This window comes from Schistocerca gregaria, chromosome 4, assembly GCF_023897955.1.
Source record: "Schistocerca gregaria isolate iqSchGreg1 chromosome 4, iqSchGreg1.2, whole genome shotgun sequence".
Lineage (NCBI taxonomy): Eukaryota > Metazoa > Arthropoda > Insecta > Orthoptera > Acrididae > Schistocerca > Schistocerca gregaria.
In genome coordinates, this window is record NC_064923.1 from 196,603,568 (window position 1) to 197,724,336 (window position 1,120,769).

At 43.9% G+C, this 1,120,769-nt stretch overlaps 2 protein-coding genes, 1 long non-coding RNA gene, 2 other non-coding genes and 2 pseudogenes across 7 annotated transcripts; 6 read left to right on the forward strand and 1 right to left on the reverse strand.

Moving 5' to 3' along the window:
* Positions 1–28,628: 28,628 nt before the first annotated feature.
* Positions 28,629–28,703, forward strand: Trnat-ugu (transfer RNA threonine (anticodon UGU)). The gene has a single exon. It is a non-coding gene; the product is annotated as a tRNA-Thr (tRNA).
* Positions 28,704–232,829: 204,126 nt separating this feature from the next.
* LOC126268331 (5S ribosomal RNA) lies at positions 232,830–232,947 on the forward strand (annotated as a pseudogene).
* Positions 232,948–353,251: 120,304 nt separating this feature from the next.
* LOC126268064 (hepatic leukemia factor-like) lies at positions 353,252–927,870 on the forward strand. 3 transcript variants are annotated; one of them, XM_049973499.1, is made up of 7 exons: positions 353,252–353,987; positions 724,617–724,664; positions 871,593–871,720; positions 906,756–907,119; positions 912,601–912,716; positions 918,245–918,382; positions 924,078–927,870. In XM_049973499.1, the coding sequence occupies exons 1-7, from the start codon at positions 353,555–353,557 to the stop codon at positions 924,162–924,164; spliced, it is 1,314 nt and encodes a 437-aa protein (XP_049829456.1). In that variant the 5' UTR covers positions 353,252–353,554; the 3' UTR covers positions 924,165–927,870. The 3 variants fall into 3 exon arrangements, with proteins under 3 accessions (XP_049829456.1, XP_049829457.1, XP_049829458.1); XM_049973500.1 differs by having other exon boundaries at positions 912,613–912,716; XM_049973501.1 differs by lacking the exon at positions 724,617–724,664.
* Positions 523,225–523,298, reverse strand: Trnat-ugu (transfer RNA threonine (anticodon UGU)). The gene has a single exon. It is a non-coding gene; the product is annotated as a tRNA-Thr (tRNA).
* On the forward strand, positions 898,891–899,008 carry LOC126268292 (5S ribosomal RNA; annotated as a pseudogene).
* An 11,433-nt stretch (positions 927,871–939,303) lies between the features above and the next one.
* LOC126268067 (uncharacterized) lies at positions 939,304–955,365 on the forward strand. Its single transcript, XR_007549075.1, has 2 exons — positions 939,304–939,457; positions 955,080–955,365. It is a non-coding gene; the product is annotated as an uncharacterized LOC126268067 (long non-coding RNA).
* A 39,070-nt stretch (positions 955,366–994,435) lies between these two features.
* On the forward strand, positions 994,436–1,077,312 carry LOC126268068 (peptidoglycan recognition protein 1-like). The gene is made up of 4 exons (XM_049973502.1): positions 994,436–994,541; positions 1,046,862–1,046,972; positions 1,060,844–1,061,061; positions 1,076,800–1,077,312. Exons 1-4 carry the CDS (start codon positions 994,463–994,465, stop codon positions 1,077,202–1,077,204), a joined length of 813 nt encoding a protein of 270 aa, XP_049829459.1. The 5' UTR covers positions 994,436–994,462; the 3' UTR covers positions 1,077,205–1,077,312.
* The last annotated feature ends 43,457 nt before the right edge of the window (positions 1,077,313–1,120,769 follow it).

Here is a 1,120,769-nt window from a genome sequence, read left to right on the forward strand (position 1 = left end):
CCCGGCCGGGAATCGAACCCGGAACCCCGTGATCCAGTGGACTAACGCTAGCCACTAGACCACGAGCTTCGGACATGTATCCAACAATGAATCGCGATCCTGCGCTACCCCGGATGACCATCCTCGGCGAATATAGTAGCAACCTGTGGAGAGTAGTGCTGTTGATGTAATATAGATATATCGATACTTTTTACAAAAATGTCGATATGTTCCGTCGATACTTTCCGAGGATATATCGATATCAAAATGGTTATGTCAGGTGCCGATATTCTTATTTTATATTTCATCTTTTTAACAATTTTCGGTAAATATTTCAAGTTGTTCGTTTGCAATTGAAGTAGCACCTAATTTTACTTTCACTTTGTGAATGAGTCCTTCTACTTTCTCTCTTCCATCACGTCCAGTCTCTCTCTTTGACTATATGTGATACATATAAGTCCGTATGCACTGGGAGGTGGCGGTGTGAATGGAACAACGAAACTTCCGATGTGAAGAAATAGCACATCATTGCATTAAAAACAAATTTTAAGGCAGCCAGTGTGCTATTTCTTCACATCCTCAAAAACAGATGCTGAAAATGATGAACAAACATCCGGGCGGAGACGTGTGAGCGGAAATTATAACGTAATCGGCGCTACCAACAGAAACTGCAAAATGTAGTTTCACCACGCAGTTTTGACACAACAGCTGCTAGGTCGATGGAGTTGGCAGAAGTGCAAAAACAGGGAAATCGACGTGAAGTGTTACGAACAAATGCGATAAGTGAGGGAACGGAACGACAGACCCGTCGGACACGTTTTACTGTGCCACTTACATACATGTTGCCATTGTTAAGAAAAATATTATCGCCAAGCGTGAACGTGCATCGGTTTCCTATCAATTCTTGCTCTAAGGGGGATAGTCAGGATGCTGTCTTGTTAATGCATAAATGTACAGGCAACGGCCTTGCCGCAGTGGATACACCTGTTCACGTCAGATCACCGAAGTTAAGCGCTGTCGGACGGGGTCGGCACTTGGGTAACCATCCGGGCCGCCATGCGCTGTTGCCATTTTTCGGGGTTCACTCAGCCTCGTGATGCCAGTCGAGGACCTACTCGACCGAATAGTAGCGGCTCCGGTTAAAGAAAACCATCATAACGGCCATCTTCATCTGAGGATGACACGCCGGTCGGATGGTTCCAATGGGCCACTTGGGGCCTGAAGACGGAGTGCTTTAAATGTGCAGTTCTCAAACCGAGAGTATATTTACAATTTGCAGCCGATATTTTTATAGGCAGGTCGATATTTTTTCCATAGATATATACAGGGTGATCAAAAAGTCAGTATAAATTTGAAAACTTAATAAACCACGGGAATAATGTAGATAGAGAGGTAAAAATTGACACACATGCTTGGAATGAGATGAGGTTTCATTAGAACAAAGAAAGTTCACAAAATGTCCGACAGATGGCGCTGGACAGCAAAACTGCTTCCGTGACGGGCGAGAGGTACGCCGATATGTTACAGAATCGCATCGTCCCCAGCCTGGCTCATAAACACCTGCTGGAACGTACGATGTTTATGGAGGATGGCGCTCCACCCCATATTGGTAGACGCGTGATAGATCTCTTGCGCGCTTCGTTTGGTGATGATAGTGTGTTCAGCTGCTACTTACGTCATGCTTGGCCTCCCAGGTCTCCAGACCTCAGTCCGTGCGATTATTGGCTTTGGGGTTAGCTGAAGTCGCAAGGGTATCGTGATCGACCGACATCAATAGTGATGCTGAAAAACATCCGACGCCAATGCCTCACCGTAACTCCGGACATGCTTTACAGTGCTGTTCACAACATTATTCCTCGACTACAGCGATTGGTGACGAATGATGGTGGACATATTGAGCATTTCCTGTAAAGAACATCATCTTTGCTTTGTCTTACTTTGTTCTCCTAATTATTGCTATTCTGATAAGATGAAGCGCCATCTGTCGGACATTTTTGAACGTTTGATTTTGTTTTGTTCTAATAAAACCCCATGTTATTCCAAGCATTTGTGTCAATTTGTACCTCTCTATCTACATTGTTCCGTGATTTATTGAGTTTTGAAATTTATACTGATTTTTTGATCACCCGGTAGATTCTTTTTCTCGGTATATCGAAAGCCGACAGTGATATCTTGTTAAATATCGATATATCGGGTTCCCCTAAGTTTTAAAACGTATCAACAGTCCTAGTTGAGGCCGAGCAGTTTTAGGCGCTTCAGTCTGGAACCGCGGGATTGCTACGGTCGCAGTTTCGAGTCCTGCCTCGGGCATGTCCTTAGGTTAGTTAGGTTTAAGTCGTTCTAAGTTTGGGGAACTGATCACCTCAGAAGTTAAGTTCCATAGTGCTCAGAGCCACTTGAACCATTTTTAGTCCTAGTGAGGAGGTCCATTCTTACAGTGCTTTGGCGAGGCATAGCGGTGTTACTCCTTGCGTCATTGTGTGGAGCACCCATCGGGTACGGCTTAAAGGCACGGATCTGCAGCTCGTGGTATAGGGGCTACCGTTGCTGCCCGGGGAGTGGGTGTGTTTCATCTTCATTTATTATCATCCTCATTACTTGTGACAGTGGCTATGCTGGACTGTGAAAAAATTGGGCGCTGATGACTCCGCAATTGAGCCCGCCACAAACCATCATCATCATCATCATCAAAGTCACGGCTGGTAATGACTGAGGGAAACATGACAGCAGAAGAGTACGTCACGGACATGCTACGTTATCATGTGACATAATCGTGTAGGTATATTTCAACAGGACAATGGTCGTGCAAACATGGCACGCGACTTCACGAGCTGTCTGCATAGTGTTGACGCACATTGTGGTTTGCAGCAACTCCAGATCCGTCCTCGCTAGAACACATGTAGGACCGGCTCGGGCGTTAACTCCGTCCCAGTGCCAGTGACAAGAACATGATCTGTTACAACAGCTGTTGGCCAGCTTACCTCGGAAGAGGATAGAACGGCTGTGTAACACCATTCCCAAGCGAATCATGCATGCATCTAGGCAGCACCAGGTGCAGCGTCATGTTGATAAGCGGGGTCACTGCCAACGTCTTTGTTGTAAATTTGACTTGATTCTGTAAACAATGAAACATCATCATACGCTCTTTCAATCCCGGAAGTTTCATTTAGTTTCCTCCTACCCTACTCGGTGCATCGCTTATTTCCTGGCAATGCGTTAAATATGAACCCACAATTTAAGTAGTGGTGATAACAAAGTGGAAATTATGAAAAATGCATCGCAAATTGCGAATACGATTGTAAACGGCTATTCGATTTACTAGTAACATTCGAAAATTTGTGCTTGTCCGGGGTTTGAACCTGGATTTCCTGCTTTACGCAAGCTGTCGCCTAAACCGCTTTGACTCTCTGTGCCCGGCTCACTGCCAGACCCAATGTCCCATAGTGCTCGAATACAAATCGTATGACTCCCGTACAGGGAGAGACATTGTTTTTGCTCGTCAAATTGCCTTGCTTTGGCTTGAAATTTAGTAGGGCAGTGTCCTAATAAATGTACCACTCTTTAGGATAGAGACACTGGTCTACTGTGTAAAACTCGAAATTGTTTCATGAGCATATAACATTATTTATACAATTCGCGTGGTATTCTGAGTAACTCCTCTTGCGTTAACTAACATATTAAAAATACGCAATCAATCAAAGTTTTCCAGTTCTGTTACTCCAGATCATTTTGTTCTCATTGTCTCGACGTATCGATACAGTTTTAGCTATTGTATTGGATATAAATTTTATAAATGAATCAGTTATTCGTAGGTCCCTAACTGTATGTAAGTAAAACGTGATGCATCTGAAATCCGGAGAGAAAAACGGGAGCCGTTTAAAAAGTGGCGCCGTCGGTGACTGTTCAACATTAAATAGACAGATTACTTAGCAATAAGAGTAATGGGATATCAAAAGTGTCAATACAAGAAAACTTTACCAGTAGAAGGGACAATTTAATGGAGCATCCACAACTGCATCCGGAAATTGTTAACTTGGCACTGTAAGGCGTAATTGGGGAGGGCCGAGAAGAGATTGCAATATGCAAAGCAGATTTAACACTGATGAGCCAAAGAAAATGCTACATCTGCCTAATACCGTGAAGGGCCGCGGCTAGCACACAGAGGTGCTGCAACACGACTAATGTCTGAAGTAGTGCTGGAGCGTACTGGTACCATGAATCCTGTAGGGCTGTTCATAAATCAGTAAGAGCTTGGTGGCCAGTGGAAGTGTTTAAACTCAGAAGAGTCTTCCTGGAGCCACTCTATAGCAATTCTGGACGTGTGGGGTGTCGCATTGTTCTGCTGGAATTGACCAAGTCCATCGGAATGGACATGAACGAATGCAGGTGATCGACAGGACGCTTACGTACGTCTCACCTATCAGAGTCGTATGTAGACGTATCAGGGGTTCCATATCACTCCAATTGCACATGCCCCCACAGCATTACAGAGCCTCCATCACCTTGAACAGTCCCCTGCTGAGATGCAGAGTCCATCCACTCGGTACAGTTTGAAGCGATACTTGTCCTACCAGGCAACATGTTTCCACTCATCAATGGTCCAGTGTCGGTGTTGACGGGCTCAGGCGAGGCGTAAAGCTTTGTGACGTGCAGTCATCAAGGGTGCACGACTGGGCCTTCGGCTCCGAAAGCCCATATCCACGATGTTTCGTTGAATGGTTCGCATGCTGACACTTGTTGATGACCCAGCACTGAAACCTGCAGCAATTGGCGGAAGGTTTGCACTTCTGTCACTTCGCACTTCCGTCACTTCGCACTTCTGTCACTTTGCACTTCTGTCACTTTGAACGTTTTTCTTCAGTCGTCGTTGGTACCATTCTTTCAGGATATTTTTCTGGCCGCAGTGACGTCAGAGATTTTATGTTTTATCGGTTTCCTGATATCCACGGTACACGAAATTGTCGTACGGGAAAATCTCCACTTTATCGCTACTTCGGAGATGCTGTGTCCCATCGCTCGTGCGGCGGCTGTAACACCACTTTCGGACTCACTTAAATCTTGATAGTCTGCAATTGTAGCAGCAGTAACCGATCTAACAACTGCGCCAGACACTTGGGATCTTATATAAGCGTTGCCGACTGCAGCGCCGTATTCTGTCTGTTTGCACAAATCTGTATTTGAATACGCATACCTATATCATTTTTTTTGGCGTTTCTGTGTAGAATATAATGGTGTAACAGCTTCGTGGAGATGGAAACATTAGCACACAGTATAAGATGTCGTACAGCACTACACCATTCAGGATCAAAAAGTTTCCTTTTGAGGGAGTTGCTCCAGCGAATATGAAACGTAGCGCGACTCCAACGCGGGTATATAAGCACCGAGATGTAAGCGAGGCATTAGTGCGCCATTCGTGTCTTTTTGACCCCGTGCGGTAACGTGAACTATTGTGCCATTATTACGAAAAGCGTCCGAACAGGATCAACGTGCTGTTGCTCTTTCATTGGCTCCCGAAGGACAAACTCAGGTAATCATCCATCACAGAGTGAAGAGTATGTGTGGGGCAGCATGCCTGTCGAAAACCCCCATTGAGGAATGGTGCGACATAGCGTGCTGCTGCTTCATGATAATTCACTTACCCCATATCGCTGGCCCACATCTCGTGGTCGTGCGGTAGCGTTCTCGCTTCCCACGCCCGGGTTCCCGGGTTCGATTCCCGGCGGGGTCAGGGATCCTCTCTGCCTCGTGATGGCTGGGTGTTGTGTGATGTCCTTAGGTTACTTAGGTTTACGTAGTTCAAAGTTCTAGGGGACTGATGACCATAGATGTTAAGTCCCATAGTGCTCAGAGCCATTTGAACTATTTGAACCCCCATATCGCAAATTTCGAAACGCTGAACTTAAGCCAATTCAATTGGGAGACACAAAAAAGGTTGAAATGGCTCTGAGCACTATGGGACTTAGCTTCTGAGGTCATCAATCCCCCAGACTAAAAATTACTAAAACCTAACTAACCTAAGGACATCACACACATCCATGCCCGAGACAGGATTGGAACCTGCGACCGAGCGCTCGCGCGGCTCCAGACTGTAGCGCCTAGAACAGCCGGCCACGCCTGCCGGCAGTGGGAGACACTCGACCATCCACAATGTAGTCGTGCTCTCCTCATGCGACGACTTCTGTTCCTCAGAAAAGGCCTTGAAGGGTCGACGATTTCTTTCGGACAGGGATGTGAACCAGACAGTTACGGACTTCTTCACACAGCAGGAGACGGTGTTTATCAAACTTGTTTCGCCGATGCGGTGATAGGCTCATTGTTCAGGTGATTTTGCCTGCTTCGCATACCGATTCTGGACTGTACGGCATTCGAACGGAAATTTTTTGATCGATCTTTGTACAAACCAGTTTCCATCAACACTTACTTCTGCTCAAAGGCGCGTGACGCGCTGCGTGTTCTTAGAGGAGTAGGCCGTTAATGATAATAGCTTCAGCGTATTGTAACTAATCCGCTGTAATGGTTTCCTTTGTGTTTCCTATCAGACCCCAGTTAGCGTCAAGCTAACCGCAGACTTCACATTCCTGCCTGCGTAGTCTTTACAACCCAAGGCCGTGATGCAGTGCATCGCCAGAGTGCGGTATAATTAATGAGTATTATACTGCTCGCGTTTATGTGCGTGCGTGATTCACAACCAGACGATACTCCGGGTAGTTAAACGTATGAATGGAGAGTGTTACGACGTTGTCTGCTGGTACGCCACAAGGGTAGTTTCAGCTGCCTGTTCGGACAGAATAGATCACCATCAGCATACATCCCGTCACTTAAATGGAATCCGAGTGAAGTTTTAAAATTTAATCCAGTACATTGATGAAAAGTCCGGCGGTTAGGAACCTGATAATAGCACCCCTCTGAATCACTATACAGGTGTGCGTTCGCGGCCTTGTCTTACGGAGTATTTCTGTTAGGGTGGTAGCGGCTGGGTGTAAAGTAATACTCTTACGTGTAAAATGTGCGTCGTTTATAGGGGGTAGGGGTAGGTGAGGACAAAGTTATCGCGTCTTAAAACTGCATACCAGAAACCTTTCCTCTCACTCACAGTGCAAGAGCTTTTCCCGAGAAAGGCATGGTTTTCAGTTCGAGTCTTGAACCGGCACACAGGCTTAATCAGTGAGGAATAAAACTGCAAACAGTCACAGTATGACTGATTTATTTTTCCTTAACTAGCTTCAAATCTAGGCCCATCATAAGACGCCAGCGAATTTTTGCGTAGAATTTTTTTTTTTTAATCGTGTCATGTGAGAAAATGTAAGTGATTTTGTAAGTTTATAAAAGCTTTTATGTCATATACAACGTCCATGCATTCTACTTTCTTCAGGGAAAGATGATATGTATGTATGATTTACAACGTAGATGGCAGCTTTCTTGTTATGTGACGGTCTGAACCACAATCTAGACTGAGGACAACATGACGTAAACTTGGATACATCTGATGTCCTGTGTGGTAAGTGATATGATTGGTTATTACAAAAATATATGGCAAAATAGTAAAGGATAACGTTATCTTTATGATGTTTGTTGTATATAGCAGTTACGACTGTAGTCATTGCTCGTTCTTTCTCATCTGTTATATTTCTTGTACTGTAGGTGGAAAAAATCAAATGTGATGTGGTCTTTATTTGAAAATGAGAAATGAAAGTAAGGTGGGAACTTAAAGTCATGAAATACTAATGCATCTCCACTTAACAATGAAAAAATTTATTAAGAAACTAGAATCCTGCCTCGATTCCGAAAAAAGCACCTAGAGTTACCCTAGGTATCGGCGTAGATAACTACACCTTCAGAACAATAAAACCCACAAGTGCCTAAGAAGACCTTTGTCAATGATTAAAAGATCACCATAGCTATACATTTATGTACGACAAAAAGGAAAACACAAACAGTACATGTGTACGAAGTCTAAACCGTTACTTAACTTGCCGGCCGCAGTGGCCGTGCGGTTCTGGGCGCTTCAGTCTGGAACCGCGAGACCGCTACGGTCGCAGGTTCGAATCCTGCCTCGGGCATGGATGTGTGTGATGTCCTTAGATTAGTTAGGTTTAACTAGTTCTAAGTTCAAGGGGACTAATGACCTCAGAAGTTAAGTACCATAGTGCTCAGAGACATTTTTGTTACTTAACTGAATGGCGTAACCTCCACCTCACACCGGCCTATGTTCAATGGGCCATGACCCGCCATAAACTAGACTCCCTACACATGTACTGTTTGTGTTTTCCTTTTTTTCGTTTATAAATGTATAGCTGTGGTGATCTTTTAATCATTGACAAAGGTCTTCTTAGGCACTTGTGGGTTTTATTGTTCTGAAAAAGGTGTAGTTATCTACGCCGAAATCTAGGGTAACACTAGGTGTTTTTTTTTCTTCGCAACCGAGGCGGGTTTCTAGTTTTTTAATATATTAACCAACGATTGCTCACGCGCTGCGATGTTGAAGGTTCTTAAATGCAAAAATTCTTATTCTGTTCAAATTGCGTGGTTGTGGAGTATCATCGCAGTTGTGCGGATGGATTCGTGATTTCATCTCAGAAAGGTCACAATTCGTAGCAGCTGACGCTGGCATCGAGTAGAACAGGGCTCATATCTAGTTTTCCCCAAGCAAGTTTTGTAAGTCCTATGCTGTTCATAATCTATGCAGGGTGGTAAGAAATGATCTTAAAAGGAAAAGCTTGTAAGGGTGTTCCAGTGGAGGTTGTGCTGAGGAAGGTTGTTGCGAACATAATGCGATACTTGCGCCATAACCCAGTTATTTATGATTGAACTTAGCCAGTCAAGCCCTTGGGCGCGCAGATTCAAGCGGCCCGCTAGAGACCGTTTTGCCAAACACGTCCTTTGTTTGGTTTCTTAAATCTGAGCTGGAGAGCTATACAAAAAATTGCACGTGGAATGGTAGTAAGGATCCAATCCGAGCCAAAGGCTGAGCAGTCTGGGTGCACTGTCAATGCGTTATGAGAACGACTGACTCTGTATATGGCGCGCTGCGTGAATTTTCGCGCTCAGTGGCCTTGTTGGCTAACTTCAATGCAAAGTAACTCGGAAACGGCGTAGAATCTAACTTGTTTCGTAACGATTATTTCTCGTCACAACCTCACCTGCAGAACACCCGTATGAATTTTTTTTAGACTGTTTCTGACCACCCTTTACAAACGATTTAGGAGACAATCTGAGCAGTCCTCGTAGATTGTTTGATGCTGTTGTTTACCAGGTAGTAAAGTCATCAGGGGATGAAAACTAATTGCAAAATTATTTAGACGAGGTAACGGTATTGTGCGGAAAGTGGCACTTCACGCTAAATAATGAGAAGTGTGAGGTCATCCACATGAATATTGAAAGACAACCGTTAAATTTCGGTACGTGATAAATCGCACAAATGTAATGGTTGTCAATTAAACTAAATACGCAGATATTACAATTATGAACAAATTAAACTGGAACGATCGCATTGAAAATGTAGAAAATGTTGTGGAGAAGATGAACCAAAGATGGCGTTTTGTTGGTAGAGCACTTAGGAGATGCTACAGGTCTACTTGTATCAAACAGAGTGCCTACACCACGCTTGTCCGTCCTCAGGTCGAGTACGGCTGTGCGGAATGGGATCCCTACTGGGTGGGTTTGACGGAAGACGTCAAAAAACTTCAAAGAAGCGCAGCTCGTTTTGTACTATTACGAAATAGGGTAGAGAATGTCACGAAATAGGAAAAATCAGAGTTCCCATGCAAAAATGTACGTGTTCACTCTTTCCACATCCTATTCGAGAGTGGAACGGTATAGAAACAGTGTGAAAGAGGTTTGATGAAGGGTCTGCCAAGCACTTGAACATGAATGACAGAGTAGTGATGTAAATCTTAATGTAAATTCTTAACTTAGATATTGAGGAAAGCAAAATTTTATTTTTTAAAGGTATTGGCAATGTACATTTCCTGTACTGTGTAAAATGTTGAATAATTAATTTGTTGAACGACTAATACTAATAGTTCCGTGAGAATTGGAACTTGACGTAATAATTTGGCTTGTGGCATATTCGAATCTATTCATCTCGAGATTGCAGAAAGTGACAACTAAAGAACACGGATAGATGCCTCCCGAGGTAAGAGATGTGCTTTTCTATCTCCCAATGCACAACCAGACTGACTCTCGCTGAAAGCGATTATCACGCAAGCGATTAATGCGCCTACGATTTCGATTGAAAAACGTGAGATATGGAATAAACCATTTCATTACGATAATTTGGACTTTTAATAAATTATCAGCCACTTAAAACACCTTACTCTTGCGAATCCGCTAAAGTTATAAGGTTTGATCCCCCATACTGGAATCGCCATTTTGAATTTTGTAATTCCGATGACTGTTTCATAATCAGTGAACCCAAAAATCTGGAAACACGTTTCTGTATAATTTTGTATCCATTTTTGTTGTTACGAACGTCAGTCAGTAAAAACGGAACGCTTATAAGGATAACTGTCTGTCTGTCTGACTGCTAAGGCCACTTTTTCTCAGAAAAAGGTAGACGAATGAAACTGATCACACAGTGTATGTGACACAAATTTCAAAAGTATCCGGACACCCCAAAAACATACTTTTTTTTCATATTAGGTGCGTTGTGCTGCCAGGTACTCCATATCAGCAACCTCAGTATTCATTAGACATCGTGAGAGAGCAGTATGGGGCACTCAGCGGAATTCACGGACTTTGAACGTGGTCAGGTGATTGGGTGTCATACGTGTGCACGCGAGATTTCCACTTTCCTAAACATCCTGAGGTGCAATGTTTCTGATTTGATAGTGAAGTGGAAACGGGGAAGGGACACGTACAGCACAAAAGCGTACAGGCCGACCTCGTCTGTTGACTGACAGAGACCGCCTACAGTTGAAGAGGATAGTAATGTGTAACAGGCAGACACCTATCCACAGGAATTCCAAACTGCATCAGGAGCTACTGCAAGTACTACGACAGTTAGACGGAAGGTGAGAAAACTTTGATGCCATGGTCGAGCGGCTGCTCATAAGCCACACATCACGCCGGTAAATGCTAATTGACGCCTCGCTTGGTGTAAGGAGAGTAAACATTGGACGATTGAACAGTGGAAAACTGTTGTGTGGAGTGACTCACGGCACACAATGTTGCGATCCGATGGCAGGTTGGGGTATGGAGAATGCCCGGTGAACGTCGTCTACGGGCGTGTGTAGTGGCAATAGTAAAATTCGGAGGCGGTGGTGGTGTTTTTCATGGAGGGGGTTTGCACCCCTTGTTTTGCGTGGCACTATCACAGCACAGGCCTACATTGATGTTTTAAGCACCTTCTTGCTTCCCATTGTTGAAGAGCAATTCGGGGATAAGATGACCGAGCACCTGTTTATAATGCACGGCCTGTGGCGGAGTGGTTACACGACAGTAACATCCCTGTAATGGACTGGCCTGCACAGAGTCCTGACCTGCACTGAGTCCTGACCTGAATCCGGGAGAACACCTTTGGGATGTTTTGAAACGCCGACACCGTGCCAGGCGTCACCGACCGACATCGAAACCTGTCCTCAGTGCAGCAATCCGTGAAGAATGGGCTGCCATTCCCCAAGAAACCTGCCAGCACCTGATTGAACGTATGCCTGCGAGAGTGGAAGTTTTCATCAAGGCGAGGAGTGGACCAACACCGTATTGAATTCCAGCAATACCGATGAAGGGCGCCACGAACTCTTAAGTCATTTTCAGCCAGGTGTCCGGGTAGTTTTGATCGCATAGTGTGCTAAAGCCTACGGTCCCTTGGCGGTGTAAAAAGTTTGAACTTCAGCGTCAAAGCGAATAAATGATACAGTCATTTATGCCACATATTTTGATATCTTGCGAGTACCGCTGTCGATAACAGGCAAAAATCGTCGGAATGCTCGATTCCCGATATATATGAACTATTTATGTACGTAACTAAGTTTGTCCGGAATCCTAGGTGTAAGAGTCCTACTCGCACTTCTCGCGATTTTTCTGTTACGTTTAGGTTTTGAAGCGAATTGGTCCACTGTGCGCGTCTTACCTCTGGGTAAACTACGACTCCAACTCCAGTAACAGCTTTGTTGTGGGTGGTTAAACGCTAATCTGTCTCCCTGTGACAGGTGAGAGAGAACATACAAGATGTCCTTCGACAGAGTGGACACTGCATTATGCAAGCATCGCTGCCAACATCGTGGCACTACTTCACGGTAAAAAAGAGAAAGTGTGTTGACAGGAAACGCTGTGGGAGGTAGCTGAGCGAGGGCAGATGGGAGGCGATACGAACGCCGGCCACTTAAGTGGGCGAACCTCGGCACATCGGCCGGATGCGACAGCACGCTGGCGCTGTTCCCGTCATTGGAGTCAATTAATGAACTATTAAGAAGCGTCGCTGCGCGCTGGGCTTCCGTCACGCGCGCTTTGTGGGAGTCCGCCCCTGCCGCCGCACGTGCGCACTCACTGCGCCGTGTTTACCCAAAGCATCTGCTCGTGGCTCGTATACGCATCTCGATAAACGCTTGCTTCATTAGCTGCGTCTGCTGAGGCGCCTGTTAGTGGGTGAATGTCAAAATTTCAAACAAAAGGAATGGCAAGCTTATTTGCAGAACCATTCACCACGTCTTCTCTCGTTAGACGTGAAAAACTGGTGTTAAGCTGATAGAATATTGGAAACATTTCAACGTCACCTGCATCTATACCCCTGTTACCACTATCGTTCCTCTCCCCCCTCCCGCCACGCTTCATTTTGTGATTCATCTTGCCGGCCGCTGTGGCCGAGCGGTTCTAGGCGCTTCGGTCCGGAACCGCGCTACTGCTACGGTCGCAGGTTCGAATCCTGCCTCGGGCATGGATGTGTGTGATATCCTTAGGTTAGTTAGATTTAAGTAGTTCTAAGTTCTAGGCGACTGATTACCTCAGATGTTAAATCCCATAGTGCTTAGAGCCATTTGAACCATTTTTTGTGATCCATCTTCCAATGATGTATTGTAGCAATGACGGTCGATAAATATTTGTGTGAGTTCTAAGTAAAGTGGGAATCGGCTTTCAGGGCGGGAAGGAGCGCCTGGTTCCTGGCACTAATCCGCCCGGCGGACTTGTGTCGAGATCCGGTGAGCCGACAGTCTGTGGATGCAGAATGAGATTTTCACTCTTCAGCGGAGTGTCCGCTGATGTGAAACTTCCTGGCAGATTAAAACTGTGTGCCCGACCGAGACTCGAACTCGGGACCTTTGCCTTTCGCGGGCAAGTGCTCTACCATCTGAGCTACCGAAGCACGACTCACGCCCGGTACTCACAGCTTTACTTCTGCCAGTACCTCGTCTCCTACTTTAATCTGCCAGTAAGTTTCATATCAGCGCACACTCCGCTGCAGAGTGAAAAATCTCATTCTGGAAACATCCCCCAGGCTGTGGCTAAGCCATGTCTCCGCAATATCCTTTCTTTCAGGAGTGCTAGTTCTGCAAGGTTCGCAGGAGAGCTTCTGTGAAGTTGGGAAGGTAGGAGGCGAGGTACTGGCAGAAGCAAAGCTGTGAATGGTTTTTAGGCGGTTTTCCATCGGCCACGGCGAATGCGGGCTGGTTTCCCTTATTGCGCCTCAGCTACCTATGTCGGCGATTGATACGCAAACAAGTTCTCCACGTACGCGTACACCATCATTACTCTACCATGCAAACATAAGGGTTACACTCGTCTGGTGTGATACGTGCCCTTGCCCTTGGGGAGGGGGGGGGGGGGGGGTCCACCGGAGACCGAACCGCCCAATAATCCTGAAAGAGTGGTTCGGTGTGGGGGCGGCGGAGGGGTGAAGTGGACTGCAGTAGTCGTCGTGGGGTTGTGGACCACTGCGGTGCGACGGGGACGGAACCTCTCCGTCGTTTCTAGGCCCCCGGTTAAAATACAAAACAAGGTGGGAAGGGGTAAACATACTAACATTGGCAGGAGTAGAAGGAACTCTAAAAACGATAAACACAGAAAGGCACCAGTAACAGGTGGCGTTAAAATCGTTTTATTAAAATACTTCCGTTTCTGCCTATACTAAAATTTTTACGTTTCTTAAACTCTTCCTGGGAGAAAGCGGTAATACTGCAAATCAGGCCAACGGCTGTTGTGGTACTCAGTTTTTAGAAAGGAAATTGAGAAGACTGAAATAATTATAGAGGTGTGACCCTGAGGTTAAGACCAATAGCCCAAACAATTTTAACTAAAGATAAGAGTGGAGTTAGATTAGGACGAATAACAACGAATAATAATTCACTTCGAAGAATAGGATACACATTGAAGAGCCAAAGAAACTGGTACGTCTTCCTAATATCGTGCAGGTCCCCCGCGAGCATGCAGAAATGCCGCAACACGACGCGGCATGGACTCTACTAATGTCTGAAGTAGTGCTGGACTGAAATGACACCATGAATCCTGCAGGGCTGTCCATCAATCCGTAAGAGTACGAGGTGGTATAGGTCTCTTCTGAACAGCACGCTGCAAGACATCCCAGATATGCTCAATAATGTTCATCTCTGGGGAGTCTGGTGGCCAGCGGAGATGTTTAAACTCAGAAGAGTATTCCTTGAGCCACTCTGTAACAATTCTGGACGTGTACCGTGTCGCATTCTCCTGCTGGAATTGCCCAAGCCCGTCGGAATGCACATTGGACATGAATGGAAGTAAGCAGTGTTTTTTTTTTCTAAAAAAAATTTAAGGGTGTTCTGACATCTGATATAATGCAGAAAAAAATTACTTATAACTGAAGCATGGGACACCACCCGTCTGCTTTTAGCCATGACGTTATCATCATCATCACCATGGTAGCGGGACCGTAGAGACATCTATCGGTAGCTAGGCGTTTGAGCTTACGGATATCCGTTTAGCACTACCATCGCCCACTATTAGTAGGCGAGGGCACTATATGCTTGTCGAACTAGTTGAGAACGGTTGCCGCAGCTTCAAAATGCTTGAAACAGTCAATGACATCGCTTTTCCCACCAAAAACTGCACTGGTATCGTTCGTATTGCAATTACCAACACGAAGAAATGAAATAAAAAATTTACGTCCTGGAAATAATTTTTTGGCACTCTTTCAAGTTCCCAACAATGTAAAAAAATTACTTTGTCGACGAAAACGTTTAGAGGTACGCATCCCCTAGCGTTCCCCCAGAAAAACAGTACTGGATTTAGGTGATCAGACAGTATGCTTACCCACGTGTCACCTGTCAGAGTCGTATCTAGAGTTAGCAGGGGTCCCATGTCTCTCCAACTGCAAAGCCCCACATCATAACAGAGCCTCCACGAGCTTGAACAGTTCCCTGCTGATACGCAGGGTCCATGGATTCATGAGGATGTCTTCATACCCGTACACACCCATCCTCTCGATTCAATTTGAAACGAGACTCGTCCGACCAGGTAACATGTTTCCTGTCACCATCAGTCCAACGCTGGTGTTTACGGGCCCAAGCGACGCGTAAAGCTGTGTGTCGTGCAGTTATCAGCCACAGACGAGTGGGCTTGCGGCTCCGAAAGCTCATGTCGATGATGTTTCGTTGAATGGTTCGCACGCTGACACTTGTTGGTGGCTCAGCATTGAAATCTGCAGCAATTTGCTGAAATGCTGCACTTCTGCCACACTGAACGATTCTTTTCAGTCTTTGTTGGTGCCGCTTTTACCGGATCTGTTTTCGGCCGCAACGACGTCGGAGATTTGATGTTTTACCGGATTCCTGATAATCACGGTATCCTCGTGAAATGGTCGTACGGGAGAATTCCCACCTCATTACTACTTCGGAGATGCTGTGACCCTTCGCTCGTGCGCCGAGTATAACACCACATTGAGACTCACTTAAATCTCGATAACCTGCCATTGTACCAGCAGTAACCGATCTAACAACTGCACCATACACTACTTGTCTTATATAGGCGTTGCCGACCGCAGGGCCGCATCTGTCGTAATCTGTCTTTTTACATAGTCATGTCTATACCAGATTCTTTGCGCTTCAGTGTATAAAACAGAATTTAATCCGATATGTCAAAGCGTTTTACACATCAAACAGGACTAAACTTTTGTCAGTATTACAAGAAAATGGAATTCCGTGAAACTTGATAGGGACAATAGAAACATCATGCATTAAAGTAAATTTGTAATAGAAACAGTGACCAAGAAAGTACGAATACCACTCTAACCAACCAAGGAATTAGGCAAGGTTGCCCTCTTTGCTCAGTTTTATTCATTTCATTTATGGAAGATTATGTATACTGTCTCGTAGACTACAGTATAATAGCAGATTCCAAAGAAACGTTTTTAAACAAAATTGGTCATTATTATCAATTAAAATATCTGCAGAAGAGACAACAGTAATGGTATTCCGAGAAAAACAATGGGTGCGATCAAAAATGGTGACCGAAAACAAAATAACGTAGCAAGTTAATCATTTTAACTACCTGGCCTGCGCCATTTCTTTTAATTATGATAAAGATATAAAAAATAATACCGCAAAACTTCAGGATGTCTATGGAACACTAAAAAGAACATTTAAAAACCGGACAACTAAATGAACGCAACTGATTTTATAAAACATTAGCTGTTCCATTGCTTCTTTGTTGATCTGAGACTTGGATAGCGAACAGTAGAATAGTCATGTCAGAAATGAAATTCCTCAGATGACTTCAAGGATGTAAACCTTGAGAAACAAAAGTATTAGAAATCAAACAAAAAATATTGGAAATGAGCTTAAAACATATGCGGTAACAGAAAAAATCGACACATGTGAGGGGAAAAGGAAGGAACATGTAAACAGAAGACAGATATCCTAAAAAAAAAAAAGCTTTGAAATGAGTAGCCAAAGGTGTGAAAGATGTGTGTCAGCCCAGGAAGCGATGGAGCTAAGAAACTGAAGCCTGAACCGCTTTCACCAATCTAATCTATGAATGTAGATGACTATGACGATGGCCTTTAAGTTGTCTGGTTTCCTCACCATGACATTCTCGCGAGACGTACATCTGTTATTGGAAAGTGCGGTTTCAGGATTTTGACGGTAAACCTCTCCGTGATACATTACGCCTCTCTTGTAGCGATAGCCTAAGTTTTAACCCCAGTCCCACCTCCTGTAGTAGCATATGACCTCGTTTACCTAACCAATAAGCTACCCCAAACGGCAAGCCATAATTTTTGTAGAAGGCGGACTGTAATCAGGCACAGAAATACCGGAACGTAAATATTATCGCATGTACACACACACACACACACACACACGCGCAGTCGACAAAGATGTGTGTCTTTTTTATGTCTCAAGTCTTCGGACAGGTCGGTCGGTGTGGCCAAGCGGTTCTAGGCGCTTAAGTCTGCAACCGCGCGGCCGCTACGGTCGCAGGTTCGAATCCTGCCTCGGGCATGGATGTGTGTGTTGTCCTTCGGTTAGTTAGGTTTAAGCTGTTGTAAGTTCTAGGGGACTGATGACCACAGCTGTTAAAGTCCCGTAGTGCTCAGAGCCATTTGAACCATTTTTTTCTTCTAACAGTCTTGGTGCCACCCGCCAAGAATTCTACTCTTGTGCCTACTTCTTCACCTCTGAGCAGCGCTTGCACCGTGCATCCTCTATAATTTGTTGGCTGCATACCAGTCTCTGTCTTTTCGTACAGTTTGCACCCTCTGTAACTCCCTGTAATACCAAGGAAGTTATTCCCTGATTCTTTTCAGTCAATTATTCACTACCATAGAAGCCTGTGGATCAAACGTACATTTTCAGGCATTTTCTTCCTTCTTTAAACCCGCGTCCACCAAACCTGATTGAGGCTTTCCGTTATCTTCCTAAATCGCTCCAGGCGAATGCCGGGATGGTTCCTTCGAAAATGCAAGGCCGGCTTCTTTCCCCATCCTTCCCTAATCCGATGTGACCGATGACCTTACTGTTTGGTCCCCACCCCCGAATCGGCCAAACAACCTATTCAGGCTATGTATCCTATTGGCAGCACTACTTCGAATACGCAAAACGTCACTTTCTCCTTTGACTATGCGTTTCCATCAAGAACGGCATACTCTACAATGTTTCGGAGTACTGACCGAACGTTCTTGCCTTTACTGGATGAGCGTTATATATAGTTCACACAGTACGAAAGGTTGATGGATTGTTCTCTCTTTCTAATTGTCGCCAGACTGATATGCAATAAAAACTGCTGTCCTTTCGCTGCCGTGATTCCTCTGGGCACGATGTTGACTCATCGCTTCTGTGAACAGCCCAGACGTGAGCTGGTCCATCGTAATTGTTGTGTTTCGTAATGCTGGCAGCCTGTGAAAAAGATTTCAAACCACGTGTGCGGTTGCCCGCAACGTGTGCACATCTTTTTTCTTCGGCTATTCCTGAAAATGCGTCTTCCAGCAGTGGCGTCTGCTATAGTTTGATCCTTGTATCATATTCGCCACTGAACTATAGTTCCCTACGTGTTCAGCCTTCGCGTGAAGCAGTGGATTATTCTTCTTCATTTACTCTTTTTTGTAGAATACAGGCGTGTGTGAAATCAAGCAGTATGCCGTACCACTAATTTGTTCCTTCCGTGGGGATCTTGTTCTCTCCAGTGTCACATATGGAGTGAGTATCTGCGCACACACACACACACACACACACACACACACACACACACACACACACACACACAGTCTTCATTTCCAAGCCGCGTTTCACTATTGGAAATCATTGTTCGACTTTATATCATGTGCCCCTCCCGCGCGCCTCCCTATGCGAGATGGTACATTGGTTAGATGAATGCCGGGGTGGTTTCTTTGAAGAGGACAAGGTTTAATTCGATCATCATTCTAGTTCGTTTTGAGTTCTGCGTTCCTCTTGAAGTCGCCATTGCCGAGAAACTCACTGCAGTCTTCCCTCCTTCCCTTATGTGCGCTCTCATACATTTTCTGTTTCTCAGAACAATGTTACTTTTTTGTCATAGAATAACATATCTTCCCCAGTTTTTCCGCATTAATGATATGACGAAACAATGTGATGTCGTCGTCGACAGTACCCGAAACTTTTTATTTTTAACAATTTTTTACATACTAAAAGTAGATATCAACGTAACACAGTGTTATCAGAATTTACATTCTCTTTAAGCTTTTAAACAGCTTTATGCAAGACCTCAGATAATGTTAACGTCGGTGGTAACATATGATTATAAATGAAAAGGATGCCGTATACGTTTAGGGGACCAGATTGTGAGCGAATTTCCTATGGTTGACCATACATACGTTGGTACATTTTTCTCAAAACTGTTTGTTAAAATCAAACTAAACTTGAAACATTCATAAGTTGTCACATTTTCTTCAAAGTATATTACTTATGACACTAGCATTGTTATCAAAGGAGGAACTTCAAAAAAGGTTGTGACGTAAAAAAAACTGGAATTTAAAGAAATAACTAAATACTCGTCAGATCTTTTATTTGATTGCCATAATTCCAGTACGTTTTAATCAATGTGATGTAATTAATATCCTTACCAAATTTCAGTGACACAGATGTATTAATTTCAGAGAAAAGATTTCACGCTTTTTGGAAAATGGATTTGAAGTTGTTAACATAATCTTTTCAACCTACTTTCAGAGATAAAACTCACCAGGTCCGTAGCTGATATCGTTGAGAGTTTCTGTACCCTCCAGCTTATGTTTGGAAGACCCCTTTGACTTACTGCCTCTTTTGTCACTGCTACGGAAACTGCTGTACCCTCAACAGGTCAATCGGCAGAAGTGCATTCTTCATCGTCACCCCTCGTTGTATAACCTCATCACTGAAAACTTCCAGTCTACTTACTGATCTACCACTGAAACGCAACACTGCATCCATGACACCAGTTTCCAGGGGTTTTAGGTCCACAAATACAGTTTTTGGCAAGCGTTCCCACAGATAGTTACTGGAACTTTGGGAGGGATTTAAGATCTTCCGTCGATGCATTCAGAAAGTAAATTTTTGGTAGCTGTGTCTCTATAGATAGGTTTTATAATATCTGCTATTGAAATTAGTAAGGGATGATAGGGATGGTTATGTCTACATTGATCACCAGCTACACTAACTGTCTCATACTTACACCATGACTTGGGGCTCATAGCCGGCTCTTGTGGCCGAGTGGTTCTTGGTGCTTCAGTCTGGAACCGCGCGACCGCTACGGTCGCAGGTTCGAACCCTGCCTCGGGAATGGATGCGTGTGATGTCCTTAGGTTAGTTATGTTTAAGTAGTTCTACGTCTAGGGGACTGATGACCTCAGATGTTAAGTCCCATAGTGCTCAGAGCCATTTGAACCATTTGAACTTGGTGCACTTTGGACAGAGAGAATGACTGGGCCCTCTGTTACCTTTAAACTTATTCCTACTGTTAAAATTCCTTATTCTGCTCATATTTACGATCTGAACTGATAAATTATAACTATAGACACAATAAGATTGCTTCCTAAAATCAAGTGCTATTTCAAATCACCATGACAAGTGAAACGAAATCAGAGCGCTGAACTGATGTTCAGCTGTTACCTACACTCAGTGTTAGCGCAAGACTTACCAACCTGAAAAGCAGTGGTCAGAGAATAAATAGAATAAAGACAAAGAAAGTCTGCTGTAGCTGAAATAAAAACAGCGCAATTGACAGCAGACAGAAGGGGTCAGTGTTTTGAAACTGCTCTTTCTTTCCTATTAATATGCACCAAACAAACAGGAACTATGCATATTAGGGTTCAGAAAGGACTGTTGTATAACTTAACATAATATAAAAAGAATCTTTTTCGACGGGTTTTCTCGTCCTAGTTTCCTTAAACATTCTAAGATGGCAACTAGTGCAAAGATCATAGCAGAAGAAATTAACAGTTTCTACCTTCCCATTTCAGTGTATAGTTAAGTCATACATATGAGATACGCTATTGTGCGCTGTACCTGGACTGCTGTTCAGTATTTAAGGTGTGTGTGTGTGTGTGTGTGTGTGTGTGTGTGTGCGTGTATAGCCTTAATAGCCTTAGAGGTTTTAAGGCGCAGAACAGCTCTTATGAATATCTTATCGGAACGATAAAAGAGGTGATGTGCTGATTCCGAAATAGATTTACCGCGTTATCTTGCCGACCGTCGGCTCTTTTTCAGCGCTGGTGTCTGATCTGACGTGTCAAAGGCGCCGTTCACGAAAACTGAATATATCCAACATATTAGAGTCGACGCAGATGAATAAGTCATAGTGAATAAAACACATTTAGTTGCAGTAACTATATTTGCACTTCCAGGTATGATGCACTTTGCCGCCGTTTCACACGAAATATATTGTTCACACAATTTTAACACAACAGATTCTCATCCTCGCCTGTAGAAAACGTTCATTACCGAAGAGCCGATCCTTTTTTTCTGCGACGCGCGTACAATTGGGAGCCACATAGCTGCTTCAAATTAAACCGTTGATTAAGCTAATATTGTTTCAATATTTTCCGAATAAAAATAAGTTGCGTTGTATTGTTGGATTATTTTATATTACTCTCTTTTGCCATTTGATGATGATTCTGTGGTCTTGTGAGTTACTTGAAAGGTGGATGGATATAGACCTTCATTATCCTTAGAAAATGAAAACCGAATAACGACGATCACGAACAACGCCAAGGAAGTCTACGTTCTCAATATACTAACAAACCTTTCGTAATATTGATGTGATCAGGTGAAAGGATCACACATTTTTCGCATCTGTTACATATTGGACTGTCGCACATAACTTGTCTTCGAGTAATGAACCATTGTTGTTGATATAAAATCTCTCGTGCAAGAATATGTTTTTGTTTTTACGTCACATCGATAATTAGGTCATTTGAGATGGAACAACTTAGAAGGAATAGCATCCGACGATCACCTGGAGAGAAATGGCGGCTATACTACGGTGAAATGTTCTCGGGCTATAGCCGAGTAACGGCGGCTATTGAAGCAACCTTTGAGCAAGTTTTCCACCAGTCGTCTCAAAGTGACCCTAATATTCAGCTGATAACACAAGAATAAATTCGGTGGGAAATGCTGTATTGTCATTTGACGCGTCACAAACTGTGGTTGTGCCTCGTACTCCAAATCCGTGTTTTCATCGTAACTTAACGACCTTTCTTTCCGACAAGTACAAATGTGCGCGGTACACTACTTAAAATGTAGGAGGCGAGCTGTGGTTTGATGACTGAAGCGCCTAGAACCGCTCGGCCACTCCGGCCGGCAGAGAGAGAGAGAGAGAGAGAGAGAGAGAGAGAGAGAGAGAGAGAGAGAGAGAGAGAGAGAGAGAGAGAGAATGTATGAATGAATATCTGCACGACTCTTCACAGATATTCTTAGTGTGAGAATGTTTCACAAAATACTTGTACATGTCAGTTGAACACATGATAACAGAGACGATCAGTGCACACGAACAAGCGCGCGCGCGCATCACTGAATATGGTAACATGCTGGTCTTTTACTGACTTATAATTGACTAATAATTTAAAATTCCTCAATGGTACAAAGGAGTTCCTAAGGAAAAACTAACTTAAAACTTCCTGGGAGATCAAAACTGTGTGCCGGACCGAGACTCGACCTTTGGGCCTTTGCCTTTTGCGGGCAAGTGCTCTACCACCAGAGCTAACCAAGCACGACTTACGACTCGTCCTCACAGCTTCAATTCTACCAGTACCTCGTCTCCTACCTTCCAAACTACACAGAAGCTCTTCCGGCACAAGGGTTTAAATTTGCCACGAAGTTTCATATCAGAGCACACTCCGCTGCAGTGTGAAAATATTCTGAACTCTAACTTAAATTTGAAAACACTCCTGCTGTCTGTCAGACATTTTATTTCAATGGGTTGATTATCAAGAGACTTTAATAGCGCCGGCCGGTGTGGCCGTGCGGTTCTAGACGCTACAGTCTGGAGCCAAGCGACCGCTACGGTCGCAGGTCCGAATCCTTCCTCGGGCATGGATGTGTGTGATGTCCCTAGGTTAGTTAGGTTTAAGTAGTTGTAAGTTCTAGGGGACTGATGACCTCAGATGTTAAGTCCCATATTGCTCAGAGCCATTTGAACCATTTTTGACTGTGCGTTAGGGGACCTTTACTTTTCATACACATTTATTTCAGAAGACAAAGGCACTCCAAAAATTAATAAAATCCAACATGCAGCAGTGTCTGAAATGACCCGTTAACAAAAATTACTCATTTTAGAAAAACGCAACAGTAAACACATATCTATTACACAATAGACTTGGAGCCCTCAGGCTCCTCAACATACGCAAATGTTAAATTACAAAATGTTCCAACCATCGAATATAAATTGCTATTTCATGAAACAGCGCCAGATGGCAATAAGAAAATTTACACAAAGTCCTTCTTGAAATAGTTTGGCGACTTCTGTATAATCATGCGTAATAACAGAACAAAACGTGACAGAACTACAGCTCTCGTATGTAGAGTCACCCACTCTGTATGTCCGTTCAGTGATACCATTAACAGCACTGCGTAAAAGACAGAGTATCATTTAATTATGGTGCGTTAAAATGAGTTCAAGAAAAACAGTATCATTAGCATTAAACAAAAGAAATCTTGCAAATAGGCATATATATAAAAGCAGTGTACTAAAATTATTAATAAAATACAGCAACGTGTTTGGCCTTGTATCAGTGCGTTGCTGCGGAGTCAAATACTTCCATACGACGTCAGTCTTTCCTCTTGTTTCTTGCTCCTCCCGCCTGTAACAACACTCTCATACACATCTGCTTTAGTGCTTGCGGGACAACACAGGGCAGTAAAACGTCACCTGAAACTAACTTGAGTTAATAACCTGCAAGGACAGTGTTGAAAGGTAGTCAGTTCCACAGTAATACACAAGGCCACTTCGTTTAAAGCACCATAAGTACTATAAGTAGTTTACCATGACGCCGCAACTATTGCCAATCTCCGATATCAAACATTTAGCACCCTCGGCGGCTTTACCTATCCCATTGTACATAATACCAGCTTAGGCACGTAATCCACAATGCCTGCCGTAATGCACAGATGCCTGCCCCGGTGAAGTCGCGAGCCGCAAGCGACACCATTGCCGACACGTTACAAATTCGAGCACGAACGAAGTTTCAGGACACCTGTATTGGAAATCAGTACAAATCATTGACGCGCACAGATTACATGGACCTATGAGGGCTGGCTTGGGTGTCCGAGCGGTTCAAGGCGCTACAGTCTGGAACCGCGCGACCGCTACGGTCGAATCCTGCCTCGTGCATGGATGCGTGTGATGTCCTTAGGTTAAAGTAGTTCTAAGTTCTAGGGGACTGATGACCTCACAAGTTACGTCCCTTAGTGCTCAGAGCCATCTGAACCTTCTTTTTTTTTTTTTTTTTTTTTTTTTTTTTTTTTTTTTTTTTTTTTTTTTTTTGACGTATGAGGACAGTAGCTTCAAAGGCAGTATTTCGCTTATTTTAAATCTAAGAACGAGTATAATTACAAAGTTTCTGGTTTCTGTAGTAGCATTCTACTCGTAGGCCATAAATAGAAGTGTCCTATTTTCTGTTAAAATCGATTGCGAGTTAGAACAGAATGCATTATGTTGTTGCGCCTAATATATATATATATATATATATATATATATATATATATATATATATATATATATATATATATATATATATATATATATATATATTTATATATATTGTGGAAACATCCACGGAAACCAGTTTGATACTGTGGTTCCTTTACTAAGCACGAAAAAACTGGTTGGCTTACCTCGTTTCGTGTATGGGGACCTGAAGATAGTGCCAACAACGCACCGAAACTGGAAGCGTAAGAAAATTGTTTCGGAAATTAACGGCTGTTGGATATATATTTTGTGCAAGTCATCGACCACCCGCAGTCCCGTATTGTGATTTGTTCAAAATAGAATTACAAAGATTTGTTTAGTTGTTTACATACCCTCGTATAATACAAACATTCCTGTTGGGGGGAGGGGAACACAACTGAGCATTATATCAGAGGTTGAAAATACCGCTTCAGTTGTGAAGTTCTTTTATTATCACACGACCGGTTTCGGACTCTTATAAGCCCATCTTCAGGTGTCGTAACTTGGTTCTGTGGTCCCCGAGCGCCGCGGTGGACGTGTACTATGTGCGGTATGCTACCTATGACCGCAGAACAACTGAACCGGTATTTTCAACCTCCGGCCTCATATAATAGTTGAAACTGACAGCAGAGCATAGCACATCATTTTCTTTTTCGTATTCGGTTTTAATTGAGAAGCTGTGCGTTGGTGCGTAATAAATACATTGTCTATGTCCATCTGACTGGTAATTAGAGAACCATCTAAAAATTTGAAGTAAATCGATTGAGAACTTTTCAAAATATTTGGAAACAACAAACCACTTCTTGTCTTTATTTACTAATATAGAATGGTAACACACAATCGTTGGGCTAGTTTTTAGAGTTCAGACTTCTTTGATGAAGCTCTCTACGCTAGTCTATCCTGCATATGTGGGACCTCTACATCTCTGATTTACTATTGCATCATATATCCATTTCAATCTGCTTATTGAATTTAAAACCCGATACCTCTCAAATATTTTCATCGTTATCTGGTCGCCCACTTAATAACGCGTAACAGTATACGACTGTGGGGCATTAACACACGAAGTGAGTTGCCACTTTGACTACACCCAAGAAATCGCGGAAAATCTGAAAGTCTGCGTTCAGTCTTTAGTTGAGCGTTGGTTGTTTTCATTCAGACGATCATCATCTTAATTACAGCATCCTTGAATGAGGTGTTCACTACTTTCCAATGCAAATATCTGCAACGGTTATATGGTATTCATGTGTCAGTTTCCATACAAATGAATGCTGGCAGCATTTCAAAACTTGTTTGCGCAGTATTGATACAAACAAGGCATATAAATCGTTAAATGTGTCTCCAGTGAGAGGAAAAAAATAACTTAGCTACACAGTAATTACTTCAGCATCACATCGTGTAACTTTGCTGGGTATTTCTTACGTGCATGCTCGCGCATTTTGTGTGTGTGAAGACGTAGTCAGTAAGTACCTTGTCTTTTGTTCTTTAAATTTTTCTTCCTTAGCGATGACTGCTTCGATAATCGTCTTGTTAGAATATTTTTGGCGCATTTTAAACAAATGGTCGTTCATGATGGAACTGATCGGAACATAAAATTGACAAATGAAGTACTGAATTGCTTCACCGAAGGTCCAGACACAGTTGGAGGCAAAAGGGAAGGCCAGTGGGCTTGATGGGATAACCGATAGATTCTATTTTCAGTATGTGAAGTAAATTTCTTCTCTCGTAGCAACAGTACGTCGTAGGTCGCTACTGTAATGGGAGTTTTCCATTACGCGGGTCGCAGAGGCGCAGTACACAAGCGCGGACCCATTGACCAATATAATGTCAATAAGCTATTGACCTTTGGAACGTAAGAAAGTGAGGTTTCACAGTGGTAAAACACTAGACTCCTATTCGAGAGAGCGACAGTTCAAATCTCCGCCCGGCCTTCTAAATTTAGGGTTTTCGGCGATTTCCCTAAATCCTTGAAGGCGAGTATCGGGCTGCTTCTTTTGAAAAGAGCGCGGCAGACTTCCTTCCCCATCTTTTGCCATTTCGGGCAGGTGGTGTCTGATGACTTCTTCTGTCTTTCCTTTGGACAATATTTCTTACTCATGCGTGATGGCTTTGTTGAAGACGGAACAACATCGCTGTAGGAAACAACTCGGATTCTGTGGGCACGTATCGAGTGAAACTCTTCTTGCTCTGTTCATTCATGAGATCCAGACAGGGGGAGCTTGCAGAGACAAATACGTGTTTAGGGTATATCGAAACATGTGTGCAACTGGGCTGAAGACTTCCCAATTTCCTTATCTCATCTTTGTTATATTTTAAAAAGTGTTCTTGGTGGAAGAGCGGAACACTGCATCACTGACAGCACCCTACCCCTACACCCCCTTCCCTCCGCCGACCATATGGGGCTAGAGGGATGAAACTAAAGATAAAGGAAAAAAAACACTTCCTCGTTAATAGAATCATCATCATCATGTATATACCAAGAAGACGTCAGAAATTATAGCAGCGTCCAGTGTATCTCGATGAGGTGTAATAGGATAATTCTCTTAACGATATGTAATGTAAACGACCTGATAGAGAACGGTTTGACTTCTCTAACACTATTTGTAGGACACTGTTCTGTGCAGCAGTACACAGCGTTAGAAAATTGTTGTAAAATACCAGAAGACTTGCAGATGATCAGAGCTTCTTGTAAATATTGGTAGCTGATCAGTCTAAATTAATGTAACATACTGCACGTAAAGAGTCGAAAACACCTGGTGTATATGTCTACATATATAACCCCAAACATTTGTACCAACGAATTTGTTATTGGACAGGCTTGGTTCTGGGCAAACGTAATTTCTTATTACTTTTACCCAGACAAGTTTCGCTGAAGCTAACTGTATCATCAATGGTTTTTATTTACTTTCTATTAAATAACAAGAACATTGCTCTTTAATTTCTATGTGTACAGAAAGTAGAGCTTTTTTATAAGTAACCACAACTTTAAAAACAATTCTGTTAGTATATAGCTTGTTGCCACGTGTCTAGCATTGGACATTTAGCCTACTGTGTTTTGCGCTGTAGCTGTTTTTGTTTCACAGTTTGTCACCTGCACCCGTAGAGAATTTGATGTAGGTACTTATTTAAATTGAAAATTTACAACGGGGAATGTTGTGGTTTATTTTATTCTATATTGCAGATTTAAGTCTATGTGTCTTTGTATGCAATATGTTTCCGCTCTTTCTGTCTTCCCCATTGTCTTCACTGTATACTGGGAGAACTACGCTTTTAAACTTGCACTGTGTCACTGTTTATAACATACGAAGATCCGTAGGTAAAGAGAGTAAAGAGCAGTTGTCCTGTTATTAAAAAGAATAGAAATAAAAACCCACTGATGATACTGTAACATCAGCAAAACATATCTGGATAAAACAAAAACTTTGCTCAAGGCCAAACCTATTCAAAAGCCAATTTATGAGCGAACACAGACAAAAGAGTGAGCTCAGACCTCAAAAGACAAGTAGCTGTAGCGATGTGACTGTTCTTAACTTCTGTCGCATTAGTGGCAGATGAAGAATTACGTTCGCCGATTACAGAAGTGCCCTATTCTCATCGCATACCAAAGAGAAATCACACGCAGAAGCAATGCAATTTAAATACATACATACGAAGGCAGTAACTTGTTCTCGAAAGAACAGTTACTGTTGATGAACGTGCAGCTTTACCCTGGAATAAATGATGACTAACTGAAAACCTCAGCTGCCGACAGGTGTTGTTGATATACCTCGATGTGGACAGCTGAAAATTTATTTCAGGGAAAAGCTGCACGGTCATCAACAGTAACTGTTCTTTCGAGAACAAGTTACTGCCTTCGTATATATAGTTAAAGGCTACCCAGCCATTGACTTTCGTCTGTGCGAATGCGCACAGGTTGCCCAAACTCTTACGGGAATTGCAAAAGCGTGCGCGAGTAATGAGTGGGTGGGCAAATGTCTATAAGGTACAATACATATGTAGAATTGTGGACAGCTGGGAATGTCTCACGGGAAGCGTGCAAGGGATAAGTCCCTGCAGTCTCGCTATTCATCTGTGTCTTCGGTGGCTCAGATGGATAGAGCGTCTGCCATGTAAGCAGGGGATCCCGGGTTCGAGTCCCGGTCGGGGCACACATTTTCAGCTGTCCACATCGAGGTATATCAACAACACCTGTCGGCAGCTGAGGTTTTCAGTTAGTCATCATTTAAATACATACCTTGGCCCGCTGTCAGCTGCAAGCTCGAGCTTTCGAGAAAATGTTTGAGTTGCTGTCAAGTCTTCGAAGGAAGCACTTGAAATAAGAATTCACGACATCCAGATACTGAAGGCTCCTAATTGTCAAAATGTGCATATGGGGCCTGAAGATGGCTTATTGGAAGGCCACAATTGGTTGTGAATATTTGTAATGACTGAAGTGGCGAGTGAAAATTAGTACCAAGGCCGGGAATCGAAATCAGATCTTCTGCTTACTAGGCAGGTGCGTCAACCACTAAGCCATCGTGGCACAGCGGTTCACACAGATGCACAGATTTCTCTGCCATGCCTCCCTCCACGATCCAAATTCTCACTGCCTCCCCAATTTACTCTAAATTCCCTTGAAACACGAACGTTCGGTGCTGAGGCGCTATTCCCGAACATGGAGAACCTCGATAGTTATGTTCGTATGAAAAGGGGGAATTTAGAATAGACTGGGGGGCGGCAATGAGCATTTGGATCGAAGAGGGAGGCGTGCCGGGGTAATCCGTGCAGTTGTGTGAACGGCTGTGCCACGGTGGCTTAGTGGCTAACGCAGCTGCTTGGTAAGCAGGAGACCCTGGTTCGATTCCCGGCCTTGATACATATTCTCATTTGCCACTTCAGTCTATGTACATAAAGTCATATCTGTATGATACCAGTAAAGTCTCTGCAATTGTGTCATTTTAAAATAAAATAAATTCTCAAATTCCACGGCTGTTTAGCGATTTTCCTTGTTAAATATTTGATCAGCCTCTGTCCCGCGTCCACAATGGATCAACTGAGCCTATTTCTTTTGTCAATAATTCGACTGTATTTTTACGAGTCACAAAAAATGATGTGCGCACTTCCGCGACAACAAAAGAAAAGCAGAACATAAAATTGGGTTCGAGCAAGGGACCCGAAATTTCTAATCTGTGCTCTTAGACAGTGCGCTACCAATGCACTTGATTGTTCGTTGTGCAAGTGGACTGATGAAGTCGCATCGAAAGTTTGACCATAATTTTCTCAAAAAATTTTTAGTTTTGGCAACTAAGCTGAAATAGGTGTCGCTTTATTTTTACCCTTCTTTCAACATGCCACGTTTTGATTGTATCAGATAACTAGTTATGGTGGATTCCCCGTTTTAGTTTTACCCGTATATATGACAGGTTCTTCGTCTTTGTTACAGTACTTATTCTTAACCACATTTATCCATGCACTGCACTACGTGGAAATTTCGTCCATATGGTTTTCAATTCCTGAAGATAATCCAACTACGGTACTTCCCGCAGACAGCAGCGTTGTCAACAAACAATATTTTTACCAAAAAGTCAACGCATATTTCCTTACGGAAACCACTGTGACGGTCATGTAATTTTTTTTTTGTTGTAGTGCAACTGGTTCTATCTTATAAATTGTTTACGTGTATTGAAAACATTGGAGATTACCTCATGCTTCCTTACAAAACATCCGACGTTACTTTCATTTCTATAGGACATTTTCCGTCTGCTATAACGTACTAGGCTTTGTTGGTAAAATATTATTGAGTCAGTCAAATATTTCTAAAGGTACACCGTATGTTCGTATCTTGGTCTGCTCTAGACTATGTGGTGTGGTGCAGAAAGCTGCTCTAGAATCTACCTGTTCGCAAGATACCTGGAGCGGTAGGTATCTGGTTGGGGAGTGGAAAAGTACTGGGATCACAAAAAAGTCATTAGAATATAAATTTATTGACAGAAATTAAACATGTTACAATGAAAAAAGTACATAGTTAAAAACAGTCCTTGAAGTACTTGAGAGTAAGATGATCAAAAACACTTTGGAGGGCCAAAAAGAACTTATTTGATAATGCAGATATTAAGCAGTTGTTATGAAACTGTTAATCGCCCATCGACGTTGCTCGTTGCATGAATTAACTATACTTAGCAACTGAACCGTCAGCTTAAGATACAAAAATAAGTACCTTTCACGGCGAAGCCAGTAACAATTTCAAGCTGTAGCTGCATTGCGAGTGTTTAACGAGGAGTTACGGATCAAGACCAATCAAAATTATTCTTAATTACTACACATACGGCTTAAAGCCTCAATGATAAGTGTACCATAGCAAGGCTGTTGCAAGTAACACAATTATACATATAATGTTCATTAAGGAACATGTTTCCTCGGTCATAAGAGCAGTTTATCGGCAAAACCACCGCGGGGTAGCCGCGAGGTCTAGGGCGCCTTGTCACGTTCCGCGCGGCTCCCCCCGTTGGAGGTTAGAGTTCTCCCTCGTGTGTGTGTGTGTGTGTGTGTGTTTTCCTTAGCGTCAGTTTAAGTTAGATTAAGTAGTGCGTAAGCTTAGGGACCGATGACCTCACCACTTTGGTCCCATAAGACCATACTCAAATTTCCAAATTTTTCGGCAAAACCTACCAAATTTAAGTGGTTAGAATTACATTTCAAAGAATCTTAATAGCATTTATAGGGCCAACAGAATTAACGGTGGGTGGTCATGTGACAACTTCACAGTTGGTGAAGGTGCTTCAGAATTAACAGAAGTCAGTAACTATGTTGGAGAATCTAAAGCGTAAACACAGAGTTCTACAGCGCAATGGTCGATCAAAACGGCAGGTTTAACTTTTACTAATGCTCGCTTCTAGACGATATCGCTTAGATTTATTCAAATGGGATTTAGGAAAAGAATAATTGAATTAAATCGTCTATAATTGGCATAAAAACAACCAAAGGAAGCCAAGCGCGGAATTTCAGATGTTACCAGAAAATAAACAGCGGCAGTAAACGACCAAATATTCAGACAGAATTAACTAAGTCCTGTGGGCGGCAATGATAATTAAACAAATGACAAGGCAACTCACTCACGGTCAGCTAGTTTGGAAAAAAGCAAATCGTGGATTTGATGTAATCAGCTGGCCAGCTGTCATACCAAATTCATACCGTTTCCGTAGGTGTATTAAGAAATCGTTTTGTGAATGTTGCCAAATCGACCGAAGGATACAGTGAGTTCCCTGGTAAAAAAAAAAAAAAAATCAATAAATAATGGCTAATTTGTGCTGTAACACACACACACACACACACACACACACACACACACACACACACACACACACACACACACAAGCGCTGAAAGCGTGAACAGTAGTCTATCAAAATACAGCAGGCCAATGAGTAATGCCGACTGAGCAACCACTATGTGCTACACAGTGTTCTATGAAATGCCAAAAAAATCAGTCAATTAGAGGCTGGCAGATGGTGAATTAACTCTACTTTCATAAAATACTAGACACTAGTAGTCTACAGTCGACGTTGAGAGTACTTACTTTGAACACTGTTAAATAAAATACAAGATACTTTAAAGAAAACTGGCAAGCATTGGATAAACACTATATTCATGAAACATAAGAAACTAGATAATTTGTAACTTAAGTAGTTTATAGATAACCTTATAAGTAAGTACCTTTAACACTAATAAAGTTCCAGAAACTGAAATACGGCTTGCAAGCGTGACATAAAATCAGTCAAGTGACATATACACAGGAGTGCCAAAGAAACAGGTACAGGCATGCGTATTCAAATACACAGATACGTAAATAGGCAGAATACTGCGCTGCGGTCGGCAACGCCTATAGAAGACAACAAGTGTTTGGCGCAGTTGTTAGTTCGATTACTACTGCTACAGGATATCAAGCTTTATGTGAGTTTGAACGTGGTGTTATAGTCGGCGCACTAGTTATGGGACACGGCATCTCGGCGGTAGCGATGAAGTGGGGTTTTTCCCCTACTACATTTCACGAGTGTACCTTGAATATCAGGAATCAGGTAAAACATCTCCGACATTGCTACGGCTGGAGAAAGATCCGGCAAGGACGGGACCAACGATGACTGAAGAGAATCGTTCAGTGCGACAGAAGTGCAGCACTTCCGCAAATTGCTGCAGATTTCAATGCTGGGCCACCAACAAGTGTCAGTGTGCGAACCATTCAACGAAACGTCATCGGCGTGGGCTTTCGGAGCCGAAGGCCCACAAGTGTGGCCTTGATGATTGCACGACACAAAGCTCTATGCCTCGCCTGGGCGCCGTCAACACCGACATTGGATTGTTGATGAGTGGAAACATCGCCTGCTCTGACGACTCTCGTTTCAAATTGTATCTAGTGGATGGACGTGTACGTGTGTGGAGACAACCTCTTGAATCCATGGACCCTGCATCTCAGCAGGGGCTGTTCAAGCTGAAGGAAGCCCTGTAATGGTGTGGGGCATGTGCAGTTGATGTGAGACCCCTGGTACGTCTAGATACGACTCTGACAGGCACATAAGCACGCTGTATATAACCACCTGCATGCATTCACGTCCATTGTGCATTCCGACCGACTTGGGAAATTCCAGCAGGACAATGCCACAGAGTGGATCCAGGAACATACTTTTGAGTTTAAACGCTTCCATTGGCCACGAAACTCCACAGACATGAACACTGGGCATATCTGGGATGCCTTGCAACGTGCTGTTCAGATGAGATGTCCACCCCCTCGTACGCTTTCGGATTTGTGGACAGTCCTGCAGGATTCGTGTTAGTTTCCTCTGAGTTCTCTCCAGTGCATGCCACGTTGTGTTACGACACTTCTGCGTGCTTGCGGGGGCCCTAAGCGAGATTAGTTAGGTGTACTAATAGCTTTGGCTCTTCAGTGTAGAATGACATGGCGAAAAGCATATTGCGTACCCAACAAGGCTGCCACGCTGCTTAGTAAAGTGACGAGTAGACAACAAAATTTGCAATTCAAGACGTGTTCGCCCCAAATTACGAATATGTGTACGGAAAATCGGCCAGACACACTCTAGTATCAAAACACAAAAGGGAGCGTTTGTCTCACACCAGCAGACTGGAGGAGCGACACAAATATCTAGCTGGCCTAAAATAAACCAAGAGCTGTGATCCACACACAGTGAGTAGAAAATCATTGCCCATTAGAAAAAGGCCTTACCATATAGTCCACAATATGGGCATACAACAGTTTCCCGAGCAGGCTCGCTTGCTTCAACGGAACAGTAGCTGACATTTGAAGATCAACCGGCTTGATGGTAGCCTGCCTACTTCCAGGTATGTTCGTGCAAACGAGGCGTTCACTTATTCTCGGTAAACATGGACCTCCAGCTGCCCACAGCTATCCCAACAAAGCCCTATATCCGCCACTGCTTACATTTGCTCTCTTCCGGCCCCAGGTGTGCACTGGTTTCCCAGCAACGGGCCAAAGACGAACACAGGGCAGATACAATCGCACTCAGTACTATGTGTGTATGAAGGAATCTGTTTCAACCCAGTGGTTTTTCCTGAATCCATGCTGCTTATTTACATTACTGTTTGAGCTTAGAATTTGGTCTGTAACTGAAGTCCATCAGTGGAACCTGACCTCGCAGAGAGAAGAGAGAAAATCCCGAAGAAATTATGGTGTATGTGGCACAACAATCAAGACCCTAGCTTTCAGGAACCTAAATAAAAAATCTCTGAATACTAAAGAACTCTAGAGAGAAAAATCACTGATACATCCGGAATGCCTCTCTCGAAAGCTGCACAAGTTCCTGCAAACACGCTGTTATTATCTAATTATCCTGTCCAGTAGACTCACAGTGAAGGCCACAGATGATAGAAGTGCTCTCAGAAGTACCAGAAGAAACACGTGTATAGTCATTGTGGTTAATCTACAAACACTAAGCGCAGTTTGAAACTTTTTTCGCGGCCGGTGATATGCAGTGCGCAACCGTGCAGAACGACTGGTTGGGTAGATCATGTACGGGCTATTATCAGAAGCAGAGGCTATTAACGCTCTCCCCAAAGGATTCGCAGCAGAGTCAGGGCAGCAGAAATGCAAAAGCTTGTTACATCATAGAAAAGAACCGATATGACGATGCATCTTTTTTGTTATCTCCAGAACCATTTGCTTTAAAGACTGACAGCACTGTGTACCAACCATGGAGATGCATAAAAATGACATTTCTGTTGCCAAGTTATCAGATTTGCTCAAGAAAAAAATCTATAATGCCCTTCATGGATAAGCGCAGTACCTTGAAGAGAGCGAAGTGAGCAATTGTTGATGAGAGGCACGGTCAGAAGCGAAAATAGCATTTGACGTACTCAAGGTTGTGCTACCAGTACAATGTATGTTCATGACTGGCACATAACGTCTGTAGCTCCCTCTAGCTGTTTACAAAAGGGCAGTTTGGTACTGCGAGGTGGACACGACATTAGAAATTTGTTATGTTGTACAGAGAGCTATGCATTAACCCACTGCCCGTCGATGACACTAAATTGATTTTGCTTCAGGCACACTAGTTATATGGTTATATCAAGGCGTGCTAAAAGTAATGCCTCCGAATTTTTTTACGCAAAAACTCGTTAAGCTTATTAAATAAAACGAACGTTATTAACATTGTACTTCTTTATTCTTCATGTCTACATATTTATTTCTCAACGTAATCACCCTTTCTGCGAACACGTCTCCCTACAAGAGGCCAGTTTGTCGATGCCGTTACTGTAGAATGATCCCGCGCCCGGCCATCCTGATTTAGGTTTTCCGTGAATTCCCTAAATCGCTCCAGGCAATGCCGAGATGGTTCCTTTGAAAGGGCACGGCCGTATTCCTTCCCCGTCCTTCCCTGATCCGATGAGACCGATGACCTCGCTGTCTGGTCTCCTCCCTCCCTCCCTCCCTCCCCTCCCTCCCTCCCCTCCCCCCCCCCCCACCAAAACAAAAACAAACTGTAGAATCTTTCACTCTGCTTTCACCTTTCCATCACTATCGAAGTGAAGCCCTCTAACGAGTTCAAGTTTTGGAAATGGATGAAAATCGGACGGGGCCCGGCGGGACTGTGTGGACGAGGATCGATGCCAGTGAATCCAAGCCACCAGGTTTGAGCCGTGCACGGCTCGTGTTCGTGCCATTTATTGATTGTCATCTATTACAGTACTGCCGCCTCGTTTTCTTATTCCATTTACTGGCGTCACTAACGTCCTGCCTTACGTGAACGTGAGCGGCAGCAGCAGCGCGTATCAATAAGTGCACTGTCTTACCATCTATGGAGCGACTGATAGTATTTCCGGGATGTCGTGTGTCTGGCAGTCAGTTGGAGACGAACCAGCAGTGCAGTCGGGAACGGAGCGCCGGTGAGGCGCGGACAGCCAGTACTTGCCGACCGCTGGCGACACACTTCAACTGTCCGACAGAGGGAGATTGGAGCGGAATGAATGTTGGTTGGTTGGTCGTCTCGTCGGCCGACGTATTTTTGGTGCTTTCACCGTTTCCGGGCCTGGGAGTTGGTCGGTTGGTGTGGAGCAGCGACGAAGTCCCCATGGCGCGTGTCTGGCCAGGGCCGCTGGCGACGTCCACGCACGGTCGGAGTATTCCCATTGCTACGAGATCCGTGGCTCACCGATCCCGGACACAAAAGTTGAGTCTAAACTACCAGTCAGCCCCAACTGGTCACATTGTGTCGTTTGAATTTCGTTGTTGGCTGTTGGGACATCCCCGAGCAACAACGTGTTTTTTCGAATTGGCGAAATTCTAGCCACCCTCCTGTGGAATTTAACTGAAGTTTATTAATTTTGAATTGAAGAGCACCAGCGGAATCTTCTGCCTTGAAGCCGTTAACTCTCCGTTTACCTGCTCTGGCTGTTGACGTAAATTCAGGCAGTGCATTTTCCTCGTGTTGTGGCTGTCCAGCACGGCCTGTAGTTTAACAGCTGAATGTGTAATTAGTTCTGGGCGCCGATAATTTCTGCGTTGTTCCATTGAACTCCCTGTTGTGTGCTGGTCGTGTGGAGTGGAAGTTATCCTGTCGCTTGGTCCGTTGACTGTCTGTCGGATTGAGAATTGTTGGGCCGACTGGCTGTCTCACCTAAGCGAGCGTTAGTGTTTAAATGCCCGGCCGCCCCTTGGAAACTTCTGAGCGCCGTCTGATGTGCTGCTTTCCTTATTTGTGATTGTTGTTTGTGTATGGCTTCTAGCCAATTTTAAATTAAAGTTGTTTTGTCCTTAAGGAGTGAGAGTGAACGGCGCATTTAGCCGGGAATCAAGTTCTGATATTAATGTTTGGCTTGCTCTGTTTTAATGTTTTCTTGACTCTTGTAATGTTTGTTCAAAAAAACCAAGAACTACTTAGACCTAACTAACCTAAGGACACCACACACATCCATGCCCGAGGCAGGATTCGAACCTGTGACCGTAACGGTCGCGCAGTTCCGGACTGAGCGCCTAGAACCGCTCGGCCACTCCGGCCGGCTGTAATGTTTGTCAAATGAATAAAGTAGTATGTTCGAGCGCAACTGACAGCCACTCATTTTGTCCCCTTTCAACAAATTAAACTATCTGTCCTGTCCTGCGGGTATAGCAGGGGATTTCACTGGTAAGAGAGCCCTCCATCCTGCCCTCCAGTGAGCTCTTGCTTGATACCACTGAAGTCGCTAATTGCTCTGGTGTGCGGTCAGCGGAATGCACGCTACGTCTGGCTCTGAGCCGTCACTGTGGCGCCAATTGCTGCCCAAATTTCTGCTACAGATGCATACCGATCCACCAGAACCATACGCCGAACACTGTTGTGTCTACCTCTGTGTGGTGCCGCGCGACCGTCCAGAGCCCGGTCTTCTTGCGACTGTTCATTCTCGTGCTCACGAGTGCAGTGGCTACATTACTCTCAAGTCTTTCTGCAGTGTCGTATCAGGAGCATGTAGGTCATTGGGGCACTATTGCACGACCTCTTTCAAACTCATTTAGGTGTTGATAATGTCTTCTTTGTCGCCTTAAAGGCGTTCTTGACTGACATCAGCTCACCACGTCCAGTCGTAAAGGCAACTAACGCTCAAGACCGATGCAGGATGTATTTGAAGCATCCTCATAGCGCCGCTACTAGTGCAACTCTTGTGCGACTGCAGCGGAATTTGAATAAACATATTTCAGATGTGAAAACACGTTCATGCTTCACAACTGTTTTTGTGTTTGTTGGGGAAGGCCGGATATCTCCCTTTTCCGTCAGCTACTACGACCTGTGACCTTGCTTACAGGAAAGTTTGTTTTTCTGGATGCTACGGTGACATTGTGACGGGCACGTGCTGTTCTCAACGTACTTTACTACGCTGGCCACATGTCGGTAGAGTGGTTGCGGTGTCGGCCTGCCTGGTAGAAAAAGAGATTTGCAAATCATACTGGTCAGGTAACGTAAGCATAAACTGCTGTTGGACCTATCGGTGCCGACGGATCGCCATGTCACCCTCTGCTAACGGCCTAACTGGACGCGTTATGCAGGTGCGTGGGGTCAGTACATCGCTCTCTCGGCCGCTGTCACTTTTCGTAGTCTGGAGGCGCCACTATTCGGTCAAGTAGCTCCTTAGCTTTCATGACGCACGAAGCAGAGTGCACGCAGTTCCAGTCCCCATCAAGAAAAAATTCCTTGCCGTATCGAGAATCGAACCCGAGTGTGGGAGTCAGCTGCGCTGCCCAATCAGCTACCGAGGCTTCTGCGTTGGGATAAGTCACCTTCCGGAAGAAGATACTGTGTTATGCATATGATCAGCTTTTCAGAGCATTCACACAAGGTTGGCGCCGGTGGCGACACCTACAACGTGCTGACATGAAAGTTTCCAACCGATTTCTCATACACAAACAGCAATTGACAGGCGTTGCCTGGTGAAACGTTGGTGTGATGTCTCATGTAAGGAGGAGAAATGCGTACCGTCACGTTTCCGACTTTGATAAAGGTCGGATTGTAGCCTATCGCGGTTGCGGTTTATCGTATCGTGACATTGCTGCTCGCGTTGGTCGAGATCCAATGACAGCAGAATATGGAATCGGTGGGTTCACGACCGAAATATGGAACGCCGTGCTGGATCCCAACGGCCTCGAATCACTAGCAGTAGAGATGACAGGCATCTTATCCGCATGGCTGTAACGGATCGTGCAGCCACGTCTCGATTCCCGAGTCAACAGATGGGGACGTTTGCAAGACAACAACCATCTGTATGAACAGTTCGACGACGTTTGCAGCAGCATTGACTGTCAACTCCGTGACATTGGCTGCGTTTACCCTTGACGCTGCATCACAGACAGGAGCTCCTGCGATGGTGTACTCAACGACGTACCTGGGTGCACGAATGGCAAAACGTCTTTTTTTCGGTTTAATCCAGGTTCTGTTTACAGCATCACGATAGTCGCATCCGTGTCTGGCGACATCGCGGTGAATGCAAATTGGAAGCGTGTATTCGTCGCCGCCATACTGGCGTATCACGCGGCGTGATGGTATGGGGTGCCATTGGTTACACGTCTCGGTACCTCTTGTTCGTATTGACGGAACTTTGAACAGTGGAAGTTACATTTCAGATCTGTTACGACCCGTGGCTCTATCCTTCATTCGATCCCTACGAAACCCAACATTTCAGCAGGATAATGCACGACCACATGTTGCACACCCTGTACGGGCCTTTCTGGATACAGAACATGTTAGAGTGCTGCCCTAGCCAGCACATTCTCCGGATCTCTCACCAGTTGAAAACGTCTGGTCAATGGTGGCCGAGGAACTGGCTCGTCACAATACGCCAGTCACTACTCTTGATTAACTGTGGTATCGTGTTGAAGCTAAATGGGCAGCTGTACCTGTACACGTCATACAAGCTCTGACTCAATGCCCAGGCGTATCAAGGCCGTTATTACGGCCAGAGGTGGTTGTTCTGGGTACTGATTTTTCAGGATCTATGCACCCAAATTGCGTGAAAATGTAATCCCACGTCTAATATAATATATTTGTACAATGAATACCCGTTTATCATTGCAGTTATTATTGGTGCAGCAATTTTAATGACCAGTAGTGTACTAGTTCACCTTACATGGGAGCCTGTCTAGAACATTCCTCTCTAGCTTAAGAGGTGAAGACTGGTAAGTATAGTCAAGTTCGCTGTGCGATGAGATTATACTTGTTGGGTATGTGATCAACTTCACTTTCTTATATACACGAACAGATACAAGCTCACACTAGGCGTTTATATTTGTGCCTCAGACGTATTGTTGGTACCGACAAAGTGAGTGCGCCTGTTGGATGTAAAGTAAATCGCGGAACTGGGGATCACCTCCCAAATATTTCCGTTTGGAAGTGCCTCTGCGCCGTTATCACACTACCTTCTATTTCGCTGAGAATGACTCGGCTCTGCAATGGCTCGGATACCCATCAGCCCACTCTGCCTTTGCGGTTATAGAATAAAAGCTGTACATAAAAAGTGAACTGTTTACATGGACGTAACACATACTAGGTATTAACGTAGAAGAATGCGTGAAGCAGTTTTGTTATCCTCATAATGTTCGTCAAGTGTTCCCACATGTAAAAATGCATTTTAATGGAAAAACAAGGTCTCGCTTTAAACAAAGGGTCGTAAAAGGATTATGAAGGCTTTCAGGTATGATACGTTCGCATGTAGAAACACTATTCGTGATTTATCCTCAGAGTTTTGATTCATTCGCACCATTCTTCCTGGGTGGTGCAATTTTCAAAGGCGTGCTTGAAAGGTGCTGAGCGAGGAGTTGGGACCTGAAATGCCAGGCGACAAAATAAACGTCATTCACATAAAGACTGAAGACTTATGTTACTCAGGTCAGGATCGCACTGATTTAATCAAAACACCAAAATAACACAAATTACTACCGAGAATGTGCAGTAAAACAAAAATGCCGAAATAACCAGCTAGGTCCTCTACTATTAGCTGATAACGCACCCAGCAAGGAGTCAGCGCCGGCCATCGGTACCGTGGGGTGCTGCAAACACGACGACCGTCTAAGTTTTTGTATGTCCATCCCTGTGACCAGAGGTCTGGGGAACTAAGGCCGTTCACTATTGTAAGAAAATGAAACACTTACAGCCGCCCTTATCATGTCATTTATTGTCTGGCTATCAGTTTCGGCGCTTCATTGCACTGCCTTCAGGCCTTACTTGATGCTGAAGCGGTTAACACCATCCGTATACACGATGCGTCAGTGCCAACTGAGTCAGCTGACAGTTGCTGCTCGGAGTGACAAAATGACAGTTACAGGCAGTCCGTTGAAAACACGTACATTGGCCACTGATATGTCTTGTAAACTGGTAGCCACACAAAACATGACATAAGGACAGCTGTAGGTGTTTAATTTTCTTACAATTAGTCAAAGTTCGCGCAGCCACTAATCGTGCTACAACATCCAGAAAAGCGTTCATCGGGTTACATGTAACACTCGTAAGTGAGAACCAGGGAAATTTCTCTCGCGATTCTTAAGCCCCAATGAGTAACAAAATAGAAACAGCCGGGAACTCCGGCAATACAAAGATTTCTACCAGGTGAATCATGCCAGTAAAAGGACACGAATGATCTTAAAACAGATGACTAAAAAGAATAAAGTAGTACTCTACAGTTCAATATGACAACTAGGAGGCTGTAATGATCCAATAGCTTTGGGAAAGCCATTTTGAAACACTGAATAAATGGCCTGCGAAGATCCTCAGAACTCAGAATTTTAACAGCTACAACGATCATCTTAATCTTGGGTATGAACCTGACAATCGTAGTCACAAATATTAGGTGGAGTAAATTATAGGAGTCTTTAAACATAAAAATAAATTAATTAACTCTTAAAGGTTTTAAGCGGCAGAACACGGCGACAGAAAATTCCAGATCTCAAAGTTGCGCTGTAACACGAGGACGGCAAAAAATACCAGCAACGATCCTCACAAACTCGCTTAAACAAGGAGCCAACGAACCCGCACTGCCAGTGACGTGCTTCCCAAAACACACACATGTTGCGGCCAAATGTTCAGAGAGATGCTCATTCAATTCACTTCCTCCGTACATCGGTAGGGTGTAACAGGATGAGCCCTCCACGTTTCCACGGCTACCAGCACATCGAACGACTAGTTGCAAGGACGACGGTTCAAACGCGCGTCCGGCCATCATGATTTATGTTTTCCTTTATTTCCGTAAATCGCTTCAGGTAAATGACCGGATGGTTCCTGGATCCTTCGAAAGGGCGCGGCCGGCGGCCTTCTCTAAACCGACTGGACGGGTGACCTCCATCTTTGGCCCCTTCCCCCAAACAAACCAACTACCTGCGACCGATGATGCCTTGGCTCTCTGCGTGTTAGAGCACTGTTGGGCACGCCGCGCTCTGCCAGGGTTAACTTTTCCCAACGACCCACTGCTAGTTCTATAACAGACTTAATCCAACTGGGACGGCAAGCGCCTTCAAGCTTCACAAGTGGACAGGCCGCGCCCCCTCGGAAGAATGCTCTCAAACCCATTATTGGGCAACCAGCATAGATAAGTTCTAGATAAAGACTATCGATATAAGCCGGCACGACTCATTGCCTGTGTTCTGCAAAACAGTTCCGCAGGAGGAAGATCTGAACGGAGCCGTCCTCTTGCATTATTTTTATTTTGATTTTTCGTTTTTAGAAGCACGCAGTAGGCGATGAAAACTGATATGGGTAGTCATCATATGGTTGACGAACGTATTGGAAAATACGATGTCAGTCCAAAAAATTTATATACCGGATTGATACAGAATAGCCCCCTCCCCCGTGAGTACAAAGCATAACCGTATGAAACTGTCAGAAAAGTCCTTCTCTAGGGTGTTTTTCAACTCGCGCGTCACATGAGCACCTTTGGTCTTGGCGAACCATCAGGGACCCACTCTGCACATTCTAGTTTTGTAGTAGGTCCGTCTTGGTAACACCAAGCCTTCTAACCCGCCACTACTTTTTCCAGAAGGGAATTGTCCTCCTCATGCATTTCAGTCAAGTCGCGGAAAGCGTCCATGCGCCTTGTTTTTGTTGTGGAGTCAATATGTGCTGGATAAACTTTGCACACATTTTCTCTTCTTCAAAAAAATCTGTAGAATTCTTGAATACTTGATTTATACACGCTGTTCCATTGCTATCTTGCCACAAAAACATTGACACTATGGCCGCACGTCCACTACTTAATACAGCCAGCTCAGTACTGACTGGTAGAATGCATATCTGTGGTTTACAGTCATTACTTTAAGCTGTCTCCGTAGTTAGTGCGCTGACGTCGCGTATGCGCGAAGAATAAAAATCAGTCTCGCAGCTTTTGGACGGACAGTGTACGTTACATGCCCAGTTAACTGCTGTGGAATCAAGTGAACTACCTGGAGCCATAGGCTACAGGGTTATTTCTAGACTTGCTTTTCACTCTGGAGTGGAGTGTTTGTTCACTCGAAATTTCGTTGCCGATTAAAATTGTATGCGTGTTGTGATTATGATTGATTGGGTTCGTTACACCAGTTGCCTTAATTTCACTTAAAATGCGTCACAGCAATGAAAAAATCCTATAATATGCCAACGGTAAAACATGTAACTAAGCAGAGCAATGCCCCAGACAAACGCATACAAGTATGTTCAATATTTTGTGTCAGTGATCAGTACTTCATGAAACCGGGGATGTAGTACGCTATCAGTTCAGTGCAAATCACTGGAGGAATCTTGATAGACCAAACCATCACATCTGATAGGACGCTAGGCAGGATGATGAAAGTGGAGTTGATACAAAATTTCGTCGATCAGTAATATTTCTCAGGTTCGAAGAGCCGTAAGTCAAGTGCTGTAACGTAGCACTACTACAGCAATTGTGGAACACTTAACTGACGTGGTACTGAAAATAAAGTCATAATACTCTGAAAAGGATATGCAAAAAAATACTTGCTGAAAAAATGGAAATGCAGCGAATTCCTTCTCAATGTTTCATCTTCTTTGGTATACACTACTGATCAAAAGTAACCTGACACCAACTGAATGTTATCTATACTGGATGCTGTAGAGCTCCGTGACTCTTCCTTTACAGGGTGTAGAAAAATTTCCGCTACCAGTCAAAATAAAAGATTATTTATTCGTCACGCGACCGGTTTCGGGCTTGTGCCCATCCCCAGTTGTTTATACATTCATGTACATGTTTATATTACCGGAGATCAAATTTTGATTGTATTTATGCAGTGATCTCCGGCAATATATATTGCCGGAGATCAAATTTTCTTTGTATTTATGCACTTATTTCAGGCAATATAAACACGTACATGAATGTATAAACACCTGAGGATGGGCACAAGCCCGAAACCGGTCGTGTGATGAATAAATAATCTCTTATTGTGACTGGTAGCGGAAATTTTTCTACACCCTAACCTGACACCCCTTTGTAATGTGAAGCTGAGCACTAGACGTCATCCGTCAATGTAAAACGGGGTGGGAGATACTGTCTGTAGATAAGCAGAATGGGTCGGTCAGGTAGCTTCGAAAGTGAACTAATCGCTGTACGTCACTTGAGTAATAGATTCCTTCTAAAACTGGACAAGTTGACTATCGATGGTTTGGCTGTGAAATAGAGACGCGACGGGACAACCGCAGTTCGAACAAGACCAGGCAGATCTCATTTGCCGGCCGCGGTGGTCTCGCGGTTCTAGGCGCGCAGTCCGGAGCCGTGCGACTGCTACGGTCGCAGGTTCGAATCCTGCCTCGGGCATGGATGTGTGTGATGTCCTTAGGTTAGTTAGGTTTAAGCAGTTCTAAGTTCTAGGGGACTAATGACCACAGCAGTTGAGTCCCATAGTGCTCAGAGCCATTTTTTGAAGATCTCATTTACTGGCAGATAGGGACCGTCGAGCAAAAACCAGCGAAGGAATCACTCGTCAATTCCAAAGAGCCACCTGCAGCCCAGCTGGCACAGTGGCCGTGCGTAGTGTGTTAAAGAAAATGGGGGTACAGCGGTCTTGCGCTGCTCATCAGCGACCCATTTCTGTGTTCAGTGCTAAGCGACGCTTGAGGCTGTGGGGCAGCGGGGAAAAGAGTTAATCATCTGTTTGTTCGCCGTTTTCTCACGCGAGCCTGGCAACTAATTTTGTGGTCAGCCAGAAAGCGGAGGAAAACATACTGATCATAGTTTCCAATGTGCACGGCCCCATTATGGTCCAGTCCACTGAAAGAAAAGTTTCTATCCTATTTATTTTCGGGATCAGGACTGTGATATTGCAGAAAAAGTATGAAGTTTCAATCAAAATTGTATTCCGCAAAGTTTCTCATATACAACACTTGGAAATTCACTATTTTCAGTTGAAAACATGTGTTTCTATTCTAACAGCACATTAGCAGTTCAGAGGCGACCTCTACGGTACGTTCCTACCAGACCATTTTTCGCCCTGCCTGAGATTAAACAGTGAAAGTTTGCAATAAATGTTCAAAATTAATGCTCGCTATAAAGGTGGAAATAGTCACCACTTGCCACGCGTAATTGTAATTCTTATGGACGGCACACTAACAGTTGTTGTTGTTGTTGTGGTCTTCAGTCCTGAGACTGGTTTGATGCAGCTCTCAATGCTACTCTATCCTGTGCAAGCTTCATCTCCCAGTACCTACTGCAACCTACATCCTTCTCAATCTGCTTAGTGTATCATCTCTTGGTCTCCCTCTACAAATTTTACCCTCCACGCTGCCCTCCAATGCTAACTTTGTGATCCCTTGATGCCTCAAAACATGTCCTACCAACCGATCCCTTCTTCTAGTCAAGCTGTGCCACAAACCCCTCTTCTCCCCAAATACCTTCTCATTAGTTATGTGATCTACCCACCTAATCTTCAGCATTCTTCTGTAGCACCACATTTCGAAAGCTTCTATTCTCTTGTCCAAACTATTTATCGTCCATGTTTCACTTCCATACATGGCTACATTCCATACAAATACTTTCAGAAACGACTTCCTGACACTTAAATCTATACTCGATGTTAACAAATTTCTCTTCTTCAGCAACGCTTTCCTTGCCATTGCCAGTCTACATTTTATATCCTCTCTACTTCGACCATCATCAGTTATTTTGCTCCCCAAATAGCAAAACTCATTTCCTAATCTAATTCCTCAGCATCACCCGACTTAATTCGACTACATTCCATTATCCTCGTTTTGCTTTTGTTGATGTTCATCTTATACCCTCCTTTCAAGACCACTCCGTTCAACTGCTCTTCCAAGTCCTTTGCTGTCTCTGATAGAATTACGATGTCATCGGCGAACCTCAAAGTTTTTATTTCTTCTCGATGGATTTTCAATACCTACTCTGAATTTTTCTTTTGTTTCCTTTACTGCTTGCTCAATATACGGATTGAATAACATGGGGAAGAGGCTACAACCCTGTGACTCCCTTCCCAACCACTGCATCCCTTTCATGTCCCTCGACTCTTATAACTGCCATCTGTATTCCGTACAAACTGTAAACAGCCTTTTGCTCCCTGTATTTTACCCCTGCCACCTTTAGAATTTGAAAGAGTATTCCAGTCACATTGTCACAAGCTTTTTCCAAGTCTACAAATGCTAGAAACGTAGGTTTGCCTTTCCTTAATCTATCTTCTAAGATAAGTAGTAAGGTCAATATTGCCTTACGTGTTCCAGTATTTCTACGGAATCCCAACTGATCTTCCCCGATGTCGGCTTCTACTAGTTTTTCTATTCGTCTAAAGAATTCGCATTAGTTTCACATCTGTCAACACCTGCTTTCTTTGGGATTGGAATTATTATATTCTTCTTGAAGTCTGAGGGTATTTCGCCTGTTTCATACATCTTGCTCACCAGATGGCAGAGTTTCGTCAGGAGTGGCTCTCCCAAGGCCGTCAGTAGTTCCAATGGAATGTTGTCTACTCCGGGGGCCTTGTTTCGACTCAGGTCTTTCAGTGCTCTGTCAAACTCTTCACGCAGTATCGTATCTCCTATTTCATCTACATCCTCTTCCATTTCCATAATGTTGTCCTCAAGTACAGCGCCCTTGTATAGACCCTCTATATACTCCTTCCATCTTTCTGCTTTCCCTTCTTTGCTTAGAACTGGGTTTCCATCTGAGCTCTTTATGTTTATACAAGTGGTTCTATAATCTCCAAAGGTCTCTAATTTTCCTGTAGGCAGTATCTATCTTGCCCCTAGTGAGATAAGCTTCTACATCTTTACATTTGTCCTCTAGCCATCCCTGCTTAGCCATTTTGCACTTCCTGTCGATCTCATTTTTTAGACGTTTGTATTCCTTTTTGCCTGCTTCATTTACTGCATTTTTATATTTTCTCCTTTCATCAATTAAATTCAGTATTTCTTCTGTTACCCAAGGATTTCTACTAGCCCTCGTCTTTTTACCTATTCCTGTCAATTGTTCCCTTATGCTCTCCTTGAATCTCTGTATAACCTCTGGTTCTTTCAGCTTATCCAGATCCCTTCTCCTTGAATTCCTACCTTTTTACGTTTCTTCAGTTTTAATCTACAGGTCATAAACAATAGATTGTGGTCAGAGTCTATATCTGCCCCTGGAAATGTCTTACGATTTAAAACCTGGTTCCTAAATCTCTGTCTTACCATTGTATAATCTATCTGATACCTTTTAGTATCTCCAGGATTCTTCCATGTATACAACCTTCTTTTATGATTCTTAAACCAAGTGTTAGCTATGATTAAGTTGTGATCTGTGCAAAATTCTACCAGGCGGCTTCCTCTTTCATTTCTTTTTTCCAATCCATATTCACCTGCTACGTTTCCTTCTCTGCCTTTTCCTACTACCGAATTCCAGTCACCCATGACTATTAAATTGTTATGTCTAGAACATAAAGACTTTGTATTTAGAACATTATAACACTAAACGATATTTTAACCGAGTTTTAAACATACATTTTGATTTTTAATATCATACGTAATTGTCATGCAATACGTGTGCGCTACGCACAGACGCGTTAAATAAATAAATAAATAAATAAATAAATAAATAAATAAATAAATTAATGTGATGTGGCGCTACTAGCAGAGAACTGGGGTGAGTTCCGGCATACTCTCTCGCCTCTGTATCTCACGCACGATACAGCGCTTGGCTTGCTTCAAGGTGATCATAAGAGCGACGCCACTGAACAGTGGATGACTATTTGAAATGATGAATACCTTCTTCAAGCCAATGGAAGGGTTTGGGTTTGGCGAATGCTTTGAGAACGTGCCATCATGAGTAGCGCGACTGAAGGACTGTGGAGGTGGGATGTTTTTCGTGGTTTGGGTGTGATCCTCTCATTGCGCTTAAGAAAGCTCTAAATGCGGAAAGATGTGGACACTTCGTACAGCACTGTTTATTGTGCACAGTACAGGAACAGTTCATAGACGATAGTAGTTTCTGTCAGCATGACGAAGCAATCCGTCATAAACTAGCATCTGTGAGGTAGTGGTTCGTGGACAATAACATTCCTGAAATGGACAGGACTGGCTAGATTCCAGACTTGAATTTAGTGGCACACCTCTGTGACGAGCTATGTCGTGACTTCGCTCGGGACCACAGCGTCCAATATCACTGCCGTCTCCGCTTTCGGCTCTTGAAGAACAGTGTGGCAGTGCTTTGAGATATACGGTCATTTCATCGAAAGTGACCCCAGAAAAGTTCAAGCCGCCATAAGTGCGGAAGATGTCCCACTACTTTGCTCAAATACTGTTCCTTGACGTAACTTTCATGTTTACTAATTCTCATCGCTTTGGCATTTCCGATATTTATCCTCGTTTGATACCACTTTTTCACTTTTGTGATGCTCTCAGGTTTAAGTTGTAGTTCAGCCTCTTATTCAGCCAGCATCGCTGTATCGTCTACAAACGTAAATGAACTTATCTTTGTCTACTAAGATGATTCTTACCTCATTGTGGAAAAGCCTGAAAGTAAATTTGGTCTTTTAATTGCTTCGTAAAACCATCTTCATCTACATACATACTCCGAAATCCACCATACAGTGCGTGGCGGAGGGTACCTCGTACCACAACTACCATCTTCTCTCCCTGTTCCACTCTCAAACAGAACGAGGGAAAAATGACTGCCTTTATCTTTCTTATCTTTGTGGTCTTTCCGCGAAATGTAAGTTGGCGGCAGTAAAATTGTACTGCAGTCAGCATCAAATGCTGGTTCTCTAAATTTCCTCAGTAGCGATTCACGAAAAGAACGCCTCCTTTCTTCTAGCAACTTCCGCCAGAGTTCCTGAAGCATTTCCCTAACACTCGCGTGATGATCAAACCTACCAGTAATAAATCTAGCAGCCCGCCTCTGAATTGCTTCTATGTCCTCCCTCAATCCGACCTGATAGGGATCCCAAACGCTCAAGCGGTATAGTGTTTTATAAGCGGTTTCCTCTACAGATGAATCACATCTTCCCAATTCTACCAATGAACCGAAGACTACTATCCGCCTTCACCACAACTGCCATTACATGCTTATCCCACTTCATATCGCTCTTCAATGTTACGTTTAAATATTTAATCGACGTGACTGTGTCAAGCGCTTCACTAATAATGGAGTATTGAAACATTACGGGATTCTTTTTCCTATTAATCTGCATTAATTTACATTTATCTATATTTAGAGTTAGCTGCTCTTCATCTTGTATCCTCCTACAGTCACTCAACGACGACAACTTCCTGTACACCACAGCATCATCAGCAAACAGCCGCACATTGCTATCCACCCTATCCAAAAGGTCATTTATGTAGATAAAAACAACAGCGGATCTACTACACTTCCCTGGGGCACTTCAGATGATACCCTCACCTCCGATGAACACTCACCAACGAGGGCAATGTACTGGGTTCTATTACTTAAGAAGTCTGAGTCACTCACATACTTGGGAACCAATCCCATATACTCATACCTTACTTAGTAGTCTGCAGTGGGGCACCGAGTCAAACGCTTTCCTGGAGTCAATGAATATGGCATCCGTCTGATAGGCTTCATACATGGTTTGCAAGATATCGTGTGAAAAAAGGGGGGCGAGTTGCGTTTCGCAGGAGCGATGCTTTCTCAAGCCGTGCTGATGCATGGACAGCAACTTTTCTGTCTCGAGGAAATTCATTATGTTCGAACTGAGAATGTGTTCGAGAATCCTGCAACAAACCGATGTTAACCAGTTTAGAAACATCACCTTGTTCTGGAAATATTTTACCATCTAGTCTATTTCTTGTCTTCTTCCTTACGTCCAAGCTGGTTCGCTGCGTTACTTCGGTGCCAATGAGTTTACATCGTACCGAGACATTATCGTGCCTATCGGCAGTTAGCGCTTGGTACCTGTCGCCGGCTGCGTTAAGCTGGGCACCGCCTCGTGTCTGCTGGGTGTTTTGAAACGAAAGACAAGGCGCCGTGAATCATCGGCAAGCAGGCGGCCGCCAGGTTTCCGAGAGCTTGTAAGTAACTCGGGCCTGGGCGGCAGAGGCGGCAGCGACCGGTTCTGTCGGCTTCGCGGGTTGCGCTCCCGCCAGGCGCTACGTCCGGCGCACCGCGTAGCGATGCGTGAGGAACGTTCTTCACAACCGTTGCTGCCAGAGCCTGTGATGTTTTATTCCATACACTGCTTTACTCGCCTATTCCTATTCCTTTTCCTTGTTTTTGGCTTCATACCAACTCTTATGAACGAAAGGATCAGTCTGTGGGGTATAAAACGAAGCTTGGGCTGAAAATGTTATTTTGAACCCAGTGTAAACAACACATGTAACTTCATGCGTGCCACATACAAGTGTGTTGGAACTCTTGCTGTTGATGTTGGTTATTAACCAAAATGACCCTTTTTTTAACAGTGAAATCCGCCAACAGTCTTTGTTTTATTTTACTTTAACTACCAGCTTCGGCATTCCTTTATGCCGTGTTCAGGCCCCATATGCATTTTCAAAAATAAACGATATTAGCATGCGTTCCTGGATATAGTGAATTCTAAAACGTAACCCAAGTGCTTCTATGGAAGGATTGTTGCAACTCAAATATAAATAAAACAACATCTCAATTGCACGGCTGTTGAGAAACTACTGTCCCATGTACAGAAATTCTTCCAATCCATATGTGGCATACAACAACCAGTGCTTTAACAATATTGGTTAAAAACAGTCTTGGATGCAATTCTACTTTTTTAGTTTTCAACGACGCGTTTCGCCTTATTTAGGTATCTTCACGTTATCTACATAGAAAACAGAGAACAAATACATCTATTTAAGAATCGCGATCACGTTGTGCAGACTTGGATAACCTACAAGCATGTATAAACAAATCAACTATTGAAAGAGCTAATACCTTAATTTGGTATTTCTTAGAAGAATCCTTTAGTCAGTGTAGCGAAAGGGCATCGTGAATATATCAGGCCAACATCGCCTTCGTTAAACTCGATAAAAACTAGAAATATAAAATGGCAAAATCATTACCTTTCTAGATGGACGCGAGAGGCACCAAGATATGTCCACAGTGGATCAACAGAGACCAAAATTACACTGCTGTACAAAAAGTAAGGGCGAGATAGTGTGTAACATATTAGTAAATGGGTAGAAATGAATGAAATTACGGGAGTGGATTGCCAGAAGTCTCCATCTCGTGCACAGTAAGATGGACGTCAGATGGCGTGAGACCAGAGTGACTAACATCACATAGGGCTGACCCTGCAAGACCAGATAGGTTGAAGGAACGGGAAAAGACTGTCAATCAGCGAGCAGATTTGGTGCTCCGTTGTGGTCCTTTTCATTGCAGCATAGCCCGGAGACAGCATTTGGATGGCTTCACACTAGTAAGAATAACCAGGAAACTGGAGGAAGGACGAATTGTGACAGGTATAGCCGAAGTGTTCATTATTGCCCACATCAATATTTCACGTTTATGTTGAGCGTTCCGAAACGCAGGCACTGCTGCCCGAACGATAGGAGGTGTTCGAACACGGTCACCTGCAGCAGTAGATGACCACTAAATTGCGCAACAGGGAAGAAGGGACCAACGTCAAATAGCGGATGTAGTTGCAACGACCAGTATATACTCAAACCCAGGCTCCACAGTGGCACTGCGACCACTTAGCGGTTGTCTCTTTGCACGACGATCAGTATGCTGCGTGCCCTTGACACCCGATCATCGTTGGCACCGTTTGTGGTGGGACTGTACCAACGAGGAGTGGGATAGCGTGCTCTTCTGAATGAGAGCAGATTCATTCTGAATACTCATTCTGGACGCACCCTCCTATGGCCAGAGTTGAAACACGTAATGCACCCAGGAACATAGTCAAGCATGCTTGTTTCAGAGGTGCGGTTATTACTGTGTGGTGGCGCATAATGCTGCACGGATATACAGACCTCCAAATAGTTGGCGGTGCGGTCACCGGTCACTTACTTGTCACTTCGGTACTTGCCCATGTACTTCTTTCCAAGGTAACAGCACAGGTAGAGGATCTCTTGGAACGAGAGGACATTCGGCGAATACACTTCCTTGACCATTTCCCCGTCTTACAACCCTTCGTTCACGTGTGAGGTGCGATAGGGAGACTGCAGGACCTCCAAATGCACCAACGACCGTCCAAGAGTTGTCACACACGCTGCTGGAGGAGTAGGATGTCTTACCACAGGAACTCGTTACCAACCCTATGGCCAGCTGAAGGGCACGTTGCAGAGCGTGCATTGTCAGTGGTGATCACACACCCTATTAAGAACAATTTCCAGCCTTTTGTCATGTCCTAGGGACAACCATACATCGCGGAGACTTCAGTTTAAGTATTGTCTTTGAATAAAAGTGTCATTTCTGTACGTCTCATTGCCTGTTTCTTTCAATAACCTTCTGTACTACAGTGTACCAGCTTTTTCTAAAAATGGACCAAGTTTAATTGATTTAATTGATTTAATCGAGCTTTATTATTTCGAAGTGACACATCATGCGAAATTACTTTCATTCTTTAGTTTTGTGTATATTATACGTAGTATTCATCTCGAAGTTTTAGCAGATGATGCAGTTACTTATAATGAAGTATTACCTGAAAAAAAAGGTTGCACAAACATCCAGATCTTACTAAGATTTTAAACTGGTGCAGTGATTCGAAACTTTAAATGTTCACAAATATAAAATTTTGAGCTTTACAATACGCAAAAAGTTGTATCCTATGGCTACAGTAGCAATGAGTAACAATTCGAATTTGTCAGTTCGTACAATTAGTGGAAATACTAAAAGTAGTAGTCTCGTGTATTCAGTAATATGAAAACCAGACAGACTTCTGACAAATGCATGCAGTCAGCCTACAAAGTAGACGGTTGAGAAAGCCCATCGTGAAATATATCTGAAGTGCGTGGGATGCAAACCACATAGGACCAAGAGGAAACATGTATTGACCATACACAACGGAAGGATGTGCGCATGTACACTACTGGTCATTAAAATTGCTACGCCACGAAGATTGCTACAGACGCGAAATTTAACCGACAGGAAAAAGACGCTGTGATATGCAACTGATTGGCTTTTCAGAGCATTCACACAAGGTTGGCGCCGGTGGCGACACCTACAACGTGCTGACATGAGCAAAGTTTCCAACAGATTTCTCATACCAAACAGCAGTTGACCAGCGTTGCCTGGTGAAACGTTGTTGTGATACCTCGTGTAAGGAGGAGAAATGCGTACCATCACGATTCCGACTTTGATAAAGGTCGGATTGTAGTCTATCGCGATTGCGGTTTATCGTATCGCGACATTGCTGCTCGCGTTGGTCTAGACTCAATGAATGTTAGCAGAATATGGAATCGGTGGGTTCAGGAGGGTAATACGGAACGCCGTGCTGGATCCCAACGGCCTCGTATCACTAGCAGTCGATATGACAGGCATCTTATCCGCATGGCTGTAACGGATCGTGCAGCCACGTCTCGATCCCTGAGTCAACAGATGGGGACGTTTGCAAGCCAACAACCATCTCCACGAACAGTTCGACGCCTTTTGCAGCAGCATGGACTATCAGCTCGGAGACCATTGCTGCGGTTACCCTTGACTCTGCATCACAGACAGGAGCGCCTGCGATGGCGTACTCAACAACGAACCTGGGTGCACGAATGGCAAAACGTCATTTTTTCGGACGAATCCAGGTTCTGTTTACAGCATCATGATGGTCACATCCGTGTTTGGCGACATCACGGTGAACGCACATTGGAAGCGTATATTCGTCATCGCCATACTGGCGTATCACCCGGCGTGATGGTATGGGGTGCCATTGGTTAGACGTCTGTCACCTCTTGTTCGTACTGACTTCACTTTGAACAGTGGACGTTACATCTCAGATGTGTGACCACCAGTGGCTTTACCCTTCATTCGATCTCTACGAAACCCTACATTTCAGCAGAATAATGCACGACCGCATGTTGCAGGTCCTGTACGGGCCTTTCTGGATACACAAAATGTTCCGATTGCTGCCCTGGCCAGCACATTCTCCAGATCTCTCACCAATTGAAAACGTCTGGTCAATGGTGGCCGAGCACTGGCTCGTCACAATACGCGAGTCGCTACTCCTGATGAACTGTGGTATCGTGTTGAAGCTGCATGGGCAGTATTAAACTTTTAACCCTTGTCTCATGAAAAGAACTCCGAGTAAAAGTGCTGCTACTTCCTCACGAGGGATCACAGATAGCCAACGAGCGACGCTTGTTTACACCGAGGCACGGGATAGAATGCGCGCGGGAAGAGTTACGTTATTCCGGTTGCCTCTTCGTCTTATCAGAGAAGAAACAGTGTAGCTGTCGAAAGATTGCATTCATTAGATGCTCTTGGTTCAAAATGGTTCAAATGGCTCTGAGCACTATAGGACTCAACTGCTGTGGTCATAAGTCCCCTAGAACTTAGAACTACTTTAATCTAACTAACCTAAGGACGACACACACATCCATGCCCGAGGCAGGATTAGAACCTGCGACCGTAGCAGTCCCGCGGTTCCGGACTGAGTGCTTAGAACCGCTAGACCACCGCGGCCGGCAGATGCTCTTGGTGCCGTGAGTATATTTATTTCGAATGTTTATATGACAAGTGCCATTCATCTAGTTGTTCGAAGAAAAGGACACGTAACAGCGACTGGAAGAGCCATTGTAAAGTGACCTTGAGTAACCTTTTAGTTGTTTACTATCCCAAGAGGTTTGAGAAATTTATTTGCCTACCTTATTATCATTCCTTGTTGATTTATTTACTTTATTAGTTCTCCTATCCCTATCAATTGCGATATGGAAAAATACGAACCAAAAGAGTAACATCCACTACGTTTCTTCGAGATTCGCAGCCGTTGCGCTATTGGCGACAGGCGTTAACCATGTGGGTACAGACGCGGCAGTTGTGTAAGGTTTTTTTTACTTCGATTTCTGAAAAAGTATGTGTTTTCGGACCCCATACCTGATGATGAAAAATGCTCTATTTACAATTATGAGTCGATTGCTCGTCGTAACCTTTAGGGGTGATTGTCTCAAAAACGCGGCGGTGTTTACCCAAAATATCTTAGATTTGGCAGGTCGCTTGTGTACAACCTAAAACGAAGGAATCTGAGCCGTGTCTCAGGGCTTCCCCTTGAAAGTGGAGTTGGTCCTTCCTCGCAGTGTACGCGCGTGATTCGAAGCGCACCAGGAATAGTTTTCCGGACTCCCCTGGCCAATAAACCCAATCGAGAATCTGTGGGTCCACCTCGATCGGCCTGTTCGCTCCATGGCTCATCAGCCGAGATACCCAGCCCAGCTGGCCACTGCATTACAGTTGGCTCGGCTCCACGTCCCTGCCCGTACATTCCACAACCTCATTGACCCTCTTCCCATACGTCTTGCATCAGTGCGCGCTGGAAAACATGGTTATCCAAGCTTTCGACAGGTGGACACAATGTGGCTGCACAGTGTAACTGCCAACTGGAACACTGCAATAGAAAGACTGGAAACAATTCTACATCTACATGGATACTCTGCATATGACATTTAATTGCCTGGCAGAGGGTTAATCGAACCAACTTCACAATTTTCTGTTATTCCAATCTCGTATAGTGCACGCAAAGAGTGAACACCTATATCTTTCCGTACGAGCTCTGATTTCCCTTATTTTATCGTGGTGATCGTTCCTCCCAATGTAGGTCGGTGACAATATATTTTCGCATTCGGAGGAGAAAGTTGGTGATTGGAATTTCGTGAGAAGATTCTGTCGCAACGAAAAACAATGTTGTCCAGCCCAAATCCGGTATCATTTCTGTGACACTCTCTCCCATACATCGCGATAATACAGAACGTGCTGCCTTTCTTTGAAGTTTTTCGATGTACTCCGTCAGTCCTATCTGGTAAGGATCCCACACCGCTCAGCAGTATTCTAAATGAGGACGGACAAGCGTAGTGTAGGCAGTCTCCTTAGTAGGTCTGTTATATGTTCTCAGTGTCCTGCCAATAAAACGCATTCTTTGGTTAGCCTTCCCCACAACATTTGTGTGTGTGTGTTCCTTCCAATTTAAGTTGTTCATAATTGTAATGCCTAGGTATTTAGTTGAATTTTCGGCTTTTAGATTAGACTGATTTATCGTGTAACCGTAGTTTAACGAGTTCCTTTTAGCACGCATGTGGATGACCTCACACTTTTCGTTATCTAGGGTCAACTGCCATTTTTCGCACCTTTCATATAGTTTTTCTAAATCGTTTTGCCGTTTGTTTTGATCTTCTGATGACTATTAGTTGATAAACGACAGCGTCATCTGCCAACAACCGAAGACGAGTGCTCAGGTTGTCGCCCAAATAGTCTGTATAGATAAGGAGTAGCAAAGGGCTTATAACACTACCTTGGGGAACGCCAGAAATCGCTTCTGTTTTACTCGATGACTTAACGTCAGTTACTGCAAACTGTTACCTCTGTGACAGGAAGTCACAAAACTGACACGATATTCCATAAGCACGCAATTTCACTCCGAGCCGCTTATGCGATACAGTTTCAAAAGCCTTCCGGAAATCTAGAAATACGGAATCGATCTGAAATCCCTTGTCAATAGCACAAAACACTTCATGTGAATGAAGAGCGAAGTGTGTGTCAATAGACAGTTTTCTTCGAGGTAATTCATAATGTTCGAACACAATATGTGTTCCAAAATCCTGCTGCATATCTGCGTTAACGATGGGGTCGTGTAATTTAGTGGATTACTTCCACTACCTTTCTTGAATATTGGTGTGGCCTGCGCAACTTTCCTGTCTTTGGGTACGGATCTTTCGTCGAGCGAACGGTTGTATATGATTAAGTATGGAGCTAATGCATCAGCATACTCCAAAAAGAACGTAATTGGTTTACAGATTGGCCCAGAAGACTTGCTTTTATTGTTAATTTTAAGAGCATTAAATTTTTAAAAAGAAGTCATCCAGTGATCGATGCAGTTTGATCATTAAGATAACGAATTTCCATCTGGCTCTAGTGAAGGAGGAGTATCAAGCACGATCTGCGAGAGTAGAGGAAGAGCCTTGGCGTATAGCGGTGTGGCCGCATGTTGTGGGTTCTCGGGTTGAAAACTAGCGACCTTCACCCACTAAGTCCCGTCGGCACCACGGACGTCTCGTTAGGAGTGCAGCCGTTAGTTGAGCAACATTCGAAAGTTTCTCTGAAAACGTAAATATTTTCCAGTCACAACGACTGGTTCTATTAGTTTTACTCTATCTACATGACGAGATTACTTATTCTGCATTAATTTGAGTCTCCCATACTGTTAAGTAAACTGAACCTGTACTGTAATTACACGCTCCACGTTTCAATTTTTTTTGTATCAGAAACACACACACACACACACACACACACACACACACACACACACACACACACACACACACACACACAGTTTGTGAAGGCAAGCTACAAGCGGCTTCAATTACTTACCAGCGCTAATGATAGGTTTATTCACGAGATACCAATCGGGCTGTTGTGTATTTTTTCTTTCTTAATACCTGAGTGTCACAGTAAATAGATTTATTATGTGGTATACAGGAAAAGCTACACGTCAAAAATAATGAGCTGCTTACTAGAGGTGCTTTACGAGTCCTGTAACTATGTTATCTCTCAGGATCTATTGCCGACGCAAACGCACCCACCAGCTGGGTTAGTAATGGTCCTTGCAGGGCGATTTACTAAGAGCGCGAGTAGATGTGGTTAAATCACTCATTAACTCTAACGAGAAGAATCCTCGCCTCAAATTTCCAACAAAAATACTATTTACGTAAATTAAAGGCTCAGTAATAGCGCAATATATTCATTCCTCTGTCGCGTTTTGGACTTCACTGACGACTTTTAACCTTCTGAAATTTGAAAGCATGAAAAATCGACCTGCGACAGCTACATGGTGTACCTTCCTGAAAGGTATTTGATATTACAGTTCAAAGGTTTGGGTGAGGAAGGAATTGAAGGCTACTGCCCCTCCTCCAACTGATCTCTTCGTGGTATGACCATGCCACTTCTTTTGTAAATAAAACTAAATACATGTTTCATATTCTAACATTCTATGTCTGTTGTCCCAGAACGTACAACAAAATACTGCTGATAGAAAAGTTGAATTTAGTCCACGAGAAGCCCTTAAATCTTCGAACATACGTACAATCCACTGTTGAGTAGATTATGCACGACAGGAATGCGACACCCAGTTGGGCATCAGAATGAGATTTTCACTCTGCAGCGTAGTGTGCGCTGATATGAAACTTCCTGGCAGATTAAACCGTGTGCCGGATCTAGACTCGAACTCGGTACCTTTGCCTTTCCAAGGTTCGAAGGTAGGAGACGAGGTACTGGCAGAATTAAAGCTGTGAGGCGGACCGTGAGTCGTGCTTGGGTAGCTCAGTTGGTAGAGCACTTGCCCGCGAAAGGGAAAGGTCCCGAGTTCGAGTCTGGGTCCGGCACACAGTTTTAATATGCCCGCAAGTTTCAAGTTGGGCGTGCTTGCCACGTTTCCCAAAGCAGAATTGTATTCACAGTTCTAAAAACATTTTTGTCATCAAATCACATGAACTGAGACTGACTTGACAAGATTGGAGCGGCAATATAAAATCGTTTCATCTCTCCGCCGCAATGGTAATTCCAGAATAATGTCAAATTCTGCAGTTGGGTCCACACTGATGAGCCTAGAGTCTGTCGCTTACTACTTCTCGGTGTGTTGGCCCACCGTCGGAATGCAGTAGTATAGCAGTTTTGCTTTGCAGCGATTCGTCAAGTGCTCGGTAGATTTCCGAAGGTACGTGGCACCAGATGTATAGTCCGCCTGCTTATCTGAGTGATAATGTGTTTGCGTATCATGCAGCGGTTCCGAGTTCGATTCCCGGCCGGGTTTGAGATGTTCTCCACTTGTGGACTTGGCGTTGCGTTGTCATCATCCTTTCATCACCTACACCCAAGTCGCCCAGTGTGGTGTCACCTGAAATAAGGCTTGCAACCCAGCGGCCGAACTTCCCTGGATTGGGTCTCCCGCCCATCAGTGCCATAGGATCATTTCATTTTTTACCAAATGTATATGCACAGCTCACGCAATTGCTGTTTGCGTACGCAGAGCTGGTATCCGATCGCGTTGCAGCTGTGTTCCGTCTGTTTCAGACCAGGGGAATTTGGCAACCAAGACATCAGTGAGAGCTCAGTGTTATCCTCCTCTGCATCACGGTTCCGGCTTTATCATGTACATTTATACTGCTGGAAGATATTGTCGCCACCGCGAGGACACAAGCGTGAGGGATACAGGTGGCCCACAATGATGTTACATTAAACAACGTCGTACATTAGATTACCACCCCAGGTCCCTTTCAATCCCAGGTGAATGTCTTCCATACCATAATATTACCTCTATTGACCTGCGCCCTTGTGGCGGTATACGTTTCGAGCAGCGTTTCTCCTGAATGACAGCTTAAGCTACGTTGTCCAAGACGCGACAGTTGGCTGCGACTGCTACGCTGCCCCCTCCTCTTTTCCCACCCTGGCAGACGGCGACAAGGCAGCAACGCGACAGGAGTCGTCGCTGTTTCCCAAGGTCTGGTCGGCGGCGGCGGACGTAAATACATAAGAAAAATAAGAATTCAGATTTTCTTGCTGTAAAAAAATACTGTATGTTAATGGAACAAAGTTACATCGGCTTCCAGAGTTAGTTTTTCGATACAGATTCTCCTTTTACTTTAAAAAATTGAAAAGTATCTCTTCCGGTTTTGCGTGTTTTTTTCGCTGTATATTACTTTTCTATCGATTGTGAGGAAAGTAAAAGGCACAAAAAATTGATGCTTGCGTATCTTACAGCTTCACATCACAGCTTGATAATGAAGTGTATTTTTCCGATATTCGTCGCAGTTATTCCGGTACTTAATTTACAAGTAACCTACTGCATAAAATTTGAGTTGTGTACAGTGGTCGCTGGCTACTTTGCGTATGGTTCACGTTAGGTCATAAATCGTTGCCGATGAAAAGAAGCTAACATATCGAAATTATTTGTAAAGTTGAGATCAGAATGATATCGATATCCGTTTCCGAGATTTGGGCTCATACGTCTCCAGGAGCGTCGCGGCTAGCCGCCAGTTCTGTCGACGCGCAACGTGAATCATGTGGTCATCACACGATAGATAATACACTTGTTTTGTTTCGCTGACAGAGTTGGACCTAATGAAACCATTTTATGTCGTGTATTTCTCCGGTATGAGTTACTAATATTTCTCCATATGCTCTTGACAATTTCATTTAAAATGCCACGAAATATAGGTTTCTTAAAAGTAAAGACATGCTGCCTTCAATGTATTTTCTTCTCATTCTTGGGAAGAGAATAAATTACTCACCTCTAGTATTTTCTTCTGAACCTGGACAAGGATACCCAAGTAGAAATAGACGTCCTAACAAAACCAACAAATGTCAAAAATTTAATTTTTTCAACAGAGCGAAAAAACGTTCAAATTAGTTTAATATCAAGACACCAATCTACCGTTTACTTTCAAAGTAAAGGTATTGTAAAATGTAACTTTCTCGTACTTTACATTGTTCATTTTATAATGTACTTGCCGTTTTCAATTTTTATCGTCACAAGAAAAGTAATGCGACAAGTGACTTGCAAGTTCATTTTTATCATTCTAATTCTACATCTGCATGGATTATGCTGATTTTCATAACGGTACTGGAAAATTTGCATTAATGGGAAAATAATATATATTTGACTCCCCTGCCAGTTTGAACTGTGCACCAATTTCTTCCCATATTCTGTCTCTGAACAAAGTGTCCCTATATTTAAGGTTCTTCAAATCGTAAAGGGAAGGATGTTGCGAGACCAGTTCACACAGCATCACATCCTGTGAGTGGCTCATTTCAGTTTTCCGTGACTGGCTCGACATCTTTCTGGCAGCCGTACGCCTTTGTGTCGTCCGACTTCCGTCGCAACACTGCTCACTGGTGCAGTGCTGCGGCAGCTGCAGCAAGAGTCGCAGGTCGCATCCCAAACTCGAACTGCGCATGCGCCAGCAGGCAACTTCTGACGTCGCGTAGCGACCCGTCGCAGTCGCTAGTGTGCGTCGCGTCTTGGTCAACGTGCCTTAACCGGACGCTACTTCAACAAGAATTGTGATTGATCCATCCAGTAGCATGTTGTGATTCATCCATCCGAGCGGCGCTTTTTATTGATTCACGGTCCAATTTCGATGATACCGTGCCATAACTGGAATCTTAATTGACGATGCCTGCCGTCGAGTCAACATGGGAACATTTTGGACTCGCCTGCTAGGGTTACACACGGCCCTGTGACATTTCAGTGACCACTGCCTATGTCCGACGTGCCACTCACATGGGGAAGGTGGCAAAACTAATACTGGAGGGTATATAAAGCGTGTCGCAGTGGAGGGGGGGGAGGGGGGGGGGGGGCAGTGAAACCTGTTAGTCAAGGGAAGGCAGGATCCGGTTACGGGCTGGGCCGTAAGCAGTTGCTATTGGTTGACTTTTACAGTTACACACAATTTATTTTAAACCAGTAGTTCCAGACTCAATAAGTAAAAATGCCACACGTTATTAATGAAGGAATAAACAACTGTAAATTACAGTGTTTTCAGAGTTACAATTTAGCAAATCACCATTGAATACGGGTACAACATGTTTTAGAAGCAAGCCACTGTGATGTGGGCAGAAGGCCTTACACGCCAGGAATGGCAATAAATTAAGAATTGTTTAAAAGTCTCTGCAACTTACAGGTATTGAAATATTAAAGGCAAATCGCCACAAACGCAGCAGAAGGCATCAGATGCCAGGAATGACAGTAAATAAGATTTTAAAGGCTTACAGCGTAAATACAAAATTAGAATCTAAAGAAAATTACCACAATCGTGGCTGAAGGCCTTACACGCCAGGAGCGGCAATAATATAAAAAAATTAGAAACCTACTATAAAAGAGCTACGATAGCAAAGGTTAATTAATAAAAAGCAACTGACCACCAAACGGGTGAAATAATATGGTAAGCTTTGTAACAACCCTTAACATCCCCTGAACAGTATTATTGTAGAAGGCGACCAGAACTATTAACTAGACATATACAACCTTTCATGCAGGCATTACAAAGTATTGTAATAAATAATACAATAATAAAACAAGGACCAGTACAGAAGTTCCTTAAAGGGTTCTGAGGCAGATTATACTCGCAGAAGGCGTGGGCTGAAGGAGCGTTACACTGAACTACTAGTCATCAGACCTCCCTAAAGAACACACATGTCTTCCAAGAACCAAGGGGGCCGCAGACGGTGCTCCAGGAATCGACCTCTGAGAAGGTCCGGAAACAAACACTTTCGCGAGCGATGAGAGACAGCCAAATGCTGCATTCACTTCACAAGATGATAATTCAGATTAGTGGCAGTCTAACGTATGAATAATGATAATCTTGCTGAACCTACCTGACGTCCGGTAAACAAAATGCAACGATGGAACAATACGCCAAACCCGGAACCGCCGGTCTGCACAACGTCCCCAGAATAATGCCTTCAGAGCGCTCGGAACGAGAAAGGAATCACTACCACCAGAGTAGCAGAATCATAACCGGCCTACAATCAAGAAAGCAGTCAAAACTACACGCCTCACCGGACAGCAGCGGTAAGGCGAGGAAACTTACACTGCCATTACATACACGACCCCCGAGGCAGGTACTGGGGCGTTAGCGGCCACCAGGCAAGAAAAATTACCGCTGGTTGAACCTTACAAATCGTAACAAGTTGAACGGAGTAAATAGTAATAAGAAGTCGAGGAAAGCTTGTCAGATCCGCCACCCTTCGGCACACTACGAGCAGCAACACGAATCCAAGTCAGTGAAGAATCGCGAGGTATCACAATGGTGGATGTTTCTCTACTTGGATTGAAATGCACTCATCTTAAAGCTTGCTGGATGCGGTTTACGAAAAGGTCGTACACCCTCGTGACCACAGCCCTTCCACCCGGCAGTCCCGGCGTGTTTCCGAACTGCGCGGACCTGGCTGCTCCTGAGTCTCCAACCGAACTGTTACACCCACACGACCCAGAAAAACAACGACGTCGCCCCAAAGATACGGCAACAGTTACTACATATCGATAACCGCCGCTGCTGTCACTAGCGGACAGACAACGATGGCGCCAGTCAACACGAGAAGAAGACAGACACCCAAAACCATGCCAACGAAACGACACCATCTGGCCTCCAACAGAGAGCGGAAACCTACAAACAGCACCAACGCGAGCCGCAGCACAGCTGAAACAGTGCAGTCGTTGTCGAACCGATTTATGTGACGTTCAAAAGGGCATTATCATAAGCTCGCGGGCCAAAGGTAGAAGCGTTTCCGAAACGGTTAAGTTTGTAAACTGTCAGAGTCCCACTGTGGCATGGCAAAATGTCGCTATCGGAAACCGACAACAAGCCCTAGAGATGAAAGATGGTCGTAGAGATGAGTACGGGCGAACAGACGTGCAGCTGTCGACCAACAGACAGCTCAGATGAACGAAGGGGCTACCAACAGTGTCTCCTCAACGACCGTTCGGCGAACGTTGCTGCGTATGGACCTCCGCAGCAGGCACCTAGTTGATGCACCCGAACTGACCGGCTTTCATCGGCGTCGAAAGCTGGAATTTGCACGCCAATATCGCAACTGGACGTCCAGGCGGCCTTTTCAGATGAATCCTTTGGCGTGTATGTCGTGAAACATCTGAAAGAACAAGAAAGTATGCATCAATAATAGAGGGATACGTGCAGGGTGACACAGAATGACGGAAATGTTTGAAATGAGTAGTGGCAGCCATGGGTAGGTGGCACCACTGCGAGTTCGTGACAGAATAAACAGTCCGCCATTTCACTAATCATGGATCAGTGGAACGGACAACAGTGTGCGTTAGCCCTAAAAATGTTTTACTATAGTTTGGTAGCGATGCAGATAGAGTTTCGACGTTTTCATAATTTAGGCTATAAAATGTGATTAATAACTTCGAAAAAATTATCTGCCCTCAACAAGAAACTAATATGACTAACATTGATGATGTACGCGACTCTGTCTTACGGAGTCCATGGCGTTAATTCGTAAGCAAGGAACGATTAGGATTCTGTCAAATAATAACAAAAAATGACGATGAATTTCTAAAGAAGTTGTGAATGTCAGATGAGGCATATTTTCATCTCACAGGTTATGTGAATAAACAGAACTACCGTTACTGGGCAAACACAAATCCTAACAACGTTCATAAGCGCCATTTACACGCTAGTAAACTGACAGTATCGTGTGGTGTTTCATCACATTGGATCATAGGACCCTATTTTTTCGCAAATGAACAGGGAAACATTAACTGCCAATGCCGATCGTTACGTAGAGATGTTACGAACTTTCGTTACGCCTGCATTGGACAACTTTCCAAACGTTCAAGAACCCTCCTTTCAACAGGGCGGAGCGGCATCACACACTGCACGGCAATCAACAGCATATCTGCGAGAACTGACAACCGTGTGATGTCACGATTCGGTAATATTCCCTAGCTCGCCGGATTCATGCGTTTGGGATACTTTTTTCCTTGTGGGGCTACCTCAAGAGTAAAGTCCACACGACTCGACCAGGAACCTTGGATGACTTAAAACAGAATTCGGGATGCAATACAGAGTATCCCAGCTGAGATGTTGCAGCGCTCAATGAGGATTCTCAATAGCAGATTTCACGAATGTATTCGTACAGGAGGACGCCATCTAAAGAACATAATTTTAAAAACATCATAAATGCCATAAATGTTTCGTCAATGGCAAATTTGTAAGGTTTAAATTACTATGAATGCAATCTCTTTCCTTTATTACTTCTCGTTTTATAGGATTGTCGAAATGTTCCCGTTTCTCTATGTCGCCCTGTATTATCCCAGTAACAACTTTTCTCCAGTATTTTGAGTAATAAAACAGCAGAAGATGTGTCGGCTGTAAGTGAAAACATTTGTCCTAGGCAAGAACAACTTATTGAAAAAACGCAGAAATAAAAATAAAAGCACATAATTGACCTCTGTGGACCTGGAGAAAGCGTGTGACAGTTCCCCTAGAGTAAAATTATGGGAAGCGATGGGGAAGATTAGTGTGACATAAAAGTCACACAAAAAGACATAAAAGTAATGATTAAAATGAGAAACAAGTTTACCCGCCGGATTTTCGTTGACAAAGGTCTAAAACCAGGTTGAGGAATGTCATGTATCTTGTTTAACCTTTGGCGGCCGGTGTGGCCCGGCGGTTCTAGGCGCTTCAGTCTGGAACCGAGTGACCGCTACGGTCGCAGGTTCGAATCCTGCCTCGGGCGTGGATGTGTGTGATATCCTTAGGTTGGTTAGGTTTACGTAGTTCTACGTTCTAGGAGACTGACCACAGATGTCAAGTCCCATAGTACTCAGAACCATTTGAACCATTTTTGGTTAACCTTTCTTTGGAACAGCCACTACTGGACTGGCACTGTAAATGCTCAGGCATAGAAATAAAGTTTGGTGACGAAATTTCTCATTCTTTTATTTGTAGATGATCAGATAATATTATCTCTAGATTAACAGTATATGTAATACATGCGGAGAAAGCTTAATGGGGTTTTGGAATAAATCTGTGCAAGAGTATGGGACACAATTCGATGAAAATCGACACAGAAAACGGAGAAATAAAATCCTGAAGACGCTACTAATATTTGGGAACAATAACAACTCCGTTTCATGTGGAAAGGATACTAATTCCAGAATATCAGTGCAGAGGAATTACCTGGAATATTGTATGGAATAATGTTATTCGGCAGGACACTGAGAAAAGGCTGTTCTACAGTGTGGTAGAGAAATAGTTCTGCACTGTATGATCAGAAGTATCCTGACACTTGGCTGAAAATGATTTAAAAGTTGGTGGCGCTCTCAATCGGTAATGCTGGAATTCAGTATGGTGTTGGCCCACCCTTAGCCTTGATGACAGCTTCCACTCTCGCAGGCATACGTTCTATCAGGTGCAGGAAGGTTTCTTGGGAAATGGCGGCCCATTCTTCACTTAGTGCTGCACTAAGGAGAGGTATCGATGTCGGTCGGTGACGCTTGGCACGGTGTCGGCGTACCAAAACATCCCAAAGGTGTTCTATAGGTCAGGACTCTGTGCAGGCCACTCCATTACAGGAATGTTACTGTCGTGTAACCACTCCGCCACAGGCCATGTATTATGACCAAGTGCTCGGTCGTCTTGAAAGAAGCAACCGCCATCTCCGAATTTCTCTTAAACAATGGGAAGCAAGAAGGTGCTTAAAACATCAATGTAGACCTGTGCTGTGATAGCGGCACACAAAACAAGGGGGTGCAAGCCCCCTCCCTCCCGCCGAACTGCCATAGTACTTGCAGTGGATCCTGATGCAGTTTGGAATTCCTGTGTGATGGTCTGGATAGATGTCTACCTATTCCATATTACGACCCTCTCTAACTGTCGGCTGTCTATCAGTCAGCAGACGAGGTAGTCTTGTACGATTTTCTGCTGTACGCGTCCCTTCGCGTTTCCCCTTCAATATCACATTGGGAACAGTGGACCTAGGGATGTTTAGAAGTGAGGAAATCTCGCGCGCAAACTTATGACACTAGTGACACCCAATCACTGACCACTTTCGATGTCCGTGAGTTCCGCGGGGCGCCCCATTCTGCTGTCTCACGATGTCTAATGACTACTGAGATCGCTGATATGGAGTACCTGGCAATAGGCGGCAGCACAATTCACCTAACATGAAAAACGTGTTTTCGGGGGTGTCCGGATCATTTTTATACCATTGTGTATATGGAGCTGAGATGTGACGTCAAACAAGGAAGGTTAGGGAGAAAGTACAGTGGAAATGAACTATGAGAATATGTACATCTTCATGTTTTGCTGCGCAATGACTGCTCCATTGAATTTCGGCTGTGTGGCCGCATACGTTCGGCTGCTTCTAATATTTGGGCTGTACGAAGTGTGTGAGAAAAGTGACGAGACTGACAATACTGCGAGCGATGTGGAAACACTGTGTTCTACTTGTGTAGACCGTTGTGTTCATCCTTTCCAGATGCTCTGTCAGTTTCAGATTCTTACAGCCATCACGTGATTTAAGGCAGCGCCATCAGTGAAGTTGTGGAACAGCGGAATTTAGAGCAACGTCATGCCATCAAGTTGTGTGTTGCACTTCGGGAATCCGTGAGTGGAACCTTTGAAAAGTTGTAACAGGCCTATGAGAAACATGAATAGCAGAAGTTTTTCGCTGGCACAAATCATTTTTGGAAGGCCGAGAACACCTTGAAGGTGAATATCGCCCAGGAGAGACCTTCAACTGCAAAAACTGAGGAAAACGTGGAACGTGTGCGTGCTCTTATGACGTCAGACAAACTTTTAACAATAAGGACTGAGGGTAACCTGTTAAACTTTGAGACGTTCACGGCACATAAAATTCTGACCGAAGATTTGCACATACGAAAGTTTTATGCCAAAATGGTGCCTAAAAACCTCACGGCTGAGCTGAAGGACGATCGAAGAAACGTGTGTGTTGATTATTTTGAGAGGATTGCCAATTACCACGAATGAGTCAATCGTGTGGCCACAGGTGATGGATCCTGGATTTTTTTAGTACGATCCTGGGACAAAGCGGCAGAGTGAGGAATAGCCCAAGGAGACATCTAAACCGAAAAAAGCTCTAATCAACAAATCAAAGGTCAAAACAATGATGATTTTGCATTTTGGTAGTAGAGGTATTCGTGCATAAAGAGTTTATTCTTCCAGTACTGTCATCCCAGTGTTTTACAAAGATGTCCGTGAAGGCTAAGGGGAAAGGTGAATCGAGAGAGACCGGACATAGCTGACAATTGAGTTATCATAATGACAACGGTCCAAGTCACACAGTCACTTCCATCACGGTATTCTTGACCTCAAAAGGCATTCCTCTTGTTCCACAGAGCCCTATTCACATAGCCTGAGCCCTGGTGACTTTTTCCTTGCCTATTTTGAAAAAGATCTTAAAAGGACGTCATTTTGGGACTCAGGAGAACATTCGAAAGAGTGTGACTGACATAACCGCCGAAGGGAAGTGCTTTGTAGGAGACAGTGTTATTGAAAAAAAAATCTAAGCTTTGGCAGATAAATTAGTCTCATTGCTTTCCTCATGTGTCTCGTATATCGTTCAGCCGTCTTCAGAGTGAGCCGAAAGACTGACGCTCCAGCACTTGCTCCGCCCTTTTAACCTCGCGGACCGCACCATAGTGCGTGCTGCCACAGGTACACGGCGCCAGAGATGTTGATCGGCGGCGAAGAAATGCAGCGAGCATGAATTCTATCTTAGGCTGCGGAGTCTATCTACGCTGGGATGTGGATGTATCATCGTGAGCTGAACAGTCCCGACGTCTATGTAAGTTTTATTACGATAAGCGGCGGTTTCCATGACTTTCCCAAGCTGAAGCCGCTGTCTCTGTATGGGAATCTAGGGGGGCTAGCGTTGCTGCCTCTGGATCATGGTGTCCAGGGTTCGGTTCCCAGCTGGGTTGGGGTTTTTCTCTGCCCGGGGAATGAGTGTTTGTGTTGCCGTCGTCGTCGTCATTTTTGAGAGTGACTAGATTGGATTGTGAAAAGAAACTGGGACTTTGTACGGGCACTGATGACCGTGCAGATGAGCGCCCCCATACAAGTTACCATCATCATGATCATCATCTACATGAGAAGTCAGTGGTTAAAGAGACAGGATCGGATTCAAAGCTTAGGAGGTATGGAGGCGACGTACTCCATAACAAGAACATTGGAGAACGGAGCTCTTCAGCAGTGCGGGCACGTGTAGAAAAAATACCCAACATTAGGTAGCCAAGGCAGATTTCAAACTGGAAGCATCTCAGGAGGAGAGGAAGGCCAGCGCTAAGATGGGAAATATAAAGAAGGAAGCAATGGAAGACAGAAACCTAAGGCGGGAATGTTAACGAAAGAGGCCTGTTGAGTTTGAAAAAGGGTAGGAGAGGCGGGTGGGTGAAGCGGGGGGGGTGGGGGAGAGGGAGGAGAGGAACAACGAAGAAGAGGAAATAGGAGGGCAGACAAAGGAAAAAAATAGATGACGGCTATTGCCTACGGAACCCAGCATCCGGTGATTGCAGCTCTGCCTGTTTAAGGTGCCTGTCTCGAGAGCGGCGATTTCTTTGTGGGCAGTCCGCAGCCCATTGGGTGAGGTAACCGGTTTCTGCTTCCTGCGATACATTCCATCAGCTTGGAAAGCTCCCTACCAGGATGTCACTTCTTTCAAACTTTCAAATCTCTGCACCACACATCCAGTTACGCGGCTTGTGTAACAGTGCTGTCATTACGTCAAAGAAGTAAATGATTCCGTGTCGGTTGTGTTACGCTTCTTCATTGTTCCGCTGTGCGCGACACGTTTCGGGCGTCACGGGCATTTCCGAGGACTTTTTGGAAATGGGAGAGCGTATTGTGCGCAACGGTCGTTAAGAAATGGAGAACCGTAATTGACTATTTTGTGATACTCATTCTCGAGTTCTTTCAGTGTGTAAATGGACGTGATACGCAAACGATATCGTGCATAGTAGACCAGTACAGTGATACAGTAGAGGTAGAATTTCATGCACATCACTTCGTACCTCGTCATTTCGTAGCTCCTGACCTGATTGTGGCATTTTGTTAGGTTAAAAGATCATTTGTGTGACATGACAAGGCTATTCAAGTGATTGCTGTATGTCTTTCGCTCATTTTACTTGAAGGAAAGTAGTAGATCACCTTTTTCTTAAAGTTGCTTACTAGTTTTTCACAGATGGGCTAAGTTTGAACTTAAAAAAGCGTAATTCATCCAGTTTCGTACTGTCGAAAATACTCGATCTAGTGTGAACCATGTAGTCGACCTATTAAAACATTTAGGTTCAGCTACTTCTACCAGAAGAATAATTGACAAATTTGGGAAAATTAATAAGTTAACATATTTGGTAATTTTCATTCACTGTCATCTCTCTTAACGGAGTGGTCAACGCCTCTGACTGCCATGCAGCGGGCACGGGTTCGATTCCCAGCCAGATCGAAGATTTTCTCCGCTGAGGGGCTCGGTATTGTGTTGTCTCACCATCATTTAATCATCGGTGACACTCAAGTTGCCCAATGTGGCGTCATCTGAAAAGATATCGAAATAGACGACAGAGGGATAGAGAAACAATTAAAGTCGCTAATAAGAGGAAAGGCCGCTGGACCTGATGGGATAGCAGTTCGATTTTACACAAGAGTACGCGAAGGAACTTGCGCCCCTTCTTGCAGCGTTGTACCGTAGGTCTCTAGAAGAGCGAAGCGTTCCAAAGGATTGGAAAAGGGCACAGGTCATCCCCGTTTTCAAGAAGGGACGTCGAACAGATGTGCAGAACTATAGACCTACATCTCTAACGTCTATCAGTTGTAGAATTTTGGAACACGTATTATGTTCGAGTATAATGACTTTTCTCGAGACTAGAAATCTACTCTGTAGGAATCAGCATGGGTTTCGAAAAAGGCGTTCGTGTGAAACCCAGCTCGCGTTATTCGTCCACGAGACTCAGAGGGCCATTGACGGGTTCACAGGTAGATGCCATGTTTCTTGACTTCCACAAGGCGTTTGATACAGTTTCCAACAGTCGTTTAATGGACAAAGTAAGAGCATATGGACTATCAGACTAATTGTGTGACTGGATTGAGGAGTTCCTAGACAACAGAAAGCAGCATGTCATTCTCAATGAAGAGAAGTCTTCCGAAGTAAGAGTGATTTCAGGTGTGCCGCAGGGGAGTGTCATAGGACCTTTGCTATTCAGAATATACATAAATGACCTGGTGGATGACATCGGAAGTTCACTGAGGCTTTTTGCAGGTGATGCTGTGGTGTATCGAGAGGTTCCAACAATGGAAAATTGTACTTAAATGCAGGAGGATCTGCAGCGAATTGACGCATGGTGTAGGGAATTGCAATTCAATCTCAATGTAGACAAGTGTGATGTGCTGCGAATACATAGATAGACCCCTTATCATTTAGCTACAAAGTAGCAGGTCAGCAACTGGAAGCAGTTAATTCCATAAATTATCTGGGAGTACGCATTAGGAGTGATTTAAAATGAAATGACCATATAAAATTAATCGTCGGTAAAGCAGATGCCAGAATGAGGTTCACAGGAAGAATCGTAAGGAAATGCAATCCGAAAACAAAGGAAGTAGGTTACAACACGCTTGTTCGCCCACTGCTTGAATACTGCTCGGCAGTGTGGGATCCGTACCAGATAGGGTTGATAGAAGAGATAGAGAAGATCCAACTGAGAACAGCGCGCTTCGTTACAGGATCATTTAGTAATCGCGAAAGCGTTACGGAGATGATAGATACAGTGGAAGACTCTGCAGGAGAGACGCTCAGTAGCTCGGCACGGGCTTTTGTTAAAGTTTCGATTACATACCTTCACCGAAGAGTCAAGGAGTATATTGCTCAATCCTACGTATATCTCGCGAAGAGACCATGAGGATAAAATCAGAGAGATTAGAACCCACACAGAAGCATACCGACAATGCTCCTTTCCACGAACAGTACGAGACTGGAATAGAAGGGAGAACCGATAGAGGTACTCAGGGTACCCTCCGCCACACACCGTCAGGTGGCTTGCGGAGTATGGATGTAGATGTCTTTGAGCTCTACGGCCGAACTTCCCAGATGGGGACTCCCGGCCATCAATGCTTTCGATCATTTCATTCACTGGTGTCCTACGGGGTAATATTGTATATCTACTCACTTTGGAAAGTGTTCATTGCACAAATTATATCCCGCGAGTTCACATGCGAGCAGTTTAAACGCATCTGCATAAACAGTTTGGAGTAATAACTACAACCTCGCAGTAAATTTATTCATTCACGAAATTTGCATACAACAGAGAGGTGTTTACCAGTACACTACTAGATTGATTAGTGAATTTTTTGACAAGGAAAAAGAGTGCAGTATTCAGCTATACAGCTCTTTGATAATTTGCCCACTGAAATAAATTGTTTGACTGACAGACAAAGTACTTTCAAATGTAGATCAAAAGCGTTTCTCTTTAACAACCCCTTCTATACCATACAGAAATTTTTGAATAGTTATCAAAATGAAAGCGCTTGGTTCACTTATCGACAAATATGGTGTAGAACCACACAGTGAATCCAATGAAAGTGTCAATATTATCAGAATAAACAAGTCATTTTACCTGCCTTTATTTATTAGAAACAAAAGCACTAAGATCACAATACTTTTTATGTTTTGCATTGTTACAGTCGATTTGTGTCATTCTAGCTGACGACCTACGCATATACAGAGGTAATAGTCAAGTGTTTATGCAGTATTTTTTGTTGCTCTGCCATGAGAGGCTGCCAGCAAGCCAGGAGTGCCTAGCGAGGAGCAATACGGCTTGTTACCTATGTACATTGCAATCAGTGATAAGTGCCACCTGGTTTTCTTGTTGTGAGTTTTCTAACACGTATCGACGCTGAACGTAATAGCGCTTCAGTGTTACAGAATAATGAATGATTTTTTTGTTACGGTAAGGATTGTACTCGTCAAAGTTTAACATAGCAACATTGTTATGTTTTAACCCCCGCAGTACATGGGATGGGGTGGCACAGGGGTGTACTTTATGCGCACCTTTTGAAAATATCGTAATGTAGTCATGTACTTCATACTTTAAATTTGCAAAAATATGTTTAGAAAATCAGTAACGTGATTTGTTGACTTAGACGCGTAAAGCAGCCGATTCAAGCCCACTGCAAATGTTTCAGGGATCTTCTTTCGCGACCCTTATTCCAGTCCCGCTACCCTTTCAGAGTAGTTTCTGTCAAGGCAAAACTCTGGATTCTAATTCCAGTCCGACTCGCTGATTAATCTCCGATAAAATTTGAAAACACCGGACACTGCTGCTGAATAAAGATCCATTCTGGACTGAGAAATCGCTTTCCATATTTTTCTACCTCTTTTTTCATTTGAAATGCAATCTTCCCAATTACTAATCTTTATTTCAATACTGTAAGTTTAATTTCTGGGATAATATGGTAATCACGTTTCACATTATAGGTTATAAAGCATGCTGGAGGAAGAAGTGTCTTGTAAACTATCAGGTGGTTACTAAATTCTGATGCCGTGAGATCCTTGCTTACTAATGTGCAGCAAAATTTGTGGTGGCAGCTTTCCCCTATAGCGTTGTCTTGTACCAGTAGAGAACCGCTGAGCCCCAAAATATCATTGTTAGCTTATTCGTTGATCATTAATTTTCAGTCCCGTAATAATTACACCATTACTTACCTGACTAGCTAGTTCTCATCCACTCATACTGAACTACGCAAGTACTGCCAGTCTTACGTTGTGCATGTCACGTCTCATACCATTTCATCTTAATCCAGGACTTAGTTTGTGTAGGTCTTTTCGGGAGTCTAAGTCAACCCAAGAATATACATGTAAACATATACGCTCCTTTGTGTGTATTGCTAATTGTCTAGCATTTCAATAGTTAAAACAGGACTGGTTTCTACTTTGTGTGCCGTACAACATAAAATTTTAAATGTACTTATCTAAATCTGTTGCTATTTTTATGAAAGCATTTATGTGATAAATGTGCCTAGTCTACGTGAAGTAATTTCATTAATTTATTATACAATAGTTCTCTTTTAGTATAACTAATGAGCATTTTAGGTTGTGTGTCCTTGCATCGGCACTATTATTTGACCTACTGACCAGTTTCTACTTTATGTGACATTTGCATGTAATATTTATCTTCAATTTTTATCTGTTTTCTGTTTTTTGATAAACTCCCTAAGAATTTATGTCCTTAGTTATTTTCACATTATTTTAACTTATTGTGTTTCACCTTTTAGACATTTTTACTATGAAAAACTTGCTGGGAATAATGTGCTTCTTCCAGACACTGTTTCAACACAGTGTGGTTAGTTGTTTATAAAGATTCTAAATATTTTCTTAAAAATAACGGTTCACCACTTATGGTGAACTAACAGTATCTACCGTGGTCAACGCACTCTTGCTACAGGCCTTAATGTGCCTCAGCGTACAGTACAGTGTATGTGTCCCACGAACGACGCTTCCAGCATGTTTACCATTTGATAGATTGTACAGCCCTGATCCTGGCCTTTTATAGTCAGTGGACCACGTTACACGTCCAACAAGGTAATTATTTCGTTTCTTTTTCCGTTTTCTTCCTTCAAATTTATGGGCTACAACTTTCATGAAAATGACCGGTTACAGTTCTTGCCTTTTAAAAATACATTCCGTTTATTTATGCATTTATTAAAGCAAGGTCGCATAGATTTGCCTCGTTTATTTTTGTTGCAAATTACGAGGGCAATGCATTTTTGCAGACATTTTGTCATAGATATCCTTGACTTGCTTATCAACATTTAGCGGTAAGATCAGTTTTTAATTCTCCTAGTTTCATCCAGTCCCACAGCAGGGTCAAGGGTTTCTAGTTCCATTGTATTTTTATGTAGGCGAATCTGAAGATGCCTTGAATTAGGCGGAACGAGCATTATCGATGAATAACACCATCGAAACAAAGACTGTTTTCTCCTCTTTGTTTACATGTAACAATTTTTGTCTTACTCCCATTTTCTGTTGTTGCAGGTAAGTTGAGCTTCGTATCATCAGTAAGGCCACACCAGATACGTAAGTATAGATAACCTCTCAACTTGGCAATGGTGGCTGCCTTCGGACATTCTAGTTTTCGCTGTCCACTCTTTCACAGTTGGTTGTGCTAGAAACTTATTTATTTAAACACGATAAATGTGCCGTCTGGAAGGAGTTACCTGTATTTTGACATTAAGTTTATTTGGCGAATGTGTCCAGTACATGCCTACAGAGTCTGCCGCCGAATCACTTTGTGTAAATTCCACATCATTACCTGAGGTTAACTATTCCACATCGTAGCCGGTCACTGCGGGCCAATAGTAGCTAGCAGCAACCCACCCTACGACATACAACACCTAGAATTCCTACATCCCTTTGCAATAACAATTCCAGAAATTGTTGGAATTATTGTTTTTTACTTTTAGTGCTTACGACAAGTACACTCATCAAAAAAGTTTTGCATCACCTCGGTTCCGAGGGTTCCGGAACCGGTTCAGAAAATTGGAATATTGCTCATGAAAACCACACATTGCTTGTTGTACCACCATACAGCGAGACCTTCAGAGGTTGTGGTCCAGATTGCTGCACAACGGTGCCTCTAATACCCAGTAGCACGTCTTGCATTAATGCATGCTTTTATTCGTCGTGGCATACTATCCACAAGTTCATCAAGGCACTGATGGTCCAGATTGTCCCACTTCTCAACGGCGGTTAGGCGTAGATCCCTCAGTGGTTGGTGAGTCACGTCGTCCATAAACTTGTCAATCTGTTTCAGACATGTTCCATAGGGTTCATGTCTGGAGAACATGCTGGCCACTAGTCGAGCGATGTTATCCTGAAGGAAGTGATTCACAAGAGGTTCACGATGGGGGCGCGAATTGTCCTCCATGAAGACGAATGCCTCGCCAATATGCTGCCGACATGGTTGCACTATCGGTCGGAGGATGGCATTCACGTATCGTACAGGCGTTACGGCGCCTTCCATGACCACCAGCGGCGTACGTCGGCCCCACATGACGTCACCCCAAAACAGCAGGGAACCTCCACCTTGATGAACTCGTTGAACAGTGTGTCTAAGGCGTTCAGTTTGACTGGGTTACCTCGAAACACGTCTCCGACGATTGTCTGGTTGAAGGCATATGCGACAGTCATCCTGAACGGTCCTTCCGGCATGTTGTTGGGCCCATCTGTACCGCACTGCATGGTGTCGTGGTTGCAAAGGTGTACCTCGCCATGGACGTCGTGAGTGAAGCTGAGCTTCATGCAGCCTAACTGCGCAAAGTTTGATTCTTAACACGACGTCCTGTGGCTGCACGAAAAGCATTATTCAACATGGTGGCGTTGCTGTGCGGGTTCCTCCGAGCCATATCAGTAGGTAGCGGTCATCCACTGCAGTAGTAGTAGCCCTCGGGCGGCCTGAGCGAGGCATGTCATCAACGGTTGCTGTCTCTCTGTATCTCCGTGTCCGAACAACATCGCTTTGGTTCACTCAGAGACGCGGTCTTGACCGTCTAGGCATGGTTGAACTACAGACAACGAGCCGTGTACCTCCTTCCTGGTGGAATGACTGGAACTGATCGACTGTTGGACCCCTTCGTCTAAGAGGCGCTGCTCATGCATAGTTGTTTACATCTGTGGGCGGGTTTAGTGACATCTCTGGTCATAAGGACTGTGATACCATATCCACACTCAACGCGTGTCTTCAAGAGTTCTGGGAACCGGGGTGATGCAAAATTTCTTTTGGTGTGTGTAGCTGTAGTTAGTATGAATTTGATCCAGCGGAAAGGATAGCGCCATCATGAATCGAACGAAATAAGGTAATGAATAAGACGCTTTGATGAAAGGGTTACCGATTGACAGATTGTAGAGATGGCAGTTATCGCTCAAACAACTGGTTTTCGGTTATATCGGTTTTTTCCACGCCGGTTTAACCGGGTTGTTAAAACCGGTCAAAATAACTGGTTTCTGAAATAATAGATTTTATTTCCTGTAATAATTGTAGAAATCAAAGAAATATTGAAAAATTTTGAGTCACTCACTTTCAAGATACAGAGAATCAAAATTTTAAATTAAACAAGCAAATAAAAGAACTTACTCCACCCACCATTCGTTGCTTTTCTTGTGGTATTGATTCTAATTTTTAGAACCTCTAAAATTATTCTGTAATCTGGGATCGTAGCAGTATTTGATCATTACGAATAGTCGCTGTTAAAGGGTGAATACTGATGATGAAGAACGCCATTCTTCGTGTTAATTTGTCCGTTTTCAAGGACTACAAGCAGATAAATGAATATCACGTAGACAAAGGCAGATCAGCTTCTTTTTGGTTTTATTTTATACGTCGAATGAACTGTTGCCAAGTTTTTAATTTATTACTGTTGCCATAATTTCCTTCCTCTTATTATTTCGTAGAAACGTCAGACAAACCTTTAATCTTTTAAAACAAAGCGTTGTACTTCATTGCAACATCAATTCATAAAAATATTTCCATACTAGGGTTGGTTCCATTCTGCGAAACAACGGATGCTTGGCGGCGACAGCGAGAAGCTACCTTAGAGGCGAGCTGGTGGCAACTCGTGCACGCTGCACGTACATGCGGATCCTAACGTCACCTCTTACGCCAAACAGTGTGTGTTTTGTTCGTTTCTGTCGGCATAGTTATTAAATTAGCAATGATCGGTTTTCCTATTTTCTATAATAGAAATCTTTCAGACCAGTGTAAGTTTTAAGAATAAAATTCACTTTTTAAAAAAATCGTTTAAAAACGAAAAATTACTGTGGATAATTGATATTTCGAATTTTTACTGGGTTATTACTGAAACAAAAAGCACCTGTTATAACCAGACGAAACAAAATCCGAAAATACTGGTTATTCAGAATTTAAGTGCCGATATCAGTTTTAACCGGTCTGCTTTTCCCATCCCAATATGATTCTCTTCCCCCCCCCCTCCCCCCTCCCTGCCGCTGCAACTTTCCCCACAGGTAATCACTATAGCGAATCCTAGATCTGTCGCTGCAGTATGAGGCAGTGCTCCATTTTCGAGGCCCAAGATATATTTATTTTCCGTGAGGAAATGACTTTCCTGCGTGGTCTGCTTAATCTTGAAATAATCACATATTTCATGACCAAGCAATCAGCTAATTTGTACCCCTTGGGCATTTTCAAGCCGTCTCTGTTATTTGCGACACAGTATAACATTTTAAGCATCGTGGCATCATATATTCCACACAGTCTAGAGGAAGCAACACGTGATGGCTCCCCGCATATCATTCCTCACAGCCGTGGTAGTTAGGGGCACAGCTGTCTCGTTAAGTTCATATGTAAAAAGAGGAAAATGGGTCCAATGTGGGTTTAACTATGAGACAGTTATACCCGTAAGTGCGATTGTTGTGAGAAACTTCTGTTAAGGACGCCATAACATGCTGGCATCTTGCTTCCGCCAAACAAATGTGTGGAATGTATAATGCTTTATGCTTAGGAGGAGGGGGGGAACTAGGTAATAGCCGAGTCATTGAATAAATTGATTACTTCAAAAATCAAGCAGCCCACGCATGAAAAGAACTTTCCTCGGCAAATTCACGGCGGCTGTAGATCCAGGTACAGCTAACAAAATAAAAGACTGGATTAAATGTGTATCCTTTTGGCTGAGGATGGAGCAATCTAGTAGTCAGGTGATGAATGCTCTGTGCCTGTGATAAACATCTCTGGAGGAATTCTAAGAAATATCAAGTCAGTTTGTTTTGACCAGTCATGAATTTTTTTTAATAATTTGGAAACGGACGTTCAGCAGCTCCCTTTTCATTTATTTGATTTATTTATCTTTCATTCTCTGCAGTTGAATTCACTGTCGCAGCTCATAGCCAAGGTATCAGAGTGGTTGGAGTAGCATTGCCATTGGTCACAGCTAAACTAAAATTACATGGGACTGTGATGTTTGGTTTGCGGCGCGCTCAGCTGCGCGGTCATCAGCACCCGTACGAAGTTCCAGTTTTTTGCACAGTCCAATTTTTTTACACAGTCCAGTCTAGTCACTCTCACGATTGTTGTTGATGATGATAACAGAAACACCCAGTCGCCGGGCAGAGAAAATCTCCAACCCGGCCGGGAATCGAACCCGTGACCCCGTGATCAAGAGGCAGCAACGCTAGACACTAGACCACGAGCTGCGGATACATGGGAATGTGATTAAATCGATTCCATTCTGACTCCGTTCTATATTCTACACTCATCCTTTAAACGTCCCCACTACCAAGGGTTTACAGGTCTTTTTCACCAACCATCCATCCGTCTCTGTCGAGGCATTCCATCGGGGCTTCTGCCATCTGGATATTCATTCTAATCTTTAAAATCATTCGATTTTCGTCTAAACTGCTTAACGAGCTCTTTACCAGGCTTTCAGTACATCGTCTGGCTCTTCAAGGGGGTGAACTCCCCACTACACAGATTCTGTGTCAGGCAGTGGATTTTCCTAAAGACCAGCAACTTTCTCTCCACAGTGAGGAGCTGTTTCAATTTTTTTTTTCTACTCCAATCGTGACGATCCTAGAGAATGACGAGAAGTATAGGGCCTGGTGGAGAGAGCTCTGTAGACATACTAGTTTGTTAGCATAGATGTAGTCTTAAGTATGCGGACGGGGTGTATTGCGGAACTGACCACTAGATGTCATGAGAGGCTGACTTGTCTGTATAATAGCGATGAGTAATGCGTTCTCAGTAGAGACGCAGTAACAGCAGAAATGGACAGGCGAGCTAAATGAATTCGAACGTGACTAGTGATGGAAGTTACCCGTGTGACAAGTTCTTTAGAGAGATTGGAATCGTCCTAAATCTGCCCTTTTCCGACCGTTAAAAATCGTGAAGTGGAAACGCAAAGGAAGAACCACATCTTAATCAGGACCTAGGCGGACCTTGTGCATTGACGGACGGAGACTGTCGAGCATTGCTGAGCGTGGATGTAAAAAATCCCAGGACACAGCAGAAGCAATCACATGTGAGTTTCAATCTGCTACCAGCAGTCGATCCTGCACAATGACTGTGCGTAAAAAGTTAAAAATAATGGGATACAATGGTCCTTCAACGGCTCACAAGCCATACTTTTCTATAGTCAGTATTAAGTGACGCCACTGGATAGTGGACAACTAGAAATGAGTTATTTGGAGGGATGAATTGCACTGTACCTTGTGGCAGTCCGATGGAAGGGTTTGTGTTTGTCGATTGCGTGGAGAACGTTTCTTGACATGTGCAGTGACAGCGGTGAAGTACGGAGGGGGTTGTGTTGCGTTATATGGATGTTCTGTCTTGGTTTGAGTGTGGTTCGCAAATTATATTTAAGGAAACCCAAACTGCAGGTGCGCATGAACACATTTTACGGCATTGTGTATCAGCATGACAGAGCAGCTTGTCATAAAGCACTATCAGTGGGATAGTGAAATGGCCGCCTGGTATTAGCCGAGCGGTCTGAGGCGCTGCAGTCCTGGACTGTGCAGCTGATCCCGGCGGAGGTTCGAGTCCTCCCTTGGGCTGTCCTTAGGATAATTTAGCTTAAGTAGTGTGTAAGCTTAGGGACTGATGACATCAGTTAAGTCCCATAAGATTTCACGTTTGAACATTTTTTTGAGATAGTGAAATGGTTAGTGGATAATTAGATTTCTGAAATGGACTGACCCCCTCCGAGTTCTTTGGGACGAGTCAGGCGTCCCGCCATACCACAGCGTCCAAAATCACTACCCTTTTCTGGTTTCGATTTTTGACGAAGAATGGGCTGCCAATTCCTCCACAGACTGAGACACCTCACTGAATGTGTCCCCAGCAGAAATGAAGCCGTCGTAAAAGCGAGGAGTGGGCACAGCCTATAATAATGTCCAGTAACACATGCCCAGATACTTCTTATCAGCTAGCATGTAGTATCTTTGATTCTGCATTGGACATCTGAGGTTTGATTCCATGTGGAAACCTTTGGTTCACCAAGTTTAGAGTCTGTTGCACTGTACCCAGGTTACAGGCGTACTTTACTTTCATCAGTTTTTACTCGCATTCTTCACCTGTTTTCCTATTACCATTTATGAGTATTGACGTCACAAAATTGCAGCTGTTTTAGAGTTGTCGTCGTCAGACAAAGTGTTGACAATGTAAGGTCGTCCAATTTGTACCAGTTCAGAAGTAAGTAGTCCAGCAATGAAAAAATTTACAAACAGTAAGTTTAGCGCACGTATTTTAATTCAGTTGCTTTTAAATGGAGGTGTAAAGTGTGGACGAAGCAAGAGCCTCCAGGGAGAGGAGTGGTGAAGAGTGTGGATAGTTAACTTTCTTTTCTGAACAGGATTTACTTAATAGGCAGCACTCGCGGCGCACTGCTAAGTGTTTCGTATTCAGTAAAAAAAAGGTTGTTTGAAGTAAGCAGAATCAGTTTATGGTGTTAAGACACTTACAGAAACTATATTTCGCCATTCTAAAAATCAAATGTTCAAATAGAAATTTTTCGTTCTAAAATTTAGTTGCGCACTGATGTCAATGACGTTAGTGGTGTTCTGGAGGGAGGTGGCGGTAGTAGGTAATATGTGATTTTTCTCTTGGGCACTGGCCTCAGAAAGATTGGGAAACACTGAACTCTATCTGGACTGTAACATGGGTATCACTTAGTGCTACAAGCCCTGGCCGTCATTGATTTCATACTTCAGCTGCAGTGTTTGCTGTGCTGTCTTCATGACGCCGAGAAAAGTGTTATAATGATACTTTTCCTTTTTGTGCTGAAATTCTTGTGCTCTTTGTTTAATCCTGGGTCAACGAAAGGTGCCGGTAGCGTTTTTCTCTCTGTTAGCACGTCGCGTGCAAAGGAACTTTGTAATGTTGTTGCTTTAATTTGTTATGAAAGCGGTGCTGATGGACAATAAAAGCGGGTTAAAAGCTGTGAGCTATATGGGGAAGTTAACCTTTCATTACTGAGCAACTGTTTCACCAGGTATCCATTGTAGCTTACCAAATTCCGAACCAGACTAACAATAATAATCTTTTAATAGTCATACGACAACCGGTGAGATTATATATATAAAGAGAATTTAAATAAAAAGAAAAATCAGTTTATATTTGGAAATTTATTTTAACATTGATCATTGAAATTTCAGCATATTAAACTCTATTCATAACTAAACTGGTGCCTTATTTAGGACTGAAAATGTGAGATTGTAATCTAACGGAACACATCAAATATGGAGCCAAGATTGGGAAACTGCATACAACACTAGATTCATAAAATAACACACAAAGAACGTTGAAACATATGCAAGAGGAAATTAACCACAATCAACCGATTCAATTTTCACCCAAATAAGTAACGTTCGTAGCGCAATCCTCTCCGTCATGTAATTACCACACACTGGTATACTAACTCTCTGAAATCTTCCCGAAAAGACTAGCTGAGGGCTACTTTGATGATTACACCACATGCTTCACGTGGTCAACTTGGTTTACACAAAGAGTGTAAGTCCACAGTAATTTTGATAATTAAAATAAATTAGATCGAAAAGCAATTTACAAAAGAAAAACCTCAAACTGGTTACTATCGTCTTACTATTAACCTGATGGGTCAAACAATTCTATAAGCACGTGGTACTGGTATCGAAGTACACCCCACGTGGGTTGAACATAAAGAAAAGTTGCTATATTGAAAAATATTAAGACGAGACGTTATAATCTCACGCACATTCGCATTTAAGATTGATGATCTTAGTTAGAGTTTCTGATCAACACGTGGTTCCACTTTACTCACAAAGTAGTGACAAAGCAACTACTGGAAGATATTCTAAAGTTCACACTCTAAATACACTGCGTTGCAATTTAAGATAACATTAGATATTTTAGAGCTAAACCTAAAATAAAGGTGATTAAATTTTCAGTTAGGCTGAACTTAAGAAATCCATTGTCCTGCGGACTTAGCAGAAACGCGCTTAGCCGGAGATCTTACCACTTCAGACGCTCGCCGCGGACAGACTGACCTGCGCTCCTACCGAACGTGCTTCCCAAACACAAACGGAAGTGACCAGAGAGGCAGCTTCCTATATCAACGTGACAGACAGGACCATACTAAGGATAGAAACCTCTTTCCTTTTAGAAAGCGTAGCTATCTGTTCCGACGTTGGTCCTACTGCTCTCTAGCAGACAGGCTTGTCTGCTACCATCCAGCATGTAACTAGAAATACATTTGGTCATTCATCCTCTCACACAAAAGGGAAGGGGGATGACAAATGGTTCAAATGACTGAGCACTATGGGACTCAACTGCTGTGGTCATTAGTCCCCTAGAACTTAGAACTACTTAAACCTAACTAACCTAAGGACATCACACACATCCATGCCCGAGGCAGGATTCGAACCTGCGACCGTAGCAGTCGCACGGTTCCGGACTGCGCGCCTAGAGGGGGATGACAGTATATTATCATATACAGTATATAAAAGAAAGCGGATGTAGGTTCCGTATGAGACTGTGACATGAATTACATATAAACTGTGTTTTAAAGTGTAGTAGTGTGACAGTTCTTGTTTATGCGTAAAAGTAACACGTTTCACTGTTCAGTCTCCTCCCAGATAGTCAGAAACACCACAAATTTAGAAGAGGAATTTATGCTGTAAATGACAACAGATTTAAGAAATTAGCATGGAAGGAATCCAACAGAGACCTTTCAACTTGTTCTAATTTATGCTGTCAACCGACATTTCTTTCCCGTGTTGGTGCAAGTCAAGCCAGCGTCGAAGCACTCACTATTATATTATTACCATCAGATTGAAAATAGGTAATTTCAAACAGAAGGGCGCGAGAGCGACCGATCCTAGTTCCAGCTACGGACGGCCTCGGTGCTCGAAGTAAATTAAGTGTTTATCGCGTGGCTGAAGTACGTCATTACTCGGCGCTCTTGTGAGTGGCAATTGCCTTTAATCGTCCTCTCGTCAGGCACGAACCAGGTGCGCCCTTCGCTACGGGAAGTGAAATTATCTTGTTGTGGTAAAAGGATCTCCAGGCACGATTCGTGCTGTCAGCTATTGGTTGTGGTATTTTCCTCTAGCGGTAACTAGTTGTCCATGTAGTGACGTTTCTCGTAGAGTATGAGCTCAATCTTCTCTCTCTGCGCGGCCATTGTAATCTGCACTGCGCAGAGTTAAAGGATCACTTTTTCGAAACACTATAGTTATTTCCCTTGCAGCGTATAAGTTTTAAATTTTTCTCGAAGGTGCCTACAATGTTCCTCTGTAATGATGCAAAAGCGTGACGCCATGGAACGTCGCTCTTGGGCTCACAGACGCTTCAAACAACAAGCTGTCTACACATACGGAAAAAAAGATGAAATCTCGGAAGTTCATGTGAGGTGTAAAGGGGGTCAAAGATGTCACATTGGCACCAAATTTAATCAAAATTCTACCGAACGCCACCGTTTACATGTCACACTTTGGAAAGTGTCGTCGCACCACCCCTCTTACCCATGCTTTATTCCTCCCCATACGTGCACGATAGATGTTAGAACCGCGACGCTCAGCGTTGAATTCACGCTCAGAAAAGGCCACAGGGAAGTGACATAAGGAGCGTCAATGAAACCATCTCTTTCTCGAGCCTTTGATTCACACACAGTTTGCAGTCTAAATCGAGAGTTCACAGTGTGATGAGCAGCAGGCCGACGTTCCTGACATACTTTTGCCGCGCGGTCTGAGGCGCTGCGGTCACGGACTGTGCGGCTGGTCCCGGCGCGCGCGCGCGCGCGCGCGCGCGCGCGCGTGCGTGTGTGTGTGTGTGTGTGTGTGTGTGTGTGTGTGTGTGTGTGTGTGTGTGTGTGTGTGTGTGTGTGTGTGTGTGTGTGTGTTTTTAGGATAATTTAGGTTAAGTAGTGTGTAAGCTTAGGGACTGATGACCTTAGCAGTTAGGTCCCATAATATTTCACACACTGACATACTTCGAGACTGCTGACACCCCACGGAACCTTCAATCCTCCTCTAAAGACATCGAGAACGTGATCATACCCCTGTGGAGTGCAGTGCCACCCCATTTTTTTTTCCTGTGGTGTTCGGAGTGGAACCTCAAGGGACTGTTCAGAAACATTCGACGAAATTTGACCACTGTCCGAAATACGAAAGAGTGCTTATGTTTTTTCAGCCCAATGGGTGCGGAATCACGTAATGTGCGAGCATTAGGTGACGTAGAGAATGTAAAATTTGGAAGTTTGGATCGGTCAGAGGAGAGTGCACAGATTGCTGAAGTGGTTATGACAACCGCTCGCGAGATGCAGGGAATCCGGGTTCGGGTACAAACTCAGCACATATTTTCCCCTAATACAGCTGACGTGAAGGAAAATGCAATCGGCGAATAAATTTCGTGACATGAAGACAGTCTCAGATAAGGTGCAATATGAAGGTATCGCTTACTGCAAACTGCGGTCCCTCGTGGCAGCTCGCCCTCTGCACCGGATTCAACCGGCTGGCGAATATTATTTACGCCGTGTGCATCTGCCGCCGGTCGGGAACACAGGAGGCGACAGGCTCTTACGGGACACGGGAGCCGACCAGAGTTCCCGATAAACTGGATTCCTACTCCTACCTCCCCACCGACTTCCCACACTAGCTTTTAGGCTCCCACGCGTTTCCGTCGGACCACACGAACATATAAGCTCTCCGGACAAAACGGTATCACTCCCTGGTTGCACTGGAGATTGAAACGTGGCGTAGAAAACTTAGCAGGCGGTCATGTGACCCTCCATCGGTGACGTAAATGGCAGTTCAGTGCAGTGTGTGCGTGCGTGCGTGCGCCAGTCGTTTGTATGCAAGCAGCGCACGATGTTGGGTGGACTTGGAGACCTAACGGCAGATGGGAAGTAAAGTAACACTCGCAGCTGTTTAACATGGCCTAAGGACAGTGGTCGTAAAAAGATCTTTCACTGAGAGTCACTGGAAACTTAAGTCATGTCCTATCTGCGGTAACCTTCTTTAATCTGACGGGCATTGCTGTTACTAGGCCCATATCAACCATTTTCTGAGCGAACGTTGCGTAGGGAATTGCATGCAGTTGGCTTCTGGAGTCTGCTACCTCGCAAAAGGCCGCGGGTCACAACATGTGTAGTTCCAGCTCTTCATTTGCCCACACCACACAGAAACTGGTCGGTAGTTGCATGTCTTGTAAAGATATGTGTAATTTGAATAATTTAAATGGGGGGGGGGGCGCAAGCTGTGCTCGAAAGATTGTATTTAACGGCCGCCGGCGATGAAAAACGATGTTACAGATATATGGAGCACGATGAGCTTTACTCCTGGGATGCTAAGAAGGAAAAAAAATTCTTCTTGGAGTGATTGGATGTGGAGAGTGAACGGGATAAAAGATTGGAGACACCATTAGAACTATTTTGTAATTGTGGACCAGATTGTCAATGAGATTGGGTGTTAATATTGCAGTAAGGTGTAGGAATATTAACGATCTATTTGAATAAAACTTATACGCTAAAAGGTAATCGCCACGTATTATTCTTCGATAGTCACGATTCAGTGAACACTAAAATTCTCAGCTGCCACGATCGCTACAATCATGTAGTCATATACATTACCGATTTCAGCAATTACCTGTTGCCGTCTTCGGAGAAGATGGGACCGAAAACTCTAGGATATGGCTACTAACATAACAGCACACATAATAAAGCCCAAAATGTACAATAAATGGGATAGCAACATACCTACATAGTGTGCCTAAAAAGTTCAGTGAATTGTGTCATAGGGATTAGCCGAGCGGTCTAAGGCGCTGCAGTCATGGACTGTGCGGCTGGTCCCGGCGGAGGTTCGAGTCCTCCCTCGGGAATGTGTGTGTGTGTGTGTGTGTGTGTGTGTGTGTGTGTGTGTGTGTGTGTGTGTGTGTGTGTGTGTGTGTGTGTGTGTGTGTGTGTGTGTGTGTGTCCTTAGGATAATTTAGGTTAAGTAGTGTGTAAGCGTAGGGACTGATGACCTTAGCAGTTAAGTCCCATAGCATTTCACACACATTTTAACATTTTGAATTGTGTCATATCTGAAAGGCAACTTGGCGCATGTGTGCGTGCATGCGCATTGGTCTTCAGACCCTTCAGGAGAATCCATACACGGCATGCACTGCATGTGACTGGCTGTGTCAACAGGTTGCGACCAGTTGAACGGGTCAATTTGAGAGGAAATGTCACAGCGCAATGGAGCAACGTGTAAAAACACAAGTTCTGCTGTAAATTGGGAAGACTGCAACGGAGACATGGAATGCAGGTGAAGGTGTAAGGGAGGGAATCTGTGAGCAGAAAATGTGTTTACGAATAGTTTAAACGCTTCAGAGAAGGGAAGGAAACAACTGAGGATGAGCCACGTTCAGGTCGGTCATCGATAAGCAGAACCCCAGAAAAGATCGAGAAAGTGCGACAAATGCTGGCACAAGATCGGCGACGGACTCTCAGACTGACTGTGGAGAAACTGGGATTAGCAAGGGAACGGTGCACAACATCGTCCGAGGTGATTTGCGTAAGCGGGAGATCTGCTCCCAGTTTGTGCCGCACAGATGAGCAGAATGCAAAACGGAGGGAAACTTCTGGTGATTCCATTTCAATGTGTGACCAGGATCCATAGCTTCTGAACACCACCACCACGGGAGATGAGGCATGGCGCTGCTAGTTCGATCCGGAATGAAAACGGCAAGCGATGTCATGGTGTTCATCGTCTTCCCCGCGGCAAAAAAGACCGTTTGCAAAAGTGCAAGGTGGAAACACTGTTGATCGCCTTCATCGACAACAATGGCATCATCCACAAGGAATTTGTTCCTGCAGCTCAAACCATTAATGCTGCATTTTACCAGTCCGTTTTGAACCGATTGCTACAGTGTGCCCGGCGGGTTCGGCCAGAGTTGCACAGGGCTGGAAAAAGGATGCTGCTGAATGACAATAGCCCTTCACATTGCGCGATTCGTGTGCGCCAGTTCCTGGCGCAGAAGACGGTACCTGTTCTTGAACACCCTCCGTACTCCCATGATCTGCGTCCTGCGGACATCTTCCTGTTTCCCCGCTTGAAGGCGGCCATGGAAGGTGAACTTTCTGTGGATGTGAATGCCATCAAAGATCGTGTGACAGCCGTTCTGCGATCGAATCCACAGAAGGCCTTTGCTGACAGTTTCCAGAAGTTGTACGAACGTTGTTAAAGGTGTGTTGTAGCGGGTGGCGACTATTTTAAAGGGCAATAAAGAACATTTGTTTGCATCTTTTGTTTTATTTGTTGTCTGTGTCAGCTTTAAAATAACAGCTATGTACACACACATTATTGCGCCGATTACAAGTGGTCACATTCACAGATGTGACGGATCGTAGCCTAAACATTCTTAGTGACAAGTAAGTACATCAGATGGCGCAGTGGTGTTACAAATGAAGACTCATTTCACATCAGATTAAGGCATGAATCTACTATTCCATGTAATTACATATGCCTAAATTCTTATAACATATAGGCAAGTCAGTATTCTACATTTTTTAAAAATATCTGCAAAACCAATCGTCAATCATAGAACAATATTTAGACAATTTTTTTATAACGTTAAAGAAAATTTCTAAACACGTTTTATAAACATTCTTAGTAATTTTTTACCAAATTTTGCTTTATACAAAATCACAACCAGTGTGATAATCTATAACGAGTTTAAAGCTCAGCTAACATACAGCTAATGGCACCATGTGTAGGTTGATTTTACTACGTCCAGGAATAGCTCTATGGCTACAGTCAAAGATATGACGTTTCATCAAGAATATACTGAAAGACTCAGAACAACCCCCAAGAACAGCTTCAACTGTTCCACTGTCCGCCATGATGTTTCTACCGCTGGTAAACAGTGACAGTGACATTTCAGTATATAGTCCCTTTCTTTAAAGTCAGTACCGCCATTTATCTGCTGTGTTACATTAACCCTTACACGATCATGATTTCGGCTTCAAAGTGCCATGATCAAGTGTTTCAAGGGTTATACAGTGCCTAAGATGGCATACTCTCGTATTGAAAATACACTATTAGACACATTGCGTAAGGGTCGATACTTCTGTTAAAGTTTACTGCTTTGTTTCATCATTGAGTATACTATCTTGACACCATAAATATCGACCCTTAGACAATGTGTCTAAAAGTGTATTTTAAATACGAGAGTATGCCATCTTAGGCACTGTATAACACTTGATAATGGCACTTTGAAGCCGAAATCATGGTCGAGTAATTGTTAATGTAGCACTGCAAATATACAACAGTCTAATGGTGCTACTGACTAAAGAAATATATGACTATTGCTCCACATTATGAAAAAATTATTCTATATATAGTGTTTGACAGTGATGGAGAAGAGGAAAAAGAAAACCAAAGTGAAACAATGTAAATATACACACACAATCAAACACACACAGAATTAATTAATTTCAGGCATAGAAATATCAATTTTCACATCGTAATTTTGGCTTAAACAGTTTATCTACTTTAATGTGTAAACAAAACAGTCACTGTAGGAACACAATACATCAGAAAAACCACAACATGTGCTTAAAAGGTACGAATTCATAATTTCATGTGTTTTTCAAATATCTGTAATTACGATTTAAAAACTAATAGTTACATGTATACTAACAGTAAAGAACATTATCTTTAACAGTCATAAAATAAGCCCACTGAAGATGCTGCAACTGCAGTGACATGTGTTTTGCTAAACGCGGACCCTATCCAAAAACATACGTATTGTTAAAGCAAACACGAAAGAGGTTCAACCCCAAGATTGTGTGTGCTGACAACGGCGCTATTTCACGTTTGTGCTTTTGTTGTCAGTTGCGACGTTTTCAGAAATGTATCACGATTCCTACTATCGACTGTTTGTGCGTGGAAGGAATCAGTGGACATGGACTCGTGGAACGAGCCCGTCCGTCCGAACTAGCCCTGTTCGGGGAAATTTTCAGATGAACTCTCACATACGACAGGTAAGATACGTTAGTCACTGGCAGTAGCCCGCTTGCACAACGTCGATTCACAAATTTGCAGAGGGCTTCCGAGAGTAAATTGCACTTGACAAAAAAATTTGATCTATACTACGAGGTACTGTTACAGGTTGGGAGGAATCCGCGTTTCGCCGACCACATTCAGATAGAATACGTCAGATAATAGTTACCATAGTTACCAGACAAGAGCTTTAATGAAACAACTTTTTACTTTCATATTGAATTAAATTCCATTTCTTAGTTTCATAATGCTCAGTTCTGTCTGATTTATCTGTTCAGTGATTTTAAGCTCTCTAGTCACTTAACTAACCACTGTCAGAAGCCTGAGCGACCATTTACTGCGGCGCGGTCAGCAGCGAGACGCGCATGAAGGGTGTCAGTAGATTCCGGAAGGTACCAACAGGGATGTGGGGCCACGCCTACTCAAGTGCAGTGCCGGTGGAGGGTTGTAGCGGTATAGCTGGACCGTTATGATAACGGGTAGAGCGACTGACGGATTGGGGTTGCACCTTTAACAAAACATTTGTTACCGAGCGTGGTGGCGCAGTGGCTAGCACACTGGACTCGCATTCGGGAGGACGACGGTTCAACCCCGTGTCCGGCCAACCTGATTTAGGTTTTCCGTGATTGCCCTAAATCGCTCGAGTCAAATGCCGGGATGGTTCCTTCGAAAGGGCACGGCCGACTTTCTTTCCTAAAACGATGAGACCAATGACCTCGCTGTCTGTCCTCCTCCCCCAAAGCAACCCAACCCCCAACCCAATACATTTATTACTGTCTTTCCAAATTTAGCATTGACATATTTCTGTATCACAATCAGTTTTATGGACTCATTCCTGCTAAGGAAAAACATGACTTCCAAATTACTAGAAATTAACTTGATTAAAAAGATGCACAATAAATTGTTACTACGCAAGAACGTGTGGATAAACCAGAAATAAAAGTATTTAAATACAATATCCCACCCAGACAACTTGACCAGCAATACTTTAGTGAGATAGTTTTACAGGCTGTGTGTGTGTAGCCACCAGTGACAATTGTGTTTCTGTACGATTCCGTAAGTAATATGGAATCACACAAGTGTAATTATTTTTCTGAAACAGATAAGGTATGTGAGAATGTGAGCTCATGACTACAATCACTAGTCACAGTGGAACCAGTCTGGAAATAGTGGGTAACTTGTTACTGAAATGTTCATTCAATCACACCAACAAACTTGGTACTAACAAACTAATTGCTTATAGCTATACATCATTACGACCCTATCTTACAACGTACCGGTACAAGTTAAAAACTTGACTAACACAAGGTTTAAAACCTTTTCCGATCAACAGATGATATTCCAGCAACGGACGCTTAGTACCCTCCGTAATACACAAGTCTATACCAAACTTTCAATTAGTGAAGCATTTGCCAGATTTAGCTTCTCTGGTTAACTGCGACCTGTGTCCATCTATACTGCCCCTCCCACAATGGTTAGATTCTTGGTAAATGGCAACTTCAAGCTCAAATGCATGATGCATAAGTAACAGTAGCCAGGAACAGACTATTATTGATACATAGAAATGACAAATGTTAACAGGATACCTCAGTTGCTGTTCTAGTTACGATAATAACAATTAGAGCACAGCTTCACACGCATTATAACAGTAAGATAACATGAGTTACCTCTACTTCTAAAACTCTCTAGCGAATAATGCCTCCCGCAAGCACCGCTGACAGGACTTCACGCCGCCTAAATGCTCTCCAGTGAACTCGCTATACCTCCCTACACCCAGTCCTCGAGTGGAGAAAATCGACGACCCTTCCAGGAATATCACTCAGGGCCGCTGCAAGACTGCCAGACTCTTGCCATTCAGCTAAGGAGGCGGACGAAAATGGGATTGAAAATCTGATATTCACTCATGGAATCTTTGGGATCGATGTATTATATAAGAACAGTTGTTTTAAATTTCTTTTTGATATTTCCCGTAATCCTTTAGAAATAAGTGTTTTCCTTTGACTTTTAAATATGTTAATTTTCCTATGAATTGCAATTATTTCTTTCGACTGAAAATTGGCACGCATTTTACATTATGAATTATTAAATTACGAAAAGTCCGTAACATTTCACTGTCCATGAAAATAAATTAATCACAAATACCAGAAAAGATCATACTGTGAACATTGAAACAGTGTATTTTTGATGCTTTGCACCAACGAGTTCTGGTATATTTATTTAAACTCATAGGTATTTGAAAGTTACGAAGAGACGACGGTTGTAAAGGCAGATATTTGACTAATTTTCTATAAGATGGAGTGACGTATTTTTGCTAACTGTTAACCGTTAACACTGAGAAATCCAGTCAGTTTTTGTAGTTCTTCAACGTTGAAAATAAATGGAATAATATCAGTAAGGAAATCAATGATTGTAGCAAGATGCGTTTGTTGGATGCATTGAACATGGCAATTCACCAAGAAGCTTTATTATGTACAAATTAATATCTTAATTAAAAGATTTAAAATCTGGGACTCTTGAAGCATACGCCAAAATATAATAGACGACGAGCTGAGCCACGAATTTGTTCGAAATATTCAAATGGTTATTACTACTGACTTCCAGTTTACGCAAGAACCAATATTGAACTCCTGTTCTACATTGATGTTTCCTAGAATTTACTGATATACATTTACTTGTGTGCTCGTACAGACGAAGGAATGTTAAACTGAAATCATTTCAGTAATTACTCTTTGATTGGACTGTCGCGACAGTTAGATGCGAGTAAGAATCAATTTGGGTTACGAAATCATGGTCGTCCACAAAAAGGAGAGCTCTACATATTCTGAGTTTTGAAGATGATAAAAATCTAAACACATATTTTTCTATTTATTTTTAACCTCGTACGTAAATGAAGATCCCAAGACGTATCTTTCAACAACATATATTCCAATAAATTGATCAGGAAATTTCACCGAACTGCAGTGCAGGTTCGTATAGTTACGCAGTGGGGAAGCAGATACTGGCCTGCTACGAAGGGATGTCAGTTGCTAACATGGATGGGATTGTTATAGACGATTATGTTGTAACTGAGGAGAAGCATTTACCGTGGTGAACAAATGTAACAAGTTGCCGCAGTATTTCCTTCAGCGGTGTCAGTCACGTTTGGTAGTCGCATGCTTATCCTGTCATTACGAAGAGAAATGAAGAATTGCTCCTACCTTGTTTTCCATGAGTCTAGACTGTTTGATGCTTGATGTGGCTTATTACAAATTCCTCTTCTGTGCCCATCTATTTATCTTAGAGAAAGCAATTGCAACCTACGTCCTCTTCAATTATTTGCTGAATGTTTTCCAATCTCCGACGTCCTCTACAGTTTCTACCCTACAATATCACGGAACTTACTTCCTGATATCTTAACATATGTCTTATCATCCTGTCCCTTCTTGTCAGGGTTTCCCATACACTTCTTTCTAGCCGATACTGCGGGGAACCTCATTCCTTACCTTATCAGTCAACGTAGCTTTTCAATATTCGTCTGCAGCACCGCGTCTTAAATGGCTCGATTCTCTTCTTTTCTGGTTTTCTCACAGTTCATGGTTCATTACCGTAAAATTCTGTGCTCCAAACGAACATTTTCAGAAATTTCTTACTCAAATGAAGGGCCTACGGTATGTTTGATACTAGTAGATTTATTTCTCTTGGGCACGAATGTCCATTTTTCCCAGTGCTAGTCTGCTTTTTATGTCCGCCTTCCTGCGCCAGTGATGCGTTATTTTGCTCCCTCGGTAGCAGATTTCCTGTACTTTGTCTACTTCGTTACTCCCAGTTTTTAAGTTAAGTTTCCCTCTGTTCTCTCCTATTTCTCGCTAATTTCGTCGTTCTTTGGTTTCCTCTCAATCCATATTCTGTACTCATTACACTGTCCATTCCATCTAACAGATCCTCTAAGTCTTTGTAACTTACGCTGAGGATCAGCGAATCTTAGTTTTGACATTCTTTCATTCTGGATTTTAATCCCAGTATTCAACTTTTATTTGCATCATTGCGTCTTCGGTGTCCAGTTAGAACAGTAGTGGCGAAAGATTATATCTGTGTCTTAACACCCTTTTTAATCAGAGCACTTCCTTCTTTATCTTCCAGTCCTGTAGTTCCCTCTTCGTTCTCGTATACATTGTATATTACCCGTCTTTCTCAATAGCTTACCCCTATTTTTTCAGAATTTTGAACATCTTGCCCCCATGCTTTGTTGTCGAACGCTATTTGTAGGTCGACAAATTCTACCAACGTTTTTTGACTTTTCTTGAGTCTTGCGTCCATTATCAACTGCATTGTCAGAATAGCCGTTCTGGTGCCTTTACCTTTCCTAAAGCCAAACTGACTCAACTAACAGGTCCTCAGGTTACTTTTCCTCTTTTCTGTATATTGTTCTTGTCGTCAACTCTGAAGCATGACTGTCAAGCTGATTGTGAGAGAGGTTTCGCACTTATCTCTTGGAATCTTCTGAACTGTTGTGGTTTTGCGGAAGTGTGATGGTATATCGCTAGTCTCACACTAACGTGAATAATCTTATTTTCTTTGCCACTTCCTAATGTTTTTAGAAATTAGGATGGAATGTTATCTGTTCCTTCTGCCTTATTTGATCTTAAATTGTTCAATGCCCTTTTAAATTCTGATTCTACGAGAGTTGTCCAGTAAGTAATGCACCGCATTTTTTCTTTAACAATTTTTTATATAACATGATACACACACACACACACACACACACACACACACACACACACACACACACACACACACAATGGTGTATCTACACACCCTATTTTTCTACGCAATCTCCATCCCGTTCGGTGGCCTTCCTCCAGCGCGAAACAAGGGCATTTATGCCCTTCGGTGTCAATACTTTTCCTGGTGGCGGAGCCAATGCTTCATTCTGTGAATCACCTCATTGTCCTCAAAGGTCTTCGACCAATGAGTGTTCTCGCGAATGAAAACATCAGCTCGCTGCAACATGTGACAGCCGTGGTTGGTCTCCCTGACCGCTGCAGTTCGTGAAACTCCGCCGAACCACCTCCTGATGACCTCACCCTCCATTCTCAGCGAGTAACTACTTCTATCGACAGCAGATGCTCCCTAGAGTTTGCACAAACTATTGTGAATGTTTCCCGTAGTTTCTCTGCAGTGAGAAATTCAATGAGGGCACGCTGCTCGTAACGTACATCACCTACAGATGCTATTTTGAATCTGTCCTACAGCTACACTATCTGTTGAAAGTAAAGGAAACTTTGCGCGCTCACTCAGGGTACGTCAAATAATACATACGTAACGTTTCGCACTCTTAGCGTTGTTTTCGGCTGAGAAAAAAAGCCAGTGCATTACTTTCTTGGCAACCATCGTAATACTGGATTCCCTGTTGACTCCTTTCTTCCATCACGTCATGAGACAAGTACTACCACGCAAATTATGAAGTGAAAAGACATACCGAGACTCAGACGCGGTAGTGGTACACACTCTGATCACCTCTATAAACGCCAGCGACACTCCCACCTCCGTGCAACGCGCGGGCAAAATGCCAGCCGCGCTGGAGTGCCGCCTGGAATGATCAGCGGGATGTAGTTTGCGGCTGACTGTTGCCAATTTCTTTCCTTCTTCGGAACGCTTGCAGCCAGTAACAAATCCATTTTTGTATAGGTCGCTCAAATTTAAGATTATTCAAGCGAAACTGAGCCGCCGGTCTTCATTTATTATTAATTTTTATTTCAGTCTAGTCCAGTGGTGGATGCAGGATTATACTGCTGCCCATTTGTTTATATTCATCGCGCAGGAAAAATTGAGAAGCTACGAAAGAAAGGAAGATTGTAGTATGGCATCTCACCGAAGACCTCAAATCATTAGAGACAGTACACGAACTAGGATTGCATAAGGAATAGTCATGATTTTTTAACTTTAACAGTGGCACTTTTTGCACACAATATTTCGACGACTAACATTGTTATCTTTTCCAGGTGCTTCGAATAGTATTGTTTGCTCTTCTCTCTGTATCGTGGACAACTAAAATAAATGGCAACATAACGTTTCTTGCAAACAGCTGATTTTGAAAGATAGCAAAGACACAACGAAGAAGATTAACCAGTGGAATTCTGTTTCGCGAAAGTACGGGAGCAGACGAGTGGCCAAACGCTCCAGTGAAGCTGACGGACTGCACTTTTGCGACAAACTGTATCGGCACTCTTCGAGTCCAAACAGCTATTGATTTACACTTTCGCACTTATATATTAAACGGTGATCTTTGTGTTGTGTCCTGTTTGTTCAATACACAACATGTTCCAAGAAAAATGCTTTTATTCACCGCCGCCCCCCCCCCCCCTCCAAAATCTGAGACATTCGAAAGGGCTTGTTTGGAAACTTGGAAAAATACCGGTAACATTTTCTTAAAAGGCTTGAAAATGTTTTACCCTTCCACTGCCGCAATCTTGGATAAATCTATAAAGTTTGTTATGATCACTGGACGACACTTACTCTGACAGGCGAATAAATTTAGAAATACAGTACAATAACGCAAACTGACCGCTACCACTCGGAGCCAGATCGGCAGAGAATAATGACAATTTCAGAGGCTGAACATTAGTTAGTACCCCCTCCACATTTCCACATTATCCCCAACTCCTAATTAACTTTGGAATGAAAGACTTATCATCGAACAATTTTATTTCTCCAGTGATGAAAGACGGATGGTGTGTGTGTGTGTGTGTGTGTGTGTGTGTGTGTGTGTGTGTGTGTGTGTGTGTGTGTGTGGGGGGGGGGGGGGGGGTGACGAAGAAGAAGAAATTCGTGGTTCATCGCAAGTGCTACCCACAATTTCCTCTCAGAAAAGAAAGCTAACTATCCACCGTGAGGATAAACGCTTTTTGCAGAACATTCTTCGTCTGCATTACTCCTCTCCATTGCGGCTTTTTCTTGAGCTCCACACTGAAACCTCATTTAAAGAATCAACCAAGTTAAAATGTGTGGACTTTACCTATGGTTAATAGATCACTTTATTGCGGTACTCTTTCCTTCTGAACAGGCTATTAATGCTTTGTGCCTGACGGCAGTCACGAATGGTAATAATAAGCCTACAGCACTAGAGTAAACCTTATGTAGTCACTAAATTTCTGGAGTACTGCAGGTAGTGTCTGCAACTTAAAGAAGACACTTTCTTTGATATTTTGCATTTTTCACACATGTCTCATTTTTATCATCAGTGATGTGCAGGACAAAGCACAAGTGTGTTTAGTGATGAACTACGTGAGGAACATGTAACCGCCACCGCATAGGTGCTATTAACTGAGAAAAAGTAATTATTGATAGGTTGTTTTCATTCCTGAGACTGGTTTGATACAGCTCTCCATGCTACTCTACCCTGTGCAAGCTTCATCTCCCAGTACCTACTGCAGCCTTCATCCTTCTGAATCTGCTTAGTGTACCCATCTCTTGGTCTCCCTCTACGATTTTTACTCTCAACGCTGCCCTCCAATACTAAATTGGTGATCACTTGATGCCTCAGAACATGCACTACCAACCGATCCCTACTTCTATTCTCCCCAATCCTATTCAATACCTCATTTATGTGATCTACCCATCTAATCTTCAGCATTCTTCTGTAGCACCACATTTCGAAAGCTATTCTCTTTTTGTCTAAATTATTGTTAGGTTATATACTCAATATTAGAGCTTTACAAAGTTGTGATAATAGTAATAATCTTTTGAAAAATTTAGTTTCTTGACTTGAAAGAAAACAGTATAGTTTATTTTTTACCTCTCAGAAAATTTCATTTTACCCCTCAGGGGGTAATTACCGCCAGGCTGGAAACCACTGATTTAGACCGAAGTGGCGATTGAAAATTTGCACCGAGGCCGGATTCGGGCCCGGGTCTTCTGCTTACTACGCAGGTGTTTCAGCCACTAAACTACTGTGGCACAGCTGTTAACACGGCTGCACGGATTACCCCGGCACGCATCGGTCTTCTATCCAAATTCTGACCACAGCCTATTTCAAATAAATTAAAATATCACTTACCCTTCCATCTTACCCGTGGTCTAGGGGTAGCGTCTTTCATTCATAATCAAAACGTATTCGGTCCCAGGTTCGATCCCGCCACTGCCTAAATTTTGATAAATAATCGGCAATGGCGGCCGAAGTCTTCCGGCATAAGAAGTCAGCCTCATTCTGCCAACGGCATTGTCAAAGAGGGCGGAGGAGCGGATAGAGGTTCAGGGCACTCTTGTCCTAGGGGTGGGAAATTGCCCCTAAAGGCGGAAGAATCAGCAATGATCAACGACAGGAGAATGCAGAAGGCAATGGAAACCACTGCATTAAAGACACGTAACGTGTATCCACAGGACATGTGGCTTTTAGTTGAAGAAGTGTCATGATGATCTCTCCATTGGCAAAAGGTTCCGGAATAGTCCCCCATTCGGATCTCCGGGAGGGGGCTAACAAGGGGGAGGTTACCATGAGAAAAAGATTGAATAATCAACGAAAGGATAATGTTCTATGAGACGGGGCGTGGAATGTCAGAAGCTTGACGTGGTAGGCAAACTAGAAAATCTGAAAAGGGAAATGCAAAGGCTCAATCTAGATATAGTAGGGGTTAGTGAAGTGAAGTGAAGTGAAGTGAAGTGAAGTGAAGTGGAAGGAAAACAAGGATGTCTGGTCAGATGAGTATCGGGTAATATCAACAGCAGCAGAAAATGGTATAACAGGTGTAGGATTCGTTATGAATATGAAGATAGGGCAGAGGGTGTGTTACTGTGAACAGTTCAGTGACCGGGTTGTTCTAATCAGAATCGACAGCAGACCAACACAGACAACAATAGTTCAGGTATACATGCCGACGTCGCAAGCTGAAGATGAACAGATAGAGAAAGTGTATGAGGATATTGAAAGGGTAATGCAGTATGTAAAGGGGGACGAAAATCTAATAGTCATGGGCGACTGGAATGCAGTTTAGTCATGGGCGACTGGAATGCAGTTTAGTCATGGGCGACTGGAATGCAGTTTAGTCATGGGCGACTGGAATGCAGTTTAGTCATGGGCGACTGGAATGCAGTTTAGTCATGGGCGACTGGAATGCAGTTTAGTCATGGGCGACTGGAATGCAGTTTAGTCATGGGCGACTGGAATGCAGTTTAGTCATGGGCGACTGGAATGCAGTTTAGTCATGGGCGACTGGAATGCAGTTTAGTCATGGGCGACTGGAATGCAGTTTAGTCATGGGCGACTGGAATGCAGTTTAGTCATGGGCGACTGGAATGCAGTTTAGTCATGGGCGACTGGAATGCAGTTTAGTCATGGGCGACTGGAATGCAGTTTAGTCATGGGCGACTGGAATGCAGTTTAGTCATGGGCGACTGGAATGCAGTTTAGTCATGGGCGACTGGAATGCAGTTTAGTCATGGGCGACTGGAATGCAGTTTAGTCATGGGCGACTGGAATGCAGTTTAGTCATGGGCGACTGGAATGCAGTTTAGTCATGGGCGACTGGAATGCAGTTTAGTCATGGGCGACTGGAATGCAGTTTAGTCATGGGCGACTGGAATGCAGTTTAGTCATGGGCGACTGGAATGCAGTTTAGTCATGGGCGACTGGAATGCAGTTTAGTCATGGGCGACTGGAATGCAGTTTAGTCATGGGCGACTGGAATGCAGTTTAGTCATGGGCGACTGGAATGCAGTTTAGTCATGGGCGACTGGAATGCAGTTTAGTCATGGGCGACTGGAATGCAGTTTAGTCATGGGCGACTGGAATGCAGTTTAGTCATGGGCGACTGGAATGCAGTTTAGTCATGGGCGACTGGAATGCAGTTTAGTCATGGGCGACTGGAATGCAGTTTAGTCATGGGCGACTGGAATGCAGTTTAGTCATGGGCGACTGGAATGCAGTTTAGTCATGGGCGACTGGAATGCAGTTTAGTCATGGGCGACTGGAATGCAGTTTAGTCATGGGCGACTGGAATGCAGTTTAGTCATGGGCGACTGGAATGCAGTTTAGTCATGGGCGACTGGAATGCAGTTTAGTCATGGGCGACTGGAATGCAGTTTAGTCATGGGCGACTGGAATGCAGTTTAGTCATGGGCGACTGGAATGCAGTTTAGTCATGGGCGACTGGAATGCAGTTTAGTCATGGGCGACTGGAATGCAGTTTAGTCATGGGCGACTGGAATGCAGTTTAGTCATGGGCGACTGGAATGCAGTTTAGTCATGGGCGACTGGAATGCAGTTTAGTCATGGGCGACTGGAATGCAGTTTAGTCATGGGCGACTGGAATGCAGTTTAGTCATGGGCGACTGGAATGCAGTTTAGTCATGGGCGACTGGAATGCAGTTGTAGGGGAAGGAGTAGAAGAAAAGGTTACAGGAGAATATGGGCTTGGGGCAAGGAATGAAAGAGGAGAAAGACTAATTGAGTTCTGTAACAAGTTTCAGCTAGTAATAGCGAATACCCTGTTCAAGAATCACAAGAGGAGGAGGTATCCTTGGAAAAGGCCTGGAGATACGGGAACATTTCAATTAGATTACATCATGGTCAGACAGAGATTCCGAAATCAGATACTGGATTGTAAGGCGTACCCAGGAGCAGATATAGTAGTGATGAAGAGTAGGCTGAAGTTCAAGACATTAGTCAGGAAGAATCAATACGCTAAGAAGTGGGATACGGAAGTTCTAAGGAATGACGAGATACGTTTGAAGTTCTCTAACTCTATAGATACAGCAATAAGGTATAGCACAGTAGGAAGGCAACACAGTTGCAGAGGAATGGACATCTCTAAAAAGGGTCATCACAGAAGTTGGGAAGGAAAACATAGGTACAAAGAAGGTAGCTGCGAAGAAACCATGGGTAACAGAAGAAATACTTCAGTTGATTGATGGAAGGAGGATGTACAAACATGTTCCGGGAAAATCAGGAATACAGAAATACAAGTCGCTGAGGACGCTGAGGAATGAAATAAACAGGAAGTGCAGGGAAGCTAAGACGAAATGGCTGCAGGAAAAATGTGAAGACATCGAAAGAGATATGATTGTCGGATGGACAGACTTAGCATACAGTAAAGTCAAAACAACCTTTGGTGACATTAAAAGCAACGGTGGTAACATTAAGAGTGCAACGGGAATTCCACTGTTAAATGCAGAGGAGAGAGCAGATAGGTGGAAAGAATATATTGAAAGCCTCTATGAGTGTGAAGATTTGTCTGATGTGATAGAAGAAGAAACAGGCGTCGATTTAGAAGAGATAGGGGATCCAGTATTAGAATCGGAATTTCAAAGAGCTTTGGAGGACTTAAGGTCAAATAAGGCAGAAGGGATAGATAACATTCCATCAGAATTTCTAAAATCATTAGGGGAAGTGGCAACAAAACGACTATTGACGTTGGTGTGTAGAGTATATGAGTGGCGAAGTACCATCTGACTTTCGGTAAGCATCATCCACACAATTCCGAAGACGGCAAGAGCGGACAAGTGCCAGAATTATCGCTCAATCAGCTTAACAGCTCATGTATCGAAGCTGCTTACAAGAATAATATACAGAAGAATGGAAAAGAAAATTGAGAATGCGCTACGTGACGATCAGTTTGGCTTTAGGAAAAGCCAAGGCAGGAGGGAGGCAATTCTGACGTTACGGCTAATAATGGAAACAAGGCTAAAGAAAAATCAAGACACATTCATAGGATTTGTCGACCTGGAAAAAGCGTTCGACAATACAAAATGGTGCAAGCTGTTCAAGATTCTGAAAAAAAGTTGGGGTAAGCTATAGGGAGAGACGGGTCATATACAATGTTTACAACAACCAAGAGGGAATAATAAGAGTGGACGATCAAGAACGAAGTGCTCGTATTAAGAAGGGTGTAAGACAAGGCTGTGGCCTTTCGCCCCTACTCTTCAATCTGTACATCGAGGAAGCAATGATGGAAATAAAAGAAAGGTTCAGGAGTGAAATTAAAATACAAGATGAAAGGATATCAATGATACGATTCGCTGATGACATTGCTATCCTGAGTGAAAGTGAAGAAAAATTACATGATCTGCTGAACGGAATGAACAGTAATGAGTACACAGTGTGGTTTGAGAGTAAATCGGAGAAAGACGAAGGTAATGAGAAGTTGTAGAAATGAGAACAGCGAGAAACTTAACATCAGGATTGATGGTCACGAAGTCAGTGAATTTAAGGAATTCTGCTACCTAGGCAGTAAAATAACCAGTGACGGAAGTAGCAAGGAGGACATCAAAAGCAGACTCGCTATGGCAAAAAAGGCATTTCTGGCCAAGAGAAGTTTACTAATATCAAATACCGGCCTTAATTTGAGGAAGAAATTTCTGAAGATGTACGTCTGGAGTACAGCATTGTATGGTAGTGAAACATGGACTGTGGGAAAACCAGAACAGAAGAGAATCGAACCATTTGAGATGTGGTGCTATAGACGAATGTTGAAAATTAGGTGGACTGATAAGGTAAAGAATGAGGAGGTTCTACGCAGAATCGGAGAGGAAAGGAATATGTGGAAAACACTGATGAGGAGAAGAGACAGGATGATAGGACATCTGCTAAGGCATGAGGGAATGACTTCCATGGTACTGGAGGTAGCTATAGAGGGCACGAACTGTAGAGGAAGACAGATTGGAATACGTCAAGCAAATAATTGAGGATGTAGGTTGCAAGTGCTACTCTTGAGATGGAGAGGTTAGCGCAGGAGAGGAATTCTTGGCGGGCCGCATCAAACTAGTCAGATTGATGACATAAAAAAATAAAAAAATAAATAAATCTCTCCCTTGATGTTTGCGGACGTATGTCTTCACACGCTACAACGCCATTTCGTCTTGGGTCATCAGGTAACAATGTTCAAATGTGTGTGAAATCTTGTGGGACTTAACTGCTAAGGTCATCAGTCCCTAATTTTACATGCTACTTAACCTAAATTATCCTAAGAAACACACAAACATGTCCGAGGGAGGACTAACCTCCGCCGGGACCAGCCGCACAGTCCATGACTGCAGCGCCCTAGACGGCGCGGCCATAGGGCAACAGTTGGTTCAGTTGACCCAGAGTTAAAGGTAGCACTTTCTGCGAATTTTAGAAAGTAACTGCTGTTACCTTATTACTTTCCATAGTGCCATGTGTGACATGTACTTCACGTGCAACGGGTAGAGTGCAAGCTTACTCACGTGGGCGAGCTCTGCTTCTCCTCGGCAGTTATTTCATCACGACTATTAACGTGATAAATTATTAATACTGCACTTTGTTCCGTCGTCTTTAGGGAAAAGTCTTCGAATCACCCAGAGATACTCTTCAATGTATTAAATACGGATATCAGTCACCGCTGTCCCTGATAGTGGCGCTGTAAAAGAATGACAGCACCTGTAGTTACTCGATGTATTCGACCACAGCTGACATACGTACGATAGGTGGCTGTCCGCAGACCGTGCCTAGTAATATTGATCAGATTCAAGTGCACAATGCATTGGTAGAGGAAAAATGTCAGATTTCAGTTTGCTTGACACTGATTACTATATAGACCTGTACTAAAAATAAAGTTTCACGGACTGTTGAACATTTGCAAATACGCCTTGCAGAAGTGACGGCAGCAGCTACGACCACCTGAGTAAGTCCAGCAGTTGCATCGATGAAATGTTGTGCGAGGTACAAAATGCGATCCGGCGGCAAACCCGAGAAGTGTATTTGCAACAGATCCGTAGGGAAAGCATGATAAGTCACATACTGAATATTTGTTATTCACTGAATGTAGCTTTGAAGTGATTTCATTGATCATTAAATGAACATAGAAAGCAACTCAATTTTTTTTCTTACTGTACATGACCGCGTATCCTCAACTCACAATCGAAAGTCACTTTTACATACGTCGTGTGTCTTCTTTCGGACATATATATATATATATATATATATATATATATATATATATATATATATATATATATATATATAAAATTAATGTGAATACAACCAATGTTCTCTCCAGTGCGGATGCACACCAAGCTCTAACAGCTCGTACTCGTATGGGAATCGGCCAAATACCGCGAGTAATGGGTATAGTGGGCAACGGGCATTACAGTCTTAGTGTATGGTTAAGTTGAGAATTCGGGTCTGAAGGGAGGCGTGCTAGGGTAGACCGTGAAGTTGCAGCCTGATGGCTTAGTTGTCAGTTTTTTTAGAACCATCTCATTTCTGTGCTCTTGTATATAAAACTTTGTACCTATGTGTTTAAAAAGGTTCGCTTTCGATGTTAATTGTCCCTCGTTTCCATGCTGCTCTCCGTTTTTTTTATATAACTTCTAGTGCGCTGATCCGTAAGTTCAAAGGAAAGCATCTTAAGGTAGTCCATTCTCAGGTCGCACAGTGGACCAATTCGCTTCAAAATCCCGCCATGACAGAACAGTGGATATAAAATCTTACAAAAAAATCATTTTTAGCTTTCTGGGGTCACTGATTACGAATCAGATATCTGGATTAGAAAATTCAAAATGGCGGATCAAAAATTGTAATTTAGCAGAATCATCGGGTATAAACAATTTTGTGGTCACTGATAAGGAATGAAGTAGAAATTGGAGTATTGATATGTTTTATTAGATGTTTCACGTAGTTGAATCGAAGTCGTAGTCAGATTCGTCGCTTCCGTCATTATCGCTAGCAGAAGGCAACGGCCATTATTGCAGAATACTGTGTGGCATCGCCGCACGGTAGGAAAGTTACCGTCCACTAAAAATGCACAAACACGCGCGCGCTGTTACATTTGAACGTCTTAGCTATATTGTTAAAATGGTAGGAGGGCCACATACCGAAGTGCCAAGCAGAGGAAATTTTGTAGCCAACGATTTAGGATATTATAGGTAGTAATTCAGTCTTAAGACGAGGTAAGTTATTAAACCGGTGAAAAGTGTCAGACATACCTGACGGAGAGCCATCCATCGTATTTTATCCTGACAGCTGGACAGAATCGCTGTCATTAAATATATCACGCAAACAATACCTGGAAAGTTTGTCGTTGTCCGATTCACTGTTTACTGTCGTCACTTCACGTATCATATTGACTTGTGTCTAGAATGCCGCCGCGGCACTGGACGGGTATGCGCAAGTGTAGTCTACACAAGATTTCTGGGGAGTAAAGTCGGAACTCCCATCTTTTTCTGTTTCGGAGTTCTGTCCAGGTTCTGAAGCGGGTTGGCCCTCCGTGTCGTTACGGATTAAAAGGCGAAAAAACTTTAGTATGTTATTTATTGTATAATCACATACACTCGCAATCATACCCGTCACGTGGCCAACAAAGAAAAACTCTTAAGTTACATTTATCAGGACAAAGTATGATGTGACAGTCTTCCTCGATCGTTGTATTGCAGTAGCATGTGCCCTGTTTCCCTTCAGCGTTCGAAGAAACGTGGTGTCATCGGATGTCTGCTACGTGGGTTCTCGACCCGAACATTGCCAGCTTCCCCGTAGTTTCTATTTCCTTCACCATACTTGGAAAGAGTCTGCAAACCAAATGTGCACATGAAATGAATACACAGACCTTTAGGGAATTCAGGCAGCGTTGCAAGTGGACACAACGATCATTGTTCAAATGGTTCAAATAGCTATGACCTCTATGGGACTTAACTTCTAAGAACATCAGACACATCCATGCCCAAGGCAGGATTCGAACCTGCGACCGTAGCGGTCTCGCGGCTCCAGACTGTAGCGCCTAGAACCATTCGGCCACCCCGGCCGGCCACCGACCTTTGTAATTAATGCGATCCTCTTGAGATATCCATTGCCATGATGGCAAGCCATCAGGGACTGAAAGCATTGCTCGGTACCGAAGTCTAGCATAAATTGTTGCCACCAGGGCAGCGGATATCTGAGGACGCTCGAGTCTGATTAACGACACTAGTCAAATCAAATAATACGCGACCTATGGCGGTTCATTAAATACAGCCCTTTACGTCATGCACCATTATGTGAGTGTATACTTTACCTGTTCTGCATTCGGATACCTAGGGCATTAAATAAACATCGGCCTGAGGTTGATATCACCAATCAAATGAAAACTAGATGTCAGAGAAAAATATGAAAAATCAAAGTTAATCTAGTAATTGAACAGTACAATATTAAAATTAAAACCATAAAAATAGTGGTAAGAGGATAAATATACTGAACCTGTGGCAATCATATTAAGGAAAAAATTCAAATTCTTAAAATCAAACTCAAAGAGAAATAAATCCCAAAATAATATCTCATTATATTCAAAACAGCCAAACAGTGAAGGCAAATCATGAAAAACGAAACTCGACGTAAACATTAAACAGTGGACCGGTCATTAAAGATTATTCAATAAATAGGGAGGGATCAAGAAATTAGTTACAAAAATACATTAACATAAAAGAAAAGAATTAAAATGATCATTACCAACAGAACTGAGTACAGAAGCCAAAATAGAAGCCCCGAAGAACACTTGCAGTGAGAAAACTAGAAATTGCAGGAAGAAATTCATAATGAAGCTCAATATGAAACATTATAACCAACATTAAAAGGAAGAACAGTAAATTACAATACTAACAGAACATTAATTGATGTTTAAGATTTGAGGGAAAAACGTAAACTTCGCCAAAATAAACCAATAAAATAGGAAATTTCAGCTACATTCAAGATCACAGTATGCGATACAAAACCATGAAGTTAACCAAAGTCGCAGGACTAATGAACAGCATCTTCAGATCATTTATTGTTCAGCGCCACACCAGACTCCAACTATGCAACACCCTGGCCAAACCTACCCTCTTCTGGGGCACCGAAGCTTGAACATTCCATAGAGATGACGGACGGAGACTAATGAGGGCCGAGATATTCATCACAAAACTTTCTGCACGCTATGAGACAGGAAATGGTCTGATGACATCCACTATGATCTCAATGTCAGGCTGATTGTGAACACAGCACTGATCTCGAAAATATCTTCGCGAGGTTATACACCTGAAAATTCCACAGATACCAACCCTGAGCTAGAAGAGATATAGGAAGAGCAACAGATTTACTGAGACTATAACAGACGACTATACCTGATAATGGATACGAAGAAGAAAAATAACAAAACTATGATACATGTGCGATTCGTAACTTCACGGATCCCAGAGAAGTGCGTCCTTCTCGAAACGATTGTTTCTGCACCAAGGTCCCATGTAAGAAAATGATACATTTACTCGCCATCGTTCAAAGTTAGCACCGTCGTCACTAAAAGACCCTGTGGGCTGTAAATTACGCCCTAAATTTGTATTCCGCTCTGGGAATCGAAGCCGGGCATTCTGCCTTATGTGCGTAGCACTCAACCGACCAAGTCGTGCTAACAGGTTTCCTTGCTAGTCACGACTTCTATGCGTCAGTGCGTTCACGTCACGCATAGACGCGGTTGCGAACGCTGTGTGTTTTGGCGGCGCTGTCGGTACGTCTAGGAGACGCTGAGAGCGGCCTTGCTGCCCGTGGCTAGATACGGGCTCACTGCCAACGGCAGTGATGTAACGAACCCCAGCGGAAAAGCGGCTCCTGTCCAGGTGTCTGTTAGGAAACCACAGCAACCTTGCCGTTTATATCGTGGCTACTATATTTTGCTTCGAGTGGTGACAGCCTGAACGTAGCAAAGAAGCCGACACTTGGCAGCGCTGCCATCACAACACTTGACAGTTTATAGTCATCTCCGTAATCTGTCAAGTGCAGCATTTCATAATTATGTAGTCACAGTAATTATTCCTTACTGGTAATTTTATTACATTACATTCGCAAACAAAGAGGAAGGTACTTCGCCTGTTATTCCATAACCCATTCAGATGAACCATTTCCAAATTACACAGCTTCATCTTCACACATGCTTGCTCTAGTCCAATTCAATGCATCCGAAACATTCAAATACTTAAAGTAGTCCTAAAGGTAAACGCATGGAGAATCAGATTTATCGTAAGCGTAAAAATATGCCACTTGTGTGTGTACAAAATATGAAGGACAAACGTATTTACTGCGTGTATGTGCATATACACTGAAAAGCCAAAGAAAGTAACGCCAGGACTACCGCGAGCACGCAAGAATGCCGCAGGACGACGTGGCATGGACTCTACTAATGTCTGAAGTAGTGCTGGAGGGAACCGACACTGAATCCTGCAGGGCTGTCCATAAATCCGTTGGAGTACGAGGGGACGGAGAGCTCTTCTGAACAACACGTTGCAAGACATCCTAGATATGCTCTATAATGTTCATTTTGAGGTGTCTGACGGCCATCAGAAGTGTGTGAACTCAGAAGAGTTTTCCTCGAGCCACTGGACGTGTGAAGTGTCGCTTTCTCCTGCTGGAATTGCCTAAGTCCGTCGGACCGCACAATGGACATGCAGGTGATCAGACAGGATGCTTACTTACATGTCACCTGTCAGAGTCGTATGTAGACGTATCATGGGTCCCATATCACTCCAACCGCACACGATACGCACCATTACAGAACCTCCACCAGCTTGAACAGTCCCCTGTTGAAATGCTGAGCCCATGGATTCCATACCCGTGAACGTCCCTCCGCTCGATCAATTTGAAACGAGACTCGTCCGACCAGATATCATGTTTCCAATGATCAACAGTCCAATGTGATTACGGACCCAGTCGCGACGTAAAGCTTTGTGTCGTGCTGTCATCAACGGTACACGACTGGGCCTTCGGCTCCGAAAGCAGCGATGTGGGAGACTATGTTTTACTGGATTCCTGATATTTACGGTACACTAGTGAAATGGTCGTACAGGAAAATACCCACTTCATAGCTACCTGGGAGAAGCTGTGTCCCATCGCTCGTGCGCCAACTGTAACACTACGTTCAAACACACTTAGGTCTTGATAACCTGACATTGTCGCAGCAGTAATCGATGTAACAATTGCGCCCGACACTGACTCTTGTATAGGAGTTGGCTACCGCAGCGCCGTATTCTGACTGTTTACGTATGTCTGTATTTGAATACGCGTGTCTAAACCAGTTTCTTTGGCGCTTCATTTTATATACACAATCAGATCAAAAGTATCCGAATATGTCTCCGCAATGTCCTGTCTTCGAGGAGCGCTAGTTTTGCAAGGTTCGCAGGAGAGCTTCTGTGAAGTTTGGAAGGTAGGAGGCGAGGTACTGGCAGAAGTAAAGCTGTGAGAACGGGGCGTGAGTCGTGATGGTGTAGCTCAGAAGGTACAACACTTGCCGCGAAAGGCAAAGTTCCCGAGTTCGAGACTCGGTCCCATACAGTTTTAATTTGCCAGGAAGTTTCGTACTCAAAATATGTTTCGTTATTTTATTGCGTACCAAGAACAACTGCCATACTTTATAGGTACAATAGTACAAATTTCCGATATGATTGCGTTTTGGATCAATTTGTGTAATACAGTATTCCGATTAAGGAATGATACGCACTACTCGTTTCAGGTTGTCTGTGGTAGAAAAGACAGGGCCAAAGGGGAACTTAACATCATTCGTGCTGTTAACTTCATTGTAGCAGAATTCAGTGAGTTAGATATTAGCTCTGAACACTATGCGACTTCACAACTGAGGTCATCAGTCCCCCAGAACTTAGAACTAGCTAAACCTAACTAACCTAAGGACATCACACACATCCATGCCCTAGGCAGGATTCGAACCTGCAACCGTAGCGGTCGCGCGGTTCCAGACTAAAGCACCTAGAACCGCTCGGTTACACAGGCCGACTAATTACATTTATTAAACAGCTATTGGAAAAACACCTCTTGCTGCCTTAACTACAAAGGCAAAGTATAATTTACGATCGTAAGATTATACCATATTGTTTTACAGCAAATAGATTAAATACAATAATAAAAACTAAACAGTAGAATAAAAGAGCTAAAAATTCTTTGTCGAAAGAAACTTCAACATTTACAATCTCAAAATAGAAGTATACTACGCAAACTACCACCATGTAAGAAAATTTCACTGCTGGTTAATGCACACACGAGAAATAAGCAAGCAGAATAGATGTCAAATGTTGCGTCCTGAATGGTTCAAATAATTAATGAGAATCTTCATGAAAAGAAATTTAAATCTCAGTGTTTGGCCAGTTCAAAAACCAACAATGCATACGAGGGTAGGATTAATAACTTCAGTTGGCCGACCCACACTTTCGTAAACACATTGAACTAAGGAAATCTAGTAATTGCTCAATTGGAAAATGAGCCGGTTAACACTAACAATTGCCAAACTGGAAATAAAATTTTAAAAAGAGTTGCAAGTAGGCGTGCAATAATTCAGATGCAAATAAAAACATCCAAATGTTATTCAGTACCCACTTGAGAAAGCGTAATGTGCGCCGAATTGGTTCCCCTTTCGGATGCTGCGCCTGCTGCATCAAGCCGGCAGATTTCACTCAGGTCTCACCAAAAGAAACAAATAGTGGCCTAATTAACAGAGAAATACAGAATTTACTACAGGATCTGGGTCGGGATTTGTAAGAAGAATGTTTAGGTTTTTATGTTGGTAACGCCATGTAGAGATCTGTATGAAAATCACTGACTGCTGTGTGCAGTCTATGGCGATGTGAACAGCGCGTAGTATTGCTCAGTTGGAGGTGAGCCGCCAGCAGTGGTGGATGTAGAGAGAGAGAGAGAGAGAGAGAGAGAGAGAGAGAGAGAGAGAGAGAGAGAGAGATGGTAGAGTTTTGAGAGTGGCCAATCTGGACGTGTGTCCGTCAGAAAAAAATTTGTAAGACCGGATGTCATGAACTGATGACTTTTGAACACTATTAAGGTAACGCTATTTTGTCGAAAGTCGACATGTTGTACTGTAAGGTTTACAATGTATAAAAAACAGCTACCAGCCACATGTATGGTTTAAAAAGGTTTATTTTGTTCAGACCATGACCGGTTTCGGATTTTTCTTTACAAATCCATCTTCAGATGGCAGTTGTAAGCATTTTTAGTTGGACCTATTTTTGTTTTTGTTATTCGTTTGCTGCAGTGCTGTGTAGTTCTGCCTGACGAAATATTCGTGCGTTTTTGTTTTCGAACGCAAGCTTAACTCACTTCTCAATATGCACTATGTGAGTGCTATTCCAGTCAATGGACGTCACTTTCAACCTCATCTTAATTACACACGCAGCACACACGACTAACGTGGCCCAGCTTCATATTACAAACGAAAACAATATTTGCAAAGACCTTACAGTCATAACGATGTTAACTTACAGATGCTGTATAGTCGATATGGGTACAGTAAAATATCTCTTTGCTAGTGTATGCAACTAATCTTAAACGGAATAAAATAAAATTACATACAAATAAGATTACAAATATTACATGTGGTACAGAATTACTGTGTGTTTACTAATTTGTTAAAATTGTAGGAGATAAATTCTAATATTTGACATGATACGCAATGCACATGTTTTCATTATACAATTTTTCAAAGACATAAGCAGTTTCTGGGGCCTGTATACTGAATATTTTTAATGGAATATTAGGCTTAAGTTTTTTTTTTTTAAAGTGAAGACTTCTTCAAAGTTAATTAGGAAGGGGGTGTTAACTGACTGTTCATTCAGAATGAGATCAGGGAACCTGTTTTTATGTGTATGAATCTCAATCTCCTCTAGGAGATTGAAATGTGAAACCCTTGTCTTTGAGGTGTAGTATGTGCAGGTTGTTTTCTGTATTCTCAACTGTATGATTGTTTTCTGCAAGATGGGTGGCAAAAGCAGATTTGCTTAGGTTTTTCAGACGTAGGGTATCAAGGTGTTCCTTGAATCTTGTTTCAAAAGCTCTACCTGTTTGGCCAATGTAGAATTTAGGACAGTTGTTACACTTTAGTTTATAAATTCCAGATCTTTTATGAGGAGTTTGTTGTTGGTAGAGAAACTGATGTTGACATTCTTCTTCTTGAATAAGTTGGAAATTTTGTTTGAAAGTGGGCCTATATATGGTAGGGGTACATATTTTACTGATTTTGTCTTTCATAGTTATGGCTGTTGCTTGTTGCAAAGACTTATTGCTAGCAATTTTTTCTTTTGTTTTTTTGAGAGTGTCAATGATTGTAGCATCATAGCCATTATTTTGGGCAATTGATTTGATTATGCTGATTTCTTTGTGCTCTTCAGTGGGGGTGAGGGGGACTTTATGCATACGATGTAGCATTGACCGGAAATTAGCCATCTTATGTTGGTTCGGGTGGCAGGATGTGTTACTGATGGTAACATCTGTTGTTGGCTTTCGAAAGATACCAAAATGGTGTTTGTTATTTATGTTTGATAATTTGAGATCCAGAAAATTGATGCTATTATTTATTTCATACTCCACTGTGAATTTGATGTGTAATTTGCTCAGATCTTCAGCTAAGGCATTAATTTTGTTGCTGTTACCATCGAAAGTAATAGAGTGTCATCTATGTACCTCTTGTAGTAAATTATTTTACTGTTCATTTGGTTATTGGATGGGAAGAACTTTTGCTCAAGATGGTTAATGTAAATATGAGCTAATAATCCAGCAAGACTGCTACCCATTGCAAGGCCATCATTCTGTTTATAGACTTTATTATTGAAGGTGAAGTAATTATTAGACGAGTGTGAGGATCTCGTAACTAACATTTCTGGCAGATTGATCTTTGTGTTTTAGGAGGTTACTTTTTATTATGTTAATTGTTTCATCTACTGGGATGTTAGTGTATAGGTTTACAATATCTAGTGAGGCAAATCTAGCTGTTGGTGGTATGTGGATGTCTCTGATATGTTCTATACGGTCCACTGTGTTTTTAATTGTGTAACTACGTTCGAACATCTAAGTGGTAAGGAGATCCTTCAATTTTCTGCTTAGTAGTATGCTGGGCTGTTTCTTGAGTTTACAACAGGGCGTATTGGGGAATTTTCTTTGTGGATCTTAGGCTGTGACTGAAGTTTCGGTGCAGTTGGATTCATGGTAATGCAGTCACAAATTTCATATTTATTTAAGAGGGATTTAAAACTGTTGAGTAGTTTACGAAGATTAGCTTGAAATTTTGGGGTGGGGTCTGATTCAAGTTCTGTGAAGTTATCAGACTGAAAAAATTCGAGTTTTTTCAATGTATTCTGATTCATACAAAGCAGCAACTGAATTTCCTTTATCATTCTTTACCGTGAGAGCTTTGTTAGTAAGTTTATCATTGCTATCTTAAAGAATTTTTTGTTCACTATTATTTATATTTTTTGAAAGCATATGTTTAGTGATGAGTTTGTTGGCTTTATATGCCAACGCATTTTTCTCATTGGACTTACGTTTGGCAGTGTCACATGCCAGTTTTGTAGCTGCTATTAGGTCTTTTATGTTATTAATTAGTCTAGGGGCAATGTTGTGCTTTAAGCTTTTATCTAAGAGGTTAAGTTCATTGTGATTGAAAGAAATATCTTGTGTTTACCACTATTATATAATATGTGCTTCTGCTGTTCCCCAGTGTTTTGGTTCCTTTAATTTGAGTTGAATGAGGGATTTTAATTTCTTGTGCCTAGAGGAGATTTGTTGTTCTCTGCTAAGAGCATGATTAATATGGTGTGTTACATATGTGAACTGTAGAGGTGAGGGACTATTTCCTAATTGTAAATGCAGCTTGTACATAGATTTATTCAGCTTATCTTTCTTCTTGTATTGTAATTTGATTTCTGTTTTTATCCAAATAGTTTCACATTTTGCTTTTGCAAGCTTAGCAGCTTTTGTTTGACTATTGACTAACATAATTTGGGGTAACTTTTTCTATCAGACATCTTTTGTTGAATTTTATGTTGTTTTCATTACATCAATCTTACATTTTTTGAATGCATGTAACATTCTCATTACCCCCACTGAAGAGAACAAAGAAATTAGCATAATCATAACAATTGCCCAAAATAATGGCTATGATGCTACAATCAGACACACTCTCTCAAAAAAAAAAAGAAAAAATTGCTAGCAATAAGTCTTTGCAACAAACAACAGCCACAACAACTATGAAAGACAAAAAAATCAGTAAAATATGTACCCCTACCATATACAGGCCCACTTTCAAACAAAATTTCCAACTTATTCAAGAAGAAGAATGTCAACATCAGTTTCTCTACCAACAACAAACTCCCCATAAAAGATCTGGAATTTATAAACTAAAGTGTAACAACTGTCCTAAATTCTACATTGGCCAACAGGTAAAACTTTTGAAACAAGATTCAAGGAACACCTTGATAACCTACGTCTGAAAAACCTAAGCAAATCTGCTTTTGCCACCCATCTTGCAGAAAACAATCACAGTTGAGAATACAGAAAACAACCTGCACATATTACACCTCAAAGACAAGGGTTTCACATTTCAATCTCCTAGAGGAGATTGAGATTCATACACATAAAAACAGGTTCCCTGATATTCTTAATGAACAGTCAACACCCCCTTCCTAAATAACTTTAAAGAAGTCTTCACTTTTTTTAAAATAACTTAGGCCTAATATTCCATTAAAAATATTCAGTATACAGGCCCCAGAAACTGCTTATGTCTTTGAAAAATTGTATAATGAAAACATGTGCATTGCGTATCATGTCAAATATTAGAATTTATCTCCTACAATTTTAACAAATTAGTAAACACACAGGAATTCTGTACCACATGTAATATTTGTAATCTTATTTGTATGTAATTTTATTTTATTCCGTTTAAGATTAGTTGCATACACTAGCAAAGATATTTTACTGTACCCATATCGACTATACAGCATCTGTAAGTTAACATCGTTATGACTAAGGTCTTTGCAAATATTGTTTTCGTTTGTAATATGAAGCTGGGCCACGTTATTCGTGTGTGCTGCGTGTGTAATTAAGATGATAGATTGAAAGTGACGTCCATTGACTGGAATAGCACTCACATAGTGCATATTGAGAAGTGTGTTAAGCTTGCATTCGAAAACAAAAACGCACGAATATTTCGTCAGGCAGAACTACACAGCACTGCAGCAAACGAATAACAAAAACAAAACTAGGTCCAGCTAAAAATGCTTATAACTGCCATCTGAAGATGGATTTGTAAAAAAAAATCCGAAACCGGTCATGGTCTGAACAAAATAAACCTTTTTAAACCATACATGTGGCTGGTAGCTGTTTTTTATAAATTGTAAACCTTACCATTAAGGTAAATACAGTTTTTTCTCCATCAAAATCTTTCATTTGCTAACTATGCCTATCTGTATTTAGTGACTGCAATAGTTAGAATCTCTTATTTAGCTGGCAGTATTGGCGCACGCGGTATTGCAGTAGTTTGAGTAACTAAGATTTTTACGAGGTAAGTGATCCATGGAAGGTATCGGTTGTTGTTAGTCAGGGCCATTCTTTTGTAGGCATCATTGAAAGATAGCGTTAGGCTAATATATATATATATATATATATATATATATATATATATATATATATATATATATATATATATATATATAGTGTGTGTGTGTGTGTGTCAGTTTACTGTTCGTCAGAATAACTAAAGAGAGAAATGTGAGTGCGTTCAGTTTAGCTCAGCTGATTGAAAATTAAATAACGTAAGAGGTTTACTACCACAGTAATTCATAAATTTTTGTAAGGGGATGTTTCAGCTTCTACTATAGACCGAACTCTGCCGCCCGACAGTCAAAATTATAGCAACAAGAAAAACTAGTAATTAACTTTTCAGTGAGTTAACGGAGTCAAATCAGTGAAACTTGTAAGGCGGCCAAAATCTAAACACAGTTCCAATGCACTTACCGAGCAGGAAGCTCAACTGTCAACCATAAATTGTACCAAATTCGCGCCACATAGGCGTGGGGTAAACAAGTAACCGCCACACGGAACGGATCACTAAACCCCAAATTAGTGCGTTCGCTTGGCTAACGAACCCCTAACTAAAAGACAGAACATGACTTTTAGAATAACATTACAGCCACCCTTCCACGCAGTCAAAGTTAGTAGTATGAACACCCAATAAGACAAGAGAGGAAACTTTGCGCTCCAGTAATAGTACACGCAGGACGTTGTGCATCAAATGGAACCACTGAATATATCAATGCTCGCCGACACAAATTCAACCCCTTAAAGTAGTTAGGAAGCTAAGACCAAACTTCGCAAATAACACTCACATTCGAGCATTAAATAAACATCAGTAGTGCTGTAGGAGTGTACACCCAACTTTCCTGCCTAGAGACAGAAGCCGAATCAATAACCAGAATTCCGATACGGAACCTCGAACAACCAACCACGAAACTACGGAATTAAACCGTCTCACTATTGGTACAGGAGGTGGCAATTATGGTTATTGCCGATGCTCAGCTAACTCGCATCTGATAAACCAAATAAGCTCACCAGGCATATCCGTACAGCGATCCAAGAAGGACGCGTGGAGCCGACTCTCAACTTCATCTCAGCGGCGGTCTGCCGACCGCCTCCAGATCCGGTCGGTCGCTGGAAGCACACAGCACTCTCCTTCCCTCCGTACGCCCCCACACGTCCAGAGGTTTCTAGCCGGCCGCAGCCGAGCTAATAATGGTTCGCAATCCTGGAACCCGCCTGAGTGTCTCTTCCTGGTATCGCTGCTACGCTCAGTCTGTGACTGTTAACTGCCAAACTTGGACCAGGCAGCAACTGGTGGCACACTACTCGCGTCGCCGCCAGGTTTCATTTCAGCCCCATCACCCCGAGCGAACTTGTTTTCACCTTCCCGGTTTCAGTGCCACTCCCCTCACGCCATCTATCTCCGCGCGAACCACGCCCTCCTGAGGCAGAGATATTCTGCTAGAGACTGGTGCGATCTATCGATCGCTCAGCGGTTCAGGGAAGACTGCGACAAGCTTGCCTCGTGTTTAATTTCAGAATCATTCATTTGAATTAAACAGCACAAAAAAAAAAAAAAAAATACAGATGACTCAGTTCCGTACAACAAGTGGTCATACCGAGAATTGATGTAGCAGACAAGCAGGGGTCAGTGAAAGGGCAGAATGCTCCAAATTTTTGAGTGTATGTATTAATGAAATCTTGCGCTGGAAGAACTGAATTACTGAGCAAACAATTAAGTTGGGCTTCTCTTCGTATAACTGCTAATCTTGGAAACGAACGGGTGAAGCTCCTGAGGTATTTTGCATATTTCACTCAGTAATGTCCTGTGGAATAATTTTCTGGAGCAACTCATCCTTTAGAGAGAAACTATTGATCGCACAAAAGCGAGCAGTAAGAATGAAATATTTTGCGTGCCCATGGACGTCCTGGAGGGACCTCTTCATGGAGATAGACATCTCAGCTGCAGTGTCACAATACATACATTTTATTCACTACTGATACTAGTTATAAATTATCCATCACAATTTGAGATCAACAACGCTAGAGGAAAAAGTAACCTTTATTTCCTATTAATAAAGCTGTCAGTGGCTTAGAAAGGAGTTCAGTCTGCAGCTACAAAATGTTTTGACCATTTTCCCAGTAATATAAAACGTCTGACAAGTAACAAAGCAAGTTTTAAATGTAACTTAAGATCATTTCTCCTAGACAGCTCCTTCTGTTCCATTGGCAAGGTTCTGCTTAAAAACTGGAAACGAGTAATAAGAAATGTAGTTACTTGAGTGGGGCAACAATAATAGTGTGTTAATTAACGTTAATACTACTCATGTATACATATCCTGTAAACTATCGAGCGAGATGGCGCAGCGGTTAGCACTCTGGACTCGCATTCGGGAGAACGACTGTTGAAACCCGCTGAGTTAGTTTTTCCGCGATTTACCTAAATAGCTTCAAGCAAATGCTAGGATATGCTTATATGGATACGGTGTCTGTTCTTTCGGACATGTCCGAGAGAACAGACATCATATAGTTCTGGCAATACTGGCCACGACCTTCTTCTTCTGGGCGGATGTACACATATTCCCCAAACTCTTACGAGATTTGGTAAGAATGTCTTCCACGAGTCATGATTGTTTTGGGGTAGGACACTACGAATGTTGTATGTGGTCATACAAGGTGAGAATGTGGGTCTCGCGGGAGGTGTGCGCGAGATAGTCATTGCAGTCGCACTATCCTCTGTGTCCTCGGTGGCTCAGACGGATAGAGCGTCTGCCATGTGAGCAGGAGTTTCCGGGTTCTAGTTCCGGTCGGGGCACATATTTTCACCTCTCCCCTTCGATATATATCAACGACCGTCAGCAGCTGAAGGTATTAATATAATTCTTATTTCAATGCTGGGATAGTTCCTTTCAAAGCGCACAGACAATTTCCTTCTCCATTCTTCGCTAATCCGAGCTTGTGCTCCGTCTCTAATGACATTGTTGTCAACGGACGTTAAACACTAATATCCTCCTTCATATCCTGTAAACAAGCTCGTTCGACATCATTATTATAAAAGAATCGTTCGACTGATTGAAACACGTAACTGACTCACTGTTTTGGCAAATACCGATGTACAGCGAGTTTATGAACCATCATCGCACACCCGACGTTAATTCGCGGCTGCTTCAAGAAACATCTGCACTGCATCGGTCTTATACCATACTAACTGTGTGCATAGCAAGATATCAACCATATTTTCATCAGATGTGTGTGGCGTAAATCTACGAATTCGATACTGCAGAATTTGTTAAACCTGAGCTTAATCCAACCAGTGTGAAAAAGTCTTTATTCGTGGAGAACGTGCTGTCCACGGAGATGGTTTTTATTTATTTTATTTACCCCCTACGCGACTAATGAAACTGCTGTAGGCGCATATTTTGGAAAGTAGAATCATAATATTCGCTCTATTCAAGTAGAAATTGGAAATTTTTGGTAAGGTCTTATGGGACCAAATTGCTGAGGTCATCGGTCCCTAAGCCTACATACTGCTTACTCTTAACTTCAACTAACTTGCGCTATGGACAACACACACACACACACACACACACACACACACACACACACACACACACACACACACACACACACACACACACACGCGCGCGCGCGCGCGCGCGCCCGAAAGAGGACTCGAACATCCGACGGGGGAGCCGCAAGTTCCGTGACAAGGCGCCTCAGACCGCGCGGCTACCCCTCGCGGCGGGATTCAAGTAAAGGTCTTGCATGTTAATTAGAATAGTAGATACAGTCATTTTAGAAGAATTAGAGTTTTAAGTTTCGAGAAGGAAGGAACGTTATGAATAGCCGACCTAACAGATCGATTTCTCAAACATCTACAACGGCCGGCGGCAGTGGCCGAGCGGTTGTAGGCGCTTCAGTCTGGAACCGCGCGACCGCTACGGTCGCAGGTTCGAATCCTCCCTCGGGCATGGATGTGTGTGATGTCCTTAGGTTAGTTAGGTTTAAGTAGTTCTAAGTTCTAGGGGACTGATGACCTCAGATGTTGAATCCCATAGTGCTCAGAGCCACTTAAACCATCTACAACGAACAACTGGTCTGATGTTCGCCGCGCCGCCAACTTCATATCCGGCTACATGCAGTACAGTGCCTGCCGCACAGCTGCGCTAACCGACTGCTGTGTCCGTCCTCGCCAGAGCGGCAAGCTGCGATGAAATGGTGCCCTAACAGCTGCCCACCACGAGAAGTGCAGCGCCACATAGACGCCAGCGTGAACCACGCACTCGTTTTTACAGCGAACATAATACGCAACTGTTTTTTTCCCCTCATTTACTACATAGCTTTAGCGTACTCAGTGTTGGCTATGGTGGTCTAGTGATAGAGAGCCCGTGTTCGGAGAACGCAAGGGCGGAGGTCGAATCCTGGTCGGAGCACGGAATTTTCTGTCTACATTTAACCTGTCAGTGATGTGAACATTCACATTCCACGTTCAGCTACTGCGGCAGGTTACGGTCATGCAAGCCACCATCCCTGCTCCTCGTTTTTTATTATTTACAAACGTTGCAATTAAACATTTTTGTTTGTTTAAGCACTTTATCATACTCTAATGAATGCAGCTATAAAATCTGACGAACAGGCTATTCCTTTCACAAATAATAGCATCTATGAGCAGGCAAAGAGATGATTTCGTTCCGCCTGTAAATTCTCGACCTTCCATCACTGTTGCCATTAATATTGTTGACAGAGAAACGGAAACGTTACGTTAGTTTTTAGCGTGTGTTTTTAGATGCAATTTCATACTTTTTTCACCACTACTTAGATAGCTCATATTAGAGATTCTATAGTGATTATCTCCTCTTTTTATCTATTGACAGTCTGAAGGGTGACCCTTGGCTGGTCGAAAGCGGTCATGACGTTCTGAAATGCTCGTCTTACACACATTTTACTCGGCTTCGAAATCATTCTACTGTTCTTCCAAAATAATTACAATATCATTGTATTGTCACAGTAGTTTTTTTTTTCCTTGAGTCATCAGTCTTCTGACTGGTTTTACACGACCCTTCAAGAATTCCTCTCGTCCGCCAGCCTCTTCATTTCAGACTAGCACTTGCAACCCATGTCCTTAATTATTTGCTTGATATATTCCACAGAAACAAAGTAGTAAAGGAGTTTGGGTATTTGGAGAGCAAAATAACTGATGATGCTTGAAGTAGGGAGGATATAAAGTGTAGACTGGCAATGGCAAGCGAAGCGTTTCTGAAGAAGAGAAATTTGCTAACATCGAGTATAGATTTAAGTGTCAGGAAGTCGTTTCTGAAAGTATTTGTATGGAGTGTGGCCATGTATGGAAGTGAAACGTGGACGATAAATAGTTTGTACAAGAAGAGAATAGACGCTTTCGAAATGTGGTGCTACAGAAGAAAGCTGAAGATTAGATTGGTACATCTCATAACTAATGAGGAGATATTGAACAGAACTGGGGAGAAGAGAAATTTGTGGCACAACGTGACTAGAAGAAGTGATCGTTTGGTAGGACATGTTCTGAGGCATCAAGGGGTCACCAGTTTAGTATTGGAGGGCAGCATGGAGGGTATAAATCGTAGAGGGAGATCAAGAGATGAATACACTAAGTAGATTCAGATGGATGAAGGTGCAGTAGGTACTGGGAGATGAAGAAGCTTGCACGGGATAGAGTGTCACGGAAACCTGCATCAAACCAGTCTCTGGACTGAAGACCACAACAATAACAACAACAACATTCCACTCTCTGTCTCCGTCTACAGTTTTTACCCTCTACAGCCCCATCTGCCATCATGGAAGTTATTCCGTGATGTCTAAACAGCTGTCCTGCCATCCTGTCCCTTCTTGTCAGTGTTTTCCATATGTTCCTTTCTCCTCCAATTCTACGTAGAATTTCAAGTCCAACTCATTTTCAAAGTTTTTCTGTAACATCACGTATCAAACTCTTCGATTCTCTTCCGTTCCGGTTTTCACACAGTTCAGGATTCACTACCGTGCAATGCTGTACACCAGACGTACATTCTCAGAAGTTTCCACTAGACTGTAATTCTTCTTCATCTTCGTAGAGGATAGCAGTGCCATCATAGAGTCTTACCATTAATATACTTTCACGCTGAATTTTAATCCCAGTCTTGAACCTTTCATTTAATTCCATCATTGCGTCTTCGACGTATAGATGGAGCAATAGGGGACAAATGGTTTCATCCCTGTCTTACAACCTTTGTAATCAGAGAACTTCGTTTTTGGTCATCCAGCCTTATTGTTCCTTCTTGATTGTTGTATATATTATATTTTACCCGTCTTTGCCCACAGCTTTTTCCTCTTTGTCTCAGAATGAGAACATCTTGGTCCATTTTACATTGTCGAACGCATTTTCTAGGCCCTCAAATCGTTGGAGCGTGTCCTGATTTTTCTTCAGACTTCCTTCCATTATAAAAGCAACGTCAGAGCTGTCTGTATGACCACTCTATGAGCACGGGCTCTTAAAGACCTTCGCAGATACCTGCAAAAGGAAAAACGCACCCTGCTGCACAGAAACCGCTACCGGAAAAAAAGAGCGAGTGCCAATTATCGTCTGCTGCCCTGGTGCAATGGGACACATCAGCCGCAACATGGCAGCACGTAGCCATCCGTCAGTGGTTCGTTATCGGGGCACTATATCTTTCCAGTCTTGTATCCGACCCCAGAAAAAAAAAAATTGTCGTGAGTGGAGAACTCAGTTCCTGGTCTTGACTGTAAATGGCACATCTGGTGCCAAGAGCTGCTACTCACAGGCAATTGCCTCGGTGTTCCCTTCACATAGAAACTAATTGGGGCGATCTGCTCAGATTCTGCTAATGGTTGGGTGTTGCTAATACTGTCTGATAAAGCCAAGTATGTTAGATGTGACGCTGTAAAAAGACCTCGTTAAGATTGAGAGTGATGTGTGTTCTGTAAGTTTGGGCGTACTAACATCAGCAAGGAAGAGATGTATACGTGTGAGATTTTCTTTTTCAAACTCCGATCTGTCATGGAATTAAAACCACAGTGAAAGCACGATGAAGATCTAAGCAGATATTTTGTGCAGTGTCTCTTACTATGCCCATCGATAGCGTCACATCGCACTTCTCGGTTCTGCGCTCAACACTGAGCATGTACTGATGCCTAGAGCGATATAACCTCTAGTGAAATGCTGTCATTCGATTTCTTTATGGCGGAGGGATCCGACTGGTTTTATACAACGCACATAGGATAACTTCATTGCAGAACGTGGCCACGCACTGCATGTGCAACAAAGGCGTATTTGTACCTGGGTGTCTTAAGGTCTCCGAACCTCAAACCTGTGGAACTCTGGTGGTAATCTTAGTGCGTCGCACTAGGTGACCATTGATAATGTTGAAGAATTGGTGCAGTGAAATGTACAGTGTTTCTCGGGGGTGTTTGAAAGAATTTGTGGAACACTACAGAAAAGAGTGCAGTATGGCATCCATATCGAGGAAGGCAGGCGAAACACCTGCTTCAACAGGTACGAGTGTACAGCAAATTGTACCGTGCTAAAGTAGTATTGGCCTTTTTGTTTAGGTAGGCCTTTAGTAAAATTTCATTCTCTTAATCGATAAACTTAAACTTTTTTTTACCAGTTACTTCATATTGAAGTCAGTGGCGGATCAACCACACAATCGAATTATCGCGCAAACATTTCCATATTTTTAGAGGTCCGTTTTCATCGACTTATAGAATGACTTTGGTTCGTCTGTCGAGCTGTGTAGACCCCTTTTTCTCAGGAGCGGGTTGAGGTATCAAATCGAAACTTATGTCACATACTGAGGTGCGCGATCCCTTAGCAGTAAGAAAAATGTAAGCTTCTAAGTCGATCCGATCAAAAGATACAGGGGTAACAACAATAAAACTGACAAACTGCAGGGACGGGTTCCTGACTGGAAATGGAGGAAAAAGAGGTCATATGAAGATGTGTCCGAAAATTCGTCGTTGCCTCGTGTAGATAGCGCTGACGAATAAAAGTTCCCCTGAGCACGTGCCAATTGTTCCTTGTATGTTGGAGGCTGTATGATTGACGCATCCGTACTCTAAGCAGCAGAATGGTCTGGTATTACTTTATGGAACAAGCAGAGGTGCTGTTTGCGTACAGCTAAGCCGATGGAAACGGTCGACAGGCAGCACGGCTATAGCGGAACAAGCATCCAGACAGACACCGTTGGGCGTTTGTGTGATCATGGGTCGTTTTAGACAGACACGGACTGTGCGTACACCATATTTGGAGAACCGGGTTCTACAAGATATTGAGACAAGCCCGAGTACAAGCTGCAGGCAAGTGGCCCGCCAGCTTGGTGTAAGCCAAAGTACTACTAAGTGTATCCTTGCATGACAACCGCTACTATCTCTATCACCTGCAATGAATGCAAGGATTATCAGCAGAGGATTTATCTCTACGGGAAGGATTTTATCGATGGTTATTGCGCCAGACGATCACAATTATGGGATTTTTGTCGTCAGTCCTCTTTACCGACGAAGCAACTTTCGCCAGAACTGCATCATCAGTCTGCATAATCGTCATCTGCAGGATACGGTCAATCCTCGGGGCATGGTTGAGGCGTCTCATCAGCAGCGGTTCAGTATCAATGCGTGGGCAGAATTTTTGGCAACCAAATACTTGGAACGGTTATTATTCCACAGTGCCTCGACGGAGGAACTTAATCTGGAGTTCCTGCGGAATTGCTTGGGCTGCTTGAGAATGTGCCCTTGACGTTACGACAGGTTATCTCGTTTGAGCATGACGGAACACCACCCCACTTCGCCATTACACTTCGCCGACACCTTTCCTCATCTTCCTCGGACGTCTGTACGACGCGCAGCCCCTATAGCATATAGAATATTTACCTCTGGGTGCATCTGAAAAACGTGCATGCTGAACCAGTTCGTGATGTGCAGACCCTTCAACAAGAGTGCTTACGACGCCTGTGACGCTATTCGGACAGAGGCCGGAACGTGCGACAGATTCCGGAAATTCATGATGCGACGTGTGAACGCGTGTATTATATCCCATGGAGGCGACTTCGAAAGTCTATTGTGACGTGGATGCAGTGCAGCTCTGCTCTGTATTCGAGGACGCTTACTTGTAGTGCACGAACACCGTCCATTTCCGGACAAATGTTTACAAAACGTGGCCCAGCTTCATATTACAAACGAAAACAATATTTGCAAAGAGCTAACAGTCATAACGATGTTAACTTACAGATGCTGTATAGTCGATATGGGTACAGTAAAATATCTCTTTGCTAGTGTATGAAATTAATCTTAAACGGAATAAAATAAAATTACATACAAATAAGATTACAAATATTACATGTAGTATAGAATTACTGTGTGTTTACTAATTAGTTACAATTGTAGGAGATAAATTCTAATATTTGACATCATAAGCAATGCACATGTTTTCATTATACAATTTTTCAATGACATAAGCAGTTTCTGGGGCCTGTATACTGAATATTTTTAATGGAATATTAGGCTTAAGTTATTTTAAAAAAGTGAAGACTTCTTCAAAGTTATTTAGGAAGGGGGTGTTAACTGACTGTTCATTCAGAATGAGATCAGGGAACCTGTTTTAGTGTGTATGAATCTCAATCTCCTCTCAGAGATTATTGTCTCCTTTTCCGGATTGGGTACTGGGGTAGGTTAGGGACACGCAAGTCGCCTAAGTGTCATTCAATAGAAGGACTTGCACCAGGCCACTTGGCCAAAGTATGTACGGTGCACTCGGAGCTTGAGTCTTATTTGCACTTGTCCGGTTATTTTTATGAAGGTGGTAATCGCGAACGATTGGAGGTTCAGATAGTTCAAATGGCTCTGAGCACTATGGGATTTAACTTCTGAGGTCATCAGTCCCCTAGAACGTAGAACTACTTAAACCTAACTAACCTAAGGACACCACAAACATCCATGTCCGGGGCAGGATTCGAACCTGCGACCGTAGCGGTCGCGCGGTTCCAGACTGTAGCGCCTAGAACTGCTCGGCCACAGCGGCCGGCCAAGCGATTAGAGGCAATGTTATCTAGAGTATGGGAGGTTTTATTCAGTACAACGCAGGGTGGACATTTTTCTTATATTGCGTGGATTTTGAACTCTAAATCTTCCAGGTAATCTATCTGCTATCATGTTCAGTTCAACGCTTTTCTGAAAATGTCATGGAGTTACGTGAGAAGTAATATTTTAATGCGCTACAGCTGAGTGGTGGTGTTGTGAAGGAAATGAATAAGTAAAGTAATAGTTACAGAGGTGCAGCAAGAAATGAGTTCAGATTTGTTGACTGGAGGAGTACGTTAAACAAGTCCGATAGACTCTATTATTCGGTGTGTTGCTTGCGGTGGAAAAGGAAGCGATTCACGTCTGTTCGGAAAAAGTTGATAGCTGTGTTTTCCTTGTTCGCTGAAGTTCATCTGGAATAGACTGTCTGATTAAATGGAACCTTGTAAAGAACCTCATGCGATGTAAACAGTCCGACTCCAAGAGTGAGAGCAGGTTTCGTTTTAGTGTGTGTGTGTGTGTGTGTGTGTGTGTGAGAGAGAGAGAGAGAGAGGGGGGGGGGGTGTCGAGGAGAGTGAGGGGGGGCGAGGAGAGAGAGAGAGAGAGAGAGAGACTTTTATGTCAGAGGTGTAGCTGGAAGGTAATAAAACCGTTTCTCTGAACATATTCATTACCATCTCGTAAAAAGAAAAGGAACCGTACTAGTTGTGAAAGTCGTTTCGGAAACTTCCACTTACGGAGACCTTCGCATACCAGTAGGTCTAAACTAAATTGGAAACTTCCACGCCGGACGGGGTGTCCGAGCGGTTCTAGGCGCTACAGTCTGAAACCGCGCGACCGCCACGGTCGCAGGTTCGAATCCTGCCTCGAGCCTGGATGTGTGTGACGTCCTTAGGTTAGTTAGGTTTAAGTAGTTGTAAGTTCTAGAGGACTGATGACCTCAGAAGTTAAGTCCCATAGCGCTCAGAGCCATTTGAACCAGTTTTTGGAAATTTCCACCCGCAGTAGATTTTGTCAGCTTGTAACAACCTCCTCAACGTTTTTCACGATGCTAAATATCAGAGTTGGATTTTTCGTACACTGTGTATGTAGTTTCTCCTTCTTTTAGATGCCAAACGCCGCGTTGCCGCCAGGATTTGCGAATGTGATATTCCCTACGCAAGTTAAATCATTTTCGGCGCCATCGTAAGGAACATCGAAACGGCGGATCCAGTTTCGTATCTTCTCACTTTTCGCGTTTAGTTATGGTCACCAGAAGGACAAGATTATACCATAATAATGAAAAGAACTGCACAGTAAAAACTTTCTAAAACCAAGGTCACATAAATATTTCTTTATTTACAGTAACTAGTTTCGGCAAAATTTGTTGTCCTCTTTGGTCATCCAAAATTTTTGTTGTAAAATGTGTTCATTTCGAGTTGAAACCTCTCACCTCACTTTGCGTGAGGTTACAACTCGAAATGAAACCTCTTACAACAAAATTTTTGAAGATCGAAAGGTGACAGCAAAGTCTTTCGAAACCAATTGTCGCAACTAAAGAAATATTTATGTGATGGTGGCTTCAGCAAGTGTTTACCAAGTAAAACAGATCACTCCTTCTGATTTCTCAGCATGAGAAAATTCAGTCAGACTTACACAGGTCTGTTCATTTCAGCGATGTTCTGGTAATTCACGGATTTTTATGAAATTCTTAAAAAGTCTATATTTTTCCGGAATGTTCTGGGCCTTGCGAGTAGAGCTAAACACGAAGTGAGCTTGTTAGCGAGATGAGGCGATGAGCCACACTCGGATTGATTTCGCACGGCTTATTGACGACCTTTGGTTGGTACGTCGGTCAGCCTGGCAGTGATTTTTAGGCGGTTTCCCACGCTCGTTTCGTCAAATGCTGCGCTGGTCCCCAAATTCCGCCCCACATGATGCGATACACGAACAGTTAAAATACGATCTCACACAGAACTTGATTTACACAGTTCGCAGACAGATAGCACACACTGTTTCCTTCCTTAGGTTACCCTGACGACTGTGACGTAGGAAGCACATTCGGTCACAAAATTAAGTAATAACATAAAAAGCCGGCTGGGGTAGCCGAGCGGTTCTAGGCGCTACAGTCTGGAACCGCGCGTCCACTACGGTCGCAGGTTCGAATCCTGCCTCTGGCATGGATGTGTGTGATGTCCTTAGGTTAGTTAGGTTTAAGTAGTTCTAAGTTCTAGGGGCTGATGACCTCAGAAGTTAAGACCCATAGTGCTCAGAGCCATTTGAACCATTTTAACATAAAAATTTGGCAATTCGACAAAAAGTCGACCCCATACTAGAGGGGATAAACTCTATAGAAAAATAAATATTTCAGAATTTTCTTTAATCGAAACTCTGATGCTTGATAATTATAGTGTGCAAATGGAAGAAAAGGTCCGTCAATGTGCTCCAGCTGATGATATTGGTGACAGCTATCTTACTCTGCATATAACAGATCTCAAGATGTTCTAGTTCAGTCGAAAGCGATAATATCAATAACATGCGCGTTGTCTTGCTTAGAAAAACGAGGGTACTTTCTTACAGTGCAGTTCCTCTAATCACTGGAACCCCAGATAGATTTCAGTGGTTGCGCCCTACGGACACTGACGTGACAAAAGTCACAGGATTACGATTTGCACATATATAGATAGTGGTAGCAACGCTTACACAAGGTATCAAAGTGCAGTGCATGGGCAGCGCTGTCATTTGTACTCAGGTGACTAATGTGAAAGGGTTTCCGTGATGGTTATGGCCGCACGACGAAAATTAAGACTGAACGCGGAATGGTAGTTAGAGCTAGACGCATGCGACATTCCTTCTCGCAAATCGTTAGAGAATTCAGTATTCTGAGATCCACATTATGAAGAGGCTGCCCAGAATACCACATTTCAGGCATTACCTCTCTCCACGGACAATGTAATGGCCGACGGCCTTCACTTAATGATCCACAGCAGTGGCGTTTGCGTAGTTTTCAGTGCTAACAGGTAAGCAACACTGCGTGAAATAATCGCAGAAATCAAAATGGGACGTGCGACGAACGTATCCGTTAATAGAATGCGGCGAAATCTGGCTTTGATGGGCTACGGAAGCAGACGAACAATTCGAGTGCATTTGCTAACAGTTCGACACCGCCTCCAGATTGCGACCCTGTTGTTTGGACCCCGACTGGAAAACAGTGGCCTGGTCAGATGAGTCGCGGTTTCAGTTGGTAAGACCTGATGATAGGGTTAGAATGTGGAACAGACTACACGAAGCCATGGACCCCGATTGTCAACAAGGCACTGTACAAGCCGGTGGTGGCTCCTTAATAGTGTGAGCTGTGTTTACATGGATTGGACTGGGTACTCTGTTGCAACTGAAATGAGGCCATTTGCAGCCATTCATTGTCTTCATATTCCCAAATAATGATGTAATTTTTATGAATGACAATCCGCCATGTAAAACGGGTATACAGACCTCATTTCTGATCTGTAGTAGACAGAGCTATGGGTACAGCGGTTATGGCTGTGTGTTGGGTGCATTTGGAAAATATTCGAGTCCTAGGGAAGCAAGGTGGCTCAGAGAACACTAATAGATATACTAGTATTAGCATCATTGGTGCACTGGCTACAGAATGTCGGCTGTGTCGTCATTTCACAGCTTTTGGAAATTTGTGGGAAGGTCTTATGGGGCCAAACTGCAGAGGTCGTCGGTGCCTTACACACTATTTAATCTAACTTACGCCAAGGACGACACACACACCCTTGCTCGAGGGGGGCTCGAACCTCCCAGGTGGGGGGGGGGGGGGGGGAAAAGCCACGCGGACCGTGACATGACGCCATAGACCGCGCAGCTTCACTGCTTTCAGCAACATTGCAGAATGAAGGAAACATTCGATGGCAGTGCAGGGAAGAAGGAACACGTGCTAAGAACTACCGTTAGGATAGTTTACTTAAGAATGATTTACTAGAGAGACTTTGTCACGATCGACAAGTGGTGGTCTGTGCGCGTCAAATGACAGGGTGTAAATCCGCCGTCACCTGTGTCGCGTATCGATCGGTGACGGCAACGATCATTTGACTGTGCAGAGTATGCTAAAGACGGCGCATATGCAGAAAGAGAGAACGTCGATGTCGTATGTTATTATCGGAAAATACGAGCTACTCGCCTCATTCACTCACGTTATCGTAACGTCCTTTTAATTGTTAGTTTAATGCTTTCGTAGTTCATTACGACGGGTACGTCCCGTTTTAGTTCCACGAAGATACCTGCTAATTATAAGCAATAGCGTTTTCAAACCTGTTCAAAGAAAATGTTTCACCGTGCACAAATCAGAAGGTAAATACGAAAACGTTTTTCAATGCAAACTGTTTCAAAAATGAAAAACTTAGAAAGAAAATAAGACACAAGAGAAAGTGAAAATTTTATTATTTGAAGCGCTTATGGGTACAAGGTGATTCAGGAGCTCCTACATATGGGTTTCATGCAACCCGCAAAACCTTCGAAAACCTCACGCGTGATTTACCAACTTCTCTCGCATACTACCTACAAACTATTACTTCTACACAAAAAATTAACAGAAAAGTTTTGTACGAAATTTGCTGTGATTAAATTTTGTATTGAGATATAGTGTCGCTGGAGGCCACGGTTTTCTAAGAAAAACGTGTTTGGCCACTTCTGTTCTTTTTTTTTAATCGTTCGAAAAATATGGCGTCTAGAGAAAACGTAACCCAGCCCAAAATTTAACTACAGTATATTTCCTACAAAAAGGTCCTGTGCATTTTTTTTCTGCAGAACTAATAGTTTGTGTGCAGTAAGTGAGAGAACATGAGTATCTTGCGTGTGGTATTTGAAGGCGATGCAGGTTGCATAAAACCCGTAGGCAGCCGAATCACCTTGTGTACATATAATACTCTGTATTTTGCTTTGGTCATTACTAAACTGTGCTATCATTCCTAGTTCCTTAAGCTGTTATTCTGACCTGTTGTAGGACTGGCAGGATCCTTCGCAACCGTGCTTTCATCGTTCAGTACTATCAGGACACAGGCAATTTTGGCGCTGCGTGTAAACACAAACGACAGCTAGTGACAAGTGATTGCCAGTACAGGATAATTCTGACCACGACTGATCGATTCACTCAAGATAGTCTCGTGTGAAAGGGACTTCAAGTGCCCACTGCGGTGTACTTAAAGCAGCACTTCTTCTAGTATGGAGCTCGCAGTAGTCTTAGGTTCACATCTCCCGTCATACTTCTTATCATTCATTGCCACCAGGTCCCGGCGGAGGTTCGAGTCCTCCCTCGGGCATGGATGTGTGTGTGTGTGTGTGTGTTTGTTCTTAGGATAATTTAGGTTAAGTAGTGAGTAAGCTTAGGGACTGATGACCTTAGCAGTAAAATTCCATAAGATTTCACACACATTTGAACATTTCCACCAGAGGCACTTCCATTACATACAGGCAACCCGTCATTCGGTGGCGTAATATTCCCGATCACCACACTTTGCGTCCGTCTCTCGCATTAACTTCCGAAGTTCTCAGCAATGTCTCATTGAGTCTCATGGTGTCGCATGGAGGCATTAAGCCCGACGTTACCCTTGGTGTTATTCGAGAGGAATCGTCCACAAGCTCTTTTCGGGTTTCACGCTTTCTCTTACCACAATACGATGCCAACCTCACACCATATTACATTGCTCACCAATAAATTTTTAACGTCAGGAAAGATAGCAAACAATGAAATTTTACGTATTGTTTTTATACAGCACAGTAGAAGAACATATGATTAAATCTGACTTGGGGGTATGAAGGATGCAGTGACAGCGGCTACCACCCGGTTAGGCATTGAGTGGAGATAAATTCGGATGACATATACGGATAGTTCATTACATACTGCGACACAGTTCCAGCAACCCAACCCCAAATGTTTTCCAGGGATGAGAGAGCTCGAGAACGTGCTGGCCTGGGTGGGAGTCTAACGCCGTCCGTATGGCGGCAGATCACGACAGTACGGGCAAGGTGCGGTCTTGCTTTATCGTGTTGAAAGATAAAATCATGGAGACCTAATGGATAACACGTTCGAAATGTAACGTCTGCTGTCTAACCTACCAGCTACTCAACGAAAGCAGCTTCGGGGCAGGCGCCGGGTTCTCTCAGATCCTGTAAACGGGAATATTTCCATGGCAGTGCTGTTAGAAGAACCGTAGACTCATCGGAAAGTGAAGCCACTCCTGTGACCAGAGTTCTTGTTAAAGGCACTACTGCAGGCGCGCCAACCTTTGCAGCAGTCTCACCGTGCTAATAGTCTGTGATGGGTCGAAGGCTTCTATCTAATGACTCGTTGACCAGTGCGGCAGTAGAAGACAGCTAAAGGAAAGCTAAAATTATAAAATTTTACGTTTAAGAAATCATTCACACAGGAGGATCGTACCAATTTAGGTCGTTTGACCATTAGATGGAGGACACTTTTATGTAAAACATTTTCCTGTAGCCCATCTCCATCCCAAGCTGTTTTCCAATATGGTTTAAAATGGTCAAACCCGTATATACACGGCGTTATGAGTATAATGGGAGATGGAGAGATCATTGATACCTTCATATGTACTGAATTCAGTGTGTGAGGGGTTTATTTCTTCCTCCATCTAAAAGTCATCCTGCAAACGCGTCACATAAATCACTACTTGTACCTGACGTTTTCTGCTCGATCATAACTGCACCACTAAATGGACTAGATCTGTTAATATAAACTAACAATTTTTCGTTAATGTGACTTGCAGTCCAGGAGAAAATAAACGTGAATGGCTTGTTCTTGCTACGTTGCTTGGGGATTTTAATCAACTTAAAAACATACTGCTGTTGTTATAATCATTTGTAGGCAAATGAAATAAATACTGATGTAATGTTGTTCAGTACAATACCTGAACTTACACCAGTAACACCCTGCGTGTGTGCGTGCGTGCGTGCGTGCGTGTGTTTTTACATTGCATGAACTTCGTATGTTTGCGGTCTGTAGTGTAGACTATAGAATTTAACTTTTCCCAGTCATCGCTCTTCCTCTTGTGGAGCAAATGTGTGGTTGTATACACCGCATCACTTAATTTTGGTCTTACACCCTCCACAGTCTTCGTAGGAGGCCATCTGATTCCGAGAGTCTGTCATTATCGCCCTATCAGTGCTACACAACTTGATCTTGCTTTCACCTTCCGCGCTGCGTTACGGCTTTACGCTCCGGCGTTAGTAAGAGGGAACGGGTCGACGGGCATGAAGCGACCAACATTGACCTATTCATTTGGAGTAGTGAAATAGAGTAACACAGACCTAGAAGCACTCAATACACTTACACCATCAGAATGCCACAAATATAGAATACATCACATACATTCAGCAACAGAAAGATTCACATTAAACAGAAAGGAAGGAGGAAGGGGATTTATCGACATAAAAAACCTACATTATGGACAAACAATTAAAGAAAATTCTTTATAGAACGAGCAGAAACTAGCAAAAAAAACAAAGCAATCACTCATATAAATACATCGGCTACGCCATTGCAACTTCATAACCACTTCTACAACCCTTTAGATCACATAACATCGACAGATACGAAGAAAGTAAACTGGAAAAAGAAAACACTACATCGAAAGCACCCGTAACATCTAATACAGCCACACATCGATCAAGACGCATCCAACACATGGCTAATAAAAGGCAATATATACAGTGAGACGGAAGGATTCATGATTGCAATACAGGATTAAACAATAAACATCAGATATTACAGCAAGCATATTATTAATGATCCCAATACCACAACAGATAAATGCAGACTTTGCAAACAACAAATAGAAACAGTATATCACATCACCAGCGGATGTACAATACTAGCAAATACAGAATACATCAGAAGACATCCATACAACATAAACTAATAAAACAACACGTTCCCACATACAAATATGCACTCAAAATGTACTGGAGAATGATGAATACAAATTATACTGGAACAGAACCATTATAACAGATAAAACAACACCACATAACAAACCTGACATCATACTCACCAATAAAAAGAAGAAATTAACACAACTAATCGAAATATCCATACCCAATACAACAAATATACAGAAGAAAAGCCGGCCACGGTGGTCTCGCGGATAAGGCGCTCAGTCCGGAACCGCGTGACTGCTACGGTCGGAGGTTCGAATCCTGCCTCGGCCATGAATGTATATGATGTCCTTAGGTTAGTTAGGTTTAAGTAGTTCTAAATTCTAGGGGACTGATGACCACAGCTGTTAAGTCCCATAGTGCTCAGAGCCATTTGAATATTTTTGAACAGAAGAAAACAGGATAAAAAACTGAAAAATACACCCAACTGGCTGAGGAAGTCAAGGACATATGGCATCAGGATAAAGTTGACATTATACCAATTGCACTATCAACTACAGAAGTCATACCACACAATATCCACCAGTACATCAACGCAATAGAGCTACATCCAAACGTATATATACAACATCAGAAATCTGTAATTATTGGTACATGTTCAATTACCCGGAAGTTCCCAAATGCAATGTAACATATACCGTACAGTTAAAAGGAAGTCACGCTTGATCAAGGTCCGCGTCACTTTCCATTTTTAACCAGATATAACGACTGAGAATGGAAAGGAAATAATAATAATAATAATAATAATAATCTTCAAATAACTTCCCTGCATCGGCTGTTAATCATTTCTATTTTATTTTTATTTTACAATAAAATGGAAATGAATAACGGCCAATACAGGAAACGAATCTCTTTCAGGAAAGTTAAACACGGCTGTGGGCTCTGTTGCAAATAAATAATTATATTGTGATACATCTGTGGTAAGGCATAATCGTGGAATGATAAGGAAATGTGGTGAAATAAACTTTTTATCTATCGATACGTTAATGCGTCTATCGCAGTGAAACCATTTGAAGGAAGTCATTTTTCAGCGTAGGATATCGTTTTATTTTGAAATACAGCCTTCGTTTCAAGTCTTCGTTTCAACTTTTTGCAGTTAGCTAATTTCGTCCACTTGGGCATTATCAAGATCCATCGCAGTAAAGCCTCTTTATAGCAAGATATATTGCGCTCAGTAATGTAGCGCCCATAACAACGATTTCACACACCCCTAACAACGATTTCACACAACTATAATAGCTACGGGCACAACTATATTAGCCGCGGGCACAACTATACCATATGCGTTAACTGTTCAAAAATACCCCTAATTTTAAACTTTCGTTTAAACTTCGTGTGACTATTCATTTATCCATGGAGAACAACTTTGAAATGAGTTCTACACCCTTGACACTATTTTCGTCATGGAAGAGCATGTACCACTTATGTGTGATCGTGTGCTTCGCTCTTTTAATGTGATAGCTAATGTACAATTAAGCCCCAAAAAAACTGGTATACGCATGCGTATTCAAATGCAGAGGTATGTAACCAGGCAGAATATGGTGCTGCGGTCGGCAACCCTATATAAGACGAAAAGTGTCTGGCGCAGTTGTTGGATCGGTTACTGCTGCTACAATGGCACGTTATCAAGACTTAAGTGAGTTTGAAAGTGGTGTTATAGTCGACGCTTGAGCGATGGGACACGGCATCTCCGAGATGGCGACGAATTGGGGATTTTCCCGAGCCACCATAGCCAAATTTTGGACTCAAGTTAAAAATACAGGAAATTAAAAGACACCAGTGACCAAACCTAGTCCTTAATTCCATGGAAGCACCAACATACCAATTCAATTTCCAAATTAAGTATTCATGTTTGTTAGTGTATGAAGAATGCTTCTTGTATTTGAATTGGTCTGTGATCGCTACAGCTTTTTTGTATTTGATTACTAGTTTTGATTAGTAATTATCATCCGCAGCTCAGTCTCTGTTAGTACAATCGTTATGAACTATCATGCACTTTCAGCCAAGAACAGCAGAGTCAAAAAATATATATCACGGTAACACTGAAGGACAAACAGTTGTACTATGGGACCAGCGTGGGGCCAATGCTGCCATTCTTGCCTCAAATTTAATGTTTCTTATATCATTTTGTTAACGCAGGTTGATCTGAAGATGATAATTACTGATCGGAAATACTAACAATATATACAAAACTCTTGTGGTCAAAGATTTATACAAATCAATAATTTCAAGAATTTGGATCGCTGGACCTCCATTACGATACATGAACAATATTCTTTGCCCCTTTTCTACGTCGAAGTGTTTAATGCAAAAATTAGGCTTACTCACCCGTTTGGTTGTTGCCTTTCTTGCTGTTGTAAATACTATAGTGCTATATTAACATGTCTGTTCGTAGTCCTGTTCTACTAGAAAGCCAACTGGTAAGACGAATCGAAAGACTGAAAACCACCCATGAAAGTAGGAAAACTTTGCACGGAAAATGTATTCTTCTTTCACTACTGGGTGAACGAGTCTCGCCTACAATCAGTTATCAGTTGGAAGTAACAATGCATCGAGATACAGTGTGGAACGATTATATGACACTAGATGTAGCTAAAGCAAACTGTGAGTATCCATTCACTGATACGATTCTGGAACGTAGCAGTTTGAATACTCTCGGGAGCGCAGGATCAGGTCAGACAAAAATGGGACGTTGCGCGTGTAGAAGGCCGACGCGAATGGTCACAGACTTGTTTGGCGGTGTGGCGAAAACGCTGAAAAAGCTCGACTGCCAGACAATCGAAGAAAGGAGCCGTATATCTCGCGAAAACCTGTATAGAAAGTTCCCAGAAGCGGCTTTCAGAGCAAAAACTACCAAAAATTCTCGCTCGCCAAAGTACTGATCCCGTAAATATCTTGAAGATACAATCCCGCTAGGAACAGTTCGCGGAAATATTCCTTCCTTAAACCACCTGCGAATGGAAAAAAACCCTAATGTATTACGCAATAAGAAGTAGCGCTTGCCACACATTTTATATTGATTGGCAAAATATAAACGTAAATGCAGAAACAAAGATCGTATGGAAGTGGAACATTGGTTAAAGAAAAGTGTATGCTAGTCCATAGTTCTACTGTGTAATTATTGGAAGCATGTCACTAATTTTGTAACGCCATCTGGTTTGAGGAAGGACAACATTGGTAAAATGTATTTACATTCACGCTCTCACGAAATAATGCGTGCTATCGACAGGGGATCTTTAATTGATTTCATATTTCTAGATTTCCAAAAGGCTAGTGATACCATTCCTCACGAGCTGCTTCCAATTAAACTGCATGCGTTTGAAGTATCGTCTCAGTTGTGTGACTGGATTCGTGACTTCTTGTCAGAACGGTCACAGTTTGTAGTAATTGAGAGAAACTTATCAAAGAAAACAGAAATGATACCTGGCGTTCCTTGAGGAAGTGTGATAGGCCCTGTGCTGTTTCTAATCTATAGATTGATCGCAGATGATACTGGCATTTACCATCTAGTAAAGTCATCAGAAGATCAAAATCAACTGCAAAATAATTTAGAATAGATATTTGTTTGTTGCGAAAGGCGGCTGTTTGACACTAAGTAATGAAAAGAGTGCGGTTATTCACATGAGTACTAGAAGGAATCCGTTAGTTTTCAGTTACACTATGGATCACACAAAGCTGGAGACCACCATTACAACTAAATATCTAGGAATTACAATTACGAACGACTGAAATTGGAACGATCGCATAGATAATGTTGTGGGGAAAGAAACCCAAAGACAGTGTTTTATTGGCAGAACACGAAGAAGATGCAACAAGTCTACTAAAGAGGCTGCCTAGACTACGCTTGTCCGTCTACTGCTAGAGTACTGTTGTGCGGTACGTGATCCTTATCAGATGGGATTGACGGAGGACACTGAAAAAATTCAAATAAGGGCAGCTTGTTTGTATTATCGCGAAATAGGGGAGACGCTGTCAGGGATATGATAAGCGAGTTGGGGTGTTATCCCGAGTACATGATGATCTACACCTTAAGTGATGTGTTTAGACGACTAATGATTACTGCCTGTTTACATGATATTTGGAACTCGGGCGCCTCTAAAAAACGTGACCAGTTGATAATTGCAGTACCTATGTAGCAAAGTAACATATATTTCTATTTGTAGTGTCATTCTTTTGAGAAGACATGCCTGTCGACAACATACAAGAAACTTACATCTTTAACACTATATGACAAATTTTTGGGTAAAACTAGTGGTATCACATTAATCTGAGGTTGGTACAACCATATCGTAAAAACTTGTACCTATGCTACCTCTGAGCTATGTTTTGACCATGGCTGCACTTCAGCAACAGTTGCAGAATAACAGGTGAGTAAGAACAGCCAACCAGCTGCAGTAAATGGTGGTATTCAACTAACCTTCACCATGTTTTCAACGCGTTTAAACCCATCTTCTTCAAAACAACAAGAAACAAACTTCACATTAGCAAACAGTCAGTTAGTAAAGCGATCTAACATCTCCACATGAAATGAATCGCTAACGATCTCTACATTTATTTGCAAAAGTTACTGCTCCTAAAATCAAGGGCTTGTTACATCAGTAAAATCAATCACATGAAATGTCCGAACATGTTACGAGCTACATGCCGAGTCGGCATGATACAAATAGATGTACAGCTCGTTAGCGACATATTTTATGTGGACATTGTAATCCCCGTGACACAGTACTCGTTAAAGCCTGTGCTATGGTAAGTGAGCGGGATTCACCTTATCAGAAAGGATTTTCGCATAGATATCGACCGTGTGTACTTGAATGGTGGCAAATCAGACTTACATCCACTCTGCAATAACAATGATCCGTCAAGTTAGTTGGAAAGCAATTACACGTCAGGATGGATCAAAAGCAAACCAGAAGATGCTACCAACGTGACAATAATACGGTCGCAAGCCTAATTAGGCATTAACTGAGTTTCTTTCCTGTACAAGTTGGTATATATTCATGCAAAACAACAAGTTTTAACCCTTCATAATAGAGCAGAATTTTAGAACCAGAAAATCTATTGAACTGATAGTTTCCTGATCTGTACTGATATGGAAAACCATGAATACATGACACTACACTATAATGTTTACTACAAAACTTTATACTGTCTATCAATCTGATTAAAATCGGACATAGGTTACCCTAAAAATTGTACTTTCATGCCACACACAAAATGTCAATTTTGATAAACACTGATAAATTTTGACTTTTATATTGACTTTAACTTTTGCTGGTCAAACCAATTTAGAATACTTCAAAATTCAAGTGAATAGTGGGGGGGGGGGGGGGGCTGAAACTGTTATGATCGTTTTTTTTTAAAAAAATGATTACTGAATTTATTACTCGTTCAAGATTTCCAGTATATAAGTTTCTACTCTTTTCATCTTATTTAAAGCTCATTTAAGTGCCTTTAAATCTGTCTCGAAATAATAAACTTCGTTACCATATCGCTGCTACTAAAGTTATCTTTCAACTTCGTTAGACCTTCGCTATTCACTTACTGGTTCATTGACAAAACATTTCTTTAAACACCATTCTAATATAGCTAGTTCTGTAAATAATTATTATTAACACAATTTTTAATTTTCATTTCGGGACACTCGTATTGCACAACGTTCGGAAAGGACCCTGTCTAGGTTAGTTGTGAGGATAATTAAATGACGAGAAAGTTCTGGTAAAATTTAGGTTCTTATTGCACCAAACAAACACAGTTTACTCTCTGATCCACACGAATACAGTACTAAAAGCTTCAACCTGCTAATAACGATGCGGCGGTTGGCGGGCGGCGAGGTGGCGAGGCACAGAGCACACATACAACCACAGCTATGGCTCTTGACGTATCGGCACTTCAGTTCTTCTTAGCGTCGCAATACTTTTCCATTTAGTGCCAATGGAATTTTGTCATGCTGTACGGACGTTGGAACGGCATACCCGAGGCTCAGTGAAGCTATGTCTTCCAGCAGAGCCTCCTTGCTCCACAAGGTGTTGCTCAAACGAATGCCAAACTCCAACTACTACTGTGTCCATTGTACCGTGTAGTGCCCGTGCACATTTTCCCGCTCTCACCTGCCATACACCTGTTACCGCTTCCTCACAGACCTCGGGTATTCACCCGAGGTTTTGTATTCTACGCTACGGTCGCAGGTTCGAATCCTGCCTCGGGCGTGGATGTGTGTGATGTCCTTAGGTTTGTTAAGTTTAATTAGTTCTATGTTCTAGGCGACTGATGACCTCAGAAGTAAGTCGCATAGTGCTCAGAGGTGTTTTTTTCCTCCATTCTACGCATCCTAACACATTGTCTACGTATGGGCCAGACGAACAGTTACAACTTTAAACATCTTACAACCATTTCAACATTTGTTGCATTTCAATTCTATTACAATATTACTTGACATTTTACATAAACACTAATATTCACATTGAAACTTATTTACAGTTTTCTTAACATAATGGCACGAAACAAAAAGAAATGAAATCAGAACATCAATGACACAGGTTTATCGTAAAATCAGATGAACAGAATTACGTATATGTACAATAGTACAGAGTGGTTGTTAGATCGCTTTACTGACTGGCTGTTTTCAAATGTGAAGTTAGTTTCTTGTCCTTCTTACGAGCACGGGTCCTTTTGAAGAAGACGGGTTTGAAACCATGGTAAAGATTAATTTAATACCACCATTTACTGCAACCCGTTGGCTGTCCTTATTCATGTGTTGTCTCTGAGCCCCAATATGATACAATCGCTCTTCTCACACTGTTGCATAGAGAACGGAGGAAGTGACGTACACAAAGTGCTCACCGACACACACTGTAACGTGGCTTGCGGAATATAGATGCAGATACAAACACGGCATTCAGTCTCTGACAATCGCCACAGTATTCTTGTTGGTGAGGTGGAATGTTGTTCGCGAGTCTCCGAGGCGCAGTGGCGAATAACTCTAGACGATAGCGTCTGTTCCTGTCCGCTGTGGCCGGAGCTGCTTCCCTTCCTGTGTGACATAAAGCCGAGTTTAGCAGGCGACAGCGTTCCTGTTCACCTCCAGTAGTGGGAAATCTGTGCTGCGCGTCCGTATTTCAAACTGGTGGCAGGTTATTTTTTCCGTGTTCATTTTGCCTTCTATTTTTTTTTTAAAAAAAAAAAACAACCAGTGCCTGCCAAGGAGAGCGACTTGGAAGCGGGCCGACTACGTGTCGGATCTGAATGGCCAGTCACAGCCGCTGGCGCTGGGATTGAGACATTAAAGGGGGTCCCGGCGCACTCTGATTTACACCACTGGCCATTAAGATTGCTACACCAAGAAGAAATGCAGATGATTAACGGGTATTCATTGGACAAATATATATTATACTAGAACTGACATGTGATTACATGTTCACGCAATTTGGTCCACAGATCCTGAGAAATCAGTACCCAGAACAACAGCCTCTAGCCGTAATAACCACCTTGATACCTGGGCTTTGAGTCAAACAGAGCTTGGATGGCGTGTACAGGTACAGCTGCCCATGCAGCTTCAACACGATACCACAGTTCATCAAGAGTAGTGACTGGAGTATTGTGACGAGCCAGATGCTAGGCCACCATTGAACAGACCTTTTCAATTGGTGAGAGGTCTGGAGATTGTGCTAGCCATGGCAGTAGTGGAACATTTTCTGTATCCGGAAAGGCTCGTACAGGACTTGCAACATGCGCCGTGCATTATCCTGCTGAAATGTAGGGTTTCGCAGGGATCGAATGCAAGGTAGAGCCACTGGTCGTAACACATCCGAAATGTAACGTCCACTGTTCAAAGTGCCGTCAATGCGAACAAGAGGTGACCGAGACGTGTAACCAATGGCACCCCATACCATCACGCCGGGTGATACGCCAGAATGGCGATGACGAATACACGCTTCCAATGTGCGTTCACCGCGATGTCGCCAAACACGGATTCGACCATCATGATGCTGTAAACAGAACGTGGATTCATCCGAAAAAATGACGTTTTGCCATTCGTGCACCCAGGTTCGTCGTTGAGTACACCATTGCAGGCGCTCCTGTCTGTGATGCAACGTCAAGGGTAACCGCAGCCATGGTCTCCGAGCTGATAGTCCATGCTGCTGCAAACGTCGTCTAACTGCTGGTGCAGATGGTTGTTGTCTTGCAAACGTCCCCATTTGTTGACTCAGGGATCGAGACGTGGCTGCACGGTCCGTTATAGCCATGCGGATAAGATGCCTGTCATCTCGACTGCTAGTGATACGAGGCCGTTGGGATCCAGCACGGTGTTCCGTATTACCCTCCTGAACCCACTGATTTCATATTCTGCTAACAGTCATTGGATCTCGACCAACGCGAGCAGCAATGTCGCGATACGATAAACCGCAATTGCGATAGGCTACAATCCGACCTTTATCAAAGTCGGAAACGTGATGGTACGCATTTCTCCTCCTTACACGAGGCATCACATCAACGTTTCACCTGGCAACGCCGGTCAACTACTGTTTGTGTATAAAAAATCGGTTGGAAACTTTCCTCATATCAGCACATTGTAGGTGTCGCCACCGGCGCCTACCTTGAGTGAATGCTCTGATAAGCTAATCATTTAATACATCACAGCATCTTCTTCCTGTCGGTTAAATTTCGCGTCTGCAGCACGTCATCTTCGTGGTGTAGAAATGTTAATGCCCAGTAGTGTACGCAACACACAGGGCGCAACGCACGCCTTACTCTAAACTCACCGTTTCAGTGTCCGATGTAACTAAAATACCCCATGAAGCAATCGTCTTGACCCAATACTCCTCACTGTTAACGCAAATAATGTCGCTCGGTCGTGAGAAATTGCGCCTGTAGCCGGGGCAATGAAACAGTTTGTAATACTAGAAGTTGGTGTGTGGACTGTGTGAGTCTGGTGACATACTATCAGACTTTCGGGAAAACATCAGTTACCCAAGTCCGAAGAAACCACAGCCGAAAAGTGCGAAAATTCTCGCAGAATCAGCTTAACAGCTTACGCAGCCAAGTCTGAGCACTATGGGATTCAACTTCTGAGGTCATGAGTCCCATAGAACCTAGAACTAATTAAACCTAACTAATCTAAGGACATCATACACACCCATGCCCAAGGCAGGATTCGAACCTGCGACCGTCGCGGTCGTGCGCTGCCAGACTGTAGCGCCTAGAACCGCTCAGTCACCCCGGCCGGCAGTTGGTGACAACACTAATATAAAGAAGGATGGAAAAGGAAACTAAGGAGGTGTTAGATGACGATCACTTTGAGTTTAAGAAAGGTAAAGGCACCATTGAGGTAATTCTGCCATTGCGATTGATAGCAAGCAAGACTGAAAAAAAAAATCGAGACGCGTTCATAGAATTTGTCGAGCTGGAACAAGCGTTCGACTATGTAGATGTTCGAAATTCTGGAAAAATACTAGTAAGCTATAGGGAAAGACAGGTAATTTAGATATGAATAAGAACCAAGAGGTGATTATAGGCACTTCAGCCCGAAACCGCTTGACTGCTTCGGTCGCAGGTTCGAATCCTGCCTCGGGCATGGATGTGTGTGATGTTCTTAGGTTAGTTAGGTTTAAGTAGTTCTATGTTCTAGAGGACTGATGACCTCAGATGATGAGTCCCATAGTGCTCAGAGCTATTTGAACCATTTTGAAGAACCGATAGGGAAGTACAGGACTAGAAGACCAAGAACGAAGTGCCCGGATTGAAAAGGGTGCAAGACAGGGATGCAGTATTTCGCCCCTACTGTTCAGTCTTTATCCCGAACAAGCAATAACGGATTTGAACTTTTCTTTTAAGACTGGGATTAAAATTCAGTGTGAAAGAATGTCAGAGATAAGATTCGCTGATGACATTGTTATCCTCAATGAAAGCGACGAAGAATTGCAGAATCTGTTAGATGGAATGAACAGTCTAATGAGTACAGTATATGGACTGAGAGTAAATCGAAGAAAGACAAAAGCAATGAGTAGCAGATCTGAGGCAAAGGGAAACTTAACATCAGGGCTGGTGATAAGGAAGTTATGGAATTCTGCTATCTAGGTAGCAAGTCGTTTGTTAGTTAACAGTAACACAGCTTGAAAAGAGGACAAAATTTTCTCATTATCTCAGTGCACCACTTGACAATGAGCGAGGGGTATTTGCGGGTGCATAACAACCGGATGCGACTTGGGAACACGAGAAGGCTTAAAACAGTACGACATGTTCATGCTACACGAAACACCACGTAACAGTTAACGGCTTAACATAGTACACTGGCGGACTGTCTGGAGATCAAAAACTTAATGCCACTACTTGACATTTACTATTTCTTCCACAACCAGGACTCGAACCGCCCACTTAAACATGTAAATGTATTCGCAGTAATATGTACAACCATCAACTGTATAGTGGAATGAAGACAATGAAAATTTGTGCCGGACCGGGACTCGAACCCGAATTCCCCGCTTTTCGTGAGCGTTCGCCTTTCCGTAGGCTAACCGAGCATGCTTCACGGGCTGGAACCAACTTCCTTATGTCGTCAACTATATGTCTACAGCCTGCACTCGTACATCCGTTATGTGCATTCCCGTACGAGTGTTGACGGGCCCAGGCGAGGCGTAAAGCTTTCTGTCGTACAGTCGTCATAGGTACACGAGTGGGCCTTCGTTGATGATGTTTCGTTGAATGGTTTGCACGCTGACACTTGTTGATGGCTCAGCATTGAAATCTGCAGCAATTTGCTGAAGTCTTGCACTTCTGTCACGTCGAATCATTTTCTTCAGTAGCCGTTAATCCCGTTCTTGCAAGAGGTTTTTCCGGGCCGCAGCGATGTCGGAGTTTGGATGTTTTACCGGATTCCTGGTACTCACGGTACTCTCGTGAAATGGGCGTAGGGGAAAATCCCCACGTCATAGCTACTTTGGAGATGCTGTGTTCCATCGCTATGACACCGCGATCAAACTCACTTGAATGTTGATAACCTACCATTATAGCAGCAGTAACCGCTCTCACAACTGCACCAGACAGTTGTTGTCTTATGTAGGCGTTGCCGACCATAGCGCCGTATTCTGCCTGTTACAATATCTCTGTATTTGAATACATATGCCTATAGCAGTTTCTTTTGCGCTTCAGTGTATTTCATAGTAGCTGCAGTCGCTACAGTGCCTATTCATTCGGCCATGGTTCGAGGGAACATTTCATCATACACGGGCTCTGCAATATCGTGCGGTTTACTGATGTTCGTTAGCTACAGCTCTAGCATACGTTACTAACTTGCGATCCGCAGGTGGGTTTCAAGATGTACAGAACAACATAGACGCAGTTAATGGAGAAGCGAATACTATGATAACTCACATTACTAATTGTGAGAAATGTAAACTAAACAGCCGGCCGTTGTGGCCTGGCGGTTCTAGGCGCTTCAGTCCGGAACCGCGCTGCTGCTACGGTCGCAGATTCAAATCCTGCCTCGGGCATGTATGTGTGTGATGTTCTTAGGTTAGTTAGGTTTAAGTAGTTCTAAGTCTAGGGGATTGATGACCTCAGATGTTAAGTGCCATAGTGTTTAGAGCCATTTGAACCATAAAAGAAATATCAAAGCAAGTGTGGAAGAGCAGTAATGAGAATAAATGGGCCAATAGAAAGTGTTTATGTTCTAGAACGAAAATCATCACTGACGCATAAGAAATGTCTGAATGAAGAAATTACAGAAAACGCGTGAGAAGTAAAATGTGCTGCACGGATTTCGTATGGCAGACATAAATATGGCAGACATTCGGCTGATTTGAAGTCAGGTTCGTGGGAGGTGAAGAGCCGTGTGTTGGACTCCCTAATTCGTACCTCTGTGCTGACGGAATTGTCTGGTGGTAGCTTCCCAGTGTTTCACTAGCAACGTTTCGGGTGCTGACGGCTGGCCAGTAGAATTTCACTGCAAACGAACGTGTGCTGTGTAGGTGGTGTTCGGCGTAGACGCTTTCGTCACTGTACCTCGAGGCACATTCCTGTCTGAAAGTCTCTTGGCGTTCTCCAGCCTTGCTCCCCGTACCAGTGACTCTCATGGTTGTGGATTTTCGTGTTTGATTGGGAGTGCGTGGTGTCGTTCAGAAGAGACACTCGAAGCTGTTACTTTGATGTTTCACACGATTAAAATTTATTACAACAGTGTTTACTGCGTTGCTCTTCAGCAAAGAGGAACATGCTGAGACGTTCATGGTTAGAATCCAAGTGATAGTTCATCGCAGTAGTGAAGAAGTTTCGCAAGACGCATGAAGTGCAGTCCTAAAGCACTGACGTCACACCGACCAACGCAGCGCCTGCGAAACGGCATCAAGAAGGCGCTGGCCCGCGCGCCAATGGAAAGACCAGGCAGCGGCAAACCTCCAGGAAGACAGAGTTCAGCGCCCCCTGTCAACGCTGACTTAACCAGCCGTCTACTACTGATCGGCCCTTGGTCGCAGAGAGTGAATCATTACTGAGTATTAGGAAAACGATGCGTAGCCTGCGTTCTGCGACTACTAATAATGGGTAAATGCAGTTGCACGTAGGAGGCGCAAGGCTGCCACAGTAGCCGACTCAACGTACACTACAATAAAATTAGTTACACTCAGTTTCTGTTTCCTGCTCTTCCCAGCAGACCATGGTTTTCAAAAAATAATTTGCAGATAAGAGATTTGTATGCAGCTAATACACCCATGATAGCTGACAAGAGATTTGCAGCAATATTGACATGGTAACAGTACAAGTGCCTGCCTGATCATCTACGTCACTCTTTTGGTCTGCGAATGATTTCCCCCCCCCCCCCCCCCCCAATGATGTATGACTGACAAGTAACATACCTCGATGAAACTTGGACCTTGCATAGAAAGAAAGCGCAATGGCTGCCGAAAGCGAAACTGTGATGATATTTGTTGCCTGTAATCGTCATATACTTCACTATTGCGCACTAACTCACATAGCAGAACTGTCGAGTGCAGCATTTAAAACAGACGTGAATGGTACTTCATCCAACCCTTTCACATTCCGAGAACAGCACTTACCTTGCAGGCGATTGATACGTTAATAGGTTACGCCTCACACAGTGCAAAAGAACAAAGCTGGTGGTTCTGTGGATGGAAGTCAGATGAAAAATCCAAACATGGGTTCGATATCCGATCTGTCCTAGGTTCTTTTTTTTCGGTAGTTAAAACTCATTTGCACCGCGGCTTGGTATCCATTGTAAAATGTAGGTTCTACAGCAACTCCACTACATACACACATCACTCGGAGGCTAGGACGTAAGTATTATCTGACTAGTGAAAGCAGAGTGATGTGTCAAGCAGTCATCCGTTAGACAACTGCTTTAATTTTCTAATGCAACAGACGCCGCGGAGAAGAATTACTCGACTGCCTCAGATGAGTCGTAACAAGAGGATAATTCTCGTTCCAGAGAGGGGCCACTTGTTCGCATTTTGAATTATGGTGATATATTGATACAAATCAACTGCAAGTAATAACTGTACACGGTGTTTGTGAAAACACATCGCATTAACCACTTAAACACTTTATATGGACTGCAAACAGCATGAACATACAATTAGACATTCTTAATACAAACATACTGCATTTCAGAATACAGACATAGAAATGCACGCACAAATCTCATTGTTTCTGTGAAGCCCGTAGCACCCTTGCTATCATAGGCGGCGTTATTCTTTCACAACTGCAAAAATGAGGCTTTTAATTTTTGTAGATAAATCATTTTCACGTGGTACACCTCTGACTTAATAAACCACCAGACGAAAAAGTCCACTTGGGTCAAATCGGGCCAGCAGGGAGCTAAAAGGCTTGACGATGCACTGTCAGTACAGCTCCCACGAACCTGGCATTTAGACAGTCCCGGACTGTTACGGAAAAATGTGGAGGCGCTCCGTCTTGTTGGTAGACGACAGTGTCCTATATGTTAGTCTTCTGATTGATGCTGAGGGACTGCGAATAATCTCTTCCTGAACCATCTCTGAAGTCTCATGCCACAGCCGGCCTTCCTGAAAGCTCTTCGTCGATAACACAACCAATTGCCATGAATTTGTTGAACATGTTCTTTATGGCACTTCTGGTAGGATATAATTTGTGAAATTAAATTGTTCTGTGTCTTCTCATACGACATTCCACGCAGTCAGCAAAAGGTGTTCTTTTTTCTGTTGTGTACATCTTTTAGATTACCTGAAAAAAAATGAAAATTTTTAACATTAAGACAGAAATGTATATTATAATGAGCAGGTCTTAACCATTTCTTGTCAGCTCTACGATGCTTTCCATAATAAAGTCACGGCTGATATTCCCTCCAGTCCTCCAACAACTGAGTCACTGCTTCGTCTCTAACATTGTAGACGGCGAAGATACGTTTCATTCAAAACTTTCGTCAAATTGCAGCTGTTTGTGATAGTAGGAAATGGCATCCAGGGTTACGAATAACCTGTTATGACGACTCTTCGTGTATTGAGAGAGAACTGCGATGTTTCACGGCTTAACAATTTTTGCCTTCTGTTAGTAAGATAAAGTTCGCTAAGGATGTGGATGCTGCGATACAGAATGCCACAGTAGGCAGTTCAGTTGAAGAGGAGTGGACATCTCTAAAAAAGAACAATCACAGTTGTTGGACAGACACACAAAGGTGCAAGAAAGATAATTATGAAGAAACCAATGGTAACACAACAAATACTGCAACTGATCGGCGAAAGAAGAGAGTAAAAACTGTTCAAGAGTACGGCAATATAAATCCCTTAGGAATGAAATAAATAGAAATTGGACAGCAGCAAAGGCGATATGATTTCAGCAAAGATATGAAGAAAACGAAAAAGATACAATCGTCGGGAGGTCTGACTCAGCTCACAGAAAAGTCAAAACAATTAAAAACAAGAGCGGCGGTAACGTTAAGTGTGCAATGGGAATTCCACTTTCCAACGCAAAGGAGGGAGCGGACAGGTGGAAAGGCTACATTGAGGGTATTTACGAGGGTAAGGAACAGTCTGATGATAAAGAAGAAGAAATTGTAGTCCATATGGAAGAGATAGGGGAACTAGAATAATAGTCAGAGTTCAAATGAGCTGTGAAAGACTTGAGATCAAATAAAACAGAAGGGATGGACAACGTTCCATCGGAATTTCTAAAGTCGTTTGGGGAATTGGTGACCAGACGAATGTTCAGTTTGGTGTGTATAATATATGGCGGTGTACCATTAGTGTTTCGGAAAAAGTCATGCACAGAATTACGAAGGTAGCAAGAGCCGACATGTGCTTGACAGCTCGTGCGTCCAAGCTGCTGACAAGAATAACAGACGGAAGAATCGAAAATAAAACTGAGGATCTGTTACATGACGATCACTTTGGCTTTAGCAATGGTAAAGGCACCAGAGAGACAGTCCTGACGTTGCCTTTGATAATGGAAGTAAGACAGAAGGAAAATCGACACAGGTTCATGGGATTTGTCGACGATAAGAAAGCTTTAAACGATGTAAAATGGTGCAAAGTGTTCTAAATTCTAAGAAAAATAGGGGTAACATACAAAATGTACAAGAACCAAGAGGTAATAATAAGAATGGAAGACCAAGAACGGGTTACTCCAATTAAAAAGAGTGTAAGACAGGGATGCTGCCTCTGAGCCCCGTTGTTCAATATATATATATATATCGAAGAAGGAGTCACGAAGAAAACAGAAATGTTCAAGGGGGGTTTATCAACGATAAGAGTCGATGATTACATTGCTACCATCATTTAAAGTGAAGAAGGCTAACAGAATTAGTTGAAGGGAATGAACAGTCTAATGGTTACAGAACATAGTTTGAGAGTAAACTGGAAGCAGACAAAGGCAATGAGAAATAGCAGAAATGAGAACAGCGAGAAGCTTAACATCAGAATTTGGGTTTAACTGGTTCAAATGGCTCTGAGCACTATGCGACTTAACTTCTGAGGTCATCAGTCATCTAACTAACCTAAGGACATCACACACATCCATGCCAGAGGCAGGATTCGAACCTGCGACCATAGCTGTCGCTCGGATCCAGACTGTAGTGCCTAGAACCGCAAGGCCACACCGGCCGGCTCAGAATTTTGGATGTCTAAGTTAAGGAATATTTCTACTTTGGCGCCAAAATAATCGACGACAGATGAAGCAAGGATGACATAAAAAGCTGACTAACACTGTCAAAGAGGGCATTTCCGGCCAAGGCCATTATTCCAGGAAGAAATTTCTTAGAATGTTCGTTTGGAGCACACCATTGAAAGACAGTGAATCATGGATAGTGGAAATATCGGAACCGAAGAGAATCGAAGCGTCTGACATGGGGAGCTACATAAGAACGTTGAAAATTAGGTGGACTGACAAGATAAGGAATGAGGAGGTTCTGCGCAGAATGGGAGAGGGTGGTGCATAAGAACGTTGAAAATTAGGTGGACTGACAAGGAATGAGGAGGTTCTGCGCAGAATGGGAGAGGAAAAGAATAAGTGGATCAAAAATGGTTCAAATGGCTCTGAGCACTATGGGACTCAACTGCTGCGGTCATCAGTCCCATAGAACTTAGAACTACTTAAATCTAACTAACCTAAGGACATCACACACATCCATGCCCGAGGCAGGATTCGAACCTGCGACCGTAGCAGTCGCACGGTTCCGGACTGCGCGCCTAGAACCGCGAGACCACCGCGGCCGGTAGAATAAGTGGAAAACACTGATAAGGAGAAGGGACAGGATGATAGGACATCAGAGAATGACTTCCGTATACTGAAGGAGGCTTCAGGGGACAAAACCTGTACAGGAAGACGGAGGCTGAAATACATCTTCCAAATAATTGAGGACGTACGCTGCAAGTATTACTCTGAGATGAAGAGATTAGCACAGGAAAGGAATTCGTGACGGGGCGCATCTACATCTACGTGATTACTCTGCTATTCACAAAAAAAAGTGCCTGGCAGAGGGTTTAATGAACCACCTTCATGCTGTCTCTCTACCGTTCCAATCTCGAACGGCACGCGGGAAAAACGAGCACTTTATTTTTTCCGTGTGAGCCCTGATTTCTCTGTTTTATCGTGATGATCGTTTCTCCCTATATAGGTGGGTGCCAACAGAATGTTTTCGCAATCGGAGGAGAAAACTGGTGATTGAAACTTCGTGTGAAGATACCGTTGGAGCGAAAAACGCCTTAGTTTTAATGATTGCCACTCCAATTCACGTATCATGTCTGTGACACTATCTCCCCTATTTCGCGATAATACAAAACGAGCTGCCCTTCTTTGTACTTTTTCGATGTCATCCGTCAGTCCCACCTGATGCGGATCCCACACCGCACAGCAGTACTCCAGAATAGGGCGGACAAGCGTAGTGTAAGCAGTCTCTTTGGAAGACTTGCTGCATCTTGGAAGTATTCTGCCAATGAATCGCAGTCTTTGGTTTGTTCTACCCACAATATTATCTATGTCATCGTTCCAATTTAGGTTATTTGTAATTGTAATCCCTAAGTGTTTAGTTGAATTTACAGCCCTCAGATTTGTGTGACTTATCGCGTAATCGAAATTTAGCTGATTTCTTTTAGTACTCATGTGAATAACTTCGCACTTTTCTTTATCCAGGGTCAAATGCATACAGATATCTAAATCATTTTGCAAGTCGTTTTGATCATCTGTTGACTAAATGACAGCATCATCTGCAAACAATCTAAGACGGAAACACAGATTGTCCCTTATGTCGTTAATATAGATAAGGAACAATAGAAGGCCTATAACACTTCCTTGGTGAACGCCGGATATTTCTTCTGTTTTACTCGATGACATTCCGTCTATTACAATGAACTGTGGCCTTTGTGTCAGGAATTCACGAATCCAGTCGCACAACTGAGGCGATACTCCGTAGGCACGGAGTTTGGTTAGAAGACGCTTGTGAGGAACGGTGTCAAGCCTTCTGGAAATCTAAAAATATGGAATCAATTTGGCATCCCATGTCGATAGCACTTATTACTTCATGAGTATAAAGAGCTAGTTGTGTTTCACAAGAACGATATTTTCTGAATCCGTGCTGACTATATGTCAATAAAACGTTTTCTTGGAAGTACTTCATAATGTTCTAAAACCTACTGCAAATCGACGTTAGTGATATAGGCCTGTAATTCAGCGGATTACTCCTTTTTGGGTATTGATGTGACTTGAGCAATTTTCCAGTCTACATCTACATGTATCTACATGATTACTCTGCAATTCACATTTAAGTGCTTGGCAGAGGGTTCATCGAACGACAATCATACTATCTCCCTACTTATCCATTCCCGAACAGCGCGCGGGAAAAACGAACACCTAAACCTTTCTGTTCGAGCTCTGATTTCTTTTATTTTATTTCGATGATCATTCCTACCTATGTAGGTTAGGCTCAACAAAATATTTTCGCATTCGGAAGAGAAAGTTGGTGACTGAAATTTCGTAAATAGATGTCGCCGCGACAAAAACGTCTTTGCTTTAATGACTTCCATCCCAACTCGCGTATCATATCTGCCACACTCTCTCCCCTATTACGTGGTAATACAAAACGAGGTGCCCTTTTTTGCACCCTTTAGATGTCCTCCGTCAATCCTCCCTGATAAGGATATTCTAACAGAGGACGAACGAGTGTAGTGTAAGCTGTCTCTTTAGTGGGCTTGTTGCATCTTCTAAGTGTCCTGCCAATGAAACGCAACCTTTGGCTCGCCTTCTCCACAATATTACCTATGTGTTATTTCCAAATGAAGTTGTTCGTAATTTTTACACCCAGGTACTTAGTTGAATTGACAGACTTGAGAATTGTACTATTTATCGAGTAATCGAATTCCAATGAATTTCTTTTGGAACTCATGTGGAACACCTCACACTTTTCGTTATTTAGCGTCAACTGCCACCTGCCACACAATACAGCAATCTTTTCTAAACCGCTTTGCAACTAAACTTAATTACCTGCCAAATGACGGAGATTTCTCAATTATATAAGCTATTACGGCGTAGGTGTTTTACGAACACCCTAATTATCAATTCGCATCTCTGTGGCCTCAGACCTGCTGCCCTTATAATTGAGTAATCGTGGTAATTTGTGACTAACTTATTGAAACTACTCTAGCATAATTAAGTTGCAGACCATACAGTCTCCATAAATGTAACCATCTTCGAATGAAATCTAATAGGCTTCTGACGTAACAGAGACGTAAAGTTTTGAGAAACGGTAACTCACCACAAGTTTATTTGTCCTTACTCATTGACAGTTACCCAGGCTAAGAACTCCCTAAACTGATAGTCGGCAAACTGTATGTCGTTACCTGAAAGCAAGTTTTTGGTCTTCCCTACATTCCTAAAATAGTGGTCCGCTAGTGTAGATCTTACCGCATAGATTGTCTTTAGGTACTTATTTTTCTGTGAGCGAGTCAGAACGGTCAGAAAATTGATGACTCAAAAATAATAAGAAGATATAATGCTTGATCACTTCAACGGTCTTGTGCACTACTGTGACCCAGATGCTGCCTGAATATCAAGATCCTCGCTCTCGTATTATTTTCCACGCAGACGGGTTTGCCGGTCGGCCGTGGTAGGTGCAGTGAAACTGGAGGTTTCGTGCAAAACTGACTCATCGTAACGCGGTGTAACGCAACGCAATGGCTGCAACTTGGGCGGCCGCACGGCGGCCTGAATTTCGAGATACCTGTTTGTCCGGATTGCATTACCGCCGGGGGGAGAGCGGTGCACGATTATGGGAAAGGGAAGAGACGGGGTCTCTGGGGGCCGTGCGGTCGCCGGCGGCGGCCATGATGAGGGGGCGGGAGCCACGGCGGCTTGCAGTGGGTACTGTTACACCGTCTGGGGGCAGGTGGGCAGCTGGCCCGATACCCGTATCTTTATCAAGGGTTGGTAGCCAGCCAGGAGAGAAATTACCGAGGGCAAAAAGAAAATGCTCCGCCTATCAGTCAATGACTATGCTCTTGCGACGAAAATGCACTTACTGTTGATCGTAAGGGGGGTAGGGCGTCAAACGGACCGGAGAGGCACCACAGGACATTTTAATTTCCACTGACTATACTTTTACAAATAGATTCATAAAACCTTTGTCAGCATGGTCAGGAAGGGGTCAGGATTCACACTCATGGCAGTGAAAGTTCAAAAACAGGACAAAATAAATTTTATTTTTACATGTGGAACTTCATCAGTTTTTCACTTTTATTTGCTGCATTTGTTGCTATAGGTACACTTCTCTTCATAAGTAAGAGAGATTCTTCGATGAATTTTGCGCAGCACACAAACCATACTTACAGGTGCATAATATTCTAGAAATTCCCAAATCTATTAAAAACTGTGGTAAAAATTGAGATACTTAACTATAAAATTTGATTTTTTTCTAGAAATGAAGTTTAAAATGTAACTTTTCAATGATTTTTCATAAATTAAATAAATGTTAGAGTTTCACATACCTGTAAGTATGGTTTGTATGCTGTGCAAAATTCATCAAAGAATCTCTCTTACTTATGAAGAAAGGTGTACCTATAGCAACAAATGCAGCCAATAGCAAGCGAAAAAATGCTGGAACTTCACATGTAGAAAAGATTTCTTTTGTTAGGTTTTTGAAATTCCACTTCTATGGGTGTTAGTCCTGAATCCTTCCTGGGAATGCCGACACAGTTCTATGAATGTATTTTTAAAAGCATTGACAGTGGAAATTAAAATGTTCTGTGGTGCCTCTCCTGCTCCAATTCAGCCCGTTTGACGTCCTGCCCCTCTTAAGTCCCTGTTTAGACAGGACACGTCTTGTCTTCACGTCTTTCTTGTGAGTTTATTGCACGCTTAAGATGGAATTCTGGAAGGTATGCAAGACACATATCAAAGCTGCCACGTACACATCATTCGATTCAAAGTTTCTCACTCACAGATATCTATAGACGTGATGAGAAGACCGTGAAATATTCTGACGTTGCAACGATCACTATCGCTAAGTTTTCGCCATCCCTAAACACGTTTGTGAACAGTTGCATTGCGCTTGTCTGTTCTCTCAGTGTCCCGGTGGTGCCTCTATGACGACTGTGAAACCATCCGTATTCGTGATTTTCTCTTCATGGTCATTTCACGAGACGAATGTGCAAGAGAATATGTCGTATTATGGCGAATAAAGACTAGTCTGAAACTTCTTGGCAGATTAAAACTGTGTGCCGGACCGAGACTCGATGTCGGGACCTTTGCCTTTCGCGGGCAAGTGCTCTACCATCTGAGTTACCCGAGCACGACTCAAGCCCCGTTCTTCCAGCTTTACTTCCGCCAGTACCCCGTCTCCTACTACCTCTACTAAAGACTAGTCTGTTTATATTTGTCTCCACTCAGCTACAGGAGGTGTGGCCAAAAAGTAACAGAATTTTTTTTTTAATTTCGCTGGCTTTTCACATCAGATTTTCTGTTTTTTTATCTTGTTAGTATACAAGATCCTGATATGAGTTCGCATTTTCAGCTGTTTTGAATATTTATTTTATTGTTGACAGTGGAAAAGGTTATACGTCTTTTCCAGTGCTCAGCGAATTTTTACTTCCGAAAAAGATGAATCAAAGAATTAGCATTAAATTTTGCTCGAAAAATGGAATAAAGAACAGAACGCCTTCGAAACGTTGACCGTGGCTTTTGGTGAATCTGTTAATAATATATTGCGTGCCTGCGGAGTATCGCCTCAGTTGTGTGACTAGATTCGTGATTTCCTGTCAGAAAGGTCACAATTCGTAGTAATAGACGGAAAGTCATTGAGTAAAACAGAACTAATATTCGGCGTTCACCAAGGAAATGTTATAGGCCCTCTATTGTTCCTGATCTATATTAACGACATAGGAGACAATCTGAGTAGCCGTCTGAGATTGTTTGCAGATGATGCTGTCATTTACCGCCTTGTAAAGTCATCAGATGATCAAAACGAATTGCAAAATAATTTAGATAAGATATCTGTATGCTGCGAGAAGTGGCAATTGACCCTGAATAAAGAAAATGTAAAGTTATCCACAAGAGTACTAAAACAACTCAGCTAAATTTCGATTACGCGATAAGTCACACAAATCTGAGGGCTGTAAATTCAACTAAATACTTAGGGATTACAATTACAAATAACCTAAATTGGAACGATGACAAAGATAATATTGTGGGTAGAACAAACCAAAGGCTGCGATTCATTGACAGAACACTTATAAGGTGCAACAGTCTACCAAAGAGACTGCTTACACTACTCTTGTCTGCCCTATTCTGTATTCTGGAGTACTGCTGTGCGGTGTGTGATCCGCATCAGGTGGGATTAACGGATGACATCGGAAAAGTACAATGAAGGGAAACAAATTTTTTTTGTCATCAGTCTACTGACCGGTTTGATGCGGCCCGCCACGAATTCCTTTCCTGTGCTAACCTCTTCATCTCAGAGTAGCACTTGCAACCTGCGTCCTCAATTATTTGCTTGACGTATTCCAATCTCTTTCTTCCTCTACAGTTTTTGCCCACTACAGCTCCCTCTAGCACCATGGAAGTCATTCCCTCATGTCTTAGCAGATGTCCTATCATCCTGTCCCTTCTCCTTATCAGTGTTTTCCACATATTTCTTCCCTCTCCGATTCTGCGTAGAACCTCCTCATTCCTTACCTTATCAGTCCACCAAATTTTCAACATTCGTCTATAGCACCACATCTCAAATGCTTCGATTCTCTTCTGTTCCGGTTTTCCCACAGTCCATGTTTCACTACCATACAATGCTGTACTCCAGACGTACATCCTCAGAAATTTCTTCCTCAAATTAAGGCCGGTATTTGATATTAGTAGACCTCTCTTGGCCAGAAATGCCTGTTTTGCCATAGCGAGTCTGCTTTTGATGTCCCCCTTGCTCCGTCCGTCATGGGTTATTTTACTGCCTAGGTAGCAGAATTCCTTAACTTCATTGACTTCGTGACCATCAATCCTGATGTTAAGTTTCTCGCTGTTCTCATTTCTACAACTTCTCATTACCTTCGTCTTTCTCCGATTTACTCTCAAACCATACTGTGTACTCATTAGACTGTTCATTCCGTTCAGCAGATCATGTAATTCTTCTTCACTTTCACTCAGGATAGCAATGTCATCAGCGAATCGTATCATTGATATCCTTTCACCTTGTATTTTAATTTCACTCCTGAACCTTTCTTTTATTTCCATCATTGCTTCCTCGATGTACAGATTGAAGAGTAGAGGCGAAAGGCTACAGCCTTGTCTTACTCCCTTCTTAATACGAGCACTTCGTTCTTGATCGTCCACTCTTATTATTCCCTCTTGGTTGTCGTACATATTGTATATGACCCGTCTCTCCCTATAGCTTACCCCTACTTTTCTCAGAATCTCGAACAGCTTGCACCATTTTATATTGTCGAACGCTTTTTCCAGGTCGACAAATCCTATGAATGTGTCTTGATTTTTCTTTAGCCTTGTTTCCATTATTAGCCGTAACGTCAGAATTGCCTCTCTCGTGCCTTTACTTTCCCTAAAGCCGAACTGATCGTCACCTGGCGCATTCTCAATTTTCTTTTCCATTCTTCTGTATATTATTCTTGTAAGCAGCTTCGATGCATGAGCTGTTAAGCTGATTGTGCGAGAATTATCGCACTTGTCAGCTCTTGCCGTCTTCGGAATTGTGTGTATGATGCTTTTCCGAAAGTCAGATGGTATGTCGCCAGACTCATATATTCTACACACCAACGTGAATAGACGTTTTGTTGCCACTTCCCCTAATGATTTTAGAAATTCTGATGGAATGTTATCTATCCCTTCTGCCTTATTTGACCGTAAGTCCTCCAAAGCTCTTTGAAATTCCGATTCTAATACTGGATCCCCTATCCCTTCTAAATCTACGCCTGTTTCTTCTTCTATCACATCAGACAAATCTTCACCCTCATAGAGGCTTTCAATGTATTCTTTCCACCTATCTGCTCTCTCCTCTTCACATTTTTCCTGCAGCCATTTCGTCTTAGCTTCCCTGCACTTCCTGTTTATTTCATTCCTCAGCGACTTGTATTTCTGTATTCCTGATTTTCCCGGAACATGTTTGTACTTCCTCCTTTCATTAATCAACTGAAGTATTTCTTCCGTTACCCATGGTTTCTTCGCAGCTACCTTCTTTGTACCTATGTTTTCCTTCCCAACTTCTGTGATGGCCCTTTATAGAGACGTCCATTCCTCTGCAACTGTGTTGCCTACTGTGCTATTCCTTATTGCTGTATCTATAGCGTTAGAGAACTTCAAACGTATCTCGTCATTCCTTAGAACTTGCGTATCCCACTTCTTAGCGTATTGATTCTTCCTGACTAATGTCTTGAGCTTCAGCCTACTCTTCATCACTACTATATTGTGATCTGAGTCTATATCTGCTCCTGGGTACGCCTTACAATCCAGTATCTGATTTCGGAATCTCTGTCTGACCATGATGTAATCTAATTGAAATGTTCCCGTATCTCCAGGCCTTTTCCAAGCATACCTCCTCCTCTTGTGATTCTTGAACAGGGTATTCGCTATTACTAGCTGAAACTTGTTACAGAACTCAATTAGTCTTTCTCCTCTTTCATTCCTTGCCCCAAGCCAATATTCTCCTGTAACCTTTTCTTCTACTCCTTCCCCTACAACTGCATTCCAGTCGCCCATGACTATTAGATTTTCGCCCCCCTTTACATACTTTGTATTATCGCGAAATACGGAAGATAGTGTCACAGACATGATACGTGATTTGGAGTGGCAATCATTAATACAAAGTCGTTTTTTGTTGCGACGGGATTTTCTCATGAAATTTAAATCACCAGTTTTCTCCTCCGATTGCGAAAACATTGTGTTGGCACCCACCTACATAGGGAGAAAGGGTCATCACGATAAAGTAAATCAGGGATCGCACCGAAAAATTTACGTGCTCGTTTTTCCTGGTACCTTTCGAGAGTGGAACGGTAGAGAAACAGGAAGGAGGTTGGTTCATTGAACCCTCTGGCAGCACTTTATTGTGAATAGCAGAGTAATCACGTAGATGTAGATAAACGTTTGAAAGAGGATAGAGAAGACGTTGAAAACGACGACAGCGCTGGACGATCTAGTACATCAGTTACTGACAACAGTGTGGATGAAACAAAGAAAGTCGCTCTTAAACATGGCCAAATCATCTTAAGAAAGGTTGCTGATGATTTCGGTAAATCCTTTGGCCCATACCAAGCAATTTCTTCGGAAACGTGTAGCGACAAGGTTTTTTTTCAAAAACTGTTGAATTCCGACCAAAACGACGTCGCGTAGACATCGGTCAAGAGTTCTGAATGAAGTCGACGACGATCCAGAACTTCTAAGAAGATTATAACAGGTGATGAAACATAAGTATACGGGTGTGACGTCTAAACCAAGGTCCAATCGTCCTAATGGAAACTATCTGAAGAGCCAAGACCGAAAAAAATTCAATACGTTCGATCACATGTGAAGCTTCTTCTCGCTGTTTTATTCGATTGCTGTGAGTTAATGCATCACGAGCGTTATGGTCGTACGGTCAATAAGAATAGCATCTAGAAGTTATCCACCGTCAGCGTGGAGCAATCCGAAGAAAACGACAAGAACTGTGGCAAAACCGCTCGTGGAAGTAGCATCACGATAATGTTCCCGCTCACATCTCAACGCTTGTTGATGATTTTTTGGCAAAAAACAAAAACGTTATGTTCGTCGGACACGGCCCCCTGCGACATCTTACTATTCCTGAGGCTGAAGAGAACAATGAAAGTTCATCGTTTTGCCACCAATGATGAGATAAAAACAGAACCGCTGAAGCAGCCGGATATCTTAACGAAAAGCCGAGTTCCAGTGTTCCCAGGATTGGAAAAATCGCCGCCGGCCGTTGTAGCCGAGCGGCTCTTAGGCGCTTCAGGCCGGAACGGCGCTGCTGGTACGGTCGCAGGTTCGAATCCTGCCTCGGGCATGACTGTGTGTAATGTCCTTAGGTTTAAGTAGTTCTAATGATGATCTCAGATCTTAAGTCCCATAGTGCGTACAGCCATTTGAACCATCTGAAAAATCGCTGGCCCAAGTCATCGCATTGAGGGAGATTACGTCGAAGGGGACAAACCTAATGTTGATGTAACAAAATAAAAATACCTTTACTTTTTGATCAAATCTCGTATTTACTACTTTTAGGGTTTCGTATCTCAGTCGGTAAAAGTGGATTGTGTATAGGATCACTCTGTTGTCTGTCTGTCTGTCCGTCCAATCGTTATGACCCTCTTTTTCACGTGAGGTAGTATAGGTGTGACATTGAAATTTATGTCAAATAATAGGGTCTACGGTCCCTTGGCGGGGTAAAAAATTCAAAGTTCTAAGTTAGTACAGTCAAAAAATACGGTTATATATGTTGTGGTTGGCAGGAGAGCCAACACCGTGTTACTAGAGGAGGCCGGAAGGCACGCGATTTAGCTCACGCAGGCTGGCGTGAGGTCTGGAACATGACAAGGAAATTAGAATTTAGAAAAACGGACGTAGCTGGTGGAATACTTAACTTCAATCCATTAATGACGAACGTCGGTCTGCACGGTACATGATTTCATAATATCAATAGTAACTGATAATGGCGCCTTGCTAGGTCGTAGCAAATAGCGTAGCTGAAGGCTAACTATCGTCTCGGCAAATGAGAGCGTTTTTAGTCAGTGAACCATCGCTAGCAAAGTCGGCTGTACAACTGGGCGAGTGCTAGGAAGTCTCTCTAGACCTGCCGTGTGGCGGCGCTCGGTCTGCAATCACTGATAGTGGCGACACGCGGGTCCGCGTATACTAACGGACCGCGGCCGATTTAAAGGCTACCACGTAGCAAGTGTGGTGTCTGGCGGTGACACCACAATATGTGTCACATATTTTGATGCTCTCAAACTCGCTCATCAAATCCTACATACAAACTTATCGGGCTTCGTGGTTTAGAGGTAGAGCGCATATCTGGAAACCGAGAGGTTTTGGGATCGAATATCGGTTGGATCAGGGATTTTTTAGCCTTCGTTTTAACCCAGTTTACACCTTTGAAATGATGTAAGAATTCCCAAGATAGAACACATGGTTCGGATTTCACTTTAAACCATATGTCACCCTTGCCCGGTTGGATAACTGCGTTATTTTAGGTACTCGTTAAGTCCCTGTATAGAAAGACTGTGAACAGGCCATTGAGCCACACAAAACTATTATTATTATTATTATTGTCATTATCATTATTATCATTTATAGACGTAATAAAGTTCGTGCCGGGCGGGGTGACCGAGCGGTTCTAGGCGCTACAGTCTGGAACGGCGCGACCGCTCCTACTAATTGTTCTGCAATCTGACGATTTTCTTCAGTCGTCATTGGTCCCGTTCTCGCAGGATCTTTTTCCGGTCGCTGCGATGTCGGAGATTTGATGTTTTACCGGGTTCTTGATATTCACGGTTCACTCGTGAAATAGTCGTACGGAAAAATCCCCACTTTATCGGTACCTCGGAGATGCTGTGTCCGATCGCTCGTGCACCGACTATGACACCACGTTCAACCTCACGTAAATCTTGATAACCTGCCATTGTAGAAGCAGTTATCGATCTAACAACTGCACCAGACACTTACTGTCTCATGTAGGCGTTGCCGACTGCAGATCCGTATTCTGTCTGTTGACATATCTCTGTATCTGAATACGCATGCATATACCAGTTTCTTTGGCTCTTCGGTGTATGAGCCAAATGTTGCTTCAGTGTATATACCGAATATTGCATTTCTTGAACGTTGTAATGGGGATCAGTTGCCATACTATCCACATGTATTACATCTCAGCAACATATATATGATGATCTCTGTTAAGGAATGGTGTAAATACTGACTGTGTCAGTTACTAAGTCGTAACAACGTAGCGCCTGTGGGAAGACGATATCTTTCATGTTTACAATTTTTAGGGATAGCTTTTTATGCAAATGTTATTTTATTTTCACTGCTTCTTATGTTTAGTAATGTATATTTTCAGTGACATGACCATCGACCAGTTACACTGGCCACGAATGATGAAAAGCTGCATTTAAATGTCACGTATGGATCTTATTTCAAGAAAGATTTTAACGATGTGTGAAGCCATAATGGCACCAACACTAATCAAGAATGTTATGCGGTGTGTATTTCGTAATTAATTGGTGCATATATTTTGAACCCTGCTACAATATTATGTACAATAAGTTACTAAAACGAGAAAAAGGGCTGTTTTGTATTAAGATCTGAAGATGGCTAGATTGTTAGTCCAAACTAGTAAGCAGTCCATATCCGATATCGACTTCGTTGGTTTTCAATCTCTAACATATAAAAAACATTTCATCGATAACTGGATCTTTCGCGACCATAACAGCAAAAGGATACGAAGTACCCTCCGGCACATTCCGTAATGTACCGTGCCTAGTACAGATGTAGATGTAGGTCGCTGAGGACGGTTACGCCTCGGTATTTCATGGCTGTTCCTCGTTATAACAATTTATCGAAAGTAATGAATCTAGCGCCTATTTAAGGGCAATATGTTACACTTATTCTCGTTCAGGGTCAACTGCCAGTTGCCGCACCTAACGTCGATACATAATGCATTTTACGGCGTTGCTGCTGTCCTGTAGACGACAGCATCTCCCGCGAACTGCGTCGTGGAAATGTCAACATCATCCACTAGATCATTTACATATGCTGTAAGCTGGGCGGGGTAGCCGTGCGGTTCGCGCAGCTCCCCCCGTCGGAGTTTGGAGTACTCCCTCGGGCATTGGTGTGTGTGTGTGTGTGTGTGTGTGTGTGTGTGTGTGTGTGTGTGTGTGTGTGTGTGTGTGTTGTCCTTAGCTTAAGGTAGTTGGATTAAGTAGTGTGTAAGCCTAGAACCGATGACCTCAGCAGTTTGGTTCCAAAGAAATTACCACAAATTTCCAACATACGCTGTAAACAATAAGGCCCTATTAACATTCTCTAGTTGTAATTCCAAAGTTACTTCTCCATCTGTCGAGTTTGTTAAGAATCATTTACAGGGTGCTCTATTCTATTAAATCTAGTCACAGTGTTCGTACAATTTGTGAAAACTTGTACTTTGTTCATTAATGACAGTATGGAACAGTATCGAATGCTTCTGGGGATCACGGAAGGCGTCTGCGTGATCGCCGTTGTCTAGGACACCCTGGAACCTATGAACAGAGCGAGCTTGCGTTCACAAGGTTACTGTTAGCGAAAACCATTCTGATTACTATATATGAAATTTTCGTTCTCCAAAATGATGATAATCCATAATCACGTAACTTGGTCCCTTATTCTACGGTACATTTACTTCAGAGTATTTACTTATTTATTTAAGCTTTGTGTCACCAGTTTTCTGGCTGCTTTGATGCGGCCCGCCGGGAATTCCTCTCTTGTGCCAACCTCATCACCTCAGAGCACAATATGCACCCTGCATCCTCAGTTATTTTTGCTGGATGTGTTCCCAGTATCTGTCTGCCTCAACAGCTACCTTTATTATCAAGGAAGTTACTCCCTGATCCTTTCCCACACTTCCTATGATTCTGTGTCTTCTTCTCAGCATTTTCCTTATTTTCTTTTCTTCACAGATTCTGCGGAGAACTTGCTCAGTCCACCTTAGTTTCAAAATTTTTCTGTAGCATCACACCTCGAACGCTTGGATTCGCTTCGTTTGCGGTTTCTCCACAGTCCGTGATACCCCCATACAATGCTGTGCTCACGCAATTCTCAGAAATCTTTTACTCATATTAAGGGCAATGTTTGATACTAATCAGCCTTCTCTTAGCCAGGAATGCCGTTTTTTCCAGCGCTAATGTGATTCTTGTGTCGTTCTTGCTCCGTCCGTTACGTGTTATTTTGCTCTCTACGTGGCCGAATTCCTTAATTTCGTCTATCTCGTGATCAACAACATTGATGTAATGCTTCTCGCTATTTTCGTATCCGCTGCTCCTCACTATTGTCGTCTTCCTTCGGTTTATTCTCAGTTATATCCAGTAATTATTAGACAGTTTATTCCAAACAACAGATCCTCTAATCTCTCTCTGCTTTGACTGAGGATAGCAATGTCATCCTTGAATCTTATTATTGGTATCCTTTCACTCTGAATTGTAATCCCAGTCTTAAAACTTTCTTTTAGCTCCGTCATTGATTCTTCTCTTCGTGTTCTTTCCTCGTGGTTGTCGTACGTATTGCATTTTACCCGTCTATCCCTACAGGCTACACCTATTATTTCTCAGAATTTCGATCAACTCGTACCATTTTACATTGTCGACATATCCAATTAGCGTGTCTTGAGCGCAACATCAGATCTACCTCTTTCGTGTCTTCATCGTTTCGAAACCCACACTGCTCGTCATCTAACCTTTTTTTTCCTTTGCTTGTGACAAAGGCCTGGTCTACGACACTCCTCCATTTCTTTCTGTCCATTCTGTATTGATGTTCGTCCTAGCCGTGTCGTCCCGGGTGTTGTCTTTCCACCTAATTCTGGGTCTTTCTCTTTGCCTCGCTGGAATTGGCCTACCTTCCCACCCTAATTTGAATTCCCTTCGTCCTGTCAACATTTTCTGAAGAGGTTAATTTAGATCGGATTTGTAACTTTGTGGACCTGTACACTTACGTCTATAACCAATTCCAGTAGTATATTGCCCTTTAAAAAGTCCCTACGAATGAGTTTATTATATCAGATTATATTTCACATTGATATACTACCCGATTTATATTAGCAACTAAGGGGAGTACGCAGTTTGTTAATAATCCAACTTTGAAATTTAGTGATATGAACTGTACAGTCATGTTGCACCACATATTCGTGAAAATTTACTTCTCCTCTATTTCTGAAAAGCAACGATGTTTATTCATTATGATTATTTAAAACGGTAGCTCTACTTGAGAACAAATCAAAATAGTGTTAGAAATGTATTATTCAAAGTTATTTGTTTATAAGTAACATAAATGTAATTTAAATTGATGTACTCCGGAATTCATTGAAATTGTGCATGAAATGAAGTAAAATTTTCCAAACTGAATATCAGAGCAAGTAGGGCAATTTGTTGGTCATTTTTTGATGCAAGTAACTAAAATCATCTCATGATTCTAATTGTTATTTTGTAAATCTTACGTTTAGCAGTGTATTCGATTGTTTAGTTTTATGTAAAAGAAAGTGCGCGTGAGTCACGAAGTCAGTCTGCATTACTGTCTTTCGGAAGCTGTTTGTGTGAGAGTTTTCGGAGGCTGTCAGACAGCCAATGTGTATTCCGCCAATGTACATGATAATTGGTCACCATATAATACAAGAAAAGTGATATGCTCTGTGTTTGATTTAAAAATTAGTACCTGAGCAACGCCGAAATCTGGGACTGTTTGAAGCAACAACCCCCGAGTATATCGAAGTTGAATATCTCATCATATGGACCAGCTAAGTTATTATGTGAACTTTCGTGAACAATGACTGAAATTTTCTGGTTTTCACTCCTCTTCGTACTTGTGAATGGTGGTGGCCCAAACTAAGTTGCTCCGGTGGTATGGCTGAGAATTCGCTATTTTATCGTTCCATCTATTATCCTGTCGAATCCTATTTTAGGTATGTAGCCCGCATCTGGTGGCCGTGTGGTAGCGTTCTCGCTTCCCGCGCCCGGGTTCCCGGGTTCGATTCCCGGCGGGGTCAGGGATTTTCTCTGCCTCGTGATGGCTGGGTGTTGTGTGTTGTCCGTAGGTTAGTTACGTTTAAGTAGTTCTAAGTTCTAGGGGACTGATGACCATAGATGTTAAGTCCCATAGTGCTCAGAGCCATGTGATAGGTATGTATTCAGTCATTCTTGCCCTATGGACTGCCCAATTTAACATTCTCTTCTTTAGCTCTTAGATGTATCGGTGTTTGTACAGGTCCCATAATTCTTTTTTTCTCGTCCTTCATTCCCTGTTATTTTGATAAAGGTACAGAAATTTTTCTTAGCATTTTTCTTTGGAATGTCCCGCATCTCACAGTGCTTGGAAACTACAACATGTCGAAATTGCAGTTGCAGTCAACAATGTTTTAACAGCCAAAAGCGGAAATGATTTCATTAAAAAAATCTGTATTTTCTTAATTTTCTTGTAACCCTGTTTTCTCAAGTGATTTTCTAATCATTCTGCCTCGTTGCGATGAATTCTGGTTTGGAACTATTCATTAGGTGGATTTTCTGTTTCGGCGCCATATTTTATGCTCATATTCAATTTTTTTTCTGCAAAACTTGTTTTTCCTACTACTAATATTTACTAACGCACAAGTACATATCTGAAATACAATGTAAATAATTTTTGGCCGGTAAATTGATGAGCCTGTGAAGCACAAAATGGCGGCCAAAATATCTCTGCACGGGTTGCACAGCTAAAGGGGTCGCTGGATTTAAAGTGATGCACACGTCTACAATGAAAATTAAACCTAGGAATAACATCAGAATTAAATTGTCTATGGCGTGAAGGTCGAAAATCATATTTCCTGAAGTTCATTACTAAATAACGGCCACGTGAAAACGTAGGTAGTGAAAATCGACCTACTGCAAATCGAAAGTTTCCACAAGAAACAACCTTCTGCGGAAACTGGCCGGATCACCGTGAGGCAGTGAACCTGAAACTCAACGCACCTCTGCAGTGGCCCTATGCTCTTTTGCAACAGCGTATGTATGCCCTGTTCGGTATAATGCGACGCGTGCCAAACAGTTGGCCATAGCTCTTAATAACACCTGCAGAATCATAACAAATTGCTTGAAACCCGCTCCAGTCGAATGGTTTTACCACCTCGCATGGACAGCGCCACCTCGTGGTCGAGGAGAAATAGCCGCGATTGACGAAAGGAAATTGAGCAGAAGAGACCGCATCGTCTGTACGACACGAACCGCACCCGCAACGACTGAAGTCAAGTAAGGGTTTCCTTAGAAGATCGGCGGCACTTGTAACCACTGCTGAAAAAGATAGGTTGCAACTGTGGAACCTATTCCCCTGGTTGGAATAAAGTTTAAGAAACTCTAGCTCCTAGTTGTGATGAGAAATGGATGTCTTGGAAGTTTCTGAAGAGACTGAGATCCTGTGTTGGAAGATCAGAGATTAATTTGGTAAGAAGGGGCTACAGTAATCAAGGTGATATTCGTGAAGAAGATCATCAAACGCTTCAATACTGACTGTGTCTAGTCTCCTGCACACAAGATGATGATCAACAAGGCGTAGAAAATGCAGTGGAAGAGGCCAAAATGTAGTTATAACCACGTATGTAACACGTATTTTTCTGATACGAGAGTAAATGAAATTGTAAACAAGCATATTAGTAAGTGCTGTCCTAGTAGAATGGGCCGCTGCAACAAGATGCTGAAGCATGTGATTCACGTCCTAGGATACCGCCATATCAACTATTTTCAAGGTACTCCACAGTCTCAGATTTCGACAACTTACAGTAACAATATCCGTTATAGATAAATTGATAACGTGAAGTTCGTATGATAGTGTTGTAAGGGAATGAAACGCCTTCAGCTTACCCACGGGGACAACAGACATCCGGGGTGATGCAATGAGAGGTGCGAATCGACTGGCTAAAGATTTACGGCGAGCGTCATCGTTAAGTATAGCTGCGTCCGTCAGTCAAAGCTTGCAAGTACGACGTAACGGGCGTCACTTGTGATAAAGGTAAGCGTCCTTCAGCCGACGCACGGGTGGCCCTGCCTACCAACCAGCCAGCCAGGAAGTGTTCGCGTAGCAGACCGACAAGGACGGCTGTCACTGCCCCATTACATAATGAGGAAAGCAAGGTTGGTTTGAACACAATAGTGGTTTTCTAGGCATGGTTCTTTTGGAAAGAGTGTGCTTTTGCCGTTGTCCGGCGTAACATTAGCTCACTCAAGGGTGGAACTGAATTTCACATGCAGTCTGGCAGCTTTCAGACACTGTTGCAAGAGGTAAAAGACACAGTTATTGGAAAACAAAAACCTTGCACCCAACGTGGATAGGATCCCGACGCTTTGCATGAATTTTAAAACTCTGCTATCAGTCACACAGCCCTGACATTTCTATTTTTTAATTTTCATTCCTTGCATGATGATACGCTCTTCACACCTCACTCCTTTCATCCGTTTCTTCACCAAAGAAATCATACAGGATGGTGCTTGTGTTTACTTCGTAATATTATTTATTTATTTATTTATTTATTTATTTAGGTGCGTGAGTTCGTAGCGTTTTTCCTTAAGTTTAATAACACAACAGGTACATGTAACAGAGATTTTATTCGCCAATAAAATATTCTCCTTCACTATTTGCAACTATCTACCAACAACGCTGTGATTAAAAAATTTCAATTCCGCGACTGTAGAAATCACGTGGTTGTGAGGCGAAGAACTCGCCGAACCATGTTCGGAGAGTATTTTCAACCGGATAGGAAGTTCCTTGAAGGCTCTACGATAGAGAGCGAGAAAGGTGAAAATCTGAGGGCGCAAGATCAGGTAAATAAGTTGGGTGCGGAATGACTTCCCAACCCAACTCCTGTGTTGTGTTCTTTGTCAGCCTAGCAGAATGCGGGCGGCCATTATCGTGGAGTACCATCATTCCCCCCCCCCCCCCCCCCCCCCCATGAACCATGGACCTTTCCGTTGGTGGGGAGGCTTGCGTGCCTCAGCGATACAGATGTCCGTACCGTAGGTGCAACCACAACGGAGGGGTAATTATTGTGGCCAAGATAGATACGAAGCCCACACCTACTACAGTAGTACAAGTTTATATGCCAACTAGCTCTGCAGATGAAATAAAAGAAATTATTCAGACAGTGAAGGGAGACGAAATGGGTGACTGGAATTAGAGTGTACGAAAAGGGAGAGAAGGAAACATAGTAGGTGAATATGGATTGGGGCTAAGAAATGAAAGAGGAAGCCGCCTAGTAGAATTTTGCACAGAGCACAACTTAATCATAGCTAACACTTGGTTTAAGAATCATGAAAGAAGGGTGTATACATGGAAGAACCCTGGAGATACTAAAAGGTATCAGATAGTTTATATAATGGTAAGACAGAGATTTAGGAACCAGGTTTTAAGTTGTGAGACATTTCCAGGGGCAGATGTGGACTCTGACCACAATCTATTGGTTATGACCTGTAGATTAAAACTGAAGAAACTGCAAAAATGTGGGAAATTAAGGAGATGGGACCTGGATAAACTGAAAGAACCAGAGGTTGTACAGAGTTTCAGGGAGAGTATAAGGGAACAATTGACAGGAATAGGGGAAAGAAATACAGTAGAAGAAGGATGGGTAGCTCTGAGGGATGAAGTAGTGAAGGCAGCAGAGGATAAAGTAGGTAAAAAGACGAGGGCTGCTAGAAATCCTTGGGTAACAGAAGAAATATTGAATTTAATTGATGAAAGGAGAAAACATAAAAATGCAGTAAATGAAGCAGGCAAAAAGGAATACAAACGTCTCAAAAATGAGATCGACAGGAAGTGCAAAATGTCTAAGCAGGGATGGCTAGAGGACAAATGTAAGGATGTAGAAGCTTATCTCACTAGGGGTAAGATAGATACTGCCTACAGAAAAATTAAAGAGACCTTTGGAGAGAAGAGTACTTGTATGAACATCAAGAGCTCAGATGGAAACCCAGTTCTAAGCAAAGAAGGGAAGGCAGAAAGGTGGAACGAGAGGGATTATACAAGGGCGATGTACTTGAGGACAATATTATGGAAATGGAAGAGGATGTAGATGAAGACGAAATGGGAGATACGATACTGCGTGAAGAGTTTGACAGAGCACTGAAAGACCTGAGGCGATCAAGGCCCCCGGAGTAGACAACATTCCATTAGAACTACTGACGGCCTTGGGAGAGCCAGTCATGACAAAACTCTACCAGCTGGTGAGCAATATGTATGAGACAGGCGATATACTCTCAGACTTCCAATCCCAAAGAAAGCAGGTGCTGACAGATGTGAAAATTACCGAATTGTCAGTTTAATAAGTCACAGCTGCAAAATACTAACGCGAATTCTTTACAGACGAATGGAAAAACTGGTAGATGCGGACCTCGGGGAGGATCAGTTTGGATTCCGTAGAAATGCTGGAAATCGTGAGGCAATACTGACCTTACGACTTATCTTAGAAGAAAGATTAAGAACAGGCAAACCTACGTTTCTAGCATTTGTAGACTTAGAGAAAGCTTTTGACAATGTTGACTGGAATACTCTTTTTCAAATTATAAAGGTGGCAGGGGTAAAACACAGGGAGCGAAAGGCTATTTACAATTTGTACAGAAACCAGATGGCAGTCGTAAGAGTCGAGGGGCATGAAAGGGAAGCAGTGGTTGGGAAAGGAGTGAGACAGGGTTCTAGCCTGTCCCCGATGTTATTCAATCTGTATATTGAGCAAGCAGTAAAGGAAACAAAAGAAAAATTAGGAGTAGGTATTAAAATTCATGGAGAAGAAGTAAAAACTTTTGAGGTTCGCCGATGACATTGTAATTCTGTCAGAGACGGCAAAGGACTTGGAAGAGCAGTTGAACGGAATGGACAGTGTCTTGAAAGGAGGATATAAGATGAACATCAACAAAAGCAAAACGAGGATAATGGAATGTAGTCAAATTAAGTCGGGTGATGCTGAGGGAATTAGATTAGGAAATGAGACACTTAAAGTAGTAAAGGAGTTTTGCTATTTAGGAAGTAAAATAACTGATGATGGTCGAAGTAGAGAGGATATAAAATGTAGACTGGCAATGGCAAGGAAAGCGTTTCTGAAGAAGAGAAATTTGTTAACATCGAATATAGATTTATGTATCAGGAAGTCGCTTCTGAAAGTATTTATTTGGAGTGTAGCCTTGTATGGAAGTGAAACATGGACGATAATTAGTTTGCACAAGAAGAGAATAGAAGCTTTCGAAATGTGGTGCTACAGAAGAATACTGAAGATAAGGTGGATAGATCACGTAACTAATGAGGAGGTATTGAATAGGATTGGGGAGAAGATAAGTTTGTGGCACAACTTGACTAGAAGAAGGGATCGGTTGGTAGGACATGTTTTGAGGCATCAAGGGATCACAAATTTAGCAATGGAGGGCAGCGTGGAGGGTAAAAATCGTAGAGGGAGACCGAGAGATGAGTACACTAAGCAGATTCAATAGGATGTAGGTTGCAGTAGGTACTGGGAGATGAAGAAGATTGAACAGGATAGAGTAGCATGGAGAGCTGCATCAAACCAGTCTCAGGAACTGAGGACAACAACAACAAGAACAACAACAACAACAACAACCATCATTTCACGCAGTCTTTCTTATGATTGCACTTGGACTGCGTCTGTGAGATGTCTCAGTTGTTGACAGTAAATGTTACAGTGAAGGTTACACCACGATGAAGCAATTCGTAGTTCATCACACCATCGCTGTTCCATCAGATGCCTAACATTATCTTTTTGTGGATGCGCTGTGTACGGGGAGTTGTTTCGTTTGGGCTCAACCTCTGCTTTCTTTTCCTTACTTTAGCATAAAGACGCCATTTTTGATCACCAGTAACGATACTGCCGATTTTTTTTACGTGGATTACAGAATGTTACTCCCCTTTGTCAGCAAGCAGTTCCATTGATTCACGGTGCGTCGCAGCGGTTACTGAGTCGTGGCGATGAAAGCCAGGTAGAGGAGGGCAGCCAAGCCACGAGCGGTCGTCCGACACGAATGTTGCCAACCAACCGACGGGATGTCGACCTGACGCTTGTAGTCCACGCTGACCCCCGGTGGACTACTCGGGAATCTACGCTCTGCGCAGGCCCTCCTTGCGTAGGTCGTGGCTTCGGCCGCTCGGACCTCGTGACCACCTCTTGTCGCGACGCTATCGCCAATCCTCAAACTTCGTCCCGGTCTCGGGCCAGCGAACTCCTTATATACCGGTTGATCAAAAAGTCAGTAAATATTTCATAACTGAATAAATCACGGAATAATGTAGATAGAGATGAACAAATTGACACACATGCTTGGAATGACATGGGGTTTTATTAGAACCAAAAAAATACAAACGTCCAAAAAATGTCCGACAGGTGGCGCTTCATCTGATCAGAATAGCAATAATTAGCATAACAAAGTAAGACAAAGCAAAGAGGATGTTCTTTACAGGAAATGCTCAATATGTCCACCATCATTCCTCAACAATGGCTCTGGTCGAGGAATAATGTTGTGAACAGCACTGTAAAGCATGTCCGGAGTTATGGTGAGGCATTGGCGTCGGATGTTGTCTTTCAGCATCCCTAGAGATGTTGGTCGATCAATACACTTGCGACTTCAGGAGACCGCAAAGCCAATAATCGCACGGACTGAGGTCTGGGGATCTGGGAGGCCAAGCATGACGAAAGTAGCGGCTAAGCACGCGATCATCACCAAACGACGCGCGCAAGAGATCTTTCACGCGTCTAGCAATGTGGGGTGGTTCTAATAAAACTCCGTCATTCCAAGCATGTGTGCCAATTTTTACCTCTCTATTTACATCATTCCGTGGTTTATTACGTTTTCAAATTTATACTGACTTTTTGATCATCCGGTATATAAGGTATCCCAAGAAAACACGGACGAACGTCAGGGACACTTTCCTTACACCGTAACAAGGAAAACGTCTACTAAACATGGGCTCTAATATGTACATCTTAGAACTGGCAATGGGTCAGCGAGAGGGATAGTAGAAACTACAATTGAGCCAGTGGCGCCAGACAGAACAGTCTACTAATTCAATGGTGCCACGGCTCACTGACATGGATAATTGCGGATGTATGCGATTAAACGATCTTCATCAAATCCCGAAGATCTTCCTGAATATGGAGAGTCACTAATGTTAGAACGAGCTTCCTTAAGACGAGAGAACCGTTTTCTGCTCGTGCAGTGTCCAGTGGCATTATCGCCATACACACCGTAAAAGTTTGTGGCTGCCTCCGTTCCTGACACCCGTAGAAGAATTAGGATTTCTCCACACTGCACTGAGTTTTCTAGCGTCCACAGTTGTACTAACTACCTCCAAATGACAGACAATATGTAAACTCAAATTGGGACAGTGAACTACAAATAAAAAATTGTAATCGATAAATTAGAATATAGCAAGCGGAATACCAACTTGCAATACAAAACTTACGAAATTAGGCACAAATCTAATATTGCTTGCATATAGATATCTTAGAAGTCATTGTGTTTGTGTTGACAACAACATTACTTAATAACTTTTGGAAATACAATACAGCAGCAATTCTCCACCGCACGGTACGGCCTATCTGGACACGAGCGTTGACCTGGTTTTGCAAGAAGCATGATTCTCCCGACCAGGCGACACGTTTACGCTGTTGTTGTTATGGTCTTCAGTCCTGAGACTGGTTTGATGCAGCTCTCCATGCTACTCTATCCTGTGCAAGCTTCTTCATCTCGCAGTACCTACTGCAACCTACATCCTTCTGAATCTGTTTAGTGCATTCATCTCTTGGTCTCCCTCTACTATTTTTACCCTCCATGCTGCTTTCCAGTACTAAACTGTTGATACCTTGATGCCTTAGAGTATGCGCTACCAACCGATCCCTTCTTTTAGTCAAGTTGTGCCACGAAATTCTCTTCTCTCCTATTATATTCAATACCTCCTCATTAGTTATGTGATCTACCCATCTAATTTTCAACATTCTTCTGTAGCACCACATTTCGAAAGCTTCTATTCTCTTCTTGTCCAAACTATTTATCGTCCATGTTTCACTTCCATACATGGCTACACTCCATACAAATACTTTCAGAAACAACTTCCTGACACTTAAATCTATACTCGATGTTAACTGATCCGCGGTATAATCCCGGTGATCCCGTGACCACTGCAGTCGTAACTGGCAATGTCGCTAGGTCATCTCACGAACACAAATAAGTAGTCTTCTGCTGCGGAACCCCATATTCTGCTATGTGTGCTGAACGGTGAGCTGTCAAACGCTTGTACCTGCAGCAGCACTGCACTCCGTCGTCAGATGTGCCACAGATCGCCGCCTATCCAGCTTTACGAGAAACCTCCGCCCTCCACGGTTTGCGATGAACCGTGGATGTCCGGCACTTTCTCGCCTACTCGTGGTTTCATCGTCCTTCAACAACTTTTCATAGATGCGCACGAGAGCAGCACGCAAACATCCGAACTACTATGCCGTTTCCGACATACTCATTCCCATGCTCTGGGTCATAACAATCCACCCGCTGCCAAAGGCATCATGTCAGTGCATATTATGTTGCTTATTAAATTGCCCATTAAAGTCAATATAAATTGCTCTCAGTGACCTATACACAGGAACATGCCGCCTAAGGCGACGACGATAATAACGGTGACGAGGCATTGCAGCGTTACATCAGTGTTAATGCTTATTGGTGAGACCAGTGTTTTCGTGGACTTAAAAAGCAGTTCACGTGTGATGTATCAGCAGTGTTTGGTGGCAGTACATAGTTGAACTTAGCTGTTGTATGGGACAGTCATGCAGACTATGGTGGCCTTGAAGCTTTTCCTGATACAAACATTTTGGCTTGGAAGACTTGGAGTATAGCTGAGAGTGCAGGAATATTAGCGGAGATTCCCTGTGGGACCTTGGTTTCAGAAAAGTCGTTTAACATCTCACTCGAAAGCATCGAATCTACCCTTAAGCTCCTTTGGTGCAGCGCAGCGACATCGCCGACGGGGATGCCCCATAATTCTAGAAGGGAGACATTGGCGACTGGAGATCTTCTGGCGGGAAGATGTGAGTCAGTTAAGTCTGAACAAACCTGCAGGGTATGTACAGGGAGCTCGTGCTCGTCCATCGCACGTAAAAGTGAATCACAAATCAGTGATTGCATGTGTAGAGTAGGTGCAATCAGAAACAGTAGGGACTTATTAAATGTTCAAATGTGTGTAAAACCTTATTGGACTTCACTGATAAGGCCTTCAGTCCCTAAGCTTACACACTTCTTAACGTAAATTATCCTAAGGACAAACACACACACACCCATGCTCGAGGGAGGACTCGAACCTCCGCCGGGACCAGCCGCACAGTCCATGACTGCACCGCCTTAGACCTCTCGGGGACTTATTATTTTAATTTAATTTAAAGTGGAATAAATTTAACCATATGGTATAAAACTGTTCGCATATGACAACCTCTGCATTATTGGAAAAAAAAATATTTTGAAGAGGAAAGAATCATAGAATTTTGTGGGAGAATATCAGGGCATACATCTTAGGCTCACTCACAGAACGATTGACCCGTGTACCTTGGGAGTAAGCTCGCGTTCTTTGTCTGGCAACTTATTAGTGGCCGATGCCGCATTTTACTAACAAGCCAGCCAACAGCAAGTATGATTTAAGAATAATTAATTATAAAATTTTAAAATAGTCTAAGCGACTTACAGTGTCACCATTTCTCTTGTGTATCATCGCTAGATTGATTGAGCATTCTTCATCTAACTCTTTTCATTAGCTTTTACTCCATCTAGTTACAGGCTCCACTGTACTCAAGTATTGGCAAATTTATTTTATTGTTAAACTTTGCGGCCGAATGTCCATGCAATCACCTACGGGAGGGAACCATGTGCACCACCTGTCTGTGAATTGAGCGAGTTTTGTTCCGTGTACGACCGTATTTTAATTGTTTGTGGATCTATTTTCTGAAGTAAAGCACAGCATTTGCCTAAAATGGCGTGGAAAACCGCCTAAAAACACAACATTCAGAGTGGCCGATGTACGACTCACGGTCTTTAATCCAGCACAGCACGAGGATTCAATCAGAGTCAGGCTGCAAGCTACCGTGCTGCGCGTAACACTGTACAAGCATGAGATTCCGCATCGGTCTCTGACACGGTTATGCAGGGTCTTACAAAAAGGTACGGCCAAACTTTCAGGAAACATTCCTCACACACAACGAAAGAAAATATGATATGTGGACATGCGTCCGGGCGCGCTTACTTTCCATGTTAGAGCTCATTTTATTACTTCTCTTCAAATCACATTAATCATGGGATACAAACACACAGCAACAGAACGTACCAGCGTGACTTCAAATACTTTATTACAGGAAATGTTCAAAATGTCCTCCATACATGCATCCACCCTCCGTCGCATGGAATCCCTGATGCGCTGATGCAGCCCTGCAGAATGGCGTATTGTATCGCAGCTGTCCACAATACGAGAACGAAGAGTCTCTACATTTGGTACCGGGGTTGCGTAGACCTGAGCTTTCAAATGCCCCCGTAAATGAAAGTGAAGAGGGTTGAGGTCAGGAGAGCGTGGAGGCCATGGAATTGGTCCTCCTCTACCAATCCATCGGTCACCGAATCTGTTGTTGAGAAGCGTACGAACACTTAACTGAAATGTGCAGAAGCTCCATCGTGCATGAACCACATGTTGTGTCGTACTAGTAAATGCACATGTTCTAGCAGCACAGGTAGAGTATCCCGTATGAAATCATGATAACGTGCTCCATTGAGCGTAGGTGGGAGAACATGGGGCCCAATCAAGGCACATGTTCTAGCAGCACAGGTAGAGTATCCCGTATGAAATCATGATAACGTGCTCCATTGAGCGTAGATGGGAGAACATGGGGCCCAATCAAGACATCACCAACAATGCCTGCCCAAACGTTCACAGAAAATCTGTGTTAATGACGTGATTGCACAATTGCGTGAGGATTCTCGTCAGCCCACACATGCTGATTGTGAAAATTTACAATTTGATCACGTTGGAATGAAGCCTCATCCGTAAAGAGAACATTTGCACTGAAATGAGGATTCACACATGGTTGGATGAACCATTCGCAAAAGTGTACCCGTGGAGGCCAATCAGCTGCTGATAGTGCCTGCACACTCTGTACATGGTACGGAAAAAACTGGTTCTCCCGTAGCACTCTCCATACAGTGACGTAGTCAACGTTACCTTGTACAGCAGCAACTTCTCTGACGCTGGCATTAGGGTTATCGTCAACTGCACGAAGAATTGCCTCGTCCATTGCAGGTGTCCTCTTCGTTCCAGGTCTTCCCCAGTGGCGAGTCATAGGCTGGAATGTTCCGTGCTCCCTAAGACGCCGATCTATTGCTTCGAACGTCTTCCTGCGGGACACCTTCGTTCTGGAAATCTGTCTCGATACAAACGTACTGCGCCACGGCTATTGCCCCGTGCTAATCCATACATCAAATGAGCATCTGCCAACTCCGCATTTGTAAACATTTCACTGACTGCAAAACCACGTTGGTGATGAATACTAACCTGTTGATGCTACGTACTGATGTGCTTGATGCTAGTACTGTAGAGCAATGAGTCGGATGTCAACACAAGCACCGAAGTCAGCAGTACCTTTCTTCAATTGGGCCAACTGGCGGTGAATCGAGGAAGTACAGTACATACTGACGAAACTAAAATGAGCTCTAACATGGAAATTAAGCGTTTCCGGACACATGGCCGGCCGGTGTGGGGGTGCGATTCTAGGCGCTTCAGTTTGGAACCGCGTGACCGCAACGGTCGCAGGTTCGAATCCTGCCTCGGGCATGGATGGGTGTGATGTCCTGACGTTAGTTAGGTTTAAGTAGCTCTAAGTTCTAGGGGACTGATGACCTCAGATGTTGAGTCCCATAGTGCTCAGAGCCATTTGAACCAACCGGACACATGTCCACATAACACCTTTTCTTTATTTGTGTGTGAGGAATATTTACTGAAAGTTTGGCCGTACCTTTTTGTAACTTTCTGTATATTCTGACGTAAAAAAATGCAATACTAAAAAATAATTAATGTAGATTAATGAAATTTCGGGAATACATTGTCTAAGTAAGTGATTAGCATTACAAGATCACAAGTTAACGTAGCAGCGCAATAAGCCATTGTAAATATGAAATGCTGGTATAGTAATAACCGGTGTAGCCGCCAGAATATTGACTCTAAGCACGCAAACTTGGATGCGTTGTATTGTACAGGTACCGGATATAAGTTTGTGAGATGGTGTTCCATGCCCGTTGCACTTAGTCGGTCAATAAAAGGACGGTTAATGCTTCTTCTGTATGATGGTGGAGTTGTCGTCCGATGATGTAACGTGTAACTCGACTGGAGACAGATATTGTGATCGAGCAGGCCAAGGCCACATTTCTACATTCTATACAATTTGATGCTTACAATAATTGTTTGTGAGCGAGCGCTATCCTGTCGTGTTGTTCATGAATTCTGTCGTGTTGTTCATGAATTTCGGCACAAAAGGTCGAATTACCAGACTGATATACAGTTTTGCAGTCAGGGTACATTGTAAACCCATGAGAGTGCTCCTACTGTCACACGAATTAGCAACCCAGACCATAACTCCAGGTGTAGGTGCAGTTTGTCCAGCCCATAGATTGGTTACAGGACTCCTGCTTACTGACACATGCCCGTCACTGACACCGAGGCAGAACCAGCTGTCATCAGAAAACCCAATAGACCTCCACCTTGCCCTTCAATGAACTTCCGCTTGATACCACTGAAGCCGCAAATGGAGGTGTTTGCGGTCAGTGGAATAAACAATACAGGGATCGCTTGATAGGACATAATCAGAGACATCAAGCGGTTTAATATTGGTGGGCAGTTTGGGGGGAGGGAGAGATGAAAATTGTAGAGGGAGACCAAGAGATGAATCTGAGATGATGAGGCTTGCACGGGACAGAGTAGCATGGATATCTGCATCAAACCAGACTTCAGACTGAAGACTACAACAGCAACAAATGACAGCAGCGGTTGCACTTGTGATTACCACGCCCACTTGCGGCCAACGAGGCCATTTCTCAACGGTCATGTATCTGTTTAACGACGACGACAGGCACGTAACCACTGGAAAAAAAAAATCCTTGATGAACGAAACCGGTCTTGGTAATAAAAACTGTAACCGGTGCTGTCATTCGATTTCCAAGTAGTATGCACCTATTAGGTGACTGGTCAGAATAAAAGAAAGAGGAGGGAAGCGTTACGCCATTTGAAAACCTGTTTGTAGAAACTCTTAGGTTGGTCTAGGATGAGAAGGTAGTGCGCACAGTGCGTGTAAGTATAGATGTTTCGGAATTTCTGAAGCTGCTCCAAGGCTGGCCACAACGTTGCGACGATTAGCAAGAGCGACAACGTATACGAGGTCATGCAGTGCCTCCGCGTTCCAGGACCGCAGTTCATTAGCAAACGAATGCATCTGTGTGGTAATTACGCTCATAACAATCGCCATATTCTTTTCCTTCGCAAATAAAAATTAAACCTTGTTCGTAGTAAATACGCATGCTGTGTATCTCAGTTGAGAAAAAATTATTTACAAATGATGTTATTTGATTGCTATGAGAGAGAGAGAGAGAGAGAGAGAGAGAGAGAGAGAGAGAGAGAGTGGGGAGGGAGAGAGATGATGTGGGGTGGACGGGTGGGGGGGGGGGGGGGAAGCGGGGAAAACACATGATGGATGTTAGGACGGGTTAAGGGGCCTTAATGCTTAAATGTCACGAACGATTGAGAACATGGAAGAGCATTCGAAGATAATTCTCGCGGTGATACGTTCTCTGTTTCACGTCCGTTCGCACACACATTGAATGAACGGTGCTGTTCTTTTTCTCCCTGAATGAGATAGCGGGCGCTTTGTCAGCGAAAGCACGAACAAAGGCATCTGCGCTGTGATACGCACAAAGCCTGCTGCAGCAACCATCCCATTACTGAACAATGAATGGGTTTCTGTCTGGGGTACAAAAGAACACCGAAACATAACTAGTAAAAGATCGCGTAACTCGGAATTTATGCTCAAGCGCTGATGCGGTATTGCAAGGTTAGCATGTGGTAACCATGAGACGTAACATATTTTTGTGTGCATGTGTTGTAACAACCATTCTTCCAATCAACGTAAGACCTACCCTCTAGATGGGCCATTTCTATCGTAATCTGCTGCGGCACTATAAAATTAACACAAGAGAAAATGACCCCACAATCAACTTACAGGGGAGTTTACTATCTTTGGCCCGAAAAAAGCATGATCTTTGAGGGTTTTTTTTTTCTCGTGATGTGTTACACATACCAATCTCAAATTTGGTCAAAATGTTTATTCATATTTCCTCTACAAACTTGATTTTTTTTGACCGGAAATGTCGAAGAGAAGAGGCGGAAGTGCCGTCGGAACGAAACAAAATTTCAGTGTAGACCACCACGCGCGGTATGTCACAGGTCAGCCGGCTCGTATGACATCAAAACTGTGTTGACGTTAGAGAATTATATTAGATTTTTTAGCAGTTGTAACTCACTTAAGTTATTTGGACCATAGGAAACAAAATGGCGGCCATTTGAAAAAAAAAAAAAAAAAAAAAACAAGGTTCGACTTCGTCGGCCAAGTAAAAATATTTGTAGTAGATGGATCGAAATAATAGTAGTAAAACTACTAGACAGTTTAGTTATCTTCGTCGGAAATAAAGAACCATGCCAATCGGTTCAGTAGATTTGAAGTTACATAACGCGCGATAAAAAAAAAAAAAAAAAAAAAAAAACGCGCCGGAAATGACCGCGGAGAAACCCTCGGACGTTGGGCCGCCAGGTACATATAGTCTGCGGCCGCGAGCTCGGCTCCAGTTCACCATCGGCAATGGAGGGTGAAGCTTTGACAATGCCAGCCACTCCTGCTGGCGAAACGTCAGAAAAATCATTAGATGAACATCGGCCGAAGAACCCGAGACAGAAGCCAATAGGCAGTTTGTCAGTCCTCTGAAAGTTTACGTTTCGTCACAGGTTTGTTCAGACATGTCTAAAGAGTAGCGGAGATGATTATCGAACTCTAGTGGCGCTGTATATCATGGTACGGTTTAGTGTTCCCACAATGTCCTTCCACGAAGATTCAGCCAATATATTATTTCAAAATAGTTCGCGGGGGAACCGCTAAATGTCAGAGTCCAACGAGCACCACCTGATGATAACAACGTACGTGGTCGTTTGCCGAAATATTGTGCCCGTTGGACACTGACATCTGGTAATTCACCCGACAAATATTTTGTCATAAAGTTCGCCGGGAGAAGCTGAAGAATCACAATATATAATTTCTTCTGCATGTATTTTGCAGAAAGACCATTAAGGTGAAGTAAGAGAGATTCAAGCTCTCTTGGAGACTTACCAACAGCCGTTCTTCCGCCAAACCATTCGCCACTGGAACAGGAAAGGGAGGAACTGACAGGCGTACAAGTAGTACTGTCCGCCGCATAGCAGTTGTTTACTTCCAAGTACAATTACAACGATCGCCTCTCTATTTCCTTTTATAGACTAACAGAGAGGTCACGCTGCAAACCTTTCTGAATTTGAAATGTGATCTTCCCAATTTCTTTCCCTTTTGGAAGGAATGATGGTGATGATGCTTAAAATATTGTAATCCATGCCTGAAGTTCTTTTTCTGTTGTTGCAGGTAAGTTGAGCCCTGTGTCTGTGGGAATGTTACGTGAGACCTGAGTTGGAGCTGGGTTTCAACTTGTTGATGACAGCAACTTGTAACAGCCTATGGACAACGTAAGCTCAAGTTGTTTAATTAAATGCATTAAAGGTAACATTTAGGGAAATAATTTTTAGCTTTTAAATATCTAGATGTGACCAGATCTAACAAGTTCACAAACAAAATGAAATATGTTAGGAACCTAAGTACTAAACAAAAATAAAATGCAAATGTATATTTTTGTCAGAAGTTTGTGGTGTAAGACATAGTGAAAAAGATCAATTCCGAGCTGTAGAAATGAATTATTGGAGATGAAGCGCTGGAGTCTCAAGATCAAACCACATTACATACTAATAAATCAGAAATATATGCTGTATGTGGAAAAGAACGTAATGAAAGCGTTTGATAGGAGGAGGTTAGTATGGTATAAAAGTTTCGAACGAACTTATGATAATAAATGGCCATCGAAGGTGAGGAGGTGGACACCAGGTGAAAAAAGGAAACGAGATAAACTGCACAGAAGATGAGCGACAGGTATCAGGGAAGATACAGACCCCAGGAATCTTCAAGCGATGGGTTGTAAACCCACAAACCAATCAAGTTGAAAAGCGAGAACGGCATTATATAAGTTGATAGAGTGTGTGCCAGAAATTCGTGACAAAGTTTGGTGAAAAAAGAGTGATAGCAAGGTGTGCTTACCTCCAGCGCACCAGTCGAAGGTGAAACGGGAAGGGGGAAACAGCAATGCCCGAATAAGTACCCTCCGCCACTTAAGGGGTGCAATTGTAACTATATCATAAACGCTGAGTAGGAGCGATGATTGATCTAGAGCTTTTGAAGTTCATTTCCTGAGCGTGTGAGTAGTATGCACTGAGGTGACAAAAGCCATGGAACACTTTCTGACATCATGTCGGACATCCCTTTTTCCGGCGTAGCATGGACTCAACAAGGCGTTGGAAGTCTCCTGCAGAACTACACTACTGGCCATTAAAATTGCTACACCACGAAGATGACGTGCTACAGACGCGAAATTTAACCGACAGGAAGAAAATGCTGTGATATGCAAATGATTAGCTTTTCAGAGGATTCACACAAGGTTGACGCCGGTGGCGACACCTACAACGTGCTGACATGAGAAAAGTTTCCAACCGATTTCTCATACACAAACAGCAGTTGACCAGCGTTGGCTGGTGAATCGTTGTTGTGATGCCCCTCGTGTAAGGAGGAGAAATGCGTACCATCACGTTTCCGACTTTGATAAAGGTCGGATTGCAGCCTATCGCGATTGCGGTTTATCGTATCGCGACATTGCTGCTCGCGTTGGTCTAGATCCAATGACTGTGAGCGGAATATGGAATCGGTGGGTTCAGGAGGGCAATACGGAACGCCGTGGTGGATCCCAACGGCCTCGTATCACTAGCAGTCGAGATGACAGGCATCTTATCCGCATGGCTGTAACGGATTTGCAGCCACGTCTCGATGGGGACATTCGCAAGACAACAACCATCTGCACGAACAGTTCGACGACGTTTGCAGCAGCGTCGACTATCAGCTCAGAGGCCATGGCTGCGGTTACCCTTGACAGTGCAACACAGACAGGAGAGGCTGCGATGGTGTACTCAGCGACGAAACTGAGTGCACGACTGGCAAAACGTCATTTTTTCGGATGAATCAACGCTCTGTTTACAGCATCATGATGGTCGCATCCGTGTTTGGCGACATCGCGTGAACGCACATTGGAAGCGTGTATTCGTCATCGCTATACTGGCGTATCACCTGGCGTGATGGTGTGGGGTGCCATTGGTTACAAGTCTCGGTCACCTCTTGTTCGACTTGACGGCACTTTGAGCAGTGGACGTTACATTTCAGATGTGTTACGACCCGTGGCTCTACCTTGCATTCGATCCCTGCGAAGCCCTACATTTCAGCAGGATAATGCACGACCGCATGATGCAGGTCCTGTACGGGCCTTTCTGGATACAGAAAATGTTCGACTTTTGCGCTTGGCAGCACATTCTCCACATCTCTCACCAATTGAAAACTTCTGGTCAATGGTGGCCGAGCACTGGCTCGTCACAATACGCCAGTCGCTACTCTTGATGAACTGTGGTATCGTGTTGAAGGTGCATGGGCAGCTGTACCTGTACACGCCACCCAAGCTCTGTTTGACTTAATACCCAGGCGTATCAAGGCCGTTATTACGGCCAGAGGTGGATGTTCTGGTTACTGATTCCTCATGCTCTACGTACCCAAATTGCGTGAAAATGTAATCACATGTCAAATCTATTATAATATATTTGTCCAACGAATACCCATTTATCATCTGCATTTCTTCTTGGGGTAGCAATTTTAATGGCCAGTAGTGTATCTAGCTATGCTCCCGCTATAGCCATCCTTAATTGCGAAAGCATTGCCAGTACAGGAATTTGTACACGATCTTTCTATTATGTCCCATAAATGTTCAGTGGGATTCATGTCGGACGATTTGTGTGCCAAATCATTTGCTCCAACTGTCCGGCGTGTTCTTCAAATGAATCGCGAACAATTGTGGTGCGGTGATATGATGTCGTTGTTTGGGAACAAGGAGTCAATGAATGGCTGCAAATGGTCCCCAAGTTGCCAAAGATAACCATTTCCAGTCAATGAGCTCTTCGGTAGGAAAAGAGGACCCAGTCCATTCCATGTAAGCACAGCCCACATCATTACGGAACCACCACCAACTTGCACACTGCCTTGTTGACAATCTGGGTCCGTGGCTTCATGGCTTCTGCGTCGCATTTGAACCCTACCATCAGCTCTTACTAACTGAAATCGGGACTCATCTGATTAGACTATTATTTTCCAGTCGTCTGTGGTCGAACCAACACGAGCCCTGGAGAGGCACTGCAGGCGATATCGTGCCGTTTTGCAAACGTCTGCTGGCGTAACCAATAACGCCAAATTTCGCCGTACTGTCCTAACGGATACGTCCATCGAATGTCCCACTTAATTTCTGCGCTTGTTTCATGTAGTGTTCCTTGTCTGTTAGCAGTGACAACTGAACGCAAGCACCGCTGCACTGCCGGCCGCGGTGGCCGAGCGGTTCTAGGCGCTTCAGTCCGGAACCGTGCAACTGCTACGGTCGCAGGTTCGAATCCTGCCTCGGGCATGGATGTGTGCGATGTCCTTAGGTTAGTTAGGTTTAAGTAGTTCTAAGTTCTAGGGCACTGATGACCTCAGATGTTAAGTCCCATAGTGCTCCGAGCCATTTTAACCATTTTGTTTTTTTTTTGAACCGCTGCTCTCTGTCGTTGAAGGACGGCCGCCAGCCACTGCGTTGCCCGTGGTGACAGGTAATGCCTGAATTCCCCAACGATTTCCGAAATGGAATGTCCCATGCGTCCATCTCCAACTAACACCCCGCGTTCAAAGTCTGCTAAGTCCCGTCTTGCGGCCATAACCACATCGGAAACTTTTCACGTGAATTCCCCTGGTACAAAAGACAGCTCCGCCAATGCACTACCCTTTGGTACCTTTTGTAAACATTACCGCGTTCTGTACACGTGTATATCGGTATCCCATTGCTTCTGTCACCTTAGTGTAGAACCATCATTTTCTATTGCGTGGCTCTAAAATAGTGCCAAGTATTGTACCAAAAAGAAGTCGAAACAAATGTGACTAGCTGCTAAATACCAGTTCGATTTCAGTAAAAGAAGTGATATCCCTAGTACAGCAATCAAAGCCTTGCTATTAATGGTGGAAAATCGTGTTTACGGAGAAACAGAAAATAGGCTTTCCTTTCGTCCATTAGATTGGATTGGACTGTTTGGGAGAAGAGACCAAACATCGAGGTCGTCGGTCTCACCGGATTAGGGAAGGACGGGGAAGGAAGTCGGCCGTGTCCTTTCAAAGGAACCATCCCAGCATTTGCCTGGAGCGATTTTGGAAAATCACGAAAACCCTGCTTCAGGATAGCCGGACACGGGATTGAACCGTCGTTCTCCCGAATGCCAATCCAGTTTCGTTCATTAGAAAAAGCTTGAGAAAGCCAAAATAATGAAACAAGAAGAACAAATTTATAGTGACAGGACATGAAAAATAACAGTATATAGCGTGGATAAGCTAAGACAAGCGCGCACTATCGTACGTATTGTTCAATAAGTAGTTGAAGAATTTCGGTTTGATAGAGAAGATACTGCAACAGTAGAAGTATAACTTTCTGGGGAAACACTGTGCTGGCTGACGAAATTCGAAATTCCGAGGAAGCATTTCGAATGGCTTCATGGGTTCCATGTTACTACTCATCGGAAGATTTAGAAAATATCGGATGTGCTTGAGGATTCTGGAAACAAACACATTCTCCGTAGTGCAAGTGTTTTATAGTGTGACTTTATCATTTTTGGCGATAGAGGAAGGAAATGCTAGACCATACACTTCCAGAGAACATGGACTCTAAAGCCCAGTATTTCCAGGAGAAGCGGTGTAAATATTTCCTCTCAGGGGGATAAACATTTCTTACATATGATTGTGAATGTTCATTGCCAAGTTTTAGCGTCCGTTCCATTACGATTCACTTGAACGGGCACTTGATATTAGGCGTTCAACAGGGTTAGGTTGTTTGGGGGAAGATACCAAATTGTGAGGATGGATGGGGAAGGAAATCGGCTGTGCCCTTTCAAAGTAACCATCCCGGCATTTGCCTGGAGCGATTTAGGAAAATCACGGAAAACCTAAATCAGGATGGCCGGACGCGGTATTGAACCGACGTCCTCTCGAACGCGAGTCCAGTGTGCTAACCACTGCGCCACCTCCTTCGGTCGTTCAACAGGGGCAGAGCGAAATGAAAGCATACTCGTGTGTCTCCAGTGCGGCGCATATAGGAGAGTTGTGCAACTGCAGACGCCCTGTCCAAGATAATTACGTAAGGTGCAAAGTCTCGCCAACGCAGGTAACAGTCCAGTGACAGCGAGGCGAAACCAAGGAGCTGGAAGAACGTCTCATACGTCCAGTTCTGAAGAGGAGCCGTAGAAATAAAAATATTGAACAGAATCGTGCGGGTTATTTACACGAGCCAGTGTGTAATGTGCCGAAGCAGAAGGCGCGCAATTGGAAACTAAGAATGGAAATTTCGCTGTCAGCTACTCATGTAGGAGGACATTGCTGGCTTACACTGGCTCACCGCGTTCACGAGTGTAAAAATACTGAACATAGAGGCTAGCTCTTTTCATTCTGGTATTGCAGTGAACACCGTGTATGCAGCGGCGAGTTGACTGATTACTAAAAATTTCTTTATTGAAATTATCGTGTGAGTGTTACCAAATGTTATTTCATTCGGACAGGAGACTTACACAGCTTACGGAGGAAAGGGGCAACAGTAAAGATATGGAAAATTCGTTGCTAATTCCTTTGCTGGGCAAAAGGAAGAAGAAAAGAAGTTGGTGCGAATAGATTTCAGTTTGTCACAGTCAGTTACTCTGTGCACCCATGAAACTACCTGGCGCAAACTCCACACACGAGTACATACTGTGTTTCTACAAATCAGTCGAAGAGTTCATCCTTGTTTGCTGTTAACAAAAAGACGGCCATTTCAAATTCCCGTGCAGTACCCGAATGTGTGAAATATTACTTGATACACTTTTCATTTGATGTAGCCAGTCCCTGGTGAACAGACCACCTCGGCTGCCTCTCCCGCGAACTGTTTCTACTTTCTGTTTCGTTACTTTCTTGTAATGTGGATCCACTGCTTCTTTAATTTTTGAAATGATGTCATGTTTGGTTTTTTGTTGTTACAACCTTTCTGCTAGAGCAAACAGATGTACTCCATAAAATCCAGTATTCATCTAGAATCTTTCGCATCGGTAATACGTATCATGACTCAGTCAAAATTTTTCATGTCTCGTGGGCGATCATCAGTCTTGCCAGATATATCGTGTTATTGTCAGAGACTTTCTCTGCCTCGTGATGACTGGGTGTTGTGTGATGTCCTTAGATTAGTTAGGTTTAAGTAGTTCTAAGTTCTAGGGGACTGATGACCATAGATATTAAGTCCCATAGTGCTCAGAGCCATTTGAACCATTATTGTCAGAGACGTCAAGCTCGTTATATATTGAATAAATCGTGATCATGTCTGTGCCGCACATACAGCACAACTGATTGAGCGGGAGTATTCGTTTGAGTTTCTGCTGTATGCACAGAGATTCCATCATCAGAAAATTAGTGAAAAATTGTCAAGCAGAATCTGGAATCGAGTACCAGTTACGAGAGCAGGGTTATCAACTAGAATACAACACAGCACACTTAACCTTTATTGAGTACATGCTGAACTGCATGCCTTAGAATATTGTGAAATATACGATAATTGCCGTGACCTTTCAGAAATCGTAAATCATAAATAATTGGAGGCGGCAGCTATCGACACCGTGACCTGCGCGTCGCCATCCTTCAGTTATAATCCCTACACCATGCCGCACGACACGCAACATGCAGCAATAACATAACATCTGCAGAAGTTATGTACTAAGTATGTCTTGGTACGCGTCGTAAAATCATGGCAGCGTTTAAATCGGTGATAGGTCTTCCAATCATCACAGAACCATCGGATGCGCTGGAGAAACAAAGTGAAGAGTCTTGTAGCATATAAATTTAAATAGGCAATCAGAGTATAAGTGACATAGGTAAACGGCAACATTGAGCAGTAATAGACATGTAAGTAGAATATAACTGAAGAAAGACAAGCGTATGTGTATAACATTTGTACAACTAGAATACCTTTCTTAAATGCTGACTGAAATTCTGAGTGTCTCACGGATAAAATATAAAGAGCGAACGGTTACCTACAACTCTTAAAGAAACCAGACTGTGGTGTATGTACACACATCGAAATAGTTTTCCATCACTCCGGTTCCCAGAACTTCTGAAGATAGACGTTGACTGGATATTGTGTCACACAGTCCCTTTCACCGTTCAGAGATGTCAATAAACCCTCCCAAAGATGTAAACAACCATGCATGAGCAGCGCCTATTAGACGGAAGGGATCCGACAATCGATCAGTTCCAGTCATTCCACCGGGAAGGAGGTACACGGCTCGTGTTTTCTGTAGTTCAACCGTGCTTAGACGATCAATATCGAGGTTCGATCCCATCCGCATTGTTACTTTGTGCCAGGAAGTGCTCTCAACAAGGGAACTTTCCAGTCATCTCAGAGTGAACCAAAGCGATGTTGTTCGGACATGGAGGAGATACAGAGAAACGGGAAATGTCGATAACATGGCTCCCTCGCGCCACCCAAGGGAGTGGATGACTGCTACCTATGGATTATGACTCGGAGGAATCCTCACAGCAAAGCCACAATGTCGATAATGCTTTTCGTGCAGCCACAGGACGTCGTGTTGCGAATCAAACTGTGCGCAGTAGGCTGCACGATGCGCAACTTCACTCACAACGTCCATGGCGAGGTCCATTTTTGCAACCACGACACGAAACAGCGCGATACAGATGGGCCTAACAACATGCCGAATGGACCACTCTTCACTGATGAGTGCGGCATATGCCTCCAACCAGACAATCGTCGGAGACTTGATTGGAGGCAACCCGGTCAGTCTGAACACCTTAGACACACTGTCCAGCGAGTGCAGCAAGGTGGAGGTTCCCTGCTGTTTTGGGGTGGCATTATGTGGGGGCCGTCTACGCCACTGGTGGTCATGGAAGGCGCCGTAACGGCTTTACGATACGTGAATGCCATCCTCCGACTAAAGTGAAACCATATCGACAGCATATTGGCGAGGCATCCGTCTTCATGGACAACAATTCGCGCCCCCATCTTGCACATCTTGTGAATGACTTCCTTCAGGATAACGACATCGCTCGACTAGAGTGCCAAGCATTTTCTCCAGAGATGAACCCTGTCGAACATGCCTGGGATAGATTGAAAAGGGCTGTTTATGGACGAAGTGACCCACCAACCAGTCTGAGGTATCTACGCCGAATTGCCGTTGAGGAGTGGAACAATCTGGGCAAACAGTGCCTTGATGAACTTGTGGATAGTATGCCACAACCAATGCAGGCATGCATTGGACGTGGTACTGAGTATTAGAGGTACGGGTGTGTACAGCAATCTGGACCACTACCTCAGAAGGTCTCACTGTATGGTGGTACAAGATGCAATGTGTGGTTTCCATGAGCAACAAAAATGGCGGAAATGGTGTTTATGTTGACCTTTACTTCAGTTCAAAAATGGTTCAAATGGCTCTGAGCACTATTCGACTTAGCTTCTGAGGTCATCAGTCGCCTAAAACTTAGAACTATTTAAACCTAATTAACCTAAGCACATCACACTCATCCATGCCCGAGGCAGGATTCGAACCTGCGACCGTAGCGGTCGCTCGGCTCCAGACTGTAGCGCCTAGAACCGCACGGCCACTCCGGCCGGCATTTCAGTTTTCTGTACAGGTACCAGAACTCTTGGAACCGAGTTGATGCAAAACTTTTTATTTGTTTATAATAGTCGAAGCACATGAAAGGACCGAGCGAGGTGGCGCAGTGGTTAAAACACTGGACTCGCATTCGGGAGGACGACGGTTCAATCCCCCGTCCGGCCATCCTGATTTAGGTTTTCCGTGATTTCCCTAAATCGCTCGAGGCAAATGCCGAAATGGTTCTTTTCAAAGGGCACGGCCGACGTCCTTCCCCGTGCTTCCCTAATCCGATGAGATCGATGACCTCGCTGTCTGGTCTCCTTCCCCAAGAACAACAACAACAACAACATGAAAGGAGGAAGCAGTGGTCGAGAAGGTGGTGAGACAGAGTTTTAGTGTATTCCCCATGTTATTGAAACTGTACAGTGAGAATGCAGTAACGGGAACGAAGGATAATTTTGTAAAGAGAATTCAAGTTTAGGGAGAAGAAATAAAAGCCTTGAGGTTTGTCGATGACATCGTATTTTTATCGGGAAGAAGAGTTGAACAGAATGGATAGTGTCTTGAAAAGACAAGCGTGTCATCAGGAGTACCTCCGGGACGTGACATAGGGTAGCTCTTGTTCTCCGTACATGTAAATGGTGTGATCGACCAGATAAGCAGCATCTGCGGTTGTTGATGGTGAACTTGTAGTGTACGAAAAAATATCGTCGTTGAGCGACTGTCGGAGTAGACAGTATGGCTTGGACAAAATTCCAATTTTTTGGTATAACAACTTGCTCTAAACGCAGAAAAAATATAAGTTAATGTATATGAATAGGAAAAACAATAATATAATGTTCTAATATAGCATTAGCGGTGTGTTACTTGACACAGTCACGTCGATTAATTATCTAGGCTAGTCGATGCATAGCGATATCCAATGGAACGTCCACGTAACGTCGTTAGTAGGGAAGGCTATGGTCGACTTAGGTTTATTGGGAAAATTCTAGGAATGTGTAGATGGTCTGCAAGGAGACCGCGTATACAGGGTGTTACAAAAAGGTACGACCAAACTTTCAGGAAACATTCCTCACACACAAATAAAGAAAAGATGTTATGTGGACATGTGTCCGGAAACGCTTAATTTCCATGTTAGAGCTCATTTTAGTTTCGTCAGTATATACTGTACTTCCTCAATTCACCGCCAGTTGGCCCAATTGAAGGAAGGTACTGCTGACTTCGGTGCTTGTGTTGACATCCGACTCATTGCTCTACAGTACTAGCATCAAGCACATCAGTACGTAGCATCAACAGGTTAGTGTTCATCACGAACGTGGTTTTGCAGTCAGTGAAATGTTTACAAATGCGGAGTTGGCAGATGCTCATTTGATGTATGGATTAGCACGGGGCAATAGCCGTGGCGCGGTACGTTTGTATCGAGACAGATTTCCAGAACGAAGGTGTCCCGACAGGAAGACGTTCGAAGCAATTGATCGGCGTCTTAGGGAGCACGGAACATTCCAGCCTATGACTCGCGACTGGAGAAGATCTAGAATGACGAGGACACCTGATTAGGACAAGACAATTCTTCGTGCAGTTGACGATAACCCTAATGTCAGCGTCAGAGAAGTTGCTGCTGTACAAGGTAACGTTGACCACGTCACTGTATGGAGAGTGCTACGGGAGAACCAGTTGTTTCCGAACCATGTACAGCGTGTGCAGGCACTATCAGCAGCTGATTGGCCTCCACGGGTACACTTCTGCTAATGGTTCATCCAACAATGTGTCAATCCTCATTTCAGTGCAAATGTTCTCTTTGCGGATGACGCTTCATTCCAACGTGATCAAATTGTAAATTTTCACAATCAATATGTGTGGGCTGACGAGAATCCGCACGCAATTGTGCAATCACGTCATCAACATTGATTTTCTGTGAACGTTTGGGCAGGCATTGTTGGTGATGTCTTGATTGGGCTCCATGTTCTTCCTCCTACGCTCAATGGAGCACGTTATCATGATTTCATACGGGATACTCTACCTGTGCTGCTAGAACATGTGCCTTTACAAGTACGACACAACATGTGGTTCACGCACGATGGAGCTCCTGCACATTGCAGTCGATGTGTTCGTACGCTTCTCAACAACAGATTCGGTGACCTATGGATTGGTAGAGGCGGACCAATTCCATGGCCTCCACGCTTTTCTGACCTCAACCCTCTTCACTTTCATTTATGGGGGCATTTGAAAGCTCTTGTCTACGCAACCCCGGTACCAAATGTAGACTCTTCGTGCTCGTGTTGTGTACGGCTGTGATACAATACGCCATTCTCCAGGGCTGCATCAGCGCATCAGGGATTCCATGCGACGGAGGGAGGATGCATGTATCCTCGCTAACGGAGGACATTTTGAACATTTCCTGTAACAAAGTGTTTGAAGTCACGCTGGTACGTTCTGTTGCTGTGTGTTTCCATTCCATGATTAATGTGATTTGAAGAGATGTAATAAAATGAGCTCTAACATGGAAAGTAAGCTTTTCCGGACAAATGTCCACAGAACATATTTTCTTTCTTTATGTGTGTGAGGAATGTTTCCTGAAAGTTTGGCCGTACGTTTTTGTAACACGCTGTATAACAGTACTACAAACCACATTTGAGTACTGCCTGAGTGTTTGCGACCACCAGGTCGGTTTAAAACCATACCTGGAAGCAGTTCAGAGGCGTACTGCTACATCTGTTACTGGTAGAGTCGGTCAGGAAACGATTATTACGTAAATAATCCTTGAACTCAAATGCTCGAGGAATGATGACGTTCTTTTCGCGAAACACTGTAGAAAAAATTAGTGAACCGGCATTCACGGATGACTGTAGAACGGTTCTGCAGTCGCCATCGTATATCCCGCGAAGACAACAGAAATTAGGACTCATACGGAGGCGTATAGACAATTTTGCCCTCACTCCGTTTGCGGATGGAACAGAAAAGGGAATGACTAGTAGTGGTACAAGGTACCCTCTGCCATACACTGTCCGCCCACACATTAAAATCAGTTTACCAGATCGTGAAAGCCGCGGACCCTGCACGAGTGATGAAATGCTCGGCAGGAGAGAGCTGAATTTAAATTGTGGCTGTAATTCTGCTATACCTACCACACTTTTTCCGCATTAGTCCTGATTCTGTTACCGGCGCTTGACAGTAAAATTTGCAACTGTTTCGATTCGTTGAGATGAATATAAGACGACGGGATGTATCACAGGCTGCGGCCAATAAACGATAAGCATACGCATAGCTGCGTTTCTGTTACATCAGTGTGACCTTACCCTATTTTAAACGGAAACCAGTTATTCGGAACGCCGGTGATACGAATGCATCCACAATGGCTTGTGTGGCGAGTAGCCACGCAATACGCTTGTATAACAAAGTTGTCATGGCTGTCGAAAGCAGGCGTGTGTTCGCTTTCTGATTAGTTTCCTGTTATGTACCATGAACCTGTACCACTGACACACTTAACGACTGCAGTAGAGTGAGACAGCGGTCATATTAGAGTTTGTGTTAATTAGAGAGTAAATGTCTGCATTTAGTAACTACAAGGAAAAGGCCTCAGATATGGCCAGCTGATTCGACTCATATTTGGTAAGTCGCTTGTGTACAGCATAAATGAAAGACTCTAGCATAGAGTTTTCCCATACTTCCAGTGATTTTGAGAGATGATGTTATCCCCTGCGTGGTATGCTTTAAAATTAATTCCCGAGAGACACATATTTTCAAATATAAGCTAGTCTGCTTTCCATCAACCTCGGAAGAAACGATGCAGTTGCTCGAAGACTGTTTTCGTTAGGTTTTCTTGGTGCTGAGAACATATTTGCTTGGAACGTTTAGATGACAAGTAGAATCCATGTAGTTGTTCGAAGGAAAGTTAGGACATATGCTAGAATGAGTTAAAGAGCCATTGTAAGATAACCAAGGTTAAAATTTTAATTTTCTGCTAATCCGAGTTGTTCCTTTACCATATTCTATGAATGTCGATGAGGAAAAAATACAAATAAAAAAACTGCGGAATGCACTTGGAGTCGAACACAGGTTCTCTGCACCTCATCCACAAGCCTTCGTCTCTACATCATCTTCGTTGTACAGACGTTGTAGGTACATAAGCGGCAGTCTTAATACACTCCTGGAAAATGAAATAAGAACACCGTGAATTCATTGTCCCAGGAAGGGGAAACTTTATTGACACATTCCTGGGGTCAGATACATCACATGATCACACTGACAGAACCACAGGCACATAGACACAGGCAACAGAGCATGCACAATGTCGGCACTAGTACAGTGTATATCCACCTTTCGCAGCAATGCAGGCTGCTATTCTCCCATGGAGACGATCGTACAGATGCTGGATGTAGTCCTGTGGAACGGCTTGCCATGCCATTTCCACCTGGCGCCTCAGTTGGACCAGCGTTCGTGCTGGACGTGCAGACCGCGTGAGACGACGCTTCATCCAGTCCCAAACATGCTCAATGGGGGACAGATTCGGAGAGCTGGCTAGCCAGGGTAGTTGACTTACACCTTCTAGAGCACGTTGGGTGGCACGGGATACATGCGGACGTGCATTGTCTTGTTGGAACAGCAAGTTCCCTTGCCGGTCTAGGAATGGTAGAACGATGGGTTCGATGACGGTTTGGATGTACCGTGCACTATTCAGTGTCCCCTCGACGATCACCAGAGGTGTACGGCCAGTGTAGGAGATCGCTCCCCACACCATGATGCCGGGTGTTGGAACTGTGTGCCTCGGTCGTATGCAGTCCAGATTGTGGCGCTCACCTGCACGGCGCCAAACACGCATCGACCATCATTGGCACCAAGGCAGAAGCGACTCTCATCGCTGAAGACGACACGTCTCCATTCGTCCCTCCATTCACGCCTGTCGCGACACCACTGGAGGCGGGCTGCACCATGTTGGGGCGTGAGCAGAAGACGGCCTAACGGTGTGCGGGACCGTAGCCCAGCTTCATGGAGACGGTTGCGAATGGTCCTCGCCGATACCCCAGGAGCAATAGTGTCCCTAATTTGCTGGGAAGTGGCGGTGCGGTCCCCTACGGCACTGCGTAGGATCCTACGGTCTTGGCGTGCATCCGTGCGTCGCTGCGGTCCGGTCCCAGGTCGACGGGCACGTGCACGTTCCGCCGACCACTGGCGACAAAATCGATGTACTGTGGAGACCTCACGCCCACGTGTTGAGCAATTCGGCGGTACGTCCACCCGGCCTCCCGCATGCCCACTATACGCCCTCGCTCAAAGTCCGTCAACTGCACGTCCACGCTGTCGCGGCATGCTACTAGTGTTAAAGACTGCGATGGAGCTCCGTATGCCACGGCAAACAGGCTGACACTGACAGCGGCGGTGCACAAATGCTGCGCAGCTAGCGCCATTCGACGGCCAACACCGCGGTTCCTGGTGTGTCCGCTGTGCCGTGCGTGTGATCATTGCTTGTACAGCCCTCTCGCAGTGTCCGGAGCAAGTATGGTGGGTCTGACACACCGGTGTCAATGTGTTCTTTTTTCCATTTCCAGGAGTGTAGTTTCTATCCTCGATTTCTACGGAAGTATTCTTTTCCGGTCACCGAATTTTTGTATTATTTATTTATTCTTTGAGTCATCATTCTTCTTAATGTTTTGAGTGCCCACAACGAATTCGTTTCCTGCACTAGCGCCCTCATTTCAGATTATCACTTGTACCCTGCTGCACAAGTTATTTGTCAGATGGATTTCATCTAGCCTTCCCCTAAGTTTTTACCCTCTTACAGCCCCCCCCCCCCCCCCCTAGCAGGATGGTTCTTATTCCCTGATACCTTAACACATGTCCTATCACCCATCCCCTGCTTTGTGTCAGCGTTTTCCGTATGTTCCTTTCTTATCTGATTCTGGGAAGAACCTTCTCATTCCTTATCTTATCGGTCGACCTATTTTTCAAAATTCTTCTGTCGTACCGCACCTCAAACGTTTTGATTCTCCTCTGTTCTGATTTTCCCATTGTCCGTGACACACTACTGTACGATACCGTGCTCCAAATGCACAATCTCAGAAATTTTTTCCTCCAATTAAAGCCTATGTTAGATGCAAGAAAATTTTTCCTGGCCGGGAATGTCCTCTTTTCCTATACTAGTCTGCTTTTTATATCTTGTTTGCTTCGTCCGTCGTAGGTTATTTCGCTTCTAAAGTAGCAGAGTTCCTTAACTACGTCTACCTCGTGATCACCAGTTCTGATGTTGTGCTTATCGCTATTTCGTTTACTGCTACGTGTCATGGCTCCAGTCTTTTCCCAGTTTATTCGTAATCCATATTCTGTACTCATTAGACGGTTCATTTCTTTCAACAGCTCCTGTAATTTTTTTCACTTTTATTGATAATAGCAAATAGCTATTGATAATAGCGAATCATATCAATTTAAACTGGCACCATGAATTTTGGTTCCACTCTTTAACCTTTTTTAGTTGACGGCTTCATCCGTGACTTACACCCTTTTTAATCCGAGCACTTCGTTCCTGTTCTTCCAGTCTTTATTGTTCCCTCTTGGTTCTTGTTCATGCTGTATTTTACCCGTGTTTCTATACAGATTACTCCTGTTTTTCTCTGTGTGGAACTCTTGCACCATTTTACACTACCGAACGCTTTTTCTAGGTGAACACAGCCAATGAACGTGTCGTAACTTTTCTTCAGCCTTGCTTCCGTTTTCAATACCAACGACAGGACTGCCTCTCTGGTGTCTTTACCGTTCCTAAAGCCAAACTGATCGTCATCTAACAGAACTTGTGTTTTCTTTTCCGTTCTTCGATTCCTTATCAGCAGCTTGAATGCATTATTGTGTTCAAAATTTGTGTGAATTCCTAAGGGACCAAACTGCTGAAGTCATCGGTCCCTAGACTTACACATTACTTAAACTAACTTATGCTACGAACAAAAAACACACATCAATGCCTGAGAGAGGACTCGAACCTCCGACAGGAGGGGCCGCGCAATCTGGGATGCATGACTGTGCGACAGTTCTCGCACTTCTCTGTCATATCTATGTTTGGAATTGCGTGGATGGTATTTTTTTTGTCAGTTTGATGGCATGTCGCCAGTACCATCAACATGAACAGTCGCTTTGTTGCCACTTCCCTCAACGGTTGTGGAATTTCTTTTGATATCTTATCTATCCCTTCTGCCCGATTTGATCTCAGATCTTCCAGATTCCTTTTAAATTCTGACTCTAATATTGGGTCCCCTATCTTTTCCACATCGACTGCCATTCATTCTTCTGCCAGGTCATTGGACAAGTCCTCCTGCTCATAACGGGTCTTCAATGTAACCTTCCCACCTATACGCTATCGCCCTTGCGTCTAACCGCGGAAGTCTCACTGCACTCTTAATGTTGCTACCATTTCTGTTAATTTCTCCGACGGTTATTTTGAAACAATATAGTTCTTGAACTCCTGAAATAATGAGTACAAGCATATAACATATGTTAATGTCGGCTCCGAAACGTTTCGCAAAAACTTCAGCGAAATGAGTGAAAATTGAGACAAAACTTTTGCAATTGGCTATTGAGATGTAATTGTCGTTAAGTCGTTAACTGGAGCTGCCATAATAGGCTCGGTCGTTGTATCAAACCTTTCGACTCTTCACCTGTTCCGCTGCAGTCATGGACTGTGCGGCTGGTACCGGCGGAGGTTCGAGTCCTCCCTCGGGCATGGGTGTCTGTGTGTGTTTGTCCTTAGGATAATTTAGGTTAAGTAGTGTGTCAGCTTACGGACTGATGAACTTAGCAGTTAACTCCCATAAGATTTCACACACATTTGAACATTCGTCCAGAACGTTCAGCGTCACCTGTGCCAATATGGCCACTCCGAAAATTTTGAAACCACTGAAACACTGTTGTAATCGAAGATGCAGAGTCACGGTAATGTTTATCAAGCTTCTCTTTAGTTTCCTGAGGCGTTTTGCCTTTCATAAAGTAACTTTGAATCACCACACGAAATTCTTTTTCGTCCATTTTTGACAATCATTCGACTTCCTTGATTCACACGAATGCCAAACACAAAAAATAGACCAGTATGGCTGAAACTTGGTGTGCGTTCTTTCCAAAGATGCTACTAACTAAACAGGACCTCGATACACGCCGGAGGTGCCATTTCTCGGACTTTGCACGGACTTTTCAAACGCCCCTCGTGTAAAGCTAAAATGAGTTTCTTTCGCTATTGATAATAACCCAGATATTTAATGTTATTCCTTAACTGAGCACTGTTATGTACGATTCCCTTATATTTAAAACTACTGAAGGTGCTTCTTAGTAATGAGTTGAAACAGGTATGTCAAAACGCAAATAGCATTTACCGAGTCCCTTAGTTTATCCCCCCAAAGTTTTCCCGCGGTATTTGGGGAAGCGGGCTCAATGGATGTGCAAATGCACAGGTGTGCCGCTAGAAAGCTGCAGCGGGCCCTCGGCCCCGGGCTCTGGTGTTTGGCAGGTGCTTTCGTCACGGCGGGCAGGCAAGTGGCGGTGAGTTAGCGGCCGGACGGCGATCGGAGCGCGGCATTCCTGGCGGAGCTGGTTTCCGATTATGAAAAAACGACCAGCCTGCCGGCCCCCGGCTCCAGACCGCCTCCGACCGCCGTCTGCGGCTGTAGGCGCGTCCCGTCCGCCCGTTACGCAAGGGAATCCATTCTCTGCCGCCCGCAAATCCACCGCGCCATTGGCGATGCGGCTCACCACACGATCGACCCTTTGACGCGCGTAGCCCGTGAGAAGACGTTACTGTTGTCACACTGATAATAAGTTCGTGTTAGCAAGTCTTTAAATTGTGAGCCACTTCCCGGACTTAATACAACTATATGCACTGCTACCGTGAAACGGGGTCTACAGTTTAACGTGGAATCGAAACCTCGAGTAGTTCCAGATGAATCTGCACGTCTTTACGATGTCAAGGCTAGGTTGAAGGCAGACTGAAAAATTCCGTGGTCCGACCTATCCGATCCTGCGGCCTTTCGATTTCCAAGCACGTACTTTACCGCGCAGCGCTCTGGGCCGACGTTTAATGCCTTGGCCTCGTGTACTAACGAGGAGACAGCGTCTACTCGTCATCATCGATTTCGTCCAAATCTACGGTATACGTACGGCTTTGCGTCAGGCAGCAAATAACTGACGGAAAGTCCATTTATCTATCGCGTTGTTGTTGTTGTTCAAAAAATGTTCAAATGTTTGTGAAATCTTATGGGACTGCTAAGGTCATCAGTCCCTAAGCTTACACACTACATAACCTAAATTATCCTAAGGACAAACACACACACACACACACACACACACACACACACACACACACACACACGCCGGAGGGAAGACTCGAACCGCCGCCGGGACCAGCCGCACAGTCCATGACTGCAGCTCCTCAGACCGCTCGGCTAATCCCGCGCGTCTGTTGTTGTTGTGGTGGTGGTCGTGGTGTTCATTTCGAAGATTGTTTTGATGTAGCGCTCCATACTACTCTATCCCCTGCAAGCTTCTTCATCTCCGAATAACTTCTGCAACTTCCTTTCTGATTCCGCTTACTGTACGTATTCCTCTCTTGGTCTCCCGTCTCCCTCTACGGTCCCCCCCACCGGGCGTGGGAAAGAGCGCGCGCGCCCACACACACACGTACACACACATATATATATATATATATATATATATATATATATATATATATATATATAGTACTAAATTGGTGATCGCTTAAGGTCCCTGAGTGTGCCCTGTCAACCTATCCCTTCTTTTAGTCAGGCTGTGCCAAAAATCTCTTTTCTACGTCGTCATTAGTTATGTGATCTACCCATCTAATCTTCGGCCTTCTTCTGTAGCATCACATTTCAGAAACTTCTATTCTCTTCTTGTCTAAACTGTTTATAGTCCAACTTCCATACATGCCTATGCACCATACGGATACTTTCAGAAAATACTTCCTGACACTTAATTCTGTATTCTATGTTAACAAATTTCCCTTCTTCAGGAACACTTCTGTTACCATCGCCAGTCTACATTATATATCCTCTATTCAGCCATCATCAGTTACTTTGCTGCCCAAATAACAATAATGTCTCGTTTCCTAATCCGATTCCCTCAGCATTACCTGATTTAGACTACCCTTGTTTTGCATTTGTTGATGATCTTCTTACATCCTTTTCAAGACACTGTCCATCCCGTTCAACTGCTCTTCCAGGTTCTCGCGCAAGTTTTTTATTTCTTGTCACTGGACTTTTATTTCTACTCAAAATTGTCTTTGGCTTCATTACTGCTTGCTCATCGTAAAGATTGAATGACATCGAGGATAGGCCACAATCCTGTTTCACTCCTTTCTCAACCGCTGCTTCCCCTTTCATGCCCCTCGACTCTTATAACTGCCTTTTGTTTTCTGTACAAATTGTAAATAGCCTTAAGCCCTCTGTATTTTATTCCTGCTACTTTCAGTATTTCAAAACGACTCTTACTGTCAATACTGTCGAAAGCTTTCTCTAAGTCTAGAAACGCTATAAACATACATTTACCTTTCCTTGACCTATCTTCTACGAGAAGTCATGGGGTCAGTACTGCTACACGTGTTCCTCCGTTTCTCCGGAGCCCAAACTGATCTTCCTCGAGGTCGGTTTCTACTTCTATCACGACGTAATCTGCCAAGTATACCAGAAGTTGTCAGACTTTCAAGCATATATACCTTATTCTGTCCACAAATACAAGTCTCAGAAATGTTACAAGCGCCGAAGAAAGTTTCCGTTTTTTATGTAGAAGCTGTAGCGGTACTAGAACTCTTAAAATATATCAGCTTCTTTCGATTCCCAACCTCATCATTCTATCCGATTCTATGTCGGTTCTAAAATCTGTAACGTAAAAGAAGTAGAACTCTGCGAACAGTCACCTCTTTTTGGCAGTTACTGTGCAGTGTATATAATGTGAAATCCAAAGGCAGACTAAGAATTCCCGTGCGTTAAATTTCACTGCCGCGTTATTTATAATAAATAAGTCGATACTGTTGCTCAGAAAACCACATAATTCGGAACTTTCATCGACCTCAAACTTCCGCCTTCTGAACTGTACCTTCTGGCCGTATAGAAATCCTTCCGACAATTGCAAGAGAACTGGAACGTGCCTCATTTTTTCAGCGGAAAACATCATGCCCGTCTTCAGCCCTTTATCCCACGTTTTCACGATGTTCGCCTTCCCAGGTGGCTGATACCCAATGTCTGCCTATGATATTCAACCGCGGAATTTGTTCAGATGCACCTTCACCGCAGTGGAATTACTCCAACTCCTTTCTGTGACTCCACACTGTACAAACACTACAGATGGGAGGGGCACAATAATTTTGCAGCAATTATGTTGTCCGAAAGTAGATTTTTTTTGCGAGTTCCGCCTTTCTACTTTCTTCGAGTAATCCCGCATATAGTAAATAACTTTCCCGTTTTTTCAAGCTGCCAAGATATATCTGTAGTAATAACGCAGAACTATTTTAGTCGTCGTTTCACGTTATTTACAGGTGTGATTACTTCAGTTGGAGCACTGAACATTTGTGTGTCTGTTATTCCTATTCTTTCCTTCGGTCGGTGTGGTCGAGCGGTTCTAGGCGCTTCAGTCTGCAGCCGCGCGACCGCTACGGTCGCAGGTTCGAATCCTGCCACGGGCATGGATGTGTGTGATGTCCTAAGGTTAATTAGGTTTAAGTAGTTCTAAGTTCTAGGGGACTGATGACCTCAGATGTTAAGTCCCATAGTGCTCAGAGCCATTTGAACCACTTTTCCTATTCTTTTCGTTCTTTTAAGTTTGTGGTGCCAGAACAATTAACTACCATGTAAACAAACACACCGCGTGTGAATAACATTTGTTAAACGTGTACTCGTGTATTTGTACCACAACACCATCGTTAATCTTTAATGTTGTTTCGTCCTCCCATCTGTTTCTTTAAATTAGCAAAACCTGTTGTACTACATATTTTTGTCTGTTCTTTTGGACATGTCTGAAAGAACAGACATCCCTTTGATCCGGCATCCATTATGAATCAAGAGACAAAACAATTACAATTTGTCCGGAGATCGTGCTCTCGCGGTCGCGTTCTCGCTTCCCGAGCACGGGGTCCCGGCTTCGGTTCCCGGGGAGGTCAGGCATTTTCACCTGCCTTGAGATGACTGGGTGTTTGTGTAGTCCTCATCATTTCATTATCATTAATCAAAGTGGCGAGACTGGACTGAGGAAAGGTTGGGAATTTGTACGGGCGCTGATGACTGCGCAGTTCAGCGCCCCACAAACCAAACATCATCATCATCAATTACAGACATTTGCTGTCTGATAGAGCGGACACCACATATATATAATTACGGCGATTTCGGCCAGTGATCCCTTCACTGCAGATGCGCACCATTTTCGAACTCTTACGGGAATCGGCAGGGTGCCACGAGTAATGAGAAGGGGCGTTGCATCAACAATGCTTGGTAAGAGCTGAGAACTTGGGTCTGACGGTGAGCGTGGTAAGGTAGTCCGTGCCTTTGTAGTGGCCACAGTGTGCGGATAGCGTAGTGGTTAGCGAATCTGCCTAATAAGCAGGAGACCCAGGATCGAATCGTGGTCCAGCTCAAACTTTCACCTTGTCCCCTTGATATAAATTAGTGTCCACTGGTAGCTGATGTCTTTAACTCCCTTGAGCTACAAAACATTTTATACACATGTCAATTAACAGCAGGTTTCTAAAACAATTTGTGAAAGTTGTATTTGCATGCTCTCATATCACGTCACCATTGTATGTTTTGTACTATATATAAGTTATTTGGCCTTTAGCTGGCTAACTAGCCGTTAGCTGCTGAAGGCCAGAGAGAGAGAGAGAGAGAGAGAGAGAGAGAGAGAGAGAGAGAGAGAGATACGGCACTGTGGTGCTCTGAGATTGATTCGACAGCAGCTGTGTCACGAAACTGTTTTCCCACACCGAACAGGCTCAGTGGTCAGGCTCCGTCAAGGAAACGTAAAGCTGCTGAGCATCTCTTCCATTTGTAGGAAAATCATATTACAGCAAAATTTATATGTAGAGCTAGTGGCCGTATTCAGAGCCTATAAACAATCAGGCTTCATCACTCCTTCCCCCTCCCTTACATCGCCTCCCCCTCCCACCTCCAACCCCCGCGCACACACACACAGTATAGAGTTCACTTGCGACACCTCACGACTGCATCCGCAGATTTACAACTAGCTCTTGAAGTAGGAAATCTACAACCTAGGTCTAGGTACTGGACTATTAGCTTGGATTGCTTGTAAGGGTCGCACGAGCACCAGCGCTTTAAAGCGCATGCATTTATTAATAAACAGACCCATTGATCATTGTAATGTACTAGATAGCTAAATAACTTATAAATATGAAAGTTTGGTTTGGTTTGTGGGAACGCTCAACTGTGCGGTCATCAGCGCCCGTATGAAGTTCAAATGGCTCTAAGCACTGTGGGACTTAACATCTGAGGTCATCAGTCCCCTAGACTCAGAACTACTTAAACCTAACTAACCTAAGGACATCACACACATTCACGCCCGAGGATGGGTTCGAACCTGCGACCGTTACAGCAGCGCGGTGTCGGACTGAAACGCCTAGAACAGCTCGGCCAAAGCGGCCGTCCCGTACAAAGTCCCAATTTGTACACAGTCCAATTCTTTACACAGTCCAATTGGGCCACTCTTACAAAAGATGATGAAAAAATGAGGACTGCACAAACACCCAGTCCGCGGGCAGAGAAAACCCCCAACCCGGTCAGGAATCGATTCAGAGGCAGCATCGCTAGCCACTTTTTTTTTTATTTCTCATTTTGTTCGCTTTTGTTCGTTGCATCTGCTCGGGGCGGAAGTCGTAATACATCCGTTTAAGTTCGTTATTAATCGATTAACTCAGTTTTTTTTTTTTTTATTACCGAGGGTAGTTAACCCTCTGACCGAACACGCTGAGCTACCGTGCCCGGCGCCACTAGATCACGAGCTGCTGACGAAATATGAAAGTGCGTCCCGTGAGGTTGATAATGTTGTCAAAACAGTAAAATTTTGCTTTCAATCCAAAACTGTGTATTATTTTGTTTACTGCAAATAATTCACATATTTGCGACTGTTACCCTGATTCAATTGAAATGAAAACATGCGTCCAAAGTTCGTTAATCACGACATTCAAAAGCGAACGTACAAACTCTGATAGCTCATTTTCTCATTATTAATCGTGTCATAAAACTGAAGTTCATTCCCCCATAAAATAACTCCTAAAGCAAGCACAAAACTCCATGACTTGCGAGTCTCAATATAAAACTGCAGCTGTAAAGGTTCTCAGATACTGCGATTACGCAAAACTATTCTACGGAAAAGTTACGCTGTTTAACTAGCGCGGCTGTGTAAATAATTTCATGATGCCACCTCCTGTTGAACCCATGTGAAATATTGAAACAATGATCACTATTCAGAACTAAAGCATGCGTATCGAAAGAAGAAAAAGATAGCCCTTCGTCCTGGCCGCAGACGTGCTACTGAGAACCGACCGACCACCATGTCACCCTGAGCCAGTACCGGAAATTTGAATGCGGTATGGAGGGTATGGGGTTAGCACACCTCTCTCACAGCCGTTGCTTGTGTCGCCAATCTGGAGTCACGTATTTTCATCCAAGTAGCTCCTAGTTCGCCTCACGAGGCTGTTCCAATCCTTCCAGGAAAAGAAAATACCGGTAGTGCCGGTAATCGATCCTGGATCCTCCGCGTGGCAGTCACCCACGATGATCATTCAGTTATGCGTAATCTATACAATTTGTAAAAGCGTGTGTGGATGTCTCTTTGTGTTTGTGTGTGTTCGGCATCTCCTAAACCACCGGACCAATTTCAACCAATTTTTGTACACATACCACTAACTGGAAAGAACCACAATGGGATAAGAAACACTTGCGTTTCAGAAGGATGGGGTTGGGCCTGAAAAAGTACCGTAACTCACGACGCACAAAATAGCCAGACTATATTCATCCAGTATATGAGAATGAGAGCACCTGGTGGCTTCCAGCTCACTTTACACATAATTTCAGATCTTTAAGTGTCTTTTCCCGTTGACACCACCCCTCTCCTCGCTACACACAAAATAATGAAAGGAAAACAGTTTATCGCTCTCTACGTTATCGCTATTCATGCAGTAAAACTGATGCAATGAGCATGACCATTTGACTTGGTATTAACTATTTGCAATGCATTTGTAAATAGTATTCACTTATGCCACTGAATGCACTTGAAAAATATATCTTTGTAGAACATATAGTTCACAAAATTCGATCTAATAAACATTGAGCTGCGTGAAATCGAAACTACAGTGCAAACTACGATAGCGCTGCAGGTGAAATACGTGAAATATATGTGACGTGAGCGTACGCGGACCAGGCCAGTGGTAAAAAGCCCCCCTTCATTCCTTGCCTTGTCAAACTTTGTATACACTTTACTTGCTATCTACGAAGGAGCAATGTGGGGTTACGAACCAGCAACCTCCTATTGGGGCGACATGACAACGTGGAAAGAGAAAGGGAAGGAAAGGATGGACACAGATAAGGGAAGGGGGGAGGAGAGATGGATGCAGATAGGAGAGAGGAGGAGATGGACACAAAAAGGGAGAGAGGAATTTGGGCAGGAAGGGGAGGAAATGGACAGAGGAAATAATGAGGAGGAGATAACCAAAGAAAGAGGAGGAAATGACGAGCGGGCGGGAGGGCGAAGTAGACAGAGTAAGGAAAGAGGAGGAGATAGACGCAAAGAGGAGGAGAAGATGGACAGCGAGATGGGGCGGAGGAGATGGACAAAGACAGAGCTGCGAGGAGGAGGTAGACGGCGAAGGAGCACATGGATGGCGAGGGGGGGGGGGGGGGGGGGAATGGACGATGTTGGCACAAGGCGAGGAACTGATGGAATATTGGAGTAAATACATAGCCAGGGAACGCCGGGTACATAGCTAGTGTTACAACAGCGTCTCAGTTCTTGCTAATAGTTTGCGACCTCCTGAAACAAATACAACACAGTATTATATACCGACAAGCCAAAACATTATGACCACTGCCCACCGCTACGTTGTATGCCGCCTGATCCCTTGGCGGGCATGTGACGCGGTAACAGAAGTATGTAAGTGAAGCAGCCACCTACTGGATATCACTCTAGCGAAGATACGGGCTGCAAATGGAGGAATCCTTTAAGATATTTTTACGCAGAGCCTGTGAACGAGTATCTCGAAAACGGCGGAGCTACTCGAATGGTCACGTGCTACTGTATTGAGCATCTATGGGAAGAGGTTGAAGGACAATGAAACTACCACTAGGCGCTAAATGTTTGGTCGTCCACGACTCTTCATAGAACGTGGGGTTCAGAGGCTTGTCTGCTCTGTAAAGTAGGGTGATCTGTGGCATTTCCGCCGAAAGAAAAAAATGCTGGTGCACGCACAAGTGTTTCGGAGCACACCGCTCATCGTACTTTGCTGAACATGAAGGTCCCCAGCAGACCATCCCTACGTGTTGACATGTGGACCCCACCGACATCGTAAACTACTGTTCCAGTTGGCAAGGGACCATCGGGATTTGACAGTAGATCAATGGAAACCTGTCTGCTCTTCGGATGTATCACATTTATGCTACAGTAGTTTGATGGTTGCCTCCACCAACGACGTTATCGAGGTGAAACAGCGGCTCGAAACGTACAGCGCGCCACGGATGCAGGTGAGAACAGTACTAGACTATGGGATGCAATCTCCAGCGCTTTCATGGGGCCTGCAGTAATAATCGAAGGCACGCTGACAGCTGCGAACCACCTGCATCGATTCATGCTTATTGTCTTCTCCGGCGGCGATGTCATCTTTCAGCAGTACAATTGTCCATACCTTGGAGCCATAACCGTGCTAAAGCGGTTTGAGGAGCCTTATAGTGAACTCACGTTGATGTCTCGGCCACTAAAATCGCTTGATGTAAATCCTGTGGAACCCACCTGCGTCGCTATCGGACGCCATTGCTGCGTAGGCGAATCAGCGGTCCTTTGTTTACGCGAATTGTCTGACATGTAGATAGAAATCTGATTCCACATACCTCCACAAACCTATCAACAAACTGTCTGATCCCTGATGTGCAAAATCAATGATGTATTTCGTTCCAAAGGTGGATAAACAGGCTATTAAGCAGTTGGTCATAATGTTTCGGCTCGTCAGTGTATATGTTACTACTGTAAACATACTTCCATCCGGTTTTACAGCATAAAATATTTAAGCTAAAATTACAAAATACATACGGCCAGCTCGAAGAAAGTGCATTCTTCTGACCTTTAGACATATGCTTTTTCTTGCAAATGTTTGACTTATTATTTAAGTATTCGTAAAGATTTTATACAACTTTTCTTAACATATAAGAACAATTATTTAAACCGTATCTAATAGGTAACTGTAGGAAGTCATCAAGTGAAGAACTAGCTAACTCATCTTGTCTTCATACGTGTGGAGGGTTTATGGCTGTGACGCATTTGCGTATTTAACTTTCAAAAAATCGTCTATAACTTCCGATATATGTGCTGGATGTGGACTGTAGCCTATTGTGCTTCAAATGGTTCCACTATGGAACTTAACATCTGAGATCATCAGTCCCCTAGTACTTAAAACTGCTTAAACCTAACTAACATAAGGACATCACACACATCCATGCCCGAGGCAGGTTTCGAACCTGTGGCTGGTAGCGATCGCGCGGCTCCAGACTGAAGCGCCGAGAACCGCTCGGCCACACCGGCCGGCGCCTATTGTGGTGTTTGCTGACATCGTCAGTTTTTATTTCATACTTGATATGGCGGGAGCGCTCCAGTGGTTTATTGTCATTGCTTTATGTTGTTCAGCTCAACATCCATGATTAAAAACACTTCTAACGTCCTTAATATTTACAGACATATGTCGAAAATGTAGGTGGAATGATAACATAAGGAACGAGGAGGTTCTCCGCACAATCGGTGAAGAGAGGAAAATTTGGAAAACATTGACAAGAAGGAGACACAGAATGAAACGTAATGTGTTCAGACATCAGGGAATAACTGCCATGGTACTGGAGGAAGCTGTGAAGACTGAGAGGAAATGTTATTGCAATAAGAGTACACCCAGCAAATAATTGGGGGTGTAGGGTGCAAGTGCTATTATTAGATGATGAGCTTGGCACAGGAGAGGAATTCGTAGCTGGCTGCAGCAAACCAGTTAGTAAACTGATAAGTCAGAATGAATCGTAGCAGAAACATGCTTTAAGTTGTAGCAGGCTTATCTCATCGCCACGCTTTTTATTGTGTCGTACTTTTTTCTGTTTGTAAGTTAGTTTCCCTTAAAATGCAGTTTCTATCTCACGTTCTCTGTAGTAATAATTGTATCTTCTCCAACGGCCTCACACGTGCCTGCGTGGACCGGGGAAAGCTACGCGCCCACCGTCACCGTACTAATAGTTAACGCCCACTTCACCAGCCGATGCTCCGCGAGCCGACTATTGACAGTACAGCCTAATTCATCTCCGGGAATGAAAACAGAGTTCATGCTGCGAGTGACTGAATGACATCTGCTAGGAAGAAGATGACATTTCGTGCTGCATGCGTAGCTTTTGAAGTAGTCTGTTAGAGTGTGTGGGCGTTAAATATTCATTCTCACGACTTTTCTGCTTGCACTTTTGACTAGATATTTTTACTCAGATTGCAGCAGGAGATACACTGCCTGACAGAAAAAAGTTAAGTTTTCAGAAGTCACGGTCGAAAGACGCATACACACCGCTGGTACATAAGAGCCGTGAACAGCGCTGGTACATAAGAGCCGTGAACAGCGTCAGCTGTTAATGATCACTGTACGAGGGACGTTTTAAAAGTCCGTGCAAAGTCCAAGAAATGGCACCACCGGCGCGTAACGAAGTCGTGTTTAGTTAGTAGCATCGTTGGAAAGAACGCACTACAAGTTTCAGCCATATTGGTCTATTTCTTTGTGTTTGGCATTCGTGTGAATCAAGGAAATCGAGTGATTGTCAAAAAATGGACAAAAAAATTTCGTGTAGTGATTAAACGTTACTTTATGAAAGGCAAAAGGCTTCAGGCCACTAAATAAAAATTACCGAGACTCTGCACCTTCGGTTAGAACAGTGTATAAGTGGTTTCAAAATTTTCGGTGTGGCCGTATGGGCACAAGTGATGCTGAACGTTCTGGACGCCCTGTGGAGGTTACGACTCCAGAAATCATTGATAAAATCCGTGATACGATGATGGATGATAGAAGAGTTAAGGTGCGGGAGATTGCTAGTGCTGCAGGCATCTCGAATAAATAGGTACATAATATTTTGCGTAAACATTTGGACATGAGAAAGCTATCCGCAAGATGCGTTCCGCGATTGCTCACGCTTGACCAAAAACGGACTCGTGTGAAGTGTTGCAAGGATGGTTTGCAGCTGTTCAGGAAGAATCCGCGCAGGGCTTTAAGCGTCATTTCGTCAGTGTGTTTGAAACATGAATACATTACTGTACTCCTGAGACCAAACAACAATCTAAACAATGGGTTACCAAAGGTGAATCTGCACCAAAAAAGGCGAAGACCATTCCTTCGGCCGGTAAGGTTCTGGCGATTGTCTTTTGGAATTTGCAAGGGATAATCCTCATCAATTATCTGGAAAAAGGTAAAACTATTACAGGTGAATACTATTCATCTTTACTGGACCGTTTGAAAACACAGCTGCAAGAAAAACTCCGGCGATTGGACCGCTTAAAAGTCTTTTTTCATCACGGCAATGCACCAGCACACACCTCAGCAGTGGTGGTCGCAAAATTAATGGAAATAGGATTCCAACTCGTTTCACATCGCCCCTATTCTCCAGACTTGGTTGCCTCGGTCTACCATTTGTTACCCATTTTGAAGAAATGGCTGCCGGGAGAAAGATTTTATTCAAACGAGGAGGTGATTACAGCAACTAATAGTTATTTTGCAGACATGGACAATTCCTGTTATACAGAAGGGATCAACAAATTAGAGCAACGTTGGATGAAGTGTATAGTTTCAAAAGGAGACTATGTCGAAAAAGTAAAAAGGCTTACCGAATTTTCAAACGCCCCTCGTATTTGACACGGAGACTCGCAGCAGAATGAGCAGCACCTGAGTTTGAAATGAACATGATTGGTGGTCTCATTTAGTCGGCTCATGGAATTTTGCCATATCCAGATTAGTGGGGCATTCGGATGTGACAGTGGCACTGTGATGGAATGAACGGAAAAGTGAGCGTAGGCGTACTCGTCGTCAAGGTTCCAGCCGACCACGTGTGACCACCACAAGGAAGAATCACGGTACTGTGAACGAACTACTTTGTAACCGCTTCATGTTTCCGCCTGCCATCCGAGAGCAAATAATGGACTCCCTACAACAATGTGTGGCATCTCGCACCATTGCTCATAGATTAGCAGCAGCCGGACTAAGGAATTACCATCCCAAGCATACGATGCCGTTGATATCACAACACAGACGGTGCATTTGGAATAGTGCCGTGACACTTGGAATAGTGCCGTGACACGGAAGCATCGACTGTTGATGGATGGCGTCACATTGTTTACAAGCAATGAATCACAGTTCTGCAGTACCCCAGAACACCATCATCGGCGAGTCTGGTGGTGACCTGGGTAAAGGATCCATTCTTCCAGTGTCCTGGAGAGGTGCAGTGCTGTTACTATGGTGTCATAGTGTGGAGAGCTGTCGGGCATGCCTTCAGGTGACAGGTGGTATTCCAAGATGCGGGTGTAAAAATGAATGTCCGCAACGGCCCTGTCTGACTACCCACTGAAGCAGATCTTAGGATCTCATAATTCTATAAATTGCAATCTAAACATAAATGAATGATTAAAGCAACTAATACTACTAAATAATAAACGTTGTTCCTGCTTGTGTATTTATTGAGATTAAAAAAAACCTTTTATATTGCAATGTTTACATTTCCTAAGTAAAATTAGTAATCAATTGCCCAACTCTTCCCCTTATTATGACTGCGCGATCTAATATCAATAACACGGAATGACTGACATCATATAAGTACCAAACACCAGAAGAAACTACTTTCAAAGATGATCTACGGTGGTTTGAAACGTCAGTGGAAATACACTAACGTAATCACAGCTGTTCAGCCTTATACTCCCAATAAGCCGAAGCAATTTCCGATATCACTATATGTACTGCATCTGGTACGTCGGCGTGCTGGTTCTCGTACACGTCTGCTTCGATGGAAGAACTTCAGCCACAAATAAACTCTTCCAACCACTAGGACGGCAGAAAGTGGTCCTCTGACTAATATACTATAATACCGTCTTTTCCTCCCTGTGTTCCACAGACGAGAAATGCGAATTCCCAGCCACAAGGACGGAGTTCAGATAACGTCTCAACGTAAGTATAGGCAGAGGAAGTGCTCTCAATTACTGAACGCTGCGTACTCGGCGACGACTTCCAACCCGGAGGTGAAGTACAGAATCGTATAGGGTCGCAACAGTACAGTGCCTACTGTTCTGGGCGCTGCAGTCTGGAACCGCGAGACCGCTACGGTCGCAGGTTCGAATCCTGCCTCGGGCATGGATGTGTGTGTGATGTGCTTAAGTTGGTTAGGTGTAAGTAGTTTCTAAGTGTAGGGGACTGATGACCTCAGAAGTTGAGTCCCATAGTGCTCAGAGCCATTTTGAGCCTACTGTTCTAACTGTAAACTCTCCTGAGAGCACAGACAGCAAGTCCGTCTGTACCAACAAAGCTGATATCGAGCGACCGTCAAAACGCGCGCTCACAACGGGAGACCTCGTTTCTTCACCGCTGGCCTCCCAGCAACGCTCGGCTCCCCACCCTCGTAATTCCGAAAACGAATCATATTCCCGAAACCACGGAATATTCTCCATCTCTACAGATTTTTCCGAACTCCAACCAACCATATTTTAGTCTTTTGTCGTCAAGCGCGGAAAGTTTGCGAGGAAAAACCTATACTCCTACAATGGTACGCTTCTGAGTAAAAATCCTTGGAAAAAACCCAGCCTGGTTTGCGAGGTGCCGCTTCCTCGTTCCTCTCACATGCGTCCAAAATTTTCAAAGTTCGGAAGTATTATCCGGTTACCCTTCCGGCCCTACTACAATAGCGGTCGGCCGTCACCCTATTGTGATCCAGAGCTCAGGTGCCACGACGTCTGTCTAGCTACTTCCTGTTTTGTAGCAGGACCAAGACCTGTGCGGGCCTTCCACCCAGAGCTTGAGTTCTGCCTGCCGTTTCATCTCCACTGGCGTTCCAACCTCTACTAGTGTGATAATAAAGACACTCCGTCACCTTTCATGCTATAAGCGTTAACATTTATTTACTAGGCACACATGACAATGTCAGTCTCCTTTATATATTCATATATACGATGTACAACCTATCACATGATACCTAATTGTGTTTGTAGAACACGGCAAAGTATGTGGATAGGTTCTTGTAAGGTGCGAGATTATAGCCACCTTACAGTATTGATTGGGGTACTCTGAGGCACGATAGTACCTCATGAACATTCTATGTTCTCATGTCTCCTGTGGCAGTGTCGTGGTACAATTTTGTAACAGAACGGTGTTCTACTAAACGTGGTACATGTCTTTATGTAATGTCTGCGTGGCGTTGTACTCCCGTGGCCAGCGGGTGCCGATATCTGTCTCCAGTAGAACACATGTGTCATCAGCTCAACTGTGTCCCAGGGCCAGTATCCAGGATATCAAGGATCCATTACAACAGTTGTGGATCAGCATGACTCAGGAGACCATACCATGGCCCTATGACAGTATCTCCAATTGTGTCAGTGTACGCATCCAAGCAAGAGGTGGTGCAGTGTCAGGCTGATAAGCAGGCTCACTCCCAAGTTACCTGTGAATTTGACACGATTTGGTAACCACTCAAATACTATCACAGCCAAACGCCCTTGCCGCAGTCGTAACACCGGTTCCCGACAGCTCACCGAAGTTAAGTGGATGTTTACTATCTTTGGCCCGAAAAAAGCATGTTCTTTGAGAATTTTTTTCTCGTGATATGTTATAGATATGAATGTCAGATTTGGTCAAAATGTTTATTGATATTTCCTCTACAAACTGGAATTTTTTCGACCGGAAATGTCGAAGAGCAAAGGCGAATGTACTGTCGGAACGAAACTAAATTTCGATATAGACCTCCACGCTCGGTATGTCACAGGACAGCCGGCTCGTCCTGACATTAAAATTGAGTTGACGTTAGCGAAGTATATAAGATTCTTTTAGGAGTTGTACCTCTCTTATTTGGACCATAGGAAACAAAATGGCAGCCATTTGAAAAAATATAGGGTTTCTTCATTGATTTTTCGACTTCGTTGGCCAAGTAAAAATATCTGTAGTTGATGGATCGGAATAAAAGTGGTACAACTCCTAGCCAATTTAGTTAGCTTTGTCGGAAACAAAGAATCATGCCAATCGCTTCAGTAGATTTAAAGTTACCATTCCGCGCGGTAAAAAAAAAAGGTCATTTCGACAAAAAGGCGTTTAAAGTTTTGACTACATATAAATGCAATATTATGCATCAATCTGCTATTCCGTGTCCATAAACTAGTGCTTCCTCTTCCTCATAGAGGGCGTGTTGCTCGATCTGGGCCATCCTGCGCTGCTCCAGAGCCACTCGTACGGGCGGTGACAAGCGGTTTTCGGCCGCTTGAATCTGGTGGTCGTCCGAATGCTTGGCGAACTGCGTCGAATAGAGTCGCGGGGTGACGTCCATCGCTGTCATGGTCTCCAGAATTGCTGAATACCCTTCGTTGAAGCTGCTCACTGCCAGAAAAGTCGCAATGCTTGGGAGCTAATTTTCAAACACACGTGTTCAAACTTTCATTTGAATTTTGTCTGTTTCTTCCCAAGCACCGGTACAATAACTCGTCCTCCGAAAGAAAAAAAAAAACTGGTGCGTGAAAAAGGCCGATTACAGGGAGGTGCTTTTTTTGTTCAGCCCCGAATAACAAACATTTCCGTTCCGTATTCAGAAAAAAAGTTTCAGGGGTGGATTATAAAAAAATTTATTGATCCAGAAATACAATTTTAAAAAATCGATTTTTTGAACCAAAAGATAGTAAACCTCTCCTTAAGCACAGTCGGGCTGGCTAGCACTTTGGTGGGTCATCGTCCAGGTCTGTCAAGTGCTGTTGCAAGTGGGATGCACTCATCCCTTGTGAGACCAATTGAGGGGCTACTTGATTATGGAGTAGTGGCACTCGTCACAAAAACTAACATCCAAAAGAACGGTGTGCTGATCACATGCCCCATTGTATCCATATCCGGTGACACGTAAGAGAAGAGAATGACACGGTGTCTGGTCACTTCCGTTGATCCTTCTTGATCTGTTCGGCCGGTTATTTTTTGAAATAATACCACGTAAGCCATCAACAAAAGCAAACCAAGGATAATGGAATGTTGTCGAATTAAGTCGGGCGATGCTGAGGGAATTAGATTAGGAAATGAGACACTTAAAGTAGTAAAGGAGTTGTGCTATTTGGGGAGCAAAATAGCAGATGATGGTCGAAGTAGAGAGGATATAAAATGTAGACTCGCAATGGCAAGGAAAGCGTTTCCGAAGAAGAGACATTTGTTAACATCGAGTATTGATTTTAGTGTTAGGAAGCCATGTATTGAATTGAAACGTGGACGATAAATGGTTTAGACAAGAAGAGAACAGAAGCTTTCGAAACGTGGTGCTACAGAAGAATGCTGAAGATTAGGTGGGTAGATCACATAACTAATGAGGAGGTATTGAATAGAATTGGGGAGGAGTTTGTGGCACAACTTGACTAGAAGAAGGGATCTGTTGGTACGACATGTTCTGAGGCATCAAGGGATCACCAATTTAGCATTGGAGGGCAGCGTGGAGGGTAAAAATCGTAGAGGCAGACCAAGAGATGATACAGTAAGCAGATTCAGAAGGATGTAGGCTGCAGTAGGTACTGGGAGATGAACAGTCTTGCACAGGATAGAGTAGCGTGGAGAGCTGCATCAAACCAGTCTCAGGACTGAAGACCACAACAACAACCACGTAAGCCCATCCTCTCCATCCGTGAAGTTACATTTCGTTCCCTGCCACCCTTGTGTGCTTCACTTCTTTTACCAGGCAGTGTATCTACATTGCTGTATGGTTAATTATAAGCGAAAATCACAATTGCGAAATAAGTAAATTGAGTAACGGGCAGCCAAAAAATGTTACGGATTCTGAAATATTGTTGACCTGTAAATTGAAAGTAATAGATTAAAAAAGTTTATAAATATGGTTGAACACAAGGATGACGTCTTTTTAACAGTGTGGAATATGTACGAGGGCTATTGGGAAAGTAAGAGCTTATCCGTCGCGAAATGGAAACCAACGTGAAAATCAAAAAAAATTTATTTACAGTAGCAGATACACTCTACGTATTGGCGCTCCAGCTTAACATTTGTCGTACAAGATTACTTGACACTTTTCACGGTGAACAGTTTTTTTTAATAGATGTGTTAAAAACCATAAAAATGAAACTAATGAAATGTCCAGTGGTGCACGTAGCTGTATTTGTTGAGGTCACTTACAAACTCACACAAACGGTTACGCAACTATTGACGTGCATCTACTTTCCGAATGGCCCTAGCACTGGAGCACTTCATCGTGAGTTCTCACATCACAAAGACTGGCAAGCTGAAAATAGGATTCATTAATAAATTAGTAAATAAATCTGCTAACAGTCCAAGCGGTGTTGCAGTTCCCCAAACTACATCATACGAAACACTTTCCTTGCGTATGCCTAAGTTCATGGTGATTGGGTTTTCGTGAAGTCTAGGCACTTGCTTCAATTGGTGAAGCAAATTATAAGACGATGTCTCGAGACAGAATGCAACCTTTTCGATACTTCAATCGTTTCTTTGTTTTCTGTCATAGATCGGATAAGAACACGCAAGTCATGAAGTGTATCGTGTTCTCTAAATTTTGCCGATTGTGGTAACATAAAAGAAATCTTTAATAAGACTGGAGTATAATCCTAAGAAGCATTTGTGGCATAAAATTGTGACTGTGGAGATATGTCGAAACGTATGCTTCCATGGAGAAAAATGATGGACAAAACTCTGTCATTCCTTCTCATCAGTATACTTTCCAGACAAACATAGGTATCAGCGTTAAAACTGATTAATCAACTGCCCGCAGCTCGTGGTCGTGCGGCAGCTTTCTCGCTTCCCACGCCCGGGTTCCCGGGTTCGATTGCCGGCGAGGTCAAGGATTTTCTCTGCCTCGTGATGACTGGGTGTTGTGTGACGTCCTTAGTTTAGTTAGGTTTAAGTAGTTCTAAGTTCTAGGGGACTGATTACCATAGATGTTAAGTCCCATAGTGCTCAGAGCCATTTGAACGATTTGAAACATTAATCAACTTCTTCTGTGTGTTATCGTGCAAAATAATGGCTAGAGCGAACGGAAAACGTACGGAGGCGCTTTACCTCGAATCGTCGCCTGTAGACGAACGCGAGAACTCGTCCGTATTTCTGTAGAAACGTTATCGGAAACATTATCTCTTTAAGTTACCATCTGAGCTGATTGTGAGGCTTTGCTGTTGATAATTGATGTCTCATGGACAGATAAGTTATGCTTTATCTGTTTTGTCATTAAAGTGTCACAGCCATAATATCTTTCTTTCGTCATGTTTAACTGTACAATGAAGTAAAGTTTATATGTAGTACGAACATCCTTAGCTCGGTGGCGCGAATGATCACGTTCCGGTCTCCTACACGATGTAAAGCCTATACATTAAAGTTATGACATTTTTTCCGTGTAACTTCTAAATTAATAACTGCATTAGACCACCTTTGTTTATTTAAATACGTGAGGAAGCAACGTTAAACACGAGTATCACACAGAGACGGAAAAGAACTTATTTTATTTGAACGAGGTGTATACTGATATTAACTGTAGAACTGTGTTGGTTATCGATAGTTCCATTCGATTACATACGTCCATGTGAAGACGCCAGAGACATGTAGCGGCAGTTTTAGAGACTGCGTAGTAGGCGGAGTGTAGTCTGCCCGTCGGCCAACAGATGGCAGACATGCGACTTCGCAATGTCGAAACAGCGGAGCGCGCCCGTTGGAAACGATAAATGTGGCAAACATTCGATATTATCCTTTTAGCGAATAATCGTCACATAAATGAGATTCCGTTTTAAATTAATCTGATTGCTAGAAAGCTAGTTTTTTGATTCTGTTTGCACGTTCACTTAATGAAGACACTACCATATTTCTTTCAATGAGCAAGATGACTCGTATGGCAAGCATCAACAGTGCTGAAAAGCAGCTTCTGTTCTCTTAGGCTTATATTAAGACTTATGTGTCAAGCACTGAAAACTCAAGAATGAATTTTCACTTTGCAGCGGACTGTATGATAATCTGAAGTGTGCTGACAGATTAAACCTCTGTGCTGACCCATTACTCGAACCTGTGACCCTTTGCGTTTTGGGAGCAAACAGTAGATCGTTTAACTTTTGAACGACAAAGGTCGTAGGTTAGAGTCCAGTCCGATACACGGTTTTCATCTGTCTGGAAATTTCATACCATCGAAAATCACTACAACCTGCTCCAAAGTGTAGCTTATATTATGTTGGCGGAGAGGCTATGATGAAATTTGTAACGGAATGCCTTTAAGTCTCATAATGTGACACTTCCTTCAGGAGTAGATATGCAGCGGCTCTCCTACTGTAAATGAAAAAAGTAATAAATGAATTAAGAAAACAGAAAGATGTAAACAGAGTAGAGACTGATAACCGTCAAACGTGTCATGCAACTTGATAATTCTGAAAGCCCAGGTCCTTCGTTGCGCATCGACAATTTGAAACTTTGAGATTAATATCTTTAAAAATTGATGTATCTCAAAACTTTCAAATTTTAAACCGTTCTATTTCGCCACAAGTTTGTAGAGAAGAACGTTTGAAAACACTCTGGCTGTGGACGCGTGTTTATCCATAATATTAAAAATACAGGACAAACACTAGAAGAATATCACATGTGTTTTCTTCGTTGTTTCCGTGGCTATTATAGCAGTAAGTTCTAATCTCAACTCACCGGTATTCTCTACCTATTCGTCGGCTCGAAATGGAATCCTTTAAAACAATTGCAGAGGCATACTCCCTTCACCTAACTGCTATTCGCAGAAATCTGTGGCTTTTTTGTCATTACTACTGTTGTAGACTTTCTACACAGGAAATCCAGCGTATCTCACTTACTCAAGAGGAAAAGAGTAGGATTTCTTCTCAGTTCAGAGCGAATGTTACGAGTCTTGATTCATTAATTATAAATTACATTTTTAGATGCGTTATATGAAATTTTCATATAAATATTTATTTTATTTTGCTGAAGGATAAAAAAAAAGCCAATTGGTTTGCTCAAATTTTATTTCGTTGATCTGGTGGCGATACCAACTGAGGGTATCTTCATCATAATAAGTTACAGTTGCCTATAAAAATGTTTCAATCAACGTAAGAGAATAACAACCACGTCAAAAGCCTTAAGCAACATGAGGAATATTAAAACAGAAAAAAACTATTACAGTTGCGAATAATGTTTTAAAGTCGTTAAAGAAATTTTTATTTCGCAGTTGTAGCCATTTATTGAGAATTAGGCCGTCATTAACAGACATACGCTTAAAAAGTTTCAGTTGTTCAAGAATATCGAGCTATAATTTATCTTTCCTTTATGGAGGATAGTGACTTCATCGGCTTCCTTCGGCTTGTGGCCTGTAATTACCAAATGCTCTTCAAAGAATGAATTATGCACCTTAGAACCTTTTCTTCCTCATAAATGCTCTTTATATCTGAAACGTCGAATCTATCCTATCTAATGAACTGGACAAGTGCCGCAGACGATTTTATAAACACCTGAATTACGCTAAGAAGTAATCGAAGATAGATTTTTCTACAAACTATTATTAGTGGAAAACGCAAGTTTGAATCCTTTTTTTCCCTAGTGGGCGACGAGTTCTCTAGGACATGACTCCTAAATTTTCTGAATATCTTTTCAGAAAATTGTTTTGCCTTCGTTGCTGTCATTATTAGCAATATCGCCTAAAATGGTGACTCTGCTGTTAGTTTTCGCTTTGAAATTGTTACCGACTAAGGAAGGGTCAGAACTGTTATTAAATGCTAAAATTTTTATTAAATTCATTTCAACTCTTAAGTATTTCATGTGGTAAAGGTGTGGAAATAGCCCGGTAAACATCTGAATGGAAAACGGCTTTTTTATGAGATTGGAGATGTGTTGAGTTGGAGGGTAAAATTTTGTCTGTACTGATTTCTTCTCGAAAAATACCAAAATAGATATTATGGTTAATTACAGTTAGAGTAAGAGCTAAATAATTAAGTTGACGATTCTCGTTTTCTAGCTCTCGGATGAAGCAAATTTTTTTCATGAAGTTTTTGAAAGATTGTAAGTAAACGATCAGTTCCGCTATTAGGACCGCCGTGTAAACGATCAGAATGTCATCTACGTACCTAGCATAACCCTTTTTGCTTGAAGCAATCAAGAGGGGCATAGTAGATATTCATTCGCACAAAATGTAGTTGTGCAGCAAATACAGTGTTCTTACCATTCTTTAAGTTTTGTTTGTGTCTCCATTACGCCGAGAAAAGCAGTAAATCTCGAATGGCAGTTGCTGTTGCAGTACGACGTTTGGATTTAAATGTACACTGTCACAGACGCGTTATGATACATATTAATGCATTGAGTGACGCCGTTAGTGAGATATTATTCTGAACCTGCTTAGCTGAGTAAGATATGCACCAACGATTTAAAAGTTTATTACATACAGTTCGTGCTCCATCATTTACATACTTCACCGTAACGCTAACAATAAAAGCTTAGGATATTGGCCTAAGTTAATAGTGCTTGCGCAGAATTTGTGCTGTGGGCACAAATTTGCATGCAATGTAATACCAAAGTGAGGTTCCGTCTTTGGCTACATTCTTTCCACATTATTGAGGTACATTTTTTGTTTAAACAACTGTAATCACCAGGAAAATGAAAAGTATTTAATTACAATAGAGCTACGACAAGTGCTTTAGTGTATATTCTTTTGTGTATATTCTTCAGTGCATAGTATGTGTAAATATCATATAGCCATTAGGCCAACTGTTTTGAAAGTTCAGTGTAAATGATTTGTAGCCCTGTTAGGCAGGCTTACATTTCTGCTGCATGGATTTTAATAGTCAGAGAATTAGAATTTTTCCTCGTTTTCCCTGTTTTTTATGCGCCAGCTCCAGTAAACATGAGGCAGTAGTACAGGATGACACACGGGAGACGGACGGTTTTTAATGAAATACACTCCTGGAAATGGAAAAAGAACACATTGACACCGGTGTGTCAGAGCCACCATACTTGCTCCGGACACTGCGAGAGGGCTGTACAAGCAATGATCACACGGGCGGCACAGCGGACACACCAGGAACCGCGGTGTTGGCCGCCGAATGGCGCTAGCTGCGCAGCATTTGTGCACCGCCGCCGTCAGTGTCAGCCAGTTTGCCGTGGCATACGGAGCTCCATCGCAGTCTTTAACACTGGTAGCATGCCGCGACAGCGTGGACGTGAACCGTATGTGCAGTTGACGGACTTTGAGCGAGGGCGTATAGTGGGCATGCGGGAGGCCGGGTGGACGTACCGCCGAATTGCACAACACGTGGGGCGTGAGGTCTCCACAGTACATCGATGTTGTCGCCAGTGGTCGGCGGAAAGTGCGCGTGCACGTCGCCCTGGGACCGGACCGCAGCGACGCACGGATGCACGCCAAGACAGTAGGATCCTACTCAGTGCCTTAGGGGACCGCATCGCCACTTCCCAGCAAATTAGGGACACTGTTGCTCCTGGGGTATCGGCGAGGACCATTCGCAACCGTCTCCATGAAGCTGGGCTACGGTCCCGCACACCGTTAGGCCGTCTTCCGCTCACGCCCCAACATCGTGCAGCCCGCCTCCAGTGGTGTCGCGACAGGCGTGAATGGAGGGACGAATGGAGACGTGTCGTCTTCAGCGATGAGAGTCGCTTCTGCCTTGGTGCCAATGATGGTCGTATGCGTGTTTGGCGCCGTGCAGGTGAGCGCCACAATCATGACTGCATACGACCGAGGCACACAGGGCCAACAACCGGCATCATGGTGTGGGGAGCGATCTCCTACACTGGCCGTACACCTCTGGTGATCGTCGAGGGGACACTGAATAGTGCACGGTACATCCAAACCGTCATCGAACCCATCGTTCTACCATTCCTAGACCGGCAAGGGAACTTGCTGTTCCAACAGGACAATGCACGTCCGCATGTATCCCGTGCCACCCAACGTGCTCTAGAAGGTGTAAGTCAACTACCCTGGCCAGCAAGATCTCCGCATCTGTCCCCCATTGAGCATGTTTGGGACTGGATGAAGCGTCGTCTCACGCGGTCTGCACGTCCAGCACGAACGCTGGTCCAACTGAGGCGCCAGGTGGAAATGGCATGGCAAGCCGTTCCACAGGACTACATCCAGCATCTCTACGATCGTCTCCATGGGAGAATAGCAGTCTGCATTGCTGCGAAAGGTGGATATACACTGTACTAGTGCCGACATAGTGAATGCTCTGTGTCTATGTGCCTGTGGTTCTGTCAGTGTGATCATGTGATGTATCTGACCCCAGGAATGTGTCAATAAAGTTTCCCCTTCCTGGGACAATGAATGCACGGTGTTCTTATTTCAATTTCCAGGAGTGTAATACTCAGCCAACTTTAAAATTAATGCATGTTTATTTACACAAAATCAAAGTTCATTATTTGCCAATTTAGTTAACGAAGTTATTTGTAAAAAAAATAATGTCGTCAAGGTGGTGTCCATCATTTCGAATGCAGGACTCAAGTCTCTTCTCAAAATACACCATCACACGAACTAAATTCTCTGCACGGATAGCATCAATTACTTTAATGATTGCATTCGTCAACTTGTCCAAATTTCGTGGTTTGTGGTTATAGAGACAGTTCTTAAAGTACCCCACAGAAAAAAGTCGCATACTGACAAGTCGGGAGACCTGGGAGGTCAAGGAACATTGCCAAAACGTGAGATAATCCGGCCAGGAAACATGCGTTTAAGAACTGTCATTGAAGTGTTTGCGGTGTGCGATGTTGCCTCATACTGCTGGAACCAAACGCGTTTTAAAGGGATTCGTCGTCTTCTTAGTTCTGGTTTCAAGAATGTTTCAAGCATACGAATGTAACGAACCGAATTAACAGTAACTATGGCCCCGTTCTCTTCAAAACAATAAGGTCCAATAATGCCAACAGAGCAGAGAGCACAGCAGACTGTTACTTTTTCGCCGGCCGGTGTGGCCGAGCGGTCCTAGGCGCTTCAGTATGGAACCACGCGACCGCTACGGTCGCAGGTTCAAATCCTGGCTCGGGCATGGAGTTAAGTACCATAGTGCTCAGAGCCATTTGAACCATTTGATTTATGCAACGAAGAAGACGACGTGAGTCATCTTTTCGTGTACCAGATACGAGGCAATGCAAAACTCCTTTATTGCGCTTTAGTAATCCCCAAAGATTCCACTTCCAACGCGGGTTGCAGCGTTTTTGTCAATCAGAGCAGTGCACTGGTATTAATGTTCAGCCACTTACATATGTGTGGCGTAACTATCGAGAGTGTGTACATGATGCGTGGTTTATTTGTATGTTAGGTTTTCTTTTTTATTATTATGATACAATCAGTTCGTAGCTTAGAGTGGTAGCATTTAACAATCATTTATTCATTGTTGTTGTTGTTGTTGTCTTCAGTCCTGAGACTGGTTTGATGCAGCTCTCCATGCTACTCTATCCTGTGCAAGCTGCTTCATCTCCCAGTACCTACTGCAACCTACATCCTTCTGAATCTGCTTAGTGTACTCATCTCTCGGTCTCCCTTTACGATTTTTACCCTCCACGCTGCCCTCCAATGCTAAATTTGTGATCCCTTGATGCCTCAAAACATGTCCTACCAACCGATCCCTTCTTCTAGTCAAGTTGTGCCACAAACTTCTCTTCTCCCCAATCCTATTCAATACCTCCTCATTAGTTACGTCATCTATCCACCTTATCTTCAGTATTCTTCTGTAGCACATTTATTCATACACTCTTTTTTTTTTTAAAAAAAAAAAATAATTGCCATTCTCTAAGAATTTAGTACAATACCCATTCAGAAAGATACTTTGTAAATGTGGTGGATGACTGTATGGCGGTCTATATCTAAGTGAATACTCTGTAAATAACACTTAAGGGCCACGAAGAGGGTTTATCGAACCACCTTCACACGAATGCCTTGTTTTTCCACTCTCGAATAGCGAGGGAAAAAAAAAAAAAAAACACCTCTATCTTTCTGTGCGAGTTCTGATTTCGTTTATTATATTATGATGATCGTTTTATCCTATGTAGGTCGGCCTCAACAAAATTTTTTTTTTTTTTTTCGCGTTCAAAGGTCAAAATTGGTTATTCAAATTTCGTGGGGAGATCTTGTCCAACAAAATCGCCTTCGTTTTAATGATTTCTCCGCCAAATGCTGTGTCATGTCCGTGACACTCTCTCCCCTATTTGTCGATAATTCAAAACGTGCTGTCTTTCCTTGAACTTTCTCAATCTACTCCGTTAAACCTATCTGGTAAGGATCTCACATCAGACAGCAGCACTCCAAAAGAGGACGAACAATCATAGTGTAGGCAGTCTCTGTAGGGGTTCTCTTCAGTAGATCTGCTGCATCTCCTACGTGTTCTGCCAATAAAACGCAGTCTTTGGTTCGCCGTCTGTGCGTTGTTTCCAGTTTAACTTGTTCTCTCCCTGTTCTGCGCTCTTAGGCAGCACACCGCGCCTGTTCCACGCGGCGATCGGGGACCACAGCACAGCTACGACACCTGATGATGGACTTACAACAATCCGGGACCGGTCGTGTGAAAATAAAGTAATTTACAACTGAAGCGGTATTTTCAACCTATTCTTATCAAAATTGTTTTGAAATGGTTTTGATCTTCTGATGACTTTATTAGACGATAAAGGACAGCGTCATCTGCAAACAACTTAAGACGGCTGCTGTTCAGATTGTCTCCTAAATCGTTTATACCACTTATAGATTAGGAATAGCAGAGGACCTATAAAACTACCTTGAGGAATGCCAGAAATTACTTGTGTTGATGCCTTTCCCTCAGTTACTAAGAACTGTGCCTCCTCTGACACGAAATCACGAATCCAGTTATAAAACTGAGACGATATTCCATAAGCATGCAATTTGATTACTAATCGCTTGTGAGGTACAGTGAGAAAAACCTTATGGAAATCTAGAAATACGGAATTAATTTGAAATCCCTTGTCGACAGCACTCAACACTTCGTTTGAATAAAGAGCCAGTTGTGTTTCAGAAGAACTATGTTTTTTAAATCCTTGTTGACTGGTTGTCAATGGGCCGTTCTCTTCGAGGTGATTCAAAATGTTCGAACACAATACCTGTTCCAGAGTGCTACGGCATATCGACGTTAATTATATGGGCTTGTAATTTAGTGCGTTAATTATATTGCCTTTGTTGAATACTGGCGTGAATTACGCAACTTCCCAGTCTTTAGGTACGGATCTTTCGTCGATCGAACGGTTGTATATGATTGTTAAGTCCTGTGCTATTGCATCAGCATACTCTGAAAGGAACGTAATTGGCATACTGTCTGGACAGGAATGTTTGCTTTTATAAGTGATTTAATTAGCTTCACAACTTCAAGGGTATCTGCTTCTAAGTTCATGTTAGCTGTTCTTGATTCGCATTCTGAAATGTTTACGCAGTCTTCTTTGGTGAAGAAATTCCGGAAGGCTGTGTTTAGTAGCTCTACTTTAGGAGCACCGTCGTCGATAGTATTTCCATTGCTATTGTGCAGAGAAGGCATTGATTGTGTCTTGCCGCTAGCATATTTTACATACGACGACCAAAATATCTTTGGATTTTCTGCCGTGTTTCGAGACAGAGTGTCTTTGTGGGCACCATTATAAGCGTCTCGCATTGAAGTTCGTGCTAAATTTCGAGATTCCGGAAAAGATAACCGATCTCGGGGAATTTGAGTTAATTTAAATTTGGCATGCTTTTTTTCGTTTGTTTCTTATGTCATGGTGGATTAGCTCTTTCTTTTGTTAATTTATTTAGTATAAGTCTCTTAGCTGCATTCGATACTGTCCCCGTCTGGTCTACATTTACATTGTTAAGTTGGAAGGAGTGGAGACTGTGTCTCAGGAAGGTACCAAGCGAATTTTTATTTTCTTCTTGAATAGATATATTTTTCGTTTATTTTTGGAGGGTTTTGGCTTACAATATTCAATCTCGCTATGACAAACCTTGCTCACTAAGCCCTGCCGTTCGGAGCGGCCGAGTGGCTCTAGGCGCTAGTCTGGAACAGCGCGACCGCTACGGTCGCAGGTTCGAATCCTGCCTTGGGCATGGATGTGTGTGATGGCCTTAGGTTAGTTAGGTTCAAGGTGTTCTAAGTTATAGGGGACTGATGACCTCAGAAGTTAAGTCCCATAGTGCTCAGAGCCATTTGAACTAAGCCCTGTATCCTTTTTGATGCTCGTTATTAACTCAGGACTATTTGTTGCCAAGAAGTCAAGTGTGTTTCTACAACCGTTTACTATTCGAGTGGGCTCATGAACTGCATTCTCGAAAACATTTACAGACAATGCGTTTAGCACAGTTCCGGTTGATCTTTTATCCGTACCACTAACTGTAAATATGTATTTTCGCCAAAATATCGAGGGGTGAACTGAAGTCATCACCAACTGTAATTGTATGAGTCGGATACGTGTTTGAAATTAGACTCAAGTTTCCTTTGAAGCTTTCAGCAGTTGAATCATCTGAGTTGGCAGATCAATGAAAGTAGCCAATTATTGTTTTATTCCGGTTGCCAAGAATGACCTCTACCCGTACTAACTAACAGGAACGATCTACTTCAATTTCGCTACATGATATACTTGTAACAGCAACAAACACGTCTCCGCCAACTGTATTTAGCCTGTCACCGTTCGTCTGAACGTATCCTCGGCTTTGACCAGCTTTCAATGCCTACAACAATTTGGGCATTATGGCTTTCCATTAGCGCTTGGAGCTCTGGCATATTCGCAACACAGCTGCGATAGTTTACAACTGTTATGCCGATAGTTTCTAGAACTACGTTCTTAATGTGTTCGACCTGCACTGTTTGAGACAAACACTTTTCTCTACTTTCCCGAAACCCCACGCAGTCCCGCTACCCTGTAGCCTCCCCCCTGTGTGAAATGGACTCTTGACTTTTTTTACCGTAACCATAAACCACACCACCCAATGGTAGAAGTCAACGAATCTGCAGCCTACATGGTCGCAGAACCTTCTGAATCTCTGATTCGGCTTTGTACCAGAGGTCTGCAATCGGCCCTGTCGACTACGATGCAAATGGTGAGCTCTCCTTTCATCTCGAAGTCACGACTGGCAGCGTTTCCTACTTCACCAGCCGCTTAAAATCAGAGAGAATCTCTTCCGATCCTAAGTGACACACATCATTGGTACCTTCTAATAATTTCCGGGTATGCAGCCGGATCCCGTCGACATTCTGCCACGATATTTCGGCCCAGAGACGTCCGGCCATCATCAGGTGAGTACACAACTACTGTACAGTGAGTACACAACTACTGTACAGTAGTTGTGTACTCACCTGATGATGGCCGGACGTCTCTGGGCCGAAATATCGTGGCAGAATGTCGACGGGATCCGGCTGCATACCCGGAAATTATTAGAAGAACAAATACGCCGGGAAAATTGCAGAAGTCACATCATTGGTACCGATGGGAGCCACCATCCACAGTTGGCTTTACCCTGTGCTTTTGATGGCGTGCGGAAGTACCTGTTCCGCGTCGGGAATGAGTCCACCCGGTATGTGGACGGAATGCACACTGGCTTTCTTCCCCTCCTTGGCTGCCAAATACCAATAAATAAAGTGAAAACAATCTTATGTGTGCATTATTACGCTCTGCTCCGGAGTAATTAAACTTTATCTCAAGACTGGCTTACACTTATTGAGATACCGTGAATAGCCGCACTGCCTTAGTGCGTTGAAATTGACGTTTTCCGCGTGAGAAAATAATATTTTAAAGGAGTAACGGTACTGAAAATTTGATAGATTACAACTGTACGCCGTGAACCCTTGGCTTTTGCCAGCAAATGCTCTACCGACGGAGTTATGCAGGCACGACCCACGACCCGCTCTCTCAGCTCTACTTCCAGCTCTACGTTCCTCTCTCCAGCATTTCAAACTTAAAGAGAAAGGTTGTTCTTCCATTTTTTTATATAGAGAGATTACTATTTTGCTAGCTACTTCGCATTTACTGTTAGTAAAATTAATTGAATGTAGTTTCTTGGAGCGAAAACGTATGTATTTTGCTGTTCAACGTTTTGTCCGGTTAGCTGCCTATTGAAGGAGAATTTTTTCCGCCCTTAAAAGAAGAAATAACTGTATCGCTCTGTGTTTGCACTTAATCATGGGCAATAGGCAGTGACAATAAATTAAATTCTTTCATGTGATTAAATGGCATACTGAGAAATCTTTATATCCTTGAACTCAGTATTTTAGGGTCGATGGAACTATTACGTTGTAACAGGACAAAGGAGGCTCTCTTAGAATCCTTCGTGCAACCCACTTCTACTTCTGTCTCTATAGTCGTAGGATCCCCACTATGAACCTCTAAGTTAGTGATGTTAATATTGTGTTAAAAAGAGTTATTATTTTATTGAACATGGGTCTTAACCCTCAGTTACACTACGTGATGCCGGCCGCTGTGGCCGAGCGGTTCTAGGCGCTTCAGTCCGGAACCACGCAACCGCTACGGTTGCAGGTTCGAATCCTGTCTCGGGATGGATGTGTGTGTGGTCCTTAGGTTTGTTAGGTTTAAGTAGTTCTAAGTCTAGGGGACTGATGACCTCAGGTGTTAAGTTCCATAGTGCTTAGAGCCATTTGAATACTTCGTGATGAAAAGCATCCAGTCCCCCCCCCCCAAAACACGTTTTTCATATTAGGTGCATTGTGCTGCCACTTACTGCCAGGTACTGCATATCAGCGACATCAGTAGTCGTTAGACATCGTGAGAGAGCAGAATGGGGCGCTCTGCAGAAGTCAAGGACTTCGAACGTGGTTAGGTGATTGGGTGTCACTTGTGTCATACGTCTGTACACGAGATTTCCACACTCCTAAACATTCCTAGAACCACTGCTCTCAATGAGATAGTAAAGTGGTTACATGAAGGGACACGAACAGCACAAAAGCGTACAGGTCGGCCTCGTTTGTTGACCGCCGACAGTGAAGAGGGTCGTATTGTGTAATAGGCTGACATCTATCCAGACCATCACACAGGAATTCCAAACTTCATCAGGATCCACTGCAAGTACTATGACAGTTAGGCAGGAGGTGAGAAAACTTGAATTTCATTGTCGAGCGGTTGCTCATAAGCCACACATCACGCCGGTAAATACCAAACAATGCCTCGCTTGGTGTAAGAAGAGTAAACACTGGACGATTGAACCGTGGAAAAACGTTGTGTCGAGTGACGAATCACGGTACACAAAGTGGTGATCCGATGGCAGGGTGTGGGTATGGCGAATGCCCGGTGAACATCTGCCAGCGTGTGTATTGCCAACAGTAAAAATCGGAGGCGGTGGTGCTATTGTGTGGTCGTGTTCTTCATGGAGGGAGCTTGCACCCCTTGTTTTGTGTGCCGCTATCACAGCACAGGTCTATATTGATGTTTTAAGCACCTTCTTGCTTCCCACTGTTCAAGAGCAGTTCAGGAATGTCGACTGCATCTTTCAACGCGATTGAGCACCTGTTCATAATGTACGGCCTGTGGCGGAGTGGTTACACGACAATAACATCCCTGTAAAGGATTTTTATGTAGATTTCAAAATGATGGAACTGGATGTTGTTCTTCTGTTTCGTCATTTTTATTTAATCTGTCTCCAGTGCACATAAGAACTAAAATATCTGAGGGGAGTTATATGCAAACGTTTCAAAAACTTATGATGAGAACGGAAGGCAGTTAGCTCGATGTGCTTACCTGAACTTCTCGCGCTTCCGGTTGAATTTGTAGCAAGCTGGATGCTCCGACGCCACGGCATGCAACGTTTTCTTCCGGAGAAACCGCCCCCTTCATCAGCACTATTTTTTTCTTTTTTACTACATTCGGGATCGTTGACACTGCAGTTAAAGTTTGACACGTTTCCAGTGTTATTGTTATGGTCTTCAGTCCGAAAACGGGTTTGAGGCAGCTCTGACGCTAGTTTTTCTTGTTCAAGCCTCCTTATTTCTGTATAACTGCTGGAACCGAGATCCATTTGAACCTGCTTGCAGTATTCATCCCTTAGTCTCCCTCTACAGTTTACCCCCACCCCCACCGCACACACAAACACACGCTTCCCTCCATTATTAAACTGACGATTCCTTCATGCCTCAAGGTGTCTCATATCGACCAGTCATTCCTTTCACTCAAGTCTACATCTGCATAAAGACAGCGAACGAAAGGATATTTACAGAAATCAGTTTGTAGTTATAAGAGTCGAAGGAAAAAGGAAGGCAGTGATTGAAAAGGGTGTGAGACAACATTGTAGGTGTGTGGCTGAGGATACTTCTGGTACCACTAATTGATCTCCTTTACCCTGTTGCTCCACTCGCGCTGCTTGGGAAGAGTAAGTATCGGTAAGCCTCTGTATTGGCTCTAATTTCTCGAATTTTCTCGTCGTGGTCATTTCGCATGATGTCTGTAGGACGGAGTAATATGTTGTCCGACTCTTCAAAGAAATAATTCTCTAGAAATTTCAGTAGCAAACCTCTCCGTGCTGCAAAATGACTCCCTTGTAGCGTTTGCACTTGTGTTTCTTCAGCATCTCTCTAATGCTCTCGTGCCGACGAAACGATATCGTGACGACTAAACGCTCCTCTGTTCGTTGCATCCTCTCTCTCTCTCTCTCTCTCTCTCTCTCTCTCTCTCTCTCTCTCTCCCTCTCCCCCTCCCTTCCTGTTAGTCCTACGTGGTAAGGCTCCCAGATTGATGAACAGTACTCAAGAGTCGGTCGAACAAGGGCCTTGTAAGCCACTCCTACGTGGGTGAGTTACATTTCCTTAAGATTCTTCCTGAGAATCTCAGTTTTGCAGCTCCTTTTCCTACTATTTGTTTCACATGGTGATTCCACTTTAGGTCGCTCTGGATTGTTACTCACAGATATTTTACAGTAGATACTGCTTCCGGCAACTTATCATCAACAGTGTAGCTGTGCAGTAGTGGATTTCGTTTCCTGCGTATGGACGATATGTAACATTTATTTACGTTCACCGACAACTGCCAGAGCCTGCACCATTCATAAAAACACACTGCAAATCGATGTTGTCTTCTGGGGTTGCTACCTTCATATAGTGCACCGCATCATCTTCGAACAGTCCTAAAGAGCTTCCGGCCGTTTCTGCTAGATCACTAACATACAATGCAAACAGTAACGGTCCCATCATACTTCCTCGGAGTGCTCCGGAAATACCTTTACAGCTGTCGATTTTGTTCCATTAAGAGCCTCGTGTTGAGTTCTGTCTGTAAGAAAGTCTTGAATACAGTCGCAAATCCGCTGCGATACTCGCCAAGCTACTATTTTTTTTCAGTAAGCAGCAGAGCGGGACGGTGTCATACGCTTATATAAGTCAAGGAACACGGCATCAACCAGAGCGCCTCTGTCGAAAGCGCTGTGGATCTCATGGAGAAACAGAGCGAGCTGAGTTTCGCAAGACCTCTGTCAGCGGAAACCATGTTGAGTTTTTTAGAGGAATTTTCATTCCCCAAAAACTTTATAATTCTTGACCATAAAACGTGTTCCATAATTCTACAACAAATTGACGCCAGCGATGTAGGTCCATAATTGCGTACACCTGTCCTACGGCCGTTATTGAAAACGGCAATAACCTGCCCTTTTTATCCAGACGCTAGGTACCCTTCGCTGCTTCAGCGATCTATGATATCGTGCTGTTAGAAGGGGAGCAAGACCTTTCGTGTAATCTTTCTAGAATATTGTAGGTATTTCATTTGTTCCTGATGCCTTTCCAATACTAAACGTAGTAGCCTTCTCTGTCCTGTGATCCGTTATCTCAACATCTGCCATTTTCACGTCGATGATTGAAAAGAGGGACTTTGTTAGAATCTACCGTGGTGAAACAGTTACAAAGACAGAATTCAGTATTTCGGCCTGCTCTCTGTTATCTTCCGTTTCGCTGCCGGTACGCTCTCTTGAGAGAATCAATGGATGATTTCGAACCGCGTACTGTGTTGTGGTTGGCAGGAGAGCCAACACCGTGTTACTAGAGGAGGCCGAAAGGCACGCGTTTTAGCTCACGCAGGCTGGCGTGAGGTCTGGAACAGGACAAGGAAATTAGACTTCAGAAAAACGGACGTAGCTGGTGGAATACTTAACTTTAATCCATTAATGACGAACGTCGCTCTTGACATTACATGATTCACAGTATCAATAGCAACAGATAATGGCGCTTTGCTAGGTCGTAGCAAATAACGTAGCTGAAGGCTATGCTAACTATCGTCTCGGCAAATGAGAGCGTATTTAGTCAGTGAACCATCGCTAGCAAAGTCGGCTGTACAACTGGGGCGAGTGCTAGGAAGTCTCTCTAGACCTGCCGTGTGGCGGCGCTCAGTCTGCAATCACTGATAGTGGCGACACGCGGGTCCGACGTATACTACCGGACCGCGTCCGATTTAAAGGCTACCACCTAGCAAGTGTGGTGTCTGGCGGTGACACCACATACTGATTTTACATAAAGCCAAAATCTCCAAAGGTTTTTACTCAGATTGGTTGACAAAATTTTATTTTCAAGTCATTAAATGCTTCTCTCATTTCTGTCCTTACGCTTATTTTCGCTGCGTTCAGCTTTTATTTATCATCAATTTCTTTGTTCCCCAGTTCGATTCACTAACTCTTTGGCAGTTCTTCTGTCTACCCATCGAATCTTCAGCTATCTTCTGTAACATCACTTTTCAAAATCTGCTGTTCTTGTATGAGCTGTTTATCGTCCACGTTTCACTTCCGTACAAGGCTACACTCCAAATACCTCCAGAAAAGACTTCCAAGCATATAAATTTCTATGCGATGTTAACAAATTCCTCTTACAGAAAGGCTTCTCTTGCTACAGCCAGTCTGGTTTCTATACCCCCTCTATTTTTCTACCAGTTATTTTATTGCCCTAATAGTAAAACGTATCTACTACTTTGAGTGTTTCGATTCCTAAGTTCATTTCCTCAGCACCGATTCAATTATACTTTTTTACAGTTTTCGATGTTTACACTATAACCTCAAGACACTATCCATTCCATTCATCTACTGTTGTAACTCCTTCACAGTCTTTGACAGAAATGCAGTCTCGTCTGCAAACCTGGACTTCAATTCCCGTCCCAAATTTCTCCTTGGTTTCCTTTACTGCTTGCTCGATATACGAACTGAGTAAAATGTCTATTCCTTGTTTTGACTTAAAGTCTTACAGTGCTCTGTCAAATTCTTCTCGTAGTATCGTATCTCCCGTCTTATCTTCGTTTACTTTCTGCTACTTGCCTTCACATACAGTACACAAGATAAAAGTATAATCTGCAGCGAAGGCGTTGAATATGACATATAGGTTCTTTACTTTCCACACAAACCAACATGGTGGTTTTGGGTTAGTTTATAAAAGATGAGGCACCCAACTGGTTTACCGCAGATAACTTTTGACTCATTTTCAGATATTTTCAATATCTTTCCACCTAGACGAATAGTGAACAGGGGCAAGAAACGAAGACCATTGGATTTTAGTAGCTTCATTTTCGTCAGAATACAGGCATCAGTTATTTATTAACTGAACCATTGATTTTTTTAACCTACAGAAAAGCAGATTTACATTGGACGAAATCGCTGGCACAGCATATACGGAGAAAAAATTGAATTTGGATTTTCATGCTGTTTGTGCTGCCCTTTCAATGGTGTTCCGTCCGAAAGATCACTGTGGTCTCCACCAAGACGAGCACGCACTGCTCAAACAAGCTATAAGTGATGTATACGAAACCTGCATCGTCGAGACAACAGATACTTTATCAGTTGTGTTGCCCCTCTCAGGAGTTGACTGATCTATAGTTCAATCACTGGAGATCTGAGTCACATTCTCTTTAGTACAAAAATATCTAACTCCTGTAACAAACCCTCATTCATTACGCTGTATGTCAACATGCTGGCACAAATTGCTGTTGAGTATGATGTAATCTTCCAGTTTGTACATCATTCAATCAACTATAACGGCACAAAAATGTCCATATTCAACATGTATTTGTCCTGTAGTGTCTTGTCAGACCTGAGAAAAAATCACGTCAAAAGATTTGTGTCAAAACATTGTTAGCTTAAAACTGTTATTTGTAATTCTGTGGAAGTTAACAGTGAGAAATATCCTTTATTTGCGATGAGGTTTCGGACAGGACGTCCATTATCAAAAGATCGCCTTCATCATAAGTTCTGATGGTTTGATAATGGACGTCATGTCCGAAACTAGTCATGGCAAGTAAAGGAAATGTCTCACTGAAATTTCGCCAGAATTACAAATCACAGTTTCAATAAAAATATGTTTCTGACCCATTTTTCTGCGTCAACGTAGAAATTCATAAACATTAATATCTTGACAGCCGCACATATTTCTGAATTAACATTTTATAAGTGGATAATAGAGAATAATTTAGAATTCATCAATGTTTTGTTTGCCAACATAGTATTATTTGCGCCAGGGCTATTGCAGTTATCACTGATATTTTTCGAAGACTGATAGGAAGTTATTTCCATGAGGTGCAGTGCTTATAATATTATTTGAAGAATATAAGGTGGTTTTAGTTCAGTAACAAATGGTTTATTTTACATAGAGGACTCTAATGAAAGTACTGTCAGTAATTTCGCGCATTCTGCAGTTTTATTTTTTTTTTTAATCGCTGCATGAAGCTGAGACAAACTTTTACGCCATGATTTATCATTTTGTGTCCAATTTTTTGCCAACGGCCTTGCCGCAGTGGTATTACTGGTTCCAGTCAGATCACCGAAATTAAGCGCTGTCGGGCTGGGCTAGCACTTGGATGGGTGATCATTCGGGCTGCCGAGCGCTGTTGGCAAGCAGGGTGCACTCAGCCGTTGTGAGGCAAACCGAGGAGCTATTTAATTGAGAATTAGCGGCTCCGGTCGCGTAAACTGACATACGGCCGGGAGAGCGGTGTGCTGACCACATGCCCCTCCATATCGGCATCAAGTGACGCCTGTGGGCTGAGGATGACACGGCGGCCAGTCGGTACCGTTGGGCCTTCCAAGACGTGTTCTGACGGAGTTCAGTTCAATTGTTTTGTGAGAGGTTCGCGCTACTAAGCTCATAGGACGCCCATAACAGCGGAATACTATTTAGTGCAATTGGACGGTAGATCTAGGATACAAGTTATGATTTTTATACCGGTAACTTGAATTTTCCAGGCGCTTTTTTATTTTAGGCCCCTTATGCGGTGGTTCGCCCGACACAATTTGTACGCTGTAAATTGTTACCGAACTTAGTTCCCGGAACTGAATAATATTTAATTAAATTCAAACCTCATTTTTAAGAAAGGGTACCACCACAACTAAATTTCATGCACTCCGTTTAACCGAAGTATTCATTCTTGGTAGTTAAACATAATTCAGCCTGTAAAAACAATGTATCTCATAGTCAGTAGCTTCGCTGAATATTTTCCCTTTGTTTTCGTTGTGTGTTTTAACCCCCATGGGGAAACATATTGCTATCCAAGGTAGTATACTACGTTATTCTTAGTGCAAAGGAAACTCACCCTTAAGATGACTACTCATAGTGACTGAATGAGGTAGCAACCCTAATTGTATGTAATGCTAAGCTAAAAAAATTGCGTAATTCCACAGCGCAGAGAACATGCATGATGAAATTGGTAATCTATTGTGTGACTGATGTAAACTGAGTGCTAGCAGTATTATCTGAAAGTCCTGCTCCTATGGGAGGGCCATATAATATATCTTTATTACCTGTTTGGAATTAAAGTGTAGGTGTATCCTCTAATACAGTAACGAGCGCAAAGCAAAGAGTTAGTGTTGTATGAAAGAAAGTAGCTAACGCAGTTGTTTTGTCACTTTCCTTGGCATTGAAAAAAGAGAAGATACGAATATGATACAGTATTGTTAACTTACAACAAAATGGACGTAGAATTACTCTGAGACCACGTAATCTGTATAAACTTTTCTCAAGCAGTGTTGATATGATCTATAAGACAGCAAGATAGGAAAATTTGTCTGCTGAGATTGTTATCTTTCTTTAGCGAGTTTCTTTTTTTAAGTAAATAACTTACTTTTCTGTTTTATGCCAGTTCTTTGGGGTTTTAGTGAGACATCAAACTCACCTCAGAGAAGCACTTACAACCTTCGTCCTCCGTTATTTGCTGGGTAGATTCCAACCTCGGTCTCTTTCTACAGTTTTTACTCTCTACAGCTCCCTGTAGTACCAGGGAAGTTATTCCCAAATGCCTTAACAGATGTCCTGTCATCCTGTCCCTTCTTCTTGTTAGTGTTTTCCATGTTTCTCTTCTCTTCATTCCTTACCTTATCCGCCCACCTTATTTCCAACATTCTTCTGTAACACCACATCTCAAAGGTGACGGTTCTCTTCTGTTCTTGTTTTTCCACACTCCATGTCTCACTACCATACGATGCTTTGCCCCAGACTTACATTCACAGAAATTTCTCCCTCAAGTTAGACCTATTTTTGATACTAGCAGACTCCTCTTGGCTGGGAACCATTTTTCGCCGTGCTAGTCTGCTTTTGATATCCTCCTTGCTCCGCCCGTCATAGGTTCTTCTGCTGCTAGGTAGCAGGAGAACCAGCTTCGTCTACTCCATGATCCTCAATTTTTATGTTAAGTTTCTCGCTTTTCCCAATTCTGTTATTTCTCATTACTCCGTGATCCCCAATTTTTATGTTAAGTTTCTCGCTTTTCTCAATTCTGTTATTTCTCATTACTTTCGTTTTTCTTCGATTTACTCTCAATGCTTATTCTACACTCATTAGACTGCTCATTCCCATCAATACATCCTGCAATTCTTCTTCACTTGCACTGAGGACAGCAAATATCACCAGTGATATTCCTTTTCCCTGAATTTCAATCCGTCTCGTGAACCTTTGTTTTATTTCCCTCACTGCTTATTCGCTGTATAGATATAGCCGTAGTGGAGAAAGACTTCATTCCTGTCTCTCACTCTTTTTAATGCGAGCATTTCGTTCTTGGTCTTACAATCTTATTGTTCCCTTTGGCCCTTGTACATATCGTACACTATTCGCCTTTCCCTATAGCTTATTTCTATTTTTCTCAGAATTTCGAACATCTTGCACCATTTTACATTGTCGAACACTTTTTCCAGCTCGGCGAATCCTTTGACCAAATCTAGATTTTTCTTCACTCTTGATTCCATTATCAACTACAAATTCAGAAATGCCTCTCTGTGCCTTTACCTTTCATAAAGTCAAACTGATCGTCATCTAACACATCCTCAATTTTCTTTTCCAGTCTCATACTCGCTTATCACGTCATTGACATTCACTCCGCTGTTTCGTGATAATACAAAATGAGCTGACCTTCTTGAAAGTTTTTCGATGATTTCCGTCTATTTAATGTGGAAAGGATCCCATATCGCGCCGCAGTACTCCGGGAGACTAAGCACAAGAGTAGTGTAGACAGCCTTTTTAGTGGATAAGTTGTATCTTCTAAGTGTTCTGCCAATAAAACACATCCTTTGGTATGCCTTCACTGCAACATTTTCTGTGTGATGGTTCTAATGTAACCCATTCACTACCATTTTTTTGCATTGAATTATTGTCATAGTCAGAAATAACAATATTTCCCACCGTTTCGTTTTCCATCACGGGTAGGGTTCGGGCATACACGGATATTCGTAAGTATCTCTGGGATTTCTAAAGACGATCGTGCAAAAACTGCGAGACGTATAGAAAGCGGACACACTTCAGTGTGTGGAGCGTTTCTCCAAAGTTTTAATTCAGATTGCAGGTGCTGAATATGAGCGCCGTCTGTGACGCGTTAAACGCCAATACGTGCAGTCCAGTGACAAGAATTGTCCGGAAAGTCGCAACACAGCCTGCTTTGCTTAACTGTTCATTTTTTTTTTTTTGTTATGATTTTAGGGCGCAAAACTGCGACGGTCATTAGTGGCCAGTCTGTGACTTAGGAAAAGCTAAAAAACGAAACTAAACTGGAAACCAGCAGCAATGGGAGCAAAACTCAAAAAAGTGGGGAAACCAAAACCAGAAGGAAAGCCTAAGAAACCACTATAGAAGGGGGGTTGTTTGTCCCCAAAAAAAGATTGTTCGCTGCGACGGTACGGAACGTGAAGACAGGATAACGTAAAGGAGCGTAGTCGATGTTGTACCTGATCCAAATTGTATTGTGTTGGATTCAAGTCGGATCTGGGTAGACCATTCCATTTCGGGAATGTTATTGTTCACAAGCCATTGCGTCGCAGATACTGCTTCATGACAACGTGCATTGTCATGTTAATACAAGCAAACTCCGTCTCGGAACTGTTCCTTTAAAGTCAGATGTCTTTATTTCCTTCTGCATTCGGCGTTTTCCTAAGTGCAATAAGGGGACCTCTAAAGTCAGATGTCTTTATTTCCTTCTGCATTCGGCGTTTTCCTAAGTGCAATAAGGGGACCTCATACTAACCAAGAAAAATTCCGCCTTACCTCTTCCGTACAGCAGCGTGGGCACTAAACTTGATGGCGGGTAACCTCCTCCAGGCTTTCGCCAAACCGGAACCCTTCCACCGGATTGACACTTGGCATAGCGTGTTCATCACTCCAATTCGCTTGTTTATCATCCACTGTCCAATGTCTTCGCTCTTTACACCAACTCAAGGGTCACAAAAGTGTGGCTTTTTAGGAGCTACTTGGCTTGTACCGCATTCTTTTTTCCTCCCTACGAACATTCATTGTGCTAACTAGATTGCTGGGAGCAGTTAGGGACTCTGGTGTGATTCCTTCCGCTGATTTCATGCGATTTTGTACAACAACCTTCCGAAATACTCGGCGGACGGCGTGTGTCGCTACACGAGGTCTGTGCTTGTTCCTTTGCGTTTCCTCTTCACAGAGGACAGTCGACTTGGGAAATGTTGAAATGTCATGGAGTTGGTTCTGAGGTTAATAGTCCACAATTCGGAGTCACCTCCTTACAGACTCATTCTGCTGTTAGTGATTTGCTGTCAGTGTTTCTCTACTGACCATACTCTTTTCCTCCTTTTATCCTGCGGGTCCGCCTCTCGCGACATCTAATGGTCAAAAATGGTTCAAATGGCTCTAAGCACTGTGAGGTCATCAGTCCCGTAGACTTAGAACTACTTAAACCTAACTAACTTAAGGACATCACACACATCCATGCCCGAGGCTGGATTCGAACCTGCTACTGTAGCAGCAGCGCCGTTCCCGACTGAAGCGCCTAGAACCGCTTGGCCACAGCGGACGGCTCTAAAGGTCACTTCCGTATTACGTAGTGGTGTCTGGATGCTTATAACCAGGTAGTGTACGTCCCATTGCTAATGAAAGAGTTAAGTGGTTCGCTGTTGTAATCCGTAGGTGTTTAGTTCAACCGAAAGCCTTTAAATTTGTGTGATTTGTCGTGTAGAGGAACGTGTCCGAAAGAACAGACATTATTTTTATATTGCAGGCACTATGAATCAGTACACGAAACAATTAATGTCAGCTACCAGTGAGCACTGATTTAAGTCAATGTGGAAAGTTAAAAATTTGTACTCAACTGGGATTCAAACCCAGGTGTCCCGGTTACAAGGCAGATACACTGATATCTGCACCATCCGGACACAGTGCTCATCGCAACTTCACGGCTTACCCTAGCACACCTCCTGTCAGAGCTAAATTCTCAGCTTATCCGCTGATGTAGTAGCACTTGCCCATTATCCTCATTACTCGCGAAATTTGGCCGATTCACGTAAGAGTTCGAAGGTGGTCTCCATCTGCACTCAAGTGATCATTAACGAGCGCAGTGGCGCGGTGGTTATCACACTGGACTCGCATTCGGGAGGACAACCGCTCAAACCCGCGTCCGGCCATCCCGATTTACGTTTTCCGTGATTTCCCTAAATCGCTTCAGGCAAATGCCGGGATGGTTCCTTTGAAAGGGCACGGCCGTCTTCCTTCCTGTGACGTCCCCTCTCCACTTTTTGTTGTCGCTGTTGATGTTGAGCCGCTACTGCTACAGCTCGGTCGGTGGAATGGAGACGTGACGCGCAGTGATGGCTGTCCCATTCGGATAACGTGGAACAGCAGCTGAAAATCTTCGCGTAATGTAGGAAAGTCCGTTTGTGAGTCCGCACAGTCTTCTCAGTGATGTGAACTGTTGATTTTAATTGTCTACTATGGTTTTATGATAATTTGTTATGCCCGGTTATTTATTTATTGCAGTATTGAGTGAATCATTCATCACCGGCGTCGTTTCACACCACTGAAGCGAGGTAAAATTCATTTGCGGTTCAGTATCAGTAGTTGTTGTTACGTTGCTAGGCAGAATTGTTCACTACGACGCGACGTAAATCCAGAGATAATCTATAATGCTTTCTTGCTTTCGAGCGTCGTGATATTATTTCGGCAAAACACTCCTTTCAGTGCTCATTGTTCATTAAGTCACTCTTTCAATGAAAATGTTCACAAATTATTTTGATCATCAACTATCAAAGTTCTAGGGGACTGATGACCACGGAAGTTAAGCCCCATAGTGCTCAGAGCCATTTGAACCAACACGTGAGATTTCCATTACTGACGAACAATTTGATTGTTCCTTGTTTGTAGCTAGTTTATAATCATCACACCACACGCACACCGATTGATCAGATCAATTACGATTCTTTTCAATTCGGTGATCGTGACAATTACGACAACTTTTACAATCGGCGAATTTGTATTATCTTCATGTGGTCGTATGAATGTTTCCTACTCAAGGCTAATCAGGTATTGCAGTCTTCGATACTATGTCCATTCTTCGTGTAACTGTTCACTCTGATGAAGGTTGAGTCTAACAATAATATCTCCAATATTTATTTGTTTATCGTATGGCAATACAGACACATAATAAACAAACAGACAAATCACTAATACAACAAGCGTTAATATTTGCAAACCGACACTACCAATATAACAAAGTTTACGGATCACAAACAAACTTCAAGTCTATTAACATAGTCTATCGACTGGAGTTGCGAGCAGGAAGTCGTGGGGGCTCCCATTGTAGGCTCTTCTGGAACACTCTTCAACAATGTGGCTTATGGTCTGACTTTCTCCGCAGTCACACTGAGGGGATGGTATTTTACCCCATTTATACAGGGAGTAAGCACATCTGCCATGACGAGTTCTAATCCTATTTAGAGTGGACCACGTTTTGCGTGGTAGGTCAAAACCAGGTAGCTTTTGTGTGATGCAAGGCGTGATATGATTTTGCCATGCGTTCCATTTTTCAGACCATGCGTTTGTGATACTGAAACCTTCTTGTACACAGTTCCTTGCTGTTCTCGTTGGCGGGTTCCTAGATCGAAGCCTGTTAATGTTTGCAGCCTCAATGTCTTGGTGGATTGGCAGACTTCGATTTCCCATGATGTTTTTGTGTTCACGTACAAGGGCGTCAGTACGTCGCAGATGTGGCGGCGGGATGTGGCTTAATATTGGGAGCCATTGCGTTGGAGTGGGTTTAATTACTCCAGAAATCATCCTTAGTGTTATGCGACTGGACATCCACCTTTTTTACATGTGGGCTGTTTAGCCAATAATTAGAGTTCATTAACTCGTAGTACACTTATCAGAATATCAAATGGCTCTGAGCACTATGCGACTTAACTTCTGAGGTCATCAGTCGCCTAAAACTTAGAACTAATTAAACCTAACTTACCTAAGGACATCACACACATACATGCCCGAGGCAGGATTCGCAACTGCGACCGTAGCGGTCGCTCTGTTCCAGACTGTAGCGCCTAGAACCGCACGGTGACTCCGGCCGGCCATCAGAATATCACTTCAAGTTCTCAAGTCAGAATAACTGAGAACAAAGTCCGCGCATCTCTATGACACAATATTACTTTGTTTATTTAAAAAAAAAAAAAATCTCGTAGCGTTCCGTTCGTAGTAGTATAACGATTGGTGCTCTCTCTCTCTCGACTTGATAGCAAGCAAGCTAGCAAGCGACTAACTTTTCCATAATCGAGCATTGTAGATGCACTGAATTTCCTTTTCGCCGCGTTTACAACTCTCTTTCACAATAAATGTTATCTCTGACCGCTATATTACTTTGGACTTAAATTTCGTCGCAGTGATTTGCATTTATTACTGTTTGATTGCTATTTATAAGTAACCTTACTTTCCTTCCAGCTTTATATCATGGCATGATATATCATCAATAATTATTGAAATTGGTGTTCATCAAAACTTTAAGGTCTTATATTATAGTCAAAGTTGTCATACCTGTCAGGATAACACTGTTCCCTTCTTTAACTTATCATGACATTCTTATTTGGGTTTTCGGGTTTCGTGGGGTGTTACATTCCCCGTCCTTTCTTAATCCGCGTCTGCCCTCCGTCTCTGATGACCTCGTTGTTGACGAGACGTTAAACATTAATCTCCTACTCCTCGAGTGATTACTGGCTCTTCTCGCCTTAATTATGTATCTGGTGTCTGTTCTGTCGGACATGTTTGCCGGGGGGGGGGGGGGGGGGCGGCGGCGTCCTAGAGTAGTCCGTGCAGATGCGATGACCACACTGTCAGGATGGCAACCAGGTGACCTGGGTTCGAATCCCAGTGTGGCACAAATTTTCAACTTTGCCCACTGGTTTAAATCAGTTAGTGCCATTAATTCTTTTGCGTCTTAGAATTTTTATTACTTGACAACAGTTTCCACATTTCGCACCATAATTAATTTTAAGTTCTTTTTGATTTTCTGATGACTTTCGTAGACGGTAAATGGCACGTGGAAAAGTTATACGCTCCAGGTATGTAGTGTCATAAGCGGTCACGCACAGACGTGTGCCAAGCCGGCGCATGACTTAAGCAGCTCACCCCCTACCAGAACACATCCCTAGCGGTGCGGTGCGCCCTCGTGCATGCTGAGTGCGGCCCGGCCACTGACACGTGGCTGCCACGTGAGGCACCCCGCACTGCCGTCCTGGCCCCGTGATCGCAGCCCCGTGACGCTTCTCCAGCCCCCTCGCACCCCACGGCCAGCGGTCACATAAACTGCGACGGGCTATGCGGCTCGGCCGTAGTTATTTCTATCAGACCGTGACGAACTTTAGCACTGGCGAACAAAAGCGGGTGAACCGCGACGAACACCAGTCCTTCGTTTGTGCTGTTTCTTTCGAGATTCATCTTGATTGCAGTAGTAATAAAGGAAAGAGAATCTCTACCTAAGTGGCACAGCGTATCTAATTAAGACTCTCGGTATTGAAGGGCTCAAATAAGAACCCCAGACACATCACTATAATATCGCGCAGCGACCCGTCTGGCCTTGATAATACGCTCAATTCGCCGGAGAAGAGAATTCTTTTCTTCATTTTCCATATCCAGCTGAATCCTCTAACTGACAATTAGATCCTGTAGAGCTAACGTGTTGTGGGCGGTCAATTGCTAAGTTGCACATGCTGTTCCAAATAGTATCTATGTAGTGTGTGTTCTTTTGGACATGTCCGGAAGAACAGACACCATTTTGATCCTGCAGTCACTGTGAATCGAGCACAAAGGAATTAGACATTATCTGCCATTGGGCACTGATTTAAAACTTTGGGGCAAGTTGAAAATCTGTGCCGGACCGAGTTTGGAACCCAACCCACCTGATAACTAGGCAGATACGCTGACCGGACATATTGGTAATCACAACCGCAACCGCACAGACAACCATAGCACGCCTATCGTGAGATCCGAATTCCCAACTTATACCATACACTGCCAATGTACTTATTACTCGATTGTCGTGAGTTCGAGACTGATATTCATCCCCACTGAAGAGCTAATTGTCCGCCCTCGCCTTATATATAATGTCTGTCCTTTCAATAAATACCCACTGGCAGCTAATTTCTTTCATTTCTCTGTGTCTTATGTATTTTAACCATCAGATGTTCTATTTGAACATTAATATCTACCGTTTTCGATCGTTAGCCATTTTCACAGGACGTCTATCCGAAGTACAAAATGGCACAGGTAAATTACTCAGGAAAACATAAAACAGAAAATTCAGAAAGTATATAAGCATAATCTGGTCATGAATACGTACAAGGCAAAGACAGCTCAGGCGAATAAGTAAATCATTTTCGCTCGTGGATGGTAGAAAAACCAAAACGTCATAATAGGTATATGAAAATAACACTGCATGTTCCACAAAAGTCTAAGCGATGTGCTCAAATGTAATAGCAGTTAACGTACTAATGTACACAAAGATGCCGCGCGACCACTACGGTCGCAGGTTCGAATCCTGCCTCGGGCATGGATGTGTGTGATGTCCTTAGGTTAGTTAGGTTTAAGTAGTTCTAAGGGACTGATGACCTCAGATGTTAAGTCCTATAGTGCTCAGAGCCATTTGAACCAATTTTTGAACACAAAGATGAGAAACCTATGAAATGAGAGCTATACAGGTAGTCTGTGTAGTGTAAGTGAAGGATCACATCAAAATACATTCTATCAATATGTAATAAAGTTCATAGCTAGAACGAGTTCACAGCTGATAAGAGCTAAATGATTTATCCTTGGAGTGCATCTGAGTCAACATAAAATAGTATCTTTTTGTACACAACGAACTGGGTACAACATTACATACTTGAACATACTGACTACGCAGTTCAGGTTCTAAAGCAGTATCCAATGCCTGGACAAACACAACAGAGCTAACATTTAGGCCAAAGGGAAGAATCTAGCATTATCTGCCAGTAAGAACTTCTGAGATCACATATTGAAGAGAATTTCTTGCCATGAAACTTCTGTGTAAACCCATAGATATTTTCTGGATGAGTGCGGACAGGAACTATCATCTGATTTATGTGTCTTGCGTCCAAAACTAATCGAACTTTGCCCTCTTATTTAGGGACAACCAATAAAGGACTACAGTATGGACTTGCGGATGGCTCAATTAACTTCCAATCCAACATTCGTTGTAATTCTTCATCGACAGATTGTCGAAGTCGCCAAGGTACAGGATAAAAACTTTGGCAACATATACTATGTGGGTACATTTCTAAATTAGAGTCATAGACTTTCACCATTCCTGGTTTTTCACTAAAGGCATCGATATTCTGCTGCATTATGTCTGCCATTTGGTTTCGCTGCCGATCGTCCAAACAGATTCAGACGTCTTTTGAGATATAACATCAGTTAATGTGCATACTTGTTAAACGTCTTCTGCATCTTATCTCCGACTCCTCTTGAAACACCGTACAAGCTTGAAACCCGACATTATCTTCTGTGGCTACAGTCTCCTCTGATCAGCTCCACACACACACACACATTCTCAGCATCGAACTTAAAAGAGGCACAGCTCGCAGAAAAGTAGAATTTTACGCCCGTCTCCCTAATAATCTCAATACCCAAAATATACAGTCAATTTATTTATTACTAGGAACGAGCATAAAGTCTCTACATTTACTACTGTTAATTCAGTATGAATCTGTATCTTTACCTTCTGTGGCCTGGTACCGATTGCACCTATAACTTCAAAATTACTCACAGGAAAGAATGACAGCGCTGCAGAGATTGCATTCACAGTTGCACCTGTATCAAGAATTACTTAAATGGTATGGCCATAGACTTCTGCACATATCGCTGGTATAGCAACGGTCATACGATTGGCTGTACAATGCTGGGCGTCATGAGTTAGTTCATCTATTAGTCTCTGTCCGTCATTGCATTGGCACATGACAGCTCTCTTGCCAGAGCCCCTCACATCACTCCCGACCGTTTCTCCGGGGTACGATCCGGTCGTCGTTAGTTGGGTTCGTCAGTGACATCCGTAATCACTGGCGGTTGCTCTCTCCAGTCACTTATATCCGGAGATTGGCGGTTAATATTTTGTGGTTGCCAGCTCCGACTATTCCCGTGGAATTGCTGATTATTTCGACTACGTAGGTTGTGGTTTGCATCGGATTTAATCTTCGCACGTTAGGTTTATTTTTCGCACAGCGAGGTTGGAACGGCACCGCGTTGGCATTCAATCTTTGTCCGCCGTTCAGCTGTTGTTTGTTATGCTGAGCTTGGAAGCCTGATCACTATTATTATTTCGGCTCTGTCCCGGGTGATATACAAAGCTCTTGTTTACACTAGTCGACGCCCATTCCCATGATTTGTAGCTCTTAAGTCTTCATTTAATAGGTCGATGATGTCGACGGCAGATAGAAAGTCTTCTACATTGTCTTCGGAAGCGCACATGAGTTTTTCACGTATCTCGACTGTTAACTTGGCCTTAATAATCTTCAAAATGTCCACCTGTGGGACTGGAGTATCCCAATATCAACTTTTATTCAGGTACTTCTCAAAGTACCGACGCAAGTTTTCACTTTTGATTGAAAATGATCCTGGATTATAAATCTCTTTTTTTCCAGTCGTTCTTGTATTCTCTTTGACCAATACTTACTCAAGAACGCTCGCTCAAAATCCACGTAGGTGCCACAGGTTTCTATAGTATCCGTGCACCATAAACTACCGTCCGCCCCCGGTAGCTGAGTGGTCAGCGCGACATAATGTCAATCCTCAGAGCCCTGGTTCGATTCCCGGCTGGGTCTGAGATTTTCTCCGCTTGGGGACTGGGTGTTGTGTTGTCCTAATCATCATCATCATCATCATAATCATCATCATCTCATCCCCATCGACGCTCAAGTCGACGAAGTGGCGTCAAATCGAAAGACTTGCACCCGGCGAACGGTCTACCCGACGGGAGGCCCTAGTCGCACAACATTTACATTTATATACCATAAACGACCTTCCCCTTGTACGTAACCAGCGACAAAAAAAATCTTTTGTGCGTCAATCCATGCACGGGGTTAAACACCTCTGAACCCGCGAATGAAAACGACGGGGTTAAAAATTTTATTCTCCGGATAGAAGGCTTGGAACGGCCGGTGCTTAAGGAGCTTCTCCTCCTTTAACATTTTCGCGTATAAATTGTTGGGTGGTATATTGCCGTAAATAGGGTCAGACATCACATGTGCACTTTTTGTCGTAGGCGTCGGGCTACTCATCACTGACGCCGAATTAATCACAGTTTGCATCGGTTCGTCGGAAAATACTCGCTCTTATTTCCTTTAGTGACTTGAACCGATTTGGTTATATTGTCCTTCCACTTCGAGAACCCTTCACCAATTTGTTGGCTTATCACATCACTATCAATCTGGATCCTTGTGGAATCCGACACATTAGCCAGTTGAACGTTTTGCACAGTTTGCTGCAGTTGTTCAGTAACACATTGTGTCACCCCCTCTTCTTTAACTGCGACACAATCTGTTTTAACAAATTCCAATTTGGACACAAGAGAATTTACGGTGTCGGTGACATATTTCGGCTTGGATTTTAGAGGTTTCCTCAGGAACTTTCTCCTGCGACAGCTTAAGATTTGCCGTTTCCGTAGCAAGATCACTTTGCTGAATGCTTAAATGATCCACTTCGCATTTCAAACTCTCAAAATCCTGTTGGTTTGACGATGACTCGACTATAGCTATAATATCTTGCATAGTTAGCTGCTTTTGAATAGTAGTGCTACTGACAAGATGACTCGTGCATATGATGTTACATGTATTTGACAGTGCTGGTGCTGATGCTGCATTTAGCATTTGACGATGCCACTATGGCTGCAGTACATTAGGACTTTGTTTTTATAAAACAGATCTGATGATGGTCATTATAGACCGAAACCGGTAATGTGTTTAAAAAAGTTTGTTACCATAGGCGTAAAGTAAAGGAAGCGTAGTGAATCATTTGCATATCGAAGCATGTAGTACATTTCGTATCAATTTTACTTCTGTGGCGTTCCGTCTAAATGGTGTTTTGCATCTTTAATGACCAGATGCTTGTTGTGTTTGTGGTGTTACGAAAATGTGCTTCCGATTTTGATACACAGCTTACAGATTTTGTGATATATGTTAGAGGTTCGTAAGTAAGATTTGTTCACTGTAGCTTATTTGAGTAATTGTTAGGTGTACACAATTGTCGAAAGACACGAGACCGCAGAATGCGAACGTGGTGTCTCAATTGGCCGGCCGGCTCTCTCACATTATGCAGTTGCGTAAGCCGTTGCCACTTTTTTCCCCTCCTCTGCCTCATTCGCGCGCTGACTCTCAGTTTTGTACCGCCGTAACCACCCAATTTTCTTGTCTACACAGTAATTTAAGCGCTGCTTTGATAGCTTCTTCTGCGGGTGTCATAAATTGCACGGCTAATGGCCAGGTAATTACCGCGCGAGCGCTCTCCGAGATGGCAGTCCAGATACGACAGGTCGCGCGCCGACTGCCGCAGGCTGTGATGGATGGCTGCCGTGCTCCGCTTCCGTCGAGCGTAAATCCACGGGTCCCACCGGAGGTGTGGCCGACCGACGGTGGCAGATCGGTTGCCGCGAAACCAGTTACGGAGGAAGGAAGAGTGTCAGCTGAGAGACCAATGGGCCGCAGCCGGCAGGCTGCCGAGCCGGGCAAGGACACCACCCGTCCATGACGAAATACAGCCTATGTCGTACAAAATTAGGCAATTTGGAACATTAGCATTCCGTTCATCTTATGGCTTTTCTGCCGTGCTTCTGTGTCGAGGACGCCTAGACTCGGTTTCTCAAAGTCCATCATTTTGATCGCTTCGCCACGACGGAGAACTTGCAGGACGGAAGGAACTAAGATTGGGCTACAGCGTCCCGTCGACGACTATGTCAGTAGAGACGGATCCCCAATTCGGAATGAGGAAAGTTGGAAAGGAAATTTGTCGTATCTTTCTCAAACGAACCTTTCCTGCATTTGGCTAAGGTTGCTTGGAGAAACTGTTACGTTACTTGAGTCCAACAGAAATGAATGAGGAAGAGAAACCCCCGTGACACATACAGTGGTTGCGGTTACTACAAGCCACACCACAAGTTGGGAAACGGGGCCAAATTTCTAGTAGTTTACTGTCGAGTTGAGATTTTCACAAATTTTTCATTCGTATCTTATAGAAACTAGCAGTACGGCAAAAAACAGCCTTTTAAACACGCCACTAACGCCAATCAAAGTAATTTATAGCAGTACAACACTTTAAAAAAATAAAAGAACATTAATAAACAGGCTACTAAAGTAAATACAGAACTTTGTTAATAAGGTATGGTGAGGTAGTGAAGCTACCAACACTGCCATTAAAAATAATTCAACAGGTCTCAGCAAACACACGATTAATGGCACTAAAAGGAATTTACAAACATGGAGGTATTTAAAAAAAATTAAATAAAAATATCATGAGAACGTAACAGGTATGACGGACCCGTGTAAGGCGGCCACAAATCACCCACTCAGGGATGCTTAGGCTAGACAGAATAGTGACCAATTTAAATACGCCCGTAGACACAATTGCCACTCTCAGGCTCGTCACTGCACCGACTTCCAGCCAGCGAAAACTTGTTATAAGACGGCTTAACTTGCTGACAGAATTAGAGGTAACCTCGTGCAAGGAAACATTACACCACACAGTCCTGAATGAGCGACCACATGATCAACCAACAAGAAGCGTGAATTTAATCATAACCCACGACAGAACAGCGAAACAATTAAACTGCTAAAACTACACCTCCCACCGGACAGCAACGAGAGGAGGAGGAAATATCACTGTCTTCAATTACACCGGTGCCAGGGACTGGAAACCCGGTCGCCGGAGGCCACAAGGCAGAAGAGACGCTGGTTACACCAAATTATTACTTAATGATTAGCCCTTCCACGAACTTTCTATTATGCTCAAAGAGGCAGTACACGTGTTCCGACGGCAAGGATCCACACATCCGACCGCGCACGCGTCGCCAGCGTACCCAACACGTCACAGTCACGCGACAACACGCTCTGTCACCGCAGTTCAAGTCTTCTCTGCAACGTTGACGGGTAGTAAAAGCTCCTTCATGTTAGGTGTCTTCTTTTAAACTCCAGTGTTGAAACGGAGGATCTAAAAAAGCTTGTTAACGCCCCACCAACGCGAAATGAACAGCAACTAGTCGTGGGGCGATTCTGTATACAACCAACACGCGGGGAGCTCTTCCGTCAACTCGAACCGCTCGTTACACACAACCGACATACATCACATGGCGACACGGTACAACCGACCACGCCTGCTTCGCGCTGGAGAGCCACCCTGACCTCTCGTGTCCACCACTCTCTATGCGAGCAACTCCCCTACTTCCGTGCCACCACACGAGGTTACAACCGGTCAAAGATCTCACTTCCTCCATAGCAGTTTCCCGGAAGCAAAAACGCAGATATCGATAGCAGAGGGAAAAGACAACCAAGGCAGCCATTTAATAACAGGCAACAACAAAAAAATGGCTCTGAGCAGTATGGGACTTAACTTCTGAGGTCATCAGTCCCCTAGAACTTAGAACTACTTAAACCTAACTAACCTAAGGACATCACACACATCCATGCCCGAGGCAGGATTCGAACCTGCGACCGCAGCAGTCGCGCGGTTCTGGACTGCGCGTAACAGGCAACATATCAAACAAATATGTCAGGAGAAGAAGAGGAAAACCAATGCAATCTAAACACAGGGTGTAGCACGAGTCGATACACGGCTCACCCCGTAACACATAATGTAGTTGCTTCTACGAGAAGGCTTGCTTTCACACACGGAAAATACACAGTCTCGTCAACGACGAAATGTTTTGGATGACATTCTGCGTGTTACCGGGCCTCAGTTGTTAGGCATTGGTGTGAATCATTTATGGGACCTGATTCAGAGGTCACATCCCGCACAAAGTACGGCACGAGAATTTGAACCGTCGTTCTCCACAACGTGAGTATAGTGTCTAACTGTTGCGCAATTTCGCTCGTGCATCGTGAAGTGAGGTCACAGAAGACGGTTGGCGGTTAGCTAAACAACAAAGTTGATCCCTGCTGAGATTATCTTTAATTTGAGTACGTATTCGCGTTTAGTGGCGTTGCGATCTGAACATTACCGCGCGGGATTAGCCGAGCGGTCTGGGGCGCTGCAGTCATGGACTGTGCGGTTGGTCCCGGCAGAGGTTCGAGTCCTCCCTCGGGCACGGGTGTAGGTGTTTGTCCTTAGGATAATTTAGGTTAAGTAGTGTGTAAGCTTAGGGACAGATGACCTTAGCAGTTAAGTCCCATAAGATTTCACACACATTTGAACGTTTTTTGATCTTTACGTTACACTACTCTCAAAATAACTGTTGATACGTCATTCACAGATATTTCTGCAAAAAAAATGCATGGCGACTGGTACTGGACAAAGCTGTTACGACAGCTTCATTCCAGAAAGAGAGGAGAGGATATGTTACACAATGATGTTGGGTAATTCTACACAATCCAAGCTTCATACCGTTCGTATCAAATTGATGAACATCCCTTAACGCCGATATGCACAGTCCCGCTTCCCTGTTAGATTCCTGGATGTTATGTGGCAATAGTGTTCTTAATTACTCATATGATGTTGGAGCACGTAGATCACTGACTAGCTATGAGAGTAATGCGATGCGGACTAACATTAGAATAGAGAACAGCTGCCGACATGAGTAACGTAGAAGTAAATATCCCCGGGGTAGTGAAGCAACTTAAATCACTTAGTAAAAGCAAGTCTTCTGGTGCAGACTGTATACCAATTAGGTTCCTTTCGGACTATTCTGATCCACCAGCTCCATGTTTAGCAATCATATACAACCGTTCGCTCGACGAAAGATCCGTACCCAAAGACTGGAAAGTTGGACAGGTCACACCAATATCCAAGAAAGGTAGTAGGAGTAATTCACTAACTTACAGGCCCATATAGTTAACATCGATATGCAGCAGGATTTTGGAACATATATTGTGTTCAAACATTATGAATTACCTCGAAGGAAACGGTCTATTGATACACAGTCAACATGGGTTTAGAAAACATCGTTGCTGTGAAACACAACTAGCTCTTTATTCACATGAAGTATTGAGTGCTATTGACAAGGGATTTCAGATCGATTCCGTATTTCTAGATTTCCGTAAGGCTTTTGGTACTGTACCACACAAGCGGCTCATAGTGAAATTGCGTGCTTATGGAATATAGTCTCAGTTATGTGACTGGATTTGTGATTTCCTGTCAGAGAGGTCACAGTTCGTAACGATTGATGAAAAGTCATCGAGTAAAACAGAAGTGATTTCCCCAAAGTAGTGTTATAGACCGTTTGCTGTTCCTTATCTATATAAACGTTTTTGGAGACAATCTGAGCAGCCGTCTTCGGTTGTTTGCAGATGACGCTGTCCTTTATCGACTAATAAAGTCATCAGAAGATCAAAATAAATTGCAAAACGATTTAGAAAATATATCTGAATGATGCGAAAAGTGGCGGTTGACCCTGAATAACGAAAAGTGTGAGGTCATCCACATGAGTACTAAAAGGAACTCGTTAAGCTTCGGTTACACGATAAATCAGTCTGATCTAAAAGTCGTAAATTCAGCTAAATATCTAAGTATTACAATTACGAGCAAATTAAATTGGAAGGAACACATAGAAAGACTGCGTTTTATTGGCAGGACACTTATAAAATGTAACAGACCTACTAAGGAACTGCCTACACTACGCTTGTCCGTCCTCTTTTAGAATACTGCTGCGTGGTGTGGATCCTTACCACATAGGACTGACGGAGAGCACAGTCCAAAGAAGGTCAGCAAGTTTTGTATTATCGCGAAGTATGGGAGAGAGTGTAACACAAATGATGCAGCATTTGGGCTGGACATCATTAAAAGAAAGGCGTTTTACGTTGCGACGGAATCCTCTCACGAAATTCCAATCACCAACTTTCCCTCGGAATGCAAATATATTTTGTTGATACCGACCTACATAGGGAGGAACGATCACCACGATCAAATAAGGGAAATCAGAGCTCGTACGGAAAGGTACAGGTGTTCATTCTTTCCGCGCGCTGTCGGAGATTGGAGTAATAGCGAATTGTGAAGGTGGTTCGATGAACCTTCTACCAGGCACTTAAATGTGATTTGCAGAGTATCCATGTAGATGTAGATTAGCTAGGTGAACAAGAGAACTGTGTTAACATCTGAACATATTTATACCGAAATAATCAGCGATCACTTGCATAAAATAAATTTTAGTTCATTAATCGGTTTTAGGGACTTCTTCAGAAGATTAACTATCGCCTGAAGTTCCTTATCGCTTTTTTCTATCTGTCTGTATGTGAAGACTAATCTCACGAACTACTATAGGGTTTCTGTCTGTCTGTATGTGAAGACTAGTCTCACGAACTACTATAGGGATTTTGACATGGGTTTCATTAATAGCATGATTCACTAGGAAGTTTTGCGTGTACAGGGTGATTCCGTGATGTTGCTATAAGCTTTCAGGGATGATGGAGAAGAGTAAATGTATCGATTTGAGATAAGGAGCGTTGGAAACGACGGAGTCGAAAGTTAAAAGCTAAATCGTTCTGATACGTCTGAGAGCGAAACAAACGTGACGGTACTGTTGTTGTTAAGATTGCAGGGTAGGCAACTTTCACAGATGATAGTATGGAGCAAAACACGAAAAGATTGTTTTGTAAACATGGGCTCTAACGAGAGAGAAACTTCCCATCGCAACCCCCTCAGATTTGGCGGTAAGATGGATCAATGGACAGCCCGTCGAGCTAGCGTCATGACAGGAAGCATGTGCACTGAACTGTGAAAAAAAAAGAAGCAAAATAGAAACTGTGAACGGTCGAAGTACAAGACATCCAATATAGAGCAGCCCGACACAGCAGCGGCGTCGTGGTTAAGTGGTCACGGTGTTGAAGTGCCGTGCAGGCGAGCTGTGTACAAATGTCTCTCGTACCATTTATGTTTTTCACAATATTATAAACTGTTCGTCCGGTTATTGAAACGGTTGTGCTCTTACTTTAGTGTTGGCAGTTGTCATACTATACATTGGTTGTGGAAGATAAATCATGTGGTAAGAATACGTTAATGTAGCAAGTAAAAGTGATAAACAGTGAGAGCAGGCGAGATACCACACAGACGTCTCACAGAAATGAAAGCACTTAACCACGACGCCATTGTTGTGTAAGGCTGCTCTATATTGCACTTCTTCGATCGTTCACTGTTTCTGTTTCGTGTTTTGTCTGTGTTCAGCTCTCTTACTACTGAATCTGAGGTAGGGGTGCGATGGGGAGTTTACCTTGTAAGATGTACCTTAAGGGGAGGTTTACTATCTATTTGTACAAAAAATCGATTTTTTTAAAATTGCATTTTTGGATCCATAAGTGTTTAGAATCCACCCCTGAAACGGTTTTTCCGAATACGGAACGGAAATGTTTGTTATTCGCGGTTGAACAAAAACATGCACCTGCCTGATATCGACCTTTTCCACGCACCAGTTTTTTTTCTTTCTGAGGGCGAGTGATTGTACCAGTGCTTGGGAGGAAACACACAAAGTTCAAATGAAAGTTGGAACGCGTGCGTTTGGAAGTTAGTCCTCAAGCATTTGCATTCTGGTGTGAAGACTGTGGAGATTGCTACTTTCCTGGCAGCCTTCAACGAAGGGTATTCATCAATTCTGAAAACCATGACAACGATGGACGTCACTCTGGGACTCTATTCGACGGAGTTCGCCAAGCATTTGGACGACCACCGGATTCAAGCGCCCGAAAACCGCTTGTAACCGGCAATAGGAGCGGCTCTGGAGCAGCGCAGGATGGCCCAGATCGAGCAGAACGCCCTCTATGAGGAAGAGGAAGGACTAGTTTATGGATCCGGAATAGCAGATTGAACGTACTTTGCATAATATTGCATTTATATGTAGTCAAAACTTCAAACGCGTTTTTCTCTAAATGTTTTTTTTTTTTTTTTTTTTTTTTTTTTTTTTTTTTTTTTTTTTCTCGCGGTATAGTAACTTCAAATCTACCGAACCGATTGGGATTATTCTTTGTTTCCGACGAAGCTAACTAAATTGTCTAGGAGTTGTACCACTTTTATTCCGATCAAATATAAATGCTTTTACTTGGCCGACGAAGTCGCAAAATCGATGAAAAAACCCTATTTTTTTTAAATGGCCGCGATTTTGTTTCCTATGGTCCAAATAACTTAAGCGAGGTACAACTCCTAAAGAATCAAAGAATCTTATATACTTCGCTAACGTCAACTCAATTTTGGTTTCAGATGAGCCGGCTGACCTATTACATACAGCGCGTGAAGGTCTACGTCGAAATTTTGTTTTGTTCCGACGGCACTTCCGCCTTTGCTCTTCGACATTCCGGTCGAAAAAATTACAGTTTGCAGAGGAAATATCAATAAACATTTTGACCAAATTTGACAATGATATCTATAACACATCCCCAGAAGCAAATTCTCAAAGAACGTGCTTTGTTCGGTCCAAAGATAGTAAACCTCGCCTTAAGAGCTATGAGCACTTGTCTAGTAGATATGTTTCGCAGTAACGAAGATAAGCAAATGCTCATGGCTCAGAGCTCATGGCATGTTAGAGGCCCTGTTTACAGAACATACTTTTCTCGTTTTGGTCCATACTATCACCCCTGAAGGTTGCCTACCCTACAGTATTAGGAGCAACAGTACTAATACATGGATTCCACTGTCGGAACGATTTACGCTTGTAATGTAAGATTCTGTCGTTTCCAGAGCAAGACCCGTTACCTCAAGATAATATATTTACCTTCCCAAGCATCCCTGCAAGTTCGAAACATCATCACAGAAACGCCCTGTCTTCTCTACATCTATGGTAACTTGACCCATCAGTAGGTGGATTTCGAAATCTACCATGGCGAATCTTTACTACAAGTTACTAGCAGTGAATCATATCCTAGTAAATTATCTAAAGTAGAACCAGTCATCTATTTACATTTCCTATTAAAAATTGATAGCGCATCATTATGGTTGCATGCCCTGCTGTAAATACAGCGTCCGTAGAAATTGTTACGTTTGGCACCAAAATATACCAGTATTCGGATCCGACAATAATGTCAAATACACACTACTAAAATTTCTCGAATTTTCATCCGTTGTACACTACCTAATTTCGTTGCCTTGCTAAACCTGCAAAGCTATGGTATCAAATAAGTCCATTTATCTTTGACAAGTTGAGACATATTTTTACGTATCAATATGCGTCTTCTCTATAGGCAAGACGGGCACTACAGAAGCATTATATCCACAACCTCGTGTAGTCCTTTTCCCTATCCTCCGTAAACATGATGCGAAAGCGCCGTGACTAATAAGGAAGTGCTCAATTCCCCGTATTGCCTAGAAAAATTGTAATTGAAATCTCTCTCGTACGCCGGGAGATATTTCGTACGTTTTGTGACGGTTTTTGTAGAAGATTCTCATTTTTTGGAATTTCTGAATATTGCTTTACTAATTTGTGAACTTGTTTGTAGAATTCCTCATTGTTTTAACCAGTAACAAGTGGACGCTTGTACGTTAACAACCCGAAGGATATAACCCCACTATAGCTAGTAATCAGTTAAATATATAAGCCTCTGATAGCCCAGTATGTGTGAGAATAATATTTCTTTGGACTCTTCTTATAGCCATTGCAGATTTCGTGATGTAACATCCGTACGTGGGTTCAAATGGCTCTGAGCACTGTGGGACTTAACTGCTGAGGTCATCAGTCCCCTAGAACTAAGAACTACTTAAATCTAACTAACCTAAGGATATCACACACATCCATGCCCGAGGCAGGATTCGAACCTGCGACCGTAAAGGTCGCGCGGTTCCAGAGTGTAGCGCCTAGAACCGCTCGGCCACTCCGGCCGGCTCCGTAGGTGGGCCCATGCGCTATGACCGTATACCATTATTGAAGCAATCAAATTATTTGATGAAGTTTAATTAAGTAGGTGTTAAGTGGAGACGTTTTTGTCTAGTATGGGTAAGTTTATTGAACACCAACACACATGGCTGGTTCAATTACTCGGCATTTGTTGCAGAGCGCCATTTGACGCCCATATTCCAATACATTTAAATTCGGTTTATCTGCCTCGCTTTTTTGTTTTATATAATTTATTTGTTTTTTGAACAGCCTTGCCACTAGCGTGCTATGGCAAGTCACAACTTCCTCTCCTGTGTCCTTTTCATCGCAGAGTAGCACTTTTTTGTTCGATCTCTGTCTCATCTGTTTTCACACACAATTTTTATGCTCTATAGGCCCTAAAGCAGCAGGGTAGTTATTCCTTAATGCCTTCGTCCACTTCCTGTCACACTGTTTCTTCTTCTTGTTAGTGTTTTCTGTATATTCCTTTCTTCGCCGATTCTGCGGAGACTTCCACACTCCTTACCTTATCAGTGCACCTAATTTTCAGCATTTTTCTGTAGCGCCACATCTCAAGTGTTTCGATTCTCTTCTTTTCCAATTTTCCTGTAGTCCATGTTTCACTTCCTTATAACGCTCTGGTTCAAACGTACAATCTCAGAAATTTCGTCCTCGAATTTGTCAGGAACACATTCTTTGCCGTAATCATGGAATCATGTCATTGATATCCATTTACCCAGAAGTTTAATCCACTCCTGAAATCCACTTTTATATTCTTCATTGGTTCGTCGACGCCCAGGTTGAACAGTAAAATACCTAGGAGCAACAAACCGGAGTGACATAAAGTGGAACAACAGCATAAAATAAACTATAGGAAATGAAGATTCCAGGCAGAGGTTTATTTGGAGAATTTTAAAGAAGCTAATCGCCCACGAAAGAAATGGTTTACTAAAAATAGTTAAATGTAGTTCGTCAGTCTGGGACCCTTATCAGATTTAGTTAATAAATTCTTACAAAAGTGCGAATGGTACAAAGAGCTATCATTGCCCACAGGAATACGTAATTGCAAATAAGTCATGTAAATGTACCTGAAAAATCAGGTAAGGTAGAATTAAGTCAGGTCTCTGCAGCGAGGCAAGGAAGTCTCACCAATAACATTCAGAGAACAGAATCGACTGAGAGCTCACGTCCGGCAGACCACACCGCCCAACCGAACTCAAAAGTCTCCTCGCCAAGCAGTACGATTGGCTAGGCTAGATTCCACATCGAAAATAGTGACTAAATAGCCTACATGCCTTACACCATGCTAATTCAGGCTCGCTCGGTGCACGAGTCCTAATTTGGAAAGAACACACAGAAAAGTTGTAGGCAAGGCAAAGTAAAGGCTGCGTTTTATTGGCAGAACTCTTAAAAAATGTAACATATCTAGTGGAGAGACTGCCTGCGCTAAGCTTATCCGTCCTCTTTTGAAGTTCTGCGGCGCGGTTTGGGATCGTTAACAGATGTTATTAACTGAGTACACCGAGAAAGTTCAAAGAAGAGCAACACGTGTTGTATTATAGGGAAATATGGGAGAAAGTGTGACTGACATGATACGGGATTCGGGATGGACATAATTAAAAGAAAGGCGTTTTTCGTTCGACGGAATCTTCTCACGAAATTTCAATCATCAACTTTCTTCTCCGAATGCGAAAATATTTTGTTGACGCCGACCAACATAGGGAGAAACGTTAATCATAATAAAATAAGGGAAATCAGAGCTCGTACGGAAAAATAGTGGTGTTCGTTTTTTCCGCGTACTCTTCGAGATTGGAATAACACAGAATTTTTGTGAAGGTGGTTCGATTAACCCTGCCAGACACTTAATTGTGATTTGCAGAGTATCCATATAGATGTAGATGTAGCAAGCGTTCGCGGTGAAAGTGCAGACAGTGCCGCAGTTTTAACGGAAGCCTATATACTTAATGGCGCATGCTTAAAGTGGACAGTAGGTCTTTTTACGTAGATGAAAAGCAGCGTTATGACCGGTTTATGAACTTGAAACCCGGGGTCAGACTCACCACTGTCAATTTATAACAGATCAGTGCACGAGGCCTAGCTACATCTAGAACTTAGAGGCATACAATGTGACGGGTAACTGAGTGAGACGTTTCATAATAAAATAAGTCTTGAAGAATGGTATAAAAATTTTGAACATAAATTTCCAGTCCATCAGAACTCTGCAGATACGATTATGCCGTTGTTTCGAGCTACACATTTGTCCGAGCAACTTTTTTCTGCAATGAAGAGAGCCGGCCGCGGTGGTCGTGCGGTTCTAGGCGCTCCAGTCCGGAGCCGCGCTGCTGCTACGGTCGCAGGTTCGAATCCTGCCTCGGGCATGGATGTGTGTGATGTCCTTAGGTTAGTTAGGTTTAATTAGTTCTAAGTTCTAGGGGACTGATAACCACAGCAGTTGAGTCCCATAGTGCTCAGAGCCATTTGAACCATTTTGCAATGAAGAGAACTAAATATACCCACATAAGCACACTGAGAGACTTCAATTTAAAATCTTGTCTTGAAGTTCTCAGAATTGTTCAGAAAATGTTACCAAACGTTGATCCTTAAGTGAAAAGCTAAATAAGCAGCATGCAGTATTTCTGTGTTTAGCGCTTGAAATTTGTAATCACGAAGAACATGCTGATGACAATTTAAACTTCGTCAGTAAAGGATGTTCATCATAAGGCTGCATCAGTAGTAATAAATATCATGTTTCGCACTTAACCTGGCCCCATGTTCCCTGCGTCATCAAATAAAATAGCAAGCCAGCTCGCACGAGGAGATCGGTGAACAGGCCATAAGATTTATAGTTAACCTACATAAATTAGTACGTTATGAGTCCTCGATACACTAGCTTTAGTAAGGGCGCCATAAGTTGGTCGTCGGACCCCACGTGCTTATGGTTAAAAGTCGGCGCCAACCGGAAAATGTCGTGTCGGCTGTTCTGGTTGGTTGGTTGGGTCGGAGAAGGGAACCAAACAGCGAGGTCGTCGTATTAGGGAAGGAAACCGACCGTGCCCTTTCAAAGGAACCATCCGGGCATATGCCTGAAGCGATTTAGGGAAATCACGGAAAATCTAAATTAGGATGGCCGGTCGCGGGTTTGAACTGTCGTCCTCCGGAATGCGAGTCCAGTGTGCTTAACCACTGCGCCACCTCGCTCGGTAATAGCTCTTCTGTGCTTGACTGCTGCCATCCTCAGCGACCCCGAAGTTGTCATCTGACGAAGTGCTGTGTTGTCTGTTTGGGCGGATGATTCAATAATAACAGTAATTGTACATACATTTAAATGGATAATGCAGTGTGAGACAAATGCTTACTAAATGTTCTGAATGTAGTTTTGCTTCTACTCATAGTATTATATACCTAGTCTTAAACCCCTCTAACCGTGGGATAAGACGCCGACGTTACTTAGCTCACGGACGAATTCACGAAAATCAGCTAAAATAAAATATTACTGTATTTTGTTTGATACTGAGCATGAAAACTATGCTCTAAAGAAGCTGTTACGAGGGGACCTTCTGGGAGGTGCATCGAGCTATGAGCCCCCACTTCGCCAGCTTATAGTGTGGGGTAAGCACCTATCACACTCTAAAATCGTAGGTGCCAATGCGATCTCGTTTTTGAAATATTGCCTGTTAAAGTTTCGGCAGCCCTTTATATAAAGAAAAGTTTCACTGTTGTGGCAAGTGAGCGTGTAGCCGAGTGGTTGCCGGCACGGTAGCTCAGCGTGTTTGGTCAGAGGATTAGTTGCCCTCTGTAATAATCATTAAGAAAAAGTGAGTGAACGGATCAACGATAAACTTTAACAGGTGTCATGGGACGTCCGCCCCGAACATAACACAACGAACAATTACGAACAAAATGAAATAAAAAAATGTGGCAAGCGAGCGAGACCACTGTCCAGGCGACCCTGGTTCGAGACCCGTGTATGCTACTTTTGTTTTCTTTTTGTTTTTTCAGATGTTTGTTAATTTATAATTACTCAAGAAAATTTTGCAAGGAATTTACTAAAAAGAATTACAAGCCTCTATAAATCAAAATTACAAATTCAATGTCATATTTTGTTTCAATCTTTTTCGTTTTTATTTATTTTAACAGGAGATTAAGCGTAATTAAAACGTTGGCATACATAAATTTGCCTATATAGCTGAAAATTGAGAGAAGTTATTAAAATATTTCTTCAAAAATAGTTATAAACCCGTCGTACAAATGTTGGGACAGGGTCCTAGAAAACTTTATACCTGTCAGATAGTTGACGCTTGTGGGCCCACAAAAGACCTTCTTGGCCTTCCACCAAATGTTCAATATTGTCAAAATTGCACTGACTGACGACTCGTGAACAACTTGCACTTTTTGCTCCATTTTAAAGGATAAACGCCTACACACTTCAAAGCCAAGCTTGCAACTGACGAGAAACGTTTATTCGGCAGTTAGAACTGTCTCTACTCACTTAGACAGACAGTAGAGTCCCTTTATTCGTGGAACGGCAGGTACAAATAGGGGAACGTCAACGGTCACAGACCATGAACAGGATTTAGGCGCAGCGACGCGTCAACGATCTGACAGGTATAAAATTTTCTAGAACCCTGCCCCAACATTTGTATGACGGGTTTATGACTATTTTCGAAGAAATATTTTAACAACTTCTCCCAATTTTCAGGTAAATAGGCAAATTTATGTATGCCAACGTTTTGATTACGGTTAATTTCCTGTTAAACTTACTTTACTTTTTCGTGTCCGGAAACTACAATTTGTTTGCTCAGTACTGGGCAATGTCCAATGCTTCTTCTTTAGCCAGCCATGGATCGTCGAGGGTGCATCTGTGGGGGCAGGCAGGGCATTGTAGGAGATGTTCCATGTTCTGTCGAGTGCCGCAGTCGCCCAACAAACCCCATTTGATCAAATTAGATTTCACAGGAGCCACCCCAGTTCTGATGCGGTTAAGCATTCTCCAGGTTTTCCAATCACCAGAAACGCCGCTTGGTGGGTCCTCTCTTAGTGGATAGTGGATGGGGGGCTCATCTAAGGCGCAACTTAGGAAACGGCGTCTAGATTTGAGTCTCCTGGGGCCACACTCTAGGCCGAATATTGAGTGACGGCCATCAAAGGTGTGTTCCTGTTGGAATAAAAATAAACGCAAAAGATTGAAACAAAATGTGACATTCAATATGTAATTTTGATTTGTAGAGGCTTGTAATTCTTTTTAATCAATTCCTTGCGGAAGTTTGATAATTATTTATAACTTAGAAAGGCAGTTGAAAAAAAAGGAAACAATAGTAGCATAGACGGGTCTCGAACCAGGGTCGCCTGGACGGGAGTCTCGCTCTCTTGTCACTCGGCTACTCGCCCGCTTGCCACAGCAGTGAAACTTTTCCGTATATAAAGAGCTGCCGAAACTTTAACAGGCAATATTTCAAAAGCGGGTCCGCATTGGCACTTACAGCACGCGAAGTGGGAGCTCATAACTCGATGCACATCCCAGAAGGTCCCCCCGTCAGTTCATAGATGCACGTTTACCAGCGTCGGGCCGCATGGACTACAGCCTTTGAGTCACATGTTTGCTTCGTAACTGATACATAACTGGAAAGTCGGTTAATCGAATGATGCCCATTCTGGATAAATGATGAATTGAATAACGTCGGGAACACGGTGGTTCGCTTACGATGCTGTTACATATAGGAAATACGCAACACCGTGAAATCCAGGAACATCTACAAAGCACGGTCGGACTGCGCGGTGACGCCCGGTTGAGGCTCGACGGGAATAAAGGCGATAGCGTAATAATGAACGAGCGGGGCGCAGCCCGGGCGGCGGCAGCACCCCGCAGAGCTGCGGCTGGTGCGTGTCGCCGCTCCCGTCAGCGTCAATGTCAACGAGACGGCCGCGTCAGCGCCAGCACCCACCGCTGCTGGCTGCACCTGTGCCCGGCCAGCCGTGCGACACACGCGTGCCCGACACGTGAGCCCGCACCACAGGCTGTCCGTTACGGGGACACAGCGGTCGTTGACGCGGTCGCCTCTGTCCATTAACACTCTATACAGGGTGTTACAAAAAGGCACGGCCAAACTTTCAGGAAACATTCCTCACGCACAAAGAAAGAAAACATGTTATGTGGACATGTGTCCGGAAACGCTTACTTTCCATGTTAGATCACATTAATCGTGGAATGGAAACACACAGCAACAGGACGTACCAGCGTGACTTCAAACACTTTGTTACAGGAAATGTTCAAAATGTCCTCCGTTAGCGAGGATACGTGCATCCACCCTCCGTCGCATGGAATCTCTGATGCAGCCCTGAAGAATGGCGTATTGTATCACAGCCGTCCACAATACGAGCACGAAGAGTCTCTACATTTGGAACCGGGGTTGCGTAGACAAGAGCTTTCAAATGCCCCCATAAATGAAAGTCAAGAGGGTTGAGGTCAGGAGAGCGTGGAGGCCATGGAATTGGTCTGCCTCTACCAATCCATCGGTCACCGAATCTGTTGTTGAGAAGCCTACGAACACTTGGAGTGAAATGTGCAGGAGCTCCATCGTGCATGAACCACATATTGTGTCGTACTTGTAAAGGCACATGTTCTAGCAGCAAAGGTAGAGTATCCCGTATGAAATCATGATAACGTGCTCCATTGAGCGTAGGTGGAAGAACATGGGGCCCAATCAAGATTGGTTGGTTGTTTTGGGGAATGACACCAGACAGCGAGGTCATCGGTCTCATCGGATTAGGGAAGGACAAGGAAGGCAGTCGGCCGTGCCCTTTGAAAGGAACCATCCCGGCATTTGCCTGGAGCGATTTAGGGAAATCACGGAAAACCTAAATCAGGATTGAACCGTCGTCCTCCCGAATGCGAGTCCAGTGACTAACCACTGCGCCACTTCGCTCGGTGCCCAATCAAGACATCACCAACAATGCCTGCCGAAACGTTCACAGAAAATCTGTGTTGATGACGTGATTGCACAATTGCATGCGGATTCTCGTCAGCCCACACATGTTGATTGTGAAAATTTACAATTTGATCACGTTGGAATGAAGCCTCATCCGTAAAGAGAACATTTGCACTGAAATGAGGATTGACACATGGTTGGATGAACCATTCGCTGAAGTGTACCCGTGGAGGCCAATCAGTTACTGATAGTGCCTGCACACTCTGTACATGGTACGGAAAAAACTGGTTCTCCCGTAGCACTCTCCATACAGTGACGTGGTCAACGTTACCTTGTACAGCAGCAACTTCTCTGACGCTGACATTAGGGTTATCGTCAACTGCACGAAGAATTGCCTCGTTCTAATCAGGTGACCTCGTCATCCTACATCTTCGCCAGTCGCGAGTCATAGGCTGGAATGTTCCGTGCTCCCTAACACGCCGATCAATTGCTTCGAACGTCTTACTGTCGGGACACCTTCGTTCTGTAAATCTGTCTCGATACAAACGTACCACGCCACGGCTATTGCCCCGTGCTAATCCATACATCTAATGGGCATCTGCCAACTCCGCATTTGTAAACATTGCACTGACTGCAAAACCACGTTCGTGATGAACACTAACCTGTTGATGCTACGTACTGATGTGCTTGATGCTAGTACTGTAGAGCAATGAGTCGCATGTCAACACAAGCACCGAAGTCAACATTACCTTCCTTCAATTGGGCCAACTGGCGGTGAATCGAGGAAGTACAGTACATATTGACTAAAAGGAGCGCTAACATGGAAATTAAGCGTTTTCGGACACATGTCGACAAAACATATTTTATTTATTTGTGTGTGACGAATGTTTCCTGAAAGTTTGGCCGTACCTCTTTGTAACACCCTGTATAAAATCTATGTTGCTTTCATCGTCAATTTATACACTGAAGCGCCAAAGAAACTGGTATTGGCATGCGTATTCAAATACACAGACACGTAAACGGGCAGAATACGGCGCTGCGGTCGGCAACGCCTATGTAAGACAACAAGTGTCTGGCGCAGTTCTTAGATCGGAAACAACATACGAAGGTGTGTCAAATGAAAACCTTAAATATTTATTAAATATTATTTATTGTTCATAGGTGGTAAAAAGCTGTATCACTTTTAAACATAAGCTCCCCCACGCTCAATGCAAGTCCCCCATCGGTTAAAAAGTGCATAAATTCCTTTACAAAAAAAATTCTTTTGGTAGTCCGCGCAACCACTAACGCACCGCGTGGCGTACCTCTTCATCAGAACGGAACTTCTTTCCTCCCAGTGCGTCTTTGATTGGTGCAAACATGTGGAAATCACTTGTGGCAAGTTCTGGTGAGTATAATGGATGAGGAAGACACTCAAAATGCATGTCTATGATTGTTGGCCGGCCGGAGTGGCCGTGCGGTTCTAGGCGCTACAGTCTGGAAACGGGCGACCGCTACGATCGCAGGTTCGAATCCTACCTCGGGCATGGATGTGTGTGATGTCCTTAGGTTAGTTAGCTTTAGTTAGTTCTACGTTCTAGGCGACTGATGACCCCAGAAGTTAAGTCGCATAGTGCTCAGAGCCATTTGAACCATTTTGTGATTGTTGCAATTGTTGAACGGGCAGTGTGGGGACTTGCATTGTCATGTCGCAAAAGGACACCTGCTGACAGCAATCCACGTCGCTTTCATTTGATTGCAGGCCGCAGATGATTTTTTAGGAGATCTGTGTATGATGCACTGGTGACAGTGGTCCCTCTATGCATGTAATGCTCCAAAATGACATCTTTTTCGTCGCAAAAGAGTGTTAGCATAACCTTCCCTGCTGATGGTTCTGTTCGAAACTTCTTTAGTTTTGGTGATGAGCTGCGCGGGATTAGCCGAGCGGTCTAGGGGGGGTTGCAGTCATAGACTGTGCGGCTCGTCCCGTCGGAGGTTCGAGTCCTCCCTCGGGCATGGGTGTGTGTGTTTGTCCTTAGGCTAATTTAGGTTAAGTAGTGTGTAAGATTAGGGACTGATGATCTTAGCAGTTAAGTCCCAGAAGATTTCAAACACATTTTTTGGTGATGAGGAATGGCGCCATTCCTTGCTCGCTCTCTTCGTTTCTGGTTGGTGGAAGTGAACCGAGGTTTCGTCCCCAGTTACGATTCTTGCAAGGAAGCCATCACCTTCTCGTTCACAGCGCCGAAGAAGTTCTTCACGTCGTTCTCTCACTTCAGGAGTCAGCTGCCGTGACATCCATCTTGCAGACACTTTGTGAAATTGGAGCACCTCATGCACAATATGGTGTGCTGACCCACGACTAATCTGTAAACATGCTGCAGTGTCATTCGGTGTCACACGGCGGTTTTCCTTCACTATGGCTTCAGCTGATGCAATGTTCTGTGGAGTCACAACTCGTTGTGCCTGACCTGGAAGAGGAGCATCTTCCACTGAAGTCACACCATTTGCGAACTTCATAGACTTGCTGCTGTGACAAACATGCATCAGCGTACTGAACCTCTATTCGTCGATGAATTTCAATAGATGTTACACCTTCACTACGCAAAAACCGAATAACAGAACGCTGTTCTTCCCTGGTGAAAGTCACAAGTGGGGTGGCCATCTTTATACTGATACTGCGACGGAATGTGTGCATATGCAGTATGCTGCCACCTTCAGGCTACTCTGCAAGATTACCTACTTATAGGATAACGGCGCGAAATTGCGATTTGTTCTTTCAAATTTAAGGTTTTCATTAGATTCACCCTCGTAAAATGGGACGATATCAAGATTTAAGTGAGTCTGAACGTGGTGTTGTGGTCAGCGCACAAGTGCTGAGACACTGCATCCCCTAAGTGGCGATGAAATGTGGATTTTCCCATACGACCATTCCACGAGTGTACCGTGAATATCAGGAATCCGGTAAAACAAATAATCTCCGACATTGCTGCGGCCGGAAAACATCCTGCAAGAACGGGACTAACGACGACTGAACAGAATCGCTCAACGTGACAGAAATGGAGCCCTTCCGTAAACTGCTGCAGATTTCAATGCTGGGCCATCAACTATTGTTAGCATGCGAACCAGTCAACGAAACGTCATCGATATGGGCTTTTGGAGCTGGAGGTCCACTCGGGTACCGCTGATGAATGCACGACACAAAGCTTTACTTCTCGCCTGGGCCTGTCAACACCAGCATTGGTTTGCTGATGACTGGAAACAGATTGCCTGGTCGGACGAGTATCGTTTCAAATTGTATGGAGCGGATGGACATGTACAGGCACGGAGACACCCTCATGAATCCAAGGATCCTGCATGTCAGCAGGGGACTGTTCAAGCTGGTGACACGTACGCAAGCATCCTGTCTGATCACCTGACATGCGTTCAAGTCCACTGTCCATTCCGATGGACTTGGGCAATTCTAGCAGAACAATGTGACACCCCACACGTCCATAATTGCTACTGAGTGGCTCCAGGAACTCTCTTCCGAGTTTAAACACTTCCGCTGACCACCAAAGCTCCCCAGACGTGAACATTATTGAGCATATCTGGGACGCCTTGCAACGTGCTGTTTAGAAGAGATCTCCAACCCGTCGTACTGTTACGGGTTTAGGGCAGCCGTGGAGGATTCACGAATTCCCTCCAGCACTACGTCAGACATTAGTAGAGTCCATGCCACGCCGTGCTGCGGCACTTCTGCGTGTTCGTGGTGGCCCTATACAATATAGACAGGTGTAACAGTTTATTTGGCTCTTCAGTGTACAACAATGAGCGGTTTAGATCGATCAGACAGTCATGACTCGATCATTAAAACCTCTTTGCAGTAACATGTCAAATGTCCTTTAAGGACTTTCTAAGTCATCTTTTGAGTCTTCTGTGAAACCTGAAACTTTTTTTACAGGTATCTTCTACTCTCTACACCGCAATTTACACTAGGCAATTCCGATTCTGTACTACGAACACCTTCAGTTCGTCCAAATCGTGAATTCAGGAGCATATGGAGTAACAGTTTTAATGGCAAACATCATACAAAAACAACGATTCGTATTAAAAAAAAACACACCAGACTAAGACAGTATTGATGCTAAAATCATCATCTAGGGCGAACCAGGTCGTAAGCCATAATCTTGCGAGATCCAGGTAAAAAAATCATTTGTAAAACATGTGACACAGTACAAAAGCATATAATTAATGTCTGATGCAGTTTTTCTTCTGGCAACTTGGCCCTGTCACTCTTTTGTTACCTGGGTCTCGCGAGGTTATGGATTACGAGCTGGTTTGCCCTTGATGATGCTTTTAACATTAGTATTAGCTTAGCGTGTTTTCTTTTTTTTTTAATATGAATGCATGTTTTTACATGATGATCACTGCTGATACTGTTCAATGCATATGCACCCGCATTTACGATTTGAACGATGGATGTTGGTTTCTATTCACAACCAAAACTAATCATTTTTTAATTGTCTGCTGTAAATTGCGGTCTAGATGGTAGAAGCTTTTTATATAATTTTGTTTAAAATTTTAATAAATTTTGACTTTAATGACAATACGTTGGTATACTACATTCAACGATTTACTCTCTCTAAAGAGGTTATAATGAAATCATTTTGCAATGAATTTCATATCACAGTCTCCGCCCCCTCCACCACCGGTCCCTCCCCCTGTCCCCTTTTCCTCCGACCCTTCCGCGAATGATGCGCGGGAAAAGTGATAGTTTGGTAAACTTCATCAAGTGATCTAATTTCTTTGCTTGCCACATTATAGTCATTGCGCGAGACGGATGTGAGAGAAAGTAACTGGTTGCCTACTCCTCAACGTATGTACGCTTTCAGAATGTCACCAGCAAACACTCTGTGATGCAGTACGCATTTCTTGTACCGTCTGCCACTGGAGTTTGCTGAGCGTCTAGGCAACGCTCTTGTGGCGCCTACATAATCCATTGATGAAACGCGCCGCTCTCCTTTGGAGGATTAATGGGATGTACTTCGCAACTGTATTCTCGCTTGAGCGATGATCGTTCTTTATACCGTTCGCATCTCTGTTAGTGAGCCGTTATGTTAATTTCATTTACTGGTGTCACTGAGTTGCCGCCTTGCCTGCACGAGAGCGAGAGAAGCGGCGCTTATCGATATAAGTTCCTGGCGTATTATCTTTGCTAACTGCTGTTGCTTCCCGGTTGTCGTGTGTTCGGAATTACTTCGGATCTGCCAGTGAGTTGGGAGGCGCTAGCAGTGCAGTTCGCACTTGGCAGTGTTTGACTTAGGACGCGGCAGAAGTTCAGTCGTGGTGGGCCTGCAGAGAGGTCCGGACAGCCATGACTCGCCCGACGGTTGCCGATACATATCACTTGAGTGCAGACCACTGTAGCTATCTCGCGGTTCCAAACTGAAACGCCTAGAACCGCTTGGCCACACCGGCCGGCGGACGACGTGTGTGTTGGCCGGCGATCGCTTATGGATTGCCTGCGTATGCCGACTCGTGATTCGTCCTTGTTATTGCACAGTCGCTGCCGTTAGTTTTGTTTAGTCATTCGTGCAAGTGTTCGTGAAACTATGTGTAGCTTGTGATGTCGACTGCTCAGTTATTTTAGTGATGTCCCCGTGCTGTGTCGGTGCGTGAGAAACAATGTGCTGTAATCCAGTTCCTAACCGCAGAAAATGCGCCTCCAATTGACATCGATAGAAGATCTGCCGGTACGGTGATGACTGTATCGACATTTATAATGTACGACTTTGGGTTGTTCGTGCACGTAATGAAGGGAACGGTGGAGCTAACTTCAAACCCTTCTGTGACAGAGCTCAGAGTGGATGACCTGGCAACAGACAACACTCACCAGCATCGGACTGATGATCTCAAGAGAAAATCGTCACACAAATACAGCTTTCTGGTAAGTGTGGCATACGATGAGAGTGTGCACAGGCCCTCTTTACAGAACTGCGGTACAGAAAACTGTGCACAGTGGGTGCCTCGAATCCTCCCTCCTAACGTAGGAGACGGGACATTTGTCGAAAATTTCTTTCGCATTTTGAGCATGGGGGTGATAGGTCCCTCAGTATTGTGACAGACGAAAGCTCGGTTCACCATTTTAACCTCGAAAACAGGAGAGAATCAATGGAATTACGCCACAAAAGATCACCACGCCTAAAAACTTCATGCAGTCAGCAGACTGAGTCGTGCTCACAATATCCAGGGATGTTCAAGGTATAGGGAATTTGGAATTAATGCCTGAAGGCACCACCATAAACTGTGTAAGGTACTACGAGAAGCTCAAAAAACTAAAAGGACGAATTCGAAGATTTCGTCCACATATGGAACACCTTATCGTTCAGCATGGCAATGCCAGGCCGCACATGAGCGCTGCGATAGCTACGCTACTGGCCATTAAAATTGCTACACCAAGAAGAAATGCAGAGGATAAACGGGCATTCATTGGACAAATACATTATACTAGAACTGACATGTGATTACATTTTCACGCTGTTTGGGTGCATAGATCCTGAGAAATCAGTACCCACAACAACCACCTCTGGGCGTAATTACGCCCTTGATACGCCTGGGCATTGAGTCAAACAGAGCTTGGATGGCGTGTACAGGTACAGGTGCCCATGCAGCTTCAACACGATACCACGGTTCATCAAGAGTAGTGACTGGCGTATTATGACGAGCCACTTGCTCGGCCACCATTGACCAGGCGTTTTCAATTGGTGAGAGATCTGGAGAATGTGCTGGCCAGCGCAGCCGTCGAACATTTTCTGTATACAGAAAGGCCCGTACAGGACCAGCAACATGCAGTCGTCCATCATCCTGCTGAAATGTAGGGTTTCGCAGGGATCGAATGAAGGGTAGAGCCATGGGTTGTAACACATTTGAAATGTAACGTCCACTTTTCAATGTGCCGTCAATGCGAACAAGAGCTGACCGAGACGTTAACCAATGGCACTCCATACCAGCACACCGGGTGATACGCCAGTATGGCGATGACGAATACACGCTTCCAATGTGCGTTCACCGCGATATCGCCAAACACGGATGCGACCATCATGATGCTGCAAACAGAACCTGGATTCATCCAAAAAATGACGTTTTGCCATTCGTGCACCCAGGTTCGTCGTTGAGTACACCATCGCAGGCACTCCTGTCTTTGATGCAGCGTCAAGGGTAATCGCAGCCACGGTCTCCGAGCTGATAGTTCAAGCTGCTGCAAACGTCATCGAACTGTTCGTGCTAATGGTTGTTGTCTTGCAAACGTCCCCATCTGTTGACTCAGGGATCGAGACGTGGCTGCACGATCCGTTACAGCGATGCGAATAAGATGCCTGTCATCCCGACTGCTAGTGATACGAGGCCGTTGGGATCCAGCACGGCGTTCCTTACTACCCTCCTGAACTCACCTGTTGTATTTTCCGCTAACATTCATTGGATCTCGACCAACACGAGCAGCAATGTCGCGATACGATAAACCGCAATCGCGATAGCTACAAGTCGGAATCGTGATGGTAGGCATTTCTCCTCCTTACATGAGGCATCACAACAACGTTTCAGCAGGCAACGCCGGTCAACTGCTGTTTGTGTATGAGAAATCGGTTGCAAACTTTCCTCATGTCAGCACGTTGTAGGTGTCGCCACCGGCGACAACCTTGTGTGAATGCTCTGAAAAGCTAATCATTAGCTTATCAAAGCATGTTCTTCCTGTCGGTTAAATTTCGCGTTTGTAGCACGTCATCTTCGTGGTGTAGCAATCTTAATGGCTAGAAGTGGACGACAGTCGGACGATATGGGTTCGCTGTCACCGATAATACATCACACGGTTCTGACTTAATCCCATCCGATTTCCATAGGTTTCCAAAACTTGTACACGTTCGCTGTCTTCATTTTGACAGGGATAAATCGGTGCAAGCAGAAGTGAGGTTGCGGCTCCGTCAATCAAATCAAACATTCCACAGTGACGGTATCAACGAACTGCCCTCTCGAGAAATGTGTTCGTCTCCAGGGAGACTACATTGAGAAATAAGTATCTAGACATGAATAATAAATATTTAGAATGTTAATAAAGTTTGTTTCCTTTAAAAAGCTGAATACTTTGCACGTAAAAATCTTCCAAGATATTACTTTTCAATTGTCACTCGTATACGTGATCTTAGCTGCCTTCAACAGATAAAAGTGCGTACAGCAACCACACAATTTTCTTGATTTATATGAAATTTTTCAGCTAAGAAGGTAAGTGGCAGAAATCTTCAAGAGTCGTGGTGCAAGGAATGCTTCGAGACTGGTTTCAAGTCGTTTTTCATTCCTTAGTCATTAGTTCGTATCGTATGCAGTTACATCTACATCCATACTCTGCAAGCAACCTGACGGTGTGTGGCGGAGGGTACTTTGAGTACCTCTATCGGTTATCTCTTCTATTCCAGTCTCGTATTGTTCGTGGAAAGAAGGATTGTCAGTATGCCTCTGTGTGGGCTCTAATCTCTCTGATTTTATGATCATGGACTCTTCGCGAGATATACGTAGGAGGGAGCAATATACTGCTTGACTCCTCGGTGAAGGTATGTTTTCGAAACTTCAACAAAAGCCCGTACCTAGCTACTGAGCGTCTCTCCTGCAGAGTCTTCCACTGGAGTTTATCTATAATCTCCGTAATGCTTTCGCGATTAGTAAATGATCTGTAAGGAAGCGCGCTCCGTTGGATCTTCTCTATCTCCTCTATCACCCCCATCTGGTACGGATCCTACAACGGTGAGCAGTATTCAAGCAGTGAGCGAACAAGTGTACTGTAACCTACTTCCTTTGTTTTCGGATTGTATTTCCTTAGGATTCTTACAATGAATCTCAGTCTGGCATCTGCTTTACCGACGATCATAATGCGTACTTCCAGATAATTTATGCTTCCAGTTGCTGACCTGCTATATTGTAGCTAAATGATAAAGGATCTTTCTTTCTATGTCTTCGCAGCACATTACACTTTTGTGCATTGAGATTCAGTTGCCATTCCCTGCACCATGCGTCAAGTAGTTGCAGAGCCTCCCGCATCCCAGTACAATTTTCCATCTGCTCTGCACGCATCTTCCCTTTAAGAAAAGCTTAATTTATACTGATTGATTGTGTTAGACAGAAGATGGCAAGTTACACGAAGGAGACAAGGTATCCGGGTTGCATAGGCACAAGGGGCTTCGAACTGTCGTGTAGTGCACACAATTCCAGAACACGCACTCCTGGTGATTCCAAGTTACTAAAGACACAAGAAATACATCATGAGGAAAAGCCATTCTAGGTTAAGTAGTTCGATTGTCGGGCGGACTGAAACTTCAATGCGTGTTGTAGTTTTTCTGTCAGCTCGTATGGCTGCGTTAGAGGAGATGAAGGTGTCTAGCTGTGCATCTACATCATCACTCATTACCGTATTACAATCTAGCATAGCGTCAAGGCTGTCAAAAGCTGTAATTATATGAGCAAGAAGTCCATAACCTTCTATCTCGCTATTGCTTAAAGCTACCTATACTTACGAAATAACCGACCAGATTGGTTCGAGCTCTGTAATGTCTCGCAGTGCTCATGTCAGATAATGGCCTGATCGAATTTTGTAAGCGACGTTTGTGCTTTCCTCTCGTGTACCGTTGTCATAGAGAAACACTTTGCCTGAAGCATTCTTTGTATGGAGATGCCTGACAAGGATATGCAAAGGGGATTAAGATATGATTTAAAGGTTAAATATTTGCCTTGAACTTCCTCCAATGATGTTACTCTGTTCAAAAGATGTGCTAAAAATGAACAAAACGAATAGTAAAAATGGTTAAAAGTATCACTTAACTGCAGTAACTATTTTGTTTACGTATCTGTCATACTGTTAAAGATGTGTTGTCTGTATACTCCATTAAACATTGCTGTTTCTAACCAGACACGTACGGATTTAGTTGTATAACAACAAACAGTCTAAAACACTACGCGGTAGGAAAGAGACTCAGGTAAATGAAAATAGTATCAACAAGGCATCCTGAGAAGGCGAAACACAGAACTATATTTGTACCCGGCAGGCTTCTCACGGATAGCATATCTACGGCCAGATTATACACACACGAATCTTTCTCGTCAGTCAGTCTATCTAACAGTGCAGACCGTATCAAAATCCATACAGTACGTCCCTTGATTAGTGTTCTCATAGAGACAGAAACAGGGCGGGAGACTTTATTTTATAAAGCCTATAGCTCAGTAACGGGCAGTGTGACACACAAGAACAAAATAAGATTTGAAGTATACGAACTTATCCATTGTGAGGTGGAATGAGGAGGCCCGCAGCAGCCTGAGGGTCTTCTTCTTTTTCTTTCTTGCCCTTTATTTGGTGGCCGGACGCCCTTGCTGACGCTCAGCCTCACCTCCTTCCCCCTTCCCTTCACTCTCCAAATTTCTAGTTTCTGCCCTTAGTGGTTTGGGTTGGGTATGATGAATCAGTCGGAACATTACCTTTTATATATACATATAGATTACAGTATTAGTGTATATGTGCCAGCACTCTACCTGAAATGTGCTAATAGGCTATCGTCATGCTACGAGAGGAGAGCTGAGAGACAGCGAGAGAGAGAGAGAGAACGAGAGAGAGAGAGAAAAAAAATAGATATATGGAAAGCAGAGTTTCATACATAATCTATTGTAATTTTTCCCAAACTTTTGTTTTTGTTCTCTTCAGCAGAAGACGAGCATGTTGCAGATTTCCTATGCAAGCCTGCTTGATCTTTTGTTGACCTTCATTTTATAACCTGAAACTCTTTAGCAGATTAAAACTGTGTGTCGGCCGAGACCAGAATCGGGACCTTTGCCGAGTCTAGGTACAGCATACAGTTTTATTATGCCAAGAAGTTTCATATCAGCGTACACTCCGCTCATCATCATCATCATCATCATCATCATTATCATTTAAGACTGATTATGCCTTTCAGCGTTCAGTCTGGAGCATAGCCCCCTTATAAAATTCCTCCATGATCCCCTATTCAGTGCTAACATTGGTACCTCTTCTGATGTTAAACCTATTACTTCAGAATCATTATTAACCGAATCCAGGTACCTTCTCCTTGGTCTGCTCCGACTCCTCCTACCCGCTACTGCTGAACCTATGAGTCTCTTGGGTAACATTGCTTCCCCCATGCGTGTAACATGAACTCGCCATCTACGCCTGTTCGCCCTGACTGCTACATCTATATAGTTCATTCCCAGTTTTTCTTTGATTTCCTCATTGTGGACACCCTCCTACCATTGTTCCCATCTACTAGTACCTGCAATCATCCTAGCTACTTTCATATCCGTAACCTCAACTTTGTTGATAAGGTAACCTGAATCCACCCAGCTTTCGCTCCCATACATCAAAGTTGGTCGAAAGATTGAACGGTGCACAGATAACTTAGTCTTGGAACTGACTTCCTTCTTGCAGAAGAGAAACACACTCTGCTGCAGAGTGAAAATTTAATTCTTGATTTTGTAACCTCTTTTAACCCTTTGAGTCCCAGCAACATGAAAAGAAAAATAATTTTTAAAATTTTTCACGGAAGTAACCTTTCTTATCATAGTAAGCAAGGAATTCAAAAAGAAACTGGCAAAAAGTAAATCCTCATCTTTTTTAAGGAGGTCGATTCATTCCGGAATGTAATTTTAAAGTTTTTTACAAAATTAACTGTCATTATTATAGTAAGAAACAAACACACGAAAAATTTAGCAACAGGTAAACAATCAATTGTTTTAAGGAGGTGTTTTCAAATGGTGCAAATGGCTCTGAGCACTATGGGACTTAACTGCTGAGGTCATCAATCCCCTAGAACTTAGAACAACTTTAACCTAACTAACATAAGGACATTACACACATCCATGCCCCGAGGCAGGATTCGAACCTGCGACCGTAGCGGTCGCGCGGTTCCAGACTGAAGCGCCTAGAACCGCTCGGCCACACCGGCCGGCATGTGTTTTCACTTTGTAATCGTTGGGACATAAAGTTTTGTACCACCCATCATTTCATTTGATATATTTGAAAGTATATTCGAATTTTTCCTATACAAAATTCCACAGCTCGAAACATCCATAAACTCGTAATGCCTAAAACAAATAACAGTCCTAAATAACAAGTCAAAAAGAGCCTAAAATTTAACACATTTTGTGTCACAACTGCGTACTGTCCCAGTGGTTTCATCTCGAAACCATTTACAAAAGGTAATTTACGTTCAGTAACTTTTAGAAGTACTTACATTCACTGACAATATTCTAAGTATGGTCACTATGAAAAAAGTAAAGCATGTCACAATCTCCTGCAGTCATGTAGTAGACTCTCCACACGGACTGTTGCTTTGAACGCTATAAGTGGCTGCTACAGTTTACGATATTAGCAGAAATATCTCAGTGTACGATTGAGATGCCTGTCTTCCAACAGCAACGGTGGTTTCATACTAAAGGCACAGGTACTTCAAAAGTCTGTGGCAGAATTGCAGCGGCATCGACAAACGTCAGACATTGACAAGGCATTGTCAATGAAAATCAGTATTTCGACGTAGCTGTTACTTTAAGGTGTGCCTCGCCATTCTTGTGTCAGACAGAGAATGATTTCCAAAATTTTTCAACTATCCGCGATGTCGTTTCCCTAATAATTCAGCCGTGCCCCCTCTGACCTCCGTGCTCTCGTGGTGTGTAGCCAGCAGGCCGTGACCTGCGCCGTGAAGAAGGAAGCCCCAGCGGGGACGCTAAACCAGATTTCGCCGCTGGCTTCGCTGACATTTGCTCATCCGCCTCGTGCCGAAAACTGGACGCTGCCCGTCCGACAGGTCACACCTGTTCCTGCGCCCGTCCGCGCTGGGTGCACTTGCACCCTAACGGCCCGATACGTTGGCGTTCGTGTGAGCTGCGGCGTAAACGGGCGTTAAGACAACGGTTGTATTTCGGCTTGAGGAGCAAAAGGTTACTTCCCAACGCTTATCACCGTAAATGTTCGTAATTGGCTTTTGAATGACTTTGCCGTAGTAGGAGGAAGCGTTCATCGGTCTGCTATTGGCTGGAGCACGAGATGTGAGTGGCGCAATCTTTGTACACTACTGGCCATTAAAATTGCTACACCACGAAGATGTCGTGCTACAGACGCGAAATTTAACCGACAGGAAGAAGATGCTGTGATATGCGAATGATTAGCTTTTCAGATCATTCACGCAAGGTTGGCGCCGGTGGCGACACCTACAACGTGCTGACGTGACGAAAGTTTCCAACCGATTTCTCATACACAAACAGCAGTTGACCGGCGTTGCCTGGTGAGACGCTGTTGTGATACCTCGTGTAAGGAGGAGAAATGCGTTCCATCACGTTTCCGACTTTGATAAACTTCGGATTGTAGCCTATCGCGATCCCGGTTTATCGTATCGCGACATTGCTGCTCGCGTTGGTCGAGATCCAATGACTGTTAGTAGAATATGGAATCGGTGGGTTCAGGAGGTTAATAAGGAACGCCGTGCTGGATCCCAACGGCCTCGTATCACTAGCAGTCGAGATGACAGGAATCTTATCCGCATGGCTGTAACGGATCGCACAGCCACGTCTCGATCCCTGAGTCAACAGATGGAGACGTTTGCAAGACAACAACCATCTGCACGAACAGTTCGACGACGTTTGCAGCAGCATGGACTATCAGCTCGGAGACCATGGCTGCGGTCACTCTTGACGCTGCATCACAGACAGGAGCGCCTGCGATGGTGTACTCAACGACGAACCTGGGTGCACGAATGGCAAAACGTCCTTTTTTCAGATGAATCCTGGTTCTGTTTACAGCATTATGATGGTCGCATCCGTGTTTGGCGACATCGCGGTGAACGCACATTGGAAGCGTGTATTCGTCATCGTCATACTGGCGTATCACCCAGCATGATGGTGCGGGGTGCCATTGGTTACACGTCTCGGTCAGCTCTTGTTCGCATTGAAGGCACGTTGAACAGTGGACGTTACATTTCACGGTGTACAGTCACGGCTGATGTGCTGGGTTGTTTGACGCCTCAAACACTCACTAACTTTTAACTTCGTCGTTTACTCACTGCACGACCTGTTACCGCAATCAACCCGGCAACTCAGCAATAACTGAAAACAATTCGGTGAAGATAGACTGCTAAATTCTGCGTCTTAGCGGATCATCGTATCAGTGAAAACGAAAACTAAGAGTGTCAGCCCAACTTGCTAAACGTCCGAACAGTTCTAATCGTAACTCTAGGGATATGAGATTTATTTGGCTATTAGGACAGTACTGGACGCCGCAGCTGAGCAGCGAGCAATTCATCGCACTGTTCTTGAAAATATTTCGATCACTGAAATATACGTTCTAAGATGACCCGTTATTTTTATTACTGATTTATGTTCAGCATGTTTAAACATCCGAGGAGCAGGAGTATTGTGCTCTTCCAAGCATTATTTCGCGAGTTGTTATTAGTAGATTAAGGATGTAGAGTGCAAGTTGTGTACGACTCGTTACACAACAGTAAGGAGATGTCGGCTACAACGTGGTGCGGCAGCTGTCGTCATACAGTTGGACAGGAGCAGGAATTATTAATGAGCAAGTTTAACAGTAAACTGAAGCCTTAGTTAACTTACATTTCTCAAAATGCACCAAGACTTTTAACAAATAACGCAGCAAGAGACAGAGTCTCTCTGTACTAAGCACGCACTGTGGTGTTGGAGCCGCGTAGCATCACGTGGAAAGTGGCTCAGAGAGCAAGTGGGATGAGCGGCTGCCGCCTGCTGTCCTATACTGCGGTGGAAAACGGCGCTTGCGGTGCAGAGCTGCTGGAGGTGTGCCTCAGAAGACGCACACCATTCGGTTCACCAGGTCACGCAGAAGCAGTATCAGACGGAGACAAGCCTTGACATGCCTTGGGGTGATATCGATACGTTATACCACACAACCAATCTCCGCGAATGGTGACACATTAGAGATCACTATGCTCCAAGACAGAATGACATTTCAGTGTCAGCATTGAAATGAAATCAAACAACATGAAATGGACAGGGCACAACCAGTATTCAGATATGGCATATTGCCAGTTAATCGGTTGCTGAACATCTTCATTAGCGCATAGTCATACGAGGTGTGATTGGAAAGTTTTTAATAACGGCCTTGTAGTTGTACAATGGTGGTACCTACATGCTACTGTGATGCATCTCCTTCAAAATAGTCCCCTTCTGACTGAACACACCGACTCCTACGGTGTTTCCACTTATGGGAAGATTCATGAAAATTTTTTTCCTGAAGTGTGTTAAGGGCGCTCTCTGTACTTACCTGGACGTCTTCAATCGAGTGAAATCGCTTCCCTTTCAGTGAAAATGGGGAGTCCGCAGGGCCCAAATCAGGGTAATATGGCAGTTGTGGAAGCACAGGAATTTAGAATTTGGTCAAAATTTCAACGACGGAGAAGGCACGATGAGCCGCAGCATTGTAATGTTGCAGCATCCAATCCCTGTCTTTCCACAATGCAGGCCATTTCTTCCGTGCCTTTTCGCGCAAACGCTCAAGGACACATTTGTAGTATTCCTGGTTAATTGTCTGTCCTCCAGTGATAAATTCGTGATGCGCAATACTGGTAGAATCGAAAAAAGTCACCAACATTGTCTTCACCTTCGACCGACTTTTCCGTGTTTTTTCGGTCGTGTTGAACCTGGAGTCTTCCACTGCGAAGACTGCACTTTGATTTCAGGATCATATCCATATACCCACGATTCGTCACCTGTAATTACCCTATTTAACAAATCTGGGTCATTTATAGTCCGACTAACCAGTTTTTGCCACACTTCAAGTCGGTATTGTCTCTGGTCACTTGGCAACACTTTTGGAATGAATTTTGCAGACACTCGATACATGTTCAGATCTTCAGTTAAAGTTGACTGAACTGCGTAGAAACTTAAATAAGTTCATAGGCCATCTCCCTAATTGTAAGTCTACGATCAGAGTGCACTACGTCGCGAACTTTCACAACATTTTCAATTCGTTACTGAGGTGGTAGACGGCCGGACTGTGGTTCATCTTCAAATGATTCGCGGCCATTTTTAAATCCGTTGAACCATACAAAAACATTTGTCTGGCTCATACAATTATCTCCAAAAGCAGTTTTTAATAGTTCAGAAGTCACAGAAGCTGATTTCCTAGTTTTGAAACAAATTTTCATACCAACTCGTTGCTCCGTTTTTACGTCCATTTTCACACAGACAGAATCCGACAACAATCCCTAGCAGACCCGCACTCAACCAGCTGCCACATCGAACTGAATAAAGGAAATGCAGTTTCCTGTCAGAGAGCGTTCAAGGACAAGGCAATGACACTCCCAAACCTCCATGTACCTTAACCAGTAAGCACTAGCGGATCCATTCTTAAAACTGTCCAATCATACCTCGTAGATTTACAAAAGAGTGGAAAATGCATTGACATTCTCGATATGTTGAGATAATCTTTTTCCAAAATATTCAAAAAAGTAGAGTAGTCAAGAGTAGTTCCACACTTAATTCCAAATAATTTTCGTAGCATTTCACAGTGTGAGTACTAGAAGGGTTGGTTGACTGAGAATGTTATTTATAAGTTCGCCAGTTGGCAGTTTTTGTCATCTTTCCAAGGCGTTTGATTGCGTCGATCGTGTTACGCTCTTTGAAAAACTTAAGTTTTATGGAAATGCAAATATTTGTGCTGAATAATTCAAACAGTGTCGGTAGGCTAGAAATTTTGGTGGCTGGGGAGAAGTCACAATGGGAGTCCCACAGGGTTTAATTTTGGATGCACCCCTGTTCCTTATTTGAGTGTATATACCATATGACTGAACCCACGGAATAGCGTTTTTGACAAGTAATCAAAACGTCCTTGGTTGTAGGTTCGAACCACACCACTGCTTAAATTCTGAATTTAAAAAATCATCAACTTCAGCTGCCGAAGATCGCCGGCAAAAGAAGTCATCCTCATTCTGCCAAAGAAGTCGGAAGAGCAGACAGAGGTTGAAGGCCACTCTCTTGCCCTTGGAGTGGGAAACTGACCCCGTAACTGCAAAACTATCACGATGGTGCCTCCATTGGCAAAAGATCCAGGAATAGTTCCCAATTCGGATCTGCGGGAGAGGACTGCCAAGAGGGAGCTGATCATGAGAAATCGATTCCATAACCAACAAAACGAAAACGTTCTACGAGTTGGGGCGTGGAGTGTCAGAAACGTGAACGTGGTAGGAAAGCTAGAAAATCTGAGAAGGGAAATGCAAAGGCTCGATATAGAAATGGTGGAGGTTAGTGACGTCTGCATTCCATTTATTCAGTTTGTGATGGTTTGCCTTTGTTTTCTCCAGATATTTAAGCTATTCACAGCAAAAAATTAACAAGGTGAAACATTTCATATTACAATTAGATGCTAAAATTTTTGCAATGCTGTTGGAGGTACGTGTAGAAAAACTACGTACTGAGAACGAGCAAATTAGTTCGATGCACCCGACGGTAACAATGCGAAGAGAGTCTGCCTGACTTGCGCAGTTTCTTTACCCTTTCTTAGGAACAGTGCCATGAACATTTTTGCCTGCAATGTTTGTATGTTATATATAGTTTTTTGCAAGAACGTACAAAACGTACATACTACTCTGGTTACAATATCAGGATGTAGAACATTCGTTAGTAACCAATGTCCTCGAATTGATATCAGGTCACACGATTTGTTTACAAAATTCCAGTGAGTTTTGAAATATCAAACATTCCGGCAATATGTCATGGCAACGGGATCAGCATTTGGATGACCCTTGAACAAACGCACGTAGCAGAAACTGCGCGACAAGCAGACACGCATGAAACTGGATTTGAATGCGCAACCTCCTCGAAGACCGTGTACAGAACCGGCTGAATAAGTGGTACAGTCAGATCCCAGTCCCAAGAACACACATTAAGCTTAAATGAAATGCAGTTTTCAATCTAGATAGATTCTGCGGTGAATTATTTCTTTTTAATGTACCTTGCGCTCAGAGCTTAGTATCTAAATAATGCACAGTTGCCAGATAACTTGCCAACTATGCTGGTGGCTGATTACGAAACAGGACTAACCAGGTTAAAGTTGTCCTGCAAACACCTGTTGACAAAAAGCACTGTGTGATCGAAAAACACTTTATGACTGTGTAACGGAGACTAAACGGGAGACATCTTTTGCAGAACAACAGACAGCAAAACGTCATTATCCACAGTGTTGAGAATGGCTATGGTGTGGGGTCTGAGTGAAGCACAGGGATCAGTTTTGGGAGTTCTCCTGTTCCTTATTTATGTGAATGATATAACCTCTAATATTACTGGTAATCCTAAAATGTATATATGTTTCTGATGATACTATCTTGGTAGTAAAGGATACTGTTTGCAACGCTGACAATGTTTCAATTAGTGCAGTTCATGAGATAAGTTCACGGTTTGTAGAAAATAAATTATCGCTAAATCACGATAAGACTCAGTTTATACATTTTCTAACGCACAGTTCAACAGAACCCGACGTTATAATTTCACAGAATGGGCATATGATTAGTAAAACTGAACAGTTAAGATTTCTTGTTGTTAAGATACTAAACTGTCGTGGAAGGCCCATGTTATGGATCTTGTTCAAAGACTTAATGCTGCCATTTTGGCTATTCCAACGGTATTGAAGTAAGTGATAGTTCTACACGAAAAGTGGTCTGCTTTGCTTATTTTCATTCGCTTATGACGTATGGTATTATATTGTGGGGTAATTCTTCCCATTCTCAAAGAATATTTTTGGTTCATAAACGGGCGCTTCGGACAGTAAGTGATGTAGATACGCGAACCTCGTGTCGACACCTGTTCACTAGCCTGGGTCTTTTGACATTGGCCTAACAATATGTATATTTTTATTGTTGTTTCTTGTTAACAATATCAGCTTATGCCCAAGAATTAATAGCTTTCACTCAGTTAATACTAGGCACAAATCCAGTCTGCATTTGGTTCGCACTTCCTTGACTCTTGTGCAGAAAGGTGTACAGTATACTGCTGCATCCATTTTCAGTAAGCTACCAAAAGAATTCAAAATCTTAGCAGCAATCCACGCGATTTCAAATCGAAGCTGAAGAGTTTCCTCATGGGTCACTTCTTCTGCGCTGTCGAAGTTCCTTGAAAAATTAATCTGATTCCTGTGTTATGTTGTTGATTGTGTTAACATAAATGTGTGGGTTGTCATTTTTTGCTTTCATAAACATATTATTTGTCATTGCTTTTATATTATAATTTAATGTACTGACACGTTCCATGACCTTGGAGATTTGCTCCTCAGTTTGGTCTTGTGTAAACTACAAGTGTAAAATAAATAATGAATACAAAGTGAGTGCGAGACAGATCTGTCCATTGCGTGTAGAATGGACTGAAGTGAAGAAGAGAAACTGTTTACTTAAGAGTTATCACATCTTAAAATAACCGGCACCGTTCACCCGTCTAGAGAAGGCATAAAGCAGAATAAATGTGCCTTTCGAGGAATACGCTGCACGTGGTCGGGTTACTTCCGCCGCCACGGGCCATGACTATCACGTGGGAAGCGGGTAAATGTTGTATGCCAAGTGTTACAGCATATATCAGAAATTCAAAGCCGCTTCACAAAAGCTGCTGCATCTCAAACGATTTGGAATAGAATCCACTTCAAAAGCATTTCCGCTTTGCAGTGCTGTATAAGTTATTCTGTAGTCTTGAGAGGCCTCTTATAACGGTACCTTCATCAGTCTCTGTCTCAACAGTATCCAGCGCGGTCACTTTCAGATATATGTTAAGGGCAGAATGTTGTCACGGTTTTAGTTAACATAAACTTGCCTCTTGATGCAGTGACTGGTTAATGAATTTAAAGAGCCTAAATGCAGAGTGATGTACATACGTAAAATGAAACATTCAGTAGTGTTTTGATACCGTCATCAGGTCACATGTCCATCGTTTTGTCACCCGCATTCGGTCAGATCCGTCATCAGCGTTTGTTATATTTGTCTGATTTTGGAACTGGTGTCCAGCAGACAGTACTTAATATCTGACGCTTCATCAACACTGTGGGGTGGCGCATGCGATATTATACGTTGAAATCGTCATTCAGCAGTACTGATTTACAATGATTTCTGTCGAGTACTGCAGTGTTTTCTTCTAAACAGTTGCTGTCTGTTTTCTTTCCCATGCTACACAGTGAGTTTGTTCCTTCGTGTGCACGCTGTAGCAGTATTCGGTAGGAGTGAGTTTCAAATTTCTGTTTTTCGCGATTTCCAAGAATAGAATATTTGGACACGTCTAGTTCGATGGACTGTACCAATGTGTTTCCACGTCCTTACCCTAACCAAAATCGTGACGTGTCTTTAATACGGTACGTCATATCTTAATAGTTCTTAATTCTCTCCTATCCTTGTGGAATATGGGGTTGTCTTTCGTGTCTAATGATCTTTCTTGCCGTTTCCACATTTCTAAGTGTTGTACGAGATTTCGTTGATTCAGTGTTAACTTTTACGTACAGTTTCTCTAGTTAGCAAGTATGATCGATTTTTCGTGCACTCGTTGTTTCGAACTCTTGTGAAGACTAGAAACTTTACTAGCTGTCAATCATCAGAGTGCTGGAATAAAAAAAAGACCAGAGACATAGAATAAAGGAGAAAATTTCCAAATGTAAATGAATATTCAGATTTCAGTACGAATTTTAAACGAGCTAGATATTCAGGGAGGGAGTACTCCGTGCTCGAATACACACGTGATCAAGGAGTATGATTGCATCAGACCTATAATGCCTCAGTAGTGCTTGCCTCTTCTCTGTGAACAGAGCGCAGTCCACTTATACGAGAAAAGACATAAAAAATGGGTCAAATGTCTCTAAGCACTATGGGACTTAAATCTGAGGTCATCAGTCCCCTAGACTTAGAACTACTTAAACCCAACTAACCTAAAGACAACACACACATCCATGGCCGAGGCAGGATTCGAACGTGCGACCGGAGCAGCAGCGCGGTTCCGGACTGAAGCGCCTAGAACCACACGATCACAGCGGCCGACAGAAACATCACGTTGGCTTTTACTGTGATGTGGTTGGGCCACGACTACACTTTCTGTTTGTTCGCCCCCACTCCTGGGCAAACAGCTGGTACAATGGGTATTGTATAAGAGCCTTTTTTATGTGTCTGACAAGCTATCGCGGTTTCGTTTCCTATAAGAGGAACTGTTCTCACTGCCTTGGTGGCATGTGTTCATGTTAACAAGGAATTCCGAAGATCTGATGAAATAGCAAGATTCTGTCTAAACCGGTCACTGTGAAATAAAATGAAAATACCACGCAATCGTGGCTGCAGAAGATTTTCCTCTTCACCAATGACAGATCACTCACAAGTAACATTTGCTACCTACGTGGTTCTCATGTATCGCGCCAGTAAGAAAGCGTTATGACCTGTAGGTTCCAAATCAGTACTAAAGCTACAGGATTACAGCGACTGTACATACGGTGTGGCTCGTCGGTATGCAGTCATGGACTGTGCAGCTGGTCCCGGTGGAGGTTGGAGTCCTCCCTCGGGCATGGGTGTGTGTGTTTGTCCTTAGGATAATTTAGTTTAAGAAGTGTGTAAGTTTGATGACCGTAGCAGTTCCATAAGATTTCACAAATATTTGAACATTTTATTTTTGGCTCGTCGATAAAGGGCCGCACTATTGATCCGAAGGTACTATGTTCGATTTTTATCTATTACTCATCACATCTTTCACTTCTGGCAGTGTTGGCTGGTGTCAAAAATGGCAGCTGTGCCGTAGTTCGGAGACCACAATTAAACTGTAGGTCCCCTTGTATGTAGGAGGAAGACAAAGGCATACGACTTCCAACAGGACCATGCTTGGACCTTTCTGGCAGATTAAAACTGTTTGCCGTACCAAGACTCGAACTCGGGGCGTCTGCCTTTCGCGGGCAAGTGCTCTACCAGTAGGAGACGAGGTGCTGGCGGAAGTAAAGCCGTGAGGACGGGGCTTGAGTTGTGCTTGGGTAGCTCAGGTGGTAGAGCACTTGCCCGTGAAAGGCGAAGGTCCCGAGTTCGAGTCTCGGTACGGCACACAGTTTTAATCTGGCAGGAAGTTTCGTACTCACAATATGTTTGGCTATCGTGTTGAGTACGTAGAACAACTGCCATATTTTATAGGTAGAGTAGTACTTCTAATTTCCGATCGTTTTTTATCACTTTGTGTAATTCAGTCTTTCGATGGAGGAGTGATGCGCACTACTCGTGTCCACAATCCGCTGCAGAGTGGAAACCTTATTCTGTAAACATCCCCCAGGCTGTGCCTAAGCCATGCCTCTGCAATATCCTTTCTTCCAGGAGTGCTAGTTCAGCAAGGTTTGCAGGAAAGCTTCTGTGAAGTTTGGAAAGTACGAGACGAGGTTCTGGCGGAAGTAAAGCTGTGAGGACGGGGCGTGAGTAGTGCTGGGGGAGCTCAGGTGGTAGAGCACTTGCCTGTGAAAGGTGGTGGTTGTTGGGATGTTTAAGGGGGACTAAACAGCTAAGGTCATCAGTCCCCCATTCCAAAAACAGGCGAGACGAAAATTTACGGAGCAGGTAAAACCCCAAGGGGGGAGGAGACGCCCCTCCCCCCAGTCACTGAAAGAACACCAATGTGGCAGCGAACGCTAGAGTCAAGAAGAGTACAGACGAACACCGGACAGAAAGAAACGGAAGAAAAGAAGAGGGCCGGAGACTGGTTGACTGACCATGAGAACAAAAAAAGGGAAAGAGTCAACCATCCGAATACACACTAAAATCTGCAACCAATGAGAGACTCGAGGACAAGAGACACAGAAAGGGAAAGGGGCAGGACTCCCCTAAATGGAACCATAAAAAGGACTACCACGGATAAAATTTAAAACGTCGTCAGCCATAGAGGCATCGTCGCTTAAAACCAAAGGCAACGTGCCCGGGAGATTAAAGGACTGCCGAAGGGTGCGCAGTCGGGGACACTCCAACAGAATGTGGGCGACCGTCAACCGGGACCCGTACTGACACAGGGTGGGGGGGGGGGGGCGGGGGGGGAATCCTCCTGACGCAAAAGATGTCCTTCCGTCAGGTAGGTATGGCCGATGCGGAGCCGACACAGGGTGACAGAGTCCCTGCGAGAAGCCCGCAGGGAGGACCGCCACAGATCGGTCGTCTCCTTCACAGCCCGCAGTTTATTCGGCGAAGTCAGGCTACGCCACTCGTCATGCCACATCCCAAGCACCTTACGGCGCAACGCCAGCTGCAGATCACGAGCCGGGAGACCGATCTCCAAAGTGGGGGCGTCGATCGCCCCTTTGGCCAGCCTGTCGACACGTTCGTTCCCCAGGATGCCAACGTTACCTGGCGTCCAAACAAAGACCACCGAACGACCAGAGCGGGTAATGGCAAAAACAGACTCCTGAATAAAGGATACCAGAGGAGAAGAGGTATAGCAGCGGTCGATAACCTGGAGGTTGCTCAGGGAGTCACTGCAGATGACGATGGACGTACCTGAGCAGGAACGCATATGCTCAAGAGCTCGCAATATGGCCACCAGCTCTGCAGTAAAAATACTGCAGCCAGCCGACAAGGAGCGCTCTTCAACATGGGCAGCGTGAGCAAAAGCGTAGGCAGGACGACCATCCACCAGGGAACCATCAGTGTAGACAGGCTCACAGCCTGAAAATGAGGCGAGGAGCGCAAGAAAACGGTGACGGAGGGCCACATGCGGAACCGAGTCCTTGGGTTCCCGTGCCAAGTCCACGCGGACGGACGGACGGGTCATACACCAGGGAGGCGTGGGTGCACAGGCCCGGAAGGGCGGCAGAAGAGGGAACGACCCCAGTTCCGACAGCAGGGACTGGACGCGGACAGCAATGGAAAGCCCAGACCTAGGTCGCCGGTCGGGCAGAGGGAGGACCCTGGCAGGGAAAAGCAGGCGATGATTGGGATGGCCCGGTGAGCAATGCACGTGGACAGCATAGTCGGCGAGCAGTCGGTGGCGGCGAATCCGCAGCGGGGGAACCCCGGCCTCCACCAGTAAAAGGCGAAAGTCCCGAGTTCGAGTCTCGGTCCGGCCTACAGTTTTAATCTGCCAGGAAGTTTCATATCAGCGCAAACTCAACTGCAGAGTGAAAGTCTCATTCTAGGACCATGCTTAGTAGATCATTGTGGTGTTCAAACCAGTCTTCGGATTGATGACATATTTTCCGTTCCCTACAGCAGCTGTTTTTGCTGTGCTGCCCTGCCTCGGTTGGCCAACCTGCGTACCCTATGCTGCGCCCTAGCATACGCCCAATCTGCAACATGCCAGCTGGCATTACATCTTGGCGAATACAGTGGATATCATATCAGTGATTTATGATCGGACAGTGTGCGATTTCCAGGGGGGGATGGGGTGGGTTTTCCCCCCTCTGCAACAGACCATCCTCTCCTCTGGGTTTAGTTTATGCATCCCAACCTGGGATGTTTATTTCCCACGCACTGGACTAAAACTTTACAAATAATTTAAATTTTTGGAGCCGAACACTGAAAGTTTTTAATACAGTCTTACTATTAATAGTATAAATATGTTTGCTTATTAATTTTGAAAAAGGGTTATGTAGTTGTTAAGCATTTGAAAGCATTTACAACTAAATCATTATTCTTATATTGTCAGTGTTGCTTTCGTCTAAGGTGCGTCATCCCTTTACTTGGGAGCTTGCGAGGAAGGTAGTGTGGCAGTCATACCGCAGCAGTCGTACCGCAGAGTTGGGTGAGCTGGGGGCTGAAATTCCCACCCGGGGCTCTGACACAGGGCGGTGACCGGCTCGGTTCTCACCTGTTTGGACCCTTAATGGAAGCACTACAGGGAAGAAGATTTGAAAGTGATGAAGACGTCATTGCTGCGGTGCAAAATTGGTTACAGATGCAACCGAAAAACGTATATTCTGATGAAGTAAAAAAAAAAAAAAACCTTGTAAAACGTCGGGAAAGCTGCATTGAATTCCAGGGAGGTTTGTAGAAAAATAACGCATGTTTCAGTTTTCTATCATCAGAATAAGTACAGCTTTTCACACATATGGCTTTACTTTTTGAATTACCCTGTATGTACATGATTCTGTAAATAAGCTTTACCTATAATGTACTTTTAAAGATATAACAAGGGATGGCTGTTCTCAAAGTGCATACGCGTGAATAGTGAGTTTCGGCATTAACATCTATTTATGAATAACTGCTTAACCATGGGTAACGCCACGGTCCAAGCTAGTAACATATATAACTATACTAACCCCCTAAGACATCCCTCCCACTGGTAAAAGCACAAATCGCACACTGTGATCGGGAGACAATGCCATTGGATATCTTGACCTACATCTGTATCGTACCGATTTCTCGTTCAGAAAATCGTACCATGTGGCACTCGATGACGAATACATTGTGGTCTCCGCTGAAGCAGGACTGGCCATAACTTGCGAAATGCGGCCGCTGTCGTCCGTCGTCTGCTGGCGTGCGTGATGACGAGAGCGTCCTGCGGCGGCGCCTGGAGGAATGACGGGCGGGTCGCAGCAGAGCGCTTCATCAGAAAGTATGATCGGCCGCGCCGCTTCCTGGGGTCGCAGACCCCCGTGGCGGACTGTGCAGCCCGGCCGTCGCATGCATTATAAATCACGAGCCGCGCGAGCACGCGAACACCTGTCAGATGCGCACCACTTTGCCAAAACTTTGGTCCGCTGCCACCTGCGCCGACAGCGCTCCTCGCAGACGACACCGAGGCAGCAGTCAAAAGCTTTTGGGGCGCATACGGTTTACACGGCTTGTGCGAGAGGTACATTTTGTTGTGTTGGCAGAAGAGCCAACACCGTGTTACTAGAGGAGACCGAAATGCGGCCATTTTAGCTCACGCAGGCTGGCGTGAGGAAGGAAGAACTATACTGACGTGAGGTCTGGAACATGACAAGGAATTAGAATTCAGAAAGCAGACGTAATTAGTTTGATACTTAATTTTAATCCATTAATGATGAACGTCGCTCTTGACGCTACATGAGTCACAATATTATCTGTTCAGAAGACATACAGTAACTGAATGTGGCGCCTTGGTAGGTCGTAGCAAATTACGTAGCTGAAGGCTATGCTCGGGCATGGATGTGTGTGATGTCCTTAGGTTAGTTAGGTTTAAGTAGTTCTAAGTTCTAGGGGACTGATGACCATAGCTGTTAAGTCCCATAGTGCTCAGAGCCATTTTTTTTGCAATCACTGATAGTGGCGACACGCGGGTCCGACGTATACTAATGGACTGCGGCCGATATAAAGGATACCACCTAGCAACTGTGGTGTCTGGCGGTGACACCACACATTTAAAAAAGGTCCGTTTGTGAATGACGGTGGCAACGACGCGCATCGCCGCAGTGCGTGTATGCGACTGCTCCCAGCATGCTTTGCGCGAGTTTGGACGCCATTTACAGCAGTGTCGTCTCTCTGTACTGAGCTGTAAAGCTTTATAACGTTAAAAAAAAAATTAATCGTTGGCGGCTCGTACAAACGAGCTCCAATATTACAAAAATAAACAAGTTTTGTTTTGCTACGTCAGAATGATACGAACGACACGATATTGTTGTAATATTTGCACGGAATGGACAGTGTCTTGAAAGAAGGATATAAGATGAACATCAACAAAAGCAAAACGAGGATAATGGAATGATGCTGAGGGAATTAGATTAGGAAATGAGACACTTAAAGTAGTAAGGGAGTTTTGCTATTTGGGGAGCAAAATAACTGATGATGGTCGAAGTAGAGAGGATATAAAATGTGGACTGGCAATGACAAGGAAAGCGTTTCTGAAGAAGGGTATTTTGTTAACATCGAGTATGGATTTAAGTGCCAGGAAGTCGTTTCTAAAAGTATTTGTATGGGGTATAGCCATGTATGGAAGTGAAACATGGACGATAACTAGTTTGAACAAGAAGAGAATAGAAGCTTTCGAAATGTGGTGCTACAGAAGAATGCTGAAGATTAGATGGGTAGATCATATAACTAATGAGGTGGTATTGAATAGGATTGGGGAGAAGAGAAGTTTGTGGCACAACTTGACTAGAAGAAGGGATCGGTTGGTGGGGAATATTCTGAGGCATCAAGGGATCACCGATTTAGTATTGGAGGACAGCGTGGAGGGTAAAAATCGTATAGGGAGACCAAGAGATGAATACACTAAGATGTAGGTTGCAGTAGGTACTGCGAGATGAAGAGGCTTGCACAGGATAGAGTAGCATGGAGGGCTGCATCAGAACAGTCTCAGGACTCAAGACCAAAACAACAACAACAACATTAGCTTCTAATGCACTACAATCATGTATGTTGTCCATATGCGTATGATTTCCGCTTTTCTTCTTCTTCTTCTTCTTCTCTCTCTCTCTCTCTCTCTCTCTCTCTCTCTCTCTCTCTCTCTCTCTCTCTCTCTTTTTTTTTTTTTTTTTTTTTTTTTTTTTTTTTTTTACTGATGCATTAATACGTCCTAGATCCTTTATTCCTCTTATACCCCACGCATCACTGTTCCTAAACAACATACATGGAAAACAAATAGCCGGTCGGAGTGGCCACGCGGTTCTAGGCGCTACAGTTTGGAGTCGTACGACCGCTTACGGTCGCAGGTTCGAATGCTGCCTCGGGCATGGATGTCCTTAGGTTAGTTACGTTTAAGTAGTTCTGAGTTTTAGGAGACTGATGACCTAAGCAGTTAAGTCCCATAGTGCTCAGAGCCATTTGAACCATTTGAAAACAAAAATGTGCACTGTGGTTGTCACTGCCGCAGATGCAACTCTTTTCGTCCACTTTCATATTAAATTTTCTCATATACTCGCTTTTTTTACCGCCAGCTATAGCTTTTTGACTTAAAGGACTAGTAATCGTAACTTAATCGAAAATATTAATTTTATATACGGAAATTGAACTGTCCATACATGTATAAATTTTATAGTTAATGGCTTAACATTGTGGTGCATGAAAGAAAATGGAGAAAAAAAGATGTTAGCAGAGAGAATCGAACCCAAATCGATGAATTGCCACTGAGTGCTCTTGAACACTGTGCCATAGTATCGACGCCTTGAATACTGCTCAAAAATCCCTCACACTCCAGTCACTAATCGTTAGTGAGCGTTTTACTGTTTTAAATTTCGTCTTAGCTGTCAGTTTCTCCGTGAGGGTCTCTTTAGCAGATCATATCCAGAATTCGCCATGTTCCTTGCACTGTACTTTACATGCGCTTCCAAAGAAAAACACTGAACTGGTGCTGTGAGCGACTTTGCACCCTTAGTGTCGGAACTGATGACGTTACATTGACCATGCTCTGTCGAAAACAGCTAGCTGTCTCCCTTGTCTGAGTTCTGTAGCGCGTCTGTCCATCATTTCAGTACTCGACAATCCCTTATAGTTTTTTTGGACACAGCGCTGCAGAACATGTTTCGTCAGTTTTATTCGCAACCAAGTTCATATTCGAAGAGAATGGCGTAATTTTAGCGCTGTTTTCATCTTGCATTCGAAGAGAAACGGCATAATTTTAGTGTGCTGTAGCGGGTTATCGCATGACCACCGGCCGCCACTGAAATCGAGTCTTTCGGCGACTTTTACATAAGATCTGTAATTCGATTCTTGAGTGTAAAACCCTTGACAGCTGCGGAAGTTCATGGCAGTGATGCTACAAGGGACAGTATTCTTCAAAAGTGGGTGATAATGTTAAAGGACAATAGCTGATTTCTGAAGATTTGGTTTACGATGCGGAGAACGAAATTCGAAATGTGCTTCAGAAAACTCCAACGTGCCTTAAAAAAAAAAAAAAAAAAAAAAAAAAAAAAAAAAAAAAAAAAAAAAAGCGGCGTGTTCTGCGGCCTTCTGGTGCTACGTTGCTCCATGGCAGTGCAAGGCCACATGTTTCTGCCCAAAGACGAGGTCTGATCCTGTCTTGTCGCTGAGAACAACTGGATCATCCACTTTCTGATCCAACTTTACACCTAGTGATTTTCACTTGGTTTTGTACTTAAGGGAGTTATTTGGTAGTCAGAATTTCAACAACAATGACGAAGAAGTGAAAATCGCAGTCATCAAATGGCTTGGTTCAAATGGTTGTGAGCACTATGGGACTTAACGTCTGAAGTCATCAGTCCCCTAGGACTTAGAACTACTTAAACCTAACTAACCAAAAGACATCACACACATCCATGCCCGAGGCAGGATTCGAACCTGCGAGCGTAGCGGTCGCGCGGTTCCAGACTGAAGCCACATCGGCCGGCTGCAGTCATCGCTTGGGTTTCTTCACGGGCGACAGATTTCTGTGATGGAGTTCAAAACATTGTTAACAGAAATGACAAGTATTTGAAGAGTGGAAATTATGTAGAAAAGCATATGGAATGGGGTAGATATTTCAATGATATTGAAACGTCCCCTTAAAACAATTATAACGACTGTGCTTAAACTGACACACAACATTTTTAGCGCAACGCAATCTGACTTTCAATAATCCCTACAAAAGAATGGCCCTGACTAACATTAACCTATACCTTTCACAAATTACTTACCTCACTAAAAATCTACGTTACTCGAACTACTGCTATACAGCGAGCGCCACTACTGCCAGCTAACTAAAAGATTCAAACTACGGAAGTCACTAACTACTGATAGGCACAGTTAGCAAATGAAAGATTTTAATAGAGAACAAACAATGTATTTACCTTTATAGTCATAATATATATATCAGTTCATGACATCAATTCTTACAAATTTCAAAACTCCGCCATCTCTCTCCCCACGTCCACCACTGCTGGCTGCTCACCTCCAACTGCGCAACGCTACGCGCTGTTAGCATCCAGCTGCCGTTGCCCAACACTATAATGGCAGACAACGATGAAAACCAGCCACAGACTGCACATGGCACAGCCAGTGATTTTCATACAGAGCGCTACGTGGTGGCGGCGTTACCAATAAAGAAACCTAAACAGCCTAATTACAATATGTACAGCATTTTTCTCCTTGTTAGATCTGGATCTTATTTTAAAAAATAGCCCTTGTACATACTCGGTCCGTACGTTAGTGGATGCAGTTGATCTGGCACATCTACGCTGCATCAGAGAGCTCTAAGCAATAAGTCAAGACTGCAGAGAAACGAATACAGACTTATTTATATTTAACTGAATGGAAACATTCTCCAAGTTAATTCGCTGACCTCCATGAGCCCTCGAGAGCGGGGGCAGTTGCTAAGGAGCTTCGTTCGACCGGGGTTCAAACATCCACTAAGACCAACTACACTAACGAACCAAAGAAACTGGTACACCTGCCTGACATCATGTGGGTCCCCCGCGTGCATGCAGAACTGCCGCAACGCGAACGTGGCGTTGACTCGATTAATGTCTGAAGTAGTGCTGGAGGCCATTTCCTGCAGGGCTGCCCATAAATCCGTGAGTACGACGGGGTGGAGATCTCTTCTGAACAGCACATTGCAAGAGTTCCCAGATATGCTCAATAATGTTCATGTTTGGGGAGTTTGGTGGCCAGCGAAAGTGTTTAAACTAGTAAGAGTGTTCCTGGAGCCATTCTGTAGCAATTCTGGACGTGTGAAGTGTCGCTTTGTCCTGCTGGAATTACCAATGTCCGTCGGAACGTACAATGGACATGAATGTGATAAGACAAGATGCTTACGTATCAGGGATCCCATATCACTCCAAATGCACCCGCCCCACACCATTGCAGACCCTCCACCGGCCTGAACTGTCCGCTGCTGACATGCAGGGTCTATGGAATCGTAAGGTTCTATCCACAACCGTACACGCCCTTGCGTTCGTACAACTTGAAACGAGACTCGTGCGATCAGGCACCATGTTTCCAGTCATCAACAGTCCATTGCCGGTGTTGATGGGCCCAGGCGAGGCGTAAAGCTTTGTGTCGTGCAGTCATCTAGGGTACGCGAGTGATGATGTTTCGTTGAATGTTCTCACTCTGTCACTTGTTGATGGCCCAGCAGTGAAATCTGAAGCAATTTGCGGAAGGGCTACACTTCTGTCACGTTGAATGATTCTCTGCAGTTGTAGTTGGCCGCCTTCTTGCAGGATCTTTTTCTGGCCGCAGCGATGTCTGAGATTCGATGTTTTACTGGATTCACGGTGCACTCATGAAATGGTCGTCGGGAAAATCCTCACCTCATCGCTATCTCGGAGATACTGCGTCCCAGCCCTCGTGCGCCGACATGAACGCCACGTTCAAACTCACATCTTGCTTACCTGCCATTGTAGAGGCAGTATCCGATCTAACAACAGCACCAGGCGTTGCCACTGCAGCGCCGCATTCTGCCTGTTCACATACCTCTATATTGAATACGCGAGCCTATACCAGTTTCTTTGGCCTTTCCTTCTTCATCTACATTTCCCATGCTTTGCTTAAATCAATCAAGTTGAATGCCAGAATGATTCCTTTAAAAAGGATTTCCTTCACTATCTCTTGTACTGTCCGACCTTGTGTTGCGTCTGCGATGACATCGTCGTCCGGTGTGCTACTCAGAGGTAGGCCTCGCACAAAATAAGTGGCGCTGGCGGAAGAACCAATTATTGCATTTACTCATTAGTTCGCTATTAAATGAACACCTACAAAAACTAAACATCATTTATATTTCGTCATTTGAAAAATAAGTGTTCAAAGAAAATTCTTTTTATTTCTAAAGCTTAGTTAGTTGGTAACAGTAATGTCGTTGGGAGCAGGGTGGGGGGGGGGCGGAGGGGGGGGGGGGCAGAGGTGTACTAGCTAATATCTGATTAAGCTCGGAGGAATGGTCGGAGAAAGGTTGGTAATATCTGTACTAGACAGTCGTTGGTACATGTAGGAGTGCTGTATCCCCAGCGCATCTCACAAGTTCTCGATGGGATTTACGTGCAGCGAAAATGATCACGTTCGAGGATGTTCCTGGGTAAATTACGCCCTCGCCAGTATTCGGAAAATTCGTGGTTGTTTTGAGCGTGCGAGACAATCATTAGCACGCAGATGCCAGTTGTACATTAATATAAACTGACAACATATCCGGAAAAATTCCTAAAACAATATTCATGACACGGCCGTTTGAACACAGTGAACTATTTTTGTCAAACATAATGTGTTTTATTGTTATCACCTCTACACACTCTAAAATTTGGTTCAAAAAATGGTTCAAATGGCTCTAAGCACTATGGGACTTAACATCTGAGGTCGTCAGTCCCCTACACTTAGAACTACTTAAACCTAACTAACCTAAGGACATCACACATATCCATGCCCGAGGTAGGATTCGAACCTGCGACCGTAGCAGCAGGACGCTACCAGACTGAAGCGCCTAGAAGCGCGTGACCACAGCGGCCGGCCAAAAATTCTGTAAACGTAGGTTTCTTTTACACACACTATGTAGTGCTGCTATGGAGAAATGGATGCAAGGATACAAGTGACATTGAGAAAAATTTACATGTAGATTACATTCGCAGATTTAAGTGACAAGGATAGAGGAAGTCTGTTACGGCAGTAATAATAACGCTGCATTTAGAATTCTTATTCCCTCACCTCTCATGGCGTTTTTCATAAAACGTGTTATCAGAACATGCAGAGCAGTGTATTAACGTCTGAAGGCGCGCGCGCGCGCCCACACACACACACACACAGACACAGAGAGAGAGAGAGAGAGAGAGAGAGAGAGAGGCACTATCGTACACACACTTTTATTTCAATTTTATAGCCGATTGTAAGCACATTGCTTGTGAAACACGGAGCTTTTCGCTCCCTTCGCGTTGTCTGGAGATAAAGAAACGGCCTTGGCTTTAATTAAGAAACTAACCCGTCACTCGCGAGAACAGGTTCCCTCGTGTCCGAGAACCTCCGCGGACTAACACACCGTTCTGGTCGAGATGTACGCGTTGTAAACTTAGTGTGCATTATTCCAAAAGTCAGATGATTGTGATAGCACGCCCTGCCGATACTCTTCGGTCCGGAAGATTCCTATATGTATAACTCGTAAGAGTGCGGAAATAATTAATTAATAGTGACTTCTTCCTTGATATTGGTTAGCGTGCCCACTATATCGAACGCAGTTATTCTGTCGGGATGGCTAGAATCTAATATACATCCATATTTGCCACTCAGATGCTTTCTCGTTCATTTTCCTCTCAACTAATTTTGATTTGTCTACATGATCAGTAGCATAAGTGTGAGAATTGTTGCAGTTCTGTGGAAACACTGTTGTTACATGGCAGGCACAAGTGAGTGCAGCGAAACACAAACAGCAGCGTCTGAGTGATGTTGCAGTCGCCATTTTTTGTAAATTTCCTTCTGTACACGTTATTGCTATAAACCCTAGGTTGCAACATGTATCTAGAAGGAAATTAAAAGACAGTGAAATGGCAAAAGCGTGCTCTCGTAGAAAATTCTACATTGCTGTGACTCATAATGGAAAGAAAACCATAAAACAAAAAAAAAGATAGGTAAATTTTTATTTCCTTTCTCTGCACGAATCCCTTAAACTGCTCCTTAGTGTAAGCTATGATGAAACTTCCTGACACTAATTCTCTGTTCCGTACTAAAGGTTGAGGACACACCTTTTTATTTTCTGTGGAATAAGTTCTTACCATTTTATATGTACGCTCACACCTTATCGAAAGCTCCACATTGTCAGAGAAGCTCTCCCCTGCTCTTGCAAACACTAAGAGCGCTCTCCTAGGTACGTTGCGGAGCCAACAAAGGAAGTAGTGTATTGCGCGAAACACAAATGTCCGCGTTGGTGTTCCGGATTGCCACACAATAGTTTCTCTGTTTTAAGCGATATGTTGACCTATTTGAGGCTCATGATGTAGCACACAGACTTTTTGAAAATAGCCACCAGTGTCAGTGCCAGTTCAATAATGGCGGGTATAAAAATATAGCACATTTATATTTACGAGAATATTGATTATTATGAGAACCACGGAGCGCCGTATCCCGAAAATAGTTCACTTCCAACAACTGTTCCGCTCGAAAAGCAGCATATTCCCTGCAATTGTTGTATCTGTAACTGGAAAAACCAACTGAGAAACAAAAGTAGTAATTTTTTTTCTTAATTTGAGCAACATCAGGCATGAATTTGCCGAAAAAATGCAGGTGACTATACTGTAACATGTCTTTGGAGAAAGTGAAATTATGCTAAAGATCGAACTGAAAAATATTCCAAGGTCAGAGCTGTAATTTTCTGGAAACATTTTTTCCAGTCAGTACGTTGGTATCTGGAGCCTGTTTATGGGCTGAAGCTACCATTATAGAACAGTCAGTCCGTTGGAAGAAGCGGGAAAGAACACTGTCGTACGCTCGAGATATGTACATAATGCTTTAAAGTGTGCTGAATGATACTAAGCTACAGCGATCGAATAGAACATCATTCTTCATCAACACATTATTATTATTTTTTTCTCTAAGAGAACGTTTTCGGATAAATAAATCAACAACACTCTCCCACAGTTGCCAGAATGTTTCCCTTGATTATCACGTGTGAGGAAACAGAGAAACCCTTCCCAAATATTGTAGGTTAGGAAATCATTTGCCTCTCTTTCCGGATTCGTGAGACAAATTGACTGAAAAGGAGTTCTACAACAGTTCGCTTTGCTCTCCTGAATAAGGAATGAAAGGCGAGAAAAAAGCCTCGTGTAACGGATAAACAGAGGTGAATCACTTGTTAAGCGCTATTACATCGGTATTGCTGGAAGGGATCATACAATCTGTAGGCACTCTATATTTACGGAATCCATCGAGCGTTGGCATATCGTAGGACTTTACGGTCCAGACAGTCACGTTTCCAGAGTCTGCACAGTTCATAATGTCGCGCTTCCTTGTGACATCTCCGGGGGTCAAGAGCGGTCACTGTTCAACAGAGCGAGAAGCAGGAAGCGCGACGCCTGCAGAGGCCGTTCCCGCACAGCAAGTGGCCGCACAAATCTGCAATTCAGAGCGCGGACACCGGAAAAATAGCCGTGACTAATATCGCCCCTGTTGTCCGTAAAGCAGGAAGATTAAAGGTATCGGAAAGGTGCTCTGAGAGATCCCCAAAAGTGAAGAGGTGTGTTTCGAAAGTGGAGAAAGTTTGCATGTTGTACTAGTTGCTGTAATGAAATACGAAAGTTGACCCCTTGGTTCATTGTCCTGCACAGCAGAAGAAGAAGTTGTGTGAGGGTTTCCCTGTTCTTCCTTTAATCTCACAACTTTGTTCGTCTGTAAGATAGTGTGGACGTGTCAGACCTCTCGATGAGCAGGAGACTAAAAAGAAGTGATTGTAGGCTACAGATAAATAGGAAGGTGAATGCAGATCACTTAGTAGGGCTTACGAAAAATCCCAGTCTTGAAGGGTCGGATGTGGAAGGGGATAACGTGCATTACAGTGCCGTACGGTCTTAATCTTCTCAGCTGACTGACGGCTCGCCATGTACAGAGCCTCGTGCCTCTGTTGCATACGGTTAACAGACTAATATTTAAGCGCAAAGGAGTGTTGCGCGATTTGGTCGTGGGTAACTGCGCGTTACCGTTTCAGCGTCGATTATAGCTCACATTCTGGCGAAAAAAATGTCGTTCCCTACGTGGATTCGAATCTGATACATTTGTGGCCGGACTACACCGAGCTTACCAATTTTATCAACTTGACGAGTTCAGTTGCGTTACATGTGTTCTGAATTGAGAAACCTACGTACAAGACTGGTCGAATGGTGCTTTTCTGTTCCTGTTTTGCGCTCATCTGTTTACGAGGCGCTGTCACTGGCGTATCATCGAATCAGAAGTATAATGGGAAGTTGGAGTGGACGGAAATTTGTATGACACGCCATTAAACACGAATGTCATCTCCAAATACCATTTTACAATGTCTATTCATGTGTGGTCTGTGAGTCAAGACATGCCCCTTCTTCACTAATAAACTGAGGTTATATTTCTATTGGGGTATCAGTGGAATACTGTACTAGTCTGCGACTATAGATCATAGTGCCTTCAGTGTATCTTATCCGTATTTGTAGCTCAAGAGATTTTTGTTTGTTGAGTACTTTGACACAGCAATTTTCAGATGCTGCAATCAAAGCCAAGAGAATATAGAAGTGCATTGCATGCGATACCAAAGAAAGTTAAAAGGCAGTCTCATGTAGCAGAAAATATGTCCTGAAACAGTCACTGAGGACTTCAACGCTAGCCACCTTCTACATGTGGCTGAACACGGTTCGGCAGTCTGGATGGAAAGGGCACACGTATCGAAAGTAGAGATGTAAATGAAGGAGACAATACGGATAATCTCTGGAACTCTCAGCGTCACCCCATGTGTCTGGCTCTCCGTTATAGCAAACATAGAGCCCCTGAAGTTAGACTGATCAAAGTTATCCACAAGAGCATACAGAAAAATTCTAGACAACCAGAACTCCCTACACGCCAAAATCTAGTAGTTACGGACTTAAATCCAGCATATCTTTGTCGAAAATCAGCGAAGAAATGCAAGGCTTCAACTCGAAGACCGCTTGGAAAGAGCTATGGGCTGTAGGTTACAAAATTTGGTGACAACCTCAGCATCAAGATCGGAGGATTCAAACTCCCTAGGAAATTCTGGACAACGTTAATCACGTCGCAAAAAATGCTGATAGGCGTAAACACGGATGAACAAATAGGCCCTGTCTGACAGTCCTGAATATGAGAGCGGGAAAATTCAGTCAATGAGCCATATACTTGTGCTTGGCTATGAGGGTAAGCTGAAGGACATACACAGATACTCCTGTCACAGAGTGGCTCAAGAATACTTGTAATGTTTATAATACAGTATTATAACAACATCTGTAAGGAATATTGTAATTCGGGATAGAGCTGTTAAGTATATTATAGTCAATATATTATGTAACAATTGCCTTTGTAAATGGGGAATGAGTAAATAAATAAGGACTAGTAGTAATTTTTTTTTCGTTAGAGGTGTGCAGCCGTTAGAATATATCCCAAACAAATACCGGAGGTATTTGGCAAAGAGAAACGAGTAAGTTAGAAGTTGATTTTCAAAATTCCAACACTGAATTCGATGCACTGTGGAATTATCTTGACATCATCACGCATATCTCTTCGGAGGTCATCATAGCGCTCTTTTATGAGGACAGCACTATTCATAATCCAATGTTTCTTTGTAGACTTCGCCTTACTACCAACCCTAGAGACAAAAGGCTAAAGGGCCAAGGTCCGAGGACCTTGGTGACCAAGAAACGTGATCGTTTCTATTGATCCGTTTCCCTCATGAATTTGTACAGCGGCCCCATCATACTGGAGGGACATATACCTACCCTTGTAACCAAAGGAACCTCTTAAAACAGATGTAAATTCGTTTTCGAGGACGTCTAAATAACGGGACCCTGTAAGGTGATGTGGTGACAAAAGAGGGCCAATTAACTGATGTAGAGAGAAGCGTTATTGGAACTGAGTCTCCACAAAGATATGTTGGACCATCGATGTGAGTTATGTGTCTTATTTATACCGTCACGAGTGAAAGTGGGTTCCTCAGTAAACAATATTAATGAGATAACTCGGCGATTTGCAATTAGGCAACGACAAAATTCCGATCGTCTACCATCAGCTCCTTGAATGTACTGCACTGTAATTGATGAAGATTGAAGCTGTGTATATGTAGTACCTGATACATTCTTCTTTCTGGAAAAACCGATACGAGTAAGAATTCCGAAGGACTGTGGAGTGCAGAGTTTTCGTAGACTGGCCACAGGCTAGGCACCATCTCTGCTGCAGAATGGTCTCGCTCAGTGACAAAGGGAGAGTGCGCTAATTAAATTAATACTTACGTTAGGTATCTCGAGTCGATGAAAGTGTTATTCCAAAAGTCGTCATAATTAACGTTTAATTATTCGCTATCAGACCAATTTTCCCCGATGATATACTGGAGGGACATACCTACCCTTATAGCCAAAGGAACCTCTTCCAACAGGTGTAAACTCGTTTTCAAGGACGTCTAGATAACGGGACCCTGTAAAACCAGCACACTATGAGCTTGTGGGAACGGGAGAGGGTGGTGGCGGACGAATTTCCTGGACCCTAATTTGATTAATTCTACATTATTGCAAGGTGGCGAATATTGGCAGAGGCTAGCCAGCTGTCAGTTTCAAATTCAGGTCTCGACTATTTGCCGCGGATTGACACGTGAGTGCCCGCCAATTTCATGGAAGTTTTCGCCTCTTTAGGAGCCCCAACCCCTGGGCCTTGGCTTCTGAGCGACTGTTCAGAAGAGTTGACGGAAAGAGCAGCGCTGGTTGGGTTTGCTGTACTGCCCTCTTCTTGTCCGCTGAAGCCTTCTGTGTCGACGCTCCTCGACAACAAAAGTGACGAGACACGTCACGATAGCCCAGTTGTGACTAGTTGATCGGTAGAACGTCATGAATTGGGGACCAGCCGCCATCTTAGCGTTGGTGAGCAAGCTTAGTACACCCTTTGCGCCATCGTCCGTTCCGCTAGCGAGGTTGCATACAGTTAATTTCATCTCAGAGTTCAAATTCAGTAGCGTTCGTAGTTATGATGCAGTAGACCGGGCGCTATTTAAGACGGTATAAGACTAGTTGTTTGAAATGCCCTGCCCAGGCTTTTGTTACCGTTCATCCTACTGAACAAAGTTCTTCCTGTTTTCTCTCCTCGCACTCTCTCGTAGTTCAGGGGCTGGACTGTTTTAATTTAATGATTTTCAAAGAATTGAAGGTTTGTATTTTATATTATTGTACTGCAGTAAGAAACAACAGGACCACCAGGATTTCATAAATTTTCGGTTATGCCCGTGTGCCTGACTGTCTCACCAATTTATTATGTGTTATTGAAGGAACAATATAGTACATTTTACCAGAACATGCAGTTTTTCATCTCTGTAGCTTCCCTCTGTTGTCCGATTGACAGTGTGAACTATCAACTGAACCTCTATTAGAAGAGCTGTAGTTAGATGCCATCCACGGTCGGGACAGCAACCGAGAGATAGGTGAATGACAAACCTTACCGCTTGCAGGGAATCAGAGAAATCCTCAGCAAAAGCAATTATTTTGCCACTTATCTTCAAATTAACTTTCATTAGTATTCGCGTCATAATCTACAGCAACCATCTGCCGCTACGGGACTGCGTTCTATGAGATGAATTACGTCTGCTACTTCATACACACACTTTTCATTTTCACGTTCGGATGAGGTTTTATTGCTGGAAGCTGCACCAGTCACTTGCAGTGTATTGAAAACACGAATAAACACTATTGAAATCGTCTGCCGTATTCTCTACAAACAGCAGCAGCTTTTCCATTACCCCGGCCGCTGTGGCCGTGCGGTTCTAGGCGCTTCAGTCTGGAAATGCGTGACCTCTACGGTCGCAGGTTCGAATCCTGCCTCGGGCATGGATATGTGTGATGTCCTTAGGTTTAAGTAGTTCTAAGTTCTAGGGGACTGATGACCATAGATGTTAAGTCCCATAGTTCTCAGAGCCATTTTTTTCCATTACAAAAAATGGTCAAGTAGCTATAACCACTATGGGACTTAACATCTCAAGTCATCAGTCCCCTAGACTTAGAACTACTTAAACCTAACTAACCTAAGGACATCACACACATCCATGCCCGAGGCAGGATTCGAACCTGCGACCGTAACAGCATCGCGGTTCCGGACAGAAGCGCTAGAACCGCTCGCCCATAGCGGCCGGCTTTCCATTAGAAAAGCCGAACACAACTCCATATCAAAATACTTGACATCTGTGGATACGTCTCGCATGTTTAAACGATACTATAGAATTGACCACAAAATTACAGTGACAGTTCAGAAATTGAATTATGTAAATTCAAGCACAAATCCACAACTTGAACTTCAAAACAAAAATGATAATCGACAATTAAACCCATAGCAACTGGAAGTTGGGAAAGAAAACTTTGTTGCTAGTTCTTCCTCCGCAAACGACAAAAAATTGAACTCGTGTTCTGTGGAATGTTTTATTCTAGTTACTGTGTACAGTCAGCTGCTAAAACGCTGTTCCTCCTGAAATACGCGTGTGGACTATTTGAGCCTTCATCTGAGAGGAGAAGTGACTGCCGCACGCACAACCTCATGAAGTACAACAGGATCAGTTAACGCCTACTAACCGTCGCTAGTGGGAAGCAAAGCACAAATATCTTAATGTAGCCATTTATATAGAAAGACGTACTCCAGTGCATTAAAAAACTTAATTTAAGCATTGTAAGTGATAAAAAGGAAGGGATACACTCATCAAAATACAAAAGTTAAAAGAAACATTTGATATCAGTTGCCTCAAAGTCCAAAAGGTTTTGTTAATCATTAGTTCCAAAATGAGGTCTGTGTGATTTTCATAGCCAAGCAAACACTGATATAACGTACATTTTTGACGCTATGATGAACTACAGAAGTACTAGCGAAGTATGGGCAGCTTTTTACGGAAATTGTGGGTGGAAACCTTAAGCCTAGTTTACACGACGACATTGGGTTGCGCCACTCGTTGCGTGGAATGAGTTGCACGCAAGTGATTTCATATACGACTGTAGACACGGCGACACCAGTATACACTTCAGTTTCGTCGTTTTGTGGGTCCTCAGCCGTGTCTGAAATGAAAGTTTTGGCAGTTGCACATCGCACGAGTTGTGATGGTGTTAAAGTTGATACGTGGAATCACTGCATAAGAAAAAAATAAGAAATTTGTTTCGATTTGTGACTGAATGAAGAAAAGACATCAGCTCGGTTGCACAGCATCCTTGCTGAAATAATTTACAACGGAAGGTCCAAGAAGTTTTTTTTAATTATCTTAGAATGTCACCAGATCTGTTCACGTTTCTTCCAAAAAGAGTTAATTATGCGATAAGGAATAAAGGTACTGTAATGCATGAAGCACTGTCGCCAGAACTGAAATTAAATATCATATTGCGTGCATTATAATCGAGAACACTCGGCATGCTATAAGATACCGTTTTAGTTGATGATGACGCTATATCATTAACACCGAAACTATTGACATTGACAGTAATAATTATTAACATTAGCAACAATAATTATTCGAAGCAGGCCGCGTTAAGAAGAGAATGGTTTGCAAACTACTCGCTTGAAGACAGATCTGTACAGTGGCAATATTTTAAAATTTTAACATATGTGAATGGGGAGCACTGCAGCGACTTTTTAAATAGACGAATATTGAATAAAGAACGCAGCTTCTCGAATTAGTTTAACCTTCCCTCCTGTCAACAGTATTCCTTAACAAAGAGTTGGCCAACTCAAACGAAGAGGTTTTAGTGTTGCAGACGAGAGCATTCCCACAGCTAGAATTACACTTACTTGTATTTTCCCTAATTCAGTTGTATATGTGCTCATAACTCAATAAATTTTGCCCTGCAGCTCAGACATTGTCAAACCATCTATGTTATGATCGCACATGGCGGTCTCAGCTTATTTTTGTAATCAGCGTAACTGAAATCCCACAAATACCCATACAAAGCATAGATATCCAAAAAGCGAACACAATTCTCCGTTCCCCACTTCATATTTCAGTTTGTCTACACTCTACGATGAGATAAAAGAAATTATTCGGGTAGTGAAAGGAGACGAAAATTTAATAGTCAAGGGTGACTGGAATTCGAGAGTAGGAAAAGGGAGAGAAGGAAACATAGTGGGTGAATATGGATGGGGGAGAGAAATGAAAGAGGGAGCCGTCTGGTAGAATTTAGCACAGAGCACAACTTAATCATAGCTAACACTTGGTTCAAGAATCATAAAAGAAGGTTGTATACATGGAAGAATCCTGGATATAATAGAAGGTATCAGATAGATTATATAATGATAAGACAGAGACTTAGGAACCAGGTTTTAAATTGTAAGCCATTTCCAGGGGCAGATGTGGACTCTGGCCACAATCTATTGGTTATGAACTGTAGATTAAAACTGAAGAAACTGCAAAAAGGTGGGAATTTAAGGAGATGGGACCTGGATAAACTAAGAGAATCAGAGCTTGTAAAGAGTTTCACGGAGAGCATAAGGGAACAATTGACAGGAATGGAGGAAAGAAATACAGTAGAAGAAGAATGGGTAGCTCTGAGGGACGAAGTAGTGAAGGCGGCAGAGGATCAAGTAGGTAAAAAGACGAGGGCTAGTGGAAATCCTTGGGCAACAGAAGAAATATTGAATTTAATTGATGAAAGGAGAAAATATAAAAATGCAGTAAATGAAGTAGGCAAAAAGGAATACAAACGTCTCAAAAATGAGATTGACAGGAAGTGCAAAATGGCTAAGCAGGGATGGCTAGAGGCCAAATTTAAGGATGTAGAGGCTTATCTCACTAGGGCTAAGATAGATACTGCCTACAGGAAAATTAAAGAGACCTTTGGAGAAAAGAGAGCCACTTGTATGAATATCAAGAGCTCAGATGGAAGCCCAGTTCTAAGCAAAGAAGGGAAAACAGAAAGGTGGTAGGAGTATATAGAGGGGCGATGTACTTGAGGACAATATTATGGAAATGGAAGAGGATGTAGATGAAGTTGAAATGGGAGATACGATACTGCGTGAAGAGTTTGACAGAGCACTGAAAGACCTGAGTCGAAACAAGGCCCCGGGAGTAGACAACATTCCATTGGAAGTACTGACTGCCTTCGGAGAGCCAGTCCTGACAAAACTCTACCATCTGGTGAGTAAGATATATGAGACAGGTGAAATACCCTCAAACTTCAAGAAGAATATAATAATTCCAATCCCAAAGAAAGCAGGTGTTGACAGATGTGAAAATTACCGAATTATCAGTTTAATAAGTCACTGCTGCAAAATACTAATGCGAATTCTTTACAGACGAATGGAAAAACTGATAGAAGCCGACCTCGGGGAAGATCAGTGTGGATTCCGCAGAAATGTTGGAGCACGTGAGGCAATACTGACCCTACGACTTATCTTAGAAGCTAGATTAAGGAAAGGCAAACCTACGTTTCTAGCATTTGTAGACTTAGAGAAAGCTTTTGACAATGTTGACTGGAATACTTTCTTTCAAATTCTAAAGATGGCACGGGTAAAATACAGGGAGCGAAAGGCTATTTACAATTTGTACAGAAACCAGATGGCATTTATAAGAGTCGAGGGGCATGAAAGGGAAGCAGCGGTTGGGAAGGGAGTGAGACAGGGTTGTAGCCTGTCCCCGATGTTATTTAGTCTGTATATTGAGCAAGCAGTAAAGGAAACAAAAGAAAAATTCGAAGTAGTTAATAACATCCATGGGGAAGAAATAAAAATGTTGAGGTTCACCGACGACACTGTAAATCTGTCAGAAACAGCAAAGGACTTGGAAGACGGGTTGAACGGAATGGACAGTGTCTTGAAAGGAAGATGGAACATCAACAAAAGCAAAACGAGGATAATGGAATGTAGTCGAATTAAGTCGGGTGATGCTGAGGGAATTAGATTAGGAAATGAGACACTTAAAGTAGTAAAGGAGTTTTGCTATTTGGGGAGCAAAATAACTGATGATGGTCAAAGTAGAGAGGATATAAAATGTAGACTGGCAATGGCAAGGAAAGCGTTTCTGATGACGAGAAATTTGTTAACATCGAGTATAGATCTAACTGTCAGGAAGTCGTTTCTGCAAGTATTTGTATGGAGTGTATCCATGTATGGAAGTGAAACATGGACGATGAATAGTTTGTACAAGAAGGGAATAGAAGCTTTCTAAATGTGGTGCTACAAAAGAATGCTGAAGGTTAGATGGGTACATCACGTAACTAATGAGGAGGTATTGAATAGATTTGGGGAGAAGAGAGTTTGTGGCACAACTTGATTAGAAGAAGGGGACCGGTTGGTAGGACATGTTCTGAGGCATCAAGGGATCACAAATTTAGCATTGGAGGGCGCCGTGGTGGGTAAAAATCGTAGAGGAATACCAATAGATGAATACTGTAACATTATGTGATTGCCTTATCATTTAAAATCATTCACTAATCGAGCAGTCGCTCGGCAACAGCTACAGTTAGCAAATAATGTTGCGAGAATGTAAAAGGTGAACGACCTGTGACGTAACTTGATTAGAAGCGCCGTCAGAGATGCAGTGAGTTATTGACTTTGAAAACCGCGGCGCGAAAACGGACAGAAGAAGAACACTTTTACACATTATCTGTTTTTTTATTTACGAGATATTCTCGATGAACAGTTACTCCTTCTTCTCTTGTCTCTTGTAACTTGTATCGGACGCGAATGTCTTGCCGCCGTATTATTATCGTTAAAAATAATATTATTTTAGTGTAAAGTAAAGTGCAATACTAAAAGTGCAATACGGCATAGCAGTAAATTTATAGTGCGACGTGTATGTGAAAACGTCAAAGGAATTATTGTCATTACCAGAAGAGAAGTGCCCGTCAAAAACGGCATCTATGTTAAATCTTTCATTGCAGTGTAAGTTCTTCTATTAATTGCCATAAATTCAGATTTAAATGGGATTGGTGTATGGACTATTTATTTAGTGTAGAATCTATGTCTCACTCCTTCATGAAGTTATTTAATTTTCTTTATGTTTCTGCCAAATACAGAGTTCACAGTCACGAATTCTTTCGTCGAAATCGGACGTAAGTTGCATGCGGCGAAATATTTTCTCCGCGCCTCATTCTACTAGTAAATGCATGATAAACTACGGTCCCTTAGGAAATTCATGTTGAGCTATCCAAAAGTAATTATATTTTGAATAGGCATTTACTCTCCTCTGCAATGCAACTTCCGACTGATCAGACGATCCAACAAGAGGCAGCCGCACACGGTCGGCGTTCGCAAATATATTTCCACCGCTGATTATAGCTATATGTTGCAGCACAAAAGAAACATATTGTTATAATTAGCGACTACGAACGGGGACGTTTATAACGTATGTTTATGTATACACATTACGTAAACACATCGTTATAATTGGCGCCCGAACAGGGACGCGAATCACAAAGAATCGTAGCTAATCTTGTGCTTTTTATTTGTTGCATGGCATCAAACACCATCCAATAAAATTTCCATTGAGCGGAAGAAACGAGATATTCAGAGTAAATTACGGAAGAGAGATTTTTTTTTGGAACCGAATTTGTGCTTAAATCTAGTTGCAACGCCCAAGGCAGTCATCAGTAACATAAGTTAAAATTTCGTTAGCCGTAGCCAAGCTTCCTTAATTTCATCAGACATTAATCAATTTGTGACGATCTTTAGTAGTTGCAGTAAAAATTTGCTTTGAATTCAGTAGATTGCATTTAGTAGATTGGTAATTTCTTTAAGTATTGTTTAAATTCCATTGTTGTGTATTGCATATCATTTGTTTTTAAATGTCCGCTGCCTGTTCACGGAGCTGACCAGCCTTAGTTTTCATTTATTTTGACCATTGTGCAGCCATACTTTCTTTTCGGTCCAGAATAGTCTCTTGTTCTCGTGACGTGCAACTCCCGACATTCCGATCTTGTGACGTAGCAATGACATCCGACTCGCAACCTATAAATTACATCTCTGTCGACAGCTGACGGAGTAGCTCAAACGAACTTCATTGACTTACTGTTTGTAAATAAGTGAGCTATGGCAGACGATAAAATGTCATCACTAGATTCAAATGAACAGAACGAAACGAGTGAAGTGTCGCGTCGCTTACGGTCCCGCAGGATAATCAGTAGGGCTGAGACACCAATCGTAACAATTGTAGAATGTGAAATGGGAAATCTTATGGACTTTGATGCCTCACGCCGTAATCTTACCTGTACTGAACTAGACAATGCCAGCATAGTTTCTGCCACTAGTACTCGTAGCCATATACCGGTTACAAGGGAGGCAGGTGAAAGCAATTCAGGGGTAGTGACAGACGATGTATTCAAACAGCTACTGAGTCAAATAAGTCAAATGATGCAGGACGGAAATCACCAAATGAGAGACGAAAATAGACAAATGTTAGCCTCGCTTGAGGATAAACTTTCTACAGTAATTGAAGATACACTTTCTACAGTAAGCGAAGAAATAAAAACTGTTAGAGAAAACGTAGCCAAAGAAGTAGCGAAGCAAGTTAAGGATGCTGTTTCTCAAATGCGAAGCGGAATAATTTTCGAACTAAATGACACTTTAGCTACCATGCAAAGCGAGACAGCTGGCATCCGAAACGCAACCAAGAATCTTGACCCCACCGTAACTACGGTTAATCGCAGATTAGACAGAGTAATTACGCAGGTAGAAAAACTAACCGAGGGAATATCAAACTTGACTCTGGAAACTGAAACGAAAGTAAAGGAGAGGCTAGATAGTCATGAGAGAGAATTTAGAGAAAATTATGAGAACTGGATTGCTGGAAAGGACAAATTTGTCGAAGATAAAATTAACAAAGACCTAGTAGAGACTGTGAAAGCAACCACTCTTGGTATCTTGTCAGCTCCTGGAAGCTCCGGAGATACCGTAATGTCTGAACTCGGTAGCATTAGGCGTACCCTTCAGCAAGAATTACCAAATTGGGAGCAAGAGGTAACGGAACAGCTAAATAACCTGAAGGCACAAGTGAGTAGTAGTTCCCGAATACAGGGACCGAATTATCGTAACTCGTTAGCCTTAGAGGAAGAAGATGAATTATTTCGGCAATTACGAATACCTGTAGTATCTAATGAACACACTTCACCACCACATATTCCAGTTAGTCACCGAAACCAAGAATCTGATTCAGTAGTAAAAATGATGAAGGAAGAAAGCATGATAAAGCATCGAGTTTTTCAAACCTTTAACCCGGAAAAACGAAATATCCACACAATTTTTTTCTTCGTGGATTTACTGGCATTTTTCCAAATTCGTGGACTGATAGACAGCGTATCCAAATTGTTGCCGGATATATAGGTGGCGAATCGGCAATATAGGGAACCGAAATGGTTGATAAGTGTCAAACGTATGAGGATTTGAGAACTGTTTCCTCAGAAAATTTTGGAGCGACGCTGTTCAGAAGCGCCTTCGTAAAGAAGTCTATAATGCAGAACAATTTGACCCCAGGAATAGTAGCCTGAGAAAGTACTTCGAAAAATATCTTGGCAAAATCAGGTATTGGGATAACCCTATCAATAGTAAAGATGTAATAATGATTCTCAAGTCTAAATTACCCATTTCGATTCGTGAAAAGCTGATAGCCATACCAGATGATGATCCAGATACCTTTCTGTCGATATTAGATTCTCCAGACCTGATCTATGAGGACATGAGAGCTAACAAACCGCGTATTCTTCCGCACAGTTCTTGGCCACAACATTACGAGAGTAACGGCTATGAAAAGCCAGGGAACGATTACAAAAATAGTAACGATTGACAAAACGGAAATAAAGGCAATGGGTATCCGCACAAAAGGAATAGACATAATCAACACAACCGATTCAATCCCGTGTATAACACGACTGGTGGTAACCAGTACGGCAATCAACCGTACAAGCAGAAGTTTGGAAATGGTTTCAGTCAAAAAGGTTGGCAACAGCAGAGCGGATCGCAATGGAACGCACCGTACTTGCGCAGCCAACACTCAAATTACGGGCAGCAACAAACAGCTGATAACGCCCACTCATACCAATACAACTCCGCGCCTGGTAAAAATCAAGCGCAGGGAATGTACAGAAACACACAGTTTAACGGCAAACCACAGTGCGAAGGTGGATTTCACAGTAACAATTCCGGAAATCATAATAGTAATAAAAATCATCAGACCCCGCGAAGGCATTACAGTCCCCCTGTATTTTCCGCAAACGCGGAAGACAGTAACATGTATTGGACACCAGAACAAACGCAGAAACATTTTGACGCAAGGTTTGTGCACAACAGTAATTTTGCTCCTCAGTGTTCTCACAATATCAGATTGGTCGAACTTTCTAATGATGAAGGCCAATCAAAACCACACAAGCAGGAAAACTAAGTTCAGCATCTGAAAACTCACTAAGTGATGCTGTGAGACAGAATGGGGGCGACCACTTTGACGGAGAGACTAGCCATGACGTACTTGTACTGAGATAAGGTGTTAACTTATAAAGTAGGCGAAAAGGTCTTGCTAAAAGCACACTTTAAACCATCGTTGCTCTTACGCAAAAATCGAAAATGGCAAAGTCTTTTTGAGGGACCTTACGAGATCCTTCGTACACCGCACACAGGTTGTTATCTGATTTCTGATCCCGCAAATGGAAGAATAAAAGGGTTACATCATCACTCTGATCTTAAAAAATATCATGCTACAGAATAAGTCAAAAGGAAAGCTTTATAGTGGCAAGAGAAGGTTAGCCGCTAGTGACTAAGTGACAACTGATCTGACTTCGTAAAAAAAAAAAAAAAAAAAAAAAAAAAAAAAATGCTTAGAAAAAATTACACGACAGTGAGTCTCTCTTGCTGTACAGCAGAGAATTTAAAATATGTTATCTTGAGCCATAATTTAAGTACAGACAAGCTGATAAATAATAATAAAAAAATTCTTATTTAACAAAGAAAGTGATCAACTCCAAGAACTCTAGTTTTTTAAGATTTAGTTTTAAGGAGATAATAGTTAAGAGAAAATGAAATATAAAGCGAACGATGTGCCTAACAAGCCGGCTTCTGCGATATGAAATGCTAAAGAACTGGAAATAAAATATAGTATGTAAGAAATTTTTTAAGTTCAAGGAGCAATGATCGAGAAATGAAATTTGTTTTCGTCAAGGACAAGGGTCGCTTGACAATTATTGGTGCCTGATCCCACTAAAAAGGAAAACAAGTAACTAGTTTCTAAGTCAGCTATGTCTAGATTAAGTTCTAATGTACATAGAAATCTGGAACAGGTTCATCTTTGCATTAAAATAACGTAATGTTTACGAAGCATGTGAGTTACTTGTAAGTACCAACATGACCACGAAAGCGCTATGCTTCAGCTAGATAAACAAAGTAGCATTAATTATAATTGCAATACGCAGGTCAGATACATTCAAAGGCATAAGTGAAATAAATACCAAGTATAAGAGCGTAAGTGACAAGGCCAAAGCAATGATGACTTAAGGTCATATATAGAGGTCAATGCAGTGTAGCGCAAGCAGGCGTCAACGCGAGAATAAGACCGCCGACAAAACAACGCAACTAGTTCTTGAAGTGCAGCGCGTACGCAGACGTACGGCGCAAAGGAAAATTAATTTCTAAGTCATAAGGAACAAGGAGTTGTTTGCTAGATTTCTTCTTCTATGTACTATTATACCTACGCCTTTCTTCTGAATTTGTGTAAATATCCTAACCCGCCTAAACCCGTCCCGTAGACTTGACGTCACAGATTGAGAAATGCGGTTGACGTGGAAGGCTGGTTTGGCATACGATTTTCAAAAGGAAACGCGTGAACGAAATAGGGAAAAGCTAGTTTTGAAATGTCTTTATTTTTCCTTTTAAAGTCAATCCGAGACGCAAACCGAGATCGAGATAAGGAATTTGAATATTTTCTTGAATGGTGTTCTGTTCTCATGTGAGAGGGCGATGAAATGTGACTGATTGATCCTCACATCTAGTAAAAAGAGAATTTTTGTTGAAATGACAGTGATAACTTTAATAAATCTAATGAATAGAAAGAACGATTCAAATGAATTAAAATAACAATAATAATAATTGCTAATAGATCCGAGAAACTAATGTAGTGTGACTGTGAACTAAAAGCATAATTAGTCTTAGAGAAAGATGATGAACAATGTAAAGCGAAATGTTATACATAGTTACCAACAAAGTAACAGAAATTGAAATGGACATGATAATCAAAGCTCTCAATTAGCAAGCTTCATAGTGACACTATTTGATTATAAACAGTAAAAAATTGTGTACATAGTAGTGTATAAGTGAAGGCTTAAAATGCTGTTGAAGTCTGCCACGGCGTCATTGTTATAAGTAAGTGGTAATTTCATTCACGATGAAGATGAAAAGTGTTAAACGTGCAGATAGGCCGACGGACAGTGATAGTCCGGTTGTGTAACCGAAGGCGGTGATGTGATTACGTGCAGTGCATCGGAAACCAAGTGTGTTAGCTGCTTTGCAAATTGCGAGCGCTAGCCTACCTTAAAACTTCAAAATCGGCTGGAAAATGTGGAGGTAGTGATGGTTTCAATGGAGTCTCTGTCCCTGGTAATCCTCGTCCCTCGGCACCAGCTCAGCAAACCACAAAATACCACAACGCCATCGACACAACGGGTTCACTGAACCATGCACGGAAAAGCTGAAATACCGTCAGGAGGCTAGTGAGCGACTCGAGTTGCGATTCAGCTCTAACAATCAGCCAGTGCCAACGTCTATCGACGCAACAAACGCGTTAAATTTAAAGTGATGTGCTAGCACAACACTCCCGCTGCAGTTCGACGAAACGGACTTTCGATGAAAACCGCTCCCAAAATAAAAGACTCTTATATGAGTTCACAACATATCACATACTATGCTAATGTTATATCCCGTGAATGAAATGCGAACAGCCAAACCACACGCGAATAGTGTCAAAGTCAAATTCCTATGAATCCCAAGTCCTAAAATGAGATTTAAGCTTAGTTCTTAGACTAATGGGTATTTATATTTTTTGTTACATGTAACGTGTGTACGTAACGTGCGAGTGGGACTCGCCCGCCAGAGCCGATGAAAAGTTTTCTACTCGGAGAACGCTAAGTAGCTATCCAACTCCTCAAGGGATAAGCTTCACCTGGAGAAGAATCAAATTTTAACTTACCTGTCAAATACACAAACAATGAAAGCGTAAAAATCATGACAACTAGTGAGCAATGGAAAATGGACACGTGTGAGAAATTCCATGTGTGAGAATTGTGTGTGTGTTAAAAGATGAATCTTATGTGTTTTCTTTCAGGAACAAAGAGCCTATGAGCTCTCGACAATGACTTGAGGCCACAAAGATAATCGTTATGAACTCTGTAAAAAAAGACTGTAATGAGTATAACGTATACTCTCCATTGTTAACTTTGTAGATTTACTGTCTTAGTTTTTAAACTTTTTTGTGTATCTTTACCTTAAGAATTGTCTTAGTCTATGAATGAGAGATCACCATATTTGTGTAATCCTAATAATCAAATGACAGCAATACTATGTCTGATCAGTGTAAATCTGTAAAGTACTCAATCCCATAATGTTAACGGCGTCTTGAAGAAAAAAAAAGGTTGAAAGATAAGCATCACTTAAAGTAAAACAAGAGCAATCAAGCGTAGGCAAATTAAAAATCAAATGATTCTGAGAGATGAATGTTAGAAAATGAGAGAAGTTAGTGAACACGTTTGGTGTTTGGTAGGAAAACAAGAGAATATAAAATGCAGATTGGAAATACGCATAGCAAGAAAAGATTTTCTGAACAAGAAAGTTTTGTTAATACCGAATGTAAGTCGAACTACAAGAGTTAAGAAGACTTTTCTGGAGATATTTGTCTGTGGTGTAGTCCTGTATGGAAGTGAAATGTGAGCGATAAACGGTTCAGACAAGACCCTGTGAAATGTGGCGTTACAGAAGAATGCTGAAGATTAGGTCGGTAGGTAGAATAACTAATGAAGATGCACTGAAACGAGCTGGTGTGAAAAGAGGTAGGTTAAAGACACGGCTAATAGAAGGGATACGCTGATAGGACATTCCGGCTGCATCAGTCAAAGGAATACTTAATTTGGCTACGGAGAAAAGTACGGGGAGTAAAAATGGTAGAGGGACACCAAGGCTCAAATAAAGTAAGCGTGTTTTGCACGGGACTAGTGTGGAGAGCTGCATAAAACCCACTGAAGACCACAACGATACGAGCTGGCGTTTTATGATCAGACAAAAAAATTAATGCAGTGGTTGATAAATCATTTACACAAGCGCATAATAGACAACTCAAAACACATATTCGTGTTTAACTGTTGAAGCAGTTGTGCCAATCCACCGACTCGACGAACCCACGTTGCCGCTGTTCCTTTGTTGGTTTATCCTGCCACAATAGTCTCTAGTCTACTAGGTACACCTGGATCTAGTACATCTTGATCCAGCATCATCACGTTCAGTTGATTGGAACAGTTTAGTTGCTAAGCAAAATATAGTTAACAACGTATCACTTACGAACAGAGTGAGCGAAGCAACAAAGTGAATATCTATCTCTCAGCTGATAACTGATATTAACATCCGTCTACGGGAATGAAATAGATAGGAAGCGCAGAGAAGCCAAGGCGAAAGGGCTGCAGAGAAAATATGAAGAAATTCATAAGGAACTGGACGTCGGAAGGAGAAGTTCAACGTACAGAAGAGTCAAACCAACTTTTGGTAAAATTAAAAGCAAGGGCGCCAACGTGAAGAGAGCAACGGAAATTCCACTGATAAACGCATAGGAGAGAGCTGGATATGCAGGTCAAATCACCTAAAATTGCACCGCAACTATTGCCGAAATGGAAACTGCTAGTTATGTGCGGTTTCCACACAATGGATTTCTAGCCAGGGGTTCGTATTGTTAGCAAATAAAGACTGTAATAATACTTTGAAACTGTATTGTTCATGCAGACATGCACTTTTTTTATACAGAACAATGCCTTTAGACATTAACAAATTAGAAGCAGATGAAATTAGCATTTTAGCGGAGATGTACCAGCATGCCGTAGTAATACGTTGTTGCGTGTCATCGGGTGTACTTGGTATGTCGTCGCAGACAGCGCCTTTCAGCTTTCGCCACAGAAAAACGTCTACAAGCGTCAAGTGGCGGCCAAGCCAATGAATTGGAAACAATTCGTGAAGACATGGTGTAGTACTTCGCGCTGGACAGCCATCATGTTGGTATCACTGGTTCCTCGTAGTCTGATAGTCTGCAGAGGAAAATCTTCTAGCATCCTTGGAAGGTGGTCTGTTAGGAGGCTGCGATGTGGAACACGGGTCTATGAGCTGATGGTTCACTATCCCACACCACACGTAACACTTCACGGACGTTCCCCTTGACAAAGCCAACGGGGATTGTCAACAGACCAACAGTTCATGTTTCGGCGGTTTACTTGGCCGTGACTGCTAAATTTGGCTTCATCACTACATAAGATACATGATACATCTCGAGTATCCTGTCTTGTGCCCATGTACAGAAGTTAACACGATTCTCATAACCGTTTCCACCACAGCTCTTGATAGAGAAAGATGTGATAGGGATGGAACCTACGTCGATGGAGAATGCATAGGCCACTTGCCTGATTCATGCCACTTTCTCGTGCGATTGCGCGGAAGCTGACGTGTGGATCTACTGCAAGAGCAGCAGGAATATTAATCTCTTACTCTTCTGTCGTCACTTGTTTCCTTCTGTTATATTGTCTAGGTGTTTCACAACCACTTTCACGTAACTGGTCGAAGAGTTTCATAAATAACTGCCGAGTTGGTTGACGTCTATTGGGGTATCCTGCCCCATATACCAGACAAGTACGAACAGCATTCTTCCTGCACTGTCCATACAGCACGATCAGGTCGGCTTTTTCTGCATTTGTGAATCCCATAGTGGACTCTCGACCTACTGCTTGGACTGTCACACGCTGACTGACTGGCAAGTCGCAATGAGCTCAAAAAACACACAAGCACATTGTAAGGAAACATAACATCGTACCTAGCAATAGCAACAACGCAGGTTGAATATCATAAACAAGTGTCAATGTGGAAGCTTTTTAAACTACAATATCTCGCAAACGACTCGCTCTAGAATTCTGCAAGAAACACCACTGACATTCTAATATAAAAGAGGTTCAGCAAAACTAACAAAAATTGATAGACACCAGTATTCAAACTGGTTAAAAGGTTTTCTTGTGGCTCACTGTCTGGAGTTCCCCACAGTCATTGAGAATTTTTCTCTGTAACGTGTTCTTTATTAGTATACTCTATTATTTTCGTGTTTCATTATTTCTTAAGTTCTTTTGTTTATAAATTGCTATCCAGAGACCTGTTCAAATGGTTCAAATGGCTCTCTTACTATGGGACTTAAATTCTGAGGTCATCACTCCCCTAGAACTTAGAACTACTTAAACCTAACGCACGCCGGAGTGGCCGTGCGGTTCTAGGCGCTGCAGTCTGGAACCGAACGACCGCTCGGTCACAGGTTCGAATCCTGCCTTGGGCATGGATGTGTGTGATGTCCTTAGGTTAGTTAGGTTTAATTAGTTCTAAGTTGTAGGCGACTGATGACCTCAGAAGTTAAGTCGCATAGTACTCAGAGCCATTTGAACCATTTTTTTAAACCTAACCTAAGGACATCACACACATCCATACCCGAGGCAGGATTCGAACCTGCGACCGTAGCGGTCGCGCGGTTCCAGACTGTAGCGGCTAGAACCGCTCGGCCACTACGGCCGGCCCAGCGACCTGTAGATCGTGTACTGGCTTATGCCATGACCAGATTTAGGTCGCAGGGCTCCACGGAATCTGGTGAATAAAAGCTCCCTGAAAGGCACTCAAGAGCTATGCAATGTGTGTGGCGTCCGCAGCTCGTGGTCGTGCGGTAGCGTTCTCGCTTCCCACGCCCGGGTTCCCAGGTTCGATTCCCGGCGGGGTCAGGGATTTTCTCTGCCTCGTGATGACTGTGTGTTGTGTGATGTCCTTAGGTTAGTTAGGTTTAAGTAGTTCTATGTTCTAGGTGACTGATAACCATAGATGTTAAGTCCCATAGTGCTCAGAGCCATTTGAACCATTTTTGAATGTGTGTGGACTGTCGTAAGATAATTTTCGCTTACACTTTTTTCCTCCCTCATTTTTTTCACGGCGTACGTAAGTTACTTTAAGAGAGGAAATCGTAGCTGCATTTCTTTAAAGAATGTGACAACCGACTTAAAAGATGCGATTTAAATGTCTTGAGTAATATAAATGACATGTGACTGCAGTCTCGAAAAAACTCCAGTGAAAGTGTGTAACTCTTTGATATTCACTGAGAATAAACATGATTTACGCGCCTCGCAGACGCTTACGTGTGGTGTGCAGTTAGCGCATACGGACATCAAAACGGGATTGCGACTTTCTCGTGGATCACAACTGGAACTTTCAACAGGGGTGACCGCATGTGGCAGAGGACAGACACTACTTTGCATTACTGATGTTGTGTCGGATACATTAATGGAGTGGGTCCCCTTTTCTCTGTTTATCCTACTCTCATTTGCGCCCAAGGGACTCAAACATGCCCGTGTGAGAGAGAAGACAAGCACAGCTCTGGTGTTTTATATTCATGTGGTTGCTCCATCGTCGGCTCAACATGAGGGAGCTCGTCAAAGGCGGGGCTCCCAACCACAACTAATAAAACAAATCTCTCTCTGGGGGACATAAAAAAAGCTAATTCGGTATTAACAAAACTTTTTTGTTCAGAAAATCTTTTCTTGCTATGAGTATTTCCAATCTGCATTTTATATTCTCTTGTTTTCCTACCAAACACGAAACGTGTTCACTAACTTCTCTCATTTTCTAACATTCATCTCTCAGAATCATTTGATTTTTAATTTGCCTACGCTTCATTGCTCTTGTTTTACTTTAATTAATGCTTATCTTTCAACCTTTTTTTTTTCTTCAAGACCCTGTCCATTCCTTTCCACTGACATTACAAGTCCTTTGTCGTCTTTGATAGATTACGATGTCATCAGTACACTTAAATAATTTCATGTTTTCCCTAATCTTTCCTGTTCTAAAATTCTCTCTCTTCTGCTTTATTGCTTCCTCAGTGTAAAGAGTAAATAACGTGGCTACAACTGTTTCTCCCTCCCCAATTGCTGGCTCTCTTTCATGTTCTTCATCTTTTAGAATTGCAACCTAATCTCCGTACTATTTTTATACATCCTTTCGCTCTCAGTATTTTAACCTTGATAATTTTGGAATTCCAGGAAGTGTACTTCATTCAAAAACCTTTTACAAATCCAGAAATGCTATAAATGGATTAGCTTTTCATCTTCTGCATGATTACTCTACAGTCGACAATTAATTTCCTGGCAGAGAGTTCATCGAACCACCTTCAAGCTATTTCTCTACCATTCCACGCACGAACGGCGCGCGGGAAGAACGAGCACATAAATCTTTCTGTGCAAGCTCTGATTTCTCTCATTTTATTATGGTCATCATTTTTCCCTATGTATGTGGGAGCCAAAAAAATATTTTTTCAACCGGAGGAGAAGGTTGGTGACTGAAATATTACGAGAAGATCGTGCCGAAACGAAAAACACCTTTGAATTTAATTATTGCCAACCCAATTCACGTATCATATCCGTGGCACTCTCCCCTATTTCACGAAATACAAACCTAGTTGCCATTGTTTTAACTTTTTTGGTGTTTTCCGTCAGTCCCATCTGAAGCGCGTCCCACACCGCACAGCATTATTCCAAAAGGGGGCGGACATGCGTTGTGTAAGCACTCTCTTCATTCGACCTGATACACTCTCTAAGCGTTCTGGCAGTAAATCGCTGTCTTTGGTTTGCTTTCCCTACATTATCATTCTGGTGTTCGTTACAATTTAAGTTATTCTTTATTATAATCCCTAAGTATCTAGTTGAATTTACTTCTTAACCGAATTTTAGTAGATGACGGTAGAACACACATGGATTTCACACTTTTCATTGTATAGAGTCAGTTGAACTTTTCGCACCATACAGTTCGTCTTTCCAGTACAGCACCTCTTGTTAAAATTGATTGCGGCTTTCGCAGGGAGTCCAAGAACATTCTATTGTACCCTCGCTCGGCAGTCGCCTTTGATGGGCGACAGACATGTGACGCTTCCCTCCGTGCGCCTGGTCGCAGACGGGACGGAGACTGAGCGAGCCGCAGCCAAGATATCTGTGCTTTCTCCTAGGCCACGTGACCACGTGACCGCGTGACTGCCCTCATCCTCTTGCTTTGTAGCAACGTGATCCTTTGACATCCACAAATGCAGATTGTCGGCGGCCATTAGCGAAGTAAGTCGGTAACAAGGGGTTCCAAACCGGTGCTTGCCTTTTGCGGTATGTCTGAATAGCGGATTTTCGAAGGGACCCAGACGGGTCGAATCCTTTGTCATAGTGAGACTGCGTTCCTTTTATACCGACGTCGCTGACAGATTTAGAAGCTGGTCGCGACATTTTTACGTCGTCAGAGCTATCAACAGTATGAAATACTGTGCATTTTTTTAAACAATCTTTTTGTGCTTACTGTTGCAGAAACAGTCCGCACTGTTGATAGTAATACTTGATATCCTAAATACACTGACGGAAAAAATAACAACACCAAAAAATAAGCCGGCCGATGTGGCCGAGCGGTTCTAGCCGCTACAGTCTGGAACCGCGCGACCGCTGCGGCCGCAGGTTCGAATCCTGCCTCGGGCATGGATGTGTGTGATGTCCTTAGGTTAGTTAGGTTTAGTTCTAAGTTCTAGGGGACAGATGACTTCAGAAGTTAAGTCCCATAGTGCTCAGAGCCATTTGAACCATTTTTGAACCAAAAACTAATTAATGTAGAGTGATGAAATTTGGGGAATATATTTGTCCAGGTATCATAGTTAAGTGATTAATATGGCAAGATTACAGTGCGACATAAGCCATCAACAGTGTGAAATACTGGTACATTGATAACCACGGTAACCGCTATAATTCGAACGGAAGCATGCAAACGTGTGCATCCTTTGTGTTATACAGGAGCCGGATGTCAGTTTGTGGGATGGAGTTCCATAGCTGTCACATTTCGTCTGCCAATACAGGGACAGTTAATGCTGTTTGTTGATGACGCTGGAGTTGTCCGATGATGTCCTTTAGCTTGACTGGAGACACGTGTCGTGATCGAGTGGTCCAGGGCAACACTTCGAGACTCTGTACAGCATCTCGTGTCACAGTAGCGTTATGTGGGCGAGCGCAGTCATGTTGGAAAACGTCCTCTGGAATGCTGTTCATGAATGGTAGCACAACAGTTCGAATCAAAAGACTGACGTACAAATTTTCAGTCATGATGCGTGGGATAACCACGAGAATGCTCTTGCTGCCATACTAAATCGGACCCCAAACCATAGCACTCAGAGACCTGATGCGACCTAGCATATCGCCCGCTATTCTCCTGCATGTGTTTTCGTACAAGCTATAAACAAATGTCTAACGGCGCACTGGTGGCCAAATAACTTTAGAACCTTTCCTGAGATGTTGTAACGTGCGTATGGTAGAAATTGGTGGGGTTCCATCAACGGAGAATAAATTGCAATTCCATGTAGTCAGTTATTCAACGACCCTCTTGTATATTAAAAATTTAGAGTAATGGCACTCTGACACTCGTTCAAATGGCTCTGAGCACTATGGGACTTAACATCTGTGGTCATCAGTCCCCTAGAACTTAGAGCTACTTAAACCTAACTAACCTAAGGACATCACACACATCCATGCCCGAGGCAGGATTCGAACCTGCGACTGTAGCAGTCTCGCGGTTCCGGACTGCGCGCCTAGAACCGCTAGACCAGCGGGGCCGGCGACACTCGTTCCCCAGAGTGAAAAGGACTTACGCAGAAACCGTTGGTAATCAGAGTTATGGGACGAGTATTCTGCTTTAACACACACAGTTGTAAGCAAGTAACACTTATAATTCCCCGGAAATAATAATTGTCGTTAGAGAACACGTGACAGCTTCCCCTGAGTCACTGTTGGACAATACCGAAGCATCTCTGTCTCTGCTTAGTAGAACGTATTCACTGCTAAAAAACGCTGCAACAGAAATTTTTAGGTCCACAAACTAAGAAAAAGAAGAAATACGTGTTACTGGCACACATCTTAATCACGTTCGCACTGCTGGTACATTATACTGACATCTGTTAATGGAAGAACTCAATAGAGTAAGTTCGCAGGCACGTCTGAAAATTAATTACTTTGAGGCTAAAATAATGTAATACGAACAAATCGAATGAAAATTTTACACGTTACATTGTACGTACATCTGTAACGCACATTACTCTTAGCAGCGAATGGAAGACTTTATTGGAGTATGTTCGGATGCCACGTCTGAAAATTAATCGTAATGAGACTAAAATAATATACTGTAAACAGATGGAATGAAAATTTTACACGTTAAACTGAACTCATAGAACCAGCTGATGAGATTGTGTCTAGAAAAATTGTTAACAACGATTGGATGAAAAAAAAATACAAGCTTATAAATTACCTGGAATTCCTTTTGTAAGCTAAATACGGTTTTAAAACTAAGCGTTGAACGCACCTTGTGTCCTCCTCAGAGCCTCCACTTCAAAGTTAGCAGGTAAAAGTCACACAAAAACATCACGCCGTAGTATTCCATGGACAGAAACTTAATTTATACGTAATTTGTTGGCTTCACTTAACTCTCACCAAGTCTGTATGTGAATATGCGTCAACATGCTTAGCAAAATGGTAATGGCTCAAGCAGAATTCCAAGCCTCTGCAAGAGAAGGCACTATCATATCCTTCAACGGATTTCTGTACAACTAACTCAATGAAATTTGACATTCAGCCCTTTGAGCCACAGCACAACTCCAGGTATAGCTCCAGTGCGTCTAGCAAGCAGACAAGTTAGTTGCATACCTTTAGCAGGTCTTTTTTTTTTTTTTTTGGCCAACACACGGCCATCATTGGCACCGAGGCAGAACCAAATTTCATCAGAAAACTCAACAGACTTACAACCCGCCCTTCAATGAACTCACACATGACATAACTGAAGTCTCAAGTGGCGGTGGTTTGGGGTCAGTGGAATGCAAGCTACAGGGTTTCTGGCTCGGAGTTGTCCTGGAAGTAGCCATTTTATTACAGTTCTCTGTGTCACTGTGGTGCCAACTGCTGCTCACTTTGCTGCTACAGATACAGTACGATGCGCCAGAGCCAAGCACCGCCGTGTCTTCATTCGAGTGTACATTCATGCGACCTCCGCCGCCAGCCATGATGTACAGTGGTTACATACCTGCCAAGCCTTTCTGCAGTGTCGAAGAAGCAACAATCAGCTTTTCGTAGTCTCTTTTCACGACCTCGTTCAAACTCAGCGGGCTGTTGATGTTGACGCCTTTGTGTCCTTAAAGGCATTCCTGAGTAGCATCAACTCACCACGTCCCATAACAAGGGAAAAAAATCTCATTTGCATTCTCTTAGTGACGCTACTGGCCCCAAATTTTAATGTGCGTCATATTTCATATGTAGATACACGCCTACCAACGTTCGTTTATGTCGCAGAGTTCCTTCTTGGTGTTGCGATTTTCTTTTGTTTTCTGACAGTGTAGATACTATACTGCTCACCTGCGGCAGTGTGATACGTGTTGTACGTCTCAGATTCACAGTGAGATGCCGCCAATATATGGCTCACGGATTTGGATGAAATTTTTCAGTTGATATTCGTCTTTGTAAAAACTATCGAATAGTTTTTCGGCTGCACACTCTCTGGTCTTTGATGGAAATGACGTAGAGGTTTTCAGATTTGCATTATGTCCTGAAGACTACAAACAACTGATTTGCGAACGGATTCCATGAGCCTATGGTTCGACAAGATAGTCCGCTTCTAAGTATTAGAGAAACAATTACAGCAAGAAAAAATTGTTCAAAATCGAAACGCGGATTCTGAATCTGAATCCGTAAATTACGAGAAGAGCGCTTTCACTGATTGCCGCAGGACTGTCTCTAGAAATTGTATAAGCTGTTAAAGAACTGAGAAAGCTTCTATGATAAACTTCTGAAAACACTAATGAATACTGAGCAAAAAACAAAGGAAGTGTTTTTTTTTTCAATAAGGAACATCTGTACGAAATTTTATTCAAATCCGTGACCCACAACTGGCAACCGACTTTTCTCAGTTCTGCTCGTAGTAAGTTGATAGATGGATAATATGTGCACGCGTGTGCTAAACAGCACAGTACCCGATTTAGTTACATCGAGTTTATGTAAATGCTTCAAAGATTACAGAGTAAGAAAAACTTCATGAACCAGAAGAAATGTCATACGCATGTGAATATCACTCTGCAGCGGATGGATTTAAAATATTGGAAGCAATTTCTCAGCTGAGTTAGAGGGTTGTGCTGTAAAAATTTAAAAATGTGGTATCTATTGCTGAAATTAATCAGTTGTTGTAAGCACGTGCAGAAAAGTGCTCACCTTTCTATACAACAGTTCAGAATCGTTATTGAAGTGTAAATCGTTTTTTCTATGTAATGTTCACGGAGGGAATGCTCTGCAGTTGTTCTTCTGTGTGTCCACATTATTAAACGTAAATCCCGTTAGCAAATAGATGAAATGACAGTTAAAATTGCAATTTTTTCTCATCATCTTTTTTTTTACGTCTTCAGAACTGAACTGCCTGCGGATGAGAAACATTTTCCAGACCGTGCTGAGTCTTTACACATCACACTTGACTTTTAATCAGTCACCTTGTATTTATGTAATGGCAGTATTCATTAAGCGGGGAAAGCTAATTTGAAAAGGTGAAAAGGTATTCTGCTACTACGGAAGGAAAAAAATACATACCTGACGGATGAACCAAGGAGAACATAAAACGCAGACAGAACGTTCATAGAGGGCATTCCTGGCTAAGAGATGTCTGTTAGTATCAAACGTCAGGCTTAATATGAGGAAGAAATTTTTGAGAATATACATCCAGAGCACAGCATTGTACGGTAATGGATCACGCACTGTGGGAGATTCGGGAAAGAAGGGAATCGAAGCGTATGAGATATGGTCCTATAGAAGAATGCTGAAAATTAGGTGGGCTGATAAGGAAAAGAACGAAGAGGTTCTCTGCTGGATCAGCGAAGGAAGGAACATAAGGAAAACATTGACAAGAAGAAAAATGGACGGGTGGAAAACATCAGGAAATAGCTATCAAACTACTAGACAGCTATAGAGGGTAAAAACTGCCGGGGAAAAGAGGGGAATACATCCAATAAACAATTGAGAATACAGGGTGCAAGGGAGGAATTCGTGGCGGTTCGCACCGGACCAGCCGAAAGACTGATCACTTAAAAAGATTCGGGAAAAGAGGACAGTTCGGATACACCCGTTCAGAATGACGACAGCACGAGCTGCGTCGTTCCGTTAGTTACTGGTAAAATATTTTACACAGTAGAATAAAAAAACACGTGACACTAGTGTAGTATTCTACATTATTTAATTAAGTAACTGATTTTCGGGTGTTAGACCAACAGCAGGTACAAAGATAAATACGTGTGGTCAGTACATATTGCAGGATATTACAGAACTGTCTGTCTTTCATTCATAAGGTATACTTGATATCGCTGTGAGACCAAAACATACAGTCTGAAAAGTTTGCAGATTGCTTCAGCACCTTTATTCACTGTAAATATAAACCAGGACTGTGTTCGAAAAGTCCCACTCTTAGGTCCTGAATCGTACTAGCAATAAGGGTGGTAATGTGTACTAACACCAACATAACACAAGAAGATCGTTTCAGAACAAAAACGGTATCGATTGTGAAATTATTTAATGTCGATGATGCGTTTCACCCTATTGGGACATCACTAGATGATGCCTCAAGAGGGTGAAACGCGACACTGACATTAAATAATTTCGCAACCGAGACCGTTTTTGTCCTGAAACACTTTTAAAGCGGTTGTGTAACAGCCTGCCAAGATGGAAAGGGAAAATTTTTACAAGATGGTCGATTAAAAGTCAGGTATGAAGTGTAGGGATGCAGCGAGGTCTGGAAAATGTTTCTCACTCGAAGTCTGCACTGCGTAGCACGGCTCTGAGTAACAGTTACAAAGAATTTGCAGAACAAAGCAACAAGCTTGATTCTCCCATGTAGGAATTGAGATGGCTAATATTTTCACTGAGATTTGATTGGTGCCGCAGTTGCTATTGGCATAAGTCTATCAACCTCTAAGAAATCGATTGTGTGCAACGTGAAAAAAATATCAGCTTTACAGCTTTCCTCAGATCGGTTGGTTATTGGCACGTTTCAGTTTCGAAAATGTTTAACACCGCTGGCAGATGTTGCAGGCAGGCCTCTGAATTAACATGATGAAAATAATGACGTAAGAAAACCATGTCTCTTCATTAATCTCGCCGGCTCTCATTTATGATAGTTCACACTTAGTAATTTTTACTCGCTGCCACACAAAAATGAAGCAACATCAGAGTGAAGGCTTTGGCTTCTTTCGAACTGAGGACCTGCCCATGCTACTGCACAAGCGCAAGGTGATCCTCGTAGGCGACATACTTTCTAGCAGCTACTTTTATCAAGCCCTTATAATTATAAGATTCGTGGGAAGTGTTTTCTGTGCTCTGAACTGTGTGTTTCATTGTTGCAGGTAAGTCTAACTAACTACAAGTGGGAGACACTTCCGTTGGTAGCAGAGAGGTAAGTACCATTCCTCCAGCCACGGAGCAACTGAGGCCCGAGCCTGATGATGCAGTCTTCAGCGTCCGTGGTGGGTTTCAACGCCCATATCTAAGTTTATACTCCGCAAGCCACCTTACAGTATGTGGCAGAGGGTACTTCGTGAACCTCTGTAACTTCCCCCCTTTTCCTGTTTCAGTCGAGAATGGTTCGCTGGAAGAATGATTGCTCCAAAGCGGCCGTGTGAGCTCGAAATTCTATAATTATACCTTCATGTTTTTTTTTTCGGGAGATATAGGTAGGAGGAAACTATCTGTTAGTTGATTCCTTTGGGAAAACGCAGTATCGGGAAAGCGTGATGCAGAGGACGCCTCTCTTGCAAGTCTGCCACTGTAGCTATCTGAGCATATCCGTGACGCCAACGCGCTTGCTAAATGAAACTGTGTCAACCCTATCTGTTACATATCCCAAACCAGATCTCAGACTGACGAGCAGTATTCAAGTACGACGGTTTTGTTAGCTACCTCCTTTCTTGGGGTACATTTCCTTAAGATCCTTCCAGTGAATGTCTGGCAATTGCCTTATATGCGATTCGTTTTATATAATCGTTCCGCTTTAAATTGTTCAGTATGCGTACTCCTTGGACATGTTATGGATGTGACTGCTTCCAATGATTGTTCTGCAATCGTGTAATCATATAACCTCGCGCTTCGGGCTTGTGGTTACTGCTGAAAATGATAAAGTTAAATACAAACGAAAATTACGAGTGATTTTTCCGCCAGTGTTACTTGACGGGTATGCGATTCCTGTTGTATCGTAGTTCTGATACAGCCACAGGATGGGATTTTACTCGTCGCCACCTTCAACTGTTTATAGTGCGCTGAGGGAAACAGTACGAGAGGAGAACGAGGAGAACACTGAAACGCTGATATTTAGTGGCAACGACACACGAATGCTCAAATTTGTACAAATCAGGTCAGCCAACAGATTCTGATTTTCGACTACTTCTCCATGAGCTAAGGCTCGGTAGTAAACAGTTATTGTCCCACTAGAAGGTTCACTGAAGACAGGCTGGTGCGAATTCGCTAAAAGCAGACGATGCGGTGCGAAGTGCACAATTAGAGGGCAGTCTTCTGGGTAATCGAGCTGACGTGGAACTGCCCGCTCCGCTGTGGCGCCGGCGCGTATCACTTCTCCGGTGACGCCACCGCTGCGACTCCTTGGAGCGGCAGTACGCTGTCCCTAGTGTGGGTTGCCGACCTATCGACGCCTGTGGTACTGCCTGATGCTGCACGTTACGCTTACGACACCATATTTCCTATTAGACAGCGGCTTTAGTGTGAACCGGAGTACTGACGTGAATAGTGTAGTAACGGCTATTTGTATAAGCAAGCGTTAATGATGATTTGACTTTCATCTGATCGCACTTGTGATAGCCCCACAGTGGTTGAAATCTAGATCTCCAATAAAAAGATTCTTAGACTGGGTGCTGTACATATCTCAACTTTAAATACTATTATACAAAGGTATTTTTTTTTCACGCCAACAGGCTTGCCGCAGTAGTAACACCGCTTCCCGTCAAATCACCGGAGTTAAGTGCTTTCGGGCTTGGCTAGCACTTGGTTGGGTTACTGTCCGGTTCTGCCGAGTGTTGTTGGCAAGCGGGGTGTACTCAGTCCGTGTGAGGTCCATTGAAGAGCTACTTGATTGGGAAGCAGCGACACTGGTCACGAAATGGAAATGATCGTATGGCTTCAGTGGCCGGGAGTTCCCAGATGGGAAGTTCGGCCGCCAAGTGTAAGTCTTTTCGAGTGCGACGCCACATTGGGCGACTTGCGCGTCGACAGTGGGAATGAAATGATGACGAGGACAACACAGCACCCAGTCCCTGAGGGGAGAAAATCTCCCGCCACAGCCGGGAATCGAACCCGGGTCCGAGTGCGTGGCATTCCAACGCGCTGACTATTCAGCTAATGGGGCACTGGTCACGAGAAGTGACTACGACGGGGAGAGTAGTGTGCTAACCACAGGCTCCTTCGTACCCTCATCCCGTGACGCCTAAGGGCGGAGGATGACACAGCGGCCGGTTGGCACCGTTGGTCCATCAAGGACTGTTCGGACGCAATTACCTCTGCGAAAGTATTCATTTACCTTTCACAACTGTTCGATGGGTCCTCTACCGGACGTACAGCAAACATACTCATTCCGTACTTTTGCGAACGTGCGTGCATATCTGAAGCAACAGACACTGCTGATGATTTGCAACCGTTTTAAATTATGAAATGTATTCTCAGATTGTGAATACCATATTCCCACAGTTGTATGATTTACTATAGACGCATGAAAATTTATGCTAGACCGGTGCTCGAACCCAGATTTCCTGCTTAACGCAAACGGTCGCCTGAACCACTTCGGCGCCGGCCGCGGTGGCCAAGCGGTTCTAGGCGCTTCAGCCCGGAACCGCGTGACTGCTACGGTCGCAGGTTCGAATCCTGCCTCGGGCATGAATGTATGTGATGTCCTTAGGTTAGTTAGATTTAAGTAGTACTAAGTCCTAGGGGACTGGTGACCTCAGATGCCATTTTAACCACTTCGGCTATCCGTGCAGACCTCCGGCCCGATCGCAACTTCTATAAGACATCCTGTCGAAGGGGCGTACATGGATAGCCAGAGTGGTTAAAGCGACCCGTCACGATAAGCGACAAATCTTAGGAAAGTTTCTAACACCGTTATTTGGCTACCAATGTGCCGTTACATTTCTGTTTACAGTTTCAGTAAAGTAAGACGTATACAGAAGAATATTGGGCGAAAGAAAACATGCCAGGTCGCATGAGGACTATTAAGGCTACATAAAGGAGCATAAAGATGCATTAAGACTAGCGTCGGAACTTGATCTGAGAGTATACTTGTGCGTTGAAATTCAGGATGGGTATATTTTATGCTGTTCTAAATGAGAAACATCTACATATTCAAAATTTTACAGTTAAGGATCCAGCTCGCCATGTGTTAAAGCTACATGTATAGCGGTAAACGAAGACGCTGTTTCTCCTGCTATCATTTCCTCCGTATCTTGTTCAATTGACAAGCGGTGCGTGGGAAGACTGGCTGTCACTCAATCTTCGTATGAGAACGAATTCGTCCAGAGTCGTGGTCATATCGGCAGACGTATGTGAGATGAGGTAACAAGATAGCTGACTCTTCTTTGATCGTCCCTTCAGTAGCAAGCATCCCTGTGATGAAATGCGTCTCTCTTGTATCTGCTACTGGAACTTGCTGAGGATCTCTGTAATACACTGGCGCTTACTCAACGAATCTAGGCGCTAAACACTACTTCTTGTATTTCCTCAGTTAATCCTACGATTAACGAGCTATACTAAAGAACTGGTGGAAGAAAAGTTTTTATGTCATTTCTTACAAGAACGAATTATGTTTGTGTAGAATTCTACCAATTATTCTCATCTTGGCACCTGTTCTTCCTACCTTAAATGTTCTACATTATTTGAAACTGTATTTCAGATTTGTTCTAAATTGTGAGACATGTGGTACGAAGTGTTTGCTGCTGCAATTCTCGGCATTGTTTCGGATGCAGAGGAACTGTCGCTGCTTAACGATGTTATGGATGAACGATCACTCTGGAATAAATGGCAGTGAACAAGTAGATGCCCTGGCGAAGCAGCCATCTCTTCATGGAAGTATTAACTATGGTAAAGTCCCTCTCACACATATGGCACCCACGCTCTGGGCTCGGTTGTCCTCGGACTGACAAGAGGAACGGTCAAGGACATCTAAAATTAAAGGCACTCACTATGCACTGTTTTACCTCGCATTTCTGAGGAGCTTCACGCAGTTGTAGAACAGCTGAAATTTAATCACTGGAATTCAACAAACTTCTTTAGCGGCTTCACCGAAGCGCCTCCCCTATGTATGTTTGTGGAGAGATAGGAGATCCAAACCATATATTTCTAGGATAGCCTCGTAACCAGTATCAGATAAACGTCCTTGCATGTAATCTTCGGGGTCTTGGTCATCAGTTCCCAAGCAGCCACGAAAATTTGTTGCCACCCAACGTTATAGCAAAGCATAAGCTACTGTAAGGTTTGTCAACAGTGCCAACATCTAGTGCTCCTGGTACGTAAGAATACCGGGGGGAAGCCCAGAAGCTGAATTAATCGACTAAATCGCCACGTGCTACTCTGCAGAATATAGAAAGCTCAGCCTTTAGACGTATGTCACTATGTACCTCCTATACGTTTATCACTGAATGCTCATGTGGTTGCAACACACAACTTTGGTTATTGTAAACTGTTCTCCTGTCTAGATGGTACTTCTAGATCTGCACAGATACTGAATTCTCTATCCACAGATTTTGAAACAATTTTCACAGAACGCACACAGAACATTTTATTGTTAATTTAGACATATATACTCATTAACATGGACTGAATTGAGAATATTCCAAATGTGTACCAACTGTGATTTACCGTTTTTATTGTGTTACCAGTAGGATTTTTTATGTGTACTGCCACTGTGTATCCTGTTTTCCATTTTCGTCTTCTTTAATCGTTTTAGTCTTCTCTGAATGTAAATCTTGTTTTATGTTGAATCAGCCCTTTGTTAATCCTATGTAACTTCGTACCAGGGTACGACTAAAAATAATTTCGTCTTGTTTAATCGCTTTAGTCTACTCTGAATGTAAATCTTATTTTATGTTGAATCAGCCCTTTGTTAATCCTATGTAACTTCGTACCAGGGTACGACTTAAAATAATGTCTACCATGAATTGTCAAAGCAAATTGTATCATTTCCTGTGTTGAGACGGCTATATGGGCAGTTTCGGAAAGCCAATAAGTTATAAAAAAAGTTATTTGATAATGTATTATAATCCGATATAAAATTTGTAATGTGTATAATTTTTTTAAAAAAGAACTAACACGAAAATTAAATAATAAAGCAGAATAATGTGTGTGACTTTTTTTGCTATAAAGACCTTTTTGTTACCTTACAGCATAATACTTTATTTTGGAACCCGTATGTGGGAGATTGTATAGCTTTTCACTTTTTTCGCGTTGTACTTGACTAACTTTATTAACCTTATTAGACCTTGACGCAACGCGCATCCTCCGCGGTTATGACGTCACCACTCCTGACATCCATCCTGCCTATGAGAGAGAAACCACAGAACATCACGTACACGGGGGTCATCTCGATTAAATGCATAGGGATTGAAATCTGCACATCATTAGTTCCTGACAACACAGCAAGTGGAGCTAAGAGTTGCTACTTCCCGAAGTTACCTACAAGCCGTTTCATTACATACGGACCGCCGGCCGCGGTGGTCTAGCGGTTCTAGGCGCGCAGTCCGGAACCGCGCGACTGCTACGGTCGCAGGTTCGAATCCTGCCTCGGGCATGGATGTGTGTGATGTCCTTAGGTTAGTTAGGTTTAATTAGTTCTAAGTTCTAGACGACTGATGACCTAAGAAGTTTAGTCGCATAGTGCTCAGAGCCATTTGAACCATTACATACGGACCTTTCCACTTTGCTAGTGTTCATCAGCCCAAAGTGTTCTTATAAGGGCTGTAATACTCTGTTACCAGGCAAACTGACGTCTCTAGGACTTTCACAGTTTACTGAGTCGCCTGACATGGTAGCCACTTAGTGAACAAGAACTACGTAACAGATTCGTAAAGAAGTCTTACATTGATAGGCTAGTGTCCATTCATCGAACAAGAGTATGTTGTATGTAGGCTATAGAGTGCTTGTGCTTAGCTTAATAATTCCAGGGTATTTCGGGAACGTGACTGATTTTGTTGGATACCTAGATATTGTGTTCGACTGATACAGACGTCTGTGCATATGAGCACAAGTATCGTAGGAACCCACAATTTTTTATAAACGCTTTTGAGATGGAGACAGCGTTTCCGACAAGTGGCAAGAAGCAAAGTGCGACTATTATGCTATATGCGTAATGAAGTCAAGGTTTTATTTTTATTTTTTGCCCACACTCATATATTGTAGAAAACGTGTTTTCTTCGTCATAGAGCTCTCAAAGGGATCGTCTGATAAATGGGAGAGACCAAACTGTCGCCGATGTTTACTTCGTAATGGAGGTGAAACAGTGCAGTGCTATCAGGCTGGACAAGCGCTATAACACTGTTTTCTTTTGGGAGGTACTGAATACGGTTGAAACAACTTAGTGGCAGTCACTTTTTTCCATACCATTTCTGACTGGAATCTTTGTTTCTACATCGTAAACCGCTCAAGAAGCATTGACTTTATCTGTATCACTTCTTGTTCTCGGTGTTCCATTAGCCCCCTTTCAGATCTGGTAGCATGCATTTGAGTCTAGCTATAAGAATCTCGTCCTTCAATTATGATAATATTCGACGGCAGTGTCGGAAGCGCACACTGCCTTCTCTGCGATAAGGTGGTGTGGGGGGCGTTTTGATGCTGCCTTTCTAAAATGTGTTATAAAATCTTGAATGCGTTGTTGCACTATGTGAATGGCTGTGGGGAGTGCTTCTACAGTTCAGTATCGTGACTGCGTTGTACTGGTTGAATATGATATGGAGATAACTAAGCCTGTGAATGCATAAGTTATACTGGTATACTTGGTGTTATATTTACTTTGAGACCATATGACTAACACACCGATGATAGCTGCACAGTTAGCTGTAATCTATATTTGCGATAAAAAAGACAGATGCTGACCTTCATTCCGTCCTGGAATTAAAAGGGATAGTTGAACCTGGAGTCTACTCCTCTCGAATAACATAAAGAGTGCCACCGACTTTAATGTCCGCGTCTAAGAGAAGGATCACCGTCAGCTGCGTCACACGCCCCTATTATTGCGGATAAATGTGGGAGTCCTTCAAGACAATGGCTCTGTATTCTGACAAGAAACTGTACGCCACCGGCTTCACTGCCGGTAAGAGTCTAATCATGACAGTGACTTTTACTATCTACTTTTTAATCGGCCACCTGCTGGTCGAATGGTGACTCCAGTTATGCGTAAGAGATGTGCAAAAGAAGTTACGTGATCGGATCGTATTATTTTACAAAAATGCAGCGAAAGCAAAATATACATGATCAGTTTTCCGACAGTAAGAGAATGTACAATCGGACAATGACATTATTGTTTACGTCAACAGGCTTTCGAGTGTTCTGTTTTGTCCTTTTCAACCTTTCTGTTCAATAGAAGTCTATCGTCCATGCTGGTATTCAGACGCACAGCAACTCGTTGCACACGATCCCATACACTGCCCTGTTATGGTTCTGGAATAAAATGGGGATGACGTTGAGAAAATATAAGAAATAATGTACTGTTTGCTCTCTCTACGGATATCTCTTGAAGATTTTGTAGTAGATGAAAATAGAATTGTGTGTCAACGTTCTAGCACGGTTTGAAATTACGTGTCCCACTCAATGTGTCACTGCCGGTCTTCACCTGCTGCCCTGTATTCTACAGGTTTCAGGCTATTCCTACTACGGGAACAGTTGGTAGTCTTGTCTATACTTACCTGTGCAGCTAATATGACTATTATCACGCTAGGCTTACATAAAAGAAAGGTTGTGTGCGACTATCCGGAACCAACTTTTTCATCTCTAAGAACATTCTAGTCTAATCACACTTCGTTTGTGTAGATTTCGTGTGAACGTCCACACCGATCACTGCCAGTGATAGCGCACTGAAAAATCATCTGAACCTCTACGTTCAGTACATTATGAAATGAATGTGTTTTCTTTGGAATACCGTGCAAATATTTTCAAAAAATGGTTCAAATGGCTCTGACCACTATGGGACTTAACTCCTGAGGCCATCAGTCCCCTAGAACTTAGAACTACTTAAACCTAACTAACCTAAGGACATCACACACATCCATGCCCGAGGCAGGATTCGAACCTGCGACCGTAGCAGTCGCTCGGTTCCAGGCTGTAACGCCTAGAACCGTTCAGTCACACTGGGCGGCAAAATATATTTTCAAGAAGAGAAGAAAACTAGATTAGTCGGCATAAAATATAGCAAATATTAAGCTACGATACGACTTAGATTTACAGCCATTTGACGTAGGAGATAATTTCATCTCCTAATGCTGGTGGCTATTACACAGCAAAATGGTTGTCTATTCTTACGATTGAGCATAGTACGCTGCACTTTTGTGCGGGAGTATTTGGCTGCTGTAGGTACCTGAAGAGTACCATGAACAGAAAATAAAACTGTAGGAGGGGTAACCTGCACCGTAATCCAGACGAAATTTGTATTGAGGAGCCGAAAGAAGTAAACAAAGAGTTAGAGTTAAAAGTGTCAACTCTTCCCAGACAAATCAGATTCAGGAAAATGTAACCACATCGGCTGCTAAAGCTTCTAGTTACTATTCCCTACAAATTCGAGCAGCCACTTTCAGCCCGCTGCTAAATTCAATAATAAATTTATCAGACTACTTCAGTGCCATCGTGTACAAATCGTTTCTCCAGCTGATCATGGAGTGCACCGCCGCAAGTATGTAGAAATCAACGGATTCAAGTATCCGGACAAACAGCCGATGCGGGACCGTGCATTGCGACTGGATCGCCTCCTGCAAAGGCTGTAGTGTACCCATATGAAGTGATGTACAGATGCTGCCATATGGGTACCTGATACAGTACATTTGCAGGCATGTAATACATCGATTACCACGCTGTGTTGCAGTTGGTGAAAAAAAAAAAACAGCTGGTTGGGTATAAAATATGACAGATTACTGTAAACGCTGACTTTTATTATATTTTCCATGACATGTTTGGGCATATTGTTCCTTCATGGTGGCCGGCCGCGGTGGTCTCGCGGTTCTAGGCGCGCAGTCCGGAACCGTGCGACTGCTACGGTCGCTGATTCGAATCCTGCCTCGAGCATGGATGTGTGTGATGTCCTTCGGTTAGTTAGGTTTAAGTAGTTCTAAGTTCTAGGGGACTTATGACCACAGCTGTTAAGTCCCGTAGTGCTCAGAGCCATTTGAACCATTTTTTCCCCCCATGGTAACGTGGATTATGCCAGTGAAGGTTGAGAACCTGGAACTTAGAGGTTCAAGCTATAAAATGACTATTGATCTTAATAATATGAATATTTATGTATGTCTTTGGAGAGAGAGAGAGAGAGAGAGAGAGAGAGAGAGAGAGAGAGAGAGAGAGAGAGAGATTGATTTTTGATTGAGATTTTTACTTTAAGTCGTAACTGGTACCTGAATTTGGGTTGCTGCCACCTTGAATGATTAGCTTCTGCACCAGTTGGTGACATATTATAATTTGGGGGAAGTTATTGTTCTTTAAGGTTTAAAAAACGACTCTGTTAGTTACTTGGCCGTATTGCGGATAGTTTTGAGGCCAAATTTTCGTAGCTTTTCATACCTAAGGGACCATTGTTGTAAGTAAATAAGATCAAACAGCAATCTGCTTTTCGTGAGAAAAGGAGATTGCTTAGCACGCGAACCGCTACGGTCGCAGGTTCGAATCCTGCCTCGGGCATCGATGTGTGTGATGTCCTTAGGTTAGTTAGGTTTAAGTAGTTCTAAGTTCTAGGGGACTGATGACCTGAGATGTTAAGTCCCAAAGTGCTCAGAGCCATTTGAACCATTTTTGAACAGTACTCCAACAAAATTCAATTTAAGATCAATACTCGATATAAATGGTAGAACGGCTTGTTTATAGCATTTAGTCTCTTCTGCTTAACAGTCGTTATTTCCTTCAAGAAGTGGTGCCTTTATGCAACTGATAATCATTTTGGCATGAGTTTAATTTTATTGCGCACCAGTACAGTCGTAACAAATGAAACGTCCCCTTAGAAAAATTAATGAATTACTGTGCTGGTAAACCCCTTACGTTATTTGATTTTCAAACCGCTGAGCAAAACTGAACCTACTCAGACATTTCTCTCTTTACTTATTCTGTTCATCACTAAACTGATACACAATATTGTTAGCGCAACACAGTCTGACTTTCAAAAATCCCTACAAAAGAATGGCCCTGACTAACAATAACCTATACCTTTCATCAATCACTTACCTCACAAAAATCTTCGTTACTCGAACTAGTGCCATACAGCGACCGCCAATGCTGCCAGCTAAATAAAAGATTCAAACTACTGGAGGCACTAACTACTGATAGGCATAGTTAGCAAATGAAAAATTTTGATAGAGAACAAACAATGTATTTACACACGTGCAGATCATCCGCTCTCAAAACTCCGCCATCTCACTCCCCACATCCACCACTGCTGGCGGCTCACCTCCAACTGAGCAACGCTGTGCGCTGTTCACATCCAGCTGCCATATATATATATATATATATATATATATATGGACACACGTGCAGATCATCCGCTCTCAAAACTCCGCCATCTCACTCCCCACATCCACCACTGCTGGCGGCTCACCTCCAACTGCGCAACGGTACGCGCTGTTCACATCCAGTTGCCATATATGGACACACGTGCAGATCATCCGCTCTCAAAACTCCGCCATCTCACTCCCCACATCCACCACTGCTGGCGGCTCACCTCCAACAGCGCAACGCTACGCGCTGTTCACATCCAGCTGCCCAACACTACAATTGCGAATATTCCAACAATGCCAACCAGCCACAGACTGCACACAGCACAGCCAATGATTTCATACAGAGTGCTAGGTGACGGTACCAACATAAAAACTTCAACAGCCTACTTACACAAATTGTAAGTAGGCCTATGGACTTCACATCGTTGTAGGACTAATAAGAGCAAGACTCCATAATGGCGGATTCCAGTAGAAGATGCAGTTCTCGTTTGCACGTACACACCTAGTTACGTGTTAAAAGGCGTCGAAACGTAGTTTGCCTGTTGAGTGTGCGAGCGAGCTAAGGCTACCTTCGTGACGTACTCGTACTCCCGCGGCCCGACTCACAGGCCTCGCGCAGGGCGCTATCGCGTGTTGTTGTGTGCCGAGGCGGAAACCAGTCATCCACTGGCCATCACCGGTCTTTCGCACCAGAGTGGGATGTGTGTGCCTCACATTGTCAAAGACGAAATGTGTAATTTCTGTCATTGGGCCCCACTGGCCAGTCACTCCGCCACTCGCCCCTCACACTGGTACCGACAACTGCAGTATTATTATTATTATTATTATTATTATAATACACGTAGTAGACCCTTTGTGGATCATGTGAAGCTTCTACAGTTCCTTCTGCGGTTCTTCCATGAGACCTTCATTTTGTCGCTCATGGCTTCCTTTCTTTCATCTGTCCACTTTGTACCTGTATTTTTGGCTCTTGTCTCTGGCTGGACTTGTCTATTTTGCTTCTGTAGGTGTTACGGTCTGCAGTGTCCTGAATGTTGAGTTGAGCACCAGTAAGGTCTCTTCGTACTTGTTCGGCCCATGTCATACCTGTAAGGTTTTCAGCGGCGTGTGAGTCTATACTCAGGGAGTCTGTGTATGTGTCCATAGAATTTTAGGCGTCATTTTCTAGTGTCAGCAGCAATATTTGAAATTTTCTCTGTAGTTTTGTTGGTTTGCAGTCTATATGCAGCTTCAGTTTTTCGTGGTCCAAGGATTTTCCTAATGATCTTTCGTTCTCGATTTTGTAAATTTTGTAGCAGTATCTCATTATGGTGTGTCAAGGTTTCTCTTGCGTATACCACCTCGGGTTTATTATTATTATCATTAATTGGTTTTGATAACTAAGGGCCACATGTAATAACTTACGTATTCTTTCTTTTCTCCTTTCTTTCTTTCCGGTAAGTTTGCATTCTTTCACTGTTTTTCTCTTCTTTCTTGTTTGTATATTGCGCTTCTCTATTTATTTGCTTTCTCCTGAAACCTTTTACTTTTGCTCTGAACCTTCGTCTTTCTTCCTCCATTACGCCCATTTCCATCAGGTCTGCTTTAGTTTATTTAATCCACGTCATTGATGCTTTGGGGTTTCTATCAAAGAAGTTAAAGATTATTTTTACTATCCTGTTTTCACCTGGCCTTTTTAGGAGCCCACGGAATTCTTCTTTTTCTCATCATGTCTGACATTCGCTCTATTTTCTCATAAATCGCTTTGTTACTCCTTAATTTCCATCTCCCATTCTCATATTATACCAACGGCCCTTCCGCAGTGGTGACAACCGTTCCCGTCAGATCACTAAAGTTAAGCGTTGTCGGGCTGGGCTAGCACTTGGATGGGTGACCGTCCGGTCTCCCGGGCGCTGTTGGCAAGTGGGGTGTACTCAGCCCCTGTGAGGCAAACTGAGGAGCTGCTTGATTGAGAAGTAGTGGGTCAGGTCTCTTAACTGACCTACGGCCGGGAGAGCGGTGTACTGATCACGTGCCCCTCCATATCCGCATCCAGTGACGCCTGTGGGCTGAGGATGACACGGTGGCCGTTCGGCAGCGTTAGGCCTTCCAAGGACTCTTCGGACGGACTTTAGTTTTTTTTAGTCTCATATTGGGATCCCAAGATTTTCCTGGTTATTTTCCTTCCCTTCTTTTCTATTTCACCTAATAATTTGCGTGTTTTAACGACAGGCATAAAGGCGTAAAGCTATTCTGGTTTAATGATAGTATTGTAGTGCCGAAGTTCTGCATTTATGCAAATAAATTTCTTGTGATACAGGTTTTTTGTTAGTTGGAAAGCCACCCCCACTTTCCTTGCCCTTCCTAGGTTACCTTCTTTGCCTAAGGAATTTGGCTGTGTTATTTCACCTAGATATTTAAATTTTGTAACCTTTTTTATTCTACCATTATCAGTTTCCATATATTTCGGTCCCACCTTCATATCTGTTATTTACCCTGCTTTTTCAAAAGTTATATGTAGGCCTGCTTTTGAAGCTGTCTCTTGTAGGAGATTTACCTGCATTGTTGCATCTGCTACGGATTCAGCAAAGATGCCAAGATCATCTGAGCCAGACAGTCCCCCTTTCACCCAGCTGTGATTTTTCTAATCCCTTCTTTTCTTTTCCTTCAGTCCGGGGTTAACTTTACTGGTACACAGTTGAATAGCAGTGCCGTACGCCTGGCGAAACTAAGAGGAAAGAGAAGTAAGGCTGCATAACGTTTTTGCTTAACCTGCTCTTATGCGTGGTAGTGAAAACTTGATTCTAAGAAAACGAGAGGAATAAATACTTGTAGCAACTGAGATGCGGTTTCTCGGATCACTTTCTTGTTTAACACTAAGAGACACTGTGCGAAATGAAGATGTGAGGAGTTCAGACACTGCTAAAAGAAGAAAAAGAAATGGTACGATCACATCAGATGGTTACCCACTGAGCGCCTGTCATGGCGAGCATTACATTTTAACGGTACTGGAAGAGGGCTATAGGAGGGCCAATGGAGACAACAGTTCTGTTAAATACCTTTGATTTCGGAAAGGACCAGCAACCAGCCCAAGAAATGGAAGAAGAAGAAGAAGAAGAAGACCTTTATTATTCTCCATCAATTACAAATTCCGATACAGTTGTAAATTTTTTTTTTTCTAAAAAGGAAAGCACAGCTTGATCCAGGAACTGTGTCCCATCTTGAGGTGTGTCTGCAAAATTATAAATCAGCAATGACACCTGTCCACATTGTTAATATCAGAAAACCTAAAAAGAAGCAACAGAAATTCTTAGGGAAAATCTCTATACGTACATAAAAGAAGTGACTCCATAAAGGATTCATAACCGAGGTTAAAACAGAGCGCGCACAATTCCTTTACTTCAGAAGAGCTATTTCTGCTAGGTTCGCTGGAGAGCTTCTGTAAAGTTTAGAAGGTAGGAGACGAGGCACTGGCAAAAGTAAAGCTGTGAGGACGAGGCGTGAGTCGTGCTTGGGTAGCTCAGTTGGTAGAGCACTTGCCCGTGAAAGGCAAAGGTCCCGAGTTCGAGTCTCGTTCCGGCTCACAGTATTAATCTGCCAGGAAGTTTCGAGGCTAAAACAGTTTGCAGTATGTCAAGAAGTGCATCCCTCGCGCATGGCTTAAAACAAGGTGCCCTCATGCCGGCCGTAGTGAATGAGCGGTTCTAGGCGCTACAGTCTGGAGACCAGCGACCGCTACGGTCGCAGGTTCGAATCCTGCCTCGGGCATGGATGTGTGTTATGTCCTTAGGTTCGTTAGGTTTAATTAGTTCTAAGTTCTAGGCGACCGATGACCTCAGAAGTTAAGTCGCATAGTGCTCAGAGCCGTTTGATCCCCCCGCTTTTTTTTTTTTTAAAAGTGGTACCCTCTTCGACCATAGGCCTGCCAGAAAGTGTGTCGCAGAGGACCTAAGTAAATGAGCAAAGGTCCAAATTAAAACAGCGGAAACAACTGATGAACAAAATATGAAACATTAACATCCCAAATCCCCATTACAAAAATTATAACGATCCTCATGCCGCTCATGTATCCGCATAAGGATTCGCGATGTCTGGCCGGTAATGTTTCATGTTTGACCCAACAGTGGTTACCGCTCTTTTAATTGTGGACCTTTGGCCTTCGTTGAAGGTCCTCCTCTGCGAGAGACTTTCTGGCAGGTGTGGTATCGAAGAGGTCGTCCTGTTTTATGCCATGTGCCAGGGATGCTCTATTTCAACATATTGTAATTTTAATCTTGGTTATGCATCCTTTATGGACTCACTTTTTAAGTTGCGTGTAGGGGTGTTTCCTAAGATTTTCTGTTGCTCTTGTTTATCTTTCCTTATGCTAACGTGGATTGGTGCTACTATTGATTTATAATTTTCCGATGCACTTGAAGATGGGCATATGTCCTGAAACGTAGTTGTGCTTTCCTTTACAGAAATAAATAAGTTTTACAACTGTAGCTGATTTGATCATTGATGAACAATAACAGTTGCGGATGCCCCATCAAGAGAAAACTATCGTTCCATTCCGGAGAAACGTCATTATTTGCTGCGAAACAAGTGTTTGTTGAAAGACAAGTATAAAAAGTTACATGACTCGAACGCAGTACGCACAGAGCTTGCATAGTCCAATTAACATTGCTTGCCAATTGGCGTCTGTCGCTTGCCGCTACAGTGTTGTCACGTCGGCTGCCGGCTACCACTCTCTCATAGGTGACGCACGAACAGGGCAGGTTGATGTGTAACGCGGCGCAATGATGGAAGCGGTCGCCGCGAGGTACGTCGAAAATGCGAAATGCTGTGTAGACTAATGACTTTGAGTGACCGATGACTACACTGCGGCAGACGACGAGTTTAATAGCCCTGAATTTAAACTCATGTCCTAAGCTAACCACGAACTTGCGATGTGCAATGTATACCAGAAAACGGCTGTCAGCAATCTGCGTCAGAACTAAAATCACGACCGCTTTGTTCACGACGATTAAAGCTAAATTTTAAGAGCAAGCTAAAGACAGAAGAAGTTCATTTTCAGTGGTAATAGAAATGAGATCAAATAAAAAGGCCAGTACGCTGATGTAAAATGACGCGGAATGGAATTAGAAATTAAAAAATGCGTCTAGACCAATTAGTTGAATATAAATAATAATCATAGTCTTATGCTTAGATATATGTATAAAAAAAAAAGGTCGTATGACGAGATTGGAACCTACGACCATCTATACGGCAGGTTAATGCGCTACGCCACAATACTGTATGAAATAGTTACATCTGCGATTGTGGTCACCCAGTCACAAGGTTGAGTTGCAGCCTAGAAAAATAGGCTTCACGGAAAGTCGTGCGAAGCTTATCCGATGTAAGCTAATATCTGTGATTATGATAACTGTACATGTGACGCTGAATCGCGTCTTGTGCGAAAGTATCCAGCAGTGTTTGGTTAGCGCTGTGTGGGAAACGTTTATTTAGAAGGAGATTTTCACTCTGCAGCGGAGTGTGCGCTGATATGAAACTTCCTGGCCGATTAAAACTGTGTGCCGGACCGAGACTCGAACTCGGGACCTTTGCCTTACGCGGGCAAGTGCTCTACCAACTGAGATCCCGAGTTCGAGTCTCGGTCCGGCACACAGTTTTAATCTGCCAGGAAGTTTCATATCGGCGCACACTCCGCTGCAGAGTGAAAATCTATGGAAACATCCCCCAGGCTGTGTCTAAGCCATGTCTCCGCAATATCCTTTCTTTCAGGAGTGCTAGTTCTGCAAGGTTCGCAGGAGAGCTTCTGTAAAGTTTGGAAGATAGGAGGAAGACGAGGTACTGGTGGAATTAAAGCTGTGAGGACGGGGCGTGAGTCGTTCTTGGGTAGCTCAGTTGGTAGAGCACTTGCCTGCGAAAGGCAAAGGTCCCGAGTTCGAGTCTCGGTCTGGCACACAGTTTTAATCTGCCAGGAAATTTCAACGTTTATTTCTTTAGCATGTGTGTGTGTGTGTGTGTGTGTGTGTGTGTGTGTGTGTGTGTGTGTGTGTGTGTCTTTGTCTTTGGTCTGATTGTCGTGTGAGATGAAATATGGAGGTGAAATGCGAAGTAAAAATATTTTATTATTTTCATCAAGGCAGTGACAACAGCAACCGTTACGAAATTGTCTTAAATTAAAAACAGCCCACAGCTGCACTAAATTATGATTACGACAATGTTCCAGTAGGAATTTGTCATAAAGAGCCATGAGCTGCTTTTATGTTGACAGTGGTTTATGTTGAGACATATTTGTTAATGTGCCCTTTATTATCTTGTACCATGTTACCGCACTCAAGCTAGGATGCTAGTCGTAGAACTAATGTCAATTATTGGTAGTGTGGCTATGTACAACGGCTACGGTCGGCTGCTAAAATTATCCCTGTAAGCTATCAGAGTGTATAATGTAAGCTGGAGTTATATTTGCAAATGATAGTCTCGTTTCTGAATCATGCATCAAATAGTGATACGACAAACTTTGTTATATGATATTGTTAATGTTCTACCACTCTAATGATCGTTTGTAACACTGTTTCATCTGTTGGACATCCATATTAATAAGTATATGGTTCTTCATTTGCACATGTAGGCTTGTTATTAATTTATTCTCGTATATATTGACTAGTTGCCTGATAGACGGTGCGATGTAGCTCACTGTGGTGAGCGCCACCTATTGTGCACATTTGACGACCGTGTATCCAGTATAACAGAGGTAGTGGCGGAGGACATACGGAGACATGTGTAATTTTACTTACGTTCGAAACAGGCTTATGCCTGTTGAAGTTATTTTATTGCTCTTGACGCAATCGCTGGGATAATACATTTTTCATTTATTAGTGTGTATATAAGTAATATGTTATCACTTACGTAATTTTGAAGTTTATGTGTAGATTGTATCACTTGTCTAGATGTTATTTTGATCATTTTTAGGACTTCTGAAAAAGGCTGTATTATAGCTGAAACCATGGTCAGGGTTTAAAATAAACATAATCTAGTGCAACTGTGGGCTGTTTTTCATTCAAGTACATCAAGAAAGAATGCAAGACAAGGAATTTGAAGTGCACTGACCAGCTGCAATAGTTAGTCAAAGGCGAACGGTCCGTCTTTGACGGACTGGAGAAAACCAGCTTCAGCGCGTGAAATGTCAATGATCATGTAATTTTCTTCGTACTATAGAGTGCCTCCTTAGATTGTTGTGCCAATGGCGCTGCGCGACAGTTCAGTAGGCTGTGAAACTTTGAACCTCGATTTCGCGAAAATGCTTGAAATGCATGTATTACTCTGAGTGCTAAAACTGCAAAAAATATCAAAACCTGTGATCCGTTACATGTACTTTAAGCCGTCGGCACACGGGTCGTGCATCCGAGCGTTGAGCGTGCCGAGTTTCTGACGTCATAGCGTGGAGCAACACGTTAGATATTCTGAGCATGCGTCTGAGCGTTGACCAATGAGGTGGCACAACGCCACCTACGTCACACGCACGCCGTCTCTTTTCAGTACAGATTTGTGAGGCGCCATATTGGCATTCATTTCAAGCTATAGGTATATATGCCGTTTCTGAGCACCAGCAAATTGAGAATCACTGGAAAACCCGTTGTTAACTGTGTGATTCGTTCCAAAAAAAAATAATGAGATACATCATATTCGTGGGAAAAGAGTTATTGTAACTTGCGTATTATGAGGGTAGGCGATTTGAAGGCAGCGACACACCGAAGGTCGACCCAAAATGCATTGTTCTTGGTACAATTTGTTATAATTAAATTTTAATTAGTAACATATCTACGATTTGTCCGCAGGTCGTGGTCTTGCAGTAGCGCTCTCGCTTCCCGTGCACGGGTTCCCGGGTTCGATTCCCGGCGGGGTCAGGGATTTTCCCTGACTCGAGGTGACTGGGTGGTGCTGTGTCATCATCTTCATCATCGTCATTCATCCCCATTACGGTCGGAGGAAGGCAATGGCAAACCACCTCCACCAGGACCTTGCCTAGTACGGCGGTACGGGTCTCCCGCATCGTTCTCCTAAGCTCCTCGGAGTATGGGACTTGATCATCGTCTACGATTAAGGTTTTCAGCAAGGGTTAACATAATATGATTAGATACAAGGAGTGCGTTGTTGATTTAGCGTAATGAGAAGCGTCACTGTCCTGTCGTGAGCTACTTATTAGAGCGGTGGTTCGCGTCTTCACATTTCCAAATTCTTTTTCTTAACATCCTCCTTTTTATTAGGTTCCGATACTTTATTATTAGTTTAATGTAAGTATATACCAATATATGTTCACGTTTTTTTCGAGGGGTGACTTTGTTGGATTTGCTTAATCTGCAGGACAACTTGCGCTACTTGTATAAATATATTTTGCTCCTTTTTTTTTACGCTTCGTAATTCACATGTTGCAAAGAATCTGCTAGTGGGTAGAAACAGTGATCAAGTAAAATGACCTTGGGCTTTTACTAAAATGTGGGAATGATGAAATAATGTTTATCTTATGCGGAGAAGTATTCCAAACTTGTACCGCTCTGTTTGTAATGGAACTTTTATAATCCTGTGTCCTTATTGATTGGACATGGTACTTCCCTTTCCGTGGACGATGGAGGAAATGTGCGTTTTAATAGAGCGAACGTGGGAATTTTACGCCCGCCCGTTGAGAAAACAGTGATTTACGAACTAGACATATACTAAAAATCTAAAAACCCGCTTCGATTTCGAAAAAAGCACCTAGTGTTAAGCGTTAACCCAGGTTTCGACGTAGATAACTACACCTTCTTCAGAACAACAAAAAACCCACAAGTGCCTAAGAAGACCTTCGTCAGGTATAAAGAGCATATTGCTACTAGAAGTGGTGACGGCACTGAGGGCTCTACTTATGCGGAACACCTTGTGCAAACGGCTCATGCGCCGTGTCCTCCAGTTAATATCGAGTTACTTCACGCCGAGGTTAAGGGCTTAAAACTCGATGTTTTGGAAGAAATGCAGATCTTCAAGCATCTGCAACATGTTAAAGAGAATATCCTGAACGACCAACTCTTACTGAGAAATAGAAATTTTTTTATAGGTTTCGCGCCTTTACTTTGTTCTTCATACTTGTAAACCTGAAGATTTGGCGATTATCACATGCGCGCGCTGATTGGCGAGCGCGGTTGGTCAAGCTATTCATCTTCTTTCTTTTTATCCTCATTTTCCTTTTACGATGAAGGCGATTTTAGCCCGTTGAACACCTCACGTTTTGTCCCAATATCTTTATTACCACGACGTCTTTAGATTACGTCCCCCCCCTCCCGCGCCAGGCTAACTACTGGCTTTAGGTATAGTTTTTAAGAGTTCCTCCTATTGTCATAGATAGCTTCATATATAAGTTTTTTTTTACTAGCATAAGCAACCGTGTGCTGTTATTTTTAGGTTTTATCTCCTATTTAGCTCGTCTCTTGTTCTATCGATTTCATTTTTTTATATACGTTGATCCACAGTTGGGAGTGTATGGGCTATTTAGCCCCGACCCTCGTATAAACCCTCTCGTATTCGTATGCGCATTCAAGTAACCTCCCTTGTTTGGCGCATGTGCATAGATAACGGGTCAGGCTTGTAAGTGAGCGACCGTTTGTAGCTGCAGCTTATGGCGGGTCATGGCCCATCGAACATAGGGCCGGTGTGAGGTGGAGCGTACACCATTAAGTTCAGTAGTGGTTTTGACTTTGTACCTATGTACTGTTTGTGTTTTCCTTTTCTTTTTCGTTTATAAATGTATAGCTATGGTGTTCTTTTAATCATTGACAAAGATCTTCTTAGGCACTTGTGAGTTTCATTGTTGTTCTGAGGAAGGTGTAGTTATCTACGCCGAAACCTGAGTTAACACTTAACCACTAGGTGCTTTTTTCGCAATCGAGGCGGGTTTTTAGTTTTTTAATATACAGGGTGATTCAAAAAGTATACCACAACTTTAAAAATGTGTATTTAATGAAAGAAACAAAATATAACCTTCTGTTATACATCATTACATAGAGTATTTAAAAAGGTTATTTTTCACTCAAAAACAAGTTCAGAGATGTTCAATATGGCCCCCTCCAGACACGCGAGCAATATCAACCCGATACTCCAACTCGTTCCACACTCTCTGTAGCATATCAGGCGTAACAGTTTGGATAGCTGCTGTTATTTCTCGTTTCAAATCATCAATGGTGGCTGGGAGAGGTGGCCGAAACACCATATCCTTAACATACCCCCATAAGAAAAAGTCACAGGGGGTAATATCAGGGCTTCTTGGAGGCCAGTGATGAAGTGCTCTGTCACGGGCTGCCTGGCGGCCGATCCGTCGCCTCGAGTAGTTGACGTTCAGGTAGTTACAGACAGATAAGTGCCAATGTGGTGGCTCTCCATACAGTTGATTGTGGAATTTGCAGCTCTCTGCTAGCTCTGCGAGTCGATTTTCCTGGGCTGCGAACAAATGCTTGCTGGATGCGTGCTACATTTTCATCACTCGTTCTCGGCCGTCCACAACTTTTCCCTTTGCACAAACACCCATTCTCTGTAAACTGTTTATACCAACGTTTAATACACCACCTATCAGGAGGTTTAACACCATACTTCGTTCGAAATGCACGCTGAACAACTGTCGTCGATTCACTTCTGCCGTACTCAATAACACAAAAAGCTTTCTGTTGAGCGGTCGCCATCTTAGCATCAACTGACGCTGACGCCTAGTCAACAGCGCCTCAAGCGAACAAATGTACAACTAAATGAAACTTTATAGCTCCCTTAATTCGCCGGTAGATAGTGCTTAGCTCTGTCTTTTGTCGTTGCAGAGTTTTAAATCCCTAAAGTTGTGGTATTCTTTTTGAATAACCCTGTATTAACCAACGATTGCTGACGCGCTGCGATGTTGAAGGTTCTTAACACTTTCGCTGCTGCTGACGCTTATAAGCTTCACAGCAAGCCACGAGCCAGTGCGGCTGATGCTTATAAACGTCCGCGCTCACTGTCGGATTACTCAGTCTAGTTGCAGCGTCTAAGCTACCATCAAAGCGTGTAAACTTTTGTTTTGTGTGGTCAGTTATCGAACGTATATTGTTCGTAATGGCGGCTAATGAACCGACACCTGGTCCTTCCAATGTGGAAAGGAGCAGGGAAAGTGTTAAATTGACAGAGGAACAGTTACTTAGTGTACTAAACGACGGTGATTTTCTCTGCAGTGAGGACGAGGCATACCACGGAGATTGTCATTCAGAGGGTGCAGAAGAATTGCAGAGTGATGATAACGTGGAAGCACAGCTTTCGAATCTGTTTCGTGATAGTTCCGCTACTAAACTGGCGACCTCTAGCAGAGTCAATGTTAAAAAAGCGCATTTGAAGTAAATATAATTTAAAATGAATCCAGTTTCCTTTTCCCTCATAAGAATTTGCGTTTTGGAATCCAATTTTTTCCCGAATGCTTTGGATCTGGTGCTTGTTTGAATTGTAGTTTTTGTAGCACTATCAACAAATCACGAACATTAGAATGACGCCTGTGACTCCTATAGGTGTCAGACAGCAAACACACTTTAGCCTTCACGCGCTCGCGTGGGCGGTGAAGTGACCGCCTTGTTGCAATTTCGCGCCATACTTACTCCACGAAGGTAACGAGGCGGCGGGAGGGACATGTATTCTCTAGTTGCACCTTCTTCCGACAGATGATGCTCAAAGTTCGTCCAAGTCGCACCTCTCTGCCTCTCAGGACAAGTTCAAATAGGTCCGAACACGTTCGGCGGTCAGTTTACCGCCTTGCAAGCGCTTACGGCACTTACAAACACAGTTAACCGCCTTGCAAGCGCTTACGAGACTTTGTTCTACTCGTCTACTTCGGAATGTAAGTATTTCTTTTTGTAATTCCCCTATAATTCCTTTATTTTATAGACTCTTCCTATCCTCTAGTGAATGTGCATGTGCTCGAGAATTTCAACATCAAGAAGAACACAAAGGTGGACTGCATGTATATTTTTCCGCTTACTTGACTTGGCAGGAATAAATTCGTTACGCATTTTTCAATTCAACACAGGTAATATGAAAGAAAAAACGAGAAGACAATTCTTACATGCGTTATCTTTGGAACTGATGAGCGGAAACCTGAAAGAAAGAGCTAAATTGAAGCATTTACCAAAAGATTTGTTAGTATTTTTGGAAAATTACAGAAAGAGTGACGCAGTTTATCCAGCTGTATCAACCCCTACAAGGAGAGGAATATGTTATTTGTGTGGCTCAAAAAAGAATATAAAACCAAAGCGAGAATGCGGTGAATGTGGAAGAAACGTCTGTCTACGACATTCAACCACGACAGTTACGTGCAAGAACTGTTGTTAGCATCAAAACGAAAATGAAATGCATACAGACTGTTCAGCATTTTTCATCTGACAGAAATGTCTGTGACGTTTTCAATCAAAAATTATTTTTTCAAAGCAAAATTAGCTTTTCTTGTGACGAGTTAAGACAGTGAATAAGTCTAGTCTTAAGTATTACAGTATATAGTCCCAAAACATTACAATTAAAAAAATGTTGTTATATTTCATTTGGGTATTTGGCTTCCTTTTTGTATTCCATTGTATATTTTATTGTTAAATAAATAATTTTGATTACAAATGTGTTTGCAATATTGTGTGAGATATCCTATGTCGATATTTTATGGAAATATGACCTTTAAACACGGAAAACCTCAAGAGACTGATGAAAAGTCTCGGGCGGTCGGCCGGCCGCCCGCGCGAGCGGGTGCGTGACTATTTTTAGCGCGAGCGCATGGAGGTTAAAACATGACCACAATACAGTCGAAGCTTATTTGAAGTAATGCATCTAAGGTGTCATCATTAAGTCAGTATAGAAGCTGATCCTACAGATCCTACAAGATCCCGACGTCAGCCTGTAGCTCAGGTGTGCTTAGGAGCGTCGGCTCCGAGCGCTACCTGCCCTTCCAGAGTGTTACCGGACCGCACTCGCACGATACCGGGCCGCACTGGAGAGTTTCGCGCGTGCACCGATGCCGCAGCGAAAGTGTTGAACTAGAAATTAGAGTGCTGCAACGCTCAATGTTTGACCGGTCACGGCTCGCCTGTTGACATGGGGGACCGAGCCGCCGGTGTCCAGCCCTATACGACTCGGCTCGGTCACGTACTCGCCACATGTCTGTTGTCCGGTTTCCGGACACGCGGACAACCGAGCATGACCGGTCACCGCTGACGTCTCACCTCGCCTCGCCCCTGCTCGCTCCACTGTACTCTACAAATCCAACGCCTCTCTCTCTCTCTCACACACACACACACACACACAATGTACCCTCCTGGAAATTGAAATAAGAACACCGTGAATTCATTGTCCCACGAAGGGGAAACTTTATTGACACATTCCTGGGGTCAGATACATCACATGATCACACTGACAGAACCACAGGCACATAGACACAGGCAACAGAGCATGCACAATGTCGCCGCTAGTATAGTGTATATCCACCTTTCGCAGCAATGCAGGCTGCTATTCTCCCATGGAGACGATCGTAGAGATGCTGGGTGTAGTCCTGTGGAACGGCTTGCCATGCCATTTCCACCTGGCGCCTCAGTTGGACCAGCGTTCGTGCTGGACGTGCAGACCGCGTGAGACGACGCTTCATCCAGTCTCAAACATGCTCAATGGGGGACAGATCTTGCTGGCCAGGGTAGTTGACTTACACCTTCTAGAGCACGTTGGGTGGCACGGGATACATGCGGACGTGCATTGTCCTGTTGGAACAGCAAGTTCCCTTGCCGGTCTAGGAATGGTAGAACGATGGGTTCGATGACGGTTTGGATGTACCGTGCACTATTCAGTGTCCCCTCGACGATCACCAGAGGTGTACGGCCAGTGTAGGAGATCGCTCCCCACACCATGATGCCGGGTGTTGGCCCTGTGTGCCTCGGTCGTATGCAGTCCTGATTGTGGCGCTCACCTGCACGGCGCCAAACACGCATACGACCATCATTGGCACCAAGCAGAAGCGACTCTCATCGCTGAAGACGACACGTCTCCATTCGTCCCTCCATTCACGCCTGTCGCGACACCACTGGAGGCGGGCTGCACGATGTTGGGGCGTGAGCGGAAGACGGCCTAACGGTGTGCGGGACCGTAGCCCAGCTTCATGGAGACGGTTGCGAATGGTCCTCGCCGATACCCCAGGAGCAACAGTGTCCCTAATTTGCTGGGCAGTGGCGGTGCGGTCCCCTACGGCACTGCGTAGGATCCTACGGTCTTGGCGTGCATCCGTGCGTCGCTGCGGTCCGGTCCCAGGTCGACGGGCACGTGCACCTTCCGCCGACCACTGGCGACAACATCGATGTACTGTGGAGACGTCACGCCCCACGTGTTGAGCAATTCTGCGGTACGTCCACCCGGCCTCCCGCATGCCCACTATACGCCCGGGCTCAAAGTCCGTCAAGTGCACATACGGTTCACGTCCACGCTGCCACGGCATGCTACCAGTGTTAAAGACTGCGATGGAGCTCCGTATGCCACGGCAAACTGGCTGACACTGACGGCGGCGGTGCACAAATGCTGCGCAGCTAGCGCCATTCGACGGCCAACACCGCGGTTCCTGGTGTGTCCGCTGTGCCGTGCGTGTGATCATTGCTAGTACAGCCCTCTCGCAGTGTCCGGAGCAAGTATGGTGGGTCTGACACACCGGTGTCAATGTGTTCTTTTTTCCATTTCCAGGAGTGTATTTATCTCTGTCTCTCGCTCTTTTTTTAATACAAAACTAACGTTTCCAAGAACGGGTACATGACACAGCTAAATTCATAAATCACTTGGAAAGTAAAATGATATTTCAATACAATCGCGGATGAGTCTCCTTTCCAAACAGAAGATATCTTTTTCCTTTCATTAATAGGAAACATAAAATAAGTGCTGTCCCTGTAACACAGAAGACAACCATCTTCATAAAGAAAGCATACAAAGAACATTAAGCATTTACAGACGTAACTTGTCATACTTTTCACTTGTTTGCAACAGAAACAAAATTATAGCTATTTTTGATCAGCAGAAAATCACTAACGCGTTCCGGATTTTATTGGCTGCGGCGATTTGTTAGTAACATGCCGGCTTTACTAAAGCGTCTTTCACTGGTTGCGCTTGTTGCTGGAATACATAAAATACGTTACGCAACTGCAGCCAGGCCTGGCAGATCTGTTTCGTGTCTACTCCACCACTTTAGGATGTCATCATCATCTCCGGGGTGCATTAAAATGTAGAGATCTACTTCATCTGCTGCGGATGATGTGTTGTTCCTCCATTCCTGGAAACGATCTCTCTTTCTGGGTGGTGATGAAACAGTACTTGAAGGTCTTATAATAATAAACAAAAGAGACAAGTAATACAGAACTGATGTGAATATCATCAAAACGTTCCCGTAAAAACGAAATGTTGTACGTTCAAAAAATGGCTCTGAGCACTATGGGACTTAACATCTGTGGTCATCAGTCCCCTTGAACTTAGAACTACTTAAACCTAACTAACTTAAGGACATCACACACATCCATACCCGAGGCAGGATTCGAACCTGCGACCGTAGCAGTCGCGCTGTTGTACGTTAACGAAATATTATACGAATTATAACATTCCCGTTTCTCTACAATACACTATCCACTAACTATGCAAAAACGATTAAGTTAATGATTGCATGTTGTACCTCCGTAAGTAGCACACATTTGTCGCACATTGGTAAGAATTTCCTGGTTTTCATTTATTTCAAGCATATTAAGATCACGGAAAGACGCCCAAAGAAACGTAGCACTTCTCTGTCTTGAAGTGATCTCCGTCTTCTCACAAACGAAAGTCAAGTCTCGATTTTTAATCATTTATACCTCCTGTTAAAAACTACATATCTGTTAGTACACATCAATTACGCTAGTTAATTATAAATCTATCGCGTGTCATAATGAAACAGTGCTTTCAACTGCAGTAATTACTCACCTGACAGTCCGTGTCATTGCCACTGGAAATTTGTTGCAGTTTGTGGAACCAAAGAAGAACTAAGTGGATTGTCGGTTCTTTTTCACCTTCTAATTCATCTGTGGCCTCTTTAAATTGTCTCAGGCAATGCGCAATTTTTCCTGCAAGCTCATTATCGTATCCTTGCAATCTGTAAGCGGAGTCGTTTTCCTTCAGCAAAGCAGCAACTTCGTTGCACTGAGCACAGTGTACAAGCTGTTCCAGCGTGTGCAGACCTCTTGTTTCAACGATGATTTCAAAGATGAGCAGAGGCCACTTTTCTTATTGTACCTTACAATGCATGTTGCAGTATTTATTGTTGATACGATGTTCGGGGCATGATTTAAGTTATATTCATCGAAAGTATGGGTAAGTGCTGTGTTTACACAATGAGCAGCACAAGGACTCCTTTCGTAATTTTCCAAAGCCTTTATTACATTGGCACCCTGGTCGAAGACAAAAACAAAACTGTGCAATTTGTCCGGCAAAATATCACAACCAGCCATCCTCTCTTCAATTTCTTTCATAATATTTACTTCTGTCTTCTCAACGTCCGGGAATTTTGTTGTAAATAAAACACTGTTCACAAGAGACCAATCTGTGTTAATGTAATGTGTTGTGAGCGTGCAATAGTGCACCCGATTATGCGAATCAGTCCACAACTGTCACAGCACATGTTTTATTAATAACTTCAGCAATAACAGAAGGTATTATGCTGTTTCGTATTGCATCAACTTGTTCTTTGACATGTCTGCTTGATGTGGCATGACATCTGCCACGTTAACTTCTCCATAGTGCCGGCCGCGGTGGTCTCGCGGTTCTAGGCGCGCAGTCCGGAACCGTGCGACTGCTACGGTCGCAGGTTCGAATCCTGCCTCGGGCATGGATGTGTGTGATGTCCTTAGGTTAGTTAGGTTTAAGTAGTTCTAAGTTCTAGGGGACTGATGACCACAGCAGTTGAGTCCCATAGTGCTCAGAGCCATTTGAACCATTTTCTTCTCCATAGTGCGCACCTAACTGTATTAATTCTTGGCCTAGTTCTCCGAAACCTACACCTGAAACAGCATTAAAAGGTCTCATATCTTTAGCGCACATTGCAACACACTTTGCTGTAATACTATTTTTTTATTGCTGCCGGTATCCCTGAAGGAGCTGTATCTTTGTCAGGTTTCTTGCAACTGTGTGTCTAAATGAGTGGTTCCCGACTGGAAAAACAATAATGTGGAGCAGTTTATGCACGATACGTACCCAGTACAAGCACTGTTTTCGCCTACAACCAACAGAAATGTACTCCATACTTGGGTTTTTAGACCTTCTCGTTTCTTCAATGTGTAAACATTGGTTTGAATCTTACGTCTTACTGCTTGTTCGCGCTGCCTGATTACACCACAAATGATAAGCCCGCACTGGCTGCAGTCTCACACGGATAATGACACGTGTGTTTGAAGTTGTGTGCTAGTACTCTGTCACGGCCTCTATGCTCGGTCACGAGAACTAGTGCGGGCAGCCTATCCAGTTAGGGTGTGCTCGCCCCATCTCGTATTTTGTGCTCGCTTACTCGGTCATGCAGGACTCTACTAGAAATACCCCTGAAGTGCGTTGCGATCGCGTATACCACGTTGGGGCCCACGTACCGTATGCACAAGTCGCACGGTACCTGAGCGTTCAGCAGCACGTCGAACTTAGTACGCTCGACGTCAACGTTCGACAGCACGGTCCGCGTGCTTTACCCTCGTGAGGCAGTTACACGTACGTCGCTCTCCGTGGCGCAGCTGTTCTCTGCGCGGCGGTCCAGCGGCGGGACTTCCCCTCCGGCGCGCCCCACCCGCGGCCGCGTTAGCGGAATATTGCGCGGGCGGCGGGGCGCATGCGCGGCTGCGCCCCGCGACGTCCAACAAGTGTGCGCGCGCGCGGGGGTTGGCGGCTGTGCGGGCGAGGCGGGCAGCAGCGGGCACGTGCGCGGGCCACGTGCGGCCCGCCGCCTCGGCGCCGCCGCCTCCGCCTGGCGCAGTCTGCCGCCGGCCGGGAGCTCACCAGCACCACCGACCAGCAGCCGCTGAGTATCGTTGCTGCCGCATGTAAACACCTTGTCTGGTTGTCGCTTGTGCCCGCACACCCCGCGCGCGCCTCCCCGCCTAGCGCGAGCGCTTCCTTCTCGTGGCGAGGGTTACCACCCGCCTGCCGCCGGCCCACGGTCCGCTTGTTCTGTCCCGAAGGTGCCCAGAGGCGGAGGCCGAGTAGCGACCGCGCGCCCGCCGACGCCCGCTGCAGGCATTGCAGGCCCGCTCGACAGCTATGGCGAGGCGCAGTGGCGCCCCCGCACGCCGATGAGTTTCCCGGGCCGGCTGACCGGCCACGCCTGGGACTGCTACTACGACGCGAAGGCGGCGGCGTACGCGCCGCTGGTGGCGGAGCAGCACGACGGCGCCGCCTCTGGCGCCGCCTACGCCCACTGGGGGCCGCCGCAACAACAGCAGCAGCAGCCGCCGCCGCAGCACAACCACAGCCACAACCACAACCACCAGGCGCCGCCGCAGCACCACCAGCAGCTGCTCTGGGCCGCCAGGCAGCAGCACCACGCCGAGCAACAACAGCAGCAAGAGCAGCAACAACAACAGCAGCAGCAGCAGCAGCAACAACAACAACAACAGCACCAACAGCAGCAGCAGCAACAACACCAGCAGCAGCAACAACAACACCAGCAGCAGCAACAACAACAACAACAGCCGCCTCCTCCTCCCAAGAGATTTTTGCTTCAAGGTAACAGCGGCAGTCTTGCTTTTGATGAACTTCTCATGTTTCCACAAGCTGCGACATCGTCGCGAAAAAACAGTGACCCGTATATGTAATAAGTTTGTGTTAACAGCTCGTTAACAATGCAGCTCCTGGTCTTGCGGTAGCGTTCTCGCTTCCCGCGCACGGGGTCCCGTCTTCGATTCCCGGCGGGGTTAGGGGTTTTCTCTGCCTCGTGATGACTGGGTGTTGTGTGTCTTTCATCATCATTTCATCATCATTGACTCGTAAGTAGCCGAAGTGGCTTCCACTAAAAAAGGACTTGCAATACGGCGGCCTAACTTCCCCGAAGGGGGCCTCCCGGCCAACAATGCCATACGATCATTCATTGGCTCGGCTCTGAGCACTATGGGACTTAACAGCTATGGTCATCAGTCCCCTAGAACTTAGAACTGCTTAAACCTAACTAACCTAAGGACAGCACACAACACCCAGTCATCACGAGACAGAGAAAATCCCTGACCCCGCCGTGAATCGAACCCGGGAACCCGGGCGTGGGAAGCGAGAACGCTACCGCACGACCACGATCTGCGGACGATCGTTCATTCATTCATGTTAACAGATTACCGGTTTCGGTCTTTAATGACCATCATCAGATCTGTTTCATGAAACCGGTAATCTGTTAACAAAAAGTTTGTGTCCGGAATGAGATTTTCACTCTGCAGCGGAGAGTGCGCTGATATGAAACTTCCTGGCAGATTAAAACTGTGAGCCTGACCGAGACTCGAACTCGGGACCTTTGCCTTTCGCGGGCAAGTGCTCTACCAACTGACCTACCCAAGCACGACTCACGCCCCGTCCTCACAGCTTTACTTCTGCCAGTACCTCGCCTCCTACCTTCCAAACTTTACTTGCAGAACTAGCACTTCTGAAAGAAAGGATATTGCGGAGACATGGCTTAGCCATAGCCTAGAGGATGTTTCCAGAATGAGATTTTCACTCTGCAGCGGAGTGTGCGCTGATATGAAACTCTCTGGCAGATTAAAACTGTGTGCCGGACCGAGACTCGAACTCGGGACCTTTGCCTTTCGCGGGCAAGTGCTCTGGCAAATGAGCTACCCCAGCACGACTCACGCCCCGTCCTCACAGCTTTACTTCTGCCAGTACATCGCCTCCTTGTGACCATAGACGTAAATTAAAGGAAACTTATAACTTCTCATCTTCAGGGCTCACAGTCATGTAGAATTTACTGAAGGACGTCAAATTCGCCGTTGACTGTAGAAATCATTTATTTCGCTATTGCAGTTTCAGCTTTTGAGCCGTTTCCAAGTGGTACTGAGACTTTCTTCAGCACACGCTAGACTTCAAAATTCTCCGATATTTGTGCTCGTCACCGTCAGAAATATGTCTTTTCACTCAAAATGGTCCAAAGGCCGAAACTGCAATAGTGAAATAAATAAATTCTACAGTCAACGGCGAATGTGATGTCCTTGAAAGCCTCCCTTTTCTTCGTGTTACTTCCTTCGTACTTGCGCATGGAGCGTTCGCGCGTTACAACAAGTTTGACATTAAGATTTTAAACAAAGCTGCGCTTCAGCAGCATTGCATGCAATAGCTTCGATGGATTGAAAGTAACAGCCATCCATTTGCAAAATACAGTTCTACTGAACTTCGTCCATAGCTTCGACAATTTTAAAACTTTATCATAAGGTATTGTCGGTAGATTCACATATTATCTACAGGTTGTTGCATAATACACGTTACACGCTTCTGCAGGTTGTAGAGAGGACGTAGTAGCTCAAGTATTAAATAGAAACCCATGTTCGGAAACGTTATCCAGCGCCGCTACAGAACGTCAAAGTTATATGCACCGGCGCCCTTAAATGTGTGTATATTCTGGGTGATGACGCGATGATTTTACGATCTTTCAGAGATGATGGAGATGGATAAATAAATGTATCAGTCGGATGTACGTGACCCTCTACCGAAAACGAACGAGTCGGAAGTTATAAATAAAAGCCGTTCGCATATCACTGACAGTGGAATATGCGTACTGGTGCTGTTGTTGCTAAGATTGTAGGGTAACCAACTTCCACGGGTGGTATTATGGACCAAAACAGGAAAAACGTCTAGTAAACAGGGGCGCTAAAATGCATACGTGAGAAGCTATGGGCACTTGCTCGTCTTCAGTACTGTGAGATGCATTTCCTCAATTGAACAAATGCTCATCGACTTTCAGGTATGCATTTTAGATCCCCTTTTTACTAGACATTTTTCTTCTCATGGTCCATACTGCCACTTCCGAATGTTGCCTAGCCTACAATCTTAGCAAAAACAGCACTAGCATACCTATTCTACGGTTAGACATATCAGATCGCTTACAACTTGCGGCTCGTTTGTTTCCAGTACAGGGACCCTTACCTCAAATTCATACATTTACCCGTCTGCATCAGCCTAGAAATATTGTAGCATCATCACTGCATCATCCTGTATATATATTTAAAGGCACCGGCGCCAGGAAAATTGATGCTCTGTAGCGTCGCTGGATGACGTTTCCGTGGAGGCGTTCCTGTGTAAAGCTCGATCTACTAAGTCGCCTCTAGAACCTCTAGAAGTGTGTAACATGAATTGTGAAACACCCTGTATGTCCTACGCGGGAGTCGCTGACTCAGTCTAGTACATGTGCCACTCGTCCACTTAATCGCCATTTAAAATAAATTATTTCGAAATAGTAGCTCTGTGTTGTAGGGCTTTGTCTTGAAACTTTTTAAAATACACACTGTTGACAAAGAATCCAACAACGTGTAGTGTACCACTTGAACACTTGTATTTATACAAATCTTTCAATTGGCGCACTACACGTTGTTGGCTCCATTGTCAAATATGTGGTACTTAAAACGTTGTAAGACAAACCCCTAATACGCAGCTACTACTTTTAAGCCAGATATTTAAATGGTGATTAAGTGGATGACAATCACATGTACTAATCAACTATTCCCGCACTGGATATAGATAATATGTGATGCTACGTAGAATGTGTTTTGGAAAAAGTTTTAAAACTGGCGAACTCATGGGCAAAAAAATGGCTCTGAGCTCTTTTGGGACTTAACTGCTGAGGTCATCAGTCCCCTAGAACTCAGAACTACTTAAACCTAACTAACATAAGGATCCAGAATGAGCGGTCGTGCGGTTCCAGACTGAAGCGCCTAGAACCGCTCGGTCAATACGGTCGGCGAACTCATGGGCAAGGTTCACTATACCCGTATTTTGCAGTTGGTTGGCTGTTATTTCCAGTCCATTCAGTCTGACATTTCTTTCCATTTCGGCTGCTACAGATGCGAATTTATTGATAGAAACTCCATTTTTCAGCAGCTTTTTACTTCAGACGATCAGGTAATTTCGGCGGTGTGCCATTTTCAAGTGTTTACTCATGCCCTCAGTCAGGCTGTATGAGTATACACAATTTAAATGGCAGGCGTACAATGTATGCACCCAAACATGGCGACTTTAAAATGACGAGGGGTAAGCACTTGAAAATGTCATCTGCGAGGTGAGCTGATCGTCTGAAGTACGAGGACATGCTGAAAATGCCTCCGAATTTTTAATGTGAAAACTCGTACAGTTTTTAAGTAAAACAAACGTTATCGCCATGCTGCATCTTTATATGTCTACATATTTGACCGAGCGAGGGGGCGCAATAGTTACCACACTGGACTCGCATTCGGGACAACGATGGTTCAAACCCTCATCCGACCATCCTTTTTAGGTTTTCAGTGATTTCCCCAAATCACTTCAGGCTATTGCTGGGGTGGCTCCTTTGAAGGGCACGGCCGACTTCCTTCCGAAATCCGATGGGACCGATGACTTCGCTGTTTGGACTCCTCTCCCAAATCAGCCAATCAACTTTCATATTTGCAGCACTCTGCCGCTAGATGACTCTGAATTGTAGCGTGTAACACGGCGGTGTGCAACGGTGTCGGTGCTGAGAAACAGCGTGCGTCGCTGCAAACCTCGCCGTTGACTGCCCGTAAACTCCAAAACCAAATAAACACATAGAAACAGCTGTAATCGAGTTTCGAATTCGATCAGTTGGTTCCCACATCGAGCACACTCTCCTTCGGCGTGACTACGTGTCACACACGAGCGCTGCGACACCTGCAGCATTCCGACGCCTTGGGTTCATTGGCATCCAGTCAGCCTCCATACAGTCCCGACATGACCCCATTCGATTTTCGCCTGTTTCCAAAATCCAAAGAACATATTTGAGGACTTCGCATTGATGGCGATGTAGCTATGCAAGCAGAGATGAGGTTATGCCAAAGTCAAACATTCTACAGTGACGGTATCAGCCAACTGGTCTCTCGTTGAGAGAAATATGGTCCTCTGGTCCTCGCCAGGATGACTTCCTTGAGAAGTAAATATGCAGACTCTAAAAATAAACATGTAGAATGTTAATAACGCATGTTTTATTTAAAAGCTGTAATAGTTAACACACACAAAATTCCTTGCCGTTTCTTTTCAACACGTCCTCGTAAATAAATGACTATAAGCATAATAAAGATGGGAAAGGGAAATGTCTTATAATAAATTAACAACTTCAACTGGAGCACGCGATCTTTTCGCAATAAACTCTCTTATTTATAAATGCCTCGAGCAAATTTGATAAACTACAGCGAACGTGTTTCGACTCTAGATCCTCATCGGAACTAAGAGTTCTGTGTCTTGTTACGTAATAAAACACCACAAACAAATGACGACAATGAGTGTTTATTGTCACTTCATATTTCTTTCGTATCAAGATACCGGTTTTTAAGTCTGATGATGATTCTCTAGAGTCAGAACCGGGTAACTGTACTCTATCCAATGCCATCGAGACATTTATCAATAAAAGAGTTAGTGAGTTATGCTCGCTTACTAAGTACATCGAACTGCTTCTTAAGCAGCGCTTTAGTGTTCTACTTTCCAGGAAACCTCGTAGTTCGACCGTTTCGAGTGGTGTTTACGAGAGGTAGTCAGACTTTTAAATATCACCTCGAAAAAAATCAGGTTTCGACTATGACGATTGTAGTGCTTCTCTACATATTCACCCTTCAATTCGACTCACCTCGTGGTGGAAACCATTGTTACGGAGGTCTGCGTTTTGGCTGTTCAAGAAACGTCCGATCTCGAAAATCACCTTCTCGTCTTTCTGGAAATGCCAACTGTTGTGTTGGCAGAAGAGCCAACACCGTGTTACTAGTGGAGGCCGAAATGCACGCGTTGTAGCTCACGCAGGCTGGCGTGAAGAGGTAAGGACTCTACTGACGTGAGGTCTGGAACATGACAAGGAATGAGAATTCAGAAAGCGGACATAATTAGTTTGATACTTAACTTTAATCCATTAATGACGAACGTCGCTCTTGACGGTACATGATTCACAATATTGTATGTTCAGAATTCATTCTAATTACTGAATATGGCGCCTTCCTAGGTCGTAGCATAGCTGAAGGCTATGCTAAACTATCGTCTCTGCAAACGAGAGCATATGTAGTCAGTGAACCATCGCTAGCAAAGTCGGCTGCACAACTGGGGCGAGTGCTAGGCAGTCTCTCTAGACTAGACCTGCCGTGTGGCGGCGCTCGGTCTGCAATCACTGATAGTGGCGACACGCGGGTCCGACGTATACTAACGGACCGCGGCCGATTTAAAGGCTGCCACCTAGCAACTGTGGTGTCTGGCGGTGACACCACACCTGCAACGTAATGATTTCTCCAGGCGAAGAAAGAAGAATAATTCACTGGCCGCCATGCCAGGGGACCACTGGGGGAGGCAGAATCTGATGGACCAAAGAAGCAGCAAGTATCTCTCATGTGCAAAATGAGCTAGCCCTCGCAGCAGACTGCGACCTCTCTTATGTTCAAAATGTCGCGCAAGACTTAAAACTAACGCACGACTGATTTTCCCTTCCTCCTCGATTGTGACACTCCGATATTCGAGCAGCAGTACTTCCACTTTCCTTGCGGTTGCCATTTCTTCACAGTGCAACAATCTATCACTTCTTCGTTATTGCGACTTGTAAGGCCACATTGGTACAGTGTGTGCTACCCAACCGCTTAGCTTTACAATGTGGCATTTCCACCAACTTAGCATGGCTTGTGCAACGTTGTTACCGTTCAAATGAGGAAAACGAGGTACCGTTTGATACTTGACTTCATTAGTCGGTAGCACTACTTTTTTTTCGCCTCTCTCGCCGTGTGCTACGTTACTGGGCTGATTTCAAAGTATACCAAGACTGCAGACATACACCTGGAAACAAACAAAAACAATTTACGTAACTTCATTACCCCGAGTTATTAATCACAAGTTTATCATTACCGCTAGTGTTGACGTCAGCAGTATACTAACTCTCACAATGTAGACTTTCACGGCCATTGTTTACTCTAGCTAAAACTTCCGGGCTGAAAGGCTGTAATCGATATCTCCATCACTAAACGACTACCTTCGAACCTGGAGCACGGTATCCAAATCCATTTGCAGGTTGACTGTTCCACGACAACAAAACATCGATTAAAGATATTTCGCGTAATCATTGAAGGGATACAAAAAAATTTAAATTGCTGTTGTAATCTGATCATTAAGAGGTATAATCTTCTGTTAAAAGCTTAAGACAATAAGACACATACACTCTCACACAAAAAAAGCCACGCACCACAAAGCAATTATCCGTATGGGGCGGAAATCTGCAGATACGGTTCACACGTACAGGCAAACAAATGATTACAATTCCAGAAAAATTGTATTATTTATTCAAGAGAAAGAGCTCGACAAATTGAGCAATAACGCAAAGGTTCACCTCTTGCCCTTATGCAAGCAGCTATTCGACTTGTCATCGATTGATAAAGTTGTTGGACGTCCTCCTGAGAGATACTGTGGCAAATTCTGTCCAGGCATAATTTGACACGACATAGCTCCGCACGAGATCCAACCACTGTATCAGTTAATGTCAAGCCGAATAATTGCTTGCATAAGGGCAAAGGTGGACCAAAGCGTTGTCGACTTCAATTTATGAAGCTCTTTCTCTTCAATCATCCGATTGTTTCTTGCAATTGTAACCATTAATTTGTCTGTATATGTACATCACATCTACTGATTTCTGTCCCAGTGGGATAATTTCGTGTTGCGTATCTTTCTATCTTTTTTTCCGTGACTTTATTCATCCAATATTTGAGAATGGGAGCACTTTGCAAAACTTTATATATCAATTTGAATTTATCTACAAACGTTTGCTCTCTGACTCTCCCCTCAAATTAAATGCATAAAGAAAGAAAGAAAGTGTATTGCTTACTACATTTCCGCTGTTCACGCAGTAAAACGGCAGTATCAGGCATGACGTTTTAATTTATTACTACTTTGCTAGCCACTCCCTCTATTGGTAGCACACTTTGAGGTGGTTTCTGCATGTGTCAGTAAATGGACCTGCAAATTATATCATTGTGTGATACACAGTTCAGAAGAAACGATGTCATGAGCGTTGAGATGCGTGATAGCTTATGCTTAAAATGCAGCGTCAAGTCCCCTTTTTATGTTCATCCAGTGTTTCATAATGAGAGAGCTTATAGACTTCTAACAAACTTTAAGCACAATATAAAACCTTTTCTAAACTTTTTCTCCCTTACATGCTTAGAGCAAATATTAACACATTAAAGTATTTATATTCAGCCGTTTGACGCTGTTTTGTTATTGGAGTTTGGTTCTTTAAAGAATCTGGGATTTATTGGTATAAAACTTCTCCGTGACGTTTCGTTTTCGTACACACCTGAAGATGGTTCCTGCAGACGGAGACGAAACTTCATGGAGAAGTGTTATACATCGACCACAACCTCTCCGACCAGACGCTTTAAGCAAAGAATACTGACTCTGGGAACAGTGGGTGGAAGAACCAAAAGTGGCCTTACAGACCAAAACAACTTTCCATTTTTATTGCTATTTGTAACTCCGTCCCCTCTAAGAGTGACAGCCCACAAGCGGCCATTTTGTCGCTCTTCCGTTTACGATTAAATTAATTAAAAATACAGAAAATAATGTCTGCAGAAAGTACTCCACAGCTGATAATTCATACACAAAATACCGCTAAAAGCCATTAAAATTATACTATTAATTATTTACCATTTTCTAATAGTTTCAATGTTAGATCGTTATCAGGTCGAGAAATATGATGTGGTTCCTTGGCATCTAAAATGCTCACAGAAGAAGAGAATATGCCGTACCAGGCATAATGTTTTACAGTATAGTAGCTCTCTTTCATGACACCGGATGAGTAGCCATATTGAACTACAATATATAATGGGCAGTTATAACTTATCCATGCGATATCAACAAACTGAACTACATTGTAATACCATTATACCTAGTAGTACATACTCTCTTCTTAGAATCTGTTCTTTGGATGTCAACGGCCACCCATGCTATATTGGTGGACCTGGCGGTCAGCTAAGAACGGACTCAGTTGTTATAATAATAATTATACAAGAGGCCGTGCGGTTCTAGGCGCTACAGTCTGGAACCGAGCGACCGTTACGGTCGCAGGTTCGAATCCTGTCTCGGGCATGGATGTGTGTGACGTCCTTAGGTTAGTTAGGTTTAATTAGTCCTAAGTTCTAGGCGACTGATGACCTCAGAAGTTGAGTCGCATAGTGCTCAGAGCCAATTATACAAGAGATTTAAGTGGTTTCTAGATGTTCTTTCTGAAACGTGATAATACAATGAGATTGTTAAAATCGATTGTCTCTTTTTTGCTAACGGTGATGCGTACGGTCTTGAAACTGAAAGGATGGTGTGGGTTTCTGTTAAAATTCATTACGTGAAGATTTGGGACATGGATTGAAGAGGAAGCGATATGAAAAAGTGGGATGAGCATTGGGACGGGATGTCGATGGTAGGAGGAGGGTAGGATGACATCTCCGTTCAGAGTAACATGGAAAAATAACATCGATGGCGACTGTGGCCTTGTCAATCTGACCCTCCCGCCAACCATCAAAATTGATTTGGGGAATACTGAATCTACTTAGCCCCACGGTATGTGGAAGCTGCGTCCTTCCAAATTTAAGTCCAAATATAAGTCCAGTGACTAAACACGGCGCTCTGAACGAGACCATGGAAAATGTGGGCCTGACGGCAGACTAAACACAGATTCCCACAAACGTGTGTCCGAAGTCTGAGCCGCTGTGTTATATTTTCGTTTCTCTAAAATCTTGGCGTCATAATTTATCCGCAAAGCCAAAGCCATTGCAGGTCAACGACAGAAAAACTACTTGTAGCTGTCTGTTACAATTTATTTATGTTTGTGCACTATGCCTTTTCAAAACAACCCTTCTCAAAAAAAAAAAAAAAATGTTCAAATGTGTGTGAGATCTTATGGGACTTAACTGCTAAGGTCATCAGTCCCTAAGCTTACACACTACTTAACCTAAATTATCCTAAGCGCGCACAAACACACACACACACACATGCCCGAAGGAGGACTCGAACCTCCGGCGGGACCAGCCGCACAGTCCATGACTGCAGCGCCCGAGACCGCTCGGCTAATCCCGCACGGAAAACAACCCTTCTGTTGAAGTATTATTAATTTATTAGTGAAGTGTATGCGAGAAATATTTTGAATGTGAGAAAACATTAAGTGATTTGTTTCCTTGAAACGGCGCAGTTTCATAACATGACAGCTACAACACAAAAATAGTGAATTACGAATAATCTTTAGCCACCAGTATGACCTTTCCCGTCACTTTATTTCAGCAAATTGTACCAATAATGACGCGTTCGCTATATATTTAATACGCTGGTGTACGGAAACAGCATATATTCACTGGGTGTAAGTTATCACACAAAACTCGCAGAATATGGGCTCAAACTGGAAACGACAAATACATTATGCCTCCTTGGAAGTTCTTCTTGTGAAATAGAGACCATTCTTGCTTATAATTGGTTCAGTATTTAGTAGCACTTGCTGAAATATCGCAGAACTTACTTCGTGTTTCTCGCGAGGGAATGGCTCCTGACCGTGAAACAGCAGGACGTGACGTCAGGAAGCTCGTACGGCTCCGCGGCATCGTCAGCTAACTCTTCCAATGTGAGGATGGCTTTACTTTTGTTCGGTTACTGTCTCGTGCAACAAACAAATTTACGTAGTTTTTCTGTTCTTTCTTCAGGATGCACTTGCTGCTACTGAGAGAAGCAACAACAAAATGTAAGCTACGGCAGCCGTCCCGCAACGTGGGACTCTCATTTTACAAGCTGTTGTCTTCCCACTGCGTTGGCTCATGTGAACCTGCGTCCTTGTAGACCGACGAGGTCATTGTAAATGATGTCGTCGTTGTCGCCGCCGCCGTCTGCCTTTCCCGTCTTAAGATAGTTTATGTCCATCTTCTGAGCGACCCATTCTTGGTGTCCCAGAAACGTTCCATAGGTTGCAGAGACTGTCTTCAGGAACAAATGGTTCAAATGGCTCTGAACACTATGAGACTTAACTTCTGAGGCCATCAGTCCCCTAGAACTTAGAACTACTTAAACCTAACTAACCTAAGGACATCACACACATCCATGCCCGAGGCAGGATTCGAACCTGCGACCGTAACGTCGGGCGGTTCCAGACTGTAGCGCCTAGAACCGCTCGGCCACCCCAACCGGCCTTCAGGAACAAATCGAGGATAGGAACCCGTGTCCGGAAACGTCATGCAGCGACGCCACAGACCGCCCGTATCTGCCACTAGGACACCCTTTTCCGCAGCAAACGTGACTTTTTACGCTGATGGACCACAGGCGGAATGTCGCGCAATGTTTTCTGTTGTAAAACAATAAACTGGAAGCCAAGATTGCATGAATTCTTTTTATTCCATGAATACCGGTATCGTCGAAACTAAAGTTGCCATAATCGGATCTTAGGACACATACATCAAGGCAAACAATGATAATATTAATAGTTGCCTATAACACGCAGGCCTTACAAAATTGTAGTAAGTAGCACATAGGCGTCCAAGAGAGATGACATTACAAATGTTAAGTATCTCTATCACATACAAGCGCGAGCTAGATTCTACCTAGCGTGCGCTTGTATTTGATGGAGACATAGATCGCTCCCGCATGACCACAAAGTGCTCCCTACAAAATGTTTTGTGTTATTTAGTAATGGCGACTTACTGCCGTGATCGCCGGTGGAGGAGACGGATCTAACTGCTGCGGATACAGGCCTTGTCTCTTAAGCATGCGATGCTCTGTTTCCTTGACAGTATCGGACAGGGGTTTCCATCTGCAGCTTATTTTTCTCCTCTATACCGTAAACCATGGATATTTTAGAGAGATCGAGGAGAAAAATGGACTGCATATGGAAACATGTCCGAAACCGTCATCCATCGAGGCGGCAGAGCAGCGGAATCATTGGAGACAAGGACTTGCTGTGTATCAGTTACATCCATCTGCTCCATTGGTGATCTTGGAAATCAGTCGCTATCAGTGAATAACAATCATTGCGAGACGTTCGCTGTAAGGTCCGTGAGCGTATAAAGTCACGTTTGCTGTCCAAGGGGTGGTGGCCTAGTGACGCCGGCGGCTGTAACTTCGACGATCTGTAGCGCCATTGGATGACGTTCCCGGACAGGAGTTTGTATCCTTGATTTGTTCCTCAAAACACCTGGTACGCAGTACCCGCGTCAAGCTGTCTGTGGTAGGAAGGACAGGGCCAAACGGAGACTGCACGTCATTCGTGTTGTCAACTTTCTCTTTATTTTAACACAACGCTTAAAGATTTATTAAACACCTATTCGAAGACAGGCGAAATACCCTCAGACTTCAAGAAGCATATTAATAATTCCAGTCCCAAAGAAAGCAGGTGTTGACACATGTCAAAATTACCGATCTATAAGTTTAATAAGCCACGGCTGCAAAATACTATCACGAATTCTTTACAGACGAAAACTGGTAGAAGCCGGCCTCGGAGAAGATCAGTTTGGATTCGGTAGAGATGTTGAAACACGTGACGCAATACTGACCCTACGACTTACCTTAGAAAATAGATTAAGGAAAGGCAAACCTACGTTTCTAGCATTTGTAGACTTAGAGAAAGCTTTTAACAATATTGACTGGAATACTCTCTTTCAAATTATAAAGGTGGCAGGGGTAAAGTACAGGTAGCGAAAGGCTATTTACAATTTGTACAGAAACCAGATGGCAGTTATAAGAGTCGAGGGACATGGAAGAGAAGCATTGATTGGGAAGGGAGTGAGACTGGATTGTAGCCTCTCCCCGTTATTCACTCTGTATATTAAGCAAGCAGTAAAGGAAACAAAAGAAAAGTTCGGAGTAGGTATGAAAATCCATGGAGAAGAAATAAAAACTTTGAGGTTCGCCGATGACATTGTAATTCTGTCAGAGACAGCAAAGAACTCGGAAGAGCAGTTGAACGGAATGGACGGTGTCTTGAAAGGACGATATAAGAAGAACATCAACAAAAGCAAAACGAGGATAATTGAATGTAGTCGAATTAAGTCTGGTGATGCTGAGGGAATTAGATTAGGAAATGAGACACTTAAAGCAGTAAAAGAGTTTTGCTATTTGGGGAGCAAAGTAACTGATGATGGTCGAAGTAGAGAGGACATAAAATGTAAACTGGCAATGGCAAGGAAAGCGTTTCTGAAGAAGAGGAATTTGTTAACACTGAGTGTAGATTTAAGTGTCAGGAAAGTATTTCTATGGAGTGTAGCCATGTATGGAAGTGAAACGTGGACGATAAATAGTTTAGACAAGAAGAGAATAGAAGCTTTCGAAATGTGGTGCTACAGAAGAATGCTGAAGATTAGATAGTTAGATCACATAACTAATGAGGAGGTATTGAATAGAATTGGGGAGAAGAGAAATTTGTGGCACAACTTGACTAGAAGAAGGTATCGGTTGGTAGGCATCAAGGATCACCAATTTAGTATTGGAGAGCAGCGTGGAGGGTAAAAATTGTAGAAGGGGACCAAGAGATGAACACACTAAACAGATTCAGAAGGATGTAGGTTGCAGTAGGTACTGGAAGATGAAGAAGCTTTCACAGGATAGAGTAGCATGGAGAGCTGCATCGAACCAGTCTCTGGACTGAAGACCACAACAACAACAACATTCGAAGAACGCTACCAGTTGCACTGATTACTAAGAAACGGAGCAATTTACAATCACAAAACTGTACCAGATTGATTAACAGCGAACGGATTACATACAGCAGTGAAAACTGTTGCGGTACAAAAGAAGAGCTAAACGCTCTTTCTAGAAAGAAAGTCTAAGATTTACAGTTCGTAATAAAAGTTTACTCCGCGAATAAGCACTGTATAAGAAAATTACTCAACCTCGGAAAGCGGAAGCGCGCAAGAGAAATAAGCAGACAAAATTGATGTGAAATATTGTGTCCTGAACGGTACAACAGTCATTGAGAACCTTCGTGAAATTAACAGACCTTAAATATCCTAGTGTTTGGCCAGTTCAAAGAACAACAATGCAGGAATCAGAAGTGAGATATGGAACCGGACGTGAACCTCGACAAACAACCAGAAAACTATCGAAATAAATAGCCACAGTACTGGTACAGGAAACGGCAATTATAGCTATGGTTACTGCCGATGCTCGCCTCACTCGCATCCGATAAACCAAATTGGTTCTAGGCGCTGCAAGGGCGCTGCTCCAGCAGTTCATCCGTATTGCTATCCGGCAGGCGTAGCTGTGGTGTGAGAGTATGGCCTCCGACTCGGTTAGAGCGTCCTCGATCTAGCTCCAGAAGAACTTACTGTTACCCACGGTGTCCAACCAGGATGTACCGCTCTGGCGCAAGTCGTGTAGTCGGATGATCCTGGCGCCATCAGCAGGTCCCTTGATGGTCGGAAGTACCTCCAGCGTGGATCGGGAAAAGAGGCACCGAACGGCCCTCTCACCCAACAATAACGAAGAGGATAGTGGGAGAAAGACCACGAGATACGCTGGTGATCTCCCCATCAACGATGTGGTGGGTGACCAGTGCGAAATATCATGAGTGGGAGGTTGTGGTTACTTGGATACTATCATATCGGGAAGCAGCGTATTCACGAGAAGTGGTTCAAATGGCTCTGAGCACTATGGGACTTAACATCGGAGGTCATCAGTCCCTTAGACCTTGGAACTACTTAAACCTAACTAACCTAAGGATATCACACACATCCATACCCGAGGAAGAATTCGAACCTGCGACCGTAGCAGTTGTTCAGTTACAGACTGAAGCGCCTAGAACCGCTCGGCCACCGCGGCCGGGCGTGAGAAGTGCTCGAACATCTAATAATGGATGTCACTACAGCGTAATGGTAGTTGAATCTAATGCGTCGGTAACAACGTCGTCGATCCTAATGACCAACTGAATTCAGATCTGGAGAATTGGGATATTTTTGGACACTGGCAGCAAGCTGTGACGTGTAGCTCTGTTCGTTATGACCTAATGTGGCCCCCCCTTCTTTGTTAGAGGTCGGCGGTCCTCGTTTCTTCGTGTTGACTTAACAATTTGTTGTAGGCTCCTGACGGCACTGTAAAGTCTACAGTACGTGCTGTTGCTTGCTTTGTATCGCTTGTTGCTTAAAGTCACAAGAGCTGTCCCACTCTTACATTGGACGTTTCGCTGAATGTGTAACTTGCGGCTGTTGGTTGATCCCAGTGTAGCAACCTGTACCTGCATAGCTATGACGCCACCTCTTCCTGGTGTCGACTGTGGATGTGCTAGCGAGAACTTAAGAAAATCTTTATTTTATTACCCTATTGTATCCTGTGGCGTAACATTTGCCTGTCGTTTTTGCCTGAGGCGGTTAATCCTTGCCATTCATTAAGGCCTAGACGTTATTTCAATCTACTCGATCGCAAGCCTTTTCAAAACATATGGCTTATATTGCCCTTTTTGAACAGAAAGAGCTTTCGTCAAATTCCACCTTCGCCAACACACATTAATAAGCTGTTTGAATCTGAGAAGAAGGTAGTTCGTGTGTTTTCGACAAACTCTGCATTTGGGCCTCATATTGGGTCCAAATACTTCTGCTTCCATTCGTATGTAAGTCAATCGATACCCATTACACCTACACTGCACTGGAATGAAGCTCATGACTTGAGACACTCTGGGCGGGCGCCGTGTAGAATTCACCATGCTTTGGTCATTCATCTGTGTAATGCATAGCGTTTTCACTACTCGACTTTGCTGCAGAGTTTCCCATTGGTAGTCGGACACCTACAGAAATAGTAAATACCTTCATCATTTGAGGACACATTTATATCCCTCCCTTCCCCACCTGACACATTAACTTACATTTCACCTTTTCATCGATTCGAAACAGTAAACTCGAAAGTATGGATCTGACAACAAAAAGCAGAGCAAAAAACGAAGAGTCACTTTTACAAAAAGGTAAAGAAAGAACACACACGTAGAAGAGCTTTATGAGCGACAAATATCCTTGTCATAACGGAAAATAGCAACATTGTTGAATGAATGAGATATGTTGGATAGACGCCATACGCTTTTGGTATAAAATTGGGGCATGATGTAAAGTAGGAGAACAGGACAGCCATTCCGCTGTTATTGCACACCCAACATCGTAAAACGTTGCTCTTCATGTAGATTTCATTAAGAATTTCTGCGTCTTAGTTTGGTCTCAGCGTAGGATGCTTTTTAGATAGTTTTCACCTTGTCATGAATAAAATATTTCATTCTTTAGTTATTTGGCAATGATGATGTGTCATTTTGAGGACGGCATTTCTCATGTTGGACGCCTCTAAGGTCGTAATGAAACAGACCTACAATTCCAGTCTTTTTTTATACGTCTGTAGAGTGCCTGAGTCCATTTGTCTCGTTTCTTTTTTTGTTTTTGGACTATTATTTATAGAAATTTTTCTAGCCAAAATTATGTTCAAAACTGTTTTTTGTTAACCGGTTTCAACAAATAAGACTGTTATCTTCAGGTCTTTAAAAACTTTTGTGGCTGTAAGTCATGTTACATTGTGCGTACATTACTAATGACATGTTAAATTTTTTTACATATGTAACACTGCTTCTCAGCTGGAGTTAGGAGCGTGCTTGTCAAAAGGGATATGTAGACATGCCAAGTTCCACAAGGTGCTTTTTACCTATGTACATTTTTGTTTTGACAAACCTGTCTGTAATTTTATTTTTAGAAATCTGTGTGGAATGTGCAATATCCTTTCCACTACAATGTTAACATGGCATGAGTAATGAACGCACAATCGAATATGACGTACAACCAGAAAAGTGTTTAAAGACCTGAAGATGACAGTCTTACCTATCGAAACCGGTCAATAAAAAACAGTTTTGAACGCGATATTGGCTGTAAAAGATATCCTTAAAGTACATACAGATGGCTCTTTCTCGTTTCTCATTACGAGAAACTCCAAACGGATTGTTATTTCTTTTGTGACTAATTATTTTTCTGTTTGTGTTCGTTTGTCTGTAGCAGGAACGAGTGTAGCCAGTATCTCGGCTGGGGGGAAGGGAGAGGGATAGTTGATGTCGAAATAGATAATACATTTCAAGCCAAATATCTCTGAATATATTTGCTAACAGTAATTATTACACTTCTGGCTTTCTTGTTGCCAGCACTGAATTGATATGTCTACCTCTTTGGCGGGCCTCATATGAGACCGCCGTGTGAAGATGACTTTTTATTTTTTCTCTGTTAAAGGATGGGAGAAGAGTCACTGTTCCCCTTAGCTGCGACGGGGACATTTCAATGTGTCTCAGTACATCGGTAATCGACAGTCGAAACTGCTTCAACAAATCTTGAGTTCAGATGCGTCATGTTGAATGGGATAGTTACGAGTGTTTTCTAATGATATTTTTCTCTTCACTTGGAGTCCAGTTCTTTTATGACGAACGTCAGCGTCACAGCCTGTGTCGTAACAGCTTGCCACCTACATGTCATCACTTTCTGCTTATGACGTTGCGCACTAATTGGATTATAAGGTTAGACGGTAGACAGCTGCAATTTCATCATTGCGAATTTTACCTGCAGGAGGTTTATGTATTCAAATACTTTCAATTATGTAAAAGTGCACTACCTCAAGTATGCGTCTTTCTATTCTAAGAGCATTACATGGTTTTCACGTAAGTACAAGTCACAGGAAGGGAGATATGGGACTAACAGGTGAGAGAAATGCCGTGAAAATGCAGTGCCTAGACATCTTCTCTTTTTACTTAGTAAATGTTGGCATGTGTTTCTTGAAACTTTCACGGATATTTTTCCAACAAGCTCCGGGAGTGCGCTTGCGACGTTGTTTCATCTTCCGACATTTTGGCTACAAAACTTATAGGCATCATGAAATAATGTCGATGACAAATTTCTCATTGTGATATTTTGTCTAAATATTTCTCAGAGCGTCACAATGTTAAAAAACATTTGCTAATTGTCTTTCAGAGCACAAAAACACAATGTGGGAAACGGAAATCCGTGGTTGTACATTAGGCGTTTAGTCATTTGAAGTTAATAACAGTCGGACTCAGAATGTAAGCGCCTATGAGAACGTGTATTTAGTATATTGGCTAGACGAACGACTTGTTCGTTTAAGTTTTCTACTGATCGCAGTTTTCATCGCATCTTTAACACAGTCTGTGATCAATATTTGAATGTTGTTGTAATTAGTAGTGGCCAGTAGAGATACGGTGCTAGAAAGTGCAGTATATTTGATCGGCAGAAGTCTGGCCCCGTTTTCGATTCATCGTTCACATATAGTCCATGACATTTGTCCTGTATAATATTTGCAACGTTGACACGGAATCTGAACGCCTTTCGTGGTAGTGGAACGTTGGTAACGCTCTCTATAACAGATACCGTATTGACCTGTGAGATAAACAACCCTTTCATTCGATACTTTTCCTCACTTCTGCCATAACCGAAACTGTTATACCAAACGTTCGACCGTCAAAATTTCGGGAACTGATAATTGCCAGTGTCAAATGACCCGAATGTCACATACTACGTATCACGCACACCGTACGTTCGGTACACGATGCATCGCATTCAGACGGCGTATCCGTCTTCGTATAGCGAACAAATTTGTGGCTAAGTGATGTACCTCTACTGCCCATAGTTACGTGTGTTTAAGGCTCTGTGCTTAAAGGAAGGGCGGAAATACAATTAGCATATAAACTAATTAAGTGGCGTGAGAATTTCACGTTTATGCTCTCACAGGAAATTTCGTTCTGCCTCTTCATCACCAAGCATTTTCCAAGACCATTTGTTTAACCCTTAATTACTGGATTTGGCTCTTCCATGCAGACCTTTTGTGTCTTAAACGATGTCTGTGATTTCTCTGTTTAATCCGGTTGAAGTCTCAAGGAGTAAACAGACCCAACATCGCTCCAAACGGCAGTGGAGGGAGCTCCTTGAGAATAGCTTTGCTATTTGTAGTCTACGTTTAGGATAATCTGAAATAACTATGTCCTGGAAGCACTCCGGGCTATAGTTATAACAGGTCTTGGTGTATACGTTATATCTGTTGTGGATGACGAACTGCAACTGCCATGTAAATTGCCAGTTTACGTAAGTAGTATAAGCAAACAGCTGCGGTTTGTCTTTTGTGTGGTTCATTGTACCGTTAACTAGTTTTAGAGGTACTACATCAAATAGAGGCGTTACATTGTAGACCGTGGATAGCTAGACCCTAGGGTCGTGGTGTTGACGAAAATAACGGAAATTTGTTAGTTAACGAAGTTTGTACGAAATTGTACTAAAACATATATATATGCGAAGCTAGCAGCGAAAGAAGATAACAATAATTATTACACTGCAGTTAAAACAGAAGGTGTTAGAAATATAGTAAATGAATGAGCCGAACAAATTAACTACGTACTCGATTTAAATATCGAAGAGATAAGGGCAGGAAGAGATGGACGAGGAATAAGAAATAGAAGAAGAAGATGGGTAAGGGGAAGAGGAATTGCTCCTAGACCCACAATTGGAACACAGAAGAGAGAAATGAAATAATTGTGGTACCTCTTAAGCAATCTGTTATGCCAGATCCTTCGCATTACAAAATGCAGAACTTGAAATCAGTTGATTTCCAAATGTTGCTGAACATTGTGCCGCATGCTGTAGAATGTAGCATTACCCCCCCCCCCCCCCCCCCCGTTCTACCACCTCGCCCCTTAACCTCAATGCTCGTCAGTATCCTAGTTCTGTCTCAGATGTATAAGACAGATTATTAAAACCTAATCTGCCTCCTATGTTCTTGTACAGCAGTGTTGCCCTTGTGCGTGACGGAGCATGACAACAGGTACAGCTTTGCGCTGTGGGTGGTCTAATACTCTTCCATAATTCTCACAATTTTTGTTTTCCTTGCTTAACGTCTGTCCTAAATTTTTGTTCGGCGTTCCTTGTTCGAAAGTTGCTTAGTTCCAGAGATGTAATTTTAACGCCTGTAGCTTTCGTCCTGGCATATATTCCATACCGATGATGCAACAGTTTATAAAGAACCATTCTTGAAGAAGAAACTACCGCTTGATTTCATAGTGCTTCCATATGGAAATGTATTATTAAAGATGCTACTTTAACTGTAATTGAACAACACAGAGCTGAATAGGTTCGTTGGGAAAGATGAGACCCGGAAATCGGTTATGGCCTTGTTGAAGTAACCATTCCAGGATTCATCCGAAGTGAACGTGGGAAACAAAAAATGCGATGAATTCCAAAACAACCAAGTCCGTATTTTGACGCTTTATGAGTTATGGGTATCGCTGGAATTGTCTTGTGTTAAGCTTTCACTTGATATTCAGAATAACACACAATATTTATGTCGTTAACATGTATTTCGGATAGGCTAATGATATTCAAAACATCATAAGTGGAGGAACAAATGATTTTCTGGTAAATAGTTGCAATGAGTGTGGTTGACGAACAGCATACGTCAGTGTCGCATCTAGCTCTCGCTCGACATTCTGTGCACAGAGCAGACCGTTAAAACTACAAATACAGTGTGAAAATATTGCCGTGTGAAAAGGATTTAAAGAACCAGCTTGAATTACTTAGACTTAAAACTAAAAGTTTTTACACACAAATGAAATGAATAGGCAGACAGAGCGTAGTGGAATATGGCTAGCCAGAACGTGCGATGAATAATTACTTGCAGAATATTCTTTTCCCATTGAAGCCTGTAACTGAGATTTTCTGTGCAAAGAAGCTTTTTGTATATGTTATAGGATTCCTCGTACATCTGACAGTCAAGCTTTCATGTTTCCGTACTTACCCTGGAAAAACGCTAAATGAAATTTTTTTTCTCCTAATTTCATCAAACATTGCATACGAGTGTGCCTGTATATTTTCACGAAGGCCTGTACAGCTCAAAACCGAGACAACACTGTTGGTGGAACGATGAGAGTCCGTTTCATCGAGAGAAACATCTTTGTCTTCGTCAGAGTGTACAGGCGAAAACGTTAACGACAAATAGCAGTACATGGAATTCTATGCATCATGTTATAGCTGTGAAGTTAAATGCTTCTTGTTCTGTTTATTGTAAAGGCGTGGTAACCATAGTGCTTGTTTCATAAAAAGAATTAAGTAAAATGAAAGAAATGTAGACTATTGTCAGGCATTTCCTTTGGAGGTGTATACAGAACTTTAATGCACTGCACTCTAAGATGTTATTCACAACGGGAACTTCCCATCGCACCCCTCTTAGGTTTAGTGGCGAGATGGCCCAGTGGATATCGCGTCAAGAACTGAACACGGATCAAGCATGAAAACAGAAGAATGCGTAACTGTACGAGCTCAACATCGAGCGAATTAGCTTAGCACGGTGTCGTGGTTCTGTGTGGAGATCCGTATTCAAACTTACCTTGTGCCTCATTTTTTTCACTAAATTATGAACTGTCAATCCGGTGACTGGCGTGTCTGTTCGCTGTATCTACGTCGTGGCGTAACGTCCATTTGCAAACGAGGTGTAAGGAAGGTACCTCCTATTTGTTCTACCCAAGTACAACATGTTATGACCCTTGCACCCCATTTTGGAAGTTTTGGCTCTTGAATTCCTCTTTATAGCATTTTTTTTTTTTCATTTCTGTGGGAGGTCTATGCGGCACCTGACCTGCTCTCACTATTCATCAGATTTACTTGCGACGGTAATATATTCTTAGCACATGACTCTTTTTCTATAAACAAAGTATACTGTCACAATTACCAAGACTACAGAAGGAGAACAGACACATCAGTGACCGCACGGAATGATTATAATTTTGTGGAAAAAAAATATGGGGCACGATGGAGGTTTGGATACGTATTTTCCGGTTTGCATCCCAGCACCATGACCACACAACTACGACGGCGTGATTCTTGCATATCGCTCGATGTTACGCATCTTGGGTTAAACTGTCCACTGTTTGTATTTTTCCTCTTCTTTTACAGTTCAGTACACCTTCTTCTTTTTTTCATGCTTGATTTTTGTTCAGTTTTTAACTGCCAGCCACTGGGCCGTTTTACCACTAAATCTAAGGTGGGTGCGATGGGGAGTTTATCTTGTTCATCTACATCTACATGACTACTCTGCAATTCACATTTAAGTGCTTGGCAGAGGGTTCATCGAACCACAATCATACTATCTCTCTACTATTCCACTCCCGAACAGCGCGCGGGAAAAACGAACACCTAAACCTTTCTGTTCGAGCTCTGATTTCTCTTATTTTATTTTGATGATCATACCTACCTATGTAGGTTGGGCTCAACAAAATATTTTCGCATTCGGAAGAGAAAGTTGGTGACTGAAATTTCGTAAAAAGGTCTCGCCGCGACGAAAAACGTCTTTGCTGTAATGACTTCCATCCCAACTCGTGTATCATATCTGCCACACTCTCTCCCCTATAACGTGATAATACAAAACGAGCTGCCCTTTTTTGCACCCTTTCGATGTCCTCCGTCAATTCCACCTGGTAAGGATCACACACCGCGCAGCAATATTCTAACAGAGGACGAACGAGTGTAGTGTAAGCTGTCTCTTTAGTGGACTTGTTGCATCGTCAACAAGTAGCTGATGCGATAAAATTCAGTCAGATTAATTTCTGTTCATAGAGCTCGTATAATAAAAACAACGTAATTGGTGAACCTTTCATTATTCAAATTGATAATGTACACGTTCACTGACAAGTCCGTGCTAATCTTAACACAGTCATGCACAAACCCTTTGATTCACGTTAGCACCGAGCGAGGTGGCGCAGTGGTTAGCACACTGGACTCGCATTCGGGAGGACGGCGGTTGAATCCCGTCTCCGGCCATCCTGATTTAGGTTTTCCGTGATTTCCCTAAATCGTTTCAGACAAATGCCGGGATGGTTCCTTTGAAAGGGCACGGCCGACTTCCTTCCAAATCCTTCCCTAACTCGAGCTTGCGCTCCGTCTCTAATGACCTCGTTGTCGACGGGACGTTAAACACTACCCACCACCATCACGTTAGCAAGTTTATTGTAAAGTATTTCCCGAAATCTGAACAGCTACTAAGCACGGACTGTTCTTAAATGAAAATGCTCGCCATGCTACTAAGTTCATCGGTGTGTAACGCATTTAAGTTTTTAGTCAGTGATGTGCTCAATACGCCACACGCAATTACTGTCTTCTTTCATACACAAAATTACTTAAAATATCCGTACTTTCTAAAAAACACACCAAAATAAATATGCCTTTGCTTTAAAAAGCTTTTGGAACTTGTAGCACAAGTAAAACCGGCAAATTATGACTTCCTTCGGAGGTCGTAGTACACACGACCGTGCCATTGAAAGGCACGGCTCCGACTCCCTTAGATTGCTGTAAGCATTCTATATCTCCAAGAGAAAATACGCTCGAAGAATACTCCGTTCTGATTGGTCAGTTTTCTTTAAGACCAATTAAAAAAATAATATATATTCTCCCACGTTGGTCCGCGTTTTTCATGACTAACCAGTCAACAAATAACACATTTTCGAACTGTACTTTTTCCCGAAATAAATATTTAACATTCTGATATTTTGTTTATACTTTTTGTTAGTAACTATTTTCATTTGCACTCGAATTAGCTTTCCCTTTTACCATTATCTTGCTTAACATACTATGACAACGGTCATCAGTAGAACAATCGTCTACGTATTTTCTTTAGACCACATTCACACATCTTTCACACGACTAAAAGCATATACAAAACTGTACAAACATAAATAAAAAAACATTCTCTTAACCTGTTTCTTGGATGTCTTTGTGCACTACTGTCCTCTAGCCGATGAAAAATTAGAGCTACAGACTCAACTGATGCCGCTTCAGATCATCTGCCACTGTCCATACGAGTCATTCTCCCGATACACGGTCTCTCTTTCTTTCGTCAGTCAGTTGAAGTATTTCTTCTGTCACCCAAGGTTTCTTCGCAGTTACTTTCCTTGTACCTATGTCTGTCTGTCCATCTAACATCTGTGATTGCCCATTTTAGAGGAATCTGCTTTCTTCGACTGAACTGTCTACCCTGGTACACTCTGATACTTTCTATATATGTTTAATTTCTTTCTTCTCGCCAATTATCGTTGACAGTGTCTTTCAGTGCGAGATTTCGTAGCGTTACTGCTTCGTATGCTGAGGGTAGTCGCTAGCGTCTTTAATTCAAATGAGGCCTGTCTGTCTACAGTCGCGGTGGTCTAGCGGTTCTAGGCGCGCAGTCAGGAACCGCGTGACTGCTACAGTCGCAGGTTCGAATCCTGCCTCGGGCATGGATGTGTGTGGTGTCCTTAGGTTAGTTAGGTTTAATTAGTTCTAAGTTCTAGGCGACTGATGACCTCAGATGTTAAGTCGCATAGTGCTCAGAGCCATTTTTGTATACAGTCGAATGGGAATGTATGACGACGCTATCTGAGATAGATTTAAATATTTCTACAAGTCTGTTGCACTTCGGTGCAAATCGACAACAGAGCAATCGTCTTAGCACTGTTCTCCTCCTTGGTCTAGCGTTCTGGCAGGAGTCTGCCATTTATCTGTATGTCTCGAAATCTTGAGTATTACTGTCTCAGAATTCACATTTTGCCTTCCAATCTGTCACTGCGGTTTCAGGACTTCCGTATGAACTGTCCCTGTAGCTGGTTTGTAGCATACTGCTTGTGTTCACGCCAGAGGCGTTCACAAGTCTCCAGTTCCGACGTAGGATATCCGTATTGGTGTCAGTAGTGTATTCAGAAATCACTTATACCGTATTTTACATGAGCAGTTCACAGATATTTCTCATTTCAGAAATGTATCTGACAAAACGTTCGTATTTCTTACATAGTTTGGATAAACCAATGTCTTAGGAATGTTAACAACAACTGAACTTGCTTCAGAAGACCTACGTTCTTTCTCTTCCTGTACTCGCATCAGGTTGCTAAACACCACGTCTTTATGCCCAATTTCTTGTTTAAATTTCTGTGTTGAATGTGACTAAGTACATGAGAATATGCAACTAACTCCACTACTGTTAAATCATTAGTCAGTTTCAATAAAATTCTTCTATGTTTGAACACCGCGACTTATTGTAAAAATAATGAACCAACGTTTCGGCCACTTTCAGTAGTGGCCCAAACATTGGTTCATTATTTTAGAATATGCCGTGATCTATAACAAAGAGTAATTTTATGGAAATTGACTCCAGTCGCAAAAGCCAACAAATATAAATTATTAGGTTCTTTATTTCTTATGTTTAGAATTCTTTTGGGGTGCCATTACTACGGGAGATAATCAGACCATCAGTATTTAAGTGCAAATAAAAAATAAATTATATTCGGCGCCACGCATGAATTCACGCATGAATTCACTCAACGGCAGAATGCATTTCATTGTATACATTGTAGTTTGTAGGAACGTGACTGATCTTCAATAGCATTTGCACTATATAAAGATTCAGCACGTCCGATAATTTGTACTTTGCAATGCAGATAAAGGCATTACGGCAGTCAACTTGGGATGGTGGTGTTGTGATGGTGATAACATAAGCAAAGTTCGAAAAAGTAATCGTTCACAGCCTTCTTTAAGAAACTAAGCGCTCTTAATCAGAAGATAACTCTTTATATAAGTAATCTTTCAGTCATCGTTGGTGATGCTGTGGGGAACGAAGTCGTGTTAGATTTTTAAAAAAAAGGAAATTAGCTCAGATTGTAATTGCGTGGTTTTTTTAAATTATACCAAGAATGATTTCGAGGCTTCTAGACTCATCGTCAGATGTACCTGATACAGACAGGCGGTAGATAAAAATACGGAAAGTCAAAAAATTGTCCAATCGTCTCGGAGTAGATAAGTGCAGATGCTGTATGGTTTTCAAAGAAATCTTATACCAATCTTTCTGCAGAATAGTGGCGTGTTTAGATACCGATGATTGAGGTGGATAGTGCATAGCGATCGTGCTTCCTTCTCTCCTATGTAGACCACAAAAGGTTGCTGAGTAGCACGAAATTCTGATGACTGTTGTGGCCAGGGGAGATGCGACAGCTCATCCTCGTGCTCGCAAAACCAGTGCTGGACGATGAGAGCCCTGTGAACGAGGGCCATGTCGCCTCAAAACGCACCATCATCATTGAGGAAAAAGCATTGCACAGTGGTATGGACGCGATTTGCCATGATGCGACGCAGTGCTTAGTACACTGGACTCGCATTCAGGAGGTCGACGCTTCAAACTCGCGTCCTGTCATTCTAATTTAGATTTTCCGTGGTTTCCCTAAATCGCATCAGGCAAATGCCGGGATGGTTCCTTTCAAAGGGCGCGGCCGATTTCCTTCTCCATCTTTCCCCAATCCGAGCTTGCGCTCCGTTTCTAATGACCTCGTTGTCGATGGAACGACTAATCTCCTTCTCCTCCAGAAAGTTCACATAAAACTTGACAGTGATTCGTCGTTGCAGAGTAACCATAGGCCCATGGTATATCACGTAGTAGGTAGCGAGTTCATCCCCGAACTTCCACCATATTTCATTCTTGGGTGGTGAACTCGGCCACAAGTTGGAAACAGGTGTGCACTAGGACTCAGCTAAACAAATGACAATTTTCCATTGCTCCATAGTGCATGTTTTATGGCTTCGGCACCATGTTTTCTTGTTAGGGGCATATGCATTACAGGTGATTTGTTTTGGAATTACGGTTAACCCTGCAAGTCGCTGCTTGTGGCGCATTCGTGTTGTGCTGAGAGGATTCGCGAGCGCGCTGTTACGAGGGCCGTTCAATAAGTACTGCCCCACTTTAAAAAAAAAAAAAATATCATTAATATACACAGACAAAAGTCCTTGTTGGTGCTTCACACTTGATGTTCGTTCTGAGCGCCGGTGAAGTTTCGAACCGTTCGGGCAGATGGCACAGCCCAAGTACAGCGTCAAAATGGCGTCTACATACGAGCAGGGTGCTGTTTTTGAATTCTTGTGTGCAGTAAAGAAACCATGGTGAATATCAAGAAACGTTCGTGTGCAGTGTATGGCGATGCTGCAGTTGATAGTAAAGGAAGTTACAGCCTCAGGAAATGCAGAAACAGAGCTCCATGATCAGCCACGCTCGGGACGTCCTGTCACAGCCACCGCTCCAGACATGCTGAATAGTGCGGATGCCATCATTCGTGCCGACCGGCGCATCACAACTCTACGATTGGCTCTACAGTTGTCGGCCAGCGTTAGAAGTGCGCCTGCAAAGATCAGGACTCTCGGATATTCAAAGGGGTGCTCACGATGAGTTGCACGAATGCTCACAGCGGACCGCAAGGTCCAAAGAAAGACAATTTCATCTGAATTGTTGGAGCGTTTTGCGACCGGCGGAGAAGCCTTTCTGTCACGGATCGTTACGGAGAACGAAAGCTGGGTGCACCGCATTGCTCCGGAAACAAAAAGGCAGCCCATGAAGTGACATCATCTTCGTGCACCACAAAAGAAGAAATTCAAGACCCCCACACTACTGGGATTGAAATGGCGTCATTCTCGTGGTGTGATGCCAAGAGGGTCATACGTGAAGACTCTGAAAAAAACTCAAGGACCGTTTCCGGCAGAAATCTTGCTCCAACACGATAATGCCCGTCCACACACAAGTCTGAGAACCCGCAAACACATCGCCAAATTGGGTGGGACATCATTATCTCATCCACCCTACAATCCACACCTGGCACCCTCGGATTCCATCTCTTTGAACCGCTTAAAGATTTTCTACTGGGAACACACTTTGAAGATTACGAGCGTGTCGGTCTTGCGGTGGAAACATGGCTACGCGTACAGGACAAAAGCTTTCACCAGCAGGGAATTCATACTCTTCCACAACGTTGGGCTACAGTCATAGAACGTGATAAGGACTACGTAGAAAAATTGGCCATGGACAAGACATGTTGATGTAGATTGTCACCGAATTCTGACTCTTAACAATAAATATGTTCTGAGAAAAAAAAGTGTGACATTACTTATTGAACGACCCTCTTAGTCCTGCAGCGACTTTTGCAGCCATCGTCCTCCTCTTTTTCGACCCAATGCTGTTCAATGGCTGTCCGTTGCGATCGCTTAACACACACTTTCGTCCGCGTTGTGACTTAGCGGGTGATGTCTTTCCGCTTTCTCTGTATGCAGTATAAATCTTCAATAAGCTGCCGACAACAGACACTTCGGGTACCTTGCTTACTGAAGCATCCACCACACGAGCACAAAAAAAAGTTCTAATGGCTCTGAGCACTATGGGACTTAACTTCTGGGGTCATCAGTCCCCTAGAACTTAGAACTACTTAAAGCTAACTAACCCAAGACATCACACATATCCATGCCCGAGGGATTCGAACCTGCGACCGTAGCGGTCGCCCGGTTCCTGACTGTAACGCCTAGAACCGCTCGGCCTCACCGGCCGGCTGGGCACCAAAAATTTGCCCACGTTCGAACTCACTCAGCTCCGAGGCGATGCTCTCACAACTACACAGAACACTGTTTTGAGACCAAGGCCGACGCTTGGAACGCACTGAGAACATCGCACAAGTGCCGTTCATGGCAAAATACAAGAACGCAACCTGAAGACTTTGCTAGTATCTGCATCTATGTACAAGCAACCAGCCTCGCGGTGCTACCGCATTTTTCCACTCTTGTACATGTCGAAGCGATGTGCAGAATGTTCATCTTTGGATCATGTCTTCCTGACACCAGCTGTCCTTCAGTGAAGATCTGCAACCGACTGCTAGGGCTATCGCTTCGTCAGTGATGCCATGAGTCCTAGGTTTAAGGGTACGTTTTGTTGAAAGATAGCAGACAATTTCATTGCAGGTTGAGGCGATTTCATTTTTTTCCCTAATTGATTCTTCTCAAATGAATACCTTTCTTAATTGCAAATCATTCTATGCAGCCAACACGTTGCTTGTAGTAAATTCTCAGAATCTGTTGCTTTGGAATATCGAATTCGGCGTGGTATCTTAGTCGTAGTGGCGTGGGGGGAAGGAGCGAATCAACCAGTCATATTCATTAATTGATTTTTAAAACTATATCGTTGCTTCACTATTCTTCCTTCACAGTTTCACTTGGGCGCCCCATATACGTGTGCGAACGCTGCGTGGCATTGATTTAGTAACTTGATTTGTGTCCCGTACTTATTGTCTGACCCGTGAATTACAACCAAAAAGGGCGACGTGAACACACGATCATGTGGCAATAATAATTCGCAGGACGCTGGGATTTTCAGGCAATAAATAGCGAGCATTTTGTAAAGTAATGGAAGAATTACTCCCTGTTTCATGAAGGGACGGATCCTGACGGATGGTTACGTGTTCAGTCCCTCAGATGGCTCCATTTCTGGTTGTTCGACAGCTTAACACCTAACCATCTATATCTATATTGAACTACACTCCTGGAAATTGAAATAAGAACACCATGAATTCATTGTCCCAGGAAGGGAAAACTTTATTGACACATTCCTGGGGTCAGATACATCACATGATCACACTGACAGAACCACAGGCACATAGACACAGGCAACAGAGCATGCACAATGTCGGCACTAGTACAGTGTATATCCACCTTTCGCAGCAATGCAGGTTGCTATTCTCCCATGGAGACGATCGTAGCGATGCTGGATGTAGTCCTGTGGAACGGCTTGCCATGCCATTTCCACCTGGCGCCTCAGTTGGACCAGCGTTCATGCTGGACGTGCAGACTGCGTGAGACGACGCTTCATCCAGTCCCAAACATGCTCAATGGAGGACAGATCCAGAGATCTTGCTGGCCAGGGTAGTTGACTTACACCTTCTAGAGCACGTTGGGTGGCACGGGCTACATGCGGACGTGCATTGTCCTGTTGGAACAGCAAGTTCCCTTGCCGGTCTAGGAATGGTAAAACGATGGGTTCGATGACGGTTTGGATGTACCGTGCACTATTCAGTGTCCCCTCGACGATCACCAGAGGTGTACGGCCAGTGTAGGAGATCGCTCCCCACACCATGATGCCGGGTGTTGGCCCTGTGTGCCTCGGTCGTATGCCGTCCTGATTGTGGCGCTCACCTGCACGGCGCCAAACACGCATACGACCATCATTGGCACCAAGGCAGAAGCGACTCTCATCGCTGAAGACGACACGTCTCCATTCGTCCCTCCATTCACGCCTGTCGCGACACCACTGGAGGCGAGCTGCACGATGTTGGGGCGTGAGCGGAAGACGGCCTAACGGTGTGCGGGACCGTAGCCCAGCTTCATGGAGACGGTTGCGAATGGTCCTCGCCGATACCCCAGGAGCAACAGTATCCCTAATTTGCTGGGAAGTGGCGGTGCGGTCCCCTATGGCACTGCGTAGGATCCTACGGTCTTGGCGTGCATCCGTGCGTCGCTGCGGTCCGGTCCCAGGTCGACGGGCACGTGCACCTTCCGCCGACCACTGGCGGCAACATCGATGTACTGTGGAGACCTCACGCCCCACGTGTTGAGCAATTCGGCGGTACGTCCACCCGGCCTCCCGCATGCCCACTATACGCCCTCGCTCAAAGTCCGTCAACTGCACATACGGTTCACGTCCACGCTGTCGCGGCATGCTACCAGTGTTAAAGACTGCGATGGAGCTCCGTATGCCACGGCAAACTGGCTGACACTGACGGCGGCGGTGCACAAATGCTGCGCAGCTAGTGCCATTCGACGGCCAACACCGCGGTTCCTGCTGTGTCCGCTTTGCCGTGCGTGTGATCATTGCTTGTACAGCCCTCTCGCAGTGTCCGGAGCAAGTATGGTGGGTCTGACACACCGGTGTCAATGTGTTCCTTTTTCCATTTCCAGGAGTGTATATGAAAAAAAAACATAATGTAATTACAAACTACGGCGTGCACACATTTCATTTAAGATGTAAACGTCACCACAGATATTCGGGTCTAGGTTACTGCATGTTCGATATGCCTGCCATCATTGGAGGTGGTGTGGCACGGGCGAACAGCGAAACCCTGCATGACCTGCTGAAGTGTCAAAACGTCGATGCTGGCGATGACTTCCTGAATGGCTGTTTTCAGCTCAGCAATGGTTTTCGGGTTATTACTGTATACTTTGTCTTTAATATAGCCCCACAAAAAGGAGTCGCACCCGTTGAGATACGGAGAATATGGCGGCCAATCGAGTGCCATGCCAGTCGCCTCTGTGTACCCCAGAGCCAGAATGCGGTCCCCAAAGTGCTCCTCCAGGACATCAAACTTGCATGAACCACATCTTGACGAAATCAGGGTCACTTTGGACACTGGGAGTGAAATCTTCTTCCAAATACTTCACGTACCTTTCGGTGCTCACCGTGTCATCAAGGAATATCGCCCGAGGATTCCGTGACTGGACACTGCACACCACTCTGTCACCCGGTGAGGGAGAAGAGACTTCTCGATCGGGAAATGCGGATTCTCAGTCCCCCAAATGCGCCAATTTTGCTTATTGACGAACCCATCCAAATGAAATTAATATACGAATGCGTATATTAATTGACGTCATGACCCTCGGCCAACCGTGCAGTTTGAACGTCCTAATGCAAACCGTTCAGAAGTCATGACGATTTTGTTTTAAAAAAATGGTTCAAATGGCTCTGAGCACTATGGGACTCAACTGCTGTGGTCATTAGTCCCCTAAAACTTAGAACTACTTAAACCTAACAAACCTAAGGACATCACACACATCCATGCCCGAGGCAGGACTCGAACCTGCGACCGTAGCAGTCGCGCGGTTCCGGACTGAGCGGCTTAACCGCTAGACCACCGCGGCCGGCGACGATTTTGTTTCATTTAGTTCAATAATAGTCACCTTTTATGTACATCTGTGTCGAAGACCATACTCTAAAAGCCAGTGTGAAATGAATGGCAAAGTTTACTTACCGTTGTACAGGCTATTAAGATTTCTTCGCGTTCCATTCACATATGAAGAAAGAGATGATCTGCGAGCTACAATTAGTCCAGTCTTGCCTTCGGGTACCCTACAGGGGGGGGGGGGGGGGGGGGGGGCAGTACAATGAAAAAGGAATGGATTACATTCCTCTCCATTTCAGCAATTCATTAGGTAAAACGGTCATAATCACAATGTACACAGTGAATTCGTGATGCTACTAACCAGTTTAGGAGACCAATTTAGGTTAAATTATTCAAATATTCCTACGAAGATACAAACTGAAAATGTGGATTAATTCAGGGCGCGACATGCTGAACTGAATACCACTGAAAGAATCTTATAAAAATTTTGACCTCGGTTCTCGTACTTGCAGAAAATAGTTGTGAATTAAGGGTGGGTCCGCCTTTTTGCAAGTACACCACTATTTCGCCATGCCTAAGCTTCACATAACTTTTACCGATGTCCACAGGTTCAGCTCAGAAACACAAAATCCCTTTTGGTACATAAAAACAAGCTTGTCACACCCAAGGACGAGAAAAATACTACAATGCTAGTGCAAGAAAACGAATTTCACCAGAACATACTTTCCAAAGAGTGGATAATAAACAAAAAATTCAATACAGACGATTTTCTAACATCCCTAATATTTGCAGGTGTCATGGTGTAATAACTTAGGTCTGTAGCGTATCTAAGTTAATCCAAAAATAAACTGTTTGTATTTATTTCAGGAAATAATAAAGACCTACCGAGGATGAAAACATGGTTGGATGATAAAACAAAACAATAATATGTGTACGTGCAAAAAGCGGACCCATCCTTAATTTATTACTACCATTGAAAGACATTATTATTGCCTCGCGTGTTTCTCTATGAACTTCTTATCAAGTGTTCAGTTGTGCGAAACCTATAGGAAATGAAGGGAAGTAAACTGTTAGCCACTGTCACATCACAGCTGTGATACTCCGTTATTTGACATCTCTCAGAAACGATCTGTATCGGCGCAAGCGTCGTGTAACGGATATGAGCAGACGAGGGGACTGATGACCTCAGATGTTACGTCCCATAGTGCTTAGAGCCGTATGAGCAGACGATGTAAATGGTGATTCATGTTACAAAGTTCTGCTGTCACAGAGCGCCTTACAAATTCAGCGTCGTTTCGCAGTGAGTTAAGAGTAAATCAGACTGGCCTCACCGTTCCACGCCTGTTTGCCTATTATCGTTGTTGTCAGATCTAGCACCCTTCCGAAGTGTGGGGGATCTCCGGATTAATAAAACATATTTGAGAGTCCCACTTTTACGGGATCCTGGGTGCAGTCTATTGGAATTGCTGATGGGGCCCGAACCGAGTCGCCCGCATTAAAGCTTAATTAATACCCTGTATCAACGGCTATTACAAATGTAGATATGTACCGAGATGAGATTTGTCTGATAAACGTGTGCTGTGTGCTCTGTGGACGCATTTGTGAGACGCGTTTATGCTAAGCTATTCGCTGATATGGCGTATAAGCGATGACTGGAGAATAAATATTCTATAGCTGGGGCGGACATAACAATGAACGTCCGCAGACAACAACCTTCGGTGACCGGAAGAGCACTGTCCTGTCGTGTTGCAGAACTCAGTGACCTGCTGGCTTCACCAGCATGTCTCAGCCACCTGCTTGCACTCCGACATGTTGTGTGACAGTTCGAATACTCGTGTATTGAAATAGACCGTGGCCTATCCCCAGAGACGTCCGCATGGGGGTCAAGAGAGGACATTTGCCCCCTTCTGGAATGTGGGTACAAAAGGTTTATTAATTGCAGAATTCAAACACATGTCTGGGTTACCTGTGATTGTATTATTCTGTATGCTACATATGTACAGGGTGTTACAAAAAGGTACGGCCAAACTTTCAGGAAACATTCCTCACACACAAATAAAGAAAAGATGTTGTGTGGCCGTGTCCGGAAACGCTTAATTTCCATGTTAGAGCTCATTTTATTTTCGTCAGTATGTACTGTACTTCCTCGATTCACTGCCAGTTGGCCCAGTTGAAGGAAGGTACTGCTGACTTCGGTGCTTGTGTTGACATCCGACTCATTGCTCTACAGTACTAGCATCAAGCACATCAGTACGTAGCATCAACAGGTTAGTGTTCATCACGAACGTGGTTTTGCAGTCAGTGCAATGTTTACAAATGCGGAGTTGGCAGATGCCCATTTGATGTATGGATTAGCACGGGGCAATAGCCGTGGCGTGGTACGTTTGTATCGAGACAGATTTACAGAACGAAGGTGTCCCGACAGGAAGACGTTCGAAGCAATTGATCGGCGTCTTAGGGAGCACGGAACATTCCAGCCTATGACTCGCGACTGGGAAGAGCTAGAACGACGGGAACACTTGCAATGGACGAGGCAATTCTTCGTGCAGTTGACAATAACCCTAATGTCAGAGTCAGAGACGTTGCTTCTGTACAACGTCACGTTGACCACGTCACTGTATGGAGAGTTCTACGGGAGAACCAGTTGTTTCCGTACCATGTACAGTGTGTGCAGGTACTATCAGCAGCTGATTGGCCTCCACGGGTACACTTCTGCGAAAGGTTCATCCAGCAATGTGTCAATCGTCATTTCAGTGCAAATGTTCTCTTTACGGATGAGGCTTCATTCCAACGTAATCAAATTGTAAATTTTCACAATCACCATGTGTGGGCTGCGAGAATCCGCACTCAATTGTGCAATCACGTCATCAACACAGATTTTCTGTGAACTTTTGGGCGGGCATTGTTGGTGTTGTCTTGATTGGGCCCCATGTTCTTCCACCTATGCTCAATGGAGCACGTTATCATGATTTCATACGGGATACTCTACCTGTGCTGCTAGAACATGTGCCTTTACAAGTACGACACAACATGTGCTTCATGCACGATGGAGCTCCTGCACATTTCAGTCCAAGTGTTCGTACGCTTCTCAACAACAGGTTTGGTGACCGATGGATTTGTAGAGGCGGACCAATTCCATGACGTCCACGCTCTTGACTTTCATTGATGGGGGCACGTCAAAGTTCTTGTCTACGCAACCCCGGTACCAACTGTAGAGACTCTTCGTGCTCGTATTGTGGACGGCTGTGATACAATACGCCACTCTCCAGGGCTGCATCAGCGCATCAGGGATTCCATGCGACGGAGGGAGGATGCATGTATCCTCGCTAACGGAGGACATTTTGAACATTTCCTGTAACAAAGTTTTGAAGTCACGATGATACGTTCTGTTGCTGTGTGTCCATTGCATGATTAATGTGATTTCAAGAGAAGTAATAAAATGAGCTCTAACATGGGAAGTAAGCGTTTCCGGACACATGTCCACATAACATATTTTCTTTCTTTGTGTATGAGGAATGTTTCCTGAAAGTTTGGCCGTACCTTTTTGTAACACCCTGTATATCTACCATTGTCGAGTGCGACGGGCCATATTGTGGTTCCAGCAATGACTATAAAAACTGGATTTGTTTAGTTGTTAGCATGGTCAAGGAGAGTAATGACTTTTCCTTTGCACAGTGATCATTACGGGGCAGGCCGACAGTCACGGCTGATGTGAAGGTTTACAGAACATTTTTTTCCCTTTATTATTACTTTCCCCCTTTCGCCCCATATGGGCGGGGAGGGCAACGCTGTTAGCGGGATTGTAAAGGATGGGCGTATCGGTACGCGGTGGGCGTTATGGAATGAATAGGATAAGTTTTTAGATAAAGGCCATTTATTAGCAAAAGCATGTTAAAAAGGGGTCACATGGGTCTAGGGAGGTGAGGGTGAGCCATAGCGAAGAGTTTGGTGAAACATAGTTCACGAAGCTAACGAAAGTTGTCTGCCAAAACTAAGGACACAGTGCCGCAGCACCGGGAGAAGCGGGAGATGTTCACGGCTACAGGGCGCGCATCTGACTCGCGGGTGAGCAAGAATACAAGAGGGCGGGTCCGGCTACGGGCGGCCGGGTATATTCGACGCCCCACGCGGCTTCCTCCGCCATGATTGGTCGGGATCGAGAAAGCCGTGCGGGCGGCTTGGAATTTTCCAGAGCGTCGCCTGCTAAGCGACGCCTGGGGCGGCGTTACCTTGTCAGCATGTGAGTGAGATGCGTGGCCAAGGTGCCCTTCCTCGGTGCTGACCTCCTGTTACTAAACCGTGTGGCGACAAAATTTACAGGCAGCCAACGGTGCCGGCCGTGGCTTGGCCGTAATGGAAAAATGAAGTTACTGTTCGAAATCTCGAATAATAAAGTAAAACCCTCTACTGTCTGGCTCATCATTTACAGCACTTTCCACCCGCTCTTCAGCCAATTGCCAATAAAACAAAACGTAAATCTCTCACCTTTATGTTAGTGTTTTGTATTCTCAAGTGATTTTACAAAACTTTAAAGGGTGAAAGTAGTGGGAAGTATTGTTGTGTGTAAGAAACATGGCTTTGTTCGTGTTTAGTTTAAAACAGTAATTAATGAAAAGGTAAAGCGAAAAACAAAAAAATGGCTTAAATGGTTCTGAGTACTATGGGACTTAACATTTGTTTTCATCAGTCCCCTAGAACTTAGAAGTACTTAAACCTAACTAACCTAAGGACATCACACACATCCATGCCCGAGGCAGGATTCGAACCTGTGACCGTAGCGGTCACGCGGTTCCAGACTGAAGCGCCTAGAACCGCACGGCCACACCGGCCGGCAACGAAAAACAACAAGAGAACATTTAAAATACGATTTGAAAAGATTTTGATATTAAAAAGAGGTACTTCACGTTCCCTGAAACTGGAAGAACGTGCCCTGTGACTGGTGCACTGTTATTGAATGTCGAAGAGTTTTTCATGGAGGAGGGTAGGATGTGGTGGTTTAAGGATGGAGTAGGGGCGTCCTATCGATGGGGTAGGAATGGCTCCTGGGAAACAAGAAGGACGGAGTAGAGGGGGGGTTTCGGTGAAAGGGTAGTGGGGAAAAGAGAAAGGCCGGCCGTTGTGACCGAGCGGTCTTAGGCGCTTCAGTCCGGAACCGCGCTGCTGCTACGGTCGCAGGTTCGAATCCTGCTTTGAGCATGGATGTGTGTGATGTCCTCAGGTTAGTTACGTTTGAGTAGTTCTTAGTCTAGGGGACTGATGACCTCAGATGTTAAATCCCAAAGTGCTTAGAGCCATTTGAACCATTTGAGAGAGAAGGCGGAAGGGGAAAAAACGGGGTAGGAAAATATCTGGAGGGGAAGGAGAGGGACCCCTGATGAGGTGATATGGATGTGTCGATTTGAAGTTCGTAGGGTGGGTACACGTCGGGACGAAGTTCATGATCTGGGAGGGGGAGACGGTTGATAAAGGCTTGGTGGGATGTGTTGGTAGAGGCGCGGCAACATGTAAGGAATGGAAAGTATGAGAAAAAAATAATTACTGGAGTCGACTTTACGGATGGTTTACGTTGTCCGGAGGTGTTCAGTGTGAGTGAGAAATTGATTAGTTGGTAAAGGATCCTTGTCGGTAAAGCTCGACAGATGTGGAAAGGCAGTCGGAGTGAATAGTTTTCCTGGATCTGGAGGGACTGATACAACTTAGCATAGCAAAGGACAGGTCGGAGCAAGTTTTTGTGGGGGTAAAGATCTGTGGAGGGGCGCAATCCCATTGTTCGGTCTGTTAGCAGTCGTAGTGTGTTATGGGCTTTCTGAGGGATGGTTAGCAGGTTAGGGAGCCACTTCTGTTGCACTTGGCAACGGCCTTGCCACAGTGGATACACCGGTTCCCGTCAGATCACCGAAGTTAAGCTCTGTCGGGCATGGCCGGCTCTCGGATGGGTGACCATCCGGGCCGCTATGCGCTACTGCCATTTTTCGGGGTGCACTCAGCCTCATCATGCCAATTGAGAAGCTACTCGACCGAATAGTAGCGGCTCCGGTCAAAAAAACTCATCACAACAATCGGGAGAGCTGTGTGCTGACCACACGCCCCTCCTATCCGCTTCCTCAAATGAGGATGACGCGGCGGTCGGATGGTCCCGATGGGCCACTTGTGGCCTGACGACGGAGTGCTTTCTGTTGTCGCTTGATGATTAGTCCAAGATACTTTAGTGTATTAGTTAACTGCATAGGACGGCCATAAATGGTAAGGTAGAACCCGCAATGTTCGAATAAACCATTACTAATGTCCTACTTGACAGAGTTACGTCTTTAAGTATCTGGGTGTAACATTTCAAAGGGGTATGAAATGGGCGAGCAGTCGAAGATACTGGCAGGGAAGGCGAATGGCCGACTTTAGTTTATTGGGAGAATTTTGGGAAAGTGTTCTTCATCTGTAAAGGAGACCGAGTATGGGACCGTAGTGCCACCTTCTCTTCAGTACTGCTGGAGTGTCCGCACCAGATAGGATTAAAGGACGACATCGAAGCAATTCAGAGGCGGGCTGCTAGATTTATTACTGGTTGGTTCGAACAGCACGCAAGTCTTACGGAGATGCTTTGGGAACTCAACGGGGAATCCCTGGAGGGAAGGAGACGTTCTTTTCGGAGATCACTAGTGAAAACATTTGTAGAACCGTAGTTTGAAGCTTATTGCAGTACGAGTCTAGTGCTGCCAACATACATTTCGCTTAAGGGCCACGGAGATAAGATACGAGAAATTAGAACTCATATGGAGACATATGGATCCTCTATCGATTTTCCCTCAGTCTATTTTCGAGTCGAACGTGAAAGGAAATGACCAATAGTAGTACAGGGTACCCTGCGCCACTCACCCAACGATGAACTGCGAAGTTTGTATGTAGTTGTCATGGAGACGGAAGGTAGGAGTTCAAAAATGGCTCTGAGCACTATGGGACTTAACTTCTGAGGTCATCAGTCCCCTAGAACTTAGAACTACTTAAACCTAACTAATCTAAGCACATCACACACATCCATGCCCGAGGAAGGATGCGGTCGCACGGTTCCAGACTGTAGCGCCTAGAACTGCTCGGCCACTCCGGCCGGCAAGGTAGGAGTAGTGCGTCCTATAAATGTTAAGTGAGTTTTGGAAGGGTATATCTCTAGCAGTCATTGGTTACATCAGAAGATAAACTGATTGAGATGGAAACTTCCTGGAAGATTTAAACTGTGTGCCGGAGGGGACTCGAACTCGCTACCTTTGCCTTTCGCGGGCAAGTGCTCTACCATCTCATCTATCCAAGCATGACTCACGCCCCGTCCTCACAGCTTTTTTTCCGCCAGTACTTCGTCTCCTACCTTTCAAACTTTACAGAAGCTCTCCTGCGAACCAGCTTCGCCCACAGAGCAGACAAGCCTCCGAAACCCACATTCTTTGAAGAGTCGTGGGTGTCCAACCACATCCATGCCCGAGGCAGGATTCGAACCTGCGACTGTAGTGGTCGCGCGGTTCCAGACTGTAGCGCCTAGAACCGCTCGTCCACTCCGGCCCGCTTGCTCAACTAAGGTAGCGCCGTAATAAGACCAGTCAATGAAGACAAAAAAAAGGTCGGATGTGGGAAATGATTCGTGCAATCGCTAAAATTTGTACACTGACAGGAAGCACCGCTACGAACAACATAATGTAAATCCTCTCCGGTGGTGGCAGAGTGAGGGAATGGGGATGCGTTTGAAGCTCACCTTCGTACGTTTCAATAAGTCGAAAACTACAAAAACGTGATCGACTGCAAAATTTAACTGCGTTAAGTGTCCTCCAAAAAGGTCCTGTTCATTTTTGCTGTAGGACTAATAGTTTCCACGTAGCTAGGGAGAGAATCTCGCAAGTGGTTTTTGAAAGCAGATGTAAGATTGAGGGTTGCGTAAAAAGACAGCTGTAGGGGACAGCTGAATCGCTTTATATAAAAGACGCAAACTGGAAATACATTTTGGAGACAATAGATGTACTTTACATATATTAGTGAAGTATGCTTAGCGTTTAGGTGTCATAGTAATCTACTCTCAAAATATTGAGCTGAAACTATAAATCGTTTGACATGCAATGTGTCCAGTGTGCTTCGCGTCAGATTTAGTTCTGCAGTACACGTTCTCCAAAATGAGAGATATCATAATTGGCAATTTAGGAACCTTGCCCCCTCTTAGATGAATTTATGCGGAGGACCACGGCTCAAAGTTACTATTTTCCTGTTGTTGTATCCGTGAAAATAATTTACAACAGCGAATACTACTCTGTCTAGACCACCGTACTAGCAACCACACTCTTGCCCAGGCATTCGTCTTAGTTGCGAGCAGTGTCGGCAACTGTGTGTATCAAGCGTACTATTGCCAAAATAAACGATGTGTTGCGATGGATGTCTGTTCCGTAGTGGTCAATGTTGGTACTTCCACAAAATGATACTGACAGAGAGAAGGCCTCCGATACGGCAGATCGCTTGCACACAATCTAAAATGAAAGACTCTTAATACACTCCTGGAAATTGAAATAAGAACACCGTGAATTCATTGTCCCAGGAAGGGGAAACTTTATTGACACATTCCTGGGGTCAGATACATCACATGGTCACACTGACAGAACCACAGGCACATAGACACAGGCAACAGAGCATGCACAATGTCGGCACTAGTACAGTGTATATCCACCTTTCGGAGCAATGCAGGCTGCTATTCTCTCATGGAAACGATCGTAGAGATGCTGGATGTAGTCCTGTGGAACGGCTTGCCATGCCATTTCCACCTGGCGCCTCAGTTGGACCAGCGTTCGTGCTGGACGTGCAGACCGCGTGAGACGACGCTTCATCCAGTCCCAAACATGCTCAATGGGGGACAGATCCGGAGATCTTGCTGGCCAGGGTACTTGACTTACACCTTCTAAAGCACGTTGGGTGGCACGGGATACATGCGGACGTGCATTGTCTTGTTGGAACAGCAAGTTCCCTTGCCGGTCTAGGAATGGTAGAACGATGGGTTCGATGACGGTTTGGATGTACCATGCACTATTCAGTGTCCCCTCGACGATCACCAGAGGTGTACGGCCAGAGTAGGAGATCGCTCCCCACACCATGATGCCGGGTGTTGGCCCTGTGTGCCTCGGTCGTATGCAGTCCTGATTGTGGCGCTCACCTGCACGGCGCCAAACACGCATATGACCATCATTGGCACCAAGGCAGAAGCGACTCTCATCGCTGAAGACGACACGTCTCCATTCGTCCCTCCATTCACGCCTGTCGCGACACCACTGGAGGCGAGCTGCACGATGTTGGGGCGTGAGCGGAAGACGGCCTAACGGTGTGCGGGACCGTAGCCCAACTTCATGGAGACGGTTGCAAATGGTCCTCGCCGATACCCCAGGAGCAACAGTGTCCCTAATTTGCTGGGAAGTGGCGGTGCGGTCCCCTACGGCACTGCGTAGGATCCTACGGTCTTGGCGTGCATCTGTGCGTCGCTGCGGTCCGGTCCCAGGTCGACGGGCACGTGCACCTTCCGCCGACCACTGGCGACAACATTGATGTTCTGTGGAGACCTCACGCCCCATGTGTTGAGCAATTCGGCGGTACGACCACCCGGCCTCCCGCATGTCCACTATACGCCCTCGCTCAAAGTCCGTCAACTGCACATACGGTTCACGTCCACGCTGTCGCGGCATGCTACCAGTGTTAAAGACCGCGATGGAGCTCCGTATGCCACGGCAAACTGGCTGACACTGATGGCGGCGGTGCACAAATGCTGCGCAGCTAGCGCCATTCGACGGCCAACACCGCAGTTCCTTGTGTGTCCGTTGTGCCGTGCGTGTGATCATTGCTTGTACAGCCCTCTCGCAGTGTCCGGAGCAAGTATGGTGGGTCTGACACACCGGTGTCAATGTGTTCTTTTTTCCATTTCCAGGAGTGTATATTGTGGCCCAAGACCCCTCAGGTTTTGGTGAAACTACCCCTAAAGTTCAAGAAGCGCAGTCAACTGAGAATTGACGGGAGTGGCACATAACTGAAAACTGAGCATTTTTCATCATCAGTACACGCGGTCCTAAAACGCATATTTTCCTAGAAATCGAGGAGAGAAATTTTTTTGACTGCCGCTTAAGGTAAACGCTGTTCACCGAAAGCGCCGCTGGCGTAGCGAACAACGCACCTGGCTGGGAGGCGGAGAACCTGAATTCGATTTCCAGATCCACTCTGCTGTTTTTTTCCCGTTACTATTTTTTCCAGCATTGGAGTTGATAGAAGCAGAAGAGTTAATAAGGTAAGTAATTCGATAAGGAATAGTAACAAGGCAGGCAAACGAATTTCTCAAGAGACTTTCATTGGCATAGAACTAAAAATTTAGTTACGGTCGCCTTACAGTGGCTGTTTCACACAATCTGTTACAGTCCTCAGTTTTAAACTTTACGCTGAGGTAGATGGTATTCGAAGCAAATTTACCCACAGCAACAATAACATCCAATGAATACAGTCTTCGTGCAACGACATCGTTCATTTCGAAGATTCGGCGATAAACATTTTTAGATGTTTCTTTATCGACAATTTTTATGTATACAACGCATACAACGACAGTTCCTGCATAATCGGTACTGAAAGTTGCTCATGAATTATGATGTTCTTGCACCCGCGCGGTTGTGCAATTCCCGCTTGGTTTCCAGTACCAGACTGCAATTTTGAAGACTCGAAATAAAGTTTGTACTTGGCTTTCGAAATAAAGACCACATGGCAGACACACAGGAGTGCAGTTTGGCGGTATTACATCTACCTGGCAAGTCGACTGACTCACGTATCTATAAACGTGCTATCATATGTGACGGTATTAGTTCATCCTCCCCAGGAATTCAGTATCAGGAAAAACTTACTATCGGCATCGTATGGCTTTAAAATGTTCTCCGGTTTTAAAATGTTGTCTAGATACGTGTTGTAAATTGAATTTGTGAAGTTCCCGAGTTTGTATTCGGTGACGTAAATGTTTTTATCGAGTTTGCTAAGTGATTGACTTCTTCTGTATCCCGAGGGCCAAATTAATCATTAGTTGCTTATAAGGCACTGAAAAATACTGGCAACAATTTTCCTGCCGCTATAATAGAATACTGCGCCGGAGACGTACGCTTTGTTTTATGTCTACTACCAGCTGCCACAAGGATTCGTTTTTCTTGTTGGCCGTACTCGGTGTTTTCACTGAACGAAGCATAACATTTTAAATCTTTACTAATGTAAGTCGGTTCACAAATTTATTTGCGTACCTTCTTATTATTTCCTATCGATTTACGTACGTTCTTAACCCACTTATTCCTACCACTTCCGATTCAGAAAAAAATACAAACGAAAAAAAAAAACTTGATTAGATTTGGGAATCTATCACGGGCTCTGTGCTTCCCAGCCAGATGCGTTGATAGCTACGCCAGCGGCATTTCCTGTGAACAACGTTATCCACCTTGGTACATAGGCGGCAGTCGAAAAATTTTTTCCTCGATTTCTAGGAAAATATGTGTGAAGATGAAAAATTCTCAGTTTTCATTTTTCTATCATGTCAATTTTGAATCGATTGCGCCTCTTGAACTTTAGATGTGGTTTTCTCAGAAATTGAGGGATGTTGAGCCAAAATATCTTAGTCTTTCTTTTTAAGTCGTACAGATACGAGCTTCCATACATGACACACACAACTTCCTTTGGAGAGCAATCACAGCTTAGAGTTAAGAATAACAAAAAGAAACACTCATACTCAATAACCATTTAAATTATCATAAAAATTTTAACAATAAAAAAGTCAAGAATGATGAGGTGTTTCCAATAGCCGCATAGCTGTATGAAGGTGATTTATTCGCAACTACTGGTTACACATTAGTATAGACACATATTCAGGTTTATAATAGTTATATTTTCATAATGTCGATGGACAGTTACAGAGCTTGAGCATTCAGGAAGTTATCCACGTTAAGAGTCAAATTACATTGGTGGGTTTTCATAATAAAACAAAATAATCTTTACGAACTTCGAGAATGCAGAAATATATTGCGTCAGCAATGTCTTTTAATCAATAGAATGAAAAACTAGTTCAAATTGCAAATATTTTATTGTACATTCGATGAGTCGTTTCGGGCCGAAACCCGTTTTCAAGTCAACATTACAATGTCGAAAGTGACATTTCCGAAGTTGTCAACAAAATGTGTAATGTTCAATCAGAGTGCATATAGATAACTATGCACAACAGATAACTATGCACTTATGTGTATGCACTGTGAATGTACGTTACACATTTTGTTGACATTTTCGGAAATGTCATTTTCAACTTTGTAATGTCGATTTAAAAATGTGTCTCTCTCGAAAGTAGTTATCGAATGGAAAATAAAATATTTGTAACATGTATTGGTTTTTCGTTGTACCAAAAGACGATTGTTAAAAGCGTACAGAGCATGACTGCTGAATGAGCCAGGTCGGATAACACCACGTAGGATATAATACAAGTCTCGGTAGACACCAGCTATACAGGGTGGTCCATTGATCGTGACCGGGCCAAATATCTCACGAAATAAGCGTCAAACAAACAAACAAAAAACTACAAAGAACGAAACTTGTCTAGCTTGACGGGGGAAATCAGATGGGGCTATGGTTGGCCCGCTAGATTGCGCTGCCATAGGTCAAACGGATATCAAATGCGTTTTTTGAAATAGGAACTCCCATTTTTATTACATATTCGTGCAGTACGTAAAGAAATATGAATGTTTTAGTTGGACCACTTTTTTCGCTTTGTGATAAATGGCGCTGTAATAATCACAAACATATGGCTCATAATTTTAGACGAACAGTTGGTAACAGGTAGGTTTTTTTAAATTAAAATACAGAACGTTGGTACGTTTGGATATTTTATTCCGGTTGTTCCAATATGATACATGTACCTTTGTGAGCTTATCATTTCTGAGAACGCATGCTGTTACAGCGTGATTACCTGTAAATACTACATCAATGCAATAAATGCTCAAAATGATGTCCGTCAACCTCAATGCATTTGGCAATACGTGTAACGACATTCCTCTCAGCAGCGAGTAGTTCGCCTTCCGTAATTTCCTCACATGCATTGAGAATGCGCTGACGCATGTTGTCAGGCGTTGTCGGTGGATCACGATAGCAAATATCCTTCAACTTTCCCCACAGAATGAAATCCGGGGACGTCAGATCCGGTGAACGTGCGGGCTCTGGCTCTGAGCACTATGGGACTTATCATCTATGTCATCAGTCCCCTAGAACTTAGAACTACTGAAACCTAACTAACCTAAGGACATCACACAACACCCAGTCATCACGAGGCAGAGAAAATCCCTGACCCCGCCGGGAATCGAACCCGGGCGCGGGAAGCGAGAACGCTACCGCACGACCACGAGCTGTGGACTAACGTGCGGGCCGTGGTATGGTGCTTCGACGACCAATCCACCTGACATGAAATATGATATTCAATACCATTTCAACCGCACGCGAACTATATGCCGGACGTCCATCATGCGGGAAGTACATCGCCATTCTGTCATGCAGTGAAACATCTTGTAGTAACATCGGTAGAACATTACGTAGGAAATCAGCATACATTACACCATTTAGATTGCCATCGATAAAATGGGGGCCAATTATCCTTCCTCCCATTATGCTGCACCATACGTTAACCCGCTAAGGTTGCTGATGTTCCACTTGTCGCATCCATCGTGGATTTTCCGTTGCCCAATAGTGCATATTATGCCGGTTTATGTTACCGCTGTTGGTGAATGACTCTTCGTCGCTAAATATAACTCTTGCAAAAAATCTTGTCATCGTCCCGTAATTTCTCTGGTGCCCAGTGGCGGAACTGTACACGACGTTTCAAGTCGTCGCCATGCAATTCCTGGTGCATAGGAATATGGTACGGGAGCAGTCGAGGTTGATGTAGCATTCTCAACACCGACGTTTTCGAGAGTCCCGATTCTCTCGTGCAGTTTGTCTGCTACTGATGTGCGGGTTAGCCGCGACAGGAGCTAAAACACCTACTCGGGCATCATCATTTGTAGCAGTTCGTGGTTGACATTTCACATGTGGCTGAACATTTCCTGTCTCCTTAAATAACGTAACTATCCGGCTAACGGTCCGGACACTTGTGTGATGTCCAGGATACCGAGCAGCATACAAAGCAGACGCCCGTTGCGCATTTTGATCACAATAGCCATACATCAACACGATATCGACCTTTTCCGCAATTGGTAGACGGTCCATTTCAGCACGGGTAATGTATCACGAAGCAGATACCGTCCGCACTGGCAGAATGTTACGTGATACCACGTACTTATACGTTTGTGACTATTACAGCGCCGCCAGCCGCGGTGGCCGAGCGGTTCTAGGCGCTGCAGTCCTGAGCCGCGCTACTGCTACGGTCGCAGGTTCGAATTCTGCCTCGGGCATGGATGTGTGTGATGTCCTTAGGTTAGTTGGGTTTAAGTAGTTCTAAGTTCTAGGGGATTGATGACCCCAGATGTTAAGTGCCATAGGGCTCAGAGCCATTTTGATTGTTACAGCGCCATCTATCACAAAGCGAAAAAAATGATCCGACTGAAATATTGATATTTGTTTACGTACTACACGAATATGTAATAAAAAATGGGAGTTCCTATTTAAAAAAAAACGCAGTTGATATCCGTTAGAACTATGGCAGCGCTATCAAGCGGGTCAACCATAGCGCCATCTGGTTTCTCCCTTCAAGCTAGACGAGTTTCGTTCTTTGTAGTTTTTACGTTTGATGCTTATTTCGTGAGGTATTTGGCCCTGTCACTATCAATGGACCACCCTGTATACAAAAGACGTAAGTAAAATTTAAAATCCTCTATAACGTGCGTACATCCGCCGTACTGTCAACTGGGCGATGTCCTGAAAGCAGCCCGTGAAGACTGTATAATGTTATTCAGGTTTCCAGGTATGAGTCGAATCTGTTGGCCACCTCGGAGGCCTTCCCCTTGTGAAACAAGAGATTGCGTTAGTTGTCGCGTGTAGGGAGGGAATGGCATCTTTTTGCAGGCTGGAAGCAGGAACACGAGAGGTAGGGCAGAAGTCACGTACCCCTCCCGGTTAATTTTTAAGCCGCCTCTCTTGTTTTCTCGATCAGTTCGTACGCCCCCGCAGTGCCTGTGCGTACGCCCGTTTCGGGGGCCTATTTCGCCACGCCCCCGGCCGAGCTCTTGTGATTTTAGTCTGTTCGCTATGGGAGCTAATTCTGCTAATGACCGTAACGCTGTAAGCGTAACTAGAGAGCAGTTTGCACTGCTGACTTGTACCCACGGCTTGTTTCTCCGGAAATAGGAACATAATTTTAAATGCGAGTGTCGCCGGCGCCTCTATTGATAGCCTGCAGCGGCGGCTGACGCGCACAGCAGCCCACGTGACTCGCGGCACGTGGCCCCGCCTGCCGGCTCAGCTGCCGGCCCACGTGACGCCTCTCGCTTCCCGCCGCCTCCACCCCCGCCGACCCCGCCGCCGCCGCCGCCACCACCCTAATTGCCTGTCCAGCCGCGCGCCCGCTGCCAATTACAACTTATACCTGCGTTTGATCCGCGCCCACCGGCCAGTTTCGCAGGCCGACAGCGCGGATTACCGCTCGGCTGCTGCGACCTTCTGTCCTCGCTTCGAGCGCCTGCTGCGCCTACTCGGCCACAACGCGACGAGTCGATAGGGCGGAGTACGGGACTCACCTAACTAGTTTCTTTTTACTGTATTGGCCCGGTAATAAGCCGCCACCGCGTATAAGCCGTTCCCCTGAATTTTGAGAAAGAAACACAATATATAATTATTACGATGGTATCTGTTCTTTCGGACATGTCCGATCGAACAGATACCATCTTAGTATATACTGGGTGTTACAAAAAGGTACGGCCTAAACTTTCAGGAAACATTCCTCACACACAAATAAAGAAAAGATGTTATGTGGACATGTGTTCGGAAACGCTTAATTTCCATGTTAGTGCTCATTATAGTTTCGTCAGTACGTACTGTACTTCCTCGATTCACCGCCAGTTGGCCCAATTGAAAAAAGGTAATGTTGACTTAGATGCTTGTGTTGACGTGCGACTCATTGCTCTGCAGTACTAGCAATTGTGCAATCACGTTTGGGCAGGCATTGTTGATGTCTTGATTGGGCCCCATGTTCTTCCACCTACGCTCAATGGAGCACGTTATCATGATTTCATACGGGATACTCTACCTGTGCTGCTAGAACATGTGCCTTTACAAGTACGACACAACACGTGGTTCATGCACGATGGAGCTCCTGCACATTTCAGTCGAAGTGTTCGTACGCTTCTCAACAACAGATTCGGTGACCGATCGATTGGTAGAGGCAGACCAATTCCATGACGTCCACGCTCTCCTGACTTCAACCCTCTTGACTTTCATTTATGGGGGTAGTTGAAAGCTCTTGTCTACGCAACCCCGTAACCAAATGTAGAGACTCTTCGTGCTCGTATTGTCGACGGCTGTGATACAATACGCCACTCTCCAGGGCTGCATCAGCGCATCAGGGATTCCATGCGACGGAGGGTGGATGCGTGCATCCTCGCAAACGGATGACATTTTGAACATTTCCTGTAACAAAGTGTTTGAAGTCGCGCTGGTACGTCATGTTGCTGTGTGTTTCCATTGCATGATTAATGTGATTTGAAGAGAAGTAATAAAATGAGCTCTAACATGGAAAGTAAGCTTTTCCGGACACATGTCCACATATCATATTTTCTTTCTTTGTGTGTAAGGAATGTTTCCTGAAAGTTTGGCCGTACCTTTTTGTAACACCCTGTATATAGTTAAGCCTCACCGGTCACTTGACCATCTTCTTCTTCTGTGCGAATGCACAAACAGTGCCCGAACTCTTACGGGAATCGGCAACGCACCGCGAGTAATGAGTATAATGGGCGGAGGCACTACGGATGTAGTGCGGGACAATACGTTGAGAATGTGGGTTTCGCGGGAATCGTGTCAGAGAAAAATCCCTGCAGTCGCGCTATCCTCTGTGTCCTCGGTGGCTCAGATGGATAGAGCGTCTGCCATGTAAGCAGGAGATCCCGGATACGAGTCCCGGTCGGGCCACACATTTTCATCTGTCCGCGTTGGCGTATGTCAACGCCTGTAACCAGCTAAGGGTTATCCTTTTATTGTAATTACAATATATATTTTCCTCGAAAATACGTCGCACACTGAATGACACGAGTAGTAATATCAGTAATTATTTCTTGTATATGAGACTTTGGTATGTATCGTAAACATTTGTTGTAACATACGGTACAACACATTGGCACCTGACATACCGGGACCATATTTTCTCTTACTCACTCTCAAACTATCAGTATGGTGCCGGTATTAACTTCATCATTCTCTCTGTCACTCTCATCATTTTCTTCCTTCCGTTCGCACCATTCGCCATCCTCGCTGCTATCCAGCACATTCGATATGTAGCATTTCTGGCACAATTTGATGATGCATTCTGATGAAATGGATGACCATGAAGCAAGAATCCACTTGCACAAAGGGACTGATGGCGTCTTAATCTTACCAGCCGGTGTAAGGACATGGTCTTCTCCCAGGAGACAATCTGAATGCGTTTATCGGAGGTTCTCCTTGAATGGCTTGTTTATTGCTACATCTACCGCCTGTATTTTTGAAGTCATTCCTCGGGGTATTACGACAAGGTCGGGGTATTACGACAAGGTCGGTCTTTTACACAATAAGTTTATCTTTTACTTCAGCTGTTGTATGACCATCAAAAGTATCGAAAACTAGGCTCGCTCTCTTAGCAAGCAGCGCCCCAGAACCATGATTCAAAACTATATACAGAGACTCAAGTTTGCATAATTAATAAAATACCTTCCTGTTTTTTTCGATTACAGAGGGTAACTGTATTGTTTCAAATAAGTATAAATGTTTAATAGCAACTATGTCTAAAAAGAAAGATAGCGGTTGTAAGGCGCACGCTAACTTTTCGAGAGTGACATTTCGATAAAAGTTGCGGCTGATTTTCGGGCCAATACGGTATTTATTGCCTCCGAGCATACCCCGTAAAGCCACCGCGTAAATAAATCAGAATTACATACAGCCGGTGAAGATAACAAAGCTAAATTCGTAAAACAAACAGTAATGAAGATCACACAGAACAAAAGTAAAAACAACTCGAAATAACATACTGACGTTAGCCAAAGTTATTCACCTTACGTGGGTATATTCCGATCTTCTTTTCGCTTCCGTTAGAAAGGGGTAAAGTTTTTATACACCGTTAAGTCTGTGGCTGCTAATAAGGTTGCCATTAGTAACTGATATTTCTTACTCACGACAACCCTTAACAACTTCGATGCGAATTATTTAAATAAAAATAAATTTTCAATATAATACGTTTTTTAAATGGGACTAAAATTTTTAAAACAATTTCTCCTATTCCCATGCCCGACAGTTCTGCAAATTCGTGGTTTCAAATTTTTATTACCTGTGGTAAGATTTAATAACGAAAAACGTGTGCAAATCTAATAAAAACGCTTGGTAGATGAACAAGTCACGCATCAAGTATGTATTCCATGCGTCCCACGTTCTTCCATTACAAATCTTATAAATGTTTTCATACCGATTAAAAACTCACAATCGAAAATTTTCAGAAATATCTAGTTTGGGAGTTTGGAACTGTACGGTTCTAGAAGATACTGTTTTCTACTTTATAGTCTGATTTAAAAACTTGTTATATTCAAAATTTATTTTTAATTTAAATAATTAATTCTGGTCTTCAGTCTTGTTGGCGAATTTTTTGCATCGATATCAGACATTTTGGTGAGATTACGATAGAGACCTGTAGTAAATTTCAGGCTTATTTCAGTTTCTCTTCACCTGAGTCACCCAGTATGTAGCTACGTCCTACCTACATCTCACGAAGAGACTGTAAAGGTAAAAATTATAGAGATTCGAGCGCACGCGAAGGCTTCTTCACGCGAACCATTCGCTCCTGGAACAGAAAGAGGAGAAACGACGGAGGCACACAAAGTACACGCACACGCCAGGCAAGACAGCGACTTAATACTGCGCTGTCATCCAGTTCTGAAGTATGTTTAAAATTTTAAGTCTCGCGCTCATCGAGAAATTAGTTTAACCCTCGCAGTTCCATAGGAAGATGGGAAGGGGCTATTTGGGTACTTTTACCCGCCTTTTGAAAACTTTGTGATCTTGTCAGTTGCTTTATATACTAAAATTATGAAAAAAGTTGTTTTTAATTAAGTATTTCACCATATTCCAAGAATGTTTTAAATTTTTCAGTTAAACTGAGTCGTAGACGTAACAATCTGCAATGAATGCCATTCAGTATTTTCCGGAACTTACTTGCTCATCAGAATGTCTTCAAAAAGTATGTTTTGAGTGAAAGTCAACAAAATTAACGAAATTTGTCTTTTAAGTTTTTTGTGGTGATCATAAAGTGCCCCAGCTTGGTAGTAGACGTTATTCAAAATGCGGTGATATTTCTATGAGTATGGTAAGACATATTTTCACGTTCTTGACCCTACCTATAGGTCAGTAATTCTTTAAAGAGTATATTGATAATATAACAAATAATGATTTATTTGCTTTTTAGGGCTTGTGTAAAGTGCACGCTCTCCTCTTGCTAATGTACGTTATGCAATATGCGTTGTTATCCATAGGATTAAAATCCATTGCAAAAATTTGTACCGTACAGGCAAACAGGCAATAGAACAAGTAATAAAAACTTAGTAAAATGAGTTTTGTATATACGATATTTGGTTGAAATTGAGCTATCACCCTTTTCTCCCACCACCTTCAGTCGTAAGGGTGCTACGGGGTACTGTCTTCACAGTAGTTTTTTTCCAAGTGTCAAGTGATACGTGTGCCCAGTTTGTTAGAAATTGCTTCAAGCGTTGTAGAAGTTTACTTACAAATCGAACATTTGCTGCAGCAGGTGATTTACGCACATTGCACGTGTAGGGGCTGTGACGCAATGTGCTAAGCACAGCCATCGTGCAGGAACTCTAAAGGACAGGCGGTACTCTGCGGTATACTTCTTTGTGATCCTGTTGTTACTGCCGGCCCTCCCATATCGCAGATAATGGTTGTTACCGCCACTTTACTGCACTGTCGTCCAGTTCCGAGTGATGTTCAAAATTTCAAGTTTCTGGGTCATCGGGAAATTAACTTTAAAATAAGTTGCAAAATTGGGAATGAACACACAGACACCCAAGTGAGTGACCTAATAAAAATGTGTTAAAATATGTCATTTGTGTCTTCCACCTCGCCATAGTTACCAAGTGGAGATGGTGTGATGTTCTTATGCGGCGTAAGTGCTGTACTAATCACCGTTGGTTGAATTTCAACTGAGGTTTGTGAACTGAAAATTTACGTGTACACAGGGGAGCCCATGGTACTAAAGTCTAAGGTCTGGCTGGTAGAACTGGTGGCATTTGCCCGTACTATTTTGCTTTAGTTGAGAAGCTTCCCATTCTTTGTCCCACTCATTCCAAATCTTCTGTCTGTATGTCGGTAGTATCCTGTGCTGAAGCGTTTGTATACTGTTGCGTGATGTATCGCTCACACCGACACAGGGAAAACAGTGATCAAAGTTTATAAAAGTTAATCGACCAAAGAAAGAAACATCTGCTTCAACGAAAATAACAAAGTCACAGTTCTCACACCTATGAAGACTTGATAGTTAGGTGATTCCAGAGTCTGACAAAGTAACACATTTAGGATTTTCATAGAGAAGATGTATTCAAAGTCCGATGAAACTGTCCTGAATAACACCGGCATTGGAACAGAAAACTCTATCCCGGATACAGTCTGATTGCACCGAGGGAAACAACGACGAATGCTCAACACAGCGGTGTCGGTCCCTAAGGTGTACTTGGAGAGCGTCCTAAAACGACGGGGTGAGTAACACCCACCCGGAAGCTAGGAGATTCTCTCGAAGCCTGAAGAACTGACTTTGTGCAGCTCTGGCACCTGCCTTCATAGCGGCCGGCCCTGGAATACTCGCGGCTCCATTTTTTGGATCCCTTAGAAGTAGTGGCCACTGCTAGCGCGGGTACCTCCGCCTGGTGTCCATCCGTTACTACGACAGGGCGAGTTCATGACTCTGAGGAGTGCAGACGCCACGTATGCTGCGTGTATGCCCGATATGCCCGAAGGGTTGCTGATCGCTTTTGCAAAGATCTCCGGTATAGCATCCTGTGCCCGAGGTAACCGCTTCCTTAGCCAATGTGTCAGCGATCTCGCTACCCAGTTCGTTGTTGCGAGCCTTAGTGCAATACATTTCATTTAGAGATAGCTTACATATGGTATTGTCTCGTGGGCTATAGGGTGATTTTTACGTCCTCAACGATAATATGTAAGAAGAATGAGCGCATTTTAAGGTGGCAGAGAATACCAAAGTTTTCCTTCATGGCAATATTTAGGGCTTGCATGAACGCTATAAGCTTTACCGTCAATATTGTAATTTCATTTGGCAGCTTGTGCTTAAATACTATTTCACATGGCAGCCATCTGTACTGACCTCTCAATTGCAGAGGCGGGTCTTTTATTTATCAGTGGCAGTCAGAATGTTTTGATTAGAAACTTCGGAAAAACAGAACTGCGACCATTAAACGGTAGGACGTTGCTGGTCCCTCTCTACATATTCTCGCTCCAGGCCGATGTATTGGCTGATTTGGCAGAGACCTCGGTTCTAGAAGTCTGCGCATTGGCCGTTTAGGAGAGGTTCCATGTTCGAAGTCAGCTCGTCATCATTCTGGAAATGCCTACCACGAAATAGTTTCCTCATTACAGACATAATCTGCTGACACCACACACATCGCAATCCCGAAATACACTCACAAGAGCACCGTACGAACTTCCCCTCACCAGTTTGATTCGTACTGACAGGGTGTGTAGGACATGACTAAGACTTCAACATATGAGACAGGAAGACGCAACACTCAAGCGTTTTCACATGCTACGTCACATCACATCACATGTGACGTAGCATGTGAAAACTGCTGGATTTGGACGGGTTACTCCTGTAACTGAAATATCAGATCTGAAGATGGTTCTGAATGAACCGAAACCGGTCATATGAATAAAAATATTTGAAATCAAGATGTTTTTTAAGTAACATTATAAAACGACGGAGAGGCTTCGTCCCCTCCGTATCCCTCAGTGGATCACAACCCCACAACAGGCTACAGCAGTCCAGTCACACCACCACCGCCCCACAACACCGAACCCAGTGTTATTGTGCGGTTCGGCTCCCAGTGGAGCTCCCCCCCCCCCCTCTCCCCCCCTGTCATCGTATCATACCAGACGAGTGTAACCCCAAATGCTTGCATGGTAGAGAAATTATGGTGGACGCGTAGGTGGAGACAGTGACTGCGCAGCATAGTGTAAATTAGACGGAATGAGGGGAACCAGCCCGCATTCGCCGCGGCTGAGGGAAAACCACCTTCAAAGCCATCCACAGGCTGACCGGACCACCGGACCTCAACACTAATCCGCCGGGCGGATTCGTGCCGGGGAGCGGCACGCCTTCCCGCCCGAAAAGCAGTGCGTTAGACCGCACGGCTAACGGCACGGGCTTGCTTTGTTATTACTACAGGATTCGAAGCAATAAGATTGTTTGGAGAAAGAGCTGTTCGCTGTACTCTACTCCATTTTTAAACGCACATTCCAAACTACACCATAAAGGGATTCAGCTTCGCAATCACTTTCACATTCCATTTGCTGAAGAAATACTAGATACATCACCGAGCGAGGTGGAGCAGTGGTTAGCACACTCGGCTCGCATTCGGGACGACGACGGTTCAAACACACGTCCGGCCATCCTGATTAAGGTTTTTCGTGATTTCCCTAAGTCACTTTTGGCAAATGCCGGGATGGTTTCTTTGAAAGGGCACGGCCGACTTCCTTCCCTAACCCGATGGGACAGATGACCTCGCTGTTTGAAGCGTTGGGAGCAACTATGTCGGTAGCTAATAAAGGAATGAAATATTGTATGGGTTTGTGAATGCTGTTACCTTTCTCCCTCCACCAACCTAAAAGTCTTTGATGCTCATACGTCGGTTTCTGGCGGCTCGAACTACGTGCAGCGTGGAGTATGGGTCCATACGGTGCTTGACAGTCATAATAAATCTGTCGTCATAATTACATGGGTATGAAAAAAAAAAACGTACCGGCAGCGAGATTCGATACACAGACGTCGCTCTCGCTCTTGCTCTCTTAACTGCAGACTCCTTCAATAGTGGCAACCACACAAAGATTATAACCACATTAAAATTTTCAAATTCGATTGCCTCTAAAACAGTTATGAGTTGTGTCTTCCTGTTTGCATATGTTGAAGCTTAGTCGTGTTCTACACATCCTGTCAATATGTATCAAATCAGTGAAGGAAAGTTCGTAAGATCCCCTTGTCAGAGTTTCCTTTCCCGACGGTGGTTTTTTCTTCGCCTTTTTCGGCTGTGGTGAATCCACGTGTTTTCACAGCTTACTTGCTCCTTTGTAATACAGACAGCAATCGTCCTTGGTGATTAGGTGGCAAAACAACTCTTCTGCACTGGCCCGACACATCTACGACACTCGCGCTGTTGCCTGGATCGGCGATCCTTCTGAATCGGTGAGAGCAGTCGCGCGACCCTGCGGTCAACCACGTCTTACGTGTTCAAAATATCGAGAAAGATCTTGAGAATGGATCCACGACAAATTCAAATTTTCACTTTTCCCACCACCGCCTCGACTGATACGCTGGCCTTCGTGCGCCATTGCCCCTACTTCTCTTGCAGTTCCTGCTTTCTCATAATGAGATGGTCTGTCGTTTCATACTTCACCATCCAGTCTTGTCTGACCATACTCTGAGCGTGTTCACCACCTGTCGTGTGACGGTGCATTGCAACCACACACTTCCGCCAGCTCAGCACGGATTTGGGCGGTGTTTTTCCTCTTCAAATGCAGAAAACTAATTACCACAAGGTGCTCCACTTTATCGTCCACCTCCGCATCTGAGCGGTCAGCGCGGCTGACTGCCCGGCGTGGGGACCACGGTTTCAATTCCCGGCACTACCAGGGATTTTTCCATTGTGGGCGGACTAGGACGGCATGTACTCAGCCTCGTGATTGAGGAGATACTTGACCAAGTAGTAGCTGCTATAGTTCACGAAAACCGACAACGACCGGGAGAGTAGTATGCTGAACGCGCGCGCCTCCATACCGCACCAAATGACGCCATTGGAAGCGGATGACACGGCGGTCAGTCAGACCCCCGGGCCCGCCATGGCCTTTGCACGGAGTTTACGTTTACGTTACTCCACCTCACCAATAGAGCGCGAAATTTTGTTTCGTCCTCTGGTGGCATGATACGACAAGGAGATTTCAATGTGTAGTAGGACCACAGACATGCACCTGCAAAGAAACAGAATATTATTTACGTGACTCGTTAATTTATACTTTATTATTACACCTCGTACTTCTGGCGACCATCATTCATGTTTGTACTACTAACAAAGTAAGGAAGAATAACTTCTGTGGCCGCTAGACCCACCGTTTTACTGTAATCGCGTGCTCTGATTGCCAAAGCAAACAAAGCGAAGACTCAGGTAACAGTGACGTATTCGCGACGAAATATTGCTCCAAGAAATTGTAAAACAGCAGTTAACGCTCGTAGCGCCTGCTCCGTTCACAGCCACCACATGGTGCAAGGCCTGAAGATGGTCTCAAACAGACCGAAACCGGTAACCTCGTATAAAAAAGTCTGCTGAGGTATTGACTGTTAATATTCATTTTCAGTAATAAATAAACAGCTGTGCCCCAGAGAGAGATGTCCTCAAAAATTACAGACTTCAGCTAGTTGCGTGTCCATACTTTTTGAAATCGGATGTGGCATATGCATTTTGGTACTGACATGTTTTAATCATGATTGCTTCATCGACACAATCATCAGTCGACCACAAAAAGAAATCGTCACGAAGTAACTGTATCATCCTATAGATATAATGTACGGTCAGAACCATCCCTTTTTGCCTTGATAATACGCAGTTAAATTGTGTGTATGAAAGAGATGGTAGGCACTGTTGCACAGTGTACAACAGCCGCAGCTCCACAGGTTTTGGAACTCCAGAACTTCCGAATCCGTGAGAAAAAGCGCATCCGCTTCACATGCTTTACTCTTTACCCAGCGAGGTGTTGGAGTGGTTATCACATTGGGCTCGCATTCGGGAGGACGACGGTTCAATTCCGCATCCGGCCATCCTGATTAAGGTTTTCCATGATTCCCCTAAATCGCTCCAGGCAAAGGCACGGGGCACGGCCAACTTCCTTCCCTGTCCTTCTCTAATCCGATGAGATCGATGACCTCGCTGTTTGGTCTCTTCCCCCAAATAACCCAACCCAACCCTATACTCTCTGTGTTGATCGGCAAGCATTTTTCCTAACGACCTCGCATTCAGTTTCCATTACCCAAACTTTTTCGTAAGAATCTTGTAAATATTAGTGCGCACAGCGTGTGTAAATTCATCATCCAGGCCACCATGCGTCAATGAGATCGCTGTTTTTGGTCGACATGTTACTCGATTTCATCGCTCTGGATACTGGACTGCCACTCTGCTCATCATCATGCCATTTGTACGGCTACTTTCGGAATCTCGACTAAAAAAAAAACCTCCGTCCGAACAGGCCTCGGAAGGCCCAACGGTACCGACCGGCCGCCATGTCATCCTTAGCCAACAGGCGTCAGTAAATGCTGATATGGAAGGGGCTGTGGTCAGCACACCGCTCTCACGGCCGTATTTCAGTCAAGTAGCTCCTCAGTTTGCCTTATAAGGGCTGAGTGCACCCCGCTTGCCAACAGCGCTCGGCAGACTGGAAGGTGGCCCAACCTATTGCTAGCCCAGCCCGACAGCGCTTAACTCGGTGATCTGACGGGAACCGGTGTTACCATTGCGGCGAGGCCGCTGGCTTCAAAATCTCGACATCGTTATCTAAACTTTCCTCCAGTCGTTACGGTGGGCACACCTGATGATGAATGTCAAAACCTGTCGATCCAGATCCTTTTGTAAGCGTGATCTGAATCACAGCATGCACTTGGCAACTGTGGTTTCGCAACGACTGCTGATTCAAAATAACGATTCTATGGCTTCGTAAACAATCAGTAGATGGGATTGTATTTATGTAACTTTATTCTGTGCGCCCAAGATTTAAATATAAGCAAATGACTCTTACGTTTCGAATACGCCACATACAAAATAACCTCTTATGTAAGTGGTGCTCGGGAATGCGGTCTTATTAGGTACAATTCAGTGTGATACATAAACACCAGGGGGGCAGCAACCAGTGTCCCGCGAGTCGGATCCAACGGGCGATCGACGTCTATCCGGCCCACGGAAAAAATGCGTGGGAGAGAGAGAGAGAGAGAGAGAGAGAGAGAGAGAGAGAGAGAGAGAGAGGACAAGTTGTGGGCTCCTCACTTGTTCAATATTACTGTCAATACCTCAACATAACGAGTCTGAGGGCGAGTAACGTATTGCCATACTAGAAATATTGACGAACAGTACGTTATTGAGCGTATGGGAGCGAGTACTATCGGTTTGACAATTAGCCGTTCAGTTTTCCAGCTTGGCTTCTATATAATACAGCTGATATATGCTACGTTCAAGCGATTTAAGCGGCCCTAGACGTTCAATAATATTGCACAATAAAATTGTGTAGTATTATTGGCGTTCTCCCTGGACAGCTCAGTAATATTGTGAATTATATTGTCAATAATATTGTGCATTAACACTGTTGTTCGAAATGTTAGACGATAAAGACGTTGCTGCTGTTTCAATTGCTGTACTTCATTGCTAGCAGAAAAAAGTGTATTGAAAATTGTTTCTAGGAGCTCCTAAGATCACTCGCGAAAACTTGTTGAACGAAAAAAAAAAAAAAGAGTCTCATAAAGTTTTGTATGACGATGGTGCAATACTTGATATATGTAAACTTTTTGTATGTTTATGGTCCAACAACTGATGCATTACGATACTTAGATACTGGCAATTCTATCGACAACTTAAAATCTGCAAGTGTAGTTTAACATTACAGTATCTGAAACATACTTATCGAAAGGTGTCATGCAATAATGCGCGCACTGATGGATTACATTCGGGTTAGTAACGTATACTTTTATTCACAACTTTGAATTTATTACATTTTTTTAAACGTCTTCTTTCTTGGCCGTTGCCTATATTTTCTGAGCAATAAATCATACGACTCATTTGTCTTAACACTTCGTTTTAGTACTCATATCTCCCGACATTGCACAATGACGGAAGTGATTTATACATTTCAGTGCCCAGTAACGGTAGTGCTCTAGCGTTCTTGTTTTGAACACATCTACATCTACATCTACATGAGTACTCTGCAATTCACATTTAAGTGCTTGGCAGAGGGTTCATCGAACCACAGTCATACTATCTCTCTACTATTCCACTCCCTAACAGCGCGCGGGAAAAACGATCACCTATACGTTTCTGTTCGAGCTCTGATTTATTTTATTTTGATGATCATTCCTACCGATGTAGGTTGGGCCAAACAAAATACTACGAACTGCGACCTTCCTGACAGGAAATCATGAATACAGTCGCACAACTGAGACGATACCCCATACGCCCGCATCTTGATTAGAAGTTGTTTGTGAGGAACGGTGTCAAAAGCTTTCCGGAAATCTAGAAATACGGAATCAACTTGAGATCCCCTGTCGATAGCGGCCATTACTTCGTGCGAATAAAGAGCTAGCTGCGTTGCACAAGAGCGATGTTTTCTGAAGCCATGCTGATTACATATCAATAGATCGTTGATGTTAGAATACAGTACATGCTCCAAAACCCTACTGCAAACCGACGTCAATGATATAGGTCTGTAGTTAGATGGATTACTCCTACTACTCTTCTTAAACACTGGTGCGACCTGCGCAATTTTCCAATCTGTAGGTACAGATCTATCGGTGAGCGATCGGTTGTATATGAGTGCTAAGTAGGGAGCTATTGTATCAGCGTAACCTGAAAGGAACCTAATCGGTATACAATCTGGACCTGAAGACTTGCCCGTATCAAGCGATTTGAGTTGCTTCGCAACCCCTAAGGTATCTACTTCTAAGAAACTCATGCCAGCAGATGTTCGTGTTTCAAATTCTGGAATATTCCATTCGTCTTCCCTGGTGAAGGAATTTCGGAAAATTGCGTTCAATAACTCCGCTCTAGCGGCACAGTCGTCGGTAACAGTACCATCGGCACTGCGCAGCGAAGATATTGACTGCGTCTTGCCGCTTGTGTACTTTACATACGACCTGAATTTCTTCGGATTTTCTACCAAATTTCGAGACAATGTTTCGTTGTGGAACCTATTAAAGGCATCTCGCATTGAAGTCCGTCCCAAATTTGGCGCGTCTGTAAATTTTAGCCAATCTTCGGGATTTCGCATTCTTCTGAACTTCGCATGCTTTTTCCGTTGCCTCTGCAACAGCGTTCGGACCTGTTTTGTGTACCACGGGGGATCCATTCCATCTCTTACCAATTCATGAGGTATGAACCTCTCAATTGCTGTTGCTACTATATCTTTGAATTTGAGCTACATCCCGTCTACATTCGCATAGTCAGTTCGGAAGGAATGGAAATTGTCTGTTAGGAAGGCTTCTAGTGGCACTTTATCCGCTTTTTTAAATAAAATTATTTTGCGTTTGTTTCTGATGGATTTGGAAGAAACGGTATTGAACCTAGCTACAACGACCTTGTGATCACTAATCCCTGTATCAGTCATGATGCTCTCTATCAGCTCTGGATTGTTTGTGGCTAAGAGGTCAAGTGTGTTTTCGTAACCATTTACAATTCGCGTGGGTTCGTGGACTAACTGTTCGAAATAATTTTCGGAGAAAGCATTTAGGACAATCTCGGAAGATGTTTTCTGCCTACCACCGGTTTTAAACAAGTATTTTTGCCAACATACCGAGGGTAGGTTGAAGTCCCCACCAACTATAACCGTATGAGTGAGGTATTTATTTGCTACGAGACTCAAACTTTCTCTGAACTGTTCCGCAACTGTATCAATGGAGTCTGGGGGTCGGTAAAAGGAGCCAATTATTAACTTAGTTCGGCTGTTAAGTATAACCTTCACCCATACCAATTCGCACGGAGTATCTACTTCGACTTCACTACAAGATAAACCAGTAATGACAGACACAAGCACTCCACCACCAATTCTGCCTAATCTATCTTTCCTGAACACCGTCTGAGACTTCGTAAAAATATCTGCAGAACTTATTTCAGGCTTTAGCCAGCTTTCTGTACCTATAACGATATCAGCTTTTGTGCTTTCAATTAGCGCTTGAAGCTCAGGGACTTTTCCAGCACAACTACAACAATTTACAACTATAATTCCGACTGTTCCATTATCCAAGCACGTCCTGTATTTACCATGCACCATTTGACATTGCAGCCCACCCCGTACTTTCCCGAGGCCTTCTAACCTAAAAAACAGCTCAGTCCACGCCACACAGCCTCCGCTGACCGTGTAGCCGCCAGCTGAGTGTAGTGAACTCCTGAACTATTCAGCGGAACCAGAAACCCCCCCACCCTATGGCGCAAGTCAAGGAATCTGCAGCCAACACGGTCGCAAAACCGTCTGAGCCTCTGATTCAGAACCTCCACCCGGCTCTGCAACAAAGGTCCGCAGTCGGTTCTGTCAACGATGATGCAGATGGTGAGCTCTGCCTTCATCTCATAAACAAGACCGGCAGCCTTCACCAAATCGCATAGCCGCTGGAATCCAGAGAGAATTTCCTCAGATCGAAAGCGACACATGTCATTAGTGCCGACATGTGCCACCACCTGCAGCTGGCTACACCCTGTGCTCTTCATGGCATCGGGAAGGACCCTTTCCACATCAGGAATGACTCCTCCCGGAATGCACACGGAGTGCACACTGGATTTCTTCCCCTCCTTAGCCGCCATATCCCTAAGGGGCCCCATTACGCGCCTAACATTGGAGCTCCCAACTACCAATAAGCCCACCCTCTGCGATTGCCTGGACCTTGAAGGCCATGATCCTCTGAAACAAGGCAGGCAGCTGCATCTGGCTCAGCCAGAGACAGTGCCTGAAACCTGTTCGTCAGACGCACACAACAGCGAACCTAAGGTCCTTGGTCTGTGCAGCACGCGAGAGACTGTCGGTGGTATTAACAACACTACCCACAGACGGCATCATATTTCCAGGCAGCGTAATATACGACCAAAGTTCTTGATGTTCTCAATATTATTGCGCAATCTCTCACTGCCACTCCTAGACGGTCAGTATTATTACGCAGCCAGAAAATATTGTCTATTTTATTGACCGTCTAGGGGCCGCTTACGACTTTTTAAGATTTGGAAGTTAACCATCATCATGCGATCAGCTATCAAAAAAAAAAATTGCACAAATATTTAAAAAATGCTTGCTAATAGTGTTTGCGGATGTTAACACATTCGAATAACGTGCCTCTTGCCAAAAAACGCAAAATTACTCCTTATTGCTTCTCAGCTGGGATTGCCTCTCTCATTGGCGTATTTTGTTTCTCTCGTCTGTCTCGTACTAACATTAGTAACTAATTATTGTTCGTTGATGATGTATTAGAACACGCCAACTGAAGAAAGGGAAGGTAATTTACAGTATATTAAATTAGCTACAACCCGTTGCTTTCATAAGCGCTTATTTGCCGTTATGACATTTCAAAATGCTTAGCATCTGATCTGCAGATGTTAACACTTATTTACCCTCGTAAACATTTTTCTTTACTAACGGCGTTGCAGAATGGTGCAAAAGAAGTTTTGAAGGTAGCTGTTGTAAAATGTTGTGAGTAAAGAAACAGTGTTGACAATACGTAAATAACTGTAAACATCTGAAGATGGGTGAACATGAAATGAATGTACCCCTATAAGCTCGCAGTTTAGGCGTAACATGGCGTGACTTGTCGGGAAAGGGGTGCCAATGTTATCAGTACCTTACGCCATAAGTATTAACGACAAGGACGCTACAGTTTTCGACTTCATACGCTAGGAGCACTGCTCTCGCCTCACTTGACGAGGCACTCCACGAGTTTAAGTAACTGAATACGACCGCCGGGTCACCGAAGGTTTCACATGTCTGAATTGAGCGTTATTTCTGAATATCGAAATTTGGGTGTAAATTAATAATCTATAGAAAAGCGTGTGGTCCATGTGAAATACACTGGTGAGTCGAGACATTATGAACAACTACTTATTAGCTTGTTTGTCCGTCTTTCGAACGAAATACGTCGCTGATTCTGCATATCATGGATCCGACAGTCTGTTGGTAGGTTTGTGGAGATATGTGGTACTAGATGTCTACTCACAGGTCATTTAATTCGCGTAAATAACGGACCGCTAAGCTGCGTACGCGGTGTTGGCGCCCGATAGATGTGTTCTGTAGGACTTAATCAGGCGAGACATCAACGTGAGTTCACTATCACATTCCTCAAACCACTGTAGTGCGGTTCTGGCTCCGAGACACGGACAGTTATAATTGGAAGAAGACAGCCGTCGCCCACTTTTTTTAACAAATTAACCGGGTTTCAACACTGCTATGAGTGTCTTCCTCAGAATGTAAATCAAAGAATGGTATATAACATGGTCACAGAATTATGAATAAAAAGCGAGCCACTAAGGCCATCACAGTTTTCTTTATCTTAAATATCTTTGTGACTAATGCCCTTTTGGCATATTTATTATTTTATAAATGGCATATAATTACTGCCATTATTTCACGACGATTCCGTACTTATACTCTGTATCATACGTTTTTAGTCATAATGTTATAAACCAGTGGTTCCCAACAGGTGGTCCGCGGACCCCCAGGGGTCCACGAGCTATGACAGATGCTATTAGAATAAAAAATATGTTAAATATATTTCGTATGATAACAGATTTTTTGTTTTTGCCTCTCAATATTTTTTCAATAATGAATATGTCAATGTTTTTTAAAGTAACAAAATTAGAAAACGTATAAAAAGATTCTTAATTTGGCTCTTTGCGATACCGATTAATTCGTTAAAAATAGTGACCGCGAGCTTTTTTTTCTTTTTTCTTTTTTTCCAATTGTAACTATTCACAGCCTCTGAACGTGTAGCCATGAGCAAAATTTTACGGACAATTAAAATTCTTACGGACAGTTATACTGCTGAAAGGTGACATCGCCTTCGGGGAAGACATCAAGTATCAAAGGATGTAGGTGGTTCGCAACTGTCAGCGCGGGCGTCTTCGGTTACTATCACAGCTCCTATGCAGGTGCAGGAGAACGTATACTGTAGCATAATACTGCTCCCACCAGCCTGTGTCCGTGCCGCGCAGCATGTTTGGAGCTGCCTTCTCCTCAGTGACGGCGTTTCTGGAGACCACGATCGACTTAGCGTAACAAAGATGTGATTCACCGCTTGCTTGCTCGCTGCTCCACGCCAGCCGACCCACTGGACTGCTGCTCCGTCGCGACTGCACTGCTGGTGCGCCTCCCACTCACTTTTTTCCCTCGGACAGACGACGTCCCGGAGACACTGGCTCTGACCCAACCATGCAGAGGTAACACAACCGACGTCTCTGCACATGAAGGAACCGACCCACATACACGTCGTCGATGAGACGACCGACCAAACGACCAACCAACGGTCGTATCCGGTGATACTGGCTGTGCCGACCTCACTGGGGCTCCGTCCCCGACCGCACTGCTGTTCCGTCTCGAACCGACTGCCAGACACACGACGACTCGGAAATACTATCGGTCGCTCCAGAGATGGTACGACAGTGCACTTATCGATACGCGCTGCTGCTGCCGCTCACGGGCAAGTAAGGCAGGAAGTTAGTGACGCCAGTAAATGGTTTAAAAAAAATGAGGCGGCAGTACCGTAATAGAAGATGACAAACAATGAATGGCATGAACACGAGCCGTGGACGACTCAGACGGTGGGATCCCGATGGTCCTGTGCCCACTGCAATCGGAAGTGACGATGTCGCTGGGCCAACATGCGAACACGTGGGGATGGTCTGGTGCGGAGCTCCATGTTCAATGCTGAACGATGAATGGTGTGCGCAGAAACACTTGGGCCGCACCCATCTTTTGGCAGAGAGGCCACGGATCACCATCCACCCTACTTTACAGATCAGACAAGCCTCCCAACCCCACGTTCTGTGAAGAGTCGTGGTCGTCCAACCATTTAGCGCCTAGCGGTAGTCCCACTGTCCTCCTACCTCTTTCTGTAGATGCTCACGACAGTAGCACGTGAACATTAGACCAGATTCGCCGTTTTCGAGATACTCGTTTACAGGCTCTCGATAATAATCTCTCCTTTGTCAGATTCGCTTATGTTAATGGATTCCCAGATTTTGCAGCCCATGTGTTCGCTAGGCTGATCCACCGTCCGTGTCTGCTCCGCTTGCATACTTTTATTACCGTGCCCGTAACTCTACCATAGTTGAGTATTGCTCATCAGTGTGGGATCCGCACCAGGTCGGGTTGACAGAGGAGATAGAGAAGATCCAAAGAAGAACGGCGCTTTTCGTCACAGGGTTATTTGGTAATCGTGATAGCGTTACGGAGATGTTTAGCAAACTCAAGTGGCAGACTCTGCAAGAGAGGCGCTCTGCATCGCGGTGTAGCTTGCTGTCCAGTTTTCGAGAGGGTGCGTTTCTGGATGAGGTATCGAATATATTGCTTCCCTCTAGTTATATCTCCCGAGGAGATCACGAATGTAAAATTAGAGAGATTCGAGCGCGCACGGAGGCTTTCCGGCAGTCCTTCTTCCCGCGAAGCATACGCAACTGGAACAGTAAAGGGAGGTAATGACAGTGGCACGTAAAGTGCTCTCCGCCACACACCGTTGGGTGGCTTGCGAAGTATAAATGTAGATGTAGATGTACCAGGCGGCATCCAGTGTCGCTGTGGGCAGTGGTCATAATGTTCTGGCTGATCACTGTATCTCTCTGAAAATGAATACAGTTTTGAAACGTTTGATACGTTTTCAGCCTGGAGAGTTCTTAACTATTTGGCCTGTTCACTGCTAACTGTGAGCGATATGTCTCACTGATTAACAGTTTGAAGTCGCAAATTCCTGTCTGAGCGTCTAGATTTAGGTTTTATATTCAGAGTGTTTCGGGTAAGAGGTTTTTTCTACGTAATTAACAAAATAGTAAGTGAAAGGAATATTTAGATGGGTAAACGACAAGAGAACATCCATCAGAATATCTGTATCTACTTGACTACTCTTCACACTTTAGTGCCTCGTCGAGGATTCATCGCTCCACTTTCACGCTCTTTCTACGCCGTTGCACTCTCGAACAGTGCGCGCAAAAACCAACACACAATTTTTTTCGTGCGATCTCTCATTTCTGTTATTTTATTGCGATGACCTTTCCTCACTTCGTATGTAGGTTTCAACGAAATGATTTGGCATTGAGAGGAATAATTTGGTGGTTGAAATTTCGTAAAAGAATTCGCTGCAAAGAAAACTCCATCGTTTTAATGAGTTACGATCCGAACTCTGTCACATCCGTGACACTTTCTCAAATATTTCGCGACAGTACAAAACTATCTTCGCTTCTTCAGACTTTTTCCGTGTCCTCCGTCAATCGTATCAGGTACAGTTCTCACACCGCACAGCAGTACTTCAACAGAGGACGGGCAAACGTAGTGTAGGCAGCCTCTTTAGTGGATTTGTTGCATATTCTAGCCGGTTCGATAATAAAACGCAGTCCTTGTTTCGCCTTGCCCACTGAGTTATCTATGTTATCGTTCTGACTTCCGTTATTCGTCGTTGTAACCCGTAGGTATTTAGCTGAACTGAGAACCGTTACGTCTTTGCGATTTATCGTATAACCGAAATTACGTACAGCATATTAGAAACTACCTATCCCCCCCCCCCCCCCCCCCGCCCCACCTACCCAGCCCGCAAACCTATCTCCATAAAAATTAATTTTCTTATATACTAACTAAAACTGATATAATTATATAATTTTATTTAAATTAATTTACCTGCAAGGGGTTCTTCGAGAACCAAGTTGCCTTTCTTCCATAGATACGTAGTAAAGTTATCATAGTATTTTTGCCACACTTTCTTGAGGACTGTAGCGGACTGTTACGATCCCAGCACTACGTCCCTGAACTCATTCGATGTCAGGTATCACGCTCAGTTGATAAGAACTGCAGACGCTGGAACACTATTCTAGAATTAGTCGCATCTGCATCTTATAAGCGATTTCTTTTGCCAATGCTCTCGACTTTGCCAAAACCATTCCAATAAATGTAAGTGTTCCGTTATCCTTTCTCACTACTGATACAGAGTGTGCGTCTCATTTCGTATGGCTTGTTATTATACTTCCGTGGTGTGATTCAAGATGTTCACCACTAACATTGTAATCTGAATGTTCACTACTAGGCTCTTATTCAGATAATATTTCGTGTTTCTCTTTGTTGTAGTCGTCATCCAGCATCTATCCTCACTTCAACTTAACTGCCAGCCATTACGCTTTTGGGAAATTTTGTTCAATGCTTTATGCATTTCCTTAAGATCGTCCAGCGATGACAGGGACTTGTTCTTTATAATTCAGAAGTTTTTAAATTACTGCATTTGTTATTCTTACTCTTCTGGCTCTGGAAACCGCAGTCGGTTTTTGCCTCGTCAAGTAGCTTTCTCGACAACCTTCTGTCCTTGGCATCTTCTTACCTTGCTCCGCATATCTGAAGATCCTTGGCCGCCAGGTCTCTCCGTCTTATTTTCGGTCTGCCCAAAGCTCTTCGTCCTTCAGGTCTCCGATGCTTCTCTCAATCTTGATCATTCCTCTCTTCCATAGGCTTGGCCGATACATTTCAGTCTCCTTCTCTTGGGTTTCGCAACATCTGGTACATAAAACAGGCAACTCTTTCGGCAGCAAATATGACTTCCATACTGATGGACCGTGAGTGGAATATCTCGTATCTCGAAATGTTGTCTGTTATTCGGTGATCGTGACTAATTGCCACGAACGGCAGTGGAAAAGATGGAGCCAACTGCTACGTAGACACGCCTTGTCTCCTATGAATGCGACGCTCTGTTGCCTTGTAAGTTGACGGCTTCTGACACGGGTTTACATCTTCAGTTCACTTTTTCCTTTTTACCGAAAAACTTGGATATTTTAGAGGATTCCCGGAGAAAAATAAACTGCCGATGTAAACCCGTTCCCGGAACTGCTATCCACCGAGGCAGCAGACCATCGCATTCGTAGGAGACAGGTCCTTTCTACGTAGCTGCTAGCTCCGTCTTCTCCATTGCCGATCGTGACAATCAATAGTGATCACTGAATAACAAGCAACATTGCGAGATTTCTGTATACGGTCCGTCAGCGTACAAAGTGACGTTTGCTGTCGACAGGAGTGACCTAGTGGTATCAGTTTCTCGCCTTATTTCTGGGACACCCCGTATATGACGACTGTTCTAAAATAGTTTTTTACACCTTTGCAATATATTCAACAATTGTCTTTTTTACATAATCTTAACAACTTGACATCTAAAGCTCTCTTTAACTCATCATCCAGCACACTTTATGTTTGTTTGATTAGAAATCTATGTTTCCTTGGCTAAGGGTGGTCACCTATCTTTCCTAAGGCATAAATTGCCAATAAAATCAGTAAGAGTGCGCAAGATATAATTCTTGGTCACGCCTTTCGGTCACTCGTTGGTTATTAGGGATTGCAGAGATAATATCCCGTGGTAAGGCGCTTTGTCCAGCTGGAGCTCAGGTTAGCACGGTAGACACGCATTCGAGAGGACTACGGTTCAGACACGCGCCCGGCCATCCAGAATTAGGTTTTCCGTGGTTTCCCAAAATCGCTCCAAGCGAGTGCCGGGATGGTTTCTTTGAGGGCAGGGACAAATTTTCTTCCCTGTTCTTGAAACAATCAGAGCCAGTGCTCTGTCTCTGATGAAACCGTAATGTTCCTGCTTTCCAGCCTGGAGCTGATGGGTACGTCTTTCTCTTTCCGTCTAAAGTGGGCTATGTCGAGCGCGCTACACTGACTTAAGGAATACTGACTTTCTCATGAAAACAGGAGTTTTCCAGCACTTGTTCGACGTAAATGCTGAAAAATCGTGGCACGAAAGACCACTCTTCTGGGCTGGATGTTAAAAAGATTTTGTGTGTGGTTTAGAAATTGGGAAACCGAGCAATTTGCTTGCAGCTATCATGGATGTAGTTTGTGGACCCTCTGGGTCAGAAATGTAGTCTTGAACTCTAATCGATAGTTAATTATTCTTCATGGCCATCAAAGTTATTTGAGTATAGTAAGCGTACAAGAAATCGAAAGTGCATTATAGGGCACGGACTAAGAATCCAGATTACTCATTCTTTCTGTGCTCTAGACGAGTGTTGCAGCGTATTCAGTATCCTAGGTAGATAGAAACATCATATTAGATCAGGAACCATTACCTTTCTGTAGATGGCGAGGACTAATTGTATTGAGTAAGAAATACAGTTGTTTCCGTGGAAACTTGAACTGTGGCATTTTTGTGCGACTTCCGACCTTCGGAATTTGAACTGTTCCCCTGTTTTGTCTCTGGAGATTGTCGGCGTAATTTGTTCGGAACGAACGAGAATCTAGTGTTCGGATGTCGGAATCTTTCTCAAGTAATTTCATAGCTAGAGATCATTAGTCGTTACTTTTGGATCAGTGACACTTTCAACCCTTTCTTGCAAGTCAAAGCCGTGTCGGCGACTACTATCAAGATTGTTTATTAAGTGTAACACTGTAGATACTGATCCACGTCAATCAGTAAATGTCTCCTAGCTAATATTTGCATCAGTAAGTCGTGTAATATGTCTCGCGCGCCAAGAGCGCGTAGATTCTGACCGCAGAAGTGAGCGAGGCTTCGAGCGATGTCAGAACCTCTCTGATCGGAAAGAGGATTTATGACTCCTAAGTGCCGTCACGCCAGCACCGTGTAACGCCGACTCTGCCCTTGATAATGGCCTCAATTCGGAGAGGAGGAAACCTCTTCAGGTATGTCGTATTCAACTGCAGCTACCATGTTGCGGGGATGGTGACTGCAACATGACATTCACCGTTCCAAGTAGTTGGGCCCTGAGCACTATGGGACTTAACTTCTGAGGTCATCGGTCCCCCAGAAGTTAGAACTACTTAAACCTAACTAACCTACGGACATCACACACATCCATGCCCGAGGCAGGATTCGAACCTGCGACCGTAGCAGCAGCGCGGTTCCGGACTGAAGCGCCTAGAACCGCTCGGCCACAGCGGCCGGTCTTGCAAGTAGTGCCATGCATTTCCTTGGGGATTAACATCAGTTGATTTAGTGATGGTGTTCGTGAAACGAGGAATATAAATGTATGACCAACACGTTGCAGGAAAAATGGATCAGCAACTTATTCTATTACAAATACTTATAATGAGAGATCTCTAATCTATCAGACTAGTTTCGTACACAACGTCCTTTCTCAAAGCATCGCCTATGAACATATTACAGTAGTAACGTTCTTTGAGGTGAACAATTTCACGTACAGAAGACGTAGTTCTTACTTTTTATTAAAAAAAAAACATAGTTCTATACATTCATCGTAGGTATTGAGACATAGTACAACCTGTATATCTGCAAATAGCCATAATCGGCAGTCATGAGTAACATGTCAGAATCGCCTACGACATCAGTGCTTCTTGCCACACGCCACCAGGAGGCCTGACGTGAATTTACAGCAACACCAGAGGCTGCTAGTTGTAAGAGAACCTATTCGCGCCTTGACGCTCGATCTGCCAAACACTTTTATAATGGTATTAACACTACGCAGTGACTGTGTACTAAATTTAGTTCTTACAGCTTACTAATGAAACGTAACATACTCATCACACAAAGTCATAAATAAAGTAACTGGATTACATATACAGCATTATACTACGGCACAATAGTAATCGCATAACCAAATTTTTGAAACATACAAGAAAATCGTCACATAGTAAAATAAAAAGCTTATTAACAAAAATGTCATGACGAATGACAAATAACAATAGGCCAGAGCTTATCGACAACGTCAGTATAGAAACGGAGATAAGCGATCATAATCTCATTATAGCGACTATGGTTACGAAAGTTAATAAATCAGTTAAGAAGACTAGGAGTTTATTTCTACTAGAAAGAGCAGATAATCAGTTCTTAGCAGCTGACTTGGTGAATTGACATCACTTAAGTCAGTCAGGTGGACGTAGAGGAATTATGGGCAAACTTTAACCAGAGAGAATTATGTGCCTACGAAGCCAACTGACGACGGGAAAGATCCACCACGATTTAATAAAGAGATACGGAAAAAAGAGATACGGAAACTGCCGATGAAGCAGGGGCTGTTGCACTCTCAGTTCAAAAGAGAACGAACAAATGACGATAAGAAACTTAGTCCGTTTGATACAGTGTCCCTTTGCAGGCTGTTAAAGAAGGTACGAGCATGTTGAATATGTTCACAGATACGTGAGTGGCTCGAAGATTTTGTAAGTAATAGAATCCAATATGTTGTCCTCGAGAGCTAATGTTCATCAGAAACAAGCGTATCGTCAGGAGGGCCCCAGTCAAGTATGATTGGATCACTCTTGTTTCTTGTATACATAAATGATTTGCCGGACAGGGTGGGCAGCAATTTACGGTTTTTGCTGATGATGCTGTGGTGTACACGGTATGATGTCGAACTTGAGTGACTGCAGAAGGATATAAGGTGACCTAGACAAAATTTCTGCACACATCAACAAAAGATTTGCATCACCCCGGTTCCCAGAATCCCTGAAGATAGACGTTGACTGTGGATATTGTATCTGTGACTGTTCAGCGATGTCACTAAACCCGCACAAAAATGTAAATAACCATGCATGAGCAGCGCCTATTAGACGGAGGGGGTCCGACAGCCGATCAGTTCCAGTCATTCCACCAGGAAAGAGGTACTCGGCTCGTGTTGTCTGTAGTTCAACCATGCCTAGACGGTCAGTACAGCGGTTCGACCGCGTCCGCATTGTTACTTTCTCTCAGGATGGGCTCTCAACAATAGAAGTGCCCAGGCGTCTCGGAGTGAACCAAAGCGACGTTCTTCAGACGTGGAAGAGATACAGAGAGACAGGAACTGCCGATGACATGCCCCGCTCAGGTCACCAAAGGGCTACTACTGCATTGGATGACCGCTACCTACGGGCAATGGTTCCAAGGAACCCCGACAGCAACGCGCCATCATGTTGAATAATGCTTTCGTGCAGCCACAGGACGTCGTATCACGGATTGGAGCCTATCGCGATTGCAGTTTATCGTATGGCGGCATTGCTGCTCGCGTTGGTCGAGATCCAATGTGTGTTAGCAGAATATGGAATCGGTGGGTTCAGGAGGGTAATATGGAACGCCGTGCTGGATCCCAACGGCCTCGTATCACTAGCAGCCGAGAAGACAGGCATCTTATTCGCATGGCTGTAACGGATCGTGCAGCCACGTCTCGATGACTGAGTTAACAGATGGGGACGTTTGCAAGACGACAACCATCTGCACGAACAGTTCGACGACGTTTGCAGCAGCATGGATTATCAGCTCAGAGACCACGTCTGCGGTTACCCTTGACGCTGCATCACAGCAGAAGCGCCTGCAATGGTGTACTCAACGACGAACGTGGGTGGACGATTGGCAAAATGTCATTTTTTCGGATGAATCCAGATTCTCTTTACAGCATCATAATGGTCGCATCCGTGTTTGGTGACATCGCGCTGAACGCACATTGGAAGCGTGTATTCGACGTATCATCCGGCGTGATGGTATAGGGTACCATTGGTTACACGTCTCGCTCAGTTCTTGTTCGCATTGACGGCACTTTGAACAGTGGACGTTACACTTCAGATGTGTTGCAACCCGTGGCTCTACCATTCATTCGATCCCTGCGCACCAGAATAATGCACGACCGCATTTTACAGGTCCTGTACGGGCCTTTCTGGATACAGAAAATGTTCGACTGCTGCCGTGGCCAGCACATTCTCCAGATCTCTCACCAACTGAAAACGTCTGGTCAATGGTGGCCGAGCAGCTGGCTCGTCACAATACGCCAGTCACTACTTTTGATGAACTGTGGTATAGTATTGAAGCTGCAGAGGCAGCTGTACCTGTACACGCCATCCAAGCTCTGTTTGACTCAATGCCCAGGCGTATCAAGGCCGTTATTACGGCCAGAGGCGGTTGTTCTGGGTTCTATGCACCCAAATTGCGTGAAAATGTAATCACATGTCAGTTCTAGTATAATATATTTGTCCAATGAATACCTGTTTATCATCTACATTTGTTCTTGGTGTAGCAAATTTAATGGCCAGTAGTGTACTTCCCCCCCCCCCCTCCTGTGTTTTAGCACATGCGCGAAAGGGTGACTGTGTGGCCGTTTCGAGTGCATGAGAGTGCAACAGTTTTGTACTTCATCTCTACATTGGTTTGTTTAAATGACTGTAAGGGCGCTGATGACCTCGCCGATGAGCGTCTATAATATCCAAAAACAAACACACACACAGGCTCGTGCGACGCTCGCGGAGAGGGTGTCGAGGCTTCTGAGTGGCTGGCCCACGTCCGACAGCTAGCTAGCCAGCCATCCAGCGCTGCGCGGTGTAATCGCGTCAGCACAGCACAGCACGGCGCAGCTCTGCGGCGGCCGGAAGACCCGCAGGTGCTGTGGCCTTGCCCCGTGGGAAACCCGGCACGAATAGATAGGTGCTGTGGATGCGACGGTCGAGGCCGGAATAGCTGCGGTGGCAGCCGCAGCAGGCGCAGCGAAGAAAGCGCCGGAGCCTACCGGCTACGTAGCGGCAGGCGTCAAGGCCGCTAGGGACCTACTCAGCACTTTCATAACTGAACGAAATAGGCAGTTGTAAAGGTAATTTGAGGAGTGACTCAAGGAAGTGTGAGGCTGTTTATATGATATACAAACGACCTAGTGCAATGGTTCCTATCCGGGGAGTGGGTAGAGGGTGGGGAGAGTGGTGGTACGCCAACCTGCTTGGGGAGGGGGCTTGATTTATAGGGTGGTTCAAATATTTCAAATGGCTCTGAGCATTATGGGACTTAACATCTGTGGTCATCAGCCCCCTAGAACTCAGAACTACTTAAACCTAACTAACCTAAGGACATCACACACATCCACGCCCGAGGCAGGATTCGAACCTGCGACCGTAGCAGTCGCGCGGTTCCGGGCTTATAGGGTGGTGGTAGGCGCAGACTGCTCAAGAACAAAGTAGAAGCATGCGGTCAGACAATTCAAAAATCTTATATTCTAGCATAAGATTTTCCTTGCGCGTCACTAACTCATTAATGGCACACAACATTCATTAGTCTGCGCTCTGCATTCTTAGCTCGCTTTCCTTGCGCTCTGCAGAAGAAAATAGTATTTTTATTGACCGAGCGAGGTGGCACATTGGTTAGGACACTGGATTCGCATTCGGCAGACGACGGTTGAAACCCGCGTCCGGCTATCCTGATTTAGGTTTTTCATGATTTCCCCAAATTGCTTCAGGCAAATGCAGGGATGGTTCCTTTAAGAAGTCACGGCCGACTTCCTGCCCCATCCTTCCCTGATCTGAACCGACCGATGACCTCGCTGTTTGGTCCCCAATTAAACCAACCAGCCTATTTTTATTGGCTTTGTATGTTAAGTGAAAATGTGTGCTAAAAGAAGACCGTATAATGAAGGTTATATTAAGTAAGGGTTCATGTGTATTGAAAAAGACTGCGTGAAAGTGCCACAGTGTGTTGTGTGTCATAATGTCGTCAACGCGGCGTGTGCGTCTGGAACGTCATCTGACAATAGCCCACCCGGCGTAAAAATAGATCAAAGCGCTTTTTGGTTTGAAAAAGAAATTCTGTAAATCGCAGGAAACTCGACTCTACTGAGCTTTTCCGGAAGAAAATAGTAAACTGACTAAAGCATCACGTGAAATTTCTCTCTCAATAGCAAAAAGCAAAAACAAAAGTAACCTCACTATTGGTGTGAGGATCAAATTATCCATTTTTAAAGCAACCATAACTGTATTTGGGGAAGACAGTTCGCAAAAAAGCGGTAGAACAGACCGTTTCAGTTAACAGCGTGCAATGAGGAATCGAAGAAATGGTCCTATCCCCCTCGGTAGCTCCGCGGCAGATTGCTAAGCGCAGGTTCAAATGGCTCTGAGCACTATGGGACTTAACATCTATGATCATCAGTCCCCTAGAACTTAGAACTACTGAAACCTAACTAACCTAAGGACATAACACACATCCATGCCCGAGGCAGGATTCGAACCTGCGACCGTAGCAGTCGCGCGGTTCCGGACTGAGCGCCTTAACCGCGAGACCACCGCGGCCGGCGCTAAGCGAAGGAGCAAGGGTTGTATTCCCGACAGGATCGGATATTTTCGCCGTTCTGGGACTGGGTATTGTGCTTTCCGTACGTTCGTATCGTCACAATTGACACTGCTGTTGAGATGGCTGAATGGGCAGAGCTTGAAAGCCAATTAAAAACCAAACAACCATGAATGTGACAAAACATCTAGTTAAAAGACTGAACAATTCTCCTTTTTCTCTTGCAATATGACGATTTTAGTACTTCTTAATATGACGTACTCTTTGTATTGACACATCTGCCACTATTATGTTTAATCTGAGGTATTTCGGTTTGGCCCCTTTTATATTTTGTAGCATGATTATATCGATTGTATTTTTTGACAATTTCAGTATAGATTTTTTATAATTTTTGTTTCTTGACATTTCATGATATATTGCAAGGTTTATTTTTATTGTTTGCTCTGTTCCAGGCGTATCTTGTTGAATGCGGTTCATAAAGTAATGTGGTTTCAACCCTGTTAACAGTCGGTGGCTTTAGGGTGATAACGTGGAGGTACGGCCTTGTTGTTAGCTATGATTTCTTGAGTGGTCCCTCTCGCCCGCGGCATGAGTTCCGGTGACTGCCACTCTCTGGGATATACCTGTACAAAGGAGTCTCATTGCGATTCGCGCGGCAGTCTGTTGACCGATCTTACTTCGCGTCGACGACATGCGGCGGGCTGGATATGTACATGGTCTGCTACATTTGAGGTTCACAAATTGGCATTTTTCAGAATTTATGCCCTCATTTTGCTTTTTTAAATCCATGCCACGTATATTGCCGTTTGCATTACGCTGGCAATGGGCGTTTTCTTGCTGTTACAGTGATGGTTCTTACGGTTTGGCTCGGTTAACCTTGTGCGGTACTGCTTGACCCAGAGAACTTTTCCATGCTTCACCCGCACGGGATCTCGCATGCTAATTGATAATTGTGCTGCATTTTTTTATATGAGCGGTACGATTTTCTCGTACGCAATCAAGGTACGATTTGATGTTCACATTTCTATGGGCCCTTTTAATGTTAATTTTATATAGAATCCCGCCTAGTTTCCCTTGCTTTTTGTTGCGACTGAAGATAGGATTTACATTCTGAAACCCTGGTCGTGTGCAAGATTTTACCCAAAACATGGTTCAAATGGCTCTGAGCACTATGGGACTTAACTAATGAGATCATCAGTCCACTAGACTTAAACCTAACTAAGCTAAGGACATCACACACGTCCATGCCCGAGGCAGGATTCGAACCTGCGACCGTAGCGGTCGCGCGGTTCCAGACTGTAGCGAGATTTTACCCCAAATTAAAGATGATATATATGAATTCATTTGCCCAAAGTGCAAAAGTGGTTTCGTTGATGACTCGACACAGTGACAAATGTAAAGAATAGTGGCTTGAGAACTGTACGAATTATGAAAGTGTAGGACTTTCTCTCTAGAAGAATCACGGGTGCGAACTCTAGCTCGGCTACTGCGTACTATCTGATGAAAACTTTTTTTCTGTTCAAGGAGATGTTATTTTATTTTTTTCTTTCCCCTTCGATTTTTCTGCTCCTCCGTATGCTTCTGGTGGAAAGCATTCTTCATTGATGACGAGGAGAATACTAAAACTTCCTGGCAGATTAAATCTGTGTGCCCGACCGAGACTCGAACTCGGGACCTTTGCCTTTCGCGGGCAAGTGCTCTCCATCTGAGCTACCGAAGCTTCGGTAGCTCCGATGGTAGAGCACTTGCCCGCGAAAGGCAAAGGTCCCGAGTTCGAGTCTCGGTCGGGCACACAGTTTTAATCTGCCAGGAAGTTTCATATCAGCGCACACTCCGCTGCAGAGTGAGAATCTCATTCTGGAGGAGAATACTGCCGATTTCTGGGCCCGCCGCCGGACGTCACAAATATGCGCTTGCCTGGGTGCGGCACTAAATTCTAGCACTGCCGTAAAAGTTCCTGGATGGGTTTCGAAATAGTTGGGACTGATTTTACTGCTTTTGAAATTTCTGCTTTGCAACGTTTATTTATTTGCAATAATATGTAGAAGCTTCTGGACAGAAGTACGACAAGATCACAAAAAATTACTTTAACTCTACAAAATTTAAAAAAATAATTAGTCACTGCTTAAAGGAAAATTTTAAAACTTCGTAATTAAGTTTCAAGGGCCATATTTAAATTAGCAAAATGAAAACAATTAGTAAAACTTAAGAAATTCTGAACTCCTCATTAAATGTACACCAAAAAGTTGTGTAAAAATGCATCCTGATCATTGAGTTCAAATATCAATTATAAAATTAGATATACGCCAGAACGTTACAAAAGATGGGTTTAATTTAATCTTATTCTGGGAGCCAAACAGACAAAGCAAACCAGGACGGATGCTGAAACCAGTTACATCGTTGAGATTCCATCGAAGCGACAAACCCGTTAAGAGAAAAGGCAGTTGCATTCCACGCAGCAAACAAAAGCCGGTGACGTTTCTCGACCGTGTCTTGATGTAACGTTGACCTCAAGGCACTTCGAATAAATTCCGTTAACACACACCAGCTGGCTTCGAAATACGCTACTGGCCATTAAAATTGCTACACCAACAAGAAATGAAGATGGTAAATGTGTATTTATTAGACAAATATACTATACTAGAACTGACACGTGATTACAGTTTCACGTAATTTGGGTGCATAGATCCTGAGAAATCAGTACCCAAAACAACCACCTCTGGCCACAATAACGGCCTTGATACGCCTGGGCATTGAGTCAAACAGAGATTGGATGGCGTGTACAGGTAGAGCTGCCCATGGAGCTTCAACAAGATACCGCAGTTCATGAAGAGTAGTGACTGCCGTATTGTGACGAGCCAGTTGCTCGGCCACCATTGACCAGACGTTTTCAAATTGATGAGAGATTTGGAGAATGTGCTGGCCAGACCAGCAGTCGAACATTTTCTGTATCCAGAAAGGCCCGTACAGGACCTGCAACATGCGGTCGTGCATTATCCTGCTGAAATGTAGGGTTTCGCAGGGATCGAATGCAAGGTAGAGGCACTGGTCGTAACACATCTGAAATGTAACGTACACTGTTCAAAGTGCCGTCAATGCGAACAAGAGGTGAGCGAGACGTGTAACCAATGGCACCCCACACCATCACGCCGGGTGATACGCCGGTATAACGATGACAAATACACGCTTCGAATGTGCGTTCACCGCGATGTCGCCAAACACGGATTCGACCATCATGATGCTGTAAACAGAACCTGGATTCATCCGAAAAAATGACGTTTTGCCATTCGTCCAGCCAGGTTCGTCGTTGAGTACAGCATCGCAGGCGCTCCTGTCTCTGATGCAGCGTCAAGGGTAATGGTCTCCGAGCTGATAGTCCATGCTGCTGCGAACGTCGTCGAACTGTTCGTGCTGATGGTTGTTGTGTTGCAAACGTCCCCATCTGTTGACTCAGGGATCGAGACGTGGCTGTACGATCCATTACAGCCATGCGGATAAGATGCCAGTCATGTCGACTGCTAGTGATACGAGGCCGTTGGGATCCAGTACGGCGTTCCGTATTACCCTCCTGAACCCATCGATTCCATATTCTGCTAACAGTCATTGGATCTCGTGAGCAGCAATTTCGCGATACGATAAACCGCAATCGCGATAGGCTACAATGCGACCTTTATCAAAGTCGGAAACGTGATGGTACGCATTTATCCTCCTCACACCAGGCAACGCCGGTCAACTGCTGTTTGTGTATGAGAAATCGGTTGGAAACTTTCCTCATGTCAGCACGTTGTAGGTGTCGCCACCGGCGCCAGCCTTGTGTGAATGCTCTTAAATGCTAATCATTTGCAAATCACAGCTTCTTCTTCCTGTCGGTTAAATTTCGCGTCTTTAGCACGTCATCTTTGTGATGTAGCAATTTGCCAGTAGTGTAACACCTGACGAACAATCTTCTGATCTGTGCAATATCTTCTAGCTATTCTTGCGCTTGAACCCACGACCGCCGCCGGCCGCGGTGGTCTCGCGGTTCTAGGCGCGCAGTCCGGAACCGTGCGACTGCTAAGGTCGCAGGTTCGAATCCTGCCTCGGTCATGGGTGTGTGTGATGTCCTTAGGTTAGTTAGGTTTAAGTAGTTCTAAGTTCTAGGGGACTAATGACCACAGCAGTTGATCCCGTAGTGCTCAGAGTCATTTGAACCATTTTTGAACCCACGACCGCCGACACCAGAACGCCGTCTACAACAGGTCCGATGTTCGCTCAACTCAGGGGTGAACTCTGACTCACACTGCCGCACGGCTCTCCTTCCGTCGTAGAGAGAGAGCCGCACAGCCATCAAGCATCTTGTCTGAACTCCCCGAAAGCACTGGCGCCGGCACTCCTCGCTGGCTTTTCGCGACGTTCCACGCCAGCCTGCCAGCTTCATACGGTGCTGGCTCACTTCTCTTATCACTGCCGGAAGACGCTACGAGAGTCACGACAACAACCGAGCCACCGCCAAGTGGGTGCAGTGGGTATAGTCGCTGCCTGGCAACAGCTCGCGTTTACTTCGCAGGACCACTGTCTCCAGGCGTGTTACTACATTGCATGATTTTAAGTATAGTTTCGCCTCCTACCTTTAAACGAGAAAGGGCGAAATATTTAACAGGACTGTACGGGCCTATACCTATTATTAATTTTAGTAATTAACAGCCTCAGTTGCACTGTTCGCCTAGAATTTACCTACTTCTCAGTCGGGATAACTAGACCTTCTTCAGAATAACAGTAACTTCGATGTCCACTATGGAAAGACGGTAGTTACTGTTATTCTGAAGAAGGATGGGTTATCCCGACTGAAATCTAGGTAAATTCTAGGCAAACAGTTCAAATAAGGCTGTTAATTATTAAAATTAAAATTAATATTTACGCAGTTGCTGATAGGGTCGCGAAATATTGAAGATATTTAAGTTCTATTCCTATTATTTTAAATTCTTTTGCTGCTCTCTTTTCTATTGTTGAACGGCGGTAGACACTTCTGAATAAACCCTCGCAGCGGTATGAACTCTTGCCTGAAAGTAGTTGAGAAATCGGTCTTCAGATCCGACCACATGAGAGAGAACTTGCTGCTACATGAACGACAGAACGAATGATACCATGTGCATTTAACAGCAAATGAAATTAATAAAATTGTGATTCTTGAAAATTTGTAATTAGGTTTCGCGGGATCATCTTCAAGCGTTCGCTAGTTCAGGCTTTCCAGCTTTTCAATGACGATCTCCCGCATGTCCAACAAAACGATTTTGTGATGGTTGTACGTAGTCACATTTGTGCAGACGTGGAGTGTGTTGACATTTCTGCGAAGCCCAAGACACTTCACGTAGTTTTTTGGTTTCGCATTCGTTGGTATCACCAACTCACAACCAGTCACACTCCAGCTTAAGCTAGACCTTGGGCTAATAAGCGAAACGGTCCTTAGCCACAACTACATTTTTTGCTTTCATATTCGTTGATGTCACCACTCTCAACCAAACTTTCACAGAACCTGACCTAGATACTGAGCTAAGCTATGGATCAGTCTCTCACTACATCCAGGTTTTTGGTTTCCACGTTCGTTTGCTTCGCCAACTGACAAATAGACTACTTCCGTGCAGCCGGTTATCCCTGCGAGAGCCCCACGCTCCACAGAAATGGGTGTCCACAGCAGTCTCACTTTGCACAAGTGTTCAAATCGAAGAAAACTTGTGACCATTCGTGCCACTTTTATTTATATACCTTGAGTGTCCTTTGTTTGTTCCATTTGGTATGAGGCCTACAATATTCTAGGGTGCCTATCACAAGTGTTTTTCAAGCAATTTCCTTTGCAGGCAGACTTCATTCGTGCAATATTTCCACCAGTGAAATCACTTTATACAGGCTGCACTACGTGCTGTGAGTTTAGGAGCGTAGGAGATAATTTCAAGAGTGATAAACACAAATGATGATTTCACCTAGTTTGTTTACATTTTTTTAAATGTCTAAAGGGGAAATTGAACCGCGTGAATTCAAAGCTGTGCCTCGCTGTTCTCACCTCCATTGCAGAGATGTCAGAAGAAGGGGTAAAATGTCGGTAAGTTGGGCTGTGACGACCTTCTCATTATCTGACACATCCGCCCTAGCGTTGGTGAAATCTAGTGCCAATGTGATAGGAGCTTGAGCCTTGGCCATTTTTTCGCACCTTGATGTTTGAAACGTCGTCGTGCCCGATGGTGATGTCACTGGGTGCCATGCTTTTGTGCCATAACAGAAGGATACAAGAAATTTATCAGCTTTATAATGGAATGAGGACAATGAAAATTTGTGCCGACCGGGATTCGAACCCGGATTTCCCTCTTTTCGCGAACGGCCGCCTTACCATTTCGCCATCCGAGCACGACTCACAGCCAGACCCAAACCTCCATACGTCGTCAGCCATGTGTCTACTACCTGTACTGGTACATCCATTATGTATATTCCCGCACAGGCGAGACATTTTACTTGAAACTCACTTTCCCTGTGTCGGCGGATAAATACGATATAGCAGTGCCTGTCTTATTTCGGGTTCCGATGCAGTTATATGTTTGTATGTTCGAAGGAACTTTGCATCGTAATTCGGAATAACATAGGCTCTGCAATGTCGCATTGCGGAGGGTGGTTGTACGCACCTTGTAGCTAAATTTTAAACTTTTGCGTCGTAGTGGGAGGCAAGTACAGTTTTTCGAAAAAGTGATCGTTTAATTATGTTTCTCAGCATAGGAACGAATGAAATGTGAAATATTACCTCAGATTGAGTTGGCGTACCAGTAATAGCACCCCCTTGCAAATTTCATCAACAATGCTAGGCGGAATCTTCACATGTCTAGTCGTGGTTCAGTAATATTTTAAATGAATTGGAAAATTTTTTGGAACAATTCGTAACTGTCTGAAAACGATCCCTGCATAATTCTTGAGCTAATGTAAGAAGCGTCTGAAGTATTTCCAGTGTGGACGTTCTACTTCCAAAGGGTACTCCTGAACCTCTTTTGTCCCTGCCAGTAACTACATTTTTGGCGCGCATGAACCACTACTTTTGCCGTCAGACGAAGCAGACAATTTTGTTTTTGCTTCATACCATGCACCCAAACAGCTGTTTCACTATTTTCCCTAACTTATTCATTCCTCATCCTCTCTCTCTTTGTTACTCCTATCGTACTTCTGAATAACTTCATTTCACATGCTTGTAACCTGCTTACATTTCCTTTCTTCGTTACCCAAGTTTCAGATGTATAGGTTAGTACTGTGATGCACGATCACTAATCTTTTTTGCAGTCCGGAACCGTGCGACTGCTACGGTCGCAGGTTCGAATCCTGCCTCGGGCATGGATGTGTGTGATGTCCTTAGGTTAGTTAGGTTTAAGTAGTTCTAAGTTCTAGGGGACTGATGACCACAGCAGTTGAGTCCCATAGCGCTCAGAGCCATTTGAACCATTTGAACCACTAATCTTTTTCTCAGCTCTTCCATTTTCAGCTGTCACACTTCTCATGTACTTGACACTTTTCACCTTTTTCAGTTGTTCACCTCAAATCTTTATTTCATTAGTTGGTCTTCCTGTCTCTCTGTTTGTAACCAGGATCGCAATTTTGTTTACATTAAATTTCATTCCATAATATCTTTCTTCCCAAGCATCAAGCTGATCCTGAACCACCTCCTCCATACTTCCCAAGGTCATCAAGTCATCTGCGAACACCATTGCTTTCCTCTGTCGTCAGTTTTTCCTATCACCTTAGTCATTATCTAGTCCAAGACCACAATGAAGAGGAGAAGTGACAGTGCACTGCCTTGTTTCACACCACTTGTTTGCTGGAACTAATCCGTCCTTTCATTTCCCAGTTTCCTCCAACTCGGATTTACACAGTACATTTCTGCTCTCACAGTACTCTACTTGTCAATTTTTCCCCATATTCTTTTGTAGTGCTTCCCAGACCGTTCTTCTACGAACGCTATAAAATGCCTTTTCTATATCGAGAAGGCCATCACAGAGCCTTCCCTAAATCCGAGGAGGAGGAGGAGATTACTGTTTAACGTCCCGTCGACAACGAGATCATTAGAGACGGACCACAGGTTCGGATTAGGGGAGGATAGGAAGGGAAATCTATCGTGCCCTTTCAAAGGAACCATCCCGGCATTTGCCTGAAACGATTTAGGGAAATCACGGAAAACCTAAATCTGAATGGCCGGACGCGGGTTTTAACCGTCTTCCTTCCGAATGCGAGTACAGTGTACTAACCACTGCGCTATCTCGCTCGGGTCCAAATTCGAAGTGGTGCTCTTGGAGCCGACTCACTGCAAATATGAGCTCAACAGTTGACCTGCCAGGTCTGAAATCATGCTGATCCTCTCTCAATTGGTTCTTGACCCTAGTTCGGATTCTCCTGTCCTGGATCTATTCATATACGTTGGCACAGTGTAGAATCAGTGTGACTCTCCTGTAGTTTCTACAATCCTTCCTACACCCTTTCTCGAATAGAGGGACAGTTTGTGCGTTCTTCCAGTCTTCTGGAGTCCTCTCCTCATTCCACACCTCACGCGATGCAACCACTGTTTCCCACATTCCCCTGCTGCCTTCACCATTTCGACACTTACTTCTTTCGCACATAGTGCCTTTTCTCCTTTCAGCTTGTCTGGTGCCAATTCCGTTTCTTTCCATGTCAGTTCCTCCCCCCTCCCCCCTGCTGTAACTTGTACCTCCTTTAGACACCCTCATCTCAAAGTCTGTTCGGATTGAGTAAATGCTCAGAGTAGTCCGTTGTCTCATTATTGTTAACCTCTCACCTCGCCCCCCCCCCCCCCCCATTGCTATCCATTGCTACTCATTATCGTAGCACGCTCACTCAGAACTCTCCACTCTCCTCTTACTTCTCACCATTCCATATCAGAACTTTCTCTGCTATCTTCCTCCATCATCTTTGCCCTAATTCCTTGTACTCTCTTCTGCTCTCAGCCACTCTTATTCTATTGTCAATAAAACTTTTGGGAAAAAACTCGGTGGCGTCGGAGAATGGTATTTTGGTAATCAGTGGATCGTTGGTTCGAATCTCACCATTGTTTAACTTTTTCGTTTTAATTTTTGTTGAACTGGAACATCCGCATCATTTACATTAAAATTCACCAAATAACGCTAATTATCACGTCTAATCTCTTTTTATGAAAAATGCTCGTCTTCTTCTTTATAATTTTATATCGCTCAGAAAATGCCAGTTTTACTGCAAATATAAATTCTAAATTAACGATATTTTATTAAAGGCTACTAAAAGATTTGTAATTTTATCAACATTTAAACGAGATTTGTTAACAATCTCTCATAAACTATCGTTCATTAATATTTAAATTTCGGGCGATATGTAATTAGAAACATGAAGACGTGAGTTTTTCATAAAAAATGATTAAATAAGTGTTAAGTAGTCTATATTACATGAATTTTATATTTGAATGATGTGAGTATTCGAAGTAAACGAAAAAAGAAACGACAGAAAAACAGACCTGGGCGAGATTATAACCAACGATCCATTGATTACCCAATCTTCCGACTCTAACACATAAGCCACATTGGAAAAAGTCCCCTTAAGTATAGTGAATTAAAGTTCCTCGGCAATAATAGTCGAGGGACATGAAAGGGGAGTTGGGATGGCAGTGAGACTGGGTTGTAGCCTTTCCCCGATGTTTTTCAATCTGTATACTGAGCAAGCAATAAAGGAAACAAAAGAAAAATTCGGAGTAGGTATTAAACTCGACGGAGAAGAAATAAAAACTTTGAGGTTCGCCGATGACTTTGTAATTCTGTAAGAGACTGGAAAGGACCTGGAAGAGCAGCTGAACGGAATGGATAGTGTCTTGAAAGGAAGATATAAAATGAACATCAACAAAAGCAAAACGGAGTGTAGTCGAATTAAGTCGGGTCAAGCTGAAGGAATTAGATTAGGAAATGAGACACTTAAAGTAGTAAAGGAGTTTTCCTATTTGGGGAGCAAAATAACTGATGATGGTCGAAGTAGAGAGGGTATAAAATGTAGACTCGCAACGGCAAGGAAAGCGTCTCCGAAGAAGAGAAATTTGTTAACATCGAGTATTGATTTAAGTGTCAGGAAGTCGTTTCTGAAAGTATTTGTATGGAGTGTAGCCATGTGTGGAAGTGAAACAAGGACGATAAATAGTTTAGACAAGAAGAGAATAGAAGGTTTCGAAATGAGGTGCTACAGAAGAATGCTGAAGATTAGACGGGTAGATCACGTAACTAATGAGGAGGTATTGAATACAATTGGGGAGAAGAGGAGTATGTGGCACAACTCGCCTAGAAGAAGGGATCGGTTGGTAGGACATGTTCTGAGGCATCAAGGGATCACCAATTTAGTACTGAGGGGCAGCCTGGAGGGTAAAAATCGTAGAGGGAGAGCAAGAGATGAATACACTAAGCAGATTGAGAAGGATGTAGGCTGCAGTAGGAACTGGGAGATGAAGAACCTTGCACAGGATAGAGTAGCATGGAGAGGTGCATCAAACCTGTCTCAGGACTGAAGACCACAACAATAACAACAACAACAACAACAACCGAACTGTTCAGAGGCGATTTGCTCGAGAATTTTTTTGAGTTGCATTGGCTTGCTGTGATCAAATGGTTCAAATGGCTCTGAGCACTATGCGACTTAACTTCTGAGGTCATCAGTCGCCTAGAACTGAGTACAACTTAAACCTAACTAACCTAAGGACATCACACACATCCATTCCCGAGGCAGGATTCGAAACTGCGACCGTTGCGGTCGCTCGGTTCCAGACTGTAACGCCTAGAACCTCACGGCCACTCCGGCCGGCTTGCTGTGATCGATTGATATTTGTGTTTGAACTTCTCGTACCATAAATATAAAAAAAACGCTTGCCGAGTGGTGTTCTTGTTAGTTCTTCGGCGGCGGCGTCGGAGCCGGGGCGAGGTCCGTAAGCGACCGCGTCCGGAGGTAAGTGTGTGTACGGCTGTGGACTGCCGCCTCGCCACCTCCAAGGCTCTGAGCGGCGCCCTGCGCGCGCGCCGTAAGAATCTCATTCGGCGCGGGACGCATGCAATATGCATGGCCCCGATACATAGCGTGGGCCGTATTAAAATGGGAGAACTGTGTCGGCCGGCTGACGAACGGCCTTTTACGGTAATGAAATATTGCCGGCTCCCGCGAGACCGCCGGCGGCCAGTCCTCTTGTCTTCTAGCTGGCGGGGAGAGGAGGCGCATCATTGCCTTAATTACACGGGCCCGGTATCTGCTCCCAGCAGAGGCTGAGGCTGCCGCCGCATCGGATCAAACCGATAAACCCTATGTTACGGTCGTGCGTTTGAAGGCTTATCACACCCGTCGGCATCGAATTGATCACTGGCTTTTCGTGTTCAGAAGTAATTTAGCGACGTACCTTACGGCCGATTCACATTGTACGTCAAATAAATGGAATAGAACAGAATCCAGGTGACGTCACCGTCAATTGGTGCTTCACACTAGACGGAACGTCAAGACAACGGCATTTCGCTTTGCCCATAAGCGAACTGTGAAAGTGAGCTATACGGGTGAGGCAGCTAAGAAAGGCCACACCAGATACATGGTGTTACAAAAAGGTACGGCCAAACTTTCAGGAAGCATTCCTCACCTACAAATAAAGAAAAGGTGTTATGTGGACATTTGTTCGGAAACGCTTAATTTCCATGTTAGTGCTCATTATAGTTTCGTCAGTACGTACTGTACTTCCTCGATTCACCGCCAGTTGGCCCAATTGAAAAAAGGTAATGTTGACTTAGGTGCTTGTGTTGACGTGCGACTCATTGCTCTACAGTACTAGCAATTGTGCAATCACGTTTGGGCAGGCATTGTTGATGTCTTGATTGGCCCCATGTTCTTCCACCTATGCTCAATGGAGCACGTTATCATGATTTCATACGGGATACTCTACCTGTGGTGCTAGAACATGTCCCTTTACAAGTACGACACAACATGTGGTTCATGCACGATGGAGCTCCTGCACATTTCAGTCGAAGTGTTCGTACGCTTCTCAACAACAGATTCAGTGACCGATGGATTGGTAGATGCAGACCAATTCCATGGCCTCCGCGCTCTCCTGACCTCAACCCTCTTGACTTTCATTTATGGGGGCACTTCAAAGCTCTTGTCTACGCAACCCCGGTACCAAGTGTAGAGACTCTTCGTGCTCGTATTGTGGACGGCTGTGATACAATACGCCATTCTCCAGGGCTGCATAAACGCATCAGGGATTCCATGCGACGAAGGGAGGATGCAAGTATCCTCGCTAACGGAGGACATTTTGAACATTTCCAGTAACAAAGTGTTTGAAGTCACGCTGGTACGTTCTGTTGCTGTGTGTTTCCATTCCATAATAAATGTGATTTGAAGAGAAGTAATAAAATGAGCTCTAACATGGAAAGTAAGCGTTTCAGGACACATGTCCACATAACATATTTTCTTTCTTTGTGTGTGAGGAATGTTTCCTGAAAGTTTGGCCGTACCTTTTTGTAACACCCTGTATATCCAGAATGAATGAATACCAAGGGTGTTTCACCTGCATCTACTAAGGGCTTCTTGGAATCCACAACACTTTCAAAATCCACGTGTGGGATTTTCATATTCTCTCGCTGACTAAACGTAAACTGTTAGTCCTATAGAAAACATGAACTGTACCTTTCTGTAGGAATTTCAATGTAGCTAAATTTTTAGCTGGTGTTTGTTTCCGCTGGAAGCCCAGTACTAAATTTAACTACCGTGTGATCAAAAAGCCATTATAAATCTCAAAACTGAATAAATCACGGAATAATGTAGATAGAAAGGTACAAATTGACACACATGCTTGGAATGACATAGGGTTTTATTAGAACCAAAAAAATACAAAAGTTCAAAAAATGTCCGACAGGTGGCGCTTCATTTGATCAAAATAGCGATAATTAGCATAACAAAGTAAGATGTTCTTTACAGGAAATGCTCAATGTGTCCACCTTAATCCCTAAACAATAGCTGTAGTCGAGGTATAATGTTGTGAACAGCACTGTAAAGCATGTCCGGAGTTATGGTGAGGCATTGACGTCGGATGTTGTCTTTCAGCATCCCTAGAGATGTCAATCGATCACGATACACTTGCGACTTCAGGTAACCCCAAAGCCAATAATCGCACGGACTGAGGTCTGGGAACCTGTGAGACAAAGCATGACGAAGTGGCGGCCGAGCACACGATCATCACCAAACGACGCGCACAAGACATCTTTCACAAGTCTAACAATACCTTGTTTTCTTGTTTTTCATTGTTTTTTTGGTTCTAATAAAACGCCATGTCATTTCAAGCATGTGTGTCAATTTTTACCTCTCTATCTACACTATTCCGTGGTTTATTAAGTTTTCATATTTTCACATTTATACTGATTTTTTGATCACCCGCTACATTAAATTTCCTACAAAAACGTCCTTTTCATTTTCCGTGCGGAACTAATAGTTTGCATGTAGAGAGTACGAGAATATGAAAATCTCGAGCATGGATTCAGAAGGCATTGCGGTTTGCATAAGATCCATAGGTAGGGGCAGCTGAATCACGCTGTACATTGAGGTGCAGTTTTTACCAAGTTCTAGCTGACAATATGACGGCTTTCGTGAAATTAGCAAGTAATTTATATCCTTCACAGTCGCCGAATTACGACATCGACTTCGTTTTCTTTCCTAAGGGCACTACACACTTTTTTCTGTGACCACGAACGATTGTGCTGCCGTCAGGAGAAGAGGTTCTGCATACGTCCACCCTGTCCTACCAAATGTAAGCAAGCACGTAACTATGGCACGGTTCGCGTGTTTCGTATCATGGCTGTCATACCATGCGCTGAAAATGTTGACTTTGACAATTGATACATGCTGTAAAGTGATACTCGAGAAATAGTACTGCACGCTGAATTTCCTCTCGAGTTATCAGCTGTACAAGCCCATGCAGTGGAGAGTCGTCAGTGTTTCATAATAGATCTCTTATGTTAATATTTGCCACATATAAAAGATAAAAGTGTTAAGTTTGGTGAGTGTTCAGACCACTCTGAGTTTCCTAAACGACCGTCCCAGTGTTCTCCAAATGCTCTCTTAAGAGAGTCCATCGTTATATGTGCAGAACGAGACATCCATCTTGTTGGGACCACACTGATTTCTCTCTGTCCAGTGGAAAGTCTTCAAGTAAATGCAGCAGCTTCATATCATAAGAACTCGAAATACGAGGTGGTTATAATTAAAGTGCAGCTGCTCACAGGGCAGGAACAAAAATTAGTTCCAATTTTGGCCACCATATGCAAATCTAGAACCGTGAATACAAGAAAAAGGTATAGAAATGTTTCCAAACGTAATAGTTTAGGAACGGGACATGGGTAGGAAATATCAAACAAGTGAGAAAGCCATAATATTGATTTTATAACTAACCACTGTTTGCACAGTTCGTTCAATACGAGCACTGGAGACGATTAGAAGATTCTGTACAGCGCCACCACCTGGTGGCCAAAATTGGAACTAATTTCTTCCAGCCTAAATTCGTTCTGCATTAACGCATTAGCATTTCTACCAAGTTCTCGTGGCCTGATGTACATCAGCGCACCTGATGATTGCGAAATATTGTGCCCTATGCTCACTCATACCGGGCTGTTCACCCGAGATTTATTTCGTCAAGTTGCATGTGATTTGTTAACGATGTTTCTCCCTTAAACAAAATTTTGCATAGATATGTAGTAACCAATTCGAAGTTTTCGTAGATATCATGAGGGGAATTCTAACCAATTTGGAAGTCGTGGCCATGAAGCTGTAGATGCAGTGATATGTGGGAAAGATGAAACGCGATGGAATGTAGTGCTTGCGGGAGACTCGTTTGATTGATCCCTCTCGTACATCCGAATGCCTCTTAGTGACATTTGCACTACGTATTACTGCTGCTAAAATGTTAATTTCATTTCTTTGATCAGTGTCTCATCTTTTTCCTTGGCGTATTTTGTTCTCCACAATTCCAATTTTTAGAATTTTTTTTTAATAATGTTTGCAAAGACAGATCTTGAGCGCTTAGCACAATCTGGATACTCCACCATACTACCGCACCGCTGCTACGATAGTTTGTCAATATTCCCCATAAACTATATTCATTTCTTCAACTATCGTAAACGTTGTGAATGTCTCAGTAACTTTACGAGGAAGTTATCTGATTGTTTTAATAGATGGGTCAAACGTTTGTGGAACCTCTTCTCTTGACGGCGGGACAATGGTTTGCGGCGCCCAATACATGTTGTGTGGCAACGGCCTTGCCGCAGTGGATACACCGGTTCCCGTGAGATCATCAAAGTGAAGCGCTGTCGGGCGTGATCGGCACTTGGATGGGTGACCATCCAGGTCGCCGTGCGCTGTTGCCATTTTTCGGGTTCCACTCAGCCTCGTGATGCCAATTGAGGAGCTACTTGACCGATTAATAGCGGCTTCGGTCAAGAATACCGTCATAACGACCGGGAGAGCGGTGTGCTGACCCCACTCCCCTCCTATCCGCATCCTCCTCTAAGGATGACACGGCGGTCGGATGGTCCCGGTGGTCCACTCGTGGCCTGAAGACGGAGTGCTTCAATACATGTTGTGTCGTTGAAAATCTGTTAGAAGCTTCTTCCAAATGCGACAGGGATAAGTATATAAAGTTCTGTTACATAGAGAGGCGAAAAAAAGGTAAAATTCGGTATTGTAATTTGGCGACTATAAACGATAAGAATTACTTGCCAACGTCAGAAAGTTCTCCATATTGTCCAGTATAACCTGGCGAAAACACACTTCGATATATTTACTCGTATTTATTCTGGTTATATTTGGCGTGGCCTGTCTTAGCTCACCCTATGCGTAAAATCGGAGTGTAGAATCAGAATTAAGGAACTACCTGTATGAACTGGCAACGTAAACTTAGTAATGAATGTTCTTAACCACGTTTGTTTGCTAAGCTGCTGAGAAACCAAACAATAGAAGAAACATCGCCGAAATATTTCAAAGCATTGGCATTTATTCGCGAGAGAAAATGTGCATAGTAACTCCATTTCAGGTACAGAAACAAAATTGCACAAAGAAGCAAAGTTACAAAATTCGACCTATAATAAATCTTCCAATGTACGAAGAAAGAAACAAGAAAAAAAAGAAGAAATCAGGGGAAAATAAAAAAAATTAAAGTTGCTACGTAGTGTAATCCTCATAATTTGATATTTGAACTACTTTCCAAAGTAATGGGAACATAATTGAAATTACTGATACATTTTGCTGAAATAGACTGCACATGGTACATAATCAGTCTTCTGGCTGGTTTGAAGCGGTCTACCACGAGCTCCTCTCCTGTACCAACCTCCTCACCTCAGAGGAGCATTTGCAACCTACAGGGTGGCACACGAAATGTGTTACCAATTATTTCTTTCACAATTTACGACGCACATTAGTTATCCCGCTGGGATCTCTACAGCAGTACCAGCAGAGCTTGGAAAAACAAATGAGTTGCGAAATGACGTGTAATTCACGATACTGCCGCTAGGAGACCAGTAAGCAGGAATGGCCGACAATGGAAGACTGACGACACAGCAACGATCGGCAATTGTGTTACTTTTTCATGAAACGAAAACCCTTGTTGTGACTCAGAGGCGTTTTAGACAACAGTTTTAACACACGATGGGTTCCTTGCAAGAAGACTATCCACAGGTTGTACGATAAATTTGTACAGGAAAAAACAGTATTGGAAGCGAAGCGACCTCGGCCTAAGTCTGTTCGCCGGAGAATACTGAAGCTGTACGTGTTGCTGTACAGAGAAGTCCCGGGAAATCGTGTACAAAGGCAGCAGTGCATTTGGGAATATCCAGACGCTCCGTTCAACTCATTCTTAAAAGTGACCTCCACATGTACCCCTACAAGATAACCTGTGCACAGAAGCTCATTGAAGAACACAAGCAGGTTTCCAGGTCGCTTCAGTGACGGACAAAATTGGCCCCCCCAATAGTTCAGACCTCAATCCATGTGACTTTTTTCTTTGGGGGTACCTAAAGGAAAAAAAATTCCCAAAACGTCCACGTGATGTAGTGAAGCTCAGAAGACTTATTCTTCAAGCTTGCAGTGAAATTACGAAAGACATGTGCCGTAGGGTAATCACTAACTTCAGTGTTCGTTTGAAGGAAGTTAGGAAACGAAATGGTGGACATATTGAGCATGTGCTGAGTTAGAACAAATCTCCATGGACGGCTCTTCATTGTAGTATATGTTCCTTTCAGATTGTATTGACGATAAAGTTTATATTCAAAAACAAAATGGTGACACATTTCATGCGCCACCCTGTATGTCCTCAATTATTTGCTGAATGTATTCGAATCTCTGTCTTCCTCTACAGTTTTTAGCTTCTACAGAACCCTCTAATACCATGGAAATCTTAGCAGATGTCCTACCATTCTACCCCTTCTCCTTTTTCTTCTTCGTCTTCTTCTTCTTCTCAGTGTTTTCCATTTTTTTTTCCTCGCCAATTCTGTGAAATTCCTCCTCATTCCTTACCTTATCAGTCCACCTAATTTCCAACATTCGTATGTAGTACCACATCTTAAATGCTTCGATTCTCTTCTGTTCCGATTTTCCCATAGTTTATATCTCACTCACACAATGTGCTGTGCGTCAAACGTACATTCTCAGAAATGTTTTCCTCAATTTAAGGCCCCAGTTTGATACTAGTAGGCTTGTCTCAGCCAGGAAAGCCCTTTATGCCAATGCTAGTCTGCTTTTGATGTCCGCCTATCACGGTATAAGTTTATATGTATGGGATGAGAACACGGGATAGTTATATATTTTTATAATTATTTATTTTATGGTTTTGGTTGGGGTGGCTTTAAATATTGTGGGCTAGAATGAGACTTTTAATTAACTTATACCGCGATAACATTCGTACGGAAATCGGATGCCCCAAAGTACGTACGATATAATATTGTTTAAACACAACGCGCGACTCACTGCCTTCTAATAAACAGTTTGCTTGAGCGCTGCTGTAATTATTAATATGGGTCTCAGGGGCTACTGGTTGTGTATGTACCAAACTACACAAGGATTAACTGAGATATTGCAGAATGTAATGATTTTCTATCCTTCTTGTTCATTATTTGCAAGGCAAAACTGGAGAGAATCTCATCTGCTGTTAGGCGGCCAAACTCGAAACATACTGAACTCACTCAGTATTCTAAATATTATTAAACGAAATCTATTTTTACTCTGTTAACTCTGAAACTAATGTAAGATCAAGATAGAGAAACCTCTCACATTTACATGTAAGATTATGACATGAAATTTTAATTAAATAATACAGTCAGCGTAATGGCTGACTAAATCCTGCTAGGGGAGATGAGCTCCCTGCACTACGAAGTTCTGTAAAAACTTTATTAATTATAATTAATGGTTGCGGTCATCAGAGGTGACCTGTAAGTCAATAATACACACTTTCTAATAACAATTTCTATTATATTTTGCAAAAATACAGAAAAACTTACATTAATTATTATCCAGTTCTACAATGGCGGCCAACCTTTAGACGAAACAAAAACAGGAGAGCTGGATCAATCAAAGCATATGGCTAATGTTACACAGAGATTATTAAAAAAAACTGTGTTTTCTTAATTACATGAATATTTGTGTTTTGATAATGATAACTTACGTTATTTACTATTTGTTATACATCGCGCAGACAGTCTTTAGATAAGTTATGTTTCACACGTCTCGTAGGAAAAACTTGTTTTCCCTTTCTCCAAATGTCCATTTATGTGACGTACCGTCACACGCCTTATTCCGTCCGTCATTTTGCTGCCTAGGTGGAATATTTCCTTAACTTCGTTAACATCGTGAATATCAATGTTGATGTTAATTTTCTCGCTGTTCTCATTTCTACTACTTCTAATCACTGTCGTCTTTCTGCGATTTACTTGCGGTCCGTATTCTGTCCATTTAGACAGTTCATTCCATTCAGCAGATACTGTAATTCTTCTTCACTTTCACTGAGGAACCAAATGATTCTGAAAACGTAAAGATGCCGGCCGGTGTGGCCGAGCGGTTCTAGGCGCTTCAGTCCGGGACCGCGCTGCTGCTACGGTCGCATGTTCGAATCCTGCCTCGGACATGGATGTGTGTGAAGTCCTTAGGTTGGTTAGGCTTAAGCAGTTCTAAGCCTTGGGGACTGATGACCTCAGATATTAAGTCGCATAGTGCTTAGACCCATTTTAACCACTTTGAAAACGTAAAGTTGTGGCGGTCAGGTGAGTCACTCACGGTGCCTGATCAGACAAACGCAAGGTTATCGTTTTACTTCTCATGTTGTTGCGACTGTCTGACGATACTTCCGTGATCTCACAGTCACACACATTCAGACCGTACACGGTGCCTCGGGGCTGGCTGGCAGGTGAGCAGAATCGCGTTGGATGGGGGCCAGGCGTCCTCGCCGTCTGTGGTGAGGGAGCGAGTAGCGACCAGCGACCGGTGAGTAGCGAGTGCCGGAATTAGACGGGGGAAGTCGCCTGCGGGCTCGGCGCCCTTGGCATTTGCCCGCACCCGCCAGAGCCGGCACCAAGACTCGCTTGCCGGTATCGCCTCGGCCCACGCACCGCCAGTCGAAGAGACACACACATTTGCAGAAAGCGCGTGGTACCCTGATAATAAAAACTTTGAGGTTCGCCGATGACGTTGTAATTCTGTCAGAGAGAGCAAAGGACTTGGAAGAGCACTTGAACGGAATGGACAGTGTCTTGAAAGGAGGGTATAAGATGAACATCAACAAAAGCAAAACGAGGATAATGGAATGTAGTCGAATTAAGTCGGGTCAAGCTGAAGGAATTAGATTAGGAAATGAGACACTTAAAGTAGTAAAGGAGTTTTCCTATTTGGGGAGCAAAATAACTGATGATGGTCGAAGTAGGTAGGATATAAAATGTAGACTGGCAAGGGCAAGGAAAGCGTTTCTGAAGAAGGGAACTTTGTTAACATCGAGTATAGATTTAAGTGTCAGGAAGTCGTTTCTGAAAGTATTTGTATGGAGTGTAGCCATGTATGGATGTGAAACGTGGACGATAAATAGTTTAGACAAGAAGAGAATAGAATCTTTCGAAATTTGGTGCTACAGAAGAATGCTGAAGATTAGATGGGTAGATCACATAACTAATCAGGAGGTATTGAATAGAATTGGGGAGAAGAGGAGGTTGTGGCACAACTTGACAAGAAGAAGGGATCGGTTGGTAGGACATGTTCTGAGGCATCGATAGATCACCAATTTAGTACTGGAGGGCAGCGTGGAGGGTAAAAATCGTAGAGGGAGACCAAGAGATGAATAAACTAAGCAGATTCAGAAGGATGTAGGCTGCAGTAGGTACTGGGAGATGAAGAAGCTTGCACAGGATAGAGTAGCATGGAGAGCTGCATCAAATCAGTCGCAGGACTGAAGACCACAACAACAACAAAAACAACAACAACCCTGATAGTAAAGAATCTGAATCGATAACTTGACGAGAGCACAATACATAAGACATACGTTGCTACTCTTGAAAAGTTTACTAAGGTTTAGAGACAAGAACCAAAATAGGGAAATAAATCTCTCGAGCAGCAGGACTAACCAAAGGCCTTAGACATTTTGCTGTATAGGATCTACTGTGCCCAAATATTATCAGAAGTTCTTAAAGCGTGGATGGGAAAAATTGGTTCAAATGGCTCTGAGCACTATGAGACTTAACACCTTCGGTCATCAGTCCCGTAAAACTTAGAACTACTTAAACCTAACTAACCCAAGGATATCACACACATCCATGCCCGAGGCAGGTTTCGAACCTGCGACCGTAGCAGTCGTTCGGCCCCAGACTGAAGCGCCTAGAACCGCCCGATCACAGTGACCGGCTGGATGAAGTCGTTCGAAGGATCGGGCCTAGGTATAGATGTTGATTACAAATCGAATTTGGTATTAACTGTTGTTGTTGGTATTGTCCTCAGTCCATAGACTGATACAACTCTCCTTGCTGTTCTACCCTGTAAAAGAATCTTCTTTTCCGAATAACTACTGCAACCTACATGATTTTTAACCTTCTTACTATGTTCGTCTTTGGTCTTCCTCTAGAACTTCACTCCCCCCTCCCCCCTTCCCCCCCTCCACAAACACACTCTTGCGCCAAGTACTAAATTGGTAACCCCTTGACGTCTGACAAGGAACGCCTTGAATGCGACATCGCAAGTTCAGTCTTTAGTAAGATTGTTTTGAAAGCGTTGTGTTAACAATTATGACAGGAAATATACGAGTTGCTAATGACTCGCCATGTACATCGGGAGGGCGAGGGGCACAGAAAATGAATGTCCGGAAGTTGCAAAGATCGTGCTGGACGTGCAGACCGCGTGAGACGACGCTTCATCCAGTCCCAAACATGCTCAATGGGGGACAGATCCGGAGATCTTGCTGCCCAGGGTAGTTGACTTACACCTTCTAGAGCACGTTGGGTGGCACGGGCTACATGCGGACGTGCATTGTCCTGTTGGAACAGCAAGTTCCCTTGCCGGTCTAGGAATGGTAAGACGATGGGTTCGATGACGGTTTGGATGTACCGTGCACTATTCAGTGTCCCCTCGACGATCACCAGAGGTGTACGGCCAGTGTAGGAGATCGATCCCCACACCATGATGCTGGCTGTTGGCCCTGTGTGCCTCGGTCGTATGCAGTCCTGATTGTGGCGCTCACCTGCACGGCGCCAAACACGCATACGACCATCATTGGCACCAAGGCAGAAGCGACTCTCATCGCTGAAGACGACACGTCTCCATTCGTCCCTCAATTCACGCCTGTCGCGACACAACTGGAGGCGGGCTGCACGATGTTGGGGCGTGAGCGGAAGACGGCCTAACGGTGTGCGGGACCGTAGCCAAGCTTCATGGAGACGGTTGCGAATGGTCCTCGCCGATACCCCAGGAGCAACAGTGTCCCTAATTTGCTGGGAAGTGGCGGTGCGGTCCCCTACGGCACTGCGTAGGATCCTACGGTCTTGGCGTGCATCCGTGCGTCGCTGCGGTCCGGTCCCAGGTCGACGGGCACGTGAACCTTCCGCCGACCACTGGCGACAACATCGATGTACTGTGGAGACCTCACGCCCCACGTGTTGAGCAATTCGGCGGTACGTCCACCCGGCCTCCCGCATGCCCACTATACGCCCTCGATCAAAGTCCGTCAACTGCACATACGGTTCACGTCCACGCTGTCGCGGCATGCTACCAGTGTTAAAGACTGCGATGGAGCTCCGTATGCCACGGCAAACTGTCTGACACTGACGGCGGCGGTGCACAAATGCTGCGCAGCTAGCGCCTTTCGACGGCCAACACCGCGGTTCCTGGTGTGTCCGCTGTGCCGTGCGTGTGATCATTGCTTGTACAGCCCTCTCGCAGTGTCCGGAGCAAGTATGGTGGGTGTGACACACCGGTGTCAATGTGTTCTTTCTTCCATTTCCAGGAGTGTATATTTAGTGGTACCCGCTTCTTGGACAACGATTGCCCTTTGCTATATTTCACTGGCGACTGGACTTGTGGCTCCCTGGCCGACAAGGATGATTGAGCTACAGGCCTCGACGCCTCTTTAAATGTTGCTTTCACTACCGTCGGCATTGCACTCCTCATGTACATTGTCTCCACAGTCGAGCGTATACTACACCTCACATTCCACTCACTCATCTTGCAGAAAAGCTAATATTTCATTTGCCACTTCTTTCTCACTCTGCGAAATTTCTTGAGTTCCTTTCTGACAAAATACCAACTTCGGCAACTGTTGTATATATAATGCAATGTTTGCTTTGTTTATCGTTACCATTGCTCTACTTTGTATCAACGCCACTAGCACTGTAGCACTGTTTGATACTCTCTGTTCTCTTCTTGCCAGGACTATTTGTCATCCGCCTTCCACTTTTTTACAAGACTACCTTCAAGACAAATACCTTCACAAAAGACTTCCTTAAACTTAAATCTATATTCGATGTTTTCCAGAAACGTTTTTCTTTTCACTTCCAGTCTTCATTTTATATCGTTCCTTCTTCGACCATCATCAGTTTTTTTACTTTCTAAATACTACTACTTTTAGTGTCTCGTTTCCTAATTTAATTCTCTACTTCCTTGGCGTTAATTCCACTACATTCCATTACCCTCGTTTTGACATTTCTGATGTTCATCTTGTATCGTCTTCTTAAGTTTGTTCACTCCTTCACCTGTTCTTTCAAGTCCTTTGCTGCCTATGGTAGAATTGCAAGTCATCCGCAGACCTTAAAGTTTTTATTCCTTCTCCCCAAACTATAATTCCTACTCCAAATCTCTCTTTTGTTTCCGTTACTGTTTGCTCAGCATACCGAATGGAAAAAACGAGTGGAGGAAGATATGCAACGAAGACATTAAAAAAATGATTGCGCAAGGATCAGGAGGCTTGGAGACGATGTTGCGAGAAACGACCTAAAAAGCTGTAAACTACTCCTAATAATAATAATAATAATAATAATAATAATGTAAACTACGGTACCGATGAAAGTGGGCGAGATCGAAACACCGACAATGTTACATTTCGGATCACCAGTTGAAGGGTCCTCTTCTGGTAACGCTCTTTTGTTATTGCACTCAAGGAGGATGAACCGACGTAACGGTTCGTTTGTAATGTAAATTTTAGCACGCCTGTTAATGTTCACACAGTTATAGTGTAAAAAAAAATATAGTTGGGAGATAGCGGGTTTTCTTTGTGTGCGTACAACTTTTTAGCTCCTAGCACAAGAAAGGTGAATACGATTACAGAAAAGGCGACTTGCCAGACGTTCGCCTTGAGCTGACAGTAGGCGGAGGATGATTACTTGCAGTGTCCTCACTTACTATGGGTCAGGTAGCGTTTATTTATTTATATTTAGCCTGTCGCAATGTAAATAACTCATTATCATATCTGTGAAATACAAACAAATCGCAAGAGCCACAAAAAAAAGATTTTTATATATTTTATCTTGGGCAATAATGAAGAAAGAAAATCACTGACAAGAGTAAGAGTACTTTTCTGAAACGTGATAGGTGGTTTGTCTGTTCACATCACATTGACATTCCGATGAAGCTGACATTCACCATCGGTGTAATGAGTGCACATGTCTTCCGTGGTTTGTTCTTATCGTATTGAGGCCGGCCAGTGTGTTTCGGCGTGCATGAAGCCTGGTTTTTTTCTGTGATACAGGGAAGGTGTAAGCACATAATGGCGGTGACTCTTTCGACTGTTTTTATTGCAACGCTTCGGTGTTATTAAAACTATACGAAAGGAGTTTACTTCTGATAATATTTCTGCTGTAGCCATAGCACCACAGGGCTTTGCCTGTCTCACATCTAGCATAGCTTTGATGATGACTGAAAATGGCTAGTGTTTATCTGTCTAAATGATTGTATATCACTGTTGTCTGTAATCTGTTGCATCCTGAATTGTCAGATGAGTGTAGACACCTGTTTTTTTTATGTGAAGCATCGGGGTGTTGTGTTCCTAACTGATGGACGAGTTGGTGGGTCGGAATGGAAGTCTTCACACAGAGGTTTTCTGGCTTTCTTTTAATGCAGGTATCGATAGATGGTTCGCCCAAGATGTCCCTTCTATACGTGCTTGGCGTTTTTCAGCGTCGACTTTGACGCGAAGGATTTTGTTCTACAATGGTCGTAATTTGCTCAGGTGTGTGTCTGCCGCCATAAACCACACCTCTGATACGTACAGCATGATAGGAAGGATCACACTTCTGTAGATCCTTAGCTTAGCCTCTACCGACACCCTCACCTCTCCCCCACCTCTTAGCAGCGGGCACAACTGATAGAATGCAGCGCAATTTCTCGCGCTGTTGATTTGTCAAGCGTTTATCTGGCAGCAGGTCAAGACATATCGCCGAGTCGCTCCATTCTGTTACTCTGCGTGCCACAGAAATCTTTCGGTTTGGAGGCGTCATCTTGCTTGTGAATACTATTGCAGCGCTTTTTTCAGGATTAATCTTTATTTTCCAGATCTTGCACCGTTCACTTCCTGCCAATTTAGCACCGTCATTGGTGTAGACCGTGTATAGTTCCGGGCCCCAGAACCGAGCCTTGTAGAACCCGGTCACGGCGTTCCTGATCGTGCTAACCTGCTTGCCGCACCTGATAGAGTACTGCCTTTCTACCTGTAACGTCGATTATGTGCCTTGAAATGTCTAACAGGGACAGTTTCTAGATTAAGCCATCATGCCAGACCTTGTAGAACGCTTTCTCGCTGTCGAGAAAGACTGCTCCGGTGCAGTGCTGTGATTTCTATCTCTTGCTCTGTGTATGTTTTCGCCGCGCGGTCTAAGGGTGCCTTATCACGGTTCGCACGGCTCCTCCCGTTGGAGGTTCGAGCCCTCCCTCGGGCATGGGTGTGTGTGTTGTCCTTAGCGTACGTTAGTTTGTTAGATTAAGTTGTGTGTACGCCTAGGGACCCATGACCTCAGCTGTTTGGTCCCATAGTACCTCACCACAAATTGCCAAATTTTGCGTATGTTTTCGACCAGATACAGGGATTCGTGGATAGTACTTTGTTCTGGACGGACTACAGCTACTCTGGAGGGGAGAGGTGTGTGATAATGTTGTTATCTCTCAGTAACTAGGTGAGCACTCTGTGGATAAGACACTCCAGCATTTTCCCAAGAAAGCACAGACGGCCGGTGTGGCCGAGCGGTTCTAGGCGCTACAGTCTGAAACCGCGCGACCGCTACGGTCGCAGGTTCGAATCCTACCTCGGGCATGGATGTGTATGTTGTCCTTAGGTTAGTTATGTTTAAGTAGTTCTAAGTTCTATGAGACTGATGACCTCAGATGTTGAGTCCCATAGTGCTCAGAGCCATTTGAACCAAGAAAGCACAGCAGTGAAATGGGTCTGTAGTTTTGTGGGAGGATTGGGTTCCTGTTAGGTATAGGTTGGATTATGACCCGAGCAGTTTTCCAAGTTGTTGGGAACCAGGTTAGGGCGAGGCACTACTTGTAGATTGTGGTGAGGTATGTGACTTCTGAAGATGGTTGGTGCTTTAGGTGGGACACACAGACCTTGGGACCGGGTGATGTGTTATTTCCTAGCTATCTCATGTAGGGACTCAAAGGTGATCGGAAACCGGTGTTAACTCTGTCTCTGGGCTAATATCTCTCAATTGAGCCGGTCGTCCGACTATTTCTCTCTCCTGTCTTTAACTTTTGTCATATTCGATGACATGACTTCGGAATTGTGGCACCTGTGACGTCACCGGTACTTCCACTTTCTCCTCACCGTCAAAGACAAGTCCATCTTCCCCGCGGAGTACCCTATCTTCCCTGCCTTCTACGCTTTCATGACCTTCCATACTTGGTTCATGTACTATTCCGTGACTTTAACGCGCTGTCGTCCCTCTTATATACCGCTAGAGTGACCCACTTGCGCATGCATTTACGGAAGAGCATAACGGGAGAAATAACACACTGTCAGCAGAGATATATGCTGCCTTGACACTCTCTGTGAATGGTGTAGTGTCACAAATATTGGTCGACAGATGAACGGTATTGATGTCTAAGAGAACTAGCTATTGCGTCTCGGACTCCTCATTTTTATGGAGGTTCACACAATCACTCCTTAAACGTATTTTAGTACCTTCCCTGAAACCCGAATCCAAAAGGATGATAAAAGATATTAAAATTGAGACATTCTCGTAGCGTGATCTATCTGGTGTTCGTCGGCGACTAGCAGGCGGACATAGCGTCTATGGTCCACCCAACGTTCTTCGGTTTATGCATGCGCAATTGGCTCTCCCTTCCCTTATATAAAGTAAACAGGAGAGTTTTATTTTCAGTCTTTACAGCTTCCTTCTAATATGGCTGAGCACTTTTAAAAAAATGGTCATCAGTCCCCTAGAACTTAGAACTACTTAAACCTAACTAACCTAGGGACATCACACACATCCGTGCCCGAGGCAGGATTCGAACCTGCGACCGTAGCAGTCGCACGGTTCCGGACTGCGCGCCTAGAACCGCGAGACCACCGCGGCCGGCGCAGAGCACTTTACAGTGCAAATGTTTGTAGAAGACAAATTCTGGTTACGGCTGAAATCCCAGTTTTCTGGATAAAGTAATAGCAGTGACAAGAAGATTTACAAGTAGTTCATTGTCCTTTAGATACAGAGAGACTCTGGAGCGAAGTCTATTACCACACCTTCGGACATTTGGTCGATTGGAAACAAAGGATTACTTTGTATCGTCATGTGGCCGCTGACAAGTAAACGGTTCTGCCGTATTTGGGGTGAGTGAATGTGGCGGATCGTTGAGGCCCAATTGCTAGGGATACACATTTATCGATTCAGGTATGATTCCAATGGTGTGTCTCACTTCCCTATCTACTTACGTAACGTGGGCAATATTGAGCCAAATTGCTGCGCTACATTCTGCAGCAGCTGATACTGGCTTCAGAGGTGAAATTCGGAGAGTAGAACCCGAACAACCCGATGCAGTACTATACAGTTTTGTAAAAGTAGAACCTGACTTTTCTCCTGCTAGATCATGTATTGTTCTTATTACGCTCGCACACTGCGGCACTCCCGATTCTTCTTATAAGGGTTTTTTGAGATAGCACTTGGGTACTGTGCCCACCGTGACCCAGAGTTTTACGACATATACATTATGTACGAGTTGTGTAACGTACAGCTATTTCAATAGCACAATACATAGATGCTCATTGATATGCGAGTTCAGCCCTGGGTAACTGCTAGTCTTAAAACCCAGAGTCAGTTGCCGATTCTGTACTAGTGTGTCGCTCTTTCTCGATATACTGAACTGATGCTTCTTTGTGTGTTTCGAAAAGTGGCGTAAAGTCGGCAGTTTCCTATCCTTTTTTTTTTAACCTAAAGCGTTTGAACCAGCAGTTAAAAGTAATTTCGCTAGCAGCTTCTGCTTGTCCCACTTCACCAATACTGTTCGCCTCTCCATCACAGTTGTCCGCAATTACTGACAAAATTTAGTGTTTATCCGCTGTATTATAACTTGAGTAGTTAACAGTGTTCAGATGGATGCAGCGAAGACATTTGCTTCAGTTTGATACGTTCAGCACTACATGGCGCCTCTCACCTACCCCTCTATAAAACTGCATAGAAATTACACTTTGTGTAGTTATTTAGATATTGGTACAGTCAAATTAATTTATACACTCCTCAGCTTACAACATCTACTTGCTCTTCAAGAACACTTTCTACAACCACGTAGGTGTCAACTGACCTAGTCACCTGTGTTGCAAGAAATATTTCAGGTTTGTGTTGTAAAGTCACATACTCACAATTCATGAATAATTCAAGTGACCATTTTGGTAGGAACAGTACACCACTGCACCACCTCCTTTTCTCCTCTTACTGGCCGAATTCTGCCGATAAAATTTTTAGCTACAATGAGGACCAAACTGGCTACCTCAGCATCAATGCAGTAGTGGTCGTTTGAAACTTGGAAGATTTGTACTGTTGTAAGCTAAATCTAAGACGTAAGTTTTTCATTTCTCTCTTAAAAAAATATAGTAGGAACAAATTTGTTATCGACATGTTCTTGGAACAGTACACGTGTGCCTGATCCAGAAAGACACTCTTTTATCATCTGTATTGAAGTCAATTGTGCCTCTCCATAGCGCTGTCGCACGCACTAAACGATCTCGTGAGGAAACCCGCCAACCTTCGTTTGATCTTTTCTGTCTCTTGTATTAATCCTACATGTTAAGCATCCCTAAGCACCTCAGATTGGATCTTACCTGGTAAGGATCCCATAGTGATGAGCAATATTCAAGGATCAGTCGTACAAGTATTTTAGCAAGCCACTTCTTTTGTGAATGACTTACGTTTCCATAATATTCTTCAAACGAATCTTATCCTAGTATGTGCTTTCGTTACCATTTTTCCAATGTGATAAATCTACTAAAGGTACCCATGGATGGTTGCTCTTACTTATCTTATTAGTGTTGCTGTTTCTAGTGCTTTATTGTCAGTAGCACAATCGAAAGGTAGTGAATCTCTTCGCCTATTTGCTCACAACATGTTACATTTATTAACTTCCAGGGTCTACTGTCAGTTGCTATGCCAATGGTCAATTGTCTACAGTTCTTCCTAGATTTTATTTCATCCTTCCTGCGTTGCCATCTTCGTACAAATGACAGCATTGTTCGCCAATAGTTTACTGGTGCTTCCGACGCTATCCACTGTATCATTTATATAAGAGGTGTAGCAAATGATACTGACGGCGCGGAGACGTCATATAACAACGCTACACAGCATTGAAAATATAAGCGTTAATGCCAGACGCTAGGCTACCCTTTCGGTGACAAACGTGACTGTACGCTGTCTTTGTACAATAGTGCTGTGTTAGCGATCTCTGCAGTGGTGTGAAAGGCGTGGACGTGTTACATGCCATCTAACGACACACATTACGTGAAGTAGCACGTGAAAACTCAAGTGTTTCGTCGACGAGGCGACCTAGTTTTTTCTGTTCATCCTAGCAATGTCGAAATTAATAGAGGACATGATAAACCTTTGGTGCCCCGTGGCGCTGTTTCATATGTTTAATAACTTAGCTTGCGGACCGCCTCGATACGTGACGTGGCGTGGGAGCAGCGATCCCATGGCATAAAGTGAAAAGTGTAGCGTCCGTGGCGTTAGTGATTTGCGGTAACGCACCGAAATGAATGGTAACTCATTCCCTACGCGACGCGTTAACAAATGATTCCTCAGAAACACCGTTTTTGAGACTACATTCATTTTATATTCTCTCCATCTTCATACGTTTACATGTAATTACGCCTCGTGAACTTTGTTTCTTTAGTTACGATGTTACACAGTAGCTGTCTTAAAAACTCTGTTCCAGATTCTACAGCGGCATCAGTGAAGAAACGAAAGTCACGACACATAAATATATGTCACGGATGGGGTATCACACATCTTGAAATACAGTCATGGAAAAATAAAAGCCTATGAAAACAACTGGTTGCCGGTAATTCATTATAGGTTCTATATGTACAGGTTGGTCGGAAATTCCCGTTACAAATTTCTAGGACATGTAGTGTTTTTGAGTACCTAATATTTTGAATAGCAACTCATACCTGGAAACGTATCGTTTCCGTTCTACGACAGTTTCAATGCAGATGATTATCTCATCCACACCCACGTGAGGAATGTACTTAGGTATGACTCAGTACAATTGTTGCAATCCATTTGAAAAGAATACAGACTCGTTCCGTTATCACTTACGCATTTGCATTACAACTTACACCTAATGGTTTACATTAGTCGACAACAACAAGAACCTAGCATCTACGGCACCAGCCGCAACGTACCGATGCATTACAACAGCGGCTCAACGTGGCGACCACCAACGTTGTTACACACATTGTACTTCCGAAGCATGTTCTGGTACACTCTCTCTATCCCACCTGGTGTCGCTTCAATGTCTCGTGCAGCGGCCGGAACTCGTTCCAGCAGATCTCTACAGATGTCTCATAAATTAGGCTCTTCATACGACCCCACAAGAAGTAGTCCATAGGGGTTAAATCTGGCGATCGTGGCGGCCACGCGGATGGACCATCACGACCTATCCATCTTTCACCATACCGTCTTTGAGATGTCTCCGAACAGCCAGTGAAAAGTGAGGTGGTGCTCCTTCATGCTGAAACAATATTTCCTGACGGACATTCAATGGCACAGCTTCCAAGAACGAGTCCATTACGTGTCGTAGCAAGACTAAGTATGCGGGACCCGTGAGCTTGGATGGAAGGAGGTATGGTCCAATTACATGACCGTACCGAATACCTGCCCACACGTTAATTCCAAACCTTTCTTGAAATCTTTGAACATATGTGGCATGAGGGTTTTCGTCCGTCCAGACATGGCTATTTCGAGTATTCAGAACACAATCCCTTGTGAACCTATATTCATCTGTGAGGAGAACTCGACGTGGAAACAGGGGAGCGTCGATACAACGGTGCAGAAACCATGTGCAGAAGGCGACGCGTTGTGGAAAGACTGCTGGACCCATAGCGTGTACCCTTGTGGTACGGATGTAATTGTTGCTCGTGCAGGATGTACAAGACGGTACCGTGACGAAGAGCCATTGCACGCGCAATTGTTCGCGAACTCGTTGACGGGCTATCTTCAATGCGACGCAGTACACCTCCTTCAAATTCGGGAGTGCGGCGTCGCCTTGGAGCACCACAGTCCTGCCTCTTCACGGTGAAGGTGCCCGTTTCTCGTAGCCGTTGTGTAACTTGGACAAACAGTTTGTGCGATGGAGTGTGACGGTGTGGAAAACGTTCGTGATACAGCCGACTAGCAGCCCTTCCGTTACCTCCAACTTCGCCATACACAAGGAGCATGTCTGAGTATTCAGCAAACGTGTACTGCACCATGTTTCCTCTATCGGTGATGCACAGGTATTGACTCAGTCTCACAGCAAAGCGGACAATAAGTGACATCTGGGGAGCGTTTGATGTAGTACACGTCATCGTGTCTACCCTGTTTCGTACCAGGACAGGGAACTCTTGCCCTAAGCAGACGTTGACGAGGTACACATCTGAATTGTAACTGTCGTAGAACGGAAACGATACAATTCCGGACTTGGGTTCCTATTCAAAATGTTCTGTGCTCACTACCTTCTACATGTCCTAGCAGTTTGTAACGGGAATTTCCCATCACCCTGTACGTTCAGTTTAACAGGTGCAGTTCTCTAATTCGTCTACGCTCACTCTTCCACGAATTTCTTCCGCGGGCACGATTCAAACCAATCTGCGGTTGCCCATCCGAGCTCTGTAGCATCGTGAATGACGTTTCCTGTCAAGCATTCCCGTCTTCCTCAAGACGTTCTCTATGACGCAGCGCACTCCGACAGAACTGACATAACTACGTTGATCGAAATTTCAGTGGGGATGGATAATCAACGTCCAAACTCCCACCGAATCAGAAATCTGCGTGTAGGGGACTAATGGGTGGGGGCCGTTGCGGTGGGGCGAGCGGGAAGTTGGGAACTTGAGTCTGACGGGAAGCCTATCAGCATGGCCGAGATGGTTAAGGCAACCGCTCTAGAGAAGCTGAGCATCCGGGTTCGAATTCCGCTTTCTACTCTCGCCGTTGCATAGCTCTGTGTCGTGTGCGACTAGAAGTATTATTTCCTTCTCTTCTCGTACTCATTTCGTTTCCTTTCCAGTCCTTTCAGCCCAGTTATTCAAGTAAATTTACACTGAAGTGACAGAAGTCATGGGATGCTTCCTAACATCCTGTCGGCCCTCCTTTCGCCCGATGTAGTGCAGCAACTCTACTCAACAAGTCGTTGTAACGGAAATGAGCGTATGGCGTCATTGGCCGGGAGACACCTTACGGGGCACGTCCGGCCGCCTCAGTGCAGGTCTTATTACATTCGATGCCACATTGGGCGACCTGCGTGCCGGATGAAGATGAAATGATGACGAAGACAACACGACACCCAGTCCCTGAGAGGAGAAAATCCCCGACCCAGTCGGGAATAGAACCCGGGCCGCAGGACAGCAATCCGGCACGCTGACCACTCAACTACCGGGGAAGACAACAAGTCGTTGGAAGTCCCCCTGCAGAAATACTGAGCCATGGTGTCCATAATTGCGGGAGTGTAGCCGATGCAAGAACTGATATCGATTATGTGCCGGATTTTTGGAAGAGTTGCATGTTGGGCGATCTGGGTGGCAAAATCTTTCACTCCAATTGTTCACAATGTTCTTCAAACCAATTGCGCATTGTCGTCCATAAAAATGCCATCGTTGTTTAAGAAGGCGAAGTCCATGAATAGCTGAAAATGTTCTCCATTGGACTGACGTAACAATTTCCAGTCAGCGATCAGTTCAGTTGGACCAGAGGACCCAGTCCATGCCATGTAAGTATAGCCCACGTCACAATGGAGCCACCATCATCTTCCGCAGTGCCTTGTTGACAACTTGGGTCCGTGGCTTCGTGTGGTCTGCGCCACACTCGAACCCTACCAGCAGCTCTTACCAACTGAATTTGGTACTCATCTGAGGAGGACACGGTTTTCAAGTCGTCTAGGATCCAACAGACATGGCTCCGAGCTCAGGAGATACGCCGCAGGCGATATCGTGCTGCTAGCAAAGGTACTCGCGTCGATCGTGTGGTCGCATAGCATATTAACACCACATCTCACCGCACTGTCCTAATGGATACGTTCGTCGTGCGCCCACATCGATTTCTGTGGATATTACATACAGCGTTGCAGGTCTGCTAGCATTGAAAACTCTATGCAAATGCCGCGGCTCTCGGTCGTTAAGTGAAGACCGTTGGCCACCCTAAAATTTGGAATACTCGGCACGCTCTTGACACTGTGGCTCTCGGAATACTTAATTCTCTAACGATTGCCGAAATGGAATGAACCATTCCGCGTTGAAAGTTTGTTAATTCCCGTCGTGCGGCCATAATCACGTCGGACACCTTTCCACATGATTCGGCTGAGTACAAATGACAGCTCCACCAGTGCACTGACTGCCCTTTTATACCTTGTGTACGCGATACTAAAGCCATCTGTGTATGTGCAACCGCTATCCCGTTACTTCTGGCACCTCAGTATACAAGGTGGTCCATTGATTCGTGACCGGGCCAAACATCTCACGAAATAGGCATCAAACGAAAAAACTGCAAAGAACGAAACTTCTCTAGCTTGAAGGGGGAAACCAGATGGCGCTATGGTTGGCCCGCTAAATGGCGCTGCCATAGGTCCAACGGGTAACAACTGCGTTTTTTAAAAATACGAACCCCCATTTTTATTACATATTCGCGTAGTACGTAAAGAAATATGAATTTTTTAGTTGGACCACTTTTTTCGCAGAGTGATAGATGGCGCTGTAATAGTCACAAACATATAGCTCACAATTTTAGACAAACAGTTGGTAACGCGTAGGTTTTTTAAATTAAAGTACAGAACGTAGGTACGTTTGAGCATTTTATTTCGGTTATTCCAATGTGATGCATGTACCTTTGTGGACTTATATTTCTGAGAACGCATGCTGTTACCAGCGTGATTACCTGTAAATACCACATTAATGCAGTAAATCCTCAAAATGATGTCCGTCAACCTCAAAGCATTTCGCAATACGTGTAACGACATTCCTCTCAACAGCGAGTAGTTCGCCTTCCGTAATGTTCGCACAAGCATTGACAATGCGCTGACGCATGTCGTCAGGCGTTGTCGGTGGATCACGATAGCAAATATCCTTCAACTTTCCCCACAGAAAGAAATCCTGGGACGTCAGATCCGGTGAACGTGCGGGCCATCGTAAGGTGCTTCGACGACCAATCCACTTGTCATGAAAAATGCTATTCAGTACAGCTTCAACCGCACGCGAGCTATGTGCCGGACATCCATCATGCTCGAAGTACATCGCCATTCTGTCATGCAGTGAAATATCTTGTAGTAACATCTGTAGAACATTACGGAGGAAATCAGCATACATTGTACCATTTGGATTGCCATGGGTAAAATGGGGGCCAATTATCCTTCCTCCCATAATGCCGCACGATACATTAATCCGCCAAGGTCGCTGATGTTCCACTTATCGCAGCCATCGTGGATTTTCTGTTGCCAAATAGTGCATATTCTGCCGGTTTACGTTACCGCTGTTGGTGAATGACGCTTCGTCGCTAAATAGAACGCGTTCAAAAAATCTGTCATCGTCCCGTAATTTCTCTTGTGCTCAGTGGCAGAACAGTACACGACGTTCAAAGTCGTTGCCATGCAATTCCTGGTGCATAGAAATATGGTACGGGTGCAATCGATGTTGATGTAGCGTTCTCAACACCGACGTTTTTGAGATTCCCGATTCTCGCGCAATTTGTATGCTACTGATGTGCGGATCCGTGACAGCAGCTAAAACACCTACTTGGGCATCATCATTTGTTGCAGGTCGTGATTGACGTTTCACTTGTGGCTGAAGACTTCCTGTGTCCTTAAAAAACTTAACTATCCGACGAACGGTCCGGACACTTGGATGATGTCATCCAGGATACCGAGCAGTATACATAGCACACGCCCGTTGGGCATTTTGATCACGATAGCCATACATTAATACGATATCGACCTTTTCCGCAATAGGTAAGCGGTCCATTTTTACACGGGTAATCTATCACGAAGAAAATACCGTCCGCACTGGCGGAATGTTATGTGATGCCAAGTACTTATACATTTGTGACTGTTACAGTGCCATCTATCACAAAGTGAAAAAAGTAGACCAACTAAAACATTCATATTTCTTTACGTACTTCACCAATGTGTAATAAAAAATGGGGGTTCCTATTTAAAAAAGCGCAGTTGATATCCGTTTGACCTATGGCAACGCCATCTAGCGGACCAACCATAGTGCCATCTGGTTTCCCCCTTCAAGCTATACGTATATATATATATATATATACCGGGTGATCAAAAAGTCAGTATAAATTTGAAAAGTTAATAAACCACGAAATAATGTAGCTAGACAGGTAAAAATTGACACTCATGCTTCGAATGACATGGCGTTTTATTAGAACCAAAAAAAAAAACAAACTAAGTATTGCTGAAGTCGCAAGTGTATCGTGATCGACCGACATCTGTAGGGATGCTGAAAGATAACATCCGACGGCAATGCCTCACCATAACTCCAGACATGCTTTACAGTGCTGTTCACAACATTATTCGTCAACTGCAGCTATTGTTGAGGAATGATTGTGGACATATTGAGCATTTCCTGTAAAGAAGATCATTGTTGCTTTGACTTACTTTGTTATGCTAATTATTGCTATTCTGATCAGATGATGCGCCATCTGTCGTACATTTTTTGAACTTTGTATTTTTTTGTTCTAATATAAACCCCATGTCATTCCAAGCATATGTGTCAATTTGTACTTCTGTATCTACCTTATTCCGTGATTTATTCAGTTTTCAAATTTATACTGACTTTTTGATTACCCGGTATATATAATCATCGTCTTAAGACCGACGTGCTGTGTCCCACTATTAGGAAGTCCTGAATCCATTCGCAAATGTGGTGCGATGTTCGGTAAGCTCGTATTTTGTTCACTAATCGACAGTACGGAATTGTATCGGATGCCTTCCGTCGTCCACTACGCGTGGCCCACAAGATCACCACTTCGCGTGCAGCGCTGGACGTAAGGCGGCTCCGAACCCGCCGGCGTATCGGGCGAAGCGAGCGCCGCATTAGGCTGGCAGCAAACCCGTCACGCTCAGGCGGTAAATGAGAGATGGTTCCCGGTACCGCACCGTCCCCAGGCCGGCGGACGTCTGCGGCGCTCGTGCGTCCACCAGCCACGGACCTCCGGCCACGGGGGACCCGGGCCCCGGCGCTGCGTGCCCTGGCCATCAGCTTATTGGCCGGCCGAGCCGCCGAGCCGCTCCTTCATACGGTAAGTGACCGGCGCCGCGGACACGCGAGGAGCGATTGCGTAACGCCGCCTCGCCGGGCCGCATGTAAATCTTGGGCCGGCACGGAAGGGCCGCGGGACCGCCTCGCATAAAAATCCGCTCCCGCCTGTTTATTCGCCTCCCTCTACCGCTGCCGGCGAAGCGCTCCCCGTGTCGTCCTACCTGCGGGGATGCGCGCCCTTTTCCTCACGAATTCGAATAGCTCTTCGCTCCGAAAGGGTCGTTTAGGCCCTGTGCGGCAGTCCTCTGTTCTCCACTTCGTTTAGGCTTTCATAAAATTCTAGATGTTGTTCCCGAGTAAATGCGTACCATAAAAAATATCGCTTATCTTTCGTGAAAGCGCTGGGGGGGGGGGGGGGGGGGGGACTGACGTCCCACGTGGGCTGCTTACCTCACTGCGACCAGCATTTTATTGGAGCTCACAAAGAGACCGCACAGAACTTCGATTTTCGTTTCCATTGATGTTCATGGTACGTCCAGATCTCAAATATCATCATCCCAAAGCATTTCGATGCAACTCTCAAAAATTCTCGAAAAAAATCGACTTTGAAATTTCTCGAGTGTCTTTAGTAGCCTAAAGTAAGCGCGACTTTGGGGTAGAATGCTCGCTCTCCACATCGGAGGCCAGGGTTGGATTTCTGATCGCAGTAATTTTTTAAACAAAGCTGCACGTTCTACGAGAGTTTCCATGAAACGTAATACAAGTAACGATGGAAGAAAATCAGTAGTAGCGCTCGAGACGTAATCGCTGGTTGGTTGGTTCGAGTCTACTTTCCTTTTTTGGTTCAGTTCGAATACATACGTTATTTAAATGTAAAATTTGTCAAATATAACCTAAATAACAATTTGTCATTTTCATGAAAAATGTGCGTCCTCTTATATTTAATTTCGTATCTGACTCGAAAATCTAGTTTTAATTGAAAATATAAGTTACTAATTACCGATCTTTTATTAAAGAGTGTTATTCAGTATAGTTTAAATTAGAAAAAAACGAATTATATATTTTTTAATCTCTTTATGTAATTTACGCTGCACGGAAATACTCGCGTAACATGAATTACCACATCTAGGAATCCATCCCACACCATTCACATGTAAGGGGAGCGTTCTAGCACAGAGCCACACGAGTAGTTGAAAAAAAAAGACTTTACTTTAAGATACTAAAGACGCTCGAAAAAGTTCAAAGATGATTTTCTCTAAAATTTTTGAGAGTTTCATCAAACTACTTTGTGGGCTCCTACCACTGGTCGGTTCTGAAGCTCTAACAATAACCGTGCTTGCAGACTAAATTATGGGAATTCAGGTCCGCCTATTTACGCAGACAACTCTCTTTTTTCTGATTCTTATGTTTCTCTGGAGTATTAGCTGATCGAAGTCCATCGGCGTACTGCCGATTGATAGTGTCCAGTGAGCACAATATTTCAATGATGAAACATGTCGCCATCGTCAGTTAGGCTCACGAACCTGCTTACGGCGCCCCCCCCCCCCCCTCCTCACACCCCGTCCTCCTCAGGGACGTCCCTCTCCCGCCCCTCTCCCCAGCGGGCCGCTCCGTACACGGCCAGCACGAGAGGCGATTGCGTCGGCGTCTGTGGGTGTGGCACTGTGGATGTCGGCGCTCCGTCTACGCTCGCCGTCACTTCCTTGTGTTTGCTACCTTCTTAATTAGACACAGTGCTGGTTCCAAAGCCTTACTGAGACTATAGCCGCAGTCCTGGTTGATTTCCCCATTTGGATATTTTGATGGCCTGACGACACTGTCACAGTATTTCGAGGTTTGTGCTAAATTCCTGGTCCGTTAGTGTTCCACCGCATGAGTGGAACAAACAGTGCTCTGCGACCGCCGACTTGTTAGGGTAGATCAATCGATTGTGCTGCTAGTGTTCTCAGATGAAGATGATTGGTTTGTGGGGCGCCAACTGTATCAGCGCCCGTACAAATTTCCAATCTTGTCACTGTTCAGACTCGCCACTTTCCCGAATTATGATGATGATAACTCCCAGTTCTCGTGTAGAGAAATCCTCGACTTTGTGGGGAATCGAACCCGGGACTCTTGATCCAGAGGCAGCAACGCTAACCACTAGACCAAGGGCTGTGGACAGTGTTATAGGCAGCGATTTTCGATGGTGCACACTGTCCAGTACATGTCTTGTCATGTTGCCACGCAACCTGGTATACACCTGCCACCCGTAAACCGAGGTTATCTTCGACGCAAAAAAGCTTGTTTTTACTACGAGGGTGGATCAAATGAAAACCTTAAATATTTTTTTAAATATTATTTATCGTGCAGAAGTGGTAGAAAGCTGTAACACTTTTCAACATAATCTCATCCACGCTCAATGCAACAACCTCCAGCGCTTACAAAGTGCATAAATTCCTGTAGAAAAAATTCTTTTCGTAGTCCGCGCAACCATTTATCCACCGCGTGGCGTATCTCTTCATCAGAACAGAACTTCTTTCCTCCCATTGCGTCTTTGAGTGTTCTAAACATATAGAAATCACTTGGTGATGAGGGATGGCGCCATTCCTTGCTCGCTCTATTCGTTTCCGGTTGGTGGAAGTGAACCCAGGTTTCGTTTCCAGTAACGATTCTTGCAAGGAAGCCGTCACCTTCTCGTTCAAAGCGCCGAAGTTCGTCACAAGCATCAACACGTCGTTCTCTCATTTCAAGAGTCAGCTGCTGACCCATGACAAATCTGTAAAAATGCTGCAGTGTCATTCAGTGTCACTCGGCGGTTTTCCTTCACTATGGCTTCAACTGCTGCAGCATTCTGTGGAGTCACAACTCGTTGTGCCTGACGTGGACGAGGAGCATCTTCCACTGAAGTCACACCATTTGTGAACTTACTACTCCATTCGTAGACTTGCCCCTTTGACAAACATGCATCACAGTACTGAACCTTCATTCGTCGATGAATTTCAATAGGTTTCACACCTTCACTACGCAAACACCGAATAACAGAACGCTTTTCTTCCCTGGTGCAAGTCGCAAGTGGGGCGGCCATCTTTATACTGATACTGCGACGGTATGTGTGCATCTGCACAATGCTGCCACCTACAGTCAACTGTGCACGCTGTTTGTAGCGCGCTTACCAACTTACAGGATAGCGGAGCGAGTATTTCGATTTGTTATTACAAATTTAAGGTTTTCATTTGACTCACCGTCATAGGTCCACAAAGAGAGGATGCCATCCCAGAGGGATTTCTATCCACACGACTGTCGTATCTTCGCTTGAGACGATGTTAAGTGTGAATTTTGTAGTCGATTCATTTGCACCTTTGTTGATCATGTTGTGGAATCTACGGATATGAAGAATGACATCGTTTCAACCAAAGTGATATTTCAAAATAGTGCTTTACTGAGCACCACTAGCTAGTTTCGAGCTTTCCTCATTCTCAAGTGTACAATAGCGGTGGATACATCATGCATGTAAGTTTTATGAAACAAATGTCGTATGCAATACACAGTTATGCGTAGCATGGTCGGATGTATGGATGAGGATGATGTATCTTCCTCTGTTATGCGCTTGAGAATAACTAAAGCTTAGGTTAGTGCTTAATAAAGTACTATTTTAAAATAGTGGAAAAGCTGCCACTTCTTCAAAGTTGTCGAAACTGCGGTTCTCATCCAGAAGAAAATCGAACCTATCGATGATAACGTATTCTTTTAACCAGTTAATGCTATGGAAATACCTTGTATAGTATGAGGTTTTGTCACACTTAAGTCAATGTCGGATGCACATTGTCCAGTTGGCAACGTCGAAGGCACATTCCAATGCCGATGCTGTTTCGAATGAGTGGAATGAGAGAAAAAACTTGGTCAAACTAGGATCAGAGTTTTTAAGAGCGGTAGGCCGAACTAGCTAGTCGGGAGCTAGACGCACAGCCATATCCCAAATAAAATTCAGCATGAGATGTATTATATTCTAAGCACAGAAAATTGCACTGACGACTAACCACTTATTTCTGACCCTGGGTGAAACTTAGGTTGGTTTGGCAGCCACTACATGCATTAGCGTTTTGAAATTAATGAACAACTAATCGCCCAAAGGAAAGAGAATCCACATTTTTGAAATGTATCATTTTGGTTTAAAATGGTTCAAAAGACTCTAAGCTCTATGGGACTTAACATCTGAGGTCATCAGTTCCCTAAACTTAGAACTACTTAAACCTAACCAACCTAAAGACAACACACACATCCATGCCCGAGGCAGGATTCGAACGTGCGACCGTAGCAGCAGCGCGGTTCCGGACTGAAGCGCCTAGAACCGCGCGGCCACAGCGGCTGGCTTTCATTTTGGCGTGGACCATATTTATTACATCAAAACTACGTCCTTCGGGTCTCCGTCGTCTTCAGTATGTGGTCCTCACGTGGGAGAATCCATAAATGAGTTTCTGTGGATGTGCGCCAACCACATTCGAATAATTTACACGTTTCTTCGAGAGATTAGTCTGGCTGTGCCACAGTCTTATTGGTGCGCGGCACTGTATTGAAGCGTACGTTACTCCTTTTCCTGCTACAATGTTTGGCCGCTGCCTTCCCAGTTACCGATACGCTTCTTGTCTCGACTGTGGAGAAAATCGGAATACAGAAGTAGCCGTTTCCTTTCTTTGATGTTTTTCCTAAACTACCAATGATACCTATGTGGATGTGATAATTGCTTTTCTTTCGTGTGTGTGTGTGTGTGTGTGTTTCCACTACTCCTGTAGTATCATGGAAGTTATTCCGAGATGTCTGAACGGATTGTCCTACCATCCTGTCCCTTCCTCTTGTCACTATTTTGCATACGTTCTAGTCCTCTCCGATTCTTCGGAGAACCTCATCATTCCTTCTTTATCAGTCCACCTGATTTTCAACATTCTTCTGTAAAAACCACATCTCAAATGCCTCGATTCTCTTCTTTTCCGGTTTTCGTTCAGTCAATGTTTCACTACCATCATCCTGTAAACAGCGTAAAGTTCCGTTGGGGAAACTTCCCCCATGTGTAATTACTTAGTGCAAATGAAACAGTTTTATGCTAGCTATGTAGCTGAACTGAAGATTGTCATTTGAAAGTGGAAGTAAATTTTCGAAACTCTTTGTGAACATGTAATGTTTCGTGACTGTCTATTTATCTTGGGTTTTATATGACAGTCGCTGGTGGTCTTTAACAACACAATTATGTGCAGAGTGAAAATACATTTTACCTGATTTAACTATGGGTTCTTGGTGAACATTGTATAATATATTAACTAAATGAGACACTTCTTTAGCCTTGTTTCACAGACTTTATTAGTGCTGTATGACATACGTTTCATATTGTAAGCTCATTTTTACCACATAACTGATCCCAAAGAGGAGAACCAAGCAAAGATAAACATGTCAGTTTCTTAATTATTTACTGTAAGTCTGTCAAAATTGTCGACAGAGATAACTTTGACAATGTAAGTGAAGAACTTTGGTTTGTTTCTTTTTGCTTGGTTCCTGTCATTGGGATCACTTATGTTCTAGCAAATGGACTTATAACCCTAAATCTGGGTTGTACAGGAATAATGAAGCTGTGAAACGTGATCAAAAATACATGTCAGTTTTTAGAAGTATTGGATATAAAGCTAAAATACTGCGAGAGATACGATTACAAATGTGAACTGCAAATTCACCTTCAGTATGAAAGTGTTGACAACTTCGTATTCCGAGTAACAAGAGACAGTTTTGCCTTTTGACATTTATTACATTAGGTCTACAACTTTGGTACCGCCGTTATCTCTAGAAGTTCCTGGTTTATTGCGAAAAACTAACAAAAAAATTACTGTTCAGAGTACTGGACATCGCTGGCACTACTTTCTCCCATCTTGCGGGGCAACATACGAGTCACGTGGCGGACGAGCTGGGCGCCTTTTGAGGAGCTCCCTGAAGCAATCCAATTTTGCACTTGTTCATACGACCAGAAGCGTTTGTCACTCAGACCGTGTGCCACTGATCAAATAAGGAGGTAGGACTTCCATTTTCAACGTTTCCAAGTACGTTCTGAGGGGTTTTGCGACCCGGGGCCGAGCATTGTCCTGTTGTGAAATCGCCTTTTCATGTCTATCGCTGTTTTGTGGCTGTTTGTCTTTCAGCGCTAGCCGCAAGCGCATCAGTTGCTTTAGATAACGATCTCCGTCGATTTCGGTGGCTTAGAAAACTTCCCTTCCACAATCATGCGGGTCTTCATATTTTATGAGCCTTTACCGCAGATCTCTTCCTGTTAAAGCAGAAATTACTTACCGTAAATGACGAGAATTGGACTCTTAAGTTGACATATTCGAGAATAAATTTATGATGCACTCAGAAATTGACTAATACAGTCAGTTCCAAAAGAAAGTGTATGCCATAATGTTAAATGTAACGTCCGCAACGACATCTCTGGTAGTGGTCTCGAATTTGTACTCAATGCGCTTTTGCACAGTGTATAGATAATCAGTGTGAGATTTGAATGTTTTGTTTTGTCTGCTGTAGTTTTAGTTGTTTGCACTTATTAACAGCCAATTTAAAAGCTGAGAAAACGTGCAATGTTTATCAAAATTGAGGTCCGTTAAGAAGTTATTTGGTTCGAACGAGAGAAACTGGGTTTTTCAAGAGGATAATGATCCAAAGCATTGCAGTTGTCTGTGTACCGCGTCGAAAGAAGACAATGGGGTGTCCACGATGGATTGGTATGCAGTATCTCAGTATGCAAATTCGATGGAAAATGTTTGGTCATATATTAACACTTTTCCGTCGGGACGTCTCGTACAAATTTACTGGCTTGGCGCCGGCAGCGTTAGTTCGGATTACTTGGCTTGTCGCCGGCCGCTTGTCACCTTCTCGTTGATGACAAGCTACAAACACATTGACTTTTGGGCGCCTTAATTTTCCTGGAGTCCTCTACTTTGCCGTATCCTTCCACAAAGTCGAATTTTCTTTTCAAGTAACTTCTCTGCAAGTTCTGCATTGTTATAATAATCATCCATGCAGAGGTGATGTCACTTTCCATCGCAAGGTGTCAGTAGTTCCATCATTGTTTTTGCTAAAGGCTGTCTAGCGCCGGAACACATCTAGAATGAAGAAATGTATCCCGTACTCGAATCACAAAGTATCCCAATGACTATGCCGTATTTCGTAATTTTCGTCGGATTGTAAACTTTAAAATTTAACCGTCCACGCCACGGTATCATTCCTTCAATTTGAGATGTTTTTACTTAGATTAAAGGCTTCTTTAGACTTTTTGGAAAAATAATCAATTACAAATTGCACTTTGACAAGCCGATCGGCATTATTAGGTTTATTGTTGCTGTCGGAAAAAATGTAAAAATAATAGTATTTGTCTGAATCGGTTGCGGGACATCGTTTTGGAAATATTGGTGTGTCTATCAACGGATTCGTTGACCAAAATCATCGATCCATGCTTTTTTACAATTCCCATAAGGATAGCAAGCCCAAACCATTTTCTAAGTTCGTGTCCCGTAACGTCGACAAATTTGGCATTTTTTAAATCCAGTTTCCTTTTATTGCAATTTTGACTGTAGTACTTGTTAGTTTCGTAGCTAATATATTCAATTAGATCGTTCCCAATATATAATATGTTTGGATCCGGGGATCCTTCAAATTTATTTTGGTCCTCGGTAAATCAAACTCAAACCAATGTGCACTGCCTTCTTCGTCTGATTCAGCCGAATCAGTTGGCAACCGTAGCGTTCGCCAAATTCTTCTTGGACGTATTTAACTATCTTCCTACGATTCTGCTTCCCTTTCGTTTTTTGATATCCAATGTCTTCTCTCCAATCGGCCAAGTCGCCCGGAACGTCAGACAAGACGTCCGCCCATTCATCGTAAATAATCCTTTTGTCTCTTTCGTCCGCCATGATGAAAGGGCACAAGTACTTATAAAAACAAAAAACTTGTTGAAATGTGTAACTTATCGTTACCTAAACAAAACACCAATAGAATGCAAAAGATAGTAAAGTGCTGTCGCCGGCCTCTGCGCTCTACTGTGCTCACTACACCACTGTTGTGTCGCCGGTCGCTGAGCGATACCATGCACACGACACCACAGTAGTGTCACCGGACGGCATAGTGTTAAGATGAAGTTTAAAGGAAAGCCAATATACACTTTGAAGCAGATGTCATACAAAGTCTGGACGATATGGAGATCGTTACTGGAAAATGTAGAAAATCTCGTCTAAAGCACGCCGAAAAGGTGACAAAGTATAATCGATAATGGCCGCGATTGGATTATCTATGGGGTAATTGTGCACTTAGTAGTGACATGTGTTTTCATGTAAACGAATATTTATAATAGTGTCTTTTATTTTCTACAGATGACTGCGTACACTTTCTTGTGGAACTGACTGTATTTTGATGGATGGCGCTATGTTTACAAAAGCCTAAACTTACTGTATAACACTTGCGACCTACCACCTGCACTATCTACTGCAAAACGCCGTAAGCGAAGTTGCAGGTCTAATAATTTATCTACGTAGAAATAAATTACTTACTAAAGTTTTCGTCCACTATATTCATAGTTCGTTGTTTTCTTCCTTTTATCGGAAACCTTTCACTAGTTCTGACTACATGAAATTACAATGGAGGTTAAAGTAACCGCACAGGTCAGTTGAGTGCGCTGTGTATACAATCATGAACGGCACTAGCCGGATTGTGTAGGCCGCCGTGTCTATCAACATACTAGGTTCCTGGATATTTCTAGTATTTTCTTAATGCGCTACCTAACTAGATTTTCTAAGCGATTTAGAGGCCAGTGGAAGTACGGTGCTGACCTCATAATCTCGGTGTTTTCCCGAGGTCGCAAAAAGTCTGTAGCGTCAAGTCTAGTGCACAAGGGAAACATGTTTCCTGTTACTAAGAATTGGCGTAAAATTCACCTCTAGAAACAGATGTCAGTCGTTTTTGTATTCGATTGTTTCTTTCATTTCTTATAATTCCATACACTCTCGAAAGACTTACCTGAGGAAATGTAGTTTTTATGAAGATTGTTTGCCAAGCAAAACCTGACTCACGTATCAGCAGTATGAAGGTTCGTGAACATACCACGCATTGAAGTCTCTAATATATCTTTTAAGTTCGCCTCGTAATCTCGGATAATATAAATTTGTTTTGCAGATTGGCAAACAAAAAAACAAATTTAGTCTTTTGATAGGTTAAGTTTTAGAAATTAACGTTGTCTAAATGGTTGTATGCTGAATGTCGACAACGCCGTTCGACAACACGTGACCGATTTTGGCGGTACATCTACTCCGCTTGATAGGTTCTAATAAACAGCCTGTGAATTGAAATCTTTGTTTTATGGAGAATGCGGAAATACTGTTTACATTTTAATCCCTCAATTTAAATAATAAATTAACCATTCCTTTCAAAACCATTTATGACTGCTTTCTACATAACTGCAAGTTTTTCATTAAAAAATAAAAGTTGCAGTAATCTAAAGCGCTGAGTTCCAGTCACAACATCGAGTTCAGAACTCCCGGATGGAATTCATGTAACTGCTTCTGTGAAGACTTGCCAGTAATGTTGAATTTTTTTCTGTTTATCTTGGATCAAATGGTTCAAATGGCTCTGAGCACTAGGGGACTTAACTTCTGAGGTCATCAGTCCCCTAGAACGTAGAACTACCTAAAACTAACTAACCTAAGGACATCACACACATCCATGCCCTAGGCAGGATTCGAACCTGTGACCGTAGCGGTCGCGGGGTTCCAGACTGTAGCGCCTAGGACCGCTCGGCCACTACGGCCGGCCTATCTTGGATCTTGATGAACTGTTGGTGTTGAGCTTTTAGTTTAGCTGCAGTTGGCGTCTGACACTCCGACTTACACGGATATGTTCATTGAGGTCTATGGCCTGGCCTTTCATAGGGCCATTCCAGTAAATCTCCCTTATTTTCCTCCATCCACGGTGCAAAGATCATAGACTCGTCAAAAGTAATGATGTTAAGCCAATACAGGACTGGGTCAGTTACACCGGTACAATGAGAGAGGTACGCATTTGTTTATAATGCTCTCAGAAACACCTGCATTCATCTGATCACATGCCAAAATTTATAACTCAGGCAATAGATACTCACTCCACTTCTGTTGTTTGTCACTGCCGCCGCTACACTTTCAGGTAAATGGCACTGTCCAGGTACCTGCTGAGGAATTAAACTCGGTTAGGTTAACTAAAGAATATATATCGGCTGGCTTTATTTATTCCAAATTGAGAAATCAGCATTTAAAGAAATCATGAGAAAATCTTAGGTTCTATTTAATATTTAATATTAATGAACTCGGATTCAAAACGATTTCGGAAAATTAAAATTAACATTGCAAAAATTAAAATACAATATCAGCAACAGAATACAGAATTATATCACGGCTGTAAGTAAGAGGACTTGGCTTTCGTGACAGTAAAATATCCTTATGCACAAGATCAGCTAGGGACTCATCAAAGACATCACACCAGCGCAGTCTTGCACATTCTGGCACGCTGCCTGGGTCGTTGCTGCCTCGTCGATCTCCCACGGAAGAAGACTCCAAGGGTGGGCCGCATTCTCCCGCTTCGGTTAAGACAAGGACAACAGTGCTGCCAACATCGCCCGGTTTCCTCGCTCGTCCCTGCTGTTGGGAAATAAAAGATAAACGGCGTCGAATCCATCACGGCACAAATTAAACTGCACAATGCGCATCACGACACATCAAGCTTCCTGTAGTTCTTTCACAGAACAGTGACAGCGTTCTTCGACGGATCAGTCATGGATCTCTGTATCATGGTGGCAGCTTAAGCACTCTGCAGTTAATTGACGTATATATACAGGGTGTTTCAAAAATGACCGGTATATTTGAAACGGCAATAAAAACTAAACGAGCAGCGATAGAAATACACCGTTTGTTGCAATATGCTTGGGACAACAGTACAATTTCAGGCGGACAAACTTTCGAAATTACAGTAGTTACAATTTTCAACAACAGATGGCGCTGCAGGTGATGTGAAAGATATAGAAGACAACGCAGTCTGTGGGTGCGCCATTCTGTACGTCGTTTTTCTGCTGTAAGCGTGTGCTGTTCACAACGTGCAAGTGTGTTGTGGACAACATGGTTTATTCCTTAGAACAGAAGATTTTCTGGTGTTGGAATTCCACCGCCTAGAACAGTGTTGTTGCAACAAGACGAAGTTTTCAACGGAGGTTTAATGTAACCAAAGAACCGAAAATCGATACAATAAAGGATCTGTTTGAAAAATTTCAACGGACTGGGAACGTGATGGATGAACGTGCTGGAAAGGTAGGGCGACCGCGTACGGCAACCACAGAGGGCAACGCGCAGCTAGTGCAGCAGGTGATCCAACAGCGGCCTCGGTTTTCCGTTCGCCGTGTTGCAGCTGCGGTCCAAATGACGCCAACGTCCACGTATCGTCTCATGCGCCAGAGTTTACACCTTTATCCATACAAAATTCATACGCGGTAACCCCTCAGTGCCGCTACCATTGCTGCACGAGAGACATTCGCTAACGATATAGTGCACAGGATTGATGACGGCGATAAGCATGTGGGCAGCATTTGGTTTACTGACGAAGCTTATTTTTAACTGGACGGCTTCGTCAATAAACAGAACTGGCTCATATGGGGAACCGTAAAGCCCCATGTTGCAGTCCCATCGTCCGTGCATCCTCAAAAAGTACTGGTCTGGGCCGCCATTTCTTCCAAAGGAATCATTGGCCCATTTTTCAGATCCGAAACGATTACTGCATCACGCTATCTGGACATTCTTCGTGAATTTGTGGCGGTACAAACTGCCTTAGACGACACTGCGAACACCTCGTGGTTTATGCAAGATGGTGCCCGGCCACATCGCACGGCCGACGTCTTTAATTTCCTGAAAGAATATTTCGATGATCGTGTGATTGCTTTGGGCTATCTGAAACATATAGGCGGCGGCGTGGATTGGCCTCCCTATTCGCCAGACACGAACCCCTGTGACTTCTTTCTGTGGGGACACGTGAAAGACCAGGTGTACCGCCAGAATCCAGAAACAATTGAACAGTTGAAGCAGTACGTCTCATCTGCATGTGAAGCCATTCCGCCAGACACGTTGTCAAAGGTTTCGGGTAATTTCATTCAGAGACTACGCCATATTATTGCTGCGCATGGTGGATATGTGGAAAATATCGTACTATAGAGTTTCCCAGACCGCAGCGCCATCTGTTGTTGACAATTGTAACTACTGTAATTTCGAAAGTTTGTCTGCCTGAAAATGTACTGTTGTCCCAAGCATATTGCAACAAACGGTGTATTTCTATCGTTGCTCGTTTAGTTTGTATTGCCGTTTCAAATATACCGGTCATTTTTGAAACACCCTGTAGGAATTGATACACAGAACAACAGCGTGATCTATATAGCTAGACATACGAGAGAGACATCAAGCACTTTTCCGTAGCTTTCACTTTACGATAATATCACTAACAGCACGAGTAAACTATTGGTGCCAGTAGAATCTTATATAATTCAATCTCATTGCATTCTTCGGTTAATTCTGGCGGCAGATACTTCTTGTATTTTGATGCATTACCTGATGGCACACCAGTGACGCTCAGAGGTGTATACAGAGCGTTTACGAAGTCTGTTGCAACTCTTAAACAGTCCATTTATTCCCCATTACTTTCTTTGTCTTATAAAGTTGATTGATGTTAGTAAGATGTCGATAAAAATACTACTTATTTAGTAATAGTTGTTTGTCTACTTTGAGCTTGTTCAAGACACTGCAGCCACTATTACATTTAGTGTAGTTCAGTTCTCCGTCCGGGCATCTTGATTTTTTCCCTCCCTCACGGTCATAAACCAGTTCATGTTTGCGAATCACAATAATCAGCGCCATTAATATTCAGTGAGCATCACTTTTCCAGCTGCTGCTTCTGAAAGGAGCCCGCAGCCTATGAGGCAGTCACCAGAAACACCAGCCGAGATCGAACTTCACGGAGTGCTTCGTCAGATGTTGTAACAATATTGTCACATTGAAACCACAATCAAGTCCAAATCCGAAGACGGAATCGTCAACGAAGCGTAATACTTAGAATTGAAAGCATGTTTTTTACTGTCACCAACGTACAGCGAGAACAGAACTGATCTCCTGTACAGTGTGTGCACATATTTACACAAATATCGAATGTTCCAAGAAGCTAGTATTTAGGCAACCTTCGAATATTGCAAATATAAAAAGATTAAGAGATATTTTAAGAATCTTTTAGAAACCATAAAAATTAAATAACAAATAATTGCTGGTGATCAGGTTTGAACCAGCGATCCGCAGCACGCCAGGCAGCGGTTCCAAGAATTTTTATTGGGACTTACGTTTCTTTGTTAGTTTCTTTGCTGATATGCACGCTATTTACACACTGCAGTACTCAGTGCAACCTGTCGCTACGGTTTCGACTATTTGCTGTGTTCAATCACTTTCTTTCTTCTGCCTTGATTGCATCGGAATGTCCAAAATGAATTATGTGCACGCTCATTAATCCATAACGTTACGTACAATGTAGAAAAACGCTGACAATGATACAGGTACGAAATTTACAACCAGAGTATAGAAAACATTCAGTTAGTGAAAGTATTGGTTTACTATCAACCATTTCAGAAAAATTGTTAATCTACAGAATATCAATTGGAGAAAAAGAAAGCGGCGCAGACTCATTTCCACCTCCGTTGTGATCCACCGATCCCTTCGACCCAGTTGACACGTGAACTGTCTTGCAAACTGAGTGATTCAAAAGTAATTCGCCGTTTCAAGAGATACATCTACATCTACATTTATACTCCGCAAGCCACCCAACAGTGGTGGCGGAGGGCACTTTACGTGCCACTGTCATTACCTCCCTTTCCTGTTCCAGTCGCCCGCATCTCGTGGTCGTGAGGTAGCGTTCTCGCTTCCCGCGCCCGGGTTCCCGGGTTCGATTCCCGGCGGGGTCAGGTATTTTCTCTGCCTCGTGATAGCTGGGTGTTGTGTGTTGTAGTTAGGTTTAAGTAGTTCTAAGTTCTAGGGGACTGATGACCATAGATGTTAAGTCCCATAGTGCTCAGAGCCATTTTTTCCAGTCGCGTATGGTTCGTGGGAAGAACGACTGCCGGAAACCCTCCGTGCGCGCTCGAATCTCTCTAATTTTACATTCTCGATCTCCTCGGGAGGTAGAAGTAAAGGGAAGCAAAATATTCGATACCTCATCCAAAAACGCACCTTCTCGAAACCTGGACAGCTAGCTACACAGCGATGCAGAGCGCCTCTCTTGCAGAGTCTATCACTTGAGTTTGCTAAACATCTCCGTAACACTATCACACTTACAAAATAACCCTGTGACGAAACGCGCCGCTCTTCTTTGGATCTTCTCTATCTCCTCCGTCAACCCGATCTGGTACGGATCCCACACTGATGAGCAATACTCAAGTATAGGTCGAACGAGTGTTTTGTAAGCCACCTCCTTCGTTGATGGACTACGTTTTCTAAGGACTCTCCCAATGAATCTCAACCTGGTACCCGCCTTACCAACAATTAACTTTATATGATCATTCCACTTCAAATCGTTCCGTACGCATACTCCCAGATATTTTACAGAAGTAACTGCTACTAGTGTTTGTTCTGCTATCATATAATCATACAATAAAGGATCCTTCTTTCTGTGTATTCGCAATACATTACATTTGTCTATGTTAAGGATCAGTTGCCACTCCCTGCACCAAATGCCTATCCGCTGCAGATCTTCCTGCATTTCGCTGCGATTTTCTAATGATGCAACTTCTCTGTATACTACAGCATCATCCGCGAAAAGCCGCATGGAACTTCCGACACTATCTACTAGGTCATTTACACATATATTGTGAGAAGCAATGGTCTCATAACACTCCCCTGTGGCATTTCATCCTTGGCCTCTGTGGGACTTTAAAGTGAGATCTCATCTGTCTTACCTCTTTGCACTCAAGTTGTCACCGTCGCAGTTCTATTGTTGTTGATCCGATCTGATATGATATTAACATAGACGTTTCATACAATTTATGTTTGAACGAATTTTTATTGGACTCTTATATGTCTTATAATTCTATTTCATTTTAATAATCGCTCTTCTCCTTTTGTTACAGGTAAGTTTCCGTGGGAGGACGTAGTTAACCGTAAGTAAACCTTAAAATAAAAAAGCTAGATCATTTTTAGCGAGTGTCCAGGATTGAAATCCATCAGCATGTGCTAACTTTCTCCTCAAACTTATTTTAGTGTATGTAAGCTTCGTTTTAAAATTTTGAGAAAAGACAAACCTGTTGTATTTGTCATTTGTTGCTATTAATAGAAATGTATTTGAGGAGCAAACTCATTAACGTAAGAGAACTGTCGTTGCCAGACTGTTGCGAAGTTCACTATACACTGAGGTGACAAAACTCACGGTGTAACTCCTAATATCGTGTTGGACATAATTTTGCCCGGCGTAGTGCACAAATTCGACGTGGCACGGACTCGATAAGTCGTTGGAAGTCCACTGCAAAAGCTTTCCCCCCTAGCGGCCCATAATTGCGAATCTTCTCCCGGTGGAGGATTTTGTGCACGAACTGTCCTCCCGATTACGTCCCAAAACAATCGACGGGATTCATGTCAGGTGAAATGGGTGGCCATACCATTCGCTTGAATTGTCCAAAATGTTCTTCAAACCAGTCGCGGCCTGGTGACATACCGCATTGTCATTCATAAAAGTTCCTTCGTTGTTTGGGAACACGGAGCCCACGAATGGCTGAAAATGTTATCCAAGTAACCGAACTTAATTATTTCCACTCAGTGATCGGTTCAGTTGGATCAGAGGACGCAGTCGATTCCATGTATACACTGCTCACAACATTATGGACTCACCGCCAATTTGCACAGTGCCTTGTTGACAACTTTCGTCGATGGCTTCGAGGGGTCTGCGACACACTTGACACCTCTCATGAGCTCTTACCAACTGTAATCGGGACTCATCTGGCCAGGCAACTTCTTTCCCAGTACTCTAGGGTCCAAACGATATCCTTATGAGCCGACGAGAGACAGTGCAGGCATTGTCGATCTGTTAGAAGAGGAACTCGTGTCGGTCGTGTGCTGCTATAGACCTTTAACGGCAAATGTCGCCACACTGTCCTAGCGGATGTGTTCGTCGTACGTCCCACATTGATTTCTGCGATTATGTCAGTCAGTGCTGTTTGTCTGCTAGTACTGACAACTCTACGCATACGCCGCTGCTCTCGGTCGTTGAGGAAAGGCTGTAGGCCACTGAATTGTCCGTAGTGAGAGGTAACGCCTCATTTGGTATTCTCAGCACGCTCCTGACACTGTAGACCTCTGAATGTTGAATTCCATAACTGTTTCCGACAAAACTCTACCATCTGGTGAGCAAGATGCATGAGACAGGCGAAATACCCTCAAACTTCAAGAAGAATATAATAGTTCCAATCCCAAAGAAAGCACGTGTTGACAGATGTGAAAATTACCAAACTATCAGTTTAACAAGCAACGGCTGCAAATTACTAACGTGAATTCTTTACAGACGAATGGAAAAACTGGTAGAAGCCGACCTCGGGGAAGAACAGTTTGGATTCCGTAAAAATGGTGGAACACGTGTGGCAATACTGACCCTACGACTTGTCTTAGAAAATACATTAAGGAAAGGCAAACGTACGTTTCTAGCATTTGCAGACTTAGAGAAAGCTTTGGACCATGTTGACTGGAATACTATCTTTCAAATCCTGAAGATGTCAGGAGTAAAAAAACAGGGAGCGAAAGGCTATTTACAATTTGTACAGAAAACAGATGGCAGTTATAAGAGTCGAGGGGCATGAAAGGGAAACAGTGGTTGGGAAGGGAATGAAACAGGGTTATAACCTCTCCCCGATGTTATTCAATCTGTACATTGAGCAAGCAGTAAACGAAACAAAAGAAAAATTTGGAGTAGTTATTAAAATCCATGGAGAAGAAATAAAAACTCTGAGGTTCGTCGATGACATTGTAATTCTGTCAGTGACAGCAAAGGACTTGGAAGAGCAGTTGAACGGAATGGACAGTGTCTTGAAAGGAGGATATAAGATTAACACCAACAAAAGCAAAACAAGGATAATGGAATGTAGTCGAATTAAGTCGGGTGATGCTGAGGGAATTAGATTCGTAAATGAGACACTTAAAGTAGTAAATGAGTTTTGCTATTTGGGGAGCAAAATAACTGATGATGGTCGATGTAGAGGAGATATAAAATGTAGACTGGCAGTGGCAAGGTAAGCGTTTCTGAAGAAGAGGGATTTGTTAACATCGAGTATTGATTTAAGTGGCAGGAAGTCGTTTCTGAAAGTATTTGTATGGAGTGTAGCCACGTATGGAAGTGAAACGTGGACGATAAATAGTTTGGACAAGAAGAGAATAGAAGCTTTCGAAATGTGGTGCTACAGAAGAATGCTGTAGATGGGTAGATCACATAACTAATGAGGAGGTATTGAATAGAATAGGGGAGAAAAGGAGTTTGTGGCACAACTTGACTTTAAGAAGGGATCGGTTGGTAGGACATGTTCTGAGGCATCAAGGGATCACCAATTTAGTACTGGAGGGCAGAGTGGAGGGTAAAAATCGCAGGGGGAGACAAAGAGATGTATACACTAAACAGATTCAGAAGGTTTTAGGTTGCAGTAGGTACTGGGAGATGAAGAAGCTTGCACAGGCTAGAGTAGCATGGAGAAGCTACATCAAACCAGTGTCAGGATTGAAGACCACAATAACAAACAACAACGATTTCCGAAATGGAATGTCGCATGCTTCCAGCTCCAATAACCATTCCGTCTACAAAGCCTGTTAAGTATCGTTGTGCGGCCATAATCACGTCGGAAACCTTTTCAAGTGAATCACTTGAGTACAAAAGACAGCTTCACTAATGCCCCGTGTATTTGTACCTAGTGTACGCGATATTGCTGCCATCTTTATATGTGCATATATCCCGTGAATTTTTTGTCACCTCAGTAGACTATGTAGCAACAGCTACGTCAGCGAGAAACAATTTAACTTCTGGGACGAGGTATCGACAGAAAGATGTGGTCTGTACCAACAAATGGATATTCACAGAACAGTGGAGAAATTGCTGAAACTGCTATATACCACGTTAAATGGCCGGAGATGTTTGAATTTTTCGCATTCTTATCACGTTTATTATCCATTTTGCGTATCTCTGCAGTTCATAACTGCAGTCCAGCACAGCGTCAGTTTTTCTTATATACCACTTTCAAAACCAAATCGTAAGGGAGCTACCACGTGGCGCTGATTTATCTGTTAGTGATGATTTTCTCTGGCCTGATTATGGCGGGTTTCATTAGATATGAGACGGTGTGGACTTAGGGCTGAGCGATGATATTGACGGTTTAGTGAAAATAATCAAGGAATTCCTAACGCACTCAATCAACACGTGGAAGGCGTCAAAGCAACACAAACGTAAAACTTCTGCTTATTCGGTTGTATGAATAAGAGCAGCAGTAAATTTGTAAAGGTGTAAATAATGAAAAACTGCTCCAATTACGTATTTTCTCATGCTTATCCGGACGCTTTTGTAGAATTTATTCTCGTTATAAACTGCAAATATCTACATATATATGTCTTCGCGTGTTCGTTGTTCTTCATCTCTTATACTGTAGTTGTCATTCTGTGATTATACTGCAATCGGAAAAACAGACAAAGTAGATCTCGGTATATTTTTACGTGCTGTCAAACGTATATTTAGGTCAAGTAGCCAAGGTTAAGAGTCCACTTTTAGTTCATTCTTGAATGAATGAATGAATGATCATGGAAGCAGCCGGTATCTTGAAATGCCCAGCACATCTTATATTGGAATGAAGAAAACGGTAAAGAAAACTAAAAGGTTATAGAAATCATTCTGATCATCTGTGGTGGAAACAGATGCAATACGGTATTTGTCATTTTCTTCCGTTTTCCTTATTTGTATCCTGTACTGCTGCCGATTAATCCTGTGGATTTTTATTTACCTAGACTGGACGAAGTGTGTTGCCTATTTTTATCGCAGTACGGATTCACTATTTTCACAGCACACCCTGCTTACCAGCGTGCTCCGCAAAAGAGCTTCAGGCGTTGGTAGCGTGTGAAACTACCTCAGATCATTAAACGTTACCTTTTAACTTCATCTTATTCCTCACGCTTAACTAAGTCTGCTGGCAGTATTTTGCGTAGGTGTTTCACTTCTGTGTGGTGAAAGTTCCATATCTTGCTGTCTTGTAACTTTGGAAAGAAGTAAAAAAACATTGGTCTGTCAGGAAACTGGAAAATTGATTGGAAGCATTCATAAAAAATAAAATTATTCTTATAATTAGTCTGGTGTTACTGTGTTGTTTAGATACGTCGTGATGATGTGGTTATAAGCGGCGAAACCGGTAGTGCCTTAATAAATTGGTTCAAAGTACAACTATCTGCGGAGTTCTTGCTATAAAAAAAGTCCTGCTTATGCTCAGAAATTATCCCAGTACGCCCCAAGTCGCAACACACAATAAATTTTGCAAGGCGCAAAAATCTGTCTCGCTACTTGACGCAATATGTTGCTAAAAGAATATCTGAGAGAATTAACAAGTTGTTAACGCGAATTTAACGAATTTGCAGCCACCAACGTGGGCTGGGATCAGCTGGGATGCGAACTTCCGTTGAATGAATATTATCACGGCATGCAAGCTGGTCCGTTCCACCGAAGTACATGTTGTACCGTTGTTTCTTTTTACCGTTAAACTCAGGCATAATTCACTATAGTGCAACTTTTCCTGTAATCTGCATTAACAACTGTACGTATTTTTCAACGCCCTGAGTTCCAGAAGTATTACAACGCTAATGCATCTGTGAGACTGTTCTGTTTCTTAAATGTTCTGATAACGTTTCTATATTTTTTTTAATACTTTGAAGTACATGACGAAGAAAATCGTGTATTATGACTATTAGAAGAAAAGTCGTATAACTCTCAAGAAAGAAGTACACAACTTTCGCAGTTACGTTTAGATTCGTTTTTGGACCATCAAGTTGACCCCCCCCCCCAAATAACGTTCTGTTTATAAATAGATACCTGCCCCGAAGGAATCTTCCATGTAATCCCTCATCTCCTCGGAATTAATAATAATTCTCTGGGAAACTATTCTTTTTTATGAATCAGTTCTTGGATTGTTCCCTACTGTTTGCTTTCCTATTTCTTCTGCACATTGTCATTCTTGGGAACCACTTGCTTTCAGTAAAACTAAAAATATTTAAAATTTCTAGTTTTCGTTCTATGCAGACGTCTGACGCACCCTTCAATACCAATAATGAAATTTAAAAAAAATATTGAAAATTAGCATATGCATCTGTAGGACACTCAGTAACTTAAGACTTTAACAGCTGCAGTTTGTCATAGAATTTATAAAATCATGAGTCTATTACCATGTAATGAAAATGTGAGGAAACACAAAATGCCTATGACGAAGAAAAAAAATCAGTGAAAGAGCTCAGAAAGAAACCGCAAACCGCCGTAAATTTTATGCAAGATTTGTATCAGCCCACGAGACAGATATTACAGTCACAAATCCACTTCATTTGCAATTTCATAAAAGATCTGCAACATGCATTGCTTCTTTCGCTAGTATCACAATAGAATATTTTGATCGTCGTATTTCTCTTTAATCCCGTTCATTTCGATCCAGATATATTATGTAGGTCACTTAATAGATTCCCATTTACGCTGTGCGTACCAGCTGGCAACATTAGTGCATAGAAAGGCATTGTGTCATATGTGATTGGGTGCAGCATCTACTGATACGTTTCCGAATGAACTGAGAAGTTCCTGAAATGACGCGCTATAAAACAGGCTAAGGGAAAAAAAACTAATTGCTCCCATCGACGCAACTGCCGAACAATTACGTTCGTAGATTTATATCTTGACAGTTACAATTCGGTTTTCCCCTCCTGAGTTTTTAAGGCCTTCATTTGTGAAATACATTGAATTTAATTGTGGCTTTTTTTAGCTCCTACCCAAGCAGTGGGACATTAAGGACATTTTTTGTCTTATAACAGACAAATGAGCCAAGTTTCTTACATCAACTTTGATAGAATTCCGAGGGCGATTTAGCATGGAAAACTTTTACTTCGAGCAAATTAATACCTCGCTTGGATATTTCTCTAACACACTCCCACAAACACGAACGCATTACAGACTATTAAGGGAAGTAGATCTCAGTAGGAAATTGTCCCACAGTTAATAATTTCAATTAAGTAACTCAATTGTTATTTGATATCACGTAAACGTGTTCATGGCAGAAGTTGTACTTCCGAAAAATATAAATGTGGGATCGAACAAGAGTGCATGCTAGATTACATAATTGATGCTGCGAGCTAAGTGCTGTTCTTTTGGCGTTGTGCATAATATTTCAGGCTTCCCGAAGATATGGTACGACAGTATGGTTTGGTTCATGTGGACACGTGGGTACCTGAAGTACAGCAAGGATTGGACAAAATCGTACAGTAGTAGTAGACTTGCTGATTTCAGCAGAAAGACTGTAGAGATCCTGCCTGTCTATTGTACAATGTTGTCCAGATCTTGGTGTTGCGCACGCACTACCATTCGAATGGTAACAGCAGCCTTCTTCTCTTGTCACGTCACCTTGCGAGAAATCTCGACAGGAAGCAAGTTGCGGGGGAGTACTCGGTGACAAACGAGAATTTCCACATCTGCTTATGAGGCTTTTCGGCTGGAAGGCTTCAACGTTGAAATATTATTTTGGCAGCTGTTAGGAGCTCGTTAAATCGGGGAGTTCGCTGGCAGCACTCGTGGGTATGGGATGCAAGTCGTGAATCCTCGGGGCCCGGAGGTGATGTTTCAATTTTTTTGTTCATTTGGGTATACAGCATAGTATACGTCAGACGATGACATCATAAAGAAGGTCTAGAATAGCCTGCAGTATGATTATCAGTCTTTATTTAATGGCAGGTCTTTTTCGGTTTTCATTGCACTTTTCAAGCAACCTGCGAATAGAGAGTTGGTGAGATCCGTTACATGCAAAGTACGCCTTGCATACTCGATTGATTATTTATTTGCACGTGCGTCTAGGTGAATATGACGTCCGTATTATATTGATAGTAAACTATCCTGTAATTGTCTGTGCTCAGTTGTTGGTAAAATTGTATAATTGTAATAGTTGTTATACATTGTACATTTTTGACAGTAATTTGACAGTCCTCTTACTACGATGTTTACACAGTATATGCGGGTAGACAGCGTTGGATTTCGGCAGAGTCTACCTTTGGTTGTTGTGTGTTGTTTGTGATTTGATCCCTTTTGTGTGCCAGTATTTCAATAAAGTTTTTTGGGGTAGAGTTTGTGTTTAAAATCTGTATGTTCATTTAATATTTCTTGCGGAGTTTCTCATGTGTATATAAATTTCTAATTCGTCAAGAATGTTCATAGTGAGACCTGTGGATATTTTATGCAATATTTGTTATGTATTTTCAGTTTTATGGTCTGTGGGGTCTTCATTTTTCAGATGGAGAAAAGATCTCGTTTGGTTATGGTCGCTGTTTCTGATGTGCGCTTTTAATCTAACTTTAAAATTTCGTCCTGTTTGGCCGATGTAGAAGTTATTGCCTATTTTTTACACATGATTTTATATATACTTCTGTTAGCATATTCTGAGGATTTAGTGTTGCTCGAACGTATTTTCATTTTGAGGTTGTTGTTACTACGAAAGGCTAGCTATATATTTGTGGTTTTGAACACTGTATTTATTTTGCTGGATATTTGACCTAGCTAAATTATTGTTATATATTTTGATATGATATTTCCGAATTTGGGCGTCAGCGCGCCTCAGTGTATCGATCAAATTACAGAATGGTTAAAAGAGTTCGCAAGTGCATTCCCGTGCGTAGTTGTTGTATTCTGAGTGGTCATTTTCTTCAGTTTATCCATGTTAACTGTGATTGAGTTCTATGGCTGTAGATAGAATAACTCGAAGAAATACAGCAACGAGCCGAATAAGTCATTTTCTGCTTCTTATACGAGCGAGCCAAGTAAGTCTTTTTCTTTCTGTGTGCGAGTTCTCTTCAGTCTTAGTGAAAAGGGAAGTGTCAGGTGCCTACTGGAGCCATTAGCTCGCTAGCAGTTGGTGTTTAAGGAAGGAGACGGACTTTGCAAGATCTAATTGAAGCCAATAAACCACTTTTATTTTTTATTCTCGTCGTATTTAGCTATGAGGTGCTGTCCACTGTTTGCCCTTGTGGAAATTGCTGCGGAAGTTGCGAGAAACCATTTGGGGCTTACTGACTGTTAAGGGAGTACGCCGTCTGTCCAGAAATCTTGGACATGGTTTCAATCCTGACTTACAAGAAACGTCAGGGCAGTGACTACGGTGGCAGCGTGAACTGTCATCTGTAAACCATATATGTGCTTTCCACCAGTCAGTTGTGAGCAGGCAGTATTAGGTAGTGAACGTGCGAACGTAGTGTATCAACGTTGTTGTGTCACAAATCGCAGTTGAGTAACACAATCTAAATCAGAAGTTGAAGATATTCTCCAGAACCTTTTGAACAAGAGAAAAAGGTTTGGCGCGCACTTTGACTTTCCAACCAAAACAGCGATGTGTGGACGCTTGCCACGACGTGACTGAAATGTAAGACGCGCACAGTTCTTTTCTGAAAAAATCATCGCGGGCGACTAGACTTGGTATTGTCAGTACATAGCAAAAAACAATAAAGTGCAGACAGTCACATGAATGGTCAACGCATTGACGACGTAACAGAAATTGAAGCCAATATGACAACATCCCGACGAAGATGAAAGTTCTGTGAGTTCTACTCAAGTGGATGGATACAATGTAAAACAGCTGAAACGTTAAAGCCACTATCTTAACGTTTCTCTATTTCTCATTGAACCGGTCTCGAAACATTTTGGGCTGGTGTTGCACATCAGTGGTCAGATCTGTGAATCTTTCTCGTTACAGTTCGCTCTCTCTCTCTCTCTCTCTCTCTCTCTCTCTCTCTATCTCTGTCTCTCTCTCTCTTTCTCGGAGTTATCTTCTCGTATGGGGGAGCTGCAATAGAAGCTCTCAGAGTCTGCCTACACTGCGGTTATCCGTCCTGTGCAAGAGTATTGATGTGGCGTATGGGATCCTGACCACAATGGAACGACGGAGGACATTGAAAAAATTCCAAAGGCAGCTCATTTAGTACTATCACGATACGCAGGAGACTGTGTCGCGAATATAATACGCGATTTGGGATGGCAATCATTAAAACAAAGCCATTTTTTCATCGCGGCGAGACCATTTCACGGAATTTCAATCACCAACTTTGTCCGAAAGCGAAAATATTTTGATGTGGCCATCCCAAATAGCAATAAATGATGGCTGCGATAAAATAAATCAGAACTCCAACGAAAGATTTAAGTTTTTATTTTTCCCTCATACTATTCGAAAGTGAAAGCACTCGAGTTGCAGAGTAGTCATTTAGATGTAGATGGGAACTTCTGTTCTCATGTTTTAGGAAATTTATTTTGTTTAACTTTGTGGGCGACCGTCCTTTTTATTTCCACAGTCGTCAGCTAACACTAAGGGGAGAAGCCGTGTGTGCCACCTGTCTGTGAATCGTATAAACCAGGAATACACAGACCGCGACCCGCAGGCCACACGCAGCCGGCCATTGATTTGATGGTGGCCGACCCCTCACTGTTCGTTCTTGGAATTTTTTTTTTATTCATCTGTAATTCCCTCGCGTGAAGAACAGAGGAGGTATTGTAGAACTTAACCCTTTTGTACTCTGTCTAGCTTGTGTTGTGGCACGGGAATCCCAGTTCGGAGTAATAAGTTGTCTCACGCCAGGGTATTTTTTTTTTTTTTTTTTTTTTTTAGGTTGCTGACCTTAGTCATAGTGAGGGGTTTGCAGCCCGCGATAATGCAAAATCTGTATACACAGGTTTTAAACTTCGTTCTGTGTGTCACCGTGTTTTAATTGTTTGTGAATCGTATTTTCTGAGGGGAGATTGGGGATCAGCCGACGGTTACCCAAACGAACGTGGAAGATGGCCTAAAAACCACTGGGTGGTGTACAAGATCAAAGATCATTGACGCAACCCGTAGATTAGATCATCTCCCTGTTTCGCATGCCAGCGTTCTGCGCTTTCAGCAAAACGAGCAGATCTAAAAATGGCTCTGAGCACTATGGGACTTAACTTCTGAGGTCATCAAATTTAGAACTACATAAACCTAACTAACCTAAGGACATCACACACATCCATGCCCGAGGCAGGATTCGAACCTGCGACCGTAACGATCGCGCGGTTCCAGACTGTAGCGCCTAGAACCGCTCGGCCAAAGCGGCCAGCCGAGCAGATCTAACAGTATTCTAAGTCTGCTGGATATTTATCCTAGGGAAGCTGGAGACTCTTAAGAAGACTATTTTGTTCGAGTAGCAGTGCATAAAATAAATCCGCATCACCTACAAAACGTTATGATGTTGATCAAAGAAGCAACATGTCGAAAAATTTCTCGCGTGTTTAACGTCGCTTTAAACACGCCCTTGAATTTCCGAGGACATGACAATTGAGCGTTCCAAAGTTTCAGAACTGCGGGTTTATTGTACATTCCGAGCAGCGGGTTACGCACGAGGGGAATTCAATAACTAACGCAATAGATTTTTGTTTTCTGAAAGCAGGTTCGTTTTCTTCAGGATCCCAATATACCATATTATGCCCCACTCTTTGGCTGCAAATCCTGATTTTCAACATAATCTCCGCCCAATGCGACGGCGTTACGCCATCTTACTCGGAGGGCCTAAAGGCCCGCAAAGTACCATTCGACTGGTCGACGTCGGAGCTAACGTGTTGCTGCATGAATAACTTCTCTATCGTCCAAGTACTGCTTCCCGCGGATGTGCATCCTTCATTGGGCAAGCAGATGGAAGTCGGAAGATGCAAAATCCCAGCTGTAGGGTGGATGAGGAAGTGTAAGCTCCGCTTAGGTTCGCAGAGTTGCATGAGCCCTTGCGTTGTCATGGGGAAGTTCTTTTGCATTTTTTTTTCTTTGGCAACGGACACACCGAATTCGTTGCTTCATTTTCCTGAGTGTAGCACAGAAGACTTCATAGTTGATCGTTGCACTATAAGGTATGACATCAAACAGAGCAAGCCCTTCAGAATCCCAGGAGACCGTCACCAGGACTTCGGAGAAGGGGTTGTGTGGCGCCAATCCAAGGATTGCCTTTTTCCAGAATGAGATTTTCACTCTGAAGCGGAGTGTGCGCTGATATGATACTTCCTGGCAGATTAAAATTGAGTGCTGGACCGAGACTCGAACTCGGGGCCTTTGCCTTTCGCGGGCAAGTGCTCTACCACTGAGCCACCCAAGCACGACTCACGCCCCGTCCTCACAGCTTTACTTCTGCCAGTACCACGTCTCCTACCTTCCAAGCTTTACAGAAGCTCTCCTGCGAACCTTGCAGAACTAGCACTCCTGAAAGAAAGGATATGGTGGAGACATGGCTTAGCCACAGCCTGGGGGATGTTTCCCGAATGAGATTTTCACTCTGCAGCGGAGTGTGCGCTGATATGAAACGCTCTGGCAGATTAAAACTGTGTTGCGGACTGAGACTCGAACTCGGGGCCTTTGCCTTTAGCGGGTAAGTTCGAGTCTCGGTCCGGCACACATTTTCAATCTGCCAGGAAGTTTGATTGCCTTTTTGTTTACTATTAGAAATGATGTTGCACCGCATGTGGCGATGTTCGACAAGATGTTGTCACCGTCAGCCTCGTAACGCGCAAGCAGTCCAGCGCAGATGGTCCTTTGGTGTTGTGCGTAATCTACTGCTAGGCTGCGAGCAACCCAGCGGGCGTGCACCTTTGAGTACCCCAAGAGGTTGACGAGTCTGTCAGCACTACCAACCGAGGCGTCCAGTTGAGTAGCGAGGTGTTTGATTGTGACCCGTTGATCACCTGAATGAGAGATTCTGCAAGTTCCGACATTGCAGGAATACTGTTGTGTGCAGCCGACCGGCACTAGTTTGCGCGTCCTCGTTGCGACGGTGACAGGCCCCTCGCCCAACGACTCGTCGTGCTTTTGTTCATTGTCAGGTCTCCGTAGACATTCTGCAAGCGCCTATGAATATCTGCGATTCTCTGGTTTTCCACTAAAAGAAACCCAATAATAACTCTGCTTGGAGCGCACCTCCGTTACAAAAGCTAGAAATAGCGATGCCACCTCTCGGAACTTCATGAAACGATAGGGACTGAGCGGGAATGTGCCACGACGTCCCACAACAAATTATGCATTTTTCAACCGAAATTGGCCGAGAAAAAAAGCGTTGCATTACTTATTGAACGCCGCTCGTATTTCGGATGTCTTATAGGATCATTACAGCGAATATTACTTCGTCCTCCACTGGGCACTTTTTTGTGGAAAGACGGGACATGGATGAATGCAGGGGCCATATCGCTGCGAGTCGCCAAACCACTTTGCCAGAGAAATTGATCGCCATTTTCTGAGAAACAAAAAAAAAGAAGAGGCCGAACGCATTTCTCGGTGGACCCCAGTATCAGTAGGTCGAAGAGGCTAAATATAGTCGACCATATTAACGAGCAGCTTCCGCCGGGCCGTAAGGCGGGAGCGGGAACGCGGATACAACAAAACAGGCCTGCAGAGGGGACTGACAGCGGAAGAACCGGGCTAACGAGCGGGTGGCCAGGCAAATACAGTAAGCAGGGTTGTTAGCGATAATTACCTGCAGGGGTGGCTGGCTGGTGGGTAGCGGCCGTGCCTTGTTACCGCACTGCCCACACACCCCGCGGCAGGACGCGAGCGCCATCTCCCACCTCACGGTCGCCATAAGCTGACGCTCGACACATTGCTCGGCAGCTGCGTCTCATGCCCTGAATCGGCGCTATCTACGTACTTACCGTGAACCACCGTGTAATCCTAAGACGCGGAAACAAACATTACTGAGGGGCGATAGTCATAAGTTTTAACAATGATGTGCAAAAATTAAACTCTGGCCATGAAAGTTTGTTGTTCATTGTCTACATGCACCCTCCGATCAGAAAGTATCCGAAAAGCCCAGTTTATTGGGGAGTGAACACTAAATATGACAAGACGCAGATCCACCAGTACAAAAGGAACCTTGCCTCCCTTGAGGCCGAACGGTTCTAGGCGCTTCAGTCTGGAACCGCGCGACCGCTACGGTCGCAGGTTCGAATCCTACCTCGGGCATGGATGTGTGTGATGTCCTTAGGTTAGTTAGGTTTAAGTAGTTCTAAGTTCTAGGGGACTGATGACCTCAGATGTTCGTTAGTACGCTCCTGTGAAGGTTTGCCGCTCACGAACATGTCAGCAGCACACCGTGTTAGCCCCAAAAAATCACACGACTAAGCATTTAGTTATTCAGTGATGGGCCTTCGCTTATTGCAACGATGGTGAATACGCTTATTTTCACTGCTTGCTTTGTTCCGATGTCTGGTAGTCATACTGTTATATCCACAACTCGTCCGTGGTGTTCAGGCATCTCTGATGTTCTGACACAACTCCGATGTTTTCTCAGCTGTCTCTGTTGGCGAGATTCTTGAATGGGTGTGAGCAGTTGTTGAACAAATGGACAAAGATCGTCGTAATGTTCAAAATGCAAGATTATTAAAAGTGACCCACTATTGATTTTCACTTTCTCCTCTATCGTTTCAATAGCGATACTCTCATCTGCTACCACCAGGGACCCCCACTTACCTAACGATTCTCGGTTCGTTACAGAGAGATGGTTTTCCACTCGTTCTTCATCATTCAGACTTGTTTGGCCCCACTGGAAGCGTCTGCACCACCTAAACACTGTGTCGAATGACGGTGTATTGTTGCCGTACACTTCTGGACTGTTGCACCACAGTTCCTCTTCAAATGCAGAAAACGAATTGCCGTGCGATACTGAGCTTTATCGGTGGGCTGTGGCACTTTCTTTTGACTCCTCCAGCGGCATGCTACGGTACTTTGACGCGGACATGTTAGATTGTACTGAAACTGGAGACATTTTGCAAAAAAGTAAAAAATCTTAACTGTTCACAATGATACTTAATATTTTATGACTAATGGTTGGATGTGAATACCTGAATAATTACAAGAGAGACCTGAGAGTGCTGCAGCGTTTCTTTTTTTTTTTAACCTAAGGTGCTGTTTTATCGTGGTTTCATCGTTAGATATTTTATTGTTGTTGGTCTCGGGATGCTAGTAATTTATGTAGGCCCAACATATTGCTTGCTCCAAAACTTCGATCTTCACCACATTTTGGGCAAAAGGAAAAATTTAGTAAAGACATCATGGTCCAAACAGGCTGTAATATACAGTATGTATTGTGTGTGCTATTAGCGAATTTCGACCGTTAGTCGTTTTTAAGCACTTTTAGTTGTTTTTAAGAACTTTTAGTTGTTTTTAAGCACTTGTAGTTGTTTTCAAGCACTTATCACAAGCTTCAAGCTTCACCTCATATTTGACTAAGTAACCTGTAGATACGTAAAGGCCCATGTCGCTTTCATGCGCGTATAGCACAAATACAATCCAGTAGTGCACTAGGTTACATCCATTAGTAATGACATGAAAACTATGTGTGCCTTTACATATATGTACTGGCCATTTAGTTAAGTGTGATGTGGAGCTTGAAGCTAGTGATAAGTGCTTGAAAATGACTGACAGTCGCAAATAGCTAATAGCACGGACAATAAGCACAGTACAGCTTTTTTTGAACCAAAACATATTGAGACTATGGACGTTCATAAGAACAACATTCTACAAAAGAAGAAATGTAAATCATTAATGGCACGAACTCATGGTCGCACTGTATGTGGTCTCATGTAAGGAAAATTCTTATTTCTGACACTGAAAGTTATTGTGAAACACAAATTGCTACCAGTTTGTGGCTGACTGACGTGCGAAAATTCAATGAACAACCTATCCTGGACTCGTTGGCTGGTGTTAACTTTTACTATTCGTTTGTGTGATCTACGAAGTAAATGGCGCTTATGTCAGCGCACTGGATGAAATCAGTTGCTCTCAGTACGTGTGTGGTCGTTGCAGACAGTTTTACGAAATAATCACCTAGCTCTTAAGAATACGCTGAATATAGGTTTTAGATAGGACATCAAAATAATAACGAAAATTTGTTCTTTCTATACGAGTGTTTCTTTTTCTTGTGCTGCTTTTCTCCTGAATCGGCGCGGGGTGGGCATGGTTACGTGCGGACTTGGCATGGTTAATTTAAGGGTTGGCCGGATGCTTTTTATTTTCACCACATCGTTATCTCCTCCCTCCCGGACGGGATGTGAATATCCCAGCTGTCTGTGTGTAGTGTTATTAATGTGGAAGAGAGCGAATATTTTCTAAATGTTTGCAAATGGTGTAACTGAGGCGGGACTTGAGTACCAGCCCGGTATTCACCTAGTAATATGTGGGAAGCCACCTAAAAGCCACATCCTTGCTGGCTGACCGTATTCGTTAATCCATCGAGTGGATTCGATCCGGTGCTGGCGCACCTCTGGCCGGCCAGAGTGACCGAGCGGTTCTAGGCGCTAAGGTCTGGAGCCACGCGACCGCTGCGGTCGCAGGTTCGAATCCTGCCTCGGGCATGGATGTGTGTGAGTTATGTTTAAGTACTTCTACGTTCTAGGGGACTGATGACCTCTGAAGTTAAGTCCCATAGTGCTCAGAGCCATTTGAACCATTTTGGCGCACCTCTCCGGTCAGGGAGGGGTGCACGGCTATCCCTAAGAGACTTTCTTTCTATATCAGTTGCACTTTATATTTCAAATTGAAAAAATATATTTTACACCAAGAAATCAAATCTGAATTCTTTTTCGGCAACTGTTGTCTTATCGGTGAAGACCAGTTACATTAAGTCGTATGTTATCGAGTGCTAGGCTGTCCCGACAGACCTCACTAGGGTTGCTTTCAGTAACGGCATCTCCTTGTTGACATCCTCCGCGACAAGAAATTTCATTAAAGTGCGTAGATGTTGTGATATAGTTCTCATGAAACTCTTCTATTTTTTATGCTGGTGTTTGTCAAGGTATAGTGTTCGTCACGCCGGCCGTGAAGCAACAAGCGCCAGAACTCGGCAGCTCACAGCGTTTAATCGTCGTAACTACTCTCGCAGTTAACAGTCCCAAAACTGACACCGCCCCCTATCTGATCCATGACTCTTGCGTACTTCACGCAGTGTTCTTCACGTCATTCCGTAGAACGATGTAGAGAATCCTTACCAAATCCATACTTTCTGGACCAATTTGCAAATTTCGGCTGAGATGATCAGCATTCTCAGACAACACAGCGACATGGTATTGGGTGGAGGGTGGTGGCGGAAGGGGGGGGGGGGGGGGATAAGAAACAACGCTACGATGGCATTTCTATTTCAGTTGTCAGAAAATGGGTTCATTATCTACAGAAAATATTTTATTCATTAATGAGGAAAATATCTAGTAAACGTCCACAGGAAGTTAATAACTTCTAAGGTTTGCATAATATTCTTTTTTGTTGTTAAGATTTAGCTATCTTCAGTAGAGTGCATTCGAATAGCGCCCGGTGCTCTATGAAGTGTACTGAGAGGTCGATCTCTGCGATGTTATTGTACTTGATGAGGATGATGATGACGATGACGATTATAGCGATGACGACGATAATGATGATGATGGTTACGGAAGAAAACTGATCTTGGAGATAGAAGACTTTGCCTTCGCCTTCGCTGCCGCGTTCCGCTGCACTTTGAGCACTGCTGTAGCGCGGGTAGCATCACGGGACAATGCAGGCGCTGTCCCTTGAAACGACTATCCAGACATAACCTTGGGCTGTGCACGTCATGAAATGTTTTGCTCACATAGAAATCTCCTACGTTTTGTGTTTTGCCTGAAGCAGATTTTTTTTCAGATATTACTATGAAAGCTTGGCCAGTTAGCCTAGATACGAATTTTTATCTATTTGCTTTTTGTACACGAAGATACATAACTTCCAAAAAACTGAGAGGTGGTGTCCATTTATTAGTGTGCATTTGAGGTAATCATTCTAACTGCGTATTTATTTTACTCATTTGAAAGTACTCTCTTTGTATTTTTATAAAATCAATTGTAGACCGAGATGAAAAATCAGATGTAGAATGTAGCCTACATTGCTCTCTAAAAGGTTTATTTTGTAAAAATAATTGATTAATACCGGAGGCTGGAAATACCGCTTCAGTTGTAAAGTTCTTTATTATCACACGACTGGTTTCGGGCTCTTTAAGCCCATCTTCAGGTGTCGTAACTTGGTGCTGTGGCCCCCGAGCGACGCGGTGGACATACTAGGCGTGGTGTGCTACCTATGAACGCAAAAAAAAAAAAAAAAAAAAAATGGCTCTGAGCACTATGGGACTCAACTGCTGTAGTCATTAGTCCCCTAGAACTTAGAACTACTTAAACCTAACTAACCTAAGGACATCACACACACCTATGCCCGGGGCAGGATTCGAACCTGCGACCGTAGCAGCAGCGCGGCTCCGGACTGGAGCGCCTAGAACCGCACAGCCCTATGAACGCAGGTAGCACACTGATGGTATGACATCTGCATTAGAGACGGTATAAACTGAAGCATCGTTTCTCTCACGCTTCCCTCTTTCCCCTTAGAAACTAAATGAGTACACATCTGACCGAAAATGTTCTTCAGTGTATCCAATATACTTTGCATCCCCGGTTGCGCTCTGAATTTATAGATATAGAAGAAATAGTAAAGAAGTTGAATAAAGCTCATAGAAACATTGAGTTTACCGTAAAGCGCGAAACTGACAGCAATTTGCAATTGCTCGATCTGAACTTTAAAAGATAGGGCAATAAGCACACGTTTACCGTTTACAGGAAGCTGGGAACAACTGATGCTGTGATTCCAAATGATTCGTTCCATCCACGGGCTTATAAAACGCTGCCTTCCTTAGCATCATTAAGATAGCAGTTAATAGCGGTTACAATGTAGATCTTGTTAATAAATTCTGCGCAACGGTAATAAACACCGAAAAAAGAAAAGATCCACTATACTGTATTATTGAACAGTCTCGCAAAAGGTACGGAACATCTTTGAAACATGCTGTTAAAATACCGTTCCAGACTAATGAGATACAACATGAGACATTGTACCAGAAAAAAGATAAATAAGTTCGAAAGATCGAGGTTTATAAACTTCAGTGTGAATTCTGAGATGAGGTTATATTGGACAGAGAACATTTTCGGTCAAATACAAGAAAGACGTGTCCGGACGGGGTAATTATGACAAATCAGCTGCTGCGAATCATGTATAACGGAACAGGCCATCCCTTTAATGGAATAAAAGAAGAATTGGAAATCTTGCACATGGGGAAGAAAGGGAGAAAACTCAACTTGCTGCAAGAATTGTCCCTGAGACATGGCAACATTCCGACTGCGCAAGCTAATGACAAAGGAATGAGATTTCTTAGCGGATTTGTAGAACTATTTTAAGGCAGATACATAATTATAAATTTTCAGTGGCGCTCTGACGAAGTAGCTATAAGAGGACTACCGTACACTTAGGAAATGGGATAAATATAAGCGACCAATGGAACAGCAGTATGGTTGAGCCAATAGTTGCGGTCACGCTGTAATACCGTGTCCATCGGAGCTCTGCATAAGACTCAACTTGACAGTCTCGGAACCCACAGCAGATCAGCAGGACACAGCCTGGTGTAGTGATACGGGGCGGTGACTGACGGAATTCTTCGAGTTTAATGTGAGACGACAACACATAGTCCAGTGTGTTTTCCTTCCATTTCATTTTGTGAACGCTGCAACTGTGTTGGTAGACATTTTAACGTTTTAACCTCATGAGCTAAGATTTACGACCTGAAGATATGAGCATTGCCTCTCGAAACGCGTTGTTATATTGTGTGTAAGACAGAAATTACGGGTGGATGCTACCAATTATAACTGTCAAAAGATATAAAACGTTACCTCACATACGTAATGGAGAGTAATAAATCGGTTACTTCAATATTTTCAAGTATTCTATAAGATCAAGACGCAGTATAGTTCGAAGTGTAATGAGTTTTATTTACTTCGTCCATTCTACAATATCTAGAAGTGAGAAATACGTATTTTGGAACATCCAGTGTTTGTAATATGGAGGACACGTATCGACATTTATTTCTACACTTCGCAAGCCACCTTGTGATGTATGACGGAAGGTACTTTCAGTAACATTATCATTTCCTCCTTTTCCGGTTTCACTCGCGAATAGTCCGCGAGAAGAACAATTTTTAGTAATCGAAAGTGTGAGCTCTCAAATTTCTCTGATTTTATCTTGATGCTCTTCTCCTAGGACACAGTAAAAAAAAATACAAAAAAGATGAAAAAGGCAGTATGTTGGTGAACTCTCCTACGAACATACGTTCTCAGAATTTCAACAGTGAAGTATAGCGTGATTCAGAACACCTCTCTTGTTGCGTCTGCCAGCGCACTGGGCTGAGTATCTCCGGACCCTTTCGTGCTTACTGAATGAATCTGTGGCTTAAAGCGCTGCTGTTCTTCGCCTCTTCTCTATCAATCCTATTTCCTATGGGTGCAAGACGTACGAGCAATATTTACGTATCGGTCGAAAGAGGATTTTGTGACCTACTTCCTCAATGCGTGGACTACATTCTTTAGGTTTCTTCCAGTGAATCTCTACTGGCATCTGTATTGCCTCTGATAAGTTTTATGTGGTCGTTCCACGTTAGGTTACGTTCATTCATTTACTTTGTGGAGTGATCTCAGTGGATTTCGTACCCAGTGGTCACATATTTCGATATTTGACATTTTAACGTTCGTACAACAATTTGAAGGAATAACCGTGACTATGTTCTTCCCCAATGAAATAGTTGTGGAAGAAGTAGTATTTCTGCTTTCTCTCTATCTTCTGTTTCGATGCCATTAGGGTCACACGATTTCTGTACATGGCTTCGATCCGTTTACTAATTCAAAATTTTTACGATTTTCTGTTCAATAGATAGTTTCACTTCCGATTTCGCTGAATACTTCACTCATGGCTCTCCTTTCGCTAATTTCAGCATTGTTTTGTTTTCGTTTTCGCTTTGGCTACATTTAAATTTGCAGTGAACCTGTCTTTGCTTCCTTTCAAGTTTCTAACACATCTGTCGAACCATGGCGGGAGATAAATGATGAAGTGACAAATTGTAAAACATGTTCAGTAATTTTACCAGTGTTGCGATATATTTCCTTATTGTGTTCACATGTGCAGGCGCACAATAGCTTTAGTGATGCGCGCAAGTTCACCGATACTTTATAACTCGAATGCAGTTTTATTTGCTGACGGATTTTGTTGAAACGCAACTGATGATGTCACAAGTCGCAAATAAACTGTGCGCTCCAAACCCTGTCTTAATCGGTTACGCAAAGCGCCTTGTTCAGTGAGATAACGATGACTTGCGGTGACACATTATGGTGGCTGCGCAGATCCTTCAGCTTTATTTCGATAACAGTCTTGTGTAATAGTATCAGTCACTACACACACACACGAGCATAATCGAGAGTGCGCTAATAAGACATTTTAATACGACTGACCACATCAATCAAACCAAGTAAACACACGTCATATGTACGGCGCGCGAGGGTTATCGTGGGGTGCGGCTTCTTACCACAGCGATAAGCCCTTCAGTATTCGTCTAAAAGTTCTTGGAATGAGAGGATATGTTGTAGTCTCCTGGAGCGCTAGAACACAACGTGGATCAGACAAGTGTGTTAGGATAATCTGCAAAGGGGACTTCCTTCACAGTTAATTTCTCCTATATTTCGCCTTCATTTGTTTCATCAACCTCTGACCAATGACATAAGGGATGTTGAACATTAATGTCTTTTGAATGTATAGGTCAAGAGCGAAGAATAAATCTCTACGACCTTTAAAGCGGTCTTTAAATGGTGAGGGGGGGGGGGGGGGCGATGTTAATTTACATTTCGCTCCCTGAGCGCTTCTCGTAAGGATCGATTAACTTCATTCTGAAGGAACAAACAGGTAAGCAAGTGTATTACACTGCTACTTGGCTGCTGGGGAAATGGACAATACTGATTCATTATAACAGCAATAACAATTCTCCACAAGAAAACTGAAGTTCTCTCTATCCTTTACAAAAAATAGTTAACATCAATTAAATTCAGATCGAAGAATAGCAATATGACACCAGAAATGTTTTGTTAGCTCCTGGACCAAAGATGTTTGTATACATAGTACATGTTTGTATAGCACTTCTCTCTTTGGTCTCTAATCCGAGCGTTTCCGGTTTTTTATCTGCTTCTGGGTCCTCTCATGAAATTCTAACAATAGTCTGCACGCTTACCCTGAGTTCCACTTACCCTGATGCCTTCTTTCTGTTGCTAAAGTGTTTTGAAGGAAGGCTCCCCGCGCTCGTCACTAATAGTAAAGCAATTGCTTGGAAAGAAGTCGAGATGTGAGTCCAAAAAGTGGATCTTGAGATACATATTGCAACCCAGGTCTTGGTATAACATCAGAAGTAACAATTAGATTGTAATTTTCTGCTCTTTGATTTCCCAAGGAACTTTTCAAGCTGCTTTTTCTTCACATTCTATGGCCCTATTAAATGTTACATCAGTTTTAGAATTTGCGGTCCAATGAAGATACCCTCTTTGAGCTTGACATCACTGAGATCTGGGAATTTTGTTTTTATATACTTGAAACCTTTTCCTTCTTGATTCGTTGGTTTCACTACATTCTTTATAAGTCCTAGCTTTATGTGTAACGGTGGCAATAAGATTTCATTACGAAATCGCAGTCTCCATCATTTTCCTTTCAGGGCAGATTTTTCGTATGCAGTGCTATTTCTCATTGCGATTGTTCCACTCGCAAGTCATGCAGAAATATTTGGTATGTCCTAACTGCATTCAGAGAACGATGACAATAACTTTCTGATCGCCACATATCTGCCACTGATGAGCTGTACAATTTATTTTGTCAAGAAGCAATTTTAAATATACATAGCTCTTCGCACGTACAGAACGAAAACTTTAATGTGCTTTCTTTATTTATGTTTCTGAGAAGCAAGTCATTTCACCTCACACACAGCCAAATCTTTTTCTCACTGTTAACACATTTCTATGTCATGTTAAAATTGATTTAATCTGAAATCTGCTTGGGAAAATTTAGATTATGGATATGTATTTTGCACTAGTGAAGGTAAACAAATGTTATCGCTTGATTTCTTGTGTGCCCGTGAAACTTCAAACACACAAAATTACTGAGAAAGAAGGTCAGATACGGTCTCTAACCACAGCAAAAGATATTTATGTAATCGAAATGGCTTCTGTATGGACAAAATATGCCATACTCAGTGTTGACAGCCTTCATTTTTGACAACAAAAAATTATCAACATTGCAAAATTTCGGTCCATCATAAAATTAATTTCTGTTTATTCTAGGGAGTGAGAGCTAAACAAACATTTTAAACACCACATTCATTTATTTCACATCGAAACGAATAGGATTTAATTATTTCAAACCTGATAGATTTTGAGTGTAGAGCAGTGTAATTAAAACGCTTTTGTCCGGCTGATGTGATATGGACTCTCAAGTTCAGAGCAGTTGTAGCTGTTCAAATGAAAGAGGACCTTGATTGTAAGAACAAGGTAATAGGTGAATACCTTATGTTTCTTAACATTCTGGCAGATTAAAACCGTGTGCCGGAGCGGGACCACTAAGTTAAACCCTACTTTTCGTGAATATGAAAGTGTACGCCGTTATCTGAATGAAGTACAAGACACTATTATAAATATATGTTTTCACGAAAATACATGGTATTACTAATTGCACAATTGCCACCCTCATCGGTTATAGATTAGCACCTTTTCGGCATGCTTTTCACGAGATTTTCTGCTCATTCTCTCGGTAACGATCTCTATGTCGTCCTGATTTGATATGACAGCTACTTAGAAATTTGCATCGTGAGAAGTTGTAGGCCAATCCATGTGGGCACCCCACTGTCTTGTTACCACGCTGTACAGAGACGGCTGCGATGTTTCGGACCATTATCCTCTTGAAGCACCCAGTTTGCCTTGTTCTAACCAAATAGCTTCTTAACGGACTTCGGAAGGCATTTTTGATAAATATATCAATACAAATAAGTGAAACTTCAGATATTTCGCACTCATTTTAAACTGCAACCGACAAAGTAAAACATTCAACTCTGACACTGTTTGTCCGTACATTGTGCAAAAGCGCGTTGGTTACAGATTCGAGACTAGTACGAGAGATGTCGCTGCTGGCGTTACATTTAAAATTATGGCGTACACTTTTTTTGTGGACCTGATTGTACGTTTCAACCGCTCGCACATTTTCTGAAGGAATAAAATCGCGTGATTGAGCGGACCAGTCGCGGTGTTACAGGATGCCTGAGTGTTGTCAAATCAAGAACGTTAGCGTGCAGTCCTATGGACACGACTGTCCTCATCTAAGAAGACGGGAAGTGCATGTAGTTCACTTTTGGAATCATGTTTCTCGCAAAAGGCAATTGTTCAGAGGCACATAAAGGTGCACCCTTTGAAGGGCAAAGTAATCAAGAAACTAGCCGGTTGGAACCTCGATTCGCCCGACGAGTCGCTATTATGCCTCTTTGCAGATCAGCCAAGGCTTAGAGTCCACCTACAACCCAGTAGACGTTTAAACCGCTGTGCTTTGAGGGTTTAGTTTAGGCCGCAGGTGTTGCTGTGATGTTTCAGTGGTGTTTTATATACCAGGAGTTGGGTCGACTAATGTATGTTACCATGACGTTTATCTCCAAATTCTCGATGAGCATGTGTTACTCTGTCTTCTAAAGCTTCATAAGGTGCATGCTATAGACTTTTCTGTCTTTCTAGATTAAAACAGCCGAGTTCACATTGGCGCACGCGTTTGTTTGTGGCTTGATGAATATCTGACACCCTACCGCACCTCAACTGTCCCCCTAAATCATCCGATTTTAAATCCTATAGCAAACGACTGGGACTTTTTGAAACAGCAGGTGAAACATAGAAGTCAACATCTTGGCAGTTCTGTAGTTCTGCGAGATTTAATTATCCGCGGGTGGGTTCACCTATTACACACCTCAAGAAACTTGAGTGCTCTACTTCGCCAAATTGCGCCAGTATGTGTGCTGGAGGCCGAGTTAAATGGTATTATCGTGATTCCTGCAACATTGACTAATTACTAGTGCGGTGTACTTACTTGCATATATACTTTACTCTGATTCCCAAATTTTTGTGTCTAAAGTTGTGACCTTGGAGCTTTGAAAGTCAAAAACAATAAATATAACTGTTTGGCTATATAAATAAATGGGGACTATGTTTTGTTCATCATTATCACTCTTCTGATTGTGTTAATGTGAGCACCACGACTTCCATCCGAGAGAAGCACTTAATGTCCTCAACTATTTGTCGACTGTATTGCAAACTCTGTCTTCTCGTAACGTTTGTACCCTTTCTACCTCCCTGTAATACCTGTCTTTTATTTCTATCATTGTTTCTTCGATGTACAAATTGAAAAGTGCGGGAGAAAGTCTGCATCGTCTCTAAACCGACACTTTATTCTTGGTCTTCCGTTCTTATTGTTCCTTCTTAGTGAATATTCTATATTAACCTCCTTTTTCCACATTTCCGTGACAGTTTCGAACATATTGCACCATCTTATATTCTCGAACTAATTTTCTTGGTCAGCAAATTCTAAGGATACGATTATTCTGAAGTCTTGCATCCATTATCAAGTGCAATGTGGTGTTTACCTGTCCTAAAATCAAACTGCACATATTCTAAGAGATCTTCAATTTTCATTTCCATTCTACTGTGCTTAATGGTTGTCAGCAATTTGGATGCAAAACTATTCAGCTCGTTTTGAGGTTGTTCTGAGATTTATCTTTCCTTGCTGTGTTTGAGATTGTGCGGACAATATTTTTCCAAGAGGCTGATGGTATGTCTCCAGTTTCATAACTTCTGCTCATTTGGTCACCGTTACCCTAAATGATTTTGAAGTGCTATTATTATTATTATTATTATTATTATTATTATTATGTTCTGCATAGCACGTTAATTACAATCAACAGCGTCGCCAGGAGACTAAGTAGTTCACAATTCAAACTTCGTACGAGCTGGAGGAAATCGCTATTTGTGTATAGTGTTTCTTATCTTTTTTAATTGGGTCTGTCAGTTTGTGGATAGATGAAGAATTCCCATGGTCAGATCCTATACTTGCTGATGTATTTCCATCAATGCCTGCTCATTGTGACTTACAAATTAATAGTAATTAAACTGGAAAACAATAAAAACAACTATTGCATATAAAAAATAAAAGAAAACTGTGTATTATTCACTTTCCGCCGTGAAAGACTTAGCATATGACTTCGGAACAGTCTTCCATCTCTATGGAAGCTGCAAATTTATGAAAGGGGAAAGGAAGCAGAAAGAGAGAGAATTACTGTATTCTGGTATAAAACAGATATTCATATAGAAAACCCAGCTGCAGTATTTTATGCCTTCGGTCTTCTTACTTATTTGACATGGTCCGCCACGGGCTCCACTCCTTTGCCCAGCTCATCGCTCACAAGGGAACCATCACACCTGTTAATCACTGATTTCCACGAGGGATCCCGAGTAGCAGGTTAGGGGTTCTTAATGCAACGGCCCTTAGTTCCCGAGAAAATCGATACTGAATATTTAGGCGTGCCTGCCATACCTGAAGCCTTAATGACGATTCGACCATACTAGCGTAGCACAGGCTAACACGATGGTGCGGGTTCAAGTCCTGCCCGTATGGTTTCTTTTTCTTTCAGTTTCATCGTTTAGAATGTCATTAACTATTATACACCATGCAAAATTATTAAAACATAGTCGTTTTCATCGTGGTAATTTCGTTACTAAAACGATCACTATATCAAACTTTCTTCAAATGCTATTTCGTTTCTTACATGATAAATTAAAGAATCGTCTTACTCGATGTCGCTTGCTCTGCTAGAACAAAATTCCGGATGGTATTTGTCGTAGAAGCAACCGAAACACAAAGAGGGAAAAAAGCACGCACATTTAATGGAAGCTACTGTTCTGCAGGTGCAAGGATTTTTCAGAAGGGATATCTGAAATTAAATTTCGTTTAAATTCAAAAAGTTCGTTCTTTCTTTGATCAACTTCGATAAAAGAACGGGTATTTGATCATTCACGTGAAAGAAGGTACACTGAATTGATGCAGAATTAAAGAATCTTGCCTCGAAACGATTTCTCTATTAGTCTTTTTTTAAAGTCGGAAGTATTTTGAATTTTTTTCGTGAATAATTTAAATCTGTCTGGAAGAATAAACATCACATGCTTGACAAAGTGGAGTATATTCGGATGGGATGATTTCTTACAGTACAAGTGCATGTTTCTCTTTCATCTAGAGAGATCGATTATTGTGTGTGTGTGTGTGTGTGTGTCGTGGCGTGTGTGTGTGTGTGTGTGTGTGTGTGTGTGTGTGTGTGTGTGTGTGTGTGTCGGGGGGGGGGGGGGGCGGTTAATTTGTGAGTCAACTTGTCAACTCTTTCTTGAATAATTTGAACAAATTTCCCGTATGATGTATGCGTACATAAGTAAATGTATATCTTTCCTGACACAGCTATAGTTTACTGCCGGCCGGAGTGGCCGTACGGTTCTAAGCGCTACAGTCTGGAATCGAGCGACCGCTACGGTCGCAGGTTCGAATCCTGCCTCGGGCATGGATGCGTGGATGTCCTTAGGTTAGTCAGGTTTAATTAGTTCTAAGTTCTAGGCGTCTGCTGACCTCTGAAGTTAAGTCGCATAGTGCTCAGAGCCATTTGAACCATTTATAGTTTGCTGTGAAGGAATGAGTAATCTCGTTCAGATCTTTTTTCTGCACAGGGACGGTTTTTGCTCCAAGTTCCGCAAGGAGTTTGCTATAAGTCGATTGGTACTGGCAGCCGGTTTGATCGGTTTTAATTCCGTAATCGACATCAAAAATGGGGATGAGTACTTACGTCCATGTCTGGAATCCTTTTGCAGCTGTTGAACTCTTTGGAGCTGTCCAAATATTTGCAATATTAAGCACGAACCACAAATGGAAGACAGATATGAAGAAAGTGTGCTGTAATGACTAGTTTGTTGAAATTACTACGGCGAAAATGACTATTTTTGAATAATACTGGAAGAAAAAAAAATGTGTGTGAAATCTTACGGGACTAAACTGCTAAGGTCATCAGTCTCTAAGCTTACACACTACTTAACCTAAATTATCCTAAGGACAAACACACACACCCATGCCCTAGGGAGGACTCTAACCTCCGCCGGGACCAGTCGCACAGTCCATGCCAATATTGCAAGAGATGTGCTGTTCAGTGGTACTCTGTGTGATGAAATTTCCTCAGTTTGGTAGGTAATGAGGACATAGCTAGGACACATCCAATCGATAATTAACAGGTCTGATGGTCCCTTGTCAGTTTAACACTTAAAACCAACCTCCTCAGTTACTGTCAGAGCCAATGAAATTCTCCAACAGCCTTGTAGTTTGCGATATTATTTTACTTTATTGTGAAGGCTACCAGTTTCTGCATTTCATTATGCCATTTTCAGGCCCATATGCATCTATCCAAATTAACGAAAAATGTCATAGTCACAAATCTCTGGATATCATGGATTCAATCTTCACACTATTGTTTCATTCGAAGACTTGATACCAACTTAACCATTGATGTCCCCTGCCATGATGAACCAACAGAGATCCTCGATTATTTGTTGGATATATAGCTATCTCTGTCTTCCACTACAATTTTCGTCATCTGTGTAGTACCATACAAGTTACTTCCTGATGTTTTAACACACGCCGGTGTTTTCTACATATTCCTTTACTCGCCCATTCTCCTGAAAACTACCTCATCTGTTACCTTTTCCGCCAACCTGACTTTCAACATCCTTCTATAGCACCACATCTGAAATGCTTCCTTTTTTTTCAGCCCATGATTCACTTTCATGCAATTTTGTGCTCCAAATGCGTCTTTACCTGGGCAAATCTGCTTTACTCGTCACGCGCAATTTTGCTGTCCTTATTGAACACCAGATCATGATTTTCAATCGCGGTGTCTACGGATTACACCCTTCACTAGAGAACTGGAACGAAGTGGGACTGGAGGCTGGATAGTGGGCGAGGAGCGTAACAAATCTGTAATCAATCTCGTCGCGGTGGCGGGCAAGGGGACAGCCAGCGCAAGGGGGTCCTCCGGAGCACACGTGCGGCCCGGTCCCAGCTTTCCTATCGGCCGGCGGCGATCTGCCTCGCGTCGCGACGCGTCGGGAAAAGTGAAAGCAGGGAGCGGCCGTGCGCAGCCGCGGGCGGCGGCAGCGCGGCGTGGCGCTCCGCGTTGCCTAGCGACCGCACACCCAGCCGCAGCCGCCAGCGCACCCTTCACCGCTGGACGCCGCGCCTATCCTATCCCATCTGTTCGAGGCGCGCCACACTAACCTGTCTACGGCGGGCGGCGCCGCTGTGGCTAAAACGAATTCGCAGAGACGAAATGTCAGGAGAAAGGGGCACACGGCTCTGTGCTTCCGCGTCCGCCACACGCCTCGCTGCCTGGCTGGACGCCGCAAAGGCTCGCCATCTTCTGCTGTAATTCTTCTGATTGCTGCAACAAAGACCTTGTCTTTCTTTCATTTTTTGACGATAATTTTAGTTATAATGTTTAAATTTTGCCATGTGTGTGATATTGGCTGCACTTGAAATTTAAGATACGTTGACGGACGACTTTGGACGACGATAATTCGATTGTGAGTTGGCGGAGCCGACGAAGTCGAATACAAAATTAAGGTTGTACCTACAGACTGATCTGTAGCTGCGTTTGAAGTCTGCAATTTATCTACACCTGCATCTACTTACATAATTTGCAAGCTACCGTATGGTGCGTGGCGGAGGGTACTCTGTACCATTGCTAGTCATTTCCTTTCCTGATAGGGCGAGGGAAAAACGACTGTCTGTATGCCTCTGTACAAGCCCTAATCTCTCAGATCTTATCTTCGTGGTCCTTGTATTGTATTGTATATTAACAGGCGACCTTGAAATGACGGAGAGGCTCCGGCCCCGCTGCAGCCGCAGTGGTCCACAACCCCACGACGACTACCGCAATCCATTCCACCTCTCCGCCGCCCCACACCGGACCCAGGGTTATTGTGCGGTTCGGCCCCCGGTGGACCCCCCAGGGATCGTCTCACACCAGACGAGTGTAACCCCTGTGTTTGCGTGGTAGAGTAATGGTGGCGTACGCGCACGTGGAGAACTTGTTCGCGCAGTAATCGGCGACACAGTGTAGCTGAGGCGGAATAAGGGTAACCAGCCCGTATTCGCCGAGGTAGATGGAAAACCGCCTAATAACCATCCACAGACTGGCCCACCGGCTCACGGGACCTCGAGGCAAGTCCGCCGGGCGGATTCGTGCCGTGGACCAGGCACTCCTTCCCACTCCGGAAAGCCTTGCGTTATATCGCTCGAGTAACCAGGCGGGCTTCGTGGTCCTTACGGAGAATGTACTTTGGCCGTAGTAGAATCGTTCTGCAGTCAGCCTCAAACGCCTTTTCTCTAAATATTCTCAATACCGCTGCCCATGGGGAACGTCTCCTTCCGGCCAGTGATTCTCATTTGAGTTCCTGAAGCATTCCCATAATACTTGCATGTTTTTTGGTAGCAAATCTAGCACTCGCCTCTGAAGTGCTTCGATGTCTTCCTTTAATCAGCCCGCATCTCGTGGTCGTGCGGTAGCGTTCTCGCTTCCCACGCCCGGGTTCCCGGGTTCGATTCCCGGCGGGGTCAGGGATTTTCTCTGTCTCGTGATGGCTGCGTGTTGGGTGATGTCCTTAGGTTAGTTAGGTTTAAGTAGTTCTAAGTTCTAGGGGACTGATGACCATCGATGTTAAGTCCCATAGTGCTCAGAGCCACTTGAACCATTTTTTTCTTCCTTTAATCCGATCTGGTGCGGATCCCAAACACTCGAGTAGTAATCAACAATAGCTCACCCTAGTGTCCTATATGCGGTCTCCTTTACAGATGAACCACACTTTCCAAAAATTCTGCCGGTAAACCGAAGTCGACCATTTGCCTTCCCTACTGCTATTCCTACATGCTCATTCCATTTCATATTGCTGTCGAGCATTGCTCTTAGATATTTAATCGGCGTGATTTTGTCACTTCCCCATATTTTACACGTACACGTATGGGCACTAATTTGGAAATCATCGTTCGTGGAAAAGTCGGGTTGCCCTTTTGTGGCACTGTGTACCGTTAAGGAAGTGGCTAAAAGATTTTTTACATTACAGAACGCACTGCGTTATCCTGGACAGCAAGTGTTCATCAGAGACAAGGGTATCGTCCGAAGTGCCCCACCGATATATGATGGGACTGCTCTTGTTCTCTGTATACATAAATGATCTGACAGATAGAGTGATAAATAACCTGCGAATTGTTTGATGTAGTGTACGTGAAAGTGTCGTCGGATACAGTATTACTTAGGAAGAATTTCTATCTGGTGTGTTGGACGGCTACTTGGTCTAGTTGAGATCCCCTGCAATACCCGCAGGACAGGACATAGTTGAATTTGTGGAAAGGGGCCAAAATGAATGGCCGTCAGTTACACTGCAACATACTAATTTATTCATTTGACAAACATTACAGGAGTAAAGAAAACATTAAAACAGGGCAAGCCAAACATTAATTTTAGAACTTAATTCCCGTCTAAATGCGCAATTCAATCTTATGCTTTAAGGGCAAAACAACTTTTCTTTAAAATCGGCTCGAAGCCATACATAACAGACAAACAACAATTAAAATAAGAAAAGGAGCACATCAGAGGCGCTCAGAAGTTTCCAAGGGTCGGCCTGGAATTCAAACGCTAACGCTCGCTTAGGTGAGACAGCCAGTCGGCCCAACAATTCTCACTCCGACAGCAACCCAACCGACAGACAGTCAACGGACCAAGCGACAGGATAACTTCCGCTCCACCCGACCAGCACTCAACAGGGAGTTCAATGGAACAGAGCAAAAGAAATCGGCGCCCACAACGAATTACACATTCAGCTGTCAAAGTACACGTCGTGCTGGACAGCCACAACACGACGAGGAAAATGCACTGCCTGAATTTACGTCAACGGCCAGGGCAGGTAACCGGAACATTTCCGCTGGTGCACATCTATTCAAAAATAATCAAGTTAAGCTAAACTCCACAGGAGGGGTGGGGGGCTATAATTTCGCCAACTTGAAAACACACGTTGTTGCGCGTGGGAATGCCCCAACAGCCCACAACGAAATTCAAACGACACAATGTGAACTGATGGTGCTGGCTGGTAGATTAAGTAAAGACTCAACTTTGGTGTCCGGGATCGGTGAGCCACGGATCTCGTAGCAATGGGAATACTCCGACCGCGCGTGGACGCCGCCAGCGGCCCTGGCCAGACACTCGCCATGGGGACTTCCTCGCAGCTCCACGCCAACCGACCAACTGCCCGCACACGTCACAGCCCGAAACTGTAAGCGCGAGGCCAAAGATAGTACAAGGGTGCAAATATCGATACACGCTTGTGCTTCCACTCGCGGAGAGAGTGGATAACAGCATAATCGCGATAACCGTGGGAGACTAATCACAGAATAGCAACCAAGGTTTCATGAAAGCATAACAGCCGCCCGCGGTGGTCTAGCGGTTCTAGGCACTTCAGTCCGGAACCGCGCGGCTGCTACGGTCACAGGTTCGAATCCTGCCTCGGGCATGTATGTGTGTGATGTCCTTAGGTTAGTTAGGTTTAAGTAGTTCTAAGTTCTAGGGAACTGATGACCACAGATGTTAAGTCCCATAGTGCTCAGAGCCATTTTTGAACAGCATTAGTAGTGTGCTGCTTGACACAGTGACGTAGATTAAATACCTAGGCATAACATTGCAAAGCGATACGAAATGGAATGAGCACTTACGGACCGTAGTAAGGGAGGTGAATAGTCGACTTCGGTTTACAGGGAGAATTTTGGGGAAGTGTATCTCATCTGTAGCGAAGAACGCGTATACACTACTACGGTGACCTACACTTGAGTACTGCTCGAACGTTTGGGATCCCTGCGAGGTCGGAGCAATTCAGAAGCGTTCTGCTAGATTTGTTACCGTTAGGTTCGAACAACAAGCTAGCATTAGCGAGATGCTTCGTGAACTCACGAGGGAATCTCTGGTCGGAAGACGAAGTTCTTTTCGCGTAACATTCGACATGCACTGTATGACTCTCGAAGACTAGTAAAATATTAGACACTGAACTTGACGAATACTCTGATTTATTCAACAGACTTAAATAACAGTCATAACAAATAATAAATGACATACTTCGTAACCTGTTCGTGCCGAGTCGAAGTCCACCAGAGACCAAAACTGAATAGAGTAGGTTAACCGCAATGTTTAGGGATCCAAGCCGCAGTACGCATTAGCAAAGTCTTCTGATATGATAATACCACACGTGCCCGAGTTCACAGGCAATGGTAGGTTTCTGTCAGTTCAGACGATGTCACTTGCTGCTTGATTTTGCTAAGTATTTTTGCACTGTTTCTTCTTCTTTGTTGTTATTTGAATTCTCCACGATGTAGCCAGTTCACAGCGAACAAAAGTCGCCCTTCAGCCATGGTTTGTACATATTAAAAGAAGTTTTGAAACAAATAAAGAACAGATGACTATAAATGATGCTTTTTTAAAATTTATGTACATTTTTTATGATGTTTAAAATTTTCATGCTATTTTCAGTTCCACTTAAAATCGCTGTTGATAATGATGATGTGGTAGCATGATGATGCTGGTGGAGCTTCAGTATGGTCGTAGTCATGATAGAGATGGAGTGATGAATATGACTAAGGGGCTCTGTGGAACCATAGCTAGCGACTAAAAGTCAGTGAATTAGACGAATAGGCAAGAGTGAAAATGTAAGAATGACGTGGAGAGTTGTGACTAGGGTTGGATAGAAGGATATATCTGCTGCACGGGATTAGCCTAGCGGTCTGAGGTGCTGCAGTCTTGGACTGTGCGGCTGATCCCGGTGGAGGTTAGAGTCCTTCCTCGGGCATGGGTGTGTGTGTTTGTCCTTAGGATAATTTAGGTTAAGTAGTGTGTGAGCTTAGCAGTTAAGTCCCATAAGACTTCACACACATTTCAACATTTTGAAGGCTATATCTTGGGATGGAGTTCGTCTTTCGCGACTAGCAATTGGTTCAAGGTACAACGGGATAAGATGGGTGAGGTACGAAGGCATGGAAGGTGGAATAGGGATGTGTTGGTGCAGCAGGGTACATGGATTGGTGATCAGTGGAAGGTGTGTTGGGTGCCGAGATTACGTTTAATGATAACTGCTTTGGACCCGAAGGCTCTCTAGGAAGAGAAGAAAGTGTGGGAAGCGGATAAGTTGGTAAACGATACGAGTTGGGAAAGGCAAGCGAATAGAAAAGGCGAGGTAGCGAATGTTTTATCATCGATATCCGTAACTTGCTTATCAACATTATCGTCCAATCTTGAAGATCCCTTGACTTAGGCGATATGCGCTACATTGGTAAATAATAAACAGTAATTTCATCATCGCAAGTAAGGCTGTTTTCTTCTCCTCATTTTTCTTTTAGCTTTGGGAGTATTACATAATATGATTATAATATTTGCGCAATTAGTATGGGAGACATTTACGGATAATTTTTAATTTCTGTAAGACTCTTTGGCTGTTCTCGTTGTGACGGATGCAAGATGACTCGAGAGCGTGTTTTTGAGGATCCTAAGGAAGTCGCTCAACAACACACTTGACACGAATGTTTCCTCAGTTCGTTGTTACTGACACTGCCTCATGCTTCGCTGTTTTCATCCCCCACGAGATCCTCGGGCTTTGCATCGGCGAGTAACGATGCTAGACTACTCTACTTCAGCCGTGTACGTCTCGTGGGGAACATTCAGCCTTTTTCCGGCGTTGTAATACTTATTGGTGACTGTTGTATGAAATACAAAATTTACAACTTTCACGTTTCAATCACTATTTAAATTACGGGATTTCCCGTTTGTTTGGCAGCGGCGAAATTACTGGTTTCCTTTTTGTCGAGCCTCACATGTCAGCGTGAGCGCACGTCCTTGAGCCGAGTCCTGCGCACCATGAATTGCCGGATTTCATTGTCCTCCGCTGCTGTCGCCGCGAGCGGAAGCCGTACGTCGCTTCCTCTCTGCCTGCCGTTTACTCTGGTCTTAGTCTTCGCGTTGCCCACAGAGAGACCTGGTGTCTTGAACGAAAGGAACATATTCCATGTATACTGTTAAGATGTCTTTTACACTGTAAACCAAATATAAAAATAACACAAGTCGAATGGAGGATTATAGAAGTGATATTTGTGGTCCCCACGGAAGTTTAATGAGCTCTCTGCTGTTCTTAACCTATATAAACGATTTAGGAAACAATAGGAGCAGCCCTATTAGATTCGGTATAGGCGATGCTGTCGGGTACCTCCAGCAAAGTCTTCAGAATTACAAAACCAGTTATCAAATGACGTTTGAATGGTGCAGGCGCCTATCGGCTCTTAACAATAAAAAGTGTGACGTCCTCCACGTGATTACTAAGACAATTCAATTAATTTTCATTTACACACCCCAAATTTAAAGGTTGTAGATTCAACTAAATTCCTAGGAATTGCAATTATGAACAACTTCAATTGGATCCACCACGCCCAAAATGTTGTGGGGAAGTCGACTTTCTTTTATAGGCAGAACTGCTGGAGCTCTACTGCAGCAGCTGCCTACACTAGACTTGTCCGTCCTCTTCTGGAGTATGGCTGCGGAGTATGGAGTCATGACAATCGTGTGACTAGGGCCTCCCGTCGGGTAGACCGTTCGCCTTGTGCAAGTCTTACGATTAGACGCCACTTCGGCGACTTGCGCGTCGATGGGGATGAAATGATGATGATTAGGACAGCACAAGACCCAGTCCCTGAGCGGAGAAAATCTCCGACCCAGCCGAGAATCGAACCCGGGCCCTTAGGATTGACATTCCGTCCCGCTGACCACTCAGCTACCGGGATCGGACTATGGAGTCATTACCAGATACGAATGACAGAGGACAACAAAAAAGCTTTGAGGAAACCAGCTCGTATCGAACATCTGGGCAGTGTGTGTCACGGATACGATACGTGAATTGGGGTAACAGTAATTGAAAGACATACGTTTTCTCTGCGGCGAGAACTTTTCATGGGTATTCAGTCACCAACTTTCTTCTCCGAATACCAAATTATTTTGCTGAATACTTAAAGAGAAATGACTAATTTAATAAAATAGCAATAACCAGAACTCGGTGGAAAGATTTAGGTGTTCATATTTCCTGAGTGCTGCTCGAGAGTAGAACTGCAGAGAACGAGTCTGAATGTGATTCTGTGGACCCTGCCGCCAAACACTAAGACTGAGTCGCAGAACTTCGTAAGAGAACCGCGTTTGTCTTTTTAACAAGGGAGCTTGAGCGAGTATCCTGAAACATTACACAATTTTTTTCATTGTCAATACCGATTACAGATATTAAAAAAACAGCTCACGGAAGCTTTTTATATTTTCGCAGTTCCGGGCAGTAGGATTGATGTCTACGACCGATTGATTAGGTTGCAAATAGCAACAAAACCTTGAAAATATATAACAAATGACAAAACTGTTTTCAGTCGCAAAATTCACTTGAACTAAAACAATTGAGAACTTACACACACGGCGTTATACCAACTTTCCTCGTAAATGAACAAGGTAAAATCGGTCACTCACTGTAAAAACAAAAACTGACTAGAAATTCCTAAAGAATTTAAAGGGTTTGACAGCTGTTAGAAGGCCTTATTTTTAAAAAGATCAGAGCAACTTCAGAAGAACTGCTTAATAATAGAGAAAGGAACGTGTGAAACTAGACTACAGACTGATTATGACATTTAAAAAAAAGTTTAGGAACAACTGTTCTCTTCAGTAATTCTTCACTGATGCCAAGTTTCATTCCCACAATCTTGCTCAACTCGGCCGCTATTGACATCCACCTCGTTCCATTACACGTGCGGCCTGGCAAACGATAAACCTTCATTAGCATATATAGTTTTCATCACAAATAACCACAAAAATGTTCATCTAAAACAATTCAGCCTCAGCAACAAGACCCAACAACCTGTTATAACATCAATTTAAACATGTTTAAATAACAACTGATTTTGAAAAATTGCTCTCATTAAAAAGCAAGGCATGTAATCTGGCCAGTACGTCAAACAAAACAAGTTACACCAGTTTCCATGGAGCTAAAAAAAAAACAGCACAACTACTGCGGCTGAGGTCAGGCAGAGAAGGGAAAACATCAGCACTGCCTCACTAGGCACATGTTAATCACATTTACGTGCAATAATGTACAGTGCCCAACATGCGAGAAATCACAGCCACAAGTGCCCACACTGCACCAGCGAACCACACGTTCCCTAAAAGGCAGGCCTGTACTCCGACCGACACGACACGTGGCTGCTTCCATTGCCGCTCGCTCTCCGCACTCCGTCTGCACGGCTCACAGTCAAGCCCCCTGCCACAGGCCGCAGCCGCGAGACATCACCGTTCTCGCCAAACGAAGCAAACAACATCTCTGGCCAGCGACTCGACGAACCATAATACCGCCAACCCTGTTACCGAACCAAAAGTCGTAGCATGAGCTTCTTACAAGTAGATACCTTAGGGGTTGCGAAGCAACTCAAATCGCTTGATACGGGCAAGTCTTCAGGTCCAGATTGTATACCGATTACGTTCCTTTCAGATTACGCTGATACAATAGCTCCCTACTTAGCAATCATATACAACCGCTCGCTCACCGATAGATCTGTACCTACAGATTGGAAAATTGCGTAGGTCGCACCAGTGTTTAAGAAGGGTAGTAGGAGTAATCCATCGAACTACTGACCTATATCATTGACGTCGGTTTGCAGTAGGGTTTTGGAACATGTACTGTATTCAAACATTATGAATCACCTCGAAGGGAACGATCTATTGACACGTAATCAGCATGGCTTCAGAAAACATCGTTCTTGTGCAACGCAGCTAGCTCTTTATTCGCACAAAGTAATGGGCGCTGTCGACAGGAGATCTCAAGTTGATTCCGTATTTCTAGATTTTCGGAAAGTTCTTGACACCGTTCCTCACAAGCGACTTGTAATCAAGCTGCAGGCCTATTGCGTAGAGTCTCAGTTGTGTTACTGGATTCGTGATTTCCTGTCGGGAAGGTCGCAGTTCGTAGTAATAGACGGCAAATCATCGAGTAAAACTGAAGTGATATCAGGTGTTCCCAAGGGAAGCGTCCTGGGACCTCTGCTGTTCCTGATCTATATAAATGACCTGGGTGACAATCTGAGCAGCTCTCTTACGTTGTTCGCAGATGATGCTGTAATTTACCGTCTAGTAAGATCGTCCGAAGACCAGTATCAGTTGCAAAGCGATTTAGAAAAGATTGCTGTATGGTGTGGCAGGTGGCAGTTGGCGCTAAATAACGAAAAGTGTGAGGTGATCCACATGAGTTCCAAAAGAAATCCGTTGGAATTCGATTACTCGATAAATAGTACAATTCTCAAAGCTGCCAATTCAACTATGTACCTGGGTTTTAAAATTACGAACAACTTCAGTTGGAAAGACCACATAGATAATATTGTGGGGAAGGCGAGCCAAAGATTGCGTTTCATTGGCAGGACACTTAGAAGATGCAACAAGTCCACTAAAGAGACAGCTTACACTACACTCGTTCGTCCTCTGTTAGAATATTGCTGCGCGGTGTGGGATCCTTACCAGGTGGGACTGACGGAGGACATCGAAAGGGTGCAAAAAAAGCGCAGCTCGTTTTGTATTATCAAGTAATAGGGGAGAGAGTGTGGCAGATATGATACGCGAGTTGGGATGGAAGTCATTAAAGCAAAGACGTTTTTCGTCGCGGCGAGATCTATTTACGAAATTTCAGTCACCGACTTTCTCTTCCTAATGCGAAAATATTTTGTTGAGCCCAACCTACATAGGTAGGAATGATCATCAAAATAAAATAAGAGAAATCAGAGCTCGAACAGAAAGGTTTAGGTGTTCGTTTTTCCCACGCGCTGTTCGGGAGTGGAATGGTAGAGAGATAGTATGATTGTGGTTCGATGAACCCTCTGCCAAGCACTTAAATGTGAATTGCAGAGTGATCATGTAGATGTAGATGTGCCACCCTTGTCACATTATGAAATAGAAGGATACACCAGAAAATTTATTACTTGAGAACCACACACCGGTTGAAAACCTCCTATTTTCTGTATAGTCACAACAGTTTCACAACAGAAATGTGCGTACAAGTCTTTTTATTTAACGCCAGTTCGGCGTTAACGACTTGCGCGTCGTTGATGATAAAATGTTTAGGACAATACACACACACGCACACATACACACACGAGTCCCGATTGGAGGGAACCTAACCTTGCTGGGAATCGAACCCGGGACCCTGTCATCAAGGGTCAAGAAAGCTAACCAAAGACCACGAATTGCTGAAGTTTCTCAGTTACGACGAGTGATGGTGACTGTACTAATCTAAAATGTGGACTTCCTAGAATTATTAAATAGCGTTAAAATGGCGAAGAAATAAAATAAATAATTTGCAGTTTTGTGTAGCATAAATTTTATAACATTTGCACGTGCCGTAACGTCAGATGCCGTCACGTTTCTTCCTATCACCCACAGCTGCGCTTGCATAGCATTATCAAATGCAGCCTCTCTGATAACTTCCCATGTTCTACATGTCTCTCTGTTTGTTGTACAACATTTAAAGGACGTAGTAGTTGCGAGTCTTCAAGCATCTCAGAAGGTATAAGAGACGCGTGATGCTTAGTAGCTAAAATATGACTGGTTTGTGACTGAAGTTGGAATAGAAGTATGAATTAAACACATTGAGGACTGTATTAGTACTGTATTCATTACTCTGACTCGTCTTATGTAGAACATACCCAACAATAAAAGTTCAAAGGTCAAATAGTTGGGGTTGGGTTGTTGTGGGGGAGGAGACCAGACAGCGAGGTCATCGGTCTCATCGGATTAGGGAAGGGCGGGGAAGGAAGTCGGCCGTGCCCTTTCAAAGGAACCATCCCGGCATTTGCCTGGCGGGATTTAGGGAAATCACGGAAAACCTAAATCAGGATGGTCGGAAGCGGGATTGAACCGTCGTCTTCCCGAATGCGAGTCCAGTGTGCTAACCACTGCGCCACCTCGCTCGGTTTAGTCTAATAGTAAAAAGCCTTTCCAAAGAGTGATTATTGTTCCATATTTTGCGTTATATTCTTCAAATGAATAAATTTCTTGTACTATAAACTTCCTAAAGTAGCCTTTGTTATTCCCCAGCGTTCAAGCTATCTCCGTACCACATTTTCACTGTGCAGGGGAGAAGATAAGTAGTGAATGGGAAACAACATTCCTCCCTATCGAAATCTGCGGTAATAAGATAATATTTAGCTGTCATTTTCCTTAGACGTTGTCAACGGGACATTAATCTACTCCTCCTCTGCCTCCTCCATTTTCCTTAGATCACATGGTACTCCGACAGAATGATGTTCATGTGTCTCTATTAAATAGACGCGTTCTGGCGTTACGTATAGAAGCTAATCAAAGTCGGTTCAGTTTCTTTCTGTGACCACTGAAAAGCGGAATAGTAGGACAGAGATCCTCTGCAAGCGAAAAATAATTAAAATAACTTTGGTGCATCTGGAACGATCTGAATCGCACTCGATCGTATTCACGTCAGCGTGTTTTTATTCTCCTACTTGACTTTAGTTTTTTCTCTTCTGTGGATTCTCGGTAACGCATTTTTCTATGTACCCACCACATTAAGGAATTGTTTGTGTCTGTCTTTGTTTCCTGCTGTTTTCGTCTCCTCTTGTTTAAACAGCGTTTGGTCGTGGTCTGTATTATCATTGACAAACATTGTCTTCAGCACTTGTTTAAATAATTAATTTCACTTCAAGTCCATATGCTACATGTCTCACTATTTTCTAAAACTGCGCTGTCAGAGTTTTATCCGCTCCTACCACTTCATTTTTATAATAATCACAGCCAGACCAATAAAACAAAGTAGTACCCTGAACACACACTTTTCATAGTAACTCGTACGATACAGTTAGATATTTTACATTCTTCTCAGGCGAAACGAAAGAAACCTAATCTCAGTGTTTCAGCGCCAAACGGATTCAATCACAACGTTAACGCTCTTATATTAACTTGCGACTAAGGCGTAACGTTACGGCGCTCTCGTAAAATCACTATTTCATAGATGCTAGGCTTACGCTAAGATATGTTCGAGCTGTCATTCGGCTGTTAGCAAAAATATCAGCTGTGTGGTGCGTATAAATAAGAGGAGTACAGTCACAGAATGGGATAGGGACGGGTAAAGAGAAGTGCTGAAAGTAACAGTGGTCACCGACAGAGAGCGTATCGCTGTGAGACTAGCTGTCCCTCTGTCTCCCCCTGTGCCTGTCTTCGTCCTGTTACTCTGCCCATCGATTATATATCACACGGGTTTAGGGAATTGGGATGTAGTGTATGATTACTGGTTACCAAAAAATACTCTGTGTGACACTCAGCAGCCCGACGTAAATACAACTGGGGAGAACAGTTACACTCTGCTCCGGCCACGTCACTGTTCGTGTTCGTAACTTTCAATGAATTTAATGTGATTTCTTACAAAGTGCACTAATATTCGATGATGCAAATTGCGTGAGAAGCTACTAAAGCTCACTTCAAGTTGTGTTTACACAGATACAATTATATCAACCTTTACAAACATAAAAACCTTCTCGTAATTAAAAATGTACTAAACTGATTTACCCACTTTTTAAAAAAATACAAGCTTAAATTATATGTAAATAAATGAGCTTAAAACAAAAGTTTGCTGTTGTTATACTGCTAAATTTTCAATAAGGACATTTTTTTATGAACAGGCTTATGGCCAGTGACAATTTTGATATGAGTATACGTTCTGCCTTCGGCCTTGAGCCGTGGTAAAATTTGCTGTTTTGAGGATTACCAACTGGAACCACCGGACAAATTCAACCTACTATTGTTTGTTTTTTTCTTGCGTGCTTATAAAACATATTGTCGCACTCTCTGCAGCTTCGCCTTAAGGGATAGCCAGTTTCTCGGCAAGCTCCATGACAGACTGTTTCACATTCGGTTACACGGCATCACATTTCATCAGTTCGCATCACCCCGTTGTACCAATATGATTCTATAAGCATTCTTTAGGATTGGATACCTAGTTTACCGTTCTGCGCCATTTGTAACTCCCAAGGGTTTCGTCTTCGATCTTGATAGTGCGAACCTTTGCGATCACTGTGGCGCGCCATTTTTCATTTGGTGTTCATGGTGCCAGTTAATGGTTTGTTTTGTAAGTTTCTTGACTGTCGACAATGTCCGTTTTGTGAAGTGTAATACATGCCGTGTGATCAGAACAAAAAAAAAGTTCACAAAATGTCTGACAGATGGCGCTGGACAGCAAAACGTCAGTGACTGCGCATGACAAACGTGTATAAAAGGAGCTGTAATGAGAGAGAGAATCAGATGCGCCAGCAGTCGCAGTATGTTGACGTTACCTAAAAAGGCGCTTTTAGTAAAGCTGTATTATCAGACGCGTGAAATATATCTTGCGCGCGTCGTTTGGTGGTGATCGTGTGCTCAGCCGCCACTTTCGTCATGCTTGGCCTCCCAGATCCCAGACCTCAGTCCGTGCGATTATTGGCTTTGGGGTTACCTGAAGTCGCAAGTGTATCGTGATGGACCGACATCTCTAGGGATAATGAAAGACAATCTCCGAAGCCAATGCCTCACCAAAATTCCGCACATGCTTTACAGTGATGTTCACAACATTATTCCTCGACTACAGCTATTGTTGATGAATGATGGTGGACATATTGAGCATTTCCTGTCTTACTTTGTTATGCTAATTATTGCTATTCTGTCGGACATTTTTTGAACTTTTGTATTTTTTTTCTAATAAAACCCCATGTCATTCCAATCATGTGTGTCAATTTGTACCTCTCTATCTATATTATTCCGTGATTTATTCAGTTTTCAAATTTATACTGACTTTTTGATCACCCGGTACATCCCATAGAATGTTGATGCCTGCACCTCTCGGACACTCAATTTTCTGTCGCCTTCCTGATACACATGGTGAGTCATCAACAGCTAATATTTTTCCTGTCATAACTGTTAACACAACACTTTCAAATGAGCATTCCGACCCCGCAGTCAAGGGGTTCCTTCCGAGGCGGTAGTGTGGGGGGTTGTGGTACGGAGTCGCGGCGTCGGCGTTCAGCGGCGGGCACGCCTCCTCTGGCGTGGCGGGGAACGCCCCCCTCCCCCCCCCCCCCACCTCTTCCCCGCCCGCGGCGCGTGGCCGGCGGCCGCGGTGCTGGCGCCAGTGCAGTGCCGAGAGCGGCGCGAGCAGGCGGCAGAGTGCCGGTGCCGTGCTTGATCTAGCCGTGTGTCGTGTGCCGCGTCGCGCCTCCGGTCCTCCGCCCCCGCCGCCGCCGCCAGCCATGGACTACCACCCGGTGCCCGTGGCGCCCGGCCCGCCGCCGCTGCTGGGGCTGCCCGCGGCCAGCGCCGCCGCCCACGCCGCCCACCACCCCTCGCTGACGCACGCCGCCGCCCACCACACGCTGCACACCCTGCAGACGCTCGTCGCCGACGACGCCGCCTCCTCCCGCTGGACGCACTACCAGCACTTCTGGCGCCAGCACCACGCCCACCACAACGGTACGTTTCAATCTCCCGCCCCCACCAGGCGTCCTCCTGGCTGTGAGTGCTATGAAAACAATCGGGAGGAATGCGAATGGTCGTTCACCATCAGCAGGAAGTGACCACCTATTTCCCATGTGCTATACTGATTCTCGAATGGAAAATCTACATTAATGGTACGTTCAGTCGCTGCCTTACGCAAAATATTTCGTGCAGTAATGATATATAATATATATGAAGACAGTAACTGTTCTCGAAAGAACAGAACACTGTTGATGACCGTGCAGCTTTTCCCTGGAATAAATGATGACTAACTGAAACCCTAAGCTGCCGACAGGTGTTGTTGATATACAGCTGAAAATGTGTGCCCCGACCGGGACTCAAACCCGGGATCTCCTGCTTACATGGCAGACGCTCTATCCATCTGAGCCACCGAGGACACAGATGAATAGCGCGAATGCTGGGACTTATCCCTTGCACGCTTCCCGTGAGACTCACATTCCCAACTGTCCACAATTGTACCTTACAGACATTTGCCCATTCACTCATTACTCGCGCACGCTTTGGCGATTCTCGTAAGAGTTTGGGCAACCTGTGCGCATTCGCACAGACGAAGGTCAATGGCTGAGTAGCCTTTAACTATATATATGAAGACAGTTAGGATCGGTCTGGGCACACATTTTCAGCTGTCCACATCGAGATATATCAAGAACACCTGTCGGCAGCTTAGGGTTTCAGTTAGTCAATAATATATAAGTTTAGATCAGATGTGGCAAAAAATATTACCGGCAGCAATTGAGAGATTTATACCAACTAAATTAATAAACGACGGAGCTGGTCCTCCTTGGTACAAAAAACAGGTTAGAACACTGATGCAGAAACAACGAAACAAACATGCCAAATTTAAAACACGCAAAATCCCCAAGATTGGCGAGCTTTCACAGAAGCTCGAAATTTAGCGCTGACTTCAATGTAACAGTTTCCACAACGAAACTTCGTCTCGAAACCTGGCAGAAAATCCAAAGAGATTCTGTTCGTTTGTGAAATATGTTAGCGGCAAGAAACAATCAATGTCTTCTCTGCGCGATAAAAATGGAGTTACTATCGAAGACAGTGCTGCCAAAGCAGAGTTACTAAACACAGCCTTCCGAAATGCCTTCACAAAAGAAGACGAAGTAAATATTCCAGAATTCGAATCGAGAACAGATGCCAACATGAGTAACGTAGAAGTAAATATCCTCGAAGTAGTGAAGCAACTTAAATCACTTAATGAAAGCAACTCTTCTGGCCCAGACTGTATACCAATTAAGTTCCTATCGGAGTATGCTGATGCATTACCTCCATACTTAGCAATCATATACAACCGTTCGCTCGACGAAAGATCCGTACCCAAAGACTGGAAAGTTGCACAGGTCACACCAATATTCAAGGAAGGTAGTATGATTAATCCACTAAATTACAGGCCCATTTCGTTGACGTAGATATGTAACAGGATTTTAGAGCATATATTGTGTTCGAACATTATGAATTACCTCGGAGAAAACTGTCTGTTGACACACAGTCAACATAGGTTTAGAAAACATCGTTCCTGTGAAACACAACTAGCTCCTAATTCACATGAAGTGTTGAGTGCTATTGACAAGAGATCTCACATTGATTCCGTATTTCTGGATTTCTGGAAGGCTTTTGACACGGTACCACACAAGCGGCTCGTATTGAAATTGCGCGCTTTGGAATATCGTCTCAGTTATGTGACTGGATTTGTGATTTCCTGTCAGAGGGGTCACAGTTCGTAGTAACTGACGGAAAGTCACTGAGTGAAACAGAAGTGATTCCTGGCGTTCCCCAAGGTAGTGTTATAGGCCCTCTTCTGTTTCTTATCTACATATAATCGATTTTGGAGTCAATCTGAGCAGCCATCTTCGGTTGTCTGCAGATGACGCTGTCGTTTACCGACTAATAAAGTCTTCAGAAGATCAAAACAAACAGCAAAACCACTTAGAAAAAATATCTGAATGGTGCGAAAAGTGGCAGTTGACCTTAAATAACGAAAAATGTGAGGTCATCCACATGAGCCCTAAAAGGAACACGTTAAACTACGGTTACACGGTAAATCAGTCTAATCTAAATGCCTAAATTCAACTAAATACCTAGGTGTTACAATTACAAACACCTTAAATTGGAAGGAACAAACAGAAAATGTTGTGGGGAAGGCTAACCAAAGACTGCGTTTTATTGGCAGGACACTTATAAAATGTAACAGATCTGCTAAGGAGACTGCCTACACTACGCTTGGTCGTCCTCTTTTAGAATACTGGTGTGCAGTGTGGGACCCTTAACCAGATAGGACTGACGGAGTACATCGAAAAAGTTCAAAGAAAGGCAGCACGCTTTGTATTATTGCGAAATATGGGAGAGAGTGTCACAGAAATGATACAGAATTTGGGCTGGAAATCGTTAAAAGAAAGGCGTTTTTCGTTGCGACGGAATCTTCTCACGAAATTCCAATCACCAACTTTCTCCTCCGAATGCGAAAATATTTTGTTGACACCGACCTACATAGGGAGGAACGATCACTACGATGAAATAACGGAAATAGAGCTTTACAGAAAGATATAGGTGTTCGTTCTTTCCGCGCGTTATACGAAATTGGAATAACAGAGAATAGCGAAGGTGGTACGATGAACCCTCCGCCAGGCACTTAAATGTGGTTTGCAGAGTATCCATGTAGATGTACTTGCTAAGTATCGACGTATTTGATCAACATCCGCAATACGAGTGGGTGAACGGGTATTAAAATAACAGAAAAGTGGGCTCTACCTTACCAGAACTTGTTCAAGTTCTGATGGGTTTCTTTATGAAATAACTTTTCTTCTATGAGACACTATTTTCTTTCTAGTTATACTTTGCACTACGTGTTTCGGCAAAAGATGTTCATTTTCAAGTACATTTTCTGTGCTCGATGTCATGTACTCCTGATGTTTTTCGATGAGTGAGGTGCTGTCATGCACTATTGTGTACTACACAAAAGTTGCTAGTAAATCATCGATTGTCAAATAGAGTTAGTGGCGAAATTTTGAAGGATCTTTTACTTACGGTTTTCGTGTGGTCCACTTGAGCAGAAACTCGCACATATTAAATCTCTTACACATACTTCTATGCACAATAAACATTGAAAATAGCCAACGTACATAAATAAACAGTTAGAAACACGTTCTTACATGTATGCAACAGAGATAACACTATATATCGTCTACAGAGTGTATGTACTTTCGTATAAAGGGCATTTAGCTTCATAACCTGGATCGTAATTTGCTTATATATATTTACAGTTGTGCGTGTTTTTGTCTGTTACTATCTTTGTTTAAGTATACAGTCGAAGCATGTAAAGAAATTCACAGAATCACTTTTCAGTGTTACATCTAATATTTTACCTTTTTTGTGTGAATATATATCCAATTGTTGCGACAGATGTATTACGAGACATTATTTCTTTAGTCGGTGAAGTACATTGACATTTTCCTCGTGCGTGCGTGAGTGAGTGAGTGCGTGTGTGTGTGTGTGTGTGTGTGTGTGTGTGTGTGTGTTTATTTTATTATAGCAAAGAGAGTAGAACATTGCAGCCCCTCACACACTGAAAATATCACAAATGCGTGGCATAGCAAACAGAAAACTCTCTTCAAAATCGGAACCATTTCCCGTACCCACCCATCATGCAATGCATAAATAAAACAGATCTTGACTGGTAGTAGAAAATTCATTTCATAAACAAAACACATCTTTTTACAGTCGAAGTGTTTCACCAACCCTTTCTGATGGAACAAATTAAGCCATCTTCCAAGTTTGTTATTGTATATTGCAGTTGTTGCAAATGATTCTGTAGATATTTGCAAGTATTATTTCGTCTCAAAATGTTGAAAATAACAAGTTTTGAACAGTGCCAAAACAAAATAAATATTGTCTTCGAAACAGAGCTGACACAGACTCGGTCCAGAAACGAGAAATAGCTCTTTGATGGAGTGACTCCGTTCCCCCTTGTCTTGAAATACACAGAGACGGAGCACCGCTGACATGGGTCATTGTCAGGGGTAAATTGTATTTGTCCACTGACACGATTGTCTGGTCCTTCAGATAACATTGTTTTGCGTCTGTTAGGTAACTCCATTATGTTCTGTTTTATTCCATCTTTTGCTTGCTGTTGGTTTAGAGAACAGTCCTACTATCAATTTCTTGTAACGAAGAGGTATTACAACGTCACTACGAACGGAATTAGGTTTGATCAGTGGCGAGGCGTTTTATCGCCTTACCCTTCCTTCCAAAACAGCCATACATATAGTGTTTTGATATGAGAGGCGGTTAGTGGCAGAATAAATCCAGGCTAGTTTGTGTTAAGGCGTACCCATATAATTACCATACGTGACAATAAGATATCATCGAAATGAACTCAGATTAAATTGGTTTGCGTGTTCTTTATTTCACTCGTGCAAAGACAGTTTTCTGTCACTCATCTATTCGAAACTGACAAAAATGCCAACAGTTGGTGAACCCTGGAAGCTCATAGTGCTGCTGTGCTGTTCTCCAATATTTGTGAAAGACGTGTGGTAGAAGTCTGACGTTTTACGTAGTAAACTGCTATTACCATTGGACTTGAAGCACAACTTCGCACCTATACTCACATCTATTACTTTGAATTTAAATCGGTAAATCGCGCTTTTAATCAACGGCCATGTGGTCCATAGCTTCACTAAATACAGCTTTGAACATGTAAAAGTCAAAATAACAAGCATGATAAATACCTCTGTAATCAACGCGACCCAGGATAAACCTAGAAACCATATGGCTTATATCTTTTCGCTCTCTAAGAAATACGTGAAACCATTACTTATTACTGGTTTTCCTATTCATCTTATCTTCCCCAAACTTCCTCATCTTTTCACTTTGGCTTTGTCTTCTATCTTGCGTCCGTGCGTTTAGATTCCTTCCTACTGGATTTTAGATATGGAGTTGTGTGTGTTGATTTTTTGCCTGTACATGGTCCGTGCAGGTATCAGTGGGTCAATACAGGTTTGTGAGAGTCACTTTGGATTTTATCAGCATTTTTGTTGTGTTTTCTCGATGCCTTTGGCGTTGGTTGTTAATGATGGCGTCTCCGTCGCATCGTGTGCTTCTGTAGCAACGACTGTGCGGTAGTGACAACGTTTTTCTTTGGTGGACAGAAATTTATTGTTGTACTTATTCCAGGTAATCGTGTAGGCTTTACAAATTTTTGTGCACATGCTCTGATAGCTACTGTTTCTTTTCCAGTGTTTCCAGTAATTTCACTTATATACTTAAAGTGTTTAACTTGAGTAGTGTTGTCATACTTGGCTGCAATTGATGCCAGGTTCGGGCTATTGTAGTCCATGTAGCGTGTTCTTTCGTAAGAAAGAGTCCGGTCTTGATGGCGATCTCACGAAGCTTGTCAGTGGCGTGGCTGGCTTCCTCGAGGGTTCGGGTGATTATTGCTAGCTAGACAGCAAAGGAAAGGTGCATAATACTGATTCGTTTATCTTTTGTTCCCATACTTATTCCAGGTATTTCTTGCTCCCCAGTTTTGATAATCTTATCCAGTACTAGGTTGCAGAGGAGTTGGGAGAGCCCGACACCCTGTCGTCCTCCAGTTCTAATATGGAAATGTTCGGAAATTTCGCCCCTGAAATTTCCTTTAAAGAATGTGAATGTCAAAGTCTGTTCGATTGACGTGGTTGTTTTGTTATCCACGCCGTATTCACGAAAGTGACAGATGTGCGGCTTAACTTTCGGTGTTGCAGTATCATCTTGTGGTTTCAGATATGTTCTACACATGACTATGAACGTAAACACACGATTGTAAACTATACATTACATACATCAAAACTGAAGTTTAGCTTTTCTGTGTTATTTTTATGTCTGGAAGCTTCATCCTGTACAGACGAACGCTTCCACCGACCGTCACAAGGAAAACGCATCCTTGAGCTAAACGGCGCAGAAGCGAAAGCTGAGAAACCGCGACGGGGAAGTGAACCCACTGCTTGCAACCGAGGACAGGATCTACAAACTGTGCGTATTGTGCCAGCGTCTTAACGAGACCACTAGGAGAAGAGGATGCGACGAGAACTGTTACTGGATCAGCTTTGCATATAAGGGAAGACCGAGAAGGGATGAATGAATGATAACTATTTCTCGGTCAGCTTAAGGACGTGTCTGGATACAGTAAGAGTAATATCGAGGAAACGATGTATACAGCTTCCCCGAAATGCCGAATCAAAAGTGAACTGTTATCTTCCTCACGTTTTCGCGATAGAATCTTCACAAACCTTAGCCTTCTATAACTAAGCTATAAATTTAAAACCAGGTAAAAAACTGAGTACGCTGTTCTGCATTTGTAGTTCAGTGCAGTTCTGATTTTTATCATGTTCCGTCAGCACATTTCCTGTGCCCGTTCAAACCGAATGCTCGCAGCGATTGTTTCGCATAGTCTTGAAGGCGCCCGTGCCAAAGCTGCGGTATGATGTCTTTGTGTACCGACACCTGTGTAGCAATTCAGGCCAGCGGGAAGCCCATAAATCACGAAGGAAAGTGAAATTGTTAGTTCCCCAAGGAACGACGGAACAACATAGCTAACCACAGTGTGCATATTTCAGAGATTGGTTGCACATCCGCACAGCGAAGATCTTACTCTATTGTCATTACGTTTCTTACTTGTCCTTAAGTAGAATACTGATTACTTAAGAGCAAACGTAGCATTTTTCTTTTTTCCTACTGTAGGATACGTAGGAGCGCATTTTCGAAGACGGAGGTGGATAATTCCCTAGCACTGGAGGTAAAATAGTTGCAAATAGTCCCACGTTTGGCCAGATTAACGTATTCTTCTGTCTGCATCTTCACATTCAAGGTAATGATTTTGATAGACTTGACACTTCTGACAACCTGACCGACGAGGTTTCTCCTCAGTTAATTTTCCCCCGTGGGGATATGACGAAATCGACCTTTAGTAGTGCATATGAAATGCGTTTGCTCAACTTGCGAGGCTTTTTCTTCCATTTCTTCATTGCACTCAAAGATATATGAAACCTTATTCGCAGAATTACTTCGCCTCTCGCGTGGCAGCTCTAGAGAAGAGATCATAATGATAACTTCCAGGAATCCAGCTGAGATCTTAGCAGATATTTTACCGCACGCTTGTGAACGGTTGACTCTACATCGCAGGCTGGACAGCGTATTGTCAGAATAAAAGCAAAATTTTATGCAATTAGAAGAACTCCTTTGTGTTCAGGCTGGCAACATTTTGTTCTCATAGCCCATTGCAATCATTGGTGACTGAATCTGCACTCAGGGCAGTACATAAAATGGCGATGATAGATGGAACTCGCAACTAATGAGCTGACAAGACAATATTGTGAATTTAACCCTTTCATCACCAGCAGCGTGCCTTCATTATATGACCCGTTCTGTGATTGACCAGGTAAAAGCCGGCCGTCACTGCGAGACGAAGCAGAATCATTAGCGTCTAGGTCACTTCCTGGGAGATTAAAACTGTGTGCTGGACCGAGACTCGAACTTGGGACCTTTGCCTTTCGCGGGCAAGTGCTCTATCGACTGAGCTACCCAAGCACGACTCACGCCCGGTACTCACAGCTTCACTTCTGCCAGTATCTCGTCTCCTACCTTCCAAACTTCACAGAAGCTCTCCTGCGAACCTTGCAGAACTAGCACTCCTGAAAGAAAGGATATTGCGGAGACATGGTTTAGCCACAGACTGGGGCATGTTTCCAGAATGAGATTTTCACTCTACAGCGGAGTGTGCGCTGACACGAAACTTCCTGGCAGATTAAAGCTGTGAGGACGGGGAGTGAGTCGTGCTTGGGTAGCTCAGTCGGTAGAGCACCTGCCCGCGAAAGGCAAAGGTTCTGAGTTCGAGTCTCGGTCCGGCAGACAGTTTTAATCTGCCAGGAAGTTTCGTATCAGCGCACACTCCGCTGCAGAGTGAAAATTTCCATTCTAGAATCGTTAGTTGTTCAGTGTTATCGACGTAGAGTTAGAAAATGTAACTCAACCAATGAAAATGGCAGTTCCTTCCAAATGTTGTTTCTTAATTGACTGATGATGTGACTTGAGTGAAGTAATTTTTTTAATCGTATTTGGGTGTTCCTTTTCAGAACATATACCCGCCTTTGTTGCTTGAAATTAATTGTATAGATCGCGTGAAAAGTAATAACATGCAATAATTTATGAGTTAAAACATAACAAGAAACAGGAATACGTACTTTTAATTTAGCCACTGCCGGTCCATAGTGTGTGTCCAAAAGAAGTATGCCAAATTTTTACTTTATTTCGTCTCATCTAGTCTCGTACCGCGTGGGGCCAAACGGTGGGGCTATCGCCGGCGTTCGGATCCTGATGGTCGAGAGAACAGGGGTGCGAATTTCAGGTCGTATCGTAGCTCCACAAATGGCGGCAGTGCTTTATAGAAGACAGCAAGTTCGCCCACAGTACGTAAGTCTTTTTCAGGTAGCAGCGGTTCCCAGGGGGCGTTATCTATTCCTCCTGTTAGTGAACCTGATAACGATGTTAGCACAGGCACACCCGTCAGCTCTTCAGTCGTCTAAGAGAATGATACGCTTATCTGAGTATATGCTGCCTCCTCTGTTTCTTTCTGCCTCTCGTTTGAAGCACGAGAGCATCAGGTGATATTCGAGTAAGCGGCGAAGAAGCCAGAATTACATGGCCTCTGCTCCCCATGCAACTTTGCGAGATCTATCGCCAAACGTCTGTAACGGAATAGTACAACTGGATATAAGTTTTGAGCTGGCATTACGCTACCTTAAGTATGGGACGAACCTTAGGTGCCGAACGAAAGCTTTATTGTGCTGCGATTTCTCTCTTCCCCTTTCCCTTCCCTTTAATCTCGGAAGTAACGAAGCAGACACCTCTTCGGCCTGTAGAGAGCAATATCGGACATAGCGTACTAACCTAGCAGACGTAGAAATCGCCTTAAGGGCAAATAGTTGCCGCTGGGAATTTAGTTTCGCTCATCACGTGTGAGCATCTTCACATGTTCACTGCTTTGATGGCAAAATGTTAAGGCTTCGCTGGGTACCATCGTCAATACAAAGCAACCAATACCGTATCAAATAATACGCGACGTGTGGCTGATTATCTGTACACAAAACAGTGTATTAATGTCACTAAGGTTCACGGCTCAAAACAGAATCTAAGTACAGAATTCCCATGGTCGTTGCTCATGCATTGTATCGTTGCCTAGTCTTGTGGGATCTAAGAAACCGGAGCCCACGAGAAATACGGGCCCCGCAACGAACTTGTAACGTCGCACTAGTCGGCTTTTCCGCCACAATTGGCGAACTCTCGTCTCTGTGCAGAGCCCACAGGAAATCAATATTTAATTGAAAAGATTCGCCCTAAAGGTCTTTATTTTCTCTTCTGCTGTCAACAGCTAACATGCATTTAAACGCGCAGTCGATAGTTGTTAAACTCGTCTCAAGCAGTTACTCGCTGCCAGTCTAAGACTGCTGCTGGCACTCTAAGAGCTGCAATGTCACATGTTGTGATTTACGCGCCATGGTCTGTCTTTCTCGTGAGTCTCGTAACAAACGAAGCAGCGTATTTTGCGACCCAAATTTTTAATTCTAGCGTTAACTGTACGATTATCGCATTGAAACGAATAACGAATTGTCGGCAGTACTGGAATGATCAACTTGATTTCCCTAAGCTGAGTATAATCGTCTTCAGGAAAAAGAAAGAAATATTAAGGTTTAACTTGCCGTTAGAGAAAAGAAGAAAAAAAGTTTTAGTGAGAGTATTTATAGTTTTACATTTCTCGTTTCCAAATTCTCAGCCTTTTTTTTTTTTTTTTTTTTTTTGGAGAATAAGGTAAGATTAGTTGGGTAGAACACATAACTAATGAGGACGTATTGAATAGAATTGGAGAGAAGAGGAGTTTATGGCACAACTTGACAAGAAGAAGGGACCGGTTGGTAGGACATTTTCTGAGGCATCAAGGAATCACAAATTTAGCATTGGAGGGTAAAAATCGTAGAGTGAGACCGAGAGATGAATACACTAAGCAGATTCAGGATGTAGGTTGCAGTAAGTACTGGGAGATGAAGAAGCTTGCACAGGATAGAGTAGCATGGAGAGCTGCATCAAACCAGTCTCAGGACTGAAGACCACAACAACAACAACAATAATAACAAGGAAAAGTGAAAACTAAAAGTTCCGAAAATGCCGAGAAATTACAGAAAATTTCAAACTATGTTCAGCACTGAATCGTCGTACTAAGAACAGATTTAAACAGTTATTATTATTATTATATTATTATTACACTGAGGTTGCAAAAGTCATGGGGTAGCAATATGCAAATATACAGATCGCTATAGTATCTCTTTCACAAGGAATAGAAGTGCAGTGCATTGGCGGATCTGTCATTTGTACTCAGGTGATCATACGAAAAAGTTTACGACGGGAGTTAAGACTTTGAACGCGGAGTGGCAATTGGAGCTAGACGGTTGGGACATTTCATTTCGGAAATCGTTAGGAATTAGGTATCCCGATATCCACAGTGTCAAGAGTGTGCCGACAATATCAAATTCCAGCCAGTAAGTCTCACCACGGAGAGCGCAGTGGCCTACGGTTTTCACTTAACGACCGAGAGCACCGGCGTCTTCGTAGAGTTGTCAGTGCTACTAGACAAGGAACACTGCGTGAAATAACCACAGAAATCAATGTGGGACGTACGACGAACGTATCCGTTAGGACAGTGTGGCGAAATGTGGCGTCAATTGGCTACGGCAGCAAAAAAACGAAGCGAGTTCCTTTGCTAACAGCACGAGATTGCCTGCAGCGCCTCTCGTGGGCTCCTGACCAAACCGATTCGATCATAGACTACTGGAAAATCGCGGCCGTGTCAGATTTGTCCCGATTTCAGTTGGTAAGAGCCGATGGTAGGGTTCGAGTGTGTGGTGCAGACCTCAAGAAACCGTGGACAAGTAATTACCAACAAGGCACTGTGGAAGCTGTTGGTGGCTCCATAACGGTGTTTACATGGAATGGTCTGGGTACTCTCATCCAACTGAATTGACCATTGACTGGAAATGGTTACGTTCGACTACTTGGAGACCATTTGCTGTCACTCACGAAATTCATGTACCCAAACGATGGCAGTTTTTATGGATGACAATGCGCCATGTCACAACATTCTGGACAATTTGGCCACGCTAATCGTATGACGTGTATCCAATCAAACATTTATGGGACATAATCGAGAGGGTAGATCGTGCACAAAATCGTGCATCGGCAACACTTCGGAAATTATGCTCGGCTGTAGGAGCCGCAGGGCTCAGTGTTTCTGATGGGGTCTTCCAACGACTTGTGGAGTCCATGCCATGTCGAGTTGCTGCAGTTCGCCGGCCGAAAGGAGGTCCGACATGATATTGGGAGGTATCGCATGACTTTCGTTGCCTCAGTGTGTGGCGGGTATGAACGGCCTATTACAAAGTTGGGGTGACGGCAAGTTCGAAAAACCAAGGAATTGTAAATATTTGTGACCGTAAGGGGCTTGAACCTTTGCTCACACGAATGCGAGTGTGTTACCACTGCGCTAAATTGCTCTTGGTACAGGAAACAGCGCGGAAGCAGCTGCAGAAATTTCTTTCGCTACTTCTGTGGCCACGCCGAGCCAAAGGGGCAGCTGCATGAGCGTACTTAAAGCCTACTCCCCCTCGATGCGAACCCAGGACCTTAAATACAATTCCGCTTCCCTACTTTTGGGCACTTCTGTGCACAGTTTTGTCGTAGCAAACACCTCCTGAGCAATTGATAGTACACTGAAGTCTCTGTGTCATTGTGCGCATATTAAATGTGACGAAATTATTATCGTAGTCACGATTTCCAGCCGTTCGTGATGTGTACTGAGATAATTGCTGTTGAGCTGGTAGGCAACTGACCCTTAATGCTAAATATCAGCGTTCGGCCCCTAGTGTAGCAAGTAGCTTTAATGTCACTGTACGAGTCCAGAGTACAAACTCATTCGGCAGTTTTGACATAAGGGGCAATTGCCGCTACCTTATACAACGTATTAAAAAAAAAAAAAAAAAAAAAAAAAAAAAAAACTAACTTCAAATGGCTCTGAGCACTATGGGACTCAACTGCTGTGGTCTTCAGTCCCCTAGAACTTAGAACTGCTTAAACCTAACTAACCTAAGGACATCACACACACCCATGCCCGAGGCAGGACTCAAACCTCCGCCGGGACTAGCCGCACAGTCCATGACTGCAGCCCCGTAGGAGGTGGGTCAGAACTCGTTATTTCTGAGGAGTAGGGCTCAGATTCTCGACCACCCCCGTTTAGAATTTTCGTAAGTATTCCGAAATAAGTAAATGGAAAGTGCGAGAGGATGCCTCAAACAAGATCAGAAGCAATTTCCTTTCCTATATTTGCCCCTCTTGAGTTTGTGGTTTACTTCTAATACACCTCGACTATGAGAATTGTTAACCTCTAACTTTGCTTCTGAACATATGCATGGATTCCTGAACAAAAGGCATCGAAAATGTGTGAATGAACTGTTTCCAGTACTATCAATCTAATACAACCTCTGTCATTCACTGAATTCTAAACTGATTTTTTTGGCCGGTGTTACTTGCTCCGTATCCTGCCACGTAGAGCATGCAACGAAAAGCTGAAATGGCAGACAGGTGCGCCAGAATGAAAACCACACCGTCGGAATCAGCTTGCGTAATTAGAGTCATTATTCCGCACGTGTTCCTGAGATTTGACGTCCACTACAGTGTGTTCGTATTGCACAAAAGCTCGAACGACCACGTGCTTCACAGGTTGAAGCAAAAAATGCAAGCGATTGAACTTTCATCACTGTGTCGAATGTTCGGTGACCCTTTGCTCCGAGAACATATTCGACGTTGAAGATCGCTCGTTGACACCCAGCTCATAAAGTGTTCGCGGCTTCCCAAAATTATACGCAGAGAGCGAGCGGGTATGTTGTTGTCTTGTGCGAATCAGAGGAGCTGCGTTGGCTACTCATCAAAGCTGACCTGGCGACTGCACGCGGCCGGCCACGTGGTTCTCCTCCCTCCCTACCCCACTCCTAGTCGCCCCCCACCCCCCTCCTATCCAACGCCGCCGATCACGCCTTCCCAGCTTCTATGCGCACACGCGAGACTTTCTTTTTTTGTGTAAGCTTTCCACCTTTCCGAGCTCTTCGTCCAATCTTCTTCGGACACAAAAAACTGTTTACACACAAGTGCTAATGTCTAAGCTGTTGATGGTTCTTTTGTTGTACCGCGCCACTGTCACATATATGCCAATACTGACTTTCTGTTTCGGACGATGGATCGGACACCAAGGCATTGTGTTTTAGCTTAATAACACTGCGCTTCGTATCGCCCCATATATCTTCACGTCTGTTCTCTATAGTCGGTATTCGTTATGTCCTGGTAGATGCTGCTTCTGCCGTCTCTACAGCGCACGTGTTGGTTATGAGCCTAGACTTCCACCGTCCTAGTTCGATTCAGCATCGCGTGTGTGTCTATGTGTGTGTGTGTGTGTGTGTGTGTGTGTGTGTGTGTGAGTGAGAGAGAGAGAGAGAGAGAGAGAGAGAGAGAGCCTTGAAGTGAAATACACTACTGGCCATTAAAATTGCTACACCACGAAGATGACGTGCTACAGACGCGAAATTTAACCGACAGGAAGAAGATGCTGTGATATGCAGACTATTAGCTTTTCAGAGCATTCACACAAGGTTCGCGCCGGTGGCGACACCTACAACGTGCTGACATGAGGAAAGTTTCCAACCGATTTCTCATACACAAACACCAGTTGACCGACGTTGCCTGGTGAAACGTTGTTGTGACGCCTCGTGTAAGGAGGAGAAATGCGTACCATCACGTTTCAGACTGATAAAGGTCGGATTGTAGCCTATCGCGTTTGCAGTTTATCGTATCGCGACATTGCTGCTCGCGTTGATTGAGATCCAATGACTGTTAGCAGAATATGGAATCGGTGGTTTCAGGAGGGTAATGTGGAAAGCCGTGCTGGATCTGAACGGCCTCGTATCACTAGAAGTCGACATGACAGGCATCTTATCCGCATGGCTGTAACGGATCGTGCAGCCACGAATAACGGTTCGTGCAGCCACGTCTCGATCCCTGAGTCAACAAATGGGGACATTTGCAAGACAACAACCATCTGCACGAACAGTTCGACGACGTTTAAAGCAGCATGGACTATCAGCTTGGAGACTACGGCTGCGGTTACTCTTCACGCTGTATCGCAGACAGGAGCACTTGCGATGGCGTACTCAACGACGAACCCTTGCGATGGTATACTCAACGACGAACCTGGGTGCACGAATGGCAAAACGTCATTTTTTCGGTTTGATCCAGGTTCTGTTTACAGCATCATGATGGTCGCATCCGTGTTTGGCGACATCGCGGCGAACGCACATTGATAACGTCTGGTCAATGGTGGCCGAGCAATTCGCTCGTCACAATACGCCAGTCACTACTCCTGATGAATTGTGGTATCGAGTTGAAGCTGCATGTCATCCCACGTAAACTTTCAGTGAGACTATATCGCCTTCCCCTACAAACACTTGCGGCACGCATGGTTTACACGTTTCACGTCATTTATTGTACGTTACGCCATCCAAGCTCTGTTTGACTCAATGCCTAGGCGTATCAAGGCCGTTATTACGGCCAGAGGTGGTTGTTCTGAGTACTGATTTCTCAGGATCTATGCACCCAAATTGCGTGAAAATGTAATCATATGTCAGTTCTAGTATAATATATTTGTGCAATGAATACCCGTTTGTCATCTGCATTTCTTCTTGTTGTAGCATTTTTAGTGGCCAGTAGTGTAAAATAACGCGATTATTACGGACTACTCTCTGGTATCACACATCCTAATAAATTTTACGTGTGTCTGTTAGTTTGACTAGCTGCCATTAGTCTTGGTCATCTAGATAAATAATAAAAGTGAGGTAGATTGATGATATATAACAATAAACTTCATTTATTAATTGAAGGAACGCACCAAAAACGCAATTTCACACCTTTATTAGTCAATTTTATTGTAATTAAATGAAATCAGTAATTGTTGACAAATTTTGTTTCACTGGTATATTCAGTTGAGCTGCAGTTCAAAATGTTCAGTACGTTCTTCATATTTCTGTGATTTTGGGAAATTTCGAAAACTGAGGACAAAAAACAAGGAGGACATTTTTTGTCCCCAGCTAGTTTTGGAGGAATTTAGGGCAAAGGATGAAAATTGAAGACTATCACCAGAAAATGGAAACGTCTGGTAACCTCATTTTAATTATTGAAAGTGGAAGAGGAGGTTTGAATTGTTGTACTGTTGGATGTTGGTGGTAGTGGAAGGGGGGGGAGGGGGATATCGGGGAGATCTGTGGTAGTAAAAAAGATGGGTCCTCATTTTAATTGTCACCTAGGGCGGCAAAATACTTAGCAAGGGACCTGTGCAAGGACGATGGAAATAGATTTAAGGCCAGGTAAATGTAGGTTGGAGTTCACAAATATTTAGCTGCATTGCTTATATATCTCTGAGCCCCCCCCTTCCCCCCCTTGGGCCAAGAATCGTTGAAATAAACACAGTTGTTGGGAGTAACAAGTGATACGAGCGTCGGCCTTGTTATAGTAGCGTCTGTCTTAACAATGAAGACATTACGTACATTACGTTAAAAAATACGCTTCGGTTTTGTTTCTGTGTACTGTTTTCATGTAAAAACTCCGGCGTTGATGTGTGTCATGTTCTTAGCTTAGTTAGGTTTAAGTAGTTCTAAGTCCCATAGTTCTCAGAGCCATTTGAACCATTTTTGAATGTTCTCAATTCCTCGTTTCGTCATTTCCCAGACTGAATTCCAATATATTGTGGAAGCCAATTTTCAAAATTATGGGTAATTTTATCTGAAAAAAGAAGTTGGATTCTGGGGAGGCGGAATTCAATACCTACACCACTTCCGTCCTGTCAGCAGTGTACGGAAGAAAGGAGAGAGGGAAACAAGACTACGCTTCCGTCTACGAAAGAAGCTCCAGATGTAGGAAAAGACACTACACGCTCGATATTTTGTCTTCAGGGTCAGAACTCGGCAGCGCCACGAGCATCCTTTCCAGAAAAAAAAATCACGGTTCTTCAGTGAACGACTGTTATTATTTAAAATATGTCATCCCACGTAAACTTTCAGTGAGACTATATCGCCTTCCCCTACAAACACTTGCGGCACGCATTGTTTACACGTTTCACGTCATTTATTGTACGTTACATACTAGCGTGTCGCGATATGGTTTGCGTGACGAAGAGTACAACACACATTATACAGCAAATGCAAGGTCACTTAACATCCAGACGGTGCTGTGACGCCGTCATCTTCTGAAAATTACATGTACAACATCTTAACAGGGTACCGTCGGGACAGAACGCTTTCATAACAGCAAACTACACTCCTGGAAATTGAAATAAGAACACCGTGAATTCATTGTCCCAGGAAGGGGAAACTTTATTGACACATTCCTGGGGTCAGATACATCACATGATCACACTGACAGAACCACAGCCACAGGCAACAGAGCATGCACAATGTCGGCACTAGTACAGTGTATATCCACCTTTCGCAGCAATGCAGGCTGCTATTCTCCCATGGAGACGATCGTAGAGATGCTGGATGTAGTCCTGTGGAATGGCTTGCCATGCCATTTCCACCTGGCGCCTCAGTTGGACCAGCGTTCGTGCTGGACGTGCAGACTGCGTGAGACGACGCTTCATCCAGTCCCAAGCATGCTCAATGGGGGACAGATCCGGAGATCTTGCTGGCCAGGGTAGTTGACTTACACCTTCTAGAGCACGTTGGGTGGCACGGGATACATGCGGACGTGCATTGTCCTGTTGGAACAGCAAGTTCCCTTGCCGGTCTAGGAATGGTAGAACGATGGGTTCGATGACGCTTTGGATGTACCGTGCACTATTCAGTGTCCCCTCGACGATCACCAGAGGTGTACGGCCAGTGTAGGAGATCGCTCCTCACACCATGATGCCGGGTGTTGGCACTGTGTGCCTCGGTCGTATGCAGTCCTGATTGTGGCGCTCACCTGCACGGCGCCAAACACGCATACGACCATCATTGGCACCAAGGCAGAAGCGACTCTCATCGCTGAAGATGACACGTCTCCATTCGTCCCTCCATTCACGCCTGTCGCGACACCACTGGAGGCGCGCTGCACGATGTTGGGGCGTGAGCGGAAGACGGCCTAACGGTGTGCGGGACCGTAGCCCAGCTTCATGGAGACGGTTGCGAATGGTAATCGCCGATACCACAGGAGCAACAGTGTCCCTAATTTGCTGGGAAGTGGCGGTGCGGTCCCCTACGGCACTGCGTAGGATCCTACGGTCTTGGCGTGCATCCGTGCGTCGCTGCGGTCGGGTCCCAGGTCGACGGGCACGTGCACCTTCCGCCGACCACTGGCGACAACATAGATGTACTGTGGAGACTTCACGCCCCACGTGTTGAGCAATTCGGCGGTACGTCCACCCGGCCTCCCGCATGCCCACTATACGCCCTCGCTCAAAGTCCGTCAACTGCATATACGGTTCACGTCCACGCTGTCGCGGCATGCTACCAGTGTTAAAGACTGCGATGGAGCTCCGTATGCCACGGCAAACTGGCTGACACTGACGGCGGCGGTGCACAAATGCTGCGCAGCTAGCGCCATTCGACGGCCAACACCGCGGTTCCTGGTGTGTCCGCTGTGCCGTGCGTGTGATCATTGCTTGTACAGCCCTCTCGCAGTGTCCGGAGCAAGTATGGTGGGTCTGACACACCGGTGTCAATGTGTTCTTTTTTCTATTTCCAGGAGTGTAGATCCACTGTGTTTTCTTCGCAAACGAATGTTCTCAATTCATCGTTTCGTCATTTCCCAGACTGAATTCCAAAATATTGTGGAAGCAGGGATGCTGTTGAGACGGTTCTCTTCCTTCTCTAAAGGATGAAAATTAATGAGACCGACAAACTGCAGGAGTGGGTTCCTGACAGAAAAGGGAAGGATAAAGGTCCTGTGAACCTGTGTCAGGAAATGCAGCGTTGCCCCGGCAGATGGCGCTGACGAATGAAAGTTCCTCTGGCCACGTGCCGTGTGTGTAACTAAAACAGATGATTATTTAGAGTGATGATATCAGTTCTGGCAAAGATTGCTTCGTCGGTATAGAGGACTGACGACAGAAACCCCATAATGTCTATGGTCTGGTGCAAAAATCATCAATAAAATCCTTCCCATAGAGGGAAATCGCTGCTGATAATCCTTTCAATTGTTGCAGGTGACAGGCATAGTAGCCTCGATGCAAATGGTAGGGATGGTAGGTGTTGTTATGTAGGATACACATAACCTTACTTTGCTTGGACCATGTCGGCGCACCACTTACCTGGAGCTTGTACAACCCTGCAGAACTCGGTCCTCCAAATCTGGTGTACACACAGTCCGACGCATCCCTGCAGTTTCGTCTGCCTGAAAGAACCCATGATCACAGAAACGTCCAAAACGTGCTTGAAATGTTGTGTAATGTGGTTGGTGGTTGGTATAGCCGTGCTGCCATGACCGTACACAGACATAATCTCGGCTTGTTCCCGACATGAAAAACAGACCATCTGGCAGCTATCAGTACGCTGCAACAATCATGCAGTCTGCAAGAGACAAGGAACACACGGCACGTGGTCAGAGGAACTTTCATTCGTCAGCGCCCTCTACCGGGGAAGCGATGCATTTCCGGACACATGTTCATAGGATCTTTATTCCTCCCTTTCCACTCAGGAATCCATCCCTGCAGTTTATCTGTTTTATTAATGTCCACCCTGTATAAACGTGTTGCAGTGTTCCTCGACACAGTCTGTCTCCGCGAAACCTGTGTGATCTCTTTGCGGCGGTGACTTGGCAGAAGATCCGCTGCGCTTCTGAACTCGTGGCTTACATTCTGACTCACTGTCAGCGGACGCTTGGCGCCTCGTCAGATGCCTCATGCCCGATTCCTGAAGTTCCCTTAGTCAGCCAACTTTTTTTTTTTTTGACCCACGACCAGTTTACACCACGGATATATATCTCAGATTCCATTACAAGACCAGTAAGCTTTTGATCTATATATGAATCAACTTCAGAACGTTTCATTATTTACTCGTGACTCGCATTCCTGGCAACTAAATCATTTGATATTCAGAATGTTTCGTACTGTTTCATGAGACTACTTTCTAATCCAGAAGTCGTCGAGTCGCTTCCGACCACTCCCCTCTAAATATCTCCATTCATTTGTCTAGCATTGTTCAGTTTCCTCTTTTTTGTACTTATCAACATAGCCGTTTGATTCATTCATCGTTTTTCTTTTCTCTTATTGTTCTTATCTGAGACTGTCAGAAAACGTAGTTTCGTTGTAACTTACCAACTGAGATCCGCTGATTCTACAAATGCTAGACTGTTTCTTCAGCGTCTGCTATTGATTCTCTCGCACTATTTGACTTTTTTTCAAGGAGTCTGTCTTTCTAGTAGTACGGTGTTGCTCTCCATCTTTTCCTCTCTTCTCTTAATCTTCTAGTCCCCACGGAACTACTACACTCCACATCCTCTATAATGTGTATTGTATTTTCTACTCTTCGTCTGCACCTACGTCAGGACTTCAGCATGTAAGTTACACATGTCTTTCCACGCTAAGACCACTGACGTCCAGGTTTCCCGCAGAGACATTCTTGCTGCGGTACGGCTAACAGGTCCACCACAGCAACGACTGAAAAAGAAAGCCACTCCTTAGTTGAAGCACGCAGAACAGTACGATTCTTATGGACAAAACGTCAAAATTGCATGGATTCAGCGTGAAATTCAGGCGATATTTGGACGAAATGCAGATTCACGTCCAGACGTTGTGAATTGTGCCAGTAGTTTGACCAAGGCCGCACATACGCCAGTGGTGCTGATTGGGAAATGGATCTTTCACTATGCTATTTCCAACGTTTCAGCAATCTAAAAGACCACTCGTATCGAGAGCGGGGGTGGCGGGGGACGGTGGGGGGGGGGGGGGGGGGGAGAGAGAGATTTTTCAACCATGAGGACGTTCATAAAGGGGTTCTCGAATGTCTCCTTGATAGAGGAAGTGACTTCTATCGTGTAACAATTGAACTACTAGTAGGAAACTGCGACCGTTCTTTACAGAGTGACTTGGTGACAATGTTTCCTAAAAGTGTCACGAATCTGTGCCACTTTGAAGTTCGGTGTAGCATTCCATGGAAAAGTTACTTGGACTGACATAATAATAGTCTCCTCGTACTATTTCATCCCTGTGCTTCTCTTTCCAGCGCCTAGTTATCTATTCCTGGATGCCGTGGCACATGTCCCATTAAGATACCCATTCTTCTGGTAAGGGCACTCCATATATTCCTTACCTCCTCTATTCTACGTAGTACTTACTCAAGTTAGCGAGCAGTCCGTCACTTTTTGCGTTGAATTTAAATACATATTTCGAGCAGTTACAAAATCATTTTCTTAGAACTTCTTGTGTTCGAAATTGACACATTGTGGCCACTAATACCTCTTTACCTTGCCAATCGTGTTGCATCAACGACGTAGGGACATCAGGCAGGTAATCTGTGAACGTTTCATATAGTCACTATTCTGTGCGCATAATGCGCCTTCCTTTCTTCCTTCCCTGATGTGTATTTAATATGCAGCAAAAATTGCCCTTAAATCATAGACTCACCTGTACAATCAAGACAATAATCGTTACTCCGATTGGCAGGTAGGGTTTGGCGCTTCTCCAATTTTGGTTGATTAGGCTGCTATCATTATTAATAGCTTTTCACACATGCAGGTACACTTGAAACTAATAACTGTCTTTATGAAGCAACAGTTTTAAAGGTCGACACTTGGCTCTGCTAACGGACTGTTAGTTATTTTGCTACTCTATGAGGCCAAACCACAATATATAGTTTCTTTCTCTCTCTCTCTCTCTCTCTCTCTCTCTCTCTCTCTCTCTCTCTCTTTCCGTGACATTGAGGCTGAGTGAGCGAGTACAAGTACCGGACGAACTTCCTGGCTGCACAGTGCTATGTGGGCTATTTTTAGATGTTAGTTTCAGCGTCCTAACGACGCAGGTGGACCTTGAACGTTTTAACAGGATGCACTAAATCCATAAACATTTGGAGCGTAATCATACGATACTCACAATTCAAGCGTACAAAACTGAGGTACAGCTTTGTTATGCAGGACGGTAAAGGGGTTCGATCTTCGTGCAAGATTCTGCAATTTTCTTCACAATTTAAGCGGCTAAAAGAAGCAAGTGAAACTTCCAGTTACATTCCGAGCTGCAGCTAATATTGTTCCCCACTCTCTCCCTCTTCGATCACAGTAAGGACACTGTTGTGAAAGCTATGCATTGCTTCACAGATACGTGTATGGCGTGGTAAAGAGTACCTTGGACCACTATTAACCACTAATTGTCTTATTTATGTACATTTTTGTAGTTTCATTAAACGAGGACAATGATTCATTCATATTCTCGTTATGGATCGACATATTACTTGCAATTAGGATTTTCTCAGCAAAGTATCACAAATTTGGTGACTGGATAGAAATATCTCGTGGTCGTGCGGTACCGTTCTCGCTTCCCACGCCCGGGTTCGATTCCCGGCGGGGTCAGGGATTTTCTCTGCCTCGTGATGGCTGGGTGTTGTGTGATGTCCTTAGGTTAGTTAGGTTTACGTAGTTCTAAGTTCTAGGGGACTGATGACCACAGATGTAAAGTCCCATAGTGCTCAGAGCCATTTTTGTTGTCAGATCTGCCACACATGGCCGCTTATCTCGCTTCACTGAAGTGGACAAACCCCCGACCACGATGTTCTGTGACGAATTGTGGGTGTCCGTCGACTACTCGTGGTTTTATCATGTCTCAATGTTTTTCCATTGATGTTCACGACAGTAGCGTGTGAACAGCTGACAATACTCGTTCGCAGTTGCCGGGGCGAAACAATCTGTCCTTTGTCAAAGTCGTTTGTGTCGGTGGATTCCACCATTTTCGGATCATACCGTCGCTAGAATGATTCTCGTTTTGTTTCTGCTCGAATAATGCACAGTACTATTCGTAGGTAGTCCGTGATATCAGAAAACAACTGCGCAAAATCTATACGACATATGGAAAATGCGCACATTAGTGCAAACAGAATCTCACCAACTTTTTAACTCGGGTTACAAATTCTCAATATGGACTATGTGGCAGGCGTAAGCACCGAGCGAGGTGGCGCAGTCTTCAGCACACTGGGCTGGCATTCGGTAGGACAATGGTTCAAACCCGGTTCCGTCCATCCATATGGCCCAAAATCGCTCCAGGCAAGTGCCGGGACGGTTGCTTCGAAAGGGCACAGCCGATTTCCCCTCCCCATTCTTGATACAATCCGAACTTGTGCTCCGCCTCTAATGACTGCGATATCGACGGGATTTTAAATCCTATCTTCCTTCCTCAGTACGGGCAGAACAACACGTACAATCCATTGGATTGCTTGGAGAAGCGTAACGACATCAGTCCACTCTTATGAATCTGTTCACTGTGTTGCCCATCTGCAGATGCAACTATTTCGACACCACAATACGTTCAAAAATGGTTCAAATGGCTCTGAGCGCTATGGGACTTAGCATCGGAGGTCATCAGTCCCCTAGAACTTTGAAGTACTTAAACCTAACTAACCTAAAAACAGCACCCACTTCCATGACCGAGGCAGGATTCGAACCTGCGACCGTAACAGCTGCGCGGTTCCGGACTAAAGCGCCTAGAACCACAATGCGTAGCAGATGGTTAGTCTGCTTGTCCTGACACGCATGCGTGTATTAAATAACAAAACTTGAACTGAATAATCCTATAATTTCCTTATTACGTCACGTGCCTGCAATGCGATCAGTCTCATCAGTGTACATCAGCAGATACTGATAGCTGTGGCAGCGAAAGTATGTGTTTGGTAATAGTTTTGCCTGCAGAAAACTGAAGTTGTCATGGCGCATAAAGACTCGCCCAGTGTCCTCGCCGTAGCAGGAGAAATGTGAGGTCGGAGTGGTCGCGCCAGGCCAGCGGATGCCACGCGCTGCCGCTATGCTCGCCGCCGCCGCCGCCGCCGCCACCGCTGGCTGATGGATGCGGCGCAACTGCACGTCCTCCGAAGCCCCCTAATTGAGATCCCACGGACCCGCCGTCGCTGGTTTTTGCCCTCAACCCACGGACCGCGCCGCCATAGGAAGCGTTTTTATGGCGCTGGTAAACCACACGCTGAGACATGCGCCTTTGTCGGCCGCTGCAGACAATGGCTGTCTGTAAATCTGTGGCACCCCACAGTGCTTGTCCAAGTATCCGTTAGCAGCGAGCTCATGACGCTACGGCAGTCGGTCTTCATGAGGCGACGTGCAGAACGACCACATACGCGAAAGCTCGGAAACCGAAAACGAATGCTTTTTGGGCAGAAGTTAAATTTATACCTTTCAGTTGAGGATTATAAATATAAACATAAAAAAATGTTTTGCATCACCACGGTTCCGAGAATTCCAGAACCTGTTGAGGAAATTGGAATAGAGATCAACATAAACATCATTCCCGCCCTTTTTATGTCTCATGAAAACCACACATTGCACGTTGTACCACCATACAGCCTGACCTTCTGAAGCGGTGATCAAGACTCCTGTACACACCGGCACCTCTGATATCCAATAGCACGTCCTCTTGCATTATTGCATGCCTTTATTCGTCGTGGCATACTATCCACAAGTTCATCAAGGCACCGTTGGTCCAGATTGTCCCACTCCTCAACAGCGATTCGCTGTAGATCCCTCACAGTGGTTTGTGGGTCACGTCGTCTATAACCAGCCCTTTTCAGTTTATCCCAGGCATTTTCGCTGGTGTTCATGTCTCGAAAACATGCTGCACATGTGCACGATGCGGGCCCGAATTGTCGTCCATCAAGACTAATGCCTTGCCAATGTCTGCCGATATGGTTGCACTATCGGTCGGAGTATGGCATTCCCTTATCGTACAGCCGTTACGGCGCCTTCCATGACCACCAGCGGCGTACGTCGGCCCCACATAATGCCACCCCAAAACAGCAGGGAACCTCCACCTTCATGCAGTCGTTGGACAGGGTGTCTAATGTGTTCACCCTGGCCGGGTTGGCTCCAAACACGTCTCCGACGATTGTCTGGTTGAAGGCACATGCGACACTCATCGGTGAAGAGAACTTTATGCCAATCCTGAGCGGTCCATTCGGCATGTTGTTGGTCCCATCTGAACCGCGCTGCATGGTGTCGTGGTTGCAAAGATGGACCTCGCCGTGGACGTCGGGAGTTAAGTTGCGCGCCATGCAGCCGATTGCTCACAGTTTGAGTCGTAACACGACGTCCTGTGGCTGCACGAAAAGCATTATTCGACGTGGTGGCGTTGCTGTCAGAGTTCCTCCGAGCCATAATCCGTCGGTAGCGGTCATCCACTGCAGCAGTAGCCCATGGGCGGCCTGAGCGAGGCATGTCATCGACAGTTTCTCTCTCTCTCTCTCTCTCTCTCTCTCTCTCTCTCTCTCTCTTTCTCCGAACAACATCACTCCGATACACTTGGACAATTCACTTGTCGAGACCTCTTCTTGGCACAAAGTAACAATGCGGACGCAATCGAACCGCGGTATTGACCGTCTAGGCGTGGCTGAACTACAGACAACACGAGTCGTCTACCTCGTTCCTGCTATAATGACTGTAACTGATTGCCTGTCGGACCCCTGTCGTCTAATAGGCGCTCCTCAAAAATGGTTCAGATGGCTCTGAGCACTATGGGACTTTACATCTGTGGTCATCAGTCCCCTAGAACTTAGAACTACTTAAACCTAACTAACCTAAGGACATCACACACACCCATGCCCGAGGCAGGATTCGAACCTGCGACAGTAGCAGCAGCGCAGCTCCGGACTGGAGCGCCTAGAACCGCACGGCCACCGCGGCCGGCTAGGCGCTCCTCATGCATGGTTTGGTCGTGTTTAGTGACATCGCTGAACAGTTAAAGGGACCATGTCTGCGATACAACGTCAACGTCTATCTTCAGAAGTTCTGGGAACCGGGGTGGTGCAAAACTTTTTTTGATGTGTGTAAGTGCTGTGCACAGTCGGCTACTGCCGAACCATCCACTCGTCGGCAAGTGTGCAGTGAAATGACTGACGTTCATAATTTTCATTTCGAAACGGAGTTTATACAGTTGAAATTTAAAATGATTAAGGAGCGGCAGTTAACGCCGTATGTTGTTACATCGGCAGGTCGGCTTTATAAGTGCCTGAAGGAGATCGAATCGCATTTAAGAGTTCCTAATAGTAATTATGTGTGTCCCGCGTTGGTTGGGGGGTGGAAATCTGACGGATATTATAACATTTACATTAGTGAAACAGGAAGTTCCACAGTACCCAACACGTGAAAATGTGTGACTGGTAACGTCGTGGCTCTGATCACTATGAGACTCAACTTCTGAGGTCATCAGTCCCCTAGAACTTAGAACTACTTAAACCTAACCAACCTAAGGACATCACACAGATCCATGCTCGAAGCAGGATTCGAACCTGCGACCGTAGCGGTCGAGCGGTTCCAGACTGTAGCGCCTAGAACCGCTCTGCCACTTCGGCCGGCGTAACTTCGTCAACAATCATACACTCAGAACTATGCTGTACTGTACTTCCGGTCCTTCACCTTTTTGTTACTTTTTGTTACTATTTATTTGTTCACGCATCCCGTAGCTTGCAGTATTTTACGAAGGAAGCAGTCGTGAGACAATATTCCCGTTTTGTCGGTGGCGACCGACCTTTCCTGCACTTTCGACTGCGAGAAAAATGGGATAGTCGGTAAGTCAAAATAAAAGAATATGCCACAATGGAACGCGTTTAGAAAGTTAAGAAATTATGCAAGCCACAAAATTTGCAACACCGCAGCCAACAACTAATATTACTTAAGTTCACGCTGTATGATTTGACTCGCGAAGTGTCTCCAGAAGTAGTTAAATTAGAATGAAGCCCAAGCTTTATGGCCGGCCGCGGTGGTCTAGCGGTTCTAGGCGCTCAGTCCGGAACCGCGCGACTGCTACGGTTGCAGGTTCGAATCCTGCCTCGGGCATGGATGTGTGTGATGTCCTTAGGTTAGTTAGGTTTAAGTAGTTTTAAGTTCTAGGGGACTGATGACCACAGAGGTTAAGTCCCATAGTGCTCAGAGCCATTTGAACCAAGCCTAATGGCTTTCCCGCATGCTGGATTAACTGAAGGACAGCAACTTTTATCAACCAATTCGATATAGAAATTGGCAACTTTGGCTATTTCTGTATCAAGCTGATTTCTTCTCTTTCTTGAAGACTGCACAGTGATTACCTCCAAGATTTTTCTTTCCCATCGTCTGTGGTCTCTGCACTCCCCATCCGCTCAAGAACCGTGCTCTGCTACACACGCTCCCCTTTCCAGTGTGAATGAAAACCATATTGTTCTTGATCACTTAATCTCTTTTTAGATCGTGGCTTTTCTGGCCAGAATGTGGTCTCTGAACTTGACTAAGTGAGAATGTAAGCTACCTCTACGGTTACCATTTTGGTGAGCAAAACGAGCTCGTCGTGCAAGCTAAGTGTTGACCTCAGCTGAGGGCCAAATTCTAAGACACAGCGTCAATAGGAGCTGATATGTCGCTTTACTCTTATTTATACAAGACTCCCAACACCGAGCGAGGTGGCGCAGTGGTTAGACACTGGACTCGCATTCGGGAGGATGACGGTTCAATCCCGCGTCCGGCCATCCTGATTTAGGTTTTCCGTGATTTCCCTAAATCGCTCCAGGCAAATGCCGGGATGGTTCCCTTCAAAGGGCACGGACGACTTCCTTCCCCGTCCTTCCCTAGTCCGATAAGACCGATGACCTCGCTGTCTGGTCTTCCCCAAAACAACCTAACCCAACAAGACTCCCAACGGCGAGGCCTTTACGACCGATACTGTTTGCCGAGTTCCTGTGACCCGTTACTGCGCACGCTATAATTTCAAGGCTGAGCAATATTCGTCAGATTGAAAATACCATCAAGAGGGGCCAGACGGCCTCCAAGCCCTCCAGCACCGCTGTGTAACAGTTTCCGATACACGCCCAGTGTCTTCATTGCTGTAATTCTTTAAGCATGGGTCTTCCCACCACATTTTGAGTAAGTGGTCGTAGTAAAAACATTCTTTCCACAGAAACTGAACATATCGGATAAATACCACGGTTACTTTATGAACTAAACATGGACAGTTTCATAAATGGTACACTTTATTTACATGATTCTGTGCTATATTATGCATTTCTGTGAAAAATACAACTTCTGCTTTTTAATATCCTAATTAAGGTTTTTCTTTTTTTACGTCTTGAGGTCTTGAAAGGACGAATGTCGTTATCATCAAGTAATACATTAAATTTCTCAGCGAGAATTCTGCATTTGTCTACTGAAGTTTCATGTCTAACTGACACTGAGGATTTCAGAAAATGCAGAACTTGGTCGAAATGGACAAGTATGGAAAGAAATCGCGTGTCTTCTCGTTTAACGAAGCATTGCGGCATTTATTTTATGAACGAAAGGTCAGCGATTCCATCCCTTCACAACGCGTACTAGAGCAGTAACCAGGGATCCTCTGTAAGTTTTCGTTCACTGCTGGATCTCGCGAACAATTTACAACGAGTAGACTTGTGCCTCTGGCCCCTAATCAATTACGGCAATAAACAAATTAAATAATTTCTCTCTGGTCAGTGTCGTTGTCGGGCCTTTAATAAATTCAGTGTAACGGAAGAGTCGCGTAGTTGTACCTTATCGATTCTCGACGGAACTGCTTCGACTTGTGTTTTATATTTTATGACTTGGAAAGAAATTCCTCAGAGCTTTGGACTAATCGTTGTTATACAGCCTGGCACTCAGCCTTCTCTTTTTATTTATCTATTATGTCTACCTGCAATAGCCCGTACTACCAAGTACAACATTATAACATACAGCAATATTAAACTGAAGACACTTCTAGAACAGGTTATAAAACATATGAAAATTTTAAAATGACGTTTCTTTGTTGCAACTGTAACTAAACTGAACGTTTCGTCATTCAAAGATAAACCTTAAACTTCTTTTTCACTGAGTCTTATATATATATATATATATATATATATATATATATATATATAAGTAAAATTTTTCAGAGGTTCTTGTAGTATTTCTGCGAGTTATTTGTTCTTTCTGCACCTTCTATTAAAAATGCCGTATCCCTTTTTCACCTGCATAGTAATCGCACAAGGAGAGGAAATGAGCTACAGCAGGTACTTCGTTTTATTGGTAGCTATGTGGCCTGCTCTTAACCTGTTAATGGTGTCAGTTGCTTTCCATAATTAAGGAACTATGAGTGATGCAAATTGTGTTGTTGGAAAATAGAATTGTACCCACGATAGTAGGTGTGATGACACTCACGGATACAGTAGCATCACTAAATTTTAACATACTGAAGTAGTTGTAGTGCAAGGCGTTGCCCAGGGTGTTTAATATCTGCCGCACAAAGTGACTGGCTCTGTGCTTTGTTGATACTCATAGCGAATGCAAGCCTCATGGGAAACTGGAATTTCTGTACATCGAAGTGCACTTTTAAATCACTGGGTGTCAACGGAATGCGAGGAATGAATGCGTCTTCGCCTGCGGCATAATCCGTAATGATGGTGGACTGTATTATGTTCGGCAAAAGATTCTTCACGGCCACCGTGCATGTGCAACAATGGCAACTAATCAGTAACTGATAGTTTTCGGTCTCGTTTCTCTTAAATTCTCGTCCCGCGATCGAGTGACATTTGGTGATTCTGAGACGGGGTACAAAGACACTGTCATTTATTCTCGCGATAGGAATTACAGTCAGTTTACCATGATAAATTTCGTTTGTTAGGCATTTAATCTTCCATTAATTTTCTTCATTCTTCATTATGAATACAGGATTTTGAAGTAAATTAGAGACGTTTGGTAACAACCTTTGCTCTATATATATTACATACGTATGTCTTTCAAGTCAGACACGAAATCTTTTGTAGACAATTACCTTCCTCTTGTCTTGAATGTAAAGTGCGCAAAAATTTCATCAAGATCGGAATAAAACAAACGAGTGCTGGGTGGTCTCCGCGTTTTCTCGACCAAGGCAAAATTGACATTTCGGTTTCTTTCGCCCAAAATGCTTTATTCTCCCACAAGATACCGTAATCCGAGACTTTTCGTTGTAAGGAATGAATTCAGTGGCCTAACTAATTTATGGCAGGCAGGGCGCGTGTCGTTGTCGCTTTTTCCGTGAGGGAGGCAGTTTAGTGAAGGGCAAAAAGAAAAAAAAAAGTGAGAGAAGACGGAGGAAAAAGTTGAAGATTTAGGTGAAGTTTAAACGGGGGGGGGGGGGGGGGGGGAGAGGAGGAGGAGGGAAGGACTGGAGGCTGGCAAAATGGGGAGGGAATGGAGATGTATGAAAGGGAATAAAAAGGAGGTTCTTAAAGGTATGCGTTGGCCAACACTTTCAAAAGACGCTTGTTTCATGCTTTTGGCTGCTAGATGGAGGAGCCACTCTCCTAAGCCAAGTGGACCAACTAAAGGAAAGATTGTAAAGACCACGTTTTATGTTAATTGTTTTGTTTGTTACGGTTTTACTTTAGCAATGAAACAATGAGAAACGAATCGCGATATTTCTACAAACAGTGCGACTATGTTGTTCCGTACTCTGTATTGTATCCTACAAAATATTGTTATTGGTATATGTACTGACTTCATTTAAAATTGTCTTGATCTGGAAAAACGAACAAACGAGCTAAGTGGAGTTGAGGATTAATAATAGAAGTTCTGATGTCAGCAGAGGGGCGGAAGAGGTAATCCATTATCGAAATTTAGCCAGTACGCCAGTTATCCTAGTTATGGGGGTGAATGATTAGTGACGGTTTTCCGCTCATCATAAATCTTGAACTCTGAGGCTTACGTTCCGGGACGAGTGGAGTGGTCGCTAGTACAGCACGCGTAATTGAAATAGATGGTATGTTCACGCGTCGCAAAGAAAATTGAGCTGCGCGCTGTTGGTCATTAGTTACTCGCTGCAGCCATTCAAAGAAACCGCGTATCCATCCTACTGATGCCTGACACGCAGAAGCCAGGTTACGTAGTGGGCTGCTGGTGGGTTCAAATCACTGTCCGACCATTGTGATCTATCCGTCGTTAGCAGCTGAATAACGGTACTGTTTCTTTGACAGGGCCACGGTTGACTTCTCCGTTGTGGGCAAAATCAGCCTCTTTTTTTTTTCTTTTCTCTGGTGGCCCCGATTTCGATCGTTCATTGATTTGTAAGTGAAACAATCGTTGCGGAGACGTTTCTCCTCGGCGCTGCTAGAAGGAAGGACAGAAGTTAACCGTGGCGGTGTAGGGACGCAGCCAGCGCGCGCCGGCGGTCCGTTCGTAGCTTTCACCTAACTGTGCACCGTTAGGCCTTTCGGTGGCGCCACACGTGTGCCTCGACGCAGTATTCGTGAAGCGAGTGGTGTTTCTCCCACATCGAGGCAGTCACCAGTCACTCGCCAAAGCTGTGGTACATTTGGCAGTACCCAGTACCTCGTACTTTGCTGTCATAATTAAGTCTGACGTTCTCTTTCTTTACTTGTCAGTGAGGTTCGCCGTCTAGTGGCTATAACTGTATTATACGTTCTCTGTTTTTACGTGAATTCTGCCGTTTGCAATCGATTTCGAAGAAAGCAAGCGTGTGTCTTCTGGCACTTTAACACTGTTTTCGATGTGATACATTACGGCAGGGATACAGGGGAATTTTGAAAAATGGGTACATGTCATCTACAGATCTACAAAAAATTTTCGAGTTGTACGTCATGTTCAAGTGTGCGTTCATTGCCCATACGATGTTAGCAGTTTTGAACGCGATCTTTACCTATAAAAATTTGTTTAAATTACGTACATATCGCCCTTTCTTATTTCTCATTATATGAAACTTCAAAATTTCTTTAATGATCCCTCAGAGATTAAGGAACAAAAAGGGTCGTATGGATATTTGCCGGGAAATTCTTTACAAGGGAGGTACACCCAGGTGAATGTGGACAACTAAATACTTAGGGACTACAATTACAAATAACCTAAATTGGAACGATCACATACATCTACATCCATATTCCGCAAGCCACCCAACGGTGTGTGGCGGAGGGTACCTTGAGTACCCCTGTCGGTTCTCCCTTCTATTCCAGTCTCGTATTGTTCGTGGAAAGAAGGATTGTCGGTATGCCTCTGTGTGGGCTCTAATATCTCTGATGTTATTGTCTCTTCGCGAGATATACGTAGGAGGAAGCAATATACTGATTTGACTCCTCGGTGAAGGTATGTTCTCGAAACTTCAACAAAAGCCCGTACCGAGCTACTGAGCGTCTCTCCTGCAGAGTCTTCCATTGGAGTTTATCTATCATCTCCGTAACGCTTTCGCGATTACTAAATGATCCTGTAACGAATAGCGCTGCTCTCCGTCGGATCTTCTCTATCTCTTTTATCAACCCTATCTGGTACGGATCCCACACTGCCGAGCAGTATTCAAGCAGTGGGTGCACAAGCGTACTGTAACCTACTTCCTTTGTTTTCGGATTGCATTTCCTTAGGATTCTTCCAATCATTTTCAATCTGGTATCTGCTTTACCGACGATCAACTTTATATGATCATTCCATTTTGAATCACTCCTAATGCGTACTCCCAGATAATTTATGGTATTAACTGCTTCCAGTTGCTGACCTGCTATATTGTAGCTAAATGATAAGGGGTCTTTCTTCCTGTTTATTCGCAGCACATTACACTTGTCTACATTGAGATTCAATTGGCATTCCGTGCACCATGCGTCAATTCGCTGCAGATCCTCCTGCATTTCAGTACAATTTTCTGTTGTTACAAGCTCTCGATATACCACAGCATCAACCGCAAAAAGCCTCAGTGAACTTCCGATGTCATACACAAGGTCATTTATGTATATAATATTGTGGGTAGAGCAAACCAAAGACTGCAATTCATTGGCAGAACACTTAGAAGGTGCAACAGGTCTACTAAAGAGACTGCTTACACTACGCTTGTCCGCCCTATTCTGGAGTTTTGCTGTGCGGTGTGGGATCCGCATCAGGTGGGACTGACGGATGACACTGAAAAAGTACAAAGAAGGGCAGCTCGTTCTTTATTATCGCGAAATAGAGGAGATAATGTCACGGAGATAGTGTCACAGATATGATACGTGAACTGGAGTGGCAATCATTAAAACAAAGGCGTTTTTCGTTGCGACGGGATCTTCTCATGAAATTTCAATCACCAGTTTTCTGCTCCGGTTCCGAAAACATTCTGTTGGCACCCACCTACATAGGAGAAATGATCATCACGATAAAATAAGAGAAATCAGGGCTCGCACAGAAAAATGTAAGTGCTTGTTTTTCCCGCGCGCCATTCGAGAGTGGAACGGTAGAGAGACAGCTTGAGGGTGATGGTGGTGGTGATGATGATGATGATGATGATGATGATGATGTTTGGTTTGTGGGGCGCTCACCTGCGCGGTTATCAGCGCCCGTACAAATTCCGAACGTTTGCTCAGTCCAATTCGCCACTTTTACGATGATGATGAAATGACAAGGACAACACAAACACCCAGTCATCTCGAGGCAGGTGAAAATCCCTGACCCCGCCGGGAATCGAAACCGGGACCCCGTGCTCGGGAAGCGAGAACGCGACCGCGAGACCACGAGCTGCGGACAGCTTGAAGGTGGTTCATTGAACCCTCTGCCAGGCACTTTATTGTGAACAGCAGAGTAATCACGTAGATGTAGAGATACAGCGTCATGGATACATTCTCCACAACAACTGCCATTATCGGTATCACTTAAACGCGTGCAGGCCTGATTACATACGGACCTGGCTCCGCGGCAATGGCTTTGTCGCTGGTTCGTCGCAGAGGCCAGCACGTTGCTGTGATTTGCGTCTTCCGTCCTACTCACTGATGAGGCTACATTTGCGAGGAGTGTACAACATCAACCTTCGCAACACCAGTCTGTTGGCTACGGAGACAGCGAACCTCAGCACCGGTTCAGCCTGAGTGTATAGCCTCCGGAGATGATGGCCGATCGTTTGGTGAGCCTAGTCATTCTTCCACAACGCCTCAAAGGCACTTCCTGTGGGTGATAGCGACTTCCCTTCTGGATGACGTGCTTCGGTGGTACGCAAGACAATGTTGCTGCTACATGATAGAGGTCCAGCTCACAGGCCTCTTGAGTGTGGAGGTAAAACACTAGTAACAGTCCTGTTTGTTTGGTATGTTCTCGTGTATTGTTTCAATCATTGAAACCTTATCATACATCTTGTTTCTCCACTTTCAAGCGAATGTACCTCCCTTGCGGCACATCTTCGGCCACATTTGCATCTGACTCCTTTTGCTCCCTGACCTCTCAGGAATGGTGCCCTGCGGTCTGTGTTCATTTCGCAAAATCATCCTGTATGCTGTTAGTGCGTCACAGCATCTTTTAGTGTGCTAACTAAAAGTCTGTGTAAGTAAATAAAAGTCTCATAGCTGTCGCATTACAAGACGCTGTGGCATACTAATAGAATATTAACAGCGTTAAAGTGCCTTAAGATGAAGCTGTATTTTCTTCGAAGTCGATTACAAATAAATTAAAACAATAAACACAGCTGAGTGGAAAAGTACAATGAGAATAGCTTTTGATTTCCTCAAATATACCGCCTCAGTTATCTTCCTTGCTAATTTCATAGACGCTCTTCGTACCCTAATGCATTGATTTGATTGGATTGGATTTGATTTGCACAGGAAGACAAAAACAGTAGACCTCACTGTTTCCCGCATCGATACAGAGCTTTCTGTGCGGCTTCGCTCCGCGTAATTCTGATAAAGAACAGTCACTTGTTCCTAATTAGGTCTGGATTTAATGACCCGAATATTTTGTTTCTTTTGCCTACAACGCTTTACATTGGAAGATTAGGTGTGGTGCTGTTTCATCCTCCTTACAACCTAACTTTAGGGCTTCTTCCTCTATACCCACCGTGTGTAGATGTTTAAAAGTTCCTATTCTCAGTCACAAGTCCTATCATCAATTTAATCTGTCTCCTGTTCTGGTCTAGGATTACAGAGTTTCTTTTGAACCATGACTTTGGCCACACCTTGACTTGCCATGGTTCAAATGGCTCTCAGCACTATGGGACTCAACATCTTAGGTCATCAGTCTCCTAGAACTTAGAACTGCTTAAACCGAACTAGCATAAGGGCATCACACACATACATGCCCGAGGCAGGATTCGAACCTGCGACCGTAGCGCTCGCGCGATTTCAGACTGTAGCGCCTAGAACCGCTCTGCCACCCCGGCCGGCTGACTTGCCATGGTTTTGTTTTTTAGATCACAGTCCAATATTTGTGTGCCGCCTCTTGATCCATCTACGTAACTTTGATTTTAACATCGCCTTGGTGATGGCTGTAGTCCTGATTCCTGAGGGACCAGGGACCCAAAGCAGCTTGACCCTGTTGCTCTCTCGTACTCTCCCAAGGGCTTCATGTCAGTTTGCAACGATCAGGGGCGGATACAGATTTCACCAATGCTTGGCTGCTTGAATTAATGCAAACGCTGTGATCCTTGCAGCACCAACGCGTATTGTTCTCAGAGCACACACCGATAGCTTATATTTCCGCCTGGAGTACCGTGCCCTCCCCTCCTGGCATCAGCGCCTTCTTCTGTCTCCACCATAAGTTAGACTGCCTCCAGAACGGTGTCATGGTTCGTTCTTCCACTGCTCGCTCCCTCCAGTTGTTAAACTGCAGCTGCTATTTACTGTAAAGTCTGCCAGTGTTTCTCCGTACACACCTGTATTTACCACACTCATTATAATGGTGTCAGATTATGGATATCCGAATGATATCCAATTATTTCCAGTTTTCAACCGTGTGTCTGCTCCTTGAGTGCCCTTCAGAGTCTGGATGATCCAGAGCCAGTCCACCCCGTCGTTCGACGGCTCCAGGTCCGCCTCCATTTGTTCCCGGATGTGGGAGGGCAAGTGATGTTCATGCGGGTTCCGGGCCTTGTTGGTGTGCCTGGGAATGATGCTCCAGCCAAGGCCGCAGTCCATTTCGGTCGGCCCTCCGCTTACTCTGTTCCCTCGCAAGGTATTCGTTATCTTCTCTATCGCCGTATCACGTCACATTGGCATGACCATTGGTGCTTCCTTCATGGGAACAAACTCAGAGAAGTGAAACCTCTCCCAACAACCGGGTTGACTTCCTCCCGGCCCTCTCGCCGTGAGGGAGTAATGTTGGCTCTGTTGCTAATAGGGCACTGCCGATTTAGTCACCGCCACTTGTTGAGTGGCGACCCTGCACCCAGCTGTGATTTCTGTAGCCAGCCAATAACAGTCAGACATTTCCTGATCCTCCGCCCTTATTTTAGTCACTTACGTCTCAAGGTCGGGCTGCCGCCCGCTTTGCCGGACATTATAGCGGATGACTTGCGAGCTGTGGCTCGCGTTTTAAGTTTTCTAAAAAGCAGTAATATGACAAAAGAGATTTGATATCTACCTGGTGACTCCGGTGTCTTGCCCGGTTAATGGCTGACGCTACAGATCACACTTTATTAATAATTATAGTACGAAGTTACATCACGCCGCCAACATGCCTTACAGGAGATATCGACCTCGTCGTCGCACAACAGTATATAAAAATATAGAAAACATCGAACTAACAACAACTTCAGGCGACAAGAACAATCGCATTCCAGTGAAGAGTGTGCAGCCCACGCCCTCGTCGATGGACCTTGTGTATTTCTTGGATGTTCACTTAATTTTAGCTTTCATATAAACGACACATTCTCACATGGAAATGGATGGTTCACTGTTGCCATAGTAAGAGGTGGTTTGAAATTGCCAATATTCTTCCGTAACCTCTTGAAGTTTTAGATCTGTTTTTTCCTTCCTTTCTGTATTGGCCCTCCCCCCCCCCCCCCCCAAAAAAAAAAAAACCTGTATGCCCCTGCCGATGCCTCCCTTGTAAACCCAAATGCACACGCAGAAGTTATCTCGTATCGGAGGTGGCGCGACTAGGAGACACCGTCTACTGCACCAGTCGGCAGTGTATTCCGGAAGCTGGGGGTTCAGGTGAAAGCAGTCTTGGCCTGGGACCCTATCTGGCGCTGGCTGGTCTTCTCGTGCGGCCGGTGGGTGAGTCAGTACAAACCGGGCGCCGCGGCCGCAGCTTGCCGGCTAGCCAGTGGAAGGCCTTGGGCGGCCCGCGGCTGGCAGCGCTGCGCATGCGCTGTGCGCACAGTCGGCGACTCACTGACCTGCCGCGTATACACGGGGGCGCTACGCTGTTTTGCAGCTCTAATGGCAGCGACAACACATGCCTGCGACGTCATTACCTGCCTCACAAGTCCGCTAATCACTGTTTGCGGGCACTGCCTGATAACGCTCTTCCCGACGGACCGCCGCGAGTACTGCTCTTTCTGCCTCTTTTGTTCTCTCGCAATGTTGTCTATACACGGTATTTGTCAACGATTTTATGTCACAAAGCTAAAGTTTTAACGTTGTGACGAGAATTATTTTGCAGCAGTGATGCCTTGCTCAAGAGGTTTAAAACAGTTCACCGCCTGTGCGACTGCGTAGGTTTAAAATCTGCTCGAGTAGAAATGAGCGTTATCCTGTCTTGCGCCTCGTTGAACATCAGCTTTCACAGCATGCTCGTGTGGTGATATTATATAAAAAAATGTTCAAATATGTGTGAAATCTTATGGGATCTAACTGCTAAGGTCATCACTCCCTAAGCTTACACACTACTTAACCTAAATTATCCTAAGGACAAACACACACACCCATGTCCGAGGGAGGACTCGAACCTCCGCCGGGACCGGCCGCACAGCCCATGACTGCAGACCCGTTTTTTTTTTTTTTTTTTTTCATTTTGTTCGATGTAGTACGTTGCGTTTGGTCTGGGCGGACGTCGCGAGACATCCGTTCAGGTTGATTCTTTAACTCAGTATTTTTATTACAGAGAGCACGCAGCCCTCTGACCGAACGCGCTGAGCTACCGTGCCGGCAATTTTAGATGTAGGTTTGATCGTATTGGACAGGCTGTCAGCCAGCCCCCGCTCACCAGCGCTGTCCCACTACTGCTGCTGAGTTTCCTCCCTGGCCCGGTACGCTCCTCCTTACCAACCTGGTCACTGCGGACTCCTCCATAGCGACCATATTGATGGCGAGCTTAGTGCGGACGCTGGATCGACATAGGAAACTGAGCACCAGTTCTCCCGCCCTCATACCATCCATTACACCTGGCCTCCTAGTAGCTGGATTACAGGAGCACGCTACTCCCGGCCACGCCTTAGACTGCTCGGCTAATCCCGCGCGGCGGTGATATTATAATCAGGTATGATACAGAAGGGCAAATGTATCGATTTGATGTGCTACTCCAGAAATGAGGGAGTCGAAAGTTGTACTCTGAGAAGTGGCTCTGTGGTACTAGACTCTCATTCCCGTGCGATCATCCAGATTTAGGTTTCCGTAGTTTCCCTAAAACTTAATAAGGAAAATGCTGGCATTATTCCTTCGAAACTGACAAGACTGATTTCCTTCCCCATCGAACCAAAGTTGTGGTCTCTACTCGAAAACGAAGACATACGATTTCTTGTTTTTACGATGCAATAAATTGATACATATTGTTTCTACCACTACGATGCAGACAAATCCGACCAACAGTTAACGATACCGCAAGCACCCCACTGAAGTTACTGCTCACAGCATGAGACGTATGTAACAGCCGATGTGCGAAATCGGTCAAATCAGTAAATGGGCAGTTTCCATCTTTTCTCGATTTCGGAGCCGGCCTCTGTGGCCGAGCGGTTCTAGGTGCTTCAGTCCGGAACCGCGCTGCTGCTACGGTCGCAGCTTCGAATCCTGCCTCGGGGATGAATGTGTGTAAATGTCCTTAGGTTAGTTAGGTTTAAGTAGTTCTAAGTCTAGAGGACCGATGACTTCAGATGTTAAGTGCCATAGTGCTTAGAGCCATTTGAACCATTTCTACGGTTCGGCGGCACGCTCAGCGTTGCATTTACTCGACCCAGCGCAACACTGTGCCGTGCGCCTAGCGAAGGGAGCTTTATATATATATATATATATATATATATATATATATATATATATATATATATATATATATATATATATATATATATAAAGTTACGTTTGCGCGGTACCCTCACTGCGCAAATCCTACTCGCTCTTGGCCAGTTTTTTTTTTTTTTTTTTTAAGTTGGTGTCACACTTTACCTAATTAAATGAGCGATTTGCTAGATGTTCATGAGCACTAGCTGATTTCTGCAGTGCAGTCTAAATCAGTGCTGTAGACAAAACGTGCGATAAATATGAGGGTATATTGGAGACACAGGAAGCACGGAAAGACGTTTGTGTTGAAATTTGTAACGACTTCGATGAATCTGAAGTCACCAAAAAATGGATTTGTGTAAGCATTGAAAATTCAATTTTTGCCTAATAAGAGACGTAGCGCATAAGGACAGTTGGTAAACTCACCGCGTTTTTGTGGGAATTTAAAAGGGAATTATTTGAAAATTAAAAAAGTAACCAATGAGATTTATTTAAAATAAATATCGAATTAAAATATCGAACACCATTTTTTAGTCTTCTACAGAGAACAACGTAACTTCTGTCCATGATAATTACTAAGCATGTGTAGATTGGTTCATATGGCTCTGAGCGCTATGGGACTTAACATCTATGGTCATCAGTCCCCTAGAACTTAGAACTACTGAAACCTATCTAACCTAAGGACATCACGGGGCAGAGAAAATCCCTGACCCCAGCATGTGTAGAGAATATAGAAAACATAGTATGAACAGTGCATGTCCACCTTTTCACTGATGACTGCGGGAGTTCGGCTGTTTGGTACAACAGGACAAATGAAATACCTCTCAGCCGTATAAATTTTCAAATTGTAATTTTTTTGGGCTACCGGTTCCAGCGACTGTTCAGTCGGGAGGTGACGTTTGAAGTGATCACTGTCTCAAAAATCTACGGATACCAGTCACTGAATGCTGGCGCCTATTTTGACTGGACCAGAGGTGAGAATCACCCTATAGAGACCTGAAGAAGGCGTAATAAGTCGCCGAAACTCCAAGCGCAATACAATAACAATCTGGAAATTTAGACGGCTGAAAGGTGTTTCATTTGACATCCTCCAATATGAACCTTGTATGCTTGAAAGAGTTTCATTCGTTTTCGGTAGCAACCGGAAACGAACAGAACCGAATGCAACCGCATAATGTGAAACGGGTGTTTACGCGGGTAGGAGCTGCAGAAACGCCGACTCGAAACGGGTGCGGTAAGGCGGCCAATGGGTGTCGGGCGCTGTCGGTGTGCGTTGCAGCGCGTGGCAAGGTGGCGGCGCGGCGCGTCGAACAATCGGAGCCGCCAGCCGGCAGCTGGGCAAATATTTGGACGCGGCCGCTGTGGCCTCAGCAGCCGGGCACTTGCCGAAGGCTCTGCTCTGCGTCGCCAAGGCCGGCCCCACACAACACAGCCTGCGGCGGGACGGAGACCGCGTATCTTCCCACCAACACCACTGACTTATCCGTGGAGGCAGAATAAGGGGAGGTGGCGCTACAGACTTAGCTGTACATTGCCTCGAAGCCTTTACTTTTACTGTGGACGCTTGCTGCTTGTCAAATTCCATGACTCTAGGTTAACGATTTTAATGAATACTTTTGCGAATATTAAAATACGTGGTATAAATGGCAGTATCTGATTGCATTTACTTAGAAGCTTAACTTTTTCACACCACCAAGGGACCATAGACCTTGTATGTATTGTATGTTAACCGGGGACCTAGAAACGACGGAGAGGCTCCGTCCCCGCCGCAGCCGCAGTGGTCCACAACCCCACGACGACTACCGCAGTCCACTTCACCCCTCCGCCACCCCACACTGAACCCAGGGTTATTTTACGGTTCGGACCCTGGTGGACCCCCCACGGAACGTCTCACACCAGACGAGTGTAACCCCTATGTTTGCGTGGTAGAGTAATGGCGGTGTACGCGTCCGTGGAGAACTTTTTTGCGAAGCAATCGCCGCCATAGTGTAGCTGAGGCGGAATAAGGGGAACCAGCCCGCCGAGGCAGATGAAAAATCGCCTAAAAACCATCCACAGACTGGCCGGTTCACCGGACCTCGACCCAAATCCCCCTTGCAAGTAGAATACTGTGGCAGAAGCTACACGATACTGTAACATATAATCTCCTGACCGCCAGTGTACGCTGGACTTTTTAGCTATTGTCGTCTCGGACAGTTTCTGGCTGAGTCCGGGAAGAGGACTTTCGCTCGGCCTCAAGAAGATGGGTCGCTTTCTGAAATCCCCCTAAAATGGGTAGCAGTCTGAGTCGAATATGTTTACCTTGAGGGCGCAATTTTCCGACACCCGTTGCGGAAAATGGTGTAAATATCCCGTAAGCACGCTTTTGATGTGCCTCTTCAATGCTCTTTTTTCAATGACTTGACGTTTCATCGGACTTGAGTCATTATTTTGAAGTTAGTTACACCAAAGGGCATATTTACGTATTTTATTTTGCTGATTATCTTGGTGTCGGTTTCGTCGTCTTCTTTGGAGGCATAACGTCCAAAGGTTTTCTTCAAGTACGGAGAAAGTTAACTGATGAACGGATTGTGAAAAAATTGGGTAATACTAAATGAAGTAAAGTATCTGAACATTAAAACTTTTTTATCCCGCAGATTTCACATTTTATCACGGCACAGTTTGAACACACAAAAGACATAACTCATCTGCTTCCTGCAGCCTCACAAAACGACTCGACTTCCATTTACAATCCCTGCCGGACGAATCTGAACACAACGAAAATGAACGCAGGTACTATATTAAAGAATGAGTTTACGTCTTTGTCAGACATTCGCTGGTACATGTTCAGCAAAATTAATAATTTAATTTTTATTAAATTTTATGTTAAATCTTCCACGTTGTTTTAAATAGCCCATGTTAAAGTTTCCGCATGGTTTTAAATATCCTGCATGGAATATAATTATTCACACGTGAAATTATTAATTTTTGTGAAGACAGTATTTACATAATTTTTCTTTATGTAAACGGAAGTACTGTCGGGTTGAATAAATAGCACGGTGAACCTTACTGGAGCTCTGTTGCTATCAGGAAATTACCGATGGAAACACTCGTGATTCCGGTTCACTGGAAGACCTGAATTTGAAGTAATTTTGTTGATCTCGGTGAAATCGACGATTCGGTCGGTAGCCTTCGCGAGGTGTTGTGGTCGTCTGCTCTCTGAAGCGGAGGTTGTGTATTCGTTATGTATTTCAGAATTCGGTAGTTGATGAGCCTTCGTGATCGAATTACTTATTGCGGTACTGGAGACTGAGAGAATCCGAAGTGCGTTTCGTGGGCGCGGACGTGTAATTCTGCTGTGGCACTTTCTTATTTTTCTCTGCGAATGATGCGGATTACTCGGGATGGACTTTTTCGGTACTAAGAGAGGCCTCAGAGGACAGCTTGGAGCCATTAGCTGGATGGAGGTGGTGGTGAATAAAACTGACAGTCTTGGCCAGGGTTAACTCATGCCAATAAATATTTCAGGTGTTTTCGTGCGCCAGCCGTTGTGGCCGACAGGTTCTAGGCGCTTCAGTCTGAAACCGCGCGACCGCTACGATCGCAGGTTCGAATCCTGTTTCGGGCATGGATGTATGTGATGTCCTTACGTTAGTTAGGTTAAGTAGTTCTAAGTTCTAGGGGACTGATGACTTCAGATGCTAAGTCCCATAGTTCTTAGAGCCATTTGAACCACTTTTTGTTTTCGTGCCTATTTCAAAGTGATGTTTGTGTCTGTCTCCCTACTGACTTTAAACTGAATGCCTATTTGTTGTTGTGGTTATTATCGGCAGTGTGTTGATCTTTCAGTGGTGACCATATTCCAGTCCAGTAGTCGAATATTGGAATCTGTCTTGAAAGCAGTTAGATAGCTACAGGGTTTCTAATCATTGACTTTGGAATTGCGAGAGCTTTTAACGTTCTCCCACGGATTAAAACGAGATAGGCGATTCTTAATTTAGTCCGAAGGTGTAGCAGAGCACTGAATCAATCTTGATCCGGCAGTAAACGTTTCCGATGAAATCTGCGGAGCAAAAGTTGTGTAATTTGTCTCGCGCGCCGCACGTCGACGATACAGAACGTGTGTTCTGGACACGGTCGCTAGTGTGACTCGCGTGACACAACGAAAGTTCAGAGGCACAAACGAAAGTAACGTTTCAAGATGATTTGAAGCGCAATGCAAAAATCAAATGGCGTTCAGCACTGTGGGACATAACATCTGAGGTCATCAGTCCCCTAGAACTTAGAACTACTTAAACCTAACTAACATAAGGACATCACACACACATCCATGCCCGAGGCAGGATTCGAAACTGCGACCGTAGCTGTCGCGCGGTTCCAGACTGAAGCGCCTAGAACTGCTCGGCCACAGCGGCCGGCCGTAAGCGCAACTCGGTCATCACGTATTAACTATAGGAGTGCTATGGAAAGTCGTACCTGAAGACTCTTTCTTCTTTTACCACTTCAGACGAGAGGTTTCTAAGGCTAAGCCCTCATATCACAACTGCACGCGAAAAAACAATGCCGTCTTAAAAGCTGAGACGAAAAATATCACTTCTGTTGGCATAAAGGTGGAGTGCAGAAGTTAAGTTCACTTGTGGTTTTCCTATTATTAACCTAAATTTCATTTCGTTAAATTTTTTCCGTACTTGTACACTCGTTCGTACCCATTTATTCCTGCTTATTACAGTCAATATGTCACAAACTGTCAGCAATCGATTAATATCGCTGTCTGATATATCTTAATCCGTCTTGGGAATGAAGGGAAATACCACTGTAAATCCAACATCTAATTACTCCAAAATTAACTACCATGTGCCATTAGACCCTGACGTCGACTGTTGACGCTTTATCGCTATAATTTACTTTAAATGCAGCGTGCCTCGAACCTTCAACGGCAAAACTGTGAAGAAGATAGAAATTCTGACCCGAGTATTTCGAGATTATCGGAAATGAATCTTCCGAGAGCTGTATTGTACATCGGACTTCCAAAGGAGCTACAAAACCTCCTTGAACAAGTCCGCCACAAGAGGAACCGAAACGTTGGGGCTCAGTAAGGCATTCATCGGACAGCAGCATAATAACCCGGAATATTTTAATAAATGTCACTAACATAAATTTTCTAGTAGACCCTACGTGATAAACTATTGTGATGGTTTTGTAAATATGTCTTCCGCTAATGCCGTGCAAACGGGTTGTCACTTCCTTTTCGCGACGTCTTAAAGCTATATCCTTGAACTTCCAGTTAGATGTTTGATTGTGACCCATACTCTCGTAACAGCCTTTTCTTGGTGTTTTTCTCTTTGCAGTCAATACACAGCCGCTTTCATTTCAATTTCTAATTCGACAGACATATTTTTCCCCTGCAACATCATATCTGATGCAGAAGCAGAAATATAATTGGACAGTATGCATCTGTGTGCAGAATGATGTAGAGCTGTAGTTTTATAGAATAAATAGAAGACTAAAGTTAAGTTGTATTTCAAATAATGAAAAACCGGAACAGCTCCGTCAAAGTATTTTATTAACCACGACCAGTTTCGTAAAGTTATAGTCACATCTTACGTAATTAACTGTTGATCTAAAGAAGATACAAAAATCGTAATTAGAACTTTCTTAAAACTGGATTACCGAATCGTATAGCGTTGCTTAGCAAGTGGGGTATACTGAACTTCAGTTCATCATCAGCCATTTCGATCACTAGGTGATTTGGCCTCTCTGAGTCGGCATACAACATAGGGTCCTTGCAGATTCTTCTACTTTCGCCGATCTTCAGCTTCCCGTTGTCAGTTCCGGCTATCTTTGTTCTTTGTTAAGTCTTTGCCCCCCCCCCCCCCTGTCCGGTGCTCTTTTTCGTTGTCTTTTTTGGTAACTCCAATCAAGTACTTGTTTTGACCACTTGCCATCTTTTCTTCGAGAGACAGGACCAGCTCACTGCCATTGCAAGGTACTCACTCTTTCTATTAGGTCACTAACCTTTGTTACCTGTCTGAGGTCTACTGCTTTCTTTATGTAGCCGGCATTGATCTTTCCATTCCTCTACGCGCCGCTCTTAGTTTTCTGACAGTGAGTTTATTTAAAGTCCTTGTCTCACACCCGAAATTTATTACTGGCACTATACATTGGTCAAAGATTGTTTCCTTCAGCTCGGTCGACAGCCTGAAGTTAAAAACTGAGGAGTAACTTCCATAAGTTTGCCAGCCTACTTTAATACTCGAAACATTTCTGGTTTTAGGTCTTCTTTCATATTTAGCAATTGCAGAAAAAAATTTCCATTCGGTGTCCATTCGTCATGATCTTGGTTTTATCATAGTTTATTTTTAGGCCAACTTCAGAGCAGACTGACGCAAGCGCACTACTCATAAGTTCTTCTATACTGTTTGCAAACAGTACAGCGAACTTCATGTTCTTTAATCTCTTCCCCAGAATTTGGATTCCATTCGTTTTCCAATATAATTTAGTTTTTCAAGAAAATTAAAATAATTTGAAGCAGAAGTAGTAGAAAAGATACTGTCACAGCCAGTGAAGAAGAGGGTGGCCTGCGCAAATCTCAAAACCAATCAAAGAAACTAACAAACAAAACGATAAGTTTGATGGACAAGAGAAGAAAAATGAAAGTAGAAACAGACAAAAAAAATGGCTCTGAGCACTATGGGACTCAACTGCTGTGGTCATTAGTCCCCTAGAACTTAGAACTACTTAAACCTAACTAACCTAAGGACATCACACACATCCATGCCCGAGGCAGGATTCGAACCTGCGACCGTAGCAAACAGACAAAAAGAAGACACAATATACAGAACAGAGTATGAAAGAGGACATCGAGAAGTATGAAGAAGATACGCCAAAAGCCAGTCTTGAAAATAAATCTTGCATAAAAGTAGCCAATCACAAGCCTATGATTGGAAGGAATCAGATAACAGCGTAAGACACAGATCAGGGCCGAATTACAGACAAGAAAGAAATACTCTAATACATTGGAAATTTTTATAGTAACCTGTACAGTAAAGTCAATGATTATATCTTAATTCTAGACGATTTGGATGCCTACGTTTCCAAAATACCGGAAGTATTCCGCTCAGGAGTCAAAAAATGCTATAGACAAGATGAGAAAATGAACCGCTCTAGGTATTGTTTACCTCCCAGTCGATATTTTTCAATACATAATGCCTTTACAATCTCTGTGAGGGTAAATAATAGAAGTCCCATATCTTGTTGCACAAAAATGGCGTCGTAGAGTACACAGCCGCCACGAATAAAATAGCCATTGGAAGAAGAGAAAGATGGAACCGTAGATAAAAATTGTTGGATAAGAACGGGCATCATAAGACGTGGAAAAGGACCCAAATCTCAACGAGCTAAACGGACATAGGAAGTATGTCTTCTCAGTCATTTTCCCTCTGTGGTTTGATATTTTGCATGTTATTATCACATTGTGTTGAAATACTGTTATGTCTTCTTGTTACCTGTAAATCTGTTCAGACCTCCTGTCCAGGTTTTTTTGTTGTGTATAGAGGTTTCCCCATCTTCCAATCATTACGCGCATTTATGCATTTTTTAGTTTGTCACTTTGACGTTGTTTTACGCGTTTGTTTGTGACCTCTGCGCACGCACTGCTGTGCGTCGTTCCTAGGAATGGGCCTGCATGTTCGGTCTGCATTGTACTCGTGGTGTTGGCCGTCGTATCTTGTTTAGGTCAACAGTTTGTTACCTGAAGATGCGACGGTAGTGTCACGAAACTAGTCGTGATTTATTAATCACTTTTACGCAGCAGTTGCAGTTTCTTTCATTTGAAGTGAATAGAAGAGATTAAATGAGTTGTGGAAACATGTAATGCAAGTCGCCATGGCAGAGTATACGATAGCAAAATGGTTTCCTCGATTACCCACGTGGTGTAGTTCGGGTCTCAACAGATGCTACACGTGGCAGTCACTTTGTCAGGAGAAGATGGTTGTATCAGTACCGTTATCTGTCGGCGGAACTGAAAGGCAGAAGGGAAGGCTGCGAGCCGTCCTCCAGCTGCAGATGACATTGCCAGCGACGGAAGGGCGTCCAGGAAGGAGCGTCAGGACGTCGGGTCAGACAATAGGCAGGAGAGGGACAGTGGCTGCGCTGTACAGTACAGTATTTGGGGGCTGCCATCCGGAGGATGAAGGACAGTGAGGCCGTGGCGACTCGTGCGGAACTCGCGGCTGTCCGACATTGCGGCAGTAAACGGTTTCCGTTCCGCACAAGGTCCGCACTGCCCGGCTCCGACAACTGCGATCTCTGCCTCCTGTCGTTCTGACAAGGGGCGGCGCGGGGCTGGGGGTTGGAATCGGAGAGCGAACTGGATTGTCGTATAAAGGGTAAAGCTCAAATCTACCGGTAAAATTTCGCAGGTTTTTTGAGACAAATTTTCTATTTCGGTACAGCAAAGACGTCGTCTCTGACGACTCATTAAGGAATGGAAATATCGGGTGATCAAAAAGTCAGTATAAATTTGAAAACTGAATAAATCATGGAATAATGTAGATACAGAGGTACAAATTGACACACGTACTTCGAATGACATGGGGTTATATTAGAACCAAAAAATACAAACGTTCCAAAAATGTCCGACAGAAGGCGCTTCATCTGATCAGAATAGCAATGATTAGCATAACAAAGTAAGAAAAAGCAAAGATGATGTTCTTCACAGGAAATGCTCAATATGTCCACCATCATTCCTCAGCAATAGCTGTAGTCGAGGAATAATGTTGTGAACAGCACTGTAAAGCATGTCCGGAGTTATGGTGAGGCATTGGAGTCGGATGTTGTCTTTCAGCATCCCTAGAGAAGTCGGTTGATCACGATACACTTGCGACTTCAGGTAAACCCGAAGCCAATAATCGCACGGACTGAGATCTGGGGACCTGGGAGGCCAAGCGTGACGAAAGTGGCGGCTGAGCACACGATCATCACCAAACCACGCACGCAAGAGATCTTTCACGCGTCTAGCAATACTTTTTTTATTTTTGTTCTAATAAAACCCCATGTCATTCCAAGCATGTGTGTCAATTTTTACCTCTCTATCTACATTATTCCATGGTTTATTAAGTTTTCAAATTTGTACTGACTTTTTGATCACTCGGTATTATTACAATGTATTCGGCTTGTTAGCCCAATTACTTTTCTACCTGCGATAATATTTTTAAAACAGTGAAAACTCCTGCTTTATACACTGAAGAGCCAAAGAAATGTACTGCCTAATACCGCGTAGGGCCTTCGCGAGCACGCAGAAGTGCCGCAACACGACGTGGCATGGACTCGTCTAATGTCTGAAGTACTGCTGGAGGGAACTGACACCATGAATCCTGCAGGGCTGTTCATAAATCCGTAAGAGTACGAGGAGTGGAGATCTCTTCTGAACCGCACGTAGCAAGGCGTCCCAGATATGTTCAGTAATGTTCATGTCTGGGGAGTTGGGTGGCCAGCGGAAGTGTTTAAACTCAGAAGATTGTTCCTGGAGCCACTCTAGCAATTCTAGACATGTTTGAAGTCGCATTGCCCTGCTGGAATTGCCCAAGTCCGTCGGAATGCACAATGGGCATAAATGGATAAGGGGATCAGACAGGATGCTTACGTACGTGTCAACTGTCAGAGCCTTATCTAGACTTATCATGGGTCCCATATCTCTCCATCTGCACACGCTCCACACCATTGCAGGACTCCACCACCTTGAACAGTCCCTAGCTGACATGCAGCGTCCATGGATTCATTAGGTTATCTCCATACCTGTTCACGTCCATCCACTCTGTGTTGACGGGCCCAGGCGAGGCGTAAAGCTTTGCATCGTGCTGTCATCAAGCCGGCCTTCGGCTCCGAAAGCCGTATCGATGACGTTTCATTGAATGGTTCGCACGCTGACACTTGTTGATGGCCCAGCATTAAATCTGCAGCCATTTTGCGGAAGGGCTACACATTTCTCACGCTGAACGATTCTCTCCAGTCGTCGTTGGTCCCGTTCTCGCAGGTTCTTTTTCCGGTCGCAGCGATGTCGGAATCTGATGTTTTACCGGATTCCTGATATTCACAGTACACTCGTGAAATGGTTGTACGGGAAAATCCGCACTTCGTCGCTACCTGGGAGATGTTTTGTCCCATCGCTTGTGCACCGATTGTAACATCACGTTCAAACTCAATTAATTCTTGATAACCTGCTATTATAGCAGCGGTAACCGATGTAACAACTGCGCCAGACACTTGTCGCCTTAGGTAGGCGTTGCCGACCGCAGCGCCGTATTCTGCCTGTATTTGAATACATGTGTATTCAAATACATAGATATGTAAACACATATCTATGTATTTGAATACACATGTCTGTACCGGTTTAATTGGTGCTTTAGTATATAATTACCAAAACAAGGTAGCATCGGTTTTCTGGTAGAGGCCATAGTACTGTGATATGATTGCTTTCGCTGCGGGAACAGCTCGGAATACGTCGTTGTGGTGTTCTTCCATTGCGTTCAGTGAACACATACACGAGTGGCACGTTTCATCAATAAACCTATCCATATTGCTGTGTATCATAATTAATGAAGAGCAAATTCGAGAGTATTGAGGAACCGCGCGCCCGCTGATGACCTCGGATATTAAGTCCCATAGTGCTCAGAGCCATTTGAACCATTTTTGAGAGTACTGAATGAATGCTTCATGCGGAGAGTCCATTACTATTGTCAATAGCAAGCAAAGCGAGCCCATCGACAGTTTCCGAACTAGACACTCAGCGCATACTGTCAACATTTGCACTTTATATAGACATTTTCAGTTCTATACGGATAAAAAGATAAATGGAGGTAAGAAATCAAACGAAATGCAATTATGCCGTAAACGAGCCACGGAGACCACGGGGCTGTTACACCAAAATGCTCAGGGAATATTGCTGAACAACGTCCTAAATTTTATCGGTGGAATTAGATTTCATCTATAAATACGTAGACTTCCGCGGTTGGTGTTGTTTAATTAAAATCTATCTGAATGCCCTGCCGCTTCGCCTTATAAAATACTTTAAAGACTGGAACACTAAAATATCCGACGTTTCGGCCGTGTTGCAGCGACGTTCCTCGAAGCGTTGACAGTTTATGACTACAGTGGGGCAAACAACACAGAAACTAGATAGTAGTTGTAATTTGGTCCGTCTGCTCACTACTCGCTATTTTGCAGCTTTTAAATGATGGAAGGCGTCGAATGCACCAACGGCTTAGTGAGGCGTTTAACCTGTACTGTAAGGAAAGTGTTGCTGAAGGTTGTTCTGTGACGTATTGGGCGTGTTTTGCTTCGTACCATCACTCACTCAGGTAATCGCGAACGTAAACCACGATTTTAGTTCCAACATTCTCGTTGATTTTTTCTTCCACATTTTCACTATGAGTAAGCCTTGGGCACTGCCCATCTCGTAGGAAGAGAATAGGTTCGTTTACACGGCTGAACGCATACGTTCCTGGCTTGACGAACACACTTCGCAGGCCCGCACTTCAGCAGGCCCGCTAAATCGCCCAATCCTAACCCTATAGAAATAGACTGGCACTGTTTTGTATCAACAGGTGAACCGTAGATTTTAACACCCACGCTATTTGACAACTCTACGAGATCTGATGCTCAGTGAGTGGAATCAGAAATTTGGGGAAGCTCTTCGTCGTCGAACTGAGGTCGCTACCGAGATTAGAGGCGGAGTTACGTGGTATTAACGTGACGTCCCCTGGAAGTGCTTATATAACGATATTATGTAGCCGATGAACAAACCCGTATAACGGATGCTGAGAACGGAAATGCCTCGGACACGGCCAGCCGATTTGGGTCATATTAGATACGTCGATTCTGTAAAACCTAAAATGAAAGACTCTAATATACATCACCCTCCTGTTTTTGAGAAAACCACTCCTGAAGTTCGCGACGTGTTATCGACTCAAAATTGTCGGGATCGATAATAACTGAAAATTGAGCATTTGTCGTCAGTGTGTATGGTGTCTACAAACGCATATTTTCCTAGAAATCGAGGAAACAAACTATTATCAATGCCGCTTGAGTACCTATAAGGTAAACGTTTTAAACGAAAGCGCCGCTGGCGTAGCGACCAAGGCGTCCGGGTGTGGAACGGAGAACCTGTGTTCGATTCCCATACGCATTCTACAGTTGTTTTTAATTGTAATTCTTTCCGTATAGAAATTGGTAGCAGTAGGAGGGTTCATAATGTAATGAATACGACATAATAATATGGTAGGCAAATAAATTTCTCAAACGGCTTTCGTTACTAAAGAATTAAAATTTTATGCATTGTTCTGTGAAAACAATTCCTCTAGGGAGACTGCTGCGAGTTCGTCACGGGGTCCACAGACAGCCAACCTGGCGATGTTCGTTTACAGCGAGGTGCGGTACAGAACTTTATGCGGAGGTTTCAAAATTGAAATGTGCTTCTGGAAACCCACGGATATTTGCACAACCGCGCAGATGCAGCAACGATTCATAGCGTATTTCATGATCAGCTTCCAGCAGCGATATTTCAGGCGATATTATAGTATGCGCAGTAAGCGTTAACGTTAATTCCCGAAAAGCAAATAGGTTTAAATGTAAACCAAGTCTGTTTTCTGAAAAATGATCGGAAGGAACGACTTAGTTGCGCGCAGTTTGCATTAGATGTTCTCGTTACCACGAGTGTTTTATTATTGTTATTATTATCGTCATTATTATTATTCCATCTAGTTGTTCGAAGGATAGTGAGAACATGTACCAGATTGTGTGAAAGCACAATGTAATTCTTTGTTAAGCCAAGTCGTTTGAGTAATTTATTTGCCTACCATGTTATTCTTCCTTATTAATTGCGTTATCTAAGCCATTTCGATATGGACAAAAAAAACGCTGCAGAGACATTGTCATGTTGGAATCGAATACATGCTCTGTGCTTCCTAGTCAGGTGCCTTGATCGGTACACCAGCCGTAAATGTTCCTGTCCTTAGTTTCTAGGAAAATACGCGATTGCAAACTCCATGTATGATGACGAAGAATGCTCAGTTTTCCGTTATCTATCGATCCAGTTAAATTTGAGACGATAACGAGCCATGAATTTCAGGTGTGTTTTTCAAAAACGTAGGGGTTTTGGCTCAAAATACCTTATTTTAGGTTCTACAAGCAACGTACCAAACACGAGCCGAAACGGCTGGCCGTGTTTGAGCCCTTACCCTTGTCAAGATTTCACAAAACAAAAGGGTACTTGCCTTTCTCCATTCCTGGAGATTAAGCAAGTACATGCTGCGATTAAGCACGTAACGTTTCTACCAAGGCAAGCCGGTTAAACCGGCGTAAATCTGCGACGAATCTCGCGGTGGGCAGAGATCAGTAAGCAACAAATCGGAAACTGAGCTGTTGAGAATACCGACGGAAGACAACACACACGCCCCACTGCTCTCAGAACGTGGCGACAAAGCTGCTGGGAGCTAACGCTGGAATCATCAAAGGACGCCGCGCTAGCGCCTCGGGTGTTCACGAGCGGCCGAATGCGTTACGAGCGGGCCTCCTGACAGCGGCAAGAGGAAGGCGCTTGGCGGCTTCAGCGGGAGGAGGAGTGAGCGACTGGGCGCAGGTGCCCGTCCAGTTGGCAGCTCAGCTCAGCGTAGAGATAGCGGCGCCGGCTGCACAGAGCGGGGGCGGCGGGGGCGTGCCAGTTGCTTTGCTTGCTGCTGCCTGCCGGCGGTCTGGTTGTTAGTGGGAGCAGGCAGTGTCTGCGCCTTGCACATTGTGCCCTGTACGTGAGTCCCAAAGCGAAACACTCCTCTCCACTTGAAGTTCAGTTGAGTAGTCATTGTGGAATACTTGGAAGGAGAGACAGCGTTGGTCGTATTTCGTTGTTTCATTAACCGCAAAATCGATTTTCGGTCACTTAGTGACCATCCTCATTGCTAGAAGTTAAAATTTTTTACACAACGATCAGAGAGTATAAAACAGAAAATCACAGCTACATCTGCATATGAACATAACAGTTGGTAGGAACATACCTGTAATATACAATTTACATTGGTAGGCACTGCTGTCAACAAGCTTAGAGCGATCACATAAACTGAGGCCGTTGTTTACATGCACTTGTTCAAATGGCTCTGAGCACTATGGAACTTAACATCTATGGTCATCAGTCCCCTAGAACTTAGAACTACTTAAACCTAACTAACCTAAGGACAACACACAACACCCAGCCATCGCGAGGCAGGGAAAATCCCTGACCCCGCCGGGAATCGAACCCGGGAACCCGGGCGCGGGAAGCGAGAACGCTACCGCACGACCACGAGATGCGGGCACATGCACTTGTTCAGCAGACCTCGGTTTGACAGGGCTTGGAACGCCCTCTATGTGACATGTGTCACGTGAAGACTTAATATTACTGGTTTTGCGAGATATTAACACTAAATAACTCTTGTGCATTTGTGAATCATGAAGTAATTCAAATTTAAAATGTTCGTAAAACACATAGCAGACGAAGGGGGAAGGAAACATCTAAGATACATTGGCGTATTGTTTTAAAAAAACAAACTTACAAAACGTAAAACAGATCGATAATAAGTTGTCAGAGTGCAGGACAGGTAAAAGAGAAAAAGACAGTGAAAAAGAATAATATATGAATAACATGAAATGAGGTATAACACAGGTTTTAAAAAAAAACATAATACCCAGCATCTGGCGTGGGAAGTTAGAAGTACAACGCTCGTGGTTTACGTAAAATGTTACGCTAAGACTAAGGAGTCAAATATATAAGAAATAGTAATAGTACGAAACTGTGATTACGTAATAATTAAAATGCCATGAAACACACTGTTCATCACAAAAAAGTTTGTAGGTGTGGATAAACAATTTTGTTATCATATTTAACCGACTTGCTGATGTACGTCTCGTTTATCCCTTTGGACAAGCTAGCATTGTTATAACAGTTGTTATAGGCTTCCGCATAAGCACTGGGTCAGAACCCATACATACATGACATCAAATATACACGGTTGCTTACTGTAAAACATAGCACCCACCATTTGGCGTGGGAAGTTAGAAGTATATCGTTCTTGATTTACGTAAATATTACGTTAAAACTGAGAAGTCAAATATATAAAAATAGTAATAGTACGAAAATGCCACTAAATAACAATTCAAATGCCATTAAACAATATTCATTATAACAACAAAATGGTTCAAATGGCTCTGAGCACTATGGGACTCAACTGCTGAGGTCATTAGTCCCCTAGAACTTAGAACTAGTTAAACCTAACTAACCTAAGGACATCACACACATGCATGCCCGAGGCAGGATTCGAACCAGAGACGGTAGCGGTCTCGCGGTTCCAGACTGCAGCGCCATTACAACAACAAAAGAGGTTTGAGAGTGTAGAGTAACAAATTTGTTATCATATTTAACGACGTGATAATGTACATATCATTCGTCCCACCACTGGTTGTACGCTTCCGCATAAGCACTGGGTCGGAACCCATGCGTACATTCACAGGTTTGGTCTATGAAATTTAAGAGAATAAATAACATTCTTTCTTATCAATTTCGGCGTTGAAATGGTGTCCACTACAATTTCTCTCTGTGAATTGTACGGTCATTTTTCACAAAACATTACGAGAATCTCAAAGAAAGCAGCTTACATACAAAAACGATACTAAATCAGCTCTTCTTCAAGATCTTTACCCAAAATTGTAGTTCTGCCTATTTTGGTTTTGCTACTTTCCCTGGTGTACCATACTTCATGCTGGACGACCTAAGAAGTGCGGACAATAAAATTTTCTCGGGCTTCCAGCCGCGTCAGGTGGTTAAAATCCCACGAGCTTACGACCTAACTCTCCTCAGTCATTGTCAAGTGGTAAGAATGACTCACTCATTCTTACCACTTGACAATGACTGAGGAGAGCTCGGTCGTAATCTCGTGGGATTTTAACCACCTGACGCGGCTGGAAGCCCGAGAAAATTTTATTAATTCCTATCGCCGCAAAACCATGCATTCATACACAACCTCATAAGTGTTGTTTTTGGATCATTAAAAATGTTACTGACCTTCCTCCAAACTTTCTTTTTTTTCTGAAATGCATCAATAGCTTTAGTTCTTTCAGATGAAATGCACATTCTTTGACCAACCTTCTCCATTATTCTCCTGAAATCTGAAATTGGATTCAGAGAGAGTAAGAGTGTGTACTAATAAAGACAAATTTCAAACGCTAAAAAGTAAGAGGGCCTTGTTAAACGACAGGGGTCACAGTCTACAATTTATTAACCAAATAAATTTTTAACCAAAGATGTAAATGAATCCAATTAATCATAAAAATTAACCTTAAAACTTACTGTTCAGGAACACAAATCCTTTGAAGGGTTTATGTGTTCAAAATCTAGGGTAATATCGAAAAATGTAGGCTAGTGTAAAAAATTTTTCCATTGTCAACACACACTTAACGACGATATGGATGAGCAAAAACTGTAGGTGGCAAATTGTGTACTCCGCTGCAGCGTGGTGGAAGTTTAGTTCCCTTAGAAATCAGGAGAATGTAGAGCCAAGAATCAGGCTGTCCGCTTTGCGGAGAGGAGGGGGGGGGGGTGTCAGTTTAGAACACTTTCCTCAACGTATTTGCTCCCAGCCACTTCACTCTATATCCTAACCCGCTGCTACGTCATTCCACCAAAGTATTGTTCGTGGATCTTGGCGGCACTGTCTGCGACATCCTGCAGCTTTAGCGTCACCTGCTGAGCGGAACGGAACCTCAACTGTGACGCAAAAATCACCTTGCCGTACACTGTTTACAGAACTCAGTGATCGAAAATCCCTCAAGCCAGGCACTGTTCTCCATCTCTCGTAGCATGCTCTGGTCAGTAATGACGTCCACATACTGTAGACGGAACATCCAGTTCCCTCTCCAGGCTGCAAGTTATTCGTTTTAGTAAGCTGGGCGCACAGCAGTCGCCTGCCGGTGATGACTGTTCTGTGGCTGGGATAATAGGGGGAACTGGAGAGGCGATACTAATGTGCGCGGCAGATGTAGGGCCTGGTGGAGCAGCAGACAGCTTTTTATTCAAGGGAGGTCGCGTGTCCTGCGTTCTCCGCCGTACCCTGTCATGGCAGGGCTCTTCCGCTGCTCCCGTTCCCAACTAAATTCGGCCTTTCGGTACAACCACTTAACAGTACTGCTGCTGGAGAAAAACCAACGTTTCGGCCACGATTGCAGCGGCCTTCTTCTGGGTCTAACACTTAACAGTAGCTTCGCGACGAGCAACTTTCTGCTTCTTCTGCTTCTGTATGGAAGAGATATTTAGACGTGTTCTGCATCAGTACAGTTCGATGTCGGCTCTGCCTATCCGAGGCACAGACAGCCACGCAGGGGCAGAGAGGCTACGTAATACACCCGGGCGTCCCACCACCAACAACGCATGAACATGTGCAAAGGATATGTGTTTCTGTGCCAAATTCATCAAAAGGGCCTTTGTGTATGGTGCTAACTTACGCAAGCCAATTAGTTGTACATCAGTGTTACTTGGCAAGAGGCGAGGGTTTAGCTCCGGAAATTCCAGCAGATACTGCTGGTGCCAGGTGGCAGAGGTCAACCCCTCGAAATTTTCCACTTAAGGGAGTAGCCGCCTCTTGCCACGAATTGGCTGGGGCGGCCGGCCGGAGTGGCCGTGCGGTTCTAGGCGCTACAGTCTGGAACCGCGAGACCGCTACGGTCGCATGTTCGAATCCTGCCTCGGGTATGGATCTGTGTGATGTCCTTAGCTTAGTTAGGTTTAAGTAGGGTACTGATGACCTCAGAAGTTGAGTCCCATAGTGCTCAGATCCATTTGAACCATTTGGCTGGGGTGACGCCGATGTGTATTCGCTGATCAGTTGTGGTGGCAGCACAGTGAATTCCGCCAGGCAGTCGGCGCACGAGACGAGTATGCTGCCAGCGTGCTTTTAATTCTGATCGATATCATAGTTTTCTCTAAGAACCATTCTCCTTATAACAAAAAGTCTTGTCCTCAGGACTAAAGTCAGGCGCCTAGGGGGAATCTCCTTTGCAGCGAGCGTTCGCTCATCGCGGACCGTCTTTCGGCTTTTGGCCATGCGTCTTTTCGATTAAGAACTTAATGGTAAGCAGAGAGGATAAGTTTGCTCATGTACTGCCTGTCGCGTAAACTCTGCTTGCTTCTTTCGTTTATATTTTTTCAGGCGAAAATTGGGAATTGATGTAGAAGTAGTCTATGCGAATAAGGCCGCCATTTAAAACCATATTCAGTCAGAGATACGCAGGGTCTGACGGAGAGAAGTTCGAAAAATTTCAGAGGTTGTTAAAGATGAAATTTTGAACGATTTGCTATAAGGAACATGTAGCCGTCAATGTGAAATAAAGTTCCTATAGTTGCCACTGGGCTGTTGATAATTCGCGAACTAGATGTACGAGAAGTTCTAGGTGAGATTTTCGGTCGACATTTGGGTTGTAATTCTGTGAGATAGGCTTATTAGATACGAGAAGTTCAAGGTGAGATTTTCCGTGAACATTTGGGTTGTAATTCTTGGAGGTAGCCTTATTGGACCACACATCTTACCAGATCGAGTGAATGTTGCATGATATTTGAATTTCTGGAGAATACATTGCTTGAACTTCTAGAGAACGTTCCCATGCAACTGCGCACTGGTTTGTGGTTTCAAAACGATAGTACTTCACAGCACTTTGTAAGGCAAGAAGGGCGCACCTCACAGAAAACTTTAGGCAGGGACGAATTGGAAGGGATGCCTAGTCCCTTGGCCAAGTCCTTGAAATCGAATTTTTTACTCTGTAGTGATCTAAATTCTTGTACTCAATACCAGTGGTGACATCTTTACAGCGTTTGGTACTATTAGAGGGTAGCGCGATATCTTACAAAGAATCATACAAATCAAGGTTCATCGTTGCACTTTATGTAACTAAGTTGATGGTCATCACACTGAAAATCTACTCTTACAGTATTGTAGCCACAGGTTTTATTTACAGTATTTGATTGTACTGCATTGGTAATAAACGTTTTCCAAACTATAGTTTTCTGGTATTTCCTTTAACCTACCGAATGCGGAGAAAGTGCATAGTTGTGAAAAAACTTTATTTCACATTTCCGGTTTTAGTTCCTTATATCAAAACGTTCAAAATTTTACCCTTTACAATCTCCCGAATTTGTAAAACGTGCTTCTGGTACACCCTCTATAAAACCAACTGTCTTTGGCCCGATGGGTCCACTCCCCTGTTTCGCAAATCTCCTCAGTGGTCTGTACTTTACGACGAGGTCCACACAGCGAACTCAGTGAAGTGATGCTTTTATCCTCAAGGGAGCCTGCAGCATTCGATTACCAACCCAATGCGTCACTGCGTTTAAATATTCAAATTTCAGAAGGTGTTGCTTACGAAAAGTTGTGTATGGCAGGCTACGTCGGATAAACTCCGAGAGCAGATCCCAATAGTCTGCAGTCAGTGGTTCTCTGAACACTGGAAGAGAAGTTTTCTCACCTCCGTTCATTGGATTGCCTCCTCCTCCTCCTCTCCCGTCCCTGTGTAAAGCTGAACACTGACAATAAATGTGCTGAACAGCATTGCTGACATTGTTCCGAAGTGAATGCTCACATCTCATTTAACTTAAAAATTGATGCCATCTTAGTTTTTATTCGTCCTTCAGTGCTAAGTAAGGGGAACTACATGTATAACTGAAGTTGTAGTAAACGTAATACCGCATGAAAGCCAGCAACATACATAACTGATTATTTATTTAAGGTCCGCAGTGTCTAATCCTAATTATGGGCCCTGCTCCTGTCACAGCTATTGCCACCGTCTTACACTAACAAGAGTCACTTTGTGTAGCGACATCAGTTTCTTAGTGTCAGGCAAGCAGCACCCAACAGAAAAACTTGCATAGCCCGAGGCACTTCTCACAGCTTCTATAGTTCCTTTAATGCAAAATTCTAATACTGTATTTCGGCTATGTCCGTTGATGATCGACAATCTCCGCCGACCTTCGTGGTAACGATATTGTGTTACTTAGATTCTGAAGAGCTTTTTTAAATAAAATAGTATTTCAAACAGGAACATTCGCTTGAATAAAGCTTCCTGTGTCGTTGGCTTAGCTTTGTATTACGTTCTTAGTGTTTAAAGCTAGGAGTAATAGCGTATATTTGTACGGGAAAACCTGTGGTCTGTCCTAGCCTGTGGATATGTTCTTCCACCAACTCAAGCTTTCCCACACACCGGATACACGTGCATTGTGTAGAGCGAGTAATCATGCCTATTGCTACAGCAGCGAATATACCTCTGCATTAAAGAAATTGACTGCCTGCAGTTTGGCCTAGTTTCGATTATGTCTTTAGATAATTTCATTCATAACCTTCTAATGAGGATACTGTTAAAAATCACTTGCTGTTTTATCAATTCAGAATACTCTGCGTTATCGAGAAAAAGAAAAGAAAATTACATCGTGTCTGTAGCTGTCTGCCTCCAAGCGTCAGACATTGTACTCCATTCATAACCAAGCGTACAGATTGTTTGCTTTTTCAATTATGTAACTCGATAGAAGAAACATTTGGCCTCAAACTCACTGATTAAACTGTTTTATACTCAGTAAAAAAACATAGTTTTGCTGAGATGTCACAACTGAGCCTCATGAGCCAAAATTTATCAGCACGTGTTCTTAAGCTATATCTCACAAATGCTTGAAATATCTTCGTACTAACGCTGACGAGTTGTGACATCACTATCTTTCCGTACTCTCGTTCGTGTTTAGATCGTTCTACCACCTGCTCTCTCGCCTTCCTTTCCCTGCCAGTCCGCTTCCCTTTGTCCTAGGTTTAATAACTACTGGTTGCGCTTTCGCGCTTCAGTTACGATTGGCTTCGTTAGGACATACGTTAGAAGATTAATAGCCTTCAGAAGTCCGCAACAAGATATCGTACTGTAAACTCAGTATAGTGTAGAGCTAAGTGGAAGAGAAGAGTCAAAATGTAGTGAAATCTTGTTTTTTTATTTGTTATATTGTTTTACATTAAAGATTTAAAGATTGATCTGTTACAGTGGAAAAGCTTGTCCTGAGTTTGAATTTGCGGCGTTTATTAGATGTTAAATTACAATAGACTAGGAGAAAACGTTTAGTGACATTGTCATTCGGTAACATGGACACGTTTTAACACGGGATTGGTATCTGTATGAACACACAACTGACCATTTTTTCTGCTCTACAACTGCTTGTAAGAAAACAACAAGGAGACTCCTACTTGCAAGCCGCTTCAATGCGACACGCATGAAGAAGCATACAGCTGAAGATGCGGACGGATAGTTATCAGCTTCTCTACTTCCTTCGTCACATTCTATGACTGGATTACCTCCAGATTCTTCTAGATTATCATTTTCTGGGTATGGAAATCGTTTGATTTCCTGCAAGAAGGCTATGGGGCATACATAGCCTGGCGAAACAAAACAACAACAAAACACACACACAAAAAAAGAAAACCTAAATTTATTAAGCACATTTTGCTGATTCGCACAATAAACGATGCGTTGGAAATTGTGCAAAACGTTTGAATACGTTTGTGCAAATAATTACGTATGCTTTTCGATTTGAATAAATTCGCTTTAAATCGATCCGTGGCGACGTGGTCACGTTCTATTTGGCCGAGGTGTGGTTTGTAGGCCGATGTTAATAGTCACAGTGACAAAGTTCAATTGTCTTCTGTCCTTTCCTTCATTTGCATTATGATTAACATGCCGAAGAAATTTAACATTTCGTTGGCCGGTTTAATCCTTCAAATTATCTGCATATATGGATGAAACGTCTCTTCGCTGATGTAATGTTCTGTCGATTCTGATGTCCATTGATTCTATGAATGAAGTAAGACAGTAATAACCAAGATTGTAGATATCACGGTCTCCTATAGAAAGGTAATTATCGGCACGCGGTGATAAACTGCGAAGGAAGCTACAATTAGCAAGTGGTGCAAACAGCTTGCAGTAGCGGCATCTCGAGCATATGACATATGAAATAACGCACCTGTTAATAGCTCGTTTTCAGTGTTTCTTTTGTGTATGGAACAGCGATAAGGAAGATTAAATATAAACGGCAAGTAGTTACTGGGAACTGAGTACGTAAGATAGTAGAGCGGTTAAAAATTACATTGCTATCATTTCCATTTTCACTCTTCTCACTTTTCTTGTGCGAAGGCAAACATATGCAAGTACTGAAACTTCCTGGTAGATTAAAACTGCGTGCTCGACCGGCACTCGACACTCAGACCTTTGCTTTCCGCAGAAAAGTGCTCTACTGATTGAGCTATACACGCACGAATCACGACCCGCCCAGGCGGCTTTACTTCCGGAAGTATCTCATCTGCTATTTCCACACTCAACAGAGGTTCTGCATATCTTGAGGGACTAGCACTTCTGGAAGGAAGGTGCTTGGGTAGCTCAGTTGCTGCAAAGGTCGCAGGTTCGAATCCCTGTTCGGCACACGTAATCTGCCAAGAAGTTTCAAATCAGCGCACAGCCCGATGCAGATTTGGTGATGTCGTTGTTGAATGACTTTAAGAAGATACAAAATGACTTAAACTGAATACGTAGTTCATGCGATGAATGGCAGTTAGTTCCAAACGTAGAATAATTTAAATTTATGGGGATGAGTGGGAGAAACAGTCGCGTACCGTTCAACTACAACATTAGTAGTGTGCTCCCTGACACAGCCACATTGGGTAAATATTATGCGTTGCGTTCCAAGCTGTATGAAATGGAGTGAGCGCTTCAGGTTGGTATTAGGGAAGGCGTATGCTCGACTTCGTTGTATTGGGAGAATTTTGGGAGAGCGTGGCTTATACTTCACTACGAACACATTTCGTTTTGTATTTTCGTTTCTAATAGAAAATTGGCGAATGAATACGTGACAGCGCCGGGGCTTTTCAGCAAATAAATTAATAGAAAGCGGTCTATATTGCTACATTTTTTTTAAAATTCTGATGACTAGTTTCATTTTATAGCACAGTCCTCAGACCGATTAGACATAAGTTTTATTGTTACTGACTGTAAACTTCGTTTTACAAGTTCTGAGTGTTCCTCTGATAATGGCAGTGGCCGAAACGAAGACGTATTATAAAGACTTGTATATTAAGGGATAGGGACGATGTTATTCACAAAAGATCGTATTTGAAAGCTCTTGTCTTTGTACCTGAGCAAGGTTACACCGAGTGTTAGCTCCTAATGTAGTGTAGAACCTCCTTTTGCCCGGAGTAATGCAGCTACTCAACTTGACACGAGGACTCAACAAGTGGTTGGAAGCCCCCTGCAGAAAATTGAGCCATGCTGCCTCTACAGCCGTCCACAGTTCCTAAAGTGTTGCCGATCAGGATTTTGTGCACAAACTGTCCTCTAAGTTACGTCCCATAAATGATTGATATTCACATCAGACGATTTGGGTGGTCATATCATTCCCTCAAATTGTTCAGAATACCCTTCAAACCAACTGCGAGCAATTGTGGCCCGGTGACATCACGCGTTGTCATTCATAAGAATTCCATCGTTGTTTGGGAACATGAAACCCCTGAATGGCTGCAAATGAAGTAGCCGGACATAGCCTTTCCCAGTCAATGATCGGTTCAGTTGGACCAGGGGACCTAATCCTTTCCTTGTAAGCACTGCCGACAGCCCCCGCCAGGTTGCACAGCGCCTTGTCGACAAATTGGGTCCATGGGTCCGTGGAGCCTGCGCCACACTAGAACCCTATCATCAGCTCACCATTTGAAATCGGATCATGTGACCAGGCCACAGTTTTCCGTTCGTCTAGTTTCCGATAGATGTCGTGCTGTTAGTAAAGGCACTCGCGTCGGTTGCGTGCTGCCATTGCCCGTTAACACTGAGCTTTGTCAAAAGAAAAAAAAAAAAATGGTTCAGATGGCTCTGAGCACTATGGGACTTAACATCAGTGGTCATCAGTCCCCTATAACGTAGAACTACTGAAACCTAACGAACCTAAGGACATCCTGACCGAGGCAGGATTCAAACCTGCGACCGTAGCAGTCGCGCGGTTCTAGACTGAAGCTCCTAGAGCCGCTCGGCCACACCAGCCGGCCCAAACTTCGTCGCAGTGCCCAAATGAACACGTTCCCAAATTGATTTCTGCTGTTGTATCGTGCATTGTCTCTTGTCTGTTAGCACTGTCTGTGGCTAGAGGTAAAGCGTGGAATCTGCTATTCTCGGCACACTCTTGACACTGTGGATCTCCGAAATTTGAATCCCCTAATGATTTCCCAAATGGAATGTCCCATGCGTCTAGCTCCAATTACCGTTGCGCTTTCAAAGTCTGTTAATTCCCGTCGTTCTGGCGTAATCACGTCGGAAACGTTTTTTTACACCAGCCACCGTAGTGCGAGCTACAACTCCGCCAATGCACCTCGTATATGCAACACTACCACTAACCCGCCAGATTAGCCGAGAGCGCTAATGCGCTGCTTCCTGGACTCGGGTAGGCGCGCCGGCCCCGGATCGAATCCGCCCGACGGCTTAACGACGGAGGCAGGTGTGCCAGCCAGCATGGATGTGGTTTTTAGGCGGTTTTCCACACCCCTCTAGGTGAATACCGGGCTGGTCCCCACGTCCCACCTCAGTGACACGGCTCGCAGGCATCTGAACGCATTCGCATTATTCCATGGATTACACTAGACACAGATAGTTGGGGTACACTCATTCCGTCCTGTGGGGTACTGGGTGGCGGCAGGAAGGGCTTCCGGCCACCCCTTCAATTAGCCTTGCCAAATCCGATTAACCATGCCGACCTTGCGTCATTTCGGGACAGAGGCACAAGCAAAGGAATACGCAATACTACCGCTACCTGCATATGTGCGTATCCCTATGCCATGACTTTTACCACTTCATTGTATACCTCGCCGATGTGTAGCTAGGCCTCTCGGAAGGTCGCGCACTGTTTCGAAGAGCAGTCGGTACGACGAGTTTTGGGGCGCGCCGAATGCAGAGCGGCAGTCAGCGGCAGCGCGGCACACGTGGTGGCGGGAGCGTGCGTTATCTCTGGCCGCGGCCACACATGCCTCTGCAAATAGCGCCGGCAAACACGACGCCGACGCTCGCTCACTGGCGCCTTTCTCGTTTTCCCCAAACACCGCCCGCCCCACAGGTGTCCGCGCCGCCCGCGCAGAAACCGATCGCTCTCCTCCACTTCAGAGCGCTGCCGAACGAGCGCCGCTCCGGGCACGGCGCACGTGTTGTTTAAATTAGGACATTTCCTTCCTCAGAGCCGCCGCCATCGTATCGTAATGCAGCTAGCTCGCGTGCCTTTTCGCTGAGCTGCTCGCGCCAGTAGACGGGTGTCTGCTAGCTGGCGATGCACGCGGGCTGTTGAGTCGGTTATCTGGCCATCGTAATTGAACAGCTCGGCGCGGGGCCGGCCTGTCCAACGCGGCAGCCGCTGATAACCGCCGCCTTGAGCTTTGCTCCGCCGCCAGGCTCACCAACCACGGCTGTGCTGCGCTCCGTGTGCGCCACCAGAAATACTGCCGCACTGATTTTCAGCTGCACGGATCACAGACTGCAGCAGTTGCTATCGAAACCCAGGGTACCCCAAGAAAAACGTTCAGGCCTCCTGCCTTTCTAATCCGTATATACACTACGGGCCATTAAAATTGCTACACCAAGAAGATATGCAGATGATAAACGGGTATTCATTGGACAAATGTATTATATTAGATCAGACATGTGATTAAATTTTCACGCAATTTGGCTGCATAGATCCTGAGAAATCATTACCAAGAACAACGACATCTGGCCGTAATAACGGCCTTGATACGCCTGGGCATTGAGTCAAACAGAGCTTAGATGGCGTGTACAGGTACAGCTGCCCATGCAGTTTCAGCACGATACCACAGTTCACCAAGAGAAGTGACGGCGTATTGTGACGAGCCAGTTGCTCGGGCACCATTGACCAGACGTTTTCAATTGGTGAGAGATCTGAAGAATGTGCTGGCCAGGGCAGCAGTCGAACATTTTCTGTATCCAGAAACGCCCGCACAGGACCTGCAACATGCGGTCGTGCATTATCCTGCTGAAATGTAGGGTTCGCAGGGATCGAATGAAGGGTAGAACCACGGGTCGTAACACATTTAAAATGTAACGTCCACTCTTCAAAGTGCCGTCAATGCGAACGAGAGGTGACCGAGACGTGTGACCAATGGCACCCCCTACCATCATACCGGGTGATATGCAAGTATGGCGATGACGAATACACGCTTCCAATGTGCGTTCACCCCGATGTCGCCAAACACAGGTGCGACCATCATGATGCTGTAAACAGAACCTGGATTCATCCAAAAAAATGGCGTTTTGCCATTCGTGCACCCAGGTTCATCGTTGAGTACACCATCGCAGGCGCTCCTGTCCCTGATGCAGCGTCAAGGGTAACCGCAGCCACGGTCTCCGAGATGGTAGTCTATGCTGCTGCATACGTTGTCGAACTGCTCGTGCAGATGGTTGTTGTCTTGCAAATCTCCCCATCTGTTGACTCAGGGATCGAGACGTGTCTCCACGATCCGTTACAGCCATGCGGATAAGATGCCTTCCATCTCGACTGCTAGTGATACGAGGCCGTTGGGATCCAGCACGGCGTACCGTATACCCTCCTGAACCCAACGATTCTATATTCTGCTAACAGTCATTGAATCTCGACCAACGCGAGCGGCAGTGTCGCGATACGATAAACCACAATCGCGAAAGGCGACAACCCGACCTTTATCAAAGTCAGAAACGTGATGGGACTCATTTCCCCTCCTTACACGAGGCATCACAACAACGTCTCACCAGGCAACGCCGGTCAGCTGCTGTTTCTGTATGAGAAATAGCTTAGAAAAAATAAATGGAACATTAAAAAATGAACTAGCGACATGTAATGACAGTTCTTCTGAGTGGACCACTTCGTACTAAATTTTGGTGACAAATTGCAAGGGCCTGACAGAACAAGGTAACCTTTCGCTTAGCAGGTCGAAAACAATATTACAGACAGGTAATATTTTACTTGTTTTTAATATTCGACCAATTTGGGACAAGAATGTCTCACCACCGAAGTTTACTGTATAGTGTTCCAATTACTTTTGTTCTCAGAATAATGGCTGTAAATTTCTCACACAATTCATAATTTAATGTATCAAGGCGAATCGTTTTACGCTGTTTTTACTGTAATAATTCCTGTCGTCGAATTCTCGTCTTCGAAAACCAAATGTGACGCTCTATAGATGCACCTAGATTTAAAATCTATGAATCCACAAAAAATCCACGTATCAGAAGTTCGCGCAGTATCGAAAACAGGTTTGTAAAGCAATAAATATTGTAGCAATTTACACCAGTGGCGTGTGGTTTTTCATACAAAAGAAAGATATTCGTTTACTCTCTGAATCACACAAATTTAAATGTCGTTTCAGCTAAATACCTAGGAAATAAAATTATGAGCAACTTATATTGGAATCATCACACACAAAATGTGGGGAAGACGAATCAGAGAATCGCCTGACCACTTAAAGTAGCTGCAACAGACGTTCTGAAGACACTACCTGCGCCACGCTTCTGTGTCTCTCCTGGAGTACTGCTTACCAGATAGGACTGACGGAGGACATCGAAGATCAAATAAGAGCAGCTCATTTTGTATTATCGCGAGGTGGGGACCAGTTTCACGGCTAAGCGAATTGGATGCCAGTCATTAAAACGAAGGCCTTTTTGTTGCGGTTATATCTCTTCATGAAATTTCAGCCACCAACTTTGTCCTCAGAACGCAAAGATATTACGTTGACTCCCACCTACATGGGGAGGAAAGGCCATCATGGTAAAATAAGAGAAATAAGTGCTCGATCTAAGTGTTCATCTTTCCCACGTGCTGTAGTTAAATATACTGAAAGTGGTTTCTTTGAACCCTCTGCCAAACCCTTAAGTGAATTGCATAGTAATCATGAAGATGTACACAGCACTTCATGACATTCCTGTGAGAATTAGGAATCTCTACTTTTCTTGATGTCGAAAATCAGATGGGAATCCTACTGTCTCAGTTAAGTAAATGCTGTGTTCCAACAACTTCATTTTTTGCCGGCCGTTGTAGCCGAGCGGTTCTAGGCGCTTCAGTCCGGAACTGCGCTGCTGCTACGGTCGCAGGTTCGAATCCTGCCTCGGGCATGGATGTGTGTGATGTCCTTATGTTAGTTATGTTTAAGTAGTTCTAAGTCTAGGGGACTAATGACCTCAGATGTTAAGTCCCATAGTGCTGAGAGCCATTGGAACCAACTTTATTTTTCTTCTTTCTTGCTGCTGTGACCAACTAGCATAGGCTCAAAACTGCCGCAAAGAAACGGACATGCTGAGCAGAACAGAACCTCTATCGTGCTCTATTGTACGGCCAGTGCCTCTCTCCAGCTGTGTACGTTAACTTCCACGCGAAATCTCGTACCTTCCCGGACTTTCCAGAGAAAGCAGCCGCGCGGAATTAGCGTCGTTTTGTGCGTGACTGGCAGGTTTTCCGTGCTCGGACGCTGCCTTCTGTTACCTTTTGATGGTTTCTGTGCTGTACTGTATTATGATGTGACTTCATAGCGCTTCACAGATCAGCGCAGTGAGAGTCCTAATTTCTAGTAGACAAAGTTTTGCTTTCTTAAACTTTTTTTATAACTCGGTCTTCGGCAAAATATGGCATTCGTGCGTCATCTCTGGGTATCCACAGCCTTCTATAAAAATATTGTACATGTCTGACTGATTTCCTACATATTACGTCAAGCAGATTTGAAAGGTGGTTTTGGCATGGTCACTTACCTGTACTCCCTCTGATGAACGTGCGCATTAGACGTGCTGTGTTTTAACTTAACTGCCGGCCGCGGTGGTCTCGCGGTTCTAGGCGCGCAGTCCGGAACCGTGCGACTGCTACGGTCGCAGGTTCGAATCCTGCCTCGGGCATGGATGTGTGTGATGTCCTTAGGTTAGTTCGGTTTAGGTAGTTCTCAGTTCTAGGGGACTAATAACCACAGCAGTTGAGTCCCATAGTGCTCAGAGCCATTTGAGCCATTTTTTTTAACTTAACTTGTACATTTGTACTTATATTAGATGCACTTGAAGATGGGACTGCGATCCAGCAACCGGGTTGTGTAAGACTTGAGTAATGAGAAGTTTGTACATCTGTAGCGAAAGTTTCTGTTATGGCCGGCCGTTGTGGCTGAGCGGTTCTAGGCGCTACAGTCTGGAACCGCGCGAACGCTACGGTCGCTAGTTCGAATCCTGCCTCGGGCATGGATGTGTGTGATGTCGTTAGGTTAGCTAGATTTAAATAGTTCTAAGTTGTAGGGGACTAATGACCTCAGATTAAGTCCCATAGTGCTCAGAGCCATTTGAACCATTTTCTGTTATGAACATATTTATCTTTAGCCCAAAATAATGCCGTTGTCCATTTATTATGATTGGTCATCGTATGTTGTATCATTTAAGATTTGTGTTTCACAGGACGGCGGATTTCTATGCACTTCATGGTTCTACAGAATATCATATGCAAAGTAATTGGCCATTTCTTTTGATTCTTTTGTAGTTGTCCATATTATGCTTCCTTGGTAGTTTTGTTCGTAAGCACCGACTTCGCCGCGTTTTGGTATACCCACTATTACTCGAAATAGTGATATCGTCACTCGGCCGTAGTAGTTACAGTGCTGTTGATTATATAACAGCCGAGCGGTCTCAGGCGCTGCAGTCGTAGACTATGAGGCTGGTCCCGGCGGAGGTTCGAGTCCTCCCTCGGGGATGGGTGTGTGTGTGTCTGTCCTTAGGATAATTTAAGTTAAGCAGTGTGTAAGCTTAGGGACTGATGACCTTAGCAGTTAAGTCCCATAAGATGTTACACACATTTGAACATTATATAACAGTTTATTTCCGTCTCGATGGCAAAATATTTTTCTTTGTTAACGTATGACCTGTTTCAATGGCTTGTACACAATCATGAGATATAAAGTGCTTGGCTATAGTAAATCGTCAGCGTGAACTGTGCAGTGCCACAAGCTAGATGCTTCGACTGTCCCTCCAGCTAATAGTCAGCTTTTTTCCTTCATTTTTGTGGGGATGAAACAAAATTAAAATTGAGAGTAGTTTCTAATGTACGTTGCTGTCACAGACGACGGAGCGCAGCTCAACTAGATGAGACGATGGTGAGGACGGGGCAGGGGGTGTTAAGATCTGCAGAGAATGGAACTATCCAAGAGTTGACATCTCACACTGTGGTTATTTGCTGAGGGACAGCCTGATACAGATAACATCGTGTGTGCCTCGAGTGAGCATATTACTACCACGTGCCATCTTAAAATTGCTTGGCCCTAAAACAGTTCTCATCTGCTTAGTAATGGAATAAAACGGATAACGTATCGGCAGGTTCCCAAGTTGGTATTGTGAAATGAAATAAGAAATTTCAGACCGCAAGAAGAATGGAAATGAGATACAGAGTAGCTGACTGCATTTTTTTTTATATTGTCGATGTAATGATGACTTCGTAGTAGTATAACGTTTTACCTGTCGGAATTGCCCCCGTTTTAGGTATGCGCGGTAGGTTGCTAGACTATCTTTGCCTTGACCGTCAGGACTTGACATTCGGGAGGACGACGGTTCAATCCCGCGTCCGGCCATTCTGATTTAGCTTTTCCGTGATTTCCCTAAATCGCTCCAGGAAAATGCCGGGATGTTTCTTTTGAAAGGGCGACCGATTTCCTTCCCCATCCTTCCCCAATCCGATGAGACCGATGACCTCGCAGTTTGGTCTCTCCCCCCAACCAACGCAACCCAACCCGTCAGGACGTGAGAACCTCTTTTTCCTGCTGTTGATAATGGAGCTCACGTGAAAAATCTGGCTGTTTGCTCACAACGAACAAAAATTAGATACCGCGAAGATTTTAGAAAAGAATAGCTCGCGAGAGTCTTCGTTCTCCAATCGCTTCTGATTCCAGCCGAAAGAATCTCGCTCCTCCATTCCGCTTACCTTACTTCGGACCACTTGCCAAAGCCGTTAGTAGGATACGAAACTCCTTTACCGTTCTTCTTTCTGCCCGATGTTCTTTTCAAGAATACGAGGTAGTTCTGACGTAGGTTCTGAGGCACCTGCGAGATTATATCCCACTTTCGCTATTTGCCACGGCTCTACAAATACAGTTCGTGGTAGGCTTTGCAAAGCGACGTGACATAGGTTCCATTAATTTATTAGCGGGTTGGGAATCGACACCTATACCGTTCCCCTGTTTTCCTTCTTTTGAGACTATTTTGCGTTTTACGTCATACTGTCATACTGTTTACCATTGTAATACTAATACAAGACGGTTTTTGCATCCGCAGCATACCCTTCGATATTCAGTGAAACTCGAAGCTTTCGCGGAAACGGCATTCAGAATGTGGAACAAGTGGTTGTATTGCCCGTTGGCGTGAGGTCATCGCGAAGGACGACCTACTGGGCAGGCAGCAGGGGGAGTTGGGCCGGCACCGGTCACACGAGTTCCACTGCGGCGCTTTTGTTGTCAGCGGCGCGATAAACGAAGCCGCCTTCCTTCACATGGGCTCACACACACGCACACACACACACACACACACACACACACACACACACACACACACACACGCCGCCGCTGAGTAATTGCTGGCTCGGTGCTGAGCCTCGTGCCCACGCAGACGCGGAGTTGGCAGAACTGCTGCTGATAGGACTCCTATCTCCCTCGAGAGTCTCAACACTGAAGGATGCTGTTTCTCAAACATCTTCTGCCGCGGAATATCGCGTCTCGAGAGTGGCTGTATTACGCGCCGATGTATGCCGGCGGTCCCGATGAACAACACCCGGTACTGCGTCTCTTCTGTGTCGGAGAATTCGCGGCGCCATTGCCACTTGTTTTCTTACGTACAGCTGCAGACGGTACCTGGTCAGGATAGCGGGGATCTGGTCATCAGAATGGAGTTTTTCCAATGAAAGAGTAAAGAATAAGCGGCCTATGTCCACGAATCAGCAAGGTCTTAGAAAGCATCGCTGGTGCGAAACTCAGCTTGCCCTTTTCTCACGTGATATACTGCGAACTATGAATGAAGAGCAGCAGGCAGATTCCATATTCTTATATTTCTGGAAAGCATTTGACACGGTGAGCCATTGCAGGCTATTAACGAAGGATTCGTCATTTTGATTTGCAGTTCCTTGTGTTGGCCGTGTTTGTAGTAAAAATTGTTGGATATGAGGTCCGCCAGTTATAAAACAAACAACAGACACAACTTCACAGTATTCAGGAAGCCGACAATCACAAGCACCGCCATTCACAACCTATCAAACCACCCATTGACACATAAGCAAGCAAATTTCAGATACATACTGCACAGATTAAACAGAATACCCATGAACAAACAGAATTACACACGTGTTTTCTGTCCCACGCTTCCTATTGGCTATCCACACCGGTGCATTGTGGACTTGTCGGCACATGCTACAGAAACAAACAGCCTTCTCGTGTGACTGTTTTACTCTGCACGTTTAGGCCACAATGAATAGGACATGGTGTAGGCCGTGTAAGTACGAGTGCTATCCACAAAGTACATTACGTTTTGGAATTAAAAATAAATAAAGTATTGTAAATTTTTTATTGGATACATATGAAAGCCACACTTAAATACTACTTTTATACATAGTTGCCATTTAAATTAAGGCACTTATCGTAGCGATGGACGAGCTTCGAAATTTCTTCGTCGTAAAATTCGGCCGCCTGCGCCTTCAGCCACGTAATGACTGTCTTTTGGGACAGAAAAGGTGTGATTTTTTGTGTATTTTCTGGAAAGAGGCACTGCAATAAACTCTCAAAGGTATTGCCAAACTGTGCAAAACCTCAAAAGAGCAATACAAAACAAGCGCAGGGGAAAGTTGGGCTCAAAGATCTTGCTGATTCACGACAATGCCCGGACCCACACGGCAAATGCCACTCGTGAAGTTTTCGAATCTTTTAAGTAGGAGTTGTTTCCTCATCCGCCGTACAGTCCCGACCTGGCACCGAGCGACTTCCACTTATTCCCAGCAATGAAGAAGTGGTTGGCTATGCAGCGTTTTGATGACGACGGGCAGCTTCAAGAAGAGGTAACCACGTGGTTGAAGGCGCAGGCGGCCGAATTTTACGACGAAGGAATTTCCAAGCTCGTCCATCGCTACGATAAGTGCCTTAATTTAAATGGCAACTATGCAGAAAAGTAGTATTTAAGTGTGGTTTTCAACTGTATATAATAAAAAATTTCCAATACTTTATTTATTTTTAATTCCAAAACGTAATTTACTTTGTGGATAGTCCTCGTATGAAGGAAATGCTGTGAAATTAAAGAAACGAAGAGGTGAGATGTACTTAACATTTATTTATTTATTTACAGCGAGAAATACAGTGAAACGTGAGCCCCTGAAACATCAATACACAGTTCTGTATGTCTAAGCATAATCGGATATAACCGCAGTAAAGTTCGGATATCGATCGCATCAGCTTCACGGTTGGCATTGTCTTCCAGTTCGTGTATTGTGTGTGGATTTGTTTCATAGACCTTGCTCTTCAGGTGACACCACAGGGAAAAAATCACATGTTGTTAGGATTCGTCGGACGTGGGGACCATAAATGTTTGCCGACAGTTCGTTTCTCAGTGAAGACGTCATAGCCTCGTTCCAGGGATACCATAAACGTGAGGCGTGTTGCCTCATCTTGGTGGAAGAAGCAGCATTGCCTTTCATATTCAGTGAGTTGAGCACAAAATGTATCAAAAATATCCGTGTTGCAAATACTGTAGATTCAGGTTTTGCGTCCTCACCGTTTTCTCAAATAAATCAAGACACATTTTCTGCTTTTCAAAATGCGGATATTGCCGGTTCAAATGCACTGCCGAATAGCACTGAGGAACATGTTTCAGACACCAGTGCACTCTTATTACAGTTAATGCAACAAATGGGACAAAGGCTACAAAAGTTAGACACAACGCTTGAACAAAATCAGAAACAAATGGGACAAAATCTTCAAAAGTTAGACACAATGGAACAACACCAGAGACAAACGCAGCAACAGCTAGACACAATGGAACAAAATCAGAGACAAACACAGTAAAAGCTTCAAAAGTGTTCAAAAGTCATAATGTATATAGCAGTTCATGACATCCAGTCTTATAAATTTCAAAACTCCGCCATCTCTCTCCCCACATCCACCACTGCTGGCGGCTCACCTCCAACTGCACAACGCTACGCGTTGTTAACATCCAGCTGCCCAACACTACAATGGCAGACAGCGATGCAAACTAGCCACAGACTGCACACAACACAGCCAGTGATTTTCATACAGAGAGCTAGGTGGCGGTGGCGTTACCAATACAAGAACCTAAACAGCCTACTTACACCTCGTATTCTGTAAATTCACATAATGAAACTATACTTCATCACTCATGATAATGGAATGGGTCTGACAAACAATCGTTGTCGTCATTCAGCAGCCGCATGTAGTAATCTACACGTTTCTGACTGTTCTCCTCTCGTAATTGCTGCACAACTATCACGTGATACGGCTTCAAATTAAGGCTTCGCAATATCCGCTAGCAGCTCCTCCTAATTTTTCTCCTGTTGGGCCAATTTACGTGTAGACTTCTTTGAGCTCTGACTAATTTTTCGGCGAATATCTGATGTGCAAACTGAAACAATTCTTGGTCGTTTTACATTTTTCATAGCTCCGTAGGTACGCCTATATTTGTAGAACCTCTATACTGCACTCTTTGCTGGTAATCCTCTGTCCCGATACTTGATCCAGCAAATCCCGCGAGTTTCCTTAATCGAACCTGTTTTCACATACGCTTCCACTATTCCAATGCTTTCCTCTAACAAAAACTCATGTTGCAGCCCGCAAAGGGAACATCTAACTTCACGCATGAAATAAAACTGATATGCTCACAGAATAATGCTAACAATCGATTATTGTACAAAACTGTCCATTGTTGTAGTTGTTTACTCTGTTTCAGAAGTCGAACTTGTAACTGCGCCACCGTTTACTTGAACAACATTGCACAACAATATTAAAGTGAAAAATTAGAACTAAAAGAAAAATTTGAAATACCAATTAGGTAGGCTAGGCGACCAGCGCACTTACACCTCATGTGCAGAGTATAAACAGGAGAAGGCTAACCGGTTTTAACATTGATGGCTCATTTATTTCTGGCGCATTTCCTGACTGATTAATGGTATCTTGACACGTTTACGGTCGATTGAGTTAATTAATACACTTCTTAGCATTGAAATTGCAACGACATGAAGACGATAAACGACAAACGCCAAGTAGCTTCGAAGGGGACTTCATATTTTAATATACAAAAGTGGGTAGAAGAAACGCGATCTACATTCTATTTACAGAATGTCCCACGAGGAATGCTCAGTGTTCAGGATTATGACAGGAACGATCGTTTCAAACGAAAAGCTTCATATGGACGAATGCCTTTTTTCGAATGAGTTCATAGATAGAACACATTTAACGTACATTATTATTTATTTCCTTTTATTATTCACCACACTGTCAGATTTACACATGTGCAAAGTTAGTAAACATTCCAACATGCATTTCAACAAAATACTGCTCGTCTTCAGTGCCTCTGCACGTTCCCTAATAACAGTAGTGGCGTCCATGGCGCGACGAACCAGTTCATCTCAAATATTCGCCTTTCGTTTGCACGCGTCAAGCTTCAAAAAAATGCTTCAAATGGCTCTGAGCACTATGGGACTTAACTTCAGAGGTCATCAGTCCCCTAGACTTAGAACTACTTAAACCTAACTAACCTAAGGACATCACACACAGCCATGCCCGAGGCAGGATTCGAACCTGCGACCGCAGCGGTCGCGCGGTTCCAGACTGTAGCGCCTAGAACCGCTCGGCCATCCCGGCCGGCCGTCAAGCTTCACCCAACGCCATAAACAAAAGTCTAATGGCTTAAGGACTGGCAGTCTTGGTGACCAGTTAACTGTGTTACCACAACCAACCCAGCGATTAGAGCAGGCGCGGTTCAGACGTTACCTCACACGTCTGGTAAGATGTCGAGGGACTCCGTCATGTTGCAAGTATGTTGCAGTCCGTGTGGCCAAAGGAACTTTCTCGAGGTGTTCAACAAACGAATTTTCCAAAAAAATGCAAATAATTCTGTCCCGTCATTCGTTCTTCTAAAATGACTGGCAGCATGTTACTGGTCATGCCGCACCAAACATTGGTCGAAAAACGAACTTGGAAATTGCAGTGGATTTTTCTGTGACCAACGATCATTGTTACGTGTCTCGTTGATACCATTCTGTGTAAACGTGGCTTCATCAGTCAATAGAATTAATGGAAGAAAATGAGGATTGTCATTTCAGATTCTGGACGTGCTGTATTGGTACAAGTTTTCTGCACGTAATGTTCGCCATATACGTGTTCGTGGGACACTGAGACTGCCAGAAACTCGCCAGGTACTGGTAATGGGACCACACTGCATCATTGCAACAATTTGTTGCTTTTCCTGCGTTGGTTGCTGAGCGATTGGTTGCTGAGCGACACATTCAGAAGGGAACTGGGAACTCGACAGAGTACATGATTCACGCAGTGTCCTGAAAACGCTGCTAAACGCTATGCTATCAGTAATTCGACATGTTGGAAAGCGCCGCCTGTATTTTTCGATTGCAGCAGGAGCACAACCATCTCAGGCACCATAAACATACTACGCCATATTCTTCATTAGTGTAACGTGCGGATTTTAGACAGCGCTTGTAGAAACAGGTAAACGATGGTTCTCTCTGATATAACCTGTCGTCGCACTTCTTCGCTCGCAGCATACCATGGACAACTGCGCGTTTAACGAAATAGTTTACTGCAGAAAGATATTCCGAGCAAAGAGGCTGAAATCAGGTAGGTCATTGGGCTAGAGTAAAACGTCAAAGAGATTGGATGGACAAGAGACATACGTGCTCGCCACTAGCCCTAAACCACATGTGCCTAAAGTGTGTTCCGTCTCGGAAACCATTCGGAAAACGGCGTTAGCCCATGTGAAGGTTTTAGTTCCAAATGGACGTTCCTGTAACATCCCTGAATACTGAACATTCCTCATGGGACGACCTGTATAAGGAAAAATTCTGATTTTTCATTTGACAGTTGGTTGTATCTCAGAAGAGGGCGTTACGTCGCATTTAGGAAGCCGAAACGTATCTCACGATGGTACAGCCACATGACGTTCCTTGACTCAGGAAGTGGGGCTGTTTGCAGCTAGCCAAGTGTCCACATGGACAGCGCGGAGGATCACGAACTGTTGGTTCATAATGGCTCTGAGCACTATGGTACTTAACATCTGAGGCCATCAGTCCCCTAGAACTTAGAACTACTTAAACCTAACTAACCTAAGGACATCACACACAACCATGCCCGAGGCAGGATTCGAACCTCAGACTGTAGAAGTCGCGCGGTTCTGGACTGAAGTGCCTAGAACTGCTCGGCCACCGCGGCCGGATTTCAAGATTCCAGTGCTGTAATAAGCCCCCTAAATACAGGGCAGGCGAAATAAAACAGGCCCTCTAAGTATTTCGTCCACGTTAGATAGGCAACCCAACTCACATCTTCCACCCCGAATGCAGTTGCGTAAGGTGGGTTGCCTATCTAAATCGAATGAAACATTTTGTGGCCCAGTTTCACTTTGCCTATCCCGTATAACCCAGTCAAAGGAGGAGTAATTCCGGTGTTGACTAGAGCGCGCCAAGGCGTGTATCCGAACACTGTGGGAATCGCAGCACATGTCAGACGCTGCGCAACTGTGCGGCGGCATGAATGGGAGGAAGGCTGTCTCCGCCGTGCGCTCGCCCGCGAGCAGTGGTTGTGAAGGGCCTCCGTCACGGTGCGGCGAGGCGGAGCCCTCTGGGAGTTTCTCAGGGCCCCGGCGGCGGCGGCGGCCGCCGGAAAGAGCGGCCACCGCTGCTGCTGCTGCTAAGCGAGACCAGGGGGCCGCCGCAGCCTTCACAGGCAGGCCGGCTGGTCGGACCAGGCTGCCCTTCACGCTGCCGTGGGAACCCGGCAAGGACGAGCGCGCCAGCCGACCCACGGCCGTTCCTTCCCAGCAGGGCCGACGATATTCTTGCCAATCTTGGGCAAGACCTTCGCTAGAGCCAACCTAGCGACAGTCGGGCTACTTATGGCAGACTGGTCTGTCGTTGAGGTGCTCAACCATCGTTCAGGCCACGCGGGCTGAATTTTGTAATTTCGACTCTTGGACTCGTGTAATTTCTGTACTAGGTTTTTGTTGTTGTTGTTGTTGTGGTCTTCAGTCCTGAGACTGGTTTGATGCAGCTCTCCATGCTTATCCTGTGCAAGCTTCTTCATCTCCCAGTACCTACTACAGCCTACATCCTTCTGAATCTGCTTAGTGTATTCATCTCTTGGTCTCCCTCTACGATTTTTACCCTCCACGCTGCCCTCCAATACTAAATCGGTGATCCCTCGATGTCTCAGAACATGTCCTACCAACCGATCCGTTCTTCTAGTAAAGTTGTGCCACAATCTCCTCTTCCCCCCAATTCTATTCAATACCTCCTCATTAGTTATGTGATCTACCCATCTAATCTTCAGCATTCTTCTGTAGCACCACATTTCGAAAGCTTCTATTCTCTTCTTGTCCAAACTATTTATCGTCCATGTTTCACTTCCGTACATGGCTCCACTCCATACAAATACTTTCAGAAACGACTTCCTGACACTTAAATCTATACTCGATGTTAACAAATTTCTCTTCTTCAGAAACGCTTTCCTTGCCATTGCCAGTCTACATTTTATATCCTCTCTACTTTGACCATCATCAGTTATTTTGCTACCCAAATAGCAAAACTCGTTTACTACTTTAAGTGTCTCATTTCCTAATCTAATTCCCTCAGCATCACCCGACTTAATTCGACTACATTCCATTATCCTCGTTATGCTTTTGTTGATGTTCATTTTATACACTCTTTTTAAGACACTGTCCACTCCGTTCAACTGCTCTTCCAAGTCCTTTGCTGTCTCTGACAGAATTACAATGTCATCGGCGAACCTCAAAGTTTTTATTTCTTCTCCATGGATTTTAATACCTACTCCGAACTTCTCTTTTGTTTCATTTACTGCTTGCTCAATATACAGATTGAATAACATCGGTGATAGGCTACAACCCTGTCTCACTCCCTTCCCAACCACTACTTCCCTTTCGTACCCCTCGACTCTTACAACAGCCATCTGGTTTCTGTACAAATTGTAAATAGCCTTTGGCTCCCTGTATTTCACCTCTGCCACCTTCAGAATTTGAAAGAGAGTATTCCAATCAACATTAACAAAAGCTTTCTCTAAGTCTACAAATGCTAGAAACGTAATTTTGCCTTTCCTTAATCTTTCTTCTAAGATAAGTCGTAGGGTCAGTATTGCCTCACGTGTTCCAACATTTCTACGGAATCCAAACTGATCTTCCCCGACGTTGGCTGCTACCAGTTTTTCCATTCGTCTGTAAAGAATTCGTGTTAGTATTTTGCAGCTGTGACTTATTAAACTGATAGTTCGGTAATTTTCACATCTCTCAACACCTGCTTTCATTGGGATTGGAATTGGACAGTACTAGGTATTAAATGTAAATATCATTTCTATGCCGACGACCTCCAGCTTTACCTAAGCGTCAGACCTGAAGATATGAACACTGCAATCGCTCAGATGAATAATGATCTGTCTTCAGTAGTGATGTGGGCGAAAAACATGGGGCTTAAACTAAATGCAGAAAAGACACAAGTAATCTTAATAGCCCATCAGAAATTAATAAGTTAATATTTCCGTGAACTGCTGCCTCCTATTCTGCTCGGCGGTATTGCAATACCATATCAGAAAACAGTTAAGAACCTGTGTGTAACTTTGGATGAGCACCTCAACTGGGCGGAGAATACAGTCGCAGAGTGCCGGAAGACGTCCGCTTTTCCCTATGCTCTCAAAAAGTTTCGGAACGTATTTCCACAGGATTTTAAACGCCATCTCGTGCAATCACTCGTTCTACCGAGCCTCCACTATTGTGATGTAATTCAACAAGGCATGCGTAGTGAAAACAAAAGACGGCTAGAACTAACCATGAATGCCTGTGTGCGTTACACCTGCAATATTAGCAGATATGATCATGTTAGTGCTTCATACTCCGTTAGGCTGGCTGCGGCCGGACAAATTGCGTGACTACCACACTCTATGTCTACTTCACCGACTCCTCGTCGCGCAAGCACCCCAGTACCTTGCTTCAGAGATTAAACTCCTTTCATATCGTCATAATCGTAACACGAGGTCATTCTTATTTTGTATCCCAACTGTCCCCGCTCACGAAACAAAAACTTTTGCAAACTACTTCTCAGTTGCCGCTGTCCGCCTCTGGAACAAACTGCCCCTTACCTTGCGCAAAATTCAATCTCCTGCTGCTTTTAAGAAGAAGTTGAAGCATTTCCTACTATCATCCTCATAATGTTTTCCACTAAATTAATGTACATGGGCAATCCTCTCCTCTGTCAAATAGCAAAGCTAGTGTCTCCTATCTTGCACCTCTTCGTCTATTAGCCACGCAATCTTCTTTTTCTTTATATTTCCTTAATTATGTTTCGTCATGTCTCTATTCTTGTCCTCCCTTCACCATCAGTCTCCCTCCTACTCTCTGCTGCTAGCACACCTATCCAAAATCTGTCTCTTGCATAATCACTAATTATAACAGTACTTATCATCTACGAATATAAACTCTATATGTATGTATTTTTCCAAGTGTGCCATTGTATTTTTTTCACTTTTACTTGTACTAGATGTAGATTAACATCCCTACTAAAACATATGAATGTAAAATAAGTAGAATGCCTGGTTAGATGTAAGAGAGGGCCTGATGGCCCTAATCTTGCCAGGTTAAATAAATGTATGCTATTTTTGCATGGATGGGCGACCATCCGGGCCACCATGCGCTGTTGCCATTTTTCGGGGTGCACTCAGCCTCGTGATGCAAATTGAGGAGCTACTCGAGCGAATAGTAGCGGATCCGGTAAAAGAAAACCATCATAACGACCGGGAGAGCGGTGTGCTGACTACTCGCCACTCCTATCCACATCTTCAGTTGAGGATGACACGGCGGTCGGATGGTCCCGATGGGCCACTTGTGGCCTGAAGACGGAGTGCTAATTGTTGCATATAGCATATAACGATGTTGCTAATTTTGGATTTATGGCGCTCGACAGCGTGATCATCAGCGTCCTTACTGGGTATCATCATGAAAGTTTGTATTCGTCCGTCCCGCGGAGGTTCCTTGACATCGGGCGATGTCACATTCGTGTCAGTCAAAGAAGTCAATTTTGATGAACTAGTCTGCGAGTATCTAAATAGGGTGACATTTATTGAACTATGTGAATAAAACAAAGATTAGTTACAAAAAAAGGCGTGCACACACTTTATTCAACATACCTGTGGCTCCACGCTGTTCTGAGGCCTCTTTCACACTGACTATGGTCAACACTCGTCGAGAAAAACGGAATTCTATGCCCAAGCACGACAAAGTAGTGTGAAATGCTTCGTAGGCTTTCCGAACCGAAAAAGTAGCGCCGCCGGCCGCTGTGGCCGAGCGGTTCTAGGCGCTTCAGTCCGGACTCGCGCTGCTGCTACGGTCGCAGGTTCGAGTCCTGCCTCGGGCATGGATGTGTGTGATGTCCTTAGGTTAGTTCTAAGTCTAGGGGACTAATGACCTCAGCTGTTAAGTCCCATAGTGCTTAGAGCCATTTGAAGTAACGCCCCTGTAACGAGGATCCTTAGCAACGCACTTGTTACATGATAGCCGTCTTAAAAGAGACGCTCTGTCCCCACAGGGCCCAAGGCATGGTATCGCAATCGCACCAAGGCTACCGGTCGACTCCCCGACTTTGCTAGTTTCAAATCGCTCCATGAAAATAACATACAGGTCTTTCAACCAATCAGAATCACGATCAACGTTTAGGTATTCTCATTGGTCGTCCCTGTTCCTGCTTATAGCGCTTCTGCAAGGTGCCGCTTTCTGTCAGGTCTTTGCAGCAGATTTTGAAAATATGGACGGCCATGGGGAAATTAGTCGCCCTAAAATCGGTCTATATAGGACGATTGGGGGAAAACCGGCGTACCTTCTCCAGGCCAAATAAAAATCCTCATCTCCCTGCAGCTGGAAACTGGATGAGACGACTTCAGTAGCCGCTTTGGGTAAGCTCATGCAGGTGGCCAGGAAATAATGTATTGCAAACACACACGCCCATGGTTTGAACGTTGTCTGTTCTCATAAACGAAACTGCTACGACGTTTCCACAAGAACACACATTAGTTTCTCAGAATGATTATGTCCGCACGATTATGTGGTTCGTCACTTATCAGTTACTCAGTTACATCGCAATTAAAATCCACGTATCGTTTGGAGAAAGGTTCTTATCGGTTTTCACCTCACAGCGAATGTGTGCATTTCCAACCTAAATGGCTTCTTCGTAATCCAAGGAAACTATACTGCACCAGATTAGAGATACTAGTTAATGGAATGAGACTCAAGCGAATACAGATTCTAAAACCATCTGTTCAATGTGGACGACTGACCACTTAATAAAAATTCAGGATCCGAGCCATCCACTCAAAGCTCGTTCCCCCACAGCACTTTAGATTGATAGCCCTACACTTAATAACGTTTTAAAATGCCCATTCCCTGTCCCCACTGCCAAAGAGAGACTTGTCTTTATGTCGGCTTATGAAACCCATTTTAAAATACAGGGCGTCCACTGATTTCCAAACGCAATAGTAACAGGAAACGTTTATCTGAACATGCTCGAGCAACTTGCTGTCCTTCAGTTTCTTACCCTTCGAGCAAGTGTTACCTTCGATCGGTGTGGTGCACTGCAGTTCACATGTTCGTGACTTCCTGGACCGAACATTTCCACATCGACGTACAGGACGTAATTGACAGAGAAAGTGGCCATCGCGATCTCCAGACATAATCCTTCTGGGTTTCTTTCTGTGGACCCCCTCTGGATTTCTTCCTGTGGGGTTATGTGAGAGGCATTATGTATGCCTCACGTGTACGTTATTTTAATGAACTGTGCAGAAGAATTGTGGATGCAATAGCCTCCATCGCCCGGGACGTGCTTGAGCGCGCATGGGTTGAGATAGTGTATCGTTTAGACGCTTCACGGGTTTGCAAAACAAGTCCCTGTAGAAGTGTGTTAATTTTTGTACAAAAATTTGTGTGTTCCTTTACATAAATCGCAAACCACAAGTACCTAGGCTCACTACATTTTTAATAACATTTGGAAATAAGGTAGGTTTCATGTGGACACACTGTATGTCGTCCGGAAAGTGACGCTGCACAAGCTTCGAATATTAATGGATCATTCCGCCAGAGGAGGAAACTGTTACTGCATATAACTTCTGAAGCACCGTGAGGCTATTTGCGAATGACAATGTTATGCATACTAGAAGTCGCAACGTTAGAAAATTTTAGCTTTAACTCGGCGATCTTACCGATAGACCAGACCGTGGTGCGAAATAACTTGGTAACAACACTAGTCGCAACCGCTCTCTACTTCACGGTAAAGCGCGCTCTTATCTCGGAGTGCAAGCGCGGCGAGAGATCGCGGGAAACGACTACGCTAGCAGGCGCAACCGCTTGCTGTTAACGTCATCACATTAGCTGACGTTGAGGAGGAGAAAAGTGTGACAGTGGGGACGGTAAATCCGAAGGAATGCGCAGGCAAAATGTTACAGTTAAGTGCAATAGTTAATAGTGCGAACATTACGGCTAGACGGACTCGAAGGTGAGCCGAATGGGATTAGAGTATTTGCCGCAAGAAAACAACAAAAGAAGCGAACAGAATACACCGGTGACGAAATGTATAAATTTGTTGTTATTAGCCAACGATTTTTGTGATATTATGAACAATACAAGGAAATACTAACTTCGTGAAAACTTCATAGCGTTTCTCGCATAGAACTGGACTTAGAGGTTGGCAAGAAAAATTCGATAAAAATTATTCTGGCTGTGAGGTTTGGTTTTAAAAGGCCTACACAATCGCTCTGTGTTTTAACATTCCACGGAAGTATTACAAGATCTTATGCAACCGCTTAGTCAGTTGATGTGCGCAGCTCGCACGTTACCCTACATTTATTTATTTATTGGGGTAATATAACGTCTAACGAGGCATTCTACACGTTTTATGTTACGTACTGGATGTCATAGGAGGAAAGGTCAATATTCGTTGACATAGCAGGAACTGTATATCGAAGCAAAACAGTTAAGTAAACAAGAGCTTTAAAATGCGTGCCTTAGGAGCTGCGAGCCCTTGATCAGTAGAATAGATGTCTTTCACAGTACAAAACATGAACAAGTCCCTGTCATATCTTTGAATATTAACTATTCCTCCTGTGATAGCCTATATGTTACCATGATCGTATTATACTACATTTGGAAACCAAACATTACGCATTGAACAGATAAAAACCACACATTTTATATTCGTTCATGAACGGTACAATCTACATCGCACTGACTGACTCACTCATTCACTCACTCATCATCGCCGTACCCAAACCACTAAAGATAGAAATTTGAAATTTCCAAAGGAAGTTGATCTTATCACGTAAGGAGCATTGGCTCGCTATTTGATAGGGAGGGGGGTGGGGGGATATTGCCCATATACGTTAAATTTTGGAGAAAGAGGATTACAGTGCTTTAGCTGCTTCTTAAAAAAAATAATCGGGCATTGATTTGTGCGCACAGTGCAGGTCATCTCGTTCCAGAGGTGGACAGCAGCATCAGCGAATCAGTTCGTGACTGTTCTTATTTTACGAATAGGCACAAAGGGGATAGTATGAGAGGGACCTTGAATTTCGATTACGTAGAAATGACTGGTATTTAATCTCTGATGTGAGGGACTGGGTTGCTCGCGTACTGAGGAGCTCGCAAGGACTTAAGTTTTCTGACCACAGCCTCTCTAATGATACCCTGACTTGGTCATATAATTGTTGCAAATGTAAAACTCAGAAGCATTCGTCATTATAGTTATAATTGTGTAGTGTTTTGACTAAACTTGCCGTGTTGAATTACACCACAACAGTGGATGATCGGTAGAACGAGTGATTGCACGAGTTTACGTTTCACCTCCCGACACTCGCGTTCGTTATCCAGGACGGAAAACCACCCCGTCGGTGCGGCCTATCTTAATATGCATCGTATCTCGTCGCTCGTTGAGACACGAGGGCAGACAGGCCACCTGCGTTTCCTCGTACTCCCACTCGGAATGTTGCGACCACGAATGACTCTCGTAAACCGCTACCGTTATTTAGAGAGGGGAAGTGGAATTTAACGGCGGCGGGCAGTCTCCAGATGATCACTGCAGTGTGCGGCGGCAGCGGCGCTGTATTTGGACATCCCTGGGCGGCAGAATTAGCATTCGCGGCCGCTGCAAGGTCGTTCGCTGGACCACTCGCCGATGTCTTACTTCCCGCTCTGGCGCGCGCGACGCTTCCACAACGCGATAACACCGCTCTTCGCCCGCCTGCCATCTGCACGACTTCCTATTTGGTCATCGGAGAAATGTACTCGCGAAATATTTACAGCTAAAATACAGTGAACCTATATTCTCTGTTCACTGTTAGGATGGTCACTCCAAAAGAAATGCACACTATTTTTGTAAAAATACAGTTTTCATTCTGCATCTGCGAAAGTTTTATAGTGTGCAGATACATTCTTCCCGCTTGTTTTCAAACTTAGTTCAACCTTTTCCCGTGAGTGGCACCGTCACAGCATGGCTGCTACACTTGTCGTTCGTCAGAAGGAACGTGCTGTTATAGAATTCCTGTGCTGTGAAAACGAGACAGTGGGAAACATCCACAAGAGGTTGAAAAAGGTGTGTGGAGATGCTGCTGTCGATCGCAGTACAGTTAATCGCTAGTCAAGCAAGTTACGTGATGAAAGCGAGCACGGCAACATTGAGGATCGTCCTCGCAGCGGCATGCCTCGCACTGCACACACCCCAGACAATGCGCAAAGAGTTAACGAATTGGTCACTGCTGACAGACGCATCACAGTGAACGAATCGTCACGCTACGTTGGGACATGGGAAGAAAGTGTTTGCGGAATACTGAAAGTGTTGGCGTTAAGATACGTTTGTGCCAGATGGGTTCCTAGGATGTTGACAGTGGCTCACAAAGAAACAAGAAAAACGGTATGCAGCGAACTTTTGGAACAGTACGAGAATGGTGGAGATGAATTTCTTGGAAGAGTTGTGACAGATGATGAAACATGGCTCCATCATTTTTCACCAGAGACGAAGAGGCAATCAATGGAGTAGCATCATGCAAATTCACCCAAGAAAAAAAATTCAAAGCTACACCTTCTGCTGGAAAAGTTATGGCTACGGTATTTTTCGATTCCGAAGGACTCTTGCTTGTGGACATCATGCCAAGTGGAACCACCATTAATTCTGATGTATATGTGACGACACTGACGAAACTTCAGTCTCGAATGAGTCGTGTTCGACCACATCGGCAAAAGCAGGATGTTTTGCTGTTGCACGACAATGCACGGCCACATGTCAGTCAAAGAACCGTGGAAGCGATCACAAAATTCTGATGGACATCATTGAAACACTCGCCTTACTGTCCCGTCCTTGCTCCATGTGACTATCATCGCTTTGGGAAACTGATAGACTCTCTTCGTGGAACAAGGTTTGAAGATGATGACTCCCTTGTGCACGCTGCCAAACAGTGGCTCCAACAGGTTGGTTCAGAACTTTACCGTGCGCGTATACAGGCGCTGGTTCCCAGATGACGTAAGGCAGTTGAGAGGGATGGAAATTATGTGGAGAAATGAAAATATTGTTTCTAAAGGATGTATCTAAACACTGTAAAACTTTCAAACATGTAGAATAAAAGATGGATTTTAAAATAAAATAGTGTGCATTTCTTTTGTAGTTACCCTCGTATTTTTATGGGTTTTAAAATCGTTTAGATAGCGAGGCCTCAAAATACGAAGGCTGTTCGGGAAATAGGGTCCGGCTGGATGCGAAATGGAAACCAGAATGATAATCCGCTTAAGCTTTGCACAGATCTGTTGGGCAGTGTCTGTAGTATGCGCGTCGATCGCGTCACATCGCTCTTTCCAGTTCTAAGCGTACAGTGAGCACGTAAGGAAGCGTAGAAAATAGCGTTTACTGCCAGGTATGGGTACTGCCATGAGATTTCGCCTGATTTCATGCAGCCCACATAACGCAACTATCATGTATTTCCATCTTCATGACAGTTATCGGCAGCACACTGCAGCGGCAACGGAGACCCTTCTGCAACGTTCTCGATGGGAAGTCTTTGATCGCCCATCATACAGCGCGGACGTTGCTCCCTCCGATTATCATCTCTGGTCACGTGAACCGCTGACTACGAAGACAACAGTTTGGCACAGACAACGAACTACACACCAGCGTGGAGAATTAGCGGAAAGCACAGGCAGCTGCCTTTCATGACGAACGTATTGGAAAGTTGGTATAACGCTGCAGCTAATGTCTAAGTCGGAGTGGCAGTATGTAGAGAAGTAGCTGGAAGGTGTGGCCAACTGCTGCCTAGGAAGCATTTTTGGTTTCCACAGCGATCGATCGGGCATTACTTTCCGAATAGCCCTCGTAGATCGTTTTCATGGCTGGTCGGAGATGGAAAAACGAAACCGTCTTTAACCAATTGAAGGAATCATTCCACCATTCATTTGGACACGTACAATACGAGTTGGTGCTGAAATGTATTGCCTTCCCATTTTTTTATTCTCTTCTAAATGTCGATTGAGGTATTACATGCCATCTATATTTGTCGGTCAACTTTGACCAGTTGCAACCCTCAGCCAATAGACAGATGGGAATAGTAGGGTGTAACATGGCGGTCGGTAACCAAAGGTTCCGTGCCAAAATGATAAAAGGGGCATACATTCCATAATAACAGGCAATCGCAATACGGGGGTACAGTTCTTGGGGAATTTATGTCCCTTAAATGCTTTTGATGCAGAACCTTTGGTTCCATAGGAACATTGGGATTTGAATGACTACTGATGGTTAAGCGATTTTTTTTTTTTTTTTTTTACACCGGAACCGGAGGTGTATAGAATAAAAGATTATGGATAAAGCAACTGTTGTGCGGTCTCTTCGTTTTACGAAATTACTCCTGGATGTTCCAACTCCAGAATGAAGACCCGTAATTGACCCCCATGGGATCCAGTTCTGATCGTAACCAGTTGTACAGTTTACGCTCTACGGCCAGTTTGGCAGACCTACAATGCAACGGGGCCTAATAATGATCGTCGTGCAACACGTTCACCTCAGGCAATGTTTGTTGATGTGAAAACCGCTGAGTTGCACCGCGGTTCGAATGCCACGTTCAACTGTAAACTGAAGTTCCCCCTATAATTGATTGGGGTATTCAGCTGAAAAAGAGGAGGAAGGCAATGGCATACCATCTCCAACAGGACCAGTGCAAGTAAAGCTCTGTGGTGTTCAAACCAATCTTTGGTCTCAAGACAGCTTTACATTTATGGCGGCGCATACATCCCTTGGAAGCACAATAGTTCCCACGTCCAATCTAGTGTCGACATTCCTCGTTGGCGAGATAAATAGTGGGAATAGTTTACGGGTGATTATTTATATATATATATATATATATATATATATATATATATATATATATATATATATATATATATATATATACTCCTGGAAATTGAAATAAGAACACCGTGAATTCATTGTCCCATTCCATTGACACATTCCTGGGGTCAGATACATCACATGATCACACTGACAGAACCACAGGCACATAGACACAGGCAACAGAGCATGCACAATGTCGGCACTAGTACAGTGTATATGCACCTTTCGCAGCAATGCAGGCTGCTATTCTCCCATGGAGACGATTGTAGAGATGCTGGATGTAGTCCTGTGGAACGGCTTGCCATGCCATTTCCACCTGCCGCCTCAGTTGGACCAGCGTTCGTGCTGGACGTGCAGACGGCCTGAGACGACGCTTCATCCAGTCCCAAACATGCTCAATGGGCGACAGATACGGAGATCTTGCTGGCCAGGGTAGTTGACTTACACCTTCTAGAGCACGTTGGGTGGCACGGGATACATGCGGACGTGCATTGTCCTGTTGGAACAGCAAGTTCCCTTGCCGGTCTAGGAATGGTAGAACGATGGGTTCGATGACGGTTTGGATGTACCGTGCACTATTCAGTGTCCCCTCGACGATCACCAGAGGTGTACGGCCAGTGTAGGAGATCGCTCCCCACACCATAATGCCGGGTGTTGGCCCTGTGTGCCTCGGTCGTATGCAGTCCTGATTGTGTCGCTCACCTGCACGGCGCCAAACACGCATACGACCATCATTGGCACCAAGGCAGAAGCGACTCTCATCGCTGAAGACGACACGTCTCCATTCGTCCCTCCATTCACGCCTGTCGCGACACCACTTGAGGCGGGCTGCACGATGTTGGGGCGTGAGCGGAAGACGGCCTAACGGTGTGCGGGACCGTAGCCCAGCTTCATGGAGACGGTTGCGAATGGTCCTCGCCGATACCCCAGGAGCAACAGTGTCCCTAATTTGCTGGGAAGTGGCGGTGCGGTCCCCTACGGCACTGCGTAGGATCCTACGGTAATGGCGTGCATCCGTGCGTCGCTGCGGTCCGGTCCCAGGTCGACGGGCACGTGCACCTTCCTCCGACCACTGGCGACAACATCGATGTACTGTGGAGACCTCACTCCCCACGTGTTGAGTAATTCGGCGGTACGTCCACCCGGCCTCCCGCATGCCCACTATACGCCCTCGCTCAAAGTCCGTCAACTGCACATACGGTTCACGTCCATGCTGTAGCGGCATGCTACCAGTGTTAAAGACTGCGATGGAGCTCCGTATGCCACGGCAAACTGGCTGACACTGACGGCGGCGGTGCACAAATGCTGCGCAGCTAGCGCCATTCGACGGCCAACACCGCGGTTCCTGGTGTGTCCGCTGTGCCGTGCGTGTGATCATTGCTTGTACAGCCCTCTCGCAGTGTCCGGAGCAAGTATGGTGGGTCTGACACACCGGTGTCAATGTGTTATATATATTGTGTGTGTGACGATTTCCGCGTACAAGCGGGTTTCGGTGTATTGTGGCGGCAGCGTTGCGAGCCGCCGCCAGTGGGGCAGAGGTGCCGGGCGGGTCGTTTGCACCAGTGCTAGCTGGTCATTCCGGGTCACCACTTTGTCGTCGCGTGGACGTGCCTTCTGCGGTATCGACGTCCTCGAGACGATCGTGCGGCCGGCTCCTAAACTATTGATGGCGCTTGACAAACCGCCGTCTGTGGCACCGCAGCGCAGCGTGCTGACGTCCTCGTCGCTTGATTGGAAGGCTCGCGTCGATACGCAGCCGTGGCTGGGCGGGTCGCGGCAGAGCACCCCCACCTGGCTGCGTTCCCACCGCGGGGGGCTTCCTGGCCCACGCGTCGCGGAAGCCACTGGCATTGAACGCCGTTGCGGAAGCTAGGCCACTACCGTTGTGCGAATGCTGCTCATTTTGTAAGCAGAAGATTTTGGGCTGTGTACCACCACCGCCCGCATCTCGTGATCGTGCGGTAGCGTTCTCGCTACCCGCGCCCGGGTTCTCGGGTTCGATTCCCGGTGGGGTCAGGGATTTTCTCTGCCTCGTGATGGCTGGGTGTTGTGTGTTGTTCTTAGGTTAGTTACGTTTAAGTAGTTCTAAGGTCTAGGGGACTGATGACCATAGATGTTGAGTCCCATAGTGCTCAGAGCCATTTTGTACCACCACGACCACGAGCACCACCACCATAATCGTCCCCGTGATCTTCGTCGTCCTCGTGATCATCGTCATAGTAATAATCATGACCATCATCAGAATCACCACCACCATGTCATCAATTAGGTCTTACATGGAGTAGCCAGACAGGGACACTCTGATTTCGGCATACCTCCTGTGAAAAAAAGAGAGAGAGAGAGAGAGAGAGAGAGAGATCAAAGATCCCCAGCCGAAATGCTATCCCTAGAAATAAGCTTCGGGACAAAAGATAGACATTGTCTCTACCCTTGACAACAAACTCAGTTTAACGAAGTTTCCTCAGTTATATTAACTGCAAACAGCCCTAGACATTTTCTCCTGCGTTAATAGCGGGAGATTTAGCTGGTCAGGCGAAGGGTGACAGAATGTTTGTGAAACTAGCAATGTATGAGCCCGGGCCTATGCACGTGGCTGCTGGTATGTTGAGAGTGTCCACGGCGTGCGAATTGTGAAGATACCGATCAGAGAGCAATACCTGGTCATGAAGAATCTCGAAATAAATATCCGCTTCATCACCATGGTGGCTCTAAGCACTATGGGACTTACCATCTGAGGTCATCAGTCCCCTAGACTTAGAACTACTTAAACCTAACCAACCTAAGGGCATCACACACATCCATGCCCGAGGCAGGATTCGAACCTGCGCCGTAGCAGCAGCGTGGTTCCGGACTGAAGCTCCTAGAACCGCTCGGCCACAACCATCACCATAGTAACCCGAGAGAGTAGGCCTAAGTCATGGTAGGCAAAAGAGTTTCAAAACATCACAGGACGAACTCCAATCTGAACTAAATCCTCCACCTTACATCGTCTACAGCGCTCCAATGCGATCAGCGTGCCGTTGTACGCGTATGTTGTCCAGTGAGCTCCGTTTTATGTGTTCTTTCCAATTTACGGCGTTCCGGAAATTTTCCTCCAGTTACCTTACTGTTGCCAGCTATTTCTCTCTAATATTTTAATCGGATAACAGTCTTCCGCCTATTTAGTCGAAGTTTCTTTGAGAGTCGACTGCCACTTCCTGGATCAAGCGTTGGTCATTTTCGGGCCTTGCGTGTTTTCTGTATAGAGCAGTGTTGTTCGCTAAGATGCTGAAACGGCACTTGTTTTGTCGGCAGCTGCTTCAGTTGGTTATATGAGAATAATAAGCCTTCATCAGTAGAGGTTTACTCGCGACGTTACGACAAACGAATAATTGATGAAGTAATGTACACGCATTAAAATTATCGAAAGGACAAACTATTTTTACTCTTAAGGAAAAATCAGAGTGTTAGACACCAGAATTATAAAGAAATAGTCTTAACCTTAAAGGTCTACCGCGTTCTTGCTGTCTATTTCTGATACTTTGAACTGAATCACTTACAAGTTGCAAGACATCTCTTAACATTCTGGCTGTTGAAGTTCTTTCCTTCAGAGATTAAGCACAGGAATAAGTCTTGTCGTGCAGTGGTAAACCTTTGATTTTGTCAGTGCCTTTTTCTCGGCCGCCAAATTGTTGACGACGACTCCACATGCTTGAAATTACATCTCTTCCCGTATTGAGAGGTCTTGCAGCATCAACTTGTTCCATTATTTTCACTTAAACGTTTCATCATGCTTAAATCTATTCCTGATCGTTTTTTTAGTTTTGTTATCTGGACAATTCTTTTTACTATTTACAGTTTTTTATTTGTTCCTTAGACAGTTTTGATTTACATATTTGGATTAATTTTTTTCTATTCTGCATAATTTTTATCATGGACAGTGTAGACATCACCAAACGATCGCATAATACCGCGTAGCTTCTATTTTACTTGTCTTTAACCCTCGCAGTAGACAAATTTATTGGCAAAGCAAAAATCATTTTCTGGATGGGCTAAGTAGGTTTGTGGCGCAACGCAGTCATCAGTGAAGTGTCATCCAGCGAACATACCTCATCGTTCATCTCGCAGTCCCAAAAAGTATGTCTTAGAGAGAACTTTTTGCACTAATGTAATGATTAACTAATTAATTACATTCTTGCATGCACAGCCGATTCTGTGCTGGCTCTCACAATGCACTTACACGACATTATCAACAAAATAATTTACAGTAATTGCACTGCAACATTACCTTGAGAAGTACGCCCGAAGATGACATCAGATGATTTCTCTCCTTCAAGGACGGAACTGCCAGGCAGTTCTCAGTCCAGTCACATTCATTCTCCAGCAGGAGCTGTCGTAAAAGCTTAATGCAAGCAACGTAGTTTTATATATCACTACACGACATTTGCCCGATGGAAAAACTTGTAAATTCAAATTGCTATAAAATTAGCTCATTTACGTCTCCCCTGTAACGCTTACACTTGAGCTCTGGCCAGACAATACGACCTGTCATCAACTTGAAGTCCCCAACATCTCTGTGCCTGAAGGTACACGTGTCTGGAATCTCTGAAAGAAACGTAACCTTTCACCTGGCCGTCTCATCGTGCAGCTATGGTTCTTAGGATTATGCGTGGAACACGTTTTGTAGACGCCTCTTGCGAGATTAAACGCTCCGAAAAGGCAATCAACTCGTCAGGTTCCGACTGCGTCATCTGTCTGCCGTAACGTGAAGCCATGCATAGCCCGCTGGCGGCAAAAGCAGTTCCGTCAATAGTTTATTCCGCCCAACGAAACGTAACTTCACAGGAAGTGTTAAATCTGCAGTCACGAGCGTTGCGGAAACTGCTGTTTTAGATTATGAGTGTGTCCGTGTTGCAGAATAGTAATGGTATACTAGATTCTCTATTATGCAAAATAAAAATGCGTATAAAATGGGTAACAGCAACTGTACACTAATAATCTTTTATGTCTTTAGTGCATCATTAACAGACATTTGCCGGCCGCGGTGGTCTCGCGGTTCTAGGCGCGCAGTCCGGAACCGCGCGACTGCTACGGTCGCAGGTTCGAATCCTGCCTCGGGCATGGATGTGTGTGATGTCCTTAGGTTAAATAGGTTTAAGTAGTTCTAAGTTCTAGGGGACTGATGACCACAGCTGTTAAGTCGCATAGTGCTCAGAGCCATTTGAACCATTTTGAACAGACATGTCATTAGGGGCTGCCCGTGACTATAACATGTACGCTGTGAATATTTTTGTTTATAGTAATTCTACATCTAAATATACTCTGAAAGCCCACTTATTGTGCGTGGAGGAGGGTGCCCTGTACTGCAAGTAGTCGCTTCCTTTCCTGTTCCAATCGCAGGAAGAGCGAGGCAAAAACGACTCTCTATATGCCTCCATATGAGGCCTAACTTCTCGTATCTTCGTGTCCGTACGCGAAATGTATGTTGGTGGCAGCATGATCGTTATGCAGTCAGCTTCAAACGCAGGTTCTGTGAACTTCCTCAGTAGTGTTCTGTGAAATAAATATCGTCTTCCCTCCTGGGATTCCCGCTTGCTGATCGAACCTACCGGTAACAAATTTATCAGCTCGCATCTGAATTGTTTCGATGTCTTCTTCCAATCCGCCCTTTCGCGGATCCCAAACACTCGAGAAATACTAAAGAATAGGTCGCACCAACTCCTAAATGCGGTCTCCTTTACAGACAAACCACGTTTTCCCAAATTTCTCCCAAATAACCGAAGTCGATCATTTGCCATCCCTGTAACAATCCTCACATGCTCGTTACATTTCATATCGCGTCGCAACGTTACGCCCAGATAGTTGAAAGACGTGACTGTGTTAAGCAGGACACTAATAATGCTGTAAGCGAACATTAAGGGTTTGTTTTTCCTACTCATCCGCATTAACTTAAAAGAGCCAGCTGACATTCATCATACAAAACTAGAAATTTTGTCTAGGTCACTTCCTGGCAGATTAATATTGTGTGCCAGACAGAGACTCGAACTCGGGACCTTTGCATTTCGCGAGCAAGTGCTCTATCATCTGAGCTACCCAAGCACGACTCGCGCCCCATCCTCACAGCTTTACATCTACTAGTATCTCGTCTCCTACCTTCCAAACTTCATATCAGCGCACACTCCACTGCAGAGTGAAAATCTCATTCCGGAAACATCCCCCAGGCTGTGGCTAAGCCAAGTCTCTGCAATATTCTTTTTCTAGGTGTGCTAGTTCTGCAAGGTTCGCAGGAGAGCTTCTGTGAAGTTTGGAAGGTAGGACACGAGATACTGGCAGATGTAAAGCTGTGAGGACGGAGCGTGAGTCGTGCTTGGGTAGCTCCGATGGTAGAGCATTGCCCGCGGAAGGCAAAGGTCCCGAGTTCGAGTCTCAGTCCGGCACACAGTTTTAAATTGCCAGGAAGTTTCATATCAGCGCACACTTCGCCGCAGACTGAAAATCTCATTCTTATCTAGGTCATCTTGATCACCTACAGTCACTTATCTTCGACGTATTCCTGTACAAAACAGCATCATCAGCGAACAGCCGCAAATTGCTGCCCACTTTGTCTTCCAGATCATTTATGTATATACAAAATAGCAGCTGTCCTATCACACTTCCCTGGGGCACACCTGACGTTAGTCTGTCTGCGATGAACACTCTCCGTCAGAGACAACATAATGGGTCGCTATATTTTGCTTTCCTGTTATAGCCATACACGTTTCGGAACTGCATCTCCATTCCACATTGACGTTTCTTGCTGTCTCATCTGCTTCAGCTTATTAGCCACCAGTAAGTAAAGGATGTAGTTGTGAGTTTCCCGCTAAAAAACATCTCCTTGAATTATAGTTGGTGCTCCGCACTTTTAGCGCGAAAGAGAAGTTAGATCCGGAGATATTTCGCAACGTGACGAAATTCCGCGCTGTGTCGTGTGATCGCTGAGGCGCACTGTCCGTTTTATCAGCTGCACGTCTACACTGTGCGGAGACGTCCCGCACGCTGCGCAGTAGGCGAACCAGGAGGCCCGACGTGGACTGGTTAACAGTCGCAGGATATTTGTAACGTCAAACTGTCAGGAGGCTACATTTATTTAATCGTATGGCTAGGGGCCCCGTCGGGCAGACCGTTCGCCGGGTGCCCGTCTTTCAATTTGACGCCACTTCGGCGACCTGCAGTCGATGAGGATGCTAGGATGATGATGAGGACAACACAACACCGAGGCCGTGGATGGGGAAAAATTTCCCGACCCAGCCGGGAATCGATCCCGGGACCGGAGGATTGATAATCCGCCACGCTGTCCATTTTTTTTTTTTGTATTGAAGAAACTATAAGTACATATATATTCACTATGCAAGAGCTATTCAAGGTACCATTCCATTTAAACGTATTCAAATGACTGTTAGTTAAGCAAAAAAATAAATAAATACATTAAAAAGAAAAACATTAAATACAACAAAATATAACAATTTCTGTCTTCTTGCTTTTTTTAAATTATTTTTTCATTTTTTTTTTTTTTGCATGGTAACGTGGATAAGGGTGTTGCATTATGTGACAGGTATGCATGGTACACCCCAGCTTTGAGGGGGGTCAAGGAAGACGCTGCGGAGACAACCGGCAAAAGTTTGTCGGTAAGATGGTTTTCGGGTGAGGGTGCTATGCGAGGTCACAACTTTGTACCAGAAGTCAAGGACTGTATGCGGACCATTTTGAAAGAGGAATTCTAAAGCCAGTCCTCGAAACCAGATGAGGGTATGGTGCTTAGCAAGACGGTAGTGAAATGTCTGGGGCAACAACAGGAAATCCGGGGTTACCGTCGTTGGCGAGGCACGGAGGTAAAAGCCCACGATTCGTTGGATGAGGAGCCATACGTTTTGTTTCAGGGGGCACGTAAGACGGTGCTCGTCGGTGTCTTCGAGCTGACAGTCAGGGCAGAGTGGGGTCCAGCTACCGGGAACGGACGGGAGTATAAATGGAAAAATGAGATGATAGACGTGGGAGCAGATGCTCCAACACACGGGCACAGTAACAAAGAAGGCGGCGAATGCTGGTACTACTGTGTAGTGTGTATTACTTCGCTTCCTTTTCAGTCGATTCTCGGAAAACATATTTGCGACAAAGGGAGCATCATGTGGAATTTCAGTTTCCGGAAGATTTTGAATTTCACTATATACTCTCAGGTAGAAGTACTCTGTAGTCAAAGGAACCACTGCAGCTAGATTGCACGGGAAGTGAACTTTCGAGGTCGGAGAGTTCCCTCAGCCAGGAGCTGACGACAAGTATCGTAATGCTTTCCCACATAGTTTTAATCTATTGCAGAGGCTTCGTGTGCTAAAGCAGACATGCAACGTTAGTAGAAACAGCTTTATTTTTACTGACATATGTATAAGTTTACATTACTTGTTGGGATTAGCAATGTAAGTCCTTCTCTTATGTCAAGCCAGTCATGCTCAGAGACCCACTTTACAATTAATTTTGCAATGTCCAAAGTGTATAAGCTTCACAGTGATAACAATAAGAATAATTTATTATCTAGTCCGTGGAACATGATGGTGCAGATTACGTTGCTGCAGTACGTAATTACTGAGAATCAAATAACAGCAACAAATGCAGTTAGTTTCGATCCCGACGACCGGTTACGATCATCAAGGCATTTTGCAGTGGTTATGAGGCTATTTGACGTGGGGAGTACACATGCAGTGTAAGAGCCACTGGTGCTCTTATTTGATTCCATATGGGAGAAATAGTAGTAAACGAAACTATTACGGTAATGTCGCTCACATTAAGTACTTTTCACGTAATAAATCACTGTGTACATGTAGCTGGGGGTTCTTCGAATGTTTCTCCAGATTTTCAGGAGAGCATCTGATCTTTGTTGAGCTGGAGGTTGGATGTTTAAAACTTGTAGCCATGCAGTTTGAATGCTACGTATGCAGCCTGTGATAAGTCGCATTGTCTGCTTGAGTTGCGCATCTATCTTGCACTGTTCATCCAAGTTGGACAATAGTATTCGGCGACAGAGTATGATAATGCCAAAGCAGTTGATCTAAGGGTTTGAGTTCTGCAACCCCAGGAGTTACCAGCAAGCTTCTGAATATATTATTACGGGTCTTTGCCGGGCAGGGTGCCAGAGCGGTTCTAGTCGCTACAGTCTGGAACCGCGCGACCGCTACTTTCGCAGGTTGGAATCGTGCCTCGGGTATGGATGTGTGTGATGTCCTTAGGTTAGTTAGGTTTAAGTAGTTCTAAGTTCTGGAGGACTGATGACCTCAGAAGTTAAGTCCCATAGTGCTCAGAGCCATTTGAACCATTACGGATCTTCACACGTTGGAGAGACGTCGGAAAGTTAGGGATACATCGAGTGTTATTCCGAGGTACTTCGGTGTGCTGCAGTACTGTAGGGTTTGTCTTCGGAGTTTAACTTCTGGGTTATAGACAGAGTGTCTGTTCCGTAGGTGGAATACTGAAGTAACAGTTTTCTGAGGGTTTAGGCGGAGGCATCGTTTCCTGTGAAGTATGTGTCCAGGATTTCCATGCCGGCAGTTGATGTGCTTTCAGCAGTGGTGAAACTGGAGCTCTTAGTTACCAAAATGATGTCATCAGCATATAAGTTTGTGACCTGCCCTGCAAATTATAAATCACATTGTTGGTGAATGCACGAAACGAGCCTACGGGGATCAATAAATGACATCCACCATCTTTCACCTGAGGGCTCAACTGGATCCACAGATTGGACTTAGAAATCTAAGAACTTGTGTAATGTGTACGTAATTTGATTCTGTACCTACATTTTGCTTGTCATTTCCCACACTGTATGCTCTTAAAGTAAAGTATTAGATCCAAGCTCTGTATCGTCATATGATAAATAAATAAACGTAATAAATGGAAGTAATGCTTAAGACTTGATCAATAAGTTTCCGGTTGACGGCGTCGCTGCAGCGTATATTCACGTAGCGGGAATTCGATGCCGGTATATGAGCACCGACATGTGAGCAAGGGATCACTGTGGCATTCGTGTCTTTTTGACATGTGTTTGGTAGGTCAAAACGCCGGCCGATCTGGAAGTAGCCTGAACTTCAACTGGGAGACACCCGAGCATCCGCCATACACTCATGAACTCTCTCCTTGTTATTATCACGCCTTCACTCACTTGAAAAAAAAATCTTGGGGGGTCGACAACTTCTGTCGGACGAGGACGAGCTGCAGACAGTCACGGACCTCTTCACGCAGTTGGACACGGTGTTTTACCAGGTGGGTATCTTGAGCCTAGTGCATCGATGGGATGATCGCCTCAGCGCTCACGGCGATTTTGTCTGATTGGCTTACCTATTCTGGACTGTACGGCCACCGAACGGAAATTTTTTGATCACCCCTTCAATAAACGCATGACAGCAGTGCCGAAAGACACAGACTGGAAGAGGAAATAACTGAACCCAGTACGTGGTCCTCGATGGTGAGTGCTCATCGGAGGTGAGGGTATCATCTGGAGTGCCCCAGCGAAGTGCGGTAGGTCCGCTGTTGTTTTCTATCTACATAAATGATTTTTGGATAGGGAGGGTAGCAAAGTGCGTCTGTTTGCTGATGGTGCTGTGGTGTACGGGAAGGTCTCGTCGTTGAGTGACTGTAGGAGGATACAAGATGACTTGGGCAGGATTTTTGATTGGTGTAAAGAATGACAGCAACTCTAAATATAGATAAATGTAAATTAATGCAGATAAATAGGAAAAAGAAACCTCTAATGTTTGAACACTCCATTAGTAGTGTAGCGCTTGACACAGTCACGTCGATTAAATATTTGGGAGTAACATTGCAGAGCGATATGAAGTGGGACAAGCATGTAATGGCGGTTGTGGGGAAGGCGGATAGTCGTCTTCGGTTCATTGGTAGAATTTTGGGAAGACGTGGTTCATCTCTAAAGGAGGCCGCTTATAAAACACTAATACGACCTATTCTTGAGTACTGCTCATGCGTTTGGGATCCCTATCAGATCGGATTGAGGGAGGACACAGAAGCAGTTCAGAGGCGGGCTGCTAGATTTATTACTGGTCGGTTTGATCATTACGCGAGTGTTACGGAAATGCTTCAGGAACTGGGGTGGGAGTCTCTAGAGGAAAGGAGGCGTTCTTTTCATGAATCGCTACTGAGGAAATTTAGAGAACCAGCATTTGAGGCTGACTGTAGTACAATTTTACTGCCACCAACTTACATTTCGCGGAAAGACCACAAAGATAACATAAGAGAGATTAGGGCTCGAACAGAGGCATATAGGCAGTCATTTTTCCCTCGTTCTGTTTGGGAGTGGAACAGGGAGAGAAGATGCTAGTTGTGGCACCAGGTACCCTCCGCCACCCACCGTATGGTGGATTGCGGAGTATGTATGTAGATGTAGATGTAGATTTGGGAAAGAGAATTATCAGAGTACAGCAGGAAGAAAAAATGAAACGGAAGCTTGAAATGACGCGGAAAGCTGGGAGAGGGACGGTAATGTGCTGCAGAGATGGTGATTCGCTTTTCGACGGGAAGAAGGCGACAAGTTTCATCTGTTTTTCTGCACATTTTAGTGAAAGTAAGCATTTTTAAGTTTAAATCAACGTGTATCTATTCGTCAATGTAAGACTTTAAAATAAATGACAGTTTGCGAGAACCGTTTCAATTTCAGTGATAAAATTTTTTCGCAACCTTGCATTGTGAATGTAGTGCCACTCGAATCATAACTTCAACAGAAACTAAAATCTGGCAGCAAAAATTGAGATGGTGTACCAGAACTTAAATAAATAGACCCTAAATGAAATAATGTTAGCAACGGTGGAGACGGCTTCAGAGTTTGCAGTATCAACATTGCAGGCATAATATCGAGTCTGGATGACAGCATCTTTGTGTATACACTCTCTACCCCAGGAATTGTGTAGAATACTAATAATTTATTTTAAGGCTACAACTACCTGTATTATTTTTGCCAGTCTTATCAACCGCTTTTACTATTCTTACTTAGACGGCTCGTGGGAAGCTTTACGCTGGTATTAGCCAGTTATGAAACGCGCAATCTTCCGTCGGCACGTAGCGCGCTGCTCATTGCTTGGAAAACAGACGAGTTCCAGCCCTCATTCTTTCTTCCTCTTTTTGCGCCATCTTTTGCGGTCTGGAACAGAAAACATATTACATTTTTATTTTCTACTCGTAAGTGGATGAGGTTATCTCCATAAACCAGTAACATGCCATACAATTGCAAAACAGTGAATTACTGTTTGTTTATCGTCTGAACTACTTACGTTTAGCATATTATCGCACCCGCACACTGGTGTGTTGCGCGCGAGCCAAAAACCCAAGACTCAACGGAGAAGGGAAAAAAATACAGCTGGTGCGTAACTAAAGAATGAATCTTCCATTATATACCAAAGTGTTGTCTGTACTGAAACTCCCTGGAAGATGGCGTGCTGGACTGAATTCTGAAATCTCGATGTATTGAAATACGAGCTCTTACTTCTTACGCGAATCGTTTTTATTTGTAATTGAAATAACTGTAGCTATTCTTAGCTATGTATTGAAACCGGCGCTCGGTATCACGCTGGTCAGCGAAAAAAATTAAACTCATCCATCCATATTAGCGACGCCATTACATGTTTTTCTTTCAGTATTGGTGTGTAGATGAAGTGTTGTAAGAATAATTATTGTGTGATGTCGTTTCACAATATGGAAGGGAGCGCAATTTCTTCAGAAGGATCAATGGTTACTCTGGTTAAATAAAGTTGTGAAAGTACGTCAAAAATATAGCCATAGCTGTTATGCTTTTGCTATTATGGAGGTGAATTTTATCTTTCCCTGGCACCTTGCGGCTATCTTTTTAACGTACCTCCCCAACATTATGAAATCAGTGTAATTATTGATCCTTCTCAAGATGACATCGAAAACTAGGTCAAGGAGTGGTGACGAAATTTGCCAGTATGCTGACCTGCAAGATACATGCATCGATTGGATGCGTGTACTATCAGTGACTTTGCTGCAGTTAAAAAAAAAAAAGCAGCAATCAAAAACCCCCGAATAGTGAACTTTCCACAAAAAAATGAGGAAAAATATCTCGCTGGTCATTTACTACAAAAACATGTTTAAAATCTGAAGATGACAGCAAAGACTGTTGAAAACGATTTTCTCGAATAAAAAATATTTTGTGCGATCTTTGCTTTTGAACAGTTAAAACATATCGCCCTTCAATACTGTCATAAGGAGAAAATTCACAGAAGTTGGTCGGAGACAGCCTGTCACAAAGCGTCCAGTCATGTTCAGCTTGTTTGGCGCGTAAAAAATTTTGCCAAAATGGTTCAGAATGATCTGTCGCAGAGAAACATAGTGCCAGAGCAGATCTTCGGAGCACTTTACATTGAGCGCCCCAGGTGGTTCCTGTAATTTTGCGGATAACGTTGTTCCGGTGCAGATATTTCGAGCTTTGTATGGAGCCTGGTGACTTGTAAACATGTTGCCACAGGGTATATAGGAACCTCAGAGGCTGGTTTAGGAAGAGGCGGCCGGCTCGTAGAGTTGGACGACGCCGGCTGGGTGACAACCAGACGAGGCGCCCTGCGTGCGCCGATAGTCAGGTGTCTGGCGTGGCTGCGCGGCGGCCTTGCCACTGTGCTCCCGGATGTGTGGCACGGCACGGCCTTCGCTCAGTGCGCCGCAACTCTGCGCCGTCTCGCGAACCGCCGCGGCACAGACTCGCTTCCACTGTGCCGGCGCACTGTCGATGCAGCCCACTCACATAATGGACAGCGTCAGTGCCAGTCTCCAGGAGCCATGTCCCAAAAACTCTAAACATGCATCGTTCACAGTACCAGAGATAAGATTCACTATCATACGAGGTGCATTCAAGTTCTAAGGCCTCCGATTTTTTTTTCTCCGGACTGGAAAGAGATAGAAACATGCGCATTGTTTTAAAATGAGGCCTCGTTCATTGTCAATACACCCAGACATGGCATCACCGTACGGCAGAGGGAATTTTACTGCCAGCGGCGAGAATAGGAACTGTTTTAAATACTTAAAATGGCGACGTTTTCCTTACTTGAACAGCGTGCAATCATTCGTTTTCTGAATTTGCTTGGTGTGAAACCAACTGAAATTCATCGACAGTTGAAGGAGACATGTGGTGATGGAGTTATGGATGTTTCGAAAGTGCGTTCGTGGGTGCGACAGTTTAATGAAGGCAGAACATCGTGTGACAACAAACCGAAACAACCTCGGGCTCGCACAAGCCGGTCTGACGACATGATCGAGAAAGTGGAGAGAATTGTTTTGAGGGATTGCCGAATGACTGTTGAACAGATCGCCTCCAGAGTTGGCATTTCTGTGGGTTCTGTGCACACAATCCTGCATGACGACCTGAAAATGCGAAAAGTGTCATCCAGGTGGGTGCCACGAATGCTGACGGACGACCACATGGCTGCCCGTGTGGCATGTTGCCAAGCAGTGTTGACGCGCAACGACAGCATGAATGGCACTTTCTTTTCGTCGGTTGTGACAATAGATGAGACGTGGATGCCATTTTTCAATCCAGAAACAAAGCGCCAGTCAGCTCAACGGAAGCACACAGATTCACCGCCACCAAAAAAATTTCTGATAACCGCCAGTGCTGAAAACATGATAGTGTCCATGTTCTGGGACAGCGAGGGCGTAATCCTTACCCATTGCGTTCCAAAAGGCACTACGGTAACAGGTGCATCATACGAAAATGTTTTGAAGAACAAATTCCTTCCTGCACTGCAACAAAAACGTCCGGGAAGGGCTGCGCGTGTGCTGTTTCACCAAGACAACGCACCCGCACATCGAGCTAACGTTACGCAACAGTTTCTTCGTGATAACAACTTTGAAGTGATTCCTCATGCTCCCTACTCACCTGACCTGGCTCCTAGTGACTTTCGGCTTTTTCCAACAATGAAAGGCACTCTCCGTGGCCGCACATTCACCAGCCATGCTGCTATTGCCTCAGCGATTTTCCAGTGGTCAAAACAGACTCCTGAAAAAGCCTTCGCCGCTGCCATTGAATCGTGGCGCCAGCGTTGTGAAAAATGTGTACATCTGCAGGGCGATTACGTCGAGAAGTAACGCAGTTTCATCGATTTCGGGTGAGTAGTTAATTAGAAAAAAAAGCGGAGGCCTTAGAACTTGAATGCACCTCGTATTGTTACACTGAAGCGCCGAAGAAAATGGTAAAGGCATGCGTACTCAATTACAGAGATATGTAAACAAGCAGAATACGGCGCTGTGGTCAGAAAGACCTGAGTAAATCAACAAATATCTGGCGCATTATTCACGTCGTTTAGTGCTCCTGCAATGGCAGATTATCAAGATGTGAGTTTGAACGTGGTGCTATGAGTCGACGCAAGAGCGATGGGACACAGCGCCTCCGAGGTAGCGATGAAGTGGGCATTTTCCAGTGCGACCACTTCGCGAGTGTACTATGAATATCAGGAATCCGGTAAAACGTCAAATCTCTGACATAGCTGCGACCGGGAAAGGTCCTCCAAGGACGGGACCAACGACGGCCGGAGGCACTAGTTCGCTGTGACAGAGGTCCCTTCCGCAGATTGCTGCAGATTTCAGTGCTGGGCCATCAACAAGTGTCAGCGTGCGAACCATTCAACGAAACATCATCGATATGGACTTTCGGAGCCGTAGGCCCACTCGTGTACCCTTGATGACTGCACGACACAAAGCTTTACGCCTCGCTGGGCCCGTCAACACCGACATTGGACTGTTGATGGCTGGTAACATGTTGTCTGAAGTACAACAAACGATCGTCGAAGAAGAACCGGCGGCAGGTTCACACCTACCTGTGCTACGTCGAAGGCGCTGAGCTGCGATCTCACGATGAAAACTCAGGAAATGGGGCTTCGCCAATGGTGGTGAAGTCTGCCAATGTGGTGATTTGAATGTATTAAACTGTGTATGTATGTTATTAATAGTCTACCAGTATTGTAATATCATTCCTGGCCAAATAAGATAAATCAGGTTTCATTGACGCATACAGTATAGGGAGTCCCACATCATTATACTCAAAATGACACAGACGCTACAGTCTCTTAAACTGAGTGTTTTGAGATGAGAAACCAGTATCGAGATGAATACTTCAACAGATATCATGTCGGGAATGAGCAGTTCTTGTGGTGCGCATGCTGGGGAACTCCTTCGTCATGAATTAACCTACACAGAATGTTTCCATCTCTTGCTAGATCTTCCGATGCGTCTCGTCCCATATCGTTAATAATTTACATACGATTCGTAACGTCTTTCACTATCCAGCATATGGTGTCTTCATACCAGTTTTTCAGGTACTTGCTTATTTTTTCCAGGTCTGTCTGCACCTCTAATTATACTGGTATTCTTGCATGTTTTTACGAGTGTAATTATGTTCTGTTATAGAATAACTTATTGCCCTTAAAATTTCATTTCTGCATCATCTCGTATACCTTTTTTCCCTCTCCCAGGTTTCGCTGCCATCGGACTGAAAAGGCAGTAGTCCTATAGAACTTGATTCTCGTATGTTATCGGTCCTCTTTGACGACCCAGACAACTATGAGACACATTTGCTTGAATACTTTACGGTGTAAAATAAACTTGCTTCGGACTGGACCCTTGGAACGCACGCCGTTAACTTTGCAGCAACTTTAGAAATGTCACCATCTTTCCCCCGTAAGTTATTTAAATTGTAAATGGCGTGCTGTAAACTGTCTTACGTTTCTTCAAGTATTGAGGCACCGTCTGCATATAGTAAAACTTTCAAAACTGTTTCTTTTGTTAGTCCAGTACATCTGTAATTAAAAGTACATCCAGTTACGCATGATGGCATTAATATAAATGTTCGAAAGAGTAAGTGATACTGGGTATCTTTGTCGCAAGTATTTATTTATTAAAATTTCAGCTCTCTTTGTCGTTTCTCTGTTTATAATATTCTTTTTACAGGCTTTAACATGGCCTTTACTGATTTTTGAGGATATTCATTATTTCCTATTGTTGATCACAGCTTATTCCTATTATAGTTTTCCAACGCTTTGACGAAGAGAAGATGAAATTCACTTCACAATAGTCAGTTTTGTCCTTCTCTAGTAAGATCTGAAATTTATGTAAGCCTCTTCTCTTTGATTCATCCCGAAATATGTATCTTGATTTCAGGAGACTTACACCACGATACTTAACACCATTTTAAATTTTGCAAACTGCACATTTTACAAATTGCATGCTATTTGTGCCAACGATGATGGAGGTATCTACAAAAACAGTGCACAATCGTTTGTGGTGTATTCACTACGGATTTTTTTCCAATGCTAGTACATGAAATTGTTTGTACAGGGTGGTCAAAATAAAACTGCCCGGAAAATATTTCGTGGACTGTAAGATAGACAATCCAACTTATATCAGTGGTCTGGGCTGCGGAAGATGTAAGTTGGGTTGTCTGTCTTAACGTGCATGAAATATTTTCCTTACAGTTTTATTTTGACCATGTTGTGTATAAAATCCCAGTAGATACCGAAGTTCGTAGGACCTTAGCTGTTCGTGACACTGTACAACAGGAAACAAGAATGTTGGCTTATTTTATGCGCAGTTGTAGTTCGTGTAATTCATTATTTCAGACTGACGGTCATCACTTTGAATGTTTTATGAGCTTGCTATTTTTATGCTAGTACAACAATAATACTGTTGGTTAACACACTACCACCCGAAGGCAGGGTTCGAGGCTCGAGTCCAGTTCTATCGCACGGTTTCAGTCTGCCACGAAATTCAAAACGCGCATACCGCTGAAGAACGAGAACGTCTCATTCTGGAAACAACCGCTAGGCTGTGGCAAAGCCGTTTCTCCGCATTGCGTTTGCTCAGTGAATGCTAACCTTTGAGGGTATGGATGAGACTTTCTATGAAATTTGCCAAATAGTAGAGGAGTACTGACAGAAATAAAGCTGTGGACTGTGTAGCTCAGTCGGTAGCAGCACTGACCGAGAAAAGCTAGGTTCCAGTTTCGCGTCCAAGTCTGTCACATTTGCTTAGTCTGTTCTTACTTCTGTCGAGCTACACACACACACACACACACACACACACATACACACACACACACACAATCTTAACGTGTAAGTATTTGGTGATGGCTCTGAGCACTATGGGACTTAACTTCTGAGGTCATCAGTCCCCTAGAACTTACTACTACTTAAACTTAACTATCCTAAGGACGTCACACACATCCATGCCTGAGGCAGGATTCGAACCTGCGACGGTAGCGGTCGCGCGGTTCCAGACTGTAACACGTAGAACCGCTCCGTCACCCCGGCCGACTATTTGGTAATGATGCCGCGTTTATTAGTGTGATCTGTGTGCCAGACAAATTTCCAGCAAAAATGATTAAATTTAGCTATATAGCGTCACTGGCTCACCCAGAACATAACAGTTGTCACATTTCAGATCAATATACACGTAACTGTAATGCACCTGACAATGGCAGCAAGCTATCGAAACGCTTCGTGCTAATTGGTGTTGTCTTCAGTCCGAGGACTCCATACAGGGCATGCTTATTCATCTCCGAATAAGTTCTGTAATCTACGTCCCTATGAATCTGCTTAATGTATGTACTGTATCTCTCTCTCTCTCTATGATTTTTGCTTCTCACACTTTCCTCCAATACTAAATTGACATTCTCTTGAAGTCTCAGAATCTGTCCTTTCAACCAGTCCATTCATTTAGTCAAGTTGTGGCACATATTTCTTGTTTACCCAATTCTCTTGAGTACCTTCCAGTTAGTTACGCGTTCTACCCGTCTAATCTTAAGCATTCTTCTGTACCACCACATTCCAAAATCCTCTGTTGCCTTCCTGTCTAAACTGTTTAACGTTCATGTTTCACTTTCATATATGACTACGCCCCAGAAAAGATTCAAAATACTTAACTGTATATATGATGTCAACAAATTCCTCTTCTTCGAGCCGCCCGTGGTGGCCGGCGGGTTCTAGGCGCTTCAGTCTGGAACCGCGCTGCTGCTACGATCGCAGGTTCGAATCCTGACTCTGGCATGAATGTGTGTGTGATATCATTAGGTTATTTAGGTTTAAGTAGTTTTAAGTCTAGGGGATTGATGACCTCAGATGTTAAATCCCATAGTGCGTACAGGAATGTTTTTGTTCCATTAATATTTGATAAATTCGCTGACCTCAACCCGTTCCAAATAACATGGGTAAATTTCAAGTACACAGGAATGTACTTCTTGTCTCGGTACCCAGCTGTTAGAGCAAGCAGTCCGCAGCTCGTGGTCGTGCGGTAGCGTTCTCGCTTCCCACGCCCGGGTTCCCGGGTTCGATTCCCGGCGGGGTCAGGGATTTTCTCTGCCTCGTGATGACTGGGTGTTGTGTGGTGTCCTTAGGTTAGTTAGGTTTAAGTAGTTCTAAGTTCTAGGGGACTGGTGACCATAGCTGTTAAGTCCCATAGTGCTCAGAGTCATTTGAAACATTTTTTTGTTGGAGCAAGCAGTGTAGGAGGAGAAAGCATTGTGCAGGTAAAATGCAAAGGTATCCGTCGTTGCGGGAGCGAGGACTCCTGCCCGAGACAAAGTGGCGGCGTGACCGGCACTCTGACACCGGTGGACAGGACCCGCAAGTCGCTTTCCTGCTCGGACGGTACCAGTCACGGCGTTTCCCATAAAATCGGGGAGGGCGCGTGGAAAGCGCTCTGTTCTTCGAAGGAGAAATTCTGTCCGCGCCACTTTGTAGAGACCGGGGATTACAAACACGTGCGCGTAAAGTGAATCACCAAAACGAGGCACGTAAACAAGTAACAGCGAGTTAATTACGTAACCCTGAGCGGAGCTACCTTGGGAAAAAGAGTTAATGAACTGCCATTTAGGTTGCAACTATGTTAAGCCGAATGTGTGTTTGAGTGTTGTTACGCTGTCTCATTTAACACTTCCGACACAGCTTGGAGGTTCTCGTTCACGTAATAGCTCACTGCTAAGGAGCGAATTACACAACTGCTACTTGCGAGACGATGGGTTTTGCATGAGATAAGCGGCCATCCCATATTGTGCGTATCCATTAAGTCAAGTCGTAAAGGAAATAGGGATGAATATAGTACTTTTTAAGACTGAACGAGAGGGGGAGAGAGAGAGAGTGGGAAGGAGGGAGGGAACCCGATGCTTCAATATCAATGTAGTGCGTGTCGCACAACGTAAGCCAACAGACTTGTAGTTTTTGATGCTGTTCACTAGCCACAAGAGTGTTGTTTTTGATCGCATCCTCTATAGTGTGGAGTAGGCAAATACTACTACTTTAGTTAGACATACACCTATTCCAAGCAAAACAATCGTTCACAGTTGAGAGTTTAGCCAAATAGAAACACAACTAGGTTTTTTAAATCAGCGTGCACTGTAGATAATATAACGCGTGAAGCTCATTAAAAATTCGTATCTTTCCCTGTTTCCGTTCAAAAATGGTTCAAATGGCTCTGAGCACTATGGGACATAACATCTGAGGTCATCAGTCCTCTAGAACTTAGAACTGCTTAAACCTAACAAACATAAGGACATCACGCACATCCATGCCGGAGGCAGGATTCGAACCTGCGAGCGTAGCGGTCGCCCGGTTCCAGACTGTAGCGCCTAGAACCGCTCGGCCACTCCGGCCGGCATATTTCCGTTCCATCCATTTTAGTTTTGTCTGTTTAATTTACGAACATGTTTGTTATGTTTAGAAAACGAGCACACAGTACTTGCTGAGAACATGAGTTCATCCCTACCTCCACTACCACTGTAACAACAACAGCAGTACAGAGAAAAACCGATCAGGATATTATTGCACCTGGCCTCCCGTAGCCTTTATCGGGAGCACGCGGCGACGTTACAGTAAACAAGTACAGCGGTGACTAAGGAAAACGCTAGGTATTTTGAATAATTTCAAGACATTTGCGCATATACTATCAAGAGATTCGACGTGTCCTCGTGAAATATCACGATAAAAACTCATGATAAGCCGACCGAAACGCCCTCACTCCCAGGTATAATAACATTGTGGTCTACTAATAACATCTACCAATTTTCTACGCCCAAAAGCATTACCATAAAATGCAATTGCTAAACTCCTTGAACCTATGCGAATGTAGCTTTATTACAGAGAAAAATATTTTCAGTTCCAGCCGTAGAACAGTCTTTAGATATTATTTTATGGAGTTCGAAGCTAACGTTAATCTAGATGAAATAAAGAAGCCAGTTAAAGAATACGCCCGCATTTGCCCTAACAGTAACGTCTCTTCTTTGAAAAGATCTGTGGACGAAACGAAAATGGAAGGTGTTTTCTAACAGCTGACGCTGCGGGGCTCGTTGTTTTTAGTGACTCCCTGAAATACTTGGAGGCTTGACATTGCTGACTTCCGGCTACGCAATAGGCCTTGGGAATAACAAAGAAAAATTACCTCCAGGTCCATTACTGACATGACAAACTTCCTTTACGAGAATGAATGAATGAATGCGTAGCGCGAAGGATAGCAATGGATTGCATTACGAAAGAAGCGCCGTGGGAGAATGTTCTTTCATTCAGAAACAGAGTCGAGTTGTTGCATTTGAAAACGAAGAATAGCGAGGAGTCTCCATGTAGTAGACAAACGTAAACACAGTGTGGAAAAGTTGCTATCGATGGGCCACCTACAGAAAATGTACAATAAAACCGTCAGATACTGTAATAATTATTTTATTTTCAGTATAACTTCAACAGCATCTTTTGCATTTCACTGTAGTAGACACCGAAGTCGTAAATATTCAGTATCAATGATATATTTGAAAAATGTTATTGACCCAATCAAGGTGACTGGTTTCCTTCATTAGGCTAGGCAGGTTCCTTGAATGGACTGTAGTATGCTAGCTGTTAAGTACTTCATACCTTTGAATACGTGTCAATACATATCAGATTTTTTTTTCATCTGAAACCGAATAACATATATAAGAAACCAAACAAGCTAGAAGTAGAAATGTCGCCTTCGAAGGCAAAGAAAAACACATTTGACAGATTATCAAAACACAAACGATTAGAAAACATATAATGAAAACCATTCCTTAAATTTTTTCATAGTGGTCTGCTTAAGCCTAAGATTAGACAAAATTCGAGGTGGCTCTTTCAAGGCAACTCGCACTGCGTCACTTGACGCTTAGTGGCTGTCAACATCATGTAACTTTACACTGTAAATATGACAAAATGGTGTAAACTACTCGTACTTTCCAATTCTATCTGCAAAAATTTAATCACTGTTACCATAGCATTATAATGCTTCAATGATTAATACTAGTCAATTACAAGAACATAGTGCAAATCTTACCTTTTTTCACTGTTGCTTTCTGTCTTTGTGGAACAACTCACTACTAAGACCGCAAATCTTTGGCAACAAGGGGTACGCTTAATGACCGCTAGTATCTGCGTATTATAAATAGCCACAGAGAAATCTAGTTGGCTCGTCGACGGAACCGGCTCATCTTTAGGAGCCTTCCCTAAAGTTGCTAACGTAGTACATTTTTTATTGTGTTCCCTCACATATTCACTCCTTTGCGACGGAGTCATTTCACTTTCGCATTTCGCTAGCGCAAACGCTGGTATTTTCTTCTCTGCAGAGACTCTCGAAATGGACAAGTTTCTCCGAGTGACAATATTGATACTACGAGAAGTGAACGTCCAGAAAGATAGCCAGCAGCCGCACCTGACAAATCGGTAGCAAGCAGCCAGTTGGCGCTGCAAGCGGCTAGTCACTTAGCGCCGGTTAGACCCAAGCGTCTACGGCACGTGTGTTGGCAGAACGTGCTTCAATGGCAAGATTTCACTGTGAGGGTTAGACCCCCGCAACTAATGTAGTGACTTCTAGTGGGCCCGTTTCGCGCTGTACAACTAATCTATCAGCGCACACACACACACACACACACACACACACACACACACACAAACACACACACAGAGAGAGAGAGAGAGAGAGAGAGAGAGAAAGAAAATAATCGTACGGTTTCGAAGTATCCCCCGGCAGGTATTGTACAGTGTCTTTCAGTGTGTGTGTGTGTGTGTGTGTGTGTGTGTGTGTGTGTGTGTGTGTGCGCATGTGGGCGCTCGCACAGTTCAGTCAAATTAATGTGACCACTGCATATATTCGTCGCAACGTGCAATACCCACTCACAGATGGCAGCACTAGTAGTGACGGGTATGTAAAGCTTGTCGGTTGGGGAAGGCAGGGGGGGGGGGGATGCAGAAAACAGTGCAGTCATTATCGTAATGCAGAAACGGGGCGATTTATGTGACGTCCAAAAAGGGAATGACCATCGGATTTCGGGGCAGGTGCAAGCATTTCCGAAACGGCTGAGTTTGTCAGCCTTTTGAGTGCCACCGGTTTTAAGGCCCAGCCCCCCCCCCCCCTCCCCTCTCTTATGGGTCCTCGTCCTCCATCGGCTCCTTTCCCCCCATTCCCCCCCTTCGTTTTTCCTCTCCTTCCCCCCCTTTCTTCTTTCCCATCATCTGTCCAGGTTCCCCCCACCTGCCCTCGGCTGTGGTATGTCACATTTGCCAACTTTTTAGTGCAGTGTTCAAGTGAATGTTCAGTGTTGTTCGTCTTTCCAAAGTGTTGCGGAAATAATGCTGTCCCTGGGTATGAATTTTATGTCTCTTGCGAACAGAAACCAGACTGTCGCCGTGTTTTTTAATTGTCTGTCTATTATTTTACCTGTCTGCTTCATATATATTTTATTAGCATCATCATCCCTTTGTTCTATGTTTAAGTTCCAAGATTTTTCCGCCATGTTGCCATTTAAGTCTCCGATTTTGTCACCTGTTTTTACTATTTATCATCTTCATATTTTTCAAACAAATTATGTAGGTTGAAGAGCAGCGTACTAAGCTACTGCCAGCCCGTCGCCTTCTGGGGGGAATCGAAACTCAATAAAGGGAAAAAAAGGCCCATTATCATTGGCAGGAGGCGTCTCTCGTCTCCAGTCCTTGGCGGCTAGGATTTTTTTTTTTTACGATCACTATTACTCGCCGTGTTACATGGCTGCGTATGGTACACAATTTCTGTCACCCGCCTTACTTCCTGACTAGTGGCTCGAAAAACACCACTCCGCTTCAGGAATTACGCCAGCGGTGGAGGTACCAGTTCTACTCGGTGTACGGTGTTCCAAGGCGAGCAGTGCGTTCCTCCAAGGGCTTCTCTAATATTTTCCTGTGGCACATGCGTCAGTTTGTTTGGCGAGTGCCGCACGCTAGGTAACACTTTGTCCAGCAGAGTTGGTACGCGAGGTGCCTCTCGAGGTGCAGGCAGCCTCGGCGGCGCGGCGCAGCGGCGGCGACAGGAAGCGGCCAGCTGATTACTGTCATCTGGCCGTCATTAGCGCTCAGCCTGTGGGAGCCGCCGCTTCCGGCCGCGCGGGCTCTCACGCGACGCCACTCGGCGCTGCGCGTCGCGGCGATTGATTTACTACCGGCCAGCCGTGGCTGGCTGCCTCTCGGAAGGCCAGCAGCCTCGTAGTGACGTTCTGTCGTGGAGGGCTGGCATTTCAATGTCCCTGCGGTATCCCCACCGTTCCGTCTTCTCTACGTCTACATCCATACTCCGCAAGCCACCTGACGGTGTGTGTCGGAGGGTACTTTGAGTACCTCTATTGGTTCTCCCTTCTATTCCAGTCTCGTATTGTCCGTGGAAAGAAAGATTGTCGGTATGCCTCTGTGTGGGCTCTAATCTCTCTGATTTTATCCTCATGGTGTCTTCGCGAGATACACGTAGGAGGGAGCAATATAGTGCTTGACTCCACGGTGAAGTTATGTTCTGGAAACTTCAACAAAAGCCCGTACCCAGCGTCTCTCCTGGAGAGTCTTCCACTGGAAGTTATCTATCATCTCCGTAACGATTTCGCGATTACTAAATGATCCTGTAACGAAGCGCGCTGCTCTCCGTTGGATCTTCTCTCTCTCTTCTATCAACCCTATCTGGTACGGATCCCACACTGGTGAGCAATATTCAAGCAGTGGCTGACAAGTGTACTGTAACCTACTTCCTTTGTTTTCAGACTGCATTTCCTTAGGATTCTTCCAATGAATCTCAGTCTGGTATCTGCTTTACCGACGATCATCTTTATATGATCATTCCATTTTAAATCACTCGTAATGCATACTCCCAGATAATTTATGGAATTAACTACTTCCAGTTGCTGACCTGCTATATTATAGCTAAATGATAAAGGATCTTTCTTTCTGTGTATTCGCAGAACATTACACTTCTCTACATTGAGATTCAATTGCCATTTCCTGCACCATGCGTCAATTCGCTGCAGATCCTCTTGCATTTCAGTACACTTTTGCATTGTTACAACCTCTCGACATACTACAGCATCATCCGCAAAAAGCCTCAGTGAACTTCCGAAGTCATCCACAAGGTCATTTCTGTATATTGTGAATAGCAACGGTCCTACGACACTCCCCTGCGGTGTTATTTCCCTAAATCGCTTGAGGCAAATGCCGGGATGGTTCCTTTGAAAGGACGCGGCCGATTTCCTTCCCCATCCTTCCCTCACCCGAGCTTGCGCTCCGTCTCTAATGACCTCGTTGTCGACGGGACGTTAAACACTAATCTCCTCTCCGACTCCCCTGCGGCACACATGAAATCACTTGTACTTCGGAAGACCTCTCTCCATTGAGTATCACATGCTGCTTTCTGTTATCTAGGAACTCTTCAATCCAATCACACAATTGGTTTGATAGTCCATATGCTCTTACTTTGTTCGTTAAACGACTGTGGGGAACTGTATCGAACGCCTTGTGGAAGTCAAGAAACACGGCATCTACTTGGGAACCCGTGTCTATGGCCCTAGTCTCGTGGACGAATAGCGCGAGCTGGGTTTAACACGATCATCTCTTTCGAAACCCATGCTGATTCCTACTGAGTAGATTTCTAGTCTCCAGAAAAGACATTATACTCGAACATAATACGTGTTCCAAAATTCTACAACTGATCGACGTTAGAGATATAGGTCTATAGTTGTGCACATGTGTTCGACGTCCCTTCTTGAAAACGGGGATGACCTGTGCCCTTTTCCAATCCTTTGGAACGCTTCGCTCTTCTAGAGACTTACGGTACACCGCTGCAAAAGGGGGGCAAGTTCCTTCGCGTACTGTAAAATCGAACTGGTATCTCATCAGGACCAGCGGCCTTTCCTCTTTTGAGCGATTTTAATTGTTTCTCTATTCCTCTGTCGTCTATTTCGATATCTACCATTTTGTCAACTGTGCGACAATCTAGAGAAGGAAGCACAGTGCAGTCTTCCTCTGTGAAACAGCTTTGGAAAGAAGACATTTAGTATTTCGGCCTTTAGTCTGTCATCCTCTGTTTCAGTACCATTTTGGTCACAGAGTGTCTGGACATTATGTTTTGATCCACCTACCGCTTTGATATAAGACCAAAATTTCTTCTCACTGGTTTCACGTGGCCCGCAACGAATCCGTCTCCTTTGCCATCCTTTTAATCTCGTTCTAGCACATGCACCCTACACACTGAATTATTTGTTGATTCCTGTCTCTCTGTTCCTCTACAGTTCCTACATTCTACAACTCCCTCTACTACATTGGAAGTTACTTCCTGATGTCGTAACACTTCCTGTCATCCTTTCCCTTTTTCTTGTCAATATTTTCACCATGTTTCTCTCCTCGCCGATTCTGCGGAGTAGTTCCTCATTCCTTATGAGTCCATCTGATTTTTTATTTTCTTCTGGAGCACCACAACTCACATTCTTCGATTCTTTTCTATTCCGGTTTTCTCAGACTCCATGTTTCACTACTATACAATGCATTGCTGCAAACGTGCATTTTCTGTAATTTCTTCCCCAAATTAATGCCGATGTTTGACCATCCAGTTCTGCAATACCATCGGTGCCATCCGCCATTTTTTGCTGAGAAATTATTAACCTCCACGTATGGAGACAAGTTGTGACAGAGCCCTAGGTGCATATATCTTGCTGCTCTACACTCGGAGGTGTGTCAGTGGGTTGCCTACCTGCAGGCGCCAAGGACGCCGTCTCTCTACAGGTAGATTTTTAAAGTGCCCAACAAAGGTACAGAGGCTGTTGCTGCAAGAGTTGGTCAGATGGACGCCTTCCCGCTTTATTCACGTATACGTCAATGTAGCATCCCTCTAGGACCGTGCCACAGGACGGTACTAAACAGGAGGTCTGAAACAGCATAAGCACAATATGCTGCTTCGGATGACGTTCAGATTTCGTCGAATGGTTTTGAACGATCCCTAGTGGTTCCACGCTGTACATCGGACCAAACACTGTCGTTGCGCAGCACATCACAAAGGGGAGCTTGCTCACAATGTCGCTAGAGACGGCCGGCCGCGGTGACCGAGCGGTTCTAGGCGCTTCAATCCGGAACCGTGTAACTGCTACGGTCGCAGGGTCGAATCCTGCCTCGGGCATGGATGTGGGTGATGTCCTTAGGTTAGTTAGGTGCTCTAAGTAGTTCTAAGTTCTATTGGAGTGATGACCTCAGATGTTAAGTCCCATAGTGCTCAGAGCCATTTGAACCATTTTGAACCCTAGAGAAGGGTTGAACCGTCGCGCGGCTTTCAGCACTGTCAAAGGTTTCCAAGCACTACAGAATTTTGTTTTAGACTGCGAAATCTGAGGGAATCAACACCCCAGAGAAAGGGGTGATTACACTGACGACCGTAATGTCACTGCCTGAAGCTTTTAAGTGTCGATTCTGAGCGGCGTTCGTGTGAAATGTTTTCCTCGGTCGCAGATGAGGAAACTATGTGATTACAACGCTAGGCGTCACATTTGTGACTTCCGTCGCAGGGAGGTCAAAATCAGGGGTGAAATGTGGGTAAGAATCGGTGTGACGACCTTCTCATCGTTTGAGACGACCATGGTGGCGTTGGGCAGAATTGTGGTGAAATTTGAGGCCAAACTGGCATCATTAACCCATCTATATCAGCCATAAACTTCTAAGCTCTGGCCTTTTTCTTGCTCATGTGTCGACATCTTGGAGTCCAAAGCTGCGCCGAGTCCGAGTGTGACGTCGTAGAGCGCCACGCTTTTGCACAGAGGAATGTTTCAGGCACTTTGAACCACATTTCAAACTTATTCGTCGCAGTGGGAGACAATTACTTGGTTTCGAAAAAGTCCTCCTGAAAATTGCGTGTCGCCCGGAGTGTCCGCGCGGTTAGAAGCGCCATGTCACGGATTGCGCGTCCCCTCCAGCCGGAGGTTCGAGTCCTCCCTCGGGCATGTGTGTGTGGGCGTGTGTGTGTGTGTGTGTGTGTGTGTGTGTGTGTGTGTGTGTGTGTGTGTGTGTGTGTGTGTGTGTGTGTGTGTTGTGTGTTTTGCTCTTAGCACAAGTTGGTTTAAGTAGTGTGTTAGTCTAGGGTCCGTTGACCTCAGCAGTTTGGTCCCTTATGAATTAAAATACATTTTTCAGTTCCGTTGCGTAGTGTACCACTTGCTCGCCAATTTTAGTATTGAGTTTATCGCTAATCTCATGTCTGCTACTCGTAGTTACTTTCCACAGAGACAAAACAGGAATACAGGTCAAAGTCAGTTGGCTAAAGAATTACACAAAACATCATACCTCATGTTTTCACGGAAACCCAAGTCCATCGCTTTTATTAAAACGCCACGTCCAGCTTGATAACGGTTCCACGTTCTGCTATGAGTACCTTTTCTATTACGTACGTGCGCTAGTGTCTAGGAAAGGCGTCTAGTAAACCGGAAAATGCCAACGCCCACGATCAGAAATTCACTTTCTATTCTTTCTCTTCCGACTCGATATACTCGACTGTCTAAAGTAAGACCTGTGCCCCACAGGGGCCATTACGTTGCCCTCTGCTCTCGCGACGGCTGCTTCCCCAGCCCCTCGATTTCGCCAGCTCCGAACCGCTCCACAAAATTGGTTGCAATAAATCACGTAGCGTAGACACCAGTATGTCATCGGCATCAGAAGTACTTTGTGTCTTCTCTGTACTGTGCCCGATAAGATTCTGGATGCGCTGTTTTTGGGATTCGTTGTGGAGAGTTGACACCGTTGAGCTACTGCGGAATATCCCGCACGGAAGGAAAAGAACGCAGCCCCTCACATTCATATTCCTTTCTTCTTTGTCAGGGCCTCTCTCTTTCCATATCTGAGAATCGGGGGGCTAGACTCCAAAATGTGACAATCAAATGCCGGAGAAAAATCAAACGAGGACAACATTATCTGTTCGCGGAATTATTTTTCTCTAAGTGTCTCGTAGGCAGAGACTGTTAGAGAACAGTCTCCGAGAAATAGAGATTTAATGTTCCGGTTGCTCATACACCTATTGATTTTTAACTAAATGTAAATATCGGTAATTATTCTTCACGGTCAGTGGCGTGGTCTGCTTGACAAGCTTCTATGCAATTACCCAAGTCGTTAAGCAGAACAGTCGTTATCGGCTGTTGGGTAATTATTTCGAGACCTGTCGAGTCCACCAGACCAAGGACGGGAGACAAGTCTCTTGTCGCTTACAAGCTTCATCCACAAATGGCTTCGTGTAGCACTGATGTCCATTGCATACTTCCTTATATATTTATCTCTACATTTTCATCCAAAATTTCGTACATTTCTGTACGGTAGGATTTTTAGAGAGTACGAACACAAGCTCTCCATAAGAAACCTGTGTATGAACTTCTCCTTGACAAAGATCTGTGACGAAGCTCCGAAAATTTTAGTGAATGTTGTCCACTGAAAACATTCAGGATCGTTTCTTTGCTAATAAGCAAATGTGAACGGTAAATATAACTAGCTTCTGTGCAATCCTGTGATCTTTATCTGTTACTTATCACGTCTTTCACTTCTGACAGTGACTGTTGATTTGAAAAATGTCCAGTTGCACCGTGGTTCGGAGTCCACGTTAAACTGTAAGCGCCCCCTGTAACACTTTGGGTGAGTCAGTTCAAAGGTCGGAGGGAGGCAACGGCGTACCACCTCCAACAGGAAAATCATTGTGGCGTTCAGAACAATCTTCAGACTGGTGACTGCATTTTTTTAAAAATATTAAGTAAAATGTATAAATATAACAGCATGTTTCGGTTAGGGTGCACAATATCATTTTCTAGGACTTGAAATGCACACATTGGTGTGTATAGTTTAGGAATGTTGTGTGGCTCGATGTCTAAGTAGGACCCAACAGCTCAAAAATGGTTCAAATGGCTCTGAGCACTATGGGACTCAACTGCTGTGGTCATTAGTCCCCTAGAACTTAGAACTACTTAAACCTAACTAACCTAAGGACATCACACCCATCCATGCCCAAGGCAGGATTCGAACCTGCGACCGTAGCAGTCGCACGGTTCCGGACTGCGCGCCTAGAACCGCGAGACCACCGCGGCCGGCGACCCAACAGCCCCGGGTTAAATCGTCGATAGGTTATAGTGCTTCTTAGTACACTTAACGATTCTTGCACTTCTGGAATGGATTTGTTAATACGAAAAATGCAGAATTGCACCTTCTGGTGGTTCGCCTATCGCGAGGCGAGTGTTATAACTGGTACTATTAAGTTAGTTTGCTTTTCCGAACGTGGACGCGCAATGATTCTAAACCCCGATACAGGTGCAAGTGCCAGGTCAAGGTGCCTAAAATGAATACACTGATAAAGCTCAGTGATTAATAGTCTTAAAGGGCTGTCAAATGATATGGAAATGGCATGGGGAGAGATCGGGATTGTTTCTAGGATGTGTAAGGTCTTCCCAGCGAAACTTCTGCAGCATACTTGAAACAATCTTCAGAACATGTGGACGAGTCCTGAGAAAAGACATTTGTGGGCGTCAGTTTACTTCCGACGAAGAGATGCATACATGGGTACAATGATGGTTCCTTAGGCAACAGCAAACTTTTTTCCATGAAGGCGTTAACCATCTTGTCTGACAGTGGGATAAATGTGACTGTTATGGCGATTACTTTTGAAATAGTAAACAGTTTGCTTATTTTTTCCCATCTGTCTCCTTTTAATTCAACTGCCCCTTATATTATGGACCTTACAGAGATGTTCTCACCCACCTATCGTGACGGCTCGCAATTGATAGAAGCTGTAATTCACGGAGACTCAAGCGTTTCCAAGGAATAATTTTTCGCACCTTTCTGCAAACATGTACCAATGGTAAGTATAACTTTTCAATGCTAAACTTCATAAAATAACCACTGCAAAACCAATCATTTCGCCAAACATCGATCTAAGTGTCAGAACAACACAAATACAGTCACGAAATCTTCATATATTCTGAATACACATAACAACAACAAACACCATCCAAACAGATCTTGAAGGTCTAACGGCACCGAGCGGCCGCCATGTCATCTCAGCCCTTAGGTGTCACTGGGTGCGGACACAGAGGGACATGTGGTCAGCACACCGATCTCCCGGCCGTTGTCAGTTATCGTGATTGGTGCGGCTACTTCTCTAGCTCCTCAATCGATCTCACAAGGGTTGAGTGCACCCCGCTTGCCAATAGCACTCGGGCAGACCCAGATGGTGACTCATTCAAGTGTTGACCAAGCCTGACAACGCGGAACTTCGGTGATCTGACGGGAACCAGTGTTACCTCTGCGGAAACGCCGTTGGCATTTACACAAAAAACGCCGTAATATTTCCTAACTAGTTAAGTTGAGTTACAATCTAAATAATTGTCAAGCAAACCTTGACTTGGTGCATAAGTCATCCACGAATACAGCGCAGTGGTCGTCTCACCCAATAACATTAGTGTTATAATTTTTTCCGTTATTCAGGAATGACGTTATGAGACTCTTTGACCGTTGGTATTGTGCCCTGCCATCGCTGATTGCCCATTTCGTTACCAAGTACTGTAGTTCGCACGGTAGATGGGCATGTGATAAGGGGCTCGTTCCACTTCGTAACTTCCGCAACACAGTCATCCAACTATTTGCATATAAACGTTCACCTACTGTAACCCGCTTGACGTCTCCGCATCAACAGTTATTAAGAATATGATAACCTGACGGTGTATTTAAGAATTAAAATGGATATTGACGGTCGCAATAAGCGTACCGTCGCAACCGTGTGTTGGCGTCCACAACATCAATCTGGATGTTCATGTACAACTACTTGGGTAAGTCCGCTGTTCGAGGGAAGGCAGTAGGACCGTACATACAGCGCTGCGCAACTGAGAAGTTTGCGTGATGCGTTCTGCCTAGAGGGGGCTGGAGAATACTTTCCGATGTCGCCATTGTTATCATCTCTCTGTCCCACGCCTCACATACCAGCCGTGACCTACCTTGTAACTGGCCACGCTTTTCCTGTTTCTGTCTCTTCCTACAAACATCGGTAAGCTCTGAAAAATATCGCTGTCGCTTCCTAACGTAATAGTTATCGTGTTTGCTTTTTACCTCCCATAATAAACACTACCGTGGCCTAGCAATCTCACTGTACGTAAGCTAACATGAGAAACAACGTCAAGTTTCTCATGCACTCCGATGCGCACTCTACAGGCAGACGCTGTAGAAGGACGCCTCGCTTGATTCACTTTTCAGTGCGAATCGAACCATCACACGCCTTCTTACGTACACGCCACTGTAGTCAAGGCCTGTGGTGTGGACACCACCCTTTGAGACAGTTTTTTTTTAGTTCATACAATACATCAAATGTTTATCAAAGTCTCGTATATAATTTTACTTGTATTTAAATAAATTGTTAATATACCAAAAAGAGAGACACTAGCATTTCTGAAAGTATAATTTATTGTAGATTTATCTACATCACTACTCAGCTATTCACACATAAGTGCCCGGCAAAGAGTTCTTCGACCACCTTCACAGACTATTTCTCTACTGTCCCACTCTCTAACAGCGTGTGCGGAAAATGAACGTTTAACTTCTTCTGTACGAGCTCTGACTCCTCTTATTTTATTATGTTGCTCATTTGTCCTTACGAAGGTTGGCGACGAAATATTTTTCGCTTTCAGAGGAGAAAGTTGGCGATTGAAATTTTGTGAAAATATCTCGCCGCTACGCAAAATGCCCTTGTTTTAACAATTGCCACTCCATCTCGCTTATCATATTCGTTACATTTTCTTCGCTATTCCGCGATGATACGAAACGAGATGCCCTTCGTTGGACGATGTTCTCTGTCGGTGCTATTTGGTAAGGATCTCATACCGCACAGCAACACTCATGCAGAAAAAGAATAAGGGTAGTGCAGGCAGTCTCCTTAATAGATATGTTACATGTTCTGAATATTCTACCAACAAAACGCTGCCTTTGGTTCGTCTGCCCACACCATATGTGTGCTCAAATTTAAGTTGTTAATAATTGTAATTCCTAGCTATTTAGTTCCACTGACTGCCTTTCAGTATGTGTGATTTATCGTCTAACAAATTTAACCGATGTCTTTCGTTGCTCATGTGGATGGACTCATACTTTTCCTTATTCAGAGACAATTGCCACTTTTCGCATCATACATTTATTGTGTGTAAGTCATTTTGTACTTTATTTTGGACTTCTGATGACTTAATATGCGCTAAATGACAGCATCCTCTTCAAACAATCTAGGAGGACTTCACGGATTATCTCCTAAATCGTTGACATAGATACGGAACAGAAGAGGACCTATAACACGACCTGGGGGAAGACTGCATATCACGTATGTCGTACTTGATCATTTTCCGTCGGTTTCTACGTATAACTACACATTCCGATTCACATCGTAATTACGTACAAAGAAATTTGACATATCAGCGCGAAAAAACTTCCTTTTCCCACGTAACACGAATTATTTTGCGATCCTCTGTGTACTCGTACATTTGCATTTGAAAATAGCCATGGGTCGAAACTGGCTAATACGTAAAGACAAATATTGAAGTTAGGGCTCATCCTTTTTCAGTATATTAAGCAGTATGCTGTAGACGAAGTGGGTGTTCCTTTCATTTAATACCCTGAGTCTGTGGGCCCAAGTGTGAGGAAATTAGTGCACTGCTCCAAATCCTCATCCTGTTTTCAATAAATAATACTTTCACGTGTTTCTTGTGGCACTCGACGAAACCTGAAATTTCAAGGGCGTTGCAATAGTTAGTAGTCCAAGAACACTAATCGCCGGTTCGGTTCGGTAAGGCAACTGATCTAAAAAACTTCAAACGATTTTAGCTTTCAGTCGTATGGTGAAAAGTTTATTTTTCCGCGCGGGACAATTACTGACGCCACTAGAGTGACTTCGCTTTAGGTTCACGTGGAAACACGGCTTCAGGGTTGGTTTCCGGCCAGTGCTGGCTGGTTTGCTGGCATCAAGTGATGTATCCGTTCGGTGAATCACACAGCGGGTGCTACACGTGTGTGTGTGTGTGTGTGTGTGTGTGTGTGTGTGTGTGTCGCTGTACCCGGTCACTGCGAGGGGATTACGGGCAGACGCTCAGGAATAAAGCTGTCTGGCGTTTGCGTTCGTAATGAGCCATTTGTCGGCACTGTCCGGCCGGCCGAACGCCAAGCCGGGGCATTTGCCGCTCCTGAAGTCGTCCGCTTGTCTCCGCGTTGATTGGCTCTACGATAGCAGCTGATGGAAAGTTTCCGAGGCTTTTTCTCTTCTCTAATACTACTCGCCTATCTGCGCGATAGTTACCACGCGATAAAGCAACCGAACGTAAGATTCTCGTTAACGCATCGTGAAATATGTGTCAGAAGAACATACCAGTGACGAAGATGTGTACTCATGTCTGTGTTTATGTGCGCGTTGATTTGTTTGATGAGTTCGTATATTACCCGACCAGCGCGTACATGGGACCAACTCATTGGTCGTCGAATGCAGCTGAGTAACAAGGTCAGATAAATGGGAGAGCTATCGCATAACCAGTTTAACAGCTCATTCATCCAAACTGCTAACGAGATTGATGTGCAGGAGAAAACAAACTTTGGGAGATGTTCAGTTTCACTTCAGGGAAGTTAAAGGCACCATAAAGGCAGTTCTCAGGTTGTGCTTGGCAATCGAATCAGGACTCAAGCGAGATCAAGACACGTGCATATGCATAGGATTTGTCGACATAGGAAAAGCATTCGGCATCGTAAAATGGTGCAAAATATAAATGAAGCAAAAATTAGGAGTGAGCTCTAGGCTCTAGCAAAGTAGGGAAATATACAATGTGTTCAAGAATCAAGGGGGAATAATTGGAATGGAAGACCAAGAACGTAGTCTTTCGCTTCTAAAGTTGTCTACTCATGTAATGAGCAATGATGGAAAAAAGAAAGTTTCGAAAGTTCATTTCGAAATAATATTGATGATAAGATCCGTTGATCATATTGCTACCCTGCAGGACCTGTTGAATGGAATGAACAGTCTCTTGAGCACTGAATCTGGAGTGAGAGTTAACCGAAGAGAGACGAAAGTAATAAGGAATAGCAGATGCGAAACCAGCGGTAACGCCGTCAAAGCTGGCGACCACCTAGTAAGTGAAGTTAACGAATTTAGCTGCCTTGGACGGATGAAGCACCGTGCGGTCCGCCTCGATAGCTGCACGCTCAGCGTTGCAGACTGCTAACCGAAACGGCCCGGTTCGATAGCTGGTCTCCGCTCGGAGACTGGTTGATGTGTTATCCTTACGTTACTATCGTCATAATTGACCCTTCACTCTTGGGACGGCTGTATGCGCACGTCCCGAAAGCCAACAAATTGAAAAAAAAGGGATAAGTAAAAGGAAAAGGACGCAGACAAAGAGGACTTTCCTGGTCAAGAGGAGCCTACTGGTATCAAATATAGATCTTAATATGAGAAAAAAGTTTCTCAGAGTGTGAGTCTGGAGCACAGCATTGTATGGTAGTGAAGCACGGACAGTGGGAAAACTGGAGCACAGGAGAGTCGAAGAATTTGAGGTGCGGTGCTACAGAAGAATGTTGAAAATTTGGTGGCTCGATGAAATATAGAATGAAGAGGTTCTCCACAGACTCGGCGAAGAGACGGGAATATATGGAAAACATTGACAAGAAAGCGTTACGCAGATGATAGATAAACTCCAGTGGAAGACTCTGCAGGAGAGACGCTCAGTAGCTCGGTACGGGCTTTTGTTAAAGTTTCGAGAACATACCTTCACCGAAGAGTCAAGCAGTATATTGCTCCCTCCTACATATATCTCGCGAAGAGACCATGAGCATAAAATCAGAGAGATTAGAGCCCACACAGAAGCATACCGACGATCCTTCTTTCCACGTACAATACGAGACTGGAATGGAAGGGAGAACCGATAGAGGTACTCAGGGTACCCTCCGCCACACACCGTCAGGTGGCTTGCGGAGTGAGGATGTAGATGTAGATGTAGAAGAAATAACTGCCCTGGTAGTGGAGCGAACTGTAGATGATCAAGACTGTAAAGAAAGACAGAACGTGGAATATATCCAACAAATAATTGATGACCCTGGATGCTAGTGTTACTGTGGGATAAAGAGATTAAGGCAGTGGAGGAAGTGGTGGCGGGCAGGTCAAATTGGCCAGAAGCCTGACGACAAAAAAAAAAAAAAAACAACTGTTTTACTAGACGATGGAGCTGTACTTCCTACGAAATGTATTTCATAACGGCTGTAGTCGCGGCAGTGCCAGAGTCGTACTTTAGAACTACACAGGCACTGCAATATGGTAATTGATGGAAGGTGACACACAGGACCCTGTTAAATGAAAAAAAACTTGCAAAAAGCGTCTAAGCTGCGTAAACAGGAAAATCCCGAGAGTACTCTTAAGTGACTACAGAGAGTACCACGACAAACAATCAGTAGGAGAAGGGGCCATGTATGACTAGAGTTAAGCAGCATCAACACGAAAATAGTACGTACAACCGCGTCTGCAGCGAATGTTTCAGCTGTTGTGATGGCAGCACAGGTGCTCCGGTAGAGCGTAAGAACAATAAATCTTTCTGACTGAACTGTGCACAGATCGACAGTCACGGGAGAGGCTCTGTGTCTTCTTATATTCAAGCGTTTTGCAGTATTCCGCATGTGAATTTCCGATTGTTCTGTGAGACCACGCATTTCAAGATGAAATCGGCGCGTGTTGCTGAAAGATGCTGGCTCGTGATACCCAACCGTAAGCCCCCGCGGGTACAAGTGAGACAATAAGGTCTGCATTTTAACATTCGACCATTCATTGAGAACAACCGTTTAATTGAGAAAGCTTGTTGGTAGGATGGGATAGTTAGCTGCATCCCCATTACCCATCGGGGCAGCAAAAGGTGACGGGCAATGTCGGGTCGCGTACATGTATGTGTATTGCTCCGGGTCGCGCGAGTTAGCGAAGCTGCGGTGGCGGCGGCAGCAACAGCGAGGACCTTGGAGCGACTATTAGCAGAACCAGCGCCCGTGAGCGTCTTCCGTCGCTGTTGTCTCGCGTCCACCTCTGCGTTACAGTACACCACTGTGCGGTTGCTGTCCTCGGAGAACCGTCGTTGTTCTCTCCGCACTGACAGGGATGTCGACAGAGTACTACTTCCTGCTAGCAGGTCAGTTATTCCCCTCATTTTATATTGTTTAAGCCGGCCGCGGTGGTCTAGTAGTTCTAGGCGCTCAGTTCGGAACCGCGGGACTGCTACGGTCCCAGGTTCGAATCCTGCCTCGGGCATGGATGTGTGTAAAGTCCTTAGGTTAGTTAGGTTTAAGTAGTTCAAATTTCTAGAGGACTGATGACCACAGAAGTTAAGTCCCATAGTGCTCAGAGCCATATTGTTTAAGCCAGAGTCAGTCTGTCTGTCTACGGCTCCTTCTCCATAACCTGTCAGCCTGCAGATTGTCAGCACAGTTGCCCTTACAGCATTTTGTAAATACTTCTACTATTTCGTATCCGTAGTATGTAGCTATATTCGTGATCTGTGCGTATGGCTTAACGCTCAGCTCACCAGTTTCCTAGACAGGAAGTTCAAAAATGGTTCAAATGGCTCTGAGCACTATGGGACTCAACATCTGAGGGCATCAGTCCCCTAGAACTTAGAACTACATAAACCTAACTAAGTTAAGGACATCACACACATATCCATGCCCGAGGCAGGATTCGAACCTGCGACCGTAGCGGTCGCGCGGTTCAAGACTGAAGCGCCTGGAACCGCTTGGCCACTTCGGCCGGCAGACAGGAAGTGATTCATAACTGGATCGAATCTAGCGTCCGTTGGTCTGGTACAAGGGCCAGCTTGACTTCTGGTTTTCAGACGGTATTGCACGTCGGATTAGGCAAATTCGTGCCCGGTCCCCAATATCACCCGAGCAGACTGAAACAGGTGATACTGGGTCCACAGCCGATTATATTGAGAGAGGAAGACAGCAGTCAGAAATGCGTATTTATTGTGTTATGGACATACGCAGTGCACACCGCGTAACAACAACGTACCTCATGGTAATCGTTCAAAGCGACGACCGCCAGTCCCAATGAATGTATTGCAGCGGTACTGCAATTCTGCTGCACTCTAAAAAAGATTGAATTTTCTCATAATGGGAGACGCTCAGTAGCTCGGTACGGGCTTTTGTTAAAGTTTCGAGAACGTACCTTCACCGAAGAGTCAAGCAGTATATTGCTCCCTCCTACGTATATCTCGCGAAGAGACCATGAGGATAAAATCAGAGAGATTAGAGCCCACACAGAAGCATACCGACAATCCTTCTTTCCACGTACAATACGAGACTGGAATAGAAGGCAGAACCGATAGAGGTACTCAGGGTACCCTCCGCCACACACCGTCAGGTGGCTTGCGGAGTATGGATGTAGATGTAGATATAGATGTACTGAAGGGCGTTCTGTTGAAACAGTAACATTTCTCATCTCCAGGTCTTAAAATTTTTTTTCTAGTAAAACACATGTTATTTTTACACTTATCTCATGCACAGAATATCAAGTGGATAAAACTCAACAAGTTATAAATGTTTGTCATCGCTAAAATCTTTAAAAACACACAGCACCTTGTCCAAAAGGCTGTGTGAAAACACGATTACGGGGGTATGAGGCCGCATCCTTGAACAAGTTCGGCACGGCGGTGCATAATCCACTGACAGAAGTGGACATGATACAAATACGGTACACAATAGCTTTTGTGTACGTAGCAAGCCGGCCGCTGTGGCTGCGCGGTTCTAGGCGCTTCAGTCCGGAACCGCGCTGCTGCGGTCACAGGTTCGAATCCTGCCTCGGGCATCGATGTGTGTGATGGTTATTTAGGTTTAAGTAGTTCTAAGACTAGGGGACTGATGACCTCAGAAGTTAAGTCCCATAGTGCTCAGAGCCATTCTAACAATTTTTTGTTTGTAGCAAAGATTCCAGGTGTCTGTTGTACATTGGAGGAGGCAGCGGGTGATAAACAGCGTACACCCCAGACCACCAGACAGAAGTACTGTACACAGCTTTGCTCACAGCACGTGTGCCATTCGACGACCGCATGTATCGCACCGACGCATTTACCTGTGCCGCAAGCACACGGCTATACCTGGTATCAGCTGTACATTGCATCAGACAGCTTGTCACATATTCATGGTGAGATGTGTTACTGTGAACAGTGCATGACGCACAGTCAAAGATTGAACGTTACTCGTCGCGTAAGTTGGCAGACGTGTATTTAATGCATGGTGCGGTAGGATGTGTGGTGGCAGTAAAGTAGCACGAACGTACAGAGAACGCTTCCACGACAGACTTCATCCAAATGAGAAGAAGCTTACCTCCGTGCATACTAACTTACGAGACACGGGATCGTTCGCGGGAATAGAGCTGGCCGATGTTCCCACCAAACACATGTCCGAACACGAGACTTTGAGAAGATGCTGTTGGATCATGTGGCCCACCACTCAGCAATAAGCACCCGTCAACTTACCCCTAAAACGCACACTTCGGAGGATATCGTGTGGAGAGTATTGGTGGAACAGGTATTACACTCCTATGGTAAACAACGTGTGCAAGCGCTGGATTTTGAGACTCGCGTTCACTTTTGTCAGTGGATTATCCACCGCCGTGCCAAACTTTGCATAGTTTGTATTGTTCACGGATGTGGCCTCATTCCCCCGTAACGGTGTTTTGAACAGCCACAACAGCCATGTCTCAAGTGAGGACAATTCCCACGCCGCCCACGTCGGTAGCCATCAACATTGATTCTGTGGCAACTCCTGGGCGGGCATTGTCCAAGATCACAAAATAGGATCTTGTTTGCTGCCTCCCCGTTTGACTGGTCCACTTTACCTGGTGTTCCTGCGAAATGTGCTGCCGCAGTTCTTGGAGACTGTACCTTTTGTCCGCGACAGGATGTGATTTAGTCATGACGGTGCACCAGCTCACTTCGATGTTGATGTCCAGGAGCGCCGATGAGGGCGTGCCCTCATCATCGAACTCGAATGGGAGACGCTGTTCCACGGCCAACGCGATCGCCGGATCTCACACCTCTGGAATTTTTCCTCTGGAGTTACGTCAAGACTTTGCTGTATGAAACCGCCTTAGAAACGGATGAAGACGTGCTTGCTAGGGTCCAAGCTGTATGTCTCCTAGTACAACAGACATCATATATCTTGGAGGGAGTGTGGCAGAACTTCATACGCCGTTGCCATGCATTCATTAACACTGGAGTCGTCGCTTTGAACAGTTACTGTGAGCTAAGTTGTTGTTACGTGGTGTACGCTGTGTAACTCCAAATCTACATTTGCGATGACTGGTACCCTATCTCAGTATAATCAGTTGTGGACCCACTACCACCTGTTTCAATTTGCAAGCCTCTACATCTCTGTGCAGGTAATGCAACATATATCCGTATGGGCAGACGCTAACGGTTTGCAATAACATTCTGGAACATTTACTGTGTTCGAACATTACGAATTACTCCTGATATAACGGTCTATTGAGTGATAGCCAACAATGATTCGGAAAATATCGTTTTTATGAAAATATCTCTTTATTCTCACGAAGTAATGAGTGCTGTCGTCAGGGAATCTCAAACCGATAGCATATTTATAGCTTTCTAAAAGGCTTTTGATACTGTTTCTCACAAGCAGCTTCCAATTAAATCGCGCCGATGGAGTATCGTTTCAGTGATGCGACTAGATTCGTGATTTCCCATCAGAAAGCTCACAATACGTAGTAACTGACGGAAGTCATCGAGTAAAACAGAAGTGGTATCTAGCGTTCCCAAAGATGGTGTTACAAGCCCTCTGCTTTTCGTAAACTATATAAAGTATTTAGGAAACTGTCTAAGAACCCCTCTTAGATGGTTTGCAGATGATGGTGTCATATACCGCCTAGTAAAGTCATCAGAAAATCAAACACAATTGCAGAATGTTTTAAATACGATACCAGTGTGGTACGAAAAGTGGCAGTTTATACTAACGAAAATTGTGAAGTCATCCACATGAGACCTAAAATAATTCCGTTGAATTTCGGGTAAGGGCAACTCGTTTTATATTATCGCGTAATAGGGAGAGAGTGCCACGGAAATGTTTAGGGTGTTGGGGTGGCAGTAATAGTCATAGAAAGAAATTACTATCGTAATAAAATAAATCAGTGATCGTACGCGAAGATTTAAGAGTCCATTCCTGCCGCGCGCTATTAGAAAGTGGAACTGCAGAGAAATAGACAAGGTAGTTAGAAGAACCATCTGCCAGGCGCTTAATTGTCAGTTGTAGAGCCGTCATGTTGATGTAAATGAGGATGGAGCCACTGTCTGGCACACAGGAGGTTTAAATTGTAGTGGGAAGCTTGTGGCACAAGCAGTCTAGCGTTTGCGCATTACAGATGTCAAGAGAAACACCCATATGTTAACCCGCTGGTTCTCAGTTTTTTATATCTCTAATTAAGATTTTAGGACAGCATTGGAAAGACAGTATTTTTAGTACCCAAAAAGTCAAGTTATAGGCAAAGAGATAGTGAAGATATACTCTTCGCAGTTTTCCAACTTACTTACTAAATGACACTATTGACTGTTGAGCTATAGCATGAGAGTTTCCATAGCACGAGTAGTATTGGAAGCTAGACGAAAGGGCCACGCAGTAACATCACTGCCCAGGGTTAAAGGTTCGCCTTGGATGCCAGATAAAGTTCCAGGAAATGGAGCCACTGTGGCGCAGCAGCCTCTCCTTCCAGGAAATTTACGTGGGCCAACGAACGTTCGTCACCAAATCTCGTGTTAGTGACGTTCAGTGCAAACGGCTTCTCAGTGGTGCTGATTTGTATGGTTCATACTGTGATCTGGAAACGGCAAAAATGCGAGATTTGTATGCGTTTGGAATGCTGTAGACAAAAATTTTCTGCTTTTCATCATTTCTGTTTGTATGTTCGAAATACTATTTTACTATTTGTTGGCTCATGTGTAGAGTATTCGTTGTATGAGGCTCTTCCTGCCTCAATGTTTCAACAACATGGCTGTTTCACAACCCACTCTCATTGCGCGGGGGAATTCTTCATGATACCGGAGCGAGTTGTCCTGACCATGTTGAAATACAAAAAACAAAACAATTTTATAATTCCTATTTATCAATTACAAATGTTGTAACTAGGAAAAGTTAACTATATTGCCACACAGCGTACAACAATAACATAACATTCTTGGAAAAGGAACAGAAAATTTCAAAACAGACTTCGCCATGAAACTCTGTTTCAGCTAACACTTGCTTTCGTTAGAAGGAAGGAAGATAGGTTGGAGTTCATCCCGCAGTGAGATCATTAAAAACATAGCATGCACTAGGCTGGACCAGGATGAGGAATAAATCGGTTGCAGATTTGAATTCCGCTCCTGTAAAATTTGTCAGCTTCTCTACTTAACACTGATCTGGAGCGCTTAAAAAGCGATAAACACGTTTTTTATGTCCCAAAGCATTTCATTTTCGCTAGATACAATAAGGATTGGTTGTTGGAGATTCATATTAAACCGACATTCTTAGCCTGTTGCAGGCAGGGACATATAAAGCTGGATCAAAGATGAAATGTTCTGTTTTCGACGTGAAACGAGTCACCCATTGTCGTTGTCGTTTGCGTTACGAATATTAGCTTGCCTATCCTTTTGCTATACCTTTTTTATGTTCTTAAACCTTATGGGTGAGTTAATGTGGCCCGCCACGAACTCCTCTACTGTGCCAACCTTTTCATCTCAGGAGAACACTTGCAACCAACGTCCTCAGTTATTTTCTGGATGTATTCCAATCTCTGTCTTCCTCTACAGTTTTTACCCTCTACAGCTCCCTGTAGTACTATGGAAGATTCCCTGATGTCTTAACAGACGTCCTACTAATCTGTCCCTTCTTTTTGTCAGTGTAATCCATATATTTCTTTCGTCTCTGATTCTGCGGAGAACCTCTTTATTCCTTACCTCATTCATCCAACTAATTTTCAACATAATTCTGTAGCACCACATCTCAAACGCTTCGGCTCTCTTCTTTTCCCGTATTCCCACAGTCAGTGATTCATTACCATACAATGCTCAAAATCTACATTCTCAGCAGAATTCTCTTGGCAAGGAATGCCCCTTTTTGGCCATGCTTAGTCTGCTTTTTATGTCCTTGCTTCGTGTGCTGTGGATTATTTTGCCTCAAGGGTAGCAAAATTCCGTAACTTATGTACTTCGTGATTGCGAATTCTGATGTTCAATTTCTTGCTAGTCTCATTTATGCTAGTTCTCGTCACTTTCATCTTCCTTCGGTTTATTCTCAGTCCATACCCTGTACTCATTAGACTGTTGATCCTATCCACCAGACGCTTTAATTATACTTCACTTTCACCGAGAATAGAAATTCCATCAGTGCACCTTATCATGCAGACTACATGAACATTATTGCGGCCGGTCAGTGCGACCGAGCGGTTCTAGGCGCTTCAGTCTGGAACCGCGCGACCGTTACGGTCGCAGGTTCGAAAGCTGCCTCGGGCATGGATGTTTGTGATGTCCTTAGGTTAGTTAGGTTTAAGTAGTTCCAAGTTCTAGGGGACTGATGACCTCAGGTGTTAAGTCCCATAGTGCTCAGAGCCATATCAATTTGAACATTATTGCGGACCACATGCTACTCTTCGTCTTCCCCGAAGACGATGCAATCTTTCAGCAGGATAACTGTCCGTGTCATAAGGCCAGAATCGTGCTACAGTAGTCTGACTAGTGTGGTGGTGGTGGTGATGATGATGATGATGATGATGATGATGATGAACGTACTCTGATTCAAATGATCCGAACTTAGTGGAACATATCTATGACGGTATCAGGCGGTAGTTACACGTCCACAAACTCTCGGTCGATAATGTAAGATACCTGTGGGTGGGCATCTGGTGCCTCTGGTTGATTTGAAAATTGGCCACGACCTGAAAAAAGTAATGAAGTGAATGAAAGTGAAATTTGTTACTTTGGCTGTTTTCCCGTTGTATTGTGTATGTATGTGTGTGTTGTTCGTTCTTCGCCGTTATGTGTGAATAAAGTATCAGGACAACACATCTATGCAATGCGTGTCTACAATCAACTACGTAAATATCGAAAAATAGCTCTGCCTCCCAAAACTGTCGTTTATATTTGATTGGCCTTCACACGTGCAACGAACAGCCTGTGGTTTCAAACGGCCAGAGTGGTTTTCTGGGAGTGTCAGCGTAGCGGAAAGCGGCCCCGGAAGCAGCATCGCAGAGAAAGCGCCCCAGGCAGTACTGGGCCGGACCCGGCCGGCTCTGCCCAATTTCTCTCTTATCGCCATTCTGCGCGCCGTTCCGCGCGCCTTCTCGTAACCACCCACGCCACGCGAAACCATCGGCCAGTTTTTCTCCCGGTACTCTGTAAGGGCAGTCATGAGGAAGACAATAACAGGTAAAAGTTGTGCCTAGTCGCAATATTCCATTCTATCCCGCTCGTAGACTGCACGATCACTAGAGATGAATTAAAGATTATAAAACTCAGTCCTCTTGTCCCTGTAATATTTTATTAAAAAGTGGTTTCAGCTTGTCAGCCATGATCAGATATAAAAATCAGAAGAAGAAACAAAAACGTATCAACAGATTTACCAAACAAGCAATGCAAATCAGATGTGCGCATGAAATTAATAACGTGTCCAAAAATTTGGGTGCGACGTGTAGGCAGGTAGTCAGTACATAAAGATGCATGTTTATAGCTTAAATGAAGTTTACAACGATTAGCGATAATAAGGTAGCTGGCCACTGTGTCAGACCGGTTCTAGCCGCATCAGTCTGGTACCGCGCGACTGCTGCGGTCGCAGGTTCGACTCCTGCCTCGGGCAAGTATGTGTGTGCTGTCCTTCCGTTAGTTAGTTTTAAGTAGTTCTAAGTCTAGGGCACTGATGACCTCAGATGTTCAGTCCCATAGTATTAAGAGTCATTTGAACCATAGTAAGATACCAAATACAGAAAATCGAATATGTATAGACTGAAGCGCCAAAGAAACTGGTATAGAGACGCGTATTCAAATACAGATATATGTAAACAGACCGAAAACGGCACTGCAGTCAGCAGGTTATCAAGATTTAAGTGAGTTTGAACGTGGTGCTACAGTCGGCGCACGAGCGATGGGGCACAGCATCTCCGGGGTAGTGATGAAGTGGGGATTTGCCCCCTTCGACCATTTCACGAGTGTACCGTAAATTTCAGGTATCCGGTAAAATATCAAATATGTGACATCACTGCGGCCGGAAAAAGTACCTGCAAGAACGGGACCAACGACGATTGAAGAGAATCGCTCAACGTGATAGAAGTGCAGACCTTCCGAAAACTGCCGCAGATTTCAATGCTGGGCCACCAACAAGTGACAGCGTGCGAACCACTGACCGAAACATCATGCATATGGGCTTTCGGAGCCGAAGGCCAATGAGTGTACCGTTGATGACTGCTCGACACAAAGCTTTACGCCTCGCCTGGGCCCTTCAACATCGACATTGTACTGTTGATGACTGTAAACATGCTGCCTGGTCGGACGAGTCTTGTTTCAAATTGTATCGAGCAGATGGACGTGCACGAGCATCGAGACAAACTACTGAGTTCGTGGGCCCTGCATATCAGCAGGGAGGGAGCTGTTCAAGCTGGTGGCGGGTCTGTAATGGTGTGGGGCGTGTGCAGTTGGAGTGATATGGGACCTCTCATACATATAGATACGACTCCGACAGGTGACACGTGCGTAAGCATCCTGTCTTATCACCTGCATCCATTCATGTCCATTGTGTATTCCGACGGACTTGGGCAATTCCAGCAGGAGAATGCGACACACCACATGTTCAGAGTGGCTCCAGGAACACTCTTCTCACTTTGAACAGTTCCGCTGCCCCACCAAGCTCTCCAGACATGAACGCTGTTGAGCATATATTGGATGCCTTGCAACGTGTTGTTCAGAAGAATCTCCACTCCCTCGTACTCTTACTGATTAATGGTCACCCTGCAGGATTTTACGGTGTCAGTTCCCCTCCAGCACTACTTCAGACATTAGTTGAGTCCATGCCACGTCGTGTTGCCACCTGCCACTGTAGCAGCAGTAACCGATCTAACAACTGCACCAGACACTTGTCCTATATAGGCGTTGCCGACTGCAGTGCCGTATTCTGCCTGTTTACATCTCTCTGTATTTCAATACGCATACCTACACCAGTCTCTTTGGCGCTTCAGTGTAGAACGGCTCTGTGCTAAACTGAAGCTCGTTTCGAATCAGATGGACCCGCCGAGATGTTTTCAAGACTTTTCCTGGAATAGGAAAAGATCCTAGAGTTTCCATCTGATTCTACACGTGCTTCAGTGAAGCACTGAGCCGTACTGTTATTTTTAATAGGTCGCAAAAGCAAAATCTGAAGATGGCCAACGAAGGCGAAACACGTTTTAAAAAAAAAAAAAGGTGCAACGAAGGCTGTTTTTAATTCAGATATTTTACATACAGTTGCTGTACTAGATATCTAAGGGGGTGGTAGAAATTTCACAGAAGTCTGAACTTGAGACGGACGTTTCCTCCGTCTGACGAAGAGCACTGTTGGTGGTCCGCAGCGCCACGCGCTCGCCGCTGCTGGCTAGTGAGCAAATGCAGACGTAACATTCTAGGAGCAATGGCCCGCGACGGGGCGCTGTTAGCGCGGCGGCCCGCTGAGTTACGAGCAGCGGCCGGCAGCCGGAGCCTGCGGCCACACGACCGGATCGGGCAGAAGTCTGCGTGCTCGCTCATTCACGGGCGCTCGCGCCCAGTTACGCCTGCCGTAAACGCAGACGCTTTGCCGTTGGGCGGATAGGCCTGTTATCTTAATGTCCAGCCAGTATAACTGAGGAAGGCGCATCGGCTTCTGGCAAGTCTGTCGCGTCGTAAATAGTATTTGCGACTTTACGACAGGAATGGGAAGATGCTTTTGACCAACGTAATAGGTAGTTCATAACGCGAATTTCGTATCGAAAAACAAATTTGCGTCTAGTGTTTGAGTTTCATTTCCAATCGAAGTTTCCCAGCATCAGTCAAAAACGCCTTTTAATATGGAGAAAAAAATTGGCTGTACCACGTAATTGGTGACACACACACACACACACACACACACACACACACACACACAGTGAGTGAGAGAGACGGGGGGGGGGGGGGAGGGGAGAGAGAAAGAGAGAGAGAGAGGGAGGGAGGGAGAGAGAGAGAGAGAGAGAGAGAGAGAGAGAGAGAGAGAGAGAAGGGCTCTTTGAAATTCTTTACCTCAAACGTGTAGCGGTGACACATCGTACCGTGGTGATCAACTTTTATCAGAAACAAATTGTTCGATGGCGCTCCCTTGAGAGGTGGCATTGCAGCGTGTGTATGTCTCGTGTGTTGCCTATAGTTCAATCATGTTCGCCTCGGTAGCTGCGGTGTGAGTTCGGTAGATTGCTAACCGAAGGGGCGCGGGTTCGATTCCCGGTCGGGTCGGCGATTTTCTCCTTAAATTAGTGTCGCCGTTGCTGAGACGAAAGTAGCCTCGAATACGCTGTAGTATTGTGTTTCTATTATTGAGATGGTTGCGTTGACACGAACTGAAAGCCACTAAAATTGAAGAAAAAAAAGTGTGAATCATCTGCTCCGTATGAATGGGGGTAAGTTCAGCAAAATTAAAAGCAACAGACCAGCGTAGGGAAATGGTGGAAAACACAGGGTATTGGAAAATTGGTAGCACGCTACGACACATGGAAGTCGGAGCGGCAGCTAAGTAGAGTAAAAAAATGGTTGATATAGCTCTGAGCACTATGGGACTCAACTGGTGAGGTCATAAGTCCCCTAGAATTTAGAACTACAGAAACCTAACTAACCCAAGGACAACACACACATCCATGCCCGAGGCAGGATTCGAACCTGCGACCGTAGCGGTCGCGCTAAGTAGAGTAGCTGGGAGGTGTAGCTAAATGTTGCAAATAAAACATTTTTAATTTTCACTCTATTTCGCGGCCGATCGTAGGTTGAGAAAAACCATAGACCTCGTATTTTGTATTTGTGTTTGTGGTTGTGAACGCCCTGAGAGCATGTATGCTTGTTACAAAAATGTTCAAATGTGTGTGAAATCTTTTGGGACTTAACTCCTAAGGTCATCAGTCCCTAAGCTTACACACTACTTAACCTAAATTATCCTAAGGACAAACACACACCCATGCCCGAGGGAGGACTCGAATCTCCGCCAGGACCAGCGGCACAATCCATGACTGCAGCGCCCTAGACCGCTCGGCTAATCCCGCGCGGCTGCTTGTTGCAATGAGAACTAAAAGAAACATTATAAACGTTCTGACGATGTGGTAAATAGGCACAATTTGAGACTGCGGAAAGGTGGAGAAGGAAATGAACCGTGGTCCTTTCAAAGGAACCATCTCGCCATTTGCGTCAAATAACACAGGAAAACCACGGAAAAAGAAAATCCGCATTGCCGGACAGATTTGAACTGCCGTCGTTCCAAAGGCGAGTCCAGTGTCTTACCACTGAAACGCATCTTTCTCTCTCTGGAAAGAAATTACTGAAGCCGCCAGACACCATTGTAAAGTTACAACAGAGAAATTTCTGCGGTTGGTAAAAAAGTGGCTCTTATTACTTTTCGTATAAAATGGGGAAGACACTTCTTTTAACAATCGATAACTACAGGAATATTCACAAGTGTTGAAGAAGCTGTTCTAGGCAGCATGTAATTTTGCATTCCGAGAGTATCTCCCCCCCCCCCCCCCCCCCTGAAAACTGCTGTGTTTCTCGCAGTTAAAACTGCACAACACAGGTGTACGATTATAAAACCATTTATACGGCAGCAGGTACATTACCGTCAACTCTTTTTTTTTTTTGTACTTTTCGAAGGACGCTTTGCGGTGAATACTATTAGCGATCGTGAGACTTGTGAGTGGATCTTTTCCCGGTTTGTAAGGCGCTGCTGGGAGCACGTAGGGTTCACGGAGAGTCGCCCTTGGCCTTTAGATAAGATACTGCCTCGCCACAAGCTGGCGTGTCGAACGGAACCGTTCCTGTCACATCGCATGACCGGCCGGCACACACAGAGTTCTCACTTGCTTTACTCCAGTGATCTCACGCTCCATTGAGGGGTGCCTCTCTACAGAACGGGCCGTTTATCGTTGAAGGTGCTCCTCCTCCTCCTCCTCGTCATCATCATCATCATCATCATCATCATCATCAAGAAGAATAAGGCCTTTTGGCCTGTTACGTCTTGGAATTGTTCACGCCGTCTCTTTTAATGGACGTCAACATTTCTCTTTTCTGTTCTCAGACACTGATAAGCCAAAACATTAAACCATTGCCCACCGCGGCGTTGGATGCTATGTGGTCGCGATGCGGGCACGTAACACGGCAACAAAAGTGTAAAGGCGGAGCAGACACGGACTGGGGATCACCCTAGCTAAGATACGGGCTGCAGATAGGGAAATCCATTGAGATAAGTGACTTTGACAAAGGGCTCATTACTATTAAGCAGAGCCTTTGAACAAGTACATCGAAAAACGGCGAAGCTGGTCGTATGTTCACGTGCTACTGTCGTGAGCATCTGCGGAAAGAGGTAGGACAGCATATACCGCTAGGAGCTAAATGTTTGGACGTCCTCGACTCTCCGCAGGACGTGGGGTTCGGAGGCCTGTGTGCTCTGTAAAGTAGGGTAGACTCTGATCTGTGAAACCTATGTCGAAGGAGCACAATTCTGGTGCACGCACAAGTGTTTGGAGCACACCGTTCATCGTACATTGTTGAGCATGGAGCTCCGCAGCAGACCCTCACCTACATGTTCACAAGTTGACCCAATGACGTCGCCAGTTATGATTGCAATGGCCACGGGACCATCAGGATTCGACAGCTGATCAGTGAAAACGTGTCGGCTCGTCATCTAAATCACACTTCGCTACACTAGGTCGATGTTAGTCTCCACAAACACCACCAGCGAGGTGAACGGCGGCCCAAACGTGCTGCGCAGGCTGGTTGGGTTGGGTTGTTTTGGGGGAGGAGACCAGACAGCGAGGTCATCGGTCCCATCGGATTACGAAAGGATGGGAAAGCAAATCGGCCGTGCCCTTTCAAAGGAACCATCCCGGCATTTGCCTAGAGCGATGTAGGGAAATCACGGAAAACCTAAATCAGGATGGTCAGACCCGTGAGAGAACCGTCGTCCTTCCGAATGCGAGTCTAGTGTGCTAGTCACTGCGCCACCTCGCTCAGTGTAGGCTGGTAGTAGCAGTATTATGCTACGGGAGACATTCTACTGCGCTGGCATGGGTCCTCTGATAGTAACTGAAGACACGCTGACAGCTACGAACCACCTGCATCTCTTTATGCTTGATGTCTACCCCGGCGGCGTTGTCATCTTTCAGCTGTATAATTGTCCGTGTCTCGAAGCCAGAACCGGGCTACAGTGGTTTGAGGAGCGCTACAGTGAACTCCAGTTAATGACTCAGCGGCCACATTCGCCCGATGTAAATCTTACGGGACCCATCTGAGTCATTATCGGGCACCATAACCAAGTATGCAAATCGCTTGCCCGTTATTTACGCGAATTACGTGAGCTGTGCGTAGACACCTTATGTCACATGCCTCCACGAACCTACCAACGTTCAGATGATCATAATGTTTTGGCTCGTCATCGTATAACATTGCAGCTTTAGATTCCTTTTTATTGGACATATTTTGGTGTGCTTGCCAGTTCAGTCTATATTTTTCAGTTATAGTTGCCGTAGGCTCTACATTTAAATCATGTCTAATATCAGTGCTTCTCTTATGGTCTAGTAATGAATATCCCCCTACAAAGCAGAGGAACTTTATCTCTGATGGTTCGATTTGCTGTAATTGGTGTACTGTTAGGGTCCAACACTCGCTACCATATGGCAAGTAAGGCAAGGCCCTTATTTTGAATAGTGTAATTAATGTTTCTTTCCGTACGTTGTGTTTTAATGTACGTTGTATTATTCCTCAGAAGTGTCTGAATATGGCCAATATTGGTTCTACATCTTCTGACCTGGAAAATTTCAAATTGCATCATAGATTTTTTAAACCATCTTACTTGTTCGTTTACTTGTCCATCTATAACAATTTTAGCTGTTGTTGATTCCAATACTTGAAATGCCATCATTAGGTGTTTTCTTCATTTCTTATTTAGCGACATTTTGACTCAATTGATGACCTTGAAACTTTTCTTCAGATTTCAGACGTATGTTTAATCAGCTCCATGTTTATGTTAGCATTGCCCGGCGAGTTTTGTTTTCTTTTGGTTTTTCTTCATGCTAATTTTGTTTTAAGTTGTCACACAAAATGACATTAAATTCCAGACTACTTTCTCAGTCTTTCGTGTAAAGGTTCCATTGTGCATATTGTGCTGTACCCTTCGCATCATCCACTCACTGTTCAGCAATTTTTTACTTAGTTTTCTTTAAGGCCTCGCAAGACTTGACCTCCTTTCTGCTGCCAATGGAAATTATTCTCCATAGGAATTTGTTGCAGGTTAAAACAACACCTGTCCGCAGCTAAGGGTTTCGATTGAATTATCATTTCGTCCCAAAGAGAGTTGGAGCAGTCATAAAGGCGAAAGATTGGCGCACCCCATATTGATGTCCAATAATAGGTGTCCGGACTCTTTAGAGCAAGTAATGTTCTTCAGCGTAGCACATTACGATGATATGTTGCAAGGACGTTTAACGTATTCTAGTACTAATCAGTTTATCAGTGAAGATCATGTATTGTACCAAGTGTGGAAAAAAATACATTTTCTGACACAGGTTACAGCAGGACTGTATTAAGTGCTGCAGTCGTCGCGATTTTCACAGTAGACAATCGACACCTGACCTTTCCAGTTCGAGGCTAGGTGGGGGACGCCACAGCAGTTAATTTCACTCCACGCTACGCTTAATGGCGGAAAGTCTGACAAAACGATTTTGATGCAGTTTGCAGGATTAGTACGTATCTACATAAAAAAGTGCTGCGAACCAGATGGGCTCTGGAGCAACTTGTAGCGATCGCTGGCGTGTAGCTCGGAGCATCCTCGCCCTCGGCCTGATAACGGCCGCCTCCCAGCCAGCCTTGACCAGGGCGGGTCGCGCTGCATCATGGCTGATAAAAGACCGACGTCCCCTCACACCACCCAATCCACACGACAGGACGCGAGCAGGCGTCTCGACGCAAGTCTCCGTCTCGCACTTGGCGAGTAGAAGGGCGACGCCGAGTCCACATTGTAGGGACCAACTCCACTTGGACGGCTGTGCTCACTGCGTAGTGTCGCAGTCTCCCGATTGTCCAGGAAAAGTCTTTCCGTGAACACAGCGAACGCAAACACGCGAATCATCCCTAGAATTTCGGCTTGGGCAGCGCCGGGCGAATAGCAAATACACGTGCTGAGGGCAAATACACATGCTCCTTATTATGGATACAGGTGTTCCGGGAAGCAACTGACATGCTAAGGACAGGTTCTAAGAAAAGTCTTGTTTTGTCTATTTCTCCTGAAGAGTGAAATTTGTGGCGATAACTTGTATTGATAGCTTCATTTATTTTGTTGCTTCCTTTAGACCTACTCCTTCTCTGTTTATACAATACGTAGTGTTTAAATGTTTTTCGATGTAGTTGCAAGTTTTGATAATGTAGTCTCCCGATTTTATACAATAATCTCCTTTTCTTTTCTATCATTTTTAGCCTCATTGACTAACTTCAAGGCTAATTAACTCGGAAATGGCGCAATGTATCGATTTTTTTTCTAAATAATTATTGCTCAGCAGAATGTACCCTGTAAGAACCTTCTAAGTTTTTCAGACCGTTTCTGACGACCCTTTGCATAATCTTAATCAACGTTATGTGTCAGTAACAGTAACAGTTGACAGACTGTACGTATTCGTATTGGCTAAAGGAATGAAATAAGAAGAACAGACGATATTCTATAATAAGAACGGTATCAAAATACAGATGTCAGTTAAGCTACTTTCGGAACTTCCATGGCAGATTAAAATGGTGTGCCGGACCTGGATTCGATCTGGACTCTCACTTTTCGCGGACAGTGCTATTGTCTTCTAAGCTATTCAAGCACGACGAACGACGCGATCTGAGAGCTTCATTTCTGCCAGAAATTTCCAACTGTACTTCTCGCAATGGCATGGAAACGTTTTGTGTATAACTGGCATTCTTGACTCCAACAACTTTTTGTCGGAGCCCTTTCACGTTTTATTATGATATATATATCACGTAAGACATGAATAAGGTTACGAATTGAGAGATTTGAAGTTTCGTGTGACAGTGAAACATGATTTTCTGTCAACGAGAAGAGAAAAATGTCAAGAAGCCGAAGGTGTAACGAAACGTTTTTGGACAGTTAAATATTCTGGCTTCTTTGCCAAGATTTGCTCGTTACAGTTAAGCAACGGCGACCAGTTCGCTTCAGTCCGGAACCGCGCTGCTGCTACGGTCGCAGGTTCGAATCCTGCCTCGGCCATGGGTGTGTGTGATGTCCTTAGGTTAGTTAGGTTTAAGTAGTTCGAAGTTCTAGGGGACTGATGCCCTCCGATGTTAAGTCCGATAGTGCGTTCAGGAATGTTTTTGTTCCATTAATATTATTTGTTCCAAATAACATGGGTAAATTTCAAGTACACAGGAGTGTGTGTGTGTATACATCAGAAATATCATCTTATTAGCGATCGTCCATTGGTCACGGCGTTCACTTAGTCTGGTGATATATTTTACGATTTGGCAATACATGTGTTTCAACTATGTTGGCGGATGACGTCCCCGCCGCTACTGTCAATCTAACGTGTTCAAGTCGGGTTTGCCGTTTGTTTGTCGGTCATGTAATGTTTGTTCTGTCGATTATCGACTTTTACGTGTTTACTTCTGGTGTTTCGTCAAGCGCAGGTTGCGACCAGCCCGCCATTTGCCCGCCAAAGGGCGAGCCTGCGCCCCGATCTCTGAGTCAAAGACATGCGTGACGTAATTTGGCGTAGAGCCCCAAGTATCACAATAGGGCGTGCCTGGTGCCTGCTTGAATGCCGTGCACTGTCCACCTTAGCCCCGCTCTTCTGGCTCGGCAGTGATAACCACTCAGCCTTCGGCTTCAGATCCGCGTTTCGTCATATCCCTGCACAGCCTGAGGTGGACGCATGTCTAGAGGTGATGCCGATGTTCAGCGGCTATCATGAACGACTTCTTTATCGTGGCGCCTAAACTGACAGTCTTGACACTCTTCACTGGAGATACCCGCCTCAGGACTTCGTTGCTTCGTATGCTTCGTATTGCCAGTCTGTCTCGTGTTACGCGACTTGTCACTGAAATTATTCTGATTGTCTGTTACTTCACAAGTCAAGTTTCGAACGTAAACTCAATATATTACTCAAATTTCAGTTACTAATAAAGCTGCTATCGTAGTTTGCGGGCTGATATATATCCCCTTCGAATAGACTTTATATAAAAGTTCTCCAGTGGAATCAATTCTTATCAGATGTTATTGGTTACACAAATACACATTATCTTACGAAACTTCATCCGCATTTTGGCAGACGTCGTTCCACGAACACAGTGAGTCCACCATCCACAGAGAGAAGTACACTGACGGAAGAAAATCGCAACACAAAAAATAATTAATATAGAGTAACGAAATTTCGGGTGTACATTTGTCTAGGTAATATATTTAGTCCGCTGCTCGTGGTCTCGCGGTAGCGTGCCCGCTTCCCGAGCACGGGTCCAGTGTTCGATTCCCGGCGGGGTCAGGGATTTTCTCTGCGTCGAGATGACTGGGTGTTGTTGTGTCGTCATCATAATCATCATCATCATTCGTCTCCATCACTGTCGGAGGAATACAATGGCAAACCACCTCCACTAGGACCTTGCCTAGTACGGCGGTGCGAGTCTCCCGCATCGTTCCCCTACTCTCCGTCTCGGAGTAACTAACAGTGCGAGGTTACAGTGCGAGACAAGCGATTGCAAATGTGAAATGCTGGTACATTAATAACGTGTGTAACCGCCAGAATGTTGACTGCAAGTATGGAAACCTGCATACATTGTTTTGCACAAGTGCCCGATGTCAGTTTGTGGAACTGAGTTCCATGCTTGTTGCACTTAGTCGGTCAGTACAGGCGCAGTTAATACTGTTAGTAGGTGACACAGGAAGTGTCGTCCGATGATGTCCCCTATGTCCTAGATTGAAGGTAGATTGGCTGATCAAGCAGGCCAAAGCAATATGTCGAGACTCTGCAAAGCATGCTAGGTTACAACAGCAGTATGTGGGCCACAGGTATTCTGTTGGAGAACACTGACTAGCACATAAAAATTATAAAGAAACAGTCCAGAGATGTTACAAGTGCCCTTTGTAAAGGGTTCCATACAAGTAAACACTGACTTAAAGACTCTTTTGTAAGTTTTAAATAGAAGATGCTGGGGACCATCTACTGAAGACTCTGAACTTTTGTTCATAATGACATTGCACTGGCGCCAGTAGCACTAACACGAGTCGATGTGCCGCTGCAGTGGAGAGTGCTAATACGAGTAGCGTTGAATAAGTAACGCAACACATTTTTTTCTGAAAGCAGGTAGGTTTTATTCAGGATTCAAATACACCATGTTTTCCCCCTCTCTACTGGCTACAAAACACAATTTTTCAAAGTTCAGTACTACGGCCTTATGCCACCTTAATTGGAGGACCTGTAGGACCGCATCGTACTACACTTCTAGTCTTCGTCGTCGAACCCAATGTGTTGCTGCCTCAATTGCATCCCCTTTATCCACGTACAGGTTTCCGCAGTGTACATCCTTGATTGGACCAAAGATACGGTCTTCGGTTAGGCGGCGAGGAGCAGTGGGCACACGCTTTTGAGTGCCCCAAGGGGTGGACAAGTGTGTCAGCAGTGCCACCAGAGACGTCCAGTTGAGCGCTGAGGTGTTGGATTGCGATCCGTCGGTCACCTAAAATGAGAGTGTCCACACGTTCCAACACCGCAAGAGGCTCAGCTTTGTGCGGCCGACAGGAACGCGGGAGACCGGAAAGTTTTGCGCGGCCTTGCTGGCATGATGACATACGCCTCGCCCAACGGCTCACCGTGCTTGCCTCGCCCAACGGCTCACCGTGCTTTTGTTCACTGCCAGGTCCCTGTAGACACTGTGCAAGCGCCTATGAATATCTGCGATGCTCTGGTTTTCCACCAAGAGGAAATCAGTGACAGCGCTCTGCTTGGAACAGACCTTTGTTACAGACGCCATTTTGAAGGCTACGTATAGCACCGGCATATATCGGAATTTCATGAAACTGTAGAAGCTGACCCTTCTTTAAAGTCAGTACCGCCATTAGACTTGTTTATTTACAGTGCTGCATTTACGCTTACACAACCATGATTTCGGCTTCAAAGTGCCATTATCAAGTACCGGGTGATTAATAACTCAGTATAAATTTGAAAACTGAATAAATCTCGGAATAATGTAGATGTAAAAATTGACACACATGCTTGAAATGACCTGGAGTTTTATTAGAACCAAGAAAATACAAACGTTCAAAAAATGTGCGACAGATAGCGCTTCATCTGATCAGAATAGCAATAATTAGCATGACAAAGTAAGACAAAGCAAAGATGATGTTCTTTACAGGAAATGCTCAATATGTCCACCATCATTCCTCAACAGTAGCTGTAGTCGAGGAATAATGTTGTGAACAGCACTGTAAATCATGTGCGGAGGTATGATGAGGCATTGGCGTCGGATGTTGTCTTTCAGCATCCCTAGAGATGTCGGCCGATCACGATACACTTGCGACTTCAGGTAACCCCAAAGCCAATAATCGCACGGACTGAGGTCTGGGGACATGGGGGGCCAAGCATGACGAAAGTGTTGGCTGAGCACACGATCATCACCAAACAACGCACATCTGTCGCACATTTTGTGAACTTTGTTTTTTTTCCTAGTAAAACCCAGTGTCATTCCAAGCATGTGTGTCAATTTTTACCTCTCTATCTACATTATTCCGTAGTTTATTAAGTTTTCAAGTTTATACTGACTTTTTGATCACCCGGCATTTTAAGTGTTATAAATTGCCTAAGGTGGCACACTATCGTATTAAAATGTAGTATGCCATCTTAAGCAATTTATAACACTTAAAACACTTGATAATGGAACTTTGAGGCCGAAATCATGATTGTGTAAGTGTAAATGTAACACTGTAAGTAAACAACAGTCAAATGGCGTTACTGGCTTTAAAGAAATGTATTATGACTGTGGCCCTGCATTATAAATAAATTATTATAGGAGCTGAAGCGAGAATAATTGATTTTGTCCCACAACAAGTTCGGCATTTTTTAACCGTAACTGACCGAGTAAAAAAAAAAAGTACTGGATTACTTGTTAAACGGCCCTCGTAAAAATCTTGACCATAAGAAACGTCTTCAGCAAATCGGATAGGCCCTCTTCTCAGGCAGTTTCCAGTTCATTGCTCTCCGCCGGGAATCTCTAAATATAATTTTATGTTTAAATTTATCTTTACCCTTGCATTGCAAGTAGGTCAACGGTATTCGTTTTCGTGCCAGTATTTTTCGCATTGCGAGCACCGTTCCGGTTACTTTGAAGTGGCTGCAGGAGTCGAATATGAAGTGACGAAAAGGAACGTAGCGAAATGTGCGGATGCGGGCACATGTGAGGCTGGCGCGAGCGCGCGCGTGTGTTTGCAGGAAGAGAGAGCGCCGCCCGCCGTAACTTTCTCCGGCGGAGCCGGGCGGGCGACCGAGCCGCCGAAAGCTGCCTCCGCCGCCGTCCGGGTCCGAGCGACGCGCCTGCTAATGAGCGGCGGATGTGCGGATCCGCGAACCACTGACCGCCGACGCAAAATTCCTGCCAGCCGGCTACCGTTTCCACCTGCTTTCTCTCCCCTCGTCTTCCCAACACCGCCGCCACCACCGGAAGGCGGCTGTCACTTTGAGGGCGCACATGTTGCCAAAAGTGTAGTTTAACTAAAGTTTACGAAAATATTAGGCGGTAAAGTATGATCGAAAGACTTTGAACAGTCTTCCTGGGACCAATCACGACATTTACACGTGAAACGCGTAATATAGACTTTCCCATCCGTTACACTAATATTTCCGCTTAGATTCGTCAGTAATTAATTTCTCCTGATCAAACTCAGACTCCGTCCGAAAAAGCCTCGGAAGGCCCAGCGGTACCGACCGACCGCCATGTCATTCTCAACCGATAGGAATCACTTGATGCGGATATGGAGGAGCACGTGGTCAGCACTCCACTCTCTCGGCCGTTGTCAGCTTTCGTGACCGGAGTCGCTACTTGTCTCTCACGAAGCTCCTCAATTGGTTTCCAAGAGCTGAATGCACCCCGCTTGCCAATAACGCTCTGCAGACCCCGACGGACACCCAACTAAGTGATAGCCATGCCCGACAGCGCTTAAATTAGCTGATCTGACGGGAACCGGATTTACCACTGCGAAAGGCCGTTGGCTTTTGCGGTCAAGGACGACATAAATCGCCGCTGGCCGTATCTTCCTCACTTGTCACCTTCCATTAAAATGATGAAAAGGCGAAAGTGTGTCCATCTAGGTTCACGACCTAGTTGAATTCATACTATCGCACTGAAAATTCTTACTCCACCAGCCACAGTGCAGCTGCCTGCAGAATGTACGCTATCTATTTTAAAGCGTCCGGACGCCTGTTAGTGGACTCTTCGCCCCTGTGACAATGTGAACATCGCTGGGGACACTTTCAATGATGTGTCCGAATGTCTGAGGAGGAATGCAGCATATTTATCCTCAAGACCCGAAACCATACAAGATAGCGATGTTGGACACTGGGGTCCGGAATGAAGTTTACTTTCTGACTCATCCCAAAGGAGTTCCATTGGGTCCACGTTTCAACTCTGGACACGCCAGCCCATTTCAGGAATATTATTGTCCACAAACCATCGCCTCACACCAGTGCCGTCTAGTATGTTTCTGCTCATTCGTCAAAGGTAGGCGGATAAGTGGTCGACGCGTACGTAACTAAAGCCGCAATAAAGGGCGGCGAACTGTCACCCCTGATAGTGTACGATGTCTTACACTGTTCCAGTGTTCCACTAGAGCCGAGGAGGAGCCAGATGTGTCCTGCAGTGGCATTCGGATGAGGTGTCGATTATCTTGGGGTTGGTCTGTTTGGTGCGACATGACTCATCTCGTGTTCCACGGCCTTCCATGAACCATTCTACACACACCCATTGCACTGCTGAAACACTTCGTCCCAGACGAGCAGAAATTTCCAGGATGGAAATATTCTCCTTACCAGTAATGATCCCTCTTTCAAACTCACTGATTTGATGATATAGTTCGCCCATCGTGCACGTCTGCTCGACAACGAGAGACATAGGCACGTTTTACCGCTAGGAGGTCTTGCGGCGCGATGTCGATGTTGGCCTTGAACCCACTCGTCGACATGCTTCAACTTTTAACCATTTCTGCAGAACGACCGAATGTATATGTGCTGTGGATATGAACGCCCTATCTCCAGTCGTTCAAGATGTTCTGTTCTTTTCTGAAGATTAGTGTAGTTGCGTTGAGATACGCTGAGTGGTGAAGAAGGTGCTGAAGGAGTTCAGCTAGGAGATGATAGACTTTATGAGCGTCTGTTGGTATGCAGGTATGTGGAAGGTGCTCATGAGACGACGGCAGAAGTGAGATGTGGGTGGGAAGCTGTTGCAGCGAGAAAATTTGACAGGATTATTCCGAGGGTTGGGGCAGTGGGACAGCTTCTGAATGACCGTATGCTGGGGAACAACGACAGCAGCAAAACTTCCAGGAAACATTCCTCACGCATAGAGATAGAAAATATGTTTTATGGATATGAGTCCAGAGACTCATTGTTTCCATGTTAGATCACATTTTCTACTTCTCTTCGTAGTTATATTTATAGTGGGAAAACACAGGGAAAGCACGTATCAGCACGGTATGAAACTATTTCCCTCCGTGAGTAGGGCTGCATGCATCAACCCGCCGTCGATTGAATTTTCGAGGCCCTGACATATCCCTGGAGAAGTGCGTACTATTTCACAGACTTCCACAATAAGGACACAGAGACGTCTTGTATCGGGGTTCCACACACAAGAACTTTAAAATGCCCCCACAAATTAAAGTGGTGGCTTCACGTCCGAATAGCGCGGAGTCCATGGAATTGGTGCACTTTTACCTATCCCTCTGTCACGGAATCTGTTATACTAGTTGAGGAATGAAGTTAGTCACATGTCAACGCAAGAAAAACAGTCACATCTGTACATTTGATCTTAGTTCATTTTGAATAACAGACACTGTCGCTGAATCACACCACTACAACTTACTCAACGTTTTAACCAAACATAGCGAAGAGAGTGGTTTGAACATGTCGTGTAAGAAAACGTTTCTCGTAATGTTGGTGCATTCCGTTTCTGTGTGTTTCCCATGTTTAATGTAATTATGAGCAGAAGTAGAAAATGAGCTCTAAATGGAATTACAGGATTTCCGGACCCCTACAAATTTTATAGGGAATATTACTTGAATGTCTGGTCGTACCTTTTTGTTGCTCCCTATATTTCACTGTAACACACACATTCCCACTGCCTCCACGGATGGAGCACGGGGATAGCGACAGGTTTTATTATCCCATGCGACCTCTTAGTAGTCTCCATATCATGTTTAATTTCATGTGCACACTTATCAAGGGCAACAGCATGTGGAGCCACTAGATCAATACAGAGTGCAATAAAACCTTGTTCACAGACATCGATGTCTTATACATGGATTTTTAAAGAAAAAAATCAGGACAGGAATGCCAAATGGCGAGGGTAGAATGTTATCAGTTGGAGACAATGCAGCACTAATGAGTACAGGCAGGGTTTTGATACGGAACCCTGTGTACCTGGCAGAACAGTAATCGGTGCCGTGGGAGCGTCGAAAGTGAGAGTACGGGAGAAATCCCGTCCGGTGGGCAGCGAGCGTCTAGCCTAACTCCCTCTAACGTCCCCCCCCCCTGCCCCCTCCCCTCTCGCCCACCCCACCTACACGCTGTCCCCGTGGCTCGTGGCCGGCGCGATCGCGCCTTTCTGTTTGTACTTCACCATAACTCAATAACTGCTTCCTCAGGTTGGGCGACTTTCACTCACAGGAGCAGACACTCCTGACCTCCATTTAGCAGCCACCCCAGAAGAAACACAGTGGACCTCGTTCCTAGCAAGCTGAATGGGGTATTTCTGTATATTGTAGACGATCTCTCTTGGATGATCGTGGTATCTTTGGCGCGGTTCTTCCTAACGCTATACGACACGTTCCCAATGAACCGATACGACAGGCAACGAGACACAGCAGGTGGTAATAGCCGAGCCTCGCGTGTAGCACATCGCTGACAGTCTTGTCGCCGACAACCTCCAAATAGTAGGTCACTTATTTACTCAGGACTTCCAGCGTCAAAAACAATTTGGTATGCAGCATTGTGTGACCTAAAATGCATAAAACGTAAACTGGATTGGATTGGATTGTTTGGGGGAAGAGACCAAACAGCGAGGTCATCGGTCTCATCGGTTTAGGGAAGGACGGGGAAGGAAGTCGGCCGTGCCCCTTCAAAGGAACCATCCCGGCATTTGCCTGGAGCGATTTAGGGAAATCACGGAAACCCTAAATCAGAATGGCCGGACGCGGGATTGAACCGTCGCCCTCTCAAATGCGATTCCAGTGTGCTAACCGTAAACTGGACAGGGACTACATTTTTTACTGCAAACTTTTCAAAATATGACCTGTGTTTCACTTATTTTCGAAATATTAATCTGGGGGATCGTGCCATTTCGTCATCACCGATTTCGTCCAAATTTATGATTTCGTCCAAATTTATGCCTTATGCAGGGTTTCGCCTGAAATGAAAGCGGCAGAAATGGTAGCTTCAGATGGCCAAGCCTGCAGAAAAAAATGTGTCATTTTTGGCGCGGGACGGAAGAGTATCAGGCTTTTGTCAAATATTGCTTGAAATTTATGCAGCCAAGGCAGAATTCCAGATCTAAGGAAACTGTATGTATTACCGACATCAGGTGGCCACCCACAGTGCCACAGGTATACGACGGAGCAATTAATATCAGTTAATGTCAGAGTACGACATTAAACCCGCCAGGTTAGCCGAGAGCGCTAACGCGCTGCTTCGTGGACTCGGGTAGGCGCTCCGGCCCCAGATCGAATCCGCCCGCCGGGTTAACGACGAGGGCCGGTGTGCCGGCCAGCCTGGATGTGGTTTTTAGGCGGTTTTCCACATCCCTCTAGCTGAATACCGTGCTGGTACCCACGTCCCGCCTCAGTTACACGACTCACAGACATTTGACACAAATCTGCTCTTTTCCATGATTTGCGCTACACGCAGACAGATGGAGTACTCTGATTCCACCCCAGGGGGTACGGGGTGGCGGCAGGAAGGGTATCCGGCCACCCCTTCAAATTAACATGCCAAATCCGATTTAACCACGCCAACCCCGCGCACAATGCGGGACAAGGCGCAAGCTATAGAAAATGGAATGTCAGGGTACATTCCTGCACAGTAATTAGTAATAAGAGAAACAAAGATCGTGGAGGGCAAATCATAGGCCCTGTCGAACAAAATTATGATTTCAGAGACGGCACAACCATGGACTCAATACACATGTAGAAAACATTGCGGGCACCATTCGTAGGAGGTTTTCTATGGTCAGGTTGCCCTTATGAGTCCTGCGAGGTTGGTAAGTCGAGCTTCCATTACTTTATCAGTAAGAATGATTGACCGAGCTAGAAGAAGACCTGCAAGAAGTTGGATGACACTGGAGGATATCCATTAAGACATTCCGCTCGATCAGAAACTCCAAAGAGCAAGTCTCGAAGAAAAGACAAAACATGGTCTGAAGAGAGGAAGGAACAGCGTCTTATTACCAAACTATCCTAGAACGAAGCAAAAGTTGCAGGTTAACTGCTTAACGGCTTGCAAGTGCAACGGAAATTTGATTTCAATATTTCGCATAATTAATGACCGAATTTAAAAATTTAGAAGTGTTGTAACCCGATCAATAAAAGGTATGATCTTATGTTAAAAGTTTCATACACTAAGACAAGTATTATAGTCAGGAACTCCGTTTGTTTTTCTCAAGGCAACGTAACTGACGGCGCGCAAATACCCAGACTATATTTCTGCAGTATTTGAGAATGAGACCTCTTAGCGACTTCCAACAAACTTTTACGAAACTTTTGCTCCTAGAAACCACGCACAAAATTATAAAAGGAAAAAAGTTTATAACGTACTAAATTTTCGCTGTTCATGCAGGAAAACTGCAGCGTCACTCATGTTATTTTAATTTCCTTACTACTAAAGAAGTTTGTGGCACAACTTGACTAGAAGAAGGGATCGGTTGGTAGGACATGTTCTGAGGCATCAAGGGATCACCAATTTAGTATTGGAGGGCACCGTGGAGGGTAAAAATCGTAGAGGGAGACCAAGAGATGAATACAGTAAGCAGATTCAGAAGGACGTAGGTTGCAGTAGGTACTGGTAGATGAAGAAGCTTGCACAGGATAGAGTAACATGGAGAGCTGCATGCAACAACAACTACTAAATCTAGACGCGCGGGGTAGCCGCACGGTCTCAGGCGTCTTGTCACGGCCCGCGCGGCTATCCCCGTCAGAGGTTCGAGTCCGCCCTCGGGTATGGGTATGTGTGTCGTCTTCAGCGTAAGTTAGTTTAAGTTAGATTAAGTAGTGTGTAAGCTTAGGGACCGATGACCTCAGCAGGTTGGTCCCATAAGACCTGACCACTAACTCTATTCGCGGACAGTCTCTGTATCACTGAGTGTACCTTTGAGCGAGGCATAGTTCAGTAGATACGACGTCATAACAATTTAGATTCGTGAAAAATGAGTTTTGAATAAAATGGAGCGCAAATCACGCTTACTATATTCATCCATTGTTTCATAATGTAACGATTCTGCGGACTCCAACAAACTTGAAGCGTAATTTCAAAGCGTTCTTAAACTTTTTCTCGTAAATGCTTGAAGTCAAATATTTAATACATTTACTCGGTCCGTTAAAGTGTTCACTAGTAGGAAACGAATGCGCGAATACTGGGGTAAAGTCAGGGTCCAGGCATAAGGGAATGCAAAAGTGCAGATGAAGTAATGCAGTCGGGGGTGCCCAATCCGAAAAGAAGAAGAAGAAGCAACTCTAAATGGGCTGAATATATATTGGTCATGACATCTTGGTAGATGATTGTTGCAGCGTCTGTGTGTTTATGGATTGCATTTCTTCGTGTGACTTGTCAAGCCAATGGCAGCACGGCATCTATTGCCACAATTGTCACAAGTGTATCTGGCTGCTGAGACAGGAGCAGTGGTAGCATTGCGAAGCTTTTTCTGCCTTAATCTGTCTAACAAGCCTTCATCATACTTCGACATTCCAGATGATATATCATCACTCCACTCTGGTCTCATGTTAGCCCGTGCCTCTCATCTGTTTGTGTCGATTCCAAAGGTCTCCAGATCTCGTTTACAGGAGTTCTTGAACCTCAATACATGACGTCCTGCAGGTCTTTTGGCTATAGAGATCTCTCCAAGCATCACCTCACGTGGTAATCTGTCAGGATCCATACTGTGGACGTGTCCCAGCCAGCGGAGTCGTCTCTGCTTCAAGATGGCTGAAATACTGTTGCATTTAGTTTTAGATAGCACTGCTTCGTTGGTCACTTGGTCCTTCCACTTTACTCCGAGGATGGATATCAGGCACCGCATGAGGAAAGCATTAAGGCGACGTTCTTGTTTGGCATAGGTAGTCCTTGTTTCCGATGCATACAAAAGGATGCTGAGAACGCAAGTTTGATATACAAGAATTTTGGTGATCAAAGAGAGTTTGTTGTTTTTCCAAACACGTGTAGAGAGTTTGCCAAAAGTTGTCGCAGCTCTTCCAATGCGAGCATCAATTTCCTTGTCAACAGACATGTTTGATTCTATAGTAGATCCGAGATAGCAGAAGTTATCTACGACTTGCAGAGTAGTGCCATCTAGTGTGACGTTCGGCTTTGTGTTAGCACCCTGAACCATGATCACGGTCTTACTGCTGTTTACACTCGTCGAGAATAGGTGGCATGCATGACTAAATCTTGATACTAGCTCTTGCAGCCTCATCAGTAAACAAGAGTTCGCGAGCGACAATCTCGTAGCGCTTTGTCTTACTCTTCAGAAGACTGACATTGAAAAGCCTTCCATCTTTCGTAGTATGCAAATGTACTCCAACATTGCAATTCTCGAAAGCCACTTAGGGCAGACCTGAGAGGAAAATTCTAAAAAGTGTAGGTGCCAACACACAGCCTTGTCTTACGCCGCAGTTCATACTGAATAGTTTAGATGTACTACCATCAAAGATTACAGAGCCACGCATATTGTCGTGAAAAGATCTTATTAAAGATAGCAAAGTTGGGGGACATCCAATATTTTCCAATACGCTGTAGAGTCCCTCCCTACTGATGGCGTCAAAGGCTTTGTTGAGGTCAACAAAAGCCACATATAATGGCACTTTGTGTTCGCGGAACTTCTCTTGTAGTTGGTGGATCTGCCAGTTCGAAATCCACACTGTGGCTCAGGGTAGATCCGAGCAGCCAGTCTCTTCAGGATTATCCTTGCCTTTCCGGCAAGTCTCAAGAGAGATATTCCTCTATAGTTGCTACAATTACCTCTGTCGCCTTTTCCCTTATAGATTGTTACTATAAATGGGTTGAATATGCGTACTATTAACGAGGAAGCAACCGTATACAGAGATGGGTGGAAACATGTGAATTCATTGAGAGATGAAAGACTAGGCATGAAAATCCTGAAGTGAATGCGAAAGGAAGAAACGACACAGGTCGTCTGAGAAGACGACAGTCGTTTGTGAAGACGGATAGATTGAGGCGTAGGCAAGACGCGACGCCTTGCTGAGTTACCGCTGGCAGCTGGCAGCAGTACACGGCGCGCCCCGGCTGCTAGGTTTAGAACAGTGGCCGGTGCTTCCGAGAAGCCCTCGCAGTGTGGCCCCGTCGATCCGTATCGATTCCATCCAGCCCTCTCGCCACGCCAGGAGCTCCCTGCGTTGGATTTCGTCCGTAGCTTATTATGCCTGCTGAGGGCAGTATTATGAAGAGAAATAGAACGCATCCTACGATTATCTTGGCACCGAAGGCGACTGTCTACACTGACTCGTTACGCACGCACCAGCGTTATACCGTCTGCCCAGGTTTTTGTTTCTACACCTTCCACTTTATACATGGGAAGCCTACCACCGCTTGACTCTTGCAGGATCCATTGTACGTGCGTATTTCCATATTTAAGATCATTTAGAGTAACAGCGAAGATGTACCACTGTGATTAACCTTTGCAAAATGAAAGATGTATACGTCTTTCGTTTTCCTGCTATTCACGAAGTTAAAACAAAGCAATTCCTAGCCCTCGGAAGCTAAACATCGGTGACCGGCCTCTACGGAAGTGGGGTAATGGCATAGTAACAACAACAACAACAACAATTACTACTACTACTACCACCGATCATTTTGCACGACAAATTGTAATGATGTGACACCAGTTTTTTTACATTCACATTTCAAATTAATTTCTAAATATTGCTACACGCTGAACAATAATATATGTGAGTTATTTATTCCTACCCACCACTGTATTACAATAACAGCATTTCTTCTATGGATTACAAGGAGTTGTCAAAGGAAAAACTCTTTCAGTTTCTTTTCCAATTTTACTTTGCTGTCTCTCAGACATATTATATCACTGGACAAGTGAACAAAAATTTTATTGAAACTTCCTGGCAGACTAAAACTGTGTGCCGGACCGAGACTCGAACTCGGACCTATGCCTTTGGCGGGCAAGTGCTCTACCAACTGAGCTACCCAAGCACTACTCACGCCCGTCCTCACAGCTTCGTCTCCTATCTTCCAAACTTTACTGAAGCTGTCCTGCGAACCTTCATTGCGGTGTGAGCTGTTCAGTTAGAACGTGTATGTCTGCCTTCACCTTCAGATGTAGTACAACATCGGACCACTGTCACATCCGAATGCCCCATCTATCTGGATATTCAATGGTTTGACAAGCCGGCCAAATGGACACAAATGAGAAGACTTTCAGACTTTGTCAGGTGCTGATAAGGCTGTCTCAATTGAGTACGCGGCATCTCCGTGTCCTTCATCTGACGATCGAGTTATTCAGATCTGCAATGTCGCCATAATGGCTTTCATGAAAATGTCAATAGAACGGCGCGTAGTATTCCGCTCCAGAGCGCGTCATAACGCGAGATTGCTTGCCCGTCGTAGCAGAAAGTACGACAGTCCTACGGTTTAGGCAACCATTAAACCTGTCGTCAGGTAGTTACGGTCGGGAATGAGTAAATGCTGTACTTTATTTAGAAGGCGAGCGAAGTGAGGTGAGCAGCGAGCACGTGGCCGCTCTCTTTGTTCCGCTGCGGCGATCTGGCGCCTCGTTAGATAAGGCGGCGGCGGCGGCGGCATTACAGCCGAGACGCACTTTCGCTGTCTCCGGCAGTCGCGCTGGGCCGCGCGGAAAGTGAGAGCTTCGTGCGCGACTCAGTGACCCAGTGGCCACAGCGCCGGCGCTGCCGCCTGCCGGAGAAAGTGGAAGCTGACGCTGCCTCGGGCAACTCGTTACCACTCTGCGACGGACGGCCCGTCTGTTGACGCCACACCTACGCCGCAGTCTCCGGCGTCGCCGTGGCTCGGTCGCCAGCGACAGCTGTAACGGCGGCGTAATGAAATTATTGCGAAGTACACTTTGTTTATTTGAGTGTCACAAAATACAAATGAGGTGGTGGTGTGCGACTATGGGAAAAGTTTTTCGTTCATGTTGTAACCTACTCGTAGTCGACTATGCAAGTAAAATTTGAGTGCTTTGTACTCGTTGTAGTTGTTGTTGTGGTCTTCAGTCCTGAGACTGGTTTGATGCAGCTCTCCATGCTACTCTATCCTGTGCAAGCTTCTTCATCTCCCAGTACCTACTGCAGCCTACATCCTTCTTAGTGTTTTCATCTCTTCGTCTCCCTCTACGATTTTTACCCTCCACGCTGCCCTCCGCAGTGATCCCTTGATGCCTCAGAACACGTCCTACCAACCGATCCCTTCTTCTAGTCAAGTTCTGCCACAAACTCCTCTTCTCCCGAATTCTATTCAATACCTCATCATCAGTTATGTGATCCACCCACCTAATCTTCAACATTCTTCTGTAGCACCACATTTCGAAAGCTTCTATTCTCTTCTTGTCTATACCATTTATCGTCCATGTTTCACGTCCATACATGGCTACACTCCGTACAAATACTTTCAGAAACCACTTCCTGACACTTAAATGAAACTCGATGTTAACAAATTTCTCTTCTTCAGAAAATCTTTCCTTGCCATTGCCAGTCTACATTTTATATCCTCTCTACTTTGACATTCATCAGTTATTTTGCTTCGGAAATAGCAAAACTTGTCTACTACTTAATGTGTCTCATTTCCTAATCGAATTCCGTCAGCATCACCCAACTTAATTCGACTACATTCCATTATCGTCGTTTTGCTTTTGTCGATGTTCATCTTATACCCTCCTTTCAAGAAACTGTCCATTCCGTTCAACTGCTCTTCCAAGTCATTTGCTATCTCTGACAGAATTACGATGTCATCGGCGGACCTCAAAGTTTTTATTTCTTCTCCATGGATTTTAATACCTACTCCGAACTTTTCCTTTGTTTCCTTTACTGCTTGCTCAATATACAGATTGAATAACATCGGGCAGAGGCTACAACCCTGTCTCACTCCCTTCCCAACCACTCCTTGTCTTTCATGCCCCTCGACTCTTGTAACTGCCATCTGATTTCTGTACAAATTGTAAATAGCCATTCGCTAACTGTATTTTATCCCTGCCACCTTTGTACTCCAATGAAACGAATCTTGAGCACATTCTAGAAATGGTCCAGGAGCGAGTAGCATTCGCGCCCCGAGGGTTCCGTACGAACTTAATTATATGTACAATGTGTTCGTAAATTCGCGTTACAAACGTGTAGGACTTGTAGCGTTTCCGTGTCACAGCCCTACGTCAGATCGGCTGATGAAATTTGACGTCTGTCCTACCCCCCTGGTCTTGTTCGAGTCTCTTTGACGTTTGTGAGTGTGAGGGGAACATTGAAGTACACGTTTTGCGGAATACACCGACATGATCCTTCTGTAAGACCAAGCTCACGGTAATGGAAGAGTTACTCGTTGCCTTTATTAAGATCGTTATTCTAAGCGCCCAACTCCATCGCGTACCCTTTTCAGGGGTATCTTGACCGTGACCGTCAGCAGTGGTGCTCGAAGGAGACGCTGCACGCCCGAACTTAAAAGAGGCCGTACTGCGTCACCTTCAAGAGAACCCGTCGACGAGTACACATGCAGTGAGTGTTGCTCCCACCACCGTTTGATATGTTGTGGATGAGCAACAACTAAATCCAACGCTCTATATACCGTCTCTAATGCTCACAGACATGTGAATGAGGCTCGAACCAGGTGAGGTCTCAAGTGACATCAGCCAATCAGACGGAAGCAGCCCCCCCTCCCAACGCCTCATCCCACGACTACCCTGTTGCAGACCTGCAAACATGTTTACAAACGGCTGTAGCACGGAAACGGTACGTTTCCGCACATGAGTTCAAATGGCTCTGAGCACTAGGCGACTTAACTTCTGAGGTCATCAGTCGCCTAGAACTTAGAACTAATTAAACCTAACTAACCTAAGGACATCACACACATCCATGCCCGAGGCTGGATTCGAACCTGCGTCTGTAGCACCTAGAACCGCACGGCCACTCAGGCCGGACACATGGGTTCCTATTTAGATATTATGTACTCACTTCCGTAGAATTTTCTAACACCGTGTATAGACAGTCCATCCATTCAGGGAATAGAGGATCTCGACAATTGTTGCTTGTTGTCGACATTGTTGCTGGCAATATATCTGTCCAAGGGAGTCCAAGACTTTCGAGAGTACTTTAATTTCAGGTCTCAAAAAGGATAACAAATGACAAAGGAAATAGTTTTTCGTGTGATATGATTACAAAATGATAATTTTCGGTTTTTTTTACTTTCGTTTTAGCGTGAAACCTTGCTTGTTGTAGAATTTCTTGATTCTAGATCAACAGGAAGTACGCTGTAGATTTTGATGTGTGAGTCTGCGAGTGTCCGAATGTGTCACATAAATGGCCATATCTTTTGATTGCATTGACTATGACCATAGACCTTAATATGTCATACAAGTTTCAACTTTGTATCTCCACCTTGGGTTGTGAGCAGTGGCACGCAATCGCGCGCGCGCGCGCGCGCGCGCACACACACACACACACACACACACACACACACACAGAAGGTCAAAAAAGTTACCTATAACGGTCCCGTTTTTACCGGCTGAGGCACGGAGCCCTAAAAATGACTTAAAACAAGAAGCAGAACAATTTTTTTTACTAATTTCGCTGTAGTTATTCTAGTGTTGTAGCCAATTCTCAAGCAGTTTCCTGAGGGTTTCCGGATTCTATGCTAAATTCACTTAGGAGTGGTTCTCAACGAAGACCATTTCACATCTGTATCTTGCAAGTTATTATTACGCACTCTATTTCACAACCAACTTAATAAATAAATAAATAAATAAATAAAACCACGTGATCGCCAATGACGACATGATAATTCTCTTACAAATCACAGATATAATAAAATTCTTAAATATTATCTTCAACATAATTTATTTATGAAAATGTTTTGTATTTTAACATGGCTTCATCGTTAGAAAACATATTAATGTACATTCTCATTTGACTATTGAATAAAATTATAAAATAAAAAAGTCTTTGACAAGACAACCAGCAAATCTTGCCACTAGAAAAATATAAACGAACAAGCTAACAGTACATGATCAACAGCCTTCCGCAGTGATAACACTGGTTTCCGTCAGATCGCCGAAGTTAAGCACTGTCGGGCGTGGCTAGCACTTGGATGGGTGACCGTCGGAGCCTGCGGAGCGCTGTTGGCAAGTGAGGAGCACTCAGCTCTCGTGAGGCCAGCTGAGGAGCTGCTTAGAAGAAGCGGCTCGGGCACGAGAACTGGCAACTGACGGGAGAGCGTTGTGCTGATACATGCTCCTCCCTATCCGCACCCAGAGACGTCTACCAAATGAGGATGACACGGCGGTCGGTCGGTACCGTTGGGCCTTCCGAGATCTGTTCGGAACGAGTTTAATAGTATGTAAGTCGCAAGTCACAAATGAACAGACCAATACCGGTCGCGAAAATAAGTTAACAGACCTAGACCCGCTGCACGAACGTAGTAACCCCCCTGATGTCATTTTACCCATCTGTATGCCGTAGAGCAGCTTGCAGTGTGTGGCGGATTGTTCTTCGTCTAGCACTGTCATCTATCTCCTTTTTGGACCATTCGCGAATGGTGCGCTGATAGGAATAGTATCAACAGGCATGCGTACTGCTCTACATCTGATTTTAGCATCGTGGTCATTTCGTGACTTACGTTCAGTAGGAAGTAATACTTTCTTCTTGGAAAACACCTGTGTTGCACTTTCTGCCGCTGCAGTTGTTTGAGCTTTAAGGAAACGAGCCCATGGCGAAAGGTGCGTCTGTTCTTCTAGTTTTTCCTCTCTCTTCCGCTAATCCGGTTGGGTGAAAGTTTAGTAAGTTATACCTCTTGCGTCGATTGATTACACTTCCTTCAAGTCCTTCAATGAATGCCCAGTATTTATATTTTCGAGAAGCAGTTTGATATGGTCGTTAGAGCTAAAATCACTGAATGCATACTTCCTGAAATGAAATTTTTGTGACTAATGCCATTCATCATAAGGGACTGACACTGACTAGTTTGACTTGCTTGAGAGAGCTCAGTTACTTCAAGAGTCTGTGTATCCCGCGAGATAAGTTGCTCTCATACGTGTTCATTAGGATTATTAGTATGCTAGTAATCTTGCTGTTGACTGTTGTAAACCCACACGAAAATATTAATGGTCACTGGAATGCAACAAAGCGTGTTCAGAAAACCCACAGGCTGATTAAGTGTACAGCTGTAGCGTCACGTATAAAATCCGTCGTAAGGTACGTTCATCTAACAATGTGAGAAAGCAGAGTTAAGCGGGCAACGGTAGAACATCCGTCGTCTTACAACTCTTGTGCACGACACACCGAGCTTTCGAAATTTGTAGTTCTACGTACACTGCAGTCTGCACTCCTGAAAACAGTGCCGATGCGATAGGTGCATTTGTTGTCATGCCCGCCACCTGTACTGTGTGGTTCACAAGTTGTGTTACGTGGTTCAGACCTCGTAGATCAGGTTAATAACAGGGGCGTGTAGGAAGGCTCTACGTCTCGCATTGACGTCTGGAGTGGTTAACCTTGCACGCCGAACCTGTTCCCCTGGAACGACGCACCATCTGACGGGCAGCAGCTGCGGAAGATGGATGCGTGTCCCCTCACGCACTGCACGTGGCGTCTTCGAGACACTTGGTCTCTCTTCATCGTTGTGTGAAGAAAACTCTACCTTAATACTATTTGCCACTCACGCTTTATTTCGGCTACGACAGTAATGTTTGTAAACTATGTTTCGCTCTTGAAGTATTACGACCCACTTGGAGAAGAATTGCTGTTATGTTTTCTTTGATACCATAAGCACTCCTTTAAGTTTTTTCTGTGATTGAAGTCTACATCACATTGCTTACGGCATAAATACATTCCCAGTTTTGAATGAGATCTGACGCCATCATAGAAGAGCTATAAGGAAGGAAAAGCAATGAACTTAACGAGCGTATCGAACGTCAGTCTCGTTTTAATAGCGGATTCATTACAAGCTGACTAGTACAATCCCGTGGTTGGGTAGTCTGCAATACCACATCTTACCGAAACGTCGACAAACACTTACGTTCATTTGAATGTGTCCGAATAGAGCAGTTGAAGAGTAGTTATTGTATAGCTTGCGAAATCTCATAGATAGTGCTTTATAGTGCCAGATTAATGCGAAAGGTAGAAATACTTTTGCACTCTTCCATTTTGACGATATATTTGAACCTTCGTTAATTAGCGTGAGCGCTCTTTTTGTAGAGTTCAACAGCGCCATAAATCGGCGTTATTAAACACTTCTTCAGAAATTCTTTCGCCAAAGAGGACGCTGTAAATGTTTCAGAATTTGACTCAGGAACATCTTTTGACATGAGTAATTTGGCAGTAGTTACTCACGATGAAGTCAGGCAGTTTAAGTCGCTTAATAAATTCGAGCCTTCCAGACCAGACTGTATACCAACTGTCACGCAGCTCGTTGGACGAAAGATCTGTACATCAAAATGGAAAGTTGCAGAGGTCACACCAATACACAAGAACGGAAAAAGAAGTAATTTATTGAATTATAGAACTATATCCATTAACATCGATTAGTAATACGAATCTGGAACATATTATGCACTCAATAGGTGGAAGAAAATCTATCGACATGTAACTAGCACGGATTTAGGAAATATCGCCGGTGGCTAGCGGTTCTAGGCGCTTCAGTCTGGAACCGCGCGATCGCTACGGTCGCATGTTCTAATCCTGCCTCGGGCATGGACGTGTGTGATGTCCTTAGGTTAGTTAGGTTTAAGTAGTTCTAACTTCTAGGGGACTGATGACCTCAGATGTTAAGTCCCATAGTGCTCAGAGCCATTTGAACGAATTAGGAAATATCGTTGCTGTGAAACGCTACTGGCTCTTTATTCACACAAATGAACGAGTCCCACATACAGGAGATCTCGAATTCATTGTATTTATAGAATTCTAGAAGGCTTTAGACAGCATTTCTCATGAAGCTTCTACCTCTTCTGATCGAATGCTCCACAGACCATCGTTTTCGTTGTACAACTGGGTACGTCACTTTGTCGGAAAGGTCACCGTAAAAATAAAGTCGAATGTGGATAAAGAATCTTAGCATTCCCAGGGATTGTAACTGCTGTTCCCACCATCACACACGGTTCACAGCCACAACCACAGAGTACGCTACCGGCCAGGCAATCTACAGCACAGTGCCAGTTAGTTCCGACCAGTCACTACGTAGACGGTGCACTTACAGGAACCCATCCATGCTTTCATAATATGCCTTTCAAAGAATTCCGTTCCCTCCTCACATAGTTAGGCCATAGAGCGCGCTGATACGAATGACGCACAGCTCCACTAGGCCAGTTGTCGACCAGTGAAGTATAATCGCCGCATTTATAATTCGGTAGCTATCAAAGAGTGGTCATCGGACAGTAAGCGCCCAGTGACAAAAAATTTAACTTTCACCGAACCTGAATTAATAGTAGCTATCAAAGAGTGGTCATCGGACAGTAAGCGCCCAATGACAAAAAATTTAACTTTCACCGAACCTGAATTAATAGACTATCAACCTACTGCAGTAATTAGAGAGTGGCTGTACGCTGTATTAGGTTACCGGTGTTAGGACTTTATTTCAGTGCCATGCAAACCTACATCAGACTGAGAAGAGTGTTATTACACTGTCCAGTCAGGTCAATGTGACCAGCGACTGTGTTCGACGGTAACGTGCAATAACTACTCGGAGATGGCAGGTGGCAGCACAAACAGAGGAGGATGTATAGGATTCTTCTAAACTCCGTTTATAAACAGATAGAACTTAAAGAACGGGATTAGTAGGCAATATTTTGATTTGGAACCCATGTCCGGAAACGTACCATTCCATGCTACAGCCGTTTGAAAACATGTTTGCTAGGTAGGTATGGAACGGGGTAGTCATACTGAGGGGGGGGGGGGGGGAAGGGGGGCCTTGCTTACGTGGAATTGGCTGATGTCATTTGACATGATGTAACCTACCTCTCTGGCCTATTTCGAGCCTCATTCACGTGTCCGTGTTAAAGCGACGTGATTGAGTACACATCTACAGAATACACCGACATGGTCCTTCTCAATGGCGAACCTCACGGCAATAGAAGAGCTACTCGTCTTCGGTTAGTAATGAGGAAATTGTAAAACAAGTGATGTGCTAGGTAACGCGTAATAAATTACTTGTAAAAGTGGTCTGCGTTATCAACATGTGTTCAAATGGTTGTAGCACGGAAACTGTATGTTTCCGGACATGGGTTCCAATAAAAATATTATCTACTCAGTCCCCTCTACGAAACTTACAAATTTGTAAGGGGAATTTTAAAGCACTCTGTATAAACCGATTCTAATTCTGTCAGAGACAGCAAAGGACTTGGAAGAGCAGTTGAACGGAATGGACAGTGTCTTGAAAGGATAATGGAATGTAGACGAGTTAATTCGGGTTATGCTGAGGGAATTACATAAGGAAATGAGACACTTAAAGTAGTAAAGGAGTTTTGCTATTTGGGGAGCAAAGTAACTGAGGATGGTCGAAGTAGAGAGGATATAAAATGTAGACTGACAACGGCAAGGAAAGCGTTTCTGAAGAAGAGAAATTTGTTAACATCGAGTATAGATTCAAATGTCAGGAAGTCATTTCTGAAAGTATTTGTATGGAGTGTAGCCATGTAGGGAAGTGAAACATGGACGATAAATAGTTTAGACAAGAAGAGAATAGAAGCTTTCGAAATATGGTGCTACAGAAGAATGCTGAAGATTAGATGGGTGGACCACATAACTAATGAAGAGGTATTGAATAGAATTGGGGAGAAGAAGAGCTTGTGGCACAACTTGACTAGAAGAAGCGATCGGTTGGGAGGACATGTTCTGAGACATCGAGGGATCACCAACTTAGTTCAAAAAATGGTTCAAATGGCTCTGAGCACTATGGGACTTAACATCTACGGTCATCAGTGCCCTAGAACTTAGAACTACTTAAAGCTAACTAACCTAACGACATCACACAACACCCTGCCATCACGAGGCAGAGAAAATCCCTGACCCCGCCGGGAATCGAACCCGGGCGTGGGAAGCGAGAACGCTACCGCACGACCACGAGATGCGGGCCCACCAATTTAGTATTGGAGGGCAGCGTGGAGGGTAAAAATCGTAGAGGGACACCAAGAGATGAATACACTAAGCAGATTCAGAAGGATATAGGTTGCAGTTGGTACTGGGAGATGAAGAGGCTTGCACAGGATAGAGTGGCATGGAGAGCTGCATCAAACCAGTCTCAGGACTGAAGACCACAACAACAACAACTGTATAAACCGTGTCGGATTACACGGAGAACATTGCAGTCGTTGTCGTAATGCGGAAGCGTCGCAGGACATGATAATTTGCTTTCGGACCAAGAATGAAAGCATTTCAGAAACGGTTACTTTTATAAACTGTTTACGTACCGCCGTGATTAAAGTATACCATGCATGGCAAAGTGACGCTATCCAAAATCGACGCCTAGGCAACTGTGGTACACGACGAGCCATAGATTACACGGTCAAATGAGCCGTGTATGGGCGACGAGACGCACAGCTGTTGAGCAGCTGACGGCCCAGATGAGCCAAGGGGATACCAACAGTTACACCTCAACGGCTGTTGCTGCGCAGTAGGCGCTTGGTTCATGCACCTATGCTGGCTGCTGTTCATGGACGACGAAGGCTGGAGTTTACACGCCAGTACCACAATTGGACGTCCACTGACTGGTGACAAGTCGCCTTTTCAGATGGGTCACGTTTTATGCTCCATAGGACACATGGGCTGTTGGCGTGTACAGCGCGAAACGTCTGGGAGCAACTCTGCAACAATCGTCGGATGGGTCCAGGACGGAGGATTTGGTGTTATGGTGTGGGGAATGGTTTCGTGACACCCCACCGGCTGATCTCATCGTTCTGGAAGGCGCAGTGGATCAACAAAGGTATACATATATCCTAGGGGACCATGTCGACCTCCACATGGAGTTTGTTTTTTCCTGTGCATGATGGCATCTAGCAACAGGACAATGCAGAATATGAGACGACTCGCAATGTACATGTGTCATTCAAAGAGCACCAGGATGAGTTTAGTCTACTCACCTGGCCACCAAACCCCCCGATGTAAACGCAATCGAGAACCTGTGGGATCACCTACGTTGGGCTGTACGCTCCATGAATCGTCAGCTGAGAAACCTAGCGCAGCTGGCAACGGCATTGAAGTCAGCGCGGCTCCACGTCCCTGTCGGTATGTTCCAAAACCTCAATGGCCCTCTTCCTGCACGTCTCGCGCTACAAAAGGTGGTTATTAGGGCTTTTGGCAGGTGGTCACATTAATGTGCGCGTAGATTGTATTAACGTATTTACTTTCCTGAAATGATTGTTACTGGTTCATATTGACGTAGCTGTTTTAGCGAGTCTATCTGCAAGCGTGCAAGCACGCCACCTTCAGTACAGCAACTATTTTCCTAGGGTACGGGGTTCGCATTCTGCTGCTTTATGTTGAGCGCCGAACTTGGTTGGTGAGCACATCGCTAGTCAAGCTATTTCCGATCTCTGCATTACTTTCACAGAGTATCAGAGATCTGCGTGATGTGGAGAGTTGATGGAGCTAGAGTGCAGGCTGCACGTGTATCGGCGCCCCACCTGCTTGCACGTGCGGCGTTCCCCACGTGCCGCCACAACCCACGCGCAGCGCGCCCGCGTGGCTGCTTTCTCCAGCACGCGCAACATTCACCCTTCCCCCCCACCCCCCACCCCTCCACCCTCTTGCCTATCCCGCCCCTCGAGTGTACCACAGCCTCCCGCTGTCCGCACCCCTCCCCCCACCACTGACTTTCGGCCGCGTCCCGTGGCGCATGCGGCTGCCGCCCACCTCTAAGCCTCACGCGGTTTCTTTACGTCATACCACTGGTGACGACAAGCGCTAGATCCATCCGACACGTGTGGCAGTCTGTGCATACGCCTTTGACGCATGTTCTTGATACAGCCGGTCAGGCGAGGACGCTAGAATGCTAAACAAGGTGCACAGCCAACACAGATCGAACGTTTCTGCCACACGGACTGCCAGTGGATCGGCTTAGAATACTCCTTTATTTTTCATCAGTACACATTGCGCAACCAATCACCCGGTGCATGGTGGAGAGTACCCTACACCACTGACAGTTATTCCCTTTCCTATTACACTCGCAAAAGGGTCGAGGGAAAACCACTGGCCGGCCGTGTGGCCGAGCGGTTCTAGGCGCTTCAGTCTGGAACCGGGCGACCACTGCGGTCAAAGGTTCGGTGGTGGTTGTTAGTGTTTAACGTCCCGTCGACAACGAGGTCATTAGAGACGGAGCGCAAGGAAGGATTGGGAAGGAAATCGGCCGTGCCCTTTTCAAAGGAACCATCCCGGCATTTGCCTGAAACGATTTAGGGAAATCACGGAAAACCTAAATCAGGATGGCCGGAGACGGGATTGAACCGTCGTCCTCCCGAATGCGAGTCCAGTGTGCTAACCACTGCGCCACCTCGCTCGGTCCAAAGGTTCGAATCCTTCCTCGGACATGGGTTGTGTGATGTCCTTACGTTAGTTAGGTTTAAGTAGTTCTAAGTTCTATGGAAATGATGACATTAGATGTTAAGTCCCATAGTGTTCAGAGACATTTGAACCTTTGAAAACCACTGTCTTTATGCTTTTGTGAAATGGGGAAATTTGTGGTAAGAGCCTATGGTACTAAACTGCTGATGTCATCGGTCCCTAAGCTTACAGACTACTGAATGTGACGTAAACTAACTTACGCTGAGGACAACACACACACACACACACACACACACACACACACACACACACACACACACCACCTATGCCCGAGGGAGGACTCGAACCTCCGGGGAGGGGGGGGGGGGGGGGGGGCAGTCGCGCGAACCGTGACAAAGTCCCTAAGACCGCGTGGCTACCGCGCGCGGCTATGCTTCCGTATGAGTCCTTATTTTTCTGATCTTCACTTCGCGGTTCTTACGCGAGATTTACGGTGCTGCAGTAGAATCGTTCTGCAGCGTGTCACAAATGCAAGTTCACTAAACATTCTCAACGGGTTTCGTGTAAAGAACTCCCGTTCTGGATTCCCACTTGAGTTAACCGAATATTTCTGTAGTACTCGCATGTCGATGGAATCTACCGCTAACAACAGCCAGGCCACCTGGTGAAAATTTGCAACGAATCTTCTCAGCACGCCCCTGAATTGCTTCGATGTCTTTGTACGTGACGGTCTATTGTTGGACTGACACGTCTCATGTTTCGTTTTCATACTTTATTTAAATTCATTTAGTCTGAATTCGATCGATATCAGTTCATACGTACCCATGTTTATAGCAAAGAACCTCAGCGATTGCGAAGATCAGGACGGCAGTTAATAATTTAATATATTACTTGTCTCTGTGTGTAGGGCGGAAGTTACATTTAATTCTTTCTGTAACTGTCTTCCAGGTGCTGTTTTTCAGTTGTTAACTCTGTGAACGGCGAAGGTGATGTCCCTTAAGATCCAAGGAGACGTGGTTTCGTTTCAGCTACATTGGGGTAGCACTCTTTGAACGCGTGAAAAATAAAAATTAATGCTACACCCAATGGTATAGTTTTATTCCTTACATTTTCCTCTTTAAAAATTCATATTTGTGTCCACATAAGACACTCCCTGTAATCAATGCATCAGGTGGAAGCATCCCTTGCAGCTGGAAAATTTTCAGTATTTTTTGTTAGCATACATAGGATCACTGAAAAATATTGAGTCTCAACTCAAGAATTGGTCTCACTAGTGTTCCCGAAGATGTCGCCTTTATAGATCTGCTACACTTTTCTAAATTTCTGACAATAAATCGAAATCTACCATTCTTCTTTCCTACAACAAACCTTAGATGCTTGCACCATTTGCTGTTGCTTTGGAACTTTCTGCTTCGATATTTACTCGACCTGATTGTGTCAATGACCCCGTGCTAATATTGATTCTAACATTACGTGATTGTTTTTCCTGCTCATCGGCATTAACTTATCCGCATTTAGAGGAAGCCGATATTCAATGCACCAAACAGAAACTCGGCCCACATATTCCTGCGTGCTTCTACCGTCACTCAACGGTGACACCGTCCCGTACCCTGCGGCCTTATCAGCAAGCAGTGGCAGATTGTTGGTACTAAAACGCCTTCTTCAGTCGCGATATTTCATTTTCTTGTGCAAGTCCAAAGCATTCCGAAGCTGCAACACCATTTTCAACAAGTACAGGGTGTCCGAAAAGGTTTTCCCTGATTACATAAATTGATAACTCAGGATAGAAGTAAGATACAAATATGAAATTGGTGTCTAATTGTTTACAAACTATCAAAGTTTCTTTCACACATCAGTAAGCTTCCACTTCCATTGTTGCTCAATGACAGTACACGTCGATATGACTTAGCGGTCGAAATGCTATCACGTATTGAGGACGATGAAGGTTATCTCAGACGAATTGCCTTTTGCGACGAAGCGACCTTTTTTGTCAGTGGAGTAGTGAATCGCCATAATGTGCCCATTTGTGATTCACAACCCCCTGGCGAGGTCATGGAGTGCACCAGAGGCAGCCCAAAGGTGAATGTTTGTTGCGCGCTATTGCACGATCGAATTATATGGCCATTCTTCTTCGCTGAGGATACCATCACATCTGCAGTGTATCTGGACATGTTAAAACTGTATGCTGTTCCTCAGTAGCTTCAGTATCACCTCGATGTCTTGTTTCAGCAAGACGATGCACCGCCTCATTGGGGTTTGGACGTCCGTGCCTATCTCGATATGACCTTTTTTGGGCGATGGATTGGTCGTGATGGGCCAACGGTTTGGCCTCCATGCTCTCCTGACATAACCCCATTAGACTTCTTTTTATGCTGTTATGTCAAGGAGGAGGTCTACCGAACACGTGTACCAGATCTTGAAACCCTACGGCAACGGATAACCACAGTCATTGAATCGATCCCTCCAGCGATGTTGGCTAATGTGTGGATGGAAATTAAATATCGCCTAGATGGGCTCCGTGCTTCCAAGGGTGCTCATGTGGAAGTTTACTGATGTGTGAAAAAAACTTTGATAGTTTGTAAACAATTAGACACCAGTTTCATATTTGTAACTTACTTCTAGCCTGAGTTATCAATTCATGTAATCAGGGAAAGACTTTTCGGACACCCTGTATATCAACGTTTTTGGTTGTACATGTCCTTCATGTAATACAGGTGGCATTTAATGAATGTCACAGCTAGTAGTGTTTTTCGAGTTAGGCGGCTCAGTGGTTGGCTTCATTCAGTCACAAAATGTTTGTCTTTCTCACCAATGAAAAATTTCCTTGTTGATACTTTTTTCAAAGGATTTCTACGTGATGCTTTCCACATTTCCGCTTATCCTACTACGTGTGTTAATTTCGTCAGGTATCCTCTCACAAAAAGAGACCGTAGTCCGTTTAGGTATCCTCAGAACATTCAGACAAAATACAAAAGTTTCGAGGATCTGGATCTGCCAGGCATCAAAATACATAGCCAGAGATCGAACGCATTACCGGCTTGCGTCTTCAGAGGCCCAAATTGATTTTAAGCTTGGCACAGTACGAGAAAATTTGTACTCCAGATTATATTTTTACAACTTGGTTTTCGTCCATTTTAAGTGCGTCCCACAGTTTTATCGTTGTATATACAGATGGATCACAGCAAGAGAATGTCATGGGTTGTTCTGCTGTTTTCCCTGATAGGGTATTTAAAGTGCATCTTCCGGAACAATTTACAAATTATGATGCCGAGTTATATGGCAGTCTGATGGCACTGTACTTGACCGTACAAGGTTTGTTGTCTGTTCCGACTCGCTTAGTGCACTGGAAGCACTTCACCAAACGTATCGAGTAGACCGCTGATTCAGCTCATCCATGACTCCTTACAGCGGCTCCAACACCGTGGCAAGGAGTTGATCTCTTGCCGTGCACCTGGCCACAGCGGGATACACGGAAACGTCATGGCTGACAAAGCGCCAAGGAAGCATGTCGAGATGGTGCTGTTCGTCAATGTCCCATCCTGTTGTACGCCTTCGTTTCATTTTCTGCGTCAGTGGGAGACGTAATGGTTGAAAGTGACATAAAACAAACTGCAGTCGCTCAGACCGACCACAAAGGCATGGCGGACTTCATGCAAGCTTCACCGCTGGAAGGAGGTTCTGCTTAACTCCTCCGGCGGGAGGATCCACTACTAGGTGAAGTTTGGTGCGTGCCACTTTCAGTTCAGCGTATTTCTGCAGCGTGTGTCCTATATACTGATATTAGGGCAGCCCTCAGTCTCGATGAACATCTGCCCACCATCCTCGCAGATACTGATTCCAGTGTTGCAAACCTGGTGAAATTTTGTGAACTGTCAGGCCCCATCCTTAAATTGGTGAGAAAGGGAGGCAGACTTTAATGCATTATGAACTCTTCCGCATATGGGGACAGTCATTGTCCTCATCCAAGGGATCAGCATGCTGACTTTTCGCCAGGGCGCTTATGACCATGATGTGAAGTGCCCCTCAACTCAAATCATTATCACAAATGTTTCGAATGCGTACGCGTAACCGTTGTCTGTTCAGTATGATATATTATGAGGTTCTTTTAGGTAGGAACTTCAGAAAGTAAGACCATAGCGGAACAAGAGTTGCCTGTTATCAAAAGAAAGTACATGTTCCGGTTTCGTGCAGGCCGTGTTCTTCTGCGGTACGGTTAACAGGTGCATCACAGTGCGGAAGTGAAATGGCGCAGCAACTGCAAACTTGCTAGAAAGTTGACGTACGCGGGACACTACCATTCTTGTGGGCAGAGCGTCCAAATTGCACACGTCTCCTCGTGAAATTCTGGCAGTATATGGACCAGTGCAACATCGCTTCCTGCCGCAGTGAAAAGGTGCCCCCAAGTTGACGAAGGCAGCACAGATGTGGTTGATGATGACGGGGAAGGAAGGCCACCGACGTCGACTACGGAGGACAGTGTGGAGGCAGTCGAGGAGCGGGTTCCTGCCGTCGAGGAACTGAACGATTGATGGAACGTTGCAGCTGCAAAGACATGGTGACTGTGCTGAAAAACCTGTGTCTACTTGTATATACGTACTTCACAAGCCAGCATTCAATAAAAGTTTCTTAATCTGCTGTAATAATGTCTAACTAAATGTTTCAAGTCCCTTCGTACATCTCTGACCGGTAGCCATTGAAAAGCACTGGAGAAGCCGGAACCAAATCCTCTTCCAGGTATCCGGAGTCTCCCATAATTTCCCCTAAATTGATTAATCCTTCCTTACAAGTATTTTCCAACCTGAAACTGTACGTCTTCAATGTCATCGTCGCCGATGCGTCTTTAAATCTTATTTTCTTGCGTAACTCTTTATTATTATTATTATTCTTTCCTTTCTCAGACGTTACGTCAGGTTAAAAGTGGAAAGTGTCGCGAATCTTGATCAAGCGTGACTTCCTTTTAACTCTACGGTATATGTTACATTGCATTTAGGAACTTTCGGGTAATTGAACATGTATCAATAATTACAGATCTCTGTTGTTGTATATATAAGTTTGGATGTAGCTGTATTGCGTTGATGTACTGGTGGATATTGTGTGGTATGACTCCTGTAGTTGATAGCATAATTGGTATAATGTCAACTTTATCCTGATCCCACATGTCCTTGACTTCCTGAGCCAGTTGGATGTATTTTTGAATTTTTTCTCATTCGCCGGGTGCCGGTCTCTCAATTTGGCGCCACTTCGGCGACCTGCAATCGATGAGAATGACAGGATGATGATGAGGGCAGCACAACACCCAGTCCCTGGGCAGAGAAAATTCCCCGACCGAACCGGGAATCGAACCCGGGCTCAGAGGATTGACAATCCGGCACGCTGACCACTCAGCTACCAAACGATGAACGCTCACAGCGTAATTGGCAGTTTGGTAAACAATTTTTAACGATTTCTAAATGTCGAGGAAGCGTGGGTCACCTCATGATGCGAAACTGCAAATTATACTGGATATTTTCACACCGGGGAGCATACAAAGAAATGTATCAGAAACTATAAATTATAATTTCAAGACGTATTGCTCTTTAATGAAAGACCCAGAACAATGTTTCTTAAACACCGCGAATTGATGTCTTACAGAACTGTTATCTTCATAGGTAGTTTTGTATATTAATATTATTAATAATAATAATAAAGATTAAAAACAGGGCCATGACTACCGGAGCACAGTGTTCTTCAGATAAACCTTCGCAGTGATGACTGCTTTACTTTTTTACCTGTACATTCTTTCACGCTGCAAGTGTGTTGAGGCAAACCAATCGTGAACTTGGTGAACTGTTGTTCCTATACAGATGTTGCAAACCGACGTAGTTTTAAACCACTGCTTACAACGACATTATCCCTTGAGATTCATCACTGAGCACGTTAGCAAAGTCTCTTTCCGCTTTTTATATTGCTAGTGCGGGTGACAAATGTGAAGGCTGATTGTGTAATGGCCCTTGTTGCTGCTAAAAGCATTTCTACGCAGTAAATCACTTTGTAGCATTTGGTTTTTTTTTCCTTGTGGCTCCGTTGCGTCTTCTTGTGTTCCTGACGCTAGCGTAAGTCCTTCGCTTGGCCTAGGTCATGCTCTGCTACGCTAGTGACCACAACACTGTCGTCAATGTCTCCCTGGAAACAAGCTCAATCGTGCGTAACAGTCGTCCTGCCGACTTCGTTGTGCCTCGTTTCACACATGAATGCTTCAAATCGTCATTATTAAGGTGTTACACTCTAGTCTTCCAGATACATCAGCCACGTCACCTATTATTAAAAAAAAAGACATAATTATCTGATATGAGCACTCTGTCTTCGTATATTTAAGTACATTGTTACTGGTTTTACAAATACTAAACTGGGCATTTGTTCCAAACGGGGAGATTTCCCCGGCGATGGCGTCAAGAATATCGCTGTCTTGCATAGGTGACAGGCGTGTGACTTGGCGCAGTGCGCTGTAGTACTCTGTTCGCGTGCTCTTACGGGTGATGAGGGAACTGAAAAGACGTGGAGGAAAACCGATGACGGCACGTAGCCTATTCATACTGACCAGCATAGCTACGACTGTCAGGAGAAATAATAAGCAGATGTCATCCACTTGCAGCTTTCATACGGTTTCTTCGAAGCGCAGCAAAATCGCTTACAGCACAAATTCGTGAAACTGAAGGCGACCCTTCCAACCAGCGCACCTATTTTGTCACAAATGTACTCAAATATACAAAGCCCTTCTGCGTTTTGTACGAGATTGTAACGTGTGCATATGACATTCGGTGTTCTGTCTGTGAACGCACAAACACACTAATCTCTGGTGTATGCTTCTCAAACTCTGTTGACTTCTTTTAATTTTCTATTTTGTTTTATTTAATAAGTCAGGTTCCCTTAACTACATGTATTGTACCTTTGTGGTCAGCGTAAAATAATTTTAGATCATTGTTCTAACTTGTTGTATTGTGTTTTCTCCGTATTATTATTTTCGATTTTCTCCTTTTAAGAGAGCGATTTAGTAGTCATGATTTCTTCTTCTTTCTTCGTTCTTCCCAAATTCTCTTCATTCGTTCACTGTGTTCTCTCTTGCGTTCTTCCGACCAACTTTTTCCTGTTCTGTTCTCCGTGTGTTCTTGTTTAAATGTGTTTTTCTTTATGACGTTTGTAAACTGTTCTCTATTCTTTATGTTGTCTTGTGTGATCCCCAGTTCTTTAATGTCTTGTTCTGTTTCAGTGATCCACTTTGTCTTGTTTTTGCTCTTGTTTACTACCTCAAAGATTCGTCTTGTGAGCCTGCTTTTATTCATCCTGCTGAAATGTCCATAAAATTTCATCTTTCTCTTACTAATGGTGTCTGTTATTGTTTCTATGTCTTTGTAAATGTCTAGTTGGCCTCTTCATCCAAATTCCTTCCCGAAAACTGGTCCATATATTTTCCTCAGAATTTTTCTTTCCTGCTTTTCAGTCTCTCTGATCTTCGCATGACCATGAATCTCAGTATTTCTTCAGCATAAAGTGCTTCTGGTAGAACTACTGTGTTGTAATGCCTTAGTTTCACATTGTTGTAATGCCTTAGTTTCACACTGACAGAAATAGATTTCTTATTATAGTGATTCCAAGTCAGTTTATACGCTTTTTTCAATCTGGAAATTTCTCTCTCTCTCTCTCTCTCTCTCTCTCTCTCTCTCTCTCTCTATATATATATATATATATATATATATATATATATCAAGCTGTTGGCTGTGTGGTTCAATAAGCAAAAGCCAAGTTTCAAAAAAAGAATAGCATATACAGTCCTGCAGAGCACCATGCGTCCAGTCAACGGACAGAATATTATCAACGGTTTTTCATGTCCTCCACTTAGAGACAAAATGGAAAGGTTTGAAACTTACCCGCTAGTCAGGAACTTAACCCACCACCATCGTGAGGCGAAAAGTTGGATATGCAGCGATTTGCAACTGACACTGCACTCGTAGCCGAAGGAAATACTATATTATAAGCGAAAGATAGCATAACATAATAAACGTCCAAAATTGTGATGAGGAGCGACTCATAATGCTAAAGTTATTCTAGAATTAAAGGCTGTTCGTGCGTGAAATAAAAATATGTTCGTCAGGAAAAGCTTTTATTGGTACTTACAATTTCCTATTAATATACTTCTCTTTCGTACCTAAGCGCCGTTCACTTTTAAGCACTTTGCGGAACGTAGCCCGATGCATAAAAATTCCGAGCCTTGTAACTGAATCATTTGGCAGTAGTGGTCTAGATTGCTTCATTTTCAAACCGTTGCCCACCAAGCTATTGTTTGAACTGCATGAAGTGGTAACAGTCCCTGTGTGCGAGTTGGCGACAGAGACGCGAAAAGTCGAAAACTTACCAATGAAAACACCGAGTCTTACCTTTGGCACTGTAAATTATAGTCAAGACTTCGCCACTGTATACTGTAGGCCGGCCGGGGTGGCCGAGCTGTTCTAGGCACTACAGTCTGGAACCGCGCGACCGCTACAAAAAATGGTTCAAATGGCTCTGAGCACTATTGGACTCAACTGCTGTGGTCATTAGTCCCCTAGAACTTAGAACTACTTAAACCTAACTAACCTAAGGACATCACACACATCCATGCCCGAGGCAGGATTCGAACCTGCGACCGTAGCGTCATACGGTTCTGGACTGCGCGCCTAGAACCGCGAGACCACCGTGGCCGGCCTCGCGACCGCTACGGTCGCAGGTTCGAATCCTGCCTCGGGCATGGATGTGCGTGATGTCCTTAGGTTAGTTAGGTTTAAATAGTTCTAAGTTCTAGGGGACTGATGACCTCAGAAGTTAAGTCCCATAATGCTCAGAGCCATTGTGTACTGTATGTATAGGCAGTTATTTCACGCAGTGTTGCTTCTCTGCTAGCACTGACACCTCTATAGAAACGCCGTTGCTCTCGGTCGTTAAGTGAAGGCCGACGGCCACTGCGTTGCCCCTCGTGAGAGGTAATGCCTGAAATCAAGTGTTCGCGGTGAAACGTCCCCTTAGAAAAATTTATACAAGACTGTGCTTAAACTGACACACAATTGTTTTTAGCGGAACGCAATCTGACTTTTAATAACCCTACAAGAGAATGGCCCTGACCAACATTAACCTATATGTTTCACAAATCACTTACCTCACAAAAATCTTCGTTACTCGAACTACTGCGATACAGCGAGCGCCACAACTGCCAGCTAACTAAAAGATTCAAACTACGGAAGTCACTAACTACTGATAGGCACAGTTAGCAAATGAAAGATTTTAATAGAGAACAAACAATGTATTTACCTTTATAGTCATAATATATATATCAGTTCATGACACCAATTCTTACAAATTTGAAAACTCCGCCATCTCTCTCCCCACGTCCACCACCGCTGGTGGCTCACCTCCAACTGCGCAACGCTACGCGCTGTTAACATCCAGCTGCCGCTGCCCAGCACTAAAATGGCAGACAACAATGCAAACCAGCCACAGACTGCACACGGCACAGCCAGTGATTTTTATACAGAGCGCTACGTGGCGGCGGCGTTACCAATAAAAAAACCTAAACAGCCTACTTACAGCGGCAGACTCCTGACATTGAGGATCATGGAATACTGAAGTCCGTAACGAGATCCGAAATGAAACGCCCCATGCTCCTAGGTGCAACTACCTTTCCTGAGACTGTGGAGCCAGCCGATGTGGCCGAGCGGTTCTAGGCGCTTCAGTCCGGAACTGCGCTGTTGCTGTGGTCGCAGGTTCGAATCCTGCCTCGGGCATGGATGTGTGTGATGTTCTTAGGTTAGTTGGATTAAAGTAGTTCTGAGTTCTAGGGGACTGATGACCTCAGATGTTAGTGCTCAGAGCCATTTGAACCAATTTTTGACACTGTGGATCTCTGAATATTGAATTCCGTAACGATTTCCGAAATGGAACGCCCCATACGTCAAGGTGCAACTACCATTCTGCGTTCAAAGTCTGTTAGATCGTGCGGACATAATCACTTACGAAACCTTTCCACATGAATCACCTGAGTACAAATAACATTGCTGCCAATGCACTGCCGTTGTATTCCTGGTGTATGCGATACTACCGCCATCTTTATAAGAGCACACCGCTATCCTACGACTTGTCAGTGTGTTTGTAGTACAAGCTGATACTTGTACAAGCGTACTTGATGAATTCGTGCTTGCTTGCATAAAATGCTTGTCAAGCATGCAGTTAGGTGTGTGGCCACATTTGGCGTGTCAGAGCAGATGGCCGTGTGTTTGTATTACAAGCTGATACTTGTACAAGCGTACTTGATGAATTCGTGCTTGCTTGCATAAAATGCTTGTCAAGCATGCAGTTAGGTGTGTGGCCACATTTGGAGTGTCAGAGCAGATGGCCGTGTGTTTGTAGTACAAGCTGATACTTGTACAAGCGTACTTGATGAATTCGTGCTTGCTTGCATAAAATGCTTGTCAAGCATGCAGTTAGGTGTGTGGCCACATTTGGAGTGTCAGAGCAGATGGCCGTGTGTTTGTAGTACAAGCTGATACTTGTACAAGCGTACTTGATGAATTCGAGCTTGCTTGCATAAAATGCTTGTCAAGCATGCAGTTAGGTGTGTGGCCACATTTGGAGTGTCAGAGCAGATGGCCGTGTGTTTGTATTACAAGCTGATACTTGTACAAGCGTACTTGATGAATTCGTGCTTGCTTGCATAAAATGCTTGTCAAGCATGCAGTTAGGTGTGTGGCCACATTTGGAGTGTCAGAGCAGATGGCCGTGTGTTTGTATTACAAGCTGATACTTGTACAAGCGTACTTGATGAATTCGTGCTTGCTTGCATAAAATGCTTGTCAAGCATGCAGTTAGGTGTGTGGCCACATTTGGAGTGTCAGAGCAGATGGCCGTACAGAGTATGTGCGGGGCACTTGTTGGGAGCCGGAGCGGCACTTTCCCTACTGGCCACTCGCAGGGATGGAGGGCCCTCTCCGGCCCTGAAGGACGGCGTCACTCACGCGCCTCACAAATAGCTGGCCGCAGCCGCAGCACCAAGCGTATTTTTACCGCTATCCACGCCGCACGTGCAAGCTCATCACGCGTCCAATTACCGCCCACCGTCCAGAAACTCCGGGAAATCTGATACCCCCCGGCAGCACCGCAATAATGACGTTCTGGTAGCGCCGCTTTCGGAAAAAGAGCTCCACCGACTTAATACAGTATGCTCGGCGCGAGGAAAACACCTCGTCCTGGTAACGTGTTTCCCAGACTCGTAGGGGCGAGTTGTCGGAGCAGTAATATTTCGATCCAGATCTCAAATTCCATAAGTAATATTCCGTGCAGTGCTATGTGCCGTGAAAGTGAGTCGTGGATAGTGTGTAAACTCCAAAAATAGTGAATCGAAGCGTACCAGATATGCTGTTACAGAAGTATGGAAAAATGAAGAGAAGTGATGTATAAAAGAGGACGTCCTCCTCAGAACGGTGAGCAAAGAAATGTGTGGAAAACCATAGAAGAAGGGACAGAATGGAAGGTCATGTGCGGAGACATGAGGGGGAAAAACTTACGACGCGCGGGATTAGCCGAGCGGTCTGAGGCGATGCAGTCATGGACTGTGCGGCTGGTCCCGGAGGAGGTTCGAATCCTCCCTCGGGCATGGGTGTGTGTGTTTGTCCTTAGGATAATTTAGGTTTAGTAGTGTGTAAGTTTAGGGACTGATGGCCTTAGCAGTTAAGACCCATAAGATTTCACACATACATTTTTGAAAAACTTCATGGCACTGGCCCTTACGTTGCTGTGAGCGTGTATGCACTTCCTGCAACGCCGTTTCCTCAGGTGCTGTGAACACATATACGTACGCTGCTTGGGTTTTATTACAGTGCTGTATGCATCCTGAACCGCCGACCTCTCCCCGCTGCTGACGAGTTTTGTCTCAGGGAATGTAAAAGTTTCGAGTATTTATCGTACAACGTATGTGCCTCATTGCATGCTATCGCTTACAAAAAAAACTTCGTTTGGATACCTTGAATCGTTTGAGATATGACGATTGTTATGACCACATGATTCCCGTTGCGCAAGGACGTGAATGGGCGCCTCTGTCGGTTTTGAAACCCGACGAGCTGAGAACGAAAGAGATATCATTATGCTCTCAATTTTAAATACAGTTTAGATATGTTATCTGCATTTCATTCAGTGCAATATACAAGCTAAAATCGATCGTACACAAGGTTTTCGCAATGCATTTTTACCTCTCAAAGTCTTTAAAATTGTGTTCAATATTTTAATTAATTTGACGCAGGGAAGTAAATATTATGGACAACGGAAATAAATTGATTTCTTTGTAGAGTGAAGACATCATTCTGTTATAACTGCCGAAATAAATTTTTTCACCTAAATTATCTAAAAATCGGATGCCAAGTATCTCATATCGGCCGGATCGCCGACTTCGAGCTTGGGCACGAGCATTCGGCAAGCAGTACATCCATAACAAAAGCCGCCCTCAGCGGCACGTCTGTAGCAGCGAAATGGCTGGAGTCACGTGAATTAAGCAATATTTTTAGGGCAAGACATTATCATATCCATGAAGTAAATCAGAACCAGGATGAGATTTTCACTCTGCAGCGGAGTGTGCGTTGGTATGAAACTTCCTGGCAGATTAAAACTGTGTGCCGGACCGAGACTCGAACTCGGGACCCTTGCCTTTCGCGGGTAAGTGCTCTACTACTTAGACGGGATTGGGATACTGCTTTGATCGAAATCTTCATAGGGACAGGTGGATTTTCCCAAATGCGTCCATAGTGAAACCGTGAGGGAGAACTTTCAAAGCACGGAGAATACTTTCTTGGAGGTTGGGAACCATCCCGTGAACCTACAAGTTGCCAGAAGGGTTCTTGTGACGTCACGAGGACTTTTGAGATCATTAACTCGCGAAGTGAGGTTTTGAATGGTTCCACCAGACGGCAGCATGGAGTTAGTCATTATTACCTGTAAAGGAATTTACAGTTTTGTCTATTTAACCTCGTTCTCAACTTTCATCAATTTTATCTTACTGTTGAACGTCTGGTGTGTTAGATTGACAATTTTCCTCGCCGTAACTGTCTCCTTCAATCATTGGTCCTACGTCCATCATATGTGATGTGTCAGTCTCGCCAATTACTTCGGTCAGATGCTAGGACTTGTTAACCATAATGTGTTGCGATGTTTGTCCGCAGCTCGTGGTCGTGCGGTAGCGTTCTCGTCTCCCACGCCCGGGTTCCCGGGTTCGATTCCTGGCGGGGTCAGGGATTTTCTCTGCCTCTTGATGACTGGGTGTTGTGTGATGTCGTTAGTTAGGTTTAAGTAGTTATAAGTTCTAGGGGACTGATGACCATAGCTGTTGAGTCCCATAGTGCTCAGAGCCATCTTTTTTGTTGCGATGTTTGCAGTATGTCGTTGACCACTATATTGACCTCATCGCATCAAAAAGGTTGGTTAATTAATTTCACTGACATGAGGTAAATGTAATGGACGAGACTGAATCGAATTACATGCAGTGACAAAAAATTATATCGGGGACGAAAGTTCAGAAGATGCCGAACATCAATGTGATTATGTCGTGCCATTTCCATATCCTTTCCTACGGACCTCGTATTCCGAAACGCGATAGTTATCTATGTATGTTCAGCAGTAAACAGGTTGAAACAGAAGTAACAATGTCTGGCCAGAAGGCTTGTTCAGGTCGCCTAATGGTTACGGCGACTGCTCGTGAGAAGAAGGAACTGTGGGTTCTAGTACCCGTAATGGCATAAATTTTCAGTTATCACGATGTATTCATCACAACGGACAGTCTTACAGCAGCCCTGTAAGGATGAAAGATATGATTCTATCAGAGTTCGCCTACGAGCAAACTCGCTTTTCCCCTCCTTTCTGGGTGCTGTGTAATGCACATGTGCAACCCAGCCATAACAGTAGTGTCGCAACGTTAAATCCTTCCGTAGATGATCGTCAGCAGCTGTGCATATCGTGCTGTACAGAACCAGATAATAAGTAATATACAGTAGTCGCGGCCTAGCCTGTTTGTTTCTGGTTACAGTGACGTGTTATCAGGAAGGCCACAGAGCCTCGTGCTACGCAGAGGCGCCTCGGGGATTCGTCCGTCTGCGTATAGCCTTGTACAGGGCTTTATCGTTCGATCAACTAGGAAACGGTTTGTAAGTCGCTTTCAGTGTGACGTCTGAAGACGTCGATGGCAGACTAGTCAGCCTGTTCGACGCTGGCGGAAAAATACGAAAAACTGTATCATTCCCAAACGAAACCCCCAATTTCCTTTTGATTTCAAATTTGTTGTATAATTTTCCACAGCACGTAAAAAATAATCACGGCATTGTTTATTCTGACTGAATTGTTCCATTCACCAAATACAACTGGCGTCTAACATAATAAAGGTAGCAAGAAGAAAACGCCCTACAACAGAATCTAGTTGTCATTATTAGGTAGCTTGCTCGAACGTAGCAACTACACAGCCTCGTCACAGGGCCAAATAAGATTAGGCCAACAAGACGCTGAAAAATCAGGCCACTAGTAGCAAACAAATGTTTATTAGCCCTTGACTTAGGTTTCAGTATTTGTAAAGATATCTTCTTTAACAGTTGGTCTTAGCTTCTGGCACGTACCGTATGCAAACATTTTATCCTGCGACACCTATTACAATTTTATGTTGGCAAGAGCCTCTACCTGTGGGCAAGTACTGGTGAGCATTCATTCTGAAGTAAGATATATGTAATCTGTCTACTATCTAAAGCCATAGCTTAGGATAATTCTTGTTTTGTCAATTTTATATATGACAAGAGCAGCTCGGCTTCACCTAATCTAATGTACCATAATGTGCGGTAACAAAGCCCACTCCTTCTGAAAAAGATATTTTTACCAACTTCGGAACGTAGGTCAAGGGCTAATAAACCTTTGTTTTGCAAGTGGTTGGCTGATTTTTCAGCCTCTTCAAATTTAAACAGTTGCTGTTTCGGTGCCATGTTTAAGATTTTGGCAAACAAGGCCAAAAATGGCGGCATCACAGATGAACAATAATTTACAATGATTTATTAAATGAAGATGCCCTTTACACAACTTGAGTGTGAAGATGATAGCTGGCAACGTAGTCAAATGCTCACTTGCACTGATGAGTATTTGAACACTTGTCAAATCCTTAATGTAGTGAACGCTGTCTAACGTAACCAGTAGTGTATCCCGTTGGGCTCTTCTGGACTGTACTGTAGAAGTGTCCAGATACTGTCTGGAAGTCGGTGTTACTACTGCCGAAATATTGATACATTGAATGGACCCGTTCGTCTGCTTATGTTCGTATCTGGCGGATGGATGTTCACTTAGGAACTCTTCGCGTAACGTAAGGCGGAAGCTTAACAAAGTCAGTGTTGGTGCACCCACTGTGGCGTCTGAACGCCGGCTTTGCCACGTGGTGCCGAGTACGGTTGCGTTTCGTATCTCTGTAGCATAAAGGTTTGCGATCTTGTTATCTTCATGTTGTGACCTGCAGAGATAGAACGGAATTGGCAGTGATTTGTTGATCTCGTGGTTTTGTCTCCGACAGGCGCTGATAATGTCATTATGATTTCTGCTACTCTGTTGGTTGAATAAATAAAAGATGTACATTGAAACCTATGCACTGACGGACTCCTTGGTATACCGTCTAATGATCCTGGGATCTATCCCATATGACCCAACATTTTTGGGAGGGATCTGTAACATGATCATTCAAGTTGGTAAAGCTAACAAAGAGATTGTGGGAATAAACAATCAGCGGGACTGGTTCGCAATCTATCGAAATGACATCAAGTCGTAAGGCTTGCATCTATCTGTGTGCGATAGGGTAGTTTTAATTATTTTTTGAAATCTCTGTAATGTTTAGAATTAAGTCATTGTACGCCTACAGGCTCTAAACTAGATCGAAAGGAAAAGAAGTTGGGGCTTAACGTCCATTCTACAATGTGATCATCAGAGATAAGTAACGGGGGAAGGGTATCACCAAGTACTTGTCATTGCAGCCATCCCAGAAATCGTGTTAAGGGGTACAGGGAAACATCGTTCGCATGGTTAAAGCGATTTCCAGCCAATAGTACAAAATCTACCACAAATTTTCATTACTTGTTTATCACAAATACAACTGTACGTTTCTGACCGTATGATTACGTCACTGCTGTTAATTCAATTGATGTCCAGATTCCATCCTACTCATGCCTGTGAATGCAATTAAATTGAAAAGTATTACTTTCTGCGCTCCGTGCTGCTTGTTAAGACACGTTGAGAATGAAGAAAGCTCCAGTGAAGAAGAAATAAAAAGAGCAGCTGCGTTAGAAAGTAGGTGCTAATGCATCATCCAAATTAGCGACTGGGCCAGTCGCTCCGAGCTTTTGACTGACACGCGCGTGAAGAGAAAGCCACGGACGGCAAAGTGCTTTGCGAACTAGCGAAAGTACTTATTGCGCGCCACGTTCTGCGACTAACTTTTCAGAGTTCACGATTGGCATCTAGCATAGCCGAAAACATGCTCTACGTTTTTTTGTTGTTTTTTTTTTTACGCCCTTGTATTTCTTTCCGTTCAAAGCGACCGCAGTTCGCCAATAGCTAGACAGGCTGTGTTTAGGTAATCGTCTAAACTTTCTAATGACTGGTAAGCTTGAAGCCACATTCATCGCACAAGGGAGCATACACCGTGCGGTTTGCAGATTGTCCTCTCTTTTCGGATGATTGTCGTACTCACTTGCTGTATAACAATTGCTTCTCAAGTATTTCCGAGAAATCGAAGTTCAGAGTTCAGTGAGCATGTTGAATCAAAAATGGGAGCGCCAGCCATTGAGCAGCGACATTAGCGCAACCGCCTGAGCCATCAGGCTACATGTCCGGCCTTACTGCTTTCGACTCGCGTTGTTTGTTTATTTTCATTTTTTTTAATTGTAATTTTCCACCAAATACTCGTACGATGATTATTCAGTCGCTCGTAACGGCTCCATTACAGGGGGGGGGGGGGGGGGGGGGGGCGTGTATTTGCAGTACACAGTAATGAACGAGCGTCCAGTGCGGTTTGAACAGTTGACTAGCGTGATAAAAGATAATTACCGACGTCAGCCGCGTGAAGGCATTGTAATAATTCAGTGGCAACAAGTGAAAATTTGTGCCAGTAAGGACTCTGATTCCCTGCTGTAAGCGAGCGGTCGCTCACTGGATTTTGGAGCTACGTTTATTAGGATTATATGCTTGTTTCATTGTCCTTTACTCGACACTTTCGTTTCTACCTGCAATAGCCAAACACCCTGTATATTGACTACAGTGACTTACATCGTAACATACTAAAAGTTATCTTCTGCCTGTGTCGGCAGGCTGCAGAAACAGTTGTAACCCTTATCGCAGGACCTATTGTTGAAAGTGGCTCAGATTTATGGCCGCAAGAAACTGGCGTACTGCTCTGGTCTTATGCAAGTAGTTACTGGCAGTGACTGTAATTGAGGCAGCAGGTATATTGCAAGCCACGCAGAGCTCCAGGTAATACAGTTTACGCCACGTTAGCAATAATACGGAATTGTAACACGTCGTGGACAGTAGACGTTACGGAATTGTAAGACGTCGGCGACAACAGACGGAAGCGAACCAAACTGAACCATGTCGTTTTCAAACATAAGATTTTTTCCTCTCTCTTCCTCATTAATACATACTGTCTTTGTGTTGGTCTAGTGACCATCAAAATTATAATTCACACTCATTTACACCTACGGCAACTACAGAAAGGGAACATTAAGAATTGTAAGCCACATTTATTTGCACGTCCCATTTACTATGAAGTCTCTTCATCTAATTTCATTAGGGAAATCTTCCAAGACTCATTTTCAAACCGAACAGCGTTTATCCTTTCTCTTCATGACGCAGCTTCTTCCTGGCCTCCATGTGATGGGCACTCATTCCCGGCTGCTCTTTCTGAGGCACAACGTCGTTGTAGCCGGAGGTCGTAGTTAAACTTATATATGCTGTTTGTGAAACGTGTAATGTTTGAAGAATGTAGTCTATTACGATCAAAAATTTGGAAAACAATATTATGGTTTCGCCCGATTTCTCTGTATAGTTATTACCAGTATCCCGTCTTACGTCTTGGCCAATGGTATCAAGAATCATTTGGCATGCAAGGCTTCTATCAGGATACTACACTGCTGAATACAACATAGTCATTATTTTGCTAGTTGTTGGCTGAAATATCATCACAGTTCTACTTGCTGTTATTCTCGCCTAACCTGACGAACACGAACACATAAGTTCATTTCTTTGGGTGAACGTCTTCCGCAACAGAAATTTATTTTGCTTACTGCAAATTTGGAAAGATCTCCATCAATTGTGTTTCTGCTACAGGTAGAGCATTATCAATGGACTGTGTGTAAACATTTTGGATATGTGATAGTTTTTAGCATTTCAGTTGGTTCAATTGGCTCTAAGCAATATGGGATTTAATGTCTGAGGTCATCAGTCCCCTAGACTTAGAACTACTTGAAACCTAACTAACCTAAAGACGTCACACACATCCATGCCAGAGGCAGGATTCGAACCTGCAACCGTCGCAGCAGCAGCGCGGTTCCGGACTGAAGCACCTAGAACCGCTCTGTCACAACGGCCGGCTTTTAGCATTTTGATCACTCTAGGCATAAAAAAGTTTCTCTTACGACACAATTTCTTCTATACGTTATTTACAGCGTTTATTGCTCATTTTCTTTCACATGTTTTTTTCTCTCTTTTTTAGCAGCGATTTCAGTCGGAAAAACAGTTCATATCGATTGCACTACTCACTTTTCTCGATTGTACCAGTAAGAACCAACTCTCCTTTAACTGCATAGCCGGACGTGAATAAATCGTTAAGTAACAGCCGTCTACGGTTTTCTAAGTAATTACTTTGTGCTTAAGTCGATTTCCAGATCAGGTGGCCGAGAGGTTCTAGGCGCTTCAGTCCGGAATCGCGCTGCTGCTACGGTCGTAGGTTCGAATCCTGCCTCGGGCATGAATGTGTGTGATGTCCTTAGGTTAGTTATGTTTAAGTAGTCGTAAGTCTAGGGGAGTGCTGACCTCAGATGTTAAGTCCCATAGTGCTCACAACCATTTGAACCATTTTTCAAATCAGGTTCATCTGGGTGATCACTGGTTTTTAGAGTTTATAAGTAGATCAATCATTGGGATATCCAACTGGAGATGAAGTTCTTTGTAGTAGCAATGCTGTTGTGTGACTACTTTTAACCTGTCTGGTTATTTGTAGTGCAAATTTAGGGGCCTTAAGACAGTTCTGAATTGGAGGGGCACTAATGTCCGATATATCTTACTTCGTTTAAAGCAGCTTACTGGCTGCGTTAGTTGCTAGTCTCCATATGAGGTTACTTTTTAGTGTACATGAAGTTGGCCAGGGTCGCATTTCTAAGTAAGTTGTGAAACTCGTATAACCTTAAGCCGTGCAGATCAGTAATTGGCTTATGGCTTAATTGCCCCAGTTGGTTGTCGGTTCTGGTGCGTGACTCGGGTGTTGTAGTTAGAGGTAGTCGAAGGGCCAGGACACAGCTCAGCGCTGCGTAGCGGCGGCAGGCAGGCGGTGCGCTGCGGCGTCCTGGAGAAAGTCGGGCCCGCGCAGCACGGCGGCCCTGCTGCCACTTTCCCTCACTGCCGCTGCCCACTTCCGGAACCCGCTGGGCGCCCCCGCGGAACAAACCGCGTCACCGCCAACGTTTTGGGAGTACCTTGGACCTGCTGTACACCCACCCTGAGAAGAGCCTCGGTGAGGTGGCGGACAGGATTGATACACTACTGGCCATTAAAATTGCTACACCAAGAAAAAATGCAGATGATAAACGGGTATTCATTGAACAAATATATTACACTAGAACTGACATGTGATTACATTTTCACGTAATTTGGGTGCATAGATCCTGAGAAATCAGTACCCAGAACAACCACCTCTGGCCGTAATAACGGCCTTGATACGCCTGGGCAATGAGACAGAGAGAGCTTTCGATAGCGTGTACAGGTACAGCTGCACATGCAGCTTCAACACGATACCACAGTTCATCAAGAGTAGTGACTATCGTATTGTGATGAGCCAGTTGCTCGGCCACCATTGACCAGACATTTTCAATTGGAAAATGTGCTGGCCAGGGGAGCAGTCAAACATTTCCTGTATCCAGAAAGGCCCGTACAGGACGTGCGAGATGCGGTCGTGCATTATCCTGCTGAAATGTAATGCGAACAAGAGGTGACCGAGACGTGTAACCAATGGCACCCCATACCATCACGCCAGTATGGCGATGACGAATACTCGCATCCAGTGTGCGTTCACCGCGATGTCGCCAAACGTGGATGCGACCATAAACAGAACATGGATTCACCCGAATAAATGGCGTTTTGCCATTCGTGCACCCAGGTTCGGCGTTGAGTACACCATCCTAAGCGCTCCTGTCTGTGATGCAGCGTCAAGGGTAACCACAGCCACGGTCTCCGAGCTGATAGTCCACGCTGCTGCAAACGTCGTCGAACTGTTCGTGGAGATGGTTGTTGTCTTGCAAACGTCCCCATATCTTGACTCAGGGATCGAGATGTGGCTGCACGATCCGTTACAGCCACGCGGATAAGATGGCTGTCATCTCGACTGCTAGTGATACGAGGCCGTTGGTGTCCATCACGGCGTTCCGTATTACTCTCCTGAACGCACCGATTCCATATTCTGCTAACAGTCATTGGATCTCGATCAACGCGAGCAGCAATGTCGCGATACGATAAACCGCAATCGCGATTGGCTACAATCCGACCTTTATCAAAGTCGGAAACGTTATGGTACGCATTTATCCTCCTTACACGAGCCATTAAACAACATTTCACCAGGCAACGCCGGTCAATTGCTGTTTGTGTATGAGAAATCGGTTGGAAACTTTCCTCATGTCAGCACGTTGTAGGTGTCGCCACCGGCGCCAACCTTGTGTGACTGCTGTGAAAAGCTAATAATTTGCGTATCACAGCATCTTCTTCCTGTCGGTTAAATTTCGTGTCTGTAGCACGTCATCTTCGTGGTGTAGCAATTTTAATGGCCAGTAGTGTATAAGGCGAATGACGTCGATCAGTCGTTTCCGGTCTCTAAGAACTGTAGGCAGCAGACAATACAACGAATTTTCACTCTGGACTGTGGCAGGCCAGAATGCTATCCCACAACTTTCGCTTTTCGACGGCTAATGTTCTGCCGGTTGCGCTGCCCAGGAATAGCTCACGAAACGACGTCACAGCTTCACTTATGCAATTACCTCATCTCTTGCTTTCCATACTCCACAGAAGTTATCCCGCACACCTTGCGGTGGTAGAAGTCCTGGAAAATAGGATAGAGCATTTATTCGCGATATACAGAAGTTCTGTATTCGGGTCCCGTTACAGTGCACAGTTTTAACCTATCAGGGAATTTCAGACAATACTGTGTTTATTTTCTTATTACAGTTAATTTTTCGTCCAAGTCTCTTACATATCAGTACAGCTGCCCTTTTTTCTTTTTATTTGGCTTCCACATGTTATACTCTATTTAGCCGTTTAAACAAATGTTAACATTGTCTACTTAAGAGATTTATTTGCAATTCCGGGATCTTTCTGACATCACCTGCTTTAGGTCTGAAATATTACCTATTAATGACACAAGAAAATTTTTGCCAGACCGGAACTCACACCCGGATTTCCCACCTGTCGCGAGCACTCGCCTTGCCACTTCATCTGTTCGAGGGCGTTTCAGGACCGAACTGAAGTTCCACATGTCACACTGTCTACGACTCCATCTCTCGCAGCTTTGTTTGCATCCACGCCACTGGGTTTTAGTCTTTGTCACACTGTCTACGACTCCATCTCTCGCAGCTTTGTTTGCATCCACGCCACTGGGTTTTAGTCTTGTGGCAGGAATCCAAGTAAAGCTGCGAGCGATTGAGTGTCCACTGAACTGCCACAAACTGCATGAAGCATAAGAACAACAGAAAGGACATCATCTTCCTGTGACCATTCCAAATGGTGACATATTTGACGTAGTGCTCTCTCTTACATGATACCAGGATGCCTTAAAGGGGGAAGAATTTCTTAGTGAATGTGGAATGCTACATTCCCCCAGAAAAAATAGATATTGACCCTAATTGGTCATTATGGTTATTACGAGTTTTCGAACCAGGTAATAATTCACAAGCAGTGAAAGGTGGAATGCAGCATTTATTTAAGATTGCGATCCTTTCTACCCATGACTCGTCTCTTACTCGAAAGTAAAAGCTTTTGTGCAACTGTGGAACTGCAGAGCGAGCAGTAAAACACGAGTTTTTGTCCGGTAAAAGCCCTTTGTTGTTCCACCGGACCCGCTTTCTAGTTCATGCAAGCTGAGTCTCAACGATTTATTTTGCCCTTTATATTTGTCTCATTGACCAGTTCTTCCCCACGAAATACATCGAATTGTTCACACAAAAAGCTCATAGCCACCGGGGTGCCGATGAAGGGCTAGAATGTTAAAAATAATTGGAGAAAAGTGTCTTGCAATATGTTCCAGCGAGATTGCTGCCCGAAGGTCCTCCACTATTGATGGAAATAAGACGCAATTCAACAGCTACAGTTCGTTAACAGTAGCAGCAGCAGCAGCAAATGAAACATCAGTAGGGACTGCAGGAACAATGTCTATCTTCGGTAAACAGAACGTAAACTTCACCAGCGCCTCAGCTAAACGATATTTCATCGTAGTTTCTGCTCGCTTTGTCGCTTTTGCCAACATTATTTTCAGTAAGGGCACAGCTCTAGTCCGCCTCCATCCTCATCTCTTTTCTTCCTTCCTTTGACACACATCTAATAATCTATGAACTATTTAAAATTTTGAGGACTGAAGCTAGACGCAAGACTGTCTTGCTAGCATGACATGCCGGATCTTGCTTGTATTTAAACTGAATGCTGCTGTTTTTGCTATACGATTTATCTCCGTTATTGCTGATTCTAAAAGGGAAAATCTTTGTTTATTTTGCTTGTTTTCAATCTATTACGCTCTGTGGTATAACGTTCTCGGCCAACTAAGTGCGCTAACAAAGAATATTCTTAGTTCAGAAAGGGACAGCCAGAGCGATGTGTCATGTCGGTTCGTGAACGTCGCGCAGACCGTTGATCAACTCTCTCGACATTGCAACCGTGGTATCATTGTAGATAAAATTCTTCATGTGACCTGTTCAATAATACAGACTCAATAAAACGAACTGCAGCAACGTCTCTAGTGAACGACCGACAGAATAATGTGTTGCTCTTTCATAATAATTCCTTAACTGTATTGTTCTACAAGTTCCATTTTCAATATGCTCCTTGCAGAACTGAAATTTATGAGCAATAAACCCCAGATTATCAAATCTAGGTTGAAAGGTTTCCCTTCACCCGTTTTCCTCTCTACTGATATTCCTTGCAGTGTTATAAATCATTTCACTGTATTATTTATCTGTGTTTACTATAGCAGATCTTGCGTTGTGGCGTTGATTAGTTGGCCGGCCGCGGTGGCCGTGCGGTTCTAGGCGCTACATTCCGGAACCGCGTTACCGCTAAGGTGGCAGGTTAGAATCCAGCCTCGGGCATGAATGTGTGTGCTGTCCTTAGGTTAGTTAGGTTTAAGTAGTTCTAAGTTCTAGGGTGCTGATAAACCTAAGTGTTAAGTCCCATAGTGCTCAAAGCCATTTGAACCATTTTGTTGGTTAGTTTTTAAATTTTGTTTCACCATTCTACGAACGACACAGCGACTCGTTCGATGATAATTTAGCCTTATAGTGCCATGAAAACGGAGAAACATAAATCAGATCAGTAAACACATTTACAAATCTTGAAAAAACGTCAGAGTGAACATTCGACTGGCCGTCTACAGAAATGTGTACGATTTCGTTTCGAAACCATGTTTAAGTGTTTCATTATATTGTCAAATGGCAATGGCCTTAGGTGAATTGCATAACGACTTTTTTAATCGTTCTGTTCATTTTGGTTAAATGAAGACATGTTTCCACTGAGGCAGTAACTTTAAATCCTCATATTTGCCATTGCTCAATTTTAATCTCTTGGTTAAAAAAAATAGATCTGCGTGTGTCTTGAGCGTTATCAGGCTATTTGCATTAAGGTGCAGTCCGCAGCTCGTGGTCGTGCGGTAGCGTTCTCGCTTCCCACACCCTGGTTCCCGGGTTCAATTCCCGTCTGTGTGTTGTGTGCTGTCCTTAGGTTAGTTAGGTTTAAGCAGTTCTAAGTTCTAGGGGACTGATGACCATAGATGTTAAGTCCCATAGTGCTCAGAGCCATTTGAACCAACCACTAAGGTGCACAATTGTTCAATAACAGTTGTGAAGGCGCATTTCAACAGTGTTGCCTGGAACATCTCTCAGCATTATTACCAATACTCTTTTTTCATGCGTGGTTTACAAACAGTAGCAATATGGCAACTTACATTCAGACGTTTCCTAATTGCCACGACTTTGAAACTGGACAAGTGGACAGTATTTGTGCACCCAGTTATGAAAGGAAGCAGTCGTTTCATACTAGTTAACAGTCCTATCTCCAGCGCTGCAGTTCACCACTCAGAACAAATGCAGGAGAGTATGGAGTATTAGTATGAGACCAACGACTTCAGTTTCATTGCGGGAGTCTAATAAAGACAGTTTTCGATATAATTACTCCTGTGCTATTATTCGCGTTTGCGGACTATTGACAACGAAAATCGGTGCAGAGTGACGTAGGAGCCACCATATGTTTGGTATCCCCTTTCTGTGCACCGGAGGCATGTGAGAGGACTGCTTTCCAAAAGCAGCCTTGGCGCGACGGGTTCCAGTTTGGAAGGCGGCTCAGGTCCCGAGGTCTCGGCTGCAAAGAGGGAAGCTGTCGTGTTTCCGCCTCGAAACCAGACCACACAGTCTACCGAGAATATTAATGTATCTGCTTTTGCTGCTAATTATATCGACACTACTGGCCATTAAAACTGCTACACCACGAAGATGACGAGCTACAGACGCGAAATTTAACCGACAGGAAGAAGATGCTGTGATATGCTAATGGTTAGCTTTTCAGGGCATTCACACAAGGGTGGCGCCGGTGGCGACACCTACAACGTGCTGACATGAGGAAAGTTTCCAACCGATTTCTCATGCACAGACAGCAGTTGACCGGCGTTGCCTGGCGAAACGTTGTTTAATGCCTCGTGTAAGGAGGAGAAATGCGTACCATCATGTTTCCGCCTTTTATAAAGGTCGGATTGTAGCCTATCGCGATTGCGGTTTATCGAATCGCGACATTCCTGCTCGCATGTGTCGAGATCCATTGACTGTTAGCAGAATATGGAATCGGTGGGTTCAGGAGGGTAATACGGAACGCCGTGCTGGATCCCAACGGCCTCGTATCACTAGCAGTCGAGATGACAGGCATCTTATCCGCATGGCTGTAACGGATCGTGCAGCCACATCTCGATTCCTGAGTCAACAGATGGGGACGTCTGCAAGACAACAACCATCTGCACGAACAGTTCGACAACGCTATGCAGGAAAAACGACCTGATCGGCGACACACCACTGTGCTGCAACACCACAACGCCCTCAGATCGCCACCGAAGCCATTCAGACCCTGATTGGTTCAAATGGCTCTGAGCACTATGGGACTTAACATCTGTGGTCATCAGTCCCTTAGAACTTAGAACTACTTAAACCTAACTAACCTAAGGACATCACACATATCCATGCCCGAGGCAGGATTCGAACCTGCGACCGTAGCAGTCGCGCCGTTCCGGACTGAGCGCCTAGAACCGCGAGACCACCGCGGCCGGCTCAGACTCTGAATACAGCCACATTCACCCTATTCTCCCGAATCAGCGCTCCCACCTGCTCCGATCCCTCTTGAATGCAGTGCGTTGCGTTTTGGCGAGTAATGACGTGGAGGTGAAGGTTTGGTTGGACGATTTCTCTTGACTGAAAAACTTGAAAGCAGGTGATTTCTTCTGTCGTGGCATTTAATAGCTTGTTGAACGTTGTGAAGAAGTTGTAAACAACAGTGGGTAATTCACATTGATTGATATATTGTTCATTTCTTGTTTATTAATGTGGAAACCTAAACTTAAAAAAAGAAAGAAAAAAGCGCCAGAGCTTATGGGCCAACCCAGCAACTGTCTTTTGTGGACGAAGATAACATACGCCATACGCATACTGAGTATTTCTGCTGATTTTGCTGTTGTGTAAGAGCGTTAAAATAACAAAAGGAAATATGTTGGATCCAGATGCTAACAATCACTTCAGAATTATGTGGGGGAACAAGAATGTGGAGGGGCCCGTGCTAATGTACTTTTCCGGTGGACGAATCATCACAAATTGCGGCTTTCATACTACGTTGCGGAAAACACTGCGGTGTGTATTAATATCTGAAAAAAAACTGAAAGGAATGCTGTTTTCGTACATCAGTCCAAAAGTAGTTCAAAGAACGATACGGAGGTGAGTTGGTCAACATCATTCGAGAGATTATGAGCTCGTTTTATGATATCTCCCATCGCTGTTAAGATGTTATTATCACTGAACAGAATGCAAAACAACGTAATTTATCTCTATAAGATTAAGCATATGTATTGAAGAGTGATGTCATTTAATCTTTGTGGGGTTCTGAGTGGTTCAGTGTTTATCTCGTGCGTGTGCGATCAGTATCAAGACAGTACTGTCTCATCCCCAGATACCTATTGGTTGTGGTTCATGAGTTGTGAGCCGGAGGTACCGTAACTGTCCTATCAAGGAAGCGCATAAAATGCATCTGCCACACAGTTGGATAATCTGTGTCTAACTTCCTCTGCTTAGAAATGAAAATGACATTGTCGTTTGTTTCTAGAAAATATCCATTCTAAGAGTGCACCCATAGACGGGAAGTTGCAATTAAACACACACACAGCCTATATACTTTTGTGACAGTCCGAATTTTTAAACCTTAAGCCACCTTAATGTAAAGTCCAAGAGAAAATAAAATCATTATAAAGAAATATATTCGACTTATTACACCCTTCTCATATACATAGACACACGCCAAGAAAACACTTGACCGACTGCTGCAAAGCAGTTGCGCGCATAACACTGCTAAACCCCGCTTTTACGGTCTTTCGAGTTTCCGGTCAAAATCGGCTATTCGGGGTGGTTCTTGCGTGTAAATTAGCCGCCGTCTGCGACGTCAGTGATCAGTTGACTGAAGATGGCGTAGAGTTCCAAAATTTGAGTATGCTGCCGACCGCACATGAGCAGAAACGGGAGACGTTGTTGTCGTCTGCCGACGTCGGAAGTTCGCCGAGCTCACTCTTGTTGTAAAGGATTTTGGGGTTTTGTTCTTTACCTCTATTTCGTTGCTTGCTTTGTTTCCGTGACAAATTACAGAGGTTGCATGAGGGTCTGGTGTTTTTGCTACTGGTGTTCTCCCACGAGAGATACGAAGTATGTGGAAAGCAAAACAGTATTTATGTTTTACAGTAGCTGGACAAAAAACTATCCTACGCATAAATAAGAACGTAATTAGATGCACGTTTATCAATGAAAAGTATTTCAACAATGAAAAAGTGAGTTCTGTTTGACGAGAAAAATAAGTTTTGAAGTTATGGTTCAAATGGCTCTGAGCACTATGCCATATAACTTCTGAGGTCATCAGTCGCCTAGAACTTACAACTAATTAAACCTTAGTAACCTAAAGACATCACACACATCTATGCCCGAGGCAGGATTCGAACCCGCGACCGTAGCGGTTGCTCGGTTCCAGACTGTAGCGCCTAGTACCGCACGGCCACTTTGAAGTCATGTGGCACTTTAAAAGAAAACAGAAAAAAAGCGCTGTTTACTGCTTTCTACATTGTATTTGATGCGTTCATAAGAATAAATTTTCTTCAGCAAATGTTTGGAGGACGCTTTTTTGCATTGTTTCAGTTGTCATTACTGTTAATTTTCCATGCCTGCTTTTGCCAAGAACATCCTCCATGAATCATACTTCTGTCATTAGTAAACTCCATTGTCATTTATTGTTCCTGTATTTCACTATACTGCGATTTTTTTGTGAGAAGGGCAGTCCCATATAAACTCATTTACACTGTGCAGGTACGAGGGCTGTTCGGAAATTAAGATCCGATCGGTCGCGAAATGAAAGCCACAGGGAAAATCAAAAATGTTTCATTTGCAAAAGTTAGCTACACATTCCAGCTACTTCTCTACATAGCCGCCGACATTTGTCGTAGCGTTGTACCAACTTTTCAATATCTTCGTCATAGAAGGCAGCCGCCTGTGCTTTCCGCCACTTGTCTGCTCTGGACTGCAGCTCATTGTGTGTACTGTACCAAAATATTGTCTTCACAGCCAGTGGTTTATGTGAGCAGAGATGAACGTCAGAAGGAACCGCGTCCGGCCTTTACGGTAGGTGATCAAACACTTCCCGTCGCAAGCGCTGCAGGGTCGATCCTTAATGCCCCTGCAGTGTACGGCCGAGAATTGTCATGAAGAACGAAGTGCATGACACGTTATGTGGGGTTGCGTGATATCAGGCGAAACCCCACAGAGGGCATCCATTCTTGGCGGGAGACATTATTGTTCTAGGCATGTGATCACTGTGTGCTCAGAACAGAAAAACGAGACCTGACGCCATCGACAGGCGTACTAGAGTCTTTACCCAACACCTCTGTCCCTAGCACATCGGATTTCCTGTGTCGTTTCCATTTTGTGACTTGCGGACCTTACTTTTGCCGGCCTTTTGCGACCAAGCGGTTCTAGGCGCTTGAGTGTGGAACCGCGCGACCGCTACGGTCGCAGGTTCGAATCCTGCATCGGGCATGGATGTGTCTGATGTCCTTAGGTTAGTTAGGTTTCAGTAGTTCTAAGTTCTAGGGGACTGGTGACCTCAGATGTTAAGTCCCATAGTGCTCAGAGCCATTTGAACCTTTGAACCTTACTTTTCAATTAGCTCTCGTATCAAACTGCACAGCTCTCACAATACACGCACCTTTGGTGCTGACATGTAGACGACAACGATCACACGTGACAGGCGAGACTCAGTACAGGAATGATATGTCAGAGACGCAGTACACTCACTTGTCACTAATAGTCGATTGAGAAAAAGTCGCTCGCGTAGAAATAGCTGAAGCCACATAGTCGTTTCGCAAAGACAATAACTTAACTTGCAGAGCCTAGCGACAGCTCGAACAGAAGAGCCGGCGGAAGAAGACGTATACTACCTATGCTAAAGCTTGGCTGATCTCGGTGAGCTAACACCAAGGCGAATAAATCTGTATGTATTATAAAGATTCCTGTCGCGTTTTTATGTGAAGTCTAATCTCAGATAACTTCTGTAGTGATTTTTCATATGGTTTCCACTAACAGGTAAGACAGCTTCAAGAGGGAGCTTTGTATTTATAATTTGTTTAAAAAATGTGTCGAATACTTTGAAACGGTAGTACTCATCAAAACAAGAAAAATAAGGCCAATAAACACGGTTCCGGAAATCCATACTTTCTGAGATAAGTACAATAAACATAGATCCAGAAAAGAAACTTACTGCGATAACCACATGTTTAGGTGGTGGTGTTAACAGAAGGTGTTGAACGTGCGTCCATTGACAACAATGCACCCATCTGCCCTCTAGCGTAAGGAATGACACACCTTTTGAAGTACACCTGGTTGTTGTTGTACCTGCTAGCACTCATTGATTGGCATGGCATGGCATGGCATGGACCAAATTCTTTAACTGTTCCCATAACCAAGTGTGCCAAGGTGTGACCGCCCCCCGCCGACACCCTCCCACCGCCCCCCCCCCCCCCCCCCCCCCCCCCGCCCGCGGTCAGTTCTGAAATGTCTGCATCAGACATTCGCACACATTGTGACGAAAGTGCGCTGGTGCGCCATCATGCATGAACCACATCTGTTTTCGTTGCTGCAATGGCCCAGCCTTCACCGATGTAGGCAGTAAATTAATGAGCAAGTCTTGATAATATGCCCCAGTTAACATTTGTGGTTGCAACAATCTATCACCAAGTACGCCTGCCCATACACTGAATAGAGATTCGCTGTTGCTGCCGTCTTTCCTCAATTGTTTGGGGATTTACGTCTGCCCGTACATGCTGGATATGGAAATTCACAACACCATCTCTGTTGAACCCATGCCTCATCGGTAAATAAAGTCTTTGACGTGGGTCTGCGGCAGACTTCTGCAGCACACGACGAAAACTAACGTAATGTACAACACGACTCGAGCCACACAACTGACTGCAGACCACCTAATGGTAGGTACAGTACTGTGAGTAAAACATCATCATACCCTGCCGACACTTCCGACGGAGCGCCAGTGCAACGACTGTGCTAATATCCGCAACCAAGAGTCGCGCAATCCTTCCCACAAACACGTATTTATCTCGGAAAGTGTGCGTTTCTGGACGCATGTTTATTGGGCTTAATTTTCTTGCTTCGTTGACTTCTACCACCTCTCAAAATGTTCCACACTTTTTTAACACCCTGTATAATTTAACTATCGCTACGTCAGACATGACGTCCAGCCTTAGATGCTTAGTACTACCTGTCCGTTGCCGGAGCGGGTCGATAGTAAATAAAGTCATAAGTTGTTTTATTTTCTCGTTTTATCTTACTGGCCGACATACATTGCCTCCTCGTGATACAATCAGCATACGATTGTGGCACTGCTCATGTGAAACAGTCGGTCCGAATGAATGCGTTCCCTAACGGCCGCTCTCCTGTCCGATAATCACGACGTCTGCGTGGATGTAGTCAGGCTGCAGACGGAATGAACTCCTGGCGATGACTCACCGCCAGTCGGCATAATGGGATTTTAACAGCGAACACGTTGCCACGCCGCCTTTCGGCAGCATGTGATTCTGTAGGCTGTACAACTGTAACACGTGGAACTTGGTATCAGCCTCGACAAGATAATCGCTATCGCGGTGGTAGAGTATTACAGGCATTGTGTATATGTTGTTTGTTTATTTATTCGTTTTGGATCATCAGCCTTCTGTGTGGTTTGGTATGGTCCGTCACTATTGCCTGTACTGTGTCAAACTCTTCTGAGTAGGCACTCAGTCCTACAGCATGCCATACGCAACTTCACGCTCTACCACTTATTTGGGCTTCTCCCGTTACGGTCACACATTAAGTGTTGGAAGAATGACTGCTGAAGGGCCTCTACGAGTATTTTAATTAATCGTCTGTTGGCGACCCCTAAGGGAGCGATACGTAAGGCGTTGTAGATCCATCAAAGGTGGTTCTTGAAACTTTGTAAGTAGGCTTTTACGGGATAGTGTGAGTCTGTTAGTAAGCCCCTGACCCCGTCCACTTCCCCACCCTCCAACCCTTGTGGGGCTCGAACAAACCTGTGACCATCCCTGGTGCTCTTCTTTGGATAAGTACAATATCCCCTGCTAGTCTTATTTGGTATGAGTACCACAATAATATTCCAGATTAGTTTGCACGGTTGCTTTGTAAGCAGTCTCCTTCATAGACAATGCATAGTAGTCTGCCACTGACCAAAATGTCGCACATATTTGTCTACGACTGTCTGGTCGTTCCCTACCATGTCCATGGAAATCATTACACGCAGCTGAATAGCCTTATTCCAATTGTGCTTCATAGATACAGCAGTCATATTGAAATGTAAAATTCTGTGTTTCTGAAAATGTCAAGTAATTTGTCACTCTTTGCACCATTTTGAAACTCACCACGTGGCTGAATATTTGTGCATTATTTTCAGACAGTGCCTTATTTTCTGTATCATCTGTGGAAAGTCATCTCGTTCATCAGAAGGAAGATAAAATGGTAGTTTGCAAAACATGCTGTGGAGTTCATTTGTCGCATATATGCCTGTTGATAATTGCATGGCACAAACTGCGCGCTCTGGGTCTTCGGGTACCACAACTTAGCAAACTTTGCATGCTTGTCAAATTATTTGGCGACCTGCTGCTTTGTCTGATATATTTTCTAAACACCGTTTTTGAAGTTTTTGAGAAAAATTTCGATCAAAGGTCGATGTGACCACTTACGCAAGTGGTTGAAAAACAAAAGACAGTTGATTGCCTTGCTATTATCTGTAACCTTGAGGCATGTGCCGGCCGGAGTGGCCGAGCGGTCCTAGGCGCTACGGTCGCAGGTTCGAATCTTGCCTCGGGCATGGATGTGTGTGATGTCCTTAGGTTAGTTAGGTTTAAGTAGTTCTAAGTTCTAGGAGACTGATGACCTCAGAAGTTAAGTCCCATAGTGCTCAGAGCCATTTGAACCATTTTTGAGGCATCCAGTACCTGGAGCAGATTTCGAAGAGTTGAATTTGTATCCTGAATTGTACCTCGTACTTTGCCCACTAGTCAAAATATTTCGCCCAAAGATACGCGCACTGGTTTAGTACGGCTGCGCGCTTGTTTGACAAACTAGTGGATGGTAAACAGCGAATTTGGCGAAGAAGTTCGGGCGTTTGCAATGGTCTTTTACAGTGACCTTGGCCCTCGCGGCAGCAGACAGCTGTTGCGCGCGGCGATACTGTGACGCAGCTTTGGAACGGCTGCGCGGCTTCCCTCTTCCCTGGGCACCCGTGAGGCAGAGGCGAGCCAGTTGGCGGCCGGCCTTGAGGACCGGCGCGGGCCAGCCTTGGACGCGTGTCAAAAAAGCCACGCTCGCACGACGCGGGACGGTGCGACCGCTCTCTGTGACGGGATACAGCTTCGTCGGGAACTGCGGTCGTACCGCAGCGAACTAGTTATTGGGCGTCTGTGGGGCCCGCAGTAGGTCCCATGCGGCAGTCTCTAGCGTATTTCCAACGCGTCCGCTTCTAGGCCGGGCCCCCCTAGTGGCTCGCGGAATGGCCGCGCATGCGCCGTTTCGCAGTGTGTTGGGGCGACAGGTGCGGAATACTCACGACGCCTGATGCCAGCGCCGACGTCTTAATCGTGGTACTTCGACGTGGGTGCGACCTGTAAAGGCTGTCATATACTGAAGGCTGAGTACATGAACAGCAATTGTAGTGGTAGAGTGGGAAAGAAAATTGAGGATAGATTAGACGACGGTCAGTTTGGCTGTAGGCACAAGAGACGCGGTTGGGATGGAAGCAAGGCAAGGACAAGTCATAGGATTGTAGACTCGGATCAGTGTCAAATGGTGCAAGATGTTCGAAATTCTGAGAAAAGTGGGGGTAAGCTGTAGGGAAAGTCGGGTAATATACAATATGTGCTAGAGTCAAGAGGGAACAATAAGAGCCGGCCGGAGTGCCGGGCGGTTCTAGGCGCTAGAGTCTGGAACCGCGTCACCACTACGGTCGCAGGTTCGAGTCCTGACTCGGGCATGGATGCGTGTGATGTCCTTAGGTTAGCTAGGTTTAAGTAGTTCCAAGTTATAGGGGACTGATGACCTCAGAAGTTAAGTCCCATAGTGTCAGAGCTATTTTTTTTGGAACAATAAGAGTGAAAGACCAAGAACGATGTGCTCGGATTGAAAAAGGTGTGAGACAGGAACCAGGTATTTGGTCGATGCTGTTGAATATACAGATCGAAGGAGCAATGAGAGAAATAGAACAAAGGTTCGAAAGTGGAAAGGTGAGAAAATATATATGACAAGATTCGCTAACGACGTTGTTATCTTCATTGAAAGTGAAGAAAAATTACAGAACATACTGAATGGAATGAGCAGTTTAATGAGTACAGAGTATGGACTGAGAATAAATCGAAGAAAGACGAAAACAATGAGAACAGCGAGAAACTTAACATCAGGATTGGTGATGAACTTAAGAAATTCTACTACCTAGGCACAAAATAATACAGGGTGTCCCACTCAAACCTCCCTGATTTCAAGGACCCAGGAGAGAAAAACCACAGTGAATTCGACAATGAAAAATGCACCACTTTGTAGAGCATCTCAAAGAATTTATATTCCCTCGTCAGAAGTGCCAAGTAGCGTCGCCAGAGTGCAGCATGGTCGTTAAAGTGAAAATGGCGATTCCACAGTAGCGCGCTCAGGGAGTAGTGTTGTTTGCAGAAACAAAATCGTGCAAAGTAATTATCATTGTGTCTATGAATGTGATCCACCTGATGTAAAAACAATTAGGGAATGGTATAGGAAGTTTCTGGCTACAGGTAGTGTTCTGAAACATCCTGGCGGTGCAGTTAGTTTGTCGTTCGGCGTCAGATGTTGCAGAGTTTGCACTTTGTAAGCACACACACGAAGACGCTGGTGAACTACACGATGCAGTGTTGATCGAGGTACATGAAGTTGCCTAGGTGCTTGACGAATTGACATACGTGGGCTTCTGAGAAACGTTTGTCTGATGTCCTCCACTGTCTCCTTTGAAACTCCGTAACGTGCACCGCCAGAATGTTTCAGATCATTTCCTGTAGCCAGAAACTTCCTATACCATTCCTTAATTATTTTCACATCAGGTGGATCACATTCATGCACACGACGATAATTTCTTTGCACAGTAATCGGCGATTTTGTTTCTGCGAACCACTACGTGCGCGCGCTGCTGTAGAATCGCCATTTTCACTTCAACGCCCATCCTGCACTCTGGCGACGGTACTTGGCACTTCTGATCCGGGAATATAAATGCTCTGAGATGCTCTACAATGTGGTACATTTTTCACTGACGTATCTACTGTGGTTTTTCTCTCCTTAGTCCTTGAAATCAGGGAAGTTTGAGTGGGACACCCTGTACTTAGCGGACGGAGTGAATAGGACATGCAGACTAGCACTGGGAAAAAGGGAATTCCTGGCCGAGAGATGTCTACTAGTATCAAACATAGGCCTTCATTTGAGGAAGAAATGTCTGAGAATGTACGTCTGGAGTATGGCGTTGTATGGTAGTGAAACATGGACTGTGAGAAAACCTAAACAGAAGTGAATCGAAGCATTTGAGATGTGGTGCTACGAAGAATGTTGAAATTTTGGTGGATTGTTGAAGTAAGTAACGAGGGTTTACTCGGGAAGGGATCATATGGAAAACACTGTCAAGAAGAAGGGACAGGTTGGTAGGATAGCTTTTAAGACCTCAAGGAATAATTTCCAAGGTATCAGAGGGAGCTGTAGAGGGTGAAAACTGTAAAGATAGGAATACATACAGCAAATAATTGAGGGCAATGGTTGCAAATGATACTCTGAGATGAAGAGGTTGGCAAAGGAGAGGAATTCGGCGCGGGCTGCATCTCACTAGTCAAAAGATCGATGACTCAAAAACAGAAAAAAGTGATCTTGTTGGTGCTTCAAAGGAAGCACGTGAGCTACGAAATCACATCCAGAAATATGTGACCACAGCGTGCCAGTGTTGATTATTTTTTAGAGGTATATATGGGACCAGAAGGTGGCTTAGTGAATTGCCGAAAGTGGTTGTGAAAATAAAATAACATCGCAATTGAACGGCTGTTTGGCGAATTTCGTTGTTAAACAATCAACTTACATCATGTGTACCCGGGGCAGTAGATGTAAGTTGGATTCCCTATTTTAAGGTGCAAGAAATATTTCTCGAGGAATTTATATTTCGATCACCTTATGTTATCTAATGCATAAATCTGGTACTTCCATGCGTTGTATAACTTCGATGCGGTTAATGTAAACGTTCGTCTTGATACAAATGATTATGGTTTGAAGCATCTCCTGTAATTAATATTGTTTTTCTACACCTGATGGTCTTTTGTTTTGTCGATACTGCTATTTTTAATAAAGTGAGATAAATATTTTGTACCAGGCCATGATTTTTTGAAATATTGAAATTATAAAATTTATAACATCTTTGAAAATAATCTAAAAATAGTATTTCTGTTCAAAAACACCGTGACGTTTATGGGAAGCTACTATCTACGAAAGGTTGACCTCGTATATGCAAGGTCAAGGAACAACCAATGATGCAAAAGGCTCAAATAAGAAAAAAGCAAGTGTACCGCGAAACCAGAAATGATCTTAGATAAGATGGGTGCATGTCGATGTACAGTTAGGGACGGAAAGCGGATCACGTATCTTATTAAGTTTTCTCTGTTTCAGGTGAGTCCTGGATAGACGGTGCCTTGCCAAGTCGAAGTCCCATATACGGTGAATATTTCTTTTTTCTTTTCTTTATACACATTTTCTTAGATTAGCGCTCGGCTTTGGCTCTCTTACGAGGCAGTCAGACGATCTATGCTGTAAGGGTGTTCCGCAGTGCATAGCGTGGAGCGGTTTGAGACTGCAGAATATCTATAATAATACAAAGCCTGCAAGGCAGCCAAAACCACGCGTCTATTTTTAAGGCCTTTAATATTAGTCACTTTGTTTTTCTTATACACACTGTCTTTCCTTTACAGAATTTTTTTCGTAGTAATTGGTCTGTATGTTAGCAGTTCTTAAAATTTGGTTTAGTTTGTTTCCTTTGTGTTTCTTTATGGTGTATTCATTCATACTGTTACTGTGTAGTTTTTGGTACTAATCTTGTGTATAATCTTGTGTGTAATCTTTTGTATAATTTTGTTTAAGATTAACAGTTGAGAGATGTATCTTTTTACTAGTGTTCAAGTAAAAAGGAATGTTTTGTTTGCTTCTGACGTCTTTTCCTCTTGCGTGAGATTTCACCAGTAGACTTGATGTAAGAGAGCTGGGTGGAAAAACATAGCTGTTACGGAATCTGAACTGTGTGTTCAGTTCGAATTTCGACTGACGGAGAAATTCTTTAGACCTACACAGGGGCTTTCGTACGAACAGCAATAAACACTGTAGCATGAATCTTTCCTGCAGCGGAGTACGCTCCGTTTTGAAATCAGCCCGGACGTTTCAGCAATAAACAAGGTTTGTTGGCACTGCTGTTTCAATAATAGTGCCCATTGGCGACCACTCTGTTGATACGATCCAGTCAGTACTTCGTATCAAATGTTTAGTACTGTATAGATCTTCCTTGAATACGTCTAATTACACCGTCACACGGATATGTGTTTGAGGAAAACTGCAGCACCACGAAGGAGACAGAAGTGGGGGATGTACGAAATTGGGTCTGTGCACTGAGCTGGTAGCGCAATAAGTCGACGTTACAAATACAGAAACAGTATTTGCTGACTCTTCCGCGCGCTGCTGGGCATCAAATTAATACCTTAGACTGTGTCCCTAAGGTACAGTTTCTATCCTAATCCTGAATTATATTGTACTGAATACCCGAAAAGAATCGCGCGCGAGCTGGTAGCCATCTAAACGTCCAACATGTTGAATGCTTGGAAAACATAGCTGAATAATAGTTAGCGAGTTGGGGAGCTGTCATAAGGGAGAGATCTCTGTATAATATGGCTTGTTTTGGCATGTATTTCATTTAAATATTCACTCTTCGTCAGTCTAATTAGCACGAGATACCGTCATGCTTAATAATCTTCACCTCCATTTGACACTCGCCGTTGAGTAAAGGCGTCCTACAGACTTTTCAGTACATAACGATCTTTAGCGACAAATAGCCAGCCGTGTTTAAATTAAAACCACCCACATTTTATTAAGTAGTGATCTTGGTCTATTGTTGCCTGTGTGAACTGGGAAAGTGCTGTAGTGTCTGTACCATTCATTCGCCTGAAACCATATCCCACTTACCTCCATTTCAGTCAATTTACATCTTAATTTCAAGTCTACCCAATGATCCTTTATTTTCTCTACTGGTAATCCCTAACATCCATTTTTCCACTTCCCTCTGAGCAACCTACAGGTTTTGTGTGGTTTTCGCATTAAATGTCGTCGTCTTACTGTCAGAATTCAAAAGGTAATCTTTCCTTTACATACATTTGTGAAATTTAGTTTTGAAAACAGTACTTCTTTGTAGCTCGGTTATTGTGCATCCAGTTATTTGCCGCCAGCTGGCCTAAATCTAGGTTCTGTAGCTGCTGAGAACAGTTTCGATAGTATGGGAACTCCTTGCGTGCCGCCTCTTTCAATTCTAAATTTTCTTCTGTTCTTATACAATCGAAAGAAAGCTGCCGCATTGGTGAAGCGATATTCGCACACTCGGGTTCCGGAGCGCGACACTTCACATGTCATGACGGACGTATCGCCATCAACAGTGGCACATGCCCTTACTTCGCGAGACTCTGCGGAGAGGTTTGGTACTTAAATCAGACATTGGCGTAAAGACTGGTGAACAGGAAGTTTACGCCACAACCACTCCTGCCCTTGCCGGCCAAATACCGGCAGTGATATTTTTTTTTTTTTTCACCGCTAGGGTTCGAACCGGCTTACCCCCGAGAAGAGCACCACCGCACGGGAGTGCGTTAGCGATCTCCGCTACGGAGGCGGGTGCTACTACACTGTTAAAGACGTGTTTTGCACTTGAACGTTTACCGTATTCTTTTCCACGCACTGCACAGCTTCATGCTTTCCGGTCCCTTTTCCTGTACTGACGCCCTCTTGCTCCAAAGTAAAAAAAAGAAAGAAAGAAAAACAAACTCCACCCTCTGCCTCTTGGTCTATCATGGCACCTTCTATCTTACGTAGCTTACCTAAAACCACGCAAATAACACAGCCACATTGTCTAATGGCGTGCTTACCACTACCACTGGTAATTTATTTTTATTTTTATCATTACTCTTCATAAATACAGACATAAAAAAGTCTCCCATCACCCCGTTTCCCATAACTTCTTATGATAGACGTTGACAGTGGATACTGTATCACAGGCACAGTCCCTTTGAGTGTTCAGAGATGTCGCTAAACCCGCCCAAAGACGTAAACAAACGTGCACGAGCAGCGTCTGTTAGTCGGAGGGTGTCCGACAGCCGATCAGTTCCAGTCATTCCACCAGGAAGGAGGTACACGGCTCGTGTTGTCTGCAGTTTAACCATGCCTAGACGGTCAATACCGCGGTTCGGTCGCGTTCGCATTGTTACTTTGTGCCAGGAAAGACTCACAAGAAGGGAAGTGCCCAGGCGTCTCCGAGTGAACCAAAGCGATGTTGTTCGGACATGGAGGAGATACAGAGCGACAGGAACTGTCGATGACATGCCTCACTCAGGCCGCCCAAGAGCTACTACTGCAGTGGATGACCGCTACCTACGGATTATGATTCGAAGGAACTCTGACAGCAACGCGACCATGTTTAACGTTTTTCGTGCAGCCAGAGACGTCGTGTTACAACTCAAACTATGTGCAACAGGCTGCTTGATGCGCAACTTCATCCCCGACGTCCACTTTTTCCACGTGCCTTGTTTAGATGTCTCCTATTCTTTGCATGGGGACTGACATGTAGTCGTTTCCCTTGTCTCTGTGTTTGCGTTCTATAGTTTTGACTTGGGCGCGTATGACCTCAGTTGTTTTTTGCGCCCTAAAACAAAACAAACGAAACAAACGGAGTCTAAAATTAGATTTGGAATCGAAGTCCTTAACTCCGGCGTCCTAACACAAAAGTCTGCCGACTGCTCTAGTTGGGCAGCACGGTTAAATAGTACCCTTGTCCTACATATGATTACAGTGTTGCCATATTGTGTTTGTTTGACGTCCATTTCTTACTGAAAATGTCGATTCGACGAAATTTTGTTAGAGACATCTTGTACTCTTGATATGCAAGCGATCACACTGCGGCCTTAGGGTGCGCGAAGTTTAGCTCACCCCGTGTAAAGAACACAGTACACTTCCGTAAGCGGCAGCGGCGTAAGGTACACTTCAGGTAATTGCTCCCGCGCGCGCGCTGACTGCGAGCTATATAAACGGTATAGGCGGAGAAATGTGCGCGTTTCCCTGAAAGAGAGCTGAGAAAAATCTCTCAGCTGGGCGCCAGCAGACTACGGGAGGCTTGACCGGGGTCATCGTTCGGGGACTGACCTGCCATTAAGATGAGTGCATTGGGAGATCGCCTGAAAGGCGTTGTCAATGGTCAGGACGGAAATTGCGTCTGGGCTGGCGTGAATGTGGATCCGGGACGTTGCGATAGCCCGCTCCAGGGCGCAGAACGGCCGAGCGGGTCCGGCAGGCGACCCGCGGCACGGCTCTTAGGGCATCATTACTCTGTCAATCGTAACGATTCCCCTCAGTGTCCAGCTTCAATGGAACCTCCTCTGAAAGCCAGAAACTGGAGTTCCTACTTTCACAACGATGTTGATCTCTTTGTAGAACTATACTCACACGTTGCTTTATGCGGTTGTTCCTGTTGTCTGTAAAAACCGTAGCCGTGCGAGAGAAACATAATAAGTAACTAAATTCACTCACTATACGGCATATGACACAATTCAATGAAGCCGCTACTCGCTGTGATACGAACGTCGTGTGGCATCGACTCTCGTGAGCTTCGGTTTTTGCCTGAGAAATAAGCTTTTAGTTAGCTACATGCTAGACGAGTGTCACGAGCACGTCACTGGTCGGCGAGATCCCACACTTTGTGAACACTTCATCGTCAGTAAGCAAAGAAGTTACTTCTCCAACGATACCTGCTAAGCCCAGTTTTACCATACTCTGTAATTTACAAATTGACAATTGTAGAATATTTCCTTTTTTGGGGATATAATATTTTAATTCCTATCAATATTTTTTTCTATTGTGAATGAAGTTGGCTCTATCAACAATGAGGTCACAGAAAATGACCTTTTTTTACTGTTCCGGCCTTAATTGTTAATCTTTTATTTACTCTAGCGCCCTGCGATACGTCAACGCTGCTGCATTCATATGCTTCAAGTGTAGAAATGTACCGGAGTCACTCATAACTTACGTTAATTTTCTCCTACAGTACGTAGAAGAGTATAGTCTTGGGTATCTCCAACGCCTGTATATTTAAATCGTAATATGGAGTTAATAATGGAGGAATGTCCTGTAACAATTCAGTGATAAATTTTGCTGATGACGCAGTAGCGATCGCCGACAGTTTTGCTATAATACAACAACAACTAGGCAGCAGAAAAGAAAAGGAGAATAGCGGAAGAAAGAAATAACAAGCATTCTACAAGTTAAAAAGAATTTTTTTATAAATAACGCCTGCCAATATCCAAAAATGTAAATACTGGGAACAGAACAAGATTCACGAAAGCTATATTTCGGGAACAACTCCACGAATCGTGGACAATGGGGAAGACAGACATGAAACAATTAGAGTAATATTTTAGGAGAAGTGCAACGAGCCAACAAGGAACATTTCTAATGATAACGCAATTAATCGAAGAGACGGAATGTTTCTGCACATGTAAAGACATAAGTCGTTCCGGGAAATTTTGTGACACGGATGGTCGAAAGACGGAATCCAAAGAGAGGGTTGAGCGCTCACTTAACCATCTCTCGACCATCTCATGCTGGTAATGTGGTTATCTAGGTAAGAAGAAATAAAATGTTTGACCTTTACCATCGATATAATTTATTCCTCAATTAAATATTCCGGAATGTATCTTCCCTCTTCAGGTGTATTTGGTTGAAATAATTGGATTATGCCGGTGAACGTATTCGCAAGATATAATTAATTACATATCTCGGCTACGCATTCATGCAACTCCTCTAAATATTTCACCTAAAAACCACCTGAAGATAGAAGATACTTGCCGAAAGATGTAGTGTAAAAATATTTTATTTCACTGACAAAGGTCGAATATCTTACTACCTACTGCTTACGCGCATGGTTCACCATGCAAGATGCAGAACTTGTGCTAAAGTGAAGAGAGTAGCCAACGGGCGGCAGGACTGGAGAACTGCATTAAACCAAACCATAGGTCTGATGATGGACACAAGAAAACTCTCCGAGTACTAGTTCACGGCAAGTGTCTCTTTGTGAGAGAAACTTCTTTGTGACAGAAACTCGTCGTCATGCCCCTGCGTGAACGATAGGGGTAGGTAATAAATTCCCAGGATGCTAGACTGCCATTTTAGAGACGGAAGGTTCATATTCCCAGCCAGTCATCCTGATGCACATGCACTGTGCTTTGCCCAAATCTCTTCAGGCACATGTCGTCGTGATTCCTTAAACAGTTCAACGACCAGTCCCATGTCCACATGAGCTAGCACTTCGTCCCTAACTCGCTTTCCGCCATTTTAATAGTCTTTCCTTCCTCGGTTCATCCTGTGGCAAAAGTAACACCCGACTCGGTTACCGCACGCTGTAAAACAGCTTGGTCTAAAGACAATCTTGGTCAGAGCTGTTCTCTTTCCAATTGCATCACATTCTACAGCTGTTCTCCTGGCCAACCACTGCATTAAACACATGATTGTGCCTGCCAGAGTAGTATTTGATACACAGAGTGAAAGGAAGCGTAGTCGAATAGCTCAATTGCTAGAGCGCCTATTGTGACATTCGTGCACGCCAGCCTAGCGCACGGTTTTAGTTTGCTACGGCGATTCATTCAGGCGGGCGCACTACAGCAGAGTGCGAGATTTCATTTTGGGAACTCTCCGTGTAGCGGTCACGTGGGTATACACGCTGACATGTGAACAGCGGTCCATAGTACCTTCGTTCACCGGCCAGACACACAAGATTACACTGGCCCGTGGGACAGCGGTTCCAGTGTAAACAGGGCGGGCAGCTGTCCGGGGCCATTAGGGAGACGAAGCGATCACAGCGGGCACTTGCTGGCGCGACAGAAGAAAGTCGGTCCGATCGGCGCGCCCTGCGTTTGTCTGCGCCCGCAATTGGCTCTCGTTGACACTTGCTCCGCATTCCTGCTCGGGCCTGCGGCGTGCGCCTTAGCCGACGTGCCACCGTCGCCGCTTCTCGGGCCCAACTTCATTGCGCGCTGCTTCGTCCGCCGTCTTCCTCCACCGCTGCGAAGAGCCCTTGTCACTCCGTCCAATCCTTTAATGGCTTCCGATTGAAGTGTGTTCGACAGTGTCGAGAGAAAGTGTCCGATGTATTACAGCGTGACACGATGGACGTGGGTTTAACACTCCTCGAATCCGGCTCATTGTGGTAACTGCTCGAATTCTTTTGAAGCTTAAACATCAGTTCGCACAACTGCAGTGGAAACTAATTTTTTTTCGCAGATGGTATTTCATTATTCGTGTGTCCACGTGTCTGAGACTCCGAACTGATGTCAGTGGATTTTCAAGATGTCGAGATCAGGGAATTAAACTTAAGAAAATTGAAATCGTCCTTGGTGGCGGAGTATGAAAGGTACACCCTTTCCACGCTGACTTGCTACTTTACTCTCCTATAGGCACAATGTGTTTGTTTATTTTGCAAAAATTTCGGGATTAATTTATTTGTCAAGTAGTTCTCCAATTAACATAACGTTCCTCAGTACCATTTGACAATGGTGTAAGGGCCGACAGAGGATCGTAGTATAAAGGGTGATTCAGCTGGCCCTACCAATGGCATATATGCAACCCATAACGCCTCCAAGTGTCACGCACAAGATTTTCATATTCTCTCACTCATTACTTGCAAACTCTTAGTATTACACAACCGCGCGACCGCTACCGTCGCAGGTTCGAATTCTGCCTTGGGCATGGATGTGTGTGATGTCCTTAGGTTAGTTACGTTTGAATAGTTCTAAGTTCTAAGGGACTGATGACCTGAGAAGTTAAATCCCATAGTGCTCAGAGCCATTTAGTCTTACAGATAAAATGAACATCACATTTGTGCTGGAAATTTAATGTACGTAAATTTTGTAATGCAATAAGTTTTCACTAAAGGCTATAGTTTCCGAATTATTCAAGAAAAACGTGACTTGAGACACGTTTTTCGTTAATAACTCGAAAACTGTGGCCTCCAGCGAAAACATATCCCAGTAAAAAAAATGAACTACTTGAAATTTCCTGAAAAGATGCCCAGATTATTTTTCTGCAGGACTAATAGTTTGCACGTAGCGCGCTAGAGAATATGAAAAATCTCGTGTGTGGTTTTTGAAGATGTTGCAAGTTGCATAAATCCCATAAGACCGGGCAGCTGAATCACCCTGCGTGTTAATAAACGATGATTTTAACCTTCAACAAATTCTTAGCGGCTATAGAACCAAACTTACAGGATACGACGAAGTAGTCCATTGACAGAATCATTTGGCCTTTTGCACGTTGTTTGTGATTGGGCGTAACTGCTGTGCCACCAATACTATCCATCCTGTACTCTGGAAGTGTGCATTTCGTGATTTCGTGGTCACATTTACGGGTGTTTGTTGATGATTCTTTCCCCACACGATCCAACACCACCTCCCCACAATTCTTTACGGAGACGTTGGACAACTGTATGCGGCTCGAATAACTCGATTTGTCGTTAATTTCTGTGTATGTCTACAAGCTCCTTCAACGTAATACTCCGTCTTGGGGAATCTGTAAATAGTACTAAACTCAACTTTTGATACATTGCCAACTATTGTGTATTGTTTTTCAAGAGAATGCAGCCAATGTTGATGCAGCAAGAATTTATTTGTTGTGAAGCAAGTTAAATTTACAGACAAGCGTCTAACTCGTCACTCATTCAAATTCTCTGGCGCAGTGGTCAGTACACTGCACTCGCGTTTGGGAGGACGACGGTTCAAACCCATGTCCGGCTATCCACTTTTAGGTTTTCCGTGATTTCCCTAAATCGCTTCTGGCAAATACCAGGATGGTTCCTTGGAGAGGGCACGGCCGACTTCCTTTCACGATTCCCTAATCCGATAAGACTGGATGACATCGCCGTTTGGTCTCTCGCCCAAATCAACCAATCGACTAATGAAATTCTCTATCGCTTGAGATAATAATTTTCGAGCATTTGTTTCTGCTCTCAATATATTGAGTTTATAATGCTCTACATTAGGCACAATTTTGACCGTGAAGGTTACGGATTGCCTGTAAATGATTTTTGAGACATATACCTTTCGCGAACGACTATCTTTCGCACTAGCAGCGAAAGGCCGAGTATGGTGTTCTGTGAGACTACGTCACTAGAGTAGATAGCATACTTCCCAAGCGCTAATGTTAGGAATATAGTACAGGTGTTTCCATATAAATACGTTGCGTGAACACCACATTTTAGGGAACCCATCTAAAAATTCTCGCGGAAATTTTTTTTACCAGCACAGAAAACGTAACTCGTACTCTAAAGCTGCATGACTGCATAATGTTGGTGTTCCCCCCACTGCGAGAAGCCTCTTGTCAAGCAGATGTAATAGCAGTTGAAATTCCAGAGAACAAACCACTGCCATAGCTTCTAAACGTCGGTTATGAATCTTCGTTTTAAGCTTCAACATCGATTTAAAGCAAAGATACACTTCGAAAAAGCACCTCTAGTCAGTCCATTCACGCTCCTTAATCTTTTCACTAACCTTTTTTTTGCCAGAATGAAAGGCAGTAATATATGAGTTATTTTAATTACTATCGCTGATAGACGAGACAATATGAAAAAAAATCCCGCCATTTCTTTTTCCAGTGCTTGAATTTGTAGGACATACGTGGTTATTCGTAAGTATCTGTGCCGTTTCAGAAGACGCATGCGCAGAAACTGCAAGGCGTACAGGAAACAGATACACGTCAGCGGATACTACACCATCTATTCAGGTTTTTTTACTCATATTCCAGGTACTCAATATAGGGGCCGCTTGTGACGCGGCAACCGCCTGTGCGAGTCTGCAATTCATTGGCACAAGTTGTCCAGTAAGGATGCCTATCTGCAGGCGCGAACGAAATCGATGTAACAACACGGAACAGCTAATTTGTCTACATGTTGTACCAGCAGGTGCAATCTGCCATACTATAAGAATTCCGCAAACCATTAACAGATTTCCCTTTGTCTCTGGGACGTTGTTACAGTAATTTCCCACTGGTTCTCTGGTAACCTACCGCGGGACACATACATCACAGTGTAGTGAAATTTTAAAAATACAAAAGCAGCATGAATACAAATATTTGTTATATTTTTAATTACAAATATAAATACTGGAGCACTTAGTATTACTTAACATTCATAATACCATATGCTTCTAATTCAAGTGCAGCTATCACCGAGCTCCAATGAGGCCTGTAATGATCGTATGGCAGCGAAACTTGGTAGATATGCTAATGCGTTAATACTGAACTGATGAACTGGATAAAAATAGTTTCTGTTCTGGCCACCAGGGGGAAATCTTGTGCTCTGTAGGCAAGAAAGACGTATAGAAATGTTTTCATATGTAGTGGATCAGGAACGGGATGTGGGCAGAAAAGGTCAAACAAATGAGAAACGCGTAATGTTCATTTTATTACTAGCGTCAACTTACACAGTTTGTTCAGTGTGATCACCGGAGACGTCGAGAGATGCTGCATTCGTAAAACAAAGTGAACAACAGTTCCTCGCAGCAGCTCTGGTGGAATCTGAGCAACGTGTTCCTGTATGTTGGCCTTCATATCAGGTAGAGATCGAACCTGTCTGTGGTAAAGCAAGAAGTCATATGCATTCAGGTCAGGTGGTGTTAGAGGCCATGCATCTGGACAACCTCTGGAGGTAACACGTTCGTGGAAGGTTGCATTAAGCAGATCTTTCACTGGGCGACCGACACGAGGTGCTGCCCCATCTTGCATGAAGACAGTGGTTTCCATACAGTTGGGCCCTTCCAAAACAGGAATCACATGCTGTACAAGGAGGTTTCGATAACGTGCAGACGCTACGGTTCACCTGAGAAGCCCTCTGGTTGTATTATCTTCAAACAAGAACGGACTGAAAATAAAGATGCTTGTGGTCCACGCCACACAGTCACACAGCACATTTGGTGAGTGCGGTGGCTCTTCGTGCACAACAAGTGGTTTAACATTACCCCAAATTCGGCAGTTGTATCGATTCACTGCACCCTTGTAGTGTGAACCGCATCTCGTCACTCCATAGAATATTGCCCAATCACATGTCATTTACTTCGGTCCACGTCAGACACAGAAGAGCAAATTCAGAACATTGCTGCGGATCGTGAGGTTACAGTTGCCATACTCTCTGGATCTTGTACGGGTACCAGTGCAAAATAGACCGCAAAACTTTCTGTACAGTTGGCCATGGGATGAATAACTCCCGTGACACTGCATGAGCTTTAGCACGTGCTGCATGGTCAGTTACAGCAAGAGCAACCTTGTCAATAACTTGCGCTGGAATAGAACGCCTTCCTCTTCCAGGTGCCACACCAAGCTCCCTAAACCGTTTTATGACATTGGACCTATCCTCAGATCTTTCAGTCGGCGATACTCTCTCAGTGCAGCACCGTACATGCTCCTGTTCACATAAGACACCTCACTAACAGCGGACAGCCTCTGTTCTCATGGTATGGCTTGTCAAATGCCAGCGTGGATGTCATACAACAGTGTTCAGCGCCATATTTGCTCGTGCTGGTCAGAATTGGAACTAATCTTTCTCCAGCGTAAATCGGTTCCGCATTAACGCATTAACATACTTACCAAGTGTCGTTGCCACACTGGACCTCCATGAATAGCTGCACTGCACAGGTGAAAAAAAGTGAGTGAAACGTGACAGTCAAGGAAGGCAGGATTCGGTTACGACTGTGGATTCAGTTACTATTGGTTCCCATTAGCAATTACACACATTTGTTTCAAAACGATAATTCCAGACTCAGCAATGAATAAAGATACCACCCATTATTAATGAAAGAGTAAACAACTGTAATTAATAGTGCTTTCAGTCCATTACAATTTACCAAATGAGCATAACATACAGACACAGCAAACAATGTTTTAGAAACTAGCCAATGTGATCACAATTTGAATTTAAAGGCAAGTAACCACAGTCACGGCTGAAAGCCTTTAACGCAAAAAAGTGAAATTATAAAAAACAATTTAACAAACTGTATGTAAAACAGCAATGCAATAGCAAAAGTTAATTTAAAAAGATAGGCAACTGATCACTAAACGGATGAGACAAAATGCTGGTAAACTTGATTACACAATCATTTAAACCTGCTGTAACGCCAAGAATGGTAATTACAAAAAATTTAGAAACATACAATAAAACAGCAAATACTATAATAAACCACAATGGCCAGTTACAGGCGGTGCACCAGGAATCGTTATCTGAGTAGGTCTGGCAACACAACACTTTCGCGAGCGATGAGATAGGCAGTCGAGAATTCCAATCACTTCACAGGATGGTAACTCAGACTAGTGGCACTCTAACGAATGACTAATGATAATCTTGCTGCCGCTACCTGACGTCCAATAAGCCAGATGCAAAGATTTAAAAATACGCCAAAGCCGGAACCGGTGGTGTGCACTCCGTCCGCAGAATACTGTGCTTAGAGCGCCTGAAACGAGAGAGGAATCACTACCACCAGAGTAGAAGAATCGCAGAGCAACCTACAGTCAAGAAAGCTGTCAAAACTACACGCCTCGCCGGACAGCAGCGGCAAGGCGAGGAAACGTACACTGCCGTTACATATTCCCAGGGCAGGTAACTGGGGCTTTAGCTGCCACGAGGCAGCTGGTTGAACTTAACAAATAGTAACAAACTGAATGCAATAAATAGTAATTATAAGTCCAGGAAATGTAATCAGATCCGCCTTCTCCCAGCACTCCACTCGCTGCTCTTCGCCTCGGCAACATTACAAGCAGCAACACGAACCCAAGTCACTGGAGAATCGCAAGATCTCACACTGATGGAGGTTTCCCTGCTTGAATCCAATGCACTCAACTTATAGCTTGCAGGATTTGGTTTACAACGAGGTCGTGCACCCTCGTGACCATAGGAGCTTCAGTCCGGCAGTCCATGCGCGCCGCCAGCTGTCCCGGCGTGTTCTCGCACTGCTCGGACCTCGCTCCTCGTTGAGTCCCCAACCGAACTACACACTCACTCGACCCAGAGGAACCATGACGTCGCCGCAAAGATAAGCCCACAGTTACTACATATCGATAGCCGCCGCTGCTGCCACTAGCGGACAAGCAACACTTGCAAAACCAAGTGGCGCCAGTCAACACGGAAAGAAGACAAGCAGTCGCAACCATGTCCACTAAAAGATATGGTCTGGCCTCCAACAGAGGACGGAAACCTGCAAGCAGCACCAACGCGAGCAGCAGCATGGCTCAGTGAGGCACTACAGTTCTACGGAAACTCCTCGACCAAGTCCGAATACAAAGCAGCAACTGACTTTATCATATTACAGTGTTAATTTTCATTGTTTAAAAGCAACTTTTTTGTTGCGGAGGCTGCCTCATCATTTCCGTGACTAGTCTTCATTCGCATCAGTTTATGAGGTACTCGGACCATCCCGGTATGTAAGGCTGGATGACAGCTCAATGTTCTTTGCCAACCAGTAACATGAAACACACGGATTTATAAATGGAATTTCCCCACAGGTTCCCTGTTTTCTACTAGTCAGCAGCGGGTCCTTCTTTCGTTTTAAATTAATATTTTAGCGCGAAGGAAAGAAGCAGATAAAAATTGATTATTAACGCCCAGTTTTAAGCTCTCATGACTGTTCAAGACGAAAGTTAAGTAGCACATGAGCAGGCAAGCTTATATCACTTCTGTTGACCACGTAGTAAGAGAGGGAATAACAGACCAAATCTCTAGAACAAAGTGAGCAGCCGTTGAAGCAAGTAGGGGGTAAATGCCGGTGGGAGTAGTAACTCGTGCAGCACGTAGCAGCGGGGCAGCCGACTGGGATGCAGGCTTTGTTTTGGACGCGGTAACTGCGCTTTCACGGAAGAACGTGTTTGTCCGCGCCCGGTGAAAGGTATTTGGTCAAGCTGTTCGCTGCGGCGCCGGCACCGGGACGGCTTTTATTTCGAGCGCAGCCCCAGATTGGTATCTTTTTAACGGTTCCGCGGCGTGCAGCCCGCTGGCTGTTATTGTATTCCTCTCTGCCTCCACAGCGGTGGAGATAGCAGGAGGCGGCGTACACGTCAGGTGCAGCCGTTCCTTGAGATCAGAGATGCTCTGTCAAGCCTTTGTTCCCGCCCACGAGCGTACGTCAACTTCGTAAGCGCCAGGGGGGCCCTTCTCTTACGATTTCTCTGTCGCCCAATTGCTTTTCCTAGGAGTTTTATGTAACGTTCGTAAATGCACAACGTTTCGGATGGCCTTCTGTGTTATAGGATGTCTCTGAGCACTATGGGACTTAACTTCTGAGGTCATCAGTCCCCTAGAACTTAGAACTACTTAAACCTAACTAACAGAAGGACATCACACACATGCATGGCCGAGGAAGGATTCGAAACTGCGACCGTAGCGGTCGCGTGGCTCCAGACTGAAGCGCCTAGAACCTTCGGCTCTGTTAATGGATAAATACTTATGCATACGTCGTCGAAAAAAAAAAAGAAAAAAAAGCTTGCGCCTTATCAGTGGTTTATTTTACGTGATGGGCATTTCTGAAACATCTTTGATTTAATTTTCAATGACAAACACACACAGCACAAAAACCTCATGAGAAATAAGACCTGTAGTAGAATGAAATGCATAAATAATACGTTTCCATCTAACAACTGTGCCAGCCTCTTCATCTCACAATAAGACATAAACGAACCTTTAACTACCACAGATATTCCAATGTCCTTTATCCTCCACATTTTACCCTCCACCGTTTCCTCTAGAATCATGCGTTTCCTAAAGTTGTAAGGCATATTTCTAATTTTTATCCTTTTTGTAAATGGTTTCCACATATTCCGTTGGTGTGCGGAGAACATCCTCATTTCCAGAATGAGATATTTTCACTCTGCAGCGGAGTGTGCGCCGATATGAAACTTCCTGGCAGATTAAAACTGTGTGCCGGACCGAGACTCGAACACGGTCCCGAGTTCGAGTCTCGGTCCGGCACACAGTTTTAATCTGCCAGGAAGTTTCATATCGGCGCACACTCCGCTGCAGAGTGAAAATATCTCATTCTGGAAATATCACCCAGGCTGTTGCTTAGCCATGTCTCCGCATGATCCTTTCTTCCAGGAGTGCTGGTTCTGCAAGGTTCGCAGGAGAGCTTCTGTGAAGTTTTGAAGGTAGGAGACGAGGTACTGTCAGAAGTAAAGCTGTGGGGACGGGGCATGGTGCTTGGATAGCTCAGACGGTAGAGCACTTTCCCGCGAAAGGCAAAGGTCCGGAGTTCGAGTCTCGGCCAGCACACAGTTTTAATCTGCCAGGAAGCTTCAACAATCTCATTTATTAGTCTGTCATAAAAATATCCTAAAGAGTAATGCCTTCGCGATGTATCCACTCTTCTTTCACTGGATGTTCGTTTCAGTTGAGTGTAATTGTGAAGTCTTGTCCTCTAATCGACGCCATCCGAATGCTTCATCTTTTGCCCTCCTCTTCCGTTATTTCCCAGCATTTTCCCGCCAACAATATTAATGATGAAGATGTTGTGTCCGATGACATGCCCAATACATTTTTTCTCTTTGCCATTTCCCCCAATAATCTTTTTTCTTCGTTGACTTTCCTAAAGACTTCCAGGTTGGTCTTTCTTCCCGTCCAGCTCATCCTTGTTATTTTCTGCCACATCCACATTTCAGCAGCATCATGTCGAGTTCTTTCCAGTTTACTCAGGGACCAGCGTACTCCATGCAAATAATTTTCTTATATCTATGTTCATACGTTGGCCGGTTAATTTTTTTTTTAGTTGAAAATGCCTCGCCTCTCTATGCAATCCTTCTCTTCACTTCTGTTAAGCATCTATTGTGCTCTGTGACTACCAAGATAACAAAACTGTTGCACCGGATCAGTTGTGAAGCCCTCAGTTTTTTATTGCTTTTAATTTCGCCCATAGATTTCGCACTACAGCTACTTTTGTTTTTCGTTTGTTCACTTTTAATTGCCATAGATTAATGGTCGCTGATAGGACTTGAAACATTCTATTCATTTATTTTTCGAAGTCTGTAGCTGTCACGATGTCATCATCAAATATATATATCCCTTTCTCCATTCGCTTTTATTCTCTTTGTCTTCTTCACGGTCTAAGTAGCTTCGTCAGTGAACACGTTCAATAAATTTGGGGACAGGCGACATCCTTGTCAAATTCTTTTCTACTGAAGATTCCTGGCAGATTAAAACTGTGTGCCGGACCGGGACTCGAACTCGGGACCTTTGCCTTTCGCGGGCAAGTGCTCTACCATCTGAGCTACCCAAGCACGACTCACATCCCGTCCTCACAGCTACTATTCCACCAGTACCTCGTCTCCTAGAACACTTGCCCGCGAAAGGCAAAGGTCGCGAGTTCCAGTCCCGGTCCGGCACACAGTTTTAATTTGCCAGGAAGTTTCAAATCAGCGCACACTCCGCTGTAGAGTGAAAATTTCATTCTGGAAACATCCTTTTCTACTCCTGGCCTTTTCCTCTACCTTATTGATGTTTATCTTTGAGCTTTGGTTCTGATACGTTTGAGTGGGATCATATGTTTTTCATAGTTCTAAAGAGTTACTATGTTGTACGTCCAATTATTTTTTTTAGCAATCTTCTGTAACACCACATTTCAAACGTCTCAATTGTTACCTTTTTCTTGCTTCTTCACATCCTGGTGGGTACACATATTAAAGTTTACGAACCTAGTGGAACAGTTAAGTTAGAGACCAACTTAGTAGTGTGTACTGAAATGTGTTTGTTTCCCTAAATCAGCAACTATGGCGGCAGCAAAGTTTTTCTTTAACGATAAGGCCATGGGCGGTTCCAGCTAGACCCCTGTCTCTGATGTCAACGAGTCGTTAGCCTCGTAATTTTGATCTCTTCCACGTTCTGCCTCCTGTGTTCCTTCGCATATAATTGCCAGCAGCCATTTAATATTTAGTTCGGGAATTCCTGAAACCCGGCATATCGGCGACGAAAACACTTGAGCCGATGTAATTGCGGCTGTCCTCCTGGAATGAGCCCGTCTACCGCCTGGCGCACCACTTAGTCGCGGGCAGACGAGAGCTGTACTAGCATGCATACGGTTCGATCTGTTATAATCCCATTCCTGGCTGCGGCAACATGAATAATTCATCGGGTCGTTACTTCCGTTATGTGATTACGTGTGCTTAATGGAGAGTAATGGCTCTTCCATTATCTCATTGACTTCCAAACGAATTTTCTTATTCAGTGTGGAGTAGCGCTGTTTCATATTAAATTTAACTATTCCTCGGTGTGTCTCGAAGGTGGAATAGCTCTCACTTGAAAGAAATTTGTATGTAATTTTTGAGAAGTATTGGAGTGCGCCATATTGAATTTTCTATACAACACAGCTCACAAAATGTTTCGCATAAGTCAAAGAACATTTTGATAAGACTTACTACGTATTTGTCCTATAATTATCTCTCAACCAGTGGAACGTGCAAGATCCCCTCGCTTCTAAACTGATACTGTTATTACTCAGCTTAGCCGCGAGTCCGTAGAGGGTGGTATATGTGACGTACAGTATAACTGGTCAGCATTTCCACCCGGAATTTGCAAGTGTAAGTCGGACCTTCCTTGATCCGCCTTGGTGGGTCGTGTCGTCGGATTTCCTCCTAACGTGTGCGCGGTGCAGCTCTCGTAAATGTCGTCCCGTGCAGATTCTTCATTGGCGCAAGGGATGTCTCTGTCGATGGAAGCTAATTATCTGAAATTGCTGTCGCTCAACTTTGGGGTATCTATTTACTCGAAATTAATATTCAGAATGCCGTAATATCGTATTCCTATTAGATCAATAATGAAACACTCATGTCACAAACTACTCGTAACCGAGAGCAAGGCTACCGTCGAACAAGACAGGAAGAGCTCTTAACGCCCACTGTCGACTTTGGCGTGCAGTCCGTGTCTCTTACTGGTTTCGTCACAGTTCGTGGATTTCCGATGAAGTTCGTACTTACTAAGATATGCATTTGTTAATAAAGGGGTGTCAATTTTAACGAGGCAAAATTATGATAAATAGTATTAAACATCCAGAGGCTTCTCCGAGTATTCGTGTTGTCATAAATGATTTTAATTATTAAATATAACTAAACAAAATCGGTGACTTTGGCGCGAAAATGGCGGTACTTCCCGTCATGTATATTTCCTAGGCTGACGCTTGTTGCTACGGTCCAGCGCCGAGCCCCACCCCACTACGCGCGACATATGGTCGCTACGGACTACAGCACTTCCCAACTATCATGAATACATCAATAAGAGACAATAATTTATTAAAACTGGTAAAAATGTCTTCGTCACGTAAGAGGCATCTTACAAACCATGTGGTAAATCTAAATCTTGTGTGGCAGAAAGTACTTCTGCTGTCACTCCCTGATCCCCCTTCTCTGTTCCATTCCCGAAAGTCGCGTTTGAAGATTGTTTATAGGTTAAATACCGGAAGAGCTCTTCATTTCTAGGTGCTTCAGTCCAGAAGCGCGCTGCTGCTGTGGTCCCAGGTTTGAATCCTGCCTCGGGCATGGATGTGTGTGCTGTCCTTAGGTTAGTTAGGTTTAAGTCTAGGGGACTGACGACCTCAGATGTAAAGTCCCATAGTGCTTAGAGCCGTTTGACTCCTAATTTCTCCGGTTTCTTTTCGTGATCATTTCGCAAGACGTATGTGGAGCAAATAATGTTTTTTAGGACACTTCCCGGAACGTAGTCTTTCTGAATTTCAATAGTAAACCTCTCCCTGAGGCACATCCCCTTTCTTGTAGCTTCTGCCACTGGAGAAGGTTGAACATCTCCGTAACGCTCTCGCGCCGACTTAACAGTCCTGTGAGAAAACGCGCCATTCTTCGTTGGACCGTGTGTATTTTGTCTGCTTAGTTAGTTAATGTTCGATAGATCTTTTGAACGATTCTTTCATCGAAGTGAAGCGGAGCGAAACCGTTTACAGGTTATACATGATACATGTTAACATTAATAGAGACATCATTATTTAATCCTACTCATGCCACTACACTAAAAAACTGTCCTTTTCCTTACAGGCTACCAACTTTTTAATAAAAATTCGTCCGTGGAATAGAAGGAATTGTCTATGAGAAATGATTTTATGTTAGACTCAGAACTTGCTTTGTTACGTGTCAGGCACTTAACAGTGTTGGGCAAGTCAAATAAATTTTCTCCAGTGTTGTAGCTTCGGATATCACTTTCCTTCTCAAATTGTGATGTATTAACTGTAAATAATCTCGTTAGCGAATATGTGTATTGCGATGGTGTAGTTAAGAATGCCCAAGTCCTTGGCGATGTGCCTACACGACGACAGCAGATGAACGCCACATATTATTCTTACTGCTCGCTTTTGTACACTCAAGTGATTAGTTACCGCAAAACATTATTTCGCAAGACATTAATGAGTGTAAATAAGAGTATGCAAAATACGTCAGTTTGTTTCCAAGACTAGCGGTTAGTCTTACACATTAGTAGCTGACCTTAGTTGTCTGAGAAGCTCAGTAATGTGCTTATTCCACTTCAGGTTTTCATCAATTAATCCATTAATCAATTAATCCATTAATCAATTGATAGGGTTCCCAGACTGATCCACAATATCCAAGAAACAGGCTAACCGGTTTTTTGTAAGCCACTTCTTTAGTGGATGACATGCAGCTCCTTACCTCATCTACATCTACGTCCGCTTCGACAGCTACGGTGTAAGCTTGGCTGGGCTTGGCACCGCAGGTGCCCAATTCCGATTTCCAGCAGCGTCGGAGATTTTTCTCCGTTCGGAGATCGTGTGTTGTGTTGACCTCATCACCACCGACGCGCAACTCGCCTAAATAGCATCACGTAAGAAGATTTGCACCCGGCGGCGTGTCGTCACACGACACAGAGAGAAAATCTACACCTGCATGATTACTATGCAGTTCACGTGTAAGTGCCTGGAATCGGGCTCATCGAACCACATCCGAGGTATTTCTCTACCGTTACACTCTCGGGAAAAAACGAAGTGCGAGCTCTGATGTGTCTTATTTTATTACCATGCACATTTGCCCCTACGTAGGGGCGCCAACAAAATATTTTCACTTTCGGAGAAGAAATTTGGTGCCTGACATTTAGCGAATTCCTTTTAGTACTCACGTGGGAAACTTCACACTTTCGTTGTTTAGGGTCAGTTGCCACTTTTCTCACCATGAAGATATCTTGTCTAAATCATTTAGCAATTAATTTTGATCACATGATGAGGAAACAGCATCGTCCGTGAATAATCTGAGTAGCAGCAAAAATTTATAGGTTGTAAAATGCGACTGTGTTAAGATAATAAACGTGTAAACAGAACCCGGCGCAGGTCATTAAGTGAATCGCTTATTTCTATCGTTTTTTACAGCTTCATTCAATGGTTGACATGTGCGCTAATAGGAAGATTATGTTCACCTGTTTTGGGCATTCAAGTAGTTTTCTAACTCGGTGTTATTCATTTAACCTCTCAGTTTAAAAGGAATCTGTGGTTCACTTTTAAGTACTGCTAAGTAGACGTTTAATATCACTTTCTAGTTGTGAAAAATTTTGGGGCATGTGGCTGTAAACATTGGTGAACGGAGTACAGCTTATGGAAAAAGATGAGAAAATCGGGTTGTACATATACTACTTAATTTTCTATTTCACAGGTAGATGGTACAGTTAACTAGACCGCCTAGTTAATTGTTCTATTCCCTCTTAAGTGAAAATATCATATTTCAAGTTAATCATAATAATTTGACACGGCAACTCTTTATGCTCGTCTGTCTGATTGCAGATAATTGTTAAATTTATCGTGAAATTTTTAGCTGTCATTTATTTTGGACAATTCGGTACTACTTGCGGTTAATGACCATTATCAAGCTTAGCTGGCATAAACGGCAGGAATATTAGTATAACTTCCCTGCCGTTTATGCCAGTAAGCTTGATTATGGTCATTTTCCGAAACTAGTAGCAAATTGTGCAAAATAAATTGCAGTTGAAGTTTTCGTCATGAATTTTAACAATTCTTGACGCACATAACGGTACAGAACATCCACATATTTAACTTAGATGATCAACTTACTGACTCCGTATCGATAGTTTAGAACCTTCATTCGATCACATACGTACAGTTTGCAGGAAGTAAACTACTGGAGTCAGTTCAAGGGAAGACGATTTTGCTTACCTGTCAATGGGTTGTGTGGCACTCGTCTGAAAAAGACATGTGTAATCGACTGCCTGTACCATAGTTCAGAAAATGGAAAATGTATCACATTAGAGCAGGATTCATGCGAGTTACCACACGTACCGAATCAATAGGGAGCGCGGAGTTCCTGAGAAGTTTGCGAGCAGTATCTCTTCCGCCATCCTGGAGATTTAGGCGAATACCGAAAGAATTCAACTTTGTCAAGTGCGCTTGTATGAAGTCTCTGCTCGCATGCGACACGGTAAGTTGCGTGACGGAAAGCACAAGTCCGGCTTCAGGTACTTTTCCGTACTTGTGTAAGGGTTTCACTTGCAAACCGTTTCATTCAGCAACCTAGATGAAGATGTTCCCATAGTAAGCGCAGCCAGCAATAGTTGCGGCTTAATTGCAACTGCTTTGAGAAAACATCAAGGCCAGAAGTGCCTCAAAAAACGTGGAGACGGTCTCGGTTCAGCCTCAGGGCTGTAGGAACCTACAACGAACTGGAGCGACGTAGCAGATGACTAAAGCCACAAGCGCGTACTGTCGGCGACTGACGTTGTCCTTTACTACAAAGTGAGACAGCGAGTAAGTACGATAATTGTCCATTCCGTTCTTGATATGCCTTTGATAACATTTTAAAAATTTGTTGCGTCAAGGTCACCTAATTACAACAATACTCGCATCATCGGTTTCGTAAATTTATTGGCGTCCTCAGACGTGTGAATTAATCCACAAACAGTTTCGTCATGATATATAAACTTAAATTATGCGTTCTAAAGATCATTAAATGGTATAAAATATATTAATCTATTAACATAATTTTTATTCAGGATATCAGTAGCTTGAGGTTATATATCACAACAAAACTGTTTCTGAGTTACTCAACACATAAATTTACGAAATCGATAATGTGAGTACTGTACTGATTAGGCTATATTTACATAATAAATTACTGTATAAACATTTATGCAGTCGCATGCTTCCGTTTGACAATATATCAGTTCTTAAAAAGCTTTGGCAACGACTTTGCCTCAACGATTAGTGTTATTAAAGTCCTGTCGACTGTCAAGTTACCAGAGATGGAGTACAAGCTCAGATTTTGGATAAGTATTGGGAACAAATGCCCCCATCGCATTGAAGAAATCATTCTGGCATTTACAAGTGATTTTAGGGAAAACATTAAAAAGAATAAGCTATATGCCCTGAAGGGGCTTCTTATCCCGCTCCCTATACTCCGCCATCTCTCCTCGAACCATATCAATGAACTTTTATCTAATCTTTACTGTGTAGTCTTCGTGACAGCAATATGTTTCGAACATTTCCGTCGCATTAAATATCTTTTCCACATTTTCTAAGTATTTTATTTTATACGTACCAGTGGTCTCTACACCGGCACATATTCATCCTTTTTGTTATAATCTCTGCTGAAGGGAATGGTGTGTGTTTTTCCGGACCTATACTGTGTCCTCAAGGTTTAACAAATTTCTTGGAAACCAGCTCGACAGCAGCGGACTAGCACTTTACAACAATCGTGGTCGTAAGTTCCGCCGGAAAAAGGCGTGTATGAGATCTGCCACAAGAGAAATGACGCAGCTGAAACTTGCTGCCAGATTCTAGATGTGTATCGCACCGGGACTCGAACTCGATACTTTGCCTTAGGCGGGCAGTGATCTTGCTGACTTTGCTGTCCAGGCAAGATCTGTCCTCACAGCTTCATTTCTGCCACTACCTCTTTCCTTCTTTCCAAACTTTCTGCTACGTGTGCGCGAGTATGCAGGAGAAGTTTCGTATGGGTACTGGCAGAAGTGAAGGTGTGGGGATGCATGTGAGTCGTGACTGAACAGATCAGACGGTAAGAATATTACCCGCGAAAGGCAAGGTATCTGACTTGAGTCCCAGTTCAGCAGACAGTAGTAAGCTTCCAGAAAGATTCAAAGCGTCGCACATTCCGTTGCAGATTGGAAAATTCATTCTGGAAATGACTCTCCTGTTGTAAATTTGAGTGTTCCCCGCTTTTAAGAAACGACCAACTTCCTAACTCATTTTCATGTTTCCATTCAATAATTTGTATGGAATAAGTTTCTAAGGTAACTCATCATGTACAAGGGGATCGCGCCTACTCGTCATCACCGATTTCGTTCCAGTTTATGGTGTATGCGTGGCTTGTACAGGTATGAGGGCGACGGAGGTGGGAGTTCCAGATGTCCAAGAATTCACAGAAAACAAAAACGGCATTTTTAGCACGGGTCGGGCGAGACACGAGACATTTATCTGAGAGTTGTTTCCAGAAAGCGGTTAGCGCCGCGGAAAGAGCACAGAACGGCAATCCGAATGTCGTAGGATCGAATCCGGATGTGAAACTTTTCATTTTTCAGTTTTTACGTCAATCACACTGGAAATTAAAGGGAAATAATGCTCAATATATTGCATTTATTAATATCTTCATAAAAGCATGAAAAGGAGAGGCAAAAAATTTGTGTTTGCAAATAATCGCCAAGAAAGAGCCTCCACGAAGACGTTGCAAATAACTGTCCAAGAACGGACTGTAATTAAAGCTTACAGGACCACCGTTAATTTCATTGGGACCTTCGAGCAGCCCTCGGCAGCTGCACGCAAACAATAGGTACCCTTGTTTTTACGATGGATATCACCCCACCATGTGTAAATCAACAACTGAAAAATAATAAAAGAATATAATTTTATATAAGAAGTTCTCGTGTGCCTTTCCTTTTAATGCCTTTCAATACAGTTATATTGATCATTATTTCGTTTTATTTGCAGTATAAGTAACGTAAAAATTGAAAATAAAAAGAAAGTTTTTACTTAGGGACTCGATACCACGACCCTCGGATTATCATTCTGTGATATTCCCGCTGCGTCACCCATTTCCTGGAAACTGCGCCCGGTCCGCGCCCCAAATGCTATTTTTTCTAAATGCTTGGCCATTTTGAGCTTCTTGTTCAGTCTAATTTCTGCCCAAGCCTTATATATACCAAAACTTTGGTGGGAATCGGTGATGGCGAGTCGTAGGTATCTGTGTGTGTGTGTGTGTGTTTAGAGGTACATCAAGATGACTACGAATGAACACACATTTCATTCTTAATGTTTCCCTTTGCACAATCAATACTCTGTTTACAGTACGCGTTTGAACCTGTGATTTTTTTTAATGCCGTACAGCTCAAGAGAGGATGTGTAATTTATCTATGGTGCGGCCTTGCGACATGATCTTTCGTCCTGAAACACGAAATTTATGTTCGACAATGAGAGAAGCTGAAGAAATGAATTAGAATTCGAGCCACAGCCGGGACTAGAACCTGGGTCTGCCTTTGACTAGGCAGATGTGCTAACCGTTACAACACTGTAGCACTATTGGCAACACTGCTGCAGTGGTGTAATGGTTAACACATCTGCCTAGATAGCAGGAGAACAGTGTTCTAGTCCTGGCTGTGGCTCGAATTCTTATTCATTTCTTCAGCTTCCGTAATTATCAAAGATAGAGTTGAGACTCACATTGTGTCAAAGAAAAAGATCACCTACGTCGACAAAACTATTACCTCACTGCATTGCTCATTCTTGCGACTTGGTTTACTTCCTAAGTGGCAGATGCATATTTTAAACTACTTCAGGTCAACTAAATCCATGGTGAATGATATTAGCTGTCATTTCATGAAAATAATCGGGCAAAATTTAGTATATCCCTTCCCTAATCCTACTTCTCTCTTCCACCTGCCTCCCCACACCCCCTCTGACATGCACCTCTCTCTCTCTCTCTCTCTCTCTCTCTCTCTCTCTCTCTCTCTCCCTCTTCTTCATCTTCTTCTTACAGCTGCCCACTACCCCTTTCTGCCTTCCAAGTGCCTCCTACAGCTCCCTCCTCGCCTTCGTCTTTGCCTATCTCGTTCTCCCTCATGTCTATCTGTCCTCGTCCCGTATCTCCAGCCGTCTCCTCCTATCCCCCCCTCTCTGTTTAACTCTTATGTCACCCTCACACCAGTGGGAGCTGTGTACTTTTTATCCGAACAACACTTCTTTTCAGTCAAAAACAGACACAAAAGCATTACTTGTACCAAATTTGGTTGAAATCTATCTAGGCTTTTGTAACACATTACAGGTTGTTTCCCTGCTTAGTGGACCCCAGATGTCATATATCAAATTGTTCTCCTCGATTCCCTTTATACCATTCTGGTACAATGCGAACAGCACCATTTATATCCTGTATATATATGAACAGTAGAAGAAAAAAAGACCTTTATTAAAGCTGTCGGTGGCTCAGAAGGTAAATATTCTTGTTCGTTTGCGCATTAACAAAAACCTCTGACAGGTAAGAAGGCAAGTTTTACATCTGACCTAGACTCAGTTCTTCTGGACACCAACTCCTAGTCCAAAGACGAATTTTTACTTAAAAACTGCTGGCCTGTAAAGAAAGTTGAACAAGTAATACTGAAAAATATCTTCATTAATGTTAAATTTAAAATTTTGTATACATAGCCTGTAAATGAACTCATTCCATAGCATTTCTATAGACAAAATCGTTCAAATACCGTATCGAACCTAGCTACCTGAGTAACTAACTAACTGACTGATCTGTATGAGTCCATCCACATTTGTATTCCTTCCTTCCACTGTTCGACACATTTCGATATGTCGTTTCCCGTGAAATTGTTCACGAGCTCCAGCGTGTTTGTCTTCCAGCGGAGAGCAGAAAAACAGCCGTAGTAAGTGGCTCGCTACTACCACTGAGTTCATCGATTCGCCGTCTTCGTCGCCAAATGAACATCAGTCCGCGTGGTTGCATGAACCGGCCATTTGCTGCAGACGCCCACACGCAGCAACGTTCGCTGAACGGTCGTTGAGGCGGTTATATGTTCATCAGCTGCACGACTATTCGTCGTAGACGTCCCCGCAGCGGTCGTTCACTCCTGTCATCTATGGCATTTGGTGCACCGCTGTTGCCTCGGGGCCGCTTTTGGATAGCGCCATTTTGCCATGCACGGTAAACTTAACCCACTTCGACACGCGAACAGTTTACAGACTAATCCGCTTCGGGAATGCTTCTACCCTCGACCCGAAGGCCAATGACCATGCCATTTAGGTTGTCAGATAAATCGCCCCGTTTCCGCATTACCACAACGACTGCAATGTTTTCGGTGTCCCCTGATACGCTTTATATACCGTGTTAGTGCTGTCACCTTCCGTTTGTGAGTGGTTATTGCACGCTGACGTCCAAAATCGGAGTTGGTCATATTAACGTGACTGGACGTTGTAGATTTTGTAGTGCTAGAAAGTCTGCGGGAATTTTTGCAGACGATGCTGTTGCCTGTAGGAAGGTTGCGATGCAAGGATACAGCTAAATGCAGACTGACCTGCAGAGGATCAATGACTGCTGCAGTGGGTGGGAGCTGACCACGAACTTAAATAAGTGCAACATATTGCACGTAAGTACCGGAAGACGTACATTACTATTCGATAACTCCATTGGTGAAAAATCACTGGAAACATTAATAACCGTAAAATACCTACACTCATGCTCATAAATTAAGGATAATTGCAAAATGTGGTGCCATACAACGTGGCACTACGCAAAATTGGCGCTAACAGCATAGGCACATGGGGAGCACATACGACACAGATATAGAAATCCACGGTATTGGTCATAAGTTGAGTTAACCGTCCCGAAAAACGTGTGCTACAAAACGCCACTGTTTCCTGCGCATGTACCCCGATGTCAATATGGGATATGATCACCGTGCCTGTTTGAGCTCCTCAAGTGTCGTAGAGGTTTGAAGACGTGCAGCGATACGTCAACCGAGAGCATCCCGGACGTGCTAGATGCTGTTTATGTCTGGAGGACAGGCAGGGCACACCATTCGCCTGATATCTTCTGTTTCAAGGTACTCCTCCACGATGGCAGCTCGGTGGGGCCATGCGTCATCATCCATCAGGAGGAAGGTGGGGCACAGTGCTCCCCTGAAAAGGCGGAGATACTGGTGCAAAATGACGTCCCGATACACCTGACCTGTTACAGTTCTGTCAAAGACATGCAGGAGTGTACGTGTACCAGTCATAATGCCACTCCACACCATCAAAGCACAACCTCCATACAGGTCCCTTTCAAGGGCATTAAGGGGTTGGTATCTGGTTCCTGGAAAACTCGGCGAGAATCACTCTTCAGACTATACCGGGACTCGTCCGTGAACATAACCTGGGACCACTGTTCCAAAGACCATGTACTGTATTCTTGACACCAGACTTTACGGGCTCTCCTGTCAGTGGAATGCACCTTGCATGTCTCTGGTCGAGTAAACCATGTCCGTTCAGTCGTCTCTAGACTGTGTGTCTGGAGACAGCTGTTCCAGTGGCTGCGGTAGGGTCCCGAGCAAGGCTACCTGCAGTACTCCGTGGCCGTCTGCGGGCACTGACGGTGAGATATCGGTCTTCTTGTGGACGTCCCGAACTGTAGCGCCTGGATACGTTTCCTGTCTGCTGGAATCGTTGCCATAATCTTGAGATCACACTTTGTGGCACACGGAGGGCCCATGTTATTACCTGCTGTGTTTTACCATCCTCCAGTCGCCCTAGTATTCTACCCCTCATAACGTCATCAATGTGTGTTCCTTGAGCCATTTCCAACACGCAATCACAATTAGGACGTCTGAAAACGTCTGCACAATTACTCGCTGCACCGTACTCTGACATGCACCAACATACCTCTGCGTATGTGGACTGCTGCCAGCGCCACCGTGCGAAGACCGCAGGTCAAATGCATGGTCATACCCCAAGGTTATTTAAACCCGCAAACAGCCCACCAGAGCGTTGTTTCACCATGTATCACCATTATCCTTAATTTATGAGCATGAGTGCAGATTAACCTCCTGTATCGAGCTAAAGTGGAATGACCACGTAAAATAAGTGGTAGTGAAAGCAGATGCAAGGGAAATATAATGCATCCACGTGCTAAGCGGTTTACAAAAACACGTGTTCGACTAATTCTTGAATATCCTTCATCAGCCTGGGACCCTCACTAGGTAGGAATGATAGAAGATACAGAGAAGGGCGGCACATTTCGTCGCGGGATCATCTGGTCGGTGCGAGAGCATTAAGGAGATGCTCAGGAAACTGAGCTACAACAGAGGCGTTGTGTATCACGAGGAAGTCACTATTTAAATTCCGAGAGCGTTACTTTCGAAGAGGACTTAAGCAACATATTACACTCCTGGAAATTGAAATAAGAACACCGTGAATTCATTGTCCCAGGAAGGGGAAACTTTATTGACACATTCCTGGGGTCAGATACATCACATGATGTCACTGACAGAACCACAGGCACATAGACACAGGCAACAGAGCATGCACAATGTCGGCACTAGTACAGTGTATATCCACCTTTCGCAGCAATGCAGGCTGCTATTCTCCCATGGAGACGATCGTAGAGATGCTGGATGTAGTCCTGTGGAACGGCTTGCCATGCCATTTCCACCTGGCGCCTCAGTTGGACCAGCGTTCGTGCTGGACGTGCAGACCGCGTGAGACGACGCTTCATCCAGTCCCAAACATGCTCAATGGGGGACAGATCCGGAGATCTTGCTGGCCAGGGTAGTTGACTTACACCTTCTAGAGCACGTTGGGTGGCACGGGATACATGCGGACGGGCATTGTCCTGTTGGAACAGCAAGTTCCGTTGCCGGTCTAGGAATGGTAGAACGATGGGTTCGATGACGGTTTGGATGTACCGTGCACTATTCAGTGTCCCCTCGACGATCACTAGAGGTGTACGGCCAGTGTAGGAGATCGCTCCCCTCACCATGATGCCGGGTGGTGGCCCTGTGTGCCTCGGTCGTATGTAGTCCTGATTGTGGCGCTCACCTGCACGGCGCCAAACACGCATACGACCATCATTGGCACCAAGGCAGAAGCGACTCTCATCGCTGAAGACGACACGTCTCCATTCGTCCCTCCATTCACGCCTGTCGCGACACCACTGGAGGAGGGCTGCACGATGTTGGGGCGTGAACGGAAGACGGCCTAACGGTGTGCGGGACCGTAGCCCAGCTTCATGGAGACGGTTGCGAATGGTCCTCGCCGATACCCCAGGAGCAACAGTGTCCCTAATTTGCTGGGAAGTGGCGGTGGGGTCCCCTACGGCACTGCGTAGGATCCTACGGTCTTGGCGTGCATCCGTGCGTCGCTGCGGTCCGGTCCCAGGTCGACGGGCACGTGCACCTTCCGCCGACCACTGGCGACAACATCGATGTACTGTGGAGACCTCACGCCCCACGTGTTGAGCAATTCGGCGGTACGTCCACCCGGACTCCCGCATGCCCACTATACGCCCTCGCTCGAAGTCCGTCAACTGCACATACGGTTCACGTCCACGCTGTCGCGGCATGCTACCAGTGTTAAAGACTGCGATGGAGCTCCGTATGCCACGGCAAACTTGCTGACACTGACGGCGGCGTTGCACAAATGGTGCGCAGCTAGCGCCATTCGACGGCCAACACCGCGTTTCCTGGTGTGTCCGCTGTGCCGTGCGTGTGATCATTGCTTGTACAGCCCTCTCGCAGTGTCCGGAGCAAGTATGGTGGGTCTGACACACCGGTGTCAATGTGTTCTTTTTTCCATTTCCAGGAGTGTATTTCCTCCCACGTATACGACCAAAATAATCTGAAATATTAGAGCCCATACGAATTATTATCGACAGTCGTTCTTCCCAAGTACCATGTGCTAATGAAATAAAGAGGGGGAGGGGGTTGTACATAGAATCAGCATTCCAATGCCACGACTCATTGCTGCAGATCTAAGACGTTAGCACTTGCTCAGAGTGCACTACGCAGAAGCTGCAGAAAAGTGAGAACAAATGTAGAGTTTGTTGTGTGCATCGCTATTGCAGAATCACGATTTAGTAAAATTTTTCTGGCTCTTGAAGTGGACATAGCAGTTGGTACCGCCGTGTGGCGCGGTGGTAGGGAGCACGTGTGGCACTTTTCCTGTCCGCCTTGTTAGCATTAACTGGGCGGCAGTGGAGCCGCCGAATTGGCGAGTAATTTGCATCTCGCCGCCGACTCAATAGGGTCAACTTCGATATCGACCGCCGGGTTGAGGCGAATTGACGTCTGCCAGCCGCAGAAGCTACTCTGTGTGCTCGCAGTACGTAGACGCCGCTAGACTCTCTTGGGGCTAAAACAATAGTAAAAAATATTGCAACGCTGTCATGGGAGTATTTTGGAATTATTGCTGTATTCGCGACTGTCTCTGTGCCGTCTTGCCTTTAAAATAATGCGTAAGCAGCAATCCTGGTTACACGTGAAGTCGCTGTTTGAAAAGGGCAGGCACAGTACACACCAAGTTGTGAGCCGGTGCAAATCAGCAATAAAGCTGCTCCGTAACCATTAGTGCTTTGATGGCTAGAATATGGTTCAAATGGCTCTAAGCGCTATGGGACTTAACAGCTGAGGTCACCAGTCCCCTAGACTTAGAACTATGTAAATCTAAGTAACCTAAGCACATCACACACACATCCATGCCCGAGGCAGGATTCGAACATGTGACCGTAGCAGCAGCACCAGCGCAGTTCCAGACTGAAGCGCCTAGAACCACTCGGCCACACTGGCCAGTGGCGAGAATACCTATTCCGGCCTTTCTTGTTTAAGAAGCTGACTAAATTTTTGATGCATATATGGGCGCAAAACGAGAGTGAGACTCTGGTAAGTAAGGTTTAGTTACTAAGGGATGGAAATAATTGGGTCGGTTCTGTGACTGGAAGCTCGTATATTTTTGGATCTAGGTTCCATCTTTTATGCAAAACACTGTCTTTATCTTGTTACCGAAACGGGTTTCGGCACCTCTGTGCCATCATCAGTGGGTTTTGTTGAAAAAAGTGAACATAATTTAGTTTGTAACTAATACAACAAAACGATGCCTAAGGACAGTTTTTGTTAGTCTGTGTTCTTACCTTGTTTTACATTATATAGTTTGGCAGGACAATACGTGTGGTGTTCAGCAATGATAGCTTGTCATCTGCAAACCAAACGTTGTAAATGTGAATTTTATCAGCGATTTAACACATCCTTTTATTTTTAAGAACGTAATTTTGGTATGGCAAGATGTTTTGTGTATGTACTCGTTATTTCCCACGTTCTGTTGCGACTGATCCTTCTTCCGAGTAATGTATTGATTAATTAGGTTACAATGTGTAACAGTGGAGGTTGGTAGTTGATTTAATATTTCATAGCTGCGTAAGGAACGAGGGCTCGGTAGAACTTAGAGCCAGCCACACCTGATGCAGTGAAAGAAGAAATGCCACATCTCCAGATAGTGTTACATGCTATGAAGTGGTGTAACAACCAACTACATAGAGTGTTACAAGGGAACCTCCCCATCGCACCCCCTCAGGTTTAGTTATAAGTTGGCACAGTGGATAGGTTTCAAAAACTGAACACAGATCAATCGAGAAAACAGGAAGAAGTTTTGTGGAACTATGAAAAAATAAGCAGAATATACAAACTGAGTAGTCCATGCGCAAGATATGAACATCAAGGATAGTCTAAGCTCAGGAGCGCCGTGGATCCGTGGTTAGCGTGAGCAGCTGCGGAAGCAGAGGTCCTTGGTTCAAGCCTTCCCTCGGGTGAAAAGTTTAACTTCTTATTTTCAGTTTGTCACATAAACGCTTATGTTTTCATCAATTTTTCGGGAGTGATTATCACATCCACAAGAAAACCTAAATCGGGCATGGTAGAAGAATCTTTTTACCCATTCGCCAAGTGTACAAGTTAGGTGGGTTGACAACATATTCCTGTCATGTGACCCATATGCCGTCACCAGTGTCGTATAGAATATATCAACGTGTTTTCCTGTGGAGGAATCGGTTGACCTATCTCCCATTGGAGAGGCACGTCCTTTCGTCTACTAATCGCACGGTTTTGCGGTGCGGTAGCAAAACACAGGCACTAAACTTATTACAGTGAACAGAGACGTCAATGAACGAACGGACAGATCATAACTTTGAGAAAATAAAGAAACTTTTCACCCGAGGGAAGACTTGAACCAAGGACCTCTCATTCCGCAGCTGCTCACGCTACCACGGGCTCCACGGCGCTCCTGAGCTCACACTACCCTTGATGTTGATAATATTCTTCTCGGGTATGCAGCCGGATCATAACGTCTTCATGACACAATATTTCCGCGGTCCAACTGGCCGCCATCTTCAGGTGAGAGTGCTGGTGCACGATCTCGCCGGAACTGACTTCCCAGGGCAAGAGGCGGCCTCTGTATAGGCCGCAGAAGACCCACAACGCGTGCGCGAGAAGGTGCCGCGGAAATATTGTGTCATGAAGACGTTATGATCCGGCTGCATACCCGAGAAGAATATTATCAATTATTACGCCGGGAAAGCCTTCGTAGTCACCCTTGATGTTGCTTATCTTGCACATGGACTACTCAGTTTGTATATTTTGCTTATTTTTTCATAGTTCCACACAACTTCTTCCTGTTTTCTCAATTGATCTGTGTTCAGTTTTTGAAACCTATCCGCTAAATCTGAGGGGGGTGCGATGGGGAGGTTCCCTTGTAAGCAGGGAATTGGTGCGAGTCGTAAGTCCGAGCCGATACGAGTCGTCACCGTGCAGTATCGAGAACTGGACCCAACTAGACGCCCGTCTGGAGTGGGCGACGGCGGTGTGTTTGGCGAGTGAACAGTGGCCGCGTTCTGGCGCCCAGAAGCGGAGGCTGCGCCTGCCGGGCCACCTGTTGCTGCGGCAGCGAGCGGCCAGTTAATTGGCGGCGCGTGCTGCGGCCACTTAGCCCCGTCGCGGCAGGTCGATATCTGTCTGCCGTCTCCAGCCGGCAGCCGCCGTTCGTTCAGCCAACGCCTCGCTCACACTTCTCTGCTCCCTGTACGAGAAACAAAGAAGCCCGCGCCGACAGGCTTGCGGGAAATACGGAGGATCATGTCTTTCCGGCAGACTAGGCACCTGCGATGGTGTCTCACGTCGAACCCAAAATGTACATTTTGCGCAGTTTTCCGCACTTTTTGATTGCTCCCATTCTTGTAGGAAGATCGCGCCTAATCGTCATTACCGATATCGTTCAGATCTATGCTACATGCATGGCTTGGCTAGAAATGAAAGTGACATAACTGGAAACACCAGATAGCCAAGAGTTTAGAAAAGAAATACCGTTTTTGTCGCAGATCGGTCACTTTTTATGCTACAATTGTTCCCAGGCAGCGGTTGATTCAACGGAGAAAGTACTCCCTATGCGGAAACTGGCTATTTTTATCTTAAATTTTTACTTTACTTACACTCGAAAAAAAACGAAATAATTAATATATTGTATTTACTAATGTTTTCGTAAATGACATGAAGAGGAAAGGTCAACAGAAATTTGATATTGCAAATAAATTTGCAGGAAGAGACTTTAAGAATGCACAAGAACTTCGTGTATAAAATTAGATATATTGTTAACAGTTGATGATTTACACTTACTAGCGTTTTTGCAGTTGGATGGTGGTTTTGTTCTGTAGAGAAAAAAGGTAATTCACATTCATAATAGATTATCATAGCACAGTTTGGCAGCGAACAACATGTAACGCATCATTTTACCAAATATTAACAATCGAACGTATTTTGATGCATTCGTTTCGGGATGTGAATTCTTTTTCTCTCACGATGAGGCAGGAACAATTTTGAAACTTTTTGACCAGATTAGTTGCCTGACGATAGAAACAGACATCGCAGGTTTGCCCTAACGTTTGCATTTTTGAGGGGCGGGAGGTTGCGGGGGGGGGGGGGGTGGAATCACTTTAGTATTGCATGATGGCAGTCAATCTTCTCTGATAATTTCGTAGTATAATATTATGCATTTCTTTTTCCTCCCTACGAGACAGTTAATAGGAGATATTAGTCGTCTTACGCGAGAGCCTTCATCACATAAGTCTTAAAGAAAAAAGTGTCGGTTTGTTTTAAGTTTTCCTGATTTTGATGAAGTAATGACGACATTCCTACATGTCAAACAGTCTGCCATGGACACTTACTTGCTCTGAAGGGGCGGCGTGATTCGCGAACCAAACGCTCAGTTATCCAGTGATTAACTTACGAAACGCGCAGGAGTTAAGATGGTTTGATTATGTACGAGTTGAGTGATGTACGATGTTTAAATGTAAATATCGTCTTCCTCATACAGTGTCAAGTAACGTTATGTATTACTTATTGAGCCCGCTCTTCCGCTATAACAAAACTGAGGTAGAGCTACTCTCAGTCCAAATATTGGGTTGAGCAACACAGGTCATGACATGGCTTTGCACGAGCGGACAAAAACATAATTTACACTTTGTTATGGGAATGCCAAGTAACTTTTATTGAAAGCTGCGCTACACTTCGAAGTGACACAGATACATGACACTATTATTCACCAGTCAGCAAGTGTCTATCCTCAACAGTTGGAACCTGTTAACAATCGTTTAATTCCTCGACAACGTATCTCCCGTTCTTTGGTCAGGGATCTATTCGGGAATTGCTGTCTGATATTCCTCATAGTTAGAAAATCTTTTTTCCCCGCAAGATGTTCTTTCAGCTTACCGAGACAGTGGCCTTCATCTGGACACCGAGCCACGTAGGCATTCCAGGAAATGAACTCGCCGACCGTCTAGCTATAGACGCAAATACAGGAGATCATCTTGACTTCGGAATACGGGGCACATACTTACGATTATAGCTTTGACGCAATGTTATGAGGCTCTGGGAAGTGGAATGGTAGGCTACTACGGCCCAAAACAAGTTAAGAGAGAATAAGGTGTCTACTAAGGTGTGGGATAGATCTTTCCAGGCCTCTCAGAAAGATGCCATTGTGTTGTGCCGACTGCGCATCGGTCACACGAGACCCACGAGTTCCTTCTGGAGGATCCTCCTCACTGCAGCTAGGATAGTCTACTGAAGATAGCGCATGTTATTGCGTGCGCCCTACTGGCTGATCTGCCTCACGCTCTCAACTTGCTTACCTCACTACCTCGGATGCTTGCGTATCACGAGGCAGCCACTACCAAAGTGTTGCATTACCTGACAGAGAGTGGATTTTACTCGAAACTACAATATTCCCGCATTTTCAGTGTTAAGGGTGGTTGTGTGTGTGTGTGTGGGGGGGGGGGGGGGGGAGCCTTCCCCTGCGGTGAGTTTCCCCCATGCGACTGCAGGTTACTTTCTTTTCCCTCACCTTGTTGTTCCTTTGGAACCTCTCGTGCAAGATGCTGCCTGGCTTGTCTCTCGTTTCTTTTACCTTTCGTGTTAGAACTACTGTCACGCCCTTTTTTAAACTCTTTGACTTCCTTATACGGTTTGAGCAGCCAAGTCCCCAATTTCTTCGCTTTTTATCGTTTTACGTGTTTCTCTCTTGAGCTGGAAGGACTGATAACTCAGTAGTTTAAACCCATAATCATCACCACCACCTTGCCGAAAAGGTGGAAATCGTTTGGTGAAAGATATAGACTTCTTGATTACCATCACCCACGTCTTTGTGGCTTGGTCAAATTGTAGGCACCGTTTCACAGTGGCTGGACACGACATTGCAAAGCTGTCCAATGTAGACAATTCGCTCATAAGAATTGTAGTGTTCCACCTGCTGCCAACTGTGAAGTACGTTTCCTGTTGCCGCGCGATTTTCCTCGCACACTGTGATGAATCTGTTACACGTATCGCAGCAGAAACAAACAACATGTACTGTCTTATGACAATGCGCCATTCTTTTTACGCAGTGAAAGGAAGGGAGATTAGACTTACCGTCCCGTCCACAGCGCGGTCATTAGAGACAGAGCACTATCTCGGAAGAGCCACATTGCAGTTTGGCATTTTTCACGCATACATATAATTGCGAGAGATTCAAGACACTAAGTAAAAAGCCAAGGATCGAGCCTCAGACCTTAGTACAATGTCTGAAGCATATCGAATTTACTATGAAAGTAATAGAAATGTATAAGACATAAACAACTTTGATAGAAATTACAAAGTTTCTTTCACAACACAAGTAACAAAACAAGGTGTTTGCATTTCCTGGATGGAAACTGGTATAAAGGCACTCACTGCCGTGTTGTGTTATTGCATTGTTAGTACTTTGTCCAACCTCCATTCTTCCGAATTACCTCAAAAATTCTTTTCGGTATTGATTTTGTTATCCTTTTATAGTTTTTGCAGTGAAATTGTGCCTCACTTCTCGTATAGCACTTTTCAGCTCACATACGGCCTCAAACTGCCTTTCATTGCTATAAACACGCCTTGCAGGTATTTCTCAAAGATTTTCCACGGGTTTCAAATCCCGATGAAGCGCAGGCCAGGGCAAGATATCGATATCGCTCTCTCCCAACCACTGTTTGCTTTTAGCAGAACAATACACAGATCATTGTCTTGGTGAAACATTAGGCTTTCGCCCTCTAGATCCTCGTACATTATAGTCACATCTGTTTCTAGCACCCAGAGTATGTGTTGAATTTATTCCAGTGTTCAGTCAAGCAGCACGTGATTTACCTTTAGCGCAGAAGGCTGCCCAAATCGTAACATTTCCACCAGCCAAATTTTTCCACATTTTTACCTGTCGCTCTGTTCTCAGACCATCACAATAATATTGAAATCCACCTCTGCCCAATTATCTTAAACTTCTCATCACTGAAGATTACTTTACTCAATGCTGAAGTCTATGACATATGCTTTTCAGCCAACTCCAAACTAGTCTGTTTACGTGTTGGTATTAATGCGGGTTTCTGCAACATGTGGGAAACATTTTATGTACGAGGGCATGCTGAAAAGTAATAGGCCACATCCGATTTTTTTCGTGGAAACTTAAAATTTTCTAAATGAAACAAACCATATTTTTGATCCCTATTTATCTGCAGATCTCTGCGGCTACACGGCTCCGAATTGTAGCGTGGAACATGGAGGTCGGCAATGTAACTATGTCGGTGCGTGGGAATCAGCGTGCTGTAATCGAGTTTCGAATCCCAAAAGTTCGTCCACATATGGAGCAGCCTCCACTTCAGCCTGGCCATGCAAACCAAACACGATCTCGGCGTCATCTGCAACAGTCCGACGCCTCCATACGGTCCCGGCTCGGCCCCATACAATTTTAATCTATTTGCATAGCTTCAGGATCACCTTCGAGGACTTCGCTTCGATAGTGATGCACTGGTGCAAGCGGAGATGAGGTTATGCCTCCGTTAACAAAATCAAACGTTTTACAGTGGCTTTATCAACAAACTGGTCTCTCGTAGAGGATGACATGTTGAGAAATGAATATGTAGACATGAAGAGTAATGTTCTAGATCGTTGCTATCGTTTGTTTTACTGAAAAGGTTTAGGAGTTTTCACATAAATATGCGGAGGCATTACTTTTCGGTCGCGCCGACGTAATTGCAACAGAAAAAGAAAATGCATCGAAGATGCACGAGAAGTTGAAAAACTTAAGCTCAAGGCATACACAGCTACTGGTGTCGAAAAAGTGTTCCAAAGCAAATTTCCCCCGACTACTCCGGGGGTGACATGTTGTCAAACAAAAATAGGCATAGAAACAGGCCAACCTATACAAATCTACTTTCACAGTTCGTTCTGTGAGGTGAGCAATCCAATGAAACGATACACATGTTACAATTTTAGGCATAAAATTTAAAAATAGGCGTGAACTTTTTATGATATGTTTACAGAAATAAATCGACACCCATAGAAGATGACAGGCAGGCGTAAATAAAAAAAAAGGATTTGATTATGTCTGGCGGAAATCAGAATTTATGAAACGAAATTTAATTAGCGAACATGAAAAAAAACTTCAGTAGGAACCTACGCATCTACTAAGACGAGTTACATGTGCTGGTCGATATGGACACATAAAATACTCGTTTGCACCAAACCGAGCGAGTTCCCTTCTATTGTAAATGACGCAAGCGCTGCTCCCGGTACTGTGCCGATGGCCGCCTGACCACCCTACACGTCGGTTTTGATGCACGTTGTCTTGACAAACATTACTGGCGTCCGAAGACTGCAGCAGCTGTCAGAGAGGGTGCTGGCAGAAGGCTGTAACTCTCCTCTAAACACGCACTCGCCGCTGCCAGCAGCAGGCATGTCGAAAGCAAAGCCTGGTGTTTCTCGTCCCGCACTGAATTACGTTTACGACAGCGCTGTCATCCCATTGCTCTTCATTCCCTCGCTCACCTACACACGCACACACACACACACACACACACACACACACACACACACACACACACACCCTTTAAACAGCCAGAAGACTCGGCATCTGCACTAGCAAAAGGTACGCGACGGGAACCAGTCCGCGCGTGCTATTGCTCGGTGAACGAGCTTTCAGTCACTGCGTCACCGCGTCGCTTCTGAGAAGTGTTTTACTGGAGTCAGGCACTCGACAAGCCTCTGTAGAACTGGTGGAGGACAAGGAGGAGTACGACCGCTTCATCGAATGTGGCAGTCAGCGTGTTTAACCGGATGTTGGAGTCGTTGCAGAAGTATGTGTCGCGGCTGACGTGCTACAATTCCTTGGACCAAGACTTATGTCTGATCTCAGATGAGAAACAAAAACTGGAAAAGGAAGTGCACTACTGGCCATTGAAATTGCTACACCTAGAAGAAATGCAGATGATAAACGGGTTTTCATTGTACAAATATATTATACTAGAACTGACGTGTTTACATTTTCACGCAATTTGGGTGCATAGGTCCTGAGAAATCAGTACCCAGACAACCACCTCTGGCCGTAATAACGGCCTTGATACGCCTGCGCATTGAGTCAAACAGAGCTTGGATGGCGTGTTCAGGTACAGCTGCCCACGCAGCTTCAACACGATACAAAGTTCATCAAGAGTAGTAACTGGCGTATTATGACGAGCCAGTTGCTCGGCCACCATTGACCAGACGTTTTCAATTGGTGAGAGATCTGGAGAATGTGCTGGCCACTGCAGCAGTCGAACATTTGCTGTATCCACAAAGGCCCGTACAGGACCTGCAACATGCGGTCGTGCATTATCCTGCTGATATGTAGGGCTACGCAGTGATCGAATGAAGGCTAGAGTAACGGGTTGTAACACATCTGAAATGTAACGTCCACTGTTCAGAGTGCCGCCAATGCAAACAAGAGGTGTAACCAATGGCAGCCCATACCATCACGCAGGGTGATGGTATGGGGTGCCATCGCCAGTATGGCGATGACGAATACACGCTTCCAATGTGCGTTCACCGCGATGTCGCCCAACACGGATGCGGCCATCATGATGCTGTAAACATAACCTGGATTCATCCGAAAAAATGACGTTTTGCCATTCGTGCACCCAGGTTCTCGTTGAGTACACCATCGCAAGCGCTCCTGTCTGTGATGCAGCGTCAAGGGTAACCGCAGCCAAGGTCACCGAGTTGATAGTCCATGCTGCTGCAAACGTCGTCGAACTGTTCATACAGACGGTTGTTGTCTTGCAAACGTCCCCATCTGTTGACTCAGGGATCGAGACGTGGCTGCACGATCTGTTACAGCCATGGAGATATGATGCTTGTCATCTCGACTGCCAGTGATACGAGGCCGTTGGGATCCAGCACGGCGTTCCGTATTACCCTCCTGAACCCACCGATTCCATATTGTGCTAACAGTCATTGGATCTCGAGCAACGCGAGCAGCAATGTCGCGATACGATGAACCGTAATCACTATAGGCTACAATCCGACCTTTATCAATGTCTGAAAAGGGATGGTAGGCGTTTCTCCTGCGTACACGAGGCATCACAACAACGTTTCGCCAGGAAACGCCGGTCAACTGCTGTTTGTGTATGAGAAATCGGTTGTAAACTTTCCTCAACTCAGTCCGCTGTAGGTGTCGCCACCGGCGCCAACCTTGTGTGAATGCTCTGAAAAGCTAACCATTTGCATATCACAGCATCTCCTTCCTGTCGGTTAAATTTCGCGTCTGTAACACGTCATCTTCGTGGTGTAGCAATTTTAATGATCAGTAGTGTAGAAAAATGTAGGGTACGCCAACCGTAGTGGACAGCACGATGTATAGCAGTGGTTAACACTGGTCGGGTATTCAGGACGTACAACGGTTCAAATTCCCGTCACGCGCCTTATTTGTGGTTTCCCAAAATCAGTTAAGGCAGGGGCGGCCAAAAATTCGCCTCGTAAGCCATGCCCTGGCACGGGTTCCACAGCAATCAACCTGGTTGCGCGCATTTCTCCCCACCGCCACGGCACGCTGTCTGGAAGGAAAGAGAGAGAAACTGCATACGAATTGGTTTTATATTTCACATTTCGCAACAACATATAACACAGACAAAACATTTTCAGTATTATTTGGCGTTTTTTTCACGCTGAAGACATAATTGTAATCTTGTACAACTCGCTGGCATAAGGACAGACGCAGAGAATTTCACAGACTGTCACTTAGGTTGCCACGTAATCGTGTCCTATTTAGTTTTCATAATCGAAAAAGCCGTTTTAATGTTTCCCAATTAAATCGTAACCTTCGTTGGACTGGTAGTGTGGGGCTGCGCTTTATAGTGCGCCGGGATGATTCCGCACTTCTGCGAGTTTTGACTTCACGGCCCGTCGCAGTTTCTGCAGAGTGTCTTCATGGCGCTGAGCGTTGATTGTGGCTACCATTCGAGGAACTCGACGACCAGAGAGCCCCTGCAGGAGGAGGAGGAGGTGGAGGAGGTCACGATAACGCCCACTGCCGCGGCTACGCTTCAGCGATTTGGTTGAGAAGCACTCCAACGTCTTATGTACAGCCCGGATTTTTCACTGCGTGATTTTTACATCTTTGGCGATTTGAAGAAAGACTTACATGGACGCCGGTTCTAACCGGAACGTGGAAGTGAAACAGTGGGTGTGGTTGTGGACCGTCTGCGGCCTCTCGCATTCTACGAAAACGGAATTGATGGTCTAGCCTCCCCTTGGGACAAATGTCTTGATTCCATCATCCCACTCTGGCGGCTGCTCATTTTTCATTTGACTGTCCCTTACATATGTGCGGAAGTCTGCTGGTCTGAAACGAACAGTCGGCCGGTGTGGCGGAGCGGTTCTAGGCGCTTCAGTCTGGAACCGCGCGACCGCTACGGTCGCAGTTTCGAATCCTGCCTCGGGCATGGATGTGTGTGATGTCCTTAGGTTAGTTAGGTTTAAGTGGTTCTAAGTTCTAGGGGATTGATGACCTCAGCTGTTAAGTCCCATAGCGCTCAGAGCCTTTTTTTTTTTTTTTATTGCACTCCCGTAACTTTTGAAGAAGGTGCTTAAAAAAAACTTGGAAGTGATATAGTAAGCTTTTGTAACTTTCTCAGTAAACTGGCTATGCACCAGGATATTTCAGAAAATAAGGAAAGGGAAGAAGCGCCCTTCGGTCTTTGCGGTTTCCACTTTCCGTACGCCACCCTAACTGCTTTTAGTGCTGACCAACGAGACCTGCAGGTGAAAGGAAGACAGTGGCGCACCACTTCCCTGAGGAACTTCCTTGTAGACATAAGCCTTACGCCGCTTGCTTTTAACAGGCGCGCCGCAACTCGTAGCACGTACCGTGAAAGCTGTGTCAGTCCAGTCCAGATGACTTCCGTAGCCGTGCGGGATTAGCCGAGCGGTTCCCGAGTTCGAGTCTCGGTCCGGCACACAGTTTTAATCTTCCAGGAAGTTTCACTGTCGCCGGCACGGCAACTCAGCGTGCTCGGTCAGAGGGTTAGCTGCCCTCTGTAATAAAAAAAAAACTGAGTTAACGGATCAACGACGAACTGAAACGAGTGTCTTACGACGTCCGCCCCGAGCATTTGCTACGAACGAAAACGAACAAAATGAGATTACAAAAACAAAAGCGGTCTAAGGGGCTGCAGTCATGCACTGCGCGGCTGAACCCGGCGGAGGTTCGAGTCCTCCCTCCGGCATGGGTGTGTGTGTTTGTCCTTAGGATAATTTAGGTTAAGTAGTGTGTTAGCTTAGGGACTGATGACCTTAGCAGTTAAGTCCCATAAGATTTCACACACATTCGAACATTTTTTTTTGACTTCCGTAGCCGCGTGCATCGGCCACACACAGCGGCTGCCGAAAACGAATTACTGTATTGACGAATGTTGTGTTGTTGTCCCTGTAGCGGCGTGTTAATATAGCTGTTGCGCAGAAATACCAGTGTGCAGCGGCACCGTACACAGGCACCTGCACACAAACAAAACATTAATGACGTAACTTTATCTTTTCAAGATGACAGTTAAAACCTCATCCTTCGTATCTTCGTAACTCTAGGTGTGGAATTAGCTTCGGATGTACCCCAACTGGGTGTTACAGAATGGTTGCTTTTCACTATGTAATTGCGAACCGCGTTAAGTTGGACACCCCGAATGTCGTAAACGGTTGTAGTTATCAGAAAGAAGTTTCCACAAAGTGATAGCACGCCAATGGTGTCTGCTGTATTCGTAACGCTTCTATCTTTCCTTATCTGTCGTGATACTGAAGCAACTGTTCTATTAATGGAACGATACGTTTTTAATGGCGTTCTCTTCGGTATCAAAAACACTGCTGTAACTATCTGGTCACCTGTACTGTTACCTGTATTTAGAAAATACAGACCAAACCTTATCGAGTGGTTGAACACCGAACTCATCTTTCCGCGAGGTTTCGAATGCCACTAAAAAAATACATCGCTTCCAGTATCGCTGTAGATAAGGAAGATAGAAGAGTTATCAATATAGCAGATTCTCATCCGTATCTACACCATACTCCGCAAGCCACCAAATGGTGTGAGGTGGAGTGTACTTTTGGTACCACTAACTGATCCCCCTTACCGTGTTCTACTAACGAATAACGCGTGGGAAGAATGATTGTCGGTAAACCTCTCTATATTGGCTCCAATTTCTCTAATTTTCTTGTCGTGGAAATTCGCGAGAAAGAATACGTTGACCGTCTCTTCCTGGAAACCTCTGTCTCGAAATTTCGGTAATAAACCTCTCCGTAATATAGAACACCGCTCTTGTAACGTCTGCCATTGCAGTTTGTAACGCTTTCGCTGCGAGCGACGAAACTCGCCGCTCTGCGCTCGAAATTCTTATGGCTGTCTCTTTTTTTGCGAAGTATTCAATGTGTTCAGGTTACGTAGTTGTATCCATTTGATGTTGCGGATGGCGACGAAACCTCCTTGGGCTTTTTCGTGAGTCATGCCGTCTTAGATAATGCAGAAGCTACGCCAAGGGATCGATACTCAATATTTTGAGTTCAGAGTGAACAAACACATGAAAATAAGTTTCCGTAGGAAATGTAACTCATTGATGAAGGAGGTAGCCTGTAAGACTAGTTCTGCCGATTCCTGAGTACTGGTTAGCCTGAGACCACTATCAACGTATATTAACAGCCGAGGTACGAAAGAATCGAAAACGAGCTCCGCAGGCTGTTATATGCATAACGAAAGCATCAAGCCGATGCTCGGTCAACTCCAGTCGCACACGCTAGAAACCAGGTGTTGTACTTGACGGAGCAGTGTACCATTAAAATTCTGATCGGGAATATTCCAAGGCAAGTCAATGAGCTAATTACGTCCTATGTCTTGCAAACTATCCGTGCGGCAGAGCCCAAGAAATTCGAGCTTATGCAGAGGATTAACTTTTTTTTTATTTTTTAAGTTGCCTTCAGTTTGTCCCGAGCTGTACCCGGAAAATTAATTGCTCATAACGGAAAATTAGTTTACTATTTAAGTGTTAAATCAGACTATTACTAGGAAGTCTAAAGCCGTCAGCAGACGGACCATGCTGTCGATCGTTTACGTTGAGCGTGCCAAGTTCAACGTGCTGCTGAACGCTCAGGAACGATGCGACTTGTGCATACGGTACGTGGGCCCCAATGTGGTATGCGCCATCGCAACGCACTCCAGCGGCAGTTGAGGGATGTTTCTAGTTCGTAAATCACACTGTTTACTCATCGGGCGCGCGTAAAATTCCCACGTTAGCTCTATTACAGGGTGTTTCAAAAATGACCGGTATATTTGAAACGGCAATAAAAACTAAACGAGCAGCGATAGAAATACACCGTTTGTTGCAATATGCTTGGGACAACAGTACATTTTCAGGCGGACAAACTTTCGAAATTACAGTAGTTACAATTTTCAACAACAGATGGCGCTGCAAGTGATGTGAAAGATATAGAAGACAACGCAGTCTGTGGGTGCGCCATTCTGTACGTCGTCTTTCTGCTGTAAGCGTGTGCTGTTCACAACGTGCAAGTGTGCTGTGGACAACATGGTTTATTCCTTAGAACAGAGGATTTTTCTGGTGTTGGAATTCCACCGCCTAAAACACAGTGTTGTTGCAACAAGACGAAGTTTTCAACGGAGTTTTAATGTAACCAAAGGACCGAAAAGCGATACAATAAAGGATCTGTTTGAAAAATTTCAACGGACTGGGAACGTGACGGATGAACGTGCTGGAAAGGTAGGGCGACCGCGTACGGCAACCACAGAGGGCAACGCGCAGCTAGTGCAGCAGGTGATCCAACAGCGGCCTCGGGTTTCCGTTCGCCGTGTTGCAGCTGCGGTCCAAATGACGCCAACGTCCACGTATCGTCTCATGCGCCAGAGTTTACACCTCTATCCATACAAAATTCAAACGCGGCAACCCCTTAGCGCCGCTACCATTGCTGCACGAGAGATTCGCTAACGATATAGTGCACAGGATTGATGACGGCGATATGCATGTGGACAGCATTTGGTTTACTGACGAAGCTTATTTTTACCTGGACGGTTTCGTCAATAAACAGAACTGGCGCATATGGGGAACCGAAAAGCCCCATGTTGCAGTCCCATCGTCCCTGCATCCTCAAAAAGTACTGGTCTGGGACGCCAATTCTTCCAAAGGAATCATTGGCCCATTTTTCAGATCCGAAACGATTACTGCATCACGCTATCTGGACATTCTTCGTGAATTTGTGGCGGTACAAACTGCCTTAGACGGCACTGCGAACACCTCGTGGTTTATGCAAGATGGTGCCCGGCCACATCGCACGGCCGACGTCTTTAATTTCCTGAATGAATATTTCGATGATCGTGTGATTGCTTTAGGCTATCCGAAACATACAGGAGGCGGCGTGGATTGGCCTCCATATTCGCCAGACATGAACCCCTGTGACTTCTTTCTGTGGGGACACTTGAAAGACTAGGTGTACCGCCAGAATCTAGAAAAATTGTACAGATGAAGCAGTACATCTCATCTGCATGTGAAGCCATTCCGCCAGACACGTTGTCAAAGGTTTCGGGTAATTTCATTCAGAGACTACGCCATATTATTGCTACGCATGGTGGATATGTGGAAAATATCGTTTTATAGAGTTTCCCAGACCGCAGCGCCATCTGTTGTTGACAATTGTAACGACTGTAATCTCGAAAGTTTGTCTGCCTGAAAATGTACTGTTGTCCCAAGCATATTGCAACAAACGGTGTATTTCTATCGCTGCTCGTTTAGTTTGTATTCCCGTTTCAAATATACCGGTCATTTTTGAAACACCCTGTAAAACGCACATTTCCTTCATCGCCCACGAAAAGGAAAGTACCATGTCCAATCAATAAGGACACAGGCTTATAAAATTTCCATTATAAACAGTGCGGTACAAATTTGGAATACTTCTCCGCATAGGATAAACATTATTTCATCATTCCTACATTTTAGTAAAACCCCATGGTCAGCCTTACTTGATCACTGTTCCTACCCAGTAGCAGAATCTTTGGAGCAAAATATCTTTATAGAAGCAGCGCAAGCTGTTCTGTAGATTAAGCCAATCGAACAAAGTCACTCCTCAAAGAAAAAAAAGTGAACTTATATTTACATAACATCAAATATTATAGTATGTATTTATATTAAGCTAATAATAAAGTATCATAACCTAATAAAAACGCGAATGTTAGGGGAAAAAATTTGGAAGTGCTACGACGTGAACCACCTCCCCTCCCATCAAATACTCATTGACAGAGACGCTACTCACTCCGCTAAGCCAACAATACTTCTACACAGCGTCATATTATCTTACCCATTAGTAAAAACGTTAATCGTAGGTAATTATGTTACTAATTGAAATTTAATTATAACAGATTGTACCAAGAACAATGCGTTTTGGGTGGATCTTCAGTGTGTCGCTGCCTTCAAATAGCCTACTCTCACAATACGCAAGTTACAATAATTCTTTGGCTTCGAATATGATTTTTCTCATTAATTTATTGGATCGAATCACACAGCTAAGAACGGGTTTTCCAGTGATTCTCAATTTTCTGGTGCACAGAAACGGCATATATACATATAGGCTTGAAATGATTGCCAATATGGCGCCTCACAACTCTGTACTGAAGGGAGACGGCTTGGGTGTGACGTTGGTGGCGTTGTGCCATCTCATTGGTCAACGCTCAGGCGCACGCTCAGAATATCTGCCAGATATTGCTCTGCACGTTCGGAAAGACTCCCGAACGTGCTACTCCACGGTATGACGTCAGAAACTCGGCACGCTCAACGCTCAACGTACGGATGCACGGTCCGTGCGCCAACGGCTTAAGGGTACTCACAAACACATCTATTCAATGCCTCGGAAGTTAGACGGAAGAAATACACTACTAAGGGTTGAGACTCACGAAGAGCTCTACCATTAGGCAACAGCGAGCCGTTCTCAAACCGCAGACCGCTGTCCTTGGGAAAACACGTGGAGACACTTCCGAAAAAGCAGCCGTACAGAAAGTGAGCCCGGGGTCCAAGTTGATTAGCCCTAACCACTGTTGAGTCCAGGTCTTGCCAGTCAGTTTCCAAGCAACCCATAGCATTCGAACGACAGTATTAGTTTTGGCGACATTCACCTCTGTTGCCAGTGTACGTCTCTTGCGCTCATACGGGGAACTACGTATCTTGCGAGGTAAAGACCGAGGGAACTCTGCGTGGCCCGAAGACCTTTCGGTTAGTAATGAATTCCAGAGTGCGAGAAGGGATATACGTAGATACGTGAGTTCGTGTAAATACGACTCCGGCAGGTATCTGAATTGACTTTCAGGTCCCATCTCCTCGATGTCCTTAACGGAAGATTTCAGCGACTGTCAGTGGAGAAATGTAGTGATGAACAAAGGGTCCCGCATGCGAGGCCTGCAGGCAGTCGAAAGTGTGAGCGGTGCGGGCCACGCGTGCGGCTGCGTGCGTGCGTCGCCCACGCGCCACCCCGGCGCTCGCCGCTCGCCCAGAACAATGGCTCATTTCCATAGCGGCCGCAGCCTCGCCTCGCCTCATGACGGCTCTCGCCGGCCGCGCCGCAGTCGCTGCTTTCCTTGCCCCCAAGGGTCAGCGGCGCGCTCCCGCTTTCGGTAGTCGGCCGCCAGAGGCGCTGCGGTCGTAAGTCCGCAAGTACACAGCGGACCGAGAACTAGGTGGATCACTGTAACTTACTGACAGATCAAAATTATTCCTTTTGGCGCACACTTCGACAAGAGTGAAATTTCGTTCTGGAAACATCTCCGAGGCTTTGGCTAACCCATGTCTCCGCAATATCCTTTCTTCCAGGACTGCTAGACTTCCAACTTTCCCAGGGGAACTACTTTGAAGTTGGGAAGGTAGCAGACGAGGTACTGGCGGAAACTGAGACGACGGGTCGTGAGTCGTGCTTGGGTATAGTCTGTCTGTAAACTCAAGAGCGAACAGCGCTTTGGGTGGGGGAAGTAGCCTTTCCCGGAAGAAGGCTGCCACCAGCCTACTGGGGCACCCAATGTGGGTTGCCCCTTACCTGTGTAGCGGTGTAGATAGGCGTCTGTTCACACGGAGGAAACCTGTTCTGAACGACAGACTCCAAATAGCTGACCAATTTATTCCATGGTCGCCGGGAGTGAAGTATCTCAGTGTCTACCTTGACAAAAAATTACTCTTTACGCAGCATATTGATGACAAGAAGACGGCAGCCCAGAAGATGGCCAGGTCATTGAATCCGTTCCTGAAGAGTACGGATCTCAACCCTAAGACTAAACTCCAGTTGTATAAGGCAACGGTGGAACCCACAATGTTGTATGGCTCCACCTCGTGGGGAACTACGTGCGTCTCCAACTGCAACAAACTCCAAGCGCTGCAAAACATTTGCTATCGATGGATCACAGGAGCTCCATGGTGGACAAGAAACGTCGACATCCGCACCGCACTCCACAAGAGAAGATCCATGACAAGGCTCTACGAGTTTTCGACAAGATCGATGCCCTTAGGGACGAAGTTCGAGAATTAGAATCGGTAGGAACTGTAAACCCTGCAAGATGACACAAGTATCGAGTACCGAAGTCAATAACGTTTCAACCCCCATAGGCAATTTGTCATAACACGGGGAAGCAGTCACACATAGCAGCCTTGACTTATTTCACCCTCCACAGGAAATGGATATCACCAAAGACAGCAGGCTAAAGGACCCATTGCGTGCCCAAGCCTAACTGAATGTGTAACAAATAAAGTGTTTTCCTTTTATCCTCACATCCCATCCTAGAAGAATAAGTCATCAAGGATGATCTCTTCAGTCCACACTACATTGAAAAAAAAAAAAAAAAATCGGCGTGCACTGATATACATCGTTTCTGTTCGTGGGATCTTAGTTACCAGAGTCAGTCAGTCAGTTAACTTTGTATACTTACTGATATACATCGATATCCGGAAGTGATGGATAATCGTCTAGCATTGCAAGAAAAGGTGCAGAATACGAGGAAGAGGAGGTGTTTGGGGAGTAACGGTCGTTCGATCGTCTCTAATGTTAGTACAGCGTGTATTAAAGAGGCGACCCAAAAAGAACTGTTGGCGAATATTACGTCCCAATCAAAGGGCTGCAATTTACGCAAACGTCAGCGTCGTCCAATAGGACGCATGAGGAAGGAACGCGAAAATAAACCGCATGGTTTTGTGGAATCGTCACGAAGGAAAAATAATAATCTTGGGAGAAAACCGATCATTATAGATAGGTTCCAAATCACGAAAAACCTTTGATACTTATCGAGCACTAAATCCCTATCTCGGTCACTACTCACCTCATTATGAGACATACTACTTGAAATATGCGCGCATCAGCTATTCTAACCACTGCTGAAATTTTCTTTGAAACATGTGCATCGATTCTGGGCTTCTAAGCAAAAAAGTTGACATACGAGGTGCGTTCATATATTAATTTTTATTTTATGGTAACAACTTCATCTACAGCAATGTTATCCTCTTCAAAATGTTCCCCATTACATACTATACACTCGTGCCAGTGCTTTTTCCAAATCCGGAATTCTTTAGGAACTGTTTCTTCGGGATAGTTTATAGGTCTCTTAACTGTGCATTTTTAATCTCATCAATGGTTGTAAAACTGCTGTCCTTTAAGGCCTGCTTTGAAATGTTTATACCAGTTGTATGCCCTTGGTTCACTCATAACCGTCCACAGCTCGTGGTCGTGCGGTAGCGTTCTCGCTTCCCGCGCCCGGGTTCCCGGTTTCGATTCCCGGAGGGGTCAGGGATTTTCTCTGCCTCGTGATGACTGGGCGTTGTGTGATGTCCTTAGGTTAGTTAGGTTTAAATACACTCCTGGAAATGGAAAAAAGAACACATTGACACCGGTGTGTCAGACCCACCATACTTGCTCCGGACACTGCGAGAGGGCTGTACAAGCAATGATCACACGCACGGCACAGCGGACACACCAGGAACCGCGGTGTTGGCCGTCGAATGGCGCTAGCTGGGCAGCATTTGTGCACCGCCGCCGTCAGTGTCAGCCAGTTTGCCGTGGCATACGGAGCTCCATCGCAGTCTTTAACACTGGTAGCATGCCGCGACAGCGTGGACGTGAACCGTATGTGCAGTTGACGGACTTTGAGCGAGGGCGTATAGTGGGCATGCGGGAGGCCGGGTGTACGTACCGCCGAATTGCTCAACACGTGGGGCGTGAGGTCTCCACAGTACATCGATGTTGTCGCCAGTGGTCGGCGGAAGGTGCACGTGCCCGTCGACCTGGGACCGGACCGCAGCGACGCAGGGATGCACGCCAAGACCGTAGGATCCTACGCAGTGCCGTAGGGGACCGCACCGCCACTTCCCAGCAAATTAGGGACACTGTTGCTCCTGGGGTATCGGCGAGGACCATTCGCAACCGTTTCCATGAAGCTGGGCTACGGTCCCGCACACCGTTAGGCCGTCTTCCGTTCACGCCCCAACATCGTGCAGCCCGCCTCCAGTGGTGTCGCGACAGGCGTGAATGGAGGGACGAATGGAGACGTGTCGTCTTCAGCGATGAGAGTCGCTTCTGCCTTGGTGCCAATGATGGTCGTATGCGTGTTTGGCGCCGTGCAGGTGAGCGCCACAATCAGGACTGCATACGACCGAGGCACACAGGGCCAACACCCGGCATCATGGTGTGGGGAGCGATCTCCTACACTGGCCGTACACCTCTGGTGATCGTCGAGGGGACACTGAATAGTGCACGGTACATCCAAACCGTCATCGAACCCATCGTTCTACCATTCCTAGACCGGCAAGGGAACTTGCTGTTCCAACAGGACAATGCACGTCCGCATGTATCCCGTGCCACCCAACGTGCTCTAGAAGGTGTAAGTCAACTACCCTGGCCAGCAAGAACTCCGGATTTGTCCCCCATTGAGCATGTTTGGGACTGGATGAAGCGTCGTCTCACGCGGTCTGCACGTCCAGCACGAACGCTGGTCCAACTGATGCGCCAGGTGGAAATGGCATGGCAAGCCGTTCCACAGGACTACATCCAGCATCTCTACGATCGTCTCCATGGGAGAATAGCAGCCTGCATTGCTGCGAAAGGTGGATATACACTGTACTAGTGCCGTCATTGTGCATGCTCTGTTGCCTGTGTCTATGTGCCTGTGGTTCTGTCAGTGTGATCATGTGATGTATCTGACCCCAGGAATGTGTCAATAAAGTTTCCCCTTCCTGGGACAATGAATTCACGGTGTTCTTATTTCAATTTCCAGGAGTGTAGTTCTAAGTTCTAGGGGACTGATGACCGAAGATGTTAAGTCCCATAGTGCTCAGAGCCATTTGAATCATTTTTTTTTCACTCATAACAGGCTGGGCAAAAGCAATATTTATAATTACTAAAAATTTCACACACTTTATTCCATTTCTATAACAAAATTTAATACAGATTCTCTGATCTGATCTGATAATCGTTGTTGCTGCAAAAACACATGTAACCTTTTTGACAGCTGACAACAGAGTAAATAACCAATATGCATTACATTGTACACATACTTTTGAGACATGATTACGAAGACAGTGACAAGAAATTAGTGCAAATCAGACTAATCAACATATAAAATTATAAATTTCTGCTTACTTTTTAAAAACTCTTCGTGTTGCAAAAATTGTTAAGTTTCAGTGCATTCCTTCAAAGAAAACTGCTACCTTTTAGTAGAAACACAAAGTAAAAACAAGCCTCAAATTCTACAGAGTCACAGCATTATGTAGGGTTCGTTTTACGAATAGCAATAGAAGAACATACAGTACATTCACATAAACAAGCATTTGGTTCTGTGTTTGTAGTATAATTCTGACTTCCATTCTTATCTTAATATTATTTAGTCTATAATGTTGTGTTCCGGAAGAAAGCTGTCGTTTTTTGTATTCCTTATGGTCTTAATGCATTTGTCTAAAAATGACCGCAGCCGAGACGCATCTGTACACGGCGTCGGCACAGATTTGAAGCGCGCGCCGCGGCAGGGCCGGTACTATGTTGTGAAACACACCCTATAGAAGCACCTTGTGACGGAGCTATAGAGCACTTGACTGCGCAAGGCAAAGGTCTCGAGTTTCAATTTGCGAGGGAGATTCATAAAGCGCGTATTCCGCTTCAGAGTGAAATTTCATTCACGTGATCAACCAGTCGCAACACGAGTGCGTTATCTGCCGTGTCCAAGCCTTGGAAGCGCGCTCGCTTTATCAGCGTCGACATCTGAATACACATTCAGCAAAGCCCCGTGCATTGCATGACAGACGACATTTAGCATCGTACCAAACGCTAAAGTTTCTTCCCGTTAAAGTCATGTATTGAACGCCGAATGAATAACGGCATAATTGCTTCTGTGCATGTTGTAATTACTAGCATCTTCTCTTAACGGACGCTACCGTAATCATACGTTGGGGCCCGGCGTACATTTCTAGATTCTTCTGCGGGCAATGCTTCTTGAAATTTGCAAGCAGATTTTTCCGGGATACTTTGCATATATCCTCAAGCGTCCGTGACGCTCTTCCGTGAGTCGAATAAACATTCTACCGTTTGTTCTTTCCTTCTCTGTGTACGTTCAGTACGCCATGTTAGTTCCGCACACATGAGCAGTAGTCTAAGATGGAATGTACGATTGTTTTGTAAGCGGTTTCCTTCGTAAACTAAATTTTCCCGGTATCCTGCCAACGAACCGAAGCTCGCAAGCTAGTCGAAGTGGTCGTGCGGTCCTAGGCGCTGCAGTCTGGAACCGCGAGACCGCTACGGTCGCAGGTTCGAATTCTGCCACGGGCATGGATGTGTGTGATGTCCTTAGGTTAGATCTGTTTAACTATTTCTAAGTTCTAGGGGACTAATGACTACATAAGTTGAGCCCCATAGTGCTCGGAGCCATTTTTTGAAGCCTGCAACTTGTCTTACCTGCGACTAAACCGATGTGATGGATCCATTCCATATCCGTTGAAACTGATACACACAGGTATTTTAATAGCTGACTGTGTACTTACGCACTTTCTTCAAATAGCGACGTGTTCCAAAACGCCACGCGTAAAAATGGGATAGGGACCTTTCGTATAGCCAGCTGAAGGTTCATCTTATTGTAACTGTGCTAGAGTGCTGGGCATAGGCATCGGAAAATGGAGCAAATGCATTAAATGTGGTCTACAGTGACCCTTATGGGGCTTATGGAGGCACCATCTAGTTCATGGGCGCTTCCTGAGAATTCGTGAAAAGCGTTTTTCACCACTTTTTCGCCGTCAGTAACTGTTAGTATATTTAGGTTAGTTATTTAATTAGTTAGTTATTAGTTTATTTGGTTAGTTATTTAGTAATTTAGGTTAGTTATTCAAGTTAGTTATTTAACTAATCTCAGCAAACTGATCAAATTTCAACGGTATATTCTCCACGCTATCAAAAATCTGTATCCTTATCGAGAAACACCGAAAGAACTTGGTTTCTGGGTGTCAAAGCCGTGCGTGGTACCTATTGGTAAAGGTGAAATCCAGAGTGAGGCGAAAACGTAATTTATAAAGTATCGTAGCACGGAGAAATATGCTGTGACACATGTCAAAACTGGCTGAATTATGCAACTGCTTCTGCTTGTCAGGCTGGTAGGCTTACGGCATTTTTCTTTTACTCTTCAACCTGTGCACATTTTAGAGAGATGACTATTTCATACGCCATGCAGAATCATTCTTTTGTAAGCCAGGCTACGGAAAAGCTGACAGCTAATGGAACCGTTGCATATACTGTTCTCAGCGTAACACTTGCCATACAGTAGAAAATAATGAGCATTTGATGCAACCTTTACTCATGCAGCTGGCTATTGTCCCTTATTATTAGTCTTCCTGCGAGATTACGCTCTACAACCTGGCTTCCTCCCGGTGGTGTTTGCAAGCTACGTACTGTCATTGTTGTATTTATGAATTCGTATCATTGCATGGCTACAGCTAGTGATGTTTTCCAGTGCATATTCAGTGCTTTTTTTATGTTTCGAACGATCGGAATAGGATTTTACATAGCAACCGAAACTAGTTATCACAATTTAATTGTAGTAGGAAAATTTCAGCCTAGGTATTAAAAGATTTTAAAAAAATTATTTAATGAAAACTGTAGCGTAGTATTATAATTACTATGGCAATGCTTTCTTTCATTTTCACTCAGACTAGAAGAGACCTCCAGTGTTTAGCATAGCATCTATTCTAGGTCACTAGAAACGAACCCCGGCTCAGTTGAAGTACAATGGTGGAGGGTAATGGCCATAGCCTTCTTAAAGGAACCATCCTGACGTTTACCTGAAACTGTTTAAGAAAAAGACGAGAAAGAAATCATGACGGCCGCATGGATGAATGTGAGTTCTGCTCTCTTGCAATGCAAACTCCGTTCCAAACAAAAGAACCATTTCATTTGTTAAGAACAGAACAAAGTACGCTTCTCTATGTATCTACAGGGGCGGCGGCGATTCAAATGTTCGACCAATTTCCGTCTTTTAGGTTTGAATGTTTTTCCTTTAAATTAGTGTAGAGGACAACCGACATAGTTTCAAACACATGGAAAAGATGGGCTCTCCTCCCCAAAGCTCTGCTGATATTTGACGCTACGGAATTAGTGAGATGCAGGATTTGTATTTAATCAAACCGAATTAAAGCTTTCGTTTCCGAAAATTCCAGGATGTCTCATCTCTGCTGATCTCTCTGCTGACACCAAGAGCACCATATTAAAAAAGGAATTCATCGCTTTCTACTAGCTTTGCCTTGAAGTACTGAGTCTACGCGTTATTTGGCTCTGTAAGTAGGCTGTTTAGGTTTTCTTCTTGCTAACGCCGCCGCCACGTAGCGCTCTGTATAAAAATCACTGGCTGTGCCGTGTGCAGTCTGTGGCTGGTTTGCATTGTTGTCTGCCATTGTAGTGTTGGGCAGCGGCAGCTGGATGCTAACAGCCCGTAGCGTTGTGCAGTTGGAGGTGAGCCGCCAGCAGTGGTGGACGTGGGGAGAGAGATGGCGGAGTTTTGAAATTTGTAAGAATTGGTGTCATAGTCATATATTATGACTATAAAGGTAAATACATTGTTTGTTCTCTATTAAACTCTTTCATTTGCTAACTGTGCCTATCAGTAGTTAGTGACTTCCGTAATTTGAATCTTTTAGTTAGCTGGCAGTAGTGGCGCTCGCTGTATTGCAGTAGTTCGAGTAACGAAGATTTTTGTGAGGTAAGTGATTTGTGAAACATATAGGTTAATATTAGTCAGGGCCATTCTCTTGTAGGGATTATTGAAAGTCAGATTGCGTTGCGCTAAAAACTATTGTGTTTCAGTTTAAGCACAGTCGTGTACAATTGTTCTAAGGGGACGTTTCATAGCTCCAGTACTGCGAAAAACTTGCAAAAACTGCTTGCAAGTTCTAGACTCCCTTGCGCCACTTGGATTTCTGGAGGCCTACGAGAGAGATTCCTTTGTAGAACTTGCTCACGTCAGATAGGGTGTAACAAGCAGCTAAGGTCTGTAAATATTCACTAATTGATCAAGTAAGATGGCAGTGGCAGTATATAACATTCCACTACTCGGAGGAATGACTGTGTTTATTATCCCTGCACTGGTCTTACCCAGCTTCGCGACGCTACCTCAACGTATAACTAAGGGCCCTGGATAAATATTACTATATTTACTTTCGAAAGAACAGTATAACAGCTGGATCATGTTCTCAGGACCCTTCCTAGATAACGAAAAATAAAAATAATACCTTTCTCAAAGTCTGTGTCCGTAATTTCCAGCTCTGTGGATACAGCTGATTTGGATGGGGAAAGTCATAATTGTACCGTAATTTTTCGCTCTGGTTTTTATACCTAGCAGAGCTCGATAGTAGTTCAGGCACTCAAATGATCACTTGTGCCTCGTAAATAACAGCTTATCAGTTTCCAATTACCGAAGGAGAAACCGGTACATGCAACTATGATTGTCCGACCAGGGTTCGCCTTAGCTTAAATTCGAATAATTCTTTCTATACAACTGCTAGTACAGTACACCCGTTTTTCGCCAGCTTGTACTCATTCTTCTTCCGAAGTATTTTCCCCTCAATTTTGCAGTCACTCGAAGCACAGTGAATTGCCCCGGTCGCTTCATGGATGATTATTGTAATTCTTGGCAGAACAGTTACCTTTCCGATCACATTGTTCGTATTTCCTGTTAAATTTCCTGTTGCGAATGAGGGGTCGCACTTTTCTCCTTTTCGCTTAAGATTACAGTTGGTAGTTACCTATCGCTAGAATTCACAGCGAGGCATACAACTTTTTTAATTTGTAAATAAATAGATACTCTGTACATACTGTTTATGTTTGAAAGGATTAAATCGGTACTGGGACAGATATATTGATGACTTTGTTGGAGATATATTTCAGCGTTCCATAGGCTGTCCTCGGATAATCTACGACTTCCTTTTCATAGTGAGACGCAGTAAAAGATACAAATTCCATTTATTTAACACTAACAGTTTGGTGATTCTGCAACATATATGGAAAGCCCCTATATAAGTTCTTCCATGAGTTTGATGTTACCCTTTGTACGGCTGACAACTTCCTGCTAAGCTGATAAAAGACGTACTTCGCTCCTACTGGAAGGTACTGTTCGTCACTCCAGAGTCTCACTCTCCTGCTGTTTTTGCTTCCAACAACAAATGTAGCAGAGTCCATTGTAATTAGTTATCACTGAATGTACCTAGGGTGAGCATATGGTTGTGCACAAAATACTCGGGGCTACATTTTCGCTTTTACACCAATAGCGAAAGATCGCTACCAGTGGAAGCTCAGAAGAGGTGTAGGACTCGTAGTGAATACAAAGTGCGTGGGAGTAGAGTGTAATCGCTCCACTAATGATGAACATAGCGGTTCTGCGTATGACGTTTTGAGTATCTGCGATATCCAGTTCAACTAGAACGCTTCTTTACACGTATTTGTCTGAGAAAATCTGTCAAGTAAAGGACGTCGGGAATCTCAGTTAACTATTTCCAACAGTGCTATACGGACTACGAAGTATGATAACTGTTCCAGCTGCAGTGTTTTTCAACTGATTCCCGAAAAGTATAGAATAGCCTCTGGGTGCAAACTTACTTGAAGCCAGTATATGTAGACTTTCACTGACGAATTATCTAGGTTGCAGCTGCACCCACGGATTTCATTAAATGTATGAAGTAACACTTGAATGGTTTGGCTATTTCAAAAACATTAAAGGCAATATCCTCTGCTTAACTTGATACAGTGAAATCGACTACAACAGCTTATCAAGGCGCTCTCTTCTCAGAACGGCACTACTGACCATTGAAATTGCTACACCAAGATGAAATTCAGATGATAAACGGGTATTCATTGGACAAATATATTATACTAGAACTCACATGTGATTACATTTTCACGAAATTTGGGTACATAGATCCTGAGAAATCAGTACCCAGAACAACCACCTCTGGCCGTAATAACGGCCTTCATATGCCTGGGCATTGGCTCAAACAGAGCTTGGATGGCGTGTACAAGTACAGCTGCCCATGCCGCTTCAACACGATACCACATTTCATCAAGAGTAGTGACTGGCGTATTGTGACGAGCCAGTTGCTGGGCCATCATTGACCAGACGTTTTCAGTTGGTGAGAGATCTGGAGAACGTGCTGGCCAGGGCAGCAGTCGAACATTTTCTGTACCCAGAAAGGCCCGTACAGGACCTGTAACATGCAGTCGTGCATTATCCTGCTAAAATGTAGGGTTTCGCAGGGATCGAATGAAGGGTAGATCAGTCCACAGCTCGTGGTCGTGCGGTAGCGTTCTCGCTTCCCACGCCCGGGCACCCGGGTTCGATTCCCGGCGGGGTCAGGGATTTTCTTTGCCTCGTGATGAAAGGGTGTTGTGTCCTGTCCTTAGGTTAGTTAGGTTTAAGTAGTTCTAAGTTCTAGGGGACTGATGACCATAGATGTTAAGTCCCATAGTACTCAGAGCCATTTGAACCATTTCAAGGGTAGAGCCGCGGGTCGTAACACATCTGAAATGTAACGTCTGTAACGTCCACTGTTCAAAGTGCCGTCAGTGCGAACAAGAGGTGACCGAGACGTGTAACCAATGGCACCCCATACCATCACGCCGGGTGATACGCCAGTATGGTGATGATGAATACACACTTCCAATGTGCTTTCACCGCGTTGTCAAGGACGCGACCGTCATGATGCTGTAAACAGAACCTGGATTCACCCCAAAAAATGACGTTTTGCCATTCGTACACCCAGGTTCGTCGTTGAGTACACCATCGCAGACGCTCCTGCCTATGATGCAGCGTCAAGGGTAACCTCAGGCATGGTCTCCGAGCTGACAGTCCATGCTGCTGCAAACGTCGTCGAACTGTTCGTGCAGATGGTTGATGCCTTGCAAACTTCCCCATCTGTTGACTCAGGGATCGAGACGTGGCTGCTTGATCCGTTGCAGCCATGCGGATAAGATGCCTGTCATCTCGACTGCTAGTGATACGAGGCCATTGGGATCCAGCGCGGCGTTCCGCATTACCCTCCTGAACCCACCGATTCGATATTCTGATAACAGTCATGGGATCTCGACCAACGCCAACAGAAATGTCGCGATACGATAAACCGCAATCGCGATAGGCTACAATCCGACCTTTATCAAAGTCGGAAAGGTGATGGTACGCATTTCTCCTCCTTACGCGAGGCATCACAACAACGTTTCACCAGGCAACGCCGGTCAACTGCTGTTTGTGTATGACAAATCGGTTGGAAACTTTCCTCATGTCAGCACCTTGTAAGTGTCGCCAACGGCAGCAACCTTGTGCGAATGCTCTGAAAAGCTAATCATTTGCGTATCACAGCATCTTCTTCCTGTCGGTTAAATTTCGCGTCTGTAGCACGCCATCTTTGTGGTGTAGCAATTTTAACGGCCAGTAGTGTAATACAAGAGCGACAGAGTGTACTACAATAGTTTAATTAGGCCACTTCTGAAAGAGTTTCCCTTGATACTAAAGTGGCTGCGTAGGCCGGCTGTCAGATGGGGGAAGGCAGATACACACTAGATACACACCGCAAAGTAGTGAGCCATTTACGCCGTGGAGGACGTTTAGTGCTGGTGGCGAGGAGCGGACGGAACTTGGTCGCGGACACACGGCGGCAGGATGCGGCGGCTGCGGCCGGCTTCCTGTTCCGACGTGCCGCGGTGAAAGTGTCCGACGTGCAACTAGCGAATGACGCTCGTCCGCGCGGCACCCGTTGCGCCACCGACGCGCGTAATATTATCCACACCATAATTGCGGCTGCCTACTACAGCTTTCGGCCATGTGCATAGCATTCAAGTACCATATTTCTTTCTTTTCCGCTATTCGTTCGAGCTTTGGACGCAGCTCATGTTCGTCTTAACAGCGGTACAGGAGTATAGCCAAGTGTCACTTACACGGTATGAAACGAGTGAAATGTACTGGAAAGAAATTACTGGCTCGTTGAGGATAAAATCAATGAAGATACGACGGGCGTGCAATAAGTAATGGATTTTCCTCGGCCAGTTCCCGTTGAAAAAATGCGAAACTTGTGTTGAAAAAAATGCGAAACTTGTGGCACATCGTGGAAATTCCCGCTTCAGCCCCTATGGTTTCATGAAGTTCCGATAGGTGGCGGCACTATACCTAGCCTTCAAAATGGCATCTGTAAGGGAGGAGCGTTCCAAGGAGAGAGCTGTCATTGGGTTTCTTTTGGCGAAAAATCGAAGCTTCGCAGATATTCGTAGATGTACGCAGAATATCTGCGGAGAACTGGCAGTGAACAAAAGCACGGCGAGTCGGTGGTCGAGGCGTCTCCGATCATCGCAACAAGGTCGTGGAAACCTGTCCGATCTCCTGCATGCCGGCCGCCCGCACACAGCAACTAAACTACAGTCCGTCCTAACAGGCAATAAAGGCCCAGCGGTACCGACCGGCCGTCGTGTCATCCACAACCCACCGGCGTCATTGTATGTGGATATCGAGAGGCATGTCGTCAGCACAGCGCTCTCCCCAACGGATGACAGTTCACTACTTCTCAATCAAGTAGCTCCTCAGTTTGCCTCACTACGGCTGAATGCTTGCCAACAGCGCTTGGCAGACCGGATGGTCACCTATCCAGGTGCTAGCCCAGCCCGACAGCGGTTAACTTCGGTGATCTGACGGGAATCCGTCTTATCACTGCGGCAAGGCCGTTGGCGAAGTCTATTGTCTTACCCTGCGCAAATTAAAGAAATTACTTCAGTGTGTTCGTCACAAAATGCAAGCTACCTTTTCCTACTCCATGGCTACGCAAGGGCTTACACAAGTCTGCGCATCCCAAAGGATCTCGCAAATATTCATTGGATTCTTCTTCCTTTTCCACCCTACAGCCCGTTTCTCGCACCTTCCGACTTCCATATGTTTGGCCCGATGAAGGTTATACCGCCGAAGATGTTCTCCCGGTTCAAACCGACCTTGTTGTACGGATTTCCATTGAAAAAGATTTGGCTTGCCTGGTGAGGGTTTCAAAGGTTCTAAGGAAACTGCTGTTCAGAGTAAACTTTTCCTTGATTTTAACTAAGGCTGAGATAGTTTCATGGCCAAACAGTGGATGAGCTTCACCGTTCTCAGCCTTCAGGCGTTTGTGATCGGTTGTAACGTCTCAACGAATATTTGGTGGTGCGATTCTGACGAGACAGTAATCGTCTCAACGCGGGTTGTAATCAGCCTGCGAGCTTCGTTCAGAGCAGTATCCACAGTTTTGGCACGAGCTGATTTATATGACACAGAGGAGACATTGTCTGTAAAACCAAAGTTGTGGTTCTAAGAACCTATGACTTGGCTCCCTAGTTGTGCCTCTTATCTTTTACAATATTTTGCTGCGAGTGCTGGTTTTCTGTTAAACGTTGTAACAGTGTTGTCTGAAGGTGAGGGAACGGTCCAGTGTTACACCTAGGTACTTTGGAGTGAGGCAGTATTCCAAGGGGCACCGTTCCATGTAAAATTCAATTCTCTTATGGCCTCCCTGCTCGTGAGACTAAAAGCGCAGAGTGGAATTTTTGAGTAGTTGGGCTGTTTAGCCGACAAGGCTGATTTATGTCTCGTCAAGTGTTTCACCTCGGTATGTAAGCACTTTTGAAAAGCGTGTTTAAAGCTGTGTGAATACGTGTACGATCATTGAACAGTGCCCATTTTCGGTACAAGATAAATGGTTTGTGAAAATGCACCGGCAATGAAAGAGCTTCGGAGCGTTTACGGAGAGGTTTGTAATCCTTAGTCTTGTCTCCGTGAAGATTTAACGCGACATCAAGTATCGTGGAGCGGAAGCTAATCACTAGTAGCTCCACTTTCTGCTTTCCCTTCCCACGAAGACTCTTTTTAAAAGAAATATTTATTGGCCCCGAAGCTGAGATGTGTGTTCCGCATTCCCCGGAATCGCAGACATCGGCGCTCCGGCGCTGCAACTAGAGCGCAACCACGCCGCCACGACGCGTGATCGCCATACGCGTTTCCACACACTGCACGGCGTGCTGTGGCGTGGCGAGCGGCCGCGGAATGCTGATAGCGCCGCGCCACACTTGCTGCTCTTACAGGAATCTGGCTTTCGCTCGATGAAAAGCAACTCGACGGCGGCGCACGTAGTCCACTGTTCGGCGTACGATTTCCCGTCTGTACAAAGCTGCAGGATCGGAGTTCCCATGTCTGTACGTCGAACAGACGAATACACTGAATGAAAGCATGAATTTTCACTCGGCGACGCAGCGTGCGCCCAGCTGAAACTTTTTGGCAGCTTATACGTGTATGTGCCGGATCGAGACTCGAAAACGTGGGATCTTTGCCTTTTTCGGGCAAGTGCTCTACCGATTGAAGTACCCAAGCAAGGGTACCGACCGGCCCTATGAGCTCTGCTTTTGCTGGTACCTCAGCTCCAACCTCCTGAACTTCACAGAATTTCTCCTGCTTGTCTCACGGGGGGCTAGGACTCCTGGAAAGAAGGATATTGCGAAGACTGGCGTAGCCACAGCCTAGGGGACTGTTTTCAAGATTACTTTTCACTCTGCCGCGGAGTATGCGCTGATCTGAAACTTCCTGGCAGATTGAAACTGTGTACCGAACTGGTGCTCGTTCCTGGGACCTTTGACTAGTGCTCTACGAACTGTGAGGAGTGCTAGTCCCGCAAGGTTGGGCACACAGTTTTAATTTACCAAGAAGTTTGATATCCTAAACTTGTTTCGTCGTTTATATTAATTGACTGTAACAGAAAATGATTACGCGCCGAACGTCATTAATGACTTACACAAAGTACACCCGACACGGGTGCGTTTTTGTGCTAGGAGTCGATGGAAGATGATCTTTCTTAATCCAGAGCTTGCTCAGTCAATGGTGCGCCAAACAAACACTATTTTAAGCTCGTAGGTGTGTACACTATATTACAATAGAGAGGCCGGTCGCGGTGGCCGTGCGGTTCTAGGCGCTCCAGTCCGGAGCCGCGCTGCTGCTACGGTCGCAGGTTCGAATCCTGCCTCGGGCATGGGTGTGTGTGATGTCCTTAGGTTAGTTAGGTTTAAGTAGTTCTAAGTGTAGGGGACTGATGACCTCGGATGTTAAGTCCCATAGTGCTCAGAGCCATTTGAACCATTTACAATGGAGACAACTTTATTTCGACTTTTGAGATTATGAGCACGTTGATTACCATCAAATCTATGAATAGTTGCTTATAAATGATTTCAGTTCTTGTACGGGAGAGGGAAGACACCTAACGAAGGCAACGCCAAGGACTTATCGTCTAAAAGGGTGTCCCAGAAATGCTGCAACAAACTTCGTGGAGTTGTAGAAAGTGTCTTGAGGATAGGAATGCGTGTCCGGAACCTTCATCGAACGACGCTACAATACCTCGAAGTTACAGCCCCGGAGGCTGCCATTAGGCCACGTCTTCAGCACCAAACGTGACTTTGCACGCTGACGGACCCAGTGGAGAACATGTTGCTAGCTGCTTCGTAGACAGGCCTTGTCTCCTATGAGTACGATGCTCTGTTGCCTCGGTGGATGATTGTTTCCATCCGCAGTTTTTCTCTTGGAACCCTCTAAAATCTCCATTGTTTTTCGGGATACAGTATGAAAAGAAATATACGCTTCCAATGTGCGTTCACCACGATGTCGCCAAACACGGATGCGACCATCATGATGCTGTAAACAGAACCTGGATTCATCCGAAAAAATGACGTTTTAGCATTCGTGCACCCAGGTTCGACGTTGATTACACCATGGCAGGCTCTCCTGCCTGTGATGCAGCGTCAAAGGGTAACCGCAGCCATGGTCACCGAGATGATAGTCCATGCTGCTGCAAACGTCGTCGAACTGTTCGTGCAGATGGTTGTTCTCTTGGAAACGTCCCCACTTGTTGACTCAGGGATCGAGACGTGGCTGCACGATCCGTTACAGTCATGCGGATAAGATGCCTGTCATCTCGACTGCTAGTGATACGAGGCCGTTGGGATCCAGCACGGCGTTCCGTATTATCCTCCTGAACGCACCGATTCCATATTCTGCTAACAGTCATTGGATCTCGACCTACGCGAGCAGCAATGTCGCGATACCATAAGCCGCAATCGCGATAGGGTACAATCCGACCTTTATCAAAGTCGGAAACGTGATGGTAAGCATTTCTCCTCCTTACACGAGGCATCACAACAACGTTTCACCAGGCACCAGGCAACACCGGTCGACTGCTGTTTGTGTATGAGAATTCGGTTGGAAACTTTCCTCATGTCAGCACGTTGTAGGTGTCGCCACCGGGGCCAACCGTGTGTGAATGCTCTGAAAAGCTATTCGTTTGCATATCACAACATTTTCTTGCTGTCGGTTAAATTTCGCGTGTATAGCACGTCATCTTCGGGGTGTAGCAATGTTAATGGCCAGTAGTGTATTATACCGTGGTGCCACTGCACACAGTCATTGATGTGTGTGTGTGTGTGTGTGTCATAGGCTGATTACTATATCGCCTGATAGCACGTAACAAAAACATGCTCAACGAGTGCAGGGACGGGAGAAGCGGAGCGCGCAGCGAGGCACAGTGGCGGCAGAGAGGGGTACCCGACTGCCCGCAGGCCAGCTGGTCTGGTGGGCGGCCATGGCCGCGCTGGCCGGCGCTGGCAGTGGCGTAGATCACGGGGCGGCTATTTTTGCCCGGCCCAGTTATTAATAGCGGCGCCAGGTGCTTCGCCGAGGTCACCCCCATTCTTCGCACGGGACACTCACTGCTCCGTCACTCCCACTAACACGCCCCTGCGCCCTGTCCCCAATACGACTTGCTCACACTGTCACATGCGCTACGTATCGTAACCGTGTGGAGCGAGTCAGTTTTTAGACCTACTTGGGGCCTTCGTAAGTAATGAGACACATTATTTCTCGGGAAGTTTCGATTAAAAATAAGCAGAATTTGTTGTGGGTCATCGTGTAATTTCGTGTAGTTCCTATAGGTGGAGGCGCAATAGGTAGCCTTCGAAATGGCGTCTGTAACGGAGTTCAATTCTGACAAGGGAACCTCCCCATCGCACCCCCCTCAGATTTAGTTACCGTGTGTTAACTGTAAGACGGCCGAGTTTTGAGGGGAGTGCGGAGAGAGGAGGAAGCAAGCATTCGCTGGCGTGGGGAGTGGAGACGTTGGGGGGGGGGGGGGGGGGGACAAGGCACGCCTACCAGTTGCAGTGCTGGCACTACAAATTGCGCGCCATGCTTACACGAAAGCAGACGAAAGACTTGGTAGTAAAACTCGCGTTAAATGTTGTTCGTAAACGAAACTCAAATCGTCATGTACACGAAATATAAGGTAATTCGGACGAAATAGGGGGCTCCTCCAAAGTGATCGCGAACAAAATATCTCAAATGGAAACTCACCTTTTCTTGCCAGGTGTTTGTGTTGATACGCCAGGATGATTCTTGGAAAACTGTTCGAATCTTCCAATGCTACGCATGCTTTGTCCTGTGTATGTAGCAGCTCTCACTGAAGATTTGTGAATGGGGTGAAGCTCCCTTTCTCTTTCGCAAAATTCAATCACACACAATATAATTTTGCGAGCGCTGTTACGTAATATTGCCGGCCGCGGTGGTCTCGCGGTTGTAGGCACGCAGTCCGGAGCCGTGCGACTGCTACGGTCGCAGGTTCGAATGCTGCCTCGGGCATGGATGTGTGTGATGTCCTTAGGTTAGTTAGGTTTAAGTAGTTCTAAGTTCGAGGGGACTGACAACCACAGCAGTTGAGTCCCATAGTGCTCAGAGCCATTTGAACCATTTGTTACGTAATATTAGTTTCCTTCTAACCGTAGCTCTACTGGTAGGGGTTGTTGGCGACTACCGAGATGGACAAGCAATTGCCTCTTCACTCATTTTGATGATGTTTAGCACAACTGCACAATAAAAACACGCAGAATAGTACAGCGCAAAACAATAACGAAGTAGACGACAATGATTACTTTGTACAACACAGTCAGCTACGTAATGTTGGCAGCAGTCGAAACTGCGTGCGTACCGAAGCCTCCCTACGTTTACCGACTTCTACAGAATCGGGACTAGGAGAGGCCTGCCATCTAAAAGTTTACACACTGTATAAATTGGCAGAGTCGTTAGCCTTGAAAAACTGAACACAGATCAATCGAGAAAACAGGAAGAAGTTGTGTGGAACACCATATATATATATATATATATATATATATATATATATATATATATATATATACTGAGTAATCCATGCCCAAGATAGGCAACACCAGGGATAGTGTGAACTCAGGAGCGCCGTGATCCCGTGGTTAGGGTGAGCAGCTGCGGAACGAGAGGTCCTTGGTTCAAGTCTTCCCTCGAGTCAAAAGTTTACGTTCTTTATTTTCGCAAAGTTATGATCTGTCTTTCCGTTCACTGACGTCTCTGTTCACTGTTGTAAGTTTAGTGTCTGTTTTGCGAGCGCACCGCAAAACCGTGCTATTACTAGACGAAAGGACGTGCCTCTCCAATGGGAACCGAAAACATTTGATCGCAAGGTCACAGGTCAAGCGATTCCTCCACAGGAAAATACGCGTGATATATTTGCTGGATTCATATTGCCCACGGAATACATCTTACGTATTTAATGCAATCTCGTCCAAAGTAGCGAACAGTCAACTGCCATCCAGTGCGCTGTAGTCGACTGAAGTCGTGTCTTTCGATGTTTGTTTAGGTATAGCGTCCCCATACTACGGCGCAGTTACCTCTCATCGGAAGGACGAACAGATAATAATTGTCTGAAAATATAAAAATAAACTTTTCACTCGAGGGAAGACTTGAACCGAGGACTTCTCGTTCCGCAGCTGCTCACGCCAACCACTGGACCACGGCGCTCCTAAACTCAGACTGTCCTTGATGTTGGCTATCTTACGCATGGACTACTCAGTTTGTATATGTTGTTTATTTTTTTCATAGTTCCACACAACTTCTTCCTGTTTTCTCGATTGATCTGTGACCAGTTTTTCAAGGCCTGTCCACTGTGCCAACTTATAACTAAATCTGAGGGGGGTGCGATGAGGAGGGTCCCTTGTCAGCAGAGCGCTGTCATTGAGTTCCTTTTGACGGAAAACCAGAGCATCGCAGATATTCTGAGGCGCTTGCAGAATGCCTGCGGAGACCTGGCAGTGAACAAAAGCACGGTGAGCAGTTGAGCGAGGCGTCTATCATCATCGCAACAAGGTCGCGCAAACCTGTCCTATCTCCCGCGTGCTGGCCGGCAGCACACAGCTCAGATTCAAGAAATGACTTCAGCTTGTTCGTAGGCACAAAAATGCAAACGAACTTCTCGTTCTCCATGACAACGCAAGGCCTCGCACAAGTCTGCGCACCCGAGAGGAGATCGTAAAACTTCTTTCGACTGTTCTTCCTCATCCGCTCTACAAGCTGATTCTCGCACTTTCCGACACCATTTGGCTTAGAGGAGGATGTAATCCGCGGGAAGCAGTACGTGGATCATAGCGAGGCGTTGGCTCCGGCGTTCACCATGTGTGCAATCTCCTCCAGAACAGGCCATGAAGGCCCAAAGGGACCGACCGGCCGCCGTGTCATCCTCAGACCACAGGCGTCACTGGATGCGGATATGGAGGGGCAATGTGGTCAGCACACCGCTTTCCCTGCGGTATGTCAGTTTACGAGGCCGGAGCCGCTACTTCTCAATCAAGTAGCTCCTCAGTTTGCCTCACAAGGGCTGAGTGTGCCCCACTTGCCAACAGCGCTCGGCAGACAGGATGGTCACCCATCCAAGTGCTAGATGTGGACATATGTGCCTCCGATAATGAGATTACGTTGTAAGATAGGTTTCTCTAGCGAAAAGAGCAGGGAAAAATATGGTGAATTGGAAACATGAATTAAAATAACCTGCTTTCAGAAAGAAATGTATCGCATTATTTATTGAACGCCCTTCGTGTTTACCATCCGAGCATGTATGTTACCCGTATCCAGACGCTCATGCAAATATGAAAAACGGCTCAAGTTCGGCAGCAAGTATTTTTTTCTGCGACACGATATATAATGAGAAGCAGAACATACTCCCAAGCATGATAATACGGTGCAGCAACTGGATCAGAAGATTGCCGACCGTTGTGGCCGAGCTGGAACTGGCGATGAGTGCTTGTTTGCGATACAGTGCGTGATGCATGCTATTCTGACTATATGACCCATGCCTAAGAAAAGTTATCATGGTTACATACCGATAAACGTAGAGATTCATTATACCGTGTGTTCGCTGTATAGTTCTTCTAATAATAGCACTCCTTCCTATCTATCTTGAAAGCTTACACTATTATCTGAACAACACAGCAGAAATAATGTCATGCTCTCTAAATTAATCACTGTATCAGGAACCCATCTTTGGAATAATCTTCCTCAAAATATTAGACACATTAAAATCCTTTCGAACTTCAGAAAGAGTGGCCGAGCGGTTCTAAGCGCTACAGTCTGGAACCGCGCGACCGCTACGGTCGCAGGTTCGAATCCTGCCTCGGGACATCGATGTGTGTGATGTCCTTAGGTTAGTCAGATTTAAGTAGTTCTAAGTTCTAGATGACTGATGACCTCAGCAGTTAAGTCCCATAATGATCAGAACCATTTGGACCTTTTCCAGGTAGTCGATGAGGATTATCCCTCGCTAATTCCAGGGCAGTCGCTACAACCTTCCCGGCCGAAGGAATGCTCTTCGCCTCTTTTGGTGCAGATTCTCCCTTGGTAACCCATTGTTTAGATGGCCCTGGAAAAGGGTTAAACTACTGCTGATACATATTATTCCTCGTTATTGGACCGTTTGAAAACCGAGCTGCAAGAAAAATGCCGGCGATTGGACCGCAAAAAAGTCATTTTCCATCACGACAATGCACAAGCGCACACACCTCAGCAGTTGTGGGCACAAAATTGATGGAAATAGAATTCCAACTCATTTCACATCCCCACTACTCTCCAGACTTGGCTCCCTCGGACCACTATTTGTTCCAAAGTTTAAGAAATGGTTGGCGGGGCAAAGATTTTATTCAATCGAGAAGGTGATTGCAGCAACTAATAACTATTTTGCAGACTTGGGCAATTCTTATTGTTCGGAAGGGATAAACAGAACACAACGGAAGGGATAAACAGAAGTGTGTAAGTCTAACAGCAGACTATGTCCAAAAATATAAAAAAATTACCCCAAACACGTAAGTAGTTTTTATTTTCGCACGGACTTTTCAAACGACCCTCGTACGGGCTGAGAGGAAAGCTTTGTTTTCAGCAGGCTGAAAGAGGAGTGCAGAGCGTGTTGCATTCCTGTGTGCGCCGGGCCCGCGTGGCTTTGGGCGTGGCTGCGGAAGGCCGATGGGAGTTCGTCGCATAGCATCGTCGCTCCAAACGTAACGCTACACCCGCTGCCGCGCCGGCGTCACCGATACCCAACACGGCCCGCCCGGCAGGACTTGTCTTACGGTGAGCGCATTTTTACGAGGCGCGGATCGGGTCCGCGTGTTGGCACCCGCTCCCCAGCACACTGAAACGTTCCTCTTTCGTCCGCTCCTCGCAGCTTCCGCCGCGTCCCGAGAAGCAAAACCCGCGGCCGCGGTGTGAAGCCACGCATTCTTGGCGATGTGCGGCGCGCGATGAGACAAATTATGCGACCGACTCTTACGCTGTTATAGTTCGAAACGTTTATTAGCGGACCTGGATTAACTGTCTGCATTCCCATACAACTGACTGGCCAGTATCCGTCTGACGCGAGGACAGTGTCAAAAACGTATCATTAGCCCAGATTTAATACCAAAACCCTGTAGCAATCCAACAACTCCGAGAAAAAATTTCGAAATGCGAGCACTGGACTGGTATATGTACACCACCAACAGTTCACACACCGCCTCCAACTCTCGCCGATACTCAGCACAACAACAACAACAAAACAGAAATACAGATCGAAGTTAGTGGCGAAGAAGCACAAAGCATCATCGTCAGACTTACAAGAGTAAGTGAAATGAAATGGAGACACGTGCAAAAACAGTAAGTGAACTGTTTATTATTTCAAAAGTAATCGCCATAACTGTCAATAACTTTATCCCACTGTGAGATAAGACGGTCAGTGCCTTCGCGGAAAATGCTTGTTGTTGCCTACGGTATAATGATTGTATCTGAGCGTCGCTACGGTCGCAGGTTCGAATCCTGCCTCAGGCATGGATGTGTGCGATGTTCTTAGGTTAGTTAGGTTTAAGTAGTTCTAAGTTCCACGGGACTGATGACCTCAGACGTTAAGTCCCATAGTGCTCAGAGCCATTTGAACCATTTTTTAACCTGAGCGTGCACCCCGTCCTCCGAAAAACATCCACTGCGCTGAATGTCTCTGTTCAGAGTTGGGAAATCGTATGTGGAGAGATCAGGATTTCATGAAGGATGTGTAAGGTTACCCCAGCGAAACTTACACAGGATAATCGAAACAACCTTGACATGTGGGCGGGCAGTAGCCTGCAACAGAATGGTGCCATCCGTCAACAATCCCCGGCGTTTCGACTTGAGGCCGCCTACAGTTTTTGCAAAGTATCCACATACCGCTGTGCGTTAACTGTTTCACTATATTCCGAAAAGTCTACCAGCGGGCCCTAGCATTACGACTTTCTCGTAGCTGACGAGCCTGCAGCACTGTCGATGGGAAGCCCTTACACATCCTCCACACAGCTCCGATCTCGATCCTTGCAATTTCTGTATTTTTGGAATGCTGAAGAAAGACATTCGTGGCTGTCGATTTGCATCGGACGGAGATCTACACGCCTGGGTACAATCATGGTTCCATAGGCACCCATCAATATTTATCCGTGAAGGCATTGACTATCACAGTGGGATAAATGTTTAATAGTTATGGCGATACTTTTGAAATGATAAATAGTTTACTTGTCTTTTTCCATGCGTCTCTTTTTTATGTCACTGTCCTTTAAACGTATTGCATCAAATAAAATTTATTGACATGAATTAATTCTAGCCAAGTCCCTCACTTATCCCACATCACCTCCAGTTAGCTAATGGCTCAGTGCTCTGCTCGGGGTCAACACTCGCCGAGAAAAACAATGCTAAATAGATCTCGTCGTTCTGCGCCCGAGAACACATGTCGGACTGTCACTCTTCCGCACTGCACTCGGTAATTCGGTTGATCGCGAATGATCACTTATTCCCGAATTCTGATATACACAACGAGAACACTACCTTCGCCCCAGAGACCACACGACTTGTCCATTCCAGAAAGGCTGCCCGTCCTCTCTCGATATGCGAGGTACAAACAGCTATGCGAAATTATTTAACGTCTAAACCTTGCGACCAACTAGAATATGGAGACGCAGATGCAAATGAAAATAGAGCTCTAACTTTTATACGACCCAACAATGGATGAGCCTGAAAAGACTCTAAAATTATTTTATAGGAGTATACAAAAGTGAGTGATCGCAGTTTTCTGCATTTATAATTAGTTGCGCCATTTTGTTAAAATCTTACGGGGCTTATTTCGTTGTTCACGTTCGTAAACGTGAACAGTGTTGCTTGATATAGCGATAGAGGAGTGATTGTCCAGATTTTTCTAATAGAAAATCGATTTCCCGATTTAACCTTTCGGGACAGGTAAAAAGCCCGATTAAGCCTAAACACATGATCTAATCTATTCACTACGCGAATGTTTAAATTATAAAGCTGTCTTCTAAATGAGACTAAAAGTAAGAATTTAACTTTTAGTGTGAAGGAATCCAAGTTGGCAAACGTGCACTCGTAAGACGTTACTTCGAACATACACGAAATCGCTAGCGAGTCACAAAGTGAACATAGTTGTTATTCCGTGCATTTTACAGTATACAAGTTCGCAAAAAAAATCAAGTGTGTGTGTGTGTGTGTGTGTGTGTGTGTGTGTGTGTGTGTGTGTGGTGTGGTGTGTAGTGTAATATTCGTGTTGGGTGATGATGGTGATGAGAGAAGGGAGCCGGCCGCGGTGGTCTCGCGGTTAAGGCGCTCAGTCCGGAACCGCGTGACCGCTACGGTCGCAGGTTCGAATCCTGCCTCGGGCATGGATGTGTTTGATGTCCTTAGGTTAGTTAGGTTTAAGTAGTTCTAAGTTCTAGGGGACTGATGACCACAGATGTTAAGTCCCTTAGTGCTCAGAGCCATTTTTGAGAGAAGGGAGAAGGTAGAAGGTGAAGCCCGGGTCCGGCACTTCGGCTAGTCCTCGCCAACAGCACGGAGAGGCCACCAAGCTTAACACCCCGTCACCATCGGCAGTGTCACGTGCCCTCAGTTCGTGAGACACACTGCGGAAAGGTTTGGTATTTAAACCAGGGCACTGGCGCGAAGTCTGAACTTTACAGCACCACCTCCTCCCCTTGCCGACCAAATACTGTTAGCGAAAACGTTTTCCACCACCAGGTTTCGAACAGGCACAAACGTACTTCAGCGACCTCGGCCACGGCGTCCCCTGTAAGACAGCTTTAATCCCGGTGTCTGTTCATACCGATTACAAGGGAGACTGGAATGTCTCCGGACGGTTTTGCAGATTCATCACATAAACTAGCTTCTGACGTAAGGCCAAGGTAGAAACCTGAATCTGTGTCCATTCTTCCGTTCTTCTGAACAGAACGCTGGTAGCGGAAGTTTTCGGCCGCCATAATTTATGACTTTTAATTAAGGTCTTTGTCAGAAGCTTGCCCGATATGGAGTACTGAATTGTATTTACAACAGCACAATGGATAGTACAGCCCGCAGGAAACATGTCACAGTTCTTCGACTGGCCATAACAAGATTAATGGTGTATCTGACCTAGAAGCAGATTGCAATTGTTTCGTTCTGCGCTTTATGTAACTAGGACAGCATAACATTACCTCACAGTAGCGCTTACAGTATAACAGCGAGCGGTAAGTCCCAGCGCTCACATCTACTAGACCAGGGACACAGAAGAGACCGGGTTGGACAAGGCCGGGGTCATGACCACGAACACCATCTGGAGGCGAGTGGTTTCGCAATGGCAGCTGACGCCCAGGTGGTGTCTGCTCATAGAGCCAAGGATGTCTGTTGCCCCTCATCGCCCCTGATTCAGCGTCTCACCAGGCGTCGCCTACGTTGCAGAGTTATGTAAGAAAGACCACAATTCTGGTCAAATGATACGCCGGGGTCAGTCGCTCAGTTGATTGAAGTTTGTCCCGACCTTTTCGGATGTGCAACTAAACACACACAGTGGTGTTGACAAGCGAGAGAGAAATTTATTATTATTTATTTATCAGGTTCTGTGGGACCATGGAAGCCAAAGCTATTTCTTCATGGTATGAACCGGTATATAGTTTACAGAACGATGATTAGAAAATTTATAAACAGAACACGCTAAAGAACTAATAAAACACGAAAAATAAACTGTGGGAGAGTATACGAATGTGCTCAACTACTGCAAGTTACGCAAGTATATAACAAAAAATAGAGCCACAAAGAAACCTTTAGGGCTTGGATTAGAAAACATGGATTTTACCACTCATGTTTTTTGGTTCTGCTGGAAGTACCGGGTGATCAAAAAGTCAGTATAAATTTGAAAATGTAATAAACGACGGAATGATGTATATAGAGAGGTAAAAATTGACACACATGCTTGGAATGGAATGGGGTTTTATTAGAAGCACCCCATATTGCTAGACGCGTGAAAGTTCTGCGCGCGTCGTTTGGTGATCATCGTGTGCCCAGCCGCCACTTTCGTCATGCTTGGCCTCCCAGGTCCCCAGACCTCAGTCCGTGCTATTATTGGCTTTGGGGTTACGTGAAGTCGCAAGTGTATCGAGATCGACCGACATCTCTAGGGATGCTGAAAGACAGCATCCGACGCCAATGCCTCACCATAACTCCGGTCATGCTTTACAGTGCTGTTCACAACATTATTCCTCGACTACAGCTATTGATGATGGACATATTGAGAATTTCGTGTAAAGAACATCATGTTTGCTTTCTGTTACTTTGTTATGCTAATTATTGCTATTCTGATCAGATGAAGCGCTATCTGTCGGACGCTTTTTGAACTTTTGTATTTTTTTGGTTCCAATAGAACCCCATGTCATTCCAAGCATGTGTATCAATTTTTACCTCTCTATCTACATTATTCCGTGATTTATTCAGTTTTCAAATTTATACTGTATTTCTGATCACCCGTTATATTGAAAATAAAACCCACTGAATTGTGCACACATTTCGGTATATTTCTTAAAGAAGAGTTATCAAATGCATATATTTTTCCAATCGAATGTGAATGTAGCAGTTCCTTCTTAATGATATATGTGTCCCATGATGGAGTAAATGTAGAGATACGGCAGAATTAGAATTCAGGGTTCAGGGACATCTGAACAACAGCGCACACGTAGTTTGCTAACGTACACGGCAGATCTGCCTTACCGTCCTGCTCCCGGTTTAAAAAAGATTCTAAGACAGAAATTTTAAAAAATATGACGCACCTGGAAAGGTCAATCCGAATGGGACGGAAATCGGTGGGTGTCATGTACGTGTTCAGACGAACAAATTATTATAATTTCAGAAAAATTGGATGATTTATTCAGCAGAGAAGCTTCACAAACTGAGCAAGTCGTAACGGTTTGGTCCATCTCTGACCCCTACGCAAGCAGTAATTCGGCCTAGCCTTGTTTGATAAAGTTGTTGGATGTCCTTCTGAGGAATACCTTACCAAATTTTGTCCAATTGGAATCACCAAAATTCCCAGAGGGTTGGAGCGCCCTTTCGTAATGTTCCAAACGTTCTCAAGATCCGGCGACCTTGCTGGCCAAGGGAGTATTTGGCTAGCACGAAGACAAACAATAGGAACCTGCACCGTGTGCGGCCGGGCGTTATCCTGCTGAAATGTAAATCCAGAATTTCTTACCATGAAGGGCAACAAAACGGGCCGTAGAATATCGTCGACTTACTGCTGTGCTGTAAGGGGGCCGTGGGTGACAACCAAAGGTGTCCCGCTATGGAAAGAAATCACACCCCGCACGATCACTCCTGGTTGTCAGACCGTATGGCCGGCGACAGTCAGGCGGTACCCCACCGTTGTTCTCCAGACACGTCTTCGGCCAGGAATCTCATTGACTGGATTAGAATTTTCTTCAGTGATGAATACCTCTTCGAACTGATCCCCAATCACGAACGGAGACATGTCTGAAGATGCTCCAGACCAACGCGTTGTTGACTTGCTCGATTTCCGAAGCGCTTTCTCGCGAATAAATGATCCAGTTTTTCTGAAATTATCTTCGTTTGTTTATCTGTACACTTACGTGACATCTACCGATTTCCGACCCATTCGGATAATTCCTTCGTTGGTACGTCGTTATTTTTTTTCGTCTTAGAGTATATCATATCACAACTTCACAGGTAGAATAATTTAAAAATTATATTGGTAAGATAAATAAATAAATTTTGTCTTATACCCGGTGGAAATCATCTGCAGCTGGTGCTAAAAATGATTCATGACAGCAGCCGTTGTGATTCAGTGTGATTCGCAATTCTAATAATTACTCAGAATATCATATGCATAAACAAAAGAAAAGTTCGGAGTAGGTATTAAAATCCATGGAGAAGAAATAAAAACGTTGAGGTTTGCCGATGACATTGTAATTCTGTCAGAGACAGCAAAGGGCGAAATGGACAGTGTCTTGAAAGGAGGGTATAAGATGAACATCAACAAAAGCAAAACGAAGATAATGGAATGTAGTCGAATTAAATCGGGTGATGCTGGGGAGCAAAATATCTGATGATGGTCGAAGTAGAGAGGATATAAAATGTAGACTGGCAATGGCAAGGAAAGCGTTTCTGAAGAAGAGAAATTTGTTAACATCGAGTATAGATTTAAGTGTCAGGAAGTCGTTTCTGAAAGTATTTGTATGGAGTGTAGCCATGTACGGAAGTGAAACGTGGACGATAAATAGTTTGGACAAGAAGAGAATAGAAGCCTTCGAAATGTGGTGCTACAGAAGAATGCTGAAGATTAGATAGGTAGATCACATAACTAATGAGGAGGTATTGAATAGAATTTGGGGAGAAGCGGAGCTTGTGGCATAACTTGACTAGCAGAAGGGATCGCTTGGTAGGACATGTTATGAGACATCGAGGGATCACCAATTTGGTACTGGAGGGCAGCGTGGAGAGTAAAAATCGTAGAGGGAGCCCAAGAGATGAATACGCTAAGCAGATTTAGGATGTAGGCTGCAGTAGGTACTGGGAGGTGAAGAAGCTTGCACAGGATACAGTAGCATGGAGAGCTGCATCAAACCAGTCTCAGGACTGAAGACCTCAACAACATATTGGCTGGCGAAAGACGAGAGGGGTGGAGGGGAGAGGAGATCGTGCCACCACTTCCCGCTACTGTTTAATGCTATCACACCGTCTGCTTGGCGTTTATCTTGTGAGCTTCGTCCGCCAACTATGATGCGTTTCAGTATTATGGCAGTTCCTAGCATGATTGGCCTATAACCAGAGCGCCACCCTACCACTAAATAGCAAGTGCTGTAAAGAAGGAAGCAAACCGCTGCCGACTGCAGCGCTTCTCTTGTCACAAACATTATTTTAGAACGCAGAACCAGGAAGAGTTAAGTCATATTATAGCATAGGTAATGAAAGTAGGACGTTCCCTTAGTCACAGATGACGGCACCACAACGCCTTTCTTCCACGTGCTCGAAGCGTCAATTCCAGACGGACTTTTCCTACAGGTGGCGGACTGGACAGTGAAAGTGGATGGCCTTGTCACCGTCTCCAGAGGGAGAAAGCGCCTGTGTTTTTATGATACAATGAAACATCCTTGACAGCGCAGCGCCCGTGAACATCACTGTACTCGATAGTGTATCTAAATTATACCCCATGCAGGTGACCTTCACAGTCGCGTCCACAAAGGCGGCGCAACGTACTACGCTGGCCAGCTCGTACAAATACTAACAAAGAGTGTGCCAGCCCTCACACATGGACAGTTTGCCGCCATTTTCTAAAGCAGTGGTGATATTGGAAGTAAACGAGGTTTTTTTTTTTTTTTTTTTTTTTTTTTTTTTTTTTTTTTTTTTTTTTTTTTACGCGTGTGACAGTCACATGTATGTGCCTTGGGAGATCTGTTGCATCAAAGTGGAGACACGACCGCCATCATTAATATTTGTTATTATAATTTATTTTGCCGGCCGGAGTGGCCAAGCGGTTCTAGGCGCTTCAGTCTGGAACCGCGTGACCGCAAAGGTGGCAGGTTCGAATGCTGCCTCGGGCATGAATGTGTGTGCTGTCCTTAGGTTAGTTAGGTTTAAGTAGTTCTAAGTTCTAGGGGACTGATGACCTGAGAAGTTAATTCCCATAGTGGTCAGAGCCATTTGAACCATTATAATTTATTTTCACTCACAGTCACATTTATATTTTTTTCGCACATGTGTTCCCATGCTATGGACATTGTGCAACAAGAGTGGCGCATCGTGATGATCCACGTCCTTTGCAGAGACAGTTCTGCTGCGTCGCATCACAGTGTCCGAATGAAATGGCGTGACAGTGAGAAACGTACTCCACAGTTGAAGGTACAGTAGGATTCTTGTGAGCAAAACGCCTAAATAGCACACAGATGTCACTGTGAGATTACAGCTATATATGGAGCAAATGCAATGTCGCGTCCAGCCGTAGTGAAATGGTGCCAATAATTTGACTAAGGCAGTACGTACGTGGGCGATCCTGATTGGAGTTGAAGGCCAGCGACATCGACCACAGACGACAATTTTTATTAAAAATGAAATTCCTCCAGCTGTACTTAATATTTTATATTTACTTCGCTAGTAGTTTCGACGTTGCGTCAACGCCATCTTCATGTGCAGCACATGTTGGTCTCACCGCGGACTGCTAGACTGAGCCACACACAACTGACTTCATGAAAGTGTACCGGCCTGAAGGTGGCGTTGACGCAACGTCAAAACTAGTAGCGTAGTAAATATAAAACCTTAAGTACAGCTGGAGGAATTTCATTTTTATTAAAACTTATACCAGCTGTGTCCCACCTTAATCCAGTTTAAATATGGATGAGCGAAGACAGACGACAATGTTCACCCAGTGGCGGGACTATTCGCATCAGTCACACACTTGCCAACGACGAGGGCGCTCCCACAGCGGTTCTTGGATGGCTCCGTGAAGAAGGAGTGGATGTCTAACGCCGAGGAACTGTAAAATTGCATACATTGTAAGTAGACTGTTTAGGTTTTTATGTTGGTAACGTCAAGTGGCGCTCTGTATGAAAATCACTGGCTGTGCTGTGTGCAGTCTGTGGCTGGCTGGCATTGTTGGAATATTCGCTATTGTAGTGTTGGGCAGTTGGAAGTAAACAGAGCGTAGCGTTGCGCAGTTGGAGGTGAACCGCCAGCAGTGGTGGATGTGGGATGAGAGATGGCAGAGTTTTGAGAGCGGACGATCTGGACGCGTGTCCGTCAGAAAAACGAAATTTGTAAGATTGGATGTCATGAACTGAGTGTGTTTCTCCTAAACCGATCGATTCCATGTTCATATGTCTTGGGGTCCCAAGCTCGCGTCCTGGATTCCCAGCCTACGCGAGCAGCAATATTGTGGAACGATAAAGTTCAGTTGTATCAGGATACGGTTCTGCCATTGTCTAATGCCGAGACGTGAATTCTTACACAAGGCGTAATGCGATCTTTTCACAAACAAGCGCCGGGCGGGGTGGCCGAGCGGCTCTAAGCGCTTCAGTCTAGAACCGCGCAACCGCTACAGTCGCAGGTTCGAATCCTGCCTCGGGCATGGATGTGTGTGATGTCCCTTAGTAAGTTAGGTTTAAGTAGTTTTAAGTTCTGAAGCGCATAATGACCTCAGAAGTTAAGTCCCATTAGGGCTCAGAGCCATTTCAACCATTCTGAACAAACAAGCAACAGTTAAAGGAGACCCCTAACTAACAAAATCTAGATTGCGTCACTGCTGCGTGCCTTTTGGGGCTGTACTGAAATGAAAATCATGTGCACCTCGAAGCATGTAGTACACGTCATGCCAATTTTGGGTTAGCTGCATGCTGTTTCATGGAGGTGCAAATTTAATGGCTAGCAGTATATATTTACTGGTTTCTTGTCAGTAGGCATGTAGACATCAAATACCTACATCTGCATATATATCTTCATATATACTCCGCTAGCCACCAAGCTGTGTGCACAATTCGCTCCAAAATCGTATTCCCCCCTCCCCCTCTGTTCCACGCGCGAGGGAAAAACGACTGTCTGAACGCCTCAGTATGAGCTCTTATTTCCCTTATCTTTTAATGGTGATCATTGCGCGATTTTAAAGTTGGTGGTAATAATATGTGCTCTATATCCTCGGTGAAGATCGGATTTCGGAATTGAGCAGCCGCTTCTGCTTAGCGCGCCATCTATCTGCAAGTGTGTCCCACTTAAAACTTTCCATGATATTTGTAACGCTCTCGCGATGGCTAAATGTACCAGTCACGAATATTGCCGCTCTTCTTTGGAACTTCTCAATCTCTTGAATCAGACCCAACTGGTAAGGGTCCCATACAGACGAACAATACTCCGAGACTGGACGAACTGATGTATTGTTAGCTATTTCGTTTGTTGAAGGACTGCATGGCTTGGTGATTCTACCAATAAACCGCAATCTATAGTTCGCCTTACCCGTTACTTGTGTAATCTGATCATTCCATTTGAGATCATTTCCAATAGTCACACATAGATACTTGACATACGTTACCGCTTCCAAAGACTGGGCATTTATTTTGAACTCGTACATTAATGGGGATTTTCGCCTTGACCACAATATTATTGCACCTTGGTGAGGGCTATTCGGTCGGCTAATCGTGAGTCAGCACGTAATCGGGATTGATGGTATGCGTTTTCCTTAGTCACTCCTGTGCTTGTGTGCTGTGGTTCCGGTCACGGGCAGGTGCAATAATATCGTAGTTGAGTTGTTCTGCTTTTCACGCATCAATGACATGTAGATACCATATCAAGACGAAATGCAACTCCGCAGGTTCTCTATTGTTACATATATTGCACTAGCTGATCCACACATACACACACACACACACACACACACACACACACACACACAAACAGGAGCGCTGATGCGGAAGAAGGATATCCACAGCGGAAGCCTTGTGCGTGTGCCTTGGTAAAATAAGAGCAATTACGCTTGCCAGCAGTAGACGTCCGCCGGTGGAGAGCGGCCCTGCTGGTCCGTATCTGATGGCCGCTAACGGGCACGTCTTTCTCCGAGCGTGACCGAGCCGCTGCCCGCTGCGCCGTCCGCCGTAAATTCGCTTTCACCGCGCCGAGCCGCTGTCCCAGAGCTAGGCGGCTCCGCACCGCTTAACGACGAGCGCGCGTTAGGGACTTCCCCCACTCCCACACCGCCAGGCGCACCAACTGCTCGGAGGGGTGGTCGCCTCGTCACAACAGACTCGCTCTTCGGCGTGCACTTGCCCAGTCTAGATACTGTATCTGTAAGTGTAATAAAATAGTCACAGATAAGGCAAAATCTCTAGGCAACAGAACGTCATTCTTATCTCAAGCGGTATAATTAAGCTTTGTTCCACCTCCGTGGTGCGAAACACCCGTGCGACTCATCCGGGAATACTGCTCAAGTGTATGTGAGCCATGCCAAACGTGACAGTATATAAAGAAGGGTGCCACGGCTGGTCACAACTTTTCTTGACCTAACGCATAGCGTCACGGGGACGTTGGAAAACCTGAACCGTCAGACGCTTGAATCTAAGAAGTCAGCATCCCGTAACAGTTTCCTTTCAAAGTTTCAAGAACCATCATTGAGGAATCTTTGAATATACTTCCTACAACCACATTTCCGTAGGGACTGCGAAGACAAGATCTGACTAATTTGCAAATGGAACAGAAGAAAGTCCTAACATATGGAAGTTCCGGAAATACCATCTGCCGTCTGCAGATTCATCATCATCAGTTTTCTGCTATATTAGCAGGTCCTTTGCCTCTTCATTTTCAGCGATCCTTTGCTTCCTTCTTAAGGCTGCTGTATGTTGAAATACCATCTGCCGTCTGCAGATTCATCATCATCAGTTTTCTGCTATATTAGCAGGTCCTTTGCCTCTTCATTTTCAGCGATCCTTTGCTTCCTTCTTAAGGCTGCTGTATGTTGTACCGTCCATCACGTCATCCAGTATCTGAAATCTCTTCGCTTCCTTTTCCCTTCTACATAACCTTCTAAAACTTTTATCAGTCCATTATTCTTTCTTAAAATGTGCACAATCTCATTTCTTTTTCTGCTTTTTATTACATCTAGTAACTGTCTTTTCTCTCCCACTCTCCTCAGTACCTCTTCATCTTTTACTCTGTCCATCCAACTTATTTTTTCTATCCTCTGCCATGTCCACATCTCAAAAGCCTCCAGCCTCTTTCTCAGTCAGTGTTGCAGCGCCATACAGAAGGACACTCCATACAAGGCCTTTTTGAGTCTCTTCCGGAGTTCTCTGTCCAGACCGCTGCAGGAAATTCTCCTTTTCTTATAAAATGCCTCTTTTGCCATTGCTATCCTTGTTTTAATTTCTGTGGTGCACTTCCAATGTGGGTCTATTCTGCTTCCAAAATACTTAAAATTTTGCACCTGTTCTAATATTTCTCCATTCAGTATAATTTTTATTTGTTTATTTCCTCCTAGTGACAATACTTTTGTTTTCTTTGTGTTAATTTTCATTCCATAATTTTTTCCGTTAGCTTCAATTGTGTCCACCGGCCGGGGTGACCGAGCGGTTCTACGCACTACAGTCTGGAACCGCGCGACCGCTACGGGGGTTCGAAGCTTGCCTCGGGCATGGATGTGTGTGATGTCCTTAGGTTAGTTAGGTTTAAGTAGTTCTAAGTTCTAGGGGACTGATGACCTTAGAAGTTAAGTCCCATAGTGTTCAGAGCTATTTTTCAATGGTATCCACCAAATCCTGTAATTCTTTTTCCCCTGTGGCTAGAAGGACCATGTCATAAGCAAACCTCCAATGGCCTACTCTTCTTCATCTAATGAGTACACTCCGTCAAATTGTCGAATCCTTGCTGCTTGGCGACCTGTAAATATTTGTTCAAGGACGTCTGCTCTTAAAATGTTTAATAGGTACGGATGTATAGCCTATCGTCAGTAGCACCTGTTACAGAGGACAGTAAGTAATTGTATGTAAATTGATATCTACAATGTGACAGTTATGTACATAACAGCACAAACATAAGTCTAGTTGCATTATGTATCTCTATATCAAAGCCATTTATGTCAGTTATAAATTCATTCATATTGTCAACTTGATATTCATTTAAAAAGCAAACGACCATGTGGATACCTAGAAACCAATTACAACCATGTCTATGGTTCAAATGGCTCTGAGCACTGTGGGACTTAACTTCTGAGGTCATCAGTCCCCTAGAACTTAGAACTACTTAAACATAACTAACCTATCGACATCACACACATCCATGCCCGAGGCAGGATTCAAACCTGCGACCGTAGCGGTCGCCCGGTTCCAGACTGTAGCGCCTAGAACCGCTCGGCCACCCCGGCCGGCCAACCATGTCTATGTTAACACGTTAGTATATGGATGTCCTACCTCACAGTGCGCATATGTATGTTACTGCTGTCACTTGTTGGGCGGTGACAATTAATATCATATCTATTTTTGTGTATTTTTTGTACTATTTCTGTATTCGAAGCCAACATACTAATTGTCCAGATATTGTATATTACGTATACGAATACATGATCACTGATGCGTATCAATATGGTCCCAGAAATAACAACCACCCTGTACAGTAGACTCTTTGACCTAACTGTCAGTTACATGTTTGCTTTATATGACAGTTATGTCGAATGTGACCAAGAAATGTCACTGTGGAAGAACTGACAGCAGTAACATACACGACAACATGTGTACTGTGCGGTAGGATGGCTTCCATATCATAACATATTAACTGTTGGGTGCGAAAGGAAAGAAGATTAGCATTTAAAGTTCCGTCAACAACGTGGTCATTAGAAATCCAAATTTGGATGGTCGGACGGAAACCTGAACCGCCGTTTTCTTGAAAGCGCATTCCGTATGTTAACTACTGCGGCACCTTACTTGGTTTGACGCATTGAGAGTTGCTATTTAGCTGGGATCTAGGAAGTGCAGCGGCTTCAGGAGGAAAAGTGCGTATATAATTGATTCAGCAGGAAATCGGGGAAAGAAGTCCTTGGTGAGGGGAAAGAGAGAGAGAGAGAGAGAGAGAGAGAGAGAGAGAGAGAGAGAGAGAGAGAGAGGGGGGGGGGGGGGAGGGAGGGAGGGGGGATCTGCGTGACATAACGTGTGCGCGTGCCTAGAGCTGCGTGACGCTTTCTCCAGGTCGGACGAAAGTGAAATGACGCCGGAAACAAAGAAGTGTGCCGTGGACAGGCAGCTCTCAGGTTTCTGTGTCTGCCGCTCTGTTTACCGACTTCCGAGTTCCCTGTCGACGCAGACGCGCTTTCGAACTTACCGAATGGCGTCTTAGCTCAGTAACATAAAAGTGTTCCGGTAATGACGCTTTCGGACGTCAGCGAAACTGCTTCCTCGACCAGGATCCGAATCAAAACATTAGTACAGTATGACAGAGTTGGCGCCGTAATAACACCACAGCACGGGTATATGTCAGGATCTGACTTAAAATTCCGCTGTGCTCATTCCGATTTATATTAAAAGTATTCGCAACAGCAGTGCACGGACAACCATCACCTGTAGAATCGAATGACTAAAATGAAAATTTGTGCCGGACCGAGATTCGAACCCGTACTTCATGCGTATCGCGAACAGTCGCCTAACCATTTGCCCATTCGTGCACGACTCACAAACTTCTATATGTCGTCAACTATGCGTCTACAACCGGTACTCGTACATCCGTTATGTATATTCCCATACGGGTGAGATATTGCTTGAAAGTCGCTTGCCCGCTACCGGCGGATAAAAACATGTTGCAGTGCCTGTGTTATTCCGAATTACGAGGTAAAGTTCCTTTGGACGTGCAAGCATACTACATGTCCAAAGGAACTTTGCATCGTAGTTCAGAATAACACAGGCACTGCAACACTGCATTCCGATTTACGTTTGCCTTCTCTTCAAATGGTTCCGAGCACTATGGGACTTAACATCTGAGGTCAGCAGTCCCCTCGAATTTAGAACTACTTAATCCTAACCTAAGGACATCACACACATCCATGCCCGAGGCAGGATTCGAACCTGCGACCGTAGCGCTCGCACGGTTCCAGACTGTAGCGCCTAGAACCGCTCGGCCTTTCCGGCCGGCATGCCGCGATGTTTCCAGACCAAACACCCCCTCAGTGCCATGCACCGCCCTACTTTTGAAATGCTAATTGCACTATCACGTAAGAGACCACGAAAGATAGACAGGATAGGTAATGGGAAATATTCTTTACAGTGTGTGAGAATGGAGCTGTTTAATGTAGGTGACTGTGATGAGTGTGTGTAAAATTTATTCTTGGGTCTCTGTTTGTTCATGAAAACGAGAGAGAAGGAAGACAGCCTATGCAGCAGTTCTTATTTCTTCTTCATCGGTCCTCTGCCCGAATTTGATAAGGTCCGCGACAAATTTCTCTTCTATACCAACCTCCTCATTTCAGAGTAGCACCTACACGTAACGTTCTCAGCTACCATTTTTGGAATACCTGGTGTCTTTCGTAAGACTCATCAGGCGCATTTTCTCTAGTGTGTCGGCAACTACTTGCAGTTTCGTTTTTGCAACGTGTAGCTGCAGTCAATCCAAACAAATGCTGCTCGCCACCTCTTTCATGCGACGTCCAGTGTCGACGGAAATCAGCGGTTTGTTTGCCGTTACAAACAAAATGATTTCTAATGCGGAATTTTAAGTAGTTACTTGATAGAGCGGTCTCAAATTACTGCAGTGCGATATTCGTTTCAGCGACATATATTTAGAGGGACAGTAAAGCACGAAGGATAACCAGTATTCCAGCGCGACGTCACCGCCCTGGCTGACTGCTACCGCCATACTCAGTCGCTGCTTCGTGTTTTACTGTCCTTGTTAATATATATCGATGAAGCGAATATGTCACCATATTAATTTGGTACCGGTCTATCGAATGGGCATGACAAATGCACTTTCAAAATGATCTTGTTTGTAAAGGGAAACAAAGCAACGCTTTTTCTCTGACGCTGGGCGTACCACGAAAGACGTATGGGGACTAGTTGTTTGTGATGACTGCAGCTACACATTTCAAAAATGAAATTTCCAATATCAGTTGAAACACCAGAAAAAATACCTGTATATTCTAGTCTATGTCTCCCACACGCCTCCATCCACGGATGTCAATATTACTAAACAGGTAGCCCGGTTCAGGGATGGTGATTCGTAGTTCCAGTTGAGGTTGCCTAACTGACGACAAGCGCAGTCAACAAATATTTGATTTTGAATATTACGCGTAATTATTGACCGAATTTAAAAATTTAAGGCGCTGCCATAAACTGCTCATTCAGAGGTATAATTTTATGTTAAAGATTTAACACAATAAGACAAATTTATTTTTCTTTTATTGTAAATCCAGTCACGTACCACAAAGTTTATGAATCACGTTATTAATTTCGGCCAACGATGACCATCTTCAGACCTGAGTTTGAATAAAATAAATAATTGCTTGATAACTTTTGAATACATCGTGGGAGCAGACAGCGATAAATGTTATTACTAATAGTTACTATTAAAATCAGCCTTGATTACAAATTTATTTATCCTGATAACCGGTTTCGACCACGCCTGTGGTCATCTTCAGACCAAATTCTGTATGAGCAGGAGCCTCCTTCTGGTGGTGGAGCAGTGATTTACAACCAGAAGGAGGCTCCTGCTCATACAGAATTTGGTCTAAAGATGACTACAGGCGTGGTCGAAACCGGTTACCAGAATAAATGAATTTGTGATCAAGACTGATTTTTGGTAGTAACTAACTGCCTGATAGCTGTCGCGACTATGTCGCGACTCGTACGTAAGACAAGTATTGTAGATAGAAACTTTGTGAATGAGAACACTTAGTGCTTCCAATAACTTTACATATAATTTCAGTCCTTTAGCGGTTTTTTTTCTCTGACATTCCTCACAAAAAATGAAAGCAAGAACAGCTTACCGCTCACTACCATTTTCGCTGTACGTGCACTAAAACTGCGGTATCAGGCATGATTATTTATTACCTGTTTACTACGAATTCTATTCGTAATGCATTTTGCAGATCTTATCGACATTTACTACTGCACATACCTGCAAAATTATATCATTGTAGCCGGCCGGAGTGACCGAGCGGTTCTAGCCGCTACAGTCTGGAACCGAGCGACCGCTATGGTCGTAGGTTCGAATCCTGCCTCGGGCATGGGTGTTTGTGATGTCCTTAGGTTAGTTAGGTTTAAGTAGTTCTAAGTTCTAGGGGACTGATGACCTCAGAAATTAAGTCCCATAGTGCCCAGAGCCATTTGAACAATATATAATTGTATTACATAGTTCAGCATATATGAAGTCGTAAAAATTTTGCTGTATGAAAAACTGACTATTGCTTGAAACGGAAAGGAAATTAGAATATACTCTCCCAGTGTTTGAGAATGAGAGCACTTCGTGATTTCCAGCAAACTTTGAACATAATTTCAAATCTTTTTTAATTTTTTCTCGCTTACATGCTTAACGTCAGATAGTTAGCAGATTAACTGAGAAGTCTGAAGCTGTTTTGTACACGGGAGTTCGATTATTTAGAGAACTTGTGGTTTACTGCTTACTCCGTAACGCCTTTACGTACGACGATGAATCAAATATAAACCAGATTTTCTGTTTTATGTGCCTTTTTGTTACTGACTTTTGCTTTAGTTTCCGTTGATTGTTCTCCCACCTAGGACGTTGTACCGTTTCTTTAGCCAGAATCGCAATGTCAGAGCAAGAGGTACCTTCATCTGTTGTGCAACGCATTATAATCAAGTTTCGCCCAACAAATTTTGAAAAGACGTGCGGCACAGTTTGGGGATAAGCCCTGAGAAAGACTCAAGTGTATGCGCGGCGCAAACAGCTTCTACAAGAACCAGGAACAGTTGAGAACGCAGCTCGTCGTCACCCGGGGATTGGCATTAGTGAGAAGAATATCTGAATTGTTACCCAGTATTTGGAAGACGATAGCCAAGTGACAGTTCCTCAAATTGATAATGAGGTTGGCATAAGCTACGGTAGTACTCGGGAGATTGTTACTGTCAACCTTGGATTTCGGAAAGCGTCCGTAAGGTGGGTGCCTCTTCTCTCTGCAGAGCATAGAAAATTCAGGAATTGTTCCGGACCACAGTAGAACGTGCTCCCTACAGTCTGGACTTATCGCCTCGTGATTTTCATTTGTTTGGTCAAGTAGACGGAGGAGACAGATTTGATGACGATGGTACTGTCGAAGTGTTCGTACGCACCTGGCTGCTGTCGCAGTCACGTTCATTTTACAAAAACTGAATCATGGAACTTCCTATCCGCCAGAAAAAAATGTGTTTCTCGTTCAGGAGACTATACAGAGAGATAAGTTGGTATGCATGCATTTTTTTTTTTTTTTGGCGTTTAAAGAAACTGACAATTTTCTGTTTGTGATTCACTCTCATATATCATCCTGTCCCTTCTTTTAGTTTGCATTTTCTACAGATTGCTTTCCTCGCCGATTTTCATGATAACCTCCTTTTCTTAACTCGTAAGTCCACGTAATTTTCATCATCGATTCTCTTCGTCTCTAGAACCGCCACATTCCATGATTCATTTCCAAACAATGCTTCGCTCAAAGCGTACATTCTCAGTAATTACTTTCTCAAATAAAGACCTAGGTCTGATAAGAACAGACTTCTTTGCCTGTGTTAGTCTGCGTCTTATGTTCTGATTGCTTCGCCTGTCGTGCGGTATTTTGCTTCCGAGGCAGCAGAATTCCTTCACTTTGTCTCCTTCGTGCTCCCCAGTTTTGATGTTAAGTTTATCGCTAATCTCATTGGTGCTTCTCCTTAGTTCGTAGCCTAACGGTCTCACAAAACATTAGCGTCCCGGTCTGACGGATGAATTACTATCAACGATATTTAATGGGCGTACTCCGATCCTCGCCCTCGGTCAAGTGAATGTTGCGATGGGCGGCATTCGATTTACGTCCTACGGCTGCTCCAACTCTACCATTCTTTTTATTCATTTTTTTCGATCGTGCCACTCCTTTGTTGGACATGTGACTGCCGTTGTAGAACGACGTAATCTCGCTCTCTCAGTGAAAGGATGAAATGGTTCAAATGGCTCTGAGCACTATGGGACTTAACATCTGTGGTCATCAGTCCCCTAGAACTTAGAACTACGTAAACCTAACTAACCTAAGGACATCACACACATCCATGCCCGAGGCAGAATTCGAACCTGCGACCGTAGCAGTCCCGCGGTTCCAGACTGAGCGCCTAGAACCGCTAGACCACCGCGGCCGGCGAAAGAATGAAATGACATTTGGCATGTACAACGAACATAAACAGTCTCTACCGCAAGAATCCTTTATTTTTAAGGCAACCGGTTTCGGTCAGTTACTGACCATCTTCAGCCCTCATATCACGATGGTCGGTGGTGACGGAGAACGGATGAGGCGTCACGAACCTCAGGAACAATAACTGCTGATCGGTAACCACAAAAATAAAGTTTGCTTGCGGTCGAGCTGTTTAGTCGTACTGTACTAAGAAAAACCGCTGTTCTCCGCGAGCAATTTCAAAAATTGCCGATTTAGCATTTAGTCAGGATATTAGCGCCCAAACTGGTTATCAGTAACTGAAGCTTCACCTCCTCGCTGTACGCCCCCGGTAGCTGAGTGGTCAGCGCGACAGAATGTCAACCCTTAAGGGCCCGGGTTCGATTCCCGGCTGGGTCGGAGATTTTCTCCGCTCAGGGGCTGGGTCTTGTGTTGTCCTAATCATCATCATTTCATCCCCATCGATGCACAAGTCGCCGAGGTGGCGTCAAATCGAAAGACTTGCACCAGGCGAACGGTCTACCCGACGGCAGGCCCTAGTCACACGACATTTATTTACCTCCTCGCTTTGATGGTCAAATAGCGGTAGTTGGCGACCGTGGCTACGGTCTCAACTCTTTTAGAGGTTGATTTCTATCCAGAAACGAAGTGACAAGAAGAGCCCTGGTCAACTGTCGATAACGGGGAAGAGTAACATATTTTGTTTCTCGTCAATGGCGTAAACATATCTTCTCCATTATACTATTACTAGTGATCTGTTTTTGTGGTGCGTTTCTTCTTGTTTTCAAAACTTGTTATTCCTCTCTGGCGAAGAAGCAGCTAACCGTAGGACTGAATACTTCTCAGCTGCAAATGGCTGCGTAATTCCACATAAACAAGTATTGGAAACTCGTTGTTCTCCCGCTGGCTATCTGCGAGGACGCAGAATGATAATTGTATCTCCTCTATTGCGTAACGAACCCATCACACAAATCGTCAAATATTACGGGGCTCAAATTTTTTAAAAATATTTTCTGTTGCTGACTTTCATAAGGGAGCTGGCGTGCATCGGTATAGTGCTGTTGCGCTGAGGTTGGACTGTTAGTTCGTGTGCAGAACTGGAAAAACTGGGCATTATCTGTCGTTCCTCAAACTGTTGAGCGAAGGTCGACTAATGGGGCCATTCCGTGTACTAAGACCTGCGCTGATTAGCGTCTGTAATTGGCAAGTAGAAAAATCACATATTTTGCCTTTTAGTTTGTTCTGAATAGAATTGCGGGGTTGAATGAGGACTACAAAAAATTTGAGCACTTGGGGGAAGAGACTAGTATTATAAAGGATAGAATGGATGGTTGTTTGACATAGTTAATCTCGTGTCAGGTGTTAACATTGTATAGGCATGATAAACCATTTGATAGATGAATACTCCCCATATCTGTAAAACACCTTTTCATTGTGCAACATTTGCAACTAGGCGATGTGCTATTTCAACAGCAGCACCAATGTAATGAAGGAATTCCAGAATATTCACATTCCAGGACAGCGGTATTTTGTTGCCGTCAGATCCATGTGCATTACTTGTCAGAAAACGTAGCAAGGAGTTTTAGCAGCGCACAACACTTGTTTAATCTTCACCTTGGACTTAGCGATCACTAGAACTCTTCTCTGTGTTGCGATATTGGGGAAGACTGCCTACACTGGTTAGTACCATATTTCGTATGTTTGCGCGCTACGAGGTAGCACAGTGGTTACAATGAAGTAACTGGAGGAAAGAGGTTCCAATCCACGTCTGGGCATCAAGGTTTCGGTTTTCTGTGGTACGTGAAAGTAACTTTGGGAGTACCGGTCCGAGTGCAACGACAGCGTTACATTTTATAATTTACATGCATGTTCTAGTGGTTGAGGTTGTGGTACTACACACATTTTATTAGGGAATAAAGCTTCGAATTAAAATACAGCAATCTGCCCCCCGATTGTCCTGAGACTAGAGTGAGAAGAAAATTACTGAGCATCGTTCGCTCTGTGCAGGAGTAATTGTCGGCTAGGTTAATTTTAAGGCGACTCCTTTCATACTAGGATTATTGGTGGTTACCAAAATGGAGGTGACAGAGAGGCTCTTTGGTTCAAAAATAATGCGAGGAGAGCAGGGATACGTTCCTGGGACGTAGCTGGTGGTTACAACCAGACACTCAATGGCAACCTCTCATTTGTAGTTAGTTCCATCAGTAATCTCTGTTAAGGTAAGCACAGATTTTTGCAGGGTCGGCCGTTTAGGGTGGCAATAGAAAATGGCGCCTGCCCTGTTAGTCTGGTGTTTTCGTGCTGAAACTGAGTTTTTAAGCAGCACACAGCAGGGTTACTCAATCTCACTTTTGTCGGTATCCTGGAGCAGTCGACGTACAGCTTCTATGCACATCACAGAGGACCCCGTGGACAAACGCCAGTCACCGCGCCACAACACGGCGTGGTTCTACGGCCTACAGGCTAGGCAACGCGCCGCAGTGCTCCACTGTCGCTCCTAATTAGCATTTCTCCTTCTCCGTCATAGGGAACTCTATTGATTATATTTTGCTAACTTATTTTAACTCGTGCTGATATTTAACACTAGTCCACTCTGCCCTCCCGTTTTGAATGCTTAAGATCCGTCTTCTATTGCTTCCTAAATCTTGAATGCAAAGCACATCGCCGTTAAGAAGTGAAATATGGGAATATAGGCTGTTCCCATTGTTACGATTGTGCTAGTGCCCGTCCTGTTCACCTACTGCCCAGTGATTAGCTTCGATTGATCAGTGTCAAAACTGACTGCTTGTTTCACATCTGCAGGTATGATCGAGTCAGGTGCTTCCACGGCCACACGGTACGACGTCAGCTTCATGAAGCTCCATTCGTTAGGTGAAAAGCTTTGGGCAGGCGAGGTGCAACAGCACATCGTCAGATGCTCCATGAGCGTGTTCGCGTCCATTCTGTTTCTGATGGAAGGTAACGATGCCAGAACGAACATAAATGAACGTATTACGCACAGACAGGCGAAGAGAACCATTACTGATCGAAGGCGCTATTGGTAATAAACTACTGGGACACAGTGATGTTCGTAAAATACCGTACAGTACCCATCCGTAGAGAGCAAAGCGGAATGACGGCACAAAAACTTGTTGCACGAAAAGGAGATACATGCCTGAAATGCATAAATGAATGTCTGATTCACGATTGAAGTGGTTTACAACACACTCGTTCGATTGTTTCTTCAATATTGCTCATCAGTATGACACCGTCACGAGGTTTGATTAATAGAACTGGTAGAGAAAAGCCAAGGAATTGTCATTCCATTGTTCACTAAGCGCGAGAGCGTGTCAGAGATGCTCGACAAAGTGCAATTGCAGACGCTACAAGAGAGGCGTTGTGCACCACGGAGAGGCAGACTGTTGAAATTCCTGTTGTTTCAAAGAAAATACCTTTTGCATGCTGCACATCGACATTTTTATTTTTATTTATGCACCCAGACGCGTTTCGCCTTTTTTACAAGGCATCTTCAGTGGGTGTCCTAAAATATTACATGAATTGTCCTTTTTACACATAGGTTATGGTTTCACATCTAGATTACTGATTTAAAAACAGTTCCTTGGTTGTTGTTTTTTTTTTTTTTCGAAATGGAAAGGTACTTACAGGTAACTTCTAAAGCACTGCATTTAAGCAAACTCCTTTTTCTCATCAGGGAACCAAGTGGACATCTTACAGTTCACTGTTTTCGTTGCACATCACTGTAACTGCCATCTTTTTAATAGAGAAATTCATTTCTTTTTATGTGTGTTACCAACTGTCCACAAAACAATTCGTTGGAATGGTTTGGATTTCGCCTGTAGAATGTTACCTGCCAACATGTGTGGTGCGAACATTGCTGTACGGAGAAAGTGGTGTTACGGTATCAGAGTTTTTTTGTGTTTAAGGTGGAAGGATATGAATGCATTTTACCGCAATGTGTCCTGTGTACAGTAGGGGGGACAGATTGGGGGCGGTGGTTGTATCAGCATGTCAGTGCACCCTGCCGTGAAGCAGCATCTGTAGCCGGCCTTTGTGGCCGAGCGGTTCTGGGCGCTTCAGTCCGGAACCGCGGTGCTGCTACGGTCACAGGTTCGAATCCTGCCTCCGGCATGGATGTGTGTGATGCCCTTAGGTTACTTCGGTTTAAGTAGTTCTACGTCCAGGGGACTGATGACCTCAGATGTTAAGTCCCATAGTGCTCAGAGCTATTTGAACCATTTTTGAGCTGTATTTGTGAGGCAATAATTTGTGGACAATAACATTCATGGAACGGACTGGCCTCCTTAGAGTCCTGAACTGAACCATATTGAACACATTTGGGATTAGCTAGAACGTCCATTTCGCTCCAGGTCCCAGCGTCCAACATCAGTACTTTGTCTGGTTTCGGTTGAAATGGACTGCCATTCATGCACAGACACTTGGACAGCTCATTGATAATGTTCCAAACACACCGTCATGAAGGCAGCGGCAGACGCGCTTCATATTAATGTGTCCGGATACTTTTCATCAGACAGTGTACGTCTAGCGAAATGACTGTGACGAGAAAATCGGAGGCGGACCTACAGGTGTTCTTCCCACCAACACCGATCACCGTGAACAGCCGCGAGTTTTATAGAAATGCTCGAGCCGTGGCCGTCTCCAGGCAGCAGAGGCGAAACCAAAGGAGGCGAAGCGGCCCGCTGTCGCTGAGTATCATCCGATATCGGAGAGCGCGGCCGACAAAACAAGAGCGCCGGCAGCGGTAGGCAGGGCTGTGGTCGCTGGCCAGCCAAGGGCGCCACGGCGCGATGCCCGCTGGCCGGCCTCTCCGGTTACCACCTGCTGCTGCTGCCGCTGCTGATCGCTGCTCAGGACGGTCTCGTCTGGTCGCGATGACGAGGAAAATCCACAGCTCAGCAGTGCACGTGCTAAGTTACGTTCACTTGCACACTGCTGGCCATTAAAACTGCTACACCACGAAGATGACGTGCTACAGACGCGAAATTTAACCGACAGGTACAAGATGCTGTGATATGCAAACGATTATCTTTTCACAGCATTCACACAAGGTTAGCGCCGGTGGCGACATCTACAACGAGCTGACATGAGGAAAGTTTCCAACCGGTTTCTCATTCAGAAACAGCAGTTGACCGGCGTTACCTGGTGAAACGTTGTTGTGATGCCTCGTGTAAGGAGGAGAAATGCGTACCATCACCTTTCCGACTTTGATCAAGGTCGGATTGTAGCCTATCGCGATTGCGGTTTATCGTATCGCGACACTGCTGCTCGCGTTGGTCGAGATTCAGTGACTGTTAGCACAATATGGAATCGGTGGATTCAGGAGGGTAATACGGAACGCCGTGCTGCATCCCAACGGCCTCGTATCACTAGCACTCGAGATGGCAGGCATCTTATCCGCATGGCTGTAACGGATCGTGCAGCCACGTCTCGATAGCTGAGTCAACAGATGGGGACGTTTGCGAGCTGACAACCATGTGCACGAACAGTTCGACGACGTTTGCAGCATAATGGACTATCAGCTCGGAGACCATGACTGCGGTTATCCTTGACGCTGCATCACAGACAGGAGCGCCGGCCGTGGTGGCCGTGCGGTTCTGGCGCTGCAGTCCGGAACCGCGGGGCTGCGACGGTCGCAGGTTCGAATCCTGCCTCGGGCATGGTTGTGTGTGATGTCCTTAGGTTAGTTAGGTTTAAGTAGTTCTTAGTTCTAGGGGACTTATGACCTAAGATGTTGAGTCCCATAGTGCTCAGAGCCATTTTTGAACAGACAGGAGCGCCTGCGATGGTGTACTCAATGACGAACCTGGGTGCACGAATGGCAAAACGTCATTTTTTCGGATGAATCCAGGTTCTGTTTACAGCATCATGATGGTCGCATCCGTGTTTGGCGACATCGCTGTGAACGCACATTGGAAGCGTGTATTCGTCACCCGGCGTGATGGTATGGGGTGCCATTGATGAACACGCCTCGGTCACCTCGTGTTGGCATAGACGGCACTTTGAACAGTCGACGTTACATTTCAGATGTGTTACGACTCGTTGCTCTACCCTTCATTCGATCCCTGAGAAACCGTACATTTCAGCAGGATAATGCACGACCGCATGTTGCAGGTCCTGTACGGGCCTTTCTGGATACAGGAAATGTTAGACTGTTGCCCTGGCCAGCACATTCTCCAGATCTCTCACCGACTGAAAACGTCTGGTCAATGGTGGCCGAGCAACTGGCTCGTCAATACGCCAGTCACTCTTCTTGATGAACTGTAGTATCGTGTTGAAGCTGCATGGGCTTGTATACGCCATCCAACCTCTGTTTGGCTCAATGCCCAGGCGTTGAAGACCGTTATTACGGCCAGAGGTGGTTGTTCTGGGTACTGATTTCTCAGGATCTATGCACCCAAATTGCGTGAAAATGTAATCACATGGCAGTTGTCCAATGAATACTCGTTTATCATGTGCATGTCTTCTTGGTGTAGCTATTTTAATGGCCAGTAGTGTACCTTTCAGAGATTCCCCGTTATTCGTGCAAGTGTGCGGGACACGACTCAGTGTTAGAGGGAGTACTTAACAACGAAATAAGAAGAGACCAAGGAAACGATCTGATGGAACGTGCTGGTTGACATGAAGAAACGTGAAGTTCGAGAGGCGTTCAGTAAGCAGTAATACACACATTTTTCTCGGCTAGTTTCGGTTGAAACAACGCAGAATATTGCCGCGTCAGCCCCTGTAGTTTCATGAAGTTCCGATAGCTGGCGGCACTGTACGTAGCCTTCAAACAGTCTTCTGTACTGGAGGGGCGTTCCAAGCAGAGAGCTGTGGCTGAATTCCTTTTGGCGGAATACAAGAGCATCGCAGATACTCATAGGCGCTTGCAAAACGTCTACGGAGACCTGGCAGTAAATAAAAACACGGTGAGTCGTTGGGCGAGGCTTTATCGGCGCAACAACGTCGCGAAAACCTGTCAGATATCACGCATGTCAACCAGCCGCACATAGCTACATAGCTGTCTCTCCTGCGGTATTGGAACGTACGGACCCTCTCATTTGAGGTGATCGACGCATCACAGTCAATGAAACAAAAACAACAATGCATGAAATAACGCGGTGTCAAATCCTCCGAAGAAAAAGTTCAAAGCTGCACTCTCGCCTTGTAAAATGATGTCGACGGTCTTCTGGGACTGTGAAGCGGTTATTCCACTTGATATGCAACGATCAACTCTGCGAATTGAGGATGCGACTTAGAGAGTTCGTCGCCGCAAAAATGTAAACGAACTTCGCCTTCTCCATGACAACGCAAGGTGTCTCACCAAGTCTGCGCACGTGACAGTGGCTCACAAAACTTCATTGTGCTGTTCTCCCTCGTCCACCTTGCAGCCAAGATCTCGCAATGTCCGACTTCCATCTGTTTGGCCCAATGAAGGATGCGTTCTGCGGGAAGCAGTACGGGAATGACGGAGAGGTTACTGATACAGCAAGACGTTGATCCAACATCGACCAGTAGAGTGGTACCATGCGCGAATGCGGTCCCTCCCAGTAAGGTGGCATAAGACCGTCTCATTGAACGTAGATTATATTGAAAAACAGGGTTTTGTAGCCAGAAGAGTGGGCAATAATATGGCTTAATGGAATCCTGAATAAAACCAACCTTCTTTTAGAAGAAAAAAATAGCTTGCATCAATTATTGAACGTCCCTCGCAGCAGGATGGATGCATATGACGGAGCTCGAATGGTGATAATGATAATGGTGATATCTACCCAGAGCCACAAAGGGAATGTAGAAAGACGAAAATATATAACGAACAAAGTTAAAAAAACTATGTAGGAGGAGGCTTTTGGTAATCGCTTGTCTTTATAAAGAAAAATGCTTTTAGAAAAAGCTTATTTACTCAACACACTACCCTTGAGCTCAACACAGCTGGCGCTATTCGTCCACGAGACTCAGACGGTCATAGACACGGGTTCCCAGGTAGATGTGTTTCTTGACTTCCGCAGGGCATTTGATACAATTTCCAACAGTCGTTTAATCAACAAAGTTAGAGCATATGGACTTTCAGGCCAATTGTGTGACTGGATTGAAGAATTCCTAGATAACAGAAAGCAGCATGTCACTCTCAATGGAGAGAAGTCTTCCGAATTAAGATTGATTTCAGGTGTGCCGCAGGGGAGTGTCGTAGGACCTTTACTATTCACAATATATATATAAATCACCTTGTGGATAACATCGGTAGTTCACTGAGCCTTTTTGCGGATGACGGTGTAGTGTATCGAGAGGTTGTAACAATGGAAAATTTTACTGAAATGCAGGAGGATGTGCAACGAATTGTCGCATGGTGCAGGGAATGGCAATTGAATCTCAATGTAGACAAGTGTAATGTGCTGCGACTACACAGAAAGATAGACCCCTTATCATTTAGCTACAATATAGCAGGTCATCAACTGGAAGCAGTTAATTCCATAAATTATCTGGGAGTAGGCACTGGAAGTGATTTAAAATGGAATGACCATATAAAATTAATCGTCCGTAAAGCAGATGCTAGACTGAGATTCATTGGAAGAATCCTAAGGAAATGCAATCCGAAAACAAATGAAGTAGGTTACAGTACACTTGTTCGCCCACTGTTTGAATACTGCTCAGCAGTGTGGGATCCGTACCAGATAGGGTTGATAGAAGAGATAGAGAAGATCCAACGGAGAGCAGCGCGCTTCGTTACGGGATCATTTAGTATTCGGAAAAAAATAGACGATAGCCTTGAAAAAGAAATGCAGAATGATTGAACGCCGAAGGGAATTGCGGTACTCCCGAATACGAATTCAGTATGTTAACCATGACGCAGCTTCGTTACGTTTTACCTTTCTCATAGCCAAATACTTTCATCATTTATAAGTACCCTCTATATTTCCTTTCTCAACCAATAGAGCTGGTTTTTGTTTTTCGAGAACAACTACTTCGCTGTTACCAAAAATTGGCATTTAATTTTCTCCCGCTACGGACATAGCTCAAATGGTGACTGAGCGGGCAGTTGTAGGTTTGATTTAGCAAACCAGAAATTGATCTTGTGCCGAAGGTTTCAGTGCTACAGAATGCTTCGCATACTTTATTGTCTGTTTCGTTATTTATGACGAGTTGCCTGGAAGCGATCATTGTTAATGTCACAATATTGCAGTGACTGTGTTATTCTAATTGCAATGCAAAGTTTCTTTGGAAATACACGCATGTCCGAAGGAATTTTGCATCGTAATTAAAATAACACAGGCATTGCAATATCGTATTTATCTGCTGTTACCGGACAAGCGACTTACAAGTACAACGTCTGACCTGAACGGGAATATACATAATGGATGTACGTGTAAGGGTCGTAGACGCATGGTTGACATTTGGGCCTGGCAGTGAGTTGTGCACGGATACTCCAATTGTAAGGAAACCACTCGGTATAAGCAGGATATCTGGGTTCGAGTCCCGGTGCGGCACAAATTTTCATTGTCAACATTCCATTCTACAGTTGATGCTTGGCCGTATTCGCAATTTCGAAATCATTTAATGTATTGTTAGTATTTTCCGGCTTGGATCACTAGAGATAATGTTGCATCGTTGCGGGACTCAGTAGGCATACAATAATATGAGCGAAAGCACACGACCACACGAAACATGACTGTCTGCTGTAATGAGTAAGGTTTCTCCAAGTATTTACAGTAAAATAGGTCCATTCTTGTATCTTGTTTTCCGCATGCGATCAGGACTGTACGTTAACTACAACGCTAAATGCTCTTGCGACCGAACGTCGGAGTTTCGCACTGCATAAATCTCACAGAAAGAAACGACGAGTAAAACGATGGCTGTACTTTACAAATGTTGCGAAGACGTAGATTTTTCACTCAACTGATTCTTCGTATCAGAATTGTTGTTGGGCACTGACCGCTTGGTACGGCCTCATATGAAGGCAGGCAATATGTCGCAGCTGCGTGTGTAAACGCTCGAACCTCTGGCTGTGTTCTGCGGCGTAGGAGCAGGGAATTCCCACTGCGCTTGCGCTGTGAGAAACATTGTAATTAGCACTACACAACCGGTTCCGCGCTCTTCGCGACGACTCTGCCTGCGCAATGCTCGGTTTACGTTTCTTTAAAGGTATGACAAGTTCCAGCTCGGAATACTGAATTCCAATTACATACTTAAGAAGCAATTGGCTTTTATTATCACACATCATCCTATATTTTTAGCGACTCGTCTGTATTTTCTTTTCTATGCTTTCTAATTGTCTTTGCACGCTGTGTTTCACTGCATACATCAGCCTATTTCTGTCTCTTTTGATTCATGGTTGAAGGCCAAACTGAAACCGTCACCGCCGAATTTTCTGCTAATACGAGAGGACTTAAAAATATTACATAGCATTAGACAGGCAAGCCAATTAGTTGTTATTGAATGCTGCGCTACACTTCAAACTCGCACTGATACATGGCACTATTTTTCAACGTAGTCACCTAATCGGTCGGAAGGTTCTACTTATCTACACAGCCAGTATAGACTGCCCATCAAGAGGTTCGTTAAAGTATTCACAGCATTATGTAAGCGAAATATAAAATCGTTAACGCCAGATTATAAAGGGATGAATGAGACATTCTTGTTACACCATAAAATGAATAACGATACACTATCAGTCTATAAAACTGTGCTAGGTAGTGCACTAATGCGTGCTATAACTCCAGTCGGTTGTACAACGCTGTGAACAGATTCGAATCACGTACATGATATGAATCTGTTCACAGAACGCATTTATCAAAGGTTCAAAGGTTTGTGAAATCTTATGGAACTTAACTGCTAAGGTCATCAGACTCTAAGCTTACACACTACTTCACCTAAATTATCCAAAGGACAAACACACACACCCATGCCCGAGGGAGCACTCGAACCTCCGCCGGGACCAGCCGCACAGTCCATGACTGCAGTGCCTAAGACCGCTCGGCTAACCCCGCGCGGCAACGCATTTATCTAGAAATGACTTTTTCCACATTTGCGTGCGGTCTAACTCAAAAGGTATAGAACCGTTCATTATGAAAATTGATAGATAAAATTACGAATTATATGAACCACCTTGTGAGGTGATATCATGATTTTAAGCGCATTTTCTTTGCATAATTAGAGAAAAAAATCTTGAAAATCGTAGTAAATTGTTTCAACGCCTGCAAAATTTTTAATTTTCATTATTTCACCTGCATTAAGGATCACATGCTTAGAAAATAAGTTATTAATGTAAAATCAAAACCTTTTTGACGTCAGATGAAAATCTAAATGGCTACTCTGCACCTAATTAGAGACCTATCCCCATAACCTTCAGCGGTCACCGCAGCGTAACTTTGTTATTTTTGACTGAAATTATTTAAAAAAATCACAAAAACTGTTATAAATACGAATGAAATTATGTCAAAATTTGATTAAATTCTAATTAATTCTTCCCACCCAAAAAAAATCCCGAAAAATCAGAGTTAAACACCCTGCTATTGTGGTTTCCCCCTTAAAGACGCAGTAATACCTCGAATCGGACAAGTAAGGGGGGAGGAATGGGTGAGTGCCAAATTCTAGAAACCATCCCGGCATTTGTTTGAACATATTTAGAGGAACAACATAAAATCTAATCTCTATAGGAGGACGGGATTTTGAGAGAATACGAGTCTGTATGTTAACCGCTGCGGCGGCTCGCTCGATGCGAGAAGACATGGTCGACTTCCCGACAGAAAGAGCGCCTGTTTGTCACCGCCTCTGGACCGACTACCTTGGTGAGGAAGGCAGGAAAATATCTCAAGGCTCTGAGCGACGACAAACAGTGCCTACCATTCACCCGCTTGCGGGGCGAGTGTGGAGGCAGAACCCGAGAACGTGGAGTACGTATTCAGCGTGTTGACGAAATTGCTCCTGCTGTTGCTCACAAAACTTTTTTTTTCGTGTTTTTCATGTCTTCGATATTAGACGTTACGCCTCTCCGGTACTTGAAAATAGTTTTTCTTCAGTTACCTCTCTGCCACTGTTTGTTATTACACTGTGTGATCAAAAGTATCCGGACATCGGGCTGAAAATGACTTACACGTCGTGGCGCCCTCCATCGGTAATGATGGAATTCAATATGGTGTTGGCCCACCATTAGCCTTGATGACAGCTTCCACTCTCGCAGGCATACGTTTAATCAGGTGCTGGGAGGTTCCTTGGGGAGTGGCAGCCCGTTCTTCACAGAGTGCTGCACTGAGGATAGGTATCGATGTCGGTCTCAACCTTGGTACGAAGTCGGCGTTCCAAAAATTCCCAAAGGTGTTCTGTAGGGTTCAGATCAGGACTCTGAGCAGGCCAGTCCATTACAGGGTTGTTATTGTCCTGTAACCACTCCGCCACAGGCGTGCATTATGAACAGGTGCTCGATCGTGTTGAAAGATGCAATCGTCATACCGGAATTACTCTTCAACAGTAGGAAGCAAGAAGGTGCTTATAATATCAGTGTAGTCCTGTGCTGTGATAGTGCCTCGCAAAACAACAAGTGGTGCGAGCCCCTTCCATGAAAAACGCGACCACCCTATAATGCCACCGTCTTCGAATTTTACTGTCGGCCCTGCGTACGCTGGCAGTTGACATTCATCGGGCATTCGCCATACCCACACCCTTCCATCCGAAAGCCACATTGTGCACCGTGATTCGTCACTCCATACAACGTTTTTCCACTGTTCAATCGTCCTATGTTGACGCTCGTTACACCAAGCGAGGTGTCGTTTGGCATTTACTGGCGTGATGTGTGGCTTATGAGCAGCCGCTCGACCATGAAATCCAAGTTTTCTCACCTTCCGCCTAACTGTCGTAGTGGTTGCAGTGGATCCTGATGCAGTTTGGAATTCCTGTGTGATGGTCTGGATAGATGTCTGCGTATTACACATTACGACCCTGTTCAACTGTCGGCGGTCTCTGTCAGTCGACAGACGAGGTCGGCCTGTATGCTTTTGTGCTGTACATGTCCCTTCACGTTTTCACTTCACTTTCACATCGGAAACAGTGGACCTAGGGATGTTTAGCAGTGTGGAAATCTCGCATACAGACGTATGACACAAGTGATACCCAGTCACGTGATCACGTTCGAAGTCCGTGAGTTCCGCGGAGCGTCTGCTCTTTCACGATGTCTAATAACTACGGAGGTCGCTGATATAGAGTACCTGGCTGTACGTGGCAGCACAATGCACCTAATGTTTTTGGGGGTGTTCGGATACTTTTGATCAGATAGTGTATACCACAAGCAACAACAAATTTTTTGTGTGTGTTTGTGTGTTGTATTTTTTTTTTTTCGCTTGATGTTTCTCGCTTCTGGCCGTCGTTCGGCCACCAACTTCTTTTTGCATTGATTTCTTTCATTTCCATACAGCACAAGATCTGTAACTGCTACCGAAGACATGGGGCGAAGGTAGCCGCTTGTTCTGTACATTCAGTGACAGTATGCTAAGCAGTTGCACTGAAATTTAAAACGGTGACTCAAAAAGAAAACTATATTTCTCTGCGTCAGAAATATGGAAACATTTCTTGAGCTTTCTCTTTTTTATTAGGAGATGTGATCGAAAATACCTGGTCTACTTTAATTTTTTTTTCGTCTCTTCAACTAATAATTTTAGTCCTTTTTTCCTTTGAAATGATCATCTCCTCTATTGTCTGATTTTTTTAAAGCAGTTTTCTCCACGTTTTAATGGCAAAACTGGTTCAGTGCTCGTGACGAATTCCCATTAATCTCATCTAGGATGTCCAAATGGAAAGCTACGATTACTGATTTTAATTTTGAAAATACGGAAAAAGATCACAAGAAGCGTAGTCTTTCGAGAAGAATGGTTGGAGTGGAGGACTAATCTTATTTTTGACACAAAACTTAATTGAAGTCGAGTAAGCCGGCACGTTTTCGTAAGGGAGGATCCGTTGAGTTCGCCAATGTTCTCGCGCAACCTGTTCAGAACGATGATAACGTTTCACCGTTTAATATAGAGGCAGGAATTTGAAATGCACCGTTCCACAGAATGGAAAGAAATTTTCTGAGTAGGTCTTTAGCAACGAATCGCGACTATCGTTAATTTGTCTGGGAATGGAGATCCTTGGTCAAACCGTTGTGTGTGTTTTAAAGTCTTTGCCATAGCAGCAGGAAGTACCAGAAAACATTTCGAGTAGTGATGCTTCATCTCGTATATTTCGTTTTAGGTTGTTTTAGGAGATCCTTCCAAACATTCACTCGATGTTTCTCCTGCCTTAATTCATCAAACGAGGCGCAAACTTCGCTCCAGCTCATGAACGACGATTGGTGCCAAGTTCTCCGGCAGATGACGATTGGTGCGAACCACATCCTTGATTTTCTGGATATGAGCGCGACCATGGAAATCGCAGACCTTCGTGCTCGAGGGATGTTTTCAATAGATTAACGACCACTGTTGGATCAGGAGAACCATTTATAACGCTGCGTTCCAAATAGGGTATAATTTCCTTAAATTTGCATAAAAATATCAAATCTGTCCCTTAATATTTTACCCACCTTTTTTTAAAAGTATTCTTTCCATCGTTGCTCGTACAAATCAGTGTAAATATCGCCACTAACCTTGTACCTCCCCCAAGCAAATAACAGCTTCTGAACGAAACGAGAGATCAAATACGTGACATAACATGATTGGTCAAGAGGTTATGACGAATAAGAGCACTGACATCGTAACGAAGCTGGACACTTCGTTGCTAAGTGAAGAAAAAAATTCGGTAATGTTTTTTAAAAATTCCCGTTCAAGGATCCCTAGCATTCGTTATGCTCGACGTTTAGCATTTTGATATTCATGTATAAAGGAAGCGACAAAACCCTCAAAAAGTGTTACATCTCTCTTAGCAGTTTTCCTTGGACACAAGTGAGTCGCTTTCCAACTTCACTCCCAAAATGGCAGGATCTGGTTTTTTGTGAAAGTTCGGCCAACGGAGCGCTGGTCGTTGGGTTTAAATGAAATCGGAACGCAGGAGCAGCGCGGGATATTTAATGCTTAACCGAAAGTAGCTCTGGTGACTTTCAATCCGCATTATCAGAGGCGAACTCTGTTAGATCCTCTTAACGGAACAGCAGTAATCTCACAGACCGGTTCCGATGATCCTCTTGTTCTTGCACGCATCTATAAGAAACCCAAATCACTTCTTCCTGTTAGACTGCGTTGCGCCCTAAAAGCATTGCTTGTGATTTGCACGGATCATTTGTATTTCAATTTATTTTCGTTTACATACAGCCAATTGTCAAGTTCCTAAATTGGACCGTATTTGCGTTAAAATACGATATAAAATATTTCGTCACATTTGTGAAAAAGAAAACCATTTTTTTACGATGTTGATTCAGTCAATGTACGTTCGTACTTCATTATCATTCTCTTCAATAGCATTCATCAAAAAGTCAGACAAATATTGACTAAACAACAATTTCACAGGTTCTACTTTTCACGGTTTTCTGGCATTCGTATTACTTTCGCAACTGCCATTTTAAACAGTTGTAGGCGGCCGCTGTGGTCGAACGGTTCTAGGCCCTTCCGTCCTGAACCGCACTGCTGCTACGGTCGCAGGTTCGAATCCTGCCTCGGGCATGGATGTGTGTGATGTCTTAGTTAGGTTTAAGTAGTTCTAAGTCTAGGGGACTGATGACCTTAGATGTTAAGTCCCATAGTGCTTAGAGCCATTTTTAAACACTTATAAATAAAGCTATTTATTAATGGCGTGAAACAGAAACTGTTGAAGGACAGTCTTAATGTAGACCTACGAAATTTGTACACGTGATGTAACTTCTCTGTATTACCTGGCTCCGTGCCAGTCACATTAGTAAAATTCCAAATCTTTCGTTGTCTTATTTAGTGCTATTGTGTGTACAACCGTTTTATTGGTACACCAACCCTGGCGTTTCCTTCATAATCCTTCTGAATCTGTTTAGTGTATTCATCTCTTGTTCTCCCTCTACGATTTTTACCCTCCACGCTGCCCTTCAGTACTAAATTGGTGATCCCTTGATGCCTCAGCCATGTCCTACCAACCGATCCCTTCTTCCAGTCAAGTTGTGCCACAAACTCTTCTTCTCCCCAATTCTATTCAATACCTCCTTATTAGTTATGTTATCTACCCATCTAATCTTCAACATTCTTCTGTAGCACCACATTTCGAAAGCTTCTATTCTCTTCTTTTCTAAACTATTTATCGTCCATGTAAAATTACGGGCATAACGCTACACGCTGTATCTACATGTACATACACACTCCGCAAGCCAAAGTTCGTTGCGTGGCGGAAGGTACTCTTTACCAGAAGTAGTCGTTTCCTTTCCTGTTCCACTCGCAGATAGAGCGAGGGAAAAAGGACTATCTATATGCCTCCGTATGAGCCCTAATTTCTCTTAACTTGTCCTCGTGGACCCTACGCGAAATGTTTTTTGCCGGCAGTAGGCTCGTTTGGCAGTCATCTTCAAATGCCGGTTCTCTAAACTTTCTCAGTAGTGTTCTTCGAAATTAATCTCTTCTTACCTCCTTCTTCCTCCACTTGAACTCCCGAAGCATATCCGCAACACTTACATGCTGATCGAACCTACCGGTAACAAACCTAGCAGCTCGCCTCTGAATTGCTTCGATGTCTTCTTTCAACCCGACCTTGTGAGGATCTCAAAAACCTAGAAGTACTGAAGAATAGGTCACACGTGCGTCTTATATACGGTCTCCTTTACAGATGAACCACATTTTCCTAAAATTGATCCAACAAACCGAAGTCGACCATACACCTTCCCTACCACAATCCTCACATGCTCGTTCGATATCATATCGCTTCGCAACATTACGCCAGATATTTAAATGACTTGACTATGTCAAACAGGAGACTACTTACATTAATTGCAGCCACCGATACAACATAGTCAAACATTAGGTAGACCTGGTGAGTAGCGTCTATGGGTAAAATATAGGGTGCTTCGAAGTTCTATTACAAGCTTTTTGGACATGTAGATAGGACTTTACGTGTTAAAAAAAAGGCCCTGAGCACTATGGGACTTAACAAATGAGGTCATCAATCCCCTAGAACTTAGAAGTACGTAAATCTAACTAGCCTATGGACATCACACACATCCATGGCCGAGGCAGGATTCGAACCTGTGACCGTATAAGTCGCACGGTTCTGGACTGAAGCGCCTAGAACCGCTCGGCCACCGCGGCCGGCACCTTTATCTGTTAAGTTTTGATAATGCACAGTATTGATATAAATTAAATTTGAATATCGGGCGGCCACTCTCACATAACCGGCTTCACGGTGCGCAAATAGCGGAAACAGTGGGATATGGCCTTATGTGCTTTGCTGAAGCCCACGGGATGGGCTGCGTTCTGAGCTCTTGTCGTCGGGGTTCACTTCTGTGTGTGGAAGGCCGCCCTTCCCAAATTCGACAGTGCGGTGTGTCGTGGAGCACGGCGGACAACCCTCCTAGTTGCGAGAGTACCAGTTTCTCGCAGCCGATTTTGCAGTCGGATTCGTACACTGTATCTCCTGCAGGAGACAACAATGATCGCCTCCCTACCCTTTCTTCCCCTCACCACCTTCAATTTACATATAATTATAAAAGCGACTGACGACAGCACCCTCTTCTCTGTCTGCGTATCGTGAAGCGGGAGATTTAAAGTGATTCGAAGCTCAAACTACTTATATATCCAAACGGTACATTTCCGGTCATAGGCTACTTGCCAGAACTAACTCGCCTCTAGAGCGCCTAGCAGCCCATAATAGGAACTTTGAAATACCTTCCATAAATTATGGCGTGAGAGATGTCATATCATGCATCGTGCAATGCTGAACCTAAACCTTGCAGTGACAAAAGGAGAAAAATATATAGGGTTCAAATTGCTCTGAGCACTATGGGACTTAACATCTGAGGTCATCAGTCCCCCAGAACTTAGAACTGCTTAAACCTAACTAACCTAAGGACATCATACACATCTATGCCCGAAGCAGGATTCGAACCTGCGACCGTAGCGGTTGCACGGTTCCAAACTGTAGCGCCAAGAACTGCTCGGCCACCCCGGCCGGCAAAATATGCAGGGAAATCGACCGTAGATGCTCGGTTATTTTCCTTAGGTGACTGGAATGGCAAGGGAACGCGATGAAATTCACGTACATCAAGCAACAATAGAATAAGCTGGGTGAACCGGGTTTGTTGGCGAACAGTGTCTCCGCCACAGAACGCAATTGGTCAGCAAGAATGTCCTCATTATTATTGTCCATCGTTCGTACTTGTACAATAGGCCTACAAAATACCATGAAGATACTAAGCCTTGGGGACGTAACTCCATTTTTAAACAATCGACAGGAGGCATTCCGACTATTGTCTTCTATGAGCGACTACATAAAACGTTCACTCATCGTATCGAATTACAATCTACCAACTATATTCGGTGTACGTTGCGTTGTTTAGGCACCAATTACGTCGTTTAAATACTTTCGTAGTAGCTATTAGAGATACGGAGGCTGTCACGACGATATTCAGTTCGTGCAGATCCATTTGACTGCGGTCGCAAGAACAGGTTCTTCGCGTTACTGATTGAGTTCTGACGTCACTTGTCTAGCGTCAGTTCCATGTTTTTCACCGACAGTCCTCTTCAGTGGCCGGCCGGGGTGGCCGAGTGCTTCAAGGCGCTACAGTCTGGAACCGCGCGACCGCTACGGTCGCATGGTCGAATCCTGCCTCGGGCATGGATGTGTGTGATGTCCTTAGGTTTAAGTAGTTCTAAGTTCTAGGGGACTGATAACCTCAGAAGTTAAGTCCCACAGTCCTCAGAGCCATTTGAACCTCTTCAGTGTGGAGCAATCTCAGTCGCTGATGACTTGGGGGCGTCGTCTGTTCCTCCATCCTCAAGATTTATTATCTCTAGCTTTCGTATCTTCGCATCGCAGTGGACCTTACTGCTGTCGATACACCTAACGTATTCACAAATTTCGAAACACTTCATCCAAGTACTCCAGCTCTAACAATCAGCCACCCTTGAGAGGGAGGTCTGAGGTCTGTCATTTTGTGGTTTCTACGAGTTCCGAGGAAAAGTCCGTGTTACATCGTCTAGCATGATGTAAAGGACCATGCTCTTTAGCGATAGTAATCTACAGTAACTTTGCACCAATGGCCGGTAATTCTTCCGTAAATAGATGTCTCACAGCTAGACGTCTTATTTATTTTATTTATTTATCTTTCATACATTCTGTAGCGAACATAATATTTTAAAAAGTTACGAGACTATTATGCGTTTTTTCCTTCATTGCGACGATTGTTGGTGTTAGCGAGAGAAAATCTATAACAGTTCCAATAGGCTTGGCGCGTCTGCTCCGCGAGTCTATCTGAACCATGTCAAGCGATTTTGTGTAGGTTTTCATGTCAGCACCTCAATGTGACGTATCTCTGTAGACGAGTATTGTTTCGCCAGCAGCAGTTTGCGCTGCGCAGTCGAAAACCATCAACAGTACTGTCAGCTACCAGAGATCACTTCTCGCAAACTTTACTACAGTTTCGGGTGGCAACCCCATTTCCAAGCAATCCTGTATAAAAATGCGGTTACACGTAAAAAGGGAGACACGTCGCAAAACTTTGCTGAATTAGATCATAATAGCATTCTGCTGTCATTAATTTATGTAACAGACATTCGAAGATTAGTCCCTAGAAAAACGTAAAATGTAGTACAAGTGACAAACATGCAATCTGCAAGCGAAGAGGCCTACTTCGACATGGGAATAATAATTATAAAACATAGAATCGCAACTATTTGTTATCTATACTACATTTTACGCTCTTCGATTGTTTGTTACTTGTATTAATGGCGGTATTACGGTGTTATAATCTGTCTGACAAAAAAGGTGAACTATCCAGATGACATGGTCGGATGTTAACGTAACTTCACTCACGAACACACCATCGGCTTGAATGTATATGGTTAGAGTTGGAGTTCATTGTCAGAGATGGAACGGCCACTACAGTATATTAGTGTTGTTCGTTTTTGGTGTTGTTACCAGGTCTGGTACAGTATAAAAAGGGCATGAACAGCGTCAGACGTTGCTATCACTTTGAAGGACACGGAGAAGATTCATACTTGTGTAAGATATCAGTATCAGCAACTGACCTAGTCTGAAACGGGCATGATTGTGAGTCAGCACTTGGGCAGTCGGGCGAATTGTGCAATGTCCAGATTCGAGGGCACTTCTGTTTCACAATGACCAGATGTTGGGCTGCATGGGAACACGAGGGCATACTCATCGTCCAGGTTCCGGACGACCACATCTTACCACCACTAGGGAGGATCGCTGTACTGTCCGCCAAGCAATATATTCAGATCTTCCCGTGCTATACGAGAACAAGTGACGGACCTCCACAACTGTTTGGAGACTGGCAGCAGTCGAACTGCGTAATTACAAACCCATGCGTAGTCTGTCGTTGACAACGTAACACACATTGTTGCGTCCACACGTAGCGTGATGTGGCCGAGCAATGTGGGCAACTAATGAATGGCGCCGGTTGTGTTGAGCGATGTACCGCATTTTGCAGTACTCTGGACGAGCATCCTCGGCGAGATGGCGGTGCCAGGGGGTTAGGTTCCATTCTTCCAATGATTTTGAGGCGCACAGACGTGATACTCCTGGCGTGACGTCAGGTTAGAAAAAAATGATTCAAATGGCTTTGAGCACTGTGGGATTTAACATCTTAGGTCATCAGTCACCCTAGAACTTAGAACTACTTAAACCTAACTAACCTAAGGACATCACACACATCCATGCCCGAGGCAGGATTCGAACCCACGACCGTAGCGGTCGCGCGGTTCGAGACTGTAGCGCCTAGGACCGCTCGGCCACAACGGCCGGTTGAGCAATTAGTGATTGAGGGAAATTGGACGGCACAATGGTACGTGACGAACATCCTGCGTGCTCATGTGTTATCTGTCATGCGACAGTATCATGGTGCCATTCTTCAACATAACAACTCTCGTTCACCCATTGCACTTGTCTCTATGAACTGCCAGCGTAATGTTGAGGTACACCCGTGGCCAGCAAGATCCCCAGACATGTCCCCGCTAGAACACGTGTGGAGCCATCTCGGACGTAAACTTCGCCCCTGTTCCAGCGTCCAGGATATCAAGGACCAATTACAATAGTCGTGGACTAGATTTGCTCAGGAGAGGGCGCAATGGCTTTGACACCCTTCCCAAGCATCTAGGCCAGAGAGGGTGCAACGTCACATTGATATGTAGGCTCATACTGCCAAATTCTCTGTAAATCTGACTGGACGCCTCATAGCCATAGATCGCAGAATCTAAGATTCCACACAGACATACGTTGCGGAGCTGTCACTGGATTCTCCTTCGGTGGATATCATCACGAGCAATCACCAGTTTTACAACGCGCCGAAGGTGGCGCGTCCCGACACAGGGGTGTTTCCACTGTCCTGGTTAGCCTCGCCGCAACAACCCATCGCTCGCCGTTTGCGGGCAGCTCGGAGCGTGGACTGACGTCGTGAAGTGGCGAGCCTCCGCGCTCTTCTCGTGCCGGTCCACGTGACTGCCGCCGTCACGTGGGGGCGCCTTGTGGCGTGGCCTCCTCCTTCGCTGCCCCGGCTCTCCAGGGAATCGATACCCCGCTCCTGAGCTTCGCTGCCTCCCGCTCCCCCCGCCGCTCCCAGCTTCTGCAGCGCCGCTGGCCGTCCCGTGTACTGACGAGGACACGCGCCACTGGTTGCCCCTCCCCTCTCCCCCTCCCCCTTCCTCTTCTGAGAACGCCGCGTGCCTCCTGCCCCCCCCCCCCCCTGATCCTCATAGTTATGACAGCTTTGCTGCATGCTCACGCTGACACTGCAACCACCACCACTACCACCTCCACCTCCTACCTCACCTGGAAGTAGCGCGGACGAGTACGTCCTTCGACGCGAAACGAGTTCATAATTTGCGCCGCTGACGCGATGAATGCCGAGTCGCTCCTGAATGAAAGTCATTGTTCAGCAACGGTGTGCACCTTAACTCGAATCTATTCATTAGCGCCAACAGTTCGAGACTCTAATGCGTATCTCCTAATTAACCGACGTAATTGGTTACTAGGCCACGCAGAGTTCACAGAAGATGGTCCGTAGGTTGTAATTCGATCCAACTAGTTTGTTTGCGACAGCAAGTGAAGCTCGGTGACTATTGTTTCAAAATGGAGCGGTGTGGCTTGTAGCGTCATTGCACTCTGTTGGCCTGTTTTCCAGGTACGAATGACTGCCAAGAGTCTTGAGGAAATTATTGGTCACCAAGTGTATACTATTGTAAAGAAGTTGTACCCTAACTAACCCGATTCATCTACATCTACATGATTACTCTGCAGCTCACAGTTACGTGCCCGGCAGAGGCTTAATCGAACTATATTCAAACTATTTCTCTACCGTTCCAGCGCACGTGAGAAACGAACACTTAATCTTCCAGTGCGAGCTGGGATTTCTCTTATTTTATTCTGAAGACTGTGCGACTGGATTCGTGATTTCCTGTCAGGAACGTTGCAGTTCGTAGTAATAGACGGCAAATCATCGAGTAAAACTGAAGTGATATCAGGTGTTCCCCAGGGAAGCGTCCTGGGACCTCTGCTGCTCCTGTTCTATATAAATGACCTGGGTGACAATCTGAGCAGTTCTCTTAGGTTTTCGCAGATGATGCTGTAATTTACCGTCTAGTAAGGTCATCTGAAGACCAGTATCAGTTGCAAAGCGATTTAGAAAAGATTGCTGTATGGTGTGGCAGGTGGCAGTTGACGCTAAATAACGAAAAGTGTGAGGTGATCAACATGAGTTCCAAAAGAAATCCATTGGAATTAGATTACTCGATAAATAGTACAATTCTCAAGGCTGTCAATTCAACTAAGTACCTGGGTGTTAAAATTACGAACAACTTCAGTTTGAAAGACCACATAGATAATATTGTGGCGAGCCAAAGGTTGCGTTTCATTGGCAGGACACTTAGAAGATGCAACATCCACTAAAGAGGCAGCTTACACTACACACGTTCGTCCTCTGTTAGAATATTGCTGCGCGGTGTGGGATCCTTACCAGCTAGGATTGACGGAGGACATCCAAAGGGTGCAAAAAAGGGCAGCTCGTTTTGTATTATCACGTAATAGGGGAGAGAGTGTGGCAGATATGATACGCGAGTTGGGATGGAAGTCATTAAAGAAAAGCAGCGAGATCTATTTACGAAATTTCAGACACTAACTTTCTCTTCAGAATGCGAAAATATTTTGTTGAGCCCAACTTACATAGGTAGGAATGATCATCAAAATAAAATAAGAGAAATCAGAGCTCGAATAGAAAGGCTTAGGTGTTCGTTTTACCCGCTCGCTTTTCGGGAGCGGAATGGTAGAGAGATAGTATGATTGTGGTTCGATGAACCCTCTCTCAAGCACTTAAATGTGAATAGCAGAGTAATCATGTAGGTTAGAAGATCATTCCTCCCTAGCTAGGATGGCATCAACAAAATATTTTCGCACTCTGAGGACAAACGCTACGGTCGCAGGTTCGAATCCTGCCTCGGGCTTAGATATGTGTGATGTCCTTAGGTTAGTTAGGTTTAAGTAGTTCTAAATTATAGGGGACTAATGACCTCAGATGTTAAGTCTTATAGTGCTCAGAGCCATTTGAACAATTTGAGGACAAACTTCGTGATTGAAATTACATTAGAAGATCCTACTACGACGAGAAACGCCTTTTTTTTTTTTTTTTTTTAATGTTTACCACCTCAATTGGTGTATTGTATCCGTGGTCTCTCTCCCCTATTTCACGATAGTACAGAACAACTTTCCCTTCTCTGAACTTTTTCGATATCCTTCGTCAGTCCTATCTGATGCCGATCTCACATCGCACAGCAATACGCCAGAAGAGGGCGGACAAGTGTAGTGTAAGCAGCCTCTTTAGTAGACCTGTTGAATTTTCTAAGTGTTTGGCATAAATCATAGTCTTTGGTTTGATTTCCCCACAACGTTATTTATGTGGTCGTTCCAGTTTAAGTTTTTCGTAATTGTAAACCTCAAGTATTTAGTTGATTTTTACAGCCTTTAAACTGTGTGTTTCCTCCTGTAACCGAAATTTAGCGGATTCCTTTTAGCACTCTTGCTCATGTCTTCACATTTTTCATTATTAATACAGATTTGCAGCTTCTCGCACCGTACAGGTATCTTGTCTAAGTCGTTTTGCAATTTGTTTTAATCATCTGTTAATTTTACATGACGCGCAATTGCAGCAACTTCTGCAGACACTCTAAGAGCCCAGCTCAGATTGTCTCCTGAGTCGTTTAGGTAGCTCAGGAACAGCAAAGTGCCTGTAACCTACTTTGGGGAACGCCAAAATATCACTGGATGCTTTCCGTCAGTTACTACGAATTGTGACTCTTCTGACAGGAACTGACGGACACAGTCGCACAACTGAGCCACACTATGAGGGTTGGAATTTTAATAGTGGCAACTATTTATTTACAGCTCGTACAAAATAGATGCGTGATTCAAAGTTTTACTGACCTAACACCAGCATTCTGTATAACCCGTTGCCAGCGATGTGGAAGTCGTAGGATACTCTTAGCAGTGCCAGTTGTGTTGACAGTTCGAGCGGCGCGGCCTATTGCCCGACGAATTTGTAGCAGTTCTGAAGCGAATACCGTGAAGTGCTTCCTTCAGTTTAGAAATTGAGTTGAACTCACGAAGGCTTAAGTCAGGGGGCCCAGTAGGTGTTATAGCACTTAGCAGCCCCATCAGTCAAACGAATCAGTAACAGCTTGCGCTGTACGTGCTTTAGCATTGTCCCTCAAAATGATGGTCAGGTCCTGCAGAAAGTGTCATCACTTCTGTCTCTAAGCTGGTCATAGGTTGTGTTCCAAAGATGAACATCGCGACGAGAACTGCACGCAATGAACGTTTGGAGTCGGCCATCTCACGAGAGACCACTGCTCACGCAAGCACATAGGACGAAAACGACAGAGTTAGTCGAACTGGAAGAATGTGTGACAGATTTTCTGAACACACGCCCACCCTGTTACATCTGGAGTGGCTTGCAAAACCACCTGACTTGAACCTCCATAACAAATCTGTTCAGCGTCGCCGCAATTTGGTAGATCTGTGTTATCAAAATCCCAGAGAGCAGCTTAACCAGGATGCTATGTACCTGCGTAACCTTGTGGACTCACTGCCTAATCGAAAGGGGGCAGTTATCAAGTCCAGCCCCGGAATTACACGAAATGAAATGGTGCTTGCAAGGATTTCTGTTGTGGTGACAATTTTTTTTGTCTCTGAGCTTACCTGAAAATACATTCCATATTATATCTGTCTTGAGAATGACATGAAGCTTCTAGATGTTGTAGCATGGCATCAGAGACGGTCTGGATATATACCTGGGGAATCTCTCTGCATGCTATTTGTATACTAGTCTGAGAACAATTGTCAGTACTAAGGTGGAAGAGCTATAATATGTCTTATTTGACTGTCACGAATCATACGCAAGAAGTATGTATGAGGAAATAACATTTTTCTTGGCGGATTATCTTGAAACGTCTACCTTCTAAATTTTAAGAGTCAAACTATCTGTGATCCAGAGTTGCCTTCTTGTAGCCTCTCCTTCTGGATGTTTCGAGTACTATGTGGCACTTTCGCAATGTTTTGTCAGAGCGTATGTTGTGGCATTTCTTGTGATGCGCGTTGCAGTTGTCACCTTCAACCCTTATGTTCTTCATAGCCGAGCAGTGAGGTATCAGCCATTCATTACTTGCCCGGTAAAAGATTATCAAAAAAATGGCTCTGAGCACGATGGGACTTAACTTCTGAGGTCATCAGTCCCCTAGAACGTAGAACTACTTAAACCTAACTAACCTAAGGACATCACACGCATCCATGCCCGAGGCAGGATTCGAACCTGCGACCGTAGCGGTCACGCGGTTCCAGACTGAAGCGCCTAGAACCGCTCGACCACACCGGCCGGCAAAAGGATTATCCCTCCTGACATCATGATCTTCATTGGAGAGGGGGTCGTCCGTATCTTTTGTGATGTGTGTGTTACTTGTGTTCTTTGTGATTCTTTGTCTTTTGCGATTTCTTCGTTTCGTCTATCGTGATTTCGTCGTCTTTCGCGATTTCTTTCTCTTTTGAGTATTTCTTGTTTTGTGTGGTGTGAAACTCTTCGCTGTTTTTAGAATTAGTGGGGGGGAGGGGGTTGATTACATTCTACTCACTTATGTTGGATTTGCAGCAATAGAAACGGGATCACCTATGTGTTCTTCCTAATAAGTACCCGTTTTTACTGCGCTGTAGAACAGTATCACTTTTTTATTTTAAGTTATCAGTTTTGTAACTGGTTTGGTGTGGTTCTCAATCATTTCCTATCTTCTGCTTATCTTTTCATCCCTACATAACTACTACACGCAACACCCTCTATATTCTAACAATATCTGCCTCTACTATTTCCATTTATGTTGCTCCTTCCACAACCGGAATAGTAGTTGAAAAAAAAGCGGACTGTTTGCTTTTCAACATTAAATGTGAAACTGATCTACTAAGAAGAGATGAAAGAATTTGTAAATATATTCCTGTCTACTACTGGCAACAGTCTTCCCCTGGCCTCTTTCCTCACCTCTTTTTAGTGCTTCCTCATTTCGTACTTTGTATGTCTATTTAATTTTTTAACATTCTTCTATAGCGCCACGTCGTAAATGCTTCCATTTTTTTCCTGTCGTCATTTTCGATGGTCGACGGTTCACTTCTGTACTATGATTTGTTGCAGCGTTCATCGCTAATAATTTGTTCCTCGTTTCCATATCAAGAGTAGAGCTCTCTTACGAGTACTGAAGGCAGCTTTCTCTGACTGTGTCGATCTGCTTCTGTCATTTCAGTAATTCGACCATCCTCCATAACCTTACTTCCTATATGAAAGAATTTGTGTACTTACTCCACTTTTCAAGTTAAATACCATAATAAGTCGCCGGTAAAGCTCTTGCTCGCTTTTTCATTCAGTTCCCCACAGAAAAAAGTTCATACGGAGCGCACCAAACGGAAAACAGCGCCAAACGATACTGCTCTAGCTGATAAAACGCTTTGATGTTGTCAGGTCGCATTGGTTGGCTGCGAATGAAGCAAACACGACTTGTGCGGAGAGGAACGAAGATTAGGTTTAAATGCCCCGTTCACGACGAGCTTAAGAATTTCTGGAGTTCAAAGCAGTCTTTGATCGAACAAATTTTCACATATTTTGCGATAAGTTTCGATCTTTGCATTTTTTTGTGGGTTTCGATGTATTAGATCATAATGACATAAACTAGAAAACAAAAAATAAAAACTTCTACACGATATAAGCACAGTCTACAGATTAAAAACATAATAAAACCCTGATAAACACGTAATCCCGTGGATCTAAACCGATCAAGAGAAAACAAAAATGCTTTTAAAGACTGTCTTGAATTCCACAAATTCTAAGCGCTGTTTCGCCATATACCTCAACGTGCTTATGGCTACATCACTAGTATTCAGTTCAGAGTCAAGTGCTTGTTACTTTTCACCAAGACAACGACATCAGTAGAAGCGAAGCACTAGATCGAAACAGGCTGAGGAAGAAATTTGGGGACAGACACCTGCTCCACTATTCAGCAATGATCTAGGAGGGATACGCTGATCCTCGTACCGGAATTCCACAATCTGGCCTTCAGGCGGATGAACGCAAACGCTTATTTAGACGGAGAAGCCGTCTGCGCTTCGGAGGACGTCCGAAACATACTAGAATTTTCATGTGGTTTCAACTCTTTGTCTGAATCGGCCAGCCCTACTACTCTCATTTATGTTAGTAATCTGAGAAGGGTATACACACAGACTTCCATTCGGCGAAACAGAGTCGGCCCTAGTACAGTTCAAAAAATTACGAGGAAACGAAAGAAAGACAAGTGTTTATCGAGTCAAATTTATGGAATGCTAACTGGTGAAGGAGACAGATTACACTTATTGATGTGTGTTTCGGAAAAGTTTAAATATCCTGAATTAAAGTACTTGCAGAAAAGAAGTATCCTACGACAACAACATCAGTGAGTCAAAAAAAAAAAAAAAAAAAATGGTTCAAATGGCTCTGAGCACTATGGGACTTAACATCTGTGGTCATCAGTCCCATAGAACTTAGAACTACTTAAACCTAACTAACCTAAGGACATCACACACATCCATGCCCGAGGCAGGATTCGAACCTGCGACCGTAGCAGTCCCGCGGTTCGGGACTGAGCGCCTAGAACCGCTAGACCACCGCGGCCGGCGCAGTGAGTCACAGTTGGAATTGGTTGACTCGTACAAGTACCTCGGTGTAACAATTAGTAGGAGTAGGAAATGGAATGATCAGATAGGCTCAATCTTAGGTAATGCAAGTGCTGGACTCGTTCATTGGCGGGATACTGGGAAAATGCTTTCAGTCTATTACTTGGAGATTACTTACACGTTTCATCGTAGGACCCACACCAAATATGATTTACTGGCGACAACCTAACGGCCTTGTCACGTGGCAAACACCGGTTCTCGCCCGATCTTCGAAATAAGGCAATATCGGGTCTGGCTAGAACTTGGGTGGGTGACTGCTTGGGAACACCGGGTGCTTTATATATGTTTAAAAAATTGTATCCTTGGCTTAGGTATACGCAAGAAGGCGAAGTACTGTCCAGCTTATAGACTTACACCAGACCGTTGAGCAACACAGCATTACTGTAAACAGCGGACATTGAAAGTATACAAAGAAAAGCGGCACGAATGGTCTCAGCTTTGTTTAACTCACAGGAGAAAGACACGGAAATTTGAAAAGCCTGAACAGACAGACTCATGGAGGAGATACATACAAATTAACCCGCAAAGGGCTGTTTATCAAATTTAATCAGTTTCCAAATAATTATTCTCCTACATATCGCTCCCGCATGAATCTTGACGGCAAGATAGAACATGCACAGGGGCATTTAAGCAGTGATTCTTATCTCGGTTGAAACGGGAAGAAACGTTAACACGAGTTACCATGTTAAGTACCTCTGATCTTACAATGAGGGCTTTCCTGACCGGATGTCTTAACTGCTGATGAACCTTCCGGGTTGTAAGGCCGTGGTCCATGAAAGCTTGTAGTTCCAGGCGTTTCGACCAGAGCTGTGCTGGACATCTTCGGAGGCGATCCTGGTTCCGCTGAGTCCTGTTTGACTTTCAGCGAGTCGGAAAGACTCAGCGGGAACAGGAGCACCTCTGAAGATGTCCAGCACGGCTCTGGACGAAACGATTGGGACTACAAGCTTTCATAGACCAAGACCATACAAACCTGGAAAGTTCACCAGCAGCTGACTACCCTCTGTCATGCACTTCGCAGTGGTATACATCATGTGTATGGAGGTGTAGTTGTACTCGTTATTATATAGTCTTTTATTTGAACACATTCTGGCATTCCTTCTGGCAAGTAAGGTATTTAAGATAACGAGGGGCTTCCAATAAGTAAGTTTTACAAAAAAAAGTTACCAACACTTCATCATGTTGAAATAATTTTTTCACGTTATACAATGCTTCTGTTACCTTCTATTTAGCGATAATGTTTTTCCAAGCATTTTTGGTATCGCGACACAAGTTTCTCCAAACCAGTATTGTCGAAGGTCGACTCCTGTGCTCATAGCCAGCTGTTCGCCGTGACTTCACCATCGGTTTGCGGTGTTTACCGACAAGATGATCTTTTGAGTTGGAGCAACATGTGAAAATCACTCGGGGCAAAAAATGGCTCTGAGCACTATGCGACTTAAATTCTGAGGTCATCAGTCGCCTAGAACTTAGAACTAATTGAACCTAACTAACCTAAGGACATCACACACATCCATGGCCGAGGCAGGATTCGAACTTGCTACCGTAGCGGTCGCTGGCTCCACACTGCAGCGCCTAGAACCGCACGGCCACTCCGGCCGGCACTCAGGGCAAGATCTGATTAATATGGAGGGTGCAGGTTGAATCTTCCGAACCCCGCTTGGGTCATTCGATCTGTATGAGTTGGACCATTGTCATGAAGGAAGAGAAGTTTGCGAGGCAAGTAGTCTGGTAGTCCCAGAAGGTAGGGGCAACAACTTACCCTGCCGAATGTGTGATCTTTGGCCTTTTTGGTGCACTCTCGCTAGGTTTCATCCCTAGCGACACGCTGTCTGAAGAGCAAATCCTCGCCCCCCCCCCCCCCCCCCTCTCTCTCTCTCTCTCTCTCTCTGCCGCATTTCCAAAACATTGTGGCCCAATCCGTCCGTTGTTGCTTGTGGACATCATTTCAGCAAACGTGGCACCCATCTTGCGCAGACTTTGCGGTAGTGAAGATGGTATGTCAGGAACTTTGCGATGTGTGGGCGTTCAATTACCTATTTGGTCTATACGGTAGTCTCTCTTTGTTGCTGTCGGACATCACTTGTATTACAGAATGGCACCATCCCTGGTCTGGAAGTATTTTCCGAAGTGCGGTATCAGTGAAGTGCAATGCTCCATTTGCTTTAAAAGATTAAAAACGGGGACAGCCACAACAAATTTGCATCATATGAGGAGAAAACTTAGAACTTAACAATTCATTCGTAGTTTACGAAAAAAAGTAGCAGATCTGCTGCCTTTATCTGCTTGTAACTCTTGAAAAGGAACAAATGAACATGATAAAGAGAGTTCTTCAGCCTCAGTTTTCACACTTTAGCAAATACCGATTTGTTCTTCGATCATAACATGATTTTCGAGCAGAGTTTTACAAAATTAGAATCAATAGGAGAATACTGATAGGTTTTTGTAGCATTCAACCACTTATCGCGGATTAAGTTTTCTAGTATTTGCGTATTTAATTTGACATTTTGATTCTACAAATATTTTTCTTGAAACTGCGGAAGTCAAAACTTTTTAAATCTCTCTTAGGTTTCTACATTTACCACAGAAATAACAATAATAAAAAACCGAAAAGCGGTTATTTCAGAAACCAGTTATTTTGAGAGGTTTTAACAGACATGTTAAACTGGCGTGAAAAAGAGAGATAACCGAAAACCGGTTGCTGCAGCGATGACCGTGGTCCCGAAGGCATTGCGGGTAAGGGCAGTTTTTGGCAAGTAGCCAGGAAATCAGGTGTTTACTTTTCAGAGGATTGATTTGCCGTATGTAATTTAAGAAAACCAAGGGAATGCAAAACCTGGATGAACGAAAGGAGATTTGAGCCAGCCAACTGTGTCAACCACTGGATCACGTTGTTCGATATACCGGATGATCAAAAAGTCAGTATAAATTTCAAAGCTTAATAACCCACGGAATGATGTAGATACAGAGCTAAAAATTGACACACATGCTTGGAATGACATGGGGTTTTAGTAGAAACAAAAAAAAACAAAGTTCATAAAATGTCTGACAGATGGCGCTGGACAGTAAAACTGCGCATGACAATCGTGTATAAAAGGAGGTGTAATGAGAGAGAGAATCAGATGCCCCAGTAGTCGCAGCATGTTGACGTTACCTGAAAAGGCCCTTTTAGTGAAGCTGTATTATCAGAATGGGGAATGTGCTGGTTCAGCGTTACGATCCTATCGCCATAGGAAGGGGATTCGAACGGGTAAAGGTCCGTTGACAACTGCAGCTGTGGCGAGAATGATTTCGAAGTTCGAAGTCACGGGTTGTTTAGACGGTAGACCCCGTAGTGGCTGACCGAGCATAAGGCGTAATGCTGCTGAGACAGTTCAGGAAGAAATGGAGACTGTAGCGTGTTCGTCTATGCACGGGGTAGTTAGCGCTCGTGCAGTCGCACGTCGCACCGGCATTCCATACACTACTGTTTGATTGGCACTTATGCGTACCCTCCTATGCTATCCGTACAAAATCCATCGGCATCATGAACTGTTACCTGACGATTTAGTGAAGCGGGGGGAATTTGCGGTGTGGGTGTTTTTAAAAGATGGCGGAAGATGACGATTGGTTGAGTAACGTGTTGTGGACCGACGAAGCTCATTTCACGCTCCGAGGGTCTGTCAACGCCCACAACTGCAGAATTTGGGCTACCGAAAAACCTAGAACTGTTGTGGAAACTCCATTGCACGACGAGAAAGTCACGGTATGGGTTGGATTTACCACATCTACCGTTATCGGGCCTTTTTCCTTCGAGACCGCAGCTCGTGGTCGTGCGGTAGCGTTCTCGCTTCCCGCACCCGAGTTCGATTCCCGGCGGGGTCAGGGATTTCTCTGCCTCGTGATGACTCGGTGTAGTGTGATGTCCTTAGGTTAGTTAGGTTTAAGTAGTTCTAAGTTCTAGGGGACTGATGACCATAGATGTGAAGTCCCATAGTGCTCAGTGCCATTTTTCCTTCGATGAAATGTGTGATTCTGGTTTCGTAGGCCGATATGTTACAGAATCGCATCATCCCCAGCATGGCTGATAAACACCTGCTGGAACGTACGGTGCTTATGCAGGATGGCGCTCCACCCCCTAATGCTAGACGCGTGAAAGATATCTTCGCGTGTCGTTTAGTGATGATCGTGTGCTCAGCCGTCACTTTCGTCATGCTTGGCCTCCCAGGTCCCTAGACCTCAGTCCGTGCGATTATTGGCTTTGGGTTTACCTGAAGTCGCAAGTGTATCGTGATCGACAGACATTTCTAGGGATGCCGAAAGACAACATGCAAAGCCAATGCCCCAACATAACTCCGGACATGCTTTACAGTGCTGTTCACATTATTCCTCGACTACAACTATTGTTGAGGAATTATGGTGGACATATTGAGCATTTCCTGTAAAGAACATAATCTTTGCTTTGTCTTACTTTGTTATGCTAATTATTGCTATTCTGATCAGATGATCTGTCGGACTTTTTTGAACTTTGTATTTTTTTTTTTGTTCTAATAAAACCCCGTCTCATTCCAAGCATGTGTGTCAATTTGTGTTCTCTATCTACATTACTCCGTCATTTATTCAGTTTTCAAATTTATACTGACTTTTTGATCACCCGGTACTTAGAAGTCTTCCGACGTCTGTCGAAAGACTAGGGAGGCGCATTCGAGCTAAGTAACTTTACTTGCCGGCCGCGGTGGCCGTGCGGTTCTGGCGTTGCAGTCCGGAACCGCGGGGCTGCTACGGTCGCAGGTTCGAATCCTGCCTCGGGCATGGGTGTGTGTGCTGTCCTTAGGTTAGTTAGGTTTAACTAGTTCTAAGTTCTAGGGGACTTATGACCTAAGATGTTGAGTCCCATAGTGCTCAGAGCCATTTGAACCATTTTTTAACTTTACTTGGCTAGCAATACAGACGCAGAAATTGCGCCCCGGCTAGCCGAGTTGTCTTAATTGGGTTCGCGTTTCGCTTGTTCACCTGCCGGTTGCACGTTGTCTGGTGATGAGTAGAGCCGGCGAGCACGTGTGCAGTGCCTCTAGCGGTGGCTGAGCTTGGCAAGTGATCCACCGTCTCTGACGTAGCCGGTGTGAGCCACGGGCCAGTTGGCAACACACACCTGTTGATTCTCGCGGCAGCGCTCTCCACGCTTGTTGACACGAGGACTCCGGAGCCCTATCTCACTCACAGCGGCAATCGTTAGCTCAGCAGTGTGATACCAGCAGCTGTGCCGCTTTCAATGTGTGACAGTCCTTACACTACCGAGATCGGGCCCGTTACAGCGAGGGAAATGACACCGCGCTCAGTGGAAGCACTCTTCGATTCTCTAACTTTGATCAGTAAATTGCCGAAGTATTCGTAATAAAGTTCCGAATTTACTGCCCTCCAGGAAGTTCTCGCGCTCGAGTTATTCATGTGACCGAGAGCTGGGTGAAACCCAAAGCTCTGAAATATTTAGTGATTCTTGGAACGTATGTCGGAAAGGCAGATTAGAGTCGATTGTAGGGGGAAGTTCATTGCAGTTGACAAAACTATTGTTTCTATTAAGGTGTAAGTTGAGTGTGATAGTGAAGTTACCTGGTTGCGTATAACACGTGCAGGTGAAAACAATGTAATTGTTGGATGTTTTACCGGCCACACGATTCCGCTGTGACACTTTCAGAGTCCGGAATGAAATTTTCACTCTACATCGGAGTGTGCACAGGTACGAGACTTCCTGGCAAATTAAAACTGTGTGCCGGACCGATACTCGAACTCGGGACCTCTGCCTTTCGCGGTCAAGTGCTCTACCGATTGAGCTACCCCAGCACAACTCACGACCCGTACTCAAAGCTTTAAATTGGCTAGTATCTCGTCTCCCACCTTTCAAAGTTCACATAAGATCTCTTGCAGACTAGCAATCCTGGAAGAAAGGATACTGCGTCGGTAGAGCACTTGCCGTGAAAGGCAAAGGTCTCGACTAAGAGTCTCGGTCCGGCACAGATATAAGTAAAATTACTTTCTGTCACTTCTACACCTACACCTACACTTACAGCTACATCAACATACTCTGCAAGCCACCATACGGTGTGTGGCGGAGGGTATCCTGGACCACTACTAGCCATTTCTTTTCCTGTTCCACTAGCAAATAGAGCGAGGTTACGCGAAATATATGTTGGTGGCAGTAGAAACGTTCTGCAATCAGCTTCAAATGTCGGTTCTCTAAATTTTATCAATAGTTTTCCTCGAAAAGAACGTTGCCTTCCCTCCAGGCAGTCCCATTTGTGTTCCGGAAGCATTTCTGTAATGCTTGTTGTTCGAACATACTGGTAGCAAATCTTACCGCTTTCATCTCTGGCTACTATTTGTTAATGTGAAAATTATCGCCGGCCTTGGTGGCCAAGCGGTTCTAGGCGCTTCAGTCCGGAATCGCGCTGCTGCTACGGTTGCAGGTTCGAATCCTGCCTCGGGCATGGATATGTGTGATGTCCTTAAGTAGTTCTATGTCTAGGGGACTGAAGACCTCAGATGTTAAGTACCATAGTGCTCAGAGCCATTTGAACCATTTTGAAAATTATTAAGTTTCTCTGTCGTTCTAATTCCACGATACACTCGAATTCCGCTATAACTGTATGGACAAGTCAGTTCAAAGGTTGGAAGAAGGTAATGTCATCTTCGAGAGGAGCATCCGAAATAACTAACTTCTGTGTTTAACCATGGGTAAGCTTTATTTAGAGATTATTTTCTGTCGTTGTTCTTACCAGTACTGGTGTTTAGTGGTGTAAATATCGTGCCGAAAGTTGTGTTGCAGACCGTCATTCTCTGCTCAGGGAAGCTTATTTGCGTCGATCAGCTGGGAGCCTACATAGGTACTGCCGCGCGGGATTAGCCGAGCGGTCTGGGGCGCTGCAGTCATGGACTATGCGGCTGGTCTACATCTACATCCACATTTATACTCCGCAAGCCACCCAACGGTGTGTGGCGGAGGGCACTTTACGTGCCACTGTCATTACCTCCTTTTTCTGTTCCAGTCGCGTATGGTTCGCGGGAATAACGACTGCCGGAAAGCCTCCGTGTGCGCTCGAATCTCTCTAATTTTACATTCGTGATCTCCTCGGGAGGTACAAGTAGGGGGAAGCAATATATTCGATACCTCATCCAGAAACGCACCCTGTCGAAACCTGGCGAGCAAGCTACACCGCGATGCAGAGTCTGCCACATGAGTTTGCTAAACACCTCCGTAACGCTATCACGGTTACCAAATAACCCTGTGACGAAACGCGCCGCTCTTCTTTGGATCTTCTCTATCTCCTCCGTCAACCCGATATGGTACGGATCCCACACTGATGAGAAATACTCAAGTATAGGTCGAACGAGTGTTTTGTAAGCCACCTCCTTTGTTGATGGACTACATTTTCTAAGGACTCTCCCAATGAATCTCAACCTGGTACCCGCCTTACCAACAATTAACTTCATATGATCATTCCACTTCAAATCGTTCCGCACGCATACTCCCAGATATTTTACAGAAGTAAGCTACCAGTGTTTGTTCCGCTGTCATATAATCATACAATAAAGGATCATTCTTTCTATGTATTCGCAATACATTACATTTGTGTATGTTAAGGGTCAGTTGCCACTTCCTGCACCAAGTGCCTATCCGCCGCAGATCTTCATGCATTTCGCTACAATTTTCTAATGCTGCAACTTCTCTGTATACTACAGCGGCGGAGGTTCGAGTCCTCCCACGGGCATGGGTGTGTGTGTTTGTCCTTAGGGTAATTTAGATTAAGTAGTGTGTAAGCTTAGGGACTGATGACCTTAGTAGTTAAGTCCCGTAAGATTTCACACACATTGGTACATTTTCTAAATAGGTACTGGTTGATGGCTCAAAATGTCTCACATCAACCGATCCTTTCTTTTCGTCAAGTTGTTCCATAAATTTATTTTCTCCGCATTTCGATTCGGTATCTCTCAGTTTTTCGATCTACCGATGACATCTTCAGCATTCTTCTGTAACACCGCATTTCGAGCACTTCTGTTTTCTTGCGTGGGCTACTTATCATACACGTTACACTATCATATGAGCTTATACTTCGTACAAATACATTCAGAAAAGACTTTCCAACATTTAAATTAAATTCGAAGTTAACAGATTCATCTTTTTCAGAAATACTTTGCTGCTACAGCAGTCTGCATTTTAGACCCTCACTTTTTTCCATCACCAGTTACTTTGCTACCCAAATAACAAAATTCCTCTCTTACTTTTAGCGTCTCATTGCTTAATCAGTTTCCTCAACATCGCCTGACTTAATTCGACCACATTCCACTATCTTTTTCTGTACTTTGGTTTATATTCATCTTATCACCTCTTTTCCGCTGTTCTCTGACAGAATGACGTCATTGGCAAACGTCCAACATTTCATTTCTTCTGCTTGAACTGTCATTCAATTTCCAAATTTCTCTTTGGTTTCCTTTACTGCTTCCTCAGTGTATGATAGAAAATATCGAGGGTAGCCCTACACGTCTGTATCGCCGTCAAACAAACGAAAAGAACCCTGTAGGCGCACGGCTGGCCCGCATGCGACTACGCCATGCGAGGGAGAGTGGGAATACACTTCACGTAGCTTGGCGGAAGTTGCCGAAGATGACCGATGCTGCCAGCCGAAAGAGCGCTGTCCACGGCCACGCGGATGTCACGTGCTCGCGCTCACTTGCACACGAGCTGTGAATTTGCAGTGTGCGCATGCGCGATGAGCTTCCCGTACTGCACCTACCTCTTTCCAGTCACCGCTGATAACATTAACGACCGTAACCAGCCCTCTCAGTTCAGTTGCTCGATTTATGCACGGGAGCCTCCCGTGTAACTAGACTGAACTTTCGTTGTTAATTACATACAAAGTTGACACATATAGTCACTTGTCACGTTCTTCAAAGTAAATCTATTTTCATTTCTTCTGTCCAAAATACAGCTGATCGTCTGTGCACCTTTAGCTGCAGACAGAATGCGAGGGTTGTTTCATGAGCTATTCTTTGACACAAATTTACAGTTCCACAGCGAAATTAGTGACCTTCAGTGACATTCAATGTTCGATTGTCACTGTCACTTTAAATTCCGTTATACGTAATCATAATCGCTGTAGTAATAACGTACTAAATATCAAGTATGCAGCATACACTTTCTCCCAAGAAAGCATAGGGAATCGAAAGCTGAAGAGGAATTCAAATTCGAAATGCGTTACAACGCTTGCCGGGACCATTAGTGCCGCTGCATTGTGACGAAGCTGCGACGTATCAATGTCCACTCACCTGTTGCCTCGTACGCAGCACGTGCAAAATTAGTGATGCGGAACGAATGTCGCTTACGTGGGTTCACCATATAGTTGCAGCGCTCTAAAAACCACCGGTTCCAGTTCACATCCTAGGACTTTTTATAAATGTAAAAGTTATATGTAAGCTTTTGCTCCGTGTATTTTATCTCTGCTATCTTTAGAATTTCAAAGAGTGTGTTATCATATATTCGCATCTAATGTTGTTGGACAAGCCATTAATGTACAATACGAACAATAACATTCCTATTACAGAGATACACCACACGTTACTTTAGTGCCTATAGATGACGCTCAAATGGTTGAAATGGCTCTGAGCACTATGGGACTTAAGATCTGAGTCCCCTAGAACTTAGAACGACTTAAACCAAACTAACCTAAGGACATCACACACATCCATGCCAGAGGCTGGATTCGAACCTGCGACCGTAGCGGTTGCGCGGTTCCAGACTGAGGCGCCTAGAACCGCTCGGCCACTACGCCCGGCAGATGACTCTCCAACCAGGAAACGTGCTATGTCCTACGCGATGCCGCCCATAATTTAAAACTGGAACCCAGGGTGTCAACATACGAAGGAGATAGCTTACAGGACACTCGCGTGACTATCCTACAATATACTCCTGGAAATTGAAATAAGAACACCGTGAATTCATTGTCCCAGGAAGGGGAAACTTTATTGACACATTCCTGGGGTCAGATACATCACATGATCACACTGACAGAACCACAGGCACATAGACACAGGCAATAGAGCATGCACAATGTCGGCACTAGTACAGTGTATATCCACCTTTCGAAGCAATGCAGGCTGCTATTCTCCCATGGAGACGATCGTAGAGATGCTGGATGTAGTCATGTGGAACGGCTTGCCATGCCATTTCCACCTGGCGCCTCAGTTGGACCAGCGTTCGTGCTGGGCGTGCAGACCGCTTGAGACGACGCTTCATCCAGTCCCAAACATGATCAATGGGGGACAGATCCGGAGATCTTGCTGGCCAGGGTAGTTGACTTACACCTTCTAGAGCACGTTGGGTGGCACGGGATACATGCGGACGTGCATTGTCCTGTTGGAACAGCAAATTCCCTTGCCGGTCTAGGAATGGTAGAACGATGGGTTCGATGACGGTTTGGATGTACCGTGCACTATTCAGTGTTCCCTCGATGATCACCAGAGGTGTACGGCCAGTGTAGGAGATCGCTCCCCACACCATGATGCCGGGTGTTGGCCCTGTGTGCCTCGGTCGTATGCAGTCCTGATTGTGGCGCTCACCTGCACGGCGCCAAACACGCATACGACCATCATTGGCACCAAGGCAGAAGCGACTCTCATCGCTGAAGACGACACGTCTCCATTCGTCCCTCCATTCACGCCTGTCGCGACACCACTGGAGGCGGGCTGCACGATGTTGGGGCGTGAGCGGAAGACGGCCTAACGGTGTGCGGGACCGTAGCCCAGCTTCATGGAGACGGTTGCGAATGGTCCTCGCCGATACCCCAGGAGCAACAGTGTCCCTAATTTGCTGGGAAGTGGCGGTTCGGCCCCTACAGCACTGCGTATGATCCTACGGTCTTGGCGTGCATCCGTGCGTCGCTGCGGTCCGGTCCCAGGTCGACGGGCACGTGCACCTTCCGCCGACCACTGGCGACAACATCGATGTACTGTGGAGACCTCACGCCCCACGTGTTGAGCAATTCGGCGGTACGTCCATCCGGCCTCCCGCATGCCCACTATACGCCCTCGCTCAAAGTCCGTCAACTGCACATACGGTTCACGTCCACGCTGTCGCGGCATGCTACGAGTGTTAAAGACTGCGATGGAGCTCCATATGCCACGGCAAACTGGCTGACACTGACGGCGGCGGTGCACAAATGCTGCGTAGCTAGCGCCATTCGACGGCCAACACCGCGGTTCCTGGTGTGTCCGCTGTGCCGTGCGTGTGATCATTGCTTGTACAGCCCTCTCGCAGTGTTCGGAGCAAGTATGGTGGGCCTGACACACCGGTGTCAATGTGTTCTTTTTTCCATTTCCAGGAGTGTATTGTGGACGTATTTGGCATCTTTACCGAATAACACTAACAGACGATATTGAACGTATCCTAAGAGCAACACGAATGTCCATAAAGTTTGATTGACACATGAGAGAACGGCACAGACACACTGAAAAACGAGAAATGGCAGACCGACGCCTAAAGAAAGACGCCAATATTGCGAAAGCCTTTCTACAAAGTCTTACGAATAAGTATTAAGTGAGGAGTCTGGGCTAGTGCAGCAACCCTCTAGCCCCAGCTCGTGGTCTAGTCGCTAGCGTTGCTCCCTCTGGATCACGTGATCCGGGGTTCGATTCCCAGGCCAGCTGGGGATTTTCTCCGCCCAGGGGCTGAGTGTTTGTGCCGACCTCATCATTTCATCGCCATTCGGGAAGGTAGCGAGACTGTAGAATGAAATAGGTGGGAATTTTGCGGGCGCTGATAACCACGCGGTTGAGCGCCCTACAAACCAACTATCATCATCATCATCATCACTATCAGCAACCCTCTATGTATCACTGCCTTAATATGTGAAAAATAGATTAGCCTATTACAGCACGCACAGTGGCGTTTAAGTAAACATTCTTCCCAAGCTCCACGCGCGAATGGAACTGGAAGGAACTCAATACGTGGTACAATAGGAAATAATCCCCGCCATAGAGTATAGATGTGGACGCAGATGTAGAGCTGTGACACGTAGCCTTGGAGCATTATTCGGCTGTTTGTAATAGAAGCACTGCGAGAAATCCGTGCTTGTACATAAACGCAGGTGCTAGACAACACTGCAGGTTGCTCTGTTGCATTTGACCTCCAAAGACGGCTGTGCAATGTCCTCAATGGGTCGCAAGAATCGTGGTCAGAACAGTATTCTCTGTAGTTGTTATTGTACTATGTCGCAGCTCAGTCCATTCGAACGTGGACAAATTGTTTATGCTAGTGTTGTGGGTGATTTCGTAAGCAAGGTAGCCAAAGTGTTTGGAGAGGCACCGTGAAGCAAGTAAAGTAAAATAAACACCACTCACGGATTAGGACATAGGCTTGCCTTCCGACTGGCCGCCTGCTACAAGACAGAACGAGGGACGATCTGTGATCGCGGTACATGGGATCAGGATATTGCCAATCCCTCTGACCGTTGTTGTCAGTAGATGAATCCTAACGATGCCGCTGCTTCTTCAGTCAAGCGGCTCTTCATCTGGCCTCAGGCTGAGTTGATCTCGTACCAGGCGTCGCTGAAAAAAAAAAAAAAAATCTGAGGTGCTACCGGGAATTGAACACGGGTATTTGCGTGCCGAAGGGAGCGACGCCAACTGTTCGGATATGCAGGCGGTCGGAGGCAAGCTATCGAAGGGGAAGCGGAAAAACGTTTCCGCCAAGTCACAACATGGACGAAAGTGTGTGTTGAGATCATGACAGATGGTCGTTGAATACGATTGTGAAGAAAAGTAAGACGCCAGCAGCTGCAAAAGTTACTGCTGGACTTTATGTCATACTCGTGACCCCTGTCAGCACCAAAACAACACGAAGGCAGTTCCATAACCAGGGCACTGAAGGGTGAGCTGAAATTCCAAAACAAATCATCACTGATGCAAAGATGCCTCTGACAGGAAAATGTGGTGCAGACGTCGTTACAAATCGACTGTGGAGAAATGGAAGAATGTCATTTGGTCGGACGAGTCTTCTTTCATACTGTTTCCGCACTTCTGGACAAGTTTACGCCCCAAGAGTGAAACATGGTGGCGGTTCGGTGATGGTTTTGACAGCCTTTTCCTGGTATTACCCTGGTTACTCTTCAATGTCGCATTTCTGCCAAGAAGCATATGACCATTCTGGCGGAACGAGCCCATCGTAGGCTACGAAGTTTGCTCCCCAGTGGTGATGCTAACAAGGGAACCTCCCCATTACACCCCCTTCAGATTTAGTTATAAGTTGCCACAGTGGATAGGCCTTGAAAAACTGAACACAGATCAATCGAGAAAATAGGAAGACGTTGTGTGGAACTATGAAAAAAAATAAGCAAAATATAGAAACTAAGTAGTCCATGCGCAAGATAGGCAACATCAAGTATAGTGTGAGCTCAGCAGCGCCACGTTCCTGTGGTTAGCGTGAGCAACTGCGATACGATAGGACCTTGGTTCAAATCTTCTCTCGAGTAAAAAGTTTAATTTTTTATTTTCAGCCAATTGTCAAAGTTCAGGCACTCACTCATAATCAACTTCGCTCTCCAAAATTCCAGGAGATGCTCAGATTAGCTTGGACATATGCAAGATTTGACAGTCTCCACAGGGAAAATTTTGAAAACGTTAAAAGGGAAAACTGCGCGACTGTGGAACTGTTGCATTCATTTGTTGCAGTTTATGTGACAAACTCTTACGTTTTCATCACTTTGTTGGAAGTGATTATCACATCCACAAGAAAATCCAAATCGGGGAAGGTAGAAGAATCTTTTTACCCATTCGCCAAGTGTACAAGTTAGGTGGGTCGACAACATATTCCTGTCACGTGACGCACATGCCGTCACCAGCGTCGTATAGAATATATCGGACGTGTTTTCCTGTGGAGGAATCGGTTGACCTATGACCTTGCGATCAAATGTTTTCGGTTCCCAATGGAGAGTCATGTCCTTTCGCCTATTAATCGCACGCTTTTGGGGTGCGGTCGCAAAACACAGACATTAAACTTATAACAGTGAACAGAGACGTCAATGAACGAACGGACAGATCATAACTTTGCGAAAATAAAGAAGATAAAGTTTCCACTCGAGGGAAGACTTGAACCGAGGACCTCTCGGTCCGCAGCTGTTCACGCTAACCACAGGACCACGGCGCTCCTAAGCTCAGACTATCCTTGATGTTGCCTTCCTAAGCTCAGACTATCCTTGATGTTGCCTATCTTGCGCATGGACTACTTAGTTTGTATATTTTGCTAATTTTTTTTTCATAGTTCCACACAACCTCTTCCTGTTTTCTCGATTGATCGGTGTTCAGTTTTGCAAGGCCTATCCACTGTGCCAACTTATAACTAAATGTGAGGGGGACACGATGGGGAGGTTCCCTTGTAAGACGTTAGGGCCCCTGTAAACAGTTGACGTCGTGCAGGTAGGTTTTGACAATACGACGATGAAATGGAACATCTCCCCTAGCCACGACAGCATATCTGAGTATTACTGAGGCTTTGTGGTCTACTTTGGAGAGACGGTTGCTTGTATGCTATCCAGCTCCGACATAGTTACTCGAACTTGCCACTGTTTTGCAGGAAGAATGGTATATGAGTCTCCTGGAAACCATGCAGGACCTGGACTCATCCATTCCTAGAGGACTGGAAGTTGTTTTGAACGTCAAAAGTTTTCCTACATCATGTTAGGCACGATAAAGTGTTGTTTGTGTTTTTGGTGCTTCCACATTTCTCCCCACCTCTCTATAGCATCGTAGGAGGCAGGCAAATGAGTATCTGCCTGTAAAGATGTGTCCAGTTTTTACTGCTGAGCTGGCGAGAGGCAAGAAGCCGCGAGTGAGGTTGCACTAGCGCAGCCGCGTCCCGTCAGCCATTACACTCGGAGCGTGCTGAGGCCTTCCTGCCAAGGTCTCCCCGGCGAGGCCTTGGGATCTGTTCACGCCACGGACGGCGCGCTCAGATACGGGCTCGCTCAAGTTTCCCGTGCTAGTTGCCGCCGCCTTTAAATAATCTCCGTCCCGTTCCCATGCTCTGCTGGTGTGTTGTGGCCAATAACATCGCAGCAACATCGAAATTAAATACCACTGTTTTGTTCAGTCACCTCCTAAGTGAAACATCCTGTCTTTGCACTCTCCGCCGGATACTTTTGCTTGATGCAGTCGTAATGGGAACATCTACAAAGAAATAATTAGAAAGTGAGGAGCTGAGAAATGTAAAGGGAGGAGGATGGATGGGAGAGTGGGGACGTAGAGAGAGAGGGGCAGGGAGAGTTACTAAGACGAGAAATTCATAATATTTAAGCCCTAAGTGTTTCATATAAACTACTCCGTTACTTTTTACAGACAGTATTTTCGCCTTTGATTGTCATTTTAATTCCAATCATCACAGCCGCAGTTTCGACAGTGGGGTCATTTTAAAGTGCAAGATTTTTTATCTACCCCTGTTTAAAAATACTTAAACGTGTTTTGGTATGCATAAGCATTTCACGACATGGTCATACAGAGTGCAAATAATGGATTCCAATATCACTTTCATACTGCCTTTACATATCTTTGTGTATGCATTCATTTTATTACAGCAGCTGACACAGTTGGCGTGGGCTGTGCTTACTGTTGTGTACAAATTCACATCATAACATTTTCATACATTTGTGTTGCACGCATTGTACAGATGTACCTTCACATTGTATTCCTCTGCTCTCTTTCGTGAAAGAATTGGGACAAGAACAGTGAAAGCTCAGATTTAAGAAAGAAACTTCTGCGCCAGCCCACAAAGAATCTTTGGCATTGAGGGCACAGGAATTTGGAGAATCCTCTGAAAAGCCCTTGTTCCTTCGTCTAATATATAGAGTGCACTGCAGGTTTAGCAGCAGCAGAGGGGTATTTCAGACTTTTTCCAAAGTCATGGTTCAGGAAAGGTATGCGGAAGTGCTGGAAGTTGGACAAAAAGTTGATGACCCAGGATGATATCAGGTCGAAAAGCGAGGACATATTTGAACTAACAGCGCAGTATTTTATTTCCAACCGGATAACAATTTCCTTTGCCCATATAAGTACGCAGCCCGTACGCTGCTCAGTGTAACTGTACACAACTATACTATGACAACTGAACTACGGCAACGAGGTGACTAGGTAGTTAGAACTAATCAGTGTTAACTACAAGAGGCAAAGCCAAAGTTCACACGGTTAGGATTGAATTCACGTTGCCGGCCGGTGTGGCCGAGTGGTTCTAGGCGCTTCAGTTTGGAACCGCGCGACCGCTACGGTCGCAGGTTCGAGTCCTGCCTCGGGCATGGATGTATGTGATGTCCTTAGGTTAGTTAGGTTTAAGTAGTTCTAAGTTCTAGGGGACTGATGACCTCACATGTTAAGTCCCATAGTGCTCAGAGTCATTTGAACCATTTGAATTCGCGTTTTAACCACACACTTTCAGATGACGTTATCTTTTTTTGACAATACAGAGCGCTTTCCTTCGTTTTGGCGCGAGCTCTTCAGTCGTTAAGACCTTTTTCAGTTTGCACTTTAATTTAGCTGTTTGGAGCGGTTTGTATTAGCAGTAGGTTCACATGGATCTGAGCACTATGAGACTTAACATCTGAGGTCATCAGCCCTCTACAACTTAGAACTACTTAAACCTAACTAACCTAAGGACATCACACACATCCATGCCGGAGGCAGGATTCGAACCTGCGACTGTAGCGGTCGCGCGGTTCCAGACTGAAGCCCCTAGAACCGCTCGCCCACTCCTGCCGGCTATCAGCAATTAAGTTTCCACAAAATCTGCAGATACTTCTTATCACACAGTAATGAACAAGCAGAATTCAGCAATGGTGCAAGCAAGTACGGTGGGACAATAGGCAGACCAGAAGCTTCATTTCTAACAAAACATATAACTTGCGAAAAAATAAACACAGATGCCTGTCTCAGTGAGTGCGTTACCAATTAAAATTTTCATTCTTTCGCGGTTACACAGCGAAAGTTCTTGTTCAATAGAAACAATTACCCTCAGTGTATGTTCGTGTAGTGCGCGTAACAGCATTTCGCAGTACGTATTCCAGTACTACAGTTCCGAAAACAAATATGTATTTTTCCAGGTGTCTGCTTTCACGAACAGTAAAGCAAGGAATTCCGTCATGGGTTTGGGGGACAACACCCGAAAGCTGGAAATTAGTACCAGACTCACTTCTCCATATACCTCACCCTACCGTGATTAAAGCAGCAGTAGTCGGCGGCGTCTTCGTCGCCGTCGAGGTTATTGCTGTGCAGTCGCCATCAGACAGACATTTTTTTCGCGGCATTCTCACGGCCATGACAGCATTTCGCGTTATTCGCCGGATGCGTGTGAACACTGGTGCTGGGAAACACAATGGGACAAATAGCAGGAAACGTTTTGTCTTGCGCTGAGTGACGCGGGAATCGTCGTCCACAGAGCCATGCTGACTGCAAACTGTCACCTCAGAGGCGCCGTCCTTCAGCTCGCTGCAGTGCAAAACACCTCAAGCACATGTTCCCTTTTATTTTCCGTATACACGAGCGCTCTCGTTTGTCCTGTTCTATGCGAACTTGGATGCGGATTGCGTTCTGATGATTTCGCTGGGTCCAGCACATCCTAAACGTTAGCCTTTCTACTGTGGGCGTGCGCCTGCTCTCGTAGTCATTCGCAAGCAGTCTTCAAGAAAATTGCAGGCAGCTTTGGAGGTCATTTAGTTAAATCACTGCAGAGCGTCTAAGATTTACGTTTAACAATGGGTCGCAGCATCACTTACAAAAGCACTCCATAAAGGCCAAACAGTAAGTGTCGGCTAGAAATAATGTCCATCGCAAATTGATTGGAACCAATTGGGCTTCACAACCAGAGCGGTCGGGAACTACTCACTTCGTGCTAGTCTGCCGCAGAGCCTGTTTGCCCTGTTTGGTACAGATCCAGTCATCCTAAAGAAGTTGACCCTTCTTTGAATGAAACATGTAGACTAATAACTGGTTTGCTAAGGCCAACACCACGTGACAAAGTTTACTGTTTGGCAGGAATCGCTCCACCAGATATTAGACGCCCATGATGAGTAATCTGAAGCACGTGTCTCACACGCGTACCCATTGTATCGACATCAACCTGCCCACAAACGACTGAGGTCTAGAAGGAATCTCCTCCATAAAATCTACGAGTAAACTCTAAACGAACCTCGTGAGACTGAAAAGTTAAGATCATGAAGGCCGAGAAACTCTCAGCTTGCCGGTTGGAAGCAACCAATCGAACGTCTCCGCCCTTCCCCCCCTCCTCCTAGCATATGAGGGACACTTGTCTACCCGAAAATCCTTAAACAGACTTCATAAATTCATATTGGTGCTGACAATCCAGAATGAGTAGGTTATAAAGCAGTACACCTGGCCTATCTAGGCTTTGCGAATGTAGCGAAGATTAAACTGCTGTCCACTAAGTGAACTCAGGCAATTACCCCCTGAGATACACAATGGAGAATTTGATGGCAACGACATCTAATTCCCGTGATTTAGAAAAATTCTGAGCAGACACTATTAGATATGTTTTGACGTTAAGTATCACTGTATAATGCAGATGCCTGTTGTAATTTTAATGATTAATAAAAACCACCCAAGTTACATTTTTACGCTTTTATTGTGGTAGTACTGGTTTCGTTTCTTGGAATATCTGTAGGTTGCTTAGTTGTGCTGAAGTGAAGAAAGAGATCTTTTTGTCCTACACAATGTTAAGGACAGCATCCAAGAACCACTGATCATAAAATATTCTGCTCGTTTGCCCTCTTCGCCCCTCCTCCGCCCCTCCCCCACCCCCCCCCCCCCCCCTTCCGTGCGGGACAGTACTGTGCTGTCAGCACAAAAAATGGGTCGGACTTCAGTGGACTAGATGTTGGTTGTCACTTGAGTAACAAATAATCGTAGCTCAACATTTATAAAGGTGCCAAAGCCGACTGTTGATGTGGTTTTGAAGTGATAACGCGAAGGAACAATCACTGCTAAACCCAGACAGACACTAAACCCAGACAGACACCGTGTACTGACGCACAGGGATCGTCGAAGACTGTGAAGTGTGGTGGTGAAAAATTCTCATTAAATCAGCAGCAGGAATTACTCGAAAGTGCTACCAACAGTCTAGCTACTGCAGCGTGTAGGAAGTTAAGAGAACAACTCCTCGTAAGCCACCACACTTTTCTGTTGTCGGTATGACTGTAAACGAATGATTTGGAATGATAAGTCACGCTACACCGTATGTGAAACCGATGGGAAGGTCTGGGTTTGGCTAATGTGTGGAGAACGTTGCCTGCCATGCGTGGTGCCAACAATGAAGTACAGAGGAGATATGGGTGTGTTTTTCGTGGTTACACTACGGTCCCCTTGTTGCACCTAAGAAGATGGTACATGGAGAACGATATGACCGCATTTTACGGCATTATGTACTGTGTGCAGCACAAAATAAGTCGGAAGACGGTGATTTTATCAGAAAGCCCTTGCATGCCATTGTATTGCATCTGTGACAAAACATGTGGACAAAACATCCATGAAGTAGACTGGCCTGCTCAGAGTTCTGACCTGATCGCAGTGGAACACCCTTGGGATGAGTTAGAACGTTGTCTTCGTTCCAGACCCCAGCGTCCAACAGCGCTACCTTCTCTGGTTGCGGCACTGTAGGAAGAACAGGGTGCCATTCCTCTGTATCTCCAGAAAAGTTCAAGCCGCAGTGAATGTGTCTCCAGCAGAGTTCAAGCCGTCAAAAGGGCGACGGGTGGTTTTATTGTCCACTAATAGGTGTTCGGCGACTTTTCGAGACATCAACCGAAAGGTACTTGGTTTTTCAAGAAAATGCGGCGCAAACAGAACAGCCCTGGTGAAAACCGGTCACACAGAGACTAATATGAGGCTTTACAAGTTCCAAATCTTTTGGTGTAGCAGCGAAGAACGGATTCGTAAGACCAACAAGCCACAGAAATGAAATTTCTAAGAAGTTTCAAATGTTGTAGCAGACTGGATCAGATTCACAATGGAGATATAAGAGGGTATTTGAACAGTTTCTAAATAACAAAAAATTGATAATAGGCACAAATGGCTTAAGCCTATACCGACCGATCGGCGAAATGCTTTTTGGGGAGACTGAGAACTGGTGGACCAAAACTGTCGCGCAGGACAGTTGTCAATGTTCATGGTACATCCGGGTAAGTTAACAGTTGACGCAGGTCAGTCCGCAAAGAAAATTACCTCTTTTTGACTTAGAAAAATAATCGAAGATTTCAGGTACTGAAAACGATTCAAAAGGCTCTAAGCACTACGGGACTTAACATCTGAGGTCATCAGTCCCCTAGACTCAGAACCACGTAAACCTAACCTAAAGACATCACACACATCCATGCCCGAGGCAAGATTTGAACATGCGACCCTAGTAGCCGCGTGGTTCCGGACTGAAGGGCCTAGAGCCGCTCGGCCACACCGGCCGGCTCAGGTACTGACGTTTTCGTAACTCCGTGTCACCACCTATGTTCCGTATGCTGTCCTCCATCACCAAATAACCATGAGGATGAACAACAAAATCGAAGATTCCAGGTACTCACGTTTTGCGTAAGTCCGTGTCACCGCCTATGTTCCATTTGCTGTCCTCCATAAACAAATAACCATGAGGAAGAACAACAGCATTATGTCTCGTGGAGCGGACGTCATTAGCCATTAAAAGGACTATTGTGGGTAAATGACGTCGTGCACTTTTTTAATACCCGCTCCCGGTAAGCGTTACAGTCCTTCAGCCCCAGGAGGCTACAGTCGGTGAAAGTCGGTTCTTCAAGAGCGACATATCACTCCCTCCGTCTTCCTTCTCTAATTTCTTCGAATCGCAGACTTGAAGGCCACGTCTTCTATTGTCCCGCAGCTTCCTCCTGTCTTCTGCCAGATGTATTGTTAGTACCAAGGTTGTTCCAGTGACTTCCTTCATCATTGTCGTCCCTGTTTGTTTCAGGATCGCCTAGCCCTCTCGATTCCGCCCCTCCTCCCAAGAATTTATACTATTTCTGAGTAAATTGCACGATGAGAAAATGATCCACCGTCTGGTCTGTTTATTCGTATTACCGGTTTTGACTCTTATTCTGAGGTCATCTTCAGACCCAAATCTAATTACTGCGAGACCACAGTTTCACAGAAGCTCTGAATAAATACGATCCCGCATAAACACATAATGTGACTTTTTCACTCTATTAAAAGTGCTCGCCATGCCCTCTACTTTGTCTTCAAATATGATGATCAACAGTGACCTCGTACTGGCTTACGTTGAAAAGAGTGGAGCTGAGCTGGAATTGGTGGTCCCGATCAAGAGAATTAGTTATAAATTTTAAAAGCGAGAAAATGCAAGAAGTATCTGAATGTATCAAGAAAGTGCCGATAACGTCTTGCGTGCCATATTTACATCGGAACGAAGAGGGAGAGAACGAGAGTCGTGAACAGTTCGCCAGTGACCATCTGCACCTATTCAGGAAGCGACTACAGTGCAGCGGGCGGAACACAACACGAGAGGACCGCTAACGAAGCAAGCGAGCACTGTAAGATTTCATTTGCTACAGTGCAAAACACTGGAAACAGAATGAACGGTTCAAAACCCCATCTAGTCTTCCGCGAGTTGCCTAATCCATTATGGCTAATGTCGCGATGTTTACTTCGAAAGGGCGTGAAAGATTTCGTTTCCCATCCATCCGTAATTCAACCTTATACAACGTACTTAACGACTTCGTCGTCGGCGCGAGGTGAAACCAAACCTCCCTTCCTTTCCTTTCCCCCGCGCTTACTCACTGCAGTTGTACGAAAAAAAAAAAAAAAAATGCAAACCAGGTCACTAATTAAACATAAACAACATCAGCCGAATAAAGACAATTTATTGCCACGTATATTTTCTTCTTCTTCTTCTTCTGTTTCTCCGTCATCGTCGTCGTTGCTTAGCCATACTGAGGACCATGTGACTTTCCAATAGGTAAGGGACGTAAGAAAAATTCCTTCGCGGAAGGCTTTGCGGAACCAAAGCCGGTCCTGTGTTTTCTCCGTTGGGATCTCCAGTTGTTCCAGACCGAGGCGACCCACTTGCCACTGTGTAGACCCTGTTGGTGAGTTTTTCGGGGTTCATGTGGGCCAGAGGGTCAAGCGTTCGTAGAAGGCCAATCGTCTTTCCCACACACGCGTGACGGAGCCCTCTTGATGTTTGCTCAGCTCGTCGTTGTGCCAGATTCTGTGTGTGCCTTCTTCTTGTTTTGCTGGTCCTAGCATCCACCTCAGGATCTTTCTCTCTTTGATTTCCAGTTACCTGAGTGGGCCCCTTTTGGCCCTTACGAAGCATTCGTTATGTCAAGCCTCAAGTTTCGCATTTTTTGTTGCATTAAGCCAAATTCCAAAGTTAACTGTGTTTCAGATATTCCTCGATAATCATCAAATCTTGCCGTCCCGCTGTTCCACCACTCACAGAACACAGATGTAGAAGAATTCCCCTGTAGGTGGTGTTAGCCGTCAGTTTAGGGCCCGTGAGACCGCGTCTGCAGCGCCATCTGCTTCCTGTAAAGGCTGACGACAAATGTCACACACAGTAACCCAATATCCATACATTCATAACTCTTTCAAACCCGTAAAAACGTTGAGTTTTGTGTCTACGAACTACGATTTGCGGACAGCATTGGCTTTCCGTTACCATTTGAAGAAAACTGCTGTAGAATTGCAGCGAGTGCTTGTCGAAGCTTTCGGAGAACATGCTCTCGCGAATACACAGTATTTCGAGTGGTTCAAACAATCCAAAGTGATGAGTTTGACGTGAGAAACGGTGAGCGCGGGAAACCACCGAAAAAGTTCGAAGACAACGAATTCCAGATCTTATTCATCAAGATGACTCCCAAACTCAACATAAATTCGCAGAACAATTGAATGTGACACAGAAAGCCGTTTCTCTTCGGTTGAAAACTAAGTGGGTAAATGAGTTCCGTATGAACTGAATGAAAGACAGCAAGCAATTCGAAAGACCACCTGTGATAGTCGTTTCTCCATCAAATAGTGTCAGGCGATGAAAAGTGGATATATTTTGAGAATCCTAAGCATCGTAAATCATGCGTGAATCCAGGCAAACCATCAAACCATCGAAATCCACTGCAAGACCAAATCACTTTGGAAAGTTGATTGTGCTCTGTGTTCGGTGGGACCAGAAGGATGTCATCTATTGTGAGCTGTTAAAACCTGGTGAAACCGTTCATACTGATCGCTAACAGCAGCAAATGACCGATTTAAATCGACTATTACGTGAAATACGGCCGGAGTATGGAAAAAGGCAACACAAACTCATATTACTCCATGATAACGCCCCATTAAACACAGCAAAATGGATCAGGGAAATGATCGAGGCGTTCAGTTGGGGAATATTAGGACATGCGGCTTATTCTCTATACTTGGCTTCCTCCGATTATCATCTGCTTGCATCAGTGGGACACGCGCTCGCTGAACAACGATTCAAATCGTATGAAAATGTACGAAAATGGCTCGCTGACTGCTTCGCTTCAAAAGATGAACGGTCTTTTTTTTGCGTGGAATTCATAGCCTGTCGGAGAGGTTGGGAGAAATCTATAATTAGCAGTGGAGATTATTTTCAATAAAATATTGTTTAACAGTTTCAAATAACAGACGAATAATTATTGCAACAAAATTCCGGTTTCATGCTTCTGCAACCTGGTAGTAAGTTACAACGACGAAAAACGCTTTTCAAGCAAATGCTCTGTTCGGTTTATACTCTGGCGAGCGTCGAAGTGGAGAGCGCGGGAATAATTAATTGAAAGAGAGACAAGTGAAGGATCATGAACGAGCAGCTTAGCAGTCACATCCGAGAGAATGCTCTCTTCGCTGACGATCGCTCTGGTGTAAAGCATTCTTCACAGAAAGCGGCACCCTGCCAGGCTGTTTTTGTGAGACGAAGCGAATGAGGAAGAGGGCAAACATGTAACTAGTTACTTTGAGGATCCTGTGAGAGACTCGTACAAAGATCATAGGCGTACGAAGAATAAAGTTTTTAATGAAGTTGCCGATATATGTGGATTTTAGTGAACTGAATCTTAAAATTTTAACGGAAAAGCCATATAATTCACCATTTTTTTTTAGAATTAACGCTCCACAACTAAAGAAAAATGCAATATTAGCGATTTTAATTATACATATTTCCACTTAAGTCGTATGGAGTTAAAATTTCGGAGCAGTGGTTGTACCGTCTAGTACACTTATATCACAACTGCAGGGTGGTGAGGGGGTGGGGGAGGGGAATAAAACTGGCCCTGGAAATATTTCATGCACCTTAGGATATAGGCAATGCAACTTACATTATCTGCCCCAGTTACGGACGACGCAAGTAGGGTTGCCTACCTTAAGGTGCATAAAATATTTTCCGAGCTGGTTTTATTTCTCCCACCCTATACTGTAATAAACTCTTCGGCTCCTTTTTTCTTCAGATGAACTGCATGGATCTGAAAAAATATATAACACGCCCACACATTAAGTTGTGCCTAGTGAAACAATCTGTGAAAGCCTTCCCAAAGTACGGAGAATACTTAAAGTACCTCTGCGAAATGTTTCCTCATCTAGCAGAACCTAAATTCAAAGAAGGTATGTGTGTGTGTGTGTGTGTGTGTGTGTGTGTGTGTGTGAGTGAGTGAGAGAGACAGACCTGACAATCAGAAAATAATTTCAATGTCCGATTCCAGCCCTGAACAAAAATGACTCTGAGTGAGTGGGAAGCTCCGGCATAATTCAAGGTTGCGCTATATTTCCGTTGTAGCCCACACGTTGGATAGATCAAGAAATTAGGTTCTTTGATGAGCCTGGAGGTTCACGTGAGAGAAGAATATAATAGAGTTTTGAAAGGCTGGCGATCAAATAACTCAGAAGGGATAAATAACATTCCTTTGTAATTTCTAAAATCACTGGAAGACGTGACTACCAACCGACTATTCATGTTGGTCTGCAGAAACTATGAGACTGGAGACTTACCATGAGACTTTCGGAAAAATATCATTCGCACAAACGAGAATGCAGCGAGAGCAGAAAGTGCGAAAAGTATCGTACTGTAAGTTTTCATCTCATGGATCAAAGTTGCTGAAGAGAGTAATATACGAAACAATAGAAAAGAAAATTAAGGATCTGTTAGATGGCAATCAGTTTGGGTTTATGAAAGGTAAAGTAACCAAAAAGGCAACTCGTCGTTTCGCTTGATAATGGAAGCAAGGCTTAAGAAAAATCAAGACGATTTTCAAACTAGAAAGTGCATTCGACAAAGTGAAATAGTGCAAAACGTTCCAAAATACAAGGAATATAGTAAACTGTAGGGAAAAGGCGTGTAGCATACAACAGGTACAAAAATCTAGAGGAAACAAAATAAATTGTCGGCCAAGAACGAAGTGCTAAGAATAGAAAAGATATAAGAAGGGCTGGAGTGTTCCACGCCCACTGTTCAACGTGTACATCGAAAGAACAATGGCGGAAATAAACGAAAGGTTTCAATGTGGGATTGAAAATCAGGGTGAAGTGATGTCGGTAATAAGATTAGCTGATGATATTACTATCCTCAGTGAAAGTGGAGAAGAATTAAAAGACTTATTAAATGGAATGAACAGTCTAACGAGCATAGAATGTGGACTGACAGTAAACGAAAGTAATGAGGAGTAACAGGAGTGAGATAGCGATGAACTTAACATCAAAATTGTTTACCAAGAAGTGGAAATGTTGCTACCTTGGAAACAAAAGATCACACTACGAAAAAAGCAAGTAGGCTATAAAACGTAGACTAGAAGAGGCAAAGTGAGCATTCCTGGGCAAAAGAAGACGGCTGATAACGTAAAGTGAAGCAATTCTGCTACCATGAAACAAAATAACACATTACGAAAGAAGCAAGGAGGCTTTAAAACGTAGACTAGAACAGGCAAAGGGGGCATTCCTGGCCAGAAGAAGGCACTGATACCAAAGAATGACCTTTATTGGAGGAGTATATTTGTGAGAACATTCTGTAGGAGCACAGCATTGTATGGCAGTGAAGGACGGACTATGGGAAAACCAGAAAAGAAGAGAATAGAATCGTTGGAGTTCTGATGCTACAGAAGAGTGCTGAAAATTACGTGGACCAATAAGTATTGAGGAGAATTGGTCAGGAGACGACGATATGGAAAACACTGACAAGAAGAAGGAACATGGTGATACGACGTGTTAAGACGTGAGAGAATAACTTCCATGGTGCTGGAGGGAGCTGTAGACAGTAAAAACTGTAGGGGGAAGACAGAGATTCGAATACATCCAGCCAATAATTGAGGACTTAGAATGTAAGTTTCACCATGAGATGAAGAGATCCTCAAGAGAGGAGTTTGTGACAGGCTGCATCAAAACAAGTCAAAAGATTACTGACAAGAAAAAAAAGGCGTATGATAAACTTGTCTGATGCTTGTTCGCTGGCTTCTTCAGCACTCTGTGCAGAATATGGAAGATTATGTTAATATTTTAGAGTTCGTCAGAAGTAGGTACGGACCAAGCAGCTGCAGCCATGCAATCGTGTTATTTACTGTTATCGCTTCCATGTGTTATTTTTCTTTAATTGGCTTTCGGTACGTGCCCTTATGGCCATTTCGACAGTAGAATGTCAATTATGGTGATGTGAACGTAAAGACAACACAATACCCAGTCTGCAGATGGGGAAAAATCTCCAACCAGGCCGGTAATCGAACCCTGGCCTCTTCGTTTAGCAATCAGCCGCAGCTGTGGAGGACCGCTTCCATGTTCGCTGTTCAGAACGGAAGGTTGTAACATCAGCTGAGACACTCGCTGTCCAGCACTGCGCCCTTGTACGGCCGGCAGTGGCGACGCGGCGTACGCAGCGGAGATAACGGCGTCTGGCAAGTGCGTCACGCACCGCACCGTGTCTCGTGTTTTCGGCCGGCGGCAAGGACACTGCTACCGTACCGCGCCGGCGCCCGTCTGCGTTGTAAACGCCTGTCTGCGGCGGGACAACCCATGTTTACGTCGTACCGCCGTAATCCTCAAACCGCACTGTTCGTGCTGGTAATGCATTCGTCTACAGCGTCGTCGAATGGGTCGTTAGCGTCGAGGCCTTTGCCATTATCAGTTCTCAGCCTGTGTCCAGACGCTACAGCCAAAACGAGGATTTTTGCTCTTCCTTCCTAACTCGTCTCCAGCATTTAACAGCTCTCACGTCCGTATCGTGTACGCAGTCTCTGTTGTTTTCCTGTATTGTCCTAACTGTTCATGTCCAATAGAGCAGCCCGTACATTAGAAATCTTTGTGGCATTTGAGATAATAGTGGTGGAAAGAATAGAAAGGAACGAGCTAATGTTACATGCAGTTCGAGAAAACACTGAATTGTAGAATTTCTGTAGCGTCGTAACCATCTCGTTAAATATTCCGAATTTATATGTTATTTTCACTTCTGGCTTTGAACTCCGTCAATCGGATTGAAACCTTTATTCACTCAGGAGATGAAAAAGTAAATATTGTAACACTATGTAATACATTACTCATCTGAGCCCAGTCATGAAAGACAGCAGATGCTCCTGATTTCTTTCATATATGTAGCAGATTATTCAAATTAATGTGGTATTTTAGAATTGCACATAACAGAGGTTTAGTTTCTCACCTGGTATAGGCTGTTACGTATAATGTAACAGAAACCTAAACATGTGCGCTTGCAAAGAACGCAAGAAACCGTCGACCATTCTTATTCTCCGGGAACCATTTCCGAACCGCGAGAAAATTAACTGAATTACACCATACTACCAGCGGTTACAACGCTTAATTAGAGGCTCAAGATAACGACAGAAATTACCCTCCATATGAGGGGCTCTGTGGATACGAGTGACGTCACAGCGATCTACAAGCGATTTAAACTGTGTACCTGCATATCCAACGTTCGTCACAGGTTATGTACCGGGTGATCAAAAAGTCAGTATAAATTTGAAAACTGAATAAATCACGGAATAATGTAGATAGAGAACTAAAAATTGACACACATGCTTGGAATAGCATGGGGGTTTATTAGAACCAAAAAAATACAAAAGTTCAAAAAAATGTCCCACATCTGATCAGAATGTCAATAATTAGCATAACAAAGTAAGACAAAGCAAAGATGATGTTCTTTACATTAAATGCTCAATATGTCCACCATCATTCCTCAACAATAGCTGTAGTCGAGGAATAACGTTGTGAACAGCACTGTAAAACATGTCCGGAGTTATGGTGAGGCATTGGCGTCGGGTGTTGTCTTTCAGGACCCCTAGAGATGTCGGTCGATCACGATACACTTGCGACTTCAGGTAACCCCAAAGCCAACAATCGCACGGACTGAGGTCTGGGGTTCGGGGAGGCCAAGCATGACGAAAGTGGCAGCTGAGCACCCGATCATCACCAAACGACGCGCGCAAGAGATCTTTCACGCGTCTAGCAATATGGGGTGGTTCTAATAAAACTCCGTCATTCCAAGCATGTGTGCCAATTTTTACCTCTCTATTTACATCATTCCGTGGTTTATTACGTTTTCAAATTTATACTGACTTTTTGATCACCCGGTATATAAGGTATCCTAAGAAAACACCGACGAACCTCAGGGACACTTTCCTTAGACCGTAACAAGGAAAACGTCTACTAAACATGGGCTCTAATATGTACAACTTAGAGCTGTGCGCTTATTCATCTTCGATACAATGGAACGGATCTCTTCTACGGCGTCTTGTTCATCTTCGATACTATGGAACGGATGTCTTCTACGGCGTAGACTTAACTTACCATATTTTGGGAGGAGGTAGTACGGACCGTACCAAGAAAAAACTTCAAGTAAACGTGGGGTCTAAAATGCGTACTTTAAGTGCTATGAGCACCTTCTCATCTTCGCTAGTGTGATACACATCTTTTCTACTGAACAAGATGTGCATTTTAGAGCCGATGTTTATTATACACTTTTTTCCTTGTTTGGTGTAAGGAATCTGTCCGTGTCCTCCCTCGTGTGTGTGTGTGTGTGTGTGTGTGTGTGTGTGTGTGTGTGTGTGTGTGTATGTGTGTGTTTGTCCTTAGGATACTTGGTTAAGTAGTGTGTAAGCTTAGGGACTAATGACCATAGCAGTTAAGTCCCATAAGATTTCACACACATTTGGAAATTTGAACCTGTCCCTAAAGCTAGTCGGTGGTACCGATACCTACACATATCAGTGTGTTCGTTCATTTTTCTCTGGGTCGAACATTCCCACAAATACATCACGAAGTTTACGACCTGATGTTTTCTGCGTGTCTCCCAGTGGACTAGCCTGTCAGCTTCGACTCACCATTTTGCGTCCATGTTTCCACACTTCAACACCTTACCTTTTCGCCTGGAGATAATAAACATTAACAGCTTGCTGTTGCCACATGTAGCTTGAGGTACTAACCAACCTAAAAACTACTACCCCTAATAGCTGTCCTCAGTCGCCAATAAGAAAATCTGCGCTTATAGCCCACACATTTTGTGTGTATAAACAGGGTGTAATGGATATAAATGCAGATATTTCCACTGGTGATTGAGGATGGTGTACTGAACAACATTACATCAGTATTTATGTCCTTTGTAGCCTATAATTATAGCTGCTACAAAAAAAAAAAAAAAAAACTCTGCTCGAACAGGCCATGAAGGCCAACGGTGCCTCCCGGCTGCCGTGTCATTCTCAGCTCACAGGCATCACTGGATGCAAAAATGGAGGGGCATGTGGTCAGCACACCGCTCTCCCGGCCATATGTCAGTTTACGAGACCGTATAGCTATTACAAGTCATATGTTTTTAGGTTGGACGGCACCTCCAAGTACATGTGGCAATAATGCTTATTTTCCGCTGGGCAGCAAGTCAGATGTTGCAGTGTGAATGAGTCGATGTAATACAGTTAGTCTATAGTGACAGGCGTTGTGCACTCATGATGCAGTTACCGCCATGCAGAATATATCAGGTCGTAAAGTTTGTGGTTTGTTTTTGGGAAGACTATTTGACACAGAGAAAAAACAACTGACAGGTATGTGTGTGCATATTAAAGTACCACATACAAAAATATCTGAACTTACAACCGTGTGTGTGTGTGTGTGAGAGAGAGAGAAAGAGAGAGAGAGAGAGAGAGAGAGAGAGAGAGAGAGAGAGAGAGAGTGTACTTCTCAATCCAGACTCCTGTGTGTGGTGGAGGGTACTTTGTACCAATTAGTGTCCTGTTCCTATTGCGTATGTACAGAGGAAACAATGTAAATTCGAATCTTTTGTATAAAAATGACTTTCTCCTCATGAAATCCTGTTGGGCTTGTGGGGAGGAAGAGAACCAACAGGGTTTCGCACGAGAACAACTTCGCCTTTGTGTCAAATATTGGAATTTACATTTTCTTAGCTATTCAGTTACTCCTTTTCCAAGGGCTATGCCGACCTGTTGCTACTTTAGACGTGTCTCTAAATTAGTTCGGTTTCAGCTACCTTTCCTACTTGATAAGCACTCTATACGCAGGGGCAACGTTGATCTCACCAGCGTCTTGTAAGCCGTTCCCTCATAGACGAAGCCGAGAGCTGTTGCCTTCACGGTTCTTATAATGCTGCGTTTAATTGCTGCTGAAGATTTTTGCGACGGCTAGGAAGGCAAAAGGAAGTAAGCGGTAGGCTATAAACCATGTCACATGAAGCATTTTCTCGGGTAATAGTCCGTAGTATTACCTTTCCACATGTCTTATGTAGGGTTAGAATACAACGATATGTCTCTGAGTGGAATAGAGACATAAAGTGACACTCTCTTAGGCCAGGGCGCGCTGTATCTCTCGAATACATACTCAAAGCTATACTTTGAATTTTATCTAACAGCTGGTAGTTTTTAAAGACTAAAATTTTCTTACAGACGGTGCAGTGATGCTGGTTTGAGGTGAGTGCTGGTTGACAATGTACAATTACATGCTTCGCGTCTTATCTGTTGGTCGTATATTCAGAGAGACATCACTACTGGTAGACTGGTTTGATTGCCAGTAAAGACGAGCGCTCTGTATGTGTTACAGGGAAGACCAGCGGCAAGGATGGCCCTGAAGACAAGAAGGACGACGGCGAGCTGTGGTGCAACGTGGAAGCGCAGGCCGCCTTCCTGGGACCCAACCTCTGGGATAAGACGTACGACGCCGACCTGAAGGTGAGTACACCTCCCGACACTCTTAAACAACGTCGCAAAATGATACCATACTTCCATCATTCCATGTGAAAGCGCTGTCCACGTTAGCTACAGATATTACACAAGGATTACGATAAACCGAAACCCAGACAGTTTTTTAATTGAAATGCACTCAAGTCAAAAGAAAACGATCCGTTTGGTGTCTTTCGAGTCTGTCTCTGTGCTGTTTATTCTTGTAAACAGCTCCCCTCATTATACGGCTGTGTAAAGTAACTGTACGTGAGGACAACTACCACTCGGACTGCGTCTCAAGACTCCTCATTCCTTTGAAATGGTGCAATGACGTGGCACGGCTGCGACAGTCAACCATAGCGCGAGGTAAAGAGGTAGGACGTAGCATGATCTGCGTAAATCATTTACACTACTGGCTATTAAAATCACCACACCACGAAGATGACGTGCTACAGACGCGAAATTTAACCGACAGGAAGAAGATGCTATGATATGCAAATGATTAGCTTTTCAGAGCGTTCACACAAGGTTGGTGCCGGTGGCGACACCTACAACGTGCTGACATGAGGAACGTTTCCAACCGATTTCTCATACACAAACAGCAGTTGACCGGCGTTGCCTGGCGAAACGTTGTTGTGATGCCTCGTGTAAGGTGGAGAAATACGTACCATCACGTTTCCGACTTTGATAAAGGTCGGATTGTAGCCTATCGCGATTGCGGTTTATCGTGTCGCGACATTGCTGCTCGCGTTGGTCGAGATCCAATGACTGTTAGCAGAATATGGAATCGGTGGGTTCAGTATGGAAATACGGAACGCCGAGCTGGATCCCAACGGCCTCGTATCACTAGCAGCCGAGATGACAGGCATCTTATCCGCATGGCTGTAACGGATCGTGCAGCCACGTCTCCTTCCCTGAGTCAACAGATGGGGACGTTTGCAAGACGACAACCATCTGCACGAACACTTCAACGACGTTTGCAGCAGCATGGACTATCAGCTAGGAGACCATGGCTGCGGTTATCCTTGACGCTGCATCACAGACAGGAGCGCCTGCGATGGCGTACTCAACGACGAACCTGGGTGCACGAATGGCAAAACGTCATTTTTTCGGATGAATCCAGGTTCTGTTTACAGCATCATGATGGTCGCATCCGTGTTTGGCGACATCGCGGTGAACGCACATTGGAAGCGTGTATTCGTCATCGCCATACTGGCGTATCACCCGGCGTCATGGTATGGGGTGCTATTGGTTAACACGTCTCGGTCACCTCTAGTTCGTATTGACGGCACTTTGAACAGTGGACGTTACATTTCAGATGTGTTACGACCCGTGGCTCTACCCTTCATTCGATCCCTGGGAAACCCTACATTTCAGCAGGTCCTGTGCGGGCCTTTCTGGATACAGAAAATGTCCGACTGTGCCCTGTTCAGCACATTCTCCAGATCTCTCGCCAATTGAAAACGTCTGGTCAATGGTGGCCGAGCAACTGACTCGTCACAATACGCCAGTCACTCTTCTTGATGAACTGTGGTATCGTGTTGAGGCTGCATGGGCAGCTGTACCTGTACACGCCATCAAGCTCTGTTTGACTCAATGCCTAGGCGTATCAAGGCCATTATTACGGCCAGAGGTGGTTGTTCTGTGTACCGATTTCTCAGGATCTATGCACCCAAATTGTGTGAAAATGTAATCATATGTCAGTTCTAATATAATGTATTTCTCCAATGAATGCCCGTTTATCATCTGCATTTCTTCTTGGTGTAGCAAATTTAATGGCCAGTAGTGTACCAAGACCAACGTGCATAACTACAGACCTATCTCACTGAGAACAATTTGGTGTATTTTCTTTTTTGGGGATGTCTTCAGTCACGTCGCTTGTTTTGCTGAAGCTCGCCACGACTTCCTCTTCTGTTCCGACCTCTTTATGTTGTTCCTTCTTTTGTGTTTTCCACATATTCCTTTCCACGCCGATTCTACGAAGAACCTCCTCATTCCTTAGATGAAATGTATTCGCTTATGGAGAACCACCAGCTACAAAATGGAATAACGAAAATAAAAGTTTATGCCGGACCGGGACTTGAAATCGAATTTTCCGCTTATCGCGACGGTCGCCTTATTGTTAGGCTATCCGAGCATGCTTCACAGCCAGACTCAAACTTCTATATCTTGTCGACCACGTGCCTACAACCTGCACTCGTACATCTATTATGTATATTTCCGTACAGGGAAGGTATCAGAGGACAAATTCGATACTGCAATGTCTGTGATGTTCAGAAGTACGATGCATTGTTCCTTTCGTCATCACAGTGCATATTCCTTCGGACGTGGATGCATGCATGTTGCTCATGATCAGCGGGAAATCCGAATTCGAGTTCTGGTCCGGCACAAATTTTCATTGTCGTTTAATTACGCAGCTGATGGTTGTCCATATTCGCAACATTCATTTCATAACGGCTGTAGTCGCCGCAGTGCTTATTCCTTCGGTCATGCATCCATGCTTGTTCGAAGGAACATTTTGTCGTGCTTCTGAACAACATAGGCACCGGAGTATCGTATACTCATTCCTTAGACTTTTGACTGATTAGATGTGATCTGCCTCGACTTCGTCTCCTGTGGCAGCCTCATTACCTCACAGTAGCGCTTGCAGCCTACATCCTCTATCATTTGTTGGATATATTCCAATCTCTGTCTTCCCTTACAGTTTCTATCCTCCACCATGCCGTGGAAGTTATTCTCTGGTGCCTTAACATATGTCCTATCATCCTGTTCCTTGTTCTTGTCCTATTTCCCATATTTTCCCTTAATCTCCGATTCTGTGGTGCTCTTCATTGCCAATCAGGCCACCTTACTTTTAACATCCATCTATGGTTCCACATTTCGAACGCTTCGATTCTCTCGTTTATCAGTTTACCCATTGTTGTATTTTGTTGCTGTACACCGAGGTGAACACAGAGGAATAGTCCGTTTAGGAACACCAACAGTCAGACAACGAAACACTTTATTCATTAGGAAACGAAACTTACCTTCGTTGCTCTTCTCTGCTGTGAGGGGATAAATACATGGTGAACAGTAAATACAAATATAATTCTTTATAGACAAGAAACAGCAGTACATATACATCTACATCTGCATGCATACTCCGCATACGGTGTGTGGCGGAGGGTACCTTGAGTACCTCTATCGGTTCTCCCTTCTATTCCACTCCCGTATTGTTCGTGGAAAGATGGATTGTTGGTATGCCTGTGTGTGAGCTCTAATCTCTCTGATTTTATCCTCATGGTCTCTTCGCGAGATATACGTAGGAGGGAGCAATATACTGCTTGACTCCTCGGTGAAGGTATGTTATGGAAACTTCAACAAAAGCCCGTACTGAGCTACTGAGCGTCTCTCCTACAGAGTCTTCCACTGTATCTATCATCTCCGTAACGCTTTCGCGATTACTAAATGATCCTGTAACGAAACGCGCTGCTCTTCGTTGGATCTTCTCTACCTCTTCTATCAATCCTATCTGGTACGGATCCCACACTGCTGAGCAGTATTCAAGCAGTGGGCGAACAAGCGTACTGTAACCTACTTCCTTTGTTTTCGGATTGCATTTCCTTAGGATTCTTCCAATGTATCTCAGTCTGGCATCTGCTTTACCGACGATCAACTTTATATGGTAATTCCATTTTAAATCACTCCCAGATAATTTATGCTTCCAGTTGCTGACCTGCTATATTGTAGCTAAATGATAAAGGATCTTTCTTTCTATGTATTCGCAGCACATTACACTTAGCTACATTGAGATTGAAGTGCCATTCCCTGCGCAAAGCTGAGTAAAACGGCCAGCCTGGATCTTGAGGTCTGAATGTCTGAATACAGTTACAACACCACATGTCCGCAGGACACAAGTTAATACTCTCTGAACATCAGCCTGTCAGTAGCTTGACAGAGCGATGAAGCATCGACTCCGTACTGCAGCGGTGGGAAATAGACCGAAGACGTAGCCCAAGTCGTAAATTACACAGAACTGTGTCTCCTGGTCCTTGCGGCCGTATTTCATAGCAGGTGCAATTCCGGGAGGCGTGGCTCCCGCGTCTTCCGGACTGGCGTCGCCTGTGATGCTGCTGGGACGTGCGGCATATTTGCCGTGGTCGACCTCAGTGCGACGCCATCGACTGTCGACTACACCGCATCCACAGTCCATGATCCGCTTCTATAAAATACTGTGCTCTAAACGTACATTCTCAGAAATGTCTCATCAGATTAAGGCCGATCTCTGATACTAGCAGACTCCTCGTGGCCAGGAATGACTTATTTCCTGCTTTGCATGCTCTGTCCTCTTGTCTTCGTCCGAATCAAGTTTTCCTCAAGCGCCTACCGTTCGTGAGTCAGCTTGGCTGTTCCTCGAGAAAACCACTTAGTAATACATATTCTCATGCAATAAGAAACGGTCTTCTGGCGTTGTTGTGCCAGGAGGCCTTGTCCGCGGAAGTTCGGCCGCCGGGTGCAAGTCTTATTTCAGGAGACGCCACGTTGGACGACCAGGGCGTCGCTGATGATGAGAGTATTATGAGGACAACACCATACCCAGTCCACCGTCGGAGAAAATTTCCAACCCGGCCGGGAATCGAACCCGGTTAACCACTCAGCTAAGCAGGCGGATCCCATGCAATATGTCTTTATGGCACTACAGTCCGGCGCATCATTCTAAAGGCATTTCCCCACACGTCACAATGATGAGATAGACATGTGTAATGTCTCTTTTATTTGCAAAAGCATACCATGCTGTCCATGCACGGACGTATTTCTTTGAAGCGATATACGTGCTGGGCATAATAAAACCGACCTGGACATTACCTCATGCAACTTAAGATAGTCAACCCAACGTAGATCATCCTCCCCAGTTGCGGACGATGTGAACTGGACTGCCCATATTAAGGCGCATGAAATATTTCCCGGGGCAGTTATTACCAGATGAGATTGACTTCCCAAACATATCAGACAACATCGTCGACAAACGCCAATATGTCGATAGGTGAACACCCTACCATTTTCAGGGCATAAGTGCAACTAGAGACAGATGTGCTTGTTAACTTAAACCGTTGGTGGGCGGGGCTACGTCAACCAGGAACCAAAATACGGCGTATGCAGAAAGACAGTATTAATGCCACCATACAACCAGTGATAACCACCAGACGCTGTCGGCAGTGGAATATTAACAACGGATGCGAAAGTAGCACTAACTTCGCCCCTGTGTTGTTTGACCAGGGAGACAGAGAAGGGCTCCAGGCAGAATTTAAGCAAAATCCCCGTCCCTTTTTACAATTTCACATGTTAGTTTAACATCATTAGCTCTGCATTGAATCTTGCTCCCTCCCTGGTCGAACAACAGAGGAATACAGTTAGTAATACTTAATTGTGCGTTGTTGATATTTTACTAGCGCTGAAGTGTAACGTTAATTAACGGTGTGTTTGTTTTCCACATACACTTTCTTGCGGCTCCCGGTTGGCATAACCCCGCCCACATACGACTCAAGCTGCCGTGCACAGCGATATCTCATGTTACTTGTGCCTTGAAATTGACTGTATGCTCTCCTGTCGAAATATCGCTTGTTATCGAGGATATTACCCGGCTGCGGTTCCGTGTCGTCTGAACTGAAGCCATAATTTTTGGACATGACGTTACAAATTCTATACGTGGACATTAAACGAGAAAACGTTACAGTTCTTGGCTTCCCGCTTGGCTAGAACTCAATTCGCTAGAGCTGCAAGAAGAACACAGTTTTGATTATTATACAGGCTGCCTAAAAATAGTGTACACATTTGAGTAATGTTTAGTAATGGTTTCACAATTGAAAAGTTCATAAATATTTACAACCTATATTCAGCAGTAAATGTTTGAAAAACAACATTAGGTATATGTCCACCATCCACGTTTTGGCAGTAACAAATCTGCGGCTTACCATGATAACGTTGTCTTTGAAAGCAGCAACTGTCCGTGTTTTATTCCTGTAAATACTGTCCTTGAGAAAACCCCAAAGAAAAATCCCCGGGCGCTGAGAGATCCGACGATCTCGGCGGCCAACTAATGTTTCCATTACGAGGCATGACCCGACCAGGACACATTTTCTTGAAGAAGTGGCATGGTTTGTCAAGCGCTATTGCAGATGGCGCCGTCTTGCTAAAACCACGGTAATGGTGTTACAAAAATGTTTAACACGTCACGGTATCATTCCCGTTTACAGTGACAGCCACTCCTTCCGAATTTCCAAAAAAGAAAGGACCAATCACAGAATGCTACCTTATCCCAAACCACGCACAATGCCTGTGGATAAGTATTTCGTGGATAATTTTGGTTGTTCTGTGGCTCAAATGTGCCAGTTCTGTTTATCGGGAAAGGCACTGAGGTCAAAATGAGCTTCAACGCTTGTTATACGTTCGTTGTGGAAATTGGTTTGCGCTGCCATTAAGATAAATTTATCTGCAAACTGCAGTCTTTTTGGCGAGTCGGTAAGCAATATTCTTTGTAATATCTGAATTTTATAGGGACATGTGTCTAAGTCACCTGTTAAAATTCTATGCAACGCGGATTTTGATATGCAAAGTTGTTGAGACCGACGACGAAGTGACTTTCGGTAACTGTTTGTCCTTGATGTGCGGACATCGTCAATCTTCACGTAACTAAGTGACCGCATTACGAATAGTAAATTTTCTTTTCCATGCCTGCTGGGCTTGTACAACACTTTGGCAATGTCTGAAGTACAGTTCACGTTCAGCACTTATTCTTGACTTGACTGAGAAATCCGGCTTTCTTAGGATTTGATTATAGCCGTGCCCGACTCTTCGTATGCTTGGAATTTATTTTTGACTGATAAAGCTTCTTTGTATATTGCGTTTGAAACAGTATGGTAGGGCTCATGAACGAAGAGCATGTTTGCTTCATTAACGTAGGAGAAAGTCACATAGAGCTGGTCGTGCGAAAAGCAGCTGCCAATAAGCTCCACAGCCGTTCGCGGTGTGTCTGGGCCTGTGCGTCGTATATGGTCTTGGAATAACATAAGCTCACTGGAAATTGAACATGTTTAAAGAGAATTGGTAAATCGTTAAGTATAAGCGGGATGTAAAAACTCGCAGGCTTGCGTCACTTCCCGTCAAAATTTCCGTTTTTGTTAAGTTACTTTGGAGAGAAATAACTTTAAGCCTTTGTGAGTGAAGGGTTCTGCGGAGCGACATAATGCAGACGCTTTCGATCAGAGTTACGTTGCACCTCGCTTTTAGAAGGAGTTTCCAAAGAGCGAGTTAAAAACCTGGTGTTCTCGAGCCACAGTCAAGTCTAGCCTCACGATCTTCATATTATACTTGAGGCCGCGTAGTCCTCACTCTGTTAGTTGTTGCGATGTACTCAAAAATACACGACCGTTTTCTAGGCATTCATATTCCTAAACAAAACGAAATCAAAATGTAATAAGTAGATACCCAACTCGTAGAAACTCGTTTTTCCTAGAAACGATATAAATAAAACCTATCGAAAGAAAGACAGCTGTGTCGTTATGTTTTTAATACACTAATCGAAATCAATAAATCCATATATCCTAGCCAAGTAAATCCGCTGTTTGCTTGTATTTGTAAAGATAAGGTTGCGGCGCTTAATTCTGTCACTGACGTAAACAGCCGAAAATACATTTCACCCAGTCAAAAAATAGCAGCGTAATCTGTTAGTTCTTAGATGTGCTACGAAACTAACAGCGCTATCTATTGGTTCTTGACACGTATGTTTTTGGATAGGGTCTGCCTTTAGCACAACACAATTTTGTTTTTTAACCCAAACATGTTTCACTGCAGTTGCAGCATCTTCAGTAGGCTTTTATTTTTCATCTGTTAAAGATAAAGAATGTTCTTTACTGTTTGTATACATGTAACTATTAGTTTTTAAATCGTAATTACAGATATTTGTAATTATAATTTATGTCTGATATCTGTAATTACGATTTAAAATTAATAGTTCATGGATATAAACAGTAAATAACATTCTTTATCTTTAACAGGTGAAAAATAAAAGCCCTCTGAAGATGCTGCAACTACAGTGAAACATGTTTGGGTTAAAAAACAAAACTGTGTTTTGCTAAAGGCAGATCCATCCAAAAAAATACGTATTGTTAAAGCAAACACCGAAAAAAGAGCTGCAACCCCAAGATTATTATTGGTTCTCGGGAGGATTAACCATCCGAACTAATAAGCTGACCAGCAACTTTAGATAAAACTTTAAATTACGATATCTTTTCTCCCGTCTTCCGATTTTGCTGAAATAATGCCTGTATGTTGTCCCAAGCTGCAACAAACAAAAAGTTTATGATGATATATTAAGCGCTTTATTTGCATTCCTGCTGCGTGCACTACTTTTGGGACACTCTGTATATCCGTTCGTCAGAACGTTGGGAGAACGTCACTCCAAGCGTGCTCTCTTGTAAGAACGTCGCTGGGTGGGGGGAGAAGGACTGTGTTGTTTTTGTTCGAAGAGGTATCCGTGGCGGATTAGGTTCCGGGTGTTGGCGCAGCGAGCTGAGGGCAGCAAGGCCGGCGTCTTCGGAGAATCCTGAGCCGCCGTAGCGCACCTACCAATTACAGCACTTCCGCCGCAAATTGTGCGTTGTCTCCGCAATTACCGGTAGCCGTCCTTCCACAGCCCATCACAGCGTGAAATGGAAACGCCTTCCGCGGCGGCGCGCCGTGCACCGGCGAGAAAGCTCGCCTCGCGGAAGTCTGATAGGCTCGTCTCGCAGTTATAGGTCTAGAAATAGTCTATAATAGATGAAGAGGTTCCCTGCTGTGCTAGCGTGGGTGTAATCCTGTCGCTGTTGCATCGTTCTCTGTTCTCAGTTTAGCGCCGGGGTCCATATAGTGCCATGTATTCCTCCACCTACGTGGCTACGTCACTGGATTCTCCGACCTGTGGAACATAAACCGCACCCTGTCCAGTGCAGTGACGTGAGATCATAAGCGTACTTTTGTGCTGCAGCATAGGGTCGTAGTCGGCGTTGTTGGCGCACTTAGGCTGCAACTCCTCTGTCCTACCCCATGTTAGCTGGGATCTATGTCTGTACTATTACTCTGAAAACCGCTACATAGCACTCATTACTTCCTGTTGTACCAAGTACACTACTGGCCATTAAAATTGCTACACGACGAAGATGACGTTCTACAGACGATAAATTTAACCGACAGGAAGAAGATGCTGTGATATGCAAATGATTAGCTTTTCAGAACATTCACATAAGGTTGGCGCCAGTGGCGACACCTACAACATGCTGACATGAGGAAAGTTTCCAACCGATTTCTCATACACAAACAGCAGTTGACCGGCGTTGCCTGGTGAAACGTTGTTGTGCAGCCTCGTGTAAGGAGGAGAAATGCGTACTATCACGTTTCCGACTCTGATAAAGGTCGGATTGTAGCCTATCGCGATTGCGGTTTATCGTGTCACGACATTACTGCTCGCGTTGGTCGAGATCCAGTGACTGTTAACAGAATACGGAGGGTAATACGGAACGCCGTGCTGGATCCCAACTGCCTCGTATCACCAGCAGTCGAGATGACAGGCACCTTATCCGCATGGCTGTAACGGATCGTGCAGCCACGTCTCGATACCTGAGTCAACAGATGGGGACGTATGCAAGACAACAACCATCTGCACGAACAGTTCGGCGAGGTTTGCAGCAGCATGAACTATCAGCTCGGAGACCACGGCTGCGATTACTCTTGACGCTGCGTCACAGACTGGAGCGCCTGTGATGGTGTACTCAACGACAAACCTGGGTGCACGAATTTTTTCGGATGAATCCAGGTTCTGTGTACAGCATCATGATGGTCGCATCCGTGTTTGGCAACATCGCGGTGAACGCACATTGGAAGCGAGTATTCGTCATCGCCATACTGGAGTATCACCCGGCGTGATGGTATGGGGTGCTATTGGTTAACACGTCTCGGTCACCTCTAGTTCGTATTGACGGCACTTTGAACAGTGGACGTTACGTTTCAGATGTGTTACGACTCGTGGCTCTACCCTTCATTCGATCCCTGGGAAACCCTACATTTCAGCAGGATAATGCACGACCGCATGTTGCAGGTCCTGTGCGGGCCTTTCTGGATACAGAAAATGTCCGACTGTGCCCTGGTCAGCACATTCTCCAGATCTCTCACCAACTGAAAACGTCTTGTCAATGGTGGCCGAGCAACTGACTCGTCACAATACGCCAGTCACTATTCTTGATGAACTGTGGTATCGTGTTGAAGCTGCATGGGTAGCTGTACCTGTACACGCCATCAATCTCTGTTTGACTCAATGCCTAGGCGTATCAAGGCCGTTATTACGGCCAGAGGTGGTTGTTCTGTGTACTGATTTCTCAGGATCTATGCACCCAAATTGCGTGAAAATGTAATCACATGTCAGTTCTAGTATAATATATTTGTCCAATGAATACCCGTTTATCATCTGCATTTCTTCTTGGTGTAGCAATTTTAATCGCCAGTAGTGTATTGGATTCGCTTTGGAGCGCGGTAAAAATGACTGCCTAAGTGCCTCGTGCTTGCTATACTTAGTCCAACCTTATCTTCGCTGTCCCTGTGGGATCCATATGTAGAGATTTCTGTGTAGAGTATATCCAGATTTCTCACTTAACCCCCGCAGTACCCATCTTTTGAAAATATTGTAATCTAATCACAAAATGTCGTGCGACTAGGGTCTCCCGTTGGGTAGAGCGTTCGCCAGGTGCAAGTCTTCCGATTTGACGTCACTTCGGCGACTTGCGCGTCGTTGGAGTTGAAATAATGATGATTAGGACAACACAACACAACATCCAGTCCCTGAGCGGGAATCGAATCCGGGCCCTTAGGACTTACATTCTGTCGCGCTGACCTATCAGCTACCGGGTGCGGACAATCTAATCATATACGGTATATTTTAAAATCTTGAAAAAAAACATTTATTGTTTTCAATGATTTCTTATACCAGATTCCATAATCCTTTTGAATTTTTCAGTAGAACGTAACCCAAAAACTTAAGTCTTACTAGTGGATGTGACTGTTGTCAACAAACGTCATATTCATATTATCAAGTTCACGATCCGTCTTAACCCTATACAAGGTGTTCGGAGTCTGAGTAGTTTGTAAGGGTGTTGCAAGGTGGTTTGTGTCGAGAAATAATTGTTAAGAAAAAATTCGATACGTTGCGCCGTTTCTGAGTTAATTAACAGTGATGTTAGCCAATCAGGCCGTTGCACGCTCATGTTCATGCGGCCCGCCAGATCAATTAGTGTCAGTTGTTGTCGTAGCGCAGATGATAGTGCACGAGGGTGCCCAGTATTTGACTCGGGTTCGATCCTTGCTACCGTCCCATGTCCAATATTTGTATTGCTCTCTCGTTCGGTTTTAGGAAACCAAACGAAGCACACGTTTGGCGACACCTTCTCAGGCGGGTCACTTGAATTTGCGCGCGCAACGGCGTGATCGGCTGACTTCAATGCTAATTGAGTTGGAAACGGAGCAACGCAATTTTCCTTAACAATTATTTCTGAGCTCAACGTAACCTACTACACCCTTACACGATTTTCATAATGTTTTTGACCTCCTTGTATAATCTTTAAAAATTATGTTCTGAATAAAACTCCGACAGTAAACGAAACCTACTTTTTAAATTTTTTGTGGCGCTCATAAAGTACCCCTCCTCCGAGTGTGCACGCTACAGAAAATGCGATGGTACTGCTAAGATTGTGCTACAAGATATTTCAGGTCTTGGGTCCTATACATCAGTACCTGTTTAAAAAGGATGTTGTTAATAAAAGTTAACAACAATTAACGAAATACATATTTTTTTAAATTTTTGTTTTGGTGTGCACAAAGTACTAGATTCAATTTTTTACTGTTGTTCGCCAAAGGCACTCTGCAGCATTTCCTTCTACGCTCTTCGCCAATCCGAGATCGTGCTCTCGTCTCTGAAGATGTCGTCATCCATGGGACGCCCAACCCTAATCTTCATTGTTGTTGTTTATGGGGGAAGAGACCAAACAGCGAGGTCATCGGTCTCATCGGAGTAGAGAACGACGGGGGAGGAAGTCGGCCGTGCCGTTTGAAAGGAACCATCCCGGCATTTGCCTGGAGCGATTTAGGGAAATCACGGAAAATCTACATCAGGATGGCCGGACGAGGGATTGAACCGTCGTCCTCTCGAATGCTAGTCCAGTGTGCTAACCACTGCGCCACCTCGCTCGGTCCTAATCTTCATTCATTCGTGGTGTTCATTTATTGGACGGCATCAGACTTAAAGAAGTATAATGGGTTCAGAGCGATATTAAACCTTTTCGTGATCAAAAAACAGTATTACACAGGTCAGAAGTAGAGGAAATGATGCGAATGCAGCGTAATCGAGTCGCTCCTGGCTTCTTAGTCCTTCGACATGCTGTAGAAACAAACTATGCTATTTTGCGAGCAAATTAACGTTGTACACTCAGGATTAAGTGGTTGAATACGAGTTAGTGCCCAACACTGCAGCACTGCCTCCTTCACTTTGCCCTGAAAGAACCTTATCAGCACAGTTTGCCGATAAGTTTCAGGTTGCTGTTTCAGCAGCTCCCATTTTTCAAATTTGTGTAGTCACATACATTACTATCCTGCCAACATTCTGCCATGAAGTCTTTCTGGCCGCTGGCTACACACATTATTTGCATTAACGTGTACTTTAGTGACAACCAACTGTGGAGCGATGCGGTTTCGAAGTGCAGTCCAGTCTACTTATCTCTTATTTCCAATTCGTACGCTAAATAAGTATATGTTATTCCTTTTACGTAGCTCATTACATTAACAAAACGCAAACGAGATGGGGTCCTTTTACTCTTTCGCAAACAAACATAGCAAACTATCAGCGACACCACCAACCGCCAAGCGGTGTACATTGGCTTGGAGCTTATGTGGGTAGATGTAGAAGTAATGACCGAGAGCCACGTAGTAGATGTTTATATCTGCCAACTTGTAACTGTACCCCATCCTTCACTAAACGCAGGTACCTCCCTTCCACCGACAAAGCACATTACACTGGACTCGCATTCGGGAGGACGACGGTTCAACCCTGTCTCCGCCCATCCTGATTTAGGTTTTCCGTGATTTCCCTAAATCGTTTCAGGCAAATGACGGGATGGTTCCTTTGAAAGGGCACGGCCGATTTCCTTCCCAATCCTTCCCTAACCCGAGCTTGCGCTCCGTCTCTAATGACCTCGTTATCGACGGGACGTTAAACACTACCCACCACCACCACCACAAAGCACATCCAAATGTTTGTTCGAATACGTCTCAGGTAGCGACTGAAAGCTTCGACTTTCTGTACTTCTTCCAAACTATAGAGAGGCTCACACACGATGCCATGGGACTAGAATATGTGGGAGAATGGCCTGTGGCGAGGGACTTTGGCTTTTCCAAAGCTTCATTTTTCTGAGGTCGTATTCTTTTCCTGTTTGCGATTCAAGGGAGTGTTCATTGTATATAACACGCCAAAACTATTTTCCTCACGACCCGCTCGATAACATATTTTTAATTTGACACGTAGAATAAAAAAAACGCAAATACCTGTATAGCTTGGATGATTCAAAAACAGCATCGAGAACAGCACGATTACGGTATGAAAAAAATAGCTCCAATACATCTGCGTCTACATCGATACTCTGCAAATCACACTCTCATTCTTTCCGTGCGAGCTCTGATTTCCCCTATTTTACTTTGATGATCATGTCTCCCTACGTATCTCGGCGTCAGCAGAATATTTTCGCATACGGAGGAGAAAGTTGATGATTGAAAGCCTTTGTTTTAATCATGTCCACCCCAAATCCTGTATCATGACTATGACACTCTCTCTCCTATTTTGCGATAATACAAAACGTGCTGATCTTCTTTGAACTCTCTCGGTGTACTCCGTTAAGCTTATCTGGTCAGGATCCCAGATCGCGCAGCAGTACTCCAAAAGAGGACGGACAAGCGTAGTATATACAGTATCTTTAGTAGATGTGTTACATTTTCTAAGTGTTCTGCCAATAAAACGCATTTCTTGGTTCGCCTTCCCCCACAACATTTTCTGTGTTTTCTTTCAAAAAAAAAAATGGTTCAAATGGCTCTGACCACTATGGGATTTAAAATCTATGGTCATCAGTCCCCTAGAACTTAGAACTACTTAAACCTAACTAATCTAAGGACATCACACAACACCCAGTCATCACGAGGCAGAGACAATTCCTGACACCGCCGGGAATCGAACCCGGGAACCCGGGCGTGGGAAGCGGGAACGCTACCGCACGACCACGAGCTGCGGACTTTTCTTTCCAATTTTAGTTGTTTGTAATTGTAATTCCTAGGCATTTAGTTGCATTTACTCCCTTTAGATCTGACTGATTTATCGTGTAACCAAAAATTAACTGATTCCTTTTAGCACATATGTGGATGACATCACACTTTTCAGAATTTAGGGACAATTGCCAATTTTCGTACCATACATATATCTTATCTAGATCGTTTCGCAATTCGTTTTTATCTTCTGATGACTTTTCTAGATGATAAACGACAGCATCTTCTGCAGACAACCTAAAGCGTTTAAATAGATGAGGAACAGCATAAGGCCCATAACACTACCTTGGGGAATCCCAGAAATGACTTTGTTTTACTTGATGGCTTTCCATCAGTTACTACGAACTGTGGCCTGTCTGACAGAAAATCACGGTTACAGTCTCATAACTGAGACGATATTCCATAAGTACGTAATTTTACTACAAGCCGTTTGTGTGGTACAAGCCTCCTGGAAAACTAGAAATACGGAATCAATTTTAAGTCTCTTGTCAGTAGCACTCAACACTTCTTGTGAGTAAAGCGCCAGTTGTGTTTCACAAGATCGATGTTTTCTAAAACTGTGTTGACTGTGTGTCAATAGACCGTTCTCTTCGAGGTAATTGGTCATGTTCGAATACAATATATGTTCTAAAATACTGCTGCATATCGAAGTTAATGATATGGGCCTGTAATTTGGTGGATTACTCCTGCTGCCTTTTTTGAATAATGGTGTGACCTGTGCAGCTTTCAAATCTTTGGGTAGGATCTTTCATGGAGCGAGCGGTTGTATATGATTGTTAAGTGTGGAGTTCTTGAATCAGCATACTCGGAAAGGAACCTAACTGGTATACAGTATGGACCGGGAGACTTGCTTTTATTAAGTGATTAACGTTGCTTCACTGCTCCGAGGATATGTACTTCTAAGGTACTTATGTTGGCAGCTGTTATTGATTCGAATTATGGTACATTTACTTCGTCTTTTTTGGTGTCAAGAAAACTGGAATAATAGTGTACTTCTGGATCCATTGTAGGCAAAAGAATACGGCGAGAACTGGTTTGAGGTTATAATTTTTGCTCAACCTCGTTGAAACAATCGGTAGCGATTATTGTAAAAAAAAAGTACGGAAAAAATCATGGATTCCTTTTCGTGGGAATCACATTTAATACTGCCAGGACGCCTCGATGCGCTATTCAGCAACGTGCTGTTGAGGAAGGTCACTTGAAACGACGTCAACGGTGGATTACTCGCAGTTATTGATGTAGCCCCAGCAACCCATAAACAAAGAGCCCGTAAATATTTAAGCCCCGAAGACAACTTGAAATCCGAGCTCTCTAAAGTTCAATTTCGTCGGGAGGGTCCGTGCTGGGCGACCTGGAAACAGAATGTAGGTAACCAGCCGCAACCGTACAGGCCATGTCGCGCGAGCCTCCGCCCCATCAACCTGCCTCCCCCCCCCCCCTCCCACTCCCTCCCCCCTTCATCCCCCCACCACAAGAATTGCCAAGTTCGCACGGTGTATCCAAATTTCGTCAAGAATAGCAGATTACGACCACATTCATTGCTTCAGCAACACACCTCTTATAAAAGAATCCCAAAATTAGTTGCTTGTAATCCAATGTATTTTGTAAGGAGCTGGATGTTAATTATCAAGTTTTACCATGCCAATGTTTTGGATCTTCTACTGTATCTTAATGATACCTGAGCTGATTTGTCTTCCTAAACTTTCATGATTGGCATTTACACTGGAACATATTAAACAACAAGAAAGTAGTCGTAAAAGGGAATTTTTCTGCGAGTAAAATATCCAAACCTTAGTAGGGTATAGAATGAACGGTAGTTGCACGACGGAGATGTACTGAAAGTGTTTGGCTTTTTCGGTATGTCGTTCAGGTAGTGTAACTTAAAAAATAGGAAATAATGTATGCCTTAAGATCTTGAGAAGACAGTCGTTGTCGGGAGAACACCAAGAAGCGTACGTACGGCTTCCTCAAAAGGTAGACGAATTGTGTCAAAAAATGCATGGTACATGAGACAAATACTAACGTGGAAATCTTTTCTGAAGCATTTAAGTGCTTTTGCCTTCATAATAAATGTTGTGTTGAAAATAGATTACGGTTATTACGGGAGGAGAAAAAACATGTAGGTTCACTTTATGTAGGTATTTCAACAGATGTAGGGTAGTATGTAACTTGCACGATGTATTTTTCTTCTAATTTCACCCAGACATGTTTCAGCACTTTTTGTGCTATCTTCTGTGGATTTGTTTATTTTCCTTCTCATATGCTGCTACTGAATATTTGTGCTAGTAACTTTAGGTCTACTACGCAATCTACAGTTTTTCATAGTTTTTTTATGTTGCGGTGTTTTGACTGTTTTGTGTTCAGATAACATGCGTAATTCTTTAATTTTTTGTAGTTACATGCTTGGCAAGAAGTCTTATAAAATGAATGTGTAACGAGCAAAAGGAGAGAAACACAAAACAGTAAAAACATCGTAGCATAAAAAACTATGACAAGCTGTAGACTGCATAGTAAACCTAAAAGTAGTATCATAAATATCCAGTGGAACCATGTGAGAAGGAAAGACAGCTTCAGATGGTTCAAATGGCTCTAAGCACTATGAGACTTAACATCTGAGGTCATCAGTCTCCTAGATTTAGAACTACTTAAACCTAACTAACCTAAGGATAACACACACACATCCATGCCCGAGGCAGGATTCGAACCCACGACTGTAGCAGCAGCGCGGTTCCGGACTGAAGCGCCTAGAACCGCTCGGTCACAGCGGCCGGCTGGAAGACAGCACAAAAAGTGTTACGGGTGAAAACAAAATTACAAAGGTGTCTTGCGTAACGCGGAATTCGTCTCCAAGAAATTCCTAGTTTAGAGAAGTGGAGATACTGACAGGGGGAGGCCACGACGTTGGGACCACAGATTTGCTTCAACCTGTGTATGCCTTTATTAGGCCATTACAACAACATAATGTGAAAGTAGTGAGGTGAACTACTCTGGCAATTCCGAGAAAGTTTTCCTGAAAATGGATGCCGCTTGTGACTTGCGGAATGACTGATACGCGCAGTCTGGTAAGGTACTCGGAACCACTTTGCACCTCCACACCTCGAGCTGCAGTCACAGAGGCTGGCCCCATTTTTCAGTTAACCTGCGCAGCGGTGAGACGTTGCTAATGCAGTAAGAACGGATAGCGTAGGTGAAGTTTTTTTTGAATATCACAGAATATACACTTGTACTACAGAAATGAAGTTTTGTGCAGCAGTAGAAGCGTCGCTTCATACACGTTCGACTTACGAAACTCGAACACTAGTTACTTGATCCCCATGAACTCTAACGTCCATCACCTGCAAAGATACGTGCATTGCCTCGTTGTATCATCGCGAGTCTTATGCAAAATACTTTAATACTTTCACAGAGTTCTAGTGTAGCTGGAATTTTAAATGGAAGGAAGAAACAAACACGCCAACATCGAGTTTATAAGAAGCTTAGTGCTAGATCACGCGCTCAAGAATTAGGAGGTAATAGGAAGAGTCCAAGTAGTCAGATGGTGTGCTTGAAGAAAACTACAGAAAACGTTTCATGACCGGTCAGGTATTACAAGCTTCCTCCTCCCTTGATATTCCTGGGAAACATGTTTTCTGTATGATCAGAACATCTGGCAGAACATATCTTATAAATAACTTTTATTTGGCGTTAAGCGCTGTACCGTCGTAGGCACAATATTACAGCTGCCCTCATAGTGCTGAATCAGTAAAAAGATGACTGCGTGCACTTCATTTCTCGGAGATACGTTGCGGAACAAAGCTGCAAGCTTACCTTTCATATTTCAAATACTTCGTGACTGCTAGATTTAAAAATTTATCGAGATGAAAAAATAATGAATCGTTTATGACTTTAAACTCCGCCTTACTTGCTACAGTCTGAAAGGACCGCCTCAGCTATAATTTACTCAGTATTAGTTCCATCGTGAAAACGTTTTGTTTAATATAGAGACAAAGGACTGTAAGTCATGGTGCGAAAACAGTAGCAACTGTACACAGTTTACGGGTGGGCGTTCTCGCGACACAGACTTGTGGGATTTGCAGACGTTGACAGTTGACCTCGTTCTAGATTAGCCCCATAGGAAGTTTGGAGATTTGCACAGGACCGTGAACTGGACCAGAAGCATGCCGCGTTTGCTGGAGCGAGGAGGGCAAGGCTGGCCGCCCTAGTGCGCCAGACATGCACGTGCCAAGGGCGCTGATAAGCCGTTGAAACAGGAAGCGACGCCCTTAGATCCAGCCCGCGGGACACAGCGCCTAAAGTCTCTTTCGCCTTCCGCTTGGACTCGCATTCGGGAGGACAAGGTTCTAACCCGCTCCCAGCCATACTGATTTAGGTTTTCCGTGATTTCCCTAGATCACTTCAGGCAAACGCCGGGATGGTTCTTCTGCAAGGGCACAGCGCATAGCCTTTTAATCCTTCCCTAACCCGCCATCGTTGTCGAGAAAACTTTAAACTCTAATCTCCTCCTCCTCCCGGTAGTATCGCGTACGCTAGGTATAAAAAGGCAGTGCATTAGCGGAGCTGTCATTTGTACTCAGGTGATTCAAGTGAAAAGGTTTCCGACCTGACGGGAATTAACAGACTCTGAACGTGGAATGCCGGCCGGAATGGCCGTGCGGTTCTAGGCGCTACAGTCTGGAACCGAGCGACCGCTACGGTCGCAGGTTCGAATCCTGCCTCGGGCATGGATGTGTGTGATGTCCTTAGGTTAGTTAGGTTTAATTAGTTATTAGGTGACTGATGACCTCAGAAGTAAGGCGCATAGTGCTCAGAGCCATTTGACCCATTTGAACGTGGAATGGTAGTTATAGCTAGACGCATGGGGCATTCCATTTCGGAAATCCAGAGCAAATTCACTATTACGACATCCACAGTGTCAATAAAGTGACGAGAATACCAAATTTCAGGCATTACCTCTGACCATGGACAACTCAGTGGCCGACGGCCTTCTTTTAACAACCGAGAGCAGCGGCGTTTGAGTAGAGTTGTCAGTGCTAACAGACAAGCAACATTCTGCGAAATAAACGCAGAAATCAGTGTGAGACGCACTACGAAAGTATCCGTTAGGATAGTGCGGCGAAACTTGGGATTAATGGGCTGTGGCAGATGACCTAACAGCACGACATCGCCCAGGCGCCTCTCCTGGGCTCGTGCCCGTATCGGCTGGACCCTACACAACTGGGAAACAGTGGCCTGGTCTGATGAGTCCTGGTATCCGTCGATAAAAGCTGATGGTAGGGTTCGAGTGTGGCGCAGACCCGATATAGCCATGAACCCAGGTTGTCAACAAGACACTGTGCAAGCTGGTGGTAGCTCCATAATGGCGTGGGCTGCGTTTACATGGAATGGACCGAGTCCTTTGTTATGTTGGGCTACTTGGATATCATTTTCAGCCATTCATGGACTTCATCCCAAACAACAATCGAATTTTAAGGGTGACAGTGCCCTGTGTCTTGGGGCTACAACTGTTCGCGATTGGTTTGAAGAACATTTTGGGCAGTTCGAGCGAATGGTACGGCCACCCAGATCACCCCTCACGAATCCCATAGAAAATTTATCGGACCTCATAGAGATGTCAGTTCGGGCACAAAATGCTGCACCGACACCACTTTTGCAATGATGGACGGCTGTAGAGGCAGCATGGTCCAATATTTGCGCAGGGGACTTCCATCGATTTGTTGAGTCCATGCCATGTCGAGTTGCTGCATTTTGCAGAGCAGAAAGAGGGCGGACACGATATTTGGAGGTATCCCATGACTTTCGTCACCTCAGGGTACATTAAAATACGTACGACTACAGAAAAATGGTTCAAATGGCTCTGAGCACTATGGGACTTAACTGCTCTCAGCACTATGGGACTTAACTGCTGAGGTCATCAGTCTCCTAGAACTTAGAACTACTTAAACCTAACTTACCTAAGGACATCACACACACCCATACCCGAGGCAGGATTCGAACCTGCGACCGTATCGGTCGCGTGGTTCCAGACAGTAGCGCCTAGAACCGCTCGGCCACCACGGCCGGCGCTACAGAAAAAACAATTAAGGGACATATTAATGTTGAATATGTTACATGTATGAATGCTTTTAAAACTGAACGGATTTCGCGTGGCTTACAATGTCGACGTAGCGGTACACGTGCACATAAATTATAATTGTCAACTATTTAACGTTATTAAGCGTTATACCATTATGTATCGCATATACAGAGTACATTGGCGCTTAGAATTTGAAAATTGTAAGTATTGTACCTATCCATTCGAATTTGAAGAGAATGTAGTTGCTTTTGTTGAAGGGCAAAGTATATGGAATGTTAGTTCTTTTTTTAAATCATTTTCCTTTGTGAATATGGTTCCAACTTGTTTTTTAGGGTTCCGTGCCTCAAGCTGTAAAAACAGAACCCTTGTAAGTGTGTCTCTTTGTCTGCCTGTCCGACTGTTAAGCACACTTTTTCTCCGCAATGGGTAGACGTGTCAAGTTAAATTTATGTCACTCACTTAGGTGTGGTCCCTTGGCGATGTAAAAAAACTTATGCTTCCAAGTCAGTGAAATCAAAATATTCGGTCATTTATGTCACATATTTTGGTACTACCAAACTCACTCATGAAAACCTATAGGGTAGATCTCAAATGAAACTTCTTGGCGGATTAAAACTGTGTTCCAGACTGAGACTCGAACTCTGGACCTTTGTCTTTCGCGAGCAAGTGCTCTGCCAACTGAGCAACCCAAGCACGACTCACGCGCGGTCCTCACAATATCACTTCCGCCAGTACCCCGTCTCGTACATTCCAAACTTTACAGAAGCACTCCCAGGCTGTGGCTAAGCCATGTCTTCGCAATATCCTTTCTTTCAGGAGTGCTAGTCCTGCAAGGTTCGCAGGAGAGCTTCTGTAAAGTTTGGAAGGTAGGAGACGAGGTACTGCAGAAGTAAAGCTGTGAGTAGCGGGCGTGAGTCATACTTCGGTAGCTCAGATGGTAGAGCACTTGCCCGCGAAAGGCAAAGGTCCCGAGTTCGAGTCTCGGTCGGGCACACAGTTTTAATCTGCCAGGAAGTTTCATATGAGCGCACACTCCGTTTCAGAGTGAAAATCTCATTATGGAAACATCCCCCAGGCTGTGGCTATGCCATGTCTCCGCTATATCCTTTCTTTCAGGAGTGCTAGTTCTGCAAGGTTCGCAGGAGAGCTTCTGTAAAATTTGGAAGGTAGGAGACGAGGTACTGGCGGAAGTAAAGCTGTGAGGACGGGATCTGAGTCGTGCTTGGGCAGCTCAGTTGGTAGAGCACTTGCCCGCGAAAGGCAAAGGTCCCGAGTTCGAATATCGGTCCGGCACACACTTTTAATCTGCCAGGAAGTTTCATGTCAGCGCACACTCCGCTGCAGAGTGAAAATCTCGTTCAGGGTAGATCTCGTTGACCTAGAATCATGAAGTTTTGCGAGGTTCCACCAAAAAAGTAAATGAAAAACTCGGAAAGTGGGTAAATTGTAATTATATCACATAAAAATATATTTTTGCCATTTTAACTAACTTTTTATTCATTATCCCACGAAAGCATGACAGAGAAATATTACTGCTTGCAAACATAAAATGTAAGATGGGGTCGCCGGCCTCGGTGGCCGTGCGGTTCTAGGCGCTTCAGACCGGGACCGCGTAACTGCTACGGTCGCAGGTTCGAATCCTGCCTTGGGCATGGATATGTGTGATGTGCTTAGCTTAGTTAGGTTTAAGTAGTTCTAAGTTCTAGGGGAGTGATGACCTCAGATGTTAAGTCCCATAGTGCTCAGAGCCATTTAAACCATTTGTAAGATGTAGTCATGTTTTAGTAAGTAAATAAAAAATATTTCATTACATCTTCTCTCGCTATAGATATAAACAGAAGTGTTTCAGAAACTACTGTAGATGTTTTATTACTGTCTGGGAATTCCAGGAACCGATATCTTGGCAGTATCGATATCCGTAACCGGCAGTAATGATTGAGATTCTAGATATGCAGGATGTCTGAATGAAGTTTTCACGGAAACCTCAGTGCGCGAGTCCTAATTGCACTTAGCCAGATTTTTAAAATTTACTGTAACTTATTGGTCTCTTAAATTGGATATTTCGTTTATTGGCGGGTTAAGAAATCTGAAATACCCATTAAAGTGTAAAAGATGAACGGCCCGACCGTCGAAGCAAATGACGATCACTATGGAATAGATGTGTCTTGATCTTAAGGCAGAAGGAAGCTCTTAGAAGTAGAGAGAAACGAGCCGCAGTAATGGTGTTGGTGGGTGTCGTGTGGTGTAGTGGTGCACGTACACGCTGGTGGTGGGGCGGCCGTCCCCTCGATAGCGGCCGGCGTCCGTGACCCGCGGGGCGTCGATAGTGCGTCTGCAGACGGAGCGGCGTCGCCCGCATCCAACTTTAACGAGCCGCCGCGGCGCCAGAGCCAGCGAGCCGCCCAGGTCGATGGCGGCGTCGCCTCGCCCCGCTCCTCCACCTGTTCTCCGTCGCCCTCGAACCATTTGTGGACGGATAAAGTATTAACTCGACAGCAAACACGCACTCACTCGTCTGAACCAGTCAATGATAAAATCATCTACACTCGTAAAAATTATTTATTTCTAGTAGGGAGAGCACTAATCGGTTTCAGGACATATGCCCCATCTTCAGGGGCATGATAAAATGTGAGAACAACAAAGGATGCATAAAACAGGTTAAAATAGTGCGTCCCAGGTCAATGACATGCAAGAGAATATCCTGTATGTCATCTACAATGGAAGCGGTATCTTAACATACTTTAACGTATTTTAACCTTAGTTGTGCCATCCTTTGCGGTACTCACATTACAATGTGCACCTGAAGATGGGACATATGTCCTGAAACCTTTTTAGAAATAAATAATTTTTACAACTGTGCTCGATTTTATCGTTGACAGTGGACAACGGTTGTGGATGTCTGGGCAGAGAAAAGTGTAATTTAACCAGGCTTTCTTTACTGTATTTTATAAACACTAGGTAATGCTGTCTCCAACACAGAGGTCGGTTTGGACACTACAATCTTCTACTGAAGTGGTCCTATTCGAGATCCGAACGGGTTTTTATAGGTCTATTACTGTTCAAGGTGTACAAGGGTCACCCCAATGCAAATTCACAACATTTTTTCAAAAATACTAATTCTGTTCCACATCTTTGCTATTCAAGGACTTCATAGAAACATCCTTACTACCACCATCAGGCCGGCCGGTGTGGCCAAGCGGTTCTAGGCGCTACGGTCGCAGGTTCGAATCCTGCCTCGGGCACGGATGTGTGTGATGTCCTTAGGTTAGTTAGGTTTAAGTAGTTCAAAGTTCTAGGAGACTGATGAACTTAGAAGTTAAGTCCCATAGTGCTCAGAGCAATTTGAACCATTTTGAACCACCACCACCACCTCTCTCTCTCTCATTCTTTCTCTCTCTCTCTCTCTCTCTCTCTCTCTCTCTCTCTCTCTCTCTCTCTGTCTATCACACACACACACACACACACTGTCGTTTCATGAAAATAATCGGGCAAAATTTAGTAAATCTCTTCCCTAATCCTACTTCTCTCTTCCACCTGCCTCCCCACACCCCCTCTGACATGCACCTTTCTCTCTCTCTCTCTTCCATTTTTATGAGTTATCAGTCTTTTGGCTGGTTTGATGTGGCCTGCCACGAATTCGTCTCCTGCTCCTACCTCTTCGTCTTTAGTAACACATGTCCCCTTGCCGTCTCCTAAAGTTTTGCCCACTGCACTTCCACTTACCACGGTGAGTCACGAGATGTAAGACAATGTTAAAAAGACATTGCCTCACATCTTGTTTTGGTTGTAGGGCACCACCACCCCATTCCATCGTTTGCGAAAGCAAAAACTGAAAGCTAATATAAAGTGTATTTTAACGTGAACTAGCCGTCTGGAGACGAACTGTAATGTTCGAAGCCGGTAACGGCGCTGTTTAAGTAAATAAATGGCTTTGTACAAAGTGGCTGGTTGCTGTCATCTTTTATGTAAGAGCCATCCTTTATTTTGTACACAGCCACGGGCTCAGAATATCAGCATTATTCCATGATGTTTAAACACATATTCTGTCACCCTGTCCGGTTTTCTTGTCACTGTTTCCCAAATGCTCGTTTCTTCAGCGATTTTGCCGAGAACCTCCTCATTCCTTATCGTATCAGTGTCCGCCGCCGGTAGCCGAGTGGTCAGTGCGACAGAATGTCAATCCTAACGGCTCGCATTCGGTCCCCGGCTGGGTCAGAGATTTTCTCCGCTCAGGGACTGGCTGTTGTGTTGTCCTAATCATCATCACGTGCAAGTCGCCGAAGTGGCGTCCACGAAAGACTTCCACTCGGCGATCGGTCTACGTGACGGGAGGTTCTAGTCACACAACATTTATTATTATCGTATCAGTGCACCTGATTTTTCCGAATTTTTCTCTAGCACAACATCTCGAACGCTTCGAGTCTGTTCTGTTCCGGTTTTCTCCACAGTTCTGCAAACAGCTCAACACTGCCCTCCGCTAGCGGTTAGGAGGGGGGGGGGGGGGGGGGGGGGGAGGCGAGCAGGCAGTCAAAAATCTTGTCTGAGAACTTTCATGGTTATTAGAGACCTCACCTCACTATCTCGCCGTTGGAACTTCCTTGGGAATAACTGTATTTGTGAAAGGCGAGATTTATTTGTAAAAGCTTTTGATTACTTGTTCGAGGTATTGTATAAAAACTTCAGGCTGGGATTTGTCTCCCCCGTATTCGCTAATATCAAGTTAAATACGACCAATAATTGTTTCTGCAATGCGACGATGAGATTAGCTTTGGTTTAGCTCTTGTTGTTGCTTCGTATTCCTGTTTCACAGTCATATTACCAACAGCCGACTTGGGATGCTTTACAAAGTTTGAAATGTTCCTGATGGATGTGGTAATCACGTGACGTTGGCGCTAAAACTAAGGAGTCCTTCCTTGCATCGGCGATGGCACAGGTTGAGCTTTTTGTTTCCATTCCTGCTTCTCCTATGTTTTGGAGAACTTGTGGCCTATCTTGTGTGGACTGCCATCAGGTTGTTTAGTTTATATGTGCTCTTCGGTGGCTGAGTGGAGTGCTAATCCTGCAGCATGTCAGGCCAACGTGTAGTCGTCCTGCGATGCTGATGGTGATCCGGTCGTAGGATCGTCCCACGTTTTCGTAAAAGGTGCGAGCTGAAACCCAGAACCTGTCTCTCAGTTGTATGACTTAATGTCAACGCAATACTGCCCGCCTCCTTTTATACTGACAGATCCTCCTCTCCTGACATCTAGTCGTAAATTCCGCATTTCATACTTTTGATCGGACTGTATGGAGAGGACCCAAGGAAAAACAGCGCATTTTAGTAAGCGCTCCAGTAGCAGAGAAGCGTTACTCATAACAGCATGGTTTACTGTTAAAACTACGAGAACTTACCTTCCTAGAAGAGTCAACCAATATTGTTTCCTCCTTTATAAATCTCAGGAATATATCACTAAGGTAAAATCAAATATATTTGAAGTGTTACCAAAAGTCGATCTTCCTGGACACTATTTGCGACTGAATTAGCGAATGGAGGAAGGCGAAGGGAGGAAGGAACAATGGTACAAAAGTACCCTTCGCCACCCACTTTAAGGATGCCCTCGTCTGGCTGCGATATTTGAACGGTTTAGCCAGCCAATTGTAGGGGGAGTTACAGTTTAACGTGGACTTTTAACCCCGGTGCAACTTGATGTTTTTTACTTTAATAAATCAGTTAAACAGGTGAAAGAAACAATAATTGACAGAAGAAAGCCTGTGACTTACTGCAGACCGAATCCTAGGTGCTGTACCCATCCTTTTGGATAATTACTGTATAACATATTAGAGTGCGTGTAGGTGCATGTAAGAGCCGCTGTTTGCAAATTACTTTCCTAATATTTTAATGTCCAGCTTTATTCTTTATTTAGAAACGAGCCATCTGCTGATTTGATGGTTACGTTTTTAAAATTCGAGGCTGGAAGTAAATATTGAAATAATTTGGTTCCCCTTAGTTAGTATACACAGTTTATATAAATACTGGCAACTGATTTAATGGTTTGCAGTCAGTTCAAAATGGTTCAAATAGCTCTGAGCACTATGGGACTTAACATCAGTCCCCTAGAACTTAGAACTACTTAAACCTAAGTAACCTAAGGACAACGCCCAGCCATCACGAGGCAGAGAAAATCCCTGACCCCGCCGGGAATCGAACCCGGGGACCCGGGCGCGGGAAGCGAGAACGCTACCACACGACCTTGCAGTCAGTCTGACGGTTCTTCATCAACGGAGCTGGCCACAATACTGAACGTTCCCGTGACAGAACAGAGTGCGACGCCGCGATCACGTGTTCGCCATTCTCTCTGCTGTCTCGTACCCTGTTCTACGCGCTCTCAACGGTTGGATTCATGCGCGCCATTCTTTCTGAATGTTTTAATTTCTCAGCGCATGCTGTATCTAGTGATATTAGTAGATTATTATTAGCGTGTGTTTAACGTTCCGCCGGGCATTCTCAAAGAAGTTCCTGTTTTAATGAGTTGAGTGTTATGCATATTATACAATGATCTTCTCTGGTTTCTGCTCCTGAGAAAGAAAGTCCTCCACACACATTCATGCACCTCACTGGAAACGTCCCTAGCAGTGTTCAAGGCGAAGGGGACACACACCATATTAATGTCCACAAAATGTGTCCATTTCTCATTCGAAAACTGAAGCCGCCTGAAATATTCACTTCTAAAAATAATTTAGAAGTTTGTCGTCGATAATGGACAACGGCCTTGCCGCAGTGGATACACCGGTTCCCGTGAGATCACCGAAGTTAAGCGCTGTCGGGCGTGGTCGGCACTTGGATGGGTGACCATCCAGGCCGCCATGCGCTGTTGCCATTTTTCGGGGTGCACTCAGCCTCGTGAGGCCAGTTGGGGAGCTACTCGACCGAATAGTAGCGGCTTCGGTCAAGAATACCATCATAACGACCAGGAGAGCGGTGTGCTGACCCCACGCCCCTCCCATCCTCTAAGGATGACACGACGGTCGGATGGTCCCTGTTGGCCACTCGTGGCCTGAAGACGGAGTGCTTTTGTCGTTTATAACACTGATCATAGGAGTAAAAGTTTGGTTAATCTTCATACGGAACTAGCGGCGGTCGTAAAGCAGAATGCGGAAAGTCTAGGTGAGTTTGGCCACCAAGTACTGAAAATCTGTTCCTCCCGAACCAGTGGGCAAGTACGTAGGCTTCCTCGGCCGGTGTCTATCTTAGTCTACGCCCTGAAGGAGCTGTTGCAACACGTCCGAAACGTCGGTTATTTTAGTACTCTAGGCTTCAAGTACTTTTTAAGATGACGCGGCAGTAGTCCCAGAAGGCTGTTTAATGAAGCGAGGACCGTCTTTCACCGCTTCGACGCCACCTGCTCAGAACTTGCGCAGCGCTCCCGCTGGCAGCCGTACTTACAAACCGGGAAACACGTCGCTGATCAATCGTCCACGTGTAAGTTATTAACTGAAAGACTTCACTTACAGATAACAAACGTTAGTTTATTCCTTCAGAAACGTTCTCGCTGTCGAGTATCTCAAATATTTATCCCCAAGCAGTCGGAAATTATCCTGTGCGTATTATGTTTCGTCGTCACAATATTTTAATTTGTTATTTTAAATATGACGTGCCTTCATTTACCACTTTACTTTCCCTTATTACCACACTCATGTCATTACCTGCATTGCGTCTACGGTCAATGTCACATCCATTATATACTTACCGATGCACATGAATAATGTGTTTAAGTTCAAACGCATCGACAGACGTTCGATAGGGTAGCTGTCTAATTACAAAAGTCACGAACTGATATTTATTTCATATGTACTTTAACTTGGTCAATAATTCTGTATCTCTTATTGCTTTTCCTGGGACCTTTTGTTTAAAAGTAAAAAGCATGTATTAGGGCCTCATTACTACGTAGGGAAAAACCGACCGGTTAAGACTGATATCGGTTGTCAGTTCAACATAACCGGTGTTTTTCGTTATTTTTAGTATTGGTTATAACAGGTTTTTTAAAATTATTTTTAGCTTGTGATTGGGCAAAAAAAGAAATATCAATTAACCAGAAGAGTGCTAATTTTTTTTGCTCTTAGACAAATTTCGTTAAAAAAATAGTAATTTTTATTTGTAAAATTTCCATTGCTTTGAAATATTGCGATATTATAGAAAATGGGAAAATGGTTCAGTACTGTTTTAATAACAAGCACCAGAAATGAGCAACAAACACACTGCATACGGATTGGTACTGCAATGCTGTGGCATGGTCTATTGGATGGTGCGCGTGTACATGCAGCGTGCAAGAACTGCCCCCTCTGGTCTATAAGGTAGTTTCTCGCTCTTACCGTCGGACATCAGTTGTATTACTTAATGGCATCATTCCTAGTCTGGACGTTCTTTTACGGAGTGCAATGTCCCATTTTCTTTAAAAGATTAAGAAGGGTAGGAGGCACAATAAATTTGCGACATCATATAAGGAGAAAACTTAAAAATTAACTGTTCATTCATAGATTTCAATAAAAGTAGGAAGTAACTGCTGTGTTGTCTGTGTCTACCAAACTCAGTTTTCACCCTTTAGCACCAACTGTTGGTAAAGCCCAATTAGCGGTATGATCCTCGATCAGAATATGATTGTTGAGCAGAGTTTCAGAAAATTAGATTCAGTAGGAGAATACTGGTAGTATTCCACCACATCACTTTTCGAGAGTCCGCCCCCGGTAGCTGAGTGGCTGAAGGGACACGCGGTATTTTACCTGCTGTCCAGTAAAGAAAGGAGCGAAGGAGATTTTTGGACGTACATCTCCGACCAGCATCACAAGCTACTACGCATGAATAATTATTATGATACATACGCCAAATTCCTCAGAAGAACAGTCATGTGAACTCCATTTTCGAGGAAGCGATTCAGAACACGAATAAACGAGAGGCAATGTGATCTTTGAAAAACAAATACGACCAAGTGACGAAAATCACTATCTGGTTTAGACTTGGATTTTTTCTAAAAGTCGAGGAGCCTGTAATTAATTTTAGTTTGTTTTATTACTTTTAAATGTCAGTTGAAAATTATGTACTACTGTGGAATGTTATGACCAATAAATTGGGAAAAAAATGTGGTCAGCGCGACGGACTGTCAATCCTGAGGGCCCGGGTTCGATTCCCGGCTGGGTCGGAGATTTTCTCCGCTCAGGGACTGGGTGCTGTGTTGTCCTAATCACCATCATTTCATCCCCATCGACGCGCAAGTCGCCGAAGTGGCGTCAAATCGAAAGACTTGAACCAGGCAAGTGGTCTACCCGACGGGAGGCCCTCGTCACACGCCATTGTTATTATTATTATTACTTTTCGAGAAAAGCACCAAAGGATGGACGCACTGTTTTATTTGCCTACTAAATATTTTGATTCCATGTATCTTGAAACAAAAGGAGTCAAAATTATTCAATCTTTATACGATATTCATGTTTGTTTCAGGAAGTAGTAAGAATAAAAAACCGAAAATCTGTTAATTCAGAAGCCAGTTATATTAAGCGGTTTTAACACTCAGGTTGAAGTAGCCTCGGAAAAAAATAACTATATAACTGGAAACCGAATGTTTCAGTGATAACCGCCATCCCTATCACTACTTAATATGGAGGTGGTGTATATCAATCATCGTTTAAATAGGTAGCTGAAATATTTAAACAGACAGTACAACACAATGTGTTAGGTGTTTCACGATGACTGCACAATAGGGTTACACAGGCTGGATAATGACTTTATCTCAGCAGTATTTGATTGTTTCGCTACATATGTAATGACTGTGGAGCATAAGTTCAAGAAAGTATTCTAATAGCTAAAATTAAGAACTCGACATTGATGCACCAGTCAAACAAGTACTCAAGATAATGTAAGTCCACTGTGAATTTTATGTTCTTAGACAATCTAAATTGCACTTTATAAGTAATAAAAATTAGTTGATCGCATAACTTCTGCGCTTTTATTTAACCAAAGAATTACTTTTGATGCAAGTACAGATTACATGAACAGATATATACAAGTATTGTTGTTATTTTGTGCTCAATAGAACGTTCTTCATCAAGATCAAAGGTAAGCGTTTCCTGCTGTTACTGATAAATGCGAAAGCTGTTTATCAGTAAACTCATTTTACGTAAGTTTGGCGAAGTACTGAAGCGACGTTTTCGGTATATTTTCGTTTTGCGTTTTTTTTATTTTACCTATTTGTTGAGGAAATTGTACTTCCTAGCGTTGTGTGATAAAACTGTATTGTTTTCTTTATTTTTACTACAACATCCCTCTGTTTCACGTTAGAAATCAACAGTTTTCGAATAAAACCCGAAATTAACATCGCCAAGTTCAATTTTGCTATGAATAATGCTTATTTTTGAGTAACAGGCAGGAGGACAGCGATGTAGGACATAAGTGTTTCGTAGGTTACGCAGCCTTTCATGTATCCTCACTCAGTTTCTAGACGGCTTACCGCTTCCGGTTTTTAGGGGAATCCAGTAAGACACTGATCGCATACACTTACTTTACTTTTTCGTGTCCGGAGATTTGTTTCAAAGCCTTTCAGCCCAATGTCGGGCCAAGTCCAATGTTTCTCTCTTCTCAAGCCATAGTTCGTCAAGGGTACACCTTGTGGGGCAGATGGAACACTGTAGAAGGTGTTCCATATCATGAACTTCACCACAGTCGCATTTTTTGTCTCCTTCGTCCTTGAAGCCCCATTTGACGAGGTTTGCTTTAACTGGTGCTACACCTTTTCTGATGCGGTTCAGTGTTCTCCAAATCTTCCAGCTTGATGTACTGCCGCTGGGCATTTCTCGTGAGACAGGGTAGTCCTTCGAAGGCTCATTCACTTCACTAGTGAGAAATCTCTTGCGGGATTTAAGTCTCCTACGTCCACATAAAGAACCATGCAGCGGGTGGCGCTCGTTAAAATCTGTTTAAATTTTTCTGCATGTTCGTGCGCAATTCTTCGGGATTCAGGAGATGATACGCATACAAAAACGTATCGTTGGCGCACGTTGACTTAAACATGTAAAGATGCGCGTGTGGACACCCAAAACCGCACGTCGTCGCAACTGGCGCGCTTAGAAATGAAAGTTGAAGCTAGGTCTACTTACTTGCGCATGTTGGCTTCCCCGCACAACTTTTTCATCGTCTTCGCAAGACGGCTTTTCATGGCGAATGGCTTACTGTCTGTTTTCGTCTGTTCGAGAGTTGACATCCTGCAGATTTAGTTGCCGAGGTCTGAAATACAATGGCAGTGACAAAAAAAGTGGCCATTACAGTATACTGCGCAATTTCTGGAACTCTGTGAAGAACTTTTAATGCCTCATGCATTGCATCCATTAATTCGGACATGAACTTGGAAATTGGAGGTTTAGTAGGTTTAGGGATGCGTTAAGTATGTTGCAGTGAAGCAAATGAATCGCCTGAAGCAAGACAACTGTAGACGAGCAGGAATAGCATCCCGCAGTAGAGAATTTTTCCTCTGGGTATAAGTGTCTACGAGTCTCAGTAAATGTTCAAAACGTGTGTTCAATTAAAAATGCTTCGTCCTCATTTTCCAACTCAGTAATTAGCGTTATAGATGTTCGTAACTCATTTCATCTCATAATCCCTATTCAAGCGTTATGTAACTTTTTGAATTGCAATGCTGTTTTCATTCAGTTGGTGCCATGTCGAAAAGGTAAACCGGACTTGCTTGGACTGAAAATTTTCATGCCCATGTGAATGGTCACTGGCGCAGGTAAATGTCAATTGGCGAACTTAAACATGCCCATGTGAACACCACTTAAAGAAAGCGATAGTTACGAGGTAACACCTGATAGGTACGCAACACACATAACATACAGGTAATGCAGGTATGGCCTTAACGGGCCAAAGCTACTAGGAAAACTACCATAGTCTATGCTTGCTTGTAGTCGTCTTTGGTAGTTTTAAACCTTTGGTAAAAATATTTCTCCATAACTACATAAAATGCAACAAGGCATCGTCACGATTGACATTTAAGCAGACTGTAGACTGCTACAGGGTAGCAATTATTGAATTGTATGAAACAAAATGGTCGTAACTCCCGAACGATTTGCGTTAGCATGTTCAAAGTGCACGGTTGGCCGCGGGGTATGATGGGAATTAGTATGTGAATATCGTTTGGTTTAGCGACGAAGCCCATTTTCATTTGGATGAGTTCATCAATAAGCAAAATTGGCGCATTTGGGGGGCAGAGAATCCGCATTTCGCGACCGAGAAGTCTCTTCACCCTCAACGGGTGACTGTGCCGTGCAGTGTCCAGTCACGGAATAGTCGGTGCGATATTCCGTGATGACACGATGACTACCGAATGGTATGTGAAGGTTTTGAAAGATGATTTCATCCTCATTATGGAGAGGCACTCTGATTTCGACAAGATGTGGTTCATGGGAGACGGATCTCGATCCCATCGAAGCGGGAGAGTGTTTGAAGTCCTGGAGGAGCACTTTAGTGACCGCTTTCTGGTCCTAGGGTACCCAGATTCGCCGCCATATTCTCCGGATCTGAACACAAGCGTCTCCTGTTTGTGGGATATATTATGGACAAGGTGTACAGCAATAACCTCAAAATAATTGCTGAGCTGAGAACAGCCATTCAGGAGGACAGCGACAGCATTGATGTTCCGGTACTTGCCGGTGGGTCAAGCAGAATTTCGCTATTCGTCCGCGCCGCATCATCGCCAGTGGTGGCGGGCATATCAAACTTTTTGTAAAATGTTAACTTTCACGACAGGAATTCTCACTATCAATAAAATATTCCGGGCAATTAGGCCTTGGTCTATGAGATCTGACTTCAAAACCTGATGTTTCGTTCCCATTTGCGAAGGACATTTTCAAGGGGGATCCGAGTCACACCTGGCTCGCTACTGAATCGGACGTTGAAAAAAGCTACGATCCACCTTGAAAATGTCCTGTGCAGATGGGGAGGAAACGTCGTGTTTTGAAGTGAAATGCCTTAGACCACGGCATAATTTCCCTGAATATGTTATTAATCGAGGCATATCAAACATCATATCCTAAATCCGAATATCTGCAGTGACGTTTACATGTTGAAATGTGTGGACGCCGTAGTTTGCAACTAATTTACATGTTTTTTTTATATGCACTACCGGCCATTAAAATTGCTACACCACGAAGATGACGTGCTACAGACGCGAAATTTAACCACCAGGAAGAAGATGCTGTAATATGCAAATGATTAGCTTTTCAGACCATTCACACAAGGTTGGCGCCGGTGGCGACACCTACAACGTGCTGACATGAGGTAAGTTTCCAACCCATTTCTCATACACAAATAGCAGTTGACCGGCGTTGCCTGGTGAAACGTTATTGTGATGCCTCGTGTAAGGAGGAGAAATGCGTACCATCACGTTACCGACTTTGATAAAGGTCGGATTGTAGCCTATCGCGATTGCGGTTTATCGTGTCGTGACATTACTGCTCGCGTTGGTCGAGATCCAATGACTGTTAACAGAATACGGAATCGGTGGATTCAGAAGGGTAATACGGAACGCCGTGCTGGATCCCAACGGCCTCGTATCACCAGCAGTCCAGATGACAGGCACCTTATCCGCATGGCTGTAACGGATCGTGCAGCCACGTCTCGATCCCTGAGTCAACAGATGGGGACGTATGCAAGACAACAACCATCTGCACGAACAGTTCGACGAGGTTTGCAGCAGCATGAACTATCAGCTCGGAGACCACGGCTGCGATTACTCTTGACGCTGCGTCACAGACAGGAGCGCCTGCGATGGTGTACTCAACGACGAACCTGGGTGCACGAATGCCAAAACGTCATTTTTTCGGATGAATCTAGATTCTGTTTACAGCATCATGATGGTCGCATCCGTGTTTGGCGACATCGCGGTGAACGCACATTGGAAGCGTGTATTCATCACCGGCATACTGTCGTATCACCCGGCATGATGGTATGGGGTGGCAATGGTTACACGTCTCGGTCACCTCTTGTTTGCATTGACGGCACTTTGAACAGTGGACAGTACAATTCAGATGTGTTACGACCCCTCATTCGATCCCTGCGAAACCCTACATTTCAGCAGGATAATGCACGACCGCATGTTGCAGGTTCTGTACGGGACTTTCTGGATAGAAAAAATGTTCGACTGCTGCCCTGGCTAGCACATTTTTCATATTTGTCACCAATTGAAAACGCCTGGTCAATGGTGGCCGGGCAAGTGACTCGTGACAGTACGGCAGTCACTATTCTTGATGAAATGTGTTATCATGTTGAAGCTGCATGGGCAGTACGTCATCCAAGCTCTGTTTGAGTCAATGCCCAGGCGTATCAAGGCCGTTATTACGGCCAGAGGTGGTTGTTCTGGGTACTGATTTGTCAGGATCTATGCACCGAAATTGCGTGAAAATGTAATGACGTGTCAGTTGTAGTATAATATATTTGTCCAATGAATACCCGTTTATCGTGTCATTTCTTCTTGGTGTAGCAACTTTAATGGCCAGTAGTGTACTTCAATAATTGTCACCATGTAGGAAGTAGGTAATGGCTGAGTACGTGTTTGACGAGTGCGGACGGTGTGGTTTTGGCAGTACGTGGACCTGGACGAGTTCCTGTCGGAGAACGGCATCCCGGTGGAGGGCCTGCCGGGCACGCAGCACCTGAAGCAGGCGCAGCAGCAGCAGGCGCAGCCGCCGGCGCCGCCGCAGCAGGCGCTGCCGGCGCCGCCCGCGACGCCCGCGCCGCACCACGCGCCGCAGCACCCGCTGGCGCACCCGCACCCCCACCCACACCAGCACGCGCACCCCGCGGCCGCGCCCGTCGTCGCCGTCGCGCCCGGCCCGGGGCCCGCGGCCACGCTCGACCTGGTGGCCAAGCGCGAGCGCTCGCCCAGCCCCTGCGAGCCGCGCACGCCCGACACCGAGCCGCTCAACCCGCCGTCGCCGGCCGACTCCAGTAAGCACCGCACCACGCGAACGACTTTCTTGTGCCACTACTACACTGAGGTGACCAAAGCCATGGGATAGCTACAAGCACATATACAGATGGCGGTAGTACCGCGTACACAAGGTATAAAAGAGCAGTGCATTGGCGGAGCTGCACGTCTGCACCCCTCCACCATCCTCCACACCTATAACCTCATCCGCCCTATCCTCTGCTATACCCACCCTGCATCGATCTCCACCCGCCGGCCGGAGTGGCCCAGCGGTTCTAGGCGCTACAGTTTGGAGCCGCGTGACGGTTACAGTCGCAAAAAAAAGGTTCAAATGGCTCTGAGCACTATGGGACTTAACATCTGTGGTCATCAGTCCCCTAGAATTTAGAACTACTTAAACCTAACTAACCTAAGGACAGCACACACATCCATGCCCGAGGCAGGATTTGAACCTGCGACCGTAGCGGTCACGCGGTTCTAGACTGAAGCGCCTAGAACCGCACGGCCACATTGGCCGGGCGCTATAGTCGCAGGTTCGAATCCTGCCTCAGGCATGGATGTGTGTGATGTCCTTCGCTTAGTTAGGTTTAAGTGGTTCTAAGTTCTAGGGAACTGATGACATCAGAAGTTAAGTCCCATAGTGCTCAGAACCATTTGAACCATTTGATCTCCACCCCTCCAACTTTTTACAAATCCCTTCAAATCCTAGGACGCCATGTGCTCCACCTCGCGTATCGCATCCGTCTCCCCTCCCCCACACGAATCCTGTGTGACCTTATTCTGTTCCCGCACCTCCTCCTTCTCCTCAAACAAATACGGATCCTCTACACCCCCCGTAAACTTGATCCCCCTCACCCGCTTGTCTCTCCCATCCTTTCCCACACCCATCCACTGCCGCGCCTGTATTCCCACGTCCCACCTGGTCTCACACTCTCCACTCTCCATACCCTCGCCCAAGGTGGCTTCCACCAACTCCCCCTCCCTGACGAAGCCCTCATCCCCTCCATCTACCCCTCCTACCAACTTTGATCCTCCCCTTCCACACCCTGTGTTTTTTCCTTAGGGCACCTTCTCACCCTTCTTTCCCTCCTCCCGGGCTTCCGCTACCTTCTTTCCTCCCCCTCCCATCTCCTCTGCCACTGGCATCTACACCCTCCCCCACCTTTTCCCGTTTGGCAGGTCCGCAGACTCGTACACGTAAAGTGAAATTTCGCGCACCGGAGATCATTGTCAGTGTGCCATCGTGTTGGTGATTCAGCGTTTCGTCATTCGTCCTCCTTCGTTCACGTGTGCCGTTTCTGTCATCTCTGTTAGTGCCCGAGTGCTGAACGTTTTTCTTTGGCGCCGCACTTGTGAACAACTTCATGCATTTAAGAACCTTCAACATCGTAGCGTGTCACCAATCGTTGGTTAATATATTGAAAAACTAGAAACCCGCCTCGATTGCGGAAGAAGCACCTAGTGTTAACCTAGATTTCGGCGTAGATAACTACACCTTCTCCAAAACAATAAAACCTACAAGCGCCTAAGAAGACCTTTGTCAATGATTAAAAGAACACCATAGCTATAGATTTATAAACGAAAAAAAGGAAAACACAAACAGTACATATGTGCAAAGTCTAAACCATTACTTAACTTAATGCTGTAACCGGCCTATGTTCGAACATAGGCCAGTGTGAGGTGGAGGTTACACCACTATGTTAAGTAACGGTTTAGACTTTGTACATCTGTACTGTTTGTGTTTTCCTTTTTTCTTTTATAAATCTATAGCTACGGTGTTCTTTTAATCATTGACAAAGGTCTTCTTAGGCACTTGTGGGTTTTATTGTTCTGAAGAAGGTGTAATTATCTACGCCGAAACCTAGGTTAACACTAGGTGCTTCTTTCGCAATCGAGGCGGGCTTCTAGTTTTTCAATATACTTCATGTATTCTTAAATTTATGTGTCTACTGTTGTCTATCCACCGTGTTGTTTCGTTTTTCGATGTCTCCACTTGTAATAAAGGTATTATCTATGGCCGAAGAGCGTCGTACTATTTCCGCTGCCGGCCTACCTTTATACAAGGTGTCAAAATAACAATAAAGGAAAAAAAAGCGGAACTGCCATTTGTAGTCAGGTGATTGATGTGAAAAGGTTTCCAACGTGATTACAGTCGCACGACGGGAGTTGACAATTTGAGTGCGATGTGGTAGCTGGAGCTAGATGCATGGGTCATTCCGTTTCGGAAATTGTTACGGAATTCAAAATTCCAAGAGCCACAGTGTCGAGAGAGTGCCGAGAAAACCGAATTTCAGTCATTACCTCTTACCACGGACAATGCAGTGGCCGACGGCCTTCACTTAACGACTGAGAGCAGCGGCGTTTGCGTACAGGTGTCGCCAACAGACAACACTGCGTGAAATAACTGCAGAAATCAATGAGGGGACGTGTTGATGGGCTGTGGCAGCAGGCGATCGACGCGGGTGCCATTGCTAACAACACGATGTCGCCTGGAGCGCCTCTCCTGGGCTCCTGACCATATCGGTTCGACACAAGCCGACTGGAATTTCGTGGCCCGGTCAGATGAGACCCGACTTCAGTTGGTGAGAGCTGAAAGTACGCTTCGACTGTGGCGCAGACCCCACGAAGCCATGGACTCGAGTTGTCAACAAGGCACCTTAAAAGCTGGTGGTAGCTCAATAATGGTGTAGGCTGTGTTTACCTGGAATGGACTGTGTTCCGGCCTATCAACAAGCGCCGGCACGAAGGTGCACACCAGAGAAGGCTGTGAGACGACATCAGCCAATAGCCCAGTGACTAATATAACCGCCGTTCCTGCCAGTCTCTGCGGCATTAGCAGAGCACTATGAAGCTTGTATTCAATCGATTCTGATCTGCGCAGCTGGTTTTGTCCTCTTGATGGTATGAGTAAGGGAAACATATCATACCCAAATTAATTCTCAAAGCGGACAGCCAGGAAGGGCCCACACACACACATATATAATATAATAAATGTATGACACTTTTGTGAGACCCAGTTGAAATTTTACAATTGATACGACGCCCTTGTATACCCTAATTTGATAGCAAACATTCGTGCAGTAGCCGTCTGCGGACATGAAATGAGGAAGAACAAAATAAAATGAAAACAATAATTGGATTTCGAACACAGGGCGCAAAAGCATGAAGCCGCCATGCTACCAACTGTGCCAAAGTTTCAACAAAGCTAGTTACGCCTGAAAGGCATATAAAATGTCTCAAAAATTTTGACTGTCATTTTCTTCAGAAACGGTCGTGTATCCATGAGTAAGCTGAGACACTTGTTCGTTTTTCTGTTTGCCCCTCTTCCGCTGAAAGAAGGGAAAGGGTTGTGGCATCTGCCGTGTTCGCCTTGGGAGAGTCGCTTATTAGAAGTTGGAAATGTAAAGCCCGTCGTCTCATCCATAACACAACGAGGATGTGCTAAAAACGTAGAACGCAGTAAATAGCGCCTTTTTGCTGTATCCTTTGTATCTTGTTTTCTCGCAAAGTGGCAAATAACAACGAAAATTATTTCTCTCGTCCAATCTTTCATACTTTTTAACTGTTGCAATAATTTTCGTTAAAATATTTTATCTATTTACGTTATTATTTTTGTGTAACGTAAGTTTTTTCTTTGTGAAATGCAAATAACTTTTTGCTTCAGTTATTCACCTCTCTTTTAGGAAACGCTAGTAGGAATTAACTTTTAATAGTGAATCGAAAACAAAGCAAACAACATAATAAAGATTAAGAAGACACGAAACCACAAAATAATTCTATAGTAGTATTGAGCTCTAGCAGAATAGGTTATAACTTCCGATGTTAGACACCGCCAGTCCCTCATCTCTGGGCATGCGCAGCTGCACCACCCTCGGAAATTTAAGATTTCCGCACAATCTATGGATCACAGACGTCGCACTCGCGCCGTGGTTGTTTACTGATTTACATGAAGGTACGATAGGCCCACGCACTTCGAGTAGTCGATTTGACACACTACTTATATTTCATTATTATATGAATTTCTCTGGCCCCCTATGCTAGTAAATATTTGAAAAAAGGCAAGTAGTTCTGAAGAGACCAAGATGAACCGTATATTCAAAGTATGGTGTCACTGGTGGGCTAAGAACTTATTTACAACAACCCTAAATAACTCTTGATCTCTGGCTCCCACATTTTCTGAGTCCGTTACCCCTAACAGTAATCAGATATTAGCTGGTATCTGCTCCTCCTCCCCCCCCCCCCCCCCCCCCCCCAATCACCATCAACTTTAGCACCTGACTAAGCTTTAGAATGAAAAAGAATTTCCTTTGAACACTTTTATTTGTAAAAATGATGGAAATAAGTGATATTTATTTTTTGTAGGTCTTTTATTAAATCACAAAGTAATGAGTCGATGAGATGACTTCTACTGCTGCTTACTTCTAAGAACTTTTTCTTATATCCACACTGAGGGTAGACACTTGTTACAGATTATGCTTCCTCTGCACCACTTCCCCTTCCCCTCCCCCCCTCCCCCTACACCCCCTTGTAAAATCAACCAAGTTAACATGAGTACACTATTTTTATTATTTGTAAATCATCTCTCAACTGACACAAATTAGATGATTGCAGGCTTGCAATGTTTCGTGCCTGATCATAACCACTAAGTAATAATAATAATAATATGTAGGACCTACAATAATATTGGGCAATTACGTAGTTACTGTTGTGTTGTGCTGTCAGTTAGTTTGTTTAATCGCTTTACAGTTCAGTCATCCTGCACACAGTTTTAATCTACCAAGAAGTCTCCCATATGAGCTTGATTAATCACATGCAACAAATTAGCAATGTACGATGATATGGCTGGGTTACATTTGTCTGTGTATTAATCGCAATTGTGTGTAGTTTGTTTCATTTTGCTAAGCTGACCTAGAGTAAGTACTTTACATTAGAATTAGTGGGTATTGGTTGGTTGGTTTGTTTGGGGAAGGAGACCAGACAGCGAGGTCATCGGTCTCATCGGATTAGGGAAGGACGGGGAAGGAAGTCAGCCGTGCCCTTTGAAAGGAACCATCCCGGCATTTGCCTGGAGCGATTTAGGGAAATCACAGAAAACCTAAATCGGGATGGCCGGATGCGGGATTGAACCGTCGTCCTGCCGAATGCGAGTCCAGTGTCTAACCACTGCGCCACCTCGCTCGCTCGGTTTAGTGGGTATTCAGGGAGCACAAAATACTCTGAAGAGTGAAATTGAAGCCAGAGGTACCACTCACATTTAGAAGGAATTCAAACATGAAAACAATGACACTCAGATTTTGGTGTAATTAGCATTTTGAAGCTTGTGATGTGGAAATACAAAATCATGGAAAATTTGTAGAAACAATTGCGGTACACAGGGCAGTCGCCAATTTGGTCACTTACATAACTATCTTCCATAATTTTAGTTTGTTAGTTTAAGATATTATTGTTTAAAAGTTAAGCGTCAGCATGTTACTAATATTTTATGCAATTCAAACTTTTAGTTTTGTCCTCAGCACTGTCCCTGGCGTCATCTGGTCGTGATTTCGATCCTCGGACGAGAGCCTTTTCGGACGAAGAGCTGAAACCACAACCAATGATCAAGAAGTCCAGAAAGCAGGTACCTGTAAACATGTGCATTTTTAATAACAAATTACTTTTCTGTTGTGTCAAAACTATGCACTGTTGTTCGAATGCTCTTAATTTTTAAGACCAAATGAGAAACAGGAAAGTCCTCGTAGGACAATGTTGCAAATTGTTAAACTTTTTAAGTTAGCCCCTAGATGCATCTTAGTACAATAGTAATGAAGTCTCTTACAATTGGCAGTTAAATAGAGTTTTGGTTTGTCCCATTAGTTGAAATGAGACTTTTGGTGAGGCAGCAGGTCCTTTTCTCCTTTCTCTTCTGTGCCTCATTCAGATGATGCAGATACACGAAAGCACTACACAAGAAGAAAACAGTGTCATATGAGCTTTATACACTTATATTTTACCTTTTTTACAAAATAAAAAAGCACTATAAGAATCTTTTCTCATTGTGCATTATAGAAAGATGCACCAGTACACTTGGAGAAAACAGACAGACACAAAACTGGTAAATAGAGTGCCAAATAGAATGACATAGACATTGAGAAGGCTTACAGTAAATAATTCTATTTCTTTTAATAACTTTACTTATGTCTTGACCACACTTTTATTTTTCATCAACATTCCACACTGATGAAAAATAAAAAGACATAAGTAAAGTCATTAAAAGGGCATCCAGATGCCCGTCTCTTCTCGTAGCATCTTCGTGCAAATTGCAGCTAATTCTATTTCTCTTCCATCATAGGTACATTCAACAGAAGTAATTTAAGTAAAAACCACATTGCAAGTGGAACAATATCAAGACACATTGCAGATCTTTTTGGGCACATTGCCAACATAAAAGGAGATATGACTAGATGTTATTAATTTTGTGCATCGATAATTGCATTAACTGGTATGCACTTGTGGGTGACAGGATTTTTTCTTCATAGTGACAGAACAAATAACAGTCCATTATTATACTGCTACACTGAATGTTAAAGTGGTATCAAGTGACTGAAAATAGAGCATTAATTCATTTCTAAGCAAATAGTTTTCCAAGGAGAACCTAAATATAATTTTTTTTTTCATTTGAGAAAACTATTAAATTATGAGACAGAACTTCTGGTGGTTCTTATCTTCAGGAGACAAAATATTGAGTATTAATTATAGATACATACAAAAGAAAAGTGTATGACACTGTCCTAGCTTTCGGGACTATTAGTTTCTTCCTCAGGGAAGAGAGAGGAACTGGAGGAATAGGTCACACAGACTTCAAGGTGAGTGACATTCACCTATAGTGAGGTGAAAGTGTACCTCATAAGTGCACACAGACGCTTTCACAACTAATTCAGGGGATCTACTTTAGCTTGTGTTTGTAAATTTGTGGTTTCTCAAGAACAACCTCCAACTTTTATGGAAGGCCATAGAAACTGTATGTTCCATAGTGCTGCATATTATGTAAATAGTATTTGAGGGTAAGTTTACAACACAAAGATAATTTATCTGTCTTGTGTTCACAGAATGGATAGTACCGTTCATTTTAATGATTTTAATGAATGCCAGGGACAGTTCCCCATCTTATTAAATAGAGACCTGTTGTTGCAGTCTTCCGTCCAAAGACTGGTTTGATGCAACTCTCCAGGCTACTGTATCCTGTGCAGTACCCCTCATCTCTGAGCAACTACTGCATCCAACGTCCTTCTGCATCTGCTTACTGTATAAATATCTTGGTCTCTCTCAAGGATTTTTACCCGCCACACTTTTGTCCAGTACTAAGTTGGTGATCGCTAGTTACCCTCATCTCCAAGTAACTACTACAACCTACGTGCTTCTGAATCTGCGTACGATATAAATACCTTGGTCTTCCTCTAGGATTTTTCTCTCCTCCCCCCCCCCCCCTCCCTTCGCGCGCGCGCTCACACACACACACACACACACACACACACACTCTCTCTCTCTCTCTCTCTCTCTCTCTCTCTCTCTCTCTCTCTCTCTCTCTCTCTCTCTCTCTCTAGTACTAAGCTGATGATCCCTTGATGTCTCAGATTATGTCCTACCAACCGATTCCGTCTTCTAGCCATGTTGTACCACAAATTTCTTTGCTCCCCAATTCTGTACAATACTTCCTCAATAGTTATTTGATCTCTTCCCACCTAATCTTCAGCATTCTTCTGTAGCACCACAATTCAAAAGCTTTTGTTCTATTTTTGTCTAAACTGTTTATTGCCCATGTTTCATTTCTGTACATAGCTACACTCCATACAAATACTTTCAGAAAAGACTTCGTAAAACTTATACTTGATGAACACATTTCTCTTGTTTAGAAATGGTTTTCTCGCCACTGTCACTCTACATTTTATATCCTCTCTACTTTGGCCATTATCAGTTATTTTGCTACCCAAGTAGCAAAACTCATCTTCTACTTTACGTTTCTTGTTTCCTAACATAATTGCCTCAGCATTGACTGATTTAACTTGACTACATTCCATCATCCTAGTTTTGCTTTTGTTGATGTTCATATTACAAACTCCTTTCAAGACCCTGTCCATTCCATTCAAATACTCTTCAACACCTTTGCTATCTTTGAGAGAATTACAATGTGATCAACAGACCTCAAAGATTTTATTTTTTCTCTCTGGACTGTAGTTCATACTACAGATTTTCCTTTTGTTTCCTTTACTGCTTGCTCACTGTACAGATTGAATAACATGGGGGAGAGGCTCCAACCCTGTCTCACTCTATTGTTAACCACTGTTTCCCTACCACGCCCTTCGACTCTTGTAACTACCATCTGGTTTCTGTACAAATTGTAAATTGCCTTACACTCCCTGTATTTTACCCCTGCTACCCTCATAACTTTGAAGAGAGTATTCCAGTCAAAGCTTTCCCTACATCTACAATTGCTATCAATGTAGGTTTGCCTTTCCTTAACCTGTCTTCTATGATAAGTCTTAGAGTCAGTATTGCCTCACTTGTTCTACATTTCACTGTATTTCTGTGGAATTGGGATTATTATATTCTTCTTGAACTCTGAGGGTATTTTGCCTGTTTCATATATCTTTGAAATTAATAAGTTAGTAGCATGAGTGGCTCACTTTCTGTTGCCCTGGCTTGTCCCAAAATATGGTCCCACGTAACATCAAGGAATGAAAGAATGAAAAGTAAACAGGTTTCATCATGCTAGAGGTGTGAACTGTGATGAATATTCTCAAATTAAATGTAATGTTCAGTTTCTGCAGGAAGTCATAAATATTTGCTTTCCACAGGAGCTTCCCATTCTATCCTCAAGTCCAGAATATGGTGTCTTCTGTTTTACTAATTGTAGGACAGCAGAATGTTTGTGTGAACATGACCGTGTATAATAAATATAATATATGTATTTTATATCAATTGAAAGTTACCTATTAAATGAGAATTTGGAGCTGTATCTCTCCTTAAAATACAGTGCATTTTCTGTGCAGAGTCTATAAGACTTTGTCCTGTGCTCTTCCTCTCCTCTTTTGACACTGTCTGCCTCCCATTTACTGCTAGGTAGCACAAAGGGTCCACAAAGTCATCAAATAAAGCATATAACTTCCCAGTAGTTTACAAAGGCAAGCCTTAGTCATTAGTTTATCCTCTGGTGCCTTCTTATTTCCATTACATCTTTTATATATTACCCAGTGTACAACTCTCAATTATCATATGGTTTGCACTGTAAGTCCCCAGTCTCAGTATGAGAGTTTAGAAGTGGCTATGCACACTGTTTATATGCTCTTTCCATTTCACCTAGATGATCACAGTGGTTGCCAACTATCATAATTTAAAATTGTTCACTGTAAAGACAAGAGACATCTACCTTTGTAAATAACTGTTTTCACAAAAAGTAAAGATTACTTTTTCAGAAAATTATGCAAGCCATTCAAAGTAATGTATCTTGATGTAAAATCTGTCACCACTACATAACAAATGATTCAGCAGCCACTTATTTCCAACTACAGACTCTCCTCCTTACAACCGCTTCTAAGCCATATTTTCTCTCCTTCATCCTAGACCAATAACATGTTTCTCAACCCACCTTACTGTTTGCTTAAAAAGAAAATTCCCTTATGTCTTACTGGAGTACTTAACATAACAAGAACCTTCCACAAAGGAAAATAATTGTTAGCACATGTGTCAGTGGTAAATACTATTGTATTCTTGAAGCTTTTCTGACATAAAAACTGCATGGAAGGTTCTCTGACATTGTGTCAGACAGTGTTATGGAAACTGCAATGATTTGAGCAATATAGCTGCTTGTTATCTTTAGGTACAATTGTAGGAAGACGTAACAGCTCGCCAATTCACAGCCATTGGTGAGCCACTACAGCTCTGCACATTTGCATCAGAAGATTACAAGTGGCCACCTCATTAAGATATTGTGGAGTTAAACACCACACCATCCCATCCAACACCCAAGCACCTCTCAAGCACCATTGTACCTCTTTTAGAAAATATGGGTTACTTGACAAATTTTGAGTAGTTTCCATCTCACAGTCACTGCATCCATCCAGAGATCCAAACATTTCTGGGTTTTTGTGTTTTACATTCTCACTTGACCTTATATTCACAGGAGCTTCAGTGAGAACCAGTAGAGAAACTTTTAGATGTAAATTTCCAAATCCTGAGCATCAAAGTCCACTGTACCAAGTGCTACTAACATTATTTTATTCTTTTAGCTGACACATGTAAGGATAGTACTGACAGTGTTGTAAATTTGAGTGCTTGTTCTAACATATGCAAACAAGGTAGAGTTCAACTTATTTGGGCAATAAGTTTCTGCAGTGCTGCAGAGGGGATAGTTCAATATGTCATTTGCTAACTTCGATTTTTTATTTTTGGCTGTAATGTAAAAATACCTACAATGCACTTTTTAATATTATCGTTTTTGGTCCCAGGCCAATCTCTCTGTCGGCTGGTGTGCAATGACTACATATAATAAAATTCTCTGTCAGAAATTTTGTATCCCAGATTACAGAAGGTCGGAAAGCATATATAAAGGAGTAGTAGTTAATAATAGGTCTTACTTTTAATCTTCATATGTTTCTAATTCTTTATATAATATCTACTGACAACTTGTTCCTTCAGGGTGTGTATACTGTTATAAGAAACCCTGGAGTAAGCAGTTCAGGTAAAGAGGAGTGGGTACCACTGAAAAGAGCGTATTCAGATGCTAGATATCCACTGATATCAGTGGGTTGGATAAATACTCTCATTTTCTAATTTGTCTAATAAGTGGGGTCTGCTGCATACATGATAAAAATTTCATTCTTTATTAGTGTGCAGTTAATGATATCCTTGTAACACATCACACATTTTCTTTTTACAGTCTCTGTATGCCAACCACTAACTGTAGGTGCATAGAACCTGTAAATAGCCCACCCAATTACCAGATTCTAATGATTGTTTAAAATCAATGTTATAATTGAAAAGTTTCTTAAAAACCAAAAGACACAACTTACTTATAAAAATTCAGTTTTTTTTCTTTCTGTTTACAAACACCTCTTATGTTGGCTTCTATCAGTTTTGTGTGTTTTATAGAATTTTCTGTTTAACTTTCAGTTTGTTCCGGATGATATGAAGGATGAAAAGTACTGGGCACGGCGCCGCAAAAATAACTTGGCAGCAAAGAGGTCTCGTGATGCAAGGCGTGTCAAGGAAAATCAAATAGCACTGCGTGCAGGATTTTTAGAGAAGGAGGTGAGTGTTTACTTAGCTGTGTATGCAAGCTGAAAATAAATTTCAGAAAATCCATGTACATAAAATGATAATGCCAAATTGTTTAAGGAAAAAGTTAAGATTGTCAGGAATTATTTAACTCTGAAATAACAAATAGCCTTTCCTTCCACTGTACTGTATACCTCAAGAGACATTATAAATTCACTATAACATGTAAACAGAATATTTGAATGCTTTAGTGTGAACTAGTCATATAGCAGTGTTGTTTTGGCTCTGGATAGATATTCAGGAGTAGAGGGCTACAAATCCCCATCCTTGCATTATTTGTGTTGGGCAAGTGCCATACGGTTCGTTCAAAAAAGCTGTGCCAAATCTCCAGACCAATCTTTATACCCTGCCCCTAATGGCCTCAATTTTAAATAACACTCTCAGCAGCTCTTCTTAAATCTTATTGATGAAAGTATTTTTAGGCCAACATTCATATGTATTCAGCTGTTGTTAGTTACATAAGATGCAGCACTATAATGTTTCTAATGATGTAATCAACACTCAGCTTATAGAAAAATATGAAATTTGAGTATCTTAAGTAAAGGTGAACAGGAGAGACTATTTACGTACATCCTGAATGGTTAATATAATAGCTTTCATGAAAATTGTTTAATGTATCTGTATGGCATGGAAAATATCTGCGCAATGGTGGAATTGTTGTTGGCGTGTGTTGTGTTTCTTGTTTAGAAAGAAACTTGTTCCCTTCACTCAAAATACTGGCTGCTGGCAGTAATAAGGCCCACTTTACTCTTTGCCATCAAGCTTACATACATTACAACTCAGTTTCATCTTGGATTTACTTTTCTGTTTGTAAGCTGTATGTTAACAGTGACAGACAGTAATATGGATAAGTTTACTGGTAAGGAGTTGTCAAATATGCACCTTGTGTATGGTTTTACTGAATACAATGGAGGAGAGGTGCAACAGCATGATGCTGAGCTGTTCTCATAGTTATGGAAACCCCATCATAGTATTTTTGCATCAGTCTGAGGGTTATTCCATTACATTGTGTGTTTTGTGTCATTTTACATTTTAATGATTACATATTACAGGCTTTTTCATTCTTGGTAAAGTGTAATCACAGGAATAAATGTAACTGGGCTGACCAACTGAGTAAGTTGTAATTATGTAATTACTGTGTAGTGAGCTACCAGAGACCATAGGACCCTTATACCAAAATATTCAGAAAAATGTGCTGGACAACCTCAGTCCCCTGACAGTCTCATATAAGACACTTGTCTTTATTGTTCGATATTCTCATGTCCTAATGTAACTATTATAATTCGGTATCTCCATCAACACATTTAACTTGGCTTTATAAATTTCTCACAACATGAAACAATATCAGGTGTAGAATAATAACCACTACCAGTCACAATAAAAGATGATTTTAAATGTGTGACCAGTTTTGGGCTTGTGCCAACCTTCAGGTGATTTGCATTCAGTTACATGTTTTAGTGCTCAAAGTTGGAGATTACTGTTTAAATAAAAAATAATTCCATGATTACTACATAGACCCAACTGAAACAGTTGTAAGTTGCTGAGTGACATGTGCTATAAAGTATTATAGTACTTACATACAGCTGGAGTGTGAATGTCATTTCCACATTACATTCAGTTACAAAAATATCTCAATTTTTTACACATTAACTGTATATTATACATCATGGTAAATTTTGGTACTTCTATGTTACGCCTTTAATACATTAGATGTTAATAACATAAGAACAACATACATTCACAACATCTGTTGTTGTTGTTGTGGTCTTCAGTCCAGAGACTGGTTTCATGCAGCTCTCCATGCTACTCTATCCTGTGCAAGCTTCTTCATCTCCCAGTACCTACAGCAACCTACATCCTTCTGAATCTGCTTTGTGTATTCATCTCTTGGTCTACCTCTACGATTTTTACCCTCCACACTGTCCTCCAATACTAAACTGGTGATCCCTTGATACCTACCAACCAATCCCTTCTTCTGGTCAAGTTGTGCCACAAACTTCTCTTCTCCCCCCTCCTATTCAATACTTCCTCATTAGTTATGTGATCTACCCATCTAATCTTCAGCATTCTTCTGTAGCACCACATTTCGAAAGCTTCTATTCTCTTCTTGTCTAAACTATTTATCGTCCATGTTTCACTTCCATACATGGCTACACTCCATACAAATACTTTCAGAAATGACTTCCTGATACCTAAATCTATACTCGATGTTAACAAATTTCTCTTCTTCAGAAACACTTTCCTTGCCATTGCCAGTCTACATTTTATATCCTCTCTACTTCGACCATCATCAGTTATTTTGCTCCCCAAATAGCAAAACTCATTTACTACTTTAAGTGTCTCATTTCCTAATCTAATTCCCTCAGCATCACCCGACTTAATTCGACTACATTCCATTATCCTCGTTTTGCTTTTGTTGATGTTCATCTTATATCCACATTTCAAGACACTGTCCATTCCATTCAACTGCTCTTCTAAGTCCTTTGCTGTCTCTGACAGAATTACAATGTCATCGGCGAACCTCAAAGTTTTTATTTCTTCTCCATGGATTTTAATACCTACTCTGAATTTTTCTTTTGTTTCCTTTACTGCTTGCTCAATATACAGATTGAATAACATCGGGGATAGGCTACAACCCTGTCTTACTCCCTTCCTAACCACTGCTTCTCTTCCATGTCCCTCGACTCTTATAACTGCCATCTGGTTTCTGTACAAATTGTAAATAGCCTTTTGCTCCCTGTATTTTACCCCTGCCACCTTTAGAATTTGAAAGAGAGTATTCCAGTCAACATTGTCAAAAGCTTTCTCTAAGTCTACAAATGCACAACATCTAACATGTTTAAATAGGAAAATAGCCATTTTTGTGTGCATGGAAATTATTTCCACCTACAGACTTCCATTGTCCATGTTTCTACATGACTTTCACATGAGAGTGAAAATTAGTCCAGTCACTAATATTATGTAAGTTCAAGATGTTCCAGCAATATGCAATTAGTGTTGTCCAAATACTACTGATGCCTCGTCTCTATACCAGAAATGGGTGATTAATTAGATAATTTTGGAAGCCAGCACAAAGATTAAGTGTGTATTTTATGTGCATGTACCTGTGCCTCATTGGGTTGTTCTCACTTACTGTAGGCTGGCAATAGCACACCATATGCCTTGCTAACTCATGAAAACACATTTTTTGATTTTAATCTATGAACTGAAATTTAAATGGATTAAGGTGAAATAGAATGTATTAAAGAAGCAAGTGCATTTTATGTTAGCAAAATTTCATGTCATTTTCAGTGTAGAAAATTTTAAAATATGGTGCTGCACACAATGGGACTTCACATTTTACACATGAGTAAGATGTTTGTTTTTGAAAGCCTCATCTTCTACATCTACATATGATGGTTACTCCATACTCTCTTTTTGGACATTTCTTTGTTGTGCTTGGTAAATAATCTGGAAAATTGCCTGTCTATACGACAGTAACTTTTGGTCTTCAAAGTGGGCATCCAACTGAGGATACTTGCATTCTGTAATTTTTGCTACTGTGATTTTTATATGGAACATATACATAATTATAATGAAACTTACAGTGCCCAATAAATGGTAAAAAGTTTGTGGTAGTTTTTTGCTGTTGTGGATCATTTGAGTGCTTTGCAACTGGTAATAGCTCCTATCCTCCCACATCCAGGTTGTTATCCATGACAATTTGCTTTTGCATTGTGTCATTCTTAGAATTTTCCTCTAGAAATGCATAGTCATGATAGATGATGACCATTATGGCACATCTCCTGCCCTTACATTTCGTCAAACTCTGTGTGTTTCTGGACACTTTACATATTCTCACTTCTTCAATCGTTCGTTTCTTGTGAAGTAGGACCCCAGCCTTTCACTCTTTCTATCTTGTCATATTGTGTCAAAGACACCAACATTCTCAGTTGCTAGTTTGGATATTGTACTAATTTTTTAGGTAAATTCAGTAACATTTTACAAGTCTATAATGTGCAGGTTCCAAAACAGTGAAATTAGCTGACCTATAACTTGACATTTCCGTTACCTACAAGCCCCTCTGAGAACATGCAGACCATTGATAGAACTATCAGTCATGCCCAATAAGTTATTTGCTTGTTGGTGGATCATAAAAGCTTAAATGATTTCTGAAGTAGATTTTTTTTTCATGCATACCATTATACCATATTTGCCCAAAGTCAGTCTCTCTCTCTCTCTCTCTCTCTCTCTCATCCCTAGAATTGTGACTGTTGCTTTGATTGACTGTTGACAAGACCTTCATAAAGGAATATACTCATTCACAGACTCTGCATAATAATAATAATAATCTGCCCTTTGGCAAAGTCACTTACCTCAGTGGATTTCCCCATTTGCAGTCTTTGCTATGATGACCCCTGTCTGTGTCACTCCATTTACATACATTTGTTACTGCGTCATGTGCCAGCAGGTAGCATCCAATATTGTGGTGTGCACTGGCCATAATGTTTTGGCTTATTGGTGTACATACTGTCACCACTGATACAAAAGTTGCACTTGGAATGGTCTATGTAAGTTTGTGGGAAAGGTTTTAGGTGCTCTTTGTGACATGGCTGTATAGACAGAGTGGGGACTTGCCTATTCACTCTTCGGTTTGCAGACTGACTGTACCAGGTTCTACTTTTCTGACATTACATGTTAATGTGCAAGATATCTAAAATTATTTGAAAGCAGTTAAATTCTTCCATTTGATGAAATTAATAAATGGAACTTGTAATCACATCTATACACAACTGCAAAATAGTTGTCAGAATAGAAGTAACTGAAGATAACCACTCATTCAATTAAATCCAGTCGGCCTTCTTTGATGGGAGAATGAAGATTTGTGTGTATGTATAGGTCTCTGTGCTCTGAAGAAGACCAAACATTTACATCTTAAGCTACTACATTCCAGTTTTTATTTATGTGCCCGTCTAACACGTAATACTTCTGCCATGTAGCAGATAGTCAGACCATTAATCATTTTGTTACTGTTATGTATAATGTAATAATTGGAACAAATTTTACATTATCAGTAATAACTGGAAGCAATCAACTTCTTTTTGTGTACTTAACACAATTCAACACTACTTTTCAGGAGACAGTGCTCTCATCATCAAGTTGTCAATAGTCAGAACTAAAAGCTCTTAACATCATATGTGCAGTGTTTATAAATAAAATTTTCATAAATTATATTGTGTTTCGGGTCCTCAGTTCTTGGGCAGTTTTAAAGTAAGATGAAGACCTGTAGTCCAACATCTTTTTATTTCATTTTATGAAAGACACAAATGTGTTTTAATAGATTTCTATGCTTTAACCACATTAGCTAAATGTTGACAACTTGGTGATGAGAGAATTGATTCTCAGTAGCTGATGTTATTGTTGTGGGTTAATACAATTAAAGTGGTTGAATGCTACCAGTAATTCCTGATAAAATATAACAATAACTACATCACATCTGATAAATGAATAACAGGAAACTATACATCCTGTTTATCATGAAAGCAGCATAACTGTAGCATATATTCTTGAAACTCAAGTGTTCAGTTTATTAGGAGAGTCATATATTAAAAATTTATAATGTCATTGACAGCAAACTTCACTTATTACATTTTAACTGTGATTTTAATTTTTATATTTTCTTTTTCAGAACATGAACCTACGACAGGAGCTGGACCGATTGAAGAAAGAGAACATGCTGTTAAGAGACAAACTATCAAAGTTCACAGATGTGTAGTTGGGTACACAAGTCTAACATGGCCACCTTGTCCACAATATTGATGCAGTTCCTAAAACAAAGTAGACTCACACAGCAAATATGTTTATATCATGAGATGGAATGCTTAACTTTTTGAATTCCATTTAATTATACATGCATAACTGGAAGTTGAACCTTATTTCATCTCAATTGTGACCACAATAGTTACTGCTGAATATGTTGAAAACTCATTGTAATTCAGCTGAACTGTTGCAATTAATGTATTATCTCAGTGTTTACAGTATGAGGTGAGGTGGCCACAAGAATGGACTAATATCATTTGTCAAAAGGAACAAAATGACTTTTGGCAGCAATTATTTCATGTGTCATACCTATCACCAGTTTCACATGATGGAGCAATTGGAAATTTATGTGCTTCTGACCTTTAAAGAAAGCAGCTTTTGTCACCAACTGCAGAAGCTATCTAGGAGGTAAATAAGTAACACAGTTCTGGCAGCTATTAACCACCAGCCTCCACATTTAAAAAAATGCAAAATCTTATTCATTAAAGTAGCATCCATTCATACAGGGACAATGTATTTTACTGTCTAAGTACATTAATGTCTGTTGTTAATGAACAGTCAAGACATGAGCACATCTGTACATGAATAATATTATTGTAATTTAGAGTATCATAGTGTAGACTTGTGATTGTTTTAACTGATGACAGGGTATAGGATTTTAGAATGCTCAGAAATATATATATATATTTTTAATTCAATATATATGAATAGTAACATTTACTCAGATGAAATGATATCAAACTTGTTATGTATTTACACATGAAGCAAACACACATGTGCACACACATGATTAATTGTGACATTGTTATGCACTGAGGAAGCTAGTTCAAAACTGAGCACTTTACATAGAACAGACAGGGTACTGATTAGATTCTCAGAGTGAAACAAATATACACAAGGAGAAAATAGACAGGTTGATACATATGTTGAAGACATCTGGGAGTGAATAAAACAAATAAATTAGGATTGTTAAATCACTGTACAAGTGTGAGTAGCAAATCATGAAGTAGACTAACAGAAATTTCTGTTATGAAACCATTGGCATCCTTGTTACATTGTTAATAAAAAAAGGCTTGTAGCACTTTTATCACATGTGGACAGAGCAACTGTACACAAACTTAATTGACAAGAAAGCTGTGCCTTGATATTACCGGTATCCATTACGAATATAAAAGAAAGTTGTCTAAGGGTTTACTTTGTTTAAAAAAAGTTAATGAAGAAAGGTTTCTCAAGGACACTGAATGTAAATTTGCTAGGTTTTACCATAGTTTCCTCCGTGTTTATCAATTCTGACAAGAACTCACTCTTATTATTCGTAAATATATGTTTTGTTTTCTCTTTCTGGCTGTTTGATATTTTTAATTAAATGTTTGAATAAATAACAAACAATTGTATAAAGTATGTTCTTTTCCTCCATAAATATAAAGCAACTGTTATCGCTGTTTCTGTTTACATATTCCATAAAACTTATTTACCGGCAGGCCGGAAATACTGGTGTCAAGAGATATCTACACTTTATGCATCTATCTATGTGTGTAAGCCGTTGCTGCTGGCAGGAACGCATTCAAATACAATTGAGCAAATAGTAAATAACCTTTTATAGTAATGTTCAAAGTCAACTATGATAGCACCTAAAGTAATCATGTCATGATTTAAGTGTAACCATGGTTTGTGTATGCTTTCATGTAAATACTGGTAAATACATATAGCTTATTGCCCAAATATCAAAATAATCTGGTGTGAATTTTAAGTTTTCTTTCCTTTCTTTCTTTCTTTCTTTCTTTCTTTCTCTCTCTCTCTGTGTGTGCTGCTATTACCATATAGTCAAAACCAAATTGGTGTAGCTGATATTTTGTACAAAATATTAGTATAGATGTGTGTATAAAGGGGAATCGTCTCTTTGTTAAAACTTAAATCACTTTGTGTAGTGGGCGCATTGGTCTGTGTTGAACATAGTATAAATGTTCATGTTATTAATTCATGTTGTTGAAAAGTAGTATAAACTTTTTCATGTATGTTGTAAGTAATTGATCACTGACTATTTGTCAGCTAGAAGCTGATACAAAATAAGCATGTTATTGTTTCATTGTATTCTGTAGGTAAAGTTCTCGCCTGTAATATTGTTTCCACATTTTTGTTTTAAAACTCGTGAATCATAATTAACAGATAACTTTGTCAATAGAATATCTAGCTTTACTTTTTAAAAGTTGATGTTGGATATGTTGAGGTTGGATTTTGTTTATGTGAATAGCTTCAAAATAAAAATGTATATATGTTGAAATATACTAAGCCAAACAGTTCAATTGTTTTAGTGCAGAAATATAGCATGGATTTCTGATAGATGTCTATGAGATAAATATAATATATATATATATATAATATACAAATATATTTACATCACACACAATATATATATTTTATTAAGCATTTTAATGGGAACTGAATACTGTGTGTCCAAGCTTGTGTTCAGAAAATGCATGCCGCTTGGTCCACGTTGTTGGTTAGAAAGTATTGATTTTATAGTTAGTACTACAAGAAATTTCAGTGGTGAGAAATCAGTCTTGATATAAATGGTGTTGGAATAAATTTATAATGTTATTGTATGATTATATTGTAAAGCTCGGTAAGAATGTGTGAAGAGAAACAGGATACAGATCACTGTTAATGGAGTTATATTTTTATTACACTTCTTCCATAAGGATGTAAATGTTGTTAGTTGTTTAATTTGTGCATATTTCACAGTAATCAAACAAGGAGTGTTTCTGTTTGGTTAGGATGAAACCAAAACTGTATATCAGGCTTTTTATCTGGGGAAAATGTTACATTTGAACTGGGGTTTCCTTTACAGCTTGAAATTCACTCTGGTGCCTTAACAGAACACTACGCATACAATAATAGGAGATTTGCCATGTGAAATCAAGTATACTGACAACTACTGAGTTTAGTAGTTCATAGTTTCAGCAAAACTGATAGTAAATTATGCAAATATGACTCGCTAAAACATTTTCACAGTTTAATGTTAGGGTACTGCTTCAGTGGTGGATACAAGTTCACTAGTAACATGTATACAACTTGCCCCATTAGAAATACATAAAGTATTGATTTCACTGCTTTTATTTTTATTTCATTATTTTGTTTATTGTGCAACAACAGTTTTGAATATTTTAGTGATTTCTGAAATGTATCACTTTTACCTCAGTGCTGTGACTAGCATGAACTGTGTGAAAACATCATTTAGATACAGCTGCGTTATGCAGAAATACGATTTTTATATTTTACTTTTAATGGAAGTACTTTGTTATATAAATGTGGCTGTGCTGTATCTCCTACATATACAATGCAGAGTGTTAGTTTTTGATGCAGCTTATTTGAAGTAATATTTGTTACTTTCATCGAAAAAAAATGTTTCCTGTATGTCTCCATTGTCTGGCTCATGCCAGTTGGTCATCAGAGAAGTTTTAAGATAAATGGTTAACATGATAGGCAAAAAAATGAAAACTGAAAAGTGTGACATGAATAGTTAAAATAGTCACTGAGAAACAGAAAGCTAAAATTTGACTTTGTACTAAGAATTGCACTGAATGGACTTTACATGCTTGTTATGTGCTGCTTATGAATAAAAGTTGTACTCCCCATGAAACACAAGTGTTTGAAAGTAATAATGTGTTTTTTTTTTCTATTTTAAGTTACCAGTGCCCAGCCCATCCAATAATTTTACAATATACATTTCTACATCGTACTACACATTTTTCTAATTATGTAGTGCAAAAATTCTTTGTCTGAATCACTAAATAACAGATTGCTGATGTTATCCAGAGTATATAAATGTGAACCAAAAAGTAAAACAGTTATAAGAATGGAAATACCTGTCATTTTGAGCCAATAAAAAAAATTCAAGGCATAGGTCATTTAAGAGAAAAGCAAATCGGTTCTTGAGATGCTATGAGTTGGTAACCTTTCAGTGTGTGAATGAAAATGGCTAGTTCTCAGTGTAGTGGTTGACTACGGGAGAAAATGAAACCTGCGGTAAGAACAATATATGAGAAAATGTTTAATAAAATGATGCTGTTGCTTCATAACTAGAAATGCCTGTGAACAGCATGCACAAAGTGTTATGACACAAACCACTAGTTTGACACAAATTTAGTAGTAGTAGTAGAAAATGTTCTATAAAATGATGAAAAATAAAAGGAAGGCTTCTGAAGTACCAGTAAAGATGGAAACAGAGGACGATACCATTATTGAAGATCCAGGGAGCATAAAAGATCTCTGGAAAGAACATTTTAAGAAGCTGTTAAACGCTGAGGAGCAGGTACATGAGGAAACAACAAATAATGGAGAAATTAAGAGAAGTTGGGAAGCAGAATAAGGACAAATTACACGGGAAGAAATGGAAAAAGCTGTGAAGAAGATGAATGGGGGGAAAACCCTACGACCTGATGAAATATCAGTGGACATGATAAGAGCAGCAGGTCCAGTTGGAATGCAGTGGCTGTATAGAGTACTATCAAGCGTGTGGAGAAATAGTAAAATACCTGATGACTGGAGAATAGGAGACATTGTTCCCATCTTCAAGAAAGGCAATAAAAGACTTTGTAAAAACTACAGAGGAATAACCCTCATGAGTCATACAGCCAAGATTTTTGAAAGAATTTTACTAAATCGAATAAGTGAAAAGATAGAAAAGGAGCTGAGTGAAGAACAGCATGGGTTTAGGAAAGGAAGGAGCACAATCGACCTGATATTTTCTATCCGTCAACTGATGGAAAAAAGTTGGGAGTATAACAAAAGGGTGATAATGGTTTTTATAGACATAGAAAAGGCATATGACTCAGTTGACAGCAAAAGACTCTGGGAAGAACTGAAGAAGATAGATATAGAAGATGGATACATTGATGTTATAAAGGCAATGTACAGAGGCCACAATTGTAGAATTAGAACACCACTGGGGAACTCTGAATACTTCGAAATAAGACAAAGGCTTAAGCAAGGAAGTATTCTATCTCCTGCGCTTTTTAATGTTGTGATGGAGGGAATGAATAGGGCAGTTAAAGATATAGTAAAAGAAAAAGACAAAAAGATTATTTTTGCAGATGATATGGTAATATGGGGTGATGAAGAGGTAGATATACAGTTACAGCTTGATACATGGAAGGAAATAATGAAAATGTATGGATTTAAAATAAATAAAGATAAGAGTGAAGTAATGGTATTTGGAAGAGAGAAAGGAATCAATGGAAATATTACCTTGAATGGAGAACCCCTCAAAGTGGTAGAAAGTTTCACTTATTTAGGGAGTGAAATATCTAGGGGTGGAAGAATAACTAACGAAATTAATAGGAGGTTACAGAAGGGAGGCAATTTCTACCAAACAATAAAACATCTGATTTGGAATAATGAGGTGTCAGAAAGAGCAAAACTGCTTATGTATAAGAATTATTACATCCCTATTGTCACCTATGGTGGAGAAACATGGACAATGACAGAAAGGGGCTGGAGCAGACTGCAAGCAGGGGAAATGAAATTTCTCAGAGCAGTTAAGGGAAAAACAAGAATGGACAGAGTAAGGAATGTAGAGATTAGAAAGGGCCTCAAACAAGAAAGTATGAGAGAAGAAATTGAAAGAAAGAGATTAAGATGTTATGGGCATGTTAAGAGGATGCCTGAGCAGAGACTCCCCAAAATTATGGAAGAACTAAAGATGGATGGAAAAGACCTAGAGGGCGCCCAAGAACACGGTGGAAAATGGGAGTGAGAATATCTGTCGAAAGGAGAGGTGTGACCTGGCAGCAAGTGGAGGAAGAAAAGTGGTGGGAGGACCAAGACAAATGGAGAGGACTCATCAGCACCCAGACCCGGCAGTAGCTGGAGCGGGATTCGGATATAGATAGATAGATAGATAGATAGATAGATAGACAGATAGTAGAAGTAGTAATAGTGGTGGTGGTGGTGGTGGTGGTGGTGGTGGTGGTGGTGTAAGTAGTAGTAATCAGTGTCATCATCATAGATCACTTTTACAAGGATCTTGGACATGTCTTGACATACAGTTTATGAACAACAGCAATGTAACCATTTACGTACTTAACAGGTCTGGCATGACAAGGATGGAACAGGTAGTCGACCATGGTATTATAGTAAGGACATTACAGTATTTGTTTGAAGTAATTACAGGAAAACAAATGAAACCTAAATTAGGATGGTCAAATGGAGATTGGAGGCCCCCTCCCAAATAAAAGATCAGTCTGTTTTAAACAGTGCTATTTCAATCAATTTATCCCTAGCATACAGTACTTTTTTTTACAAAGATAGTTAGTTAATAATGCAAAAGGATAGCGCCACACTGTTTAATAACATAATACTACACATGCTATCAACTGATGTCAGGACCATAGCAATGATACCTGCTTTCCATTTTGTGTACCATAACTCCCCATTTGCTAGCCTGAAAATCTGAGCCAGCATCCCTCTAAAATGAGTGAGACGTTAAGCTCAGAATGAGAATAAGGTGGGAGCATTTTTTTATCAGAAAAGAAAAAAAAATAGTGTGAAAGTGATATGTGATATGTTAGACATTTTATTATCATCTGCGTTACATTTGTGACACTTCTGCTCTGTTATCTGAGTAGTTCTTCATTGTATAGTGTGTTTGGGTTAACAGGTACTTTTTGACAGCATTTTCAAATAAGTTTGCATTTTAGAATCTTTATAATATCCTGAGATAATTTGTTGTATAGTTTTATTGCTTGGTAGAAAAAGCTGTTTTGAGTTTTAGGTTTATTGGTAAATGTTAAGTTCAGTCTACTTCTTGTTCAATCATCATGGACAGAGCTGTTTGTGCAGCAATTATAAATTTTATTGTTGATGTGGGCAACTGATTGGTTAAATGTACTCATCTGGTGTTGTTAAAATGCTCAGCTGTTTGAAACAGATCTTACAATGAGCCTGACTGCTCATTATGAAATGTATCGTTAGGAAGAATACTTGCAGGCTCAGATGTTTGGCAATAGGGATGGACCAAATATGACTGCTGCTTATAATGGTAAACATTTTGGCAGAGTGGATTTTAACATCGACAGACCATTGAACTGATTGTCAGCACTCAAGATACCAGAAGTGGAAAACAGTACATACACAGTTAAGTACTCCCACAAATAAATTATCATTAGAGTTCCTTCTACTTGACTACTTCCACTCATATTTTTGAAAAGTTGGAAGTACAGATGAGGCAATATTAACCTAACAACAAGAGTACTCATGACATTCTTTGAATATTTACTTGAGGTTCAGAAAATTAAATTTGTTTCCACTAAAGTTGTGAGGCAAAACTACAGTTCATCAAAGAGTCAACTGATTAATTTTCATTTCTAACTGCCTCTTCAAACAGGTTAACTTCAGGCAGAAAATAGTTTGGTACAGTACGAAGATCATGGTTCAGTTCTGTTGCTGCGGCCTCCTCCAAAGTGACCATTTTACACTCTGACAAGAATGTACTATTCCGTCTGAACAAGGAAATTTGATTTTGTGAGAGTTATTAATTAGATATCAGGAATTCTGTTATAACCTTTGTACATAGGTACTTAACACAATGGTAGCTGTCAATCTCACATATGGATGACTGATGTGTTGCTCATCACCAGTGCCGGATACATTGGGGGAGGGGGGGAGGCGGCACACATAGCCACCTGCTCTGCCCCTGCCAGTCAGCCTGCATGCTATTTATTTGTTTCTTTTATCAGTCGACTCAACTGAATCGAGTTATCGAGTGGTTGTACTTCCCTATACAGCACACCCATCCATGTCATCATATTTTATACATTTCTGTGTGGCACATAGATAGCTAATACACACCTATGAGAAAAGCCATGGCCATTATAGTGATCTCAATACGGTATTCTGACTGGCATTTGTTCAAGAAAAGTCATGAATATTCTACTGTTTTCTTGTACAGAGAACCTTTGATATGTAGCCTTATAAATACAGACTATTCGCTGAATAAGAAACTAGTTTACATTCAGAAGCAGAAATATTAAACTGTATATCTATATTATCAGTTTAAATAAAACTTTCTTAAACTTTGCATGTGACTTTATTTTTTATTACGGTAAATGAGGTAGCTCAAGGTATCTTTAGTGGCCCCTCCTTGAGGTTTTTCTGTATCCGCCACTGTTCATCGCACCCCAAGTGGCCTGGTCTGCATTCGAATGTTTATGGTAAGAGGTTACTTGAACAACCAATTTTCAAAACCATTCAGTGTAATCAGAGCACTGTGTGTAAACTCTGCAATTTCCATTATTTTCACAAAGTCCTTTTTGTTTAAATTAAGGTAGGGCAAAACAGAGCTGCCAAATTAAGGCACGCACAGTTGAAACAATTAAAATAGTTTCCAGAATGAAATTTTCACTCTGCAGTGACGTGCGCTCTGATATGAAACTTCCTGGCAGGTTAAAACTCTGTGCTGGATTGAGACTCGAATGGTCATTAAATAAAAAGCATGAGCACTACTGGACCTTGAAAAATCCAAAGGTATTTCCTCAGATGTGCTGTCCACGACAGACTGGATCATTTGGGAGTTACAGAAATAGAACGTGTTCATCTAGATGGATGGAAGTTGTATTCTTTTAATATAGACATAATTTATAAGGAAAGATGGAGTGGATAAATGCACAGAAAGTGGAATGAAGTCCCACATCAGATAAAGAAATGGCACAAAAGTCAATACTTTGAGTGTTGTACTTCAATAATAAACTGGGACGTTTGGAGTCATGTATTTTGCAAAAGGATATTGCTCACATCTGCATATGAAACTGCAGGTCTTCAAGGTGCTAAACAACACAATCCCTATCACAAGATCTTAATCTCATAGACAATTTCTGGGACCATTAGGAATAGAGTGTGAAACAATGAAGTCAGTTTCCTCACTGTTTGATAATCATCATTGATTAGTTTCAGCTGGATATGGCATTGCTGATGAAATGTGACTTTTCAACATCATCAAGCAGCGGCCATTACAAAGGCCAGAAAGTAATACTAGCGTGATGTCACCAGGGAGTGACTAATTTGTTTCTTTTTTTGTGCTTGTTACTCAAGGGACTATTGAAAAGGAAGATAACATTGAATCACAGACCTCCAAATTGCAGCATTAAATTGTTTCTCAGTTTTCAAAACAAAAAAATTGAGCAACTGCTGTGTGATGCACCCCTCTCTTCCTTTGCTGACACACACTGCTGCTTGTGAGATACAATGTGCAATGAAACTTCTACATGCCTTTTCAGATAATACAAAAACGTCACCTCAAAACAAAAATACGGCTTTGAAATCTATGTGATGTACTTCCTCCCAACCAGTTTCAGTCACTATACAGACTTGTTATACAGGCTAAAACAGGTTCAGCCATTTTCAGGTGAAATACTCATAAATCTTGCCATTATTCTGATCATCATAGAAATTCTTAGTACATAAACTCTGTTGCAGATTAATAAACCTTTGTATTTGGTGTTTATCTCTCCAGATAACGCCAGGTACTTAAACAGAACATATTTATTCTTCAAATGAAGACTAAAAAACAGGAACCACTGTTAGAAACTTATCCTACACTTTGTATTAACATTAAATTACCAACATACCACTACATTATACATATTTTCTTTACATAGGCTAATACACAGTAGGTTCAATTAGTTTTGGGAGGGCATCAAAATAAAAAAGAAAATTAAGATCAAATTATTATTATTATTATTATTATTATTATTATTATTATTATTATTATTTCAAAAATAATACCTTTCGTGGTCCCAAATATGCGGCTCATCCTTGAGGGCAGATTTGCATTGGAAGAACATGACGTCCGATGGGGCCAAATTAGATGAACATGGGCATGAATGTAAACTGATACAGAAGAATGTTACCGTGGTTGGCAACTGCTTGATTTAAAAGAGAGAGAGAGAGAGAGAGAGAGAGAGAGAGAGAGAGAGAGAGAGCATTTATACAGGAAGCTTCAGTCTACATAGCTTCATATTTGTTCAAGTAACTGTGCCATATGTTTCTCATGCAGAACTTCAGCCCTGGCACTTAATTAAGTGACCATGTACAAACATGTAGAAATTAGTAAGAATGCTGCTTTAAAAAGACTTCCTGCCCTCTGTTGCATGAAAGAGTTGCTGTTTATTGCCTTGTGCTAGATTAATATTTAAAAAATAACATCAATAATAATTATTAAAATATCGACACTGTAAGAGTAAAGAGTTTGTTTACAATAAACAATGTTACTTACCACGCACCTGTAAGAAATCATCAATAGTGAAATATAGATTTGTGCAAATTATCATTAATAATGTGTGTTTTAACTTTTTAATAACTGTGACTCCGAGTTCGGATCTCGGTCCAGCACACAGTTTTAATCTGCCAGGAAGTTTCAAGATTGAATCTGTTGGAGTAATATATGCACTGATTTCTGAAGTAATTTTATCCAGTATAATATGATATGACCCCTTGCCACCACCCTTGATAAGGGGTATCCTTTAAGTAAGAATTAGAGTCCTGTTCTCTTTGACATTGAGAAGCAACAGTCCTTGTTACAGTCATCAAAAATGGGCAATAATGTTTGATACCAATTTATTGTTTCTGTGAGATTTCACCACCGGTGTTCTGTTGTGTCTGTCGATAGAGGGCAGTTATGTTCGCTCACGCACAGTGGACCCTCGGTTGGTGTATAAAGGAGCCGCCATGGAATGTTTGATTTCAGTTCTGGCAAAATAGTGCGACAGCCTTCTCACCAGAATATGGCAAGGTGGACCACCAAAATATTGTGTCCAGATAACAATATGTTCTGGCTGGATCCCCGACATGAAGACAACCATTAGGACACACACAGGCATTATCCACACAAAAACACAAATATAAGTGGAATAAATGTGAACCAAAGTATACAAATACTAGTGAACCAAGTAAGAGCAACAAAAATTATGCTGCAGAATGTCTAGCAAATAAGTCAGTGGCCATTGTGTCTGAGAAATTACTTTCTGAGGAACTAGTGAATGCTATTATAGAACAAAGCAAAAATCTATGTATGCCAACAGAACACAGTAAATTTTCTTGTAACCAGATGAGAACCAGAATCTTTTAAAGGCATACTGCTTCTGAGTGGGTTCCATAAGCTTCTCCCTCAGAGTATGTACTGGGAATAGCTCAGGATGTTGGTGTTCTTTTACTCTTCAACTCCATGCCAATACACAGATTTCAGGAAATAAAGAAAGTAAGTCACCTGAATGACAGCTTCAAAATAGAGACAACTGACAAGATATAAATCCGAGGCTGTACTTTGAAACACTGAAATATAAATTTTCTAAATTTGGAATATTTTATTCAGAACCCTCAACTGATGAAATGATGGCATGTCATTAAGGCAAACATTCAGCTAAGATGTTTCTAAAGGGAAATCCTAACGAATCTAGGCATAAAATTCACTGTCTTACACGTTCCAATGGCTTTCTTTACAATTTTGCACAATACTGTGGCAAGACAGACAACAAATAGGAGCCTTGGAGGTGCAAGGGTAATAAAAGAGCTCCAATTAAACTGCAGGTGATATCACTAAGCTCCAGCTCACATTATAAAGCAGAACCACTGCTGGATAACTATGCATCACAATGTTTTATACATGAAAGTACCAACTACAGATGTTGAGGGAGTGGTTCCTGTAAGTGTGCATAACCTCAGGATTTATGGATTTGTTAGTTGTCAATGAAATTGTGCTAAACAACCCAAGCATGGATTGTAGCCAGAAGCAATTCATATTTATATGCCTTGCGATGGGAACATCCTGGAAATTAGAGGTAACATATAGGTTTATTGGCAATGACTCTTTAGGTTTGTTACTAAGTTCTTTTTAAAACCTATGGACTAATTAAATTTAATGTACATTTGTTTTGATAGAATGGTAAACTACATGGAAATTGATTTGTCAACCAACTTACTAAGCTTGTATACTTGTTATGTTGCTGGCAGAACCAAGACTGGGTAAGACAATGGCACTAGGAAACACGTTTATTATGAGTGGTTATGCATTCATAACTATGGCAAAGAAAAGGTCTACTTTTGCAGAGGTTTTTGCTTGCTGGTACACACAATCGTCATCGAGCACCTACTGATATGTAGCCTAGCACATTATCTGCACTGCTGTGTTTGGGATCAATTAATAGTCACAAATCAGCCCAATCTGTATAGCTGTGAAGCAGACCTAATGTAACCTGTCCTACAGCTTTTGTGGAACAAAATATTAGATATGTTTCTATATCATGTGTTAACAGGTGTTTTGTGATGAGAGAGAGTAATATGTCAGAGGTTACTTGCACACTCCACTAACACAGTAATGACTCAAGGCTGTAGCTGGATGTATAGAGCAAAGAAAAAAAGTCTGATTCTGCAACCACACAACCCCTCCACAACATAACAGTAACATAATTAATGGTATGCACCTTTAGGTGGACTGATAAGTTAAGGAATGAGGAGGTTCTACGCAGAATCGGAGAGGAAAGGAGTATGTGGAAAACACTGATAAGGAGAAGGGACAGGATGACAGGACATCTGCTAAGACATGAGGGAATGACTTCCATGGTACTAGAGGGAGCTGTAGAGGGCAAAAACTGAAGAGGAAGACAGAGATTGGAATACGTCAAGCAAATAATTGAGGATGTAGGTTGCAAGTACTACTCTGAGATGAAGAGGTTGGCACAGGTAAGGAATTCAAGGCGGACCGCATCAAACCAGTCAGTAGATTGATGACCAAAAAAAAGTTACGAAATAGACTTAATCAGATTGAGAAACCACACCAGTCTTGGGTACTATTCGTATCAACAGCTTTTGCAGTATTATACAACAATATTTTGGTTTTCCATGTGGTAAAACGTTTGACGAACTTTGACGAGGTAATAGATTCTTTCGCAGAACAATAAGCACGCTGTGGAAAGCTGTACCAAGATTGGAGAAAAATGCTGGGACCTAAGACTTGAAGAAATCTGCACAGCCTTGCTTGTCTCTTACCTTTAATCGTTTTATGTTTCCTACATTAATTTTAGTCACTCGAAACAGAAAGTTAACAATTAATAGGTGAGAAGCAGTGCAAATTTTCTGAAGAGTTGTTTTTCTCCCAGTCACAAATGATCCCACCCATAAAGGGGGTAGAATGTCAAACTAGCCGACTGGGAGCAGGAGAGGCACCATAGGACATTTTAATTTCCAGTGCCCTGATTATTTGTTTGATGGCTTCCATTACACAATTTACGCGTCTGGATTCCAAAGAGCTAAATACAGTGGCGTGCGATGCCTGCACTATGGCACACTTAAGACCGAGTAAAATGTCTTACACCTCCTCGAACATGTCTGCTTTGTATATCAAAATCTTCAGGAAGATGAACATGAAATACAATAGATCTGGGGCTGAAGTTAGACAGTCAGGCAGTTAGGAAGTTGCGCGCGCAAATTTAAGCGACCCGCCAGAGTTGGTATCGCCAAACGTGTGTGCTTTGTTTGGTTTCCTAAAACAGAACAAAGAGAGCAATACCAAAATTGGACATGGGATGATGGTAAGGATCGAACCCAAGACGAAAGCCGAGCAGGCTCGTGCGCTATCATCTACGCTATGAGAACAACTGACGCTAAATGTATCGGGCGGGGCGCTTGAATTTGCGCGCGAAACGATCTTGTTGGCTAACTTCGATGCTGATAAAAACGGAGATAGCGCAACGTATCGAATATATTTCTTAACATTTATTTCTCAGTGTAACCTACCCTGCAAAACCCTTACAAGCTTTTCGGACTGTTTATAACCATTCTGCCATTACTATTATCATTTTTTCTTAAGCTTGCAATACCGTTTTCGTAAGTACCATTTGTTTTTCAAGTACTACCATTAATGAATGACAATTTTTGCTTTGGAGGATCTCTCATGTTCCACCCCTACACAAATACTTTGTACTTTGGAACATGCACGTATGACAGTATAATTGAAACATATGCATCAAATATACTTGAACATCTCAAGAAAATGCCTTCTCCGATTTGTAGGTAGTTTTCGCAATAGACCAGAAATTGTTCCATTATCCATCTAGCAACAGTAAACTAAGCGACAGAACAACACTAAGTAATGGCAACTACATTGCTATAGAGTCTAAACTGCATTATTATTATTATTATTATTATTATTATTATTATTATTATTAGTGGTGGTGGTAGTTCAGTGGTCAAACACAAAGCATTAGCAACTTGAAGACTTCCGACTTCTTCTAATTCACAAGAATGGAGTCCAACGATCAAGCTACAACAAACTCAAGGCTAAGTACAGTGCACACATTTTAAGAGACAGTATTTGTTAACCAAAACTAATGAAAAACACAAATATAAAGACGCTGACATTTTAATATGTAAGGCACAGTTTTCTGTTGCAGAACCACATAATTACTCGATAATGGCCTAGAAGGCTGAAGCTAATTGTGAATAAATAAAATTAATACAGCAATAGTGTAAAACGCTACCTTGTTTTAGTTTTTTGTAATTCGAACTACCAGACACGAATTAAGTTGGCTCTTTCTTGTGTTGAATTATTCCTAGTTTCAATCCTAAAACTAATTTCAAACACCAGCAAAAATTTGTTGTTTGAGTTACATATTGTTTCTCATGAATAGCAAGTCAAAATATACTCTCTGGTCAACTAACAAAATAATAAATACAATTCTGAAGAAAATGTATATCGTAGTGTAGAGCAACAGAATATGAGCAAAATAGTGCTTAGTAAGCAATGAGGGATAATTGCAGTCGTTGTAGAACAACCACAATCTGAGTGAGATTCTGTTGTTAGAAAGAGTAGTGAGATCCATATACAGGATACCGATGTATAGGCTTGAATGAGCGCCTTGCAGTGCAGCTTTTTCTTCCACAGATATTCACCGAACTATGTCGGCAAATCGTTATTAAGAAAACACAAAAAATGCTTTTTTATTACTGTATTGCTGTCTCAGTTACTTCAGTGCCAGGTTAATTTCAGACAACTAATCATATCATCTGAGAATAATTACATATCTCTGGCGATCGTTATTATGTATTGCGTGCTCTTTATTACGAACCAGTATTTTCAATTTCCTTATAATAGGTCAAATTGGCAGTGATGTTAGATAAGCTGCGCATTGTGAAGCTATCAAAATGATTGCAATTTTTGTTTTTGTTGTGCTTGTATTGTCGCTATTACTCTTTGCAAACGTAAGTAAAATATATAATTGTATCAGTAACTATTAACCTGACTTTTCGGTGTGAGCAATAATGCTGCCGATGTATTTTTGTAAAGGAGAACAATATAATCACTCAAGGTGCTTATTCTAAGGGAGACGTTCTTTAATCTTCTTCTAGCATTTCTATCTGTCTTATTACCCTTTCTGCATATAGACTGGGAAAAAAAACGTGGAAGATGTCTACACGAAATAGTGATATTTTACATCTTACTGTCTGTGGAACCATATGAGCTAAAGTGACCCGGTCATACGAGACATCACTTTGTAGCCTACATACTGCACGGAATGCTTGAAAGAGTGAAAACTAGGTAACAATATATTGCGATAGGTATTAGTAGTACATGCTTATGAACACGCTGATGAGTACATCGATATTACGAGGACCACCTGCATAGAATTAAAAGAAAAGATAGGTACTAAAAGAAAGGCTTTTGAATTATACTCGAAAGCCAAGCTATCAAGCTTTGATAGCTGTTATTATTTCTGTAGTGATTAAAAAACGTTTTAGACTCTACGAAAGATACGGTGGCCGATGCGCAGTGAGCAATTTTCGTACAAAACACCAGGCGAGTTCATTTGCTTGTTCAGGAGGGGAGGCCATTTTTGCGTATTATTAATAACCTTGAACATTGCCGGTCAGCACGCGGTGCGACAGCAGAGTCGAGGCATATGCCCAATAATCTTTCTCATATGATTTTACAGATACTACTCGGTAAAAAATTTTCGCTTTTGCCACACTTATAACTTTATATGCCAGTTTCATAATGATATGCCCATCATTTCGTTAATGGTCATAACTATTGTGATATTTTCATTTAAGTAAGACACTGCCAGAAACTTGACAAAGTTTACAATGAAAAACAGGGGACGCTATGATTTTGCTTATGGTGCATGTTATACACTCCTGGAAATTGAAATAAGAACACCGTGAATTCATTGTCCCAGGAAGGGGAAACTTTATTGACACATTCCTGGGGTCAGATACATCACATGATCACACTGACAGAACCACAGGCACATAGACACAGGCAACAGAGCATGCACAATGTCGGCACTAGTACAGTGTATATCCACCTTTCGCAGCAATGCAGGCTGCTATTCTCCCATGGAGACGATCGTAGAGATGCTGGATGTAGTCCTGTGGAACGGCTTGCCATGCCATTTCCACCTGGCACCTCAGTTGGACCAGCGTTCGTGCTGGACGTGCAGACCACGTGAGACGACGCTTCATCCAGTCCCAAACATGCTCAATGGGGGACAGATCCGGAGATCTTGCTGGCCAGGGTAGTTGACTTACACCTTCTAGAGCACGTTGGGTGGCACGGGATACATGCGGACGTGCATTGTCCTGTTGGAACAGCAAGTTCCCTTGCCGGTCTAGGAATGGTAGAACGATGGGTTCGATGACGGTTTGGATGTACCGTGCACTATTCAGTGTCCCCTCGACGATCACCAGAGGTGTACGGCCAGTGTAGGAGATCGCTCCCCACACCATGATGCCGGGTGTTGGCCCTGTGTGTCTCGGTCGTATGCAGTCCTGATTGTGGCGCTCACCTGCACGGCGCCAAACGCGCATACGACCATCATTGGCACCAAAGCAGAAGCGACTCTCATCGCTGAAGACGACACGTCTCCATTCGTCCCTCCATTCACGCCTGTGGCGACACCACTGGAGGTGGGCTGCACGATGTTGGGGCGTGAGCGGAAGACGGCCTAACGGTGTGCGGGACTGTAGCCCAGCTTCATGGAGACGGTTGCGAATGGTCCTCGCCGATACCCCAGGAGCAACAGTGTCCCTAATTTGCTGGGAAGTGGCGGTGCGGTCCCCTACAGCACTGCGTAGGATCCTACGGTCTTGGCGTGCTTCCGTGCGTCGCTGCGGTCCGGTCCCAGGTCGACGGGCACGTGCACCTTCCGCCGACCACTGGCGACAACATCGATGTACTGTGGAGACCTCACGCCCCACGTGTTGAGCAATTCGGCGGTACGTCCACCCGGCCTCCCGCATGTCCACTATACGCCCTCGCTCAAAGTTCGTCAATTGCACATACGGTTCACGTCCACGCTGTCGCGGCATGCTACCAGTGTTAAGGACTGCGATGGAGCTCCGTATGCCACGGCAAACTGGCTGACACTGACGGCGGCGGTGCACAAATGCTGCGCAGCTAGCGCCATTCGACGGCCAACACCGCGGTTCCTGGTGTGTCCGCTGTGCCGTGCGTGTGATCATTGCTTGTACAGCCCTCTCGCAGTGTCCGGAGCAAGTATGGTGGGTCTGACACACCGGTGTCAATGTGTTCTTTTTTTCCATTTCCAGGAGTGTATAATATGACGCTGCATATGAAATTAAGTCAACATATTGAAATTTTCTTTACACTTCCGTAACGATCTCTCTTTCTCACCAATTTCGAGAACGGTAATGATATCGTAAATACGAAATATCCGCACCATTTTTCATATATTTGATAAACGGTTTGAGTTATCGAAATGAGATTTTCATTACCTAAAGATAACACGCAAAGAGGAGTGTATTTTCCATATGGTTACAACGCAAAACTCCATTTTTTATTCCACTAACTACGGACTTTTTCGATGCAAGAATGTAATATATAATATATAATTGGGAACAACGTAAGTGAAGACATTACACGTTTATTTTTGTACCGAATTTGTGGTTTTTCATATTGACCTTACTTTTCTTCAGTTCCATATTTAATAAACCACTGTTTCAGAGTTCTGTCACAGTTGCATCTGCTCATTTTAATTAGGTGACATTGTGTAAACTCCGTTGTATTTTGGTAAAAGAAACGAATTTTAATATTGCAACAAAACAACTGTAGATTTTACTCAAAATTCGCCACTCGTGACAGTTCCCTGAAACTTACAAGTGGTTACAAGCTGGGCGAAAATAAATAGCTACTGTTGTTGCATTTTCAGCAGAATTCGTTTTAGATAAAAACCAAAACAGAGTTAACAGTTGATCATTTTAAATGGTCATTGGCGTGTGGGTGTGGGCGTGGAAGGGACCCACGTAAAATTTACAGAAAATATGAACATAGTGTTCAGTTTAGTTTGGCACAGCACTTCCCCTACAGCACCTGCCCGCACCCCCCCCCCCCCCCCCCCCCCCTACGTTATTCTGGGCATTTCCCCTGCAGCGATTGCCAGCACCTCCCACCACTACCGCTCTCTCTACGCATGCCCTGCCTGCTACGCATCTTTCGGCCACGTTATTCTGCATGCACTATACCCAAGTATGATTCGAAGTGTCTCTGTAGTGTACATTGAGTGAATCCAACCATTCCTGTTGAATGTGCCCTAATTGTTAACAGGAAATCTCATGACAGAACAAAATGCATACCAGTAAAGGGATCATACTGTCAGAACAACACAATATAAGAAGTTTACAGACCAACAACACTGTGATCATACTTCTCTATAGACGAGAATGACCACTGGAGCTACCCTAAAGCAGGACACATCCTTGTTGTAATGGTCTTCGTTGATAAGGGATCCATTAGTGGGTAAAGGCTTTTTAATACCCTAACCACCTTCAACTGTATGCACCCACAGCCTGTAGCTTTTGCATTTTCTTCTTGTGTCATTTATCCATCTTTAGTTAGGTCACCCATAGGTCACTCTACATCAAATCAAACACTTTGATCAATTTTTGGACTTTGATACAGATATCTTAGATTTCTATGATTGTTTTTAGTATTTGGGCGCACCCATGCAGGTAACAAATACAATGCAGCAAATTTCTAACAGCTTTGGACCAAGGCAGTTTTCTGTGTTAATTTTTTCCAATTTGTACTGGAATTTATTTGACTATTATTCTAAAACCACTTACGTTACAGAATTGTGCCGTTCAATATTTTGAAACTTGTAAACTGTGCTTCAATTTAGTATACAACACAACACTACTATGAGATTAAATTAATTATGGAAAATATAGCACAACTTTTTATTAGCAGTTCATATTGCAAAAAATGACCATTAAAATTAACAGATATGGAGTTTTTGTTGTAGGTTACTCTATTGTTAGATGATAGAGTTTAACATTATAGTGAATACAGATTTGTTACATGTATAATGGGCATCCACAGACATTTATCCAGGGGATGGAGGGGGCAAGAGGCCATATAAAATTTCCTTTTGTATGTGAATGAGTTGATCAGTTTACAGATGTGTCGTGTACGACAGAGATACTCTTAATCTCTCATGTACAATTTAATTCTAGGCATTAGCTGTAACTGAATCTGCGTTCAAGAGCAAAAGATCTCAACTTCTATGTCTACACTCTGCAAACCACTGTGAAGTGCGTGGCAGGGAGTTTGTCGCACTGTACTGGTTATTATGATTTTTCCCCATTCCATTCACATATGGAGAGCGGGAAAAATGATAGTTTAAATGTCTCTGCGTATGATGTGATTAATCTGACCATACTCTCAAGATTTCTATGGAAGTGATATATTCCTAGTCATCATTTAAAGCTGGCCCTTGAAACTTTGTTAGCAGATTTTCTTGGAATAGTTTCCATCTATGCTCAAGAGACTGCCAGTTCAGTTCTTTCAACACTTCAGTGACACTCTCCCACAGGTCAGAGAAACCTGTGACCATTCATGTCGCCCTATGCTGTATAGATGTTGAACTCCAGACCTATTTGGTATGGGTCCCACACACTTGAGTAGTTTTCTAGGACTGGTCACACAAGTGATTTATAAGCAGTCTCCTTTGTAGACTGATTACATTTCCCTAGTATTCTACTAATAAACTGAATTCTGTTATCTGCGTTACCCATGACTGAGAATATGTAATAGGCCTCAGTTCCACTTCATGACCCCTTTCTTAGTGCTACGGTCAAATACTTGTACGAGTTTTCAGATTCCAAGTGTGCCTCACTAATATTATATTCATATGATACTGTTTTGTAAAGTGCATAGTTTTACATTTTTGAACTTTTAAAGCAAGTTGCCAATCACTGCACCACTTTGAAATCTTATCAAGGTCTGATAAAGTATTAGCTTCTGTTGTTAGTTCATATTTGGTGTACATGGTAAAGCAAACCAGTTTTTTGGTTATACCAAATAAACTGAGGAATGCTGAAATACTTATAACCTATGATTGTGATAAAAATTTTCATTTGTGCTAAAAAATTAAATTCAGCCCTACCACTGGCCTATATGCCAAGCCACGAAGTATCATTATTTCATTGTGGACTTCAGTGAGGAAGTTCAGAACTCAGACATTAAATTATACTTTCATTTCTGAGTGCTTAGAACTTGATGCAGTGACACTTACTAGCTTTTAGTCAAGTTGTTCTCAGCTTCAAAGGAGAAATTGCCTAACGTAACCAAGATGATCTACTTCTATGATGGTAGTGCTGCACAATATAAAAACATGAAAAAATATTGACAGTTGCTTCACAAGGTTGAGTACCATAGTGATACAGATTGACTATTTTGTCACAGCATATGATAATAGTGCTTGCAGTGATTTTGGGCTCACTGTCAAGTAAATTACAAGGGCTGTGTGAAAATGAAGTGACACTCAAGCAGTTGTTTACTTTGGCTGAAGAACCCGTTTCTGGCATCCATTTTTATTTATGTGCAGCAGAGGAATACTAGAAAAGAGAAATACAGTTATTGTCTCAATTCTTAGAAGATCTGAGTGTTATTGAAGTTGAATTCGCTACAGTTGCCTCAATCAGTGGTGTCAGTTCTCTAGGATGGTGGCAGGGGTTGGATATTCTTGAATATCATCAACCAAAGAAATTCAGATGCATGCTCTGTAGCCACAGGGACTTGCTACTTCATTTTTTATCTTTATCTAACCCTTTAGATGTGGTAACCGATCCGGACCAAACAAAGGTTGCAGTCAGGATACCTATTGTCAGAGTGCATGAGAGACATCATCAGTACCATGTTGTATTTACTTACAAAGAATTCTAAGTGAAAGGTATCACATTAATGAGATTTCAAGTAACATAGTTCATGTGACTGTCTTGTGGAGCTTTTTTTATTCACTGTATCTTTACCCTCTGTATCAGAAAACGATTGATTGAAGCTCTTTTAACACATTTCTGATCTTGTGTGACAATGATTCACAGAAAAAAATAAATCTCAGCCACACAAGTCATAGAAATTTCCTGCACATATACTTGTGTTAGTGTCTCCTTGGCAGTTAATTTGTGCTGTACATCTTGGAAACACACCTTCCACTGACTCAAACCTTCACAACTAGCAAAGTGGTGCAGTGTTACGACACTGGACTCACATTTGGTAGAACAGAGGCTCAATATCCCATTCAGCCATCCAGATTTAGGTTTTCTCTGGTTTTCCTAGCTGTTTATGAGAAATTCAGTAATGGCAGAAGATATTTGAAATATTTCCCAGTTATTCACTAATTTAAACTTGTGTTCTCATTGAAAGGGCATTAAATCCTAAGCTTTCTTCCTTTTTTCTTCAAGCTTCTGTGTGAATGTTTCAAACTTTCCTCATCACTTCTTCAGAGATGTTGCCACTTTTATGCCAGTGTCTGTTGCAATTCAATGATGTTATCCATTTTTATGCTTGTTGATGCCCCAAATGTGGTGCACTGTTAACAGTTTCCTTTACATACTAAGTGATTAAAATAGCTGTAAATATATTTTCTGTTCACTGCTTCAGCACTGTAATCAACATTGCTTACACTTCCATCACTATTTCTGACTTGCTGCAAATTTTGTTCAGTAGATTGTGTTTCCAAGTTAAGGCTTATATTTTTAACACATATTGATTTAATTGTTTTTCTGTTCACTTACCATATGATACACTCTGTTCCACAATGGATATTAATGTTCAAACAAATACAAATGTCTGCTGGTACTAGAAACAGACATGGATGACAGGACACTAAGTGATATGCTGTATGTAAAATTCATTGATGCCAACTGAGTAATAAGTTTAAATGAAATCCATATAAAAGTAAATTTACCAAGAAGTTTAGCTCAGGAACATTTTTAACTTAAAACTTGCAACAATATGAGTTTAGGGAGAAGCCCTTGACAGGATCTGAACATAACAAATAGTTAATGTCTGTAGAGCAGTCGAGGTATAGTTCCTGTTCGGCAAGTGGGACCAGAACCCACTTAAACAGAGGACTGTAACTTAATGAGTCTTGGGACAACCCCAAAGCTGCAGTGGAACATAACAAATAGTTAAGTGAGTTTTGAATTTGAGTAAATAAAAACACAAAATATGAAGTGTTTGGATTAAAAATGGTGTAAGACAGGGATTAGTCTTTTGCCCCTACCATTCAGTCTATACATTGAAGAAGTAGTGATGGGAATAAAAGAAAGGTTCAAGAGTGAAATTAAAATTCAAGGTGAAAAGATAACAGGATGAAAGCTGAAGTTTTAAATTTCACATTGAAGATATCGTTCACATGGCAGAACCATACAAACATACCGTCATTTGATCATTGGGCAGACTACCATATGGTCGACTTAGAAGTAAGCATACCGAGCATAGAAAACAACTGAAAGATTTGAAAAAAAAAAAAAAATCACCAGGTCCGGATGGAATCCCAGTTTAATTTTACAAAGAGCACTCGGTGGCACTGGCACCTTACCTAGCTTGCATTTATCATGAATCTCTCACCCAGCACGAAGTCCCATGTGACTGGAAAGAAGTGCAGGTGACACCAGTACATAAGAAATGTAAAAGAATAGACCTGCAAAATTAAAGACCATTGTCCCTAACTTTTGTTTGGTGCAGAATCCTTGAAGATATTCTCAGTTCAAATATAATAAACTGTCCTGCAACTGAGAAGCTTATGTCAATAAATCAGCATGGTTTTAGAAAGCATCACTCATGCAAAACTGAGCTTGCCCTTTCCTTACGTGATATACTGACAACCATGGATGAAGGACAACTGGCAGATTCCACATTTCTTTATTTCCAGAAAGCATTTGACACAGTGCTCTATTGCAGGCTCTCAACAAAGGTACAAGCATATGGAATAAATTCACAGATTTGTGAGTGGCTCAAATAATTCTTAAGTAATAGAACACTGTACATTGACCTCAACAGTGAGTTTTCATCGGAGATAAGGGTATCACCAGGCGTGCCCCTGGGTAGTGTCGTAGGACAGCTGTTGTTCTCTGTGTACATAAATGATTCGGCGGATAGGATGGGCAGCAATCTGTGGTTGTTTGCTGATGATGCCGTAGTGTATGTTAAGATGACGAAGTGTATGACAATACAAAATGACTTGGACAAAATTTCCAGTTGGTGTGATGAATGGTAGCTAGCCCTAAATGTGAAAAATGTAAGTTAATGCAGATGAGTAGGAAAACAAACCTGTAACGTTCAGATACAGTATTACTAGCGTCCTGTTTGATACAGTCAAGTCATATAAATACCTGTCACTGCAAAGTGACATGAGGTGGAATGAGCGTGTGAAAACTGTGGTAGAGAAGGTAAATGGTAGACTTTGGTTTATAGGGAGGATTTTAGGAAAGAGTGGTTCACATGTAAAGGAGACCACATATAGGATAATGGTGTGACTTATTCTTGAGTACTGCTAGAGTGTTTGGAATCTGTACCAGGTCAGATTGAAGGAAGACGTCAAAGAAATTCAGTGGTGAGCTGCTACATTTGTTACCAATCGGTTCGAACAACATGTAAGTGTTACGGAGACGCTTTGCGAACTCGGAAGATGACTGTTAATGGTCCACTGAGTATGTACTGAGAGGGCCTATGGACAATTAGAATATTCGTGCTAGCAAAATACTATGTTTTGACAGCATGGTGTTTACATGTGGCTGCAGGTCAGCCATACTGGACCACAGGTAGTAGTGTATACAGCTGGCTAATTACAGACAAAGCACACCTCAGATGGGAGCAGGAGGACTGGTATAGTAAATGCAAAAGCACTAAATCAATCAATGGAATGCATTTCATCATATAAAAAATTACCAACTGCAGTGAAACATGTTTACAATGAAACCATTCATTCAATCACAAATGTAAACACTTACTGAGTGATAAAGATGCACAATAAACCATACATCTGCTAATGGCATTGCACAGTAGCCATCAATGAATAGTACATTTTCATTAAGTGGTCTATAATATTAAGTTTAAATAGAAGGGTAAGTCAAATCCTATCCAAACTTTCCATAAACACTTCATTTTCTTCAAAAGTACAGTTTGATTTGCACATTATTTTTCAATATACACTAGTCATCTCCATTCTTTGAAATGTATTTGGCCCAGCAGCCTACAAGCTTGTGTATTCCTGCCAAAAAAATGTTTTTTCTTTTTGTTGCAAAGCCACTGACGCACCGCTTCTTTCACCATTGTGCCTAAGGAAAATCGATGAACTCATAAAGCGTCTTTCAGTGGCCAAACAAAAAACGTCTGACGGAGCAAGATTTGGAGTGCAAGGTGGATGTTCCAGCAGCTTGAAACCAGTTTCAGGATGGTTTCAAGGGTGATGTGAGCTGTGTGAGGACAAGCGTTTTCATGTTAATAGCAACACTTGACATGACAAGACATCTCATCATTTGCTGCAAACTGCTGGTTTAAGTTTGTTAGTCAACAGATGATGATCAAAACATTGGTTACTTAGTTGTTTTATTTTTTTGTAATGATGCAACGTAACACCCAAATGGTTTTATTCAAACTGACATCAGTTGTTGAAACCTATTAATATAGTGAAATGAATATATATTGACACTAAAGTTTTTAAAAGGAATCCTCAGAAAATAAATATGCTGAAATTGTAGCTTTTTATGGAGAGTGGAATAAGAGAACATTGGATGCTGCAGAATGATGTTTGTTGTAAAATAAGCGTACTTTCTTGCAGTGCAGTAGGTAATTATTTTGCTGTGGTTTACCTGTACAAAGGTCTGTTCATAAACCATGTACTGGTAGATAAAGAATGTCCTATTATAATAGATGATATGGATTTAAACTTCCCAAAATCATATCAATCAGGAATGGAGTCAGATGATAAGTTGAGATTAGGAATAAATTTGCATCTGACTGCAAAAATGGTCTTCAATTTCTTGTTATTGTGTTATGAACAGTTTTGGGGCTACCTGATGTTGACATGGCTTTCACAGTATATGCTAAATAAACACACACACACACACACTTTCTGCATAATCATAACTGAACCTCTATATGGATAATGCCTATCAGTATAGACTAATCATTTTGGATCCCCACTTCAACACGACATACTGCCCAGGGGAAAATAAGCATTAATGGCTTGCTCTTGCCACATGTAATTGGAGGTACTAACCAACCTAAAAACATACTTCTCCTAACAGCTATAATTATTAGCCTGCAAATGAAGTAAATATTGATCTACTGTCATTCAGTACACTGTCCTCAGTTACCAATAAAAATATCTGCACTTGTACCCTTAAGACATATAAATCAGGAGAATGTGAGGGTTGACATTAAAGGCATTGCTTTTGCATTAGTGGAGCTGTATCATGGCAGTGCAAAACAGTTGGTCACATTAGCAAATTATATGACAGGGATAAGATGAAGTTCAGAGTCAGGAAATATTCAGACTGGTATGCTGTGAGGTTTGGTGCTTGGTCTATTTCATGGCCTACATAAATGGTTACCCTGGGACACTGAAGGTTTCTTCAAAAACTGTGATGTTTGCTGATAAGTCTAGTACAGCAGCAAAAGTTCCAAGCAAGCACAGCAACCAATCACAACCAGGAGTTTACAGTTGATTCACAACATACATGTTATAAATTATACACAAATGAAAATGAATTTTTGGTATCAGAAGTAGAGATGAATGGGCACACATTGGACAAGTCTCCTTGTAGAATGCTCCTGGCAACTAGATATACAGTAAACTGTGCTGGTACCAGCATGTGGATAAGTTAACTAAAAAGCTCATTTCTACCTGCCTTGCAGTCAGCTCTCACTGTGTAGATCAGCAGACAGGACTAACATCATACTTTGTACATTTTAGCTTAATACTAACCTATGGCATGATCTTCTGGGTTCATTTATTTATTTATTTGTCCATATAAATCTCTTTTTCAGTACATATATTGTAAACAGGAGATTGGACAAGAAAAACCTTTTTAGCTATTGGTTTTTCAAACATCAAACATACATTATTTAAATTTTTAGGACAAATTGGATCTATACAGTTAATATTTACAAATTTTTGAAATACTGTATATTTATAACTATTTCTACAATTCAAGATACAAATTACATTTTTTCTTGCATAAGGTACTGTGAGTTTGAATAGTAGCAGTTTTTCAGAAGGTGGGCTGTCACTTTTTAAAGCCTTGTAGTTGAGGAAGAGATTTTATGTGTCTTGGTAATCTGTTGTAAAGTTTTCTTCCTGCATGCTATATACCTTTTTGGCATAATGTGGTGTTACAATGATTAACATGTATGTCACTGTCTGACCTGGTACTGTAATCATGGACACTTTTGTTTTGAGGAAAAAGGTTGTCTTTTCTCAGTATGCTTTTTTTGGCATGCATGACTACTTCCAGTATATAAATTCAGGGAAGGGGTAGGATCTTTAGATCTGTAAAGAAAGGTTTGGTTTTATGCTGCTCACTCGTTTCATTATTCTTATAATTGCCTTTTGTTTCCTGAAAACTGTTATGGCCTGGTGTACATCTCCACAGAAAATGATACTGTACTTCAGTATTGAATGTATACAAGCAAAGTATGCAGCCCTAACTGTTTCTGCACTAGTACTATTCTTACTACATAGCTCATTTCTGCTAGTTTTGAATTTAGGGATGTGGCATGAGTGCTCCATTTAAGATTTTCCTGGATATGAATCCCAAGAAATTTAATTTCATTGGCAGCACTAATGTTTTGGTTATCTATACATATTACAGGTTGTGCCGGATTCTTATTTTGAAATTTTGGAAATTGATGAGTACCATTTTTTGGGGATGAACTATTAGCCTGTTTCTAGTAAATCATTCAGACACTCCTTTTGTAATATCTTTTGCAGATGCAGTAAGATTTTCTTCTTTATCCCCTTCAATCAATAGACTGGTGTCATCTACAAACAGTACTGGTTCAGAATCCTGAACATGTGATGGGAAATCATTAATGTAGAACAAAAAAGAAAGTCACCTAAAATGGAGCCCTATGGAACACCATGATTTAGTCTACATGGTTCTGGAAGGTGTACCTTGCGTTCTTTTCCTTCCATGTACTTAATTTGAGTTACCTGAGAGCGATATTCCGAATATGATTTAATCCACTGATTTGGCACACCTCTTACACCATACCATTCTAGCTTTCTCAGGAGTATAGAATGATCAATCACATCAAAAGCTTTTGTTAGGTCCAAGAATAAACCTGAGATATTTCTGTGGTTGTGCACTGCATTTAAGACATGGTTTATCAGATTCAAAGGGGCTGTTTCAATTGATCGCTGTGGTCTGAAGCCATGTTGACATCCAGAAATAATGTTATTCCTATCGAAGAATGTAATTAGTTTTGAAAGAAACACTTTTTCAATGATTTTCGAAAACCCTGACAACAGAGACACAGGCCTGTAGTTACCCATACATTGATTATCGCCTTTTTTATATGGGGGTATTACTTTTGCCATTTTCAGTTGCTGGGGAAAGACACCACATGATAAGGATGAATTGCATATGTCCAATAAAGGCAAAAGTATTTGTCTTGCTGTTATTTTTATAATATTATCTGGAATATCATCAATACCAGTTGAATACTTACTCTTCCGTGAATTAATGGTATTTAGGAGCTCTGTTGGGCTTACTGGACTGAGGAACATGGATATATTATTTATTTCGATAGATGAAAGTTCTTTCCATGTTGTATTAGGTGGATTTCCAAATTTTTCCTTCACTAATTTTCCAGCAACAGTTGCATAATAAGAATTGAAACTGTTTGCAACTGCCCTAGGGTCAGTGACATTCTTGCCATCATGTGATATCACAATATTTTTGTCATTTGTCTTTTTCCCCCGTAAGATCCAGCACAGCTTTCCACATGGACTTAGTTTTATTGGATGACTTCATAATATATTTGTCATCTTCCTTAATTTTTGCCTCTTTCATGACCTCTTTCAAAACTAACTTGTAATTTTGAAATAATTAATAAATTCTGGACTGCTGTGAGTTTTTGATTGCAGAAAAAGTTCTCGCTTCCTTTTATAAGATACTCTAATGCCTGATGTAATCCAGTTTTTGAATCTGTGCTTTTGGAAATCACTTTCCTTTGTGGAAAAGCTATGTCAAAGTTATTTTTGAAAACGTTCAAAAATTTTTTCATTGGTAATAGAGGTGTCATATACTTCTCTCCAAGATTGTTCGCTGATTAGGTACTGGAAATATTCAATATTTTTCCTACTATAAATTCTTTTATGGATGACATTTTCTATACTGGTCGAAATTTGATTTACAGGTATGGTCAGTAATTGCGAAAGGTGGTTACTATAGCTGGTATCAAAGTTTTCTGGTGTACACTTGTCCATGTTTACACATACCTGATCAAGGAGAGTGAGACTAGTTCTTGTTACATGAGTTGGGGAGCTAACAGTCAGACAAAGATTGTAGGCTTTTATAATATTTAAAAATGTTTCCCTATGATGGCTATGGCTCAGAAAGAAAATATTAAAATCACCACATAGTACCACTGTTTTCCCAGTTGTCTTAAGTTTGCCTAAAGCAAGGTCCCATTTTTGAAAAAAAAATAAAAATAAAAAACCACTTATGTTGCTAACAGGAGATCTATACACACATAAAATAATAGTTGTTTTCAGACATTAACTCAACAGCTGAGATTTCAAACTCTCTTTCACAACCAAGTTTGCAAACACATGCTATACTCTTATAATCCACATTTTCAATTAGATACGTACAAGTTCCCCCTGTTTTCATTCCATTTTACAAAAGCAGTTTGGAAGGTTAAAATGCAATATTTTTAAGTACTGAAAGTAGTAATTTTGTAACCAATGCTCACAAAAACATAACACTGAAACATCTTTCCATTCACTATTGGGGAATATATTTATTTCATCAACTTTGTTAGTGACTGTACATTCTGGTGTACAATCTTCAGTATGTATTTGCAGTTTAATTCTGCATCACATTTTTTTGTGATACAGTCTACTTAGTGCAGGTCAAGTCAAAAAAGTATTATATAGAAGTGTGCAGTAGATTGTTGCATACAGTTGATAACTGGATATCTTATGGACACCTCCTCAGGGACCTGGGGATTCTTGACACTCACGTGCCAATACATACTCTTTCTAATAGTACTTCTGATTAAAATAAAAGTGATTTCAAGATTAACTGATAGAAATTATAACAACTCCCATACAGACTATGCATTGATCTCCAGAGTTCAAAATGGAGTTTTATATTCAGGTAACAGCTTTCTGACAGACATCAGTTGAAAAGTCCCAGATATTCAAAAACAAATGCTTGGACGTATCCAATAGAAACACTGTTGAGCAACAAAAGAGGAGAAGGAGGAGGAATGGCTATTTCCTAAGTATCTGTTCCCCCTAATATACATAATATATGTAAAGTAATTTTTAAGTTATCCCAACAATTATCGATATGAGTAGATTAGTATGTTAGCCATAGACTTTTGTTAGTATAATTTACAGAAGTCTAGTGGCTGTTTCTGCATATTAATATTATAACTTGACTTGATCCATGTCCCTCAGGGCTCTCCTCCATGATGGGATTTATGATACATGGTGAGTGAATAAATGAAAGAGCAAGAACAGAACTTGACATCTTTGTAAATCCATGTTCTAGACTTGTCCATCTCTCAAGACAGACAATATAGAAGCATTAAACTCAAAATAAAACAAAAAATTACATTTTGAAAAAAAAAGAACTGTAAGTGCATTGGTTGTCACTTATGAAAGGATAAACATATTGTACATTGGTTGTGGTAAAGTATGCTGAATGAAGGCACCTCAGTTCACTAGGTTCTGTTAAGCATTAGCAGTTGACAACAACTGTGCTATGATTATTGTAGTGCTGTAAATGGCCTCAGTAGCACAACCATAAAAAAATGCTTTTGCACTTCACAAGAACATCTAATTTAACACTAATGTGTACATAACAGTTAGGTACCTGATGATGACAGCAAGCTGCTAAAATAATTTGTGGCAGTAACTATTGGAAAATAAACATGACTGAAGATGAAGAAGTGTTATTTATGAATTTATTAGTAGCCACAGACCACAACCATTTCCATGCAACATGGACAAATTTGAGCTATAAGATAGTGTGTCCTGCTTTCCTTATTCATCACATTGTGGCGTCAAATCGAAGGACTTGCACCAGACGAACGGTCGACCCGACGGGAGGCCCTCGTCACAAGAAATTTCAGTTCAATGCAGTATATTGACTTTTTATTTTGGAGCAAATTCTGTTTATAAGTACTAAAGGAGGTACTTGTATGAATATATATTATTAATGACTGACAAACAGTGTAGTATCTGTTGTATTACAATATTTAGTGGCATGGATGGGGATTGTCAGTGTTTATACTGTTCATATAATTTTCATATAATTTTGACATTTATGTTTTGTGTTTCAGGCAAAACCTGGTAATGAAGAAATGATGATGTATAAAAATAATGATAGTTCCAGAGGCATAAGTCTACGATTACAACCAGAGGAATCACAACTTGAAAACTGTATGAAGATAACATCAAATGTGTATTGACATTAATCTTATAAGTACTAAAATTAATGAGAAATATATCAAGAAAATTTTGAAAACATATTATTTTGGGATGGCGTTATATCAGTGAATGATTTATGTACTTGGCCTTTATCTTGATCAGTAGTGTCAATAAATTATTGATGTGTTGAGCTGAAGACTTGCATTGTTTCCATCTTGACAATGAGTGGAGAAACAGGATAGAGGATGAAATAGGTTTTAAAACTTCATGCATTTCTTCCTGTAGCTTTGTACTTGATATTTATCAGAAGAAAAATCCTAATTCACAGAGAAAGATTAATGTTTTTTTTAAGCATTGAACAACAAGTGCCAACTGTTTGATCGTATAACAAATGAAATTAATTCTCAGAATCAAATCCATTTTCTGCAACAGTGCCAACAGAAAATCTGTGTATTTGCATGTGCGCACTCGAGTGTGTTGGGTGGGAGGGTTTAAAAAGGGAAGATCTGTGCCAGTGTGCCTGCACAGAACATTGGAATCTAATATTTATCCAATAAGGCCCACCTCCAAGATTGAAATTTTGGTAGAGAAGTGGAAAACACAATAAAAATGGGTGTGTAAAGGTTTGTCAATTAATATTTTGTTACTGATTTTGTGTTAATTTTGTATGTTTGAGTGCCTTCTTTGGAAAACCTTATGGCAGCAACTAATCTGCCAAGATGACCTATCCCCTCCTCCCCAAATTGCATCTTGCTGGTTAATGGATCAATAAAAGCCAGAGGAAATATGCCCTATAGCACTGACTGATTACAAAGATAACTTAAGCATAATGCTTATCAAGTCACCAAAAAAATTAAGAGTGTTATAAACACCATAACATCCAGAAGAACCACCACTTTTTTGACCTAATGAATTCTGTTATCTCATTAGGGCTTGTTTTTTTGAAACTAATGTCTGTTATGGAGTGCCTCCATAAGCAAATCCAAATTGTCTGTTACTGCCTGTTTGTTAGTAGGAAGTAAAAAGTCAGGAAAAGACAAGATCTTATTTTATCTATTTTGGTTGGAGAATACGACAGAAATTTTTACACACTGAAGAGCCAAAGAAACTGGTACACCTGCCTAATATTGTGTACGACACTGAGAGCAAGCAGAAGTGCTGCAATACAACATGGTATGGACTCAAAGTCTTAGGTGGGAAATGACACCATGAATCCTGCAAGGCTGTCCATAAATCCATATGAGTACAAGCAGGTGAAGATCTCTTCTGAACAGCAAGTTGCAAGGCATCCCAGGTATGCTCAATAGTATGTATGGGGAGTTTGGTGGCCAGCAGAAGTGTTTAAACTCAAATGGGTGTTCCTGGAGCCACTCTATAGCAATTCTGGACATGTGGGGTGTCACATTGTCCTGCAGGAATTATCCAGGTCCGTCGGAATGCACAATGGATACGAATAGATACATGTGATCAGACAGGATACTTATGTACGTGTCACCTGACAGAGTCATATCTAGACATATCATGGGTCCTATATCACTCTAACTGCACACGCCCAAGGCTATTACACAGCCCCCACCAGCCTGCTGAGATGCAAGGTCCATGGATTCATGAGGTTGCCTCCATACCTGTACACATCCACCTGCTTGATACAATTTCAAATGAGACTCGTCCAACCAAGCAACATGTTTCCAGTCATCGACAGCCCAATGTCGTGGTTGACGGGCCCAGGTGAGGCAGAAGGCTTTGTGTTGTGCAGTCATCAATGGTACATGAGTGGGTGTTTGGCTCCAAAAGCTCATATCAATGATGTTTCATTGAATGGTTCACACATTGACATTTGTTGATGGTCCAACATTGAAATCTGCAGCAATTGGTGGAAGGGTTGCAATTCTGTCACATCAAAAGATTCTCTTCGGTCACCATTGGTCCCGTTTTTGCAGTACCTTTTTCTGGCTGCAGTGATATCGGAGACTTGATTTTTTATCAGATTCCTGATACAGTACACTCATGAAATGGTCATATGGGAAAATCCCCACTTCATCACTACCTTAGTGATGCTGTATCCCATCGCTTGTGCTTTGACTATAACATCACACTCAAACTCACTTAAATCTTAATAACCTGCCATTGTAGCAACAGTAACTGATCTAACAACTGCACCAGACACTTGTTGTCTTACATATGTGTTGCCAACTGCAGTGGCATATTCTGCCTTTTTATACATCTATGTATTTGAATACGCATACCTATACCAGTTTCTTTGATGCTTCAGTGTAAATTACACTGTAGGTCATAGGAAATACTGCAACCCGCCACAAGTTTTCTTGAAAAGATTTGATTATACCATACTAGTTGTGGGCCTTTGCCCATCGTCAGATGGTAAAGTTGACTTCTTGTAAGTTTCACATTTGTGCCTTTCTGGAAACCCCACCTTTACATTTAAGACAGAGGTTTGGTTTTCTTTTACAATCCATACTGATCCATGAACTGAAGGTACAACTTGCAAGAAGTCAATGCTACCAGCTGGTGAAAGGCTTAGGCCCAAACTAGTATGGTATGAAAAAATCATTTGCAAGAAAATTTGTTGCTGGTCTCAGTATTTTCATCAGTATAATAAAAGGCAAGACTGATTTAAAAAATTCCCAGCCTGTGGATAGTGTCTTGTGTTTTACTCGAAGTTGTGGAAATGGGACTTACCTGGTTATTACATTAATGCCGTCAGTTGTAACTTGACATATCGCTATAGTAACACATGGGTAACTGACCACTACAAGCCAATGAGGCCTAAGAACAAACCAAGGAAATCGAGTTTTATGTGGTTCCAGGGCTGTGAACATCTGAACCGAAGGTTGAATTTCATGGATGATGCTGTCTGCCGTTATATACCACATTCACTTTTGCACATTAGATGCTCTATATTATTTATGATTCTGGACAAACAGGCATGGTGTCATGTTAGTTCCTACATAAACTGAGTGCTGTGGCTTCTGTGAAGAAGATATAGTACTTGTATTAGAGAAGGAAAATTTGCTGCTCACCATATAGCAGAGATGCTGAGTCGCGATAGGCACAACAAAAAGATTCACACAATTATAGCTTTTGGCCATTAAGGCCTTTGTCAGCAATACACACACGCACACACATATACTCAGGCAAAGGCGACTTGCAAACACATCTTCAGTCTCAGACAACTGAAACCACACTGGATCTAGTACTTGGAATCACGAATGAAGGCAGTGTGGTGTCAGGTTTCTGTGTCAAACATGACATCATCTGTCACCAAAGGTTAATAGCATAGGGGAAAAAATGTACTTCTAAATGATCCAAACAATCCTACTGCATCTAACACTACACTTTGTACAATGCAGGATCCATACTGGTGATTTCAGGGGTCCATTGATGAAAAATATATAATGGATTCATTGATATGTAGGCAAAGAGCTTCTTAGGTATCGAATACCACATCAAGATGCATACCTGGGAAAGAACATAAATGCTTACATGCTGACGATTGGGATTAGAATGCATTTCATAGCTGTGTGTTCTCACGAACAGGTCTCAATGCAGATAATTCTTTCACAATTTTGTCATGCTACTTGCAATGAGGGCCAAATAATGCAGTTTGTGGGCATCTGTTAGATGAAACCTATGTCCAGAAATTTCAAGGAAAATAGTTGATCATTGTAGATGATTTCTAAGGCCTTCTTCTCAATCACTGAGTAGTTCTTTTCTGCTGTTGACAACTTCCTTAATATAAAAGCTATTGGTTACCCTGTAGCATAAGTAACTCTGCACTGAATCTCACTGGTCCACTAATGTGAGACAGCAGTGGGTTTGCCAGTGGATAAGTTGTTAAGCATGGGAAAGACTTCCGTAAGAATCTTGAATTAGAAAACAACTTATAGCATTGTTTAGACCAACAGAATATGAAACAAAATAAGTGTAATACTTATTTAAAGAAGAATTTGTAGTGTAAATAATTAAAACCAGGTTGGTAGGTACTCAGAGAGCACATGGGATAAGGTTATGATTGTGGATGGGACCGTAAACAGTTACTGTGAGTTGCACAATCAAATACACAACTTTATTTTTCTAAGAACCACTCATTTACACATTGCTTTAAAAGATCACAACCAAACAATATGGCTGAAGGCCTAGTTAAAGACCTTGAGATGCTTTCTGGGCTCAAGGCCCACAAGAAAACAAGAACGGCCGAAGGCCAGGCTTCGAAATCAAAAGCAATTAAAAATAGAAGCTAAAATTTGTTTCTTAAAAAAAAAAACATGCCATTGAAAACAATTAGCGGCTGAAGGCTTACACTACACGTCTGAAGGACAAATATAATTAAAACACATCAATAAACAATTTTTTCAACTAAGAAATTTATTTTTAAACTTACAACAGAACAGTCGGAAGCCTAATTAAAGAAATATTAACTTATTGCACAGTTAAAGGCCACAAATGAATCTGAAACAACGGCTGCAGGCCTGAACAACGAGTCATACAAACAATTTGAAATAAACCCCTTCCTTCTTATAAAAAATTTTTCTTTAAAGAAAACTCACAGCTGAAGGCCTTATTAAAAGGGGTTCACGTAAATCCTCGGCTGAAGACATCGAACAACTAACGGCTTAGGGCATGGATTACAAGAATTTCAGATAGGACCAATTTTAGGAAAACATTCTTTTTTCTTTTTAAAATAATATTAACCTTAATAGTTTTAATTTAACATGGGTGAAGGTCTTTATGTAAAATTTAAAAAGAACTGAATTAATACACGACTGAAGGCCTCGTACAATACTTAAAACTAAAATGAAAATCACGATCGAAACAAACAGAACAAGTGGTGCTCCGAAGTGTTTCAAGGGTCAGCCTGAGAAGGTAGCTCAAACGTAAGGTGAGATGAGACAGGCACCCAAGAGCTGAAGTTAAATAATCGGATGGCAACCCAAACTAGGGACGGCCCAAGGACCGACCAACAATTGAACCTATTCCCATCCATCCAACCAACGGCACAATGATGGAAAATATCGGCCGAGGACGAGGATGTGAACAACATTACATCTTCACAAAATGTCGTTTGAAAACAACCGAGGGAACAATAGCCACTCTAAGCAAATATGAACCAAACAATTTAAAAGTCTGTCAAACTACATGCCGGGCTGGATAGCACCCCAACACAACGAGGAAAGGCACACTGCCGGAAAAGTACGCTAACGACCAGGGCAGGTAACTGGGGCGTTAATGGCCACAGGGCAGAAAATACCGCTGGTGTACTTCACTGGTAAGCAACAGTCAGTTTAATAATTAATCACAATATAGGAAGTCAGCTGCAAGATTTCTCCAACCCAAATGCATCATTCGTTGCTGCTTGCCTCGAACAGCCCAGGGAGCAACAACCCGCAAATGAACCAAGAGATGTCACAATATTTGAGGCTTCATAACAGGTTAACTGATCACTCAACTTCAGCGTCCAGGTTCAGTGGCCAATGAACTTCGTCGCTCTCGCAGCTAGCACCTCACGATCCGACAGTGGTCCCGGCCCGGCCTCATGCCACAGAGAGTTCCTTGCTGCTCTGTCCCAACCGACTGACTCTCCACACACACCCCACCACCACCTGGAAATAGTAGCGGTCACATCAAAGCTAGTACAACAGTACTAGTACCGATAAGCGCTCCTGCTGCCACTCAAGGAGGCAAGACAGCAACTTCCTGACGCCAGTAAGTAACAAAGAAACAAGATGCCACTCAATGTGACAAAATGCCAAAGAACAAACGGCATGATCGCGAGCCGCACACGGCTCTACCTCCCACCATTAAACACCAGCCCAGGGGTAACTCAACAACTGGGCTAACCAAATTTATTTTGGCTAAGATGGACCAGATATTGCTTACCGGTGTGGCTATCCTTAACCAGTTGGTCAACAGGGTCTAAAATACGCACAATGCTACAAGGGCCCACAAAATAGGGAGTGAATTTTTAAGATTTCCAACACGAACCTGTCTCCCAGGAAAATTATGGACATAGACCTGATCTCCTGGCCTTCCCCTAAAGGATCCACGATTACGATTGTAACACTCAGCTTGCTTGTTATGGGCGCTGAGAATATTACGTCTGGCATGGTTCCAGTTTTCCTTGACGACCTGAGGGGTAGTATCCGCCGGAATTAGATCTTGATTTCCTCGTAAGTACGAAAGGGGGGAATTAACAGGAAGGCAAGGATCAAGGACGCTGGGGTAGCTTTCAAAGTATCATGATTGGCGGTACTGAAAGCAAAGCTAAGCCAAGGAAGACTAGAATCGCACTTACTAGGCGTCTTCTGATGGAAAATAATCAATGCGGATCTAAGATTTCGATTAACCTTCTCCGCAAAAGAGCCCTGCGGATAATATGGTGTAGTTGTCAAATGCTTGATACCGTTTTGAAAAGAGAACAACTTGAAGGAGGGCCAAAAGTAAGTCCGACCTCTCTTTGTACGAGGTAAGGGCCCTACACAATCGATTTAGCGTTTGTGCTTAGGTCAGGATTCACGCTCAGAACTCAACAGACACTGTTGAAGAGCATTCTTAGGTTTGGCCACATTTTACAATTGACAACGAGAAATCATCTCTCTCACGTCCCAGTACAGGGAAGTCCAAGTCAAATGCTCCAAGTCAGGTGCCCACTAACCAAAGAATCATGAAAGCAGTGAAAAGCTGGGCGCACCAGAGCTACGGGTAAACAGATGTTGAACTGCTTAGCAGGTCCCACCCTTTTAAACAAAATGATAATGTACTCATCCAATAGTTCCCCAGCCAAGGTGTTGCTTAACAGGTGCCCAATTAGGGTCCTGATCCTGATGCCGAGCAACATCATCAAATAAATGAGAAATCTCGCCTAACACGATACAACTAAAGACTGTCTCCCTCTGTTTCCCAGGTGCCCTCACTAGAAATATGTTTAGTGAACACACGGCTCAGGACGTCCGCAAGGACTTTTCAGTCCCTTTTATGTGTTTGACCTCAAATTGAAATGCGTACTGCCCACCTGACGATACAGCCAGTTTTACGTGGCCTTGCTAACACCCAGCTTAATGCTTGATTGTCGGTTTCTAGCTGAAATACCCGATGCTCACGGTAAAAGCGGTACTTCTCCAGCGCGAACAAAACGGCCAACGCCTCACACTCGAAGACAGAATATTTAAGTTCGGCACTGGTTAAACGACGAGACGCGTACGCTAATGGTTGCTTCTGACCTGCAAACTCCTGGAGGACGATAGCTGAAATACCCGCATTAGAAGCGTCAGTTTGGATAACGAACTTTTTATTAAAATCTGGCGCTCCGAGAACGGGAGGGTTGCCTTAGTGTGCTCAGCTGCGGCCTCTTGGGCAGGTCCCCATTCAAAACGCTCTCCTTTCTGCCGCAATGCATTTAACGGAGAAGCCAACTGAGCAAAATTAGGGACAAAACGCCTAAAATAATTTGTCGTGCCTATGAACCTGGCGATTCCACGCTTATCAGTAAGGCGGAGGCAGAGCTCTTAATGCCTTAGTACGTTCCTGGTCGATGCAAATTGATCTGATACTAGATGACCTAATAAGGACATCTGCTGCCTGGCTAACGTCAATTTACTGGGTGTAACAGTTAACCCTGCCCCCTGCAATCTCTCAAAAACTTGCTGGGTATGATCCTTAATGCTCCTGAAACGAACGGCTGTAAATCACCAAGTCGTCCAAATAATTGTAAACACAGACTAATTTCTGGTCACCAAGGATATTATCCAGCAACCTCTTACTGAAAGTGTCTTATAGTCAGAAGATCCTAAGATTATCTGACTGCCAGTATGTGCTAGTTCATTTAGCGTTACCCAGGGTGCACGTGTAGTGTTACACTACGGACGCGAACTAGCTTTACACCGTTCTCAGGCATAATAAAACTCCGAAGTACTTGGGCATGACGCTGGACAGAACACTATCTTTTAAAGCGCACCTAACAAAGACTGCCGAAAAATTAAAGACAAGAAACAATATTATTCAAAAGCTCTGTGGTACTACCTGTGGAGCAACGGCCTCCACTCTCCGCACCTCTGCTTTAGCAATTGTATTCTCGGCTGTCGAATACTGTGCTCCGAATTGGCTAAACAGCCCACATGTAAAAAAGGTGGATGTCAAGTTGCATAACACTCTAAGGATGATTTCTGGAGTAATTAAACCCACTCCAACGCAATGGCTCCCAACATTAAGCCACATCCCGCCGCCACACCTGAGACGTACTGACGCCCTTGTACGTGAACACAAAAACATCATGGGAAATCGAAGCCTGCCAATCCACCAAGACATTGAGGCTGCAAACATTAACAGGCTTCGATTTAGGAACCCGACAACAAGAACAGCAAGGAACTGTGTACAAGAAGGTTTCAGTATCACAAACGCAATGGTCTGAAAAATGGAACGCTTGGCAACATCGTAACATGCCTTGCACCACACAAAAGCCACCTGGTTTTGACCTACCACGCAAAACGTGGTCCACTCTAAATAGGATTAGAACTCCTCATGGCAGATGTGCTTACTCCCTGTATAAATGGGGTAAAATACCATCCCCTCAGTGTGACTGCGGAGAAAGTCAGACCATCAGCCACATTGTTGAGGAGTGTTCCAGAAGAGCCTATAATGGGAGCCCCCACGACTTCCTGCTCGCAACTCCTGAGTTGATTGATTATATTAATAGACTTGATGTTTGTTTGCAATCCGTAAACTTTGTTATATTAGTAATATTGGTTTGCAATTATTAACATTTGTTATATTAGTGATTTGTCTGTTTGTTTCTTATGTGCCTGTATTGCCATACGATAAATAAATAAATAAATAAATCCAGCAAAGGAGTAAGAACGGTTGCACCAGTAGCCAAACCAAAGGGAACTCTGTTAAACAGATTCCAATCAGTACAAAATGCTGTAACACGTTTACGTTCTTCAGATAAGGGAATCTGATAATAGGCTTGATTCAAATCTACTACAGTAAACCAATTAGCATCGGCAAACCAAGTAAAGGAGTTATGAAGATCAGGTAGTGGAACAGATTCAAGGACATATTTGGTGTTCAGGCACCGATAGTCAACAACAGGCCTAAAATCCCACCCCTGATCTTAAGGGACAAGGAATATGGGGGAAGCATAGGCAGTTGTAGAACGCCTAATAACCTCTTGCTCAAGCAATTTGGATATTTTAGCTCTTAGTATCCTCATCTCAGGGGGTGAGAGGCGATATGGGGACTGCTTGACAGGAATATGGTCAGACGGATATGGTAGTTAAGAACATTAGTAACGCCCAACCTATCACAGAGAAGCTCAACGATCCTCTGTAACAAATCCTGTAATTGATAAGCCTGATGTGGCGAGAGATGGGTAAGATCGAACTCATTAAGCACAGTCTCAATAGCCAGGGTGCCTGCATTTCGATGCACAGTGCGTTTAGCACACTCACAAAAACCCTAACTTCTCCACAGGAGCGAACTTAAAGAAGAAGGTGTGCCCGCAACAATCCAAGACTAAACTAGTTTAATTGATGAAATCACACCCCAGAATTAAATCGACCGGCAGCTCCTTGACCAAGGCTAATGACATGGGCCAGGAGAAATCCCCAACCGATGTACTCCCACAGACCCAACCATGCACCCGACATCTCTGCACTGGAGAAGTGACTGACCGAAGTTTCGTGAGATGACCAAATTCAAAAAACCATTCCAAGCTCAATAGCTAAAAGGAGCTACCAGAATCCAAAGGAGCACGAATAGGTTCGCCACCTATTTGAGAACAAATACAAGGCAAGGGTGGTGATGAGGGAGCGACAACACTGCTACGCCAAGGTTCAATGGCTCAATCCTGAGATCGCTGCCCAGCCCGGCGCCATTTATTGGCTCTGGGCACGCAAGGTTGAACGCAAGAGCGCACCAAACGAGCCGTGCTACCACACCTGAAGCAACGCCGGGGTTCCTTTTTAGTGGCCTCAGTCAATGTAGGCAATTCAAAATTTCCCTTGACAATGCACATGGGCTGACCCTTAACTTCACGACATACATCGTCTGCAAGCGCCAACGCAGATATTGCTACAATAGCGGCACGAAGCTCTTCCCAGTTTGAAGGACCATCACGAAAAACAAAGTGCGACTTATCTGCTGCTCGCATCCCCCTGAGAACAATAGACATCAACTCTCATTCGGGCAAACGATCAAGGCCAAGCAGGCCGCTTGAACTCTGTCCACATACTGATGTAACTCCTCTTTATCCTGCAGCATTTTCCAAATGTAACGACACTCAAGCTGTTTCCAAACTCCGGTGGTCAATCTCTGGCCAATGACAAGCTCTCTCAATTGCTCCAAGGAAAACTCTTCTGTCATGGCTCGGGGTATGAGGTTCCTCAACTCAGGTGGGTGATAGACGATATGGGGACTGCCTGACAGGAATATGATCAGACGGATATGCTAACTGGTACAATAGTGACAAAACTATTTGTTGCGGAATGCGAAAGGCAGCAGCATGTTGTTCAAGACGAACCAACAACCATAATAATTTTTCAACCTGCTCAAGTCGGTTTACAACTAATTCAGTAATATCTCCAAAGAAATTCGCCAGAGGATTGGGTAATTTGGCAAACGCTGTGTCTAACTAACTTCTCAGAGGATGTAACAACACTACTCCCGGGCTAGCTCCCGGTTCCCTCTTGATATAGCAAATCCCGCTCTTCAATCCTCTCCCAATCCAGTTCTAAACATGTAGGCTTAAACTGGAATGCGTTAATCAAAGACCCCAATTTGCCGGTTAATTTTTATGATGATCTAAGCCTAACATGCCTAAATCCACTCTAACTATACCCGCACCCTGTCCAAGTGACTGCCACTTGGTTGAGTGCCTTCCAAAACACAAATGGTGTTCTCAAGACCCCTAATAGCCTTAAACAAAAATTCAGTGGCTGCTTCTGTCTCACCCACCACATCCGGCGTGACGTCAGCCGAGTTGAAGAATGGTAGATGCAAACGGGCCACTAAGTCCGGAACAGTGCCCTCAATAGACTGGCGCCTTGTCGCCAACTCATAAACAAGATGGTACTTCCTCAACAGGCCGATCCCCGGGCACTGCCTGACAGCCATTAAAATAGGTCACCTGAAACAATTAACAACCAAGACAATATGGTGCAACACTAACAGAAATACAATTGAAACCAATAGTAACTGTAATGGCAATATCACAATCGCAACCACGCTCTGCTACCATTTGAAACCAGATTGGCAGGTACTCAGAGAGCACACAGGATAATGTTATGATCGTGGATGGGACCGTAAACAGTTTCTTTGAGTTGCACAATCAAATACACAACTTTATTTTTCTAAGAATCACTCATTTACACATTGCTTTAAAAGATCACAACTAAACAATACGGCTGAAGGCCTAGTTAAGGAACTTGAGATGCTTTCTGGGCTCAAGGCCCGCACCAAAAACAAGGATGGCTGAAGGTCTGGCTTAGAAATCAAAAGCAATTAAAAATAGAAGGTAAAATTTTTTTCCATTAGAAAAAAACATGCAATTCAAAACAATTATCGGCTGAAGGCGTACACTACACGTCTGAAGGACAACTATAATTAAAACACATAAATAAACAGTTTTTCCAACCAAGAAATTTCTTTTTAAGCTTACAACAGAACGGCCGAAAGCCTAATTAGAGAAATATTAACTTATTGCATGGCTGAAGGCCGGAAACAAATTTGAAACAACGGCTGAAGGCCGGAAACAAATTTGAAACAACGGCTGAAGGCCTGATCTCCAAGACAGACAAACAATTTAAAATACACCCCTTCCTTCATATAAAAAAATTTTCTTTGAAGAACACACACGGCTGAAGGCCTTATTAAAAGGGGTTCACGTAAATGCTCAGCTGAAGGCCACACACAACACATCAAACAATTAACGGCTTAAGGCCTGGATCACAAACAATTTCAGATATAACAGATCTTAAAGAAATTAAAAAAAAATAAAAACGATCTTCAAAATTTTAATTTAACACAGCTGAAGCTCTTTAGGTAAAATATACAAAGAACTGAAGTAATACGCAGTCAAAGGATCGCACAACACTTCAAACTAAAATTAAAATCACAATATAAAACAAACAGAACAAGTGGTGCTCCGAAGTGTTTCAAGGGTCAGCCTGAGAAGGTAGCTCAAACTTAAGGTGAGATGAGACAGGTACCCAAGAGCTGAAGTTAAATAATCGGATGGCAACCCAAACTAGGGACGGCCCAAGGACCGACCAACAATTGAACCTATTCCCATCCGTCCGACCAACGGCACAATGATGGAAAATATCGTCCGAGGACGAAGATACAAACAGGACTACATCTTCATAAATTGTCGTTTATAAACAACCAAGGAAACAATAACCACTCTAAGTGAATATGAACCAAACAACTTAAAAGCCTGTCAAACTACACGCTGGGCTGGACAGCATCAGCACGACGAGGAAAGACTGGGGCGTTAACGGCCACAGGGCAGAAAATACCGCTGGTGTACTTCACTGGTAAGTAACAGCCAATTTAATAATTAATCACAATATAGGAAGACGGCTGCAAGATTTCGCCAACCCCAACGCATCATTCATTGCTGCTAGCCCAAACGGCCCAGGGAGAAACAACCCGCAAATGAACCAAGAGATGTCACAATAGCTGAGGCTTCATAACAGGGTAACTGATCACTCAAGTTCAGTGTCCAGGTTCGGTGTCCAATGAACTTTGTCGCTCTCGCAGCTAGCGCACGTGCACGCCACCGGCGTCCCGGCCTGGCCTTGCGCCGTGGAGAATTCCTCGCTGCTCCGTCCCAGCTGATTGACTCTCCATACACACCAACACCACACGGAAATACTAGCGGTCACACCAAAGATAGTACAACAGTACTGGTATCTATAAGTGCTGCTGCTTCCACTCAAAGGAGTTAAGCCAGCAACTTCCTGACGCCAGTAAGTAAGTAAGAAACAAGATGCCACTCAATGTGACAAAATGCCAAAGATCAAGTGGCATGAATGCGAGCCGCACATGGCTCAATAATGTACGAAGTTACCATAAATGTTGCTGGTGGACTTTGACAGTGACTATTCACTGCATGGCAAGAAATTGAAGCACCCAGAAGGTATGGTTGGATGTCCATACAGCATCGCACATTTAAATAGCATTGATAGGTTTGTATATGATTAAGATCTGCGATTTTCTATGACAAGTAGCACAGACACCAAAGTGCATTAGCGTTTTTCATGCTTACCGTTGTTATTAGGACCGATAGGGCACATAATGGCCACGAATAGCATCGGATATCGAGTGATCATTGCGAAGGACATGGAGATACCGCATAATCATGTGAGGCAGCATTACCAGCACCTGTCAGTTTAAAAGGGGCCTCATTGTTGTTCTGCATTTGGCTGGCTGGTAGAATTGAGGAATATATAGATTTGCGGAACATTCAGATGCGAGAGTGGCCTGAAGTTGGACTGCATTGGAACATGAAGGCAGGTATACCTGTCATCAAGGTTCCACTAAACAACAACTGACACTAAAAGAGAGAAGTACCATCATGGTAGGTACCCCTGTACAAATGCGTCCGCCATATGAGAACAACTAATTGACTGTTAAACCTGAGTTTCTCTTGGCATATAAAATCTTCAAATAAGTTATGGGTATACAGCTGGGCGACATCTTTGACATCTGCAGATATTTCGACAGGTGCACGCTATGTCGTTTTCAAGGCGCAAATGTAGCAAGGAAGCACTGTGTAAGGGAATTTAAAACATCGGTTTGTAGAGCATATCTGGAAAGATCACACACACATACACACCCACAAACGCGCTCGCGCGCGCGTTTGCACACACACACACACACACACACACACACACACACACACTGATTCTGTAAACACAGTCACTACCAAACAGCCAAAGATGACCAAGGTGAGAAGTTATTGATAGTGAACATGAATAACCAACGGGTGAGATAGCATTATCTCTATCCCCTTGTTTTTAGACAAGAGAGAGAAAAGGATTTCACTCAGAGTTTAAGCAATATAAGTGTGTGTGATGTTTATGCATAGCACACTGATCCTCCACAGTCCTGATGGTCTGATCAATATATGACATGCCACAACTCCAGCGATTACAATAGACACCTGCCTTACACAAAGCGAGATAATCATTCACGGATCCTAAAAGGGCCCCGATCTTAGATTTTAGTCGAAAAACACATTCCACATCATATTAATGCAAAATACTACCATTCCTGTTGGAAATGCTTTCTGCTTAAGTCAATAAGGCCAATGTACACTTAGGTGTCACTTTTGAATTACTCACCTGGTGGATGGCTGATTGGCAGCGCAACACACATTTGATGTGTCTTTCACATTAACCATTTTAACTGCACAATGAGAATTAAGACTCTTCATAAACTGCTGCAACAATGCACTTTTCTTCAAGAGATTGTTGGTCTCTCTCTCTCTCTCTCTCTCTCTCTCTCTCTCTCTCTCTCTCTCTCTATCTCAACACTTTTTGTAGGGGCAGTATTCGATTTTGTAAGTAATCCTTCATGTTGAACTCCACCACAGCATGCCTTTTTCAGTAGGTAAAATAATGTTATCCGGATCCTCTCTGAGTGAACGTTAAGTAGCCGTTCAGCAGCTCTTAACCTCCTCTGCAGCAGTAGGAGGTAGTTTAAAAACAGCCTGTCCAACAGAACTCATAAAATCAATGATTGATAATCACTTGGATGTCGGTGACAAAATTTAAACCTTTCCCTAACACGGATCAAGCTGCATCTTCAAAAGCTTTCTCTTTGCGATTGATTTTAGAATGCCGTGTTACAGTATTAGTCTGTGAGATTACAGAATTTTGCGCAATTCGGGATTTTCGCTTCAGAACCGTGATGATTTTTGGGCCCTCGTCGTCTTTCGGTAAATGAGTAATCGTGCAGTTTATTGATAAATGTACGGGCGCACAGATCCATGTTTTGCACATAGTGTTCTGTATTAGTACGTATAGTTGGTGTTGTGTTGTTAACCGTCTGAGGAACTTCTTGGGCGTCGTGCGATGTTCGAGGTTAGTCAGGAGATGGATGTTGCTTCACAGCAAGTAGGGCCCAGAGCTTCCAATTTAACGTGGATGTCTTAAGGATTACCTCCTAATAAGTTGTATAACGGGGAAATCTGTTCACAAGAATATAATTGATGTAACTCGTTCAGAAAATAGCTGCGAGTTATACAGGAAAGTGCTTCGAGTTAGTTTTATTATTAAAACTGTAATTGGAGTATCCATATATACAGTCTGTTGTAGGCCTATAAGTTCACTTAATAAATACACAGTAATATATATTCCTATGGATAATCATTTCAAGTAATAAAAATATGTTTAAAAGCAAGTTACTTCAAGGACAATAAAATTTTACGAATTCGTTACCCAGTGAAACCTCCCTCGTGGCGGCTCTTGATTGTAACATGACTCTGGATCAGAAGAATTTCGTTTAGACAGTTATAACAGAAGATGAAAATAATTACGAAGAGCTTGCTACAAGAATTTGAAAAGCAAGAATTTACTATGTTTTTGTCGCCACATATTATCCCACGTAGCGACTTGTTCTGGAGCTAAAGGCGGAACTGAAGACAGAAATACAGTGGAACCTCGCTTAACGAGCACCTCCCACAACGCAATTCGCACAGCGAGCAAAATGAATTGTAAAAAAATGACTCGCTTAACGAACAATATGTCGCATAACGAGAACGACAATTTAGTGTGACGTCGCCAGCCGTTCGCACGCGTTGGGGGAAACGTTCAATATGAACACATTTCATTGTCGGCAGCGGCAAGTGAACAATGTACACTGATAGCCATTAAAATTGCTACACCAAGAAGAAATACAGATGAGAAACGGGTATTCATTGGACAACTGTATTATGCTAGAACTGACATGTGATTGCATTTTCACGCAGTTTGGGTGCATAGATCCTGAGAAATCAGTACCCAGAACAACCACCTCTGGCCATAATAACGGCTTTGATACGTCTGGGCATTGAGTCAAACAGAGCTTGGATGGCGTGCACAGATACAGCTGCCCATGCAGCTTCAAGCCGTTGGGACCCAGCACGGCGTTCCTTATTACCTTCCTGAACCCACCGATTCCATGTTCTGCCAACAGTCATTGGGTCTCGACCAACGCGAGGAGCAATGTCGTGATACGATAAACCGCAATCGAGGTAGGCTACAATCCGGCCTTTATCAAAGTCGGAAACTTGATGCTACGCATTTCTCCTTCGTACACGAGGCATCACAACAGCGTTTCACCAGGCAACGCCGGTCAACTGCTGTTTGTGTATGAGAAATCGTTTGGAACAACGGCGCCAACAGTGTGTGAATGCCCTGAAAAGCTAATTATTAGCAACTTCTTCCAGTCGGTTAAATTTTGCGCATGTATCACGACATCTTCGTGGTGTAGTAATTTTAATGGCCAGTTGTGTAATTACCTCTCCTCAAGCATTGAGCGTACCTACGACGTCAGTTATTTTGACAGGTAAATCGTTAGAGTATCGGCGCTCTTAGTACTGTTTGTTGATGTTCAGAACTACTATTGTCTTCTGGTGATGGTGCAAAGTGCACAAGATTGCTCTGAATATATTTCGATGGAGACGAGAAGGAGAGAGTTATTTCTTCTTAAATAATCGTCTTGCTGAAGGTAGAAGCTCCTTATGCCGTTTCTTCATGTGTATGAAATAAATTTGGTTTTTAGAAAAGATTCACCTTCCACAAAACACAATGTTTTCCGACTTTCTTATTTTTAGGATTCCTCGGTGAAAACAGAACGCCTATAGGACCAGTCTGCTGCCGGTGCGCGTCTCTGTGTGCCTGTCGGACTCTTAAGAAGCCTTTTTTTTCAGTAACGGGTATATGCATCAAGTTGAATGGAAATGAAATGAGCGTGTGGCATCGTTGGCCGGCAGGCCCCTATGCGGGGAAGTTCGGCCGCCAAGTGCAAGTCTTTTTTCGATCGACGCCACATTGGGCGACTTGCGCGCCGGTGATGAGGATGAAATGATGATGAGAACAACACAACACCCAGTCCCCGATTGGAGAAAATCTCCAACCCTGCCAGAAATCGAACGCGGGCCCTGTTGCATGGCAGGCGAGCACGTTATCACCCAGCGACGCAGGCGGACCATCAAGTTGAAATTTATGTCACATAGTAAGGTCTACAATCCCTTCACACCGTGAAGGGATAGTAGCCAACGCAATCAAAAGATACGGGTATTTATGTCGCACGGTTTGATACACGAAAACTCACCCATCAAAACCTTTGTAGGGTGTATGGTACTTGTGTTGTCGCCGAATCATGAAAAATTTGCAAGAAGCAAGGTTCAACAGTTAGTAACTGTTAATCTGAAATAAATCTCACGAAGAAAAATCATTCTTTGTCATTTTTATCCGTCTTTTAAGACCTCTTCCTCTCAGGAAAGGCTAGTCGTATCAAGCTGAAACTATGTTACTACTGACGGTGTGTCTGCGGTCCCTTGGTGTAAAACATTTAAGATTCTAAGTCAGTGCAGTCAAAAGATACGGCCATTTATGACACATATTTTGATACTCGCAAACTCACTCATCGAAACCTATAGAGTACCTTCCGTTGACCTAGAATTATGGAATTTGGCAAGAAGCAAGGTTTCATAGTAAAAGTGAAGAAAAAATCCGAAAGTTGTTAAATGCAATCATTTCACATAAAATGTATTTTTGCCGGTAGAACTTATATTGCAATCATCGTTCCTCAAAAGCATAATATAAAAATATTGTTGCAGGTAAACATAAAATGTAAGTTGTAGTCATGTTTTAGTAAGTAAACAAAACTATTTTATTACATCTACACTCGCTACATGCCGATCAGCTGGTCGATTCGCGACTCCCAACCACTAGTAAGGGTCAATGGACATTATAACAGGCGGAATGGAGACAAACAAAACTGAATGGGAAGGTAACTACAGCGGGGTGTTCAAAAAGTCTCTCCGCAGTGCCGTATGATTGTTAGCCGCGGCCGGCCGCGGTGGCAGTGCTGTTCTAGGCGCTACAGTCTGGAACCGCGTGACCGCTACGTCGCTGGTTTGAATCCTGCCTCGGGCATGGATGTGTGTGATGTCCTAGGTTAGTTAGGTTTAAGTAGCTCTAAGTTCTAGGGGACTGATGATCTCAGATGTTAAGTCCCATAGTGCTCAGAGACATTTGAACCATTTTTTTTGCTAGCCGCGCGTGCTGTATGCCACATTGAATATACTGAAATGAAACTCAGTGAAATACAAGTTATTAATTTATTGAATATTTATTTTCACTGAGATAAACGAAACATTTGAATGTTGGGGGAGTCGACTTGGAGGGAAGTAACCCAGGCAGGCGAACAATCCTACGGCACGCTTGCCTAACGATCATACGGCACTGCGGAGAGACTTCTTGAACACTCCGTATAAACGAAGTCCCCTATTAGCTTCTTTTTGTATGTCCGAGCTAGTCTCAAGAACTACTGCAGAGATTTTGATACGGTTTGGGATTCCCGCGACCGATATCTTGTCAGTATCGATGTCGATAACAGGCAGAAACCGTTCAGATTTTCAATTCCCGGAAAGGACAAGCTACCCACATACATTATAAAGAAAACAACGACGACAACTATGTTTACCTGTGCGGAACAATCAGTACGCGACTCCTACTTGGACTTGGCCAGTTTTTATACATGTTTCACGCGTTCACTGAAAGACGTCTGATGACATACGGTGCACATTGTACTGTAAGAAAAGTGAACAAACGGAGCAGAGACGGATGGGGGAATCATTCTTGAGACGATACGGGGAAATACACTACTGGCCATTAAAATTGCTATTCCAAGAAGAAATGCAGATGATAAACAGGTATTTATTGCACAAATATATTATACTAGAACTGACATGTGATTACATTTTCACGCAATTTGGGTGCATAGATATTGAGAAATCAGTTCGCAGAACAACCACCTCTGGCCGTAATAACGGCCTTGATACGCCTGGGCATTGAGTCAAACAGAGCTTGGATGGCGTGTACAGGTACAGGTGCCCATGCAGCTTCAACACGATACCACAGTTCATCAAGAGTAGTGACTGGCGTATTATGACGAGCCAGTTGCTCGGCCACCATTGACCAGACGTTTTCAATTGGTGAGAGATCTGGAGAATGTGCTGGCCAGGGCAGCATTCGAACATTTTCTGTATCCAGAAAGGCCCGTACAGGATATGCAACAAGCGGTCGTGTATTATCCTGCTGAAATGTAGGGTTTCGCAGGGATCGAATGAAGGGTAGAGCCACGGGTCGTAACACATCTGAAATGTAACGTCCACTGTTCACAGTGCTGTCAATGCGAACAAGAGGTGACAGAGACGTGTAACCAATGGCACCCCATACCATAACACCGGGTGATACGCCAGTATGCCGATGACGAATACACGCTTCCAATGTGCGTTCACCGCGATGTCGCCAAACATGGATGCGACTATCATGATGCTGTAAACAGAACCTGGACTCATCCGAAAAATGACGCTTTGCCATATGTTTACCCAGGTTCGTCGTTGAGTACACCATCGCGGGCGCTCCTGTTTGTGATGCAGCGTCAAGGGTAACCGAAGCCATGGTCTCCGTGCTGATAGTCCATGCTGCTCCAAACGTCGTCGAACTGTTCGTGGAGATGGTTGTTGTCTTGCAAACGTCCCCATCTGTTGACTCAGGGATCGAGACGTGGCTGCACGATCCCTTACAGCCATGCGGATAAGATGCCTATCATCTCGACTGCTAGTGATACGAGGCCGTTGGGATCCAGCACGGCGTTCCGTATTACCCTGCTGAACCCACCGATTCCATATTCTGCTAACAGTCATTGGATCTCAACCAATGCGTGCAGCGATGTCGCGATACGATAAACCGCAATTGCGGTAGGTTACAATCCGACCTTTATCAAAGTCGGAAACGTGATGGTACGCATTTCTCCTCCTTACACGAGACATCACAACAACTTTTCACCAGGCAACGCCGGTCAACTGCTGTTTGTGTATAAGCATTCGGTTGGAAACTTTCCTCATGTCAGCACGTTGTAGGTGTCGCCATCGGCGCCAACCCTGTGTGAATGCTGTGAAAAGCTAATCATTTGCATATCACAGCATCTTCTTCCTGTCGCTAAATTTCGCGTCTGTAGCACTTCATTTTCGTGGTGTAGAATTTTAATGGCCAGTAGCGTATATTTACATAGCGACATTAACAAAGGATAGACTTTTTGACCTGATGCCTAGGATCGAGCTTCTCGGAAGCGCCGAAGCTGGTTGGCTGTTCATGTGATACAGTTTGTGAGCATCTTGAAAAGTTGTTGAAGGACAAAGAAACCACGAGTAAATGGCAAGGTGAGGACAATGGCCCATTAAAAATTTTACAGGTCGGAGGTTTGCCCACTCTGTAGAAGGTGGCGGTACTCGTGGGAGATCTAACGACAGAGTACAATCCTAATTCAGGCACAAGTGTTTCGATACACACCCTTCAGCATTAATTATTTAACATGGAGCTCTGATGCAGATGACTCCTACATATTCCCGTGTTGACCCAATGAAATAGTCAGTTACGATCCAAGGAAGATCAGGGTGCAACGTTGCGTCGACATAGAAGTAATTAGAGACGGAGCACAAGCTCCAGTTGTTTCAAGGATGGGGGATGGAAATCGGCCGTTCCCTATGAAAGGGACAATTCCGGCAGCCTCAATCAGAATTTCTGGTTACGGATCTGAACCGTACGAATGCATGTAGAGAATACTAACCACTGCTTCACCTCGCTCTGTCCAGGAATATTGAAAATGGACAGTGTCTGAAATGTGTCACCTGGTCGAGTGAATCAGGTTTTTGTGATATAAGGTCGACGGTTGTATCCAGTTACACCGTCATCCAGGCAAACAATTGCTCAAAACATGCACTGCGTCACGGTCGAAGCTGGCGGGAAGGACATTCGCCTGGGGTTGCGTGCGACTTGCGGTACTAATGGAAGTCACCACGACAGGTGTGGACTAAATGAAAATTATTGTTGACCACTTGCATCGTTTCATGCTTGTGGTCTTACAGGATGGCAAAAGTATCTTCCAGCAGGATAACTATCCACATCACGAGGTGAGAATCGTGCAAGAGTGGATTGAGGCATATGACAGGAACTCACGTTGATATCTTGGTCGCGAAAGTCGCTTTATCTGAACCAGGCAGAACATGTCTGGGATGCCATCGGGCACCAGATCAACGCCCATAAACCACTGTCATTTGGTGCCACCTAATTCCGGAAATCTACATAGGAATTATCGAATCTATGCCACACAGAACTGCTTCTGTATTGAATGCCGGAGGTGCACTGACATATTAATAAGCAGGTGGTCACAAATAATTCTATAAAATATTATACAAACTTTTTGTTGCTAACAATTTTAGACCTAAAACTGTAACAAATGCACTTATTTTGTTCTGACTGTGTCTCTCATTTCTTGGGATGATCGCTTTCGTATAATAATACAGTGTGTTTTCTTAAGAGCTTTGGATAACACATGAAGCAGAGTGCTTGTTAAGAGGGCTCAGATGAATTTGCATTTGGGAGAGGTCTTTATACATGATACAGTTAGAATTCTTGTATTATATCTATCGCTCCATCAGGTGAGGAAGGGGGAGAATAAATACAGGGTGCGTCAAAAAATGTATACACACTTTGAGGCCTCATAGAAAATTTATTTCCCGTTGTGCAATGTTAAATTTAAGGAAATGGAAAGCTTAAAGTCCAATTGGAAAAATAAACGTACTTTGCAAATGTGATTAATGTTCAAACTGGTGGCCTTCAGCATCAATACATTTCTGAGTACGAGTCACCAGTGGATTTCGTACATCGTACAGAAGTGTCCAATGAAATTTCTGCGCACACTGCCTGAATCTCATTCCAAAGTGTGTCCAGGTTACGTGGTTTACATTTGTACACCTCATCTTTTACTGAGCCACATAAGAAGAAATACAGCGGCGTGAGGTCTGGAGAGTGTGCAGGAAACTCGATTGGTCCCCTGCGTCCTATCTACTGGCCTGGCACATTGTGATCCAGGTATGCTTGTACGTCCCTATGATAGTGCGGCGGGGCGCTATCTTGTTGGAAATAATAATCATCATTACTGTATAATGCACGAATGGCAGGGAGTATGGAGTCAGCAAGCACTGTTAGGTACGTTTCTCCAGTAACAGTACCTTCAAAGAGGAAAGGCCCAATGAGTCCCCTTGCAGACAAACCACACCACACATTTACTCCAGGCAAATTCACAGCCTTTTCAACTGTAATGTGAGGATTATCTTCAGCCCAGTACACACAATTGTGCCTATTGAAAGATCCATTCAGTTTGAATTGTGCTTCATCCGACCAAATTATGCTACCCATAAATCACGGTTCACATCTCACGCTTCAAAGCTCAAACGCACGTCCGCCATGTTGCTGTTACTTCCTTGCCATTGCTGCCACCTGTTGGAGAAACATAAGATTACATTCTCACAGATATTTAACCTTTTAGAATGGGAAATAAATTGTCTATGAGAGTTCAAAGAGTGTATACTATTTTTGATGCACCCTGTATTTGGCACTGTCTACTGTGTTTATTGTGTATTTGATGAAATAATAATTTTATATATGCTAATGACAAGTTGGATACAGAACCATATAAACTTAATTAAACATTGTTTAATTGTCTCTTCCTCACACACACCCCTCCCCCATCTTATACACCTGCTGAGTGGTGTGCTTTCATTACTGAATCTCCATGCCGTATTTATGTAGGCACTACAGTTTCAACTGGATGTAGTCATGATCCTCGTGCATGTTGTCTAATGCCACCAACCACCTACCATTAAGTCATTAGTGTAGAGTCCTGTACCATAAGGAAGCAAGGAAAAGGATGTTGTTATGAATGGCTGGTACCCTCTTTCTACAACTCATATGCACATATGGATCAATACGGTTCTTTATTTACATGAAACTATTAGTTAACTTGATTAGAGTCCATGTTCGTGGTACAAGCTCATTAGGAATAGTCCTCTTGCAGACAAAGTTGGCAATCTTGGTAGTACAAATTTTGGTCACTAATCTGGTCGCTATGCACTGTCGTAGCCAGGGTCAGTGAGCTGAGTCTGCTATGTGAATGTGCTGACAGACGCCAAACTGGAGTGTGAGTCAGTGCGGCCCTCTGGTCAGCGGCGGCGGCCTAAATACATACTGACCAGAGGGCGTTGGCAGCATGTTGCTTGTCAGTGTATCTCTGGCCTCTCTCGCAATAGATGCACTTGATCCAGCGCCTTCTATCGATCTTCGCGCTACATCTTTGGCGAGTGGTGTGCTGGGGACAGCTTACGCCAGCACAGTTTACTGCTTGCTCAATATACAGATTGAATACCATCGGGGATAGGCTAAAACTCTGTCTCACTCCCTTTCCAATAACTGCTTCCCTTTCATGCCCCTCGACTCTTATGTGGTTTCTGTACAAATTGTAAATAGCCTTTCGCTCCCTGTATTTTACCACTGCCAAATTTAGGATTTGAAAGAGAGTATTCCAGTCAACATTGTCAAAAGCTTTCTTTAAGTCTACAAATGCTAGAAACGTAGGGTTGTCTTTCCTTAATCTACCTTCTAAGATAAGTCGTAGGGTCAGTATTGCCTCATGTGTTCCTACATCTCTACGGAATCCAAACTGATCTTCTCCGAGGTCGGCTTCTACAAGTTTTTCCACTTGTCTGTAAAGAATTCGTGTTAGTATTTTGCAACTGTGACTTATTAAACTGATAGTTCGGTAATTTTCACATCTGTCAACACCTGCTTTCTTTGGGATTGAAATTATTATATTCTTCTTGAAGTCTGAGGGTATTTCGCCTGTCTCCTACATCTTGCTCATCAGATGGTAGAGTTTTGTCAGGACTAGCTCTCCTAAGGCTGTCAGTAGTTCTAGTGGAATGTTGTCTACTCCTGGGACCTTGTTTCGACTTCGGTCTTTCAGTGCTAATATGTACATATGTTTTCTATTTGGTTTACATTTTGGTCACTGTACCTGTAGGTTATAAACAGTTCTGGTGGTTGGTTTTTGCTATTAAGTAGTAATATTTTGAACTGTACTTACAGGTTGCGTGGACGATTTCCTGCATATTACGATCCTTTTGCATTTTTGGTGTTGTTCTTCTTCTTATAATTCTTATAAATGCCAATTTGCGGTTTCTTTTCACATTTCACAGAACTATCAAAGTTGTGATGCAGTATACATAGGCATGACATGCAGGAATTTTAAAACACTACAAAGAACATATGAGGTGTCGGAAGTACGAAACAAACCAATTCACACTTGCAGAACATTAAAACACCATAACCACCATCCTACAAACATGGAACAAGAAATGAAAATAATGAGAATAAGCAACCATGACAAACATCTTATACAAATGCAAGAAAACTTTCACTTTCAGAAAGCCATCGCTAAAAACGAACATGCGATAAAAGAACAAACACACATCAGCACAGGCTCCCTACTACACTTCATAAAAGAAATAAGAGAAAAATCGTCTCTCTCGCACAACCAGAATAAAACCTCTCCCCCCTTCGCCTTCTGGACAGACACCCCCTCCTCCCACACACACACGCACACAGCCCACAAAAAATTATATCACACCAAAACACACACACACACACACACACACACACACACACACGCACACACACACACACACACACACACACACACACACACACACAACAGATCGCAGATACTTCAATAATTAGACTCGAAAGTTTGACTATAACATTCGATCTTTGGCAATAACATCTGACAGTCGGCAAAACAAACCAAAACATTGGATAGAAACAAGTGTTTAGTTCATAGTGCTGTGAAATGTGGGGAAAAAACGCAAATTGACATTTATAAGAAGAAGAACATCACCAAAAATGCAACAGGGGCGTAGTATGTAGGAAATTGTCCACGCAATCTGTAAGTACAGTCCAAAATGTTGATACTTAATAGCAAAATCCAACCATCAGAACTGATTATAACCTTTAGGTACAGTGACCAAAATATAAACTAAATAGCAAACACATGTACATAATTCAAGGCTAATGAAGATGACTTGCAGAAAATAAAGGCGAAACGCGTATGGCACGGAAATTGTCATTCAGTTGATGTCAGACGGACTATAAAGTACAAATTATCAACATACCGCAATATTACACGCAACTGAGGAACACAGGACCAAAAAAGTTGAAGACAACATGCTATGTTTGCAATAGGAGGAGGAACAAGGTCAGTCAGTTGACGTTAACAATATATTGGCTTAAGATGAATATCAAAAACAGCATCCAAAGAACATTATTTTATGAACTGTGACTGCCCTGTATATATTCATTGTGGGAAACAAATGTAGTTCGTATTGCGATCAGCATTCTGATTCTCTGTGAAATGAAGGAATCTTAATCTACTAAAGGATGGATTTCTATCCATGTAAGTATTATATATTATCTCTTCAGCAACGGAGAGAAAGAAGGGGAACTTCTCTTGAACAAACACAGGAACCAAATACACTTTCAGAAAAAAAATAGAAAAAGAACAAAAACGAAAAGAAAAAAAAAAAAACAAAAACGAAACACTGCAAGGGAATTAAACGAATGGAACGGAAATTGATAAGCATGGTGTACATGTGCACACAAACAAATGATTGCAATTTCAGAAATATTCGATTATTTATTCAAGAAAAAGAGCTTCACAAATTGAGCAATTCAATAATGCATCGGTCCACTTCTTGACCGTGTGCAAGCAGTTATTTGGCTTGGCATTGATTGCTAAAGTTGTTGGAGGTCCTTCTATGGGATACTGTGTCAAATTTTGCCCAGTGGGTGCTTTAGATTGTCAAAATCCCGAGCTGGTTTGAGGGTCCTGCCCATAATGCTCCAGACTTTCTCAATTGTGGAGAGATTGGCCGATCTTTTAGTCAAGGTAGTGATAGCCAAGCACGAAGACAAGCAGTAGAAACGCTCGCCGTGTGCGGGCGGGAGTTATCTTGTCGAGATGTAAAGCCAAGTTGAGAATGTTTGGAGCCTTATGGGCAGGGCCCTCCAATATGGCGGGATTTTGACAATATAACGTGCCAATTGGACAGAATTTGCGGCCGGTAGGTACCGTTTGGCCTTCATGGCCTACTCGGACGGTGTTCCTTTGTTTATTTAATTTCTTTTACTGCAAGTAACTTAACATTAGGTTAAGACGTTCTCCCAATGTTTTAATATAATGACAATATCTCTTCAGTAAAAGAATGAAAAAAGATAAAAAATAATAACACACACACATGCACACACACAGGCACGTACGCACGGAGAGAGAGAGAGAGAGAGAGAGAGAGAGAGAGAGAGAGAGAGAGATCAGTCAGCACTTGGCAGCGCTTACAAACCAAATAAACAAAGCGACACCAAGTGCCCAACATCATTATACCAGAAATCTCTCTAACCGCCCTTGTAAGGAGAGTCTGCAGTTCTTACCAGATGAGTTGTGTGGCTTTCCACAGATGTTAGGTACGAAATATGAAACCTCCAAAACAGAAAGATCGTGACGTGAAAACGTAGCGGTGTTTTATAAGTGAAATGACAGTGAGACCCTTCTCCTATGATAAGACAAGAGGGAGCGCAGCTGTCGGACGCAACGACGACAAACTACAAGTAATCATTTATCCGTGCGAAAATAACATCGTGAAGCATTTTATAATCTATAAATATCGCATAGAAAAACAAAACTTTGTTTTTTTCAAAGTAAGTCCACTGAAGATGGCTTAATATAAAAGACGAAACACGCAAACACACCTGGAAAATAAATTTAAATGGCTGCAAGAAAAAGCGTCCACTTTATAAAACGAATATCTATATACTTGTTGAGAAAGGTGACCACACCAACAAACGCGCCATATGTTGGTTCAAATAGCTCTGAGCACTATGGGACTTAACTTCTGAGGTCATCAGTCCCCTAGAACTTAGAACTACTTAAACCTAACTAACCTAAGGAGATCACGCACATCCATGCCCGAGGCGGTAGTGGTCGAGCGGTTCCAGACTGTAGCGCCTAGAACCGCTCGGCCACCCCGGCACCGTATGTAGTAATTTAAGGAAACTACGGAAACTTAAATCTGATAGGCCGGTCAGGTAGTTGCACCTCTGTCATACTGAATGCGAACTGAGTGCCTTTACCACTGCGACACGTCGTTTAGTGACCAGCTCGCTTGCTGCCACACGTCACAGGGAAACTTGAATTCCCCAGTTTATATCTCTTCATTTGTCAGTCTTTCAGTCATTCATAACACAACCAGCAGAAAAATGCTACCAAGCACAAAAAATGTGAATATGTTCCTCTTGATTCAAAAGATTCTGACTGAAATGTTAGATGCTCACTCCTTCAGCCCAACTCATTGTCATTATCTCTTGTGCGTCTCTCTAATGGTTTCGTGCGTCACAGTCATAGTATCCTTCATTCTGTCCTACTACTACAGTCTCCTGTCAACGTCACTGTCTCCCTCTTGCTCTCTCTTAAGCTATTACCTCATTCATTCCTTCGCACTACTGTTGTCTCATCTCGCTGTCACTATCTTTCTCTCTTCCTCGTTGTCATTATCATAAAATCTGCCTCTTATTATCAGTGGCTCTCAATCACATCCACTTTCTCTTTCTCTATTCCTCTCCCACTGGCACTGTCTCCTTCATTCTTTTCTTAGCACTGTTCTGTCGCTGTCAACTATGTTCCACTGCCATTATGTCCCTCTCTTTCTCTCTCACTGCCATTGTCTCTGTCGTTGCTGTACAACAACTAGCATCTACTACCTTCCAATATTTATTACTTTTCCGTCGATTTCCCATGACTACTGGCTCCTCTCTCAGCATAGAAAAGGGCGGATATGTTCGCATGCCAAATTTTTTGGGAAAACTTTTAAAGCTGCTAAGGAAGGTAGAATGAGGCAGTTTGTACCCCACTTTTCAGTCACAGTCTTTTAAATAAACGGCGACTTAATAGCATTTTCTGTGCTGCAATAGTAGCATTTTCCGCCCCTACCTTGCTTTTCCCTGCCACAGCAGAGTCACTCATATGAAATGTATTGGTCAGTAAAATACTGATAGTTTACTTACGTAAAATTGAAATAACGCAAAACTAATTTTACACGGCAGACCGGATTTAACGTGCAAAAAAATTGGTATGTGCTTCAGTACCACAAAATGTGATTCCCAGAATTCTTACGATGTCAACAGAGATACTTTACAGCTTCTCCATGCTACGTCAGTTTATAAATTACGTTTTCGCCTCACGTCGGATTTTAAGTATATATTTTACGTGTACAAGTAGGGTGAATTTGAACCTCTGTGTCTCGGAAACGCATACAGATATGAAGAAAGTTTTCAAGTTTGTTCGAGATCGGGATCTCAGGAATATAACGCAAAAATTGCAGCCATTTGCCGTTCACAGGCATCATAGAATCCGCGGCTTGGTTTTGGTACGAGAAAATCGGAAAGACACGCTTTTTTTCAGTTTTCCTGAGGAACCACCCATGAACTAAGACTGTCTCCATAAAGCCTCCAAGGCTCATCCCAGACCACATCTAATGCAAAAACAACCAACCTATTTTCTCCATTTTCCTGAGCTCCAGAATGTTTGTAATATTAATATTTTGACCCAGTACTGTAGGATAGTGACACCAAGATCACCCTTCTGTTGGGTATACAAATGGTCCCTAGTCCAAGGGATATCCAAAACACTTGGCCCTGCCTGGCTATCGTCAACAGAATCTGCGCATAAGCCCCAGAAAAATTTTGTTTTTATGTGCGGCATTTTGGAACATATTGGTAAGCATTCTGCTGGATGTGTACCGATTAAATTGACCAGGTAACTTTGACTCACCAAGCTCTTTTGTGAGTTTGTAAGCAGCCGTATCGTAAATATTATCCATCAAGTTTGTCCTCACGTGACATTGAGTGAGAGAGTGGAATGAACATTAGGATCCACCCTTAAGATTCTGTTAAGAGAAATAACGAGTACGAAGCAGGCAGGATGGCATCTTACCTTCGGCTGTTGTTACATTCCATAGGGCCGACGGTACAATAAGTAACAGCATAGAGAAAATTTTCCATGTTCCAAGCTTTCTTTTTATGTTTGTAAGAAAAAAATTTGTAGCTAGACGATATTATACCTAGGAATAAACGATGGTTTTGGTCGTTACGTCAGTCTAGCTACTGATTTTAGAATCACACGAAGGAATGGCGCGCTAGGCAATTTTCTGCACTTTGTTGTTGTTGCTAGACGTGAGATCGTGTCTCTTGCAGCATTTGTAAATATTTCACATTCTGCACATTAAATTGCTGTATAATATATTAAAGCTATTTGGAATATATTGTTAATTCTCCAGGTACAGAATTATGGTGAGTAAAATGATGTATATTTTTAGGACTATTTAGACAACATGTAGATAGTTACGTGATACTCTGTCTATGGTACACTATATGGTACCTTGAAACAGAAGAAGGTCTTTTACCACGGAATATGTGAAACTTGTAAATACATCGACTGTCTTTAAATCTTAACAATTTTACCTGTCTAGAAAGTTGAAATATACGTTAGTTTCCAATAGCTTCTCTTTCAATATGTATTTAACTTGTAAATAGTTTTTAATTGAGTTTCACATACTGATTATTGCTGTGTAACAGACAGACGATTAAAAACAGTATCAACAAGAGTGTCTCGCTTTGTTACTAGCTACATGGTCATGTTGTACTTTGTAACACATTTTTACAATTTGAAAAACGTTACTTTTCCAGAGTAATTCTTATAATTTTAGAAAGTAAATGACGTCTTTTAAAATGGAATAAGAAAATATATTAAACTTCTATTACAGGACTGACTAGAGGTGAACGTCTAAAAGTGTAACAAGCACTAGACATAATCAGAAACACTGATAGTTAATAATGCAGGTGATGCCATTCTGCAGGTGATGGAAGATAAGGTATATATAGTCATTTTAGGTATGAAGAAGGAGATGCTTCGATAGGCGTTGGTATTTCAGTAGAAAGGATTAATTCTGAAGGAAAAGGACAAAAGAAAGTAGAACATTGTTCACAGAGTGTTTACAGAAGAGGACAGATCCCAGAAACTTAAACAATTCTGTAGTTCTTCTCTTTAAGAATAAAGTAGACAGACATAATATAGAACTACAAATCTATCAGACTCCTCAACTTTATGGAGAAGAAGTCGTTAGAATTATAACCGAGTATAAAAATACTTCAGATCTAAGGCTGAAAAAGTGCAACCTGGATTTCGGAGAAATACTAGCACAACAGACCATTTTCAAACGGTAAGCGCAACTGTAGAATGGAGCAATAATATGATTTACTACTTTGCGTAGGATTTATCCTTAGAAAGCTTATTTCTCGGTTTCAACGAAACTTGTTCTAGCACCTGTAGAGAAACAGGACAATGGCTCAACTTAAGTGAGTATACTCAAGAATTTATGCACCAGTTCTATAGCTTCCGTTAGACTTAATCAGTATAAGTCAGTAATTTAGAATTTAAAATACGAATCAGTAGTAGAGATTAAATATTTCTGGTACCATTCTCAGCAGATTTAGCAAGTGTTTTATCATTCTTAAACTGCGAAAACGAATAAGGAAAACTTTTTAACGGGTATTATCCTAATCACCTTCATTTTGCATGTCACAATGTGCTATGTACATGTAGTGCAGATAATCTTCAGCAACAAACGGAATAAATTAATAAAACAATTTGGAAAGTAGCTTGAAATAAATTATAATAAGACAATAATGCTGTATAGCCAACACAAAAGAGAACATCACAGATTATCAATGAAATAATGGAACCAGTTGGTGTTTTCTTTTTAAATTAGGGTAGCTGGAAACATACTGGATGAACAGCAAGAAAATAAATACAGTGAAGACTAACAGAGACTGCTAATCGTTGACCTCATAGGATTCACACAAAGCTTCCAAACCGCCAGAAACTTAGTGTTGACAATAATTGTAAATTAACAATTTTTAATTCCGATAGAGTGACAAGGACTAAAACAGAAAACAAAAAATCCGAATAAATTGGAGTAGGACTCGCGCACTGGGGGTACCCGACAAACGTAGTTATGTATGTAGATAATTCATCCATCCCTAGAATCATGACGATTTTTTCCTGTTATAGATATCGATATTCGCAAGATATCTGTCCTGGGAATTCCATAACTTTTGAGAATCACAAAAAACTATTTTTTTCGTTTGATGTAGTTAGAAAATGACAATTATTTGGATTTTTTCCCTTTGCTTGTACTGTGAAATCTTGCTTCTTGCCAGATTCCATGTTTCTAGGTCAACGGGAAGTAATCTGTAGGGTTTGAAAAGTGAGTTTGCGAGTATCAAAATATGTGAAATAAAGGGCCCTATCTTTTGTCTGCATTGACTTACAAGCGTCAGTCTCTTAGCCCGTTAAGGGATAACAGATCTTACAACTTAAATCTGAACACGATAAAGCAACTCGTTCCTGAGAAAATGGGTTTTTAACAGTCGGACAGACAGACACACAGATAAGAAAGTGATCCTACAAGGGTTAAATTTTTATCGACTGAAGTACACAACCCTAAAAATTGGGCAACGTTCAGTGAACTACAGAGAGATCTTTGATGAGAATTGCTAGCAGACACTGGAAATCTAAAAAATGGGGGAGTGGGAGACGTAATTATGACCGGAGTGAACGTGACATGGGTGTTGCCAGACTAGTGGGTGACACATGGTTTTACGTTTCCAGCGGCGTCGAATCTTTGAAGTTTCCTAGTTTCAGTTCCTAACTAGAGTGATACGCAGAATTTAGTGATATGAGAGTGTCATTGCAGACCGTTAAATCAAAAAGGCGAAATCCATTTTCACAGACTAGTAAAGATACTCAAATAGGGGAGAGCGGGGCAAAGTGGCCATTTGGGGCTTGGAAGGTAAGTGGTGCCGGAATCGCGCGGGAAACGCCCCGTCACCCCGTGAAGCCTAACATGTTTGCTGTGCCATTCCTCTAAGTAAAAGTATGCTGTTCATTTTTTTGGAACCCAGCATCTTGAAACGTCCCCTTAGAAAAATTGTACACGACTGTGCTTAAACTGACACAGAATAATTTCAGCGCAACGCAGTCTGACTTTCAAAAATCCCTACAAAAGAATGGCCCTGACTAACATTAACCTATACGTTTCACAAATCACTTATCTCACAAAAATCTTCATTACTCAAGCTACTGCTATACCGCGAGCGCCACTACTGCCAGCTAAATAAAAGATTCAAACTACGGAAGGCACTAACTACTGATAGGTATAGTTAGCAAATGAAAGATTTTAATGGGGAACAAACAATGTATTTACCTTAGTAGTCAGAATATATATATCACTTACAAATTTCAAAACTCCGCCATCTCTCTCCCCACGTCCACCACTGCTGGCGGCTCACCTCCAACTGCGCAACGCTACGCGCTGTTGGCATCCAGCTGCCGCTGCCCAACACTACAATGGCAGACAACAATGCAAACCAGCCACAGACTGCACACGGCACAGCCAGTGATTTTTATACAGAGCGCTATGTGGCGACGGCGTTACCAATAAAAAAACCTAAACAGCCTACTTACAATCTTACCACTCCTGTCTTCTCTAGCTACAGCATTTAAATCCAGTTTCAGCGATGCTTCGTCCATTTGAGATGTGAAGCTTTATGTGCCGTTGTGAGCAATGACCTTTGATGAGTTTCCTTAGTCCTATTGGTTACGACATTCCCTTTCCTCGCACAGTGGGTTGTGAGCGTAGGCTTCCACAAGGGGTGGGGAGAGTTTAGATGGGACAGCACCCCCTCCTGAAGTCTGCAATAAGGCTTATTGTTCATTAGAGAATTTTCAGTTGTTTTCAGAAGTGACTGGTAAAAATTCTACTAAATAGCAGACTTAGAACTGCCGAATGCAAAGGAAAACATTGTGGCTAACTTGGGTTTAGTTGTCAGGTCGTTCACGGGAAATAGCCTCGCTTTCTTGTCGCTGTGGCTATTCCGGCAACGTTACTCTTATAACAATGTTGTCGAAATAGAGCCTTTAACTTCCGTATGTCACTTCCTCACACAGCCCTTATCGAGCTACAGAAAGAGACAGCACTGTATTAACATCGCTAGAGCTCACTTGCCCAACATCCATTTCCCATAAGGACACTCTCTTCCCCAGCTGCCCATCGTTAATTATATCGTAGTTTAATATTTGTCGAGAACTAACAAGACCTATCAAGGCTTGCTGAGAATACATTCAGTTTTACTCGACAGATGGAGTGTAGTAGACGCTAAGGAGTGTTTGGACTGCATCTATCGACCATTACATCATTCGAAAGGAAGAACAACGGTTTTCTGCACTAGAAGAGATGAATGATAAGATTTCCAGATCGAAGATACGTGCTCTCCAGGAGTTGGTACCTACTCAAACTACAAGGGGCCCAAGACAGCGCAATGTCAAGTCATAGAATAACGAATAAAGTCTAGCTGCCATCGGTGCACGACAACGCGTCTAACTGGATACATAAGGACAATCGTGGATCAGTTCCTGGATGATAAAAGTAGCTTGTAACAATCAATTCGATGATTGTTTTTTAAAGTTTCCTGTAGTCATCTCGTCGAATGCTCTCACTGAGTTACTCTTTATTCACATAAACGTAGCTTTCAGAACACTTGTTTTTCAACTTTTACTATACGCTACACCGAATCAACTTTTATTACGCTGAACAACACTAAAAATTAGAAGACATGAAACATCCATTAGCACGGTCAGATGTGAAGTTGTGCTAAAAAAAGGTTTCAGGCGGCAGAAGAGTATTATTAAGTGACATTTTTTTAATTTGTGTTTGTTCAAAATCAACGGCATTTGCTTAAGCGACCTGTTTCCTTTTCGCTTTCGGATTTTCAATTTTCAGTGTAAACCTAATATTGTTGGTGAGTGAATGAAAACATTTTTGTGAAGTTTACTAGTTTCAGTTCCTAACTAGACTGATACGCAGAATTTAGTGATATGAGAGTGTCATTGCAGACCGTTAAATCAAAAAGGCGAAATCCATTTTCACAGACTAGTAAAGATACTCAAATAGGGGAGAGCGGGGCAAAGTGGCCATTTGGGTCTTGGAAGGTAAGTGGTGCCGGAATCGCGCGGGAAACGCCCCGTCACCCCGTGAAGCCTAACATGTTTTGTGCCATTCCTCGCATTTACAATAATTACTGTGGATTTTAGTTTTCTTGATGTAACATTAGCGGTCTTTTTGCATTCATTATTGAGAAGGAACGTTACTTACGTCTTTTTAATTAAATTGTGTTGAAAGTGTCGTATCTTAATTCCATAATCCTACTTTAGTTACTGAAAGTCATGTCATGCCATTAGAGGGTATACAGAAGTGTGAAAATAATCTACTTCCGAAATATTGACTGGATAAGTATTGAAAGGGCCAGATACAGTAAGTTTGTGTATTTCCTATAAATTTTGTCAAAAATGGTGGTTTTAGAATCTTGCTCCTTCTTGAAAAAATTTATTGGGACGCCCATAGTTGTGAGAGGTACACTGAGGTGACAAGTCATGGGATAGCGAGTTATACATAAACAGATGGTGGTACTATTGTGCACAAAAGGTGTAAAAAGGCAGTGCAATGGCGGAATAAAACTTAAAAAATCTCACAAGCAGCGGGGACTGGAAGTGATAAGAATTTTTAAAAATTTAAAAAAATTAAAAAGCGGATTTGTCATTTGTACTCAGATGATTCACGTAAAAATGTTTCCGGTATGATTATGCCCGCACGAAGGTAGTTAACAGACTTTGAACGCCAAATATTAGTTGGAGCTAGACGTGTGGAACATTCCATTTCAAATATCGTTAGGGAATTCAATTACACAGTGTCAAGAGTGTTCCGAGAATACCAAATTTCAGGCATTACTTTTCGCTACGGACAACGCAGTGGCCGACAGCCTTTACTTAACGACCGAGAGCATCGGCGTTTGCGTAGTGTTGTCAGTATTAACTGACAGGCAACACTGCATGAAATAACCACAGAAATCGACGTGGGACGTAAGACGAACGTGTCCATTAGGGCAATGCGGTGAACTTTGGCATTAATGGGCTAAGGCAGCAAACGACCGATTCGAGTGTTTTTGCTGGCAGCACATCGCTTGCAGCACCTCTGTTCGGCTTTTGACCATATCGGTTGGACCCCAGACGACTGAAAAACTGTGACCTGGTCAGATAAGTCCCGATTTCAGTTGGTAAGAGTTGATGGTAAGTTTCGAGTGTAGCGCAGACACCACGAAGCCATGACCAGAATTTCCAATAAGGCACTGTGCAAGATGGAGGTGACTCCATAATGGTGTGGGCTGGGTCCTCTGGCCGAACTGAATCGATCATTGACTGGCAGTGTTTATGTCTGGCTTCTTGGAGACCATTTGTAGCAATTCGTGGACTTCTTGTTCCCAAAAAACAACGGAATTTTTTTGAATGGCAATGCGAAATGTCAACAGGCGACAGCTGTTCGCGATTGGTTTGAAGAATATTCTGGTCAGTTCGAGCGAAGGATTTGGCCTCCCAGATCGCCCAACACGAATCCAATTGAACCCTTGTGAGACATAAGCGAGACGTCAGTGCATACAGGGTGAAAAGTATTTAAACCGACAAACTCTGGGAGGTTCTAGGGGACATCAAAACAAATATTTTTCCCTAATGTCATTTTTTCCTATAAGGATTATTTAAACCGGTGGAGGCAGTATTACGCTCTTCAGATGTTAGAGGGCGTACTACGCTCTTCAGTTGTAGGCAACTGCTGTCCACCAGTGTAGTAGTGCACTGTCTGTTTACTAATGGAGCGATACACCTGGAGTGAGTACACTGATATGGTTGGTACGTACTACGTAGCGCACCACAAGGGACGAGCTGTACAGTGGGTTTATCAACAACAATGTCCTAATCACCGTATCCTACATCATACGAGCTTTGCTGTTGTGTACCAACGTCTGCGTGAGACCGGATCATTTAGCAGATTACCTGGACAGGAACGCCGTCGCACGATAAAACGCTGCAATTTGAGGAAGCTGTCTCGCAGAATGTGGAGCGGGATCCTTCAATCAGCACTTGGGGGACGAACCAACGAATGTAAGAACAGTTCTTCGAGGGCAATTGTTAAGTCCATTTCACTTACAGCGTGTCCACAACCTGGAACCAGTTGATTATCCACCCAGAGCACAGTTTTCGCAGTGGTACCTGGAACAGTGTGAAATGCATCCTACATTTGCATCCTCTGTGTCGTTTACCGATGAAGCAATGTTCGGGCGTGATGGAGTCTTCAACATGCACAATTCGCATGTTTGGAGTGAGGATAACCCACATGCCACAGTTACTAGCGCTCATCAAGTGCGGTTCTTCGTTAATGTATGGATCGGTGTTGTTGGGGACTGTTTAATTGGGCCCTATCTGCTACCTAGGCCATTAAATGGCTGGCACTATTACAATTTTCTCGCAAGAGCATTGCCAGAAAGCTGGAAGACTTCCCGCTCCCTACAAGACAATGCATGCGGTTCCAACATGACAGGGCACCGGCACATTTCAGTCGTCGTGTACGTCGATTCCTGGACCGACGGTTCAAATGGCTCTGAGCACTATGGGACTTAACATCTTAGGTCATCTTGGGCAACTGAGAACTACTTAAACCTAACTACCCTACGGACGTCATACACATCCATGCCCGAGGCAGGATTCGAACCTGCGACCGTAGCAGTCCCGCTGTTCCGGACTGCAGTGCCTAGAACTGCATGGCCACCGCGGCCGGCAACCGACGGTTCCCAGAAACGTGGATTGGCAGAGATGGTCATGTACCATGGCCTGCTCGATCCCCAGATATGTCCCATCTGGGGAGAGATACGCAACCTTGTTTACGCAACTCCTGTTGCATCAGAAGAGGATCTGGTTGCCCGGATAGTAGCAGAAGCAGGAACAATTCAAGATACTCCTGGGGTTTTTGCCCTTGTCAGTCAGAACATGATCCGACAGTGTAACCTTGTTTACGTGTCAATGGAGACATTTCTGAAAATCTACTGTTGGGTTGTGTTAATGTGTTGTCTCTAGGTCATAAAAAATGGACAAGTGTTTGTTGGATTAATTAATTTGCCGCCAGCGAAATCTTCTTGTACAAATATTTGATTTGATGTCCTCTACAACCTCCCAGAGTTCGTCGGTTTAAATACTTTTCACTCTGTATACGAAATTCGACACTAGCAATGCCTCCACAATTATGGATGGCTGTAGAGGTAGCAAGGCTCAGTATTCCTGCAGGGGGCTTCCAACTTTTGTTGAGTCCATGCCACATCGCATTGCTGCACTACACAGGGCAAAAGGAGATCCGTCGCGATATCAGGAGAAATCTCTCCCCAGCGTATACCATTTCTTATAGGGACGTTGGACAGTTCGCGTTGATACACCAACAAATTGGGCAACTTTATTCACGATGTGGCCGAGGACACATTCAAACGCGGTAGCTCCTTTCTTCTGTACTTTCTCCTCGTCGACCTTTCTTACTGCTCTGATTCCGCACAACGCAGAGGCACATACACACCACGTTGCAGGGCTCCTTTAACCCTTTCGTGAGCCGTGGGAAACATGCTTCCCACTACAATGAACTCGCTCCTAGTCCCGTGGGATTCACAGTTCCCACCTGTGTATGGTGCTACCATCTAGTGAACAGTATGGGGTACTACTTCCAATAGGAAGTTCCCGCCGTTTTTGCTGTACCTTCGCGCAGAGGCAAAGTATAGCTTAGTGTTGCTCTGTAGAGGAGCCTTTCAGTACCGTTTGCGTGACATTTTGTGATTTTTTCCTCAAAGCTATAGTATCTGATAAATACTTTCGATTTACCCAAATTTATGAAGGAAAACGTAAAACTGGAATGGGGAGAATTCCAGTTTGAAACAAAAGGAGCTATTTCTACAGTAAAATGGATGGATAACCGTCCAGTCACGTTCCTGTCCTCAATTCATGACTCATGAGAAACAGCAACAGTGAAAAACAAGGATGGTACTAGTACAGAGATTTCTTGTCCTGAAGGTGTCGCAGAATACAACAAAATAACGGGTGGTGTCGATAAGTTTGATCAATTATGAGAAAGGTATGCTATTGGCAGCCGTTCTATAAAATGGTGGCACAGAATATTTTATTTCCTGGTCGACGTTGCTGCAGTTTTATCCTATGGAAAATAAGTGAAAGAGAAAGTGGACAGCATAATCAGCTCTCATACAGGATCCATCTAGCAAGACAATTGATGGCTGGCTTCTCATCCCAAAAAAAAAAAGAAGTGGACAAAAACCTGTGTTTCTGGGAAAAAGGGGTAAAGTACCTGAAGATTTTCGTCATTTGGCTGCAGGGAAGCATCGACCCATTTTAGGAGAAACCTACTGGACGTGCCGTCATTGTAGTACCAATGCTGCGGAAAAGAGCACTCGCTGTGTTTGTACATATTGTCAAATACCACTTTGCATAGGCCTATGTTTCAGAAAATTTCATGGCAAGTAATTGTGAACTATCATTGTAACAAGAGAAGTAAATTTATCAAATAAATATGACATATATTGAAAAAGTTGTTTTTGTCAATAACTTCAAGGAAGGGAGTGGGAAGAATACTTCCCACCTTGTTGTGTGACCTCACTTTCACAGTTGGAGAAAATTTGATATTCTGTATGATAAATATACCTATCTATTAACTACTATCTGCTCTACGTTCATTAAAAAAAAAAAAAAAAACTGCTCAATAATTTTGCCCACGAAAGGGTTAAGAGGTAGTACATCTACAGTTTCTACAGAGCGCCATAGTAACTAATGGCGTCTTTAAAGGAAGCGATTAGTATTTTGTCTGAAATAATGCGTCATCACAGTTTCTGCAGTCTTCATCCTTTCTCTTATTTTTGGCGCTGTACCCAGGCTTTGACACGAGGAAGAGAACCGTCACGAGGCCGGCAGAGAAGGGAAGTCCCCTCCGCGCTGACGTATGCCGCTTGTTTTGTTTGTGCAGTGCGAATCCGCGGGAACTGCGCACCGACTCCCCACCACCTGATCGGTGGGAGGGGAAGTGGCGGCCGCTTGCTCAACTGTTTCCAGTGAGCTTCTGGCGTCAGTCGCAAAGATGCGCATCTCCGAGACGGTAGGGGGGCAAGATAAACATGCAGAGACCGCGCTAGCCGTAGAGGGCCAGGAGGATAATGGCAAGTACACACAGCAGTTTATAGCCAGTCGCATTTTGCAAGCGTTACAGGCCGCGTTTTCACCGGAACGAAAAGAGGTCTACGAGCGCTCGTAGATAAACGCCAGTGTTCAAATTCGCTCTGCACCACGTGGTTGTAATTAAAATGCAGCTACTCACAGAGGTCCATTATGGGCTGTAATTATCGTAATGCAGCGAAACTCAGCAGATAGCCTAATGCATTAATGTGGAACAGATTTACGCAGAGATGTTAAGTCCCATAGTGCTCAGATCCATTTGAACCATTTTTTTTCGATTTACGCAGGGAAAAAAATAGTTCCAATTTTGGTCACCATGTGCAAGACTGGCGCTGAATGCAATAAAGACATATTGAAATACTTTCATATGTAATGGATTAAGGACCGGGACATGGCAGGAAAAGTCAAACACGTGAGAAAGACATAATGTTGATTTTGTTATTAACCGCTGTTTACACCACTCGTTCAATATGAACAATGGAGACGTCGACCAGATGCTGTACAGCGCTCGATTTGTACGTGGCAGCTAAAATTGCAACTAATTTTTTTTTCCAGTGTAAATCGGTCCCGCATTAACACATTAGCATATTTATCATGTTTCGCTGTCATACGATAATTACAGCTCACTGTGGAACCCTGTGAGTTGCTGCACTGTAGCAGTTATAACTATCCGGTAGCTGTAACCTTCACAGATGCGGGGTCGTGTCCAGTGGGGGTCACAGTTTCTTGTTGTCCCTTCCTCCTTTCACCCCCTCCCCTCCAAAATATAACTGGCCGTCACTAGCACGTGTATTGTTCCACAGTTCCATAGGATATAATAATTACAACAATAAAATATACAAAATATTTTAATAAAATTATTTCTTTAGATAATGGGTAATACATCGCTTTAGCGCAAAGTACAAGAATAATAATTCACAGTATTTAAAATCAATATGTGTACACTCATCAGTAAAACTGGTTCACTTACGAGAAAACAGCAAGTTCATAATCTGATTTCTCAGGAACTTACACTTGGCGAAAGACGAGTCAATACAAACGAACACCTATCTCGGCTTATCCTTAGTTGTCGACCGTTTTTAAGAGAACGATCGTCAAAGTTCTCGACGTTCTTTTAGCAGTCGACAAGCTCAGCCGTACTGGTCGTGCAGTTTTTTTAAATATTCATATTCTTGTATTTCATTCCTATAGCAATTCTTAATACTTATATTATATGTTTATTCTCCAGGAGGATGTTCTGCTTTCCCTTGGATTATAACGACCGTAGAAACATTCGAAATGTAGGAATTCCGACCACTATGAGCATCACAGGAAGGCACGTTTGCACAGAGACATTTCTTCGTATAAATGCCACTCGGGAAAGAAACAGCGTTAACATTGCCGAAGATATCACGCGTTTGGAATAATTTCGCGTCAGACCATGCACAACGGATCACGTCTCCGAAACTCTCACTTGCAAGGGATTACGAATGAAGTTGCACCAGAGGAATTTCACCGACAACAATTACAAATAATTTTTCCATCAATTTATTGGCTTTTTGTTTTTTTTATTCATGCATTAGACACACAATTAGTTGACGAATTCGGACAACATTATTTCAACATACATTGGAATACATTCATGTAGTAATCTACGGACATGGGTAGATAAAAGAAAAATAAAAATAAGAATCGGGTTTCAAATACAAGAGGCGAAAGTGTGAAGCCGCGACTTAGGCACTAAGCCACCGCTTCTTCTGTTTCGTCGGTAAAAGGCACATAAAGTATGTCGAAAACTTCGACAGTCATTTTTTCGGAATCGTTCGAGTATCGACAGATAGCCCGAGACGCGTACCCCTCTTCCATTGAGCGAAGTTTCTGGGAAATCGAGATATAGTAAACGCTGTGTTTTCCTCGTTAGTACTGCAATGGTGAACAATGTCTGTAGACTATGACTTTGCGAGAGTGTAAATGAGAGGACTGTTTCTCCTTTCAGTCGTTTTAATCTACAGTCTCGGAAAGCAGTGTTTCTGTTCTTTTTCCGCCGGCCGCGGTGGTCTAGCGGTTAAGGCGCTCAGTCCGGAACCGCGTGACTGATACGGTCGCAGGTTCGAATCCTGCCTCGCGCATGGATGTCTGTGATGTCCTTAGGTTAGTTAGGTTTAAGTAGTTCTAAGTTCTAGGGGACTGATGACCACAGCAGTTAAGTCCCATAGTGCTCAGAGCCATTTTTTTTGTTCTTTTTCCTCAGTGGAGGGCCTTTCCCTTCCTCTCCTTATCCGAGTTTTTCCGGCGTTTACGGTAGACTAACATCGATAACAAAAGCAGTTCGCGCGCAAAATAACACGAAGTTTTCCAGGCTGCGAGCACCGATGCGAATCGCTCGCGAACGTCGTTTGATGGTTCACTGAAAGACCCCATAGCTAGGAGTATATGCGAATGCGGACCGAACCTGATCGAATAATGTTTGCTTGCGGTTGTTTACTGTTTGCTCCAGAAGGAATGCTCGTTCCTTGCAGATCGCTCGACTACCAGTATGGTCGCTCCGGTGCAAATCGGTTTTCACGTGTACAAGGCCGCAGAAAGAGAAGTATTTTTGACATGTAAACGTCTGAGTATTCGCTGCTACTATTTTTTCTCATTTCTGGCAGCACGAACGCGTCTTTCCACATACGTGTCCATCGTTTCAACCCGCCATAATCTTAATCTCTGGGTATGAAGGGAATGTTCTGACTGACTGATTCATCACCGCCTAGCACAAACCCTATCAGACACAAACTTGAAATTTGGAGACGGTGTGGAGATGTACTGTGGGCATCGTTTAAAAAGGGATTTTACGAAATTCCAACCCTAAAGGGGTGAAATAGGCGAAGAAGGTTTATTTTTGGAACATGTCGCTGTTAAGGCAATTTTGAAGTTAGACATACGAAAATTGGTATTGATTTCTCGGCCAGAAATAAAGAAAGTAAAATAGTAGAGATTTTTTGAAAATATATAATTATTAAAAAAACTGCTTAAGTATTTTTAAAGCTACATCTACGAACATTGGCATTTGACTTCTCGGTTACAAGCAAAAAAATGCGTGTTTCAGTGTTTTTGGAAATTGTACCCCTAAGAGGGTGAAATTGGAGACGTATTTTTTTCTGAAAATATTTTATTATGAAAGCATTTTTAAATCTGAATTTACGAAAATTTAAATTTGGCTTCTCAGTTAGAAATTTAAAAAGATACGTTTTCACCATTTTTGGTCAGAAATACCTTCGGAAAGGACCATGCTTATATGGCCTTAATTAGCATGAAAAGTTTAGAATTCGATTAATAAAAAAAATCTCTGCAGGCTGTACAGTCTACAACGAGAGACTGGTGGCGCTAAACTAGTAAAGGTATATATTCGAAAATCATGGTTCACCACCACCGGCTGCTACGAAAACTGTTACTGTTGCTCAATGTAGATTGTTACAAATAATCAACGCAAAAAGTTTTTCTAGTCACAGAACCTACGCAATGTCATAAAACTAAATGGACTGCAGAAGTTACATTCAATTTAAACACAAACATATATTTTGAGTTCTGACGTTCTGTATTTTTGACGTTATGTAGCGTGAGATGAAACATGATGTTTGTATCCGTACACATACCGAAATCGGGAAACGTACTCTGCTGGTGATGACGTTTAACAGTCGAAACTGATAGAAGTAGCAAAAATTTTCATGATAGATGATGGCGGTACAAGACGATTTTTGATAAATATCGCAAGCGGTGTGTCACCAAATGCTGTAAATGCTGGAAAAGAATCAAGAATACAACACTGCGAAACGACCAAGGCCACGGGCAATGCAATCAGATGAGTTCATTAAATTTTTATTCATTTTTTTGTGATTACCAACCTACTGATCGGCGCTACAGTCCTCGTAGAACATTGGTTTCCATTGCCACCTGCCTCCATTCTTCTTTGTCCATCGCATACCTTCTACACTTCCTGGCTCTCAGCGCTTTGAGGTCTCCCTCTATATCTTCAAGCCACCTTTTCCTGTGCCTTCCTCTCCCTTAAGGCTTTTCTATAAACGCTTTCTTAATACTTCCAGTTTCTGGCATTCTTCGTACATGTCCGGCTATCTTATTCTTCCTTCCATGATATCCACCACGATATTCATGTGTCCATGAATGTCTGTAGTTCTGTGTTTGTCCTTGTTTTCCCACTTTCATCCTCTCGCACCGCCCCAAATATCTTTCTCAAAATCTTCCTTTTCCCTTTCAATTGTCCGCAGCTCGTGGTATTGCGGTAGCGTTTTCGCTTCCCGTGCACGGGGTCCCGGTTTCGATTCCCGGCGGGGTCAGGGAATTTTCCTGACTCGAGATGACTGGGTGTTGTTGTGTCGTCTTTATCATCATCATTCATCCCTATCACGGTCAGAGGAAGGCAGTGGCAAACCACCTCCGCTAGGACCTTGCCTAGTACGGCGGTGCGGGTCTCCCGCATCGTTCCCTACGCTCCTCGGAGTATGGGACCTCATCATCATCATCCTTTTCAATGACCAGCCTTCCTCGTTTGTGGTCATCACCCAGCCTTCCGATCCATACATTACAATAGTTCTTAATGTAGTATAATATATTTGGACTTTTTGTATTCCTACTAGCATTTCTGGACTTGAATATATTCTCCAAGGAACAATAACATCGGCTTTCACTTGTTAGCTGTTTTAGGATTTGTGCTGCTGCTGTTCTGAAGCGCCAAAGAAACTGGTATCGGCACGCGTATTCACTAGAGAGATATGTTCAAATGGTTCAAATGGCTCTGAGCACTATGGGACTCAACTGCTGTGGTCATTAGTCCCCTAGAACTTAGAACTACTTAAACCTAACTAACCTAAGGACATCACACACATCCATGCCCGAGGCAGGATTCGAACCTGCGACCGTAGCAGTCGCACGGTTCCGGACTGCGCGCCTAGAACCGCGAGACCACCGCGGCCGGCAGAGAGATATGTAAACAGCAGAATACGGCGCTGCGTTCGGCAACGCCTATATAAGACAACAAGTGTCTGGCGCAGTTGTTCGATCGGTTATTGCTGCTACACAAAAAAAAAAAAAAAAAAAAAGGTTCACATGGCTCTGAGCACTATGGGACTCAACTGCTGTGGTCATTATTCCCCTAGAACTTAGAACTACTTAAACCTAACTAACCTAAGGACATCACACACATCCATGCCCGAGGCAGGATTCGATCCTGCGACCGTAGCAGTCGCGCGGTTCCGGACTGCGCGCCTAGAACCGCGAGACCACCGCGGCCGGCAATATTGCTGCTACAATGGCCCGTTATCAAGATTTAAGTTAGTTTGAATGTGGTGCTGTAACCGGCGTGCGATCGGTGGGACGCAGCATCTCCGAGGTAGCGATGAAGTGGGGATTTTCACGTACGACCATTTCACGAGTGTACCATGAATATTAGGAAACTGGGAAAACGTCAAATCTCCAACATTGCTGCGGCCGGAAAAAGATCCTGCAAGAACGGGATCAACGACGATTGAGGACAACCGTTCTACTTAACAAAAGTCCAACCCCTACGCAGATTGCTGCAGATTTCAATGCTGGGCCACCAACAAGTGACAGCGTGCAAACCATTCAACGAAACATCATCGATATGGGCTTTCGGAGCCGCAGGTCCACTCGTGTACCCTTGATGACTGCACGACACAAACCAGTACACCTCGTCAAGGGCCCTTCAACACCGAGAGTCCACTGTCGATGACTGGAAACATGTTGCCTTGTCGGACGAGTCTTCAAATTGTATCGAGTGGAGGGATGAGTACGGTTATGGAGACAACCTCGTGAATCCATGGACCCTGCATGTCATCAGGGAACTGTTCAAGCTGGCGGAGGCTCGGTAATGGTGTGGGGCGTATGCAGTAGACAGGCGACACATCATGTAAGCACCCTGTCTGATCACCTGCATCCATTCACTTCCACTGTGCATTCCGACAGACTTGGGCAATTCCACCAGGACAATGCGACACTCACACGTCTAGAATTGCTGCAGAGTGTTCCAGGAACACTCTTCTGAGTTCAAACACTTCTGCTGGCCACCGAACTCCCCAGAAATGAACATTATTGGGCTTACTGGAATGCCTTGCAACGTGCTGTTCAGAAGAGGTCTCCACCCCCTGTTACTATTACGGATTTATGGACAGCCCTGCAGGATTCATGGTGCCAGTTCCCTCCAGCACTACTCCTGACATAGTCGAGTCCATGCTACGTCGTGTTGCGGCACTCCTGCGTGCTCGCGGAGGCCCTACACGATACTGGGCAGGTGCGCGGGTTTCTTTTGCTCTTCAGTGTGTTATCTTCTGATATTATTGAGCCTAAGTATTTAAACTTCTCCATTGATTTTTATGGAAGCCTCTCCGCCACGCTCACTAGGATCTCGCATCATCATACACTTTGCTGTCCTGTCCCTGTATTAACTTCCAGTCCTAATTTCCACGCTGCTCCTTCCAGTGCAGCATAATTATTCTTCCAAGCCCTGATATTGCTTGCGATTAATGCCGTCTCATCAGCGTATGCCACCACCTGGACCTGCCGTTTAAATACTGTTCCAACTAGGTTTGTTGGTATTTGCCGAATTAGCTGCTCAAGTGCTAAGTTAAAAGTAGCGCAGAGATCACATCTCCTTGGCACAGCCTCCTCCGCACATGGAACTCTCCTGACAACTCTTGCTCTATACTGATCTTGCAAACTGTTGCTTTCATTGTCATTTCGGCCAACCTCACTAATTTTATCGGAGGATCTTATTCCTGTCAAGGTTGTCATACGCTAGTTTAAAATAAACGTAAAACGAATTCAGTTGCTTGTCATAGTCATGAAAATTCTGTAGCACTTGTCTCAATGAAAATATCTGGTCCTTTGTGGATCTGTGCCTCCTAAATCCACCCTGATAATCCCCCAGTACCGTTTCCACCCGGAATTCTAGCCGGCAGTCTAAAATCGTACTAAACACTTTTTACGTTTTATTTAAGAGATTAATCCCCTGGTAACTGTTTCACTCTTCAAAACCGTGTACAGCCATCGAGATTTAGGTTTTCCGGAATTTCCCTAAGTCGATCCAGGCAAATGGCGGGATGGTTCCCCTGAAAGGACACACCCAGTCTTCCTTCCTTCCTTCACTGTTGAACTCTGTTTTATTACCATAGTTATGAAAAGGGGAGGTTATTTCCACGGTCCAATCTGTAGGCATTTCTTCCTTTATCAATATTTCCTTTGTTAATTCATTGACAGCCGTCTATATCTTCTTTCCCCTAAATTTTAATAATTCGGCCGTCTAGATCTTTCACAGAACTTTCGTTCCTCATTATTACTCCCCATTTTGTCCAACTGCTCTATCTTCCTTCTTTCATATTGCCGTTTCATCACTATATGTAACTTATCTGCTGCTTTCCTCGTCTCTCTATAATTTTTTGCTGCTAGTCTTGTTTTACTTTGCAGCGTTCTTTGCCTCATTCATTCTCTCTGGATTACCAGTGAGCGTTGCTCCTCTAACCATTTCACTGTTCCTTATTATTCTGCCTCCCCAGTGATTCTTCCAGGGCTACACTGATAACAGTTTCCAGTTGTGGAGTACTGCCCCCTCGTCTCGTGTGGGGTGCCTAAAGAATGCTGCGTTCTCGGAATGCTATACAGCAATTCAAGCAAATCACATTAGTAGTTTTTATTACATCTTACACTCATGCTCATAAATTAAGGATAATTGCAGAATGTGGTGCCACACAACGTGGCACTACACAAAACTGGCGCTAATAGAATAGGTACATAGGGAACACACACAACACAGATCTGTAAGTCCACGGTATTGGTGATAAGTTGAGAAAACCGTACCGCAAGACATGTGCTACAAAACGCCACTGTTTCCAGCGCATGTACCCCGACATCAGTTTGGGATATGATCACCATGCACACGTACACAGGCCGCACAACGGTTTGGCATACTCTGGATCAAGTGGACGAGCAGATGCTGGGGTATAGCCTCCCATTCTTGCAACAGTGCCTGTCGGAACTGCCGGCCGCGGTAGTCTAGCGGTTCTAGGCGCTCAGTCCGGAACCGCGGGACTGCTACGGTCGCAGGTTCGAATCCTGCCTCGGGCATGGATGTGTGTGATGTCCTTGGGTTAGTTAGGTTTAAGTAGTTCTAAGTTCTAGGGGACTGATGACCACAGATGTGCTCAGAGCCATTTGAACCATTGAACCTGTCGGAGCTCCTGAAGTGTCCTAGGGGTTTGAAGACGTGTAGCGATACGTCGACCGAGTGCATCCCAGACGTGCTCGATGGGGTTTAGGTCTGGAGAACAGGCAGACCATTTCATTCGCCTGATATCTTCTGTTACAAGGTACTACTCCACGAAGGCAGCTCTGTGGGGCTGTGCGTTATTATCCATCAGGAGGAAGGTGGGACCCCCTGCACCCCTGAAAAGGCGGACATACTGGTGCAAAATGACGCCCCGATACACCTGACCTGTTACAGTTCCTCTGTCAAGGCATGCAGGGGTTCAACATCAAACCACGATCTCCATACAGGTCACTTTCAAGGACATTAAGGGGTTGGTATCTGGTTCCTGGTTCACGCCAGAGGAAAACCGGCGAGAAGCACTGTTCAGAATATATCTGGACTCGTCCTTGAACATAACCTGGGACAACTGTTCCAATGACCATGTACTGTTTTCTTGACACCAGGCGTTAGGGGTTCTCCTGTGACCAGGGGTCAATGGAATGCACCTCGCAGGTCTCCGGGCCAACAAACTATGTCTGTAGACTATCTGGAGACAACTGTTCCAGTGGCTGCGGTAAAGTCCCGAGCGAGACTACCTGCAGTACTCCGTGGCCGTCTGCGCGCACTGAAGGTGAGATATCGGTCTTCTTGAGGTGTTGTACACTGTGAACGTCCCGTAATGTAGCGCCTGGACATGTTTCCTGTCTGCTGGAATCGTTGCCATATTCGTGAGATCACACTTTGTGGCATACGGGGAGCCCCTGCTATGACCTGCTGTGTTTGACCAGCCTCCAGTCGCCCTAGTACTCTACCCTCCTAACGTCATCGATACGTGTTCTTTGAGCCATTTCTACACACAATCCCCATCAGCACGTCTGAAAACGTCTGCACACTTACTCGCTGCACCGAACTCTGACATGCACCAACATACCTCTGCATATGTGGACTGCTGCCAGCGCCACCGTGCGACGACCGCAGGTCAAATGCACCGCATGGTCATACCCCGAGGTGATTTAAACCCGAAAACCGCTGACCAGAGCGTTGTTTCACCATGTATCAACATTATCATTAATTTATGAGCATGAGTGTATACGATTGACAATACTTAACTTTGAATTTACAACGGTGTCGCAAGCCATGGGTGACATGCAGTTAAGTCAGAGTCATTTGCTATATACAGTGTTCAGGTAAGTTTGTCACACGGTTTATGGGTCACTAAAGGCTGGCCTAGTACTGTCTTCTAGTACTATGCTAATACTGTGGTAGTCTGTGTGTCCCGGCCTGGTACTGTGCGGCCGAGGCTTTTTTTCCCTTAATGTGGGAGGTGGCTCACGGTCATACTGTGTTGGTGGATGGTAAACGTGTTCCATTCGACAATGATGTTGTTCCAAAGACATCACTGGAGTGGTCTTTCAGGTGTGGGGGTGGGACTTGAATTCCCATGCCACCCTCCGGCGGTGGAAATTCAGGTTGCAGGCAACATAATTGCGAACAACATTAGGTAGCAACATTGATGGTTTATGACGGTCGACGCCCACCGAGTGGCCAAGTTAATACTAACGCTTCATGAGTGGCCGTAAGAATGCTATGTTAACTATGGTGGGAATCTGAGTCCTCAAGGATGGTTAGAGGAAGAGGGTGCCGGTGTCAGAGCCGGGGAATTGTGTTGCCAATGGTTTGTATCATGCAGGGCTTCTACTTTGGGACAGAGATGCTGCGCCTTCGCTCGCATGGACGTCTTAAGAAGGTCCGTTTCCTCGTGAGGGGAGGGACTTGCAGGATCCACCGAAGCACCTTATTCTGCAGGTGCTGGAGGGTCTGCATCCATGAGACACTAATCGTAGGCTACACAGTGGAGCCATAGTTGAGGGAAGGGTGGCCAGCTATCTGATACAGCTGGAGCTTGGTGTCGACGTTCAATTCCCTGCTGGTGAACATTGGATACAATACATTTATCAGCTTCAGCCCTTTGTGGGTTACATATTCTGCTTGGCGATGGAAGAGCAGTTGGCCGCGGCTGGCAGGAGCGGCTCTTATATTCTCGTCGGCTAGGGGTCGCTCCAGTCGTGTTGCGATCCTTGTCAGCAGGCTGTTGGCTGACGTCATCTCATAGCCTTCTTTGATCTTGCATTCTTCCTCTTCTTGCCATCGCTTATCGTTACGCCGGGGCACCAGTATCCCTCACTTTGTTTCTTGTCTTGATAATGTCTTCTAATTTCTTCTTGCATTCTTCCTACTTTTCTTTAATTTGGAGAATTTCTATATTATGTTCACTTTTCTCCTACTCTTTTTGATTCTTACCATATCTGTGTTCTGCCTACTTCTAAACTGCACTAACTGATCTGTCTCTTCATCTGCCCCTCTACAGCCACTAACTTCAATAATTTGTGATGTGTGCCGTTTATCTATAATCAGCCCACGGATCGTGGTCTTGAGGTAGCGTTCTCGCTTCGCGTGCACGGGGTTCCAGGTTCGATTCCCGGCGGGGTCAGGGATTTTCCCTGCCCTGAGATGACTGGGTGTTGTGTGTCCTTCATCATCATTTCATCCTCATTCACTCGCAAGTCTCCGTAGTGACGTTAAAGAAGTTGTGGAGCGGCGGCCGAATCGCCCCGCGAGGGGTCTCCCGGCCACCAATGCCATACGCTCATATACCGGGTGATCAAATAGTCAGTATAAATTTGAAAACTGAATAAATCACGGAATAATGTAGATGTTGTTGTTGTTGTGGTCTTCAGTCCAGAGACTGGTTTCATGCAGCTCTCCATGCTACTCTATCCTGTGCAAGCTTCTTCATCTCCCAGTACCTACTGCAACCTACATCCTTCTGAATCTGCTTAGTGTATTCATCTCTTGGTCTCCCTCTACGATTTTTACCCTCCACGCTGCCCTCCAATGCTAAATTTGTGATCCCTTGATGCCTCAAAACATGTCCTACCCACCGGTCCCTTCTTTTTATCAAGTTGTGCTACAAACTCTTCTTCTCCCCAATTCTATTCAATACCTCCTCCTTAGTTATGTGATCTACCCATCTAATCTTCAGCATTGTTCTGTAGCACCACATTTCGAAAGCTTCTATTATCTTCTTGTCCAAACTATTTATCGTCCATATCTTCCTGACACTTAAATCTATACTCGATGTTATCAAATTTCTCTTCTTCAGAAACGCTTTCCTTGCCATTGCCAGTCTACATTTTATATCCTCTCTACTACGACCGACATCAGTTATTTTACTCCCTAAATAGCAAAACTCCTTTACTACTTTAAGTGTCTCAATTCCTAATCTAATTCCCTCAGCATCACCCGATTTAATTGAACTACATTCCATTATCCTCGTTTTGCTTTTGTTGATGTTCATCTTATACCCTCCTTGCAAGACACTGTCCATTCCGTTCAATTGCTCTTCCAAGTCCTTTGCTGTCTCTGACAGAATTACAATGTCATCGGCGAACCTCAAAGTTTTTACTTCGTCTCCATGAATTTTAATACCTACTCCGAATTTTTCTTTTGTTTCCTTGACTGCTTGCTCAATATACAGATTGACTAACATCCGGGAGAGGCTACAACCCTGTCTCATTCCCTTCCCAACCACTGCTTCCCTTTCATGCCCCTCGACTCTTATAACTGCCATCTGGTTTCTGTACAAATTGTAAATAGTCTTTCGCTCCCTGTATTTTACCCCTGCCACCTACAGAATTTCAAAGAGAGTATTCCAGTTAACATTGTCAGATTTCTCTAAGTCTACAAATGCTAGAAACGTAGGTTTGCCTTTTCTTAATCTATCTTCTAAGATAGGTCGTAAGGTTAGTATTGCCTCACGTGTTCCAACATTTCTACGGAAGCCAAACTGATCTTCCCCGAGGTCTGCTTCTACCAGTTTTTCCATTCGTCTGTAAAGAATTCGTGTTAGTATTTTGCAGCTCTGACTTATTAAACAGATAGTTCGATAATTTTCACATTTGTCAACACCTGCTTTCTTTGGGATTTGAATTATTATATTCTTCTTGAAGTCTGAGGGTATTTCGCCTGTCTCATGCATCTTGATCACCAGATGGTTGAGTTTTGTCATGACTGGCTCTTTCAGGGCCGTCAGTAGTTCTAATGGAATGTTGTCTACGCCCGGGGCCTTGTTTCTACTCAGGTCTTTCAGTGCTCTGTCAGTCTCTTCACGCAGTATCTTATCTCCCATTTCGTCTTCATCTACATCCTCTTCCATTTCCATAATATTGTCCTCAAGTACATCGCCCTTGTATAAACCCTCTCCTCCCACCTTTCTGCCTTCCCTTCTTTGCTTAGAACTGGGTTTCCATCTGAGCTCTTGATGTTCATACAAGTAGTACTCTTCTCTCCAAAGGTCTCTTTAATTTTCCTGTAGGCAGTATCTATCTTACCCCTAGTGAGATAAGCCTCTACATCCTTACATTTGTCCTCTAGCCATCCCTGCTTAGCCATTTTGCACTTCCTGTCGATCTCATTTTTGAGACGTTTGTATTCCTTTTTGCCTGCTTCATTTACTGCATTTTTATATTTTCTCCCTTCATCAATTAAATTCAATATTTCTTCTGTTACCCAAGTATTTCTATTAGCCCTTGTCTTTTTTACCTACTTGATCGTCTGCTGATTTCACTACTTCATCCCTCAGAGCTACCAATTCTTCTTCTATTGTATTTCTTTGCCCCATTCCTGTCAATTGTTCCCTTTGCTCTCCCTGAAACTCTGTACAACCTCTGGTTTTTTCAGTTTATCCAGGTCCCATCTCCTTAAATTCCCACCTTTTTGCAGTTTCTTCAGTTTTAATCTACAGTTAATAACCAATAGATTGTGGTCAGAGTCCACATCTGCCCCTGGAAATGTCTTACAATTTAAAACCTGGTACCCAAGTCTCTGTCTTACTATTATATAATCTATCTGATATCTTTTTGTATCTCCAGGATTCTTCCATGTATACAAACTTCTTTTATGATTCTGGAACCAAGTGTTAGCTATGATTAAGTTATGCTCTGTGCAAAATTCTACCACATGGCTTCCTCTTTCATTTCTTCCCCCCAATCCATGTTCACCTACTATGTTTCCTTCTCTCCCTTTTCCTACTCTCGAATTCCAGTCACCCATGACTATTAAATTTTCGTCTCCCTTTACTACCTGAATAATTTCTTTTATCTCATCATACATTTCATCAATTTCTTCATCATCTGCAGAGCTAGTTGACATATAAACTTGTAGTACTGTAGTAGGCTTGGGCTTTGTGTCTATCTTGGCCACAATAATGCGTTCACTATGCTGTTTGTAGTAGCTTACCCGCACTCCTATTTTTTTATTCATTACTAAACCTACTCCTGCATCATCCCTATTTGATTTTGTATTTATAACCCTGTATTCACCTGACTAAAAGTCTTGTTCCTCCTGCCACCAAACTTCACTAATTCCCAGTATATCTAACTTTAACCTATCCATTTCCCTTTTTAAATTTTCAAACCTACCTGCCCGATATAGGGATCTGACATTCCACGCTCCGATCCGTAGAATGCCAGTTTTCTTTCTCCTGATAACGACGTCCTCTTGAGTAGTCCCCACCCGGAGATCCGAATGGGGGACTATTTTACCTCCAGAATATTTTACCCAAGAGGACGCCACCGTCATTTAATCATACATAAAAGCTGCATGCCCTCGGGAAAAATTACGGCTGTAGTTTCCCTTGCTTTCAGCCGTTCGCAGTACCAGCACAGCAAGGCCGTTTTGCTTAATGTAACAAGGCCAGATCAGTCAATCATACAGTCTCTTGCCCCTGCAACTACTGAAAAGGCTGCTGCCCCTCTTCAGGAACCACACGTTTGTCTGGCCTCTCAACAGATACTCCTCCGTTGTGGTTGCACCTACGGTACGACCATCTGTATCGCTGAAGCACGCAAGCCTCCCCACCAACGGCAAGGTCCATGGTTCATGGGGGGGGGGGGGGGGGGGGGGGAATAATGTAGTTAGAGAGGTACAAATTGACACATATGCTTGGAATAACTTAGGGTTTGATTAGAACCAAAAAAATACAAAAGTTCAAAAAATGTCCGACAGATGGCGCTTGATCTGAGCAGAATAGCAATAATTAGCATAACAAAGTAAGAAAAAGCAAAGATGACGTTCTTTACAGGAAATGCTCAATATATCCACCATCATTCCACAACAATAGCTGTAGTCGAGGAATAATGTTGTGATCAACACTGTAAAGCATGTTCGGAGTTATGGTGAGGCATTGGCGTCGGATGTTGTCTTTCAGCGTCGCTAAAGATGTCGGTCGATCACGATACACTTCCGACTTCATGTAACCCCAAAGCCAATAATCGCACGGACTGATGTCTGGCGACCTGGGAGGCCAAGCATGACGAAAATGGCCGCTGAGCACACGATCATCACCAAACGAAGCGCGCAAGAAATATTTCACGAGTCTAGCAATATGTTTTTTTTGTTTTGTTCTGATAAAACCCCATATCATTCCAAGCATGTGTGTCAATTTTTACCTCTCTATCTACATTATTCCGTGGTTTATTAAGTTTTCAAATTTATACTGACTTTTTGATCACCCGGTATATATCTATAATCATATGTATCATAGTCTGTCTGGTTTCTCGTAACTCCCTCTGGCGATGCGCTCATGCACTTCGTATTATCTTTCCTTGGACGTCATGAGCTTTTTATTATTTTCTTACCACTGGCAAAATGTATCAGCCTTAGTCCGACTTCACGTAGGCCGTCCCTTCCTGTTATGTTCCTGTACACTTCTTCTTTCTATATTTTTGCGTTCAGATCCCCAAGGATAGTTTTTTCGTAACGCCTCTGACTTCGCAGATTTCCTTATCCACATCGAAGTAAAATGCATCCTTGTCATCTTCGTCTGATTCCTCCGCAGGAGCGCAGGCAAACATCATCGTGATATTGAAAAATCCCGCCCGACCTCTCAAAGGACACAACTTGTGTATGATTGCTTTGAAACTAATTATTTTTATCTTCATTCATCTATGTATAAGAAAGCCAGTACCGTGATGGCCAGTATCTCCTTTCACTATACATTAATATACACTACTGGCCGTTAAAATTGCTACACAACGAAGATGACATGCTACAGACGCGAAATTTAACCAACAGGAAGAAGATGCTGTGATATGCAAATGATTAGCTTTTCAGAGCATTCACACATGGTTGGCGCCGGTGGCGACACCTACAACGTGCTGACATGAGGAAAGTTTCCAACCGATTTGTCATACATCCACAGCAGTTGACCGGAGTTGCCTGGTGAAACGTTGTTGTGATGCCTCGGATTGTAGCCTATTGCGATTGCGGTTTATCGTATCGTGACATTGCTGCTCGCGTTGGTCGACATCCAATGACTGTTAGCAGAATATGGAATCGGTGTGTTCAGGAGGGTAATACGGAACGCCGCGCTGGATACCAACGGCCTCGTATCACTAGCAGTCGAGATGACAGGCATCTTATCCGCATGGCTGTAACGGATCGTGCAGCCACGTCTCGATCCCTGAGTCAACAGATAGGGACGTTTGCAAGACAACAACCATCTGCACGAACAGTTCGACGACGTTTTCAGCAGCATGGACTATCAGCTCGGAGACCATGGCTGCCGTTACCCTTGACGCTGCATCACAGACAGGAGCGCCTGCGATGGTGTACTCAACGACGAACCTGAGTGCACGGATGGCGAAACATCTTTTTTTCGCGTGAATCCAGGTTCTGTTTACAGCATCATGATTGTCGCATCCGTGTGTGGCGACATCGCGGTGAACGCACATTGGAAGCATGTATTCCTCATCGCCTTACTGGCGTAACGCCCACCGTGATAGTATGGGGTGCCATTGGTTACTCGTCTCTGTCACCTCTTGTTCGCACTGACGGCACTTTGAACAGTGGACGTTACGTTTCAGATGTGTTACGACCCGTGGCTCTACCCTTTATTCTATCCCTGGGGCACCCTACATTTCAGCAGGATAATGAACAACCGCATGTTGCAGGTCCTGCAAGGCCCTTTCTGCATACAGAAAATGTTCGACTGCTGCCCTGGCCAGCACATTTTCCAGATCTCTCACCAACTGAAAACTTCTGGTCAATGGTGGCCGAGCAACTGGCTCGTCACAATACGCCAGTCACTACTCTTGATGAACTATGGTATCGTGTTGAAGCTGCATGGGCAGCTGTACCTGTACACGCCATCCAAGCTCTGTTTGGCTCAATGCTCAGGCGTATCAAGGCCGTTATTACGGCCAGAGGTGGTTGTTCTGGGTACTGATTTCTCAAGATCTACGCACCCAAATTGCGTGAAAATGTAATCACATGTCAGTTTTAGTATAATACATTTGTCCAATGAATACCCGTTCATGATCTGCATTTCTTCTTGGTGTAGCATTTGTTATGGCCAGTAGTGTATGTTTCCTCCACTATACATCGGTGTACAATTACCTGTTGCAATCATTCCATGTCCTTTCGATCGTATTTCTTGTTGTCAGCTGTTTTCACTACATACCTATACAGGGTGTTACAAAAAGGTACGGCCAAACTCTCAGGAAACACTCCTTATACACAAATAAAGAAAAGATGTTATGTGGACATGTGTCCGGAAACGCTTAATTTCCATGTTAGAGCTCATTTTAGTTTCGTCAGTATGTACTGTACTTCCTCGATTCACCGCCAGTTGGTCCAATTGAAGGAAGGTAATGTTGACTTCGGTGCTTGTGTTGACCTGTGACTCATTGCTCTACAGTACTAGCATCAAGCACATCAGTATGTAGCATCAACAGGTTAGTGTTCATCACGAACGTGGTTTTGCAGTCAGTACAATGTTTACAAATGCGGAGTTGGCAGATGCCCATTTGATGTATGGATTAGCACGGGGCATTAGCCGTGGCGCGGTACGTTTGTATCGAGACAGATTTCCAGAACGAAGGTGTCCCGACAGGAAGACGTTCGAAGCAATTGATCGGCGTCTTAGGGATCACGGAACATTCCAGCCTATGACTCGCGACTGGGGAAGACCCAGAACGACGAGGGCACCTGCAATGGACGAGGCAATTCTTCGTGCAGTTGACGATAACCCTAATGTCAGCGTCAGAGAAGTTGCTGCTGTACAAGGTAATGTTGACCACGCCACTGTATGGAGAGTTTTACGGGAGAACCAGTTGTTTCCGTACCATGTACAGCGTGTGCAGGTACTATCAGCAGCTGATTGGCCTCCACGGGTACACTTCTGCGAATGGTTCATCCAGCAATATGTCAATCCTCATTTTAGTGCTAATGTTCTCTTTACGGATGAGGCTTCATTCCAACGTGATCAAATTGTAAATTTTCACAATCAACGTGTGTGGGCTGACGAGAATCCGCACGCAATTGTGCAATCACGTCATCAACACAGATTTTTTGTGAAGGTTTGGGCAGGCATTGTTGGTGATGTCTTGATTGGGCCCCATGTTCTTCCACCTACGCTCAATGGAGCACGTTATCATGATTTCATACGGGATACTCTACCTATGCTGCTAGAACATGTGCCTTTACAAGTACGACACAACATTTGGTTCATGCACGATGGCGCTTCTGCACATTTCAGTCGAAGTGTTCGTACGCTTCTCAACAACAGATTCGGTGAACGATGGATTGGTAGAGGCGGACCAATTCCATGGCCTCCACGCTCTCCTGACCTCAACCCTCTTGACTTTCATTTATGGGGGCATTTGAAAGCTCTTGTCTACACAACCCCGGTACCAAGTGTAGAGACTCTTCGTGCTCGTATTGTGGACGGCTGTGATACAATACGCCATTCTCCAGGGCTGCATCAGCGCATCAGGGATTCCATGCGACGGAGGGTGGATGCATGTATCCTCGCTAACGGAGGACATTTTGAACATTTCCTGTAACAAAGTGTTTGAAGTCACGCTGGTACGTTCTGTTGCTGTGTGTTTCCATTCCATGATTAATGTGATTTGAAGAGAAGTAATAAAACGAGCTCTAACATGGAAAGTAAGCATTTCCGGACACATGTCTGCATTACATTTTTCTTTCTTTGTGTGTGAGGAATGTTTCCTGAAAGTTTGGCCGCACCTTTTGTAACACTCTGTACATTTCCTCTTTAATTTCTTGCAGTTTACCAGGCCTCGTAAGTGTCCTCACATTCCAGGTGGCTATCATGATACCTATTTTCCTCCTCAGTAACCCTTTTCTTTGCTGTGTCATCATCGTGTAATATACTTATCCTTCTGAGGCCGCTGTTTGGTATCCGAGGTGGGGTTGTTAGCCCCACACGCAACCCCTAACTTGGAACACCAGGATTTTCCGGCGGCCGCTGTGGCCGAGCCGTTCTAGGCGCTTCAGTCTGGAACCGCGCGACCGCTACGGTCGCAGGTTCGAATCCTGCCCTGGGCATGGATGCGTGTGATGTTCTTAGGTTAGTTCATTTTAAGTAGTTCTAAGTTCTAGGGGACTGATGACCTCAGATGTTAAGTCCCATAGTGCTCAGAGCCATTTGAATCATTTTTAAACCCTTGAGGTTTACTCCACTAGCGAGAGCCTCCACCTCTCCCTCCCGCCCTATGTGGGACACAGTTCTTCTGGCTCCTCTGTCGAGGCCTGTCCGCTTGGATGACCCTGCCAGCAGCTCGACTTCGCCGGAGCACTCAAACACTCTAGCCTGCCACTGAAAGTACCTTTTATAATGCTGTGTTCGTGGGAGATAATTTGGCAATTATTTGTGCAGAATGACGTTGTTGCCTCAACATACACTCCTGGAAATGGAAAAAAGAACACACTGACACCGGTGTGTCAGACCCACCATACTTGCTCCGGACACTGCGAGAGGGCTGTACAAGCAATGATCACACGCACGGCACAGCGGACACACCAGGAACCGCGGTGTTGGCCGTCGAATGGCGCTAGCTGCGCAGCATTTGTGCACCGCCGCCGTCAATGTCAGCCAGTTTGCCGTGGCATACGGAGCTCCATCGCAGTCTTTAACACTGGTAGCATGCCGCGACAGCGTGGACGTGAACCGTATGTGCAGTTGACGGACTTTGAGCGAGGGCGTATAGTGGGCATGCGGGAGGCCGGGTGGACGTACCGCCGAATTGCTCAACACGTGGGGCGTGAGGTCTCCACAGTACATCGATGTTGTCGCCAGTGGTCGGCGGAAGGTGCACGTGCCCGTCGACCTGGGACCGGACCGCAGCGACGCACGGATGCACGCCAAGACCGTAGGATCCTACGCAGTGCTGTAGGGGACCGCACCGCCACTTCCCAGCAAATTAGGGACACTGTTGCTCCTGGGGTATCGGCGAGGACCATTCGCGACCGTCTCCATGAAGCTGGGCTACGGTCCCGCACACCGTTAGGCCGTCTTCCGCTCACGCCCCAACATCGTGCAGCCCGCCTCCAGTGGTGTCGCGACAGGCGTGAATGGAGGGACGAATGGAGACGTGTCGTCTTCAGCGATGAGATTCGCTTCTGCCTTGGTGCCAATGATGGTCGTATGCGTGTTTGGCGCCGTGCAGTTGAGCGCCACAATCAGGACTGCATACGACCGAGGCACACAGGGCCAACACCCGGCATTATGGTGTGGGGAGCGATCTCCTACACTGGCCGTACACCTCTGGTGATCGTCGAGGGTTACATCCAAACCGTCATCGAACCCGTCGTTCTACCATTCCTAGACCGGCAAGGGAACTTGCTGTTCCAACAGGACAATGCACGTCCGCATGTATCCCGTGCCACCCAACGTGCTCTAGAAGGTGTAAGTCAACTACCCTGGCCAGCAAGATCTCCGGATCTGTCGCCCATTGAGCATGTTTGGGACTGGATGAAGCGTCGTCTCACGCGGTCTGCACGTCCAGCACGAACGCTGGTCCAACTGAGGCGCCAGGTGGAAATGGCATGGCAAGCCGTTCCACAGGACTACATCCAGCATCTCTACGATCGTCTCCATGGGAGAATAGCAGCCTGCATTGCTGCGAAAGGTGGATATACACTGTACTATTGCCGACATTGTGCATGCTCTGTTGCCTGTGTCTATGTGCCTGTGGTTCTGTCAGTGTGATCATGTGATGTATCTGACCCCAGGAATGTGTCAATAAAGTTTCCCCTTCCTGGGACAATGAATTCACGGTGTTCTTATTTCAATTTCCAGGAGTGTATTTATCTGAAAACTCGGCAGTGACGCAAGACACCTAACGGAAACGAAGGTCCGACGTTTGTTTTCCTACCTTTGGATTTAAACATGGGTGACATTCATAACATGAAGCTTCAGAATGAGTCACAGCGTCTCTCTGTATAGCACGTTACTAGCAGTACAAGTATTCAGGAAAGAAAGATCCTCTTTCCATAAAAGTGTACGCGCGGAAACAAATATCCAAATGTACAGGGTGAGCCGAAATTCGCGCAATAGGACGCACAGCGTGATTCTTTCACACTAACGGGACAAAACGTATCTCACAAAAATTCATGCCGTGCATTTTATGAGTAGAAAAGCAACGTCAAAAAAGACAATGTCGCATCACTGTAATCACATGTACATGCATTTTTCTTCAGTACTGTCTGTACTGCTCGGTTAGTACAGTGCGTACTTTGTTGCTGGAATACTACAGTTAGAGGGTTCGATAATGGGTCTAGGTGTATTTTTTTCTCTAAATATAATCCGCTCAGTTCAACGATAGATGCCCTACAAGTACCGTTTTTTTTTTAACGCTGAACGTGTAAGTAGGCTCTTGAGGTTTTTATGTTGGTAACGCCATGTAGCGCTCTTTATGAAAATCACTGACTGAGCTGTGTGCATTGCTACATTGTTGGAATTTTCTATTGTAGTGTTAGGCAGTTGGCTGTTACCAAAAAAAAAAAAAAAAAAAAGTAAGCACAAAAGTCAAGCAACCACCAAAACTGTCACGACATCCTACATCACCCACATCAATCTCCATGTCAGAAGGAGAAGCGCCTTAGTTAAGCTAAAACTTCGATAACAGCAGAGGGTTCAACCCTCAATATATGTGCGACCGTGGCTGTTAACAGCGCGTAGCGTTGCGCAGTTGAAGATGAGGCGCCAACAGTGGTGGATGTGGGGAGATAGATGGCGGAGTTTTGAGAGCGGATCATCTGACGTATGTCCATCAGAGACAGTAAATTTGTAAGACTGGATGTCATGAACTGATTATATATATAATGACTTTTGAACACTATTAAGGTAGATACATTGTCTGTTCTCTATCAAAATCTTTCATTTGCTAACTATGCCTATCAGTAGTTAGAATCTTTTATTTAGCTGGCAGTATTGGCGCTCGCAGTGTTGCAGTAGTTCGAGTAACGAAGATTTTTGTGAGGTAAGTGATTCATGAAAGTTATAGGTTATTGTTAGTCAGGGCCATTCTTTTGTAGGAATTGTTGAAAGTCAGATTGCGTTGCGCCAAAAGTATTGTGTGTCAGTTTAGTGTTGATCAGAATAAGTAAAGAGAGTAACGTCTGAGTACGTTCAGTTTTGCTCAGCTGTTTGAAAATCAAATAACGTAGAGGTTTATCAGCACAGTAATTCATTCATTTTTCTACGGGGACGTTTCATAAACGTACCAATTATTTTACAGACATGCCAGAAATATTTATGAATAACAATAATCATTTAAAAATAATTACCAGTCATAGATTAGAAATAACTACAAAACATATCGGTGTGAAGATGTGAGATAATGCGTATTACATTCAGTAAGAATGGACTGCTATAATGTTTTAAATGCACTATCAGTGACAGCATGTTTTTCACAAAACAGAGCAGAAGCTTAAATATGCCTCCCCGCATCTCTAAACAGTCGGCGACTAGCTGGATCATGGCTCTCTAAATTCGTAGCAGAGCTGCACCCACAATTACGAGAGCAGCATGAAAACGTGCTTCCAAATCTTTGTCATTGAACTACATACTAGACCAAACGTAAGAGAATTTGCTAATTAGCTATGAAACAGGTTATTAGATCTGCCGGTAACGTACCTTCCTAAAGAAATGAAATCGACAGCAAAGTAGTAAGCGTGATATTCGGTACTATTCAACAGAGCCAATGGCACGAGGACACACTGGAAACTGTATTCTAATGTAGGGTGTATCAAAAAGAACGTTACAGCTTTGAAAATCCGCACAAACTTATTCATACGACTTACAGACTTAGTCGTCGTGTCATCTTGAAGGAAAATAGATCACGTTTTCACACATGTGGTACGCTAGCACAGAATCGCTCCACCACAAGCACTAACGGCAGTCGTAACGAAGTTGGGCCGCTTTTACCGATGCTGAGAGTGCTCGCTGTGTGTTTTGGTTTGAAGAGTCGAAGTCTGCACCAACTGCGCAGAGTAATTTTCGTGCAGAGTGTGGTAAAGCTTTGTGAACAGTCCCACAAAAACGATCCTGTGTGCTTCCCGGGAGTTGGGCGTCCCGCATACAGCTACTCGCCGTGTTGCATCTCTAAACATACTAGTTTACTATCGCACGAGAACTAAAAGACACTGACAGGATTGCTCGCAAAGGCCCCCGTACACGTTCAAAAGATTTGTCATTTTTATTGTGTTTGCCAAATATTTGGCTACGGTTTTGCTCGAGTGTTTCTCATAGATAGAGCGTGTGTGACAGACATTTTGCCTGATCGAAAATTTGACAATATGGCGGACGTTCTTTGTGTAGATGTTTAGACAAACTGTTCAAATGGCTCTGAGCACTATGGGACTTAACTTCTTGGTCATCAGTCCCCTAGAACTTAGAACTACTTAAACCTAACTAACCTAAGGACATCACACAGATCCGTGCCCGAGGCAGGATTCGCCCTGCGACCGTAGCAGTCGCACGGTTCCTGACTGCGCGCCTAGAACCGCAAGACCACCGCGGCCGGCTCATCACCTCTGGAATCAATACGCCGACGTGCATGTTTGAGAAAAAGAAGCTCACTTCGTCTTCCGTACTTCCAACGAAATAATTTTTGGATTTACACACATCTAAAATCATATTTCTGTGCAAAGTCAATCTTCATAACAGGATTAGAAAATCGATCCACGAACACTGAATTACAACAGCTAAAGCCTCAAAATAAATTCACCGGTAATACACTACTGGCCATTAAAATGCTACACCACGAAGATGACGTGATACAGACGTGAAATTTAACTGACAGGAAAGATGCTGTGATATGCAAATGATTAGCTTTGCAGAGCATTCACACAAGGTTGGCGCCGGTGGCGACACCTACAACGTACTGACATGAGGAAAGTTTCCAACCGATTTATGATACACAAACAGCAGTTCACCGACGTTGCCTGGTGAAACGTTTTTGTGATGCCTCGTGTAAGGAGGAGAAATGCGTACGATCACGTTTCCGACTTTGACAAAAGTCGGATTGCAGCCTATCGCGATTACGGTTTATCGTATCACGACATTGCTGCTCTCGTTGGTCGAGATCCAATGACTGTTAGCAGAATATGGAATCGGTAAGTTTAGGAAGCTAAGAAGAAACGCCGTGCTGGATCGCAACGCCCTCGAATCACTAACAGTCGAGATGACAGGCATCTTATCCGCATGGCTGTAACGGATCGTGCAGCCACGTCACGATCCATGAGTCAACAGATGGGGACGTTTGCAAGACAACAAGCATCTGCACGAACAGTTCGACGACGTTGGCAGCAGCAACGACTATCAGCTCGGAGAGCATGGCTGTGGTTACCCTTGACGCTGCAACACAGACAGAACCTAAGTGCGTGAATGGCAAAACGTAATTTTTTCGGATGAATCCAGGATCTGTTTACAGCATCATGATGGTCGCATCCGTGTTTGGCGACATCGCTGTGAACGCACATTGGAAGCATGTATTCGTCACCATCATACTGGCGTATCGCTCAGCGTGATGGTATGGGGTGCCATTGGTTACACGTCTCGGTCACCTCTTGTTCACATTGACGGAACTTTGAACCGTGGACGTTACATTTCAGATGTGTTACGACCCGTGGCTCTACCCTTCATTCGATCCCTGCGAAACCCTACATTTCAGCAGGATACTGCACGACCGCATGTTACAGGTCCTGTACAGGCCTTTCTGGATACAGAAAATGTTCGACTACTGCCTTGGACAGCACATTCTCCAGATCTCTCACCAATTGAAACCGTCTGGTCAATGGTGGCCGAGCAACTGGCTCGTCACAATACGCCAGTCATTACTCTTGATGAACTGTGGTATCGTGTTGAAGCTGCATGGACAGCTGTACCAGTACACGCCATCCAAGCTCTGTTTGACTCAATGCTCAGGCGCGTCAAGGCCGTTATTACGGCCAGAGGTGGTTGTTCTGGGTACTGATTTCTCAGGATCTATGCATCCAACTTGGGTGAAAATGTAATCACATGTCAGTTTTAGTATAATATATTTGTCCAATGAATACCTGTTTATCATTTGCATTTCTTCTTGGTGTAGCAATTTTAATGGCAGGTAGTGTATATACAGTATCGATAATCATGTGTCGATTTTAGGTCCGTATTTCAAACAAGTACATGGCCCAGATGTTTCCGCAATTGTTGAAAGATTTTTCATTTCTTCAGTTTCAACATGTCATTGACAGGGAACAGCAACTATATTTAAATTCCTTAAAGCGTTTACTAATGGTTCTGTCAAAAATTGCAGTATCTATTAGGCGACTAGTTTCGAAGCTTACAGGTTGATTTTCCAGCCTGGCGTACTGAGGCTGTACTGACAGTGCCTGATCTCAATAATAATAATCTAGCTGACATTAGTCATAAACACTGAGTGACAACATGTTCTTTACAAGTGTTCGTAGTTTGATTTTGATTTGGTAACAAGGATGTATGGACTGTGGCATTCATCCTGCATACATTTATAGACATCTGTTACCACTCAACATTTATTATTAAGATCAGACATTGTCATTGCAGCCTTAGTAAGCCAGCCTTTAAAATGAATCTGTAAGGTTCGAAACTAGTCGCCCAGAAATACTGCAAGAGTTGACAGAACCATCAATAAAAGCTTTAAGGAAAGATTCTTTAACTACAAGCTCGTTTTCGCCGACAACAGACATTCCCCTGCTTTCAAAAACCTTTGCTCGTTGACGCTCATAGACTGCTGTAGCTCTACAATGATTACACAAGAAGTTTCGCACATAAATGAATGAGATTTCTTAGAGGAAAACATGTTGTTGTTGTGGTCTTCAGTCCAGAGACTGGTTTGATGCAGCTCTCCATGCTGCTCTCTCTTGTGCAAGCTTCTCCATCTCCCAGTACCTACTGCAGCGTACATCCTTCTGAATCTGCTTAGTGTAGTCATCTCCTGGTCTCCCTCTACGATTTTTACCCTCCACGCTGCCCTCCAATACTAAACTGGTAATCCCTTGATGCCTCAGAACATGTCCTACCAACCGTTCCTTTCTAGTCAAGTTGTGCCACAAATTTCTCTTCTCCCCAATTCTGTTCAATACCTTCTCATTAGTTATGTGATCTACCCACCTAATCTTCAGCATTCTTCTGTAGTACCACATTTCGAAAGTTTCTATTCTCTTCTTGTCTAAACTATATATCGTCTACGTTTAACTTCCATACGTGGCTACACTCAATACAAATACTTTCCATCTATACTCGATGTTAACAAATTTCTCTTCTTCAGAAACGCTTTCCTTACATTGGCAGTCTACATTTTGTATCCTCTCTACATCGACCATCATCAGTTATTTTTACCTTATTATCTGATAATAATGTGAGGAAATGTTATGTTCTTAGTAGGCCTCATTTTCTTGAAGGACTATTTTTTGGTGTTTTCATTCCGTCGGACATCATCGATTTCTTCTTCAGAGGTACCGTTGCGGCTGTTTTCTGCAAGTGCATTGTTGTTACGATCTGTATCTTGCGCAACCGATTGTGAGTCAAAGTTACTATCTATTGGTGCTTAGATGATTATGGTAGACGTATTTTTGCTCTCTTAGTTGCTGCTGATCCGGACTGCGTTTGAGTTATTTTACTACGGCTTTTAAAATAGGCATCCTGCACAGTTTTACATCTCGATTGGGCATTTTCAACTGAAATAACAAGAACAAAGCCGATAAGCCTTCTGTTACTCAGTAGATATACAACCGTTGTTTTAAGAAGGATTTGCTTTTAAGGTCTTACGTCAGCTCGGCCGACTTAACATCTAAAATTAAGTCTACTTTTCCCTGTGGACGTACGTAACTATGAAATATACGTATGTTTTACGCGTCGAGGTATCTTAGAAGCGGAGATACATTTACGGCTGAGTATTATTCTTATTTACTGGGTGCATCAACAACTGGACAGATTACGAGGCAAGTGTGTGCCAGTATTTGGATTATGTTAAGAAAAGAATGCATTCCAGAGCCCTCAACAGACGATGGAACGAAATTATCAATGGTTTCCAAATGTCGTCAATTTTCCTCACTATAATGGAGCACTTGATAGAAAACATATCCGTCTAGTAAAACCTACCAAAAGTAGGTAACTCTTCAGCAATTAAAATAATTATTTTTCGATTGTTTTCATTGCCATCTGTGACTGCAACTATTATTTCACGTTAATAGATGAAGGAAGATAAGGAAGGAACTGTGATTGAAATATACTTAAAACCAGCGTGTTTTGGGGGAAAGTAAAACAAGGTACATAGGGGTACCCTCACCAAAGCCACTGCCAGGTACAAAGTATTGCCCTGTATCTTCCGTTCTTGTGGCAAATGAAGGCTTCGCATTAACAACATGAGTTAAGGCCGTATGCGCGAAAAAACAATCCTCAAGAAAAGCAAGCTTTTAATTACCGATTTACCCGAGCCCGGAGGTTTATTGAATGCACTTTCGGGAAGTTAAGTCACAAGTACAGGGTTTTTCACGTCAATCTCGATGTAGCAGTATCTATTGTCAAAACTTGTTGTATTTTGCATAATTTTGTTCGTGTAGGAGACGAATGTAGCTTAGAAGATACCCTGTATGTTGCCGGTTTCGAAGATGTGGCAGAAACTGCTCGTGTCAGTAGATCGGATAATACTGTGCGAGATAAGTTTGCAGAATATTTTGTTGGTGCAGGTGTTGTGCCCAGGCAGGAATCAAAAATTAACTGAACACAGGCCACCTATTTCAAAGACAGACATTTGCGTTTATGTACATAATTATCCATTGTGCTGTGCAGAAACTGAACTTGTGAATGTAATTCTGTAATTGTAATGCTTTGTATTTAGTAGAAAGACAATAACAATAAAAGGGAAATCTGCGTCTGCTTACCACATTTCTTCTGATCTGCCTCGTTCAAACCATCAAAGCAGTGTATTATATTTGCACTGATGTCCTGCACGCTTTGAAACACACTTCGCGGGTCTTGTAATCCCCACGCGACGAATACCATATGTGAGGTATTCTTTCAACTTCACTGATTAACATGTCGGTATCGATGTCAGTAGACAGCAACGGGTCTAAGGATAGACATTCCACATTAAAATATACGCCATCCATTTATTGATGTTTTCTTTTTATACTGATATGTTGTGTATCAGTTATTCCTTCTGATGCCGTGTCGTTCCCATAACGATTAAATCGCGGTAAAATTTCACATACAAACGCTCAGAACACTCCAGTTCACATTATCTGGAGTTCCGCGCTACTAGAAAAGTTGTAGTGTTCTTATCACAATGTCCTTAATGTCTTTTAGCTGATTTTCTCCACTTTCAGTCAGTCCTGTCTTGCCCAAAGCTTTTTCCTTATATGATCATTTCGTGGAGAACGATTGACAACTTTTGCGATTTGCAAATCATGGAGACGAAACTTGACGGATTTAACGACTGACATACTTATTTATAGCACCTTTAACAAGAAATGAAAAGTTACTATAAATAAATTGGAGTTTAATGTCGCGAATGCAGTCATTGGTAAACTCCAACACGGAAACTTGAAAGGCATGTGCTATGCATTTTTTTTTCTATCCTTAATCGAGCCAATCACTTGATGTAATGTGTACAGTGAGATATACAAACAACATAACATGGGTATGACATTGAGGTAATATTTTTAATATCTTGTTTCATCTATTTCGGGTGTACTGCAGTCATACACAGCCCGGCGAAAAAAGAGAAACACCCAGAAGGATAGAAAGAAGTGAAATTGAACATCCCGGGTTGGGAGGGTATGTAGTGTTATGTGATAACAAAATCGAGTCAAATTGCTACAGAAATTGGCAACATGGGCCCACGTATCAGTATGAAATTGCACCACCCTCTGGCCTACATACATGAAGATATTCGGTTGGAAAGGGTGTCATAAAAACATTGCACCCTCTCTTTATGTAAGCTGGCCGACAAATGCTGTAACTGGTCCTTGACATCATGTATACTCGCGGGGGATGGAGTTAACAACCGAGCTGGTCCGACAAAGTATAAAATAGTATTTAAACAGACTGAAGGTAGAAATCCAAGTGTGCATTCAAGTGACAAGCATTGCGAACAGTTACAAAAATGACATGGAATGGTGATAAAATACTAGACATAATCTTAGTTTCGTCAAGGAAAATAGGGATTAGAGACGGATAGATAAAGAATATGGCGATATCCATCCCGCTTTGATCCCTATTGTCTTTAACAAAACCAATATTATGTCCAGTATTTCGACGCTATGTTATGTCATTTTTATAACTTTCGTAATGTTTGTCACTTGTAATGTAAAACTGGATTTTTATCTTCAATATGTTTAAATGTTGTTTTGTAAAAACCCTGCCCGGTCAGGCCACGAAGGGCCAACGGCACCGACCGACCGTCGTGTCATCCTCAGCCCATAGGCGTCACTGGATGAAAATACGGAGGGGTATGTCGCCAGCACATCGCTCTCACGGCCGTATGCAAGTTTACAAGACTGTAGCCGGTGCTTCTCAATCAAGTAGCTCCTCAGTTTGTCTCACATAACGTGTATTTTATGCATACCACCTTGACGTTGTGACACGTGGTTCATTAATCTATTTCGACGTTTTGACATATGTTTCACAAAACCTGTTTTTGGACATAAGATTAAATTGCAGTTAGTGACACGCCAGAAAAGTAAGAATGTACGCTCAGGTACATTATTGGTAGTCAACTATCTTATCCTTGAGTGTATTTTTTGCTAGAAATTAGAACAACTGATTTCTGCAATAGTGTGAATGTGGAAGACTCGTGGTTTACACACGAGATGAAGTGGTTATTTGCTTCCAGCACGATGTTTCCGATCTGCTTGCACTTCAGTTGTATTATTCCACGTATAGTTAAATATATAAAACAGTTTTTTACGACTGTATGCTGCAACACGCAGGACATATAGTATACTGCTAAGGAATAAACAAATAAGACTGCCTGCATGTCGTTAATATATTCCGTAGTGTATATACACTCCTGGAAATTGAAATAAAAACACCGTGAATTCGTTGTCCCAGGAAGGGGAAACTTTATTGACACATTCTTGGGGTCAGATACATCACATGATCACACTGACAGAACCACAGGCACAGGCAACAGAGCATGCACAATGTCGGCACTAGTACAGTGTATATCCACCTTTCGCAGCAATGCAGGCTGCTGTTCTCCCATGGAGACGATCGTAGAGATGCTGGATGTAGTCCTGTGGAACGGCTTGCCATGCCATTTCCACCTGGCGCCTCAGTTGGACCAGCGTTCGTGCTGGACGTGCAGACCGCGTGAGACGACGCTTCATCCAGTCCCAAACATGCTCAATGGGGGACAGATCCGGAGATCTTGCTGGATAGGGTAGTTGACTTACACCTTCTAAAGCACGTAGGGTGGCACGGGATACATGCGGACGTGCATTGTCCTGTTGGAACAGCAAGTTCCCTTGCCGGTCAAGGAATGGTAGAACGATGGGTTCGATGACGGATTGGATGTACCATGCACTATTCAGTGTCCCCTCGACGATCACCAGAGGTGTACGGCCAGTGTAGGAGATCGCTCCCCACACCATGATGCCGGGTGTTGGCCCTGTGTGCCTCGGTCGTATGCAGTCCTGATTGTGGCGCTCACCTGCACGGCGCCAAACACGCATACGACCATCATTGGCACCAAGGCAGAAGCGAATCTCATCGCTGAAGACGACACGTCTCCATTCGTCCCTCCATTCACGCCTGTCGCGACACCACTGGAGGCGGGCTGCACGATGTTGGGGCGTGAGCGGAAGACGGCCTAACGGTGTGCGGGACCGTAGCCCAGCTTCATGGAGACGGTTGCGAATGGTCCTCGCCGATACCCCAGGAGCAACAGTGTTCCTAATTTGCTGGGAAGTGGAGGTGCAGTCCCCTACGGCACTGCGTAGGATCCTACGGTCTTGGCGTGCATCCGTGCGTCGCTGCGGTCCGGTCCCAGGTCGACGGGCACGTGCACCTTCCGCCGACCACTGGCGACAACATCGATGTACTGTGGAGACCTCCCGCCCCACGTGTTGAGCAATTCGGCGGTACGTCCACCCGGCCTCCCGCATGCCCACTATACGCCCTCGCTCAAAGTCCGTCAACTGCACATACGATTCACGTCCACGCTGTCGCGGCATGCTACCAGTGTTAAAGACTGCGATGGAGCTCCGTATGCCATGGCAAACTGGCTGACACTGACGGCGGCGGTGCACAAATGCTGCGCAGCTAGCGCCATTCGACGGCCAACACCGCGGTTCCTGGTGTGTCCACTGTGCCGTGCGTGTGATCATTGCTTGTACAGCCCTCTCGCAGTGTCCGGAGCAAGTATGGTGGGTCTTACACACCGGTGTCAATGTGTTCTTTTTTCCATTTCCAGGAGTGTATATGAAGCTAACACTTCGCCTGAATGACGACTAGGAAACTCGTCGAAACTTTGCGACAACGCGACGCCAGGGCTCGGCTTATGCCCGAGAATATTTCAATAATGTAATTCGCCAATGAAACCTGAATTCCCATACAGTACCAGTCATCTATAGGATTATGATCGGGTGATTTAGTGAGTTTCGTCGGGGTGCGATTACAAGCTGGGTGTTCATTAAATCAGGTAAGAATTTAGATCTACATCATGCTTCGCAGGCCACTTAATGGTGTGTGGCGGAGGGTACTTCTGGTATCACTAACCAATTCCCCCTACCCTGCTCCACTCGCGGATAGCGCGCGGATACAATGATTATCGGTAAGCCTCTGCATTGGCTCCAATTTTTCAAATTTTCTCGTCGTCGTCATTACGCGCCGTATACGTAGAAGGAAGAAACATATTTCCGACTCTTCCCGGAAAGCGCTCTCTGGAAATTTTAATAGCAAAACCTCTCCGTGACACACAACTACTCAATTGTACCGTCTCCCAATGTCGTTTATTGAGCATCTCGGAGATGTTCTCAGCGATCCCCTGACGAAACGCGCCGCTCTTCGTTGGCTCTTCTCTATCTCTTCTATCAGTTGTACCTGTTAACGATCACTTATTGAAGAATAATGCTCAAGAGTCGGTCGAACGACACATCTGAGCCCGCATAGTGAAGGAAACCTATACTAATTCTTCTGTCACCTCAGCTTCATACTTGACAATGTTAGGTTCGCTATGGAAGTATAAGAAAAGGGATATCTACTGCTCCTAGACATACGGACCTAGAAGAACCTTGGTGGCACGTTAGGACATTTCTTCTGTAGAAAGAAGGCGATATGGATGCCTTAAGCTGCGACCATCTAGCGCATCGCAGATCTGTGCTCACGACTGTGGTGCAAAGAGCGAAATCCATATGCGACAAGGAAACTCTGCCTATCGAGCTAAACCTTTCGCAAGAACGGCTATTCGGAGACACAAATAAGAAAAAATCCACAAGGAAAAACAAAGCGCTTGGCCTTCCTTACGTATGCAGGACCGCCCACGGTCATATTGTCAGGATAACAGAAAAGCGGAACATAAAAACCTTTCTCTGCTTAACGGTTAAAATTAAAATTATGCTTGTGTCCAAGACCAGCTATGGTTCAGGGCACCTAGTATCAGTAGCATCAGTTGCGAGTGTGGCATGCAGTACATCAGCGAGACGCAACAAACATCTCGTAGCACTGTTCAGAACTTAGGAGGAGCGTTGGCGTCGGCCAAGCCGACAAGTTTTAAACAGACGAATGTGTAAGGCATGCCACCGAATTCTGGGATTCAGTAATAAAAGAGACAATGGAAACAAAAGCACGTGACGATCTAGTCAACCAGGTTAGTGGTTTCCAACTGAAAAAGGGAAGGCCTTAGACACGGCCAACCGATCTGACTGATATTTTGCAGGTGGCTTGTGTACAAACTAAAATGGAAGACTAAAATATTTTATAAATTTTCTGCCGTGCAAGTCTTCAGTCAATAAAGAATTTATAACAGCGATGGATCTGTTTACCATAAACATAAGATATTTTAGCTCAGATTTAAGTGTCAGGAAGTCTTTTCTGAAAGTATTTGTATGGAGTGTAGCCATGTACGGAAATGAAACGTGGACTATAGATAGTTTAAACAAAAAGAGCATAGAAGCTTTCGAAATGTGGTGCTACAGAAGGATGCTGAAGATTAGATGGGCACATCAAATGCCTAATGAGAAGGTATTGAATAGAATTGGAGAGAAGAGAAATTTGTGACACAACTTGACTAGAAGAGCAGAGGGAAAAAAGTGCCATGGCTCGTGCCGTGGGAAAAAACCTCTGCGACAGTGGGATGGGTAGTAAGAGCAGTAGTGGCTTACTAACTGCGATAGTTCATGCAAGGTTGGATTTGTTAGTATAGGCATCATGCATCATTACCGTGACAAGCGATGGCGATGTGTCCCAGTTACTGCAGCTGCTACATTCCCGGAACAATCAAGATCGTTATACAGTAGTGGGAGATCGGCCATAGATCATCTCACTGTGTGGGGTATGTGTGGAGCTTGTCTGCATGCAGTGTACGGTACAGCTTCCCTGTGTGGTGCCAGTTATTCGGCAGTGTGCTTCAGCTGGATATCCAGTAATGGCGTCTAATTAGCAGGGGCGCGCCTGTACCGTTATGTTTGCGTATGCTTGGCCATAGATGTTAGGTCCTTACAAGTATGTCTTTTGGTCTTTTATGTTTCCATCTATGGTTGTGGTCGAAGTTCCCCAGATTCAGAATAAACGGGTTTTGCGAATGTCTGGAGTTCCTGTATAGTCTTGTGGTGCGTTTGTGGATTAACTCCTTGAGAGTCTCAAGTCGGTTTTCCCGGTGAAAGTCCGCGATGCGTGTGTACCGTGGAGCATTGCTTATGATTTTGAGTACTTTGTTTTGTATGAGCTGCAGACGGCGCAGGCGTGTGGGCGGAGCATATCCGCAGACAGGGGCTGCCGACGTCACCAGGGGTCGGATAAGTGTCATGTATATGGACCTCGACACCCTTCTGTTCAGTGTGCTACGCCTGTTGAGCATAGGATAGTGCTGTTTGAGCCTCGCGCTTCCTCGGTTGGTCATGTGTTGTATGTGGTCCCCCCAGAGTAGTTTCCGATCCACCCAGACACCGAGGTATTTGACTTTCTCGCGGAAACGTATTGGACATGCATGTAGAGTTATTGGTCTGCAGTAGCGGTGTTTGCGCAGTTGCTTCGGTCTTTTAGTGAACAGATCGAGTTCGCACTTGTCGACGTTTACTCTACACGCCATTTCTCCAACCAAGGCTCAGCCACTCTGAGTGCAGTCTGTAGGCGTGACGTAATGTTTTATGGTTTCCAATCTTGCGCAAGGATGGCTGTGTCATCCGCGTAGATTGCCATCGTTGTGTTGTGTGTGGTTGGGAGACCGTTTATGTAGAGGTTAAACAGTAGGGGCCCTAGGATACTTCCCTGGGGTACTACCGCGTGTATACCGTGTCATGTTGATTGTTTTCCCTGTATGTCAGTGTTGAAACTCCTGTCTGTGAGGTATGAGTGTATTAGACGCAGCAGCCCGTCGGGGAATCGCGCATCGCTGAGTTTGCGGATGAGGCCGTTGTGCCATAGACAGTCGAAAGCCTTTTCGATGTCCAGGAACACCGCCCCTGTAGCTTTGTTTATGTTGAAGCCATGTGTTATGTGTTCAACGACCCGTAGGAGTTGTTGTGTCGTGGAGTGGTGATTCCATGAGGTAAACGTTATGCAACGAAAGCGCCGATGGCTTAGCGACCAAGCCCTTTGGTTGGGAAACGAAGCACCTGTGTTCGATTTCCAAGTGCATCCATGTTTTTCTTCTTGTATTTTTTCCGTTTCGGAATTAGTAGGGATGGAAGGATTAATAACGTAAGTAAATCAATAAGGAACTATGACAAGCTAGCCAAAAAAGGTATCTAATGTCTTGGATTAGGGTAGAATTAAAAATTTAATCCGGGTAGTTTTAGAATGCCACTTTCAGTTACTCTGTTATGTGACCTCTACTTCTTTCGTATGACTATTGCTTTCGAACAACTAGACGGATGGTACTTGTGACATAAACACGCTAAGCTAATACACTGATCAGCCAGAACATCATGACCACGGACCTACAATAGATATAATGAGGTGCAGGCGATAGCAGCATCACCTGAGGAATGGCTGCCACTCAGAAACACGCACGGTGCGTGTAGTATCACTGAACGTGCTGCCCGTGTGTAGAACGGGAAAGGCACGCCATATATCTGATTGACTGAGGGAGGTGGTTCAAATGGCTCTGAGCACTATGCGACTTAACTTCTGAGGTCATCAGTCGCCTAGAACTTAGTTCTAATTAAACCTAACTAACCTAAGGATTTCACATACATCCATGTCCGAGGCAGGATTCGAACCTGCGGCCGTAGCGGTCGCTCGGTTCCAGACTGTAGCGCCTAGAACCGCATAGCCACTCCGGCCGGCTGACTGATGGAGGATTGTGATGGCCCGGAGGCTCGGCACAAGTGTATCTGAAGCGGCACGACTTCTCGGGAGTTCGAGGAGTGCTGTGGTGAGTGTCTTCAACACGTGGGGAAACCAAGGTGGTGGTGATGATGATGATGCTGTTTGGTTTGTGGGGTGCTCAACTGTGCAGTCATCAGCGCCCGTACAAAGTCCCAATTTTTACCCCGTCCAACCTAGACACTGTCACAAATGATGATGATGAAGTGATGAGGACAACACGATCACCCAGTCATGGGGTTGGGCGGCCACTCCTCATTATAAATGTCAGGCGTCGTAAACTGGGCAGACTGGTAAAACAGGACAAGTGGTGAACTGTGGTGGAACTTACATCAGACTTTACTGCTGGGCGGAGTACAAGTGTTGTGTACATAGTTCCGCGTAGTCAGCGCGAACACAACTTTCCCACTAGAGCGCCCCCCGCTAAGCGCAACAGCGCAGGCGCAGCGCTCGTCCGTCTCCGCACTATGAGATGGCGCTGCCATAGAGACGGACAAAATTATGCTTCTACCGATCCGCATATTAATACGTAACGCAGCCAAGGAGATTGCTGCTAACGTAGAACCTTTTCTCCTCACGGATCACACCCGCGCAGTGATACATGAACGCGCGAGGTATTATAACGAGTGTACTGACCTCTGATTGCTCAGTCTGCATTTGTCTGCACCAGTCTGTACCAGTCTGCATTAGACTGTACCAGTCTGTACGAGTTCTACATTTGTCTGTACCAGTCTATAGTCAAGTTTCAGTCTGCGCCTAATATGATTACCATATTCCTGTACATAGCCATGAAGATAAATGTATAGACACATTGTCAGGTATCAGAGATATATGTGAGAATAAGATTAGCGTACCAATACCAAAGGAATTTCAGATTGTCCATTGTAAATAGCATCCGGAACCAAGTTAAGTAATTTTTATGCTTCTTATTACTTTAATAAATGTGTGTGAAAATTAAAGAAGTTCTGTTTAAAGTTGGTCACCGTCAATCTGCTACTCTAAGCGTGCAAGTGGCATTTCTATCGTCTGACCCAACGGCAGAAGATAAACACGCCACGATAAGACCACGAGACATATTGCTGACACTCGCGTACTTCGTTAGAGCGACAAGTCAAATAATCTGATGGTGTGTGTGCTGCAGGTGTTACAATACACACAACACAGCAAGTGTGTCTGAACATACTGTGAATCGAACGAGCCTCCGCAACCGATGACCTATGCATGTCTCACTGTTAACACCACGACGTCGGCAACTACGACTGAAATGGGCACGTGACCTTCGACGCTAGACGTTGGCACAGTGTTAGATTGTTGCTTGGATATGTGTAATGTGTAAAAAGTGATGGGCAGGAATTTCTAACCCACATCTGTACATAAAAAAAATAAGAAAAGGTCCCTTACAATCGTTCAGCATGTAGCCATGTTTGCAAATCAAGTTGCGATGTGAGTATAAACTTACTCATTACAATCTATCGTATGGATACGCAAACGACTGGACAGGTACAGAGGCCCATGCAGCTTCAACACGATACCACAGTTCATCAAGAGTAGTGACTGGCGTATTGTCACGAGCCACTTGCTCGGCAACCATTGACCAGACGTTTTCATTTGGTGTGAGATATGGAGAATGTGGTGGCCAGGGCAGCAGTCCAACATTTTCTGTATCCAGAAAGGCCCGAACAGGACCTGCAACATGCGGTCGTGCATTATCCTGCTGCAATGTAGGGTTTCGTAGGCATTGAATGTAGGGTAGAGCCACTGGTCGTAACACATCTGAAATGTAACGTCCACTATTCAAAGTGCCGTCAATGCGAACAAGAGCTGACCGAGACGTGTAACCAAATGTACCCCATACCATCACGACGGGTGATACGCCAGTATGGCGATAACGAATACACGGTCCCAATGTGCGTTCACTGCGATGTCGCCAAACACGGATGCGATCATCATGGTGCTGTAAACAGAACCTGGATTCATCCGAAAAAATGACGTTTTGCCATTCGTGCACCCAGGTTCGTCGTTGAGTACACCATCGCAGGCGCTCCTGTCTGTAATGCAGCGTCAAGGGTAACCGCAGCCATGGTCTCCGAGCTGACAGTCCATGCTACTCCAAACGTCGTCGAACTGTTCGTGCAGATGGTTGTTGTCTTGCAAACGTCCCCATCTGTTGTCTCATGGACCGTGACGTGGTTGCACGATCCTTTCAGCCATGCGGATAAGATACCTGTCATCTCGACTGCTACTGATACGAGGCCGTTGTGATCCAGCACGGCGTTTCGTATTAGTCTCCTGAACCCACCGATTCCATATTCTGCTAACAGTCATTGGATCTCGACAAACGCGAGCAGCAATGTCGCGATACGATAAACCGTAATCGCGATAGGCTACAATCCGACCTTTATCAAAGTCGGAAACGTGATGGTATGCATTTATCCTCCTTACAGGAGGCATCACAACAACGTTTCACCAGGCAACGCCGGTCAACTGCTGTTCGTGTATGAGAAATCGGATGGAAACTTTCCTCATGTCAGCATGTTGTAGGTGTCGCCACCGGCGCCAACCTCGTGTGAATGCTCTGAAAATCTAATCATTTGCATATCACAGCATCTTCTTCCTGTCGGTTAAATTTCGTGTCTGTAGGACGTCATCTTCGTGGTGTAGCAATTTTAACGGCCAGTAGTGTAGTACACAGGAAAAGGGCAAAAAATTACAACGAGCGCCAGACGGGATTAATTGTTTTGTAGAGCAAGAAGCACTTTGCTTAAAATTTCCAGGCGTGGAGCACTTGAAGGAATTGGTGATACGAGCAGTAAAATTTCTGAAGACCCAGGCTGCACTCCACTGTACGTTGCAAGGTTTTTCCATGGAAATGAAGGAAGAATGTCGTTACTTTACATATTATTGCAAAGTGCGCTTGTTACGTCAAGGGGCACGCAGAGGACGATATTTCGATTTAAAACCCGTTATTGCTGAGTTTATGAAGGAAAAAAGGAGCACAGGGACGAAAATTAGAACATTCGGAAGTGTCCAGGACATCTAATTGCATTCCTGAGATAGAGATTCCATGTCTCCATACTGAAGCTGAAAGGGATGTACCATATTTCGATCAACATACGTATGTGAAAGACCTTTTTCGTTTAATTAAACTAAATAAGCTACGATTACGTGGCAAACTGAGTGCTAAAAAAATGACATTGTCTTTGTCTGTCCATATGCCACCGATCAGTACCAGATAAAAACTATATTACGTCTTCGTCAGGGTAAAAATAATTAAATAATACTGAAAAATTGTTTCATTTGTAATCTATAGACTTGAGAAATATGAAATGGGCGCGTTCGCAGTTGGTTTTTCTTCCCCCTTCTCAGGCACTGATAGTGATGCGGAAGGGTGCACCCAAGCTGAGTACAGTGACAGAAGTCCCTTCACGGCTTTCGAGCGAAATTCTTGGTCACCCTGCCATATGTGATGATGAAAAATGCTCATATTTCAGTTATCTATCTATTTCAATTTCGAGTCGATTGCGCATCATGAATTTTAGGAGTGGTTTTTTAAAAAACGGGCGGGTGTTGAGCCAAAATAGTTTACTTTCATTTTAGGTTATACATAAGCGACCTGCCAGGTGTGAGGTGGATTGCTTAGTCGTGTCTGAGATCTTCCCCTTGTAAGATCCTCATTGCATGGGTCGGCCATGGTGGCCGAGCGGTTCTAGGGGCTTCAGTCTAGAGTCGTGCGATCGCTACGATCGCAGGTTCGAATCCTGTCTCGGGCATGGATGTGTGATGTCATTAGGTTAGTTAGGTTTAAGTAGTTCTACGTTCTAGGGGATTGATGACCTCAGATGTTAAGTCCCATAGTGCTCAGAGCCATTTGAACCATTTGAACCGCATTGGATGGACCGTTAGCAAAAATACGTCATGAATTCACTGGTGTGGAAGCAATGGAGGCAGCAGGTGGAATAGACGGGCATCACCAGGAGTGGATACACTGGCACCTTCAACCCCGCCCTGGGTTACCCCACCACCGGTTGTGACATCTCCTCCGGAGGCACGCGTTTGGCTCAACCTTTGGGACTTCTGCAGGGGAGTCTGCAGCCCAACGGCTATGAAGGATTGGGCCATATATGACATTGACACTTCCACTGGAGATGACGAGAAGTAAACACGCCGAAACGGTGCGACAACATGGCGCTACGACTCTGCTGAAACCCCGATTAGTTTTCATCTGTGACGGTTTTTGAAATAATGGATGAAACAATCAACATCCCCTCAGACTGGTAGCTCTACAGGATCTAATCATCAGTGCGTTATTTCAGCTGTATCGCCAACACCAGAAGAAATTTGTGGAGTCTCTTCGTCGTTGAATTGAGCCCATTACCAAGACTAATTATACGGTGTTAATATGACGTATCGTGCGGGTGGCGGCGTTTTGGTCATCTGTCCTTAGTGGGAAAAATTGAGCGCAAACCACTCTGTGCCCATGGTTGTGCTTTTCCTAAATAACTTTAGTCAGAAGTTGGGGTAATTCCTTTGACAGCCTTAGCTCCGCTTTAATTCCTCGTCATAATCCCTGCGAGACATTGATCCGTATCGTAGGTATCATATTCGCCGGGACATCAAGTCCAAAGCTTCCTGCTTTCAAACTATTTCAACTGCATGGAAATGTTCGCACTTCGCTACGGTCTTGGGTAAAATAATATAACCTGAACTTTGTTGGCACACATTGTAGATTCCCACTTATAAATGTCACACGTCATTTTACGTTTATTCCTACCCGAAATGTTCGCGTAAAGACACTCAGAAGCAGTTGAATAAGCGCCTATGTGGAGAGAGAATGCTGCCGTCACTATAACTAATGGACTAGGTCGCCGTGTCACGTGACTGATACGTCATCAGACCTTGGACTGGCCGACGGCACGTCAGTAGAGCTCAGGCCGGACAAGACGTGCGATAGCGGCGGGTGAAGTCGCGGCCAACACGTGCTTGCTGTGCCGTGTCTGAGGTCGTGCAATGCCACCGAATTATTCAAGTGCCACCGAGTCAAGGGCGCTCCGCGAACAGGGCCGCCTCAAAAAAATGGTTCAAATGGCTCTAAGCACTATGGGACTTAACATGCGAGGTTATCAGTCCCCTAGATTTAGAACTAGTTAAACCTAACTAACCTAAGGACACCACACACATCCATGCCCGAGGCAGTATTCGAACGTGCGACCGTACCAGCCTCGTGGTTCTGTACTGAAGCGCATAGCACCGCTCGGCCACAGCGGCCGGCCGGGCCGCCTCAGCTGCGATTAGTATTATGTGGTCGTTCCAGTTATATCGCTCCGTAAGCACACGGTGCTTATGGTGATCTTTCTGCAGTCCCGATTTCATACAATAATGGGCCCTTCTTATGCGAAGCATATTACATTTGCTTACGCTGAGATTCGACTGCCATCTCTCCACCAAGCATCGATCCTCTGCTGGTCTTCCTGCATTTCGCGACAATTTTATTTTTTTTTTGACTTCTCTGTATACGATACCATACCATCCACGAAAAGCATGATGGAACTTCCGACGTTACCCACTAGGTTATCTATTAATGTTTACTGTAAACAGTAACAGCCATATAACTCTCACTTGGCGTATGCCTGAAGTTACTTTACGACTGACGCTCTCTTTTTGTTATGATGTATTTTATTCACTAGGCGACAGTGCAGAACTGTATCGTATGGCTTCCGGATGTCAAAGAACATACCATCAACCTGAACGCATATACAGGGTGACAATTATTGAACTGTGTGAAATAAAATCGTCATAACTTCTGAACGGTTCGCGTTAGGAAGTTTGAACTGCACGATTGGCCGCGGGGAATGATGGGAATTAGTATCCGCCTGTATGGTTTGGTTTAGCGACGAAGCCCACTTTCATTTGGATGGGTTCGTCAATAAGCAAAATTGGAGCATTTGGGGGGACCGAGAATCCGCATTTCGAGATGGAGAAAATGACTGTGTGGTGTGCAGTGTCCAGTCACGAATAACCGGTGCGATATTCTCTGTTGGTCCGGTGACTACTGAATGGTGCGTGAAGGCTCTGGCAGATAATTTCATACCCATTATTCAAAGTGAGCCTGATTTCGACAAAATGTAGTTCATGAAAGACTGAGCTAGACCCATCGAAGCAGGACAGTGTTTGATGTCCTGCAGGAGCACTTTGGGGACCGCATTCTGGCTGTGGGGTACCCAGAGGCCACTGGCGTAGGCCACGATTGGCCGTCATATTCTCCTGATCTGAACACATGCGACTCCTTTTTGTGAGGCTATACTAAAGACATGGTGTACAGTAATAACGCCAAAACCACTGCTGATCTGAAAATAGCTATTCAGGAGGTCATCGACAGCATCGATGTTCCGACACTTCAGCGGGTCGTGCAGAATTTCGCTATTCGTCTGCGGCACATCATCGCCATTAATGGCAGGCATATCGAACATGTCAACCTAAATCCGAATATCTGTAGTGACGTTTACATGTTCAATTAAGCGTGTGCACGCCATAGTTTGTCAGTTTGTCATTAATTTAGGTTTTTTTCATAGTTTAATAATTGTCACCCTATAGCTAATGACTTCTAGGTGTCTGGACGAACAGAGCAAGCTGGGTTCCAAACGAACGTTATTTGTGGAATCCATGTTGATTCCCACAGAAGACGTTTTCGATCTCCAGAAATGCACTGATACGTGAGGGTAAAACGTTTCCAGAACTCAACAGCCAATCACTAGGAACGGTTTGCTCCTCCATCGGTCTTTATTAGAATTATGCTAGAAAAACAAGCTCGTACACATACTTCACCTACGAGAGCGTGCTGAAAAGTGACGTCAGCGAAATTTTTATTCTTTTCTCAATATCGGTCGAGGTTTTAAAAGATATCCATATTACTCAGTCGACTTCGCTAACGTAAGTTGCAACCTTCTGCCGCTAGACGGCTTCGAATGGTAGCGTGCAACATGGCGGTGTGTAACCTAACTTGGTTGCTGCGTGAGAAACAGCGTACTGTAATCGAGTTTCTAATCGCAGAAAACCTGCCTCCAATTGAAGTCCGTTGAAGAATGAAAACTTTGTACGTTGATGATTGTATCGACATCGGCAGTGTGCGATGTTGGGTTTTTGCTGGTCGTAATGAAGGAAACGGTAGTGCTAACCTCAAAATGTATGACAGAGCCCAGAGTTGACGCCCGTGTACGGCAACCGGTGAGGCTCTTCGGAATCGGTTTGATGACGTCACCAGAGAAAATCGTTGGATCACACAGACACAGCTCTCAGGTAAGTGTGGCGTATCATGAGAGCGTGTAGAGACCATCGTTTCAGAACAGCGGTACAGAGAACTGTGTTCACGGTGGGTGCCTCGAATGCTCACTCCTAACGCGTAACAGAGGAGATTGGACATCTGTCGACAGTTTCTTTTACATTTTGGGCGTGACGGTTACGGGTCCCTTAACACTATTGTGACAAATGATGAAAGCTCTGTTCACCATTTTGACGCCATAAACAAGAGAACATCAGTGGAGTTTCGACACAAAGCATCACCGACGATAAAACTGAGACCATTCCGTCATCAGGCAAAATCATGCACACAGTGTTCTGGGATGTTAAAGGTGTGGCGCATTTTGAATTCATGCCCGAAGACACTCCGCGAGGTAGTGCGGGACCCTCAGAACAGGGAAAGCACGAATTCGAAGGGTTCGTCCACCCATGGAACACCGCCTCCTTTAGCATCACAATGCCAGGCTACATACGAGCGCTGCTCTACAACAATCCGCCGCCTTGGGTTGACTGTCATAGATCATTCTCCACACAGTCCCTATTCGTGTTCAGGCACCTGTTTTCTTTATAATGGAAGTTCTGACAGATTCACACACATTTTTCTTTTATCGCAAAACGTAAAGCTTTTGTTGTCATTCAGTGTGTCATTGCGTCTGTTTGATGTTCATTTGTTTCGTTGTGTGGTTTTTTTTTATGGGTGGTGCACGAATTTCAAATTGTTTATCGATCTTCAGGGAGTTGACTAAGTGTGCGTGTGTTGTGGCAGAGACATATGGTGTCAGATAAATGTGTGTGTGTCTGTGTGTGTGAGTGAGTGAGTGAGTGAGTGTGTGTGTGTGAGAGAGAGAGAGAGAGAGAGAGAGAGAGAGAGAGAGAGAGAGAGAGAGAGACAGACAGAAAGTGAGTGTGAATGAGAGAGAAAGGAAGGGGAGGTAGCGGTCGTTATTCATACAGTTCTTCTATTGTGGCTAATAGGTTTTTATTGCAGAGTGATGCTTATTCATTTAGTACGTTTCTTGTCTCGGGCTCTTGCTTTTTGCATGTGATAATTATCCTCTGCCGGTCAGGGTGGCCGAGCGGTTCTAGGCGCTACAATCTGGAATTGCGCGACCGCTACGATCGCAGGTTCGAATCCTGCCTCGGGCATGGATGTGTGTGATGTCCTTAGGTTAGTTAGGTTTAAGTAGTTCTAAGTTCTAGGGGACTGATGACCTCAGAAGTTAAGTCCCATAGTGGTCAGAGCCATTTGAACCAATTATCCTCTATTGTTAACTTTTGTTGCAGGCTATTGCTAGTTTTAAGAACTTCCAAGTTACTGTCTTTGTTTGTTGGATGGTGATTTCTGCCATTAGATGTCGTGAAGATGTTGACTGTGAGCTGTTACTTTTTTAATGCCCTTGTTCCGTGTATCTGGTCCTGAAATTCCTGCATGTTGGACCCACGTGTACAGATTGACAGTAAATGCTGTTTAATTGGTAGATGCCAGATTGGCTATATTTGTCGGCACAGTTTGTTCTATATTGTGTTGTTTGAGTCCCTGTCTTTTTAGCGTATTTCGTATCCCAACGGCCACAGTAGTCAGCCATGATTTATGCTCTGTACTGGCTAGCTCAGCCGTACGACACTCTTGAGATATCAGCTGAGAAATGCGATCGACGGCGAGCTATTAATGGCATCGTGACACAATATGACGTACGTTTCCAAGAAATGTTAACTGCTGCAAAGCCATATCCACAACCCACTTCCGTTGTGCCCTCGAACTGTACCGCAGATTAGGTCACCGCCCAACGCTGTAGCTTTCCGAACAGAAGAAACAAATTGCCCGTTATGAATGAGTGACGTAGCCAACCCGACCATAACAGCACGATCATAACAAATGCAGCCCCCTAACTACCACGAATACGACCACCGGCAGAGCACAACTTGAAAGGAAAGAAGTGTAAAGTAGACGGCTGTGGTAACAGAAATCTGCTGGCAGTTAAAAAAATGTAGGATAAAAAGTAATGTAATACTGATATTATGAAGTCCAGCTTCGTAAGTTGCACAAAATCTATACCTGCAAAATATCATCAGGCAAGCCATTCAAAGAAAATTATAGCGCCTTTATATGTCTTCGGTATGCAGCAAATCAACACTTTTAGTCAACTGGTCACTGATGTCATAGCTCAATAAGTAGTCTTAACAAAATCCTCCTCGAAAACGGCGAGCAGAGCGAATAAAACTAATGTGGAATGAGCGATCACCCAATACAACTAGTTCATCAAATTATCTTACTGAACATATGGTGGCAATCTGTGCGACATGCTAAACTTGGCTTAATTGATGCGCATCACATTATAGATCTTGTTACAACTTAATTAGATCAGTTAGACGAAATAATCATGGAGTTGCTGTACTTTTAATGAACCTAGGGACGGGGGATATACAACAAACCCGTCGCCACTCACAACAGGCGTGAGAAATTTAATACTTATAGTAATAGAGGAATGGTAAAAGGCAGACTGATCACATCTGCATCCGTTTACAGAGCTACAGCTTGAGACGAGGCGGAAAAATAAGTGCGGTTGTAGTGTTTACACTAATGTGCATATACAAATGTTCGTTAGAAAATGTTAGTGCAAATTTTGTCTCTCACGTAAGCTTCAGGGGATGATTTCCACACTTGGTGCATTAGTACACTGTTCCACATCCGCGCATTAGTTATAGTTCTTGAATTAACATGAGTACAGTTTACGCTACGGAACAACAATTAGGCGATAATTATAGCAAAAATCATTTTTCACGACACAGTTCAATCACTATTTATTGGCATCGTTCTTTTCTGTCACACAATGAAATTAGCACTGGTGAGACGATTTAGAGACGATTTACAGTTTTGCTTTAATAATAATTTGACTCCGAGCTCCCAGTAGCAGTGATATAGGCTGCTATAATCGAAAATTACTCAGTCAATTCGAACAGAAGCACAAGTCCCGCTATCCTCTTTGTTCTAGCAGTTTTGGAGCGAAGTCTCAGATCGCCACATGTTCACTTACGCCTATGTATACCTCGTAATCCGTACTCGCACAAATAATCGTAGCACTTCAAATTCACCAAATATATTCTTGCACACTTGCACTATTAAACAATACTCTTTGTCGAAATAAATCGGCGCGAGAAATTCTTACCCAAATGACCACATGCGCCACCCACAAGTGGGGCTCGCTCGCCACCCACCCGCCAAACGACTTACCAACAACTGACCCCTAGCCAAGATGGCAGCTCGCTTATATAGGCTTCCCCCCCCCCCCCCCCCTTTGGTTATGTGGTTATGCAAGTACCAATCTCACCAGTTAAGGTTGCAAATTTTGACACATGCATCCCTCAACAGAAATAAGTACATCATCGGAACCGCACTGAAAAGTACATCCTATTTACTATGCTACATTAATTTCTAGTATTATTCTATTGCCAAAAAATCAAGTCTTATATTTTGCAAATATCCCCACTTGTTTGTTTACATCTGTGCTGCAAAGTTTTAACATAGAACTGCATATAGCACTGTTTTTAGGCGTAATCTATAGCGATCTATACATTGCGCTGCTCAAAATGTTCATATCTATAATAATTAATTAATTATGGGCGATAAATGCAATAATAATTTGCAAACAATGAAAACTATTGCAAGTTAAATGTATAGTGTAACTTAACTAGTTTAAAATACGTGTGATGCCACCCAAAATATTATATAGGGCCGTTCTTTACGTCACGAATTTTCTATTGAATTTTATAAACAATTTCTCATCAAACTTTGCTTATAACGAGCGTAATAATTCATGAATCTTAAGATATGTCTCTGGCAATTGATCCGCTATGACGAGACGCTTTAATGAGCTCTCGCTCATCTCTGTAAGTTGTTATTTACTACTTTTATTAATTTTATCAGTATTCGTGATATTAGGCAATTTTCAAGTTAGTATAACTTTTGCGTCTCGTGACTTAAAATAAAGATCGATCTTTCAGAAGGTGCATATTGCTGACCACAATCCACTCCCACATATATTCACCGTAAGTTACATAGTTTTCGCGTAACGCACGAAAAACCAGACCTTGCCCCAAGCTGCGGGTCACGTGGCCGCCCGGCGGCGGGAGCATCCCACGGACACGTTGCAAATCTCGAGCTGGCGCGCCACGCTCTTCCGCGAAAGGCTCACCATGTCGCGCGCTCGCTCTCCACAAAGCAATCCTTGCGTACTAGACGTATTCATCTAGTAACGGGGGTATTTTACCGTCACAAGCTGACTATAAGGCAAAACAGTTTTTAGGACTTAATTATGCAAATAAAAATTGTAGGTTCTTTTGGGTGACGTTGCAGCACATCACACACTACTAAGATACACCAAGGACTCTATTTTTAAATTACTTCCGACTGGTTTGGAATATTTACTGCATCAGCTTTGGTGAAACAATATTGGAAAACTTTGTTCAATAACTCTCCTTTTCGCCCAAAGAGCGTAAGGAGTTTTCCAGTAATATAGGTCACATTCATTTTGATCTTCTTTGTACATCCTGCTAGAGTTTGGGACAGCGTTTCAGTTTGGACATCACTGAAACCGTCTCGCAATGAAGTTCACACTAAATTAGAAGATACTGTCAACTGTTGCCAAACTAAGAAATATGGTTTTCTTTGAGATACTTTCTGTCTGTTTTTGCAACACTGTTTTGCACAACATGGGGGGTAATACTTTAGAACCTCTTGAGTCTACTCGACTCTGCTTCCGCTAACCCTGCAGCTGCAATCCGTGTGCAGTGGACTCTTGATTTGTTTAGTAGAACCGCCGGCCGGAGTGGCCGTGCGGTTCTAGGTGCTACAGTGTGGCCGAGCGACCGCTACGGTCGCAGGTTTGAATCCTGCCTCGGCATGAATGTGTGTGATGTCCTTAGGTTAGTTAGGTTTAATTAGTTCTATGTTCTAGGCGACTGATGACCTTAGAAATTAAGTCGCATAGTGCTTAGAGCCATTTTTTAGCAGAACCCAACACGTCTCGGCCCCACGAAACAATCTAGGAATTCGCAGCAACGCCTTCTCTTAGACGTCTGAGCCTCTGTTTTAGACCCTTTATTTGGCTCTGTACCAAAGGTCCACAGCCGATCAGATGCTGCAGACAGTGAGCACCGCATTCACCTTACAAGACCAGCAATCTTTAGCAACCTAGATAGAAAAGTACTCTTCTGATCCGAAGTGACACATATGTTTGGTAGTGTGGTAGAGTCCACGCAGGATGCAGTGCCGATGTACGGTGGCCAATTTCAGTCCAAAGCAGTGGGCGAGTTCATTCGTTTGTTTGGAAGGGAATGCCTACATTGTCTGCCCACTTTCGGCAGCGATGACGGAAACGCGGCATAATGCCTGAAGTTTCTCTCAAACTATGGTAAAGCGCTGCATCTTCAGGCCACGAGTGGCCTACCGGGACCATCCGACCGCCGTGTCATCCTCAGTGGAGGATGTGGATAGAGAACACCGCTCTCCCGGTCGTTATGATGGTATTGTTGACCGAAACCGCTACTATTCGGTCGAGTAGCTCCTCAATTGGCATCACGAGGCCGAGTGCACCCCGAAAAATCGCAACAGCGCATGGCGGCCTGGATGGTCACCCATCCAAGTGCCGACCACGCCCGACATCGCTTAACTTCGGTGATCCTACGGGAACCGGTGTACCCACTGCGGCAAGGCCGTTGCCCTCGCAAACTACGATGCAGAAACAATACGGTGAAAAAATTTCATTTTTTCCTTATTTATAGCTTTAAATGTCTATGTCATGATGACGTACTCATCGTTTCGAAAATGTGATATTAGCACTCAAGTAAGACAATGTGCGAAATTCAAAAAGTTTGCAATTAAAATTAGCGGTTGCTATGCTTTTTGCTTTTGTTAAACATTACATAATATCTTGCTGCATATGAAATTTAGCTAATATACTGAATTTTTCATCAGACTTGGGTGGAAAGCTCTATCTGTCACCATGCTCAAGAAAATTGATCTGATGTAGCACACTCATTTGCTATAGCGCGCCAGCTATAAAGCCAGAATGAAACATCGACAACATTATATTTCATGAGCGTTTTGAGATATTGAAATGAGATTTTTCAAATGATAGCATGCGAAGAGGAGAGTGTTCTGCTTATTGTGATTATGAAAAACTTCATTATCTACAGTATTACCCCACGAACTACGGACTTTTCCGATGTAAAAATGTAATTTTTAAGGGCGATCGATAGCTGGTGAATCGAGAAATGCTGTAGATTTAGGAACAGCACAAATGAAGACGTTACACATTTATTTCTGTACAGAGGGTTTGCTTTACCATAAGCTACTGAGCTTACTTGTCCTCAGTTCCTCGCTTAATAAACTTAATAAACCACTAGTTCAGAATTCTCTTGCAGAGACGTCTGCACTACATGTTGGTGAGGTCACATTAAACTCCGATGTGTTTAGGCAAAAGAAGCAAATTTTGACATGCAAACAAGGAATAGAAGGTTTTACTCTAAATTTGCCTCTCATGACACTTCTCTAAAACTTAACAATGATTAAAATGCCAGGCAAAAATAAATCGCTGCTTTTGTTGTTGCATTTTCAACAGAATACTTTGTACATACTAACTAAAGCATAGATGAATGTAGATCTTTTTGAATGGTTACCATACAAGGGTGGGCTAGAAGGGGCTATACTTAATATTTAAAAAAAATGTACATGTAGGCTTAAATTTGGAAAGGCACTTCCCCTTCAGCATTCGGCATTTCCCCTACAGTGCCTGTCGACACCCCCACCACTACTGCTGTCCCCTTCCTTGCCCTGCCAGTTGCGGATCTACTGGCGATATTATTCTGCACAGACTCTAACCTGCTGTTGGCTGCATCCTATGCTCTTTACAGCATCCAGAAAGAACAGTTTCACATCTCGCGTGAGTCCCCACCATAGGCAAATAGAGTGCAGCTGAAGTTCTTCCACTCCTTGCCCACAATATCCATAAGAGAATTTGAGACATAGTGGTAGTAAAGGGAAGGCAGAATTCGGATACGACTGTGGATGGCTCCGTAATCAGTTACTATTGGTTGCCTTTTACAGTTACACACATTTATTTTTAAATCAGCAATTCCAGACTAAACAATAAATACAAAATGCCGCACATTATTAATGAACGAATAAACAAATGTGTAAATAATAGTGTTTTGAGTGTGTTACAATTTAGCAAATCACCATAAAATACAGATACAGATAATGTTTAAAAAAAGCAAGCCACTGTGATCACGGCTGAAGGCCTTACATGCCAAGAATGGCAATAAATTAAGAATGTTTAAGAAGTTGCGGCAATTACAACTTACAGGTATTGAAATATTAAAAGGTAAGTGGCCACAAACACAGCAGAACGCATCAGACGCCAGGAATGGCAGTAAATAAGATTTTAAGGCTTATTGCTAAAATACAAATATCGGATTATTTTTTCAAAGCAAATGACCACAATCACGGTTGAAGGCCTTACACGCAAGGAACGGAAATTATATAAGAAATTTAGAAACCTGTTGCAAAACAGCAAATACAAGCAAAAGTTAATTAAAAGAAACAAGTAACTGACCACCAAACAGATGAAATAAGATGATGGTAGCCTTGTAACACATCGCTTACACTGCTAGATTTATTCCAGAAGGCGACCGGAACTATTAACCAGACATACGTAACCTTCAATGTAGGCATTGCAAAGTATGGTAATAAATAATACAGTAATAAAACACAAGGACCAGTCACAGACGGTGCTCCAGGAATCGACCTTTGAGAAGGTCTGGCAACAAACACTTTCATAAACGATGAGATAGGCAGCCAAGAGTTGCATTCACTTCACAAGATGGTAACTCAGACTAGTGGCAGTCTAACGAATAACTTATGATAATCTTGCTGAAGCTACCTGACATCCGATAAACCAAATGCAACTATGGAACGATACGCCAAAGACGGAACCGGCAGTCCGCAGCACGTCCCCAGAATACTGTGTTTAGAGCGCCCGGAACGAGGAAGGAGCCACTACCAGATTTCCGTCCGATTCCACAAACCCTAAAATCTGAACAAACAAGTCACAGTACAGAACACTAGACTAACTAACAGTAACTAAAACCCCACTCGATTTGCGTGCAAGGGAAAAATGAGATGTAACCAACCAGAATCAGCAACCACAAGCCATTGCGGAAACAATCGCAAAGCGAGCCAAAACCAAGTACCAAATGAGTGACATCAAATTCATTAGGCACACGAATGCACACTGAACTCACTGGGACAACTCTGACAACGACTGGCAGAATGAAACAAACCTCTACACGGCTTATCCATTTACAGTCGCTGAGCCAAGTGCTTTTAACACAGTAAGCAGTACGCAGATCCAACAAACTGCACACGACGGCGCGATGATAATCTGTTACAACATCACATACGTACTACGGGGCCCACACGGGTGGCTGACTCCGCTCTACTTGGATAGAAATGCACTCATCTTAAAGCTTGCTGGATCCGGTTTACGACGAGGACGTGCACCCTCGTGGCCACAGCCCTTCCATCAAGCAGTCCATGTGCGCCGCCAGCGGTCCCGGCGTGTTCTCGCACTGTGCTGACCTGCCTCCTCCTGAGTTCCCAACCGAACTGCCACACTCACACGACCTGGAAAAACAACAACGTCGCCTAAAGATAGGGCAACAGTTAGTACATATCAATAACCGCCGCTGCTGCCACTAGCGGACGGGGAAAGCTAACGAAACAAGTGGCGCCAAAAGACGAGAAGAAGACAAACAACTGCAACCATGCCAACTAAAGATACGGTCTGGCCTCCAACAGAGGGCGGAATCCTTCAAAGAGCACCAATGCGATTCGCATCACGCCTCAGAATCCACCAGGCGCCTAATATTGAAGCTCTTGCCTGCAAATAATCGCACCTACTGAGAATGTTCGGAACATGCAGGCCAAGAGGCAGCGTCTGATACTGGACAGATGACTGCAATGCCCCAGGATCATTTTCAGTCACGGTTAGCACCTGAACTGCATTTCTCAAGCGACTGGCTTTCCGTAACTGTGCTGAATACTAGGAGGAAAGGCACTGTCAAAAACACATCTGACCACTCCAGGAGACTGTACATTAAAGCTAAGACAGTGGCACTCCGTCCCGACTGGGTATTATATAGACTTGCAAAAATCAAAATTATTATTATCGATTGTGTGCAATGCTTATATAGACTTGCAAAAATCAAAATTATTATTATCGATTGTGTGCAATGCAAATGGACTACAATAGATGCTTGCTTGCTTTCTTGTTTTCGCTTACGCCATATTCCCGCAGCAATCGCAGGGTACAACGGATTTGACAGTGTTAGTATTAGGGACGGCCGGACGCCCTTCCTGCCGCCACCCCGTACCCCCCACGACGGAATCAGTGTACCTCAATTGTCTGCATCTAGTGTAAATCGTGAAATAGTGCGTTCATGTTTAAAATGTCTGTGATGCGTGTAACTGAGGCGGAACCTGGGGTCCAGCCCGGTATTCACCTAGGGTGTGTGTGTAAAACCGCCTAAAAACTACATCCAGGCTGTCTGACACACTGACCCTCGTCGTTAATCCGCCGGGCGGATTCGATACGGGACCGGCGCGCCTACCCGAATCCAGGAAGCAGCGCTTTAGCGCACTCGGCTACCCTGGCGGGTAAATAGCTCACAATAGATACTAGCAGATATATCACCGGATCAGCATCCAAGGCTCTGAGATATTGCCACCTTTTATACTGAAAATACACCTATACGTTTGGACCAGCTACTGCAGAGAATAGTATGGCTGAGCAGTAAACGGAAAAGCACTGATCACTTTTTTTTCATGATCTTGTGCAGGACTTCGACGTCGACGACCTATGTGGGTGGCGGCGGCGATGCTGGCTGCCTCCGTCGTCATCATCCTGGTCATCCTGGCAGGAGTGTTGTACTTCGCAGACTTCTCTTCAAGTAAGTTCCTAAGACACACTGAATGGGTAGTTAAAATACTTCGAGTTTTTAGTTCCCTCTGCACTAATGACATAATGTTCCTCTTTGGAACGAAAGGTGTCTGGTACTTGAACTGCATTCATTACATTGCACATCACTATATCTTCACTGATGCAATACCCAACGATCGATACATTTCATTTCAGTGCATTTAATTCATGCCACATACAGTCCGCCCCGATAGCTGAGTGGTCAGCGTGACGGATTAGCTTCCTACGGGGCCGAGGTTCGATTTCCGGCCGTCTAGGGGATTTTCTCCGCTCAGGGACTGGATGTTGTGTTGTCTTCATCATCATTTCATCCCCATCCGGCACCCAGGTTGCCTGATGTGGCGTCGAATGTAATAAGACCTGCACCAAGGCGGCCGGATCTGCCCCGCAAAGGGGTCTCCCGCCCAATGACTCCAAACGCTCATTTCCATTTCCATGGCATATGCAGGGTGACAGTTATTGAACTACATGAAAAAAAAAACGCAAATTAGCTACAAACTACGGCTTGCACACACTTTATTCAACATATAAACGTCACTAAAGATCCTGGATGAAATTTTCGCTCTGCAGCGGAGTGTGCACTGATATGATACTTCTTGGCAGATTCAAACTGCTAGCCGGACCGAGGCTCTAACTCGGGACCTTTGCCTTTCGTGGGCAAGTGCTGTACCATCTGAGCTACCCAAGTACGCCCCCTCCTCACAGCTTCCCGATTTTGAGTCTCAGTCCGGCACACAGTTTTAATCTGTCAGAAAGTTTCTTGTCACTAAAGATATTCGGCTTTAGGTTATAACAAGTTCGATATGCCTGCCGTCATTGGCGATGATGTGGCGCAGACGAATAGCGAAATTCTGCACGACCTGCTGAAGTGTCGGAAAATCGATGCTGTCGATGACCTCCTGAATGGCTGTTCTCAGCTCAGCAATGGTTTTGGCGTTCTTACTGTACACCATGTCCTTAATATAGCCCCACAAAAAGGAGTCGCTTGTGTTCAGATCCGGAGAAAATGGCGGCTAATCGAGGCCCACCCCAGTGGCCTCTGAATACCCCAGAGCTAGAAGGCGGTCCTCAGACTTCTCCTCCAGGGCATCAAACACTCTCTGGCTTCGATGGGGTCGAGCTGCGTTTTGCATGAACCACATATCATGGTCACTTTTGATAATGGGGATGAAATCATCTTCCAAAACCTTCACGTACCGTTCGATAGTTACCATGAAGGAATATCTGACCAATTGTTTTGTGGCTGCACATATCACACGAGGCAGTCAGCCGTTGAGGCTGAAGAGTCTTCTCTATCGCGAAATGCGGATTCTCAGTCTCCCAGCTGGTCGATTTTGCTTACTGACGAACACATCCGAATGAAAATTGGCTTCCTCGCTAAACCAAACCATCATACGCATCATACGCCGCGACCAACCGTACAGTTTGAGCGTCCTAACGGAAAGCGTTATGACGATTTTATTTCATGTAGTTCAATAATTGTCACCATGTACTTCGCTTGAAACAGAATAAGACAGTCCACGTTCGACACTGTTCCCGTAGTGGTGTTTCCACCACATTACTCCTGGGTTTATGTTTGCTTTAATCGCGTCCTTTAATATGAACTTGAAACGTGTAACATACAGGGAGTTTAACAGATAAAAATGAAGGACATAATGATAATGTAAGTTTAGTATGTAATCCCAGATATTTCTGAAATATGAAGCTGTAATATATAATCCGATTAGAGTGATGATTCATTTCGTAACTAGATAGTAACTGTAACATCTCATCAGTGCAGGGAATGACAATTGACTCTCAACATCAACAAATGTAAAGTATGACAGAAAGACTCTTTATTGTAAGATTAGTACCTGGCTTCGCTCAGGTATTTGATACGAGATTGTGTAGTAGTTGGAATAAAAGGATAAACTTTAAAGTATAAAAGGTAAATTTTTTTTATTGGAAACATATTGTAAGTATTTTTACAATACCTGCTAAAGTATAAGAGGTAAAAACTTTTTATTGAAAACATATTCTAACTATGTGCAATACTTTTTTACAAATAACATTTTTTATTTTGTTATCCAGAGAACATATCTAAAAAAATTTCGAATATCCTATTCGAGAGCAACCTACTTATAGTTGACCGTGAGAGAAGCAGAAGGATTTGAGACTGACGCCGCAATATTTTAAATTTTGTCCTTGCGCTATGTTAACTGTAAAACTGTAGGCTAATCTGATTTGATATTGGACTCTTTTAAATTGTATTCAGTAGAGCAGTTATATTCTGGAGATAAATAGCATGTCTCCTTTGTAATTTCCAGTAATAAGTTCGATAGCTGTTTGGCGATCATCCCTGTTCCATTACATAGTTTTGGTGAGTTGAGTTTTCTGAGTAGTATTTGGTCGGAGATCTAATTGTAAGTCGAAAGCACTGCAATGTCATTTCTAGTACTTGCAAAGAGTTCAGAAATTCTGTAGGGAAGTTCGCACTTTACTCAAAGTTTACTATCGTGTCGACCGATTTGTATATTCTCATCAGGAATTTTGTTTTGAATAATAAAGTTGATATCGTCAACAGTATTATTTTAGTTGCCAAAATTGCCCTTTGAAATAGCCAGTCCGTATTGGTATAGCTGTGAACAACGTTTGGATAAATTTGGGCGATGAGTTCGTTTTCAGTAGTGCCTATGTTGCAGAAATCACTGTTGACTTTAATAAGGCCCTTCGTCTGGTCAGTAGGGTATGTGTCCTTGCCTATTTGTAAAAGTTGGTGAGCAAAATGTACTGTTGTTTTGCCTTTCGATAGTCCAACTCTCATATTTTTTTTAGTCGCTGTATTTGTATGTGGGGTCGGAGATGTGATTTTTTTAAAGCATGCATTGATCTCGTCTGCTGGTGCTTGACTTTGGGAGTAACGGGAAGTGTTTGTCGAAAATCTACTTGAAAGTATGAGTGGGATTCCTCCCATCAATTCGAAAAAAGTTCAGATGTGTGTGAATTCTAATGGGACTTAACTGCTAAGGTCATCACTCCCTAAGCTTACACACTACTTAACCTAAATTACCGTTAGGACAAACACACGCACCCATGCCCGAGGGAGGACTCGAACCTCCGCCGGGAGCAGCCGCACAGTCCATGACTGGAGCGCCTTAAACCCATCAATTCAGTTTTCTCGTAAGTGTAATAACGTTCTGTCCATGGCTTCGGATGATTTTTTATGTGCTATTCTGCATTCGTCCCAGAAGATAATTTTAGCTTACCTCTAGATGCTCTTGAGATTTTACATGCCGGGAATTGTATTTCGGCTACATTCAACGGTATTTGTAGGGCAGAGTGGGCTGTTCGTCCGCCCTTCCACAAGTGTGGCTGCAATGCCGGATGATGGCAGTGCAAGAGCGACCTGTTGTTTGGCACGCATTTCCACCAGCAGTAGATTTATTAGAAACGTTTTCCCGATGCCGCCTCGTGCGTCCAAGTAAATAATTCCGCCACAGTTATTGGCGATCAGGTTCATGATAACGGGGTAAATTTCCTTATTGAGGAGTGATTTGTTGTGAGCAATGTATTGAATAAGTTCGTTAATGTTGTAGCCTTTTTCCTTTGCGATTTCAAAGTTTAGCAGACTGATATCATTTTTTCGTTGTGCTTGCTTCCCAATCTGTACTAAAGTCTGTTTGTTTGTTGCTAAACATTTATCTTATAGACGAATGATTGTTTCATTGGACATGTCGTTGAATTCGGTGGTCGGTTCAGGATGAGTTTGCCTGATTTGGTACAGTATGTCACCACTCATACTGTCTTTGAAGGAGCCCCATAGCTGTTTTGGATTCGACCGGTTACGTGTTGTTCAGCAGAGAATGTGAGTGAGGTTTCTTCAGTGTTCCCAGTGGTTGTTGTATTCCAGTATTTCGCGCTCCTGTATTTTTTGCTATACACTGGTTCCCTTTGGTTAATTGTATGTTGCGAACAAGTGAGATTAATTATTATTACTATACTGGAACTGGCTTCTTATTAAATGAACCGTTTTGTTACTGTAACTAAATAGAATGCACAACATATCTATCTCTGCTACAACTATCGTAAAAATGTTCTGAAATTATTTCTGTTATAAAAAAATAATGAAGTTACCGTACGCAATGCTTAAAGAACCTCAAACCTTGCAATGGATTTTTCGCCAACATTAATTATTAATCAGTGCCACGGCTAACACTAGAGCACGAGACTATCATTATTAACCAGAAAATGATTTTTCTATAACTTTTACCAATCCATAATTTTCGCTTAGCAAGATTTCCTTCTGAAACATGAAACTGTTTTAATTTTGACACTGTTAATGTTTACGATATTAGCAGCCCGCGCCCGCCTGTGAAACACAACGTGAAATCTGCTGCTTTGTACTCCGATCTCGAACTGCTGTAGGAAATAATTTTAAATTCACTTTTTACCTGATTGCCCTTATTGCGGTATGATTGCCCTTATTATCAGATTTGAACCTGCTGCGGCGGCGCCTCGTTCCGCCGTGTCGCAGCTCCGCAGCACGAACACTACTTAGAAAGCTGAAAATGCCTTAAATAAATGGGTAAAATACCAGGCAAGCTTTTTAATCATACCATACGAGTTCTCATTAAATAACTATGTTTAAAACGCGAATAATAACAAGTTCACACATCTTTCTTTTTAATCAGCGACTAATGGCGTCCTGCTTACAATCTTGACGAATGAAAGCTACCTATGCGTTAAACATAACGCCACAGGTTCCTCCTCTCTACGTGACTCCACGATGACGACAATGACATTATTATTCTTACACTACTATTTATACAAAGGCTGTTTGTCATGAATGTGCCAATTGCCTTGTCGCAGTGGTAACACAGGTTCCCGCTAGGTCACCAAAGTTAAGCACTGTCGGGCTGGGCTAGCACTTGGAAGGGTAACCATCCAGTCTGCCGAGCGCTGTTGGCAAGCGGGGTGCACTCAGCCCTTGTGAGGCAAACTGAGGAGCTACTTGATTGAGAAGTAGTGGCTCCGGTCTCGAAAACTGACATACGGCCGGGAGAATGGTGTGCTGACCACATGCTCCTCCATATCCCTATCCAGTGACGCCTATGGACTGAGGATGACACGGAGGCCCGTTGGTACCGATGGACCTTCATGGCCTGTTGTCATGAAATCTCAGAGTTTCTCTTTACTAATTCTTTTCTGTAGCGGTTTCAGAACTCGCCGATACAGATATTATTTCACAAAGCACACTGGAACAACCGAAATAAAATGTTCCAATGTATTTAAGTTCTGTATTTTAATTTAAAAAACCTACCTGTTACCAACTGTTCGTCAAAAATTGTGAGCCATATGTTTGTGGCTATTACAGCGCCATATATCACAAAAATGAAAAAGAGGCCCAACAAAAACATTCATATTTCTTTACGCACTACACGAATATCTAATAAAAAATGAGAGTTCCTATTTTTAAAAACGCAGTTGATATCCGTTTGATCTATGGCAGCGCCATCTAGCGGGGCGACCATAGCGCCATATGGTTTCCCCCTTCAAGCTAGACTAGCTTCGTTCTTTGTAGGTTTTTCGTTTGACGGTTATTTCGTGAGATATTTGGCCCGGTCACGATCAATGGACCACCCTGTAGGTAACGCGAAAATATATTTTTTAACCGATTAGTTTATGTGCAGTAGTGTGAGAAAGACTATAGAGGTAACGGTGCCCGCGCAACGTTTTATCCATAACGGCACAGATACACTTTGTGTAGGCGCGCGGGGTAGTCGTGCGATCCGGGGCGCCTTGTCACGGTACTCGTAGCTCCCGCCGTCGGAGGTTCGAGTTCTCCCTCGGGCGCGGGGGGTGTGTGTTTTCCTTAGTGTAAGTTAGTCTAAGTTAGATTAAATAGTGCGTAAGCTTAGGGACCAATGGCATCAGCAAGTTGGTCCCATAAGACCTTACCACATAAACTACTGGACATTAAAATTGCTACACCACGAAGATGACGTGCTAAAGACGCGAAATTTAGCCGACAGGAAGAAGATGCTGTGATATGCAAATGATTAGCTTTTCAGAGCATTCACACAAGGTTGACGCCGGTGGCGGTGATGACATGAGGAAAGTTTCCAACCGATTTCTCATACACAAACAGCAGTTGACTGGCGTTGCCTGGTGAAACATTGTTGTGATACCTCGTGTAAGGGGGAGAAATGCGTACCATCACGTTTCCCACTTTGATCAATGTCGGATTACAGCCTATTGCGAATGCGGTTTATCGTATCGCGACATTGTTGCTCGCGTTGGTCGAGATCCAATGACTGTTAGCTGACTATGGAATCGGTGGGTTCAGGAGGGTAGTACGGAACGCCGTGCTGGATCCCAACGGCGTCGTATCACCAGCAGTCGAGATGACAGGCGGGAGCACCTGCGATGGTGTACACAACGACGAACCTGGGTGCACGAATGGCAAAACGTCATTTTTTCGGATGAATCCAGCTTCTGTTTACAGCATCATGATGGTCGCATCCGTGTTTGGCGACATTGCGGTGAACGCACATTGGAAGCGTGCATTCCTCATCGCCATACTGGCGTATCATCCGGCGTGATGGTATGGGGTGCCATTGGTTGGTTATACCTCTCGGTCCCCTCTTCTTCGCATCGACGGCACTTTGAACAGTGGACGTTACATTTCAGATGTATTACGAGCCGTGGCTCTACCCTTCGTTTGATCCCTTCGAAACCCTACATTTCAGCAGGATAATGCAGGACCGCATGTTGCAGGTACTGTACGGGCCTCTCTGGATACAGCAAATGTTCGACTGCTGCCCTGGCCAGCACATTCTCCAGATCTCTCATCAACTGAAAACGTCTGGTCAATGGTGGTCGAGCAACTGGCTTGTCACAGTACGCTAGTTACTTCTCTTAGTGAACTGTGGTATCGTGTTGAAGCTGCATGTATCTGTACACGTCATCCAAGCTCTGTTTGACTCAATGCCAAGCGTATCAAGGCCGTTATTACGGCTGTAAGCTCTATGGGACATCTGAGGTCATCAGTTCCCTAGACTTAGAACTACTTAAACCTAACTAACTTAAGGGTATCACACACATCTATGCCCGAGGCAGAATTCGAACCTACGACCGTAGCAGAAGCGCGGTTCCGGACTGAAGCGCCTTAAGCGCCTAGAACCGCTCGGCCACAGGGGCCGGATAATCACGTTGAGGACGTCCATTGCACCGTGCTGTCAGTGGAACGAAGACCCCCCACATTTTACCAGACGTGTGAGGGAAGGTCTCAACCACACTTTTCCTGATCCTGGATCCGTCGTGATAGCCACCAAGCTCGTCAGACCTTATGCCTTTAGACTTTTGTGTGTGGGGCTGGTTCATTTGGTGTATACAAACGAAGGGTGAACATGCGAGATGAACTGCTTGGTCGTATCACGGACGCTGCTGCCCTCATTAAGGTATGAGTAGAAGCACTCAGACAAGCTGCACAACAGGTTCTCCCAAGAATGGACAAATGCTCTGAAGCTGACGGTGGGATATTCGAATATTTATTGTGAACCGTACAACAGCTGCAACGTGACGTGTACGATAATGCTTAGAGGTGAATGTGTTAACCATATTCTTCGACTGATGCTTTGTAAAAGGCATGTTGTACTGTTTATTAACTGTGGTACATCTGTGCATGTGGAAATTGGCTGTGTATAGAATGATACAAAAAATAAACAACAATGTACCGGGTGATCAAAAAGTAAGTATAAATTTGAAAACTTAATAAACGACGGAATAATGTGGATAGAGAGGTAAAAATTGACACACAGCTTGGAATGACATGGGGTTTTATTCGAGCAAAAAAAAAAAGAAAGTTCACAAAATGTCCGACAGATGGCGCTGGACAGAAAAACGTCAGTGACTGCGCATGACAATCGTGTATAAAAGGCGCTGTAATGAGAGAATCAGATAGACACGCACGCGACGCATGCAGAGTTAACGCTGAGATGTCGGAGCAAGTGGATATCCGAACAGCGAGGGTGTGGCGGATCGCCGTCTGGCAAAGCCCGCTTTTTCGGCGGCCCCATCCGGCCCCCCACCTACGCCTACCGTGGCACTGAATATGGATACGGAAATGGAATACGTTTCGGACGCACTGCAAGTTCCGCTGCCCTATTCGGACGACGAGTCGACAGCAAGAAATGACGTTCCCGCCGCCGCCAGCACAACGAAAAGACGCGCGACTACTGCGTCAGGAACCACCTGCGCCCTTCCTAATGGCAAAAAGGCGAAACAGAGCGATGTCGCCGTCGATGACGGAGGGTTTCAACTCGTCAAACGGCCAGCCAGGAAAGCGCAGCACTCCTCAGCGCCGCCGGTTCAGACGGCAAACGCCTTTGAGGAGCTCGCTGACGGTGTGGAGATGCCTGCTCAGAAGAGAGAACCCAAACCGCCGTCCATTGTGGTCGAACACGAGGAAGACTACAACAGCCTCTACAGGCTGCTACTTCTCCTTGTCGGCCAACATAACGTCATTATCAAGCCGGCTGGCGCCAACCTCTATAAGGTCACCTTAAAATCGGCCGAAGATTACAGAAAAGTTACGGCTACGTTCGGGGAACGCGGAAAGCCGTTCTATACTTACCCTTCTGCAACGGACAAGACACTCAAGATCGTCTTTCGGGGCCTCCCTCGAAACTACAGCCTGGATCACGTCCGGCGACAACTGGAGGACACGGGCTATGGATTTGGTCTCCGGTCGATAACCTGCCTACCCTCTCGCCGCACCCGAAAGGAGACTCCGCTGGTCCTCGTGGTAACCTGTGACATCCCACACAACCGCGGGCTGTGGCAGGTCACGAAGATCGCGGCGACACCTGTCTCTACTGAAAAGCTGCGCTCGAAGAGGGGAGAACCGCAATGCTTCAACTGTCAAATGGTTGGGCATGTGGCCCTGTTCTGCACGCCGCCCCCACGCTGTGTTGAGTGTGCGGGGGAGCACGCCAGTCGAGAGTGCACACGGCAGCGGACAGATGGACCGCCCAAATGCGCTGGATGTGGTGGGGAACATGTGGCCTCCTACCGCGGCTGTTCCAGCTTCCATCGGGCTGCGGCACAGAGCCGTGGTCAACGACCTGGCTCCATAAAGCGGCCTGCACCGGTCCGACCTGGCGTCAGTTTTGCTGCTGCTACTACCTCTGCCTCCTCACCGCAGGCCTCCACACCTGCGCCGAAGCCGGCCACTGTTGCACCAGCTACCAACGCCGAGATGAACCGCCGTCCACGGGCCGCAGCGCGACCCTTGGTGCGGCGCTCTGCACAGCAGCAGGGTGACAACCAGGGCGAACACGACCGCTCCCAACAGAAACGACAGGCTGACGTCGTTGCGACCCCGGATCAAACTCGCGAGCTGCTACTGTCCCATCCCAGGCGGCCGATTCCAGCATGGCCGAAATGAAGCTCCTCTTGCAAGAACTTTGGGAGCTTCTCCAAGATATTGCAGCTGTCAGTGCAGCCGTTCAGGCGATCTCCACCGGACCACTGGCCTCCCAGCATGGCCTGTAGTCAACGAGGCGTCACTGTCTGCGTGTGGAATTCCCAGGGCATCCGCACCCAAGATGGCGAATTTCGACAGCTGCTGCGGGATGAGGCCGTCGACATTTGCCTGGTTTCCGAGTGTTTCTGAAGCCTGGTGTCCGGGCTGCCAACTACGTGTGTTACCGGACCGACAGGCCAACTCATGGCGGTGGCACTGCAGTCTACGTCCGGACTTCCCTGGTGCACCATCAAGTTCCTCTTCCACGGCTACAAGCGATGGAGGCCACTGCTGTAGCTGTCGACACCTCGCATGGGCGCATCACGTTTGGTGCAGTTCACCGTCGGCCTGGCCGACAGTTACTCCTCTAGGACGTTGAAGCCTTGCTGGCATTACCTGGAAAGGTCTTTGCTGGTGGCGACTTTAACGCTAAGCACACCGAATGGCATTCCCGTGTCACCAACAACCACAGACACAAACTTCTCCGAGCGGCCCAGCGGTGGAATGCCGTCATCCTCGGACCTCATGAACCCACCCACTTTCCCAACAACGGTGGGCCTCCAGACCTGCTCGACATTGCGGTGGCAAAGAGGGTACCCTATGTTATATCCGCCAGCACCCGCACTGCCTTATCCCAGTTCTATTTGACATCGACGTCGATGCCCAGCGAGTGATGCGGAGAGGCATCCCTACCAGGAACACCAACTGGAACCAGTATCAGGCGCTGTTGGAAGAGAGTCTCCGTGACACACCTAACGCGGACGATGTTGGGGTTGATGGCTGTGCCTGATTCCTCCGCGACTGTACTCTACAAGCGGTACTCCGAGCCACGCCACGGCCGCGATCTGGCCCACCTGATCGATCCCGGCAACTACCACCGCATCTCATGGAGGCGATAACTGCCGAAAACCGCCTCTTTCATGAATAGCAGCTGACGCGCAACGCTGCCACGAAGAGGGCATTCAACAGGATGAGGAGGGACATAAAAGTTGCCGTTGCGAACCACCGCCATCAGGTATGGTCCAACCGCCTGGCCGCTCTTCGGGTTGACGATGGTACCGCCTGGAAAGCCACACAGCTCTTCCTCCGCCGGCGTCAGCGGATTCCGCCGTTGCAAGTTGGTCGACACATCGTCAGCAGCCCCGTGGACAAAGGCAACGCCATTGCTGACGTTTTCGAACAAAATTTCCAGCCCGTCATGGACCCCATGGATCCGGATCACGTCCGCCTGGTTGCTCAACGTCTCCCGGTGTTCCTCGCTGCCCCTACAGGTGACGAACGTATCGACGAGGTGGATGCTGCTGAAGTCTCCGATCAACTTCGGCGGCTCAACAAACGCAAGGCAGGAGGCCCTGACCAGATTACGAATGAAATGCTGCGACGAATGCTACCGACAACCGCTGAACACCTAGCTCACCTTTTCAATAGCATCCTCCTCACTGGCTGCTATCCTCAGGAGTGGAAACACGCCGAGGTCGTCCCCATCCGAAAGCCTGGGAAGGACCCTCGTCTCCCGAGTAGCTACAGTTTGCTGCCGGCTGTCAGCAAAGTCTTTGAAAGGCTGTATCTCTGCCGCCTCCTGCGTCACATCAGGGAAGAACGTCTGCTACCGGACGAACAATGTGGTTTTCGCCCTGGCCACGCAACGACGCACCAACTGCTTCGCCTCGTTGAAGACGCGCCGCCTGGTTAGGGCTGGAGTTCCCCAAGGCTCCGTCCTCGGCCCCATACTGTACATCCTGTATACCACAGACATGCCGCGAGTGGACAGGGTCCACCTCGCCCTCTACGTGGATGATACAGCGCTGTATAGGCGCAGCATGAATGCAGCTTTGCTCCAACGACGCATGCAGGCAGCGGCTGACACAGTCAGTGGGCCAGGAGGTGGCGCCTCAGCTCCTTATCACCAAGAAGCATATCCCAGCCGACCTACCGCAGTTCACCATCAGGGGAACCGCCCCAAGGTACTACCGCTAAGTACCTGGGTGTGACGCTGGATAGAATGCTCACATGGAGACACCATATCGACGACATCGTCAAAAAGGTCAGGGGTAGACTGACTCAACTCTACCCCTTTCTCAATCCGACACCTGCGCTCCCGCCAGAACTGGGTGTTGCGCTCTATCTTACGCTTATACGCCCGCTTATCGACTACGCCGCTGTGGTTTGGGGCAATGCTGCACGTCGACCGCTTGCAACGCCTTCAGAACCAGATTCTACGTCTGGCATTGCACCTCTCTCTGGACTTCCCGTCGGACGACCTCAACCGCATCTCCAACATCCCTACTGCTCGAGACAGGTTTCGACAGGCTGCACGGCTCTTTTACGAGAAGACCGCGTAGTCTGAAAATCCGCTCCTTCGAGCCCTGGGCCACCGGGTGTAGCGTCTTAACACGACCAGCTGGCCCCACCTGCTTCGCGACCACTGAGTTGCCAGCACGTCCACACCACCGTCCCAGCATACTGACAGGACATCAAACATGAAGTCAGGCCACATCGCACGCTCCGCAAGTTTGGAGGAATAGCCTTCCGGCTTAGACTCTAACGACCCACAGGGACTCATTTGTCCCTGTTAGGCAGTAGCTTCAGAGTATCAGAGGCGCCGGCAGTCGCAGCATGTTGACGTCACCTGAAAAGACGCATTTAGTGAAACTGTATTATCAGAAAGGGGAATGTGCTAGTTCAGCGATGCGATCCTGTCGCCATAGGAAGGGGATTCGAACTGGTAAAGGTCCGTTGACAAATGCAGCTGTGGCGAGAATGATTTCGAAGTTCGAAGTCACGGGTTGTTTAGACGATAGACCCCGTAGTGGCCGACCGAGCATAAGGCTGAGACATTTCAGGAAGAAATGGAGACTGTAGCGGGTTCGTCTATGCACGGGGCTCGTGCAGTCGCACGTCGCACCGGCATTCCATACACTACTGTTTGTTTGGCACTGAGTCGTACCCTTCGATGCTATCCGTACAAAATCCATCGGCATCATAAACTGTTACCTGGCGATTTAGTGAAGTGGAGAGCATTTGCGGTGTGGGCGTTTCAAAAGATGGCGGAAGATGACGATTGGTTGCGTAACGTGTTGTGGACCGACGAAGCTCATTTCACGCTCCGAGGGTCTGCCAACGCCCACAACTGCAGAATTTGGGCTACCGAAAATCCTAGAACTCTCGTGGAAACTCCACTGCACGACGAGAAAGTCACGGTATGGGTTGAATTTACCACATCTACCGTTATCGGGCCTTTTTTCTTCGAGGAAATGCGTGAGTCTGGTTTTGTAACTGATACCGTGACGGGTGAGAGGTACGCCAATATGTTACAGAATCGCAACATCCCCAGCTTGGCTGATCAACACCTGCTGGAACGTACGATGTTTATGCAGGATGGCGTTCCACCCCATATTGCTAGGCGCGTGAAAGATCTCTTGCGCGCGTCGTTTGGTGATAATCGTGTGCTCAGCCGCCATTTTCGTCGTGCTTGGCCTCCCAGGTTCCCAGACCTCAGTCCGTGCGATTACTGGCTTTGGGGTACCTAAAGTCGCAAGTGTATCGTGATCGACCGATATCTCTAGGGATGCTGAAAGACAACATCCGACACCAATGCCTCACCATAACTCCGGACATGCTTTACAGTGCTGTTCACAACATTATTCCTCGACTACAACTATTGTTGAGGGATGATAGTGGGCATATTGAGCATTTCCTGTAAAGAACATCATCTTTGCTTTATCTTACTTTGTTGTGCTAATTATTGCTATTCTGATCAGATGAAGCGCCATTTGTCGGACATTTTTTGAACTTTTGTCTTTTTTTGGTTTTAATAAAACCCCATGTCATTCCAAGCATATGTGTCAATTTGTACCTCTCTATCTACATTATTCCGTGATTTAATCATTTTTCAAATTTATACTGACTTTTTGATCACCCGGTACATTACATGTGTTCTGTCTAGGAAGCCATTCGAAACAGTGCGTATATCCATATGAAACTTTTCGCTTCAAATGATCGTTTCTGCCACATCCCCGAAAACTGGCTATTGCTTCTGGTACACCTTGTATATTTCAAGGCAAGCGAGTGGTTGCTCCCTCTCAGTTACTGCCCGCTTTGCTACTGCTGAGATCGGGTTCTGTTTTTGTCAGGTAGCTGTGTGTGAAAAGTGATGTCCCGCTCTTGCCGGCCGGCTGGAGTGGCCGAATCCTGCTTCGGGCATGGATGCGTGTGATGTCCTTAGGTTAGTTTGGTTTAAGTAGTTCTTAGTTCTAGGGGACTGATGACCACTGCAGTTAAGTCCCATAATGCTCAGAGCCATTTGTACCATTTGAACCCGTTCTTACCATGTGCAGTTTACGGGCCCGACGACGCGGTGGAGGTCTCGGAAGACGTGTCACAGACCAAGTACAGCTCAGAGCGGCGCATCGTGCCGCATTCGTCCTGGAGCCTGCGGCCGCAGCGCCAGAGACTGCAGCTGGCGCATCCGACGCCGTACGTGGTGGTGAAGCACACGGCGGGCGGGCGCTGCTTCGGTCTGTCCGACTGTACACCCGTGCTGCAAGCCATACAGGTGTGTTCGCTTAATTTCCGCTAGTTTTCAAGCTCCCTGCATCAATAATACGACACCGGGTGACACGAGGTCCGCGACTTTTACCCGCTCCCCATAAATTAGCCGTACTGCTACACTCGTACACTATGTGATCAAAAGTATCCAGACACCTGGCTGAAAATGACTTACAAGTTAGTGGCGCTCTCCATCGGTAATGCTGGAATTCAATATGGTGTTGGCCCACACTAATCCTTGATGACAACTTCCACTCTCGCAGCCAAACATTCAGTCAGGTGCTGGGAGGTTTCTTGGGGAATGGCAGGCCATTCTACATTTAGTGCTGCACTCAAGAGAGGTATCGATGTCGGTCGGTGAGGTCTGGCACGAAGTCGGCGTTCCAAAGCATCCCAAAAGTCTTCTGTAGGATTCAAGTCAGGACTCTGTGAGGGCCAATCCATTACAGGGATGTTACTGTCGTGTAACCACTCCGCTACAGGCCGTGCATTATTAACAGGTGCTTGATCGTGTTGAAAGATGCAGTCATCATCCCCGAATTGCTCTTCAATAGTGAGAAGTAAGAAGGTGCTTAAAACATAAAAAAATGTTCAGATGTGTGTGAAATCTTATGGGACTTAACAGCTAAGTTCATGAGTCCCTAAGCTTACACACTACTTAACCTACATTATCCTAAGGACAAACACACACACACCAATGCCCGAGGGAGGACTCGAACCTCCGCCGGGGCCAGCTGTACAGTCCATGACTGCAGCGCCTTAGACCGCTCGCCTAATCCTACGCGGCAAAAACATCAATGTAGGCCTGTGCTGTGATAGTGTCACACAAAACAACAAGTGGTGCGAGCCCCTCCATGAAAAACACGACCACACCATAATACCACCGCCTCCGAATTTTACTGCTGGCACTACACACACTAGCAGATGACGTTCACCGGGCATTGGCCATACCCACACCCTACCATCGGATCGCCACGTTGTGTGCCGTGATTCGTCAGTCCACACGACGTTTTTCCAGTCTTCAATCGTCCAATGTTTACCCTCCTTATACCAAGCGAGGCGTCGACTGGTATGTACCAGCGTGATGTGTGGCTTATGAGTAGCCGCTAGACCATGAAATCCGAGTTTTCTCACCTCCCGCCTAACTGTCATAGTACTTGCAGTGGATCCTGATGCAGTTTGGAATTCCTGTGTGATGGTTTGGACAGATGTCTGCCTATTACAAATTACGACCCTCCTGAACTGTCGGCGGTCTCTTGTCTGTCCACAGACAAGGTCGGCCTGTATACTTTTGTGCTGTACGTGTCCCTTCAAGTTTCCACTTCACTATCACATCGTAAACAGTGGAAATATCGCGTGCAGACATAAGACACAAGCTGATCACATTCTAAGTCCGTGAGTTCCGCGGAGCGCCCCATTCTGCTCTGCTACGATGTCTAAAGACTTCTGAGGTCGGTGATATGGAGTACCTGGCAGTAGGAGGCAGCAAAATGCACCTAGTATGAAAAACCTATTTTTTGGTGGTGTCCGGATACTTTTGATCACATAGTGTATCAGTATTAAACAAATGAGTACTATTACATATTTATTGCAAAACAGAAAAAGATAAATTACTAAATCCACGAGGGAATTATCTGAAAGGGATGGAAATCGATAGATCTGATGTATATTTATAGACAAACAAATGATTACAATTCCAGAAAAATTGGGCGATGTATTCAGGAAAAAGAACTTCACAAAATGAACAAGTCAACAACGTGTTGGTCCACTCTGGCCCTTACGAAAGCAATCATTCCCCTTGGCACTGATTAACAGAGTTGTTGGATATTCTCCTGAAGAATATCGTGCCAAATTCTATCCAGCTGGCGCGTTAGATCGTCAAATTCCCAGGATGGTTTTAGGGCCCTGTCCATAATGCTCCAAACGTGCTCTTGCCGTGCGCAGGCGGGCGTTACCTTGCTGAAATGTAAGCCCAGGAAGGCTTGTAATGAAGGAAACAAAGCAGGTCGTAGAATATTGTCGACGTTCTGCTGTGCTTAAATAAGCCGCTGATGACGACCAAAGGGGTTATGCTATGAAAAGACCATCTCTCCTGGTTGTCTGGCCGTATGATGGGTGACAGTTAAGTTGGTATTCCAAGGCATCTCCAAACACGTCTGCGCTAATATTCCGGACTCAGTTCGATGCGGGACTTATCACTGAAGACAATTCTACCCCATTCAATGAGATTCCACGCCGAATACGTGTCTGGAAACGCTCCGGACAGCGGAGTGGTACCAACCTGTCGCCCACCATCCAGCCCGACAACCAGTAGAGATGGTCTGCGTGCCATTTGTTTTCATTGCAGGACTCCTTTGGTTGTCAGCCGCGACACCCTTACAGCACAGCAGTACGTCGACGATATTCTACGTCCCGGCCTGTTGCCCTCCATGGCGAGCCATCCTGGATTTACATTGCAGCAAGGTAATACCCGCCCGCACACGGCGAGAGTTTCTACTGCTTCCCTTCGTGCTTGCCAAACCCGATCTTGGCCAGCACGGTCACCTGATCGCTCCCCAACCGAGAACGCTTGGAGCATTATGGGTAGGGTCATCCACGCATCTCGGGAATTTGGAGATCTAAACCGCTAACTGGACAGAAGTTGGCACGGTATCTCTCAGGAAGACATCCAACAACTCTATGAATCCGTGCCGAGGCAAGTAACTGCTTACATAAGAGCCAGAGGTTGACCAACATAGTATTGGCGTGTTCAGTTTTGTGAAGCTCTGCCTCTTGAATGAATCATCCAATTTTTCTTAAATTGTAATCATTTGTTCGTCAGTACATGTACATCATATGTACCGATTTCTGTCACATTCGGATAAATCCTTCGTGGTGCATCGCTTTTCTATTCGTTCTTTCATTTTGTCTTAGTGGCTCAAATGGCTCTGAGTACTATGAGACTTAACTGCTGAAGTCATCAGTCCCCTAGAACTTAAACCTAACTAACCTAAGGACGTCACACATATCCATGCCCGAGGCAGGATTCGAACTTGCGACCGTAGCGGTCGCGCAGTTCCAGACTGTAGCGCCTAAAGACGCTCGGCCACTCCGGCCGGCTTGTCTTAGTATATTACAATAACAAGCTTCGATTGCAAGCACTTTTATTCAGGAGATATATTATTTAAGTAAAAGTTAAAATTTAAACTTTCAAATAATAGTCTGTTCATCCCACCGCTGCTCAGTTTTGTTTCCAGTGAATAATTCTATATCACTGTTTTTCTTGTCAGTTTTCGATGCGTCGCCATAACCGACACTATGCAACCAAACGTACTCTTCTCAAGTTATTCACAAAAATGAATCTGTTAGTCAGTCTATAGAACGAGTTATAACGACAATGAAAACACTCGCACTTATTTATCGTTCTCTAACGCCCAGAGCACTGTTCTGCATACATACAGGGTGTACAAAATGAAACTGGCCCGAAAAATATTTTCAGTAATAACGACACGGGACTGATCTCTGTTAATGAACATCACAGAAAATGCTGGAAATGACTACCGTTGAAGTCAACCAGCGCTGCGCTCGATTTATCAGTGAGAGACACCCGTAGCATCTTTGATTGAGGGACAGCAGCATGGCGTTTTCGATTCTGCAGTAGCGCTTCTAGTGTGTGAAGATTATTTCAGTAGACCTGACCATTCAATCTGCTCCACAGGTAAAACTCACAGGGAAAGACATCAGGCGATCGAGGTTGGCCAGGAGATTGCACTACCGCTTCTAATTGCCTTCACCTCACCGCACACCCCCAGCACTAATTATGAGCTTGCCAAGGTGGTGTGAGTTGTTGCTCCGTATGAAAATATTAATGCAGTTCTTCCTGCTTTGTGTCCGTAGCTGGTGGTCTTGTGGTAGCGTTCTCGCTTCCTGTGCATGGGGTCCCGGGTATTTTTCTTCCCTCGAGATGACTGGGTGTTGTGTCGTCTTCATCGTCGTCATTCATCCCCATTACGGTTGGAGGAAGGCAATGGCAAACCACCTCTACTAGGACCTTCCCTAATACAGCGCTGCGGGTCTCCATATCGTCCACTACGCTCCTCGGAGTATGGGACCTCATCATCATCTTCCTGTGAGTTGATCCACATGTGGATTAAACAATTTATGGACTTAGTGGTCAGCATTAACAATTTGGTGAAAGAATCGAGGTATAATGCGGACAACAGACATGGCGCTCCAAATACCAATCTTGAGATCCGAGTACTGATTGTGATTTTCCGAAGCCTAATGGCACTTGGTTGTGAGGTCGCACATCCTGGCAGACTGAACCATCCCTCATCTGAAGAAATGAAAATATGAGGATCCAAAAATCCTGATTACACTTCACTGAGATACCACCAACAAGCGAAAGTTTTTCTGGACGCTTTCACTCGTGCACTGCAGTAAATTTCTAAGTGTACAGCTGCAGGTTGTTCTTGGCAGTGTTTCGACACGATTAGGTCTCAGTTCACAGTTGCAGGGCGTTGAGATTTTGTCAGACTTTGTTCATTCAAGCAACTCTGATTTCCAAACTCTTTTTCCGTAATGTTGCACTGCAGAGCCCGTTTCCTGTCATTTTGCCACTAATTTCTGTATTGCAGACCTTGCTGGAGGTTTTTCTAAAAGAGATCGCCTCCTAAACTCTTGTACTAACAGTACTGCACATAAATCTCGACACTGAACACGTGCCGGCCATAGTGATCGAGCGGTTCTAGGCGCTACAGTCTGCAACCGCGCGACCACTACGGTCGCAGGTTCGAATCCTGCCTCGGGCATGGATGTGTGTGATGTCCTTAGGTTAGTTAGGTTTAAGTAGTTCTAAGTTCTAGGGGACTGATGACGCCAGAATTTAAGCCCCATAGTGTTCAGAGCCACTTGAAGTGAATACGTATTATCCCGTGTACTATTTTTTGTTGCTTTCAACTACTCACTAAATGGATCTGCTCCTCTCATTCACTCAAACGTAGTAACATAGTGAAGAAGTCGGAACAGAGCATGCGGGAGATGCACATGTGGAGACATATGGCAACACCTGACTAGTGCGTCGAAATCACCGTTCCAGCGTTTTCTACGACAGGCAGTTCTCCTGTTCATTAACAACGGTCATGTTAGTTCCGTGCCAGTCTTAAGGGGCTCTCACATGCTCAGTATTCACTGCGTAGTAATAGTGTCAATATACTGCGCGGAAGTCTGAGACCGATAACAATAATATTGGGCAGATTCTATACCCGTTACGAGTCAGTTACCATTCTTCCTACGCAACGAATATGTCTGTGCTGTACCATGTGAAACTGTATGCGTGTATTGCGTCTGAGCTGCATGCCTCTCCAAACGCAAACAGAATGAGTGAAACTATTCTGAAAATCTTCCATAAACTTTTCAGTGGACGAGAGGCACGTTCACTGCGGCCGAGGTTCGTAAATAACAACAACAGCTAATAATGAATTAAACAAATGAAGTGTGTAAGTTGTCTTGTACACGACCTATTTTATATATATTTCTCTACTGTAATAAATGTTGCAAATGCAATAAAACAGTTATTTACTTATTACTGATTGAAAATCACGTGATCTTGGCTCCGCATGAGACAACTGTTACAAGAGGAGATATTTACGTTCGCTAGACAGCTGACCTTATCTGCAATATCTGAACACTGGTTCAAGTAAAGTAAAGGTTTCTGCTTACTGCCATGACACCATTATCTTCAGTTTCCTCTGTTACGGTGGACAACGAGGTACCTGGCGTTTCCTGAACTTCCAGAAATTTTTATTTCTCAAAGTACCGCATGGTGCTTTAACATACATCCTCTACCATTCTCCATGACATTTGTCATTTACTTTCTTCAGTTCTTTGAGGAAATTTGTTTAAGGCAAAGTTGTTCGGAGCAAACTGAATTTCTGTCGATCCGATAGGAACTGTCGTTAATTGTGCATCATCACCCTTATGCCGTACAATGCGCTGAGCGAACGTCAATATTTTTAAACTCTTCGATCATCATATTGAGCGAGTGAGGTAACCTTTATAAATATTTTGCGGGACAATATTATTTTCACCAGTCTGTATGTGTATATGCGCTGCTCTACCTAAAGGGTAAGTTGCAGAAATCGAGGAGGGGATTAGTGGACTCTTCCTCGAGCTCTTCGGAATTGCAATGTACGTCCAAAACACTGACTGCGCCACTTCATAGCTTATTGATTCTAGTTTGTGTCTAGGTACGACACCATAGTGATCGTTTAATTATTACGAGGGCTATCCACAAAGTACACTACGTTTTCGTTAGTGTCCTTTAAGGGCTGGGCTAGCGCGGCCATCTTGGTGTCATGGCATTCTGCCGCTCAGTCGGCATTCTGCCGTGCTAGTGAGAGGTTCGTACTGTACTCCGTTGAGTTACTGTGACAGTTTGAAATGTCAGCGTTAATTGAAAATGCCGCGAAGTGTGAAGTGCGTGCTGTAATAAGGTTTCTGAGTGCAAAAAACTGTACACTGATAGAAATCTAGCGGCAGCTTCGTGAAGTGTATGGGGACAACATAATCACTGAAGGTGGAGTGCGTCAGTGGGTCATAAAATTTAAAAATGGCCGAACTAACGTTCACGACGAAGAGCGAAGTGGAAGACCCAGCATAGTGACTGCCGAACTTGTCGAAAAAGTCGATGCCGCGGTCCGTGAAAACTGTAATTTCACAATAACGGAACACTCTATGAGTTTTCCACAGCTTTCACGAAGTTTGTTGCACGAAATCATTACCAAAAAGCTTGGTTACCACAAGTTTTGTGCAAGATGGATACCAAAAATCTTGACAGAGATTCACAAAAATCAGCGAATGGGTGCAGCGTTAACGTTTTTGGACGCTTACGAGAAAGATTGCGACTCATTACCCGATCGCATCGTTACTGGTAACGAAACATAGGTTAGGCATGTGAACTGCGAGACAAAATTGCAGTCAATGCAGTGGGAGCACACAAATTCCCCCCAAAAACCGAAGAAATGCATGCAGACAATGTCGGCAAGGAAGGTGATGTCGACTGTCTTTTGGGACAGAAAAGGTGTGATTATTGTGAATTTCCTGGAAATAAGCACTACAATAAAGTCTCAAAGGCTTTGCCAAACTCTGCACAACCTCAGAAGAGCAATACAAAACAAGCGCAGGGGAAAGTTAGGCTCAAAGATCTTGCTGATTCACAACAACGCCCGGGCCCACACGGCAAATGCCACTCGTGAAGTTCTCGAATCTTTTAAGTGGGAGTTGTTTCCTCATCCGCCGTACAGTCCCCACCTGGCACCGAGCGACTTCCACTTATTCTCAGCAATGAAGAACTGGTTGGCTATGCAGCGTTTTGTTGACGACGCACAGCTTCAGGAAGGGGTAACCACGTGGTTGAAGGCGCAGGCGGCCGAATTTTACGACGAAGGAATTTCCAAGCTCGTCCATGTAGAAAATTAGTATTTAAGTGTGGCTTTCATCTATATATAATAAAATTTGTTTCCAATACTCTATTTATTTTTAATTCCAAAACGTAATATACTTTGTGGATAGCCCTCGTAATTTGTGTAGCATAGTCAGAATCAGGAAAGCTTTCTATGTGCAGTGATATGTCAACATCCCAATTCCGCAAGTAAGCTTGCGGGATATTATTTACATTTGACATGTTATTTCCAGAGAACACTAAAGCTTGTTTCTGTGGAACACTTGAATTCTTTAACGGCTATTGCGGTTTCGACAGACTAGTCAGTATCAACAGCTCTACAAAAATTAAAAAGCAGTTTACAAATAGAAGTATAATTACATAGCACTGTTGTTGTTGTTGTTGTGGTCTTCAGTCCTGAGACTGGTTTGGTGCAGCTCTCCATGCTACTCTATCCTGTGCAAGCTTCTTCATCTCCCAGTACCTACTGCAGCCTACATGCTTCTCAATCTGCTTAGTGTATTCATCTCTTGGTCTCCCTCTACGATTTTTACCCTCCACGCTGCCCTCCAATGCTAAATTGGTGATCCCTTGATGCCTCAGAACATGTCCTACCAACCGATCCCTTCTTCTAGTCAAGTTGTGCCACAAACTTCTCTTCTCGCCAATCCTATTCAATACCTCTTCATTAGTTATGTGATCTACCCATCTCATCTTCAGAATTCTTCTGTAGCGCCACATTTCGAAAGCTTCTATTCTCTTCTTGCCCATACTATTTATCGTTTATGTTTTACTTCCATACATGACTACACTCCATACAAATACTTTCAGATACGACTTCCTGACACCTAAATCTATACTCGATGTTAACAAATTCTCTTCTTCGGAAACGCTTTCCTTGCCATTGACAGTTTAATTTTTTATCCTCTCTACTTCGACCATCATCAGTTATTTTGCTCCGCAAATAGCAAAACTCCTTCCCTACTTTAAGTGCCTCATTCACAATCATCATCATCATCATCATTTAAGACTGATTATGCCTTTCAGCGTTCAGTCTGGAGCATAGTCCCCCTTATAAAATTCCTCCGTGATCCCCTATTCAGTGCTAACATTGGTGCCTCTTATGATGTTAAGCCTATTACTTCAAAATCATTCTTAACCGAATCCAGGTACCCTCTCCTTGGTCTTCCCCGACTCCTTCTACCCTCTTCTGCTGAACCCATGAGTCTCTTGTGTAACCTTACTTCTCCCATGCATGTGACATGACCCCACAATCTAAGCCTGTTCGCCCTGACTGCTACATCTATAGAGTTCATTCCTAGTTTTTCTTTGATTCCCTCATTGTGGACACCCTGCTGCCATTGTTCCCATCTACTAGTACCTGCAATCATCCTAGCTACTTTCATATCCGTAACCTCAACCTTATCGATAAGGTAACCTGAATCCACCCAGCTTTCGCTCGCATACAACAAAGTTGGTCGAAAGATTGAACGGTGCACAGATAACTTAGTCTTGGTACTGACTTCCTTCTTGCAGAAGAAAGTAGATCGTATCTGAGCGCTCACTGCATTATCTTTGCTACACCTCCCTTCCAGTTCTTTCACTATGTTGCCATCCTGTGAGAATATGCATCCTAAGTTCTTGAAACCGTCCACCTGTTCTAATTTTGTTCCTCCTATTTGGCACTCAGTCCGTTTCTATCTCTTTTCCACTGACATTACTTTCGTTTAGAGATGCTAATCTTCATACCATAGTCCTTACATTTCTGATCTAGCTCTGAAATATTACTTTGCAAACTTTCAATCGAATCTGCCATCACAACTAAGCCGTCCACATGTGCAAGACTGCTAGTTTTGTGTTCACATATCTTAATCTCACCCCGCCAGTCTATTGTTTTCAACATATGATCCACAAATAATATGAACAACAGTGGATACAGGTTGCAGTCTTGTCTTATCCCTGAAACAATTCTGAACCATGAACTCAATTTCCCATCAACTCTAACTGCTGCCTGACTATCCATCTAAAGACCTTTAATTGCTTGCAAAAGTTTGCCTCCTATTCCATAATCTCGTAGAACAGACAATAACTTCCTCCTAGGAAACCGGTCATATGCCTTTTCTAGATCTATAAAGCATAGATACAATTCCCTGTTCCACTCATAACACTTCTCCATTATTTGCTGTAAGCTAAAGATCTGGTCCTGACAACCTCTAAGAGGCCTAAACGCACACTGATTTTCATCCAATTGGTTCTCAACTAATACTCGCACTTTCCTTTCAACAATACCTGACAAGATTTTACCCACAACGCTGATTAAAGAGATACCTCTGTAGTTGTTACAATCTTTTCTGTTTCCATGTTTAAAGATTGGTGTGATTACTGATTTTGTCCAGTCTGATGGAACCTGTCCTGACTCCCAGGCCATTTCAATTATCCTTGTGTAGCCATTTAAGACCTGACATTCCACTGTGTTTGATGATTTCTGACTTAATTTCATCCACCCCAGCTGCTTTATTGCACTGCAATCTATTGACCATTTTCTCCACTTCCTCAAATGTGATCCTATTTCCATCATCATTCCTATCCCATTGTACCTCTAAATCTGAAACATTACTGATCGTATTTTCACCTACATTGAGCAACTCTTCAAAATATTCCCTCCATCTGCCCAAGGAATCCACAGGATTCACCAGCAGTTTTCCTGACCTGTCCAAAATACTTGTCATTTTCTTCTTACCTCCCTTTCGAAGACTGCTAATTACACTCCAGAATGGTTTTCCAGCATCTTGACACAAAGTCTCCAACCTGTTCCCAAAGTGTTCCCAACATTTCTTCTTGGATGCTGCAATTATCTGTTTGGCTTTGTTTCTTTCTTCAACATAACTTTCTCTGTCTACCTGAGTTCTATTATGTAGCCATTTTTGATACGCCTTCTTTTTCCTTTTACAGGCTGCCTTGACTGTGTCATTCCACCATGATGTTTGCCTCATCCTACCTTTACACACAACTATTCCAAGACATTCTTTAGCCACTTCTAGTACTGTGTCCCTGTACCTTGTCCATTCCTTTTCCAATGACTGTAATTGACTACATTCAACTAACTGTTACCTTTCTGAGATCGCTGTTATGTACTTGTGCCTGATTTCCTTATCCTGAAGTTTCTCCACTCTTATCATCCTACATATGGACCTGACCTCCTGCACTTTCAGCCTCACAATCCCAATTTCACTGTAGATTAAATAATGATCAGTGTCATCAAAGAATCCCCTGAATACACATGTGTCCCTCATAGCCTTCCTGGGTTCCTGATCTGTTATTATATAGTCAATGACAGATCTGGTTCCCCTGCCTTCCCAAGTACACCAGTGAATGTTTTTATGTTTAAAAAAGGAGTTTGTGATTACTAAGCCCATACTGGCACAGAAATCCAAGAGTTGTTTCCCATTCCTGTTGGCCTCCATATCCTCTCCAAATTTACCCATAACCTTTTCATAACCTTCTGTTCGATTTCCAATCCTGGCATTAAAATCACCCATGAGCAGAACACTGTCCTTGTCCTTTACTCTAACAACTACATCACTAAGTGCCTCATAAAAACTATCCATCTTATCTTGATCTGTCCCTTCACAATGCGAATATACTGACACAATCCTAATTTTCTTGCTAGACACTGTCAAATCTATCCACATCAGTCGTTCATTTACATACCTTATTGCAACTACGCTGGGTTCCATTTCTTTCGTGATGTGAAGCCCTACACCCCATTGTGCTATTCCTGTTTTGACTCCTGACAGGTAGACCTTGTATTCTCCCACTTCCTCTTCTTTCTCACCCCTTAACCGAATGTCACTAACAGCTAAAACGTCTGGCCCCATCTTACTTTCAGCCTCTGCCAGCTCTACCTTCTTCCCAGAGTAGGCCCCATTGATGTTAATAGCTCCCCATCTCATTACCATTCGTTTGCCATGTCGTATCTTAGGAGTCCCTGGTTTGTCAGTTAGAGGTGGGTTCCATCACCTCCAAAGGTCCGAGGCATTTTGCTCTGATTGTTGCCAGTATCATATTTAAAGTACTGTGGAAGCAGGTTGCTAGCCTTATTTCCCCGATTCCCATTGAGTTTTACCCCTAACGGTTGAGAGACTAACCAGTGGATTTGGTAGTCTTTGCCGTATGAGCACAAAGGTGACCACGACTCAGAATATGCCTGAGATGCCCAGCCTTATTCCAAAGTAACTGGTATCCCGACTGTCGGGACCACTTGCTTGGCCACTAATACGTTGCTCGTGGTTCATGAACTAGGAGATGACTACAGGAACCCACATCTTGAACCACAAGTGCCTCATTTCCTAATCTAATTCCCTCAGCATCACCCGACTTAATTCGACTACATGCCATTATCCTCGATTTGATTTTGTTGATGTTCATCTTATATCCTCTTTTCAAGACACTATCCATGTTCAACTGTTCTTCCAAGTCCTTTCCTGTCTCTGACTGAATTACAATGTCATCGGCGAACCTCAAAGTTTTTATTTCCTCTCCATGGATTTTAATATCTACTCCGAATTTTTCTATTGTTTCTGTGGTGTGCGTACTGTAAGACCTTCGGCACACACACCATCAGACTATTTGACTTGTTGCTCTAATGAAGTAGACGAGTGTCAGCAATACATCTCGTGGTCTTATCGTGGAGTGTTTATCCTCCGCCGCTAGGTCATACGATAGAAATGCCACTTGCATGCTTAGAATAGCAAATTGACGGTAACCAATTTTAAACAGAACTTGATTAATATTCATACAAATTTATTAAAATAATAATAATCATAAACCTTACTTAACTTGATTCTGGATGCTATTTACAATTGACAATCTGAAGTTCCTTTGGTCTTAGTATGTTAATATTATTCTCACATATCTCTGATACTTGACAAAGTGTCTACACATTTCTCTTCATGGCTATGTACAGGAATATGATAAATCTTATTAGGCGCAGACTGAAACTTGACTATAGACTAATGCAGACTATTGCAGACTGACTAATCGAAGGTCTGTACTCTTGTTATAATACCTCGAGCGCTCAGGTATCACTGCTCGAGTGTGATCCGCGTGGAGAAATGGTTCTACGTTAGCAGCAATCTCATTGGCTGCGTTACATATTAATACACGGATCGGCGGAAACAGAATTTGGTCCGTCTCTAAGACAGCGCCATCTCATAGTGCGGAGATGAAAGTGCGCTGCACCTGCGCTGTTGTGCTTAGCGGGGCGAGATCTATTGGGAAAGTTGCGTACGTGCTAACTATGCAGAAATATATACACAACAGTTTCCTTCACTGTTTGCTCAATATACAGACTGAATAACATCGGGGAGAGGCTACAACCCTGTCTCACTCCCTTCCCAACCACTGCTTCCCTTTCATGTCCCTCGACTCTTATAACTGCCATCTGGTTTCTGTACAAATTGTAAATAGCCTTTCGCTCCCTGTATTTTACCCCTGCCACCTTCAGAAATTGAAAGAGAGTATTCCAGTCAACATTGTCAAAAGCTTTCTCTAAGTCTACAAATGCTAGAACGTAGGTTTGCCTTTCCTTTATCTTCGAAAATAAGTTGTAGGGTCAGTATTGCCTTACACATTCCAGCATTTCTACGGAATCCAAACTGATCTTCCCCAAGGTCGGCTTGTACCAGTTTTTCCATTCGTATGTAAAGAAATTGTGTTAGGATTTTGCAGCCTCGACTTATGAAACTGATAGTTCGGTAATTTTCACATCTGTCAACACCTTCTTTCTTTGGGATTGGAATTATTATATTCTTCTTGAAGTCTGAGGGTATTTCGCCTGTCTCGTACACCTTACTCACCAGATGGTAGAGTTTTGTCAGGGCTGGCTCTCCCAAGCATGTCAGTAATTCAAATGGAATGTTGTCTACTCCTCTGTCAGACTCTTCACACAGTATCATATCTCCCATTTCATCTTCGTCTACATCATCTTCCGTTTCCATAATGTTGTCCTCAAGTACATGGCCCTTGTGTAGAGCCTCTATATACTTCTTCCAAATTTCTGCTTTCCCCTCTTTGCTCAGGACTGGTATTCCGCCTAAACTCTTAGATATTGATACAAGTGGTACTCTTTTCTCCAGAGACCTCTTTAATTTTCCTGAAGGCAGTATCTATCTTACCCCTAGTGATATATGCTTCTACATCCTTACATTTGTCCTCTAGCCATCCCTGCTTAGCCATTTTGCACTTCCTCTCGATCTCATTTTTTAGACGTTTGTATTCCTCTTTGCCTGCTTCACTTACTGCATTTTTATATTTTCTCCTTTCATCAATTAAATTCAGTATTTCTTCTGTTACCCAAGGATTTCTACTAGCCCTCGTCTTTTTACCTACTTGATCCTCTGGTGCCTTCGCTACTTCATCCCTCAGAGCTACCCATTCTTCGTCTACTGTATTTTTTTCCCCTATTCCTGTCAGTTTTTCCCTTCCCTAAAACTCTGTATAACCTCAGGTTTTTTCAGTTTATCAAGACCCCATCTCCTTAAATTCCCACCTCTTTGCAGTTTCTTCAGTTTTAATCTACAGGTCATAACCAATAGATTGTGGTCACAGTCCACATCTGCCCCTGGAAATGTCTTACAGTTTAAAACCTGGTTCCTAAATCTCTGTCTTATCATTGTATAATCTATCTGAAACCTTCTAGTATCTCCAGGGTTCTTCCATGTATACAACCTTCTTTTATGGTTGTTGAACCAAATGTTAGCTATGATTAAGTTGTGCTCTGTCCAAAATCCTACCAGGCAGCTTCCTCTTTCATTTCTTACCCCCAATCCATATTCATCTACTATGTTTCCTTCTCTCCCTTTTCCTACTGCCGAATTCCAGTCACCCATGACTATTAAATTTTCGTCTCCCTTCACTATCTGAATAATTTCTTTTATTTCATCGTACGTTTCTTCAATTTCTTCGTCATTTGCAGAGTTAGTTGGCATATAAACTTGTACTACTGTAGTAGGCGTGGGTTTCGTGTCTATCGTGGCCACAATAATGTGTTCACAGTGCTGATTGTAGTAGCTTACCCGCAATCCTATTTTTTTTTGTCATTATTAAACCTACTCCCACATACCCCTATTTGATTTTGTATTTATAACCCTGTATTCACCTGACCAAAAGTCTTGTCCTCGTGCCACTGAACTTCACTAATTCCCACTATATCTAACTTTAACCTATTCATTTTCCTTTTTAAATTTTCTAACCTACCTGCCTGATTAAGGGATCTGACATTCCACGCTCCGATCCGTAGAACGCCAGTTTTCTTTCTCCTGATAATGACATCCTCTTGAGTAGCCCGGAGATCCGAATGGGGGACTATTTTACCTCCGGAATATTTTACCCAAGAGGACGCCATCATCATTTAATCATACAGTAGAGCTGCATGTCCTGGGAAAAATGACGGCCGTAGTTTCCCCTTGCTTTCAGCCATTCACAGTACCAGCACAGCAAGGCCGTTTGGTTAGTGTTACAAGGCCAGATCAGTCAATCATTCAGACTGTTGCCCGTGCAACTACTGAAAAGGCTGCTGCCCCTCTTCAGGAACCACACGTTCATCTGGTATCTCAACAGATACCCCTCCGTTGTGGTTGCACCTACGGTACAGCTATCTGTATCATTGAGGGACGCAAGCCTCCCCACCAACGGCAAGGTCCATGGTTCATGGGGGGTGGGGGGGGGGTGGGAATGATCATATAAAATTAATTATTGGTAAGGCGGGTGCCAGGTTGAGATTCATTGGGAGAGTCCTTAGAAAATGTAGTCCATCAACAAAGGAGGTGGCATACGAAACACTCGTTCGATCTACACTTGAGTACCAGGTCGGGTTGACAGAGGACTTAGAAAAGATCCAAAGAAGAGCGGCGTGTTTCGTCACAGGGTTATTTGGTAAGCGTGATAGCGTTACAGAGATGTTTAGCAAATTCAAGTGGCAAGCTCTGCAAGAAAGGCGCTCTGCATCGCGGTGTTGATTGCTGTCCAGGTTTCGAGAGGTTGCGTTTCTGGATGAGGCTTCCCTCTACTTATACCTCTCGAGGAGATCATAAATATAAAATTAGAAAGATTCGACGGGCAGGGAGGATTTCTGGCAGTCGTTCTTCCCATCGAACCATACGTGACTGGAACAGGAATGGGAGGTAATGACAGTGGCACGTAAAGTGCCCTCCGCTGGGTGGCTTGCGGAGTATAAATGTAGATGTAGATGTAGATAGTGGCTCTAGAATTGAAATTTGTGCCACTGCGTTTTTCACCCAGTCTAGATGTCTTCCTTGTTTGCAGGAGCTGCATTGGCAGATGTATCAGCAGCCGGAGATCTCCTACAACTTCCTGATCGACAGCAGCGGCAATATCTACGAGGGCCGCGGCTGGAACGGCACGAACACCAGTAAGGGTTTCGTGCTGCGCTGCAACGTGGACGTGGCGCTTATGGGCAATTACGTGGAGCACAACGTGACGAGGCAGATGTCGTCGGCACTGCGCTGGCTGCTGGACGAGGGCGTGAGGACCGGCATGCTGGCGGCCGAGTACCGCCTGCTGGCGCACAACCAGGTCAAGAACACGCTGAGCCCGGGCCGCTGGGCGCTGATGGAGATCGCAGACTGGCCACACCGCTGCCGCTGGGACTGCGACCGGGGCGTCCCCTGCATCCGTCCAGCCGACGGCGACGACAGCTCCGGCCAGTAGATCTGCTCGTTCGAGAATCCTGTCATCTCGAAATATCGTTATGTAGCACAGTTGACAACAAACATGTAAATAAATCTGAACTTTCCTAGTAAATACGTTCTCTACATTCTTCTTTCTTCTTCTTCTTCCTTCGTTTACGCCATAGTCCCACAGCGATCGCAGGTTCGGCGTGGTGAGAACGGATTTGGCATGTTTAGTTTTAGGGGTGGCTGGATGCCATTCCTGCTGCCACCCCGAACCCCCAGGGATGGAATCAGTGTACCCCAGCTGGCTGCATCTAGGGTAAATCGTGAAATAGTGAGAACGACTTCCAAATGTCTGCAACGCGTGTAACTGAGGCGGAACGTGGGACCAGCCTGGTATTCACCTAGTGGGATTTGGAAAACCGCCTAAAAGCCACATCCAGGCTGGCCGGCACACCGACTCTCGTCGTTAATCCACCGGGCGGATTATATCCGGGGCTGCCGTGCCTACCCGAGCCAAGGAAGCAGCGCGGTAGCGCTCTCGGTTACCCTGACGGGTCAAATACGCTTTCTACATTGTCCTGTTGGAAATCATCATAATCTCTGTAAAGAAAACATAAAACTGTATGTCAACAACAAACAAAAACCGCTGTTTGCATTTCAGTTCCTGACTGAGGGCAAGGACAAACTGTTAAGTTGCTCTTCTTTGGTGCGCTGTCAACGTTGTGGAACTGGTACCGCGTGGCTATGTGCCCATCCAACACAGACGCAAGTGATGGCAGTGAAGTGGTGTTCGTATGTCGTGGGACAGCGATATGCACATATACGAGGGTCACTCCAAAAGAAATACACACTATTTTTTTTAATCCATCTTTTATTCTACGCTACTGACCATTAAAATTGCTACACCACGAAGATGACATGCTACAGACGCGAAATGTAACCGACAGGAAGACGATGCAGTGATATGCAAATGATTAGCTCTTCAGAGCATTCACACAAGGTTGGCGCCGGTGGCGACACCTACAATGTGCTGACATGAGGAAAATTTCCAACCGATTTCTCATAAAAAAACAGCAGTAGACCGGCGTTGCCTGTTGAAACGTTGTTGTGATGCCTCGTGTAAGGAGGTTAAATGCGTACCATCACGTTTCCGACTTTGATAAAGGTCGGATTGTAGCCTATCGCGATTGCGGTTTATCGTATCGCGACATTGCTGCTCGCGTTGGTCGAGATCCAATGACTGTTAGCAGAATATGGAATCGGTGGGTTCAGCAGGGTAATACGGAACGCCGTGATGGACCCCAACGACCTCGAATCACTAACAGTCGAGATGACAGGCATCTTATCCGCATGGTTGTAACGGATCGTGCACCCACGTCACGATCCATGAGTCAACAGATGGGGACGTTTGCAAGGCAACAACCATCTGCACGAAGAGTTTGACGATGTTTGCAGCAGCATGGACTATCAGCTCGGAGACTATGGCTGCGGTTACCTTTGACGCTGCATCACAGACAGTAGTGCCAACGACGAACTTAGGTGCACGAATGGAAAACGTCATTTTTTCGGATGAATCAAATTCTGTTTACAGCATCATGATGGTCGTATCCGTGAACATTGGAAGCATGTATTCGTCATAGCCATACTGGCGTATCACCCGGCGTGATGGTATGTGGTGCCATGGGTTACACGTCTCGGTCACCTCTTTTTCGCATTGACGGCACTTCGAACAGTGGACGTTACATTTCAGATGTGTTACTAGTCCTGGCTCTACCCTTCATTCGATCCCTGCGAAACCCTACATTTCAGCAGGATAATGCACGACCTCATGTTGCAAGTCGTGTACGGGCCTTTCTGGATACAGAAAATGTTCGATTGTGGCCCTGGCCACCACATTTTCCAGATCTCTCACCAACTGAAAACGTCTCGTCAATGGCGGCCGAGCAACTGGCTCGTCACAAGACGCCTGTCACTACTCTTGATGAACTATGGTATCGTATTGAAGCTGCATGTGCAGCTGTACCTGTACACGCCATCCACGCTGTGTTTGACTCAATGCCAAGGTGTATCAAGGCCGTTATTACGACCAGAGGTGGTTGTTCTGGGTACTGATTTCTCAGGATGTATGCAACCAAATTGCGTGAAAATGTAATCACATATCATTTCTCGTATAATATATTTGTGCAATGAATACCCGTTTATCACCTGCAGTTCTTCTTGGTGTAGCAACTACTAAGCGATGTGAGAATTTGACAGCTAATCTCCAGAATTTTGATTTGTTTTACTCTATAACTGAAGAGTTAAAAAATACCAGAATGAAATTTTCACTCTGCAGCTGAGGATTCGCTGATATGAAACTTCCTGGCAGATTAAAAGTGTGTGCCGGACCGAGACTCGAACTCGGGACCTTTGTCTTTCTCGGGCAAGTGCTCTACCACCTTTTTTTCCATTTTGTTCGGTATAGTTCGTTGCGTTTGGTCTGGGCGGATGTCACAAGACATCCGTTCAAGTTGATCGTTGACTCCTTGACTCAGTTTTTTTTTTATTACAGAGAGCACGCACCCCTCTGACTGAACACGCTGAGTGCCGTGCCAGCACCAACTGAGCTTCCCAAGCACGACTAACACCCTGTCCTCACAGCTTTACTTCTGCCAGTATCTCGTCTCTTACCTTCCAAACTTCACAGAAGCTCTCCTGTGAACCTTGCAGAACTAGTGCTCCTGAAAGAAAGGATATAGCGGAGACGTGGCTTAGCCACAGCCTGGGGGATGTTTCCAGAATGAGATTTTCACTATGCAGTGGAGTGTTCACTGATATGAAACTCCCTGGCAGATTAAAACTGTATACCGGAGCAAGATTCGAACTCAGGACCTTTGCCTTTCGGCAAGTTTCAGTTAAAAAAAATATGTTGGTCAACTGAAAATACGATTGAGTACAATTCGTAATCATTGAAATACTAATAAAGTAATAACAAAATGCAGTCAGGGTTTTTTAACCAATTAGTTTTAGTTACTATTATGTTCACTTAGCAATTTGTCCTATTATTTTGATGATTGGAGTCACTACACACATGAAAGCGAAGTTTGTTCTTAGAAAATAGTAAAATTTAGGTAAATAAGCACTGTAAATCATAAAATTATGTATTCATTATAAGTTGACTAATAGTTTGATAAGTGTTCATATTCTTGTAGCAAGTTAACGATCAATTCAGTCATTTACTCGAAGTAACATGAGTATACCTGTAACGTGCGTCTTTCCCACTCTCGGATTTAAACGCAACGGATGATGCGTAGCGCATGCACATTCTAAAAGTGCTTTTGCAAGCTTTCTATGTAATTTATCTATGAATGAGATACGGAAAATTCTTTTTCGAAAACTTTCTCTTTGCGTAACGTGTTTTCCAGGTATCGTATTCAACTGTTGAGCAATCCGGACTTTTGGATGGCCCTGTATTAAGCTTGTGGACAGTGTAGTGAAACAAAACTCTAGTCAGGGAAAGGCTGAATTTGAAGTAATGAAAATGAATCTGATTAAATGCAAAAGAATCTAATCGTGTACCCTGTGAACACTATTTGGCTGAAACTCAGTACTGAAGCATGGTATGAAACTTGTTAACAAGGAGTGTGATGTGTGACTTGAAGGACGCACAAAAGAAAATACTGTTGCACTCAGAAGAATGTAACTGTTTAAGATTACCATCAATGTTCACAGTTAATTAATCTGCTTGCTTAGCACACCACCTGTAAATTCGGACTACATACTGTTTGCTCACAAGAATGCAGAGCGAGATCTGCCCTGAAAGAAAAGTAACTTACCTCTTGCTCACCATAAATTTTTCTTTATTTGTCAGAAACAAACTGTGACTGCCTGCTCACACTACAAAATATTTAAAACTGTAGTGGGAATGATGGAGGAGGCTTTTACTGTGTAGAAAAGCGTCCGTAAAAAATTAAATTCTGATTATTTTCAAAGAAGACTGTACAACCTAAGATGACTCTTAAAAATTATGAAATTCTCTCGTTACAAAAATTACAGACATTTAAACCAATTGCGTTACTAGTGACATAATGAAAACAAAGAGATCAAATTAACTCTAATCATGAATATTAATTATGTAAGGTATAAAGATATTCTTCAGTTAATGGTTCTGACAAATAAGCATTTCATTCTTATGCATGCATTGGTTACCTTGAAATGTTCCTTCAAAAATCCTCTCCATCAATGAAGTTAAGAAAACATCTTTACAAACAAGCATTCATCTCCACAATAAAGTATTCCAAATAATTTCTCAAAGACTCACAAATGTAAGTAAGAACGCCCTAGCCGTCCACAACTGACTGTCGACCAAGCACATCCCAGGTTAAATTACACACAATGTCAAGGTTCGTATCCACTACCTGTGAGTAGTGGGACAACCTTCGTGCCACCCCACTCCCCATTGTTGTAAATTTATTCAAGATGGCGGCGATGACGACATCCAATATGGCGGCTTTTGGCGGGAAAATAGGCCACTGGTGTACGTCCACTGACCTAACCTCAAGAAAAAATGGCGGGAATTTTGAATTCTGGCGGGAAAATAGACCATTGGGCTACGTCCACTAACCTAAGCCTCGCCAACCCCTGGCCAGCGCACGGAGACACTGCCGACGCCTGACACGTGAGGCCGCCGGCCACTCGCACTTGGGAGGAGCCCAGCGATCGTTCCCACATCGTAAACATGTTTTCTCTGGACACTCTGGAACTTGCCGAGTTTGACGTCACAGCCGTCCCTTGACGGCTCAACACGTGTATTCGTCGCCTCCACACATTTCCCGCCAAAATTGTTTGCCTCGGAGCTGAATCACACAATGGTCGGCTGTTCCCTACCACACTTTTGACATCAAAGTTGTTTTCCAGGGCACATTCAAACCTGTCGATGCCGACCGCTCACCCGTCCCTGTGCGAGCGAGAACGCAGTGCTACACTTTTGGCGGCAAAATTTGCTCGACTTGGAGTCCGCCATGACCATATAACAGCACGTTTGGACCGTACTAGAACGCTCGCTAATTGACTCGCTCTCGTGCGTGCGTAATAACTGTACAATCGCTGCGCTGCCGCCCCGCTTACGTCACACACACTCCATACACGCGATGGACATAGTCTTCTGTAAATACCTAAGTACTTAATTCCATTTCGTTTTTAATCATATTAATTAATTCAATTTACAATTTCATATACGTATGCAAAGGTGTTCAACTACGTAATTTCAACTACTTTTCGAGGACTAGAGAGCCACCTCTCCCTATGAACCAGCGCCAAGTTTGAATTCTGACAGTAAACAAAGCTCACTTCTGCTTTCTCTACCAACCTAACAAAATTGTTTGAAAGAAAGGGCACTTGTACACACCTCAGCTGCTCAAATGCCAGTTCCTCCTAAGAACCAGCGCCAAGTTTGAAATCTGCCAGTAAACAAAGCTCACTTGCGCTCCCACTACCAACCTAAGAAAATTGTTGCAAACGAAGCTCATCACCACTAAACTAAGCCACCAGCACTCAACCTCTTCTTACAGATTTCGGGTAAAAGGACTCACCCTGCACTAGGCACATGGATGGAGGAACCTATTTACTTTATTTAGGAATGGAGTATATGTATCACACCGACATGCTCCACACCATACAGACCTGCAAAACACTCCTACATAACTCATTTATAATGCTCTAGACACACGCTTGCTAATTGTAAACAGTTAAAAATAACTCAAAGCACATCCTACAGACATGTGAACCGCTCGTAAATAATACAAAACATTTACGTCCAAATAGCCAAACAACTGCTAATTTTCGGAAATAATTTCAGGAGCAACGAGTGTACTTTATTTATTGGAGGCCTATATTTTTGAAACTTTTGCTTCTCATAGGTTTCGATATTAAAGGGTGACCTAAGGCATGTTCTGAACTCCAGTAGTGCACTACACTTGGCAACACAACCATACCCAACAAGATATTCATTCCAATCCAGACCTGTAACTCCTATAAAGATAAATTTGTCCAATTATTTGTCAACTCACTCACAGTCTGACCAGATTGCCGTTATTGCGCAAAAACCGCTCAGATTGCGCTGTGCTGCTCGGGGAAGTAAGGAAGAACTGCACTCTATTTATTTCAAGCCCTTTTATTTAGTCGTGGAGTCTATTTGTCACAAGACACCTGCACAGATCCGACTGTGGTCATCTGACACAGGCCACAAATACGTAAACAAATCCTAATTTTACCACACAATAGCAAACAGCTCTTAAATAATGCAGTACACAATATCCGCAGACGAGCTCTGTACTCTTAAACTATCTAAATAAAGCACAGCACAGTGCACAGACATGCACGCAAAATAGTGCAACAGACGCGCCCATACACACCCAGCTGCCAAACCGACCAAATGTCTCTGTTCGGTCCCCCTCGCCCCCCCCCCCCCCAAACATGACCACAACACAGTCGCATTCGCGCCTAACACCGGGGAAATTGATATCGCCTATGCACCTTAGATTACGGTGCGAGGCATGCGGTAGAGAGGGTTCCAGAGCCTCCACCCAAGTTGCTTCCGCGCTCGCTCGTGATGGCCGACCAGAAAGGGCAATTCACGCGCCATAATCATTGGAAAACCGTACTTCTATTTATTATTATTATCATTTACTATTATTTATTAGCATATATTATGATTTATTATTATGTATTCAAGATGGTCGATTTTTGGGGCAAGAAAGTCAATTCCCTTACATCCATAACAAAAAATCTCTCACAAATTCAAATTAAAACACGATAATCTGCCACACTTACGAAAAAAAGCGATCAATTGGGGCCATGTGCACTAACCTAAGTCCACCTCATCCTACGAAGTTTGAATTTTTCGCCCTCACTTATTTTTTCATAAGCTATGAAAATCGCGTCAAATAGTAATAAAGTGCACTTTTACTAACGTAAGTCATCTCCTGTGAATTCGTGGGAAAAGGACTGAAGCCTGTATTTCAAATAGTACCGTCATCACTAGTTCTCCAATAGAGTTAGTACACATCGTAGATCGCAGTCCAACCGCCACGGGGCCCCCAGTCCAACTGAATTAGTTCATACGGTCGCCACCTACCCGCGCGCCACCGGCCAGCCAGCGGTCGCCTCACGTGATGGCCATCAGCTGCGTCCGCGCGCGCTGCCCGTCCAGCGGCCCGCCCATTCACAGCCTACTGCCGCCGACTCGCGTCACAGGCCTGCGCTGTTCCTGCGATGTAAACATGTTTTCGTGGACAGTGGAGTCCACCTCCACCGAATGGTTGGCGCCAAAGCTGTTCGCTGCACAGGTTGAAACCTGCCGATTTCGTAACGGTCGGTCGGTTGGTCCAGCAGCTGGTTGACAAAGAATGCCCTGCCGCACGACATGTCCAGACTCATAGACTACAAGAACACACCAAAATTTTTCGAAGTACAGTATCCTGTAAACCACTGACTAACTAGAAACAAACAGACCAAAAAAATTATATTCGCACTCTCGAATACCGAAGTCGTTGATGTCATTATACTTACAGTTAAATGTTACGATCGAGGGCTCAATTGATTGTCATTCGACAAAGAGCTAAGTATGGGAAATACACTCTCTTGACCCCTATTACTCTGGAAATATCTCTACCGTTCTTACCACTTCCTCTCTACTCATCATATAACATAAACAATATTAACTTTACAATGCAATATATTCAAACGCTACACAATATAAACCACATTAACTTTACAATACAGTATATACACATTGACACAAAACAGTGCACTTATCCAGTGTATCTCCACAGCATATTCCTATTCCTATTCCTACAGCGTTTATATACCCCATTGCCCTCCAATCCTAGGAAAGCACCGTCAACCTGCTCTTTCTCTCTACCCACCCGACACTCGTACCTAATCTTCCCTCTTACATCAGCAGACCTAAGTCACCCTCAGAACTCTTTTTGCAAATTCAGTATCGTCCCCCTCCCCCTCCCCCCCCTCAGCACAAATGCTTTACTGTCTCTCCTTCCTTGCCTGTTCGCTTTTCTACAAACAACCTCAGACTCATAGACTGCAAGAACACATGTACTTTCTCCACAATACTACACGATTTTAGCTGTACTTCTCAATATCATGCACTAGGCTACACCCTACCGATCACTAGTTCATTATAATTTCCAAGATATAGACTTAAAATTAATTCTATACAAACACCGAACTTCATCTATGTGCAGCATGCTGTAAACCACTGCCTAACTAGAAACAAACATACGCAAAATGATGTTTCCACTCTCGAATACCGGTATCAGTCATGTAACATATTCGAGATCGTGGCTATAATTTACACGTCAACTAAGTTCTGTCCCAGGTCCAGATAACAGACAAACGTGTATCCAACAGACCACAATCGATCTTCACTCAACTAAATAAAGGAAGCAAATGTGCAGCAGTAGTCAACCAAACAATCTACATCCCATCGAATACCACTCCAACCCAAATCAGTCATCATCTCAGATTCTGACTTGATCACCAAAGCCGCCCAACACATACTATTACTTCGCTATTCGGTAGTCCAGAGGACATCAACATTAAATCTTACAGCAACAGCTGTGTGTCAATCGATCATCCCGTACACACTCTGTTATCCTTTAACACAGAGGTGAGTAAGTTTAGACGTGAATGATGCTCTGTCATCCTCAAAAGCGCCAAATACAGTATTCAACTCGCGTGTATCACTGCTACCTTAGTAGACATACACTATAAAACGAACTCAAAGAGAAAAAAATTACCTTCCTGATTCTGCTCGCTTCGATGTCGTCGTTTTCCTACGTCCCTCCTGTTGCCGCATACTTGACTCCATGTGCAAATTGCTCCCTGTGAACCAGAAAATAAGCAAGCACGTCCTGATTTTCACCGCATCTCGGTCTATATTGGGTTAGTTTATACGTATGTGCTAATCAGTTTCTTTCCATTTTACATCAGATCGATCCATGCAACCGCGACATAACATATCGTTCTGTGTTCTAAAATTGCCTGCAAATGTAACCCATGCCTGTCCAGTCACCTCCACATTCGGAGAGCGCTTGCTCTGTTTTCTGATTGTCTGCGTACATGCATGCCTCGCGGAAGTCTCCCAGGATCGGCGGTATACTACGGTTAACGTTCGAATGTGGATCCGCCGTGAGTTATATCAGGAGTGATGTTGAGATGCAGATCCACAATACGCGGTGGACCCAGTCCCATCGGCTGGTGGAAAAACTTCGAGCATAGAATACTTGTCCGGATGTAACGCGTGCTTGGTCCACCAGTGAACCCTATCGCAGATGCTGCGTGTGGTGGATCCGCCCCCGTACACAGCTCTGTACATATAGTACGCAGCAGATCCACACTCGAATGCTAACTCGGGTGTTGTATGATGTGGATCTGCATTCGGATACAGCTTCGTAACTTGCGTGAGACGGATCCACCTTCAAACACTACCCAGTGTTTTTTGCATAGTATGACGATCGTTTTAGACTGTGAGGGGAGGGCAGCACTGGGATGTGTGTGGATAATGTGTGTGTGTGTGTGTGTGTGTGTGTGTGTGTGTGTGAACTCGATCTCGGCTATTCTGACAACAGACGTGAAGGTGGAGATGTGTTTCAAATAGGCCAGCAACCAATGGAATGCGGTCTTAACATGTGTGTTGGACTGCACTGAGTTAGGACGGTGACAGACGACGCGCGCGGCCTGGCTTGGATAGTCATGTTCGGCGTCTAGGTGATATGAATTTCTCAGGTGTTAGGTGTGAATGTGGCTGTCATCAAGCCATCTTTGAGGGTTCGAACAGAGACCTTTGTGCGAATTATGAGCTGTCGGACGTGTGACTTAGTGTGGGACAGGTTCAATGCACACGTCTGTTGAGTTATTTTGCTATGCGTTATTTGGGCAGATTGCGAGTACTGACGATGTTTACAGTTATGTGTACTGCATTATTTAGGAGCAGTTTGATATTGTGCACTGAAATTAGGTGTTGTTTGCGTGTCTGCCGACTGTGCAACGTGACACCAGATTCGTCAGGACGAGTGTTTTTTGTTTGAGAGTGATAGATATACTCGATATCTAAATAAAATGTAGGTTAAGTATTTGTGGGACGATATAGAATATGAGAGAGTTGGTTATTATTTTTTCTACTTGGAGGTCTTGTTAGATCGAATTGCTGAGGCAAGTAGCTACGAGCGTGAGACATGTGATTGCAGCATATCCCCGTCTCTCAGCGGTTAACTACAGGTGGGGCGAGCGATGTTCTCGGCTTAGGTACTGGGGGGTGTGCTCTGGCCATGTCCTAGATCTTGTGGATTGAACAACAGTATTCAGGTCATAGTTTAGCTAGAATATTTACAGAGGAGTATGTCCGACGTAAGTATAAAGGTCCAGGTTGTGACGTGGGCGGTCTCGCGCTCGTGGTGTGTGATAGAGGCAAAGCGGACGATTTTGAATCATCACAGGTAACTTAGGTTAGTGGCTTCGTTCGCCACAATTTTCTTGTGTTGGTAGCAAAACACGAACTGACCATCAGAATTCAAACTTGGCTTATTTGTGTAGAAAAAATGTGATGTACGTTAATGTAGGTTGGTGCACGTTAGTAAACGGCAGTACACTTTAGTACATGTTAGCCGACGAACATGGGTCGATAAGGGGCCGTGGTGGTCGGTAGGGACTTTAACTATTTCATTCCGAGTCCAGGTGGGCGTGGTACTGGTGGAAAATTGATTCTAGGTCTAGGTGGACGTGGCAGTTTTCCGCATTAATTGATCAATTTAATTAAGTAGTTGCCCGCATATCTTGGTCGTGCGGTAGCGTTCACGCTTCCCACGCCCGGGTTCCCGGGTTCGATTCCCAGCGGGGTCAGGAATTTTCTCTGCCTCGTGATGGCTGGGTGTTGTGTGATGTCCTTAGGTTAGTTAGGTTTAAGTAGTTCTAAGTTCTAGGGGACTGATGAACACAGTAGTTAAGTCCCATAGTGCTCAGAGCCATTTGAACCATTTTTTAATTAAGTAGTCATGGGAACTTTGTTTCATTCACTCGAGGAGGTACTAAGCTCGGCGTGCGCGAAGGCTCACATGTACGGGCGTGTGTTCTCGTGACGATCTTCGATTAGGTAAGTGCAGAATGTGGATTGAATAATGAGAGCCGGTTGATCAGTTAACTCAGTATGGGAGGTCGTGGCGAGCACATGTGCTGGACCACCTGTGTGACGTCAAGGCGGGTTCCACTCTCGAGCAAACTTTGGCGTCAATCGTGCGGCAGGGCATTCTTTGTCAACCAGGTGCTGGATCAACCGACCGACCGTTACGAAATCGGCAGGTTTCAACCTGTGCAGCGAACAGCTTTGCGCCAACCATTCGGGGGGGGGGGGGGGGGGGGGGGGGGGTGGACTCCACTGTCCACGAAAACATGTTTACATCGCAGGAACAGTGCAGGCCTGTGACGCGAGTCGGCGACAGTAGGCTGTAAAATGGGCGGGCCGCTGGACGGGCAGCGGGCGCGGACGCAGCTGACGGCCATCACGTGAGGCGACCGCAGGCTGGCCGGTGGCGCGCGGGTCGGTGGCGACCGTATGAACTAATTCAGTTGGACTGGGGACCTCGTGGCGGTTGGACTGCGATCTACGATGTGTACTAACAAGTGATGACGGTACTGTTTGAAGTAAAGGCTTCAGTCCTTTTCTCACGAATTCACAGGAGGTGACTTACGTTAGTAAAAGTGCACTTTATTACTATTTGACGCGATTTTCATAGCTTAGGAGTGAAAAAATAAGTGAGAGCGAAAAATTCAAACTTCGTAGGATGAGGTGGACTTAGGTTAGTGCACATGGCCCCAATTGATCGCTTTTTTTTCGTAAGTGTGGCAGATTGTCGTGTTTTAATTTGAATATGTGAGAGATTTTTTGTTATGGATGTAAGGGAATTGACTTTCTTGCCGCAGAGCTCGTCTGCGGATATTGTGTACTGCATTATTTAAGAGCTGTTTGCTATTGTGTGGTAAAATTAGGATTTGTTTACGTATTTGTGGCCTGTGTCAGATGACCACAGTCGGATCTGTGCGGGTGTTTTGTGACAAATAGACTCCACGACTAAATAAAAGGGCTTGAAATAAATAGAGTGCAGTTCTTCCTTACTTCCCCGAACAGCACAGCGCAATCTGAGCGGTTTTTGCGCAATAACGGCAATCTGGTCAGACTGTGAGTGAGTTGACAAATAATTGGACAAATTTATCTTTATAGGAGTTACAGGTCTGGATTGGAATGAATATCTTGGTGGGTATGGTTGTGTTGCCAAGTGTAGTGCACTACTGGAGTTCAGAACATGCCTTAGGTCACCCTTTAATATCGAAACCTATGAGAAGCAAAAGTTTCAAAAATATAGGCCTCCAATAAATAAAGTACACTCGTTGCTCCTGAAATTATTTCCGAAAATTAGCAGTTGTTTGGCTATTTGGACGTAAATGTTTTGTATTATTTACGAGCGGTTCACATGTCTGTAGGATGTGCTTTGAGTTATTTTTAACTGTTTACAATTAGCAAGCGTGTGTCTAGAGCATTATAAATGAGTTATGTAGGAGTGTTTTGCAGGTCTGTATGGTGTGGAGCATGTCGGTGTGATACATATACTCCATTCCTAAATAAAGTAAACAGGTTCCTCCATCCATGGGCCTAGTGCAGGGTGAGTTCTTTTACCCGAAATCTGTAAGAAGAGGTTGAGAGCTGGTGGCTTAGTTTAGTGGTGATGAGCTTCGTTTGCAACAATTTTCTTAGGTTGGTGGCGGCAGCGCAAGTGAGCTTTGTTTACTGGCAGATTTCAAACTTGGCGCTGGTTCTTAGGAGGAACTGGCATTTGAGCAGCTGAGGTGTGTACAAGTGCCCTTTCTTTCAAACAATTTTGTTAGGTTGGTAGAGAAAGCAGAAGTGAGCTTTGTTTACTGTCAGAATTCAAACTTGGCGCTGGTTCATAGGGAGAGGTGGCTCTCTAGTCCTCGAAAAGTAGTTGAAATTACGTAGTTGAACACCTTTGCATACGTATATGAAATTGTAAATTGAATTAATTAATATGATTAAAAACGAAATGGAATTAAGTACTTAGGTATTTACAGAAGACTATGTCCATCGCGTGTATGGAGTGTGTGTGACGTAAGCGGGGCGGCAGCGCAGCGATTGTACAGTTATTACGCACGCGCGAGAGCGAGTCAATTAGCGAGCGTTCTAGTACGGTCCAAACGTGCTGTTATATAGTCATGGCGGATTCCACTGTCGAGCAAGTTTTGCCGCCAAAAGTGTAGCACTGCGTTCTCGCTCACATAGGGACGGGTGGTGGACAGTGAGCGGTCGGTATCGACAGGTTTGAATGCTCCCTGGAAAACAACTTTGATGTCAAAAGTGTGGCAGGGAACAGCCGACCGTTGTGTGATTCAGCTCCGAGGCAAACAACTTTGGCGGGAAACGTGTGGAGGCGACGAATACACGTGGTGAGCGGACAAGGGACCGCTGTGACGTCAAACTCAGCAAGTCCCAGAGTGTCCAGCGAAAACATGTTTACTACGTGGGAACGATCGCTGGGCTCGCCCCCAGCGCGAGTGGCCGGCGGCCTCACGTGTCAGGCGTCGGCAGTGACTCCGTGCGCTGGCCAGGGGGTGGCGAGGATTTGAACTAATTCAGTTGGAGAACGGATGTCTTGGTGATTGCACTGCAATATCAAAGATGTGTGTGCTGACTGTGTTGGAGAACAAGTGATGACTGTGCTGCTTGAAATAAAGTCTTCAGTCCCTTGCCCCCTGCAAAATCAAAGGACGTGACTTACGTTACTATAAGTGCAGTTTATTATTTGACGCGATTATGATAGGCCACCAGTGAAAAATGATAAGTGACGAAGAAAGCTCATACGTGTGATCAATTATGGTGTTGGGATTTGAACTTGTGATAGATTTTTGTTATGGATGTAAGGAAAGTGGCTTTCTCACCAAGAAAATCGGACATCTTGAATAAATAATAAATAATAATAATAAATAGAAGTACATTTTTCGGGACAATATCGTGTTGGAATTGGAATTTGGCGCAATTTTGTAGTGGTGGGTGGCCTATCATAATAAATAATAATAATTAATGATAATCAATGATAATAAATGACAATGAATGATAATGAATGTTAATAAATGATAATCAATAATAATAAAGACAAGTACAGTCTTTGGATGCATTATCCTGTTGGAATTCAATCTTGCCACCATTTTTTTCTTCTAGAGGCTTAGGTTAGTGGACGTAGCACAACTGGTCTATTCTCCCGCCAAAAGCAACCATCTTGGATGACGTCATGCGCTGTTGCCAAGTCTACATGCCGCCATCTTGGATGATGTCATCGCTGCCGACGTGAAAAATTTAGCAATTATCGAGGGTGGGATGGCACGAAGATTGTCCTACTACTCCTGTCCAGCGCTCTCATGCATCTTTTTCCTAATACAGTAAAGGTGAAATATTCACAGTGTCAGAAAATATATGCATACCCTACACATTTAGTCTACGTACTACGTTCTTTACAGATCGCTAACGAACGATGTAGTAAGAGAAATAGTTTACATTCGGCCTTAAAATTAACCATTCTACAACGCAACTGGGTACTCCTGGATGAAAATGAAGAGTAATATTGAAACTTACTGGCAGATTAAAGCTGTTTGCCGGACCGAGACTCGAACTCGGGACGTTTTGCCTTTCACGGAGAAGTACTCTACCAAGCATTTGCTTCAGTCCGGAACCACGCGGCTGCTACGGTCGCAGGTTCGAATCGTGCCTTGGGCATGGGTGTGTTTGGTGTCCTTTGGTTAGTTCGGTTTATGTAGTTCTAAGTCTAGGGCAGTGATGACCTCAGATGTTAAGTCCCATAGTGCTTAGAGCCATTTGAACCAAGCATTTGCTTGCGAAATGTGAAAGGTACCGAGTTAGAGTCTCGATCTGGTACACAGTTTTCATCTGCGACGAAGTTTCGTATCACCGCACACTCCACTGTAGAGTGAAACATTTCATTCTGGAGACTAATTTTCATTTCTTCGCAATTTCTACAGTTTGAGAGAAATAAGTTTAAAACTTACTGTGTTTCAAAAATGCTACACGCATGTTGGTGGTTAATTTTTCTGTGCTCACGTTGTCCCATGCACTGCGTAGTAACAATGGTGCGACACCACGGAAAACTGATGATACGGACCTGGTATCAGTTCAGGTTGTTTACCAGTAGTGCACACTTCGCAATTGGATTCAGAGGTCGAGGCCCACGTCCAATGAAAGACCTAATAGAGTTCCAAAGAGGGCAGATTGTGGGGGCCCGATTAACTGGAGAATCAGTAAACAAGTCAGCCAACTTATTGAATGTTTCAAGAGCTACTTTTCCAACAATCGTGACAGCCTACACAAAACTTGGAAAGAAATCATCATGTAAATGTAATAGTGGGCGCAAAATAAAACTAAATGACAGAGCTCGTCGTACGCTAACACGAATTGGGTCAAAACAACACAAAACTACAGCGGCTAAAGTGACTGCAGAGCTCAATAGCCACCTACGAAACCCCGCATCTATCGACACTGTCCGCCGAGAACTCCATAAAGCGAATTTTCATGGACGAGCTGCTATACCAAAACCATTAGTGGCGACAACCAACCGCAATGAAGCGTGCTACATGGTGTCAGGAGTGTAAATCCTGGACGGTTGATCAGTGGAAACAGGTCGTAAGGTCTAACGACCCAACATTTTCATTATTTCCAACATAGGGACTGGTTTACGTCTGGAGAACGCCAAAAGAAGCCTACAATCCTGATTGTTTGATTCCAACGGTTAAGTATGGAGGTGAAAGTGTGATGGTGTGGGCAGCCATATCATGGTGTTCTGCTGGTTCGTTACTCTCAAAGGCCGTGTTACAGCCAATGATTATGTGAACATTTTAGGTGATCAGGTGCACCACATGATTCAGATGTTTCCCAACAATGATGCCGTATTTCAGGACGATAACGCACCTATTCACACAGCCAAGACAGTACAAGTGGCATGAGGAGAATGCAACTGAACATCAGCGTCTTCCCTGGCCAGCACAGTCCCCAAAATCTTGTGGGCGGTATTGTAGCGCAGTCTCCAGAGCAATTTCCGCCTCTCTCGTCACTACAGAATTAGAAGAGATTCTGATCGAAGAGTGGCATAACATTCCACTAGAGACTATACAGTCATAATATGCCAGTATTACAAGAAGAATCGCAGCTGTATTACAGGCAAATGGGGCTACAACCCCTTATTAATAAAGCATTCCCAAGTAAGTATAGATGTTCTATCCCCTGTAGATGGAAACGTGCTTAAAAAGAAGCGTGCGTCAGCATGTTTAAGCCCATGTAGACGTACATGTCGAAACGCCCACAGTTCTAAAATACAGAAACAATTATAGATAATATACATTAAACCGAAGCGGAATTGTCTGCTGCAACATTCGAACGTAGCGAGTACATCACTATCAAGCATCCCCCCCTTCCCCCGCACCTACCCCACTGTATACTCTACAGTTAGTGAATGATGCACGAGAAAAACAAATGACGACAAGTTTCCGCATGAATTCTAATACCTATGCTTTTCCCGTTATGTTCATTTCGTCAGCTATATACGGAAATAGTATGTTGCGTGACGGCTAGCAGCCGACCGCGGTGGCCGCGTGGTTTTAGGCGCTGCAGTCCGGAACTGCGTGACTGCTACAGTCGCAGGTTCGATTCCTGCCTCGGGCATGGATGTGTGTGATGTCCTTAGGTTAGTTAGGTTTAAGTAGTTCTGAGTTCTAGGGGACTGATGACCTCAGAAGTTAAGTCCCATAGTGCTCAGAGCTATTTGAGTCTGCCACTATCTCGTCTCGTACCCTTCAAACTTTACAGAAGCTCTCCTGCGAACCTTGCAGAACTAGCACTCCTGAAAGAAAGAATATTGCGGAGACATGGCTTAGCCACAGCCTGGGATATATGTTTCCAGAATGTGATTTTCACTCTGCAGCGGAATGCTCGCTGATATGAAACTTCCTGGCAGATTAAAACTGTGTGCCCGACCGAGACTCAAACTCGGGACCTTTGCCTTTCGCGGGCAAGTGCTCTACTAACTGAGCTACCCAAGCACGACTCACGCCTCGTCCTCACAGCATTACTTCTGCCAGTATCTCGTCTTTTACCTTTGCAGAGATTAGGCCTGGATAGTACGGAGAATGTGGCAGCAAAGTGGTTTCGATTTTTGTCCAATAGTCATGCATCAACAGGGATGAATGTACAGGTGGGTTATCGTGATGCAACACCCGAGAATTGTCTCGCCACATTTCAGGCCGTTTCCTTCTCACATTTTCTCGAAGGCGTCGCAACACGTCGCTTAACAGTTTGTCCTTATGGCACAAATTCATGATACACTAATCCTTCATATTCAGTGAAAACCATCAGAATGGTTTTGACATTTGACCTGACCTGGAGAGCTTTTTCTGGTCGTGGAGAACCTTTCCCGACCCACTGTGAAGATTGAACCCTGATCTCAACATCATAACGATAGACCCATGTGTCGTCACCGGTTCTGTTAAGGAACACGTCGTTCTCATTTTCGCGGTCCAAAAGCTCTTCGCAGATTCCAAGGCGAAGGTCTTTCTGGTATTGTCTCATGAGCTGTGGAATGAATTTGGCAGCAACACGATGCATTCCAAGATGCTGTGTCAGGATTTCATGACATTATCTAACTGGAATGTCACATTCTTCTGCAATCTCTCGGACAGTCAGTCTTCGATTGGCACGCACAATATCGTTGACGTTCCAGACATGAGCGTCACCGGTAGACGTCCTGAACGGGGGTCAGCTTTAACTTACGTCCGCCCATTTTTAAACCATGTCAACAATTCGTAACAGCGAGTCCGGCTTAAGCACTCAAACCATATGCTTCCTGCGTCATTTGGTGTGTCTCTGTAAAGGTTTTCCTGAGATACATGCAAAATTTAATGCAGACGCGTTGCTCCTCTAACTCTGCCATCTTGTAATACGACACTGAAAACTAACCAACAGACGTACATCAATGAAACTTCCGGCAGTTAACGCATTAAGTAAAGGCATGTGCAGGGATGCTAACCGCATTTCGCTCAAACACACCATTGGCACGAAACTACACTACTGGCCATTAAAATTGCTACACCACGAAGATGACGTGCTACAGACGCGAAATTTAACAGACAGGAAGAAGATGCTGTGATATGCAAACGATTAGCTTTTTAGAGCATTCACATAAGGTTGGCGCCGGTGGCGACACCTACAACGTGCTGACACGAGGAAAGTTTCCAACCAATTTCTCTTATACAAACAGCAGATGACCGGCGTTGCCTGGTGAAACGTTGTTGTGATGCTTCGTGTAAGGATGAGAAATGCGTACCATCACGTTTCCAACTTTGATAAAAGTCGGATTGTAGCGTATCGCGACACTGCTGCTCGCGTTGGTCGACATCCAATGACTGTTAGCAGAATATGGAATCGGTGTGTTCACGAGGGTAATACGGAACTCCGTGCTGGGTCCCAACGGCCTCGTATCACTTTCAGTCGAGATGACAGGCATCTTATCCGTATGGCTGTAACGGATCGTGCAGCCACGTCTCGATCCCTGAGTCAACAGATGGGGACATTTGTAAGACAACAACCATTTGCACGAACAGTTCAACGACGTTTGCAGCAGCATTGACTATCAGCTCGGAGACCGTGGCTGCGGTTACCCTCGACGCTGCATCACAGATAGGAGTGCCTGGGCGGTGTACTCGACGACGAACCTGGGTTCTTGAATGGCAAAACATCATTTTTTCTGGTGAATACAGATTCTGTTTACAGCGTCCGGCTTTGGCGTCATCGCGGTGAATGCACATTGGAAGCGTGTATTCGTCATCGCCATACTGGCGTATCACCCGGCGTGATGGAATGGGGGGCCATTGGTTACACGTCTCGGTCACCTCCTGTTCGGATTGACGGCACTTTGAACAGTGGACGTTACATTTCAGATGTGTTACAACCCGTGGCTCTACCCTTCATTCGATCCCTGCGAAACCCTACATTTCAGCAGGATAATGCAGGATTGCATGTTGCAGGTCCTGTACGGGCCCTTCTGGATACAGAAAATGTTCGACTGCTGCCCTGGCCAGCACATTCTCCAGATCTCTCACCAACTAAAAACGTTTGGTCAATGGTGGCCGAGCAACTGGCTCGTCACAAAACGCCAGTCTCTACTCTTGATAAACTGTGGTATCGTGATGAAGCTGCATGGGCAGCTGTACCTGTACACGCCATCCGAGGTCTGTTTGACTCAATGCCCAGGCGTATCAAGGCCGTTATTACGGCCAGCGGTGGTTGTTCTGGGTACCCGTTTCTCAGGATCTATGCACCCAAATTTGCTTGAAAATGTTCTGGTATAATATTTATGTCCCGTTTATCATCTGCATTTCTTCTTTGTGTAGCAGTTTTAATGGCCAGTAGTGTATGAATTTTTTGCAATTTTTTGAACAGACCTCGTATATTGCAGCCATCTTAATTTTACGCTGAGAATAGGCGCCGGTATGGGGGTGCCAGACTGCTGGATGGATCCCCTTCTGGAACTCGATAAGAACAGTACGAGGAAGGGACAGAGGATAGTTTGTGGACTGCATTTTGGCAAAGTTATGCAAATTGTTACATCCGCATTGAATGCAGGGCAACGCCGAAACCACCTCTGTCCAAAGAAAACGCATAGTTTCCCGCGAACAGCCTGTGTGAACATTCTGTGTGCATCTGTACTGCCGCTTCTTTGTTTACCTTTAATATCCCCTAATAGATGGGTAGATTGGGGCTAGTTGTTACATGGAGAAACTTTTTATATGCGAATTTTAGGTTAACTGCTCATTGCAATGCATTTTCTTTCCAGTAGATGGTAGCGCCTGATAGTACAGTTCACTTGCCAATTGCTACTGCAGTTAGCAGTAGGACAGCAAGACGCAACATTCTTTCTCTGTCTGTAATTTTTTCTTCACGAAGTACTTTTTTTTTTAACAGTGCAAGAGCTGTTTCATGTGGAAATCTCAAATTCAGTCGAGTAATAAAATGTTTAAAATTTCTCTGCAACTGAAAACTGACGCTTATTTGTAACCAAATATGAAATGGCAACGTATGGGGCAATTTGAACAATTTCGTTGGGGACTAGTTGTTACGTGTAACAACCTGCCCCGTCTCACGCGCAATTTCTTGTTATGTATTTTCCTTATCAAGGCAACATCAGAAATTACAAAAAGGGGACAGGAGCACAACACGAAAAGAAACATATAGTGAAGCAGCAAAGGATGTGATGCCAGATTAACGGTAATTCGTAAAAACAAAACAGACTTCCCTGTAATATTCACCAAAAAGTACATGTAATTTTAATACTAACCTAGCCTTTCCGTACACCTGTGCAAGTGCTCTAACTTGTAGGTCTCAACTTCAGGTGAGTGATATAATGTTTAAAAATTTCTCAGTAGTTTAAAACTGATGGCCGGCCAGAGTGACCGAGTGGTCCTAGGCGCTACAGTCTGGAACCGCGCGACGGCTACCTTCGCAGGTCCGAATCCTGCCTCGGGCATGGATGTGTGTGATGTCCTTAGGTTACTTAGGTTTAGGTAGTTCTAAGTTCTAGGGGACTGATGACCACAGCAGTTAAGTCCCATAGTGCTCAGAGCCATTTGCACCATTTTTAAAACTGAAGCTTGTCACCATCCAAGTTTGAAATGACGATGTATACGTCAATTTGTTATGTGCAGTTTCTTATTATGTATTTTCCTTGTAAAGGCAGCATGCGAAACTACAAAAGGAAGACAAAAGCACCACAAGAAAAGAATTATATTGTAAAGCAGCAAAAGATGTAATGTCAGAGCCGCGCGGGATTAGCCGAGCGGTCTGAGGGGCTGCAGTCATGGACTGTGCGGCTGGTCCCAGCGGAGGCTCGAGTGCTCCCTCGGGCATGGGTGTGTGTTTGTCCTTAGGATAATTTAGTCTAAGTAATGTTTAAGCTTAGCGACTGCTGAGCTTAGCAGTTACGTCCCATAAGATTTCACACACATTTGAACATTTTTTTGTACTATCAGATTGCCATGAATTTGTAAAAACAAAATCGATTTTTCTATAATATTGGTCACAAATTACATATAAGAGAATAAACAATAAACAAGAGGAAGAATAGCTTCATGTTCCTTCTTCTTTCCTCTGAGACTTGGTTTAGTAAATCTGGACGCGTTTCATTTCTAAAAATGATTATCTATGACACTACTGAACCACGGGTGTTAGGTTTCTTGGCACTGCATTACCAAGAAAAATCGGAATACTAAGGCAGTATCTGTGCAGTTTACATTTTTTATAGATGTGATATGGCATAGATCATCCTTAGATCCATTATAGAACTTGGAAGCCCATTCAGGGAATATTCTTTCACATTTTTGTTGAACGTAGTTGGTTTTTATCATCCTGTATTAAAATATTTCCTTTTATCAATAGTACAATTTATAAACAATGTTTTGTGACTGGAATAAAAAATTCCAATGGTAAACTTAACTGCTTTTTCGACTTTATTTTACCAGCTAACTAAAAATAGGAAAGCCTTGAACCCCTTCCACTAAATGTAGTTAGTATTAAGATTCTTTTACAGGGAGTGCAGTGGAGCTGACGCTGAAATCATTAAGTATTTGATTATATCATCACTAGTCTCACTGAACTCTTCTGCACTCGACATGTCATGTGTGGGCTGGCGTCTCCTTACCAGCAACAGGTCCCAGGTTCAAACTAGTCAATTCCCTAAAAAACACGCTCAGAGCGTCTTTGCGCGAAAGTAGTAGGGAGACACGACTTAGAACAAACAGACACCACGTAGAATGTTAGAACACACACACACACACAGACACACACACACACACACACACACACACACACACACACACACACACACACACACACACATGCCCCTTCTCATCCCATCAAGCCGTTCAACCATTTCAAGAGACTACACCTTTCTGAAATTGTTTCAGAAACTATTGAACGTATTTTAAATCTGTCTTTGCAGCTACGAGAAAATGCGTATTTTTGTCACCAAATGCGTTTCGTTTTATTGAAATAAACCATTATCAGTGGTCTTTGAAACTTTCATACGATCTGGCTCGCTTTCTGCATCTGAAAACAGTTCACTACATTATACGTTGAAGCTACTTACTATATTTTATGGCAGATTTTCGTTTACATCAGGAAACGGTGCCTGCTTGAATGTTTATGAAGTATTCCCTCGTTCGGAAATGTTGTTAGTTTTTGTAAAACTTCGTTCCACAGCTGGAATACTGTCTAGAAATATTTCAGTCATCTCTTTGTATGCCCTATTTTTTTCATTCTTGTTTCTGTAATATCCATGGGTGTTTCCCGGTACAGTTGTATAAGTTTTTCAAAGTGGTAATTTTTACTATACTTGTAGCAACTAATACTTGCTGTAACGTGAACATCACACGTTCATCAACGGCTAATTTCGAGTATCACCTGTATTACTCTTCTTGCACTGTTAAAATTTGCTTCGGTTGTCAGAACAAAGTGAAGTTTAGACAGTGCCATCTCGCGACTCGTAATGCAGTTGCGAATGAACCAGAATCCTGAAATAGTCGTTTATGAAACAAGTAACTGGGGACAAAGCTGGTAAAAAGCTTATGAAAGAGTACATTCTCGGTATAAATATAAACGTGTAATTTCTTTACTTCCCTTGTTGCAAAGCGACACCAATCCTCGTTTCACCACCCACTGCAAAAAATTATATTATTCCACTGCAGAAGTCTGCTATTACTCGTATATCGCGGTAGATAAGAAAATTCCGCTTGTCTACCATATGGCAAAATACTCTTCTGTCATTTGCCGGCACCTCATTTCGATATCTCAAAGTGTTTCTGATGTATGAGTATTTCATTTTAGTTATAATGCTAGCGCGCGCAATCGCAGATGAGTCTGACACATAACATCAATTTTCTCGAGCCCGGTGACAGATAGTGATCTCCTCCCACGTCTAAAGAAAAACTCAATATGTTAGCTAAATTCAGTACGAAGCAATTACATGGTCTAATACGCTGAGGTGACAAAAGTCATAAGCACATATATAGATGGTGGTAGTGTCGCGTTTTCAAGGGGCAGTGCTTGTACAGGTTTCCGACTTGATTATGACCGCACGACGCGTATTAACAGACTTTGAACGCAGAATGATATCTGGAGCCAAACGCATGGGAAATTCCATTTTGGAAATCGTTAGCGAATTGATTATACCAAGACCCACAGTGTCAAGAGTGTGCCGAGAATAACAAATTTCAGGTATTACCTCTCACCACGGAGAACGCAGTGGCCGATGGCCTTAACGACCGAGAGACGTAGCATACGCGTAGACTTATCAGTGATAACAGACAAGCAGCACTGCGTAAAACAACCCCAGAAACCAATGTCGGACGTAAGATGAACGTAACCTATAGGACACAGTACGGCGAAACGTGACGTTAATGGGCTATGGCAGCAGACGACCGACTCAGGTACCTTCGCTAACAGGATGGCAGGGCGTGAAGCAACTCACCTGGGCTTGTGACCATATAGGTTGGATCCTAGACGCCAGTGTGGCCTAGTCAGATGAGTCCCGCTTTCAGTTCGTAAGAGCTGACAGTGGCGTTCGGGAGTGGCGCAGATACCACGATGCCATAACCTGTCAACAAGGCACTGTTAAAGCTAGTGGTGGTTCCGTAATGGCGGGGGCTGTGACTATATACACTCATGCTCATAAATTAAGGATAATGCTGATACATAATGAAACAACGCTCTGGTGGGCGGTTTGTAGGTTTAAATCATCTCGGGGTATGACTATGCGGTGCATTTGACCTGCGGTCGTCGCACGGTGGCGCTGGCAGCAGTCCGCATACGCAGAGGTGTGTTGGTGCATGTCAGAGTACGGTGCAGCGAGTAAGTGTGCAGAGGTTTTAAGACGTGCTAATGATGACCGTGTGTTGAAAATGGCTCAAAGAACACATATTGATGATGTTATGAGGGGTAGAGTACTAGGGCGACTGGAGGCTGGTCAAACACATCAGGTCGTAGCATGGACACTCCGTGTGCCTCAAAGTGTGATCTCAAGATTATGGCAACGATTCCAGCAGACAAAACGTGTCCAGGCGATACATTACGGGACGTCCACAGTGTACAACACCACAAGAAGACCGATATCTCACCATCAATACCCGCAGACGGCCACGGAGTACTGCAGGTAGCCTTGCTCGGGACCTTATCGCAGCCACTGGAATAGTTGTCTACAGACACACAGTCTACAGACGACTGAACATACATAGTTTATTCGCCCGGAAACCTGCAAGGCGCATTCCACTGACCCCTGGTCATAGGAGAGCCCGTAGAGCCTGTGTCAAGAAAACAGTACATGGTCATTGGAACAGTGGTCCCATGCTCTGTTCACAGACGAGTCCAGATACAGTCTGAAAAGTGATTCTCGCCGGGTTTTCATCTGGCGTGAACCAGGAACTAGATACCAACCGCTTAATGTCCTTGAAAGGGATTTGTGTGGAGGTCGTAGTTCGCTGGATGGGATTATAACTGGTGCACGTACACCCCTGCATGTCCTTGACAGAGGAACTGTAACACGTCAGGTGCACTGGCACGTCATTTTGCACCAGTATATCCGCCTTTTCAGGGGTGCAGTGGGTCCCACCTTCCTCCTGATGGATGATGACGCACGGCCCCACCGAGCTGCCATCGTGGAGGAGTACCTTGAAACAGAAGATATCAGGCGAATGGAGTGGCCTGCCTGTTCTCTAGACCTAAACCCCATCGAGCACGTCTGGGATGCTCCCGGTCGACGTATGGCTGCACGTCTTCAAAGCCCTAGGACAATTCAGGAGCTCCGACAGGCACTAGTGCATGAATGGGAGGCTATACCCCAGCAGCTGCTCGACCACCTGAACCAGAGTATGCCAAATCGTTGTGCAGCTTGTGTAAGTGTGCATGGTGATCATATCCCATATTGGAGTACATGTGCAGAAAACAGTGGCGTTTTGCAGCACATGTGTTTCGGGACGATTTTCTCAACTTATCATCAATATCGTGGACTTACAGATCTGTGTCGTGCGTGTCCCCAATGTGCCTATGCTATTAGTGCCAGTTTTGTATAGTGCCACGTTGTGTGGCACCACATTCTGCAATTATCCTTAATTTATGAGCATTTATGAGCAGGACTGAGTTCTCTGCTCAAACTGAACCAATCATTGACTGGAAATGGTTATATTTGGATACTTGGAGACCCTCTGCAGACATTCATGGCCTTCTTGATTCCAAACAACGATGAAATTTTTATGGATGACAATGAGGCACGTCACTGGACCACAGATGTCCGTGAGAGGTTTGAAGAAAAGTCTGGACAGTGCGAGCGAATGATTTGGCCACACAGATCGCCTGATATGAATCCCATCGAACATTTATGGGACATAATCGAGAGGTCAACTCATGCAGAAAATCTTATACTAGCAAGACTTTCACAATGACGGACGGCTGTAGAGGCAACATGGATCAATATTTATGCAGGGCACTTCCAACGACTTGTTGAGTCCATGCAGCGCCGAAAAATGGTTCAAATAGCCCTGAGCACTATAGGACTTAACGTCTGAGGTCATCAGTCCCTTAGAACTTAGAACTACTTAAACCTAACTAACCTAAGGACATCACATAGATCCATTCCCGAGGCAGGATTCGAACCTGCGACCGTAGCAGCAGCGCGGTTCCGGACTGAAGCGCCTAAAACCGCTCGGTCACAGCGGCCGGCTGCAACGTTGAGCAAAAGCAGGTGCAACACGGTATTATGACGTATCCCATGACTTTTGTCACCTCAGTTTATGCATGAAACGCAAATTCGTAGCGACCCTATTTTTCATTGCAAACTTTCCGAATTTTACGCAGTGTTTTACTGATATGCGAAATATCACTGTAACCATGAGCGTTAGTGAAATGACAAGCACTGCATCGTGAAGCTGACACATAACGCTACAATTGCCGTGAAAAACAATTTTTTTTTACTACCGAACAGTTTCTTGTAAAATTGTTTGAGAAGACTGAGGGGTAAGCGACGTGAGCGCGTCGTTATGCTGGAGTTGCGCGTCGGCCACCTGCTCCCCGAAAACTGACTGACTTGGCTGAACGAAGCCTGCCCATCCTTAAAATCCGACCGTGTATTTACTTGCTGAGATGCCGGATCGGCAGTTCCCAGAACTGATGGTAACAGTCTGAAGGTCGTTCTCCACCAACGCACTGGCGATGACTGTGGGTATTCACTAATCAGCCTAGACTATCCGTGGCCCGTCGTAGAAATCCGCTCGTGTATAGCCAGCTAATTATCACTTTCACTAGGGCCGGTGCAGCAGCAAATCATAGTTACGCTGCGATTTAATACGCGTTTACTATTTCCTCCTCCGGTGCAGGTATGTTCCATTGAGTTCAAAAAACAAAACACCTGGGAGGTGCTGGACCACCGTACCAGCCGACATTAAGTCATGTACTAAAATATTTAATGTATCTTCATATGCGTCTATGTTAGTAAGAACCATATTTTCGTGTAGAGGTCCTCTACAAAGGACTGCACAGCTAATTTCTTTTTTCAGGTGGATGTAAAAATGATACACTGAACTTACGCTGAGATTCCAGTAATTAGTACGCTTAAGCCCGCCCGGCTAGCCGCGTGGTCTAACGCACTTCTTCCTGGGCGGGAAAACGTGCCAGTCCCTGGCACGAATCCGCCCGGTGGATGGTTTAAAAGCGGTTTTCCATCTGCCTCGGTGAATGCGGGCTGGTTCCCCTTACTCCGCCTCAGTTACACTGTACCGGCGATTGCTGCGCGAACACCGTTTCCACGTACGTGTACACCACAATTATTCTAAAACGCAGATATTTATGATTACACTCAACTGGTAAGAGACGTTCCCGGTGGGGGTCCACTGGGGGCCAAACTGCACGATAGCCCTGGGTTCGGTGTGGGGCGGCGGTGAGATGGGTGGACTGCTGTGGCCTGTTGTGAGGTTGTGAATCATTGAGGGCTCCGGCGGAACGAAGCCTCTCCGTTGTTTCTAGGCCACACATACGTACGAGGATAATGGAATGTAGTCGAATTAAGTCGGGTGATGCTGAGGGAATTAGATTAGGAAATGAGACACTTAGAGTAGCAAAGGAGTTTTGCTATGGGGAGCAAAATAACTGATGATGGTCGAAGTAGAGATGATCTAAAATGTAGACTGACAATGGCAAGGAAATCGTTTCTGAAGAAGAGAAATTTGAGTATAGATTCTAGTGTCAGGAAGCCGTTTCTGAAAGTATTTGTATGGAGTGTAGCCATGTATGGAAGTGAAACATAAACGATTAATAGTATGGGCAAGAAGAGAATAGAAGCTTTCGAAATGTGGCACTACAGGAGAATGCTGAAAATTAGATGGGTAGATCACATAACTAATGAAGAGGTATTGAATAGGATTGGCGAGAAGAGAAGTTTGTGGCACAACTTGACTAGAAGAAGGGATCGGTTGGTAGGACATGTTCTGAGGCATCAAGGGATCACCAATTTAGCATTGGAGGGCAGCGTGGAGGGTAAAAATCATAGAGGGAGATCAAGAGATGAATACACTAAGCAGACTCAGAAGGATGTATGTTGCAGTAGATGGGAGATGAAGAAGCTTGCACAGGATAGAGTAGCCTGGAGAGCTGCATCACACCAGTCTCGGGACTGAAGACCACCACCACCACAACAAAAACAAAAACAACAACATACATACATACATACAACTAGTATGTTTACCCTTTTCTTCAAGTACACATGCTGCACAATCACGTATTAGCTACGAAAATTTTTAACAGTCATATATCAGAAACTTACGCTCTATTAACCTAATGTCTATTATACATTACAGGAGTACAGTAACATTGTTGTACAGGATACCGGAAGATGTCAGGATACCGGAAGATAGTACACACAACGGTGACAGAGGTCATTGTACAGCAATATGCAAATATATAAATGGCGATAGTATCGCGTACACAATGTACAAAAAGGCAGAGCTTTCATTTGTACTTGGGTGATTCATGTGAAAAGTTTTCTGGCGTGATTATGGCCGCACGACAGGAATTAAAACTTTGAACGCGGAATGGTAGTTGGATCTAGACGTATGGGACATTCCATTTCGTAAATCGTTAGGAAATTCAATATTCCGAGAGCCACAGTGTCAAGAGTGTGCCGACAACACCAAATTTCAGGCATTACCTCTCGGAATGAACATCGCAGTGGCCGACGGCCTTCACTTAACGACCGAGAGCAGCAACATTTGCGTAGCGTTCTCAGCGCTAACAGGAAAGTAGCACTACTCGAAATGTCCACAGAAATCAACGTGGGTAGACGAAAAACGTATCCGATAGGACAGTGTGGCGAAATGTGCGTTAATGGCCCGTGGCAACAGACGACTGAGCGAGTGCCTTTCCCAACGGCACGACATCGCCTGTAGCTCCTTCCCTGGGCTCGTGGCCATATCACCTGGACCCTAAGCGCCTGAAAACCGTGGCCTAACCAGATGAGTCCCGATTTCAGTTACCGAGAGCTGATGATAGGGTTCGAGTATGTGGCTGATCCAACGAAGCTATGGACCAAGTTTGTCAACAAGTCGGATTGCCGTCCTACGGGGCCCGGGTTCTATTCCCGGCTGGGTCGGGGATTTTCACCGCTCAGGGACTGGGTATTGTCTTCATCATAATTTCATCACAATCCGGCGTGCAGATCGCCCAGTGTGGCGTCGAATGTAGTAAGACCTGCACCAAGGCGGCCGGACCTGCCCCGTAAGGGGCCTCTCGGCCAATGACGCAAAACGCTCATTTCCATTTCCATGGACGTCATGTTTCCAAACAACGATGGAATTTTCGTGGATGACAATGCGCTATGTCACTGGGCCACAATTATACACGATTGGTTTGAAGAACATTCTGGACAGTTCGAGCGAATGATTTGACCACCGAGATCGCCTGTCATGTGTTCCATCGAACACTTATGGGACATAATCGAGAGGTCAGTTCGTGCACAAACTCCTGAACAGGCAACACTTTCGCAGTTACGGTCGTTTATAGAGGGTGCATGGCTCAGGATTTCTGCAGGAGAGTTCCAACGACTTGTCGAATCCATGCCAAGTTGAGTTACGGCACTATAGAAAGGTGGTCCAACACGATATTCGGAGGTATTCCATGACTTTTGTCACTTCAGTGTAAAGAATGATGTTGTCTGCAGCTCTTGGTAGTTTTAAAAGATTGCCTCTTTTTTCGAGTGCTGTTTCTGGCTGCACTCTTAAAAGTTCTGTGTTGTCGGATTGTATCTGTTTTCATTGGGTCCTGGTCTCGTAAAAAAGTTCGTAGTTCAGGTTTGCGTATTCCTTTCCGTTTATCCCACGCCTAGTGAAGATCACACATGTGTATGCATCTGTTTAGCTCACTCTGAGGCCACAAAATTGAGATAATGAACGAAAAAGCAAAGATAACTTTGGTAAGCATTTTTCTACTTCGGCAATTTTTATTATTACCTTCGCAATGTTCTATCGTTAATTAGTTGACATGGTGCTGCATTCACTGACAGCAGCAACTGTAATCAATTGTAAGTAACAAGTCACAACACCCGCCTCTGGTATCTGTCAGTTATGATTTTTTTACGACCACTTTTCTTACGACATGTTACTTGCTTGAAAGCGATACAGCAATCCTTGTAGACAAGTTGGTCTCTCAGCACTATACATAAATAAATCGGGCAACTTCGTTCCCTGTGTGTTCACAGGCATGTCCAACTTCCTTTTTGCCATCCTGTCACGCCCCTACGTCGACACATCTTTCAGCAACGATTCCATATCAATGACTGGCATTTGCACAACTATATGTCCGAATTCCTAGTAAGATGGAAACAAATTTTCATTTGTGGTACAATGCTTTTAACCGCGTTATAGATTGAGCAGTATTTTATGTGCAGGCGATGTTGTTATTTTGCAAAATTTTATTACCTGAAGAAACAAGTCGACAGTTGCTTAACCCACAATATTTTATTTTGTGCATGATCGCTTACAGAACGCTTGAAGTTGCATAATCTGGTGTAAAAGATAAAAACACTTAACTACCTAAGGTTATATTCGCCTCAATGTTGTCATTTAACCAAACATTTCGTGTCAAAAGGATAAAAGGGACAGAAATTCCGTAAGAACCGTTTCCCCATGCTGCGTGACTGTTAACACAATAGGAAAAGGCGCTGTTATTGTATGACAGAGGATAATTTACGAAGGGGGCTATATTCTTAAGAAATATTGCAGAAGAATATGGACTGAAAATTTATCCATATAAATCAAAAGCAATGGCATGTTTATGGAAAAACACGGGATGATCCAAAATTGAGAAAAATGACAAAATATTGGAGAGGGAACGAAGCGTTAACTAACTTAGATGTGAAATATCGCCAACGGTAGACCGCGACATAGAAACAATACTTCGTAAATTTTATACATATAATCAAATAATATGTATAATATAAAATAATATAATATGTGTGGCTCAATTTACGGAACTCTGAAACCCAGAAAGGAGACTGTGCTGAAGCTTTATAAGGCAACAGTGGTACGAAACTTCTTAGGGCAATTAAAAGCAAAATATGAAACACAGAAACAAGACAAGAGACACAGATTTGCGATTTGGGAAGCAAAATTAAAAATTATAAAGTCAACTAGTGTAACCATTTAGAAAGAATGCAGCAAAACCGCGTGCCTTGGATCGCCGTGAACTAGGCAGCGATGTGTCTGTCGGACGTCCCAGGACGAGATTTTCCCATTACGAGTTGTGCGGCTTACTCCACGAAGTGAAGATGATGGTGATGGTGACTGGCACACCACTTCAATACCACGACTTACTTCAGCTGTTCAGGGTCACGTGAACGCCTCGAACCGGTCGTACACCATCTGCAACACTCCGAATTATGTCTTCTTTTAAGTGAGTGACTGGTATTTTCCCCGGTGACGTCATCGAAGCCTAGCAGAAACAGTTCATGTTTCTATCGTAAAGATTGTAGTACTTTGAGCTACGTGTAATCAAGAGGCCGGTCGGAGTGGCCGTGCGGTTCTAGGCGCTTCAGTCTGGAACCGCGCGACCGCTACGGTCGCAGGTTCGAATCCTGCCTCGGGCATGGATGTGTGTGTCGTCCTTAGGTTAGTTAGGTTTAAGTAGTTCTATGTTCTAGGGGACTGATGAGCTCAAATGTTAAGTCCCGTAGTCCTCAGAGCCATTGGAACCATTTTTTTTTTGTAATCAGGAGATTTGTGTTGCTTCGGGATGGTTCGGAGAACAATAACGTACGGTCAGAGGCACCGTTTAGTCACTCTAACGGAGGAGAGAATGAGACAGATGGATGTTGCAGCAAATCTTCATATGAGTCAGTCGGACAAGTTTCTGGCGACCTCAGTTAAGGATCTTTAAGTGGCCGCAGATGAAAAACAACAGGAGTGCAGGACCGATGTCGTATAGAGGCAAGCAAAAACCTTCAATGCAATGCAACGCGTCTACGGCGACAGTTACAAACAGCTATAGGAGTGTAGGTGTCAACTGAGACGATACGAAATAAGATCCATGGGCTGGGATTGCCTGCCAGAAGACCCCTCCAAGCTCCTCCTCTAAATGGGTTTCGGTGAAGCACTCGTGTATCATGGGCACAAAGTCACTCTTTGTGTACTAGGCAGCAGTGGGGCACACTCTCTTTTCTGTTGAGACCCGTTTCGGTCTGCGCCCTGACAATGCTGATACTCGTGCGTGGAGGCAACGAGAACAACGTTTACAATCTAACTGTATAGCAGACCGCCGCCCTTATAATGGCGATTCCGTCATGTTTTGGTGTGTAATCATGTGTGGTCGCAGACAGCCCATGTGCCAAAACATTGGAGGATGACTGGTTAAAGTAACGGGACGACATCTTTCCACGCATTGTGGCTCCATTTGAGCTACAGATTGGAGCGTGATTCACGTTGATGGATGACTTCGCACGCCCCAGTCGTCAGTCTTGTGAACGTTTCCCTAGAGGAGCGTATACTCAGTTGGATGGAAAGGCTTCCATACTCAATGAATTGTATGCAACGGCTTCCATATTCTCCAGACCTCAGCTGCATTGAGAATACATGGGCCACGTTAAACGAGCGGTTTGCAATCGTCCTGTCCCACCACAGACCTTACAGGTCATCAAAGAGGCCGACATGGAGGAATGGGTCAATATTCCACAGGCTTCTCTGGACAGTTTGGTAAGGAGTTTGTCTAAACTGCATTCCAAAGTCTCTCCAGTTACGAGGAGGGTCGATTGGTCCATAAACAATGTTACAGTGAAAAGAAATGGTAGTGTTTGTAGTGGAATCTTTTGTGAGGTTTTGTTTTTCTTTTCTTGTTGGTGTTTATCAAGCTGATATGTGTCTATCTTCTTACTTTTTCTTTTCTTATGTCTGTACTTGGCAAAACAAAATCAGTTCTGTTTCTTGTTATATCAATGATTGGCACTAACGGAATATGCTACATATTTTTTACCACTGTATTGTAATAATAATTTGTTTAGTTTTGTGCTTAACACATCACTTCAGCATAAGTGACAATAACAATTATTAACACGATATAAATAGAAGAAGACGCTACACATTACCAGTATTTCACTTAGCAGTGCGATTATGAACACCAGTCTGCAATCTATAACTATGCGAGCATCTGAAAGGCAGGACTGCTGTCTTTTAGTTGTTCCCATCAACAGCTAGTGTTTCTTCTATTGTTCCCTTGCAGTAGGGCCTGTCCATTTCTGTTGCCGCACTCAACTCCCTTTGGTTTTGTCAGTTCTATCTGTAAACTCAAGGATAGTAACCGATTTGTTGTTGGTAGCACGTGCGGACAGCCTGTGAATGAATGACCGCCTTTACTCAGCTGGAACGCTCTCTGTAGCCTGTCAGCCCGCTTGTGACCATCCAGAATTTCTTGTAGCACAGGGTGCAATCATGACGCCTATGACATGTGCCCCACTTCCCCATGGCCGTGAGCAATCATTTGCACTGGGAGCTGGGGGGGGGGGGGGAGGAAATAAGGGGGAAAGGAGGGGGGAGGATTAAGACAACTTGAGGGGACGAGTATACCTAGTCTGTTCTAAAAAAGCTGCTGTTTTTTTTCTTGTTTCGGTAGTGATCGGCGCATTGGTGTCACCTGAGACAACACACGTTTTCAAGATGCTTTTTCACGGGCCAAATACACAGTCCAGCCAAATACATTAGCCCTGTGGCGCATAGCGTCCACTACAGTGGACAGATGGTAGTGGTCGCTTCTTTGGCATTTTCAGCCAGTCCTGAGGCTGCAAATGCACGCAATTCACTGCAGTGGGCCCTCCCTACTGGTGTTGTGTCCTGCATGCATTTACAGCCTCATGACTGATTGAAAACGCCAGAGAATTGACCTTTAAAAGTTGTCCACTGCAGTGAAATTCATGCACCACAGGGTTAACGTAATGTGGGCGTCAAAGTGCAGTAACCACACGCAGACGGCAGATGGCAGCACTAAAAGTGGACGGTATACAAAGCTGTCGAAGGGGCTTGGAAAACAGTACAGTCGTTGTCGTAACGCGAAAACGGAGCGATTTACCTTATGTCCACGATCATTGACTTTCGGGCCAAGGGTGGAAGTACTTCGGAAGCAACTAAGCTTGTAAATTGTTGGCGTGCTGCTGTGGTTCAAGTATACCGTTCATGACAAAATGGCGCTATCCAAAACCGGCGTCGAAGCAATTGTGATGCATCAGGGGCAATAGATGACAGGGATGAACGACGGCTGCGGAAATGTGTACTGGCGAATAGGCATGTCCGGAAGAACAGATACCATATTCATATAGTTAAGGCTAACCGGCCATTGACCTTCTTCTTCTATGTTGGATGCACACGCATTGCCCGAACTGTTGCGGAGCTTGGAAGATTGTCTGCCGCGAGTAATGAGCGTAATGGGCAGGGGCACTACGAATGTAGTGTGTGGGCATTACGTTGGGAATGTGGGTCTCATGGGGAGCGTGAAAGGGATAATCCCTGCAGTCGCACTATCCTCTGTGCCGTCGGTGGCTCAGATGAATAAAGTGTCTGCCCTCTAAGCAGGAGATCACGGGTTAGACTCCTGGTCGGGGCACACATTTTCAACTGTCCCCATTGATGTATATCAACGCCTGTCGACAGCTTAGGGTCTTGATTTAATTATCATTTCTAAACCAAAAATAAGTCAAATCTGTGAAACTCGACAAATACGGAATTCTGAAGACATATACCAGCATAAGCAGGTAAGGGCAATTCAAACAGACCATCTATTGTTTGTCGTTGACATGGTGCCCTTATAAAGTCAGTCTAAATTCCTCTATGATAAGTCTTTTCGTATTTAAGCATACGATGGCAGTTGGATTCAGATGATATTTTAATAGACTCAGTTTTGAAAAAGTATTTTGTAGTGTCCTTTGAGTCCAACAGTGTTTTCTATTTCTCGATTGACACTGCCCACAGTCAAAGAAGATGGATTACATCTGGATGCTTCGATCTTTTCCTTGAAATCCGTAGGTGTTTCCATCGGTGTCTTTGCATCCCATAATCCAACTAATCACGCTGAGGAAATGTGCTTTTTATCTTCTGCAGGTCACCAATTTGCTTAGAGCGGAAAAATTTGAAGTTTTATTTTGACCACCAGCAGGATCAGTGGCCTCATCAAAGGCATGAGTGATGAAGTATGAAGAAATGACGTCCTTTAGCGCTCTTTTCCGCAGTGAATTCAGGATAAATATGTAGAAACGAATTCGCCTCTTGCAAGAACGTGGATACTGAACGAATACACCGAAAGTCGCCACCTTAAGTAATCGTCATTGGTTTCTATATTAGCCAACTTCATTTTGTTCTTTCTTGGCTCTCATTTACTGGGGGGATCGATTACATCAGAATTCTGTTTGCTCTGCCCTCTCGTAGCTGGATGAGTCACCAGTGACTTGCCTGCTTCTTTCCCCTGAAGAACTGGCTTTACCTGGTTCTTTCCCCTCACTGGAAAACTTTGAATACTAGTAACTCTGGACCGGTTTTTTTTTTCAGTTTTAGCCTTTCAGCACATGCATATGGTCAGTCTGAATCGAACTGTAGTAATAACTCAATTTTTTAAAAAAGTTACTTACCTGGTTTTTTCCTCTGACTCTTCATATAACGGGAGGATTCACATCCTAGTCCAAGCTAAGTATAAAAATGTAGTTCGGTAAATAACCCTACTAAAGTGCGTGTCATTTATGCTACCGGCCGAGTTTAGGTTCGTTCTGCGCATCTGACGTCACAAAACACAGTCAGCCAATGAACAGAGAACGACGTTGCCAGAGCTTGACTGCAGTGCAGACCATTGACGAGTGTCTCCAGTTTTAGAAACGTTCATTGATAAATAAAGTACTAGAACAAAAGCAATGTCTTGATAGCAGACTTTCTTTTAGAGAAAGTTTGGAAAAAGCATTCTTTATACCAATTGCTTCATATTCTATTAATTAATTAAACCAAAGAAGCAATAAGACTCCCAATTCAGGCCATAGCAAGGAAAGGTGCTTGTATCAATCTCACGAACCACTTTTTCGCAATAAAGAACAGCGGTAATTGTTTACTTCCTATTGTACTTCGACGAAGCATGAATAATTCGTAGTCATACCAACAGTATTTCAGTATTTTGCTTAAGATTTTAGAGTCATCAAGTTAACCTTCTACTGGACGAGCTGCGTTAGCGGAATGGTTAAGGTTTTTGGCTACAGAGCGAAAGGTTTTGAGTTCAAACCTTGTGCTGTCCGTAATTTTTTTCTTCATTTAAAAACACAAATGAAGTGTCTTACTTTACGAATTTTATTGGTTTTAATGCAGTTTTTTTGAAATTTCTAGTGCTTTGTATCTTCGTTAACCCTTTCGCTGCTGCAGTCACGTGGTCCCCGCATTCCGCGCTGTGCGCGATTTTGTCATCACTGCACTGCCGCCTGTGCAGACACATTGTGTTCCGACTGTTTGACACTCTTATCATTCGATTCCACAAAAACTATTTGGGTAAAAATAAAGCCAAACGTGCCCAGTGTAAACAAAACTTCTATTACAGTCACGAAAGATGGAATATTTCTCAATATTACATACGACATCTATGTGGTACTTAAATTAAATGAGATATTGTTATACAGTAAATTTTATACGAAATTTAGGTATCTTGTCCACATTTCATTCTCATTGTTGTGGCAACTAAAATCGACCATATGGAAAGTATACTCAATGGACTTTTGCCTCTGCAAACTCTTCAAAATTTCGTGCAGTGGTTTACTATATTTAATGCTGCATAATAACTGTGTTGAACATCGAAACAAAATTAAGTCATTTATGGGGGGAAGGTATCAGAAGATGTGTAAAAATCAAATTTTTGGGCCAAATAGTTTTTGTGGTATCGAATGATAAGAGTGTCAAAGCAGTCGGAACACCATGTGTCTGCAAAGGCGAGCAGTGCGGTGACAAAATCGCGCACAGCGCAGAATCCAGGGAGCACGTCTTTGTAGCAGCGAAAGGGTTAATGCGCCCGTGGTGGCTTTACTTCATGAACTGCGCGCTCCCCCCTAAACGTAAGCTTACGAACTATGCTCTACTATAGCGCTGCTCCTCTTGACACGACGTCGTGTGCAACTGGCAACGCAGTAATCTCCCGCGTCTGGGCGGGCATGCGCGAGCCGCGAAGATAAAAGAATTCAACTACAGTAATCAAATTTTGGACGCCAACAAAATTTTTTATGCTTTTTGGTTTCTAAATACAAGACCAAGTTAATCCAGCTTCAAATACTATACCATTTACAGAACTTGATGCCTTATGTCCGCAATATAAGCAACTACTTGAACCCACCTTAGCCTGTCCAACTGATTTTCCTAGCCCACGTATCCACCAAGCAGTCAGCAGTGCCTAATTTCTGTAGAGCTCATCAAATTGAAGCAGAACTAGATAGATTGGAAAGTATGGGTGTAACACACTCATTATCGTCTAGCCAATGGGCAGCACCCATAATCGTAGTTAAGAAGCTGTATGGATCACTTGCGATTTGTGGTGAATTGAAGGCTGCCATTAATCCTCGAGCAAATCTCGATCTGTATCCAGTTTATATGCCAGAGGAAATATTTGCAAAATTGACTGGAGGCAATTGTTTTAGCCAGCCGCTGTGGCCGAACGGCTGTAGGCGCTTTAGTCCGGAATAGAGCTGCTGCGACGGTCGCAGGTTCGAATCCTGCCTCGGATATGGCTGTGTGTGATGTCCTTAGGTTAGTTAGGTTTAAGTAGTTCTAAGTCTAGGGGACTGATGACCTCAGATATTAAGTCCTATTGTGCTTAGAGCCATTTGAACCATTTGCAGTTGTTTTACAGAGATAGAACTCACTGGCATCTCCCTTCAGCTGATCACAGGAGACAATTTTTAGTGACTAATACGCCATTTGGCAAGTATCTTTACAACAGGTTGCCATTAAGGGTCGCATTTCGGCTCACTGTGACATTTCAGAGATACCATGAACAACTCATCGAAAGCAAGCCCAACAGCGTTAATTAATTAGACAGCATGCTCATTACCGAGGCCATATGGAAACAGCAACAGCACCATATACAGATGATGTTTGAGCGGCTCCAAATCAATGGTCTGCATTGTCGACTCGACAGATCTAGTTTCTTTGATCCAAGTGTAAAGTACTTGGGGCAATATTGAATAAAGAAGACCTCACACATAAACAGAATCATGTGGACGCAATCACCAACTTACCGCCTCCTAAGAACCTCAGTGAACTACAGTCGTTCCTATTAAAAATAAATTACTATGTGAAATTTATTCCAAATGAGGTCCAGGTGCTGGCCTCGGTGGCCGAGCGGTTCTAGGCGCCTTCAGTCCGGAACCATGCGGCTGCTACGGTCGCAGGTTCGAATCCTGCCTCGGGCATGGATGTTTGTGATGTCCTTAGGTTAGTTAGGTTTAAGTAGTTCTAAGTTTAGGGGACTGATGACCTCAGCTGTTAAGCCCCATAGTGCTCAGAGCTTTTAGAGCGGTCCATATTCCCCATCCTTTTAATCTGTTGAGTGAATAAAGTGTTAAGGCTGTGTGTTCAGAGGCGTGCCAGAAAGCATTCTTGCAACTTAAAAAGTGCACATGTCAGCCTCTTGTTTAGTAATATTCAGTCTCGGCAAATGTTTAACACTTGCTGCTGATGAGCCAGCATTGGCGGCATGCTGTCCCACAAACACACTCACAGCACGGAACAGCCCGTTGCATTTGCACCTAAAACATTAATTGATGCACAGAGGAATTACACTCCTGGAAATTGAAATAAGAACACCGTGAATTCATTGTCCCAGGAAGGGGAAACTTTATTGACACTTTCCTGGGGTCAGATACATCACATGATCACACTGACAGAACCACAGGCACATAGACACAGGCAACAGAGCATGCACAATGTCGGCACTAGTACAGTGTATATCCACCTTTCGCAGCAATGCAGGCTGCTATTCTCCCATGGAGACGATCGTAGGGATGCTGGATGTAGTCCTGTGGAACGGCTTGCCATGCCATTTCCACCTGGCGCCTCAGTTGGACCAGCATGCGTGCTGAACGTGCAGACCGCGTGAGACGACGCTTCATCCAGTCCCAAACATGCTCAATGGGGGACAGACCCGGAGATCGTGCTGGCCAGGGTAGTTGACTTACACCTTCTACAGCACGTTGGGTGGCACGGGATACATGCGGAAGCGCATTGTCCTGTTGGAACAGCAAGTTCCCTTGCCGGTCTAGAAATGGTAGAACGATGGGTTCGATGAAGGTTTGGATGTACCGTGCACTATTCAGTGTCCCCTCGACGATCACCAGAGGTGTACGGCCAGTGTAAGAGATCGCTCCCCACACCATGATGCCTGGTGTTGGCCCTGTGTGCCTCGGTCGTATGCAGTCCTGATTGTGGCGCTCACATGCACGGCGCCAAACACGCATACGACCATCATTGGCACCAAAGCAGAAGCGACTCTCATCGCTGAAGACGACACGTCTCCATTCGTCCCTCCATTCACGCCTGTCGCGACACCACTGGAGGCGGGCTGCACGATGTTGGGGCGTGAGCGGAAGACGGCCTAACGGTGTGCGGGACCGTAGCCCAGCTTCATGGAGACGGTTGCGAATGGTCCTCGCCGATACCCCAGGAGCAACAGTGTCCCTAATTTGCTGGAAAGTGGCGGTGCGGTCCCCTACGGCACTGCGTAGGATCCTACGGTCTTGGCGTGCATCCGTGCGTCGCTGCGGTCCGGTCCCAGGTCGACGGGCACGTGCACCTTCCGCCGACCACTGGCGACAACATCGATGTACTGTGGAGACCTCACGCCCCACGTGTTGAGCAATTCGGCGGTACGTCCACCCGGCCTCCCGCATGCCCACTATACGCCCTCGCTCAAAGTCCGTCAACTGCACATACGGTTCACGTCCACGCTGTCGCGGCATGCTACCAGTGTTAAAGACTGCGATGGAGCTCCGTATGCCACGGCAAGCTGGCTGACACTGACGGCGGCGGTGCACAAATGCTGCGCAGCTAGCGCCATTCGACGGCCAACACCGCGGTTCCTGGTGTGTCCGCTGTGCGGTGCGTGTGATAATTGCTTGTACAGCCCTCTCGCAGTGTCCGGAGCAAGTATGGTGGGTCTGACACACCGGTGTCAATGTGTTCTTTTTTCCATTTCCAGGAGTGTATTTGAAACTTCAAGAAGAGGCGTTGGCTGTCATAAACGGCGCCAGGAAGTGTCATGTGTATCACTGTTATTCTAAGTCTCACTTGATTGCCGATCACAATCCCCTCATTTCGCTGTTTGGTCCCATTCGAAACTTCCCCATAAGACGACGCAACAGCTGCAACGGTAGGCTTTGTTCCTGCGGCCAAGGCCACTCGCCTAGAACCACCCTGCTGTCGACGGAGACCAAGTTACCCGACGATCGTGCCTCTGTTGACGCCTGACAGTCTAACCGTAGCGCCTCTGATTCGCTATCAGTCACGTCTGTTGCCAATGATATTACACTGCCCAGCCACACCAGTTACCAAATGTCAAAGGCCTGAATAGCGAACTGCTGCAAGACGTGCAAAAAGAGAAAAAAAGGCTCTGAGCACTATGGGACTTAACTTCTTTGGTCAGCAGTCCCCTAGAACTTAGAACTACTTAAACCTACCTAACCTAAGGACATTACACACATCCATGCCTTAGGCAGGATTCGAATGTGCGACAGTAGCGGTCGCGCGATTCCAGATTGTAGCGCCTAGAACCGCTCGGCCACCACTGCCGGCTGCAGAAAGAGAGTCAACGAGGTTCTGTAAGATACTGACAGGAATTTGAATCCGTTCCGATTGCAGTGCCGTAGCCAACTGTTCTAAGTTTCTCTGTTGACTATTCATGGCGGGAACAGCCTGATCGAGATGGTGCCACAGATTTTGGATTGGGTTCAAATCCGGAGAGTTTGGTGGCCAGAAGAGTACAGTAAACTCGTTCTTGTACTCTTCGAACCACACACGTACACTGCGAGCACCGTGGCACGTTGCGTTGGTAGATGCCATCTTAGCTAGGCAGGACTTGGTCTCAAAGGATAGATGCATACTTGAGTTGATCCATTGTTCCTTCCAGAATGACGAGACCACACAGGGAATACCACGAAAACATTTCCCAGACTCACAAGCTGCGACAGTGTACCGAATAAAACAGTGACCCGCATATAGAATAAATTTCCTTTAATTTACGTCTATGGTCACAAACTTTTTGTTCACATATTACCGGATTCGGTCTATAATAACCATCTTCAGATCTGTGTTTTATAAAATCAATGTCTTAATGTGCTGCAGCCATAGAAGCATCGTCGAATGTTAAATGCAGATTCAGCACATCTGCATTTAACATTCGCCTAGCCCACTATGGCTGCAGCACATTAGGACATTGTTTTTATAAAACACTGATCTGGAGATGGTTATTATAGACCGAAACCGGTAATATGTGAACAAAACGTTTGTGACCATAGACGTAAATTAAAGGAAATTCCAAAGACTGTAACGCTCTCTCATCCAGCGTGGACCCTTCCGATGATTGTTGCGGCGTGTTTCCTTTCAGTCCAATGGAGCACAAAACGTGATTCATCTGGAAAAGCCGGCTGTCGCCACTCAGTGGACGTTCAGTTGCGGTCTGGGTGAGCAAATCTCAACCTTCGTTGCTAATGAGCAGCAATCAGCATGGGTGGATGAACCATGCGACTGCTGCAGAGGCTCATGCACAGCAATGTTCACTGAAAGGTCGTTGAGGAGTCATTGTTGATAGCCCCTTGGATCATCTGGGTGGTCAGTTGCTCGACAGTTGGACGTCTATTCGTGTAACTGTCTTCACCTCTTTGATCTATGGCCCGTTGTGCACCACAGCTGTCTCGTCGCCACTTTTGGTTAGCGCCATTTTGCCATGCACGGTGTACTTCAACCATGGCGGCAGGTGACTGGTTTACAAACTTAGTCGTTTCGGAAATGCTTCCACCCTTGACCGAAAATCCAGTGATCATGCACTTTTCGATGTCAGATAAATCGCTCGATTTCTGCATTACGACAACGACTCTGCTTTTGTCCGCATACCCGCGACACGCTTCACGTATCCTTCTCTGCTAAAGTGCGCGTCATTTACGACGGCGGCCGAGTTAAGGTTCGTTCTGCGCATCTGACGTCACAAAACGTAGTCAGCCAACGAACAGAGAACTACGTTGCCAGAGCTTGACTGCAATGCAGACCACGGACGAGTGGCTTCAATTTAGAAACGTTCAGTCATAAATAAAGTAATTGAACAAAAGCAATGTCTTGATAGCAGACTTCCTTTTATTGAAAGTTTGGAAAAAGCATTCTTTATACCAGTTGCTTCATATTCTATTAATTAATTAAAGCAAACAAGCAGTATACCTCATTCAGGCGATAGCAAGGAAAGGTCTTTATATCATTCTCACGAACCGCTTTTTCGCAATAAAGAACAGCGGTAATTGTTTATTTCCTATTGTACTTCGACGAAACAAAAGTGAATAATTCATAGTCATACCAACAGTGTTTGTCGATATTTTGCGTGAGGTTTTACAGTTGTCCAGGAAACAAAGTGAGTGATGAGCTTTGTTAGCTTAATGGTTAAGGTGTGTAACTGCTAACCAAAAGGTTCTGTGTTCAAACCTTGTTTGATGCTTAATATTTTGTTTATTTAAAAACAATATCGAAGTCTGTTACTTCATGAATTTTATTCGATTGAATGTAATTTTTTTGAAATTTCTAGTTCTTTGTTTCTCCATTATAATTATAATAAGTTTTCGGTTTTTCTAATTTTGTCCTCCAATATTTCTTTTGACAGCAATTAAAAACAATGAAAAGGCACACATACAATATTCATGTTACCTGTTTTTTTTGTATATCCTCTCTACTGCAGTCCTGTTTTACTATTCATACTGAAATTTATTCTTTGCGACAGTAGTAAAAGTATTATTCAGAGTAGAATTTCGGCTTGTACGTTGCATGGGGGCTTAATTAAATAAAATGCAAATAATTTTAATTATTAGTATTTGTTTGTCCGGTTATGCAGTCTCGTAACCGGTTGGCCCTAACTAGTATTACTCTGCAATCTGACTGCACAGAATAACAACAACAAATGAAAGGAAATTTCCGTTAACACAATTAATTAATTAAGTCCCCAGCAACTATAAAAGCTACGAAACAACAAAGTACAAATCTAACTGTTCTGTGTGTGGAAGTTTGATTCAACGTACACATCAGGCACAGTTCTACCTCAATAAGACAAGATATTTTAAACACTATTTACACTGAAGTAATTAAAAAGAAACTAGAAATACTATAATTGCATATAGAAACCAGAATTACAGTTTAACACAAGAACACGAGCCAGATGCCTTGTTGACTGGACCTGTGACCAAGAGACATAAGACATTTGAAATAAAAAATTTTCTTTACCTTCATATATATTGACGAAAAATACACTGGGTTGAACAACGAAACAAAATTAAGTCATTTATGCGGAGATGGTATCTGTCAAGAAGATGTGTGAAAATCAAATTTTTGGGCCAAATCGTTTTTATGAAATCGAATGATAAGAGTGTCAAAGCAGTCGGAATACCATGTGTCAGCACAGGCGAACAGTGTAGTGATGACAAAATCGCGCACAGCGCGGAATGCAGGGAGCACGTATCTGTAGCAGCGAAAGTGGCCATGTTGGCTTTACTTCATAAACTGCACGCTTGGCAACGCAGCAATCTCCCGTGTCTCGGCGGGCATGCACGAGCCGCCAAGATAAAAGAATTCAACTATAGTGCTGCCATCTGCCTTGTGTGAAAGTTTCTTACACTTTGACGTCAAACACGGTCGGAGTCACATTAATGT

What these genes read in the sequence shown, in the direction of transcription:
- LOC126268064 (XM_049973499.1), top strand. Translation starts at nt 353,555, where the DNA reads ATGAGTTTCCCGGGCCGGCTGACCGGCCACGCCTGGGACTGCTACTAC. An exon ending in CGTACGACGCCGACCTGAAG is followed by an intron (nt 871,721 to 906,755) that starts GTGAGTACACCT and finishes TGGTTTTGGCAG; the next exon opens with TACGTGGACCTGGACGAGTT. An exon ending in CAGGATTTTTAGAGAAGGAG is followed by an intron (nt 918,383 to 924,077) that starts GTGAGTGTTTAC and finishes TTTCTTTTTCAG; the next exon opens with AACATGAACCTACGACAGGA.
- LOC126268068 (XM_049973502.1), top strand. Translation starts at nt 994,463, where the DNA reads ATGCGCATCTCCGAGACGGTAGGGGGGCAAGATAAACATGCAGAGACC. An exon ending in AGAGGGCCAGGAGGATAATG is followed by an intron (nt 994,542 to 1,046,861) that starts GCAAGTACACAC and finishes GATCTTGTGCAG; the next exon opens with GACTTCGACGTCGACGACCT. An exon ending in CTTCGCAGACTTCTCTTCAA is followed by an intron (nt 1,046,973 to 1,060,843) that starts GTAAGTTCCTAA and finishes TACCATGTGCAG; the next exon opens with TTTACGGGCCCGACGACGCG.